The 1153433-nt window shown below is 44.5% G+C and overlaps 2 protein-coding genes and 1 pseudogene across 2 annotated transcripts; 1 reads left to right on the forward strand and 2 right to left on the reverse strand.

Moving 5' to 3' along the window:
- Positions 1-243351: 243351 nt before the first annotated feature.
- On the reverse strand, positions 243352-846119 carry ADAMTS14 (ADAM metallopeptidase with thrombospondin type 1 motif 14). The gene is made up of 22 exons (XM_078640432.1): positions 846011-846119; positions 844202-844602; positions 737232-737388; positions 722214-722410; positions 565354-565437; positions 560796-560952; positions 500373-500478; positions 476604-476747; positions 471836-471968; positions 470669-470782; positions 436056-436204; positions 389150-389325; positions 374262-374395; positions 373407-373530; positions 323452-323535; positions 318112-318275; positions 278522-278693; positions 267149-267281; positions 262118-262325; positions 253524-253653; positions 248565-248678; positions 243352-243932 (listed from the first exon to the last, which is right to left on the reverse strand). Exons 1-22 carry the CDS (start codon positions 846096-846098, stop codon positions 243352-243354), a joined length of 3750 nt encoding a protein of 1249 aa, XP_078496558.1. The 5' UTR covers positions 846099-846119.
- Positions 313490-313997, reverse strand: LOC144756463 (calmodulin-alpha pseudogene; annotated as a pseudogene).
- Positions 846120-1031343: 185224 nt separating the features above from the next.
- LOC144752538 (protein SET-like) lies at positions 1031344-1032162 on the forward strand. The gene has a single exon (XM_078640433.1). The coding sequence runs from the start codon at positions 1031344-1031346 to the stop codon at positions 1032160-1032162; it is 819 nt and encodes a 272-aa protein (XP_078496559.1).
- The last annotated feature ends 121271 nt before the right edge of the window (positions 1032163-1153433 follow it).

Here is a 1153433-nt window from a genome sequence, read left to right on the forward strand (position 1 = left end):
CCAGAACAGCGGTATAGGAGAAGAGAAGATGCATTAGATCAGCAGAGGGGGAATCATATGTCCAACAGTTCGTGTTAGTGGAATGAGAGAAATTAGCAATAGTAGAAGGGGTAAAATAAAGTCTGTGATATAAGAAAAACATAGACTGAGTAAGAGAGGCGGATCTAGAAATGTTTAGAGATCTTCTCCAGAATTTGTCCCAAAAAGTGATGCTCCAATCACAGCCCAGATCAGATTCCCAGGAGAGTTTGGCTTTACTGTTAGGGCGGGAAGGATTGTGGGGAAGAATGTGCTTATACATGAGAGAGGCATTGGAAAGGGTAACAAGAATCTTAAGAAGAGAATCCTCTTCTGAGGATCGAGGGATAGAGGTAAGAGAATAATATATGTCAAGAATGATCGCCATGAGAGAAGAAAATCTGTGCCAAAAGGAACTAGGGCAGTTAAAAGTGGATTGAAATTGAGGAAATGAACAGGGGGAAACACCATCAAATAGGTCTTTGACCCAAAGTATTCCCCCAATATCAACACATATGCACGGTTGACTTTTTTAAATGTAGTAAATGACAAATTTAGATATTTATATTATATGTAACATGTGATTTCTATTTTCAGAATATATTATTTACTGTTAGAGGTACCAGGTTTATTGTGTTAGTAATATGTTACTCCTTCTAGTGACATGAAAGTGAAACAATACAGCAACCTGCTGAGATTTTCATAAGGCTCACTGGGGTGTAATTATTGTGATAATATGGGAGAGAAGAATAATAGGCCAATTGTTATTAGGGATGCCAGGTTTATTGAGATAGCGATATGTTACTCCCAGTGACATGAATGTAATACAATACGGCACCCCGCTTTCACGTGCGAATGATCCACTGGGGCGTAATTAAAATGAAAATTTGGTAGTGAAGACAATGAGGTGGAAAGGCCCGCCCTTGAGATTACTTACCACATTCTGACTGGTGGACGGGCTCTACGAGCCCGTCTGAAGCCAGCCGGAATGACCGGTCAGATTCCTTTCCCACAGTCTCCATCAAAATGAGGCGGTCGGAGAGAAATTCCAACCGGCACATTACGATGCAGTGGTCAGAGCCTTCTGAACCGCACTGTAGCAGCCCCATAGAATTGAATTGAAAAAGTATTATTTGAAAAGGATCTGAGCGCGCGTGGCAACTGCAAAGGAGACTCCCAGAATATCCGAGTCTCCCCATGACCAACAGTAGCGAGAGAACAGGCAGGGTCTAACTATGCCCGGCTGGTGCAGCAGACCATTCTGTGTCAGCAGGATCAGGGCGGTTCTGCAACTTTTCAACTAACTTATTTCTAGTCCGCCTCTGTAGCCAGATCTTCCAGTTTTAAAGAACGTTGCTTGATTTCTGCCACTGCCAAGCCTATGCGTCACTGTCAGAGGCTTAATGCGCTGGACGTCTCTGGCAAAGTTCAAGTGACACTGCGAGCTCTGAAGGTTAGAGGTCATTTGCAACATTCAGACAAGGTCTCTGCATCACTAGTTTGTTTCACACCTATAGGCAAGACCACCAGAATTATGCGATTCTGTTGCCGCGGAGTTTTCCCGCATAAGTAATAAGGGTGGGCGTAGTTCGCGAAGTAGCGCTTTGCACTACGCGAACTTCACGAACTTCACGTAGCACTACGCGAGCTGCGTAGTAGCATGTTCGCACTGTGCAAGATGCGTTTTCAATGATTGCACAGTGCGGACAAGCATCCGGCATTGTGCAAGCATTGAAAACGGCATCTTGCACAGTGCGAGCTGTAGTTTTCTGCTGCTCGAGTAGATTATTACTCGAGCGGCAGCTTTCTCAACGTGAACAGGTAGTTTCTCATTGAGAGCGGTCGCGAGCATGCGCAACCACTCACAATGAGAAACCTGACCTCCTCGCGTTGAGAATATCGCTGGGATGTCATTTTGCTTGCTCGCGGTCGCGGACATGACGTTCAGGACCGCGAACAAGCAAAAAATGACCGCTGCACTACGCTACGCTGCACTACGCATGTTCGCACTGTGCTACGTGCAGCTCGCGTAGTGCGAAGTTGCGAAAACTTCGCAAACTTCGCGAGCGTAGCGTAGTGCTTCGCCCGGGGTTAATTAGTAAGGTTAAATATTTGCCTTAACACCGTTACCATGTGTAAAACTGTCAAAGTTATGAAGTAATACTATCACAGAGTGTGGCACATTACACTGCACAATTTGACTTTTCTTGATGCATAATCTAGCCAACCCTGCCACATACTTTGGTCCTTCCCTGCGCATAATTCCAGTGGCCTTATCTCTAGGTGTTGCAGTATTACTTAGATTTAAGACATGCAAAACTATCCAGTAGTAGTCTGTGGCCTTGCCCTCTCGGCCCCTCCCACCAACACATCTCCAAAACAGCGATGGTCTGTGGTCTAAAGCATTTATGTCATAGCTCTCTGTTGGACTCCATGATCACATGTTCCTATCCTAGCTTGCCCACTTAGCCTTTCATTTTTCTAAGGTCGATAAAATAAATACCGTTGAGTTGGATAACAATAGCATCCTCTTTTCCGCGCTAAGATAGCCATCGGTGAAAGTATGTTTTACCTAAGCATGCATTATATACCTTGTTTTATTGACGGGTACATCACAACTTTAGGTACACATGTATGCATGTCATTCAGGAACACTAAGTTTCCCGGCTTATAGGAAGAGTAACGCTGCCTTTGTCGCAGGACCTCACAGCTCCATCAAGTTTCTTGCCCATGTTTATGAAGCGACGTGTTTCAGAGTGTTGAAGTTATGCACTTTGTTGGGAGTAAAGATATTTAGTGTTACTTCAGTTCACTCTTATCTGCATCATCACTCTACTGCCTAGAAAATCCTGCTTGTTCGGCATCAGAGCGGTCTGAACTTCCCCAGGCAGAAGAGGTTAGCCAGCTCCCGTGAAGTATGCCCCATGCGTGTTTTTGCTCCATGCACAGGCCTCCTTTGTTTTCTACAGCTACACACGGTAAGCTGCTTTTCAAGAATTGCCTGGCACGCACAAGTGGAGGGCAGAGCATATTCCTTAGCAGGGCAGAAATGTAGAACATGTTTTTCTTCATTGATACTTCCAATTCAAAATAAGATACCAATCACTGTAGAAGCCTTCTATCTATCTCTGCAGAGAACTTAATGAGTTTGTTGTTTTAGCCGAGAACTAGGGCAATTGTGCAGTTCTACAACATATGTCGCTGATGTTCTGCACTGTCCTGTCATTCTGCTGTTGTGTAAACATTGTTGTTTAATACAAATTTGTCAAATGATCTATGCATTTTTCATAATGTTAAAAGATGCATACACAGCATACTCGCTTGATTAGAGTCTCAGTCTCCTTTTCCTTTAATATCTCTTTAAAATTTTAAGTGAGACATCTTGGTACCATTGCTTATATATCAATTTATTTGTTTTGTTATGTTAGGTCATATTATGATATTTTATGCTTTGCTATTTTAACAGAGATTTGTTTAGCGGGGCATGGCTTTTAGTGTGGCCCACAGTGACTGGTGGTTTGGGTACCCTCACTGTGTAGGGGTACTATCATGTCGACTTGCAGTTTCTGTTTCTTCAGGGCCCTTTTACAGCGTGATGTTGACTCTGTCGCTCTTGGGTTTCCTGTTGGCGCATGGGTGAATTTAGTTGTTGAATACTATGCTTGTTTTCTCTGAAGATGGTCCTAGTAATAGCTTAGGTTGCAGGTGGTGGGCACCGGTGCAAAATTTGGGCGACTGTGACTTATTTTTCATTATCAGACGTTGACCCAGAGCAAGAGAGCGAAAAGCAAAGAATGGAGAAAGCACGAATAAGAGAAAGACTGAGGTACTGGGTTTTTAAGAACCGGTACAGAACCGGTAACCCAGCGGTGCCAGGGGATCAACACCCAGAGACCTCGGGTTCTCCTGAGTCAGACCGACAGAAACTTCAGAGTCTTCCAGGTGAAGTCAAAGATTAGTTTATTGGCTGCAACCAAGGTGACAGGGTCCTAGAAGTACAATACCAGTATATTCAGGAGACTGCACACTTTCACGAAGTTAGGCTTCTCTTCTTATACAAAATATTCAGCCTTGGGCAAAACATTCCTTGGATTCGTGGTATTTCATTTATGGTTACTGATTACAAAAGAAAAGCAGAGTCATGATGACATGTACATATTTCACGTCGTGCTGCCCATAACAAATCATCCGGCAAGGCCCAACATTTCATCAGCTATCGCTGTACCCCTAATAAAAATGGTCACCTCCCCATCATAAAGCAAGTGAGGAGAAGGAGTGGAGAAAGATGTGAGCGAGATATGGCAGGTGTGCGCGCTGAAATGGTTTTATGGCTGGTTGGGCCTAGATGCTATCTTGCTCGGCCACTGGGAGGGAACTGACCTAACGAGTTCGGCCTGGGGCAATGGTTCTAACTTGTACTGGGGTCAGGGAGAAGTCGATTAAGGAGTATGTGTCCTTGTGGAATCAAATTCAACTGGATTAAGGCCTATGTAGAGGGCAACATGCAGCTAAGGGTTTAGAAGGTAAATGACGATTTCGAGGTGAAATTGTCACTCGAATATGCCGAAAATACATGTACTTGATGTACTCGTCATTCTCGGTCTTTTGATACCAAATTCGTCCTATTTCGACGAAGTTTTTATTCTCGAGTCCAGTACTATTATATGAATCCAGATTTTTCAGAACCACAGACCCTCCTTTTGCCCTTACATAGGCAATTAATCTATCCTCATGTTAATCTGAGTCCAGATCTATATTCCTAAAGTCATTGAGATGTTGCTGCAACATCATTCTAGTGCTGAGCTCATGTCTTGACACAGGCTTCCTTACACATGATGTAGCACAGAGGCCACATATTGCAGGAGCACACTGTATGCATAGACAGAACAGGAAAAGAATGGCTAAGACCATCCCAATGACCATCAGAATTTTCCATCCCCAGGCAGATATCAGTCCCCAGAACCATCCCATTAATGACCAATCTCCTTTATCCACATGGATAGATTCGGAAATTTTGTGTAGTTTGGAGATGGCCCCGTATACTGTTGGAGCATTATCTGGAATAAAAATGCAACAACTGGACTGGATCAATTTGCATACTCCACCTCGGTCCGCAAGTATTACATCCAAAGCGACCCGGTTCTGAAGGGTCATCAGTCGATCCGACTGGAGCTCAGCAGTCAGGTTACTAAGGGCACCAGCAGTTTCAATCACGGTGGATTCAACTACCCTTGTCAATTGCCTTATGTTTCTGCTGTTAGCCATGGCTCCCCAGAACGGCAGAAAACCCATTGCAAAGTCACCAAATTCTTGACCTGCAGTGTCTTCTTTACTCAAAACACCTCTAACTACCCTTGTCCGATGGTAATCCGCCGCTGCTGTGTAGGTGGGAGGTAACAGGAATGAAACAAAACATGAGCCCGAGAAGTCAGGGGGCAACCATGTATAGGCTCTATCACGGCAGATGAAATAAGTACCCTTAGCGGCTGAAAAGGCAGGGGAAGTCTGGGATCCAAAAACGTACGTTTCTGTACAGACACTCTTCCCTAGCTGAGCTCTGGGATTCTTACCAATACCTTGCAGACACAGGTGACCTTGATGGGGTACGATCCAGATAGGGGACGATCTCTTGGCTTGCTGTTTCTCACTTAATGTTGTGCCATATCCGGTCACATTCCAACCTACATATGCAAGTATTTCATCATCCGGGGTATCTTCGTAAGAAGTTACTTCCTTGATCATGTCAACTATACCCTTGACTAGGGCGCTAGTCTTGAGGTTGTCTTTTACAGAACGTAGGGGTTGGATTTCTCGTGCATATATGAACATTGTCCTATATGCCCATACTGACCCATCGCGACTAAATGGCAGGACCAAATAGGGGATACCTCTGTCCGTGGTGTGGGGCATGAGACCACACACCCAACAGTTGGTTGTGTTCATTACAAGTTGGTGTTGGTGTAATAGCTGAACGAAGGAGTTATTAATGAACTCTAATCTCCTATTTGATTCGTGGTCAGGCAAAGGGTGGAAAGAATGAGAGGAAACAGTAGGAGGAGGTGTGGGTGATGTAGTGGGCGCAAATGTCACATGAAAAGAGAATAAAACATAGCTTATCAAAAAGACCATTACGCTAAATAGCATAAAAATACACATTATTATAAAAATTTTCTTCGTCATTGTTTTCAAAAGTCTCTGCTTAAAGTTCATTTGTTTGGCAGTTCTCTCCACAGCAGGAAACTCCATCCTCTCTAAGGTGCTGCCCGCGGCGGCAGGTTGTTTCTGCTAAAGGATGCTTCCGTCAGTCTAGGGTAGCTCCCTTGGACCAACTGGAACCAGCGACCTATCGTCGTCAGCTGCACCCAAAAGTCTTTAATCAACCGCGACCCTAGCAGCGGAACCCGGATGGCGGTTCTAAAAAAAAAAAAAAAAATAAGCAAGTTACCTAGATGGGAGAATCTGCACTTTCAAAAATAGGATTTTTGGAAAAAAACGCATTTTTTTATTAGTCCACAGGTTTTTCTCTCGGATCATAAAATAAATCACTTTTACTTTAGTCTGTTTTTCTTGGTCGCAAATTGTAGCGTCTTTTCCCGGGTACTGTCTGGTCCAGAAATAGTAGCTCAGGTTCCACAGAGTTCAATTGTTCTGGTGGTGGCGCAGTTTCTGAAAAAATGTTCCCACTTTCGCAATCAGGATTGGCTTCTTTCACACGTTCATCAGTTGTGCGCTCTGAGCCAGTGCCTCCTTTTCGGACCCATTGGTCATGTGGCAGAGGGAAGGGTATTTTCTTACAATGGATCCCGTGGACCCAATTGGCCTTCCCCTCCACTCTAACAGTCGACCTTGTAGACAGGAGGACGAGGTGAGGCCCGGTCCATCTGGGCTGGTCGTTTCTTGTTCTTCGGAAATTGCGGACCAGCACCCAGGAACCGGGGTCAATGGAGTGACCCGGTGTCTCAGAGACCGGAGGCAAGGTGTTGTGGACCTGTTGATATAAAACACGCAATTTAGCCGTCAATTCATACAAATAGTCAAGCAAAATGGGGTGTTGCAGCTCGCTAAACTTCGTGGGCCTAGGCACTCCCCATATGTTGGCTGGCCGACCAAAGATTATTTCATAGGGGCTGAGTTTCATTCGCGAATGCACAGTCATTCTGGTGGATAGGAGTGCTAAGGGTAGAGCGTCAGGCCATTTAAGACCTGTGCTCGCTTGGATTTTGGCCAATTTAAGTTTAAGCGTGCCATTGTAACATTCCACTAATCCAGCTGATTGGGGGTGATTTGCAGCGTGGAACTTCTGCCTAATGCCTAGCCCTTCACACACTCTTTTCATCACACAACCCACAAATTCACTTCCGTTGTCCGACCAGACCATTCTAGGCATTCCAAACCTGGGGAAGAACTCTTTCACAAGGGCTTTCGCTGTGGACAAGGCAGTATTGTCCCTTAGGGGATAGGCTTCTACCCATCTTGAGAAGGCACAAACAACCACGAGCACATATTTTAAGTTGTTGCACCTCTCCATGTGTATGAAATCTAGCTGCAAAACCTCGAACGGATACGTAGGAGGTGCAAAATGACCAGCTGGAGTTGGGGTTCCCCTACCAGGGTTGTGCTTCAGACATACCATGCAATTCTTGACAACATTCTCTGCACACTTGGGAATCCCTGAATTCTTCCACACTGGGGCCAACAACTCGCAAATCCCTTTCGCGCCGATATGGGCCATCCCATGAGCCATTGTAACCATTACAGGCACATATGCATCGGGTAACAACCATCTCTGTTGCTTTGTCGATTCAATCCAACAACCATTTGCATCCATTCTCCCTGTACTTTCTCTCCACATGTTTAACTCTTTCTCCGTGGCCTCAGCTTGGATGGACTTCACACTTTCTATCGTGTCTTCACATATTCCAACATCACCAGTCCATCTTTCTGGGCTCGCGACATACATTCGGCTCATCATATTCTTTGCCGTTTCCTTAGCAGTTTCATCAGCAAATGCATTTCCACGACCAACATCATCAATCACTTTCTTGTGTGCACTACATTTCACGATCGCTACTTTCAGGGGCAACGTCAGTGATTCAAGAAGCTCATTCACCAACTGACCATGCTGAATCTTAGCTCCATGCGAAGTCAGGAACCCACGTTCTCTCCACAATCGTCCAAAACTGTGAGCCACTCCAAAAGCATACTGACTGTCGGTATAGACAGTCACTTTCATTCCTTTGGATAACACACATGCTCTCGTCAGTGCCACGAGTTCAGCGGCTTGAGCTGAACCATGTGGTATTCGCGCAGTTTCAACGATTGTGTGCAAAGTTGTGACAGCATATGCTGTAGTCACGTTACCATTTGGGAGTTTAAAGCATGAACCATCCACCCATAATGTACCATCACATTCAGCAAGAGGAGTGTCGAATAAATCAACTCTCCCTTTCGTCTCTTCCTCTGTTCTGAGGAAACAATCGTGCTGTTCTGAAGCATCCGATTCCTCAGCAATTGGTAACAATGTGGCTATGTTCAAGGTACTGCACCTTTTGATGTGCACATGGCTCGCTAGTAGCGTCAATTCATAACTGGACAGTCGAGCACTAGTTAAGTACTGTGTCTTGGTCCTATTTAACAATGTGTCTACTGCATGCGGGACCATCACGATTAGTGTATTATTCATTACTAGACCTGCAGACTGTCGAATAGAAACAGCTGCTGCTGCTGTGGCCCTTAAACAACTTGGCAATGCTCGTGCTACCGGATCCAAAGTTGACTAAAAATAGGCGCATGGCCGCTGTCTATCTCCGTATAACTGAGTCAGCACAGACAATGCACAGCCCTCCTTCTCGTGGACATATAATGTGAAAGGCTTACTGTAGTTGGGGTTACCTAACACAGGGGCCGAACATAATGCTGTGCGTAATTCGAGAAAACTTTTCTGACACTCATCAGACCAAGGAATGGGATTGGGTGTATTTGTACACGTTAGTGCCAATAAGGGTTTGGCTAATAACGAAAAATTTGGAATCCACTGTCTACAGTACGATGTAATGCCCAAGAAAGCGCGTACTTCTCTCTGCGTTCTTGGCACATTCAATTTAGCTATTGCCTGAATTCTTTCTGGGGTCAGTTTCCTTCCCTCCTTCGATAAGAGATGACCTAAGTAGGTCACTTCTTGTCGACAATATTGAAGCTTGGAAAGTGACACCTTGTGATGCAGATCACATAGATGGCGCAGTAATGTCAACGTGGCCATTTTACAGATTTTCTCAGTATCCGCAGCGATGAGCAAATCGTCCACGTACTGTACGAGAGTGGAACCTTTGGGCAAAACCATTGTGTCAAGCTGACTTTTCAGAGCTTGACTGTATATTGAGGGGCTTTCACAGTAGCCTTGAGGAGCGCGTTTAAAGCGGAAGCTGCGACCACCTAAACTGAAGGAAAAAATATCCCTGCTTTCCTCAGCAATCGGGATACTGAAGAAAGCATTCTTCAGGTCAATCACCGAAAACTAGGATGCAGAGGCTGGAATCATAGTCAATAATGTTGTAATGTCGGGGACAACTGGGAATTGTGGCACCACTATCTTATTTACTTCCCTAAGATCAATCACGAATCTATACACAGGTGGCTGAGAAGGGTCCGTTCGTTTTAAAACAGGCAGAACAGGACTATTGCAAACATTGCCTCGTGTTTCTTCAATTACGTCTTTTTCAATCAACTCGTAAACAATCGCTAGCAAAGCTTTTTCGCCCTCATTGGATATCCTGTATTGGGGAATTCGTGGCATTTTGACATTCGGCTTCAATGTTACAACATACGGTGGAATTTCTAAAAGACCTACATCATTCGGACCAGTAGCCCAAATAATATCTGGAAGAAGTGCCAATTCTGCTGGAAGCGTATTCCTCGACAAATACATGGGAGAAACCACTTTCTTACCTAAAGTCAGTTGTACTCCTGAGGGAGAACAGTACAAAGTCGCATACAATCTTTTTAGCAAATCTAATCCTAGCAAATTTTCACCACAACCTGTTGTCAAAATAAGGGGTGCTTCGAATTCACAAGGACCAACAGAAAGAGATAAAGGGTCAGAAATCGGATTTCTAACCGGGGCGCCAGAAAAACCTACGGAAACGTTCATTTCGCCAGACAAAGGTGCGCCAGGGAGTTTGGAGTGCATAATAGAACTCTTTGTAGCACCAGTATCCAACAGAAAAGGTTCTGACACACCCGATGTAATCACCTCAACGTAAGGTCCACTCTGATCTACTGGAACTGAAACAACTCCCTCTCCTTGTCTAAGGCTGTCCTAGCAATCATTACTCTCCCACTGCTCATTTTCTGTGTAATACTCATCAACGTAGTATTGAGCTGTCCTGTCAGATACGTTATTTTGCTGGTCAAACCTGTTCATAGAGTTTTGTGGTGGAAGGGGACGTGCGTCCTGAGGGGCGTTTCCATGCCCTCTACCTCTAGGCGCTTGCTGACTACCACGACCTCTTACGCCAGTAATTCCATTTGCACGTTGTGGTAGGGCAGGACAGTCATATTTGTAATGACCCTCTTGTTTGCAGTATAAACACTGGTTGGGACCTACGCGGTTTTGATTGTAATCGAATCTCTGCAAGTTTCTCTGAGGCTGCTGAAAAGTGTTCTGGTAGTTATTCTGACCATTATTATTTTTATTACCACCACCACGTGGAGGATAGGCTTGCTGTAGCAAAACCTTCGTTTTGAGTTCTCTAGTTTTCTTCTCTACTTTATCTTTCTCATCCTTGTCTCTATTCTCGTAGTACTGTGCGGTAGCTAATATCTGGGCTGAAGATGAGACTGCCCAAGAACTTTCTGAATCTTTTAATTTCCTACACAAGTCTGGAAGTAGATTGTGCACAAATTTATCGACAAACAATCTCTGACCACCTTCTGTGGTCATATCTTGACCGCTGTGGTCAATGAATGTTTCTTCAAATCTGGTGAAGAAATCTGAAACAGTTTCTTCTTTCTTTTGCTTGCATGCAGATAACTTATCCCAATTTACGCGTATTGCAGGCATTATCGTTTTCATGTAATCTACTATTCTACCAGGTAGTTCCGCTATCAGGGGCTCAGGCTTGGCACCACCAACTTGTCGTGCATCTGCAGCAGTAATATTAGCCCACGTGTCACCTAATTCCTGGTCATGATCTACATGATGAATTTTTCCCCATAAAGGCTGTGGAACAACGTTCCCGAATAACATATCGATATTGGCCAAATTCATTATACATGACCCAGCAGTTTGCGACAATTCTTTATAGTACCCTGCAGGATTTTTACGCGGATCTGGTAGTGTTTGTTTGAGTGCTAAAACTTCAGCTCGCTTCCATGGAACATGTACCCATACGCGGTGAAAGTGGGGCAGGACAGGTGGGACAGCTGTTGCGTCACCCTCTCTCCATTGTGGGGGAACTTCTCTCATAGGGTATTGTCGTGCCTTTTTCCTACTAGATGCACTGGATTCCGATGGTGACCCAGAACTGCTTCCCTTACTTCGATATGATAATAGCATTTCAACTGCTTTTTCCACATCGGGACCTACAATCATACCCTCTCCAAACTTAAATCGTACACGACACATCTCTCGCGGGATGCATTCTTGATCATTGTCTTCTAAATCCTCGCCAAGAAAGACACACATTTGTTCGAACACATATCTCTGTGTCGCTGCTTCCCATTGATGGAAGACTTCCATGACAGACTGTAAATCATATTTTGCAGTGTCCATGACCCATTTCCGAGCTAAACCATTCAGGGAATCTCTCTCTTGATAATCAGGCAGTTGACTTCGCAACTGTCTTCGTCCTATGTTAGGGGTCGCAGCAGGCGACCCAAAAAGGGGTAAAAGAAGATTAGTAACAGTGCTGGCCATTTTCTGCCGAAGGGAAGGTGAAACTGAAGGACAAACAGATGAAAAAACGGGGTGAGATAAGGCGGGGGTAGAGATGGCAGAAGAGGTATCAGGAATAATAGATGTGGTACTAGGCAAAATCATAGAGGGGGCATTAGGAGATGTAGAAAGCACTGTAGGCAAAATCGTAGAAAACACAGGTGAAACAGAAGTGGTCGGTGGGCCTGGAGGAGGCTGCACCGGAAAAGTAGGAGCCAGCTGAAGAACAGCTGGTGGGTGCTGTGGAAGAGCCAGAGGCGCAGCTTGTGCAACTAAAGGTTGCGGGGGTGCTGTGGCATTCTGCGCATAGGGGGGTGGTGAAGTTAATAATTGCGACATTAATTGGTCTTTTTCACGCACTTTTACTGTCCCTTGCTGAAGAGACGGCAAAACTGGATAACACTTATCTATTGCCATTTTACGTTGCCTGTGCAACTGCTCATTTATCTGCTCTTCCTCATTATCTTTAAACTGCACGGCAGCTTGCATTACTGAAAGTCCCCCTTCTCTCTTATTTTTCTTAGCTAATTTAATTTCTTTTTGTTTGGCTTCTTTGCGCCATAAGCGGAAAGAGTCAAACATCGCCGGCCGGGCTTTCTTTTTGAAGAGTTTAACTTCAAGGTTGTCTAAGATTTCAGAATCAAAGCTACCATATTGGGGCCATTTTAAAACACCATCTTTCCTAGTGTATTTAATCCATACCTCGTTGTAAACGATAGGGCCTACCCCATGTTTAACGTATAGCTCATAAGTCGGAGTTCCAACTGGAGGAACCGGACACGAGTCCTCCAATCGGGAGTCCCTATTATTACTACCAAGACAAAACCAATTCCCGAGTCTAAGACTAGGCATCCTCGCTCTCTAGTCTAGTTCCAAAACTTCAAAGGATTTTAGATTACGATATTTCTCGTGAATACACGAGTCCTTCGGTTATGGTGCTTGCAAGTACCAATAAAAACCTTTATGTATCTCCAAGATACCACAAAGTAAGTCCAACTAAGGACTGGGAGACGCTCCACTTATACTTAACTGAAAAATATCGATGGCTTCACCAGAAGACTCGTCTCAGCGTTTCGCTCTACCGAAAATTTCAAGGGTCCAACATCAGGGCGATAGCCAGGGCAGCAGTCCTTGTAGCCGTCGGGAAGCGTGGAACCTCGCAGTAAAGACCTTCGGACCACGTCGACATGCAGGGGTCGATGAGGTGGTGGGCCCTCCTCCGGAATTTTCACACGAAGCTCCTCACGATCTTCAGGCTGATTGGTACCACTGGAATCGCCCCAAACGCTGGGCGCCAACTGAGGTACTGGGTTTTTAAGAACCGGTACAGAACCGGTAACCCAGGGGTGCCAGGGGATCAACACCCAGAGACCTCGGGTTCTCCTGAGTCAGACCGACAGAAACTTCAGAGTCTTCCACGTGAAATCAAAGATTAGTTTATTGGCTGCAACCAAGGTGACAGGGTCCTAGAAGTACAATACCAGTATATTCAGGAGACTGCACACTTTCACGAAGTTAGGCTTCTCTTCTTATACAAAATATTCAGCCTTGGGCAAAACATTCCTTGGATTCGTGGTATTTCATTTATGGTTACTGATTACAAAAGAAAAGCAGAGTCATGATGACATGTACATATTTCACGTCGTGCTGCCCATAACAAATCATCCGGCAAGGCCCAACATTTCATCAGATATCGCTGTACCCCTAATAAAAATGGTCACCTCCTCATCATAAAGCAAGTGAGGAGAAGGAGTGGAGAAAGATGTGAGCGAGATATGGCAGGTGTGCGCGCTGAAATGGTTTTATGGCTGGTTGGGCCTAGATGCTATCTTGCTCGGCCACTGGGAGGGAACTGACCTAACGAGTTCGGCCTGGGGCAATGGTTCTAACTTGTACTGGGGTCAGGGAGAAGTCGATTAAGGAGTATGTGTCCTTGTGGAATCAAATTCAACTGGATTAAGGCCTATGTAGAGGGCAACATGCAGCTAAGGGTTTAGAAGGTAAATGACAATTTCGAGGTGAAATTGTCACTCGAATATGCCGAAAATACATGTACTTGATGTACTCGTCATTCTCGGTCTTTTGATACCAAATTCGTCCTATTTCGACGAAGTTTTTATTCTCGAGTCCAGTACTATTATATGAATCCAGATTTTTCAGAACCACAAGACAGAATTCAGTGACATAGGTAGAAAGCAGAGATGAGAAAGAACCTGCAAGCATGGGATTAAAAGAAAGTAATGAATGTGGAAGAAAGAGGAACAAGGTAGAAAGAATCAAGACTAGCAGCCTTTTCATTTGGCAACCCTGGTGTTTGACAGTAAAGCAGTGGGCTCCCAAGTAATCCATTGCCCCCCCGCACTTACTATTTTACAATTAAGCGCTGGTCCTAGAATTGATAGAACTTAGAGAATGAACAGTGTTAGTAGGCTGAGCAGATCTGATGTGCACCTTTATGCACGCTAGGAAGGTTGGCCTGTGGGGAATTCTCGTGTTAAAATAATTTTTCTACGTTTTTAGATGTTTTTTTAATCTCTGTGGTGGTGGCGCCTATAAATAAATTCAAAGGCTTATGTCCATACTTTTCTGAAAATTCTGGTACATCTTTGTTGGTCTAGCTGATGAAAGCCTTAAATTTCTCATGTTTAAAGCTGGCGTAACAGTATAGTTCAAATAGAGAAAAGTTGAATATTTTTTTTTATTACCATAATTTACTTTAGAAACAAGTACATGCTGAATGTCGTTCCATCAGCATGTTAAGGGCACTGCAACAATATGGCAATAAAAATACCACCCGTATCAAGTGTACAGAAAGAGCAGGGCAGCAATATTATGACCTGCATCAGAAATACAGAGGCATTGTGACAGCCGCGGTGCGTCCAGTTCTGAGTAATATGAAACATGTAATTGTTTGTTTACAGCTGATCTTAGTTTGATCAGAGACCGCTAGTTTCCAAAATGATGCTCAAGTCATAAATACCACTGTAGGGGAGCAGTATAAAGACTATATGAAGCGATGGAACAAATGGCACAGGAAAGCCTCAAAGGAAGAAAGATAAGTGGGGATGAGAGATGGATAGATGGGGAAAGGGGTGGACTGGTGGATGGATGATTGGTTGGGTGGGCAGAACAATGGACGATGGATGGAGAGAATAAGTGGATGGATGAAGAGAAGGATGCCTCAATGAAGAGACTAATAGTTGGAAGGATTTAAAAAAGGAAGTATGGGTGAAGATAGAGATGCACAGGCAAAAGCATGAATGTATTGGTGAAGAAAGGAAGAATGACAGCTGCAGAGAAGGAAGGATGGGTGAACGAAGGGCAGCAAGAATAAAGAACTATTAGAAAAATTACAAAGATTATCAAAGGAGGACGGAAACCGATAGAAAAAGAAATATGTGTTGAAGGACTGAAAGGACGAAAAAGACTGAAAGGGTGATGGGGCAGGAATATGTATTAGAACTCCCTCAGGGGGAGCTCTCCCTCTAAGCCTGTCTGGAGCATATTTTCTTTTTCTGGCTACTCCCTTGTTTGCATCAAATATTTTTACTCTGTAATAATATCCCTGTACGTGCTTAATGTACTTAAAAAGGCAGCCTAGTGCATGACTTGTAACATTTTAGAATGCATCATGTGCGATGTTTCAGGGAATTTTCTATGCCTTTAGAGAGGCAAGCTGCCACGCATAACTATTAGAAGATATCCATGAGCTGAATAATGGTGTTTAAATTACCAATAATGTCCATGAAGTCTTCCTACACACTCCTTTCACATTTCCATTTTATATTTAAAATGCATTACCTTAATCAGTCCAGTTTGCACCTTAGGCAAGACACCATGGCTCACATTAGAGGCTTTTACAAGTGTGAAGGTATGAAGCTCTGTGGTTATATTGAATAAGCAGCTACCTATGTTATGCCATCTATCAATGTAATAACTGCACTTTCACAAATGCTTTATTAACCTTCCTGCTTTCTCAAATTTGCTTGAAAATGCACGATTTTTCTTCCTTTTTTTTCAATATTTTCTTGGGGGGGGTTATCCCCCCAAACCCCCCTTTTGGGGTTCAGGCTCGCTCGCTCGCTGCGTTCGCTCGCTACGGTGCTGTATGCAGATCACTTTGCGCCCCACCACTTTCAAATGTCACCCACCGCCCCTGGTCCCAGGATTCTTGTTTCCATTCAAGGGAGGGCCTTGCTTGGCAGCTCAGGCTGGACTGATCCCATGAGGTGCAGGGTCAAGAATGATTTGCATATGGCTGGGCCCAAACTGGGGTGGCATGGTGAGCAAAAGAACAATGAATTTATCCCAGATCTTTTGACTGGGGGGTGAATGTTTGATTAGTTCAGCATTCCGTCCATCATATGTTTGCACAATAAATGACATTACGCCAGAGTGAGGCATTTACCACATGTGATAAATACTTTCTATTCTGACATTCACAAATGAGACATAACATGAGGAATGGGCATTCAACACACTGAATGTTGCTTGTTTCGCCTTTTTTAGGGTTTGACCTGCCAAAATTTATCAGGACAAAACTGCAGGGTGTGATAATTATCACACAACTTATAATCACAAAGTCTATCTAAACTTATGTTTGCACAGGCGTTGGAGTTTATAACTTATAATCATGGCCCTTGGATGATCATAGTAGGGAATGGGTAAATAATGTAAGAAAGAGAGGACCCCCCGCTATGAATGACAGTTCCTAAGGCAGGGGAAAAACATGAATGTACAAAAACCGCTGGCAACTCAGAATTTGTTTTAAAGTTAGTGTCCTAGATAAAAAGGGCTCACAACATTGTGCGTCTAGGGTGATAACAAAACAGATTTTTTTTATTGGTAAACAGCAGCGTTTAAAAATATAAAAAAGAGCCATTTAAGTATATCCAATCCATACTAATATTATAAAGGGAGAGCCCAAACCTTTGAGGCGGGTAATCTCAGTAACCACAGCACCAATCACAATACCCAATACAGCGTTGGAAAGGGAAGTTGCAGCAGAAGGACATAGGCTATGCAGACGGCCACCATATTTTTTATTTTTTTTTCAGAGTTTTATATAGCGCGTACTTGACCCAAACTGAATCAGGTATCAGAGCGCTTTACATAGCACCAGTTACGTTACATGATGACACACATTCATTTTTGTTAGGCACGGGGAGATTAAGTGATTTGCCCAGAATCACAGGATGTTTGGCGTCGTTACCAACACTCGAACCCAGATCCCCAGGTCCGAGGTCGAGCGCCTTACCCGTTAGGCCAACTCCTCTATACATTTAAACGGTAAAAGAACCGGGCCAGCAAAGTAGTCCCTTGTGGGCGTGTCTGCGTTGTGCTGTGAGCGTGGGCTGGGGGCGTGACTAACGCTGGGGGCGTGTGGTACGGCCATCACATCGTGGGCTGTGGGCGTGTGCTGGGGGCGTGACAAATGCTGGGGGCGTGTGTCCGCCCTTCATGCCATGTGAGTCGTACATCGAAGCGCCAATTACGTTGCTGCGCAGCATCAAGGGGCTCGCTGGGGGCGTGAGAAATGCTCGGGGTGTGTGTCCGGCCTTCATGCCATGTGAACGCAATTGCGCCGCATCAAGGGGCACGCTGGGGGCGTGAGAAACGCTGGGGGCGTGTGCTACGTTCCGCCCTTCATGCCATGTGGGTCGTACATTAATCAGAAGATCGTCTGCTGTGGCCGTGTGCTGGGGGCGTGACAAACGCGTTCACCTGGAGGCCAGGTAAGTAACGTTACTGCAGCCTCTCCTGCGCGCTGTTACTGAACTCTCTCATTCAACGAAATTACACATGCCTGCTACCATCAATCAGGGCTCTAGCCGGGCTCAGGCGGCAGATCAGTACACTAATTACACACGCCTGATAACATCAACCAGGGCTGCAGCTGGGCCTCAAGCGGGGTAACATGCGCCTGCTAACATCAAGCAGGCCTGCATCTGGGCCTCAAGCCGGGTAACACGCAAATGATCGTGTCTGCGGGGACAATTACTGCAGCCTCTCCTACTCGCTGTCACTCAACTCTCTCATTAAACGGATTTACCCGCGGCTAATAACTCTCTCATTCAACGACATTACACGCACCTGCTAACATCAACCAGGGCTGTAGCCGGGCTCAGGCGGCAGATCACTACACCAATTACACGCGCCTGCCAACATCAACCAGGGCTGCAGCTGGGCCTTCTCCGTCCCTATTCTAATAAAACAAAAAATTGTGTCTACCGCGAGATATTAAAATAAATTCCCCTTGCCAAATACACACATTACACATATTCTATTTCATACCCGGACAACGTCGGGACGGGCTGCTAGTAAACATATATATGTGCAAATACTTTGTCTTTGGGGATAGATTACACCATTTCTATCCATCATGTTTCACCACTCTTATCATCATACATTCGTCTCACCCAAACATACAGACAAAAATGCATTAGATCTTATTTAGCTGTAAATTCTCTCACACAGTGTTCCTGGATTGTGTTCAAACATAATCAATACAGGCATCTTAGTAATATTTTTAGAAGTACATGAATACAACAAATATCTTGTTTTTACTCTTCTGGTGGCTTTAATCACTACAAAATATTTGGCATAAGCACCTTCATCAGGAAAGCCACATTCATCAAGTTATCCGGAGGAACTTGCTATAATGGAAATTGAACAAAATATGTGTATATATTACACTATGATCAAAATACTGGTAGGACTCCAAAAGGATACTGTAATTTGTAAAATGAAAACACAGGACCCAATGACTAAATGATGGGCTGTGCTGATGATACTGGACAACCGGAATCTTAGCCATGGTAGAGTTAAATATTTAGGTAGAGGCGATATAACAAATAAAGGGTCATTATTATTATAAATGCGTAGGACTCTGCAGATGTATGGCTGCTACGGCATCTTGGGGCGAGGATAAAGGTGCCTTTATCCACCTGAGTCTTCTGTGTGATATTTTTTTCCCATTACTTTTGGAGAAAAAAAGCTGCAATCAAAATATATTACATGTACATTATGTGACAAGAAACCCAGCAGGGAAAGTTTGGGGAAATATTCATTTGAAACATCTTTGATGCCAAGCATCTTAATGCTTGGCTTCTGAGGCAATTTAATGCAGCCTAAAGGAAGATGGACTCCGAAGAGATGGCATTAACTTCTGGTGCTGCCTCGTAGCATGCTATTCCACCATGCGCATATTGGCATATGGCATCTTGGAACAGGAAAGAAATGAGAAGGACGCATGCTTTACTACTTTTGACTTGCAATGCCCTGTATGCGGGACAGAGATCTCTGTTGCAGAACAGTATGTGCGAGCACAAAGAATCAAGTCATATTACATCAACAGTCATGGAAAAAGTTCCAGTCCATATTCCAGTGTTCCAGGTGTATTTTTCTTATACCTATAAAAAATAAAACACAATCATATTACCATACCTGACTATAACGTCTATTTAACCTTTGGTTTTCTTCATCAATTTCTATTGCTTTTATAACATATTCAGTCAACATCTCCACTGCACATAAGCTTTGGCCATTCACAATGGGGGATGGTACAGGCCCATCACTGCAGGTAGCCCACCAACCGCAGCCTACCCTCCTTGGTCAGCTTGCTGCCTCCATCCCTGCTCCCCTACTGTTTGCCCTCCATTCTCCATCTGCCTCCCCCCTTTGCCCACATCTCCTGCTCTCTGTATTCAGCTTGCTGTCCCTGTCCCCTCCTGCCTGCTCTCTGTTCTCTGTCTGCATGGCCCGGTCCCTCCTGTCTTCTCTTCATGGTTAGCTTGCCCTGCCCTTGTTCTCCATTCTCTGTGTGCGTCCCCTGCCTTCTATCGCCTGTCCTCCTTGGACAGTTGCGCTACCCACCCCTGTCACGCATGCTTTGCCCTCCATTCTCCATTTGTGTGTCCCTACCCCTCCTTCGTGCTCTTCAAAGTCTATTATGCTGAACCTACCTATTCCTGCCCTCCGTTCACCATCTGCGTGCCCCTGCCTATCCAGCCAGCCCTGGTGGACTGCTTTCTGCCTCTACCCATGCTGGCCTGTCCTATGTGGGCAGCTTACTCCTTCTTCCCTACCCTTCATTCTCTGTGTGCGTGCCACTGCCGGCCTCTCTTCTATGGGCAGCTTGCTGCCCCTGCCCTGCTCCCCATGCCCATTCGTTGTTTATATGTGTGCCCCTTGCCCCTTTCTCCCACCCTCCATGGTCCATTGAAATGCCACTGACCCTCATGCCTGCCGTGCATGGTCTGTTGTGCTGTCATTGCCACTCCTGCCTGTCTAAGATAGTCAGCTTGCTGCCCTGGCCCTGCTTCTTCCCCCCCCAGCCTTCTGTTGTCCAAATCCATGTCCCTATGCCCTCCCTTCTGCTCTCTATGGTGCTACCCATCCTTCCTTCCCTCTATGTTCTGTTGTGTTTCATTGCCCCTCCTGCCTGACTGACCTGTGTGGTCTGTTGTGCTGTCACTGCCCCTCCTGCCTGCCTTGCTTGGGCAGCCTGCTCCTTTACCCTTCCCCTTCTCCTCTATTACCTGAGTCCAGCCACTACTCCATACCCCATCCATTCTGGCTTCCATGGTCCTTTATGCATGCTCCTGCCCTTCTCTCTTCCCCACTATGGTCCGTTGCACTGTCACTAACAATGCCGCCTGCCATAAGTGGGCCGTTGTGCTGCCATAGCGCCTTCCTGACCTCCATCGATTGTTGTGCCGCAACAGATTCTCTTGATTGTCCTGCATGGGGGGCTTTCGGCCCTTGTTCACCTCCTCCTGTCCTCCATGGCCCATTGTTCTGCCACTACTCAAACCACCTGCCCGGAACGGTCTGTTTGCTGCCTTTCCCCCTGCTCCCTTGTCCCTGTCACCGTTGTCCAAGACCACACCTTTGCACCTTACCCACCATATTCTAATGAACAACTAGAACCCTAACATTCTGTATTTATGACAAAAGTTTGTCACACCTTATATTTCTTTAATTAATTTGCGGGACAGTTGAGCCATGCCCAAGAGCCCTGTATTTGTTGCCATAACATATTGTTCAGGTTGTGACCTACTAATCAGGATTAACTAGACCTTCTAGAGTGGCCCATCAGAGCATATCTGGACAACCCCCACACAGATATCTCTATTTTTGAAAGCTTAATTTATCAAATATTATTGAACAAGTTTATATCGAAACACAAAAAGCACACTTTCTGAGTAAAGATTGCGGGGCATATTAACAAGGACAAATGATAATTATCGCTAAATGCTCTTAGCGTGTTTTTCATTATCGCCTTCTATCGCTGGAATACATCACCGTATGAGCGGCGTATCAGCGACGCTTAGCTCACAGGCGATGTAAAATCCTGCGATAGATGGCAATAACCGGCAATAACGTTGGAAATGCAGCGATAATTGTACCACGCTACTGAACAGCTTGCTAATAGGCAAGTGTACACTTAACCATTCAATCCACCACCCATGCAAATGATGGTCAAGAATAAAGCAGGTGTTAAAATCCAGTGATAATCCCGCTTAGTGTGACTTTTTTCATCGCGTCACGGGTCCGAGCCGCATTGTAAATAGTCAGTAGTTGTGTCTGTGACTGTTTCCATGTAGGTTTAGGGAGGAACGCCCACTTTCCATGTCATTAGAGATATATATCGGCTGACATGCAAAGTGGAGAAAAGACGGCTGCCAACTCAAGGACTTGATAATAGAGTGATATTTAAATTGCAGTTTTTTGGCAGGAAACGGCAGCTAAAGCGGCGAAATTGGGCTTGATAATATGCCCCCTAGCGTTTTGATAAGTTAAGTGTAATTTTATTTAGCCTTTACCTCTGTATCGCTGTTCATAAATCCGTACGGAAATTGCATGGGAGAATTGTGTTTTGGGTCTCCCCCTTTTTTCTCAGCCCCACCTGACAAATCACCCCACAAATTTCTTGGATGTGGATGCAGCTGAGGTGGTTGAACGTAGTTTTTGGAAAGCTGCATGAAGACTCACCAAATGGCACTTGCCACTTGGAAGGAGGAGCCTGCACTTTACAACTTTGGAGTGGGTGTTCGCATTTCTCAAACGGACTGTGGCATTTGAGAAAGGCAATCCGCCGAAACCGGTCATGCCTATGTTCCCAATAAACAACTGCTGAAGTCTCGCTGTGTCCCTTGTGGTCTACTTGTAACGCAGGAGAAAGTGATTTGATATATATATATATATATATATATATATATATTACCTACTGGCGGTCGCCAGTAGGTAGTTATAGTTAGGATTGATTTCCATAGGAAATCCGCAACATTCTGTTGGGAATAACTTTGGCGCCGGTGGACGAATCTTCGTAAATTTCTCAAACAAGATGGCCCGCTCCGCTCTGCTCCTTCCCTGAAAGTTTAGGGGGGATTCGTCAAGCGGGGGCCGAGATAAAAGGGGGGTCCCAAAACGTGTTTTCCCCATGTTAATTTCCATAGGGCGGTTGGACTCAGTTTTAGCCCGAACGGCTGAATGGATTTCCACAAAACTTGGCAAAATTGTAGGGACTGGTAGCCCGATGTGCCTTTGCTATGTCTCAAGATATGTGCTCCAGTGGATTTTGAGTAATTTAGGTTAAAAAAATATATATATCTGGGCGGAGCCTAACCACACATTTGATCTGATTGGCTGTCAGCACTTCATCCAAGAAGTGTTGGCAGCCATCTTGGGACCAATATACATGATAGCACCTCATTAAAAAGCATTGTAGTTAATAGAGGGTTTTAGGACTTTAGTTACATTATAAATCATTTGTTGATGGTACCATACTCATTTTAGGAATTGTGGTGTGTTCTAAGGTGATTTTACCATGTGAAAAAGCCTTCTGCTGTGATATCATGAATCATGTTTGAAAGAAAACTAATATCTCATGATTTTCCCACAGTGGTGTGGAAGGGGATCTATAAGCTAAACTGAAAGCATATTTTCTGTAAATTCACAGTATCTTTCTCAGTCAGGTGAGAATGAAGTCTGACATTCTCAGTAAAACATGTACATCCAACAAGGACAGAGACTGTCAGTTGATTCCTTTGTGTTCTACTGCAGCCTCCTAGAGTGTTCTAAAGAACAACTAGAGTGCTAACAGTCCTACTTATTACAAAGGTATAGCACACCTGAAGCCATCGTGATGGGAATAAAGTGGTAACTCTTAAAACATTTAATTTAAAAAGGAACAAAATGAGGGGGTATATTATGCCATAGAAAGTATTATTAGTGCTGCAAAAAGAAAAATTAGGGCACATTTTGAGTGACTTCTCAAATCCTCTTCTATTTCATTAAAAAATTCTGACATGCAGTCTCCCAAGATGGCCACCAGAGACAAAAGAGCCCAAATGTAGCCCAAATATCACCCAGATGTAGCCCAAGTATAGCCCAATGACAGAATGTCCCAGAGTGTTCTAAAGAACAACTAGAGCGCTAACAGTCCTACTTATTACAAAGGTATGGCACACCTGAAGCCATCTTGATTGGAATAAAGTGGTAACTCTTAAAACATTTAATTTAAAAAGGAACAAAATGAGGGGGTATATTTTACCATAAAAAGTATGATTAGTGCTGCAGAAAGAAAAATTAGGGCACATTTTGAGTGACTTCTCAAATCCTCATCAATTTCATTAAAAAATTCTGACATACAGTCTCCCAAGATGGCCACCAGAGACAAAAGAGCCTAAATGTAGCCCAAATATCACCCAGATGTAGCCCAAGTATAGCCCAATGACAGAATGTCCCAGAGTGTTCTGAAGAACAACTAGAGCGCTATCAGTCTTACTTATGACAAAAGAATGGCACACCAGAAGCCATCTTGATTGGAATGAAGTGGTAAGTCTGAAAACATTTAATTTAAAAAGGAACACAATGAGGGGGTTCATTTTACCATAGAAAGTATGATTAGTGCTTCAGAAAGAAAAATTAGGGATCATTTTGAGTGACTTCTCAAATCCTCTTCTATTTCATTAAAGAAATTCTGACATGCAGACTGAAACATGCACTTTGAATACCAGCAGCAGACTTCCCTGGTGAGCAGTAGCTTTACTACAGTGATCTAATGAGCAACTAGAGTGCTAACATTCAGAATTTATGGCAAATGTGTGACACATCTGAATGCCTTCTTGATGGAACCAAAGTAAACAAGCATTGAAAATGCAATAGATCTCGCCCTCGTTTAAGTTAAAGCCATTCTGTTTGTAATGAGGTGGCTTTTAGCTTTGCTTTTATTAGTGTTTTTTAAACTTTCATGTAAATAACATGCATCTGTATGCATATATGTATATGTATGCATGCATTTATATTTGTATTTATATAGATATACAGATTATGTATGTTTATATATGCATGTATATATATATATGTACATACACATACATATATATAAATGCATATGCATATATATATGCATATATATATATGTGTATGTGTGCGTGTAGAGAGAGGTAGAGAGGTAGAGGCGTAGAGGTAGAGAGGTAGAGGTAGAGAGGTAGCGGTAGAGAGGTAGAGACTAGTAGAGAGAGAAGTAGAGAGAGGTAGAGAGTAGAGAGTAGAGAGTAGAGAGTAGAGAGTGAGTAGTAGAGAGTAGTAGAGAGCAGTAGAGAGAGTAGCAGAGAGTGAGTAGTAGAGAGTAGTAGAGTGAATAGTAGAGTGAGTAGTAGAGAGTAGTAGAGAGTGAGTAGTAGAGAGTGAGTAGTAGAGAGTAGTAGAGAGTAAGTAGTAGAGTGAGTAGTAGAGAGCAGTAGAGAGTGAGTAGTAGAGAGTATTAAAGAGTGAGTAGTAGAGAGTAGTAGAGAGTGAGTAGTAGAGAGTGAGTAGTAGAGAGTTGTCGAGAGTGAGAGAGAGAATAGTAGAGAGTAGTAGAGAGTGAGTAGTAGAGTGAGTAGTAGAGACTAGTAGAGAGAGAGTAGTAGAGAGTGAGTAGTATAGAGCAGTAGAGAGTGAGTAGTATAGTGAGTAGTAGAGAGTGAGTAGTAGATAGAGAGTAGTATAGAGTGAGTAGTAGAGTAGTAGAGAGTGAGAAGTAGAGAGTGAGTAGTAGAGAGTAGTAGAGAGTGAGTAGTAAAGAGTGAGTAGTAGAGAGAGAGTAGTAGAGAGTGAGTAGTAGAGAGTAGTAGATAGTGAGTAGTAGGGAGTGAGTAGTAGAGAGAGAGTAGTAGAGAGTAGTAGAGTAGTAGAGAGAGAGTAGTAGAGAGTAGTAGAGTAGTAGAGAATGAGTAGTAGAGAGTGAGTATTTAAGAGTAGTGGAGTAGGAGAGAGTAAGTAGTAGAGAGTAGTGGAGAATATTCCAAAGTTTGGCACAGCACCACTTGCACAATAAGTCCAATCAAATCATATCACTTAGAGTCCTTATTGAAGCGCTGAATCTTGGTGTATATTCAAATGCTTTTATTTTCCTTAAGTTTATGTACCACAGCCAGCCGAAGCGTTTCGTTCTGTACAACAGAACTTCTTCAGGGCATTCTTATTTCCTTCAAGTTATGTCGGTATCCTGTTGTCATATAACTAGATATTTCTTCCAAATGTTAGACGAGACGTAAGTACATTCTTATTCAAAGTGACTAGGTATCAATTTTATCCACACAATTCGGGCAGATTTGAGTAATTTATAGCATCCTCAAAGATAGTCTTTCAAAAATTCCAAAGTATAGGACATGATAATCCAACTCCAAATGTTTCTCAAGAAAAGTCATTTTCAATCGTTCGGAATATCGGTGTTTGGGCAGATATGACCCAGGGACCCCCAGTATGCAAGGGGAATTAGTCCCCCCTCTGCAAACGTGCCAGTGGCCTGCGTTGCAGAGAGGTGTAAAAAGGGGCATAGCCTCATTACACCTCTGTGCAATGCAGCCCCCTGGCACATACTGGAGGTTCCAGGTGGACTAGTTGGCCCCCAGGGACCCCTAGTATGCAAGGGGAATTAGTTCCCCCTCTGCAAACGTGGCAGGGGGCTGCGTTGCAGAGAGGTGTAACAAGGGGCATAGCCTCATTACACCTCTGCAATGCAGCCCCCTGGTGCATACTGGAGGTTCCAGCTGGGCTAGTTGGCCCCCAGGGGCCCCAGTATGCAAGGGGAATTAGTTCCCCCTCTGCAAACGTGGCAGGGGGCTGCGTTGCAGAGAGGTGTAACAAGGGGCATAGCCTCATTACACCTCTGCAATGCAGCCCCCTGGCGCATACTGGAGGTTCCAGCTGGGCTAGTTGGCCCCCAGGGGCCCCCAGTATGCAAGGGGAATTAGTTCCCCCTCTTCAAACATGCACGGGGGCTGCGTTGCAGAGATGTGTAAAAAGGGGCGTGGCTTCATTACACCTCTCTGCAATGCAGTCCCCTGGCGCATACTGGAGATTCCTGGTGGGCTTTCAGGTCTTATATAGTTAGGAATTAGCATTAAAAAAAACTTTGAAATTCCCTGAAAAAAACATAGGTTTCAGGCCTTATATAGTTAGGAATTAGCATTTAAAAAACCTATGAAATTCACTGAAAAAACCATAGGTTTCATACCAGTTATAGTTAGGAATTAGCATTTAAAAAACCTATTAAATTCACTGAAAAAACCATAGGTTTGACACCAGTTATAGTTAGCTGGAAATTTTACTGACATAAAACCATCGATATGTGTTTCAAGGGTTACATTACACTGAAAGGAGGTCTGTCACTCTGTCACAAGGATGGTGTCATCAGTGATGTCATGAGTGATGTCACTGACCATGTCATGAGTGATGTAATATGTGACGTCATCAGCAGTGCATTGCAGGTGCGCAAGTTATAGTGAGTCCAACTAACTATAACGTGGGAATTTCAATGGTTTTATGTCAGTAACATTTCCAGCTAACTATAACTGGTGTCAAACCTATGGTTTTTTCAGTGAATTTAATAGGTTTTTTAAATGGCAATTCCTAACTATAACTGGTGTGAAACCTATGGTTTTTTCAGTAAATATATATATATACATATATACATATATATATATATATATATATATATATATTCACTGAAAAAACCATAGGTTATACACCATATATAGTTAGGAATTAGCATTTAAAAAACCTTATTTTACTCACACAAAACCATTGAAATTCCATATATAGTTAGTTGTACTAACTATATATCGCGCACCCGCAATCCACTGCTGATCATGTCACATATTACATCATTCATGACATGGTCAGTGACATCACTGATGACATCACTGATGACATCTCAAATGACATCACTGATGACATCACTGATGACATCTCAAATGACATCACTGATGACATCACTGATGACAACATCCAGTGACTGTATTTTTCTGTAAAGTTAAAATATGTCTTGAGTGGATGTATAAGTGTCTGGATGAAGGATTTAGTAGGTGCATGACTGACTGTATGAGTGAGTGATTAAATGTGTCTCACTGAGTGCATGGGTTAGTGACTAAACTGTCTTAATTTGTGCATCATTATGTCTGATGTTCTGTAAACTGCTGCATGTGTTGATCAGTAGCTATATGAGTAACTATATGGTTTATTGATTGGTTGCCCAAGTATTTGTATGGGCGACTGAGTGTGTGTGTGGGTGGCTGGGAGGTGTATGACTCTGTGCATAGATGTGTGAGCAGTTGATTCACCAGATGTATGGGTTCAAAAGTGCATGTGGAAACAGCTGTATGGGCGGTTGACTGTGTGCATGAGTGTATTGGTGAGTGAATGGATATCTCAGTGTTACATGTCAAAGTAAGTACATATGTAAAACACAGTACATGTGAGAGTTGACATATATAAATAACTGTGCATAAGAGCCAGTGAATGTGTGAGTGGCTGTATGGATCATTGTGAACTTGTATCAGGGATTGTATAAGAGAGTAAATATGTTTTAGTATATGTTTGAATAAGTAAGGTGTGTATAACTGTATAGTTGAGAAAATGGAGGTATGATTGATTTTTGCATGACTGACTAGGTGTGTGAGTAACTCCATGGATGAGTGACAGTCTGTGAGTGTCTGTTTACACTGAGTGTATCTAAGGTTATATTAGAGTCTGAAGAGGTTAATTGTATTATCACATGAATGATGTCATCAGTGATGTGATCAGTAATGTCAAATGAGATGTCATCAGTGATGTCATTTGAGATGTTATCAGTGATGTCATTTGAGATGTCATCAGTGATGTCATCAGTGATGTCATTTGAGATGTCATCAGTGATGTCATCAGTGATGTCATTTGAGATGTCATCAGTGATGTCATCAGTGATGTCACTGACCATGTCATGAATGATGTAATATGTGACATGATCAGCAGTGGATTGCGGGTGCGCGATATATAGTTAGTACAACTAACTATATATGGAATTTCAATGGTTTTGTGTGAGTAAAATAAGGTTTTTTAAATGCTAATTCCTAACTATATATGGTGTATAACCTATGGTTTTTTCAGTGAATTTTCAAGGTTTTGTAAATGCTAATTCCTAACTATATATGGTCTATAACCTATGGTTTTTTCAGTGAATTTCATTGGTTTTTTAAAAGCTAATATCTATAGCTGTAAAATGTATTCTTCTTTAAATCCAAAAATATATTTTATATGTTTATTAATAATTTTTTTTTAAATATTTTTTTTGTTTCGCTCCCGGTCCGCGAACCGGAAAGCTTTCCGTTAGCTCAAATTGATGCCGCGACCCGGTCCGCGAACCGGTAAACGTTCCGTTTCCGCAACTGCCGCTTTAGAAATCAACATCGTGACGCGTCGCGAAAGCGCGACGTATCGCGTTGCCGCGTAATGCGTCTTATGACGTACCGCGTTAGCGCACCCGGAAGTGCCCCGGGGCGCGGACTGAGGCGCGAAACGCAGCTCCCCGGAAGCGATCCGCGGCGCGTCGCGAAAGCGCGACGTATCGCGTTGCCGCGTAATGCGTCTTATGACGTACCGCGTTAGCGCACCCGGAAGTGCTCCGGGGCGCGGACCGAGGCGCGAAGCTAGCGACCCGGAAGCTATCCGGAGCGCGTAACGTAAGCATAACAGGTCATGTGACTTGTTAATAACACTTTTCATTGGTTCATTTCACTTTTGGTTTCATAATCATGTAAGGCTAGGTCAGGTGACCTAAAAATAACACTTTTCATTGGTTGAGAACTATTGTTTTTCCCAAATTATGAAAACCCCTCCTTCTTTCCTCACTCTGACTTTCATCATTGTGAGAGGAAGACCTTTATTAATACTTGAGAAATGGCTTCAGTAGTTGCTTCAGCTGGTGCACCCCCACCACCACCTCCACCTCCTCATGGGAAGAGAGGACCACCTCCCCAGGTCATGACCAACACAGAGGAGGAAGAAGAAGAAATAGAGGAAGAGGAGAGAGAAGAACCACAGTTCTTGGAAGAGATGCCCCGGGTTTCCCATAGGAAAGCCAGTTTCATCTGGCAGTTTTATTCAATCCCTCCAGGGCAAAAGAAAGTGAATGCGAGGTATGTCACCTGCCTCATCTGCAAAGATAAATTATCAAGAGGGACGGATAAAAAGTATAGTTATGGGAACTATACTATGCATAGGCACATGACTAGGAAGCATCCACTCAATTACAGCCGGGCGGAAATACGGGATATGGAAGAAAATCCAACATCAACTCCTGTGGCCAGATCAAGATCGTCAATATCATTGACACCAGCAGAGGCACGGGAAACTGTGCCAAACATCCAAGAGAATTTTGGCCACATGAAACATACTTGTATGCACTGTGGTACGTTGATAGCATGTGGCAACATGAGTATCAATTCAATAAACCTAGCTTACAACAATTATAATTGCCCTAACCGCCCCCAGTAATTTTTTTTTTGCTCCTGTTGAGCCCTTTTCAATGCCTGTTTTTTGTTGTTTCCCCCCCAAAAAAAACCAAAAAATATATAAAATGGTTCAAAAAATACAAAAAAAACAAAAAATGTTCAAAAAAAAAAAATATATAAAACAACAAAAACATTAAAAAAAAAGTTCTTTTCAGAACTACCTCCCTTTTCAAAAAAAATTGCTAGAATGTTTAGCACTCTTGCAAGCTCTATTTCTTTTGGTTCGCTTCCCGGTTAGCTTCCCGGTACGCGGACCGGGAGCTAACCAAAAAAAAAAAAAAAAAAGAGTAAGTATAAGGAAAGTAAACAGAGAGTGATGTTAAAAGAAAGACAGCTATAGGGAGTAAAGAAGAGATACTGTTTAATAGATCTATTTACCGAAGAAAAGACGGAAGAGGGTATAATTGTGAAAAACAAAATAGATAAGGAAGTGAAAGAAAAAAAAAGAGAGTAGAACAATAACAAAGAAGAGTTTCTTGGAGAATGTGAGTGAATGTTCAAAATAAGATTAAAACATGTGGAATAACAGAGAGAAAAAATAGAAAACAGAAAACAAAAAATAACAGAAAAAGATTAATTGAAACAGCAAAGAAATGTAAGTAACATAGAGCCATATCATCAACATAGGCAATAAAAGTTTTGCAGCTTTTATCGGCAGAAATGTGTCGCTAAAGCCGCTTTTGCGGCAGAAAACTGCCGCTAAAACCACTTTTGCACCAGTTTTCTGCCAATAAAAACAGCAATAATTTTATTGGCTGTGTTCATAATATGCCCCTTAGTGTGCTTCAACTACACAGAGAAAGCATTATGAACAAGTAGTGAAAGAGTGATCAGTCAAAGACACTAAGAGTAATAGAGACGGAGTGAGTGAACAAGAGTGAGGAACTATGAGAAGAAAGGGACTGAGAAAAAGAGTGGAAGGAGTTGAGTAAGTAGGTAATAGAGAAAGGAATGAGGAAAGTAGCAAAGGCAGGAAACTGAGGGTTAAAGAAATGAAGCTGTGGAACTAATAGTAGGTGAATGTGATAGAAATGTAACGAAAAGACTCCCGTAACGCTTAAGGTTCGCGAACCGGGGCGCTCAACAGTTCGCGTACCGGGTCGCTCCCTGGGAAGCGCACCATCAAAAAAGGTGGGAAAGTAGTTTACAGAAAAGCGACTGGAGACAATTTCACCAAATATAGATTAGCTCATACTACATACCAATCCCTACCATTTTCACAAATTTGATTGGAATTCCATTTAGCCATTTAGCCTGTAGACCTCTCTAAATACCCTGAGGTAAATTACTTCTCAAAACACATCTGAAGTGTTGGAATTGACAACCAATTAAAATGTTACTTTCATTTTCTACTTTTTTTACCTGACATTTGATTGGTTATGTACCTGAATATATATAAAGAAAGAGAGAGAAACACAGCCATTTTGACTACTACTTCCTGAATTACATTGCAAGATCATTTTCACTCACAACTTAACCTTGTTTTTAGAAGGTGAGATATTATTTTATAAATTTGAAAACATTTTCAGATAGTTATATACTATCCCTCTGTAAGAGTTAGGCATTGAGAAAGGCTTCTTTATTATAATTATGGATTGATTTAGGTTTCTGTGGTATAATTATGAATTTACTTAGGCTTCTTCACAGGCACTTTTTAATAGTACTACTTCACGCCTGAAACCATACAGTGCCCATAGATTACTTCTCTGTTATAAACTCACAAGTACCTGTCTGAACTTAAACCCAACAGTGCCCTATCACTACTGATATATTTGTTTTTTATGCAAATTACAGCAATAAAATGGAAGGTGAGCAGAATGTTTCCTTCGAAATTGTTCTGGACAGCAACAATGAACAAGTTATGGAACCCATTGATGACTTAGAATTCATGGATGAGTCACGGGACTATGAATTACTTCAATGTGTAGAATCTGTGGATCATTTACTCCATTATGATGACGGTCAAATGTGGGAACTTATGTTCACTCAACAAGAGGACATTTCTGACAGTCAAATGCTAGACGTTCTATTAAATTTTGAAAAACAATCTGAAAAATAAAATTGTATGTAATATTAAAAAATTGTTTGAGTCTTTAATCATTTTTATATGTAATTCATAAACTAGTTAAATATTAGAAATGTTATTAAATTTTGAAACACAATCACAATAATAAATAATTGCTTAAAAAATAAAAAAATTAAAAAATAATCAACAAAACCAACAATCAATTAACATACAGTATTTGAAAAGTCTATCATTCATTTTTCATTATAGTACGCTGCCCAGAACGCTTCCTGGTTCGCGAACCGGGCGCTACCCACGCAAAAAAACAAAAAAAAATGTTGTTTTTTTTTGCCCCGCGGGGCCCTTTTAAAGCCTCCACATTAAACCTAGGGGGTCAGGGAGGATATACTATGCCCCCTTATGGTCATTTCCCCCTTTGTTTTGGCCTCCTCTTGTCTCTCAATCCTACCGAGAGACAAGATGGCGGCCGCTCCGGACTGTTAAGAATGTTGACAGACACCGGAGAGACAATCAGCTTCGCTACGCGAAGTTCCGGTACGCGTAAAGTCCGCGAACCGGAGCGCTGCCCGGTCCGCTGTTACAGATATATATCTTTTTTTGAACATTAATTTCTCAAAATCCACTGAAGCACATATATTGAGACCTAGCAAAGGCACATCGGGCTACCAGTCCCTACAATTTTGCCAAGTTTCGTGCAAATCCATTCAGCCGTTCGGGCTAAAAGTGAGGCCAACCGCCCTATGGAAAACTCAATGTTAAAAACACGTTTTGGGACCCCCCTTTTTTCTCAGCCCCCCCTTGACGAACCTCCCCCAACTTTCCAGGGGCTGCTCAGAAACAAAATGTTCCATTTTCCAGAAAATTTCAGCCAATTCCGTCCACAAACGCCAACGTTATTAGACATAGAATTTTCAAAAATCCCATAGGGAAAAAATCCTAACTATATATACCTACTGGCGACCACCAGTAGGTAATATATATATATATATATATATATATATATATATATATATATATATATATATATATATATATATATATATATATATATATATATATATATATATATATATATGTGTGCAACCAATTCCACTCCAATTTCCAAACGGCAAAGAGAGGGACACGAACCACAGATAAGGCGTGTTCTTCCTTTATTTTATCACGATCTGACGCGTTTCGGACTACTATAGTCCTTACTCACATACGTAGGAATACATTTCGCCATGGTTTTTAAATGCATTTGATAGAGCGCGCGGGTCACCCGACCAATAATTTCGCCACTTCCGGCTTCGGGCCCATATATTTCAAATCACCATATACATTGATCAGATGACCTCACGGTCTGCTATCAGATATTTGTGAGTTCCTTTCGTTATTCCTCAGAGTACCCGACTTACCATCCACCGACACGGGTACCTATGACCACAATGGATCAGGGAGCTAGCTGTAAAAGGAAAGGCAGCAAAATACAAACCCAGCAAAGAACATTCAATAAATCTTGTAAAATGACCACGGACAACTGGAAGTTTTAAAGTCTTTATCTAATTTAGTAAAATTCAGAAATCATCAAATTCACAGTAATTAAGCAATCGATAATCAGAATAACAGAAAGTACATAGCTAAATAGCAAATAAGTCAGTGCAACCATTTATAAACTAATGGAACCAGGACACACTTAAATGAAGGATCCAGAACTAGAACGTTTGAGATGAATCACTAAAGATGGGATAGGCTTTGATTAGGACTAGTATTCTAGAATTATTTCAAAGGAATGAGGCAGGAGTTCGGGACATTTATACAACTATAGGAGAGTCTATGAAGAGAGACACGCTATGCTTTAAGGCAAAAGTTCTTTAGACAATTTAAGTAAGGAGGTTCTAGACCATATCAGGAAATGACAAACTGCAATGCAAAATATAATTTCTAACAGGTAGGGTAACATAGGAACACGTTATGAAATAAATGCAAATGACTTTATGATTCAATGGTTGCGGCAAAGCATGGAAAATTAACATATGCAAAGGTATGTCTTTATTAAAGCAAAAGACAGAAAAATAGAAAGGTGCAGTTTCAGGAGATTCAGAGTGATATTTACCTAGACTGGTGTGGAAACCAAACCCTGGCCACGGGTCAGTTAAGGACAGGAAACCCTCAAGGAAGGATACCCCTCAATGGACAGCAGGTGCAGAATGGACACCCAGGACAGGACAGGAAGACCAGATTAGGATCAGGACAGACCCTCAGGACAGGACCCTCAGGACAGGACCGGCACCCACAGTTCGGAAGCAACGCCTGCGCTCCACCCTCTCTGCAGCTATCGATCAAGACCCCGATTGGGTCAGCGAACTCCCAGCAAAAGTGCTCCGCCAGCACTTTAAGGTTTAGTAAAACCTTAGTCTATGGTCAATTACGGACAGAGTGCTCCGCAGTACTCTGTATCTTCAGTCACCTATTGAGTGCGTTGGGTCAGTGACAGGTCAGCTAAACCAGACAAGTCGGACAAATTCCCTAGGTGAACCCAGGGTAGTTATACTGTTTTGGGACGGTGTACCACCCCCCAAATGTTGCAAAGTGTCAGAATCCCTCAATTTGGATTGGTCCTAAGGTAGGGTCTGGGTAACACACCAATCAGAATAGACTATTTGGAGGCCTAATTTACATCTCTGGGCACCGCCTAGCAAGATTGGGGTTCCCATGAGAAACTGTACGGCAAACAGTAGCGCAACACACAATGTATCATATAAGGAGCAACCTTCTCCGTTCTCGTAGGGCAGAGGTGGCTTTCCCATGAGCATCTTGACTGTGGCTGCCAGCTGGCTGAGTTCCACTGTCCAATGTTGCCACCTTTCAGTGCTCCACGAGTATGCGCAGAAGGGACCTTCAATATGGCTCCCAACCGGTTCGGGCCCCCATTCCCCGCAGTACATGAAAAGCAAGCGAGAACAAATTAATACATAGAAATAAATGTATGTAAACACATCATTTGTTTTGTACTTTAAACTTATCATTATAAAAATATACTATGCAGTTTTAATTGTTAGCAACATATACACTCTCACAAGAGCATCACCACGTTATTCACGAAAGCTGTGTATTACGCATGCGCACCTTTTCCCACCAAACTTATAACTACGTCAGGTCACGTGAGTGTGACTGACGCATGCGCAGAAGAATTTTTCAAGCGGCGGCCATGTTTTAGAGACATGGATTAGTTGTATTAGAAATACACGTACGCAAGCTTCCTCTACCTCGTTCGAATATAAAAATAAAAGATTAGTAAGACGTACAAATTTTATTAATTGATTACACACGGGCGAGGTTCATGACTTGAGCAAGTCGCGATGCGATGCTTGCTCTATCACATTTTTTCGAACAAACACCACGTGATGTATAAACATAAAGAAACCACTTTCTACGGACATTTTGGATGCACCTCATTGTAGTGTTTTCTTTTTTCCTTGTCTCAGATAGCATATAAATTGCCGCATTAATGCAGGTAAATCAATACGTTGGTGCATGGTTGGTCATCATCATAGAGTGAAAGGTTGACTGTAAACAATATTGCACATAGTATTATTATAAATATATAAATAAATCAATAAATAGAAAGATAAATAAGGGTGAGGCACTAGTCTAGTTAAAGGCTGTCCGCTAAAAACCACATAAACAATAGTGCTAAAAAATTGTATGACTTAAACTAATTGACGGGATGAATCCTAAGTCAAGTTTAAGTCTAAACCCCTATTAAAATGTGCAAAATACCACATATTTGTAAACTGTTTGACAGGTGTAATAGTACAGCTACCAACTAAACTATTTACAAGTGCAAAATATTGCATATTTGTAAACTGTTGACATGTGCAATAAGTGTCTAGGTAAGAGAGAGACCCCTTTGTGAACCAGGGGAGTAGGGTACTTTAGCAGTAAAAAAAGGAAGTTATCCCTTGGCACTGACTAGAATGGGGATTTTCTTAACATGTGCAATAATACAGTTATTAACCATGAATCATCTAGCCCTCCTGTGCAATTATCGCAAATCAGAGCTATCCTGTAGTAGATCAAATACCAGTCACAATGTTTTTTGATTCAATCACATGGAAACATTGTGCTTGAACATGAGAGTGCAAATATTATGCCTAAAAGTGACAGTGCTTAGAAAAAAATGAGAGAAAAGAATATATTTCCAGCCGGAAATCCTATTCTGATAAAAGTGCAAGTGCTTCTTACTCATATTTTTTATTTTTTTACTTTTTTACTATGTTATTTTTCCTCCTCTTTTAAAACACCATTAAATCCTAAAACACCATGATTAAAAAATTGTGTTTTATAATAAAATTAAAGAAAACCCGGGAAGCATACAAATTCTGCCTCATATTGTCTTAGAAAAACCAAAATGAGAATGCTGTGAGGAAATATATACAAGTCTGATTCAAGGTACTGAGTAGTGACAGATGACATGACAATTAATATAAGAAAACCCTGGACCACTAAAACCACCTCTACTATAGCGATCTATGATGGTATTAGTATCAAATCATAAACAACTAGCAGCCCGTCCCGACTTTGTCCGGGTATGAAATAGAATGTGTGTAATTTGTGAATTTGGCAAGGGCAATTTATTTTAAAATCTCGCGGTAGACAACATTTATTGTTTCATTATAATAGGGACAGAGAAGGCCCAGCTGCAGCCCTGGTTGATGTTAGCAGGCGCGTGTAATTGGTGTTGTAATCCGCCGCCTGAGCCCGGCTACAGCCCTGGTTGATGTTAGCAGGTGCGTGTAATGTTGTTGAATGAGAGAGTTATCAGCCGCGGGTGAATCCGTTTAATGAGAGAGTTGAGTGGCAGCTAGTAGGAGAGGCTGCAGTAATTGTCCCCTCAGACACGCTCATTTACGCGTTCCCCCGCTTGAGGCCCAGATGCAGGCCTGTTTGATGTTAGCAGGCACGTGTTCCTCCGCTTGAGGCCCAACTGCAGCCCTGGTTGATGTTATCGGGCACGTGTAATTAGTGTACTGATCCGCCGCCTGAGCCCGGCTAGAGCCCTAATTGATGGTAGCAGGCGCATGTAATTTCGTTGAATGAGAGAGTTCAGTAACAGTGCGCAGGAGAGGCTGCAGTAACGTTACTTACCAGGCCTCCAGGTGAACGCGTTTGTCACGCCCCCAGCACACAGCCACAGCAGACGATCTTCTGATTAATGTACGACCCACATGGCATGAAGGGCGGAACGGAGCACACGCCCCCATCGTTTCTCACGCCCCCAGTGTGCCCCTTGATGCGGCCCAATTGCGTTCACATGGCATGAAGGCCGGACACACGCCCCCAGCGTTTCTCACACTCCCAGCGTGTCACACCCCCAGCTTGCCCCTTGATGCTACGCAGCAACGTAATTGGCGCTTGTATGTACGACTCACATGGCATGAAGGGCGGACACACGCCCCCAGCATTTGTTACACCCCCAACGTTTGTCACGCCCCAGCACACGCCCACAGCCCACGATGTGATGGCCGTACCAAACGCCCCCAGCCCACGCCCACAGCACAACGCAGACACGCCCACAAGGGACTACTTTGCTGGCACGGTTCTTTTACCTTTTAATTGTATAGAGGAGTTGGCCTAACGGCTAAGGCGCTCGACCTCGGACCTGGGGATCTGGGTTCGAGTCTTGGTAACGACACCAAACATCCTTGGATTCTGGGCAAATCACTTAATCTCCCCGTGCCTAACAAAAATGAATGCATGTCCTCATGTAACGTAACTGGTGCTATGTAAAGCGCTCTGATTCCTGATTCAGTTCGGGTCAAGTTTGCGCTATATAAAACTCTGCAAAAAATATATATATATATGGTGGCCGTCTGCATAGCCTATGTCCTTCTGCTGCAACTGCCCTTTCCAACGCTGTATTGAGTGTTGTGATTGGTGCTGTGGTTACTGAGATTACCCGCCTCAAAGGTTTGGGCTCTCTCTTTATAATATTAGTATGGATAGTCCACGTCCTCTGTGTTATTCATGCCATTTGGAATTTTGCTGTTTAATTCAATTATAGTTCTAGATTCCAACTGGCGTAATTTCTTTTCTCTATCACCACCTCTCTTCTGTTTGGGAACTGCCTTTATAACATAATATCGAAGACAATTCAACTCATTATTGTGTTCACTTTTGAAATGTCTTGCGACAGGATATTGGGGGTCGCGATTGACAATTGCACGTAGGTGCTGTAAAATTCTGACAGCCACCTGTAACTTCGTGCTGCCCACATATCGTAGGCCACAGGTGCACGTCAGAACATAGACCGCAAAGTCTGTTCTGCAATTGAAATTCCCATCTCTTGCTACCGCTGTTGGACTAAACAGAGTCTTATAGTGGGTGGTATTGATCCCAAACTTGCAGGCCCTGTAGGAACTACACTTGTAAAATCCCTTCCTGGAAGAGAACCACATGTTGGTGGTAATAGTTTCAGGACTGTTCTTTCACCATTTGTGATCGCATAGAAGGACCCTTTCTAAAAGTGATCGTTGGTGCTTGGGGGAGTCTTGGAGCAAGTACCCCATCAGTTAAAACTATTGGCCAATTTTTCTTTACAATTGACCTAATTTTCCTTTCCTGCTCCTATACGCAGTTATTAATCTAGGAGTATCTTCCACCGTATTCTCTGATTCAATGATGGTATTTACTTTAGGCAAAAGGGATTCTCTAGATCTTGTATTGACTTTATTCAAAGCTACTTGAAGACATTTTTCATCGTACCCCCTGGCGCGAAATCTGTTAAGGGCTTCACGAGCACAAATCTCAAATTCATTCTGATCACTACAGATTCTCTTGAATCTAAGTAATTCACCAAAGGGGATGTTGTTTATAAGGTGCTTGGGGTGTGCACTGCTGGCTATTTTTCCATCCTTTATAAACACCTTAACGTCCAAAAATTCAATACTGCTTTTATCCATATGAGATGTAAATTTCAAATTGACTGAATTGTGATTAATACAAGCAATAAAATCAGTAACACTCTTGGCATCACCCGCCATACAATAAAAATGTCATCTATATACCTTAGCCAATTAAAGGACATGTTCATTGTACATTTGTGCATGCACACATTTCAGGACCTGCTCCTCCCACCAGCCAACGTGTAAAACACGCCTAGCTGGGGGAGAAGCCGGCCCCCAGCACAACACCTCTTTTTTGAAGATACATCTCTTCTTTGAATACAAAAAGGTTGTTATTTAAACACCATGTAATGGCCTCAATGAGCATCTTATTGTGTGCATAGCATTCTGCCAGCCTAGTGTTTAAAAAGAATTCAACTGCATTAATACCCGCTTGATGTTCCATGCTGGTATACAGCGATTCTATGTCTAAGGTAATAAACATAAGATCTTCTCCCCAAACTATGTTGTCAACTTTTGTAAATAAAATCACCACATACGGTGGTAAAGTTTTCACAAATCCCTGGAAAAAAAGTCCTCAGTGATGTGTTCTCTAATACTACCGATGGCAGAGATAATAGGCCTGCCCGGTATTGGGGTACAATTTTTGTGGATCTTGGGGATGAAATATATCCTGGGCACTATTGGAAATTCTACTTTCATAAATTTGAATTCTTCATTGAATATCATTCCATCTCTTTTCCACTTTGACAGCAAGTTCTTCAAGGTATCTTTAGCCTAAGTGTAGCGACGGTAATCCACCCTCTCATAGCAAGTCAGATCATGGAGATGCCTGAATGCTTCAGTAATATCATCAAGTCGTGGCCAGATGACAATGTTTCCACCTTTGTCAGATTTAGAAATCACAATTTCTTGATTTTTGCTCAGTTTCTGTATCAGGCTGGCATACTGTTTTTCATGAAAATTTGGCACTTTTTTATGCTTCACTTGATGGTGCAATTTTTTCATTTTCTCTGTGACAACTTCGTGGAAGATGTCAATGACATCTTTAGACATATCAAGACAAATGTAGATTTAGCTTTAAATGGGCTCAAACCTGCTCCCTTTTGTTTTATATTTGCGTCCATAAGAAATTCTTGTGTCCCTTGATATTCAGTGGGATCTTGACTGTTGTTTGTTTCAGTTCTGCCTAATTCGTAAACTATGCGCAAAGTCGGAATATCAGACGTTTGAAAACCACTGCCGGTATTGCACACACCTACAGCTGAAAGTGGTTTGTCCTTCATTCCATCTTTGATAGTCAAAAACTTTTAAGTTTACGAATGAAACAAAACATATATATTATGGTGGTGATGTAATTAAAATCCGTTACTGGGCAGAAAGACAAGCCCAGCGCAAGCAATTGTTTTTCAGCCTCAGACAGGATAGTAGGTGAAAGATTAATTATTGTATTGTCTGTCACTTTTTGCGCCATTGATTCCTTTTTGGTTTTACAAATCCGCCTTTTGCGCCGCTCTCTCCTTTTGATGGTTCTTCTTGACTTCCTTGTTTCCTCTGATTCCGAGGTCGTAGTGTTTGCCTACGGTCTGATGCAAAAAAATTAATTTCCTCCGCTAGATCTAATCTTCTTGTTTCCTCGCATCCATCCTTGCTGCTGACACTTTCATAGTCGGAGGCTGACTCACTCGTTAATGACCCTCTATCCGTATCCGATGGGTTGCCATTTTCAGTATTCCTTTGTTGTTCCTACAACTCATCATGTCATTTGAAAGTCTTCTGCTTTGTTTGGCTTGTTTAGCTATCTCATATTTGCGTGAAAACGTGAATATGCGCCCTTCCTCATAATCTGTTTTATCGCGTGAAAATTTAAATTGCTTGCGAATTTTAATTTTTTCTTCCTGTGTATTGAGACGGTCTTGAATTTCCCTCCTTGTTTTTTCAATATAATCATTAGGCTCCAGTTTTTTAAGCAGCTCATTAATGTTCTCAATCTCAAACAGGGAATTAGCTCTCAGAAAAAAGGAGTCCAAATGAATACTTGAATTTGAAACCAAATTCCCTGGGGGCCATAACCTCGATGATGAACTAGCAACAAACCTCCATGAGGAATGAAACTCTCATTATGATGTCGCCATGCGAAATAGATCACGTGTACTTTACTGTTTCTATGTCTATGACTTTGATTATTAATCATATTTTTATCTAAAATGTACTTATTGTCTATTATCTTCTCTATTCTCACAGGAGGAAAGGAAGGGACCCACCGTTTTGAATAGCCACTTCACGGGCACCCTACCCTTTTCTTCCCAGGCTCGGATGCACACTACAGCAAGATAAGACACTTAAAAAAAATCTTTGGATCATGATAGATAATTTGCACTTTGTTTCACTTGCACTTTAATTTCACTTTATTTGGACAAGGACTGTCATTAGCGTGGCACATGCCATAGTGAGTAACCCTGTCTCAAGCATATGCACTTTGTTTAGGCCCTTTTTTCGACCCTCTAAGTGCAGTAATCTGCCCTATGATTACATCCAGCACCGGTTACCTATACTACCTGATCATATTGTGTAGGTACACTCACAAGTATATGTAGATATCTGCTAATAGACTATAGTCTCTAATACGAGCCTGCACATTATAGATATCTTTATAGTTGAGTAAACCAGCCAGGTAGAAATCATCAATGTTTTGATTTTTGAATGTGTAACGCTGTGTAATTTTTACAGTTAACAAACCACTAGTGCGATATAAAGAACAGTATCATCCAGTATTTAATTATGCTTTAAACAGAGGGCAATTTCTACTATGTGTATGCTCTCGTGCAGAATAACTTTGCTTCTATCTTCAATTTGCAGCGAATGCGAGCCGTTTATTTGCTGACTGTACATATTTGTTGACATTTTGCCACTAGCGCGATTGAAATGTTACCAATGTATTATTTTATGTATTCACTCAGTATTTACAAAATGAAATGCAAATATATGTCTGCATTTGTTGTAATTGCTTTAACATAATACAATACAAACAGGAATGTGCTTTACTGATAAGCTTGTTCTTATATGTTACAAGATGGCCGAAAATTTCGAGACAGCGTTTGTGAGAAAAACATTACAGTCCCTTGTCACTTTCTTTGGCTACATATGCACACTTTTGTTGCTAAAGATGTTCGTGCGAACAAGACATTCATTTGACGAAACCCGTAGCGAGCAATAAAGAGTTTTCTTTGGAGCACCAGAAACTTTGATAGTGCGTTTATCTGGAGAAAGTGTTTGTAATTGAATAGCCGGGTTGGGCATACCGGCTCCACGCACCACCTGACCGCGGGCTCACTATGGAATGACCCTTTCTGTGGTCTAGGGATAGTCGAAACGGGTAGGCCCTTCTCCTTGCAATCTGCACATGGTGTTTTAAAAGACTAAAGAATCAAAAACTTTCTGTTGCTGTGGTGCCGTGACTTTTGTACCATACGTGGGAAAACGAAGGAATCTGAAGTAATATATATATATCTATATGCAGAAAAAAACTCCCCAAGCCACCTCCAATCCAGTCGATCGGCGAAGCAAACAAAGGAGACGGACCACAGGATCTGGCCACAGATATATTTGATGGCGCAGGTGAGCAGCAACAGCAATGGTGCGTTTCGGGCCCCTAGGCCCTTGATCACATACAAAGTGGTTACTTGTTTTGTAGATTTTTTATATGCTGTGAAGTAAATGGCCACTCCCCCTGTTTGACCAGATCTCCTTGGTCACATGACCATAAACATAGTAGACACATTTGCATCGTGGCTACAGTTAGAAACACATGTCTCTCGCAAAATAAAGTGCATAAATGCTTTATCTTTCACGCTAAATCCTCAATAATTCAATCCATTTAAAAGCATTGCATATTAATTTAAAGGGACATACAAAAAACTGGTCAAGGGGAATTTGGACTCAAAAATAAGTGCATAAGAATTATTCAAACATTAATGTATTTACAAAAATCATTCTATTAAAAAACCCGTAATACTAGTATCGCCTGTGCAAAAAACTGCTGTGCAAAAATACATGTGCAATAAAGTAGATATGTTAATAAATAAAGTGCCACGTGCATGATGTGCCGATATGGAACATGTGCAAAGATTAAATAACAATAGAATAGACAATCATTGCCTAAAAACATTGCTAAAATCTCATAATTTACACAAGTCTTAAAATATCATACAATCATCATAAATAGAAAAACGTGTATATATATATTTATATACCAAAGGTTACAGGGACGTTATAGTTAGGCTGAGATTTTACTCTTACAAAACCAGTGAAATACAGCAGTTATAGTTACCTGAGCTAACTCTAACTTACGCCCCTGCAATGCACTGCTTATGACCTCACATATTACATCACTCATGACATCTCAAATGCCATCATTGATGACATCACTAATCACCATGGTGGCGATAAGTAAAGGGCACCCAAACGGCTGAATTAAAAAGTTGAGGCTAGGAAATTATCAATATTGAAATCGATTATCCTGAGAGATGAAACAGAGATTGACATGCCAACTCTATAAATAATTAGATGCAGACTAAGAAGAATAAGAAAAATAAGAGTAAGGCACCATCACACATTTTGAGTGTGAAAGAAACAATATAAAAAGCTGCAGAAAACTAAAGAGTCTAATAATCATACAGATACAATATTTAATGGAAGAAGTGATTTTCCAAGCCCAGAAAAACCTTGCAGATAATCAGAAGAACTAATATGCACATTTTATAATAAAAAAAATTGAAATGAAAAAAAAAAAGAAAGTCTTATAACAGCTTAAATACCAAGCAAGTCAAGAGAACATGGTACAGCAACAAAGAACAAGATAGATTAAAGATATAAGACAAAAGATTTACATGACGGAGTCCTGAAGAAGGCGCAAGCCGAATCGCGCGTAACGCAAACGCAATCCGCCAATATAAAGTGTTAAATTTTGCCATTTTTGGAGGACACAAAATGTACATATATCTGAACAAATGTAACTTTATAGATGCAAAAGTTTTAAGTAACCTATGTATCTGATAATCTGCATTCAACCAAAATCAATCAAGGTCAAGCACTCAAAAAAGAAAATGTCAATGAACTGAACAGATATCTGACTGGAAAAAAATGTGCATTTATTGTTTTTATAAACAAATTGAGATACACAATATGTATATAAGAAAATAAGAGTATCTGATTCTAATTGTTTAAAAGAAAAAGAAAAAATATATTTTGTGATACAAGGTTGTCCTGTTGTGGATATGATGAGGTACAGGTTAAATACAAGTGAAACATTGTGATTAGTGCCTATAAAATGTTGTAATGTACTTTGGCCAAGTGTTTTTTCAAAAAATTATATTCCCTGTCCTAGCTAGTTAATCAAGATTCAGGGGCCCCTTTCTTTACACATTTGACATCACTTATTACATCATCAAGTGAGTGAAAGTGTTTTCAAGAGTGTATGGGTGTTAAACATATATACTAACCAACTGCAAAAGTTAAATTAGTATACTAGGTGCACTACTACTGAGTGATACGACTTCTAACATATATTATGTGAGTGGATGTGTGACTGTATGTGTCCTTGTATGTAAGGGTGTGTAAGTGACAGTATAGTTGTGTGAGTAGTTGTGTGCATGAGTGACATGATGTGTGAATGGTGGTATTAATGAGTGAGAGGGTGTGTCAGTGGATGTATGAGTGAATGAGTGCCTGTGGCTTTAGGGGTGGGTAAGTGGGTGTGTAGTGACTGTATGGGTGAGTGAGTGGGTATCTGAATGGCTGTATTGGTGTATAAGTGGCTGTGTGGGTGAGTGAGTGCCTGTTTGAACGGGTGTTTGGTTAAGGAACTTATTGTGTGAGTGGCTGTATTGGAGAGTGTGTGTGATTGGCTATATGGGTGAGTGAGCAGATGTGTGATTGTGTGAATGTATGTGTGAATGGATATGTAAGTGGTTGTGTGTGAGTGTTCACATGGGTGAGTGAGGGGCCTGGTTGAGAGGCTATATAGGTGAGTAACTGTATAGCTAAATTGTTGGGTGTGTCAGTATCTGTACGGGTGAGTGTGTGGCTATATGAGTGGCTGTGCGGGTGATCGACTGGTTATATGAGTGGCTATATGGGTGAGTGAATAGTTGTGTCAGTGGCTGTACGAGTGAGTGAGTAGGTGTGTGACTGCCTCTATGGAAGAGTTAGTTGGTATAAGAGTACTGGGATGGGTCTGTGAATGGATATTGAAGTGTTAGTGTGAGTGTCTCAGTGGGTGTAAGAAAGTTTCTATGAGGGTGTGAGCTGGTGTCTGAGTGGTTCTGTGGATGATGTCACCTGTGATGTAATTTGAGATGTCATGAGTGATGTCACTGACCATGTCATGAGTGATGTAATAGAAAATCAGTGCATTGAGGGAGCGCAAGTTATAGTTAGCTCAGGTAACTACAACTGCTGAATTTCACTGGTTTTGTATGAGTGAAATCTTAGCATAACTGTAACGTCCCTGTAACCTTTGTTTTTTTCAGAACATTTCTAAGGTTTTTTAATTCTTTTTCCTACCTATAACATCCCTGTAAGCTTTGGTTTTATCAGTGAATCTCAATTTTTTTTAACTAGTTGTTGCATTTGCAGAGTGGTAGAGAAAGGGGGCCTGGCCTCCGAATTCCTTACAGCAATCTTGCTCTGTGGGGCTTACTGGAGGTAACAGAAGGGGTAGTTGGCCCCCAAAGACCCACTGGAACCAAGGGGGCTTCATTACCCAATCAGCAGTGTGCCAAGAGGTGCGTTTGCAGAGTGAGAAAGTGGGCATGGCTTCCATCAACCTCTCAGCAATCGTGCTGTGTGGGACTTATTGCTGGCCCAGAGAGAACCCTCTGGTGCCAAGGGGACTTCATCCTCCGACCAGCAGTGCACCATGCAGCACATTTTCAGAGTGGTGGAGAAAGGGGGTTGGCCTCCAAAACCCTCCAGCAATCAGGCTGTGTGGGACTAACTGGAGATAACAGGAGAGCTTGTGGGCCCCCAAGGACCCTTTGGAGCCAAGGGGACTTCATCCCCAATCAGCAGTGCACCAGGAGGCAGGTTTTCAGAGTGGTGGAAAAGGGGGGCATGGCCTCCAAATTCCTCCCAGCAATCATGCTGTGTGGGACTTACTGAAGGTAACAGGAGGGCATCTCGGCCACCAAGGACCCTTTGGAGCCAAGAGGACTTCATCCCCCAATCAGCATTGAGCCAGGAGCCAGGTTTGCAGAGTGGCGGAAAAGGGGGATGTGGCTTCCAAAGTCTTCTCAGCCATCAGGCTGTGTGGGACTTACTGGAGGTAACATGAGGGCTTGTTGGCCCCCAGGGACCCTCAGCATCCAAGAAGACTTCAGCCCCAACCAGCAGTGCACCAGAATTGTGTTTGCAGAGTGGTGGAGAAAGGGGGCGTGCCCTCCAAAGACCACTCAGCAATCCCACTGTGTGGGACTTACTGGAGATAACAGGAGGGCTTGCTGGGCTCCAAGGACCCCCTGGACCCAAGGACACTTCATCTGCCAACTAGCTGTGCCCGGAGGTGCATTTGCAGAATGGTGGAGAAAGGGTGCGGAGCATCCGGTGACTTGCCGGTCTTATTTTCATTTCTTTTTTCGTGGAGGAGGGCCCCCGGGCCGATTTCAGCCCCAGGGACACCATCCCCAAGGTCCAGGATGATTTTTTTTTTTTAATTTCATTGAAGGGAGGGGGGCACTACTATACTAAGCCATAGGCGAAATGCGTCGTTTTTCAAATTCTGTGCCCAAATTATGAAATGATGAAAATAAACCTATGATGGTTGCAGCATAACCCCGTGAGTGCCTATTTCTGGACCTTAACTGGTGGGAAAATGAGTGTTATATGTACGCGTCTGCGCTGCCGCGTTTCAAGGCACCCGTCGCGAAAGTGCGCTGTTTTAAGGTGCGTGTGGAGCGAGAATATATATATATATATATGTCCCAAAGTTGCTCCTGTGCACAAAGACACACTCCACACGAAAAAAGTTCAACTGAACTTTAATTTTTTTCAAACGGCTCACTTTCCAAACCAATTAGCAGTCCCTTGTAGATATACATATATATATATATATATATATATATATATATATATATATATATATATATATATATATATATATATATATATATATATATATATATATATATAAATATATATATGTATATATATGTTGCACCAACTCCTTCGTGAACTTCTTCGTGGAAAGAACGAAAGAACCGAGCCCAAACTCCGTTTTGCATGTGAAAAGGTTTATTCAATCATAAATCGGCAATCCTGCCCAATGTATATATATGTATATATATGCCAAGGTGTATTTGAAGACTGAGTGGGTGTATGAGTGTCCGTAAGGATGATTTAGTGGGTGCGTGACTGACTGTATAAGTGTGTGATTAAATGTGTCTTAGTGAATGTATGGGTGAGTGACTAATCTGTGTGAATGTGTGCATCAGTCTGTTAGTTGGTGTGTAAGTGGCTGCATGAGTTGGTGAGTAGGCACATGAGTGTCTATATGTGTTATTGATTAGTTGTCTGAGTACCTGTATGGGTGCCTGAGTGTGGGTGGGTGAGGGTGGGTGTGACTCCCTGCATGGATTATTGAGTAGGTAAATCCTTGGGTATATAGGTTCATGAGTGCATCTGTGAGGGACTGTATGGGCGAGTGAGTGTGCGTATGGCTGAGTTAGTGAGTGATTGGATGTCTCAGAGCTTTATGGGTGAGTGACTGCATATGTGAAAGGCAGTATATGTGAGTACTGCAGTATATATGTGACTATGTGTGAGTGAGTGATTGTGAGAGTGGCTGTATGGGTGAGTGTGTGCTTGTGTCAGCGACTGTATAGGAGAGTAAGTATGTGTTAGTATCTATATGAGTAGTGAGTGTTTGTGTGTTTCTGTATGGTGAGTAAATGGCTGTGTGATTGAGTGTATGGGTGAGTGAATATGTCTGTGAGTAGCTCTATGGGTGACTGACGGTTTATGAGTAGTTGTGGATATATTAGTGGCTGTATTGGTGAGTGACTGGCTGTATGAGTGAGTGAGTGGATGTGTCTGTAGACATTTGAATCAGTAAGTGGGTATGAACATACTGGTATTGGTGTGTCAATGGTTTCAAGAATGGTAGTCTGAAATTTGGGTGGGTGTGTGAAAGGTCATATTGGAGAGTGAGTAGGTACATCAGAGATTAAGTGAATGATGTCATCAGTGATGTCATTTGAGATGTCATGAGTGATGTCACTGATCATGTCATGAGTGATGTAATATGTGATGTCATCAGCAGTGCATTGAGGGGGCGCGAGTTATAGTTAGCTTAGCTAACTATAACAGCTGAATTTCTCTGGTTATGTGTGAGTGAAGTGTCAGCCTAACTATAACGTCCCTGAAACCTGTGTTTTTTTTTGTCAATTTCTGAGGTTTTTTTAAATGCTAATTCCTAACTATAACGTCCCTAAAACCTCCCTTCCTTTCTGTAAATGTCTGAGGTTTTTTTACTAGAAGTTGCGTTTGCAGAGAGGTGGACAAAGAGGGCTGGGCCTCCGCGCTGGTGGAGAGGAGTTGGCCTAATGGCTAGGGCGGTCGACCTTGCTTCTGGGGAACTGGGTTTGAGTCTCGGCAATGACGCTAAACATCCTGTGATTCTGGGCAAATCACTTAATCTCCCCGTGTCTAATAAAAATGAATGTGTCCTCATGTAATGCAACTGGTGTTATGTAAAGCGCTCTGATACCTGATTCAGGTCAAGCTTGCACTATATAAAACTGTCAAATAAAAAATAAATATGAATTCTGCTGCGTAGGACTTACAGGAGCTAACAGGAGGGCTTCTTGGCCCCCAAGGCCCCTCAGTAGTAAAGTGGACTTCATCCCCAACCAGAATCAAAAGAAGAGTAGAAAGAGGCAAGAGAAGTGTAGATAGACAAAGAATGGTGCAGAAAGAAGCAACAGAGGTGCAGAAAGAGACAAGAGAAGTACAGAAAGAAGCAAGAGAAGTGCAGAAAGAGGAAGAGAGGTGCAGAAAGAAGCAAGAGAGGTGCAGAAAAAGGCAAGAGAGATGCACAATGATGCAGAATGAAGAGAGTGAGGGGCAGTAAGAGGCACGTTAGGTGAAAAAAGGGGAAACAGAGGTGCAGTTAGAAGCAGGAGATGTGCAGAAGGAGGAAGAGAGGTGCAGAAAGAATTAGAGAGGTGCAGAAACAAGCAAGAAAAGTGCAGAAACAAGCAAGCGAGGTACAGAAAGAAGAGAGTGAGGTGCAAAAAAAGAAAATTGAGGTCCAGAAAGAGGCAAGAGAGGTGCAGAAAGAGGAAGAGAGGTACAGAATGAAGTAAAAGAGGTGTAGAAAGAGGCAAGAGAGGTACAGAAAGAAGCAAGAGAGGTACAGAAAGAAGCAAGAGCGGTACAGAAAGAAGCAAAAAAAGTGCAGAAAAACAGAGAAAGGTGCAGAAAGAAACAGCAGAGGTGTGGAAAGAGCCAGGAGAAGTACAGAAAGAGGCAAGTGAGGTGCAGAAAGAGGAAATAGAGGTGCAGAAAGAAGCAAGAGAAGTGATGAAAGAGGCAAGAGAGGTACAGAAAGAAGCAAGAGAAGTATAGAAAAAGCAAGAAAAGTGTAGAAAGAGGAAGACAGGTACAGAAACAAGGAAGCGAAATGGAGAAAGACGCAATAGAAGTGCAGAAAGAGGCAAGAGAAGTGCAGAAAGAGGCAGCAAAAGTGCAGAAAGGGAAAAGAGAGGTGCAGGAAGAAGCAAGAGATGTGCTGAAAGAAGAAAGAGAAGTGGAGAAAGAAGCAAGAGAGGTGCAGAGAGAAGGAAGAGAAGTGAAGGAAGAGGCAATAGAAGTGGAAACAGAAGCAAGAGAGGTGCAGAAAGAAGCAAGAGAACCACATAAAGAGGAAGAGAGGTGCAGAAAAGCAAGAGAGGTGCAGAAAAAAGCAAGAGAAGTGCAGAAAGAACTAAGAAAGGTGCAGAAAGAAGCGAGAGGTGCAAAAAGAAGAGTGAGGTACAGAAAGAGGCAAGTGAGGTACAGAAAGAGGCAAGAGATGTGCAGAAAGAAGCAAGAGAAGTGATGAAAGAGGCAAGAGAAGTACAGAAAGAAGCAAGAGAAGTATAGAAAAAAGCAAGAAAAGTGTAGAAAGAGGAAGACAGGTACAGAAACAAGGAAGCGAAATGTAGAAATACGCAATAGAAGTGCAGAAAGAGGCAAGAGAAGTGCAGAAAGAGACAGCAAAAGTGCAGAAAGGGAAAAGAGAGGTGCAGAAAGAAGCAAGAGATGTGCTGAAAGAAGAAAGAGAAGTGGAGAAAGAAGCAAGAGAGGTGCAGAGAGAAGGAAGAGAAGTGCAGGAAGAGGCAATAGAAGTGGAAACAGAAGCAAGAGAGGTGCAGAAAGAAGCAAGAGAACTACAAAAAGAGGAAGAGAGGTGCAGAAAAGCAAGAGAGATGCAGAAAAAAGCAAGAGAATTGCAGAAAGAACTAAGAAAGGTGCAGAAAGAAGCGAGAGGTGCAGAAAGAAGAGTGAGGTACAGAAAGAGGCAAGAGATGTGCAGAAAGAAGCAAGAGAGGTACAGAAAGAGCAAGAGAGAGCTATAGAGAAAAAAGCAAGAGAAGTACAGAAAGAGGCAGTGGATGTGCAGAAAGAGGCTAAAGAAGTGTAGAAAGAAGCAAGAGAGGTGCACAAAGAAGAAGAAATGTGTAGCAAGAGGCAAGAGAGGTGTGAAAAGAGGCAAGTGATGTGCAGAAAGAGGCAAGAGAATTGCACAAAGAAGCAAGAGAGTTGCAGAACGATGAAAAAAGGTACAACAAGAGGAAAAAGGTGCAGAAAAAAGCAAGAGAAGTTTTGAAATAAGCAAGAGGGGCACAGAAAGAAGCAAGAGTGGTATAGAAAGAAGAGAGTGAGGAACAGAAAGAGGCAAAAGAGGTATAGAAAGAGGTAGGAGCGGTACAGAAAGAAGGAAGAAAGGTAAAGAAAGAAGCAAGAGAGGTACAGAAAGAGGCAAGAGAAGTGCAGAAAGAAGCAAGAGCGGTACACAAAGAAGCAAGAGAGATGCACAAAGAAGAAGAAATGTGAAGAAAGAGGAAAGAAAGGTGCAGAAAGAGGCAAGAGAAGTGAAGAAAGAAGCAAGAGCGGTACACAGAGAAGCAAGAGAGATGCTCAAAGAAGAAGAAATGTGAAGAAAGAAGAAAGAAAGGTGCAGAAAGAGGCAAGAGAAGTGCAGAAAGAAGCAAGAGCGGTACACAGAGAAGCAAGAGAGATGCACAAAGAAGAAGAAATGTGAAGAAAGAAAAAAGAAAGGTGCAGAAAGAGGCAAGAGAAGTACAGAAAGAAGCATTCATGCATGTGCCTGTTGCTAGTGACATGACACTTACAAAAACATACAAATAGTTGAATACCTGTGTTTCAGACTTCATGCTCTCTAAATTGTGTACAAGAAAGTGTATGCATTCCTTTCTGCTCATAAAACAGTACACATGGGTATTGAATAGTCTATTTGAGGGCCTTTATAACACCTACATATATAAGACATGTCTGCCTGTCTGGCCGAATGACAGGGTATAACTAAGAAGATTTCTCCACCTGTAGGAGACGCTACCAGCTTTTTCAGCTAGCATCTTCAGATGCATAAAACATGTGAGACTTCATGTACAAGCAGATACATACCACAGTCACGAGAGCATGCAGACCTTTAAACTTGGCAGACTACACTTCCCATTTCAAGCACCAACCTAAATTGATACAGCCTTCTTTAAGTGTACCTTTCCACAAACTCATACAAAGTAGCCTAATCACTAATCCCCCTGCCAACATGTCTTAAACCTCACTTTTCTCTTGCAGCTTCACTATTCACCAACTGCTCAGAATGTTGGGTCCACCCAAATTTAAAACAGCAATCCTTCACATGTCACTGTTGTAAGTCTCACCATGCTTTTGAAGGCATGCTTGCGTGTGTCTGTGCCTTTTGCTACTGAAATGATACATAAAAAGAAACAAATAAAATCTTGAATACCTGTGTTTCAGACTGCATACTCTCTACATTTATGTATAAGAAAGTGTATGTATTGCTTTCTGATCATAATAGAGGGCACATGGGAACAGATTTATATAGAGTGTTGCATAGTTTAATACATCTATCAACATGATTTAAACATCATTTTACTTCACTACTTTCATTAGACACTCAGGAAGCACACATATTACGATGCACAACCTGTTTCAATCTTCATTTCAATACAATAAAATAAATTGAAATGCACATTCGTACATTTGGTAACATATTTCAAACATCACTTCTCTAATGCTTTGTAAGCTTTATAAATAATGCATTACAAAATTGATACAGCCTTCTTTAAGTGTACCTTTCCACAAACTCATACAAAGTAGCCTAATCACTAATCCCCCTGCCAACATGTCTTAAACCTCACCTTTGTCTTGCAGCTTCACTATTCACCAACTGCTCAGAATGTTGGGTCCACCCAAATTTAAAACAGCAATCCTTCACATGTCACTGTTGTAAGTCTCACCATGCTTTTGAAGGCATGCTTGCGTGTGTCTGTGCCTTTTGCTACTGAAATGATACATAAAAAGAAACAAACAAAATCTTGAATACCTGTGTTTCAGACTGCATACTCTCTACATTTATGTATAAGAAAGTGTATGTATTGCTTTCTGATCATAATAGAGGGCACATGGGAACAGATTTATATAGAGTGTTGCATAGTTTAATACATCTATCAACATGATTTAAACATCAGTTTACTTCACTACTTTCATTAGACACTCAGGAAGCACACATATTACGATGCACAACCTGTTTCAATCTCCATTTCAGTACAATAAAATAAACTGAAATGCACATTCGTACATTTGGTAACATATTTCAAACATCACATTTCTCTAATGCTTTGTAAGCTTTATAAATAATGCATTACAAACTTAAAAATATCACTACAAACACTGAAGCACTCCTGCGCAATACATAACACACCTTACACCTTTGTAACTCACCTCTGAAATACTATTGCAGAGTATGAAAATGTTAGAAACGCCTTAAAATGTTCTTTCCAACACAATAAATGTGGTGCACCACTCTCAGCAAGGTAAAACCAGTAATGGCAAACTTTCCCTCTCTTTTAAAAAAAAAACAAATCAGTTTATTGATTTGTAATTTAAATATACACATCAATTAAAACATAAAAGTATATAATCTGCATGTCTTAATACCGAAAACAAACTTACTGGTGATCACATTTGTGGTTCTATAATGGAATAGGAATTACCAACATTTGCCTATCTCTGTCATTTATATAGTGTTACAAATCTGAAAGGCTTACAGGTATCTTTATATATCTTATCATGAACACGTCACATGTGTGTAGCAGCCCTGTCCTGCCCTCATACTCATAGTTTAAGGTCTTCTGCTAACTTTACCTTCAGCATAGCATAATGTCTGACAATTCCTCTGTGTTTTATTCCACTTTTAAACGCAGTTATCAATTCAAATCCTCTGGGTCTGTTCCTATCACCTCTTCGGCAGGCTTATAACTTTGATATAACCCCCAGAAGTTTTTGGGTCGACTCTGTGGAGGGAGCAATTCGCTATATAATTGTGTTTGTGTATTGCAGTACACCGTGCCATTTTCCCAGCTGGCTATGGTGGGGACCGGGCCTCTTGGTCAACTCATCGCAACTTGGCATTTAGCTATCAGCTATGTAGCCTATTCTCCTGAATATCAGTTTCCGAAATGTAGCAATCCGCAGACAGAGCCAAGCAAAGTGTAAAAACTCTGCTCGGGATACTCTATATCTTTCACACTCTGCCGTGTCCCTCAGCCCATAACGGTGCAGTCATGCTGTGGTGTAATATACCCTATCGAGGAATTTAAATTGGATTAACCTATGTCTCTTCTTTTGGTAGCCCAGCAGAGCTAGTAATGGGTCTGGGATTAGCGTCATTTCTATTATGTCATCTATTCTCCTGAATATCAGTATTGAGGAATTTAAATTGGATTAACCTATGTCTCCCATTCAGTGAGATTTGCTTTGTGGTCTCGCAGCAGTATTTCCAAATAGCGTCATCAAGATTCTCCCCAATATCGCTCTGCCATTCCAATCTGGCTTTGGTGTAAGAGATTTTACGGTAGTCCTATGTTACGTTATATATGCTAGAGACTTCCTTTGTGGGCGAGTCTGTGCGAAGTATGTAAGCAGAGGCTGCCATTTCCAGTGGCTCCAGCATTTTGTCTCCTAACCTCTTCTTCAGTGCATGTATCACCCTATGAAAGTGAAATAGTGCCAGTGTTGTGTTTACGTTCCCCTCTGCCTCTATCTCATCCCACCCACGCGCCCTACCCTCCACGAATAGATCTCCAATAGTATTAATGTTCATTGACTTTAGGGCATATATTACTTCCTTTTCCCTACATATCGGTACCCAGCTACACCAATCTATATGAGTGAGAGGAGAATATATTATGGCTCCCACCTGCATTCATGGTAGCATTCACTGAGTCTAGTATCCCCGTTCTTCATATGGGGTTTTGGAATAGCAATGGCGGAGTACAAAGGGATTTGCAACTATTTTCTCTATCTGCAAGTGTGGGAGTCACGGTGTCTCATGTATCCAGTGGTGTGCATGCGAACTTTGCGTGAATGTGTAATACAGGTCAAGATCTGGAGCTCCCAGTTTCCCCATGGAATATGGCAATGTGAGTATCTCGCACTTGACTCTAGCTTGGTTACTCACCCAGGCTAGTCTAACCATTAGCGATTTAACTCTTTGGAAAAAATGTCCCAGGAGCACCATCTGTATATTTGGAAATAAAAATAAAAGCTTTGGCAGTATTACCATCTTCATGAGGGAAACTTGCCCCATCAGAGACAAAGGCAAAGATATCCACCTTCCTATATCCTCCTCTATTTTGCCCACCACTGGACCATAGTTTTCTTTGAGTCCCACTTCGGAATCAGTGTGCACTTTTACACCCATATACCTCACCGGTTCCATACTCCATTGTAAAGGGTACTCAAGTTCTATAGGTTCCATTGTTGGAGTGAGTGGGAAAATAATTGACTTGGTCCAGTAGACTTTAAGTCCTGACACCTCTCCATATCTAATTACCTCTCGTAGTACTGGTGACAAATTAGTTTCCTGGTCTCTTATGTACAGCAGTGTGTAATCAGAATAAGTGGATATGAATAGTTATAGCCTGGGAAACTTATCCCCCTATGGTTATGGTATTCTCGTAGAGCACACGCCAAGGGCTCTGCCACTAAAGCGTATAATAGTGGCGTATAAAAGTGGCGAAAAGGGGTTCCCTGCTGTGTGCCTCTGGTTATCTTTATAGAAGCAGTTACCATATCTCCAATGCGAACTCTAGCTGACGGAGCGTTATACAGTACTCCTATCAATTGTAAAAATATGTCTCCTAGCCCCATTCTCCTCAGCACCTGTCCCCTAAATGCACATTCCACAGAGTCAAATGCCTTCTCTAAGTCAAGGAATACAGCAGCCGCCTACGTCTACGTTCAGATGTGCTATATGGCATTGAATTCGGCACCAGCAGAGCCATGCGATTAGCTAAGATTTTTTCAAACAACTTTGCATCTATGTTCAGGAGAGATAGTGGTCTATACGATGAACATTCTTTAGAGGGCTTACCGAGCTTTAAAATAGTCACTATCATGACTTCCCTCATCAAAGGGGTCATCTGTCCTTCATCGCTCATCTCCTCAAACAGTGATATTAAATGTGGGGTTAGTTGCTCTTGGGATGTTTTATAAAAAGAGACCGTTGGCCTGTCTTGCCCTGGAGCACTCCCTGCACGCATTGTCTTCAGCGCAGTCAGTATTTCATTAGCGTCTATTGGTCTCATTAGACACTCCCTATATTCGTCAGTCAGCCATGGCTGTTTTATATATTCTAGATATTGTCATATCTCTTCCTCCTTGACGGTGGCTCTAGAGTTGCATAATTTTGAGTAATACTGGTTAAATCTGTCAGCAACGTCGGATGGATCTTTCAATATTTCCCCTACCTCTGCATATACTTCAGATACACCTGTTGTGTTATGTTTACTCCTTAGTAGGGATGCCAGTACTGCGCCTGGTCTTTCTCCCTCCCATAGGTTCGAGATGTAGCATATTTTCCCATATGTCTCACTTCGTCGTCTGCGACTTCATGGTACTCTTCTAGTATAGTCTTGAAATCTTTCACTGTTCTATCTTCTTCTCCCTCTAGTATGCGTCGCTCTATCTCTCTCAAGCGGTCTTTTAGTCTCTCTAGTCTCCTTCTGATTGCTTTTAGGACACCCGAGTGTTTGGCCATGGCTACCCCTCTTATATACACCTTGAAGGTTTCCCATATCGTCGACAACTTATCTACCGAGCAAATGTTTCATTCGAAGAAGTTATCTATACCTTCTGACCTCTCTGCCCTAAAGCTATTGTCAAGCAAGTAATATGGTGGGAATCTCCAAGTAAAGGGAGCATTTTTTTTCTGTGGGCATCCACTGTCAGGCCTATCGGGGAGTGGTCCGAATAAGAACGGGGTGAACCTCACATGCCAGAACCAGGGTGCAGAGGGCCTTCATAATTTCCTGAAATCCTTTGGGCCTCAGATATTCCATGTCAGCAGTTTTACACTACTGTTGTGCTTCTGTGTCATGTCCAATTTCCTTGGCTGCTTTCACATCGTGTAACTGAGACCTGTTGGTTCCCCTTCCTCTCTTGTCCTATCTTGTTTTGCAGCATGTACTGAGCGCTCCAATTAGGTATATTGACACTAATAAACATACCTCCATCTTCAACCACCCCACCCGCGCTATGCCTTCCCCAACTTGGCATAGTCTGCTTTCCTCCCACCCCACAACATCCTGTGTTATACAGTCAGCATTAACTGTTGTGTCTAAATCAAAATAATAGATGGTTGGAATACCAGAACCCCTCCCAACATTCGCAAATATCACAACAATGTTTGGCAAGTTCAGTCCATAACTCCCTTGGCCTATTGCCATACGGTGGGTAACAAGCAGGGGCGGATGTTACCTTCTTGCTTTTACAAGAAAAAAGAAAAATACAAGAAAATCAGGAAAGAAAAGAAAATACTCACGAACTCCTACAGCAGTAGGTCACAGCCATCTGTTACTCTGTTAAACAATCACCTGACAACTACAGACTTGCCTCCCCTACCAGTGTGTTCCGGGTCACCGCCACCAGATCAGACGTCAATCACTATGTTAACATAGAGTTCTATTACCCAGCATGTAGCTCAAATTTTTGCTCAGAGCAGCATCGATCGTTAGCTCAGCGTCTTCCAACTTCCGGCAGCTGGCGACCATAAATCTGCTACGTAGTGTTCCATTCCATAGTTTCCATATCCATCAATTTGCAAAGGAGGCCCCAGGTGTCCAAATGAAGTCCATGCTTATCTTGTTCCTCCATCTCGCCTCCAGCCATTCCGTCCTTTTCTCCAGCGCCTTCTCTTCATGCACCAGTATTCACATATTCTTTAAGGGCTTTTTGTAGGGCTTTAGGATTAGTGAAAATTCTTGTTTTGCCACCCATTGAGACCCTCAGTCTAGCCGGATAGAGCATAGCATACTCCAGGTTCCGGTCATAAAGTTCCCCTTTCAGGGAAACAAATTGTCATCTAACTTCCTGAACCCTCACAGTGAAGTCGGAAAAAAGCGATATCGTAGAGCCCTCGTAGTGTAGGTTGCGCTTTTCTCTAGGCTGTTTCAGCGCTGCATCTCTGTCCCTATAGTTCAGCAGCTTAGCTATAATACGTCAAGGGGAAGCACCAGGTGGAGGTCTGGGGCCCAAAGAGCGGTGGGCGTGCTCAACAATGAACATGGCAGAAAATGTGTCTCGGCCTAGTAGTGTCACCATTAGCTGTTCGATAAACATCTCTATGTTGCCCATGCCTGTCTTTTCAGGGAGACCAGTTATGCGAATGTTGGATCGTCTCGATCTGGCCTCTAAATCCTCCGCCTTATCTTGTAGGATGCCCAGGAGTCTCCCCATCTGCTTCTGGACAGTACTTGTTTCCGTCTGAGCTTCTTCCACTTCGGTTACTCGCCTTCCCCGCCATGTCTAGACGCTCTGCATGCTTGTCTAAGCACTCTGACATGCGATCCATTCTATAAGCTAGGGAATCAATCTTTCCATCTATGGTGGAGAGGCTCTTTTGCATGGCCGCTAGTATTTGGCGTATATCCCCTTCACACCCCTCTGGGTTGTTTCCCTGCTCTTCAGGAGTATTGTCCGAGTTTGTCTCTTTGAGCCTAGACTTTCGCTGTTCAAACTGCAGCTTTGGCTGTGTTTTATCAACCTTGCCCATCGTTATAGTAAGGCTGGAAGGCTTGCAATCAGCGCCCCCTCCCCCCACCTCTTTGTCTAACCGCAGCCGCTGGCAGAGGATTTCCCATCTGTATGCGATGAGTGCCTTTTGGTTCTTAGGGTTGGGCTATGCACTCCCGTCTTTCGCATTTTTTGGGTAGGCCCCGCTTGCTCCCACTAAACAGGTCCAAAGGCCAACAGTAGTTTACATGGGGGCCCAGTCTCAATCTTCTGTATCTGCTGTGGTTCCGTACGCATGTTGGGGCTTACTTCCGCCTTTAAGTTATATGCAGATCAGTCCCTGAATGCTTCCTTGTACTTTATTTATGTGCACTGTCCCTTCTCTTGAACAAGATGCAAGTGGATGTCTTCTCACCGTGCATATACACCTTTCTGAGGAGTCCCCATGCACTTCTGAGACCGTTTCCCAGCAGTCTGGAGCTCGTGCACAGCCACGCACCTCCCTGCAGGCTCACCTGGCAGCTGGGCCGCAGTACACTTACCTTATGAGGCTGCCGACTGCAGCACGCAATCCTACAGGAGTGCGCAGGCTTTCAAATTCCATCCAAGAGCAGCAATCGTTTACCTTCCCATTTCGCTCTCTGGGGATAGGTGTTGATTTTTGTACGGCCCTCCCAAAGTCATGCACATGCCGCCACGGCACCGCGTGCCCTCCGCAGGCCTCTCGCCACGAGTCCAGTGGGTCCACGAGCAGACCATCGCAAGCTCTCTCGGCAGGCCTTCTCCACCCTTGTTTTAGGCTCACCTTTTTACGGTCACTGGGCAAAGCAGGTAATCACCACTGCAGCGGTGTCTCCGCCCTGCTCAGCGGGACCCGTCAGGCTCCAGGCGTCTGTCTGAGGCTTCGCTAGGCCTCACAAGCTCTGGTGCCATCTCTCCCCTTCTGGTGCTCGCTAGGTGGATATATGCACACCGATGTGTAGTGTGCATCAAGCGTGTCAAGGATTGGGTGATTTATACAGTTTTCGTACTCCTGTGATTAAGGATTCTTGTCGGATAGCAGCCATGGCCGGCAGTGGGAGTACCTGCAGGGCGGTGACGTGGGGAGGGGGCGAGACAGGGTGGGGGTAGTAATTAATGGATTATGCAGTGTTATAGGTAAGTAAACATTTAAATAAATAAAATGAATTTCGTTGCGTGCACTGCATCGCATTTGGGGATACAGTGCACTCAACGAAATTCGTTTTATTTATTTAAATGTTTACTTACCTGGGAAGCTCCGTAATCCATACATTACTAACCCCCACCCTGCCCCTAACCCTCCCCAAGTCACCGCCCTGCCGGTACTCCTACTGCCGGCTGCGGCTGTCGGATAGATAGATGGCTTACGGAGCTATCCTATCCTGCGGCCATCTTGCGTGCAGGCAAGCTCCGCTCCCCCTTTCCCTCTCATTTTGCACACAAATGAATGTAAGTAACAAATCGAAATGCTACCTTCAATTTTTTAAATTGCAAAACCCATTTCTATTGTTTACTCATAATTACCCTTTATTACTCTCTTCGAAACGTACCCAATTTGCTTCTGTAATTTATTGGAATCGTGACTTCACCGCGGTGTCACAGTTCAGCATCGTGATGGAGTCGCAAACCCTTACGAGAGGTCAGAAACCTATTTCCAATAACACTAGTAATAATTTTTATGGACACACCACTTCTAGACATAGTACTGCTTTGGGAAATCTGACTTTAGTAGCATATCACTTAAATGTAACTTAGCATTTCATATTGTAAAACCACAGTTTGGTTTCAACCCTTCCCCATTCTATTTAATCCTAGTTTCCATGGCAACACTTTCTGCAACATTCAACTGTACCAGAAGGTCACAAGTTCACCATATTTTCAAATTCAGCACACTAGCTTACAAATGCAAATAGCAGGTGTGGTTGACTTTTGCAAAATATTAGCTTATCCTATCTACTGTACCGTTCAAACATTTTTCTATAACCAATCAGAAAGATGCTTGTTCAGGAAAGTAACATGCATCCTATTTTTTTTTACTACAAAATGTTTATGTACAGCCAATCAGATATCTGCTTTTTCTAAAACAGCATCTTCTCTTCAATTTTAGATACCTCTCATTCTACCAACTGACTTATTCAGCTACAGACATCTTTTGATTCCTTCCACACATTCCTTCAAAATGCTTACAGTATGGATTGTAGGGCACAGCTATTTTTCTGGGGCAAAAGATATGCGGAACACAGAGGTATTGACAAAGACCTAGGTTTGCAAAATGTGGATATTAAATGGTTTTCACAGAGAGGATTAAAGTGGCATCAATTGATGCCCTCTTCAGGAATTAACTCACTCAGATTCAACTACCCCCCAGACTTATCCAAAAATGAAGTCAAATAACTCAAACACAATTTTCTAAGGAGCAAACCTGAAACTCTTAATACTAAGTCCTATTTTTGCTCCTCAAAGGTAGCCATTAAGACCGGTCAGATCTTCCACACAAGATGCACAGCAAAATGGCGAAATGCGTTTTTCTTGCTCAAGGCAGTCAACGCCAGTGTCACACAGAATATCCCCCATGGTCTCGATTTCACAATATCCTCCTCCCCCTCATCCAAAAATAAATCTCCCATCTCAATTTTACCAAAATAGCAGCATCCTTATACAAGCAAAGGACAATGACCTACAAACATTTCACTCACTTTTTTAGTGACCTAAAAAGGCAAGTAGCAGCCCCAGCAAAACCTACTAGTTACCCGTCTCATACTCCGTCTCCTAACCTTCACCTTAAACCTACTAACTCCGCCCTAAGAGCCACACCCAAGGACACTCATAACCCTGCAGAGTATACAGCCCCACAGAGACCTCAGCTAGACCTTTCTACAAACAGCCTTCTCAACCCAAGGGACAACTACTCAACAACAGGAAGTGGTTCATTGACCAAGAACCATCCCTGAGGCAGGTGATAGAAACAAAAGCTCATGCAGATCCCGAACATTCTCAAAACATTCACACCAAACGATAATGTAATTTGTCAGTGCCGAACACAAAATCTCTCCGTAAACCAAATCAATGACAACTTGCAAATATGCAGGGAAGACATAGATTGGGTAAAGAAGAAAGTCACCACACTTTTACTCACCCTAGAGAAGATGTACACACCCACTACCAAGCGCACTGACGCCCCTTCCAGCAGAAAACGTATCTACGAATAGCAGACTCTCAAATCCGTGAGACAACAAGCTTCAGATTCCAAAAAGCACAAACAATTACATCTCAGAAGAAGAGATGAACACCCTGCTAATATATTATCAGGGCACACAGAATACCTCCCTGGACACAGCATCAAACATCCAGATGATAAAAACATCCAACTACAAAACCGGAGATAGAACCTTCTTCAAGTCAGTCACAACAACCTGATCCTGATCACAACAAACGCAATACCAACCACTGTAACTCACAAAACAGCATCAAACCTGAAATGCATGCTGCACAATTGAAGATCAGCTGCTAAATACCCAATGGATAGAGCAGATGTGATTTTAGTGCAATATCTGGACCTTTTATTCCTAACTAAAACCTGGCTCATCCAATACTGGACCTTCTCATTTCCCCAGATTTTGCCATCTTACGTCTAAACTGCACACTAAAGCACGGTAGAGGTCTCGCTATAATTGCCAGAAACTACCTAACCTTAAACTCACTCTCCCTAAAAGATACATCATTATTTGAACTCTTGGGGGCTGAATTCAAACTTGAGAAGAAACTGCTGGCAAAAAAACTCCTTTTATACCACTCACAGGTTAACAACACAGTCTTCAAGGAGCAACAGATGGAAATTATCACAATCAATGCTACCTAACTCTCTAATACAATATTATTATGAGATTTTAACCTGCATTGGAACATTGAAAAAGACTCCACGGTGTCTCTACTTAGTAACCTGCTCCAGGACTGTAACATGTTTCAAGCATGCAATGGACAAACCCACAAAAAATTTTCCACACTTCACCTAATCATCGCTAGAACGGGATCAGTAAACATGCTAGACATCACCCCAACAGATTAGTCTGACCACATAAAATTATTTTCCAAATATCAGCACAAGAAATGATAATCAAGGGTCAAGCGAGAAGGGGAAAAACATGGATGAGGGATTACAGCTGCATAAACAGAACAGAACTGGTGGGTCTACACCAAACCTCCTTTGCACCTCGGACTGACCAAACATCGGTTCAAGAACTGATGCATCTCTGCAACAGCAATATGACCGGCATAGTTCAGAAGGCTGCTCCATTACATATAAGAAGAAAAAAAGAAAAGACCTTCAGAACTGTGGTTCAACCAACACATAAACAATGAAATAGGAAAATTAAGACATCTGGAACAACTTTGAAGGAAGGACCCAAACATCACCCATCTCTAAAAGTTGAGAATGTACAATACCTAATACAAAAAGGCTATCTTGAATGCCAAAAGAACAGTGATCAGATCTCAACTAAACAGAGCGAAGAACAGGTCCAGAAAACTCTTTGATAGAGAAAACAGCAACCAGGAAATCTTGCAGAACCCACAATTGCAAACAACTCAACGAATATCTGTAACGCCTTCTCCACTTTCTTTCATGAAAAAAATCACAACCATGAGCAACTCTACCTACAGCCAGCCTAGTAGTCAACCTAGAGTATCCATCAACCCCACTCTCACAGCACACAGCAAAAATACTGACAAGCAAATCCAACTGTCCCAGGAAAAAAAGAGAGTTCTGGAACAGCTTCAGAGTCAATGAAACATGCCACACATTTCGACGATCCCATTCCTTCCCACCTACTGAAAGAGATACACCAATCCATCACTCCCTTATGGACAAAAATTGTAAATGCATCTCTCCAACAAGGATCCCCCCCTAGAAAACCTGAAGATGGGTCAAGTATCTCTCCTACTAAAAGAATGGGCACTGACCAGAATGACTTAAACAACTTCCAACAAGTATCCAGTCTGCCCTTCCTGGCTACAGTGGTAGAAAAATGCACCCACGATCAGCTACACAAACACCTCTAGAATTTGACCTATCTGACAAACACCAATCAGGTTTCAGGACTGGCAAAAATACTGAGGAAACATACTTGAAGATATACAAACATCACTAGACCAAAACGAATACTGGCTCCTAATACTTCGAGATTTATCAGTGGCATTTGACACAGTTAGCCAAAAATGCCTCCGAGAAACTCTTGAATTCTGAATGGGCCTATCAGGAGGGGTCCTTAACTGGTTCACCTCCTTCTTGCAGAACCAGCAACAATGAGCTAAAATCATCACCAGCCTATCTAATGTCACTGAAATCCTTAAGCAATCAAAAATCTCATGCCATATGGATGCCGATGATACGCAGCGCTACATCAAACTCTCCTTTCAAGAGGATAGCCTGTTATTGGGTGACACCCTAAGGCAAAGACAAGCCTGGCTGGCACACAACCATCTAAAATGTAATCCACTGAAAACCAAATGTATTCTTTTCTCCCCACCCCTTAGGTCCCTTAAACCGCAACTATGGTATCTTAACCTCAAATTGATAAACTGCACCCCAATCATCTCGACTCCGTACAATCACTAGGCATCACACTAGACTCAAATTTAAACATGTGAGCAAACTTACAAGCTGCAACCAGAAGTGCTAACCTACATCTGCACCTTCTTAGGAAACTTAAACCCTTCATACCTCTCAGTGAGCTCAAAGCGGTGGTTCAATCTCTAGGGCTCTCAAAACTAAAGCCAATTTAGCCCCAATGAAAGCGACAATAAATGCAGCAGCAAGACCTTTAAGAGGCCCACGTCGGTATGACCACATTTCCCCATCACTCAGAACCCTTAACTTGCTCCCAATTGAACATAGTATCCAGCTGAATTGAAAGTGGGTAGGAACACACTGCTTGCATGTAACAGCTCCATTACCCCATAGTGTATTGGTAGTTGTAGTTCAGCTTTTCACACAAAGTTCATATAATTTTCAGCTAATGTCGTCTTTCAAAATCATACCTCTAGGCACCAGTATTTTGGGATTCCTCCCTTATCAGTAGAGACTATTTATCGGTTGCTGGACATGCTGCCAATGTTCTCATGTATAATCCCACTCATAGTGTACAGGCGTTCCAAAGCTCATCAGCTTGGGGTTGGCTCACAAGAGCCTTTTAACAGTGAAAGTGGGTTACAACGCACTGCTTGCATGTAACAGCATCATTACCCCATAGCAGAAGAAGGATACAGCGCCTTGCTCTGTGCTCTAACTGGAACTGTAGCTAGTGCTTGGGGGTTTTATATACTATATTTTACGCAAATTTGTTATAATACTTTAATTGGAGACAATTGGGCATATGCATAAAAAAATCGGTAAACAAGTCCTTATTTGCGATAAATAAGGAATCGCAAATAAGAACTAGTTTTCCGCGATGTCTCAACAGATTCGGCATTTATTACCGAATCACAAAAAATCGTTAAAATATACCGAAACCACGATAGCGAGAGTCCAAAATAAAGATTAGCAAATACTGAATTAGCAAATACCGAATCGGTATTTGCGAGTTCGGTATTAGCGAATTCGCAAAAATAGGTCGCGTTGGAAGCAGGTTGATGACATCACAACCTGGAAGTCTTCCAGCCCATGCTTCATTCAGCGCCCTGATGAGCTCAGAGGAGGAGGCAGAGCACAGGAGCTGAGGAGAGAAAAACTGATCCCACAAACCAGCAATACCACTGCATTCCAGGATGGAGAAGGATGCTCCCCAAAACAAAGCCACGCCCAGAAAGAGGAAGAGGAAGTTTTCTGACAAAGAACTTGAACTTCTGATTGAGGGGGTGAGCAGCAAGCATGACAGGCTGTTTGGTAAGCTGTCATTAAAGGTGCCTGAGGCGAAGAAGCACAAGATCTGGCTGCGCATCAAGGAGAGGGTAAATGCTGTTGGAGTCACGCACCGCAGCATAGGTGACCAGAAAAAGAGGTGGTATGACCTCAGAAAAAGGGCGAAGGAGAGGATCGCAGAAATGGTGAAGGATGCAGCTGGCACAGGAGGGAGGACATCCAACGTCACACCCAACACAGCCCTTGAGGACCTCGTTGAGGGTACCATTGAGCCTGAGGCAGTCGTGGGGGTCACCGAATTGGACACTTCCGGCACTGCGGCAGGAGAACAAGGTAAGATGCATGCCTGTGCTGGTACGCAGCGTGTTGTCTACCCATGCCCATCCCCCCAGGCCAATCACAGTGCACAGGTAGTAGTGCCTAACGCATATACCCTCACCAAAGTGTTGCATCATGGGAGTTGTAGTCATGTCATCCAAGTGTGCATGTATGATCCCCAATGTTAAAGAAATGAGACCAGAAGCACAGGGCCAATAGTCTGTCCAAATATGTCATTTATGTAGTCGAAAGTATGCAAAAAATATACATTTAGACAAAATAATAACAATGCACTGTTTCACACACAGATGCATCACCCCTGGACTCTGATGACAGCAGACGCCTCATCATATCAGAAACCCCGGCAGGGACAGATGCAGAGACTCCGCAGGGACGTCATCCCACAACACCACCAACATCATCACCACCACCACCATCACCACCATCACCCCCACCACTACCACCTCAGACAACACCACCACCACCACCGCGGACAACACCACCACCACGCGGACAACACCACCAAGCCGCAGGGCAAATGTCCCCTCCCTGCAGGTGATGGAGACGGAGCAGAGGCCAGCAGCCACAAATGTTCCACGACAGCCAATTGTCACTCCGCCAGCTTAAACACCAGCACGTGTCCGAGTCAGACAGTGGGGCAGGCCCCTGGGAAGACTTGCAGAGGGATCTGAATAGCCGACACACGGCTACGGTGTGGTTGAGTCACGGATGCTGTGTTCAGCGCCTGCAGGGAAGACACATGGGAGCAATTAACATTAACATGGCAAAATTGGCTAGCAAAATGGGCACGATGACAGACGCTGTGCGTGAAATGACCACAGCCATTGCTGAGGGTAACAGAGACATCAAACTATGCCTACAGGAGCTTACCCGTGCCGTCAGTGGCAGTTTCACCATTTGGGCGGTGGGGCATTGCCCCACTAATAAAAGTGGGCAATTAATTGAGCGCGCCGCTGCAAATTAAAATACAAGTAATCCTGTTTATTAATTTTAAAAAGCTGTGCTCGATCGCCATGTCATCACATCACGTGACGTGACAACCAGCCTGGCTTGCAACGACTCACTCTCACCGTCGTTACTATGGGCTGCGCGGGGCTGGCCTGGCACAGTGAGTGCGCACTGCGCATGTGGGGTTTGACCGGCTGCCTTTCCTGTAGCTACTAACCCTATGGCCTTTCAAAAGCAAGCATGTCTGAGTACGGGGTATGTCCGAAGCCACAGAGCCCAGTGGTTCGAAAATGAGCGTCGTTTTTTTCTTGCTCACTCCACTCCTGACGCTGCGCTCTTCAGAGAGCAGCTCTCCTCTGAAGAGAGCAGCGTCAGGATTGACTGCTGCAGTGCTGCAGCATGTAGTGGTGTGCGGTTGCCAGTCTAGTCTTGCACCGCGGGGGTGGGAGCGAGCGTCAATGCCCAATCACTGTGACGACTGTAGGCTTAGTGTGTGTTAAGCCATTCAGTGATTGGATGGACTGGACATTCAATCCTCCTCGAGTGAGATCGTGGTTCGAGAATCATCGAGACTGTGACAGACAGTGAGTGACTGTGTGTGACACACATTGACTTCTGACCTCTACGAGCGACGCAAGGTGTGTGCATATATATAAATTATTTCAATAAATCCCCCGTTGACATATGTTCGCTGTCTGGGCCTAGCTCCGAGTGATATTTGCTACAGTGTGGCGCCAGGACTTCTTTCTTCTTATTATAGTCATTTAAAATTGGAAACTTGTGTCCGAGTGGCAATGATTATTGAAATGCGCAATATTTAAACATCTGTACCCGCGTTATCTGTGTTAAATAAGCCAAAACTCAGGAGTCCCAAAAAAGTGCGAAATATGATGTAGCACAACTGCATTTCTCTTAGTAAAGCGAGGTGCTTTTTAGTCAGATCTATAGTGTTGGTGTGGGTGGTGGTACAGTGACAGACACAACGAAAATGAAAACGGACGTGTCGGTTATTGTTGTTTGCCTTTACAAACAGATCGGTTACAGGCCGAGGGACGCCTTTATATTGAGTCTGTTTAGTTGTAGGCAAGCCTTCGAGCGAATTGAGCGCTACCTGCCTTTCCGAGGGTGGGCTGGGCGTGACACGGAGGTAATACGTCATCATGGGGCTCCCGTTATGCCCAATGCCAGTGAATATCTGTGAGAGGTAGGAGACTCCGGACAGACTCAATATAAAGGCGTCCCTCTGCCTGTAACCAATCGGTTTGTAAAGGCCGAGGGCCCGTCATCACATTCTGCAAGGGCCCGTGATTTTTGGTTACAATACTCAGGATGAGGGGAACTGTACACCCTGCGGCCAGCTTCACATCCCGCCCTCTGCACTGTTAAAAGAAGAGCCAACGTGAGAATGTCTCTTCAAGGCTGCACGCCGCTTCACTTGTGGGCCTCATTCCAAGGCGGGTCATGCACACGGTACACGACAAGGCAGAGTCTAAGAAACCCTGAATAGCTAGCACTGTTCTGATGTGTGTACTAGACAATATCCCACAACAAGAGAACACAACAATAACACACTCATCCCATAATGGGCAGTTGAACATGTTACACAAACCTCGCTTTCTGAGGCGCCTTGAGTGGGCATCCGAGGAACAGACTGGTATTCTAGGTACGTAGGCCCATTGAGCATTCTGATATGCACAATAGTTAATGTAATTACAAAGCTGCGGGTATACCAGGGTCCAAATTACATTTGGGGATTTTGATTGATGGGTGTCTCTCTCCATCGTTCACTGTTGGGATATTTATTACTGATTGCTTTCGATTTCATGCATGATTTGAAGTAAAGTGATTATTAATTTAAACAAAAGTGTTTGCTGATCAGACAAAAGTACACCGTAGGAGCATGGAAAATATAATATCCATGTGCTGTTGCAGCTTAGATGAAAATGACTCTGTACTACAATTCAGTACATCTAAGACCGCGAACAGTTAAGATAAATATTTAGAGACATTATTTTTATACTTGGCAATGTCGACTGGTGTTTTGGCTTGAACACATCACAAGATGAATTCCGTTTTTACCACTATTGCGGCCCCATATCAAGTGAAGGCTGAGACCAGCATGTGGGCATGGTTACAGAAACTGATCATAGCATACATGGTCCTCACGAGGCCTGTATGTAGGAATTTTTTGGGCCTGGTGTATGAAACCTATGCCTAAGACCTTTATTAACAATAAGAATAATGACTTGATATTGTACAGTGCTTGATCCGTCTCTTCAACTGTATCTAAGCACTATAATTAAAACGTTACGGACACATACTTTTTTACATTCATTTTACCAACCTACAGGGCATGAAAGGTTGAGTGTGCTCTGCCTGTAGTCAAACATTGACATTCTGCTGCCTTGAAAGAGCATTCTGCTTCTTGAACCATCGTGGCATTTATTCCCTGATGTCCCAGCCAGAGTCAAGGTGACATCACGGTTGGCACTTATGGGACAGCAGATTTGCCAAGTGAGGCACAAGCAACTCTCAAATCATAGATTTTTACATTTATTGTTGAGGTCTCCGAGGTACATGTCATCTGCAGTTAGTCTCATAAAAAAGTGTAAGCAATTATAGGCCTCCTGGCTGTTCACTGTGGTGTATTATGCATCAGGAATTATGATGGGACAAAGTCAGCAACCTTAGCATGGGTTAAATGTCTCACTAAGGTGTTAGTAAGGATACCGCTTGTAATTTGTAATTAAACCCATGTTTAGTTAACAGATGTGAGTGAAAACTAGTTTTTCAAGCTCATGTTTTTTTTTATATTTACCCCTGGTGTCATCCTGCTGCTTCCATTTTTATCTAAAGCCAATTTGTTTTTTGGTTGGAACATTGCATGCTGTAGACGGTTTCTTAAGGACACACTCAGACTTCAATGTTCAAGTCATTGAGAAGTTTGCTTCCATTAAAAACAGACGTGCTGATTTTAATTACAAAAAGTGAACACTCTATTTAAATGCTGCTAGTTTGCGTCCTGTTTATTTGTTTGTTATTAAAATACATCTGTGAGGTACTCAGCAATGCATTGTGTTTTAAAGTCTGTTATGAAGCTCTGTGGTTATGCTGAATAAGCAGCTACCTATGTTATATGACACCACTTTATTAATGTAATAACTGCACTTTCAAAATTGCCTTATTAACCATCCTGCTTTCTCAAATTTGCTTGAAAATGCACTATTTGTCCACCTTTTTTTCAAAATTTTCTCGGGGGGAAATACCCCCGAACCCTCCTTAAGGGGTTCGGGCTCGCTCGCTTGCTACGGTGCAGTATGATTATCATTTTACGCCTCACCACTTTCAAATGTCACCAGCTGCCACTGCGTGCCGTCCTAGCAGGGCAACACAGTGAGTGCAGGAGGCATCGCCAGAACTTACTCCATTCCAATGCATCCATTAGGGCCATCACAAAGCTCTGCAACAGCACAGCTGTACTTTCAAGGAGATCTGTGTCACTGCAGGTCAACCTAGGCCATTACTGTGGTGATGTGGCCAAGGCCTTGGTGCAGTGGAGCATTTGCAGTCTGGGACTTTTAGTGCCAGCAATTTGGGAGTGGAGGAGGGGAGTGAGGCTGCATCAAGCATCAGCAGCGTCTCTGTGCCGGAGTCCAGCGATAGGAGGCGCAGTTCGCGCAGCTCCACATCCACTGACACACATCGTGGTGATGTGGAGGAGTCACGCGACAGGAGCCTGGGGGTACGTGGAAGGCCAAATAGCCATGTTCTATAGGGTCTTTGGCCATGGTGATGTAATCATGGGCCACCTACATTACTTCTAGATACACCTGTGATGACAACGGATATGTATCCTTAACAATGTTTTGAGTCTGCGTCATGTAGACGTATCATTAATATTCACCTGACAAGTGCTCATGTGCATTAAATATTTGCACACCAGATTATGATGTGATGGCTCATTCTTACCTGTCTCTAAAGTGATGTTGTGTGATGTATGTCCGCCTCCTTTGACCTTCAGCTGTGTTAGGCATGTGTGCCTGTTGGTGTTGGGAGGGGGTTGCTGTGCACGAAAGTTGTCATCTCCGTCCACCTCTATTGGTATCCCCCTTCTTGTGGCAATGTTGTGCAGCATGGCACACACCGCTATTATCCGGCAGCAGGTTACCGGGTCATACTGCAAGGCACCTCCTGTCTTGTGTAGGATCCGGAAGCGACTCTTGAGGATGCCAAAGGTTTGCTCTATCACATTCCTGGTACTGATATGTGCTGCGATGTAGCGCTGCTTGTGAGGTGTTGCTGGGTTGAGGTAGGGAGTGAGGAGATATTCACGCAAGGCGTATGCGCTGTCACCTGCAGGATGGGGAGAAAAGGGTTAGCGGCATGAATGCAATTACATATGTGAGGATGGAGTTAATGATGAGGCATAAGTATGTACCTAGTAGGTGCCCCTCTCCAAACTCACTGTTGAGCAGACGCCTGTGGATGCGACTGTGTCGGAATATGTATGCGTCATGTGTGCTTCCAGGAAATTGTGCTACAATGTCCGTTATGATGTGATTGGCATTGCACACGACCTGCACGTTAATGGAGTGATAGGACTTCCGGTTGTGGAATATGTATTCGTTGGCTTAGGGGGGACAGATGGGGACATGCGTGCAGTCAACGCATCCTATGACATGGGGAAATTGTGCCACCTGGTAGAAGTCCTGTTTGGTGCGGTTCAACTGCTGTGGGGTTGTGGGGAAGGTGATGTGGGTATGAATCATTGTCAGCATGGAATCTAGGAATTTGCGGAAGAAGCGTGAAAGTGCGCTTTGCGACACGCCTCCAGCTACTGCTACAACCCCCTGGAAACTTCCAGACGCCAGCAGGTGCAGGCTGCATAGGACCTGAACGTGGGCAGGGATGGCATTGGTCCTACGGGTCTGGTGCTGCAGTAGTGGTTCCAGGTCAGAAATGAGGCGCATGATCATTGCACAATTCAGTCTGTATTTGTCATAGATTAGTTCCTCTGTCTGGCCCAGCAATGTGATGCGCACCCTGAATACCCTCTACTAGATCCTCCTCTTGCGCTGTGCTGCAGCATTGATTCTCATCCACCTTGCAAGCACGTAGAGGGCAGCCATTTTGGAAGACATACAGGGTCTCCAGAGGCATATTTGAAGGGTTTCTGATTGTATCCACCTGTCTGAATTATTATTATTTTTTTTCCTTCAACCAACTTTACCTCCTGGTTGAGATTCCTCTTATTTTGCTCATGCTAAATAGCGATTTGGCGCGTTTTCTTTATTTGCGATTCGGTAATTTACCGCAGGGGTTATTTTGCGATTCTTTATTTTTTTCGGTATTGGGGTTGATGCATTGGGATTTCAGGTTTTGCGTTCGGTAACGGCCTGTTTTACCAATACGCTATTTTACCGGGAGCTATTTTGGTTGATGCATCTGCCAGAATATTCCTTATCTAACTCAAAACCTATATTCGGCGTCATATCTTTTAAAAAGAGCTTCAGATGAGCTGGAGACCAAGCCTGCAAAAGTGTGACTGGGCATTAGGATGCCTTGAGGGCTATTTTAAAGGTTCCTATTAAAAGTATGATGTGCCAAGTCAACTCTAAGGGCATATTATCAAGAAGGGTGTTAAAATTATCGCCGCTTTAGCGGCAGGAAACTGCCGCTAAAGCGGCGATAATTGGCTTGGTAATATGCCCTTGAGAATTCCCATAGAAGCCCATGTTCACACCAGAACATGGGCTTCTATGGGAATTCACAACGGCATATTATCAAGCCTATTATCACCGCTCTAGCGGCAGTTTTCTGCCGCTAAAGCGGCAATAATTTTAACGCTGTTTCTTGATAATATGCCCCTAAAAGTCTCTCATTTTAATATGTATCTTAAGGTGCCAGGAACTGCATGTAAAAGGTTAAAGGCCCACCTTATAATGTTGGAGACTGCACGAGCATATATGCTTGTTAAAGAAAGCTTGAGACACTTTATTAAGTAAACTCTGTTCCATTGTAAGCCACACCACTATATGACACGCCACTCTACTCTATTTCATTGCACTGCACTACACTGTACCCCACTCCATTCTACGCCACTCCACTCTATTCCACTCCTATATACGTTACTCTACTGTGCGCTATTCTACTCTGTGCCACTCCACTCTATGCATTCCACTCTACGCCATTCCACTATACACAACACTAGTGTACACCACTCTACTCTATGCAACTCACTCAACTTCACTCCACTCTACAACACTCCACTCTACACCAATTTAAGTTTCAATTTTTATTTATTATGATTTGGAATTCCGCAAAATTCCACATAAAAATGCATCTTAAAAACACGTTTCATTACACAAAAATTACCAACATAAATTCATATTGTCATTACATCTAAAAACCCGGATAAACCTAACAGTTGCAGTCAGACTCGTGGTATAGCAGTGCAAGAGGGCATGAACCTTGAGTTATCATGTTAACATACATGAATTCATACGGATTTATAATCGGACGCTATCATGAAACATTCGGTATTAAAACTTATTAATAAAAAAAAATTACATTTGCTTTACAGTACTAGGTCGTGAACACAAGAACCATGTAAAAAATAATTTATCTATTCACTAAACTATACTGTATAACCAGCAGCATAATAACGGTACAAAGTAGTTCAATACCATAAACTCACTTCTTTTAGTATGAAATCTACAATAGATTAGCAGCAAACAGGGTTTCAGTGAGGTACTTGGGATCCTAGAGGTTAAGAAACTGGAAGTTTATAACAGTGCCAATACTTAATTCCAAACCTAATCAATCGGACAATATTCGTCAAATACACAGGATATTCCTCTTCCTCTTCACTCGCCGTATTTATATTATATGATCTGTCTGTTGCTATTGCATAACAGTTGCTGACATGTTGAAAACTCTGTTGCCTACCTGAATTTCTGACAGGTTCCCTGTTGTTTGTCTCCCTGTTTTTAACCCAACAGGCATTGTGGTCTATATCAGGCAATTTAAAATAGTGCCACTATGTCCCAATTTGTATAAGTTATGTGGTTACTATTTTTGGTTAGATTGCTTTATTCATTGATTTGTACAAGCTACCTTTTGCTTTAATTTTTGCTTGTAACTTGTTCTGTCTATTGTTTGTTTGGTCTTTGTCTTTTGTACCGGGTGCCGGATTGCGTCCCGTGGTATTGTTTTAGTGTATCGCTTGGTATTCTTAAAACATTGCATATTAAAAATTCTCTGTCCGGCTGGACATTTAATATATATATATATATAGTACCCATTTAGGTCTATATTTCATTTTTTTCTTGTGGATTCACGCTCTAAGGACCATTGTTTGATCAAATAATTGCCACCCTGGGTACTTAGCTACTCATTGGGTCCCCTTGTTTGTCTGTAATGGACATAATAGTATAGCAGCAAACCAATTTTGGTAAAGTGTTTGAGATCCAATGATTAGTAACAAGCAGCAAAAACGGTTTATGAAGTGCGCATGCTTAATTGTAAACATAATAAAAAAGTGCAAGTGCTATGTACATACGTATTGAGAAGATCTTTACTCCCTTAATATACGTTTAAAAGTTGTTTAAAAATGCGAAGAAATGTAAAACACATCAGTTCAGATGGGGGAGAAAACAGATAATTTCGGGCCTCTTCTGCAGTAACAATATTATACTTTAGAAAACAATTCCTTAAATATCTGTGACGTATTGACTGTCTGATAGTAGAATTATCCCCTCCCAATCAACCAAAGATGCTGATTCTTAATTTTTATAACTGATTGGATTGTAATTTTATGAATGAACATCTGATCTTTCTGAAAGATTTTTTGGATGGCTATAGGGCAAAGCAAACCACTTCTTTTTTCTATATTTTATTATTGGGCGATTTTAATATTCATTTATGTGGCTCAAAATGTATTAATGATGATCAAATGTGCCCCGAACGTGCGGTGCTCCCCCATTTCGAGCATACCTCACACTGTGAGGCCTTGGAGGATCTTTTGGCTGACCTAGATCTTTTTGAACCAGCTTTTATTGACCGTGTTCAGACTTTTAAGGCTAAGGGTAGAGACACCATCATTGATTACATATTTTTATCCCCTTTATTGTTAGATAAGGTTGAGTTTTATAATGCTAAGATTTCACCTTTTAGCGATCATAACACGGTAACCCTTGAGCTAAATATAGATATGGGTTCCTCGTCCCCAATGCCAAGGAAGACTGAATCCACAGGGTTGGGCGCAACGCAGCAGGGAAGAAAGATCAAATGGGCTAAGATAGTACCAGAATCTTTTTTTGCTAATTTATGCATGAGGGCTAAAGATGATATGGCCAAATGCTTGGACCTCCTGGCATCACAAAAGGAGGTCATTAAAGCCTTTGAAGCTATTTGTGTTCAGGCATCCGTAGATCTGACAGTTACTTCTAAACCTAGAGCTAATACAGGAGAAAAGTGGTTTGATGCTAAATGCTCTAGTGCTCATCGTAATTTAGTTCGAGCATTAAAAACTAACCCAAGAGATAGGGATCAAATTGCTACCCTTAGGAAAGTATATAAAATAGCTGTACACACACGAAAGGGGGAAATTAAAAATGAAGCCTGGAATGCCCTATTGAGCATGGAAATACTTAAGGACAGCTCTAAATTCTGGGCGATTGTTAATACTCCCCTTTTCTTGGGTCTCGAGAATGCTTGCATGGAAACTAATATCTCAGAGGAACAGTGGTTAACACATTTTGAGAAAATGTATGGTTCGGGTGAGGAGCAGGGCCCTTTTGCAGTTGTAGATAAAACTGGTGATCACCGTTTGTTGGCTTTTAATGAGGAGGAGATAGAAAAGGCCATAGTAGAGACATCGAGCAATAAGGCACCGGGCCCAGATTGTGTCACCGCAGATATGTATAAAGGTGAGCCCAAATTTTGGGCCAGGATCCTGGCAAATGTATTTAATGCCTCTGTACAGCAGGTGTTTCCGGCATCGTGGTCCAGGTCGATTATTATCCCAATATTTAAAAAGGGTCAGACCAATAGACCAATATCTTTAATCGACTCTGCTGTTAAAATTTTAGGCAAAGTGATCTTGGAGAAACTTTCTGACTGGGTTAACGAGAAGGGGATTTTATCTAATCTACAATACGGTTTCAGGCAGGACCGTAGTACCATGGACCAGTGCCTCAACTTATATTTATTGATAAACAAATATACTGTAGCAAAGAAAGGTTCTTTGCACATGGCTTTTATTGACCTTACTTCAGCCTTCGACCTGGTCAATAGATCTAAACTGTGGTCCATTTTATTAAATTTAGGAATTGATCCATGTCTGGTTCATTTTTTAGCTGAACTACATAGGGATCTTAAAGCAGCGGTTAGAGTTATTCAGGATGGCAAATGCACAAGTCACTTTAAGTCGGGGAGAGGTGTTCTGCAGGGGTGCATAATGGCACCCCTACTTTTTACACCTTATATAAATGCCATAGAAAAAACCTTGGTTAAGGCTAGTCCGGATACGCCACATGTAGGGGACAGGATTATTCCTGTCCTCCTATACGCGGATGATGTCGTGCTTCTTTCCTGCACGGCTATTAGATGCATTTGGAGCGCATATGAAATCCCTGGACTTGGTAGTAAATATGTCCAAATCTCATGTTATGACAGCTGGATGCCATAACAGGAAAGTCAAAACTTTTTTCTGTAATGGGGCTGTGGTATCTAAAGTGTCTTCCTTCACATACCTGGGGGTGTTATTTGAGGACAAAAGGTCCTGGGTTCCCCAATTTAGAGCACAGAAAAACGCTGTGGTTAGATCAACATCAGCCTTAGTGGGGTTCTCACAGCGGTTGGGAGCACGGCCCTTTGATGCAATACTTGCTATTTATAGATCCAAATGTCTGGCAATCGCTACATATGGCGCTGCCATTTGGGGCTATAAATATTTACGAGGAGTACAGTTGGCTGAAAATAAGTTTCTACGCACCCTCTTGTCGGTACCCCAATCTACCCCAGCTTTTTTCACTCATCAGGAATTAGGCCTGGGTTATGTGACTGACCAGCTGAGATTGGCCCCGCTAGTTTGTTGGATTAAAACTTGGCTCAATTTCGAGATAACATTGAATCACCAAATCCTAAGGGATTGTATTGCCCTAGACGAGGCTAGGAGAATTCCATGGCTGTCATACATTAAACTTATGTTTTACAAACTGGGGCGGATTGACATCTATACCAACCCAGATGGGATTGCAAAGGAAGATGTAAAATGGCTAAGATCACTGTTTCTGAATTTACAAATGATGGAGCGGGAGGAGCTAGAGTTACAAAAACCTTTGGTCAGGGCACACTTTTTATTAAATACCACCCCTTTGATTGAACCTTATTTAAGAATTGTGACCAAACCATATCATCGATGGCTGTTGACGAGGTTCCGCTTTAACTTAATCCATTTTTCGCTGGGGAACCTTTCTGGATGGTGTAAACCAGAAGAGATAGTTGTGTGTCAATGTGATGATTGTTCTTTACAAGATACACTGCATTTCATCATGTTCTGTGGTTTTTATGACTCCATTCGACGGCGGTTTTTAGTTCCTCTCTTGAGAGGAAAGGGTTTTCAACAAGTTAGACCAGCTTTATTATATCTCCAAATGCCAGATGATGCATGGTCCATTTTTAATATTGCCAGTTTTTTGGTTGCTGCTGTGCGGTTAAGGAAAAAAAGATTTCCTAATGCTATTATGGTATGAATTATTTTAGAGCTGTAGCAAATGTGATCTATGTCTATTTTTATTAATCTTGAGACCCTGGTGAATTTTATAATATTGGATGACATCTTTGACTTTTTTTTAATATGGTGCCTCCCTGATGTAATTAATTGTAAATAATTGTGATTTTTAATGTATGTTTCTTACTTTGTATGATTTTAACTAATCGAATAACGTGGTTTGACTGACTGACTGTAACACAGGACAAACAAATAAAACATGATTCAAGTCTTGTATAAAAGAATTACATAAATGACAATACCTTTCATGTCTAGGGATACCCTCCCAAATTCCTGTTACAATTTGTAGGGGGAGTAAATTCAATCTTAGTAGCAAAATCACCCTACCCACTCCATGTTTAAGATTCCATATAACATAAGGTTGGGGATTTTTGACAATACAACTCCCCAATATACAATCCATGTTACTCTACACCACTTTACTATATGCTCTTCTAATTTACATCACTCCACTCTACGCCATTCCACTGTATGCCTTGTTACTGTACACCACTCCATTGTACGCTATTCCACTCTACGCCACCCCACTCTATGCCATTCCACTGTACATAACTCTAATGTACACCACTCCACTCTATGCAACTCCACTCTACATCACTCCACTCTACATCACTCCACTCTACGCCACTCCACTCTACTCTACTCCACATATGCTATTCTACTGTACACCTCTCCAAGCCACTCCACTGTATGCCCTTCCAGTCTACTCCATGCCACTATACACCACTCCACTGTACACTATTCCACTCTACATTATTCCACTCTATGCCACTCCACTCTATGCCATTCAACTTTGCACAATTTTCCACTGTATGGCACTCCACTGTACGTTACTTCAATCTATGCCACACCTCTGTACACCATACCACTTTACACCACTACACTCAATGCTATTCCACGGCATGCCACCCAACTGTATGCCACTCCACTCTTCACCACTCCACTCTACGCTACTCCCCTCTACGCCAATCCACTCTATGCTATTCCACTGCCTGCAACTCCACTCAACGCCAATCCACAGTATGCTATTCCACTCTACCCTACTCCACGGTATGCCACTGCAGTCTATGTCACTCCACTGTACTCCACTCATGTACGGTACTCCACTCTATGCTATTCCACTGTATGCCACTCCACTGTATGCTACTCCACTCTATGCTATTCTACTTTACGCTACTGCACTGTACACCACTCCCTTCTGTGCCACAACACTCTACACTTTGACACTCTGCACATGATACTCTACGATACAATACTCTACGATACAACACTCTACGACACAACACTGTATGTCACTGTACTCTAATCCACTCCAGTGTAAATCGCTCAAGTTTATTCTGCTCAATGAGCCTCTGCTCCACTTTACAACACTATACGCCCTCCATTACCAAATTCTACTCCACTCTGTACTACTCCATGTACAACACTGTACTCCAGTGTATGTCACTGTACAACACCGTAGTCCACACTATGCCATTCTACCGCACTCTACTCCATGCTATGACATTCTATGCAACTCCCTCTTTGACACTCCACCACAATTTACTCCAATCTGCTTTATACCAGACAACTCCACTCTACTCCTCTACTCTACTCTGCACCACTTCACTCAATGGCACATGATGTCACTCGACTCTAGAGCACTCTATGCCACTCCATAGTACCACACCCTTCCACACTCTACTATACTATCATGCCGCTCTGCCTCACTGTCCTTTACTGTATGCCACTTCACTCTTCAACAGTTTCCCACACTCTACAACACGTCATAGCACTCCACTGTATGATGCACCGCTCCACATTGTGGTACTTCACTCCAGTGTATGCTAAGCCACGCCAATTTACTCCACTCCATGGCACTGTACTGTACGACACGACACTTCACTCTCTGATACTTTGTCCACTGTACGTTATGCCATTCACCTCTACTCGACTGTGCAACAATTTACCCAACTCTACACCATTGTATGACACTCCACTCTATGCCGCTCTACTCTACAACACTCTACAACACTCTATCCCACTTTACAACACTGTATGACACTGTATTACACGGTATTACACTCTTTGCCACTCCATTCCACTCCACTGTACAACACTCTGATTCACTCTATGCCGCTGTACAAAACTCTGCTCAACTTTATACCACTGTACGCCACTCTGCGCCACTCTAATACATTGCAAAACTCCCTCTACGCCACTCCACTCCACTCCACTCCACTTTACTCCACTGTCCTCTATGACATACTAGTTCACTCTTCTCCGCATTACTTCACTACTCCACTGTGTGACACTCCAATCTACGCCACTCTAAACAACTTTACTCGACAACACTCTACTCCACTGTATGCCACTCCACTGTACTCCACTCTACGACACACCACACCACTCCACTCCATGTCATTCTACTTAATGCTATTCCACTGTAGGCCACTCCACTCTATGTTGCTCCACTGTATGCCACTCCAGTCTACCTAGCTCCACTCCATGTCATGCCACTCTACTCCACTCTATAAACATCTACTCCACTTAACAACATTATATACCCCTCCACTCTAACATACAATACTTCACTCCACTACACAATAGAGTACTCCTGTCTATCAGAGTGTAGGCCAGTGTAGTTTCTTTTGTGCCACTGTATGACACTCTACTCCACTCTACAACACTGTATGCAACTCCCTCTCTACTCTATGACACACTACTCAACTGTACTCTACTCTACTCCAGCACTCCAGTCTACACTACTACTCTCTACACTACTCTATGCCACTCACCTGTATGAGACTGTGTGCCACTCCACTCTACCACACTGTACCACATTCTACTCTCCTCCATACCACTCCACTGTAAAACACTCTAATCCATTCTGTGGCATTCCACTTTACAACACTTTACAACACTCTGCACCAAGCCAGTTCACTCCACTGTACAGCCCAGCACTTCACTCTATGAGACTTTACTCCACTGTATGAGATGCCAAGCCACTCTCTTCCTCTCCACTCCACTCCACGTCACTCTACTCTACTACATAACACTCCACTCAGTTACACTTTACTCCACTGTATCCTACGTAACTCCACTAAAGTCCACTTCACTCTAGTCCACTGTACAATGTTTTACCCCACTTTATGCCCTCCACTGTATATAATGCCACTCTACAAAACTCTACTACTACAGTATGCCACACTATGACACTGTACCACTCTCTATCCCCGTACACCCCACTGTACAACTATGTACTCCACTCTATGCCCATACACTCCACTGTACAACACTCTATGAGACTTTCCCACAGTGTATGAAACAGCACTCCACTCTCCTGTACGAGACTTCACTCCAATTTGTGAAGCTTTTCTCGTCTCTAGGCTTTACCACTGTACTTTAATCCACTCCACGCCACTCTTCTCTTTGACATGTGAATTCACTTTATTATACTTCACTCCACACTACGTTACACCACTCCACTCCAGTCTATTCCACTGCACAACTCTTTAACTCACTCTATGCCACTGTACCGCAATCCAAACTATGCCGTTTCACTGTACAAAACTCTACTCTACTCTATGAAACTCCACTCTACAAGACTCTACTACACTGTATGGCACTCTGTGACACTCTACGCCACTCTACATCCATCCACTCTAACTATTGTACTAAACTGTATGACACAATAGGACCTGTCACTCAACTCATCTCTATGACATGCCACTCCTCTTCAATATATGGCACAGTACTCCATTGTATGATACTCTCTTCTACTGTACAAAGCTCTACCCAGTCCACTGTACCACACACCACTCTAGAACACTCCACTAACCAACACTACAGTGTACAAGACTCTCCGCCACTCTACTGTATGACACTCCACTCGAAAACACTGAAGTATACAACACTGTACTCCACTCTATGCCACTACATTGTACAACATCAATGTCATCTCCTGCGCTGATAACACCCAACTCATTCTCTCCCTGCAGACAAAACAACCACCTACAGAACCAAATTCACCAAATGCATGACCATGTTAACAGAATGGATGCAAACCAACTGCCTGGAGCTCAATCCCAACAAGAAGGAAGTACTGGTATTCAACAACAAGACCTGCCCATGGGACTCCACCTGGTGGCCGTTGGAGCTAGGATAAACACCCACAAACCACACAAGAAATCTAGGGATCATTAGATGACAAACTCAACATGACAGCTCAAGTCAATGTAGTGTGCACCTCTTGCTTTCACGTCCTATGCATGCTGCAAAATATCTTCAAATGGTTGCCTCAAAACACCAGACGGACAGTCATGCTAGCACTTATAACCAGGAGGCTGGACTACAGCAACACCCTCTATGCCAGACTCCAAATAACTTCTACACATATTCCAGACCATCCAGAACACCGCCAGAAGACTCATACTCGACCTCCCCGCACCCAAATCACACCTCACCTCAGGAGGTTTCACTGGCCCATATTCAAAAGCGCAGCCAATTCAAACTTCTCACACACACATACAAAGCCCTACACAACACTTGACCAGAATACCTGAACAGCTGCATACACTTTCATCAACCCACCAGACACCTACATTCTGCCTCATTCTCACTCGCACCCATTCTCTACATCTGTGATAGCAGAACTGGAGGTTGCTCATTCTCCTACATTGCACCCAAGACATGGAACAACCTCCATCAGCATACCAGACCCTACTCCTCACTTCTTGAGTTCTGCAAGAAGCTGAAGACCGGCTCTTCATATAAGCACCTTAGGGACCACAAACCTACACACCTGCCCAAGCACCTGGATACCCTCTTGGGTGATTAATGCGCTATTCAAATCAATGTAACATAACATATCATAACATAATACTGTATGCCACTGTACAACACTCTACTCAACGACATTCCACTCCACGGCAGTCTACTCTACAACACTTCCATTGAAGACACTCCATTTTACTGTATAACATGCCCCTCTACTATACAACACACTACTACATTCTACAGTACTCCACAATACGACACACCACGCCACTCTACTGTATAACTTTTCTCCACTGTACACTACACCACTCCACTGTACTCCACTCTATTTCACTGTACAAAACTACACTCTATGAAACTACACTCTATGTCATGCACCTCAATGCACAGTCTCACTCACCACACTACATTAACTATAACTCACCACTCTGCCATTAACTGTGTTCTCACAAATCCTGTCATTTGAGATGTCATAAGTGTTGTTATGAATGCTATGATTTCACATGGTATAAGTGATGTAATATTCAAGAGTATAACTAGTGCATGGAGCCTCTTGGACCCTCCAGCCCAAAACGAGCTGAGCTTTCTTACGCCTTCTGTTTGACACCCACGCTGTAACATCATGTTGCTCCAAAATGAAAGACAAAGGATTAACCTATGATACAAAACAGGAGAAATAAAGAGAAAACTATCTATTGGCAGAACTGGAACAACATACCAGAAAACCTGGGTACAAATCCGGTTAATTTACATGCCAAATATTTTCATGGCCCACTCGTGCACTGGGTCTTAGAGCCAAGCCAGACCATTGGCTCGGATCTGGCTCTTGCTCTCCCTGTTAATTTGTTGCCTGCCCCCACTGCTAGTAAATAACATGCATTCTTTTTTTTAGTGCTCCCCAGCTACGTTGCCAGGCGAAGGTTGTGTTGTACCACTATCCAGAAGCTGGTGTGCAAATCTTTATTAGGCCATGAGAATACAACTGTGAACAACGATCTGAGGGCGAGTTTTTGCCTGAATGATGGCAGCTCTGCTGTTTCCAGCTCACGCACTGCAGTTACGTGTGTGCTGAAAGAAGAGTGATTTAATTGAATATTATGCGTACTTCCATTGCTTAATTGATACGGCACAAAAACTTTTTAGCAAGGTTATATTGAGCAGGCTTCAGTATCGGCTTCAAGAGAATGATATTCTTTGCCCTCTTCAAGTGGGATTCTGATCCAACACTTCTACTGTGGATCAGGTCTTTAGACTGGAGATAATTTATTGGAAGACCGATAATTTCAGGAAGGGGAGGCTGCATACAATCTTTGTCAACCTAAGAGCTGCATTTAATTGTTCCTAAAGCCCTGTTGTGAAAATGCCTTGCAAAAATGGGCATCCCAACATACTTGTGCAGTATAATTGAGAGACTGCATCAGAACAAATATGCACAAATTTGATGTGGCAAACTGGGTGAAGTTACCTATCCTATCCCAGTGACGTGTGGTGTAAGACAGGGTTGTGTATTGGTCCCCACCCTTTTTACCCTGTTTTTAAATTATTTGGTATATTTTTTAAATAGCTGCAAAAATGAGGCCCTGTCTAGCAGGCATGAGGATTCCGGCCTTCATGTTTGCAGACGATACTCTTTGGCTGTCAAAGACTCCCATGGGGCTACACCAATTACTTGATGGTATTGAAGGTATTAGCAGATTTTGCAGGCCGAGGGCATTGGAAATGAACATTAGCAAAACGAAATTTATGTTTTTAACCCCTTTTCCTCATTACGGCCCAATCCGACTTTAGATGGTGTCCCCTTACAACAGGTTCCCTCTTTGCGTATCTAGGGATCACATAGATGAGAAATTAGATTGTTCATCACATGTTGCTAAAAGAAGACTGCAGAAAAGCGGGGGTTTGCTGAAGTTGTATAAAGGGTCATTTTCTAAATTTCTAGCACATGTAGCCCAATTATATTTGCACCAGGTATTGGCGGTTGCACTCTATGGTGCAGAGTTATGGGGACATAAAATCATCAAACCCCTGGATATGGTAGAAAATAGATTTATTAGGCAAATATTGTGTCTACCGGTCAGTACTCCTTAAGTACCACTGAGGCTCGATTTGGTCCTCAGGCCAATTACTGAGAAGATAGAACTTTGGGCCAGATGTAGGAGCCTAAATACCGGTCGGTAACGGCCGATTTCGGTCGTTACCGACCGGTATTTAAGAATTGGCATGTAGGGGCATTTATTTTACAGATTCGGTAAATTTACCGAATCTGTAACTTTACCGATTCTGTAAAATACCGAATCGGTAATTTTACCGATTCGGTAAATCCAAATGTAGGTGGGACTCTTCTGAGTCCCAAAGGCCATACAGATTCCGTATTTTACCACCCAATTCAATTGGGTGGTAAAATACCGAATCCAGGTGTGCATGCACATGTGTGCATGCACACCTATGCCATGTGACAGACAGACATGCCCCTAGGGCATGTCTGTGTGCCACATGGCACACATGCCTGTATTTGGGGTGCTAGAGGGTGTCAAAGTGACACCCCCTGCACCCTGGCAGGAATCGGATTGAGGGTCTGACCCGGATGAGTTTGAGGCATGGCATGGTCTTAAAGATCAAGAGACACGCCAGCCCGATTAGGATGACCAAATGATAAACATTTGATCTACACTTTGTTGATGGGAATCCTATTTTGCTCTGTATGGGTCTGCTCAAGCAATCGCAGTGGGTCCTAAGACTGTGAGGTTGTATTTCTATCTTTATTAAAGGTAGTAAGCTTGATCTAATACCTTGCACACTTGCTCACTTAGGAGTTTAGTGTATCTAGGGATCACCAATAGCTCCCTTTTAGACCCCCAGGTTGTTTTTTGTGATTAGATTGTTTTTTGGGGGGATTTCATCCGGTTTGGTCTTTAAAAAATCCCTGTGACCCTTGGTTTCACCATATGTAATTTAGGACTCGGTATTTACCGATTCGGTAATTACCGAATCGGTATTTCCCATTGATTCCTATGGGCTTCACAGCCCATAGGAATCAATAGGAAATACCGAATCGATAAATACTGAATATTAAGGATTCGGTATTTCAATTTCTAGAAATACCTACATCTCCCCCCTTCATATTTACCGATTCATAAATACCGAATCGGTAAAATTCGGTATTTATGAATCGGTAAATACGAATTACCTACATCTAGCCCTTTGCCCCTTAATTTTCTGGAGATGTATCTGGGTTACACCCGAACTATTGCCCTATCAAAATGAGCTGATGGTAATCCTTAGATACCCAAACACAACTAATTTACCTTGGATTACATTTGTAAAAGACTCTTTACTGGTGATGGGTTTGGATAATCTCTGGAGTGATCCAGTAGGATGTTGCCCTCACACTACTACGTAGGAGTTAAAAAACACAATTCCACACTTAAAAACATAGGCCCAGATGCATGAAGCTAAAAACCGCTCGCAAAGGGGCAGATTCTCAGAATCTGCCCCTTTGCGACCAGTATTTTTGCATTTGGGATGCATCATCCCAAATGCAAAAATCGCAAATTGAGAATTCGCTAAATTGCGATTACTTGCATTTAAGGAATCTCAAATTGAGATTCCTTAAATGCAATGCATTAAAGTTTAAAAAAATAGCGATTTCGCTAAAAGGGCTCGCAAATTACCATGAAGTACAACTTCATGGTAATTGGCGAAAATTTGGAAAAATGCACTAAAGTGCATTTTTCAAAGTTTCATGTTTCATGTTTCATGTTGCGCCCACACATGCCCTAAGGGCATGTGTGTGCGCAACATATGTGCACAGATCAATTTCAGGGGTGCAACAGGGTGTCCTTTGGATACCCCTGCACCCTTGAAATCGCATTCTCATTTTGCGATTCGCTAATTGCGAGCCGCAAATTGAAAATTCTTCCCATTCATTCCTATGGGCCTCTAGGCCCATTGGAATGAATGGAGAGGTATTCCTTAATTGCGACTCGCATTTTGCGAATCGCAATTAAGGAATTTTAAGAAATCGCTATTTTTATAGTGATTTCTTCTTGCATACCATTTTGCTATTCCTTATTAGCGATTCCTTATTTTTCGCTAATAAAGAATCACAAAATGGATGCTTGAGGCATCTGGGGGATAATCTCCTCTTAAAGCGTGCGCAAGGCACTTTTACTACCTAATTCTTAGTGATAAAAGACAACTATTATTATGAATACTTTTTTGATGATATTGAACCAAATCTATCAAAAAAACTATACATTCAGTTTCTAAACCTGCCTCTTAATTGTTTTAGGTCAAAATTGGTCAAGCTCTTTGAATACCATAGCCCAGGGATGTAGCATGTGTGGCTATAAGGAGGAGGATATACCACACCTTCTTTTCTTTTTACCATTGTACAAAGAACAGCCTGCTAAATGGATGATTCCAATCTGTCGAAAGCTGGATGTTAGTAGTTATAAGGAAGCTCTCAGGATCCTTCAAGCAGACACAACTGTTTATCTGGTTTTTGCAGTGTCCAGATATTTGTTCCATGCGTGGCTAATAAGAAATAAAAAATTGAAAACCAGTAATTTTTCACTAAAATGGTCTTTTTATTCTTCTTTTATTTTTTAACAAATTTCATAATCTGAGTACCCACTAGCCTTTATGTGAATCTATGTGAATCTATAAGGGCCAAGTGTGCTTTCATACTGGCCTCCTTATGTCGCGGTGCTATGTTTTATTACCTTTAACATGTTGATGTTGCTTGTAATGCTTGGTTTTTACTATATTTTTATTGTGTATCTCTTTTATGGTATATTACCTAAATAAAGAGCATTCTAACGAACGTAGGTCCATTGTGTATATTAGACGCAGACAAGGTTCATGCCCAATTCATGCAAAGGGGTGCATTTTTCAGACTCTAGGGGCATAGCTGAACCTCTTAAAATAGAATCCAACATGCAGTATTCCAGTGCATCCAAGAGCCCCCTTCTATATGCCTTCAAGAAATGAAATAAGTTCTTGCAGCCGCTCACCTTCAATGCAAAAGCAGTATTCGCTATCCAGTTTCCCCATTTTTTTATGTCAGCTCATAGCAGTGTCCCTTTACGCCGACTAGCTGACTTTCCTTCCTAAGTATCAGTTTTTCCTTTCGAAGGAGAAGCAGGATGCCAGTGTGGGAGAGCACTTTTCCCTTACTCAGCATAGGTGATCGATCTAAGACTCACGGCTCTCTAGGGTACTGCGAGCTGACTTTCATCATGTCTCTTCTCCAGTCCTACCTAGTAGATTACACATTTATGAAAGACTGTGAACTATGAACTTTTCCATGCATTCGTTCCAGCTCCCTGTGACTTTCTCTGCGTGTTCGTGTCTACCATCTGTCCAGCACGCTTTAGGCATGACCTCTGCACCGTGTTCAAGGACCCTGCTTGAGCTACATTAACCTTCTGTGCTATACTGGTTGTAACTTTCAGTCCTGGTCTTTGCTGTGCACTGTCTATTGCTGTGCAGCTCTCATTCACCCAGTCAAAGAAAGGCCCAATAAGGGAGGAGCCAGTCTGGGATTGCTTGTGCTCTTGTGCTCCTGTCTAGGGTGGGATGGCCTGGTCATTCTAGTCTAGGGTTTTCTTATTGGAGTAGGTTTGTGTTGTAAATAGGATGGTGATAGATGACAAGATACTTCTAGTTGATTACATGTAGATTTAATGTAGGACACAGCCGAGTACACATCTCGCCAGCTGACCAGATCCATCAACTGACACACATGGAACCCCAGGGGATAAGTTAGAACACTCACAGGTATTCTGGGAGACTAAGGAGGTGGAAACACTAAGGAAGGGCTAATGACTACAGTCAGCCATATTACAAGAAGAATCAATATACAACACATCTTCCTCTCTCTGAATTGCATATGGCTGGTCCTCATAGCAGTGGTATAAAGGGAAATAAAATGATATGCTTGAATGCGGCTCACATAATTGACAGTGGCTGAGACTTTACCAGGCTTTCCGCCTATATCACATTGTGTTTTACTGTGACGCCCTAAGTGCGATGGGTATGCCCCTTTGTGTGTCCAGTGCACACCTTGTCACAGTAGTCAACTGCATGTCAGTGATGAGACCCAACAAGGCTAAGATAATTCTGGAGTTTACCTGCCAAGAGTGGACCTTTCCTTGCCGTTTAGAATGGACTGTTCCTATTGCCACAAGGCCAACTCTAATGTGCATATGATTTGTCCCTGTCTGTCATGGCATAGTAGATATAACACTAATCTGCAGTGTAGAACAAGCAAAACTTTTGCTTTTTAATAGATCATGCACATTCGCACACACACACACACACACACACGCACTCATACACGCCCACACACAACGTTTCGAAACACAAATTGACATTTCTCATAAAATAATGCACAGATACAGAGACATATACTCATAACGAATCTTGCACATGTCATGCACGTCGACTAGGGAACAGGCACCTCTACACACAGGTCTAATGACACCCAAGCACAAAGTCCTGTTGCCATAATGAACCTAAATGAAGCTGTCAGAAATGAGCTCAAAGGCCCCTGGCAGTAATGACTCTCGATGGCCTCGAGTGAGTCAGTATTGAACTGCAGTGGCTCAAAGCAGTAACAGCCATGTGCAATAATTATAATAAGTGTCCCTGGCAGACATTGACATCAGCAGACACAGACAGTAATACACCCTGCTTGAATGAGAAAGAACAGCTCTGCCCAGTCGTGTCAGGAGACGGTCATCGCACGAACGTCAGTGCAGAGAGGTATCACAGCTCCACCCCTCTGCTTGGCACTAGAATGCCACCACTACATTGTGGGCAGCTGCCAGGCCGCATCGCCTGTAGCAGGGGACATTGCCTGCGTCATGATTAGGGCTCCCGGTTTCATGGTATTTATTTTTTTACCATTTCAGTCTGTATTTATCCATATTTCTTTTTTGGGCATTTTATCTGTTTTTATCCACATTTATTTTTGCCGCAATCAAAAGGCAACCTGCAGCCAGTATTTTTCCACATTTAAATAGACAATGTACACCGTTTCCCTTTCATTTCTGTTTAATGTGGGTGATGTGTGAGAAGCTACAGACATTTCTTGTAGATCCAAACAGATCTCACCTATGAAAAATGGGCAGGTTTCACAGTGATTATATGCAGTAAAACAAATAAGCTGCTGCTGTTGTGCACTCAGGTGAGCACTGCCGCTGCTTCCTTCGAAGCCTGTTTGTGCTTGAGCCTTAGGCTTGGTTCATGGAATCAGAAAGCTGTCTTCCTGGCTCAAGGCTTCCACTGGGGTGCATTTGAAACCAGGGTGCTAGCAGCGATGAGACCCCTGTATAGGGTGGCCCCGGCCTGGCCTGCACGAGTAATTTCATCCCAACAAGCAAAATAAAAAGGAGTCAGAGACTAAATACATTCAATTTCTTTGAGCAACAGCTGAAAAGGGTACATTTGAGGCGCCTCACCCCCTGGGCCAACTACTGCCCCAGTTAATGTATCAGAAGAGGAGGGGATCCACCTAACTCCAGGGCTTTGAGTGAGCTGGGTCCTGTCGGTGCTCAGCATCAGCAGTTCTAAACAACAGGTGCTGAGACGGGTCCCTATTGGGCTATACATTTTTGGCCTCACCCTAGGGGTGAGGAAAATAATCTTAACGGCAGTATCGCCCTTCACTGCGTTGATGTAACTTAAAAGAGATTCGTTATAGTTCTTTCAAAGTCTCACTATGTCAGAACAGAAGAATTTTTAATATTATATAGAACAAAGCCTTAGTTGTTGCTTATTTATCGTATGCACTTAATTCAGCCTAACTCTGCTAAATGTGCCGATGTAGATTTTTTTTAATCCCCCTAAAGAACTTTTCACAAAATATTTAAAATGGGCATGAGTGAAAGGCGGCTCAGCCCTTCAAACCGTCAATCCCTATCCTCATGACAATGGCGAAGTTTCTCAGCTCTCTTACCACTCTTCTTAACTCCACAAGTAAATAAACAAGCATGTGCATTAACTAAGTAACACAAGGACATATTCATTTTTCATTGTCACAGGGAGATTAAGTGACAGTGCACAATGTACCCCTCACACACCAAAAGGCCCCTTGGTGTCATGCTTCATCATCGGGGTCTTCGCACCCCTCTAACGGGATGCGGCGTGCTGCGACCTACGACTACGCGGGAGCACTTGTCAAATGACTATGTGTGGTGTGTGTGGTGCAAGTGAGTGATAATGTGAGTGATGGTGAGTAGTGAAGAGTTAAAAAGTACCTGGCCTGTAGGTGAAATTTTTTTTTATTCAGAACCTCGAGCTGGCACTGTTAAAAGAAGTGATGTGCGAGGTGATTCTGTCGTAATAATGAACAGCACCTCATGTGTGCGTCGACATGTTTCGGGGCTGGCGCCCCTTCTTCAGGACGGGAGCACAACTTCCCCACCTTACTCACGTTTTACTATTTGTAACTTTAAAAATATGGTTACCTAAATAAAAGTGACAAAAATTTTTACAAGTGGTATATAGGCTATAATGTGCCTACAGCGGAATTTGGCTCAGGATACATGCAATTGCATGACCTGAAAAAGAAAAAGAAAAAGAAGGTTACCCAGAGTCTGGGAGGTTCTACAGGTGCAGTCAGCTGGAACAACCTTATAAAACAGTTACCCTGTAAAGGAAATAACTCACAAAACACACAACATAGAGAACACATAAGGTACCAAAGAAAATGTAGGTCATACTCAATAGAAAAGAGTTGGTTGTTTCATGAGCTCATAGAAACGTCTGGGGGTTGATTGCTACTTTGTGCAATCTGAGTGGAGAAAATAAAAGTAATAGGGACGAGATTTAGTTGTTAGTTCTTACTTGATATGGAAGTGAAGTCTTGTTAGCTCTGTTGAAATACTCACAAAGTAGGGACGGAATTGCCACCTTCTTACCCCTCGCGCTGCTCCGCTCGTATGATTTTCAGAGCCTTCGACTCGAGGTATATATACCAGGTGGAATTGATTAATTAGCCAAGACACTAATTGCCGGATTTGGTGTGGTGCCTAAATATGGGCTTTCCGCCGGATTGATTGCCGTATGGGGGCTGATTGTAATGCCCAAGATTGATTGGTTGGTTCGGAGGTTGCAGGGACGCACCTATCAGAGCGAGCGCCACTGGCCAAAGTGTCCCAGCCTCGCGCAAGTGCGTGGCTTAGTGTGGAGTACGCGCATGCGTGTAGAGGAGACACTGGACGACCGCGCGTGCGCGGTTACGGTAGATGTTTGTCGATTTTCGAGGGGAATTAGGTATGCTAGGAACGGGTGTGACAGATGTTATGGGCCATATTCTACATTATTCCACATTGTGAAATGGGGCTTAGGCGGTCTTATAAAGCACTTGTGAACTTGGTATGCTTGAAAACAGTGTAGTAAACGTTTATAGGCTGCAATCACCATTTGTACATCAGTCTCTGCTGAGAGTGAAAAAGTTTGTAAATGGGCATATTCAAGTACTTCTAAAACTTGGTGCATTTATCCCTTTCTTCAATGGGTATATCTCCATCAAGTGAGTAGTGCATCAGTTACGTGGACAGTTGTGACCAAGGGACATCATCATTGAGTCCTTGTATATGGGTACCCAGACGGAACACCCATCTTTGTTCCTTTTGAAAAAGACCTTTTTCGGATGGCAATGATTCAATGATTGTCCAGTTTAGATCATTGACACAGTGTTGTTTTTCGAGGTAGTGTGTAGCCATCTTTGTGGTGCTCTTTTTGCACCTTACATTGCTTTTATGTTCATTTAATCTTGTTTTTACAGCTCTGGTGGTCATCCCCACATATTCCAAACCAAGTTATTATATAGACCACATTCTTAGTGTTGCAATTCGTAAGGCGTCGTTGTTCCCAGGTGGTGCCATTCCTGAATGTTAGGTTTTTGCTCTTTTTTGTCAAGTGGCAGCTGCTACAATTTCCGCAGGGAAAATGACCTTGAATTCCATCAGGTTGTGTCCTGGTATCAAAGTCAGTTTTCGGTCTGGTATGGACCAAAATGTCTTTCAAATTGCGTCCACGGCGGTGGGCATACATGGGTTTCTCCAGGTTGAGTGTACCACAGTTAAGAATAGACCAATGTTTATTTATAATTTTGGACACTTCGTTAGACACAGTAGTGTAAGTAGTGACACAAATTGGTCTTTTGTTGTCACCCGGCTCACGTACTCGATCTTCAAGAAGAGCCTCTCTGTGATTGTTCGTTGCTCTTTTCATTGCTCTATTGATGGTTTTCTCTGGGTACTGTCTTTGTAACAATTTTTCTTTGAGGTCACAAGCCTGTGATTTATACTCAATCAGTTTGGTGCAGTTACGCCTCAATCGTAAAAATTGTCCATATGGCAAATTCTCTCTTAGGTGTCTGGGGTGAAAACTGTCGTATCTTAACAGACAGTTCCTCGCCGTGGGTTTGAAGTGGGTGGTACTTTTTAATTTACCACCTTGAGAGTAGATATTGAGGTCCAGAAAGATCATGGAGTGGTGCGAGATAGTGCTGGTGAATTTTAAGAAAGCATTCTGGTTGTTCAACCATGCCACAAAATCCACCGCAGATTGGTGGTTCCCATTCCAGATGACGAAAACGTCATCAATATACCTTTTCCAGGTGTCGATGTTGCTCCTGTATGGATTGTCTGGATGCAGGATCTTATTGGTCTCAAGATGGTGGACATAAAGTCCAGCCAGACTTGGAGCAAAAGTACTGCCCATGCTGGTACCATGGCTCTGTAAATAGATGGTTTGTTTGTACTGGAAAAAGTTGTGTTGTAGTGCTAACGATATACACTCAAGGACCAGACCTCTTGGTGTTTGGTACTTCCAATGGTTAGTGAAAAGCACCTCCTCAATGATTTGGAGCGTTTATCATGAGGCAGGCTGGTAAATAAACTCTCCACATCCAGACTCATCAGAAGTTGTTTTGATGGGTCGAAGTCTCTGTTATCCAGCAGTTGTAGAACCGACTTGGTATCTTTTAGGTAGGTGGAGGTTGACTGGACCAATGGACGTAGAAAGGCATCTGCAAATTTGGAAAGGGGCTCCAAAATAGAGCCGATTCCTGACACAATAGGTCTTCCCGGTGGGTTGGTTATGTCTTTGTGGATTTTAGGGATACAGTAGAAGTAAGGGATGCGTGGTGCTGACTGTTGTAGGAAATCTCCCTCGTTTTTACTCAGCCAATCATGCGCAAGCCCTTCTTCGATCATGCTCCCTATCCTTGTCCTGAGTTTATCCGTAGGGTCATCCTGTAATATCGTGTAGTTCCGTCTATCAGATAGTAATCTCAGACATTCTGCATCATACAACTCTGTTGTTTGCACCACTATAGCACCGCCCTTGTCTGCTGGTTTTATTATTATTTTGTTGTTATCTGCCAGTTCCCTTATAGCTTGTTGCTCTTGCCTGCTGGTATTATGAAAGACTTTGGCCGTTGACAGATCAATTTTATTGACTTCGGTCATAATCGCCTTTTCAAATGTTAGTATTTCGATGGGCAGAGCGGAGTCAGGGGGGGTGAATGTTGACTTTGTTCGCAGTCCTGTGTCTGTTGTTCCTTGGGTAGGCGGTTTGTCCTGAAAAAAGGCCTGTAATTTCAGCTTCCTCACAAAGTCTTTCATTTCCATATTTAGTTTGAAAATGTCTGGTTTGTGCGTAGGTACAAAACCCAGTCCCTTGTTGAGTACATTTTCCTGGATCTCAGTTAGAGGCCAGGGGGTCAGATTTACCACTAAGTTCCCCTTTTGCTTGTTGAAGGCTGGTTCGGGAGGGATCCTGTCATACTCCTCGTTGTCCTGGAGTTGTTCTGTTCCTGTTGATCTTCCCAGGCCACATTGTTGCCTTTTCTGTTTCTTCCCCGTGTCCCGGGGCGTGAGCCTAAAAAAGGCTGTTGGTCATAGAAACCCTCATTATATTCTGGGTTCCACTGTTGGTAATTTGGTCCTGCCATGGGTGGGCAGAAAGGGAAAGGGGTGAATTGTGGTGGGCCCAAGTATGTTGGATACTGTGGTTGGGATTGGGGTTGGGGTTGATAGCCTCGCCACCCCCTTTGTCTGGGAAATTGTTGTCTTCTTTGTCTCCAGCCCCCTCTCCGTGGTTTGTACCCCTTATTCCCGCTAGAATTTGATCCAGAGGAACCATTGTCTGAACCATCGCTGTCATAGTCGCTGTTAGAGTTTTTTGGAACGTAATCAGCTTTTGTGTAAGGGTATGCTCCTTCTGGTGTGAATTTTGCTTTATCCTTACTTAATTTGTTGGTCTTACTTTGTTTGAGTGTGAACTCAAAATCAGTCATCTGCTGATTTAGTTCGTCCAGTCTTACTTTTTGGTCAGTTGTTGATATGTATGTGTTCAGTTGGACTTCGATTTTGGTGATCTCAATTTTTAGTTCTTGGGTGATCCTAGCTGCTGTTTTTATTATCAAGACCAGCCAGTCTCTTGAACAATGCCAAGAGATTAATGACCACTCTTTTTTAAAAATGAGATCATTTTGAAAAATCAGTGGTTCGTTTTTCACAATTAGCCCTGGTGGTGCCATTTTACTCCTAAGATATTCCTTCATGAAAAGGCCATGTAGCGCTGCTTTTATTTGGTTGCGTCTTAAATTGATTAGTTCATTCCACTCATTAATGTTAGGACCGGTTTCTGGATTACTCAGGCCTTCGAAAGGGCTGATGTCTCTCAGTATCCGGTCAATTTCATCCTCCCCAAACGTGAGGCCATGTTCGTCCTCCATTATGTGAATGACCGCTGGCCGAAACATGTCGACTCACACATGAGGTGCTGTTCATTATTACGACAGAATCACCTCGCACATCACTTCTTTTAACAGTGCCAGCTCGAGGTTCTGAATAAAAAAAAAATTCACCTACAGGCCAGGTACTTTTTAACTCTTCACTACTCACCATCACTCACATTATCACTCACTTGCACCACACACACCACACATAGTCATTTGACAAGTGCTCCCGCGTAGTCGTAGGTCGCAGCACGCCGCATCCCGTTAGAGGGGTGCGAAGACCCCGATGATGAAGCATGACACCAAGGGGCCTTTTGGTGTGTGAGGGGTATTTTACATAACCTTGAGTGCTCCCATACTTTTCTTGGGTAGCATTTCCTCTGGTAGGATTCCTGTTGTTTATACATATTATCTTGTGGAGTAAGGATCCTACTCCTACTACTCTACCTCCCTTCCTTGTTGATTTAGTGCACAATGTACTGCACTGCAAGAACTACCCTGCAACAAACTCGGCAAACACTCCAGCCCCTGCGAGTAGACTGTGAAGCTGCCATCAAGCTTTGCTTGGCTTTGAAGATGTAGTGGCCGGAGTGTTAACCGAGTTTGTGGCTAAATTCTTCTTGCAGCCACATGTTGATTTATATAGCATAAACTCGGCACGAGGTATTTGAGCGCTTTACCTTTCCGCACAAATTTCATAGTACAAGGACACATTCATTTTTGGCAGTCACTGGGAGATTACGTGACAGTACACAGTACACTGCACTGCAAGAGCAACCCAGCCACAAACACGTGAACATTCCAGCCCCAACCACGATTGGCTCTAGGGCACGGCAGCAGGTCAAAAAATACCCTAATTAGAAGGAATCTCCAGCAAATCACAAGCCCTGCAGCCAGGGGCGCAACTAGAGCCAAATGTTTGGGGGGAGGGGGCGGGGGGCTAAGAAAACATTTGGGGGGGGCTGACTCTCCCAACAATAGTTAGATGGGAGGTACAGGGGCTCTAGAAGAGGTGACAAAACAACAAAGCCTCGTTAACAAGTTAAAAGTCTTTTAAAGACCTGTGAAGTACTCTGGTGCGGCTGTGTGTGTGCCCGGGAAGCTGTCTCAGCCCAGGCTGCCACACACAAGGGGGGAGAAGGGCTGCCTGCAGCTGAGGGACGTGGCCAGGCCCGGACTGGCCGTTGTAGGCACCGGGCAATCCCCCGGTCGGCCGCAAGGGTGGGGGCCGGTTTTGGGGCCTGGGGGCCGTTTTTTTGTTGCAGAGCCGTTTTTGCAGCATAGCTGCAAATTCGGCCCTGTAACAAAATCGGCTGAAAAGCACCCCTGGCAAAGCACTCGCCCCCCACACGCCCGGGGGCGGGGGGGGCGGCCGAGCACTTTGCCAAGGCCGGTTTTCGTTCCCAGTCCGGCCCTGGACGTGGCAAGTCACCTCAGCTGGAGCACGGCAGCACGCGAAATTTACTAGTATTTTACTGCTTTTAAGTATAAATACAGACAAAAGAAAAATAGTTTTACGCCTGTATTTATATGTAAATATCTGTTTAAACGGAAAACCAGGAGCCCTCATCATGATCCTTTCTGTGTCTGTTTGAAAAGCAAGGTTGTCATAGGTAAGGTTTTGGCTGGAAATCAAAGGTCACCATTTCGAGATATGTTGTGAACCTGATGAAATCACTACTACTTGTTGCATATACATATATATGTTGCACAGCAAGGTGTTAGCCACTAAGTAAAGACGCATAAGGTTATTTCAGATTACAATTTCCCTTCTGGATGACTCTCCTCTTCGACACTGTGTTCTTTTTGTGGCTCGATGACAGTAAAGAATCTTTGATTAGTAACTCGACATGAAAGGAGTCAATAACTTTTCCTACCCTTGTTATGGCAAAATAAATGGATGTTTCCTTTTTGTTGTCAAATAAGAGTTCAGTTCGAAGCCAACCTGGAAGTGATGGAAACAGACTCACTCTTATCTTTCATTTTAGGTCAAGCCTCGAACGCTTTCGCTGTCTGCAAGACCTGGTGTATCTCTTGTGGGGGATTTGGCACACCCACTGGTTGCCATTGGTTGTTATCTGTGGCATTCTGAAATACTGGCTTGTTATTGGTTCTTTGATGTAAATTTCCCTCATTTGTGTGCTTAGCTCCCTACAAACTAAAGGTATCCCACATAATATTTTTTATCCGGCAGGCTGGACAATTGTCTTTTTAGGTGGAGCACCGCCTTCCTAGGGGCAGGGACGGAAAAAAGGTTGCTCTTCTTTAAATAGCTCTCACACACTCTAAAAGTGTCTTGCTTCATCATCGGGTTCACCCGGACTCCTAAAGGTCAGGGTGGCTCGACCATTTTTCAAGGGAGCACTTAAAAGAAAAGAGCAGGAGGTATTAAGATAAAAAATCCTCCAACTTACTCCAAGGTATCCCTTTATTGGTAGAGTAGTTGGGGATGTTAAAATTAAAATTATATATGAAGGGTATTTAGGATATAATGGTCCCATAACCCTAGAAAGGAAAGTGGGGGCCGCTCGGGCCCCGCGCACACATGGCTGTGCCCGGCCCCCTCCCCTTGGCCAGTCCTGATTGGGCATGTGTCCCGCCTTGCCCCGGAAGCAGTTTTGCGCTTCCGGGGCAAGGGGGCGGGACCACGGCATCTGAGGGGTTCAAGAGCCTGGGGAGCGCGGGAAGCGGCCTCTTTGTGCCCGCGCTCCCCAGGCTCGCTCATTGCCCCACGGTGGGCTCTCTAATTTTCTCTTTTCCCTTTTACAGGTGCGGCAGTTCGTTGCTGAGGAGCGGCTTCGTCCGAGTGCGAAGAGTGTCGTTAGGCAGAGCGGACGGCTCGCGCTGATCAGGGAAGGGATTCGATACCCCCTTTTGAGGCGGCTCGAGGTGCGGCAGTTCGTTACTGAGGAGCGGCAGTTCGTTGCTGAGGAGCAGCTTCGTGGGCGCCGTCAGTCCGGAGCGGACGGCTCGCGTGGGTCAGAGATCCAAACACCCTTTAAGGCGGCTTGAGGTAGTGTGCGGGCGCGTGGGGGCAGCGGGAGCGAGCACCGGCTCATCGGAGGGTTAAGGGCGCACAGGCGCTCATCGGAAGGTTAAGGGCGCACAGGCGCCGAGATTGCAGCGAGTGAGCCGCGGCCGGACCGGGTGAGCGCGTGCTCTAAGGCTGGAACGGCAAAAAGTTGATGGAATGCTAAGCAGGGTCGGTAAGGGCAGCTGCCGGATGGGAGACTGAAGGGCTATTTATGGCTCCAATGATCGTTTTGCCTAATAAGTGAAGTATAAAGGTTGTGTAATACCATTAAGTATTGTTAGAGCGAGCAGTGTCTGAATTACAGTGTAAATCTAACAGTACATGTTGTGGATATTTACAGGCTGTTGTTGATGTTTTCATGTTAGTATATCTGAGTGCTGACAGGAAGTGAATAGGCTTAGGACCCAAGGAAATCACGCAAGCTCACTGTATTCTTTTATAAAGGGATAAAGAATTGCACCTTTAGTAATTTTAGGCTAATTTTGGTGTTGCATGAACAGACTGCTGATGCTTGTATTTGTATAGAGCTGGAACGGGAATCTTCCCCATTTGTGGAATAGCAGCAATTTTGTTTTTAACAATTTTCTCATTTTAGGAGCACAAGACTAGGAGCGCTGCGGGCCGGGTAGCTGTAGGAGCTCACGGTGGACGGCGGATCCTGAGGACGCGGGTAGGCCGGCATTTCACTGCTTCTGGCGGGCCGCTGGGCTAAGAGTTCGCTCGCCTAAACACCTCGGACTAGCTGGGGTGTGCGGTCACAGTCGCGTGGTGCCTACGGCCAGCTCGTGAGCCTCCAACTTGGTCAGGTACAGAGCACGGCGTGCTCATAACTACTCGATTGTGTAGTGTAGGTGCAGGGCAAACATGTCTGCCAGGCGGGGTGCAGGGAACAAGAGTGTGGAAAGGATGTTTCAAACAATGATGAGCAGAATGTCAGCAATGGACAAAAGATTGGGGAAGGTGGACAGGTTGGGGGAGACCGTGGTGGAATTGGGAGCGAGGGTAGAGGCCCAGGCAGGCCCATCAGGAAGACCTAAGCGGACCATAGTGCCCCCCAAACCAAGGGGGGAATTTGAGACGCCTCCCAAACGCGCTAGAACTAGGAAAGCGGGTGGTCGCCCCCCCAGGTCGGGTGAGGGTGGTGGGTCCCCGGGTCCATCCCCTAATATATTACCTGTGGTTCCTAGTACACCAAGCCCGGTCTCCGCCCCTGCTCCACAACCATTACCAGTGAATGCGCCCCTAGAGCCCGTCGTGCCACATGCTGGCTCGGCCCCACTGAATATCCCGGCGCCGGTCGGACCGGCGACAAGCCCCGTCCCGTCATTGGTCCCGCCGGTCACCCCGGCGGCGGGTCCAGTGCCTCCCGAACTGGCAGCACAGATAGCGGCGGTGCTTCCTTGGCTGGGGATTGGGGGAGTGGTCCCTGCTGCTACAGATTCCGCTGCAGAAGCTCAAAAATTGGTGGCTCAAATAGTTTTGGCCAGGGGTGGTACTGGCACCCCGAGTGGTGCGCCGATTTCTCCCAAAACAGGTCCAGCGCACGATGGTGAGGTGGTCAAAACAGTGGACGCAAAACAGCCCACCGAAAATGGTAAGGAGGTAGCCCTGCCAGTACTGGGCGAGGGTGCAATTCCTTCAAGGGGGGGGTCTTTAGCGCAGCATGTGTCTCAAAGTGTGAAGAAGTTAATCTGGGCAGACAAGTATGTGAATATTTTTTCGTTATTGATCGACAACAGGGAATGGGACTATGCGAAATCTCAGAAGGATATGATGTTGCCTAGAGAGTGGCGATCTCAATTGTACAAATTTAGGGTGGAAGAGACGCTCGCCAACTGGATCAGGGCCTTTTCTGTATATAGTGCAGTGATTGGGGAACGCTTCTCGGGGATGCAAACTGTGATGGCCTGCTATCAGAGCAGGATAATAATGTACCATGAGAATCATGGGGGGGATACATGGAAGGAGTACGGCATAGCTTTCAGAAAATCAAGGGAGTTCAACAAGTCATTAACATGGGACACGGTTGATTCCATTTCCTGGTATTCCCAGTTTGAGAAGGGTCAGGCTGCTAGTACAAGCGCCTACAGTAACAAGGTGCATTCCCACAGACCCCAGCAGCCCTTTCAGCAGCCCTTTCGTCCAGCGCAAGGGGGGGAGTCAGGCAACAGGTTCAAAGGTAGTCCAGGTGGGAAAGGGGTGTGCTGGGATTTCAATAGGCGGACGTGCAACAGGGCACTGGGCACTTGTAAATTCAGGCACGCGTGTAACTTATGCGGCCATCCGTCCCACCCAGAAACTACATGCCGGTCAAAAAGCAATGGGTCTGGCAACAGGGGGAGGATGAAACCAGAATAACTTAATCCAGCCCTTGGTGGCGCATTCCCCTATTTTGGTCTCGGCTATGATTCCCTGGCTCAACAGATACCCTAATCACACTTCCGCACGGTTGTTACAGGAGGGTTTCACGCATGGTTTCCGCATTACGGCGGGTGGTTACACCGGGGCGCCACAGTGTAAGAACCAGTTGTCAGTTCAGATGAACCCCAAAGTGGTAGCAGACAAAATAGAAAAGGAACTGCGCCTAGGTAGGGTAGCGGGGCCTTTCTCTGACATCCCTGTGCATAATTTTGTGTGCTCACCTTTAGGTGTGGTACCAAAGAAAGAAAAGGGCGAGTTTAGGCTAATACACAATTTTTCTGCACCTAAGGGCGTATCTTTGAATGATGCCATTGATAAGTCAATTTGTAGTGTTAAATATGCATCCTTTGACCAGGCTATGGACATGTTGAGGACTTTGGGCCCTGGGGCACTGATGGCCAAATCAGACATTGAGTCAGCCTTTAGGCTTCTCCCAGTGCACCCGGCGGATCAGCGCCTGTTAGGTTTCACCTATGAGGGTAAATACTAATGGATATGTGCATGCCCATGGGCTGCTCTATTTCCTGTGCATACTTTGAGCAATTCAGCTCTTTCCTCGAATGGGTCTTAAGACAATCTACAGGTCACCAGTCGGTCATGCATTACCTAGACGATTTCCTTTTCCTGGGCCCGGCAGGCTCTCGGGAGTGCACACGGGCATTGCAGGAGTTTTGCGTGCTCATGCGTACTTTCTGGGTGCCGCTAGCACAGGGGAAAACGGTTGGGCCAGTAACGTGCCTAGAATTTCTGGGAATTGAGCTGGATTCTCTGGAAGGATGTTTCAGGTTACCCAGAGAAAAGATCAAAAAATTCAGGGCAACACTGGAATTATGCTTGCAGACTAAGAAGGTCACTTTACAACTATTGCAGCAGACAGTGGGACAGCTAAACTTTGCATTGAGAGTGATTCCCATGGCACGCCCGTTCTCCCGCTCAATTGCGCAAGCCATGAAGGGTCTGCGGGAAAAGCATCACCGAACACGGCTCTCCGTTGAGGTTCGCCAGGACATGCGTATTTGGATGGCATTCCTGGGGGATTTTAATGGAAAGATACTGTGGGGCGCCCCCGCGCTGTCCTCTGCTGAGTTAGGTTTATGGACTGACGCTGCAGGCAGTGTGGGGTTTGGCGCTATTCTTGGCAGGAAATGGGTGGCGCAGAAATGGCCAGGTTGGTGGGAGGAGAGCGGGCTGACGGCAAACATTGGGTTCCTCGAGCTCTTTCCAATCTGGGTGGCATTGAAAGTGTGGCCGGAGGAATTGGCCAATCACTCTGTAATTTTCTGGTCGGATAACATGACTGTGGTGGAATGCATCAATCAGCAGCCGGCGAGGTGTTGCTTCATACTGAGCCTGTTGAAAGAGATTGTGCTGTGCTGCATGAGACTGAACATACATTTCAGGGCCAAGCATGTCCCAGGGGTCTTAAATAATGCAGCTGATGCCCTTTCTCGCTTTAAGATGCAGGTATTCAGGGAAAACTTACCAGCGGCGGAGGCCTCCTCAACTCACTTCCCAGCGACTCTCTGGCAGATTGGTGCCCTCAACTACATGACCTCGTGGCAGCCAGCCTAGCGCCAAAGACAAGGACAGCTTATGAAGGGGCGTTCAGGTCTTACTGTGATTTTCTGGGGCATGAATGGGAGAGCAAGTGGGATCGGGAGGCTAGCTTCAATGGGTACTTGAGCACCTTACACAGTGAGGGGCGTACTGCGGCGACAGCGAGCAGGCACAAGGCAGCAGTATCCTTTTTCACACACGCCAGGGGTGTCAGGGATCCAACAAACAGTTTCCTAGTCCAGAAAGCGCTGAGAGGATGGCGGCGCTTGCAACCACCCACCACTGATGTCAGGAAGCCAATAGGTTTTGAACGCTTGTCAGCATTGCTCCTCGCCCTACAGGACACATGTAGTTCTACGGCCGAGGTGGGGTTGTTTAGGGCAGCTTTCACTTTGGCATTCTACGGGGCTTTCAGAGTGGGCGAACTTGTGGCAGCCAATAAGCTAGACAGGGAGGGTGGTCTTCAGTTGCGTGACGTCAGCATAAGGGACAACACAATGCAGGTTACCATTCGGAAATCTAAGACTGATCAGGAGTCCAGGGGTCAGATGCTGGTCTTGCACCGGGCACCGAGTAACCCATGCTGCCCGGTGTCGCATGTGGAAGCATTAATTAGGCAGCGCGGAGCGGGACTTAGTGGTGCATTGCTGACGCATTCGGACGGTACCCCTTTGACCAGGTTTCAGTTCCAGAGAGTATTGGACATGAGTATTGCTAAAACAGGTTGTGATCACAAGGAATTTGGGACACACTCCTTCAGGATAGGGGCAGCCACCGAGGCCACTGCAAGGGGGTTGAATGTCAGTAGTGTGAAGAGGATTGGGAGATGGTCTTCCAATGCCTATAGGCGGTATGTGCGGTTGCACATGTTGTAAGGCTTTGTCGCCGCCCCGCTGACGCCTGCTTTTTTGTCTTGTTTAAATTCTAGTTTCTCGGGCCTGTGACGCAGGACGGAAACTAATGAAGGACCATCAAGATCGACGACCATCAACATCCAGGCAACGGCAGCAAGACACACGGAGGACGAACGTAGTCTGGGTGGTCGGTCATTCGTATGTGAAACGTGCTAAACCAATTTTCCTTGCAGGAGGGGGTAGACGGAGGGCGGAGTGCGGGGGTCTCGATATCTCATTCCATGGCAGAGGGGGGCTTCGCCTCAGGCAGCTTAAGGGGTTCATGTCAGAGCTACTAGAAAGATACACCTCACCACCTTCAGCGATTATCTTGCACCTGGGGGGGAATGATCTGGTAGATTTGGGCAGAAGGGTCCTGTTGGAAGAAATCATCTCAGTGGCAGGATGGCTCGCTAAACAGGTACCGGATTGCACCATAGTATGGTCCCAATTGATACCTAGGCTGCAGTGGAGGGGGGGGGTGAATCAGTCAGGGCGTTGAACCGCTCGGTAAAGAGGGTCAACAACAAAATAGACAAGCTATTTCGAACTCCTTACTTACAGAGCATCCCTCATGGCTGCATTTGGGGGGAACAGTTCTATTTAAGGGATGGGGTCCATTTGACGGAGTCAGGGAATGCCCTTTTCATAAGGAACATCGTAGCATGGGTAGAAGGTTTTGCCAGGAGGATATGACCTTTCAGTGTAGGTTTGGGGGGGGCCAGATAGTCGGTCAACTATGCTGGCCTGTGGCGGTAAGGTCATAATCGGTGAGCAGCAATTTAAGGTCCTTAGGTGGGGGCGGCCCCATTCACGAAAGGGGTCGCCCAGGGGGAGGGGCCATTGGTCTCTCCCAGAACTTCAGGGGCAGGATATCCGCTTGCTTGGGTGCGGGGGGGGGGAGGGGAGTCAACGCTTTCCTCAGGCTGGTAGCCACCCCACACATACACTATGCACTATGACGCTAAGGGCGCGAGTGTAAGGGCCCTCCTGTTATGGTTAAATGGAGTTCACGGAGCGCACGAGGGTAAACGGGCCCTTGTCGCACATGCGCATCTCGGACGTGAGAGCGTAGCTGGGTGAAAGGATCTGACACCGGTTAGCGACCTTGCCGTAGGACAGAAATTATTAGTAAATGCAAATTTAATATCAGGATGTTAGATTCGGTTAGGAACAAGCTGTATTAGAGATTTGTTAAGGTTAGCCCATCAGACCTGTCAAAATTGGATGTAAATCTAATGTTTTGCATTTTTAATAATTATGTAAAAGTTTATTTTATCAATTTTAATTTTGTTTCATATTTTTTAATAAATACGGCCGGGGGGTCTCGGGCTCGAGACTCCCCGCCTTCCAAAGAAAATTCTGTGTTGTATATTTGCATGCGTAACGGTGTTCTGCATGTTATGGCGGGGGGGTGGCCGGCAGTCACAGACCATGAGGAAAGTGGGGGCCGCTCGGCCCCTGCGCACACATGGCTGTGCCCGGCCCCCTCCCCTTGGCCAGTCCTGATTGGGCGTGCGTCCCGCCTTGCCCCGGAAGCAGTTTTGCGCTTCCGGGGCAAGGGGGCGGGACCACGGCATCTGAGGGGTTCAAGAGCCTGGGGAGCGCGGGAAGCGGCCTCTTTGTGCCCGCGCTCCCCAGGCTCGCTCATTGCCCCGCGGTGGGCTCTCTAATTTTCCCCACCCTCCATCCCCTGGGTCCTGAATTCTGATAGGGACTTTGGTAGGTATATGGTTCAATGGTATGCAATGACATATGTATAAAGATTTCCTCCTTAGGCCTTTTTTCCCACGCATACAGGCAATCTTGATATGTTTACTTTCTGGTGCTTTAACTAATTTTTTCCTTAGGCCCTTTTTTCCCTCTTAGATTAGGATTGTCGTATTTATTGTGTGTGTCTGGCGGTAAGGTCATAATCGGTGAGCAGCAATTTAAGGTCCTTAGGTGGGGGCGGCCCCATTCACGAAAGGGGTCGCCCAGGGGGAGGGGCCATTGGTCTCTCCCAGAACTTCAGGGGCAGGATATCCCCTTGCTTGGGTGCGGGGGAGGGGAGTCAACGCTTTCCTCAGGCTGGTAGCCACCCCACACATACACTATGCACTATGACGCTAAGGGCGCGAGTGTAAGGGCCCTCCTGTTATGGTTAAATGGAGTTCACGGAGCGCACAAGGGTAAACGGGCCCTTGTCGCGCATGCGCATCTAGGACGTGAGAGCGTAGCTGGGTAAAAGGATCTGACACCGGTTAGCGACCTTGCCGTAGGACAGAAATTATTAGTAAATGCAAATTTAATATCAGGATGTTAGATTCGGTTAGGAACAAGCTGTATTAGAGATTTGTTAAGGTTAGCCCATCAGACCTGTCAAAATTGGATGTAAATCTAATGTTCTGAAGTTTGCATTTTTAATAATTATGTAAAAGTTTATTTTATCAATTTTAATTTTGTTTCATATTTTTTAATAAATACGGCCGGGGGGTCTCGGGCTCGAGACTCCCCGTCTTCCAAAGAAAATTCTGTGTTGTATATTCGAATGCGTAACAGTGTTCTGCATGTTATGGCGGGGGTGGCCGGCAGTCACAGACCATGTGACATGTTTCAGCTTTACTCTTGGCCCAGATAGGTCCGAGGTTTTCATCAGGGTGATTGGGCTCACCACCCTGGTATGTTAGCTCTGAGAGCTATCTAGTTCATACAGATATGATGCTTGTAACTAACTGCATCTAAGGACAAAGTTTATACTTGCCCTTCTTGTTACTATTTTTTTTTTCTGGAGTTCAATCTGTAATTAAAAAAGGTCATATCAGTACCGGTATGTGTAGTATATATTTATTTTCAAATTATGAATGGCTTGTGCGGTGCATCAAATCCCAATGTGAAATTCTATATGATTGCATGCATCACCCAGTGCATGCTCACGTTGTGGTAACAGGTTTTTTTTTTGTTAGCCACTTAATTATAATTTAGGGAGTGCCTGAGTAAGAACCTTTCTCATCAGGTCTCCCGTAGCAATCCATATGTTGAGTGCACTCTAATTTAGCGAGAACCTGTTGTGTGTCACTCGTGTATCATATCAACTCAATCATAAAAGCATAATAGCTATAGCAGTGCATGCCTATTCGGTGATACAAACATTTTCGGTTGGCGAGGTGTGGCAGCCCTCGTAAGACATAGCATGCCCCGTGAATGAGACATGTCAATTTAAATTAAGTAAAATAATCATGCAGGAGACACACTCATACATGCTCTATAATCGCACTCACCCGTTGGTGTAGAACTGTTTGTGTCTCGGGAGAGAGAGGAGGCGTGGGTCGCCCTGTAGTCACACTCTTTTTTTTTTTTTTAAGGAAGGGTCAAAATAGGGAAAAACAGACCATAACAGAATACCGGGTAAGTGCCTTCTCTTACTGTGACACACACCATATCGTTGATCAAATGCGCACACATGCAGGGACTTACTTCATCAAGGGTATTACCCTTCTTGCATGCCTATTTGGTTCTGCACCTCCTGGATTGCGATTGGCATAAGGTGAAAGGTCCTCTCTACCCTTTAGACTTAAGAGAAGGATTACCCATCCCTCTCCCAGGTCCTTTCTGTACCTGCTTATCTCCCTCACTGGCGATTTCAGGAATAGAATATTTTGGTTGTCCATCACACTGTACAGCGTGTGATCGCCCCTCCTCCTTCCTCCCGCCTGGGCATTACTGCTTTCTTTATTAGGTCGAGCCTCGTTTTCCCCCTTGCTCCTTCCTGCGAGCAGCATGTGATATGACGTCACACGTCAAGACTAAAAATACGAACTTTTCCCTTCACTACAAGGTAGTCCGGGAATCCGCTGGAATTATATTTAGAGGAACGAGTTCGTCTGCCTTTGCTGGCTGGTGCCACACCTTGCTGGAATGTTTCCCTGCAGATATAGCCTTGTTTAGTGTGGTAATGCTTCTTGGTCCCTAATGCAAGCAAAGCCTCTTTTGTATCTTGAGCACGCATAGGAAAACAGACAAGAATGCAGTAACGTTTTCACTTTCCTGATCTTCTGAAACCCAATTGTGTGGTATAGCAATGTGAAAAAGTCACAACTCTTTAGATTTCAAAAATACATCATTGCACTAACATTAGTTACAAGATTCCTTTTCTTACTGGGGAGAGGTTAGTGCCTACCTAGAATCTCTGTCATCAGTGTGTTTTATCCTTGAGGGTGTGGCTTAACGGGTAGTGCAGTAGATCCTGAAGCTGGGGAACCAAGTTCGAGTTTCGGCGTTGGCTCAAACATCTCGTGATTCTGGGCAAATTACTTAATCTTCCGGTGCCTAAAAAAAAAAAAGACAAACAATGAATGGGTCCATCTGTACTGCAATTGTGCTCATGTTGAGCACGCTGATACCTTCGGGTCGACTTTCTGCTATATAAAACTGCAACAAACAAAATATATACGTATATACATCACAAAACATGCCTTGTTTCTTCTCTAGTCCCATGACCTAGTTGCACACTCTGACCTTCGGCATACACACTCCTCCAGACCTGCTCTCAGCTTTCCCATATTTTGAGCATGTGCTATAGTAAAATACGCAATATCAACACCATAAACCTGGGTCAAACAATATGTTTCCTTCTGTAGGACCCTAGGACGTTTTCATTGGCACCCGAGCATGGGCCATTGATGGGGAAGCTACGGCCTGCTGCTCATCCCATGTGAAAACTGAAAGACACTAGCATACCTGACTGGGGTTCCCTAGACCCGACTTTAAACATGAAAATTAATTTATTCGGTGACTGGAATGCCCTAAAACACCCATTAGGCTACACCCCTGCATCCAGACACTGACTCTACTGTCCCACGGCAAAAACGTAGGGGCAGATTTACTACTTCTGGTGCATCTCTGCTAATCAGTAGGGATGCGCCAGAAGAGTTGCAATGCATCTGCCCACCCGTGCACCGCATTTACAATGTAGTAAATCAACTGAGAAAGCCAATACACCCTTGGAGGCTTGGGCAATACAATAACAGGTAATAGGTGCCAACAAGGGAATTTGTTTGTAAAGAGCTTTTAAGAATCAAAAGTTACTTAGAGGGTTAGTCCATCTGGAACGAACACCAATATGTCATTAGACAACTTTAACCAATGAGCAAAAAAAACGGGAGATCCTAATTCTTTGGAAGTACAAATTTGTTTATGTAAAGCAATAGTAAAAAAGAGAACAGACATATGAATTCAATCAGCAAAGAATCATGAAAGGAAGTAAAAACAAATTATCCTAACAATTCATGACCCACAACTATTCCAACAGAGTAGGGTACGACAAATCTCCTAATGAAAATAGATGTCGCAAGAGAACACAGTTTCTCAGGAATAGAAGGCGGAGTCAACGTTTCGGTCTTGTGGCTTCAGTCCTTCAGACCATCTTCAGGACAGTGATATTTGCTAAAAGAAGACTCTTGAATGTATAATAGAGTGTGGCTTGAAACCATGAGATGGATCAATGGTCACAGCCGTCAATATTGACATTGACGTCTATGAGGCGTACAAATTATCCGAGTCAGCGAAAACGTTCAAACCAAGCAGGAGTGCAACCTTCGATGCATTGTATATCTTTAGTTACTCGGTGAAGGTAGCATTGTGCGAAGACCAGGGTCAGTCCGGAATTCAAAGAATTAGGATCTCCCGTGTTTTTTTGCTCATTGGTTAAAGTTGCCTAATGACACATTGGTGTTCGTTCCAGAAGGTCTAACCCTTTAAGTAACTTTTGATTCATAAAAGCTCTTTGCATTTACAATGTGGTGCACGGATGGGCAGATGCGTGTTGCATCCCCCGTCGGAAAGGCGGCGCTTTGCTGGAGTTGCGCGACGCAGCTCCAGCAAGGCTCGGGGGTGACCTATCCCTAACATGCTGCGTCAATACTTACTCCTGCTTCAAGCAGGCGCAGGGTTTTGATGCAGCACGGACTTAAAAGTGACTGAGTGAAATCTTGTAGATTTCACTCAGTCACTTTTAGGAGATGTTCCTGCACCGGAACGCCCCCCCGCGCCAGAACGCCTACATGTGGCGCTGGGCTTTACAACGTGATGCTTCTCCCAGTTGATGGGATATGACCGGGCACTTCTTGTTGAATCTCAAGAAACACTGTCTGACCTTTGCTGACCAATCACCTATTGTATATCTGTCCTTCTGTGCATCTGTCCCTGAAGGACTATATATAATTAGCCACAACTCACTGCTCTGGTGCTCACATCTTTGGCATTGTAGGACGACTTCTACAACTCTCTATAAAGCAGCTCACAACATATGAAATCACACACAAAATGCTTCAGTATGCTCTGTCACTTTGTTCTATGTAAGTACTCTGCATAAGGCTTGTTGGCCTTGATTGGCAGAGGAGCTAACTGCACGGAGCCCAGAGAGCCAGTGCGTAGGGCTCAGGCTTCCAGTGTTTGGGGGGGGTGTCGGGGCACATTGCCGGTCCCCTCACCCGGTGACAGTATTCTTTTGGGGCTACACAGCGGCGCCGGCAGTTCAGGCTGCTGCAACGTTGTGTCATTGTTGTGACTACCGAGTCACAGAGGGGACTCCAACATGGCCATAGTGGTTTTACTCCACCCAACTGCCCCGGTTGACAGCGGGCAGCTGCAACGTTTTGGGCATCTTTTGACCTTAGAGCTCCAGATTGGGGGCTTCTACGGTACTGATTGCATGCCTACCCTAGCACTTTGCGCACTTTTGCTTCCGATGCCTTTGCAGCCAGCCCTGACTTTGCTAAACATATGGCAGTTGAACCCCATGGGGAGGACAGTGTTTCCGGGGGCGTCCTGCTAAGGTTGCTGATTGTGGTAAATAAATAAATAATACCCTATTTTTGAATGAATAAATGAATAACAGATAGCTCAATAAATAAGAGTCAAGATTCGAGGTAGTAGGAGTTTTGCAGGTTTAATACAGCAAATACAGGAATAGGATGGCAAGGCCCAGCAGCGCTGCCGGGGTCAGGATCGGGACAAGGGGAATAACTTTTTAATAACAGTGCATGAGCATATATACATAACGCAAACACATAGCATTACATTGCAATAGGCGTAGCAGTGGGTGGAGCAAAAGGCGTGACGCGTAGCAGTCGCGAAAGATAAGGGTGAAAAGAGGTGTAACAGGGCGTATACATAGACATGTGATGCAAACGTAACAGAATATGTCATGAATGGGGCGGAAACCATGGAGGGGGCTACCTGAGGAGCCGGGACCTCTAACCTGATGGTGCGCGCAAACTAGCAATGACGTGTTACTAGGAGAAGCTGGGGGCTATGAACTCTGTGCTAGGAGCAGAGACTGAAGTCTGGAGAGTCAGGGCGACATGTACCTAAACAGCATCTAGTATCTGATGTTTAGAGAACATGTTGATATAAACTAGAAGTCAGGAGGGGAAAGGCTAACTTGATTCTAAGACTGGACCATGCATTATTCTACATGTAGTGCGTGATGAACAATATTAAATGACCATTAAATGCAGTATTTCTCTAACGTGGAGACGTGAAGGCTAGACAATGACGGAAACTATCGATGCGATTCAGTAGCTTTAGGAATGCAGAGAAGGAGGACTGAACTGATAACTGGAATCATAACATATTCTTGGCAGACTCAGAGGCAGAGCCAGGGTGAGCCGGGCACTGCGAGGCAGGAAGTAAGTGAAGGGTCGAGGATACAGGTGGGGGCTGTATCGCTCCTCAGCGAGGCTTCAGGAGACAAGAGCTGAATCTGGTGTCCGGGCCCTTTTGAGGCCTAGAAACGGGGACTTTTCAATAGAATAACGTGCACACTGAGAAACGTGGCAACGTAGCTTTACATAGGCCTGATATTCGTAGTATTCACGAGAACTGGAAACTGGCATACTAGAGGTGGACACAACTGTAATTGCGTCATTAATCGAACATAGGGAATGCATATGCATATTTAATCATGCACACATAACATATGATGGATGACACGTAGGGACACAGAACATGGCAAAATTTACTTTTCCACATTCCCTCCTTGTCACTACGTTTCCATCAGGAAACATCAATATTCATGATACCATCTATCATTTCATACAGTATCATTTGCTCGTCTCGAATTATCCTGGAACGGGATTTAGAACGGGGCTTGGGACTAGGAATACAAGAGGTAGCACAGGTGCCGCAAATCGCAGGGCCACATTGTATACAGAGGCAGCAGCTGAATATGATCGCTACTGCAATACCTAGAAAGGACAAGACTTTCCATCCCCAGGCGGAAATTATATTCCAGAACCAACCGGACCATGTCCAGGTGCCTGGATCTTGGTGTAACAGATGGGCAATTTTATGGAGTCTGGTTATAGCTGAATAAACAGACGGCGCGTTATTTGGAATGAAAATGCAGCAACTAGAGCCGATGACTCTACAGGCCCCGCCCCTATCGGCCAGTATGACGTCAAGGATGAGACGATTCTGTAAAACGACAAATCTCATAGCAGATTGCTCTTCAGTTAAGTTACCTAGAGCAGAGGCAGTCTCATTTACTACAGCTTCGAGGGTTCTGGTTAACCTACGGATTAGCTTACTATTCTGGATAGGTCCTATAAAGAAAAAGAAACCTCTGTTGAAATCTGTATACTGTTCTAGAGCAGTTTCAGTATAATCGACAATTGGGGACTCCCTTCTATGTCTAATGTGTACTAGATGTGTGTTTCTATGATAATCAGGTGGGGCTAGGAAAACTGGTGGCAGTAGGAAGGCAATGTAACAGGTTCCCTCCCAATCGAGGGGCAGACGAACATATGCAGTTTGACCACAAATAAAATAAGAATGACGTGAAGCTTTGAAAATGGATTTCCCACTGTCACTATACTTGACAATAGTAGTACAATCACTATGTCCTACATGTACGGAACCATTATTTCGGACACATAATTCGCCTTTAACTGGTAGTACTGAAATAGCAGGTAAGTCTGGAGTAGTATCAGACTGAACATTCAGGACCATGAAATTCGAAGAATAGTTACCTAAATTATACACTTCATTTTCTAGATCTAACCCGGTTCTGTGGGGGAGACCTTGCTTGTCTGGAAAACATGTACTGTTAAGAAAAGACATATCTGTTGAGGATGACGTTAACGTGGACCATGCTCCATACGAACCATTATGTGAAAATGGATAAGGAAAAAGTGGCAGAACTCCCTTCGGTATCTGGAAAGGGGGGAGTCGACCACACACCCAACAATTAGTGGCATTGCTGGTCTGATGTGAGTAATGTAACATGCGGATGAAAGAATTATTTTTCATAGCGAGGCGGTAAGAGAGTTCATGAGGAGGCAGATCACTAAACGTGTGCTCTACTGTAGCATTAGCAGACTTATTTACATGAAGAACTGGGAAATACAAGAAAAATGCATAACTGGTGCAGGAAATCATAATGCTGAGAAACAATATGAAACATAGAAAAACGATACATCGAATTGAGTTTTGACTAACTCTCTCACTATGGGGGTCTATTTTATACATGTCAGAAACAGTCTAACCGTTTCACCTAGGGGAGGACTTAGACAATCAAACTGGCTGACTTATTTTACTAGACCGGAGTTTCAACTTATACTCCTGTTGCGGAGTTTTCTCTAACAGGGGAGGGTTTGTAGCAATTTCTTTTGCGGGACAGTCCTTGAGAACAATATTTTGGCAATCCTTCAAATCCTGGGAAATGTTCTTTGAGACGGGTTTCAGTCCATAAAACTTCTTTATATGTGAAAGGTGCACCCAGCCTTTGCGACCCTCCAACTTCACGGCTGTACGGGTGGCGAGGAGGACCTGTCGGGGCTCCTTCCAGCGTGGCTCCAGCGGACTTGAGCGGTCAAAATTGCGGACCAAGACCATGGATCCTGGAACGATTTCATGCGGTGCCACCTCGGTATTGTCTGGAAATGCGGCGGCAACCTGTGAACGACAAGAGTTGAGGGCAGACATCAAGGAAGCTAGGTAATCTGTCAGCATATTACTTGAAACATCGGTAATACTTCGGGGTCTAGGAGTACCCCACATGTTAGGGGGGCGGCCGAAAACGACCTCATACGGGGACAGACCTGATCTGGAATGTGCGACCATGCGCATATAAAATAAAGCGACTGGCAGAGCTACTAGCCAGTCCACACCTTTCTCTTTACATACTTTTGCAATACGGATTTTCAGAGTCTGGTTATGTCTCTCTACGAGACCGGCTGCTTCAGGATGGCGTACACAATGAAACTTCCACTGGTACCCCAACAAAAGGGAAACATGCTTCATTAACTCAGATGAGAATGGCTGGCCGTTGTCAGAATATACGACTCTAGGGAGTCCATAACGGGGGAAGAACTCACGAACCAACTGCTTGGCAGTGGTCGCGGCTGTGTAATCTGGGACTGGATATGCTTCTGTCCACCTGGACAAAGCGCATACAACTACAAGGACATACTTGAAACCTCGACATCGTTCCATCTGAATATAATCCATCTGGAGGACTTCAAAAGGGTGGTCAGGGGGCTGGAATCCACCTTGTTCCACCGGGACACTTTTACCTGGATTAAACTGGCAACATATCATACAGGTACGGACTTTCTGTTTGGCTGCAGCTCGTAAATGCTTGTTGAACCAGATGTTCTGGATACTGTCTAACATAGCTTTTTCTCCTAAATGTGCTGGACTATGTGCGGTATTAATAATGACTTGAACCATAGAGTCGGGGAGAAACCATGTGGCTCTACCCTTCGTTAACCATCCTTGATCTGTCTGGACCCCTCCTTGTTCGGACCATTTCTTGATTTCTTCGGGAGTAGCATGTAACTGTATGTCTATGACATCTTGTGTAGGGTCTTTAACTGTCATACATGTAATCGGATCTGGAGTGTGTGTCATGTTAACTGGAATGTCTAGAGTCTGTGCTGTAAGCTTGGCTGTGCGATCTGCTAGATCGTTACCTTGAGAAATGGTGTCAGTAACTTTCGTATGTGCTTTGCACTTCATGATAGCGATAGATGTCGGTAAATGTATGGCATCTAACAGAGCTTGAATAAGGAGACCATGCTGAATCTTGGTTCCATGAGAAGTCATGAAACCTCTCTCCTGCCAGAGCACTCCGAAGTCGTGTACAACTCCAAATGCGTAGCGTGAATCTGTGTAAACATTAACTTTCAAGTTCTTGGCGTGTATGCAGGCTTGTGTCAGAGCAACTAGCTCTGCTGCTTGAGCGGACAGGGTGTCAATATGGTGTGTTTCAATAACTTCAGTGTCAGTAGTCACTGCATACGCGGCGACTAGTTCTCCTGTACTTGTTCTCATACATGAACCATCCACATAAAGTGTCAGGTCGGGGTCTGGTAACGGAACATCTGTCAGATCTTGTCTTGGCTTTGTCGTAATGTTAACTACTTCCACGCAGTCATGTGTGGCAGAATTCGGAGTAACTGATGGTAACAGTGTAGCAGGGTTCAGGATGTTGGAGCTTGGCATAGGGCTTTCTTTAACTCATTGAAACTAAGTGTATGTTCAGATGTCCAAGGGAGGACAGTCGATACGGCTGCCTCCTGTGTCGTTAACTGTATCAGTGGCTTGGCTAGAAATGCATACTGAGGAATCCATTGTCTGCAGTAAGAAGTAAGGCCGATAAAAGCACGTACCTCCTTCTGGGTCTTGGGCTGAGGAAGACTCGCTATTAACTGGATACGGTCTGGTGTCAACTGCCTACCCCTCTTGGACAGTAAGTGTCCTAAGTAGACCACTTGCTGGACACAGAATTGAAGCTTAGAAGGGGACACCTTGTGCCCCATCTCGGCTAGGAAATACAAGACTGTAAGGGATGCTCGCTCGCAAGCACGTTCAGAACGGGCTGTGATCAGGAGATCATCGACATACTGGAGCAGGGCAGTGTCAGTTGGCATGTGAATGTTGTCTAGTTGTCTTTTAAGTGCTTGACTAAATGCTAGGGCTTTCTGTGAAACCTTGAGGAGCGCGTGTGAACATATAGCTCCTTCCATTTAAACAAAATCCGAAAAGGAACTGGCTGTCTGGATGAATAGGGACACTGAAAAACGCGTTCTTGAGGTCGATTACAGTAAAGAACGTGGCTTCGGAATCAATGGCTGTCAATAGGGAAGAGATATCTGGAACGACTGGGTACTGAGGAATAATACATTTATTAAGTTCTCGTAGGTCAATCACTAATCGATATACTGGGGGTGCATTTGGATCAGTACGTTTCATGACTGGAATGATCGGGGAATTGCATACATTGGAGTCAGTTTCTACAACCACTCCTTGAGCCATGAGCTCGTCAATAATTTTGGATAAGGCTGCTACAGCCTCAGGTGGCAATCTGTACTGTCTGATTCGTGGTAACACCACACCTGGCTTGAGAGTCACACGATAGGGTGTGATTTGCATATAACCAACATCAGTTGGACCTTGCGCCCATAGATGCTGCGGAACATTAGACAATCTGGGATCAAAATCTCGTAATACATAGTGACCCTTAAAGTCACGTAGGAACAATCGTATTCCCTCTGGGGAACAGCATATAACTGCACCTAACTCTTTCAGTGTTTTAATGCCTAATAGGTTTTCTGGACATGACTTAGTAAGTAACAGATCAGTAGTGCGGGACAATGGACCTACTTCTAGAGTAACTGGCTTTGATATTTCATTTACAATGGGTTTTCCTGAAAATCCAAGGGAAACATTTCTTGAGCCTGAGAGCGGAGCCCCTGGAACTTCGGCGTGACTAATTGTGGTCCTACTTGCCCCTGTATCAATCAAAAACTTTCTGTCTTTCCCTAATACTTGACTGTGAACATAGGGACCTTCTTGATCTACAGGTATCTCGATGAGAGGCAAGCCTACCTCCCTCTCTAGGCTGTTTCATGAATACTGCTGGTACTCTGGATACTCAGACTGTGCATACTGGTACATCTGCTGTGTAACGTGCTGTGTTGCAGCAATAGGCTGCGGTGCGGTAACTGTCTGTGGTGCATTCTGTGGCTGAGGAGTCTGTGAAACTTGTTCTTGTCTAGGCGGACGTGGTCTTTCTTTAGTCTTACCAGTAGCTATGTTGTGTTTCAGAACTGCACACTCGTTTATAAAATGACCTGGCTGTTTACAATAATTGCAGTTCCCTTTAACAGGAGCTGCAGGATGACTGGCTTGATTCGGACCCCTCTTCTGACTGTCTTGAGGAACAGATTGTGCAACTAGTACTTTCATTTTTGTGTCTTTCATACGTTTTCTCTCGTGTTCTTGTTCTTCCCTGATCCTATTCTGGTGGTATTGGAGCATCTGCAACATCTGGGACGGGGTATTAGCTTGCCAGGTACTTTCGACTTTCAAAACTCGATTTTTAATTTGTGGACTTGAATTCTCGACTAATTTAGTAACAAAAAGGTGAGGGTATGACTCACTACTTGTCTTGAGGCCACTGTTGATGCTAAAACATTTCTCAAATCTGGAATAAAAATCACTAATATCTTCGTCTTGTTTCTGTTTACAGGCTGAGATTGCATCCCAGTCTTCTTTTCTAGTTGTCAATAATCTAGGTAAAACTTGTATTAATAATTCTGGTAATTCTTTACATTTCGCTCCAAGACCGGTACCTGGTACTCGTGCCTTGTCTTCAGCTTCTAGAACTGCCCAATCGATCTTTTTCTCTCCCACCTCCCATTCTTTTTCCTTGAGCTTTTCATACACCCCTGCGGGCAGCAGAACCTTTAACATTTTAATTATATCTGGATACGTGTATTCTCCCATACGGAGCATGTCTTTTAATTCTCTATGGAACCCTGCTGGATCTTTATCATGACAGGGAATTAATTTCTTCATCTCTAGGAGTTCCATCTTTGTAATCGGAGTGTAAACAAACACTCGTTCTAGTTCGCCACCCGTTCCTCTAACTGGGTGGACTTCTCGTAACGGATTCTGTCTCTCTATGTAAAATGGTTTACTTTCTGGGGGTGAGACATGAACAAAATGCGGGTTCAGAAACGTTCTATATTTGTGACGCTGTTCTAGAATGACACTAATTAAGTCGGTACCTAAACCTTTCCATCTATACTGGAGTAACTCGTTCAGGATATCATGTAACGGGCCTGGATCAGAGTGCTGACCCTCATACAATGTAATGAGGTGCTGAATCATATACATACCCGCCAGTCGTTGTTCGGCTGGGGGCATTTTCAGAAACATTTGTGCCACTATTTCGTCTGGAAAAGTGGTAGAATCAGTAATCCATCGGACTGCTGATCGGGCTAGTTCTTGTTCATGCATGGTACTCAACTCACTGTAACCGATTTGTGATTTCAGAATGTGATCGGTAGCTTGAAACACTTGTTCTAGAGAACCTTGTTCTGGTGCTGGATGATGAAAAATAGACTTGTGTTCTAGGCGTAAATGGCGATCTGGAAATCTAGATTTTCCTACATACGCTATTCTGTCGGGATTCTCGTCGTCTAACTCTTCAGGATCAGAGTTACTTTCTTTCTCGCTTACTTGTGCTGCTTTACGCTGTTCGTGTAACTTTATTATTTCTTTACGGATTTTCTTGTACATACTCTCCATAGCACCGACGGTCTTGTGCTTACCCTCGGCTATATTATCACTCCACCTTGTCAGGGTTTTCATTTCAGCCGGATCTTTAGACGGGTAATCTTGTTCTCTTATTAGACAATTGATCAGAAACTTTAATATCATGAGCTGGGTCTCAGCTTTCCTTTGAGACATGGCCTCGCCAATGCTTTCTGGATCATCCCCTGTACGGATGAAACGATATATTCTGTCTAGATCTTCTTTCATATTCGGTAAGGTGACTAGATACTCGGTCACCTTTCTTACGCGGAATGAATATAAAACCATATTATCCTCGCCTGGGACTGGATCATAGCCGCATTCGGCAAGGGATTTTCTTATTTCTGCTACAGTCTGATGTCTGGGCGTACGCTGTGATGCTTGCATATGTAATTCGGCTGTCGTTAAACGCTTGTGTGGCGGCGGGGTTTGAGGAGTACCTCCCCCTGCGGCCCCTAAACTAGAGTCGTCTACTGAGGCTCTTCGTCCTGGCAGAGTGGGAAATGGAAATGTAGGCTGGACTTGTATGGCGGGCTGGACCGGGGGTACCGTAACAGGTACTCCGGTGTCTGGAGGAGCGGGAAGTGCCTGATTTACAGGGACTGGCGGAGCGCGAACAGGATTTGCATATTCTGGGACTGTGTCGTCCAAATAGGACGAAATAAAAATATCAGCTGCGGTCTGTTTGTGACGTAGCTTGGTCAGAACTAATGGTGGCGGGAAATTACTGGATGCCTCTGGGGTCGCTTTTGGCAAGCCCTCGGCAAGGAGAGGATACATACCCCTAATAAGGGCATGCCTCTGTCTGTCTGACTGTTCAGCTTTGACTTGTTCACCTATCTCGATTAGTTCTTTTTCTTGTGCTCGTTCTAAGGATTCTCTACTTAATTCTGACTTTCTGATTTCTTTTTCAGTTCTTTTATGAGCTTCTTTGCGCCATAACTCGATGGCATCTTTCTGTGACTGTCTGGCTTTCTTTTTCCATAATGCCTCTTCTACTCGCATGATGCACTCGGCATCCCATGTACCCGATACGGGCCATCTATACTTTTCTTCTAACTGTTTGGTATAATCTACCCATAAGTCTAGATACAAAATGGCGCTTATGCCATGCTTCTGATACATAAAATGACCTGGACTGTCCCTAGGCGGAACTGGAACTGCTGCTTCCAGCAGACCCTTTCTAGTTTTTAACTGACGTAACTTAGAAAACAAGGGCATGACTGGACTGTAATCTAGACACAATACAATACACAATGAACACGATACTTATTCCCCATTCATACCACGACATTAAAATACATGAAGAACATTTAAAAATAACAGTTCGAACAGAATACTACCTGGAATACGGAACACAGAATACATGAATTTCCTCGAGAACAGAACTGACTGGAACAGAAACTAGGTGCACTGCTGAAACAGTACGAAACTTACCGGTCTCATAAAGAGACACGTCAGGACCCGCATCCACCGAAGTGGACACTTCGTTTGTGGGTCTGTGTACCACCAACCCACGGACCAGAGTCAATTAAATTGACCCTGTCTAGATACTACCCCAGTAACGGTACTCACCGGGCAGCAAGAACGGAAGGCCTCAGACTGGACGGGACTGCTTGGACGCCGGACGGACGAACTTCGGACTTCTGTTACAGGTGGGCCTCCGGATACCTCGGACCTTGGACTCTCGGCTTGGGCTCTGGTCGGGACTCGCCGCGTTCCTCCACCGTCTCGTCTGGATGCTGGACCGCCTCCTCCGTCTCCTCCGTGGGCCTGAGGGATACTTGAAGCAGAAATATCTGCCGGTGCGCAGAAGAGTTCCGTCACGACTGCAGAGGGTCAGGGGGTCGGCGTGGCTTCACCGACGCGTGGGGAAAGGGCAAGTCCCTATTCGGGCGCCATTATGTGGTAAATAAATAAATAATACCCTATTTTTGAATGAATAAATGAATAACAGATAGCTCAATAAATAAGAGTCAAGATTCGAGGTAGTAGGAGTTTTGCAGGTTTAATACAGCAAATACAGGAATAGGATGGCAAGGCCCAGCAGCGCTGCCGGGGTCAGGATCGGGACAAGGGGAATAACTTTTTAATAACAGTGCATGAGCATATATACATAACGCAAACACATAGCATTACATTGCAATAGGCGTAGCAGTGGGTGGAGCAAAAGGCGTGACGCGTAGCAGTCGCGAAAGATAAGGGTGAAAAGAGGTGTAACAGGGCATATACATAGACATGTGATGCAAACGTAACAGAATATGTCATGAATGGGGCGGAAACCATGGAGGGGGCTACCTGAGGAGCCGGGACCTCTAACCTGATGGTGCGCGCAAACTAGCAATGACGTGTTACTAGGAGAAGCTGGGGGCTATGAACTCTGTGCTAGGAGCAGAGACTGAAGTCTGGAGAGTCAGGGCGACATGTACCTAAACAGCATCTAGTATCTGATGTTTAGAGAACATGTTGATATAAACTAGAAGTCAGGAGGGGAAAGGCTAACTTGATTCTAAGACTGGACCATGCATTATTCTACATGTAGTGCGTGATGAAGAATATTAAATGATCATTAAATGCAGTATTTCTCTAACATGGAGACGTGAAGGCTAGACAATGACGGAAACTATAGATGCGATTCAGTAGCTTTAGGAATGCAGAGAAGGAGGACTGAACTGATAACTGGAATCATAACATATTCTTGGCAGACTCAGAGGCAGAGCCAGGGTGAGCCGGGCACTGCGAGGCAGGAAGTAAGTGAAGGGTCGAGGATACAGGTGGGGGCTGTATCGCTCCTCAGCGAGGCTTCAGGAGACAAGAGCTGAATCTGGTGTCCGGGCCCTTTTGAGGCCTAGAAACGGGGACTTTTCAATACAATAACGTGCACACTGAGAAACGTGGCAACGTAGCTTTACATAGGCCTGATATTCGTAGTATTCACGAGAACTGGAAACTGGCATACTAGAGGTGGACACAACTGTAATTGCGTCATTAATCGAACATAGGGAATGCATATGCATATTTAATCATGCACACATAACATATGATGGATGACACGTAGGGACACAGAACATGGCAAAATTTACTTTTCCACATGATGCCAAGAAGGTGCTAAAGATGTACAGAAGACGTTTTATATTTTATACACCAGTGATTTTGCCCCATGCCATGCTAATGAGGGTATGCCCACAGGTTGATGCCTAATGTTTTCCCTTAAATCTTTTATGCCTAATGAGTTATTCATGTTGATTATGCTGATGAGATGCCCTATGCTTACATGCTTATGCCTACTCTGATTTAGGCCAATGTGATTTTTACTAGGGTGATTTATGCCTATTGGGATGCTGCATTTACACAGACGACTTCGTGCAGAATATGCCACTCTCAGCAATGCCCCATTGTATGCATAAGGGGTTTATGCCTAATCTAATGTGGTTGTACGCCTAATGCATTGATGCTGGTAATGCTTTTTCCCTAATGCCTACACGGCTGGTTTTAGGCCTAATGTGCCGAACCCCATGTGGTTTACGCCTAATGAGATGCATCCTGTTTTTATGCCTAATGTTCTGCTAGGATGGCTTCGGATGATGCCTCATGCAAATGTGACCTATGCCTATTTTTAGGCATAGTGTGATGGTATGCCTAATGTTGCATTTTATGCCAATGCTAATATGAGTGCATTTTGCACTTCTATGCCTAACCTGATGTTTTCATTCCAGACCTACGGCAAAGGTGGTTTATGCCTGAGTCTAAAATTATGATGCTTTATGTTCCTGTCTGATTACATTTTCAGTACCTATGTTAATGATGATGCCTTATGTGTAGGCCTAATATTTACTGCAATGTTGCTAGGTACATGGACTCACCAGTAGGTACTGGCTGTGACACATTTATTAATGGTCTTGCATTTATCCCCTGCGCTCTATGATAGTTCTGGCAACAGCCTGGTTGGTCCTGCCCTGTAAATAATTCCCCTGTAAAAGTGCTACCTGGTGTCAGTTGGCACAGTGTTATATGTGACTGTGATTACGAGTCTAATGTGTTTTCTTAATACAAACAGCTCCTTTACACAACCTGGTGTGGAGTCTCTTTTGTAGTGTGACTAGTGTGTCGCCTGTGAGTGTGTGCTGCGCAGATGCTTTACACAATCCTTGTGCTGCGCAGATGCTTTACACAATCCTCTGGAGTTTAGCCTACCCGCTCCGCACCACGCTACCCCGTTTCTAACAGCGCCCCCCTAATGACCACCTCCGCCACGGATTCCCTCACTACCATCCTTTCACAGTGCCCCTGACGTATCTCTAACCACTCTCTCTCAGATGCCTTTAATTACCACTCGCGCCACTCACACTTTTGTAGGGTGTCAGAGCACTTTACATCGCACACACACTAACTACAAAGAGACAATCAATCATAGGTGTGTAAATCATTGTGCATGTAATGTTACATAAGACAGAGGAATACAAGGTGTAGGATTCACATAGCATCCATACTGGTAGACATGATAGTTTGAGAGTTCATGGTCTGGACAAGCACAAATTTAGGGGCTTATTTATGAGTGATTGCGTCACTTTTACGCCACAGTGCGTAATTTTTTGTGATGCACCGGCAGCGTAAAAAATGTGCCATGTTGTGCTCTATTTACAAAGTGATGCATCTAGGCAGATGCGTCACTTTGTAAAACCCTGCGCCACAGGTATAATGTATGCAGGGTGGGCGTTCCCCTGCAAAAAGCCTCGTAGAAGTGGTGCATTTAAATCTATGTGATTTCAGTGGGCCACTTCTAGGACGCCATTGCGTTAATATCTTACGCATGCCTCACAGCAGGCATAAGACTGAAGCAGGCCCTTTCACATGGGGCTTGCCCCATGTGAAAGGACACATTGCTGGAGTTGCGTCTGTTTTCAGACACACCCCAGCAATGCGTCAGTTTTGCACTGACAGATACGTCAGAAATACTGACGTATCTGTCATTCCTTGCAACATGATGCGCCATACAGTAAATATGACGCATCAATGGTGTCGCAAGGAGGGTGCACTGAGAAGTGTTGCATCGCTGCTTTCACGCAACAATGCAACACTTCTCATAAATGAGGCCCTTACAATTAAAAAAAACCATGGTTTGACAGCACGCGTCTACACAAAAAACACCTATATGTTCAATGTTAAATGTTTAATGTCGTTTGCAGAAATCACGTAACCCTACTGGCATGCCCGTGGAACTTCCTATTTGTTATATGTCACAACTTTTTATATTTTTTTACTGTGCAAAATACCAATAAAAATATATATTTAAAAAAAATTAAAAAAATTAAAATAATAAGAATTGATTTTTACCCTGATGTACCCACTTTAAAATATTATGATAATGAAAGACTGGGGAAAAATCCTAACGCTCCAGCCTATATCTCGAAGTTTTCTTGCAGTTCTTTGATGACAGTTAATAGCTCACTGTACTATATTAGGATTCTAAATTATAAACTGCAAGTAACAAACTGATCTCTGTGACAAAAGCAGTAACCCACTGACCTATTTACATTATATGCACGTTGTGATCTGCATGGTACAAGTTCTTTCAGTGTTACCTTAGGATGGGTAAAAACGTCCAGGAGACAACACTCCGATCTTTCTCTCTCTCCAGAAAGAACATTAATCACTGGAGTAACTTTGACATTTTTATTGTTGGCTAAACATTGCTGGAGGCAAATAGGAATGAAATGGATGCTTTTAAAACAATAATATGCGGCGCCACCACCGGCAGTCAGCACCCGGTGCGATTGCCGGTGGAATGGTCATAGAAAATAGGAAAGTGTGTTATATTTTTTAATCGTGAAGTACCTCTTTACCATTGCTGCAGTGCCATCTAGTGACGTTTTGATGTACAACACTTTCAAAGTTCAAGTTTGAATGGCTAACTAGACAACTGCAGGTGGATTAGGCGGCTATTGTATTGTAGCATTTTGTAGCACGTTCTGATCTTTTTTTTTTGTAGCCCATACTGCTTTCAAGATGGTTAGGTTAGTAGCGACTACTTCACTAGAGCGTGACTGGCGTAAAGCGGGGTTGTAGTGAGATTAAAGAGCTGAGTTTTGGTGTGTGTTGTGACCTGGAGATAATTGGATTAGCACAGCAGCATGTTCTTGCATCTCTTATGCGGGTGGTTGTAAGCACAGAATAGTAATGCAGGTAGCATATACCAATCAGTCACACACTGTCGTCTAAGAATCATTCAGGTGCTGTATTGGGGAAATTAAGTAGACCTTTATTTATTTTCTGAATTCTTGCTGGTGTTTGATGGTTCTTATCTTCATTGGGGGGAATAATAAGGAATTGCATGTCTGCACCGAACTTCCAATTAAGTGTGGTTTTGATTAGGGTGAATTATTCCATGTGGGGTTGCCCCTGAACTACGGCTTCTCCTCTTGTTTTATAATCTGAGTTTGGATTGTAAGAAACGTGGTCCCATTCGAGTGACCGCCCAATGGGCAATGCTAAAAGCATTGAAGGATACTCTTCTCGCCATATGTAATCAGTAAATAGCTTTGAGAGTGGGCATAATGTGGTATTGTCCATTCATGTTAAGGCCTTGTCTTGTTGCTGTGAGTGATATAGAGCTGTTAGCATTTTCTGGGCAGGGAATCACTAGATAGGGGAAGATGTTTTCAAGAATTATCATTGCATAGATTGAGTCTCTTGGCACACTGTTAGTTTGGGATTGAAGAGCGATGTTCAAGTACATGATCATGTCAAGGTGTTTTACTTCATTCAGTGTCTTTGTAGTCTTTCACATTTGCAGACCACAAACATCGAAGTTTGTCATTTTGCCAGGATACACGTATGAGAACGTCAGTGTTTGAGGAGCTATATTTCAGATGATTCTCTAGTATCCTGTGTCACACAGACATTAGGCACTTGCTGAGTCCAGATGTTATGACTGGAAGGTTGATCCACCTTTCCAATGATCTGAGTATCTTTTGTGTTAGTTGTAGCAGGTGAGGTTGAAGAGTCCACAAGGTCAGAAAGAGGGGCTAGGGAAATATTTAATATTAAGGGTTTAATTGTTGAACCTTGAGATTCAGTCAGTCAGTCAGTCAGTCAGTGAATAACTTTATTTCGGCCACTAGGGCCATAAAATTACATTACTACAAAAAGCTAATCAAACATTAAAAGACATAAAAAATATGTACACTTACAATCGTATATTTTAAATGTCTCACAAATGACTTCTTGTGCAATGATTCTCCACACTCTTTGATAATATGACTGTAAAAAAGAAAATAGCATCCTCCAACATTCTTAAAACCCATTAAAAACAACCATAGGTAAAAAACACAAGCTAACATTTTTACACAATTAAGAGCAAAAAAGGAAAGAAAGAAAACTGGGACAATGTACCCTTTTCATATTTACACTTTTGTGACCCTTTGCAGTTTCATCACGTTGTTCTTCCCCGGGTATTACTTTAGGAAACCCCGCCATATGTGCCATATAATATTAAAAAACGAGATACAGCGAATACGATTGGGGGATGGGTATCATATTTTAGAACTCTATAGGCCTCTAGGCAACGCACAACCCCTAGGTTTCTACATATTTGGATTAACCAGCGTTTGTGAGGCAGTAAATATGCAGGGCAAAAGAACAATACATGAATTTCAGACTCTACCCTGTAATTGCACGCAGGACAATCACCCATCTTCTCTATGGCCCATTTACTAGTGTGGGCCAATAATGGAAGGTTCCCTAGTCTGAATTGCATGGACAGTTTCCTGACCATTGGGGGGTAGATCACATCCAAGAAGAATTCTTTTCTATATACATCTTTTACTTGCAGAAACTCTGCTGTCATCCGACCGCCAGTAGTACTTTCCGGTAGGGACAGTATTTTGGATTGCCTATCGTGTTGCACTAGATCCAACCTAGTTATCATTGGACATGAGGTCTCAGGGGTTGTCCAGAGGTCCATCCTGCCTAGCCTTACAGAGAGATCCCTTATGTGGCAAAGCCACTGTATTTTTTTGGTGGTTGAGATCGACAAGATCCCTTTAAGCTCGGCTTTATAGATAGACAACTCCGGGGTCAGCCATACCCGGTGCCAGAATGTAATAGGCCTAAGGGCAATCTCTCAATGGATAGGTCTCATGCCCAAGTCCATATGGAGGGGAACTAGGGTGGTACTATGAGGAGGGCCTAGTAACTGCCTCATGAAGTTGTTCTCCACCCCGTGAGATTAGAGGTTGAGCAATGCCCCCACAGTTCCGCCCCATATAGAGTGGCCGCCCCCTTGCTTGGGCTTTGTATATTTCCACAACAGGGGCAGCTGGCTTAAATGCAGAGGTTCTGTGCAGTTTCATGACCCCACCCATGGTCTGGGTCAACCTGAGTCTTGCTTTGGCCAACTGGGACCCCCACTCAAAGTGCTCTGATAGTGTAATACCCAGATACTCGAATATCCTCACCCTTTCCAAGAGTGTACCATTTAGGGAGGGATTTAGACGAGTGTTCTTGGGGGGATTGAAGACCATATATTTGGTCTTAGTTAAATTGATCTCCAATCCCCTTATATTGCAAAACTTCACACAACCATCAAGAGTGCGTTATATACCTGTTGGCGATTTGGACAGCAACAGGGTATCATCCGCGAACATCAACACGGGCACCTTCCCCGAGACTAGCTTAGGGGCATTATTATCCTTGATGTTATTAAGGTGATCTATGAGCCCATTGATGTAAAGACAGAATAGGGTAGGGGCTAGAACGCATCCCTGGCGTACCCCCTTTTTAACAGGGAAACATGAGGAAAGTTCCCCATGTTTTCCACATCTTACTTGTGCGTAGTTTCCTCAGTGGAGCCTCACTAACACATTGAGGAGGTAAGGTGGAATCCCAAGGTCACTGAGCACTTTCCAGAGTTTCTCCCTGGGTACAAGGTCGAAGGCCGACTTCAGATCAACAAATATAAGGTAGAGGCTGCCACCCTCTATAGTCACCATTTTCCTGAATAGTAGCTGTAGTCTAAATACCTGGTCTACGGTTCACATATTTGTTCTGAAGCCAGCCTGGTAGGGACTTAGGATCTCCTCCTCCTCTATCCAACCCTGCAAGTGGTCCAAAAGGACCCGTCCCATCAGTTTTTGGGTGATGTCAATTAAGCTGATGGGTCTGTAGTTTGATGGCAGATGAGGGCAGCCTTGTTTAGGTCTCGCCTACGCAGCGCACATGCGCTGCATAGGAGGAGACCTTCAGTAATCGATTCACTTTTTCGCCCAAAAACGTGCACGCTTTGCATCGCTTTCAATGGCAACACGTGCCCGTTTGGTGATTCCCTTGCGGGAGCGAGCTTTGAAACCATCTGTTTGTAATTAACTAGCGAACGGATGGTGCCCCTGCCCCGCTCCCGCAATGGAAACGCAGTGTGTGCTCTCGGCCGCACTCCCCCCACCCCTCCCCCCTCAGCGTCTACAGACCAGCAGGGGCGCAGCTATGAGCCCTGCGGCGGCACCAGGCTTTCAGAGGCCCGCAGCACAGAATTGTCTGAAGGAGAGTTGGGCTTCTCCTGGTGATGGTGGGTATGGTTGAAGTGGGGGGTAGTTTAATAGTCTGGCTACTTCCTTGTGTGAGACCATAAGCTACATGTTTTCTTAGTGTCCTGGGTGCGTTTGTGCATATATGTTTATTTTAGTTATTTAAATGGCGCGGTTCTCGCCGCAAGTGCAATTGCAGACTCTCTCCACTCACCCCCTCGACCAGTCTGTCCAACCCATAAGTCCGAAGTCCCAGGACGAGCCGCAGTTTAGGTTTAAGGTGCACAGACACCGCCCTGTAGATCCCAGTGTGTGAATAGCAGGGTGTTCTTGTGACGGCCCAGGATTGAGGTTCATTGGCAGAGCTGGAGAGGGGGGCGGCCGAGCTATACATCGCACGTGTCAGATGTATGGCATTAAATAGGGCACACAAGTATGGAACCCAAATTTTGGGTTCCTCCCGGAAGAGGTCCCCCGGAAGTTTATCTAAAACCTGGTGCTTTGTTGCAATGCAGGTTGTTAATAGCATTTCCCACTTCAGTCATGGTAATCTCAAACCCCCCTCCTGTTGGAACTTCATGGGTAAACTCACAGTGCCAGTGGTAACACATCTGCCGTCCTTGCCGTCATACAGTGACCCAAAATGTGTCTCCCAAGCTTCAAGCGCTATGTTAGGCTCTATGGCCGGTCGCCCTTCCCTGTCTCCTGAGCTCACTATTGCCCAGAACAATTTCAGATCTTTAGCATTAAGGGCTGTCCTGAGGGCTTCCCACCTATCTAGTTCCCAGTTTTTCTTTTCCTGCTGGATGGTCCCTTTATACCTGGCCCTGGCAAGTTTGATTTGTGGCCTGTCCTTCGCCTTCACCGCATCCAGTAGGTCCTGTTTGGCTTTACGACAATTAACATTAAACCAGGAGTATTTGGGTCGTTTATTTTCCCTCATTTGTGACACCGGATAGAATACGTCAATCAATTTTACAATTAGCTCCTTGTGTATTTGACTTCTCTTTTTCCTAGTGGCATCCAGCACTAAGGGGTTAGCTTTGTCACAACTCCTGTAATCAGGGGGTATAGTTTTAGCACTGGGCTCATGGCTAACACTCCTAGTTCTCATCTCCTTGTTGGTGCTCCCTTCCCCTGTCTCGTAGCTAGTAGAGGGACACTCATTAGTGCACACCCCCACCCCAAGTGAATGTGCTGTGCTTGAAGTATCCACCTGGCAACATTTATCAATCCCTCCTCTTGTTTTGCTGATGGAATGATTTTGTTGTACAGGTAACCCTGCATCCCCTGCTGCCAGTACTTTCTCCAATTTATCTAACCAACTAATTAAGGGGGCCAGTTCTTCTTTAATAGTGGCTCTCAGTTTATTATACAGTTCTGCCATTAAATTTAGTGCTCACAGTGGGTGGGTCATATCTACACTGACAGATTGGAGGCTACCCTGATTTTGTTCTCGCTCATCGCCCCCATTTTGGTCGACTGTGGTGCCCTCGCAGAATTTCTTTTTTTTAGGTCCGACCTCAGTTGTTAGTTTGCATTTACCATTCTTAGGGATGTTTGTGCATGCTCTACCCTTGCGCGGTGGTTTCTTTGGTGGGACATCACGTGGGGGTGACGTAATGTGATTAGCTAACTGTGATTGAGAAGTGCTTGTCTGCGTAGTCGGGTCTGACCCTTTTTTGAATATATCAGGGGTGAGTGACAACCGCCTTTCCGTTAGCTCAATTTCAGTGTCCACCACCCCAATAGCCCTCTGAAGCATTTTGTCTATTGATGTTGGGGGGAGTGAGGAAACACTTGTGGTTTTATTTCTACCTGCACCTACCCTTTTCCCAGTTTTTTTACCTACTGTTAATCAAGTCCTCCTACGGTCTACACACTAACCCTCAGCATCCCTAATCTACTTGTACACACAGTATGACCTGTCATTAGGCAAAAAAACACCCAACACCACAATTAAAGCAAAAGTCAGTATCAAAGTAACCCCTTGTTCATTTGTGGCCTCACCAACTCCCAAGATGTAATACCTTTGTACACCTGTCCAGCTACCGGCTGTGCAGTTGGTAGAGCAAAGTTGTAGTTTTGCTGTCACAGCCGTACGGCGAGAGGTCAGAAATGTTATAATTGTCTCTGCCTCTTTGGCGCAGGGTCAATGGAGGAGGAATGGATGTTGGAAGTCTTACCCACTGGCTTTAGAATCGGATGGATGTCGATAAATTCCGCCAAGGGGGGTGGCCCTGCCCTGCCTCCTCCCCACATGCGTCCCGCGCTGCGGGTGTGCTGAGCGTTTATGAATGCGGAAATGCGTGCTTGCTCCTCCCTCCTGGGAGAGCAAATAATGGTGGTAATTGGAGTCCCCCAGTCGCTGGCCACAACAAACAGAGAGCGCGTCCCGTAACAAGTGGTGGGATTGGAGTTAAATGGAGGTAGCAAAACAACTTGGAATCTGAAGCAAAAGGAGGCTTTTATTCATTTCAACACTATCTCCTGGATACCAGAGTCCTAAACATATGGCCTAATTGTTGATGTTCAGCCATGTTGAGTGCAGGTGATTGGTAAAGTGGAAGTAAAGCAGCAAGACCAGTAGTGTAAGTAGAGTTATTGAAGTTGTCTCAGATGGAGATTAGTTCTGATTCCATACTTATTCCTAGTCTTAATATGTTCTATCATGTAGCAGTCGTTGTTGTTTAATGGAAGACGTGATCTTGGATAATTTTGTCCTTTTAAGAAGGTTACCGCAAAGGTAACAGTTTCATACTGAGCTGTAGCTTGCTGTGTGTCATTGGTTGTGCATGTTACTTTTGAATTAGTTCAATCAAGGATGTCTGCAAGTCACCTGGGAATTTTGAAATGTATGGGAGGAGTTGATACTCTTTGTTTCTGGGATGGCTGACGTGGAAATTACACACCAGAAGGGGAGAGGTAACAGCCGTAATCCAACCTCCCCAATCAGTAACTCTAACACACCCAAAGGAGTAGGAAATGGTATTTTTAGAAAGTGGCACGTGACCTCATTCACAAAATTGTGACATGCTTCATCATTGGGCTTGCTTACTAACACCCCTGCACAGACCATCGCCTGGGGTGGAGCAAAGAAGGGGGGGGGGACAATGCAAACAATAAGATTTGGGATCACCAAAAAAAAGTGCAGCCAGTGAAGGTTAAAACTAACTCGGATGTTTCCCCTCTCAAAATGTTATTCCTGGGCCGTCCGGCTAGGTTTAAAAATGTGAAGGATGGTGGTGATAGAAGTAAATTAGGATTTTAACACCTCTCCTTAATGCCAAGTTGTCAACATGTTTCTGCTCGAATTAGTGAGGTGTAGGGAGTGACCCCCTGTAGTCAGACTTTCATCACCTTCACGGCGAGAGCTGGAGCTATACCAGGAAGTGCACCTACCTTGATGAAAGTTTGACTACAGAGGGTCACTGCCTACACCTCGCTAATTCGAGCAATTTGCTTGGTGAAACTCAATTATGGAGAGAGTGTGAAATAGATATACGCGATATTGGAAAGGATATATATTTCATAGATACCTGAACGAGGATCAAAGGGTGGTACAATATGGGATTCGGAGGGTCCTGACAAATACCGGAGTGACCTGATACTGTGGGCACAACAGAAATGGCACAAACATGGCACAGACATGTTGACAACTTGGCAGTAAGGAGGGGTGTAGAAATCCTAATTTACTTCTATCACCACCTTCCTTCACGTTTTTAAACCTAGCCGGATTTCCCATGAATAAAATTTCGAGAGCGGACACATCAGAGCAAGTTTCAACCTTCACTTGCTGCACTTTTTCTTCGGTGATCCCAAATCTTATTGTTTGTATTGATTTTCTCTCCCCTTTGCTCCACCCCAGGCATTGGTCTGCACAGGGGTGGTAGTAAGCAAGCCCAATGATGAATACTCCTTTGGATGTGTAATAATGACTGAAATGGACTCCAGATGGATGGTTTTGTGGGGGCTTAGTGGTCAAGAATCTGTTGTGGAGTCTTCCATGTTTATGCCTTAAATTAGATGTTTGGTTCCCTTTCAGTTAGAAATTTGAAAGTAGCTGAGGGTGCTTGTTCAATCTACCAAATTTTGGCTGGGAAGGTCCGGTGTGGTTGCTGTTACTTGCCTTTGAGTAGAAGTTAGATTCAAGGAGAGACTTGTTTTTGATAAAGTGATTAGCTAAATTGTCTCAGAGTTCTTGAATGGGTTTTTTGCTTTTTGGGGTGCTGGGAGGTTTGGGGAATTCACTGGTTATTTTGAAAAGCTCTAGATTTGTCATTTAGCTTTACCAGTGTATTGCCTGTACTGATATTTCTTTGCCTCTTTAATGCAGGTTCTTTTTAGATTTTGTATTGCCTTTGGAGGTGTGCTTTGTCTTTGGGGTTGAATGATTTCCTCCATATTCATTTGAGTGATCTAGTTTCTGTTGTCAGCTTTCTATTTTGGAATTTTACCATCCATCCTTCTTTCGGTGAGGTTGTAGTTATATTCTTTAAGAGAGAACACTAGGCCTAAATCATTGATTAGCCAAGTCAAGTCAAGTCAAGAAATACTTTATTCGGCTCAATATTCAAAAGCCATAAAAGTACAAGACACACATACAAAATGGTCCAAGGATCACAATACAGTTTTAAGAAAAAGTAGCATTCTGCAGTTAAAAAAAGGACATACAACAGTTAAATAGATACATAACTTGGTTCAGATTACAGTAGGCATTATTTGTGGTGGTTGTTCTATGTCCATTTGATCTTTTTGCCCAGTCTCACTGCAATGGTTAAAAATTTGGCCACATTATAGATTTCCCAAATGTCTGTTAACAGTTGAAGATACAATAAAGCTGGTTTGACCTGCCTGAACCCTCTGCCCTTTAATAGGGGTATAATAAATTTTTTCCTGATATCTTCAAAGTGGGCACAGAAAAATAAGTAATGGGCAGTGTCCATGATTGAGTAACCATCACAGTTACATAAGTTCAAATCCAAGTCCCTGGTCCAGCCAGGACGGCCAGAGATTAACAGATGGACTTTATTCAGTCGGAACTTGGTAAGAAGATACCTGTGATTTGGGTTATTAACAACCTTTAAATAGAGTTCCAGGTCGTGGTCTGAGGAAACAATCAATTGGTGAGTCCTAACAGAGGGCTTTAACAGCTCCCTGCTTTCTCTGTCCATTCCACTGTACTGCAAAAAAGTGTTCTTTGCCCACTTCAGATCAGCTTTCACCAGGGTAGATGGGTTATGAAACAGTTCAGGCCGTCCCAGCTTTACACACGTCTGTTCAACGTATTTCAGCCAAGGAATCTTGTTCCAATGATCCAACTTTAAGCAGTCCTTTAGGATTTCATGGTTAACTTCCAGCTCTGAGTTGAGCCATACCGATATCCATTTTAAGAGGGGGGCCATAGAGACTCGATCTTCCAGAAAATCCACCCCACATTCCTGGTGGACTATGAAACTGGCAGTGGATCTTGGCAAGGAGAGAATTGATTTTAAAAAGTTATCTTCGATCACTTGAAGAAATTTGATAGGCCTAAAGCCCCACAGGTCTGCACCATACATAGCAATGGCAATACATTTAGCAGCATACACTTTTAATACTGCCTCTATGGGCTTCACCCCTAATTTACGTGAAAAACCCAGGACCGCAGATATGGATCGTGCCAAAACCTTTTTTTTCTCCAACATTTGGGGATGCCATGTAGAACGGTCATCAAATACGACACCCAAATAAGGGAATCTAGAAACTCTTGATAGCATGTGGCCGTTACAGTGCAGTGTCATAAATTTTTTTTTGGCCTTTACATTTTGGCCTACCACCATAACGTGGGATTTGCTAAAATTGATACTTAAATCCAGTTTTGTCATAAAAGTATAAAAAGAGTTCAACAGACTTTGTAGACCCACTGTGGTTCTTGCTATAAGGGCAGCATCGTCAGCGTACAGTAATGCTGGCAGTAAGGTTTTCCCCGCCCTAGGTATATCCTTACAAGCTGTACACAATGTTCCACCTAGATCATTGATATATAGTGTAAAAAGCAGGGGTGTGAGGATGCAACCCTGCCTTACACCGTTAGTAATCATGATTTTCCCTGTACAATTCCCTTTTCTGTCATAACGGACAGTGGCGGTAAGGTCCCTATGCAGGTCAGCTAAAAAATACACTACGTTTGGGTCAATTCTGGACTCGTTCCAGCGTGGGGGGACCTTTCTCTTGTTCGGGGTGTCACTTGCAATTTACCAGCACTGCGGTAATCACTCCCTGTCACCTAAAGCCTGCCAGTTCAGTGCGGAGCCCCAATCCTGTAATTCAGCTCACCAACGTACCTAAAGATCCGCCCCTAGCGTTTAAAAATCTTTTGTGCAATGTCCGCTCCCTTGTCTCTCATGCAACACAGGTGTGGGACCTCATTACAACGGAGAGACCTCATCTGTGTTTCTTAACGGAGACCTGGTTGAAGCCTCATACAACCCCAGCCATAACGTTGGGGGTTCCGACAGGGTACAAAATAGTAAGGCTGGATCGCCCGATCAAAACGGGAGGAGGGTTGGCTATTGTGTTCAAACAAGAGTTGGAGGTTGCTGTCATTGAAACTGTGTGTACCCCGGAAATTGAACTTATGATTTTTACTATCAACCCCACTTCTAGGGAAACCAGGAAGGGTGCACTCGTGTATCGACCTCCTGGTCCATGTGGGACCTTTTCCATTAAATTAATGGAAATTTTGGCAGCTCACATGCAAGCTAACTCTGAGTTCATTTTGGTGGGGGATTTCAATATCCACAGTGAGATTACCACGTGCACTGACGCACAGACCGTGCTAACAGACTTGGCCACACTTGGACTTAATAAAAAGAATCAGGGGCCAACCCACTCTGCGGGCCATACTCTTGACCTAGTGCTATGTAATTCAACAGCTATCAACTGTCTCAGTCCCAAACAAGTTGATTGGACAGACCACTCGGTTATTATGTTTTATACTCGTTCTAACTATAAAGTCAAAGCCTTCCATAGGCCGATGGCCAATGTTAGAAGGCCTTGGAATAAATTGGTCCCTGCAGACTTTAGGGAAAATTACTCTGAGCCCAATTGGGAAGTATGCGGAGAAAACGCCACTTCAGCCTTAAGCGCATTTAGTGAAGCTGCGTTAAGAACTATAAATCGTGTGGTCCCGCTGAGAACTTATAAACCCCGCCCAGCCCCAAAACAAGAAGTCTGGTTTACTGGGGATCTCAGACAACTAAAACAGACCATGAGAAAGTTGGAGAAAAAATGGAGAGTTACACACAAGGCAGATGATAAGGAGGACTTTATGAGGTCGTTTAAAAACTACCACAAAGCAATCCGTGCTGCTAGGAAACAACATATAGCAGTTCAATTATCAGCTGCGGGTTCCAACGCAAAAACTCTGTATAACATTCTACAGACGTTCACCAAGCCCACTGCCTGTGACACTGAGGGGATTGAATCCCAAGAACTCTGTGATAATATTTCACAGTTTTTTATCAGGAAAATCGACGTCATATGTAACAAAATACTTGCGTCAAACTCCATCTCCAACAATCCAGTTGCAATTGACTGTGGAGTCCAGCTGCATACTATGACTACAGATAATGAGGCTAAGAAGCTTGCCGCTTTCCCACCCATCTCCACTGAAGAGCTGATTGCTCTTGTCATGCAAACAAAGAGTGGGTGCCCGACAGACATCATCCCAGCACGTATTATGCCACTTCTGCTGGACGATCTGGGGGCTGGAATGCGACATATAGTCAATTTATCTTTGTGTACGGGGGAAGTCCCTTTAGCCTGGAAACAGGCTCATGTGAGACCTCTACGTAAAAACAATTCAATCCCCTGGTCGGATTTGACAAATCTGAGACCGATCTCTCTTCTCCCTTTCATAGGGAAGCTCGCTGAGAGACATGTGAATCAGCATTTGTCAAAATTTATTGAACATACGGGTGGACTCGACCCCTCTCAGTCGGGTTTTAGGCCCAGGCACAGTACTGAGACCGCCTTGCTGTCCGTCGCTGACAATCTTCAGATGCTACAGGACAAGGGCTACTCCGTTGTCCTGGTGCTTCTGGATTTGTCAGCGGCGTTCGACACTGTGTCATATGACATCATGACCTCCAGACTAGTTGACATCGGTCTGGAAGGCAAGGCTCTGGCCTGGCTAAGGAGCTTCTTCAGGAAACGCACCCAGAGAGTCATCTTGGGACCATACCAATCAGAGGTGGTGGCGATCTCAAAGGGGGTGCCGCAGGGCTCGTGTCTGAGCCCTACGTTATTTAATATCTACGTGGCGCCCCTAGCTAACATCATGAGATCCCACGGGTTCATTCCAGTATCATACGCAGATGATACCCAACTCCTCTTCCCTTTTAAAATCATGACTCCCGAGGTGCGTGACTCCTTCGCCCGGGGGATGAAGGAGGTGGCACGTTGGATGGCAGCCAACTTCCTGCAGTGCAACGTCTCCAAGACCGAGGTTATGCTCTTCGGAGAGGCCAAACGTTTATGGACTCCGGACTGGTGGCCTCAAGATCTTGGCCCCGTCCCTGAGCCCAAAACGGTGGTAAAAGATCTGGGAGTGAAACTGGATCATGAGCTCACCCTAACACAACAAACTAATCAAGTGGTGGGTTCATGTTTTCATGTCATTGGTCTTCTCAGGAGAGTATTCCCTCTGCTACCGGATTTCACCAGGAGAACGTTGGTCCAGTCACTAGTGTTAAGTAGGCTGGACCACTGCAATGGTCTGTTGCTGGCTGCCAATGAGGGTATCCTGGCTAGATTGCAGGTTGTGCAAAACACTGCTGCACGACTAGTTTTAAACGTCCCGCCTCGTACTCCCTCAAAACCATTGTTGGCCAAACTGCACTGGCTCCCAGTAAGGCAGAGGGTGATGTTTAAGATCTGCTGTGTCATCCATAAATGCCTTACTGGAATGGGTCCTGGTTACCTCACTGAAAAATTCATCCCTTATGTTCCATCCAGATCCTTGAGATCAGGAGATCAGGAATTGCTATGTGTTCCCAGGGCCATTAAGGCTAGAAAGGGGGATAGGGCCCTATCTGTAGCTGGCCCTAAGCTGTGGAACCAACTCCCGAAGGAAATCAGAGTATGCAGGGAACATTTCCCTTTTAGGAAGAAACTCAAAACGTTCCTTTTTAATTATTAGCTGGCCTAGGGCTTGAACTAATTTATGACGAGTTGCTGTTCCTTAGTTGCTGCCAAAGGCGCGGAGATACTCCTCCGGGAGTCGATTCACAGCGCCATACAAACATGCAAATAAAATAAATAAATAAAATTCCAATACTAAGAAGCTGTCCCCACAACTTGGATCTGTTAACTCGGTCAAATGCCGAGGACAGATCCATGAAAGCAATATACAGGGATCCTTGCTTTACTTGTGTGTATTTCCCTATGAGCAGTTGTAAGTTTAGGCTTTGATCGATGGTACTGCGCCCCTTTCTAAAACCATACTGAAGGGGGGAGAGGGTGTTAGTCTCCTCTAACCATTCAGTAAGTTTGCTTAGGACCACTCTCCCTAAGACCTTAACCGCAGAATCTATAAGGGATATGGGGCGATAATTACCAGGATCCCCCCTGTCCCCTTTTTTATAAATAGGGACAATTACTGATTGGGTCCATGAATCTGGGATACCTGCTTTAAAAATTCTGTTGAAAACTCTAGCTAAAATTTTGGACCAGAATAAAATGTCAACTTTAAAAAGATCAGCGGGAACCCCATCCGGCCCGGGAGCTTTATTACTGGTCATTTTCCCAATGGCCACGGCCACCTCTTCCTCATCTACCGTTAGGCTATAAGGGAGTTGGAGAAAGCTGATCATGTCATCGGCTCCGGGGGTTTCCTGTTCGTAAACAGATTTAAAGTGCAAGTGCCATTTTTCTTCTTGAATACCACAATCTAGTTCGTTGTTGCTTGAATCCGAGAAAAAAGGTTGGTTGACCACGGCCCAGAATTTGGCGCTACTTTTCAGAACATCAATTGAGGTCAGGTCAGCCCAGGCGTCCTCTCTGATCTCACGTCGCCTTTTTTCAGTGGTGGACTTATATTATTTCCTCAGGGTGGCCACGAGCGTTCTATCAACTGGTTTAGATTTAAGTGCTACTTTTAACTTATGATTAGCAGCAGAACATTTGTTGTCAAACCAGCCTTCCTTTCCTTGGATTTTCATTTTGCCCTGTCGCGACAGGTTGGACAGAATATCGGCGCAGACCCTTTTATACGCCTCTATTACCTCGTTGTCCTCTGCCTGATCATCCATACAGAGTTTTATGGCCTCCTGACTGCTGATACACAGGTTTCAAAAAAAGTCCTCAGGAATTATCTTACACCACTTAATTCTGCGTGCCTGTTCAATTGGTCTTATATCACGTTTATCCACTAAGATCAAGCTGCTTTCCTTTATATCAAATACATTCTTGACTTTTAATACAACCAGATTATGGTCACTATGGTGGGACCTTACAACAAAGTAACTGATAATTTGGCTCCCGTGACTACTACTCAAAAAAATATAGTCGATTATGGACCCACTGCCATGACCTGTAAAGGTGGGAATGTCCTCTTCCCCCGTGTTGGGCAACATTATCCCATTTTCGGCCAACAGGGATTCCAAGAAAATTCCCTGTTCTGAATGTTCGAAGTGAATGTTCTCTTCTTCAGGGGGGCCAAACAAAACATTGGGGGGACATTTATCCTGGCAACCATGAACATTAAAATCTCCCAGTAAAATAACAATACATTCAGTCTCTATATACTCCCGGAAATTAACCAAGAAAGAGTTTAGCCTCAGCAAATTGCCTACCGGGTGTTCCCTGTCAAAGGAGTTGTAAAAATTCACTAACAATACTGTGTTAGAACCCCTGTGTGTACTTGAGACTTCGAGGCAGTAAGGGCTACCGGTGGGAATTTCTTTATAGGTGCCCGGGATTTTGGCGGATACCAATGTAACCAGACCACCTCTGGCCCGCCCTCGTTTAGAGTTAACTGCTGGGAGGAAGAAAGTAGTGAAGCCGTCCACTGTAAGTATGTTATCGGCGGCCCATGTTTCCTGCATGGCTATTATGTCCGTGGTGCCTATAAGGTCTCTCCAGTAGGGGTCATTAATTTTGCTCTTAAGGCCTGCAATGTTCCATGTGGCCACTGTGATCCCCCGCCTGCACTTTTCATTTTCGTCTTTAGCATGAAATGCTGTCCCTTCCTCAGTACCCTGGCCTGTAGTTAACACTGGGTCAGTATTTATCTCAGTGTTTGACTCTTGTGCGGATTGGCTACCCTGTGGGGAGATGGGAGGGGTGTTTTGCAACTGTTTGACGGGTGAACCCAGTTTATGTCAATCTACCCACTCCATAAATGACGGGCACTCATAATGATTAAACGTTGGGATGTTGAAATAGTTTTCTTGCCCGTTCCCAAAGTGGTGGTCATACTGTGGGTAGCTATTTTGTGGCCCTGCAACAAACCCTCCCTGGAAAGGTCTAGCCCTTCTTCTCTTGACCAGGTTCCATCCATCCTCACCACCCTCCTCCCAGCCACGGGGATGCACCTCCCACGGGGGAATGAACCTCTGTCTGTTTTTATGATCCTGTGGGCCCGTTAACCAGCTCCATCTTTTATCTAGTTGATTCCCCTGTGCGTAGAAGTAGGAGAGAGGCCTGGCAGTGACCGTGCTTGCCTGATGGCGTGGAGTGCCGGCACAGATGTAATTTGCCACCTGTGGGTTCTCAAAGGTAACCACAATGCAGTCACCTTTTAGATTTTTCCTGTTACCGCCAACCCAAGGGGTTCTCTCTACCATTAGGATGTTACTAGGCATGCCGGGTGGTGGTGGGTGGTTTTTAGACAACCAATGACAAACTTTGTTTTTTAGGGCCTGGTAAGATTCTACTTCAGTTGGTGCAAGTTCAGTGACCCCAGTCAGGATCACGACATAGGAACATGCATCCGGGGGAAGATGGACATTTCTCCGAGACTCTCTCTTGTCTTTTGGTGCTTGATCCAGTTTAGGGGTCGAGGGTATAGGGTCTTTAGATTTAACTTGTGGGATACCTTAGGTTTAGCTGGGTTCAAAGTTTGTTTAGGGTCGGAGGGCTTTAAAGTGGTACTTCCTGGAATGATGGTATTACCAGGATTACTGGGTACATTTTTTTTGGTGGTAGGGACACTTTTATCAGCTAGGGATGGCTTATTCATTGCAGTTTTTGCGTGATTAGCCATCGTGGAGCTGTTCTATTGACATTTTGGGGTTTATGACAAGGAAGCAGAGAGATTTTCTTGCAATAAGTTTAGGTTGACATTTTTCTTCTGGTAGAAATGGTTGTATTGAATTCAGAGGGGGCTTGGTTTGCTGAAGGGAGATTGACCGTAACATTTCTTATGTGGTGGTTCCTCCATATAATAAATGAGTTTCTTGTAACTGAGATGAGGCTCCTAAGTGTGAATTCATCATCTAAGGAGTGGCCTTCTGGGTGAGTCGTTCCAATGAACAATTGGTGAACATCAAATGTTTCATGGTTAGTGAGTAGGCATGATGGCTGTCATAGTAATGGGTTAACAAAACCTAATGTTGGGAACCCCAAGGATGCAAAGGTTCTTTCTGAGTCGAGGAGAGCATCAGGCAAGTGGGCTTGTGTCGGGGAGGGTGATGTATGAGGAGGAGGAAGGAGATCCAGAAAGTTACAAACAAAATGCACTGCACTAGCATTATTTCGCAATCCAAGACGGTCAAGTCTTTTATACACGATTTGGATAGTTTTATGTTACGGACCACAAGACCCCCGCCATTTTTCCAGTTTGTTCAAATTCTGAAGATCGCTTAGAGTAGAATGCGTGCCACATCCTTGCATAGGATTTGTGGACATTTTGCTGTGGGAATCACAAATGCACACTATACACCTGGGTTTGTCCCACAGTGCAATCTCCAATTCTGTTACCCTTAATGCTTTCTCCCCTGGTTACTGTTATTTTTTGCTGTTTGTTCATGTTTCCCTTGAAAGAGTAGTTTCTTTGTTTTAATTTTAAGGACCGACTGCGACCTGGATATGTTAAATGTGCTTTCACATTTCACCCATTTTTTCTTTTTTTTATTGTAGGGGTGCCCACTATTTATTATATTTAGAGGGGTGTCTCCATTGCCCCTACTTCTTGTGGGGTACCCCCGCAAACCCCTGCTTTATATTTTCACTGCTGCAATGTGTTTGTAATTGGGCAGCGCAGGTTGTGTGACGTTTTTTGCTGGGGCTTCACTGCAAAAAGAATCCCATCGCCTTGGTTTGGTTCTGTATTGAAAGAAAGGCTGAATTGCGCGTGTGTTAGAAGGACTTATATGCGATGTCTGTTTTGGCTTACTGATCTAGCATTGATTAGCAAAAGCATATATGGTTGATAATTGTTTTGAACAGGTATGGTTGAGAAATCTGGTTTGTTGTGTCCTCGTAATAATTGGTCATGCTGCTATGGTCGAGCTGTTTGTCTAATTTTTCAGAGGTTGGGTTAAGATCAGTGATTTCCGGTGCGCGTTCCACTATTTCATGCCTCAGGACTGTTCAGTGGTAAGGTATTATTGAATGCTTCTTATTTGAGTTTGGTAGAGGAGCACTTATTGAGGTGTTTATTGGAATATATTTATTAGTTTCCTCTGGTCCATGCTTCTGCATGCCTCAGAATCAGTGGGGGATTATTGAAGTAGTGCTAGATATTGTGATTTCTGGTGCCCTTTCTCCTACGCTGCCCCTCTTTTTTTGGAAGGGGGAAGGTCTTTATTACATCCCTAATGCTAGATGTTTGTAGACCAGTGCTATTTGGTACTTTATTATTATGGTCTTTTGCAGATTCGTCTGGTTGCTACAGGTTTAGGCATTGGAAGGCTACATTAGTTAGTGATGGAGGAGGTGGAATACACCTCTGACCTTAGGACGTGATTGGTTTTTGTGTGACCTGGACTTTGCTCAGATTGCTGCTCAGGCATCTATGGTACCAACCATGGGGAGCATTGTCCAGTTTTAGGCTTGTTGAGTTTCCAAGTTTGCCTAGAAGTAAAGTTTCCAAGTTTGGTGGATTGGAAGAAGGATAAGTCATTAGACTGCTTGGGAGAGGTTACAAGGGCAATGAAGAGGTAAGCCAGGCGACTAAATTAGGTGGCAAGGTGTTTGAGAGGCAAAATGGTGAAAGGAAGGAGTAAAGTTTTGACTAGAAATAGAATCAAGGAGAATATTAAGGGTTGAAGAGTTAGTTATTTTGGTTAGTGGCCCCAGTCTTTATCTTCGACGATGTATGCTGTGGTACGGGGCTTGAGTAAGTGGAAGTGACTTATAGCCTATTTTGAAGTGCTTTCTAGATTTGTGGTAGAAGATGGACTCATTCAGAAGAAGGTGGTAACTGAGAGGGTAGAGGAGAAGGGAAGAAAGTAAGTGTTAAATAAGGTTTTGGAGTTAGTTAGGGATTAGGCATGGGATGCCATTAAACAGTGGGGTAGGAGAGGGCATGCTGTCCCTGGGTTGCCTTGACGGAGCATTCCAATATGGAAGGAGAATATGTAATGGAAGAAGGCTTTGGTTTGGGAATTCTATGGATAAGCCCGAATGGATGAGTTAGAGGAAAGTTCAAGGGTGGAGGCTGTATATTTTCTGCTACATTTTAAAGCTGTTGGTTTGCTTTTATTTTTTACTCGTGTCCATAACATTGACACTTTTAAATCTGATTCACCTTATGTTCTCTCAAATGATGTGCACTAGATACTATTACCAAGCTCATGAAAGGAAAAAGACTATGATTGTTAAATGTCTTTGGGCACTACTTATAAGTCGTTTCACTCACCTGCAAATGTTCAATGTGCAGTCAAAAGTCAGGAATTGCGATGACCATTGTGACCATGCTCCCACAATGTGCATTGCATGGCGAACACTGGCAATTATTTCAGCAATTCACCTGAAAGCAATACTAGATTTTATAGAGTACTTCTTGGCACTGAGTTGTAGGTTTATTGTTCAATAAATAGGAATGGGGTTATTGACAAAATCAGTACCCTTTTACTACAAGTACTTCGACCACTATTACTACCATTACTAGCACTAATAATAATAATAATAATAATAATAATAATAATAATAATAATAATAAGAAGAAGAAGAAGAAGAAGAAGAAGAAGAAGAGGAAGAAAATAACAATAATAATAATGATAATAGCACATCGATATATTAACAGAAATGTTGATGATACAAATAATAATAATAATAATAGAAATAATGTTACTTACCCTTATAGTTGTTATTCCTATAATTCTCATTATAATGATAATAATACAGGTAATAATTATATTAGTCAACATGATAAAAATGTCCCCCACACCATGTGAGAAAACTGGGTGGGGGGTGTCATCAGTTCTACTTTTGGCAAAAAGTAAAACTTTGTAAAAGTTTGACAACTGGCCATAATATTTGACGGAGTCATCCTTGGAACATTAGCAGGACTGGGTGTGACAGACATTCCTCCCAATGGTATGAGATGTCTGAGGTGCTGCTAAACATCTCTAAATTTGGAGGATAGAATGCCCATCAGGTTAATGGAATCATTTACGTTGTCACTCTGATGGACATTACACCATCGTCCAAAGTATAGATGAGGCCCAGAATCTCCAATCCAGTCATATTTAACAACATTAACCAATGAGTAGAACTGCCTTCTAACTCCTCTGTTTACTCTTGGGTCCTGAAAGCCCTTACACATTTTGATTGTCTGATTCCAAGGACACTACTGCTTCTGCAGGCACAACTTTCCGCAACAAGATATATAACTAAAATAGAAGGTGGGCAGTACTCGCTTGGACTGCTGCAAGAACTAAAGCAGTGTTCTACAGTAGTTGTTTGCTCATTACCTATTTTTTCCAGTTTTCTCAGTTTCAATAAATAAACCAATGTTAATGCATGCCCTCATTCCACTTAAAGCATAGTGTACAACTGCCCTGCTCTACTTAGTCAGACTCAGTCACTTTGAGTTGACAACCTTGCATGGTATCTGTCCATATGTGGAACCAGCTGTGTTTCAAGGTAGCTTTCAGCGCTGCTGTCCAGGCTGTACCTCACATGTCCAGGCTGCACCTTGCCTATGTGTGAGTGAGGTTTGCACCTGATGCTCTCAGTTCTGTGTGAGAGAGTCTTGAACTCTTGGTGCATCTACCTGGTGTCAAGGACACTTGCATTGCTGTTGTCCACAATGATCTATTGTATGTGTGAAGGGACCCCACAAACTTCCATGTAGTGCTTGACAATTTCTGTATTTGAAAGAAGCTTGCCCTGCTGATACTTGTTCCTTCTGTGAGTAGCGTTACACTACGGCTGCCTAGGATGTGCAAGAGATATTCGCTCTACTGTTGTCTAAACTGTGCCTTTTCCTGTTTCGAGAGAACCTTGCACTGTTGCCTCTTTAGTGTGTCTTTCATAACATTTGTGTCCAGTATTCCAACAATGCTATAATGGCTCAGTGCCAGATGCATATACCTCTAATACAGGCATCTTAAAACAAAACAGCCACCATTTTTTTTTAAATTTCAGTTATTTTTGGTCGATATGGATAACTTTAAAAGTTTTACATCCACAATAGTGTGCCATTATAAAGTCTTTAGTGAGCATGAGTTGTATTCAAGTGAGAGCATGTATCTCCCAGCCAGATAGATATTTCCTATATTAGTACTTAAAGGATAGCTTAAGTGTCAGAAACCACATCCTGGAGAGCCAGTTTTCCTGGCCAATACCACTCCTGTAAGATGTGTATACCCAAAGGTATAGATGTCAGGTCTATTGCCTGAGTATGTGATATAAGTGTCAGATATTGCCTCTGCCTCACTTTGAGACTGTAACCTTTAGGACATTTGCACCTTGAGGTATACCTTTAATGCATGAAGCCTCAGACTGTGAGATCTATGTCTAAGAGAATCAAAAAAGAGGAGATAGAAGTACCAAGGATTCCTACTCTGAACTTCAAATCGTAACCAAAAATTAATCAGCGACCCATGGAGGTCACTGAAGGTACTCAGGCCGAATAGGAACGCTTGATGAATCTGTGACTACAGGGTCACCCACCTCTAAGGTGCCCTATGGGGCTGCAATAAGCCCTTATAGAAGATGCTGGGCAAGTAGACCCTGGAATGGATTACACAACACAGACTAGTGTCCGCTTATGCATTAACACACAAGGATCTGCCACAGTTACGCCCTGAGGAAAGCCACAAGACCAAATCTGGGTCTAAGTGGCTTAAATAAGTAGACTATATTTTCTTAGTTGTTGTCAGGGATCATTGCTACCCCAAAGTACATCTCTTGCTTTTTTAACCTTACCCCGATTACTGGATACATAATAAAATCAGTTTGGGGATTTTGGAGGTAATTTTAATACACATTTCACAAATCCCATTGGTAATCCTGTTTAGAAGTGCTTCCATCATGAGGAAGTTGAGCCAACTTAGCTATATTAGGTGGCTGAGTGCGACCCAATGATGAAGCATGCCGCCAAAATATAATGGTGTTTGAGGATCTCTTAAAATACCATAAGAGATTCCAAGTTGGATAAGGTTTCATTGAGAAACCCCACTCCTCTCAGATTTTTTGTAGCAAGTTTTGAGTAGCTGCATCACCCACTCCCCTTTTCTTCGTTTTTTGTGAGATCCATGTAAGAGGATGTATACCTATCTTAGCCAGTAAGATTTATTTAACCTAAAATAAAGGTTAAATGCTTGATGTCTGTGTGTGTAAGATTTCTTTAGTAGGAGGCCTGAGCCTATAATATCTTGGTAGCCTGAGGGATAGTTTTGCTTTCATTTGGTGGAGCATGTAAGTTTGATGTAACTCAAGAGGTGCCTCCCTGTTAGAAGACTGAGAATCTTAGAGTTCGGCAGATGGGATAATCCATCACAAATATGGCGAAAGTCACACCTCCTTTATTACAAGTGCCAAAAGCTATTATGACCTTGTAACATGGCAGATGAGATATTCGCCACGTTTGTCATGGAATATCCTGCCTGCCAAAGTCTAAATAAGGCCCTAATTCTGTTATATATATGAAATTTGAAGGAAGGTGTTGCTGTCACATATATAAGTGACAGAATTTCTGTCTGAGGATTGAGTCTGTGAGATCTGTGTAGAGTGTGGAATAGATCTTATGTTAATGATCTGAGTTTGCACAATATGTGTCTATCAGAAGACCTCAATTGTTTTGTTTACAATGGAAGAAACCCTGGCAGCAATTGCAAGTGTGAAAAATGGTAAGGCACCAGATGGATAAATTCCTGGGAGATTTGTACGCATCAGAACCAACCATCTGGGCTATATAGCAATAGCAAGGGGGGCAGAAGTTCTGAATATGTGGAAAAAGGCAGAAATTGTCCCCATATACAAGAAGGGAGATAAAGGAGACCTAGTGAACTACAGACCAATTAGCCTAATAGATTAAACACAAAACATTTTCTGCAAACAGGTGTTAACACAAATAAAAGCTTGCATGGAGGAGGTACAGATTTTATCCCACCTGCAAGCAGGTTTTATGTGCCATATGAGTACCATAGACCAAGAGTTCTGGTTTTTATTGATTTTAAGGAAATTGGTTTTAATTGGCAAATCTGTGTTTGATTTAATACCACATACAACACTGCAGGCTGTATTGAAGGAAATGGGGATGCCGATTGAACTGTTAAGCCAGGTAATTTTTTGGCATGAAGGGAACTTTGCACAAGTAAGGTGAAGGTAAATTATCTGAACGCCTTGATGTATCCCGTGGGGTTCACCAGGGATGATTCTTAGCCCCTATGCTGTTCACCTTTTATATGAACAGGATAATAAAAATCCTTTACGAGTGTAATGGTGACCCGCCAAAGTTGACAGGACAACAAATACCAGCACTTTTATTTGCTGAAGATACAGTGTTAATTTTAAAAATAACATTAGCTTACAAAATGTTTTGAATCAGTTTACAAAGATGTGCAAATTATATGGATTGGAAATAAATGGGTCCAAAACCAGACTAATGACCTTCCGCCCCTCTATGTCATTTAAAGGGAAAATAAAGGTTGACCCAAGGATCCTTGAACAGGTCTAGGAATTTGACTACTTAGTAGTTAGGCTGTCAAGTAATTTATCTTAGACGGCCCAGATTGTGAAGTGTCAAATGACTTTTCAACATGTTGGGTCAGTAATTATAAAGAAAATGAATAGATCTAATTATCGCCTAACATCCCCTCGGCTTGACAGATATTGTGGTAGAGGGCTTGGTGCTGCCCTCTATGGAGCAGGACACGGACCATCAAACTCACGGTGGCAGTCTTCTGACCGACCTATTATGACTAGGGCAGCCGGGCCGCCCTGGGACCACGGCAACTGTTGCAACTGCCAGGAAACCGCCATTCCCTGAAGGTTGCATGGCAGTCCTGAGGCAGCAACATGCTTGGTGGGACTGCCGCTGTCCCGCAAAGCATATTACAAGTTTCCACTCCACTATGGTTTTCATGGCGGTGAGCCTGCCATGAAGACCATGGTGGAGAGGGAACAAAGGGGGCCCTAGAGGGATCCCTGGTGTCTCACTCCATGGGGATGCTGTGTGCATGCATCCTTGTACCTGCATGGACTGCAGCAGGCCATGCCGTGCAGGTACTACCTTTGACGTTCCCATTGCAGTGCTGCCCTGGGAACACTAAAGAACCGCCCACCAGTCCAGGAGAAAACTCCTGATCTGGCAGGCCGTATCTACAAGAGTTTGGCCGTGCAGGAGTGGGGCGATCCCGCTCCCACACCTCCAAACTCCCCCCTCGACCCTGCTGCTCACAATTGCATCAGGGATAACGGTATTGCTCAAACACGGAGATCCCATGTCGTTCTCCCTCCCCCCACTCCCCACCGCTCCCTCACTCCCGGCCCCATAACAGTAAAACACACTCCCCTACGCATCCTCTATCTCAATACTCCCTCCCTGGTCAAACACCAGCTGGATATTTTTCTGTTGCTTATGTCAGAAAAAACAGATGTTCTTTTGTTCACAGAAACCTGGCCAACCCATGACTCCACTCCGGACATATTAGCGGCACTCCCTCAGGATTACTATATACTGTATGCAAATGGGCCCTCAGTGGCGGAGTAGCTGCTATTATACATAAACACTACAAGTTCACTACCATTACTCCCTTTGGTCTCCCGGCGGTAGAGAATACCATCATTAAACTTCACTCCAGCTCTGGATCCCTTATCTGTGTTCTTATCTACCTGCCCCCGATCTCATGCCTACCATCCGTATTTCCTGGAGTGAACAAATGGCCAACCTCATCACGAATTATGCGAATATCTTTCTCATAGGTGACTTGAATTATTGGTTTAACAACGCCCTCGGCGGGCCACACGCAGCAGAAATATCTGAATTGTTCTCCAACCTGAACCTTACCCAGCATATATCCTCCACCACTCATATAAAGGGACACACACTGGACCAAATTTGGTCCTCCAATCTTATATTGACGGTGCCCACAATCTCACCATGCATATGGTCAGATCATCAGTTAATAAAATTTGCAGCTACAATCAACTTTAAGATCAAAACCCCCACGGTGGTGGGAGGGATGACAAGAAAGTAGAGGGCCCTTGATAAACAGGAATTTGTCGAAACCTTGACCAGCTCAGCACCCACTTTCAACCCTGATGTTAATTCTATGGAACAGAACATCTCTGCTTGGCTACTAACGGCTTGTAATACACATGCTTCACTTACAAACTTTACCTGTGCTCGCCATATAGACGCTCAAAAATTTTTTTCCACTGAGCTAAAAAAGCATAAACTTGAGCTCCGTCAAACAGAAGGGAAATAGAGGCTAAGATATTCCCTCGAAGACAAACTTCAGTTCTCGCTAGCTCGCAAAGAGTATAAAAATGCCATAATGACAGCCAAAGAAGCCTACTTCTCGACCAGAATACTAAGTGCCCATAACAAGCCGAAGGAATTCTTCAGGATAGTCAATTACCTCTGCAACGCTGAGAGAATACCCCCCAAACAGACACCTACCCAAGATCTATGTAACTCCTTGAATGTTTTTTTTCTTGGATAAAATCTCCAGTATTAAAGCCAGCATCCCCACCACCTTCAGTATGGAGCCCCTGGATAACTTGACAACTAATCCAGCAACTATGGATCACTTCCCTGTCATATATCCTTAGATCCTATCAGACTTACTGACCCACGTCAATTCTGGCTCCCCTAAAAACTGTTGCCCCCCTTACATCCTAAGGGATACTTTCTCCGCTCTACCACATAGCGTGCTACCCTTCTTAAACGAGTCTCTTTCACAGGATAAGGTCCCTAGTGCTTTCAAGAACGTGATAGTGGTCCCTCTATTAAAGAAACCGGGGGCTGACCCCCTGAATCCTTCTAATTACCGGCCCATTTCTCTCCTCACCTTCTTGGCTAAGATCCTAGAGGCTCATGTTGCTAGGTGCCTATCAAATTTCATCGAACAGGCGGAACACCTAGAGCCGAACCAAGCAGGCTTTCGGCCTGCTCATTCCACTGAGTCAGTAATCCTCGCGGTTCTGGACACCTTGAGAGCACATGCGGACAAGGGCGTCCCTCAGGCCCCGGTGCTCTTGGATCTGTTGGCCGCGTTCAACAAGGTCGACCATAACATTCTGATGGACCGTGTCGAACAGGCCGGCATACGGGGTTCTGCCTACAATTGGATAAAATCCTTCCTTGAAGGCCTAACCCAAGCAGTATGACTTGCTAATTTTACTGCCCCTAAGATTGCCACCACGTGCGGGGTCCAACAGGGCTCGTCCTTATCTCCACACTTGTTTAATCTCTACCTCCTGCCCCTGATTCACTCCTTAAGAGACAGGAAGGTAAAAACTTTCAACTACGCTGATGATCTGCAGCTTGTCTTCACCTTGGACAACTCCCAAGACTCTGTCCAGGAATTCCAAGCCACTATGCTCCACATCCAGCGCTGGATGGATCTTAACCACCTTAAACTCAACCCGGGCAAGATCGAATTAGTCATGCCAGGGAAGAGCGAGATCTCCTGGGGCCCACACTACTGGCCGACAGAACTAGGACCCCCCCACTCCTTCTCCCTCCTTTAAAAGCCTTGGAGTCACCATAAATGCCTATCTCTCGCTTAGAGGACAAGTAGGGGCAGTGGTCTCTACCTGTTTCTTCCAACTGCGGAATATCAGGAAGATTACTTAACTGCTGACCCACTCAGCCCTCATACAGTTTTTGATAGCCCTGGTAATTTCTCGTCTCGATTTCTCCAATTCTATCTACCTCGGCCTGCCACTCACCTTACTCAAATGTCTCCAGATGGTACAGAACCAGCCTGCGAGACTAATCCACAAACAACCAAGATGACAATCTGCCAGACCCTTGCTATCTAAACTTCACTGGCTACCTATTGCCCAACAGGCAGCTTTCAAGACAGGATGCTTAATCTTTAAGGCCCTGCACTGCAGGAGTCCTAAATTTATCAGCTGCATGATTGCAAGGCACGTCCCACTCCGCAATCTGCAGTCAGCCCACCTCCAGCTGCTAACTACCCCTGTCTTTAAGCTCAAACGTCAGGGAGGGTGTAGGTTCTCCTATCTAGCCCTTAAATTCTGGAACTCCCTACCACTAGCAATCCAGACTTGTGACAGCCTGTTGGGGTTCAGAAAAGTGCTTAAGACTTGGCTGTTCGAGCAAGCCCATGCGTAATCCGTCTCCGTCTTGACGCTGCCCAAGATCACCGCCATGAAAAATCCTGGTGAGCGTGCGCTTTAGAAATCTCTGTTAAAAAATAAAAAAAACTTGAATGAGTCTCTTAGTGTGCTCCCCTTGTATCAATGTGCTTTGATTTAGGTATAAAGAATATAACACTTATTGCTGCACTATAGCCCTGTGTCTATTGGGTGAAGATCTGGACAGAGAAATCCCAAATCCACATCAAACAAGCTGTATTATGGGTTAAATGGATACAAGGGCTCTGAGCCAATGGCTCAAACATGTTAAGACTTGGCTACCTAAGTTGGGCCTGGAAAAGGTATGTGTCAACACAGAAAGCCTAGATTAAGGCATGGTGGCTAAACTGAAGTCAAGATATTGGGTCCATACCTTGCAAAACTGGTAGTTTACAATGGCACATGGCATTTTGACAAATTATTTTATTGATATTAAATGTATTTTAGCACAAGAATCATTCCTCAAATATTTGATTTTACCAGTTAATTCAATATGAAGTAAATGGAAACATAGTTCCACTTCACCAGGATGTCTGGTATGTAACCCCACCCTGAATTCTGTTGAGGCATTTATGTTGTTGTACTGTTATGCAAAAACTAGGAGAAGTTGGATAATACCAATCTGTCAGCTTTTATGCATAAACCGTTTTACAGATTCAATATGCATTTTTCGATCAGAAAACAATGAATTGCTTGTGTTCTCAGTATTCAGATATTTAATGTATGCATGGAGCATTTGCTGCAAAGCCCTATCATCTACTGACATTAGATACAAATTAATAGGTTCAAGCATAGGCTATACATGATCTTAATACAAGCCAATAAGATTGCTGTCTAATGTATGTTGTATTATAATGATGAACTTTGAGGTATCTTAACTTATGATCATGTTTTAATTTGGCTTAGGTATGGGCATACATTGGCCATATGCCATACCAGATATAATTTTAGTATAGGAAAGTTTTATTAATGTAGATGGTTGTTTGCATTTACTCCTGTGTAATTTGGGCTAAAAATGATAGCTTAAAGATGTCCCTACCACATGAGATGCTTATAATTGGGATTCAATTAGTCAATAGAATTAGTCCCTGCACTATGATTTGTACTGTATTATGAATTATATATTGTCTTGAACAGTACAATGACGCTTTATTCAGATTGAGTGTATTGAATGTTTTATTTTTATTTTATGAATTTGATCGGATAAATACTATGACTACTACTACTACTACTACTACGAGAGGAAATTAATGACAGAGTTGATGGGAGAAAAATCGAGAAAACATAGGATGATCAACTCTAATGAAAGGAAAGAGATGAGAAGTGAAAGGGAGGAAAGCGATAGGAAAGATAAAAAGGCATGGAGAATAGAAATTTGAGTGTACTGAGAGAAATGCATAAATAGGAAGGGCAAAGAGAAATAGAAAAAAACATGAGATGCGACAGGACAGAAAAGGAAAAGAAAACATTGTAATTGAGAAGGGACTGGAGAAGAAAAGAGGAAAAATATGAAGGACACAAACTAAGGAAGGAGGAGGATGGGACACGAGAGGTAGAAATAAGATATGGAGAAAGGAACATTGAAAATAGAGTAAGTATAGGAAGAAATGGAGAGGGCAAACAGAATTAAATGAAGCTAAGCTTTGAAGGTGAGGTAGAAAGGTGGGAAAAGGCAGGAAGAACATAGATATGCGTGAGAGGGATGATCGGAAGAAGAGATAGTGAAAGTATTTGAGGGGGAAGAGAAAGTGAAAGGAAGGTAGGAGAGAAGCACTGCAGAACTGAGAGGCCTGTAATAATAGAGGAGTGTTGGGTGCACTGGTGCTCAGAGGAATGAGGGGCACACCGACCAAAGTATGGCTGTCTTTAGTACAGACCTTAACTGCAGGTGTACTGACCTTTATTGAAATCAAGAGGTTTTTAACAATGGCCTTTTATCTCTGAAATGCTCTTATGGTTGGAGCTGAGCCAGTCTAGTCTGGTAGACCCTTCGTTCATAAATCGTATTCTTCCCCAGCCCTACCAGCATTTTAGAGACACCAAATCAGCCAGTTTCCATGAAACTACTGTAGAGTCACTGGTAGCGCTACAAGACAGTGCAAAATACAAGTGCACTCCAAGAAAGTGTTTTGGAAATCAGTTCCATGTTAAAGATTTTCAAGACCCCTGGCAAGACATATTTTGGGCACAGATTCTATTGCCCATTTTCAGCGAATTCAGGGGTTTATATTGGTAAAAAAAAAATTATTTATACGTTAAACTTTCTGAAAAGGGGTGTGCAAAAACAGATGAAAGTCTAATCTTCTAGCGTCTGCCAACACAACTGTAGCAAAAGAAAACTTGAACAAACATTGGTAAAGCCATTTCTTTTTGCATTTCGATCTAGATTTCTTTTTTCTTGCAACAACAATCCTTTTCCATTCAGTATATAACCAGCATGTGAGTCTTATAGTAGGAAAGATATTGTTGGGCAACTTTGGGGATGTTTAGGGGTGTAGTCCATAAATGTAAGATGAGCCAAATGCTCAAAGCACTTGAAATTGTAACTTTAATTGGCATATATTTGTAATTACCAATCAACCCCTCCTCCACAACTACAATTCTTACAGCAAAAGTGAAAATCAAAGAACTTCTCTGAGGAGTTTCAGTAGTTCATTTACTGAAATCTGAAAACAATCCCTATAACTATTTTGCAGTGCTTTGTCCCTCCTTTTTTCTGTGTGTGTATTTCTTTGGCTCAATACTAGTGAGTAAGAGATGAGGGGTAGGTCAGGAGACAGCAGTAGGGCAGAGCTATAAAGAGAATGTTAAAGCAAAAGAGGTCAAAAAGAGTAAGAAGTGAGGTAAAGATAGAGAGGAGGTAGAAACATTGGTGAAGTAGAGAGAGGCATAAAGTAAAGGGACAAAGGTTAGGTAGCAAGAAAGAAAGATACAGCTAAGTAGAAAGAGCAAAAGGTAAAGAAAGAGCGTATTGAGAAATGTAAGAATTTAGAGAGATGTCGCTGGGTAGAGAGAGGGAGACATGGAAAAAGAAATGTACAGAGGGAGAATGGAGTATGTCAAAGCAATGGGAGGCAACGAGTGAGGTTAAATAGAAAGAAAGGGTGTTGGAGAGAGTTAAAGCTAGGGATATGTAGAAGCAGATACATAGAGAAGTGAGGCAGGGTAGAGACATGTGAAGTAGATTGATTAGAAGAATGAGACGAGTTATACATAAGTCAGGTATAGAGCCAGAGTGTAAGGTAGAGCCAGACACGGCTAAAGGGTAGACATGCGATATAGAGAATAAACTGGAGAAGAAAAAACTAGTTGAGGTAGTTTCAAGGACTGGATGCTGTGAAGGTCTTTTTAGATTCCTTCTTGATTGCCAGAATAAAGAAAGAGACTCCCCCGAGTAGTCATTGTGCCACCCAGATCCTAATGTACATTTGAGTGTTGTCAAGTACCTCCTTGAAAGTGTCTCAGTTAGGAGGAAAATGCCACAAAGGGTGGAAAAAAAACGTATTGGTATTATTAGTATTTCTCGATTGAAGATAACAGATGATATAGGAGTTGACAAGCAAGGCACAAAAATCACCCTGAAATCAAAGTTACGAAAGAGCCATCATAACGTCTTCTAGAAGAAAGAATTCAGCAAGAATTATGCTACTGAAAAAGGGCATAAAAATGGATCAAAAAAGGTCACATTGAAAATGATAAAGAAATAAACAGGGGAGCTAAAGTATTACAGCAAATCTTTCTCCGGCCAAAGTCCACTTATAAATGGACTAGCAGGCAATACATCACAGGAAAAGAGTTTGACCATCTGGGATAGGAATATAAAAAGAATATTTCACCCATTGGTCCAAGAGAAGAACGTGTCAAAAATCGTCTGGCATGGGAAGAGGAAATCCCATGTTTGACATCATCCTCCCGACCATGCTTCCTCAATCCACCAGTCATTTACTTAGCCTGGCGATCCACATGATCCCTGATCAACTACAGGTGGATGGCAACCACAGAAATGCCAGGTGGAATGAAAAATAATCTTCACAGAACTCTGAGTGTGAGAACCTAAAATACATTGTCTTTTTATCCAGTAAGAGCATGCCTTATCCTAAAGCCCCATATATATCGGAGTGCCACTGGAAAAAAATGATGAACCAAATAGGATGCATGAACTGAATCTTCCCAAGGGCGTTCACTAGATGGAATATCTTTACCAGGTATCAAACATTGAATACGACCATGAAAGATTCAGGAATCACAGATTTCTTGAAACTCGTTTCAGTTGACTTTGTAATGTGCTTGATAGTGGTTCTGAGAGAAGATGATTATATGGCTTAGAAGCACATGGCTTCATTTGTGAAGTATGAAAGACAGAATGAATTCTCCAGGTGTGCTGCAACTTCAGGCAAAGAGTTACAGGATTAACTTGAGGAGTAAAGAGAAAAAGGACAACATATTGTGGTCAAAACATAACTAGGAAATGTGTGAACATGAAGAAAGTGAGAAGGCAACCTTAACACCCAAAACAAAAGAAAACAAAGTTGCTCAAGACTTTTTCAGCATAGACTTTCTTCTTGACCTTAGAATGATGTGGACTTTCTGAAAACAATTGTCTTTTTGTCTGCAGATGATTCATGCAATGGTTAGCGGAACCAATGTATCAATGTGAGGTGGAGAAGAAAAACCTGTGGGATAAAAACCTTGCAAGGAGAAATATGCTGAAATCTTTTTGGCTTTATGAGTCCCTTTGTTTTTTTTCAAACCTGTTTGTTTTTATGAAATGTGTAACATGCAATTGCCAATGATACATTGCTCATAATAAGGCCAATGCTATACAGAAGTGTTCTCCTATTTTACACATATATTCCAGTGTCTTTGCTTCAGAGGTTCTCACATCATGGTAATAGCAAGTCTTCATAACTCATGTAGGAAAGTCATCCTTTTTGCCCTGATCACCCCCATTTTTTGACTGATGCTGGTGGTTACTGGTTCTGAAAGTTCCCAGGACTCTGCTGACCAGGGCCAGTGTTCTGTTCTATAAAGGTATCTGGTAATTGGTATAATTGTTATTGGCAAACAAACTATACCTGTAAGTCCTCAGTATATGTTAGAGCATGTAGGTTTAAAGAAGGGGTGGGAGATATATTCCGCTCCACCTGCCGAGTTGGCTGAGCTTCAGCCACTTTGCATTATGCTTGTAACCCAGAGTTCATGCCAAAATCTGCCAACCGCCGCGTGGCAGAGCTTTTTCTCACTCATGGCTCGCCAACAGTAGGTTGGCGAGAGAGAGTGGGATTTGGCATCCCCTAGCACGATTTCCTGTCTTTTGGGGGACCTTTCCTAGATTTCTGCAACATGGGCCTCCGTTTGCGGTCAGAAAGCGGCCACTCAAGTAGAAAATGTACTCGAACGGCAGCAAAGTCAGCCAGCCTGGGGCGTCGTCTGGTGCTGGGCGCCTGGAACGAGCTCCGGTCCCTAAATCACAGTGCGAGCATTGCAACGTGCCTATTTGTTATGTTATGTTATGTTATGTTAGTCCAACTTTTATAGAGCAACGGCTGCCTCATCAAAGATGCGTCCCGGCGCTTGCTGCAGGCAGACTGCAAACTAGACTCTAAACCACAGGGAACAGATGAGTTTTTATTGCCTTCCTAAACACCAGGTAGTTCTCCAGGCTGCGAATTTGAGGGGAAAGTGAGTTCCGAAGCTTGGCCTCCAAACAGCGGAAACATCATCCCTCGGCACGTAAACGTTTTACCCTTGGGACACGAGCCAAGCAAGACCCCATAGAGCGCAAATGGCGTGTGGGAATATATGGGACCAGCACATCAGTCAAAATAGTGGGGGAAGAGAGTTTCAGGATTTTAAAGGCCAGGCAGAGAGCTTTGAATTCTATGCGCTCGGCCACCGGCAGCCAGTGTAAACGCCAGATAGCATCTGAGATGGACGCCTTCTGGGGAGACCCAAAAGAACTCTGGCAGCCGCATTTTGGACCCTTTGTAGGCGCCTGACCTCCGCTTTATTCGCCCCCAAAAACAGCGAATTAGCATAATAAAACCGTGACAATAAGCCCCCCTGGACAATCAGTTGTCTAGTGGACCGGTCAAAGTAACCCAGAAGGGGTTTCAGTCCATGTAATAGACCGAAACACGTGCCCGCTAATTTCTTGGTGTGGTCCTGAAAACTGAGGGTTGAGTCCATCCATACCCTAAGTTTTTCACCACCGATTTAGGGGTAGGTGCACTCCCAAGGGAGTTGGGCCACCAGTTCTCACTCCGAAGTTTGATATTTTTTCCCACCAACAACACCTCCGATGTATTAGGATTAAGCTGGAGGCAGTTAGCGGTCATACGCTCCCCGACCGCCGCCAGCCGCTCCTAGATTTAGGGGCAACCTGTGTAGAGTCGCCGGAGAGAACCACCACCAACTGCATGTTGTCGGCATAGGGGACAATGGAGAGACCCCTGTCCCTAGCAACGACTACCAGAGGTTCGACGTACAAATTTAAAAGTATAGAACTCACGGCAGAGCCCTGTGGCACACCCTGGCCGATAGACTGGACACAGGAAAGAAAAGGCGGGCCAGACACCTGAAAAGATCTTTCAGAGAGGAAGGATCTGAACCATTCCAAAGCAGAACCACCGATTTCTGCCTCCGCCAGACGATTGACAAGGATCTGGTGAGATACAGTGTCAAACGCGGCACTGAGATCTAACAAGATCAGTGCCACGGTATTGCCCACATCTAGAATGGTCCGCAAATGCTTGGTCACAGCGAGGAGCGATGTCTCCGTACTGTGCCCTGGGCGGAAACCATTCTGCGTGGGATCCAGGATGCCGTTGGTATTCAAAAATGCAGTAAGGATGGTATTGATGTGTGCCTCAGCAATTTTAGTAGCCCAAGGTAGGAGGGAGATAGGGTGAAAATGTTCTAATTGTGCTGGATCCAATGATGACTTTTTAAGAAGGGGGACTACCATAGCCTTTTTTCCATTGCCTCAGAACTATAGCTGTGGAGAGAGAAGTATTAATCAACTGGCACAGAGGCGCCAAAACCAAACTGGTCCGGCTTGAGCGGGTCTGCAGGGGAGCCAGATTTAATTTTGCTGCAAAGAAGGCGGAGCACATCCTGATCGACATGAGGAAAAACTGTAAGAGTGATAACGGTAGGGGGCCTGGCTACAAGGCTGGGACAGGTGGGTGCCAGAGCAAAGGGCTTGTATATAGTTTCAACTTTGTTTAAGGTAGCAAGGTCCTCACAATGCTGCTTAGACCTGATCCCCGAGGCCACAGGAGTTTTCCTGAGTTTAAGATCATTGAGTGTTTTAAAATTGCATTTAGATGGATTACTACTAGACTGAATTTCCTTAGAGAAGTAAGCAGCACGCTCTGCCTGAATTAAGTATGGGTGGAAATTTCGTTCCGCTTGCGGAATATGTGAATTTTTGGCAATTTCGCGATCCCCGAATCGCGCGAAATTGCCCAAAAATCCGCAATTCGCGAGTTGGCGGATTTTTTTTTCATGTTTGTGCTTCAAAAATGCAATCTCGCGACGCGGCATTGATGTACCATGATTCTGCGTTCGCTGATGAGTTTTCCTTCCTGTTCGCGTGCGCTGCGAGATTTTGGTAGCTGGCCGAGCGACGCCGCGAACACGTCAGTGTGACCGAAACAGGAAATTGCGAACGCGAACACGTCATTGTGACCCGAAACAGGAAATTGTGAACGCGAACACGTCATTGCAACCCGAAACAAGAAAAAGGCATCGCGAGCAGGCGGGTTAAGTGGAAACAACATGTCCGCGACCGCTGCGACCGCACACGCAGTTCTCATTCCAGACTGGTAAAAAAATCTTGCGAACTCGCAAAAAAAATGTGCAAGCTCGTGGATTTTGGTGGATTTTTGCGAATTGCAATTACGAATTTGCACGAATTCTCGTATCGCGAATTCGCAAATTCCGCCCATGCTTAGTCTGAATGGCCCGATGATGTCTTTTGATGGCAGTTTGATAACATCTCTTAGCAGACAGATCATAATCCCTTCTCCAGGCCTGTTCCAGTTTCTTGCGAGCTTTGCGTATTTCAGCCAGTCTATTGGAAAATCAAGGATTGGTATGAGAAGTATGGCACTTGGACCAATTGGCCGGGATAAGAGAGTCCAGTACTTGGAGAATCCAGTCACAAAAGATTTTATAGGCCGCATCTGGATCCATAGGTCTCTTGGGCAATTTTAGATAAAGAAGGGCGTTAAATTGCTCAAAGTCCAATTTGCGCCAAGGGTGCTTATATGAAGATTTCTAGACACCTATAATTAGGGGTACAGGAGCCAAAAGGGACACTGAGATTAAAAAGTGGTTGGACCAACAGACCGATCTAGGTGTGCTAACAGTCAGGAATGGAATGTTAGAAAAGACAGGGTCTAGTAAGTGGCCTGCAGCGTGGGTGGGCCCAGAGACTAGTTGATTTAATTGACATGCTGCAAGGTCTGCAAGGAAGCTGCTAATCTCTATCTCTGTAGGATCATCGAAATGTAAATTCAGATCCCCAAGGACAGTAAAGTTGGCTGCTCTCATTGCCATGGCACTAGTGACCTCAATAAGTGTGGTTTAAATTCCTTGGAGGGTCCAGGAGGGCAATAAACCAGCAGCCCTGACATAGTGTAATTCGCACTAAAGGAGATCGCAAAATGCGCACATTCACAACCCACCACATGCTCTTTAACAAACGTGCAGCCGTAAGAGGATTTAAAAATGGCTTCGATACCCCCGCCTCTTGACATCCTATTTAAGGTCACAATACTATAGCCAAGTGGGAGTGCTAAACCTTGCTCTGCAACCATATCGCCGTAGAGCCAGGTTTCTGTTAAAAAGAGAACATCAGACCCTTCATCCTGTAGTAGATAATAAACATTCAGATAGTGTTTGGCCAGGGACCTGCAGTTAAGACTCAAAATTTTAAACAAATTCCTGGGTGACGGCACAGAAGGAGAGGGGGGCGGATTAATAAGAGAATTAAAGCCACAGCAAAGGCAGCAAAAAGGTCCTTCTAAACAGGTTAGCAACTGACAGCATGGGCTTACCCCAGTATTAGCAGCCCATAATTGACCCCTCGAATATGAACGTACACCCCTAGCACCACCAGCAGCATCTCTGGCATCAGGCAACGTCCAGGCACGAACGGGCGCAGATGAGCTTGCCTTTGGCTGCCCGTCGGCACCATTAGCCCCAGAAATAGGCAAGCTTGTCAGGAAGTCTCAAGTGACTAGAGCGACACCCGACCCAAGATGGCGGTAGCAGATTGAACACAGGAAGTGAGGGAGAATGCGAGATTAAGCCACAGATCGGACAGCCCATTCCACACAAACAGCTGCGGTGGATCGAGGAGCTTCAGTTCAGAGAAACAGTTTTAAAACATATACGGCGCATTAAACAGGTGACACAAAATAAAATTGTAAAATATAAAATTGTGAAATATAAAAAACGGTAAAATGCTAAATTCACACCCCCAAGTTACACAGGTTCAATAGAAGCCCCAGGATACACAATATGTCAGATTATTTAACGCGTGGGTAAAGGGCATGACAGCAGCTCAAACACACAGCTGACTCTAGTTTAGCGTTTCGCAGATTTCTGAGGAATCTTGCTGAGATTTTGGGGAAATCCACAAAGTTCAACTTCACTAGTTTTACCAAGGCCTAGTTTAGAGACCACAGTGAATGAAATGCACTTAATTGTGCACTGCTGTGGTGGCCTGTGTTATTTGAAAGCCAGGCCTGCCTGGCTGGTTTTAAAATCAAACTATGTCAAAATTCAACTTTGAAATCAAAAATACTTCCAAAGTGAAAAACTACCTTTTTATTATTTACTAGCAGCCCGTCCCGACGTTGTCCAGGGATGAATGTGTGTGTGATTCACGCTGGTAGTTTGAGTGCTTTGATGCCCCGCCTGAGCACAGGACTAAATTTCAATCATGAAGTGGCTTTTATCGTGTGGTACGCTGCCTACCTTGAGTCTACGCCGGAGCCGTTGTAGCGTGAATGGCGTGCTGAGTGAATGGAGCGCTTGTGCACCCCTTTATTTTATTTTACTTAGACTTACACTTGAGATGAGGCCTTTTATATGAGTCTAATGAACCTTATAATTCGTATGCTTATGTAATGTATTGATTTAAATGTGTTTAGTATTAAGGTTTATGCATACATGTGTTTTACGATTTTACATTCTGTCTAGGTGAAGTTGCTAGTAGAATTCTCGTGTATGCAGAACTTTTTCTTTCTCAAGTATTCCAATGCAGGTTGAGAAATGCATCTTTGTTAGCTAGAATAATTACTTTGTTATGTTTTAGGAGTTAGGTTTAGGTAGGAGAAGATACATTGAACGGCGATATTGATAATGTGGGATGTTTTTCTTTCTCACCTGAGAAAGCGTGGGAATCAAGGCCTGGGAGCATCCCTGCCACATGGAAAGTTACCTGCAAGGATGTGTCTTGCATGGATGGAGTGGTACCGCACCACCGTCTGGGAACGGTGGTTGGCTACTGCCGACAATGGATTCCCAACTTCTCATTAAAGGCGAAGCCCTTGCAGAAATTGATGATCAAGGATGTGAGTGATCCGGTAGCATGGGATAATGACTGCTTGGTGGCCTTCTTAGAGCTGAGAGAATTCCTGTGTCGTGTTCCAACTCTGGGAATGCCTGATTACAACAAAGCATTTTTATTATTTTTCTGTGAGCGGGAGGGTTGTGCACAGTTTTTACTCACCCAGGTACATGGTAATGTCCGTAGACCAGTGGTGTACTTCTAGGCTATATTAGATCCTGTAGCTTCAGCATTGCTCGGATGTCTCAAATAAGTTGCTGCAACTGGTGTCAGCATTGAGAGATGTTAAAGTATTGTGATGGGTCATCCTCTCACTGTTTATGTTCCACATGCAGTTGAGCTCCTGATGACAAGAACCAAAACTCAGCACTTGACTAATAACAGGCTTACCCATTATGAGCAGGCCTTATTGGCATCAGAGAATATTACCTTGAAAAGATGTTGTGTGTTAAATCCTGCTACTTTGATGCGTGGTCCAAGTTTCTAAGGGGAAGCTTGTGAGTACCATGACTGTCTGTTTGTGACTGAACTTTGTACCGAATCGAGGCCCGACATTGTCAATGAACCACTGCCTGAATCAGACCAAGCCCTTTTAGTTGATGGTACATGTTTAAGAGACAATGAGGTTAATCTAAGAGCAGCCTTTGCTGTCTGTACCATTTAGGGAGTTGTGGAAGCTGCTTGCTTACAGGGAGTACACTCCGCACAAATGGCTAGGATCATTGGTTTGACTCGTGCATTGTTTCTGATCGAATCTGAGTCACCATCTATACCTTTAGACAGCACGGTTTCGGTGTGGTTCATGACTTCGGACAGCTATGGTCATAGAGGGGGTTCTTATGGTCATCAGGATCTCCTATCAGGAATTGGGAATATGTGAGACGACTGTTGGAAGCTTTACAGAGGCCAAAGGATGTGGCTGTGGTAAATTGTGCATCCCATGGGAAGGGGAAGATTTTGTCATGGTGGGTAACAGGTACGGGGATGAAGGCACATGCTTTTGTGTTGTTCATGCTTGTATCTTTAATGGGGATTACTCAGGTGAGAACACATAAAGAACCAAGCTCAGCATGATGTTAGCCATAATGGAGACTTGTGATGAGGTCAAGTGTCTGCAGGGAGAAGTGTCTGATCAAGAGGAAGCTAGTTGGATCAAATCAGATTGCGAAAAGAGAGAAGATGGCATTTGTGTTTCAGTGGTGGGTAGAGCAGTGTTGCCAGATTGCCTGTGTAGTCTAATGGCAAGACAGATGCATGGAGATGTGCACATTGGAAGAGATGCGTTGGTGTGAGTGTTCAGACAGGCGTGGTTTATTCCGAGATTCTGTGTGTTTTCAGAAGCAGTGTGTCACAGGTGTGTTACATGCCAACAAATGAATGCTGGAAAGAAACCAGTGGTTGCTTTGAGTCACATTGGGAAGTCAAGAGGTCATTTTAATAGGACCCAGCTTGATTTCATTGAGCTGCCCAGGCTCACTGGGCTGAGATACATTTTGGTTGTAGTGTGTATCTTTTCACGATGGGTAGAAGCATACCCGACTGGAAGATCTGACGGTCTCACAGTAGCCAAGTTGTTACTTAGAGAGCTGATCCCGTGGTTCAGGTTTCCAACTTCATTGGAGTCGGATAGAGGAACACTCTTACATAGTGAGATCATGAAGCTGTTGTTTACTGCCTAACAAGTTGATCAGAAGCTGCTCTGTAGCTTCAGGCCGGGGGCGTCTGGCATGGTGGAGCTAATTAATGGAACTCTAAAGATGAGAAGGGCAAACGTGCGCTCCTCAACTTCGCTGAGTTGGCCTGATGCGTTGCCTTTGGTGCTTATTAGCTTGTGCAGCATTCAAGATAGAAGGACTGGATTATCCCCACATGAAATTCTGATGGGGAGGGCAATGCGTTTACCTGCAGTGCCATCTACAGTATTGATAAACATTACAGATGATCTGATTCTTGACAATTGCAAAAGACTGGCTGACATTGTCCGTTCTGTGTCTCACCAAGTTGAAGCTGCGACTGCACTGACCTCGAAGGACCTCTGTTATGACCTGTGCCCTGGCGACTGGATCTTGGTCCAGAAACAATTGAGGAAGAGCTGTCTGGATGCCCATTGACAAGGTCCATATCAGGTGATCTTGGTAACGAACGCTGCTGGGAAGTGTAGAGACTTGACGAACTGGATTCACGCCTCCCATACCCGCACAGTTTCAGGACCCTAGGAAGAAGCAGCTAGTCTCCCTGAAGAGAATCCAGCTGTGGATGCAAGGCCAAGGGAGAGGGCAAGCCAAGCTGTGAGGGCCTCTGACGAGGCTGGTCATCCACCAGATTGAGCTGAGGGGGGTCATGCTACTCAAGGCCCAAGTATTTACTCTGAGGGAGAAGGTAAGTGGTATAGAGTCAGACTCAGCTGAAGAGACTGGTGTGGAAGGAGGTCGGGTGCAGAGAAAAAAAGGCTGAGATTACAAGTGAGTTGTGGCCTTTGAGACAGAGGAGGCAGAACCTGAGACTTGCACCTGAAAGAGATCTTGCTCCCCTGTCTGAAACATCGGAATCAGAGCAAAGTGACATGGAACAAACCCAGGGGAGCTTGAGGAGATTGAGGAGAGCGAGAGTACTGTGCTAGAGATTTGTGGCCCCGGAGTGGACTTATCTGATTACAGATGCCGGGAACCGTGAGGTCGGGAGAGTGAGGTCCGGACGGGTGAGGCGCGGAGCAGCAGTGCTGATAATTGAGATTGAACTGTTATTCCCTGGAGTAGATGGAAATCGAATTTTAACACTGACTGTGCCTGATCCTGCCAGTCTGAATGGCCTGCGATGCTTGATTCTGGAAGACCTTACATTTCTAACTTTTGGGTATTATTTCAGTCTGAACTTTTGCAGCGTGTTATCGAAGAAAGTGGCTCTGATCGTATAAGGGATGTAAATTAAACTGTGTACAGTAAATAAAAAATATATGTGCTAAAGATGATTACCTAGACCCAAGTGGAAGAACAAAATTAGGGAATTTTCCGTAGAAGAAGAGGGCTAGGGAAGTCTTTGAGCTTTGTAAATAAATTGCAACAAATGGTGAAAGCTGTTTTCACAACTTCAAGGAACTGTGTATGAACTTTTGTTTTCCAGCAGTAAGCGGCAGAGAAAAAGACTTTGCATTATTATAATCACGTACATGGAGCCGGGTAAAGGTAGGAGATGGCCGGTGGGTAACAAAGAAAATAAACACCCAAAATGGCCTGAAACAGGGGTGCGTGCTAGCTCCTACCCTTTTTAACCTGTACATATCATATCTCGAAGATGCCCTTGTGGAAATCAATAGTCACTCACCATCGATTGTTAATGAGGAAATTAGGTGCCTTCAGTACGCTGATGATTTAGTACTCCTAAGTCAAACGCAAATCGGTTTACAAAGAGGAATGAATGCCTTAGCCAAATATTTAACAGTACAAGGGCTAGAACTGAATTTATCAAAAACAAAGGTTGTATGGCTAGTTGATGCCAAAAACAAAAACAAGAAATATGCATGGTATATAGAGGGGAAGAAAGTTGAAATAGCTGCTTCCTACAAATATCTCGGATGTATGGTAGAATGAAAATTAACCCACAAATCACAGCTCATTTCAATGAAGTCAAAATCCTAAAATCTGATATCAGGCTTCAATGTATTAATAAAGAAATTAAGCTGTCCATCATATGGCAACTTATTAACAGTTATGCAGGCACAGTTAATGCCAACAGTAACCTAGGTGTAAGAACAACAGGAGTAAACCCATATACCACGTCGGGATGGGTATGGAGTGTAAACAATACCAATTCCCAACAGGTATCAGTTTGAGGCAGTTAAGTGATGTATGCAGTCAGCATTACATGAACAAGAAACAAAGAGGCTCGTATGGTTTAAAAGCTTGTTATTCACCAATTCAAAGGAGGGTGTTTCACATGGAAATACAGTTAGGCAGCACTGTACAGAGATAATCATGTGACAACCTCAAGGCACTTGGTGAGTGGTGATATATACAATTAGTGAAGGTGAAGATGCAAGTGCTGAACGTGGACAGCGTGAACGGTGCAAGGTGACAAAGAAATAATACAATGATGGCTCCGCAGGATTAAGTTACAGTCACTTCAATCATGGAACAAACAATTTTACAGGAGCACAAAACGTAAGATGCGCCATAGAATTGCGCTGGGATGTCAACGGCGTTTCGATCCCCGTGAGTCGGGATCGTCATCAGGACCGGGTTGTCGAATTCAGGCAGTGTTTTGCACGCAATTGCAATCGCGTGATTGTCTGGAAAACCTGGCGGTGGCTGCAGATACGGCGTCTGATATTGAATATGCCTCGCCGAGGGCAGGTCCAATGGGGCAGAGCCTGAGTGAAGCAAGGCGGCCAAGGGCGATGAGGGCTCTCAACCTACGGGCAGATCGTGGTGAATGCGAGGCTCCTAAGGAGGTATCTGCAGCCACCGCCAGGTTTTCCAGACAATCACGCGATTGCAATTGCGTGCAAAACACTGCCTGAATTCGACAACCCGGTCCTGATGACGATCCCGACTCACGGGGATCGAAACGCCGTCGACATCACAGCGCAATTCTATGGCGCATCTTACGTTTTGTGCTCCTGTAAAATTGTTTGTTCCATGGTTTAAGTGACTGTAACTTAATCCTGCGGAGCCATCATTGTATTATTTCTTTGTCACCTTGCGCCGTTCACGCTGTCCACGTTCAGCACTTGCATCTTCACCTTCACTAATTGTATATATCACCACTCACCAAGTGCCTTCAGGTTGTCACATGATTATCTCTGTACAGTGCTGCCTAACTGTATTTCCATGTGAAACACCCTCCTTTGAATTGGTGAATAACAAGCTTTTAAACCATACGAGCCTCTTTGTTTCTTGTTCATGTAATGCTGACTGCATACATCACTTAACTGCCTCAAACTGATACCTGTTGGGAATTGTTATTGTTTACACACAACAGTAACCTATGGCACTGAAATAATGAAAGGATGTGAAATCACGGTTTTAAACAAAATACAAACAAAAGTATATAAAAAAGTCTTCCATATCCAGTAAAGCGCATCACCTGCTCAGGTGCGGCTAGAGTTTGGCTTATTAAACCTGGAATTTCGCGGCAAAGGAGCTTTTATAAAATTGTGCTGGAGGTTGCGTGCCTCTGCAAGTGGAACTATAGATCACCTATGCTGGAAAGAAATAGAAAGACAAAAATGAAAGAAAACGCAAGGATCCTGGGGTAGTTACTTAAACCAGGTGATAACGGACCTCTCCGCCCTAGATATTTGGAATCTTAGCATAGGAAAAAAGGCATTCATGTGCCTGCACGGGAAGCGCAGCGGACGAGCGCAGCGGGAGCGCCATTTGCGCGCCGAAGGCGCGCCTAAGGCAAGCCCGTCTGCGCCCGTCCGCGCCAAGTCCGCGACAGGCGCAGGAAACTCTGGCCAAGCGCCCCCCTTAGTAAGGTACCAGCCTAATGACCTACACCGTCTACGCGGGTTGAACAACTGCAACTGCTTACTTGACATGATGAATCTTTTCGGTCCTTTCAGCTGTAAACTCTGCCGTTGGTCGTCTAACAGAGACCCAGCAAAGTCACCTACTCCCGAAACCAACCCCATGGATAATATACCGCACTTCAAAGGAGGGCTTATCAATGCTCGCTCCATGTGTCGACACAGCCAAGACATAAGGGAACTTATCCTAAACTTAGACCTCGATTGCCTCCTGATTACTGAAACCTGGCTAACGGACGATAGCAATCCCGATCTAGCTATAGCCCTCCCCCAGGGCTTTACCATCTTCAGGCAAGACAGACTGAAGGGGAGAGGCGGAGGATTCGCTGTAATACTCAGAAACAGCTTCAACTGCCACACATTCAACTTAGACCCCCTAAAAGACATGGAAGGTCTTGGCTTCTCCATCAAACTTAATGAATCCTCGTCCTTCTCAGGAGGATTGATCTATCGCCCCCCTGGTAATGCCACCAAATTCCTGGACACACTGAGTGACTCCTTGGGTCACCTCCTCTTTAGATACCCACACTTCACTCTTATTGGGGATTTTAATTTACACCTTGAGTCCAAAACCGACGCACATGTCAACAACTTTCTACAGACCCTAGAAATTTTCAACCTTCATCAAAGAGTTACTCAGCCCACTCACTTATTAGGGCATACTCTTGATGGAGTTTGCACTAACCTCCCCCTTCTAACAACCCTAACTCCTGTCCCTCAAATATGGACTGATCATAGTCTGATCCCGTTCCATATTAAAACTTTACGTCCGCAGACCACCAGTAAACCCAGCTCACACCTGGATAACCTCGTCAACTGGAAAGAGATACAGGAAAACTTCAAGTTAAATCCTATTACCCAATCTCAGACCCCTGATCTCAGCGGTGATGCCGAACATGACGCTAATCTCTTCCATAGCTGGATTTGTCAGGAAATTAGAGCACGTGAACCTCCCAATTGCCCCCGAAGAACAGAGAAAAAACCTAAAACCAATGGCCCCTGGTTTACCTCTGATCTAGCAATAGCCCATCTATCATGCAGAAAGGCCGAACGCAAGTGGTGTAGAACGTACTGCACGGCAGACAGACTTTCATATATTCAGCTGAGGAAATTATATCATGCCAACATTAAAACAGCTAAAAAAGTCTTTTATACGAACGCCATCAAGGAGTCCAAACAGAAACAAAAAACACTGTTTTCGATAGTGAAGACGTTCATCCAGCCCAGAGCGTTACAACCGGAAATTCCCCCTTCTCAAGAGTTTTGTAACCAAATTGCTAACTTCTTTGAGGAGAAAATCGATGCCATCCAAAAAAAATTTCCTTTACCCCTAGTAACCCAGTCTTCAAGCAAATCTGCCCAAAAAATAATAATTCCTGTTGGAAGTCTTAAAAACTTCACACCAGTCAATCTAGATCAAACTAGAGAAGTTATCTTGGCATGCAAATCTGGATCACCCTCTGACCCCTGCCCCCCCAGAATTCTCCATCAACTCATTGACGTGATGAACCCAATCATTAACAAGACTGTGAATACCTCCCTTAGCACTGGAACTGTGCCTCGCTTATGGAAACAGGGAATTGTTAAACCCCTGATGAAAAAATCCAATAAATCCCCCTCTGAGCTTACTAATCTCCGCCCAATATCACTTCTCCCTGCTCTAGGGAAGATTACCGAACAAATGGTTTATAGAGAACTGAAAAGCCATCTCGAAGTACACAATGTACTCCACCCCCAACAATCAGGGTTTCGCCCCCATCACTCGACGGAGACTGCACTGATTGAATTAACAGACTCTATAAAGCTGCTGCAGGATCGGAAGAAGAATGCCGTCCTTATTCTCCTAGACCTCACAGCGGCGTTTGATACCATCTCGCATTCCATCCTGATTAGCAGACTGAAAGATATCGGTATCTCAGAGGTGGCTCTGGCATGGATAACGTCCTTTTTAACTGACAGATCGCAAAAGATCGCCTTAGGTCCTTTCCTCTCTAAGGAGAAGAGGGTCTCATCTGGAGTCCCTCAGGGCTCCATCCTGAGCCCTCTCCTCTTTAATATTGACCTAATTCCACTCATATCTCTGATTGAGTCATTCGGAATACTCGTAACATCGTACGCCGATGATACGCAACTCATTGTGCCCCTAGAGGAACACTCGACTGAGGCGGAGCAAAACCTCAAAAGCTGTCTGAGGGCTGTCTTTCATTGGATGGACATAAACCATCTAAAATGCAATTCCAGCAAGACAGAGATCCTCCCAATGGGAAAAAATACCAACTTCTGTCCAGGCCTATGGTGGCCTGAAGATTCAGCTGCCCCACCCCAGACTGTAACAACTGCTAGGAATCTTGGAGTCCTGTTCGACACCGATCTGTCTTTCGACCAACACGTGAGGACGGTGGCTGGCCGATGTTTCGGAATCATAAAATCTCTAAAAAAATGTTTTGACTTCTTACCGATAGACTCTAGAAAAACCGTAGCAGTGGCCCTAGTGCTCGCACGTCTGGACTACTGCAACGGTCTTCTGGCTGGCCCTAAGAAAGCTACACTTAAAAAACTTCAAAGCGTACTCCACTCTGCAGCCCGATTGGTTCTGAAGCTACCCAGAAAATCTTCAATATCCGCTGCTTTAAAATCTTTACACTGGCTCCCACTTCACAAAAGAATCTTCTTCAAGATTCTCATTGTTGCTTTCAGGGCATTCAACAACTCTGGCCCGAAATATCTCATCAAGCGTTTCCCTCACTGCAACCCTAGCAGATCCCTGCGCTCCTCCAATGACAATCTAATCCTTCCCGCCAGGTTCAATCTGAAAACCAAAGGTGGCAAAACCCTAAATTATCTGGCCACTAAAGCTTGGAACCTCATGCCTAAAGACCTAAGGTCCCAAACCCAAGAAAAACACTTCAGGAAATCACTAAAAACCTAGATCTTTAGCCTTCCCGATGACTACACCATGGCAGCCATCTAAATTCTTCAGCCCTCAGGATGTAATTTGATATTCTACCTGGAAATCAGCGCCAAGATGCTCCTTCCGGAGCGAACGTTGCGCTCTATAAATACCCCTACAAATTACAAAATTTCAACAAACTAATTAACATAACAATCAAATGTTTGTCTCACTCAAAGGATGAGAAGACCCTACTGCAGAGACGGCATGCCTGGACAGTTATTAATTCATATGGGAAAAGGAAGCCTCAGGAATATTTATCAGCGTATTTCTCACGTACTTTAAAACATCAATTTATGAGGTTGCGTCTGGGCATGTGGGAAACAAAAGACTTAATCCCAGCATGGAAGGATAAAAGGGAAAATCGAGACTGCAGACTATTCAACACATTTTATGTGTATGCCCTATGTTACTAAATGAACGGAAAGCACTTTTAAAATCACTACTGAACAATTTGAATATACGCTCATGTAGAGAAGCGGTAACTACCTGGCTCGGCGGGACCTCAATCCCATTAGTATGTAGAGGGGTGAAACTTTTAAACGTGTATTTAACAGGGAGTGAGTGACACCCGTCCGAAAAATGCATCTGAATTGTTGTGGGGTCTGATAGATGCTGGGCACGTGCAAGATGTGTGGCGACTGCGTAATCCAGAGGTGCGCGAGAGTACTTCTGTGTCTTCGGGGCGCCGCTCGTGGTCCCGCATTGACTATTGGTTGATTTCAGAGGGGGTGTATCCTTGGGTCCAGAGTGTGTGTCATGCAGCCAGGACGCTCACCGACCATTCTCCTGTGCTCCTGGAATTGGCGTTGCCGGACTGTGGGGCCCCGCCATTTGCTTGGCGCCTTCAACCGATCCGGTGTTCAAACACACTATAGAAGAAGCGATCGGGCATTACTTCACAGAGAATGAAGGGACAGTGGATAGTGCCGGCGTCTTGTGGGAGGCCTTTAAGGTCACCATAAGGGGGGCTTGCATAGGGGCTCAGGCGGGTGTGCTGCGAGATATTTGACGCCGGATACGGAAACTAGCTATGGAGATTAGTGAGTTGGAGCGAGCCTTTGACGCGGACCCATCTGCGGATAAGCTAGCTCAGATCCGAGAACTTGTTTCGGAACATAATGACACTGTAGACCAGGAATTGCGGCACTGCTCTTGGCGCCGGGTGGCACGATATTATGGGGAAGGTGGGCGGCCAAGCCGATCCCTCGCTCAGAAGCTGAGGGAGCCCCGAAGTCAGGACCACATACATGAGCTCATTGATGATGCAGATGTGGCACGCCACTCAGCAGATGACCTGAGTGAGGTTGTCTTGCAGTTCTACACAGACCTCTATGCTGCCCGGGAGTCTCCTTCTGATGAGGCAACGCATGCCTACCTAGACGATGTGGCACTGGGTTGGTTGTCCAATGCGCATCGTGAATATTTTGGGCAACCGTTCGGGGAGGAAGATGTGCGAGACGCTATAATGGCATTACCTACCTGCAAAACTGCTGGACCAGATGGGCTGCCCAGTGAGTTTTATAAGACGTTTGCAACACTATTGGCTCCCCGGCTGCTGGAGGTATTTGCGGAGGCATATGACAATGGGCATCTTCCGCCGTCACTTCGGGAGGCCTTACTGGTCACTCTACTGAAACCAGACAAACCCCCTAATCAATGCGGATCATACAAGCCACTGACCATCATCAACATCGACACCAACATTTTAGCAAAAATGATCGCCACCAGACTTCAGCCCCTGGTTCCTCTTCTGGTCCTGCCGGATCAGTCTGGCTTCGTGATTGAGAGGTCCACTACACATAATTTACGTACCCTATTTTCCACACTGCACTATTTTGAACCTGACTTCCAGGCCGTGGCTGTGCTACTAGACGCGGCTAAGGCCTTTGATTCTGTGCATTGGTCTTACATGTTCACGGTCCTGACTCGAATGGGGTTTCCCCCATTCTTTCTTTGGTGGATTCGGGTTCTTTATAGTGGACCAGTTGCCAGGGTTAGGGTTAATGGCAGGGTCTCCCCCCTATTTCCGATTGGAAGGGGCACCCGACAAGGTTGCCCCCTATCACCGATACTCTTCTCCTTGATAATTGAGCCACTAGCGTGCAAGCTTTGCCAAAAACATTCGGCTGCGGCCTTGCGATTCCGACAGCGCCCCTTGATTGTATCACTGTATGTGGACGATATGCTTCTGTACGTCTGGGAGCCCTCCAACTATCTATCCTCGCTTCTGAGGGAATATGTCCAATTTTAAAGATTTTCGGGCTTGGGCATAAACTGGTCCAAATCCGTGGTTTTTCCTCTAACGGAGCGCACAAAGGAGGTCGACTTGGACTTTCCCCTGACATGGGCTACAGAACCAGTAAAGTATCTTGGGGTACTGATCCATAGAGACCCACAGTCGGGGTCGCAGAGAACCATGGTCGCGCCGTTATGCGTATAGCGGAACAAGCTGACAGGTGGGCACGTCTTCCTTTGTCGCTGGTGGATAGGATCACGGTTATTAAAATGGTGTTCCTGCCTAAATTACTGTATTTTTTCATCAATGTCCCCATCAGGCTGAATCTGGCTTTCTTTCAGACGCTGCAGACCTCCTAGTGCAACCATTTGACAGAGGAGGCTTTGACGCCCCGGATATTCACTTATTTACCTTTGTGCACAGGCGCATTTTGCGCATTACTGACATTTCCCGCATCGCTTCCAGCCGCGTCTTGGGCATGGAAGGCCCTGGCTGCTAGGGTTCCACTTCCGTATCTCTATGCTCCACTCCTACCTTTAGCTTCCCATCCGGGAATCTCGGCTTGTGTCATTCGTATGGGTGACCTGTACACTGGAGGTCGTTTCAGAACTCAGGAGGAAGCCCAACGAGGCATCAATCGACCCTTTCTGTTCAGATTCATGTATATCCGCGTTTGGCTGGCAATATTGGATGTTTACCCGAAATTCCCGGAGGAACCTGTAACCCTCAGGGCCTTGCAGGTGATGCTGACGGGCACGAGTCGTAAAGGGCTCATAACTCGCCTTTACCATGCCTCTCAGAGAGAAACTGAGTTTGATGACCATCCGTCACGTCAACGATGGCAAACTGCACTGGGCACCCCACTCCCGATGGAAACATGGTCGGCTTGTTGTCAACTCACAGGGCACTTGACTGCCAATTGTAATCTTAGGATTATCCACTTTAAGTTTCTGCATCAAATATATTATACTCCACTACAGCTCCATCGGTATGGTTTGCGTGAGTCTGCAAGGTGTGTGAGATGTGGAGTAGAGGATGCGGATTTCCTTCATGTGGCTTGGCTGTGTGGGAAGGTGGTGGAGTTCTGGGCTGCGGTAGCTCGCATCTTATCGGAAGTGGTACTGGAACGAGTTGAATGTACTCCTGAATTGGGCCTCCTAGGCTAAGTCAATGGGCTAAAGTCCGCTAACCGCCGCCTAGTGGCGGTTGCCACTTTGCTGGCAAAGCGTGCCGTGGCAAAGAGGTGGGGTGCACGTTCAGCTCCCACGGTCAAATTATGGCTTACTGACCTGTCATACTGTAGGGACCAATTGGTAGCTTACGGTGAGGAGCTGCCCGAGGCTTCCCGCCCAAAGGACTTCTGGAGCCCATTGACGACATACATGATTGCACACCCTGACCTGCTTGATGGGGGGCGGCCCGACACATAGGTCGATGTGAACGCTGTTCTGGATGGATCACAGATTACAGTCATACTGCATTGTAAGCTATGAGTGCTATACTGTACTGTAAATATGATACTACTCATTGTACGCTATATCTACCGAAAGGCGCAAGCACGGACGGAACTGCCCCGCGGAGAAGGCTTTGCAGTGTTGGTACAACCTGGTAGGTGAGAAGGGGGCGGGGGGATTTGGGAGAAAGTTGGGTGTTTATTTTTTGCAATTTGGCAAAGGCTGTATACGCTATGAACCGACTAACTGTGTCATCTACAATGTACAGATTTCCAATGTACCTTGGCGGTGATATGCATATGTTTTTGTAGATGTGCGCTGTATGTTGTACTCTTAAGTTGCTAATAAAACTTAATAAAAAAAATAAAAAAAGATTCGAAGGTTGTCACCTATAGTAGATACGTTGTCAGTCAACACAGCTCAGTCATTATTACTTGTAGATAGAGAGATGGTCTCGATAAGAGGTATGGTGATGCAAGACTGTCTTGCTTTAGATGTTTAATAAGCAAAAGAGGGCGGAGTCTGTAAAATGCTGAGGGTTCAACTGTACTTATATCCATAGTGAGGATCTGAGGAAGTATATAAGTAACATCACTGAGATACAGCAAGAGATACATGATTTGGCAACAGAGGGAGTTTGGACTAAGGTTGGTAAAGGGTTTGGGAAAATTGGATGTTGGTCTCCGCATTTTGGTAAGGACATTTTTGGGTACATCTTGAAGCCAAAAGTCATAGTTGTGGTTTGTGTCATACTTTTGATGGGAATGGGAATGGTGAAAGCTTTCAAGTGGCATAGATCTAGGCAAATTGAAAATCCTCTTAGGGAATGAGAGAGGAGACTGGAGAGACTACAGGACAGTCACTTTGAAAATCTCAAGAGTTTGGAGACGTATCGACAGGGTAGACTGGCTATGCCTTCTGTTTAGGTCGGCTCTTTCTACAGGGAGTAAAGAGAGTGTGATAATATTGATAGAGCGCAAATTGCAATGGTGTTGTAGGGGCGCATCAGGATCATGGATAGTCCGCACCCGCATATAATCTTTCATCGTATTAACATTTGTGCCATTATGATGTGTAGTGTAATAACATGCAGAGTGTAGTAGTAGAGATATTTTCATTTAGCTTGGAGAATCTGCATTTCAATTAAGTATGATTAGACTTGCACTTGAGATGAGACCTTTTATATGTGACTTAAGAATGTTATAATTTGTATGCTTATGTAACACATCAATTTAAACGTGCCTAGTATTAAACATTATGCATTCACATGTTTACATGCTGTCTCTTATGTTGGCCGAATTCCTTAGGCCTAACGTGTTTTCTTTCCCTGTTTCTCTCTAGTTGAGGTTGCTAGTAGAATTCTTGTATGCAGATCTTGTTCTTTCTCACGTTTTCTGTGGCAGGTGGAGAAATGCATCTTTGTTAGCTGGAATAATGTCTTTGTTTTAGGAGTTAGGCTTAGGGAGGAGAGGATACATTGAACAGCAATGCCGATAATGTGGGATGGTGTTCTTTCTCATTGTACAGAGCCTTGGAATCAAGGTAATCGAGCAAGGCCTGGGAGCATCGCTGCCGCATGGATTGTTACCTACAAGGAGGTGTCTTGCGTGAATGGAGTGGTACCGCACCGCCACCTGGGAAATGCTTTGGATTTTGTACTGGGGTTAGGGACAGAGTCCGGGGACTTCTGCCTTGATTATAGAGGATTGAGCACCTTAGAACGAGCTCTGTAGCTTTATGCTACTTGACCCATTCAACGTGAATGGTCTTCTTAGAAAGACTTTACGAGGTGATACCATTTCTGAACTGGCCTTGGGAATGCTAACTTAGGTGAAGTTCCTAGACCATGTTTATTGAGCAATGTTACGGCTCAACTCATGGGTCTACTAGCAATGAACTGTAATATTTCAACAGATCATCCAATTCTGAGGAAACATCCAAAAGTATTCAATGGTTTAGGCAGATTTAAAGAGAAGAAAATTATGTTGTATATAAATGAAACAATAAAACCAGTGGCACAAACACACAGAAGAGTACCAATTCATCTACAAGCAAATGTAGAAAAAGAAATCAAAACATTACTGGATCAAGGTATATTAGAAGAAGTGCCTTGACCAAACACCTTGGGTATCTCTCATTGTCGTTGTGCCAAAGAAAGATACTGATGACATCAGAATCTGTGTAGACATGAGAATGCCAAATACAGCCATAGAAAGGGAGTGGTATCCAGGCCCACATTTCAATTACATGATAAGTACTATAAATGGGGCGGTAGTCTTTTCAAAATTTGATTTATGTAAAGGTTACCGTCAGCTAGAAATTTATGAACAATCTAGATATATACCAACATTTTCAACACATTTAGGATTGTTTAGATATAAAAGATTACATTTTAGAATATGCTCAGCAGCTGAAATTTTTCATGAAATAATAAAAAATGTAATAAGACCAATACAAAATAGTATGAATTATAGTGGCGATATTTTAGTTTTGGGAAAGACACAAGAAGAACATGATCGAGCATTGGAAGAAGTATGTCAACAACTCGAGAAAGCTTGGTTGACTCTAAACTTAAAAAAATTTGAAATAAATAAAAAAGAATAACATTTTTTGGTCATATATTTTCAGCAAAAGGGATGAGACCTGACCCAGTAAAACCAACGGCTTTGAATGCAATAAATAGACCAAAAGATATAGGGGACTAAGGGCCAGATGTAGGTGGCCGTTTCAGGCCATTTACCGACCGGTAACGGCCAATTTCGGCCGTTACCGATCAGTAAATGGGTGACAGGTATGTAGGGGGCATTTTTTTACCGAATCGGTAAAATTACCGAATCGGTAATTTTACCGATTCGGTAAAATAAAAATTCGGTAAATTTACCGAATCTGAGGCACCCAGATGTAGGTGGGACTCTTCTGAGTCCCAGAGGCCTTACCGAATCAGTATTTTACCATCAAATCCAATTTGATGGTAAAATACCGATTCCGGTGTGCATGCACATGTGTGCATACACACCTATGCCATGTGACAGGCAGACCTGCCCTTAGGGCATGTATGCCTGCCACATGGCACCCGAGCCTGTTTTGGGGGGGCCAGAGGGTGTCAAAGTGACACCCCCTGCACCCTTGTGAAAATCGGTATTTACCGATTCGGTAAATACCGAATTGGTAATGCCCATTCATTCCTACCGAATTTCTCCGATTCGGTATTCCAGCACATCTGGAATACCTACATATCCACCCCTCAGATTTACCGATTCTTAATTACCGAATCGGTAAAATTCGGTAATTTTTGGTAATTAAGAATCGGTAAATCTATTCTACCTACATCTGGCCCTCATATCCTTTCTAGGGATGGCTAGTTATTGTACTAGATATATAAAAAAAAATTGCAACCACAAGTGCGCCACTTAGAGAACTAACAAGAAAAGGATGGAAATTTCTATGGAATAATGAGTGTTAAGAAGCATTCAAAGAAATAAAATATGAAATATCAAATGCAGCAAATCTGAAACATTTTGATCCTCATTTATGTACAGAACTTGTAGTGGATGCAAGTCCTGTAGGGCTAGGTGCAATGCTGGCGCAACACATGCCAGGAAGAGAAACCCCGAGATATGTAATACCTCATGCAAGTAAAAGTTTGTCTGATATTGAGCAAATATATAATCAATCAGAAAAAGAAAGCTTTGCCGTTGTTTGGGCATGTGAGCATTTTCATGATTTTGTGTATGGAAAATCTTTTGTAATTATTACTGCTCATCAAGCTCTGATATCGATATTTGGAAATCCAAAAACAAAAATGCCACCAAGAATAGAGAGATGGGGGGTGAGATTAATGGATTATAATTTCAGAATTATACACAATCCAGCTGATTATTTATCAAGACATCCGTGTAAAACAGAAAGTGAACAACAACAACTAGAAGTAGAAGAATATATATGTTCCATAGTCAGGTCTGCAGTTCCAGGAATAGTAAAAGAGAATGAGTTAATTGAAGAAACTCAAAAAGATGACACACTTAAAGAGGTAAAAAAAATCATACGTGAAAACAGATGGAAGCTAGTGAACAAAGAAAGTAGATTTGAAAAAAAATTAATAAACAGGATATATTGGTATATAAAAACATAAACTCAAAATTGTCTGTGGCTGCATCTGGAATATTACTGAGAGGAAATAAAATAATAATTCCAACAAGCTTGCAACATCACGTAGTTGATTTAGCACATGAAAGTCATCGAGGCAGTTCTGCAACAAAGAATTTTTTAAGAGAAAAGCTTTGGTTTCCAAGGCTAGATAAACAAGTGGAAGAAACAATTCAATCTTGTTACATATGTCAGTGTACATCAAGAGAAAAAGGGATAGAAGAATTGCATATGTCAGAATTACCAGATGCTGTATGGTCTATTGTGGCAGCAGATTTTTATGGACCATTAGAATCTGGACATTATTTATTAGCAATAATAGATGAATATTCATGTTTCCCAATAGTGAAACTAATATCATCAACATCTTCAGGAGCAGTTTTGTCAGTTTTGGATAAAATATTTTCGACCTGGGGTATCCCTAATGTTTTAATGGACAATGGTCCACCATTTAATGGAGATGAATTTAGAAAATTCATGGATTATCTAGGAATAATACATAGAAGAATAACTCCAATGTGGCCTCAAGCAAATGGAATGATAGAAAGATTGATGGGTACAATTAACAAGGCTGTGCAGAGAGCAAAATTATCACAAATATCAATAAATCAGGCGCTATGTCAAGTGTTGAGAGAATACAGAAACACTCTGCACATGTCAACTGGAAAATGTCCATCAGATCTGATGTTTTAGACAATCGAGACAAACTCGTTTACCACATCTTCCAGCAATTCCACCAAAAGATCATGAGGAAATAAAAGAGAAAGAGAAAGAGGCAAAAAAGAAGATGAAATATTATGCAGAAAACAAAAGAAAGTGTCAAAGTCAAGAGTATGAAGTTGGTGATCTGGTACTATTTCGACAGCAACAGGTGAAGAAATCGCAAAGCAGGTTTCACCCAATGCCTCTAGAAGTAACAAGGGTCAAAGGAACAACAGTAACTGTGGGAAATTAGGACAAACTAATAACAAGAAATAAAACATTTTTTACAAAAATTAAACAAAATACTGAACGTGAAGTTGTACAACCAAATGGTCAAAAAAGTGAATGGAAACATAAGAGATCTGAAAGAATTACAAACAAAACTGAGAGATTAATTGAACATTGTTAATTGTATTAACTTAAGGGGGAGGGGGGAGAATGTAATGATGTAGTATTGTGAGATCATTAGAATGGATAGAGATTCTAGAAGTAAAGCTGAGAAGGTTTCAAGGGACAACAGTTCAGTTAGCTTATGGATTAGAAGCTAATACATGTACATATGTGTCTGGCTACAATAAAGATAATTTATATAAATATCTATTGTTATGAGTATATTTGACAAGGGCGAGGGCTGCTGCCCCTCCAATTGTACAACCGTGTCAAAACCTGCATAACAGGTCTCTTAGGGGTACATGAAAAACCTTTATGACCTTGAAAGGGGGTAAGCGGGCCCAGATCACCATTCTTGTTTCTCCCCTCTCTGGCTATTGAAGGACCCAGATTTGCCTTACTAGATGTCTGTCTCATTTTATGTTGTGGATCCAGGGCCTACTTCAAATGGGATAGTGGTAATTTACATAGTACACCCTCCTACACTCCCAGCTCTTGGAGCCCATGTTTAGTGTGCCTGAAGACTTGCGCCATGCTAAATTTGACTTGACACACTGCATGTTGGGTAGGGGTGGGAGGAATTTTAATTCCGCAAAGGGAATTGGAGGAATTTAGTAATTCAACGTTACTCTTGTAACATGGAATTACTAATAAATTCTACGCTGATCACCGTGACACTGGACATTCACCCAGTGATGTAGGACAAGCAGCCCTGTAACAGAGGCAGCTCTTTTGTGCTGCACCGGCCCTGGTTTAAGTCTGAACTTTACGCAATGTACTTAGGAAAGTATTGCATTTCCAAATTTGTAATACAATTGAACAGGGGCCGTTGGAGCGGAGGAAACATCGCACTACTAAAAATTCCTCCATAAAGCTCCAGAGATTACAAATAAAATGGTAATTTATTACCATTTTATTTTTCATCCCAGTCCCAAGCCGAAAGTCAGGATGGGGATGGGGCCGCTGCAGCAGCAGGGAGGATGATGGGCTGGCTAATGCACTGTTTAAAGTGTGCATGTCTTTTTGTCAGCTGTCTTGCGATGGCCAGCCACAAATGCACACTTTAAGTCTCTCAATCCAGCTGTCTCAAGAAAGCTGGGTTGAGAGTATGAGAAGGCCTCCAGAGCACTGTGGAGTACTGAGTAAGGCCGCTCCCACCAAGCCTGGCGCTGCTCACATTCTGCATCTGAGCAGGGCCAGAATTGGGCAAGGGAGTTCCAGCAACCAGTTCCAGTAAAGCAAGGATGTCGCGTCAGGTATTTGTTTTTTTAATGAGATTTTCTGCCTGTGAGCCCCTGCCACCCACTCCCTGTAGATGCAAGCTGCCACTGCAATTTGAAAGGATAGTACTTTATTAGTATCTACTCGGACTATAATAACTTGGCCTGAATTTTATATTAACGTCATATATCACTAAAATTTAATGAGCAGTTTTTGTAAGTAATGAAACATTCGCTACTGACTTCTCAAAAGAGATACATAAACTCACCCTTCCAGCAGCGTCCAGCGTCCGTGTGGCACTGAAGGTGAGATAAACGTCTTCTGCACGTTTCATTTTCCACAGTCCGCATTTCCTTAGAGCTTTTGTGATGTAATTACACTATCAGTGTTCAACGTCGGGAAAGACTTTCTGCAAATGTTCTGCACATTGAAACACACAGGATTTTGTCGATGGAATGAAGATTTTGAGAAGGGACAGGTCACCAAGCTGTTACTGAAAAACATATATAAAAAGTATGCCTAAATGAAAAAACATGGTTTCTTGCTTGTCATTGGGACGTGGATGTTGTAGACCCTGGGGGGAGGGCAGAAAACCTGAAGCAGCTGTCGGGGTTTGTGTATGGCTTGATGTCTGGACAGGCCATCCCTCATCACATTATTTCTTTCAAAAATATCCCTGGCATCGGATTGGCTTTCTGCTACCCAGATGCAGATTGGCCCTTCTGCCTCCCAAGGTGTCAGATAGATTGCATGCTCCTTTTGGGATGGAGGCATGTACCTACCCCTTGCGTTTTACACAATGTAGAAATACCTGGTGTCTAGTGGGCTCTCTGCCCCTGCTGGTGCAGATTGGGGATACGCACCTGCAATCCACGCCCCTGGGTAGGGGGCAAAAAGAAAAGATTGATAGACTTGTTCTAGGGTAGGGGATGTGCACCAATGTCTTGGCAGGCTGCTCCACACATTTAAAAAAAAAGTTTTCCTCTGGTTTCCTGGTGGAGTGTTTTCCCCCTCCTACTGGCATTCAGATTGGGGTTAAACCCCCCAAATCAAGCCCCTGAGAGAGCAGAGAGACTGTTGCACTTGTTCTGTGGTGGGTGCACTGGCTGATGCCTGTTGAGTCACCCCAGCCCCTTGCTTTTTTTACTTTTTTCCCTGGTGTTAAGTGGGGTTCTTGACCAGCTGATAAGGGCAAATTGGGGGTAAACTTCCACAATCCCATTCAGCGATGGGGAATCTGCCTGCTGTCTGGGTGGGCTCCACTACACCTCTTTTCCCATTCTTTTTTCCATGGTGTATGTGGGCATTATGCCCCCACAGGGTGCAACCTGGTAGATATACTGAAGTTTAAGAAAGGATATCCCTCTGGTGCCTGCACTAGATTAATTTCCTGTCTAAGGTGCTTTGACGTTACCTTTATGTTAACAGCACCAGTCTAAGAGCCTTATTGTTGGGGAGATGAAGCCATTATCACTCAAGCGGTTAATAAGCAACCTCATTGTGAGTGACACACTAAAGCCAATGACATTGGGTTTATAGAAGTCTGCGGTACCTCCATGGATCATATGTATTTCACTCTGAGATCGATGAAATACAAGGACAAGTATAAACAAGAATTTGGATGGAAACACAGATGCATGCATGTGGTCCTCCAAAATCGTGTATTGTAATTTCAGTCCCCTGGAGTTGTTATTGACTGAAACATTGACAACTCTTTGGAGTGGGGAGAATGTTGGCCATAAAGATACACCACTTGTAATGTGCTCAAAGGATTACCCATGTAATTAGAAGTTGAGAAGTTGAGTTATAGGGATGTAGAGTGAAAAAGTCGCCTCTGTGCCCAAACCAGGACTAATTTACATGACTCTTGCTCAGGTCACAGAAGATCACCTCTTCGTTGCAAATATTCAACCTCTTCATGTTACTGTGACACATGGCAAGCACTCCCAAGTGGGCAGTGATGCTATGTGGTTTAATAGTGTTCTGCCGCCTGTACTGTTAGGGGGGAATTTATTACAATAGAACTTGAACTGTGGCCTCCACAGAGAGATGGGTGAGTGATTAGTCTATGATGATGCTAACGTATCTTGTAGCACTGACTACCCAACTGGTCTCTTGAACGAGAAGATGTAAATTCTGAAAAACTTTGATGCCCTCCCAGAAATGTTTGATTGTTATGAATGGAGTTGTAAGTGCTGTAGGTGCACAGCTCATCTATGCCCTGTCCAGCACTTAATCTTCAGGAGAGGCAAAGATGTTATGTTTGTCAAGAAAGGTTTGATGAAGAGAAGTTGAATAAGCAGTAGAAGTGCTCGAATAGGAGCATCCAGCCATAGTCAATTCCCAATAGTGACCTCTTACCCCTGATGAGAAGAGCTTACAAGTGTCAAGCCTTGAAATTCAGTTTGTGGTGCCTTAGTAAGGCTGATTTATTATATCAATGCCACTCATTGGTTTTTCTCTCTTATTTCAAAATCAAACTAAATAAAAGCGTTGTTGAGCCACTATTCTGTAATTCCAGGATGTGAATTCACACTATACCACTTCGACTTCCGAGTAATCCTCTAGAGCAGAATTGCCATCTTCTGGGCCATTGTGGAGCATAGCTTGTTATTTTCCGATCCCTGCACTAGTGCCTGTTTGAGCAAGGAGTGGCATTACATGTAAGTACTGCATTCCCCACATTTTACTGCTTGCAATTTTGGGAGGTCAAACATGCCAAAATGTACCAATGCAAAAATTACCACTAAACAAGAGTAGATTCGGATTTTGTCGAGGAATGCACCAAAATCCACATGTGAATCCCCATTGTGTGTGACTGTCTGCTTCAACATTCAGGACCAATGGGAAAAGAAACATGCTATTTGGTTGCGAAGAGCAGTCTGCTACTGTCATATTTTTGAAGGACCCAGAGCTATGCTTATCTGTTTGATCACATTTGGTTTTGGTTTTGTAGGTGAGAATAAGCAGAGAAACATTGTTTACTCAATGCTTAACCCCTTTACTGCTGAGGCTTTGCCACCCCAGGTTTGACCACTTTCTTGCTACTTGGGAGACTTTGTGCTTAGGCCTCCATAACTATTTATCTGCATAAGGTATCAATGTCAAATTTCCATCCTTTTTCCACAACATCATGGGGATTTTAAATGTATAGAGGGTTTGTGGATTTTCCTGGAGGGGACTCAGAACATTTTCAAAATATAGCTAAATTGTAGTTTTTTGTGTAAAATGGGAAAAGGGTGTTTGGTAAAAAGTGTCAAGGTGTTCCTAGAAACAGCATCAATTAAATGTTTGCAGTGGTAAAATCACCATCTTCCCAGATTTCAGTACAATGCAGAACTGTATCAAAAAAACTTTTGTTTTTTAACAATAGTTTTGACACTAGTCTAAGAGGTAGCCAATTTTAACTAATGTTTGTGCTTTCCATACTTCTAGTGTATCGGTTGAAACTGGTGTAAGACGCATTGGGTGATGCTAGAAACCTATACATATATGAAAAGTAGACAAAGTTCTGAATTAAGCAAGGGGTGGTTTGTGTAGATTGGTCCAGGTTCCCCAAAGAAACTATCTGCTGAAATAAAGAAATATGAAAAATGAGTAAAACAGCCTTTTCTGACACCATTTTCATCTGTACCTTTTTGTCAAAATGGCTTAGGTTGCATGACGTTACATCACATATCATTACAACGCATGCTTCTACAACGTGGTCATTACAATGCAAAAAAACACTACAACGCATGATTTTACAACGAATACTGTTACAACGCACTCCCATAGACTAGCATTATAAGTACCATTACAACGCACTCCATAACAACTTATGCCATTACAACGCAAATATAATAAACCGTAAAAAGAAATTATATAAGAATCACTAAAAAAAATATTTTAAACTATAACAATACATTTTTAAAAATTAATTTAACAGCAACATTTTGAATGCATATTTACAGAATATTTCACAGTTTACAAAAAACTATTCTAGATAATACTAATACAAAACAAAGCAGATGAAGATGCACTGCAAAAGCAATTTTTCAAGTGTTACTTCTCTATTACTACTAATATCTCTGGATTCATTCACATACAAAATGCTGCCGTTCTAAGCAAACAAGAAAAAAAAGTATTTCTACACATTTATTATTAAATATAGTTTCTGTCAGATTTAATTTCTACATTTAAAATGCAATCAAAAACATATTTTGTTTTCAATAATCATTCAGCACACAAAAAGCCATCCACCATTTTGTGCTCTGTGGATCACTGACTTCCGAGGTGTCCACATGTATTGGAGCACGGAGAAAAAAAGAGACACATTGCATTGGAACACTGCCACCTACAGATCAAGTAAGTAAAAGAGCCACATCAATCACACATACGCATAACACAACAAAAACCCAGAATATTTTCTACTAATAATTATTTTATTAATCCACAGACTTTTGCCTCAATTTATTTAAAGACACTCGCAAAAGTAAGTGTACCATAAATAAATCGACCGGTATTTTTAAAACCATTTTCAAACATTTGTTATTAAGGGGAAAAGTAATACTCATATTTTACCTCAGAGCACATGCATTTAAGAGAAGGAGGACAAATTAAATTAACCAAAACGAAAAAGTGTTCGCCTCAGGAAGGGGCTGGATGGTGGCGGTGCAAATTTACTATTCCAACTCTGACTGGTTTTTGCCTCAGGGAAGGTGCTGGATGGTGGTGGAGGTCAATTTACTATTCCTACTCAGACAGGTGTTTACCTCAGGGAAGGTGCTGGATGGTGGTGGGGCAAGCTTGCTATTCTTACTCACAATTTCAGTTTTTTTAAAGATCTGCAATTTTTTTACATGCTAATCAAAGCTTTAAAATACACACCACAACATACTACATCCAATCCAAAGAGTTTCTGATCATTGAAATAGTTTGACAGGTACAACTTGATACAAGAACATATTAAGTCCATACGCTATTAAATACTTAACTGAAAAATATAAAAGTGGCATGTAAAACCACTCCTAACCCAATCTCACTAGATATAATAAAAACATATATCTGAATTAATGGATTATGTTAAAACTAACCACATAAAAAAAGTATTTTCCTTTTACCAGGTATAAGGCAAACCTTCCATCCACAGGAAAACAAAAGTAATGAATAATAAACAGTAATTTCTTCTTTACATTTTTCTACAGATCAGCTCATATCACACCACCAGTGTGGAGAAACACATCCTTAATAACAACCAAATCAACACCATCAGAGGCTGCTGATCACACAATGAGCCAAACAATACAAGGTAAAACTGATCAAAAAACTATTAACACAAATGATAACTTTCTTTTGCAGGTTTCAAGTGAAAATACATTTTTATGCAAACATAGTATTGCCTAAAAAATAAGAACTTGGGGGCCTGTTAGGATATCTGGCGGTGGCGATCCACCCGCCAGATATCCTTTTTCACCCCCCATATTAGTATGGCGAGGGGCAGTGCGGTGGACGGAATGACTGTCCGACGCTTTTCCACTTGTCCCATTGCTGGCCGTGCAGAAAAAGCACCCAGTATGGTGGCTGTGACTTGCAGGCACCGCCATCCATAAAAGCATGCCTGCCGTGACATGCCTTTCCATGGTGAGAGCAGGGGGGCACATTAAACAGGTCGCCTGCACTGCGTGTGTGTTTTTAAAAATTCTGCATGATTTTAATCATTGCTTGCTAACAGTCACCTGATTTCTGTACTTACCACTCCCCGCTCCTTCCCGAGCCGAGCTCGTGGTGTGGAGTGAGGTCTTACTTTCCCTACTCACTTCCGGCGGAAGCGGGGGTGTGCAGTCTAGTCCTCATACCGCCGCCTCCCTACTTAACCGATGTGCTGGCCGACGTGCAGCGGACACGCGCAGCGGGCGCGACGGTGCCGTGCCGCAGTCGTACTGCGCTGTGTAATTTTACCTTGCGGGGGGCACGATATAGGTGCTCGGACTGCGATATCTTTACTTTTAACTGTTCATATGTGCATTACTGGCTCCTGTGTGTGCGACGCTGCTGTGAGAGAGCAGGGGGGCACATTAAACATGTCGCCTGCACTGCGTGTGTTTTTAAAAATTCCGCATGATTTTAATCATTGCTTGCTAACAGTCACCTGATTTCTGTACTTACCACTCCCCGCTCCTCCCCGAGCCGAGCTCGTGGTGTGGAGGGAGGTCTTACTATCCCTACTCACTTCCGGCGGAAGCGGGGGGGTGCGGTCTAGTCCTCATACCGCCGCCTCCCTACTTAACCGATGTGCTGGCCGACGTGCAGCGGACGCGCGCAGCGGGCGCGACGGTGGCGTGCCGGAGTCGTGCCAGAGTCCTGCCCGTCTGCGCCCGTCCGCGACTGTACGCGGCCAAAGGCCAGCTCTTCTGTCTTGACGTGTCCAACATTAAGGATAACCTATTCCAAAAATACACTCCTGACCCTTAGGCCACCCCAGTGCTCGTATGATACCCCTCTGTGCCCACAGCAAGCCCTTCTGACGTGCCCTGATTGTTCGCTGACCCTCTCTCCGCTCCCCTCAACATTGGGTATTTCTGCATCCAATTTCTTACGCAAACCTATTCAGGAGCCCCCTTCCCACACATTTAACTTCATCAGTTTAAATTGCTGGTCTCTCCCAAAACATAGCAGAGACGTTTTTGATCTCTTGAGCTCCTCCCAACCTGATGCCCTATTTCTTACGGAGACTTGGTTGACGGACCATTCGGGTCCAGATATCGCCACCGCTCTTCCTGATGGCTACATCTACACAGGTAGAAACAGAAGGGATAAGGAGGGTGGAGGAATAGCTATTATTTTTAAAAGAGCCTTCTCTTGCAAGTGGGAAGATATTGTTATTCCTAATTGTGAGGCTGGGCTGTTTAAGATACTTCTATCCCCCAATTTCACCCTTCCAGGTGCCCTGATTTACCACCCCCCTGGCCCTGCCAGTTCTTGGGCTTCATCTCTTCCAGAGCATTTAGCTCCTCTACTATTGAATGCGACTATCTTTTTAATTGTTGGCGATCTTAATGTTCATTTTAATGATAAAACCTGCCCTACAACTACCAATCTTATGTCTGATCTAGCAGCCATCAACATTACCCTGCATAATTCGGGCCCCACTCATAAGGCTGGTAATCTGCTCGACCCTATTTTCTCCAATCTAGAAGCAGTAACATGTAAGTCTCCTTTACCCGTCCCGTGGTCTGACCACTTTATCGTAGAATTCTCCATTATGACTGACCAATCTTTCAACTCCCTTGCAACGGCTTCTAAACCTAGAGTGACTCGCAATTGGAAGAATTTTGATTCCAACAAATTTCATTCTGTTTTGTTAAACTCTATGCCTCTTACTGAGGTTAGTAGCCTTGATCAAGTGGACGTTATTCACCACTGGTTTACTTCTGCGATTAATACTTGTCTTCCACTTCGAAAGCAGACATTTAATGTACATCACCCCCCTGCACCATGGTTCAATGACCTTCTAAAAAAGGGAAAAAACAGCTGTAAACACCTTGAGCGGAAGTGGCGCTCTGACTACGACCCTCACATTAAATTGCAATATAAAGCTGCTTTAACAAAATATCATTCCCTTTGTAAGATAGCCAGAACTGAATATGTTAACGCATCTATTCTAAATGCCCAAAATCGTCCCAAAGCCTTGTTTAAGGTTGTGCAGGAACTCTCTGGTGCCACCTGTCAACCTAAGGCCCCTTGTTTGGATGAAGCACAATGCGACTCCTTAGCAGACTTTTTTGTTTCTAAAATTGAGAATATTTATGCTGACTTTGGTCCCCCTACTATCCCCCCATTTCCCCCTGAGCTTATCATATCTACCACTCCGTGCGATCATCAGTCGGCGGATTCGGATATTACTGTCTGGGACCCCTTGACCCTCTCCACATTACATGACATAATTAGAAGTATTAAATCCGGTTCCCCTTTGGATCCCATCCCTCCCCAAATTCTGCTAACCCTAGACTCCTCCTCTCTTAAGCTCATCCTGGAGTTATTGAATATGTCACTCAGGGAGGCCAAGGTCCCCAATTCTTGGAAACATGCAATGGTCATACCGTTACTGAAAAAGGCCAATGCAGACCCAAATAACCCCGCCAATTTCTGTCCAATTTCGCTTCTTCCAGTCTATTCTAAGATTCTGGAAAAGCACGTAAATAAACAACTCACCAGCTACATTGAATCTCGTAATATTTTACATCACTCACAATTTGGCTTTCGCTCGGGTTTTTCCACAGAATCCACACTTTTAGGAGTCTCTGAAACCATTTGTCATCTGGTGGATAGAGGGGAGACCGTGGCACTTATTCTACTTGATTTAAGTGCCGCATTTGATACGGTCTCCCACCCCACTCTGGTTAACATCCTCAAGACTTCTGGCATCACTCATTCTGCCCTTGGACGGCTTACCAGCTTCTTGTCTAATTGGACGTTTCAAGTCTTTTCGGCTACTTCTGCGTCCAAAATCCACAACTCAGCATATGGTGTTCCCCAGGGTTCCATCTTGAGCCCCCTTCTCTTCAATTTGTATGTCAGACCTTTGGCTACTATTGCGGAGCAAGCGGGGCTCTCCATATATTCTTATGCAGATGACACACAGATCATCTTTTCACTCTCCACCAGTCATCACTCCACTACATCCTCCCTCTGCTATGGTCTCAAGAACATTGCCTCCTGGATGCATAACAACAAGTTTAAATTGAACGGAGGGAAAACAGAACTTCTTCTGTTTGGCAACAACACCGCCTTCTGGGGACCCTCTCATTGGCCTGTTCAAATGGGCACCCGTCCTAATCCCTCTAAAACAGCTCGCAGCTTGGGCATCATTTTTGATGACCAGTTGTCCATGAGGCAACATGTTGTTAGAGTCTCCTCCACCTGCACAACTATTCTTAAATGGTTGAAGAAAATCACATGGATGCTTCCTCTGGACACCCAGAAAACCGTAGTACAGGCACTAATAACATCTCGCCTGGACTATGGTAATGTTCTTTTCTTGGGGGCGGGCAAAGAGGTGATCCGTAAACTGCAGACGGTTCAGAACATGGCAGTCCGTCTGCTATGTAAACTACCCTACAAGTCTTCTACCTCCCCTTCCCGCCGTAGCCTTCATTGGCTTTGCATTGATAGTTGCTGTAAATTTAAGGCACTCTGTTTCATACACAGAATTAATACTGGCAAGTCCCCTCAATATCTGAGATCTTTGATTCATCTGTATTCTCCCTCCCGCACTCTTAGTTCGTCCAATCAACACAAACTCCAGATTCCCAGGATTAGGAGAGCCAGAATGGGTGGTCGCTCTTTTGCTTTTCTGGCCCCATCCCTGTGGAACTCTCTCCTTCTACCCCTTCGGATTGAAACGAATTACCTAAAGTTCCGCAGGGATCTAAAAACTTGGTTATTCAATCAATAGACTACTTCAGCAGGCACACCTCCCTTGTTGGTTTAGCGCCGGGAAACCTCTGGGTAGCTGCGCGCTTCATAAAAGTAAAAATAAATAAATAAATAAAATAAAATGGTGGAGACTCTGCCATAGGATACGACCGCCACCTAGGGTGGGGGTCGCATCCTAATTGCCATAGCGGGATCGCAGCAACTCTGGCGGTCGGTCCCGTTTAGTGTTATGGTGGTGGGCAGACAAAGTTCGCCCGCCGTCGTAATAGACCCCTAAGTAAACATTAAAAAAATTCATTTTTCAAATCCATAATGTCAAAACATTTTTCTTTGCAGAATAATTTCTAAAGTACATTTTTAGATCAAAACAAGAGATAATGTTTTTTCTCTTTCTTTCAGAATCAACCAACCCACAGCACAACACCAATCAGAAGGAACAAATTGTCCAAAAAACTAAAAAACACACACAATCAACTTCAGGCATTACAAATCACACAAAAGAGAACCCTATTTAATGTAACCTATAGCATAAACTCAACGTTCTTCATATATAACTTTTTTTCTCACAGGTATCAACGAAATAAACATTTAAAAGCCTACATTGCAAAACCAAATAAATGCAACACTTGTTATAATATAGGAAATTAGGCTGTTAAATAAATAATCTAAAACTGTTTTCAATTGCAGGTGAATAATTTAAAAAAACACTCATATACCAAATCACTAAATACAGATAAAGAATGACAGCAAGAAATCAAGCCAACTATTTCTAATCAAGCAGGGGAAATAGACTACTGAGTTACGGTGGCTACATTTATTGTAAGGAGAAGTTAATTGAGCCCAGGTATCATTGGCGATGTGTGCAGTATTATGCATCCTGTTGCACAGGCAGAGCGGATACTCTTGGTGACAATGTTGAAAAAACAACTGAGCATAACCACTTTGCCTCTGCAATGGAGATTAAAGTTCACCAAAATATCGAACAAATAGAAACCCTTCTATCCACCTCTAATGAACCCAGTGGCTCAGTTTTAAGGGAGGTTTCCCAAAACATACGTATGCATGTAGCTAGCTGTATGCCTGCTATTCCTAATCTACGTCATAATATACACAGACAATAACAGGCAAGTAACCCTCAACGTGTTACACCTCAAACCTACTCAGATATCAACATACCAGAGGAATTAACAGTAACCTTTACTAATGAAACATTCATTTTGCATGACAACAAAAACCCTCTAAAGCAAATATTAATTTATAGCACCCCTCGTAACCTTGCTAAACTGGTGAATAGTGATATTTGGATGATGGATGGTACTTTTAAATCTACGCCATCCCTTCAACCAGATATACACTATTCATGCAAACATTAAGAAAACCACTGTTCATTTAGTGTACAGTTTACTGCCTGATAAACAAGCTTCAACCTTCACTGAGTTCTGGTAGTGATAAAAACTAAAACTCTAAACAAAAGTCCTAGAAAAGTGATTATTGATTTTGACTTATCTATGATTAATGCTATTACTAAATTGTACTCAGAAACACAAATTCAAGGATGTTTTTTCCACGTTTCACTGGCATATTGGCTAAAAATACAAAACACATCCTTAGGTGAAGATTATATATCAGACAGTGAATTACAATATCAACTAAAGAAACTAACAACCTTATGCTTTGTGCCACCCAACTGTGTAGATTAATACTACACATCAATTACCGAATCTGACTACTTTACACGAAACAACATAAAATTGAGCCCCTTACTAAATTATTTTGAAGACACATGGATTGGCCATCTAAGCAGGTCGGGTCGCAGGAGAAAACCAAGGTTTCCAATTGACTAGTGAACTGTTAAACGACCTGCTTAGAGGGTGGTGCAAAGACTAATAATGCCATTGAGGGATTGCACAACTCCTTCAACAAATCTATCGGTACAACTCACCCAAACTTTTATCATTTTTTGGAAACCTTATAGGAAGGAGCGAAGTTACCAAGAAATGAGAATAGGTCAATCTTTAACAGGTAGTCTGAACCCATTTATATATCCCAATGCAACAATTTAAGTTGTCAGTGGCTTCTGACTACCTGGAAAATATAGCAAGCATACTATATTTCTAATACAGACTAACCCCTTCTTCTAAGTTACTTGCCTGTTTTGATTTAAACAATTAAATTGTCATTCTTTTAAATTATTTTTTTCAAATTGTATTAGGTATGTCGGAAATCCTGCCTGCAGATGTCTTCATTCTTCAACTTTTGGTGACGTTTCAATTAATCCTGTCGCCAAAAGTCTTCTGTACTCCAGAAATCCACATTCTTTGATCATAATTCCATACATATCCAAATGGCCCGATGTGAAAATGCAAACACAGACTAGAGTAAACACCAGTACCAACAACGTATTTGCTGGTTTAAAAAGCTGTGTTTTAAATAAAAAAAACGCAATCCCATAGCAGAATTTAAAACAAACAACCCGAAAAGATAATTTGAACTCAGAAAAATGCAAAAGAAATCCATACTTTGATCCACGTTTCAATTCAATTTTTTTTTTCTCCAAGTCCATTTTCTTTTCCAAAGTTCCAAAATGCATGAATCCATTAAAAAAAATTAGGTCCACCTAAAAAACAATCATTCTTTGCCCTTGTGTAAGGCCTGCATCCCATCCTACGAATCCTTTTCTGTGCATTAAACATGCGGCAGTACTAAAACAAAACAATGCAAAAAAAGCCAAAAATGTAAACATTTGCTTTTATTACAAATAAGTTTAGAACAGTATACCACTTTTTTTCAGGATATACTTTTTTGAACTTAACTAGCAATAACCGCAATCCTCCTGATGTAAGCCTAAAACAGCTACCTGCATAGGATGGAAAAATGGTTTAAAACATACATAACACTGTGTTTTACACTAAGCACCTAATTACTTTCCTCCTCTCTCCTTACAATGAATTTAGCCACGTACAACTCCACATATAAATTATTAAAAGTTCTTATTTGAGCACAGTTCTTCCTTGCATCGGATCTTGACCCCAACACTTCACCGACTGTAGAAACCGATGTTCAACTGCGCACATCATGTTTAATAGTAAAAAAAAAAGACAATTATATCATTAAATACTAGGTAAAAATGAGAGAAAAATATGTTTTTAAAAATATTAACAATGTTCAAAACTATACAAACATTTTTTTGAATTGTACATTTATATCTTATAATAAAAAATGATTACAGGATTTTTTTTGATGTATTTCTTATTTTTAACTGGTATTATATTCTATTACTTGGTTTGTAATAATATTTAAAAAATTCCAAACGTAAAAAATCTATATAGCTACATTTATTAATTTTTTTAATTTAAAATGTATTCCTAATTATATTCTTGTGTTTAAATATTCTTTTAATATTTTATACTTCACATTATAAAGTAATATTTGAAAAAATAATAATACTCAAGCATTCAAATTAATACCTGAGTATTAATACACTTCCCCACCCATAACCCCTAACCCCCCCCATATCCTGTGCCTAAAGGAATATGTTACAAACACATACCATTATTTTAAAATCTTAATTTAATCTGTTATTAAATTAATACTCAGGTGTTCGAATTAATACATGAGTATTAATACACTTTCTCACCCATAACTCCCTTACATCCCGTGCCTAAAGGATTATATTACAAAAACATATATATTGTGTTTTTTTATAGTATTTTAAAATCTGATTTTTTTTCTGTAAATAAATAATCAGGTGTTAAAAGTAATACCTTAGTATTAATACACTTGCCCACCCATAACCCCTAAAACCCTCACATCCCGTTCCTAAAGGCTTATATCACTAACCCTATTTTTATTTTTTTTATTTTTTTTTATAAAATATGAAACATATTTAATCAATTATATAATAATAATGTATACTCAGGTGTTAAAATTAATGCCTGAGTATTAATACACACCCCCAAAAATAACCCCTAAATCCCTCATATGCTGTACCTAAAGGGCTATGTTACAAAACCATTTACTTTCATATTTATTTTTTTGCTAATGAATCAATACTCAAAATAACAATATTTTTAAAAACAAAGTATAAACAGATGCCACTTACCTCAGCCATATTTACGTTGTAAAGGCTTGCGTTGTAATGGCATGCATTGTAGTGGTACCTACGTTGCAAAGGATTCATTGAAATGGCATTATGTTGTAATGCCTGTGTTGTAAACTAAGTTTCCCGCTTATTTACAAAAAGCCAATACACCACTACATCCGATAACCCTTCTGGTTGTGGTGATTTAGAGTGTTTCTAGATTCTCCCAGAACCCTAAGTATGCAGAGCCTTCATCTAAGCTGCACCTTACAATGGTTTTTCATTGTGTACCAGGTATAGAGCAATTCGTATGTAAAATATAAAGAGTGAAAAATTGGTTTAAAGGAAACCTATGTATATCTGAAATGTACACCAGATGAAGAGTTTAGGAACAGTGGTTATTTGTACATCTTTTTTCGATTTGTGGGTACTCATACTAGCATGTGATTCAGAGGACATTTTGCAAAATGAGTTCTTTCTTACACAATAGCTTACATTTGAAACTACCACGTGCAGAGAAATCCAATTGGCAATAAATATTCTGACTGGACCCAGGAACTGCGACACAATACATTCCAAAAAGTGACCTGGAGGCATCATATTTTACCCCACAGAATGATATTTTAACAGCATTGGTAGTTGCGTATTTTGGACCTTAGCTCAGTCACCACTCTGGAAAAAATACTATACCCAGACATTTCTGAGAACTAGGCACCCAGGATGTCCAGGGTGGTGTGACTTCTGTGATTCTCACAATGTGTGTTATGCAGATGCTCATGCAAAACTCAATGTGTGTATTAAAACACACATTTACCTTACATTTCTATGAAGGAATGTTCTGTAGCCGTTGACAAATGTACTACCACCCAGTGTTCCCCCATGTCTCATGATTAAAATGGTACCTAACTTGTGAGTGGGCCTTCTGCCTGCAACAGGAAAAGACCCAAAACACAACATGAACAGATACAAAATTTCCACCCAAAACCAACCTTTTCTGAAATGTTGGTGGCTGCCTAATTTAGGCACCCAGGGAAACCTACCAAAACCTTCACATTTCTAAAAACATCTATTGAAAAAAACAGGATTGTCCCAACAAATCCAGTATGCATGGTTACCATACATCGGAGGGGCCCAGGGTAGTATAACATGTGTTGCTCTCACCAGGTTCTTTTTACCCTGAAGCCATTGTAAACCTCAAACATTGGCTAAAACACACATTTTCCTCACATTTGTTTGATGGAAAGTTCAGAATTCTGTAGGGAGCCGCACATTTTCTACCACCTAGCATTCGCTCAAGCATCCGATAAAGATGGTACCTCACTTATTTGGATGGGCTTAGCACCAGTGATAGGAAGGGACCAAAAAGGTAATATGAACACATCATCCTTTTTAGCTGAAAACTAACCTTTTTTAGCTATTTTGGCAGCTGTGGATTTTAGGCCCTCGCTCAGTCGGCACCCACAGAAACCCACCAAACTGGCCTATTTCCAAAAATGAGACACTCAGGAGAGTACAGGGTGGATGAACTTGCTTGATTCTCAACAGGTTTTCTTTTTACCCAGGAGCGCCTGCAAACTTTAAACTTTGGCTACAACACAATGTTCTCACATTTGAATGATAGAAAGTTCTGGAATCCTTGGGGAGTCTCCCACAAGGGCTCCCATTGACCTTAGCTTGATCCATTCCTGTCGCGGGTACTAGGCCCAAGCACACAAGTTTTTATTGGGACAAATGAGGGAATGCTGAGTTGATGGAATTTTGTGGAGCCATGCAGATTCTGGACTTTTATGTCACAAAAGTGTACAGTTTGCAGGGCATAGTAGATAAGAAACCTTCATGGGAACCACATCACGCACACTACCATGGAATCCCTGTATGTCTAGTTTTCAGAAATGTCTGGGTTTGGTACGTTTCACTGGGTGGCTGTCCAGCCCAGGACCAATACTTCCACTACCCTTATTGCACATTTTTCTGTCTGTGTTGCGTTTTGAGACCATTTATGTTGCAGGTATTTGGTTCAGCGACACACATGGGGAACCTTATTTTCTTACCAACAGGGGATCGCTGGGTGGTAGGAAATTTGTGATTCCCCAAAGATTCTGGAATGTTCCTTCATATAAATGTGACGATAATGCATGATTTTAGACAAAGATTGAGGTTTATAGGGCATTGTGGTTAAGAAAACATTGAGGGATCCATGCAAGACTTATTACCCAGGAGTCCCATGGGTGTCTAATTTTCAATATGGCTAGGGTTAGTTGGTTTCTCTATGTGGCAGAGTTTGGGCTCAATGGTGCAACTATTGACCATAGCAAGTAGAAGGAGATTTGGATTTACTTCTACACAGATAGTTCAATTTTCAAAATTATGGCCTAAAGCATTAACATTTCCTCTTTCTTGCAATGGGAATGGGGCTCTATTGTCTAGGTAGGCCGAAAGACTTTCATGGTTTTAGGGCTGAAGGATAGGCCCAACACCAGGGAGGTCCACCCACATACCATATTTTTTTTCAACAAAAATAAAATATATCACTGGCATCTAGTGAGCTCTCTGTCCCCCAGAGAGCCGTTTGGAGGTAATATTCCCCAATCTAACCCCAATGGGAAAAAGATGGTCTCGGGTTGGGGGCATAGCCTTATGGATAGGAGGGTGGCCACATCCCCACTTTCTTCTTTAAAAAAAATGTTCCCTGATGTTCTAAAGAACACTGCCATCTCTGTCTGCCTGGGGTGAAGGGGGGACCCGGGGGGGGGGGGGGGGGCAGAAAGTCTAATTTCGGGTTACTGTCAGGGATATGGTAGGCCCATGCCGGGGCGCTTGCCCACCAAAAGGTGTCTAGTAGGCTTTCTGCTCTCCCGGGATGGCTAATTTGGGATAAACACCTATATCCACCTCCCGGATGGCCAGGAAGACTAATGCAGCCTGGGGAGGGGAGCACAGGCCCATCCCATCCCCAGGTGGCCGCTTCTCCCAGAAATGCAGCAATCAACAAATCCCTGATGATTAGTGAACTTTCTGCCCACCCAACGGGATTGATAAGGTGTGAGCACTGCCATTCCCCCGTGGGTACAAAAAGGCTAATGGGGCCCAGGGAGGGGAGCACAGGCCTGTTCCTAGGGGCCTTGCACCCACCCCCAAACAATACTGCAGTCAACAAACCCCTGGTGTCTAGTGTGCTTTCTGCCCCACACCCCTGGTGGCATATTGCTGGTGAACACCCCCACCTACCCCACAAGGGGGCAGAAAGATTAATGGGGGTGGGGGAAAAGCACAGGTCCATTATTTCCAGTGTGGACGTTCCCCCCACCCAAAAATACTGCAGCCAACAAGTCGCTGGTGTCTAGTAGGGTTTCTACCCCACAGTGGGCAGATTGGGGGTGAACACACCCATTTAGCTCCCGATGGGGCACAAAGACTTATGGGGCTCAGGGCGGAGAGGGAAAGAGGCTCATGGCCAGTGGGGCCACTCCCCCCACAATCCTCAACCCTGGTGTCTAGTGGGTTGAACCCTGCTTGGGTTCACCCTCTTGTGGGGTTATTAATATTTACCAGGTGCAATAAATAGTGTGTATACTGTTATCAGGCCCAAAGTGTACTAACTTGACTCATCAAAATCAACTATGCGCAGAGTATCATGCCTAAATGTAAATTAGCAACAACAAGAGTTAATCTCCTGTGGTTGGTCGTGACCAAACTGTGCAATTCTGAGCAAGCAAATTAACCATACGGCGCCTCCTTTCCTTTAATGTCAAAATGTGTGATCACGTTTTGGTGGCTCAGTGTGAAGTGTACAGAATTTATTTTTATTCATATCGCATTTAATAAACAATAAAGTTGTTCCTTATGCTGTCAATTTATATAGAGCAGACTGAAAACCTAGTTTTTGAATCACTCATGACAAGATCATCAGGGCATTCTTTTATGACTGGCAAAACCAAGGCCTTCAACATATTTAAAAGCAAAGGTTTGTTAGTATTTCCTTATAATCCAATCTTGATATGACTACAACTCCACTCCTTGCTCTGCAAAGTGAGAGCAAGGAGTGATATCCCTTGCAATTTTAACTTGAAGATGTTCTAAAAAGTTTTAATGTAATCCTGCTCCATATTTGTTCAAGAAATCATGTTGAATATCAAGTTTCCAGAAATGGTCACCAGACACTTCCACCAACACCTTTTCAGAATTTGATTGTGAATGTTTCTTTAACAAATATTGCTAGTTTTCATTGATCTATTCACCAACCTAATATCTCTGGGGCGAAGTGATCCGCTGAGCTATTAATGTGAGTAAAAGCTTTTTCAACAACGATAGCGAGAGAGAGAGAGAAAAAGAGAGAGATGCTATTGGAAGATCAACTTTGGAGACAACTGAGGTAAAGCTGGGAAAAACTTGCATATTAACTGTAAGTCTACTCTTTACATAATAGATTCTAAACTACTTGTGGCTAATATCTTTACATATATTTTATAATCATAATTACTTAATGAAGTAGACCTACATTTCTTTTTATAAAACTACAGATCTTCATCTTGCCTGGAATTATTGTGATTATAGCATCCATAGAACGTCCCTAGCACTCAAACAATGAATGAGTTATGCAAAACAACAGAAAAGCTCAACCGAAATTCCAGGGTGCCCAATCCTTTGGCTTTTTAGTACTTAAATTGCTTGCAAAAGTTCCTGTAAAGAAATATATTTTCAAAATCCTCAAGGCCACTGCCCTGCAAACTAGACCTGGGAATACTTGAGAAAAATGTATTAAAGTCTTGAGATAAAGGGTGAACGTCATCTTCATATAAGTGCTTATAAACTTGTTCTGTTGTATAGCGTTTTAGGACCCTAATGTAATTTTTCCCGATTCATGCCCTTATATAGGTATAATTCACATTACCCTTATATAGGCATAGAAATCATACCCATATTTAGACATAGCTCATGCAGTCCTAATACAGGCATGGCTACTTCCACTAGTTCCAAAAAGCCACAATGATTTCTTGGAAAACTCGGCTTCATCAGTTAGGGACATCCCCTTTCTTGAATATTAATTTGTCCTAGAAATCATGGCGTTTTTAAATAAATACCGTTCTTTGGTGATGTTATTATGTCCGACTTTACATCAAACCAGGCACCTTCACGGTATAAATATGCTCACACTTGCCCTAGCAAACATACAGTGGTTTGGAGCAGTTCGACTATCTACTTGCCCGACGCATCTCGCTACAGTGCCGAAGGAAGCCGACCCTCCAGCTGACGAACTGACAGAGAGGCTGCCTTTCTCTTGCTGAGAATCCAGCTCCAGTGTTTCCAAGCTCAGAGATACCAGACCTCCTTCATTCTAAACCAAGGTACGGAGCTGATTAGACCTTAAGAGAAATCTTGGATAGATTCTTGGCAAAGAAACTAAACCCATACTTACTTCTCCCCTTGTACTAGACTTAGGTTAGGTACATCGGGGTAGGCGTATTTTAGAACACCAGTTAAGTACTTTTAGTCTTTGTTATTTATGTAAGTATTTTATGGCTTAGAAACCATGCCATGCTTTTACAGTATTATTTTATAATACTCTTCTTGCTGTACACATTATACTTTACAGCCAGTATTACGATTGTAGCAGTTCATTTCTTTTGTTATGTTAAATGTTATGTTAAAATTGGTTTATTAAGCGCTCGTACGCCCAAGGGCTTCATGGCGCTATCGTAAGAGCAAAACATATTGCAAAACTCAACACGAACAGTTATAAGTCTCAACAGTAAGCCTGATTAAAAAGCCAAGTTTTTAAGGAATGTCTGAAAGTGAGAAGATCTGGACTGATTTTTAGAGAGATCGGTAACGAATTCCAAAAAGTGGCTGCAAGGTAGTCAAAGCAGCAACCACCAAGGCGTTTTTTCTTAAAAAATGGAACAGCCAGTAAAGGTTTAGAAGCAGAGCGAAGGTTTAGTGGGGGGTTATATCTGGACACAAGGTTTTTTATAAATTTTTGACCTGTGTCCTGTAAAGTTTTAAAAATAAGACATCCCGTTTTGAACGCAATTCGCTGTGCAACAGGCAGCCAATGTAATTGTTTCAAGCCAGGTCTGATAGACTGCCATTTTGCCTCTTTGAGAATAAGCCTGGCGGCTTGGTTCTGGACAAATTGGAGTCTTTTTTTCAGGCCTGCTGGAATTCCCAGATAAAGACTATTTGAGAAGTCCAGTCGGGACAGGACAAGAGCAATGACGACCTGAATGAGTGCGGCCTGCGTAAGAAACTGGGCTATTTTTTTATTTTTTTAAGTTGGAAAAAGCTGGCAGAAACTACTGCACTAACTTGTCCTTTCAGGGAGAAATCCGCGCTAAGTATGACTCCCAAACTTTTGACCGCGGAAGATCTCGAAGGTGGGATCCCCATGCTGGATGGCCAGAAACATGGACTCCAGCTTAGTTCGCTTTTCCCAGGCAAGACAAGTTCTGTCTTGCCTGGGTTAAGCTTTAGATGATTGAGACTCATCCACCTTTGTATGTGAATCATGGTGTTCTGAAATTCCACCACAGAGTCTGGAGTGTTAAGGGGAAAAACAAGTTGGAGATCATCCGCGTAATTGTAAATGGTGACTTTAGCATTCTTTAGGGAGTAAAGTAATGGGCGGAGATACAAATTAAATAATAAGGGTGACAGTGATGATCCTTGCAGCACCCCACATGTAGTGGGAGTTAGAGGAGCTGTGAAAGCACCCAGTCTAACTGATTGTGTGCGTCCTGTGATAAAGGAGGTAATCCAACTTAGAGCAGAACCCCTGAGGCCGGCTTGTTCGACACGGTTGATAACAATGGCATAATCAACCGTGTCGAACGCTGCCGACAGATCTAAAAGCAAAGGGCCTGATGGATGCCTCTGTCTGCGTTGCGTCTTAGAGTGTTTTGGACAGCAAGGATCACGGCATCTGTCGAGTGACAGGGACGGAAGCCGGCCTGATTAAATTCAAGGTACTTGGAATTTTCTATGAATTTAGACACGTAAGTAGAGACATGGGCTTCCAGGATTTTCGATGCATATGGCAATAAAGATATTGGCCTGTAATTTATCGGGTCATGTGGGTCTGCTCCTGCTTTTTTAATCAATGGGATAAGCAAAGCTTTCTTGAGACGGCAAGGCACTTTGCCCAGCGACAATGATCCATTTAGCAACGGAAGGACGCCCTGTGGGATTGCTAATCCTACCTCCCTACAAATATGTGGGGGGCAAGTGTCATCAGGCGAGCCAGATTTAACACGTACCAAAAGGTCAGACAGAGTTTTCACATCAATGGGAGGAAAGGTTTCTAAAATGGACAAATTGTAGTGGACATCATCCAAAGGAGGAGGGGGCGATGATTTTAAAATACTCTGTTTTATAGTGGTGATTTTATTTAGAAAGTAAGTGTTCAAAGAGTTGCAAAGCTCTTGAGTGTGTGTAACCTGAAGGGTAGTTCTGTCACTGTTACTAAGATCATTGACGATATAAAACAGATCTTTTGTCTTATTCTGCGAATTTAAAATCTTCTCAGAGAAATAGTCAGTATTCTGTTTCAAAATAGATTTTTGGTACAGTTTACGAGCAGTGCAGTAATTTATTTTATCTTGTAGTAGGTACCTGGTCCTCCACTTCCTCTCTTTTTGACGGACTTCGAGTTTTAAGGTCTTCAATTGTGGAGTGAACCATTTATGTGCGTCATTAGGGCGTGAGCGGGGGAAGTTCACACAAGGTGCATGAATATCAGCTGCTTGTTGTAACCAGTGTGAAAAGGCCTCTTCAATGGCATCGATATCTGTAGTCATTGGAGGGAGGGTAGTGGCCAAGGTGTCCAGAAATGCCAGTGTGTTGATGCCCTTCCATTTCCTAATTATTCCACCTGCTTGAGATGACAGTTTTGTGCCTCTATCGATGGTAAATGTAAAGGATATGAGGAAGTGGTCAGACCAGATACAGGGAATTATGGAGGAGATAGATAAGGAGAGGTTTTGGGTCCAAATTTGGTCCAGACTGTGCCCCTTCTCATGAGTGGCGGAGCAGATCTGTTGAGTCAGGTTCAAATCCAAAAGTAAGTCCCCGAGCTCAGCTGCCTGGGGATCTGCCTCAGTGTCATCAAACCAAAGATTAAGGTCCCCAAGTAAAACTATTTTTGAATAGTTTGTTACAAGGGAAGCCATTTGTTCGGCCAGTGAGGCAGGAAAAGTAGGCATAGATTGAGGGGGTCGGTAAATCAAAACCAGTAGTAGTGCTCCGCTATCAGTATCAATTTTAAACACCACATTCTCAGTACTGGCTAGAACTAGAGAAGGAAGTATAGAAAATGTATGAGTATTGTGAATAATAGCAGCTACCCCCCCCCTTTTTTCCCTGAGAGGCGGTTGGCATTTAAAATATAATAATCAACAGGGACAGAAGCCAGAATATCTGGTAATGAGTCCTGATTAAGCCAAGTCTCGGTTAAAAACATGATATCAGGTTTCTCGCAAGTCAGCAATAAAAATATGTCCATTTGGGTTTGCATGAGAAAAAAGACTGTTCAATAAATACTTTTATTGCAAACGCCCGTCTCTCTATTTCTCTGCACCTCTGATTAAACGAAGCATGCACGATTGTCTGAGTGAAATATCTATCTATTGTTTCCACGACTCTGAAGATCAGTTTCATCTTGGGGAAACAAAGTTGTCATGTTTATGCGGTTGTCAGAAACTAATCCCTTCTTGTCCATTTGAGAAAGTTTCTAGTGACCTCTGAGCTAGCTGGCACTCACAATTAAGTCTAATATATTCGATAGAGACCTAGTCGACTTAAGTCCTACGTCACATCTACAGGATATATTATTCCAATGCGCAGAGCCTATTGGGAATATAGGAACTACACTACATGGTGCCCAACGTTTGGTAAGGCACTAATTTAATGCTAGATACTAGAGTAACTCACTCGTGCTTTTCACAGAGACCCCTTTTTCCCGTAAAATACTCCAATAGACGTCTGGAGTGGGTAAAAGGATAAAATATCCGCCATAACTGAGTAGGACGGAAATCCTATGTATTAGTTTTTGGTTTGTTCAACGTTGAAGGATACAGTGTTCCAAAATATTGTGCATCTTATCTTTATTTCCTTGAAACTTGCACTGCAAACTTTCAGTCAACAAAATGACTGAAAACGAGAACGATGGTGCTGCAAGAACTGCAGCCCAACCAGGTTTAGACGTAACAGGTTACCAACAAAATGACCCGGATGCTATAATCATCCAGGAAAACTTAAGGAAAACCATCACTTTAAAGCTAATAACAAATGGCCTATCATCAAGAGGTTATAGGGTAATTTTGTCATAGAGGCACATGAATATCAGCAGACAGAGGTATTCTATTCATGGATTGTCTTCCCTGAAGCAAATCCAATAACAAACGTGTTCCACTTCTACAAAGTAGAGGAACCTCCAACTGAATACGTTCATTTGAGGACATTGAAATTCCACTAACTTTCCAAGAGCATGCGCTCTGGTTTAAAGGCACCCTACAACATCAAAATCACATTACCAGGCTCGGTCCACTAGGTAGACCAGGAGCAACATGGCCGGTTCTAGCCAGCTATACACCACATCCTGACATTGAAGAAATGTCAAGTGAAGAACTATTAGTTCAACTAAAACAACTAATAAAAATACATAGACGATTGATTCAATATGTCATGCGGACTATAATAGTCCAACCTCCTATAAGGATTCCACAACAAACCCCTTACCAAGGGAACACAAAAAAAAATTACACCACAGACCATACAATCAGTCATTGGTAAATTGCACGCAAAATGGGAACAAATTCCATTCTGGTTAGCTCAAAAGATTACTCAAATAGAGGCAGTATTTCCTGACAGTACACCTCATGAGAAACACAGAATTTTAACAATCTGTTTACCAATGGGGATCGCACCACATCTGGAGGACTGCGACACTTGGGGTACAGTCTTTGCTGCAATCTATACAAAAACTCATGGTGTTCCGTCTATGGCGGTATTAACTAGACGTCGTGAACAGATTCAAAATGAATACGGGCCAGAGCCTGCTTTGAATCTAGGTATGAAATTACTTAAAGATTTCAAGCAGGTCTCAGCTATAATATTAGCTAATATTAAAGGTGAAGCAGCATCCGTGGCGATCTTCCAAAAATTAAAAGAACTTGATGTAACTGAGCAACCATATGAACTAGCAAGAATAATTGAAAAATCCTATGAAGAACTAGGTAGAGATAGTTTGGGTGGGAAACCAGTAAAGCCCCAACTAACAGAAAATCCTGAAAATGTTTTTATCAAAAACACTCTCACTACTCCTAAAAAGAAGTGGGAAAATACTAGACAGACACTTCCTAAAGAGAAGTGTTCTCAATCCAGAGGTAGGTCTCCTCAAAGGGAGCCCTCTGAAAAGAGGTATAACCTCAGGAATAGGGATAATTTGAGAAAACCTGATAGATATCAAGATACTGATACACGTTCCTCTCGTACCTTTAAGACTTCCTCACAGAAATCAGAAAGAAGAGGACGGTCAGAACACAAGGAAGAACGTGTGAAGTCCAAAGACGATCAACACGTTCCAAAAAATAAGAAAACACAATTCACCAAGAAGAAGGTAGCAGGTCTAAAAATCAGACATGCCGAGGATCTTGAGGACAATACTCAAAAACGGGGTGTGGGCCCAGACAATGCTGGACAGCGCAGCAGAAGTTACCATAGCTCGCAAGATCCTGAAGGATCATCTGGAGACAGTGGACTTGAATGAGTATTTTCAAGTTAAAACTGCTGATACCAGTTTTAGTGTACCCCATAAGTTATATGAAGTAACACTCCGGATGGAGGGGGACATAACTAGGAAAATAAGAGCACTCTTTTGGGAGAAGCTCTCTAAGGGTTATGACATTCTTCTAGCTGAAAAAGACTGGCCACCAAAATTTGTCAGGGAGTGCCCACATGGCGAAGAGATCATTATGCCAGCCTTCTCCAATCATATTCTGATTCATAAGAAATACACCTTTGCCAGAAAATGGGCAGTATCCCAGGCTCCAGCATTGTATAAAAATATGTAGGATGGGATGAGGATTCTCCTCACCATACAATCCAGTTAAAAAATCAACCAACTGCTCAGAGGCAGTATCCAGTTAAGCAAGAAGTTAAAAAACAGATCAGGGAGATCTTAGATCAACTTGAATACCAAGGGGTGATTGAAACATGCACCTCATCAATGAACAATCCTTTGTTTCCTGTCTCCAAACCAGACAATATATAACATCTAGTTTTGGACTACAGACATTTAAACTCTTGTTGCAAAACATTTGCAGTACAAAATGCACACAATGAATAAAATTGTGTGCAAAAAATATAAAACTACATTAGATATTTCAAACGGTTTCTTCTGTCAAAACATCGCACCTGAAAGCAGGTACTTGACCGCTTTCTCAATTATGGGGACACAATATCACTTCTGTCTTCTCCCACAGGGATTCAAGAATAGTCCAGGGTTATTTTCAGCCAGAGTAACAGAATTACTACAAACAAAGACAGAAGAAATAGCAATATTGGAGATAGGCGAGTTATCAGCTAATGAGGTATTAGATGGTTTTTTTAAATCAAAGAATTCTTTAACTAAACTTTTAAAAACTGTTAATAAATTCATTATCAGAGTGAAGGTGATTGTTATATATCTATCTGTTAAATTTAATGGTAATCTCGACGATAAATATGTAAATAAAAATAGAACCAAGATCTAATAGAAAAATAGCCCCACCTCAGCATGTTATATACATTTTATTAGAGGTTTGCAAACCAAAATATAATCATTACTTGAAAGAGAACAAGTGTATTAGAATTTAAAAAAAATTCACATGAATCAGGATTATATGTTCTCCTAAAGTCAAATAAAGATCAGGAGGACACTGCTGCCTGGAAAGCTTTAGGAGACATGGCAGGTACAATAATACATTTTGATTTCCCCTTAAAAATCATTTAATTAATTGGTTGAAATCGCCACTAAGAATATGGGTTTGGAATAAAGGACAACTTGGTCTTAATGCAATTTCAAAAAGAGGGAAGTTTTACCAGTCCATATGTATTGGACAGAGTTAAAGACACTTTGGGCCCGATTCTGATGCTACCAGATATGATTTGGTTGGACTCCCATTGACTTCAATGGGAGCCTTTGTTCCGACCGAATGCATAGGCTCCCATTGAAGAAAGGGGTGGCTGGGAAAAATCGGGCACCCTGTGGCGGGCACCCCCGGGTGCCTGCCACGCTGTGCATGGCTGGTAAGGGAAGACCCATGGGTACCCCCACAGGCCCATTTGAGAAGGCTCCATGTGCAAGAGGGGCCCGCTACGGGGCCCCAAAGTCTGATTCCGACTGCTGATTCGAGTCAGACTGAACAATTCAGAAAGGTTGACCAAATCCAGCTTTGTACTCGGTTGTTTGGAAACGCTGCCCATAGAGATGAACAATTCTGCTCCGTGTGGCTCAGTCATTCTAAATGCCGTCAAATTTGGATTGAGTTATTCCTAACACCTAACTCACGATGTATTCGGTCGGTTGGTAACCTTTCCGAGTCGGTTGGAAAGATACATTCCCGATCCGATTTGGGAAGAGCAAATGCCATTAGGAAGTCTTCCAAACCACATCAGCATCAGGCCCCTAATCTCATTTAGATTTCAACCAATAGCCAATGACCTTCATCATTGCATTCAATAAATTACTTTACTTGTTTTATGATCAACTGATGGTGAAAAGAAAACATCACAACATAATTTCTTTTTATCTCTACAGATTCTGTCTCTTTACAGTATGTCTGTTGTAAAAACCCAATTTGAGCCTTTGGGGCCTGATTTATAGTTTTCTGGGTAATGAGAAATCTCTGTTAGCATTGTAAATGGTGACACTCAGACTGTTCGAAATGCAGCATGAACTAGTAAGAGCAACCAGCTCAGTCGCCTGTGCAAATGTTACATTGCATAAAATGCACGTTTCTACTGCATCTTATAAGGTCCACTCAGCATAAACTGCTTCCAGAACTCCTCGTCCATCTCTTAGGCAAGATACATCCACAAGCAAGGTTAAAATCAGGCTTTTCCAAGAGGGTGTCCCTTATGCTGGGTCTTCGCTCGGTACACCATTCAGTGACTTCTAGAAAGTCACGATCAACCCCATCATCATTTGCACCATTCGCTGTGAAATGCCGGGCCCATCAGTTCTGGACCTATTCTACAATCCGATGGTTCTTTATTACAGCATGTAAGCGTAGAGGGGGGGCGTGGCTTAAGCGCCGACCGGGATGGCTGCGTGAGCGAGTTGCTCCGCGCCAAGCCCCGTACTTTCTCCTGTGTACCCGAGCCCCTGGTCACCTGACGGCGGACATTGAGGTCCTGGAGGGTCACTGACGTGGTGGGCTGCGTCTGGACCCCGACTGGCCCCTGGTCGCCGAGTGTGAGCGGACCTGGAGACTGGCCCGGTCTGGCCGGACCAAGACGGCAAGATGGCGGCGCCAAATAAGTGAAAGCGCCGAGAGCTGCGCTGTGAGGAGGCCCGGACTGAAGGAAGGCACCTAGAGGGCTGCTCCGAGGCGAGGCGGTGAGCCGGGAGGCGGACTACTGGTGCGGGCCGGAGCAGTAGCGGAATTCGTAGCGGCAAGCGGAGGTGGGTGGCGCCCCTCCCCCCCCCTGATTTCCCGGCCGGCTGGAGAGCTGGGCCCCGGCTTGCGCTGGGCGGGCAGGGCGCGGCTGGAGCGAAGGGCCGCCGGGCCGTTAAGACAGCCGCAGCGGAGGCAGAAGAGGCGCAGCGGGAGGCAAGGAGTAACGGAGTGCTGCAGTGGAAGCTGCCTACGGCGCCTGGGCGTCCCGAGGGGCGGATTGGCCGAGTGGCGGCTGGCGGTCTGATCGCTGCAGCAGGGCACGCCCGGGGGCCGGCAGGGGTGCGCTGGGCCTGCGCATTGATATTTCGGCCCCAACGAGTGCTGGAGCAGCGGTGGCCTGCGTTCTGTGGCCCTGGTCTGGACATTGTGGACTGCTCCGAGTGACTCTATGCTGGGAGTCTGGGGGTAAGAACGCTACCCGGCGGGGACTAGAGGGATCTGCAGTGGGGCCTGGGGCGAGCTCCCACGATCAACCCAGGGCTTGCCAGGGGAGTGCTCTTTTGCGCCAACGACTGCCTGTCCCCAATTGAAGAATCTGGGTGGCGCCGCCCGCTGATCGCGGCCGACCCTCTCCAGACGCGGGAGGTGGGCTGAGGAACGCAGGCTCGGAGGGGGCAGCTGGCTGGGCCTGCCCGGGGACACGAGCTTCTGGCTGCCGCCATCGCGGGAGGGCGAGTCCTCCCTGGCCCTGTGGCGCACTGTGATTGTTGAGGGGCCTACACCTCTGGACTGGAGGCTACCGGCTGAGAGTGGTGGAGGGGAAGCTGGCCCAGCGTGGTTGTGTTTGTGCAGGACATTGGAGAGTACCGCTCCTCCGGATATACCGTTGGCCGTCACGGGGTGAGCCTTAGACCGAACTGTCCGGAGGGACCGCCGCCATAGGCTGTCTTCAGTGGGAACTGCTTGCTCAAGATGGCCGCGCAGGGAAATGGCGTGGTGGCGCTGCCTGAGCGTGGAGGCATGGGATCTGAGGACGTGGAGGGCAATGTCACGGCAGGGCCGTCACCACAGGAACAACGTCTGAATCTCCGCCTTGATGCTATCTTGGCCGCGATCACTGCCACAAAGGACGAACTACACCAGGACATAGCACAGGTGGCGACGGGGCTCGGCCTACTGAGGGCGGACCACGCCAAGCTCTCGGACAGAGTGAAAATCAACGAGCAACTGCTCCAGGAGCTGAAACCGGCAGTGGTTACCGCGGAACATAAACTTGAGGACGTTCTTCGTAGAGTGGCGACCTTGGAGCGGCGGGCAGAAGACGCGGAAGGACGTAATCGGCGGAACAACGTGCGGGTGGTGGGGCTTCCGGAGAAGATTGAGAAAGGTGACGCAGTGTCCTACATGGAGGACTGGTTTCGAACGGTGGTGGCGCCGGAGGGCCTGTCCCCCTTTTTCTCGCTGGAACGGGCGCACCGGGTGCCCGCCAAGCCGCCCCTGGAGGGCAGACCGCCCCGACCGATGGTGGTCAAACTGCTGCACTATAAAGACCGGGATCTGCTGATCCAGCGGGCAAGGTCCCTGGGGCCCTTCCAGGTGGATAACAGTAAGGTGACGATTTTTCCGGATTACATGCAGGAAGTGCAGAGGGGCAGGGCTTCCTTCCTGTCGGTGAAGAAGGAGCTCAGAGAAGAAGGAATACAATACTCCTTGCTTTTTCCGGCCAAGCTACGGGTAATAGTTGATGACAGGACTCATTTTTTCCAAACGCCCGATGAAGCATGGTCCTGGCTGGAACTGTATCGTGCAGGGACTGATCGTGCACACAGGCCAACGAGGGCTCGACAGCAGCCGGTCAGGGTCAGGAAATCCCAGCGTATCCGCTCCAGGAACAGGCGCCAACGGGCTGAACGGGAGGCACAAATGCTGGCCGATAGACAGAGTGCGTTGGCGGCCACAGCTAGCATAACGGGGTCACAGCAAGAGGACGCTTCCAGAGGCTCGGCATCCGAAGAGGAAGGAGTGAAATCCGGTGACGAGGACTCAGAAGTGGGTGGAGGGCTGGGACCGGAGGTCACCCCACAGACATCGGATGGTATCTTTAATGGGTGATGCTAATGGCTGCTGAACACTTCTGGGTGGCCTGAAGGGGCGATTGTTCCTGACTTTTATTTGCCTACCAGGTATGGGGCTGCACTAGCAGTGTGGGGCGGAGGGCGCGGGGTGGTTGCTCTGTCGTCCTGGTTAGGGGCTCCATAGCCCTCAATAGACCCTTAAGGTCTTCTGTGGTGTCGACCACAGGTTAGTGTGATGTGTTGGGTGTTTATGGTTTGGAACGGGGCTGAAGCTGGGTTACTAGGCCCTGTCCTGGGGAGGGGGTGGGGGGGAGTTGGGGCGTATGTTTTGAAGGGGATGCACCATTGCTACAATGCGGGTCACACATATTGGCGTGCGCTACTGTTGAGATTGATGCTCTATGGGGACGTTACCTAACCTGAAATGTATCACATGGAATGTCCGGGGTATTCGAACTATGGTGAAGCGCCACAAGGTACACGCCTACCTGGTGAGGCGGGGTGTTCAAATAGCGATGCTACAGGAGACGCATCTGACGCAGCAGGAATGTGGAGCGTTGCAGAAGAGGTGGAGGGGTCAGGTGTTTGGCACGACTTATTCGGCATTCGCCAGAGGGGTATTGATCTGGATTAGGGCGGGCACGCCTTTCCAAGTTACGAGTCAGAAGATAGATCCAGAGGGTCGCTATGTGGTAGTGGAGGGGCGGCTACATGGAAGGGAGGTGGTGCTGTGTAACATCTATGCCCCCAATGCGGATCAGGCCCGTTTCTTCGAGGGTTTATCGCGATCACTGGCGTATTATTTGGCAGGCCCCGTACTGTTGGCAGGGGATTTTAACTCCATTACTGATGTGCTGATGGACAGGTCACACCCGCCCTTAGTTGACTCCCCTGTGCGCCGTCTAGCGTCCCATAGGCGGGACTGGCAGGATAAGTGGGGCCTGGTGGATGTCTGGAGGGCGCAACACCCCGAAACTCGAGATTACTCCTATTTCTCTACGCTGCATGACCTGCATGTTAGACTGGACTCAGTGCTGTGTAGCGACTCTTTGGCGAGGGTGGTAACGGGCTCTGAGTATTTGTCCAGGACCATCTCGGACCATAACCCCCTGTTGCTCTCTATGCAATGGCAGTTGGCGAGATCGGCGGTCCCTACGTGGCGACTGCGTCCGGAGACGCTGGAGGACCCGGTGTTTTGCGACACGGTCCGCCAGGGCATAGACGGTTATTTTGAGGACAATGCTGGCTCGACAGCGACTAGGGCGATTGAATGGGACGCAATGAAAGTGGTGGTGCGAGGGGTGTGCATGGGGCGGTTTCTGACTGTGAGAGGGGCAGTGCTGAATGACCTTGCGAAGGCGGAAGAAGTGTTGAGAGGGGTGGAACAGCAGAGGCCCGAGAGGCCGGAGATTCAGGACCGATTGTTGCAAGCCAAGGAAACTGTGGCGACTGAGACAGAGAGATTGCGGTGCTATGATTACAAATTGTATGCTGTGAAAGTGCATGAGGAGCGGGATAAGGTGGGCACGCTCCTGGCGAAGCTGGCTGATCCGAACCCTAGGGGGTGCCCAGTCCTGAGTGTGCGACAGGAGGATGGGGAGGTGGTGTACTCGCAGTCAGCGGTCCTGGGGCGCTTCCAAGCTTACTATACAGGGCTGTATGCCAGCCACCTCGAGGCGACGGTCACGGAAATAGGGGAGTACCTGGAACAGATTCCTTTACCGCTAATGGATGAGGAGGAAGCACGGGATCTAGGGGGGCCAGTCACCCTGGCGGAAATCAGAGGGGCAATTGCCCATATGGCACGGAACAAAACCCCTGGGGTAGATGGCCTGCCGGTCGAGTTCTACGCTAAATTTATGGAGGTATTAGCACCCAGGCTGCAGATTGTATTTGAGGAAGCGAGACGATTGGGGCGGTTGCCCGACTCGATGAGGGAGGCGCTGGTGGTGCCGCTGCTGAAGCCGGGCAAGGATGCATTGGAGGTCTCTTCTTATCGTCCATTGTCTATGCTGACCGTAGATTACAAGATCCTGAGTCGTATCCTAGCTACCAGGCTCCTACCGCTGATGACCTCCCTGGTACATGGGGACCAGGCGGGCTTTATCCCGACTAGGAACACTTCGATGAATGTTCGTCGGCTGATCGGGGTTATAGATAGTGCAACGGAGGCGGAACAGGGCCCAGTGGTGTTGACGGTTGATATAGAGAAGGCGTTTGACAGCTTGGAATGGGACTTTCTGGATGGCGTGCTGCTGAAGTTCGGAGTTGGGGAGGGGTTCCGGCGTTGGACAAGAGTACTTTACTCCTCGGCTAGGGCGCGGGTACGGCTGGGGACCTTGGTCTCTCAGGTTTATCCGGTTGGCAGGGGCACGAGGCAGGGTTGCTCGCTTTCCCCGCTGCTCTTTGCCCTGGCTATGGAACCGCTAGCGGCGCAGGCTAGATCGGGCGTTCTTTACGAGGGAATAGCACAGGGCCCTGATTTGCACTATATCTCGTTATATGCCGACGACCTGTTGTTGTACTTAGCAGACTCTGGGAGGGCGTTGGAAGGCGCAGTGGACATGTTGAGCAGGTTCGGGAAGCTCTCAGGCCTCAGGGTGAACTGGACTAAGACCTGTGTGTTTCCGTTGCGGAAGACCGCGCTCTGCCCACCGCTCACGAGGCCGGTAGTGTGGGAACCTTCTTGCTTTGTTTATCTCGGAGTGCGCATCTACCATGACACAGTGGACCTCCTTGAGGGGAATGTGGGGCGCTGCATCCGTGCGTTGAGGGGTAGTATGGAATTCTGGGCGTCCCTTCCGCTGTCAGTGTTGGGTCGTGTTGCGCTGCTGAAAATGGTGGCGCTCCCGCGGTTGCTCTATTATTTTAGGACATTGCCGATATGGATCCCGCAGAGGGTCTTTAGGGAACTGAGGACGTTGGTGACAGGCTTTCTCTGGGGCCAGGGTCGCCGGAGAGTGGCGCTGACCACCTTGATGAGACCCAAATGTGAAGGGGGGATGGCAGTCCCCGACTTTGAGTTGTACTATCTGGCGGCGCAGCTCCAGATCCTGACTCAAAATGTGGCGAGGGAATTTAGGGGGCCTGATAGCGGCCGGGGGATCGGAGTTCAGAGGCATGTCTTATCGGCAGTCGTGATGCAGCAGAGACTGGCTGATAGGGATCTTACGATGGAGGAGAGGACGCTTAGACTGTGTTGGATTCGGCATCTGAAGAGGGCTGGGAAGCGCCGGCCGTATGCTCCGGAGATTCCGCTGGGAATGCTGACTGCCTTGCCGCATGGCGGTGATTGGTCCCAACTGCTAACGTGGGAAGACCTGGGTTTGCAGATGGTGGGAGACCTCTATGTGGACGGGATGCTGGCCCCATTTCAGACTTTGCAAGAGCAATTTGGCCTGCCGAATGGTACCTTCCTGTTGCATGCGGCGGTCACCGCTGCGATGCAGCGGCATTGGGGAACTGGACTGGTAGAACCGGAGCTGACGATGGCGTGCCAATACGTGGTGATGGCCGCGGGTACCGTCAAGGCGGTGACCTGCCTCCACAACAGAATGTTGAACGAGGGACTGGTGCCTTTAGTTGAGTTGAAATCACGATGGGAGGCCAGCATAGGTAAACAAATCCCAGACGCCGTATGGGCCCAGGTGCTGCACAGGACCTGGAAAGGAACGAGGAACGCGAGGTTTCAACAGGTGCATTTTTTTGTTATTCATCGAGCGTATTTGACTCCGGAGAGGTTGCGTCAGCACTTTCAGGTGCTTGACGCCGAGTGCCCCAGATGTCTAGTGCCTGCGGTGGATCTGGACCACATGCTGTGGGGGTGCCCGAGATTAGGGACTTACTGGTCTGAGATAGGGGACGTCCTGCAGGCGGTTACGGATCGGGAGGTGGAATTTGACATGGCTGCATGCCTGCTTCTTTGGTTCCCGCACACTAAAAAGACCAAGGTGACAAGCAAATTCATTGGGTTGGGTTTAATACTGGCACAGCGGGAAATCACTTGGCACTGGAAGTCTAGAGAGGGGCCGTCTGTGCGGCGATGGCAGAATGAGTTGCTGAAATGGTCGGGCTGTGAGAGTGTGCTACGGATGCGTCAGGCAACTAGAACTGGTAACGAGAAATGTTTGGAACTGGCACGGTCCTGGGAGCTGGTGGTACAAGCCTTACGGGACTACTTGACAGGAGGCGAAGAATCTGATTAGATATGGGACGGGATTCCATGGCATTGTTCGAATGTTAGAACTTCCTGGTGGTTGGTACCCTAGAGCAGGAGAGGAAAGTTGGAGCCCGCATTAGCAGCAGTTGGTGGGGAGGGGGGGACATTGGGAAAGGGTCGTGGGAGGGGTGATTAGCCGGCTCCGCAGCAGCCTCCCGGAACCGGGGGCCCTGGGAAGTATTCATGAAGATTGGGAGACATACTGGTGGAATGACCTAGCGCGGGCTGGAGTGGGGTGAATAGGTTGTTCTGGGATAAAAGCAGTCACGATGTGTTGTATTCGACCTATGGCCCGACCAGGGCGCACATTGAGGTGCCTCCAGTGAACTGATTCATTGATACGCCGCCCGGCCTCCGGGATGTGGGCTAATCGGCTGTGTGTTGTGATACTATATTTTGAATGTTGAGGGCCATCAATGTATAGGTTGGCCTGTTGCTCTTGATTATTCCTGATGCTGCAATAAAAATATATTTCAAAAAAAAAAAAAAAATGTAAGCGTAGAGGGGAGAAGTTGCTATTATTGCCAATCAAGTCAAGAGGAATGTCTCTGGACACATAGTAACCACAGACGACTGCGTAAGGTTAGTTAATTTATTACAAAGTCAAACATAACTGGACATAAAGACACCTCAAAATGAGAGTGTAGCAATAAATCAGGATCAGCAAAAAGCCAAATTGGTGCATTCAGTTTGAACGAAGCAGCATAAACAAAACATTCAAGAAGCAGAATATAGAGGATGAGAAAGTGTGAGTCCAAGTTTCCCTGCATCAAGGGTTGATGAATGCAAAGCATTATTCTATACCTACAGTAAAATTAAAATGACATCCCTACTTAAGCGTCTTCAGGGACAAGAAATAAAAGGTGTCAGCATGTGGAGTCTACCTAAGAAGTCTCTCCACCATCGATGGGTCGAATAGCATAAAACGAATGAGAAAGAGCTTGTTCTAAGTCTAAGGTGCTCTCTCTCCGTAGGCACAAAGAGAAATGGGCACTTTCCCTACTCCCAACAACACAATATTGAAGAGAACGTTCCCAAGATCCTTTGCAAGTCACACCATCCACTCTGTGTACCATCCTAAAGTTAGTTTTCCATGGGACAGCAGTGTTCTTCTTCTCACCACAATTGTCCTTGGTTCCCAAGTCTCCTCCTGTGCGAAGGACAACAGCCTTTCTTTAATAATTCAAACCATACAATGTAACTTTCATCTTCTTGCCTGACTAATAAAACAAAGACATTATTCTAGCTAACAAGAGCACTTCTTTCACCTGTAACACAAAACGTGAGAAAGAACAAATCCCACAGCACACACAAAATTCAAACTGTTAATTTGAAAGCGAGAGCTTCCAGGGAAAATGTGTTTCATGCCTACAAGATTCGGCTAACATAAGAAAATGGCATGTGAGGTTTACGAAATTGCATAAGGAAATAAGGCACATTTGATTAATGCATTTACCTACATGTAGACAACAAATTAATAAACACATTTAATAAATGAATAATTGTCAGTCTACAATATGAACTCATCACAGTGATGTTTTCTTCTAGTTACATTCACTTTCTATGTTAATTCTCCAAGTTACTATTCAATGGCCTAAACGCACCAAATGTTATTACGTTTCAAATTTCTAACACTTCATGTTAATATGACAAAGGAATATATGTGAGTGCGTTCTATAGGTGACCGCTCAGCCCTCCACAGGGCTTGGTCGCCCCACTCACTGCTGCCGCTCCTGCCTGCCTTTGCCGCCTCCTGCCTGCAGATTCCTTCGCTCGCTGCCCGCTGCTCCTGGGAATTTCCGCTGCTCCTGGGAATTTCCCGCTACTCCTGGGAATTTCCCGCTGCCCGCTGCTTCTTGGAATTTCCCGCCGCTGCCTCCCTCCGCTGCCTCCCTGCGGCCCCGCACCCCTGTGATTCCATTCGCCGCCCCGCTCCCGCCACCCAGCTTCTCCTCCCTCCCGGCTCCTTACTTAAGGGGACCATAGGGGACCACAGAGTGTGACCGCTCAGCCCTCCACAGGGCTTGGTCGCCCCACTCACTGCTGCTGCTCCTGCCTGCCTTTGCCGCCTCCTGCCTGCAGATTCCTTCGCTCGCTGCCCGCTGCTTCTTGGAATTTCCCGCCGCTGCCTCCCTGCGGCCCCGCACCCTGTGATTCCATTCGCCGCCCCGCTCCCGCCACCCAGCTGCTCCTCCCTCCCGGCTCCTTACTTAGGACGTCCCCAGAGCGACCGCGCAGTGGACGCGCGCAGCGGGAGCGCCGATTGAGCGCCGAAGGTGCGCCAAAGATAAGCCCGTCTGCGCCCGTCCGCGCCTGGCCCACGCCCAGTGCCAGGACCCCTGGCCTTCCCCGCCGAGGCAAAACGACCCGACTGACCTACGTCGCCGCCACTCTCAACGCACTCAATGCCGGCCGGACCCACACCTGCTGCCGAGCCACCCCGAGACGCACCCACGGACCCTTCACCTGCTGCACCTGCAAGTTCACCTGCCTCCGAACCTGCCCCGCACCCGCCAAGACAAACACCAGCAGCAACCACCTCAAGTGCATCCTGATCAACACCCGCTCCGTCCACAGACACGCCGTGGAACTCTGGAACCTCCTCGACGCTACATCACCGGACGTCGCCTTCCTCACGGAAACCTGGATGATCGCCTCCTCTGCACCCGACATCGCCATCGCCATCCCGGACGGGTACAACATCATCAGGAGGGACCGCATCAACCAGACCGGAGGTGGCATCGCCATCATCCACAGGAACACCATCCGCATCACGACCGACGCCAACGACTCCTTCGCCGCAGCCGAACATCTCCACTTCCAGATTCACACCGACCCTAAGACGACCCTCAGAGGCACCCTCGTCTACAGACCCCCGGGACCACGCACACAATTCAGCGAAGACATCACAGACTTCATCAGCCCGCACGCCCTCCCCTCCACTGACTACATCCTCCTCGGGGACCTCAACTTCCACCTGGAGAACAACAAGGACCGCAACACCACCGCCCTGCTGGAAAACCTCGCCAACCTCAGACTCAAGCAACTGGTCAACACCCCCACCCACTACGCCGGCCACACGCTTGATCCCGTCTTCTCTTCCAGCAAGTACATCACCTTCAGCCACGCCACCGGACTCCACTGGACCGACCACAGCTGCGTCCACTTCAGCTTCAAAAGATCCACGACCCACCACCAACCGCAACAGGTACCTCACAGGAATAGGAGCAAGATCACCGCAGACCAGCTCATCACCTCCCTCAGCCAGAGCCCACCCGCCAACACAACGGACCCCAACGAAGCAGCCCGCAACTTCACACAGTGGCTGACCGCCTGCGCCGATGACCTCGCGCCACTAAAGAACCCTCCCAGCAGACCTAGAAGCAAGAAGGCATCCTGGTTCACCGACGACCTCAAGGACTCCAAGAAGACCTGCTGCACCCTCGAGAAAGCCTGGCTCCTCGACCGGACCACCGACAACATGACCGCCCTCAAACACGCTACCCGCAAGCACAACCAGCTCATCCGCACCACCAAGAAGAAATCCCTGAAGGAACGACTGGACAACAACGCCCACGACAGCAAAGAGTTCTTCACTATCGTCAAGGAGTTCTCCAACCCCAGCACCGGCACCAACGACATCACTCCGTCACAAGACCTCTGCGACTCCCTCGCCTTGTTCTTCCACCGCAAGATCGCCGACATCCACAACAGCTTCGGCGTCCCACCCACGCACCCAACCGTCGAACCAATGCCCCCCACCGCCACCCTTCGCACCTGGACCACGGTGACCACCGAAGACACAGCCCGCACGATGAACACCATCCACTCCGGATCACCGACTGACCCCTGCCCACACCACGTCTTCAACAAGGCCGACTCCACCATCGCACCCCAACTCCGGAACATCATCAACGCCTCCTTCAACACCGCCACCTTCCCGGAGAGCTGGAAGCACGCAGAGATCAGCGCCCTCCTGAAGAAACCTACAGCGGACCCCACCGATCTCAAAACTTCCGCCACATCTCGCTCCTCCCTTTTCCTGCTAAAGTCATCGAGAAGATCATCAACAGACAGCTGACCGCCTTCCTCGAGACGAACGGATCCCTCAACCCCTCGCAGTCCGGCTTCAGAGCCAACCACAGCACCGAGACCGCCCTCATCGCAGCCACCGACGACATCCGGACCCTGCTCGACAAGGGGGAAACAGTGGCCCTCATCCTCCTGGACCTCTCCGCTGCGTTCGACACGGTCTGCCACCGCACCCTAGTCCAGCGCCTCAGCAACATCGGTATCCAAGAGAAGGCACTGGAGTGGATCATCTCGTTCCTCGCCGGAAGAACACAAAGAGTCTGCCTCCCCTCATTTCGCTCCGAGGCCACCGAAGTCATCTGCGGCGTCCCGCAAGGATCTTCACTCAGCCCCACCCTCTTCAACATCTACATGAAACCTCTTGCAGCCATCGCATGCCAGCACAACCTCAACATCATCTCTTACGCCGACGACACCCAGCTGATCCTCTCCCTCACCAGAGACCCCGACACCGCCAGAACCTGCCTACACGAAGGGATGAAAGACGTCGCCGAGTGGATGAAGGACAGCCGCCTGAAACTGAACTCGGACAAGATGGAAGTCCTCATCCTGGGATCTTCACCCTCCGCCTGGGACGACTCCTGGTGGCCCCCAGCCCTGGGCACCGCACCCAAGCCAACCGACCATGCACGCAACCTGGGCTTCATCCTGGACCCCTCCCTCTCGATGACCAGACAAGTCAACGCCGTCTCCTCATCGTGCTTCAACACCCTGCGTATGCTTCGCAAGATCTTCCGCTGGATCCCGACCGAGACCAGGAAGACTGTCACCCAGGCACTCGTCACCAGCCGACTGGACTACGGAAACGCCTTCTACGCCAGAACCACAGCCAAGCTACAGAAAAGACTCCAGCGCATTCAGAACGCCTCCGCCCAACTCATCCTGGATGTCCCCCGACACAGCCACATCTTCAGCCACCTGAGGAACCTGCACTGGCTCCCCGTCGACAAGAGGATCACGTTCCGGCTCCTCACCCACGCGCACAAGTCTCTCCACGACCTGGGCCCCAAGTACCTCAACGACCGCCTGACCTTCTACACGCCCACCCGCCAGCTACGGTCCACCAGCCTCGCCCTCGCAGCCGTACTACGCATCCGAAGAGCCACCGCCGGAGGAAGATCCTTCTCTTACCTGGCTGCCAAGACTTGGAACTCCCTCCCCATCCACCTTCGGCTGACCCAGGACCATCTCGCCTTCAGGAAACAACTCAAGACCTGGCTGTTCGAGCAGTAGCATACCCCTCCCCCCAAGCGCCTTGAGACCCTCCCGGGTGAGTAGTGCGCTATACAAATGGCATGATTGATTGATTGATTGGTTCTACATGTGTGATTATGGTACACCCCTATGAATAAAATGAGGTTTCTGTTACACATCAGCTGGAAATGAAAAAAAAGTAGTAGAATTTAGTGCATTGCAGTGTTTTAAAGATACATTCTCTGCAGCTAAAATCATGTTTTCAGGTTTAGTGAGTCTGCTGTTTGCCATGTGCTGCATTCGAGTGAGGGTTAACAATATCACAACTAAATATGGAAACATTACAATAAGAAAGTATCCAATAACAATGCCTTAGGACAGTTGGATACTGACACCCACTGTAGTCACCCCTTTAGATGTCTTGGCATGACTGTGAATAATGGATCAAGTGTAGCAGGGAATAAAGCAGCTGGCAGATTGGATTCAGCATGAGTCTGTGTCAAAACAGACAATGTGCACCTGTCAGGTTTGTGACAGTATTACACAAAATCTTTCTCATAACCAAGCATTTCAGCATGACAGCATGACAGCTTCTCTCTGAGCTCTAGGAAGGCACTCATACATTCTTTGTCCCAAGGTACAGAAACACACACATGATAGTGTGTAAATCTCTGTAGAGGTTTCGCCACTAAAGAAAAGTTGACGGTAGCCCCCCATTCCCTAAAACATCCTGCCTTCTGTCTATGTTGCAGTGGGGTTCATTCTCAGGGTTGTAGGGATACAACCTTTGGACACCTTTCTGCTCCTTTTCCAATGTGATGTTCCAAATACAGAACATCCCTCTGGCTGTACTGTTTTTTTGTAAGGGGCACCTTGTGTTTGTTCGCAGCCAGTGGTTCAGTAAAGCGGTGGTGTCTTACTTTCATGCATCTTGTGCTATTGATGCGACCAATAGGTAAATAAATGGAGGTGCTCTCTGTATACCACTATGGAGCTCACCACCACACCATTGTATTCCCTAAAAATCAGAACACAAAAAGGAACAGGCCACCCTCATGTAGAGGAATGGAAAAGGATGCTTGGCACAGTTCAATGAGAGAGAACCACTCAGCATGACTTGGAATTTTGAAAAGTATGACAGCAGGACTTTGTACCACTGGAAAACAATATGATATGCTTTTCAGATGTCCTGAACTATCCTCCATCTTTTAGTGGATGAGTTGCAAGGACTCCCTCACACTTCTTTTAAGATGCCCTGCTTTAGCATGAATGAACTCGCAGGCGTAATTCCAGCCACCGCCTCAGGTGTGAGGTTGTAGTGGGGCGTTTGTGGTTACTTTGTGGATACTCTGCATTAGGCTTTATTGTGATTCTCACAAGTTCAACATTTTTTATTAGACCAAAGTCTTTGCAAGTGACTTCCTTTTTCAGATGAATCTTTTAAACCAAGAGGTAAGTCTTCTCTAGTTAGCATTGGGAACAACCTAACTACTGCTACTCATGATTTTAATCAGAAGTCTACATCCTCATTGTGTGTCTGAAGTTTCTCGCCATTCAGTGTGCAATAGATCCGACATTTAAGATTGCAAAGTAGGGGTGTGTGGCTAACTCACCCCACATGGCAGACGTGTGATTGCATTGCTCCACTTCCCCAAGCAATTATCCTGTGGAAGAGTATGACCCCAAAAAGATGTCCTGCACTGAATAGATGGTCAGGCTATGCCTAGACAGGGGCTCAAACCACTGGGAACAACTGAGGACACCCTAGTGAGTCCCGATGAGCCATGGTGAGTAAGGCCCAGGATCGTTGTGCTTGGATGTGACGGGGCATTGGCCTCCCTGCTGGAGGTGACCGGGTGAGTGCCCTGGGGTGAGAGTCGAGGCAGCGACACCAGGTGACCAGTGGCAGGAAGCGACCCCTGCTAGAACTTCTGAACGCCGGACATAGTCATGACATGCTGGCTGCGCAGTGTGCAAGGCAGTAAGGATCGCTTTGGAGCAGGGTGCTGCCTCAGAACTTCCTGGTGACTGCAAAGTGCCCCTGTGGGCCTCTGCGAGTGGAGGGCTCCACTTGGGGCAGGGGCAAGGCCGAACCCTGTCTGTGGTAGACCCTGGTGACCCCTGAAGCTGCTGCATGCAGCAGGGCTCCCCAGGACCCATATTGGGAAGGAACAGAGGGGCCTGAAAAGACTGTCTCATTGGCCCATGCTCTGAGACGGCCCCTCTGGTAGGGGACACCCCGCTGTGGATTTTGTAGCCTGTGGAGCACTGCTTGGCCCTATGCCCACAATCAGATAGCTGCAATCAGGAGGGGATGGTGTGCCTACCCTGAACTAACTGACCCTGCTGCTCCCTCAGCTATTAATACATGGTGGAGTATGTGGGACCTGATCTGAACTTGAAAAGGCTGCTGCAACCGGACAGTGGATTCAGGTTTGACCAGAGCGGACCCCTGTGTGGCCCACTGGGGGGAATCCCTGATGGCTGGGCACAATAAAGGTAGACCAAGGCGCTGGGAGGAATAGGCATATAACAAAGTTGCGTCTGGTTACATACAAGGGCCCCATTGGGATAAGAGAACATGGTCCTGGGTCTTTGGGGACTTGAAGGGTGACCCTTTTTGCCGAGGGCAGGTGGGAGACGATCACATGACCTCAACATCGTGTCTTACGCCGACAACACCCAGCTGACCCTCTCCCTCACCATAGATCCCGCCACTGCCAAAACCAACTTCCACGAAGGAATGAAGGCTGTTGCTGAATGGATGAAGAACAGTCGCCTGACCTGAACGCCGTCTCCTCCTCCTGCTTCAACACCCTCTGCATGCTTTGTAAAATCTATAAATGGATCCCCACCAGAACCAGAAGGACGGTCACCAAGGCCCTCATCACCAGCAGGCTGGACTACGGCAACGCCCTCTATGCGGGAATCACGACCAAACTCCAGAAAAGACTCCAGCACATAAAGAACGCCTCCGCACACCTCATCCTCGACATCCCCCGCCACTGCCACATCACCGCCCACCTGAGGGACCTGCAATAGCTCCCCATCAACAAGAGGATCAACTTCAAGCTCCTCACCCATGCCCACAAAGCACTCCTAGACGCCAGACCAGCATACCTCAACAAACGACTCACCTTCTACACCCCCAACCGCCAGCTTCGCTCCGCTGATCTTGCCCTTGCCCCCGTTCCATACATCCACCAAATGACCACCACAGCAGATCCTTTTCCCACCTCGCCACCAAGACATGAAACACCCTCCCCATCCACCAGCGCCAGACCCAGGACCTGCTGACCTTCAGAAGACTTCTCAAGACCTGGCTGTTCGAGCAGTAGCAGCCTCCCCCCTTAGCGCCTTGAGACCCTCGTGGGTAAGTAGTGCGCTCTACAAATGATTGATTGATTGATTGACCCTGAATGGACCCCAGCTGGCAAAAAGGTGCTGCATGCCCGACTCTGGTTTGGGGTGTATCTCCAGGACATAGGGTGGCTGCACTTGCATGAGAGAGCAGCTGATATACAATGTACTTCCTGGTTCCAGTCCTGGCGCAACTACACTCAAATTCTCTGATACCTTCCTGCACATCACCGGGGGCAAGACTTTCTGCCGTGTGGGGCTGGTGGAGGATGGCCTGTGCTCCTGTTTGGCTCTCGATGAGGCCTGAAGTCTGGCCATTGTGCACTCTACCTCGGCCTCTATATTTAATCTCTCCCGCCTACACTTTTCCCACCCCCCAAGATTTGGGGAAAGTTAAAGGCCCGTCTAATGAGCACACAGGTGGGTGCCTCAGACCAATCTGTTGTATGGCGTTTTAGGATCCGAGTGAAATTTCCCGATTAATGCCCTTATATAGGTACAATTCACATTGCCCTAATATAGGCATATAAATCATACCCATGTTTAGACATAGCCCATCCAAATACAGGCATGGCTACTTCCACCCGTACCAAAACGTCACAAAGATTTCTTGAAAAATCGTCTTAAGCAGTCAGGGACGACCCCTTGCTTGAATATTGGTGTGTCCAAGAACTCATGGACTTTACAAAGAACTACTATTCCCTTGGGGTTCTTTACTGACGTTATCATGCCCGACTTTACGTCAAACTAGGCACCTTCAAGGTATAAATATGCCTTCACTTGCTCTGGCAAGACACAGTGGTTAGAAGCAGCTTGACTATCTACTTGCCCGACGCAGCTCGCTACAGCAAGTGCCGAAGGAAGCCGACCCTCCAGCTGATCGAGAAGCTGTCTTTTCTCTCGCTGAGAATCCAGCTCCAGTGTTTCCAAACTCCCCTCGCGGGGTGTTGGGAAATCGAGGCCAGAGACAGAGATACCAGACCTCCTTCATACTAAACTAAGGTATGGAGCTGATTAGACCCTAAGAAAAATCTTGGATAGATTCTTGGTAAAGAAAACCAAATCTATGCTACACAAATACTTACTCCCTCCGGCGTACTAGACTTAGGTTAGGTACATTGGGGTAGGCGTATTCTAGAAGCACCAGTTGAGTACTTTTAGCCACTGTTATTTATGTATGTACTTTTATATGGCTTAGAAACCATACAATGCTTTTACAGTATTATTTTATAATTCTATTCTCACTGTACCCAATATACTTTGCAGCCTGCATTACGATTGTAGCAGTTCACTTTACTTGCATGAGAAAGAAGACTGTTCAATAAATCCTTTTATTGAAAACGCCTGTTTCTCTATTTCTCTGCACCTCTGTTGAAACGAAGCATGCACGAGTGACTGAGTAAAATATTTATCTATTGTTTCCATGACTCTGAAGATACGTTTATTCTTGAGGAAACAAAGTTGTCATGTTTATGCGATTGTCAGAAATGAATCACTTCTTGTGTATTCGAATAAGTCTCTAGTGACTTCTGAGCTGGCTGGCACACACTATTAAGTTTAATATATTCGATAGAGACCTAGTTGACCTCAGTCCTACGTCTAATCTATAGGATATATTATTCCAATGCGCCTATTGTGAATATAGGAACTACACTACAAACCGATGATGGCAGACAGAGGGAGCGAGGGCTCGGACACTATGCCACCTCCTATGAAACTACAATTTAAAAGAATCCTTGCGGTCATAGTAGATACCAAAAGCACATTGCAACACGAGATTGGCTCAGTCTTGGTGGGGTTGGGATTGCCACCAGTTGACCATAGTAAACCTTCAGACAAGGTAACAGAGATGGAATCGGGATTCGAAGAACTACGGCCAGCGAACCATAACTTGGCTTAGCAGGTTGCAACGCTGACTGACAAGGTACATGTCCTGGCGCGTCATGCTGAAGATGCAGAGGGCAGTAATAGGAGGAGCAATGTCTGAGTGGTGGGGCTACCAGAGGGAACAGAGGCAGGCAACATGGTGGCCTACCTGGAAGACTGGCTGATGACCGTAGATCCTCCAAACCAACGAACTACCTTCTTTGCGCTAAAGAGAGTGCACAGAGTCCCGGCGCAGCCTCCAGCCCCAGGTGGCCACCCCATCCAATAGTGGCCAAACTCCTCCACTTTCAAGGTCGCAATATCTTGCTGTACAATACCAGGAATAGGGGCCCTTACTTAGTTGGGTTTTGAAAAGTCATTTACTTTTCTGATTATAGACTTGCTGTACAATCCACGAGGGCATCCTATACGGAAGTGTAAAAGGCACTGAGAGATGTTAGATGGCAACACGCACTTCTATGAAGAACGTCTGTAAGTGTGGGATTGGATGGATTCATCCAAAACCGGAACATCCTGGGAGGCCGGGTCTGGAAGACCCCGGGAAGATGTGCCTAAATACAGAAGATGAACCCGTGGACCAAGGAGCAGAAGCACACTGTGAAAACCCACAAAAGAACAGATCGAGCTGGATAGGGCAGAGGCAATTCAGATGATTGCAGTCATCGCCTCCCAGATGGGGCCGGACTCCACCAATGAATCACACACTAGGGGGAAGCCACTGATTTAGAGCCTGAGAGCTCACTTGCGGATGGTAAGGCCCCTTTGTGGTTACTTCTCAATAAATTGAGGACCTTGTTTAATCTGCAGACAGGCTGTGCGACTGTTGGTGGACACCCTAGGACAGGTCTCAGCTTGGCAACTTGGAGAATAGCCAGCTGAAGGGTGTCCTGTTTGAGGCCCTTGCTGATTCCCACCCTGTGGATGCTCACTGGTGTCTGTCTAGAGGTGCCTGGAGACAACAGGACCAGAGGGAGACTGCACCAATGGCCTTGGAGTGGCACTTGGAGACCTGGTGCATTGATAATGGGGCTGACCTTGCCCAGTAGACTGGCCACTTGGGGTTGGGGGCCCACTCCATCCCTCTTGGGCTCCATTTGCTGGGGAGGAGTGATCAGAATGGGTCTAGACTGCAATTGCCAACCCTATCACCTGACACCCTCTTGTGGAACTTTAGTAATGTCAATGTTTCAAGGTTGTGAGGTATTTGGACAGACAGCTGTTGCTGATCTGCCCTGGGCAGGGGAAGTTAAATGTTGGGGAATGCGTTATTATACTTTTTAATTTATCTGCGCTTGGTAAAAAGGAGGGTTGGAATGGACTTCGAGACCACATGCTCATGTTAGGTAGCCATCATTAACTATACAAAAGTCGTGGCTACTATTGCCCAAAATTTTAAATGTCTGACATGGAATGTCCGAGGGATGGGGTCCACCACCAAGTGGCATAATATACACCGTTACCGCAGACGCAGGGGAATGCAAATTGCAGTGCTCCAAGAAACGCATCTTATGGGGTGGAAGTGGAGTGACTGTGCCGCAGTTAGCAGGGCCAACTATTCACCACGTCATTCTCACGATATGCAAGTGGCATCTGAGTGTTTGCAATCCCTCATCGAAAAGGAGGACTGCTATGTATCAGTGAGGAGTAGACTACTGGGAAGATTACATTGGGGAGTATATACGCCCCTAACCATGAGCAGGTGGCTTTCTTCCATTCACTCTCAGCACCGATGGGACACACACAGGGGGGTGATGTGTTACTGGGAGTGGATTTTAACTGTGGTGGATGTTACCCTAGACCGTTCCACCCCCCCTTGTTTGGAGTCACTGCTTACACAGTAACGGCTAGCTTCAGAGACTGGACACTCCATTGGGGTCTGCCGGATCTTTGGCACACTCTAAATGGTTATGTGCGTAACTACACCTATTTCTCACCTATAAATACACTGCATACCAAGTTTGGTTCCTTTGCTCAGAGAGGCTGAGTGGCTATGCCACCTTTACTGAATATCTCAGGCATACCAACCACTGCCCCTTCCTACTGGGGTTTAATCCCCTAGATAACAGATCTTCTTATCCCGACATGGCGACTCCAGCCAACAGCACTGATTGATGCCTGTTAGAGGAGTCCCTCCAAACTAACATTACTGACTACTTTGAACACAATTAGGGCTCAACATCATCTTCCTTGACCCAGCAGGAAACATTTAGGGTGGTGGATCCCGGTCAATGCATGACCAACTCGTGGGGGTCACTAAGGAACTACATGTGGAACTAAACATCCTTGATGCCACGCTCCACTCGGTGAGGGTCACTAAGGAACAACATGCAGAACTGAACACCCTGGATGCCATGCTTCATACAGTGGAGGGCACCCCTGGGACAGATCCATATGCCAAACAAAAACTGATTGATGTGGAAGAGAGATACAATGCTACCCTGGAGCATCTGAGGTGTCACAACTACAAACACTACATCACAAGGGCACATTCGGAGGGGTAAAACCGGGAGACTAGTAACCTGGATGATCCGCCTAGATAATAGGGGTGCACCGATCACCACCTCACTTCCCTTACCGGGATGCACATATACATACGGTGAGATATCAATGACGAGTTCCGCAGATACTATGAGTCATTATATTGTAGACCAGAGATATTACCTGAGGAAGTGCAGAACAGATTCTTGGACAGTATTATTCTTCCGTTGGTGCCTTCTGTGGTTAAGGAGGAGCTGGGGGGCCTGTAACGATTCAAGAAGTGCGTGCAGCAATTAAAGATATGGCCACAGTAAGACACCATGACCTGATGGTCTCCGGGCAAAGTTTTCCTCTGCCTTTATGCACTCACTGGCCCCTAAAATGGTTACACTTAATGCTGACTCCTTTTGGATGGGGCATCTTCCAGAGTCCATGCAGACAACCACCATAATCCCCTTTCCAAAGACAGATATGGTGGGCACACCCTCAACAGCATTTATCCCTCTGTCCATGCTGAACATGGATTTTAAAATCTCTAGGAAAATATTAGTGAATAGATTGCTCCCCCACATGCAGCCTCTGGTACACAGAGACCAGAATGGTTTCATTCTCAGCCACAGTAATTCGCTCAACTACCAGAGACTTTTTCACATACTTTACCTCTTTGAGATACAAGCCGATTGACTCTATTAGATGGAGATTTCTCATGGCAGTCATGCATAAGAGGGGATTGGGGAGCAGTCGGCTAATTGGGTTTCTCTACTTTATATGGATCCGTTGGCTCGGGTGAAGACCGGGTGCACCTTTTCCGCTTCATATGGTGTGTTTCAGGGTACTAAGCAGGGCTGCCCACTATCACCTTTTCTTTTTGCCCTGGTCATAGAGCCATTGGTGGAACTGTTCGGAACGGAATGCAGGGGTTCTAGGTTAGTGATAGATGGCAGGTGCACATCATCTCCCGTATGCTGATGATATCCTTTCATACCAATGTGGTGGTGCAGCTGTAGTACGTAGGGCCTTTCACCCCCTGGAGCACTATGGACACCTATCAAGTTTGATAGTTGACTATAATAAGACCTGCATAATCTCCTGCATAGAGTATACCCCTCCACCACTGGATTTGCTGCCGGGCTTCATCTGGTCCCGCACATCCTCTAAATATTATGGGGTGAGGACGTATCATGACCTATAGTACATACAAGAGGGGAACTTGGGACAGGCACTCCGAGACCTTCTGACCTGTGTGATCTTTTGGTGGTCACTGCGACTCCCACTCATGCATGAGTGTCGCTTGCTAAGATGGTGATGCAACCCAGCCTATTGTATTTCTTTACGAACCTACTGGTTAAGATACCTGCGACATGGTTCAGACTGCTGGATACCCTTCTCTGCAATGTAATATGGGATTGCACCTGCCATTGATCTGGTGATCATGAGGCCTTGTCAGACGTTGGGTGCTAGGGAGTGCCAGATTTCGAGCTATAGTATCGGGCTGCACAACTTCAATCAGTGGCTAACTGTCTGGATGATGATCGTACACATCCTGCCCATCTTGTAGGGTGGCCCCGTATCTGGGACTGCTGTTGGCACGCTTGCTGAGCCCAGAGGTAGTCATTCTGCAGCCTGGAGTGCTGCTTTATGTGGCTTTACAGTGCTGGTGCCGCTTTTTATATGAACCCACAGGGCAACCTTATATGCATCGGTACTACTCCTCGTGGGCCTCCACCATGGAGATCCGGTAGTGTGTTTCACTGCCACCCAACTCTCCGAGTGGATGGAAGCGGTGCTTGTGACAGTGGAGGACTGCTTCCTGCAGGGAGTCCATGTACGCTTTGAGGAACTGGCCACAGACCATGCTCTAAACAGGGGTCAATTGCTAACACATGGAGATTTCGTATGGAGATCAAGGGACCTATGGGCCAAGGGACAGGAGGAACCACTAACACACACAGTCCTCCAACTTCTTTTGATGAGCTCGACTCGCAACTTGGTGACGTGGCTCTACCAGGCATTGAATGAGATGGGGAGGGGTACCCTAGCAACACTGAAAGCCAGATGGAAAACTATTCTGCGGCAAGACATCCTAGACAAAGTATGGGGGAGGATACTGACGTACCCCAAGAAGATCTCACATCACAGTAAGTTGAAATATATCAAATTTAACTTTTTACATATGATGTATCTCACCCGCATAGATTACAGATAGAATTATGGGAGCGCACCCCGGAGCTGTCAACGCTGTCGGTGCTTGATGCAGACATTTGTCATATGACTTGCGGAAGCCACATACTCCAAACTTTCTGGGCTGCGGTGGTGCAGTGACTTCAGACCACACTGGGATGCACTCTTGCCCGTTCGATACAGGTTTGCCTCCTGGGGAGCTTCCCAAGACCCAAGGTGAGGAAAGTGGGCTCACAGTTTCTTGACTTGGCCTTGGCCCTAACACGAAGCAGGAGAGCAATGGGGGGAAGTTGAATAGGGGGCCAAACATTGAGACCTAGGATGATACAGGGTGGCCATTCACCTTTCTATCCACATAGGCCTACTCTGGTCACACTCAAGGACTGCGCCAGGCACACAATCCGGCTCCCCCCTCAGGGAACAGGGTCCAGTACAATGAGACTGTTCAAAAAACGGAAACTGTTGGAGTTTGTCGATACTCATGAAACGGTTCTGTTGAACCTTTGAGTTGAGATTCGAACAGGGCATACTGGCATTATGTGACTTTGAACTTGCATATTCTGCATGAGCATCACATTTATGTTTGGCATTTAAATATAATGTTGCCTTCAAATTGAGATCTGTCTACATTCTCATTTCCAGTGGTTCACCTTATTGTATTCATCACAAGCAGTGGTCTTCTTCAACATATTTATACCCATCCCTGCATTCTGATCCATCTCCATTTCTTGACCACTGCCTTGCGACCAAAATGTTCTGTCTGTGATATCTGACCACCAGCTATGAACAGCCAATAAGGAAAGGCAGCAGACCAACCCTCCTAGGACCTCCCGAGGTTTCCCTCCCGAAACCTGCAGTGAAGGTAAGTTTTATGTATTTGATGTTTGGTGTGTGTGCGCATATGTATGAATGTATTTATGTGTATTTGTGACTGAGTGTTGTGAATGTGTGTGTGTGTTTGTGTGTGTGCGTGTGTGTGTGTGTGTGTGTGTGTACCTGCTGCCACTGCAAACCATGGGGGCAGATTTATGAAGCCCTTGCGCCACGTTTACGCCGCTGTGCGTCACGCAAGGCGGCGTAAACGTGGCGCATCCCTACGAACGATTTACAACGTGACGCATCTAGGCAGATGCGTCACGTTGTAAAGCCCTGCGCCGCTTGTGGGCGTTCCGGCGCAGGGTGGGCGTTCCGGGGCAGGTGCGCCTCGCAAAAGTGGCTGAGTGAAATCTATGAGATTTCACTCAGTCACTTTCTGGCCAATGCTGCGCCAAAAGCCTGCGCCTGCTTGAAGCAGGCGTAGGTCTTGATGCAGCATTGTTGAGATGGGGCACCCCCGAGCCTTGCTGGAGCTGCGACGCGCTTGCGACGCAACTCCAGCAATGCGCCACCTTTACGGCACAGATGCGTCACGCATCTGTGCGGTTTTTGCCCCATGGTGCGCCGCATTTATAATGCGGCGCACCATGGGTGGCGGAGCTGTGGCGCACTGTGGCGCACATTAACTGGCGCATCCCTGGGGATGCGCCAGTTAACGTAAATCTGCCCCATATGAGCAGCTACTTTCTGCACAAGCAAAACTCTCATTCAACACGGAAGCACTTTCGACACAGAACAAACTTTTCTTCCTAACCACAATAGGCATGCATTTTTAATGTGCTTTTATGATGTGAGAATTGCTGTGAGAGGCAATTTTGAGCCATCATTAATGTTAATTATCTCATAATTTCCAGACGACAACACATAAAGAAATGGATAGGTGACTGCAATCTTAATGCCCCAAGGAAAAGGAACAATTAAAATATTTAGAAGAAGCTAATTGTCGGAACTGCACAAATAAATAATGTTATCAAAAAGCAATAATGAGCTTACAGAAAGCAAACCATAATGTATTAGGGAACAACTATTTTGTTCAGTGTTTCTCAAAGACATATATCTGGACTCAAGTGAGTGCTTGCAGAAGGCTATCATAGTATCACCTTAAATGGAATAGGGCCCCTAAAACACAATAAAGGAGAAGGCAAGCCAGGGGAACGGGCAACGTAAAGCAACACATAAAGCCAAACCCCTATTACTTTGTATGGGTATACCTCCACACATTTAATTAAAAAATGTCAGTTCATAAGTTAGACATTCTCAAAATGAATCTATTGTAGTGATGGTCTTGTGTTTTACGCATAATATTTATTTTCACAATTTTATTCGTATCTTACAAACAGTAATTCATGTCAGAGATATCATATATTTCTCAGTTCTACTGATCAAAGAGAAATATGCTTGCTTCCAACAACATTGGTAAGACAAACACTAACATGACACGATCCCCATCCAAAAATGATAGTTACAATTTCACACCCATACTATCATCTGCCATACCACTTCCACCCATGCTCATTCACACCAAAAACTATTAAAAACACCCCACTGGATTATATTCTTGTATAGATGGGCAAGTAGAGCACTTCAATTGAATTACTGAGCAAATTGATTTGTAGTCAAGAATACGTTCCACTATGGAAAACAAGTTTGTAGCAAGTACATTACTTTTATTACATTACATTACTATGATGTCATGATTTCTTGTTTCCTTTTATTCTTAGTGATTGTCATGTTTGTTCCTTTCATCATATATTTCCTCATAGCCAAGAGGACTCCTATGGGTTGTATAATGTAACAACGCGTGTTATTACAACGCGTGCTGTTACATCGCAGTCATTACAACGACTGCATTTTACCACACTATGCCTTTACAACGCAAGTCTTTACATCAACTTGCGCTAGGTGGCGTGCTCACATTAAAAAAGTGTAATTTACTATTCCAACTCCAGGCCACTTATCAGTAGGGAAGGTGTTGGGATAGTAAACTACACCATTTTTAATGTTAGCACGCCATCTAGCGCAAGTCGATGTAAAGACTTGCGGTGTAATGGCATTGCGTTGTTACATGTGGTCGTTGTAACGACCGCGATGTAACAGCATTGCGGTGTACTGACCGCATTGTTAAGGATGTTTCCCCTCCTATGGCGAGGAGAGAATTATCTTTTGATTTTTAAAAACAAATCCCGCTACAAAATATACTTTTTTGAAAATAAGAAAGAAACAGTTTGGTGCAAGGCTCCGTCATGTTGATGGAGCCCTTTACCAAACTGTATTTACAACAAGGGGTGGTGAGGGACAGAGTCTCTGAATTAAGCAGAATACTCTCACCCAGTCAAGAGATCAGGGCTAGATCCAACACCGTTTTTTAGCTCATTGCACCATCCCAGTTTCAGAACCTGGCTGTATGCAAATTAGTCTGTCCCTGGCCCAGTGCATCATGGGAACAGGGCAGACCAGACTACAAAAGCCAATTCTTACACTGGGAAGGAAACAAGCTTCCGGGGACCGGTTTCTGGCATTACAGCCGTCTTCGGCCCGGCTTGCTTGAATCCTGATGGTGCAATGAGCAAGGGACTCATGTCTGAGTATGCCCTTCCACGCTTAGGGTGGACAAAAATATTTACAACAAAGGGTGGTGAGGGACAGAGTCTCTGAATTAAGCAGAATACTCTCACCCAGTCAAGAGATCAGGGCTAGATCCAACACCGTTTTTTAGCTCATTGCACCATCCCAGTTTCAGAACCTGGCTGTATGCAAATTAGTCTGTCCCTGGCCCAGTACATCATGGGAACAGGGCAGACCAGACTACAAAAGCCAATTCTTACACTGGGAAGGAAACAAGCTTCCGGGGACCGGTTTCTGGCATTACAGCCGTCTTCGGCCCGGCTTGCTTGAAACCTGATGGTGCAATGAGCAAGGGACTCATGTCTGAGTATGCCCTTCCACGCTTAGGGTGGACAAAAATATTTACAACAAGTGGTGGTGAGGGACAGAGTCTCTGAATTAAGCAGAATACTCTCACCCAGTCAAGAGATCAGGGCTAGATCCAACACCGTTTTTTAGCTCTTTGCACCATCCCAGTTTCAGAACCTGGCTGTATGCAAATTAGTCTGTCCCTGGCCCAGTGCATCATGGGAACAGGGCAGACCAGACTACAAAAGCCAATTCTTACACTGGGAAGGAAACAAGCTTCCGGGGACCGGTTTCTGGCATTACAGCCGTCTTCGGCCCGGCTTGCTTGAATCCTGATGGTGCAATGAGCAAGGGACTCATGTCTGAGTATGCCCTTCCACGCTTAGGGTGGACAAAAATATTTACAACAAGGGGTGGTGAGGGACAGAGTCTCTGAATTAAGCAGAATACTCTCACCCAGTCAAGAGATCAGGGCTAGATCCAACACCGTTTTTTAGCTCATTGCACCATCCCAGTTTCAGAACCTGGCTGTATGCAAATTAGTCTGTCCCTGGCCCAGTACATCATGGGAACAGGGCAGACCAGACTACAAAAGCCAATTCTTACACTGGGAAGGAAACAAGCTTCCGGGGACCGGTTTCTGGCATTACAGCCGTCTTCGGCCCGGCTTGCTTGAATCCTGATGGTGCAATGAGCAAGGGACTCATGTCTGAGTATGCCCTTCCACGCTTAGGGTGGACAAAAATATTTACAACAAGTGGTGGTGAGGGACAGAGTCTCTGAATTAAGCAGAATACTATCACCCAGTCAAGAGATCAGGGCTAGATCCAACACCGTTTTTTAGCTCATTGCACCATCCCAGTTTCAGAACCTGGCTGTATGCAAATTAGTCTGTCCCTGGCCCAGTGCATCATGGGAACAGGGCAGACCAGACTACAAAAGCCAATTCTTACACTGGGAAGGAAACAAGCTTCCGGGGACCGGTTTCTGGCATTACAGCCGTCTTCGGCCCGGCTTGCTTGAATCCTGATGGTGCAATGAGCAAGGGACTCATGTCTGAGTATGCCCTTCCACGCTTAGGGTGGACAAAAATATTTACAACAAGGGGTGGTGAGGGACAGAGTCTCTGAATTAAGCAGAATACTCTCACCCAGTCAAGAGATCAGGGCTAGATCTAACACCGTTTTTTAGCTCATTGCACCATCCCAGTTTCAGAACCTGGCTGTATGCAAATTAGTCTGTCCCTGGCCCAGTGCATCATGGGAACAGGGCAGACCAGACTACAAAAGCCAATTCTTACACTGGGAAGGAAACAAGCTTCCGGGGACCGGTTTCTGGCATTACAGCCGTCTTCGGCCCGGCTTGCTTGAATCCTGATGGTGCAATGAGCAAGGGACTCATGTCTGAGTATGCCCTTCCACGCTTAGGGTGGACAAAAATATTTACAACAAGGGGTGGTGAGGGACAGAGTCTTTGAATTAAGCAGAATACTCTCACCCAGTCAAGAGATCAGGGCTAGATCCAACACCGTTTTTTAGCTCATTGCACCATCCCAGTTTCAGAACCTGGCTGTATGCAAATTAGTCTGTGCCTGGCCCAGTGCATCATGGGAACAGGGCAGACCAGACTACAAAAGCCAATTCTTACACTGGGAAGGAAACAAGCTTCCGGGGACCGGTTTCTGGCATTACAGCCGTCTTCGGCCCGGCTTGCTTGAATCCTGATGGTGCAATGAGCAAGGGACTCATGTCTGAGTATGCCCTTCCACGCTTAGGGTGGACAAAAATATTTACAACAAGGGGTGGTGAGGGACAGAGTCTCTGAATTAAGCAGAATACTCTCACCCAGTCAAGAGATCAGGGCTAGATCCAACACCGTTTTTTAGCTCATTGCACCATCCCAGTTTCAGAACCTGGCTGTATGCAAATTAGTCTGTCCCTGGCCCAGTGCATCATGGGAACAGGGCAGACCAGACTACAAAAGCCAATTCTTACACTGGGAAGGAAACAAGCTTCCGGGGACCGGTTTCTGGCATTACAGCCGTCTTCGGCCCGGCTTGCTTGAATCCTGATGGTGCAATGAGCAAGGGACTCATGTCTGAGTATGCCCTTCCACGCTTAGGGTGGACAAAAATATTTACAACAAGGGGTGGTGAGGGACAGAGTCTTTACCAAACTGTAAACAGCATTGACAGGAACTGCCATGCTGGCAACTTCTGACAATGCTTTAGAAATGGCAGCTAGCTTGGCTATCATTTCTAAATTTGGTTTCTGGAGTACTCTCGGCCTGGCGCATGCTAACGTGGAAGTTGAACATTTTTACATAAATTTAACCTCATTCTAATATAGAAATGTGCTTTAACAGTAACATAAAAAATTGCATATCAGAATAGTGGTTAGAAAATATTCTTCTATTAAACATACAGAAAGTGAAAATGCTGCTTATTTCTACAGAAGCTGAATTTCTACTGTTCTTTCACTGCTAGGCCTCAATATTTTCTTGAGTCTTTCCTATCCCTTTAAGAAAATAAATGCATGTTTGTAAAATTATGATTTAAGGTTACAACTGAACTGTAGAACTTGATGTGCTGTTTACTGACACATGTATTTATTTGCATCCTCATACATAAGACTTCATTATATTTTTGATTGTTTGCTCTGCCATATGCTTATAATAACAAGTACATTAATGAAAGAAATGCTCATTGCAGGATTAAATTCCATTATCTAACCGGGATATGCTAACTATTAATGTTTCATCTATAGAGTAGACCATTGTTTCTCATGAGAACCTTCCTAGATGCATCTTTTTGTAATACGCTGTAGCCACATTCAAATAACTAAATGTTGACATGGACCTTTACTGTGGAAATTAAGAAAGAAGGCGACGGACCATTAGAAGATCCTTCCTCATTGGTTATAGATGGCATACCCAAAATATTTCATGCTTTCTATATAGTAAATGTTCCTAGCTAAAGAGTTAAGCATTCTATGCACCCCTAGCCTGCCATGTCTCTTAGCACTTTGTTGTGCTAACATGAATTGCCAAAAGCCACTGCTAATGGTGATTTCTTTGTTTTCCTTACCATTTGTGAGGAGACTTTCTATCTGATGCCAATCATAGCAACTGCTGTGATTAATTCCTTAACATGTTTTAACTCGCTACTGCAGCTGTTAGGGAACTCAGCTGAGTTTCCAGAACTACTCTTTATGGGGAGTTTGACCTTTTTTCATAGCTATTAGCTTTTTGCTCTAAAGGTTTTACTTGCTTTTTTCCAACAGGAACTCTTTATGGCTTCTTGCTAGCATAGATTAGGTCCTTTAGATTAGGATAGGGAATAATTTATTTATGGAACGCGCTACTTGTATGCTTCTTCTAACCAAATTCTTTCATTTATTTGGATAATCTGAATAAAAAGAGAAAAATGCAGACTAATCTCTTAAAGAGAAAAAAGAAACTTTTAAAATGTCACCAACCTCTCATTGTTGACTCAATAGCTAATGTTGAAGACAAAGTTTATTTTAGAGATGTATTTGAGTTGTGATCCACTCTAATATGGTGGCAAAGATTCATCAACCCGAAGAGGCATGGAAATTGGAACTTTGCTTAGTAAGAAAACAGAGCTACTTATAAACGTTTTATGAGATTTCCACACTCACACTAATGACTGAATAGCCATAAAAGCTAGTACAAGTATAGGGAATTTGGAGACAGGGTGATGATCAATCTTAGGCTTGACTTAATCTTGAGAAAAGGAACTCATTTTTGTTGTGCAGGTTAGAGCTTTGAAAAAAATCTCTTCCCAAAAGCATGACCCTTGTGTGTTTGGCTACACAATTGTTACACTACCAGGAATTTATCTTGCCACATTTCACACTATGCCCATGCACTGCAAGCCCTGACACACCATAAACTTTGCACATGCGGCAAGATTGATTTCAACACACATACAGCCATACAGTGGGAATTTACTTTACCACATAATTGGTGTAAAGAAACGTGTCCATGACTCATATATATTGGTATCTTCAAATCCCAATTGTGCCCGGAATGTCTCAAATCCTGCATGTTGGATTTAAACACCCCCCTTGTTCAATTACGTACTACCTGCTATTAATAACAACAGTGACAGCAAAACAAATCTCATTACTCACATAATATATTTTTTATTTGCTAGGAATTTTTTCATCCAAAACAGAAAAGGAAAGTACATTTTTAACACAGGTGAAATTTCCAAAACATCAAAATTAATAAATATTAAAAATTAAAAACTCTGAATCTTGTATGTACAAAACTATACAAATCCCATAACACTGGACAAGAGTAAACAGCAGGAATGAATGACGATGGTGTCAGTCCAATGAAGGGCAATCCTCCCTCCAGCCCAGACCCAAGTGGGAAAGCCTATGTTGATAGAATTGAGAGGCTGGCAAGGCTAAAGCCATTGAGAATCTGGGAGGTTTGAGTTAAATTATCTAATTCTATTTGAACTGCTTAAAAATGTTGTACACAGTTCTTCAATTGGATGCAGTATTAGAAAAAAATATTACTTACAAGTAGGATTTATAAAAAAAAAAAAGCAATTCATATATGGTGAGATGTTCAGCCAACCATGTGATCTTTCCTGCGTTGAATAGGAAAAAAAACTCAAATATTCACTGCCAGTGCAATTCTAATACAGCACATAGAAGATAGGATCCCAAGAAGATCCTAGAACTGAGGATCCTAAGAGACACTCGGTAGCACCATTTCAAATAAATGGCAGGATATTACTCAGAGCACAACACAACCTGCCCCTGAAAAGCACTAAAATCCTGCCTTGGACAAGCAGATATTCATTCCAGTTCAGTGTTGCATCAAAATTAGAACTAACTTGGGCACATGAATGTAGTCTAGTTAAAGATATCAAATATTTGATTGACGTCAGATCTGAAGCGCTCTCCTACCTCTGAATATAGAAACGATGCACACTACTCTAACGTGGGAATATCGAATGTGACACACCTGTAATGTGCTAAGTTTGCCGGTCGGCTACATGCTTTAGAGCCAACATTTTGAGGGATTTATTTACAAGCCCCTTGCTTCACCGGTGCATCAATTTTTATGACACATGGCTGGTGCAACCTCCTGCCTCATATTCACAAAGACACGTAAAGCCACCAAGCGTGACTTTTCCTGAACTCGTAAATATGGCCCCTTCTCACGCAACATTTTGAGTGAAAGGGGCATCACATGGGTGTTGCTGTGGGTGTTCCCATGCAACATCCATGTATTCTGCAGCATTTCCAGATTTACAAGAATTCATAAACCTGGAAATGCGCGAGAATGCTACACCAACCTAGGGGTGGTGTAGCGAGGTGCAACAAGAGTTTTTTTTCTTCTTTCCAGGGGTGGGGCATTCTGCAGCACACACAGGAAGAGGAAATCACCTCTTTTTTATTGTTTTTGTTATTGTTTTTATGCACAAAAGTCCACCTTCCTGCCAAGAAACAATCTCCCCGCAGGGCAGGCACACTTGCACCATGGTGCAAGGGTGCTTGTGTGGTGCATGGCATCCGATTGTGCGCCAGAGCAGGGGAACGCACAGGGATGCATCATATTGTTGTAAATATCATGTAGCCCTGTGTTTTGAAAGTGCTGCTGCGTGCCACAGCCAAAGGTCTTGCGGTGCCGCGCTGCGTCACTTTATTGTAAATAAGGCCCTGAGTGCTTATACAGTATACATGTTTTGCTATAAAAACAATTGCGTAGAAGAAGACAGTATGGTTTATATGATACACTGTCATTTCACCCACCTGAGGAAGAGTTAACTCATGTACATGTCGTACGTGTAGGTTTGGGCAATGGCTGTAGTGTAGGTGTAGATTTGGCTCATGGATATAGTACACCAAATATAAATACAAGTGGGCGAGGAACATGTGCAACAAAACACACCATTGCATAGTAATGGTGTATGCATATTTATGGGGTGGATTCAAGGATTCTGAAACTAAGATTTTATCAGAAAGGACAATATGTTCTGTTTTTGTCTGAACACCTTTTGATAGTCAATGGGGATGGCATGATTTCAGAACTATATAAATAAAGACTGTTGTTTGTTTTATTTAAATGTCATGATTTTAATACTGCCTATAGGACCAATAGATAATGTTGTCCACCCTAAGCGTGGAAGGGTATACTCAGACATGAGTCCCTTGCTCATTGCACCATCAGGATTCAAGCAAGCCGGGCCGAAGACGGCTGTAATGCCAGAAACCGGTCCCCGGAAGCTTGTTTCCTTCCCAGTGTAAGAATTGGCTTTTGTAGTTTGGTTTGCCCTGTTCCCATCATGCACTGGGACAGGAACAGACTAATTTGCATACAGCCAGGTTCTGAAACTGGGATGGTGCAATGAGCTAAAAAACTGTGTTGGATCTAGCCCTGATCTCTTGACTGGGTGAGAGTATTCTGCTTAATTCAGAGACTCTGTCCCTCACCACCCCTTGTTGTAAATAATTTTGTCCACCCTAAGCGTGGAAGGGTATACTCAGACATGAGTCCCTTGCTCATTGCACCATCAGGATTCAAGCAAGCCGGGCCGAAGACGGCTGTAATGCCAGAAACCGGTCCCCGGAAGCTTGTTTCCTTCCCAGTGTAAGAATTGGCTTTTGTAGTTTGGTTTGCCCTGTTCCCATCATGCACTGGGACAGGAACAGACTAATTTGCATACAGCCAGGTTCTGAAACTGGGATGGTGCAATGAGCTAAAAAACGGTGTTGGATCTAGCCCTGATCTCTTGACTGGGTGAGAGTATTCTGCTTAATTCAGAGACTCTGTCCCTCACCACCCCTTGTTGTAAATATAGGACCAATAGACAGCACATGTTAATTGGGGCATATCCCCTGCCGGTGGCAGATCTGAGACAAACGTTCCTCTGTATTGGATGCCTCTTTGGCACAATCATGCATCATGCTACTAGCAAGCCACTTTTAAATAGGCGACATTGTGATAAGCCTCTCTCATTCTCCCAGGAAGATGCTTATCCCAGAGACGCATCACAGCTTCACTTAAAATGCGCATGTGCTACTTTCTTCTTCGTTGAGAACCTTCTCTCCTAGAAAAAATCACAGAACGCTCTGCTAGAACTTTGTTGTATTAACTATCTATTTTTTCAGTTCCAACTGATATACACATTTTGGAAGAATAATCTCTTTCTGAATAATAGATCAAAAGGATCATCTCGATTACTTTATCACCCATTGGAAGTAAAGGTATCTCAAGACTATACTGATCACTAGTGAACAACATCCTCGGCCCTATAGTGGTGCTGTGGGACAGGTGGACACAAGACATTGGTCCCCTAGATGAGGCTGACTGGACAGAGGCAAAGATGGCCCACGGAACCCTGGTGATCTCCACTAAGTTTTACCTTATACAATTAAAGTACCTAAACAGAGTCTATTATAGCCCAGCATAGCTCAATAGAACGAAATAAGGACTAGACCCCAACTGCCTTAGATGCAAAACTGAACCAGGAACCTTCTTCCACAGAATATGGTCATGCCCCACAATACAACAATATTGGTACAAATACGCCCAACTCTCACAGAAGTGACAGCCTAGGCCATCCTTGCCACCCCCAGAATGATATCCTGGGCCTGATAAATTAATGGGGGTGGGGAAGCAAGAAACATCTGAATCTTGGTGGCACTCGATTTAACTGGCCAAAAGGGATATAGCGCGACATTAGCGCTCCAACTGGCTACCCCTTATGGGAGAATGGATTCAGGGGATGAATTGGTGTGCCAGATCAGAACAACATGTTTATGAATCAAGGGGCTGCCCTCAAAAACAAATGAAAATATCAGGAATGTGGCGATAATACTCCTGAATGTTAGATATACAGTTGATGCTTTTGCTCTCTGTTCTTCCTACTGGCAACTGTAATGCACATTTGCTTTGTACTACATGAAATGGTGTTGTGATACCAGCTTTCCTGGTTTTACAGTGGTGTATACTTCTATTAGGAGCCTTTGTCTTATAAGTGTAATTTCAGCAAATCAAAATGGTATATTTAGTCACAATTTATCATGGCATCAGATATGATATCACTTTCTGTGCTCTGGTCAGGTGGTCAAAGAGTGTGTAAGGTCATCTGTGCTACCATTATGATCTTGGGGAAGTGGTGCAGAACAAAGGGGCCACTTACACCCATACGATAATTTTTGAGGTGCATCTACATACCCTTACTAATTATACATTTATTTCGAGGCACTCTAGTTCTCATTTATCTTCATGCTAAAACAACAGTTTTGTCTGCTCTCACTAAATTTCAAGGGCTCAGTAGTTGTCCAGGGAACAAGAGATAAACTCAAATACGTTACAGTCTTCCAAATCTACAATTTACATATTCATGGTCTGCAACACTAAAGGAATGTTTAAAATGCTGAACATGTTTTGCCTGGCTCTCAAAACATATGCCATATTGTCTACACAAACAAACGCTTATTAACTGAAGTCACAGGAAGCAACATGTTTGATTTCCATTGGCCAAGACCTAGTTGACTGGTTGATTTAGCTAAAGTCATCCTCGTGAAAAGGAGGACAATAGGTAGCTACCATCTGGCCCCAGAAGTACTAGGGCAATATCGAAGTGGACATAGGCAGTATCAAGAGGGGGTCACTTTCCCAAGAGGATATGCCAGGACATTAACAAAGGACAGAATAATTGCCTCCGGAATTATAAATATATTATATTACATTTTAATGTGGCCAACTGCAGATCTAAAGAATTGAAAAAAAGAAGGGTAGATACCACCAAATGCTTCACCATTACTTCCGGTCATTGTAATTCAATGGAAATAGTTACACGCGATTTACAATAGGCCCAGACTATTTTGTCATTAGGCACAAGTGACTTATACCCTTAATTCTAACATGGAAACTTCATCAGCGATTGGCTTTTGCTCACTGCCTGTCTACTATGCACACTTCAGTACAATTCGCCCGATGAGGCGATGAGCACACATATTCAGAGATGATGGTTGGAGTGCAATCCTTTGAACTATCTATGGCTATCTTTCCAAGAAGGTGCAAAATGGCACCTTAGTCTTAAGTTCATTTCAACTAATGGGCAGATCAACACAAGATGATAGCAGAGCTGAAGCTGTTTGTTCTTACTGTCTGAAACTGTGTCTTGCTTCCATGTATGAACATTCACTGTGAAGCGGCTTAACGTTATACAAGTGAATGTACAACATGATACCTTATAAAATTACATTATGTCGGTATGATCACCATCTTTCCACCAAGTTGCTTGGCACTTACAATTTTATTCTTAATTTGCATGACAATCGATCAGAAAATGTTTCTGACTGCCATGTTCCTTGAGATCTCTATTTTGGCAGCCTACGATTTGATGGCAAGATCTTGTGACAGAAATAGGAGAGTTTCTTCTAAAAACGGACAAAGGCCTCCATGGCATTCGTCGCAGATCAACTAAACCTTTTGAAGCTATGACTTAAAATCACTGAGACTACACAGCTATTCAGTTTGTCCCGCCTCAGTTCTTGAAGGTTCCATGACAAGCACCGTGGGGACATGTATCAGAAAATAAATAATGAACTAAATCGATAATTAACTTCCTTCCTTAGGCTTTTATACTTATTCAGGTCACCTCATAAGTTCCTAATTTCTCAAAATACATTTGTCTGTGGTACAAACCAATGGTGAATCAAAGCACAATGGACGATACAGGCATGGAAGTTTTTCACTTTTGAGTGATACTCAGTGAAAATGTCAAACCATTTCCTGTCTGTTTGATTCTGGTGTGAAGTTTATAGACAATGGGAAATGTTAGTCTATTTTAATGATTTTGGGGAAGGAATGTATTGTATTTTTGCACAGCAGAATCCTTTTTCCATCAATGCATTCTACTTTTAATAATCAATTATTTGGTGTGGTGAATAGGTGTAGTGGTCTCTTAGAAACCCTGATAATTAAGAGAATGCAGATGCTTGCATGTATTGATCTTGCTTTAGATCCACAATATAATCTGTGGAAGTCATTGTGGCTGTCTATATGTTGCATGCACTTAACTTCTTTACTTTCCATAGCACTGAATACCTTTGAGCAGAATTTTGTTTGCTTGACTCCAACTGACTATGGTGCATGTTTATGTGGTATTTACAAGTGGTGCATCATGGGAACGAAACCGACCAAATGCGTCTCGCTGTGCATTGCAGGCTGGCATGGTGCGTACACATCAGAGCAGCAGTCAGTGTATGTGTCACTGTACTCCTTAAAGGCCCATTGGATAAGCAGGCAGGGCCCGGGATGATGTCACATCCTCCTCGTGGAGGACACTGTTGTTTGTACCTACTCCATAAAAGGGGAGATATATTTTGAAGATAATTTTCTGTAAGAGTTGGCCTAACGGCTCGGGCGGTTGACCTGGACTCTGGGGAACTGGGTTTGAGACTTGGCAACAATGCTGAACATCCTGTGATTCTGGGCAAATCACTTAATCTCCCGTGCCTAACAAAAAAATGAATATGTCCTCATGTAACGCAACTGGTGCTATCTAAAGCGCTCTGATACCCGATACCTTCAGGTCAAGTTCGCGCTATATAAAACTCTGTAAAATAAAAAAATAAAAATAAGCGAGCAATGATAAAATGTGCATAAATGACTTTCAGTGGCCACTAAAATCACAAGAGATCACTTTCACAGGCCCAATCTACATTTTCAAAAGTGAATTCTACAGTACCACTTACAATGATAGCACCAATATAATAAAACTCTCTCAAGTGAAAATAAAGAGATTCGAATGTTTTCTTTCTACCCTTAGTAATGCCACACCACTTGTTGAGCTTGTTTCTAAGCTGCCAGCCGTACTTCGAAACTGACTTTCATGTACAATTGTACACAATTTGGTAATACATATTCATATATATTCATATTCATATGTTTTGTCTGTTTTTGCCTGTTTTAAAATCAATGCTAACCCTAGAATGGGGATTGAGAACCTGTTCCCCATTCTTTCACAAAATGTCTCTCTTTTCATCAGTTTGTTCTTGATGAATATGCCTTCATTAATACAGTAATACTTTACAGCGTAACGCTTGTTAAACCCACCGATCATGAAAAAATACAGAATTCAGCTATAGCTGCTTTCTGCCTATAAAGGCCTAGGCCATTGTAATAGAATCACATTTACATGGAATATTTCTCTGGGCCCTTGGCTTTTCGAAAATGTTGTTCTAGTAATGTTTCGTCTTCCCTAGCCACATTTTGGTCTTAATGTACTACTTAAATAATGATCGAATTCCCCAGCAAGCCACATTCTACCCACCCAGAAAATGATGTGTCCCTGCCGAAGACTATTACGGATTCTTAACAGTCAAGGAGGGACAGCAAAATTCATTGTCAAATCTTTTCACCCCATGGTTTTCAGTAAGTAGACCCAGAAGTAGTGGTGCAATTCTCATCTCAATGTGTTCATACAGAACATTTCACCATTACGTAAGAGGGGTAAGAGGGTAGTACGAATACGTTCTGATTTAACAAGAAGAAATGATGTTCAAAATAACAATGTGAAATTATTGCCCACTACCCGCATTCCTACTTTTGTTTCTACTACTTTGGAAATTGCATTTTTAAGCTGAAGAAATGGGCATGTCTAATTCCAAAAGGCCTATGGTCGAGTGTATTAAAAACAGAACCATAATGCTAATAGTGACTGGCAACAACAGACCCAAAGCTGTCCTGGCTGAAAAAAAAATCTGTTTCATGTTGGACAGGCAGCTGAAAAATGTCTCCATCAAATATCTAAAATCTAATGCACCCACTATTGCTCTAGGTGGTTCGAGATGACCTTCTCCCTCCCTATCTCTAGTTGTAACAGGCACTTATGGTTCCTTGAGTATGTCAGGCACAAGCAACAGGGTTGTTAATACAGGAGTGTGCTTGCCTCATTTTTGACTGGCCGGCATCCATCCAGCTGGTATCCACCTTACATCAAATTTCTATTTTAATCTGTGAAGGATATCTTGGTGGTCAGGGGTGCTTTTTGGGAACCAAACATGACTATACTGGGGTGAAACAGGAAAAAAAGCACCGTGCAGCAGCACTTCCTTCACCCAAGATCAATTCCGAGTTCTGAATAGCCCATTAAAGCAAACACAGCACCACTTGATGAAGGATGAGCTCAACAGCATGTGTTTACAGCACCACTTGTTAGAAGAACTTTGTTAAACCTTCTGTGTATGGAACATTTAGGACAATATCAAGTGCAGTCAGGTTGCACTGTGAGGTAACTTGAACTGAGCTTCATTGTCTCAAAGCACAGTGGCTATCATTTCTTTAAGCTATTGATCACCAGAGTGATCTTCCTTTGTTCTTTGCAAATTTGGGAAGTGCTAGAGTCAAAGCATAAAACAACCGGTGTTGTTTACTACTGTTTGAGATCTTGTCTTTCGTATGAATGCCTCGATACACCTGAGAGTTTTAATGGGTAACTCTGGACTCATGTCACCACAGGAGACCTGCGTGCCCCCCCTTGAGAGTCGTTTCCTTCCTTCCTCCTTCGTGTTGCATCCTGGGATATTGACAAGCTGCCCTTATTGTGCTTTTTAGCTGCCGTTTTCTCCCACAGAAAAGCAGGACTGTCCCAGAGTTCCTCTGGGGTTTGCCCAGCAGCCGTTGCTGCAAACTGACTCAGTTGTCTCTCTGAGCCCACAGTAGACATGTTTCTGCCCACAGGCTCTCCCATTGAGGTCCTGTTTGCTTCTGATCTTTCAGGTCCACTCTGAGGGTCTTGGGCAGCCTGTGGGCTACTTATGTGTGCGGATACTCTGGTCGCCACTGTCACCAGCTTGCTCCGAACGGTTGGGAGGGAGGGCGTCTGTACGAAGGGAGTTGACATCATGGCCCCATCTGGGCCTCTGTTCTCCAAAGCTGCTTGCTCAGAGTTTGGCGGGAGGCTGGTCGTGTAGGTCTTTTTACCACAGGACTCACAGCAGAGCTTGTTGTAGCCAGGTATAGAGCAGTAGCGGACAAGGACTTCCATTTGGCAGAATATTGATTTGTCCCCTTGGCATGACTCCTCTGCAAAGGAAAAAAATATAAGTGAGTGTACAACAATAGAATGATTGATACTTCTACTTGTATATACTTCATTGCATAGAGAGCTTGACTTGCTGCCTTATCATGTGAAAGAAGATGCCTCTCTTCAACATATCAAGTGCATAAGATCAGCTGAATATTTAGAATGAAATATTTTGGTAATGTTGTGGAAAGATGCTGGACACTTGTGTTCATGTAGGTATCTCCTTTATCAAGAAGAAGAGTATAATTGATGATAAGTGTAAATCTAGAAGCACAGTTGGGAGCCGGGTAGCTTTCTACTCCGACTCCTCATCCACCTGATATCCATATGCACACATACAAAGAATAAGCTCTGCAACATTCCATATAGAATTGACATTCCAGGATGGGCATCAGGGGATATCACGATGGGCCTAGAACAAGCAGCTCCCTCTGCATCTCCCTCCTCCCACATAAACTTTAACATGTAAGGATCATGGCCCAACAATGTTTCTACATTATTTGAGTGGAAGATTACACTTGGTTTTGGTTTCCCTTCTACACAAATTTCATGATAAACATTCAAATAAAATCAATTGATCCAAATTGAAAGAGAAAAGGGCAAACAAATGAGAAAGAAGGGGGAGGGAACAATAGGGAAAAGAGTGACAAAGGAGAATGCCAAGATGAAAAGATCCTGCAAGAAACAGGAGGTGTAGGGTGGTAGATGAAAGAGGGGTGGGTGGAATCATGACTAGGCAGCCTTGGTATTCAGTATCTCTGGTGTGGAACTAACAAATAAACACTTTGGGCACCACAACTTAGTTTCTTTTAACAAATTAGGGACTGCATCTACACATAAATGTTGGCTCAGTATTTCAAGAAGACACTAATGAGTTTTGAAAAATGTTTAAATTTATTTTTGGAGTGAAGCTTTCAATATATTTTTACATTAATATTGCAACAAGTATTTAAGATAGACACTGCTTTGCTGTTGCCATAATTTAATTGTGCAAATGTATGCCCCTTCTACAAAAAAGAGATTGCCAACCTCACATTTCTTTTCTCCTCACAATTGAGGAAAACAAACCAAAATTACTATATAGTTTGTTCGGTATATCCACTTCATACCTTTTTAATTTTTATTTCATTATTTTTAGGTATTTCTTGTTTGAAAAAAACACAAAACATTAACACATTTGACACTTTCTACATAAATACAAATACATCAAAATTCAACACTATTCAACAATACATATATATATACACTATACATTTCACAAAGACTTTTATCAACAATGAATTCGTTTTCACAAAATGCTCTCTGGTTAAATTTTTACCCAACGGACAAAGTCAACACGAAAACATTTCTCATTCAATAAACAGCAACTTAATGCATTTCTAAACACAAAACATTAACACATTTGACACTTTCTACATAAATACAAATACATCAAAATTCAACACTATTCAACAATACATATATATATATACACTATACATTTCACAAAGACTTTTATCAACAATGAATTCGTTTTCACAAAATGCTCTCTGGTTAAATTTTTACCCAACGGACAAAGTCAACACGAAAACATTTTTCATTCAATAAACAGCAACTTAATGCATTTCTAAACACAAAACATTAACACATTTGACACTTTCTACATAAATACAAATACATCAAAATTCAACACTATTCAACAATATATATATATATATATACACTATACATTTCACAAAGACTTTTATCAACAATGAATTCGTTTTCACAAAATGCTCTCTGGTTAAATTTTTACCCAACGGACAAAGTCAACACGAAAACATTTCTCATTCAATAAACAGCAACTTAATGCATTTCTGTTTAGAAATGCATTAAGTTGCTGTTTATTGAATGAGAAATTTTTTCGTGTTGACTTTGTCTGTTGGGCAGAGAGCATTTTGTGAAAACGAATTCATTGTTGATAAAAGTCTTTGTGAAATGTATAGTGTATATATATGTATTGTTGAATAGTGTTGAATTTTGATGTATTTGTATTTATGTAGAAAGTGTAAAATGTGTTAATGTTTTGTGTTTTTTTCAAACAAGAAATACCTAAAAATAATGAAATAAAAATTAAAAAGGTATGAAGTGGATATACCGAACAAACTATATAGTAATTTTGGTTTGTTTTCCTCAATTGTGAGGAGAAAAGAAATGTGAGGTTCGCAATCTCTTTTTTGTACAAGTATAGATGGTCCAGCCAACTTCGCGCCCCAGGACCTAACTCCCCCTTTTTTAGAATGTATGCCCCTTCAGCACTGAGTCATGGAGTGAGATACATTAGGGCACCAGCACAAATAGACTGCCTGCATTGCCTGACTTTTTGAATCTACTTTCCCACTCATTGAATTTGAGCTACCAACACATCCCCGTTAATTTCTCTTCCATGCCTACAGCCTATGTACATATGTAATTACAACCACATGTAAATAGCAGTGTAGAAAAGGAGTATTTTACATCACACATACATCACACATTTTAATTTACCAACATCACATCACATTTACAATTCTAGGCACAGGCAACTAAGGGCCAGATTTAAAGTTTGATGGATGACACTTAGTCCATCAGGGTGGCAGAGGACATTAGGTCCTCCTCTCCGACGGACTACCGCTCACCAAATTTAGAGCACACCGCAAGCCCAGCGGTGATCTTTGTACCCTGATAGGAGCCACCATAAGGCTGGTTGCTATCGAGGAACAAAATGTTCGGTGGACATCTGCCGTCCATTTTGAAAGTGGGAGTTTGTTATAGAAAAACAAAAAATTAATGACCCACACACCCTGGGAGTTTCTTCCAGGGAGTGTGAGTCTTTATTTTTTCTGTCCCTCACCACAAGGTGTTTTCTGGCAGTGACGGACAATTTAAAAAAAACTAACCGACCATCAACTAAATAGAGTGGGCAGTGTGATATCTTTTCTCCAACAACCCATACTAGATCAGGCGGTCCGAGTTTTGGCTCCCTCAATGACAGCTGATATGCACCCACTTCTAAATGAGGTGGACAGTACTCTGTTGTGTTTGCAACAGGCTAATGTCTCCACCATACTATAAATCAACCCCTGAGTAACATATGTGGTTCCCCAGCTCCAAAGTAGACAGCTCTAGCCATTACGTCGGTTCTGTGTTAGGCAGCAATAACAGGAGAAATGGGCTGGTTGAAGTTGCCTCCTGCCGAGAGCCCAGGCACTTCTTTTTTTTTTTTTTTTACAAATCAACCACTGCACTTCACAGTTAAATTCAGGAGACAGGATTAGAACCTAGGTCCTTATATTCTAGGATTGGCAGATTAGCCGCTACACCACATCGGCTCTCGCTCTCCCAATCACAAATCTTATTATCTTATAGCATGTGGAGCACACTTTCAGAGTATCTAAACAGCAACACATGGTATCCCTTAAGTCGGAGACAATGAGGTTAAAGTTGAGGGGAGTCTGAATTCTGGACTTCAACTCTAAAGATTATGTAGCGAGTGCTCAGAATAAGAACGCCTATAGTATTAGGCACCGAGCCTAGAAACAGTTTGCATAGATGGAACATTTTAAATGTTGCCTGTATTTTAATGTAAGAGAATTGTGATACGAAATTACGATTTTATAGGTTTAACAAACTCTTTTTTGCAGCACATGTACCATAATATCTACTAACACGCCTGGGAGCAATGCAAGCAAACACTGAAGGTCTTTTATCAAGATGGGAGCAATTATTTATAAAATGTTAATGAAATTAATTAATAGAAAACATCCTATGCCTTTTAGAACTTCTCTGAGCATCCCTTTTAATTACTATTATTAAGCATCAGAGAATCAGTTGTGCCATAACTTCTAGACAATGCATCATCGTCATGTGTATCCAGAGAATTGTGCGCTGTAATTCAGAATGGTATCATAAAAGCGCGCACTCGCTTACTGGGGTGATGACTGCTTGCAGGAAAGGGAGGAATGGGCAATGGCCTACACAAGGGTGTTGTAGAGGCACCTAGTCATCTGTTTCAGGCGCATTAAAGCACCTTTATTTTTCTTAGCTGGAATGGAATACAGCGCTACCTACGGTTTAAGAAAGGCGGTGTAGTCAAGATTGACACAGTGTGAGTCAAATTTTGTATTTCTCCTGAGCATGGTTCTAAAAGACCTAAGAGTCATTGGATGAATAACAAAAAAAGATTTACGATCAATATGTGCTACATATTGCTCTGGCAAAAAGTTGGAATCTCTTATATATAGTCTTTTCTTACATTGGGGTGCACATCATCTGTTCATTAGATCCAGAGCTATACCAGACTTCACAGATATTCACTTGAGAAAAATGCACATACACTGGACCGAAATTGGAAACACGAAAATGGCTAGAGCTTCTCCTGAAAATCTAGATGGCTTTAGCTCATGCACACCATCGTTACACATCTGTGAATTAGATAGTATCCTGACACAACATATTTGGAAATAATACTTATATTTCCATGTACAGATCCTATATCGAATGTACCTGGAGTTGAGCCCCTAACTCTGTACTTCAAGACGTCACTCTACCCCAAGAAGTAAGTAACACTAAACAATGAGTGGAAGAGGTTTGCCCATCTATAGAGTCGAGGTTTGGTAGGATCAGAAACTTACTTGAAGATATTTTGTTCACAGGATTTTTTTGAACATTCGGAGGTGGCACCCACTGCATTTTTGGAGTAACCAGATCACTGGTGTCTATGTTTGAAGCAAGACTTGGAGGCTTTCCTGTCAAAAATAAAAACAAAAACAACACAGTGGTCAAAAATGGCAGAGGTAACTCATCACTGCTGAAGTGCCTAAATGACTTGAGATACAACTGATCGTCTCTCTTATTTCTCAGGTTGAACTCTGTACCATACTTAGTTAATGCAGTCATGAACAATTAAAGTCAATGATTTATCGGATGATCCGGGCAAACCTGAGACCATCAGCAGTCAGATGTCTCCTAAGTAGCCAGTGATCTTGGGGAATTAAACATTGCCACATGTCCGTACCCATTCCTAAAGGAAACTCCCTGATGAGCACACATTTAGCACAATGAACCTGGAGGTCTGACATTTTGTGGCACAATCGTGGATAGACATAATATGACACTGTAGCAATTAAAAATGGAGTTTGGAATATAATCCCAAACAATAAGGTGAAAGCATTATAGGGGAGGGCATTTATTCTATAATCTAGAGTAGTAAATAAAGTGCTAGTGCTACATATTTCACTTGAATAAACAAAGCTGTCTTTAGAAATCTTAAAAATGCAATCGCCACACAAAGTTGTTTTGTTGTTGCACACAGACCATATAATGCATGGAAATCTTTTGCCCCAAAATTGTGAAATAGAAGCCTTACTTCTATCTTCAAATTGTAACATTCTACACGCAGCATATTCGAAAATGCATGTGTCGAGCAATTGTAGCGCACACCATTTTTCAAGGCTACTTCTTTCTTAATTTCTAACCCTCTCTTTTGGCGTGACAATACCAACCCAGAATTGTGCATATAGATTTGGTGCCTGAAATGGTTCAGGTTCCTATAGGTCATGATCAATGCCCTGTGCAGACTTCTAATGAAGACGTAAGCAGTGTGGGGGTATAGCAGGCATCTTGAGCCTGGCAGGCACGAACTTTGTATTGTTTTAAGTGAAGGCCATATCATTTGTTGGCCTACATTTATGAATAAGTCTAAACCATGGTAAGGAAAATACACCTGAGAGAGATAAAGGTGCCATCAGGTGTATGATGCCATGCCAGTTGCAAACTCTGGGGGCAGCGAATTAGAGAATTATGTCAGTATGTGTCTCAAAACTAAAGCGGAGGTCCCAAGCAAAGCAGCACAAAGCAGCATTCTATAATCCTTCTTGTTGGCGTTTTGTAGCACTTCTGGACTGGGTAACATAAAGTGTTTCATTATATGGCCCCTTTAAGACGCCTCTTAGAGTAGACTTATCAGGAGTCAGCTTTTGGCTAAACCAAATTTCAATCCAAAGGATTAAATGGTGTAAAAATGTCTCAAGGCTAGCATCACAAACACTAAGACCCTCATTACTATGGTGGTCGGCCTGACCGCCGTTGTATCGGTAGGTGACCGTCTGAGAATGAGTCGGCGGTCCCACCTGCACTATTCGGCTGGACCGCCAACTGCCATCGTATCGGGCAGGTGGCCGCCTGACAATGAGTCAGTAGTCCCACCTGACCTATTATGATAGGACCGCCATGGAAGACAGTCTCAAAGGGCTCTTTTCTACTGCTGCTTGTGCTGCTGCCCAGGAAAAGGGCTGCGGCACAAACCACACTAGAAAAAGGCTGCCTAGCACAAGGTACATGGATGTGTGGGGGGCACTACAAATATCCCCCTGGACGGGGACCCTGCTTGAGGGCGCTAAAGTCCCTTTCGATCTGTCTTTTCATGACAGTGGGACTGCCATGAGCAGGCAGGCGGAAAAGGATATCCTAATCCCTACGGTAGTGCCTGCACAGTCACTGCCTCCATTGTGGGGTTAAGAATCCGACCGCTGTCCTGAAGGGATCTTTGATCCTGTCAGAGGCAGCAGTCCTACACCTGACCTCTGCGGTCCAACCAGCTGCATTGTAAAGCAGCGGTCGGACTTATGCCATGGAATGCGAGTGGACCACCACGGACGGCCTGTCGATAGTGGTCCGCCCACCATCATGATAAGGGCCAAAGTTTGAAATGCAACAGTAATGATGTTGTACCTTTGAACAGCAAGGGTAACTGTTCAATAAAGTTTTGCAGTGAGTGTGTAGCATAGCCCCATACTTCCAGAGAAACACTCCATTCTGGGATCTTAAGATGCCTGATCTCTACAGACATCTACATTTGGACTGATAGCAAAGCATCCATATGCTTATAACAAATCCATAGACTGTGGCTACCTATACATTAATGCAGTTGTACATTACATGGAGTCCATATCTTTGGCATCACACTGAAGAAAACTGAGCCTGAAATAGTTAAAGTTAATACCAATCCGTATTTGTTTCTCAGTGATTGTAAGATTATGTCTAACAGGAGTGGATTAATTGCCCCAATCTTAGTTGATTTAATATGAGAGCCCATTCTACATGGAAGGATACAAATTCATTAAGTATGTACTGGACCCCATTGGGCATCTCAGATATAATAGCATCATGGATTGTATAAAGGGAAATATATGGACGCAGTTCTAGTTAAACATGGGAGCTTCATTATTAATAGACTCTATAACACTCACAGAGGTGTTGATGAACAGACAGAGTAATGTTCTGGGCAAAAAGTTTTCTTGTTGAATCACTTTTGTGGCTGGAAAATCACTGTGGGTTCCCTTTTCCCACCGCCTACATTCATAGACATTCTTGTTTACACCACAGCGCACTTTGAAATGGGTGCGCTGGGTGCATAATGGAACAGTATTCCCTATCTCGGTCCTTGTGCTATCCCCAGGGCAATAGTAAACACTGGGGTAGCGTATTAGCGGAAGATGGACTGGCATTTGGAAGCTGCCAGTCTGCTCTTCACTGTGCAGATGGCAATCCTACGGGCACTTTAAAGGGAGGCAGAGATACCCCCACCAGGCGGGTTCAGTGAGTGACTGCACCTGCCTGTAGGTGGTTGTCAGTGGTGCCCATAGGATCCCCTTCCATGGGGTGCCCATGGGTGATGCACTGACTGCACCACTTCTCTGTGATAAAGAGTAAGTTCGCCTCTGGATTATGCCTTTGCCTCTGCAGGCGCATCTGTAATGAGGCGTGGGTGCAGAGGCAAAAAAGGTTCTTCATTTGGATGGAGCCACACCACCCTGCAAATGAGGGAACACCCTCTTGAGACTGCACTTGCACACATTTATAACTGGTGCAATCAGCATTATGGGAGGGGATGCACGAGCAGCTGTGGCAATTCTATAACACCTAAATGGGTAGCACGTTAAAAAAGCAGTCACTAAGATTGCATGTACCAGTCACAAAAAGTAGGCCCCTCAGACTTTGATTTCCGTTATATAAAAATGGTGTTTTTCCTTTTGTTTACCTCAAAGAGGATGACAATGTTCTAAATAATAAAAATAGGGCCTTTGGCTTTCTAGGGACCTGTTACGTATAGAGAGCGCTATTCCCATTTGCGGCATGGTGCACCTCTAAATGGGTGTCCTGGGTGCAGTCTCAAACAATAGGCCCTATCACAGTCAATGTGCTATCCACAAAATCATGTACGCTAGATGGGGTGGCAAATCATTTTGCTATCCATCTGTTAAGCTCTAGAAATCTTTACAAAGATGGAAATTCCATCATTTGAGTGCTTCAATGAATAATGGAAAAGTGTTGTGTGCACCAGATATGCTGACTTGAAAACCTGATTTTTATCTGTGGGTGGCGGAGGCAAGCATTGAAAAGGCAGAAATGCAGTAAAATGATCAAAGTGATGGGTTTTGAAGGTCAATCAAGTAGTAGCATGGTGCAATGATTTCAGTATGGCAGTTCAGAATGTGTAAATGCCTAGGAAGAGGCCATTTCCATTCCCTATTGAGGATGGTATAAGGGCATGCATAACTGATCTGAAGTCACAGTGTGAAATACAGTTTGTTCATTTTTAGGAGCCAGAGTTGGTATTGGGAACTTGTCTCCCTCATGTAGGTACTGATATGCATGACAATGCAGTCTGCTCAGCTATTTAAAACACAAGCGCTTAGATTTAGTAATAGGATTTGAAAAGTAAGAGTTGAGGAACCCCCCTTTTGCGTAAATGCTATAAGTCAGCTGTGGGTGATGAAGGAGTATAAGGGGGACTGAAAGTGGATTTCAATAATGTGCTGTTGAGCCATCCAGATATGTCTTTCGTTTATTTAATTATCCTCAATTTTACTGCATTGATAGTATTTTCAAAATTTTGTACGATACTGTATTAGTTTAAATTGCTATGGGAAAGTACATTAAATCGTGTTTTAAGGAACTGCATTTAAAAATAATGAATGTCAAACATTGTTTTGTTTTTTAATATATTAATTGTTTATATCGACATGGTGTCTTATACTACTAAAATATTTTTTAAAACAATTTCATTTTAACATAGTTTCCATCATTGAATATCAAATTTTATTACTTCTCAGTATCTCAATTCAAGGTCATTGTTTATAGGGCCCTTATTTTGAAATTCTGGCCTGTATTATATGTTCCATCTGTGTACTGCAATGATATATTCTGCATAGTCCTTAAGAAAGAATTTAAAACAAATCTTAATATGTTATTGTCAATAGCCACAGACAAAAAATGTTCTATTTGCACTTTCTCAACCAGAAATTATTAAGTTATTATTAATATCCTTTCGCAAAATATCTTTATATTTGGACTTGTTTCTTAATAATGTTTCAACCCCATACATTTAAATTTGATTAAAATACTGGATTTTGTGCCACAAAAGTAGAGTGAAAATGTAAAAAGCTAAAAGCAGATCCATTATGACATAATGCAGCTGCCAGAGCAGAAACGCTAAAGTGGAATATTTAAACCTAACCCAAATACAATATAACAAGTTTGAATTTGTCCCAGGTCATGGTGTTCTGAGGTGAAATCTATGTTTCTGTTACCTGGACATGCAGTTGCTTTGCAGACTTGAATGGTCTCTGGCTTCTCGTTGTCACACTGCCCAATGCTGTTATCGCTGGCTTTGCAAACCACCTGGCGCTGCTGGATCCCTTCACCACAACTAGCTGAGCACTGGGACAATCAGCAACAAAACAATTAAAGGAATCAACACATAAAAAACTGAGAATGAATTATACATACTTTACAAAATGTTATTTTACAATAGCTCATGGCCATCATTATGAAGTGGTGGGTGTAACAATATCCCACCAGCTGATAATTGCAGATGAGGGATTAGACAAACAACTGCTGATAGGAAAGACAAAACAGAGTAAAAACTGGCAAATAGTTGATGCACGCCTTCAACCATGAATATGGTCTTCTAGGCCCTTCTTTAGGGATCAGAAGAGTATCCCTGACTCTAGAAAGCAAGAACTTTTTTTCTCTCTCTCTCTCTCTCTCTCTCTCTCTCCCCCCCCCCCCCCACACACACACACACAAAAACACCCACACATCCCAACATCACCAACCCACATCAATATTTGAAAATAGCTGATCTGAAGGACATTGCTTGGAGTAATTTGCAATGCCTCTGTAGAATGACAGAAAACAATCTTAAAAATGATTGGTACACTAGTACTGTGTAGAGTCTGTTTCAGTATCAAGCTTTTGTTATCCTTGAAAAGTATATACAGGAACAGAACAGCCACCATGGAATTTTGGGACAGATGTACTAAGAATGGAGATGATAAAAGTGGTTGCAAATTTTACTGAATCCATTTTCATATTGCAAACCGACCTATTTACAGATATATACTAAACAACACAATGTCCTGGGGCAGAGAAGAGTGGTTGTTTAAAAGAATATTTCAATGTATAAATTAAATATATCATCATCATCATCATTTAAGCTTTATTGCGGCTATTTCAGCCCAAAAAGCACAAAGTAAATTTAGACAATACATTAAAACATAATCAATGTCAGCATGGATGATTGCAGTTTCATTTCACTATAAACTCAAACATTTTACAAAAGGGTCGCAATAGAGGTGCAAGGGAATCAATCATAAAAATTAAAAATTAGTAAAAATATAATTTAAACATTTTAAGAATCAACGAACGATAATTTTTAAAAGAGGAAAAAAAAAACATCCAACATTGATACAATAAAATTTATAGCCAGAAAAAAGAAATCGCTAGTGGCTATGTAACTTCCTTTACCAAATACATACGTTTAATCCACATTGCAAAAAGAAATTTTGAGCACACCACAGCATGTGCTAATGCAGTATCAGATTTCAAAATCCTTAAAAAGTCCCAATAGTTTCTAATGCCCATGTTCATGCACAGTTAAATATATCATGGAAATCAGTCTCTGAGGAGAGAGTATATTTGAAAAATTTTCAAAGATGTATTACAAAATGAGCAATAAGCATTGCATATAAATTCTGCACCCTTATTCTTGAACCCACACTTCAACACTACTAGAAACTAAATCAAACAAACCTATTTCAAATATATATACATAAGGCAAACAGTGAAGAAATATTTTCATCAAGAGGAGCCAACATGTTTTTCACAGAGAGTTCAAAGGTGATAAAACGAAAATAATATTTCCAAAACCTTTTGATCTCTCCAATGTGCAGAATTGTGTACCAATGAACAAACCGGTCAGCTTGTAAAGAGCAGAATTGTAGTGGGTAGCAATTCAACCTACCTTATAAATATTAAAATGGAAGGTTGCAAATTGGAACCCACTAAGATTCACGGCCATCACAGGTATGGGGGCCTGCTGGAGTCAGCAGACCAGCATGTCTGTGGCTGCTTTGAAATAAAGCATTTTTTTACAAAAATGCAGCTGTTTTCCTTGAAGAAAAGCGAGATGGGTTAAGAAAAAAAGAAATGTTTAACCTACCCTTTTTAAGAGTAGGCAGTAGTCAACAGGAGATATTTTTGTCAACATTAATAAAGGGGAAGGGGGTCCATTGAAGACCCCTTGCCATCACCTTCAGTCGTCAGAAAAACATTCATGATTTGCAACTGGGATTCAGTTGCAAAACATTATTATATCCCACAGTTTTGAATACCATATAAGTCCTGGGTTTATCATTAATTGTCCTAATGTAATAAGATGTATGATTTGAGTTCTACCTGGTATTTTAGAGCTATCTCCTCTTATTTATTTTATTGCTCTTTATGATTTTATTTTTAATGTACTTTTATATTTTTTAATCAAAACTGAATATGGATTATTATTATTATTATTATTATTATTACAATATATCCAACTGTGAATCAGCATTTGGAAAGGATACCTTAAAAATGCCCCTTCCAAATACTGATTCAGTGTGTAGTCCCAAAGTCAAACTGTGATTTGGTAACGTGTGGCCGATTTGCAATTTGGGGTTCATATAAACCAAAAAGCCTTTTTTGTGGTTGCAAACAACCTAGTTGTACCCTTGGACCTTCCCACAGCACAGCCCTTGCAAAGCTGCAACTTAGATTTAATAATCATAGATTTGCAGCTGTTCTGGGAATGTTAGAAAAGAACTGGCAAATAAACTCAATGAACAATAAGTATCAAACTTCCTATTCTTGTATCTAGCTAGTCCACATCATAAAACTAGTGGACAGAGAGTGCGGGTGTGCTATCATTTACATAAACCGCATAATAGTAATGCCGGAATGCGGGATAGGTGACGGTGTTGACCGCAAGAATAGATGAAGCAATATGTCACTAAAGACAAGAATCAAAACAGCATTGCATAAGCAAAAATACAATCAATAGGAAAAGAAACGAGTGACTCAAAAAGGAGTTTGAGCTGCACAATTTAAGGAAACAATGAAGGTTTATTAAAATATTAAATGACAATGCAGAAGGCAAAAGTATAGGTCAATTCAATAAATCAAACATAGAAAATCAATTGCTATAAAGACTAGCAGTAATAACATAATATGTGTATTTGTAAAGCACACTTATCACCCATGGGTCTCAAGGCGCTGAATAACGGATGCTTATTGTTACCCAACTGTACTCATTTTATCAACCTCAAATGGATGAAAGGCTGAGTGGACCCACTTGTATTTGAATCTGTGACCATGAGATCGAACACATGCCCCTGGTGTGGATGCATTTGGCCACTTAGCCACCAGACCAAGCTACAGTAGATGAATAGAATAGAAGCTATACTGAGCACGATCAGGAAAATAGTCTAAGTCCATATGTCCGGTAAATCAAAAAGAATTCAGGCAGCTTCCCTAGCAACCAAAAGAAGATCTAGCTCACCCCCAATTTGAGGTCTTTTTAGGTCTCGCCTGAGCTAGCACATGCGCTGCTCTGGCGAGACTTTCAGTAAGTGGGCTTCAGAAAATGCTACCACTGTGGCCTAGAGCTTGCGGTGACGCGCGCAGGCGTACGCTTACGGGCAGAGGCGCCATCTGGCTTTCCTCGTCATGCTCATTAATCGCATAGCTCGCAGCGGCGATCGCGATCACTTTCACTTTTGCAGCCGCGCGGCCAATGCTTGTAAACTTTCAATTAGAGCTAGAGACATGAGAAACTGCCACCATTATTGTTTATACTTATTGAACTATAATTTAAAAGTATCTATATCCGCATTCATTTTTGTTTTGCTTTTATCAGACTCCACTTTCACGCCACCTCCTACAACTCAAATCTTGTGGCTCTACCCTCAAAGTCCACCCTCAATGCCTTAGATGGGAGTCTCTGCTGAAATGTGGAGCACTTCAGCTCCGCGGAGAAACCACATATCATCAACTATACAAATGAAATCTCTTCCAGATGCCTTTGACCTCTTGGTTGAGGAATGGTTCACAAACATCCCAGCTGAATGTCAGCATGTCTGGGCTTAATTCATATGTTTTAACCTATTTCTTTTTATGGCGCTCGCAACTCCCTTTTTTCAGCCCATCTGGGAAGCTGTGCTCTATAATCTGAATGTTTAATGGCGCAGACCCACGCCGCACAACATAATATATGCGCACGTACAAAGCACTGAAAGGGGCCATTAATTACCAGTTTCACACTACCACCCCTGGCCCGACACTACCACTGACCCATCACATCCCCTGTTGATCCTCTCTGACATACGTACGGCGTTGAAGGCCATGTGGCTGGAATTAGGGGCTGCAAACTGCCCCTTAACCAGGCTCACATTCCAGCATAAAAGAGGCCGCTCCACGTTTTACGACTGCGCCTCAAAGATCACTAGCTGCGCAGACGTCACGTCGAGGCAGATCCCCGAAGTCAGACAAAATCAAGTCTGGAAGACAGCAGATTTTTCTGTTTAGGAAGTTAGCAGGGAAATGCTTCACAGGTACAATCAGGCGGAGTGGAAACCTGGTCTCTGAAGAAACATCCAAACCACTTCATTATTGCAAACTGTGAGGGGCTGGCAGGTGAGGTTTGGTTACTCCCTGTGCACGGCTAGAGAAATACATGCCAACACCTACTATGGAGTCAGTCTTTCCCACAAGTGATATACTTCAGTCACCCTAGCAAGCAAAGAACAACAGGGGGATGGGCAATGTGTAGCAATCTTGGACATAAACTGGATTCCTCACTTGAAGCAGCAAAAGGCATGCTTTTGCGCCTGCCCCACAAACGTCTCTCATAAAAACACATGTACATCGGTTGGCGTATTAAAAGCAGCACATTCGCTATGCAGTCTTCCATCGTAGGCAGTGTGCCGCAAACTATTACTCAAAGACAAGACACAATAGATGTCAGTAATCGTAACTGTCAGGTCTAATGGCCATTACTAACAGATATGACCTCGCAAGGGCATTCTTTAGCGAGACTTTGAGGCATATAGATGTTATTCTTCATAGTCAATCTTCACTATCCCACTTCCAATTCTAGGGTGTCAAACCGTGGAGTAGTGGTGGTCCAATGATGTGCGTGTGTGAGAGATGTAGGCGCGCCTGTAATATCGGTCTGTTTTGGTGAAGTGTGTCAGTGCTGTATCGGAGAGTGAGGTCACTGCTGTGTTTGTGGACGTATGACCGATGGAGGCTGGTGCTCAGTTGCTTGGTATGCAGCCCGTGTACCCCCGCAGTCATGATGATGATATGTGCTCCAGCGCCTTCTGCGAAAAAAAACAATTCAGCAGGAGACACTGTGACCTGATTTAAGTTTCTGATGCAGTTATTCAAGGCTACCAACATGCATAATGTAGCCTCCTGTCTTGTAATGAAATTGCGATTCTCCTATTAACATGACCAGAGAATCTGGATTTCATTAAAGACACGGAGGCTAACATTATCCCTCCCGTCCCTCCCTGAGGGTAATTGTGAATTGTTATTTATTTTGGTTTACAATTATTTAATCTGTTTTACAACATTTTCATGCCCTCTTATTGTGATGTTGTTGTTCATGCTTCTCATGAAGACATTTTCCTTCCTCCTCCTGATTTACCTCGTCTTTCCATTTCAGACAATTCTAACTGATGGATCTACTTGGAATTCAAGATGGTCTCCAGTTCTTCATTCAAGTTCAAGCTTTGTTCCTCCGTTTCAACTTCTCCTGTCACTCGAGGCATTTAAAAGAGGCTGATCTCCCTTGGCACCTGGCCTTTATGGATACTATGATGTCACCTAATTCTTGTTCTTACCTTTGTGACGTAAGCAGCTGTGTGAGAGCTGCATTAAAAGGATTAATGCATAATGTTAGCCTCCGTGTCTTTAATGAAATCCAGATGCTCTGGTCATGTTAATAGGAGAATCGCAATTTACATACGGTCAGTAATTTAATACTTGAAACGCGATGGAATGTCATTGCTTGGGTAAAAGGTTATTAATGCCAAGGAATTACCACTGCCATTCCACTAATTTCCACGATTGGAGTCTGTTCCGAAGGAATCACCACTGCCATACCAAGAAGTTTTAAAACGGAGTTCTCAGACAAAAACACTTCCTGATAGGATTCACAAGTCTAATCAAAACTGAGGGCCACATTTAAAAGCCCATTGCACGCCAGTGCGTCACTTCTTTTGAGGCACCTGTGGCATAATTTTTTTTAATTTTTTTTTTTATTTAATGCGATTTTATACAGCGCAAACTTTACCCGAAGGTATCAGAGCGCTTTACATAAGAACCAGTTGCAAAACATAAGGACTACGGATTACATGCGTTACATAAAAGATACAAACAGAAAAAAATGCAAATGTACAAGATGTAAAGTCACTCAAGGAAGAGATACGAATGGATATACTCTAAGAGTCACATAGGAATGGTAGAGAGTGCAAAGGTCTACTGCATATACTAGTGATTAGAGTTATCTCTATATACATAGGGAAGGGATACAAATGGATATACTCTAAGAGTCACGTAGGAATGGTAGAGAGTACAAAGGTCTACTGCATATACTAGTGATTAGAGTTATCTCTATATACATAGGGAAGGGATACGAATGGATATACTCTAAGAGTCACGTAGGAATGGTAGAGAGTACAAAGGTCTACTGCATATACTAGTGATTAGAGTTATATCTATATACATAGGGAAGGGATACAAATGGATATACTCTAAGAGTCACATAGGAATGGTAGAGAGTACAAAGGTCTACTTCATATACTAGTGATTAGAGTTATCTTTATATACAGAAAAGCTGAGTTCCATTAAGTGGGGTCGGAGGGGGATGCAGTCACAGCACCAAGGGAGGGTTAGAGGGATACACGGGTATGGAGAGAAGGCAAATCAGAAAACGGAAGAAACATTTGAGGATCGTCAAGGGGGAAATGAGGGAAAAGGGTTAAAGGACGAGGGAATGGGCAAGATGGCGGGTCAGGGTCCAGAGAAAAGCGGAACAAGGGGAACTAAAACAGTATATGCTAATGGTTGGTTCTGTCAAGAAAGGTAGAATTGCTTCAAAGCTCTTTGCATTTATCTTGACCACTAGGAAAACTAATCAATGGTATACAGTCAACATTGAATACCATACAGACAAAAAAATAATAAGACTGATGTTATAGACTCAAAATGTGACCGATATATTAAAAGTCATATATCGTATAAAACACTACATGTACAAATATGTAAAAATCACAAGACTGTTCAACAACATATATCATTACATACATAAATATGTACCATATAAATATATAGAACACAATCCAAACATTTAACATTGACAATTAAAATTCACAATACACATAGAAGTAAACACTTAATTCTGCATCCATATAGACTTAGTATATACATTAACACATATAGCCTTATTATTTAGCACCAATATGTGGAATACTAGTATGGAATGCCTGATCTATACGTCAACGTTTTGACACCTATTCAAAGAGTGATATTGCAAGACATCACCCAGGGTCTTCTTCAGGACGATGAATATATTTTAGAGTAGCCTGGATACATGGGCCTTGTGGTTGCTATAAGGAGGGGAGGGATCCTAATAGTCTTGGAAAATTTTGCAGTAGACTTGAGTCGGGTGCCAGGAACAGACGGATGCAGTTGCGCCATCGTTAAATAAAAGTTCTAAATCATGAGGACGCTTGAAACACTTCTGGCTCTTTTTTCCTAAAGTCTCCATGTAAACAGGAAGTTGAACAGAAAGATAAGTTACCCTTTGATGAGGCCACGCAGGAAAGTACTTACCTGCATTGGATTTTCAAGGTACATATGGAGTATTTTCCGAGACTATTGAAAAACATTCACGATATATATCCATTGTTAATGCTATGCATGACTTATCATTGGGTCATTCTAAAAAAATGTGACATTCTCATAAAACATAAAAAGTTAAAAAGACTTTTTTAGCAGATAACACAGAAGAACACCAGACTTTCTTTTCACTAAAGCTCATGTGCATCGTGGTCCAGCTCGTACACAACTATACAACGTTAACACCTCATTATTGGACCTCACTAAGAAATAATGGCAAAGTTAAGTGCCTTGAAAATGTGGATCAGATGCTGAAGCTGTTTGCAGAGGGCAATGAAGAGAGAACTACTGAATTAAAATGTGGCCCAATTCCCTTCAATGAAATGGATAATGTTTTTTAAACTTGGATATACATTGTTCATTTACTGTAAGGTTATATCATGTGATAGTCATGTATTCCATTATTTCCTTTTGCGTCTCTTTGCGTATCTCTGAAGTTGCTAATTGCAGTGTTCATATGCTGCTATTCTGATTTTCTTTCTCCTCTCCTTTATGAATGCAGGCTAATTCATGAATTACCATGTACCATTTAAATAAGTAAATTGCTCGGCTGTATTGTACCTGAGAATAAGGTTCCTCTCACGTTATAAGCATTAATATAATTAGCTTCTTTAATTATCTTTTGCATTTACTCTAATTACTTCCCTACTTTGAGATGCTGTTGTTTACTTAAAAATATATCTTGTTGCTCTGTGCCATTTAATGGGCCCTGTCTAGACACCTACCCCTTGTATTCCAGTCCTTGCCACATCTTAAGATTCATATGCACTACAAACGGCACTTATGTTTGTATGGATTCTTATGAACTTATGTTTGTATGGATTACTATGATTTCCTATCCACAGAGGAGTGCATCCATTTGATGAAGAGTTTTATATGCTTTCCTAAGAATATACGGCCTCACCTGGGACCAGGCGCCCATCCTCCATTGGGCTGGACATGGTAGGCGGTTGCAAGGCTTGCGTAGTTCAGGCCGCTCCCCCGTGCAGTACTTTGTGTGAACGGTCCGGTTTGTGCCATTCTGTAGGTGCTGAATGCACTGCACTAGCCGGGCTTGGACTCCAAGCTTGCCGCAAGATTTGCTGCAGGTTCCCCACTCCCCTGCCACCCATCTGTAAAGGAAATCATGACAAACCCATTACTATAAAAAGAAATACTCTTAGCAGACATGCGCATTGTGTAAGGAAAAACCATTTCCCAGTAATTATCCAAACTGCCATACCGTGATATCACAACTTTGAATATGTCTACAAATGTAGCATATAGATCTGCTAAATAAATCTTTACACAGTTGTATTGAAGTGGCCAAAATAACCTAAACAGACAAAATGCACAATAAATACACATGCTGTCTAAAACTGAGCAACTGTGTGGGTGCACACGTAGCACACCTTCCAATCCCTCTATATTGAAGACCTCGTTACCTGCTTAAAATTTCCTAAAGAAATATCCTATCATGGTGTCATACTTCCAGAAGGCCCTCGCTGATCAAAGAACTATAAGAGTGGCCAGAGTGTCAATGAGATGCATGACAAATTCAAGAACCGTGAGCTTGGTGAGCATGCATCGCTCGTGGTCATCCCAGGTTCATCTCTGACTATTTATGAGATTTTCCTGCATGCAAAAGAAAAATTATTTCTTCTTCATCCCAGGCCCATCTGGAAGCTTCATGTTGACAGTGGCTGGTCACTATAAAGCCATGACCAATGGAATGTTGATTCTAGACCTTACAGTCCCATTGAATGTCTATTTTAGCTCCGACTGGACCTTGATTTAAAGTGCCAGGCGTGAATGGATGCCCATTCAACCGAGATAGAGGTCTCTGAAGTGTGGTACGCTATGGTACTCTATTGTGGGTGTCTGTCCCACTCCAGCACCCATGATCCCTGCATTGGTTGCCAGACTGGTAAGGTCCTCAAATGAAAACTCCCTGAACTGTTCCCAGTGCATCAATCGCTTCATCTCCACTATCCTGACAGTCCCATTAACTAGACACTGAAACATTGCGTGACCTGGACTTTGCCATTTTAAACTACATTTTTTATATGGGGCTGACCCCTGCTAGTGTTTCAGTGGTGAGATTTTTAGCTTAGTCGTTTTTGAACTAGAAACCCAGTCACACGGGTTCAATACCACTAAACTCCTGCCCTGCATCCAGGGACCCAAGAAAAGACACTGGACGAATCGCGGCAAACTGGATAAATGTATTTGCATTTCGTCTGGGAACTTTGCCTCTTTAACTGAGTAGAATTATCAAACACTGCATTTTCTCTTTCCCTTTCAATTTATAAAGTGCACAAATGTCTGTGAGCATTCTGGCACTAATATTAAAGGCAAGAAGCGAAAAAGTCTAAAACATGGAAGAGTCAGCTTTCCGAAAGCTTTCTGGAGATCCTTGTATGAGGTCATAGCGCCTGCACAACTCCTGAGCACTCATGCAGACTGCTTAAAGACACCTAGCCATTTCCCAACTGCTGATAAGTAGTCACTGGGCCCCATGTTATCAAGAAATGCAGTCGATAGAATATAAATTCTTCAATAGTGGCTGAGGTCATCACAACCACCAAGTCCTACTCTCCTTCTGTCTTGCAAGGGCATACCTCACATGGTTATCAGAATATTCAACTTTCTTATGCACACACATCATTTGTCAAGATTGACTCAACTCATTCCCCCCTACTAATCACTTATGGAGACCTCGCTTAGTCACAATTCTTTCTAATGATCTTCAGTGTATACCTACATATTTATGACTTAGTGCTCAAGCAATGGTCCCCAGGGGTCCTGATGGCCTAATAAGATATTGCCCTACAAGAAGACTCAATGATTTACACTTATAGTTCAAAGTTATTTAGAGCATTGACAATGAACATGCAAAGGTTCTGTCAAGACATCACCGTTGCTGGATGCCCACAGATGTTCGTAAATTCAACAAAGAGAGAGTTCCAGCTCATAAAAGGAGGCAATGGGCGTGATTCAAGAAGCCACTTAATGGTTTCACAGTCACACATTCAACCAAAGTCAATTTCCTGGGCTTCATTATTAATCCCATATTCTCCTTCAAAGTGCATGCATTTGTATTGCATTGTCGCTGTGCTCATACAATGAAGAAATGCTGTACCAACTTGGCTGCTTCTACTCCAGCAAGGCAACAGCTTCTGCTCCAGAGCCCCTTCCATGCCTCTTCTTGCCATTTGCCCAGTTTTACCTGCTTATGCATCCTTAAGTCTTGAACTTCATAAATCCCTCCAATTGTGCCTACAACACTACAACCTCTATTCTGCTCAGCTCTAGCAAACATCTGATGTGCATCTGTAGCAGTAATTCCTCAGCACGTAATTGTAATATATTGCAACATTTATGTAGCACTTACAATTCCTTTGAGGGGCACTGAAGTGCATGCCTACATGGGCAGAAAGATATGTTGTGTAGGCAGGGCCGGTCTTTAGCATGAGCGAGCTGGGCTTAGGCCCAGGGAGTCAATATTCGGAGGGGGGCATGGAGCTGTGGGCATTGGGGTTATGGCAATCAATAGCGCACTTCTCATCTTGCTCCAGCCTTGTCCTTGTTCATGCCTGTTTGTTTTTGTCTGATTTGCCTGTTTGAAGTGGTTTTAGGCCTTCATTATCCTATGGGTGATAATTTTTACACCCCATAGCCCTCCCTTAACCCCCTGACTCCTACTGACACACATCAACAAAACCCCCATCTGTGTGAGGCAGCTAAGCCACCAGTGATTTAGGAGTGCTGGCGGTGGAGGAGGGGGGGCAGGGAGGGGGGGGGGGGGGGTCTGGGGATGTTTCTGTTCAGGGGCCAGTCACTGCTCATCCAGGTATCCAGGTACTGACCAGTGAACACTACAGGGACCCCATCCTGCCTCATTTAAATCACCACATTTTTCTCTGCCCACCTCCAGAAAACCATCTTAGCAAAGCCCGGCTCTGTGTGTCAGGTGTGTGCTTGGCAGGATGCTGGCTTTGTTTTTGACATGTATGGGAAAGGGTTTCCATAACGTGCATGATGACCACTGAGGTGTATTTATTGTGTCACATGGTGCAGCGCTTAGGAGTGTGGGGGTAGAAGAGCTGTGAGAAATATGTGCAGTTAAAAGTTTTCAGTAAGCTGCTGGCAGGCAGAGCCCTCCAGGTTGTTTCTCATGTCCATAGTTTACTTATCTGGTTATCGCACTGGGTTGTCCAACCTGATATTTTGTTTAAAGTTTAAGGTCCTGAGCATGCATGGTTGGAGACAGGAGTGGTGGGACCACTTCATGGCCTTTGTTTAACACCGTGATGAGCGTGAGGTTAGGTCTTCATAAAAAACAACACCAACAACAGAATAAAAACAAGCATTGGTAAATTAGGGGCCCTATTATGATGGCGGACGGACCCGAGTAAGAGGGACCGTCCGCATGGGCAGCGGTGGTCCCTCCATGGCAATTAGGATGTGACCGCCACCCTGCCTGTTTAGTAATATATATAGCAATATTTGGTGTTTAGAGGAGTTAGGAAATCTTTTGACCCCGGTGCCACTGCACAATTCAAATCATTACCCTATTGCCTATAAGGTAACTGCACTTGTGACTGCCTATTTAGTAGTAAAATATTGCAATATTTGATGTTTAGAGAGGTTCCTAGAGCTTTGGGTACACTTGTCACTGAAGCTGCTGCACCATTGAAATCATGACCCTAGTGCCTGCAAGGTAACTGCACTTGTGACTGCCTATTTAGTAGTTAAATTTAGCAATACTTGGTGTTTAGAGGAGTTCTGGCAACTTTTGGTCCCAGAGCCACTACACCTACAGCACCATTAAAATCATGGCCCTAGTGCCTTCTAGATAACTGCACTTGTGACTGCCTGTTTAGTAGTAACATTTAGCATGATTAGATATTTAGTGGGCAGCCTATAGCTTTTGGTCCTGGGGCTACTGCACCTGCTGACCATTCAAATCATGACTGAATTGCCTGCTGGATAAGTGCACTTGTGACTGTCTTGTTCAGTAGTCAAATTTAACAATAGTCTGGGTTTAGTGGGGTCCCTAGAGTTTTTGGTCCCAGTGTCACTGCACCTGCTGCACCATTTAAATCAAACTGAAAGATAACTGCAATTGTGTCTGCCTGTATAGTAGTCAAATATAGCAATACTAGGTGTTCAGAGGAGTTCTGACAACCTTTGGGCCCAGTGCTACTGCACCGGCTGCACTCTTGAAATCATGACCCTAGTGCTTGCTAGATAACTGCACTAATGAGTGTGGATGTTTAGTTGTAAAATATAGCAATATTAGGTGTTTAGATGAGATCTCACAATCTTTGGGCCCGGTGCCACTGCACAATTCAAATCTTGACGCTAGTGCCTGAAAGATAACTGCACTTGTGACTGCCTGTTTAGTTGTAAAATATAGCAATAATCGGAGTTTAGTGGGGTGCTTGGAGCGTTTGGTACCAGTGCCACTGACCCTGCTGCACTATTGAAATCATGACCCTATGTATGGAAGGTACCTGCACTTGTGGCTGCCTTTTTAGTTTGACATTTTAGCAATAATCTGGGTTTACCGGGGCCTCTAGAGCTTTTTGTAATAAAAAGAAAGCATTCCAGCATACTGTTAGAAGCTGTCTGCCTTTTCTGTGGGAAGAGACAGTGAATGGGTCTGAACAAGCGTGAACAGCTGAAGCAGAAGGGTTGTAAAGCATAGAAGTGTCGTAAATGCATAGAAGTGTTGTAAATGTGTAGAAGTGTCATAAATTCGTACAGCGAGGGAAAGTTAACAAAAAAATGTCCACACAAAAGCGAACAAACACAGTAATGGAAGCTTCTAAAAGGGGCTCTTAAGATATAATAAATACAAGAGATTTCGCTGTGCAAGTGATCGCAGTGACTCTATGACCCCCGCCTCCCTAGTCTGCTACGGGTGCCCATATGTATACGCTCTGCTCACCCCGGCTGGGAGCACTCCTGCAGGTTACAACGCCTCCGAATGGGCTTCGGCTTCTTGCCATTATCACACAAGTTGCGGTGCACCATTCTGTTATCACCCTTCCGCCTGCAGCCATATTTGGTGTACTGGATGCCTAAAAGAGAGCAAAAAAAATCAGTTTATATCTTTACATGGGTATTCGAAAACATGGCAGCCTTAGCTTTATCGACTTAATAATGATACATCCGGGGGATCTGGTCAGCTCTTTTCAAAAGAAGCCCCGGATGCAAAAGACCAAAGCTGATGTTAGTGGATGGATCCGTGTGTCTGCGTCGTTGACAAAGCCAATGGGTTTGGCTCGAATATGGAAAAACAAGCAAATACAGCATGCTTCAATATCATCCCCCCTCCCCAAACCTCAAATGTGGTTATTTGACTCAGGGTGGCGTAATCATTGCATGAGGCCTTTTATATTCATACAATTAAAGGGCGTTTACCATTGTTTTTTTCAGCTAAATATTTTATCTGGGATTAGTGGGGAGTATAAGAACTGCTGTTTCTGGAATCAATTTAATTATCTCACTTGAGATGTGTTTCTTTTACTCTCATACTTTGTTTTCTCCTTGCTCGTTCCGGCATCACAGGGTTTGTGTGATGAGATTGCCATCTAGTGGCTAAATGTAGCATTGTGGCATGGTACACAAATTCACTTGCATTGAAAACTGCATTTTAACGAAAGGATACTTACAGTACATTTCTTCGGTGGCGGCTGCCTTGTACTGAGGGCGGTGAGGCAGGGAAGGAGACGAGGCGGGAAGTGAGGCACAATTATTTAATTATTTATTTAAATACAGTGACTTACTTTCTTACTTGCCCCGCAACGTTGTCCTCCCTTGAGTGTTTTATCTCCTCCTGGAAGCTCCGGACCAGGAAACTGTTTCACCCAATCCTGGTGCTGCTCTCACAGCATGAGACCAGCGTCAGGATTGGATAGAGCAGGATCTCTCAGCGCACCTAAGAGTACTAGAGGCCAGCCGCGGTGCGTCCATTGGGGCGTAGGGGCGTAGCCCCACTAAGCCACATGGACGCACCGTGGTATTTTTGGCAATCATTAAACTCTGTGTTATTATTAGCGCCGGGAATCCGCCGGGAGTGGCACACACCCGACTCAATCGGGAGTGTGCAGGGGCTGGGGCTGGCTGGGCTGCTGCATCTTGAGTGACGTCCACACTCAGCTGCAGCAGTACTGCGCATGACAAGTTGAGGTGCCACCTTGCCCGAGCATGCGCGCTAGACTTTCCCCATAGAGGGGTGCTGCTTCTTACAGCAGCGCCGCTGCTGAAAACAGGTTGAAAAAGGGCAAGTACTAAATGTGCCCCCCTAGCCAAATTGGCTAGTCCACCGCTCGGAAGGTGTCAGGAGTAAAGTCGGGCATTTACTCGCTTCCCCCGAAGGCAGGTGTGACAGCTTCCCTCTTTCTCTCCTGCAGGGTCAAAATATTGACGCTACCTTCAAGCCCTGGCTGCTATATGTCTTGTGAAAACATGTGTTTCATTCACCTATGCTCGATTAGAAGGTCAGCTTGCGGTGTATGCTTTTATGGGGGGCAATTGGTTTACCTTTGCTATGTGTTGGGAAATAACGGAAGTTATCATTTTCATTCTGTGTTGCTGACTTTCAGTTGAGGTTTTTAACATGTTTAAAATTGTCATGTAATGTGATGAATGAATACACTTTTATGTATTTTGCGTTAAAATGTATGCCGGACGTTAATTATTTATGGTTTAGCTGATCTGACTGCACTTTGTAAATTGTATGCATCCCTGTTTTCTATTATTGTGGTCTCTTCGAGATATGGAATTGTGTTGCTGGTGATGACTTTCTCCCATTACTGGTATGTATGTGAACTGCGTGGGGACACACATCACTTTCTCTAGTCTGACGTCAGCACTTGTGCCAGATTTAAAAGTTGGAAGGAGGAGTACCCTGGGTACAATGAGAGATCATTGAGGTGAGGGTGAAGGAGTCTGAAGATTCTGCCTTGTAAGTGAAGGCCGGCTGATTGTTAGAGCTTTTGTTTCTAAAAGGGCCAATGCCATGCCTTGTCTCACTCAGGTGTTGTGTCAGTAACCTCATGCTCCTTGTGGAGGCACACGGAGGCTAGCTACACCTGAGGTCTGCGCCCTAGAGATAACCCTGAACTTTGGCCACTCACGCTGCCACGGGGGTCTTGGTCTTTACACTTAATGCCACATTTTTATGATGGGTAAGGCTACTCCTCGTTCCAACCCCATTTGTACACTGGTGCTTCTGCACAGGCTCATATTGCTTCGATGAAGGCTGGACTACTCTTTTTACATGCCTAGCATATCCCCAACCCCATAAAAGCTCTGTCCTATATTAAGCCTACATCTTTTGTCTTCGAAGCTTCATACCAAGCACTTTTTTATTTGATTAGTATTCCTCTTTTCACTGCGGGCCCTTCTCTGACTACCTGGTGTTTGACTGTCTTTTGTGTCCTGACTTGCTTTAGATCACCTAAAATTGATGTACCTTGTCCAATAGAATACCGACATGGACTTGACTGTCTCAGCTTCTTCTTGAATAACCTCTCCCCTTAGTGAGCTTGGCTTGCAGTTTCTTTAAGATTTTCATGGATATTCTTTAAGAACTCTGAATTACTGGTGCTTATAGACATTTTACTACATTTTCCTACTTCTCAATCTTCAGCCAATGTCAATTGCCTTGTAATTACTCTACTACAGATACGTTTTTATTGGTTGGTGTAATTTTCCGTACTAACTCGTTGTTATTGTGTCCTGCAGGACAGTGTCTAGTGTTTGTACATTTAGTGCTTCCACCAGCCACTGCTTGAGAACTGGCTTCCACACTCACCCCACACCTGTCAATCACAGGTGTCACCGGTTAGGTGACCTTGCTAATGAAATCTCAGAAGAGGGGGGCGCATTGTGCAAGCCCTGCTACCCCTGAACCAGCATTTCCATTGCATCGCGAGGCCTGCAGTGTTTTGCAACCTGCCGTGACCGATTGAGATGCCTTCTTCACCCCTAGTGGCAGTTCGCCACACAGCAGCCGCGGTGCGTCCATTTGTGCCCAGTTAAAATATTGCTATGTGGGCGATCAGTTTTGTCTAAAGCTGCTCCATGTGCTTTGTATGTATGTATGTGTGTGTGTGTATGTATATATATATATACATACACACACACACAATTGAGCAGCACTTTCTCCTTCGTTGTGGTTAAATCATTTAGTCCATATTCAAAACAGTTTGTTAATGACTGTTCAGCGAGTAGGTGAATGTCCCTGTTAACGATATCACGTACCTTAAAGAAATGAGGTGTCTGCAGTGAATCAGAAAATGTAGTGCTCCCCCCCTCAAACCTTTACATCCATTTTAGCTTATAAGTTATTGTCTTGTGCATTGTTTTGTTAATATTCGCCTTGAAGCTAGGCTTCCTCCTGCACTTTGTGTGTTATAAATAAATACAAGTGTTTACTCTGGGTACGGATCCTGAGACCTCGCATCCCACGAGGAGTGGTCTACTTACTTTTCTAGGGTTATGTGCAGTGCTTAATTTGAACCGGTGGCTGCAGGTGGGTCCCACCGGCAGTTGTTTTTGCGGACCACCACTTAATAAATCTCTCCGCGCCTATCAAAAATGAATTTGTTTGTCTGTAATGTAAAACTCTCCAATACCTTCGGGAAGAGTTCGCTTTGTAAAAAACTGCAAAAGTAATCTGTCTTGCCCGTTTTTTTTTTTTAGAACAAAAGCTTTATTGTACAACCTTAATCTATAGACACGTCCCAGTGCTAGCTGTATGTAGACACTGGGTGTGATATGTCATGTGTGCCACATGTCGCTGTCCTGATGAATAACACAGACACACTAATGTGTGGCCTTGTCACCAGGACTGAGGGCACACCAGATCTGTTTTTCTCCAGCTGTCCGATTCGACGTGACATGCGTTCCGTTTACTAACATGAACTGCTGCTCAATAGGAATAGGGAACTTGGTGCCTGGGGGTCTGTTCTGTTGGTCTGTGTGCCTGGGGGTCTGTTTTTCTGTGTGCATGGGGGTCTCTTGTTCTGTGTGCATGGGGGTCTGTTGTTCTGTGTGCATGGGGGTCTGTTGTTCTGTGTGCATGGGGTCTGTTGTTCTGTGTGCCTAGGGGTCTGTTGTTCTGTGTGCCTGGGGATCTGTTGTTCTGTGTGCCTGGGGGTCTGTTGTTCTGTCGGCCTGGGGGTCTGCTGTTCTGTGTGTATGGGGGGTGTGTTGTTCTGTGTGTGGGGGGTCTGTTCTGTGTTCCTGGGGGTCTCTTGTTCTGTGTTCCTGGGGGTCTCTTGTTCTGTGTGCCTGGGGCGGTCTGTTGTTCTGTGTGCCTGGGGGCCGGTTGTTCTGTGTGCCTGGGGTGGTCTGTTGTTCTGTGTGCCAGGGGGTCAGTTGTTCTGTGTGCCAGGGGGCCGGTTGTTATGTGTCTCTGGGGTGGTCTGTTGTTCTGTGTGCATGGGGGTCTGTTGTTCTGTGTGCATGGGGTTCTGTTGTTCTGTGTGCATGGGGGTCTGTTGTTCTGTGTGCCTGGGGGTCTGTTGTTCTGTGTGCCTGGGGCAGTCTATTGTTCTGTGTGCCTGGGGCGGTCTTATGTTCTGTGTGCCTGGGGGGGGGGGGGGGTCTGTTGTTCTGTGTGCATGGGGGCCGGTTATTCTGTGTGCCTGGGGTGGTCTGTTGTTCTGTGTGCCAGGGGGCCGGTTGTTCTGTGTGCCAGGGGGCTGGTTGTTCTGTGTCCCTGGGGTGGTCTGTTGTTCTGTGTGCATGGGGGTCTGTTGTTCTGTGTGCATGGGGGTCTGTTGTTCTGTGTGCCTGGGGGTCTGTTGTTCTGTGTGCCTGGGGCGGTCTATTGTTCTGTGTGCCTGGGGCGGTCTATTGTTCTGTGTGCCTGGGGGGGTCTGTTGTTCTGTGTGCATGGGGGTCTGTTGTTCTGTGTGTGGGGGGGTCTCTTGTTCTGTTTGCCTGGGGTCTGTTGTTCTGTCGGCATGGGGGTCTGCCCGATGGTATGTATGCATGTGGTACTATAGGTGTGTTAGTCTGAGAGTGCATGGATGTTTACATGCATGTATCATCTATGTCGAGTCAACATGTGCTTGGATGGTGTGTATCTGTATTTACTATAAAAGTCAAACACATTCGCTTTGCCAATATTTGGATTTCATCTCACTTCAAAAGCAAATTTAAAGTCTAATTTTACGCCCACTTTACCTCTCAGCCTTGGTCATGGTTCCTCTAGAGAGATAACGGATGCAGAAATCTGACATTAATAGAAACAGAGTGGCTGGCTTTTATCTGGTATAAATGCTATCCCCAAGGCCTGTAAGTATGAGTTTTTATGAAATTGCATTTCTGCATGTTGCCTAGCTGCAGGGAGGAGGTTAATATTGTTGTGTAGATATCTCAGTGCACAGGAGGCTGTGGCAAATTACTCAGGACATAAATACACTGGGGAGTTCATTGCATTGATTGTTATTCTTTTCCCAAACACATGTAAACTCAAACATACTCACACATGCAAACAGCCAAAAACACCAGCACATGCACATGTAAACGCAAACCTGCTCACACATGCAAACAGCCACAAACACCAGCACATGTAAACTCAACCATACTCACACATGCACACAGCCACAAACACCAGAGACCAACAAGCAGACAACCACATCCACTCACTTATTCTGATAATGGGAAGTTCCAGGCTCAAGCATGCGTACCGGAGGGCCCTAGAACAGGTGAGGTGCCAAAGATATAAAGACAACACTCCTAGCATTACAGAGTAAAGCTCATTCTCTTTCCGGTTTTTCAAAGCTGTTCCGCTTAGAAAAGTGTCAGTTCCTCTTGAGCATTCCACAAGAGTGACTCGCAGAGTAGCTACAGCAAGAGTCACGTGCTGCTTCCTGGGTGTATAGGCCTATGGGGAAGGCATATGAGTCATCAGTCATTGCTTCATAGGTTCCTCGCAGTGACCGTGTGTAGGACCTGTATAATTTGATCATTGAATAGTCATATTGTATGGCTAAGCAGACCTTGAAGTTCAGATTTTTTCTTTTTTGAGTTTTATATAACGCGAACTAGACCTGAGACATCGGGTATCAGAGCGCTTTACATGAGCACCAGTTTCGTGTTAGATGAACACCTTAATTTTTTTATTGGTAAGCATGGGGAAATTAAGTGATTTGCCCTGAATCACAGGATGTAGAGTGTTGTTGCTGAGACTCTAAACAGGTTACCCAGCTTCGAAGCCGACCACTCTAGCCGAAAGGCTACATCCTCTCCCCTTGATTGTTGATTGTAGTCAATTGGTCACAATTATGCAGCTCTCCTGTATGGATCACTCATAGTGTTCTATTTACTTAATAAAAAATGTTTGGGGAAAACAACAAAAATGTTTGCCCATTTAACGTTATTTTGTATTGCACGTTCTTTAAATGCCATTGTCGACATCCGCCATGCCGCTGTGCTTTTTCCTTGAAGCACATGTCTTTTCAATGCCATCTGAAACTCCTGCAGAGATTGGATGGGCCACATATTGGGTGATGTGGAGTTTCAGTGTAGAAGGACAGAGATGTAAAAGTCCCAGAACTAGGAGGCAAACATGGTGGCTTTGGTGTTGTTTGAAGGTTGTGATTGGTGGATCTAAGGTTCTGATCTGGTGTGTAGTATGGTAGAGTGTCAGAGAGGGTGTTGGGAGCCGTGTCATTTGCTGATTTGAAAGTTGTGATTGGTGAATCTAAAGTTCCGAGTTGGTGTGTAGCATGGTAGGGTGTCAGAGAGTAGGTTGAATGCCATGTCATTTGCTGATTTGTATGTCCATGTAAGTGGTTTGAATACGGTCCTGTTCTTGAAAGTGAGCCAGTTGGCCTGGTGACAGGATTCAGTCTGAGCATAATAGGATGGAATGTATGAAGCTCTGTGGTTATACTGAATAAGCAGCTACCTATGTTATGCCATCTATTAATGTAATAACTGCACTTTCACAATTGCTTTATTAACCTTCCTGCTTTCTCAAATTTGCTTGAAAATGCACGATTTTTCTTCTTTTTTTTCAAAATTTTCTTGGGGGGGGGGGTTATCCCCCCAAACCCACCATATTGGGGTTCGGGCTCGCTCCCTGCGCTCGCTCGCTACGGTGCTGTATGCAAATCACTTTGCGCCCACCACTTTCAAATGTCACCCACCGCCCCTGCTAGAGGCTTGCGATTTCTCTAACCCAGCTGTCTAAGACAGCTAGGTTAGAGAACTTTAAAATGCCATGTCTGGCTGCCCGTCCCAAGGCGGCAGGCCAAGGAGACATGCTCGTTTTAAAGCGCACAGATCCCTGCCGCTGCCACTCGGCAGCTCTGGCCCCGCCCCGTCCTGACATAGTTCGGGATGGGACATGGGTTGCTGAACAATTAAATGGTATTAGAAAAACGTTATCACCATTTTATTTTCAAGCTCTGGGGCCTGAGGGGTAATGCTCCTCCGCTCAAATGGAGGAGCAGCCCCTGCACTGCATTTGTACTAGTTTGCGGAGTATGAAGATTTTCTAAGAATAAAAAATAGTACAGTTCTCACTGGACCCAAGAAGGCAAACAGAAGAGAGCTGGGAAAAGCTTTGCTCTGTTTTCTTGCAGGGAACTCATTTTAAGCATGTGTTTGAAGTGCAACTGTGATGCATTTCTCATGATAGCATTGAAGAGGCACTTACCGCCCATGATGCATTGCACCATACATTACTTTCCACTGCAGAGTAGCCCCGGCTCCAAAAGCAACCTGGACGGAAATAAATTTGGCTCCCTCGCTGCTGCTGGTTAATAACAAGCATCTGCAATGCAATTGATTTTGCCTTTGGGACCTTATATGTATTTAGCTATGCACATTAGCCTGGATGCTGTTCTTTCACATGGAGGGAAAGTAAGCATCAAATAGCGTGACACGCCAGGAATGGAAACACATGGAGAGAAATATTGTCTTTCAGCGGGAAATGGTATAGTCCAAAGCTCTGTTTTTAATAAAATTCAGGGCCTTCAGTGGTCATATCACTGAAATTACAAGATTTGAAAAAAAATATTATTGTCTCCGGGTGCTCATGGAAGACAATTTCTATGGACTGGAATCTAGAGAATGCTAAAGTGATTCTCGTATTTGACTGACCTCTGATGGTAGTTTTCTATCAAGAAAGTTAAATAGAGGCAGTTGCCAAAAAATAAAAAAATAGAGTCCCTCAGCAGAAAGCAATTCTGGTATTTTACTGACCTCTACTGGTCGTGTTCTATCAAAACAGTTAAATAGAGGCAGTTGAACAAGCAGGAAGCAATCCTGTTATTTTACTGACCTCTACTGGTCGTTTTCTATCAAGACAGTTAAATAGAGGCAGTTGAATAGAAAAAAAAGTCCCTAAGCAGAAGCAGACAAGTCCTAGGGCTGATCTCCAAAGCCCACAAAGTACATACACATGAAAGTATATACAAGAGGTCTCACACGATCGACCTAAAAACATGCAGCAGGGTCCTATTTTGTGTTCACCAGTGCTCACGTTGCAAAACAATAAGTGCCAGGGCCCTCCTCAGTAGTCACCACAGCTTGCACCACCCTTTGCCACTGCTGTCAATGACAGTACCTGCACAACTACTAACCATCACACTGCTATAAGTGTGACAATTCCGACAAGTTAAGGCCCCCAAAGCTAAAAAAAAATTTATGGTGGCAGGTAATAGTTGTTTTTAATTAATAAACAACTGTTGTTCTGCTCATGTCTAAGTTGCACAGACAGCGCCACCATGTGGCAGAACATCATAAGTGCCGATGTTTGCAATTACTTTTAACACTAGAGAGGTTTTGTCCTACGGTCCCGGGCTGGACAATCAATTAATGTTTGCAATTAAGCATTGGTGCTGAGCACAGGGCACCACCTGCTCAAATTAAGCACTGGTGTCCACAGGTCGCTAATTGGTGAAAACATCTAAGCAGTGACTGGTCTCTAATTACAAACATGTCAACACATCCCCAACTAGACTTACTCACTCACAGCTCAGCTGCATCATACTAGTGTTGAGGTGATGTTGGTAAGGCTGATGGGTTTGTAGGTGCATGGTGGATAGGAGGCGATTGGTGAGGAAAGGTGGGGGTTAATGGGCTGTAAGACAGCACCTGCAGCAAGTACAAAAAATGATGAAAAGCAATTTAAGCTAAATCATTGGAGCCAAGTAAGAGGGACACTGCTGTCTGCAGGACCGTAATGCGGGCAGCTCCGAGCTCTCCTCTGAAGATTGGCGGCCTGGACCTGAGCCAAGCTTACCCATGCCAAAAGCTGGCACTGTCGGGAAGTAAAGTCTTGGGAACTAGAAATGTAAAGGATCCCTGCCACCTACGTTTTGAGATGGTTTGTGCAGCACCATTGTCCTCTGGGGAAAAAGGGGGATGCTCCAAAGTAGGGTGATTGTGCACTCTTATTGTAGGCAGAAAGGACTGACAGGCTACTCGAGGACCTCCCTCGAAGCCCCATCCCCCAATGTAAGCTGCTGCGTCGTTGAAGTGGATCCAGCTTGGAAGGATTTCTATCTTCAGAACTATCTTAGTTCTCAGTGGTTAGCATTCAGTGCCAGTGTGGATCACCTACTGACTGACAGATCATGGTGACTTTTCTGTTAACAAGCCATTATGATGAGTTGTGGTTGTGTTAGGAAGACAGAGGGGATTTGTTTTGAATTTAACTCGGCTCTGCTACGCATATTTCTGCTTTGGACATGGAATAACTGAGAACAAGTATGTTTTGCAGCTGAAGGTACACATTATGGTTCAATGTGCTTATATACCTGGCACAATTAACATAGTTCAATTTGCATTTTTTTATGTGGCACAATTCCTTTGCTCTGTTTACAGGAATCGCATACAGTCTCATGTCTGACAAGATTGCTCATTTTGACCTGTTTTTCTTTATACATTTGGGAGTTGTGGTCCTGTGTTTATAATTAGAACAGCAAAAGTGATAGAGTGCAACCAATGAAATCAGGTCAGTAAAATCTACACACTCTTGTGGTACCCACAGCCAGTCCTGGCTACTTAGTTAAAAAAACTTTCCAAGCCAGAAGCTTCAAATCCATCATTTATATGCAATCAGCGAAACTGCAAGCTCTACAATGCAAAGAGATGGTCCACAAAAAGCAAGCAGATGTTGAAACGTGTCCACTTGACACAGAAAAGCTTTTATGTAGACATTTAGCAATTTGTGACACGGTAGCAGCACCGGTTTTCAGTTAATTGCGCATTTAGAAGCAACAGGGCATTTTTGCAGTCAGAGTTATTTACTCACTCTGTAAAGAGAATACAAGCTTGATTGTCTAAGGTTTGTATGGGTCGTTAACTCTCCAGCCCGTTAAATAAAGAGAGATTGCGACTGGTTGGCCTTTTCTAATGTACATAACCCTTTTGGCAATTCTGAAAGGTTTTTCCAACTCGCCCCCGCCTTGCCACCCATATCCGTGCCGGCCGCCACTGCCTTTTACTGATTTGCCACTGTGGTCTTTTACCACTTGACTGCAAGATGATATTTCACAGTGAGTGCTTGCCTCGTTATCAGACTTAACAGGAAATTCTAGCCTCTTACTGTGACATGTATAGAAAAGGGTACACCTTCTCTGGTTTATATCTTTGCATCATATAATGGAAGGAAAATTAGTGTGACTAGGGGATGGACTCTTTATATCAGGAAGCAACTGCACTGTTGCAAATGTATCCAGTTGAGATTCATTTTCAAATAGAAAGAAAAACAATGGTGGGGTGGTGTACTCCATGAATTTCATCTTTACCTGGCTAAAACGTAATATTGTAACTCAGATGGTGCAAATGATCCAGGCCATATGAATCACAAGGATCATAAAGATCAACCGGCAGAATATCGAGGTACAAGAATATTGAGCACAGCATACTGAAGGACAAAAATATTGAAAGGTAAGAGCATATAGGGAAGGATACATTTAGCATTCTTAACTCCACATCTACATACTTAGAAGATATATGTACTGCTTAGGTACATATATTTGTAGTTGTAATGTGGAGTTAGGTATAGAACAGCTAGACTTACTGACCTGTATATATATATATATATATATATATATATATATATATATATATATATATATATAATTTTTTTTAAATATTTTGTCCTCAATATTGTGTCCTAACAATATTCTGTTTTCCATATACAGTGTTCACACCATCATGAGCAGAGTTTACAATCTGTGATTGTAAATTATCAATGCAATTCCAGTCACACCTTTAGCTTGCTTTGTGCTTCCTCCTGCCCTTCATGGTATGATTTTGACAGACAGTGCTGAAAACTAACCTCCTCCGCAGGCTTTTGAGCATTGGGACCAGCTTTTGAGAGCCCATTCATGTGCATGTGTGTCCATCTCCTCAAGCAGCACGTTATTGTTTCCGATCATTGGCAAAAGGTCCTCATGGATGATGTACTTGTATAGCAGGCTGCTCTTCATGTCCTCCTCGTGAGGGACAATCTGAAATCACATAGAACATGTAGAACATGAGCGGCAGAGAGAAAGAAGAGAATATCAACTAAATAGAAGGAATAGATAATTGATGGGAAGTTTGATGAAGAGAAAGAAAATGGCAAAATTGTGATTAAAAACATATGAGAAACAAGTGACACAGCTTGACAGGATAGTAAAGGAATTTGATAACAGATATGGAAAATTCAAATCCATCTTGTCTACTTATATCCTTGCCTACTGTGGGTACATCAAAACTGTGAGTCTCACAAGATTTTATCCTTGATTACTCCTCAGAATTAGTGGTAGCCTGTGCCTCCCCAAATCCTTTCCATTTCTCCTGCAACATCTCTACTATTTCTGTTGGAATTTTATGTCAAGACAGGAGGCTAGCATTATGCATAATAACCTGTATTTGCCACTTCTGAGCAGGAACCATTAAAAGCTTAATAGAACACAAAAACAGCACATTAACCAAAAAGAATGTTCAGTCCCATAAGTAGTCTGTGACCTCCATTTTCCTCCTCTTTCGTTTGCTGCTGCTGAGCAGATAAGTATATAGAAGTTATTTTTGTGAATTTATAAAGAGAGAGTAATTTGGATTGAGTGTTTTTTGAGGTGGACTGGTAATACCCAATTTATGGGTGTCTGTTTAATTAAAATACATTAGTAGTATAAACAGGGTTTGTTTACTTTTAATAGGTTTAATTGTAAGGTAGGTAAATGTATTTAATTGCTGTTTAAAGTATAAATACATGTATTAAAAGAGTGTGCTAATATCGTAGTGCAGAGTGCTTATTATTTTTGTGGTTAACAAAGCTTTAGAGCATCGGAGGTGCGAGCACTGCGGTGTACATTTGAAATTGCGTTACATAAGTGTGCTTGAAGTACCTGTTACTCGCGCTGAAGTATTCTGGGCGTGACGTAGGTGTGCCGAAGGATCTCAGCATTTGAGAAGCTTTCGTTTGGGTAGCACGTCAATGAATGACATAGGGTTAATGAGAGTTGTGTGAGGAAGTCACACAACTCGTGTAGCGATTAGTCTTGATTTGGTGCTCTTTTGAAAGGAAAAAGAGCTTGGTCTGGAGCACAATGGTTCTTTCTAAAGGAGATCGCTTCACAAGTTCCTTAGCATAGCAACAGTAATCATTGAGTGAATCAAAGGATTGTCATTTTTGTAGAGAAAATTGTCAACATTAATTTCAAAGTTGGAAAATAAGGAAATATAAAGGTTTAATAGATATGGAGGTTAATAGAGATGAGCAGGAACATCTTGTAAGGGAGATTATTTCTAAGGAGTTCAAGGAAGTGATAAAAGAGTCAGTTAAGCAGGCTATGGGCAAAAGAAAGATTATTGAGGAAGAAGAGTACTTCTCAGTTTCAGATGAGGAGATTTGTGAGAGAGGCCCAGGAGGGATATGTCTTTCAAAAATGAAGCATATAGAGAGTAAAGCTTCACAGAGTGGAGTACAAAGAGGCTCACATGGAGAAGATACGCGGCGCGGTACAAAGAGAGGCCAGTCTAGCACTGAAAATGAAGGGTATACATCAGAGGATGTGATGAATAATTAATTTATAACACAGATATGGGTGAGTATATTCTTGATCTGGAATATAAGAATGGTTTGGAGGAGGAAAATCATGTGAGTGGTCATGGTAGAGTTAAAAGAACTGAAAAGGTAGTTGATCCTTTTGGAGGGGTACTTTTTAGACATCCTAGAGGAAAGGACGGTGGCCTTTAGAGCATGTTTCAGACTACATCAGGTCTAAAATAAGGAAATCACTGGAGAAGGATGAAAAAATATAATGAGGGCAGAATGTTCGAGACCAATAATAGATGAAAAGGTTTCTATGACACTGAAATTGGATCCTGAATTAATAACATATTTATTTAAGATGGGGAAGGATCCAAGAAAGAGGTTAGGAAGATCCCTGAAACAATGGCAGGATAAAGTTCTTGACATTTAAGGGACATTGGCAAAAAAGTTTGATGCAGTTGAAGAAGCATATATAAAAAGTTTTGATATAGATTTAAGTTTGTTGCGTGGATGGTGTCAGAGGGCCATTTGTTTTTTGGGAAACTCGAATGCGGGTCTATTAGTCGAGAGGAAAAAGACTGTACTTATGCACATAAATCCCAAACTGAGTGATTTAACAAACAGGGAGTTGATGCCCGTGGTTTGTTGTTTGGAGACGGAATGGTGAGGTTGTTAACAAAATATTTACAAACCTTTACAAGCCTTGATAAGGCACAGACCTCAATGCAAAGGGTATTTCGATACTCTAGCTTTTATGGACGGGCTGGTAGGAGAGGGCAATCTATCAGCCATGCAAACATCAGAGCCCAGTACCAGAATCAGGGACAAGGATAATATAAAGGACAAGAAGGATCTTAGTTCTCTCCACAAATAGGAAGGTCACTGAGTCATGCAAATACAGGAAGGGGTCACTTTACGGGTCAAGGACAAAACCAGGGTGAGTATGAGGATATTTTCTATTTCTATCCTGAAGGGTATAGGAGGAAGATTAAAATATTTCAAAGAAAAGTGAAAGACAATCACAAAAGATATATTGGTTCTAAGGGCCATAGAGGGTTAGTCAATAGATTTCGAGTCATAACCAGTTTAGTTAAGCGAACCTCAGGAATTGAGATTTCAGGAAGAGTTGCAAAAAAAATATTAGAGGAGTAACTTTCTGAAATGTTGGGAAAAAAATGTGATTGTAAAGGTGGACTAGAAAGAGAAAGGGTTTGTAAGCACTTTATTCATAGTAGAGAAAAAGGACAAAGGTTGGAGACCATTGATTAATTAAAAACAGTATGTGACGTATCATGATTTCAAGATGGAAGGTATTCATCTTTAAATAGATATACTACATGGGAAAGAATGGATTGAGAAATTGGATTTAAAAGATGCATATTTCACTATTCCTATGTCAGAGATGAGTCAGAAGTTTCCGCAGTTTCGTTGGAAATGCCAGTTTTTTCAGTTTCAGAGTTTACAATTTGGACTTTCTTCTGCCCCATCATGCTTTACAAAGGTGATGAAACCGGTATTTGTGTTTTTAAGAGAGAGAGGTATGAGAATGATCATTTATCTAGACGACATATTATTCATGAGTCAAGAATTTGTGGAGCTGGAGGAGCAGTTGGTAATAGTGAGAGATTTGTTGCAGAATGTAGGTTTTGTTGTGAGTTTGGAATAGTCAAATTTGAGACCTGTACAGAATTTGGAATTTTTAGGATTTGTGGTGGACACTGTATCAGGTCAGTTACATCTACCAGAGAAAAAGTTGAAGAAGACAAAGCAGGAAGTTCAGTCGGTATTGAGGAAGGAGAAAGTGGCATTTAGAGGGTTGGCAAGAGTGATTTACTAACCTCATCTATCCAGGCAATATTTCCGAGCCCGTTACATTACAGAGCCTTACAACGTTTAAAGATTGCAGGCTTAGCAAACAGTAATGGTATGGAGCTCAGACAGTGATTTCTATACAGGCAAAGAAGGCATTGCTTTGGTTGAAGGAGAATTTAGACGCATTGAATGGCGGAGCAATTTTGGGGATTTCTCTGGATTCTGTGGTGGAAACAGATGTGAGTAGCTCAGGTTAGGGAGCGTTTGGCTTTGGAGAAGAGATTGGGGGACTTTGGACCTTGAAAGAGAAGGAGAGGCATATAAATCGTCTGGAAATGAAGGCGTGTTTGTTGGCAGTGAAAAATGTCAGAACAAGTTTGGAAGGGAAATCAGTTCTATTGAGGATGGACAATATAAGTTCTGTGGAATATATAAACAGGCTAGGAGGAACGAGATCCAAAGGACTAGTGCAGTTGGCAAAGGAAATATGGGAGTTTTGTTTAGGACAAAAGATCGGATTGAGAGCAGAGTACTTACCAGGGGAGCTGAATGTGTTAGTGGATTGGAGTTTGCGTTATTTGACAGATTACAGCGACTGGAAATTGAAAGAGGAAGTGTTTCAGAAGATTTTGGAGTAGATGGGCCCATTGTAGGTGGAACTTTTTGCATCAAGATTAACCAACCAGTTAGAAAGTTATGTCAGTTGGAGAGCGGATCCAGGGGCAATGGCAGTGAACGCATTTCTGCAGATTTGGGAAGGGTTGAAGGGGTATGCCTTTCCTCCGATTTCTATGATACAGAGAGCTCTAGTGCAGGTAAAGAGACAGTCACAGCAATGTCAAATTGTTTTGGTTACTCCATTTTGGAAGACTCAGCCATGGTTTCCATCAGTGATGCAGTTAGCAGTGGAGGAATCGTTTTTGGTGGTGAGTTTCACAGGTCTCTTAAGAAACATAGAGGGGAGGGAACATCCAATGGTGGAATCAGATTCTCTCAACCTTCTAGTATGGAAGATATAAGCAGTTCAGAAGCACTCAGAGAACTTCTGAGCATGGCTGCTGAATTACTCAATGACGGTACAAAAGGGGGGGGGGGGGTAATGGACAGAGCATCTGAACCAATCAAACACTCACACCCAGTCAAAAGATCTGGGTTTAATCCATCACCGTTCTCTAGCCCACTCTGCCACCCCAGCTCAGACATGGCTATATGCAAATCAGTCTGACCCTGTGCCTCATAAGAACAGTCCAGCCCGAACTGCCAAGCCATGCCTTCCCTGGACCGGAAACAAGCTTCCGAGGACCGGTTTCTGGCATTACAGCCGTCTTCAGCCCGGCTTGCTTGAATCCAGTGGCAAAATGAGCATGGGACTCACGTCTGAGTATACCCTGCCACACTTATGGCAGCCAAAAGCGGTACAAAAGGGGGTGGTAATGGACGGAGGAAGGCATGGCTTGGCAGTTCGGGCTGGACTGTTCCCATGAGGCACAGGGTCAGACTGATTTGCATATAGCCATGTCTGAACTGGGGTGGCAGAGTGGGCTAAAGAACGGTGATGGATTAAACCCAGATCTTTTGACTGGGTGTGAGTGTTTGATTGGTTCAGATGCTCCGTTCATTACCACCCCCTTTTGTACCGAATTACTCAATGAGTCATGGGGTCCAGGTACAAGAAAGAGATGCAGAGGAGCATGGACGGTGTGGTTTAGTTGGTGCGTGGAAAGGGGTTTGGAGCCCTCAGAAGCTGATGATGTTCAGGTAGTGACATTTTCTTTTTTAGCTGAATTATTTGGAAATGGTTTGTGTTATATAACAGTGAATTGTTATATAGATCAGCGATATCTGTGGGTCATTCCCTCAAACATGGTGTATCGATTGGTAAAAGTCCTTTAGTATGTAAAGTAATGATAGGTATTTTGGCTAAGGAGACAACAATATCCTAAACATAGCTCATTATGGAATGTTGATTTGGTATTGAAGTTGTTTGAGGGGTGGCCAAGTAATAAATATTTAGGTGTGAGAGAATTTTCCTGGAAGTAACTCCTTTGTTGTGTCTTATATATTTTTAGGAGAGTTTCTGATGTGAAAGCAATGGAATTATCTCATAGGTTTTATCAACCAAATGGAGTTGTTTTTGAATTATGTGGGAGAACCAAGACCATGTCTGGTGCTGTAGGTTGTCCTATGTTTAATGATCATACTAAGTTGTGTGTAGTGCATTGTCTAAAAGAGTACGAGAATAGATTGCTGGAGAAAAGAGCGGCAAGAGTTGAGCAAGTGTTGATTTCGTATGTGAAACCTTATAACATGGTTTGTAATGCAACAATTGCAAGATGAGTTAAGAATGCAATGAAAGAAGCAGGTGTGGATATTTCCAAGTTTACGGCTCACTCAGCGGGAGGAGCAATGCTGAGTAAAGTGTGTATGCTTGGTGGAAGATGGAAGATATTATCAAAGCGGCAGATTGGTTTGCAGCTGAAAGTTTTAGAGGTTTTAAATCAATAGATCATGTATCAAGATGTGGTTTATAGAACCTTTGAACATGCATAATGCTAGCCTCCTGTCTTGACATAAGAGTATGAATCTAAAAGGTTTACTGTATAAAGAATCGAGATTTTATTAAAGACAAGGAGGCCAGTATTATCCCTCCCACCCAACCCTTTTTTGGGAGGTGTGTTTTTTTTGGGATAATAAACTATTCCAGGTTGATTTTATAAAAAATATATATATATATTATAAGAATAGAGTGAGGATTGTGTGGGTCATTCTTTCATGTGGAATTGTTTGAATTTTTTTCCATTGAGAACTGGAAAAGGTTAAAAGGAATAAAGATCAAGGGAAATAAGAAGAACAGCAAAGGAAAAGAGGAGGAAAATGGAGGTCACAGACTACTTTTGGGACTGAACATTCTTTTTGGTTATTGTGATGTTTTTATGTTCTATTAAGCTTTTAATGGTTGCTGCTCAGAAGTGGCAAAGAAAGGTTATTATGTGAGAAGTGGCAAATAAAGGTTATTATGCATAATGCTAGCCTCCTTGTCTTTAACAAAATCTCTATTCCTAATACAGTAAACCTTTTAGAATCGCAATTCTACTTCAATGCGTTTGCTACCTTTTCTGGAAAATGCATTTTGATATTACTCATGAAGCTGCTCCTTTCAGTCTTATCCCCTGACTTCCAGATCGAGGGGACTACTTTAACACAGAGAAAAGGATTTCCTCTGAAACTATGAGTTTTTTGTTTTCACAAAATTGAAACTTTTTTTAAAATTCCCTCTAACCTTTATTCCTCCACAGACCCGGGGACCACCTCCCCAGGCTTTTTAAAAAAACTGCGTGGGTAGGGGAGGTCCTGCCCCCTCCCCACACACTGACCCGGGGACCACCCCCCCCCGGGATTTAATCCTGATGGGATAGGGCCCCCTCCTGGAGCCTTCCTTGGCCCTGGAGACCACCACCCCCCCGGGCCGGCACCAGCAATGTCCCGGGGTGCCCACCCGAGGACGTTGCAGTTTGCTATGACAGGGTGGGAGCACAGTTCCCACCCTGTCATAGCAAACACTGCTTTGCCTCATGGAAGCAAGAGCAGGAAACCTGCTCTCCCTTCCATGAAGAAAAGCAGATTGCTTTTGGGTAAAGGGAGCTGCATGTCAGCAGCTCCCTTTGCCAAAAATCAATGCCGGCTCCCGCAGGAGGCAGGGAGCCGGCAGGGACCCCGGAGGCATTGGGCTACCCTGCGGTCTCCAACATGAGGACATGCCTTTGGGGATGGGGTCACTGTGGTAAAAAAATGCCATGGGGTAGAGGGCAAGTAGGTCTTTTTAAAAAAAAATGTCTGGGTCTCTGGGGATGGGATTCCTGGAGCAGACTACAAGTAGTGGGGCTGGGGGGTACTTTTTTCTTTTGTTTGGAGTCATGACCCTATTGTGGCTCTCTGCGCGGGCGCCCCTTGTAACGTCGTGATGGATTCACGGTTCCACCTGAAATAATAATTTAATAATATAGTATTTAGAAGGTTGTGTTGCATTTGTGACTTTTTTTCTAAAAAAAGATAGTGAGTTTGAAGTTATTTTTCACAATAATGTTCATAGAGATATTAATATTATAATAAATACAAAAATAAAAGTTAAACTTGAAGAGTGTTGTGTTGTAGAACATTGAATTCGCACTTTTGCCATGGGCTCGTGACAGGTTCACGAATCCACAAAAAAATAAAAAGAGTATGTATGTTTCTTAAAAAAAGAAAATACTGTTGGGTTATAGGGTGGCTCTAAAAAGAGCCCTTGTTTTCATTCTGACTTTGTTGAAGCTACATGTAAATGTGGAGGCACAGCTTAAGGTTGTTGAGAAACACTCTGTTTCTCAACTTCTATAGATGTCATCCATATCAAAACGTAAATTGTTTTTATAGATGGAGCCCATCCTATAGTCTCTGAGGTAAGCAGAAATAGCTTTATTGACATTCTTCCTAGCTTTCTCAAACTGTGGACAGAATTTATTTGACCACTTCCATTTCTGTCTTTGGCATATATTAGAATATACAAAGATAGTTTAAGGCAAAAGCAACATCAATTGTGCAAAGGTATCCTTCATTAGCATTTCCAGCCCAACCCCAGTCAATGTGCCTAGGTCATTGCCACCACAGTGCACAATCATGAGGTCAGGGAGTTGGAGATGCTAAAAGGATTTAACCAAAGGCATCAATTGATGCCACTTTAATACTCTCTGTGCAATCTATTTAATATCCAACGTTTTTAAACCTAGGTCTTTGTCAGTACATCTGTGTTCAGCATACCTTTTGCATCAGAAAATATAGCTGTGCCCTACAATCCACATTGTCAGCATCTTGAAGGGATGTCTGGAGGTAATGAAAAAAGTCTGTAGCTGAGGTAATCAGTTGGTAGAATGAGAGGTATCTAAAATGGTGGAGAAGATGCTGTTTTAAAAAAAACAATAAGTGATTGGCTATTTATCAACATTGTGCACTCAAAAATAGGATGCATATTACTTTGCTGAGGAATCATGTTTCTGATTGGTTATTAAAAATGTTTGAAAGGTACAGTAGGTAGGATAAGGTAATATTTTGCAAAAGTCAACCAACCACACTTGCTGTTGGCATTTGTAAGCTTGTGTGCTGAACTTGAAAATATGGTGAACTTGTGACCTGCCGGTACAGTTGAATGTTTCTGAAAGTGTTACTTTTCAGCAGACTTGGGGAAGAGTTGAAACTTTACAGTGGATTTAAAATATGAAATAGACATTTTAAATATAAGTGATATGTTACTAAATTAAGGTTTTCTAAGTCAGTGTATGTGTAGAAGTAGTGTGTTGTTAAAAAAAGTATACTAGTATTATTAGGAATAGGTTTTTGAAATCCCGTAAGGGTTTGAAGCTCCATTGCGACACTACACTGCAGCACCCTGGTGAAGTCGCGACTCCAGAAAATTTCAGAACTCTTTTGAGCACTATTTGAAGACAGTTAGAAAGGGTTAATATGTCTAACCAATAGAAATGTGTTTCACAATTTGAAATAATGTAGGAAGCAATGTGAATTGTTACTTACATTTATTTGTGTGCAGAAAGAGAGGAAAGGTTTGCCATTACTGGTTTCACCTTGCTGAAAGTGCTGCATGACATTTAATTTGTGCCAAAAAAATCTTTAATGAGTTACTGATATTTGATGTTCTGCAAAACTATTTCAAATGTGAGTAAGAAATGTATAAGGTGTCTTATGTATTGTGGAGCAGTGCTTTACTCTTTGTAGTGATAATTTTAGATTAAAAAAAATAAAATTCAAAGTCGGGACATTGTTAGAGAAGTGTAATGTTTCAAATACTTTATGAAATGTACAGATGTCTATTGTAGTTTGTTTTATTGTAATGAAATTATATTTTAAATAGTTTGTGCAAAGTAACATGTATACATTGGCAGATGGATTAGTGATTATGGTAGTTTGCATGAGTGTGTGGAAAGGTGCAGATGTAGTACGTCGCATAATTCAAAGTCAATTATGGTGTAGTGACTGAGGTATAGCTCTACTTGCACATGTATTCTGACATGTGTTATGCCCATTAAGATGGTAGAGGTATAAAAAACAGGTATACCTCTATTTTTTATGTTTCTTTTAAGAATGATGCCACTAGTAAACGTACAGAGTTGTGTATGCATACTTTTATGAATCTATTGAGAGTTACAACACACACATGCAAAGGGTTGCTATTATATTTGGTTAGGTGCAACACTCTCACTATTTGCTCAATAGTGAAGCTGTGCCACAAAACTGAGGTTTAAGACATGTTGGTAGAGGTATTAGTGATTAGGTTACCTCATATTAGTCTATGTAAAAGAGCAGTCCAAGTATTCCTTATAAATGTAGGTGTCTCTTTCAAATGGGAAGTGCAATTTGTCAGGCTTCATGGACTTTATGGTCCTATGGCTCAGGTATGTCTCTACATGCACATATATTCTCACACATGTTAAACATCTGAAGATGTTAGATGTATACAACACAGGTATACATCTTTTCTATGTTTCTTGTATATATGATGCCACTAGTAAAAGGTACTGACACATGCATGGTTTTAGGAGTATAGTGAGACTTTTAACAGACACTATGAGAAACTTGCTGCTGTGTATTGACTAGGCCCAACACTCTCAGTAGTTGTTGAATAGTGAAGCTGCAGCACAAAAGTGACGACTAAGATTTGTTGGTAGAAGGATTAGTGATTAGGTTAGCTTGTATTGGTATATGAAATGTTCACTTCAAATACGCAGCGTAATTTTAGGTGTCTCTTTGAAATGGAAAGTGCAGTTTGTCACGTTTAAGGGACTTTATAGTCTTATGACTCAAGTATGTGTCTGCTTGCACATGTATTCTCACACGTGTTATGCCTAAAAAGATGGTAGAGGTATAAAACATTGGTATACATGCATTTGTATGTTTCTATTACTTATGATGCCACTAGGAAAAGGTACAGACAGATGCATGCTTGCTTTCAGAAATATAGTGAGAATTACATCTCTATACTGAAGCACTAGATATTTACTGATGTAAAGAGGCATATATCACTATTGGACTCATGAATTCACTTAGGCATTTTTATTCAGTTATGCAATCAAGGAGGCACTACCTATACACACTTCTATTCACTAAGACATTAGCCATACATTTATATAGTAACCCAGACACTACTATTCCACTCAAACATTCACTCCGGCAGTACCTATGCACTCATGTATTCACACAGGCACTACTGATGCACTCATGCAATGGCCCAAGCATTATCCTAACACTCATATTTTCTCTCAGGTATTTCCCATTCACTCATACAATCATCTAGCTACTACCCCTGCAGTCATAGAAGCACTCAGGTACTACTGATTCACTCATGGAATCACACAGAAAACTAGTCTTATATGGATCCTTTTATTCAGGCCCTACTCATTTCCTCATCCATTCCCTCAGACAGTAGCCATGCACTCATCCAATGACCTAGGTAGTAGAGTTGGACTAATCCATTAACTCAGACACTATCCATTTACTTATCCATTTTCTCAAGCAGTTGTCATGCAGTCATGCAATGATTTGGGCACTACAGTTGGACTAATCCATTCACACAAGCAGTATCCATGCAGTCATCTATTCTCTCAAGCACTATCTATACACTCATGCAATCAATCAGGTATTACCTATGTCATTCTTCAATCACCCAGGCAGTACTTTTGCACTGAAGGATTTACTCGGACAATATCTATGAACTCGTCCATTCCCTCAGGAACTACTATTGCTCTCATACAAAGAACTACAGATTACTTTTTTAGTCATACTTGCACTCAAGTACTAGCTATGGAATGATCTAAGGAGGCAGATATTAGTATTGCACTCATGAATTCCCATAAGCACTACCAATTCACTTACCCACTCATCCAGTCAGGATCCCTGCACTTATGGAATCATCTAGGTGCTACGCTTGTACTCATTAAATCACTGACATACTACCCATACACTTATACAATAACTCAAGCACTACTGTTGCACTAAACCATTCTCTTAGGCACCGCACATGTAGTCATCCAATTACGCAGGCATTATTCTTACAGTGATAGTTTTACTCAGGCACCACCCATGCACTGATGTAATCACCCAGACATTATTCTTCAAGTCATAAACCTGCTCAGACAGTACTTATGTACTTTTGAATCACCTAAACGGCACTTCTCCACTTATACATTCACACAGGCACTACCCATGTATTCATGTAATCACTCAGGCAGTATTCTTAAACTCAACCATTCACTCAGACCCTACCTATGCACTCTTTCAATAACCCAGGCATTAGCCTTGCACTCATGCAATTATTGAAACACAGTCTTGCATCTTTCTGCACTCCTCTTGTGTCTTTCTGCATCTCTGTTACTCTTTTCTGTACATCTGTTGCCTCTTTCTACATTACTGTAGCTTCTTTCAGCACTTCTCTTGCCTCTTTTTGCATTCCTCTTGCCTCTTTCTGCACTTCTCTTGCCTCTTTCTGCAACTCTGTTGCGTCTTTCTGCACTTCTCTTCCTTCTTTCTCTACCTCTCTTACTTCTTTTTCCACTTCTCTTGCCTCTTTCTTCACCCCTTTTACCAGTTTCTGTACCTCACTTGCCTCTTTCTACACCTTTCTTCCTCTTTCTGCACTTCTATTGCCTCTTTCTGCACCTCTCTTGTCTTTTTCTGCACCCCTGTTCTCTGTTTTTCCACCACTCTTGCATGTTTCTGCACCTCTCTTGCCTCTTTCTGCACATCTGTTGCTTCTTTCTGCATTTCGTCCATTTTTCAGTAGCTGTGTTCTTTGAGTATTTCATTTTAATCTTTCTAAACCTTTCTTTTTGTCCTGTCTCTATGAACACCCTTTCTTCAGTTTTTGCAGTTGTTTTTCTAGTTTTTACACTTTTCTCATTTTATTTGTTAAAAATGCAATAGGAATGTAATTGTTATTTTGTGCTTAGTTGCTATTTTCAATATTGAGATGTTATTAATGTAATTTTTATTACTGATGTATCAAACTAATCAAACTATTCTTTGTTTTTTAGAAAGATATTTTGATTGAATTATAAATAGAAGATGGCAAGAAAACATGAAAAGAGAAGAGAACAAAAAAAACCGAAGTACTTAATGAAAACTAAAAAGAGTGGACTAGAAAAACACAAAAAGGTTGCTGAGGATAAAGGGCCAGATGTACGACACGTTTTTGCATGCGCAAATGGGTTCGCGGCCGGTATGCGCATGCAAGAACCTACAGGGCCATGTACAAACCCTATTTAGCGAGTCATAATTTATTTGTAGGTCGCTAAATAGGATTTGTGACTCGCAATTAGGAAGGGGCGTTTCAAGGGCATCCCTTCCTAATTCCGTCTCTCAACCCAATGTATCAATGTTTTGCGAAACACTCACAATTTACCACTGTCTTCAAGAGGGTGGTAATGCAGTTGCAATTAGGAAGGGGTCCCGCGGGGACCCCTTCCCCTTTGCAATTGCAGGGGAAAATATTATTTAAGGGACCACTACCTACCCTTAAAAAATTAAATGAATGCACCAGTTTTCCTTTAAGAAAAACAAGTTGCATTTTTTTAAAACTGCTTTATTTAAAAGTAGTCCCAGACATGGAGGTCTGCTGAGCCCAGCAATCCACCATACCTGGGAGTGCCAGCCATTCTCAATGGGGTCACAAATTGCGAGTGCCTCATGAATCTTGATGAGGCATGCAAGTTGCGACCCCATTGAGAATCGCTTACAGTGTCTCAGACACTATTGTACGTGGCAATATGCGAGTCACAAATTGCGACACTCAATGGAGCGCAATTTACGAGTCGCAAATTGTCATGGTCGTACATCTGGGCCAAAGTCTTTTCTGGTAAGAGAACTAAACAATTTATTTAAAAAAATTGTAGGAAGATTAAACAAAGAAAATACTAAAAAAACACAAGCAAATAAAGAGATGCAATGGAAAAAACATTAATTTTGTGAAAAAAAACATGTCACAAATAGACAGAAACAACTTAAAGACATACGTGTAGGGAAGGTTTCAGAATAGAGTAATTCAAATGTATTAAAAGATTGTAAAAAGTATAAAAACAAATCAGCAACATATATGAAGAAGCAACAGATTGAAAGTGTAGGTACTGCTTTTGAATTGAAACGACAATTATGTATATTGGTATTGAAGAGAATAAAAACATGAATAAAACAATGCACTTTATGAAGGAGATAAGCAAAAGAAAAAGACTGGTGAATAGAAGTAACCTTTGCAAAACTTTTACTGGTGAATGGAAGCACACTTCTAGTATAGAGCCTTTCTTTAATGAAGAAAGCTATTTTCAACAGAATACATTACTTCATGCAGTTGATACTAGTTGTCGATGCTATGAGATGAAAGATGGTTGTCCCATTCCAAAAGAAAAAATGGTTCCTACGAATGTGGAAGAAGTAATAGCTGAAGAAATTCAAGGGCGGCATACACAAGCTCCTGTATATAAGTGGAATTGTAGTAGTATTTGTAGTATTCAACAGGAATCTACTGACATATTACGAGTTTTCTTACAAGAATATGCAAAAAAAAGTCTTAACGAGAAGATTAAGATGTTACAAGGATTAGATCCATGTAAAGTAAGAAAATATACTAAGTTGCAGGGTCATTCTCTGGCTTGTCTTTCTAGAAAAGTTGTAAAAGTACATTTCATCGTTTAAGAATGTTAGCAGTACACCACTCAGAAATGCAGAAGTTAGTAAGGAGATTGTACTACGTAAAAAGTCCTGCATTATCTTTAAGTGAAATGAACGCAGCTCTTTTGCATGGTTCAGTATCGGATGTTAAAAAAGTTTGTGATGATATACAGTTTCATTTCTTTGGTTCACAGGGGGAGTGTAGAGAAAGTGACAGCGTAGGTGTTGAAGAACAGGTGGAAAATATTAGTACTGACAAGTTTGCAGAAGAAATTACAAAGTTTAAGATAGTTTAATCTGAAAAAACAAACTATGTTTGTATTTGTTTTCTACATACTCACTATAGAAGTCAAACTAGGAATGCTGATGTATATTTAAAAAGTGAAAAGGAAAACAATGATAAGTGGGAGCAATTTGGTACCTATTTGTTGGTGGAAGGTCGTTTTGAGTTTGGTACTGATCAACGTATTTGTAAATATTGGTACAACAAATTAGAAGAGAACAAAATGCCAGCTAGAACTGTACATAACAACTTAGAGTTGGTAGCTATACCTCCGGAACTGGCAGATTTAAATGCTAAAGAGTCCATTCTTATTCAATCAAAAGGTTTAGAAGCTCATTGTTTCCTACAGCTGTTCCCCACTGGAGAAGATGGACGATATGAATATTCCAGCTTCAGAATACTGCTCGACAAGATTGTACTCAGAAGATCCAAGATTTTGACAGTGCATTCCATATATATTTCATCTTCTGTTTGAAATTGACTTGTCTGAACTTTCATATGCAGTTAACCACATATTAACCACATATTAAAAACAGTAGTTCATCTTACATCTGTTTCTGCAATGGAATTCATGGACGAAGTTCAACAAAGAGATGATCATTTAGAATCTCAGTTAATTAATTTGATGGTGTGTCAACGTGGTACCAATGAGTATTGGTGTTGTAGTCACGGAGAACTTAAATGTATGTTAAGAAACCTAGGTACCCCTACGTGGTGTGTAACACTTAGCTGTGCTGAATATGCATGAGATGATTTACTAGAATTTCGATGACAAGCAAATTCAAATGTTCAAAATATTGAATTGAGACACCTGGGGAGCTTCTGGGCCAGATGTAGGTAATTCCCATTTACTGATTCTAAAATACCGAATTGTACCGATTCGGTATTTCAGAATCGGTAAATGGGATGTAGATAAAGATTCGGTACATTTTACTGAATCGGTAATATTCGGTATTACCGATTCGGTAAATACCGAATCTGTAATAGGGGGACCATTTACAAGGGTGGCAGGGTGTCACATTGACACCCTATTGCACCCCTGAATAGTGCATGGGTGCACATGTGGCACACATACATGCCCTAAGGGCTTGTATGTCTGCCACATGGCACTTTTTTAAAGGTATTCGGTATTTACCACCAACTTGTAATTTACCGAATCGGTATTTTAAGAATTCGGTAATATACCGATTCCTTAAATGACCTATTCTGTAAATTACCTAATCCTTAAACATGACCCCTACATCTCAGATGCCTAATACCGGTCGGAAACGGCCGAAATTCGGTAATTTCGCCCGTTACCGACCGGTATTGGGCTACCTACATCTGGCCCTCTGTTCCTTGGAACCTATAAATTAGTGCAGGTATTTTAACCACAGATTTCAAAAGTATGATATCATTTATCTGCAATAAAAATATTCTCCCTCATGGAGAAGTCACTGATTTCTTTTGGTGAAAAGAGTACCAAGCCAGAGGTGCTCTTCATATACACATGCCATTATGGATCAAGAATGCCTCAAAATGCGGAACTGATAGTGAAGAAAGTGTTTTGTCTTTCATTGAACTGTATGTTACCTGTGCCATTCCAAAAGAAGGAGGAGAAAACAGCTTAAGACAACAAGTTTTACGGTTTCAAAGTCCCTAATGTCGAAAATATTGTTGACGAAAAAACAAGTCTAAAGGGAAATTTTATACAAAATGTAATTTTGGATTCCCAAGTCCGATAATTTCAAAAGAAAGTGTTAATAGTTTTATGTCAGCTGTAAGTCATACAATAACTCGGAATTCTCTGAAGAATACATATAACTTAAAAAGAACCAAAGATTCAAAGTATATTATTGACTACAATCTACTGATTTTGACAATGTGGAATGCAACCATGGATATTCAATATGTTGCAGATAATTCAATTGCTGTTGCTCGCTATGTTATGTCATATATAACCAAATCTGAAAAGACAGGGATGAAAGAAATGTGGGAAGAAATTTCACAAGAAAAGAGTCTTAGCAAGAAATTGTACAGCTTTAGCTTGAAACTGCTTTCCCACTGAGAGACTGGATCCTATGAAAGTTCGAATCGGTTGAGCTCTGTCAGTTTATATTCAAAGTCAAGAGGAATTATTTGTGTAAGTTTAGGTCTTGCCGCCACATGAAATAGAGTTTTGAAATCTCCACAAGAAATTGGGGGGCAGATTTACAAGCCCTGGGCACCACTTTTGCGTCACTTTTCCCATGTTAAAAGTGACGCAAAAGTGGGGCAAGGGGCTTGTAAATCTGCCCCATATACTTAGCATTGAAAGAACTAGAAAGTACAGATATTGTTAAAACTAACATGTTGGCTACATACTATCCCAAAAGGAGTTCTCATCTGGAAAACCTATGTCTCTATGAAATACTTCAACATTACAGCTTTAAAAGAAATGTTACAGAAAATATAAATGAAGAAAAATATGTTGTAATTGGATGTGATGTTTCTTTGGTAAAATCTTATTAACCACAGAAAACTCAGTTGTGAAAGTCCAGATAAGAGGGAATTGTTCTATTTAGCACTTCTGCAACTGTTCAAGCTTTGGCGTAGTGAAACAGAATTACTTGGAGATTTTGACTGCTATGAGGATTCTTTCAATGCCTGTAAAGACAGAATTCAATGCACAATTTTCCCAACTTATCTACAAATGTTAAATGATGAGATTGAACAAGAAACTACTATTACAGGTGAAATAGCCAGAGACAGTTCTCAGGATAGTCAAAGTTCGGCTGCACTAAGCCAAGATCCACTAGGACAACATATTATCAAAAATGAAGCAGCAGTTGCCATGAATGAAGTAAAAACTGCAATGCAACAAGCACAAAACAATATTATCCAGTTAGAAAAGTTAGAACAACAACAAAACATCGAACGAAAAGAAATATATCAACAAGTGTCACAACAGATACAACATGGTTTGCTGCACGACAAAAAAGAATGCCAACGTTCATCATTTAAACCAATTTTAATGTACATCAGTGGGCAAGCTGGAACAGGAAAACGTTTCTTAATTAAATTTTGACCAGTTATTCACACAAAACTACAGAATCACATTTATCTTGTGTTGTAACAGCTCCAACTGGTTTAGCAGCACACAGCATTAAAGGGATTATTTTACATCGATTACTTATGCTACCCGTTGAGCATGAAAATAAATTGGAATATCAGAAGCTATCTTTAGAAGCTTCTTATGAAGTTTCAAGAGTAGTGAAGAAAATGAAACTTCTAATCATTGATGATGTAGTTCTGAAAATTCTGAACTCGTGAATAAAACTTTGTCGTAGCATGACGATTTTTATATCAAAAGACCGAAAATGGCTAGTACACTATGTACAAGCACTTTCGTCATATTCCAGTGACGATTTCACCTTGAAATCGTCATTTTCGTTCTGAACCCTTGGCTTCCATTTTGTGCACGGCGGCCATTTTGTGAGTTGCCCTTTACATAGGCTTATAATATAGCTGAATTCGATTCCAAAGGACACGTACACCTTAATTGACTTTCCTGTGACCTGTGCAAGTTGGAACCAGTGCCCCAGGCCGAACCTGTTTGGTCAGCTCCTCTCCCAGTGGCCGAACAAGATAGCATCAAGGCACAACAGGCCATAAACCTTTTTTCATCGCACACACCCTGCCGAATCTTGCTCACACCTGTCCCTGCTCTTTTCTCTCTCACTTGCTTTATGACGGGGAGGTGCCCGTTTTTATTGGGGGTCCACCGGTATCTGATGGAAATGTTGGGCCTTGCCGGGTAATTTGTTGTGGGCTGGACAAGCTGAAATATGGCCTTGTCATCATGACTCTGCTTTTCCTTTGTAAAAGAAAATATGTGAATAGTATACTGTAAATTCGAAGAATGTTTGCCTAAAGCACAATATTTCGTATAAAAAGAGAAGCCTGACTTTGTAAATTTGAGCAGTCTCCTGAGAATATACATCCCGTACTTCTAGGACACCTGTTACCTTGGTTGCAGCCAATAAAATCGATCCTTGACTTCACCTAGAAGACTCTGAGTTTCTGTGGTCTAAATCAGGAAAGGACTCGAGGTCTTTGGGTGTGTTCCCTGACACCACTGGGTTACCGGTTCGGTACAGGTTCTGAAAAACCCAGTAGCTCAGTTGGCGCCCAACGTTGGGCGATACCAGCGGTACCGGTCCAGCCAGAGGTTCGTGAGGAGCTTCGTGTGAAAATTCTGGAGGAAGGCCATCCACTTCATCGACCCCTGCATGTCGACGTGGTCCCAAAGTCTTTGCTGTGAGGTTCCCCGCTTCCCGACGGCTACAAAGGACGGCTGCCCTGGCTATCGCCCTGATTTGGACCCTTGAAGTTTGGTAGAGCGAAACGATAAGACGAGTCTTCTGGTGACGTCATCGATATCTCAGTTAAGTATAAGTGGAGCGTCTCCCAGTCCTTAGTTGGTCTTAGTTTGAGTATCCCCTTTTGGATCACCTTTTGGAACTTGCAAGTGCCAAAACCGAAGGACTCGTGTATTCACGAGAAATATCGTAACCGATAATCCTTTGAAGTTTGAACCTAGACTAGAGAGCGAAGATGCCTGGTCTTAGCAGACTTGGAAATTTGTTTTGTCTTGGTTGTAATAATAGGGACTCCTGATTGGAGGACTCATGTCCGGTTCCTCCGGTTGGAACTCCAACTTATGAATTATATGTAAAACATGGAGTAGGCCCCATCACATACAATGAAGTGTGGATCAAATACACCAGGAAAGACGGTGTTTTAAAATGGCCCCAATATGGTAGCTTTGACACGGAAATCTTAGACAATCTTGAAGTTAAACTTTTCAAGAAGAAAGCCCGGCCGGCGATGTTTGACTCTTTCCGCCTATGGCGTAAGGAAGCCAAACAGAAGGAAATTAAATTAGCGAAGAAATATAAGAGAGAAAGGGGTATTTCAATAATGCAAGCTGCTATGCAGTTTAAAGACAATGAAGAGGAACAGATGAATGAGCAGTTGCACAGGCAACGTAAAATGGTAATAGATAAATGCTATCCAGTTTTGCCGCCTCTTCAGGAAGATGCAGCAAAAGAGCTTGGAAAAGATCCATTAATGACGCATTTATTAAGTTCGCCACCCCCCTATGCGCAAAATGCCGCGGCACCTCCGCAACCTTTAGTTGCGCAACCTGTGATTGCATTGCCTCCTGCTCCTCCACAGCACCCACCAGCTGTTCTTCAGCTGGCTCCTGCTCCTTCGGTGCAGCCTCCTCAAGGCCCACCGATCACATCTGCTTCACCTGTGCTTTCTACGACTTTGCCTAGTGCACCTTCTATTTCTCCTAATGCTCCCTCTGCTATTGCCACTGCTCCTGCCTTATCTCACCCTGTTTTTCTGCCCGTTCTTCCGTCAGTTTCTCCTTCCGTTCGACAGAGAATGGCCAACACTGTTACTAATCTTCTCTCACCCTTCCTCGGGTCGCCTACTACGACCCCTAACACGGAACGAAGACAGTTGCGGAGTCAACTGCCTGACTATCGAGAGAGAGATTTACTGAATCGTTTAGCGCATAAATGGGTTATCGACGTTGTAAGGTATGATGTAGAGTCTGTCATGGAAGTCTTCCGTCAATGGGAAGCACCGAAGCAGAGATAAGTTTTTGAACAAATGTGTGTTTTTCTCTGTGAAGATTTAGAAGACAATGATCTGGAATACAACCCGCCCGAGTTGTGTCGTGTGCGGTTCGATTTCGCAGAGGGCATGATCGTAGGTCCCGATGTCGAGAGAGCGGTTGAGATATTGTTGTCATATCGGAGTAAGGGGGGCACTTCTCGATCACTATTTGAGCGTGACGCATCCGGTAGGAAAAAGGCGCGACAATACCCCATGAGAGAAGTTCCCCCACAATGGAGAGAGGGTGACGCAAATGCTAACCCACCTATTCTGCCACACTTTCAGCGTGTGTGGGTACATGTGCCATGGAAGCGAGCTGAAGTTTTGGCCCTTAAACAGACATTGCCTGATCCCCGTAAAAATCCCGCGGGGTATTCCAAAGAGTTGTCACAGACTGCTGGGTCATGTATCATGAATTTAGCAGACATAGACATGTTGTTTGGGAACGTTGTTCCACAGCCTTTGTGGGGAAAGATTCGTCATGCGGATCATGATCAGGAGTTAGGTGACACATGGGCTAATATTGCTGCTGCAGATGCCCTACAAATTGGTGGTGCCAAACCTGAGCCTTTAGTAGCAGACCTCCCTGGCAGGATTATTAATTATATGAAAACTATAATGCCTGCCATGCGAGTAAATTGGGATAAATTGTCTGCGTGTAAGCAGAAGAAAGATGAAACAGTGTCAGATTTCTTCACCAGGTTTGAAGAAACGTTTGTCGACCACAGTGGTCAAGATATGAGCACAGAAGGTGGTCAGCGACTGTTCGTCGATACATTTTTGCACAATCTGCTTCCAGAGTTGTGTAAGAAGTTAAAAGATTCAGAGAGTTCATGGGCAGTTTCTTCTTCAGCACAGATATTGGCTACTGCACAGTACTACGAAAATCGAGACAAAGACGAGAAAGATAGAGCAGAAAAGAAAACTAAAGAGTTGAAAACGAAGGTTCTGTTACAGCAAGCATATCCGCCACGTGGTGGTGGTGGCCAGAATAATGGTGGTCAGAATAACTATCAGAGTAATTATCAGCAGCCTCAACAGTATCAGAGGAACTCGCAAAGAGTCGAGTATACTCAACCACGTGTCCCTGCAGGCCCCAATCAGTGTTCGTATTGCAAGGAAGAGGGTCATTTTAAGTATAGTTGCCCTATCTTGTTACAGCGCGCAAATGGTGCTTCTGGTGTAAGAGGTCGAGGTGTTCAGCAAGCGCCTAGAGGTAGAGGACATGGACATTTTCCCCAGAACGCTCGTCCCCTTCCACCTCAAAATTCTATGAATAGGTTCGATCAGCAGAATAACGCATCTGGTAGGACAGCTCAGTACTACACTGATGATTACTATGCAGAAGATGAGTATTTGGAAGGTAATGATTGCTAGGACAGCCATAGACAAAGAGAGGGAGTTGTTTCAGTTCCAGTAGATCAGAGTGGGCCTTACGTTGAGGTGATTACATCAGGTGTGTCAGAGCCTTTTCTGTTGGATACTGGTGCTACAAAGAGTTCTATTATGCACTCCAAACTCGCTGGCGCACCTTTGTCTGGCGAAACGAATGTATCAGTAGGTTTTTCTGGCGCCCCAGTTAGAAATCCGATTTCTGACCCTTTGTCTCTTTCTGTTGGTCCTTGTGAATTAGAAGCACCCCTTATTCTGACAACAGGTTGTGGTGAAAACTTGTTAGGATTGGATTTGTTAAAAAGATTGTATGCGACTTTGTACTGTTCTCCTACTGGAGTACAACTTACTTTAGGTAAGAAAGTGGTTTCTCCAATGTATTTGTCAAGGGATAAACTTCCAACAGAATTGTCGCTTCTGCCTGATATTCTTTGGGCTACTGGTCCTAATGATGTGGGCCTTTTGGAAATACCACCATATGTTGTAACATTGAAAGCCAATGTTAAAATGCCACGAATTCCCCAATACAAAATTTCTAGTGAAGGTGAAAAAGCTTTGCTAGCGATCGTTTATGATCTAATTGAAAAAGATGTGATTGAAGAGACAAGAGGCAACGTTTGCAATAGCCCTGTTCTGCCTGTTTTAAAATGAACTGATCCCTCTCAGCCACCTGTGTACAGATTTGTGATTGATCTCAGAGAGGTGAATAAAATAGTTGTGCCACAATTTCCAGTTGTCCCCGACATTACTGCATTATTGACTATGATTCCAGCTTCTGCAACCTGGTTTTCGGTGATTGACTTCAAGAATGCTTTCTTCAGCATCCCGATTGCTGAGGAGAGCAGGGATATTTTTGGCTTCAGTTTAGGAGGACGCAGCTTCCGCTTTAAACGCGCTCCCCAGGGCTACGGTGAAAGTCCATCAATATATAGTCAAGCTCTAAAGACACAGCTTGATACAATTGTTTTACCTGTAGGTGCTACCCTCATTCAGTATGTTGATGATTTGCTTGTCGCTGCAGATAGTGAGGAAATACGTAGGAAAGCCACGTTGTCTTTGTTGCGTCATCTGTGTGATTTGCATCACAAGGTGTCACTTTCCAAATTGCAATATTGTCGACAAGAAGTGACCTACTTAGGTCACCTCTTATCGAAGGAGGGAAGGAAACTGACCCCAGAAAGAATACAGGCATTAGCAAAATTGAGTGTGCCAAGAACACAGGGGCATATTACCAAGCAATAGCGATAATTATCGCTATTGCTTGGTTAGCGGGGAAAAAATATCGCCGAGCACCGAGGATTTTTACCGCTGAGATACCTTGATATTATCAAGGTTTATCTCAAAAGCGGTAAAAATCCTGCGAAATGCATGAATATCGCAGACAAATCAGCGATATTCATGCATTATCGTGACAATGCTCTTAGCCATGTTATCCACCTTCCATTGGATAACATGGCTAAGAACTGCTTTTAGCAGGCGTTAGCTTTTGGAGATATTCGCGCTTAGCGCGAATATTTCCCAAAGTTGTTAATAGGAGTTAGAGATGTTAGCGACTGTTTTCAGTTGCTAACATCTTGGCACGCCCACTTTACATGTCATTAGCGATAATTATCGCTGACATGCAAAGTGGGCCCCTAAATGCCCGCTATCGCCTACAAGCTGTCGCTAACTGGTGTTAGCGACAGCTTGGCAATAGGGCGAATTGCTAATGCGACGATAATGCCCTTGGTAATATGCCCCACAGAGAGAAGTGTGTGCTTTCTTGGGCATTACATCATATCGCAGGCAATGGTTACCAAATTTCTCGTTATTAGCCAAACCTTTGGTGGCATTAACGTGTAAAGATACACCCAATCCCGTTCCTTGGTCTGAAGAGTGTCAGAAAAGTTTTTCTGAATTGCGCACAGCATTATGTTCGGCTCCTGTGTTAGGTACCCCCAACTACAGTAAGCCCTTCACATTGTATGTCCACGAGAAAGAAGGTTGTGCATTTTCAGTGTTGACTCAGTTGCTTGGAGGCAAGCAACGTCCATGTGCATATTTTTCGTCGACTTTGGATCCGGTAGCTAAAGCATTGCCAAGTTGTTTAAGAGCTACAGCAGCAGCAGCTGTTTCTATTCGACAGTCTGCTGGTCTAGTGATGAATAACATGCTAGCCGTGATGGTCCCACATGCAGTAGAGACATTGTTAAACAGAACCAAGACACAGCACTTAACTAGTGCTCGATTGTCAGGTTACGAATTGACATTGTTAGCGAGTCATGTACATATAAAAAGATGCAACACTCTAAACCCAGCTACGTTGTTGCCAGTTGTAGAGGAATTAGATGCTTCAGAACAGCATGATTGTTTTCTTAGAACAGAAGAAGAAACGAAAGGGAGAATAGATCTTAGGGACACTCCTCTTGCTGAATGTGATGGTACATTGTGGGTGGATGGTTCATGCTTCAAGCTCCCGAATGGTGACACGACTGCAGCATATGCTGTCACGACTTTGCATACAATTTTTGAAGCTGCACGTATCCCACACAATTCAGCTCAAGCAGCAGAATTGATTGCACTTACAAGAGCATGTGTGTTGTCAAAAGGAATGAAAGTGACTGTCTATACCGACAGTCAGTATGCATTTGGTGTGGCTCATAGTTTTGGACGACTGTGGAAAGAACGTGGGTTCCTGACTTCGCATGGAGCTAAGATTCAGCATGGTCAGTTGGTGAATGAGCTTCTTGAATCACTGACCTTGCCTCTGCAAGTGGCGATTGTGAAATGTAGTGCTCACAAGAAGGTGACTGATGATGTTGGTCGTGGAAATGCATTTGCTGACGAAATCGCGAAAGAAACTGCAAGGAATGTGATGAGCCGAATGTATGTTGCAGGCCCTGCAAGATGGGTTGGTGATGTTGGAATGTGTGAAGACACGATAGAGAGTGTGAAGTCAATTCAAGCTGAAGCTACAGAGAAAGAATTGAGTGTGTGGAGAGAAAGTACGGGTAGAATGGATGCAAATGGTTGTTGGGTTGAATTGTCAGAGCATCAGAGATGGTTGTTAACCGATGCATATGTGCTTGCAGTGGTTACAATGGCTCGTGGAATGGCTCATATCAGCGTGAAAGGGATTTGCAAGTTGCTGGCTCCAGTATGGCAAAATTCAGGAATTCCCAAGTGTGCAGAGAATGTCGTCAAGAATTGCATGGTGTGTCTGAAACACAATCCTGGTAGGGGAACCCCAACTCCAGCTGGTCATTTTGCACCTCCTACATATCCGTTCGAGGTTTTGCAGCTAGATTTCATCCAAATGGAGAGGTGCAATAAATTTAAAATACGTACTCGTTGTTGTTTGTGCCTTCTCAAGATGGGTAGAAGCATACCCCCTAAAAGACAATACTGCCTTGTCCACAGCGAAAGCCCTTATGAAAGAATTCTTCCCTAGATTTGGAATGCCTAGAATGGTCTGGAGTGATAATGGGAGTGAATTTGTGGGTCGTGTGATGAAGAGAGTATGTGAAGGGCTAGGCATTCAGCAAAAGTTCCACGCTGCAAATCACCCCCAATCAGCTGGATTAGTAGAATGTTATAATGGCATGCTTAAGTTAAAACTAGCCAATATTCAAGCGAGCACAGGTCTTAAATGGCCTGATGCTCTACCCTTAGCACTCCTATCAACCAGAATGACTGTGCATTCACGAGTGAAACTTAGTCCCTATGAGATTGTTTTTGGATGCCCGGCCAACGTGTGGGGAGTGCCAAGACCCACCAAGTTCAGTGAGATCGAACACCCTGTTTTGCTTGATTACCTGTACGAATTGACGGCTAAATTGCGTGTTTTACACCAACAGGTGCATGATACACTGCCCCCAGTCTCTGAAGCTCCAGGACATCAGATCGACCCTGGATCCTGGGTGCTGGTCAAGAACTTCCAGCGAACCAAGAATGACCAGCCCATGTGGACCGGACCGCACCTCGTCCTTCTTTCCACAAGATCAGCTGTGCGAGTGGAGGGGAAGGCTAACTGGATCCACGGGATCCACTGCAAACGGATCCCTCTACCTCTGCCGTATGACCAGTGGGTCCAGAAGGGTGTCGCCGACTCAGAAACTGAAACTGTGCCACGTTTTCTGCCTTTCAGTGATGCACGAGTAAAAGGAACACTTACTGAACAAGAGAGCGATAACATTTTGCAACCAGTTGTATCACCATCAGTTCGATTGGACACTACAGAACCTGAGCTCCTTTTCCAAGATAATACTATACCAGGAAAGCAACGGTATAATCTGAGGCCGAGAAATACGAACTAATAAAAGTGTTTTTTTCCCTCCAAGTACTATTTTTGAAAAGTGCAGCTCTCCCATCTGAGAAACTTGCTTATTTTTGTTTTTTGAACCGCCATCCGGGTTCCGCTGCTAGGGCCGCGATTGCCCAAAGTCTTTGGGGTGCAGCTGACGACGTCAGGTCGGCAGTTCTGGTTGGTCTAAGGGAGTTGCCCTGGACTGACAGAAGCATTCCTTAGCAGAAACAACCTCCCATCGCGGGCAGCACTTTAGAGAGGATGGAGTTTTTCGAGATGGAGAGGCCTGCCAAAACCACGAACTTTAAAACCAAGATATGTAGAATAATGACAAAGAAAAGCTTTTTGATATTGTGCATTTTCATGTTATTCAGTGTGATGATATTTTTAATAAGTTATGTTTTATTCTCTTTTCGAGTAACATTTGCACCCACTACATCGCCTATACCTCCTCCTTCCACTGTTTCCTCACATTCTTTTCAACCCCTTCCTGAACACGAATCAGCTAGAAGATTAGAGTTTATTAATAACTCCTTTGTTCAGCTCTTGCACCAACACCAACTTGTAATGAACACGACTAACTGTTGGGTGTGCGGTCTTATGCCTCACACAACGGATAAAGGTATCCCTTATCTGGTCCTGCCATTCAGCCACAATGGTTCTGTGTGGGCATACAGAACAATGTTCATATATGCACGTGAAGTCCACCCCCTACGTTCTGTAAAAGACAACCCTAAGAATAGTGCTCTAGTTAAGGGTATAGTTGACATGATTAAGGATGATATTTCTTATGAAACTACCCCCGAAGATGAGACACTTGCCTATATAGGATGGAACGTGACCGGATATGGAGCTACTCTGAGTGAGAAACAGCAAGCTAAGAGATCTTCCCCGATTTGGATTGTACCCCATCAGGGTCACCTGTGTCTGCAAGGTACTGGCAAGAATCCCAGAGCTCAGTTAGGGAAGAGTGTCTGTACTGAAACATATGTTTTTGGGTCTCAGACTTCCCCTGCGTTTTTAGCAGCTAAGGGTACCTATTTCATCTGCCATGATAGAGCCTATACATGGTTGCCCCCTGACTTTTCGGGCTCATGTTTTGTTTTGTTCCTGTTGCCCCCCACCTACACAGCAGCGGCAGATTACCACAAGACAAGGGTAGTTAGAGGTGTCTTGAGTAAAGAAGACACTGCAGGTCAAGAATTTGGGGACTTCGCAAAGGGTTTTCTGCCGTTCTGGGGACCCATGGTTAACAGCAGAAACATAAGGCAATTGACAAGGGTGGTTGAGTCCACCGTGATTGAAACTGCTGGTGCCCTTAGTAACTTGACTGCTGAGCTCCAGTCGGATCGTCTTATGACCCTTCAGAACAGGGTCGCTTTAGATGTCATACTTGCAGACCGAGGTGGGGTATGTAGATTGATCCAATCGAGTTGCTGTGTTTTCATTCCAGATAACGCTCCAACAGTGTACCAGGCCATCTCCAAACTGCATAAGATTTCCGAATCTATTCATGTCAATAAAGGAGATTGGTCGTTAATGGGATGGTTCTGGGAACTGATATCCGCCTGGGGATGGAAAATTCTGATGGTCATTGGGATGGTCTTAGCCATTCTTTTCCTGTTCTGTCTGTGCGTGCAGTGTGCTCCTGCAATATGTGGCCTCTGTGTTACATCATGTGTAGGGAAGCCTGTATCAAGAGACGAACTAAGTACTAGAATGATGTTACAGCAACATCTCAATGACTTTAGGAATATAGACCTGGACTCAGATTAGCATGAGATTAGGTTAAATTGCCTATGTAAGGGCAAAAGGAGGGTTTGTAGTTCTGAAAAATCTGACCTCGTGAATAAAACTTTGTCGTAGCATGACGATTTTTATATCAAAAGACTGAAAATGGCTAGTACACTATGTACAAGCATTTTCGTCATATTCCAGTGACGATTTCACCTCGAAATTGTCATTTTCGTTCTGAACCCTTGGCTTCCATTTTGTGCACGGCAGCCATTTTGTGAGTTGCCCTTTACATAGGCTTATAATATAGCTGAATTCGATTCCAAAGGACACGTACACCTTAATTGACTTTCCTGTGACCTGTGCAAGTTGGAACCATTGCCCCAGGCCGAACCTGTTTGGTCAGCTCCTCTCCCAGTGGCCGAACAAGATAGCATCAAGGCACAACAGGCCATAAACCTTTTTTCATCGCACACACCCTGCCGAATCTTGCTCACACCTGTCCCTGTTCTTTTCTCTCTCACTTGCTTTATGACGGGGAGGTGCCCATTTTTATTGGGGGTCCACCGGTATCTGATGGAAATGTTGGGCCTTGCCGGGTAATTTGTTGTGGGCTGGACAAGCTGAAATATGGCCTTGTCATCATGACTCTGCTTTTCCTTTGTAAACGAAAATATGTGAATAGTATACTGTAAATTCGAAGAATGTTTGCCTAAAGCACAATATTTCGTATAAAAAGAGAAGCTTTGTAAATTTGAGCAGTCTCCTGAGAATATACATCCCATGCTGTTGTACTTCTAGGACGCCTGTTACCTTGGTTGCAGCCAATAAAATCGATCCTTGACTTCACCTAGAAGACTCTGAGTTTCTGTGGTCTGAATCAGGAAAGGACTCGAGGTCTTTGGGTGTGTTCCCTGATACCACTGGGTTACCGGTTCGGTACCGGTTCTGAAAAACCCAGTACCTCAATGAGGTGAGCATGGTCCCAAACTAAATGCTTGCCTTTGTACACTTGAGAATGTAACATATTTTAAAAACAGATTACGATGTACTGTTTGGAGGCAAACATGAAATTGTATTCAGAGATCTACTACAACTTACTCCTGTAAAAGGACAACCTGTTTTTGAAACACTTGTGCATAAAGACACTAGGAAATCTTTGGGAAGTATTGAAAATGTGAACATTTGGTCAAATTTTAAATATAGACCACTTATTAAGAATATGCGACAAGCAAGTGATGAACATTATGGAAATATTCTCCAAGATATAAGAATTTGTGTGTTGACAAAACATGTTAAACAAGCTTTGGAAAGTCGGCTACCAAGAAACTTGTTTACAACTGGAAACACAGCGTCTGAAATAATGTACAGTAAGCTTGAAGAAAAGAAGTCTATAGTTTGTGTTAGACCTGGGATTCCTGGTAGGCTGAGGTAGGTACCTTAGGCCAAGTAGGGACCCGCGTTCCAACGTCAGGTAAAGGAAAGTCACCTTCTTAGATAGCCCGGATCACCCCCTCGGTAGCTTGGCATGAGCAGCCAGCTTATCTTCAAGGTAAATGTGTATTTGCAACCATGCTCACAACAACCCAATGATGATACCCCAAATAGACTCCACACAAGTTTTATAAAAACAAGTATAAACTTTATATAAAAAGATATACAATAAGACAACACAATATGAATCCAACATATGAGGTTGTGTACTATTTCTCCTGGACGGTTGTTAGGCCAGCCAGCCCTTGTAAATTCTGGCAGTAATGATGAGCACTTCTAAACATTCTCTGGTAATCCGAATATCATGTGATACAGTTCGTAATGCTTAAATCAGGCACAATTTAAAAATACTGTAACGCGTAACGCAGCAATCAGACACTGCAATATAAATAGAATGCAATGCGTAACGCAACAATCAGGCACTTTGCAAGGTGAAATAATGCAATACATAATACAACCACCAGGTATGTCGTTATGCAGAAATAAGGCAATGTGTAATACACTAATCAGGTAATTCGTTATGCAGGAATAATGCAATGCGCTTATCAGGTAGTTTGTTATGCAGAAACAATGCAATGCGTCATACTACAATCAGGTAGTTCGTTATACAGATCAAATGCCATGCGTCATACACTAATCAGGTAGTTCGTTATGCAAGAATAATGCAATGTGTAATACTCTAATCAGGTACTCCGTTATGCAGAAATTATGCAATGTGCAATACGACAGTCAGGTACTCCATTCTGCAGAAATGGAATAATGCGTAATACACTCAGGCCCCAATCACCGGGCCTTAGGCATTCTCTCCGCCTCTCCTTCTGACTTACAGTCAGCCTCCCAACAGTTACCCCCAACACGGCTACGATGGGATCAACAGTGCAGCTCCGCACTTCGGCCCCCTGTACTGCCACTCCCTTGGTAATATGGTCCGCGATACGAGCCAACACAGAGGCTCGCGCTGCCAATACAAGAGAGAGGCCGAGAGCGTCTCCCTTCAAGCCCGCACTCCGCCGCAGGAGTCCACACACGTTACCTGGGGGGCCCAAACCCACTCTCCTCTCCTCGTCCAGCAATGGCGGCTCGGGCCGGCAACTCAGGTCCTCTGGGACTGCCAGTACGGGCCAGCTGCCACAAAGCACACGCACAGTCTTCCTTAAGCTTCAGGTGCACAATCACTGGGCACTCCACATACAGGTCTCAGGCTGAATGAAGATCATGCGCACAGCATCGCTGAGACTCACTTTAACTCTGGTGCGCACGATAACTAGGCAAATCCTCACGAAGGTCTCCCGGTACACAATGCACCCGCACACAGCGGCCATGAGACTCACTTGGATCCCGGTGCACACTATAACAAGAAAAATCATCATGATAGTCTCAAGGTACACAATGTGCACACACACACAGTGTAGATGACACTCAATTGGATTCCGGTACGCATGATGACAAGGCAAATCCTCACAAAGGTCTCACGGTGCACAACACACATGCACACAGCATCAATGTGACTCACTTGGATTCCGGTGCACACGATCACTGGACAATCCTCACAAAGAAGTTCAGGCTGCACAAAGCACACGCACACCACGTGGCAGATCCTTGCTTGGACTCCAGATGCCCACGATCACAGGGCATGCCTTACGAGGGTATCAGTTGCAACAGGCACGCACTCACAGTGCCGCTGAGACTCTCATGGAAACTTATATGTTCCTGTGTTTTCGAACAGGGAGCCAGCTCACCTCGGGCCCAGCAAAGTCCTTCAAGCAGGGGGACACAGCACACAGCAAAGTCCCTTTAGAATTTCCTTGGTTAAAACAGCAAACTGCAGGCCTGCCCCAGAACACACAGCAAGGGTCGGTCCTATCCTTCAGTCTCTTCAGTTGTTTCTTCCTTGGCAAAGGTCTTCTTGACCACGAAGTAGCTTCAGTCTTGTTCACACTTGATCAAGACATTCTCCAAAGTTCAGGGGCTTCAGCTCTCATAGTTACACCCCTCAATAGTTTTGAAGTCTTTGTGGTTCAGGGGGCACCGACCCCTGTTCAAACCAGTTTTGGGTGCCTCCCTGCCAGTGACACCTTTCTTCCTTTGATTAGTGGGGGTCTGGATTCTCAATCACTCAGCAGGAGATGGGACAATTGTTTCATAGCAGCAACCCAGGCCTCTTCACCACTAGGGACTTCTCCTACCCCTACACTCCAGATGCAGGTCAGCCTGTAGCTGTCTCACCTCCTCCCCTGGGTCAAGGCATTCCCCAGATCCTATTGCTTTCAAATCTAGACTGTCAACCCACAGCCAGGCAGAGAAACACAGAAATGTTAGAGCACAAAAACTCAGCCACTTCTAAAAGAGTGGCTTCTAAACACCCAACGCAAAAACCATCTTCATACAAAGATGTGTTATTATATAGTGAGTTCAGACATACTAAACTTCACCTTTCCATCTTAAGCCTTTGGGAAAATAGGCTGGAAAACATATTACACAGCCTTCCCATTCAGTCCTATGGGCAAGATGGCCTTTTCACCGTGAAAAACTAAATGGAGAATATTTCACTGTCAGGATATAGTACACACCTTGTCCTACCTTTCACATGCACTACACCCTCCCCAGGGGGTTTCTTGGCCTACCATAGGGGTGCCTGATGTGCATAGAAAGGGAATGGTAAGGTCTGGCAACAAATTGCGCACATTTTTAAGGCTACTTGTGTGGGTGGCACAAATAGTGCTGCATGCCCACTAGTAGCATTTGGATTACCAGCCCTGGCATACAGAGTGTCCTTTACTAGGTACTATACTAGTAAGGCAAACATACCAATCATGGACAACCAATTACCATTACACTTTATACAGGGAGCACTTGCACTTTGACACTGTTTAGCAGTGGCAAAGTGTCCAAAGCATCTAAGATGGCAACACTATGTCAGAAAAAGGTCTAGGGGTAAAGCAAACAGTTTAGGGACTTTAAACACAAAGGGCCAAGTCCTACAGTTTGCCTAATGCCTACACCGCAAGAATGTTCTACATTTAATCAAGAACATTTGAAACTGGAATAACAGGAAATAGTTGAAATTAAAGCTATTGATAAAATTGAATGCCAGGGAGTGACTATTCTTCTCACAGACAATCTACAGCCTAAATTGAATTCTTTGGTAAAGTCTGTATCTAAAACAGCAGGCTTAGAAAACACTTTACATGTATGTATAAAGTGTCTGGTTATTTTACGGCATAATTTGAATGTAGTAGAAGGTTTAGTAAATGGAGCAATGGGAAAAGTTGTTGAGTTCGTAAAATTTCAGAACAGAGGTGGATTCCAATTTTTTAAGATATAATTTGATCAAATTAAAGAGGTAACACAGATTGGGTGTTGTGTTGTACGTTTTTTGCTTGTAAAAGACTTGTACGTTCGCAGAAAACAGATTCCTCTGTCTTTAGCATGTGCAGTAACTATTCATAAATCTCAAGGTTTAAGTATAGACAGTGCTTTTGTAAATATCAGAAGTACAGTGTTCAAAGAGGGAATGGCATATGTTGCATTATCTCGAGTAAGAACATTGTCTGGTTTGAATTTGATAGATTTTGATGAGAAAAAGGTTAGTGCTGATGCAAATTGTGTAAGAGAGTATAATCATTTAAGAAGACTTTATGCTCCTGATTTAGGTGAATATCCCATATATGAGAAATGTACAGTTTGTCCAAAATGGAAATATGTCAAAGATGAAATTGAGGTTCAAAAATAGAAAAGAAATGAACAGAAACTTGAAGGCGTAATGAAAAAGAAAATTGCAACTGTTAATGAGGTTGTAGGATATCAGTTGGAAAATAGTAAAATAGTTACAGGTATCAACTGCTATGCTAATGTGATTCTGAATGTTGTGTTTTATCTAGAAGAACTTCATTGTGAAATCATGAGAAATCATAAAAAAGATGTTGTTCTTTATTGCATCATGTATTTCAACAGATGGTAACTGACAGAAGTAAAATCCATTCTGCTTCTGGAGTCCGTCATCTTTTGGATATATGTAGTGGTTCACTGACATTTACTCTTAATGTACAACAAGATACACAAGAACGTTTAATGGTTATGCTTGGAGTGTTAGAACATGAAGGAATTCAGATTGAAAACTTATTTGGTCTATGTATGGTTTCGGCTATGCTGAGTCAAAGCGCCAGGATACCCTCTGGGTGACAGTGTAGCGCTATATAAGTATGCAAATACATACATACATACATAATGTTACAGATGGGATAATAAATGTGAAGAGTGTTCCTCTACTACCACCACTGAAATACAAACAGAGCGATTCATATACTTGACAATACCAGACTGTAAATCAGTACCTTTTAACAAATTGATTAAAACAGCCAATCAGGACATGAAATGTTCACATTGTAGATCAGAGATGTTCTCTATATTATAAATAGAAAGATATGGAAAATATCTCATTTTAATGCTATAATGTTGTAGTGCAAATGGAAGAAAATTGGAAACAAAAATTAAAAATGTTGCTGCAAGTCAAATATATATTTCAGGAAGAACTTGTATAGCAGTGGCTATTATTTTCCATGCTGGACCTACTACCACATCTGGACACTATACTGTGTTTTTAAAGTGTAATAAAGGATGGACACATTGCAATGATGCCCACTTGTAATTCAAATCTAGGTTGCCTTCTGAATTACAAAATTCATATTTAATACTTTTTGGAGCCAAAGTTTTGAATACATTAGTCAGCTTATTGGGAAGATGTGAACTCAAAATAACAAATTTATATTTGCTATTTTTGAAGCGAAAGTTTTTAATACATTATTCTGCCTATTGGGAAGATGTGAACAGAAAATGGGCAATATTGAAACAATTACTATTTATAATTAGAGTTTGGATTATTATTTAAGCTAATTGATATTGCATTCAGAAAGTTGTGTTTAAAAGCAATAGTTTATATATTTATTGTCTATGTTGTACCAGATGTACATTCAAGTGTACACTTCAGCAGATGTAGTTGAGAGAAATAACAGAGTTAATGTACAAGAAGGATGAAATTAATAAACTGTAGATAGATAAACACATAGCTACACATATTGACAATAATGCTCTGCACTGATTTTTCTTTTTTTTTACAATTTCGTTGATTGTTTTTTCCCCCCACTGTTCATTGATGAAACTACATTGAAATCACTGAATATGGTGAAGTTCTGTGGAATCTGAGAACAGCAAAAAAGGGAAACTGAAAATGTTATGTAATTCTAAAATTATATTGTGTTATTAAAATATAATATTATATTTACTATAATACATTACATTACATAACACATTTTATTCTTTTTGTTTACAGTAGGAAATGGCGAAGTTTGAAAAGAGGTTTAATGCTGTTTACCACAATACTACTCTAAAATAGTTCCACAGGTTATGATTATAAATTACTAAAAAAATGTAAGAACACATTACATAATATGCAGCATAACATGAAACAAAGTTTAAAGTTCATTTAAAAGTTATTTTTTCCAATAAAATTAATGCTGATCCTTTAAACTATTTAAAAAGTTTGAGATATCATCAGCCAGTTCACACAAACACTATCCATGCTGTAATCTGATCGTTGTAGCATAACAATTGCACTAATAGGATAACCCAAGTATTATCTTTGCATTTTTCCTTTCACAGAGGCAAAACCCATGCATTCATACAATAACCTAGACACTATCCCATCACTCATCCAATCATCAAAGCACTACCCAGGCACTACTCATACACTCATCCATTCACTCAGGCACTACCCATGCAGTCATTGATTTCCTCCAACACTACTCAGGCACTCATCCAAGCACTCTGGTACTACCCATGCACTCCTCCAATCACCCAGGCACTACCCCTGCACTCTTCCAATCACCCAGGCAGTACCCCTGCAGTTATGTAATCACTCAGGCACTGTACATGCGCTTCTGAAATCATTTAGGCCATTTACTTGACCATCACTGTCAATATCTGCTTCCCTAATCATTTCATCAACTTCTTCATCAGTTAACTTCTCCCCGAGGTTGGTCATCACATGATGAAGTTCTGCAGCACTAATGTAGCCATTTCCATCCTTGTCGAATACACGGAATGCTTCTCGTATTTCCACTTCACTGCCGGTAGCTTTCATTTTCCTGGCCATCATTCTAAGAAACTCTGGCAAGTCAATTGTTCCATTGCCGTCAGCATCTACTTCATTAATCATATCCTGAAGTTCTACTTCAGTGGGATTTTGTCCAAGTGACCACATTACCGTCCCCAATTCTTTTGCTGTTATCGCGCCATCGCCGTCTTTATCGAACAAGGAAAACGCTTCTTTGAACTCTGCAATCTGTTCCTCTGTCAGTTGATCGGCCATTTTGGAGTGTGCGCCAATCCGCAGATTATATCTCTAGACCGCTCCGCTCACAGGCTCAAATCACTTAGGCAGTACTCTTGCACTACTTAGCCATTCACTCACATACTATCCATGCACTCATACAATTATCCAGGCATTATTCTTGCACTCATCCATTTCTGTTTTTAAAAACTTTTTAAATATTTTTTGAACTCTTTTATTTGATGGTGTTTTTTTGTTTTAGAAAAGATGGAATAAATAAGGTATAAAAACAAATTCAAAAGATTTTGAAATTAAAAAGTAATTGCAAAAACAAAAACAAAATTAACAGTGATGGTTCTTTGCAGCAACAACGACAGCTGCAACAGATTGCTTGCCTGCACAAAGAAGTTTCTTGCATTTCATCCAGTGCTGTTCCAGTCCTGCAAACTCTGGAACAATCAGTGAAGTATGTGTGGATGCAGTGGATCCCGCAGAAGTACTAGGTCCTGCAACTTCATCATCTTGTTGTCTCTCTTGCATTTGGCGACTAAGTTGTTCTCGCGCAAGACGTTTTGGATGCATGGTCTGAAGATGCTTCATCATAGATGAAGTACTGCAAGAATACTTTTTCTCAGATCCCCGAGACAAACCTTTGTCACACAGAGTGCAGGTGACCTTGCGTGTATTTACCTTCATCTCTCCTGGTGGCATTGAGAAGAAAGCCCACACAATACTTTCTTTTCTTTTCCTAATGGGTTCTTCCAGTTCCTCTTCATCTTCAGGAATATCCTGTGGTGGATTTTGAGATGCCATTTCCTCAGTTGAAATAAAAACACCACAAAATCAAATAAAGAGGAACAGAAAGACAAGAGGTGTTTTTTGTAAAGATGCTCCTGGACGAATGAAAAAATTGGGTAGGGTCCTGCAAGTATTGGAATAGAAAGCTTTTTAACTTATGAAATGCTTTCTTTGGAAGTCACATGTGATTCCCGTACCCGACGCGTATTCAACACTCACCAGACGAGATTACTGAAAAATATATTTAACAATAATATATCTTTATTCCATTTACAAATATAGTAAATTTACAAATTTGAATATAAATCTCTTGGTATACTATAGATGTATATATATAAATATGTATATATACTTTTAAAAATAAATAACTTGCACTGGATTCGTGTACCTGACGCGTACCCGGAAATACGAGTGTGAGGTTACGCGGGACCGTTGCGCCTTCTGTAACTTCATTATATGAAATCAAATATTCAAATTATTTATGTTAATATAATTTTTATAAGTCTTTTAATAAAGCATACACAATAGCTTTCAAAAATATATAGCTTATAACATGTATTTGAATTTTTGAAAAAATGTAAATGGGAACCGTGCACCCATCATGCACCGTACACGCATCCTACAAGACTTAACAAATATGGCAGCAGGATGCTTGGATTCGCGTACCCACCGTGACTGGTTCACGATCGGTACACAAATTTCAAAAATAATGTTAATATTTTTTTAAAAGGATAAAAGATTACATTACCTTTATAAATGCTAAAAAATTGGGAAGAAGCGTTTTTAATACATAATGTAACTTGTAAACATTGCAATTCTACAGAAATTGTTGAACATATAGTGCCATTACTGTTCCACAGTTAAAATTTCAGAACAAGTTACAAAACCTTAGATTTGAACTGAAAAATCACAGGTTTTAGGGACGTTATATTTAGAAATTAGCATTTAAAAAACCTTTACAATTCACTGAAAAAAACACTGGTTTCATGAATGGTATAGTTAGGAATTTGCTTTAAAAAACCTTGGACATTCACTGAAAAAGCACAGGTTTTAGGGACGTAATAGTTAGGAATTAGCATTTAAACAACCTCAGAATTTGCTAAAAAAAACACAGGTTTCAGGGACGTTATAGTTAGGCTGACATTTCACTCACACAAAACTACGTGATAGTTAGCTGAGCTACATATAACTCGCGCCCCTGCAATGCACTGCTGATGATGTCACATATTACATCACCAATGAAATGGTCAGTGACATTACTGATGACATCACTGATGACATCTCAAATGACATCACTGATGAAATCATCCACTTAATATCTGATGCACCCCCTTTCACCGAATAGAGCCTTTCATACACCCGCTTTAAAAAACAGACTACCATTTTTGAAACCATAGACACATTATTACCAGTTAGTACATACACACTCACTGAGTCATAGATTTACACACTCATCACTCACTCACCCATACAGTCACTCATCAATATAGCCACTGATATATGCACTCATATACCCATACAGACACTCACACACTGCCACACACCCTTAGAGTTACTCACGCACCTAGTCAGTCACCCAAAGAATCAATCACACTGCCATTTACTCACCTATACAGTTATACACACACCACTTTGTTGCAGGGATTCTGCACATACACGGAACTATGCACAGGAATATGGGACCTAGGTGTATAGGGGCTATGCCTTCCTACCGACTAACTATAGTGTCTCACTCGCTCTCCTAAACAATCACGAATCGAAAGAGACACAAACATAGTGTAAAATGTTTTGATTTCAAGAGCTTGAGAGACACACCAAGGGTCCAGGACATGAGAGGCACCACTATGGCACCAGAAACTCACTGAAGATGTGTCTATGAGCTGTTGGGAACCTTTTATGTCTCTGAAGCTCAGATCAGTAGGCCTGCAGACTAGCCCTTGGAGTCACTCTGGGATCCTGGGTTTCAGATGGGTTGCAGGTCCAGTTCTTCTTCCCCATGCAAGAGGGCAGCAGGCAGCAGGTGAGAAGGGCATCAGTTCCTTCAGAGAAGTAGCCCAGCAGAGTGGCAGTCCTTCTTCATGGCAGAGCATCCACAGGTCCAGAAGTGTACTGAACGGTTGGTGCCTGAGGTCCTTCTTTTATGTACTGTTGTGCCCTTAAATTGGGGAGAAGCTTCTAGAGGCACGCCTTTGGAGTGCACAATGCCCTGCCTTCCCTGCCCTGGCTCCAGTCTAATACATGGGGTATGCAGTCCTTTGTGTGGAGGTAGGATATAACCTATTCAAGTGCACGTGGGGCTGTGCCCAGCTCCTCCATCCAATCCTGCCAGTGATTGCCCATCCAGTCACACCTAAGCTCCAAATGTGTGTGTGGCTGTCTAGGAGGAATACACAAAGCCCAACTGCCAACTACACCCAGTCATGTGACTCTGAGACAGGCTGCAGGCTCCAAGTGGCTAAGGGAAAAAAAATGCCAACTTTCTTAAAGGGGCATTTTCGGAATTACAATTTAAAATCCAACTTCACCATGAGTTATGATTTAAATTGGGATTACAGCGACACCAAACATGAACTGAATATCTCTCCCCTTTATAAATTAATTTATAAATTAACATATAGAATGTAATACGGCACATCCAATGTTCTCCTATGGGAGAGATAAGCCTTGCAATAGTGAAAAACGAATTACAGAGTTTTTCACCATCGGGACATGTAATACTTAAAAGAACATGTCCTACTTTTTAAATACGTTGCACCCTCACCTTTGAACTGTTCAGGGTCTACCCTAGGGGTGACTTGTATGCATCACAAGAGGAAGGTTTGGGGCTGGTAAAAGGTTTAATTTGCTTGGTCAAAATCAGTTTAAACTGAACACACAGGATCTGCAATGACAGGCCTGAGACATGTTTAAAGGGCTACTTAAGTGGGTGGCACAATCAGTGCTGCAAGACGCTGGTAGCATTAAATTTACAGGCCCAGGTCCTGGGCACATATAGTGTCACTTCACTATGGATTTATAATTATTTAAATATGCCAATTGGGCATAAGCCAATTCTACAATGTTTAAAGGAGAGAGCACAAGCACTTTACCACTGGTTAGCAGTGGTAAAGTGCACCGAGCCCTAAAGCCAACTATAACAAATTCTGCAAAAAGTAGGAGGAGGAAGGCAAAAGGTTTGGAGGTGACCCTGCAAAAAAGGCCAGGTCCAACACAGTCCTACTTGCACACTGCACACACAAGCACTCAATATATACAGAGGATGTCATCTCAAGAATCTGAATATTCACGTAACAGCAGAACTTTACATCTAAATCTATTTTTTGCACATGTAGTGTAATACAAATCACACACCAGATCATGCCTTATTGAACAGATTAAGATGATACCACTTACCAAAAGCTACTTACCAAAATGGCAATGGTTTCATGTAAAGGCCCACTAGTTTTCAAACTCTCTTTGTCATTCTCAATAGTGTATTCCCACTCCAGACCCACATCTATGAATGTTTTGGCCTTTACATCTTTGCTCTTTGAATGGAGGATGAAGTTGCCTGTGGCCTGGTTCTTGACAGCTGTGAAAGGATAGCTGAATGGATTATTTTTCAGAATACAATTTCTAAAAGCAAAAGCACTGCCACTAGAGTATGCTGCTATGGTTTATTTCAATTATAACATGTCATTACAAAACTGGATTTACATGAAAAGAAGATGTGAACAGTAAACTCTTTTTTTATTAGGACATACATTTAGAGGATTGTAACATAAAATATGTGTTCATCATTAAGTGATTTAATCAGGGAGTGTGCATTTTCATGTGCAAAGGTGCATATGACTTCATGTGTGTGTTTTTGTACAGATATATATGTATGTGTGTGTGTATTTGTAAGTGAGCGTGTTGTGTACATATACATGATGTGGCATGATGTAACTACGGATTTTCCCCTCACATGGCCAGCTTGGCACAGCGGCAAGTTTTGGGGCGAAAACGCAAATGTGAAATTTTTCAAAGTGCATTACAGTTACAGTTGTTACTGCCACTCACAACTTCATACACATTATAGTAAACTTACAAACTGAACTTGTCTGTTGGAAACCTTTGGCACAGAGCACATCTCCCATGATGAACATGTTCTTCTATTTGAGTGTCAGCTATGGGTATCGGGAGAGAATGTATTAGACAGTGGTCCATGTTCCCCCATTTCTATTTCAAAGTGCCACTTTCTTTTGGTATTGAGATTGAGACTACAGAGATAGAGGCGTGTGGATCCTTGTAGACGCCATCTCTGTAGTTGCATGCAAGACAGCAAGAAGCTCTTCCTATGATTGTGACAATGAATGTTATCTGTTTTCAAATATATTTTCACTACAACATGGACATGGGCACACTTTCTTTCTTTATGTGATAGGATTTTTGGCCAAATGTCATACCCTTTCTTTTTCACTCATCGGGAGTATAACTGATTTGCTCAGAATCACATAGGTGTTGGGTTGAGAACTAACAAGGATTGACAAAGCCAAAAGGTCTCACGGTTGAGACTATTGGATCTGCCATTGCCTTTTGTTCTTGCTGTACAGCATGGACGTAAAGTGATTTTGACAATGATTTGTAGCAATACTGTATAGTAGCATGACTGCTGTGCAGCATAGCTAAAAAGTATATTAAAAAACTATTATGATGCATTCAGTGCTAATGCACTTTAAAAGAAAAGCACACTAGCCTTGGCTGTGTCATTGTGCTTTTTTAAAATTCGTTTTACACATGCTGCCAGGCATCTGAGCTGCTTTACAGCATGGCTATTAATATTACTAAAGCCAATAGCTCTTATAGGCGAGACGTATCGGCTTTGCCAATTGTTGTTTTCACAACTAAAATAATGCTAGTATAATGTAATAGTGTTGTGCATTGCTTCCATAAGATGCCTCTATTGCTTACACCAGATTCCAAATGTGGCAATTCACTGATATGACATAGCGAATAGTTGATAACAAAGTCATTACCCACTGTTGCTATGTCTTAAAGAACTTCAAGGCCAGGCTGACAGGGCTGGCTTGGAGTCTGTCAGCACAAAACTGCTGTTCTTCTTTGACTGAAAGCAGAAATCCCAGAGGAAGGAGGGGAAATGATGACAGGAATAGGTGGTGTAGGGTTGGTTGAGGATGGCAGGTAAGGTATTCTTTTCACATTTTAGTCAGGGAGGATAGGTCGTGTTAAGTATGGTTTCCCCCATTACTCCTCTGCCCATGTGTAGCATTTGAAAGCAGCGGCAGAGGAGTTTGGGGGCCATACATAGCATAAAGTTATAGATAAGTCAAAAGTGAATTACTGGGATGTTTTCACCTCGGGTTTCTGATGGACATCATAGGCTATTTTGTGATGTCCTTGGTGAAAAGCATCCCTGTAATTCACTGCTATCCATCTAAAATTCTATAAACAATACACGAGAGCCTGTAATCTCTGTATAAAATAAAATCTTCAATGACCTTATTATCATTAAATTCTGAGTGTCTAGTCACCCGTAATACAGAAGTGATGTACCCGCTCAACTATAATAAGTTAGTGAAGTCATAGTGTCTACCGTCAGAGCCATCAGCTAAGGTAATAGGCACATCAAGGAGCACAATTACAGTTTCAGTTTAAACAACAATAATAAAAACTACCATTTCATTTTTCTAATCGATTTTTCTGAAATTAACAGAAAAAAGCTATTTATGTCAACATGTTATTTTTTTTTAATCCGTGATGCAGGTTGCATTTAGATTTCTTTAACATATAAATTAGCCCAATTCAAAAGGTAGAACTAAAAATGAACTCACTCAGATTTGCAAATGACTTTCCCACTTAAAGCACGGCCATTTCACCCAACAGTTTCAATTAATGTTGGCTGAAGCATACAAATGCAAACCCTTACACTGTACAGTGCAAACAAAGGTTTATTTGAAACAACTTTTTAGAAAACTGTATCTGTATAGGGTAATTCGACAAATATTACAGTCAAAAATCTGGGAGGACAGAAGTCACATACAATGAAAAAAAAACAAGTTACTTATCTCTCCATACCTAAAAACAAACATCTGTCATCTGCATTTTACATGATGTGCTATTTAAGGGTTAAGTTACAGCCTCATAAATGGAGCATATGAGGGGCATCAGTGGGCTCCAAGTGGAGACTAATCTTCATTCCTCTTTCCTATAAACACTCTCACTTTGAAGTCAGCCGAAAGCACGAGCTCTCTGGAAGAAACAGCTTGACATTTGACCTGGGTCTTTGAATGCACAGCAAATGTGACGCGAAAAGAACAAGATTTAATAATAATAATAATAATAACAAAGCATTTGTAAAGCGCTATGGCTCCACCATCTCGGCGTGTCCCCGCGCTGGGTGAGTTGACTGTAGACAGAACTACTCTTTCCGCCACTACCTGCTGCACGAGAACAGGTGCGTTTTCAGCAACCTTCTAAAATTCCGTTTAGAGCCCTCCAACCTGAGATTCAAAGGGAGCTTATTCCAATGCTGCGCAGCCCGGAACCTAAATGAGCGACCACCCATCCTGGCCTTCTTGACCTTGGGAATGACCACCATTCCAGTTCCCACGGACCGTAACGACCTTTGGGGCACATATCTGGTGACCAAGTCACTTAAGTAGGCCGGGCTAGCGTTGTTAAGAATGCGATGGCAGGTACAAAGAGACTTAAAAATAATCCTTTGTCTGACGGGTAGCCAGTGCAGGGAGGTGAGGGCTTTCTTAGAAGCCGCCCTCCTACGTTGATTCAGCACCAGCCGCGCCGCCGAGTTTTGCAGAACCTGTAATCGATTTACAGGCCGGTTTACAGAAAGGTAGCTTTCAGAAGAATACTGGTAAATAAGGTTTTAGCATGGGAGGGAGGAAGTGAACCTTTACAGCCTAAGCCAGCAAATGGGAAGCAAGAAAACGTGAGTTACAAACCACAAATCCAATTGCAAACAATGGGCTGAATGCATTCCTAGGTCAACTTTCTGAAACTCCCTAAGATGTCTTTCGCATGCCACACAGTTGCGCTGTTTGGTAGGCTGCAACCTAAAAATGAAAGGCTGAGAAAGTCTTGTCAGCGTACATACCTGCACAATGAATGCTTAGCCCACTGAATTATTTTACCAACCCCCGGAGTTCTTTGATTATCAAGCATGCAGAAGCTGAAATGAAATGGTAACTGTTCTAGTGCCCTCAGCCCATCAGTTCTTTGAATGATGCTTGAAATTTATTTAACATATACCACTGATGATTCTCAACAAGAACCTCTAAAACTCTATGGACAGTTTGAATTCATCACAGTATTGATTTCTATAGCCGATACACAACCACAGCAAGAAGACTTGAAGGCATGACTGGTGAATATCTCTCTCTCTCTCTTTCTCTCTCTCTCTCTCTCTCTCTCTCTCTCTCTCTCTCCTTCGCTCTCTCTTACTTGCTCTCTCTCACTCAAAACAACACATTGACTAACTAGTGAAGCTCAAACAAATAGTACAGAAATGTTGATGTTTCATTCAATAGCGCAACCCGATAATTGTGCTTGTGGCAATTACTACCCAGTTAGTTTGACTAATGTAAATACTTCAATTTTCACACAAACGCATAAGTCAAATACAAAAAATAAAAACCTTCTACTGACTGGGTACCCAACAAAGTCCCTATATACTTGTTTTTCTGTAAAACTTCAGTGGCAATCTATCAATGTACAAATGCAGTTTTAAATAAGAGGTATATCATGCAAATGTATTGTTGACCTAACTCCACAAACCTAACAGACAAAATGGAACTCAATGCCTCTATGTGTCTGCTTGCAGGTTCAAAGGCTTACTGACCCCCCCCCCCCGCAATTCCCGAAGCAGACCGTTCTTGTTCTATACTCAGCCCTCAGTCCTGATAGTAATTTTCCACTGAAGCTTTTGCTTGACTGTAGAGACATGGAAGATGGACATGATTAGTGAATGACATCAAAGTCCTAAGGCAGCCTCAAAGTAGGACCTAAGATGCTGAGACAACCTCCTGACTTTTAAGAAAATGCTAGTGTCTTGATTTGTCTATCTGGTCTTGTTTATCCCCTCATATGTATGATATAATAGATGTGGCCTATGATGAAAATTCCTTAAATAAAAATGTTGGCCATTAAATGACGTACCACAGTGTACTGGTAGGTACCACCCATTACATGCCTTCATAGTAAAATGCTCCAACCCTCCGCCTGAGTACACATTAGCGTACACAAATGCTATTCTGGCATTGATAAAATGAACAAGCGATGGACACATTTCTACCTGATTTAAATGATTCAGAGGGTTGGTTGAGATCGAAGCCTGTGACCTGAATCAAAATACAAAGTTTTTATTGATATTACCATTCACTGGTATAAAAATTATTATTGATGTAATTCAGACAATGATAATTGAAACTCTCATCTCACAAGTTGCACTATCCTTTGCATGGCTAAAACAAGATGGTGGCTTCTGAATAGTCCTCAGTGGGCCAGTGTCTATTTTACTTGCACAGAGACCAATTTCAGAATTCACTGTTCCCTCATCGTACCCTAGTCGTGTACCTAGGGAAACCTTTATATGTAACCTCACCAACCGATTGCTCTCTCGATATATCCAGGATTTACAAAAAACCCAATCCAGCACTTCCCACCAGCACTTGATTTATCTATGGTATTCAGAGTGTCATACCAGTTACCTTACAGAGGACATGATATTCACTCATTGCCTCACTTACCAATGCTGTGAGGAGAGACCTCCATTTCTTCTATATGGATATGCCTGGCACCAGCTGGAATCTCAAACATTTTCAATATTCCTGCTAAAAATATAAAAAGGAAAGTACGCATCATCACACTTTTATTGTCAAACATTTCAAATAAATTACTAAAACGTTTGCTTGAGATGCTTAGAATGCAACTGTGACCAGTCAGGTGTACAAACTATGGCAGTGCTGCTCTTCTGATGGATGTCAACTGAAGCAGATTTTCCTTGGCCCTATACAGTGGTGCAGCCTGCTGCAACCAGCTTGAGCTCAGGAACCTGTCTTTAAAATTACAACATACCCTAGTCTCTTAAAAGGAAGCATGCAGTATGTTGAAGACAATTTGCATTCCCGACAAGGCTGTCCAACACCACCCACTTAGATACCTGGTATTGATAATGATGCTTACAGTTTCAGAAAGATGACAAACTCGCATAGCACAAAACATACTTTGATCACTTATTCAGAAATCAACGAATACTTCAGCAATTTTAACCGCCAATGCCCAAAAAGCTTTGACTCACTTCCAGAGGAGGTGTGTGCACCACCACTCCTCCAGCTTTCTAAATGTCTAAACATTGCAGTTTGTTATCAATACATTTGCTCAAAAGCGTTACTCTGCAAATACGAAGCCCAAAGGTGGAAAGAAACCTTGAATATTTTTAAGTTGTCATATTTCCACTAAACTCTGTTAGCCAGCATGTTTTCGGAGTTGTATGTCTGTCTGGAGAAAAACAGACTTTAGGAAACCTGTTCTGGAGGATGTTTCTAGATGAACCTTGTCAGATACCATTCTGGAGGCCAGAGGGCAGACAAAGACTACTGAGTTTCATCCATGATGGTTGATCATTTGTCACTTTTGTCCTAGGGTAGGTCCTTCTATGGCTCTGCAAACTGGGTCAAGTACAACTCTTTCTGCTCTTGCCTCTGAAGGTAGCAAGGGCGAGCAGGCACAGGCTTTTCAGGGAGGCTGAATGGGGTGCACAAGCTAAGAATGGAACAATCAGCCTACAGACACAATAAACCCAATGTCCAGATCAGTGCTTGTCTTTTCAAGAAATTAAAGTATTTCTAATCACACAGCAGTACAAACTCCAACACAATTTAATTTAGTATACAGGACAGTGATCCTGGTTATGATTCTCCCTTGTGGCACTACACTTGTTATTTTCCCTCTTGCTAATACCATCCGGTGACTCCTTGATAGCTTGTCTTCCAAGAAGTCAGGGCAGTAGCTTGAATCAGGCTCAGATGCAGAGTCAATTACCACATAAGTTAAATGTGCTCTTTGTTCATGTTTGTCAAGGTTCTTGCTCATGGCTGTACGTTGGTTAATGAGCTCGCTTTTCCCTATCCTCCCGAGCAGATGCGGTGGCCTCACCATCCTGCTGCATGATGTGGCCCATGGCAAGTGAAGACAGTCTTAGGGGCTGCATAGGAGGCCCGGCATAGTCTGCATCTCAATTCAGGTGGCCATGTGTCTCAGTACAGTGGTGAACAGAGCCCTTGTGCTTACGTGCTGGTGTGGGCCCAGATGCTATGGCTCTGTCTATCCACACAATGAGAATTGTCCTTGAGTTGGCAATCCAGCTAAATCAGGTAAAACCATTACCAGGATGACCCAGTCAACATGACAATTGTAGCTCTAATTGGGCCGGTAAAGTCCCCATGGTAGTATTAGTCGCAATTAGCCGATGCAGTCAGTTGCAGTAGTAACCCAAACAGGCCACACAGGCAGTTGCATCCTGGATCAGAGCGATACATGCAGTTGGACCCTGGGCTGAATCACTTACTAAGGTTTGGAGAGGTCCTTGCCAGGAACCTTTTTTGAGAGACCAAGGGGACCCTCGGCAGAAGGGACCACTCCTGGCTTGGCTCTCAGGTAGTCCGCATCATCGGAGTGTCCCTCAGTCTCTTGGATCTGATGGGTTTCTCTGTCCTGGAGAGTCTCCTCCCGCAGGACCAGGCAAACCCTTTCCCTCTGCCAGAAGGAAGACAGGCTTCTAGGCACCAGGTAGACCCTCCTCTCCTTCAGCAGAAAGTGCAAACTTCAGTGATGTCCCCTTGCCTCAGGGAGGCTGGCTGTCAGGCAGCCACTAGCCCTAGTCACACAACAGTCCTCAAGTACTCTACCGAACACTCCTTTCTTTGGTTATAAGTGACTTGGAAATGGAACAAAGTGGTCTGGTTCGGGTACCACTTTTGCTATACATTTTCTAGACAGAAGCTAGAGATCTGCCACCTCCAACTCCCAAACCAGTTTGGGATCATTTTCCTTCCCCTTGAAATCTCCATCTCAGGCTGCTGTCCAGACGCATCCTTTTGTTAACTGGAGTAATGCTTCTCACAGCAGGTACCACTGGGGCTTATTACAAACTGAAGCACCCACATCATAAGCACAATGAAGTGTGAGGTTTCTGATAATGCCTGCCATCAGTCTCTCTGAAGCAGCAATCAGAGACAGACAACGGGCAAGCCTAGAAACGTCCTCTCCTTGCACAACAAAAACTGCAGTCCCCAAATGGAAGTGCTCAGGAAGAAATAGTCAGCAGCACATCGCTAACAGCATTGTGAGTCGCAATGAAATTACCAAAGGTAGCCCTGTCTCCATCCTTCTCAATTTGGTGTCTGGATCTCCATCCTCCAGTACAGGAAAGAGCCAATAGACTTCCACTGTCACGGGTAGCTGCCCTTATCTTGTGGTGATCAATCTAGGGTTATCTAAATCGAATCACATTTGATTGAGTACTCAGGTTTTCTCACACTCAGAGCCTTGCCATTAATCATGTGCTACACACACACACTATGGACACACATGCACTCAACATACAACAGAAATGCAAGCACATCCTGGCCCTACCTATAACAACAGAACTTTACACAAGAGTGGGCTTTAAATACCACTCTCAGTAACACACTACCCAAAAAACAAGGTATGCTGCCACCACTGCCTTATACATGATACCTACAAGAGGGACAATGATCCTCTGTCCACTATGAGGGCACATTTGGTCCACCTCTCCAGGTCACAGGAGCGGTCCAAGACTTCGCAAAGCCTAGGCAGGCCTAAACCTCTGTTTACACACTAGAGTAACATGACCCTTGGACTAAAATAAAAGTCAGGATACCAGTGATACATTTAGGGGACATTTCCATATCAACAAACCTGTTTTCCTAAATGTTCACAATTTAATGGCATCCCCAAGATGTCCTCTTCGGTAGTCAGACAAAATATCGAAATTAAAATATCGATATACAATAATATCGATGTTTTAATATCGATGGTATAGTATATCGGTGTGCCATAATATCGACAGACAGAATATCGAAATTAAGGTATGTATGTTAGTAATATCGAAATTTTGTTGTTTAGTGTTATGTATTTTATTATGTTGTTTATATGTTTGCTAAATATGTTTAGAAATGTATGTTTGAAAATTAGTAATTATGTTAACATTTTGCGTTTTAGTATTAGAGCGGGTTGTGGGTTTATAGGGGAATAGGGTGGGAAGTAATTTAATAATAATTAAATAATTAATATATATTTTTAAATATTTTTTAATTAATAATTAATTTGTAATTAATTAAGACTAATTAGTTAATTACATTAATTAGATTTAATGTGGTAATATATTTAATTTAGTGTTATTGTTAATTAATAATTAATTGGTAATTAATTAATATTAATTAGTTAATTAAATTAATTAGATTTACTGTGCTAAGATATATAATTTATTGTTATTGTTAATTAATAATTAATTGGTAATTAATTAATGTTAATAAGTTAATTACATTAATTAGATTTATTGTGCTAATATATTTAATTTAGTGTAATTGTTAATTAATAATTAATTTGTAATTAAATAATATTAAGTAGTAAATTAAAATAATTAGATTTAATGTGTTAATATTTTTAATTTATTAATTTTTGATATTGTTAATTAATAATTAATTGGTAATTATTATTAAGTGATTAAATGATTTCATTTATTTATGTGTAGTGGGTTGTGTGTTTATAGGGGAGTAGGGTGTTATATAATTACATGTAATTAATTAAAGAGATTGTATTTATTTATTGGTATTTATTGTTAATTAATTGGTAATTAATAAGGGGTCCATTAGGATGGCGGGCGGATTGCCCCCGCCAGGCAGGCGGTAGCCACCGCCGGCCTGGCGGGGGCAATCCGCCCGCCATCCTGAGACAAAACACCCCCTGCCATATTACGATGGCATTGTTGGCCGCGGCGGACAAAAAGACCGTCCGCCGCTTTTCCGCCCCGGTCGCCTTGCGGCCGGGCGGAAAAGGGTTTATATGGTGGCGGTGTCTATTAGACACCGCCAGCCATATTAGGATAGGCATTTGTGAATGCCTTTCCGTGGCGGCAATGCCGCCACGGAAAGGCATGCGGATCCCCCCTGCTGGGGCCCGTTGCGGGCCCCAGGGACTCCATGGGGGTGGGGGGTGCACATGGGGGGTACCTATAGTACCCCCCTGCATTTCAATGCACAACATGGCAGGCACCTCGCGGTGCCTGTCATGTTGTGCATTGAAATGCACTGCGTGTATTTTTAGCATTACGGCGGGCGGTGCTTTCAGCACCGCCCGCCGCAATGCTACAAATGCGGGAAGCGCCCGCCACTGTGGCGCGCGCATTGTAATATGTGGCACAGGACCCCCGCCCTTATGGCGGGTGGTCCCATACACCGGGAGGATGACGGGTGGACAAAGTCCGCCCGTCATCCTAATGGACCCCTAAGTGTTAAATAGTTCATTTATAATTACATTAATTTAATAATATTTATTGTTATTAATTGATTAATTGAAACTTTTATTAATTGTGTTTTTTTATAATGTGTAGTGTGTTGTGTGTTACAGGGGGAGTAGTGTGGGAAGTAATTTAAACCCTACGCAATCCAACGCTTTCCCTACTGTTGCACCCTCTGGAGTGGGAATAGTAATTTTTACCCCTACGCTATCCAACGCTTTCCCTACTGTTGCACCCTCTGGAGTGGGAATAGTAATTTTTACCCCTACGCTATCCTACGCTTTCCCTACTGTTGCATCGTCTGGAGTGGGAATAGTAATTTTGACCCCTACGCTATCCAACGCTTTCCCTACTGTTGCACCCTCTGGAGTAGGAATAGTAATTTTTAACCCTAAGCTATCCAACGTTTTCCCTACTGTTGCACTCTCTGGAGTGGGAATAATAATTTAAACCCCTACGCTATCCAACGCTTTCCCTACTGTTGCACCCTCTGGAGTGGGAATAGTAATTTTTACCCCTAAGCTATCCAACGCTTTCCCTACTGTTGCACTCTCTGGAGTGGGAATAGTAATTTTTACCCCTACGCTATCCAACGCTTTCCCTACTGTTGCACCCTCTGGAGTGGGAATAGTAATTGTTACCCCTACGCTATCCAACGTTTTCCCTACTGTTGCACTCTCTGGAGTGGGAATAGTAATTTAAACCCCTGCGCTATCCAACGCTTTCCCTACTGTTGCACCCTCTGGAGTGGGAATAGTAATTTTTACCCCTACGCTATCCAACGCTTTCCCTACTGTTGCACTCTCTGGAGTGGGAATAGTAATTTTTACCCCTACGCTATCCAACGCTTTCCCTACTGTTGCACCCTCTGGAGTGGGAATAGTAATTGTTACCCCTACGCTATCCAACACTTTCCCTACTGTTGCACTCTCTGGAGTTGGAATAGTAATTGTTACCCCTACGCTATCCAAAACTTTCCCTACTGTTGCACCCTCTGGAGTGGGAATAGTAATTTTTACCCCTACGCTATCCAACGCTTTCCCTACTGTTGCACTCTCTGGAGTGGGAATAGTAATTGTTACCCCTACGCTATCCAACACTTTCCCTACTGTTGCACTCTCTGGAGTGGGAATAGTAATTGTTACCCCTACGCTATCCAACACTTTCCCTACTGTTGCACTCTCTGGAATTGGAATAGTAATTGTTACCCCTACGCTATCCAACACTTTCCCTACTGTTGCACTCTCTGGAGTTGGAATAGTAATTGTTACCCCTACGCTATCCAACACTTTCCCTACTGTTGCACTCTCTGGAGTGGGAATAGTAATTTTTACTCATACACTATCTAAAATGTATTTAGCTTTTTATTAGTATTATGTTGTTATTAATTGTTATTTATGTGATTATTTTATGTATATAAATGTATTAGTAATTTATTATATTTTTATTTTTTTATAAGTTATGAAAATAATTAATTTAGAGTTACTATTAATAAAAAATATATTATGTATTATATATTTATTAATATTAATTTGTATTACATTATGAATTAATTTTACATATTATAGTACATTTTTAAATATGTTTATTACATTTATAAGTATTATTTTGTTAATATTAGATTTTTATTTAATACAAAAAAACGATATTTTACAAAAAACGATATTTTTGTCATTCTATATATTTTTTTTCGATATATTTGCACTTACCTTGTTAGGGATAGGATTCCTATATTTTTGACTTCGATAATTTTGGTCCGATATTTTTGTATATCGATATTTCTGATATCGATATTTTGTCAGACATTCGTCCTCTTCATCCTGGCAAAGATACTTCATGTCAAGAACATTCCCAATGGTTCATTTTTCTGGGATGACAAAGATTTCTTAGTACCAGTTCATGGAGTTAAATCCTCCTCCATAGCCCCTTTATTCTTCCTCCCTGACCACCCTTTTTCTTGTTTGTGGGACACCAAATGATTTACCCATACCTCTCCCTCTTTTCTCTCCACCTCTCTTCATCTCTCTTGTTTTACCCATGTTGGCATCTACTCCCTTTTTCTTTAAATCTTTTATATGTATCCAAATATCACACCTATCCTTATACTCTAATACTTGTACCCTTAACAATGCCCTAGAACCTCTACCCCACCTATTCCCATATAAAAGTATGGATAAGTTGTATTGACGTCTAGCTTTAGATGCCTATGTGTTTACCAGTATCTACGTTTTTTTACTTGCTAATAGCCACATTGGTTGTAAGACAAAGACACCGAAATACGTGTAAGAGAATGTAGCACACAGACTTTTGCAAGGAGTCAGGTACTAATTAACCCCATTTGTATGCAGAACAAGAGGATTTGTGTTTGCAAAATGCAAATCAATTCACGGAATTGCGAATAGCAGATTACACAAACATTCACTTATGCCAATATACATGGTTAAGTGGATTAAGGGCCTGATTTCAAAGAGGGCTAGTTAGACATCTGGAAAAAAGGCAAATGTCCCATCAGCTCCTCAAACACTGCCTCTGCCTCATTCAGACATGGATGCCCAGCACCTGAAGCACAACTGCACTAAAACCAGTTTCCATTTCACCAACAACAACAAACAACGTGCCCAAACCTGAATCAGCTATGTCAAACGGTGTGGCTTCATTTGCCAGCTGTCGATCAATGCCAAGTCACACTAATTCACCCTAAACACCATCCTTTCCCAGAAGGATCACTTCACCAATAAGATCAAGTCCACAAATTACTAGAGCTCCTCTTGGAAAAAGTGAAACCGCAGCTTGTATGTCATTTCAAAAAGGCTAGTGACATACATGCCAACATTTTAGAGCAGAAAAGTGTATTATTATTATTATTATTCAAGATTTTGAAGAAATAGTCTGAAAAATGTATTTTTTCCATTGACTTAGATTGAAGCAGAGGCAATCTACTTGAATCAGGTCTATTGGTATGTATGGTGGCAGGCAATCAGAATTAAATTTTTGGCAGTTTAATAACAGGGCACAAACAAAAACAAAGTTCTAAACTCTGGCAAACAAAAACGGAGTTATACATTCTTTTTTTGTTTGTGCTATGTAAAAATGCCAAAAATAAAATGTCGAGGCCTGTCACAAACTCTAATGCCCCGTCCAAGAATTGAGGACAACACGCTAACCTTTTCTGTCAGAGACAATTCTTGGAGGGGGAGATTGGAGCGTGCATGAAAGGTATTAACATTTTATTTTTGGCAGTTTTATAAAACTCTGAATTGGATTTATGCATGCAGGAATCGGGAGGCTAGCCTTGAAATCGGTAGTCTCCAGCCCGAATCGGGAGGTTTGGCATGTATGTAGTGAAGCGTTTGTGCTCTGGCTCCTGGATGGAGGCAATGCCTCGCTTCTGGACTTCTGAGTACTGCCTTAAAGTCAGGAAAGAAGGGCCCCTGGGCCGGACAGGCAGTAGCAGGCCCCGGGATGATTTCCTGGTAGGCTGGAAGGGTGGGGGCGGGTTTTGGAGCAGTGGGGGGGGGGGCATTTTTGCTACTGGGGGCCGTTTTTACAGCAGTGCAGCAATATCAACCCCTGGTAACAAAAGCCGCAGCAGTGTTTCCCACCAGCACCCCCCTCCCCATCCCCCCGGGGGGGCCAGTGTGACCTACTTGCAAGGGCTGGTTTGTGTGCCCAGTCCAGCCCAAAAGGCCCTACTCCTCATGCGTGCAGGGTACACACAGGCGCAGCCATGTGAAGAGAATGCCATTGGCGAAAGGTCAAGGAAAATAGCTGTGAGGGAACAGTAAGTGAAAAATAAAGACTCTCTGCTCCCTGCTAAGGATAAACTGAACCATGATAAGGCAGACTCGGATCAGGGGCGTAACGGGGGGCCACACAATCTCTGCGGTGAGGGGGGGGCAAGAAGGGGGCCCTCAAACACTCATTCAATGACCAATCTGGCAAAATAAAGAATAACTTCTGCTGTCTGTCCAAAGCCTGCTATCCCAGCTGTCCTTGGCAGTTTGCTGAAAGAAATACTGTTGCAACAATTATTGATGTTTTGTTGCAATATAGAGAATCCCTCCGAATAGGTCCCCGTGTGACTCTTTCACTTTGCACAGAGGGGAGAGTAGGAACAGTGCAAAGATGATGAATGTCACTGTGAGTACAACAGAGAGAATAGAGGGAAAAAATACATGCTAGAGCGAGAAGAGAGAGACCGATAGAGAGAGTGAGAGACATGCAGGCTATAAAAATCTCAGTTGAACAACAGATACCTAGCAGAGAGAGGAGAAGAGAGAGAGGAAGAGAAAAAGCAGAAAGTGAAAGTGAAAGGAAAACACAGTACTTGGTCCTGGTTACGAGTGTCCCGGAGGCATATTAAGTACTTAACGCCCACAACAAAGTCCCACACCCTTGGGTTTGGAATTTATCACGTCCAATAAACATCACATAAGCAGAGTTTTCCCAAGTGATAGGGAATAATATATACCAAAATCTCCTTGTCCTGGTAATTACTTACTCTTTTCCCCCCACTGAACCATTTGTTGTGAAGCTTTATAAAGGTAGTTTAGGGGAGACAAGTCTTGCTGGGATATGGTGGGGTCCCCCACATTGTACTTTGCAGGGTGGGGCTAAGCTTTCAGTACGCCACTGAGTCGGCTGTATCGTAAGATTTAAAAGAAAGTCTGAAAATGCCCACTAGTGACCGGCGGCCCTAGGGAATGGCAGAATGCAGACCTACTAGGGCTTGGCCGAGGGTGGTTCAGCAGCAGGGACGCCTGGAGTAGAGGGATTTCAAAATTTTCTTGTCTGCATTTTACGTCAGAAATACCGAGGTCTAAGTATAGAAAGAGCGCCACTGTCAGTCAGACTGACATCGATGGAGGCTCTGGTAGTTTAGGCCATGCAGTCGCTACTAGCCTGGCGAACCGGAGGAAGCCCGCTGCAGTCCATCATTGCACCACCACAGAAGAGGGTTCGGTTTAAACAGGTAACATAAGACTAAAGATAGAGTAGACAGGCAGGTCAGGTATGCCACTGTCCTGTTTCACGCCTCGATATGTGCCCCACCCATCCATTTTTAAAGTTCATATGGTGTACACAATGGGATAATAATTATGTATTTCAGAGTTCAGAAAATCTTTATTTCGGTAAACGTTTTTACCATAAAAGACATATAAAGCATACATTATTTTTAAAACTGTTATTGGTGAGAAGGCATATAGAACATAAATTTTAAAAAACTGGTCCGTGGAAAGGTTATACAGTGTAAAATATCAAAAATCGAAAAATTGCACAATCCAGTCCCAAATTCGACTTCAGTTTCTTATAAGCAATTGAATCAGTTGCCAGCCCTAAGACATTTCCTTCTGATACTCCACATAGCGCCTAGGTATTTGGCCACTGTGAACACAATGGGATCAGTCAAATCAGTTTTCAAAACTTTAAAAGCAGCCAAATACTTCACCAGACCCAAGTTCCTGCATAGTTGGACTATCCATTGTTTACGGATCTCTCAATAGACAGGACAAAAAAAGAGAATGTGGAGTTCAGATTCATCAGAGGATCTGCATGCTGGGCAAATGCTGGTTGCGTCCTTGGTCCATTTACATGTGAACGATCGAATTGGGAGGGACCCATGCCTCCACTGCAAATATAATTTCCTTAACAGGGGAGGGTAGACATTGTCTAAAATTAGTTCAAATTTGTAGGCGGCCTTGAAAGACATAAAAGAATCTGTCAGAGACCCAGGTTTGAGTTCGTGAAAGAGTAAAGTTTGTTTGCTTTCCTGATATACATTGGCTAGTGACTTTTTGGAAATAAGTTGGCAGGTAGCCAAGGGGTCAGACCACATTTTAGAGAGTCCCAAGCCCTCCAGTTCCAGTTTAATAAATTTGAGCCATTGGATTCTTCCAGCGTTCGGCAAGGCAAGCACCTCCTGTAGTCCCTGTCTATAACTAACCAATTCTGGGGTTGCCCAGAGTCTGCGCCAGTAGGCCAATGGACGAAAAGCCAACTCATCGTCTAATGGGCGCAGACCCAGATCCAACCTAAGAGGGACTAGGGGCGTGCTGAAAGGGAGTCCTACAAGCCCTCGGATGAATTTGTTCTCCACCTTCACGAGATCAGATGTTCCTACATGCCCCCAAAGTTCAGACCCATACATGGCAGCCCCCTTAGCCTGTGTTTTATAAATCTGCATTGGGGGACCAATAGGCCTAATTGAGGATTTATTGTTCGCCAAGAGGCTCATGATCCCCCCCGAGTGTTGGGTCAATTTAAGGAGGACTTTCTCAAGGTGCGAATTCCATGTTAATTTGTCATTTAGCATGATGCCCAGGTATTCGAAGGTTTTCACCCTCTCTAGCTTGCTTTGTGCAATTCTGGGGATGAAATGGAATATCGGTGGGGGATTGAGGACCATGAATTTAGTCTTGAGTGTTAATTTCTAAACCATGGCCCTCACAGAAGTTCACAAAGCCATCGAGGATGCACTGGATACCCGCTGGAGATTTTGATAGCAGCAGGGTATCGTCGGCAAACATGATGGCGGGCACCCTCACCGCTGCCAACTTTGGGGCGTTGGAGTTAGAAATCCCCTCCAAATGGGAGATGACCCCGTTGACATAGAGGCAAAACAGGGTCGTGCGAGCACACAACCCTGTCTTACCCCCCTGCCAACGGGGAACCTCTCGGACAGTGCACCCATCCTGCCACATCTCACCTGAGCGAAATTGGCGCTGTGAAGTCGAACTATCATTTTTAACAACCCCTCAGGGACCCCCAGAGTAGCCAGCACCTCCCACAGCTTGGACCGGGGGACCAGGTCGAACGCCGCCCTCAGGTCCACAAATACAGTATAGAGGCTGCCACCCTCCATCTGCACCGTTTTCCAATAGATGAGGACAAGCCTAAAAACCTGGTCTATGGTTGAAACCTTCTCCCTGAATCCTGCTTGGTAAGGGCTCAGGATATTACAATCCCTAATCCACTCAAGCAGGCGATTTAACAACAGCTTGGCAAAAAGTTTTTGTGACACGTCAATCAGGCTTATTGGCCTGTAGTTGGCCGGTAGCAGAGGCGATCCCTTCTTAAAGATAGGGACAATCTCTGCGCCCGGCCATGTTGAAGGGATTGGCATGCCATTCAGGATTGAGTTAAATAACACCCTGAGGTAAGGAGCCCAGATCTTGGGTTCGTGTTTATAGAGGTCGCCTGGCAACCTGTCGAGGCCCGGCGCCTTACCGGCAGGCAGGGCCATGATTACCATGGCGACCTCCTCCACACTGAATCCATCCATAGTGGCTGGACTTCCCGTGGCTAAATACAGTGGTTCTTCTGATGGGGTCATCGGGAGGTCGCTAACGTGTGTTTGATAGAGGTTTTTAAAGTGTTCCTCCCAAACAGATGGTGCTATATTGGCCTCTACTGCTACAAGCGGTTCAGCTGAGCCATGCTTAACGATCTGCCAGAAAATCCGGGCGTCTCGAGATGCAAGGGCAGCTGTCATTTTGGTCCAGTTTCCCTCATCCCAGTCTACTTTAGCTTCGCGAAGGGCTAATTTGTAAGCTAGTCGTTTTTCCTTGATTTTACTAGGAGTGTCTCGTGCTTTGAGTGATTGTAGCAATGCAGCCTTCGCTATCCTGCAGGGAGCGCTGAACCAGGTGACTCGTTTCTGCCTGGGCTTCTTAAGCCTGGCCACCGGGTTCAGCACCTCTGCCAGGTTGGTGCATAACTCGGAGTGAATGTCCAATAGGTCACTCTGTTGTACAAGCTTACACGGGGTGGGGTTGGTTTCATCAGGGTTACCTGTGCAAAGTGATTCCAAATCGTTAGCTGATTGGTTCAAACAGCGCTCAACCCCTTCCTGGGCAGGGACTACCATGACATACAGTCTTCCGATGTTGCTCGGATTTTCCAGCAATTTGGGCCATTTGATTCTGCGTCTTTTGCTGGCTAATTCGAGATCCACCTGGTGTACTGGGGTTTCATCTGCCTCGGTTGTGTGTGGCCCCTGCAGCTCAAATTTTAAAGAGAGCGGAATATGGTCACTGTCAGATCTTGAGATTACTTCGAAGTCTTTCACTTTGTCCCAGTCCCTGACCGAGACCATAATGTAGTCAATGCGTGACTCATGACCAAATCTATTAAAGGTATGTTTAGGTGGAATATCCCCTTTTATTCGGCCATTGCAAGCCCTCAGTGAGTGACTTAGGGTAAAGGATGTTATTTGAGTAGCGAGTGGGGTCCAGGCCTTAACCGGTACCTCGGTCAAAGTAGGGATGTTCCACAATTCGTCCTCGTCACGGGTTATACCCGCCAGGTGGTCGGGGAGGGGTTCGAATTGATGGTTAAAATCCCCCCCTACAATAATTGGAGAGCAGACAGTGAGCAAATCAAGAAACAAGGCTAGGTCCTCGACTGTTCCTGAAGTGGCTGCTACCCCCACTGGTCTCGAATATATATTTACCAGTGTTACTTTTCCTCCATTTGGCCATTCCAGAGATACACACTGGAAATCCAAAGAATTGGTTTCCACGTGTGTGGCCCTACAACCCAAATGGGTGCCAACCCAGATCAAAAGACCCCCTGAAGGGCGGCCCTTTCCTCCCCATTTTGCCTGGATCTCAAAAGTGGCAAAACCCGGACGGAGATGTCTTTCCCTAGCCCACGTCTCCTGAAATAGGCATATATCATACCCCTCTACGAATTCCCCCATTCAAGTGAGTCTACTTTGTTGTCTAGCCCAGCTACGTTCCAGGAGAGTATGGAAATTACTCCTGTAGCCTCCGATCTACCAATAGTAGCCAATGGCAAGGGACATTCGCGTAGGGTAGAAACTCTTTGGCCAATGGGGAGGGATTCTACTAGTGGCACCAACTTTGGTTTTGGGCAGGCCTGAATGGGAGGGCTATCCTTGTCACTCCTAGGTGGATTGTAGGTTTTAGTTTTAGCTAACCTTAATGATGACACCTCATGCCTACCTAACCCTTCAGTAAGGTTATAATCCGCCGAGGGATTTTGTGGTGGGGGAGGGACCGGTTGGCTTAATGGTGGATTTAATATAGTTGAAGCTGGAAGGCCTGTCGGGTGAAGCATGCGACTTGTTGGGGCGGGTGCTGAAGCTGTGGTAGTGAGCAGGTGTGGACGTCAATCCACTTGCTCAAGGCACCCATATCTGTTGGAAGTCGATACCCCATTCCAACCACCGCATGTATTCGACCACTGATTGGGTATCCTACCCCTGCCACCCTTCCTCTCCGTGATCATTCTCCAATTCCCATCCGGGGTCGAATAAGAGTGGGATGGATAAAAATAAGTGACGGGCCTGGATGCTATTGGTGAATTTGTGCTGTTGTAGTACCAGGAGTGTATGGCGTGGGCAGTATTAGGGTCCTCAAAGGAGACAATCACGCAATCACCACTAACGGTCTTATGCGTGGTGCCTACCCATGGGACCCTACGCACCATGAGGATTTTGCTCCTTAGGTGGTTGGGTATTGGCCTATTGGCACTAAGCCAGTGGCTCACTTTGTTCTTTAGTGAAACAAAGTCCTCCTGCTGGTTGAAAGTCAATTCTGTGACCCCTGTCAGAACCACTACATAGGAGCTTACCTCAGGAGGAAGGTCAATATAACCCAAATGACGAGTATTATTGGTGTTAGCTCTCTGGGTTGTGGGGTGGATGGAATTACGACCATTAAAGCTCGGGTTTGGGTGATCTATCATTGGTGGTGCTAATTGACCTACTGTCGCTGGGGTTGGTGGTGGGTTGTCATACACCAATTGGTTGGTGGTCATTATGTATTTAGATTCAATGATATTGGATCTTCAAATATGCTGTTCACAAGTTGGATTCTATCATTTAGCGAATAATCCAGATTTACACGAATCCACACAAATATAGGAATACAGTTTCTAAAGGAAAGTAGACAGGTGTTTTTAATGACTTGAAGTGCCTTTAACCATAATATTTCTTTTTTTTTTAAATTTCAACCAATTTTATTGAGAGATTTTTATACATACAGTACAGTATCTATACAATGAGGGTAATACAGCTGTGCAATCAACGCCGTTGGGGTTACATTAGGCGTGTTGTAAGATCATGGTAATGGTCTGTGTATCCGCACCTGCGCGGTGTTCTGTTTAGGCTAGCTCTGGCGAGCTTCAGTACTATCCTCAGGTAGAGGAAGTTGGAGGAATAGCAAGAAAGAGAGAAAAGAGGTAAGGGAGGGGGGAGGACAGGTGCTTTAATTTTGTTTTCCCCGTGCCAGGGCTTTGAATCTGAAAACGCCATGAAAAGCATGTAAGCAGGTAGGCAGAGGGTGCCAAATGTTATAATATTTCAATCTGCAAAGTGCCTGGTCTGCTATTGTCAGTCTAACACTGTCATCCCACAGACATGATACACTTGCCATATTTGCATCAGAGTGACTTGCCCCTTGCAGGACTGGGCGGGGGGAAGGCATTGAAGGGAGATTGAGAATTTCATCCATTCACAAGTTTCTGCAAGCAGAGCTCTCGGGTTTCCCAAGACTGTGAGTGACTAGCTCCAGCGGGTGCCGCTCGAAGCTGCGTGACTGACTCTAGTGGAGAACTCTGCTGTTTTGTGCCTGGTGTCCCCGGGAGCCCTACTGATTCATCTGGATGGCGAGGGAGTGTGGGACTGTGAGTCCCAGGAAGCCTGCGGCTCTGCCATCGGCCGCACCTGTGTTCACTCTTCCCCCGACCCCGCCTCCTCCTCCCAGGAAACCAATAGAATCACTGGGAATAAAAACATAGAAGCTAACGCGGGACACGAGCGGGCGGGCACCGGGCTAAGCCCGGGCAAAGGGCGGGCCGTTTGAGGCCGTTAGAGGACGGAAGAGACCGGACCGGGCCAACCCCCTAACTACGATCCCTTTGTTCTCTTCGTGGACTATGGCCAGCAGGGAAACAAGAAGTAAGGCTGTGACTATGGTTTTAGGTACAATGGACAAATTCCTTTCCAAAACCAATATGCCGGGCATCAATGGCCCCTTGCCTCCTGTAACATCTATAGAGGGCGGTGTAGAAAATAATGCTGTGTGCTCTTCTCCTACTCTAGTAGTAAACACTAGTACCCCAGTAATGCTTGATGTTACTCACCTGTCCCTAATGGACAGTATAGACCAAACCATTGAGTCCGTACTTCAACAGCTCAGGACTCCACTATCCACGCAGAGAGATAGGGACACTTCTCGGGTTAACAGCGATGTGGAGCTCTCTCCTGCTGTGGAGTTGGAACAGTCCGGGGTTCAGGGCGGGGATTTTAACCCTAATTCTTTGGTGCATGTGGGGTGTAAAATGGATTCGGTACCGAAACTAAAAAGGAAAAGATCACGAAAATCCAAAAATGCTAAAAGGGCTAAAACTGATTCTATACTGCCCGTGAGGGAAGAAAGTACAAGTACTTCTGTGCTACTAGGTTCTGGTAATGATGAAGATCTGGAAGTACTTGTAACATCATCTATCCCCTCGGTACCCCTACCTCCTGAACCATTCATCTTTGGGGGAGTTCCCACTAACAACATAGATCTTCTCATTACCTCGTTTACTAACATCTTTAAGGATCTCCTAAATCCTATTGCCCTTAAACTAGACTCAATTGAATCAAGACTTATAGCCCTTGAAAATCTAGGTATGGGTACTGAGGCTCAGACTGGGAGGGGAGATGGTACATTAGTATCACAGGGGCCTGTCGCTGGACCATCTCATTTTTTAACGACTTAATTGACCGCAGCTGCAACTACAGCGACAGTCATCCCTGGGGAAAATACTAACAATGGCCCTATACCAGAGCGCCAAGTAGTACCCGTACCAACCGCTAGGGTAGTGCCACCGATACCTGCTCCTAGGAGGTCGAAGCAACTAACTTCGGAAACTTTACCCAGACAGGAGAGACCCCCGAATGGGATGGACAATGGCTCTAAAAGACCAGACGGCATTAAATCCAGGTACAGGGCTGTTCATCTACCCCCAGAGGCGGTGGGTTACACTGTAATTTTGGTGGGGGCACCTGAATTGGCAAGTGGCGTAACGGAACCCTATGAATCTTTACTCAATAAAGTACTTAGTTGGCTAAACATTCATAGACCCCTACCACCGCACCTAAAGGGAGAGATCCTTATGGTCAGAAGGGTCCCGTGGGTTGGGTATACCGCTAAAAAAAGAGCAGGGGACTGTATCATTGTTAGCTTTAGGAACTCCCAAGTAGCCACACACATCTGTAATTGGCTCGGTAACCAAGGTAATACTACCATTGAGCTGGTCCCCCTCTCCTATTTCTACCCTAATGTTCCAACCCATACCGCGAGGAGAGATGAAGGTTGGACACGGGTGGGCTTTGCTGTGGATGGGACAAAATACAGGCCGAGGCATAACATCTTCCCTACCCATGTTAACTATGTACACCCCAACAGATATACCTGCCTTGACGAGGTGGATTGACTCTGTAGGGGTGTTCCCTCGCAATCCAATGGAAAAAGTGAGAATGAACCCCCGGGACAGGAGGAGGTAACAACTGTACGGGAGAGCCAAAATAATAGAGTCCTAGAACCCTTCCAGGGGAGTATTCTAAATCCATTAACTGATGGAGGGGTCGTAGCCACTTTACCCCAGAGTCAACCCAATAGCTCGCCAACATCTCCAATTTCGTGTTTTCCTAACATCACTCCTATTTCACAGCCCACTGTGGAGTTCCCTGCTCATCGTCACGCATTTCGTTCAGCGGACGATGTAGCAGAAACTCCACTGGGACCATCCGGAGGGCAGGAACCAAAAACTCATATTGAGGTTCTGCAGTTCTTGTCCTGGAATGTAGCGGGCATTGCAAATAAAATCCACACAGAGGATTGGGATCTCCTAGTGGAAGAGAGTGATATTTGTCTTTTTCAGGAGACTTGGGCAAGGGATTCCCTGAGTAGAACGGGCTATGCAGTCCTTGAAATCCCTGCCATTTGGAGTGGTAGGGGGAGGCCTTCGGGGGGTTTGGCGGTTTGGGTGGCTACGCATATTGGGTGTTCCGTGGAGAGTATTCCCACGTCCTCCAGGGACATCCAGTGCGTGCTTCTTAGATGGCCTAATGCTGTAAATCTGGCAATTGTCAATGTATATTCCCGCCCTGTCAGTGTGGCCTCGGAATCACCTACCCTCGATGATCTTTCGTCCTTCCTGGGCCAACTTCCTAGTGATTATAAAATAGTAATGGGAGGTGACTTTAATTGTCATTTTGAACCTCTGGATGGTCTAAAAGATGGCGCTTTCACTTCTGAAGATGACTATTGGGGTGTTCCACCTTGTCAATCCCCCCATCCAAAGACCTGGTCCCCCCTTGCGGTACAAATCATGTCCCTCACATTGAACTGTGCGGTGAGGGCTTGCAACGGACGAACACCGTCCGACAGTCCCTCTCTGTGTACTTTTAATAGGAGGGATCATGAATCAAGATTGGATTATATTTTTGTCGATATTTCCTTATGGCCCAAGGTCCAAGACTTTAGGATAGTGCCTAGAACAGACAGTGACCACAACGCCCTGTTACTAGTAATGAAACACCCCGCTCCCCTAGGCGAGCCACTTCTTTCCAATCAAGGTGGCGACCCTGGGAACTTGGTTCTTACCTCCAACAGACGTAGGGTTAAATGGGGGAATATAATTAGTGCAGAAGATAACATAAGAAGGATTTATGAAGTAGCTCTCCCCAAATTTGAAGAAATGGAGGATTTAATCAACTTGCCCAGGCAAGCGGATTTCAACGAGCAACTGGGCCAAATCCATGATAATTTGGTGGGAGCTCTAGGCGAGGTTTTCTATCCCGTGGTACCCTCGCGACGTAAAAAGACTAGAACCCCTACCTGGTATAATTCTTCATGCAAAAAGGCCAAAACAGCGCTCATTGCCTCAATAAAAGTAGGCAAAGACAGGGGTAGGGTAGTTGAACTTAGGCGGGAGTATAAGGCGGCCCTGGAACTAGCAAGGTCAGAGTGGGACTGGAACCACTGGCAGGAGCTCTCTCTAGCACTCGAATCCAGGGACATGAAAAAATTCTGGTCCTTGGTTAATTTTGGTACAGGAGAACCCAAAGTTGCAGTAGAGCCAAATATTGCATCTTCTGTATGGTAAGAGCATTTCGGCAAACTTTACCAAGAGATTGAACAACCCATAACTGACGATATTGCCCTTGGAGATTTATCAACCTCTCTAACTGCTATGGAATTCACCCTAGGGGAGGTGGTGGGTGCAATGGAGAGATTGGCAAGGGGGAAGGCCCCTGGACTGGATAGATTGCCCGGCGATCTATTCAGATACCATTCGGAGATCTGGGGCCCATATTTTTTAATCCTTTTCAATGCCATCTTGGGAGGGATGAAGATCCCCTGTACTTGGCTGGGGGCGGAGATAGTGCACATTTTTAAAAGGGGTTCTCCTCTGCTCCCAGCCAACTACAGGCCGATCAGTCTAATAGATGTCCCCCAAAAACTCTTCTCCCGTCTTCTCCTGGATCATCTCATGGACTGGATGGAGGCTAATGAAATCTTGAGCCCACTGCAGGCTGGCTTCAGGAAAAACACGTCCACCATGGACCAGATCTTCCGCCTCGTCCTCCTGTACTGGAAAACGGTGAGGATAGAGGGGGGGAGACTGTACATGGTGTTCGTGGACCTGAGGTCAGCCTTTGATATGGTCCCACACAAAAAACTATGGGAGGTCTTGGAAAAGCTTGGTGTTCCCACACAAATATTATATGCCATAACTAGGCTCCATGATAATAACTACGCTCAGGTTAGGTGTGGGCGGGATGGAGCATTGTCCTCTAGGTTTCCTGTACGCAGAGGGGTGAGGCAGGGTTGCGTCCTGGCGCCAACCCTGTTCTGCCTCTTTGTCAACAATATTATATCCCACCTGGACAAGGTTAAGGACAATGATGCCCCCTTTTTGGCAGGCAGGAGGGTGCCAGCTGTTATGTTTGTTGATGACACCCTCCTGCTTTCCAAATCTCCGATGGGGATACAAAGAATCCTGGATGGATTTGGTCTTTTCTGTATACAGCATGGTCTAGAGATCAATACAGAAAAGACCAAGTTTATGATCTTCAACCCATCCCCAAAGACTAGACCAAATCCTACCCTGGGCGAAGCCAGTCTGGAAAGGGTTACAACTTTTCAATACCTGGGGGTCACATTGCAAGAGAATCTCTCCTGGGACCCCCAAATATTAAAATCCCGGTTGAAGTTGTCCCAACTCTCAGGTGCCATTTTAAAGGTTGTGAACACCTCCACCTTTAAACCCATATGCCCGGCATTAGAACTCTATAAAACTGAAGCCAAAGCAGCTGCATCTTATGGCAGCGAACTTTGGGGGCACAAAGCGGGGCGTGAACTGGCTAAGGTGGAAAATAATTTTTTAAGACGCCTTTTGGCACTTCCTCGTAGCACACCTTCACTCCCCCTAAGATTAGATGTGGGATTACCTTCCATTGCCATAGAACTGGAGTCAAAGCCTCTAAGATTCTGGCATAGGCTTTGGACCACTAGCGAGCTCGTTCATTACAGGCGTGATCTTACCCATGTAATGTGCTTGAATAAGCGCAATAGAATCCCATGGCTGGCCTTTGTCAAAAAGGAACTATATCGGTTGAAACTCCAGGAATTATGGGAGGACCCAGAGCAGGGGTGTCGATCCATTTCTCGCAAAAACCTGGTGCTAGTCCATAAGGAATCTAGTTTGGCTCTCCTTCTGTCGGCCACCACCAACGGCACCCTGACCGACCGATTTCTGGAATTCAAGAATTCCTATGATTTTGAAGACTTTATGGACATAATATTCCCCACCCTAGCGGGGAAATTGTTTATACAGTGGAGGTTAGGCACTCTGCCCTTAAAAACCTTCACTTGTAACTGGCTTAAGGGGGGGATAAATGTTGTCCTGGATGTCAAATGTATGATGAGGAGGAAATCCATCTCTTTTTCTTCTGCCCTGCCTACAGCAGACCCAGAAAATATTGGCTGGTGCCTTTATGCAGGAATTTGGGATCTAGGTCTTATCTGTCTGTATATAGAATCCTAAAAACAAGCACTTTGCCCCATATTGTATTTGCTGTGGCTAAGTTTATTATGGCTTTGTGGCTGATAAGAAAAAAAATTGCTACCAACCTAAATGTGTAAAGGCTGATGTTTCTCCCACTCATCCATAACCAACCATTTTAATACTGAATTATTTTCTTTTCTAAAAATGTTATGTAACTGAGTTTCCAATGTCATTTTTACCTTTGGTACACTTTTAAAGCTCATTTATCATTGCATCTTAAAATGGAATGTACCTTTTAAACGTGGTTGTACAAATGTATTTTGTGTGAATCTTTTATGGTCTTAACGACCGAAATAAAGAAATTTTGGATTGGATTGGATTGGATTTTTTATTTGTATTATGGGACTGACTTGTAGTTCTTTTTTTTAAACATTTAGGAGTACAAGTCCGTGAATGCAAAGAAAATCCCCACACTTGGTGGGGCGCTCACTCATGAAGCTGAGAAACAGAGATTTACTGCACAATTGACTCACCTCTGGCTGCTCAGTTAGTTTACAGCAACATCAAAAAATCTGTTCCCTGCCAGCTAAGGTCTCTGACTCATACAGAGGAATAACACCCACAACTGGAGTTCTTTAATAAGTGGTTGATTTGTGAAAGAATGAGTGTGTTGCCCAAAGCTCTGGTCAGAAGCCAGTGCCAGGTACAATTAAATGTTGGTATGCCGATTACCCAAGCTGCATAGTCTTTACTACCATTCACTCACTGCCCCTTTATCTCACTCTTGTGGGTTCCTGCTTTCTCCCTTTCAGTCGTGTTGATGTCTTTCTCATCCTCCGTCTTTCAGATATGTGTGTTCTTTGCATTTTCTGACTCTCAGCAAATATCCGATGCAGTGGCAAATAATGATGGTGGCAGTCCTGCTAAGTACCACGCACCAGGCGTTAGACTAACGCATTTCAGTGTGATACTCTGCATCACCATACTGAAAAGCATTGTAAGGCATAATGCATAGTGTCTCACAGCTGTCACTGAAGTGCTGCCTGGCTGTTAAAACTGTGTGGCAGCGCGCCAGGCTTGCAGTTGAGCTATTAAGGCTGCTAACAGGGTGAAGGTTCACACTCACACTGCTACAATGTATAGCTGTGAATCCCCACGGAGCGTCCGATCCAATCAGGTTGTGTGCTTCTGGCTGGCGCCGCAGGGGGACATCACATCCTGCTGCCAGAGCAGGTCTGGGAAGTTTGTGCTAGTGTTTTGCACGCGGCTTCACAAATTCACTTACATTGGTGCTTGCTGCATCGTGCTGGGTGCTCACACCGGCCTCCTGGGGCTGTCGCGTTCACTGCTATCAGCCATTTTCTTTACCATCCCCGCAATCCCCAAACTCAATACTGCCGGCCTCGAGGAAGTCGGAGATAAGTGAGTGATCCGTGTTGCAGTGGCCGCCAGGACAGTTTGAGGCAGTGGCTGAGGCAGTTTTACAGAAGCCTTGATCTGGAGTTCAGGTTGCCTTGCTGTGTGTCTCCATTAACTGGGTGTATTGGTAAGTGGCCCTCTGTGGCAGCAGGGGGTGTGACCTGCTCTGCGATTTTGTTGTTGGTGCAGCCGTGTGTGGACCTGACACTGTGCACCAGACCGTAGCCCGATTTGCGGGGGAGTGGAGCAGCGGCCTCTTGCCAGAGATACTCCTCAGTGGAACGGAAACCTTAAAGCAGTGGTTCCCAAACTTTTTTGACCTGTGGCTCCCCTGACCTAATCGGCAGTTGGCCGTGGCTCCCCACCAGTTTTTACCGGTGGGTGGGTGGTGTGTACCTCCTGTTATCTTCCTTAAAGTATTTGGGACGCAATGAAGGTATTATAATGGTTGGAATGCTTAAATTATTAATCTCATCTACTGGCAATCACTTTGGCTGCATCCCAATCCATCGTTTTTTCCCCCAATAGAGTGCCTGGTCTCAAACCCTTATTTATGCCAGCTGCTGCTTTCAGTACCTTTTGGTACTGAGACCCGCTCTGAGAAAATGGAACATTGACTTTGGTCTGTCGTAATCAGTATCCCCAGCCTTATTTTTACACTAAAAAGGTCTGTCCTTCCATCTGTGTGCCCATCTATATCCAAACATATTCAACCATTTGCACACCTATCCACCATATATCCTTCCGTCCATCATTTCACTCATCCATCCCTCCATCCACCCTTTCACTCATCCATCCATTATTCATCTACCCACCCTTTCACCCCATCCATCTGTACAATCATCCATCCATCCACTCTTCCACCCAGCCATCCATTCACTTACTCATCCATCCACCCATTCACTTACTCATCCATTCACCCAGTCATTTCTCCTTCCACCCATTCACCCTTTCAGTCATTCATCCTCCCTTTCTCTCTCCATCCCCCTTTCTCTTATCCATCCATCTACCCACCCATTTACTCATCCATTCATGAATCCATCCGTTGATCCTATTACTCATCCATTCTTTCACTCATCCAACTCCGTTCACTCATCCAGCCATCCATTCTCTCATCCATCCACCCTTTCACTTCACTCATCTATCCATCCTTTTGTCCATCTACCCCCTTTCACTAACTCATCAATCCTTACATCCACCCTTTCACTCATCCATCCATTCACCATTTCACTTATCAATTCATCCATCCACCCATTCACTTGCCCATCATCTACCCTTTCATTCATCCACCCATCCATCCTTTCACACACCCATCCACCAATTCACTCGCCCATCAGCTGCCCTTTCACTCATCCATCCATCCTTTCACACACCCATCCACACTTTTACCCATCCATCTACCCTTCCACCCATACATCCATCTATTTACCTTTTCTCTCATCCATACTTTCATTCATTCACTCATCCATCAATCCTTTCTTTCATTATCTATCCATTCCCCCTTTCATTCATGCATTCATCCTTTCAGTAATCCATCCAGCCATTCAGACATTCCTTCACTTATTTACTCACCCACCTTTTCACATTATGAGCTGAGCCTTTGTCTGCAGAGTTGCAGGCAGAAGAGGCCCATCAAGAATGAACTACAGCAAGGGGTGGGCTGGTGGAGAGTCCACTATGCCCCTGCACATAGGCAGACTGAAAACGTAGAAGTCATGCATGATGCACAGTGCCAGGATGTGAGGTTACTGTAACATGGTGTTGTTTCCAGGGCTTTAAGCGGTGTAAAAAACTGGGGGGTCTCTTCAAAGGGGGTGTTTGATGTAATTAAGAGCGCAGTTTAAAACACCTAGGCTAAAAATCTGCGCTTAGCATAGTGTTCCACCTCACTGGTATTATGTTGTTTCTGTCATTGCATCCAGATATATAATACAGCAAGTATCATTACACCTCAACAAGCCAGGACTATTGGCTTTGTCAATGGTTGCTAGTTCCTTAAAAAAAAAAAAAGGAGCAACCATGGCTTTGTTGAATACAATATTGAAAATACTTCAGTTCTAAAATGACAGGACAGTGAGAGAACGATAACCCATTCTTTTTTACTTGTTTTACAGGCTTCTTTAAATGAAGTGTTCTCTAACGTTGCAGCTTGGGAGTTTTACTTTTTATCGTACAGAATGCCCTTCTGTACCCTGAGGCAGGAGGAGGCCGCCACATGGTGTCACCACCGCAGACTGCCCCATTGTCATTCTGTGTGTGGCAATCAGCCCCACACAGAATGATAATGGGAGGGGTGGGGCTGCTCTTGTGCTCCTGGAGGAGTGCGAGGTGGCTCCATCAGCGGGGGTGAGGCCTCTCACAGGGAGCAGAGCTGCTCCCTGTGATGGCCAAAATTACAGATAAAAGACGTAGGAACGGTCCGTGGAATTTACGGACGGTTGGTCACCCTAGTGTGCGCGGCGCCCCTGGCACCTCATTACGGCGCACCGGGGTGCCGCGGCGCACAGTTTGGGAACCACAGCCTTAAAGCCACTCCCTCTTCGTCGCTGACAATTGCTGGCAGAAGCAAGGCCTGCAGGCCGAGGCCTGTGCAACCTGCTCCTACCTGGCTGTTGCTGTTTGGTCACCCATCACACCATTTGAGGAAACGGGGTTGTGTGGGATCTGCTGACGCTCTGCAACATGGTGACCTGCTCATGCCCGCCGAGGACCTGTGGTGAGGCGGGGCCACCACCTGTATCTTGCTGCCGCATGGCCTGGCCTGGTGATTGCTGTCTAGCCACACCACAGGCAGCCACACCACAGGCTACTTACGAACTTGATCTTCTGAGAGGTCCGCTTTTGCTTGGGGCAAGGCACGGCCAGCAGCACTTTACCTTCATCCTGTCTGACAAGAAGGGCAGGTAGGTACGTGATTCTGTATGTGTTCCTCCTATGTCAGTGGGTCAACACTGTATGTGTATATGGTCCAAATGTTAACTCCACGGACTTCTTTGCTGCAATATGGCAAACAATAGTCTCCCCCTTGGTCAATCGACAGTGTTATGGGTGAGCGAATTACATGCTGACAGATCACAGTCCAACTGGAGACCACACACCCAGCGCCGCAGTGCAACTGCACTCCCTCCTAACTGGCCATGACTTAGTCAACATCTGGCGAATTAGGCATCCCAAAGTGGCAGAGGGCACCTGAGTGACATCTTCTCATGAAGCATGGGGCCTCATTTATGAGGCCTTGCGTGAGTTTTGCGCTTCCGATGCGTCACTTTTTGTGACGCATCGGCGACGTAAAACATGCCTCCTGATGCGCACTATTTATAAAGTGACGCATCTAAGCAGATGCGTCACTTTGTAAACCCCTGCGCTACATTATACCTGCGTCAGGTATAATGCATGCAGAAGGGGCATTCACCCGCAAAAAGCCTCGTAATAGTGACGCAGTGAAATCTATGAGATTTCACTGCGTCACTTTTAGGATGCTGTTGCGTCGAAAATCTTGCGCCTGCCTCACAGCAGGCGTAAGACTGACGCAAGCCCTTTCACATGGGGCTTTCCCCATGTGAAAGGAAGCATTGCTGGAGTTGAGTCACTTTTGTGACACACTCCAGCAATGCGTCACTTTTGCGCCTACAGATACGTCAGAAATACTGACGTATCTGTAACTCCTTGCGACATGATGCGTCATATTATAAATATGACGCATCAATCATGTCGCAGGGAGAGCGCAGTGAAAAGTGACGCATCGCTGTTTTCACGTAGCGATGCGTCACTTTTCATAAATGAGGCCCATGGTCATTAACAGACTACTGGCTTACTACTAGGGATGTCTGCATGCGCACTACAAATGTCGAGCACTTAGCCCGAATACTGTCGTTTCACACGCCGATTATCTTAACTGTCTGCAGTTGGCACACCTGATCACAGCTTCCTGTAGAGACTTCCCCATAATGCACTTCGATATTCTCTCTTTAATACCGAGCTATGCAGCGCCAGCGCTGATTACTTCACACATAATGGCAACACTGTGAAGTATTCTAGAGTGCACTGTGAGGTCTTTAAGGTGTATATTTGAGGAATGTGTATATGTATATATCGAAACAAGCCGTGACTTTGGCACACACCTGCACACGTTGGTGCGTGAGCTGTATTATAAGCTTCAAACTCACTACTTTGACACAGCAAACATGCGCAGTTCTGTGATAAACTTCCAAATCTGTAGACAGCATGAAAACTGGAAAGCGAAAAACGCTTCCTGCCAAGGGAGGCTACCGCACACCATTCGGACAGTCAGATAGAGCGGGCAAGACTCTTGCAGCCCAGCTCAATAAATAATGGAGTAGTAGTTTGTATATCACAGAACTACTGGACCCTGCTGGGGAATCTTGCTATTCCTCAGAAGATGTCACCCAGACAATGCTTAGATTTTATGCTACTATTTACACCTACACCGGCAAAGTGCCCCCTGGCAGGCTTACTGACTACTTGGATTCTTTACCAGCACTTTGTTCATGTTTGAAGATTCTGCAAAAGCCTAGACATGATAAACAGGACTTTATACAAATATTCCATATTAATTTTTAACACTGCTTTTCTGCCTTTTATTACTTTACTTTACTTTACCAAAGCAGCTCTGCAACACATTGTAAAGTGCTTTACTCATGTGTTTCCTGTTTTAAATGTCCACTGATAAGAGGAGTAAATGCCAGCTGGGTGATTTTTGTGCTGGGAAATTAATATACTAGTCAGGCAGATAAAAAAAAAACAGCCACGTAGCAAAGCTATTGGCTGGTTCTTGTTGCTGTAGTAGGGGCCAGAATCACTTGATCTGACTAGGTTGCATGGATATGGTGTTTGCATGCACTGTGCATGGCTGACTGGATCACACTGGGCAGGCCAGGATGGCTCTGTCGAAGGTGAAATGGTCTAGAATGGACGGGGCAGGGCCACACAAGTTATGGTGGATACGAATGGAGCTAGAATGGAATTCAACTGGCTGGGATGGCTCTAAAGGAGGTATGGTGATTAGAGTGCACTGAGCAGGGGTAGATCTGTTGGAAGTGTTCAGGGTTCCAACACAATGGGCGGCCCTGGCTATGTGTAATCCTGTCACTGTTTCTGATCCTGTCAATGGAGTTAAGATTCACTGAGTGGGTCAGGCTACTTCTGATTGGCTTTTACTGGTGTTAAAATGGACAATATTCTCATGTTAGTGCTACTCATTGCCCAAAACGTGGTAATTTGTGATATTTAGCTAGCAATATGGACTTCATTGCTTATTTCTATTGGTGAGAAAGTGTCACTTATTTTGATGCTCATTGGGCAATAGAATGTCATTTATAGGTACACTAAAACCATGTAAATCTCATTCATAAGTAGTCTGAAAACTTGGCAGTTATGTACATACCACTTACAGGCTACCAGATTTCCTATATTGATAAAAGTTCAACTTTGCCCGGTCTTGTTCACCTTAAATTATTACTTGATTTAGTTTGCGATAAAGTGTCACTCTTAGTCGTTGAAATGTCACTCATAATTACACTAAAATTATGAAAATGTCACCCATAGCAATTTTAACCCTTAGCAGCTATGCAGTTGCCCCCACCGGATAAAAATAATCACAGGCTTCATTGTACCTGAACAAAGACTTATTTTATCCTTCACCATTTTTGGATACAACAAAAGCAGTAGCCTTTCAAATTATTGATATTAAAACAGCCTTAAAATTAAATCTCTCCAGTGACTGCTGCAGACTCCCAAACTTTGACTTTAAGTTTAAAACTATATATTTCACACAAAGATACAAGGTAAAACTGCAAGTTAAGAATTCAAGCAGCCTGTAAAACATAATCTGAACAAGGATGGTGGAGAGCACTGCCTACAAAGGGCGTGTGACCAGCACCCCTTCTCCACAGAAAGCAATGACTGCAGTAAGGGTTACCTGGATCAGGGTTGGACTGGAACAGAAAAGAGGCCCGGGCACCATAATAAAAGCGGCCTTCACTAGCAAATCAAAGAGCTAAAAATGTGACCCACACATGCAAAGTGGGGCAGTTTTAACCTTGTAAAAACATGCTGTGTAGGTGTTTTGTAACATATTGGAGACTGCATGCATGTGTGCTTGCTGCAGGCAATATCTGTGGAAATGGCAGGGAAATCAACTGGATATTTCCTTTGAGATCTGGGGGGCGAGGCACAATGACATGGTTGCATCTTTTCATAGGCACGTGTAGGCATCTTGACGTATGCAAGTAACGCAGGCACAATTTTTTTCTTTACTGATTTGTGATGGATCGATAAATAAAAAGAATATCAGCATGAAGTAGGGCGAATGCGCTTTTATTTAGAACGCAGAAGGCTAGGCAGCCGTTTGCAGCCTTGTCCCTCACTAAAAAAAGTTAATTGATCAAGAAATATGACCGAGAGGAAGGGATGGCAATGTAGGAGCGTGTCGGGGTAACAGGCAGGGCCGGCCTAGCCGTAGCGGGCACCAGGGAATCCCCTGGTGCGCCGCAGAGGTGGGGGTCCGGTTTGGGGCCCCAGTGGGCCGTTTTTGTTACAGGGCCGCAAAATCTACCCTGTAACAAAATCGGCCAAAAACCGGCCCTGGCAAAGAGCTCAGCGGTACCCCCAATCCCTGAGGGGGAGGGGGGGGGGGCTTGAGGGGACCGAGCACTTTGCCAGGGCCGGTTTTGGTTCCCAGACAGAGCGAGAGAGAGAGAAAGAAGGTTGGGAGAGATACACTAGAGGGAGAAAATAGCACAAGAGAGAAACACACAGGCAAGAGCAACAGAGATCACGGGAATGAAGCATTTGGGTGAGAGACAGCTAGGAAGAGCATGGGGTGAGAAATGCACATGGATGAGAGCGAGCCACATGGAGTGGGGGAACTGGAAGAGAAGCACACAAGAGAGAAAGCAGAAAAACACATGCACTCTGAGGTGTGTTAAAAGAAAAAAGTAGTTCCCTAAAGTGAACAGTGGAAGGGTATAAGTAAAGAGGGTACGCAGCAGAAGAGGGGAAACAAGAAGATGGACAAGGCAGGTCATCAAATAAGAAGCAAGCACATAAACCCAACCAATGGTAAGCAATCGGTGGGTTTTATAATCAAAGTAAGTTCTTGATAACCTTACAATAGGCCTTTTTCAACCAGATGGCTGTGCTATTTGGTAGGCCAGACCTAAAACAGCGCCGCAGACCTTAAACAGACCCATGAAAAGCAAAATACAGGCACACAAACACATACAAGACCAGTGTTTGTGGTGCAAATTGCGTTAAAAAACAGGCTTATCCTGCTCTGAATGCAGCATGTTTTTAATTGCCTACCCAGATGTTAAATGATATAGCACCGGTAGAGTTATAGCACCCCTCTAAGCTTTGATCAAATAAGATCCCTCTCTTCTCTTCATGAACAGACTTACAGAGAGGGATCCACATCTTCTAAAACTTCAATAAGACACGGTCGTCCCTGAAATCCTTTTGGGGGGGCCTGTTTGAGGACACAATCGAACTCCTCAGTTGCCCCGTTTCTTGCAGTGGTTTCTGAGGAGAAGACACTGGCCACAACTGGCTTGCTCCCAGCAGAGCTTGGCCAGTTAGTGACACAAAGACAGTCCCAGACTTCTCCTGAGGTAGCTTTTGCCGGGGCCACTGTGGGCACATTTACAAGCTGACATTTCCCCCATATGCATCATCTGCAGGGCTCCAGGTTTAATATTGATGCTCGTGCATGTTTGCAGGCCGAGCCTCTTCTTTTCCTTATCAGGCACAGTCACACAGTTTTTAAATGAGTATACAGAGAAGTGATACTCCTGCGTGCTGTGACAGACCCTGAAATGTTAAAAACGTTTCACGAATTCCTCTGTGGTATTTTGAACATGATACAGAAAAATGCATCATTTGTCACTATTTACAACTACTGTTTCTTCGGATAAAAGAAGGAGCAGCCCCTCTTGTACCCCGATTCAATCTGGGGTGGGCCGGGGGCTTGCTACTCTCACTTGCCAGGTGCAGCGTGGGTCTGCAATGCATGCAACGCCATTTTCAAAGTGTACCAGGCACTAGTTTGGGGGCGGTAAGAACGAGACAGTCTGTTCTATTTTATCTGCCGTTTAGCTGGAGGAGAGGAATAATTCTTATTCTCGGGAAGTTAATCTTATCTGCTGTAATACGCATTCGTTAGTACTACATATATATTCAGTCCTCAATTTATAAAACAATAAGTGTTTTGCCCCAAAGCTTTTCTCAGAAGCCCTCTGCCATCAATATCATTATGAATACCGGGGGTGCATAATGCCACGGCTGCGTACTTTTACCTCTTTCTTCCACCATCAGACACAACCCGCACCTTCATTTTCACTGCTGCAGGTTCTTTTACAATCCTGCCTTCTTCTCTCTTTCTGCTTTTGCGTCTTTCTCTTCCCATTTCTTTCCCTCATTTTGTATTTTGTCTCTCTCCTCCCTTACTTTGTGTGGAAGTCTGGTGAGGAAAAGTAAGCGCTGGTGTCAAAAAACGAGTACTGGTGGTTCCCACCTGCAAGCACCGGCTCAAATTAAGCACTGACATACTTTTAATTGTATTTATATAGCGCTTACTACCCTAGTCGAGGAGTTGAAGAGGGTTTCATAGCATAACACACTTATATAAGAACATTCTATAATGACTCCTTGTTTTCATGGTGTTATATAATTGTGTTCCACAGCTGTGTCTTCAAAATGACCCTTTGTCCTGAATTATCCCAGTGACAGATGGCAATGATAGGGAGGGGGCTCAGTAGAAAGCTTTGAGCAGGTTGTATGATGGAGCCAGACCAGCTAACAATAAGTCATAATAAGTAATTATGGCCTACTCCTGAGGGTCCCGATAACCTTACCTTTAACTCTGCCCCTCCCTCCCCCAAGGTACAGCCACCAGGAATTCCAGTAACTCCGGGGAACCGAATTCACAGGGAAAGTTAACAGGGAATACAAGTAGGACCCTGAAGATCCCCTTAGAAATTATGATTTACAAAGGGAATGGGTAATGGTGGTCTTGATTTCCTGTTAATTCCTCGTGCCGCCTCCACATTTCACCCTGCTATTTCGACTGCTTTAATTCAGGGTTTGCACATCTAAGGCGGTCTGTAACAGCTGTTATCGGCCCTTAGGAATTAAGCAGACACTTGTAATCGAGGCCCAAGTGATAATGAACATTGTCAAACCTGGGTAATTCGAGGAGGACAGTAATCTCTATCAGAGGCGCAATTTGAGCCAAATTCCAGGGGGGTGAGGGGGCACGGGCTGAAGCCCTTTGAGCCCAATGGCCTGATCTCTACGCACCCGATGAACTTTGCTCATGGGAATTGCCTGGACATAGGTGAGAACACCACTGACTGACTGTAAAATGCATTTTACATCTCTAATGCCCGGAGAACTACACACTCTCAATATATATTACAAGTCAAAGTGTTTAAAGTGATTGATTGCGCGCCTGAATCAGGTCCATTAAACACTAGAATCAATGTTTCTCGGTTTCATGGGTAATATGTTTTGCAATGTTTAGTTGTCCTTGACCAATGGGTGGGAAAGTATTCTAAACCATCACATTATGATGATTGATAACACATGCGTGGCCTCGAAAAATAGTCTATTTTCTTTGTGATAATCAATGAAAAAAATTAAGGCCCTATCTCTCAGAAACTCAAAGTTATGAGTTTTGGCGGCAGCCTATGTGCATCGTGGTGTGTGCGTGGGGGAGGCAGCCTACGTGCGTGGTGGTGTGTAAGTGGTGGCGGCAGTCTATGTGCATGGTGGTGTGTGTGTGTGGTTGTGTCAGCCTATGTGCGTGGTGGTCTGTGTGTGTGGTTGTGTCAGCCTATGTGCATGGGGATGTGTATTTGGTGGTGTATGCATGGTGGCTGCAGCCTAAGTGCGTGGTGGTGTGTGTGTGTGGTGGTTGCCGCCTATGTGCATGGTGGTGTGTGTGAATGGTGGTGGCAGCCTATGTGCATGGTGTGTGTGTGTGGAGAGACAGTCTATGTGCGTGGTGGTGTGCATGTGGTGGTGGCAGTCTATGTGCGTGGTGGTGTATGCATGTGGTAGTGGCAGCCTATGTGGGTGGTGGTGTGAATGTTGTGGTGTGTGTGTAGTGGTGTGTGCTTGGTGGCTGCAGCCTATGTGCGTGGTGGTGTTTGTGTCAGCCTAGGTGCATTATGGTGTGTGTATGGATGGTGGCAGTACCCTATGTGTGTGGTGGTGTGTGTGTGGTGGCGTCAGCCTATGAGCATGGTGGTGTGTATGTGGTGGTGTGTGAGTGGTGGTGGCAGCCTATGTGCGTGGTGGTGTGTGCGTGGTGGTGGCAGCTTATGTATGTGGTGGTGTGCGTGTGGTGGTGGCAGCCTATGTGCATGGTGTTGTGTGTATGGATGGTGGCGGCAGCCTATGTGTGTGGTGGTGTGTGTGTGGTGGCGTCAGCCTATGAGCATGGTGGTGTGTATGTGGTCATGTGTGCGTGCAGCCTATGTGCATGGTGGTGTGTATGTGATGGTGTGTGCATGGTGCGGCAGCCTATGTGTGTGGTGGTGGTGGTGGCAGCCTATGTGCATGGTGGTGTGTATGAGGGGGTGTGTGCGTGGTGGCTGCAGCCTATTTGCATGCTGGGGGTTGGACAATGGATGAGATACTCTTCCAGGTTATAGGGATCTATATTTTTCTATTTTTAACGCACAAGTCTGGTTCATGGCAAAATATAGGTTTTATGGAACAGTGTGCAATGCTTTGCTCTTCCTGTTCGGTAGCTGTTCATCATGAAAACAGTCGCTAATTCACTTCCTGAACTATTTATCTAAGAAGATCTGCGATAAAATGGGTGTCTTCCGGATTACCGTGCACAGATAACTGTCTGCGTCTGACTGCGGAGTGTCTGCGCCACTTCCACACACATGCCAGCTGAGGTGTTTTTTTAATGTATGGACGCTTCAAATACCAGTGTGGAAACCTGGAAGGCAGCACATCTGCTTCACATCTGCGAGTTCTTAGAATTCCGTCTCTGGAAATAGTTGTGGCTCATTATCAGGGGGAGCCCTTTGTTGAGTCACGAACTACCTCTTGTGAACTTCAGAAGTAAACAAAGAGACAATAAACTAAGGAATCAGGGCCATCCCGCCACGGAGAGTAACAGAATGTACCTCAGAAAAGTCTGATCTGGCACAGGAATCCGGTAGGAACTTAACTCCTTCTGCGTCAGGGAGGCGCATTCGGCCAGTGCATGTTGCTGGGAGCCAGGGGTCCCCTAGAGGTCGCCACTGCTATCTGTTAAAACACACATGCAACCTCCAGCCTTGAGCAGTAGTAGTTATGCGGATGTGCATAGGCCAGCTTTGCCAGGTGAGGTGCAAAGAATAATTAACATCTCATGCATGACACATCCTGAATACGGTGACTGTGGACTGCCACACTCTTGCATAACTTATGACAGAGGACAGGTACCCAGATTGCTGCAGGTGCCAAGACCTGTGCCACCTGTTCCGCATGTCATGCCACTTACTGTCGTTCCTCCGCCCTTCATATTTCCTCTCCACCTCTTAGATTGCCTTTGACCCGTACTCTCCATGCTCTCTGTGTACTTATGTGCACCATGCTGGGACTGGCACAGCAGAGCGTGACTGGATGTGTGTAGAGCGCACCTTTCTCCGATGGAGATCTATAGGTGCTATTAAAATAACATACATTTATAGTTGCTCGACTTGATGTTACCCGTATTATCGCCCTAAGGAGGATGAAAGTCTGAGTAGATTTGCTGAGGTTCGAACATGTAGCTAAGACGAAAACACAGATCCCTGGAGGGGCTGCCTTAGATCACTTAGCGACCAGCCAGGACTCTCATCTTCTGCTGAGGCAGCAGCCTGCATGTTCTTCGCCACATCTCCTCTGACCATTTAGCTGCTTCGTGGGCATTCAGCAAGAAAGTCTGCAGGTAGGGGCTGAGCAAGGTCAGCAGTCAGTGGGTCTAGCCCCAGATTCATCTGAACAACAAATCCTCGTTCTTTCGAGTAGATGTGGCAGCCACAGTGCCTTTAAACCACTTTTTTGTGATCCACCTTCACCGTGATTGTGTGTTGCCTCCATTGCAGGGATACCTTCCTCTCAGGCCTTAAGTGGTCACTGATTCGTAGCAGCATGAGGTGTACTGAGGTATGTCCGAAGGATGTCCAAATCTTTCCAGGGTGATCCGCTTTTTACTAGCAACTCCACTGTTTCTGCCAGTTTGTTCTCCCACCCAAACCATTCAATGATGGGCTAAGGAACTCGTTCCTTTTATGCATAATGGCGTTCTTGATTATCCAGGGAACAAAGGTGGATACCAATAGCACTGATCATTTTCTCAGATAATGCCTCTGTTGATAATATCCCTGGGATAGCTCAACGTCCAGGTGGTGTTTGTCACCGAGGCAATCTGGTTTGCAGCCACTTTGAACAATAGCCAAGGAAGACCAATGTATTCTTTTCGTTAACACCTGGTTCATGAAATAGTCTCTAAAACTCAATAGCTAACTTCTCATAAGCTTGAACAAGAAATATAAAGACCCCAACGTGGTGTTATCTATTTTCTGTTTTTTTAAAATTACTAATTATGTATTTCATGGTTTTCATTAGTGATTTAAAACCAAAAAAGGGTAGCCGGTCATTTCAGAGCATATTGAGCAGATGCAATAGAAGGGAAATGACTTCGATCAAAGTCATTTCAGATGGATCCATAGAAGATGGTTTTTGAGTGACTTCCTAAAAGAAAGACGACTGAGTTGTCTGCAGACTGACGTTCGTTCAGTACCAATGAAGGGCTGGTTTCGAACTTAGGGCTAGATGTAGGTAACTTCAATTTACCGACTCATAAATACCGAAATTTACCGATTCGGTATTTATGAATCGGTAAATTAGAAGGAGGGAGATGTAGGTAAATTCTTTTTTTGAATTACCGATTCTGTAAACATCGGTATTTACTGAATCGGTAAATACCGGTTCGGTATTGCCCATTGATTCCTATGGGCCTTGAAGCCCATAGGAATCAATGGGCAATACCGGATTTCTGCAAGGGTGCTAGAGGGTGTCACTTTGACACCCTCTAGCACCCCAATTACCCCAATTACAGGCACGTGTAACAGTTTTAGGCCTCATCAGGACAAAGGGCAAATCAATTATTATTGAAAAGATCAATAACGGACAACGGGAATTTACGGACGGCTTGAGTGTGTTTACTGAGATAGCTTGGATTTTGTTGGTAAACCCGTTGGATCTATCATTGCAAGGTTCCATCTAATCATCTTCCCCCTGGACAACATGATACTGGAACCGATTGCCTGGAAGGTGATTTGATCACAGGCTTGTGATTAAGATATAAGTGATATCTGGAAAAGCACAGGTGTGCTGGATATAGGAATTTCTCCTTGGCGGGATCAGATTTCCAAATTAATTGTCAGCAATGGACAACTGTATCCCAAAGTGAATTGAGTTTTGGAGTTTTTTGTGATAATACCCGTTTGATCATATAAATGAACTTTGTTGCCCTTTGTCCTGATGAGGCCTAAAACTGTTTGAAAGGCCGAAACGCGTCGACAGTTATTAATTTCGACACCATTATTGATTTGGAGATTGTGTGGATTCATTTACCAGGAGCATTATTTGGTTTTGAAGCAAAAAAAAACCTGTTTGGCTGCTTTTTGCTCCCAGTCGTTGCTGGTGTTCGAAAAGGAAATCAGGCTAAGAAAAGACATTGCCATTCTTTCCTTGTAAATAATATCATTGGGCTTCTCACACAACCCTTGGAGTAAGGATCCTCAACAATAGGATAATTGGACTATTTGTCATGTCATTCCTTACAAGATTAAATATTGTTTGGCTTTCTGATTTGTAAAAACAATGCGTAAAATGAATAAGGATCTTTAAAAAGAACTGACCAATTGAATTTTTTGTTTTGTTTTATTGTTTTTGTGTTTAACTTTTGTATATATTGGTAATAACCAATGGATGAACGACAAATAGAATAAAGAAATATATCATACAATTCTTGTTGTGATGAGACAAATAATTAATTGTTTTTGTCTTCATAATTATTAACTGTTTGAAGGAAATACCGTGGCATCACTTTTTCATAATTCGCTATCTTTACCCAGATGCCTTTGTGTTTACCGGGTACCCCCTGTTATTAATAATTGCATTATATATAATCAAGGGAGATTTCCATGGGGTTTAAACAGGAATTCCCATGCAACCACCCATGGGTTTAGACACAATGTCCTTCCTACTAACAATGGTAGGCAGGGCGTTACGCCAAAAAATGATGCCTCTTTCAGGCAGATTTGAAAACGAGAAATGTTATTAATTCTCCAATGTTTTTTAGACTGCCTGAAAGTGCTATTTTAAATTAATTTGAATCAAGAGGGCATTCCATTGGCGATACCTAGATGATCCCATACAAACACAAATGTTTTTTAATGCAAAGCTGTTTACTAACAATGGTAGAATAGGCTTTGCACCCAAAAATAACACCTCTTTGAAGCAGGCTTTAAAAAGTATAAATTATTTTATTTCTCCAAACTTTTCCGACTTTGCATATGTATTGCACTGTTAATATTGATGAATGCGATATCAATGTATACCATAATATATGTATGAATAACAATGTCAATACCGGTGAATGTGATGTAAATGTATGCCATAATATATGTACATATAACAATGTCAATACCGGTAAACACTATGTTGATGTACGCCATGACAAACGTACGCCTAATAATGGTGATATCGGCAAACACAATATCAATAACTGCCATTTATAGGTAAATATAATAATGAACTTGTATCATTGCTGTTGAATCCACCTGAGATGACCTCCCCATCAGCCTGAGTCAGAGATACGTGGTCAGACTGGCTCTGCAACCCAATCCGAATCCTACTGATTGACAGGTTACATGGGGGACTACACTTAGCCTGAAGACAAACACACAAACAGGGAAAACCCCGATTGATCCCACAGATAGGCAGCGACACCACAACAAGTCTGAAGAGATTGGCCCCAATAAAATATGTTCGGCCAAAACAGTGCGTTCCCTAAATACCACAAAACCAGATGTCACATGTAGTTAGGAACACTCAGCCATTCAGAACACAGCATGCACACTACACTCAGTGATCACGTGCTCCCCATGCCGGACATATGGACATACACTAGGCCACACTAGGTCTCCACAAAGTCGAGAGCTACCTGTGCCCCTTATCAGATCGTTACATTCATGGTTGATGACTTAACCCGGATTTAAGTGCTCTACAAGAATGTGTAATCAGTTTATTGTACTTCAAGAACTGTATATTATGCCAGCCAAATCCTCAGTACATTGAGACAGGCTTCAGACACAACTCTGTTGATGCTCTCCTGGCTACTGCGTTTAATTAAACCAAGTTGTTCCTGTTTTGCCAAACATCTTTTGTCTTAATTTTTTCAAGGTAAAATAGTATCCGGGCAACAGCACCGTACAGCACACATTGAAAGTGGGACAAGTTGTACACGTTGTCTAGGCATAGTAATTTGTACTGGTAGGGAACGCTTCTGTTGTATATTGATTCTTCTTGTAATATGGCTGACAGTAGTCATTAGCCCTTCCTTAGTTTTCTTACCTACTTAGTCTCCCAGAATACCTGTGAGTGTTCTAACTTGTACCAGAGTGTTCCATTGGTGTCAGTTGATGGTCTGGTCAGCTGGCGAGGTTTTTGTACTCAGCTGTGTCCTACAATAAATCTACATGTAATCAACTAGAAGTATCTTGTCATCTATCACCATCCTATTTACAACATTTTGGCGACGAGGTGAGACTCTGGACAGTAAGTCCACAATGGGGACAAAGGTCCCAGGTGAGAGTCTGGACAGAAAGTCCACAACGGGGACAGAGGTCCCAGGTCAGAGTTTGGACAGTATGTCAACAACGGAGGCAAAGTCAGAAAGCCTGAATTTGGGACAAAGGTTCCAGGATTTACACCGAGGATGGACAGTGGTCCAGATTGCGTTTAAGCTAGTCAGGACTATGTATCCATCTTTTGAAGTGAAAGCTTCAAGAAGGAAAAAATGAATCTCTCTACATCGCTTGTGATACTGCACTTAGTAATTTTGAAGAGTACATATCTTTGGAATCTTCAAATTGTATCTAAGACTGTGGTATTTGTAAAGCACAAAGGCGTATGTTGAACTGTCTATATTCAACTCAGAGCGTAATGTGTTGATGGATGGAAACAGATTTGAGAGAGTGGACTGTCTCTTCCTGTTTTGCTGGTCAAAGACAGACTGGAGGGAGTGCACTATCTTTTCCTGTTTTGTCAGTCTAAGGGGAGTAGGTAGTGGTGATGCCTATTAATTGTTTTAAGTGTTGTGTCTCACCTCACACTTCACTTTTAGACTCTTTGCCCCAAAATGCTCTTTTGCCTTCATGAACTAAAATTAGTTTAAGTCGTCTTAGGCCTCCTATCTGTCTTTAATATTATTGTTGCTGTCTCCCATGCTTTAAGCTTAAATTTTTATGTTTGTTTCATTTCTTTTCTGTAAAGGAGGAAGATGTGTTGTATAATGATTATTCTGGTAATATGGCTGACAGTAGTCATTAGCCCTTCGAAGCTTAGTGTTCTTACCTACTTAGTCTCCCAGAATACCTGTGAGTGTTCTAACTTGTACCAGAGTGTTCTATTGGTGTCAGTTGATGGTCTGGTCAGCTGGCGAGGTTTTTGTACTCAGCTGTGTCCTACAATAAATCTGCATGTAATCAACTAGAAGTATCTTGTCATCTATCACCATCCTATTTACAACAGCTTCCAGTACAAAACCCTTGCTAGACATGATGCAGACAACTTGGTGCAAAGGTGTGTGTGGAAATAGTCTAAATATGTCCCAGTGCTAAGGAAAGAACAGGACAGCACAATATATTACTAGATATGGTGCTGTTCTCTATCCCTCTTAAGCACCACAGTGCAGCAATTTTAGTTGGTGTGCTGCATTGTGACTTTTTAGTACATTTTTACATAAAAAAAGATTGTTTTTCTGAAATCACTCTGTCTTACTTTCGCTGGTCTAAATCTGTTCTGGGTTTGATTTTCCGTTCTTTCCAGATTATAAATACTTTCCTAAAACTACTCAAAATAAGCATGTATTTTCAATAAGTGATCCTTCCCCTTTGTGAGATAGCTAAGTGCACTTTCTACTGTGCAACATTTAATATGATGTATACAACAGTAAAATAAGTTATGTGCCAACAATGTCAATTAATCAGACCATTCCTTGACAAAATGATTGTTGGCCTAACCTTTAGACAAGAGGTAGGAGTGAATGTGAGATTTCTTAAATTAACACAATGTTCCTTACTTAGATTTTGTTGAAAGGGATACTCTCTCAAAAAGTGACGGATACCCGTCAGCAATATTACACGTGCGATAAGCTATAATGCACTTGTTATATGGTGGATGGGATATCCGGTACGTTTGTGATTGAGCGCCTCAGACACCAAACTAAATTAGGCCAAGTGTTTTTAATACAATATTGAAATGTGCATTCAAAGCGGATCAAATTTGGATAAACACAAACACCACATTGTAAGATCATAAGAGAAGTAGCTTATTTTGACCATGGCCCCCCTCAATGTGAACCCAGTGCCAGATGAGGCACAAGCTTTGCAGCATCGAACAAATTCTCGTGCTAATGATCCATCTGAAGCCCAAGTGAGCATTCCTCATTCTTTTTTGGTGCTTGTCCGTAAGTAGGTATCATTTTTCATTCTAACACCCTTACCATGCACCTACCTAAGGTTAAAACTTTGCCCTTTAAAGTCATGTTCTTTGTGCTCTGGCAGTTCTATTCCAATGGACATGTACTCCTTGATAATCCAATATGGGTTCATGCCGTTCTTAATTCCAGCACTTTGAGATCCTACCCAATGTTATCTCCCCTTTTCTGAAAAACTCTGTGACTCCCATTATAAACATAGAGCCACTATTTCTCTCCTGTATGCGCTTTACTCCTTCACTTTTTACAAGGACTCTAGACTGCTTTCTATAAACCAGCTCTCGCATTTCTAGGACTAGAGATGCACAGCAGGACGAAATAACACTCTTTGAGCTCCATAAGCCAACACGTATTTTATGGACAAGAGAACTCTTTGCCAGTAGTTGTCTAGTTTTTAGAGCTCTTTATTGATTTTAATGCATACAAATTAAAAGACTGAAAAATGAAAAAAGCAAATAAGAATGGTACATTTTCCAATACACGGAGGAAACTTTTACAGCACCCATAGATTTATTGATTAGCTGCTCCACCCAACACAGAAACAATCACTAAAAACACAGACAAGCATTAAGTAACATAAATAGAAATTTTCCTAACGGTAAGTATCACTTTGCTTAACAGGACAGTTTGGTATAAGTGGTTATCGGGTCTGATGGTTATTCTAGTGCGTTTACAAATTTGAATGACACTGTGTGATGGGACAAACGTCTATGTACATCTAGTAGGCCCTCTTTGTGTTAATTCTGGTTCATGGCTACTTGTGTAAGTCTTTTCAGAGTTTTCAAAGCCCGGTACATACACAGGCTTAAAAAACATTGATAACAATGGTTTTATCGAAACTAGGCCCAGATATATACGTTTTTTTTACGATAGATATACCTCTTCCTTCTCTCCAGGACCTAACTCAGTAAACAAACTTTTAAAGAGCAGGCAATGAGCTACTCTATTATATCACAGCCTGACTCTTAAGTCTACTAGAAGGCCACAATCCCAATCCTCCTCCATGAACAGGTCTCACAGTCTCAGCATTTTGAGAAGCACAAACTCATCCCAGGAAATGTATGTAACATTTCAGGTAGGAGATTTACCTTCTGCATAAACCTATTATACACTAGGTTCGATCAGCATTCTGGCACTTGTCTTCTACGCTAGCACATTCTTACCCACTCCCTGTCTTTTTGAGGACCTCTTAGCTTATTTTCTGTGGGGACATAACATTTAGGTGGCAAGCTTGCAGATGGAGATGGACAAAATAACTGTCTAAGTAGGTGGCTCAGTTTTTATCTTCACGTCATTTCCCTCTGCATGTGCAGGAACCGATACCAGGCTAGCTAGGGTTCAAGTATATATCAAAAAGTCTTTTAACCCATTTCTCATTTCTCTCAGAAACCAGCATTATGTTCTACCGTATCAAGGTCTTCACCTTTATGACATCCTCTGACGACCCAGATTTCCTTACACAAGAATCTGCAGGGTCCTTCTAAAGGTATTGTGGTTAATGTTGGAGAAAATCTTGCCTTACCTTTCGGGGCTAGCAAACAATTCTCAATGTTTCTAAAGGCATTACAGAGGATTCCATTGTCAGTTATCAGTTGCAATGGAAAAGCGATCTGCTTAATCATTTTTGTGGGTAGATCTAAAGATTCACAATCAATCAATCAATCAATCAATCGGATAATTTGTAAAGCGCACTACATACCCGCGAGGGTTTCAAGACACTGAAGGGAGGGGAGGAAGGGGGTACTGTAGCTACTGGTCAAACAGCCAGATCTTGAGTAGTATCCTTAAGGATAGAAGCACTTGTCACCAAGATGCCAAGTGCTGTACCAGTTATAGTCACTGAAGGTGTAGCATTTCCTGTTAGGAACTGTGGCAAGTTCAACCACGAGAAGGAGGGTTTGTTTAGAGATTTTATTATAACAAAGCTGGGCTGCAGCTAGAGGCATGTAATTAATCGTCTCTTAAAGAAAGAAAACACACTGATGATTACATCTATTTTTAAATTGGTCCCAGGTTACTGAAGATTCATGAGACGACCCTTTCCCAGATCATTAATACACATGGTGTGAGTAATCCCAAATTCTAGACTTCAATCAGGGCCGTCCTAAGGCATGTGCAAGCTGTGCCGCCACGCCAATATATATCCTTAGATACATATTTGCGTGGCGGCCCCTGGCAGGGATTTGGCGGCCTCGGGCCCCCTACCTACACTCCCTGCTCAGGGCCTCCGTGAGCCTAGAGCCGGCCCTGCTTCAATTATGTGTTACATACATTTGTAATTGTAAGTGCTGGTCGCGTCATAGTGATTTTTTCCCCTTAAACTTTTAGTCATGCTGCACAGCAGCCGGCGTGCTGTGTAACATGGCTGAAAACGTTGACAAAGAATATAGCTCACATAAGCGAGACCTTTTGCTTTTGCCACTGCTTGTTTTCAAACTTCCTGCATTCCGCAATATACATTTCACCACCTTCTATAAGAAAGATACTGGGTTAAAGATGGATACTCCTCCATTTGATGTTCCAATGCAATTTCACCATTGTTCTACTGTTTATTAAAGGAGGTTATAATATGTTCTTTTCACATGAATATTCTTATGTACATTGTCATCCAAATGTCTGTATGTCGATGAATTTTGTATGAAAAGTGACACAACATTCATTTAAAAACGCTGTGGTGACGTGCTCAAAGCATGTCTAGAGGTCATAATCACTAGTGAAGCTCAAATCAAAGAAACATTTGACTTTCAAACTGACATCTGTGTAGAGGTGAAAATATTGAGACAAGGTCATTGGAAAAGCCTATTTACAAATTTCGCAGACACATTAAAAATCACTCATCTTTGCAAGTTTACATCATGTCTACAGGATTAGCCACAAGCCATTTGCCTCTCAGCGCACCACAACTTGTGATTATCCTCAATAATTTGTCAAGTTATGCATGCCGCTTTACCATAAACCGTTAATCAGAAAGAGTTTTGGCTATAGAAAAAAAGGGAATATTATTTTGTATGCACAGAGATCAGTAATGGCAAGTCTCCAGGGACTTTTAAAATTCCACCATACCAATAAATGCCAGAGCTGGTGGCATATAGGTGGAGTGGAGCGAATCACCACAATGATCATTGAACATTGCAAATGCCACAAATGCAAATTAGAATTGGACTTGGCTTCTTGTCCATGCCTGCTTGCATCATGCTAAGGTCTACTACCTGCTCCGCGACGGCAAATAGACGCATTTGTTATTTACTTTTAGTTGTTTCGACAGAACGATGAAATGCATGGTGTCGGTGACTCAGGCTAGTATGAATGAGCACTAACAAATTATTTGGTTCACTTATATAAGAGACCGGGGATGAGGAATGTGCCACAGACTGCGACATATCTAGAGCACCCTGAAATACTGTACATACCCCAGGAGGATATGCCAGAGCCGGAATCGGAGATCACTACAGAGCAGGTAATAGCTGTCATAAGCAGACTGCTACTTGCAAAGGTTCAGACAAATGCAGAGCCGATAGCAGACAGACTCTTTGAGGCCTATCAGAAGGAAGACCTGCTAGGCACCATGAGGGAGGTCATTATAGTCATGGGACCTGATCCTGAAAAAGATCCCTCAGAACTCGCCTCATATACACCTCTGTTAAGGCTAAACATAGATACAAAGTGCTCTCCAAAATAATAGCCACTAGACTTCTTCCTAAAGTGGGGACCCTAATAAACGAGGAGGACCACTGTGGCTTTATCCTGGGCTGCAACACATTGATGAATCTTTGTTGCCTGCATCATGTCATGTCATGGCCTGTATGGAGGGTTCCCTAATGGAATGGCTTGGTGGCTCTCGATATTAAAAGGGCTTTGACTCCCTTAGTTAGGAGTAAATGCTTGAAGCCTTGACTAAGATGGGCTTCGGTCTCAATGTTTTGATCTAGTTTAAGCTCTTGTATAGGGACCCAGCAGCAAGATTCAGATCAGGTGGTATGCAGTGTATCTGATCAAGCCTCAAGTATCTATCTCTATCCTCCTGCACAAATTAGACTAATTCACTATGATCTCAGGCCTCTTCATTAATAAGCAGAAGACCTGGGATAGAGGGGGAAGGGGTGGGTGGGATACTGAGGTTTCAATGAAGTCATGGATACTTGTTTTAAAGTAGTGATGTGGGATATGAATGGGATCAACTCCTATGTTAAATGGTATAGGATACATACTTATCGCAGGTGGAAGGACATACAGATCACCCTTTTACAAAAAACTTACCTGATGGAAAGGGATGCCCAGAAGGTGCAAAGGAAGTGGAGGGGGAAGTTTTATTCTGCCAGGTACTCTAATGATGCTCGCGGAGTCTCCATATGGGTCGCACCTCAATTTCCTTTACAGGTTTCTAGCTTTAAGGTGGATGTTGAGGGTAGATGCCTACTACTGTGTGGCATGTTGGATGGGCGGGAGGTGTGCCTGTTGAATGTCTATGCATCCAATACTGACGATAGATCCATCTATCTTGGACTAGAGCGAGAGATCCTCCCTTACGTCTGGACCCCCGTGTTGTAGGCTGGGTACTTCAATTGTGTGCTGCATGGTAGCTGGGATCGCCACACCCCCAGAAACGGTACAAAGCCTAATATGACGGCTGCACTGAGTGGTGTTTTGGAACGCATGGACTGTTTGGATGTCTGGTACACATGTTATGTCCCGAATCAAGACACATATAGTCGCCTTGATAGGTTCTTAGCGATGTAGGACATTCCAACTGAAATAGTAGAGGTTCAGACTGGGCTTTAAGTAGGCCGGGTCTCACCGGTGCTGAGCGCCGGCAGTTTTTTTAAAGGGGGCCTTGAAACGGGTCTCTATCGGTCTCTGTTTTGTGCCCTGGCACAGGCGGTCCATTTTTTTGGGGCTGCAGTGACAGCAGGCACATCGATGTGTGCTTCTCACTAGTGGAGGTTACGCCATGACGTCATGCCAGGTGAGCGTTGTAGGGGAAGGGAAATCCTTTAAAGAGAGTCCTTTTCTGTCTGGATTTCCCTTCTCTTTTTGAAACTCAGGAGCAGCAGCATTTAAGAGGAAACTTTTTCAATATTATATACAACAAGTCATTGATGCTGCTTAAGTATCTTATGCAACTAAATGTAAATGTAAATGTGGGATATTTGTAAAGCGCACTGTTACTCTACCCGAGTGTCCTGGCGCTGTAGACCGCTGGGGAACCCGTCCTGATTTTCCCTGTGAGATGGTCCCTTTCTGGGTATCTCCAGGGTGAAACCAGGCATCCCCGGCGTCTGTGGGGGGCCGTTGTAGAGATGAGGCAAGCTTAATGCCCAGAGTTACCGAGTGTGTTCCCTGGTTAGAGTAGGCACTGAGGCGAGAATTATCGAGTCCGTTGACCCTGGTCCAAGACCCTGCCGCGTCGGGACTTGAACCCTGGTCCCGGGCCGTTCTCTGCTTACAGGTCTGCCGCCTCTAACCAGTGAGCCACACCTCTCCAACAAACATTGACAAAGCCAATAGTCTTGACTCGTCGTAGATTTGATTTCACTTGTTGTATCATATATCTGGATGGAATGACAGAAACAGCTAAATACAAGTCAGGTGGCACACCCATGCTAAGCACAGATTTTTAGCTGTGTTTTTTTGTAAGTCACGCCCTTAATTAAATTGACCACGCCCCTTTGAGAGACCTCCTAGTTTTTTCATCCCACTTAAAGCCCATGGCTCAAATATCGGGTAGATTCCTCTTGGACCATGCACCGCTGCTCTTGGAATGGGGGATCAGGTAAAGACAGGCCCATGGTGCCACTGTGGCATCTACGCCCGAGCTGCTTGGTGACTCTCAGTTCTGTGAGGAACTTAGGACAGAATGGGCGATTATTTTGGATCCAATTGGTCGACAACGGATCATAGGGGAGTAGAGTGGGATACTCTGGAAGCAGTTACCCAGGTGAAGTGCCTGTCACGTATTAGTGGTACTAGACACTGTCTGGAGAGGCAGTTGCTTTAGGAGGAGAGGCGGGTGGCAACCGTCCAACAAGACGCCCCAACTTTGGGGGACCAGCGAGAGTCACTTATTGACAACCTGGAGGACGGTGGGGGAGACTTGGGATAGGTTGGACCGACGAGTTGAGAGAGACTATCGCCAACTACTTCAACGGGAGGCAAACAAATCGGAACGCCTTTTAGCATGGTTACTTAAAAGGGATCGCCCACCCCCAGCGATTCTTTCACTGAAGCTCCAGGATGATAGCATTGGGGGTCATAGGCTGCAGTCAATCTTCTCTTGCGTGATCACCTTGCAACAGTTTATGGTGTGACTGGGGTTAGTCAACTGGCCGGGGCCTGCAGTTTCTTGGACTATCTGACGCTCCCTCGACTTATAGTGGAGCAAGCTGAGGGTCTGGAGGGGGAGATCCTGGTAGAGTAGCTGAGGGAGGTGGTATGGGAGATGGCGTGCTGCAAGGCACCAGTAGATGGGCTACCGGTGAAATAATACCAAGCATATACAGAGTTACTCATTTCCCGCTTGCTGGGTGTATCTTTGGGAGGTTCTCCAGAGAACGGGGCTGGTACTGGTATTTCGGTGCTGTGTGAAACTGCTCTTTGCTGTCCCAGTCGCACGTGTCCGTACTGGACATGTGGTGTCAGAGTGCTTTCATATTTTGAGGGGCACTGGACAGGGATCTTCCCTGTTCCCACTTCTCTTCACTTTGCTGATGGAGCCACTGGGGATTCGTCTTCACTGCAGCATGGCCGAGGGGAGTATTGAGGTTGAAGGCATTTTCCCATGTTGTCTCGTTTTATGTAGATGATGCTCTTGTTTATGCCACACACCCTGAGCAGTCGGTTGGGGTGTTGCTGCGGATCATGTCTGAATTTGGGGCAGCAAGCGAAAAAACATGCTGGTTTCCACAGCTACACTATCAAGGGCGACACCGACCGAACTCCCGGTGACTGAGCTCAGATGGGAAAGGGACCACTTCTGGTATCTGGGGGATTCAGATAGCAAATACCTCAGAGGGCCATTATTATCTCAATATAGGTAGAGTCCTCAAAGGCCTGGAGGACCCAATTCGGTTTTGGGTTTGTCCCGGACTTGTTTTGATCAGATAAATATTCCCTATTTTTCTAAACACTGTGTGGAGTCTTCCTGTGATGTATGCATTGTGCTACTGTGTGTTGCACAAATACTTTACAAGTTGCCTATTTTGATGTCTGCCTGCTCTGTGCCAAGCTACCAGAGGGTGAGCATAGGTAATCTCAGTTGTGTATCTAGCTCACCCTGACTAGAGTAGTAATTCTTGCCTTGCCTGAGTGCATACCTCGGTCAACCAGAAACCCCATTTCTAACATCACACCTCTTCTTCCATTGACCTAGCAAACATAGAAAAATATTTAACTCTTTATGGGCTGTATCTTCTACTTGCAAATGTGTTGCCTGGGGCAGCTTCCTCTTTTTTTGTAACTGGTTTGGTAAGGACCCCTGCCATTCCATCTGCATCCTCCTTGGAAATGGTGTAGTTGCACAGAATCTCTTGGATTGTCTTGGTTTTAAATATTGGAGAACAAGTGGCTGTATTACAGAAGGTGCCACTGGGGAGCAACGGCCGTTTTTGCGCCCGCTTTACTTGATATTTACTTGGTATTATAGAAAGGGGCGCAGATGCTTGTGCATCCCCCACTATAATACCAAATGTGCTGGCTCTCTTTAAGCGCCAGCGCTACCTTCAGAGGGTTTCCCTCAATTGCATAGGAGCAATGCAAATGAGGGAATTCCTTTGACACTGTTTCCTTGCCATATTACAGAAGCGGATGCAGAGTCAAAGAAGCCCACAAGAAGCGCACTGATAGTGCGCCATTTAAAAAGTGGTGCAATCTCAGTGCGCCCCCTGAGAGCAGCCTTCTGCTGGGAGTAAAGGGGGTCCCGTGGACCCCACCAGACATCCCCTTTGAAAGTGGAGGTCGGTTCCGCCTGCACTGTGAAAACACGGAGCAACTGCTCTGTGTTTTCACATGAATACGCTGCCCCCAGGCCAGGAGGCAGCGCATACATCATGATGGGGGGCATTATTATTGTTTGCGCCCGGCACACCTTTTGAAAGGTGTGCTGTGCGCAAACAATGACAATGTGTAATACGGCCCCAGGAGTGTTATCTCTAGCAGAACCAGGGAGCCTCAAGAAACAAGAAGAATCCTTAACAAACTGAACATGAACCTTGGGTTACTCTCTCCTGATGTCAGGTTGCATTGACATGTGTGCATGAATGGACTACGAGGATATCATAAAACATGAAATATGTTCCCATGTTCAGGGCTCCCATGTCCCTGATGGAGTAGGCAACACTCTATGCAACTCCATATCTATCTAAAGGCCCATAAAAGACCATCTCCAAATCGAATTTTAACTGACCAACAATAAAGAAGGAGTCACTATGTATATCAGTCAATCAGGGGGTTTATAAAGCGCGCTACTCACCATGCCATGAATTACCCCAGCATTTTTGAGGTTTGAAGATGTTAGTAGGAGTAATGCAGCACTTGGCCCAAACTTCTTACTTGAGATGCAGTGTGCACACAGTCTAACACCCTTGCGCCTGGACATGTCAGTAGAGGAGAATAAAAGTGGCCATGGGTGCACATGGCCACCAGCCCTAACTAGTGCTTTATTGTGTAGGTCAACTTCTGTTCTGCAGCAGATCTTACTGTCAGGTCTGGCCTGTCGTCGACGTCCACGATCACACGGTATGAAAATAATAAACATGATAAAAATGCATACCCATTGTGGTAAAGCATTTTGGCATCATCAGCTTTGCACAAACTGGCTTCCACATTCACATTAGTACCACTAAATACACTGTTACTGATGTGAAATTGCAATTACTATGCATGTTTCCTGAATATGGCCAATCAGGTACTGCAATCATTTTTTGAAGGGCCATGGAAAGTAGTATAGTACAAGTGAATACGCTATGGTTTTTATCCTCAACTGTACAATACAATGGCACAAATCATCAACTAAAATGTTAAACAACCTGCGCGTATCTCATAAAAAACATAAGCGAGTCTCAAGTTTTTTCACAGGAGTCCACCACCAGATCTGCCAAATGTCAGGGTTGCCAAATACCAAGCCTGCCTAGACTTGACTATGTCTCAATTCTCCTTTTTCCACCACATAACCCTTTCGTCTCTTAATCTTAGCTATGCAGGTTATTTTTAATCCCTGCTTTCACCTTTTGTCACTATTTTCCTATATTTCTCTTCCTAGTGCTTTCTCTCTTTCCAGCCTTTCTCTTGTTTGCTACGGCTCTAAGCCTGCTGATGAAAACTAAGTCCCAGTTAACAGAATTGAGTGTCTGTACCCACCACCAGAAAGCTCCAGCACAAATTAGGCACAGCAAATAGCTTGTAATCTCAGTAGGCAACAAGCATTTCTGTCGTGCAAATCAAGTTACAAAGAGCGAAACGTAGAAGTAAATTTCAAGGGACTGTTCTTTCAGGATCAGAATATCAGGGCTGAAAGGGGAGGGTGGCTGGTGAGTTCTAGAAATCACCAACTATGGTGATCCACCTGAAAAATATGCAAAATATTGTTGGAGATGGCACCCAAGGGAATGATTGCGAAAAGTGGTGTCAATGGTAGAACAGAAGGTATGTGTTCCTTTATCAATTTGTAGGTGTTTCTATACTATTTTTATTCACTTTACCTGATAATATGACATTCAAAACTTTAATTGTAAAGGTAGCAGAGCTAATGAATTCTTTCTGTGAAGATGACACACACAAACAGTGTTAACCACTAGGACTGCAAATACTCTTATCTCATACATGTTCATGCAGCCACAGATGACAGGTAAAGCAACCATTGAACAGCAGACACTAGATAATAATTTCACTAAACAGGAGCATATTGTTTTCAAAGTCAATGATGAACTCACCAGACAGCTTTGGCGTCTTGACCAGCGTTCCTTTCACAGTGCGACAATGTGAGTTATCTCCCCCACAAACTCCACACTTATCTTCCTCTTTAAGGGAACCAATTTCTTTCTCACAACCAACATGCTGTTCAAAATAAGTCACAGATCAGAACAAAATATCATGTATCTACTGTACCTAGACCAGAGGCATTACAAAGAAAATCCACATACTCCTATTTGGGAAATCCAGAGGGTCTGATTTTCCCATGCTGGATCTCTTACCATTGACACTTCCAGCTAAGGATTGTTTTACTCTGTTAGAAGCACCGGGCAAACCTCAAGAGTCACTAGCCTACAATCATTAATTAGCCATGCTTCCATTAATAATCAAACTAATGCAACAGACTAGCAAACAAAATGGCAATCTTGATTTCTTAGAAAATACTACAGTTTAAACTCTTTCCCAATTGGTGCAGGGTCAACTCATCACTCTTCATGGCCGGATACACTTTGCTTGTCATTCAGTGAAGGATCAATGTGATGTACTGGAATGTGTGTTCCCTCAATTGAGAAGAAAATCAGAGTTATATTTATCTTCATAGCCCCTGTAGTCTGAGATTACTTGGACTCATTGAAGTAGAAAATGCATCTGTTCATGATGCAAATGTGCATATCCACATCTCCTGCATTTGATTTAAATGTGGGATGAAGGCTAGAAAAGGTGGTGTGGTACATAGATGATAATAGGGAAAATGTCTTTCTACTGCACATTACAGAAAATATTTCCCAAATTGTGTTTACTCCCCATGACAATGAGGTGATTTGTAATAGATGTAAGATATACACACACACTTGTGTTCTGGAACACTTCCTTACCACACAGTCTCCCCGGGCACAGACACTGTAGGGCTCCTTGTAGCTGCATTTGGTTCCATCATGGACAACCTGATTCATAAAAACCACATCCCCTGTTTCCTTAGACTGGCATATCAGTTCACACTTCTGGGCATCTGCAATGAGGAAATACATGCACAGTTTTAACAACGCTTACACATACTAGTAGTTGTGTTTGTAGTACACAGCTAGAAATGTTATATCTCTGACAGGGCAACAAATTAAGCATGTTGTACTAGGAAACACCCCTTGTCATAGACTATAATTATAATATGTATATTATGCACATATTTTTCTTCTTGCCACCTTGTTTACTGTTGTGTTTTTGTTTTTTCTCTCCCTTCACACGTTAAGGCTGGATAACAAATATTCTGTTCAAAATTGAGCACAAAATATTCTTAAGCTTCTGTGTACAATATCGAACAATCGCTTATAATTCATGATTTTCTTTCTTACCGTTTTTATCGATTAATTGAAAACTGGAAGTGGATAATATCTGCTGTCAATTAAGATTTAAAACTTTTAAATGTTCAGCACATTTCACAGTTTTAAAATTCTAATTTAATGGGAAATGTATGTGTGTGTGTGTGTGTGTGTGTGTGTGGGTGGGTGTGTGTGTGTGTGTGTCACTGATCTCACTCAAGATGTGAAAAACCTTAAAAGCAGACATGGGCCTGTTACACGCTTAAGTGATGGGAATGGATCATGGTTTCACCACGTAGGAGGAGAAAGTGGTGGAGTTTAAGGTTGCGCACTCAGATCTATAGCACATCAAGCGGAAGATGATCGATTTGGAAGACTGGTCCCATTAGGACAATATCAGATACCATTAGGTGCGGAAGAAGATAGAACAATCGGATGCACAGGCCTTCCTACTCAAGTTTATCCTGTGGGTGACTGGCTTATCTTTCACTCCTCCTCTTGAAATATCATACAGGATCCGGAGTCGGCTTCCACCCTCCGATGGGGTGGGGGTGGGGGGGAACGGGGGGCAGGCCTCGCCCAATCATAGCCTGCTTTCTGCAAAATGTTCCCATGCATCAAATCCTCCAGGAGGCATGCAAATACGGTCCTTACGAGTTAGATGGTGGCCAGATCCACATAGTTGCTGACTTCTCTCCAGACACCAATGTTAAATGGGAGTCTGCTGGATCTACATCCCCAGCTGAAGAAAAGGGACATCGAAAAAAAAGGGCTTGTGGAACTGCCCATTATGTGGATCACCATGGATGTGCGTGCTAGGGACTTTCATGAATCAGCTGACCTAGCTTTCTTCCTGAACTCACTGGGTGACTTGTGCATGGACGTTATTCCTCTGCCATCTTAGAAGCTGAGTGGCCCTGCTGCTGCTGGAAATGACCCTCATCTAGGGGGATGCCCACATGATCGACCCTCGTGGAATCAGCAGGAGTGAGAGAGTTATTAAGTCGGTGGAAGAACTTGCTGAGGCAGATATCAGAGACAAATCCAGGTCAGCCCTAAAACCCTTTTTTTCAGTGCTTTATACAGCGCAAACTTGACCCAAACGTACCAGAGCGCTGTAAATGAGCACCAGTTGTGTTAAAATGGACTCATTTATTTTTGTTGGTCATGGAGAGATTAAGTGATTTGCCCAGAATCACAGGATGTTGAGCCACCCTGCTGAGACTCAAACCCGGTTCAGCAGCTTCAAAGTTGACCGCTCTAGCCATAAGGCCACATCCTCACCCTTGTCTCTGCCCATTGGTGGCTTTGCCATAGCCCCAACGAACTGTCTCATGAATGTTGCCAACTTGAGACTCTGGCCTGCACGCCATGTGAGTTCCATGTTCCATTTGTGCAGCTTTCTGTTTGTCCTTTCTTCCTTTTTTCTTCTAAGCTCTTCTCTCTCCCACTTTGACTTTTTACCTCACTGCCCCCTCACCCCAGATCTCCCTTCCTCCCTTTCTCACCTCAAACTCTCTTCCCTTCCCTCTATTTTGCCCACTTCTGGGATGTATGCTCCTTGATGCACATGCTTATAGAAGTGAGGTATAGTTTTCATGTCTTTTTTCCTTTGCTGTTACCACAGTATTATGAATGATATTGTTGTTACCATTGCTTCCAAGACTTGTTTCGCACAGCCATTCTTATTTGCTCCCCCAACTGTATTCTCTCCTGCAGTTCTTGGTCCTGTTCTCCTCACTCTCTACCCCCCCCCCTTGGTTTCCCCGCATGCAGTGCTTTGATCCTCACCCTGTGTCCCGCCCAGTCTTTCCCTTCTCGCCCTCCACTTTCCTCACCCAGCTTGTTGTTCTGGTTTAGCTGCGGCTGCCTTTTGGGTCTCGCCTTTTGAGGATGGGTGCCCCTCTCTTGCCATTGTCCATGGTTGGGGACGACTAGGTTTCCCTTTCATTTTTCATTTAGTTTTCTTTACTTAGGAGTCCCACAATGTTATCTCCTGTGTAGAGCACCCCAATGTGCCCCTCCTGCTTAGCGCTGCCCGCCCTTCTAGAAGAGTATTTACAATGCCCCTGACGCTGCCATATACCCCTACCATTTCCTCATCCTGTGCATGGTACCCTAACTGGCTGCAATAGGCTGTGACCCATGTAATTTGCTTCCTTGTACTTCTCTGATGACTTAACTCCACAGCCATTGCCCCGCACCACCCCATCCTGTTTTTTCTGTACAGGTGTTGGCCGGTAGTGCCTTTGACTTCCTACGCTGTGTGCTTTCTCATTAGCTCCTATCCAAACTTCTGCTGACCTCTTTCTATTTCTTTTGTCTCATCTTTTGACTACGGCAGTTATGAACTGTCTCCTATTGGGGCGTGACTTGGCTGCCGAGCGGAATGGCTGCCTGAAAGCGCAGCTCCGCCAATCGAGCGAATTAATCCGCCATAAATCCGCTTTTACTGTCACTGGGGCTCGGACCCCGTACCCATTAAAACCTGCGGAGTATCCCGACCTCGATCTGCGACAACTTTGCTGCAGTGCACTTCAGTCTTGGGAGAGACCTGGCACCCTGCTCTGAGGACGCTGTGAGGCCCACTGGGACGCGGAGCGCCGGGAGCTCGCGCTGCTGCTGTCCGACCGGAAATAGCTGTCAACCCGGCAGCGCGTGAACGGATTGTGCCGCTTGGTGGGTTGTCGGGTGGCTTTGACCGCGCCCTTCGACCGGCGGACTCCTTGGGGCAGGATCTGATGGCCGTGACAGCGTAAGCCTCCGTTCCGGACGCTCGGCTCGAGGCGGCCGAGTGGTGTGTTGCGAGCAACCGGAAAGTAAACTGCCACGAGCTCCCGAACGCGGCGGAGGACGAGGAGGGGCCTTACGACCACCTGCACACAGTGAGTGGACATTTGAGTGTGCTGCCTGACCGCTGCTAGCTATGCTGACAGATACGTCCCCAGAACCACGAAAACGAAAAGCGACACCAGAAGCGGGTAGGGGGAGACTAGGCGCGAACCGCCATTTTGTCCAGGTGCCTCAGGCTGAAGCGGCAGCGGATGGAAGAATTACTCGGGGCAAGACGTGTAGGCCCGATTAACTGCAGTGGCAATTTGGATGGACATCAGGGTCATTGCTGTCGAACTGTGTGGGAAATACTCGGCGAGACACCTTAGAGGCGGCCGTTGCGACGTTGAAGAAGATTACACAGTCACTGAGTGACACGTTTGCTAATTGGGGAGGCCTATTGTGAAGCCCTATCTCATTGCCTCAGACACGAACTGTAAATTGCCACACTAGGGTCTAGCGCTTCGGCCGCTGCCTAACTGCATAACCTGATTGTCTGGTGCAGACGGAAGAGAGGTGGATCCGGGCAGCTGTAGGTGAACGCAGCGGAAGCAGACATCGCCATGGGTAAGCCAGACACACGACAGCCCAGAATCACGTTTGACAAGACGACTAAGAAAACTCCAAGCCAGGACACACCGGAACAGGAGTCGTCAGGTGAGGCCCAAACTGTGCTGCCGGCGGATGACATCAAAGCCATGTTTCAGGATTTGAAATCGAGTCTGCAAGGCATAGATGGCAAAATGGACGCATTGGCTGCAAGGATGGATAGCATGACGAGAAGGATGGACAAACAAGAAGGGGTGGTCGGAGTATTGGAAACGCGTGTGACAGAAACGGAGGAATGTCAGACAGACCTAGACAAGAAGCTGCGAGGAATGGACAAAGTGCTGTCCCTGATACAAATGAAGAATGAGGATTTGGAAGCGAGGTCCAGACGAAATAACGTTCGCATCACGGGCGTGGCAGAATCGACAGACATTGTGAATATGGAACGCTACATTGAACAGATGATGAAGGATCTATTTGGAGAAGGACTGTCAACCATGTTCCTGGTAGAAAGAGCACATCGCACGTTGGGTCCAGCGCCCAAACCAGGAGCCCCACCACGGCCCATTCTGGCCCGCATTCTGAATTATAGGGACAGAGACTCAATACTGCGATTGGCACGCAACATGGTGGATTTGCAATACAAGGGAAACCGGATAGCCATGTACCCTGACTTCACTCTCCAAGTACAAGCGGCCAGGCGGGAGTTTCTGCCCGCGAAAAAGGTGTTCCAGCAGACCGGCACAAAATACTCCTTAATTTACCCGGCAAAACTGAGGGTGCAAGGACCGGGTAAACCCACTTTCTTCACAGACGCGAAAGCAGCCTTGAAATTTGCTAAGCAGCTTGCTAAGGTCCAGAAAGGACTATTGGAGGCAGAAGAGCGGGGGACTACTGAGCAGCTAAGTGATGTTGAATAATGCTCTGTATTATTGATTGCAGCACTGCTAGTAACGTAAATATATGCTGACTGCTTGAGTTGGGGGATACAGTACTAAATGTTCACTATTTCAGATCCCCGATCACAGGTAAATGCTACTTCGTTTGGTTTGAGGTTTGGGGGTCCTGGAGCACACAGGGTCAGATTCACGCTCGATCGCCCTGTCAAAAGTACAGGGTTAGATGGCACATACCTGCGTACACCGAGGGATGACTCCCAAAGCATGGTTAGCCCATCTACTATTGTTGTTATTTGGTTCTGATGGGGTGGACAGAGGGGGGGTAAATGCACGACCTAGTTGGGGGGTTGGAGCGGGTGGGAGGGGAGGGGCGGGGATTGGTTATGTTTGGTTTACACTATTAACCTATGAAGGCGCTATGTTGCAACTGTCACCGAGGATTGCTCGAAGGGTGGTCACTGACACAGACGCGGTATACTCGTGGGAGGGGTGGTTGTGGGTACCTTTACTATTGACTGAGGAGTCGGGGCCTCTGAGCCACCGGCGGACTACGTTATGCACTCTGATGATCCGCTTGTTATGCACCTTCATTGTTTGGTATTGTTATGGAGGCTAGGAACAGCTTAAAATCTTGTGAGACTACAAACCCTGGTGTGAATGCCGCAATGTCATCGATAAAGTGCTTATCATGGAATGTGAGAGGAATGAATGACAGGAGGAAAGCAAGACTAGTACATGCCTATCTGTCGAGGAAACAAGTGGATATTTGTATGCTACAGGAAACGCATTTGCATACCAAAGATGCCACACAGCTCAAACACACTAGATGGGGGGAGATAGTACATGCCCCCTACTCATATTATGCCAGAGGGGTGACTGTCTTGATCCGAAGAGGCCTACACTGGGTGACACACCAGGTGTTAAGGGATGAGGATGGTAGATACATACTGATGCTGGGAGTCCTGTGTGGTGTCCAGATGTTGCTGGTGAATGTTTATGGCCCCAACAGCGACAATCCTGAATTTTATGAGAGATTGTGGGATAAAATGCGACCGCTTGGAAATGCGGCGATATTGTGGGTGGGTGATTTCAATGTAGTGCTGTCTGATGCTGTAGATCGACAGGGCACTGCCCGGGAACACCACCCGAAGGCGGCTGAGGCACTGGGGGGCATTATCATGGAAGCATCCCTGGTTGACTCCTGGAGGCTGTTACACCGGAATATGCAAGCGGGAACCTGCATTACGACACACAGGGCCGCATGGTTGAGACTTGACTACTGGCTGCTGTCCAGGGACCTTCATGCTTCGGTCTTAGAAGCTGTACACTTGCCAAGATCGCTGTCAGACCACGCTCCGGTGGGAGTGACAATTGCTACCCCCTCACAATACATACAGCCGTTCAGCTGGAGATTCCCGTCGCAGGCCTTACTAGATCAGGTCTTTAAGGAAGAGCTGAGAGATAAACTAGAGGAGTTCTTTACACTCAACGAAGGGACTGTAGAATCGCCTGGAACGCTTTGGGAGGCCTGCAAGGTGGTAACCAGGGGGCACTGTATGGCGCTCAAAACGGGAGTGCTGCGGTCCATTAGAAACACGCTAGACGTGCTTGAGAAAGAATTGGCAGCTCTGGAGGGTGTCTTAACCAGATCGCCCACTGCTGGGGCCCGGGCAGACTTCAGGGCAAAACTCACCCAATATCAAGAGGAAGCTGAGAGGGAAGTGAAATTCTTGCATAAATATGCTCAGGCTAGGCGCTATGGGGAGGGAGACCGCCCTGGAAGAACGCTGGCCTCTATGCTTCGGAAACCTAGAGGTGCGGAATATATTTTGGAACTGACCGCTGAGACTGGTGAATCTGTCCGGACGCCGAGTGATATCTTGCACACTATGGAAGTTTATTACGAGAAGCTGTACACCTCCAGAGTGCAGCCGGAAGACAAGGTAATCACGGACTACCTGGACACGATAGCGCTAGCGTGGTTCAACAACGGGGCGCGCGAGTACATGGATCTTCCAATAACGCAGGAAGACATAGGTGGGACCATAGCTGGCATGCCCTCGGGTAAGGCGCCTGGACCTGATGGTCTCACAGCATCATTCTATAAGGAATACGCAGACATCCTTGTCCCCAGGTTACACAAGGTGTACATGGAAGCGATTGAGGCTGGGAGCCTTCCCCGTCTCTTCGTGAAGCCATGATCATTACACTCCTAAAACCAAACAAGGACCCTACGTGTCCGGACTCGTACAGGCCGCTGTCCCTGATAAATCTCGACGCCAAGATTTATGCTAAGCTTCTGGCGGAACGACTGAAACCAATGCTGCCCCAAATAGCACTGTCGGATCAGTCGGGATTTGTGACGGGCAGATCCACCTCGCACAATCTGCGCACCCTGTTTGGATTACTACATTACCTGGACCCAGAGGTCCAGGCAGCAGCTGCCTTGTTGGATGCCACTAAGGCTTTCGACTCTCTTGAATGGAAGTTTCTACAGGCGCTGTTCACAAGAATGGGGTTCAGCAAGTTATTCATTCAGAAAATTTGCATCCTTTACAACTGCCCTACGGCAAGAGTAAAGGTAAATGGGCAGGTTTCGCGGCCAATACAGATCACTAGGGGGACCAGGCAGGGCTGCCCCCTATCGCCACTGTTATTTGCCATCGCCACGGAACCGCTAGCGGCAAGACTACGACAACATAACACCCAACGAAGTATTGGCTTCACCTCCAGGGGGCTACTAGTGTCTCTCTACGCAGACGATATAACAATCTTTATGCAGAACCCAGCGGAAAATTTTGACCCTCTCATGAGGGAACTAGTGCGGTATAGTGGCTTGACGGGCATAAACATTAACTGGTCTAAATCCACAATGCTACCCCTGACAGACGGCACGGCTAAATGTCATACCGAATTCCCCATCACTTGGGTAGAAGACGAGGTGAAATACCTAGGAATCCACATAAGTCGCTCGATACAGGACCTGTGGCTTTTAAATTATGGCGCTGCGGTGGAATGGCTCGAGACCAAGGTAAAAAAGTGGGTAACCCTGCCGCTAGCCCTGACGGGGCGAATAGCCATAACAAAAATGGTTATATTACCAACATTTCTATACTTCTTTGCGAACATACCCCTGCCACTTACACTTTGCTTCTTTAAACGCATACGCTCCGCACTTCTGGAACTGGTATGGGCGGGAAAACAGCCTAGAGTTCAGTGGAAGGTGCTAACGCTGCCTTTCCGTCAAGGAGGCCTAGCGGCCCAGACTTTGAGCTATATGCTTACTGCGCCCAGGCCCAATACCTGCACTACTGGCAGCACCCGATCCCATATCAGCCACACGTGGCGATCGAGAAGGATGTATCGGCACCCACCCCCTTGACTACGATGCTCTATCGTAAATTCAAGCGTTCACCGGAGGATGTAGACACGGTGGAAACAGTGAGGTGGGCCTGGCAAAATATAGCGAAGCGGGCAGACATTACTGAATTATACGCCCCATCCATGCCGCTGGGCGGCAATCCGCTGCTAGGGCCTTTACAGGACACGGCAGTGACAGAGAGAGCGCGCAGATGTGGTCTGTCGGTTGCCAGTGACCTTTACCCAGACGACACATTCGTGGCGCTGGAGGATTTCTGCGAATCTGAAGTGCCTACGGCTTCTGAATTGCTCCTCTACTACCAACTGCGAGCGGCATGTAAGGCCAGATACCCGATGTTTCCGGCAGTGCCACCATCGCTTTCGGCGCTGGAGGACATATTAATTAATAGCTCCTCGAGCAAACTGATTACCAGGATCTATAAAATAACACAGGACACGGCGCCGTGGATACGACCTAGTTCGAAATCGCAATGGGAGGCGAGGCGGGAATAAGCATATCAGACAAACAATGGACGTTCTGCTGCACTCAACTTGAAAACTTGTCGCCTAACTACAGGCTGAGATTAATTCACTTCAACTTCCTGCATAGAACGTACCGCACAGCTGCGCAACTCTTTAAAATGGGGTTACTAGCTGAGTCTCGGTGTTGGAGATGTGGAGCTGAGGACGCAGATTTCTTTCACCTCACATGGCAATGCACGCCCATACAGCACTATTGGGTAGAGGTATTTTCGAAACTAAGACAAATAATAGGGGAACAGCTGGCTCCTGATCCGCTAATGGCCCTACTGGGGTTTGTGGCAAGCATACCCAGTGCCTCAAGGAAATTAGCCGCATTGTTGATCTTACTGGCGAAAAGGCAGATTGCACTACATTGGAAGCGGGAGGCTCCTCCGAAGACTGTGGGCTGGATTAATTCTGCGCTATACTGTCGAGATCAACTGACCACATATTGGGAACTCCTACCTCTGAGATCTAGACCTGCTGATATCTGGCAGCCCCTGACGACCTGGCTGACTGGGGAGGAGATGGACGAGTGAAGCGGCTGGTACAGTGGCAAAAGAGCCTGAGGCTAGAAGATAGACAGGACACATGGAGGTTACAACGCAGTGTGTGGTGGAACGAAGGGGAGGTGAATGGATGATATGGCGATTGAGGGAGGATGGGCGTTGGCCGTGACACTGCGTGTGGACGGATGGGTGAGGTGAGTGTTGCGGGGATGCCTGATGGACTGGTCCCCCCCCCCTTATTGAAAGATACCGAGAGACAATCTTGTGGTGGTGACATTTTACTCTTCAAATTGACGAATTGTTCATGAAAATGCACAAAGAGCTTTTGGTTTGGTTGTATAGGTTCTTATAAAACTCATGCTGAATGATATGTACAAGTGTGTAAAAACGCGACCGCACGGTGTGGTCCCAATTATGCTACTAATGCTGCCTGCCTCCGGGTTGTTGGCTAAAAAGCGGTGTAACAACTTGTATAACTCAATAAAGTTTTTGAAAAATTAAAAAAAAAAAATAATAATTTTAAAAAACTGTCTCCTATTGGCCATCGCAAGTACCCTACGGTGACCCAGGATTCTTGGGGAAGTCCAAACCCACCATTGACAGTTGCGAGCTCAGTGTGCAACCATACTCTTCCATATGTACACAACTCTCTAGCACCACCAGTGTTCCCTCTTGCCTACTAGTTCCCTTATAGAGGTCTCCTCTGCCTTTTAACTAGTCCTTCTCCCCTACCTCTACCCCACATCCCTCTCAGCTTTTGTGTCCACTAGGCCCACTTCCTGGGATATGCCCCAGTAGTCTTACAGATCCACAAGCTCTTGCTCCTTTGCTACTCTCTCTTCATCTCACCCTGTGTATTGGCCACAAGACACTTCATCTGCTCCAATGGTGCTCCGATCCTTCACCATTATTATGCTCAATGTGAATCAGTTGACAAACATATGAAATATAAACTATATTGTCCTACCTCACCACTGAAAAAGCCCCAGTCTGATAAGACATTAACAGGATTTTACAGGTTCCAGTTTGGAAACCCTGGCATTTCAACGTAGCGTGTCACTGGTCACCCCACTGGAAATCAGGACTGAAATCTCACATGATTACCTACCTCAAGGATATTCAGGGCTCTGTCACCTCAACCCAAACTCTATGGGCCGTAGCCAAAGCCACTCTCCGAGGCCAACTGATGAGCGATATGACACTGGCTAACAAACAGTGAGCGCAGTGGCAGGGCTACCTTGGAGTGTGATATTAGAACCCACAATCGCGCGTAAGCTAAAACACCCCCTTCAAAGATTAGGTGTGCACTGAAGAAGGACAAAATAGAACTTGACTCCCTCTATATGTCTAGGGTGGAACTCACACTCTACAAACACAAAGCCTGTCATTACAAACAAGGAGAGAAGATGGGCAGACCTCTTGCTGCACAATTCCAACAACGGGAAGCCACGGTGGACATACCAGCCATCAGAGACGGTTCAGGGTGCTTACTCTGAGACCAGCAGGGCATTGTTGATGCATTCAAGCCTTTTCTGTGAATCGCTATAGTCTACACATCGAGGATGAGGAAGACTGGGTTGAGGCTTTCTTTGCTAACATTATTCTGCTGAGAGTCAATGATGACAGCCGAGCTCTTTGGCGAGGAAGATCACCAAGACGGAAATGGTGTTGGCAATCTCCAACCTCCTGTCAACAAAGCCTCATGGAGAATATAGGTTCCCTGGAGAATTTTATCATTGGGTCAAGGATGACAGAGTGGACCTACACACCACTTTTCAGGAAGTGGAACAGAAGAGGGCCATCATGTCCAACAAAGCTGTGATTACAGTCCTGCCAAAACCAGGCAAGGAACCCCTGCTTTGTGGCAGCTACCATTCAATCTCTCTCCTGAACATGAATGCTAAGATACTGGTGAGCATCCTGGCACAACTTCATTGCGAACGTTTGTTGGGTCTACACTGTATCTACTGCTCAGGTCAACTGTTGCTAGTTCCTATTGGAAACCTATTCGGTGTAGAGAGGTACCAAGCAGGGATGCCAACTCTTGCCTCTGTTATTTCTTCTGTTAATAGAACCTCTGGTGCCACCATCTGCTAGCCTCCCCAGAAAGTGGCTATACCTACCACAGTAGGAAGGGCAAAAGAATTGTTGTATGTGGATGAAATCTTGCTCACGCTCACAGACCAGGGCAGGCCACTTCCATCTCTGATGTCCCTTAGATTAGCCTTCTCTAAGATCTTGGTATATGAAATCAATTGGTACAATAGTGAGGCACTACCCATGCCATGTGTTACAACAGCACCCAGGATGGCGTGGGTAGGGGCTTGGAGAATAAGAGAACGGAGATGGAAGCTAACCAAACTCTGGTTCAAGCCCTTGTGTCTATTTTGCACAAACAGGGAACACACCATAGACAGGCACATTTATCCTTCTTCCTTTTAGTTGGAGACCAATCTGGACACTTTGAAGGGAAAGACAAAATAAGTGAGCGTAGCAACATTTACTAGAGGGAGGAAGGAAGGACTTGTCTGCAGCAGCCTCAACTACTACACCTGCACACCAATAGAGACATTAAGAGACCAACCCTTGAGGTGGAGGTAGTCAGCTTAAGTCAGGGAGGAAGCAAGGTGCTGGAGGGTATGAACATTGCCCAATAAATTGAACACAGTACACAGTACACAACACACGGGAGGAGAAACAACACAAAGCAGAAGAGGAAATATTTTTAACTTAAAGTACTGTAGATGCACAATTGCAACAAATGGATGCCTTTAAACTTTCTGACTTTCTCGTACATAGGTGGGTACCTAAGACCACACACACATAACACCAAGAGTGCACAAGTCAAAAGTAAAACATGAGGCCTCTATGAGATTAGTTCACCATAAGGATAGAAGCAGTCTAATTGGAATAAGATAGCCTATCTATTTCCCACTTACTCACAAATACCTATCAACTGTCATCGTTGACATCTTCACCTAGATCACCTTGTAGCCAACAACACTTTACAATAAGCAACTCATACATTGTTTGGAAAAGTGACTCTGCAAATCCCAGAATACCAAAAAGGGGATGGCTAAAAAGACACAACCAAATTAAGTCAGCCCCGCATTTTGGGGCCAGTTGGTAGTCCTGACCACCACCCAGCTGAGGTGCAAACATTAGGCCATTGCATCAGGGCTTTTAGTGTTCTGATGCTGGAAATGTACTAATTTTACCCCCCAAGGAACAGCAGTGAGCACTGTAAAGTATCCTGCCCATATTATTTCTTATGTTGTGTTAAAATCTAAGGGGTAGAGGATCAATTTCCCTATCTCTTTGAACCAATAACAAAAAGAAGAGTGATAATAATAGATAAGTGTTATGTGTATAACCCTCTGCAAAGGACATTTGCTATGCAATTATTATTAACAATTCATTACATACACTTAGGGCCAGATGTACATCATTTGCAATATATATTTTTGTGCAGCTAAATTATTTTGTCAACCAACCTATGTTTTAATAGGTTGGTTTGCACAATAAGAATTTGGAGTGAGAAACAATCCAACCTACCCCATTACTCTTCATGAATTAGGTACCAAATTGTGACTTACTCCAATGGATGGCCATCAGAAGAATGGTGGCCTGCTGTCAGCAGATCACTATGGGCCCGATGTAGGTCGCCAAATACCGGTCGGTAACGGCCGATTTCGGCCGTTACCGACCGGTATTTGGGATTTGGCATGTAGGTAGGCTTAATTTACAGAATCTGTATATTTACCGATTCGGTAAATTTACCGATTCTGTAAAATACCGAATCGGTAAATTTACCGAATCGGTAAATACAGATGTAGGTGGCACTGAAAACAGTGCCACAGGCCATTACCGATTTGTTAATTACCATGTAATACTATTACATGGTAAATAACGAATTCCAGTGTACATGCACATCTGTGCATGTACACCTGTGCCATGTGGCACACAGACATGCCCTAAGGGCATGTATGTGTGTCACATGGCACACAAGCCAGAAACAGGGGTGCAACAGGGTGTCAAAGTGACACCCTGTCCCCCTTGTAAAATCGGTAATTTTACCGATTCGGTAATTACCGAATCGGTATTTGCTATTGAATCCTATGGGCTTCAAGGCCCATAGGAATCAATGGCAAATACTGATTTGGTAATTACCGAATCGGTAATTACCGAATCTTACCGATTCAGTATTTTTCCCGAATTGTTTTACCTACATAGCAATTACCGATTAGTAAATACCGAATCGGTAAAATTCGGTATTTACCATTCGGTAATATGCTATTACCTACATCTGGGCCTATGTCTGTTATCTCAGTTTCAATTTTTTTTTGGTTTTAAATGCAGCCCTTATGTGCTGCATTTAAAATGTTGTTTTTTAAAATTCCACTGGACCACTTTCCACTCCAAACTTTTGTTTTACATTATCAACAGGAAAGCATCTTAAGATGACCACTTTGCCTTTGTGAATGGGTTACAACCACCTTGGCAGAGTTGGTAACCGAAGAATGGTTTGCAACTCAAATTATGGGAGCAAAAAAATGTTACATAGCATTTTGAAATGCAATTTAATAGGGATGCTGTACCCAACCCTTCCAAATTTCGATTTGTTTCTAAACCCATTGTGTGATTTGGCAAGGAAGTGCTTGGCAATCTATTGTTTCTGTGATGGTTAACAAAGAAATGGCCCTTGTATTCACTATCCAAACCAAAGACCTTCTGTGAGCCCTTCTTATACTATTCCAAAATGTATGTACCTACTCTCACTGCATGTCCTCCTTCCAGCAGTCTTTCAAGTCTTACCAAAATGTTAACATGTTTTAAAAAATTCAACGAGAAAGCTTATTTTCCCATTCACTGAACCACTCTTATGTTGCTGTCATTGCTCGGGCCATGCCCCCCAAACAAATATTCCTGGCTACTGGCCTGAGGCTTCACAGTTTTACTTTAAGGTGCGAGCAGAAAGCACAGTTCTGGGCCAGGGTACTATGCTGCTTGTCACAATTTTGTTTGATAATAAAACCTTCATATAATTCTCCCTAGTGAGATGCACATGTCAGGACTACCCTCTTTCTCCAATTTATTTTTTAGCAAAGGTTAAAGTGGTGATCTTCTAAAGGAGATAACTTTATTATTCAACGTAAACATTAAGAACACTATGGAAAACAGACCTTTTGGCTTACAATGACCATATACACATCTCAGTTCTTGGAAACACTCTTCAAGCAGCCCTGATGAATTTAAACAGCTATGCTAGATTGTTGATGTCCCCCATATATGGTCCCACTTCCAACTGCCTCACTTACAAGTCAATTTTATGGAGGCTTGTGGGGGTTCTCAGCATATAGCCCCATTTATGTTATCAATAATAATGAGCCGGCGTTGCAAGGGAGCTGCCCTTATTTTCTTTGGAATGCCCCTATGGATGTGAGGTGATACACACCCAATCATGTACTGGAGGGGACAGTGGCTTCTGCTGAAGGTGATGTCAGGTAGGCAGAATTCCATACCTCTCACCTCCCATTTCATGTATATGAACTTCTACCCATTACCTGATCCGCTCCATATTCTCCTCTGAGTAACTAAAAATGCATTTTCATATACCTTTTAATATTTTCCGAGGTTAAAAGAGTTGATACAATTTGTTGCTGCTTTAAAATCATTATGAATAGTGCTGGATCATTTTAAAACAATAAGTTGAAACGGCTTAATTGACCTTTGACACCAATCACAATCAGATGTACAGCCAGTGACCTGTCCTCACCATCATGATGCTCATACGGAAGCCACGTGTGCTTGGAGCTCTGGTGAGTGTAGTAGGAGTTGCGTTGAGAGCACTGCTGTGCTCGGAAATCCTCAAAGGGCCCTCGACATTCTTCACTATTGCAGATCTGGTACTCGTAGGTGGAGCCAGGACAGTCGCGTCCTCCATAGGCAGGTCTGGAATAAAACCAGGTTAGTTAGAGAGTGGCAGAAGTGTTAACATCATAAAATATATAAAAGTGGCCGACATGGAAACAGGTCATGACAATTATCTCTCAGGGTGCAATTAAATTCCGTATAAGTGTGTTTTCAAGCTCTATATATAATCTGAAAGTTGGTATGTACTAATTTTGGGCACTGAATACCCAAAATTGATTTTACTATTTTGTGGGATGACAAGCAGACCATAAATCATTCTCCTTACCCCTTTACGGTTATAATGTAACCCCCACGTTATCACATCATTAAACAATTTGGGATCTTAAAGGTATAAAGACGAAGAGTGATTCACCATATTATATCAAGGTCCATAAACACCAGTTGCTGCTGGAAAAATCCAATGAGTAAGTGACAAAATTACTGTTCAATCACAAGCTGAATAAAAATACTGCATTGCTTATTTTCTGCTTGTTTTGTACCACTAAGGTCCTATTGGGATGTCAGACTACCCAGGAAACATGCAAGCGGCCTTTCCATTATTAAAAGTTAGTTCATCTCCTACATATTCACAGTGGAGATCCTGCGAGCTGTTTGGAGTTAGTCATTGTTTACTCTACAAGCCCAGCCCTAATCTAAAGTTGGGCTGCAGGCAGAAGCATGGCTTGCAAACCAGAACGACCAGTACTTAGGGATGGATACCCCGGAATACATTGGCATTTAATGAAATATTCTGAGAACAAAATATCACAGTCAAGGGAAGAAGAGTTTACAGACTACACCCCAAAATACATTTTTACATAAATCTATGCAATTGCATTTTCTGTACGACCACCTGGCTTTTGTCGCTGCCAAGTTCGAGAGAAGAGTGTTGAGGGGCGTCATTTAGAAAGTATCTGTAGTAAATACGGATCATGCTGGAATGTGTAGCTCTGCTTTACTACAGATCGTTGTTAGTTACAGGTTGTTCTGGTGGCATGGTGGCATGGCTGGCTGGTGAGCATAAAAGTAATGGACAATGGGAAAGTGTCATTTAGAGCTCAGTGGAGCAGAAGGCCCACAATGCTTCAGTCCTACCAAAGGCATGGTTTCACCTAAGAGCTGGGGAAGGGCGTGGCTTACAAGCCGGTTGGCTCAGCTGGTACAACCTTTGACCTGATGGTCCATCCATCACAGGGCAATCTGGGCACAGTCATAGTTTCCATACCCGTGACCTCCAAGCAGGGCATGGCACCCTTGCTTGCCCTTTATCATTAGTAAAAATAAAAGCAGAATACCAAGAAAGCCATGCATGCGGGTGAGAGCAGTAATAGAACATATTGTGGCCATAAAGTTCATCTTTCGAGATCGGCCTATCGACTTAAAGTCATAGCACAACTCACTCATTGGACCGTGATTTGCTGTCTATCGACTTATTAGATCTCGATTATATGGATTGTCTCTTATGACATGAATAATTAAACGTATGAAAGGCTACTGAGGTACAAGTCATATGAACAGATTTCTCATTAATAGACCTAACACAATTGTTTTACAATCAAAATTATTTGACAGCCTTAGTTGGTTTTTAATGATATTTACAAAACTCTTCATGGCTAGTAGAAAGGGTTAGTATTTTGGATGTGCAAGCATTTTTACCACCGATCGAGTAATAGGGCACTATAAATGACATTTAAAAGGACTGAATGAAAAAGTTGAGCTATTGTTGTGATCTGGATTATTTTAGCACAAACACATTTCATTTCAATTTCTTTTTAACAGTTGGTAAAGTCAATCGTATGTTATGTCTTGGTACCATTTAATTGCAAGCATATTTTCACATTATTTCGTTTTTGACCAATTGCCTTTCAAAGAAAAAGGATAGGTAGTAAACATACAGAAGGAAGCCGAACGTGTATTTAAAAATAAAGAAACATGTTGCTGAAGAAACTCCAATGCACGAATAATTATTTAATGGTGTATGGATACACATTCTCTAGATTTAGCAAACAGATCTAAAAGATTACTAATAAGCACTGGGAAATATTACAAACTGATCCAACACTATAGAGTATCTATGCTACAAAAGCAATATTTGTTTAACATAACTTAAAACACTCTTTAGTTAAGTCACATAAAATGCTAGAAATCATTTTTAAACACTAGTAAATTAAAATGGAAAAGAAAATATCAAACCATTGTTTGTTGTGTGTACCTCGTAATAGAGTGATACAAACAAGAGGAAAGCACATCACCCAGACAAATAATTAATCAATACAGATAAAAAAAAAATTCCATTTGCGTTACAATTTTTTGTATGTAATGCATACATTGTCCTTCTGGATAATGGTATGAATTCAATATTGATAAAGTTGAAAGGCAGTCAACATAAGCGTCACATCATGGTTACAAATTTAAGATCACCTTTGGTAGGAAATGTAATGGATGACAAACATCTTGTGTCACTACTGAAATTGCAAATATTAGAAGCACTATCAAAATGAACACCAGGTAAGAACCAAGAAAAAGGCCTATTGCGACAAGAAGCTTGTTGATACCATACATTTCAAACGTCTCTGATGGTTTAAATGAAAAAACGACGTGTCTTGCTTCTTAGAGTGATATAAGCTTAAATATCAGAAGCCTAGATTTTTGTCCTAAGTGCCTTGCTGCTTTAGAACTGTCTTCCCTTTACCCCTGCTGAACAGAGGTAGAGTACCTGTGTCCCCCTTCCAACATGGTTAAATGGGCTTGTTCCTAATTGTCATATTTAGAAAAAGTGCACCCAGGGCCTGGAAGTTTTAAGGAATGCTAGTAATAATTTATTGAATACCTTTTAAAATGTATTACAATAAAAGCCAAAAAAATGACCTACGAACAAATGTACATCTGTTTTCTTTGTGAAGTACCAAAACAGAATAAATAATTGGACTTAAAAAAACACAGGCGCATGGACCAAAGAGTAGAAACCACAAGTCAGATCGTAAGCCCTGGTTGACAGCACTTTATACTGTTCGACTGTGGTGATCTAATTGGCCATAGCTCTGACTTCCTGGTTACAACTGTCTGCGGTTTTTAATCTGTCATATGCTACATACAGGAACTTGGTCAATTTCCCAATAAAGCCATTGATTTGTAGAAAACAATCACGCCCTTCGCGCTTCTTTTATTGTTCGAAGTGAAAATGTCTTGAAAGTTGGCTGCACATATTTCCTTTGCATGTCACACAAGCGAGACAGAGACATGGAATGTGTTCTAAGGATTGGTTGGTGTTAGTACAGAGCCTACAAGAGCATTGGGTATGTATGGTATTGCAGGAGCCCTCTAACTGCTTCAGGGAGATAAGAAGTCGAAAGCTTAAAAATGTTTGTTTTGTTGCGGCCTGCAGGTTTGAGTCAATATACTGCTGCCTATGAAGAAGATAGGATTTCTAAAGATACCCTGCTTGCTTGTAAAGGGACACATTCACCAAATCCCACATTCAGAATGGCTCAAATAGACCTTTTCTAGTAACATATTTAGAGGTACATTTTTACATCTTCAGCTGGTGGTAAACTGTGTTCTTTGAGTGAGGCAAGAATGTTATTAACTGAAAGTGGTGAAGGGATCAAAGGATTAAACACAAGATCTTGATAAATTATGCCCCACTGTTAGAGCTGGCATCCTCGGCGTGGTTTCCCCTGTCTTTTTGCCTCTGCCTCTTGTATTGTTGCTGTGTACTGGATTTCGATTTTTCTGGTCCTGATGCTGTGGGCACTTTGCCACTGCTGATCAGTGCTAAAGTGCAAGTGCTCCCTATGTAAATTATGGTAATGTATTGGTGTTTCCATGATTGCCTTATTTGATTTACTTGTAAGACCCTGGTACAGTGCACTGTGTGTGACAATGGACTGTAAATCAAATGCTGCTAGTGGGCCTGCAGCACTGACTGTGCCACCCACACAAGAAGCCTTTCAAAAGCTTCACAGATCTGCCACTGCAGTGTCTGCCCGCAGTTTTAAACTGCCATGTCGAACTGGCAAGTGCACTCACTTGCCAGGCCCTACCCTTCCCTTTTCTTACATGTAAGACACCCCTCAGGTTGTCCCAAGGTACCCTCATGGGCAGGGTGCAGTGTATGTGAAAGGTTGAACATATACTGGTGTGTGTGATATGTCCTGATAGTGAAATACAGTGTATCTTGTTTTTCCCTATTGAACGGCTCTCTGTCCCATAGGATAGAATGGGAGATACTTTGTAACATCTTACAAGTATTACTTCCCAGAATTTAAAAACACATCTTTTAGTAAAGGTGGTTTTTAAATTATGTGTTTGAAAATGTAACTTTTAGAAAGAAGGCATTTTCTTGCTTAACCATCCTGTGTGCGTCTGCTGGGTTGTGGATTTACTGTCTGGCTTTGGAGTGACAGGGGCTGGGGATGTGCATTCACTGTTGACAGCCACGGGGGGGGGTGAGGTGTGTCCTGCCTTTCCTGGATGAGTCAAGGCTGGTATGAATAGACCTGGGCTGCATTTAGAGTAGTGAGAGGAGATTTCCTTGCACCTGAATAGGCTTGGTCTGCCTCACACAATACGGTCTCCATCTCCTTCCAGGAAGCTGGGCAAGAGAGGACAGAACTCGTTTGGACTGAGCTAAGAGACTACATGCCACAAGAGAACAAAGGAAAATGTGGTATAAATATTAGGGCCCAGACCCCAGAACTTTAGATTACTTCTGGACACAGGAGGAACCTCTGCCAAGGAGAATAGCTGGGAAAGCTGAAGGAGAAGTACTGCCCCTGTGCTATGAGCTGTGTGGGGTTGGCTTGCAGTGGATGTTCCTGCCAAGGAAAGGACAAAGACTAAACTTTGCTATGTATACTGCTTGAAGATCTCCAAGGGCTTGGTGTAGAGCTTGCCTCCAGTTCTGAAGTCTCAGGGAGACAAAGACTTCAATATCTCGGTCCTGCACCTGGAACTAAAGTTTCAGCTGTCACAGAGGGAAATAGCAACTCCGAGGACGGCGTGCGACGCCACAACCTGCAACAAAGCCGTGGGCACCGCCCATGAAGTGCATAACACACCACCCTGACTTTCACTGCCGTCCCGACACCTGCCGAAGCCGCACCGCACCAACTTTGATGCCATCACCGAGGCTGTTGCCCTGCACCAGTCGTGGCGCTCACAATGCATCACCCTGACAAGGGTGACCTTCCGAATCCATTGACCCCGCACCCTCGTAAGGAACCGACGCCTTAACGTCACTGCGACGTCACCTCCCCGGCAACAGTAAGGAGCCTATGCCTCACCTCCTCTGCTTCACAGTAAGGAACCAACGCCTCATCTCCCCTGCGGTCGTAAGGAACAGACACCACCCGGAGCCATCGAAGTATCACCTCCCCAATGCCATGCACCATCTTTCTTTTCATCGTTTGCCAAGGTAGTGTTCTTTGGGGTCTGTCCGACTCCGGGCCTAACACCATGCACCTCGCGGTCGCCGCCGTACTGTTGGATTTTCATCTGTCACGAAGTTGTAATAGCCCCAGGGGGAGCTATTTGTTGCTACACGCCTTATTTTTGTGAATAACCTATAGTTGATGATATCTTGACATATGTCTGCTGTATATTTATCATTTTGGTCTTGTTTGGTTTGGATAAAGATTTCCCATTTTTCTAAGATGCTGTGGTGTCCACTTGTAATGTTTTCACTGCGTTACTGTATGTGTGCACAAATGCTCTACACACTGCCTCTGAGATAAGCCTGTCTGCTCATGCCAAGCTACCAAGGGGGTGAGCAGGGGTTGTCTAAGGATTTAACTCTCTTACCCTCACTAGAAGCAAGTTTCCCTACTTGGACAAAGGTGCAATCTATTGCCAACTAGAGACCCCCATTGCTAACAGCTACATTCAATCTTCTTTTGACATAGCACGTTCACTGAACAGATTTAATAAAAGGAAGATTAAAATGAGTCATAACATGAGGAGTCAAGATGTGATGGTTGGATAGGGATCTCACGTTCAGTATGTAAATGATTTCCAGCTTGTCTAAATTCTTGCTGTTGAATGCAATAGGAGCATATGACAAAGTTGGAACAAGTTTGGCATTTAGAGCATTAATTGTCGAATTGATAGCACAGCCGCTGTATAATTGTGTGACCCTTTTTAAAGCTTTAGTCACCATTGAAGACTTTGATTTTAGATTTTTTCAAATGAAGAGAAGAGGACAGCTTTGTATGCAAGATGAAGTCTAAGTAATCATAGGTATCAGCAGTTTCAACTGGTTTTTGTTTACGTTTCCAGTTGAATTTCCTTGTCATCTTCCCAAAGAAAAAAAGTTTTGTCTTTGCAATAATAACAGACAGCTGTTTATCTGATTAAATTTGTTAAATGTGGTAAGCAGACACTGAAGGTCTATTACAGTGAGAGCAAATGGCGCGGTCCTCGGCATATGCTAAATGTATAATCAGAAGATTTTCCAATTTTGGAGGAAGAACCAGGGCCGGACTGGGAACCAAAACAGGCCCTGGCAAAGTGCTCGGCCGCCCCCCTGCCCCCCGGGCGGGAGGGGGCGAGCGCTTTGCCAGGGCCGCTTTTCAGCCGATTTTGTTACAGGGCCGATTTTGCAGCTATGCTGCAAAACCGGCTCTGCAACAAAAACGGCCCCCAGGGCCCAAAACCGGCCCCCACCCTTGCGGCCGACCGGGGGATTGCCAGGTGCCCACAATGGTCAGTCCGGGCCTGGGAAGAACCTATGTCTGTAATATATGGAGAAAAATAAGTGGGGCTAGGACACAGCCTTGCTTGAGCCTGTTTTCTAATGTGACCTTGGGAGAAATGGCTGATTTGCCCGTCAATTTGACTTGCAGCAATGATTTGGAACAGTGAGACATTAACATGTGTTACAGGTCGCTGTCAATGCCTAGAGCAATGAGTTTAGACCATTGGATGGTTTGATTTATTGTATTCAACGTAACTGGGTGATATACAAAGAAGACATATATTAATCTTTCATGGCATAGAGCCTTTACTATAAGAAGTGTTAGTGCCATTATGTTGTCCATTTTTGCACATCCAGGTATGAAGCCTGTTTGAAATACAGACAAAAGATTGTCAGTAGGTGCCGAGTCTGTTAGATGAGATAGTAGATATTTCAAAAATAATTTCCCTTCCATGTCCAAAAGGGCTATAACCCGGTAATTGACTGGATCACTACTGGGTCCTTTTTTACGAACTGACTGAATTATGTATCCTTGCCAGGAAGCAGGTACCTGGCGGGAATATCGAACATGATGCAAAGTGTGCATCAAAATCCGGCTCCACGATGATGGATCATGCTTCATTATCGATATCGGAATCCCAATGGGACCAGTAGCTAGAGAATTTCTGCATTGAATTAGTAATGATGCTATCTCATTCTCCGAGATTTACATATGGTTGTGGACAGATGTAATGGCAGTACACAATGTGGAAATTAGACAAGAAAAGTGTGTCATTAGTTAGTTTTCTCTAATTTCAAAAGGGATATAATAGTCAGTTCCAGTCCCAAATTGGTTCTAAAATTTTTCACATTTTTTGTAATGATTGCCTTATGAAGCTCAGCCTACCTTTTACCAAGTTCATTGATTTGATGCCTTGAAGAAGTTTCTGTATGATAATATGAGGTGCCAAATGGAACTAGTGCGCTCTGAGCAAACTTTCATGGTCTTTCTGTAGTGTCTCTTCACACTGCAAGTTCAATAAGTGGATCAATTGGGGCCGGAGTTCCTGGAAGGATGGGTCTTTGGTCTGTAGTTCAAGGATGATAGGTGATTGAAAACTGTTTTTACGTAATCTCAAAATTTCAGTCCGAGTTTGGCCATCAATATTAGTATTTTTTAAGTTTCCCTAGTTCTTTGATCAACTTTGGGTTGTTGCCCAGTGTCATCAGTTTGTCTGGTAACTTGCTTTTCCATACTACTTTCTTAAGGTTCACAGCCATAGACTGATTCACCGGGAAGTGCCTAAAATAGGAATAAAAGTATTTGAAAGGGATCAGCTGGGGATTTCCCTTCTTGTCACAACCTCATAGTTTTTGCAGATATCCAAATGTGATAAGTGTAATAAAGTGAAATGAATAGTGAAGCTGCTCTTGTTGCAGGTTGATCGTATGCCAAATGGCTAGTAAAAAAAAGTTTTAAAGTTCAGCAAATTTAAACTTATGCTTTTCAGATTCCTGCAGACATAGCATGTGATTTAAGAAAAAGGTCAAGTCGTCATGATTATTATTCAATGTGTGGCCAATCCCAGGGATGTTCCATGACCATATCTGATGTTTTGATGCTGGCCCTCATTATTCAGATTCAAGATGTTCGGTTTTATTTTCACTGTTGCTGGTGTTTTTTGGTTTAAATGTGTTCTTAGATGGCGACGAGTAACTTGTAAACTTGAATTGAACAGGCATAGGTGGATAGTTTGGTTTTTCAATTTGAATGGTGGGAATTCCCCACTACACTAGGATGAGATGATCTGTTCCAAGGACCAGGTTGTCTGTGTTCGTTCTAAAGCAGAGTTTATACCTGAAAGAAACCACACCGTCTTCAGATTTGTTGAGGGAACAGATTTAAGTTTAGAAAAATATCTTAATATCCTTATTATATTCCGCCAGTTCAGAATGTCCTGAAGACCTCTCGTTTGATAAAATGGCATAAGGTCTAAGGATTGTCCTTTTATAAGTCAATGTAATTGACCAATATTGTCAAGAATCTCCTTTTGTTTAGGGATCCACACTGAGCTGAAGCTGTTCTGGACCTATTCCAAATGAGTCGGGATTGTGCATCAGAACGTATTTCTCTTTTTCTCTTGTTACCTTTGTATCGGGTGCACTTTTTTTCTAGTTTAATATAGCGCGAACTAGACCCGAGACATCGGGTATCAGAGCGCTTTACATAGCACCAGTTTCTTTACAGAAGGACACATTCATTTTTGTTAGGCACAGGGAGATTGAGTGATTTGCCCAGAAACACAGGATGTTGAGCATCGTTGCCGAGACTCAAACCCGGTTTCCCAGCTTCGAGTTCGACCGCTCTAGTCATAAGGCTACGTCCCCTCCCTTTTTTGTCTTGCTAGGGGAACTTCCACCATTTCCGTTCAAGGTCTGGTGTTTCTTTGGGCTCTTGTTGCACAGTTTATTGACCAGCAATAGGAACCCATTTGAGACTTGGTGTAGTAGGTTCATCATTGGTGTGGATGGCTCCTTTAAATTGGAATTAGGTGTTGCCTGAGTTGCGGCTATGTTTGCCTGGTAATCAGAAATTTGAGTTGATGCTATTGTCGGTGATGATGGTTCCTCTATCTTTGGTTTTTGTGCCTTGCCATCCTGGGCTGGTGCTGATGGAACTAAAGGCAACTGTGAAACTGGTGAATCATTCTTTGCTGCTACTTGACTGTAGGGTGAAATATTATTAGGATCTGTACTAGGCAATGCAGTACTTCCTTGAGAAACTCCCCAAGTGGTGGTGCAATTAGTGTTAGAATGAATGTTTAGCGTAGCACTCTGCGTTGATGTTTCGATCATCATTTGTTGCTTGTTCTTGAAACTTGAATATGTTTGTTATTCAGTAGGATGGTAATTGATGCCAGAGACAGTGGCTCTTTGGTGTTATCCAATTTTTTATTTATTTTTTCTGCCTTTTCAGACGTTGTTTGCTGATGTAGGTTTCGAAAGGTGTGAGATATGTACAAGTTCCTTTAGCACTTGCGATTTGGCCAAAACTTGACATAGCAGAGGGAGACCCAGGACTTCTGAAAGTTGCCATCAGGCGTTATTATGATGTTGGAACCGCCTGATGATTTTTGGAGGTCAGGCGGTCTTGAATAAACTGGAACGGTGTCAAGGATTTCTGAAGAGAATTCCTGTTGGCCTCCTGTTTAAGGTTCGAATGTCTTTGCATAGTAAGTAACTGTAAAAGACTGATTATATCATCCATTCTAGTCAAGTTGGAAATATTTTCAGTCACAATTGTGATTTTCCCATCAATTTTATCCAAGATTTTGTTAGTGTTATTTAGTGTAACTATTTCTGAATAGAGTGTTTAGAGTAAACTGCTTACTAGTAAGAATTGATTGAAAGTGCCATTCATTTTTGAGAGAGTAGAACTTATTGCACTCATTGTGTAAAGTACTGGATAGACTGAAGGAGTTGTTTCATCATTAGTGTTAGACGGGAAGAGATGAGCCATTTCCATGGCTCTTTCACTCTTTCACCCTTCAAAGAAGATGAGTGGTTGTTTCAGTTTAAGATGATGCTATCCATAGGGCGCTAGAGGGCGCGCTTACGGAATGGCTGCCTAACTACGCAGCTCCCGTACCTTGGTGAATGATCCTTCATTGATCCTGCGCCACGGGGTGCTGTATTGCCCCCAAAGATCGGATCCTGCACCAAGACACTACCCTTCACACTCGGTCCAAGTCTGGGGATTCTACGTGCTTCAGAACCGGAGCTGCGAGCTGCTGCAATCTGCCCGACTCTCGCTCTGGAGCTGCAGTAAGCGGATGCCCGGCAGCTGCTGTCCACGCGACCCCGGAGACTGTCGCGAGGTTCCAGGCCGCATCACATTACGGCCACCAAGATCCTGGTTGGGTCGTCGTGCGGGGGCTGCCACGCAGCTAGGCGATTGCTAGCGACCTCGCCTCGAGACCCCCCCTCCTCCGACTACCGCTGGCTGTTCTCGCTGGCACTGAGAGGGGGCTGCTCCTCACACGGTGTTTAATGCTGCGGACCCTTAACAAAAGAGGGAGAGGGAGAGGAAGGTGTGGATTCTGTCTCCCCAAGTAATTATCATAAACAAAAGGAATCCACAAGGTGGAAGGTGGTTGCTACCACAATGGTGGGGAGCAACCTGGGTTGTTAAAATACCCCTCACACACCAACAGGCCCCTTGGTGTCATGCTTCATCATCGGGGTCTTCGCAAAACCTCTACGGAATGCGGCGTGCTACGACTTCACGGCTACGCAGGAGCACTTTTAGGTGAACTATGTGTTTGGTGTGTGGGTAAACAATGTGAGTGGTGAGGTGAAGGTGAAAAAATTAAAAAATACCTGGCACGTGAGTACAGAAAAATTTATTAAGTCTCCGGCTGGTATTATTAAAAGAGTGCTGTGATGGTTGTGGTCTACTGATTAGGGTAACCCAACCATGTCAGTGCGTCGACATGTTTCGGAGTTTGAAGAACTCCTTCTTCAGGACGAGGATATGCACTACTTATCCCCACCTTACTCACATGTGTGTAGATATAAAAGTGTGCTCTACAAAAAAAGATATGGTGAAAATGTACCTATCTATGTTTAAAATAAGGTCCGTTGCGCCCAATTGGCGATTCAAGACACTTATGGAAAGAGGTTTACATGGCCTCATGAGCCACAGCGTGTAGGGGGGGTCCGTTCTGCCAGGTAAGGCAACGGTTACTTTCAGGGCTTCCTGACTTCCTCCCTCTTCACGCGGCTCCGACGGAGCCGCGTGAAGAGGGAGGAAGTCAGGAAGCCCTGAAAGTAACCGGGGGACGGACCCCCCCTACACGCTGTGGCTCATGAGGCCATGTAAACCTCTTTCCATAAGTGTCTTGAATCGCCAATTGGGCGCAACGGACCTTATTTTAAACATAGATAGGTACATTTTCACCATATCTTTTTTTGTAGAGCACACTTTTATATCTACACACATGTGAGTAAGGTGGGGATAAGTAGTGCATATCCTCGTCCTGAAGAAGGAGTTCTTCAAACTCCGAAACATGTCGACGCACTGACATGGTTGGGTTACCCTAATCAGTAGACCACAACCATCACAGCACTCTTTTAATAATACCAGCCGGAGACTTAATAAATTTTTCTGTACTCACGTGCCAGGTATTTTTTAATTTTTTCACCTTCACCTCACCACTCACATTGTTTACCCACACACCAAACACATAGTTCACCTAAAAGTGCTCCTGCGTAGCCGTGAAGTCGTAGCACGCCGCATTCCGTAGAGGTTTTGCGAAGACCCCGATGATGAAGCATGACACCAAGGGGCCTGTTGGTGTGTGAGGGGTATTTTAACAACCCAGGTTGCTCCCCACCATTGTGGTAGCAACCACCTTCCACCTTGTGGATTCCTTTTGTTTATGATAATGCTGCGGACCCCCCGGACTGCTGCATCAGCCCTCCGCCTCGCTGCCGACTCTGCCTTGGGCGGCGCTGACCACTAGAACTGCCGGCCAGGAGCCGAGGCCGGCCCCCCTGCACCGGACACCACCGTCACGAGCTGCATTTGCCTTCTGCGGACCGCTACAAAATTCAGGAGTCGGGAACACTGTCGGGTGTGCTGGTGCTGCGTGGCTGCCCCACACGGGGGCCCTGAACTGCTCCTCTGTGCGGCGCTATACTGTAAGGCATGTAGCCTCGTTGGTCACCGCCATCATCTGCCTTGCTGGTCTGGATCCTGCCGCCTGCTGATGACACTGGTGCCCGGGCGTCTCCCCAGCCGGTCCTGAGCGGTGAGTGCCCACCACTACGACGACGTGCATCTGACTACACGACCCCCTACCCTTTCTTAGCGCTTGGAGGGCGCACAGCACTATTCCCTGACGGCGCCCCTACTGCACTTTATTGGGTCGCGCCACGACCGCGTTCTCCTGCCCGCTGCCGGCTGTGCCATCTCTGGGTGACCTGTGCCCATACTGAACTGCCCTGCCACTACATTTCTTGGTCTGTAGGGCGTCTCCGGACGCGGCCATGGTGCGGCCCGAGAATCGCCAGTCCAAGCTGAGCTTCGACAGCGTCCGAAAAGGCGCCAAATCGACACAGATGAACCCGGGGCCTGGCGTGTCTTCTCCGCAACCTACCCCGCCTCCAGTCGCTGATGTGGACCTTACCAGCCTGATTCAAGAGATGCGTCAGGGCTTCGCCACTGTCGTCGAGAAGGTGGACGGGGTCACGGCCCGACTGGACGCCTTGGTGCACAAGGTTGACCGCCATGAAGAACGCATCACGACCGCGGAGCAGCGAATATCCGACAATACCGATGTCACCACGACCCATACGGCGCAGTTGGCCAGAATGGACAATCTACTCCGGATTATAGCGGCTAAGAACGAGGACTTGGAAGCACGCAGCCGTCGGAACAACATACGCATAACGAATGTGCCGGAGTCCACAGACACGGGTAGGATGGAACTATACGTAGAGAAATTGCTCAGGAGCTCAATCGGAGAGGAGGCTTTTTCGCCTCAGTTTATTGTGGAGAGGGCCCACCGCTCCCTGGCGCCTCTGCCCCAGCCTGGCCTGCCACCTAGGCCCATAATTGCTCGTCTCTTGAACTATCGCGATCGTGACACTGCCCTCAGAGCAGCCCGGACTCACAGGTCACTACAATATAACGGGATTAATTTCTCCATCTATCCTGACTTCACGCCGATGGTTCAGGATGAACGACGCAAGTTTCTACCAGTGAAAAAAAAGCTGAGGGAGGCCCAAATAGACTATGCTCTCTTGTATCCCGCGAAGCTCCGAGTTACCCATCAGGGCAGGCAACGCTTTTTTACCAACCCGCAAAAAGCAGAGGACTTCCTAAAGACAATACGACGGGCGCGCGGGAACGATGGCGCTGCTGCAGGTGAACAGGAGAACGCTGACCTACCTCCAGCGCCGCACGATGACTAACTGTCCCTGTGCGCTTTGAGTAGAATCTTCTCCGTGCCGACTGACCTTCACGAAGCGGCTCGGACTTTGCAAGCTGGGGGTGATCCGAGACCGATGGACCTGCATACACCAAGGACCACTTTCTCGGCCCTAGTCTCCACCGAGGGTGGTACAGTTCTGGAGCTAGGGGCCGGGTAGTGGCAGTGCGCGCTCTATGCTATACCCCTACTGGGTGTTCCCCATTGCCTTGTTGCGATTTTTGCTGTTTGTGCTACTACTGTTGAGGGGGAGAGGGTGGAGGGGGGACTGCGGGGGGGATCCATGGCTTCTGGCATGATTGGGATGCTGGGGTGGGTGGGGGAGGGATGGGTTTTAAGAGGCTTGCATTGCTTAGACTGTGTGTATATGTGCCGAACTGGTGTATGTCCTGGCGCTGGTGGGGCTGGTGTGGACTCATTATGCGACCCCCTCGGGCGCCGTCACGTTTATGGTTGTTATACCTATGGCTGTTTTGAACACTAATGCGCGACTGACATGTTTATCTTGGAACATCCGGGGATTGAATAATGCTAAGAAATGCAGAAATGTTATTGCCTACCTGGATAGCCATCATGTGCAGGTTGCCATGTTGCAGGAGACGCATTTACCCGCACAGGGCGATGCCTCCTTTGCGAAGAAATGGGCTGGTACCCGTGTTTATTCCTCATACTCGACTTATGCAAGGGGTGTGGCGGTGCTCATTGCCCGCGGAGTGCCTTTTCAACGATTTGGAGAGGCGGTGGACAGGGAGGGTCGTTATGCTTTGTTGTGGGGTAGGGTGGGCAACAACGTCTATTTATTTGTATCCATGTATGCACCAAATGTTGATTCACCTGCCTTTTTTTCCACTTTATGGGGCAAGATTGTGGCTGACGGAGCGCGACACATAGTCTGGGGTGGAGATTTCAACTTAGCACTGGTTCCCTCCCTAGACAGAGCAGATGGCGTCAGCTCCTACAAACCCAGGGCCAGAGAGGCATTAGAGGGGGTCGTAGAGGAGGGCGAACTATTAGATGCCTGGAGACACCTACACCCCCATGGACGGGAGGGTACACACTTCACCTCTCATACCGGGACATGGGCACGCTTAGACTATTTTTTAGTTAACAGGGGACTTGCTGTAGAGCTCCTGAGAGTGGACCATCTGCCCAGAACCTATTCTGATCATAGCCCTGTGTTTTTGCAGTTCCGCACCCCTGGGTGGGACAATCCGCGACCGCAGTGGAGACTGCGCCCTGATGTGCTTCTCGACAGCCTGTTTCGCGCTGAGCTGGGGGAGGAGATCGCAGATTTTTTTCCCAGAAATAAGGGCTCGGTTGAGTCAGTTGAACATATCTGGGAGGCTTTCAAGGTCACTATCAGGGGTTTCTGCATATCTAAGAGCCACGGAGTATTGCGTGGTATCCTGCAGTCCATTGCCACACTGGAAGGAGACCTGCGGGCTCTGGAGCTCCGCATGATAACAGATGCTGACCCAAACCTGCACGCCACCTTTAGGGAGACACTATCAAAATATGAGGAGGAGGCTGCTAGGGAGGCGAAATATCGGGGTAAACACTGGGTAGCCCGAAGGTACTGCGAAGGGGATAGGCCCGGAAAAGTGCTTGCTGCGCTCACACGACCTTCACGGGTGCATAACACTATACTGGAGCTTACTGACACATCCGATGCCACTATCAGAGACCCGGATGCGATACTGTCCGCCTTCACGACACACTACTCCACACTTTACACTTCCACGGCTGAGGCGGACGCGCCATATGCTGAGTACCTCAACGACATGGCGTTATGTTGGCTCAGCGATGGGGACAGGGAATTTCTTGCAGCACCTTTTGAGCTCGACGAGATTCGCGAGGCCATCATGTCCCTTAAGAATGGCAAGGCTCCGGGACTAGATGGCATACCGGCCGAGTTTTACAAGGCCTACATTGACATTCTGGCGCCCGTGCTCCGCGAGGTCTTTACAGAGTTCCTTGCTGATGGGATACTTCCCTGCTCTATGCGTGAGGTGGTGATCACTTCCCTTTTGAAACCGGATAAGGATCCCGCCTCCTGCGATTCCTACCGTCCACTTTCCCTCCTAAACTGCGATGTCAAAATACTCGCCAAAGTCCTGGCCACTCGACTATCGCTGTTAATGACCAGACTCGTCCTGCCTGATCAATCTGGCTTCGTGGCGGGCAGATCCACGTCCCATAATCTTCGCACCCTCTTCTCCCTGCTTCGCACGGTACACCCCGACACCCCTGTAGCAGCTGTGTTCCTAGACGCCACCAAGGCATTCAACTCGATTGAATGGCCCTACCTCTTTTCGGTCCTGGCTAGTATGGGCTTCCCTACACTGTTCCTGTCTTGGATCCGCCTCCTGTACACGGACCCCACGGCAAGGTGCTAATTAATGGACGATTGTCGCATCCTATTACACTCACGAGAGGCACCCGCCAGGGATGCCCACTCTCTCCCCTGTTATTTGCCATCGCGGTTGAGCCGCTCGCCTGTCGCTTGCGACAGTTACACCGAGCGGGAGCTGTGCAATGCCTGCAGCGGCAAATCGATGTATCCCTCTACGCGGATGACATCACGCTGTACGTCAAATATCCTGAGACACATCTTAATCCCCTACTTCGGGAATTTATCCTGTTCGGTGGGGTGTCGGGCATTCACATCAACTGGACCAAGTCGCAGTTTTTTCCTCTTACTGATGCGGTGCGTGATTTCCCTCTAGATTACCCCCTGGAGTGGTGCCGCGATGATCTTCGTTATTTGGGAATCCGCATTTCTCGCGATAAAGACGAGACGCTACGATCCAATTATGGAGTAGCCATAACTAAATTGACTGCCTCTGTCGGTAGATGGATCGCGCTGCCACTCTCCATGTCTGGCAGGGCCTCACTCATAAAAATGGTGATACTACCCCGCTTTTTGTATCTTTTTCTTAATATCCCCTACTTCCCTGGCGCTTTTTTCTTCAAGACGCTCCGTATGGAACTGCGCAGGCTGTTTTGGGGCGGCAAGTCCCCCCGGCTAAAATGGTCGACGCTGACTCTTCCCTATGACAGAGGAGGCTTCGATGTCCCCGATTTCGAAACATACTACCAGTGCGCGCAGGCGCACTTTGCCTACCACTGGATGGCTCCTACTCCTTTCATGCCACATATAGCGGTGGAAGATTGGATCGTGCACCCACTCCCGCTTAACGGTCTACTACACTGTCCTGAGGCGTCCATCACCACGCCGAACACCTCAGTCTCCTGCACATTGGATGCATGGCGCCGCATCGCTAGGCGACTGTTGTGCCCACTGCCCTACTCCCCCAGATTGCCGCTCACCTATCACCCACAGCTCACCCTCTTATCGGAATTGGGTTTCCGTCAACTCTGTGATAAACTGCTTGTCACCTGCTGGGGTGACTTGTTCCATGAGAGTCATTTCAAGTCAGCAGATCTATTCTTTAAAACGCACGAGCGTACCCCCCTTGAGCTCTTTTACTACATTCGGTTGCGTGCAGGGATGCGTGACATCCTACCTGACTACCCTGACGAGCCCGAGATCCTGTCACCACTACACTTCCTCTTAGGATCGCAAGACGGGACCCACTTGGTCTCTGGGCTCTACCGCCAGGTCCGCACTGCTGCTCCAGAGCTGGCATCCACTGCTCGGCTCCGCTGGTCTGCTGAACTTGCCATCGATATCTCGGATGACCAGTGGACCCACTGCTGCACACTCACTTCCCGCATTTCTGCCAGCAGCAGATTGAAAATTATCCATTACAAATTCCTTCAGCGGATGTATTACACGCCGGTACGGAAGCATAGATTCGGGCTGGCGGATAATGACCGCTGTGAGCGGTGTCGTGCCGACCATGCTGATTTTCTTCACCTGGCGTGGGACTGCCCCCAGATTGCTCACTACTGGCGACAGGTGCTGGAGGCTCTTGCGGAGATGGTGGGGGAGACGATCCCTGCTGACCCTTTGATGGCCATCCTCGGGCACACGATGCAAATGCCCAGAGATTGCAGGAAATTCGTTGACACTGCCTTGCTCTTGGCCAAGCGACGTGTCGCATGCCGTTGGGGCAGGGGAAGGGCGCCCAAGTTTAAGGACTGGCCTACAGATTTGCTATATTGCCAGGATCAGCATGCTACTTTTGCTGAACTGGTACCTCCCTCGTGTCGACCCAGGGATATTTGGGATCCTCTGGTGCACTACCTGCTCAAGCGCTCGATTGACGATGCACAGTCAGGCGGCCGACCTGACACACCACAGCACCCCGAGCTCTCTCCTAGATCTTAAACTTATAGCTCCTGCTGCGATATTTGGGTTTCCTCGATCTTTATGCGCCCTTATACCCCCTACACGCTCCTCGACATTCTAGGCTGCCCTGCCTTGATTGTCCTGTCCCTCCCCCCTCTCTGAGCAAGTACCCCCTATCTTGCACCCACAGCGCGCTTTCATGTCTCCGCCGGGCGACACCCCACGGGGGCATCCTTCACTTGCCTGAGCCGGACCACTGCTGACTCTTATGGCACTGCGATGGGAGCTCTGGACACGGGATCTCCTACACACCTCTGCCTGCCCATATCGTCACACTGCACCACTATCACTTATTTCCTTTACACAGTCATGCGCTGCCTCTCTGTTGTTACATAGTTGGGGTGTTTTGGTTACTGTTCCACAAAAACGGAGAGACTCTTCTCTCGGTAGATAAACTCTGTTCGACTGCTGCTCATCCTTGCCTGTCCTACACCACCGGCTACGGAACTAGTGTCACGTGTGCCTATGATGTGCCGCCGGGCCCCCGGGATGCCGGCTTCAAGGCTGTGTACTGTCCATCCTTTCCTGCTGCCGGCCTCCGGGTTGTAGGCGGACCAAGCTGTGTACTGTACTTTGTTTACTCCAATAAAGCAGATTTGAACCCAAAAAAAAAAAAAAAAAAAAGATGATGCTATCCATGTCTATCAGGAAATGAGTGTTTTCCAGTGAAGTCGCAAACTGATCATTTTCCACTTTTACCAATTTTGATGAATTGTTAGCGCCTGTATAGCTCTGGTCTTGCACAGATCAGAGCAGAAACAGTGTGAGATCACATCAACATCCTCCCTGCCATATATAGTACCTTTTGGAGCCAGAAATGTTGAAAGTAGAGATTTACGGAGTTCTGTTCATCTCTGCCATTATTCTGTGTAAAGAGCGTGCTCCTGTCAGTTGGTTAGGTGGTCTTGCTGAGTAGATATTAAATGTATATACTATTTCATCCGCACCTATGGCGCCTTAGGAATAGGGATTGTTGCAAAGTTGTTTTCAATTCGACAAATGTGTGGGCTTAAGTTCAAAACAAGCTTTGATAGTTTTCTGATTGAACAGAAAGGATTGAATTTACGTTATGGCAGAGGGACTTGATTGCAGAGCTTTTGACATTTGCTGGCAGATTTAAATTTCTCACCAGATTGGATTTTCTTCCCCCTTTTTTGTTCTTTTTTTGTTTTGATATCAATTTTCCTTGCATTAATAAAAGGTAAGTAGTACTTGTGGAAAAACTACGAATCGCATTCATTTGCAGGACAGTCGGAGATACCATTTTTCTGGGATGGAGAAAAGAGATAGAAAATGCACGACTTCTGTAAACATTTGTGGTACGAAGGACTGACAATTGCAATCAATATACCTGTCAGGCTCACACAAAGAGTGAGCCAGTTAGCCCAGAAGCAGTAGGTCACTGGAAGGGGTAAAGAGGAAGTTTGAGACATCAAGGAGACCCCAGCCACCACCTGATCACATCCAGCGACAAGAGGATGGGGGAAAGCAGATTCTGGATGCAGCGGATGAAAGTAGGAGTGGCTCTGAACTTATAGAGCTCCTAATTGTGCCACCACAACTGCCAAGGTCCTTCCTGTGACTCCTATGGCTCTCTTCCTCCCCCCTGAAATTCCAAATCTAACTGTGAAGAAATGCAGGGGTTCAGCTGGAAATGGGAGGAGCTCTGAGTTATTTAACTGCGGCTTCTATTCTCGCTCCGACCCACAAGCAGCATTGGAGGCAGCCTTCTAACTGGTTGACCTACCGTGGCAAGAACCCCCGCCTCCAGCCCACTCTTGCACCCTCCACGCACCCCAACAATCACACCAGTCCCCTGATGCACTCACAACTGAGCCTTAACTAATGGAGTTTGACAGGGCAGCATCACCAAAAAGTGGACAAGGGTGAAGAGTCGAAACAAGCTCTGACGAGGAAGAGGAGCCACGGAAAAACAGCAGGACACTAACACTCTCCAGCTACCAAAAGAAGTTGACTTTCGGTATTCACAAACGGCATTTACGAGTAGTAAATGCCCTTTGTGAATACAGAAAGTCATAAAGTTAGACTTTCGTCTAACTTTACCTTTGTGAATCGGCCCCATTGTGTCGACTCGATTTCAAAATCACACCTGCAACATTTTTGTAATTTGATTGGCATTCCAAACCATGCAAAAATATAGCTAAGAAGTCACCTGAAATTAATATTTTAGGACCATTATACTCAATAGAGTGTATTAGTTTCCAATACCTGTAACTGCCTCTTTTCCAAATTCTTTGGTGCTAGATCATGAAGCTTGTGAACTAAAAACACCCTGCATAGGTTGATTTTGCTTGTGAAAAATCTCCCTCAAATTCAGTTTGCACTCACTCAAAAAATCCATTTGTATTTCATGCTGCTCATAATTTTATTCATCGTCTTCCATGCAGAATTAAAAGTTTTTTTTATGAGTAGTAAATGCCCTTTGTGAATACCGAAAGTCATAAAGTTAGACATTCTTCTAACTTTACCTTTGTGAATCAGTCCCAACGTGTATTATTTTCTTGCTCCTTTCTGAATATTTTGAGAATTATTACAGTAAACCATTTATTACTAAAGGTGCTAAATGAATCAAGTGAACACCCAATATATCACCTCTAGAATTTGGAAGAGAAAGAAGCATTTTACAATGATTATTGTATATTGCATAATCCGAGTCATTTTGAGAGTCTAGGTGATCCATGGACTGCTTATCTAAGATCAGGGGTGTATTTTATGGTGGATGCTTCTGATTTTAGTTTTAAAGCAGCTAAACCTTATCCAGTCATAATAATGGACCTTTGGTTACCATAACATTGGGAAGTCCAAGGAAGCAGAATCCTTAGTTATAACTTGTTCAGACTTCAAGACGTTTCTGAAACTATGTAGATGTTTCCGGGCACAAAATATCCGTTCTGTGCTCCAGTTATGTCATTTGCAGGGCAGCCAACTGTGTTGTAGTTCAAGAAAGATTTATTTTCAACTGCACTAGCAACAGTCCCCAGCTGCTGGCTCACGTCTCAATGTCTGAGTCATGACAAGGTAAGAGGCTAATGGTTTCCAGCTGCAAAGCACCCGTATCCTGAACCAATTCATAGACCCGTCATTAGCCAAACAGCAGTGCTCGCTTTTTATGCTATGCTGGGTTTTGATACAGCACAAGCAGTAGAGCAGCTGAAACTGGGAGGAAAACGTGTTATATTGACACAGGAACAACTCGAACATTCTGAAGGGGGGGGGGGGCGTGGGGATCCAGGTCGGACTGACTTACAGGAATGTGCTGTTGGGAAAGTGCAAATGCTTAATTGGGACCGTACTAGAGCGAACATTCCACATTTTTTTTTAATTACGTGTTTTAACATTATGCAGTCACACCACTTCACATTACACGGAATATATTTACTTTTGACGTGCTTGGTAATAAGGGGATTTGCCGAGAATCACATAATTTTTCGTTTACGGCTAAATGTGTTATTGAAACAAATAGTGTGTGGAAATATAATTCCACAGCTGTCTTAATGAAAAAATCATAACACTGCGAAATTTTGTTTTTTTCAGTTGCAACTATGATGCCACTGACGGGAAAATGTTCCAGGATACATGTTTGTATGTTTTCCCAGAATGCAGTATTTCTAGCGTTCACTAAATCTTCCTGCATCTCCTGTTTTCCAATACGTTTTGCTTCCCACTTCAGAGGTTGTACGGTGTTGCCAACAACCCCTATACTTGTTCTCTGCAATGTTGATACCACACTCAGTTGAATGTGTTATGTCTTGGAAGTAACCCTTGTGTTGTGCCTGTGATGTGTAGGCTGGACATTCTGCTGTGATGGTTTACCTTTGTGTTTATCCATCTGTGTGTTTTATCTTAGTCTCAATTGCACTTGTAGCCACTGTGTCTGGTTGCCTTAGCTCTATCCTACTCCTGACCTTTTTCCACATATTTCTGCTAATCTGCTCAGACTACTTTTGATCTATCTTCCTGTTCCTCTGCCTGCTGATGTTTACTGCTTTGGAGCGCCTGTACTCCCAAGAGGTTTGCCTGTTTGCTATATCCGGAGAGTTCAGTGAAATCATGTGTTGCATCAGCCCACTTCATTGTAAGGCTGTCCTTATGATGCTAGTGTTGGCAGCTCCGTGTGGTTAAAGGTCCAAGAACAGCAACCCGCATCTCAATAGTTCTTGCCCTTCAATGAATCTTGTGCTGGGTTTGCAAGAAATTTAGATTTAGCTTTCTATCTGTCCTCTTCACCTACTTCTATCAAGGCTTATATAAATCCATTTTACATCTGTTATGCAGCTCCTTCACGACATGACAACACTTCTCACATAGGCTCAAAATAAAAGCAGGCATTGGCAAAGCCAATAGGACTCGGCTTTGTGTACTATTGCTCGGCGTCGTGTTCATAGCATCCGCAATGCTGTAGAGCTGCAAACCACACAAGGGAAAGTGGGGGTAAATGCCTAAGCAACATGGGAGGGGAAGAGAAAGCCAGGGTGGCTGAAGTGGAAGCAAAAGCAACTAAGGTACAGCCTCGGCCCGTGGAGGGTGTTTCGGTGGGGCGGAGAGGCGGGGTGGGGGAAAGGCAGGGTGGGGGTGCTAAAAAACGGAGTATGGATAATTGAAGGTAAGTAAACAATTTAATTAATGAAACTAATTTCGTAGCGCGCCCTGCATCGCAAAATGTGATGCGGGGCGCGCTACGAAATTCGTTTTATTCATAAGGGGGTGATTTGTTCACGCTTTACAAATAGAAATTATTATAATGGGGACTATTTTTATGTTGGTGCGATCGTGGCTTGCTATGCATGTGGGTATGCACTTCAGATCTCAACACAGGAATGCTAAACAAATGCTACAATACAATAAAATATAATACTGAAAGTGAGCAAAAGGTTCCTTTCTAAAGGGCAAACTTCAGCTGACACCTATTCTTTTATATCAAAAGCCTCTTACTAGTACACCTTCCATTCTCGGGCACATGGTAGTCTTTCTAGGTTAGACTATTTTCTAATGCCATTGGCTCAATCTTCCTCCATCAGTGAGGTCCCGCCATTTTCCCAGGGGTATTTCTGATCACTCCCCCTTGTGGCTTCGGCTTGCGATGGGTGCGGGCAGTGTGGGCAGAGTGGCTCCTATTAACCCCTGGTACTTTCGTGACCCAAAAACCCGTTCTGAACTTGTTAAAACCGTGGATCACTACTTTAATGACAATGTGGGGTCTGTTTCTTCTTCTGTATCTTTGTGGGAAGCTTTTAAGACTGTCATTCGTGGGCATTCTCTTTCACTGATTGCCACTGCCAAAAAGGCTAAAAATGAGGAGCTTGTGCGCCTGGAGACTGAGATAACTGCACTAGAGAGTGACCTTGATACAGGAGTGACACGTTTAAAAATGCATTCCCTCAGTCTGAAACAGGCCGATTATAGGTCCGTCGTCACTGACGCGGCCAAGGTGATGAACAGGGATCAACAGGGCAGGATGTATGATGTGGGTGACAAGGCCGGTAAATTGATTGCTTGGCTTGACAAGAAGGAAAGAGCGAATCGTGTTGTCCCCGTGATTGAGAGGCTGGATGGCGAGTGTGTCACTGACCCTGTTGGAATTGTTGAGTGTTTTGTTGACCACTTTCAAACGGTGTATGCCTCTGTCTGCGATAGGGACGAGGAAGACTCCTGGTTGTTGCTTCGTGACATTGCGTTGCCCTGCCTTTCCGAAGATGACAGAGACCTCATGGATGCACCCCTCACGGTGGACGAAGTAGCGGAGGCTATACGTTCCCTCCGCTCAGGCAAAGCAATGGGCCCCAATGGATTACCCATTGAACTTTACAAACTGCGACCCGACAAAATGGCGCCCCACTTGAAGGATATGTTCCTTGAGGCTCTGGACTCGGGTTCCCTTCCCGCTGATCAGCGACTCGCCACAATTGTGGTAATTCACAAGGAGGGAAAGTCGCGGGATCGTTGTGCCTTGTATAGGCCTATATCTTTGCTTAATGCCGAACCCAAAATTTTAGCTAAATTGTTAGCTAATCGTTTGATTAAGGTGATCGGGGACCTGATCCATCCGGATCAGTCCGGTTTCATTCCTCATCGGAACACCGCCCTTAATCTTCGGAGAATCCATGGAGTTCTCGCGAGGGCTGGGACTCTCACTGAGTCGGCCATTTTAACTTCCCTTGATGCTACCATGGCTTTCGACACTATCGAATGGCCTTATCTTTAGGCGGCCCTCTCAAAATTTGGATTCGGCCCCGTGTTCATCGCTTGGGTGAAACTTCTTTATGAGATGCCCCTTGACCAGGTGGTGGTTAACGGGAAGGCGTCCGGTGTTTTCAAACTCGGACGCGGTACTCGGCAGGGCTGCCCTTTGTCTCCTCTGCTCTTTGCCCTCGCATTGGAACAGTTGGCGGAGTGGCTCCGTTGGGAGCCTTCCATAAAAGGCATTCGGTGGTCTCCCGATTTCGAGGATCGTGTCTCGCTATACGCAGATGACATTCTCCTATATCTAACTTCCCCTCAGAAATCCTTAAACGTGCTCTTCGATGTTCTTACCTCCTTCGGGAAGAACTCGGGACTCGTTATCAATTGGACTAAGTCCTGTGTCTACGTTTTGGCTGGTGGTCTCCCCCATTGCCTCGTAGATTTCCGATTCAAGTCACTGAGTCCGGTTTTAAGTACCTCGGGATATATGTTTCCTTGGACCCCACCATTCGATATGAGCGCAACTTGCTGCCCCCTCTTCAACGGCTGAAGCTAGATGTTAGACGCTGGCGTCATTTGCCACTGTCACCGCTAGGTCGTGCGGCTCTCTTTAAGATGATGTCGCTGCCTAGATTTTTGTATGCGCTCCAGAACTCGTTTGACCCCGTTCCCTCTCGTTACTTTCGGGAGGTGGAGAGCCTACAATGGCAACTGATCTGGGATGTTCGTGCACGCGTTGCTCTGTCTAAACTCACGCTTCCGTGGTATGACGGAGGCATCGCCCTTCCTGACATCAGGCGCTATTATTGGGCCTCCCATTGAGTGCGGTCAACCATGCAACGTATGTTCCTGGTCCCGCCCCTGCCTTCGCAATGGATAAACACCTTCTGCCAGGGGGGAACTTCAATAGGGCGCTGTATTCCAAGAGGCTCTGTACAACACTGACTGGCCCAACTAAAGTCGCGGTACGTGTGTGGCACGATGCGAATGCGGCCTTGGGATGGAAGGATAAACTCACTCGCGCGACCCCCTTGTATGACTCTGAGTGTCTGGGTAATTTATGGCGAACGAAAGGATTTGACAAATGGGATATGATCGGAATCACTAAGGTGGGGGATCTTTGGTCCAAAGGCGATGTTAAGACCTTTGAGGCGCTTAAGTCGGAGTATGAACTTGGGGACAGGGAATTCTTCAGGTACGCTCAGGTCCGGCATGCCCTACTGTCGATCTTTGCTGTGGGTACAGCTATCCCTTAATCCTCACCCCTTGAGGATCGTATTTTTGATGGACATGTGCCCGACAGCACTATTTCATTAATTTACAAGAAGCTGATCTATAACAGGGCTGACCTGCTTGTGCGCCTGAGGGCCTCGTGGATTGCCGATGGTCTAGAATTAGATGATGAGGACTGGCAGTCCGCCCTGTCCTCGCCAAAAGAAGTTGCCATACCTGCACGCCTTAGATTTGTTCAATTTAAGATCCTCCACCGTGTGTATGTCACTGGCCCGAGTCTGGTACACATGGGATACTCTTCTGATGACTTGTGTAAGCGTGGCTGCGGTATGACTGGTACATTTCTTCATATTCTGTGGGAATGCCCGGAGGTGGTCGAGTTTTGGTCCCGTATGCATGTCGTAATGGAGAGGGTCACTGGGGTGGCACTGCCGCCAGAGGCCAGGCGCTGCCTCCTGAATGTCTGGGAGCCCAATGACTACAATGCGGCACAGATTACCTGGGCGACCCTTGGTAATATGATCGCCAAAAGAGACATTGCACAGCTCTGGGGTTCCCAAAGGTCTCCGACCGTAACATTGTGGGCAGAGAATATGGATTGGTGCATGTTTCGTGAGAAGACTGTGTATCTGTCGCGTGGAAGGCCCAAGAAGTGGGGCAGAATCTGGTCGCAATGGAACGTATACCGTGGCAATATATGCACCCCTCCTCAAGATTTGTTTCCCGATGCCACCTTGTCCCCCTGATTGACATTCCAAATATTAATTACATTGTATTGCTCCTGGTTTCCTCGCTGCCCCCTCCCCACGAAACACTGTGCTATGTTATGTATGCTACATTGCCGACGCACCGAGTACATGGACCCGTGACTGTATTTCCGAACCATTTTTGCCTTGTGTAACATGTTATTGTTGTCGTTAATTTTCAATAACATTTTTTTTTTTTTTTAAAAGCCTCTTACTAGAACTGAGAGCATACTTAATGTGGTAGGTCAGTAAGAATGGGAAGGGGCCAGACAATGGAGATCTGAAGGAAAGTTAACTTGTGGATGCCTAGTCAAAACAATGGACCCAGTATAAGTTCCCTTTCACCACATGCCTCTTGTTTACCCTGAAATACCTTCACTACTAGTAACTAAAGTTGAAGTTCTCTGGTAGGAAATTCTAGCTGGTGAGGATCATGCCTTCCTATGTAAACTAGAGAAAGGGACGGTCTTTGGCATCTAATAAAAGTATAAAGCTCACGTGGATGGGTGAGGATGGATGAGTAGCATGAGGCAGGTTGACCCGCTTCTGGGCTCTCAAAGAAGCAACTGACCAAATATTTCGTCCCTAACCTCCGCATGTACAGGGTACCAGTATGAGCAGGATCTGAGCCATGACTGACAAGGGCTTGTCTACCTGATGCTTGTCTTTCTTTGGAAGCCTCGGGGTGCTAGGGAGGGCATTGAGGTGTAAACCCCTGTTCAAAATGCTGGCTTCCTTTTGCATTGGCAGCAATAGGGAGAATCTGGGGCTTTTGAATATGTAATTTCTGATCAGGTTTCCAGCCTGAATTGTATTTCCACTTTCTTCCGTGTTCATGAGATGTATTTGTTCAGCAGAAGGCTGTATACGTGCCTTTAAAAAAAGTACATGGCCACTGTTCATGTCACCAATTACACTACCTCTGCTTGGCACATGTTGCCATGTTCGTTACTGGGCCTTATCTGATTATCCCCTCTTTTTTGGTGTACACGTACTGAACATGCCTTTATGGGCTGAGTGTCGCTGTCGATATGTTTAGTCCTCACTACAACGGCACCTCAGTGGCCAACTCGCATGACATGGGAACGCTACCCATAGAGGCTCAAAACAAAACCAAAACCCTTCCTACTCCATCGTGCAACTTGCTATCCATGGGAGTAATAAGTGTTATATAAATGCTGCAATGTAAAACAGTGTCAATATCAAATGCAGATCCGTCCCTACTACCCACTTTCAGTACAGACTTGTATAGGAAAGCAATGATTACAGAATATTCGGAATTAAAAAAGTGGAAGTATGCAACATCCTAGTTCAATAACATGTAAGTCAATGAATTTTGAGATTAAAACAAAGTATTGAATTATTGAGTAATACATTGTAATACCAAAGCTTCATAAACGTTCTCTTGACACATTGCTAAATCAAAACAGTTCACGCTAGAATGCTTAAATGAGAACAAGCTATCAGAAGATACAACAGACATGGTTGATATTCTAGGACTGCTCCCTACGTTGTAATAGGATGGGAGGATAGGGCCGGCTTGAGGGCGGCGCAACTAGAGTAGCAGCACCTGGCGCTCAGGGACGGATTGGCAATATGGGCATAGGCCATAGGGCCAGTGTCTCAGTGTCCTCTGTGGGACATTTTTTTCTTTTAGAGCCCACAGAGGTCACTGGACCGGGAGAGTAAAGCAGCCTTGCAGGGGGGCTATGTGAATGGCCCTTGTCAATGATCAGCTGTGGCCTCTCCTTGATCCACTGCCTAGCCAAACAATCACACTGATGGTGGGCTGGGGATCAGGTTACTGCGAGAATAGCCGCTCACACTATATAAAGCTGTCAAAATGAAGAACAATAAAAAAACAAGCATTGGCAATACCACTAGGTCTGGCATTTGCGAGAATTTGAATTTTTGATGTTGTAAATGACAATGTGTTTTACCCATGTGTTATGGAGTGGAGTGGAGGTATGTGGTGTCCAGTGGAATTATGTGGGTTGGATTGGAATGGTAGTTATGGAATTGTGTGGCGTAGAATTATGTGGCATTGTGTGCAGTGTAATTATGTGGATAGTAATTATGTGGTTTTGAGTGTACTGGAATTATGTAGAATGGGATTGTGTGTCATGGACTGTAATTAGGTGGAATGGTGTTTTGTGTTGTATAGTGGTATGTTATGCAGTTTAATTATGTGGTGTGTTGTTGCATTTTGTGGCATAATATGGTATTGTGTGGTGTGGATTGGATGTATGCGGTGTATTGTGTAAATGTGTTGTTGAGTTTCATTACGTCATGTGTTGCTGCATTGTGTTGAATGATGCTGTGTAGAGTAGAATTGTGTTGTGCTGAATTAAATTATGCTTTTAGAATAATGTGGTATGATGTGGAGTATATTTATGTGTATTTTTGCTATGTGGTATCAAATGAACTTAAGCCATGTTGCCTTTCAGATACCAGCAAAACAGTTGTAAAAATTTGAAAAGGTAAATAAGACTGAGGGCTGCCTTTCATCCCACAGAAATGCATGCTTAGTTAACATATTGTAAATGACTACCCCTCACTAGGAGTTGAAGCGCTTTGTTATGAGTAGCAAGCTACTCCGGAACCCAAGATTAGAGGTCAATAGTAGATTAGTAATAATTTTTTCTTTGTGCATTAGTTGCACATCTTTGCTGTTGTACTGTACAGTGTAGAGGTCTTCTCGTCCAGACCTGTACCAGCGACATCAAAGATGTGCACATCTTCCCAACAGGATCAAAAGAAAAACAAAATCCTCCTGAGTGATGTAGATTTCATTTCTTTTGAGTGTGTTGCAAAATGTTCTCCAAGGCATAGGTTCAGAGGTGCATAGGTGCATAGGTTCAGAGCTGCTCTTGCTCTTACTTTTGTGGTATTACATGTTATTACATGTTCTATCCCCAAAGATTCCAGTCTAACCCTTTCTCCTTGACTTTGTTCTAGATCTCTGGTTTATGTGATGATCAGAATCTAGGACATAGCTGGTTGGGAAGAGCACCTAACTACATTGTGCAGGGCGGTAAGACTGAAAGTAAGTATTCCGTTTTCAGAACTGCAGTGCCCCAAGTCTTTACCAATGTTACTGGCTCTATAAGCTTAAAATGCTTCATTTACCAAATATTTCTCTACAAATGAGACCTATGAGACAAACCAAATGGTGTTTCATGAAAGGCCACTTATTTTTACAGTGCACGGGCCAAATTGTGATCCCAATCCGACCCTGCAGTGGCGCTGACTTTAGTGGGGAAGGGGGGCTGTGTTTGAAATTAACTATTGGTTTAAAAGCAGGTGAACAACTTTCTTGTGTGTCCAGTAGTTTTCAAGCAACAATAAACATGTCAAGATAACTGGTGATAAATGTTCCTACTGGTGAGGGATCGTAATTTGGGCTAGTGGCAGTTTTGACTCATCCTAAAGTAGTGTGCAGGGTTAAGGTGTGTGCGGCAAAGAATGTGTACCATGCAGATCTCAGAACCAAATGTGAGGGAACTATGAATAGAACCACTCTAAAAAATTAAATGTATGTCGGAGAGAAGTTTTGGAGAGAAGAGGTGTGCTGTAAGAGGGTTGTAGTGAGGAAATTCATGGAGAAGGAGGTCACGGGGGGGGAAAAATACTGTTGCACCGGCACTAAAGTCGTCCCTGTGAGAAGACACAACAATCATCTAACAGCCACTAATGACACAAGCCTGGGGTGAGTGGGCAGCACTTGACTCAGCTAAACAGAGATAAGACTAAGGCATTGGTGGTGGCTGCGATGGTGGCTCTCTCGTTAGAAATCTACTGCCCAGCGAAATCCGACTCAATCCTTCCGCTTTGCATCGATGCACTTTCTCTGTTCGTCAAATTTCAACTGTTGTATCCAGTAGATTCATAAAGGGTAGGTCATGCCACTGGGACAATTCTTCTGAAATGTTCAGGGTTTACTGGACTTTTACTGTGCAGAAAACATTTTGTTTATATGCAGGAGCATGCCGCCTACGGCTACAATGTAGTTGCTTTCCTTCAGCCTTTAATCCTGGAGGTCAGTCCGTACTCTTGAGTAGCTAGTTCTGTTACGTGGTGTAAGGTGTTATTAAGAAGTCCCGCCAAGAAGTTCTGCTTAGCAAGTTACTGTCAATGCTCTCAGGCGTTGCTATTACCTTGTTGTCAATGCCCGCTTGTTTTGTCCCAGCATGTGTACTCAGTTGTGCTAATAGATGCGCTTGCGCCCACTGGGGGTCAACTCGGGGGCCCACCTCCTTCTCTTCATGTTGGCTGGAAGCAGCTTGGTGAAGTGCACTAAGTCTTCAGCGCTTGCATTTGGGAGTACAGACTCTGTGATCCAGGCTCTGAGATGCAGATGTCTGCACAGTGAAGGTAGAGGCAGCACAGATCATTCAGCTTCCTCTATGGCAGTCACACCAGCGATAAGTTAGGTGAATCTCAAAGATGACGAACTTTGCCTTTGGTTAAACGAGGACCCTCAGGTTCAAGCATGTCAGATACGGCACACTTCCTTTGGCAACTGACTGTTCTGACTGCTGCTCTTCTGGACTCAGCAGCTGCTTTTTTCCGCATTGGGCATTCGGCTCCTGCAGCACAAGGCTCTTACTATTCCCATCTTAGCAGAAAGGATCGAAGATCTCAAGGAGACCCACAGCGTCTCCAACAAGACACACAGATTTAAGTAATGGTCACTCACTTCTGGGAGACTGGTCATCACTGATCACAGCAGCTTTTCGAGTGCTCAACACAAAACCCCCATTCTTGGTCCGTGAAGCAGCTTGGAATTTGAACCAGGTGGGGTCCCACCTTTATAGATAGGGGACTCGTACATTCCAGGAACCAATTTAGGGTGGTGCCTTTTGAGAACTTCATCTTCCTTCTGCAGTGCAGACAGCTCTTTGTGTAAGATAATGCGGTGTGCAGTCTAAATATCGAGTTTTTATTTTCGACTGGAAATAATATCGACTCCAGAATATCGAGATGGCATTAATGTCGAGGTAAGTAATATCGATGTATTTTTTATCGATTTTCATGTATGTTAAAAAATATCGATTGAAAAAATATCGAGTAAGTAATATCGATAGTAAAAAATATCGTTATTTCTAGTAGTTTAAAAATATCGAAAGTCAAAATATCGGTTTTAAGAATATCGAAAGTTGTGTTATCGACAGTCATGATTAAATATATGTTATTTTTTTATTTATTTATATTGTAAATAAATGTATAAAAAATTAATAAATATAAAAATTAATTCAAATAGTATAATAATTTCTAGGAGCGGGTAGTGGGTTTTTAGGGGAATAGGGTGGGAAGTAATTTAAATATAATTAATTAAATATGTAAATTTATTAATTGGTAGTAATATTTAATTAATTGTTAATTAAATAATATTTTTTATTTATATAAAATTTAATTGCTAATTAATTTAATTTAATTGATTAATTGCTAATTATGCTAATTTAAATAATGTATGTCATGTAGCGGGTTGTGGGTTATTAGGGGAATAGGGTGGGAAGTAATTTAATTATAATTAATTAAATATGTAAATTTATTAATTGGTAGTAATATTTAAATAATTGTTAATTAAATAATAGTTTTCAAATATATAAAATTTATTTTGTAATTAATTAAATTTAATTGATTAATTGCTAATTATGCTAATTTAAATAATTTATGTCATGTAGCGGGTTGTGGGTTTATAGGGGAATAGGGTGGGAAGTAATTTAATTATAATTAATTAAATATGTAAATTTATGATTTGGTAGTAAGATTTAATTAATTGTTAATTAAATAATATTTTTTAATTATATAAAATTTATTTTGTAAATAATTTAATTAAATTGATTAATTGGTAATTATGTTAATTTGAATAATTTATGTCATGTAGCGGGTTGTGGGTTTATAGGGGAATAGGGTGGGAAGTAATTTAATTATCATTCATTAAATATGTAAATGTATTAATTGTTAGTAATATTAAATTAATTGTTAATTAAAAAATATTTGTTGATTATTTAAAATGTCATTAGTAATTAATTTAATTTAATTGATTACTTGCTAATTATGTTAAATTAAATTTTTTATTTCCTGTAGCGGGTTCTGGGTTTATAGGGGAATAGAGTGGGAAGTAATTTAATAATAAAGAAGGAAATAATAATATTTTTTAAAGGTATACAACGTTTACCACACAACTTTTACAACGCACTACCATTACAACGAAACTTTTACAACGCAAATACCATTATAACGCATGTATTTACAACTAATGTTTTTACTACACAGGTACTTTTGCAATGCATACCATTACAACGTAAGTATTTGTAAGTATATAATTATATTTGAAATGTTATAGGTTTGGGTTTTTGGGTAAAGGGGTATTTTTAGGGTTCAGGGTCAGTTTTGAGTTTTTGGGTAAAGGGGTATTTTTAGGGTTCAGGGTCAGTTTTGGGTTTTTGGGTAAAGGGGTATTTTTAGGGTTCAGGGTCAGTTTTCAGTTTTTGGGTAAAGGGGTATTTTTAGGGTTCAGGGTCAGTTTTCAGTTTTTGGGTAAAGGGGTATTTTTAGGGTTCAGGGTCAGTTTTCAGTTTTTGGGTAAAGGGGTATTTTTAGTGTTCAGGGTCAGTTTTCAGTTTGTGGGTAATGGGGTATTTTTAGGGTTCAGGGTCAGTTTTCAGTTTTTGGGTAAAGGGGTATTTTTAGGGTTCAGGGTCAGTTTTCAGTTTTTGGCTAAAGGGGTATTTTTAGGGTTCAGGGTCAGTTTTCAGTTTTTGGGTAAAGGGGTATTTTTAGGGCTCAGGGTCAGTTTTCAGTTTTTGGGTAAAGGGGTATTTTTAGGGTTCAGGGTCAGTTTTCAGTTTTTGGGTAATGGGGTATTTTTAGGGTTCAGGGTCAGTTTTCAGTTTTTGGATAAAGGGGTATTTTTAGGGTTCAGGGTCAGTTTTCAGTTTTTGGGTAAAGGGGTATTTTTAGGGTTCAGGTTCAGTTTTCAGTTTTTGGGTAAAGAGGTATTTTTAGGGTTCAGGGTAAGATTTCAGTTTTTGGGTAAAAGGGTATTTTTAGGGTTCAGGGTCAGTTTGGGGTTTTTGGGTACAGGGGTACAGGGTAAAAAGTACGTTTATACTTGGTGGAGTTGAAATAGTAATTTTTATGGGTTCAGTGTCCAGCACCTTCCCTGATGTTATACTTGGTGGAGTGGGAATAGTAATTAGTATGGGTTCAGTGTCCAGCACCTTCCATGAGTTTACAATTGGTGAAGTGGGAATTGTAATTTGTATGGTTTTAATGTGTAGTATGGTTTTGTGAGTTTATAATTGGTGCAGTGGAAATAAGAAAACATTTTTAATACAAATAATAATTATTGGTAGGAAACTATAATAAAGTTTTAAAATTACATAGAAAAATGTTGTATTAATTATAATTAGTGTTATTGTAGTAGTTAAAAGATAAATACATTTTTAAATTTATTAAAATTTAAAATGCATTTTTAAATAGAATATTTCATATGTAATTAATATTCATATAGAATAATAAAGAAGGAAACATACACAAAGTTAAATGGAATAAATGAAAAACAGTTTATTAACATATAAAAAATAAATTGTAAGTAGAGATGTATTTTTTATTTCTATTGAAAATTGTAAGTAAATAGTTTTTATTATCCAACAAAATATATGAAGTGCATATATATGTTTTTAACAAATAAATGATATTTAAATAATTATATGTTTATTCACATATATTGTAATTTAATTAGTTAAAGAAACAAATTGGTAATATGTACTTTTCATTTAATAACAAATATTTTATTCACATAGACATTGAATATATTGTCATAGATAAATATGTATATTTGTTTTATAACAGTAACATTTTTGTTTTTTACAAAGTAATCATATTTTTTTTTACAAATTAATATTATGAATATTTAACATATTTATAATATTAATTTTTACATAGATAAACACACAAATACATTTTTATATACATACATAATGTTTAAACTAATATGAGCTATTTTTATAAACAAATTATTTGTAACAAGGTTATATATTCACATTTGTTTAACGTATAGATTATTTTCAAAATGTATATATAAATAATAAAATATTATTTAAAGTAACAGATAACAGTTGAATAATTATTTGAAAGTAATGAGTATTTAAGAAATAATTTTCTACAATTTAAATAATTATTTACACTTAATATAATACTCAGTGTATTTTTTTAAAGTGTTGGAATATAGAAATTAAAGAGGTTTTTGCTATATACAGGGACTACTTTTTAACCGCGTAATGTTATTTAGGCTTATTTGGTGCTTCAACAGATCGCGGTTGGATGCTGCTTCGCGTTAGAGAGGGTAAGTTTGTTTTTATTGTATTTTAGAAGTTAATGAAGTTAGTGTTAGTGTATGTGTGGTGTGTTTAAGTTTATGTACATAGGGTTATTAAGAGAAGATTGTGTTTTCGGTGTTAGGTAGAGTGTACGATATTTCATTTTTACCGCGTTTTAGTTGTAGGTGTGTGACGTGAGCTAATATGTTTAAATGTTACAAAGATAATATGTTTGGTGTATAAATATGTCTTTTTATATATGTATGGGTGTTTTTGTGTGGGTGGGTATGTATTTTATTTTTTCCAGGTTATCGTCGCGTTTTACTGTTTTTGAGGAGGTCCTTCTTTTTCGATCAGAGTTGTGTGACGAGTATTATATACTCTTATTTTTGCACACACATATTTTGGTTTTCACGTTTTCCAGGAGCGTTTTTTTTTTTAATTACTATTTTCGGGTTTTCAATGGTATATCGTGTGTATTACATTGGAGAGGAGTCGCTATGGATTTGCTGGTATTTTTGCATTTTTTTTTGGGCTTCCATAGATTGTATAGGTTTTTGCTATGGTGTCGTATGGATTGCTTGGAATTGGATTACGTTTGAAGGTGCAACAGAAAGGTCAGTATTTACAAAACTTTTTATGGGTGGGGAAACTGTTTTAATTTTTGCTTTGGTTACGTTGTATGTAACATTTTGTAAATACATTATCTAAATACATTTTATATATGTTAATATTATGTATTTGATCATTTAATTGCAAATTGTTACATGTAAAAATTAAGGAATTAAAAAAAAAATGCTTAATGTAACGTGTATAGTTATGTTATGTTTTAAAGAATAGTTTTTGCAATCATTGATAGATAGTCTAGTCCTTTGCTAGTTGGATAGAGGGTAACTTGACTTTGGAGTGTGTTATACATTTGTTTCCTTTCTTTGGTGAGTTTAGGTCCGATCAAAGTTACTGATTGCTCCATTCGGAGCTCCTGGTAACTCTGTTCTTTTTGTAAGGATTGTATTAATTTGTGAAGGGTAGGTGTTCCTCGGCCTGTAGTTGCTTGGAAGGCATTGTGCCATCCTTCAACTGCATTGTTTGTTTTTGCTTCCTTATTTAGTGTGCTAAGGTAGACATTCCACCAAGCTATTTGGTATTTGGGTTGTCTTCTATGGCCTGATCTGTGTAGCCTTCCTACCCATGTGTCTTCGAAGTAGTCAAGCATAGGGCTTAGTCTTTCTTCGTTTCTTTTATAGTAGGGGCTGTCTATTAACAAGTTATAGTGCTCAGTTACATCTGTCAGTGGAACATAGGCTAGGGCGATGAGTTTTTTTATTTGATAAGCAAAAGTGCTATCAGTGGCGTATTGGATACTCAAGGTAGATTGTTGTAGATGTCGCCAGATACATTGGTTAAAATGGTAATAGCAACCTTGTATTGCTGTGTGTGGGTATGTTTTAAGGATGCTGTTTATCATTGCTTTTTCAAAGTCAATGATAATTTTTTTATGAAAATAGTTGTTAGTATGTTGCTTGACTTCAGTTAGTATTTCTTGATAGGTAGCTTGCTGTTTGTTTGGTAGAAGGGCATAAAGGAATGGAATATTAGCATTTCGGAAATGACCATGGATAGTGTATAATTGATAAAAAGGTTTGGGGCATACAGAAAAAGTACCTTCCATCATCCAAGTTTGGCATTGGGTAAGTTTAGTCATGTTGTTTGCTGTGGCAAACAGTATAATTATTTTATCTTTACATTTGTTGTCATAGAGTATAAAATCATCTTTATTGTGAGTTACAGAGAGTTCAGGGGGAATTTGCACTTCAAAAGTTTTTGGTGTGGGAGGAGTAGTGCATGTTGCTCTTTTTTGTCTAGCTATAGTTTTTTTTGGGATTCGATAGATGGTAATTGGCTAGAAGCATGTTGGGGAAGTACACTTAAATGGTGTTTCAGAATAGCAGTTGTTGGTTGATCAGTACTAGTACTAGCTTCTTTAAGGGAATCTAGCATTTGTCTAATCTCTATTTCTGTTACATTGGGTGGGTGATTATGTTCCTTAGTATATGTAACAGTAGTTTCCTGAGTTATAGCTCTACCATAACATTTGTTGGCATAATATTTCGTACACTTCCAAAAAACTTTCAAATCTTTTTGTTTCTCTTGAGTGTAGACATATCCCATGTAACAAAGAAGCATTTTCCCTTTTTGTGAATAAATGAATTTAGCTCCTTCAGTCATGCTTGTATTGTAGTGCTAGGAGGTAATTAAAAGAGAATGTCATTACATTTTTTGATAAAATAATGTTGTATTCTAATAATACAGTTTAACACATTTCTGATTTACCTGTAAATCTTTTTATGATTTCAAGTAGTTCTTTTCAGGTGTTGATGTTCTTCAAACTGTTATTTTCTGTGTATATATTGTTGTACCTGTGGAAGTTGAGAAAATGTGTACAAATATTTTATAACTATTTATGATATTTTGGTAGAGGTTTTTAGCTAGTTTCTATTTAGTTACCTATCTATTAAATGTCGAAGTTACATTTAAATTATATACTTACTTATTTATATTTAACTTTTGATGTCCAGGTGTTGTCTAGGTCTTCTGTATTTTCTTTTTGTCTGTAGGATAAATAGTAAAAAAAAACCATATATTTTAGGTATTTGGCTTTTAAACATAGGTGTGAGGTTTGAGAGTTACATTTTCGATGGAAAATAATGTAGTAGTACTTACTTTATATAGGTGTAGCTGTCTTTATGTTGAAGTCAATATGTTTTCTTTCAGAAATCATGCAGAGTTTCGTCTTCCTTTAGTTAGGAGATTTAGGCTGCATTTTTAGTTTGCTGTAATCTTGTTTATATAGTATTAGTCTAATAGTTTCTGAAGTAGGATTGGTTGTTTAAATTTATAGTCTGTTTTAATTCGTGGATTTGAATTTTTTAACCTGTTATGCTAATTGCTTTCCTTATATGGGTGACGCCAATTAACGTTTATTTAATGTGTAAGGCCTTATTTTGTATAGGTAATGTTATCTTTATATTTTTAAAGTGGAGGAATATATATAATTTGCAGTAAGAAATGTTTAGTTGTTCGAAACATTGTTTATGTATTATAAAATGTATGTTCTGTATTTATTTTGTGTTATAAATGTTAGGAAAATATATAGTATGTTTTATAGCTTTTTAGAAACAATTAGTGAATAAATATGAATAGTATGACTAAATTTTAAGATAATACAGTGATTTATTCAAGGATGTCGTAATTTCGATATTTTAAAAAAACGATACATTTGCTATCTATATTTTTGTATTCGATATTTTGTCCGTTTTTCATTTAAAGATGTGATAATCGATGTTTTAGAAATCGATAATGTTGTTAGTCGATATTGTTGTAGTCGTTGTTTTTTTAGTCGATAATGTGGTTTCGATATTTTTATGTTTTGTTGTTTAAGTATAGGCAATCGATAATTTTGTAGTCGATAATTTTTCATCGATATTTTGTACAGTCGATATTCGGTCTGTCGAGGTTATGTCAGTGATCCAGATAATGCATGTCTTAGCAGGTAGTGATTATATTGTTTCCAAGCAGAAGCACCCATAATATGAGCACGAGTGTGAAGCTCTGCATCAGTCAGTCATCAGCCTTCTTAGATAAGCTACCCATGGAACACAAAAGGCACAGGCCCTGGCTATAATCTTCTGACACACTTGACACCTATTTCTCTTGACCTATCACCATTTCCCTACCATCACCTAAATTGCATTTCTCAGGAAGAACTAACCAGCAATCCCTTGATAAATAGCTCACATTGCATTTTTAGAGGCAGCCATTTCTCCATCCCCCACATTTCTGTCTGGGGCTAAACTCCCCAGCTCACTTCTACTGTCTAGGATTCAGTCAACACCTACATCTTGTGCTATGTTAGAGCTAATCACAACCAAAATATATCCCTCAGTTCTATAGCATTTCTCCCCCTATAACAAACATTGAATTCTACTGGTATAGAGTCAAAATATCGAGTTTTTAATATCGACTAGACATAATATCGAGTAAAAAATATAGAATGGACATAATATCGACTAGACATAATATAGACTACCAAAATATGGACTAGAAAATTATAATATCGAATAAAATGGACATAATATCGAATCAAAAATATAGGATGGACATAATATCGACTAGACATAATAGAGACAACAAAAATATCGAATTTTAGGTAAGTTAATATTAATTTTTATATTTTTGTGTAATATAATTCTGTAGCGGGTTCTGGGTTTATAGGGGAATAGGGTGGGAAGTAATTTAATTATAATTAATTAAATATGTTATTTATTTTTTTGTTATTTATTTAGCATTAATTGTTAATTAATTATTAATTGGTAATTAATTAAAATATAATTGGTAATTAATTTTAATTGATTAATTGATAAATATTTTAATTTTAGTAATTTATTTTCTGTAGCGGGTTGTGGGTTTATAGGGGAATAGGGTGGGAAGTAATTTAATTATAATTAATTAAATAATGGTAATTAATTAATTGGTATGTATTTAGAATTAATTGTTAAATAATTTTTAATTGATGAATAATTAATTCTTAATTGATAATTAATTTTAATTAATTGTTTAATTCACAATTATGTGAATAATATTATTTTATTTTCTGTAGTGGGTTGTGGGTTTATAGGGGAATAGGGTGGGTAGTAATTTAATTTTTATTAATTAAATATGTTAATTAATTAATTGATTGGTATTTATTTTGAATAAACTGTCAATGAATTTTTAATTGGTAATTAATTAATTGTTAATTGATAATTAATTTTTATTAATTGATTAATTAATAATTATGTGAATAATATTATTTTATTTGTAGTAGCGGGTTGTGGGTTTATAGGGGAATAGGGTGGGAAGTAATTTACTATAATTAATTAAACATGATCATTAATTAATTGGTATTTATTTTAAATAAATTGTTAATTATTTTTAATTGGTAATTAATTAATTCTGAATTGGTAATTAAAATGTATTAATTGATTAATTTATAATTATGTGACTTAGATTAATTTATTTTCACTAGAGTGGGGATATTAAAATTTACCCCTATGCTAATCAACACTTTCCTTACTGTTGCACTCTCTGGAGTGGGAATAGTAATTTGTACCCCTACGCTATCCAACGCTTTCCCTACTGTTGCACTTGCTGGAGTTCGAATAGTTATTTTTACCCCTACGCCATCCAATGCTTTCCCTACTGTTGCACTCTCTGGAGTGGGAATAGTAATTTTTACCCCTACACTATCCAACGCTTTCCCTACTGTTGCACTCGCTGGAGTGGGAATAGTAATTTTTACCCCTACGCTATCCAACGCTTTCTCTACTGTTGCACTCGCTGGAGTTGGAATAGTAATTTTTACCCCTACGCTATCCAACGCTTTCCCTACTGTTGTACTCTTTGGAGTGGGAATAGTAATTTTTACCCCTACGCTATCCAACGCTTTCCCTACTGTTGCACTTGCTGGAGTGGGAATAGTAATTTTTACCCCTACGCTATCCAACGCTTTCCCTACTGTTGCACTCGCTGGAGTTGGAATAGTAATTTTTACCCCTACGCCATCCAACGCTTTCCCTACTGTTGCACTCTCTGGAGTGGGAATAGTAATTTTTACCCCTACGCTATCCAACGCTTTCCCTACTGTTGCACTCTCTGGAGTGGGAATAGTAATTTTTACCCCTACGCTATCCAACGCTTTCTCTACTGTTGCACTCTCTGGAGTGGGAATAGTAATTTTTACCCCTACGCTATCCAACGCTTTCCCTACTGTTGCACTTACTGGAGTGGGAATAGTAATTTTTACCCCTACGCTATCCAACGTCTTCCCTACTGTTGCACTCTCTGGAGTGGGAATAGTAATTTTTACCCCTACACTATCCAACGCTTTCCCTACTCTTGCACTCGCTGGAGTGGGAATAGTAATTTTTTCCCCTACGCTATCCAACGCTTTCTCTACTGTTGCACTCGCTGGAGTTGGAATAGTAATTTTTACCCCTACGCTATCCAACGCTTTCCCTACTGTTGCACTCTTTGGAGTGGGAATAGTAATTTTTGCCCCTAGGCTATCCAACGCTTTCTCTACTGTTGCACTCTCTGGAGTGGGAATAGTAATTTTTACCCCTACGCTATCCAACGTCTTCCCTACTGTTGCACTCTCTGGAGTGTGAATAGTACATTTTTACCCCTACGCTATCCAACGCTTTCCCTACTGTTGCACTCTCTGGTGTGGGAATAGTAATTTTTACCCCTACGCTATCCAACCCTTTCCCTACTGTTGCACTTGCTGGAGTTGGAATAGTTATTTTTACCCCTATGCCATCCAATGCTTTCCCTACTGTTGCACTCTCTGGAGTGGGAATAGTAATTTTTACCCCTACACTATCCAACGCTTTCCCTACTCTTGCACTCGCTGGAGTGGGAATAGTAATTTTTTCCCCTACGCTATCCAACGCTTTCTCTACTGTTGCACTCGCTGGAGTTGGAATAGTAATTTTTACCCCTACGCTATCCAACGCTTTCCCTACTATTGCACTCTTTGGAGTGGGAATAGAAATTTTTGCCCCTAGGCTATCCAACGCTTTCTCTACTGTTGCACTCTCTGGAGTGGGAATAGTAATTTTCACACCTACGCCATCCAACGCTTTCCCTACTGTTGCACTCTCTAGAGTGGGAATAGTAATTTTTACCCCTACGCTATCCAACACTTTCCCTACTGTTGCACTCGCTGGAGTGGGAATAGTAATTTTTACCCCTACGCTATCCAACGCTTTCCCTACTGTTGCACTCGCTGGAGTTGGAATAGTAATTTTTACCCCTACGCCATCCAACGCTTTCCCTACTGTTGCACTCTCTGGAGTGGGAATAGTAATTTTTACCCCTACGCTATCCAACACTTTCCCTACTGTTGCACTCTCTGGAGTGGGAATAGTAATTTTTACCCCTACGCTATCCAACGCTTTCTCTACTGTTGCACTTACTGGAGTGGGAATAGTAATTTTTACCCCTACGCTATCCAACGTCTTCCCTACTGTTGCACTCTCTGGAGTGGGAATAGTAATTTTTATCCCTACGCTATCCAACGCTTTTCCTACTGTTGCACTCTCTGGAGTGGGAATAGTAATTTTTACCCCTACGCTATCCAACGCTTTCTCTACTGTTGCACTCTCTGAAGTGGGAATAGTAATTTTTACCCCTACGCTATCCAATGCTTTCCCTACTGTTGCACTCGCTGGAGTTGGAATAGTAATTTTTACCCCTACGCTATCCAACGTCTTCCCTACTGTTGCACTCTCTGGAGTGTGAATAGTAAATTTTTACCCCTACGCTATCCAACGCTTTCCCTACTGTTGCACTCTCTGGAGTGGGAATAGTAATTTTTACCCCCACGCTATCCAACGCTTTCCCTACTGTTGCACTTGCTGGAGTTGGAATAGTTATTTTTACCTCTACGCCATCCAATGCTTTCCCTACTGTTGCACTCTCTGGAGTGGGAATAGTAATTTTTACCCCTACACTATCCAACGCTTTCCCTACTCTTGCACTCGCTGGAGTGGGAATAGTACTTTTTTCCCCTACGCTATCCAACGCTTTCTCTACTGTTGCACTCGCTGGAGTTGGAATAGTAATTTTTACCCGTACGCTATCCAACGCTTTCCCTACTGTTGCACTCTTTGGAGTTGGAATAGTAATTTTTGCCCCTAGGCTATCCAACGCTTTCTCTACTGTTGCACTCTCTGGAGTGGGAATAGTAATTTTCACCCCTACGCCATCCAACGCTTTCCCTACTGTTGCACTCTCTAGAGTGGGAATAGTAATTTTTACCCCTACGCTATCCAACGCTTTCCCTACTGTTGCACTCACTGGAGTTGGAATAGTAAATTTAAACCTCTCGCTATCCTACGGAACAAATATTGTATATGTTTTGTTAATATGTATATATATATATATATATATATGTTTTAAAAAATATTTTTTTTTAAGTTACAATACTATTTATTAATTTTAAGTTTATTTAAGTATTTTAAGTATGTTTAAATTAGTTATATTTATTAGTAGAGTACTTTAAAATTTCTTTTAAGATATTTTAAAAAATCGATATTTTGACTGTCTATATTTTTTCCTATTGATATTTTGGAGTCGATATTTTTGTACTTACCTGTTTGTAGATAGGAAGTCGATATTCTGGCATTTGATATTTTTACCTCGATATTTTGACTGTCGATATTTTGACAGTCGAAATTCTGTCAGTGATCCAATTCTACTAGCAGCCACCATTCAGACCAAACACACTTGGTATTCACATGTAGATGTCAGCACAGGGTCTGGTCATGAGACATGATTGGAACTTTACACAAACAGCCACCACCTCTCAAACAATACATGACCCAGGGACTCCGAATGAGTCTCCAAAAGGGAACGCTGAACTCGGACAAGACGGAGGTCCTCATCCTCGGCTCCAACCCTTCAGCCTGGGGCGACTCCTGGTGGCCGATTGCACTGGGGGCAGCCCCGACACCCACCGACCACGCACGCAACCTGGTAATCATCCTTGACTCAAAGCTCTCAATGACCAAGCAAGTCAACGCCGTCTCCTGCTCCTGCTTCAACACCCTCCGCATGCTCCGCAAGATCTGCAGATGGATCCCGACAGATACAAGAAAGACAGTCACCCAGGCCCTCGGCAGCAGCAGACTGGACTACGGAAATGCCCTCTACGCGGGAGCCCCGACCAAGCGCATCAAACGACTACAACACATCCAAAACGCCTCGGCACGACTGATCCTCGACGTACCACGCCACGGCCACATCACCCTCCACCTGAGAAACCTGCACTGGCCCCCCATCAACAAGAGGATATCCTTCAAGCTCCTCACCCACACACACAAGGCACTCCACAAGACCAGACCAGCCTACCTCAACAGAAGGCTCTCCTTCTACATCCCTAACCACCAGCTACACTCCGCTGACCTCTCACTCGCCACTGTCCCGCGCATCCGAAGAACAACCACCGGTGGGAGATCCTTCTCCCATCTCGCCACCAAGACATGGAACACCCTCTCACTGAGCCCACGACAGACCCAAGACCTGCTGACCTTCAGGAGGATACTCAAGACCTGGCTGTTCGATCAGTAGAGCCCCCCCCAGCGCCTTGAGACCATTGCGGGTATGAAGTGCGCTTTACAAATGAAATGATTGATTGAATAATTGATTGGTCCCAGGCCTCATCATGCACAGAAAATATCATGTGTAGTGGAGCCAAAAGAATGTTAGGATGTCATATTCATTCACATATTTTGTAACATTGGGCAGGAGTACATGTCCTGCAGGGTACTTTCCGGTCCTAAAATCAATCTTCCATAAAATCTTGAAAATGTGTTTTTTTATTGTACTGTTATGGCGTGCAACTGTAGATTTGTTACCCTAGTGGGGGTGGGGTCGCACACTACTCACACACCGGCGGTGTCGCCCCTAAGGACTCTGGTCAATGTAGTAAGGTGTTCGCGATGCATCATCTTTCGATCTTCTGCTATCTTCGCTGTCTTCGCCATCCCTGGACACGTGTTTCGGGGTATTACCCCTCATCAGCAGGGATAGGCCGTGTACTGGGGTTGCCGATGGCTGCTAATATCTGCCAGGTATAGTACCACTCAGGCGCGTAGGTGCGGGATCCCAGGCTCGTCAGCCCGCTGCTCAAGGGAGCTTTAAAGTTACAAATGGGGGTGGGGTCGCACACTACTCACACACCGGCGGTGTCGCCCCTAAGGACTCTGGTCAATGTAGTAAGGTGTTCGCGATGCATCATTTTTCGATCTTCTGCTATCTTCGCTGTCTTCACCATCCCTGGACACGTGTTTCGGGGTATTACCCCTCATCAGCAGGGATAGGCCGTGTACTGGGGTTGCCGATGGCTGCCAATATCTGCCAGGTATAGTACCACTCAGGCGCGTAGGTGCGGGATGGCGAAGACAGCGAAGATAGCAGAAGATCGAAAGATGATGCATCGCGAACACTTTACTACATTGACCGGAGTCCTTAGGGGCGACACCGCCGGTGTGTGAGTAGTGTGCGACCCCACCCCCATTTGTTACCCTAGTGCCAAGAAGCCATAACATAGGAATGAGCGCTCAACAAAAGCCCTATAACAAAGCATAACATAATAGAAAAAGAGGCACGTAATCCCTCTGCTTTAAACATAGCAATCATTATCAGCCGACCATGTATCCCAGCCACATATTAAATACCACTTGTATATTACAGAACATTTTCAATCTTGAGTAGTAGAATCACATCAGTTAGCCAATTGTCAATGGAAAACGTATGAAAGACGTTACAAATTAGAAAAAAAAAATTGTCTCCATTCAGAATTTAAGCCATTCTTTTTTGTCTCTCTGTTTACGTGCTTGACTCTCTATGTAATTCAAAATAGTTACAAAAATAATGTTTCTTGTACTCTCAATCCACAAATTGAAATACCTCTTGTCAAACAAATTGCCACTGCCCATTCGTGGCTGTTTAGTAATAAAGGGTATATAATACAGGGGGGCCTGCTATCACCCTATAAAAAGCCTGTCCCTAGTTTCCGTATTACAGGCAATTTATGACATCTCTAGTCACCTGTAATATTGGCGTGTCTTAGCTGCTCAGCAATAAGCTATTACAGTTGAGTTATGTTATGTTATGTTATGTTATGTTATGTTATGTGGTTTTTATTAGGCGCACAGATGATCCAGCTAAGGAGCGTCCTGGCGCCCGACAAGGCAGCTACACAACACAACTAAATAAAAACAGCACAAGCAAAATGACTAAGGGAATAAAAATGTTTTCACGGCGCGACGAAAAGAAAGCAAATCGCTCATAGCGCGAATTGCCGGGGGTAAGGAGTTCCACAAAGCAGCGGCCCGCACTCGAAATGAGCGTCCACCGGCCCTGGCTCGCTTAAAGCGCGGTACCACGGCCAATTCGAGGTCTGCCGATCTTAAGGGTCGTGCTGGGATGTAGTTGGCCATGAGGGTCGTAAGGATCGTTGCCGGGGACCCCTTCAAGATCTTATAGGCGACGCAGAGGACCTTAAACTGAATCCGCTGCGCCACCGGGAGCCAATGCAGCGCTCGTATGGTGCTGGAGGTAGGACAGAATCTTGGAAGGCCTACCACCGCTCTCGCTGCTGCATTCTGGATCCGTTGCAGGCGCCCGATCTCAGCCACGTTCAACCCGGCCAGCAGAGAACTAGCATAATCCAGCCTGGAGATAACGGTAGCTTGGATCATAAGTTGCCGAGTGGGGGCATCGAAGAACTTTAGCACCGGACGGAGCCCACGCAAGATGCCGAAGCAACAAGCAGCCGTGCGTTTAGTGTGGCATGCAAACGTAAGGGAAGGGTCCAACCAGACCCCGAGGTTCTTAAGCTCGGCGACTGGGATGGGAGCAGAACCCAACTCCTCCGGCCACCATCTGATTATCTTTACCATTACCATCACCATTATGATACTATAATGCCCTATTTCGGAGCCAGCAGCTAAACTGAAAGACTTTTCAAGCAGCATAATTGCAGTTGCAGTTTAAACTAAGCAGTGAAAACGAAAACAGGCATTTCATTATTCTGATTTTTTTTCTCAAATGAACAGTGATCAGGAACAGGGAGATATTATGTGAACATTTGTTTTTGCACAGTAAAGGTCATCACACCTAGTGAGCCTCATCATTTTTAATCCTACTGCCATTAAACGGATTCTGTTATCTTTTTTTGCAACGCATTACTAATTCCTTTTTGATCTGCTTAATTTTGCACTAGATTCTGCTTGTAGTCTTCATATCTGCATCTCCACTATCTCTTTCATATGACAGAGTAAGACACCAGGTATCTTAGAGGTTTGAGGGAAGGGTGATGTTGTGACCATGATAGTATAAGGAATAATATTTCAAGTCACCTCGGATTTGTGCAACTTTATAAAGGAACTCAAACGTTGGCCTCATTCCTGTTACATTCACAGAGCTCCTCGGCAACATGCAATATCCATATAACGTACTAATGGGAATACTTTTTCCCGTATAATATATTTACTTTCAATAAAATGTAAGTGCATCAATAAGTTCAGCAGAACTGACCAGGTGACTGCTCTGTATGCACTATATACGAGTCTTGGGCACTGATGTATCTTTTTTGCCCTAATAGACATTCTTTGCATTGTACTGTGCCTTGTTTAAATGGTAGCAGAAAGATTGTTGTGAACTTACGGTGGATTGTTGCACTGCCGGCTCCGGGAACGTACTCCACCACCGCAGGTCCTTGAACAAGAGCTGAATCTAGACCAGGAACCCCAGCTCCCATCTTGGCTGTAGGGCTGCTCGGGGGTCTTCCAGATGCAGTGACCTTTGAAACACCACTAAGGCCAGATATAGAGAACATGTAATGGGCAAGGGAGAAGTAGCATTGGCATATACAACTTGAATTAGTTGTTCATGGTACTACTACTCCGAGGCCACAAAAAGACTGTCTTCATATACAATTGTGTTGGTAAAATATTAAAATGCAAATTGATTTAGAGTCACAACAAAAACAAAACTGTTCCATTGGAACCTTCTTTTTACACCTCTGGCCACATCACTGCTCTAAAAAAATCAGATAGTTCAGATGAATGATATTTTGGGTCCAACATAGAAGAACGGAGACTTTGCTAATACCAAATGAAAGAAGCTGACATTCTATAAATTAATTTGCAGTTCTTTTTTCACTTCAAAGTCCTATTTCCAAGGCAGATAACCATACATCTTGCCACGTACATTCATCCTCAATGATTTCCAAGAAGTGAAGGAGAAATATACAAACAAATATGATGAGCCCATTGTTGGCCATATGAGAAAGATGAGTAGCACTCCTCCAGTGGCGGTGTGAGCCAAGAGGAGTAAATTAACTTGGTTGTTCAACAAAAAGACAATACAAAAAGACAAAAAAGACATTACTGGTAAGTCTGGTGAAGGCAGTCGGCATTGAACATGCACCATAAACCTGTCTCCCGAAAACGTCATAAATTATGCTGTATGGGATGTCAATTGTTTTGTCAAGTGGGAAGACAAGAGCTATGAGCGCTTTTCTATTTATAATTTGCAAAATACACTTTGCTTTAGGTTTTGGATTGTAATAATGATTTCGCTTTAAAAATACGTTATTAGAGAATCTGTAAAGTTTTTCACACTCCAATTTACACGTTTTAGTAGAAATACTAAGGGGCATATTATCAAGGACCGGTGTTAAAATTATCGCCGTTTTATCAGTAGGAAACTGCCGATAAAACGGCGATAATGGGCTTGATAATACGCCCTTGTTAATTCCCATGGAAGCCCATGTTCTGATGTTAACATGGGCTTCTATGGGAATTAACAAGGGTGTATTATCAAGCCCATTATTGCCGTTTTATCGGCAGTTTCCTGCCGATAAAACGGCGATAATTTTAACACCGGTCCTTGATAATATGACCCTAAATTTGCTTGAAAAGGTTTTTGCGGGGATATATATGCAAATTTCGGGCTATACTATATGCGGCCTCTTCGTTATTTTCCATATTTCAAATTCATTTTTAGTAATTAGCTCGAAAAATGTTTTCAATTATGGAAATGTTTATTGAAAGTAGTGAGTGAAATAGAACTATACAGTTAGGGTAGAACAAATAAGTAGTTAAGAATGTAGAATTTCTGAAAAACAATGGCACACAAAAAAATCCAAGGAGTGTTTAAAGACCAGTGGGCACAGACTACCAAAGAAATAACAAACAACAATGTACCCGGGAATAATAATTGGGATCTAAATCAAAATATTGAAGATTTGCTGGCAATGTTTCTGACAGAGAAAAAGAGAGCTTTCTTCAGGACGAGAACCCTCACCCATCCTGAGGTGGCATGCTTCATCTTAGCGTTCCTCCTCACACCATAAAATTAAGTTGCGATGTGGGCTACAATTTCTTAAATAGGAGAAGGACCTGGATTCTTTTTTCACTACCATATGGGAGTGACATGCGTGGGTGAGCTGTGCAGAGTGTAGAAGCCTGATTCGTGGTGAGGTTAAAACTGTTTCCAGCTAGACCCTAAAGCTTTATTCTTGTCTACTATGGACAGAATTAAAAAACAAAAGAGTGAAGCAGGGAAAAAGGTCATCCTTGACTATATCATATTGGTCATATATTCTGCACTAAAATACCCCTTGCACATGGTGTAGGGCATTTTTCAGGATCTACATTAAATCACTCTGCTGTAAAATGGAATAGTGTAATAGTATAAGAGATTACAGAAATACTGGTACACACAGTGGTAACTGAAGAGAAGAGGAAATCAACGTCTTGAGTACCCACTATGGTCGGGTTTTACTGCCTCCACTTGAGGCTGGCTAACCCTGGCAAGAAACTGAGGGCTGTGGGCTGTAAACACCTGCGTGGCTATTGCTTGCCAGGTTCAGATATCTTATACAATTTTAACTTATTATTTCTTACAGCAGACTGATTTACATTTTACAGCAGAGTGAGGGCAGCAGATGGGCTGGCTTTACATATGGTAACAAAATATTACTAAGTATTACTCTATGGAGAGCCCACTCCCTCCATACGCCAATGCTCCTTAGGTGGTGAAAGTTTTTAAGAATGCCAACAAGGGATTTTATTTTCCTTGTTGGCATTCCTAAAAACTTTCAGTATTTGCCCAAGCCAGCAATTGGGTCTCCCACCCTCCTTTATCCTTAGGTGGTGAGGCCCTCAATGCATAGCCTTCACCCTGTACTAAACACTTTGCAGACAGCCAACCTCTTGTCAGTAATCAGACCCACATGGGTGGCCAACTACCTGGGGGTGTACAGTCTTCACTTCTATGCACAGCTTTTAATGCAGAGACCATGCCTCAAGACCCTTAAGGCACCTTAGGAGAGTAAGCAACTACTATGTACAACCTTTGCTCTGTAGAAAACATTTTACAGATAGCTGAGCTCTAGTGGACAATCAGTGAGATGTGTCTGCAAGTCAGCATGTCATCAGTAATCTAATAACCCTGGACAATGGTATTGAGTTTAGGTTTCATTGCGCCACATAGAGGAATTACACACAATATTGTAATGAGCAACTTACTTAACGGTGCTAAAAGGTGAGGAGAAACACCAAACTCCCCAGGACAGGCCTCAGCCCCCAAGAACAAAATAATACTCCTTAGCACACGTATATCTATGATCAGAGTACCATAAGTACATAATACATGTAGTAAGTACAGACATAAATAATAGGCTCAATTTTCTTCTTTTTTCTTAGTTGTTCTGTTTATTACATGCAAATCTTCACAAATTGTTCCCAACAGCCAACACGTGTTTCATCCCAACCGGGAGGTCGTCCCGCAACTTTCGTAAGGCTATTTCTTGTGTGTAAACTGTTTCAATATGTGGTGATATTTCCAACCCACAATGGGTTTCCGGTGAGTGAGCGTACTCGGCATCACAGCAACTGGGTTACGTCACAGAGGAGATACAAAAATGTCGGAGCGAACTCTGAGAAGACAAACTACTTAAAAGGACTTGATACCAATAGACATACTGATTTTGACGCCACCTCACCGGAAACCCATTGTGGGTTGGAAATATCACCACATATTAAAACAGTTTACACTCCAATCACAGAGATACGTGTGCTAAGGAGTATTATCATGTCATCAGTAATGTCAACAATGATGTCATTGATCATGTCATAAGTAATATGGTACATGAGTCCATTAACAAAAATACATAAATGTAGATTTATTACCATACCTAACTCACTTTAACCTTTGGGTTTTTCATTGAATTTCTGGGAAATTTTAATGTAAAGTAACATCTTATGTATACCACCACACTTTGAACAGTGGACCACTCAAAGAAAGAATAAGGCACCAATCCTAATATCACCAAACAAATTTGTTTACAAAATCCAGCGTGCACTTTCCAATTGCTCCCTGTCCCAAGAGCATCACCCAGGACAAAAAGTAACATCTTATGACTATATTAAGTATTACATCACTTTAACCTTTGTATATGTGTACGTTCAGTAGTGCGCGTTCAGTAGTGTGTGAACTCGAGTTTCCCTACTTTATTTTTCCTTGCAATATTATATAGTGCGAACTCGACAACATGGCATGAGCACAATTTACATTACAGAAGAACACATTCATTTGTGGTAGGCACGGGGAGACAAAGCGATTTGCCTGGAATCACAGGATGTTGAGCAGATGCCTAGATTCGAACGTAGCTCCCCAGCTCTAAAGTTCGCAATTCTAGAACTTGTGGCGGGAGGTGTGTCTAAAAGTGTATGTCGGTGCTGGCCATCAATGAGAGAGACCTGTGTATTTTTCAAATGGGTGGTGAAAAAATCTGAGTATGTTGCTGGAGATGTGGGCCGCCGTGCCACCAATGTACTTACCACGGGAGGGTAAACGCCCATTATTCCGCAACTTTCTTTCCGCATACCAACACTCCGCATACTTTCATTACGAAAGTACCGTGACTCCGCAATGCCATTATAACGCATGTCATTACATTTTATATGCTTTTAACACGCATACATTTACAACGAAATTCGTTATAAATGCATGAATGGTAAAAACATGTTTTTTAAAAATGTTTCGATAAGGTAAGTATGGGTATAGGGGTATATGTTTTGGGGTACTGAGGTATATGTTTTGGGGTGTTTGGGTATTTTAAGGGTTCAGATATAGTTTTAGGTTATGGGGTACAGGGGTAGTTTTAGGGTTTAGGGATAGGTATGGGTTTTGGGGTACAGGCGTATTTTTAGGGTTCAGGGCTAGGTTTGGGGTATAGGGGTATTTTTAGGGTTCAGGGGTAGGTTTGGGTTTTGGGGTACAGGGGTATTTTAAGGGTTCAGGGCTAGGTTTGGGTTTTGGGGTACAGGGGTATTTTTAGGGTTCAGGGCTAGGTTTGGGTTTTGGGGTACAGGGGTATTTTAGGGTTCAGGGGTAGGTTTGGGTTTTAGGGTACAGTGGTATTTTTAGGGTTCAGGGCTAGGTTTGGGTTTTGGGGTACAGGGGTATTTTTAGGGTTCAAGGGTAGGTTTGGGTTTTGGGGTACAGGGGTATTGATAGGGTTCAGGGCTAGGTTTGGGTTTTGGGGTACAGGGGTATTTTTAGGGTTTAGGGATAGGTTTGGGTTTTGGTGTACAGGGTATATTTATAGGGTTACGATGGGTTAGTGTTTAAGGGTGTTGGGGTATTTTAAGGAGTAAGGGTGGGTTATGATTATGGGGTGCAGGGGTATTTAAAGGGAGCAGGGTGGGATTAGCACACAATATGAGACATGGCATGAAGGGCGGAACGTACCACACGCCCCCAGCGTTTGTCACGCCCCGCAGCACACGCCCACAGCACAACACAGACACGCCCACAAGGGTCTACTTTGCTGGCACGGTTCTTTTACCTTTTAAATGTATATGGTGGGCGTCTGCATAGCCTATGTCCTTCTGCTGCAACTGCCCTTTCCAACGCTGTATTGGGTGTTGTGATTGGTGGAGTGGTTCCTGAGATTACCTGCCTCAAAGGTTTGGGCTCTCTCTTTATTATATTAGTATGGATATATATATATATATATGTGTGTGTGTATATATATAAATATATATATATTACCTACTGGCGGTCGCCAGTAGGTATATATAGTTAGGATTTTTTCTCTATGGGATTTTTGAAAATTCTATGTCTAATAACTTTGGCGTTTGTGGACGGAATTGGCTGAAATTTTCAGGAAAATGGAACATTTTGTTTCTGAGCAGCCCCTGAAAATTTGGGGGGGGGTTCGTCAAGGGGGGGCCGAGAAAAAAGGGGGGTCCCAAAACGTGTTTTTAACATTGAGTTTTCCATAGGGCGGTTGGCCTCACTTTTAGCCCGAACGGCTGAATGGATTTGCACGAAACTTGGCAAAATTGTAGGGACTGGTAGCCCGATGTGCCTTTGCTAGGTCTCAATATATGTGCTCCAGTGGATTTTGAGAAATTAACGTTCAAAAAAAGATATATATCTGTAACAGCGGACCAGGCAGCGCTCCGGTTCGCGGACTTTACGCGTTACGGAGCTTTGTGAAGCGAAGCTGATTGGTTCTCCGGCGTCTGTAAACATTCCAAACAGTCCGTAGCGGCCGCCATCTTGTCTCTCGGTAGGATCGAGAGACAAGAGGAGGCCAAAGCGAAGGGGCAAATGACCATAAGGGGGCATAGTAGATCCTCCCTGACCCTCTTGGTTTGATGTGGAGGTTTTAAAAGGGCCCCGCGGGGCAAAAAAAAAATAAAAATAATAATCGAACGGCTGAATGGATTTGCACGAAACTTGGCAAAATTGTAGGGACTGGTAGCCCGATGTGCCTTTGCTAGGTCTCAATATATGTGCTCCAGTGGATTTTGAGAAATTAACGTTCAAAAAAAGATATATATCTGTAACAGCGCTCCGCTTCGCGTACTTTTCGCGTAACGGAGCTTTGCGAAGCTGATTGGTTCTCCGGCGTCTGTAAACATTCCAAACAGTCCGTAGCGGCCGCCATCTTGTCTCTCGGTAGGATCGAGAGACAAGAGGAGGCCAAAGCGAAGGGGCAAATGACCATAAGGGGGCATAGTAGATCCTCCCTGAGCCCCTAGGTTTGATGTGGAGGTTTTAAAAGGGCCCCACGGGGCAAAAAAAAAAATAATAATAATAATCGAACGGCTGAATGGATTTGCACGAAACTTGGCAAAATTGTAGGGACTGGTAGCTCGATGTGCCTTTGCTAGGTCTCAATATATGTGCTTCAGTGGATTTTGAGAAATTAACGTTCAAAAAAAGATATATATCTGTAACAGCGCTCCGCTTCGCGGAGATAAAATTATCTCTGTATTACCTAGCTGTTGCTAACACCAGTTAGCGACCGCTAGTAGGAGATAGCGACCATCTTGGGCCCCACTTTGCATGTCAGTGATATTTATCACTAATGACATGCAAAGTGGGCATGCCAAGATGTTAGCGACTGGAAACAGTCGCTAACATCGCTATCTCCTATTACCAACTTTTGGAGATATTCGCGCTAAGCGCGAATATCTCCAAAAGCTACCACCTGCCCTGAGCAGTTCTTAGCCATGTTATCCAATGGGAGGTGGATAACATGGCTAAGAGCATTAGCTCGGTAATGCATGAATATCGCTGAGTTTTCAGCGATATTAATGCATTGCGGTCGTTTTTTATGGCATTTGCGATAAACCTTGATAATAGCAAGGTTTATCTGCGATAATTTCTGACGATGCTTAGCGGTAAAAAATTCGTTGCTAAGCATCGTTAGGGATAAATATCGCTTAACTTTGGTAATATGCCCCAACGTCTGTTAACGTTCGATTCGAAGGAAATCAGGAAGTGTTGAAAAACATTGTCTGCGCCATCTTGCCTTTTTTCAAATGCCACACTTTTGTCGTGCACGGCAGTCATTTTAGATGCCTTGACCAGACCCACTCTCTGCACGCTGTCGATCCTTAGCATGGCTCCCCACCCTCGCAAGCATCTCCCCCAGGCACTGGTCACCCTCGTTCTCTGTCTTATGCATGGGTAATAAACCTCCCCCCATCTGCGCTGCTCTTCCCTGAGAATCACACCCTGTGCCCGCCCGACACCTCCCTTTCGCCCTATTCACTACCGCACCCTCTGACACTCCTTTTCCTCTGTGTCCGATTGTCCAGGCCGGTCCTAGGCTATCAGCTAGCCCTGCAGATGTAGTTTATGGCCCCAGCTGTAAAGAATCACCCCTCTTCAAAGGAGTTATAGTAGATCAAGGCCCACACTCGATGAGATCCGTCACAGCACACGCGTTCCTACTATCTGAAAACCATCCTGTATTGTGATTGGGGAGGGGACCGAGCCTGAAGCGGAAGATTCCAGGGATGACTCTTTGTACATCAAAGTTTTTACAATTATGTGTCACATTAAAAATATATAGCACTCCAACAAAGTAGTAAGATTATAAAACTTTAATAACTTATAAATATATACAACAAAACAAAAACAGTAAAAACATATAAACATTTTTAGGGAAAAACAACGAAGTAGCGGTCAGCTGTGCGAATAGTCCCAACGCAGCACAACGTCCAGATTTCTGGACGGCACCCAGGTGATGTTGCCTGGGTGCCGCACTGATTTCGGTATCCGGCGTGGGGCGTCGCGGGGGGTGGGTCATCAGTAGCAAACTGTTGTGCGAATAGTTCCAAGGCAGCAGAACGATGGCACCAAGGTGATGTCCAGTAAGTTGCCGCACTGGTTTTGGTATCCTACAATGCTGCTCCGAATAACGGCGTGGGGCGCCCAGGGGGGGGGGGGGAGGCGGCGTGAACGGGCCTCTCCAGGTGGAGTCTCGTCTGTTGTAGTGGGGCGCCCCTTTACCGTTTCAGTTGCCATTCCGTCCGCTTTTGGTCCACTGTGTCAAAAGCCGCAATTCAGCTGAGTTGCGCCCACTCTTGCGGTGCAGCGATAGGCGGCTGCCACAGGACTCTCAAAATGGCGGCAGGCTCTTTTCTTTTTGGGCCTGGTCCACTGAAATGGCCCTGGGACACCTTGGAAATCGGACGCTTGTCTGCTAGGTCTTGGACCCCATTCTCGAAAGCGTCCCCTCCGCCTTGAGGATTCAACAAAAGTTTTGGGGGCCCCCGACTCCTGCAGGCTTCTGGTGGGGAGCGGCTGCCATGATTGCTCGCGGAATGACCACGACGGAGCCACGAGATGGTGGTGCTTTCATGGTGACGCCAGCTTCAGTGTGAAACATCCAGAAACAAGGTGGGGCTTTCATCGTTTGGGAAAAAAAAAAGTTTTCATCCAATGAAAAGTGTTATTTTTAGGTCATATGATCAAGCCTTCCATCATTAGGAAACCAAAAGTAAAATGAACCAATGAAAAGTTTTATAAACAAGTCACATGACCTGTTATGCGGCATAGGGTATAAAATGCGGAGAAAATACGTTGGCACGTGAGGCGGCGTCAGTAGCGGACCGATGTGCGAATAGGCCGAAGGCAACACAACGCGCCAAGATCCGGATGGCACCGAGGTGGTGTCCAGCAAGTTGCAGCACTGGTGTGGCCATCCTACAATGCTGAAAGTCGGCGTGGGGCGCCCCGTTGGCCTGTGAGTTCGCGTCAGTAGCGGACCGATGTGCGAATAGGCCGAAGGCAGCACAACGCGCCAAGATCCGGATGGCACCGAGGTGGTGTCTAGTAAGTTGCCGCACTGGTGTGGCCATCCTACAATGTTGAAAGTCGGCCTGGGGCGCCCCGTTGGCCTGTGAGATGGCGTCAGTAGCGGATCGATGTGCGAATGGGGCCAAAGGCAGCGCAACAATATTTTCGGAATAGAAGAAACCACAAGGCGCTGAGATGCCAAGATCCGGATGGCACCGAGGTGGTGTCTAGCAAGTTGTGGCACTGGTGTGGCCATCCTACAATGGTAAAAGTCGGCGTGGGGCGCCCTGTTGGCCTGTGAGATGGTGTCAGTAGCGGACCGATGTGCGAATGGGGCCAAAGGCAGCGCAACAATATTTTCTGACTAGAAGACACCACAAGGCGCTGAGATGCCAAGATCCGGATGGCACCGAGGTGATGTCTAGCAAGTTGCTGTACTGGTGTGGCCATCCTACAATGCTGAAACTCGGCGTGGGGCGCCCCATTAGCCTGTGAGATGGCGTCAGTAGCGGACCGATGTGCGAATGGGGCCAAAGGCAGCGCAACAATATTTTCTGAATAGAAGACACCACAAGGCGCTGAGATGCCAAGATCCGGATGGCACCGAGGTGGTGTCTAGTAAGGTGCACTGGTGTGGCCATCCTACAATGCTGAAAGTCGGCGTGGGGCGCCCCGTTGGCCTGTGAGATGGCGGCAGTAGCGGACCGATGTGCGAATGGGGCCAAAGGCAGCGCAACAATATTTTTGGAATAGAAGACACCACAAGGCGCTGAGATTCGGTTAGCACCGAGGTGGTGTCTAACAAGCTATGCAGCTGAGTTGCGTGCGCACTTGCGGCGAATAGGTCGAAGGCAGCACAACAATGTTTTCTGAATAGAAGACACCACAAGGCGCTGAGATTCGGTTACCACCGAGGTGGTGTCTAGCAAGTTGCTGCACTGGTGTGGCCATCCTACAATACTGCTCCGAATAACGGCGTGGGGTGCCCGAAGGGGGGGGGGGAGGCGGCGTGAACGGGCCTTCCTAGGTGGAGGCTCGTCTGCTGTAGTGGGGCGCCCCTTTACCGTTTCAGTTGCCATTCAGCTGAGTTTTGGCCGCTCTTGATGCTACAGCGACAGGCGGCTGCAACAGGACTCTCAAAATGGCGGCCTGTTCTTTGGATTTGGGCCTGGTCCACTAAAATGGCCCTGGGACACCTTAGAACTCGGACGCTCAATTTTTTTTTCCTTTCCTCTACATGCAAAAAAAGGTAAATGCCCGGTACGTTATACGCTTCATCTGCCACGATGTACTCTCCAGAGGAACCGAAAAAAAATATAGTTATGGTAACTATACCATGCATCGTCATATGGAGAGGTGGCACCAATTAATTATAGTGCTGCATAAAAGAGAGATTTGGAGGAGAACCCCGACCTGCCAGTACATTCATCAAAGAAGTGGCACTGACAGCATCAGAGGCAAGGGAAACGGTCCCAAATATTTAGAAGAACTTTGGAAAGATTAAAATGACATGTTTAGATTGTGGCAAATTAATTTCATGTGGACAGATGAGTGTTACTCTATAAATACAGCATATGAACATCATCATAGTCGATGGTTGGTAGAGACATTTTGACTATATCCTGGACCTGCCCGTCCTCGCCCAAAATGGCGCCGGAATAAATGGGACTCGTAACTCCTTGTTGTGTACTGGTTGCAGAACCTTGAAATCACGAGATACGTATGCAGTTTTGAAGCACATGGCGGGCGGGGACGAGAATTGATTGAGTATTTCGACATCCCTATTGATATTAAGTTCTGATGTGTTATTGATTACTGTACTATTGAAAGTTCGAATTAATGTCACCCATGGTACTTGCCCGCAAATGTATATCTAGATAATTTTATTGTAACTGGCCCTGTCGTATTTTAATTATAAAATGTACGTCCACCTTTTCCGCAACTGTTAGACACCTTAGTTCTTGCAACCTAATGGCCCGCCCGTTACGTTCCTCTACAGTGTAAATGTCTACTCATCATATACGATAACAGTTTGCTCCGTGGCCGGCCCACGTGGTTATAGGCTCGTATTTGTATAATGAAATCTTCACAATAAAGGTTTTTAAAAGAAAACATGGTAGTAGTATATACATTGGTAAAGTTTTTAATAATAGTCACTGTTTTAGAATCATTAAAAGGCAAGTGAAATAAAGCAGACCAATTACATGAAGGGTAAAAGGTATAATACGCAGGAACGCAGTAAAGATAAATGGTCAAGGGCTGTTGTGTTTTCTACTCCTGCAACATAAAGTGATCGATAAGAATCTCATATTCAGGCGTATCGGCGACTAAGACAGCAGGTCGACCCTCTTTTGCTCAACGGCTCCGTCATGGGACGAAGAAACGCCCTTTTTCTCGAAAAAAGAATATATTTTACTTGCAGGACAGTTGTAAATTTTCCGGGAAAGTACATTAGCCTGGAACATTATAACATATATTTCAGAAAAAATAATGTTCGGAAGTAATAAAAAGCGTAATTTTTAGGTCATATGACCAAGCCTTTCATCATTAGAATAAGAAAAGTAAAATGAACCAATGAAAAGTTTTATTAACAAGTCACATGACCTGTTATGCTTACGTTACGCGCTGCGCGTCGCGCCCCGGATGACTTCCGGATGCGCTAACGCGGCGCGTCATATGACGCATTACGCGACAACGCAGGTCCAGAATATAGTCAAAATGTCTCCACCAACCAGCGGTCGGAACACAACCCCTTTCAGCAGGCTAAATAGTTCTGTTAAATGACAACAGAAGGGACAGGCAACAAGAACCATCAGTCAAAGAGGGGAGGGCTAGTTCTTCTCTACCGGGTTACATTGGGGCGCTACCGGAACTGATCGAATTGGTAGTCTACAGTGTTTCTGGATGTTTCAGACTGAAGCTGGCGTTAGCATGAGAGCACCACCATTTCGTAGCTCCGTCGTGGCCATTCCGCGAGCAATCATGGCAGCCGCTCTTTATCGTTATTTTGGGCGGGGTGGGTGGCGGAGCCGAGCTGTATTGCAGCCATCATGGTGTGGAGTTCAGTTCATCTCACTAGTTTCGTATTTGTCATGAGGGGTTGTTCTTAATGTTTCTATTTTAGCGAGGTCAAAAAGAGATCCCATTAGTGGCCTACTGATTTTGCTCGATTCCTTTTGTTTTTTTACACGATTTTTCGTTATCTGCAAAGACTAAACAGAGTATTGCGACTCTGTGTTTGTTTGTAAATAGAGAATGAACCAAAGAGAACCAATTCTAAAACAGTAAATGCTTGGATAACAATCAATCAAATGGAGAGAGAAGCAGGCACGACGTATTACAACGGGGGCAAAGGCCTGCGTTAACTACCTTTAACTATCTGCAAAGAGAGAGTACTCCTAATAGAAATGAGGGGGGGGGCAGCATTCAAAGCAGATCAGTGTGCATAAACACGAAAATGTTTTTACTTACCACGTACTTGACATTCGACAGCTTATGATATTTGCTATTAAAAAACCATTGAAATTCACTGAAAAAACCATAGGTTATAGACCATATATAGTTAGGAATTAGCATTTACAAAACCTTGAAAATTCACTGAAAAAACCATAGGTTATAGACCATATATAGTTAGGAATTAGCATTTACAAAACCTTGAAAATTCACTGAAAAAACCATAGGTTATAGACCATATATCGTTAGGAATTAGCATTTAAAAAACCTTATTTTACCCACACAAAACCATTGAAATTCCATATATAGTTAGTTGCACTAACTATATATCGCGCACCCGCAATCCACTGCTGATGATGTCACATATTACATCATTCATGACATGGTCAGTGACATCACTGATGACATCACTGATGACATCTCAAATGACATCACTGATGACATCACTGATGACATCTCATTTGACATCAATGACCACATCACTGATGATATCATTCATGTGACAATACAATGCATCTCCTCACATTTTAATATAACCTCTGTTTCACCCAGTGTTAAATACAGAGTATAATTTTTGAAACCATTGACACACCAATACTAGTTACTACATACGCACTCACTGATTCCTACGTCTACACACACCTTCACTCATTCACCCATACAATCATTCATACATACAATCACTCATCTTTACAACACTATCATATGCACTCATACACCTATACAGACACTCACAGTCTGCCACTCATCCATGGAGTTACTCACACACCTAGTCAGTCCTGTAAAGAATCAATGACACTTCCATTTTCTTGTCTATACAGTTAAACATAGAGCACCTTACATTTTCAAACATATACTAACACATACTTACCTTCTTATACAATCATTGATACAAGTACACATTGATCTGCACAGAGTCATACACCTCCCAGCCAGCCACACACACACTCAGTCTCCCATACAAATACTTGGGCAATCAATCAATAACCCATATAGTTACTCATATAGCTACTGATCAACACATGCAGCAGTTTATAGAACAACAGACATAATGATGCACAAATTAAGACAGTTTAGTCACTAACCCATGCACTCAGTGAGACACATTTAATCACTCAGTCATACAGTCAGTCATGCACCTACTAAATCCTTCGTCCAGACACTTACACATCTACTCATTCTTCAATATGTAAGACATATTTAAACTTTACAGAAACAAAAAATCACTGGATGTTGTTATCAGTCATGTCATCAGTGATGTCATTTGAGATGTCATCAGTGATGTCATCAGTGATGTCACTGACCATGTCATGAATGATGTAATATGTGACATCATCAGCAGTGGATTGCGGGTGCGCGATATATAGTTAGTGCAACTAACTATATATGGAATTTCAATGGTTTTGTGTGGGTAAAATAAGGTTTTTTAAATGCTAATTCCTAACGATATATGGTCTATAACCTATGGTTTTTTCAGTGAATTTTCAAGGTTTTGTAAATGCTAATTCCTAACTATATATGGTCTATAACCTATGGTTTTTTCAGTGAATATATATATATATATATATATATATATATATATATATATATATATATATATATATATATATAATTATATATATATATATAATTATATATATATATATATATGTGTGTGTGTATATAAATATATATATATATATATATATATATATATACGCTGTTGACGTCTTTAGTGACAGGATTATAACAGAATTCAAATCTTTGAATATAAAGGTGCTGAAAAGGAAAAGACAGGTCGATTTTAATAACATGCAATATATGAGACTTGTAAAGAAAATCCAGGGCAATGACCAGGTCATCGTCAAAAATTCTGACAAGGGAGGGAATACAGTGTTATGGGCAAAATCTGATTACACTATTGAAGCAAACAGGCAACTTGGTGATGTATCTTGTTATACTAAGAGTACTAAATTTATGATGTTGAAAAGCCATGAAAACACGAGAAAAAACATCAATCGTTGGTTTCGAAATGGCTTACTCACCAAAGAGGAAACTAAATTTCTCAATGTTGCACACCCTATCACTCCTTTGTTTTATCTTTTGCCCAAAATCCATAAATGCACCACTCCTGTCCCAGGCCGTCCGATCATCTCAGCTCTAGGCAGCATGAATGAGAACATCTCGAAATATGTTGATTTTTTTCTGCAACCCCATATGTTTTCCCTTCCCTCATTTTTGAAAGACACAACAGATTTTTTGGTCAAAATTAGTCACGTCACTTGGTGTTCTGATTATTGTTTTCTGGTGATGGACATAGAGGCACTATACACTAGCATCAACCATGAGCAGGGACTTCATGCAGTTGAATATTTCTTGAACAGCAGAGAGGCGGACTTTAGAAATCACAACTTAATGCTCATGGACATGATAAAGCTGTGCCTTGCTAATAACTATTTCCAATTTGGGAAGGAGTTCTTTCACCAGGAACGGGGGGTGGCCATGGGTTCATGCTTCTCCCCCAGCTATTCCAGCCTCCATGTTGGCTGGTGGGAGAAGCATGTTCTCCAAGTCACTCACACACATTGGCTTCCTCATCTTGTGCATTATTGGCGCTTTATCGATGATATTTTTATCATCTGGCGAGGCACCCAAGATCAGGCAGCGGCATTTGTGAGAGATGTCAACGTCAATGATAGGAATCTGAGGTTCACGGCCAGCATCACTTCTGACGCGGCCGAATTCCTGGATGTCCAGCTTTACATTGATCAGAACACCATTCAGACTAAGCTTCATAGAAAAAGCACTGCGGGCAATTCCATCTTACATGCCCGCAGTGCTCACCCGACCCATACTATTAACAGCATACCCTTGGGTGAATTCATCAGAATAAAAAGAATCTGTAGTAGCCCTGATAGCTTGGAACATTGTTTAAGGGAATCTAGGACTAGATTTCTGAGGCGAGGTTATAGTGGAACCATTCTGGATCAGGCATTGGCAAAGGTTGGTGCTCGGTCTCGAATGGATCTCCTTATTCCCAGTAACAAGGAGAAGAGGGACACCACCGAACAGGGCTCTGTTCGGTTTATCACCACTTTTTGTGCCCAAATCTCTAAGATCAGCCAAATCATTCGATCTGAGTGGCCAATTGTATTAACCGACGTCATCTTAGCACCATTTTTGCCCAAATCACCGGCCATTACTTTTAGGAGGGCGCCGTCTATGAAAGACGCATTAGACAGAACACAGCCAGAACTGCCACCTAAAACTAATTGGTTAAACAAACTAGGTTTTTTTAGATGCACGTCGTGTCGTGCCTGTACATTTGCCGAGAATGGAACCCACTATACCTCGGCTTTCAATGATAAATTGATCCCAATAAAAGAACATCTGACATGTCGCAGTGAATATGTAGTGTACCAACTTACCTGCACATGTTCTTTATCCTATATAGGGAGTACTAAACTCCCAGCTCATCAGCGTATCCTGCAACATATCCGAGCAATTGTCAACTCGGATATGACTTATCCGGTGGCTCGCCACTTCAAAGCTGTACATGACAAAAAATTAAAAGATCTAAAGTACACTTTGTTATGTTCGGTGGCTAACCCAGGCAGAGGGGGGGATCGTGAAAAACTGCTTCGTCAAAAAGAGGCGTTTTTCATTCTATTACTTGACACCCGGGCCCCTAATGGGCTTAATGCCTTTGATGAATTACACCACTTTCTATGATGTTTAGTGACGCATTATCTATCTGACCGTAAGTTTAACATCTTTTAAAAAATGATTAGAAAGACAATGAATCTGTTTGATGTATATATATTTTTTGCACAGTATTAAGGGTAATGGTTCACATTGGTTCCTCCGCTGCTATTATTAAAGTTTTATATTGTACTATACAATGAATTTTAGGCATTGGCACTTTAGCATGAAGGCACTTTTTGTATTCACTCGTCTGAGAGGGCTTGCATGACAAGAAGAATTATGTATTGACTTGAGCAAAAATATTATTAAGACATTTGGACGTAGATTAAATAGACCATCATGTTTGCACTGGCAATGAACTGTTTTCACATTTTTGATCTGTCATTGATTTTTGGTTATTTAATCATGTTTGATATTGATCTTGTGACATATATGTTTTGTTTGGCATTGTTTAATCGTCTATGTCCTCAAGTTTTAAGCTTTGAGATCTAATTTGGTTTGAGGTCTCATTACTACTGTTACATGGACAAAAGACCAACTTGATTTTTAATTCTTATTGCACTATGCAGTGATATTGTGCCCCCCATCTCTCAGTGATGTTATTAGACAATTTTCAGTGTAATGAATGCTATTTCAACGTTCATTTGCTTTCATGCCACCCTTGCGTCCTGTTTTTTTAGGCGCTTGGGCTTTTATTGTCAATTTAATGCTCGTCCTACTCCTGACGCGTCATGTGATCAAGCTCCGCTTGCGGAGCGAAACGCGTCAGGGAGGGCACAGGCTCTTACATTTTCTGCAATTAAATTAAATGGATTTGTGAAAACATCTTTTGTCTGCTGTGGCTTTGGTTCGCGTTCTGAACTGCTGTTTGTAGAAGAGGTCCACGCCTGCTGTTCCGCCACGTTTGGCGGTCAGGATTCAATTTCATATATATATATATATATATATATATATATATATATATATATATATATATATATATAATACCAACTGGCGGTCGCCAGTAGGTAATTATAGTTAGGACTATGTTTCAATGGGAAAATTGTGTATCTTTGTCGCCGGTTGCTGAATCTTAAAAAATGTCCCCAAAAAGTGTGACGGTGATTCTTGTTGTGCAGGGAAAGTTTCAGGGCTATCTGTCAAGCGGGGGCTGAGAAAAAGGGAGGGGGTCAAAAAAAGTGTTTTCCACCTATTAACTTCCATAGAGATTTTTAGATTCGACTACAAGCCAAATCACTGGACGGAATTACACCAAATTTGCCAGAAAGGCAGCTCATGGTCCAGAAAGAACGCTTTTGTTATTTGGTGTAAAACCATTCAGTAGTTTTTGAGATATTAAAAAAAAACAAAAAAAATGTGTATATATAGGGACGCGGACCTCCGAGGATCCAACAGTTCCCGTGCTGAAATCTAATTGGCTGCCAACACTTCAACCAGGAAGCGTTGGCTTCAGCCGAGTCCCGCAAAAAATGTTTAAAAAAATGAAAAGGGGGCAGGGGTAGGAATACCCTGACTCCCTAACTGTGGTTCTGGGATCTCCCTGTGATCCCGACAGTCTCAAAGAGAACTTTTTAAAAAATGTGTGCCGGTGGAATGCGACGGAGCCGCAGGCTTTTGCGTTTGTTTTTCATGGGAACTTTAGGGCCCTGGGGACCACCAACTCCCTGCTGCTTAATATGACTTATTAGCGGGGGCCACAAGGACCCCCAGGGACTAGCACCTTCCCAGGGTAGCAAGTAAAATTCCTGTAGAAGGTGGGAGTCCTGGTCCATATACAGATCTGGGGACCACTACCTCCTCTGGGCCAGCCCATGGAAAGAGAAGAAGGGGGGGTGTTGGACTTGGCCCTTTTGGCAGGTTCACCCCTGAACTTTTTGCTTTGTGGTTGTGACCCAGTGATAGTGATTTCTGGTCTTTGCGCACTTTGACACTGTGGCGCAGTGTAAAGTGCGTGCGCTCCCTGAGTGCGTGGAGTGAGACTGGCCTGCCCTCCCATAGGAATGCATGGGGAATGTCTGTGTCCCTGGTAGTTCCTGATGCGTGAGGCGTGCATGCTTAAGTTTGGTATGTGCGAACTCGTGAGAGTGAATGCTGCGCAACGGTATGTGCGGCGTGTATGTGTCTTGTGCGGAAGCGCCACTTCTAGGAGTTGGCATATTAGTGTAAAATATGCCTGGCGTGTGATTGGCTGGAGCTGGCTGGGATGCCAGGCTCCAGGAAGTCTGTGTGGGTCTGCCCCGGTGGTGAATGGAGAGATTAGCATGCTGATGTGAGGGAGGGGCTGCGCCTGTGTCCTGAATGAGGCTGAGTTTCCCCCACACAATGCTGGCTCCGCCCCCTGTGGTGCGACTGATGACCCTAGCCTGCCTGATGAATGAAAGGGGTGGTTGAGTCATCAACAGTGCTCACAGACCAGCTGCGACTGGTTCTGCCCCCACCCTGCACCTACAGACAAAAGAGAAAGGTGTATAAAAGAGGGGCTGTTACCCCATGAAAATGTTCTGGTTGCTGACTTGAATCTGCCAGGGGCGTGCTGCTGCTTGGGCCCAGGGCAAGGCTTGCCTCCCTGGGCCCTGCCCAGCCCCTGGCTTGCTGATGGACTCCTGGTGGACCCTGCTTCCTGGCCTGGAAGCCTTGCCCCCCTACCTGCTGCATTTCATGAAGGACTCTTTGCTGGACGTGTGAGGCCCTAGCATGGAGGAGCGCTTTCAACTTGGGCTTGAGAGCCCTTTTATTCTCCTTTAGCGCTGGGAGCGCTTTTATTTGCCTGCCTGGGCAGAACGCTGTCGTTTTCCCTCTGAGGGAAGCGCTCCTGCCCTTTTTGGTACCCCCGAGTGCTTCGTTGCACTTTATTCCTAATTGACGGGTGCCACCCCGATTATGGCGCCCTTTGCGAGTGCCCACCTCGCTTCACTGGTTACTTTTGGTCTCGAGGGTGTCCACCCCTCTCAAATGCCCAGTTTTCACCGTCGCGGCCCGAGCGCCACCAAACAGGAAGCCAGGCACTACGGTGCCTGACGCGGGGCGGGACTTCCGGTTTTGGAGGGAAGTCCCGCCCGCCACCGCGCCACGATTGGCTGCCTGCCGCCGTCGACCGGGAGGAGAATGAGGCTGAACGATGGCCGCCCGGGGCTCCCCTGATGTGGAGAGAGAGCCCCGGGGCAGCCAGCAAAGTGCAGCACCGGAGAGCCCTGCCCAGAGGAGAAGAGCAGCGCCGGAGAAGAGACCGGTGAGTTTTTCCCAGAAGAGGGGGGGCGTCGGGGCATATTACCGGTGCCCGCCCCTCCCCTCCAGTGAAAGGGCCAGTGTCGTTTTGAGTCCCCAGGAGGGGGACTCCAGCAAAGCAGGCAGCATCTTGTGAAGGAGCCCGGAGAGGCTCAGGGGCCCAATTGTTTTTATTTCGAGTCCCCCGGGAGGGACTCCTACGATAGTGACGGGCCCAGAGAGGCTCGTGGGGGCATTGTTGGTTTGGAGCGCTGCGAGGCTCCCCCAGAGGGCCAACCCCTGCCACAGTTGTTCTCAGAGCCACGAGGGCTCCAGGCGGCATTTCTCTGTTTGGCGAGCCACAGAGGCTCAAGGGGGCACAGTAGTTTTACGAGCCCTGAGAGGCTCAGGGGAACATTTTATTTGTTCAGGGCCTGGAAGGCTCCAACGTTGTCCCCACCATTCTCACCAGTTGCCCAGCACTTTGTGGGCAACTGCCACGTTTAGGCTGGTGTACATTTGGCTTATTACAGCCTGCCCTGACTCTGAGACACAGGGCGTCCTAGCCCCAACAAGGCCAGTTGGCCTAGGGAAAGTCACAGTTGGTGACTAATGTGGATTTTGCTACTGTTACCTTTAGGTTCTGGCGCAGTGGCGCAACCTGGACTTTGTGAGTTCTGCGCTAAAGGTGATTTATGCGCTAACTGAGGTTTAGATGCTGTTATGATCTATGTCCTATTGCTTTTGGGTGTTAGGAAATGTACAATGTGTAGTATGTTTTGCGCACCCTGTGTTCTGCACCTCTGAATGTGTTGTTGATACATTATGTGCCCTGTTCCTTACACCGCTGAACGTGTGTTGATGCGTCATGTGTTCCTTACACCGCTGAATGTAGGTTCTGCATCATGTGTTTTGTCCCCAGGTCTATGCCCCTACTTGTATTGTGATACTGAGGTGGTTGTTCTTGCTAGTGCAGGTGGTGCTAGTAAGGTCCTGGTTCCCTGCGTGACCTGTTCCTAGGGTGGTTAGGATTGCGTAGGGGGGACTTACCAGTTACCAGTGGGTACTGGTTGTGTGCTTTATGTCTTATTTTGTATTACAGTGATCTTCTGTTATAAGTGATCCCAAGGGCTTGATACTAAGCTTGCCCCCTGACCAGAGTCCCAGGACCAGTGGACTCTATGGTGCCTTCCCTGCCAAATTGCTGGGACTTGTCTGATCTCCCTTGGCCCCTGGGGCCTCGCTGAAGTGTGCCTCGCTCGTTCCCCTCGGCAGCACGTGCCGGCAGCCCGTCCAAGCCTCGAGCAGCGCCGCTCTCCCCTGAGCCGCGCCACTTCGCTGGGTCGCCCGCATCCTGCCTCCCCCTCCTCTTCTGAGCCGCACACATTGGTCGCCCCAGAGAAACGCTTGTACCGTGCCGGCAGCCCGTCCAAGCCTCGAGCAGCGCCGCTCTCCCCTGAGCCGCGCCGCTTCGCTGGGTCGCCCGCTCAAGCTTACTAAGGAGGTCACTCGCATTATCCCGTGCAACCAGGACGGAAGGTACTGTCTGATAGGCTATGTTCTAAGTTCTAGGCCTACAAGTATTGTATTGTTACTTCTAAAAGTGCTGATTCCTGACGGTGGTCCAGGTGGCCCTGTCTTGTAAATAATCCCTTGTAAATTCTGCCCGTGCCTCTGGCACATTGTAAAGTGTGTGTTTTATCTAATGTGTTTTGGTGTAATACAAAGGCTATTTTTATATACCCTTGTGTGGAGTTTCCTTTGTGGTGGGCCTTTGGGTGTTGTTGCTGGGGTGCGTGCGCAAATACTTAACTTACATCGCCTCCAAGTTTAGCCTTGCTGCTCGCGCCACGTTACCTAGAGGGTGAGTAGGGGTTATCTTGGCGTGTAACTCCCTTGCCCTGACTTGGGGGTGGTGGTCTCTGACTGACTTTGGCGAAAGCCCTGGCCAGCCAGGGATCCCATTTCCAACAGGGGGCATGTGCCCCCCTGGAGCCAATAATGACCCATGGTGACTGCCACCCCTCCCGGGCCAGCTCCTGCTATTTCCGGGGGTGCCCACACCCGGTACATAGCTGTTTGCTTTTGCTTGGCGGGAGCAGTGATATCTCAAGCCAAGGAAAGGCGAACACTTCGGTTCCAGTGGACGGGAGCTGTAAAAGTGCTCCTGCCTGCTGGAAGTGGAGGTTTCATCTGTTTCCCTGCCTGCAGACATGTGGGCAAGGAAAGAGATAAAACTATTGCCCCTGCACACAAGGAGCTGCATTTCCAGCAGCTCCCTTTGTGCAACAGCAATGCTGGATCCTGCAGGAGGAGGGGAGCCCTCTGGGACTGTGGGGGCATTGAGGCTCCTCCCACGGTTCCTGGGGAAGGTCAGAAAGGAGCATAAATAGGCAGAATTCAGGTCAGAAACGAGCAGAAAGAATGAATGAATGAATGAATGAGTACTCATTTATATAGCGCGTGGTTACCCGGGGGCATCCCAGCGCTGAAGTGATCCAATTCATCCCCCGAGAGATTACAGAAATAGGAAAGTTTTTTGCATTTTTCTAAACCTAGGGTGGTTCTCTTCCATCCGAATAGGGTCTGGCAGATTGTTCCAAAGTTTAGCTGATTGAACAGAAAAACGTCTGCCGCCCATGCGGATTCTCCTTATACGTGGAACTGCCAACAAGTTCTTACTACTAGATCTAAGGGTCCTATTGGTTTGGTAGGGGCAAAACAGATGTTGAGTTAGACCAGGTCCTGTCTTGGTCAAGGCTTTATGGACAATAGTCATAGCCTTAAATTCGACCCTTTGTTGTATTGGCAGCCAATGGAGTTGCCGAAGTGCTGGTTTGGCAGAAGTTCTACGAGGTATCTTTAGAAGCATCCGGGCAGCACAATTCTGTACCGTCTGTAGAACCCTGAGTGTCCCTAGTAGTGCCCCTAGATATACTGCATTGGCATAGTCCATGCGTGTTAGAATCAAGGCCTGGACCAATATCCGCCTTGCTTCGAAAGGCAGCAGTTCAATGATTTTTCTGAGAGATCTCATCAGGGCGTAGCAAGTCGCTGCTACCTTCTGAGCTTGCACCAAAAAGTTGAGTGCTGGGTCTAGCCAAACCCCTGGAATTTTGATTTTCTTTTTGGGTAAATGGAGGGCGGGGGGGCCCAGAGTAGTAGGCCACCATCCGTCCACCGTGAAGGGGGCATCATGACCCAGCATCATGATCTCCGTCTTTGTTCCATTAAGTTTCAGGAAGGAAGCATCCATCCACTCACGAACCTTGCTCAGGCAGGAGGAAAGTTTATCATAGGAGGACATCTGACCAGAAAGGGTGATGATAAGCTGTGTATCATCAGCATACGTCACTAGTTGCACTCCCCAAGGTAACACCACCTCAGCCAGAGGCCTCATATAGATATTAAATAAGGTCGGGCTGAGGGATGACCCCTGGGGAACGCCACAGTGAAGATGCGCGGGTGGAGAGGAGTTGTCATCCTCAAATACAGAGAAAGTCCAGTCGGAGAGGAAGGATTGCAGCCATTTCAGCGCGGTCCCAGTGACACCCACATCACCCATCCTTTGAAACAGAATAGAGTGATTAACGGTGTCAAAGGCCGCGCTAAGATCTAATAACAGTATGGCTGCACAACTACCTTCATCTACAACCCTTCTTGCTTCCTCAATAACTGCCACCAGAGCCGTTTCAGTGCCCTGTTTGCACCTGAATCCGGTCTGGGTTGGATGCAGTAAGTTCTGGGTTTCTAGGTGGTTGGAAATCAGAGAATTGACGTATTTTTCAGTGAGTTTGCTAATTGTGGGCAGCAAAGAGATAGGGCGATAGTTAGCCCAATCGTCAGGGTTGAGGTTGGGCTTCTTCAATAGCGCCTTTACTCTTGCGTGTTTCCAGTGGAGGGGGACTTCTCCAGCTGAGAGTGAAGTATTGATCACCTCCTTAATCACCGGGGCCACAACATCAGAGACCAGGTTGAGCATGGTGGGGGGTGCTACAACCGCCGGTGAACCTGATTTAAGGTTACTCAGAAGTGATTGAACCTCCAGGCAATCAAGAGGGGGAAATATCTCAAGGAGATTCAGTTCAGAACTAGGGGGCGGGGCTAATATCCACGGTGTATCATGGAAAGTGGAATAGATATCTGTTATTTTTGATACAAAGAAATTAGCTAATTCTCTGCAGCGTGTATATGCAAGACTGGGATCAGCAGTGGGAATAAGTGGGGTAACTAAAGACTTAAATATTTTAAAAATTTCCCTGGAAGAGCTGGAGGCAGAGGTAATTTTTTCCTGGTAATACTTGGATTGAGTAGATTTGATCCCCTTTTTATAGTTGCGAAGAGCAGTCCTGTAGATATCCTTACTGGCTTTAAGGTAGTCTTTTCTCCAGAGCCTCTCTTTCTGTTTACAGAGTTGTTTAAGGGTTCTAAGCTCTGGAGTGTACCAGGCTTTTTTGTTTGCTCTGATACGATGGGAAAGCTCAACCTTAGGCAGGGTCAGGTCCAGTGATTCCTCTAACCAGAGATTATAACAATCGTTCGCGTCTGAAGGGTCATTGCTAATTTCAGGTACAGTTTCTGAAAGATTGAGTGTCCATTTCTCAGTTACTAATTTAGACCAGGGTCGTCTAGTTTTTTTTACAAAACAAGCCTGGCCTGTCTGTTCCCGGCGGGTAAGGGAGAAGGACAAAAGAGAATGATCGGACCAGGGGATTGAAATAGAATTTATAAACTCGAGCGAGGTTAGATTGGTGTAACAATGATCCAGTGTGTGTTCTGCTTTGTGTGTAGGGCCGTGAATAATTTGTCTAAGTTGGACTGTGTTTAATACAGTCAACAGATTCTGACAGATCGGGGTATCTTATTTATCTAACTGGATGTTGAAGTCTCCCAGCACCGTAAAATTAGGGGTGTTGCAGGATAGATTAATGACTGAACTTAACAGGTCTTCACAAAACTGTCCAGTCGCCCCTGGAGGTCTGTAAACCAGAAGGCCCGAAAGAGAGCATGTAGGGGAAAGAGTGGGAGAGAACATCATACACTCTGCCCCAGGGATGAGGATTTTCTCTATTCTACAGCTTGTAGATTTTTTATGCACTATGACAATCCCTCCTCCTCGTCCATCCATCCGATCTTGCCTTACCATAACATAATTCAAAGGGAGGGCCCGAACAACATCAGGGTCAGAGCCATAATTAGTCCACGTTTCTGTGAGGAAAAGAACCTCAATGTCTGAGTCCTCCAGTAACATGGAAATCTCTAGGGCATGTTTAGGTAGGGATCGGCAGTTCAGCAGAGCCAGTGAGAAAGGGGGTTGCTCAGGGGGCCTTATATCTGGGGTGAAGTGATAATGGCAGCCCAAGCAGGACTCATGATCCTTATAGGTGTCTAACAGGATACAGGTCGGTCCGACCTTACCTCTTATAGGCAGGAGTTGATTTCTGTCGTATGAGATCAGAGGTCTGTTAACAAGTAAAGAAACAGGGGAACTGTTCCCTGGGCCCGGCATGGCCCGGACGGGCCCAGACGGGCTTGCCTTAGGCGTGCCTTTGGCGCGCCCGCTGCGCCCGCCCGCCCGCTGCACGGGCGAGATCCTCCAGTTCATTTTATAAGAAAAAAAAGGGCGGGAAGGTGGCCTGACAGCTGGTGCGGGGATCGGAATTCCCTCACCTAAGATGGCGTTCCTCCGTTCTTTTCGCCGCCCCAGAACCTAAATCGTTCTGGGCGGGTACCAGAGTTCGAGCCCAGTGAGTGGCAAGACAAATACTCAAATCAAGTTACAAACACAGTAAAATATTCACAAAGGATTATGGCAATTATCCACAGATAGTTATGGAGCTAACCCCCGGCTTTCCGCCTCAGGGGACAACAAATTAGAACACAGGTCTGTGCTGGCGCGCTAGCGAGGATTAAATAGCCAAGCAGGAAGGCGGCCTGACAGCTGGTGCGGGGATCGGAATTCCCTCACCTAAGATGGCGTTCCTCCGTTTTTTTTGCCGCCCCAGAACCTAAATCGTTCTGGGCGGGTACCAGGGTTCGAGCCCAGTGAGTGGCAAGACAAATCCTCAGTTTTAAAATCAAGTTACAAACACAGTAAAATATTCACAAAGGATTATGGCAATTATCCACAGATAGTTATGGAGCTAACCCCCGGCTTTCCGCCTCAGGGGACAACAAATTAGAACACAGGTCTGTGCTGGCGCGCTAGCGAGGCTTAAATAGCAGAGCAGGAAGGCGGCCTGACAGCTGGTGCGGGGATCGGAATTCCCTCACCTAAGATGGCGTTCCTCTGTTTTTTTTGCCGCCCCAGAACCTAAATCGTTCTGGGCGGGTACCAGGGTTCGAGCCCAGTGAGTGGCAAGACAAATCCTCAGTTTTAAAATCAAGTTACAAACACAGTAAAATATTCACAAAGGATTATGGCAATTATCCACAGATAGTTATGGAGCTAACCCCCGGCTTTCCGCCTCAGGGGACAACAAATTAGAACACAGAAAGAGGCAGAATGAAGGTCAGCAACCAGAAGAAAGAGGCATAATAAAGGTGGGAAACGAGCAGCAAGAGGTAGAATGAAGATCAGCAATGAGCAGAAAGAGGCAAAATAAAGGTGATATATGTGCAGAAAGAGGCAGAATAAAGGTCAGCAATGAGCAGAAAGAGGTAAGATAAAGGTGAGAAACGAGCAGAAAGAGGTAGATTAAAGGTCAGGAAAGAGCAGAAATAGGCAAAATAAAGTTGAGAAATGAGCAGAGGTCAGAAACTTGCAGGAAGAGGCAGAATAAAGGTCAGTAATGAGCAGAAACAGGCACAATAAAGGTGAGAAACGAGCAGAAAGAGGCACAAAAAGTCAGAAACTATAAGAAAGAGGCAAGATGAAGCTGAGAAGCGAGCAGAAAGAAGCAGAATAGAGGTCAGCAACGAGCAGAAAGAACAAGATAATGGTAAAAAAAACTAGCAGAAAGAGGCAGAATAAAGGTCACAAACAAGCAGAAAGAGGCAGGATCAAGGTCAGCGATGAGCAGAAAGAGGTAAAATAAGGGGCAGCAATGAGCAGAAAGAGGCAAAATAAACATGAGAAATGAGCAGAAAGCAGAATAAATGTCAGAAATGAGCAAAAAGAGGCAAAATAAAGGTCAGAAATAAACAAAAAGATGCAAAATATAGGTCAGAAATGATCAGCAAAAGGTAAAATAGAGGTCAGAAATGACCAGCAAGAGACCCAATAATGGTCAGGAGTGAGCAAAAAGAGGCAAAATAATGGGCAGAATGAGCAGAAAGAGGCAAAATACAGGGCAGGAGTGAGGAGAGAAGAGATAGAAAAATTAGCGGAGGAGGCACAAAACCGAAGGCAGTAGAGGGTAGCGAAATGCAGGCAAGCTTGACAGGGGGACCGTTACAGGGAGAGCTGGCACGAGGACCTTCTCCTGTTTATCACCTACTTTTTTTCCCAAGCATCCACTGACAGACCCACTCATACACTCTTGCACCCACTCACACACTCATGCACCCACTCACCGATCTCTTGAGCCCCAGGGACCAGCACCTCCCCGGGGCTTAATATGAATAATTAGCGGGGCAAAGCAGGCCCCCTTGCCCAAGGCGACAGGTGTGGTGGTTCAGTGGACTAATATGTCAACTGCAAGGGCCTGTATTTAACCTCATGGTCACAGGTTTGAATCCCGGCTGGTCCACTCAGCCTTTCATCTATCTGAGGTCGATAAAATGAGTACCATTGAGTTTGGTAACTATAAACATCTGTTATTCAGTGCCAAGATATCTAGAGGTGAGCGTGCGCTTTTCAAATACAGATGTTATGTTAAGGAACCACCACCTCCCTGATGCAGCAAGCAAAACACATGTGTGGTGGGGTTGTATATGGCCCTGGGGACCACTACCTCCTTGTGCCAGCCCATGAAAAGAGACAGGGGGGTTTTGTGGTCACATCCTTGGAGCCAATAATGGCCCTCTGGAATGCCACCCCCAAGGACGTCTCCTGCTATGTCATAGGGTGCCCACCCTCGGGACATAGCTGTTTGCTTTTGCTTGGAGGGAGCAGTGACAGCTCCTGACAAGGAAAAGCAAACACTCCAGTTCCAGTGGACAGGAGCAGTCAGAGTACTCCCCTCCCGCTGGAAGTGGAGATTTCATCTCTTTCCCTGCCTACATACCTACTGGCAGGGGAAGAGATGAAAGTATTTCTCCTGCACACAGGGAGCTGGGTGCAGCATCAATGCCAAATCCCGCTGGAGGCAGGGAGCCAACTGGCACCGTGTTGGGGGAAAGGTCAGAATGGAGCAGTAAGAGGCAGAATTAAGCTGAGAAACGAGCAGAAAGACGCAGAACGAAGGCTTTTAACAAGCAGAAAGAGGCAGAATAAAGGTCAGAAACAAGCATAAAAAATAGAATAAAGTTAAAAAACTAGCAGTAAGAGGCCGAATAAAGCTAAGCAACAAGCAGAAAGAGGCAGAATGAAGGTCAGAAATGAACAGGAGCAAGCACAATAAAAGACAGAAACAAGCAGTAGAGTCAAAATAAAGGCAATAAATGAGCAGAAAGAGGCAGAATAGAGGTCAGAAACGAGCAGCAAGAGGCAAAATAGAGGTCATAAACAAGTAGCAAGAGGCAGAATAAAGGCCAGGAGTGAGAAGAAAGAGGCACAATAACAGTCAGAACTATCAGAAAGAGGCAAAAGAGAGGTCAGAAAGGCAAAGTAGGGGTCAGAAGTGAGCAGCAAGAGGCAGAATAATAGTCGAGTGAGAAGAAAGAGGCATAATAATGGGCAGAACAAGCAGAAAGAGGCAAAGTAGAGAGCAGGAGAGAGGAGACAGGAAAACAAGCAGAAAATGAGTGGAGGAGGCACAAAACTGAAGACAGAAGAGGTTAGCGAACTCCAGGCAAGCTAGACAGGAGGACCGTCACTGGAGGAGCTGGCATGAGGACCTGTTCGCGTGTGCCTCTCTACTTTTTTACAACACACACCCACTGCCAGAACCACTCATACACTCATGCACTCACCCACTCACAGACCCACTCACACACTCATGCACCCACTCACAGATCCACTCAGATACTCACACACCCATAGACAGACACACTCAGACAATCATGCACCCAATCACAGATCCATTCAAGCGCTCATTCACCCACTCATATTTATAAAAAAAAAGAGGGGGTGCATGTGGACCCCCCTCCATGGGCTCTTTTAAACCCCTGGGACCACCTCCTCCCTGGGGCTTAATATGAATACTTAGAGGGGCCACATGGTTCACCCACACCCAACAAGTAAAATACATGTGGGGGGTGTATACATCCCTGGGGACCACTACCTCCTCTGGCCGTCTCGTGAAAAGAGAAGGAGGTGGGGTCATGGGGTCCCCCTCCTGTAGCCCATACTGGCCCTGTGAACCGCCCCCCCCGGATGGCGTGGAAGCAATGACAGCACCCACCAAGGAAAAGCAAACACTCCTGTTTCTACCAACACACCCGCACCTCATCAAATGGCACAACCAAAAAAAGATCTCCGGCAAAGAGCCCCCTTGAGGGTGCCCATCGGGCATTGCAGCGCCAGCCTGTCGAAGAGCTTGCCTAATGATGAGGCATGACACCCACATGGGTGTGTGTGGACACTTGCTCCTATTGGAGCATCTCCAATCCTCTGTAAAACCCGGCCTACACACTTCCATTTCACTGCTGCACTATTGGAATTGCACACTCTTTTTGATACTACTTGATATAGCAAGGAGCCTGGATGCTGGTCCTTTATGCGGATCACTGAAATAATATCGACTGACAGAATATCGACTAGCAAAAATATCGAGGAAAAAATATCTACAGACAAAATATCGAGTTTGTATCTACAAACAGGTAAGTACAAAAATATTGAGTACAAAATATCGTTTACAAAAATATCGACTTTATTAAAAACAGTGTTAAATTAAATTAAAATAAAAAATTAATTACTAAAATATACTTAAAAATACTTAAATTAACTTATAATAATTAAATAATTAATGAAAGTTATAAAAAAAATGTACAATCATATTTGTTCAAACATATATATATATATTAACATAATATAATTAAATAATATCCAATGTTATTACCGTACGATAGCATATGTGTAAAGAATACTATTCCCAATCCACAGAGTGCAACTGTAGGGAAAGCGTTGGAGAGCGTAGGGGTAAAAATTACTGTTCCCACTCCAGTGGGTGCAACAGTGAGGAAAGCGTTGGATAGCGTAGGGGTAAAAATTACTATTCCCACTCCAGTGGGTGCAACAGTAGGGAAAGCATTGGATAGCGTAGGGGTTAAAATTACTATTCCCACTCCAGTGAGTGCAACAGTAGAGAAAGTGTTGGATAGCGTAGGGGTAAAAATTACTATTCCCACTCCAGTGGGTGCAACAGTAAGGAAAATGTTGGATAGCGTAGGGGTAAAAAATACTATTCCCACTCCAGTGGGTACAACAGTAGGGAAAGCGTTGGATGGCGTAGGGGTAAAAATTACTATTCCCACTCCAAAGAGTGCAACAGTAGGGAGAGCGTTGGATAGCGTAGGGGTTTAAATTACTATTCCCACTCCAAAGAGTGCAACAGTAGAGAAAGCGTTGGATAGCGTAGAGGTCAAAATTACTATTCCCACTCCAGTGGGTGCGACAGTAGGGAAAGTGTTGGATAGCGTAGGGGTAAAAAATACTATTCCCACTCCAGTGGGTGCAACAGTAGAGAAAGCGTTGGATAGCGTAGGGGTAAAAATTACTATTCCCACTCCAAAGAGTGCAACAGTAGGGAAAGCGTTGGATAGCGTAGGGGTTTAAATTACTATTCCCACTCTGAACAGTGCAACAGTAGAGAAAACGTAGGATAGCGTAGAGGTAAAAATTACTATTCCCACTCCAGTGGGTGCAACAGTAGGGAAAACGTTGGATAGCGTAGGGGTAAAAACTACTATTCCCACTCCAAATGGTGCAACAGTAGGGAAAGTGTTGGATAGCGTAGGGGTTAAAATGACTATTTCCACTCCAGTGGGTGCAACAGTAGGGAAAGTGTTGGATAGCGTAGGGGTAAAAAATACTATTCCCACTCCAGTGGGTGCAACATTAGGGAAAGGGTTAGATAGCGTACGGGTAAAAATTACTATTCCCACTCCAAAAAGTGCAACAGTAGGGAAAGCGTTGGATAGTGTAGGGGTAAAAATTACTATTCCCACTCCAAAGAGTGCAACAGTAGGTAAAGCATTGGATAGCGTAGGGGTTTAAATTACTATTCCCACTCCAAAGAGTGCAACAGTAGGGAAAGCGTTGGATAGCGTAGAGGTAAAAATTACTATTCCCACTCCAGTGGGTGCAACAGTATGGAAAGCGTTGGATAGCGTAGGGGTTAAAATTACTATTCCCACTCCAAAGAGTGCAACAGTAGGGAAAGCGTTGAATAGCGTAGAGGTAAAAATTACTATTACCACTCCAGTGGGTGCAACAGTAGGGAAAGCGTTGGATAGCGTAGGGGTAAAAATTACTATTCCCACTCCAGTAGGTGCAACAGTAGGGAAATTAAATACTTCATATATTATTTCAAAAAATATAAATTAATATCTATCAAAAATTACTTAAAAGTAATTACGAATTTAATATAATATAATAATTAATCAATTAAAATTACAAATTAAAATTAATTATTACAATTATTTAACTATTAATACAAATTAATTAGAAATTAACAATTAATTATTTCACATTTAAAAATTAATTTACAATAAATTCTAATTAAGTACAATTTAAAAAATGTGTTTTATTTAATTTATTATAAATAAATTACTACCCATCCTATTCCCCTATAAGCCCACAACCCGCTACAGAAAATAAATTAGTAAAATTAACATAATTAGCAATTAATCAAAAATAATTGCCAATTAAAAGTTAATTAATTACCAAATATAAATTAATTAACAAATAATAAAAAATTAATAACAATAAATACATTTACATAATTAATTATAATTAAATTACTTCCCACCCTATTCCCCTATAAACCCACAACCCGCTACAGAAAATAAATTAGTAAAATTAACATAATTAGCAATTAATCAATTGATTAAAATTAATTGCCAATTAAAAGTTAATTAATTACCAAATATAAATTAATTGACAAATATTTAAAAATGAATAACAATAAATAAATGTACATATTTAATTAATTATAATTAAATTACTTCCCACCCTAATCCCCTATAAACCCACAACCCGCTCCAGAAAATAAATTAGTAAAATTAACATAATTAGCAATTATTCAATTAATTAAAATTAATTGCCAATTAAAAGGTAATTAATTACCAAATATAAATTAATTGACAAATATTTAAAAATGAATAACAATGAATACATTTACATATTTAATTAATTATAATTAAATTACTTCCCACCCTATTCCCCTATAAACCCATAACCCGCTACAGAATTAAATTATGCAAAAATTAAAAAATTGAAATGTCATTAATTAAAATTATTTATAACATAAATACACACTTTTAACACACATAATAACATAAATATCACTATAAAAAATCCAATATTATCAAAAAATCGATAATTTTATTAAACTATATTATATACTTCGATATTTTAAATGTCTATATTTTTAACAATCGATATTACATTACTTACCTTAATAACGATATTTTTGATGTCTATATTCTGTCCAGTCGATATTTTGTCCATTCAATATTTAAAACTCGATATTGTGTCCAGTCGATATTTTGACTGTGCACCCCTTTATGCTCCTGGTTCCCCATTCTTTTTTTGGCCTAACTGAGACAACTTGCTGCATAATTTAGATAACTTGCTGCATAATCCTAGTAGCCTTGATAGAGGTAAAGAGAATGGTTTGGGGATATGAATATGCTAACCTGCATTTCACAAGGAACTGTTATTTTACATATTTCCTTGAATAGGTCTTAATTCCATTGAATTTTCTGCATATACACAGTCTTCTCTCTCTCTCTCTCTCTCTCTCTCTCTCTCTCTCTCTCTCTCTCTCTTTCTTTCGCTCTCTCTTCTCTCTCTCTCTCTCTCTCTCTCCTCCTTCTCTCCCCTAGCCTTAATGCAAAAATCTAACAATGAATCTTTCCCAGTGTCTGAAAATAAATATTGTACGCGCAGAACGCATTGCAATTTTTTTTCTTTCTTGAATGCACATTTCTAATTTCCGCACAATGAGCTTCTTCAAAATATGGTTTATAATAATACCCACTACTACGTAAAACACATTTTAAATCTTAGCTCTTTCTCTCTAACAGAAACACACTGATCTCAATTCATTGACAGACTTAACTACAAATTCAGGCAAACAATGAATAGTAAATGGATGATGCTCAAATGCTCTAAATCTTTCTAAACAGCACTAAAATCTATAAATCATATATATAAATATAGAAATATATATTCACTGAAAAAAACATAGGTCACAGGGACATTATAGTTAGGTTCAGATTTTACATACACAAAACCACAGATATTCAACAGTTATAGTTATAATTATCTCAAGAAACTATAACTTGTGCCCTAAGGCAACTATAACTCACGCCTCCTCCATGCACCCTTTGCTCATGAATAATTTTACTGCAACCGTTGCAGTGATATTATTGATTATTTGATAGGATATGTTATCAGTGATATAATATGTGGGGTAATTAGTAGTGCATTGCGACGGGGTGAGTTATAGTTACCTTAGGAAGCTTTGGGTTTCATGATTCATGGTATGGTCCCCTACCATACTCAATAATGACGATCGCATAACCGTATATATTTGATTATGAGATTGTCATTGTGGAGTGCGGTAGGGGACCATACCATGAATCACAAAACCAGCATATTAAGTTCTGCAAGTCTGCATATTTAGCTTATGCCATGCTGTTCTTCTTTGTGTATTAGTTGTAAACACAGCTTTTAAACAGTCCCAGAGTATATTCCGAATTAATAGGCACACAGTGGGAAGCAATGAACATGAAGACAATGATTGATGATCTTGGTGATAAGGTCACGGCCCATCCACCGTAATAACCTTGTACTTTATCTCTGACTGTAGAGCAAAATGTCTGAATCTGTGAGTATTAGAAGGCCCGGGTAAATGCACATTATGCTGGTGGAATCTTGCATAGTTTATGTCATTCCGTGTTGCGCTTGTTGGGCAAAATGTCGGAAACTACACCATGCTTAAGCCACATTATGTAATTTTCTGCCTGTTTAGAGAAACATTGTGAAACAACAGCACACAAGCTGGTGCTGTACGCGTGTTGTGAGCCAAAACGAGTCCTTGCGACCAAAATGGATGCAGAGGTGTATTTTGCGCTTGAAAATAGAACTAAGGGGCATATTATCAGGAGACATATTGCTGCTTTTTCGGCACATAGTGCCGAAAAAGCGGCGATTTTTTTAACTCACTATTTACAAGGACTCACTAACAAGCTTTAGCGCAAGTTTCCTTGAGTTAGCTGCCTTTTTCTTTCTACTTTGCATGTCAGCGATATTTATCGCTAATGACATGCAAAGCAGGCGTTTTCCTCACCTAATCCTCATGGAATCCGTCGCCAACACAACATCGCCCTATTATTAATGCGGATCAAGAGATAAAAATAGCTGCGCTAACCACGGTTATCGCCGGAATTTAACACCTGCTTCAAATTTGACTAAGCATATATTCACAATGGGAGGTGGATTGACATTTTAAGTCCACACTCCCCTATCAGCAAGGTTTTCAATAGCGCACTAACATTATTGCTGCTTTTCTCACGCAAATGCCGATGATCGCCGTCTAGCACTGGAGTGTACATCGCCATTGTGCAAAGCGTTGCTAATACGCCGCTAACACAGCGACCTACTCTAGCGATAGATGGCGATAATGTAAATCGCGCTAAGCGCGATTTGCAATAATTATCGCATGTTCTTGATAATATGCCCCTAACTGTTTACTGTTGGCATACTTTCACTTAATTTTTCCCAAATCTTACGTAATTACGCAACAACAAACAACGTACATTTTTCACACCTTTGTTTATTGTTGCACTTGCTTCCAATGTATGGTTTATTGGGCCACATATATTTTTATATATATATATATATATATATATATATATATATATATATATATATATATATATATATACACACACATACATCTCAATAATTCTTGCTTTGCCATTTATGCATGTGCACCACCAGATAAAAATTGGAAGATGCATCTAGAGCCCAGTTTTGACCTCCGAGTATCATTATATATTACCCCAAAACATGCCTAGAAGAGCAAAGCACAGCACAGAATTGCAGGTACCTTTCCCTGTGCACACTCTGTCCCATCCAGCGGAGGCCCTTTCTTGGTTTTGCAAAAGTAGGGGTTATCTGGATGGCTGCACCAAAGTTGCTTGCAAGGATCAAAGGTCCTAAACTGTGGAAAAACACATCAATTTAGTCATCAGAGCCATTTATGGCGATATTTTCTGCCCTCCCGTATTTCAGCTTCACAACCTATTTTTCTGGCCTTGTGGTGAGGATAGGTGACACTATTCACCGCACTTTCATATTTCGCCTTTTTCTGATGTGGTTGTGTTCTCTTTCCTCAGTTAAACTCCTTTCAGGATTGTTGTTTCAGAAAACCCTCCTGCCTACAGCTTCGAGTAACTTGAAAAAAAAGGTGTACTTACCACATGGTCTGTGCACATAAACGTTTGAAGAAGCCCAAAAGGTTGTTAATTAGTGCGTGTAACCGAATGTGGCTTGCATGCTCGTGGCTCCTTCACTAACGCCATCATGAATACTCTTAGCTTTCTGAGCCAATGTGCACATGATCTGTGTGCATTACACACCTCCATTACACACCTGTTTGCCTTACTACGTGCATACACTATATTTCCAGATGCGCAAAAGATGCTTAACTTGGCCTGTAAAAATATGTGGGGAAAGGCTTTATGGATCAATTCCTGAGGGTGGAAAGACTGACAGATTGGTATTAGAACTTAGAACAACCGCCTCGAAAGAGAGAAAACTGTATAGTGATATGAAAATCCTGTTTCTTCAATACATGGTTGCCTGACAAATGTCTAATACTTGTAAATTAATTTTATTTGCTTGATTGTACAGATTTTAATTCAAGCAGCATAGATTGGGTCTTATTATTTTTTTAATATTTGCATCTGTACTTTTATGGTTCAACGAACCGAAATAAAGTTATTGCTTGCTTGAAAACTGTGCATTTTCTAGAAGGGCAACTCAAATTCCAATTCCCCTTGACAAAAACTTACAAATTGTGTTTAATAAGAAATCCGAACAAACCTGGTCCCTTACACCAACCAGGTCTCTAATGGATCTACACATTACTTAATGATCCAACCCTTACCTTTAGACAGTCAAGCACTTTCAGAGGCAGATTCAAATGGTAATAAGTCATTTAAATAATTATTTTACAAATCCTCTCCATTGCGGCTGAACAAGCAATACTCACCGCAGTGCACATCTTGTACCCCACTCCGAAGTCGAAGCGACACTGCTCATCCATGGAGTAGTTGATTCCTGGAAGCTCAGGCAGCTTTGGCCAATTATGCTTGAAGGGATCATCTAGAAGGCAGTCGTAAGAACTGCAGCAACAATAAGGGATGGAAGATAGATGAGAAGACAGTCTGGTGAGCCCTATGATAGAATAGCGTTCATTTTGTATTTATTGTATGGGTGTAAAGAGGTAATTTCACTTTAAATATATCCCACAATCATCGCAGAGCTTCAAAGGAAAAGGCTTGTGCACATACGTACACCACACTGCTCTGTTGTACCTCATCTAACTCCCACCAAATAATCAAACTGCCTTCCAATTACATGAATAGGATCACCATCCCTGGAAAGATTCCACACTCTCTAAAAACATTCATGTCCACAGTGGTTTCATAACGATCGCCCTCCAAAACCACTGCATATTACCGTCAATAACGACTCAGATGGTTGAGTAGAGCTGTGCTGCAAAGTCAAGAAAAGCTCCCAATGCAGCAACTGGAACCCAACTTAAATAACCAGGGGTGTAGCTACCAATGATGCAGTGGGTACAGTGGCCTAGAGGTATAAGGAGCATGCTGATCCAATGATTGCCGTCTTTTACTACCGAGCTAGGCACTGGGGGTTAGTTGAGGCAGTTTTGTTCCTAAAGATAGGACTCATGGTTCTCTTGCTACTAAAAAGTGCATTCAGAGGAGATTACAAACCTTTTTTCCTAATGTATATTAGTCAGGAGACAATCTGTGACCCTATGCGGATGTCTGCGAGCATTCAGATGAAGACCTGACATGGAAAGAAGGCTGCTATCTTTGCAGTAGAATTCACTACATGTGGACATTTTTGTATAGTAAATTGTGTCCTTGAAGCAACACGGACTGCTTTAAACAAGCATTTGCAATGCAATAGGTCTCGCAGTTGCGAGATTTTGAGCTATTGGTGTTGTAAATTATAATACCTTTTATTTATGTGTTTAAAAAACCAGCAATAATAAAAGGCATTGCTATTTACAATACCAATAGGTCAAAGTTTCTACAATGTGAGGCCTATTGTATTGCAAATTCTTGTTCTAACATGTTTATTTGAGGAGGTAAACGGTGGCTTTATGACTTAGGCCTGTTTCTTATCAAGGACTGCCCTTCGAAGATACTGAAGATATAAAAGACTCTTTACAGCCCCCACCTCCCTCGCGCCATCTATGTATAAGTGGATGAGACTACTCTTCCCCATTTCTTGTCTTCCATATTGTCAAATTCCATCCTTTACAGGCGTATGTTAAACATATATGTGGGTAGTACGTCCATGTGTAGGAAGCAGGGGGGTTGTCTCACCAGCTTTGTGCTGCTTATGCTGCAACAGCATGTCACACCGGAAGTCAGAAGGGAGCACCGAATAACGAGGAGATTTTTTTTTTCTCTCGTATCCTTTTTGTCAGGACTCGGGCTATTGCATGCGGGATGCAGACGCTGAACAGAATAACGCCTTCACCTTTTATTATTTAATGATCACTCAACCGCGCTGTGTGTGCCATTGATAAGTGGTGATAAAGTTTACTTAAGTTGGATCATGGGTGAAACACAGAGACCAAAGGGGAAGGACCCATTTGGTTGAAACATGGAGAGACAATAAAGCGGTCTCTGAGTGCAATTCCGCCCGTGGATGAGCTACATCTGCAAACGTGATGGGAGCGGAAAGTGCATGGTCAGGAAACAAATGCTGTTTAATGCCTGTGCATATACAAGGGGAACGGGCGCAGTGCGGCCTGTGTTTAGCCTTGGACAGCAACTGATGAGCAGGTTATGTCGAGAAAACAGATTCCAGGCTGTTCTGCAGTGTGTGCTTGCGTCTGCTGTGTGTGTTTGTGTGCATTGCGTTGCTCACTAAATATCCCCGCTCGTGGAGAAAGTGCTGTGGTGTATGCAATTTCCTTAATGCCGAGGCTTTTTCAATAAAGTGGTCCACATGTGTAACAAGCCCACACAGAATAAACAAGCACATGCAGCAGAACCAAATGTATGAAGAAGAAACAACCAAACTTATCTGAAAGGACCAGCAATGTAAACAAGAACATGCATTCTCGTGGAATGCTCACACAAAGAACCAGCCTGCTTATCAGCGCCGCGCACCTCGTGAACAGCACCGCGCGCCCCTCTGCAGACTCCCCCTGCATTCCAAAGGAACTGCTCACGAGGCGCGCGACGCGATCCGATTAAAGCAGCAGAAGTTCACGCGCGCAACGTTATCCTATGGGACAACGCTGCGCGCGCGGCCAGGTCTTGTCTCCACATTCCAACTCGTTGTCGGCTGAGCCGACAACTATAGTGCTCTCTGCGAGAGCGCGCTTTCACGCGCTTTTCCCAGCGAGCCCTAAAAAAGCATGTGTCCGCTTGGAATGAGTGCATTAGGGAGAGCATGCAGTCGTCCCCTGATCACCCCTTGCTCTCCCGAAGCCAACACAAGTTTAAATGGAGAATATGTCCAGAGTAACCTGCTTTCACTGTGCAAATGATTTACCATCCCAACTCATGGCAGATAATCGATGAATGGTCACACAGCTTTGATACATGGCACTGTGAATCATAAACAGGAGGAGGCTGCCCCTTTCACAACAATCCCTCCGCAACACCAATTTACAATTCAGAAGGGATCACTAAAAATACTTTGTGAGTCAGATAGGCTTTTTCGACTCGCAGAACAAATTTACACATTTAAAAACACTCTTCTGTGGGCGCACGTCTTGTGATTTTGCTAAACAAATCTTTTTTTGTTTACATTGTGTTTGCTCATAGTGGCACATGGTGCTTTTGATCTGGTGGGGGTAGGCATAATCTACTCTTCTGAGGCTACTGCCAATTACACAGAGCATATTTTCCATTGAAATGACCGCTTGAAATGGGAAACATCCTTTACAACGAAACTTTTACAACGCAGTGCTTTTACAACGCAGGTTTTACAACGAAAACCATTACAACGCATTGCGCTGGGGGGCGCTCTAGGATGGGGAATAGATTTAATTTACTATCCAACACCTTCCCTAGTGTCCACGGGGACAGGAGTTGGAATAGTAAATTAAACTATTCACTATCCAGCACCCCAAAGCGCTATGCGTTGTAAAGGTTTGCGTTGTAAAAACTGCGTTGTAATAGCATGCGTGGTAAAAGCATGCGTTGTAACGTCATACATCCGCTTGAAATGGCCGCTAACTTTTCATGCAGATTTCCTGCTAAATATATATATCATACAAAATATAACAGATGGAAATTCAATTTCTGTACATAATTGTCATTCGCGCATCACACAAGTAAAGTCTCTTCGTTTTTTTGATGGTATGAAAATCATTGTTTCCATCACACTTCAGAATTACAAGAAAACTATGTACCTCATTCAAACTTTTCTTGCTGCAGATATAGTCTGATATATTTGCAAGCTTCATTTATAAGTATTTAAATGCTGTTGTGTGTTAGAAAACAATTGTCATCCTTCAGCATTTCCTTTCATACTTCCTGGACCCTAGCAAGATTGTCACTTGGTTCACTTTACAAAATTCCCTCACTTTCCAATTGACGAGGGAAAAGTAAATACAACACTCCATGTTAAACAGCCGCTGCCGCTGCAGGTAAGTGCGGCGGGTCTGTGGGCTTGCTGGGGGGGACTTCGAGAGATCCATGAGGGAAAACTAATTATTTATTTCATTTTCCCTTGTGGTCACCTCTCGTACCCCCCCCCCCCACACACACACCTCCCCTCCAGGCTGGCCCCAATGCTCTTATCTGCAGGGCCCTGGGTTTAAAAATAACTTATGGATTGAAAATCACTACTGTGGAATTCCTTGTGTGCCCAGATGTTTTCAGGCAACCATAAACATGTCAGGATTACTCTGGTGATTCATTTTCCTGCTGGAGAGAGATTGGAGCTTTGTCTAGTGGCAGTTTTGATTCAACCTAAAGTAGCGGAGGGGGTTGTTGCTTCTGCAAAGAATGTGTACCATGCAGATCACAGAACTGAGTGTAGGTGAACAAGGAGTAACACTATAAGTAAAATGAAATGTATGTCAGAGAGGGGCTATGGAGAAATGAGGGGCACTGTTGGAGGGTAGTAGTGAAAAAATCTGTAGAGAAGGAGGTCAACAGTCAGTGCTTAATTTGTAAAGAAATAAGTGCCTGGGTACTCGTTAGGAGTCCTCTGCAGCTCTCACCACCCATTGCCCCTGTCAGCGCTGCCAATGACAGTACCAACAAAACTACTAACCATCACACTCTTACAAGTGTGACAATTCACGCACCCAACGTTAAAACAATAGCTTGGGTGGCACGTTTTAACAGGTTTTAATGTATATTCAAATATTAAGCAAGTGTTGTTGTGCTCATCTCTAAATTTGGCAATCTGTGTCACCGTTTGGCAGACTGTCATAAGTGCCAGTGTTGAAAATTAAGTGCTGGTTACCGAGCGCCATAAACCACCAGCTCAAATTGAGCACTAAGGGGTTTGGGGTCAAAAAGATTGTTGCTCCAGGTGCCACCAGTGCTAAAGCCGGCCCTGCCCACTATTGATTAGCAAAACATCAGGTAAACATCAGTTAATAAAAACCACAAAGGTTTCCTGGCATTCAATGGAGAAACAATGGAAATACAGCTAAATGTGTAATATGTTCACTACAGCACAATGGATGAAAAAACACATAGATATTGAGCAGATATCTTTTTAGAGGAAAGCAATGGAAAGTGACGTACTGTATGAATCGGTTCAGTTCCTGCTTGCTGCATCTGGACCAGTGGTAGCGGTGGAATGCAGCTTGCACTAAGGGAGCCATGATGCTGCCCATGCTGGTCTCATCAGCACACCGGTTGCCCTGGCCATCGTGTTCCATACCTAACCTGTTAAAAGAGTCAGTGAGTTGGGTTCTCAAAAATGGGCTGAACAAAATAATGATGAATCGGACTGAGATCAAGGTATAGTGCATCATGTACCATTGTGCTCACAAGCCCAAAGTAGTCATTCAGTGGTAGTTACAGTAAATCATCTGCGATCCACAGCAGCCTTCCAGGGTAATCAGAACTTGTTATCATCATCATCAACATTTTTATTTTCGATCACTTGGATCTTATAAAGTACATGTCACAGGATTATTACAAACATAGCAATCATGATTTAAAAAAATGTTTAAATAGGAGAAAAGTACAGCAAAACACAGCAATGCTTCATTAAAAAGAATTGGGGAAAATGGCCTATTTAACAACAGCATTGCTATATTTGATGTTACCCTTTCTAATTGTATATAGACCCTATGTACACAGTGGTTCCTGGAGCAACACACATAACCTTCGTTTTTGAATGATAAAATGTAAAACAAAGTTGGTGACCCAGTCCATACATACATATTAAAACAAAGGGCTTAAGGCCTAAGGACATACATCTCAAAGAATAAAATTGTACAAAAACCATCATACAGTATTGAATAGAATAGAAAAGTCACACAATACACTTCAAGCGTCTAATCCATAGGGCCAGCAGACATGTTGCTATGCGGAATACTACAGCTCTCCTATTGTCAGTGCTGAGAATTTGGAGCACCTCAAGGTAGTGTCTGGATCCAATACACCTGCATGGGGGGATAATCCACTTAGATCTAAAATGTTTGTAGTGAGAGCGAAAAAATAATAAATGATCGCCATATGCTGCAGAACACCCTGGTAGGGAGTGTCTTGTATCTAAATTGGAGAAACAATTTCCAGGCCATAGATGGGACAATCTCTTCAATAATGTGTTTCTATTGGGTATAGGGTTTCAAATCTGTGAATGCTAAAGTGAGCAACCACACAGCATTGGCCACACATTCCTCCTGGTTAAATTCCCAGTAAATTTCTTTGACCCTATCTCTGGAAATTTGGGCCATCTTCTCCGGGTCTGTCCAATATGTTTCCCAGCCTACACTGGTAAAGAAATCTCCACAAGGGCTCCAACACCAACTGAATGATTTTAACTCATTTTGTGATGAGCGAGAGCTGGAACTAAATGGGCGATTATGGCATATGGTGCCTCTGAAAGTGCATAGGTGCTACCTTATAGCCAAGAAAAGTACATTCCTCGAACAAAACAGTCAATTTTCCTTGAGAAATGGTCTTGAATATTTTGGACCCAAGCTACGATGCCCTTTTACGTCATTATTGGCACAAGGCATTAAAAATGCATTTATTTTGTGTTGGAATTCTAGTATATTGAAGGAAGACCGAAGTACATGTAGCAAACCCTGATTTTAATACTTCTTGAACAATGATCTCTTCCCACTTAGACATTCCAAGTCTTTCGATTATTTTAGCAATGCAAGACCTACTAGCAGTAGCTGTCCAGGATTAACCTCTCTGATTCTTAAATTATATTGTATATTCAGACCTTGGTCCTTAAGTGTCTCCTGCATTAGAAGGACCATTGAACCTATAGACCGGTCTATGTCAGTTCTATTGCTACTTTTTGCTGATGTTTGCAAATTTTCTCCTTGGCTCTGTTTCTGGCTGTTTGGTAAAAAAAAAATGTGGACATTTACACTCCAGATATTGGTTCTCGGTTCTTTTAACTGTGAAGCGCTGGAACCTCCCGGGGTTTGGTATGCCATGAACACCATAAATCAATAGTCATTAGGTGCCCAGTACTGTTGATATGTCCCGCCATATATCATGTTTCCTTTCCATACTGTTGTCTTCACCATGACTTCATTGGTTACGGTTATTATACTTCTACTTCATGAGAACCCTACTATTTCAAAATGGAAGTCGTTTCCACTTGTGTAAAACAGTTTGTCCCTACATTAAATGATAAACGAAGATAGCTTACTGTGAGATTTCTGCAGATGGAGAAGGGCAGAAGAGGTCCCATTTAGAAAGACACCTATACAATGGAACATTCCTGTGCAGAGATACAACTAGTTGACAGAGAGCCATGTATTAAGGTAGACTCCAATGTAAAGTATGACAACTGCATAAAGTAAATCACCTGCATAAAAGTCTCCTACATACAAAAGAGCAAGAGGGAAGAAAAAGTATGCAATTCTCCTGCTATTAAAAAGGGGAGTAGCTGCGTGGCCCACAGTGCCAAGGAGTGTACAGCCGCCGCCGCCACCAGCATGCACCAGTGCAGTTTTTTGCAACACTAGTTTGGTGGTGATATGAGACCTTGCTCCCCTGGGTAGATGAAGTGGATAATGCCTATCTAAATGCACGTTAGGGACAGATTAGCATGCACATGAATAAATAAAGGGGGGACAAAACCCTTAGAGTATTCTGGGTGACCACCAATTTTAACCACCCACATTCAGACTTGTAGGCTGGCTCTTTCTGCACCACCAGAATGTATACTATGATACTTGGCGCTGCGGGCTTTTTGCCGCTTAGTGAACAAAAATATCTGTCAGTCTGATCCACGGTCTTCCTCACTCCCTCTCCTCCACTTTTCTTATTTATTTATTTAGTTTGGTGTTTCATTTTCGGCCTCCAGACCACGTTGAGCCATTTGATATTATGGAAGGAGTCAGCTAATTGCAAGACATTGCAATGCAGGTTAATGCATTAGGCTGAGACTAGACTTGATATTCCCTGTCCACTATGGGGATCTCTTCACTAGGAATAAAAGTTAAAAGCTGAATCTGCTACATGTGCAAAGCTGTTAACTAGCCCCATGTCATTGGTAGGTCTATGTGAAATATGAAGTAGAAATGTGAAATAGGCAGAATCGCTTTTTTAGTTAGCCAAAGTGTAGACTTGACAGACTTGCCAACTTACACAGTGCCACTTTGTGTCACAAAAATATCGTCTCTCATCATGCCGTAGCCCGGTGAAGAGCTGGTATCACACGTTGGCAGGGAAGGTGAGCTTGAACCCACTGGGCTTAGTAGGTTTCAAGCATGTCTTTAAAGGCTCTAAGCAGCCGATGCCCATTAAGGAGTATGAAAATACTGAGGACATCAGTGGCATCCTCAGCAAGCTTTTGATCTTTTTAGGCGGGGGAGCTTGATGGGGGAGGGGCTGAAGTGCCTCCCAGGCAGTTCTATTGAAGCCCCAACCCTGAAAAAAATGCTTCTGTTTCTGAATTCCATGTGTCCTGAACTACTTAAAAGTTCAAGGATGTGTCGGCTTCCCATATTTTAGTGTTTGGCCGGCCATCAGCCAATCAGGGTGGTTTAACTACAGCGACTTCTTTTGATTGGCTGATATCAGCCAATCACAATAGCTGAAGCAGCAGTATCTGCTATGCTCAAAACGCAGTCCTGAAAGGTTTTACTTTCTACAGAGTGCTATTAACTTGATATGATATCCAAAAGAGACTATATGCGTAATATCCTTCCTCAAATAACAATGGTGGTCTGCGGTGTCTCTCTCAGTCGCTTGCTGGAATCTAAAAGGCAAACAGATGGTGGAAATTTATGAAACACATTTTGCTAAAGGTTTTTCCGGGTTGTAGGCATCCTTGGACCCTGTGTGCCTTTGTAAGTTTTGTATTGAATGAACAGAGCCCCATACAGAGCGAGAGAACCAGGCTTTGAGGAAGTTAAGGGCGGGGAGCAAAGTATTCCTGAGCTCCTCTAAATGTCTCCCAGAAGTGGACTGAATGAAAACCACAACACAGCTCCTATTAGTGTGGTAACATCTGTCTGCTCTTTTCTTCAGCACATTTGTCTTCCGGCCCGTGATATTTTCCTCATGCAATTGTTTGGTTTGTATTATTGGGCTGATAAATGACAAACGGAGAATTTTGGCTCTCATTCTGACCTTTGTGCAAGTGCCAAATCGGCTACAAAATCATGAAATTGTGACTTGGGACCAAACTGTGCATCATAAGGGTGTCCACGAGATTCACAACACGTGAAATCAGGCACACATTCGATTGGGGGAAAACATGTGCCATTAGAGAATTATCTCTCCTTCTGAGATGTGAAACTCGGAATGGTGCACATAGATACCATGAATCACTGACAGAATATCGACGTCAAAAATATCGGAGCCAAAATCTCAAGATCAAGAATATTGAAGTCCTATCTACGTTATGCTAAGTACAAAAATATCAGAAAAAAATATATCGTTGTCGAAAATATCGTTGTTAAAAATATTGTTTTTTAAAATGTTGAAAAATAATGTAAAATAAAGTAAAATAAAACATATATTTGAAATGAACATAGTTATATATATATGTTTAAAATAATAAGTAATACCTATAATGTAAACAAAAATGAAACATATACATATAAAATATAATATATATACTTACTTAATAATATTTAATATTAATTATTGTAATAACATACATTGTTAATAAACATTTTATAAACACATACATGCACATACAACAATATTATAAATACACATATAAAACATATATATAACAAATAAAATGAGAAAACAAATGATAAATGATACACTATATTAACTAAAACGGTAAATATTGGATAGCGTAGGGTTAAAAATTACTATTCCCACTCCAGAGAGTGCAAAAGTAAGGAAAGTGTTGGATAGCGTAGGGTTAAACATTACTATTCCAACTCCAGAGAGTGCAACAGTAGGGAAAGTGTTGGATAGAGTAGGGGTAAAAATTACTATTCCAACTCCAGAGAGTGCAACAGTAGGGAAAGTGTTGGATAGCGTAGGGGTAAACATTACTATTCCAACTCCAGAGAGGGCAACAGTTGGGAAAGTGTTGGATAGCGTAGGGGTAAAAATGACTATTCCAACTCCAGAGAGTACAACAGTAGGGAAAGTGTTGGATAGCGTAGGGGTAAAATTTACTATTCCAACTCCAGAGAGTGCAACAGCATGGAAAGTGTTGGAAAGCGTAGAGATTAAAATTACTATTCCAACTCCAGAGAGTGAAACAGTAGGGAAAGTGTTGGATAGCATTGGGGTAAAAATTACTATTTCCACTCCAGAGAGTGCAACAGTAGGGAAAGTGTTGGATATCGTAGGGGTAAAAATTACTATTCCAACTCCAGAGAGTGCTACAGTAGGGAAAGTGTTGGCTAGCATAGGGGAACAATTACTATTCCAACTTCAGAGAGTGCAACAGTAGGGAAAGTGTTGGATAGCATAGGAGTAAATATTACTATTCTAACTCCAGAGAGTGCAACGGTAGAGAAAGTGGTGGATAGCATAGAGGTTAAAATTACTATTCCCACTCCAGAGAGTACAACAGTAGGGAAAGTGTTGGATAGCGTAGGAGTAAAACTTACTATTCAGAATCCAGAGAGTGCAACAGTAGGGAAAGTGTTGGATAGCGTAGGGGTAGATATTACCATTCCAACTCCAGAGAGTGCTACAGTAGGGAAAGTGTTGGAAAGCGTAGGGGTAAAATGTACTATTCCCACTCCAGAGAGTGGGGTAAAAATAACTTACTAATAATTCTAATATATTTTATAAATAAATATTTTAATTATCAAATAACAATAAATTAATTAACAATACCAATAAATAATTACTTAAACTCAATGCATAATTAATCAAAAATTAAATTGATGATAAATACAATGAAATAATTACCAACTAATAATTAAATAACAAATAATGAATTTTCAATACCCAAAAACAATAATTATAACAACATATTTAGCAATTAATAATTAATTAACAACAAATTATTGATCAATACCAATAAATAATAATTAATCAGAATCAATTACCAATTATTAGTTAATGAACAATAAATTAATGTCCCAAACAAAAGGATATTGATTAATAAAAATGTATTACCAATTAATTATTAATTAACAATAAATTAGTTATCAATACTCAACAATAAAATAAATAATTACTTAATTACAATTACATTACTTTTCACCCTATTGCCCTATAAACTCACAACACACTTCAATAATACATTAATACACTTAATATAATTACCAATTAATCAATGAATAACAATTAATTACCAATTAATAACAATTAATTACCAATTAATAATTATTTAACATCAAATTAATTATCAATACCAATAAATAAAAATAAATAATTACACAATTACAATTAAATTACTTCCCACCCTATTTCCCTATAAACCCACAACCCGCTACAGAACTAAAATGCCAAATTTACTTAAAAATAATTACTTATTCCTAAAAAAATGTAATTAATTTTCTATAATTAAATTACTTCCCACCCAATTCCCCTATAAACCCACAACCCGCTACAGTACTAAAACGCATAATTTACTTAAAAAAATACTAACTTCTAAAAATGTTATACATATATTCTAAAACTAGTACAATAAATAACAAAAAATATAAACACAAACATATAAAATTCATAATAAAATACATAACACTAATATAAATATCGATATTAGTAACATCGATATTTTTGCTATCGATATTACTAACTTCATTATTAACAAAAACAATATTTCTTACCTTCAGGTCGATATTTTGGTCATCGATATTCTTGATTTCGATATTGTGTCCCTATTATATTTCCAACTCGATATTATTGTAGGTCGAAATTAAAAACTCGATGTTTAGACTGTTCACCAGATACCATACCATGAGTAACAGTATTTAAGAGACCGCGGACTTCTTTTAAAATCCATGAAATCTACGAGTAGTATGTTGCTGAATGAAACATCATGCACTGGAAAACACAGGGGCATATTTACTAAAAAATGCTGGAGTGTGGGGTTACGCCAAATTTGGCAACACCGCAGTCCAATATTTTTAAAACACAGGGATGAGCCATATTTACAAAAATACGGTGTACCCCCGTGTTTCCCCTAGCTCTGGCACTAAAAAAGCTGTCTAGCGCCAGCGCAGGCCCCCTTGGGCCATGTTGCAAGGGTGCCTGCACTGCAGGGGTGATTGTTTATGTACAAGAAGAGACACCTTCCTGCACATAAACAATCAATAATGGTGATTTGCTCTTTCTATCTGTGCTGCAGAATGCAGCACACATGGAAAGAGCTAAAAACGAGGAGAAATGAATTATTTCTCCTCGTATCGCTATTCTAAGACCATGTATTCCTTGGCCTTCATTTTTGCCACTACCCCAGCATAGTAAATCTAGGAGGAGCGTCAAAAAGCAAAGGGTGTTGCGGTGGTAAGCCCACTGCAACACTCATTGCCTACCCGTTTGCTGCAGCAGACTGCGGTGAAAAGGGGCATATTTAAAAGGTCACCAAGTAAATATATGAAAAGATGCTACGCCACCGGAGCGTCAGAAAAAGTGATGGTCCGGTGGCGAAAGGGACTTGTAAATATGCCTCACAATGTTCCACATGAATGTTATGGCTCAATTAATTGCTCAGTGCTCTGATGTTTCTACCCCATACGTTTTAAGGCATGGGCAAAGTGGGCAATTGCCCAGGGCCCCCAGTGTCACATGTACCCCCTGGAAAATGACCCTTCTTTCACTTTATCTTTGTTGAGTGTTCATTCAACCTCTGTTCTCTCTCTGCCCACCTCCATTACTCTCTCTCTCTCTCTCTCTCTCTCTCTGTCATTTAAAAGATTCTTGGGTCCCTAATAAATATATGTACTTCAATATTTTGGGCATCATAGAGGCTTGCATTTTTCCGAATAAGGAGCCCAAAAATATGTCTGGCCCAGGACCTCAAAAATCCTTAACATTAAACTGTTTCTACGCGGAATTTCCATAGCTCCAAAATGTTGCAAGTAATGTCCACTGAAATTGTTGTTCTTTTTTCTATAATTACCCAGTTTGCACATGGTATGTTGAGTCGTCTAGTAACATCATGCATTGGTGCATAAAACAGGACTACCCATTTGCCTCTATTTTTAATCTCGTGTAATACGAAATGGAGCAAAGTCAAGTCTCACTTGCCATATTACGGGAACCTTTGTTGAGACGCATTTTGCTTTAAAAATATTTTACATATTTATTTTTTGAATTTTGAATCAGTGATGCAGTACAGAAACGTAAAGCAGCTTAAATGCCACAGCACGAGTGCCATTGTGTGAAATTAATTTCTACCACTTCGAAAGGGGCAAAAGGACATACTGTGGCATCAATGTAATTACTGGAAATCGTCTCCTTAATGCATTTCCTCTGAATTATAGTCTTGTTACATCAGAGACCGAGGTAGGACGCCATCAGGCCTCCGTCTTGGGAGGGTGCCACTTGACAAGTTAGTGTCTGGCATTAACACAGTCATAAAAGACCATTGTGACGTTCTTTGGGTGGACCACCCAATGATGTACAGATCTCCTTTTTGAATACTTGACTAGTGCATTGTGTGTACATCTTGCGCAGCTCTTACATTTGAGAATAAGGCCCTTCTTGAGTCATTGATCTTATAATGCAGGACAAGTACCAAAGAGGAAAGGCCAATTGCAGTCTGTTTTATTAGCAAACACGGAAAACAATGAAGTTTTGCCTTTTGTATTACTCCCTTTTATATTACTCCCTAATTCTGTCTTTCTCGTTACGCTCCCTATGTAGGCGAAAGTGAGTCCTAGGCAACCTTAATTCCTCACAGGAAAATCGATTCATTCCTATATCCATTTGCTGATAATTTATTGCCTTTCTTTCCGTTCTAATATAAATACCCCATACTGTTATCAATACATTGCAACATCCACGTCAACTCCTATTTTTTTTCTGTGACCATCGAGAGACAGCAGCTTCGCCTTCGACCCATGTGCAAGGTCATCTCTTTTATTATTTATATTGCATTGATAGATAAATTCAATGAAAATTGCCATGTTTTGAATATGACACGTTATTTCGCATGCCATTACTTCGCATGCTATTACTACCCGGTTATTAGTTTGTATACCATTACATTGAAAGTATTAATGTATGCAAAGTAAAATCTTGCCCAGTAATAAAAATGGTATGCGTAATAACGTGTTTCAAATGTTTAAAACACAATACTACAATAAATAATAAATAGAAATACACTACCCTACACATCTAAAAAAATAAAAAAAAACTACCAAAACACTAAAACACTACACTACCATACACTACTGAAACACCACTACATTACCCTAAACCCTAAATCACTACCCCCTGCATGAACATACACATTCCCCTACCCCGGTCCCTACACTCATTCGTTACCCATCACAACCCCTGACACGTCACTAAACACTAAAACAGTAAACTACACTACACTAACACCACAACACTACCCTAAAACCTAAAACACTACCCCCAGCACGACCCTGCCCCAAGCCCCAGTCCTGTCCCTACTTTCAAAAACTACCCTGCACGACTCCCGACACTACCCTAAATCCTAAAACAGTACCCTACACTACGCAAACTCTACAACACTACCCTAAACCCTAAAACACTACCCTAGCACAACCCTGCCCCTCGCCACAGTCCCTTCACAACCTCCCAACACTACCCTGCATGACCCCCCGACACTACCCTAAACTCCAAAAGACTACCCTACACTACACAAACACCACAACACTATCCTAACCCCTAAAACACTACCCTCAGCACGACACTGCCCCTCCCCCAGTCCTGTCCCTACACTGAAACACTACCCTGCACGACATCCCAACACTACCCTAAAGCCTAAAACACTACCACACTCTACTCAAACTCCACAACACTACCCTAAACCCTAAAACAATACTCCAGCACAACACTGCCCCCAGCCCCAGTTCTGTCCCTATTCACAAACACTACCCTGCACAACCCCCGACACTACCCTAAACCCTAAAACATTACCAGTGGCATAACGAAAAGTGAGGGGGCCTCCCTGCACGGTACTTAGGGGGGCACCCTTCCGGGCTCAATTAGGAGCTCTCCCGGCAAGAGTTCAGTGCCGAGGAGGCCCCTTGGAGCAAGGGGCCCCCTCGCACCGCGTGGGCTGCGGGGGCCTGTGTTACGCACCTGAACATTACCCTACACTACACTAACACCACAACACTACCCTAAACCCTAAAACACTACCCCCAGCACGACCCTGCCCCTACCCGCAGTCCTGTCCCTACTCCTAAACACTACCTTTCACGACCCCCTACACTACCCTAAACCCAAATACACTACTTTACACTACACAAACACAAGTACGCTACCCTGCACTACTCTACACAGCCCTCCACGACCCTCCACAACCCCTCTTACCTCTCTCTCCTCGTGGTTCCTCCAAGCGTGGTTCCTCTCTTCTCTCTCCTCCTGCTTCCTGTGTTGTGCTCCGGATTCCTCCATCGAGCACGTCGTTGTGACGAAATGGAAAAGCGCCCGTTTCCTCACAAAGAAGTGAAGTCATTACAACGCATGCGTTGTAACAACACATGCGATGTAACAACTTGCGTAGTACAGGCTACACGGTGTTACATCGCATGCGTTGTAACGCATGTGAAGTAATGGTACGCGGACTAATGTCTGCGTACTAATGGCTGCTAACGCCATGCTTTATTTCCTTGAAGGCAATCTACTTCCCTGGAGCCCACAACATATAGGTGTGTTTATATCCCTTCTCCGCAGTGGAAATGCATGTAGTCCACCCTTAGAAGGCGAATCTTCGCATACATTTCAAGGAAAAGAGGCAAACAGAAATATTTCCCAAAATGTCCAAATAAGTTAGTGTTCAATGCATTTTGTATAGCCCCTCCCTTTCCTGGCCTCAAAATATAAATTAAGTATTGCCAGTACACTGCTTTACCTGCAGATTGCCATGGTACTGCGCCCAGTATACAGGCTTAAGTATCTACAGAGGCTAGCTCTTTGAATCTGGTTCTTCTCAACTACCCCAGCAGAATACATATACTATGCATATAAATTTACCCAAGCATATAAAACGTCTAAGATTGGAGAGAACACAGACTTGAAGTTTTAGGTGTTTCATTTTTTCCTTGTCTCTGTCACTGTATGTATCTGTTATGAATGACCGGGCGTTTTTTTCTATTTTGCCTCAGACCGAAGCATTTACTGCATCAAGGCTGCATTTCACTGGTACTGCCGTCTTAAAATCATGTCTAAAATTGAAATTTTGCTTTCACAGGTGGCTCACACATCATACAAATATAATAATTAACTGGGTTGACAGAAGGTTACATTTCATTTTAAAGGCCATTATTACCAACATTTAGCATGATCAACCCCACCTTCTAAAATCACTGTAACCTATGCGTCATGTCCCCCACCACCCATGCCGCATGTCACGGTTCAACCAGGAGGGAAGGTTTCCTGGATGAGTCCTTCCGGTGGGATATGGAAAAGCTTGGATATCCAGGAAGACACACAAGAAAAGTGCTTCGCAAGCATGGCCCACCTTGGGGCACCTCCTTCTCTGCAGGAGCATGTCCCCACTCCTCATTTATTTTTGGCCCAGGTCATGACGTTGGGTGGACATGTCTCAAAGTGCAAAAAGGGCTTTCTAAGCTTTTGAAGGCTACAATGTTATAAGGGTCAATGGGAAGTATATTTTTCAGTTGCCCCTTAGTATTTAAGGAAACAGAGGAAAGCGTTCTGAGACGAGGAAGTGGCCAACAGGCATGCGTAAGTTTCACTTGGAAGACACATGAACTGAAAAACTGGCCTCTAGTCTTACCCTACTCACCAACCTTGTGAGTGCTATTCTTTAAGGGGTGGAAACCTATTGCAATGTTCATCTATGAAATTAATTTGAGCTGTGAATATGTGAGTATGGTATTCAGATTGAGAAGGATAGTGGAGGGATAGAAAAGGGAAAAGGTTTGCATTTATATTGCGCTTGCTACTCCTGATGAGGTGTTAGCGCTTTTAGGAGAGTAGCATGCTACTCCGGAACCAAAAAAGGATTAGTGGTGGATTAGTCTGGGGAAACATGAAATTAATTTGACCGGTGGATATACTAGTCTGTTATTTTTTTTTGGGGGGGGGGGAGAGTTCATAGCAGTAGGCGGGGGTTTGGGATGAGTGATGTGGAAGTGGAGGGGGAAGAGTTAGAGGGAAGTTTTAGAAAGGCTTGTTTTGGAGATCTGAATAGTAAAAGGGGTATGAGATGATGCAAGGAGGGGTAGGGGAAAGAGTCTAGAAAGGGTTATTTTGGGGATCGTAGTATGAGGTTGAGAGGAACGAGAGAGTGGAGGTAGAGGATATATTGATAGAGGTATAGGGTGAGAAATAGGGTAGTGAGGTGGAATCACCACTAATCCTTTATGGGTTCTGGAGTAGTGTGCTATTCACCGAAAAAGCAGTTCAACACCTCGTCATGGGTAGTAAGCGCTATATAAATGCAATTACAATACAATGCAATACAACACACTCAAATGCTTGCCTTTTCAGCATTCATTCTGGAATTGCAGAGGTTAGTGTTTAGGGTAGTTAGTTGGCAGACAATGTGCAAAGCGAAATATGTTCATATTGTTGCTCATACAAAACAGAAAGCATACTCTGTCTGTTTTGGGAATAATCCAGAGTGTGGGAAGTTTAGTGAATGTTTTTCCTTTCTGAAAGGATGTGGGTATATAGAGAAGGGGACAGTCTCTACAGCAGCAATGGGAGTGAGAATGAGGAAATAGGCTATGAGAGTCGTTTAATAAAGAGTAAACGAGGCTGAGGTACTGAAATTCTGAACCCATTTCATAAAAGTCGTCGTATCACGACGATTTTGGTAACATTAGACCGAAAATGGCAAGTGTAAGGCATACGAGCATTTTTCGTCATATTCGAGTGACAAGATCACCATGAAATCAGGGATTCCGTTCTGAACCCTCGGGTTCCATTTTGTATATGGCAGCCATTTCATGGTTGCCCTCACATAGGCCGATGACAGTGGCCGAACGAGTCTCCAAGCACACGTACACTTTAGCTGACTTCTGAATGACCTGAGCGAGCGACCCTCTTGCCTGAAGCCAAAACTTGTTAAGCCAGTTCCTCTTCCAGTAGCTGATCAAGATTACTGAACAAGACACAAGACACCTCTAAGCTTTTATTGCGCATCACTATGTCTAATCTTGCTCACACCTGTCCCTGCTCCTTTCTTTATGGGCCGTTTACGATGGGGATGTGCCCGTTTTTATGGTGGGTTCGATCGACCGATTTGATGAAGAATGTTAGGTTTGACCAATAGTTGATTGTGGGCTGGACAAACTGAAAAATTGACTTGTCATCATGATCCTGCTTTTTCTTTCGTGAAAACACGTGAATGGTCAATTGTAAATAAGGAATGTTTGCCTGAAGCATAATATTTGGTATAAAAAGGGATGACTAGCTTTGTAAAGTTGAGCAGTCTCCTGAGAACATACACCGTGTTGTACTTCTAGGATATCTGTTACTGGCTGCAGCTAATAAAACTGATCTTTGACGTCACCGAGAAGTATCCCGTGTCTCTGTACTCTAAGACAGGTGAACCCGGAGACTAGGGTGTTATCCCTGGCGCCGCCGGGTCTTAAATAACCCGGTTCTTCATTTGGCGCCCAACGTGGGGCGATTTCAGCGGTACCGGTCCAAGCCAGAGGTTCGTGAGGAGCTTCGTGTGGAAATTCTGGAGGAAGGCCAACCACATCATCGAACCCTGTATGTCGTCGTGGTCCATAAGTCTTTGCTGCGAGGTTCCCCGCTTTCCGACGGCTACGAAGGACTGCTGCCCTGACTATCGCGCCTGTCTTGGAGCCTTTGATGATTTGTAAAGCGAGACGATAGACGGGTCTTCTGGTGCCGACATCGATACCTCAGTTAAGTATGAGTGGAGCGTCTCCCAGTCCTTAGTTTGGGTATCCCCTTGGGATCTTTGATTTGGAACTTGCAAGTACCAAAGCAGAGGGACTCGTGTATTCACGAGACTATCGTGTTCGATATCCCCTTGAAGTTTGAAGCTAGACTAGTGAGCAAAGATGCCTGGCCTTAGCAGACTTGGAAATTTGTTTTGTTGTGGTTATAATAGGGATTCCCGATTGGAGGACTCGTGTCCGGTTCCTCCGATTGGAACTCCAACCTATGAACTGTATGTGAAGCATGGCGTAGGCCCCATCGCATATAACGAAGTATGGATTCGTTACACAAAAAAGGATGGTGCCCTACAATGGCCCCGATATGGTAGTTTTGACACAGAAATTTTAGATAACCTAGAAGTTAGACTTTTTTAAGAAGAAAGCCCGGCCGGCGATGTTTGACTCTTTCCGCCTATGGCGAAAGGAAGCCAAACAGAAAGAAATTAAATTAGCAAAGAGAAATAAAAGAGAAAAGGGTATCTCGATAATGCAAGCTGCTATGCAGTATAAAGATAATGAAGAAGAACAAGCGAATGAGCAGTTGCACAGGCAACGAAAAATGGCGATCGATAAATGCTATCCAGTTTTGCCACCTCTTCCGCAAGATGCAGCAAAGGAACTTGAGAAAGATCCTTTAATGTCGCATTTGTTGAGTTCGACACCCCCTTATGCGCAGAGTGCTACAGCACCTCCGCAACCTTTAGCCGCGCAACCTCTGGTTACTTTGCCTCTTGCTCAGCCGCCAGCTCCTCTTCAGCTGGCTCCTACCCCTCTGGTGCAGCCTTCTCAAGGGCTGCCGACTTTGCTACCTGCTCCGTCTTTAATTCCTACGACCTTTCCACCTGTTCTCGCTGCCTCCTCTGCTATTGCTCCTACATTAGCTTCCTCTCAATCCGCTTTATCTCCTGTTCTGTCAACTTCTCCTTCTGTACGACAAAGAATGACTGATACTGTTACTAGTCTGTTGTCTCCCTTCTTTGGGTCATTAACTACGGCCCCTGTTTCAGAGCATACACAGTTGCGTAGCCAACTGCCTGATTCTAGAGAGAAGGAAGTATTGGATCATTTGGCGCATGAATGGGTTACCGACCCTGCAAGATATGAGTTAGAGTCTGTAATGGATGTCTTCCGCCAATGGGAAGCACCGAAGCAGAGATATGTTTTTGATAAAATCTGTGTTTTTCTTTGTGAAGAATTGGAGGATAACGATTTGGAACCCAATCCACCTGAGTTGTGTCGTGTATGGTTCTAGTTTGCGAAAGGCACGATTGTGGGTTCCGATGTTGAGAGAGCAGTTGCGACATTGTTGTCATTTAGGAGCGAGACCATCTCTCGGCCGTTGTTTGAACCTGATCCTTCTTTTAGGAGAAAGGTGCGACAATATCCGATGAGAGAAGTTCCCCCAGTTTGGAAAGAAGGGGATCTAGCCGCTAATCCACCTGTTCAGCCTCATTTTCAGCGTGTTTGGGTACATGTTCCATGGAAACGAGCTGAAGTTTTGGCTCTTAAACAGACCTTACCTGACCCCCGTAAAAATCCTGCAGGGTATTATAAGGAGTTATCACAGACTGCAGACTCATGTGTTATGAATTTAGCTGATATAGACATGTTGTTTGGAAACGTAGTCCCACAGCCTTTATGGGGATTGATTCGACACACGGATCATGCGCAAGAGTTAGGTGATACCTGGGTTAATATTAGTGCTGCAGATACGCGACAAGTTGGTGGTGCCTGAGCCTTTAGTCGCAGAACTTCCTGGTAGGATCGTTACTTACATGAAGACTTTAATGCCTGCTATGCGAGTAAACTGGGACAAATTGTCTGCGTGTAAGCAGAAGAAAGATGAAACTGTGTCCGATTTCTTCACTAGGTTTGAAGAAATGTTTATCGACCACAGTGGTCAAGATATGAGTACTGAAGGTGGTCAACGGTTGTTTGTTGATAAGTTTGTGCATAATTTGCTTCCCGAGTTATGTACCAAGTTGAAGGATTCCGAGAGTTCATGGGCTGTTTCCTCATCAGCACAGATATTGGCTACTGCACAATACTACGAAAATAGGGATAAGGATGAGAAGGATAGGGCAGACAAGAAGACTAAAGAGCTAAAGACGAAGGTTCTTTTACAACAAGCGTATCCGCCCCGTAGTAACCAGCGTGATTATCAGCAACCTCAGCAGTTTCAGCGAAACTCGCAAAGGTTCGAGCCTTCTCAACAGCGTTTCCCTGTAGGCCCTAATCAATGTGCATATTGCAAAGCAGAGGGCCATTTTAAAAGTAGCTGCCCTGTTTTGCTACAGCGTATGAATGGTGTTTCTAGCACAAGAGGTCGGGGTGTTCCGCAAGCTCTTAGAGGTAGAGGACGTGGAGGTTTCCCCCAGAACGCACGTCCCTTTCCTCCACAAAATTCAATGAATAGTTTTGATCAGCAGAATAACGCGTCTGGTAGGGCGACTCAGTATTATGCTAATGACTACTACACAGAAGGTGAAAATATGGAAGGTGATGATTGCTAGGACAGCCATAGACAAAGAGAGGGAGTTGTTTCAGTTCCAGTAGATCAGAGTGGACCTTACGTTGAGGTGATTACATCAGGTGTGTCGGAGCCTTTTCTGTTAGATACTGGTGCTACCAAGAGTTCTATTATGCACTCTAAACTCCCTGGCACACCTTTGTCTGGCGAGACGAATGTTTCAGTAGGTTTTTCTGGCGCCCCGGTTAGGAACCCGATCTCTAGTCCTATGTCTCTTTCTGTTGGACCTTGTGAATTCGAAGCACCCCTTATTATGACGACAGGTTGTGGTGAGAACTTATTGGGGTTGGATTTGTTGAAAAGATTGCACGCGACATTGTATTGTTCTCCCTCGGGAGTACAACTTACACTGGGTAAGAAAGTGGTCTCCTCGATGTATTTGTCAAAGGATAAACTTCCGACAGAATTGTCGTCTCTTCCCGATATTCTTTGGGCTACTGGTCCTAATGACGTGGGTCTTTTGGAGATACCGCCATATGTTGTGACATTGAAAGCAAATGTTAAAATGCCACGTATTCCCCAATACAAGATCTCGAGTGAAGGTGAAAGGGCATTGCTAGCGATCATTCATGACCTGATTGAGAAAGATGTAATTGAAGAAACGAGAGGTAATGTTTGCAATAGCCCTGTGTTGCCTGTCTTACAACGTACTGACTCTTCCCAGCCACCTGTTTACCGGTTTGTGATCGATCTTCGCGAGGTGAATAAGATTGTAGTTCCGCAATTTCCTGTCGTCCCAGATATTACTGCCTTACTGACCATGATTCCAGCTTCAGCCACGTGGTTTTCGGTGATTGATTTGAAGAATGCTTTCTTCAGCATCCCGATTGCCGAGGAGAGTAGGGATATCTTTGGCTTCTCTTTAGTAGGCCGAAGTTTCCGGTTCAAACGCACTCCTCAAGGCTATTGTGAGAGCCTGTCAATATATAGTCAGGCTTTGAAAACACAGCTTGATACGATTGCTTTACCTGATGGTGCTGCTCTTCCCCAGTACGTTGACGATTTGTTAGTAGCTGCAGATACTGAGGAGATTTGTAAAGAAGCCACCTTGTCGTTATTGCGTCATTTGTCTGACTTCCATCACAAGGTGTCTCTTTCAAAGTTACAGTATTGTCAACAAGAAGTGACCTACTTAGGTCATCTCTTATCGAAGGAGGGAAGAAGATTGACCTCAGAACGAATTCAAGCGATTGCAAAATTGAGTGTGCCAATTACACAAAGAGAAGTGCGTGCTTTCTTGGGTATCACGTCGTATTGCAGACAATGGATACCGAATTTTTCCCTACTGGCCAAACCTTTGGTGGCATTGACTTGTAAAGATACACCAAATCCCCCCCCCCCGTGGTCTGAAGAGTGTCAGAAAAGTTTTTCTGAATTGCGCGATGCATTGTGTTCGGCTCCTGTGTTGGGTACCCCTGACTACAGCAAGCCTTTTACACTGTATGTCCATGAGAGAGAAGGATGTGCATTGTCAGTGTTGACACAATCTTTTGGGGACAAGCAGCGTCCATGTGCGTATTTCTCGTCGACTTTGGATCCGGTAGCTAGAGCATTGCCGAGTTGCTTGAGAGCTACAGCGGCAGCAGCTGTTTCTATTCGACAGTCTGCTGGTTTGGTCATGAACAATACGTTGATTGTAATGGTTCCACATGCAGTGGATACTTTGCTAAACAGAACCAAGACACATCACTTAACTAGTGCTCGATTGTCAGGTTATGAGCTGACACTGTTAGCGAGTCATGTGCACATAAAGAGATGCAATACGTTGAATCCAGCGACGTTGTTGCCGACTTCAGTAGAGACAGATGTTTCTGAACAACATGATTGTTTTCTCAGGACAGAAGAGGAAACGAAAGGGAGAATAGATCTTAGGGACACTCCCCTTGTGAAGTGTGATGGTACCTTATGGGTGGATGGTTCATGCTTCAAGCTTCCAAATGGTGATACGACTTTGCATATGCTGTTACGACTTTGCATACGATTGTTGAAGCTGCACGTATCCCACATAATTCAGCTCAAGCAACCGAGTTGATTGCACTTACGAGAGCGTGTGTATTATCAAAAGGAAAGAAAGTGACCATATATACCGACAGCCAGTATGCATTTGGTGTGGCTCACAGTTTTGGATGATTGTGGAAGGAACGTGGGTTCCTCACGTCTCATGGAACTAAGATACAGCATGGTCAGTTGGTGAATGAGCTCCTTGAGTCACTTACCTTGCCGTTGCAAGTTGCGATTGTGAAATGCAGTGCACATAAGAAGGTTACTGGCGACGTTGGTCGCGGTAATGCGTTTGCTGATGAAGTTGCGAAAGAAATGGCAAGAGATGTGATGAGTCGAATGTATGTTGCGGGCCCTGCAAGATAGATTGGTGACATTGGAATGTGTGAAGATACGATAGAGAGTGTGAAGTCTATTCAAGCTGAAGCTACAGAAAAAGAATTGAGGGTGTGGAGAGAGAGTACGGGTAAATTGGACACGAATGGTTGTTGGGTTGAGTTGTCAGAACATCAGCAATGGTTGTTACCTGATGCGTACGTGCTTGCAGTGGTTACAATGGCGCATGGTATGGCCCATATCAGTGTGAAAGGGATCTGTAAGTTGTTGGCTCCAGTATGGCAAAATGCTGGAATTCCTAAGTGTGCAGAGAATGTGGTCAAGAATTGTATGATCTGTTTGAAATACAATCCTGGTAAGGGAACTCCAACTCCAGCTGGTCATTTTGCTCCTCTGACGTATCCATTTGAGGTTTTGCAGCTAGATTTCATTCACATGGAGAGATGCAACAACCTGAAGTACGTACTAGTGGTTGTTTGTGCCTTCTCAAGATGGGTAGAAGCATATCCCCTAAAAAATAATACTGCCTTGTCCACAGCTAAAGCCCTTGTCAAAGAGTTCTTCCTTAGGTTTGGTTTGCCGAGAATGGTCTGGAGTGATAATGGGAGTGAATTTGTGGGTCAAGTGATGAAAAGAGTGTGTGAAGGGTTAGGAATCCGCCAAAAGTTTCACGCTACAAATCACCCCCAATCAGCTGGTCTAGTGGAGTGCTATAGTGGCACCGTCAAATTGAAACTTGCCAACATACAAGCGAGCTCTGGTCTTAAATGGCCTGATGCTCTGCCATTAGCACTTTTATCAACTAGGATGACTGTGCATTCACGAGTGGGACTTAGTCCGTATGAAATAATTTTTGGATGCCCGGCAAACATATGGGGAGTGCCGAGGCCGACGAAATTCAGTGAGATTGAACACCCTATACTGCTTGATTACTTGTATGATTTGACGGCTAAATTGCGTGTCTTACACCAACAGGTTCATGATATACTGCCTCAGGCCTCTGAAGATCCAGGGCATGCAATCGATCCTGGATCGTGGATACTAATCAAGAATTTCCAGCAGACAAAGAACGATCAGCCCCGCTGGATCGGCCCCTACCTGGTGCTTTTGTCCACGAGAACTGCAGTACGGGTGCAAGGAAAAAAGAACTGGATCCACAGCGTACACTGCAAGAGGGTTCCTTTACCTCTGCCGTACGACCAGTGGGTCCAGGAGGGCATTCCTGATTCTGAGACTAAAACTGTGCCTCGTTTTCTGCCTTTTAGCGATGCACGTTTAATGGGGACAAGTTCTGAGCGTGAAAGCGACGATCTTCTGCAAGAAGCTGTGCCACTGTCAGTTCGACTGGACACTACAGAGTCTGAACTCTTATTCTGCGATCACACAGTGCCCGGGAAAGGCCATCGCAAATATAATTTGCGACCAAGAGTCATGGACAAATAAACTAAAGAGATTTCCTTTATGATCTATTTTTGAACATTCAGCTCTCCCATCCGAGAAACTGTTTTGACCGATTTTTGTTTTTCGAACCGCCATCTTTGGAGTGCAAGCCGAAAACACAAGGTCGACGGTTCTGGTTGGTCCTAGGGCGTTCCCTGGACTGACAGATGCATTCCTTAGCACGGAACACCCTACCTCCGCGAGCAGCAAGATTAGAGGATGGAGTTTTTCGAGATGGAGAGACCTGTTGAAAAAATGAATTTTAGAGCCAAAATGTGTCGAATTATGAGCAGAAAATGTTTTTTAATATTGTGTGTTTTTATGTTGCTTAGCTTAATGACGTTTTTAATGGGATATGTTATATTCTCTTTTCAAGTGACGTTTGCACCCACTACACAGCCCATACTTTCTTCCACTGTTTCTTCGCATTCTTTTCATCCTCTGCCTGAACACGAGTCCATTAGGAGATTGGAATTCATTAATAACTCTTTCGTTCAGCTTCTGCACCAACACCAGCTAGTAGTGAACACGACTAACTGTTGGGTGTGTGGTCTTATGCCTCATACTACTGATAAAGGTATTCCTTACCTGGTCCTGCCATTTAGCTACAATGGTTCTGTGTGGGCATACAGAACGATGTTCATCTATGCTTGTGAAGTCCACACCCTACGTTCTGTGAAAGACAATCCGAAGAATAGTGCTCTAGTTAAGGGTATAGTCGATATGATTAGAGGAACTATCTCTTATGAGACTATCCCGAGAGATGAGACACTAGCGTATATTGGATGGAACGTGACCGGATATGAAGTTAGTCTGAGTGAGAACCAGCGAGCGAAAAGATCCTCCCCGATTTGGATCGTACCCCATCAGGGTCATTACTGCCTGCAAGGTAATGGCAAGAATCCGAGAGCTCAGTTAGGGAAGAGTATCTGCACTGAGACGTATGTTTTTGCGTCCCAGACTTCCCCATCGTTCCTAGCAGCCAAGGGTACCTATTTCATCTATTATGATAGAGCCTACACATGGTTGCCCCCTGATTTCTCGGGCACATGTTTTGTCTCGTTCCTGTTGCCTCCCACCTACACAGCTGGGGCAGATTACCACAAGACAAGGATAGTTAGAGGTGTCTTCACTAAGGAAGATACTGCAGGACAAGAATTAGGAGATTTCTTGAAGGGTTTTCTGCTGTTTTGGGGACCTATGGTTAACAGCAGGAACATACGGCAATTGACGAGGGTGGTTGAGTCCACCGTAGTTGAAACTGCCGGTGCCCTTAGTAACTTGACTGCTGAGCTCCAGTCGGATCGTCTTACGACTCTCGAGAACAGAGTTGCGTTAGATGTCATACTTGCAGACCGAGGTGGGGTATGTAAAGTGATCCAATCCAGTTGCTGTGTTTTCATTCCAGACAATGCTCCGACAGTGTACCAGGCCATTTCCAAACTACATAAAATCTCCGAATCTATACATATGGATAAAGGAGATTGGTCGTTGATGGGATGGTTCTGGGAACTGTTATCCACGTGGGGATGGAAGATTCTGATGGTCATTGGGATGATCTTAGCCATTCTTTTCCTGTTCTGTCTGTGCGTACAGTGTGCTCCTGCTATATGTGGCCTCTGTGCTACATCGTGTGTAGGGAGACCTGTACCGACGGACGTGCTAAGTAATAGGATGATGCTACAGCAACATCTTGATGACCTGATGAGTATAGACCTGGACTCAGACTGACATGGGTTTAGGTTATTGCCTATGTAAGGGCAAAAGGAGGGTCTGAGGTACTGAAATTCTGAACCCATTTCATAAAAGTCGTCGTATCATGACGATTTTGGTAACATTAGACCGAAAATGGCAAGTGTAAGGTATACGAGCATTTTTCGTCATATTCGAGTGACAAGATCACCATGAAATCAGGGATTCCGTTCTGAACCCTCGGGTTCCATTTTGTATACGGCAGCCATTTCGTGATTGCCCTCACATAGGCCGATGACAGTGGCCAAACGAGTCTCCAAGCACACGTACACTTTAGCTGACTTCTGAATGACCTGAGCGAGCGACCCTCTTGCCTGAAGCCAAAACTTGTTAAGCCAGTTCCTCTTCCAGTAGCTGATCAAGATTACTGAACAAGACACAAGACACACCTAAGCTTTTATTGCGCATCACTATGTCTAATCTTGCTCACACCTGTCCCTGCTCCTTTCTTTATGGGTCGTTTACGATGGGGATGTGCCCGTTTTTATGGTGGGTTCGATCGACCGATTTGATGAAGAATGTTAGGTTTGACCAATAGTTGATTGTGGGCTGGACAAACTGAAAAATGGACTTGTCATCATGATCCTGCTTTTTCTTTCGTGAAAACACGTGAATGGTCAATTGTAAATAAGGAATGTTTGCCTGAAGCATAATATTTGGTATAAAAAGGGATGACTAGCTTTGTAAAGTTGAGCAGTCTCCTGAGAACATACACCGTGTTGTACTTCTAGGATATCTGTTACTGGCTGCAGCTAATAAAACTGATCTTTGATGTCACCGAGAAGTATCCCGTGTCTCTGTACTCTAAGACAGGTGGACCCGGAGACTAGGGCGTTATCCCTGGCGCCGCCGGGTCTTCAATAACCCGGTTCTTCAAGGCAGATGAGTAAAGGGGGACATAACAAAGATTTATAAACAACCCTGAAGAAGGATATTGACAACAAGAAAATTATGATGCAGGGGAAGGAGAATGAAGGGCAATAAAGCAGTAGGAGCAGGCAACTTGCCATTGGGCGAGTCTGGAAGAAGGATGCAAGAGTGAGGAGGAGTAAAGTAGCAGCTGCCATGAAGAGGATCTGTCAGGTGCCACGCAAGCACATAAAGAGAGGCAAAGTAGACCTCAAGGACAGCGAAGTGGTGCTCGGTGAAGGACTTTCATGCTCTCCTTCCTCATTTTCTAACAATGTGACACAGAATGGACACAAAAATAATTAAGCGAATCATAATCAACATAGGTGTGTAAAGGCCACGACGTATAGTCAATCAATAGCACTTATGTATGTTGCATAATGATTTTATTGATCTTGGGTTTACTTTTGGAACAAAGAAATAATGTATTATGGCATAATTAAGTTGTTTAACTATAACAAATAGTGGGTATGCAGCATCCTTTTGATTGCTGAGCATGGATGCCACATTGTGGGAGCGGTGCGTAGGTGTATTTCCCTGTGGTTAACACTATATTTTTCCTTTTCTTCTGCAATAAAAAAGTAAAATCAGGATAAAGGGGTACTTACTTAGCCTGGGTATTCATGATAAACATAGCTCGTAAATAGAATAATAATTATTTAGTTGTGTACAACGCTGATTAAATAATCTAATGATGTGGGTGGCCGTTAACTGCAAAGAGAAAGCTCTGTTCCCCTGAAGCACTGAGCGGCAGTTCCCTTGAAGGCACACTGTGCCACACTCTCTTGACAATACAGTCCACTTCATTGCACTCATCAGGAAAGCAAAGGCCCGCTGCATGCAATGCCCTTGCCAAGATGGCGCAGAAACAACTTTCTCACACAGACTTACACATGGCCGGTCTCGTGGGCAACCACAAAAGCGGAGGAGAATCCATCTTCATGGTTCAGGGTACAGCTACGCAGTGGGTGGCACATGCCCGTCACGGGGGCGTAACCTGTAAGGCGAACACAAAAAAAGAGAAGAGGAAAAAAGAGATTGGAGAGAGAGTTCATGAGAAAAAGGCGGGAGCCGTATGCAAGCACATTACACGCCTTTGATGCCTGTGGAGTGATGGAGTGAGAGTGCACAGCTGCTGGCACCGCACACAAAACATACCATTTACCTCTTTGCTTGAGTCTCACAGAAACAATCATCCCCAAAACAGGGTTAAAATGAGATATTGGGAATGTAATATCCCGATGAACAAAAACAGTACAGGAAAGTACAACACATCTAAAGTGAACTAGTTGAGGTGGGATTCGAATAAAATTGTCATTTCTGGGATTGTTTAGGGTCGTAATAATTGATTCAAATCTCGCTCTGCTGATTCCAAGGGGCGCTGAAAGGGAACTGCCAGTGTAGTTGCACCATAGGGAAGAAGGAAGCGGCGACAGACCTTCACTCTAGGAAATGCGGAAGTGACTTCCCAAAATGATAATTTCGATTTCACGCGGGCACATTCAGATGTGGGAACTCACTAAGGCATACTGGTCTGTGCATTAGGAAATCAGTGCTCGGAAAGAGTAGGCATTGCAATTGCACCTGAACCCTCTGTTAAGTTCTGCTCCTCCTTTTAACACGTGGAACCCCCTTTGTCGGTTGTTCTGCGGTCCTTTCTTGGTTAGAAAGAATGTTCTACTTCTGTTCTTCAGTGGCATAACCTACCTTAGAATATACTGGTAATTTAACCGGTGAAATGCACAAACTTCAGCAGATGATGTCTGCCTCATTTTCACTGCTTGAAGTCACATGACGAGCGTGAGTGAATATTTCCTTTGAACTGCAGTTTTCTAAAGATCTGTATGGGTTTTTTTAAGCGCCACCATCACTAGTGCATTTCAGAAGGAACAGAAAGCACAACTTTTACAGGAGGACATCGTCCACAAATAAACAAGGCTACTGCCTTACTTCCCGTCCTTGTTTCTTTCCTCCCTTCCTTCCTTCCTATATTCTTTTCTTTGACTTCTTTCTATTTCCTCTTTTTCTCTTATCTTGTTCCTCCATTCCTTTCTTTTCCACCCCTCCCTTTTTCCACTCCTTTCTCCTCTCCCATCATCCATACATCCCTCTCTCCTTCCCTCCTTCTTTTACTCACTCCTACATATGGTCTTTCTTTCTTTCTTTCTTTCTTTCTTTCTTTCTTTCTTTCTTTCTTTCTTTCTTTCTTTTTTTCTTTCTTTCTTTCTTTCTTTCTTTCTTTCTTTCTTTCTTTCTTTCTTTCTTTCTTTCCCTCTCAGGACCAAGGATCAGAGATCAGCTTCTAGAACTACTCGCAGGAATAGTGGAGTACTCTGTCTGCTGCTGATGTATTGTCGGTCTGCTATCGGTTGCCCAACTTCCAATAAGCTGTCTACAGTCTGGTAGCAATGCAGTTCAAGAAGAATAGAGATGTTGAATTCATGCAGAGAACACATCTTGAAGTTGAACGCTCCGAGTCGTATGCCATGCTCTGAATAGTAGGAGTACAAGCCATATGCACCCACAACTCTGGGGAAATACATGGGCTTGGTCATAAATGACTAGAACAGAGGGCATGAATGATTTGATGTTTTTCTGAAGTTTACCCGACACTACCAACATCATTGCCTGAGGATGTTCAGAAACCTGCCTGACTCTTCACGCCATGCCAACCACCACTGTGACACTCTACTTGCTCCCCGCAGTCCACTCCAACACAAACAGGACTCTTGTCACAAAATTTGAGGAGGTAAACCTTCAAGGGGACTAACCTAGAACTGTATCCGGCCCGCACTCCATCGCTTTTGGCCTATACTTTTTACTTTGACCCGGCCCTGCACTTTATGCTTTTAGATGCTATTTTACAGTTTATTCCTTAAATAGTCATAACTCTGGCTCTACTGATTGGATTTTTGTCATTTTGGCCTTGTTTTATTTATTAAAAGCTCTATTGTTACACCCTGGTGTGGCATCTTTTTGCCACACCAGGTGATGCTCTTTGGTAATGTCACTCTTGTACTGTTTGAAGTGTTGCACAAATATTTTACACATTGCCTCTAAGTTAAACCAGCCTGCTCTGTGCAAGTTAATTTGGGGTTTGCTTGTGCCTTACCCGGAATAGGATTGTGGTGACTGCTGGGCTAGGGTTCACACCCTACTCAACCACTAACCCAATATTTAACAATGGCCATGTTAGCATATGATTTCTCTGATTTCACTTTTATCGAGGAATATATGCCAGGACTCTTATTAAATAACAACTCATCGGTGGAGTTACAGAAAAAGCTGACCTGATTCACAGAGAAGCCTGGGTCATAGCCATTGTCCATAACCTTCTGGTGGGAGGATAGTTTATGTTCAGTTGACATAGACCTCATCTGTCGGTATACCACCTGGGCCATATGTTTATTTACTTTAAGGGCACACAACTGACACCAATCCTAAAACACTGCTGAAATCTTTTTGAAGAATTCTTAAGATTGAGAGAAATAGGCGTACACTGATAATTATGCTGAATTCTCTATTATCATAACCTGCGTCTGAAGTTAAATGATTTTGTGATGACCAATTTACAACAAACTAGATAAGTGACAAAACTGCAGTCAGTCCAATAGCAGTCAAATGTGAACATCACAGAACATCTTTACAAAAGCAAGAGAACAATATCTATACATACATTCTTGTTCAGCCACTCGCAAGACCTGAAAAGCATACAGCAGTGAAGTGAGAAGAAAGAAGTCTTATTTTGCAACGGTCCCACCTTTTTTCACAAGGAACAGAATAAACATGCAGACACAAACCCATCAGAATAAACACCCATGCAAAAAACACCCCTTGCCTCTTTCCATACAGACGAGTCTTCGATCGAGTCAGGTGCAGTGCATTGGCGGGCCGTGCACAGCAAACATCAGATAAAGTTTTAGTGAAACGACTGTCAGATCTTCCTAACTCATTACTTTCTACCTCAAATAGGAGACTTTTTTGTCACCCCTTTGCTCCACCATATTTGTATTTACATTTCTGTTTTGGATCACTCTTTCCTATTTTTGTTGGTATAAATCAAACAGTATTTTCGGCATGCTGTGGAGAGGAGGTTAGTGACTGACAGGAAAGAGTCAAGCAGGGTGCTCGTGAAAAGCTGTGCAACTGAAGGGGAAAAATCGCAAGAAGTGTTGTCAGATTGTATCTTACATCTGAAGGTCAACATTATCCATGCAAAACCAAATAGGCTAACCAGCAGCAAAAGAAGCAGTAAAGGGATACTTGCCATGTTAGCATATGCACAAACACATAAGCAGATTGGATTTACAGCAGAACCAACCGCAGCAGTAGGTAGGACTGGATCCAAGGAAGATCACTCACTTTACTAAATCATTGCAAGTCACCGCTTATTGGCATAGTTTTGTGGCCTTGCTTTGGAAATTATAAAGTATATTGTACAGACTACATTTGCACCAGTTAACCCGCAACACTGCTAAACTTAAAGTGCAGCACTCATTTTTTAATTTTTTTTTTAATACATTACATACAATTTTCTAGCTGTACTCATTTTTAGGTCTCGCCTACGCAGTAGGAAGGAGACCTTTTGTCATCGATGCGCCTTTAAATGCCAAAACGTGCACGCGTTCCATTGCCTTCAATGGCACGTTGGTGATTCTCTTGCGGGAGCGAGCAGGAACCATCTGCTAATAATTACAAACAGATGTTTACTGATGGCTCCTGCAAGGGAAACCGGCGCAGGCCCCCTCCTCTCTCCCTGCTGCCGCGCTGCGAGTCTCTGCTGCCGCACTTCTTTTTTTTCTCAGAGAATGGTTGATCGGTTCACAGATACTGCATGTAAGGATTACCTTAAACGGACAAGACAACACTTATCAAACTCGCTCTTTGGGAATAGCATGACGTCACCGGTCACTAGCGCTATGAAGCTCGACTAATAGCAGGCTGCGCTATAAAACGCTAATACCCCAAATAAGGCGCTTCCATGTAGCGTGGCCCCGGGGACCCGATGCACATCCTCACCACTCCGCTGATGGTGGCCTGTGGTAATCCTTCACCCAGTCATGGTTAAACACCTTCTTTCTCAAACGGCTGTTTTGAGGCGTGCCCGCCCGCGGCGCGGCTCATCTTAAAAGGCGTTGCTTCTCCTGCCGCGCAGGTTCTTCAGCAGGCTTTTGAGGAAGAGGATCTCTGGTGAGCTGGCTGCATGCTGCTTGCTTTGCACGAGATCTAAAATGCATTTATTTGGGCACTCGAAGGTTGAAAAGTGAAGTGGTGTTGCTTGGTTGTAAGCAGTATATACACTGCACAGGCGTGCCGTGAGCTATGGCTTGGAATGGCCCCCGCCCCCTGCACCTCTGACTGCCCTGTCGCACCATCAGTTTAGAAGTGATTTCAAGGCCGGATGTGGGAGTGTTGCAAACCTCCGCGCAGCATCAGATAGCGCCAGAGCCTCGAGACCCCACGGGGGATTTGTCGCACACGCTTTATACATGTTTGGATAGATTGATGCCTGTTAGCTCCTGAACTGCAGGTGACTGTCGGGAAGGGTTTACTTTATATCGTCCGCGGGTGTTATTTGGCTGGTATTGTACATATGTGTTCTGTTCTGTCTTCTTAATGGATGTGTGCTGATGGTCAGAAGGAGGTTTCTTTTTACGGGTTCTGTTCTCGATGCCTTCATGTGGTTAGTCTCAGTCTGTTGTGCGACCACGTCAGTTGTGAGGGAGGGGCACGTGATTTGACATTACTACGATGCAGCCTGTGTTTAATGAACACGTATCCTGCGTGTTGTGTGGCGTTTCTGTCCCAAGTGACGAAGTCAGTAAGCAGTGTGTCGGTTGACTGCAGGTGTTGTGTCGGTTATTCCTACTCAAAGGTGTCTGTACAATCTAGGTAGAAATGTGAAAAGACCTGTTTGTATTTTCTTATTTTTTTAAAGTGAAGTTCTTGGGTTGAAGCATAGTTCCGGCATAGCGGGTTAAGGTGAGAGAGACAGAAACTGCTCGATGGAGCTCTTGTGTGTAGCCTCCTCCTGGCCTCCACCTGAAGCAGGCAGTTTACTTCTTCCATCCAAAGTCCGGTTAATCTGCCGCTGCTCTCGGCATATGACGCGAGACAAAACCCCCCTAATCTAACATGCATTTCATTTATTTTCTAGCGCCTCTCATACCAGTGTAGGGTGTCCGAGTATTTTATATCTCACACACATACACACAATAAATCAGATGTGTGTAAATCGGTGCTTAGAAAATGTTACATAAGACAAAGGGGATCGCAAGGTGTAGGATTTACATGTCATCCACACCGGTAGGCATTTTTTACGAGTGCTTGGTCTGGGGAAGCAGAAATTCAGAATTCAAACATAACCCAGTGATTAGGTTTGACTTTACTAATAAGAATTTCTATTGCAATTGCAATTTATGAAATGCACAGCAACAAAGGATTTCTGTGACAGAAGCAGTAACCCACTTAGCTATGCACATAAAATACTGTTCTGTGATCTGCATAGTATGCACTCTTTGCAGCAGGCATATTAACCTTCTGTGCTACATTAAATGAGTCAAAACTGCCACTAGACAAAACTCTGATCTCTCTCCAGCAGGTAAATTAATCATCGGAGTTATCTTGCCACTTTTATTGTTGCCTGAAAACTGTTGAATATACAAGGAACTCTGCAGTGCTTTTAAAACTGTTGCACAGCTATAAAACCTGCCACCCACACCTCCTCCTGGGGAAATGCCCGATGCCCAGTCCGACCTTGGCCGGAAGCAGCCCCTGTGCCATACTTTGAGTATCCCCCAGTTTGGCAATGGCTGAAGTGAACTGACACATTGCCCTATTCTGTACGTTATAGAGGGTAGTATAACAAGCATTTGAAATGCAATAGGTCTCACATTTACGGGAGTTAGAGCTATTGACATTGTAAATGATAATGCCTTTTATTTTTGTTTTCGTATTTAAAACATAAATAAAAGGCATATTTATTTACAATGCCCATAGCTTAAAGTCGCGTAATTGCGAGACCTATTGCATTGCAAATGCTTGTTATACATAAATTCGCAAACATAATACATTTCCCTGAACTCTACTTCAAAATTAAATAACCCAAGGACATCAGCTTCCAGAATACCACATTGATCAAGATACAATCATGGCTAAACAACAACAACCTAAAGCTCAACCCCAACAAAGCTGAATTACTGCTCCTTTCCCCAAAAGTAATGCCTTACCAATTCTAGAATGGCTCAGAACCTGGAAGCTAATTGTTATCTCTCATTATCGTAAGTCCTTGGGTATCACCTTGGACAAAAATATGTCAATGAAAGAGCATATCAACATCTCAGCTAAAGGAGTGCTCTTCACACAAAAGCATTTAAAGGAAATCAACTGTTCATTCCCACCAATGATCTTAAAACGGTAGTTAAACCACTAATCCTATCCAAGCTTGACTATGGTAACACCATCCTTACAAGGAAATCCAAAAAGGTAGGAGCAGTTCTCAATGCGGCTGCCAGGCTCCTCACAGGAACTAAGTGGTTTCATCACATCTCACCAGCCCTCTTGAGTCTCCACTGGCTTCCCATTGAAGGAAGATGCCTCTTAAATACAGCTTGTATCACACATAAAGCCTTTCATACAAAAAATCGAAATACCTTGAAAGCAAACTTTCAAGAGCAGGAAGAAACCGGACTCTAAGCAACTCCAACTCTCTTCTTCTCATACCTCCAAAGCTGATGACCGAATCCTATCTGGTGCACTCTTTCTTAGGTAGTGCTCCTAAGATTTGGAACTCGCTCCCCAAAGATATTCGCTGCAACCCCTCCTTCCCTGTTTCAAACAGGACCTCAAATCTCAACTACTCAACAATTACTTCAGTACAAACACAAACTGATCTACAATTCTCAAAGACCCTACCAACATTGACTAAATACTGCTAGACAGTCATTTAACTCGCTTTAGTCTCTTATCTCTCCTATCATCATTAACTTAATGCTTTACTGTTATAGCTGAATGATTTTCATTTTCTAATATATTATTGGCGTTTATTTTCTAAAACTTGAATAATGTATGGTTTCTTCACTTTTTATGTTCTTTTTTACTCTATGAATCCCCACATGTTATTCCCTGTGAAACAGATTCTAATAATATGTAAAGCTATCTGATACCCCGGGTCTAGCTAGCGCTATATAAAACAAAAACAACAAAATATAATTCCCCCCAAGCTCTTCCCCTGATTATAGATGCAGCTTGGCAACTACTTGTGATTCTATCAGAGGAGAAAGGGCTAAAAGTTTTGCACTGGGCTAACTTAACCACATTCTCCCTACCCCACAATAGAGCAGCCTTCCTGCACCTGATTGAGCTAGGTCAGGAGGGTTGCACCATTGTGAAGAGCCTAAATTTCAAGTGTTCCTAACACAATAACATGTTTCCCATAAAACTGTCATAAAATGCATTTTATTGGCAGTCACCGGTAGGTAGTTATAGTTAGGGACTTGTTTCTATTAAAAAAAGTTTTTTCTTTTGCCAATATCTTTGATGCCATTTGACGAATTTTCACGAAAGTTTCAAAACTAATGGTCCACTCACTTCAGCTATCTTGTGACACAGTTGAACAAAGTCACAAGGAAAAAAAGTAAAAAGACGTGAAAAAACAAGACAAAGGGTCAGGGTAGAAATACCCTGACGCCCCTAGGCCTGCTCATGGGGTCCCACAAGGGCCCCCAGTGCCCAAAAAAGAATTAAAAAAAAATGTTGGCAGGATTTGTGCTGGATCAGCGAATCGCGCCGAAAATAAAACCAAAGCACGGCCTCCCGCGCTTCATTTCCTTTAAGCCCCTGGGTGGGCCAGGTCCCGGGGGCAATAGAAAAAGGAGATGTGCGGGCCCTCAAAGCCCTGGGGACTGCCACCTCTCCGGGGCTTATGCATTGAATGCGGGGGGCTACGAGGCCCCCGCAGACCCGGGGACTGCCACCTCCATGGGGCTTTAAAATAAAAAATCAATTTGTTGGGGGGCTTCTGCACCACCCACGCAGCCCTGGGGACCTCCACCACACCGGGGCTATGTTTGTGAAATGTGGAATACCACACGGCCCCTTGCAGCCCCAGGGACTGCCACCCCTTGCCTCCTGAGGACCTCAAGAGTAAAGTAGACTTCATCCTGCAAGCAGCAGAGCACCAGGAGGCGCGCTTGGAGAGTGGTGGAGAAAGGGGGTGTGGCCTTTGACCACCTCTCAGCAATATGTGGGACTTACTGGAGGTAACAGTAGGGCTAGTTGGCCCCCCGGACCCTCAAGAGGCACAGGGACTTTATCCCCCAACCAAGAGCATGGCAGGAGGTACGTTTGTAGAGTGGTGGAGAAAGGGGGCATGGCCTGCGACCACCTCTCAGCAATCCCACTGTACTGGAGGTACCACATAAGCTAGTTGGCCCCTAAGGACCCACAGCAGTGAGCGTGCCAGGAGGCATGTTTGCAGACTGGTGGAGAAAGCGAATGTGGCCTGCTATTAGAACTCACCAATCCTGCTGTGTGGGATTTACTGGAAGGTAACATGAGGAGTAGTTGGCCCACAAGAATATCCTTGGGACCAACTACCGCTCTTGTTACCTCCAGTAAGTCCCACAGAGTGGCATTGCTAAGAGGTCTTCAAAGGCCACGCCCCCTTTGTCCATCCATCTGCAAACGAGCCTCCTGGTGCACTACTGATTGGAGGATGAAGTCCACTTTACTCCAAAGGGACCTTGGGGGCCGAGAAGTCTTCCTGTAAGTCCTACGCAACGGAATTTCTGAGAGCTGGTCAGAGGCCCAGCCCCCTTTCTCCCCCACTCTGAAAATGTGACTACTACTTAAAAAAACTTTAGAAATTCACAGAGAAAAATAAATGTTACAGGGAAGTTATATTTAGGAATTAGCATTTAAAAAACCTTAGAAATTCACAAAAAAAACACAGGTTTCAGGGATGTTATAGTTATGAATTAGTATTTAAAAAACCTTAAAAATTCACAGACAAAAAAGCACAGGTTACAGGAACGTTATAGTTAGGCTGACATTTCACTTGTACAAAACCTTTGAAATTCAGCTGTTATAGTTAGCTGAGCTAACTATAACTCGCGCCCCCGCAATGCACTGCTGATGACGTCACATATTACATCACTCATGACATGGTCAGTGACATCATTCATGACATCACTCAAGACATCTCAAATGGCATCACTGATGACATCATCTACATCATCTCTGATGCACCTACTCACACCCCAATATAACCTTTCATACACACATTTCAGACTATCATTCTCGAAACCATAGACACACCAATACCAGTTAGTACATACCCACTCACTGATTCATAGGTCTACACACATATCCACTCACTCACCCATACAGCTGCTCATGCACCCAGTTACTCACCAATACAGACACTGATATATCCAATCACACATCCATACAGACACTCACACACCGCCACTCACCCATAGAGCGACTCTCTCACCTAGTCACTCACCCAAAAGGTTAAATCACACTGCAACTTACTCACTGATACAGGTATACACACACCACCTCACTTATTCATACAGATACTACCACATACTTGTTCTCTTATATAATCACTGGCACAAGCACTCACTCATCCATACAGCCACTCTCACAATCACTCACTAACACATACAGTCACTTATATACTCAAACACTCACAAATACTGCCTTTCACATATGCAGTTACTCACCCATATATCAATGAGACAAACATTCACTCACCGACACATCCATACGCATAGTCACTTGCCCATACAGCCCCTGCCAGATGCACTACAGAACCCATACACCGAGTGAGTCAACCACTCACACATTCATGTAGTGAGTCACACACCCCCTCACCCACCCACACCGACCGACACTCAGGCACCCATACAGGTACTCAGACAACCAATCAATAACCCATATAGACATTCATGTACCTATTCGTAGGTTGTGGACAATTGAAATGCCAGCCTAACTATAACATTCCTGTAACTTGTGTTTTTTCTGTGAATTATATATATAGACACACATATATTAGAATGCGTTGCTAATGTACACAACTGCTACAGATGTCTCTATCATACATAAATACATCCTATAAATAAAGGTGGATAATTGCAAGTTGTAACTTCCTTTATTTCAAAGATTAAAAAAAAATGTGTATAAATACCCATAGAATTATAATAAATATACAGAGAAATGCAAATGGAAATGTTACAAAAATCAATGCCATAGATCCAGGCAAGAGCTTTAATCATAACGACCATGAACTCTGTCTACCTGACATTCTAGCCCTAGCCCACTCAGTTATGGTTTACCTACTAACCTTGCACACAAACATACCATTTCTGGTGGCCTCGGCCCAACCCCAGGCAGGACTCCATACCACTGCAGATTAAGAAGTGTAAAAAGGGGGGCGTGGCTAGCAGCCGACCGGAATGGCTGCCTAGCAGAGGAGCTCCGTGGTTAACGAGACCCCATCAACATATCCTGGCTTACATCCGTTAGCTCTGCTAACCAAGTGATTGACTCCACGAGAGGACATCAAGCGGCATCCTCCGCCGAAACCCCGGTGTTGATCTGACACCGACATCAGCCTCAAAGAGAAGTGCCCGACTGCGGCCCACTGCCATCGTGGCTGCACCGGACTGCCCTGAAGCACTATCCGGCCGGAAGTGCACGCCTGCCGGGAGACCGGACCGGAAGGACCGCATCGCAACTTTGACCTTCACCCGGAGGACAGATCCTGCATCGGGCGGACGAAAGCACCTGTGGCGGCGCGCTCCTGAGGTGGGTCGGCGGCTTACCCACATCCCCCCTCCCTTGGCTTCTTTGAGAGCGGAGGGGCCGCTGTCGCGGACGTCGTCTTAGACAGGTGGATCTACCGCTGGGACTTGGCGCCTGCACCCGATCCGCGCCTTACCGTCCCTGCCGTCCTCTTTGCTGCCGGCGAGCGGGGGGCTCCGCCCGCCGCGGTGCCGGGGTGATCCGGAAACACTGTGCCTGTGAGGTACCAGGCCTAGCTTCACTCCTGCAGCGCCGGGCTCGCCTGCATTGCTGCCCGGCCCGGGACTGCACTGGGGCTGTGGCGGCGGGCTACCGAGCATACCATTGACGAACAAGAGCCCTCAATACACGGACAAGGACCCCCGGCGTTCCGGCTCTGTGGCGCGATCGCCCTACCCCGCTGCTGCCATACGATAGCTTGGAGGGGGTACACTGATCCTGAGCGGCTTCCCCACTGGGTGGAGAGCACGCTACGGAGACCGAACCACTGTGGGCACCTTCATCACCTTCGTCTCCCTAGAACATAAATCACTCGGGGTGACACTGGAATTGCTGTGGCACAGAGGCCCAGAGAGCCGCGAGACACACTGCACTAAGGGACACACCTGACCCGAGCCTCATATTACCCCTGCCCATCTCTGTTGGACATATCCATATGATACTTTGGCCGGCCTCGGGATAAAGGAATCCCACACCTTATGACATACTAGGAGCCTGCCCCTGGTGCTAGAACGGGCTTGCCTGCTAGAAGGACCGTCGTCGGTGCACACCCGAGCCTCGAGGAGCCTGGACGCGGTCGAGGCTGTAGCCGGAGTTGACACATATACCGGCCCCTGAAGGGAGGAAGCATGGCGGGGAAGGGATCGCGGAGCAGCGCAGCCCAGTCCAGGCTGGACAAATACGCGTTCGAGAAGACCCCATCGCAAAACCCGGAAAGGCACACATCCACGGGCAAAAGCCCAGAGGGTGACGGAGGGAAAAAGGTGACACTCGAGGACTTAATGAGAACGCTCACCAATGTCCAGACTACGGTAGGGGCCATCTCCTCGGATGTGGGCTTATTGAGGGCGGACCTTCACAAGATGACCGAGAGAGTGGCGCAGGTAGAAGTGGTCACAAAATCCCTGGTCGATGACACCTCCGAACTGCAGTTGGCCATGGAACGGATGGAAGCAGTCACTAAGAAACTGCAGGACAAGCTGGACGATCAGGAAGGGCGGGCTAGACGCAACAACGTCCGAATCCTAGGAATACCAGAATCGGAAGGCAAGCGGGCGATGGACCTTTACATAGAAGACCTCATCAAGACCAAACTGCAACCAAAAGGTCTTTCGCATTTCTTCTCCGTGGAGAGAGCGCACCGGGTCCCAGGTGGAGTACCGAAACCGGGTGCATCACCAAGACCTGTATTGGCCAGACTATTTAATTTCCGGGACAGGGATGCCATACTTCAAACAGCTCGGAATGCCCCGCCCATCAAAATACAAAACTCGACGCTGGCCTTCTTTCCCGATTATACGGCCGAGGTGGCCCGACGCCGCAAAACCTTCATGGATGTGAAAAAGGCCTTACGAGCAAAGGACCGGCCTTACTCGATGCTGTTCCCGGCGAAACTGAGGGTAGTGGATAATCATAAATCTTGGTTTTTTGATACCCCGGAGGCGGCGTGGGAATGGCTGGACGGTTGGCGACGGGTGGGAGAGCCTAGACGCACGGACAGAGGCCAGAGAAACCAACGGATCCAGAGTCCTGAAGCTTCACCAGCATCGGCCAAGGAAAATCAGGACAAAGAACTAGAGGGGGGGATCGGAGGCAGACGAACAATGACCTGAATCGTGAGTCCCTGAATGACATAGTTAGATCCACAGGTGGCCACGAAAGGTGAAAAGGCAGCCGCTGGACTCGGAATGGGAAGAGCAGACTGTGACCGATGGGGTCGCTAATACCACGGAACCACTTACCCCGCAAGCAAGTACATTGGGGGGGAATGGGAGTAGGCACTCTGCTAAGTTGGGGGAGCGGGCGGTTCTATGTCCGTATAGCAGGGAGGCAGGGAGGGGGGGGCGGGAAGGGGAGTTTGTTTGCCAAGTTCTATTGTTATCGTTTAAGTCTCATGTTTTTCCTTGGGTTCAATGTACGCACGAGCAGGGGGCACTTTTTCTGGTGCCTGTACATACTGCTGGGTCTTCTACACCGGCATAGTAGAAGCTTCCTAGTAAGCCTATCAGCATCTATGGACCATTTCTCTCAACCGGGGGACAGTTTTGTAAACACTCCGGGAAATACTCAATATGGTAGATGGTGTTGGACCCTGGTCCGACTTGCATTTCTGGATACACTAACGCCCCGGCACTTAGTTAGACATGATTACTCATTAGGTAGGTCCCGATATGGTAATAGTCTTAGGTTCCTAGGTGGGTTAGCTATACACACGAGCACAAGATACTCTCTCTGTTACCTATACCACGCACTCTACATAGGCAAGGACAAGGCTTCCCATACTCGAAGTTGTCGGACCCCGGTCCGAATACTATATTCAGGGACACTGACACACCGGAGCACCTGCAGACATGGCTGACCAAGACTTGTTGACGCCTCACCCCCGCTCACAGTCACTGGTTTCTGCCCCTCTTACTATCATCTCATGGAATGTGAATGGGCTGGGCCACAAAATTAAACGGGGTTTGGTCCTCCAATTTCTCAAACGGAAGGCACCGACAATAGTATTGCTCCAAGAGACACATCTGGTGGGAACAACCTGTAAGGCCCTTAACCGTTGGGGGTTTAAAATGGTCACGCACGCAGACTTCTCCTCTGGTTCCCGTGGGGTAGGTATCCTGGTATCAAAGAATGCCCCCCTGTAGGAAGGTAGAGCCCTGACTATGGTTGCCCCCAACTTTTTGCCTGGTGTTTTGCTGGTTTTCTGACTTAGTTGACCTGGGACCCTGCTATTCAGGGCCCCAGGCCTACTGCTCTCTCTGTAAAATGGATTCCATGTACCTTAGGTACATATCTAAATTGGATACTGAGTCACCTTATCAGTCCCTGTACAGTGTACCTTAGGTACCCAGGGCATAGGTGTACCCAGGGCCTACCAGGGGCTGCAGCATGTATTATGCCACCCCTGGCTGGCCATCCAAATCTGACACAACTGGCTGCTTGACAGCTGGGGCAAGGTGGTGTAATCACCCTTTGCTTTAGATATAGTATACCTATATCTAACCCTAAAAATGGACACACAGATCTCCTATCAGTCACTCCTATGGCAGGCCTTAACAATCCTGAAGGCAGAGTGCTTGGAATCGTGTGAGATGGTGCTCTGGCATGAGCTGAGCCTGTCTGCGGCTTTCGGGATCTATCCCTTAGCCGTTTCCATGATATCGCATACCATATACTCTTAAGTGCATTATAATCCTCGCGGTTATGTGCCAACTCTGGTATCGCTTTATCAAAACATGTCGAGTAAGGTGTCATACGAATTGGAATACTAACCCCTCGCCAATTCTGGCGACGGGGTTAGCATTCCACCCTTCTAGAGGGACACGACATGTATGTAACCCCTAACCCCGGTTAAAGTCAGACAGAGCCTTAGCATCCACAAAATGGATGCTGCCACCGAGACACAAGTCTGCCCTCCTGCTGCTGGGAGTCCTCCCAGAGCAGGAGATAAGGACAAAGGGTTTCCTGCCAGGGGCGGTGCCAGCACCGTCCCAGACAGGGTTTTGTGTATTGTAGGTAGGCAGGGCTTTAGAGGAAGGTGACTGCAAGTGGCACCCCGGTGCTCACTGTGCATAGGCCGGCTGAAACCAGTTCCAGGGGCACTCCAGCCCCTGGCCTGGGGAAAGCCCGCCAAGGAAGTGGGTGTAACCACCCCCCTCCTGGTCCCACCCATAGGGCAGGACCTAGTCGCGTGCCAGCCCCCTTTTACAGGATAAAGGTAGAGACTGGCCCCCTTCCAAATCAGATCATCTTTGGAATCAAGATACCACTTTCCACGAAAGGACTTCACGATTTCTTCCTCAAGATTCTCCCTTGTGGCTAAGGAGTAGTCACCCTGCATCCGCAGGCACCATCTAAGAACACTGCGGTCTGCTGCACGTCCTTCCTCCGGAATCCGACTGCCCAGCTCGACGAGACCCGGCTTCCCTGGCACCTCTGACCTCTACCCACCTCTACAGCCCAGCTGAGAACCGTGGGTGCGACGAGACCTCGAGGGACCGGCCATCGCCAAGACTGCACGACTTCTGCACAGCAAGCCCACCGAGTAATTTCCTGGTGAGTGCTTTGGGGTCCGAGAAGCCCCCACCCTGAGCAGCTCCAGCACCGAAGAGCAGCCCCCCAGCATCTCCACGATCTGCGTGGGGCCCTTCTGCTTTTTACTGCTCACCGCGTTGTTTGGCTACTAGCCCGCTGGCTTGTGGCCTTCCTGACGACGCCCGACGACATTTCTGCTGCTGGTCTGGTTGCTCCAGACTGGCCCTTGCTCCCTTCCAGAAGAGGAGCACCCCGGACCCTCCTGGTCCACTCAAGACGCCATTTTGAGTCCACCGCGTGGGCTTGAATTAGCCAAGGCTTGTTGCCCAATCCTGGGTAACTTCGACGCCAACGACTTCATCCTTTGTGGGACAGCTCGCACCTCCATCCTGGTCGCCGACAACGCCTCCTGGTCCGAGAGACTGCAGAGCCCAGCAGCGCCCACTCACCTGACTGCGGTGACTTCGCCCGGTGCCATCCTGGTGCCCACTTAATCACTGGCTAGTGATTCAAGAACTTGGTCCCCTCTGCTTTCAGGTTTCTTCTTCCTTGATCCAGGCTTGGATCCATCGAACTTTCCTTCACTGGTCGCCTGCCAGCAACTTCTTCCTTCCAGGCTCCCGGTCCGGCAACGAGATCCCGGACGTCTTTTCAGACCTATGCAGCTGCAGCCCCTGGGCTAGGTAACTTCGGCACTCCGGTGTCCCAGCATAGCCTCACTATCCAAGGGTCAGGATCCACTGTCATTTTCTCCCTACCAGGTCGGGTTCGCCCGTGAACACTAACTTTGTGAATTCTAGCTTCCATAGACTTTGTCCCGCATCCCGCGTGAGAGTGCACACTCTGCACCCGAGTCCCCTGGGCCTCCTAGTAGTAATCTAACGATTCCCTAGTCCAGTCCTAGCGATTCCAAAGCCTATTAGAACTGTTACTTACCTGCTAGTAATTCGCATTCCACTTTTAGCGTATATGGTTTTTCGTGCCCCTCGGGCATTTGTGTAACGTGCTAACTTAAAAGTATTTTCGTAAGAGTTTTGTTGTGTGCTTAGCACCCTGTCCTCATAAAGAGTACAGGGTTGTTGTGATTCTAATAAATACATTGTTTATTTTCATAACACTTGTGTGGTGTCCTTCCACTGGGTGTTCAAGGGGTTATGTGATGGTAAAACAGCTGGCTTAACACGCCCTCTAGAGTCTTAGCCTTAGACTGCTCGTATCCATGCTACTAGGATAGCTGGTCTATAAGGTTGACTTACAACCAATCATCAATAAGGGTTGTTTGGACTGATATATAGTGATCACTAGAATAGTGAACACTGCACATCAGGCCAACTTCTCACATTGGTGGCAGCGGTGGGATTTGAGCTTGCTGTTGTTTTACCACACATGCCCTAAGAATATCTTGTGAAAGATCACATAAGTACTAAAGGTACATATAACTTAGCTTAGAATACTCTGAGTTCTACTGAACCAGCTGTTGTAGCTCCTAGGGCCTAGCACACCCTAAACTACAACTCTAGCAAGGGATCAGTAGGCAAACATATAGTGTAGGTAAGTGCACCACTTACACCTCACTAGAAAAGCATGTCGACTCAGGGGGACTCTACTGAGACTCCCCTGGTCAGTGTTGACCCTCCACAGGTCACTTCAAGATATGCAGCTCTCAATTTTCAGGAGATGAGGCAACTCTGTGTCTCCAGGAAACTGAAGCAGGGGTCTAACCCCACCCTTCCCTTTCTGATAGGTCTCTTAGAGACATATGATGCCAGAAAGCTCTCTCAGTTACATGAGAGCATGCCAGCCTTAGAGGGAACCTCTGGGGATCCAGACCTCCCCAACACTGATTCAGCAGTTGAGGAGGAGGATGAGGAGGTACTCTCTGGGGATGAGGTAGACAAGGGTCTTGAGGTAGTCAGAAGGCTAACTAGGACCAACTTAGACTTACTTGGGCTAGGATCTGGGGGCCCCCCAGTACTAACCCGAAGTGGGCCTAACCTTGGAGTTAGGAGAGATAGATCTCTTTCTAGGGACTCCAATAGATCTCTGCACTCTAATGCCTCTTCTCAGGGGAGAAGGAATCCTCCACAGAGGAGATTTACTTCCCCTCAGAGAAGGGAGCATGAGGCTAGGATGAGACAAGCTGAACTGAGGATTGAAAGGGAAGAAATTGCCCTGGCCAAAGAGAAGCTTGCCCTGGCAAGAGAGCAGCAGATGAGTGGGCTAGCTCCCACTGGTGGCAGCAATCTCCCAAGAGATAGAGAGAAGGGTTTAGATACTAAACACCTGACTAAAATAGTGCCCCCCTTTAAGCAAGGGGATGACATCCAGAAATGGATGGCTGCTCTGGAGAGGGCCTGCACTGTGCAGAACATTCCCCAGAGTCAGTGGGCAGCTATACTGTGGCTCTCCTTTGATGGCAAAGGTAGAGATAAGCTCCTCACTACTAGAGTTGAGGATGCTAACAATTACCAGGTCCTGAAAAATGCACTGGTTGATGGGTTTGGTTTAACCACTGAGCAGTACAGGTTGCTGTTCAGAGACACCCAGAAAACTCAGTCTCAGGACTGGTCAGACTTTGTTGATTGTGCCACTAAGGCTTTGGAAGGCTGGCTACTGGGTAGTAAGGTTACTGATTTCAAGGGATTGTATAATCTAATTATGAGAGAGCAAGTCTTAAATAATTGTCAGAACCAGTTATTACACCAGCACCTGGTAGACTCTGATCTGACCTCTCCACAAGAATTGGGTAAGAGGGCAGACAAATGGGTCAGAACCAGGATTAGGCCCAAGAACCAAGGTGGTGACCAGAAAAAGGAATCAACCAAGCCTCAAGAGAAGGGTGGGAATAAATCTCCAGATCAAACCACATCAGGGCCCCAAAAATCCTCTGAGGGGGGTGGGTCCCAGAATCCTTCCAACAACCAGAAGAAACCTTATTGTTATCCCTGTAAACAGGTGGGTCATTTAAAAACTGACAGCAGTTGCCCAAAGAATAACAATAAGGAAAACATACCCCCAAGTAACATTCCCAAACCTCCTGTTACTACTAGTAGTAATCCCCCAGGTGGTGGGAGTGCCCCCAAGAATTTGGGTGCATTTACTTTGGGAGTTCCTGGGGACTCTGGCCTAACCAGGTCCCCTGACTTAGATACTCTTGTCTGTGAGACTGGCATGGGGTTTGCCAACTTCACAACTTGTCCCAACACTTTGGGCAAGTACAGACAGGAGCCCCTCATCAATGGTATAAAAGTTGAGGCCTATAGAGATACAGGGGCTAGCATCACTATGGTGACTGAGAGTCTAGTCCCCTCAAGGCAACTTTTACCTGGTGCCACATACCAGGTGACCAATATTGATGGAGTACAGAGAGATCATCCCATGGCAGTGGTTAATCTCAGCTGGGGAGGTGTCACTGGCCACAAGAGAGTGGCAGTGTCACCAAACTTGCCTGTAGATTGCCTACTGGGGAATGATTTAGAGCTCTCAGCCTGGGCTGAAGTAGAGCAAGAGACCCATTCTAGAATGGTGAACACCCATGGTAAGGTTAGTGGGGCAGTGGTAGCCACAGCCCCAGTCCAAGATGTCCTCCCTGAACAGGTCAGGAGGGTTGTGCCAGTCACAACCCCATCTCAGACAACTTCCTTCCCAGAACAGGTTGTCAAGGCTGTCATGGTAACAGCCCACACCCAAACTGAGCCCCCTCCTGAAAAGGTTGGGAGAGTTGTGATGGCCACAGCTCAAACTCAGACAGATGACAGTGTTGTGAAGCCTGAAACTATGGATCACTCCACTCAGACAGAGAGTATTGAGGAGGAAGAGAAATCTCCCTCCCACCAGACTTTAGGAAAGGATCAGCCTCCTCAGGGAACTGATCTGACCCCTTGTGAAGAAACTGCCACAGAGGTAGTCAGGCCTAGCCTGGCAGAACCCCTGATGTCAGTGGACCCTTCCAAGGTGGGACCCAGTCTGGAGCAGGTAACCTGCCCCTCTCTACCCTGCCTCAGTCAGCCCAGGGCTGTAGAGGTCAGGGAGGCCAGTGTTGGACCCCAAAGGGCCCCCTGTCCAAAAGAATTCCCCAATCAGCAGATTAAGGACACTGAAGCTAGTAGACCTAGCCAAGTGAAAATAAGACACACTCCTGAGGGATCCCCCTTAAAATTAGTTAGGGACCTCCCACAGATAGACACTGTTGGGCCCAGCCAAACTTGGGACCTGAGGGCCCCAGACCTGAACTGTCCCTCCAGTAAGCCAAACAGAGGGACCCAACCTCCAGCTGTAGGTAGCCAGAGGTTGACCCTGAGAGCCCAAAACAACTCAGTCTTGGAAAGAAAGGCCTCTATGGTGGATAATGATTGGAGGAAGCTGAGCCCAAAGTTAGTGGAGCCTCACTTCAGTACTCCATTTCAGCACCAGCCTTTTTCTTTGACAAAACACACCACAGGTAGAGATTCCCTATGGTGGAGACCCTCAGACACCCTTAGGGTGAGGGATTGCTTAGTGGACCATGACATAGGGGGTAACCATGCCAGTGCTGGTACTTCCTTAAATGGCCACTTAGGCAATATAGGCTTACCTGGACAAGGATAGCCTTATCTCCTTTCGTTTGGGGGGGGGTTATGTAGGAAGGTAGAGCCCTGACTATGGTTGCCCCCAACTTTTTGCCTGGTGTTTTGCTGGTTTTCTGACTTAGTTGACCTGGGACCCTGCTATTCAGGGCCCCAGGCCTACTGCTCTCTCTGTAAAATGGATTCCATGTACCTTAGGTACATATCTAAATTGGATACTGAGTCACCTTATCAGTCCCTGTACAGTGTACCTTAGGTACCCAGGGCATAGGTGTACCCAGGGCCTACCAGGGGCTGCAGCATGTATTATGCCACCCCTGGCTGGCCATCCAAATCTGACACAACTGGCTGCTTGACAGCTGGGGCAAGGTGGTGTAATCACCCTTTGCTTTAGATATAGTATACCTATATCTAACCCTAAAAATGGACACACAGATCTCCTATCAGTCACTCCTATGGCAGGCCTTAACAATCCTGAAGGCAGAGTGCTTGGAATCGTGTGAGATGGTGCTCTGGCATGAGCTGAGCCTGTCTGCGGCTTTCGGGATCTATCCCTTAGCCGTTTCCATGATATCGCATACCATATACTCTTAAGTGCATTATAATCCTCGCGGTTATGTGCCAACTCTGGTATCGCTTTATCAAAACATGTCGAGTAAGGTGTCATACGAATTGGAATACTAACCCCTCGCCAATTCTGGCGACGGGGTTAGCATTCCACCCTTCTAGAGGGACACGACATGTATGTAACCCCTAACCCCGGTTAAAGTCAGACAGAGCCTTAGCATCCACAAAATGGATGCTGCCACCGAGACACAAGTCTGCCCTCCTGCTGCTGGGAGTCCTCCCAGAGCAGGAGATAAGGACAAAGGGTTTCCTGCCAGGGGCGGTGCCAGCACCGTCCCAGACAGGGTTTTGTGTATTGTAGGTAGGCAGGGCTTTAGAGGAAGGTGACTGCAAGTGGCACCCCGGTGCTCACTGTGCATAGGCCGGCTGAAACCAGTTCCAGGGGCACTCCAGCCCCTGGCCTGGGGAAAGCCCGCCAAGGAAGTGGGTGTAACCACCCCCCTCCTGGTCCCACCCATAGGGCAGGACCTAGTCGCGTGCCAGCCCCCTTTTACAGGATAAAGGTAGAGACTGGCCCCCTTCCAAATCAGATCATCTTTGGAATCAAGATACCACTTTCCACGAAAGGACTTCACGATTTCTTCCTCAAGATTCTCCCTTGTGGCTAAGGAGTAGTCACCCTGCATCCGCAGGCACCATCTAAGAACACTGCGGTCTGCTGCACGTCCTTCCTCCGGAATCCGACTGCCCAGCTCGACGAGACCCGGCTTCCCTGGCACCTCTGACCTCTACCCACCTCTACAGCCCAGCTGAGAACCGTGGGTGCGACGAGACCTCGAGGGACCGGCCATCGCCAAGACTGCACGACTTCTGCACAGCAAGCCCACCGAGTAATTTCCTGGTGAGTGCTTTGGGGTCCGAGAAGCCCCCACCCTGAGCAGCTCCAGCACCGAAGAGCAGCCCCCCAGCATCTCCACGATCTGCGTGGGGCCCTTCTGCTTTTTACTGCTCACCGCGTTGTTTGGCTACTAGCCCGCTGGCTTGTGGCCTTCCTGACGACGCCCGACGACATTTCTGCTGCTGGTCTGGTTGCTCCAGACTGGCCCTTGCTCCCTTCCAGAAGAGGAGCACCCCGGACCCTCCTGGTCCACTCAAGACGCCATTTTGAGTCCACCGCGTGGGCTTGAATTAGCCAAGGCTTGTTGCCCAATCCTGGGTAACTTCGACGCCAACGACTTCATCCTTCGTGGGACAGCTCGCACCTCCATCCTGGTCGCCGACAACGCCTCCTGGTCCGAGAGACTGCAGAGCCCAGCAGCGCCCACTCACCTGACTGCGGTGACTTCGCCCGGTGCCATCCTGGTGCCCACTTAATCACTGGCTAGTGATTCAAGAACTTGGTCCCCTCTGCTTTCAGGTTTCTTCTTCCTTGATCCAGGCTTGGATCCATCGAACTTTCCTTCACTGGTCGCCTGCCAGCAACTTCTTCCTTCCAGGCTCCCGGTCCGGCAACGAGATCCCGGACGTCTTTTCAGACCTATGCAGCTGCAGCCCCTGGGCTAGGTAACTTCGGCACTCCGGTGTCCCAGCATAGCCTCACTATCCAAGAGTCAGGATCCACTGTCATTTTCTCCCTACCAGGTCGGGTTCGCCCGTGAACACTAACTTTGTGAATTCTAGCTTCCATAGACTTTGTCCCGCATCCCGCGTGAGAGTGCACACTCTGCACCCGAGTCCCCTGGGCCTCCTAGTAGTAATCTAACGATTCCCTAGTCCAGTCCTAGCGATTCCAAAGCCTATTAGAACTGTTACTTACCTGCTAGTAATTCGCATTCCACTTTTAGCGTATATGGTTTTTCGTGCCCCTCGGGCATTTGTGTAACGTGCTAACTTAAAAGTATTTTCGTAAGAGTTTTGTTGTGTGCTTAGCACCCTGTCCTCATAAAGAGTACAGGGTTGTTGTGATTCTAATAAATACATTGTTTATTTTCATAACACTTGTGTGGTGTCCTTCCACTGGGTGTTCAAGGGGTAATGTGATGGTAAAACAGCTGGCTTAACACGCCCTCTAGAGTCTTAGCCTTAGACTGCTCGTATCCATGCTACTAGGATAGCTGGTCTATAAGGTTGACTTACAACCAATCATCAATAAGGGTTGTTTGGACTGATATATAGTGATCACTAGAATAGTGAACACTGCACATCAGGCCAACTTCTCACACCCCCTACTTATCAATCACACATGGACTGACGACCAGGGACGGTTTGCGGCGTTCAGTTGCCAATGGGAGGGCCGGCCCTACAATATACTGACAGTATACATCCCCCCGGCGTTGCATCAAGGGGCCTTCCGAGACCTGGGTAAATTACTGCTTGAATTCCCGGAAGGGGAATTAATTATTGGAGGCGACTTCAATGCGGTGTTAGACGCAGCCGTGGATCGACAGCCTCCTCGAGAGGCTACCAGATCAGACCACCTGTTCAGAGAATTCATGGATGCGTTGGGACTGGTAGATATGTGGAGACTCAAACATCCATGGGATCGACACTACACATTTCTTTCGGGAGTCCATCATAGTCTCTCCCGGATAGACTATTTGCTGACACTAGCCGTTCCCCCAGAAAAGATTGCGTCCATAGAACACCTACCGCGGGGCATATCAGACCACTCCCCGGTGCTACTCACCTACACAGTACACCCCACCAGACGACAACGGATTTATCCGGTCTATCCTGGATATCTAAAGAATCATGCCATTGCTAAAGCACTAAAAACAGCGACCGCGAATTACTTCGAAGAAAATTTGGACTCGGTCGACTCCCCTTCGGTCCTATGGGAGGCCTACAAAACAGTGATCAGGGGACAAGCCATCTCCACTATTACTAGGCATAAAAAAGCACAAAGGGCGACCATAGAGTCGCTCGAAACAGCGGTCCAGACCGCGGAGCTGACACACACCTCGGACCCCATGGAGGACACAGCACATGCACTTACGTTGGCATCTCAAGAATTCAGGGCATACGCGGAAGACATGACAAGAACTAGGTTAAGTGATACAGTACATAGGGTCTATGAATTAGGAGATAAGACTGGGAAAATGCTTGCGTGGCTTGAAAGGAAGGAAAGGGCGAGTAGATGGATAGCCACTTTGACACTCTCTGACGGTACACGCACAACCTCTCCCCCTAAAATAGTAGAGGAACTGGCTTCTTACTATGAATCTGTGTATACAGCACGTAATGAAGTGACAGAAGATGAATGCACACAATTCCTACATGACATACCTCTCGCCACACTCTCGCAGGAGGATGCACAGACACTAGAGGACGACCTAACGGGGGAGGAATTGGGGGTGGCCCTAGCAGCCCTAAACACTGGGAAGGCAATGGGACCCAACGGCCTACCGGTCGAACTATATAAGACAATGTCTCAACAACTTACCCAGCATATGCTCCCCATGTATAATGACTGCTTGGACCGGCACTCTCTCTCACCGGATCAGCGGTTAGCCACTATTGTCACTATACACAAGCCAGGTAAACCGCCTGACCAGCCGTCCTCGTACCGGCCGATCTCACTAATGAATGCAGATGCTAAAGTCTTAGCGAAACTCTTGGCTCTACGTTTACAGCCCCACCTTACAACACTGGTACATCCGGACCAATCGGGCTTCATGCCTGGGCGAAACACCTCGCTTAATTTGAGGCGACTTAACGGAATACTACATCGCATCCCTTTACTCCGGGAAGATGCCGCAATTCTCTCATTAGACGCGACCATGGCGTTCGATCTGGTGGAGTGGCCTTTCCTCTTTGCGGTACTCAGGAAAATGGGCTTCGGCCCTAAGTTCTGTGGTTGGGTTAGACTCCTTTATACAGCGCCCCTGGCACAGGTCATTGCGAATGGGCACACGTCACGCACGATCACATTAGGTCGAGGCACCCGGCAGGGATGCCCACTGTCCCCACTGTTATTCGCCCTTATACTTGAGCCACTGGCGGTGAAAATCCGTATGGATCCTCAGATCCGAGGCATCTCGTGGGAGGCGGGCTGGGAGGACCGCATCTCCCTTTACGCCGATGACGTGCTGCTGTATTTAATGTCTCCTACCCCGTCCCTAGCAACGTTAATGGCCATACTTAAGACCTATGGAGAAGTATCGGGGTATACAATTAACTGGTCCAAATCGCTCCTATATGTCTTACGCGGTTCAACGCCCATGGTACCCCATGACCCTACAAACGGTTACCGGAGGGTTTAAATATCTAGGGATATACGTCACCCCACAGGACTCGGTCTTTATGGAAGAAAACCTACTGAAACCTCTACGGAGGCTGAAGTCGGATGTGAAGCACTGGCGTTCCCTTCCTTTGACTTTACTGGGCAGAGCAGCGCTCTTCAAAATGCTCTCGCTTCCTAGATTCCTTTATGCATTACAAAATACCCCATTTCCGGTCCCTCTTACATACCTAAAGTCGATTGATGCGGAGATCTCAGCGCTCTTATGGGACGGTAAGCCAGCCCGTATAGCGCTTTCTAAATTGACCCGTAGTTGGTACGATGGGGGAATAGCCTTGCCAAACGTCAAATTATACTACTGGGCCGCACAACCTATGGTGGTGAATCAATGGATACATGCACCGCAACAAGATCCGGCCTACACCCTTGACAGGACCGTCCTCCCCCCAGACAAACTTATGAGGGCGCTGTACTCTGACAAACCTCGGCACACACTCACGGGCCCTACGGCTCATACAATCAAGATATGGCACACTGCACAGAGGGCTCTAGGGTGGGAAGGAATTCTTACGCTTGCCACACCGCTCTGGGATACACGCAAACTTGGCACGTTGGCGAATTCGAAAGGTTTCAGGCAATGGGATCTAATTGGCATCTCTACAATTGGGGACATATGGATACGGGGGGAGATTATTCCATTCCCAGCCCTACAGGAGAAGTATGGAATGGGAGACAATGAACGTTATCGCTATGCACAAATTAAACATGCCTTGCAGAGGGCTATCCCATCAGGTACGACTCTTGCCGAATCCTCCCCCCTGGAGGATAGACTCCTCACTGACCACTTAGATAAGAAGGCGATATCCCTCACGTATCGTAAACTCGTTAATAATCTCCCTGATCCCACGGTAGTCTTACGTAGTCGATGGGAGGTGGACCTGGGTGATATAGCAGATGAGGACTGGTTACATGCACTGGCATCGCCAAGAGAGACCACCATACCTTCACGACTGAAGCTGGTACAATTAAAAATACTACATAGAGTCTACTTTTCACGTACACTACTGCACAAGCTAGGGCGCACCCCGGAACCTACGTGCCTGAGAGGATGTGGGTCCCCGGGGACTTTCTTTCATATACTATGGGACTGCCCTGAAATACAATCCTATTGGGAGGAGGTTTTGTTTGAGATTTCGGAGGCGACAGGGGTTGAATTACAGAACGAACCTAAGTGTTGTATACTGAATATTTGGTCGCCAACCGATATGAACAAGGGATTGCAGACCTGGGCGACACTGGGTCTGGCCATTGCGAAACGTAACATTGCTAGGAGATGGGGATCTGGTATGAAGCCCTCGAGTACACGGTGGTGTAATGACATGGACTCAGCTATGGTGGCAGAAAAGGCAGTATATGTGCATAGAGGGTGTCCCAGGAAATGGTCAAGAATCTGGACTAAATGGAACGAATACCGAGGGAACTTATGTGAGCCCCCGGAGGATATGCTGGAACCTGATGAAGACCTGTAGTGAGGGTGTGAAAGTGACTCTGCCTTGATACGGTCTTTTTCCATATTTTAGAACACAGAGAGGAATGTATTTAGAATAAGTATGCTAATGAGTGGTAAAGTGACATGAGATATTTATTACGTGACATGGAAGGTACCGGGGGGGGGTAAGATGTTACAGTGACTAGGTGTGTCAGGTTAACCGCAGTGAGACGCAACTTATGCCGAACAAGATTCGTGGTATAGCTTGAGATAGGAAATGTTTACATAGTAAGATGGATGTACTCGTGCCACGTATCACAACTGCTTGCAACACGTAACCCTATGGAATATCTATAATGCCTGATTTAGTTCTGATTTTGATTGAGACGAGTTATGGTTATCACATATATAATAAGACGGACTGGGTCTGTGGACAATACTATACGACTATACTAAGCTAAGGTACACACGATTTACGACTGCCCGAGGATGGTCTTTAACTTTGCGTTAAAACTGTGATATGTACGTATGGTAAATAGCGGCCAGCCTCAGGGTTGTAGGCATGACGCTGTGTATAGCTGCAAGAACTGAATAAACGTCTTTATGAAAAAAAAAAAAAAAAGAAGTGTAAAAAGGACAAAATAATCCCTCAACGAACAACATCCCCATATCCGTCAGGAGCAGCGCAGCGCTGCTCCAATTAAGCATACAAAGATGCAACTCTTTAAACAAAGCAAACCAGCTAAATGTTTTATTTCTCATTAACTTTATGCTTGTTTTGGACCCTGTACTGCTTTCTGCAGACTTTTGGCTAGGTTTGTGCTGTAGAAACGTCACATACATAGATGCGTCACAAGGTATGTGAATCAAGACTCACTGTGCGCGATCCTTTGCTGTTATTACACAAGAGACCATATGGCCCAACATGTAATACAGAAACAGTGGTACTGCAATGTAATATTGAGCAAGCATGTGTGCTCCTGCACACTTTTCCTGACGTCTTTCAATCTTTTCGAGTCTTGCACACATGTATCCTATTTTAAGGGTTACTTAGTGATGAAAAAAGTTCCTAATTTAGAAGGCTGATCTGAAAACGTGACAGCTACTTATAGGTAGCTGGAGAGCTATTAGTAACTCATGAGCTACTCGTTGGACAAGCTTGTGCTAAAGCCCTGGTTAACGCAATTCTTCCTTTCTTATGAGACTGTTCTGAGCTCTAGCCTGGAACCACTGAAATTAAAAAAGTGAGGGGCAGATTTATGAAGGCCTTGCGCCGCCGGTGCGTCACTTTTACCCATGTTAAAAATGACGCACCGGCGGCGCAAGGCCTTCATAAATCTGCCCCTGAATGTTTTCCGTATACAACTTGGAAATATACAGGGCATTATTTATGAAGGACTTGCGTTGCAGGTGCGTCACTTTTTCCCATTTTAAAAGTGACGCACCGGGGCGCAAGGCCCTCAGAAATAAGGCCCACAGTTTCTTTCTGCTGCTGTACTGAGCACTACAGTTGTTTCCTGAGCATATCACCACATATATCTGGGTAGTCTGAAAAATTCACAAATAGGCTTCCAATCTGTGCATATTTGGGAATGAATTTTGTGCAGGGGTGTGCGAATGTGAGAATACGAATGTCTACATCTGTCAAAACATTCTTGACATTGTTGAAGGCCACAATCAGTCCGTCATCTGCGAAAGTCACACTATTCCATGAATTTCACAACTGTAAGTTTTCGCACAATTTTACGCAATTTGTTTCAGGGACTAGGTAAAATGACATAATGGGTGGATGCTAAAATGACCAGGGTGTTGAAGGTTATGTAAAATGAACATATTCTAGATACAAAATGTAGTTGTAAATAGAATCCAAATACTGGGAAAATATAGAAATTTCAAAATTAAAATTAGCAATGCAAGCATTGCAGGCACATGCACTTTCTGCATTGCAAGAATTAAGGCATTCCATTGCTCACTGCATGTGTGGCATGGGCACTGGCCATCGTGTGTGAGATTTTAAGCTATGGATACTGTGGATATGTCATGTCACAAGTACACATCCTGCTCTAGAACATGGAGTGATCCAGGCAGAGGCATTTAAAGAAAAAGCATTTGCAATGCAATAGGTCTCGCATTTACAAGAGTTTGAGCTTTTGGCATTGTAAATGACAATGCCTTTTATTTATGTGTTGTTTTTACAACAGATAATTAAAAGGCATTGTCATTTACAATGCCAATAGATTAAACTCTCGCAAATGCAGACCTATTGCATTGCAAAGGCATTCGGCGCCAATGCTATAAACTTTTTTTTAAAGCGTTAGGAGAGAGAGCGTATTCTGCCTGCAAAAGCAGGCTGGACAAAGCTATTTGAGAAAATAGTGCCCAGAGGCTGTAATTAAACCTTACAGAGTAACAACACACATAACAGGGGGTGTCGCCATGGGAGGTTAAAAAATGAGTCAAGGTGGTACTAAGGAGGGACCACTAAGCCTATTGACCAATGAACAGCCACAGTTTACAGTGGACAGTGACATCATCAATGAACAACATGGGTGGAGAGTGGGCAGAGCTTCAAGTCGCTACCTGAATGCAGCATGCCTAGCAGAGCAGCGCATGCACTGCCCAGGCTCGATCTAAAAAAGGAAAAACACTGGGAGCAGGCTGGTGTGTGTGTGTGTGTGTGTGTGGGTGTGTGTGTGTGTATGGTTAACCCACGATGCAGGGACCAAACTGGTCCACACACTGTGGGTGCACCCTGACCAAACAAGACAAATACGGTCTCTGTGGGGCCCATCGCTCTCCGGGGACCTGTGCCCATAGTGTGTATAGATACTTTCAAGCAAGTGTATCAAAAAACCTAAAAGGATTGATATATTATTACTGGTCTGCTCCATAACCTACCACACTTTCAGGTAGTGCATGGAATTAGAGTAGCAAATACACACTCCAGTACTGTTAATGATAGAGAAGGGCACAGAGCAGGGAGAGAGAGTGCGTGTATTTTTGTGCTGTACCCTGTCACTGATTCTGGTATCCAGTTTCATTTCACAGATGGCTTTCATTACAAACTTTAGTTCTGCACCATCAGTACAGGAATACTAAACACGTATTGACTTGACACAACCAATAGTGACTCTCTGAGCTTAACCACAGTCTTGGGCTTCGGAATGTGCAAAACTTATCTCGGAGTTCAAACCAGCTGTCTGAAGGTCAAGCAAAGGTTAGACAAGCATTGGTAATGCCATTAGGACTGTCTTTAAAGGAATGCTGCATGGTAATGTGAAAGGAACAAATGATGTACAGAATGCTGAACAATGCAAACATTCACCCCCAGTCACAAGGATCTGGGTTTAATCCATTGTTCTTTTGCATACCATGCCACCCTAGTTTGGACCCAGCGATATGCAAATTAGTCTTGACCCTGTTCCACATGGGAACAGCCCAGCCCGAACTGCCAAGCCAGGTCCTCCCCTGACCAGAAACAAGCGTCCTGGGAACAGTTTCGGGACATCCCTCTCATCAGCCAGGCTTGCTTGAATCCAGTGGTGCAGTGAGCATGTGACTAGGGGTGAATGTTTGCATTGTTCAGCATTCCATCCAACATTTGTTCCTTTTATCGCCCTAAATGGGAAGAGTATGCCCAGACGTGGGTCCAGCGCTCACTGCACCAGTTTCTTTGCCTACATCTTGTCAGTATCCTTAAGACTGGAATTGTTGATAGTCCTTCTAGGACTCGATTCCAGATGGATGATTAATTCAAATCCACGCAAACACTTGGTAAACACTCCATCCTCCAAATTTTCCCCTAATACACCGTTCTGCGTGTATTTCCTTATTTTCCAGAGGAAAATATGGAATATCAGGTAAATTACAAGCATGACAAATAACTAGCATTTTCTGGTATGATATATCACTCATACTTTCCTAGTCTACTCAAAACGAAAGTCTTTTTCTGTTGGATTACATCAATACCAGCATGATCATCATATAATATGCACACACTGTGAATAGGAGTATAATTACTGACAATATACTGATTACGGTGACTGTGTACCAATGGAGTACCAAGTTCTCTTTATAATATCATACCAGTTGCATCTCTGAGTGGTGGAAATCGGTAAGGAATCTGAATTAGTTAAGAAGCTTGGTCACAGATTGGGTGAGCTTTTGTATTTTCATGGGGATCTGCAACTTTTTGTCTGTCCTCTATATCAACTGACTGGGAGGCCAAAATCTTAAGAGTCATTAAGTAATTAGCAGAGATTCTCAAGTGTTTGTAGACCAGTAGTCAACTAGGTACAGTTTGGAGTTAGAATTTAAGTTTTCTGAGATGTTCATTTTGTACAGGATCATAGAAAAAGCATTGGTGAGCTTGCATCTGTTAGGATTCAGAAATACTTCATTCTTGGTTTCATTTTCGTTTAGCCCAACTATCAAGAATCAAAGTAGCCACCTCCTCCTATCATTCCTTACAGTTAGTGAACTCATCAAGGGAACCCTTCCCGCACAGATAATGTGGTGTCATCTGTTTAGTATTGCTATTGCAGTCCCTTGTTTAGGAAGATTTTAAAATGATGTATTGGAAATAATTGTCAAGAGTGAAAGCATAAAAGTGGAGACATCGTTGAAAACCTGAAGTCTGTTTGTCTGTCCAGTGATTGAAAAGAACCACGTTTAACACAAAGTTTGGTTTGGAGAGTGGAGTATAAGTAATGGTCAATCTCCTTCATCTGTGCTTGCAAGAATGTCATGAAGAAGCCCCACAAGTACAGTTTCCATTCCATGAATTCCATTGTGTAAACAGGTAGCTAATCGAAGGTAGCCAATCTCTGCTTTGTTCATAGACATGTTTGTAATTTTTGAACAACAGTCCTCTACAGCCCGGCTATAACATCATGTCTAGATTGACAATGGATATTTTTCTGACAGGAGTGACACCTATCCTCCAGCTGCATAAACCAGTATTTCCCATCCTGGTATTAGACGTTCCCATCTTATATAGCCATCTAGTCTGCTGTCAGGGCTACACTGGTTTTAAAGGTCCTGGACCCAAGGGAGAGGGTCTTTAAAAATCGTTATAGCTAGAGAAAGAAGAGATATAAGGCTATTAGAAGATTATACCCACTGATAGTAGAATGTTCTAAATTAAAAAGGGAGAAACATAAAGTCAAACATTGGAATGTTGGAACTCCGGGATTATACCAGCCATTATACACCCAGAGCTACTCTATTGTCTTCAATGGAGCTCTCAACATTCAAATGTTCTAATGATCTTTAGAATCTATGTGAAGAGCAATTATTGCCCCCTTAGCTCCAGCTACCCTTTTAATTCTCTCCGGATAATTACCCTGATATGTATTGTGGTATACTGTTACTGCTTAACCGAACAAATCAGGAGTAATTTGTTTGTCATCAAGGATTTCCTCTGCTTAGGAGACAGCATCTTGATTTCCTATTTATGATGTGCCTCATTAATATGTGAAAATGGTTGTTGTGGTGTAACCCTTTGAGGCTGCCATTTGTACTGTATTCAGAAGGAGTCGGAGAAAGATTGGAGAACGTCGTCAGTCGTATATACAACTCTTCTCCGTTACCTAACGGCAGTTGGTGATATCAGGAGATATGCTGAATGTTACACCTGAGGTAACTTCTGCACATGCTGCAATCCAGCAGAGCAGAACCAATATTCAGTAATTGGTTAACTGACAACATTTCCTCCCCATCAGCATTCCATAATGTTACAAATGAGGAAGGAATGTGATAAGGTGGTAGCTAAGAAGGTGGTTGTGAAACATGGTTGATCATAATACTTTTATCAGTGTATAAATACCTTTATTGCATGATATGTTGCTTGCTGATTCTATGACATAACATTGGAATGGGAAATGCTAACTTGTGTACTCGTGTGTGAAGTCTATTAAGAACTGCAGGTGAACGGTAAATCTGATATGAGCCACAACAGAGGATGGGTCGAAACCCTCGGAGGAGACCTGAATTTCTCCTATTTTAAGATGGAGAATCTTGCATTATGAGAGAACATGTTAATGCTAAAAACAATCCACTTCTTAGTGTATTTGCTACATAATTCATCATGGCCACTTGAAATCTTGAATGCTGTCTGCAATTATTATAAAGGAAACAGTCTTTCCGCCGAGAAGTTCACTATTTAAGACAATACATAGGATGTGTCATAGTCTCCAGCTTCTGCTTTTCCAGGCTTTTAAGCCAATGGAATGTTTTTTACTTGCAGGTCCATGTCTACATTCATGAGAGTGGAACTACAGAGCACAAGAGTAGTAAAGAGGCATTAGACAGTGGTGCAGTCTACTTTATTTATGCCACCTGGCCTTGAAACTGAGGTAAGAACCCTGGTTTCGAGTATTTGTGTCGTTACTCAGTCATGTTATAAAACTAGCGTTTGTTTTGCACACATTTTGTCATTGGTGTTACTGTGTAGAGCTTCCGTTAGTCACGTGAGTTTACATATGAATACCAAGATAATCGAGAATTGTGTCTACCATGGTTATATGTACTGGACTACACTACTGCATGTGAGATAGCAATCTTCAAGCTTCGCATCGCGACTTGCTCGAGCCATGAACCTCGCCCGTGTGTAATCAATTAATAAACTTGTACGTCTTACTAATCTTTTATTTTTTATATTCGAACGAATTAGATGAAGCTTGCACATGTATTTCTAATACATCTAATCCATGTCCCTAAAACATGGCCGCCGCTTGGAAAATTGCTTCTGCGCATGCGTCAGTCACACTCACGTGACCTGACGTAGTTATAAGTTTGGTGGGAAAAGGTGCGCATGCGTAATACACAGCTTTCGTGGATAACGTGGTGAATGCTCTTGTGTTCGTGTATATTTTGCTAATGTTTAAACTGCATAGTATATTTTTATAATGATAAGTTTAAAGTACAAAACCAATTATGTGTTTTCCATACCGTCACTTCTATGTTTTAATTTGTTTTCGCTTACTTTTCATGTATCCTCGACTCGGAGGGGTGCTGGGGCTGGGGAGTCCATCTTGGAGGGTATTTCTGCGCAGAATCACTAGAGGCTGCCACGACATTGAACTCAGGCCAAAGAAGGTTGATGCCAGAGCCACCCTGGGAAAGTGCACCTTCACCCAGCAAAAGCATCATGATTATGTTCTATTGTATCGAAATGTATTCTTTCCATTGTATTCTCTGCGACTTCTCGTGGGAACCCCAATCTCGCTAGGCGGTACCCAGAGATGCAAAATAGGCCTCCAAATAGTCTGTTCTGATTGGTGTGTTACCCAAATCCTACCTTAGGACCAATCCAAATTGAGGGATTCTGACACTTTGCAACATTGGGGGGTGGTACACCGTCCCAAAACAGTATATCTACCCTGGGTTCACCTAGGGAAATTGTCCGATTTGTCTGGTTTAGCTGACCTGTCACTGACCCAACGCACTCAATAGGTGACTGAAGATACAGAGATCTGCGGAGCACTCTGTCCGAAATTTGACCATAGACTAAGGTTTTACTAAACCTTAAAGTGCTGGCGGAGCACTTTGCTGGGAGTTCGTTGACCCAATCGGGGTCTTGATCGATAGCTGCAGAGAGGGTGGAGCGCAGGCGTTGCTTCCGAACTGCGGGTGCTGGTCCTGTCCTGAGGGTCCTGTCCGAGAGGTCCTGTCCTGATTCCTAATCTGAGGGTTTCCTGTCCTGTCCTGGGTGTCCATTCTGCACCTGCTGTCCATTGAGGGGTATCCTTCCTTGAGGGTTTTCCTGTCCTTATCTGAACCGTGGCCAGGGTTTGGTTTCCACACCAGTCTAGGTAAATATTCCTCTGAAAACTCTGAATCTTGCACCTTTCTAAATTTCCTGTCTTTTGCTTCAATAAAGACATACCTTTGCATATGTTATTTTTCCATGCTTTCCGCAACCATTTAATCATAAAGTCATTTGCATATTGGTTTTATAACGTGTTCCTATGCTACCTTATTTGTTAGAAATTATATTCTGCATTGCAGTTTGTCACTTTCTCGTATGGTCTAGAACCTCCTTACTTAAATTGTCTAAAGAACTTTTGCCTTGACGTATAGCGTGTTTCTCTTCATAGACTCTCCTATAGTTATATAGGATCTTTGAATTTACCATAGTATAAGCTCTTCCAATAGGGAATCTCTAGTACGTGCATAAGATTGTTTCCTTAATGAATGTCCATTCTTAAAACTTTCTTCTAAAATCTGTATAGCATATTCCTGTTGCATCTCATATCAGAATTTCAATGGTTACCCTGACTTTATTTCTCTATAGTTATGTACTTTTCATTATTTTGATTATTGATTGTCTTATTCTTGTAAATCTAATGATTTCTGAGAACGAACTTTAGATAAAGACTTTAAAACTTCCAGTTGTCCGTGGTCATTTACAAAGAGAATTTGAATGTTATTTGTTGGGTTTGTATTTTGCTGCCTTTCCTTTTACAGCTAGCTCCCTGATCCATTGTGGTCATAGGTACCCGCATCGGTGGATGGTAAGTCGGGTATTCTGAAGAATAACGAAAGGAACTCACAAATTATTGATAGTAGACCGTGAGGTCATCCGATCAATGTATATGGTGATTTGAAATATATGGGCCCGAAGACCGGAAGTGGCGAAATTATTGGTCGGGTGACCCGCGCGCTCTATCAGTATTTTCTGGTAGCAGAGTTATGGTTAGGGAATAGTTAAAGGTTAGGTAGGACTAGTTAAGCTAGCCAAGTCGGTAGCTGCTAACATTATTGCTGCTATAAGAGCGGCCATTTCGGGGATTTGATCACTCTCTTGAGATGCGTTGCTTTTGAAATTTATGAATTGTTTGAAAATTGTTATTCTTGTTCTTATATTGTTATATGTATTAATCCATGCGTATGTAAAACGGTTTGTTAAGTGTTATCGGAAATCCCCGGGGAAATTGAATGGCAAGTGGTGAATAGAATCTACTTGCCTCGAGGTCGCAGGCTCAAGGAAAGTTAGGTGCAGGTTAGGTAGAACCGGAAGCACTAACTAGGGCTCTTTCTGAATACATGTATGAATAAATGTTAGTAACGAGGTTCATTGGCAAAATTCCCATAGTGGCGTAACCTAATAAGGGTCACATCGGAAGAGTAGCAGGTTCATCGGAGCTTGGGTGAAAGCAAAGGGGTCCGCTGGGAAACCTTAGACTCGGATATATCCCGGAAAGAGTGGATGGGTCTAGGGAAGTAACAGGTTCACTGATGCTAGAGTGAAGGGTAGGCGGAAGAGATCTACCCGTAGTGTGTGAAAAGTAAATGGAAGTAGTTTACTTGCAGTAAAACAACTCTTTCCTGTCTAGACACTTGAGCACTGTGGCGAATGTGTATTCGTCGTAAAATAACCAAGTACTAAGCACTTTAGAAAGAAAGAAAGTTTCCGTTACCTTGTGAAGGGAGGGAGTCAGTCGGCAAGCGTCTCTGACGTCACTCCGTGCCGCGCTGGGATTGGTAGAAACAGCGGGCGGGTAGCGGGGCTGGAATTGTGAAGGAGGGGTGAGCGCCGAAGCGTGAGAACTGTCTCGCGAAAAGGCCGCGCACCCATTGGCCGAAAATTATTTGAACTCGTGCACCCCATTGGTCGCACGGAATTACAAGACGCATTCTGATTGGAGGTAATTTTGTAAACAAAGTTAGGCGTAGGAATCGTATGTGGCACTCGTATACTCCAGAGACTAGACCCGATCCAAGAAACCTAGGGTTTGAAAGGGATCAGTGGAAGGCTAATAGATACGACATTATGTACGGAAGTAAGCAAAAATTGTCCCTTGTAAATAAGGTAAAGAATTACTTCAAAAAGGATAAGCCGATCAAAACTAGAGAGGGCATTGTTATTCCACCACCAAATACTCCCGCCTCTTTCATGATTTTCGACAGAGGGTACAATACATGTGTGTGGTTAGAAAATTGGGCGAAATACACACAAGATGACGGAATAATGGCCTTTCCGTTAGAAGGTACCTTTAATGGTAGGATCCTATTCAATTTAAGAACCCGAATGAATGAATTACATCCCAGACCGAGACTAACGCAGTATGAGGCATTAGAGGAATGGGAGATCGAGGCTTTCCAAAGAGAGAAGCCCCGAATGGACAAAGGGCTGACAAAGTATTACCCAAAACTGAAACAAGAAACCCGAGACAAAAAGATGAAAGAGTGGAGACAGAGCATGATTGTTGAGGGACTGTTTCCCATTATGCCAGCTGAAGATCCTCCTGGGGGGGGAAAAGGACAGAGAAATCCAAGCACTGGGGGCCCCTAGGAGAATCAGATGACGAATTGTTAGATGACATATGCATGAGAAGTCCGCCTCCTTATAATGAGGGACACCGACCTTCGAGTGCAGGGGATGTTCCCCGGAGACCTCTACAAAGGGAAGAGGTCAGGTCAGGTCCGCAAGTGTAGGAGGGGATTATCTAATTCCTCCTTATACTGAAAATCTAGGACCCGTAGAAACCAGAAGTATTTACCCAAGGAGACCAATTGGTGGGGAGGCGGGATATTCACGTGAAGGAGATTTTTGCTCTCGTCCCCCTTACGGAGGTGAGGTGAGGTCCTTAAGTTCGGGAATGCCATTATTACAGCCACGGGATGAAGAAGATCCGAGAATTCTAGGCACAGGAAGTTTGTTTCAGAAACCTAATTATGGCGGAGGACCAAGTGAGACACATCCCACTGCCCCGAGTTATGCTCCCATTCTAACACCGCAGGTGTTACATGACAAGTCATTGGACAGGTTATTAGAAGAGAAAGAGTGAGAGCTGAGATAATACAGAAAATGTCACAGCTAAATGCAAGTCCTGAAGCCTTGACGATCCCAGTAACTATCGGACCGGTGGTTCCGTTGTACGGGGACCGTCAAGGAAGTCCGAAAACTCCAGTAATTACTCCTGTCATTGCACCGACCAGACCAGAACCATTAATTGTAGATGACCAGACAAGTGAGTGCGAGTCGGAGGTCTCGCTGCTAGATCTGCCCGTTAGAAATGCCGGAAAAAGGATACAGAAAAGACATAATCCTTTTAACGCAAGGGAAATTCAAATGGAATCGACCTCAGGTACTAAGAGTGTCACCTTGGTGACTCCTGAAGAAATCGAAAGATGGAGTCAAGAATTTGAAAAACAAGCGTCCCCAACGAAACCTTTAGATCTCTACAAGCTGAGAATAGAAATAGAGGAATTGATGGCAGGAAACGTAGGATTAGATAGATTAAATACCTACTCTGAAGACGAAATGCTGTTTATCTGCAAGAGTCTCACCCGAAATACCCGAGTACTTCACGAAAAACTGACAGACACTGCTGCTAGCATGGGAATAGATATTTCAAAATCGAAACCGCTGCAGAAACCATACAGGGCAGATTTCTCAGACAAGGATTTGGAAAACTTGAATGTTTCAGGGAAGAAAGCACAGGTCAAAGAACTATTGACAGTATTGCAAAAATGGGGAGATGTGGAAAGGTGGAAAGCCAGATGGGCCAAGAAAAAGGATGAGGCCAGGTCTAGGCAGGCAACTCCCGAATTCGCTCTAAGGGAAGCTGACAAACCAGAACAGTTATGCCCTATGCGTGAAGTACCAGGTGGAAAATACGTACATGTTCCATGGTCCAGACAGGATATTGTATCCTTTACTAACGATTTCCCGAAATTACGAGAAAAGCCCGTGGATTGGTATAGGCAGGTGGAAAGGTTCGTAAAGGTGCAAAAATGCCTGTGGAAAGACCTGGATGGGTTTTTCGATATAGTGGTCCCTGTGGATCTATGGACCGAGTGTAAAATAGCCATAGCTTGGCCTAGTGAGGAATACCCAAGAGATGACAAAACAGGGGAACCATCGAAGGAAGTAATGAGAAAATATGAGCAGGTAATACAGCATCTGAAACTAAAAGTGCCAGCAAAGGAAACTGATTGGACCAAGATAGATAGAACCACGCAGGAAAGAGACGAGACAGTGCACTCCTTTTATGAAAGACTGTTGCAGGTGTTCAAAACATACAGTGGTATAGATAACATCGAGATGAAGGATATGACACATTTTATTTACAGGTTTGTAAATGGTTTAAGACCCGAAATTTGTCAATGGATAAAAGATAACAAAATCTGTTGGCATACTAAAAAGATGGATGAGGTCCTACGGTACGCAAAGTACTGTGAGGACGAGATGGCAGAAAAGAAAAAGGCTCTCAAGGAGAAGGTTATGTGGGCTCAAGTGAAGCTCGCAGAACAGCAGGAAAAACAATTGAATAAAATGGCCAAAACTACTCAGAATCCAGGTCCTGGGGGTGGGGGTGGAGGAAAGCCCCGGCCCAAAATGAGCAGGGAGGAGGCTAAGAAGAAATTTGCCTGCCACCAGTGCGGAGAAATTGGACACTGGCGAGACGAGCGTCCCTATTTGCAGGATGATAACTCCCAAACACCTGATTTAACTCCACAGACGCAGAATGAAAGACCAAGAAAGACCCAACAACAGGTAAAAACGATTCAGTTGCCCCGAGCACCAAAGCCAGTATTTAAGGGAAAATCCACGCAGGGTGAGGACGTAGAAATCTGGGGGAGCAATGAGAACAGAAATGCAGCAACTTCGCAGTATTTACTAAATGATACCTTCCTTTGTGATGACCAGTACTGACGGGGCCTGAGAGGGGAGGACGAGGAGTGCGTACTTGGCGCCTCCTTGCCGGTAGACCAGTCAGGGCCATACATTGAAGGAAAGGTTGACGGAAATGATGTCACTTTTCTGTTGGACACTGGCGCTACCCGTTCTACTGTGAGAACAGTGGACGTTCCAAACCTACCCCTCTCGGGAGAAGCAATCCAAGTAGTGGGGGTATCTAATCAACTGATTAGTACTCCTGTTACCGAGCCCATGGAGATCTCAATTGGAAACTTTAAAGAAATGCATAGATTTGTCGTTTGTGACACCAGTCCAGTGAACTTACTGGGACGTGATTTGCTGTGCAAAATGAACTGTACCATCTTTTGCACACCAAAGGGTGTTGAAATTCAGACCCCAGATGAAGATGGTATTTATAAATTAATGTTAATCAGACCCGACTCAGAAATTAAACGAATGACTATGCAGGATTTGCCCAAAGAACTCCAAGAAACAGTGAAGCCAGAGGTATGGGACTTTACCGGGAAAGATGTAGGATTAATGAAAAACGTAGACCCCATACAGATAGCAATAAAGGACAATGCAGTGTACCCTAATACTAAACCATACAGAATGAATGCAGAAGTAAAAGCAGGTGTTGCCCTAGAAATACAGAAACTGCTAGAAGGAAACATCATACAGGAAGTAATGAGTAGCCCATGCAACTCACCGATTATGGGCATCAAGAAGCCTAGTGGCAAGTACAGAGTAGTACAGGACCTAAGAAAGGTAAACAAGATAGTGGTTCCTTGTTGTCCTATTGTACCGAACCCAGCAGTGATTCTGTACCAAATTCCCTGGGATGCTGAGTGGTTCACTGTGATAGACCTATGTCATGCTTTCTTTTCAATCCCATTGCATCCAGACAGCAAATTTCTTTTCTCATTTGCTTTCAACAGTCACGTGTATGTCTGGAACAGGGTCCCCCAGGGGTACACAGAGAGCCCCTCTATCTTTAATCAGATCTTGAAAAAATGCTTGGAAACTTTGGTCTTACCTGGAAATTCTGTTTTGGTGCAATACATTGACGACCTCTTGGTGGCGTCCAAAAGTCATAAAGATTGTGTGATTGACACCATTGCCCTACTGAATCACCTGAGTTAAAAGGGACATAAAGTGGCCCCTGAAAAATTACAGTTCTGTGCAAAATCAGTGAAATATCTGGGGCACCAGATAGAGAAAGGCATCAGGAAAGTAACGTCAGAAAGAGTGAGAATAATTCAAAAGATGCAGTTACCCCGTACTCAGAAAGAAATCAGAATGTTCCTTGGGGTGATAGGATACTGCAGGCAATGGATTCTGGGATTTGCAGTCCTAGCTAGGCCTTTGATAAAAATGACCAAGAGAGGAACGCCGGATATCGTAGAATGGGATGATGAAAGCTTAACAGCCTTCACAAAATTGCGAGATTGTCTGTGTACAGCCCCTGCGTTGGGAATGCCAGACTATTCCAAGGAATTTGCCCTGTTCTGTGACACTCGCGATAATTGCGCGTTGTCAGTCCTAACACAAGAGCATGGCACGACCAGAAGGCCTGTGGCATATTTTTCTGCCATCCTGGATCCAGTGGCTGCTGGATTACCAGGATGTCTGAAAGCAGTAGCTGCTACTTGCACAAGTTTAGAGCAGAGTGAATCCATTGTCATGGGACATCCTGTAACTGTGTATGTTCCGCATGGAGTGGTGATTTTACTAACAAGAACGAAAACTCAGTATCTCACCCCTAGTCGGCTGACTAAATACGAGAGGATTCTCGTGGGTGCTGCGAATATAACCATTGTCCGGTGCAACATTCTGAACCCCGCCACTCTGCTTCCCAACTCAATGGATATGGAAGATGGGGAGGAAGATGAGCATAACTGCATTGATTTAACAGAATTTAGCACAAAGCCATGCCCAGACATTAAAGAAGAACAATTGTTACTTACCTGTAAACAGGTGGTTCTCCAGTATTGGTGTCTTTCATAGATTCACATGCTTGAATATCCCCCGTCGTCGGAGTGGGAGTCCCACGGTAAATAAAATAGCAATAATATACTATATATATATATATATATATATGTGTAACATAAAACCTGAAATATGTAATAGAAAAAAGGCATAACAAGCCTACACATATTTCTACATAGGAATGCATGGAAAAGGAAAAACCATTTGCAGTCTATCATTGTCATTATGTTGGTCCAAACTACAGCCAATCAGGCGCCAGCAACCCTCTAGAACCTTCTCCTCAGAGCTCAGCACCTCAGATTTTCGTAGCACAAGAGTGACCACAGAGTCTATGAGGAGAAGAGAGCCTCTGAGGGGAGGAGGGTGGGTCGCATGTGAATCTATGAAAGACACCAATACTGGAGAACCACCTGTTTACAGGTAAGTAACAATTGTTCTTCTCCAGTATTAGGGTGTCTTTCATAGATTCACATGCTTGAATATAGAATAGAAAGCAGTAATATCCGAAGAAAACTTCCCAGCATGATACACATGCATAGACTTATAACACCAAATATGTCTATAGTCATGCAAGACGTACAGTAATAAGATAAACCATAATGGAGGAGGGAAGACAGAGGCTCGCCTTATTGAAATAGATAGCGAAGCATAGCCTGTCCCACTGCAGGTCTGCTTTGTTAATGGTACCTAGGCAGTAGTGTTTCATAAACATGTGCCTGCTTGACCATATGGCTGCTCTGCAGATCTGATGCGGCGGCACACCGGCAAACAGGGCAGTTGAAGACTACATCGCCCTGGTAGAATGGATCCTCACTGAAGACTGTAGAGGCTTGCCTGCCTGTGGATGGCAGAAAGCAATGGCCGAGGAAACCCCACGAGCAATTGTAGGTTTGGGAACTGGAACGCCCTTAGTGGAAACGTCCATAAGCTATGACGGTGGCAAATGTCAGCAGCCGCATAAATCCATCTAGCTATGGTGTGTTTAGACACTGCTTGTCCTAGCTGTATATTTCCATAGGCAATAAGTTGATCGGATTTGAGAATGACAGAGGTCCTTGCAAATAGAAATTTAAAACATCTTCTGATGTCAAGAGTATGTAATGCCCTCTCCGCAGGGGATTGCGGATTAGGAAGAAACGTCTTTCAGATAACTGGTTCTTTCAGGTGAAAATCCGAAGGCACCTTAGGCATACACCTTGGGTTTGTACGTAGCACCACAGAATTGGGCGTGAATCGTAAGAAAGGTGAATTGACAGTGAGAGCTTGAACATCACAGACTCTTCTAGAAGAAGTTAATGCTAACAAAGAGAAAAAACGTTGCATGTTAGGAATTTGAAATACATCCTGAAAATTGGCGCAAATGGGTGGCGCATGAGCTGCGCTAATACTACATTATAATGCCATGATGGAGGCGGACGACGTACAGGAGGAAACATTCTGAGTAGTCCCTTAAAGAACTGTTGTATTCTTGAAGAATAAAGAGAGATGGACCCATCCTGACGTTACCTTGAAATGGCTGCCAAAAAGACCTTCAACGTTGTATGAGATAAGCCTGATCTTGCCAGGTGCAAGAAAAAAGGTAATATCTGGTCCGGCATTGCAAGAAATGGGTGAACCCCAGCAGATGAACACCAAATGCAGATTATCATTTATTTTTTTTTTATTTTTTTTTTTTTTTATGATTATTATTTTTTTTTTTTTTTTTTTTTTTTTTTTTTTTTTAAACTGTATGTCTTTAGTAGGTGCTCTCGCGTAAGCCAGTACCTCTTTACAATCCGCCGAGATAGTCAGATGAGCTAATACAAGGTGCTCAGGCGCCAAGCTGCTAATTTTAGAGAAGCCGGAATTGATGGCAAATTTGACCATTCTGAATGGAGAGGAGATTAGGAATTGGTCGAAACTATATTGGATCGTACTCTGAGAGGAGAAGAAGTTCGGTGAACCAGTATTGGCGAGGCCACCTGTGGGCGATGAGAATCAAACGATAAGGCTCTTTGGTCATCTGACGGAGAATTCTCGGAACCAACGGTATCGGAGAAAAGGCGTAAGCATATATTTGAGACCAGTTTATCGAAAACGCCTTCCCCTGCGAGTCCCTGTGGGGATGCCAGCTTGCAAAGAAACAGGCATAAGCTGTTCTTTTTTGTCGCAAAGAGGTCCAGATCGGGATGACCCCGCTGCTGGAAGATTCGATCCGCCGTTGGCTGATGCAGTTCCTATTCGTGGGTGGACACCTATTGACCTGCTGAGGGTGTCCGCCAGCACATTTGCAACTCCCGGCCATGAACAGCCAAGAGTTTGATCCTGTGCCATATTGTCCAAGCCCATATCTCTTGGGCTTTCTGAGATAGAAGAACCAACCTCGTTCTTCCTTGTTTATTAAAGTAAGGTATACTTAAAGTATTGTCTGTACAAACCAATACTGTGCTGATTGTATAATTTGGCACTTCTGGAAGGAATAACGCACACCCCTTCTACAAATTTCTTTCTTGGACCCACCAACAAAAAGGGGGGCCTCTTGCATCCGAGGATTGATTTGAATGAGATCTTCGAAGGAACTGGAGACCTGCAACCAACGTAGAAGAACCACCAAGTGGGAGATGCAGGCCCGTCGCTCGTGTGAGACAAACACCTTTGCTAGGTTTGTATTGATTGATGGTCCGAGAAATGTTGATATCGGAGCTAGTACTAGTTGGGACTTGTCATGATTTATTGAAAATCAGGTCTTGAAACAGTGACTGACAAGTCTGGGTGTGCTGGACTGCTTGTAAATAAGAGTGAGCCCTTATTACACAGTTGTCTCAGGAATGAGAAATTTGTATGCCTTGCAGACGTAGATAGGCTGCCACTGGTGCCAGGATGTACGTAAAGACAAGTGAAACTGACCTAAATCCAAGAGGTAGGACTTTTATTGAATAAGTTCTGTACCTATTGTAAAGCGTAGCCACTTCCTATGCTTAGGAAGGATTGGCACATGAAAATAGACATCCTGGAGGTTGAGAGTAGTTATAAACTCGTTCTGGCATAAGAACTATAGGATTTTGTTGAGGGACAACATATGTAAAGTTTGCGCAAAGATCTAAAATTATGCGCTACTTTCCTCATTTGCTTGTTGATGAGGAACTGAGAGTAAACCCTAACGCTGTTGGAGATTCGGAACCACTCCGACGGTCCCTGTTTGTATCCATATAGACACTTGTGAAAACGACACCCGTAGATGAGAAGGAGGAGGTCCCTTTGGAGGTGTAGAAAGAGGGAAATTAGACAAATTCTAAAGTGTGCCCTTGGGCATGACGTTGAAAAAACCCAACGGTCCTCTGTCACCTTTGACCAAGTGGAGTAAAAGTGAGATATTAGAACTCTGACGTTTTTGGAGGGAATAAAGGTGTGTTCCCGGTAATCCATCGTTTCTTAGAAGAGTTTGCCTAGGCTGTACGATGATTGTCTATGTAGGACCTGTTGGTAGTGTGCCTATGTGACTGCGTTTGATTTGAGTAACGCAGTTGGTTCTGATTGTAGGAGCCAAAACTGGATGGAACTCCCTTGAAACAAAGGACGTGGAGCTACGTCCTCGGCACCACGAAAAGGCTGCGATTCTATATCCCGAAGGTGCGGGCAGTATCTGTGTCCTTTAGGATGGTCTGCAGTGCCTCATCAACATGCTGGCCAGAAGGGCTCCTCAATCAAAAGAACAAGTGAAGTATAGAAGTCTGAACCTCCTTGCGAAAGACGCAGCATTGAAGCAAAATTGTCTTTCCCAGACTGCCCCTATAGTGAGCTGTGTTTCTGATGCACTTCTCTCTCTCTCTCTCTCACTCCTGCAGGATCTTCAAAGCGTGAGGCTTGGAGGATTCTGGAATAAGTGCTACTGGCGCCAACATGTCAGAGCACATATGGCGGCATACCTGCCCAACTGTCTTGCAAGATAATCGCTGTGCCGCCTGAATAATGACTGAGTCAGGGTAGGCTGAATAGTGGGGAGCTTCACATTTCTTTTCGAGGCGTGAAAAACAAACCGCCGGCACAGAGTTTGACCTCTGCATGAGTCTAACACCTTCTTGCTAAATAAAGTCTATGATAGGAACTGAACGAACTTGTTTTTGTGGTTTCCCCCGGACGAGGGGAAAAAGGGAAACGCGATTCGCCACTCTCTTCATAAGGAGGGGATAGCCTCCAATATTCACCGGAGGTGAATGCAATAGAGCTCCAGTTTTTAGAAGAAGATATAAAGGCAGGAGTAAAAAGCCATCACGCCATCACGTGGATGTAGCAGAAAGCTGCAGTCGACGAGATAAATCGTCTACCAAAACACATTGTGCATAAAAGATAACCGTGTGTGAAACCAACTGTCGACGGGCTCAACCGTCGACGAATCCAATAGTTGACAGGGTCATCCGTCAACGAAGCCAACTGGCGTCGAGGCTGAATGTTGACGAAGTTCACCGTCTACGGAGCTCACCATCTACGGAGCTCACCGTCTACGGAGCTCACCGTCTACGGAGCTCACCGTCTACGGAGCTCACCGTCTACGGAGCTCACCGTCTACGGAGCTCACCGTCTACGGAGCTCACCGTCTACGGAGCTCACCGTCTACGGAGCTCACCGTCTACGGAGCTCACCGTCTACGGAGCTCACCGTCTACAGAGCTCACCGTCTACAGAGCTCACCGTCTACAGAGCTCACCGTCTACAGAGCTCACCGTCTACAGAGCTCACCGTCTACAGAGCTCACCGTCTACAGAGCTCACCGTCTACAGAGCTCACCGTCTACAGAGCTCACCGTCTACGGAGCTCACCGGCTACGGAGCTCACCGGCTACGGAGCTCATCGTCTACGGAGCTCACCGTCTACGGAGCTCATCGTCTACGGAGCTCAGCGTCTACGGAGCTCAGTGTCTACGGAGCTCAGCGTCTACGGAGCACACCGCCTACAGAGATCACCGTCTACGGAGCTCTCCGTCTACTGAGATCACCGTCTACGGAGATCACCGTCTACGGAGCTCAGCGTCGACGAGCCTACCGTCTATGGGGCTCACCGTCGACGAGCCTGTCGTCTACGGGGCTCACCGTCGACGAGCCTACCGTCGACGAGCCTACCGTCGACGAGCCTACCGTCGACGAGCCTACCGTCGACGAGCCACCGTCGACGAGCCACCGTCGACGAGCCACCGTCGACGAGCCCACCGTCGACGAGCCACCGTCGACGAGCCTACCGTCGACGAGCCTACTGTCGGCGAGGCCACCGTCGACGAGGCCACCGTCGACGAGCCTACCGTCGACGAGCCACCGTCGACGAGGCCAACTGTCGAAGAAATTACCATCGACAAAACTCCCAGTGGTCTACGAGCCTGTAGTCGACAAGAGGGCACTGTCCTCACTGTCGTCGACGCATGCCTGGAGGCGTTGTCGCTGCAGAGCAACAGTGACGGCAAAGATTGTCGTCAGAGGATACATAGACCGTATCGTCGACAAGCTGGCACATTTTCACGTAGAAAAGTGCGCAGTGTGAGTCTAGACGCCTGAGAGTAAATCTCGTGGGCGTAGATGTGGGAGGCAGACTCAAAGAAGGCCAGAGACCCCTTAATTGTGATGTGCTTCAGCTGGTGAAGTAGAGGAGAAGCATCACTTAAAACGTGAATGTGCAGGACAACCAACACAAATTCCTCCCACATCAGAAGGGGGGGTACAGTCTAAGCACAAGAACAACCCCTTCTCCTCTTACCATGTCAGAGACAAGCAGAGTGTTTCCATATACTCTTCATGAGGGTTCACAGGAAAAGGTCACAACTTCCTACAAGTGACACAGGGTCTGAAAGTAGACTTCATGTAAGAAGACAGTACAACACTGTGATATTAAGAAGAAGAAATTGAAGAAAATTGAAGAAAATTGAAGAAAACTGAGCAGAGCTCAGGGAGACTCCCTTCACACGACGTGCGGTAGAAAATCTGAGGTGCTGAGCTCTGAGGAGAAGGTTCTAGAGGGTTGCTGGCGCCTGATTGGCTGTAGTTTGGACCAACATAATGACAATGATAGACTGCAAATGGTTTTTCCTTTTCCATGCATTCCTATGTAGAAATATGTGTAGGCTTGTTATGCCTTTTTTCTATTACATATTTCAGGTTTTATGTTACACATATATATATATATATATATATAGTATATTATTGCTATTTTATTTACCGTGGGACTCCCACTCCGACGACGGGGGATATTCAAGCATGTGAATCTATGAAAGACACCCTAATACTGGAGAAACATCTTTGCCTAAACATGACAAGGAATTGTTTGTGGATGGTTCATGCCTAAGACATGAACAAGGAGGCCTGAATGCTGCCTATGCTGTAGTCTCCTTAACCAAAATTGAAGAAGCAGGTTATTTATTTGGAGTAAAGTCTGCACAAGTAGCCGAATTGATCGCTATGATAAAAGCTTGCAAATTGGGGAAAAACGAACGCCTAACAGTGTATACTGACAGTCAGTACTGTTATGGAGTTGTGCATGACTTTGGCTAATTATGGCTACAGAGGGAGTTCCTGACTTCATCAGGTACCCCTATTCGAAATGGAAAAGTTGTTCAAGACCTTTTAGAGGCAATCCAATTACCAAAGGAATTGGCAGTGGTCAAGTGTGTTGCTCATAAGAAGGACTTTGACCCTGTATCTTTGGGAAATGATTTCGCTGATCGAGTGGCAAAATTATGCGCCAGGGATCGACTGATCATAAATCCAAAACGGGGGGGGGGCCGGAAACAGCTGCCAACTTCGAGTGTTTGAAGAAGTGCCTACATGGGATGAAGTGAGAGAATGGCAGCAGGCGACACCCTGGCAAGAGAGAGAGAAGTGGAAGGAAGAAGGGTGTAGACCAAGACGTGAGGATGGTGTCATCTTGGGCCCAAATGGTATGCCTGTGTTACCCAGACACTTGCTTGGCACAATGGCTAGACTGATACATGAGGGATCACACATTGGTAGGGACGCCATGATTCTGGTATTCCAACAGACTTGGTACAGCAAAAAGTTCAGGAAAGTAGCAGAGTCCCTCTGCCAGAGGTGCTTGTCATGTCAACAGTTCAATGCAGGCAAGAGAACAATGGTGGAACTAGGGAGAATTGGGAGGTCAGGGGGTCCCTTTGTGAGAATACAGGTTGATTTCATCACCATGCCACGTTGTGAAGGGAAGCGTTATGTCCTTGTCATTGTCTGCCTATTTTCAAAGTGGGTGGAAGCTTACCCTACTCCCCAAAGTGACGCACTGACAGTAGCAAAGTGTTTACTGAAAGAACTGATACCTAGATTCGGGGTTCCAGTCGCTATTGAATCAGATAGAGGCCGACATTTTCAGAATGACGTGATCGACCAACTCTGTAAGGCATTTGGGATCTCGCAAAAACTCCACTGTGCATATCATCCAGAGGCTTCTGGAGTGGTGGAACAAATAAACGGGACTATCAAAACAAGACTAGCGAAATTGTGTGATGCATCTGGCATGACCTGGGTAAAGGCCCTGCCTCTGGTTCTGATGGGACTCCGAAGTATTCCAGACCGGAAAACAGGCCTGAGCCCCCATGAAATCCTGATGGGAAGAGTGATGAGACAAGCGTGGGTACCAGGAAGCAAACTGTTGAGTATTACTGATGATTTGGTGCTTGAATACTGCAAGAGATTAGGTGACCAAGTGCGTTATATCTCTCGCCAGATCGAAGAAGACGCTGTCGCCAATCCAACGACACCTCTTCACAAACTGGTTCCAGGGGACTGGGTCAAAATCAAGAAGCATACTCGGTCGAGCTGCCTGGCACCAAGGTGGGGACAGAAGCACCAAGTAATCCTGGTAACAACCACAGCAGTGAAGTGTGCAGGTGTTCCCCATTGGATCCACGCCAGCCACACCCAGAAGGTACTACCAGACAAGGAGCCTGGAGAAGAAGGCCGTCCAGCAGAGGGGCCTGCAGAAGCAAGACCAGAAGTAACTGACGACGTACAGCCCAGTACCAGTCAAGCTGAGGGGTTCCCAGACGTTGGTCCAGAAGTAGCTGATGACGAGCTGCCGAGCATATGGCCAGAGGAGTGGATACCCTTGATTGACCTCACAGAAGACCCAATCAGAACAAGAGAGCGAATTTGGCAAGGTAGAGAGTGGAATAGAGAGGAAAAGCAAGGCACAGGCGAAGAACCTCAGACTATTGAGATTCACATCAAAACTGAGGAAGGAGAAGGTCAGACAGGGACTGAGCAAATAATTGATACACCTCCACTGACTCCTGATGTCGAAAAGGGACAGACTAGACATAGTGTAATAGTTCGAGCAGAAGAAAATCAAGGGATCGAAGTGCTCGAACAGGATCAGATAGGGTTAGAAGAACGTGTTCAGGACACAGAAACAGAGACATTTGAAAAGCAAACACAAAACTCTCCTGAACAAGGCCAGTTTAGTAACCAGGCAGAAGAAATAGATACGAGCCCTGGAACTAGTCAGATAGGAAGGGAAGAAAAGGAAGCAGAATTGCCACAAGCAAATGAAAATAAAAGGGCAATAAAAGAAAACGAAATCCCAGTACCAACTAAAAGACTTAAGAAAAGAAAGCACCTTGAGCCTGGATTCATAAAGAAATTGAGGCTGAGGATAAAAACGGTAGAAGAAAAACGTGCAGAAGAAAGGAGGAGTTCTCGCATAGCAGAGCAACCAGAAGACACTTCCAAAAGAAGGAGCGATCGAATAAAAAGACAAAACAAAAAGTACAAGTCTCCTGAATGGACGCTCGTTTTGGAAGAATTTGAAGATCTTGATATAACTGACGAAAGCGACGGAGAACCAGTCGCTGAGTATTCTGCCAAAGAGGAAGACGAGCCACCGTGAATTTGCACAAAAGTAAGCTACTCGTGCAAAGACACAAAGAGGGGTCGAGAAACTTCTTCTGAGCCAAAATGTCTGATTCAAACGTGAGTGGTAGACCTAGTCGCAGTTGTTGCAAAACATGCTGCAAGGTATGTGTAAGTAGTATAATTATAGTGATATTAGTTTGGATAGGACTAACAGTTTTCATTCCTTTTGCGGTGAGCAAAAATACTAATATTGACCCTACTGAGATTATAAATACTGACATTGAAGAACTGACAACACAGAGTGTAGCAAGACATGAGAGAGCACTCAAACAAACAAAACGAGACCTAGAAGCATCAGATGAGGGAGGACTACATTATCATGGAGTTAAGAATAAGACACATTTAAATGTTTTCGCAAACTTGTTAATACACTATGTAGAGACTATGGAAATTGAAGATTGCTATGTCTGCATGAAGCTACCTACCTCTGTGGCTGAAGGCGTGACATACCATCACTTGCCCCTGACATACGGAATATCCTGTAGCATTTTAGCAAGCTTATTTTACAAAAGAGGACCATTACAGTACTATTACTCTAACAATGACGTGATCTTTTCTGAACTTCCTATACGTGGGAACCTGAATCCTGTACATACCAAAAGTGACGTTACTCGCTATATGGGCGAATACTTTCTGACTATAGGTAATATAGACATAGGTGACGCACACAGAGATAACTTGACCTGCTCTTTGCGTGAGCAGGAAAAGATGTTCCTGAACATGGCAGAGAAGAGGAGAATAAAAATACAAAGAAAGGCAGATGACGAAAGACAGAAAACGCCAAAATGGGCTGAGGACATGGAAGGCACCTCAAAGGGTGGGGCGGGACCTGCTCTGTTGCTGGATTTTGAAAGGAAGGGAAAGCTATGTCTTCACCGCGAGAAGACTAGCTATTATAATAACATTTTCATTGGTTCCAGTGAATGTGAACATAATTACAAGGTAATTGGAGGATGGGGTTTCAAAAATGGGTCAGAGCCTGTGTTTCCTGGAATTTATTATATATGTGGAGACAAGGCTTATTTCAAATTGCCGGATCACTGGTATGGAAGCTGCTATTTTGGCATTGTCTTCCCGAAAATATACCATGTGAATGAAGTTGCTGGAAGCAATGAAAATACTAATGGCTTAGTGCGTAGTAAAAGAGAAAGCGTAGGTGAAATAATGGGTAGTATTTTCAGTGCACTGATACCTGGAGTGGGAGTGGTTCTGAACACACACAGAATTTGCAAATTATCCACAATAGTGGATGTGTTGTCTACTGACACAGCTCATGGATTTCTGCTGGTCAATACCGAAATGGTTGCGATCAGATCAATGGTTTTGCAGAACAGACTTGCTCTTGACACCTTATTAGCAAAAGAGGGCGGAGTCTGCCGGATGTTGAAGGCGCAACATTGTTGCACTTATATTCCGGACAAAAGTGTGCAGCTCAAATGATATGTGAAAAACATTACTAATTTGGAAAAGGAACTCAAACCACTCGAGGTTGACAGTGCCTGGAAGAGACTGGTAGATGGTCTCTCAAATGTAGGTCATTGGCTTGCTAGCTTAGGTAAAGGCTTATTGTTTAAGGTACTGATGCCAATTGGAATTATAGGTCTTATCCTATTTTTCATATTTGTCTGTTGCAAATGCCGTAAGCACACCAGAAAGCATCAAGTGAATGCCAGAGGAGTGAAACGGAGTGTGGATGAGCTTGAATTAGAGGAAATGAATAATCAGATATACAAAAAGGTGAAAAATTCTCACCCTACCAAAAATGAAAAAGAGAAGCTGAATCGCTTGCTGGAAGAGATAGAGTTGTATAAAGTGTGAGAAGTTGGCATCTGGTTCCATTATTTTTGTGATGATAGTAAATATCATCAAAGAGGGGATTGATAGAGCAAGCTTCGCATCGCGACTTGCTCGAGTCATGAACCTCGCCCGTGTGTAATCAATTAATAAACTTGTACGTCTTACTAATCTTTTATTTTTTATATTCGAACGAAGTAGATGAAGCTTGCACATGTATTTCTAATACATCTAATCCATGTCCCTAAAACATGGCCGCCGCTTGGAAAATTGCTTCTGCGCATGCGTCAGTCACACTCACGTGACTTGACGTAGTTATAAGTTTGGTGGGAAAAGGTGTGCATGCGTAATACACAGCTTTCGTGGATAACGTGGTGAATGCTCTTGTGTTCGTGTATATGTTGCTAATGTTTAAACTGCATAGTATATTTTTATAATGATAAGTTTAAAGTACAAAACCAATGATGTGTTTTCCATACCGTCACTTCTATGTTTTAATTTGTTTTCGCTTACTTTTCATGTATCCTCGACTCGGAGGGGTGCTGGGGCTGGGGAGTCCATCTTGGAGGGTATTTCTGCGCAGAATCACTAGAGGCTGCCACGACATTGAACTCAGGCCAAAGAAGGTTGATGCCAGAGCCACCCTGGGAAAGTGCACCTTCACCCAGCAAAAGCATCATGATTATGTTCTATTGTATCGAAATGTATTCTTTCCATTGTATTCTCTGCGACTTCTCGTGGGAACCCCAATCTCGCTAGGCGGTACCCAGAGATGCAAAATAGGCCTCCAAATAGTCTGTTCTGATTGGTGTGTTACCCAAATCCTACCTTAGGACCAATCCAAATTGAGGGATTCTGACACTTTGCAACATTGGGGGGTGGTACACCGTCCCAAAACAGTATATCTACCCTGGGTTCACCTAGGGAAATTGTCCGACTTGTCTGGTTTAGCTGACCTGTCACTGACCCAACGCACTCAATAGGTGACTGAAGATACAGAGAGCTGCGGAGCACTCTGTCCGAAATTTGACCAGAGACTAAGGTTTTACTAAACCTTAAAGTGCTGGCGGAGCACTTTGCTGGGAGTTCGTTGACCCAATCGGGGTCTTGATCGATAGCTGCAGAGAGGGTGGAGCGCAGGCGTTGCTTCCGAACTGCGGGTGCTGGTCCTGTCCTGAGGGTCCTGCCCGAGAGGTCCTGTCCTGATTCCTAATCTGAGGGTTTCCTGTCCTGTCCTGGGTGTCCATTCTGCACCTGCTGTCCATTGAGGGGTATCCTTCCTTGAGGGTTTTCCTGTCCTTATCTGAACCGTGGCCAGGGTTTGGTTTCCACACCAGTCTAGGTAAATATTCCTCTGAAAACTCTGAATCTTGCACCTTTCTAAATTTCCTGTCTTTTGCTTCAATAAAGACATACCTTTGCATATGTTATTTTTCCATGCTTTCCGCAACCATTTAATCATAAAGTCATTTGCATATTGGTTTTATAACGTGTTCCTATGCTACCTTATTTGTTAGAAATTATATTCTGCATTGCAGTTTGTCACTTTCTCGTATGGTCTAGAACCTCCTTACTTAAATTGTCTAAAGAACTTTTGCCTTGACGTATAGCGTGTTTCTCTTCATAGACTCTCCTATAGTTATATAGGATCTTTGAATTTACCATAGTATAAGCTCTTCCAATAGGGAATCTCTAGTATGTGCATAAGATTGTTTCCTTAATGAATGTCCATTCTTAAAACTTTCTTCTAAAATCTGTATAGCATATTCCTGTTGCATCTCATATCAGAATTTCAATGGTTACCCTGACTTTATTTCTCTATAGTTATGTACTTTTCATTATTTTGATTATTGATTGTCTTATTCTTGTAAATCTAATGATTTCTGAGAACGAACTTTAGATAAAGACTTTAAAACTTCCAGTTGTCCGTGGTCATTTACAAAGAGAATTTGAATGTTATTTGTTGGGTTTGTATTTTGCTGCCTTTCCTTTTACAGCTAGCTCCCTGATCCATTGTGGTCATAGGTACCCGCATCGGTGGATGGTAAGTCGGGTATTCTGAAGAATAACGAAAGGAACTCACAAATTATTGATAGTAGACCGTGAGGTCATCCGATCAATGTATATGGTGATTTGAAATATATGGGCCCGAAGACCGGAAGTGGCGAAATTATTGGTCGGGTGACCCGCGCGCTCTATCAGTTATATGTACTGGACTACACTACTGCATGTGAGATAGCAATCTTCACAGAAGTGTTCAAAACACCAATCTAGAAACAACTGGCAGAAATGGAAGGGACCGCATAGAAATCATGTGGGTGACTCAACTGAGTTAGCCTGGTTTTTAATAAGTGATACAGAAAAGGGGGTGGTGATGAACAGAGTGTCTGAATTAAGCAGACCACTCTTACCCAGTCCAAAGATCAGGGCTTGATCCATCACCGTTATTTATCTCACTGCCCCATCCCAACTCAGAACCTGGCTATATGCAAATTAGTCTGTCCCTGGCCCAGTGCATCATGGGAACAGGGCAGACCAAACTACAAAGCCAATTCTTCACCAGAAAGGAGACAAGCTACCGGGGACCGGTTTCTGGCATTTCAGCCTCTTCGGCCCGGCTTGCTTGAATCCTGATGGAGCAGTGAGAAAGGGACTCATGTCTGAGTATACCCTGCCACACCTATAGTGGCCAAAAACGATACAGAAAAGGGGGTGGTGATGAACAGAGTGTCTGAATTAAGCAGACCACTCTTACCCAGTCCAAAGATCAGGGCTTGATCCATCACCGTTATTTATCTCACTGCCCCATCCCAGCTCAGAACCTGGCTATATGCAAATTAGTCTGTCCCTGGCCCAGTGCATCATGGGAACAGGGCAGACCAAACTACAAAGCCAATTCTTCACCAGAAAGGAGACAAGCTACCGGGGACCGGTTTCTGGCATTTCAGAACGGTGTTGGATCTAGCCCTGATCTCTTGACTGGGTGAGAGTACTCTGCTTAATTCAGAGACTCTGTCCATCACCACCCCTTGTTGTAAATTATTTTGTCCACCCTAAGCGTAGAGGGGTATACTCAGATGTGAGTCCCTTGCTCATTTCACCATCAGGATTCAAGCAAGCCGGGCCGAAGACGCCTGAAATGGCAGAAACCGGTCCCCGGAAGCTTGTTTCCTTCCCAGTGTAAGAATTGGCTTTTGTAGTCTGGTCTGCCCTGTTCCCATGATGCACTGGGCCAGGGACAGACTCATTTGCATACAGCCAGGTTCTGAAACTGGGATGGTGCAATGAGCTAAAAAACGGTGTTGGATCTAGCCCTGATCTCTTGACTGGGTGAGAGTACTCTGCTTAATTCAGAGACTCTGTCCATCACCACCCCTTGTTGTAAATGGTTTTTAATAAGTAGCACGGGGAATGGGGAAATGTGTGGGCCCATACTTATAATAGGAAAAACGAAACAGAAAGTACAAGCATGCTTTGCACTGCTGCCTTAAAGCAAATATAAACTTATAGTAAAGCCCATAGCAAGGGGCCCATTGACGAGCAGGATTATTTTTGTTCAGGAAGGGATACCTTCCTGCTCAAAAACAATTATTAGAGGCATATTTCTCTTTCTATGTGGAAAGAGGAAGTAAAAGGAGAAATAAAGATATTTCTACTCGATACGCCTCTGTTGGGTAGGCACACCATTTTGATGAAAACCCAGGTTTACAAGTTTTTGTAAATCTGTGTTTCCATCAAAATACATGGATGGATGAATGGGACTACCCATCATCCACCCATGTAACATTTACCCAATGCAAACTATCGCAAGGCAGAACTATGTGTTATGTTACTTTGTATTTACTATACAACGCAAAGCCGCACTTAGAAAACGCAGGAAACTATTTTGCATCAGGACTGCGTCACAAAAGCGATGCAACCACAACATAAATTATAGTAAATCTGTGTCTACACTTTGGATAATAGCCAAAATGACGACCGACCTTTTCCATAGCAAAAGGTTTTCTTTTGGAAAAGGTAATTCTTTAATAGGAAAAAGGGGTTGAGGTCATCCTTCTTCTATGTTGATCACAACCCAGTAGATAAAAAACAAAGAAAGGAGGAAGAAAGAAGGGGACGCCAAGGTGTAAATATCACATACAACCATTTCATAATGGTGTCTGAAGTTTAGTAAATGAAGGTGGCCATCAATACTAAATATATGCTGTGGAAAGCACAATCAGTCAATAGTGCTGCATCATATTTTGGGCCCATCTGGTAACCATACGTGTGACCTTACACTAAAATGTGGAAACTTAGAGCATTCCAAAGAAGACAATAAAGAAGGCAAGCAGGTTTGCAGCCAATAAGCAGACAGGGCAGAATGCATTTATGTGTGCATGCGTTAGGACCATACAGGTGAGGGGGCAGGCAAATATGAGGTAGTAATACATGACACAATACAAGGAGGCGGGAAAATAACGTGGTGGGTGCACTTTGCCCATGAATGAATCTAGAAACCAGTTTGAGGCAAAGGGCACACAAAATTGCAAACTATTCAGTCTGAGATGGGGCTTATGTGCAACGTCCTAGGTTTCACAAAAGGCATTGGGTTTATTTTGCAGCTCCAGGATAACCTCCTTGATGAGTAGTGTGCTATACAAATACACATAACAAATCATAACATATTTGAAGAAGAAGAGAGCACCCAACTTGTATTTGCCTTTGTTTTAGATAGTGGGATAGAGGAAGAAAGCCCAGATTAGGTGTCCGAAGTACGCCATTCCTGAAGGATACCCTTTGCACCTTCTATTATACTTGGAGGAAAATCAGATATAGTTCAGTGCCCATTGCCCCACAAAACACTGGTTTCTAGAATCATTTTTTGGGGAAAGACATGCACGTTATTCCATTCATAGTGCAGCAAGATATACAGTCTTGTTCGTTGATATTGAACACATGATTTTGGCCAGTAAGGTTTTTTTTCTGAATTCAGGGTGAAAATCTCCCTGGCCCTTGTTTGAAATTTGCTTTTCATCATTCGTGGATATGTAGATGGGGATGTATTTTTGGAAACAAATTGTGAAAATATGTGCATTCTGGATCTCTAGCATAGATTTAATCATTTTTGGGATTCACAAAATCCTCAGTAATGTGCTTCTGATGCTTATGCATGTCATGTTTTTTCAAACATACTTCTACTCCCCTACACTTACCAAATCTTTTCTTTCTTCTCACCTCATGGGAATATTTCAGGTGGTACCCAGTGCGGAAAATTTCTTGTCACCCCCGGCTTGACAAAATGGCAAAAATATGTTCTTAAAACACATATTTTTGCCATTTTGTCACCCCTCTCAGTGATGACACTCGGGGCGGCCCGCACCCACCGCACCCTCCTTCCTACGCCACTGTTCTTATGTGGAGTAAAGCCGTTCCTTCCACACCTGAAAATATTCCGAAGTTTTGGGACACTTTTCCACACTATTTGCACCCCTACTCTAACCTTTTTATAAATGTAATATTATGTGTACAAGTAGGGGGAGAAATGTCATTGGAAATGCTTATGGAATCCACACTGATGCACAGCCTTGTAGGTTCCCCATAATTACCAGTGGCCAACATCAGAGAAGCACTCATTTTCTGGCCTTTTCAATGCAGAAATTACTTTGTAAAATTAGCTCAATTTGGCAAATTATCTACAGCAGTACGTGAAACTTACAGTCAGAAACAGGATTTGGGAGTTACAGTATTAAGTCCTAAAATTAATGTTTGTAAATGACCCTTATTTTGACAAAAGGTGTCATGAATAGGATCCTATTTTTAACAAATTAACTCTAGATTGATATATCGCAAGGAGTGCGTTAGTTAAATCTTTTGAAAATCAGAATCGTTGGATAGTATTGTGAAATGTATCATCAACTTGAAGATCAAGATACATTCAAAATTCACAGACACAAAGTTCCAATGGGTAATTGAGGAAAGTTCACCTCGTTTGGAGAACTCTCAGGCCTGCTGGACATGTTCACCTCTACTTGCTTTTTTCCCACTTGGTGGACTCCAACGGGGCATATGTGAACAAGGACCACTGTTTAAAGTTTAAAAAAGGATGGGGGTAGGTCTGCTCCTGCTTATTTACATTAATCATTGCAGTTATATATATATGTAAAAATCCAAATCCTGTTCTGAAATGTCTGAAGAAATTATTTGTTGGACAACAATATGCCTTGATTCCAAAAAGGATATTATTTTCTTCTTTCTCCCCCCCCCACCAGGGACACTACGCATGAAAGAGACCTTTATACCCGCCAAACTATGATAAAAACGTTTTTAGAGGGACCAGAAAATCAACCTACTACAAAGTGGGAATGTGCATTTCAGTTGTGGACTGAAAACCCTCCTCTTGATCGCACTCAGGATGAGCTGATGTCTCATCAACCTCAGTTTGAGCTTGATATGAGTTACATTTAGGTCACTGGCCATCTAATCATTTGGCGGCAGACAGGGTGAGATTCTAACCACGAGAGATGGGTGAGTTAGTGGTTTAGCAGATCTTTTCCTTTCTACCAAATGACATGTGGTAGAATGTGAACGAGATGTTTTTGTGACTCTTCTTTCTTGAGCACTAAGAAATAATTTCAAGTTTACCTTGAAACTACTCGAAACCCCTTCTACAGAAGGCAGCAAAATATGGCTAGGTTTAGTTGGTGACTCTAGACTGTTAGTTTTAGGGGAGACTGAACACACAAAGTGTAGAGAAACTCCTTTAAGCACTGCCTATGTTTAAATGAGTCATTCAGCACATTTTCGGATTTACCTGGGTGAGAAAAGTGAAAAAGTCCTTCCCAAAGTAGAGAGATGATTGTGGTTAAGAGAGATATGCAGTTCCATGGACTCAAAATATCACTGAGAATTTACAAGCTTTTGCCTAAAAACTTGCATAATCTAGCAAGGGTCCTTTTCTAAAAGGCATTATATATGATCAAAGGAGTGAGAATAGTGCACATTGTCAAAGGAGTTATGTGATTGGGAGATATAGAAATCAACTCATTTATTGGCCCTAGTAGTTCAGCCCATGAAGAATTGTCTACGAAAAAAACACCACATCAGAATGGTTTGTGTGCAGGTATGCTACACCGCATCAGAACTTCATTCAGGTGAAAGGACTTCTCCTTATCACGAAGAGTAGATAAAATAGGATTCACAAAAAATACTGAATTAATGCTTTGGAATGAAACCTTTCAGAGAGGAGGGACTCAAAAAGCAAAGTTATTATTGTTGACTTGGCATCAATGTGGGAGAATCGGTAGTATCGTTGAAACTCAGATGTTTCTGAATAATAGTACTGTTTCAGAGTAATAGTCTTTAACTTTAGATCCGCCTAATTTTACATTTATTAAATATCTGTGTTCGGTTGCTACTTTTGATGTTTACACCAAGCTCATGAACCGTTATAGCCTCTTTTAAATATGGTCAAAAGAGTCCAAGACGTCAGAGTTGAAAACATGTTAGAGTTACAGCCCCAGCTCTGAAAATATTAATTCACATTTTGTACATCTGCAAATCAATGCCTCTATTCGACTTTTCAAGAGGGAAGTTGAGACGTCTTCTCTTTACAGCTGTCCGTGATGAGGATGAATTGGGGCTTCATCATGTGTGAGAGGTGATCACGGTTGGTGTTCTTTCCTTAATAATGGATGTGATCTCAAGGAAGACAGGCTGCCATTTGTACATCCGATTTATAAAAACTGTCTATAGGTAATGGTGCCTTGCAGGATATTACAATGAGGTGAATGCTGTGCCCTGAAAAAATGAGATGTTCTGGAGTTCACACATTGAAAACGTGGAAAGGCACATGTCGCATTCTAGTCTTCCGAGATCAGTAAACGAGCACCATAAATTGGGTGTTAGTAACCCTGTTATTTAAAGTGCTTAGAAGTGGCAGAAATGTCTTATGTAGTGCTCAAAACGTACAGCAACAAGAACACTGCATAAGTCCTACTTCACCCTAAGTGAAGTAACTTAAGTGAGATTTATATAAAGAGGAGTTTAAAGCTTTGACAGATACTTGGACCTGCCTCAAAATGTTTATGTTAACATGCATTCCCTCCTACTCATGAAGGATATGGATTTAGAAGAAATTATTTCTGGTTGCAATGGTTTGAAACTTTTCTCCTATTATAAATGATCAATTGGTCTAGTGTTGTAATGCCTGATGGAATAAAAACCATATTCTTTTACCCCTTAGCTGCGGGGTGTTTTCCCCCCGCTGTGCGGGGAGAGGGGGTTGCCCTCATGACGAGCTGAGCTCGTCACAGCCACACCAGTTTTCGAACGTTCAGTACAGCGGGGAAATTATCCCAGCGTGCGAACGTTCCAACGGCTGTGACGAGCTCAGCTCGTCATGAGGGCAGCTCAACCGTCCCTCATGACGAGCTCAGCTCGTCACTAGCACACAAGGGGTTAAATTCAACCACAACTGTACAATGCAGAACTTAACTTTACTATGTGTGAATGGGCAGAATTACAATCTGAACAACTGTTCTTAAAGTTTATATGTCACTACTTAGGACATCAGACTATTCGTTTTCTGTTACTAGTATTTTTCCACAGCTGTTTAATTTATCAAGGTACTGCAGTGCCAACAAACTCATGCTCGTATGAGTCGTCACTGCATCTAATACCACTGTACGCCACAAAGTAGCTAACATACCCACTGTCTACTGAGAAGGCCATTAGAAACCAGGAGCAAACACAATGCTATGCTTCTTGGTGGATGGAGCCCCAAGCTGGAAAGCAGGGTTGTGCAACTCACAACATATGAAAGAGAGAGCTCTCCTCTTCAACAGTCTCACCATTATAATAATTTTGAACCTTACTGGACAACAACCAAGCTTCATTTCATAAGATTAATTGCAAGGGGTTGCAGGTGTTTCATGCTCAATTGTGTACCAACAAATGACAGGCACTGTGTTTTTCGGCAATTCCCTCTAATGTACTATCAAATGCCTGAAAAGTATCTTTGAGATTGCAGACATAACCCCCACTCTGAGCCAGGCAGATGCACGTACCTGATCGAGAAGACACACTGTACAGTACCTTGCATACCTGCAGGACCAAAGTCTTGCCTGGTGAGGAACACTGCGTGGTCGTGATGCTCAGAATGGTCAGGGTCTGTTCGCTGCTGAGCGTGCGCCCAGCGGCACACCTGCTCTAAGCTCCGCGATGGGTTCCCACGCTCGATCAAGCCAACTGACTGACCAAAAAGACAAAAAATATAATGCATATTAGACAAATCATTACCTTACCTGGTATAACAAAGAGCACCCAAAAATATTTTTATTCTTGAAATATGCAGTGATGATCAACTTTAATGAAAACTAATTAGTATTATCAATATAAATGTAAACGTGGACAAGCTCACAGAGAAAACAGCAAAAACTAAATAACTACACAAAGCTTGAATGACAACCAGAATTATTTCATACTACTACTACTACCATTAATATTATTACTACTACTATTACCACTGTTATTACTACCACTAAATAAAAAAATTATATTTTAAGCAATGTTTATTGTTGTACATTTTACTTACGGAAAATAACAAAGGTTACTCTTACTCAGCTCAATGGTGCTCACATTATCAATCTCTGGGTTAATCTGCAGAAAGAGAAGGCAAAAAGGCCCCCTTTCCACTGTTTTCAATTCAGCCTAATGGTATTAGTTTAAAATACCTTTTGATGTGTGTTAGTGAATGTGAGTAATTTTTCTCCCTCTTGAAAATCCAGTGTTTAGCTTTTCTGTGCCCTCACTTTTAACCATCTACTGAGAACTGAGATCTTTATGTTGTTGTAATGAACAGATAACTAAAATCTTCCCTGTGTATGTGAACAGAAACCCCAAAAGAACGCAGACCACTCCAAACAATAGAAAAATGTCCGCCTTTTTTCTCTGGTTCCGAATTTGAGTCTATGCCCCACCCGAGCCCTTAAGTAAAGTTCAGCAATTCTATTCTCGTTTTCTGAGGGCTTTGACAAACTGATGCCCCCTTAAGTCTTCCTCATACCAGAACCAAACTCCTATTGCTAAAATGAAAGGAAAAGAGAACGAAGCCAGAAATCAGTACACCAGAAAACATGTGTATGAAATTGAAAGGACAAACTCTATCTCCAACAGCACTTCAGGCACTTCCCATGATGCACTGGGCCAGGGACAGACTAATTTGCATATAGCCAGGTTCTGAGCTGGGATGGGGCAGTGAGCTAAATAACGGTGATGGATCAAGCCCTGATCTTTGGACTGGGTAAGAGTGGTCTGCTTAATTCAGACACTCTGTTCATCACCACCCCCTTTTCTGAATCGTTTTTGGCTACTATAGGTGTGGCAGGGTATACTCAGACATGAGTCCCTTGCTCACTGCTCCATCAGGATTCAAGCAAGCCGGGCCGACGAGGCTGAAATGCCAGAAACCGGTCCCCGGTAGCTTGTCTCCTTTCTGGTGAAGAATTGGCTTGGTAGTTTGGTCTGCCCTGTTCCCATGATGCACTGGGCCAGGGACAGACTAATTTGCATATAGCCAGGTTCTGAGCTGGGATGGGGCAGTGAGCTAAATAACGGTGATGGATCAAGCCCTGATCTTTGGACTGGGTAAGAGTGGTCTGCTTAATTCAGACACTCTGTTCATCACCACCCCCTTTTCTGAATCACCAAAAGAACGCAGACCACTCCAAACAATAGAAAAATGTCCGCCTTTTTTCTCTGGTTCCGAATTTGAGTCTATGCCCCACCCGAGCCCTTAAGTAAAGTTCAGCAATTCTATTCTCGTTTTCTGAGGGCTTTGACAAACTGATGCCCCCTTAAGTCTTCCTCATACCAGAACCAAACTCCTATTGCTAAAATGAAAGGAAAAGAGAACGAAGCCAGAAATCAGTACACCAGAAAACATGTGTAAGAAATTGAAAGGACAAACTCTATCTCCAACAGCACTTCAGGCTCTTAAAGTCGGAACTTGCCTAGCCCACTTCAGCTATTGGCAAATTTCATTGTGATGAACAGCATTCCACTCATTCAAGTGGGGCACATCTGAACACATAGGGCCTTATTACGATGTTGGGCGGACTCATGTCCGCCCGACACCATTGCGGAATTGGGACTGACCAACCTCCGGTCGCCGGTCCCGACTGCAGCATTACAATGCGATCACACATGGTGCGGTTGCATACTCCCATTTCTCTATGGGAGCTTGTGCTGCAACAGTAAACTGTCCGTAGCATAAGCACCCATAGAGAAATGGGAGAATCTGTTGAGGTGCCTGACTTACGGTGCAGGGATTAATGCCCCCTCGGCCCCCAACTGAAGGCCCCCAAAGTCGCTGTCAGACAGGCTTTTGATGTCGGAAAGTCCGACATGGAAAGCCTGTCGTAAACCGACATCGTAATCCAGACGGTGGAAACGCCATCCATTGGGTTTACAGTCAGGCCTCCGACTGTCCGACAAATCCAGCCAGAATGACCGGGCTGTTTCACTTCTGATCACCTGCATTGTATTGCGGCGGTCGAAAGTGAAACCCACGGTGAGACTCGGAAAGCAGAGTCTCATCGTAATAAGGCCTTGTAGTAGTACTTTGGGACAAAGGGCTAATGTGGCAATGTGTGCTGTTTGAAACCAATAAAGATTTATGCCTTTGGGTAATTTTATTATAATCTTTTTATATTATCGAGGTCCTGACAGATCCCTCAGCCATAAAGTTTTAAAAGAGCCATTACAAAAAAAACAAGCACTGGCAAGCACTGGATGTCAGCCCTACTGGGTTTACCAATGCATGTTTTATTAGGAGAGGAACTTTCCGTGGGAAGCTTGCATGCAGCAATGCAAGCATATATATTGAGTGTGAAGAAACTTGACAGCATCCTTTGTAGACCAACCATTAGGTTTCTGCAATGACACTTTTATCTCAACTTCATTGTGTTTTGTTTAGGTGAAATTTTAAATGTTGCAGAGTCCGCAAGCCAGAAACGATCATGCTTTTAGGATGTGGGTGTATCTTCGTACGTGAAAGAAACAAATGCTTATGCACAAATGATTTCTATATGAGGCAAGCAACATATTTTTTTGGGTAGCGTATAAGACCCATATTATTAATATATGTGCATTCATATTACAAATATCATACATATTACAAATGTATGTTGCGCACTAATTCCTACTCTAACTTTAGCACAGGGAAGATTGGAGAATCAATTCTTGCTGAATTAAACTGCGGATTTCCTTCCTGAATAAATGTACAAAACAGCATAACACAACCTCTCTTCACAAACTAGACTCCCCAAAGCTAACTTATGCTATTCCAAGAACCCCGCACACTTCCTGGTTTCGTCATACTTCCCAGCTTCCAGCTCTGTGAACATACAGCAGCCTCTGATCCCGGCTGTCTTCTTGACCCCATGACCTTAAAATATCAATTTCAACGCGAGACCAGAAATGAATGGAATGCAGAGGTGGTGAAGGCAGAAAAAAAAGACATTCATCAGGAGGCCTTTAAAAAATGGCAGTGACATGCAGGTTAAAATGTCGAGCCATGGGCATTCGGGCATTCTCAACTCCCAGGAAGCCCTTCGGCAATGGCCAATATCCGCGGCATCAGATGATAGGATTCTAGGTGAAATTGTATGGCCTGTGTGTTTCAAATAATTAAAAACAACGTGCATAAAATGTTTTTAAAAATTGTGAATGTGTTCCAAAAGTGTTTGAGTTCGCGTTAAGATGTCGGATTGCCATTTTAAGTGAAAGCTACTATGTCAGAGGTTTGTAGCGTTTGTGTTTTTTCCCCTCAAAGTGGATGATGAAAAGCAATATTTAAAGTCAAACTACTGGTTACTTTAGGGGCTAAGGTGCATTACTTTTGGGTGAATCGACCAAACAATTTAGATTTTTACTTGAAAGGACTGGTCAGAAACAATTGGACTGAATATGTAGGCTTTACAATTGCTTATTGCCTTTTGCAGTACATATAAATTTGAAAACGAGGGGGCAGATTTACAAGCCCTTTGCACCTCATTTGCGTAATTTTTCCCATGTTAAAAATGACGCTAAAGAGGCGCAAGGGGCTTGTAAATCTGCCCGATGTATTCTATTATTAACACATGCTTCTCCAACAATATGCTTGCTCTATCTGTTCATAAAACTCAATGCTAGCACCAGACCTAGGATTAAGGCGAATGTGTTTGGCAGAGTACCTGGTTTGGGCAGGAGACTGATTTGAATTTCTGTATAGACAGAGACAAGCCAACAATCATAAAGATGATTCTTCGTCCAGATTAAATCTCTGTGACAGAGGGTGATTTGAGGATGACTACCCATCAGGCTTTGTAGATGTTCTAATTTTGTCATATTTACTTCTTATGTTTTCCCCAGGAGAGTGTTTGTGTCCGAGAGGGATCATCTCCCTAACCTGCATGATTACAGGCTTCATCCCTCGGTACAAAACACACACACCATGCAGGGACTCAAAGCCATCCACTGTAGCCATGTTCTCTGGGAGATCTTCCTTTAACACAATATGCAGGCAGTCAAAAACCACTCAAATCAGGGAAACACTTTCATACTAATGGTTCAAAATTAACAAGTGTGAAAACTGGTCTTTCAATGTACTTACCTGTCGATATCCCACCATGATCATTCGAACCAGGACAATGTTGATGTGCACTCCCAGCGACTCGTCATGGTAAATTTCATCCACCTAAAGCAGAAAACAATTAGAAACGGTGAATGTTAAATAATTCATCACCTTTAATGCAAGCATTTCAATCAAATCTATAATGTCCAACAATATTTCTGAGTATAAATAGAAGGTTACCAAAGTAGCTAATGTTAATATGTAACTGAAAGGAGTCTTGGAAATCACCAATCGATATTTAAAGTTTTTTTTTTTAACCTTAGTTAAAAATAAATTCTATATCACTTTAAGCAATGAATTCTCCCATCCTGCACAATCATCTAATACGTTTATAAGAAATGTAATGATGCAAATTAAAGAAAGACACACAACAATAAATAAGCATCAGTTGGTTTTATTTAGCATGTGAAAGGCAAGGAAAACTGACATGTTTCTGCACTTGAGCAGAGTAGGGACATTCTCCATCAGGACACAGGTTTCTGTTGATTAAGCCAATAACATGAACCATTGGCACTATTATTCTTCGGCGCAGTTAAAAAGGCAACATACTCCATTAATCACACATCGGTTTATGAAGATGACTTCTTAAAGAAAAATTGAAATCTAAAACACAGCAGTTCCTTTTAATTTGATGAACCATTGTAATGCATGCTAGGCGGTAGGTCATCCCATTATTCCACATAGGACATATTTCTATTTACTTTGAGGGCTTTAAAGATGTCTCATATTTATATAAGAAACCCACTTGTGCAAGAGTAATCTACGTGTAAAATGGGAGCACACTACAGTCGAGTGATAGTCTGGGCTACTCCCTTGCACTAATCGTCTCCCATTACCAAAGACTCCATGTTGCTGAATGCTTTAATCTGCTTGATCACAACACCGGGTGGCTCGAAAAGGCTTGTGACACGACATTTGCATTGAGAATTCCCCAAGTAAATCCGGCCTCGTCTCCTTCCACTGTCAGCTCCGAATAGGATATTTTGTAATATGGAGCCAGTGCTGGAATGCCAACATTTGCCATAAATTATATCAGGATATTACTGGGTTGAGTCTAAGTGAATTCTTTGGTGGCATTCTTTAATCTCCCTAAAACCAAAAGGACTATGGAGAAGCCTGGGGGAATGGGGATGGGGAGGGGAATGGGGCCCAGGGCCGTAGCCATGGGGGGGGGGGGGCATTTTGTGGGCCAAGCCAGCCCAGAATAATCTTCCCCCACCCCACCCCCAAGTGAGGCAGCTGGCACACTTTAGAGGTGCAGGAGTTCAAACGGTGAATGGCAATACAAATCCCTCCAAGGGTTGTATTTATCTTATTACATTTTCAGTGTTTTCCAAGACATTTTAAATGCAACTGTCTGTCTCCTGACAAATTGCTTCTTTCAACATGAAAATGTTGTTTACTTTTCTTCCTTTGGAAAGTGAGAGGATTGTCTAAAGTGCACACTGTGACAAAATGTCTGAGATATAGACAGGGCCACTTTAATTAGGCAGCAGCTGAGGCCTACATTCTGTGGCAGTGTTAGCCAATTTATGTGGCAAGAAAACACAAATGTTACTCCTTAATGCTCACATTGTTTTATAGTATCACTTCATTATTTTGTCGTCGTTTACACTTTAGCACTGTCTGGGCAAAGGCTTCACTATATTAGTACCGGTTCTATGTCCAAATACAGCTCAATGTAACTAAAAGGTGGTCATTCAACCTTTGAAAAGGACCTTCCATTGCACTGCAGCACATGTTGCAGCGTTTTTAGTACATTTTTATCTGTTTCAGCTAGAAACAAAATTCGTTTTTTTGTTAAAATCTGCAGAATATGCAGCAGATGCTGGATTATGTGGCAAATGCAATACATAGTTATGCTGAAAATGCTGATGAAGAAGAATCGCATAGTTCCATGGCCACAGAATCTCATAATTCCAGTGGCATTATGTAAAGGGAGTGAAAAAAGAAATACTGTAGGATGTCACTTTATTTCTAAATCACAAAAAGCATAATCTACCTGTAAATTAACTGTACACATATTTTACCATATACCAGGCGTACATTTTGTTTATTAATTCTGAAGTGTGATGGAAACAAAGATTTTAGCAGGATCAAAACAAATCTTGGTGATGAAAGTGATGAATATAGTATTGTATTACCCATTTGTAGAGAGATTACTACACCTATGTGTAGCACTGAAGTGCTTACATTGGCAGCATTCTACACCCTACAGGTTGTTGTGTGGTTGTGTGTGTATTGCCTTTGTTTTGTGTTCCAAGGTAGGAAGTGTATTCATGTTGTGTTTGATGACCATCGAGGTGTGCTTATCAATTTTTGGGCTGCAGTGTTTAGCAGTGTGGTGGATGGCAAGGTGTGAGAGACACAGGCGCATTAACTATCTTTTATGGTTTTTCAGTCACTGACAGATTTAAACAGCTCCGTGGGCCCCATTTATGGTATTTCTTATGATTATAGTCTGCTTAGCTGGTTACTGCACTGAGTATTGGGGCAGATTTACTTACGTGTCATGTAACTCAGCAAGACAACTTGTTGCACTGCTCACAATTGACTTTCATGGCCTCATGTCATTAAGAAATATCTACTAGTAGTCATGGATACATTTACCAGATTGCTGCTGGAAAAGTTACATCATCCACCAGAGCAGCAAAACAATAACAGCACAAATGATATATTTGAAGCGTGGACCCTGACCCACACCCTAATGTCAGACAATGGACTGCAATTCACCACTCATGGAGGTTTCATAACCACTTGGTAATTCAGCATCTGAAGATAAGGCCTTAGTGGCCCCAAGCCAATAGAATGACTGAAAGATTCAGGGGCAAAATCGAAGAGGGTGATTCAAGAAACAGGCTGAAGGGGTACACTTAAGCACAACACTCTGTCAGGTATTAAGAGCATATCAAAACATGATGGCCACATTAATGTATGTGCGCCCACTGCATACCAAACTGCTGCAATGGACCACTGCAAGCCAACACTCCAGCCTGCAAGATACAGCTGCCAAAAAGAGAAAGATGACATTGTATGAGGAAGCTTGGGAAAGCACTGTAGATGAAGACAACTTGATACTGATTGACAGCATCAGAGGAAAAAACTGACACCGCATGTTGACACTGAAAGAAAGTGTAGTACGATGACAGCCATCAGATCAGGAAGAAGTGTCACCTGGAACTTCTCGCATCTCAAACCAGCTGTGCAGCCCAAGAACAGGAAGAGAAATTGATGGTGAAAACCTCAGGATCTATCATAGGTAAAGGCAACAGGAGGTGTCCATACCAAGACGCCCCCAGAGACTGAGACGCTCTGACAGGTCTCCAGTAGACACCAATGACTCTTTGAGGGCATGGAATAGTGGTTGCGTCTCTATAAAGAAGTGGGGAAGTGTTGAGTGGAGACCTAGGACCCTAAGGGAACCTCGGGCCCAGAAGCCACCAGCACAAACTGTACAGGGGACATTCAACCCAAATGAGAATATTGAATGGTACAGCAAGGGAGGAGTGAGAAAGAGACCCAGGGCTGGAGATGATAGAATCATGTTGCATGTAGGCCTTGCATCGACATCAGAAAAAAATTATGAAATAGCCAACGTGCACCATTCCTGGTTTTCCTTTCACCTTGCAAGAGGACCCCAACATTTCCTTATCGTCCCACTCTTCATGTGAAGCAAGTAAAGTCTGCAGAAGGGTAGAAAGATTACTTTAGACAGAAAGATCTGAGGCTTCTAAACTGCAGGATTTGGATGTGAGCTAACATCTTAATTCAAAGGTGGTCTAGGCATAGAAGCAATCGAATGAAGTGCTAATCAAGTGGCCGCCTGGCCTGGTCTGAAACAAAACCCATTATGTGCCACGCCCTGCTTCATGAAGATGATCTTTAGAACAGCAGATGCAGGCCTGGGAATCCATGGCATCAGAGTGATGCCTTATGTTTATATGGCTCAGTAAATTAAAAAATCCATAAAAAGTACGGTCTGGCAAATAAAAAAATCCAAAAAGAGTAAAACTGCTGCAAGAAATAAATTCATTCAAAGCAGCTTTGAATTATTTAGCAGATGACGCCATATGCCCCGGGTAAAATGTTCAGAAAAGGGTGAGTTTGTGCGTTGAAAACATTGCTAAACACGAAAACTGGGATGGGCACTGCGACAAGGAGCGTTCACAAACATTGGAAGAACATCAGAGGCTCCAAGGAGCAGGCCTCATCGACGCAGATGGCCATATGGCAGCAGCCTGGGTCTAAACCTCTTCCATGGGCTGCGCAGACCCCTGTGATAATGCTTGGGGAAGCTGGAAAGGGAACAAACTGAACCCATGTCTGTGTAAATAGTAGGTGTGAGGATAATCAGATATGACAAAGGCCACAGGAATTATGCGGCAATGGAGGCCAAATTATGTACCATTGTAGCTAAATTATGTGTCACTAAAAGGTCAATTCTGAGTCATAATGCAGCAAATTATGTGACAGTACTGCTATTTTAAGAAACAGTTGTACTACTTGTGCAAATTTTTCATTGCATTAGTGGTAGTTTAACATCTCAATAAAGCAATTAGAAACTAAAAGTTGGCCAGTTGACATTGTACTGCACTACGTGTGCCACTTTTTTAGTAACGTTTGATCTGTTTGAGAAAGAGCCATTTTTAGGTTTCGCCTGTCGAAAGCTGCGCAAGCAGCGTTTCGCGCAGGCGAAATGACTTACACTGTGTGGCTTTGTCCCGCCCTCTCTTTCCATTGGCTAGCTCCATAAATGGAGGCTAGCCATTGGAACAGACATCTGTCCGTCATTGTTCGAGGCGATTTGTGGGAGAATTTTTCCCTTTTTGCCCACGTCATGCGGCAGTGGGCGGTGCTTTTATTTTTTGTCTCGCCATCCTTCGTCACACCAGCCTGCTCGCTCTCCCTGTGAGGAAGCAGACCCAACCCGCTCCCTACTCCGAGCAGGGGTGGGCTGCGCCATTTCACTTTTCTTGCAGGTAAGCGGCATTTTTTAGTTTTTTTTCTTATCCCGTTCCCGCCCCCTCCCGCTGTCCGTGTGCCCGTTAACCTGCCCCCCTCCCGCTGTCCGTGTGCCCGTTCCCGCCCCCTCCCCCTGTCCGTGTGCCCGTTCCCACCCCCTCCCTCGTCCGTGTGCCCGTGCTTCTTGTTTAGTATTTGTTTTCATTTTACTTTTGCAGTTTTACATAGCGCAAACGTGCCCCAAAGGGGTTTGAGCGCTTTACATGAGAGCCAGGCATTACACATTCGTCCCGAATTGCAGAATGTTGAGACGAGGTTGGGACTCGAACCTTGTGCCGCAGTTCATAGGTCAGCAATGACAGCCATAAGGCGACGTCGACTTCATTTTCCTTTCCAAATTCCTTTGGCTCCACACTGAGATTAAACACTGGTGATAACTCTTGCGCAAAATGTTCATCGGAGTTCAAACCCCTACCCATCATAGGGTAAACATCCACTGCTTCACTACAGCTACCACTAGGAAGTAATAAAACCATGGATTCCGGACTCTAACCACTACAAGCAACAGTTTTCGGGTCCCTGGACTGTGATGAGAAACAAAATAACCAGACATCAATAAAACCTAATTTTGATACAAGACTGGAGGAAAATACCTCGTAATTACCCGTTGCAGTAAAAACCTTTTCTGAGGTCCCACTCCGACCTACCTACTCCAATTTCATGGCATGTGGCCTCTAACCCAGAAGTTCCGCTGTGCCTAGTTCCATAGAACTTTAACTCATGTGTTGATGTCTCTGCATCTTACGCTCTTGTAGCAGTTCCCGAAACCCTTGGCCCAAGTACAAACTCAGGTCCTGCCAGTCTCACTGTAAGGAGTCTTGCGTACAATAAATACCAAGCAGACAAAATCATCAGGTGAGCGCTCTGCACACAACTGCCGTTTGTTCACCATTCAGTCCTATCCGCTGACAGCGAATGGTTTCTATCTATGAAACCTCGTGTTCAGAGTAAAATCTCTGAACTGGCCCGGCTGTTCAGTATGTAATATCGTTAAGATTAACTTGTTTCCTGGCCATGAAAGGACAGCACTGTTTCTTACGGTAACATGCTGCTCATGTTACAGGTACACATGTTTGTGTTCCTTTTCCGATGTACATATGAAAGTGGCATAGAGCCAGGACTCCCTCCATGCTGCTCTCCACAGTGCCCGTTCCCGCCCCCCCTCCCACTGTCCGTTCACACCCCCCCTCCCGCTGTCCGTTCCCGCCCCCCCCGCTGTCCGTGTCTCCGGCCAAAGAGGGTTTGATTTATGCACCACCCCTCACACATAATTCAAGGCGTTTTTATTATTATTTATTGCTGCCTGCACACGACCAACCTGTGAAGCCCAGCAGTTGCACTGCCTCCGCCAGTTCCCTCATGCGCCCCTCGCCCTGTTTCAAGAGGCTCTCTGGTTGCGTGTGCTACTCCGAGTTGTACACTTTACTACCAGCGCTACTCCCGTACTCGGCAACGCCCTGCCTGTGAAATGTACCACCTATGCTACTTTTCAACGTGTACTGCTCCAGCCCCGGGCTCAACTCCGCCCCCTCACTCACCGCTCGCTGTGGAGGGGCGGGAGGCAGGGCCAGCGGTCATGAGACACACATATTTACATAAATACCTCCTCCCAGGCCCACCGGCGCGAAAAGTCTTCGACTCTGACTGGAAAAGTTTGTGGGAGCTGATAAGTGCTAGCTCCCTGTGCTGAGATTTCGCCTTCCCTGGGAAAGTCATGGACGCCTTGAAGTCTGAGGGCAGGGCTATTATCAGAAGCCCCAGCCTGGCCAGGCAGTCCTGGGGAGGCGGCAAGCAGAAGAGTAAGTTTTGGAAACTTATTTAAATCTTCAGAACCGCGGTGTTTAATCCCCTCTGCCTTTGTGATACACCGTGTTTACATTCGCAGAGGCTGTTTATGTACCTCGCTTTTTCGAGTAGGTATGCAGTGCATTTGCATTCTGGTACCTGTAGTTAAAAAAAAAAATACCGGTAACAAAGCGGAGAAAATCCTGACGAGACCGAGATTTATAACATAGATAACAAATTGGCTAACTGCTCACACCTGCCTTCTGACTGCTTAAGAATTACATCACTGCTTTTGTTCTATCATTATTATTTCAATGTCTTGGCGTTTTTGCCTTTCTTTACGGGTCGAAGAGCGTTTTAGAACTCTTGACATTAGAGTAATTCAACTATTTCCCACATTTTAACTGTGCTTTGTGATACGCGCACTATCAAACGCTAAAGTTTCTATTTTTGCCCCCCCACATACACCTCAAATCCAAATGTAATTTTTTTTTTGTTAGGTCTCGCATTTGCGAAAGATTAAGCTATTGACATTGTAAATGACAATGCCATTTATTTATCTGTTTTCAAAACCAACACATAAATAAACAATTTGTCTTTTGCAATGCCAATAGCTCTAACTTTGTCAAAGGCGAAACCGTTGCATTGTAAATGCTTGTTGTTCATTATGTGGCAAGCACAGAAAATCCATAGCTATACAGAAAATGCTCCAGATTTCCGGTCCAGTGAAGACCTGGCTTGGCAGTTCGGGCTGGACTGTTCCCATGAGGCACAGGGTCAAGACTGATTTACATATGGCTGGGTCTGAACTGGGGTGGCAAAGTGAGCTAAAGAATGATGATGGATTCAACCCAGATCTGTGACTGGGGTAAGTGTCTGAAAAGTTTCAGTGCTCCGTCCATAATCTCCTTGTGTTTACAGATGCAAAAAGGTCATATTTTCACTGTCCCTCGGTATGCATAACTGATCAGGTCACAGTCTTGATCAGATCTCGCTGAAAACATAAAATAACAACCTGGTTCAAGGACGTTTACTTTAAAGAGTGGGGTACCAGGACATACATCCTGGAAACATCTGAACGCTTATTTTTATATATCACATAAACCTGAATTGTAATTATAAGTATTTCCGTAATTTCAAATTTTTTACTTCACAAATTTTGTCATGTAAAAGTTGATGGAAGTTTTTGCACAGAAATACCCAAATATTCCAGGTTTGCAACTCAGAACTGTCAGAATCATTCAATAGTACCACATTATGCCTCATTCTTAGATCTGGAACTCAAAACTAAGAGGTCATACTGCACCCAATAAATAACATAACACAGCTGCTGCATATTTACAGGACATGGTATTACCTCCCTGTTTGGCATTTCACGGGGCACTGGAATCTTGCTGTGGTAAGTTATGAACCTATTTGGGGACCTTGGCCATAGCAGGGGTTACTGGACTCCACCTGTGGTTGTTTTGGGCCTTTTGACTGTCTTGTTCCTGGGCCAGCTCTACTATGATCTTTCAACATGATCACCAATTAAACCCATGCGGCACTTGACCCTCTTTTTTGGCAAGGAAAGCAGTTCAAAGTTGCTCAGGGACGTAGTGTGGGGGCAGAGACTCAGGACACAACAGTTATGTAACAGACACAATATTTTCCTTCCAGCCCAGTGCTTCTTTCATCAAAATGGAAACGTACTTTAATACAGCCCAAAATGCAGTATTACATAAGAAATAACAAAGGCAAAGGGTTATCCACTTGAACAACAGGCATTTCTACACATAAACTAATCATGTTTCATGTAAGTGCAGCTACAGGCTAGCAACAATGTGCTAGTAGGTTCCTGGCTCTGTGACTCATAGGTCAGTCTGTAACATATCCCAGGACTGAGTCTTTAAAGTTAAGGCATTGTCTTAATACACTTTAGCTCAATGTTTAGGGAGTTTCAAAAGTCCTGACTTTACCTGGATGTTGATGCTCAGATACAATGAGCACATTGCTGGGATTCTTGAGTTAGATCCTTGGGTTTGTCACACCATCTTTGGATTCTCTCAGCACACATACTTCTACTGTGCGTGTACCATGAGTGACAACATTTTGCCTGATCTCAGGTGCACATTCACTGTTTTACTATTTGAAGAGGTACATATACATTTTCTGTACTTTTCCCAGTTCCACCCCCTTACACCCAGTTTATGGCAATTTACTTCCATTCCAGGTTATTCACCCAAAATCAACTCATGCCTCCAAACCATGAGTAAATATCGCATGAGCTACTTCATCCAGGGGCCATGGTCAAAATGTTCTGCCATGACACCTACTAAGTGGTAGCAGGGACCCTTAGGTGTTATTCATTGTTGCCTGTTGATCTTGTGTGATGGAGAACAATATAGTTACCAGCCATGTTATTCCTATGTACAACATGGAGTCTTATGTTTATAAGGTGGATTTATTTTCTGCCTTTTTATTTTTAGGTTACATACTGTGCACTCTAGGACGTAGAAACCGAGGTCCAGACCATATTAAACTCTGCAAATTGGGAAGAACAAATAAGTAAAGACTGACAGCGTACATTATGAAAAAGGCATGTCTTCATGTGTTGCACACATCTATCCCCTCATAGGAATTTCACGGGCACAACATATTATTATTATGTTTCGGATTTGTTCGATCAGTTCAAGAAAACATAAGACAATGAGAGTGCGTTATGTTATGGCAAATGGTTATGTCTAATTTTGGCCTAGTGGAAAATTGAAACTGTTTAGGGAAGACTCTAAACATAAAGGAGATGGAGGAAAGACACGGAGGACCTAATTTTAGGTTTCCTGACATTCCTGATTCAGCTAATAACAGTTATCGGCCAAATTGGGAACTACAAGTGATGCAACATCCTGGGGGCAAATTTTCAAAACCGTCACCCAAAGCAGCACAGCAGCCAATAATGCTGCTCTGTGTTGCCTGACAGGGAGGGAGCAGGAGAGCCCCATATCTACAGGGATATGTCTGTCTCCTCTCCTCTCCCTGGTGCCGGCACTCATTTCAGCTGCTGTGCATCAAGCATGCGTTCCTGAGTCTACCATAGGTTTTGTAGAGGAAAGCTACCCTTTCTGGACAAAATACTGTGCCCAGATAAGTTAACACTTTTCCTACTTTATATGTGAGCTGCACAGTGCAGTGCACTGGCAAAGTCGGAAAAGAAAGTTGAAAGGAGAATAAAAACATTTCTCCTTTTAATGCCTCCTTTAAAATGGCGTTAACATTTGGAGCTAAACCCTGTCTACTATTATTTGTATTTAGGGTTTGGCATCAAAGGCATGAGTGGTTGCATGGGAACGCCCATGCACTACCAATGTAACGCCCCTATGGCGCTAAGTAACGCAAAACAGTGCTTTGCGCTGCTTTGTGTTACTTTTAGGGTACTTTCCAGCGCCTGACAGGTTTTGTGCTAGAAATTAAATTAGGAAACAAACATTTTGTGCTGGTTAGTGTCCCTTTTGAGACACTAACCCAGTGCAATATGCTTGTAAATCAACAGGTGTTTCCCACTTTGACATTTCTCCAGCTCAATGCAGATGAAAGGTCTTTGTCGGAAAGCAGCTGAAACCAGGAAATACCACTGGAATCAGGTGTGGAAACAAGTTTCTCTGTTGAATTCCCATCTCTGGGGGACTTTCAAGGTGCTAGTCACAATTCCACGGAATTCCTGCACCTGCCCACAATGGACTCTGACAGTGTTTAGCAGATACTCCTCTAAAAAGGAGGTCTTTTTTGGTACAGCCAGGGTCTTACAACTCCACATGGCAGGAAGCCGTAGCCCAACTAGGCTGCCAGTTTCTTTTTCTGAACTTCTGAGCTATAGGCAAATCACATTACCTAATGCTAAATTCAGTATTCAGTTTAGTTTCAGATTACATTTCAATGTTTCAGGAACAGTATTTCTTTAATAACCAAAATATTTTCTCTGCAATACACATCTACGGCAAAATCACTTTCACAATAAACGCCAATGTATGCTTTTGATTGTGGATCTCTGCAGGCCTAGAGCCATTCATGAATCCAATTGCCAGGTAACATAAAAATTCACGTTCATGATCTGCGTTCCTCCCCACGTCATCAATTTGCCTATTTATATCAAAGTCAGTAATTTAGTGGAATATATATCTCGTTAATTATAGGGAGGATCTGCCCTAAGTGCTTAGACTGTTAATTGTCTGATTTAGACATTAGGATAAAACCTTGGCCTCCTTTATTTCAGTCTCATGTAGAATCCCAAACAAAGCCCTACATGTATATATCTGTAAGCCCTTATTTGACCATATTTGGTACGTTTAGGAAGTGAGGAAACCTGGACAAAATGGAGTTGGTAATGAGGTCTAGTAACCAAAACAGGCAAAGAAGTAATTTATTCCAGAAATCACACAAAAAATGGTCAAATGGTCTTGTGAAGAGATCACTGGTTGATTAACACCTTGTTCTAACTAGTAACTTTATGATTGCTTCCATTCAGTATTAAAATGTAAACAACTTGGATTTCTAGGGTCCATCACTCCTGTTGGGACGAGAATCTTCCATGCATAGTAAACAGCAGGTACCCCTGCTCTGCTGCCTGTTAAAATGTTATCCTGACTTAGATTTTGGACTTGGGGTCATGCTAACCTGGCATGTGCGAGAATCCTTTGCCTGACCCTGGTAATGCAAGGTCCAGAACCTGTTCTGTGACCTATAGGGGAACACTAAGCATGCCCTCATGGTGGCCATTGGATTATTGTCCAGATTCTGAAAGCATCGCATAAAGTGACAGGGACGGTGCACCTTGTTCTTTCAATCTACAGTGTGATCAGACCTTTTTCTCTGTGATAAGGGGAGGCGAAAGTCCAAGCTCCTCCCGTGCTCCTATCACACTGTTTTGTGACACTCGGAACCTGGTACTAGCCACCTGTTTGCATATTAAGTGTATTTATGTTCAGTGAGAGTACAGCACATCTATGGTATTAGGACTCCAAGTTTGGGTACTGTGGTCAGTGGGATGAATTTTGGATGTCAGTAGTGTGAGGCATGGCACAAGTTGAAGGATAAAGAAAGCTTCCCCAAGACAGTGAAATTGTATTGCCACAATCCTGTGACTGGAGGATTCAGAAAGTGTTAATTTCAGAACGGCAATGAGTGCCTTGTTAGCAAAGACCTGTTGGTTAGTTCTTCCTGAGCACTGACATTTGCTGGATCGCAACGGTGAGTGGTGGTCCTGCAAATTCTGTTGAGGAAGTTTCTATGGAGGACCTGTCCATTTGTCTATCAATTAATACTGCATCACGGTGCAGAGCTATCCTTCATTTGGAGGGCCCTGCTTGCATCAAGCTCTATTGCTACCTTCTGTGAGCGCGATCCCTTTGCTACAGCGCCATGTTCTTCTTGACCACAGATCGGAGTTCTCCAAGATGCATTAAAAAAGCTGCTGTGTACCTAGGGTTGGTGAATGCCTGATAGCCTCAAGATAGGGGATCTCATCTGAAGACTGTACTTTATATGCGAGGAGCTGAGGTCTGCCTAAAGTAGCTTCTGAGAGAGGGAATGAGTGGACCGGGCCCTGTGGGTGGAGAAACTGTCTCGGAGAAGACGCCCAATATGCACCTGGAATGAAGATCACCCGGAGAAAAATAGCTTGCCGAGAAAGCGAAGCCAGGAGGGACAGGTGTTCTCGAGGAGTCCCAGCGGTCTCTCTATGTAGTTTCAGTGTGAAATGCACCGCACCGTATCAGAACAAGAATCCTGTGTCATCTGACAGTTTGGTCCAGGCTTAAGAGACTGGTGCTGCTGACATTGTGAGTGAAAGTTGTGACGCTACTGAAGTGGGATGCGTGATTGGCCTGCAGTGAAGGATTCAGCCAGGAGGCTGCAACCGGAACACCGTAATACCTATCTGCAGTTCGCCTGAAAGATCATTTCTCCCATGCAGATCTGCTTGACTGGCCACCCCTGCAGACTTTGTTGAAAGGAGCAGTCAGGGCTTGACTGGCCGTTGCAGGCATCAGGCATTTTCCTGGTGGGCCGGAAGTGTGAGAGCCAGTTTTGGAGCAGTGGGGTCAGTTTTTAGGTTGAGCCAAAAGCGCATATGCGATGTCTGCAAGACCTGCTGTAATCACACCACCATTTTTCCTCCGCCTCCCACACACCATCGGTTTGCTCCAGTGTCGCGTTTATTTGCTGCTAACTCATTCGTTTGCTTTGGCCAAACATCACTTCCCTGCAATGCTCGGGCGCCCCGGTCAATTGCAGCTTCCTTACGCCGCCCCTCTTCAGATGTTAGGTAGAAGAACTCTTTTTTTTAATTGTTCCTTTCTGCCACTGCTGGTCACTGCTTGTATTTACTCTCTGTGCCTTTACCCAGCGTTGGGCTTTTTTTGGTAGGACTCGTGCATGTTTAGGCATATTTCCAAGGGTAATCCTGCCTGTTTTGGATTCGATGGCTGGCGGTGCATTTAAGTCGCTCTCCTGCGGTGAACAACATTTCCCACACTCCTTCCTCCCTCAGAAACACAGCGGTAAACTTATTATGGTTGCAGTCATGCACACAATGATTTGCTCGCTTCTTTGTTTTGTTTATTAGTAATACATATACTTTGTCTTTACAAGATTTTAAATTATATGCATGTCTTTACTTTCCGCAGTAGTTTTTGCAAAGGATTGTTGAGGTATTTGGTATGGTGCAAGAGCACAGTGGCAGACATCTTGTTCGCTATGCTAATATTACATCTTCTGTTTTTAACTATATCTCTTGATGCTGGGGAGATTCAACAATACTCCAACAGTCTTCACTACTTGTATTTACTTTCATTGGCTTTACTCAGCGTTGGGCTTCTTTAGGTAGCATTCACTCATGTTTGGGCGTCTTTCCTAGGCTAATCCTGCTTGTTTTACTAGGAGTGGTTAGTGGGCATATATTTGATGGGTTACGTTTTGCAAGGATGGGGATTACCACATGAAGTCGTGTCCACTGTTTGTTCATATGTCAAAATAGCAGGGATATGATGGGGCCATCTCCAGAGTCACGGCTCAGAAAGCATGAACAATATCTGCATTGTTCAAAATGCCTCTTGTTGAGTTTTAAAGTTCATTCCAGAGGCTTTGAAGCACCCCAGGTATAATCTGGCCGAGGAGGGCATACTTCATGTGCACAGGTTTTAGTCTCCACTTTATAACTTGCGATGGATGGCCTGTGTGTTGTTGTTTGGCTGTTTAAGAGTGACCTTCAGAACCAGGTCTCATTATGTGCTCTTGTGCATGTACCTCTGGGAGGAATTCGCCTGATGTTCTCTTCACATGAGGTGCAGGTGTCATAATACAATACCATGCAGCTTTAAAAAAGCAACACTTAAAATCCCACTGTCATACAATATGTGTATATCATTAGTTACCTGCCCTTTGGGAACGATGTCTGTCCCAGACGATAGGTTTAAAAATTGCATTCTCTTTAAATAATATATATATTTACATCCCTTGCTGGTGTTCCACTGCTACCTAGCTAAGGTTCAACTACCCCTTGTGAGGCTCAAAACACTCTAGCACCCCTACCTACTAAGATGCAGGGTGCATTAATGTACTATCAATTAAATAGCAGAGTTTAATTGGGATTTTTCGATGCATTGCTTCTTCTTTTGTAGTGTCATTAGATCTAATGTTTTATTGACTTCCGAATTGCTGCAGTCCTTTTTTTGTTTTTTGTGTTGTAATTATAAAAATGCTGTCTGAAGTTGCTGCTAGCAGAGAATCCCAAGTGTCTGGGATCAGCACTGTATGAATTTCACATTAAAGACCATGGCAGTGTTTCTGAAACATAGTCGCAGGAAAAGGCTGACATTATTAATCACTCCATGCTCCCTGGGGCAAGGAACCTTTCCACTGCAGATGAGCTATGAGTTCAGCCCACAGCTAGTCTGCAGCAAACCTCATAAAGTACATCATGGACCCAGCTGAAATGAAGACATCAGGTGCTAACAGCCAGGGTCTAGTTTCACTCCCAAATATTTTCTGTACAACCTGGTGAGCAGGCACAGTTACTTTAGAGTGTGGCTGTCAGCGGTACATCACCAAATCATTTTAGTATGCCTCTTTAGCACATTTTGAATTCAATTCTGTTTTTTATATTTAGTTTGTGTTTTGTCGCTTCACTCTTTCGGCTACGCTTTACTCGTCGTTCTGTAAAACCCATAGTAGGTGGTTCATGATGGACTGTACACCTTCTGTACAACCCTGATAATATCCATAGCATATACATCCCTTCCCATCCATTGTTCTTTCCCGATTTCACTTCCAAATCTTCAACACGCATGCTTAAAGGTCAAGTATTCAGTGTTTTATTTTGTATGTGGCTTAAGGTCAAATATTTGAATACATGTGCTTAAAGTGTTGAATGGCAAAGACTCTAAACAACTGAAAAGGAAGAGTAATGACAGCTAATGGGTAACTGTGTCTCTTTGACTGCCACCCTTGCTTCTTCTAAACATGGACTATAAGTTCAAAGTGCATGCTTATGCACCACTTTTAGGTTTTCAAAACACATAAATAAAAGGCATGGTCATCTACAATGCAAACTCTCGCAAATGCGAGACCTATTGCATTGCAAATGCCTGTTGGTACTGGGGGCCAGTTTTGCAGTAGTGCTGCTATATCGGCACCCTATAACAAATGCAACAGCATTGCTTCATGCAAGCAACCCCCGCCCCACGGACCAGTCCGACTGAATTGCCAGGGCTAGTTTTTGTTTCAAGTCCTGCCCTGGGTGCAGAGCCTGCAGGAAAGAAACAGCTGCCATAAGGGTGGGAGCCTGGACCGCTTTGATTGCACAGCCTGAACTACGACGCTTACCTGCAGGTAAAACACAGGATTTAGCAATGCTTCATTTGTAAAAAACATTAGTGCCCGGGCCCTCGTCAGGAGGCCAACACAGTTTACACCACACATTGCCACTGCACTTACAGAACTGCGAACCATCATACTCCTACAAGTGTGACAATTCAGATTGCTCAAGGCCGCCAAAGCTTTAAGAGTGGCCACGGTATCAGGTATTAGCTGTTTTTAATGTATATTGAATTAACAAACAACAGTTTTTCTGCTCATCAAATTGCACAAACCATGCCACCATGTGGCAGCTGTCATAAGTGCAGGTTCTGCCAATTAAGTACCGGCAATTAAGTGCTGGTACAGAGCACCGGAAACCAACGGCTCAAATTAAGCACTGGGACTTAGCCTCCCCCAAAGACAAGAAACTAAACGCATGCAGATGAGTCTGCTTGAAAATGCTTACTTTTTTTGCTGCAGCAGTAACAAAGCATTAAACCGAGTTGTACATTTGACCATTGAGAGTATTGAAGCCATCTGTACCTGCTCCTAATCCTGCCTAAATCCACAGAATATTTGGAAGTGTCGATTACGGGATCTCAAAAGTGGGATTCCGGAAGGGTACCGGAAGAAGATGTAGTGCCTTACAGCATGGTGTGCACTTGGGCTCCCCTTTGAATTTGTAGCAAAATGACTGCCCAACATCCAAGTAGCACTCGCTCATTGTGAAATATAAGATTGAGTGAAAAGGAGAAGTAACATGTATAATGGCAGCAACATCTATGCATCCAAAGACTGGAGTTTTGCAAAACGAAGATGGATGGTTTCAGGCCTGGACCACATACGCACAGTTTTTTTTTATTTTTATTTTTATTTTTATAAGACCTTTATTGCACACGTAATTCAAGACATAGTTGAATGCCTACAACCTCTGGGGCCGGTCTCAATCAATTCAGCGATAAAGTTGGAATGTGGAAGTTTACACAGCCGTTTAGCCGGCATCCCTGAGGCCCGGCGGCAAACATATCTAGCGTGCATCATTACTTTGTCAATTCTTATCGGTAGACATAAAGGTCTGCTTTTAACCTTAGAACCAAACAGTACCAAACAACAAGAGCACAGTCATCGATTAAAACCATAGAGCGTTCCCAGCGGGCAAACAGACTTGTATCCAGCATCAAAACATCATAACATTAGTGACGTAGGTCATGGCCCCTCCCGGCTCCACCCTCCCTTGCTCTAGCCAGGCATCCACCAAGGCCGCAGATCACAGCAGCACACATCCCCTCAGCAACATGCTAAATCTCAATCCGACAATCCCTCATCCAACTCCTCTCTCGGTGGTTCACAGATGTTTCCTCTGTATACGTTCCATGCCCCCCAGATCTGACCCCATTTCTTGGGGCAGCCCCTCCGGACAAACACCGCCTTCTCCGCCACCATTGCGTCATCCATATCATTGCACCAATCTCTCAGTCGGGGCACTACAGGTGACCCCCACAGTTTAGCCACATTGCGCTTCGCAACCATCAGGCCCAACACCACCCAGTCCCGCTGTCGATGGGTCAAGTCCGTGGCCTCCCATACGTTTAGCAAGCAGCAGCGCGGGTCCGGCCGCAGGGAAACATTCACAGTCTGGGAGATAGTGCGGAGCACCGCTGTCCAATACCCTGCCAGCCTCCCGCAGTCCCAGATGGTGTGGTAGAACGTCCCCCTTTCTCCGCAGCCGCGGAGGCAGTACTCCCGATCAGCCTTTCCTATTTTATACAGAACCGTCCTGGTATAGTATGTACGGTGCAGGACTTTCAGTTGCACCAGCTTAAGTCTGGAGGGAATCGCCGACTCGCTGGGGGACGAGAGAGCTTCCTGCCACTCCAAGTCATCAAGGTCACCTATGTCCGCCACCCAACTGGAGCGCAACTTGGACAACATGTCAGGGAGATTGTTAACTAGCTTCCGGTATGTGAATGAGGTGGCTTTTTGGGGCATGTGTTCAGTCAGCAGACGGTCCTCAAGGGGGGTAGACTCCTGCAAAGTCGCACCTGCTGGAATGGCTGCCCCTAGTGCGTGCCGTATCTGCATGAATCTGTACCGTTCGGACTCTCCCATACCATATTTGGACTGTAAAAACCCAAAATCAACGATTCTGTGATTTTTCCAAAGGTCCCCCACCACTGAAATTCCAATGTCGTCCCATGCCTTAAACCCTTTGGTATTGCCCATGTAACCCAACCTATGTGAGTCCCATAGGGGAGTCATCAGTGTAACAGTGTGTGCGCAGTGCAGGTGTCTGTGTGCCTTATACCAGAGTTGGATCGTATGACGCGTCGGGCCCTGTAGCTCAGACGGGACGGTGCGACCATATAGGTTTCTCAGCAGACCTCTGGGTTCGATATTCTGCCTGTCCGCCATGTAGGCGGGGTCCGTGTGTGGGACATGCAACCAGAAGTTGATCTGTTTAAGGTGGGCAGCCCAGTAATACAGTTCAATACTAGGGAGTGCTATCCCCCCATCGTACCAGTCCCGCACCAGCTTGTTCTGCGCAATGCGGGCCGGTTTCCCATCCCAGAGCAGATTAGAAAGTGCCGCCGAGATGGCCTTAAAGTAGGCGGGGGGCACCGGAAACGGCGTATTCTCCAGGAGGTACAAAAACCGAGGCAGAGCCATCATTTTAAACAGGGCAGCTTTGCCCAGAAGAGTGAGTGGAAGGGAACGCCATACCCTGACATCACGAACAAACCGCTCCAGTGGGGGTCTCAGGTTCAAAGCATGGAATACGTCCGGACTCGGAGTGACGTAAATCCCCAGATATTTAAAGGGGGCAGCAGTGTATGCCAACGGACAGCCCCTCGGAAGCGGGGGGGGGTGGCCAACAAGAACGAAAAGAACTGATTTCGACCAGTTAATTCTATAGCCTGATACTCTCCCGAACTTCTCGCAGACATTGAGCAGCTCCGGGACCGACTTCCGTGGGGCCGTGAGGTAGAGCAGGACATCATCGGCGTACAGCGATATCCGATCCTCCCACGTTGGTGACCACCGGATACCTTTGATAGATGGTTCCCACCTGACCCAAATTGCCAACGGCTCAAGGATTAATGTGAACAGTAGAGGAGACAATGGGCAACCCTGCCTCGTTCCACGGCCAAGCGGGAAGGTCCTAGAGATATGTCCATTTGCCACAACCTGTGCCAGGGGGCCAGCGTACAACAGTCGGACCCACGCACAAAAGCGGGGCCCAAAGCCCATGCGTCGGAGCACAGCGAAGAGATAAGGCAACTCCACGTGTCGAACGCCATAGTGGCGTCCAGTGAGAGCAGTACCGCAGGTTCCCGTATACTCTCCCTACGAGCCAAAACCGCCTGTAAACGCCGCAAGTTATGTGAGGTATTGCGCGTCTGCATGAAGCCGGACTGGTCCGGGTGTATTAGAGTGACAAGGTGGGGGGTCAACCGCAACGCCAGTAACTTGGCTAGGATCTTTGGCTCCGCGTTGAGCAGGGAGATGGGGCGGTAGGAAGTGCATTCCTCTGCCGTTTTACCAGGTTTGTGGATCGGGATGATAGCGGCCAGGCGCTGGTCACTCGGCAGCATGCCCCTTTCTAGGCTGTCCGTAAGCATGTTAAGAAGATGGGGGGCTGTCGTCTGGGACGTTTGTTTGTACAATTCCACCGGGATGCCGTTGGGTCCCAGGGCCTTCCCAGACGCCAACGCCTCGGTCGCGTCCCTTACTTCCTGCACGGTAACCTCGGCCTCTAACAAGAGTGCCGCCTCTGGCGAGAGACAGGGGATCGTCAGATCCTTGAGGTAGTCATATGCCTCCTCCGTCGAGAACCCTGCCTGAGGGGCGTAGACGGCTTCGTAATGGTCCGCCAGCAGGTCAACAATGACCTCGGGGTCAGAGGTCGCCCGTCCGTCAGGTAGCGTCAGCTGAGCAATAACCCTGCCCGCCCTTTCCTTTTTATCGAGCCAGGCCAGCATCTTTCCTGCTTTATCGCCCAGTTCGTATACTCTATGGCGGGTGGCCTGGAGTGATGTCCTAACCGATTCCCTCTGGTACGCCATCCATTCTATGCGGCACAGCCGAACCGCCTGGGCGGCCCCCAGTGACGGATTGGAATCCTGTCTAGAGATGGCCTCTGTAAGGGCCTCCTCCAGTGCGCTGAGGTCTTGCTGTTGCGCCCTCCTGTGGGCCGCTACCGATGTGATCGCCTGCCCCCGCAGCACTGTTTTAAACGCTTCCCATAGAGTACTCTGGGAGTCCACTGACCCCACATTCTCCTGAAAATAGCGCTCGGCAGTCGTAGTGAGCGATTTTTTCAAAGGGGCATGGTGCAGATAGCTCGCATGGATCGGAAACGTACGGCATCTGTGCGCGCGGCGATTCGAGTACGTGAGCAGGATAGGGGAGTGGTCGGAGATACCTCTGGGGCAGATGGCCACCTCTTCGACTCCGCAGAGCCCTTCACCGGACATGAAAACATGGTCAATTCGCGAGAGGCAGTTATGTGTAGCTGAGTAGTATGTGTAGTGTCTGTCGTGGGGGTGTGTGTATCGCCAGCAGTCCGTCAGTCCCAAGGCGTCTACCAGACCGGAGAGTCGCTCGCCTCCCCGTACCGTCGCAGCCTGTGGATGTCTATCAAGGGTATGGTCCACCACGTCATTGAAATCTCCCCCCAAAACCAGTGTCGCCGTCGGTAATGCTAGGAGAAAGGAGGCCAGTGCAGTGTGAGCCTCAGTGTGTAGGTTAGGCGGGATGTACACAGACACGAAGTTAAAGAGCTGGCCCTCCCACTGTACTGTTACCGCTGCGAAGCGGCCCTGAGTGTCCACCTTAGTTTGTGTGCACATCAATGGGAAATTTTTCCTTATAAGGATTCCGGTCCCCCTAGAACCGGACGTAAAGTCCGCATGAGTGACGAATTTGTACCCCCACCTGTCCATCGCTCTGGAGGCCGTGCCCACTAAATGGGTCTCCTGCAGCATAACTATCGCCGGTTTACAGCGTTTCAAATATTGTAGCACTAGGCCTCGCTTTACTCTGTCTCCCAATCCTCGGACATTCCATGTGAGTGCCGTCAGTGTTAGAGAGCGGGAGGGGCGTGTCATGGGGAACTCAGGTGTAGCCTGTGAGTGTGTCGCCATCGATCAAGGTGTGATACGAGTCCAGGAGGAATGAACCCAAGGAAGCAACGTCACTTATGAACAAGTCGCCCTCATTCGGTGCCGTGTAGCTTGTGCTGTGCCAAACAATACAACAGGTAAACAAACAACCTAGAACTAAAACAACCATCCAAACCCCCCCACCCCCCTCCCTGCCTCCCTGCTGTACGGGTCTGAAACCGCCCGCCTCCCCCAACTTAGCAGAGCGCTTTGTCCCATCACAACCCATAGTACTTGCTTGTCGGGGGTGTGAAGCTCTCCAGCCCGACGGCAGCTCCAAGCTACCTCAGCCTCCCGGCCCTGTACAGGGCCCAAGTGTCCACAGGCAATGCATGACATTCGATCGTCAGTCCTCACTCCTCGGAATACTCTCTCTCCTCCAGACCCGGCTCTGCAAACAGGTCTTGGCTATGGCCCTGAGATGGTTCCTGGCCCGATTGTTGCAGGGAGCCTCTGTCGCGTTGAGATCTACCATCTCGCCTAGGTGCCTCCACTCGCCTCCATCCGTCCAGCCATTCCCTCGCCGCTTCTGGTGTGTCGAAGAACCATGCCCTGTGATTGTCCACGACCCTCAGCCGTGCCGGAAATAACATAGAGTACGGTATGTCCTTGTCCCGCAGGCTTTTCTTGACGTCGATAAAAGTCTTACGTCTTCGGGCCACCTCAGCTGTGTAATCAGGGAAGAACGCTATAGTGGAGTTCAGCACTTTGATTGGGGCGGAATTCCTGGCCGACTGGAGTATGGCATCCCGATCTCTGAAGTTAAAGAGTCTAGCCAGCACCGGCCGCGGTGCCGCCCCAGGTTTCGGCGTCCCCCCCGGGACTCTATGTGCCCTTTCGACTGAGAAGAATCGGGAGAGACCCTTCGGCTGCAGCTTTGTCGTGATGAGCTCCTCCACATACAAATCCATCGAGCGTTTGCCTTCAGATTCCGGAATGCCCAGGATGCGGACGTTGTTCCGTCGTGACCTCCCTTCTTGATCGTCCAGGCGGTCTTGTAGCTTTTTGGCAATCGCCTCCAATCGTTCAGTGGCCAACTGCAGCTCAGAGGTGTCCTCCACCAGCGATTTAGTGACCACCTCCACCTGGGCCACCCGCTCCGTCATTTTGAGGAAATCCGCCCTGAGCAGCCCAACATCAGTCGAGATTGCTCCCACTGTCGCCTGCACGCTCGTAAGCATCCTCATCAGGTCCTCTAAAGTCACTTTCTTGGTCCCCTCACCCACCGGACTCTTGCCCCCTGAGGGACGACTCTCGGATAGAGGTGCGGCACTTTTTTCAAAGGCATATTTTTCCAGCTTCGCCTGTGCAGCTGCGCTCCTGTGACCTCTGTTTGCCATGACTTCAGGTCGTGAGCACGAGGGGGGCCGTTTGCAGAGGATCCTCGTGACAGAAAATGGCGCTGAACGTGGAAGCGCTCCCACTCCTCCGGGTATGCTGCACTAGAGTGCTGTTGGGCAGGGGGCAGCGGTCAGGGTAAACTCCTCCGGCTCGCGAGGGCCCTTGAAGGACCCCGAAACTCAGGCTCCTGTGTCATTCCAGGCGGCTGGCGTCGCCCCCGCCTCCTTTCTTTCGCAGCCAGAATCAGAGCCAGGCAGCTGCAGGCGCGGAGGCCTCAAAGATCCACCAAGCCTTGCGTCGCGGGTCAGGGGGGTGCTGCTTTCGTGCCCAAAAGTCCGGGACTCCGGCCCAGTGCCAGGAATTATCGCCACTCTCAGCCCCAGGGGTCAGGGGCACCTCACTCTCCCCCGCACTGCCAGGTTATCGCACCCTCCGTCACAGGACGCACTGTCCACCGCCCGGCAGTCTGTTATGTACGTGCGGCCAGGCGCCCAACTGCCGCCGAGTATCAGCCCCACCGCTCACACAGGCAATGGCGCACTTCGCTCCCGCTCTCCCCGTCCTGGCCTCGTACCTGCCGCCGAGCCGGTCACAGCGCACATGTGGAGCCTCCACGCCCCAGGGCAGTCGGACGTGCAGGAGGTCTACTCCGACGTGGAACCCCCGATCGCTATAGCGCAGCACTGGTGTGGGAGCTGCGGACACTTCTGTGGAGGGTCGGCACCCTCAGCACCTCCTTCCGGTATAGCCTCCCGTCTCGCGGCTACTTCCGGGCGGGGGGCAGCGCTACGGCAGGCCGGTGCTTCCTCACCCGGCAGGGCCGTCACCGAAGCACTCTCGTCCCACCGGTAAACTGAGTCCAATTTTAACCGGAGAAGCGCCGGCCGGCGTCGCTGAAGTGCCTCACGCCGAATCTTTCGCCGGTGGTACACTGGAGGCGGATTCTGTGTCGGATTAATGGCAAAGGAGCTGCCTCGGTGTGAGAGCGCTCTCTCTACGCAGCCATCGCTGTCGGCTCGTAGCCACGCCCCCTCACATACGCACAGTTTTAAAGCAAAACAAACATGCAATATATGGACAGAAATGCATTTACAAATAATACAATGTGAAAGTTTAAATAGCATCTATTTTCTACACCTTGACGTGGAAACAGCTAAGGGAGGGCGGGGCATTTAACAGAGTATTTTTGGGAAGATTTCAACATCAGAGGGTTGGGAATGAGGTGCCTTGAGAAGTGCTTTATGGGATTTGAAGGCTTGTAGGAGGCCAGAGTCTGTGGTGGGTGTAACAGGATTGGTGGAGTTAGGAGGGAGGAGTTGTGGGTTTGTACTTGAAGAGGGAAAACCACAGGAACGAGAGTCATATTGATTGGTGAAAGGAGAGAAGACGCTGGGTGCGAGTTAGTGATGTCATTTGGACACAGGTATGAAAAGAGTTTATGGAAGTCTGGCATTTGGGTTGGGGTTACTGTGAGGTTTAGAGTAACATCTGGTTTTGGAATGTTTTGTGGGAAGGCAGGTGGGTATTAAGGTTAGGAATGGGATATTTAAGGTGGGTGTGAGGGGTCTCACAGAGCACAATGTGTATGGCGGGCAGTTACGTTATTAAAGGGAAAAACGTCAGTTGTTAGAAAAACAAGGCATGGATTGTTCATTGAATTGTTTGGTTGGTGAAATGATGGAGAGGGTTTTGGGAATGAGTACTAATGTCAGTGTTTTAAACTTTTTAGTGAACCCCTGAGGAAGGGCAATTAAATGTCCGAAATGCATTGGGTAAAAGTGAACCACTACTAAGGATGTTTCATGTGTAAATCATGCTTCAAAAGAAAGGCCTGGATTGGCATATTTGTGGCAGAAAAAAAGTGTTGAAGAAAAAGTAAAAAGTAAAGAAGTACATGGAATAAAAATTGGATGAAACAAGAATAATGTGGAGTATTTTTGTGGAATTAATCACAGAGCATGCAGTGTGTCCGGTTGGAGTGTCACCTCACTCCAATTTCTGAAGTGGCTCACTTTATGACATCCCTCAGTTTGCAAGCCTGTATATCGTTTCCATCAGTGTTAACTAATTTAGAACTAATGCATACAAAAGTAATTTAGAAGCCAGTGTAAAATTATGTCGAAATATTTTTTTTTCCTGTTTGTTAATCCAATGAAAACAGGTGAGAGGAAGTAAAGGGCGAGAGCTCTCAAGAAATACAGCTATAGAGAAATTCAAGAATGACATCACATGATTTTTTTTTAATAAACACAATGATTAGAGCTATTAAAAGGTATTTTAGCAATACTGCTCTATGTACTGGAAGCATCAGGCTGAAGCCCACCAGTTCACCCGTAGAATGTACATACTTTGGGGTTTTCTAAAGTGGGATGCAGGCCCTTGATGGCAAAAACTACTACACAGAGGTATAGTTAAAGAAATATAGATAAAACATGCAGCACAACAAAAACTTTCAATAGAATGCATTTTTGACAAGGGGCTAATGTTAAGTTGCTCAGAACTGGCCTGGATGAACGAAATCTCGAGCTCGAATCACACTTATTTGTGGGTATTTCTGGGGTGGACAAACTCTCGAACTTCCTCCAAATTCGAGATTTAAGAATCAACCTTTGTTTTCTATTTACTGACCTCTAACTACCGTTTTCTTGACTGTCTTGAAGATAAGAAGTCTTTCTGTGTTAGTGAATTGAATCAGAAATTACGAATATACAACTTTGTTTGCGTTTATCAAATTTTGCACGTTTTTGATATGCAACATTTTTAAACGTTTGAAAGAGAAAAGAAAGAGAAAAGTTAAAGTTTTAGCAGCTCTTCACAGTAGCTGTGGCATAGGAAAGAGCTACATAGGGCTTTAAGAGGGCCAGGTCTCACTGGTGCTGAGCACCTGTAGTTTTCTAAAGGAGGCCTCGGAACGGGTCTCTATCGGGCTCTGTTTTGTGCCCTGGCACAGGTGTCCGTTTTTCCCCGGACTGCAGTTACAGCAGGCACATCCGTGTGTGCGTGCTCACACTGCTCACTTCTCACTAGTGGAGAAGTTACAGGCATGAGGTCATGCCAGATGAGCGTTGTAGGGGAACGGAAATCCTTGAAAGAGACTCATTTTCTCCCTGGATTGCCCTTCTCTTTTTGAAGCTCAGGAGCAGCAACATTATCGTGGTGTCACCAGGGCTGTAAGTGGAAGCTTTTTCAATGTTATATACAAGCCATAGTTGCTGCTTATTTATCTCATGCAACTAACAACCATTGACAAAGCCAATAGTCCTGACTTTTTGTGGGTATGATGTTATGTGTTGTATCATATCTGGATGCAATGACAAACAGCAAAATACAAGTCGGGTAGCACACTATGCTAAGCACAAATTTTTACCTTACGTGTTTTAAGCCACGCCCTTAATTACATTGGCCACGACCCTCTTGAGACCCCCGAGTTTTTTCATCCCACTTAAAGCCCAGGAGCTACAAGAATAGCATTTATGTTTTACTTTTTTTGTGTTAGTTATAAAGACGATTAGCAGTTCATGGTGTATTCCGACTGATGTTCATAGAGTGCATACAACGTCCGAGTCGCCCCTCCTGCCTAAAGGCCAAACATCCCTCCTCCGAAACTCATATGGCAACATAAAAGACATGAAGCAGATTGTTGTTGATCACTGCGTAGTCTTTTATTAAATCTTAAAGCAGAGTAATCCTTTATTCATCTTTGATTAAGGTACTTGACCATTTCTTCAAGGCAAAGGTATACACACAACACGCTTGTTATCAAAAGCGTTAGACTATTTCCATTCCAAGGAATACATTATTCAAACGATATTATTTACATTCCAATCATGGCCATACATCCTCATCATGGCCCCTGTACTCGTTGCGCCAGCAGGCCCCAACTTGCACTGTTTTCCAGTTGTAACTTTCCGTGTTAGTCCTCCTCCCAGAGAGATGCACTGCCACCAGGGCACTGCTTACACCTGACCAGGGTATACCCCCTCCAATTGGACAAAAATCCAGAGCACACTTAGTGTATCAAATCAAATTTCAAGCTTCAAATGGTCAAATGGCCAAACCAATGGGATAGATCAAACCAGTCATAAGTTTTCAAAAGTTTTATTGTTCAACAGTGTTCTTTTCTCAGAATCACTGTGCCATATCACTCTAGCCTACACGTGTTTCATCACAGCATGTGGCTGTGAATCTTCAGGGCTGATCTAAAAGATCGAGGCGCGTTATCGGGAGACCGGTGATAATTCCGTCCCGGTCCTAATCGGGATGTTTCTGTGCACAAGAGAGCGGTACCGAAGATAATCGGTTTCCGTCAGAATGGGGGTAGTGTGTGCGGTTACACAGCGTCGGTATTTCAGGCCGTTTGTTGCCCGTGGGCTCGGTGCAGCTCCAGTTTCCAAGTGCGTTCCCGCACTTGGAAACTGGAGCTGCACCGAGCTCAACCCACGGGCAACAAACGGCCTGAAATACCGACGCTGTGTAACCGCACACACTACCCCCATTCTGACGGAAACCGATTATCTTCGGTACCGCTCTCTTGTGCACAGAAACATCCCGATTAGGACCGGGACGGAATTATCACCGGTCTCCCGATAACGCGCCTCGATCTTTTAGATCAGCCCTGAAGATTCACAGCCACATGCTGTGATGAAACACGTGTAGGCTAGAGTGATATGGCACAGTGATTCTGAGAAAAGAACACTGTTGAACAATAAAACTTTTGAAAACTTATGACTGGTTTGATCTATCCCATTGGTTTGGCCATTTGACCATTTGAAGCTTGAAATTTGATTTGATACACTAAGTGTGCTCTGGATTTTTGTCCAATTACATTAGAGAGAGGCCCCTGATCCTCTTCTCTTACAGAGGTTAAGGTTTTCCTCTGCCAAGAAGCACCTAATTCTATACCATGACACCTTAATACTTACCGTGATAAGTTGAGCGCCACAGTTCTGAACACTTAAAAACCTGTTCACAGATTGTATAAATATACCCCCTCCAATGTTTCTTAAACATACACATAGGCATCCTGGGTAGGGCAGGAGAGTCCAGGGCCACCAGCAGATCAGTCCTCCCTCCCGCCAGCCCATAGCCCCCCAATGAATGCTTGCCCTATCCAGGGTCAGCCAGTCCATGCCAAAAAAGGAAGGCCACACCCTTTTCTTGCCTGGGACCCCGCTATTCTTGTCCTTATTTCTAGGGATGGATGGGTAACTTGTTCCTGGTCTGTTGCCACCTGAGCTGCTTGGAGAGGACAAAGAGGATAAATCTGTATCTCCCAATGCTTTTATACCCACCGAGGAGGGAGGTCGACCCTGCACCCTTTGAGGACGTTGCGCTTACGGTGGCCATGCCTAACCCTCTACCTTGCTGCCTCCTCCCTGCCTCCTTTCTGCCTTGAAGAAACCATGCCAGCTCCCGCACGCAATGCCACTAAGGGCGCCACGCCCCTAGGTGCGGGTGGCACCGAAAAATTGCTCTTTTTCAGAGACAGATGGGAACTTTGTTGAAATGAGAGAAATTCTAACTCAGATTTTTTTATCACTTTCCAAAAATGTTCATACACCAGACATAGCTGCCAAATGTCAAACAGCCTATCTATTTTTGGACTATAACTCAAAAACTATATTTAAGTAGACACATCTTGTTTTATGTGCGCCTCAGTTTCATTGTACATTGTTTTTGCAGAGGGTTAAACTAAAAATAGTCCTTCTACCCGTAATTTACTCGGAAACTAAATATATCAGTAAACTATGCGCACAAAAATGAAAATAAGGTTGGTGGCAGAATAAAATCGGAATTTTCCACCTGTCACCATTTTTGGCCACTACATGCACTTCAGTAGTCACTGGTGTCGAACATTACTTTAATTCTTTGGAGTCATAATTCGAAATAGTTATAAGTAGAGAAAAGCTTTTCGGTCCCCCAAAAGCCCTGTGAAAAAGGTGAATATTTGTGTTGTCTCACCTTTAATTCGCTTTCACTTCAAATACTACCGGTGAGAAAATGAGGACAAACCAAACACACATTTTGTTTTCTTTTTGCAGAAATATAATTTCTGTGCAAAGTCTTTTCTTCTCCATGACTCTTTTCAAAATGGAGAATACCGCTCCACTTTTTTACCCGTTCTATACATACATTTAAATGAACAGAGATCGACTTTAAAATAATTTTTTTTTAAAGAATTTCCAGGAACAATTGCCTTGCATGAAAATACTCCTTTTCTCAACGCCTCCTACAAAAATCGGGAGTTGTGGTCTGCCTTTCTCACGCCAATTTCACAAGAGCTCCATGGCTGACTCAGCAGAAGTATCTTCCCAGTTACACTGTAACGTGATGTTTTGATCTATACAACATTGTTACCCCTCAGGTGATACATAACTTAAAGACTTTGGCAATAGCATAACTCGTGTGATACACCTAGGGGCATATGTACAAGGGGATTGTGGTGCCACCAGAACTTCACTTTTATCAACGTTGCGGTGGAGCGATGCCCTGCTCCATATATACAAAGTGGCATTAGGCCACTTTGTGTGGCTTAACGCCACTTTGTAAATATGCTATATGTGGAGAAGTGTGGCTCAATGGTTATAGCAGGCAGACCTTGATGCAGAGCTCTGGCCAGGGACCAGGGTTTGATTCCCGCCTCGGCGGGTCTCCGGCTCATTAATTCCCCTGACTGGATATTCTCGCCTCAGTGCCTGTTCTGATCATGGGTCCCACGCTGCAACTCTGGGCAATAGCTTGCTTAGTCTCCACAACGGCCCCAAAAGCGCTGGGATGTCTGGCTGCACCGGGGGGGGCCCAGGAGTGGACATTTCCCAGGAAAGCCAGGAAGGGTTCCTAAGCGGTATACGGACAGCGCCGGGACACCTCTGGTGGAGGTAGCTGTGCGCTTTACAAATTCCGACATTTAAATTTTTACCCTTTCACGCAGGGCCGTGCAATGGACGTTGCTGTGGATTTTCATCACAACACCCATTGCTTTTTGATGCTGCCCCAGATTTACAGATTTATAAGGGTCTGTAAATCTGAGGCAGCTCCAAAAACTAACGCCTTGCCAAGAGCAGGCGTTAGAATGGCGCAACGAGGAAAAAATACTTTTATTTCTCCTCTTTTTCGCTTTTTATATGTGTGCTGCGTTTTGCAGTATACATAGAAAGAAAAAACACCATTAATTATTGTTTTTGTGCATGAAGGTTTCCCTTCGTGACACAAAAACTATCATTAAATAATGGCGATCTTCTACTTTTACATGTGCTGCAGAATTCAGCACACATAGAAGTAGCAAATCACCATGATTGACGGTTTATGTGCAGGAAGGGACACCTTCCTGTACATAAACAATCATCCCTGCAACACAGGCACCCTTGCACTATGGTGCAAGGGTGTCTTTGTTTGTGCTAGGCAGCTATTTTTAATGCTAGCACTATGGAAAACACATGGATGCGCTGTACTCTTGTAAATATGGCACATCCCAGCTTTTTTTTTTAAATGGTGCAGCAGGCCCTGCAAAATTTGCTGCAGCACCACTTTCTTGTACATATTCCCCTAATCTGTGGTTCAGTCTTCATTTTGTAAAGCTAACCCACATGATCTGACTACTGGCAGCGGCACTCAGGATACACTGGCAGTATAAGTCAGCAGGGCACACAAATCAACATCATTATCCCTAAGAAGAAACGGAATCACGGACTTGGCACTAAAAGGCACTCATATTCTAATATACAGACTCATTTCCCAACATACTTAAAACTGAGTACCACCTCAAATGTGCTATCACCATCAAATGTTCTTACTGTCCCCCAGTTCCTGTATGTTTAGTGTTCCAAACCTGATGTGGTTAGCCTGGAGAAGTATATATACCCAATGTTCTAATGGTGCATCCTTCCTATTACTGTTGACTGCAATAAAACTGACTAAGGCCCCTTTCAACCATATTCTTGATTTACACACGCTTGTACCACCCTATGTGTCAGTTCTTCAAATACATCTTTAGTGAATCCCTCAGCAATGATTGTAGTGCGGAATATCGAATGCCTAATATTCATGGGATAGAATGTCATTACAATAATATTAAGGGCCAAAATATTGAAAGGTAAGTGTACAGAAGGAGGTAACGATTTGCCACTTCTGTTTACCTTGAAGCTATATATATATATATATATATATATATATATATATATATATATATATATATATATATATATATATATATATATATATATATATATATATATATATATATATATATATATATATATATATATATATTACCTACTGGCGGTCGCCAGTAGGTAGTTATAGTTAGGATCGTTTTCCATAGGAAATCCGCAACATTCTATTGGGAATAACTTTGGTGCCGAATGAGGGATCTGCCTGTAATTTTCCTTAACTTTGCCTCGCTGTGCTCCGCTCCTTCCCTGAAAGTTTCGGGGGGATCCGTCAAGCGGGGGCCGAGATAAAAGGGGGTCCCAAAACGTGTTTTCACCATGTTAATTTCCATAGGGCGGTTGGACTCACTTTTAGCCCGAACGGCTGAATGGATTTCCAGCAAACTTGGCAAAATTGTAGGGACTGGTACCCCGATGTGCCTTTGCTATGTCTCAAGATATATGCTCCAGTGGTTTTTACGAAAATTAACTTTGAAAAAATATATATTGGGCTACATTGGGCTATATATATGTTAGAGCCCAAATGTAGCCCAATGTAGCCCAATGTAGCCCAAAGATGGCCACCAGAGACAAAAAAAAACAAATGTAGCCCAAATATCAGCCAGATGTAGCCCAACTATAGCCCAATGACAGAATGTCCCAGAGTGTTCTAAAGAACAACTAGAACGCTAACAGTCTTACTTATGACAAAAGTATGGCACACCTGAAGTCATCTTGATTGGAATAAAGTGGTAACACTTAATACATTTAATTTGAAAAGGAACAAAATGAGGGGTTTCATTTTGCCATAGAAATTTTATATATATATATATATATATATATATATGTAAGAGCAAAAGACCCAGCTTTCGAGGGCGCACTCGCGGTCAACGTTCACCGCCGGTTCACAATCGCTGCACGCATCCCCGGAGGTGCTTGAAATAAAGGAACATGACCACGCGACTCTGCTCCAGGATTCTTTATTGTATGGCACTGGTCACCTGACGCGTTTCGAAGCACTCGCTTCTTCTTCGGAGGCATTCAGTATTTGCAACAGCCCACAGGAGTCTCCCATTTGTCAAGCTCCGCCCTGAGTGGGACGCATATATATATATATTTTTTTTTCACTGAAAAAACCATAGGTTTCACACCAGTTATAGTTAGGAATTAGCATTTAAAAAACCTATTAAATTCACTGAAAAAACCATAGGTTTCACACCAGTTACAGTTAGGTGGAAATTTTACTCGCATAAAACCATTGAAATTCCCACGTTATAGTTAGTTGGACTCACTATAACTAGCGCGTGCAATGCACTGCTGATTACGTCACATATTACATCACTCATGACATGGTCAGTGACATCACTCATGACATCACTGATGACATCTCAAATGACATCACTGATGACATCATCCAGTGAATGTGTATCTTTCTGAAAAATAAATATTTTTATATATGCATATCTAAAGGTTGATGGAAGAATAAATGGGTAAATAAATGTCTAAATGGATGTTTTTTTTGTGTAAAATTGATTGGTTAACTGACTTATTAAATGTATCTTAGTGAATACATATATTAGCGAGTAATGTTTAAATATTTAAATATCTGTATCGGTGTCTCACTTTGTGTATAAGTGGCTGCATGGGTTGGTGAGTAGCTACATGAGTGTGTATATGGGTTATTAGTTGTTTTTTGAGTATCAGTATTAGTGTCTGTCTGGTTCGGTGGGGGATATTACTTAGAGCACAGATGCATGAATGAGTGACTCACTATTTGTATGTATTTTGAAGACAGCATGTGTGCAAGACTGTATGGGTGGATGATTGTGTGTATGGGTGGGTTAGTGAGTATGTGTTTTTATAATTGATTGTTTAAGAGAGTAAATATGTTTCCGTTTCTGTAGAAGTATGTGTAGTGGTGTGTATATAGCAGTATAATCAAGTAAATGGTTTTTTGATAGTTTATTTGCATGTGTGAATTTGTGTGTGAGTAACTATATGGATGAGTATTAGTGTGTAACAGGATGTATAGGTGTATGAGTACATATGATGAGTAAGTACATGCATGAGTGACTATATAGAACTGTTGGTGAATGAGTGGATGTGTATGTGATGTTGGAATTACCTAATAAGTTGTTGTAATTGGTATTGGTTTCTCCTTTTTTAAGAAGATGTTAGTTTCTATTTTTGAATGTGTGTGTCAAAGGTTATTTTATGCTGATAGGAGGTCTGCCACTTTGTCACAAGGATGTTGTCATCAGTGATGTCATTTGAGATGTCATCAGTGATGTCATGAGTGATGTCACTGACCATGTCATGAGTGATGTAATATGTGACGTCATCAGCAGTGCATTGCACGCGCAAGTTATAGTGAGTCCAACTAACTATAACGTGGGAATTTCAATGGTTTTATGCGAGTAAAATTTCCACCTAACTATAACTGGTGTGAAACCTATGGTTTTTTCAGTGAATATATATCTATATATTAAATTAAAAAAAAATTAAAAAGCGAAGCGGCTTTCTCATTTCATGTGCCCACTGGGGTAAACATTTAGTGAACTCTCCTATTGGTAAAGTAGTACCCAACCGGGTCTTTGATGGAACTATGTGTCAGCAGTTATGGGCAATACTACAATAACCAGCATGCCCTGCTTTGCGACGCCCACAAGGGTGGGACTACAAATCTGAATAAATTATGTTCCACTACAAACCGCTTTTCCAGTGCATATTTGGGTGAGAGCCAGTGAACAAGAGCATTACATGCTCGAAACGCGTTTGGCGGTCACAGAGCAGGAAATGGATGGCTGGCTGAAGGGTCTGCTGCCAGTGGCTGTGTGTGGAACCCTTTCATTGTTGTGACCTCTTCAATTTGGGCAACCTGTGTTTTTTTGTATAGCGGCAGCCTGGCCGCGAGGATGTCCCGCCGCTTAACTTTGCGGATCTATGGCGTTCATGATGCCGAGCGCTGATGGAAATGAAGGGGGCCTGGCTACTGGAGGAATATTGGCAGGCTTGGAAGCAGCTTTCTCATTTCATGTGCCCACTGGGGTAAACATTTAGTGAACTCTCCTATTGGTAAAGTAGTACCCAACCGGGTCTTTGATGGAACTATGTGTCAGCAGTTATGGGCAATACTACAATAAGCAGCATGCCCTGCTTTGCGACGCCCACAAGGGCGGGACTACAAATCTGAATAAGTTATGTTCCACTACAAACCGCTTTTCCAGTGCATATTTGGGTGAGAGCCAGTGAACAAGAGCATTACATGCTCGAAACGCGTTTGGCGGTCACAGAGCAGGAAATGGATGGCTGGCTGAAGGGTCTGCTGCCAGTGGCTGTGTGTGGAACCCTTTCATTGTTGTGACCTCTTCAATTTGGGCAACCTGTGTTTTTTTGTATAGCGGCAGCCTGGCCGCGAGGATGTCCCGCCGCTTAACTTTGCGGATCTATGGCGTTCATGATGCCTAGCGCTGATGGAAATGAAGGGGGCCTGGCTACTGGAGGAAAATTGGAAGGCTTGGAAGCGGCTTTCTCATTTCATGTGCCCACTGGGGTAAACATTTAGTGAACTCTCCTATTGGTAAAGTAGTACCCAACCGGGTCTTTGATGGAACTATGTGTCAGCAGTTATGGGCAATACTACAATAACCAGCATGCCCTGCTTTGCGACGCCCACAAGGGCCGGACTACAAATCTGAATAAATTATGTTCCACTACAAACCGCTTTTCCAGTGCATATTTGGGTGAGAGCCAGTGAACAAGAGCATTACATGCTTGAAACGCGTTTGGCGGTCACAGAGCAGGAAACCTGTGTTTTTTTATATATATATATATATTCACTGAAAAAACCATAGGTTATAGACCATATATAGTTAGGAATTAGCATTTACAAAACCTTGAAAATTCACTGAAAAAACCATAGGTTATAGACCATATATAGTTAGGAATTAGCATTTAAAAAACCTTATTTTACTCACACAAAACCATTGAAATTCCATATATAGTTAGTTGTACTAACTATATATCGCGCACCCGCAATCCACTGCTGATCATGTCACATATTACATCATTCATGACATGGTCAGTGACATCACTGATGACATCACTGATGACATCTCAAATGACATCACTGATGACATCACTGATGACATCTCAAATGACATCACTGATGACATCACTGATGACAACATCCAGTGACTGTATTTTTCTGTAAAGTTAAAATATGTCTTACATATTGAAGAATGAGTGGATGTATAAGTGACTTGATGAAGGATTTAGTAGGGGCATGACTGACTGTATGAGTGACTGATTAAATGTGTCTCACTGAGTGCATGGGTTAGTGACTAAACTGTCTTAATTTGTGCATCATTATGTCTGTTGTTCTGTAAACTGCTGCATGTGTTGATCAGTAGCTATATGATTAACTATATGGGTTATTGATTGGTTGCCCAAGCATTTGTATGGGAGACTGAGTGTGTGTGTGGGTGGCTGGGAGGTGTATGACTCTCTGCATAGATGTGTGAGCAGTTGATTCACTAGATGTATGGGTTCAAAAGTGCATGTGGAAACAGCTGTATGGGCGGTTGACTGTGTGCATGAGTGTATTGGTGAGTGAATGGATATCTCAGTGCTACATGTCAAAGTAAGTACATATGTAAAATACAGTACATGTGAGAGTTGACATATATAAATAACTGTGCATAAGAGCCAGTGAATGTGTGAGTGGCTGTATGGATCATTGTGAACTTGTATCCAGGATTGTATAAGTGAGTAAATATGTTTTAGTATATGTTTGAATAAGTAAGGTGTGTATAACTGTATAGTTGAGGAAATGGAGGTGTGATTGATTCTTTGCATGACTGACTAGGTGTGTGAGTAACTCCATGGATGAGTGACAGTCTGTGAGTGTATGTTTATACTGAGTGTATCTATGATTATATAAGAGTCTGAAGAGGTTCATCATAATATCACATGAATGATGTCATCAGTGATGTGATCAGTAATGTCAAATGAGATGTCATCAGTGATGTCATCAGTGATGTCATTTGAGATGTCATCAGTGATGTCATCAGTGATGTCAAATGAGATGTCATCAGTGATGTCATTTGAGATGTCATTTGAGATGTCATCAGTGATGTCATCAGTGATGTCATTAGTGATGTCATTTGAGATGACATCAGTGATGTCATCAGTGATGTCATCAGTGATGTCATTTGAGATGACATCAGTGATGTCATCAGTGATGTCATTTGAGATGTCATCAGTGATGTCATTTGAGATGTCATCAGTGATGTCATCAGTGATGTCACTGACCATGTCATGAATGATGTAATATGTGACATGATCAGCAGTGGATTGCGGGTGCGCGATATATAGTTAGTACAACTAACTATATATGGAATTTCAATGGTTTTGTGTGAGTAAAATAAGGTTTTTTAAATGCTAATTCCTAACTATATATGGTCTATAACCTATGTTTTTTTCAGTGAATTTTCAAGGTTTTGTAAATGCTAATTCCTAACTATATATGGTCTATAACCTATGGTTTTTTCAGTGAATTTCATTGGTTTTTTAAAAGCTAATATCTGTAGCTGTAAAATGTATTCTTCTCTAAATCCAAAAATATATGTTATATGTTTATTAATAATTTTTTTTAAAATATTTTTTTTTCTTCGCTCCCGGTTCGCGAACCGGGAAGCTTCCCGTTAGCTCAATTTGATGCCGCGACCCGGTCCGCGAACCGGTAAACGTTCCCTTTGCGCAACTGCCGCGTTAGAAATCAACATCGTGATGCGTCGCGGAAGCGCGACGTATCGCGTTGTCGCGTAATGCATCTTATGACGCGCCGCGTTAGCGCACCCGGAAGTGCTCCGGTACACGAACTGAGACGCGAAGCGCAGCTCCCCGGAAGCGATCAGGGGCGCGTCGCAAAAGCGCGACGTATCGTGTTGCCGCGTAATGCGTCTTATGACGCGCCGCATTAGCGCACCCGGAAGTGCTCCGGAGCGCGAACCGAGGCGCGAAGCGCAGCGACCCGGAAGCGATCCGGGGCGCATTTCGAGCGCGTAACATAAGCGTAACAGGTCATGTGACTTGTTAATTAAACTTTTCATTGGTTCATTTCACTTTTGGTTTCATAATGATGTAAGGCTAGGTCAGGTGACCTAAAAATAACACTTTTCATTGGTTTAGAACTATTGTTTTTCCCAAATGATGAAAACCCCTCCTTCTTTCCTCACTCTGACTTTCATCTTTGTGAGAGGAAGACCTTTTTTGAAAGTTCAGCAATGGCTTCATTGGTAGCTTCAGCTGGTGGACCCCCACCACCACCACCACCACCACCTCCTCATGGGAAGAGAGGACCACCTCCCCAGTTCATCAGCAACACAGAGGAGGAAGAGGATGAGCAAGAGGAAGAGGAGACAGAAGGACCACAGTTTTTAGAAGAGCAGCCCCGGGTTTCTCATCGGAAAACCAGTTTTATTTGGCAGTTTTTTTCGATCCCTAAAGGGCAGAAGAAAGTAAATGCCAGATATGTCACCTGCCTCATATGTAAGGAGAAGTTATCTAGAGGCACCTTAAAAAAATACAGCTTCGGTAACTACACCATGCATCGTCATATGAGCAGGTGGCATCCTTTAAACTACAGCCGGGCAGAGATGCGTGACCAGCAGGACAACCCAACAACTCCTGTGGCCAGGTCATCATCACAGATATCTTTGACACCAGCAGAGGCACGGGAAACCGTGCCAAACATTCAGGACAACTTTGTCCATATGACGTTTACCTGCTTGTATTGTGGTGCATTATTGTCTTGTGGTAATATGAGTATTACCTTAATCAACCGAGCTTATGAAAATCACAATTGCCCTAAACGCCCCAGACAGTAATTTTTTTTTTTGCTCCTGTTGAGCCGTTTCCAATGCCTGTTTTTTGTTGTTTCCCCTCCATCAAAAACAAAAAAAAAACATAAAACTGTTCAAAAAATACAAAAAAAACAAAAAATGTTCAGAAAAAAAAAAAAATATATAAAACAACAAAAACATTAAAAAAACAGTTCTTTTCAGAACTACCTCCCCTTTCAAAAAAAATTGCTAGAATGTTTAGCACTCTGGCAAGCTCTATTTCTTTTGGTTCGCTTCCCTGTTCGCTTCCCGGTTCGCGAACCGGGAGCGAACCAAAAAAAAAAAAAAAAAAAAAAGAAGAGTTAGTATAAGGGAAGTAAACAGAGAGTAATGTTAAAAGAAAGACAGCTATAGGGATTAAACCAGAGATACTGTTTAATAGATCTATTTACCGAAGAAAAGATGGAAGAGGGTATAATTGTGAAAAACAAAATAAAAAAGGAAGTGAATGAAAAAAAAGAGAGTAGAACAATAACAAAGAAGAGTTTCTTGGAGAATGTGAGTGAATGTTCAAAATAAGATTAAAACATGTGGAATAATAGAGAGAAAAAACAGAAAACAGAAAAGAAAAAATAACAGAAAAATTTTTATTGAAACAGCAAAGAAATGTAAATAACATAGAGCCATATCATCAACATAGCCAATAAAAGTTTTGCAGCTTTTATCGGCAGAAATGTGTCGCTAAAGCCGCTTTTGCGGCAGAAAACTGCCGCTAAAACCACTTTTGCAGCAGTTTTCTGCCAATAAAAACAGCAATAATTTTATTGGCTGTGTTCATAATATGCTCCTTAGTGTGCTTCAACTACACAGAGAAAGCATTATGAACAAGTAGTGAAAGAGTGATCAGTCAAAGACACTAAGAGTAATAGAGACGGAGTGAGTGAACAAGAGTGAGGAACTATGAGAAGAGAGGGACTGAGAAAAAGAGTGGAAGGAGTTGAGTAAGTAGGTAATAGAGAAAGGAATGAGGAAAGTAGCAAAGGCAGGAAACTGAGGGTTAAAGAAATGAAGCTGTGGAACTAATAGTAGGTGAATGTGATAGAAATGTAACGAAAAGAGTACAAAACATTTACCTTATAATTGTCGTTAACTTACTCACTTTTTATTTTTATACTTTCAATCTGTGAAAGAGAGAACAAACATTTGAAAAATATTAAAACATGTATTTAAAAATTAGAAAAGACAAGGGAAAAGATTGAAGGACAAACAGTTTTTCAACAACTTTGACACTTACAGAAGCTTCTGCTTCTCCAGGCCCCCTACACAGTCCTAAAGATATACATTTTAAACTAACAGTATCTTGATGCAGATGAAGTGAGGCCTATCTTAAAACATGGTGCATCTTTTGCACTGCTGTTGTCTCACAAAAGTGTCGCAAGACACTAACATTTTAAATGATTGTTTCAGGATGCCAATAAGATGTGTCCTATCCAGAGGTTTATTTGAGGTGAGGCCTACTCAGGGTTCCAAATGAAATTTCGAGTTGTTGAAGAGAACAGAGGACATAATACATGTGAAGGCCTACCAATGAAGTAAGTCATGTCCACTTCACTCTTGAACAAGGGCCAGACCTCTTCTGTGTCCGTGGACAGACCTAAAGTTCATCTGCACAATGTCATTCGTAAACTTAGGAAACACTGGTGATGTAATTGAAAAATGTGGAGTTTCTTTTCCTCATTTCACAATCACATCACCTGTGTTGCCTTTGGTTAGGTATCTCATAGTGCAGATGGAGTCTAGCATATCAAAGAGTACATAGAAGTTGAGCAGTATATACAACAATTTTGACATTTACAGAAGACTTAGCTTCTTATCTTGTTGGAGATGAAGTCAGGCCTGTCTTGCAACATGGTGCATCTTTTGCATCACTGCTGCATCGGTTTCATGTGGCACGGGTTTTTTACAGCATGACACATCTGCCTAGATGCATCAATTTGTAATTTTGTCACCTCATAGCAAATCTTTTGCACCGCCGCTGCATCACAAAAGTGACGCACAGTGGTGCAAAAGAGGCATACACCTATCATAAATCTGTCCCTAACATTTGAAATGATTGATTCAGGATGACGATAAGGTGTGGCCTCTCCAGAGGTTTGTTTAAGGTGAGGCCTACTCAGGATTGCATATCAAATTTATGCTTGTTGAAGAATACAGAGGAGATAATACATGTGAAGGCCTACCAATGAAGTAAGTCATATCCACTTCACTCTTGAACAAGGGCCAGACCTCTTCTGTGTCCGTGGACAGACCTAAACTTCATCTGCACAATGTCATTCGTAAACTTAGGAAACACAGGTGATGTAATTGAAAAATGTGGAGTTTCTTTTCCTCATTTCACAATCACATCACCTGTATTGCCTTTGCTTAGGTATCTCATAGTGCAGATGTAGTCCAGCATATGAAACAGTACCCAGAAGTGCAGCACTGTATGCAACAACTTTGACACTTACAGAAGCCTCACCTTCTCCATGCCTCCTACACAGTTCTACATGTACATCATAAATGCAAACAGTACAGAATTAATTATACATGTTAAATGGTTTATTTTTGCTGTTCTCAGAATGTATAAAATTTCACTAAAAACAGTGACTTGAAGGTATTCATCATATAACAGCGGGGAAAAAAAAACACAATCAAAATGATTGTGTTTAAAAAACCCATACAACATAACAAATCAGAATTCAGAACTCCTTAAAGTTAACTTACTTTCCATGACGTCGAAGGATGTCCTATGAACAGCTTACACTCTGTTGTGCTGTTATTACTTTCAGCCCGCCACTTTCTGAAAGAAAACCTCCATCGTTTTGAAAAATATGTTACATACAATAAATGACTTCTCGCTCTCTACCACACGTTTCCACAAGGCCAAATCATGTCAGAGCCATTTATAACTCTTGGAATTCTTGTAAGCCAATCCCGTCATGTTGTATTTCCGCAACTTTCAGAATTAAAATGTTGAAGATCATTTTCACAATCCTGGACTACTAATATCTTACCCTTCTTGATCACTCATGTTCTACATTTCCTATGACACTGATACTGCTTACTATGAAGCAGACTTACACTACCTCTATGACTACTACAATTATTTAATTCTCTACATTACTTTTAATCACTAAGCAATATAAAACAGTAGACAGCATTGCAGACTTACATTCCCTCTACTCCATGTTTTGATTGGCTGCTTGAATTAGCTTATAAAAAGAAATAGTTTTTCTGAACTCATTCAAAGTGCACTTATTTTTCCATGACGTCCAGTGTTATGGTAAGAAGTTATGTCTCTGTACTACACTTATCCTCAAGGCCAAATCGTGTAGGAGCCATTAGAACTTCTTGAAATTCCTCAGAGCACATCCCGAGATTCTTTCCCTAAAATTTTGGTTTTAAAAACACCAGGTAAGAATTTTTAAGGTCATACGGCAATTTTTTTTTGAAAATTAAAACAGAATCGTTGCAGAATGACCAGCCATTTCTAGACTTTAAATAAGCTGTGTAATGTCCTGATGTTATTGAAGGACCGTCATGATATATAATTGCTACAGTTACAAAAGTCCTTCCTGATATTGACAACTGTGAAGCCACAAAATTTTTAATTAAAGTTGTCAATTTTGTTCCATCAGGCCTACATCGTTGGAACATTAAAATGACATACTGGCCATATGTTCGTATAAATAATGTTGACATCATTTCAGATTTACATTGGCTACATTCCATGTTGTGATCAGCTGCTTTTACTAGCTTATTAAAGGAGACTGATTTACTGTCTGGCAAAGTTAAATATATAAATCTTTCTGAGTCTACACTAGTAGTACTTGATACCCTACAGTTCTCGCAGTCATGCTGCCATTGATAAGAAAGCCCAAACAGGTGATCTACATCTACACGTTCAGCATGCAATACATCAAGCATATACATTAAAAACTCCTGACAATCTTGCTGAATATTTTGAGAGAATTGTGTTTGGCCTGAACATCTGTCTAGCAGATTTCGAATTTCAGACACACTTTCTATTTTTGTTCTATCAGTGCTACATTTCTCTAACACAGAATTTAACAAACTGCATAATCTTTGATCAGAATTGACCACAATCTCTTCTTTTACATTTTCTAGAGAAAACAAAACATTAACCACTACATTAGCATAGCAGTTGACACCAGAAGTGTTTTCAAATTGAAAACCAACAACATCTTCAACAGAATCCTTTTTGTTTCTGCTTATAATTTCAGGTTCATCGTCTTTTCGTCTTTTTGCTACAACCTCCCCAGTATTGGTCACATTTCTTCGTTTCCGGCCTACCACACGTTTCTCAAACAAAGGATATTGAGGCAAATGTGGCGCATACTCTCTTCTCAACTTATTGTATTCCTTAACACAATCTAGATCCGCACAAATGTTTGTGACATCACACTCAATCAAGTACAATCCCGATAAAGTTCTAACTCTTGACAATGCCACATATGCCATACCCTCCTTGAACACAGAACTGCCAATATTCACCAATGCACTGTCTACACTTAATCCTTGCGATTTATGGATTGTCACCGCATATGCCAAGCAAACAGGAAACTGCTTACGGCGAACATATAAGTCTTTTACAAGCAAAAATCTAGCAGAACAACGACCAATTAGCTGTACTTCCTCAATGCCATCAAATTTAATTTTAAAAAATTCAATTCCATCTCTATTTCTGTATTTCACAAAATCAACAACATTACCCATTGATCCATTTACCAGACCTCTTTCAACATGTAAATTCCTTCTTAAAATTACACGGCAGTTCAAGCACACATTCAGACTCTTTTCAAAACCTGCAGTTTTAGATATAGTCTTCTCTAATGAATCCAATTTTGATTTCAAATTCTCAGACAAAATAATTGTTGATCCCATATGCTCTACTCTGTCAATAGCTTCCAGTTTCACAATCTCTTGCTTTTCTAAATTCAACATTTTGTTGTTGAAGATGGCACATTCTGCAAGAGTTGGCATCAAACATATTCCAGATTTCTTCTCAGTAATTTTCTGAAAAATATTCTCAGGCACAACATCTTGTTCTGGATATAAATTTGACAGTAATCGTGCATGTAAAGCTTCTTTCCCATGCTCGGTCACTTTTCCTATTCTAACATCTTGTAGAATATTCTTGTAAACTTCATCCTTCGCCTGACGCATATTTTCATGCAGTTCAGCATAATTGAAGTTTAACCATATATTGACGTTGCCAATGCTCCCTAGGCACTTCCTGGTATCTTCATGCGTGAGCATTTTGAACACAGGTTGCCCTTTCACTGGTGTCAGCTGCAGAAGATCTCCGAAAACAATGATGTGTTTGCCACCAAATAACACATCATACTCTGTTTTGGGAAATTCTTGCATTCTCAAATGCACAAAGGCAAGCATGACATTGGAAACCATGCTTACTTCGTCAATGATAAGAAGTTTCATTTTCCTCAAGATTCTTGAAACTTCACAACAAGCATCTCCAGATAGCTTGTGATATTGTAATTTGTTGTCATGCTCCACTGGCAGCATCAGTAAACGATGTAAAGTAATCCCTTTAATGTTATGTGCTGCCAGTCCAGTTGGAGCGGTGACAACACAAGACAGTGATGACTCAGTCCTTTCCTGCAAATAACATGAAATTGCTTTAATAAGGAAACTTTTTCCAGTTCCCGCTTCTCCACTCACGTAGAGTCGGACAGGCTTCAACGACGTACATGAGCACTCTTTCTTCTCATGACTTAATCCATGATCAATTTGCATGGTAACTTCGTCATATATTTTCCTCTGCTCAACGTTGAGTTGTCTTTCCAACTCTTCTAAGTTAACCACATCCTCCTGAGCATGTGCCATGGCTCTTTCCACTTCATTCATAGCAGTGGCAGCTTCATTTTCGATAACAGGTCCTCCTAGTGGATCCTGACTCAATGAAGCAGAACTCTGACTGTCCTGAGAACTGTCTCTGGCAATCTCGGCTGCAATCGTTGCTTCCTGCTCGATTTCCACATTCAACATTTCTACATATTTGGGAAAAGCAGGACATTCTATGGTCTCCTTGGCGGCAGTGAAAGAGTCTTCGTAACAGAGGAAATCTCCAAGCAGTTCCTCTTCTGCACGCCAAGGCTTGAAAAGTTGCAAAAGTGCTAAATAGAAAAACTCCTTTTTTTCAGGAGATTCGCCACTCAATTTTCGATGGTTTACCAAGTGGCATTTTCTTTGCTTGACCAGACATCCCTCACTTCCAATTACAGCATACACTCCTTTCTCAGTATCTTCTTTGATGTTCCTCTTGAATATGTAATTTTGAAGAACCTCATACAGACAAACATTCTCGAGGTGACTGCTTCGATTTGGATAATATGTATCCAACATGTTGCTCTTCAAAATGTCGGTACTGTTTGGCTCCTTTTCCGCCAAATACTCAATTTCCCGCACAGGTTTCAGAACTCGATTACGCGTTGCAGCAAGACCAAGACTCGCCCAAACGATACTCCTGGATTTGGCATAGAGACTTGCTGAAGACAACCGGTCAGAACATTCGTAAGCTCCGATTTCTCGATGCGACAACATCTTCAGACTGAAACTGTACAACTTCTTGCTGAGGCTCTTTTCATGGGAAATGTCCTCCCACATATCCTTCAATTCTGTCTTCTCTTTTTTGGTGATGTAAGATGTCACATACCGAGCCACAGCCATACAGTTATCAGCCACAAACTGTATATCCATGTTAGCATTCCACATGGACAAAATCACCGGGTTGTAGTCGTTGATGTACTTGGACTCTTCGTTCCTCTTCAAATTGTATGTGTTTTTAGGTGATTTCTTCATCACATTATGTCGCAGCGAAGACATCAAACTGTTTACTCTTCCTTTAGAAATCACCGGTCGTGGAAAGCCGAAACGACATTTGGTGTAGAACTTGTCCTTGTTTCGGAATTTACGACGACAGTACTTTCCACAACGATGGCTTTGGAAACGTAGAACTTTTTCTCTTAGGCTTTTCTTCTCCTTTGCGTTTGGAACAGCACACGTAGAATACTGTTGTATGAAACTCATCACTGAGTCTTCTGGATCTGTTCCAAATTTAGGTGCATCCTTGATCCACAACAGCATATGTATGTGAGGAGCACCTCTTGCTTGGTACTCCTTTCTCCAGAAGAAATCCAACACCTCTCCAAGAGGTGGATTCTTCTTATTCATGATGAAAGACATCATAGCTTCAAATCTATGATTGAAGTACCGGCATACATTGACTGGATCCAAAGAGCACAGTTCTCCGGGTGTCTTGAATTCGATGTTTTCGATGTTTCCATTTGCCTCTCGTAGAAATTCAAGTAAGTCTTCCCAGCCATACTCGGCACAGCTCAGAGTGAGGAACCATGTGGGAGTTCCTAAGTTCCTCAGCACACATTTTAAATCACCATGACGACGGTACCAGTACTCATTAGTACCACGCTGACACGCCATGAGATTAATCAGGTGAGAATCTAAAATACTGTCTTGGACATTGACTTTATCCATAAAGTCACTTGCCGAGATGTTTTGCATGTGTATACCACTTTTCAAGATGTGGTTCACTGCATATGACAGTCCAGACAGATCGCTTTCAAACAGGAGATGAAACAAATAGGGAATACATTGTCGAAACCTAGCATCTCCTGCATACAATCGCAAAGTCCGGTATTCAGAAGCAGGAATTTGATGAGGTCGCTCATCATATCTTCCTCCCTGACCTGTTGGAAAAAGCTGTGGGAAACACCGAGCTTCCAAACTTTCCTCCCAAACACTAATGGGACTCCCTTTGGCTTGTTTCATTTGAAACAACTCAATAGCATTCCCCATGACTTCCTTGGAATGCAAAGGATGAACACTATAATGTTCATATATTTCTTCACTAGTAGAGGGTTCTACTTTCTCAATTTGACCAGCACACAAATCGCTATCCTCTTCCTCACTTACTTCCTCTTCTGCAACATAAACATTCTTATAGTACTTATTATTTTTTTTCAAATACAATGTTGCCTTTTTGACTTTCCTAACATCCACTAAATCTTGCCATATTTTCTTATTCTTTGTCGGAACCCCATTAACTAAGATAACCAGAGGTTCCTCTTCCACTTTTTCTACTCCAATTGTGTTAATGTTTTTCTTCAAATCTAGAGGCAAATAAACAACTCTTCCCTTTAATCCTCTCTGTAAATCTGATGGAGGCAATATCCCTGTCTTTGGCTCCATTCTTACAATAGCCTGAAAGGGATGGATACTTTGAATCAAAATAGATTCATAAGTATTTAAACCCTTCAATTCAGAAGGAATCTCAACCAATTCCAGATTATTATGAACTGCTCTAGCAGGCATCTGGTTTTGATTTAATTTGCTACAACAATAAGTACACACACGTTGATCCGATCCCAAATCAAAACAATTTTCTACCATCAAGTATGTTGTGAAATCCTTCCATTCACTATTATTTTCCCTTTCACTTTTTGCATATAAATCCACTAACTTAGTCTGATTCTTATAATAAGTGCGTCGACAACACACACAAGTGAAATTAGGCCTCTTACTTGATTTCACCTGAAACGTCGCAATTTCCCTCTGAAAATTATCTGCACTGGAAACCTGTACTCTATCTTCCACATTACCCTCTTCTTCTTGGTCAATTTCAACATTCTCCTCTTTACTTCCAAAGTAACCAAACTCAATTTCTGCACAAATATTCTTCACATCTACTTCTGAACCATGCAAAAGAGCAGCGCATAATTGTTTAAGCATAATTGCTGGACTCTTAGCATAATACAACATTCTAACTAATTTCCTCACTTTATTATGATGCACTGCTAGCATCCTGAAATGATGAAAAACACTCTGGCATACTCTCCTGGAAAGACAAGCCAGTGAATTACCATGCAAACCTGTCACTTCTCTCACTCTGCAAGGATCTAATTCTTGCAACAACTTCATTTTCTGCTTCAAACTTTTCTTATTAAATGTCCGTACAAAATCACAAAGAAAATTGATGGAATCCTGTCGCACACTGCAAATACTACTACACTTCCAGGTGTACACAGGACCCTTAGGACGTCTTCCTAAAACCTCATTACCTAACACCTCTTCTGTCTCTGTTGTCACAAGTTTTTCTTTTTCAACTGGACAACCATCTTTCACTTCATAAGCTCGACCACTGGTGTCAACTGCATGCACCAAATCATTATCCTGGAAATAACTCTCCTCATTAAAAAATGCCTCACAACTTGAACTATGCATCCATTCTCCGGAAAAGACTTCACAAAAATTACTACGATTAACTATTCTCTTCCATCTACTATTTCTTTTGAAATCATAAATTGCCTTGTTTAGCTTCCTAATTCTATTGATTATCAAAATAAATAACTTACGTTTAATTTCAAATGCCTGATCAATAACTTTCTCAACTTTTTTTTTCTCTTATAAAAAACCACTTTCTGTTGACCTTTCTTAATATTTTTTAACAAATTGCCAATTATCCTGTTGCGGAACATTCGTTTACGAATGTCCCTAAACTGTTGTTTCCTTCTACTACCATGCACAGAGTTATCTCTTGCTCTAGCAGTAACATTTTTGATTGGCCTTTCCTTTCCGTTTAAAATGCTTCTCTTTTTCTGGACTGAAACATTTTCTGTAGTAATATTTTTTTTACTACAAATATTTCTTATAAATGTTTTTGTGCTCTTACCCGGTGCTTTCTTGGTGACTTGACAAGGTTTTTTGTTAGAGGACTGCTGCATTATATCATTTACCTGCTGTCTTTGACGTTTTGCAGCCTTTCTAAGTCTTTCTTTAGTTGGCATGCTGAAATCTTGAAATGATCTGCAGTTGAATCTGTGGTAAAATATAATAAAAAATGTTATTAACCACTATTACCAAACAGTAAATCAATAACAGTCATCAAAAACTTAACACACTACTTGACATTTTTAGTGCTTGGCAAATTTAGAATACAGAAATAGCAGAAAAGAAATGGAATTCATATTCATTTTACCTGTGCTGTTTTATATGTGAATCTTATCTAATTTTATGAGCATATTTTAATATTTTATTGAAGACACTACACAAACCTGTTTTTGAAGGTGTCTTTATTTTTAAATGAAACGGTTTACATTTTTACTTTTCATTTATTATACATTTTTAAAAATAAATGTTTATAGTTCCATAGGCTCAAGCACGTCAGCTTCCCACCCTATGTCATACAATTCTGACAAATCTGCATCCTCATCATGTTCTTCTTCATCCTCAGGATTTAAATCATCCAAAGGATCTACTTCCACTGATGTTTCAATTACGAGTTCAATTATGAGGTCGAGATCAACTGATTGCTGATTGTCGCTCATGTTGATGTTGTCGTTATCTTTAAAGAAAGAGAACAACAATGAGATGTTGCAGAGTAAGGCACAAATCTCAGAGACTATAATAGTAAAATTGTTTAACAAGAGTAACATTTTGCAGCTATTATTTAGCCATGACCAGCGATGCTGAGGAGGTAAGGCCTATGTCCAAGTTTTCAGTGAACAGGACTCATCTCTTCTTAACCTTGGATAAGCCTCACCAACTCTGTGTCCCCTGCTCATACTTAAATGTAAAGTGGCAGATTTATGTTAACTGACGCATTCCCAGGGATGCACCAGTTAATGTGCACCGCTGCTCTGCCACCCATGGTGTGCCGCATTTACAATGTGGAGCACCATTGAGTGAAAACAGCACAGATGCGTCACGCATCTGTGCCGCAAAAGCAGCACATTGCAGGAATCACGTCGTACGCGCAACATGTCTACTGCAATGCACAGGAGCAAGCCACACATTGCATGGTGCATCACTCCTTATGCCCGGAAACAGTGTGTAACTGCTATGGCGGCCGTGAGGCAATGGTGATGAGTGCATGAGACGAAGGGTTGTTAAAATTTTTAAGACTATTAGTCACCAAAAGGCTGAAGTGATGCTCATCAGACCACCCATGTGGTGGAATTTACGTCATCTGAGACTCACTGATCTTCCCATCCCAAGTACGACCATATAGTGTCGATATGGGAAGAGTTGACAAGGACATAGTCTTTGTTGTGACATCCTGACGTGATGTGAATGAAAAAGGTGCAGTGCTCAAAGAATATATGAAATAAAATTGACTACCAGGACTCTGAAACATGTACTAATAGAAGTCCAGGTGTCAAAGATTAAGAACACGCCGAGTAGTAAGACTACTCAATGGCGCAATGCAGTACGGTCGACATGTTTCAGCTTTAAGAGCATTTAGCCCAGCTTTCTTCAGGACCTTTAACCAAAAAATAGCTACTGCAACTACATGTGATATGTTATAAGTGAAGGACAATCAAAATATACTAATGTAAAGTTACGTAAATACCAGGACCATATATTCTTAAATGTCCACTGGAGGAAAAGAAGAGTATCTTCTTCCCAGCTTTGTGTGGGTGATAGCCTCACCTCACCCGGCAACCGCTCGGGAGTATGAGGCCCCGCTCTATCCGTCGGTGCCTGCGCTGCAAAACCGAGCGGAAGTTCCGCTCGGTTTTGCAGCGCAGGCACCGACGGATAGTCAACTCTTCCCATATCGACACTATATGGTCGTACTTGGGATGGGAAGATCAGTGAGTCTCAGATGACGTAAATTCCACCACATGGGTGGTCTGATGAGAATCACTTCAGCCTTTTGGTGACTAATAGTCTTAAAAATTTTAACAACCCTTCGTCTCATGCACTCATCACCATTGCCTCACGGCCGCCATAGCAGTTACACACTGTTTCCGGACCTTGGCTGCCCCTTTGTGTGTTTTCTACTTTGGTACAGGGGATTGAGCAGAAAGGTCATAAAACATTCCCCTTGACCCTCCAAACACCTTTTTGTTTTGTCAGCATCACTCCTTATGCCTGTTTCAAACAGGCGTAATGATTCTAAATTTCACTGTGTTAGTTTTACAGGGCTTTCTTGCAAATTAATGCATACCTTGCAACAAAACACCTATATGAAAACTGACGCAGGTTTCATGTGGCACAGGACTTTACAGCATGACACATCTGCCTAGATGCATCAATTTTTAAATATGTCGCCACATAGCAAATCTTTTGCACCGCCGCTGCGTCACAAAAGTGACGCACAGCGGCACAAAAGAGGCACACGGCTATCATAAATCTGTCCCTAACATGTTAAATGATTGATTCAGGATGACGATAAGGTGTGGCCTATCCAGAGGTTTGTTTAAGGTGAGGCCTACTCAGGGTTGCAGATTAAATGGAGATGGGGCACCCCTGAGCCTTGCTGGAGCTGCATGGCACTTGCGATGCAGCTCCAGCAATGCGCCACCTTTACGGCACAGATGCGTCACGCATCTGTGCTGTTTTTGCCCCATGGTGCGCCGCATTGTAAATGCAGCGCACCATGGGTGGCGGAACAGCGGCGCAGGATGACTGGCACATCCCTCGGGATGCACCAGTCATCATAAATCTATCCCTAAGCTTCTTAACTTGTTGGAGATAAAGTGAGGCCTGTCTTGCAACATGGTCCATCTTTTGCATCACTGCTGCATCGGTTTCATGTGGCACGGTTTTTTTACAGCATGACACATCGGCCTAGACGTCACGCATCTGTGCCGCAAAAGCAGCACATTGCAGGAATCACGTCGTAAGCGCAACATGTCTACTGCAATGCACAGGAGCAAGCCACACATTGCATGGTGCATCACTCCTTATGCCTGTTTCAAACAGGCGTAATGATTTGATTCAGCAATGCTATAAAGCTGAGTCAGTGAAATCTTCTAAATTTCACTGTGTTAGTTTTACAGGGCTTTCTTGCAAATTAATGCATACCTTGCAACAAAACACCTATATGAAAACTGACGCAGGTTTCATGTGGCACAGGACTTTACAGCATGACACATCTGCCTAGATGCATCAATTTGTAATTTTGTCGCCACATAGCAAATCTTTTGCACCGCCACTGCGTCACAAAAGTGACGCATAGTGGCGCAAAAGAGGCATACACCTATCATAAATCTGTCCCTAACATTTTAAATGATTAATTCAGGATGACGATAAGGTGTGGCCTATCCAGAGGTTTGTTTAAGGTGAGGCCTACCTACATTCATGGGGAAATGAATTAAAATGTCCTTAAGACACATGAAAGCGTTTTTTTAAAGCCTTTGCAGCATTTTTGGGTCACTTTTAACATGGCTATGTAACTTAAACAATCAAAATCTAAATTTGCCAAGCACAGGTGGGAGCATATTTACAAGGAATTTGCACCACGGGGAAAGGTCTTACATTAAAATGGAAAAATGACATCAGAGACACTCAAATGCCTTATAAAGAAGCATACACCATTATGTCCTTCTCATAAATGTTAAAAGCATTCCTTTTCCTCAAAAACGATTTTCAAGTCTTAATTTGAAAACACTGCACATGGGGAAATGACTTAAAATGTCCTTAAGACACATGAAAGCGTTTTTTGATTGCCTTTGCAGCATTTTTGGGTCACTTTTAACATGGCTATGTAACTCAAACTATCAAAATGTAAATTTGCCAAGCACAGGTGGGAGCATATTTACAAGGAATTTGCACCACGGGGAAAGGTCTTACATTAAAATGGAAAAACAACATCAGAGACACTCAAATGCCTTATAAAGAAGCATACACCATTATGTCCTTCTCATAAATGTTAAAAGCATTCCTTTTCCTCAAAAACGATTTTCAAGTCTTAATTTGAAAACACTGCACATGGGGAAATGACTTAAAATGTCCTTAAGACACATGAAAGCGTTTTTTGATTGCCTTTGCAGCATTTTTGGGTCACTTTTAACATGGCTATGTAACTCAAACTATCAAAATGTAAATTTGCCAAGCACAGGTGGGAGCATATTTACAAGGAATTTGCACCACGGGGAAAGGTCTTACATTAAAATGGGAAAAATAACATCAGAGACACTCAAATGCCTTATAAAGAAGCAGACACCATTATGTCCTTCTCATAAATGTTAAAAGCATTCCTTTACCTCAAAAACGATTTTCAAGTCATAATTTGAAAACACTGCACATGGGGAAATGACTGAAAATGTCCTTAAGACACATGGAAGCGTTTTTTGATTGCCTTTGCAGCATTTTAGGGTCACTTTTAACATGGCTATGTAACTCAAACATTCAAAATCTAAATTTGCCAAGCACAGGTGGGAGCATATTTACAAGGAATTTGCACCACGGGGAAAGGTCTTACATTAAAATGGGAAAAATAACATCAGAGACACTCAAATGCCTTATAAAGAAGCATACACCATTATGTCCTTCTCATAAATGTTAAAAGCATTCCTTTTCCTCAAAAACGATTTTCAAGTCATAATTTGAAAACACTGCATAGCTCCTATGCACAAAAACACCCTGTCAGTACTAATACTTCACATTTTCTCCAATTACAATTACTCAAAGAAACAAAATCTATTTGTAAAACACTTGAGGCAAAGCAACATTTTAAAAACACAACTTTCTTCATAATTTTCTCCTTAAAGCACACTATTCTCTATCTAAATTAAATAAATTTTTTCACACCTTAGCAAATACTTTATGAGTTTCAAAACAGTCTCAGAAACACACCACTTTGTCTTTAGCAGAGCAAAAGGTATGCACTCCAGAGTCTGCAGTCAAAAGCACAGAAATGCTGTAATTCTTCACACATATCTCTCATGTCACCCAATCAAAACTCTTCCCTCACTTTTTTCAAATCAAAACCCTTCCCCCCTCTGCCCTCTCTGCCTTTTTTGCATAGCAACCACCTCTTGGAAGACCTCTGGTGTTTGCAAGTTCACACAACAATGTTTCAATTGAACTCTGAACTCTCAGTGCATCTGCATATCCAGTGCAATCTTTCATTTAATGATTTTTTCTTGACCATTCAAAATACATCTTTCAAAGAACTCATCCATGCACCCTAACTTTCTGTTTTCAGCAATCAAAATCCACCAATCACTGTTACTGCTTCATTAACACAGAAACTCCACAGTTTTTTTCATTTTAAACTCTTATTTTTTCAACTGCCATTTCATTGCCACACTTCATCTGACTGCAGCAGAACCTTCTCTCACCATGTTTTCTGTCTGGATTGTTGGACATAGTTACATCTACTGGGCTCAGAGGTATGCTGATAATAGAAATTTACCTAACCTCAATTTACAAGATGTGGAAATTAAGTGGTTTGGCCACAGAGGATTAAAATGTCACCAATTGATACCATTGGTGAAAACCTTTATGCATTTGCCAAAACCTGACCTGTTAATTGTGCACTGTGGAGGTAATGACTTGGGCACTTTGACTGGGGTAGGTCTGGAAATGCTTTTAAAGGACACCTTTGAGCAATTAATGGCACTTTTTCCTCAGACTGCCTTGGTATATTCAAATATATGCCAAAGACAGAAATGGAGGTGGTCGAACCAATTTTGTCCACAAATTGAGAAGTCGAGGAAGCATGTAAACAAATCTGTTTCAGCTTACATGAGAGACCATGGAATGGGCTCCGTGTACAACAATAACTTGCGTTACTACATGCAAGATATCTACAGAGGAGATGGAGTTCACTTCTCAGATGAGGGCAACAGAATTTTCATTCTGAATTTAAGACTGTGCATTGGTACCTACTTATAAGTACCTAAATGTACCATAAACCCAAAAGCTCTTCTCAGAGCTACCTTACATCTGATCACTCACAATTATTATTTTACTCTAACTTTTTTCACTAATTTTCAACAAAGTACGCTCCCCGGGGCGCTACCCGGTACGCAAACCGGAAGCTAACCTCGCGAAATTTAAAAAAAAAATGGTTTTTTTTCGCACTTATGGGCCTCCTCAGCCACCCTCAGAAAACCTAGGGGGTCAAGATAAGTCTACCGTGCCCCCTTCTACCCATTCTGAACATTAGTTGCCCTCCATCTTGTATCTTAATTCGACCGAAACACAAAATGGTGGACTCCCGTAACGCTTCAGGTTCGCGTACCGGGGCGCTCGCCAGTTCGCGTACCGGGGCGCTCCCCGGGAAGCGCTCCATCAAAAAAGGTGGGAAAGTAATGTACAGAAAAACGACTGGAGACACTTTCACCAAATATAGATTAGCTCATACTACATACCAATCCCTATCATTTTCACAAATTTGATTGAAATTCCATTTAGCCATTTAGCCTGTAGACCTCTCTAAATACCGTGAGGTAAATTACTTCACAAAACACATCTGAAGTGTTGGAATTGACAACCAATGAAAATGTTACTTTCATTTTCTACTTTTTTTACCTGACATTTGATTGGTTATATACCTGAATATATATAAAGGAAGAGAAGGAAACACAGCCATTTTGACTACTACTTCCTGGTGTACATTTCAATTGGATTTTCACTAATCACTTCAACTTCTTTGTAAAGGTAAGTTGTTATTTTAAAAACTGAAGTATATTGTGCACTATCAGTTAATATGGTAAACTTTTTCTGATAGTTATATACTATCCCTCTGTAGTAGTTATAGATTTAGATAGACTTCTCTGTTATAGTTATGGATGGAGTTAGGTTTCTCTTGTATAATTATGAATTTACTTACGTTAAATCACATACACTTTTTTATATTCCTACTTCCACTCTGATACTATACACTGCCCAAAGATAAATTCACTGATAAAAACTGCCTATCTAAAATTAATCCCAACAGTGCCCTATCTCTACTAATATATATTTTTTTTATCCAAATTTCAGGCAACATGGAAGGCGAACAGAAAGTTTCATTTCAAATTGTCCTGCAAGAGAGCAGCCAAGAATTAATTGATCCAAATTATATAGAATTTATGGATGAAACTTGGGACCAAGAACTACTGCAATGTGTGCAAGCAGTAGATGACCTCCTTCAAAATGAGGACATTTTACACACTCAGAGATTACAAGCTATGTTCAATGAAAATGACGACATTTCAGACAGTGAAATGTTAGAAATGTTATTAAATTTTGAAACACAATCACAATAATAAATAATTGCTTAAAAAATAAAGAAATTAAAAAATAATCAACAAAACCAACAATCAATTAACATACAGTATTTGAAAAGTCTATCATTCTTTTTTCCTTATAGTACGCTCCCCAGAACGCTTCCCGGTTCGCGGACCGGGCGCTCCCCATGCAAAAAAAGAAAAAAATAATCTTTTTTTTTTGCACTGCGGGGCCCTTTTAAAGCCTCCACATCAAACCTAGGGGGTCAGGGAGGATCTACTATGCCCCCTTATGGTCATTTCCCCCTTTGTTTTGGCCTCCTCTTGTCTCTCGATCCTACCGAGAGACAAGATGGCAGCCGCTCCGGACTGTTTAGAATGTTGACAGACACCGGAGAGCCAATCAGCTTCGCTACGCGAAGTTCCGTTACGCGTCAGGTACGCGAACCGGAGCGCTGCCTGGAGCGCGCTTACAGATATATATCTTTTTTTGAACGTTAATTTCTCAAAATCCACTGAAGCACATATATTGAGACCTAGCAAAGGCACATCGGGCTAACAGTCCCTACAATTTTGCCAAGTTTCGTGCAAATCCATTCAGCCGTTCGGCCTAAAAGTGAGGCCAACCGCCCTATGGAAATTAACATGGGAAAAACACGTTTTGGGACCCCCCTTTTTTCTCGGCCACCCCTTGACGAACCCCCCCCCCCAAATTTCCAGGGGATGCTCAGAAACAAAATGTTCAATTTTCCTGAAAATTTCAGCCAATTCCGTCCACAAACGCCAAAGTTATTAGACATAGAATTTTCAAAAATCCCATAGGGAAAAAATCCTAACTATATATACCTACTGGCGACCGCCAGTAGGTAATATATATATAGTCCTCGGACTTTGTCCCTGTAGAGTGCCCCTCCTCTTTTAATTTATTCACCAAATCCTCACATCGAGGTTTGTTAAACTTTAGCACTTTTTCACTTTACGCACACAGTGACACTCTTTCTTTACTGTTTACTGTCCTTCGATTACTAGCTCTTATGAATTTGGAACCATCATTAATTGAAGGGGGACCACTAGCATACCCATGAGTACACCTATGTTGATGATCATTAGGCATTATGCCTGAAATTATGTTATGACCAATTGTTTTTTACCCTGTGCAAAATCTTATGTGTAAATATATGAAATGATAAGTGTTTTTTTACATAGAACTATTTTTGTATGATCATGAAGTATTTTTTCATACATTTGAACCTAAGTCAAATAATACGTTGTATTTTTCTTGGGAAATCATTTATGTAAATATATTTGATCTGTAGAGTTTATTTATAGGTTTTTTCACCTTTTCTTATATTTTTGGGAAACAGCGTTGGTCAAGAACACAAAATTATTTAGGTGTACTCGTCTTTTTGCGTATGATCGCTGAAAATATTTATTAGATGGTGTATGTCAATGTCCTCACTATTTTCAGGTTTTTCTTGTGAGTTTAGCATCTGTATATTGTATACATTATTTGCTCCTTTCTTTTTTCGAAGGAAGACTTTCAGTAGTATTTCACTGTTTTTCTTTTATGTCTATCACTAATTTAGTCACGTGCCTTTGGTGCTAGCTGTCTTAATGGTCCATTCAATGTTTGAACGTTGTCATGTGATCAAGCCACTTCTGTGGTGAAACGCGTTATGGCTGACTAGCGAGAGAATAAACGCTACTCTTTGCACTTACTCTGGGTTTGTGTCTGCTTCTTCGTTGTATGCTGGAGGACAACGTGCGGCATCCGATTTTTTCAAGCAGCATCTTGGATATATATATATATATATAAATATCACCATGGTACATGTATGTAGAGCCCAGAAAATTTATAGAGACATATGTGTTAATATTTTCTCTCTTGATATTGTTGTAATGATATTCTGTCCCATCATAGTCAGGACTCAGTATTTCAAACATATACCCTCACTGATGGGGCAGTTCCAACACATTTTAGGTCTGTTTTGAAAAACCATTACTAAATAAAGCCAGAAAAAAAGGGTACTTGCTCACTTTCATCCAATCATGTTTCTGCTGTTTTGAAATAAGTTAATAGAAAATATGGTAGTGCCCCCAGATGCAGACCAAGGGCCTCATTACAAGTCTGGCAGTCCACCGACCGCCAGACTAGCAGGGGTGCAGCAGGCTTGCAACTGCCCTATAACAAGCAGGGTGGTCAGGCCGCCCTGGGACCGTGCAACCAGCAGGAATCAGAGTTCCATGGTGGTGGCGCAGCAGTCTTGAGGTTGCAATATGCACCAAGCATATGACAATTTTCCTCTCCGCCACAGTTTTTGTGGTGGTGAGCCCGTTATGAAAACCATGGCGGAGAGGAAACAAAGGGATTCCTGCAGGTTCCCCTATTGCCTTAGCAGCATGGGGTGCATGTAGGAGGGCACATGTTGTGCCCCCTGTGTGCATGCACCCCAGTACTGCAGCAGCCCATGAGGTGCACATACTGACTTTGACGTTCCTATTGCAGTGCCTATTTCATAGGCACTGCCGTGGGAACGCCAAAGAACTGCCTGCCAGACAGGAGAAAACTCCTAATCTAGCAGGCGGTTCAACCACAGGTTTGGTAGTGCAGGAGCCTGGCGGTGAGGCCCTAATTCTTGTGGGGCAGAAGAATGAGACTTTGTTTAATGGTGTATTCTACTTTTGTATTTTAGATGGCCTTGAGTTGGCTGAACCTGGGAAAATCAGGTTTTAATCCCATGTTCACATCCTCGAAAACAACATATAAAGAATCTCGGAGAGTAAGCGTTCCTTGAGTGACATCATGAATTTAATTTCATCCTAAATCATGTCTTTGGTGGTGATGCCCTAGGCATAGAGGGTTAATAACTCCTGCAAAGCACAATATGTAATACACAAATTACAGACTTTTATTTTATGTAAATGGGTAGGTGGGTTACTGCTTTTAACATAGAGATCCTCTAATTACTTGCAGTTCTTACATTTTAATCCTTCTAATATTGCACAGTGAGCTCTGAAGGACATGTGACTACTCCACTTTGTAACCCTCACTGTCTTATGTAATACATCCTGTACATTGATTTACACACATATGATTTATTTTCAATGTATAATGAGTACAGTGTGATTTAAAGCACTCTGACACCCTGTATTGGGAGGAGTAGCGCTATAGTGCTTAAAAATAAAAAAACAAAATTGCAATATTTAAATTAAATATGTGTGTAAATACTGGGACACACATCTAACATTGTTACAGTGCATGCAGGGGCTGAACAAAGTCAAAAGCATGCCTCTATCAGGTACCTGTGAAGTGACAAGCTGTGTGCCTTTTTTCCCTCCATTGCATTTAGGTGTGAGACCCCTGATAGCTCCCAGAAAGTATACTCCAACACAATTAGGCCTTACGGCCCCTTAACTTCGGCCTTTGTTATGGGCTTAGCTAGAAGCCCCCCCCCCCCCCCCCGCCTGCATGTTGCTGCTTTGAACGAAAGCAGACAACGTGCAGGTGGCACAAATGTGTCCCGGTGTCTGAAAATTACACCAGGACAAGTTTACCATGTTTCTCTTGGCAGGGTAGAAGGCATCTGCCCTGTGAAAAGAGTGGGTAGATGCCATCCACCTGCGTGTACCTCCGACTTGTGCCCTGATTTGCACTCCATTGCTAGTTTCATATTTCAGAATGAATAATAACATGTCTGTAGCGTGTGTTATTTCTGTTCCAAGGTTCCCAGACAGCGAATGTACCCTCTATCTCCCATGCTAAGCGCCCACATTGTAATACTAATTTGGACACAAATGGAAGTTTGCGCGCAAAAGGGGCTTATTAGCCTCATAGTAATGGGGGCATTGGTAAACAGGCTACCCTCCGACGCATGACCATGCTCCAGGTAATGGGCCTCATATAAAACAAAATGATGCACTGCCGCGCCGCAAGCCATTGTGCTGCGCTGAGCTGCTTCATTTTAAAAGCACAAGGATGCGTCACACTTACAACAGTATGAGGCATCCCTGTGCTTTCCCCTGCACTGGTCTTGCACCGTAGTGCAAGGGTGCCTGCATAGCGGGGATGATTGTTGTTGTGCAGGAAGGGACTCCTTCCTGCACAAAAACAATCATTGATGGTGTTTTCCTGCAGCACACATAGAAAGGGGAAAAAATAAGGAGAAATAAAAGTATTTCTTCTTGTTGCGCCTCCTTATGCCGCCCCTTGGGAAGAGTAGGATTCTGACGCATTACCAGGTTTATGAAATGTTGTAAATCTGGGAATATTATAGTATTTACAAAGCCATGGAAAAACATGCAGGGTGGCTGTGCATGACCTTGTAAATATAGGCCAGCACACTGTGCCGCCGGTGTGTCAAATAGTCATCCATGGTGAACACAGGCGTCCACTCATCTCATTTTCTGATTCCTAATTCTCTCATTGAATTAGAAAAACTTTTTTCCGATAGCCCACAGAGTGCACCGATTAGCCTTTTCGTTAAATCTTAATGGCCAAGAGGGGGCGCATGAATGGCAGGAACCTAATTGAGATGCACAGGTCTGGCAAAAGAAATGGCTGGCACATCTGTTGCAAATACATATTTAACAGCAGCCACATTTCAAAATGCTCAGCTTGTGTGGCTTCACAGAGAAGTGCAAAATGCCAAGTCTTTTTGGCAGGAGGTCTGACTTCATCATCCGTATATAACGAGCGAACCGAAACGCCAACATTGTGTTTTCACTGAAGCATTCCTTTAACTTGTTGGAGCTCACTGAGTTTGAAAAGCAGGTTGCCATAAGGACAAAGCTTTAAATCCACATAGGTCATCAGTTGAACCATGTTCTTATTTTGGCCCAATCCCCACTATGCTCGGTAGATACCTGCCTGGTATTCTCCCTGCAAGTAGTAAAGCGCCTCATTAATTACAGTGCTTGGGAACAAAACTGGAACTACCTTTTATTTTCATGTGGAAAACACATGCAGGGAAGATTTCCCTGAGGGAACATCCTGTTTCCAAAAATAATAAAATAGCATTTTTTTGCTTATGAACTCCAGAAAGGTGTGGAACATTTTTTTGATCAGAAAAAGAAATCATATGATCAACAATGAGGATTGAAAGTAAGGAGACGTGATGCCTAGCTAGCGGGAAAATAGCAAAGTTCCAAGGTCTTAACCAGGGCTTGTTACATCAAACCCAATACACGAATACAGAGCAGTGGTCGGAGTGCATTAAAAAAAAGTATGATAACTGGGATGCTGCGTTCAACGAGGGCAGGGTGAGTGAGTGTGAGGGCGTGAAGAATGGCATGCTTAAAAAAACGAAATATTCCGAAACTTTTTTTGGTCTTTCAGCTTCAGGTAACTTTATACAAAATAAATGAAAAATAAATGTAAGTTATATTACTCAGTGGGACACGCACTGTCGTACACTATAAAACCTCAATCAGTTAATGCATTGCACCAGAGAGCCACAGAATTGATTCCTAGTTGGTGCAGTGGAGAATAGGGACTTATGTTTGTTTAGCGCTACGAGGTCCCAGTCTGTGCCAGAAAGCACTGTGAACATGTAAGTCATCTTTTTAAACTTGCATTACACAGAATTTAAGATATGCCGCTACAAAATGTGCAGAACGGCATACCGAACACATCACAGCAGTGAACAACCGAAGTGGTGTTTTACTGCTGCAACATCACAGTGTGAGAAAAAGGTATTCCCCCACTTCTTTTTACACAACTCTCTAAGGTCTCTGGAGACTTTAGAGAAGCAATGGATGGGTGGGAACTGATCAGGGCCGGACTGGGAAAGCAAACTGGCCCTGGCAATTGAGTCGGACCGGCTGCGGGTGGGGGGGGGTTGATGGTGGTTGGGGGGCTGCATTTGGAAAAACACTGCAGCTGCTTTTGTTACTGGGGTCGATATGTTGCAAAACCGACCTCCCGAAACAAAAAACACCCCCAGGAGTCTAAAACCGGCCCCACCCTAAAGGTCCACAGAAGAAATGTACGGTGCCCGCTAAGGCCAGTCCGGCCCTGGTACTGATCCACTGCCAACTCTGGTTCTCCACAGACCCGATGGAAGTAATGAACGGCAGATGGAAATCTGATACCTTTCCCACTGTTCCTGAATTTAAAATCTTTCCACAGACCCAAGGAAAGGGGTGGCTCCTGAGACTTCCTTCTGTCATTTCTCTTATATCGACCTGTAGGAGATAGTGGAATTCTGCCTTGCTCACCAGCAACTCTCTCTGATACTGCCACTACTGAACACAGTGAACATGTATGCCTGGAAAACAGCATTATTCTGGCAGAGAAAGGGGGAGGTAGCTCAAGAGAGATGGCAGGATGTAGGCAGGATCTCAGGAAATTAATACTAAAATATAAAGCAATGTTGAGGGATTGCTTAGGGAGGTGGTGGTGTCTGGCAGCACACCTAGAAAATTGTATTACCGTAAAGGTGTAAGGGTGTGACTGATGTAGAAAAGGGTAGAGGATTTGGGATGCCTGACATTTTGTTTTACATATTGAGAGTGACGGTTATGGGGTGTTATGACTAAGAGAGTGCTGGATGGAAATATTTTTGGGGTTTTCCCATGATGTTATGTTATGTTATGTTATGTTATGTTATGTTAAATGACAGTTTTACAGCGCGCTGACACCGGAGGTTTCCTGGCGCTACATGACAGAATGAGTAGATGAGTATAAGACCAGAGGAGGAGGAGTTAGCCTAAAGATGGAAAAAGGTGAGTTTTGAGCATTTTCCTGAATTGAAGCAGAGTTGGGCTGGACTTGATGGTGAGAGGGAGAAAGTTCCAGTTGGCGGGGGCTAGATGGGCAAAGCGACGACCGCCGAATTTCTTGGTTTTGATTTTTGGGGCGGTGAGCAGGTGAAGATGGGCAGAACGAAGGTTGCGCGTAGGTCGGTGTGGGGTGATGAGTGTATTCAGGAAGGCAGGACTGGTGCAGTGGAGGGCTTTGAACGTAAGACAGCCCAGTTTGAAAGCCGCCCTTTGTTCCATCGGTAACCAATGGAGTCTGTGAAGCATGGGCTTAGCTGATTGCCACTTGGGTATTTTGTAAATGAGGCGGGCCGTCTGGTTCTGTACTACCTGAAGGCGGCGAAGCAGAAATTGAGGAAGTCCGAAATACAGGGAATTGGAAAAATCCAATCTGGATATTACCAATGAAAGAATAACCTGAACCAGTGCGGAGTGAGGCAGTAGGTGACTGACTTTGCGAATTTTCCGGAGTTGGTGCATATAGGAGGAAATCACAGCGCTCACTTGGGCTTTGAGAGATAGCTCGCCATCAATGATCACACCCAAACTTTTTACAGATTTGGCCGGAACTGGGGGGGAACCTAACTCCGTAGGCCAAAATTGTGGGCCCCAATGAGTAGGGCTAAGTCCAGGGAGAAGGAGCTCTGTTTTGCCAGGGTTTAATTTAAGTTGATTATGATTCATCCACTGTTGGATGTGAATCATAGCAGTGTGAAAGTTACTAACGGCATTCAGGGAATTAAGTGGAAAGACAATTTGCAAGTCGTCCGCATAATTGAACACTGTATTGTTCCATGGGTGAAGAGAGTGGATCATGGGCCGGAGGTAGAGGTTGAACAGTAATGGCGAAAGGGAGGAGCCCTGGGGGACTCCACAAGATGTGGGGGTTTTATCTGCAGTATATGGGCCAAGGCGGACGGCTTGTGTTCTTCCAGACAGGAAGGACTCTGTCCATTTGAGGGCGGAGCCCTGGATGCCTGCCTGTTCGACACGGTGGAGCAAGATGTTATGGTCCACCGTGTCGAATGCAGCCGACAGATCCAGCAACACAAGAGCTTGAGGGATCCCTGCGTCGGCGTTCCGTCTCAATGTATCGAGAACGGCTAAGATGACGGCCTCGGTAGAGTGGCCCAGCCGAAAACCGGCCTGATTGAACTCGAGGTGGCCGGATGTCTCGATGAAATTTGACAGGCATCGGGTGACATGGACTTCTATTAGTTTAGAAAAGTAGGGTAACAGGGAGATAGGACGATAGTTAGAGGGTACTAGGGGGTCCGCGCCAGGTTTCTTAAGGAGGGGCAGTAGAATGGCTTCCTTAAAGGATCTGGGGACAATGCCGCTGCTGAGAGAACCATTCAGCAGGGGTAGGATGCAATTAGGTAAATTAAGACAAATGTCCCGTAAGACTGAGGGGGGACAACAGTCTCTCGGGGAGCCCGATTTCACCCGGGTCGCGAGTTCCACTAGCATGTTGGATTTGATAGTGGGGAATTGAGTAAAGGAGAATGAATTGTTGGGGAGGTCCGAGGGTTAAGTCTGAGGGGTAGGGGGTATCGAATCCTTGATTTTAATAATTTTTTCAATGAAAAAGAGATTGAGGGCATCGCAAGCCACTTGAGTGGGAGTCTGGGCTGGGAGGGTTCTATCGTCAGTGGTTAACTCATTCATAATTTTAAAAACCTCCTTAGATTTATTGTCCGCTGACAACAGTCTATGCGAGAAATGCTCCGATTTGGCTAAAGTAATAGCAGCTTTATACTCTCTACGTGCCGCAATATATAGCTGTCTGGCTGGGTCGGAGTAATCGCGTCTCCAGAGCCGTTCTTGTTGGCGCACTTTCAACTTGTGCTGCTTAAGTTTGTCAGAAAACCATCTATGGGAGTTATTGTGTCGAGTACAAGGAAATTTAGTAAGAGGCGCAAATTGGTCGCTGGCCGACTTTAGCCAAGAGCTGATGTCCTCTTCCATTGCATCAATGTTGGCGGGGGTGGTAGTGATTGGGCAGCTATTAGCCAAGGTGATAAGAAAGCCTTGGGAGTCATATGAACTCCATTTACGTGATAGGCCACCCGCCATCAAGGGGGCAGGAATTCTGCCAGCGACGATAATGGTGGTATCGACAAGGTGATGATCTGACCAAAGACGAGGGGAGATAGATGGTTGAGATAAGGCTAAATTGTAGGTCCATATCTGATCAAGAATATGGCCTTTAATGTGAGTTGGTGAGGAGACTTGTTGGAACAGGTTCAGACTGTTAAAAGCTTCAAAAAGTTCTGTGGCCTGTGGGCCGGCCATGGCATCATTAAACCTATAATTGAGATCGCCGGAAAGGGCGAAACTAGAATGCAGTATGAGCAGATTGGACAGCTGTTCACTCATGATGGTAGAGAACGAGGGCATGGAGTATGGGGGCCAATAAAGGAGTAGGAGCCTGAGGGCGCCAGTATCAGTTTTTAAGGTGAAAAGCAAGTTGTCAACCTCAGGGAGGATGAGGGAAGATGAAGAGATAACATCAAGGTGCTTTGATATGATGGCCGCTACCCCCCCCCCCCCTGGCCGATCCCCAGGGCGGTCGGCGTGGAGAATGTAATAATCGGGGGGGAAGGGCCGCCAGTATGTCAGGTAGGGAATCTGTACTCAGCCAAGTTTCTGTAAGCAGAAGTATATCCGGCTTATTGGAAGATAACAAGATGAAAATATCATCTTGATGTTTGACCAAGGAGCGAGTGTTCAAAAATAACACGGTGATGAGTGTAACGCTCTTGGCTTGTTTGGGTGGGCGTGTGCCGCCTCTAAGGAGATGATGCCTACCGATGTCCTTTGCTGGCTCATAGGAACAAAGGAGGGTCGTAGTCTGCATACAATTATAAATGGGTATCTCCTAACAAGGGGGATTTCTTTCACTTAGGGCACTGACTGACATCATAGACAATGAGAGTGAAGGGGAAGTTGACTATGATGTCGCCACCGGCCAAGTTCTCCCACCACTAGGGATTGCTGGCCCCACCCCCGGTCACATGACAAATCAAGGAGATAAGATCATGTCAGCCACTGACCTCGCCACCTCCCGGACCCGGTGGAGTGGGTAGGTCATGGAAGCAGCATAAAGCAGAGAACCGTGAGTAATTTCTAGGTGCCATACTGCATTTGTAATACCGATAATGTGAATACTTGTTCAGGGGCTGCTTACGGGGCACCGCCCCCGTAGTCATTTACAAATGCGACCATAGTTGATCGACATTACTAATACTGATAAAGCTAATACTTGTTCAAGCGCTACTAGCGGGGCGCCGCCCCCGAAGTCATTTGCAAATGCAACGCTAATTAAAATAACACGGAGCGTGCAGAGTGTCCCCCCAACTAGACGTAAGAATGAGGCAGAAACAAACAGACGAGGCATTCACCACACAGCGATTAAGCGCAATATCATCTCGCTGATCGGCAGCGAATAGTGTAACTCTTATGCCTAATACTGTATCGTAGCAAATACATATCTCCAAGGCAGGCTGGGAGGAAACACTCGTAGACTAACATTATCACGAACTCCTGTGGTAACATCAGGTTTACTATATATATCATATGACGTTAGGAGTGCAGAGCATAAAACCAACAAAACGGCCAAGGGGTGGTTACACGCACCCAGACTGGCAAAATTAGGCGCACTTACACGAGATGTACTTAACTAACAATGGACATTCCCTATAGTCCGTATTGTATTACACAATAATGCTGCAAAAGAGAGATAGACAAGAAACGCCGCTTTAGTTATCAGGCGGTTATTTGGCCACGTATACGAGGACAATAGGGTGCCGACTGAGATCCCGCTAACAGCCAATGCCCCCACACCTTGTGAACGCACACCTCCAAGTGGCTGATTGGCCGACTATTACCTCCCTAGGAGCCAGCTCCCTAATTCTGTATGAATGTACTTCACAAAGATTGCAAGAAAAAACCTCGCTAGAAATGAAAGGACGCTGTGGATGTTCCTAACACCACAAGAGTTGTGGGTTGAAACAGTCGATGTAACAAATTTAGTAATGTTGGCGTCACCTGCTTCTATTTTAATTTGTATATATTTTTTCCTGTTCCTGTTCAGTCTAACACACATAGGAACAAAGCCTTATGCGTGATCCACCGGGTACTATTGATGCCTGGGGACTTTACTGAATTGGGTGAGTCCAGACCAATGTATTTCTGCTACACTACTGATTTTCCACAAAGGCTATGAGTCACAATAGCTCACTGTGGGGACTCACCACTTGTTTTTAGCTTTGCTGTTTTTAGATGTCCTCAAACGCAATTGGGTTCACTTCACATGAGTAAACAACAGAAGTCAGAGTCACCACAAAGACCGCGTCTACGTTCGATGTATACTATTTGCCTGAATGATACCAATATTTTTGTCTCCCATTACACGTAGATCCAGGTTACAACAGGTACATTAATCAGTAGACACTATTACTGTGAGTAATCTTTATACCACTAAACTCTAGGTGTAGATAGTAACATTTTTCCCGGTCCTGAAGAATCGCTAGTATAATTAACTAAAAGCGAGAAACATTTTGACCCACATTTTCTAACAAGGACATCCCAATGCGAGACATTACACTCGGGCGAGTGCCTTGTTTGATGTTTTTACTTAGGGTAGGAGACCCCCAGAATAAAAATATGTCCTTCTAGGTACTCCGAACCCTATTTTAAAGCACCTTACTACAACTACACAGTTCTGGCCCCAAACCCGCACTTCACCATACGGCTGTTGGATAAAAGATCTCCGATAAAGTGCCCCTACCAAATGGAGCCCGTTGGGTATTGCACCGCCAACCCAACGAAGAGCAGCCCATATGATGAAGCATGACACCTGAAAGGGTGTGTGAGGGCATTACAATCCAACATATGGATTCACAACTGTAAACCCCTACTGGGACTTGGTTGGTTCCGGTCTTTTCTGACTCTGCAACTCTGACACTAGAGGAACAGCATAATCCTACTTTTTGAATATTTACTCTGGGGCTCCTTTTATGCTGGACCTCCCACTCCTTTGAGAGTGGAAAAAGTCCCCCGTCGACCTGTTTTGTATACAGCTTAAAACATCAAATTGAAAGCATCCACATTTTATAGCTATTCGTCCACAGTTCTATCAGTGGTGGCAGACCATTTAGTGCCTGGTGTGTGGAATTGCATTACTTTATAGCCACTGTGTGGAATTGCATTACTTTCTAGCCACTGAGGCAATTATTATCTAAACTGGACATGAGCCACCAGTTTAGCTAGTGATTCACAATCTCTTTTATTAGCACACACCATGTAGGAGGACAGCTGACCGTAACCCTCCTTTCACATCCAGTTTACATGTGAAAAGAATTTCCTATAGATTTGCCTCAGTAAGGGTTGCTGAAATCACCAGCCTCACTCAGGCAGAGCCCTACCCTATATTTCCTTCCTTTGCTAGTTGACAGAGGAGGGAGTAACTTGGCAGGTGAAGTGGAAGCTGTTAGTCATTACAGTTTCCAGCTACCACAGCTCCAACTACTACTGGGCCTTCGCCGTGAAAGCGAAGAAGGCTTGGTGGTGAACCAGAGGATCACCAGTAGGTAAATCGGGATGTGGGAGGGTGGGAAGAAGAGGCTGTGAGTGTCTATGTGTGTTGAGTATATAAATATATCAGTGGAAAATGGGTGTGATTGTAGGGGTCGCCTGAGGGTTTGGGGGCTTAACCTGACCAACTACCTCACATTGTTGCCTTCTTGATGACATTCTGACTATCCATCAAAACAGAGTGATGCATCCTTCATATACAAAGGGAAGTTCTGATGACATTGTGGATGTCACTTAATAAAGGCCCATCCTTAACATAAAGTGGGATTATTGATGACATCCTGCCTATCCATGGCACAGTTCTGGCCTATACATAGCAAAGAGAGGGCATTCTTGGCAATAGTCTTGCTATCCCTGGCAATAGTACCAAATGCTTAACACTAATTCCTCATTCATTCAACATTTTGTGTAAACCCTGGCAAATATTTTGTCCATTTTCAACAACATTCTGACCCTGAAGACAAAAAACGAGTGATGTAAGCAATGTTTGTATCAACCAAAGCCATCGGTAATCAGTCTGAGCTGCATTCCAGTTCATCTTTTTTAGGTCTCGCCTATGCAGCGTTCATGCGCTGCATAGGAGACCTTTAGCCGTCGTGCTGTCTTTTTCGAAGCACATACTTGTGCTTGTGGCGGCATCCACCTTGCTGGAGTGAGCAGGAGCGCGCCACAAGCACGAGTATGTGCTTCGAAAAAGAGCAGACTGCTCTTCCAAGCACGCGCGCTTCTCTCCTTGCCCACAAGTCCCAGCCACTCACTCACTCCGCCCTCTCCGTCTCCTTTTGCTCGCGCTTCTTTTGTTCTTGTTTCTGTTTTGTCTCCACTTTCAATCTGCAATACTGGACTGACCTTTTGGGCAATCTGGCACTGCCAGATGGGCCACCTTGAAAGGCTCAGTGTGTAAGCCACTTAGCTCAACCAAGAAAAAAAAAACTACTCCACACTTAATCTTCTTCTGCTATTTGCCTATCCTATCTATTCTATCTTTTCTTTATTCTTTCCTTCGCTGCCACCCTTCCCTCTCCTCCACTCCCACTCTCACATTCCCATCTTCCTGTTGCACATTATGTCATCCATATCCTGTTCCCCTAATCCCTTCTCTGCGTCCTATCATCCCCTCCACCACCCCCTCTTTCGCCCTGCTCATTCTTTTGACCCCTTTACTCTTTCTCTTCTCCTTCCTCCCACCATGTACCGTATTGTCTCCATCTCTCGCGCAGGCAGTAGCACAGTTACATACAGGCTCCATAAATGAGGCCCGCGGGCGCGGTTTGTCAGACGGCAATGCCTCCCTTAAAGCACAGAAGGTCAAACAAGGGTTTTATAAATATTACAGAAAATTACGCGATCCGAAGACGTGTTCACATTCCAGAATTCCGTTGGCACATCTCCCACCCCGGCCAGCCCCCAACCCCCTAGTGACCATAGAGGTACACATTTTGAAAAACATGAGACTGACTACTGAATTAAAGGCTGTAGGAAGGTGGCTACCTGACTATGGTTACCCCAGATTTTTTGCCTGTGTTTAGCTGGTTTTTTGACTTAGTTGACCTGGTTCCCTGCTAATCAGGGCCCCAGGCCATCTGCTCTCTCTGTAAAATGGATTCCATGTACCCTAGGTACATACCACAATTGGAAATGGACTCCTTGTCAGCCCCTGTATAATGCACTATGGGTGCCCAGGGCATAGGGGCCACCAAGGCCTACCAGGGGCTGCAGCATATCTTTTGCCACCCCTGGCTGGTTCTTAAATTGACACAACTGGCTGATCACTCAGCTGGGGTAAGGTGGTGTAATTACCCCTTACTTAGGAATAGTATACCTATATCTAAACCTATATCTGGACACATATAAACCTGTGAGCCACTCCTATGGAAGGCCTCATCAATCCTGGAGGCAGAGTGCGTGGTTTAATGTGAGATGGAGCTCTAGCATGAGCTGAGCCTGTCTGCAGCTGTCGGGAACAACTCCCTAAGCTGTTTCAGGATAACGCCATACCATATACTCTTAAGTGCCTTATAATCCTCGCGGTTATATAGCAACTCTGGTTTGGCTTTATCAAAACATGTCGTGTAAGGTGTCATACGATTTGGAATACTATCCCCTCGCCAGTTCTGGCGACGGGGATAGCATTCCACCCCTCTAGAGGGGTAAGACATGTTACTTTACTTAAATGCGGTTAATTTCTAAAAGGACCTTAGATCCACAAAATGGATGCCTCTGCCACAGACAAGAGTCTGACCCCCTGAAGCTGACCGAAACTCAGCCAAATGGGGCCTGGACAAAGGGTTTCCTGTTGCAGGGAGGTGTTACACCCCCTCAGACAGGAGATAGTGGATTGTAGCAGGGAGGTTTGAAAGAAACCAGACACTGCATGGGGAGCACAAGGCTGCCCCTTGCATAATCCGGCCAAACCGGTTCTGTGGCACTCCAGCCCTCGTGCCAGGGCGGCCTGGATCAAAGGAAGGGGGTGTATCCACCCACTTCCTGGGTCCCACCCATAGGAGGGGACCTAGCAGGTAATCCAGCCCCCAAAATTAGTATAAGACTGGGAGCAGTGCCAATGCACTTCAGATTATCCTGAAGAAACATAAGAAACGAAATTCTGGACCCTTCGACATCCTACTCGACGTAGAAGCCCGAAGAATCTCCCTTGTGGTCAAGGAGTGACCACCCTGTGCAAACAGGCACCATCCAGCTATCGACGTCTACTTTGTTGCAGTTCCCGCCGGAACTCGAGTGACAGAGATCGACGAGATCAAGCTTGCCTGTTTTCCAACAGCCCGATCCACAGTCCCTGCAGAGCTGAGACCCGTGGAGGCAACCGGAAGCGTGGGGCACGCCATCTTGAATTGACCACGAGACGCTGACCGTGCAGCCCACGAGTGACCCTCGAAGCTGTACACCGGGGTTTGAGAAGCCCCAATCCTGAGCCACACTTGCACCGAAGTTCAGCCCTCCACACTCGACGAGTGCTGCGTGGGGCCCTTCTGCTTCTTTTGGCTCAACGTGTTGGCCCGGTCACTTGCCAGCCGGCTAGTGGCCCCTGTGCCGACGAAAACTTAAAATCGACTTGTGAATCTGGTTGCTCCAGATCTGCACCAGCTCCCCTGAAAAGGAGCCCCCACTCTGACCCTCCTGGTTCGAGTGAGAAGCAATCTCCCAGTTCCGCGTGGATTGCTTTTGCCAAGTGTTGTTTGCTCCAATCTTGAAGCCGACAGCGCCGACAGCGAGAACCTGCGTGGGACAGATCGTGACCTGCTCCTGGACGTCGTAGATGCCCCAGAGCCCACGTGACAGCGGAGAGAAGCACCTCAACAGCGACCTGATTGCGCCCGACATTGCCTGGTTCCGTCCTGGTTCCACCCTGGTCACTGCTGAGTGACCCAGACTCTGTCCCCTCTGCTTTCAGGTACTTTTCGACTCGAGTCCACCCTTGGACTCCACCGGACACTTCTCTTTCACCCCGCCTGCAGCCCTTTCAGCTTCAAGCACCAAGAGCCTGCGTGACGAAACCCGACTCAACTTCGACCCTGTGCACCCGCTTCCTGTGGGTGAGGTAACTTTGCTCCGCCGGTGTTCCCACACCGGTACACATCTCTAGGGTCTGTGTCTTAAGTTTTGTTCCTCTAGGTTCAGCGGAAGTGTCCTTAAACTTTAACTTTACAACTTTTACGCACCATTGGTTAACATTGGTGCATGCGTGCGCTTTCCGCACTGCTCCCGAATCCCGTGGGCCTCTCCCGACTTCAGCACTGCTTGTCCTGACTGCTCCCAGCGATTCCCTAGGCCCCAGGCCTAACCACTGTTCGATTGGTATCTCTTATACCACTTGTTTAGTATATGGTTTGAGTGGCCACCCGCCCTCATCCATAATTGTGCAACTTTGTATGTTTAAACTGTGCTTTTGATTTAACGCTTGTGCCCCTTTATTCATAAAGAATACTGGGGATTGTTTTTAGTAATAAACACATATATTTTTATAATATATACTTGTGTGGTGTCCTTTCATTTGATATTACAGGATTGTATGTGGTAAAACAGCTCGCTTAACACGACCTCTTAAGTTAAGCCTTTAGGCTGCTTAGTCCATGCTACCCCTAGGATAGCTTGTCTAACAAGGTTGACTTACAACCTGACACCATAAGGGATTGTTTGGTCTGATAATAGGTGGTTCCAGAATTGGAAACATCACCTATCAGGCCAACTTCTCACATTGGTGAGCAGCGGTGCAGATTTGAGCTTGCTGTTGTTTTACCATTGCAATCTTTTATCAAATTGAAAGATCACATCAAGTACCTCTAGGTACATATAAATCAAAAGCTTAGCATATTAAGTTCTACTGAACTTAGTAGTTGTAGGTTAAAGGGATTAGCACACCCTGACTACAACTCACTAGCAAGGTACAGTAGGAAAACACTTAGTGTAGGTAAGTGCACCACTTACACCTCACTAGCAGTCATGTCTGACACAGGAAAAGCCTCAGGGTCTGCTCCTGTGACAGTTGACCTTACCAAGGCAACTTCCAGCTATGACAAGTTAACCCGAAAGGACTTGATTGCCTTGTGCATATCAAGAGGGTTAAAAAGGGGCAGAAGTCCCACATGTCCTATCCTGATAGCCATTCTAGAGCAGGATGACTTAGAGAAGGGAAATGAACCTCCCTTAGAATCAGGAGAAGGAGTGAACCCCCCTGTAACTGATACCACTCCAGAGGAGGAAGAAGAAGAGGAAGAAGAGGAGGAGGAGGAGGACTCAGATGTAGAGGACCCAGGGAATCAGGATCAGAGGGGTAGCCAGGTCCAAGTTGCCAGGCTTAACCAGGCCAACTTAGATCTACTGGGAAATGGAGAGGGCCAGCACCTCCCCAGATCCCACCATGTCATTCTCCCAGGCAACAGAAGAGTGAGATCTCCCTCAGGGGACTCTCATATTTCTAGTGCCTCAAGAGAATCTCAGAGAGGCATGACTGCTTCTCAAAAGCTAGAGCATAGGGCCAGAATGAGGGCTGTCAAACTCCAAATAGAGAGGGAGGAGGTAGCCTTGGCTCAAGCTAGACTTGCCTTGGCAAGAGAGCAAAAATTGTGTGGCTTAGATGCCACTGGTGGCAGCAATATTCCTAAAGAGAAACCCAGGTCCTATGATAGTAGAAACCTGACAAAGATTGTGCCCCCCTACAAGGAAGGGGATGACATCCACAAGTGGATAACTGCTCTTGAGAGAGCCTGCATGGTACAGCAGGTTCCTGAGGAACAGTGGGCAGCAATCTTATGGTACTCCTTTTCAGAGAAAGGGAGAGATAAGCTCCTCACTGTCAGACATGAGGATGCAAACAATTACAAAGTCCTGAAGAGTGTCCTAATAGATGGGTTTGGCTTAACCACTGAACAGTACAGGTTGAGGTTCAGAGACACCCAGAAGACACAGACACAGGACTGGACTGATTTTGTAGATTGTGCTACTAAGGCTCTGGAGGGTTGGCTACATGGCAGCAAAGTGCATGACTTTACAGGATTGTATAATTTGATTATGAGGGAGCAGATCCTAAGTAATTGTCAGAACCAGCTCTTACACCAGCACCTGGTGGACTCTGATCTGACCTCTCCCCAAGAATTGGGAAAGAAGGCAGACAAGTGGGTCAGAACCAGGATTAGGCCTAAGAATCAGGACAGTAACCAGAAGAAGGAGTCTACCAAGCCTCAAGATAAGGGTGGGGATAAAAATAAAGAAAAGACTTCCCCAGGGCCCCAAAACTCCAAGAATGGGGGTGGGTCCCAAGGCACTTCTTCAACTGAGAAAAAGCCCTATTGCCATGTCTGTAAGCAGGTTGGGCATTACAAAACAGACAACTGTTGTCCCAAGAATGGCAATAAAGAGAATATACCTCCAAAGCCAGCTCCAACACCTCCTGTTACTGTCAGCAGTATTCCCCCAGGAAGTGGGAGCACACCCAGGAATCTGGGTGGGTTTACTTTTGGAGCCCAGGAGGACCCTGGCCTATCCAGGTCCCCCTCCCCAAATAATCTTGTTTATGAGACTGGCATGGGGTTTGCCAACTTCTCTGATTGCCCAAATACTTTGAGCAAATATAGACAAGAACCCATCATCAATGGTTTGAAAGTTGAAGCTTTTAGAGACACAGGGGCTAGCATCACCATGGTGGCTGATGGCATAGTCCCCTCTAAGCAACTTTTACCTCGTGCCACATACCAGGTTACAAACATTGATGGAATCCAAACAAATCATCCCATGGCAGTAGTAAGTCTCAGCTGGGGAGGTGTCATTGGCCCAAAGAGAGTGGCAGTGTCACCAAACTTGCCTGTAGACTGCCTACTTGGTAATGATTTGGAAATCTCAGCCTGGGCTGAGGTTGAACAGGAAATCCATTTTAGAATGATAAATTCCAATGGAAAGGTTAGTGGGGCTGTAATGGCTACAGCCCCAATCCAAGATGTCCTTCCTGAAAAGGTTGGTAGGGCTGAGAAACTCTCTGCCCCATCTTTAGCAAAAGCTCTTCCTGAACAGAATAGCAAAGCTGTTATGATAACAGCAGAAACCCAAACTGAGTCTCCTCCTGAAAAGGTTGGTGGGGCTGTGATGGCCACAGCCCAAACTCAAACTGATATGTGTGTTGTGAAGCCTGAAAAGATGGATAACTCCACACAAACTGAGAGCATGGAGGAGGAAGAGAAATCTCCCCCCACCAGACTTTAGGACAGGATCAGCCTCCTCAGGGAACTGATCTTACCCCTGATGAAGGAACTGCCCCAGAGGTTGTTAGGCCTGGCCTGACAGAGCCTCTGATGGCGGTGGACCCTTCTCAGGTGGGACCCAGTCTGGAGCAGGTAACCTGCCCCTCTCTCCCTTGCCTTAGCCAGCCCAGGACTGCAGAGGACAAGAAGGACAGTGAGACCCAGAGGGCCCCCTGTCAAATAAAGCACCCCCATCAACAGATTAGGGGCCCCAAAACTAGTAGCCCTAGTAAGGTGAAAACTTTAAAAACTCCTGAGGGAGCCCCCTTAAAAACAGTTAGGGACCTCCCACAGATGGATTCTGTTGGGCACAGCCAAACCTGGGACCCAAAGGGCCCAAACCTGAACTGTCCCTCCAGCAAGCCAAACAGAGGGACCCAACCTCCAGCTTTAGGTAGCCAGAGGTTGACCCTGAGAGCACAGTGCAACTCAGTTAAAGAAAGAAAGGCACCACTGGTGGAAGATAATTGGAGGAAGCTAAGCCCTAATTTAGTAGAGCCTCACTTCAATACTCCATATCCAAACCAGCCTTTAACTTTGCATAAACACACCCAAGGTAGTGATTCCCTATGGTGGAGACCCTCTAATACCCCAAGGGTGAGGGACTGCTTAGTGGACCATGAGACAGGGGGTACCCATGCTAGTGCAGGTACTTCCTTATATGGCCACTCAGGCAATATAGGCTTACCTGGCCAAGGATAGCCTTATCTCCTTTCGTTTGGGGGGGGTTTGTGTAGGAAGGTGGCTACCTGACTATGGTTACCCCAGATTTTTTGCCTGTGTTTAGCTGGTTTTTTGACTTAGTTGACCTGGTTCCCTGCTAATCAGGGCCCCAGGCCATCTGCTCTCTCTGTAAAATGGATTCCATGTACCCTAGGTACATACCACAATTGGAAATGGACTCCTTGTCAGCCCCTGTATAATGCACTATAGGTGCCCAGGGCATAGGGGCCACCAAGGCCTACCAGGGGCTGCAGCATATCTTTTGCCACCCCTGGCTGGTTCTTAAATTGACACAACTGGCTGATCACTCAGCTGGGGTAAGGTGGTGTAATCACCCCTTACTTAGGTATAGTATACCTATATCTAAACCTATATCTGGACACATATAAACCTGTGAGCCACTCCTATGGAAGGCCTCATCAATCCTGGAGGCAGAGTGCGTGGTTTAATGTGAGATGGAGCTCTAGCATGAGCTGAGCCTGTCTGCAGCTGTCGGGAACAACTCCCTAAGCTGTTTCAGGATAACGCCATACCATATACTCTTAAGTGCCTTATAATCCTCGCAGTTATATAGCAACTCTGGTTTGGCTTTATCAAAACATGTCGTGTAAGGTGTCATACGATTTGGAATACTATCCCCTCGCCAGTTCTGGCGACGGGGATAGCATTCCACCCCTCTAGAGGGGTAAGACATGTTACTTTACTTAAATGCGGTTAATTTCTAAAAGGACCTTAGATCCACAAAATGGATGCCTCTGCCACAGACAAGAGTCTGACCCCCTGAAGCTGACCGAAACTCAGCCAAATGGGGCCTGGACAAAGGGTTTCCTGTTGCAGGGAGGTGTTACACCCCCTCAGACAGGAGATAGTGGATTGTAGCAGGGAGGTTTGAAAGAAACCAGACACTGCATGGGGAGCACAAGACTGCCCCTTGCATAATCCGGCCAAACCGGTTCTGGGGCACTCCAGCCCTCGTGCCAGGGCGGCCTGGATCAAAGGAAGGGGGTGTATCCACCCACTTCCTGGGTCCCACCCATAGGAGGGGACCTAGCAGGTAATCCAGCCCCCAAAATTAGTATAAAACTGGGAGCAGTGCCAATGCACTTCAGATTATCCTGAAGAAACATAAGAAACAAAATTCTGGACCCTTCGACATCCTACTCGACGTAGAAGCCCGAAGAATCTCCCTTGTGGTCAAGGAGTGACCACCCTGTGCAAACAGGCACCATCCAGCTATCGACGTCTAATTTGTTGCAGTTCCCGCCGGAACTCGAGCGACAGAGATCGACGAGATCAAGCTTGCCTGCTTTCCAACAGCCCGATCCACAGTCCCTGCAGAGCTGAGACCCGTGGAGGCAACCGGAAGCGTGGGGCATGCCATCTTGAATTGACCACGAGGCGCTGACCGTGCAGCCCACGAGTGACCCTCAAAGCTGTACACCGGGGTTTGAGAAGCCCCAACCCTGAGCCACACTTGCACCGAAGTTCAGCCCTCCACACTCGACGAGTGCTGCGTGGGGCCCTTCTGCTTCTTTTGGCTCAACGCGTTGGCCCGGTCACTTGCCAGCCGGCTAGTGGCCCCTGTGCTAACGAAAACTTGAAATCGACTTGTGAATCTGGTTGCTCCAGATCTGCACCAGCTCCCTTGAAAAGGAGCCCCCACTCTGACCCTCCTGGTTCGAGTGAGAAGCAATCTCCCGGTTCCGCGTGGATTGCTTTTGCCAAGTGTTGTTTGCTCCAATCTTGAAGCCGACAGCGCCGACGGCGAGAACCTGCGTGGGACAGATCGTGACCTGCTCCTGGACGTCGTAGATGCCCCAGAGCCCACGTGACAGCGGAGAGAAGCACCTCGACAGCGACCTGATTGCGCCGGACATTGCCTGGTTCCGTCCTGGTTCCACCCTGGTCACTGCTGAGTGACCCAGACTCTGTCCCCTCTGCTTTCAGGTACTTTTCGACTCGAGTCCACCCTTGGACTCCACCGGACACTTCTCTTTCACCCCGCCTGCAGCCCTTTCAGCTTCAAGCACCAAGAGCCTGCGTGACGAAACCCGACTCAACTTCGACCCTGTGCACCCGCTTCCTGTGGGTGAGGTAACTTTGCTCCGCCGGTGTTCCCACACCGGTACACATCTCTAGGGTCTGTGTCTTAAGTTTTGTTCCTCTAGGTTCAGCGGAAGTGTCCTTAAACTTTAACTTTACAACTTTTACGCACCATTGGTTAACATTGGTGCATGCGTGCGCTTTCCGCACTGCTCCCGAATCCCGTGGGCCTCTCCCGACTTCAGCACTGCTTGTCCTGACTGCTCCCAGCGATTCCCTAGGCCCTAGGCCTAACCACTGTTCGATTGGTATCTCTTATACCACTTGTTTAGTATATGGTTTGAGTGGCCACCCGCCCTCATCCATAATTGTGCAACTTTGTATGTTTAAACTGTGCTTTTGATTTAACGCTTGTGCCCCTTTATTCATAAAGAATACTGGGGATTGTTTTTAGTAATAAACACATATATTTTTATAATATATACTTGTGTGGTGTCCTTTCATTTGATATTACAGGATTGTATGTGGTAAAACAGCTCGCTTAACACGACCTCTTAAGTTAAGCCTTTAGGCTGCTTAGTCCATGCTACCCCTAGGATAGCTTGTCTAACAAGGTTGACTTACAACCTGACACCATAAGGGATTGTTTGGTCTGATAATAGGTGGTTCCAGAATTGGAAACATCACCTATCAGGCCAACTTCTCACAAAGGCCAACACGAATGTAAAGACAAATGGCAACACAGACTCGTGCAAGGAGGCATGGTGAGGGACATTTAGAAAGGCATAACTGATGGCAGTAGAGAAGTGCATCCCGACAGTGTGGTCTCCAGGTACAGCAACTCTTTCAACTCTGACAGGAAGTACATTCCACGCTTTCGCTTGATGTGTTTCAGTATCCCAGCGGGCCGCGGCTTCCGCCGCCTCCGTGTTCCATGAATGGAAATGCCGGATTCCTGTAAGTGACATCACGAGCTGTTGCCATGGGAAAACAAGCATTTGCAATGCAATAGGTCTCGCATTTGCGACAGTTTAAGCTATTGGTATTGTAAATGTCAATGCCTTTTATTTATGTTTTAAAAACCAACACGTAAATAAACGGCATTGTTATTTACAATGCCAACAGCTCAAACTCTCACAAATGCGAGACCTATTGCATTGCAAATGCTTGTTTGCTCAAGGTGCTACTACCAACTGCTTGAGTTCAGTGTCACTGTCAGTTACATCACCCAGGCCTGGACTCCCTCGAGCTCTGGCTCACTAATGATGTTAACAAGGCTAAATCTATGGGGAGTTGCTTGTGTTCCTGTTCAGAGGGGAAATGGATTAGCAGTATGGGCTGAACGTTTACACTGGAGCAGGACAAAGGCTGATCTGTGTATGGTATGGTTGGTCACAGTAAGCAAAAATTACAGATAACATTTGACTAATTCTATCATTTCACCATCACTTTATATTTTGCTCAGTAAGATGCAGTAAATGTTATGTTTATATCCAGATGGGGGTCCTGTAACTCACTGTGCCATAGGGCCCAACCTGCACCTCATTGATAAGGCACAACAAGTCTGGAGCCTGTATTTGCCTGCTTGTGTTGCACTTTCTGAGGGGACATGACCTAGTGGACTGGAATTGACTTTTTGTACTAGAGCAATGGCAAGGCAGATTTTCTTATTGTTGAATCCTGTCTGCCATGGCACAGTGGACGGATGTACTGGAATGCGCTCCTGGGAAATGGGCAGTAACAGAGTCATTCAAGAATTCCATCCAGCATCACACCACATCTCTGATTTAACGAGGCCAATTCTTGTCAAGGGGCCTTCTTTAATGACATTCTGTGTGCCCTGCCATAATAGAGGCCTAACCATGACACATTGGGGCATTTTCTACATCATTGTGGCTAAAGGAATTTTCCCATTGCACCACGATTCTCGAACACCTATATTGGCTCTTGACAGCTCAGAAAATATATTTCAAGCTTCTTAGCACCATCATCAAACTTAGAGCCGGCCACAGACCAAAATGTCTTGAATCCCTGTTAACCTGAGGTCCAGCAGAGCCAACATTATACAGGCAAGATATAACTTCAAAACCCATGAAGGCAGGTCGATATGCATTTTGGAGTGTGTAGGAAAGTGAATTAATAATTGGGGAGAATGGGAATCCACTACAAGTAATAAAGTCACTAACCCATTCGGTCCAGTCAAAGATTTCAGTAATTTTAGCCTGAGCTATGGCACAGAGCATTCAATCTTAACTGAGAAAATGTGTAAAGCATTTTGGAGTGCCAACACACTTGAGAATAAAAAACGCAACAAAATAAAAATCCCACCCCAACTTAGGAAAATAGAGTAAAATGTATGAATTTTAGAAGATTTAAGGAAAAACTGGAGCCAAAAAGCACTACTCACCAATGATAGTCTATCGTCGCAATAGACTGGGACTTGGGCATGATTTTGGGGTAACCACAATGGAGCACTGGTCAGGTATACCAACCAGGTTATTCCCAGACAGAGGTTTTATCTTGGGAATTAGTCTCTCAAATGGAAGTTGAAAGGGAAAGGCTGCAGGTTAGATGCGAGGAAGTCCTCTTGAAGTCGGATAGCTGATGGACAAGGTCAACTGAAGCCGTTGGTTTCGGCAAGAAAAGCTCTGAGCAAGAAAATGAAAATTCCTGGTGTTAACTAGGTAATTATGGCACCTTCACATAGTACTAAGCCTCTTTTTCAGAACCCTCCACCCGGACATGGTAGCAGGCTTTATCTGACAATGAGTTTCACTGGACCATGCTGAGGGCCTCTTGAAATGGATTTGCTGCTTCGAAAAAGCTCAAAGTGGTAGAAACTTGTTTTTTCAGCCCAGAAAAGTCACGACTTGGGTAGATTAGCTTGGGTGGTTGGTCCTGTTTGGCCCAGTTGTCCTGTGGTCTGAAAGTCCTAAAATGTAATGGTTGCTTTTCAGAGTTGTTAGGAGAAGTCCAGTTAGACACAACCAAGGGTGCCAGGACTTCAGGAACATCATTTGGGGATGAAGACTCACTCCAGTACTGCCCACCAGCAGGGTCTAGTTCAGGTCCTGTTATAACTGGTCCGCTGGGCACTTCAGAAAAATGCCTCTTGTAGCTTGTTGTTGGCTGACCTCTACTAAGGAGATCAGTCAACTGACCCTTGGAGTCCACTTTGTTGTCCTGGGTACAAGTGGGAGCAGGCCCAACCCTTCAGATCTCCTCACAGGTCTCAACCAGCAGATGCAGTCTTTCTTCTGTTCTTCCACATGTCCAGAAAGTATTCTGAGGATGGTGCCTTGAGGTGGCACCTTTATTGTTGGCATCAGCTAGTGGGTTGGGGTGACTTTTGGCTCCTTCCTAACCAGTGGAGTAAAAATTCTCAAGTGCACTTTTGCAGCTGTTCCTGTTTGCCCTGCTGTTATCAATCCTATAAAGCACTTTACACCCAAAAATCAAAATGGGGTAACCCTTCTTTCCTTGTGCAGAGTCTGAGATGTAACTAGGGAAATCAGCAGTCCCCCTCCTCTGTGGCCACTCAAAACTAGTTCCGGGGATACCTCCCTTCCAACTGGGTTTGGTGCCAGTCTGCCTGGGGAGGCAGGGTTTGCATTCACCAGGTCTCCCCTTACATTTTCTTGTTGAAAAGCTGGCCCCTTTAAAAGTTAATAAAGTTCCTCTGTCCAGCCTAACTCGCCTTTCTTCAATGAGAAAAAAACACCTTCCTAAACCCAGGCTATTGTTTCTGCTCTGGGAATAGTTTTCGCACCTCACTAAGGTCAAGCACATGCATGGCAGCTTCTTGAGATATAATGCAGACTAACTAACAGGAGCATCAGGTAGGGAAAGGGTAACTTTCTAAAAGTTACTTACAAGAAATATTAAATAAACATCTAATTTTACCAATTAATTGGATTTTTAATAAGTAATAAAAATAGTGTTTGAACTTGTTTACTAGCTGTTTCCAAACCTGAGATAGCAGAATTAATATTTTAACGTGTACTCTAATTTTCCGCATGGAACAGCCAGAGACTTCCACAGTGAAAATAGCTTTTTGGGGCATTGTCACTGCTGTAGGGATATGGTAGCATTATATTTCTGCATATCCCCATTTTGAATACCACACAATCTACCTTGTCAGCTAAAATACCAACATAGTGGTGCTTTATTTATATTTAAAAGGGAGGTTTTCCCTGTCACAAAAGGCTATTTTGAAATATCGGACTGCAGGTTTAAACCTGCAGCTTCGGTATACACTGAAAGGCCAAAGGCCATGTTTTCCTTTCGCACTAGTGGATGGCACAATAGGTGATGCATTTCACAGGTGTCATTTAACTTTCAATGCCATGGGTGTAGTTCTGCACCATGTACTATGGCCTTATAGGAAAGTTAAATATAACAATTACAAGTTAGCCAATTGTACCATATTAAGGGATCACAGCACTTACAATGGAGCCTGAATACCAGTGTCCCTGTGTACACAGCTAAAAAATCAGTAGCATCAGTAGCAAAAATGGGGGTAATCACTCCAAAGAGGGTTCTCTCTCACAGAGCCTAACACAAAATACCCAGAGCTGAGGAATCAGTCAAATCCAACTGCCCAAAAAAGAATGAAACAGTCATCTTGAAAGAGGCCTTTCCAGCCAACAGTGACACAATAGGTCAACCTCAAAATGCATTACATCCCTCACCAAAGTTTAGATTTGAAAATACCACACATGTTTTCCCACTACTAATAGCTCTGAACTATACTTCATCCAAGAAGAGCGATTGATTAAATTCATACCATCAACATTGTTCTGTTTACACTCAAAATGACTCTCCATTACAAATTAAAACTATTCAAAACAATTAATGGTGGCACTAGCATAATGATGGCTATCTATGACCAAGTGTGACAATCCTTATTTTAGTATGCCTATTCCCTATAGATTATGGTGAAAATCCATGATTTGATGATGATAATAAACGGGTACGAAGGTCAGAATGTCTTCATGTCTGACAGTAGTACATGTGAGAAATAGAGGAAATGGAAAACTGATTTTTGGTAACAAAACATACAGTATTTTCTAAAAATGAGTTCCTGGAATAAATACCGCATTTACATGAAAAACACATTTTTGTTGTTGATAAATCAGCTTCATTAAAGAACATTTTAAAAATGTGTTAATTGGTGAACTGACAAAATTTTCAGAAACTGGCAATTTATCATTTTAGATAAAATAAATAATTTCAGAAATGTATCTAAAATCTGATATTTGAGAGCAAATGTATGCAGAGTTCGGTAGGCATGTCTACAGTCTGAACCTTTATGCTATGTTTTGGCTAGCTTTCCTTTCAATGGCATTTCACTGTAATATGTGTAAAACCTTTGATTTTTCCATTTTACTAGATTCTTAGTCCTACCATTGATTGAGAATCTACTTGGAAGAGGCAGGGTGGAAAATGAAGTAAAGCACGTTGCTGTAGACATTGTAGCATGGCATAGTATACATTAGTTTATGTGCCAGTAATACAAATATATTTCTAGCTAATTCTTTTAGGAAAATTGTATCGGTCAAACTAATGTTTTCACAACATTTTTTAAAGTGTTCTTAGAGAGGGTGAGCTCCATTAGGAAGGGTGAAGCTTGCCATGCAAACCAAATTAAATGTCACTATTCCTTTACTGCTTCTTCAGAAACTCTGAAGCTTTAGTCAATCTGTGTGAAAATTTGAGCAGCAAATTCCAACATTTGGCATTGTGTATTTCAAAATGTTCTCCTTTGGATGCTGTCTGCCCCTCTGCTTTGATCACAGTACAATTTCAGGCAGGTATTTATGTTCCATCACTTTTAAAGTTCATCAGCCACCAGTAAATTGTACATGTTGCACTTGAGAAAATCTTCTGTGTCGAGGTGCTTGAATAATAGGGGTTATCACTATCGAACTTAACAGGATTCATTTATTGACCTCTAAAAGATCACCCGCTTAGTTGGAACTACTTGGGTTCAAATCTGCAGCCTGGAGGTCTCTGTTCAAAAGTTTCACCACTGAGTTGTATACTGCCATTAAGACAGAAAGCAAATCAGTTTCTCAGTGTACTTGCTTAATAATTGACTTTGCTGTATGTATAAGACCAAGGGCTTGATGTACATAGAATTTTTGCTGTTGCAATATGGCCGATTCACAGAATCAGGCCATTTGTGACCAAAAAAAGGCTCTTGCAATGTACAAATATAAAATTGCGATTCAGTAAAATTGTCACCGAATCGCAGTTTGGGGTTGCGAACAAAACAGAATTGCTATAGGGAAGGGGTGTATTTAGGGCGTCCCTTTCAAATAGGGAATCTGATTGGTATGAGCAAATGTTTTTCTACCAAAATGCAGTTGCAAAACATTTATACTTTACCACCTATTAAAAGTTGGTGGTTAACCATTCATCAAGGGGTTCCCTTGGGATGCCTTCCCCAGTAAAACAATTGAAATAATATTTTTAAGAGCACGCAGTGGTCCCATGGACCACTACCATCTCTTAAAAAATGAAATGTTACATTTTCTTTTGAAACGCACCCCGTTTTCCTTTAAAGAAAACGGACTGCGTGTGAAAAAAAAAGCTTTCACAGACATAGTGGTCTGCTGACCCCAGCAGGGCACTATCCCAGTGATGGCAGCGAATCCTAGTGTGTCACAAATTGCGACTCACCTCAATAATATTCATGAGTTAGGTCTATTTGCAACCCATTAGGAATCGCTAATTTGGAAATCAGAGCCAGATTTCCCTTTAGTATATTAGTAATAATGATTACCAAAGAGCGATTCATAAAAAAAAATGCTATTTGGTAATCCCTATTACTAATGTTTGTACTTCTAGCCCCCAGTACCGTACAATGGGCATCATTAAAATAAAACGCAAGGAAGACTACATACTTCCAATTAACAGCTGGAAATTCTTTTCTTAATAGCTATGCTTTCTGAGAAGAGAAGTGCTTGTGCCAACACAAATTACCTCACTACAACAATTACAGGGATGTCTGTATTCCATCGAAGGAAAGAGGTTCTGTTACCAAGCTGACAGAAGTCTCTACACTCATCAGTGCAGATGAGCACACCAGGGACGATTCTAGGATTTTTGGGACTCTGGGGAGAAGGGAATGTGCCGACCCCTCTAATTTTCATACAACATGACACATTCAGGGTTTGTAGCATCTCAATAGATGCCCCTGCTCCTGAAGCTGCTTTGTGCAGACACCTCCTGGGATGCAGCACCTTCCTCTCAGCCACTTACATGGACCTCTTTTACAACTCCCGAAGGGCTGAAAGTGTGAGGTTTGCTTATGTGTTAATACTTGGGGGAGGTAAATTGCAGAACTATCGGCATCCCGCGGTGCTCGTGTGGGCAGATAGGCATCGTGTGGGCAGATAGGCAGGAAGCCTAATTGAAAGGAAAACCTGTTGAATGTGTTTTCTTGCAACTGGAATCATTGGATGGGGTCCCCTCCCATTGGCCTCACCTTGCTAAACCAGCGAGGCCCACAGGATGGGGCTGAATCCTGTGAGCCCACGACAGGACACCTATCTTTTAATTGGAAAGGCAGGGGGCACAAGAGGACCGGTTTGCCTCCATGGCCCAGAGGTGTCACACTACTGCAGGGCCCCAAGATGGTGGGCTTTGCTTGCACTGAAAACTTCCAGTGTGAAACGCCCTGTACTAGTAAATAAGTCACTTGTGATGATGTAGGCTGCAGTAAGAGAAACCACAGTTGCAAGGTCCTTTACACATAATATCTTCCAGCTCGTATTTTGAAGCTCACCCTTTCATACAAAATATACTTGAGAGCAAATAGGAATAAGGTAAGTGGCACTGGGTATTGAAGAGACAGAATTTTGGGATATGTTTGAGAAGCTAATACATTTTATCGAAATATGTATATATATCCCAAGCATGCATAACAAAGTATGGCTTTATTAAAGTTTTGCAAATGGGATTCTCTGTTATAAATGTGGTGGATGTCCACAGCTGCCAAGGTTTCAGACTGCTTATGTGTGACATTTTCATCATTTCAGTGTAATTATGAGTGAAATTTCAACGACTATGAGTGACAGTTTCCCGCGAGTAATATCAAGCAATGAAGATGAGGAACCCATAAAAAAATATTGGAAATAACACCCATTTGAGCAACGAGAAAGGCAGCAAAAATGGAAGAGCACCAACTTAGTGCCCTTGTAACCTGAATGTACTGTTAAAAAAACATATAATCATGATACAGACTGGCAGAAAGTGACTGGGATCAACACAGAGGAGCTGTAACTTTACTTATGGTACAGGCTGATTGATGACATGCTGGGCTACTCCAAATCAAAACATATAAAGCAATGAAAAATGCTTGCCCGACATATTAAGCTAAAGTTGACTATGTCCATTATATTATGTAAAAGTATACATGATAATATGTCCAATTATAAACTGATCCCTGCCTAAGTAAATCAGTGCTATTCCCATTTTGTTGCACTGCTCTCTGGATCTCTCTTACTCTTTTTCTCTTACACAGTTTATCTCTTTTCAGATGCAAACTTCTTGCTTACCATGTGTCTATTTCTCTTCTTTTGTCCCATATATTTCACTTTCTTGCTTCTCCCTTGCCCCATGTTTCATCCTCATTTCAGCTCAGCACCTCCTTTTCCTTGATCTTCTCTCCCAAGTCTCACTCGTTCCCCTCTCAGCGTCCCCTTTTCTCTCTCTGATACCTCTGCAACCTTCATCATACTCCCCTGCCTTACTATATAATGTTCTTCATCCTATCTTGACTAGTCTCCCCCTCCCCCTCTCTCTTTGCCTTAGTCTCTGGTCACAGCCTCCTGAAAAAATTAGGTGGGAGGCATTCATTCCCTCACCCTTCCAGTTGTGCTCTGTGACATGAAAGTCTGTGGTTGCATGAACTGCATTGGAATAATAAGGTGGGGTGTCCCCAGATATCAATGACTCCCTAGCATAACCATTGACACACATTGATTTAGCCTTGGTTGCATTATCTTCACACTTCTGCTGTAGAAGTGGTTCATGTGACCTTGGTAGGTCATGTGATACGGAAATACGACGGGAAGCCGAAAACGCCATCCCCCGCAAATTCACTCACTATTTATCCGCCGGCAATGGAGCCACAGGTATCTCGAGGTCTGTTGGGACCGACTAGGTATCCAGCCGGTGGTCGATTCTTGCTATGGGAGTACCACCATGTCTTTGTCTTTATGTCGGCTGACATGCTATGATGAGACATAAGTACTAAGGTTTTTTTCAATTAAATTTCCTTTGCTATCCGCTTTAGATTTTGATTTAGAGTACCGCCACCCAACAGAACCTAAGGAGTGGTTTTACTCAATTTCGAACGTAAGCCCTGTGTTCTTTATGATTTTTATAGGATTAATATTCACTTTGGTGTGTATTGTCTGACCGTATCGACCAGCATTCATTATGTTGGTTGATTAGTCATGTTCAGTGAATAATTTTACCGCCAGCACGATTTATGCTGGTATTGCGGGTTAATACACTCGTCATTTGGTATCAACTAGTGAGGGCATTGAATCACAAATGCTTTTCTTTAGTTTGATATTGACAAGTAGAAATCAGTTGACAATTGGCATTTTGGTTACACTAATTACAAATAGTTTTGCTTGCTATGACCACCGTTGCATGCAGAGCACTGGCCTGGGATTAATCACTTTCATTTCTTTAAGATTTCTGAATATATGTACATAAGTACAACAGAGGTTGTGCCAAAACTGCATTTTTGCTCTTGTTTAACAGACATTCTTGGCTTTTGAGAAATGCTTGAAGGCTGCTACAAAACCGTGAGTTGTTTCGGTGTATTCCACCACAGGTTTGGGTAAGCCTTAGCATGCTTATACCGCTGTGGTGGAGTTGGTCCTGAAGAAAGCTTCAAGTAATAGGCCCAGAAGCTGAAACATGTCGACCTTGATTGATTAGGATGTATCTGGTCAATTTAAACCAGTGAGGGATACCTGCATCACCTGTTTTTATCCAGTGCCTGGTTTTCCGGCATTAAAAATTATTTTGGATAAAACATTGGCACTTTTTAACTCACTTTTTGCACTCATCACACTCTTTGATAGGCACACAAAACATCCTTCTCCGCTGTAATCAGGCGTCGTAGCACACCAGAGATGCAGTCTGGTGGGAACCCCGTGATGAAGCATGTTACCAACCAGGTTGGTGAGTGAGGGTTCTTTTACCTAATTAGAGTGACTCTTTCCACAATTTCTTCTTTATTTGGATACACTCTTTTGTTGACTGATAGTTATAGTCTAGGGGGACTAAGAGTGGCTCCTACCATTTTGCCCTCTCTCTCTTGTTATTTTGTTATTACACATTGAGTACGGTCAGAGAAGAAAACAAGTGAGTATGTGCCTGTCGTGTTTAGTGCTGTTTAATATCCTTTACTTCAAAGAGAACACTGCTACCTTCTTTTGGTGCAGTCACAACCAGGGCCTACTGAGGCTACAGCTACAACAAAAACAAAGCACCAGAAGTTGACTGCACTGCACAAAAGAAGACTACCCTTCACTATTGACCCAATATGCATGCGCTGCACGGAGGACCGGCACCCCAGGATTGACGGGCCTGTGGGGGTAAGGCAATCGGAGCCTTTGGTTACAAAGAGCCCAGTGGCACGTTTTATTCCGTGGAGCATACCTCACCAGGCCACAAGGAAAATGCAGCTATATTCTCTCTGTCGCAACCACATGCTCATGTTCCTACTACTTTCCTCTCGTTCTGCTATTTTCCTTCTAGATGTTTCACTTCCTTTGAAAGTTTCATACTAGTGCACCCCTTCTATATGGCAACTCCTGCACTTGTGAGGTGAGCACTGGGCACACAAATACTCACACGCTCTTGCCTCATGAGTGTGTGTGGGCACACAGTTCAGTCACGGGCACGCTCATAGCCTGAGGCAGAGTCTTTGATACCTTGCATATGTTTGAATTTTACATGCAGAAATATTCTGACTGGGTGGAGAACGCCATACTTATATTAAATGTTACATACCTGGGAGCCAGGCTGCAGTGCTAAGGTACCAGGCCATCACTTCACAGAGGCAACGAGTTTTATATTTAAGCATATAAAGCGCATTACTACCCGGGGGCATCTAAGCACTGTAGCAGGATTAATGCAAGTGTCAGTAGAGGGTAAAGGATGCACTACATACTGAATTACAATTTTTTTCCCACTTCCCTAAACGTAAGGAGGCTGGACGCTGCTTTGAAACCAAGAGGTGGTGTTCATTACCCCGCAGGGGGCCCCGGCCGGCCGTGCCACATAACGCGGTGAGAGCTTCAGGAGTGGCGGGCACCCAGCTATGCAGGAGTCCAAAGTTTAAACTATGCCACACCCACTCTCGCCCACGGCCTATAGGTGTGGGATTCATAGACAGTGTGTCCTATCAGGCTGTCTAGACAGTATTGATTGGGCACTTATAACGTACTCCCATAAGGACTTCCTGAGAGTGAATTAGATGTGGTGCAGCGCTGGGGACACGTGCTGGGTGAATGTTTTACAGTGTAGCCAGCTAAGTCAGCCCCCAAGCCTGCCACAAACGGCACGCAGAGGAGCTGCTGCCTGCTAAGAGCTTTGCCCCTTCTGTCAGTATGGTGTAATTAGTGCTGGGCTGTGCTTGCTGAGAAGACGCTATTAATGCATGACAATGCATTTGAGTGCAGTGATGCGGATCACCGCACTGAAATGTGTTAGTCAAATGCCCTATGCATGGTACTTGGCAGGGCTGGATGTCCCATCCATGTTTTACAAGTGCATTATAGCCTATAGCACTTTTAATAGGCAGATGAGATATCCGCCACATTTTGACAGTGTATCCCACACGCCGAACTCTAAAGAAGGCCCTATATTTCAAGTTACATTCAGGGCCGGACTGGGAACCAAAACCGGCCCTGGCAAAGTGCTCGGCCAGCCCCCCCACCCCCCCGGGGGGGAGGGGGGCGAGCGCTTTGCCAGGGCCGCTTTTCAGCCGATTTTGTTACAGGGCCGTTTTTGCAGCTATGCTGCAAAAACGGCTCTGCAACAAAAACGGCCCCCAGGGCCCAAAACCGGCCCCCACCCTTGCGGCCGACCGGGGGATTGCCCGGTGCCCACAACGGCCAGTCCGGGCCTGGTTACATTAGAGTTCTGTATTCTTTAAAAGGTAGGAAGCTACATGCTCACAGATCACCTCAATTACTTGCAATATTATTATAACATACTTATGGCTACTTTATATGTAAATCCCTAGTCACAAAGGAGTTCCTTGAGCATATATGTTTGAGTTTCTAAAACCGAAAGCAACTTAGCATTCCAGGTCTTATGATATTAATGCAGGAAGACAAGATTTAAATCTTCAAGAAAGGTTTATTTCCAGGAGAAAGTAATCCCAAACGATGTGCTTGTCAGACACAGCTGGGCCAACTGTCAATGATGCCACAAGGATGACAGAATGCTGGAATGTACAGTGCATGACAGAGATATGCCATTCCAGCCAGCATCTCAATACAATATAAGACATCTCCCCATCTTACAGTAAACAAAAAAAACAAAAAAAACAGCACTATGCTAAAAATAGAATATAGTGAATAACAAACCTTAAAACAATTATTCAAACAATGTATGAGGAAGAAAAGTAATACAAATCAAGCAACATAGTCGCTCAAGTATGCTGGAGCTCTTCTTTCCCCAGCTTCCCTCAAAACGCGAGATGAACCCACAGACCCATCTCCCTCCCTTGCAACCGAACATTCTTCATCAGGCCCACTGACTTCATCAAAATACAAAGGAACAGCAGATTTTTCTTTTGAAAATTCAGTGTCACTCATCAACATCCACGGTGAACAAACATCAGACTCAGGCTCAAAATTTTCATCCTGATTAAAACTTCTTCTTTGATATAATGCTACACGTCTCAAATTCCAAGTTTGGCCATTAACTAATTTGACCCAATTACCTCCAACAGCTCTAACTTTGAAAGGGCCTCTGAATTTATTCAAAAAGTTACTATGACCACCAGGCTTTACTTTTACCCAATCACCTACATCAATGAAATGCTTTTTCTTTTTTTTATATTTCCATTTTCTGATGTTCCCAAAAGTGATTTCTCACGCATCCATGAGGGAAGTAATAGTACCTGCTTCCCTTCCTCGCATCATTACAAATGGACTCTTTCCCATAATCCTATTTGCAGTTGTACGATACGCCCACAACATTTCACTGACAGAAGTATGCACAGACAAACCTGCACCATGTGCCAGCTGTATATTGCCCTTCACCATTCGATTTACCCTCTCAACTAATCCATTTCCCTGTGGATTATACAATGAGCAGCATGAGTGGTTTACACCCACAGAGTCCAAAAAATTCTTCATTTCAGCTGAAGTCAATTGCGTACCATTATCCGTAAGCAAAACAGATGGAAAACCTTCTCTCTTAAAAATATCACGCAAAACAGCAATGGCAGCAGCAGTGGTAATACAACTCATAAATGCAACTTCAACCCACTTTGATTTTGCGTCAACCAACACCACAGCATACCTCTCATTATCAGCTAGAAAAGGAAAAGGACCAATAAAGTCTAAGCACACTTTTTCCCACACCTTATCAGCTAGAGAAACATGCTGACTCTCATCTGAACATCCAAGACCAACCCTCAACCTTTTCTCTGATTCCTTACAGGCTACACACCTCTCTACCCAATCCTTAACCTGCCGATCCATTGAAGGCCACCAAAAAATTTCCTTCAATCTCTTTATGGTCATTGTTTGCCACAGATGTCCCTCATGCGCCAAACCAATCAGTCTGCCATGTAAACCAGAAGGCGGCACAAATTTATCTTTACGCATAATCAATCCATCATCACATACAGATAATTCATCAACCAGTTTTAAAAACGGTCTCACACCTTCGTACAGTGCATGACAGAGATATGCGATTCCAGCCAGCATCTCAATACAATATAACACCTGGATTATGTACTTGATTAGCACTTGCAATACATTGAGTCCTACAACCACAATCCAAAACATACATGACATAACTCCTCCTCTGGTGACTACACATATATCGAAACACAACAATATGTTGGCCTTTCTTGCTCTGAGTTTGTACATGGGATAAAGTACCTCCTGCCATACATGATAAGACTATTAGAAGTCACTGAGAAGTTCCGGGACCATGTAGATGAAGGAGGCTAAAGGCTGAGTTCCTTTAATAGGTCATGGAACTCAGGGGTGACTTGACATATCCTTTTCATACATGGCAAAGGGGACTTTATTCCTTATAATCATCCTTCCCATAAAATGCTTAAATCGTTAGTGTGCTGCTCTTTCAAGTGAAAGACATAGGTTGCTGGTACGCATGAAGACTACAATTTGAATCTCTAGGGCACAATTAAAAACGCCAAAAAGCAATTACACATTTGTTGGAAAAAAATATCAAATCCTGTTTAACCCTTTCCATGCATCAGACGGCCCCAGGCCATCTGACGTCACAATGGGCTTGTCCGTCGGACGGCCAGGGGCGCACACGTGAAATTCGCCCCCACTGCAGGGGAATGCCATGCGTGTTCAAGACTTTAATAAGAAAAAATGCTGTAGCTTAGAATGTGTAGAATAATGCAGATAGATTCTATAATTTCTATAATTACCTTGAGTGAGAAAAAATAAACATATTGCCATAAATAGCTCCTTTCTGCTTGAATCTTTCGTGTTTGAAACTGCAGCTTTAGATCAGCTCCATGTCCTGCCATTCCCCTGTGCTGCTGACTCTGCTATCAGGCATTCTGATGTCAGAACTGACCTGTAATAAGTCATAGCAGTTTCGCTGCTATGTCATTTCTTTATTCCAGGTGACTAAGGAAGTCACAAGTCACCTCTAATAATTAAAATGGAGACAGGTTTTTATACTGGGATTGTTGGCTTCTGTGTATGATAAAGAGCCTTGGACAGCGCCTGGAAACATCAACTTTCTTTAGCACCACAGTTTATTGCAGGTCTGAATCATGGCAAGCTATTATGTGCATCTTTAGTAAATGTATTGCTGTCACCCATGCTATAAAAAACTGATTTATGTTATGTAAATGTGTAACATCAATAGAAGTACTACTACTACTACTACTACTACTACTACTGCTACTACTACAAGCAAGAGCCTTGCTGGTGCCACGAAGACCTCTGCAGCGGATGCTTTAATGCAATAAGCAATCTTCTTGTTTTAAAACGCCTTCAGCTGACCCTATTGCACATTGTTGATTGAGTGGAAGCAAGGCAAGGATGTGCCGACTCGCTTCTCGAAAGAGGAAAACTCTGCCGCGAGCACGAGGCGGAGGAGGATGGCGGGGTTCACATTCTGGTTGGTGAAGGAGCTTGACAACCACATGCTCGCAACGCACTGTGAGTCTCGTGAGGGAGAGAAAGCACGATCTTTATGCTCATTAAACAAAAATAATTCTCCATTCAGTAGCCTGCCATTTGGCTGCTGACAGTAATCCTGAGACAAGTCCCGCAAACTAAAGGGATTAGTCACTCAGCACTCGACTCCTTGGGTTTCACTTCATCAAAAGGTCCTGGGGAGGAGAGCAACAGAAACCTGGCTGTTCCTGCATTGTAGCAAGTCCACAGTGACTTCCGAGTCAATCAATGGAAAAGCTATAGGGTTACAGCCCAGATCTGGGAGTCTGGGAACCGCGACTACCAAGAGCAGCCTTCTAGATGCCCTGATGGGACAATGGACTATTACCAAAGGTTGACATCTAAACCAACGCTATCACATTTTAATCAACGTATTCCTATATTTAGGCCGATGTGCAGTCTTTAATACATTCACATAATCTTTTTTATTTTAAATATTTTTTTACTGAGAGAGTTCATCATTCACATAATCTTGTGTGAATCCTGTTTATTGGCAATCTGTAGGTTTTTCCCTTTTTCTTATTGTTCATATATTTTTTTTTTTTTCAGGAGAATTGTTTAACGAAAAAATGTCTCCTGACTTTTGGCACTCACACCAAAATGGTATGCAGCACAATTTAGTCTCATGAACATATAATAACAAGCATTAGGTTTTGCCTATAACAACTGTCAGCTTGGCTAATGTTTCTCAGCCATGCTGAACAGCATTGTGGCTGCTGTGCAGCTTGGGTGAAAAAAAGATTGGAGATGCTGCCACTGTGCCATTTTGTAGGTGTTTCAGCACGCATGCATGGGCCTACAAAAGAACACTTTTTTTAAAATCTACTGATCCAAGATGGAGAAAATTAAAAAAAGACTAAATCAAAGCCGCTATTTAAAAATATAGTGGTTTAAAAAAAATGGATGAGCAGGTTGAGGAGGCCTGGGGTGATGCAGCACAGAGAAATAGGGACAATCAACACTGTGGAGAAGGAAGAAAATGGAGAGAATATGGGCAAAAGGGAACAACATAGAGCATCTATGGAACTACATCCACCCATAGGTACAATTAGGTAACTGCGTTTCACACTGTTAAAATAGTCCTGTCAGGATTCACATGCTAATGTGGCAGTAGCACTAACAGATGATACTAGACTGCTGGGAGCTCTTTTAAGTTGTGAACATAAAAGGTCCCGACAGCTTGGGTAGCAGGTACATGTTACCATTTGTTATTTTTGCTGTTAAGCAATGTTTTTCAATCAGGGGCTTTTAAAGTAAGGATGGGCTGTCCTTGTTTGTGCCATGGGCACATTTGACTAGGTACCCTGGCCCCAAAGAGAGACAGTGAAGCTTGTTACTGATAAAGCACTGCCCCCAGGGCAGGTGAGAATGACTTATATGCCTAGTGCACCAAGTGCCTGAGCTTCACCTCACTATGGTATGACCAATAACAATGGACAGTCCGGCACACATACAAATAGTAGTCACCCCTGCATGTCCCTTAATGATGGCTGTGTCTAGCTTCATGCAAACACTACTTGTGAAAAAATATTTACTTTGCTGCAATCCCTGTGAAACTCAATACTATAGACTTTATGATATGCACTGTAACACTTTCATGTACAACTCCTGTAGCCAGCGACCTTGATTTTGTGATCATATAACATGGCGATATGGCATGCACTCAATGACATAACCTTTTTCGATATTCTCACCGATGTAAGTTCTGTTGATTTGCAAATTGATAAAAAAAAAGTGTTAATAAAACCCAGATATTAGTCATCCACAAAGACTAGATTGAGTTCTTTATTTGAGGGGGGATTTTCTGGTCTGAAAATCAATATTAAATAACAGAATGACTCTTCAACACTGACATAAAGTAAAGCTTTCATTCTTCACGAAAGTGTGCCTGTGTTGCAGGGAATCATCCCTGCTACGCCGGCACCCTTGCACCATGGCTCAACGGTGTCTGCGTTGCAGGGATGATGCATAGTTCTGTGATCTGCATGTTACATGTTCTATGCAGCAGTCATATTAACTCTCTGTGCTGCCTTAAATGAGTCAAAACCGCCCCAAACAAAGCCCCATCTCTCTCCAACAGGGAGATTATTTACCAGCGATATCTTGACACTTTTGTTGTTGCCTGAAAACTGCTGGAATCAAAAGTGAATGCTGAGTGGACTATGCTGGCCTGCTGATTTTGCTATTGGGGATTGATATTGCAGCACTGCTACATAAACAACCCCCAAAAACAAATCCGCACCCCCATAACAAAACAGGCCCCGATCCTTCCAGCCTCCTGAGGAAATGCCTGATGCCCGGTATGGCCAGTCCGACCTTGTGAAACACACTGTAACAGGAACTACTGCACATATTGGAATTTATCAGCCCGCTCATATTGAGGTCCTAAATGTTCAATTGTCCTTCCTCTAGAAACACCTGAGAAATACCAACATGGTTCCAACCAGCACTACCATGAATGCCATATGAATACCAGCAGCCATTTCCCCATCATTAATGATGTTCACCAGTGTAGAGATTAGATGTTCGGGTCAAGGTGGTTTCAATGCCAATCCTCTCTGCCTGTGAACATCTGCAGCTACCGGGCACAAACAAGCACAGGTGCAACATGGTTGAGAGGTAACTCCGCCAGAAACTCAAATTTGTGTAGGAAGTACAGCTACACACCCTGTTCTGTGTAAGAGGTCCCTGCTGCATTCAGAATACACGTTGGTCCTTCTTCAACAGTGACAGGTGTCGAAGGACCCTAACAATGTCCCAATAAGAAGAGAGACCAGAATCAGGTGCTTCTAGATAGGGTGATGCTGCAATTGAGGCTTTGTTCTATGTCTTAAGTGGAGATGTTGGCCAACTATACAAGGCTTAGTGTGCACGTATCGTGCACTTTGTAGTTTCGGGAATTTACCAGATGTTGAAATTACACATTTGGAATGGGCAATAATACATTCCTACCCATGGAAACTAGAGGGCAAACAAGCCTTTCTGCAATGGCCCATGTTCTGATTTCCAAGCACGCGTCTGTCATTTATATACTAAGCCACTTCCCTACGTTAAAGCCGGAAAGAACATTGGGAGACTTAAATACGGTCTGCCAAAGTATATGGCAAATAACGAAAGAGGTCGCTCAGTAGGAAATCAGTGTTGTGCTTCTACTGCACGGTCAGGCTAATATGGTCAAGGACTACCGATCATTCTTTACAGGAAAATAAAGCTATATCCAATGAAGGGCTGAGAGCGCTTATAGCATCGGAGAAGGGGGACATTTGGAGATCACAAGGTGAATTGTGCTAAATTGTCTTCTCCCCCTTGCTATGCTAAAAGAACCCTTAAGTCCTATCACTCAAACTTTCCTTACTTCATCCATTTCAGTCAAAATACCAAAGAGTCATGATGCTGTTGGGCATTATCAAGTTCAACAAGGATTGACAAAGCTGATAGGTCTGGTTTCAGCTGCCCGCCTTTTGGCTTTGTCTATGCTTGTTTTGTCACGGTTTTTGTAAATCTTTATTGTTTAGGAAGCTGGCAGGTCCTCACCAATAATATAAAATTTAAAAAACACTGGCTATAAGGAAAACTACTTTGTTTGCAAAAAACAAACATTGCAACAGTAGTTCTTGACACTGAAGGGAACTACTTAGATTGTAGATGTGCTCCTTGTGAGAAAGCAAAATGGCATAACTCGCAGTGAAGTTAGCTAGTGGCTGAAATGGGTTGACCCACTGCATCATGCTGCATCATGCTGTATGCTACAGTGAGTGGAAGAAAAATGTGAATGAAACAACAACAGACCAATAGATGAGGAGCTGCTGTGGAAAGACTCTATAAGTAAGTATATTATATTGTTTTCATAACATCAATGTGTTTTGGCTAACTCCAGTTCTAAAAAACGAAGGTATGTTTTTCCAAAAGTCAGCATGTATGAAAATCCAAGAGTCCTGCATAGGTCCCACAGCCCTTTCATGCTACAAACAGTGTACTAGAAGAAACTGTCCCGTTCATCAAAAATACAATCTGACTAGTTCTGTGATTTCTGAGATCTGGCCTTGAATAAGTCTTGCTGTTTAGAGCCTATGGCTTCAACCTAATGAACAGATTTTTCATCTGGAGTACCCACGAAGTCCATTTATAAATGTCCTGACCAGCTCAGCCTTCAACTTCAGTCTTATTATATTAATTTGTGTGTTAGGCTCACTTTCTCCCTAGGTCCTGCTAAAGCCCAGTGAGCAGGCCATATAAATGTTTTGATTATTTTTCAATTTCCCTGCTATATATAAACACCAGTGACTATGCCATACTTGTGTGGATGCTCACATCTATCCCAAATCCCACCACAATCTGACACTGTTGCCAAAACAACGTGCATCGGAAAACATGGTCCACATTTGAGCAAACCCTTCTAATATCAAATCGTTCTGTAGAGTAAAATTGAATGTAGGGGAGTACACCTGAATGCACAACATCACTACTCACAGGTGACGTATGTAGAGAGTGGATGATGAGAATATGCCCTATATAAGATGGGGTTCAGCAATTGAGAGAATGACTCATGGATTGCAGTGACCGCCAACTATCCCTTGGGTGAGTCATATGTCATATTGGTGGCACATTAACGCATTAGACGACTTGCAGAAAAAAGTACATTTATTCCTTAAACTTGACAAGTGCATTAGAAAACATGGATGATTCAGCTTGATTAGTACTCATGATGCCACAGAATATAACCATAAATGTAACACAATCGAAGTTCATAAAACCCATGCATTACATTCACACTAAGGACCCTACAGCATACTCCTCACTCTCACACCACACCATGGCAAACATGTTCCCCGTGCATTCTCTGGTTGTGCCTTCCACTATTACCTACTCTGATCAAATGGGCAGCACTGCTCTCGCTGGACATGTCACTTCACTTACTTGGTGCTCAACTCCCTTCATAAGTGCATTAGCAAACTGCAATGTCCCAAGTGCAGACCTTGTTCAGGCCATGGGTCACTCAGGACTGGAGAGCACCATTGCTCCTGTTGGTTGACTGTATGTCTGTTGAGCATGGATGTTAAATTACACAGTCAACTCTGAGAGAGGCCTAAAGCATGCTCGAGGGTATAGGTTGTTGCCATCGGAAGCAGTGGCATTACCATCCATCACCACTATCCTCTTTCCCTGCATTTTCTCTGTTGCATAGACAACACGGGATGTGCAAACCCCTGAAATTTGTTGTCAATGCATACTACATCTTCACAGATGATGACTTGCTATGCTTGTGCCCTTAGTGAATGATGATCGTTTCCAGGCCTGTTAACTTCTTGCAAGGGGCGTGGCCGAAAGAAATTTGAGTGTGAGGATTCACACCAGGTAGTTAATGGTTCTGATAAAGTCTGCCCCACTTGTAAGTGCAATCTCTGCAAAAACATGTGATTGCACATTTATTTTGTCAAGAAACACTTGTATTTTAAACTACATTAGAGTGGTTTACTACATTATGAGGACTTCTTGCGTGTAGGTAGATCGTCAAGCTACTCACAATGAGAACTATGAGAGAAAGCAGCGCTGCAAGCATTGGCAAGTGACATGTAGACCTCTGAATGTGAGATGTTAATCAAAGACAAGTGGAAAGTTCATGAAAGTAATTCACAGACTCAGCAGAAAAGGTGGGACATGTAATACCACATCCCTTAAATGAACTTTGAGTATATCTGCCGGGGAGAAGTCTTGATCTTTTAATGATGTGTTGCCCAAGACAAATAATTGTTGCTTCTACGTAGTGTTTGAATTCAGAAGGGGAGCTTAATTCTGAAGCTATAACTTTTTAGATGGGTTCCAGAATCCCAAGACAGATTTGGTGACTTGCAGTTTATATACTGTGCCAAATTTGAGTCTCCTAGTTGAGGTAACAGCAGAAAACGAGAAATAGGGACCTCTGTGTGCTTTTGGTATCACTGGAGACACACAAACACAGAAGACCTCACTAGAAGGCTTCCTGGGTTCTATTTCAGAGCTGACATTGATGTTGGGAAGGCAGCCTGCGGGTGACGATTGTTGGTGGGAAAATAGTGATTATCTGTGGTGAAGAGGGAGTGTGGGTACTTTGGGAGCCTCTTCTATCGGGTACACTATCAATGAATCTGGAAAGGGGATGGTGCCTGCTTGCAGCAAGGTCTGATGCCAAAACACAGTTAAAGAGTTGAGGAACAACTGACGGTCATATTATAGTTGGGGTCAACTGTGGCAAGGGCTTTTTGCATGTGCAGTACAAAAACTATCCATTAATACTTTTTCTGCTTGTGTATGTGCTGTGCACTTCAGCACACATACAAAGTCGGGAAGATGAGGAGAAATAAGAACACAACTTTCTCCTTGTTATGTCTGCCTTCGAGAGATGTAAGATTTGGGGGGAAGTCCCTGTCTACCTAAGTTTGTAGAGAAGAATTTGCATCAAAACCAATGGGTGGTTGCACGGGGTATGCTATTGTAGCGTTAAGGTCTGGAGTCCGGGTGCGCCCAAGTTCAGGAACACGCACTGTTCAGGAGTCTGGCTGCGCCCAGGGTCTGGAGCACACACTGCTTTGTCTTGTCAGTTGGGCTCCCTCCCGGTTGGACAGAATAAACATACTGGAGTAAATGCTATGTCTCCGTAGTGCAGTTCTTTTCAAATGCCTATGTGCCATCCATGGAATGCCCACTTGAGACAAACTGTGCTGAGCCGCAACTTTGCATTACCTTGCGAACTATAGAATGCAAGCCTTGATTCATGTTGGATAGTAAATCCAAGCATAACACGTTACATCTGGATTGCAGTACAAAAGTAATGCACATCCATCACATAACTGTAGTAAATCTGGACACAAGTAGCCGCCTACGCCTTTGAGTTGATATGTTAAACTGTTCTATTGGTTTCTTTAGGTTAATGAACAATTTTTCATTCAAGACTTCTCATTGATAAAAGGTAATTGCCACTTATACTAAACATTAACGAGATCCAAGTTCTTTACAGGGAATTATTGTGACCTAAAACTCAATGCAAATGTTTAAAAACAAGAAATCTTTGATTTGCAGTTTTAAGTGGATATGGAGAATGTTATCCCGTGTAGTACTCCAGAATCCATACGTTTCATTAGCCTCTCCACATGCTAATGGTTAGAGCGGCAGACCCTGATGCAGAAGTCTAGCCCGGGACCAGGGTTCAATTCCCCGCCTCGGCGGGTCTTGAGCTCAAATTCCACGGACCTGATAATTCTCGCCTCGGTGCCTATTCCAATCATGGAGTCCCACTCTGCAACTCTGGGCAATAGCTTGCTTAATCTCCACAACGGCCCCCACAACGCTAAGGATGCCTGGCCTCCACCTTGGGGGTGCCCAGGAGTGGACACCTCACAGGGAAAGCCAGGATGGGTTCCACAGTGGTATTCGTACAAGTGCCTTGAGACCCTTGCGGGTGAGTAGTGCGCTATACAAGTATCAATGTGCACACACTCAAGGTGATACATTCACCTTTGATTGCACAGCACAGTACCAATAATCTTTGCAAATGCTTCTTCTGTAGCTTGAAATTGTTTAACCACAGTAGGAAAAAATTAAAATAGCAGTTTATTCACCCATCCCTAAAAAATGTGGTTCCGACAAGGAAAGGAAGTCTTTGAAAACAAAGCGAGTTATTTCCAATTATAATATTTGCTGAAAAGGCAAACAATAAAAAAACGGATTGCAGGTCCCGTTTTGCCGAGAACAATGAGAACATTCAATGTGATGTAACAAGCCAAGTTCCTCTCTTTGGATTAAAAAGATGAGTCACAGCCGTGTAGCAACAGTAACCAGAAACAATCATGAAAACACTACCTACGTACAGTAGAACGGTCTTGCCATGGGGGTAGGAAGCTGCCCACCAGCCAGCAAACACGGGCCATCCCCGCCAGGTGGAAAATGCATCAGAAAATTGCTGGTCCGGAACCAAGCTTTCTGTATCTTGCCAAAAATAAGGAATTGTATATTCCTTGCTTAAGTTAGGGCCCATGACATTTTAGCAATGCCCCTCAGAGACAGCAGGAGCATAGATATGGTTGGTGCAGCAGGTGCAGTGGCACTGTGGCTCAAGCCAGTGAGCAGGCCACTGCACATTCATCATGGCTGTGGCATCAGCTCTATGGAGCAGCTGCCTCTAGTAGATAACATTACACGCACCATTACATTTTTTGCAGAAGGTTTTTTTGTAGTAAACAAAAAGTACTAAACTCCAAAGTGCTTGAAAGATTCCCCCAGAATGGTCCAGGAAGGAGCTGAACCTTTTTTTTTTTAAGGTTTCATGAAGATTCATTTAATGGCGTCAAGATTATTAGTAAAACAAAAAACATTCTTTCCTTTTCCTATGGAAACTTTTGTTTTTATACATATATTGCTTTAAAATATGTGGATGTGGACATAGCAATAGTACATCCATACTTACTTTCACAGCAGTCAGTATTTTAGCTTCAAATTTTTATAGAGTGATATTTCGGCCCTTGACATTCTGAGATGCAGCCAACTAATATTTACAGAAATGTGTTGAGTGCAGTGCCCAATAAAAATGTGCAGTGTTGCATTGAGGGGAGGTGGAAAAACTGTGCGTTGCTATATTTATGAGTAATTAAGAGTGGCACCCTTATGATGTCATTGGTGGCGGGCACAAAAAATCAATTATCCGCATGAAAGTCAACATTGCATCACAGTACAAAAGCAAACTGGCAGTGTTTTGCAAGGAATTTGTATATAAGGTACATTCTCCAGTATAATTTTCTACATGCTGAAAGCCACCCAAGGGTAAATCGCATCATGTGTGTAATCTCATATGGAAACTACATGTTGTAAGAATATCTTTCTATATTCTGCTTGACCATTATTTCCCAGGGTATCACTGGGTTGCCGCTAGGATTTCACGCCAAGCCACGTCACTCTAGGTTAGTTGATCCGGATTTGCGTGCCATACTAAAAATGTCTATAGTGGCCCCAAACCCTTCTTCCCCCATGCATACGATTTCAAAGAGATGGTGCTTGAAGATCAAAGCTGGTTATGGTGCTGCGTTCAAGTCAACTTCCTGCATAAAATATTTGATTGTCAAAAGTAATCAGTGCCCCCATCTGGGCTGCTTTCCGTCCCACAGTGTCAGAAAAGTATACGTTTGGGGTCCCAGTTCCCATCTGTAATATTATCAGGCAGATGCTGTGAGTAATACATTGAATAAAGGCAGAATCACTTTGAATGTTGCTCCACCTCCGATGGGCTTCGGTTTGGGTTTTGGTTCTGATAGATAACAGTCGCTGTTTTTGGGCGGCAGATGATTAAAGGGAATGTTTATTTTGCATTAGTCTTTAAAGATGATGACATGCACCAATTTTATCTGTTTAATTTCGCAAATCAATTGTTCAGCTATATAATATTGAAATTCCCATGGATATTTTAATAACAGACGCACTTTGGCTCTTTCTCCAGTTCAAAGTATTTTATTGAATTTTGCACTACATTCGCTATTCCACAGGATACAAGTAAATCTTGGTTACGGGGTTTTGGTTTCCTTTCAGGTTATACACTTGTTAGTTGAAAGGCCAGGGAATTATGTTTTCTCTGTTCAAGATCAACTCTTTTGCCAAATAAAAAAAAAGAGAGAGCCTTCAAGAATTTTGGACTGAGACTATTGATGTCTTTGTATGCTTTGTGCCCATAATTTCAAGCTTCCGTCTGCTTCGCCCTCTCGCCATGATTTCACCGCTTTTCTCCCTTTGTCCTTTTCAAGTGCGGCCGCAGCCTGCTTTCCAGCAGTGGCAGGCTGGCATTGATAGGCACGAGGTCTGCCCCACCAAGGCAGGCCTTTATTTCAGTTTAGTGTGGTGGAAGGGGCAGTCGTGGCTACTGTCACTCGAACCCCCATTAAGTTTCTGCCGCTTCTGAATAGACATTCTCCATGAAATCCTTTAACCAGATTACAGAGATAAAAGGGAATTTCTCCGGGTTGCGACAAACTGGGTGCGCATGTCATGCTAGGAGGTGGAATTGAAGCGGCGGAGGTGGAGGGGAGAAGTTAACAACCTCCCAGCTCGCCTTACCACCCACCGCGGGCCACAGAAGGAGAACTTTTCTCAGCTGCACCTTTCAGAAAACAAAATGGCGTCTGGGTAACAGCCAAGCCCTGCAGCCCTGAGCCAGGTAACGCTATCGGCGTGGGTGGCGATCAGGGCTAGGAATAGTGCTCCGGACCGTGTAGCAAAAGGAGAACATGTGTTTGGCCAAAAATCACAATTTTAGGTTCTTGGCCTCTGAAACGCTAACATCTGCTCATCACAGTGAGCTAATACTCCGCAGGAACATGAGGGACAGAGACGTTAAGCAGAGCACAAGTACACAAGAGTCCGCCCAGGCAGTGAAGTGAACTAGAAAATGTTTCAGAGATGCCATATGCATCAAGCTACCCTGCTCTAGCCTCTTCCACAGGCTTGGTTCATTCCTGCAGCCCGACTGACTGCCACCAACATCACAGCTGGAAGACTGTATTAATCAGACTGTGCTCTCAGGCATAACACTCAAAATCCAAAAACAAAGGGTTTGAATCACAAAAATGTGTGGAAAGGATGGACATTTTCTCCTGTAGGCATGCAGGGATATGTGGAGCACATTTCGTACTTTTGGGGAATGTACAAAGAATTTCAGGAGTCCCCCAGGAAACACGTAACACTTACAGATTTCCAGGAGCACTCTGATGTTTTATCTATTGATTTAAGTGTTATTTAAACCAAGTGTAAAAACTCGTATGTGGAAATGTAAAGTAAAGTACTCTTTTTTTTTATTTCTCAGTGTGGAATATTTTTCCGAATTGAGAACCCGCTTCTCATGAAATATGGACATTTTTCTTCTTTATTTCAAATGAATTTTATTGAGAAGAAGTTTTATATACACGGTACAGTATACAGCAGTAGAGTATATGTCTCCTGAGGGGAAAAGGAACAGCTTGACAACTTTAAATGCCGGTTAGGTTACATACGGCTTTTTGTGAGATCATGTGTGCTACATTCGTATACTCGGTGCGTGGCGTTATCTGCGGCATGTGTCCGTGCCCCCGGGTGACGGTGAAAGGAAAGTGGGAAAAGAGAGAGAGTGAAAAATTGGGAGGGAACACAACGTTCGAGTGTTGGTGAAGTTGGGCAGGTTTCCCGCCTACTATGACTATGGGTGTGTTGTCCCCCCTTGGTGGTTGCCTAGGGGGGTTTGTGTGAGGACAGGTAGTTGTCCAGGGAGAGCCACATTTCGCCTCCTGTGTGTTTTTGATGTGTGACTAGAAGTAATGATGTCCACCCCCCGCAGGAAGGTGATCCAGTTGAACCAGACCTTAAAGGATGCTTTCCCTGTGTCCTTCCAGTTATTTAGGACCGTCTTAACTACTGCTGTGAGTAGGAGGTCAATCAGCTCTCTGTCCTCTTTGGATTGGACTGATGGTGCCATGAAGGCCGTACCCACCACGTGGAAGTCCAGCTGTATTGAGAGGCCTAGAGCGTTTTTTATAAAGTCGCTTATTCTGTTCCAGAATCTTTTAACCTTCGGGCAGTGGAAGATTAGGTATCCCAGGTCCCCTTTTTGTTTGTTACAATTCCAACACTCATCACTGCCTCGTATCCCTATTGTCGCTAGGCGGGAGGGGGTCCAGTATGTCTTGTGTAGTAGCCAGAATTTAGTTTGTGCTAGAGTGGTGGTGACTTTGTTGTGTGATGCTGACGTCCAGAGGTTAGACTTTTCCCTCTCGGTGAGACGCCTGTAGAGGAGTGACTCCCAGTATTCTAAAGCTTTGTTGTTGAGTTTGGATGTTCCTGGGCTTAGGAGCTTGTAGAGGTGAGACGTCTGGTGACCTGCCTTGTTTAGGTTTGCAGCGTATTGTAGGATGGGGGGGGGTAGCTTTGTTAAGTTCTGCTCTTGTGATTGCCACCTTTATTTTGAGGAAGTTATAGAGCTCGATGTCATTTAGTTTGTGTGTATGTTTTATGGTGTCGCATGTGATGTGTGCGTCTTGGTTGCTTAGTTGGTTGGGGGTGGAGATGCCATGTTTGTACCAGGAGGCCATGTTGAGCGTTTTCTCGCAGTATTTTATTTTGGGGTTAAACCATATCGATTCCCATCTAGTGTTTTTAATGCTAGCCTCCATTTTTTTGTCTACTTTGAGTAGGGCGTTCCTGGTGTTCTTCAGTATTGGGTTGTTGTCGATCTCGGGGTGTTTGCTGGCTGTGAGTAGGGCTAGGGGATCGAGGCCATTTAAGATTCTTTTCTCCAGTGAGAACCATGCTGGCATGTAGTCTTGTTCTGGGGTTAGCCAGTATAACCCTTGTTTAGCTATGCATGCTGTTTGAAATGTTTTAAAGTTTGTTATGTTTAGCCCTCCCAGGCTTTTGTTTAGCCTTAGTTTATGTAGGCTTATTCTGGGCTTTTTGTCTTTCCATAGGAATTTGTTTATCATTTTGTCTAGGCATTTGTGGAAGTCCTCTGTGTTGATCAGTGGTAGCATGTTGAGCATGTAATTAACCATCGGTGTTAGCATCATTTGGATTGTTTCCACTCTACCCCACCAGCTTATGAATCTAGGTGACCACGTCTGTAGTCTCCCTTTCAGTTTGTTTAGTAGTGTTGATTCGTTGTGGTCTAGCGTGGTCTTGAGATCTCTCCCGAATTGTAGGCCCAGGTATGTCAGGAATTTTTTCAGCCAAGCCAGCCCTGAGTTCCCCAGCACCTCCCTGGTTGTGTGGATGTTAAGTGGCTTGCATTCTGATTTGTCTTTATTGAGTTTATATCCTGAGGTCTGTGCGTACTCCTCTATAGTCGACATAAGCGCAGCAATTGATGGACCTGGGTTTTCAGTGGTAATGAGGATATCATCCGCATAGGCAGCTAGCTTAACTGTGTCTCCCTCAATTGGGATTTCTCTTATGTCCTTGTTATTTCTGATCATGGATAGAAGTGGCTCCAGGGCTAGCAGGAAGAGGGCTGGAGAGAGTGGGCAGCCTTGCCTTGTACCTCTTTCTAGGGTGAGTGGCTCGGATGTACCCCCGTTCACTATCACGCAGGCTTTTGGCTCGTTGTAGAGCACTAGCACCATCCTTCTGAAGTTAGTACCTAGCCCGAATTTCTGCATGCAGCGATCTAGGAAGGGCCATGACACTCTGTCGAAGGCTTTCTCTGCGTCAAGGGCGATCATGACCGCTGCATTGTTGCTGGTGGAAGCGTGGATTATTAGGTGGCATAAGAGTCTAGTGTTGTCATGGGACATCCTATTTTTAAGGTAGCCTACTTGTGAGCAGTGTATAAGTTTGGGCAGGAACGCGTTTAGTCTTGTCGCTAAGATCTTTGAGTATATCTTGCAATCTACATTGATTAGGGAGATTGGCCGGTAGTTCCTGGGGTGTTGTGGGTCTTTACCTTCCTTTGGGATCACTATAATGTTGGCTTCCGCCATTGTAGGTGTCATTTTCCCCTTTTGGATGCAGTCTGAGAACACCTGTACCATTGTTGGTCTGATTACGGGTAGGAATTGTTTGTAGAATCTCGCTGTGTAGCCATCTGGGCCTGGGGCTTTATTGTCTTTAAGGCTCGCTACTGCCTTGTCTATTTCGTCACCCATGATGTCTAATTCTAGTGTTCCTCTCTGTATCTCTGTGAGTGTAGGTAGAGGGATCTTATCTAGGAGCTCGGCACCGCCATCTTTGTTGAGGTTTTGGTCTTCCCTGTATAGGTCTCCATAGAATTCCTTGAAAACCCTGAGGATCTCTTTATTTGCGGTCTGTGATTTGTTTTTAGAGTCCGTGATGGCGGCTACTGCATGCTGTCTTTGCTTGCTCTTTAGATAGGAGGCCAATGCCTTCCCAGCTCTGTTGGCGGTGCACAGATTGATGACCTTGTATTTGTTGAGCCATGTTCCCGCTCTCTCGCTCAAGATTTTGTTCAGCTCGTATTTCTTCTATGTTAGTGTTGTGGGAGTGTTCGTGTCTTCCAAGTTTGCTATGTGCCCTGTCTCCAGGTCCTTTAGTTCTTTCTCTAGTTCTGTGATCTTTTTGTTTCTCTCTCTATTCAATCTTCCTTTGATGGATAGTAGTTTCCCCCTGATGGTGGCTTTCAGGGCGTCCCAGAGGATGCCCCTGTTGGTGTCTGGGTTGTCGTTATACTCTAGGTAGTCCCTCATGGAGTCCTCTAATTCTGCTGTAATGGTCTCCTTTTTGAGGAGTTCATCATTGAGCCTCCATCTGCGCTTAGTTTCCCCGTTGTACTTCCCTGACAGTGTTAGGCTAATGTGTGAGTGGTCCGAGATTGACCTTGGTGCTATTTCTGTTTGGTCTATGAGGTGAGTGTGTGATTCCGAGATTAAAATTTAGTTGATCCGGCTGTAGGAGTTGTTGGGGTGTGAGTAGAAAGTGTAGTCTCTGGCGTCTGGGTTTTGGAGTCTCCATGGATCTGTAAGTTGGAGCTTAGCGCACATGTTTTTGAGAGTATTCTCCCCTTGCGTGTTGTGACTAGGCCTGTGTGGGTCTATCTGTCGCGTGGTCTAGCACTTGGTTTAGGTCTCCTGCAACTATTAGGAGATCGTCTTGTGGGAGTTCGCTCAGTTTGTCTCCTATTTTTGTCCAAAAGTCCCTGTCCTCCGTGTTTGGCCCGTAGATGTTTGCTATGTGTATTGTCTCCTCCCCCATGGTCAGGCTGGTTATTAGGACTCTCCCTTCTTCATCGGCGTAGGAGTCTCGCAGTGTTAGTTTGGCTTTTTTGTTTATCAGTTTGATAACTCCTCTCTTTTTGTGGCATGCAGGTGAACTTATCGTGTGGTCTATCCAGTTCGCTTTGAGCCGGCTTGCGTCATCAGCCGATAGTTTGGTCTCCTGGAGGACACACACGTCGCTTTTTAGCTTGGCTAAGTATTCTATGACCTTCCTTCTTTTGACCGGGTGGTTGAGTCCCTTAACGTTGAAGGAGATTACTTTGATATTGGCTAACAGCTGACCCTGTTGTGTGTGTCATCCTATGTGGTAGGTGTCGCGCTTAGTTTGTGTTGCTTTGTGTGTGTTGGGTTTTCTTAGTGCAGGGTAGCATGAGCTTCCAGTTTTTACTGCTCCTCCCCCTTTATGGTGGTGTGCCTTGTCCATGCTGTTTGTTCGTTTTATTGTGTTCATCCCCGAGAGTTGGGTAGGTAGTGAAGAGAAGAAAAGTGAAAGATAGATTAGTAGATGTGGGAGATCCATATAACTGTACTCGGTGTCCCCCCCCCTCCCCCCGCTGCTTGCTGAGTGGGTGTGCGACAGCAAAGTTCCATGTTCCATTTCCCCCCCAAGGCACAGTATTGAGTTCTTCCTATGTTCTGTCCTTACGCGTCCTGTGAACAAATCAGCATTGCATAAAGGATATATGTGGGACTTCCTCAGTTCCCCCTTTGTGTGGTCCTTCAGTTATTCACCTCCAGAGGTAGATACGTTGTGAGGTAGGTCTGTTGTGAGGTAGCTTGGTTGGCTCTGTATGACCTAGCTTAGGTGCGAATGGAGGTAGAAAGAATGAGGTAGATCGGTATTGAGGTAACATTGTTCGTTAGGATCTCAAGTCTGGTGGACGCATTCTTGGCCGTCACATCGTCTTTTCCCCATTTTCCCCATTGTCTGGTGATGCGCTTCTTTTTGCCACTCCTAGGTTCTGGGACTCCATGTCTTCTGTTGGCGGTCCTCTGATGTACTTCCTTAGGTCGTTTGGGTCGTCGAAAATCAGTGTTTTCCATTTGTCGGAGATTTTGAATCTCGCTCGTCCCGCGAAGCTGAAGGTGATGTTGTTTCTTCGTAGCGTATCTCTCATTGATAGGAAACCCTTCCTGGTTTCCACTGTTTGTCTGGAGAAGTCCTGCGTGAGGATTATTTTGTTGCCTTCCCATCTCAGGTTCGGGTTTTTCCGAGCGAAGGCGAAGATCGCCTCTGTACGGTTCGATCTTAGCGGGCTGCATATTATAGGCTGTGGTCCTTTGCCCTGCGGTGGTTTTCATGGCTGGCACTCTGTAGGCTTTATCTATTTTGAATTGTCTATCGAACTTGAGCCCAGTTAATTGTGGTATCAAGCAGAGTTGTGCAGGCCTCGGCTTTATCTTCTGCACCCTCAGGGATGCCAAGAATGCGGATGTTCCCTCTCCTTGCTCGATCGTCCTGCTCTGCCAGTTGTTTTTGAAGGGCTTTTGAGATCTTGGTGTTCTCTGCTAGCGTTTTGTTGCTCTGTAGCGTTACGTCCTCAACGTCGCTGATCCGTTTTTCCGCTGCTTCTATTCTGTTGTTCGTGTTGTGGAGGACCGCTCTTATTGCTGCTAGTTCCAGCTACATGCTGTTGATGGATGCTTTAGTTGACTTGGCTACCTCGTTTCCTTCATTCACCCTTTTTAGGATCATGTCTAGGGTTATTTCGTTCTTTTGTTTCAGGGGTGAATCTGATATGTCTCTCCTGTGTTTTTTGATGTCGTTCGAGGCTTTTTCCCCCTGGCTCGCCATGGTGTCTAGGCCTCTTCTTGTTTGGAAACAGCCTAGTCTGCCCTCTTTTCGGAGCGAGGTTAGGGCCTTGTTTGGTTCTCCTTTTGGTGTAGAGCTTGTTTGGTGTGTTCTATATCTGCTGGGTTCCCTGATGCTTCTCGTCCTTGTCTTCGCCTTTGCGCCTGCCAGTTCCTCAGGAGTGGTGCAACTACTCGTGCCTTATTGCGTAGCGCGTTATACGTAAAGTTTGTCTCACGCTCGGCGCTGCTGTCCTTTGCGAGGTCTGCGGTGGATCTGTTGCCCTTCCTTGTTTAATCCGTTTCAGGTGTTCGCATGGCCTTCCGAGTCTTTATTGGTCTTTTTAGTGCCTGCGCATTGTTCTCGCTTCATTGTTGAAAAGGAGGTTTGTGCTCGCAAGATGGCCGCCCCCAGCGCTGCTTTTGGTCTCAGTTCTGTTGCTCTTCCTCTTTTAGTCCGTTTCAAGGTGTGGCACGGCCTTCCTTGTCTTTGTTGGTCTTTTTAGGGTCTGCGCATTGTTCTAACTTCCATTTGCAGAGGAGGTATGTGCTCGCAAGATGGCTGCCCCCAGCGCTGCTTTCGGTTTCCTTCTTCCCCGGGTACTCTCCCTGCCCCCGTTATGGATTGAGCTTCGAGCTTCCCCGGTTGCCTCTGCGCTTCCTGCGGGGCCCGGAGGTTATGTCCTGCTCGGCACTTTTCTCCGGGGGGGGGGGGGGCTTGGGGGGTCAGCCAGCGTCTGCTCTTTATACTTTGTGGCTGCAAGGGAGCGGAGTCCTACGGGAGCGGTCGTTCTAGGTAAGATGGCAGCGCCCTTGGTTGGTTTCTGGTTTCGTTTTCGCCTTGCATCCGATTCTCAGAGTCTGTGTGCTCTGTTATTTTCTTTGTGTTTGCGCTGGGCGGTGTGCATGGCTGTGGTGACGGGAGGGTGCTAACTGGGTCTAAATGGGTTGTCACTCGCGGTTCTCCCCTCAGCACTCACCTCCTCTGCCTCCGCCTCCCGTCTGTTGTGTCGCCATCTTGGTTGGTTGGGCTGCTCCTTCCCGAACTTTTGGGAGGAGAGATCGGCTCGCACTTCGTCTTCTTTACATGTATGGGCTCTTGGTGGGTTCCTTTTTGTTCCCCAGGTCTTCCGACGTCGGAGGCTGGTTTTTGTTCACGCATCGAACTCGTTTGGCTGAGCTTAAATCACCGCTGTGTGCCTCGGGGCTATGGAGACAACGGATCTAGGCGCCCGTCCTCATTGCCGTCCAAGCCACGCTCCCAAATATGGACAGTTTTCTCTCTGTATTCTCCCTGATAAGGCACTAGCTGCACACTTTGATTTGAGTAAATTTGCATTCACCTAAAGATTGAATTATTGGTTCTCAGCTTCTAGAGAGGACTGATTCTGTAGGATTCCTTGGTACTGTATTGGAGGACCATTACAACAGGATGATTGATTGTGGTAGGAAATATCTATCCAAAATATCAACTGGTCACAATATCTGGACCAGAATATCGTGAAAAAAAAATCAAAAAGGAATATGCCCAGAGGTAGATAAGGATTTATTATTCTTAACTCCACATTATGTACCAACGTATGTAGATGTGGGTAAGCAGTGATTAATTTGTAAAAACAAAAAAAAATGCTGCGGCTCTCGTCAGGAGGCATCTTGCACCAGCCTATTTCTCCTGTTAGCGCCACCTAAAAAGGGACCCGCTACTAACCATGAAAGTGGGGAGAGGATGTGGCGTAATGGCCACAGCTGCTGACTTCAGAGCTGGGGAACCAGGTTCAAGTTCAGGCATCGGCTCAACATCCTGAGATTCTGGGCGAATCACTTATTCTCCCTGTAAATGAACGTGTCCTTAACTGGTGTTCATAAAAAGTGCTGGTGCTTTTGATTAAGTGCCAGTGCTGAGCACCAAAAACCACTGGCTCAAATTAAGCACTGGGAGTAAGGTGTAAAAAACCTATGCAAACTTGCCTCACGATATTGTGCCCCGTCGATATTGCGGCTTCAATATCTTCAGCCTAACAGAAGCAAGTTAGAGATAAATATATGATATTAAAGATATGTGTTACATTTGTTCCATAAGCACAGATCAGAAATAAAGCAAAAAGTGGGGTGACACTGTTAGAAAAGGAAGCAGATGTGAAGGTAATAGTGATGGGTGAAAGTCCCAATCATCGACGCTTATAAGCTCAGCCAAGGGATTTGAACACATTGTGCTCCCTGCAAAGATATTCACTAATTATATGTTTTCAATAGGCCGGAAATTTACATTCGAAACCTGAGGGGTTACGGAGGTGCGACTGTTGAGACCCTGCAGCAAGTGGGCAGGCATGTTCTGCACGATCCAGAGCCTTATCAGAAGAAACTTTAGGAGGCTTGGGTCTAAAGCAATACTACTAATTAGGCATTGATAAAATAGCTGCCTTGATTGCCAGGCAATGCCCTCCAAGTGAAGAAAGTAAAGATTTTCCTTAATGTTTTGATTAGCATGAAGCTGATGAAGGACACGTTGTCTATGTGAGGAATGAATGACAAAGTGTGAGCCAACAGAACCCTAAGATTACAAATTCAGGCTGCATAACGTGTTTGTAATGGGCACATTCATCGCTTACCACAAATTGGCCCTCAATAACGGATGTCTATTGTTACCCAACTCAATGGTACCCATTTTATCGACCTCTGAAGGATGATAGGTTGAGTAGGCCTACCAAGATTTGAACCTGTGACCATGAGGTCAAGCACAGACCTCCGGAGTGGAAGCATTAGTTCACAGAGATCTAAGACCCAGCTTAGAGTTGAAACCAGAGACCCGAGGCCAGCAGCCAGGGTCCTAATGGGAGCATGGTTGAGCAAGACAAGGACCTCACCTTATTCTTGTCAATGTTTAGCTTCAGTGTGTTTGTCAGGATGGGAAAATGCTTCGAATTGACATTAAATATACACTAATTTATGAAATTGTGAATATTTACTGTATTTACCAACCCTCACAAATGCACTCATTCAGAGACATCTTCAAACTTACCCAGCCCTCTAAATAAAAAAATAAAAAGAAGAAGAAATTTCACCATACAAGCAAAATTTCCATAATCAGAAATCCAGCAGCGAAGATAAACTCACATGTTCTAGTACCTGACATTTTGTGGTCATGAAAGTTGCACTCCGGTGCACAAAGACGTTTAAGACTCGGACTCACAGTGTGCAGGGGTCTTTGAATCATCAAATTTATGGTATACAAATGGCCACCTCTGTGTAGGCATCTCTGAGGAAAGAAATGGTCAACATCTACATGCAGTCGGCTGCACTGAGGTTGGTTTTCCTAGAATGCAATCTACACCTAAGGAAATACCACACATAACGTATTTTTTAAGGGAAGCCTACTTTATTTTTTTATTCGATTCTGAAATCGTCCAGTTTTTTCCATTCCTTTTTTTGTACTTTGCCCTACTTATTTGCAGTGAAGATTCTCATAAACGAATGTAAAACAAAGTTCCTTCTTTCACGTAGCTCGCTGTGATTTTTCTGGTATATCTAGGCGCTTGATAAACCTACAGGTCACAATTATTCGAAGCATAAAGTCTTGGCGACATATTTGATTACCTATGAATAGAAATGGAAGTCCCCACCCTGTTGGGATTCAGTCAGGTTTGCTTGGATATAGTGAGATATGTAATAAGTCAAATGACAATAATTTGCAGAAGGGCTAATTTCTATAACCTTGCACGGCAAGAGGATTTTTGTACAAGTGCCAGAAGTCAGATTGCAGTCATCAGAGCGAGGTACTGCTGGTTTAGCTTTGTGTGTTGTTTAACAATATGCATTGGCAATGCAATGGCTGTAATTTCCCTTTTCCTGTGCTCTATCTCAAATATATTCTTGCGATGATTGTTGGTCCCAGTACAGTTGTAAAGTGCTCTGATGACCTCAGGCCATGTGTGCGTGATATTAAAGTCACAAATAAACAAACAAACAAAACCACATTGGCTACATGAGTTTCGATCCGAAAACCCTGTGAGAGTCATCAGGGTTTCAAATGTGAAGAGAGTTTTAAAGATGATATTCAGCCCTCTTTGGCTTTGGTTATTCTTCACTGTCCCCTGTTATTTCACCAGAGGACTCCACCTACTTTTAGATGCCGATATCAGCTGGTAAAAGACACCAGGGGTCATATTTACAAAAAAGTGTTGGAGCGTGGAGTTGTACCAAATTCAGAAGCGCCGCACTCTGACATTTTTAAAACACAGGGATGCAGTGTATTCATGCGAATACGGTGCACCCCTGTGTTTCCTCTAGCGATGAAGCAAAAAAACTGCCTAACACCAGAACAGGCACCCTGTCGCCGTGTTTCAAGGGTGTCTGCGCTGCAGTGATGATTGTTTATGTAAAGGAATGGGCACCTTCTTGCACATAAACAATCATTCATGGTGATTTGCTCTTTCTATGTGTGCTGCAGAATGCAGCATACAAGGAAAGAGCAAAAAACGAGGAGAAAAAATAATTTCTGCTCGTATCGCCATTCTAACGCCTGGTAATCCATGGCATTAGAATGGTGCTGTTTTTGGCACCGCATTGTCCTTTTAAATCTGGGGCAGCGTCAAAAAGCAATAGGTGTTGAGGTTGAACGCCCACAGCAACACCCATTGCATGCCCCTTTGCTGCAGAGGACTGCGACGGAAAGAGCATATGTACAAGGTGGCGTTAAGCCACGTTAAGTGGCTTAGCGCCACATCGTTAATATGGGAAATGGCACTAAACTACAAGAGCGCCAAAAAAAGGGATGATCCGGTGGTGAATGGGGCTTGTAAATACGCCCCTAGGTCCTTGTAGTTACTCCGCATCTGCATATTCCGATGAGGCTCTAACTCCTGCCAGGCCAGCTCCTTGTATGTGGTAGGTCTACTCACAGCTCCGGGCACAGAAGCTGACTGTGGCTTGCATCCTATGAGACCTGGGACACAGCGCACTGCAAGGCTGTTTGGTACAAAGGCACATCACTTCCATCTGCCATCACATGTAATGGAGGAAGATGATGCAGAGCCAGAAGGAAGGTACCACATAGTAGCTGAGCTGCAGCTGAGCCAGGATCACTGCCCAAACATAAGTGGGGAAGGGATGAGGGACTGAGATGTGGATGTCTGTTTACTTGTGTGAATGTGTGCCGATGTGTATGAGTGAGTGTGTGTGAGCATGTTTGCATGTGTATGCAATTGTGTTTGTCTGCCTGAGTTTTTAGCAATGCTGGATCTGACGTAGTGATGGTCTCAACGCTGCTCAGCTCTGCTTTATCTGGATAATACCAATACAAGAAACTCTGTCTAGGTCGTCTATGTCAATGTAAGTCTCTTTAAGTTCCCATCAGGTAATGGTGATGCAAGAAAGGCTAATCAGGTTACGGCTGGCAATATGAGAAAGTCTGCCTGGACCCCATCAGATAACAAAAAACTTTATCTGGTTCCCCGTCAGACAATGTCAATCAAGAAAATCTATCTGGTTCCCCATTAGATAATATCAATCAAGAAAACCTATCTGGTTCCCCGTCAGACAATGTCAATCAAGAAAATCTATCTGGTTCCCCATCAGATAATATCAATCAAGAAAACCTATCTGGTTCCCCGTCAGACAATGTCAATCAAGAAAATCTATCTGGTTCCCCATCAGATAGTGTCAATAAATGAAACTCTGTTTGGTTCCTCATCAGATAACATCAATACAAGATGAACTGTACGGTTTCTAATCAGATAAATTCAATACAAGACATTATACCTGGATTTCCATCAGATAAAATGGCAATAATGGAAAGTGAACTTGGAGCCCTATCAAATAATGGCAGTACAAGAACTTATACTTGGATTCTTGTCAGATAAGGGCATCATAAGAAATATATGTCTATACAAGAACATCTACGTGGGTATTCAATGGGAAAACACGAATGTTGGCAACAACTGCAATACAAGAAAGTCTACAGGTGTACCTATCAGATCAAGATAATGCACGAAAGTTTATTTAGACCTCATCAGACAACGGGGAAATAGAAAAATCTAAACAGGTAACCAATGTTAATACAAGATATTCTTCTTAGGATTCAATCAGATAATGGTAACATGAGACATCATACTTGGGTCCCCGTCTGATAACAATAATACAGCATAGCCTATTTGGGTCACCAATTGCAGTGCAGGGAAGTTTATTTGGGTTAAAAGTGAGAAAACTAATATTTATTTCCGTTCTATCGGGGCTCTCAGTTTGGTACACCATTCATTTTTTTGACCCAAGACATGTACTGAACCTTCAAGATTCAGGGAGTTAATGCTCGCCACTGACAACAGCTATTATTTGCAAATCACAGCTCCCAGCATGGCCAACTTAGCTCTCCATCCTTCTGAAGTCAGTATATTGAATTCCGTCAAAGTTGATAATAGTTACACCAGTTATTTACAGTGATTAGAAAGAACAGAGGTCTGCCATGAAGAGCTATATAAATAAAGCACAATATCACTATTTTGTTCAAAGCTTATTGTTCCTTCTGAAGTTATGCAGCTATTTGCCGTGACCCGTGCATTTCCTGACTTTGTTCACTTCATTGTACGACCGGCTTTTTCCCAAAGTGACAGCCCTTGCAGTCTCAGCTAATCAGAGCGCCGTGGTTGTGCCAAATCGTAACTGTTACTGATTGAAACTGACCGCCTGTGAAAATCGGACGGCGGGGCTTTTCTCGGCCTAATCAGATTAGGGCGGCAGGACTCGGTGGCACTCCTAATAAAAAGCTGGCACTCACTAGGAGAGAAATACCACAAAGCTCATAAGAAGATGAAGACTTAGAGAGCAGCTAGAATAGCGTAGGAATGCTGTATGCGCTAAATATGGGACTTGCTGTCGCTGATTTCACTCTATCGGCAGCAGCAGTTGTTTTATACCATGTTTGTGTGCCGACATGTCCGTCGGTCAGTCAGTATGTGTTTGAAAGACATGCAACAAGCAGTGTAACTCGGGCACTCATTTTTGGGACTGGGGCGTATTTGTTATCATCACACTTAGACCCACAGCAAGAGAGAGAAAGGCAGAAAAGCTCGGAAGAGAAAGATAGGAAAACAGTGACAAAGGGAGAAAGCAGGGATGAAAAAGAGCCTGCAAGAGAGAGAAATGAAGTGTGTGGAGGTGGAAGAAAGAGAGAGGCATGAGCTGGAATCAAGACCAGATGTCTTTGGTATTTGGTACCCTTAGCATTGGTGGGCTCCTATGCCAAATTCAAATTAATAATACATTATTTATTTAGATATATGTTTTTATATATCTAAATAAAGGATTTATTAATTTGAATTTGGCATTAATTTGAATTTGGTGGGCTCCTATGAAAAACACTTGGCCCAGCAATTATTTCTATAATTTTTTTTTTCAAATTAAGCACTGAGAAGCTTTATTTACTTTACAATTTCTTTTAAAAGTAACTTTCTGATTCATAAAAACATGCAAAAGTGCTCTGCAGTTCACTGCAATATGTAGAAATGTAAAGGAAAATTGGCACAGTCAAAATTAGCTTTGCATTTATTTAAAAAGTGTTCTTGCATCTATGACTATTCAGAGGTAGGTGATATGCGGGTTAAGGTTGACCAAAGCTATGCCGGAGGCCTCCTATGGTGGCACCCAGAAGGGGTAATGTTAGAGCTAACACAATTGTGATTTTTGGCTTGGGGTAAGTAGCCTTATAGGGAGCCACATTTGTGCTGCTGTATATAGGTTGTAGGGAGACTACTGGTTTTTGGAACTGGTACACGGTAAGACTTGGAACAGTTGGGCAAGTTAGTGATGCAACTGGTTAGCACTGGCTTTTGAGTTTCCCCTCTGAGACGTAGGGAAAAGTAAGACCTAAATATACCAACAGACAACTAAGCAAACATAGAAAGGTTTAGAGTCATTGTAAGTTTTGACAAAAACAGTTGCTAACATTTTCAACCTTGCAATAAGCCATTAGCCTTATCCATCCACATAACAGATTAACGTATTTTTACTTTTACTTATAAGCAGCGAGAAACACATTCTGATATGTATATAGCAACGATGATGGTAAATAGGTATGGGATATGTGTGTATTCATATAGTAGGTGGGGATAGCAGTTTAGCTGTTCCAAATCATTTTGTGGTTGCAAACACTGCAATTTGCAAAATTACGGGGTTTGCCACCATATAATTACATCTCCAAATGTATCACCCATTTTGGGATTTTGAAAGGCCTGTCTTAATCGCAAAATGATTTACTCGCTGTTAGAACCCCATTCACAGGGCCACAGGGAAAGAAGGAGCAGTTGAGTCGTTTTACAACTGGTTTTCAGTGGGTCGATCTGCTATGGGTGCTGAGTAACTGGGCCAAGTACTATCCCATCCAGCACTTAGCTCTTAGTGGTAAAGTGGGCTGAGCAGTTAAAGGCTCTTTTGGAGGAGATAGGTGCTAGGCATACACAGGCTCTTAGCTCACCATGCAAATAGTAGAACCAATAAGTATATTGTCCATTCAAGTAATAGCTTTTATGAAAAATTGATTATTTAATGTAAACAGATAAAGCATGTGCGACACACTAAATAATCCACAAAGTCCTCTTAAAGCCAACGAGCCAGCGCCATCCGGGGCAGGGTCTTCGACACCCTCTGTCCCTTCTAGTAGAGGTGGCTAAGCCCCATCTGAACAATGGAGGAGATGCCCAGATGTGGTCCATGCTAGTTTCACACACCCCAAAGTCTACGCTTTGCCAAAAAAGTTCACAAGAGCCTCAGCACTAAGGTAGTGCAATTCCTCATCAGCCCTAGTGGCCCAGAACAGTCCAACCTGATCAATTGGCAACAACAATTCATAGAGGACCAGGGTACACCCTTGGGGGTTCTGGTCAGTCTTCTCAGAAGGTTTGTGACCTCTTGCAGTCTTTCCTCAACAATGTGTTGGTCTCCTTAGTCCTAGGATAGCCCACATCAGTATTGAACATCTTCTTAAAACTTGTACAACAACAATGGGGAAACCCTGTGTCCCTCAGAACCTGGGTATTTAGTGACAAAACTACAATGGTTCCGTGTGGTACAAAAAATTATTTATTCGCAAGAACAATAGTAATTCAGTTAGTATCATTCAATTTAGATACCAAGAGAACACAACCCAAATAAAGATACAAAATTCAAATGACAATAATTTCGTCCATGTCAGCAATAATCAGACTATTTATTATAGTTTCTGAGGCTGTCTGAATAAACAGTGATATACAATGGAGGGAAACAGGTGCTTAGTGACTGTGGTGGTGTGAATACATTATATACAAGGGTAGATAGAAATATTTACAAACGGACGCACTGAATTTACAATAAGGGAATATTGGTTGAGGGAGAAAAAGGTCAGAACAGAATCAACCAATGTCTCAGATAGAAGGTCAAAATGCTCATCATTCTTAACCATGAGACTTGATGTGGCTGAGCCAACGTATAACTCCGACATTTCGACCCTGACGATAGCCTAGTTCATTTATGTCATCGCCAACTGTGTCTCTTTCGAGGGCGATGGTCTTGTTGTAACCGTGGCCCTTAACTGGCACGAGTCACCCACTACAGCTCTTCCATGGGTGAGGGCACGCACTTCACAGGGGACGTTTCTATCCCAACAGACGTTCCTTCCAGATCAGACTACCCAAGACCAACTCCTAACCTGAGAGATACAGTAGTCAGATTGGCAAAACCTACAGGACTGTCCTCTGCATTCCTATGGTTTAATACAGCAGTGTGCTCCGCCACAAAATCTAATCTTTGCAGTGTTGTGGACCATCTCTACAACTTGGGATTCTCTCCCTTTATAGCCATTAAATACTCCATTGTCTTCTTCACCCTCCTCTGCTGAAGCCATGACATTCACTGTGTAATCCTGCCAGAGGTATGACTTCAGCGTATTCACATGGAAAACCCTTTTGGGGTCTCTGGTGGCACCCCTGCCCACCAAGTGGTTGATGTCAGAAATCTTATAAACTACCTTATGTGAGCCACAGCATTTGTTGCCCAGAGTCAGACAGGCTTCAGCATCAACACCACTTAGCCATCCTGGTGCCCAGACAGAGTAGCCTTCAGATCATACAAGCCCTTCATGAATGCTTAGCTCGCCTGAAGGTTTTCTTTCACCTGACTCATGTAGTGCACCATCAATCTCCTGAGGCCAATTGCATAGTCCACCACATCCTTCTGAGAAGACTCTGAGGTTCATTTCCACCCTTCTCTGACCAGAATGAGTTGACCCCACAAGGGTGCCCATACAGAAGTTCAGAGGAACTAAACTACCCCCTTTGTGCAGATTCTCCCGGTAAGTGAACAGGAGAAATGGCAGGAGAAGATCCCATTTTCTCCTTAGGTTCTCTAGTAGAGTTCCCATCCTGCTCTTCAGTGTCTAGTTGAACTCCTCCACCAAACCATTTGTTTGTGGGTGGTACACCTATTAGAAGCAGTATGTTACACGAGCTTGCTCCCCACACCTCTCTCATGTATGAGAAGATAAAGTTGGTACCTCATCAGACATTACTGATCTTGGAAAACAGACCTCCAGGAGCACTCTCGCTATCACTCCTGCAGTCATGCTCCTCAGAGGTACCATCTCAGGGTGTCGGGTAGCGTGATCCACCACAACCAATATGCACTTATTGCCTGTCTGTGCTAGGGGTCAAATGGATTCACTTTGTCTATTCCCACCCACTCCAACAGAACCCCTATAACTGGTAGATGCTCTGACGGTGCTTTTGTCCTACTTCCTGACTTACTACTCACTTGGCAAGTGGGACAGGTTCCACAGAACCTCTCTGTTTATGTTTGTATGATTTGTATAGCGCACAAATACCCTGAGGTGTCTCGGCGCTTATGGGCTTAGAATCCTGGCAGGAAAAGAAGCTACAGGGCAGTTATTGGTTAAAAAGCCCGGTTTTTAATTGTTTCCTAAAGGTGATGAGTGTGGGACTGGTTTTGATGGGGAGAGGAAGGGAGTTCCAGAGTCTGGCCGTGGAGACTAGGAAGCGCCTATCACCCCAGGAGGATTTTTTGGTGCGTGGGACAGGGAGAAGGTAGGCTGTGGAAGAACGAAGTGGTCTGTTGGGTGTGTATAGGGAAAAACCTTTTTTAAAAACTGAGGTCCTGAGTTATTGATATCTTTGTAGGCAATGCATAGTGCTTTGAATTTGGTCCGGCTTCTGATAGGCAGCCAGTGAAGTTGGCGGATGGCTGGTGTCATGGATTTGAACTTGGGAATGCCAAGCAGTGTTTTGTGCATCTCTGGCCAGTGGAACTAAGTGTCCAACCTGTCCTGGGCTTGTTCTAATGCCTAAGTGTCCTCCCAAGGGCACCTCATGGGCCAGTGAAAACTGTAAGGCTCCTATGCACTAATTGAACCACTAGCCACTTGCTAATATCTGGCTCAGAATTCACTGGTTGACTGTAAGGAAGTCACCATGCCAGCCAACATAGTGTTTTCCAATCACACATGTGCTGACCTGTTCCTGGGTATTCCATCCAAAATTCCAAAAGCGTAAGGCACTACTATTGTGCCTTTCAGAAATCACCCCTGGTAGGCTCCCCAGCAACTAGCAAATCCTGCAGCCCTGGAAATAACCCAGACTCCAGCACCAGGTCCGCTTCGGGAGCCTCATCCTCAGGGCTGGACTGGCTACCGGGCGTTTTGGTGTGCTGCCAAGCTGGGATCTAAATTCACTGCGGTGGGGGCTGATTTCATTGATGGGGACCTGCATTTGCTTTGGAGTAAACAAAGCAAAACAAATGGTTATAAAGCATACTTTATATCCACCAACAAAATCAGCCCCCAGCTTGGCATCACACCAAAACGCCTGGTAGCCAGTCCGGCTCTGCTCATCCTCCTCTGCTTCAGGAACAGAAGCAATGACGTCCGCAGCCAGTGTCTTACCGCAGACTGGTCAATCATGATTGGTCCCAGTCTCTGACTTGAAATTGCTGCACAGCCTGTACTCCCGTTAACACAGCTGACGCTGGCCAAACTTTCGGGTCCCTTCATTCTGCTGAAGTACACTAGCTGTCACTGGTGCTGCTGGTGTAGAGTCTATCACCTGACAGTCTCTTCTGTAGTAGCCAACCTTGTGGCACTTGTAACAAGTCACCACCCTGGGCTTGGACGAGCCTGCGTGTTCTTCCCATGGTGCTCCTAACTGGACACCATTACCCTTCCCACCTCTCCAGGACAGTCCCTGGGACCTGTGGGAAGTACCCTGGCTATTACCCTCAGGTTTGACACCAGGCTGTGGTGTTACACTCTCCCTTTGGCTTACAACCATGTTAAACTAGCCCCTTGTGGACCCTGTGGGTAACAACTTGTCAGTCAATACTGCACGTTTGTATGGATTCCTCTCTGTCAGATCTGACAGGTATTGCCAAAGTTGGATGAAGCACTGTCACCATCAACTGGTGAAGGAAAAAAACAACCTTGACCTCCATCCCTCTGACCCCCATCTCTTTTAAATGCCTTTGATCACCAAAAGTGTTTTGTGATACAATGTGTCTTTTTTAAGAAATTGAATAATCCTTTGATGCTACATCTCGATTTTGGTGGTACATGAGCCCGTAGGGGTTGGTCTTACCCGATCACAATTAGTAGTTTATGTATTGTGTTGCGTTAGTGTGTGTGAGTCAGAGAGTGTTTAACATCTGGTTTCGAAGGGGAAGTCACATTTTCTCTACCGCCTAATGAAATAAGCAAGGACTTCTCTGCCCTTGCTCCTGGGAGCCCTCCACACTCTGTCACTGTATAGATATTTCATCTAATCTATGGACACAGTGATGTAGTCTACTACCAGCCCTGTGTTCTTCATTATTTACGCGCACAACGTTTGTGTGACAAAACTAGACTTATTTTGCCACTAACTTAAACTGGAAATGGCTTCTTCAGCATTTGCAAATTGGACTCCTCAACAATAGGCATCCCACCGATTGTCACCAATTGTGACACCACTTTCAGAGCGTCAAGGGGAAAGCTATAGGGCCCAACCATGGCGGTTGAGGCCTTTTACTCCTGATGTCTTAGGCACCAACCAGCAATGAGCTCTGGGTAACTGGGCAAGAACTACCCCATAAAGAACTTGAATCTCAATTAGCGTAGGCCAAGTAGTCTGAGGATTTTCAGGGGCGGTAGATGTTACACAGTCTCACAACTTAACATATGAACAGTAGCAGCAAAAAGATGATCATCGCTTCAAATATGAGCTTTTTAAAAAAGGAGTATTTAACACTAAGGGAGTAATCGGGGATCACATCTGGCTATCAACCACCACTGAAATATGTCCCAAAAATGTTCAGAGGACTAAGCCTTCCGCCAAATCAAGATTCCCTGGTAGTACCAACCTTATCAGCAGCAGACCTTGCAGATCTCATCCTTGCCCAAGAACTCGACCTCCTTGTCCTCACAGAAACCTGGCTCAATGATTCCTCTGGCCCTATCCTCGACCTATTAGTCCCTCCCAGCCACAACATTATCAGACTAGACCGCGTCAAGAAAATAGGAGGTGGCATAGCCTGCATCTTCCGCAACTCTCTCACAGCAAAACAATCCTCCTCAGCTAATCTCTCTTCATGTGAATACTTAGGAATTGACATCACTAGTGAACACAGACACTTATGCTCCCTTCACATCTTCTACCACCCCCCTGGGGATAACCTCCCTCTCATTGAACAAACTATGGAAACCATCTCTTCCAATCTGGGCCGTCACTACCCACAGATCTTCCTGGGTGACTTCAACCTCCACTGGAATGACCCGCATGATCAGGTGGTTAACACTCTCAAGAACTTCCTAACAGACCTCTCTCTATCTCAATTCTGTGACAACCCTACACACAACTTAGGCTCAACACTTGATCTAATCATTTCCAACCCCAACTCCATTCATCTCGATTCTATTCTTCCTTGCGACTGGTCGGACCATCACTATATCAAATTCCTTATCCTTGAATGCTGGATCCCTAATAGATCACAACCACCAAAATTAAAACACTGGAAAAGATCGCTTCTCAAAACTGGCGCAAATGATCTAATAACACACTGCAATGACTCCCTTTCACCGCCTGCAAACATGACTGACGTGCACGACCTCACCGACCACTATAATAATGCCATACTATCTGCGCTGAATGCTACTGCCCCACTACAACTAAAAAGAATACCCGTCAAGGACTTCAAACCTTGGTTCAATGACAACCTAAACGCGGACAGACGCAGCCTTAGACTAGCTGAATGCACTTGAAGATCCGCTCCCTCCACGGAACTTCTAAAAATCCTTAGACTCAAAAGAAGTACATACAACAAACTCATCAGATCCACTAAACTTTCCTTCTTCAAATCCCAACTGGACAAAGCAAGAAATCGCCCGAACTGACTTTTTGAACTGATTAAAACTCAATCCAACAACGCACCCACCCAATCTCAGCAATTAGCGCGCCCACAGCCAAATTGCGAAGCGGTTGCTGACTTCTTCCGGGATAAGTCTAACAAGATCGAATCTGATCTAAGGTCTGCTGCACTCTTACTCTCAACCCCTCCTGCCTCCTCCCTCTCCACGCCCCCCTCTGCCTGTCTGTCTGCTCTCCCAAAAACAATGCCTCTTGGAGTCAATTCACAGCCCTTGATGACATTACCATCCTTAACACGCTCTCGCTAATTAAACCCTCAAACCACTTCAATGACCCCCCTCCCCCCCAACTTCTATAAAGAAATGATAGGCTCCTTAGCCCCACTCTGGGCGAAGATCATAAACGCCTCTCTCGGTCAAGGTGAGGTCCCGGACTGCCTGAAGGAGGGCCTAGTGCTCCCCATCCTTAAAAAACCCTCGGCTGACCCTGAAGACCTGAATAATAACAGACCAATCACAAACATTCCTACCATGGCTAAACTTCTGGAGAAATGTGTTCATGAACAACTGCGCAAACACATTGAACAATTCCAGCTTCCTGACCAATTCCAATCGGGTTTCCGCACTGGCCACAGTACCGAAACGGCCATCACTCACATAGTGGATGACGCTCTCACTTTACTGGACCAGAATGAACCCTGCCTACTAATTCTTCTCGATCTCTCATCTGCATTTGACACTGTCAAGCATGACAATCTTCTCCAACTCCTTTAATGCAGAATGGGTCTTTCAGGCATGGTCCTTAAATGGTTTGCCTCTTTCCTCAGCAATAGAGCTCAAAGAGTCAAATCCAATCAGACTCTATCCAACCCCAGTCCCTGCATGCTGGGCGTTCCGCAAGGGTCCTCGCTCTCCCCCACGGTTTTTAACTTTTTTCTGGAACCACTGATAGTAATTCTTAAAGCCTCCAACATCCAATATCACATGTACGCCGATAATACCCAACTATACATGAAAATTTCCTCCCCTGAAGACATCAATGCTCTCAACGATACCCTGCTCAAAACCCTAAACTGGCTTACCTCCAATCACCTCAAAATAAATGCCCTCAAGATGGAATTCCTCCTCATTGCACCGACTAGACCAACCCCCACTGTTGTGAAATATCTCTCTCTTCTCACTGCGCTCAACTGCACTCCTCACCTTATTGACTCCACGAAATCACTGGGAATACTTCTTGATAAAAACCTAAACATGCAAGATCATATAAGAGCTTCCATCAAAGGAGCGAACTTCCAGCTGTCCATCCTAAGGAAACTCAAACCCTACCTGCCCCATGAGGACTTCAAATCGGCAGTGCAAGCACTAGTCATCTCCAGACTTGAATATGGAAGTGCGACTTTATGCGGATTACCGAAACTCAGCCTAGCCCCCATCAGAGCTTCGCTAAATGCTCTAAACTAGACTCATCACGGGCTCTAAGAAAAACAACCACATCTCACCGGACCTGAAATCTCTCAACTGGCTTCCTTTTGAGGCAATGATCTAATTAAAGATTGCTTGTATGACCCACAGAGCTCTTCACTTCAATACCCCACTCTACCTGGCAAATAAGCTGGAACTTTCTGGGGGCTCCCGGCCCACAAGGAGCACCGGCACCTTGCTACTCAAACCAAAGAAATTCAATAAGCTTAAAACCTACAATCGTACATTCTCGGGCACTGCCCCGAGAATCTGGAACGCCCTGCCAGTGGAGACAAGGCTTATTCCATCCACTTTTACCTTCAAAAGGGAAGTTAAAGCACTATTAATGAACAATGCAGTGATCTAGCAAATTTGCTCCACTTTACGCAAGACTTGTAATATCCCTACTATTACCTATTGCAACACACTGGTGCCTACCATATTGTTCCTTTTGTTCTTGATGCTTCTTGTACTTATCGTCTGCCATATAGCCTGCTCCCTAGTTATCGTTGTTATGTATTTCTGTGTGCTTATTTCTTCTACGACTTATGTAAAGCGCTCTGATACCCACTTGGGTCATGTTCGCGCTATACAAAACTTATAAATAAATAAATAAATAAATCTTCCTGATAATGACCGCAGGCCCCAATGACTAGTAACTCTTCCTGGAATCAAACAGACCTTTGATGTGCATAGAGGATGCTTTGCTCATATCTCTACAGTATGTGTATATCTGCGTGTGTGTGTGTATCCCACCACAGCTCTCAGGATTGTCAGCAATACAAATTTCCTGTCTGGGGTATGCAAACCTCACCTCTCTAGCCTCTTAAGGAACTTGGCTCTCAAATTGAACCCACCAGCCTCCATGTTATGAATGATCCCCAGTCACACACGCAACCCAGCACATGCATACAAGTATCACCCTTTGTCTTGCACTGTACGCAGTCCATTCAGGCCAAGGGTGAGTTTAGTACTCTGCCAATTAACTTTACATGAGTTGGACAGTAGGCCCTACTCCAGTGACAATGGTTGTAAGGCCAGTTCACATTACAGTTTCTACTGAACAAAAGCGGGAATGCTGCCATCATCATGTTTGTGTCACTTAACTCCAGGTAAGGGCAGTAGCCCTCTACCTACACAAAGGTAGGGCTTGGTGCGTCCCTCCTGATATAAGCAGATTGCAATACTGTGATACAGGCTAAGGTCATGGCACACATGTATGATTTGTGTTCACCCATGACCATATATCAGCACCTGGGATCAAGATATCCATGAATTAGTGACACTCAAGACAGGGGTGCTTGCCCATCTCCATGGAGGGGACGTTTCTGCCGCAACACACGCTTGTTTCAAATCACAATTAAGAAGGAGCATGAGAGGGTTGCCCCTCCAAATTAGGTTATGCAATCAGATCTGTCAATTGATTGACATTTTTTAAAATGTAACTGACTCCTCAAAGCAGGTTTTCACAAATGGCAAGCTGTTCCGGGTGCAGTAGTTTAAGGGACCACTCACTGCACCCCCACATTGTCTTCCCACATTTGAATCTTTTTTCTTTTAAAGCATTTTAAGCAACATGGGTTGCTTTAAAACAAACGAAAGACTCACATTTGTGAAGACAGGGATTGTCCTGCTGTTCCTAGGAGACCACCATCCCTTTATTTGTAGCTTATAAGCTAATGACAGCGGGTAGCAAATAGCGACCTACCTAATTATTATTTAGGCATATTGTTGTGTGACCTCCTAAGGCTGTATATTTTGCAGTGTGAACTGGTAGCACATAAGTCGCATTCAAAAACTTACAGAGAGGTCGCAAAAATGTCGAGCCCATTTTGTGACAATTTTTACGAACTGTTTGTACATACATTTCGTCCACGAAGATTAGTGCTAATGACTGAATCTGATTAGGAAAGACATACACAGAGCAAATTAACTTATTCTATCATTAGCTAACAGCGATTAAAAGACGTGTAAGAGGCATATTATTCATATTTTCATATTGCAATGTGTGGTTAAACACCCTGTGCTCCTATTTGTGACAATGTCTTTTAAAATAAGCGCAGCTTTCTTTTGCATTGTTGCTGCCTGTGAGGTTGTAATCCATTTTTGGAGCTCTATTTATGACACATTTTGTGGTCCTTTCGGCTTAAATACATTTCTTGTAAGCCTGAAATACGGGGTGCATTCTGTGAATCCTTGAAGCAATCTTTTCACCGTAAAATTAATTTCTTAAGCAGTTGAGATTACAACTAATTATTCTGTGAACCTCTGTGACCATTATTTAAAGAACCCCACTGTGCCTTGTTTTCCTGCAGAAAACTAGCCCTTCTCCTCCAGTGGAACAGGTAGAAACCGGCACTTGAGGAAATGATTAATACCTCTAGTATTCCAAGGCACTGTATGTGTCCTTTAACAGAGAAAGACAGAAGGAGCAGTCTACTGAGGACAAGAGGAAGGGGAATGAAGGACATGCGGTATAAGTAACCTCTAATGTTTAAGAGTCACTTCCCCTCTTCTTTTTCTCACCTTACCCCTCCTGCTGAATCCCTTCGGCCCTTGGGGTTCTTCATTTCCTTCTCAGACTTCTGCTTTTGCATTCAGCTCCCATAAGTAAATGGAAATGGCTTTAGGGCGACCCGCTTGTTCTCTTCTCTCTGCCATTTCTTTTTCTGGTAATGGTTCTGAAGGATCATAAGTGCAATAGAAAAACAAGCATTGTCAAAGCTGATAAGCTTGGCGGTGGCCGACAGCCTTTTGACTTTGCCAATGCTTGCTTTGTTATGTTTTTTCTAAAACTTTATTTTTGTGGGTGCTGATGGACCCACAGCAATATAAAAAGAAGAAAACATTAGCTATTTTTTGGTCTCACAAAGCACACATTGCTGCAGTAGTCCCTGGCACTGAAGGGAACTACTTTGTGATCAATGTGGTTCTTGTGAAACAGCAGAGTGCTGTCATGCGCAGTAAAGTAAGCCAATGGCTGGAGTAGGCTGACCCATTGCCCCACACTGTATACTGTAGTGGGTGGACGAACAATGTGAATGCCACAGCAGCTGACCAATGAATGAGGAATGCTGGCTGAAAGTTGTTGTAAGTAAGTATAATATATAGAATTTATGTGAAATCAAAAGGTCTTGGCTAACACCAGCTTACAAAGACATGACATCACCTACAAAGATTAGTCAAGCTAAGTTGAATAGGACACCAGTATCATGGACTATCTAAGTACATTTTGACATTTATGAACCTCGGACAGATGAAAGGATGAGATGGACCGCCAGGCCTTAAACTTGTGGCCTTCGGATTTTTACATATTTGCAGTTGATGTACAAATCCATTGAGTTATACAACACCCAAATACATTTAACATGATGCTTTTCTAAGGCACGAATCGACACATTTACCCAGGCGTAACATTCATTATTAATTGATTGTGGGCATATATAGAACATTGCCAATTTTTACGAGGGGTTATATTTGTTGAGCTGATTGCATCAATTATATTGATCTAACCACAACATCGCTGGTTAACTATATATTTATTCTTCTTAAGTCCACATTTATATACGTAGGCGTAGCTTGTGTTGAAGTGATTAGGTTTGTTTAGTGGTTGTGATGTAATGTAATGTAAAATGGCTTTTGTATAGCGCATTCTGTCACTCCAAGGAGCATCTTGGCGCTGTGAGCCACCCCAGAATAGAAAAAGGTGGGTAAGCTGGAAACAAATCTTGTGCAGATAACCCTTACACCAAAGCCTTACAGGCAGTGTCAGTAAGCGTAAAAACCCTGGTCTTTAATGCTTTCCTAAAAAGAGCTTCTGATGGAATTTGACGAAGCGCGGGAGGAAGTTTGTTCCAGGCTCTGGAGCCTAACACTACGATGGATTTTCCACCTTTGGTCGCTAGTCTGAATTTTGGAACAACTAGCAAGTTAAGGTGGGAGGATCTCAGATTCCGAGTTGGAAGATGCCGTTTGAAGTTTTTGGAGAGATATCTAGGTCCTTGTGCGTGATAAGCTCTAAAAGTAATGATCAAGATTTTAAATAATAGACGCTTATGGATAGGCAGCCAATGGAGGGCACGGAGTGCGGCCGAGGCCGATGATTTCCTGGGCCAGCCTAGGACAAGGCGGGCGGCGGCATGCTGGACCATCTGCAACCTGTGTAGCACGGTCTTATTCGCTCCCGCATACAGGCTGTTGCAGTAGTCCAGTCTTGATGTAATAAGTGCCACCGCTACCGTCTTTCTCGTGGACAGAGGAAGGAGGTCGAAAAACTTCCTTAGCATTCTGATGATATGAAAACAGGTACTTGCTACCCCAATGGCTTGTTGCTTGAAGGATAGCACATTGTCGAACTTAACACCCAGGTTGCGGGCGGAGGAGATGGTGTTTGGGGGAGCTTCAGCGCCCTCAGGCCACCACTGCTTGGGGGAAAACAGGTTTTGCGGGCCAAATGGAAGTATTTCTGTTTTTCCAGAATTGCACTTCAAGTGATTGGTCTTCATCCATTCAAATGTCGCTGTTAGGCATGTTTTAAAGTTATCTTCCGCTTGTAGTGACTCCCTATCGAGTACCAGAATGAGCTGCGTATCGTCAGCGTAGGAAATAGTGCTGATCTGATACGAAGAAATTAGCTCAATCAGAGGTACCATATAAAGATTGAAAAGTATCGGGCTCAGAATAGAGCCCTGTGGTACCCCTGTTTTAATTGGTTTTCCTCAGATCTGAAATGGCCCAGCACAGTGATTTGTCGTCTTTGGCTCAAGAAGTTTTTGAACCAGTCTAGCACTATTCCACCTATCCCTGCGCTCAGGAGACGGTCAATCAAGATAATATTGTCATGCATCAAAACACATAATGGTTTGATCCATGTTTTTTTTTTCTTGATACATATGTACCTCACCGATGAAGGCACATCTGTTTTTCTAAAACTCAGCACAAAGGGTCAGATAAACAGTCACAAATGCGCCGATTTGGCATTTGTGAAATTTCTTCTGTACTAAACACATTTTAGGAGTTAGAAAAGGTTTTCTGGCTCTTAAGATGGCATTCCAAATGCATACAAATTAGGTATCTAGAAGAAGTGTGTTGTAGGCGTCCCCTCCAAATTCTGAATCAGTATCTAATGTATCAATGTTTTCCGACCAAGATCTGATTGCAAAAATAAATATTTTACTCTCACCTCAAAGGAGGTGGTAAGCCAATGACGCAATGGAAGGGACCTGTTCCCCTTTCTGAATAAAAAAAAATAAAAGTTTAAGATGAGGTGATGTTCCACAGGACTTTTTTGTTTTATAAACACAGTCCTGTTTCCTTTATGCATAATGAGCTGCATTAAAACAAAGTTTGCTTTATTTAAAAACAGTCACAGAATAAGCGGTGTGATGGCCTCCAATAGTAGCGAGTTTGAATTTGCGACCTACCTCATTAATGTGCATGAATTAGTCCATAGGGCTATTCTTAAAAATCTTTACTACTCGCAAACATTCTAGTTGCATTTTGAGACCAGTATTTTTAGACCAGCTATTTGTACACCTGGGCCCAAACACCTTCCAAATGGTAACGCCACCTCAAAGTGCCTGACATGTAAAGCATCTGAAAAAGGCAAACCTGTCGGGGTCATATTTCTATGATTCATGCAGCCACTTGAAAAGAAAAAAAACTTTTAATCACCTTTTTTCTGGTCACTTTCTGATTCTGAAGTCTTTAACATTAGGATCATATGACAAATACGTTTTACTACTGCCAAAGAATGGCAACTCTACTGTTTAAAAGATAAAATCAGTGCTATCTATGGTAACTTATGCAGGGTGAAGAAGACTACGGACCCCATTATTACATTACAGCTTGTAGCCAAGCTGTTTTCTAATTAGGTACACGTTGAATAGAAACCTGCTTATACAATCCACTATCAGTTGAGAGGTATTAGACTTAATTATACGCTCTGCTTCTTTATAGGATCTAACACCCATGTTTTTACAGAGGGGTCTGATCCAACGGTCTCAAGGTGACTTAAGACCGGACAAAAAAACATTAGATGGACGTCATCTTCTTTTGCCTTTTGAGAGCAGAGAATACAAAAACCGCTATCATTTTTACCCCCCCCCACACCCACAGGTATTTGCATTCGTCTGGAGCACCCCATATCTAAATTGTAAATATAACGTTTTTGCTAGTGGTGGTCCTATCTCGTCCATAAACGGTTCAAATGCAGCATTATCCTTTACATTCAGGAATTTCTGGGTCAATATGCCAATTGATGAACTATGGAGTAGCTCACCATTAACATTAGACCAGAAAGTGGACTTTAGGAGTTTTTTACATGGGGGTGTCATATTCTGAGGCTCTTCCCAATAATGGGATAACCCTAACCTAGTACACCAAAAGGAAATATGTTTTAACCATGCAATTTTCTTGTACTCATCAATCTGAATAACTTCTAACAATCCACTTTTATAATTACACAGCTCCGGGGTTGTCCAGAGCCTTACCCAATGCAACAATGGCCTTAAGATTGCTTGGTAATCTGTCCGTTTGAGATCAATATCTAGGAACACTGGAACTAGGGGAGTTCTAGTTGGTATTTTTAACAACCTAAGTATGAAATGATTTTCTTCCCGCTCAAAGTTGCTTTTACAGCAATGCCCCCAAATCTCAGCACCATAAAGTGCAGCTGATTGGGCCTTTGCCTTAAATACTTCAAGTGCCGGCGTGATAGCTTTAGAATGACTTGCGCCGTGCACTTTTAGTATGGGCATCGATTTTTGTTTGAATGACAATCTACTTTTTACCAGATGCCCCTTCCATGAAAGGGTACTATCCAACATAATACCTAGATAATTGAAACTCTCCACATACTCCAATTTTTGATTATTTAAGGCCAAGTTCTTCCTAAAGGACTTTTGCGGGTTTATGTACATATATTTCGTTTTAGACTAATTTATTTCCAACCCCTTCTCTACACAATAACCATAGAATTTGTTCACCAGATTTTGGAGACCCTTCGGACTCTAAGAGATGAGGATTGTATCATCGGCAAAAAGAAGTGCCGTGATTGCCTCGTCTCCTAGCCTCGGGGAGTCATGATTGCAGTCCCTCAGATATATAGGTATGTCATTACATATAGTGAGAAGAGCGTAGGCGCCAGCACACAGCCTTGGCGCACGCCACGACTCACAGGAATGGGCTTTGATACTTCGCCTTCATTCCCCCCATCTGACTTTGGCATAGTTCCCTGTGTGTAGTCTGATGAGTTCTTGGAGTAGCTCACCGGGGACCCCCATATTTCTTAGTGTGGTCCACAGGAGATTACGTGGGACGAGGTCGAAGGCGGCCCTCAAGTCTATAAACGCCAAATACAGGCTGCCCTTTCATATATTAATATACTTCCAGCAGATGCACGTGAATCTAAATACTTGATCCACCGTGCTGGTTTTTGACCTAAACCCTGCTTGATATTTGGTCAGTATCTGAGTCTCCTCTATCCATTCTAAAAGTCTATTTAAAATGTGTCTGGCAAAAACCTTCTGTAAAAGATCAATTAAACTAATTGGGCGATAATTGCCCGGGTCATAACGATCCCCTTTTTTAAAAATTGTTACAATTTCTGCCCCTTTCCAACTATCGGGAATCGGTGTTCCAGCCACTATGGAGTTACATAAAAAATTAATGTAAGGCCCCCATACTTCCACATCGTGCTTTAATAAGTCGCCGGGGATCTTATCATGTCCTGGGGCTTTGCCTGCTTTGATGGCCTGTAATGCCTGCATAGTCTCCTCTATACTAAATCGTAAAGGAACAATACTCAATGCTAAGTTGCTCTCTTGGACTTGTATGGGCAACCCCTCTTCGTCATGTGAATAGAGTTTAGTAAAATGGTCACACCATGTTTTTTCGTCTAGGTAAATATCTTTAGATGATCTACCCTTTCTAATCCCCTTCGATAATAAACTCCAAAAGGTCCGCTGATCTCTCAATTTAGCTGCAGTTAGTAGATCATCCCATAATGCATCATCCCATGCTTTTTTCGCCTGAATCAGGGTTTTATTGTAAGCATACCTACTTTCTCTTATGCACTGGGATTTCTTAGTTTTAACAGCCTGAATCAAGTGGGACTTTGCTAGACGACATTCTTTATTATACCAAGGATTAGCTAACTCTAAGTGACTTTCATCTGGGTTCTTATCCCTTTTACACATTTTACTCAAAAAGGGAGTTAGAGCATCTACCAGTTGATAGTGTAGGTCTAACACACCCTGGGTGCCTAATAAGGGCTCCTGGCAAGATGCAATGGTGTCAGAGAAAGTATTGTAAATGTTTAGCATCGTCGAATCTTTAGCCAGGATGTAAGGCCATCTCAGAGCATGTCTATTATTTGATACCTGCAGTTCCCCAAAAGAATTATTCAATGCGACCTCTTCAGCTGATTTAGATATGAAAGGCTGAGGGTTTAGCCATAGTTGAAGTGGAAGATGGTCACTCTCTGTCCTGATATCTATTTTAAAGTCAATAATTAAATACCATAGACTCAGAGAGACCAATATAAAATCTATATATGACTTGCAATTACCTTTACAAAAGGTTGGGGCTGCTAGTGTATCAGACTGTAAGCGGCCATTACATGCCCTTAAGTCATGCCCCACGGTCAACTGTAGAATTTGAGTTGCTGCTACGGTGCATTTAACTAACCCAGTGGAATCCAAAATTGGGATATCATGTGCTATTTCCTGTTCCTCGAGTAGGTTATCGAGGCCCAACACTGGTTCATATAGTTGAAATCCCCCCCTACTACCACTAGCGCATTTGGTCCTAGTGTATCTAAAAAGGAATCCAGTAGCTCTACTACCTTTGATTCCTTATTAAGTGGATGTGGTCTATTATATATATTTATCAGATATACAGATTCCATTTTTCTTGTCACCATCTTTAATCCCAATAAATCCGGGGAAGGAATGGGCAATTGAGTAACTTCTATTTCTAAATCGACTCTTACCCAGATCACCAGTCCCCCCGATGCTCTCCCTCTTACCGACGGAATAGCGTCACAATGAAAAGTTTTATACCCAAGCCTATGCGGGATATATAAGGCCCAAGTCTCCTGGAGGAGGATGACATCATAATCCTCAATGTAGGTGCACCAGACTAGGTCCCGTAGATTTCTAGCTAAGCCTGCTATATTCCATGATATTAATCTTTTGGGTAGATTTTCCTTGAGACTGAGTGGGGCTGCATTCAACAATGTATCTTGTATAGATGTACTATCTAAGGGAATAGTTACAGTACTTATTCCTTCCATTGGAATGTTTCTAATGATATTACCCTCAGGCGCGGTACTACTGGTACAGCATAATCCTACATCTCCTGGGCTACCATTACTATCCCCAGCACATTTAGGAATCTGATCGCTCACCACTGCCATCAAAGCAGGACAAAGTCTAAGGCTATCATTATTGATCAAAGTGGGCACCACTATCTGTAATTGCTCAAACTCTAGATTATTTGCATTTACCTTCCCAACCTGAGTATTAGGAGATGCCCCCAAACCAAGACTACCAACTGACAAGAGTCAATCGTTCTGATCAAAACTACTCAGTACATGATATCTATTATAGTTTGGGATCTCAAGGTTTGGGCTTATGCTAGAATTTGGATGCCCACTTCTTGTATTATGCAAAGAACCCTTGGCTAAATGGCTATAAAAGTATCCCAAGGGATGCACACCCACACTATTCTCACCCAGTTTCAGAGATGCTGCTCTAAGTAGCACAGTCGCAACGTGTTGGGGGTGTCTAAAATTGATAACAATACATTCGCCCCTACAAGTTTTCCTGGCATTACCAATCCAGGGTACCCGTCTCGTTGTTAATATCTGGTCTGAATAATTTATCGGGAACCCACAGTTCTTATTCAGCCACGAAATGGTTTTATGCTTAAGTGAATCATGTGATTCCTGACTGAAATTGGGCTGTGAAGTGTCTAAGGGTGGGACATTGGAAAGTACGACAACGTATGGTTCACAATCTGGTGGGAGATTAATTGGGCGTACTTTCCTCGGTTGAGCAGGTGACCCCACTATATTCGTTGGGACCACTTTAGTGTGTGTAGTCTGACCATCCGATCGGCCAATCTCCCTAACTTTCACCATACTTACCCTCCCCACCAATGGCTTCTGTACAGCATTATTAGGTAGAATGTCCCTTTCCCTTGGTTTCAAGCTCTCATCGCTAGTTGTCTGGGTTAGAAGACCTCCCAATCTAGACACTTCAGCTGTCAAAAGATCAATTTTTGCCACTAAAGGCTTAACAACAGTTTCTAATTTAGCCTCAAGCATCTTGGCTATATGGTCCAGAAGATCAGAATTCATATTGATGTCACTAATAATAGTCATGGTTTCCTTATGCCCAATGGTGCTCCTCTGCACTATTTCAGAAGTTTTCTTATGGTGTGTTCTACCCCGCTTAGTCTATGTTTTCCTGCATTTCCTTACCGCTCTCTTGACTGGAGAGCACCGTAGTGATGCGTCCATGGAGTCATCTTGTAAATCCTGATCTGGTACATCCTGATCTACGACTAATACTGTCGGAATCTCCACTAGTGGGACATCAGTAAGAACATCAGAGATAGGAGGAGAGGCCAAAATCAAACCACTACTGGCACCAGGGGGTGTAGTAATTATCACAGGCGGATCTTCCCAACCCAGTGATTTCCTTCTATCGTTATTAATCTTGCTCACCATTTTAACTAAATAGTTGTCCATGGTTGATTTGTTCTTAGCCATTAGTAATAACTGAGTATAAACCCCAAGATTATTTGTACCGTTGGAGTCACGGCTAATTGGGGATAAGCAGACAAAATGATAATTATGACCTTGCAAAGTACTTCCTATCTATGGTATGAAACAAATAGTAATATTAAAAACAAGAAAGAACAGTCATGAATATATGTCCAACTGCTTACTTCTTAGGTATAGTCACAACCAGGGGGGGGTGGCCCTGCCCTCCCTCGGTCTGCCCGGACTGCACAGACTGCCCCGCCCTTGTCCCGGGCTTAGCCCGGGCGCGACTCGCGGGGCGAGAGGCGTTCCTCTCCCTTACGCGCTTCCGGACGCTCTGGTGTTGTCACTCGACCGCCACAGCCGCCGGGGCACCTGGGGATTGAAGTCCCAGCCCTCGCGGTGGCGGTGGTGCTGGCGCTGGAGTGCGGGACCCGGTGTGGCAAATAGCCGTTCCCCTCACGGCGTGGATGCTGGCGCTGGAGTGTGGGACCCGGTACAGCAAAGGGGTGTTCCCCTCACGGCAAGTAAGGCAAGGCTCCCAATGAGCGCTCGGCGCTCCTCTCCCTTTACGCGCCTCCGGGCGCTCTGGTGTCGTCACTCGCCCGCCAGAGCCGCCGGGGCACCTGGGGATTGAAGTGCGAGCCCTCGCGGCGGCGGTGGTGCTGGCGCTGGAGTGCGGGACACGGTGTGGCAAATAGCCGTTCTCCTCACGGCGTGGATGCTGGTGCTGGAGTGCGGGACCCAGTACAGCAAAGGGCCGTTCCCCTCACGGCAAGTAAGGCAAGGCTCTCATTTACTGCTTACAAATATTTTATTTGTAAAATCAATGTTTTAAGAAAATAATCCTGGGCCTTAGAATGCTTGTTTTTTTCTTTTTTAATAATATAATTATTTTGGCCTGTGTTTTGCTACATGTGTAATGAAAGGTGCAACAACCTGGTCGTACCCTAAACTAGCTTTAACATCTGTATTCACTAAATAGATTGTGAAATCAGTTCGCTTTGTGTATCACATTGTCTTTCCCGACCATACATGCAGCAAGAATTGGTGCTTATAGATTGGGGACTGTTTTTGCAAGTGTGCTAAGATTCTGAAGTGTGTGTGTTGGTCTTATCTATGTACAGTTTATAGTTCAGTTTACAAATAACTATAGCACACATTAAGAGTAATATGCATTACCAAAACAAGCATTGGCAAAGCCAATAGGTTTCACCTTTGGGATCTATCAGCTTTATTTTATCTGTTCTGTACAGAGTCTGGCTGTGGGCAGAGTTTGTATTGTCATTCCTCTGGACGCACACTGGATGCATCAGGATGCACACTGTACAAATGCCTCTATCATAGCATGCTAGTATATTGGAGTTCCAATTGAAGGAGTTGTGAGACTGTGAGTAGCACAGGGAGTGTTTCTGGAGATGGGTCTGATACCTCAAAAGTAAATGAACAGCCACAAAAACTTACATTAGAGAGTGTTCACAACCCGCATTGGAGGTCCTTCTCACCATCAAAACTCACTCCTGCATAGGACAAGATTAAGTGCCTTTTCAGGGTGGTGAAGAAAACGGCACACTCCCAAATTCCAGGTAAAGGAGCTTCTCTGCTGGAAAAATGTTTTCAATGCACAGAAAATACTTTTTTTTAAAGGCAGTGGCTGCACCCCTGTAATGGCAGAGGAGCATTGCCTCACTTGTCAGAGCCATCATATGAAAAATAAAATGATAATAAAACAATGTTATCATCATTTCATTTTTCACCATGAGCTGAGCCCATGGAGTCTGCTAAGGTTAGGACGGGGAGGGGCCATCCTCATGGAGAGCAGAAGGGAGGAGGAGTGGTGGCACTGTAAGTGCACGTCGGTTTAGCCGGCCGTTTTAGGATGGCTAAACCGACATTCGAACTTAAAGGTTCCCTGTGCCTGAGCGAGCAAGGCACGTTTTAGAATAGATTCCATTCCAAGTGTATTCCAGCCATTTAACGTTCTACAACAGACATCCTGCTGCGGTAGGTGTGCTGGAAATGGAATTTGTAAAGAATTCTACAAAATCATTGATTTCTAGGTTCAGTGTCACAAACTTTATTCCCGCCACCCTCGGAATACTTAAATCTATGCAAATCGCTGTCCTACCTAAAATTAGTATATTTTCACATTTGCATGTCTGGCTTGATAGCACTGTTGTCTTCAAGAACTCCTGTTACCACTGCACTGAAATTTACACAGAGCAGGCTTTGGATTCACACAGAGGAGTTTTTATATCTCACTTCAGGGCAATGGCATTTTGGTTTATAATTCCGCCTTTTACTAAGGGCTTCCATTGGAATACATGAGAGAGTATTTTAACTCCTAAGTGTACAATCAATCATCACACTGTGTGCTGCATTCAGTTCATAATCCTTTAAATGCAATCTATACAAAAGGCAAGCCTCGTTTGCTGCTGTTTCCCATTACTGGCAAAAACCAAGCGGTCTGGCCTTAATTTGCTAAACAGCATTTCCCCAAGCAAAGCAGCAAACAGCATTTGTGAATGCATGGACGTGCATGGGTTAGCATAGTAAAGCCAGAACTATTGCCTTTGCCAGTGTGTTTGTGAAGCCAGTCCACAGTTTATTTCGAAGAAATGAGGGAGATTTTTGTTAAAATAAACTTGTTAAGCCCATGCATTCCTAGAGAACGCAAGGTTTTCTCTGAAGAGGGCCCTCTTTCTTCCCAAGAGTAGCCCCTCTAACGAGCAGTGATTAGGGACGGTGCGGGAACAGGCACATATTGAGAGAAACGTGCAAGAAACTCTTCAGTAAAACCCTTATCAAAGGGTTTACACATCGGTGCATCGATGGCAGTGCACTCTCTACAGAGGACCGCCTTCACCTAGACTTGGCCTGCTGCCAGGATTGAACAGGAGTCCCCCCACCGACAGGGCTCCTTTAAGTGTAGTTTGACGTCTCTTTTGCTCAGCTGTAAGGTGACTGCTGAAAGCAGTGGGCTGTTGTTCCGCTGCTTGCTGCTGATCCGTGTCTTTGGGAATAAAAAACGCGCCTTTTCATTGCTCAGCGGCAGTGACGCTCAGCATACCAGTCAACCCTTTCAGGTTAATTTCACACCAAAGGCAACATTGTAAGATATAAGGGGGTGGGGAACAAACATGTCAACGCACCTGATTTGTTACAAATTCCATCATAGGACATCCCGGACACGCCCATTTCAGGTGATAATTCTTGCAGCATTATTTTGTGTTTGCTGGTATCAATGGATAGAAAAATACCCTGGTATAAATGTCATTTCCAGACATATCAGGTGATTACAGACCCAGAATTACATAGATTGCAGCTCTTAAATCACCTTTTCTGATGTACTATCCCCACATTGCGGTTCGGAAAACGTTTCCCTAATGGCAATATAGATTTAAAAATCCATACTGAATCGCTATTTGGAAGGAGCGTATTAATGGTGTTCCTTCCATATTGTAAAGCGGTAAGGTATGTATCGATGGTTTGTAACTGTAATTCTGGTGGAAAACCATTGATCTATTACCGACTTCCAAATGGGAATGTAACTAGTTTACAAAGTAAAAGGGTCCCCTTTGTACACATTCCCCTCTAGATATCAGCATGGCATGCTCAGGAGTAGGCCATAGCCCAGAGGAGTACTGCCTGCTCTCTCTGAAGTTCTGCAAAACCGAAAACCTATATTCTTTTCTTTTAAAAGGAAGCTGGGTTCCTTTATGGAACTGGGCTGCTTTAAAAAAAAAGTTGTGGAAAGCAATCATAGGGGTGGTAGTCTGCTGACCGTTGCAGGCCACCATTCATGTGATTGTAACCAATCACAGGGGAGTCACACATTGCGACATGCCTGCTTAATATTGACCCTGCAATTTCGTATTTTCTAAACGGACCTATTTGTACCTAAGTGGGTTTGGAAAATCAAATTGCATTCATAAAAATTCTCTGCATTACTTCAGACCATTTTTGCGATTGTAATCTTTGTAAATCAATACCCAACGTGAGAAAACATTTTTGCAACAATTCTTTCTCTTGGTATTATTGCTACTACAAAGTTTTGGTGGTGCAATTTCTTCCATGTAGAACTTGAAGAAATAGCATGTGGAAAATTCTTGGAGTGAGATGTATTCCTGCTCATCGCATGTTGTCTGCAAAGTGCAAAAAACAGTGTGATGTCTCACTGTGAACCCAAAACTGAATGAAGCCAGGATATATCCATATTTGGAATGTCATGGAAAATCCTCTAATAACTGGAATAAGTATCAAATCCGGAGGACAAATTACTAACAGGATTTCCTACAACATCCCAATCCAATGGTGGAAATTTCACCAGTGCATTCTCTTTTAAATTTAGCACAAACAGCCAGATTCATCAATGCAACATTCTGCGAATTCCAAATTGCGATAAATACCGAATCGCAATTTAGAATTCGCAGAATGGCATTCATGAAGAAATGCGATAAAAAAAAGCGAAGCGCAATTAGCCGCAATTGCCGATTGCGATTTTGCCCCAATCGCATAATAATCGCAGAATCGGCCGATTTCCATGTTGAAGTTGCGATCTCGCAATTACCGAAATCGCAATTTGGAAGTCGCATTTCGAGCCCTATGATGACATCACAACCAGGAAGTAGGCTGTTCCCTCCCTCATTCAGATCACTGAGCCTGAAAGTGGAAGCAGTACTGGGAAGAGCTCCACTACAGTGAACTTCATCACCACAGCAGGACATTAACAACCTCCAAAATGTCCCAGGAAGCAGCAGGGAGCAGTGCCCCGGGGAGGAAGAGGAAGATAAAGTTCTCGGAGCAAGAACTTGAGTTCCTCATTGAGGGAGTCTGTAAGGACCACGCCCGCCTTTTTGGCAAGGACTCCCGGAGGTTCTGGAGGCTGACAAGCGCCGCATCTGGCTGCGCATCCGCGCCAAGGTCAATTCTGTCGGGGTGACCCAGCGGTCAATAGACGAGTTAAAAAAGAGGTGGTACGACCTCAGAGGGCGTGCCAAAGAGCGAATCGCGGAGAGGCTGGGGGAGCGACTTGCCACCGGTGGAGGAGACCCCACTGCCACACCCAACACTCCACAAGAGGACCTTGTGGAGGACACCCTGACTCCTGAAGCCTGCGTGGGGGTTACCCAGCTCGACTTGTCCCGACCCACCCAACAATCCCAAGGTAAGTGCCATGCGACTGCGACCCCATCCCCTAACAATGCCCATGACTCCTGAGCTAGCAATTTGACAACCCCAGTAATGCAGGCCATGCATACCTGAAATGCCCTATTGCACTGTGGTAGTTGTAGTGTAATCAAAATTTCCAGATAGCCCAACACAGCCAGACCTGTCAATTAAAAATAATTTCAAAAGCCAGTCAGGGAAAGCAAGCCTGCATGCATGTAGCAACATCTCATGTGCAAGATACATATCATTAATCATGCACCCATTTACATCACAGGTGCAGCAGAACAACCCAGCACCGACAGTGAGGCCCTACATATAGAGGAGTACCCGGAGGACACCGAGGGTGAGGGCCAACCTGAACCACAACCAGGACCATCTCAGCCACCTGCAGCAGTACAACCACCACCACCCCATGTGGACAGGGCCACCCCTGCAGCCACAGGTGCCCAGCAACCACCCCAACTGACACCCACGCCAGGGGTACAGGCCACACCACCAGCAGCCAGGAGGCAGAGGAGGTGCACAGCCGCAGTCAGATCGCAGTCCAGCGGACTGACGCGCCGGCAGCGTGACGCCTCTACACGCGCGGGCAGGGCTGTCCTTGTACGGGATCCTGGCCTGGCCATTGAAGGCCGCAAGCTCGCGCTACATCTGGCGCAGGCGCGTCACCTGGACGCCATTCATCTGCAGCTGCAGAACACAGCGCAAAATGTTGGACAGCTGACAGCAGCTGTTCGAGAGAATAGCCAGATCCTGGTATCCCAGCAGGATATCAGCCGCCGCCGTCAGCTGCTGACCCGCCTGTCAGTCTACACCAGGTCCAATTACATCATTGGCAATGCAACCTCACAACTATCCCGCCGGTCCCTTGCAATGCAGGTGCAAATGGTCCAGTGTTGCCAGGACGTTGCCAGGGTACTGGAACAGGTGACAGCAGCAGTGCATAGTCTGCAGCCAACTGCCCATGGTGAACCAGGGGGTGGTGATGATGCCAGCGAGGGCACGTCAAGCCACAGCAGCATGTCCTTGCCGCCGGTGACTGACCGCCGACGCAGCAGCAGGCCCACTGCAGCATCACGGGCCAACACTGTCATTGAGGACCCGGAGAGGCGACTGGGAGCGTCAGGACGGAGGCGCCAGTGACACTTTTCACTCTGCCTGCAGGGCCATGCTGAATCTAGAAGCAAGCCCTCTACCCCTGCATGGGGACGTATGACGCAATACTGTTCTCATGTGAAATCATGGACAACAAAGGCCACATTATTGTGAATAAACAATAAGAATTTATGGTCTCACGTAAATCCGACTCATTGCATTATTACATTTGTCATGCATGAGTGCAGTGTTGTGTGAGGGGAATGGGTGCACTAGAAACAGTTAATAGTGATGTGGTTGCGGCGCCTGTGTCCTTCTGCAGGATTCTCCCCGCGTGCATGATGCACATGTGCAGGTGGGCGGTTGTCCCCTTCCGACTCACTGCCAGAGATCTCGACAGGTATCCTGCGCTTGGTAGCAATGTTGTGGAGTATTGCACACACGACCACGATGCGGCAGCAGACCTCAGGCTCGTATTTGAGGGCCCCACCAGTCTTGTGAAGTATGCGGAATCGGCTCTTCAAAAGGCCAAATGTCCTCTCAATGCAATTTCTTGTGTGTATGTGTGCAGCATTGTAACGCTGTTGCTGTGGTGTTGCAGGGTGGAGGTATGGGGTGAGGAGATATTCACGGAGACCGTAGGCGCTGTCACCTGAATGAAAGAGGCACAGGGTGAGTGCATGTTCTGCGCAGCTACATGATCACAGTGTACTATTTGGGGGCATGTGTACTTACCTAGTAGGTGTCCTTCGCCAAAGTCTCCCCTGGCCAGTCGTGTGTGAATGCCGCTGTGCCGGACTATGAAGGAGTCATGTGTGCTCCCCGGGTATTGTGCCACAATGTCCTTGATGAAAGTCTTAGCGTTGCACACCATCTGGATATTGAGGGAGTGGTGGGACTTGCGGTTGCGGTACATGTATTCCATTTGTGCTGGTGGGCAGATGTGGATGTGGGTACAGTCAATGCATCCTATTACATGTGGGAATTGCGCAATGTTGTAGAAATGAAGCTTGGTCTCATTCAAGTCCTGTTGGGTGGTCGGGAATGAGATGTAGTGGTGTAGCCGGGTCAGCATTGCCTCCAGGAAACTCCTTAGGCAGCGGAAAATGGTGCTCTGGGATATCCCCCCTGCAACAGAGACTATCCCCTGGAAACTTCCGGAGGCCAGTAGGTGCAGGCTGCACAAGACCTAGACATGGGTGGGCACGGCATTGGTCCTCCTTGTTGGGTGCTGCATCAGGGGGTCTAGGTCCTGGATCAGCTTGATGATCATTGCCCCATTTGTCAGGATCTGACTTGCGCCTACCGGACTACAATCCCCATGATGCTCTGGCTAAGAACTACTAATCCCTTGATCCTTTGCAGCGCGGTGTTATAGCGCGGCAGAACCAGGAAGCGGGCGTACTTGATTCTTCTCTGTTGTTCCCGCGGAGGCGCTGGCGGTTCGCTCCTTGCGACCTGTCAGGTGTGGGGGAGAACTTTGTTTGGATTCCCGTTTGGAGTCGGCATTCTGGTAAAGTACCGCGCTTTGCTTGGCAAGCGTTCTGGAGCCTTATGTCGCGAGCCTAGCTCACAGGAAGTGGGCTTGCTCATTTAAGGATTGGGATCTGGATTTAAGACTGCGGGAAGTGTGTGTTTCTCACTTACCTGATGTTTTGCTAGTCAACTATTGGCCTCGTCTAGTGGCGGAGTGTTGGGGGTTTTTCTCTTCACATTGCCGTCACGAACCAAGGCTCTTGAAATGTACTGTTAACATTATCGGACTACAGGCACCAAAGCGGAGGGCAGTAGTGCAGGAACTACGCTCTGCCGTGTTTGGGGTTTACTTCTTCACTCGTGATTGTGGATTACAGGTACCAAAGCGGAGGGCTGTAGTGCAGGAACTACGCCCTGCCGTGTTTGGGGTATTTTGACACTGCTATTGCTATCAGGAACTCATCAGGATTAGTGGATGAAGGAATCCATTTATGCTGGTCTACTATAATCTATGACTTGGATTGGAGCGGGAGGTTATTATCCCCCGGGGTAGGTTTTATACTTTACAGATGTAACACCATAGTTCTATTGTGTGCACAAATAATAATCTGGCTTTCATGTTATTCAGGGAAGGAGTGAAGGAGGCGCGCTTGTTGGATGGACGCTACAAAAGGACAGCAAGAGGCAGGTGGCTTTTAGTCTGTTGTTTCAGTGAGAATTGAAAGAGAGTAGGGTTTTGAGTATTATATTAACTTGTGCATCTTTCTTTTCACAGCTTCCTTTTCCCAGCTGCTCCCTCCCTTTTCCTTCCCGGGTTTTTTTCCCCTTTTAGGGGTTTTTCCCTTGCCGTATCGCTCGAACACCCTGTGATCTCATATTCAGGGTGTTTGGGAGGTCCGGAGGTGGAGCTTTATCACGTCACATCGATCCTGCAGAGTGCAGACCTTGACAGAATCAAGTACCCACGAATTTCACTCTGCCCGGTTGGTGTGGTGTTGATAAATGGCGTCCATGGAGGATGTGTTGCATGCGTTGGTTTGAGTGCAGCAGGAGTTGGCTTCTTCCAAAGCCGAAACTGCCGCACTGCGAGACAAGGTAGAACAGTTATCAAAGAACCCTTTTAATGCCTCATCTGCTGCGTCTTCCATACAGGTAACAGTACCTCCGCCCATTCCTTTAGCCAATCCTGAAAGGTACTCAGGGGATCCAGGGAAAATACAGGTGTTCTTGACCCAGGTGTTGATGCATTTTTCATGTAAGCCGGCTTCGTTCCCAACCAATCATTCCCGAGTGGCTTTCGCCATATCTTATTTGGTAGGGGATGCCGCTAATTGGGCGGTGCCTTTAGTAAAGAATAACGATGCCATCTTGTCTGACTGGTCGGCTTTTAGAACAGAGTTCGAGAAAGTGTTTGACCGCAGAGCCACTAATTTTAGCGCCGATAGAGAGTTATTGGAGTTGAGACAGGGAAGGGGCGAGTTGATTTCCTATTTGACTAAGTTCAATAAGTTGGTAGCGGAGGCCGAGTGGCCAGAAGACAAAAGAATGTCCCTTTTCTATCAGGGTTTGAAGGAAGATCTAAAAGACGTCATAGCTCAGGTGGATCCCCAGCCTAGGACATGCGTAGACATGATTAATCTGGCCTTGAGATTAGACAGCAGAATGACGGAAAGAGGGGGTTCCAGGAGAAGATGGGAGAGAGGGTCATTGTATGTGGATCGTTCCCCTCGTAAGGTGTCAGGGGGAACGGAGAGTAGCCCAGAGCCAATGGAGATAGGAGCGCTCAGAGCACCATTGTCCAAAGAAGAAAGGGAAGTCCGGAGAACCCAAGGGCTCTGTATGTACTGTGGTAAAAAAGGACACTACGTCCGTGAATGCCCTTCCAAGCCTAAGACTTCTGTTGGTAGTCGTTTCAAGAAAGTGGCGGTGTCTACCACAGGGGCTGAAACCGAACAGGCCAAGGATAAGAGGCAGGTGGTAGACGAAGAGAAGGAGTGGAAACTCACCTCTCTCTCTACGATAGGGATAGGAGAGACAGAATCCCATCTGGTTATAGGCATGACCTTGGAATGTGAGCAACTGTTCCATCAGGTGTTGGTCATGTTGGATTCCGGAGCCACCGGTAATTTTATCGATGATGGCTTGGTGTCTAGGCTGGCCTTACCTCGTGTACCCAGAGACAATCCGGAGGAAGTACTGGCTGTGGATGGGCAGCCGTTGAAATCTGGACAAATCACAGAAAAAACCTGTGAGGTAGGGCTGTCAGTGAGACAAAAGGGAATTGTTCACTCTGAAACTTTATCGCTAAACATTATAGCTGCTCCTCAGTATGAGGTGATCCTTGGTATGCCCTGGTTGTGTCATCACAACCCGGTCGTGGACTGGAAGTCCAAAACGTTCCGGTTCTTGCCCGAGATCTGTGGAGCACATATGGTGCCCTACCCTTCCTCACACATCGCAGTACTGTCTTCATCGTATTCCGCTGCCACAGCGGTGGAAAAGAATGTGCAACTACCCAAAGAATACAGTCTCTATAGCGACGTGTTCAGCGAGAGCAAGGCGGAAACCCTGCCACCACATAGAGACTACGATTGTCGCATAGATTTGGTGGAGGGGGCTACGATACCCTCTTGTAGAGTGTACGCGCTATCCGTGCCTGAAACAGCTCACTTGAGGGAATACATAGACCACTATCTTCGGCTGGGGTTCATTAGACCATCTCGTTCACCGGCAGCCTCCCCTCTGTTCTTCATAGCGAAAGCTAATGGCGATCTCAGGGCTTGTGTGGATTATCGCGTCTTGAACAGGAACACCGTGCGGAATCGTTACCCTCTCCCTCTCATTTCTGTTTTGCTCGACCAGGTGAGAGAAGCCAGGGTCTACACCCGGTTGGATCTACGGGGGGCTTATCACCTGGTCAGAGTCCGCGAGGGGGATGAGTGGAAGACCGCGTTCAAGACGCGATATGGGCTATATGAGTACCTGGTGATGCCTTTTGGTTTGTGTAACGCCCCTGCGGCGTTTCAGTTTTTTATCAACGATGTGCTGAAGGACTATGTGGACCGTTTTGTAGTGGTATACATAGATGATATACTGGTGTACTCACAGAATGTGGAAAGTCATACAGCACAAGTTAAAAAGGTTCTGGAAAAACTGAGAGCCAATCGGCTTTACGTCAAGTTGAGTAAGTGTGAGTTCGGGGTCAGCGAGGTGGAGTTTCTGGGGGTCAACCTCAGTTCAAAGGGACTACAAATGTCCGACAGGAAAGTGCAGGCGGTAAAGGATTGGCCTGCCCCAGGGAATGTGCGTGAAGTACAGAGCTTCCTGGGGTTCGCCAATTATTATCGCCGATTTATAGTCCATTTCTCACAGACAGCCGTCCCCATTACCAGACTGCTGAGAAAGGGGGCACCCTTTATGTGGACTGCAGAGGCAGGTGAGGCTTTCCGGGCATTAAAGAAGGCTTTCACTTCAGCGCCGGTGTTGGCACACCCAGTGTTGGAACATCCGTTTGTGGTGGAGGCTGACGCTTCGGACGAAGCGATTGGAGCAGTCTTGTCTCAGCGAGATCCTCTTACCGGTCAACTCCATCCGGTTGCCTATCTCTCAAAAAAGTTGTCCTCCGCTGAATACAACTATACCATTTCAGAGAAGGAACTTCTAGCCATCAAGAGGGCTTTTCAGGAATGGAGGCAGTACCTATGGGGGGCTTGTCACGCTGTGACCGTGTACACTGATCAGAGAAACCTGCAGTACATGACCTCCGCTAGGCACCTAACGCAAAGGCAAATGCGCTGGATGCTTTTCTTTGCGGAATATAATTTTGTGGTGACGTTTAGACCAGGTACAGACAACAGAAAGGCCGATGCGCTGTCCAGACAACAATTACCAAACGAACAGCAGACAGAAACCCAGCATGCTATCATCCCCTCAGCCAAGGTGTTGTGTGTGGTTCGGGCCGAGTCCTTTCTGGAAGAAATCAGGAACTCCAGATCGACGGCAGCTTGGGGGCTCTGGACTGCTGAGGCTCCGGGAAGGGTGTTGAAACAAGGGCTCCCCCTGCAAGGGAAATGTTTGTTCCTGCCTACCAAGGTGCTACGGAGAAAGGCGTTTGAGTGGTGTCACGAAGCTCCTATGGCCGGGCACCCTGGTGTGACTAAAACAGTGTACCTCCTTAAAAGGCATTTTTGGTGGGAAACATTGGCCACAGATGCGGCCCAGTGGGTACAAAAGTGCGACACATGTGCCAGAGCAAAAGGAGACAACAACAAACAAAAAGGCTTGTTGATGCCAATGCCATCGCCTGCTCGTCCGTGGCAGAACATAAGTCTGGATTTCACCACAGGCTTACCAATGGATCAGGGGTGTTCAGCAATCATGGTGGTGGTGGATAATCTGACCAAAATGGGACATTTTATTCCTTGTAAAAATCTCCCTACTGCAGGACAAACGGCTTAACTGTTGGCCTCACAGGTCATACGGTTACACGGTCTTCCGCGGGCGATCGTGTCTGATAGGGGTCCCCAGTTCGTGGCCCGTTTTTGGAAAATGTGGTGTAAGGCGTTGGGCATTGAAGCGGCTCTTTCAACCAGCTTTCATCCACAAACGGATGGACAAACCGAAAGGTTGAATCAAACTTTGAAAAAATACTTAAGGTGTTATTCCAGGGAGGCGCACGACTCATGGGTGAATTTGTTGTGGATGGCGGAGTTGGCCTACAACAACGCCTGGCATAGCTCCGCAGGGATGTCTCCGTTTAAGGCTAACTACGGTTATGATGCACACACCATGCCGGTAGACGTCCCTGTGGAAGTATCCAACCATCCCTCCGTCCTGGCACACGTTCGGGCGTTGAGAAAGGTGCACCAGGGTGTCCAGAAGCATTTGGTGAAGGCTAAGGAGGCGTACAAGAGGTGGGCGGATAAACACAGAAGACCGGGTCCCTTATTTAAGGTGGGAGACAGAGTATGGCTCTCCACGAAGAACATCCGTTTTAAGCTGAGGAGCGTGTTCCACCCTCGTTACATCGGTCCTTACCCGATTGTTCGGCAAGTGAATCCCGTGGCATATAGATTGAGGTTGCCTGGCTCCTTACGAATCCACCCAGTGTTTCACGTGCACCTTTTGAAAAAAGCTCATTCAGCGCGCAGAGTGGCACCGCCGCCTGTGGATGGTGAAAATGGTGTGGAATACGAGGTGCGTTCCATACGTGATTCCAGGATGCGCCGTGGAGTGCTCTGGTATCTGGTCTCCTGGAAGGGTTATTCAGCGGAGAACGATTCATGGGAACCATGGAACAACGTCCACGCACCAAGGGCTGTTCGTTCCTTCCATTTGAGGTGTCCGTCCAAACCAGGCGCTAGGAGGCGCTTGGGAGGAGGGCGTACTGTCAGGATCTGACTTGCGCCTACCGGACTACAATCCCCATGATGCTCTGGCTAAGAACTACTAATCCCTTGATCCTTTGCGGCGCGGTGTTATAGCGCGGCAGAACCAGGAAGCGGGCGTACTTGATTCTTCTCTGTTGTTCCCGCGGAGGCGCTGGCGGTTCGCTCCTTGCGACCTGTCAGGTGTGGGGGAGAACTTTGTTTGGATTCCCGTTTGGAGTCGGCATTCTGGTAAAGTACCGCGCTTTGCTTGGCAAGCGTTCTGGAGCCTTATGTCGCGAGCCTAGCTCACAGGAAGTGGGCTTGCTCATTTAAGGATTGGGATCTGGATTTAAGACTGCGGGAAGTGTGTGTTTCTCACTTACCTGATGTTTTGCTAGTCAACTATTGGCCTCGTCTAGTGGCGGAGTGTTGGGGGTTTTTCTCTTCACATTGCCGTCACGAACCAAGGCTCTTGAAATGTACTGTTAACATTATCGGACTACAGGCACCAAAGCGGAGGGCAGTAGTGCAGGAACTACGCTCTGCCGTGTTTGGGGTTTACTTCTTCACTCGTGATTGTGGATTACAGGTACCAAAGCGGAGGGCTGTAGTGCAGGAACTACACCCTGCCGTGTTTGGGGTATTTTGACACTGCTATTGCTATCAGGAACTCATCAGGATTAGTGGATGAAGGAATCCATTTATGCTGGTCTACTATAATCTATGACTTGGATTGGAGCGGGAGGTTATTATCCCCCGGGGTAGGTTTTATACTTTACAGATGTAACACCATAGTTCTATTATGTGCACAAATAATAATCTGGCTTTCATGTTATTCAGGGAAGGAGTGAAGGAGGCGCGCTTGTTGGATGGACGCTACAAAAGGACAGCAAGAGGCAGGTGGCTTTTAGTCTGTTGTTTCAGTGAGAATTGAAAGAGAGTAGGGTTTTGAGTATTATATTAACTTGTGCATCTTTCTTTTCACAGCTTCCTTTTCCCAGCTGCTCCCTCCCTTTTCCTTCCCGGGTTTTTTCCCCTTTTAGGGGTTTTTCCCTCGCCGTATCGCTCGAACACCCTGTGATCTCATATTCAGGGTGTTTGGGAGGTCCGGAGGTGGAGCTTTATCACGTCACATCGATCCTGCAGAGTGCAGACCTTGACACCATTCAGGCGGTACTTAAAGTAAATTTGCTCCTCAGTTTGGCCCAGAAGGGTGATCCGCTGGCGGAATATTCGCTCCTGGATCCTGGGTCTGTTCCGTGCTGCAGCCTGGAGCCTTCGCCGCCTGACCACCATGTAGAGTCCTGGCATTGGGAGAGTCCTCATGCTCCTACTGTGTTTCCTTAAGTGTGTTTGATCAGGACTGCACCTGTGGCTAGTTTGAATTTTTTTTCTTTTTTTTTCCTTCATGGTTACCACCTGCTTTTGGTTCTCCTTAAATTGCGCTTCGCAAATAGCGATTTTCAGCTTTTTCGCAATTTGCGAGTTTTCATGAATTGCGTTAGCGAATATTTAGCAAGATCGCAAAAATAAATCGCAGAATCCATGGATTCTCGCTATTTCCGATTCGCTATAGGGGTTCCTCCTAGATTCTGCGATTTATTTTGCGATTTCGCTATTTATTTTTTGCGATTTCGCAATTTCTGTGTTTTTCACATCATGAATTGCTTTTCTGTTAATTGCGATCACAATAGCTCATTCGCAGCTATTGCGATCGCAATTTTGCTTGATGAATCTGGCTGTTAGTCTTGAAATCAGAGTTTTCAAGCTTGAAGTGTAATGGTGCATGAGCCATTCAAGGCAAATATATTGTATTTTATACATAATATAAGAAGCTTTGGTAGAGCCTCCTTCAGCCATTGGAGGGTTTTTTTTGCGCAGGAAGCTTCAGCCATTGGCTTGAGACATTGCCAGTCACATATTGGATCAATTAGACCCATGGAGGGATTTTTCACTGAACTCGAGGCCAAAATTCTGTTTCCTCCTTGCACTTTCTTAGCAGTTATCCTATTAGCCTAATGTGTCGAATAACTTCCTTATCTTCCTTGTCACAGCATCAACTGCTGCACAACTGCTTAAGCCAAACCTGCCCTGATGGGATGAACGTTACTGTTGTGTGGTCTCCCTTCGGGTTTGATTTACAGCACTTGGAGAGCATCTTCCAATCTTTTCCCAACAAAATGTAACTTATCCTTTTAAACTCCTGGGGCTTCTAAACCGCAAAGTACAGGTTTTTCACGTAAGGCATTTTCGGAATTTAGTGAATTGTCAGCAAAAAGAAACAAAAAAAGTTAAAATCATGAGCTCTCTTTAGCTAATATCGTACAAGGCTATTTGGTGTCCGCCCGCCCCCTTTCGGGTTCTACAACCATTTGGCAAGGCATGAAGACAGCGGAGCACGATGCAGTGCTTGGAGGATGAAAAAAAAACTCCTAACGAGATACCCATTTTTGCTTAAAAACTGTCATGGCAAATGAGCAGGAAATGGTTGACATGCAGAGAAAAACACCCTCTTGTAAGTGTCAGTTAATGTACCACGCAACTCTATTCTGTTAGCTGATAAAACATTTGTCAGCTAACAGAATGTCCCAACAGAAATGGTCATCTCATAACATCTTAAATGTTCCCAAAAAGATGGCGGCCTCTAAAAAGCCTTCTGAATGGCCAAACCAACCCTTTGGCATCCTAAGGCTGGAATGTCCCTGACTTGGCAGAACTAATGCACTGCTAATTTTGTTTACATTTCCAATCTCAATGTTAGATGTCATTTGGGAACAGAATGAGTGAAAGTCTTGGCAAAAATGAATGAATTGAAAGTGTAGGTAGAAGAGAGATTTTTAGGCTGATTGATATATTGACCCTGATAGGTGTGATGCTCCAAATTCGGATGCTGTCTGACTAATGGATGGATCACAGTCACGTGACAGTACAGATGGAAGAAAAAATTGGATGCAAAAGGTGGGCGTGGGAGGAAAAGTATGGGTTACTGAAGACAGTGGGTACTAAACGTAAGGTAGTAACATAGCCAGTTGTAAGTATATATTAAATTGAACCAGCTATTAATAGCAGCAAAAGTAGGAGCAGGGATAGTATAAGCTACTTGGCATACATCATGTTGTTTTTTCGCTAATGGGAACGATTTATAGAGTCGTTGTAAGGCATTTTTCTTTTTTTTTTTTCATTGGACAGTTTACGATTCCTATTAAAGGCCCCTGGGTCTTACTTTTGGCTCCCGACAACACTGCAGAGACAGGAAAAGGAATGAGGTGAAAAAAGTTTCTTTAAAGAGAACATATGGCGCCCAGACAGCCACTTAATCTGAACAGCAAAGCACAGAGAGCCGCAGTTTGACGTTTAGCAAAACAGAAAGTAGGGTAACAAAAGTGATAAAAATATTAACTCGGATGGAGAAAACACTTTGTTTCACATATTCTCTGGGTAAATAAAGTAAATTATATTAAGGTCAGTAATAAAATAAACATTGATCCGGGGTCTGCTATTTAAGTAAAGGTCAGAGAGGAAAAAAATCTGCAGGATACAAGGGCGGTGGGGAACAGTAGTCTTTTCATAGTGGGGGAGTGGATGTGTCAAAGTCAAGGTTAAACTGTTGAAGGGTTTTTGTGAGTGCTCTCTTGAAATCCTCTCTCCTGTTTCCAGTGCTTATTTTGTTAAAAAAAAAGTTAAGTGCTGGACCCCGAAGTTTTAGCACAAGACCCTCAGCCACAAGCCCTAGTCTCCATGATGCTGAATGCTCGGGTTGCCAAATACATTGCAGTTTATTCTTCAAACCTTCTCAGGCCTCTTTCTTCACCATTTTACACTTCCTGTCTCTTTATATCCAACTTCCGCATGTTTTATTTTGCATCCTTGCTTTCTCAAGGTGTTTACGTCTTTATCGCTCATTTTTGCCTTATGCTCTCACTTGCTCAAAGTTCTCAAAGTTTGACGATTAAGACCCGATCCCCTAAAATGAGTGACTTTGCTGATTGCCTGCAACCACCTGGCAACACCGGCACAAATTAAGCACTGCAGGCTGTTTCGGCCTTTTTAATGGTTTGCAAGGGCTGAGTAGTTTCAAATAACCAGTGAAATGAACACTAGAAAATATAATTAGGGCTCCCGGTTTTATGGTATTTATTTTTTTGACAGTTCCATCTGTATTTATCCATATTTATTTTTTGTCAACTTTATCTGTATTTATCCATATTTATTATGGGTTTTGTGAAACAAAGAAACCTGAAACTGGTATATTTCCATATTTATTTAACCAATAATTATGCAGTCATGCTTGAACGCCTGCCAGGTTTCAATGATATGAACACCTGCAGAAGATACATCAATGTACTTATACGAAAATATGCACATTTCAGTATCAGCATAGTGCATGTCTACTGCTGTTCATGGCAGTTTACTAAAATTCCTTTTTTTTAACCCCCTTACGTCTCAATCCACACAGTTCTTGGCCTGGCAGTCATGGCAAAGTACATTTAGAATCAGTCAGAAAGCACCTAATTTCCATTTTATCCACATTTAAAAATAAATACAGAAAATAAAATAAATGGTTTTCTGTCTATATTTAACTGTAAAGATCAGTAAAAACGGAAAACAGGAAGCCTTATGTATAATATGCTTTAGGCCTTTGATTGGTATTAGTCCCAGATTTATACCAAGAATTTGAGGCGATCGGTGCAAGTCAGAGGGACTAAATCAATGATTTGTGGAAATTTTACTTGCATCAAAAAGAACACTGTAACTATTGGGTCCTATGGTGTGTTGGGGCCTGTATAAAAATGTGTTATATTGCACAGGGAATGACTCAGAGCTTCCATTGTATCCTATCATGTCATTGTTTTCTCACTCTGCTAGTGCAGACAGGGACTAATATGCAAATAAATGTTGGCCCCATGCAGTGGCGGCTCCTCCACTAAGGCAGGGAAGCATTGCCCCCTGCTTTTTGCAGTGCAAAAAACGACAAATAAAATGATAATAACTTGATATAATTATATAATTGTATTTGTTTCTTCTGCAACGTTGTGTAGGGGTGGGCGGACTAGCAGTGTGGAGGAGTGATGGGCACTCTGTGAGTGCGCTATGACTGATTATCCGACCCGAAACAGTTATGCGTACTTTGCATGTTCTCCACGAAAATGCCCAGGCTCCCATTCCCTGGCTGAGCAACGACCTAAGGCACTCAGACCAATCATAACACTGCATTGCAGCATTGTTAAAGGTTATATGGAGCCCCGGAGCCCGGGTGCTTCCTGCTTGCACAGAAGAAGCCAGGAAGAGGACAGAGGAGAGGCAGCCGGCCGGCAGGTAAGAGGACGGAGGAGAGGCGGCCGGCTGGCAGGTAAGTGCATTATTCTAAACCCCACTTCTCTTCCTACCCTCTCCCCGCCCCACTGCTGTTTCCCCAGAGCAGCTGCCACTGGCTCCATCCTTTATTAAAACGGTCTGAACTGCTAAGCCAGATCCTCTTCTCTATATATGGAAACAAAGCGACCACAGACATATTTAAGCTTTGTTGGGGCTCATCATTGATGTGAAGATTGACCTCTGTGGCACAGTGAGCGGTGAGCCTAAATCTTGTCAAAGCTTTCATACTTGGGGCAACTCACTGGAAAAAGCAAAACGTGATGATGGAAATTTCGGATTTCTTCTCAATCACTGATAATTACTGTCAGCTTTCATGTTTTCTGATCAACCACCTTTGTTCACAGACATACGACACATGTTTAACACGGACAGTAGTGGGCCAATGCATTAGTGTCTATTGTAACCCTCTACAATGTTAACAAAATGAAACGTATAGACTTAGAATGTTCTGCCATTTCATGAAAATCATAGATGTTTCAAAGACGTACTATAGTGGGCACTGTACAAAAACAGATTTTGGAAGGTCCTCATGACATTTCTTTCTCCTAGGTCTTTCACACTGCTCAGAGAATAGCCCTATGTAATAAGAAAGACATTTTATATACTTCAATGAAAACTGTATGCCGAGTAAAAATCGACTTCCAAATACTTTATTTCGGTCATAAGACCAAAAAAGTAAAAATGTACAGCACAAGATGGGGTATGACAGAAATTGATTCTGGCTTTTATTACATGAAACAACGATACAACATATGCATTGTAAATGCTGTGTAGCAGAAACACCACAGTCTGCAAATCCAGTGGCATGAAATACAGGGGTCACCCTAAATCTCTTCCTGAAGAATATGCCATCAATATTCCTGTAATCTAATCAAGTCGGGAAGGATCACTTGTCCTGCACAACCTTTGGTATGCAGGAGGAATGTGGGGTGTCCCAAATAAAAGACCCTCATGCACGTGATGGGTATGGTGGTAAAATTTAGCGGTATATCTTGGTTTTCCGCTTCTTTAATCACGTGTGTGCATAATCATCAGGTCAGTGAAGTTATGCAGCCTCCACCATAACTTCACTGACCTGATGATTATGCACACACGTGATTAAAGAAGCGGAAAACCAAGATATACGGCTAAATTTTACCACCATACCCATCACGTGCATGAGGGTCTTTTATTTGGGACACCCCACATTCCTCCTGCATACCAAAGGTTGTGCAGGACAAGTGATCCTTCCCGACTTGATTAGTATACAAATCTAGGAAACTGAATGGATCAGTCTTTCTACCTCCCTCTTGTGATTATACAATCAATATTCCTGTGCCACACAATAAATTTCCATCAAAAAAAGCTAGCATATGCCATTTTTGGGTTATGGAACATGAATTTGTCTAGCTCTCAAAAAGCACTCATATTGGTTCTTGTCTTTTGGAACTTGTGTGCCTTTAATGTAAAGTATATAGTTGGTGCTTAAGAATCAGTGCTGCAAAAGTCCAGTACTGCTAATGGAGCTTGAATTTATTTTCCAACTATATGTCATAATGTATCGAGATGTATAGTGTGTGTGATGCTGAAGGATCAACACAAAGAAAACATACAAACAAGCCTAGGCTGGGCATATAGCAATCACCACAAAAATGCATGTACTAGGGTTAGAGGAGGATGATGTATATAACACAGAAACGTTGCCAGCATCATGAACCATTTCTGCTACTGCCAACAAACATGACTCTAAACATTTCAGGTTCTATTTGAGATACACATTCCAGACTGCAACCTGAGATGCAACAACACAAACATGATCACACAGTCAAGAGTCAACTAGAAGGAGCTAAAGCACAGGGAGACATCAATGTTAATGTTGGGAGGACAAATTAGTTACTTGGTGCAAACCGACCTCAGAAACATTCCAAGTATGGCTATGTGCCAGAACAATGGAAACCTTTACTTTTCAAGGAATCCTTCCAATCCCACACCTTAACAAAAAAAAAGGATTACCCAGCTGTGAAAGGTACTGACACCTTTGGGCGCAGAACCACATCTGGCAAATATCAGTCCTCATGATCAGTAAGGAAATTCCCTTTCCATCAAAGAGATTTAGCCAGTTTCCTGGGGTGAACACTGGCCTAGTTCTCATCTATATTATCAGCTGAAACAGTGCTACAAAATGGCCTCCATCACAAGCCAGCACTTAAACAGGTACACAAATAATTATTGTAATCATATTCTTCAAGTAATGCTTTTTCACCAGGGCAGAAGTCTTCGTAGCAAACATTTCTTATATCTGTGCAACCGTATACAAAAAGGTTTACATGTCATACAGTGATTCAGCAAGTGTTTCGATTTTTGAACTAAGGCAAATGTATTCACTCAAGACATCATTATCCTGTATCATTTGTACAAGATTTGTTAGAAACAGCTTCAGGTTAGCTCAATTAAAGAACAATGGCACCAAATATATAAGCAACATCTCTTAGCACCATGACCATGGTTTGATAATTCAAGTTGGGCAGATTTAGTAGTAGGTCTGTGCCCATCAGAACTTGAAAAATATGGAGTGGTCTTCAGTGTAACGTCTGACAAGGTATGAACCTTTTCTATTTCACAAAGAGCCATAAACACCTGAGACTTGCTGAAATTACACATGGGGACTCACACCAATACACTCTATTTACTGGTGTTTGTCCCACAGCGATTCCGGCATCTCCACCGATGCTCACCACACCACATTTCCCCATGTACCATTTGTTTCCTTGTTAGTTCTCTACAGTGTGACTTTCAGAAGTCCAGCTTCTTTCATATCAATGATTTCGAGCACTGTAACCCAGATGTTAGCACAGGCTCCTGCAGTCCTTCTTTTTTTCTGTTTACAGAGGCGTTCACCCCACCCTGCTTTTTTCCCTTATGGTGAGTGCTCCCCTTCTTACAAAACGTACCTCCAATTTTTGTGCCCTGCTGCTGCCCCTTACATTCTTTCACCTGCTACTGCAGCTAAATGATTGTAAACCTTACAAACCAGACAGTGGAATATCCAGCAGCCCGCCTGACATACAAGAGGGTCACATAGTCAAAGTGCCTATGTAATGATCTTTGATATTCTACATTCAATTTCATTTTGCTTCAGGCCATTATGAACACTGATTGTGTGGCGGTGTAATACAGTCTGGGTGTGGGAGGTTTGTTTTCTTTCATTTAACTAATTAGAGTAAGAATCAATGATTTGCAGGTGAAAAGTTCTGGACTAGAGATGGTGCCTGCAATGACCTGAAGTGAAGTCCTCATTCTATTCTAAGGGACGCCTGACAATCCTCGTTTCTAGCATTACTTGTGCTGTGATTGACCAAAAAGAACAGCCATTCAAGGAAAAATCAATATGATGCAATTTGACCAATTAAATTATTTTCATCTTTTTAATTGTTTTAATACTAATATTTCATGATTTTATTGTAATTTTTTTGTTTGATATTTTGCAGTCTGTGAACTTTTTTGCATTGGAAATTAATGCGAAATAAAGTATTGATTGATCGGTAAAATCATTTGCCTCTCTTTCTCCAGCACCCCATACTATTTTGCTAGTTTCTCTTCAATTATTCACTTCCTGATCTTTTTCTTCCAACTTCCTGTTTGATAACCTACCTACCGGAATCTGTAAGCCATTCAAAATGAAGTGTAATGGAAGACAAAAAACACCAGAAGTGATTCCTACACACAAACTTCATTAACGTGTTATAGAAAATAAAACTCCAAAACCTCACTATGTTCATGAGGGTGAGGACATAGTTCTGCACATGCTCCTTTCCATGGAAACGCACGACGGAGTCATCCACTGCCAGCAGGACCTCAATGTTGTAGTCATCCTTCTTAGCATGTCGCCTTTTCCGCTCTGTTTCTCCGAGGCTACTCTCAATCATGTCCAGGGAATTTGGGAGCTCCCCTAATGCAAAGGTGGCGTCTGAAAGAAATGAGGGAAAATGTTTAGGCAATAGTTTGAGTTGAAAAATGTGAGCAGTTCAAAATAAAGGCCTGATTTACAATGCTATTTATATAGGAAACCTCAGCTTATAGATACAAATGCCTTTATTTTTGACAGAAAATGCCCTTTTGTAATACACAACAGAAAATCTGCCCTAGTAAAGTGATTCATTCATGTATAATATTTAGTTAATACTCTGGTACAATACATGGGATTTTGTCATGCCTGTATAAACGGCAGCCACTAATTTCTTTACAATCGTCAACTTGTGACGCACCAAGGGGCCTATTAACAAGCTGGTCTGTGTCGTTCTTGCACCACACAACATGGTGCAAGAGAGACGGAAACCTTAAGTTAGATTTATGAAGCCATGCAAGTGCACTTTGCGCGGCTGTGTGTGGCTCTATGAATTTGGAGTAAGACAACACAATGCCTATCGCTGGAGTTCACTTACTCTGCCCTGGGAAGGCATTCCATGGGCATTGTGTGGGTGTTCCCATGCAAAGCCCATAGATTTTGACGCATTCCCAGATTTACCGGGAACTCGTAAATTTGGGAATGTGCCAAAAAGGTATGCCTTCCGAGGAGAGGAGTAACGAGGAGAAATATCTTTATTTCTCTTTCCTCTTTCCATGTGTGCTGCATTCTGCGGCACACATAGAGGAATATACCTCTAAGGATTGTTTTAGTGCAGCTAGGTTTCCCTTCCTGCACAAAAACAATCCTGCATGCAATGCAGGCACCCTTGCACCATGGTGCGTATTGCCTTAAATACGGTACATTCCTGCCCTTTCCATGTCAAACAGTGCAGCGCAGCAAGGTGACTTTCTGCGCTGTACTGCGTGACATTTTCATAAATAGGCCCCTAAGCCAGAGCCAGCAGCCAAGGTGAAAGGCAGGTCAGGTCACAGTGCATAATTAAAGCAGCTGTTCAGGAACAAAAACAGAATGTTGATTTTTATTCTTCTGCTCTATTTTAGTATCTTACATGACAATTAGAGAGAATATGTTTATTTTTTGCACTCCTTAGATAAAGTTAGAATCTTTCTGCATGTTTCTAAACTTTCCTGAGCTACTCCATATTTTTAAACTGACTTGTATTGAACTGTTTCTAATATCTGTTTGCAACAAATATCTAGCAGGTTTATGATGTGTTTAATTTTGCACTAGAGGTTTTATTTTTATTCATAACCTTTGCAAACACGCTCGCTATTTCACATGAAAGAGCTGCCCACCAAAGTCTTAAGTGGTTTGTGGGCAAGGTTATGGTGTAACCATTTATTATATTAAGCCTCATTCCTCTAAATGGCTATGGATTTCTTCGGTGACTTGCAATATCCTTATAATGTACCACAGGGGGTACTTTATACCGTACATATTGAGTAAATCTCACACCGGGGCACTGTTGGCATTCCAGGACAGGGATACTCTCTTAAGTTTGGGAGCACTCAACACAACCACAAATTCACAAGTAGTATTCATAATCTTTCCCATTCTTGCTCTGGAAGTATTCAGATATTTACTTCTGTCAAGAACAAACATATATCTATTTGCAAGGTGGAAGTGGGAGGAGAACAGCCCAAGCCTTGGTGTAAAGCTTAGGGGATAGTTGTTACATATGGAAATCTATTTTCTCTGAGGAGAAAAAGTCAATAAAAGTAAAAGGTAAATTTCACTTTTCCAAAAGCATTTTCATATGCTAATTGTACACTATATTCAATTATTCATGCAAAACCGTATACACATGCAGTCAGGGGGAATTTACAAGAACATCCAAGGACTTCTCTTTAGAAACCTGCGAGTTACACTGATTTCCAAGACTCACTGGTTTCCAAGAGTACTCTTGGAAACTTTTGTTATTTCAAAAAATGTATAAATCTGCCCCCATTTGAAGGCGTAAACGTACACATCTAAAGTTACAATTAGTTTCTGAGGATCTAGCCTTATACTGAAAATTTGGCACATTCTGTTAAAGTTATTAAACTTATATTTTAATGAACCTGAGAAATTGTAGAAAAAAAACTGTTGGTCAGACTTGTATATAAATACTTCTAAAATATATGGCTTAGTCCTCTCCAATGTCCATTTGCAGCTGGTTGTTTGCAATTAACTGCAAGGTACAAATCTCATGACATTCATAGTAAAAAATGAGATATTGTTCTGACTCAGACACTCTAAACCACAGAAATTCGCCAGAAATACTTATTAATGCACATAACACCTTAACTAACACAATCAGCCGTGCTCAAAACAATAATCTGCTAGCTCTGCAGAAACAAGACAACAATAAGGCGGCTGGTGCGACTTAAGGATTTGGTGAAAATCCTTACCGTAGTTTTTGAGAAATAAACATTAAAACAAAGTGTTGTGTGGGCTTGAAAGGGTTAACACTTTTGTATGTCCCTATCCTTTAATGTAGGATTCGGTGAATGTGGCTCATGTCAATCACATTTGTAAATAAAATTGGCTTATGAAGGTCTTAGAAGAATTAAGTTTTGCGATCTTGAAAATCAAGACTTTCTAGCCGTGAAACAAAAAATACATAGGAAAAGAGAGGCTGTGTACAAAATCTCATAGACTAGGATTTATAAAAAAAACTACACGTGATTAACGCCTCAAAATGCGATGACGGTCACAACGACCACTAAATAGAGTGAGTGCCAGTATCGTCTTATCAGCATCTCATAAAATGGTGCTTCCATCTAATGTTGCCAAAAGAAATGCACTTTTTCATGTGGAAGAATGCCCTTAAATATTAAACAGTCCACGCGCTATGCTTGAAGTCCTGCCCTCATTGCTGGATGCTGTGGGCCCATGGGTTCCATGTTTAAATATCGAAAACAAAAATATCGATGTTAAAACATCGATTACAAAAATATCGACTCCCTATACTTAAACAGGTAAGTACAATAATATCGACTCAAAAATATCGATGTAAAAAATATAGATATAAAAAATATTGACTTTAACAAATAACATAACTTAAATAAAATTGATTAAACAATATTATTATTCTTAAAAAAATAAATTAAATTTAATGTATATTTTAACTAATTATAACAAATAAACTTAATTTCATAAATATGAACACAAAAAAGTGTACATATACATATATTTACTTAAATACATTTTATTAACTATTATCTTTATTTAATTTATAAACTTTATTAATTATATAAAAATAAAATAAAAACATATATAAATAATTTAAATGAAATAAAATATTCTATATTTTATTAACACATTAAACTATTAAACAAAAATAATACATACATTTAATAACAAAGTAAACACATTAGTAGTTAAAACATTGGATAGCGGGAGGGAAAAAAGACAATTCCCGCTCCAGTGAATGCAACAGTAGGGAAAGCGCTGGATAGCGTAGGGGTACAATTTACTATTCCCACTCCAGTGAGTGCAACAGTAGGGAAAGCGCTGGATAGCGGGGGGTGGGGGGGTAAAATTTACTATTCCCACTACAGTGAGTGCAACAGTAGGGAAAGCGCTGGTTAGCGTAGGGGTAAAAATTACTATCCCCATGCCAGTGAGTGCAAAAGTAGGGAAAGCGTTGAATAGAGAAGGGGTAAAAATTACTATTCCCACTCAGGTGAGTGCATCAGTAGGGAAAGCGCTGGATAGCGTAGGGGTAAAAATTAGTATACCCACTCCAGTGACTGCAACTGTAGGGAAAGCGCTGGATGGCGGCGGGGTAAACATTACTATTCCCACTCCAGAGAGTGCAACAGTAGGGAAAGCGTTGGATAGCGGTGGGGTAAAAACTACTATATCCACTCCAGTGAGTGCAACAGTAGGGAAAGCGCTGGATAGCGTAGGGGTAAAAATTACTATTCCCACTCCAGTGAGTGCAACAGTAGGGAAAGCGCTGGATAGCGTAGGGGTAAAAATTACTATCCCCACTCCAGTGCAACAGTAGGGAAAGCGCGGGATCCCAAAACAATACAAAACAAAACTATCAACATTTTTATTACATTTTATTTCCAATTTTAACATAAGTAATATATAAATGTAAATATATTATTATTAACAAAGATAATAACAAATAGTTAATTACACATTATTTAGCACTATAATATCCACAACACACACCTAACATTATTTACACAATTACATTTAATATTTACTAATTAATTAATGAAAAATATTTTATTATTATTCATTAATCAATAAAAAATTAATTACTTACCAGTTTTCACACCATTTACACATATAAACACCACAACACACACCTACAATGAAATACACAATTACAATTATTAATTACTAAATAATTAATGATAATACATTTTAAAATATGTAATAATTAGTCAATAAAAAATGAATTACTTACCACCCTTCACACCATTTACACATATAAACACCACAACACACACCTAAAATTAATTAAACAATTAACATAATTAATTATTCATTGACTAATTGAAATTAATTAACAATTAATTATTAAACTATTATTAATTAATACATTGACACATTATTAATCAATTAATTTATATAATTAAATTACTTCCCACCCTATTCCCCTATAAACCCACAACCCGCTACGGAACTAATAACGCAAAATTAAACTTAAAATAAATTAAGAACTAGAAAAATTCTACAACATATAATAAAATGACAAACAATTCTTATTAAAAACACTAAAATACATAAAATTATTAATAAAGAGATTTTTGTCAACTATGTTTTTGTAAACAATATATATTATAACTATATTTTTGTAATCGATATTACTTACCTGTCAGTCGATATTCTTGTCATATATATTTTTGTGTTCGATATTTCTTCCAAACGATATTTCTGCGGCGATATTAATGTCCCACGATATTTCTCCGTCGATATTCCTGCTCTGCACCGGGCCCATGGTCTCGGAAGAGTGGCTGCACATCTCGTGCTTCAAAAACTAAAATGGATGAATGACCCCCACCAGTAAAGTTTAATGTGGACACAGAGCAGATGCACGATGGTCATTTTAGAAGGGGAGAGTGTTAGTTTTTTAATTGTATGAGTCCCCTAGAGTATTGGTGGTCAGAGAGCTATTTTTTAAAGCTGTAGACTGGACAAACTAAAATCATCCCCATTGTCCGAGGACTCAACTGCAGACCCCATCAAATATGGTTTGTCTAAGTTTGTGGCTTCTGTAATGTTTCTGTAGACAATCAAAGGGTACCAACAGTAACAATCCATTTAGTCCGCTGCTTCATTCATACCTCCCTGGAATATGGCTGCCGATTTAATGTGCCTATGATTGCTGTAGTCTTGGTCTACATTTTTGAAGCTGTGATCTATGGGCGTCAATTTAAGTGTGCTCAGTCTAGGGCCAAAAACATTTCTGTAGACCTTGGCACACACTCTTTTTTTTGTAAACGGGACCCTTTTATGATCTCCCTACCAAGGCATGTAGTTCAGTATCTGCCAATCCTGCACTCTTATCTGGCATTTTTTTTAAATTTTGGAAATGAAGAGACTGTGAACCACATCCTGTAATTGAGGCAGCAGGACAACATTTTCTCTCAAGAACAACCAATCAGTCTCTGGGTCCAAGACCTCTACTTTTTAGTCATCAGACCTGAAATGGATGTTGGGATGCAAACGTTTTAGTCTGCGGACAGCCCATGTACCTGTCTGTGAACTAAAATGTCCAAGATATATAAACATATTAGCCCATTAAAGTATGTCCGCCACTGTATTTAAATCGTATTTTCTCAAAAACTACTAATGAGATTTCTACTACACCAACAAAAGGTTTGTGACTGTAGGTGTTTTATGTATGAAGTCTTCTATAACACAAACCTAGCCAAAAGACAGCGGACCACTGTTTAGGGTAAAAGGCAAGCAGAAATTCAACGAGTGATAGGAGAGGAAGCTGATTTGTGGATGGTCCTTTAATGCTGATGTGATAAAAATTTCTTTTGGGAGCTAATCTTCTCCCCCCTTTTTGACCACTTTAACTTTTTCCCCCTATGTAGAGCTGGATGAATTTTGTAAGTTGCCTGGTTTTTAGGTCTCACCTGGCATTGAAGCTCGCATGCGCTCCTCGCCTGCGAGAGCTATAGTTAACGATATATTTCAGAAGGGGGCTTTAAGCCCCGCCCCTGTTTCCAATAGGTGTGCGTCGTACTTTATGCTAATCGCAGCCTCGCGATTAGCTTTTCGTCATTTCGGTTACCGCCCTGTGGACATTTAGGCCGGCCGCTTCACAAACACTGTGCTCTGCAATACAATGCTTTTGGTATTGTGAATGACAGTGCCTTTTAATTTTTTATAAAAGACATTGCCATTTACAATGGCAATAGCTCCAAAACTCGCACTTGTGAGACCTATTGTATTGTAAATGCTTGTTATGAGTTTCTGACTCAAGTACACCATGTACCATATATGACTGCATTAGGGTATTTGAGATATACCAACCCGGGTGAATGAGAAATCCCTTTGGGTATACATTCCATTGCTAAATGACTTCCAGTCACCTTTGAATTATTATCAGGCTGACGTGTCATTCTTTTGACGTTCTTTTAGCCTTTTTCTACACACAGAGAGGTGGACTGCTGTTACAGCCCTGGGCACCGCCCACGTGTCTCATCATCGCACAGCCGCATGCAATGGGGACTTGCCACTGTACACCATACCAGTTAGGTGCCTTAATCCTCGGCAGAGCCAGTTCCTCACTGGATGCTAGGCGTAGAGGTTGTAATAGGTAAAACAGCTAGGCTGGCACCCCTGACGTAGTAAGTGACAGTGCTTGCAGGGGTTGGATACATTGTTCGATTAGGACAAAGATGTCCTTGCTAAAGATCCTATTTGATTCCATCTCTCACTGTGTGACAACAGGGTCAGAGCGCGCCTATTTTACCCTATGGGGCCTTAGTAGGCCCTGTATAGAGGCACTTGTGTTTACTCACAAAAATGCTAGTCTTTTACTTTGAATGAGTGTGTTACCCACAAAACCCAACATAGAGGTACTGTATAGTATGGCCTCAGGGCTTACAAAAAGAATTATCTCTATGCATGTTGTCTTTGTTCACATCTGTTGTATTGTTATCACATAATCATGAGCTTTTATAGTAGTTTTCAGTGCTCACTCCTGGTGAGATGGCAGTTGGTTTCCAAGACAATATTTCCAGAGAACCATGATCGTTGTCTTTCTTCAATATTCTATTTTACGTGCTTTTATTCGTCCTTATAGGTACTGGGCGAATGTACCCATACAATAAGGAAGACAGTGACTTGCACAAGTTATTGGACTCACTTTACCTACCTCAATTTACATTACTATATCACAAATAGTGCCTACTGACACACTGAGTGTAGAATACTGTCTCAATACTTAGAATGACAGGTATCTGCCATAGAGAGCTCCAGAGGAAAGTCACAATACCCTGCCTGGGACTAGGAGGTTAAAACATGTAAACTGTTCTTGTTTGGAAATATAGGGGACTATTTGCATGCCCCCAATTTGCCTCCCCTTTTGTTTTTAATATTACCCAAGTACCCATAAACTGAATAAATCACATGTGGATATTTGAGGCAATTTTACATACGCTATACAGATCTCACTGACAATATCACATAGAAGTTCTTCCTCCCCATGGAGATTAAACCCACTCAAACATGCTAGGTGTCTTAAGTGTAGACCCAATTATAAAGCATGTCACTAGTGAATTCTAGTCGGTGAGGGTTTCCTAAGGAATTCCTAGTTAGGAAAGATGTTATGGTGGCTCCACTCCCCTTTGATTTTCTGTGAAATTTGGCACACTGGATTTGCAGGACTATGCTGAGTGGATGGCAGTTTTGGTGCAGATCCACCCATGATAGGCACAATTGTAGGCACATTGAAAAATCCCTTAATGGAAAGTTCAGCTGAACCATAAATTTCTTATGGCAATCACCAATAAAATAAGTAAGTACACACACAAACATTTAAAAAACACACTTTAAGTTTAAAAAAAAGTATGGTTAGGATTGCTTATAAGACCATACCATATTTTTTTTAAAACTCTTGTTAATTAACGTTGTGTATTTTAGGTCTGAATGTTGTATATAAATATATATAAAAGAGCTTTGGCACCATTTGACGAATCTTCACACATGAACATTTTCACATAAATGATAATTTTTTGCTTTGCTCCTTCCTGGAAAGTTTTCATGGAGGTAATTTGAGGCTAGTTAGGGGTCGATGCTGCGACCTCTATCTTGCTCCCTGCTATCCTGGCACCTCCTTTGCAACACCTGACCTCAGAGGAGGCAAAAGTTAGGCCAGGGGTCTCAATGGAATTGCCAGGAGTAGCAGGGAGCAAGTTAGAGGTCGCACTGTGACCCCTAAGTAGCCTTAAATGACGTTCATGAAAGTTTCTGGGTGATTTCCATGGTTCTTTTTTAACAATACTACAGTCAAAATTGTTGCATGGAATGGCACACAACTAGATGCTGGCTCAAAAAGCATGCTTTTTGTGTAAATCTGTTCAGTGATTCTGGAGAAATTTACTTACAAACATATTTGTATATCTGGCCATTTGGGTTCGAGGGAGTCTGGCGAGAATCCCACGACCAGATCTTAAAATAATAGAGCATTCTGATTGACCTAGAGAGCTTTTGTTCCCTTCGGCCATCTTGCTCCTGTGGAAGTCAGGGTCCGCAAGCGCTCTTATTGGCTGGCTGCAACATGAAGATTAAGTTGCAGGGGCCATTACAGGACTCGGGGACTTATTCCCCTGTCCTGAAAATGTTTCAAAAAAATAATATCAAGGGACATGGTATGGTTACTCTGCCCCACTAGCCCTTGTGTGTGTGTGTGTGTGGGGGGGGGGTCAAAATAAAAAATATATATTAGGTTTCTCCTGCAGTCACAGAAAAAAAAGGGCAGCCTCCTTTAAAAAAAACTTTCACCTAACTATAAGGTTACTTTAGCCTTTGTAATTTTCAGTGAGTTTCTGTAAAAAATAAGACATAGTTACAATTTCTAACTATAACCTGTTTATACTTTGGTTTCTTCAGCAAATATATAGAAAGCAAGAGAGATATAGATATATTACACAGTGGTAGTTGCCACTGTGTAATTATGGTTAGGTCAGCTTTAAATGGGGCCTAGCTATAGGGGTTCTCAAACACCAACATACTTACAAGCACCAATTTTTTTTTATTTCGTAACCTTGCACTTCTCCCTCCTAGTACCCTCTTGGTACTGCTCCTTCTGGAATTGGGTGTAAGGAGTCTTGTCGGTAAAGCAAAGATTTGTCCCTTGCTATACTGGAGGTGGCTGTGGTCTATCCAAGAACTTGCTCGCTAGGCCTTAGTTCACTAGTATGTCATGCAAGCAGGTCACCTTCCTAAAATACCCTGGCTCTTGAACATCAAAGAGTTGCGCTACGGTATTGGGGCCCCTGATCTCTGGAACCATGCTGACACTACTTGTTTTCAACCATAAAAATCTCCTGCAGAAGCTTTATTGGTCTGTGACAGAGAAAAACAACCAAAGAAGAGCTTAGCTACTCAAACAGGCCAGAGAATTTTGTGATTTTAAGCCTCTGAGAGGCTACGAGCCATATCGGGATCAAGTGACTGTCCCTATCGATAGAAAGTTATACTTCCAATTTAGAGCAGGACCTCCACCGCTGAGAGCTTTCACTAAGAGTTGGACTGTTGGGGCCACCAATACATGTCCTGAATGCTCTTCTCTTAGCTAAAAGTGTTTCGCACATGTTTTTTTTGCTTGCCCTGCTTATGCCCACCCCTGCAGATATTTGCTAGCTCCCACTTGTAGGCATCTTCACCAGCACAGTCACCTAGTTGCACTCTGTATGTATGAGGTTTGATTTCAGGTTATAGCTTGCTATACCTTTAGCCAGGTTCCTTGTGGCCATGTGGACACCACGTAGAAAGACGCTACCCCTTGCCTAATTTTCTGTGGGTTACTAATTTGATTTTATCTGTATTTAATCTCAGTGCAACAACTTTTTATTATTATTTTAGCATTTATCTTGCTTGCTCAAGTTGACAATCTATTTTTGTAAAGTTGTGGTACGATTATTCACCTGCGTTACGGCAGATTTTACTGTATTGAATTGTTTTTTCCTATTTATTTACTACTCATTATTGGATTGACTTGCACTTTTAAGGCCCTGAAAGCCACAATAAAGCTATTTCAATTGAACATAGTTAGGATTGTGTTTCCAAAAGTAATTGATTTTTTGTTTTGCTTATAACTTTGGTGCCATTTGGCGAATCTTCACAAAACTTTCCACAATCAAGGTTTAGCCACCTCAATTCTCTCCTGTAGAGTTTGGGGGTTATCCATTAAGTGGGGGCCGAGAAAATGGGAGGGTCACAAAACTCATTTTACTAATCAATTTTCCATAGGAAATTTAGACAATGCTACAGCCAAAACGTTGAGTGGAAATACACCAAATTTGACCTTATGCTAGATCGTTACCCAGAAATTTAGTTTAAATCCCATTCAGCTGTCCGAGAGAAATTAAGCTTAAAAATGTATAGACATCTAGCAACGTGGTATTGCCGGGGGGAGTACTGAGGGAAAAAATGACAAATTAAGCACTTTGATAGGTTGTGCACTGCAAGGGTGTTGTTGGCTAGCTGGATATGGTATTTAAATCTTACTGCATGGTAAAAAACCCTATACATTCACTGAAAAAAACAAAGCTTGAAGTGAAGTTATAGTTAGGCATGCTAATACCTTACTTTGCATTTAAAAAGTTTTTTTTAAGTTTTTTTAAAACCTTAGAAATTCAGTAAGAACACAAAGGTTAAAGTCATGCTATAGTTAGGGGCAAAAACACAGAAATTCACCAGTTATAGTTAAATGAAGCAACTATAACTTGTAAACTTGCCACTGACAATGTAACTTATATTGTAACTATCTCAATATATAGAAAATATTTACACTAAATTATAAAAAGTGCATAAATCTGCCTATATGGCAAATATGGTGTAATTTAGTTGCAAACTATTACTTTTAGAACACTCCCAAATAACTGAGTATCTATTCCCTTGACTGATCTGCATGAAATGTTTACAAGGAATTTTAGCTGAAAGCCAAATTGCTTGCAGATTTGTTATATATCACAGTTATCAGAATAACAAAACCTCATAGCCTGTGGTGTCGCCATAACTCAATTTTGCCTGTCATATTGTTCAATAAGGTGATTGAATGCTTTTTCCTTGCTTCTGTTTCCTCTGTTTAGCACGAAGGCAGCTCTGAATTCAAGCCTCGCTTTGATATGGCTGACGCAGTACCATGACGTCCCGCTCGAGTTCTTTCTCATCAGCTGCTGACATGACTCTGATGGAAGGAGTGATGTTTGGCTGGACTACGATGAGGGCACGCTGTGAATTATTAAGGTTAATCTCTTTATGCGGGTGCCGCAGGCATGGACTATGTCATAGTCTTATTCTGGATAACACTGAGCTCACCCATACCAGCGAGGCTCGAAAGAATTTCTGTATTTGCCAATACACGGTAGTTTAAAGGGGAATGATGTAATCTGTGAGGCCAGCAGCAACACTGAACTCTGTTTAACTTGCTCATGAACATGAAAAATAGGCTGAACGTTTTGAAGTGTCCCTGGTTCACCCCCTCCACCAGCCTGAAGCGACTCCCTCAATCAATATGCTTAAAATAACTTGCCTGCAACACTATTTTGCCAAATTTTTGCTCCATGTGTATATCTTTACTTAGCCATGAAAGAGCTGTTGATGTGCTCTCAAAGCAGGCGTGGCCAGTTTTTTTTACAGTCTTGACCATTTGGGACCTTACTCCAGTGCTCCAGGCGGTGCTCTGAGCACTTTGATGCATTTTGCTTTCCATTTGTAACAGCAGCCCCAGGGATGAGATCATTGTGTATTTGGCCTCCCCTTTAAAACGTTTTAATTGACAGCAAGTCCACCTGTTAAGAATGATTGAGATTCCCATCACATTCAATACAGAGAGCAACTGGAAATTGTTTACTGTTAATGATTGTGTGATGTTGATCATGCCCTGAGTATTCCACACTATAAGATTGTACTTCATTTTGTATCGATCCCCAGAATATTGTGGTACAAGAATATCGCATACAGATTATCGAGAGTTCAAAATACTGAAAGGTAAATGCATATAGTGAGGTATGGATTTACTAGATGCAAATCAGTCTTGACCCTGTGTCCCATGGGAACAGTCCAGACCGAACTGCCAAGCCAGGTCCTCCCTGGACCGGAAACAAGCATCCTGGGACCGGTTTCAGGGTATGTCACCCTTCTTCAGCCAGGCTAGCTTGAATCCAGTGGCACAGTGAGAGAGGACCCACGTCAGGGCATACCCATCCCACTTAGGGTGAAAAGTGTTACAGCAAACAAATGATGGACAGAATGCTGACAATGCAAACATTCTCCCCCAGTCAAAAGATCTGGGTTAAATCCATTGTTCTTTTGCCCACTACGCCACCCCAGTTTGGACCCAGCCATATGCAAATCAGTCTTGACCCTGTGCCCCATGGGAACAGTCCAGACCGAACTGCCAGGCCAGGTCCTCCCTGGACTGGAAAAACGCATCCTGGGACCGGTTTCAGAGTATGTCACCCTTCTTCAGCCAGGCTAGCTTGAATCCAGTGGCACAGTGAGCAAGGGACCCACGTCTGGGCATACGCATCCGACTTAGGGCAAAAAGTGTTACAGCAAACTAATGATGGACGGAATGCTGACAATGCAAACATTCTCCCCCAGTCAAAAGATCTGGGTTAAATCCATCCTTCTTTTGCACACAACGCCACCCCAGTTTGGACCCAGCAATATGCCAATCAGTCTTGACCCTGTGTCCCATTGGAACAGTCCAGACCGAACTGCCAGGCCAGGTCCTCCCTGGACCGGAAACAAGCATCCTGGGACCAGTTTCAGGGTATGTCACCCTTCTTCAGCCAGGCTAGCTTGAATCCAGTGGCACAGTGAGGAAGGGACCCATGTCTGGGCATACCCATCCCGCTTAGTGCAAAAAGTGTTACAGCAAACAAATGATGGACAGAATGCTGACAATGCAAACATTCTCCCCCAGTCAAAAGATCTGGGTTAAATCCATCGTTCTTTTGCCCACTACGCCATCCCAGTTTGGACCCAGCCATATGCAAATCAGTCTTGACCCTGTACGCCATGGGAACAGTCCAGACTGAACTGCCAGGCCAGGTCCTCAGTTTGGACCCAGCCATATGCAAATTAGTCTTGACCCTGTTCCCCGTGGGAACAGTCCAGACCGAACTGCCAGGCCAGGTCCTGGCATGCTGAGCAAAAAAACGATGGATTTAGGCCCAGATCTCTGCACTGGGATGAATGTATGACATTGTTCTGCATTCTGTCCATCAACTGTTGTTTTTGTATTCGTCACCCCGAGTGGGACGGGTATGCCCAGACGTGGGTCCCGTGCTCTCCATGCCACTGGAATCAAGCTATCCTGGCTGAAGAGGGGTGAAACCCCGAAATTGGTCCTAGGATGCTTGGTTCCAGGATGACCTGGTTTTGCAGTTCAGGCTGGACTGTTCCCATAAGGCACAGGGTCAAGACTGATTTGCATATGGCTGGGTTCAAACTGGAATGGCATGGTGAGCAAAAAAGTGATGAATTTAGACCCAGATCTCTGTACTGGGGTGGATGTATGACATTGTTCTGCATTCTGTCCATCAACCTTTGTTGTTTCATTTGTCACCCCGATGGGAGGGGTATGCCCAGACGTCGGTCCCATGCTCTCCATGCCACTGGAATCAAGCTATCCTGGCTGAAGAGGGGTGAAACCTCGAAACCGGTCCTAGGATGCTTGTTTCCAGTCCAGGGAAAACCTGGCTTGGCAGTTCGGGCTGGAGTGTTCCCATGAGGCACAGGGTCAAGACTGATTTGCATATGGCTGGGTTCATAGTGGAATGGCATGGTGAGCAAAAAAACAATGAAGTTAGGCCCAAATCTCTGTACTGGGGTGAATGTATGACATTGTTCTGCATTTTGTCCATCAACTGTTGTTTTTGCATTGATATAAGAGACAGCATTTCAAAGGGGATCAAAATGACTTGTGATATGGCGGACAGGCAACAGTGAGTTCCGACGGTCTTGAAGCAAGCGAAGAGGTGGCGTGCCGCCCTCTCCAGGACCGCAGAAACTCGTAATGAGGCCCTTAGACATTTCCTTAAAATCTACAGTAGAGGGGGCATTAGGGCCAACTTGTAAAAAATAGGAAGTTATGGTTAGAAATGCAACAATAACTGGTCTTTAATTGTCTTCTCATGACATCACACATGACATCACAGCCGACATCACAAATATCATTGGTGGCATCTCATGTGACATGACATGTGACCTTGACAATGACCTCACACATCTTTTCATATCCAAGCCAATATATCTGAAACAATGTTCAGTCATTGACATTCATGCAGAGATTACCAACAATTAGTGTCAGTTCTTATGTTGTTAATGAAGTGGACAGCTGAACCAGGACATGGATTTAGATCATCAGCCATTTCCCACAAGAGATGACCAGCTGCCAAATGATAATCCTGTGTTGTATTTGAACAAGTGACATAAGTGTGAAAACATTGCAGCCACTGTGCTAAATTGTTCAGCAACGACGTCTCCCAGCCAAGTTTGGAATTAACATAATTTACAACATCTATTACTCAATATATTGCTTTAACTTGGACAAATTTGATCAATTGTTAGTCAGCAACCTCAATTGAATAATTATTAAGTGCTTACTAAAGGCTTGTCAATAGGAACCATATTTACAGCATTGCTGTTGTTGCGGTTTGAGTACCTTCATTGCCCTCATGCTCATGTGTTGCCTCTTGCTCTTTCCTCGTGGCAGATCTCCTGTAGATCACGTGTTCTCTCCCATTCTTTTCCTTCACTTTCTGTGCCTTCTCCAGAGGCTCGATGAAAAACTCACTGGTGTCTGTGCGAATCAGGCCAGCCTACAATCAACAAAAGAAACAGAAAAACAACATTTTACCTAAGTTCCACTCTCATCATAAATGTGAAAACATGAAACAGTGGGGCATATTTACAAGGAACTGGCGGAGTGCGGAAAATTTCACAGCACCACACTCCGTTTTCAAAATGCAGGGATGCGCCTTATTTACAACAGTACGGTGCACCCCTGTGTTTTCCCTAGCATTGGCACTAAAAAATAGCTGCTTAGCGCAAACACAGTCACCCTTGCACCAAAGTACATGGGGGCCTGTGTTGCAGGGAAGTGAATGATTGTTTATGTGCAGGAAGGTGTTCCTTCCTGCATATAAACAATCATTACTGGCGTTTTGCTCTTTCTATGTGTGCTGCAAAATGCAGCACACATAGAAAAACAAAAACAAAGAGAAATTTAACCCCTTCCGTGCTCGTGACGGAACCACTCCGTCACGAGCCACGGACGCGCTGTGCTGGTGACAGAGTGGTTCCGTCACGGCGCGGCCGCCCCGCCCGTGCTGCAGGAATTCCGCGCCTGCGCGGCAGTTTTATTGAGCGGGCGGGCCGTGACGGAACCACTCCGTTACAAGCACAGCGCGCCCGTGGCTCGTGACGGAGTGGTTCCGTCACGAGCATGGCGGCGCCGTGCAGCCCCCCTTCCCCCCAGCGCTGCGGCGGAATTACCAACGCGGCCAAGGGGTTAAGTATTTCTCCTAATTTTGCCATTCTAATACCTGCTATTGCATGGTGTTAGTTTCTGGTGCCGCCTCAGATTTACAGATCCTTGTAAATCTGGGGCAGCATCAAAAAGCAATAAGTGTTGTGGTGGAATGCCCACAGCAACACCGTTTGCATGCCCCTTTCAAACAAATACCTCCGTGAAAGGTTACCATATTAACAAAGCAGCGTTAAGCCACAAAAAGTGGCTTAATGCCACTTTGTAAATTCGGTGCAGAGCATTAAGCCACCAGAATGTCAGTAACAGTGATGTTCCAGTGGTACAATCCCCTTGTAAATATGCCCCACTATTCTTTCATGAATTAGCATGTTGCCTGGCGAATTATATGAGATTATGGGTTACTAAATCGGTGTCCAGGTTAGGTACAGAAGGGTCCGAACAGACACAAATTTTCACGATAACCATTGCTTTGAAAAAAAAAAAATTTTTAGATGAATTGTTTGCCCATGTATTTTATGTGGATTATCAAAAAATATGGTATGGATAAGGTCTTGAAATGAATGGACACATCATACAAAGACGGGCAACAAGATGCTACTCTGAATAGATTGCCAAAAGGACCAAAGATCCATACCCTGAAATGTAGGAGAAAATAAAAATGATCTATAATGGTAAACTTTTACTACATGGTGCTTGGATGAACAAGGATGCTTTAATCATCTGAAGAAGGCTTTCTCATGCCTGAGCTGGTAGCACAAGTACTTTTGCTGTTTTTGTGAAGCATGGGTGGAGTTCTGCTATGCGGAACTCCACGACATTACCAAAAAACTACGCTGCACATAGGCCCGCAGGCAGCAGAGTGCGTGATTTTTAGCACAATGTGTTGTCCCGTGCTGTAAAATCAGCACAAAGGGCACCACCCGCAGCACCAAAGGGTGCTGCTCCTTTCTGGCGCTCGAGTAGATGTTCTACTCGAGCGGCAGCTTCCTCAACGCAAACGGGAGGTTTCTCAACACGAGCAGTAGCGGCCATCCGCGGCCACACGTGTTGGGAAATCTCACTGGGAGGACACTTTTTGGACCTTTAACATCAGAAATGATTTAATTAGGCTGTCAACCTTCCATCAGTTTATCTGAGGCAGGGTTCAAGTGGTTAAGATTGCGGCGGCACCCTATATAGCTATCTTTAGTTGCCATTACCCACTTCCAACTCAGTCATAAGGGCACGAGTCAGATCCATTAAAGCTTTTGTTGAGCAGGAAGGAAACCTCAACATAAACCTGCTAATCTATTCGCTGTCAATACATTGGAAGGCTTGAGAACGCCCAACATGGGACTCTGTCACTAGCACACTAAGTCTTACAACAGGTATTTCTGCCTACTAACTTCCATTCTCCCTAGTCTTATGGGGAAACAGAAAATAGTTTTCTGACAAAGTTGAGTGGCAGGGTCTTCTTTGCCTTCTGAAAACACTGCCAGGTAAAAATGTACACCTCACTCTACAGGCCACATTATGAGCTTGGATTGCTGCTAATTAAAAGTGGGGTATGTGTAGGTTAACGCAAACTCACGTCGGCGCACCTTTGTGGTGTAAGGCAGATATTCAGATTGATAGGACAGCGTTTTACTCGTGAGAATGGTTTTGAGTAGTTTTCTTAGAAGAATTGATGTGTCCTGAAATAGCTCCCTTGAATCATTTTACGATCTGTGTTATGAGTTTCAAATACTCATATCTAAATATTGGTGCAACAGGCAGCTGACGGATTGTATTACAGAGAGACTGGGTAATGGTCCTTCTTGTCCCATTCCTATCACCCATGGCGTAGCCGGAGGACAGAGGTGTGAGAATGTGAATGTATAACATTCAATTCCTATGCTTGTCTCAGAGCCCGTGGGATGTGAAAACCCGCATTTTCTGCCAAACTCAACTGTCAAATGACTCCCTGACATGAGGAATATTGCTCCTCCTTGTAGTTCCTGTAAGACAAATGTGTGTGGGAGGGCAGACTGCCATAACTGGTGCCAGGCACCAGCTAAACTCAAGAAAGTGGGTTTAAGTAGTAGGATATACTGTGCCACGAATAGCAATTTGATGCATATACTTTGGACTTTACACGTCCTACAGCACTATTGGTCAAACGTTTTCCAAATGTAGTCCACCATCAATAGCTTTCCTCTTACACCGTCTACTACACTGGTCACACTACTTGATATCACTGACAACTAAGCGGCCTACACACACTTGCACATATTAGTGGCCATTGCAACAATCTGCATGATTTAACACTGGATAAATTTGTATGTATGGCGCGGCCACGCCGCTGGTGCACCAAAGGCGCGACTAAGCCAAGCCCATCTGCACCTGTCCGCGCCTGGACAGTGCCCAGCACCAGAACCCCTGACCCCGCAAACGCCAAGACGCCCGTCTCCGCTATGATGTCAGCACCCTCCAAGCACTCAACACCGGACGATCAAACACCTGTTTCCTGGCCACCCGAAGCGAACCTAAGGACCCTTCTCCTGCCGGAGCTGCAGCTTCACCAGCCTCCGAGCCACCAAACCACCCACCGAGAAAGGACGCAACCACCTCAGATGCATTCTACTTAACACCTGCTCCGCCAGGAAACACTCCATCGAACTCTGGGACCTCCTCGACTCCACCTCCCCAGATGTCGCCTTCCTGATAGAGACCTGGTTGATCCCCTCTTCGGCACCCGACATCACCATAGCCATCCCTGATGGCTACAAGATCACCCACAGGGACTGCACCAACGGAACTGGAGGAGGAATCGCCATCGTCCACAGGAACACCCTCAGAGTCTCGACCAGCACTGATGACGCCCTCAACACCGCCGAACACCTACACTACCAGGTCCACACTGATCCCAACACCACCCTCAGAGTAACACTCATCTACAGACCCCCCCAGACCACAGCCACTGTTCAGCGACGCCATCGCCGACTTCATCAGAACGCAAGCCTCCACAGACTACATCCTCCTCGGGGACCTGAACTTCCACCTTGAGAACAACAACGACACCCACTCCACCACCTTGATTGACAGCCTCGCCAACCTTGGACTCAGACAGCTCATCACAACACCAACCCACTCTGCCGGCCACACGCTTGACCCCAACTTCTCCGCAAGCTCCCACGTCTCCCATAGCCACACCACCGATCTCCACTGGACCGACCATTGGTGCATCCACTTCACCATCCGTAAATGCACCACGCACCACCACACTCAACAGATCCCTCACCAATGCTGGAGCAAAGTCACCGAAGACCAGCTAAACACCACCCTTGCCTGAAGTCAACCCCACCAACCCCGACAACCCTGCCCGCAACCTTAGACAGTGGATGGACGACTGCGCCAACACCTTCACTCTGCTCAAGAAACCATCCAACAGACACACCAACAAGAAAGCCAGTTGGTTCACCATGGACCTCCAAGCATCCAAGCAAACCTGCTGGAAAAAAGAGAAGAAATGGCACCGCAAACAAACACCAGACAGCTGCGCAGCCCACAGGAAGGCCATCCGCAGACACCATCACCTCATCAGATCCGCCAAAAGGACCTCCTTCAAAGACCACCTAGACAACAACACACATAACAGCAAAGAGCTCTTCAACATTGTGAAGGAGCTCTCCAACCCCAGCTCCAACACCATCGACATCCCACCTTCAAAACACCTATGCGACGCCCTCGCCACCTTTATCCATCGCAAGATCGAAGACATCCAAGACAGCTTCAACACCCTGACCGCCCTGAGAATCACAGAGACCTCCGACCTCGCAGCCACCACCCTCACCAATCCCCTGCTCACCTGGACCAACATAAATGACGACAACACCATCAAAATAATGAAAACCATCAACTCCGGCTTTCCGTCAGATCCATGCCCACACGACATCTTCAACAAAGCCAGCTCCACCATCGCACCCCATCTCGGCAAAGCCATCAACATCTCCTTTGAGACTGCGACCTTCCAGGAAAGATGGAAGCACGCCGAAATCAACGCCTTACTCAATAAACCCAAGGCGGATCCCAAGGACCTTAAGAACATCCGACCCATCTCCCTGCTCCCGTACCCAGTGAAGGTCATCGGGAAGACCGTCAACAGGCAGCTGACCCGCTACCTCGAGGAGAACAGCATCCTGGATCCATCCCAGTCCGGGTTCCACAGCAACCACAGCACTGAAGCTGCCCTCATCGCTGCCACTGATGACATCAGGATCCTAGTGGACAACGGCAAAACCATGGCCCTCCTGGACCTGTCAGCCGCCTTTGACACTGTGTGCCACCGCACCCTATGCACACGCCTCCACAACGCTGGCATCCGAGACAAAGCACTGGACTGGCACACCTCCTTCCTCTCCGGCAGAACCCAGAGCGTCCGCCTCCCCCTTTCCGATCCAAAGCCACTGAGATCATCTGCGGCGTACCCCAAGGATCATTCCTCAGCGTGACATTCTACATGGCACCACTCGCTCACGTCGCCCGACTGCACAACCTCAACATCATCTCCTACGCCGACGACACCCAGCTGATCCTCTCCCTCACCAAGGACCCCCTCACCGCCAAAACCAACCTTCACGAAGGAATGAAAGCCGTCGCCGAGTGGATGAAGATCAGCTGCCTTAAGCTGAACTCAGACAAGACGGAAGTCCTCATCCTCGGCTCCACTCCCTCCGCGTGGGACGACGCCTGGGGGCCGCCCGCACTGGGAGCAGCACCGAAACCCACTGACCATGCACGCAACCTAGGGTTCATCCTCGACTCTACACTCTCCATGACCAAACAAGTCAACACCGTCTCGTCCACCTGAGCACGTATCTGTTATTAATATACTTATTCTAATTATGTTCTGGACAACCCATTTCTACTTTTACTAATGATAAATCAATGTCTGATTTTCAAAAATAAGAAAATTGCTTGGGAAAATCAAAAACTTGGTGTGTGTGTTCCTTTTTCCCTTTTCCTTCCCAAAAACGAATTCCTTTCTGTTTGTAAAAAGTATTTCTAAAATAATATTGTGAAATACATTGATAGTACTGCCTACAATTGAGTTTTACTAAGAAATTGACTTATCTCCCAACAGAACCATTGTTTTTGTATAACACTTCATCCCTGGGGCTGGTTTATACTGATACTCAGATGGTTATATCCTTTAGGTGTTTGCTATTTGCTTTTTTTTTCTTAGCCATAAGTATAATTCATTATAACAAAAAAAGATGCAAAAAAAAGATAAACATCTCATAACAAAGAGTTGGACATACATATTCCAAGAGATGAAAGAAATAAGAAAATATCATCAATCAAGACTTACTATAATTAACATAAATATACCAGAAAAGGACGGCATCAACAAGGCTAATTACATATTATTTCTAAGAAAAAACAAGGTGGTCAAAGAAAGAGGGAAAGAAAAAAAAGAAAACCCAAAATAGATTATCAGTTCCATTGAAGACTGGACCACACCTTTTAAATTTAAACCACGATCGCATGCCTCTAACTTTGGCTACTGCTGATTCCATTTCATGTATTTGTCTAAGTAGGACCCAAAATTCAATAATGCTTGGACTCGTGTTTTGAATCCATACTCGAGCAATACATAAACGAGCACATGCTATGACAATAGAAATAAATGATCTCATATAACTGCTCATATCTCGTATGACCCCTAAAATGATTTCCTTCTCGGCGATCCGGACATCATGGCCAATCATAGTTGTGAGCACAGAAGTTTCCTCTGTCCAAAATAGATTCAGCCTTGGACAAGTCACAAACATATGTCCTAGGTCTGCAGTATACATTTTGGACATATATGCTAAGAACTTATGTTTCATGAAATACAAGTAATGTAGTGAATGTTGAGTATGCTACACTGTCATGAAATTCCATAAAAATGATAATTCAATAAACCAATTTAATAAACAAAAAAAAGAGTGATGCCTTGGAACTTAGGCTCAGGAAGCGGAAATCGAGGGTCACATCAGGGACTAGAGCAGTCTTCTCCAAAAGTAGCTCACAAGCTTCTGCTAGCTCTTCCGCCACTTATGAGTAGATCTCCTGTGTGCAGCCAAGCCTACTAAGTATGATGCTTTTACTTAGTTCAATTATTATATGTATACTAATATTGAAAAAATATATATTTGATGCGCAAATCTATGCATTGTCAGATCTCACAGACTAATGTTTGGAGAAAAATGGTCTAATTTCCAAAATATATTTTAAGCTGATATTTTAGTGATAAAGCTTGCAAGTTGGGAAGATGTATTACTAATATTATTACATTGAGTACCAGGTGCATTGCACTTATGGCTGTTATGTAGTAAAGGTATTCCATATTGACAAAACCTTTTTTTACATTACTGCTGGCAATCACGTCTGATGAACTAAAGTGATAACTTCTCTTAGTTTGGTCGTGGTACAGTGGGGTAGCAAGGGTGGGCAGTCTACCCCAGCTCTTAATTGTGGCAATCATGAGGCGGCCGCAGAGGAATGTGCCAGGAGCCCCCCTTCTCTTACACACAGCCGCAGGGCGGCAGATGCAGGGGATGCCACGGTTGCCATAGGTCTAGCAACGCCACAAGCATGGTATGAGGTTGATTAGCAGAGAATTTAGGTAGAATTACTGTATTTTCATGTGTAGGGTCAAGACTGACACAATCTTAGAACTAAATCTGTATTAATAACCACCCAGACTGCACCACATGACCACTCCTGTGACCAATCGAAATGCCAAACCCGGAGTGTCTGTAATATAACTAGGTTGTAATCTTTACAGGCGTTCCCCGCTTTACCAAGCTTCCACTCGTGATCATTAGGTGCAACATTAAGGGTGAATTGAGGGATAGCCTGTTTGGACAATGAAGCAAGGATTCCTTTTTTTATAGGTGGGGCGAAATCACAGTGGTTTTCGGGTAGCATGTGCAATATTTGCGGGTAATGTAAACGCACTTTAGAGTGTCACTTGACATTTTGTTTAAATATATCAGAGACTAAAGTAATGTGTTTGTGGCACTGTGTTGACCAATCTGGAATTTGAGGGTTACTGCAGAACATGAGGTAGGTTTGGGAGATGGAAGGAGAAGTTAGCACATGCAGATGGACATTTTGGGTGGCACTGTGGGAGCATTTGAGAGGGGTTGGAGTGAAGAGAGTGAAGAACTGCATTACTGCATCATTATAGGGTTGTTTGAGGGTAGAGAGCTACAGGATATCAGCCAAAGGGGTTGACAAGCTATTCTTCTATGTAGATGGCTTTGATGACTTTGCCTAGCATATGTGAAGGTGTCGTTTGGTGATGGACACACAGGCCATTGCTGGTGGATGTGGTCTTTTCTTAGGGTAAGATTGCTTGGGGAGGAATAGAAGTAAACTATGAAATCTGGGTGATTTGTACTTCAGAATGGAAAAACACGTATTCCTTTGATGTCTGGCTCTTGTTCTGGTGTTAGGGGTTGATTTGCCACTTTCCAATTATACATTAAAGGCCTGATTCACAAAGGTAAACATACACTTTTGTGTAAGTATGCATTTGTTTAGAAGCACCTATTTTCGGGGACCGGCACTTTATTTTCTGCATCAGACGTTTATAGAGGAAAAATCAAAAAAGCGGAAAGACGGAGAAAGAGAAAGACGGAAAAAGTGTTACAAAGGAGAAGTAGAAACCTGCAGGAGTGACCTAAAGAGTAAGGAAGTCTATTAGTGGATTAAAGAGGCATGGACAATGCAGCTTTGGTATTTTGTGAGCGCACATTTAATTGCACTGACCACATTTTTCAAAGCAGAGCTTCAGGCACCGGCACTCTTTCATTTACAAACTAAGCACGGGTGTGGAGACAACGACATGTCTATCTTTTTATATGCTGAGTTCTCCATCCCGACTGTGGAGTCCCGCACTCATAAACATACAATTAAAATGCAGTTTTGTGAAATCCAAAATAACCGTCAACACACACAATTGTAAGTTCACCTTTGTGAATCAGGCCCACATTTTTGGTTCCATCGGAGAGCATAGCTTTTAAGGAGCTTTTGACAGCAGGCTTGGAAGAGCAATGCGTGTAATCACCTATTATGCGTGACTATGCAGAGCCTAATGTAATGAGGTTGTGACAAGCGACAATTTTGGAAAGTTGCTAGATTTTCCGCCCCAAACAAAAGCAAGCATATATTATTTCATTATTCCTCACAAATTATGTAGTTTGGAAAATTCTGAGTCACCTGTATATAACATTTTTATTTATACATTAGCTTAAGAGGCTTGTAGTATCTCTTTTAAAGAAGAGGATTGCATTATAAGTATGGCTAATATGCAATTGCATTAGAGGGAAAGTTACCATGAATATCAGACAAGCATGCCCCGGCAAAGTGCTCGGCTGCCCCCCCCCACTCGGGGGGGGGGGGGTTAGAGGTGCCGCCAAGCTCTTTGCCGGGGCCGGTTTTCGGCCGATTTTGGAACAGGGACGATTTTGCAGCTATGCTGCAAAATCGGCCCTGTAACAAAAACGACCCCCGGCGGCCCAAAACCGGCCCCCACCCGAGCGGGGCACCAGGGGATTGCCCGGTACCCGCTATGGCCAGTCCGGCCCTGTGCCCTAGAAAGTTTGAGGATATCAACTGTCTGGGAATATGATGAGCTGCTATGTTTCTTGAGGCCCTCGTCTCCACTTGCTGTGAAACCAATATAAAGTAACTTAATTTTTTTGACTAAACCCCTTTATTTTACTCAGGTGGTGATAAAGAATGGTGTAATGACCACCAGAAACCAAATGCATTATATGCACAGTTTTTTTCCTGAAAAGTTAAGCTACAGTTTTATACTTTCATTCCAGAGGTTATAACTAAGATGCTAAACAGAGAGCTGAATAATTTAATAAACAGATAGCATAAAACTTTTTTGTGACTGTGTCATGTTAGTGCTAAGAGAGCTGTGAGGGATGTTGGCGTGAGTGTAAGGCATTATCACTTTTTGTGTATGCACCATCTGTATTATAGTAATTACAGCACAGTAATTTGAGAAAAATAGATAGTCTGAGTTCTTTTTTACTGCTTTTGCAGAAGACACGAAATGGAATACGAGTAGGGTAGCCAGTGACTTTTTTATTACATCTTAAGGTTTGCAAAACAATCCTGAATCAATCCAGTTGTGCGTACTGCCGATTTGATTAGTTGAGATGAGGTCACTGTTAGCTCAATCAAATAAGCAAAGAAACAAAGGGCCTGATTATGATGGTGGTGGGACTGCCACCGTGAGGCTGTCGGTGGAGGTCCTACCACCATCCAGCCCTTTGGATCTGCCACGGCATTAGGATGCAGGCGGTCGGAACTCTGCTGTCGGCGGAAGAGACCGCCACGTCCGACAGAATCAAGGACTCCATCAGGGTGGTGGTCGGACTCTTATTCCCTGCAAAGACGGCAGTGCGTGCTCAGCCGCCGCCGTAGGGATTAGGATGTCCCTTTCCACATGCCCTTTCATGGCGGTTCACCAGCCATGAAAAGGCAGGCAAAAACTGACTTGGGGCCCCTAGCTTTCCCCCTGGCCCTCCCCTATGGGGCCTGGGGGGCACCTATTGTGCCCCCCTAAACATCTCTGCACCATGTGGCAGGCACCGCATGGTGCCTGCCACAGAGTACCTGAATGTTTTAAATGTGTATAATTTGTATTGCGGCATGTGCTGCAGCCCATAGCACACGTTGCAATGCAAAATATACACATTGCGACCGCCGTGAAGGGGGTTGCATTGTTATAGGGCAACGGGACCGCCAACTTCTAGTCTGGCATTCCTGCTTCCGCTACTGTGCTGGTCGGAATCTTGTCCAACCGGCATCGTAATCAGGCTCTAAATCACAAATTTGTTCAGTGTTAAATCTAGAAATTTGCAAAGTTACAGTAGTGGCTTTAAAATGACACATAGATATAGCATAAGTCCCTCATAATATGAAAACTTTACGGGACCAGCAGAAGCAGTGGGTTTTTGAGATGCGTCCATTTGAGAAAAATACAGTATTATAATATTATGTTCTGTGTGCAATGTAAGCAGAGAATAAACTGTGTCTAAATTAGTGCCTAAAAGTAGATAATTAGTTGTACTTAACATATGTGGGCCCAGATTTAGGATGGCTTAGCACTGTTGGAAAGGTTCACCCAGATTTTTCACCTTTTGCTGGTCTCTATATTTTACCTTGATTTACAACTCTGTTCACTTTTATCCTGATAACCAGTGGTAAAGTCCCTGTGCTTTCCCTTCAAACATGGTCTCACTGAGATACTCTTAACTGGTATATTTAATTTGCTTGCAATTCTCTAATATACGGGACAAAATGTGCTGCAGCACCTATTGTGCCATCCACTGTAACGGCAGTGCAAACATGGCTTCAGGCCTACCACTGTAGCCTGACTGTAACGGTGCAAAACATGCACTGTGGCCTATCAAAATAAGCCTTTTTGCCAGGCATAGGCCTCCCTTTTAAATATTCGTAAGTGACTCCAATGAATTCTTTATAGCCCACAAGGCAAGGTGTATACTATTTAAAAGTAAGACAAGTAGCACTGTAAAGATAGAAACCCCTTACAGTGACTATCCCCCAATAGCTCTATTCACTGAAGGAAGGCAGGGGAGCCCATATAGGAACACTGAGAAACAATATTAAATACTGATACAATATCTCCGGAAAGAGGCCAGCTAAAAGCTAAACAAATGATTTACCCACTTTTTTAATAGATATAAAAAATTAAATTCAAAGGTAAAGGCAGATTTTTAACAAACTTGTAGGAAATGTAGCTTTTAGAAAGTTACAATGTACTTGCCTGAACTGTGAGAAGGCTAATTAGCATAATCCTCTGCTAGTGCTAGGTCTGTGCTCAGCCTTGAATAGGTGTGAAAAAGGTATAAAATGCCTCCCAGGAGCAAACAATAGGTTGACCGCTGTGGGCTGAGATGACTCATCTAAACTTCGCAGTCACCGCCACCCACTGGCTCATCCCTGGCATAATTATGGCACCTCCAGGCCCCTGAATTAAAAACATCTTCTGAGCCTGCGGAAGACCAGAAGAGGGCTTTGTCTGCTGTCTGTGACCCGAGAGGAGCCCGTAAGGACTATACCTGCTCCTTATTGTACACAAGAGAAAGATATGGACTACAAGGGTCAGTTGGCTAACCTCCTGTGTGGCTATAGGGAGACGACAATCTGAAAGAGGCCTTTTCTTGAGTGTACCCAGCTAACCAGTAGCAACTGGACCTGGAATGGACCCTGCTGTTGGCCTCTTGCCTGATACCCTGTGAGGTTGTCAGTGCTTCCCCAGTCACCCTGGGGGGCTTGAAATGTGTACTGCTGAGGTAGGTTGGAACTTAAAAGTCTAAAGGCCACATGTTCGACCCTTTTTTGCGGCCGCAAACGGGAGATCCTCCCGTTTGCGACCGCAAAAAAGGGTAATTGCATGTACAAATGCTATTATGCGAGTCACTGACTCGCAAAATAGCATTTGCGACTCCCGCTATTAGGAAGGGGCGTCCCTTCCTAATAGCGAGTCACCATGCCATGTACAATTGTTTTGCAACTGTATTTGTGGCCGCAAAACACTCGCAGTTTACCACCTATTTCAATTAGGTGGTAAACCATTCGCAAACAGAAAGTGGTCCCCATAAAACCACTTACCCTTTGTGAATAGGTTAAAAAATATATTTTTTAAGGGCAGTCCGTTTTCCTTTAAGTAAAACGGGCTGCATTTTTAAAAAAAACCTGCTCTATTTAAAAGCAGTCACAGACATGGTGGTCTGCTCACCCCAGCAGGCCACCATCCCTGTGATTGCTAGCATTTCTAATGGGGTCGCAAATTGCCCCTGCCTCATTCATATTAATGAGACTTGCAATTTGCGACCCCCATTAGGAATCGCAAACAGTCTCTGAGATACTGTTGTATATCCCAATTTGCGAGTAACAAATGCGACTCAATTTGCGAGTTGCATATCGGTGGGTCATACATCTGGCCCTAAGGGACTGATTATGAATTTGGCGGTGTGGCGTCAATTGTGAGCATTAATGCTGCACCGCCGCGGGACCGCCACAGTGTGTTCCAGCACAGAATGCACTGTAAAGTCCAAGCCATGCTGGAATTGGGGATGCATGCACACAGGGGTGCACAACATGTGCCCCCCCTGCATGCACCAAGATGCATGGGGCAAGGGGGGCCCACATGTAAATATTCCCTAGCTGGAAAGGGAGACAGAATTTGATCCCAATAAAAACGTTAGAGGGGTGATGGGAGGAAAATAAAAAAAAATGGAAAGGTGATACCAGTCTTAAAGGGTTGAGGAGAAAAGATGCCCAGTTTTGGTTGTCAGACACCTAGGGTTTAGCTCTGGGGGGCAGGTCAAAATGAAAACATGGAAAGATGAATTTGAGGTGAAAGGTCTGAGGAGAAAAGATGGCCTGCGATAGCCATTTGAAGCCTCCCTCACCCATTTTGCAGTTGGTAGGAGGTTTGGTAGTTCACTTTGAAAGATGGCAAACTTGACACTAATAAATTTCAATGCTAATGGCCATAATAACAGACTTACGAAAGCTGCCACTTCTGCTTGGCTGAAGCAGTTTAATCCTAGTATAGTTTTGAACCAGGAGACACATTGAGTGTAGGAAAAGAAAAGGAGATAGCGAAAAATGTGGGGCTTTGGGATACATTTTGTTCTTCTGACACATCCACTCACAGAGGGATAGCTATTCGGATTAAGAACGATTTGCAGGCACAATACCATCAGCTCGTTAATGATCAGGCGGTCATTGGGCCAGTCTTCAGGCAGAGCTATCTTCCTGTAAAATGAATTTGGTATTGTACTACGGCCAGGTCAGTGTGTCCCAAAGCCATCACTAAAACAGTGGCATGGACACTTGCACTTTCCCTGGGGAGGTTATCAAGAGTGGGGCTTTGTATTGTGTGACTGGGGGTGAGTGTTGGAAAAGTTTCAGCGCTCCGTACATCATCTCCTTATGTTTGCTTTGTTCGCCCTAAATTGGCAGGATATGCCCAGACGTGGGCCACTTGCTCACTTTGCCACTGGATTCAAGCTAGGCTGGCTGAAGAGGGCTGTTAGCCCGACACCGGTCCCAGGATGCTTATTTCCGGTCCAGGGAAGACATGGCTTTGTATTTCGGGCTGGAATGTTTTCATGAGGCACAGGGTCAAGACTGATTTGCATATAGCTGTGTCTGAACTGGGGTGGTGAAGTGAGCTAAAGAACGATGATGAATTCAACCCAGATCTGTGATTGGTAGTGAGTGTCTGAAAGGTGTCAGCACTCCGTCCATCATCTCCTTGTGTTCGATTTGTATTGTTTACCAGATTTGGCTAGGGATTCTTTGCATCTGTTACATTTCCAACACAGAAAACAAACAGGGAGAGCTTCCTGTCTGGGATTACAGAATATATGAAGAACGTTTGGCAAGAGTCTATACTTATTATTCTAAGCGTTTCCACTCCATCTCCTGGAGTGATTTTTTTTAGGATCCTCTGCTCTCTACTCTCTGCTTACCTTAGATATTTTGCACACCTTAGTAGCTTTTCAGATCATTCAGCAATAGAGTTCAGCTGCTCTCTCCCTTTACAGGTTTACGATGTCAGATGGATTATGGACAAGACCATGCTTTAAGAAATTGATTGTCTGAATCGGATTAATTTGGAAATTCAGAACTTCTTGAAAGAAAACAATACCACTGCTGTGACGTCCACTTTATGAGAGGTGTTTAAACGTACAATTAGAAAAGATTTTATCTCCCTCAAATCGTTTAAAACTAAGATGGAGAGGAAGAGATGTGTTCCTTGCACAACAAGGTGGATTTGGCCTACCAAGCTGCACTCACAGATAGCTCTATAATCTTCTAAAAGTCAAAATCTCAGGGGGAAAAGGAGAGGGTGAGATAGTTCTATATCCAAAGGGAGTTAATAAATAACCAGACTTTCCTGCACCAGGTTTATGAAGAAGTGGAATTTGTAGGTCATTTTATAGCCCGGCTAGTTAAGGAGAGAAAGAATCGGAACCTGATATTGCACATTAAGAACCCCCATACTGACTGGCTCAGAGATTGGGGAAATCAAACTGGTTTTCTATTACTATTACTCTATTCTGTATCAGGGAGAAAGGGAAGGGGGAGCATGGGGTGTCAGGCGAAAGCAGATTGAGGACTTTCTCAAAGGCCTGGAATTACCTTTTTGACACCAGAAGCCTCTGCTATGTTAACCAGCCCCATTTCTGAAAAAGAGGTACTGTAGTCCATAAGTCAACTCACCTGTGGCAAGGACCCAGGGCAAGATGGCTTAGGCTCTGGGAATTATAAATCTTTTGCTTCATCCCTGTCAGGATCTTTGATCAGCTTATTTAATAGTCTCCTAGAGGGTGGGTGGGTGCCTGAATCTTTTCTTAGAGGGGTGCTGATTAATATTCTTTAAAAAAGGAAAACCTCAGACGAACCACAGGAGTTGTAAACTGACAACTCTATTGAATATAGATTACAAATTATATACCAACACTTTAATTTTAAAGTTTCAATAACGTGGCCCCATACCTTATATCTCTGTATCAAACTGGTTTTTTATTAGCGGTCGGAGTTTGTTTGCAAGCACTCAGTTTATAGCCAAATATATTGATCTGATTCCAACAGTTTTTATACCGTCATATATTATCTTGCCGGAGGCAGAAAAGTCCTTTACCCTTGTGAGCTGGAAGAGTTTATTCCATATCTTGGGTAAGTTTTGAGTTCCTTTTCAGCCCACAAGGTCAATTTGCGCCTTGTACCAGGGGGCTATAGCTCAATTAGTTATTAACAACTCAGAGAGGGAGAAAATAGTTCTTGGTGGGGGGGAGGGGGGGCTGGCGGGGTTGCCCCCTTTCTCCGGTATTATTTAACATCTTTTGCTGTCTCAGCTTTTTTCACCAAAATAACCACTTTTTAACACCTCTGTCTGGGGTTAATAAAATAAAGGTACACCAAAATGATGTTGTGCTGTTTTTAACCCCTACTTTGGACAATACGAATGCATCTCTGAAAATAATAAAGGCTTTTCTGGCTCTGGGCAGATATATGAAAAACAAGGCCAAGAACAAATGCCTACTCGTTAATATTTTCCCAGACGTTCTCCCTCCAGTTCTGAAAAGTAATTATAGAGCTATTCGGAAGAGATATTTAGTGATATTCTTTTCACAGCAGCAGGGCCATTTTTTTTGACAATTACAAACAGGTTATGTGGAAGGTAACCAGACTTCTTGAAACTTGGAGCCGTCTTCCCCACATCTATCATAGGAAGAATCGCACTTGCCAAGATGTCGATTCTCCTGCTGTTTTAGTTTCTTTTTTTGTCCGTCTCTTATAAATGAGATCATTCTTTTTTCCAAAGCTGAAAGACTCCATCCAGGTTTGTGTGGAACCACGAATGCTCATGAGCAGAGAGTTTTACAATTGTCACGAATAAGGATGCCGGTATTATAATCTGGAGATCGGACCAATACGCTGGATGTCAGGTGGATCGCCATCTACGGCCTGTCGGTCTGCCCGACATTGTAATCGGGCCCTAAATGTAGTATGACGGGTCAATGGTTTTATACTGCTTTTTGACAACTCTGTTACACTCTAACATGCAAGGTTTTTTAAGTGGCGAAGAGAAAAAGGAATTATTACTTCCCTGGTTTAAACAGTGCCACTTGAAAATATGGATAGATGTTCTTTAATATACATGGAAAACAGCAGGTATAGAAAACCAGACCGATTTATAAGCTTGTTGTGACACATATTTCTTAAATAAAGGTCTTCAACTTCAGGGGTGGCTGGCACAGCTCGCGGGTGTGGGAGCGGCGCACAGGAGGGTGGGGACGCAGACTGCATAAAAAAAATAAGAATAAATAAAACTTATCTTGCTGCTGCCGGGTCTCACGTCTTCTTCTTTCCTGCTCGCCTGTGTCTGAGTCCAGGTCGGAACAGGAAGCAGGCAGCCAGGTTCTCACCCCTGTTCCTCATGGGAAAAGTCCAGCCCGAACTGCCAGGCCAGGTCCTCTCTGGACAGGAAGCAAGCATCCTGGGACTGGTTTTGGGGTATTACCCCTCATTAGCCTAGCTTGAATCCCCCCAAACATTCATGCATCATGCCAGGCACCACATGGTGCATGGATGTTTTCAAAATGTTTTTTACTATTGCGGCTTGTGCAGCTGCACGTTTCCTGGGCTGCTGCACAAGCCGTATTGTAATTGGGCTATCAGGACTGCAGACTGGTCTTGTGCCCGAAACGATGGCAGTTTGACTCATGTCCGACCGCCATCGTAATGAGGCCCTATGAGTTGTCCTGAAAATTCCCACAAGATTAAAAGCTTGAAAAATCAATTCTTTTTCAGAATAGATCAAACTTGCATACAGAGGTATAAAAATGTAGGCAACGTTATAATGGTTACTGTGTTTTTTCATCTCAAAAGAGATAAAGAATGTTTCCTACAAGGGGGTTGATTCCGATCTGTTAAAAATCACCGTCCGTACGACTCGCATCCAGAGCCGTTTCCGTACGACTCGTACGGACGCCGTACGACCCGACGATTACGATCCCGACCGGGGTACCAGGACGCTAGTCGTACGTTCCACGTCAGGTAAGGGCGATTCGTACGGAAAAGCGCACAATCACATACACACTGTACAGCGCGTACACCCCATGATCGCAGGGGTACGCGATCATGGGGGGTATGTGGCGTACACCCAGGGTACATGGAGTACGGCACGTACCCCATGTATCCTGCGATCATGGGGTGTACGCGCCGTACCCGGGCCGGGGGGGGGGGGGCGTTCCATACCTGTTTCGGCGCAAACTCTGATTTTACGGCAGTTTCCAGCTCCCGTACAAAAAGGGTCGTACGGAGCGTACCCAAGACGGATCGTACTTGCCGGGTCGTAAAAAGCAGCCGGGAACCGTACAAACGTCGTGTACAGCGGGTACCGAGGGCGATTCGTACGGGAATTCTATTCGTACGGTCCCTGGTACGATTTGTATGGATAGCTGCATTGGGTGTGGATCGTACTACGTCGTTCGTACGGGGACGGTTACGGGTACGATTCGTATGAAAAAAAATGCTCCGTACGACGGTTCGGAGCGCTTTTTACGGGATCGGAATCGACCCCAAAGAGTTGCAAATTGTCGTTAAAGTGTCCATGGGTAGTTATCTAGAAATGTTATACCTTGATATAAAATAATAATCAGCCTTCCTTCACAGCATGCATATGGAATGAACACTTGTACAACTTCCAAACTAATTTATTTTATGGATGTTATGTTATGTTATTTTCATTTATACCACTCTCAGATACTGCAAGAGTGTCCCGGCGCATACCTTGAGAGGTTGTACATGGCCAGCTTAGCTGAAGTGGAATTTTTCAGTTATTTTTTTAAAGGGTGGGGCCCTGAATGCTACGTAGGAGAAGCTGTAGCGCGTTCCAGGTCAGAACGGCTTTCACACTAAGTGAGCTGCCCCCATCCTCTGCAATCGAAACCGGGGAACCGTAGACAAGAGATGGTGCGTGGAACGGAGTAGTCTTGGTGGAGCGTAAAAGGAAAAGTCATTTTGGAGATAGATTGGACCTCAAACGTGAAGAGCGCGGTGAGCAATAACAAGGGATTAGAATTTCACCCGCTCAGCAACAGGCAGCCAGTGCAGCTCTCTCAGATGTTGTCTCACGCTGCTTCTGGCAGGAATGTCAAGAAGAAGCCTGGCTGCCGTGTTCTGAACCACCTGTAACCTGTTCAACAGATAGCGTGGAATGCCAACATAGAGCACGTTGGCATAATCTATCCGAGATAGAATAAGGACCCGGGTGACCGTTTCCCTTGCCGCCCTAGGAAGAAGGGGAAGGACTTTCCTGAGAGTTTTTAAAAGCCCAAAGCACGTCTTGGACAGCTTCTTAATCTGAGTCGAGAAGGTGAAGTTCTCCTCGAACCAAATCCCGAAGTTTTTAATGGGTTGGCCTGTAGAAGCTGGTAAAGCTGAGCCAGACAGCCAGAGTGTTTCTCTAAAGTGGGAGGGAAAGTTCCAGAAGAGAAGGATTTAGGATTTCTCTTCATTGCACTTAAGGTGCGCGGTGGACAAACAATGGAAGACTGTAGTCAGGCATTTTTGGGCAGCATCAATGGAGTCCTCATTTTTTCTCCAAGTGAACAGAAGCTGCGTAGTCATCAGCGTAAGTGATGATTTATCCACCCAGGTCCTCCGACAATTGAACTAGAGGAGTGACATAGATATTAAAAAGGAGAGGGCTCAAGGGAGATCCCTGTGGGACCCCTGTAGCCACTCTCTGGGGTGAGGAAGAGGCTGGAGGAAGCCAGACCTGTTACGTTTGCTCCTCCAGAAACAATTTAAGTCAGCCCCAAGCCGCACCAGAAATGCCTATATCAGCCAATCGGGTCAACAGCAGTGAGTGGGGAACCATGTCAAATGCAGCTGAGAAGTCAGGCAAAATCAAGGCTGCCCTCCCACTGGCATCCAAGCATTCGCGGATAGCCTCCGAGACTTCAACTAAAGCCAGTTCGGTACAATAATTGGCCCTGAATTCCGATTGGGCTGGATGGAGCAGGCCTGCGCACTCTATAAACTCAGTCAGCTGTCTGGTCACTACTTTTTCGCACACCTTGGCTAAACTAGGCAAGAGGGAAATAGGGCGATAGCTCCCAGGGCACATAGGATCAAGAGAGGGCTTTTTCAAAAGAGGCAGGATCTTTGCCTGCTTCCAGGTCAACGGGACACACGCCTCCTGAAGGGACATATTAATAAACCTGTTGACTTCAGGGTTGACAGTTTCCACGACGGCAGCCAGAAGTCTAGCAGCACGGGGATCTGAGGGTGAGCTTGATTTCAGGGCTTTCAGAATTCTAGGCGTGACCCACATGGACGGCACCTATGTAGCGCAAGCTTCTCCATCTTATTTACTGTACCTTGCCCCCATGTTACTGTTCCAGTCCTAGTGGCCATTGTAAAATCTTTTCCCCAGACTGCTATGTATCCCTCTAATGGTTCTTGTACGAATGTGTTAATGTTGCATTGCTTGTGGTTATGAGTGAGAATATATGCCTTGGATGACCGTGGGAGTAAGTGGGATTTGAAGAAATGTATGTGATTTATAAACTCTTATGACACTTTGTATATTCTAAATTTATCTTGATCAATCATAAATAAAATATATTTATTTTTTCAAGAAAATTGTATGGATCCTGTGTAAATCTATGTCAGCTCTGATACGTAAATTTCTGTCACCCTTCATTTGAATGTGAGGATCCCCTAGTGGGACCTTAAAATTGACCCTGGCAGGGTCTCCTCCTTCTCTATTCAGCTTTCAGAATTCTAAGACAGCTGGGTAAATCAATGAGGGCAAAGGCGACTAGGGCTTGAGGGGGAGGAGCAGATAGAACTCTTAATGCCAGGGGGATAGCTGTATCCCTACTGCAGAAGGAAAAATACGCCTGAATAGAACGGATTTTCTCCATAAAGAAACTGGACAGGTATTCACATCAGGATTTTGAGGAGTGGAGTATACTTGATTGTGCCACGGGAGCCAGGAAACTCTGGACAATGGAGAAAATCTCCTTAGAGTTATTCCTGGTGGCATCAATACGAGTCAAATAGTATGCCCCTTTGAAATGAATTATGGCAATGTAGTCGATTTTTTTTTTTTTTCTCAGCCTAAAATGAATCCCTGGACAGTAGTCCTTCCATCAGTCCCATTCCTGTTTCTTGCTCTCCTGTTTAAGTTCCCGAAGAACGGGTGTAAACCATGGATTTGAGGGAGACTCTCTGGAGTACCTGTGGGAGGAGGCTGGGGAAATGAGTGCCACGGTACTAGTGATCCAGTTGGTGAATTGAGTCAGCCCTCCTTCAAGATCATCAAAGGGTCTGGGTCTAGATGCAGCCGGAGCCTGGCTAAAAGCCATCGGGTCAATTATAGCAAAGGAAGGGACACACTTGGGGCGCGTCAAGGAGTTGGCGTCTGGTGTAACCCAGAAAAAATAGGTCAGAAATGAATGATTATAATGCCCTTCCTTTCATGAATTTCTAAACTCTGGTAATGTGTCAAACCCCCACTGTGTTTCAGTATATTAATGTATTTTCCTTTTTTTATATATAGTGTTGCTGTACTCATACAAGAGTGTTAGTGTGCTTTAAATTAGAAAAACTCTAGATTCAATTAATAGCATCATTGAGAGAGAACTCCAGAAGGGAAGTTCTTTATTTCACCTGTATCTGAATTTTCCTCTATGTTATCATTATATATGTTTTTAATGATATCTCTACCATGTACCTTTATGGCCTGCGATGCGTTTAGAATTTGGTTTATGAATGAAGTTGGTGGCATCATCCATTTCTCATTTACTGAGGTGTTACAGCATCCAAAAATGTGTGTTAATTTTAATTTTATGAATTGTTTTGGTACACAGTAGAATAACACATGCTTGCTGTATCCCAAACGGTTTCATTCATCTTCATCGAAAGGAGTATTCAACAAAGGTTTACTCATTAAAATACCAACCAATGAGTGTCAGTTTCCTTTGTTCAGGTAAAGGAATACAAAACATGAAAAAGAGCTGTCAATTTAAAATCTCACCCGATTAGTAATTGATGAACCATCAACTAACCCTAGAGCCTTTCCAGTGCATTTTACTACGAATACTATGTTAGATATGTTACCCATTTCCATAATTGACTTTATGGGTTATGGTTTTGAAAATCTAACTTTGCCAATGTGCAAAAGCGTCCACAGTTGATGAATAGGTAATTATTTCACTGACACACATGGAATTCCCTTGCAGGATCCTGTTTCTAAAAAGTGAATTGTGCATGCCTGAAAAGCTCTATTGTGATCTGTGTGAGCACTGCAGCTCCGTTGTGTACCATTACCTGCCCGTGCAACCAAATGGTGGTTCATCTGCAAGTAGAGTTACCTCAGTGACCCTTGATACAAATACAGATTTTGACTGAATAAATCATGTGCACTGATCCTTGGAGTCCTAAGGGTTTCGCTCCCCTTCAAAGGACAAATGTTTGCTGACATCAGCAGGTCATCGTCGCCTTGGCAATAAATAATGTGGTTGTGCACAGAAGCTGGGCAACTTGCAACTTCAACAGGTGTCAGATGTGCAAATTTTCACAGGGCTGCGACTCAGAAAATCTTCAGATAGTCTTCAGAATTTTACTTTTACTCTTACACTTTTTTGAATGTGCAAGAACCAGAAGCAAATCAATCAATATAGTTTTATAACTAACTTATACGTACCTACTAATTACATGTGAAATTGAATTTCATTGCCCTAAAATGGAGCTTTGCCCTATAAAAACTAAAGAGCAAAAACACAGTCTCACTTTCATGTTGAAGCGAAGACTTCCGAAAAGAAACTGCTTCCTAAGGAGTGTGATGTTGCACAAGTACTGAAAATGCTACATTTTTACAAATTAAGCATTACATGAAATCTTAACTCCTACAAGAAATTGAATGTGTGGCGAGTGTTTCCAATTGGTCTACATTTATGAATCTTCTCTGATTTCACAGCACTTTAATTTAAACTCGCTCTATAATAGGGTGAAACATGTAAAAACGCATAGTTAATGTTGTTGTCTCGACAACTGCATACATGGCGACCTTTTTTGGAAGTTCTATAAAAAAATACAAAAATTAAAATCAAACCCGCTACACTGCCTTACAAAGATATTCAAATCTCATTTATAAGAACATGTTCAAAACACTTGCACCGGAAATAAAGTGAGAAACATTGCTCCCTCAAAGACATAACCTTTAACTTCATGGCGTCTCTGGAGCTCAAACTTCTAGAAGAAGGGAAAATCAACTAAGACAAACACATTACTTTTTTTCAGTAGGACATGTCAATGACCTCTTGCTCATTTTACACTTATATATTGCATGGGTTTAAGACTATTTAATCAGAACTCGAAGGTAAGTGTCCTAGGAGATTCAGAACTTGCATGTGTATGGATATAACATCCAAACAGATTTATGAAGCATAGCAGTTTTCTTAACCTTCCATTTTCGGATATAAATAATTCTGGAGAACCTTCAAGCATAGAGTTTGGAAATCACATTTTCAAAACACCTTATTTCCTCTGAAAGACAATATGCAAAATAGAATGCATAGAAAGTCCAATAATTTTTCTGAAACTTCACTTCTCATGAAGGCTTAGGGGCCCATTAGGATGTAGGGCGGATCGCCACTGCCCGCATGGCGGTGGCGATCTGCCCTACATGCTAGCCCGTCCCCCACCCATTTCCCCCCGCCATATTAGTATGGCGGGAGGGGCCCGCACCGGACGGGAAGACCGTCCGCCGCTTTTCCGCCTGGTCGACGAGTCGACCGGGAGGAAAAGGGTTTCATATGGTGGCAGTGTCTGCTAGACACCACCATCCATATCAGGATGCAGGCGGGAGGGAGCCTTTCCGTGGCGGCAACGGCATGTGGTTTTTGAGTTTGGGGACCCATTGCGGGCCCCCAGGATGTTGGTGGGTACCTATGGTACCCCCCTTCATGTGCATGCACAACAGTGCATGCACATGCACGACATGCGTTTTTGGCATTGCGACGGCCGGTGCTTTCAGCACCGCCCGCCACAATGGTAAAGATGCAGGATGCGCCCGCCAGTGTGGCGGGCACATCCTAATGTCACTCATGGGACCCCCGCACATATGGCGGGCGGTCCCTTTTACAGTGAGGATGGCAGGCGGACAAAGTCCGCCCGCCATCCTAATGATGCCCTTAGTGTTGGTGTGGTGTCGAGCTTTTCTGCTTAACCTTGCAGAACACACTCAAATAATTTCATATTCCCCTACACTAATTTCCCCACTAATCCTGCTTGGGCTCCAGAGTAGCATGCTACCCGCTGAAAAGTGCTTCAACACCCCATAAGGGGTAGCAAACGTATATAAATGAAAACCCTTCCCTCTTCTAACCCTTCACTATCTTTTTCAATCCAAATAAAAGATTAACATGTCCACCGCTCACATTGATTTCATATTTCCCCATACTAATTTACCACTAATTCTTTTTGGGTTCTGTAGTAGCGTGCTACTCACCGAAAAAGGGCTTTGACGCCTTGTCAGGGATAGGAAGCACTATATAAATGCAATTACAATTACTCTGGAGATACAGATACTCAGCCTTCTTTCATCTCTGGACCACTCTTGTCCAAAAAGGAACAACAAAGAGCTTTTAATGAACCTCCGGTGATATAATATTCTTGCCCTTTCTACTTCTCTCTGGCTAATTCTTATCCAGTGAAGGTGCATCAAGAAGCTTTATAAAAAAAAACGATAAAGTCCTTTCTCACGAAAAAATGCCATTTGATGTTTTGAAGAATAACATTTTTTGGGATATTATGTTATGGCTCCTGCATTATATTGGAACCATAAGAAGAGTTCATTTATTTGATCAAGGTGGATGAATATTGGATTAAGTGAACTTTCAGCAAAATTAGTGGACTTTCTATGCACTGCCTTTTGCATATTGTCTTTCATTTTGGTTTATGGTTTAAGAGTAGTTGAACTATTAGACGTTTGAGTGCTATCAATGATACACCAAGGGTACTCGGTCATATAGTGCTAAAAACGCTATTTTTAGAAGTATTTTAAAGTTTATTACACCTTTTCTTTTTTATTGGGCAGGGGAGTAGCCACCAAAAAATAATACACCCAACAAACATACTCAATCAATCAATCAGGTCATTTGTAGAGCGCACTACTCACCCGTAGGGTCTCAAGGCGCTGGGGGGGGGGGGGGTGCCGCTACTGCTCGAACAGCCAGGTCTTGAGCTTCTTCCTGAAGGCGAGGTGGTCTTGGGTCAGGCGCAGGTCGGTCGGGAGGGAGTTCCAGGTCTTGGCGGCCAGGTGGGAGAAGGATCTTCCTCCTGTTGTCGCTCTTCGGATGCGGGGGACGGCGGCGAGGGCGTGGTTGGCTGATCTGAGGAGGCGCTTGGGAGTGTAGAAGTTGATCCGGTTGTTGAGGTAGCTCGGGCCTTGGTCGTGTAGGGCTTTGTGCGCGTGGGTGAGGAGACGGAAGGTGATTCTCTTGTTGACCGGGAGCCAGTGTAGATCTCTCAGGTGTCCGGAGATGTGGCTGCGTCGGGGGATGTCGAGGATGAGTCTCGCCGAGGCGTTCTGGATCCGCTGGAGTCTCTTCTGGAGTTTGGCAGTGGTTCCGGCGTAGAGGGCGTTGCCGTAGTCCAGTCGGCTGGTGACGAGGGCCTGGGTGACCGTCTTCCTCGTCTCGGTGGGGATCCACCGGAAGATCTTACGTAGCATGCGCAGGATGTTGAAGCATGACGAGGAGACGGCGTTGACTTGTCCGGTCATGGAGAGGGAGGAGTCCAGGATGAAGCCCAGGTTGCGCGCGTGGTCCGTCGGCTTGGGTGCGGTGCCCAGGGCGGGGGGCCACCAGGAGTCGTCCCAGGCGGAGGGCGTGGAGCCCAGGATGAGGACCTCCGTCTTGTCTGAGTTCAGTTTCAGGCGGCTGGTCGTCATCCATTCGGCTACGTCTCTCATCCCTTCGTGCAGGTTGGCTCTGGCGGTGGCGGGGTCGTTGGTCAGGGAGAGGATCAGCTGGGTGTCGTCAGCGTAGGAGATTATGTTGAGGTTGTGTTGGCGTGCGATGGCCGCAAGGGGGCTCATGTAGACGTTGAAGAGGGTGGGGCTGAGCGAGGACCCTTGAGGGACGCCGCAGATGACTTTGGTGGCCTCTGACTTGTACGGTGGTAGGCGGACTCTTTGTGTTCTTCCGTCGAGGAAGGAGGTGATCCATTCCAGTGCCTTCTCCTGGATTCCGATGTTGCTGAGGCGCTGTACTAGGGTGCGGTGGCAGACAGTGTCGAAAGCCGCGGAGAGGTCCAGGAGGATGAGGGCCGCTGTTTCTCCGTTGTCCATCAGAGTTCGAAGGTCGTCGGTGGCGGCGATGAGGGCGGTCTCGGTGCTGTGGTTGGCTCGGAAGCCAGACTGTGAGGGGTCGAGGGATCCATTCGTCTCGAGGAAGGCGGCCAGCTGTTTGTTGACGGTCTTCTCGATGACTTTGGCCGGGAACGGGAGAAGCGAGATGGGACGGTAGTTCTTGAGGTCGGTGGGGTCTGCTGTGGGTTTCTTGAGGAGAGCGCTGAGTTCGGCGTGCTTCCAGCTCTCGGGGAAGGTGGCGGAGTCGAAGGAGGTGTTGATGATGTCCCGCAGGTGGGGTGCGAGGACAGCGTCGGCTTTGTTGAAGACGTGGTGAGGGCAGGGGTCGGTGGGAGATCCGGAATGGATGGAGTTCATGGTGCGGATGGTGTCTTCGGTGCTGATCGGGGTCCAGGTGCGGAGGGTGGTGGTGGGTGGCGTCGTTGCGGTTGTGGCTTGCGTTGGTTGGTTGTTGAAGCTGTTGTGTATGTCCGTGATCTTGTTGTGGAAGTAGGACGCGAGGGAGTTGCAGAGTTCTTGCGACGGGGTGATGTCATTGTTTCCGGCGTTGGGGTTGGATAGCTCTTTCACGATGCTGAAGAGTTCCTTGCAGTTGTGTGCGTTGTTGTCCAGCCGGTCCTTGTATGCATTTTTCTTGGTGGCGCGGATCAGTTGGTGGTGTTTCCGGGTGGCGAGCTTGAGGGTGGTCATGTTGTCCGTCGTTGGTTCCCTTCTCCAGGCTTTCTCGAGGGCTCGACAGTTCTTCTTGGAGCTCTTGAGTTCGTCGGTGAACCATGGTGTTTTTCTGCTGCAGGATCTGCTGGGTGGGGTTCTCAGAGGGGCGAGTTCGTCCGGGCAGTCGTTGATCCATTTCGTGAGGTTGTCGGCGGCCTGGCTGGGGTTCGCTGAGTTGGCGGGAGGGTGCTGGCTCAGGGAAGCGGTGAGCTGGTTGGCTGTGATCTTGTTCCAGCTTCTTCGAGCAACCTGTTGCTGGTGGTGGTGGATCGTCGTTCTTCTGAAGGTGAAGTGGACGCAGCTGTGGTCCGTCCAGTGGAGTCCTGTTGCGTGGCTGAAGGTGACGTCTTTGCTGGATGATACTTTAAAGAACACCCTGAATAACTGTGAGCGAGCAAACCCGAACATTCTTAGGGCAGTTTGCAGGGCTCTTCTCTTCCACACAAGATCTTTTTTTTATGCAGTACTCAATCAGCATTCGGGTTCCTTTTGAAAGGTGTGTGAGACTCCAGTATTGCACTGCATTTGGTTCCGAAATCAAGACGGAGAGTATTGATGGAGCTTTTTTTAAATTTTTTATTTTTTTAATGCAGATTTTATATAGCGTGGATTCAACCCCAAGGTATTGGAGCGCTTTACATGAGCACCAGTTACGTTACACATTCAGGCACGGGGAGATTAAGTGATTTGTCCAGAATCACAGGATGTGGATGGACCCCGAGGCTCGAACCCTGGTTTCCAGCACCTAAGTTGGCAATCTAGCCAACGGACCACATCCTCTCCTCTTTGTTGTGATCAAGAGAAGAAAAGATAGCCAGGGAGGCTGTGTAGTCAAAGAGCTGATCAAGTGCCATCACTATCTACATGCCAGAATTGAGATGCTTTGGCAACACTATTCACAGGGCACTAGCAACATGTAGTCTAGCCCAAGTTTGAGATGCTTTGGAAGAATTCTGCATAGACATATCTCCCAAATAACAAATGGGAGTTTTTGTCTTAAGTAAAATCCCTGGGCTGAAGTTAGTTTTTATCTCTAAAGACTCCCGTTGATCCCACAATGTATTATTCATATTTGTCAGGGTTATGTGAACACAAGAGGTTACTGCAAGGAGCCCCATAGATGTGTAAGTTTCTCTTTTAGAATATGAAGTACTTTGTGATGACATTAATTACATTTGTTTTGAATTGGTATTGCTCTTCTTCAGGCATAAACTGAACATGTCTGAATAGACACAGAGAAAACTTTCAAACTGTGTGTCACCAACCAGCTTTTGTCGTGTTGGGTCACCAAGTTGTAGCAGCAAAAGCAATCTGCTGCTGGACTGTCTAGAGCTACACAGGCTGGCGTTATCTCTCCGCCTGACTCTCTAATCTCAGTTTTTTGCTTGGCACACGATTAGCACCTGCTTCTGTCATTAACACCCAACCTGCCCTCAGTGCCCATACATTAAAGGCAGCATGGGTAGGCCCTCTGGGGATTGTGGACATAAACATAACGGCCTCCAGCATAATAAAAATACCTACAGACTACAACGACCATGACGCAACATTGCCTCTAAATACTGCCGCATGTCAGGCAGTACTGTAGGCTCTAGTATCTGACACGCGTTATCATCGGCCCACCAGAGGCCTAAGACTGGTGTCCCCCACTCCAGATGATAGAATGGGAGCTGCAAGACTTTACGGTTATTGGGTAATGATTTCCATGGAAAGACTTTCCTTTCCCCATCTTCTGTGAACGTGATGGGAAACTGCTGCACATATTGATAACTACTGCTCCAGCTGCAATTGCATTAGTCACCTGTCAGCTTGAAAATTGAGGTAGGCTTTGACAAAGTCCTGCAAACGTGTATGTGACATACCCATAAAATTAGCATTTTGGGGTTCACCATCTTGTATTACAGTTTTCTGGCCACCTCCTGACATGCTCACAATTTCTGTTATAGGTGGCACCTATGAAGTTAAATATCTGCATGCTAGTGCAGTTTCACCAAGGTATCCTGCAGCAAGTAAATCCGGCTCCATGTTTCACCAGTCATTTTTGTAAAGTCTCAGACTTGAGCCATGCTTACTTGTGACTTAACGTTTCCTTCAGGTTGATTTTGTTCAAGACTTAAGTGTTGCAATGCGGAGGCAGAAAAATAAGTTTTTGGTGCTTAAAATCACTGTGGGATTATAAGTCCAGCGGGAACATATTCAATCTGGTGCTTTTCACAAGGACCCTTTATCTGCTTAAAGCAAGTGCAGTGTCTCAATAAAATACCCAGGAATCTGTGTGGATGTTATTTCCCCAAAAAGGAGGAGAGAGAAATTTGTTGTAGCCAAAATCTTATTGTTGCAGTTGGAATATTATCTGTTTTTGGGGGAAAGGAAGATGGCGGATTAACTCCGCCACTGAGAACTCACACCCAGAGTTGTTGCTGCTTTTCCACGGAATTTTGGAATTGAAATAGAAAGGCCGGGGAAGAAAAAGAATATGAGGCAATAAAGAGGGAGTGGAAACTTTTTCATCGATATATGGATTAAGGAAGGCTATTGATGCTTTATGATAGTTGATACATACAAACAATTAAAGATTTCTACCGCCACTAAAAGCAAAAAGGGCCACTGCTATTGACTCACTTGGTGCTGCTCTTGATTGCTCGGACGCTGCAGCAGACTTGGATTCTCGCCCGGCTTGGTCTGGTTGATTCGTGGCGCTCCTCTCTCCGCTGGTTTTCTTTGGGACGCGCACCCTCCCTGGCTTCACTTCTTGGAATGGCTCTGCTGAAAACAACCTTTCAAAAAGGAGGACATGCTGACTCGTGCTCCACAGCAATGATAACTGAGGCTGCTGGGCTTGCTATCACAGAGGATGACACCCCCCCTACTACAAAGGGTAATACAGCGTGATCAGCCTCTTCTAGAGTCGGCCGCCCAATCATGAAGGTACTGCAGTCAGGTAAAGCTGACAAAGTTATTAATCCGGGGGCGCTGTGACTTTGGCATTGGAGGCTGAGATGGTGGATGCACTTTTGGGGGCAGTACTTTCTGCTTCAAAGGAGACACCGGCGATGAGCGTCAAAACTGCCTCTAACACAGGAACTTTGCAGTCGCTTTACCTGAATATTGCGGGTGAGGGTGAAAACTCTGGGGTCCTGGAAGGGACTGCTCTGGGATCTGACAAACTTGCCTTTGTTGAGTGCAGTTGATGGGGGCAGTAAGCAGGGTGGTGAGACAATAGAGCAGTCCGTTAGGAATGTGACTGAAGAGTCAGCAATCTACCAAGTATATCAGCCCCACTGGATATCTGTCAAGGGGAGTTGATACAGCAACTTAGTATTACTCTGAGAGACTCGTTAAGCGTGAAGCTTGATGTTGGAGGCACGCAGGCTGGGAGTGGAGCCTTTAAAGGTGGATCCGGCAGTACTGACACTCTTGCACCCCAGCAGGAACATACAAGAGCTCCCCCATCCACCACTGCTGACTCTCTTAGTAGTAGCTCTACTGATAGCCCGAACAATGTTAGTACCAGCTTGAACAATCTTGCTGTAGATGATGGGACATTGTATGCTGAATCAACCAGCTCACCACTCAGCCGGAAGAAAGGCAATTTTAAAGTCAAGACTAAAAGATGCGATAAAAAAGGAGTCGACAAGCAAGGCGACTTACGAGACAGCAAGATTATTGCTGATAAGCTGGGTACAGTTAGCAAACCTCTTCGCAAGTGGTTCATGGCAAAGGGTGGAGTCAAAAATTTGATATCACGACTCTGCGGCTCTTGTCCAGGAATGGGATTCGACCCAAAATTTGATCCTCAGGCTGCTAGCCAAGAATTAACTGCTTCTACTACAATGGATTTGACCGTAAATGGCAACCTGACAAACGCTGCTGGTTGTTCTCCCATTGTCTCGCCAAATCTCTCAGCCACTGTGGGTAACAGTGAGATAATTGCTTAGAACACTAAGCCTGTTGAATCTTATGTTTTGGTGATTCTTCAATCATTGCAAGCCCAAAGAGAAGAAGCACAAGAATATTATACACAGGCCAGGGCTGATAGCTTATCAATCAAACAGTCTCTTGGCTTCACTTGCTTCGGACATTACGGACCTAAAGCAGCGGGCTGCGGACACGGAAGAATATGCTACCAGGCCAGCAAAAATTTCAGAAACACAAGAGAGTCTGCTCATGTTCTTGCAGGGGAAAATCGAGGATCTAGAGAACCAGCAACACTGCAATGACCTCAGGCTCTTTGGAGTGCCAGAAGGAGAAGAGGGATCGGATTCTCGAGCATTTGTCGTACAATTGTTTCAAAAAGTGTTCCCTGGCTGTTTGGGATTGGGACTGTCAAGTACAATGTGTGCATAGATTACCAGCAGTTTCCAACAAGCCAGCAGAACGGTATTCCAGGCCAATCCTTATTTGCTTTGAAAACATTATCTTGAGGCAGGCAGTTTCTATCAAGGCTTGGCTCACTTATCCTATTTGTTTGGACTCTTTCTCCATCTTTGTCAGATTTCACTTCTGAAAGAACAACAAGGACAGGCGATGGAAACAGCACCAGCCTATTGATCCACTAAAAGCTGAAGGGGCACAGATGGGCACATACAGCTGGTATATACGGAGCATGATAACCAGTAGGTTTTGGCCATATGGAGGCAGGGAGTCTCTAAATAATTAAATCATTATTTTAAAATAGATAGGCTACTAAGCTCATGAGCAGGGGAAAATAGCGGTTGGCATGATATGGGGGCAGTTAACGGGTACGGCTCAATAAGATTGGTGATGCTTAACTTTGCTCTGTATTCCTACAGCTATTCTTATATTTATGTCCCGGTGATCTTCTGTTTCCTTTATTTCTTACTTTAGGTACATTTATACTAAACACTTGAGTGGCTGGTTGGCTCCCTGGGTGCAACGTCTCTCGAAGGCTGTCCAGCCAGCGACAGCAGTGAGGGGGTTGATTCTGTTTTTTCTGGGTAAAAGCAAGGGTGCATTAATGCTGAATGGCAAAATGTTGTAGACAAGAACCAGTTTGTAGGGGTTTCTACATTATCTGTAGGCAGAATCTTTGAAGGCAATTTAAAGGAAATCACTTGTTTCTTTGGTAAATCAATGATGTATGTTAACTTTTTGAAACATGATGGGTTCAATTAAGTGTCTCTGTTGGAATGTCTCTGGTTTAAAATGCCTGATGAAAGTTTTGACTGGTCCATGAGGAATTAAATATGTGTAAGCCTCATCTGGTATTTTTAACGGAAACTCATTTGGCTTATAAGGATCAGAGATTGCTCAAACAGCTAAGATACCAAACAGTAGTGTGTACATCTCAAAGTGTATCGATGAGAGAAACTGCCATTTTAGCTAGTAAAACGCTCGCATATAAAACACATAAGGTCTTAGCAGATCATAAAGGGGAGATGGGAAATTGCCCAGCTTGAAATTTTTGGCATAAAATACGTTTTAGCAACTATCTATGGGCCTAATGCCAATGACCCTGAGATGTTCAAATCAAATCAAAAATATCTTTATTTAGATATAACACAGATATCTTTAAAAGAAGACTACAAAATTCACATTATGTACCAAATGTTAAAATGAGTACAGAAAAGCGATCGGTTATTAACAATCGAAATAAAAATAGAGATGATCCACATCTTGAGCCTCCTTATTCCGTAACATTTTAAAATAGGCCATAAAAACACAAATATGTAATAAACCAGAGGGAGGGTAGGTTAACACATAATATACAAAACTCTACACCCCTTTTATGTTACTCTCACACTCAGTGGTATCTTACATATAAAAAACTACCCAATATTCTTAGGGATACTACTCATTCTCTTTACATTTTGTCCTCCTTAGAAATTGGGGTATATTATAAGGTGTGTTAAATGGTTAAAAAGGGTAAGGGGGAAGCTTTATGGGACCTCTTTTGCTTAAAATTACGGTATGCTTGCTGAATGAAATTTGCTAGTCTTATGTTTAAGACTGTATTTTCAGGGTTCAAAGCCACAATAATAGCTTGCCTACAGGTCCGGGAACCCAGCCTATTCCATTCAGGTTTTAATTTGCACCTGCTTTGGGAATTAAAGAGTGGGCAAAGGCAGACCACAGAGTTTCGGCCGTTTTACCACACCCTCTACAAGTTGGGTTTTCCACCATGCGTCGCCAGGAGCGCAGGTCTTGCAGAAATCGCCAGTCACCCATTCTAATATCTATAAGGCTACGTTTTAGGTACAGTGAGTATGTACAAGACAGGTAAGTGGCGGGGGCTAGCCGTCTATACGAATTTATGAGAGCCCAAGCGTGGCTGCGTTTTGCAAAAAGTGATTTATCTGTGATAAGTGATCTCATTCTTACACATTTTTTAATGGCCATTTTAAATGCTGTCTGACTGGGGTTAAGGACCCATAGGTCACTCGCTGACATTTGATGGATGGCGTCCTTAAAAAGGCGGCCAAACGTTCCACCTGGATTTTTCTGGGTGATTTCTAGCCAGACTAAATATTCTAATGTGCCAGGGTCCGCTTGTCTCAGTTTATGACAGAGGTTTAGGTAAGTGCCGACATTGGAGGCCTCATAGTTTAATAAACCCATCTATAATCTTATCTGTGCTGCAGATGCAGAATTTGGCAGCTGGAGAACTCTTTTATATATTCTGGTTGTGTGTTGATTTAAAGCAATGTTCAATTTGCCCCTGAATGTCTCTATGCCGTATGATAGGGTAGGGCCAATTTTCACTCTCATGTCTTCCAAGAGAGGCGTAAGTGTTGGGCCTGAGAGATTTTTGGAGAGCTTACCTAGTGACACCGCAAGGGTCGTAGCTTTAACTGCGATCTCAATGCGCTGTTTTATAAAATTACATCTGGAGTCCAGGTGGACACCTAGGTATTTGTACGACTGACCTATAGCGAGACTTGTATTGTTAAATGACCACCCGCCACCGGCGTGTCGTTTTTTTCCAAAGGGAACTACTTGCGTTTTCTTAAGGTTGACTTCTAATTGGTTCGTGGTTGTATAACTAAGCAGTTTGTCTAGAAGCCTTTGCAGCCCGACCCTGGTGAGGCTAAAGAGAACCAGGTCATCGGCGTACAGGAGGTTACTTATAGCCGTGCCTCCCACCTTTGGGGAATGACTGTTTGTATCGTCCAGAGTGCTTGACAGATCTGATATAAACAGGTTGAAAAGAAGAAGGGCCAGCACACATCCCTGCTTCACACCTCTGGTTGTCATAATTTTCCGCGAGAGATGTGTGACGGACCCCAACTTCACCCGGACCCAGGTACGGGAGTGAAGTTGAATAATTGCCTCCAGTAGTTTTTCAGGGATCCCCCACTTCCTAAGTTTTTCCCATAGAGACGCCCTAGGGTCCTGTCAAATGCTGCTTTGAAATCGACAAAGCAGCAAAGCACTGACCTAGATGTTAAAAGTGCTTTGTCGACAATGGTTGACACTGCTAATAGGTTGGTCTTGGTCCCTGAGTTAGCAACAAACCCTGTCTGGTTCATCGGTATCAGGTTGTATTCCTTTGCCCATAGCCTCAGGTCCTCCAAGAGGAGGCCTGCGTAATGCTTAGCCTCAATGTCCAAGAGGGCAATGAGTCTATAATTGTTCGGCGAGGAGCGGGATCCTGATTTAGAGATGTTCAATTCCCTAATGTTAATACTACTGGAATGGCAAGGGGTCTTAATAATTATGGGTGATTTTAATTGCATCATCAATTATTCTATGGATTCTACCAGTCGGCGAACGATGATAAGAATGCCGAAAGTACGGGCACCTCTCCTTGAATTAGCATGTTTACATAATTTAAAGGATGTATGGAGAACTTTACACCCAAATCTCCCAGAATATACATATTATTCTTGCCCACACAAGCAGTATTCAAGGATAGATATGGCCTGGGTCAATGACATTACATTTCAGTCAGCCACAATTGAAGTTTGCCCACAAATCACATCAGATCATAACCCTATTTTGTTTTCCTTTCAAAAACAGTCGATAAGTAAACCTAGGCGCCCCCATTCTTTCCCACGGTATCAATTGACAAATAGCGAATATATCTCATATATGGAGAAACTATTATTAGAGTTCATTCACTTTAACATTATTACTGCCTCCTTGGGTATTTTTTGGGATACGATGAAGGCATATACAAGGGGTACCACACAACAATTTTTATGACCAGAGAATAAAACTAGAGAAGCCTCTATTAAGGCTGCTTGCTCAGCATTAACTAATTTAGAAATATGTCATGCTACAGCCGTCAGGCAAAATGGTTCTAATCAGATACAGCTCTATATTGATCTTGTTGAAGCACGTGCATCACTCGGGGAAACACTAAAGGAAAGAGTAGCTGCTTCCCATAATAAACATTGTTCTATTCAGTATGAATATGGTGAACAGGTTGGGGAGATACTTGCATACCACATGGCTGATAATACAGCTAAAAATGTAATACAGGCTATCAAAGGAGCAGATAATTCACTCCATATAGAAATCCACACAATACTTAAAAATGTATATCATTTTATGAAAGTCTTTAAGCTCAATCGGATCCAATAGAAGCAGAGGAGCTCTCTAAGTATTTAAGGAAGGCTGCACTTATGCGCTTGCAAGAAGATGCTACCCAGCTGTGCTTAGAAATTTTGCCAGATGAAATTTTTGCTGCTCTGTCTTCATTGCCTTCTGGTGAGGCAACTGGGGATGACTAAATACCTATTGAGTATTATAAAACATTTAGGCGTATCATAGCCCCACTTTTAGCAAAGTTTATACAAGAGATAGGCGATACTGGTATTGCACCATCAACCTGGGATGTCCCAAACATTGTGTTTTTTCTAAAAAAGGGTAAACGCACGCAGAATGGGGGTTGTATCGCCCGATATCTCTTAACAATGTGGATGCCAAAATATATGCTAGTCTTGGCTAATTGCTTGGCCCCCTGGACCTGTTTGTAACCAACAGCATGGTTTTATAATAGGTCATGGCACTTTGGCACATATTAATACGGCCATAATGGCTTTTGATTATGCAAAACAATCTGCTAGTAACATGGGGATGATACTTTTAGACGTGGAAAAAGCTTTCGACTGTGTAGCCTGGGGCTGTTTATGGTCAACCAATGCTTCATTTGGAATGACGGGCCGATTCCTTACATGGATATGGGCTTTATATCGCATGCCACAGGCAAAATATCGAGTAAAAAATATAAAATGGGCAAAATATCGAATGGACAGAATATAGGCCACAAAAATATCGAATTGAATAGCAGTAATATCGAATTCAAAATATAGAATGGACAAAATATCGAAAGGACAGAATATAGACAACAAAAATATCTATGGACAGAATATAGACAACAAAAATATCGAATTTTAGGTAAGTAAGTTAATATTTATTTTTTAATGATATCTAAGTGTTTTTTATGTTAGTATATGTGTTAAAAGTGTATTTTTCTTTTATAATTTATTTTAAGTAATTCATTTTATGGTATTTAATATTTGCGTAATATAATTATGTAGCGGGTTGTGGGTTTATAGGGGAATAGGGCGGGAAGTAATTTAATTATAATTATTTTAATTTATTTATTGGTATTTATTTTGAATGAATTGTTAATTCATTTTTAATTGGTAATTAACTAAAATATAATTGGTAAATATTTTTTATTAAGTGATTAATTGATAATGAAGTTAATTTTATTAATTTATTTTCTGTAGCGGGTTGTGGATTTATAGGGGAATAGGGTGGGAAGCAATTTAATTATAATTAATTACATTTTTTAATTTATTAATTGGTATTTATTTTGTATTAATTGTTAATTATTTTTAATTGGTAATTAATTAAAATATAATTGGTAATAAATTATTTTAATTGATGTATTGATAATTATGTTAATTTTATTAATTTATTTTCTGTAGTGGGTTGTGGGTTTATAGGGGAATTGGGTGGGAAGTAATTTAATTGTAATTAATTACATTTTTTAATTTATTAATTGGTATTTCTTTTGAATTAATTGTTAATTATTTTTCAAATGTTAATGAATTAATTGTTAATTGGTAATTAACTTGTATTAAATGGTAATTATTTTTTAGTAATTATTTTTTTAAATATTTTTAATTGATTAATTATTATAATATATTAAATTGGTAATTAACTTTAATTAATTTGTAATTGGTATTAATATTTAATTTATTTTTAATCATATATGAAGTATTTACTTTCCCTACTGTTGCCCTCCTTGGAGTGGGAATAGTAATTTTTACCCTCCCGCTATCCAATGCTTTCCCTACTGTTGCTCTCCCTGGAGTGGGAATAGTAATTTTTACCTCTACGCTATCCAACGCTTTCCCTACTGTTGCACTCACTGGAGTAAGAATAGTCATTTTTACCCCTCCGCTATCCAACGCTTTCCCTACTGTTGCACTCTTTGGAGTGGGAATAGTCATTTTTACCGTCCCGCTATCCAATGCTTTCCCTACTGTTGTCCTCCTTGGAGTGGGAATAGTAATTTTTACCCCTACGCTATCCAACGCTTTACCTACTGTTGCACTCACTGGAGTGGGAATAGTAATTTTTACCCCTACGCTATCCAACGCTTACCCTACTGTTGCACTCCCTGGAGTGGGAATAGTAATTTTTACCGCTACGCTATCCAATGCTTTCCCTACTGTTGCACTCTGTGGAGTGGGAATAGTAATTTTTACCTCTATGCTATCCAACGCTTTGCCTACTGTTGCACTCTCTGGAGTGGGAATAGTAATTTTTACCCTCCGGCTATCCAACGCTTTCCTTACTGTTGTACTCTCTGGAGTGGAAATAGTAATTTTTACCCCTACGCTATCCAATCCTTTCTGTACTGTTGCACTCTCTGGAGTGGGAATAGTAATTTTTACCTTCTCGCTATCTAACGCTTTCCCTACTGTTGCACTCATTGGAGTGGGAATAGTAATTTTTACCCCTACGCTATCCAACGCTTTCCCTACCGTTGCAGTCTTTGGAGTGGGAATAGTAATTTTTACACTCCCGCTATCCAATGCTTTCCCTACTGTTGCATTCACTGGAGTGGGAATAGTAATTTTTACCCCTACGCTATCCAACGCTTTCCCTACTGTTGCACTCCCTAGAGTGGGAATAGTAATGTTTACCTTCCTGCTATCCAACGCTTTCCCTACTGTTGCACTCTCTGGAGTGGGAATAGTCATTTTTACCCCTACGCTATCCAACGCTTTCCCTACTGTTGCACTCACTGGAGTGGGAATAGTAATTTTTATCCCTACGCTATCCAACGCTTTCTCTACTGTTGCACTCTTTGGAGTGGGAATAGTAATTTTTACCTTCCTGCTATCCAACGCTTTCCCTACTGTTGCCCTCCTGGAGTGGGAATAGTAATTTTTACCCCTACTCCATCCAACGCTTTCCCTACTGTTGCACTCTTTGGAGTGGGAGTAGTAATTTTTACAGCTACGCTATCCAACGCTTTCTTTACTGTTACACTCTCTGGAGTGGCAATAGTAATTTTTTCCCCTATGCTATCCAACTCTTTCCTTACTGTTGCACTTTCTGGAGTGGGAATAGTAATTTCTACCCGCCCGCTATCCAACGCTTTCCCTACTGTTGCACTCACTGGAGTGGGAATAGTAATTTTTATCCCTACGCTATCCAACGCTTACCCTACTGTTGCACTCCCTGGAGTGGGAATAGTAATTTTTACCGCTACGCTATCCAATGCTTTCCCTACTGTTGCACTCTGTGGAGTGGGAATAGTAATTTTTACCTCTACGCTATCCAATGCTTTTCCTACTGTTGCACTCTCTGGGGTGGGAATAGTAATTTTTACCCTCCGGCTATCCAACGCTTTCTTTACTGTTGTACTCTCTGGAGTGGGAATAGTAATTTTTACCCCTACGCTATCCAATCCTTTCTGTGCTGTTGCACTCTCTGGAGTGGGAATAGTAATTTTTACCTTCTCGCTATCTAACGCTTTCCCTACTGTTGCACTCACTGGAGTGGGAATAGTAATTTTTACCCCTATGCTATCCAACGCTTTCCCTACCGTTGCAGTCTTTGGAGTGGGAATAGTAATTTTTACACTCCCGCTATCCAACGCTTTCCCTACTGTTGCCCTCCCTGGAGTGGGAATATTAATTTTTACCCCTACGCTATCCAATCCTTTCTGTGCTGTTGCACTCTCTGGAGTGGGAATAGTAATTTTTACCTTCTCGCTATCTAACGCTTTCCCTACTGTTGCACTCACTGGAGTGGGAATAGTAATTTTTACCCCTACGCTATCCAACGCTTTCCCTACCGTTGCAGTCTTTGGAGTGGGAATAGTAATTTTGACACTCCCGCTATCCAACGCTTTCCCTACTGTTGCACTCTCTGGAGTGCGAATAGTCATTTTTACCCCTGCGCTATCCAACGCTTTCCCTACTGTTGCTCTCTCTGGAGTGGGAATAGTAATTTTTACCCTCCCACTATCCAACGTTTTCCCTACTGTTGCACTCTCTGGAGTGGGAGTAGTAATTTTTACCGCTACGCTATCCAACGCTTTCCCTACTGTTGCCCTCCTGGAGTGGGAATAGTAATTTTTACCCCTACTCTATCCAACGCTTTCCCTACTGTTGCACTCTCTGGAGTGGCAATAGTAATTTTTACCTCTATGCTATCCAACTCTTTCCTTACTGTTGCACTTTCTGGAGTGGGAATAGTAATTTCTACCCGCCCGCTATCCAACGCTTTCCCTACTGTTGCACTCACTGGAGTGGGAATAGTAATTTTTACCCCTACGGTATCCAATCCTTTCTGTACTGTTGCACTCAGTGGAATGGTAATAGTAAATTTTACCTATGGTAAAAATATTGTATCTTTTTTATTAATATTATGCTTATATATATATGTATTTAAAAATTAAATTGTATGTTTATTTATTTTTAACTTAAATTAATTATTTATAAATTTTAAGGTTATTTAAGTATTTTAAGTATGTTTAAGTTAATTATATTTAATATTTTATAATTATTCAATTACTTTTTATACATTTAAAAAATTCGATATTTTGACTATCTATATTTTTTACAACAATATTTTTGATTCGATATTTTTGTACTTACCTGTTTGGAGATAGGAGTTCGATATTTTTGTATTCTATATTTTTTTACTCGATATTTTGCTAAATCGATATTTATGTTATCGATATTATTTCAGTGATCCCTTTTTTCCTGATTATTGTTTGCGCTTTACAGTGAACCCTTTATAAGTGTATTACTTGCTAACGAAAACATCCCACCACTGCACTTGGCATCTAATGAGTTGAAAATACTGCTTATGCAGATGATATTGCTATCTTTACAATGGACCCGCTACTTCTTTAGAATCAATTGTGAATGAGGCAGAAATATTTGGTTCTTTCTCTGGATATAAAATAAATCCTAGCAAGACACAGGTACTTTTACATTTTACACCAGAAAGGTCTATTGTGGGAGTAAGTCCCGAAGTTACTTATTTAAGAATTCGCATCTTATCCAAGATTAAATGCATACTTAGTTTGAATTATGATACGTTGCTCCAAAATGTTATTAAAAAGTTAATAAACTAGCATAAATTATCTATAAGCCTAATAGGCAGATGCAATATCACAAAGATGACGATCTTCCAAAATGTATATACTTATTTTGCTCAATTCCCCTAAGAGTTACTAACTCTTTTTTTTTTAAACTAGAAGGCACAATAGGCAGTTACATATGGAGGTATAAACGAGCACATCGGGCAATTAAACTGATAAAATTCTCATATATTCAAGGGGGCCTCCAGTTTCCCAATATTAAATTATATTACTGGGCTTATTTTCTGGGCTGGTTGCATAGTCTTCTTTCAAATCAGGGTCAAGACTTTAGTCACTAACTTCTTTTAGGCCATGACAGCCATAGGTTTCATTATTGGACTCATGGCCCGAACTACTTCGAGAGTTCATTTCTAGACTCTCAGGGACTTGGTCACTATTTGGCGGGAAATTCTAGCTAGTTATTGCCTCCCAATATATCATGACAGATTCCCCCTTTGGGACAATCCATTATTACTGGGGATTTTCCATGATAACATTTCAAAGAGCTGGGCTAAACTTGAGATCGATAGACTCGGATACCTTTATAATTGTAATGGTTTTTAAACATTTCAAAGCTTACAATATACGTTTGCTATCCCACGCAAATATTACTATAAATATCTACAACTCAGAGATTTCTTCTTGAGAAAACAGGGGGCTTAAATCTCTAGAGACATATGATATATTGACATGCTTTCAGGAGATACCTCGGAAACATGTCATCTGTATAACATACCAACATCTTTGTCAGGATAGAGTCGATCCATGCCTACAGCCAGCTTCAAAATGGCGCAGTGTCCTGGAATTATGCATGTACAACATTAAAAGAGGCTGTGTGCTAAATTAATTTAAAGCTCCAGAAGTTTAAAAAAATATGCATGTTGTATAACACCCTGGAAAAAATCGCTAGTTGGGGGGAACCAGGAGGATGATATCTGAGTAATAAGGCAAACTGCTTAAAATGCGGACTATATGCTGCAAATATCGTACAAATGTTTGTTACATGTCCATTGCTAGTGACATTCCGGCAGGGAGTAAGACACGCTTGTAAAGCCCGCCTTGGTTTAGACCTTGTTTTTACCAAAGAGGAGGTTATGCTGGGATATAAGGCAGATCTCAATTATGTACGGCAAGCTCTGATCGAGATTATCTTAGTTACTGCTAGATAAGCTATCTCAAGGGGTTGGATTTCTCCAAGACCCAGTAACGTTGCAGAATGGTGGGCTACCTTTGTGGAGTCTTTTGAGAGAGAAAATGCCTTGGCTAGTAGTAGAGGCATAAGCTCACTGTTGAAATGTAATGCTGTTTGGCAGACAACGACAAAAGATTGATATAATATAATGTGATTTTCCATAAATGTATATCCTTATATTCCTTAAGTTATGGCTCTACTAGTTTTTTACACTTATGATATGAACTCCTACATTTGTACTGAAAGTGCAATATTATTAATATTTATGAACTGTTTGTCTCCTTTGCCTAAAGTTTAATAAAAAATAATAATAATAAAAAAAGGAATATTATCTGTACATGCCCTGCAAAATAATATAGGAGCGTTCAATTGGAGACAGGAGCTGAAGGGTTAACACCTTCCCCGCGGGGCTATTTCCCCCGCAGTGTGGGAGGAGGGGGGCCGCGCGCGGCGCAGCGGTGCTCGTGACGAGCTCAGCTCGTCACGCTGCACAGCAGAGCTTTGCTCATCGTCACTACTCCGCCCACTCAATGGAACGCCCCGCACAGGAGGGGAATTATCCCCGCATGGGCGGCCCGCGGTGGTTATGACAGCTCCACTGTGCCTCATGACGAGCTGAGCTCGTCATGAGCACCGAAAGTGTTAAGGCCTGAGCTCAGTGCCAGCTTTAGGGCAGTGCAACTGGTGCACCCACACTGACCTATGATCTGGGGGTGGGGGGGTGCAGTGTCTAGCAATAGTACAATTTAAATGCACCTTCAGCAGAGTTCCTTAAGCGTCCTGTTTTCAGGCAGCATTAAAAATATCAAGTTAACTCTTGTGATTAATCTCCGTCCTAGGGAGAGTGACCGAGAGCTCAGAGTTTTGTCTAGGGGCAGTTTTGACTCACCACAAAGTAACGCAGAGGGTTAATATGCTGCTGCAAAGAACGCATACTGTGCAGATCACAAATCTGTATTTTGTGAAGTTATCTGAGTGGATTACTGTTTTCTTTTACAGAGATCCTTTTGTTACCGCAGTTCATATGACGCAACCCTAATATAGAACAGAAGCTGTTACGAACTGTCGTCAAAGAGCTGCATGCAAACTGCATAAAATAAGGATGTTACGGTTTTTCCATCAGTCTTTCATTACCTGTTTCTAATGCTGCTAAAAGGTGTTTATTTGGGTAGATGTGCATTCTTATCATTAAAGCCAGCCTTTACCAGTGCTTTAAAATAAATGAAATGAATGTGAGAGAGGGGCTATGGAGAAATGAGGGGCACTTTTGCCTAGTGGTCATGAGGGAATCTGAGGAGGTGGTCATGAGTGGGGGCGCCACAAATCATTGTTGCACTGGACGCCACCAGCGCTAAAACATGTCCTGCCTGAACTGCTTATGTTGGTGGTGTACCGTCTTTTCCTAACAAAAAATGCTTCAAAGAGAAATCGTGGAAGCAATGGTAATTCTTGGGGAGGGTAACTAACTGACCGTTTGGTGCCTCATAGAAACAAGAACCGTTCTAATCATTTGTAGATTGCATTACAGTGTTTCACTAAACCATGTTATTGGTAAATACATAATTTGCAATATTTTAGCACTCAAAATAATGTGTGTTAATTTTTTCCACTCAATGGGATATGCTCTTTCAACCTTAGCTAGAAGAATGACTAGTGAGGTCTTTCCAGGACTTAAACCAGTGACCTGAATGTTTTCACAGCATATTGTAGAGGGTGCTTTAAACTAAGAGCTTTATTAACAGCGATCAGTGATCTTAATAGAGTGCTGTAATCTAGTGCTTAAAATAAGCATATAAATACCACAAGAATGCAGTTCAATGTACATCAAGGAAATCCTGGCTAATGTACAGTGGCATACATGAACAACTGTTATTTTGAATCAGATTTAAAAAAACAAACAAACAAAAAGCATAAATCTGAAGAGGCTTGGGGGATGTTTTAATTGTAAGTAGCATGTACATGTACATTAGAAACTTGGACAGGCAAAAGGTGTAGAACAGGAACAGTGAGTCGATATTGCTATGATATTAGAATGGATCTTGAGAGCAATAAGAGTAGAGAGGAATGTAAAGGCGAGCACACGCAAAGATTTAAGGAGGATGCTTGAACAGACCAATATAATGTTCAGAGATGAAAAAGGCAAGGGTAAATTGGAACGTTTTAAAGTTTTGGATATCACCACTTTCATGAAAAAAGGCAATATGATAGAAATGTGGGACCAGTGCATATATGAGGATCTGAAACACTAAACAAATTCTGTAAGACACAAAGGGGTATATCCACAAGGGGATGGAGTGGAGTGGAGTGGCATTGAGTGAAGTAGCATAGAGTGAAGTGGTGTAGTGAGAAGGGGAGTAGAGTGTCATGGAGTAGAGTGTTGCAGAATGGAATGGCATAGAGTGTCGTAGAGTGGAGTTGCGTTGAGTGGAATATGCATGGTGTGGTAGTACACTGCCATAACAGACAACACAGTTTCAATTAAAATGACCCTTGCATTTGCACAGACATTCAGTATTACTAATAAAGGTATACAGTGCATACATGATAATAACTGGAAATGGCATCATCTAGTATATTGATTTTTCTGATTGTATAAAAATATTTGTTTCCACCACAAAAAGTGCTTCATTTGTGCTTTCCTAATTATGATATATTCTGAAATATTTGCATAGTTCATTTAAATGTTTCTGTGTGATAGAGAAAATACCATCCTACAGCGTTTCCTCCAGCACACTCGCAGTGCCTAGCAAGATTGTCACATAAATCCTCTCTCTTTGAAGTCACAGAAAGAAAAGTAAACACCAAGCTCCCACGTCAAGATAAAACCTGATATTTGACCTTGTCTTTCAATGCATATTGAATGTGACAAGATAAGCACAAAATGTAAAGGCCTGTTTACAGGAAGTGAGCACTTGTGAGAGAATACAAAGAGTGAGTCGGAGAAGTGGTAAACAGACTATACTACACAGGAGGAACAAAGTCATGCTGGATAGTGTAAAACAAATAAAGGCAGCAAATACAAAGCAAGCAAAGTAAGTTTTAAACAAAGTCAATGGTAAGCAATGGGTGGAATTCATTCCCAGGGAAGCTCTCAGAAAGGTCCCCAAGAAGTCTCTGCAAACCAGGCAGCTGAACTGTCTAGGCTTTGACCTAAAAAGGGGACCCTCCTATCAATTCTTCAGTACACTCTTGGACCTGTGGACAATACAGAAGAAGGACTGCCCTGTTGCAACAGGAATTCCCTGCTGCTTGAAGCCTGCCCTGATGTCTGATAAGGAAGACTGGACCTGCACCCTTCATCCCAGGCTAAAGTGAATCCAAGGGTCAGCTAACTGACCACCTGTTATGAGCTACAGGGATGCAACAAGCTTCACAGGCCTACCTGCAACTGTCCAGCTAACCAGCTGCACTGGACCTACAACAGGACCTGCCTGAGCCCTGCTGGAATCCGCTCTAATGAGTTACTGGTCCCCCAAGAGGTGCCCCTCATGTCCTAGACACTTGGTGTAGTATCAGGAAAAGTGAAATATTGACATTTTGGGCTCTTTGGAACTGTGAACAGGACAGTTCGTGCCAATATCTTTCCCCCTGCTCTGCCCACCAGTGCGAATCTTCGGTAAACCCGACTACTCACACTACAGCAACCGCTGGTGGAGACCGGCAACATGAGAGCTACACTGCACACAACAGCATTGACAGCCCACTGTGGCTGCCACCGAGAATCTCCAGTGACGACTGTCTATGATTACTGACAGCACCTTCATGCTACTGCAACGACCGTCTGTGATGCCCGGCTTACTCTTACCGCTACAGCTACTCCCCATTCCTCATGGCCTGCTCCAACGTGAACAGAGCTCTGTGCATTGGACTTTAGAAAGTAACAGCAGAACTAGCCTGGTCCCTCTACATGGCCCACACTCCATCGCGTCGGCCTGAACTTGTCACTTGCACACAGTCTCATATGACGAGATAATTGCCAGTGGTGCTTTGTGCTTTTAGGCGCTATCCTTACCTTAAAACTTTGAAATTGCAGATCTCTGGTTCAACTGATTGGATTTTTTGTTGTTTTGGTGTCAAATAATTTATAAAATGTTGCTGTATTTTCCTAATTTTGTATTGATTTTTCTTGTGTTGTGTTTTACTTTATCGCTGTATTTGTGCTGCATAAATGCTTTACACTTTGCCTCTAAGTTAAGCCTGACTGCTTCTGTGCCTAAGCTACCAGATGGTCAAGAACAGGTTAATTTAGTGATTGTTGTGGTTTACCCTGACAAGGATTGTGGCTTGAGTAGAGTTTCATTTCCACTCAATCTACAACCCAATTTTTCACAAGAATGATAAAAACCAAAAGGAAAACTGTATGTGAGCACTCACAGAAACGGTGTAGCCAGTTTACATAGAGTGGACGACATCTAGAAATGGTCTGTTATACTGCATCCCACTTGCAGGTGACCTGATTCGAGTTAACTGGAAAATAAAGCTTAGATGTGCCGGGCTCAAGCCACAAATGAATAATAACGCATAGCGGATGGTACTGGGGGATACTTAAAAACAGTATATCATATATAAAGTAGAAATAGCTTTTATTCCAGCTCCACCTATGAGAAATCGTTTCTGAGTCATATCCCTGCTCACCACTTGGATAACACAGAATGTTTGTCTTTGAAGGCATCACACAGCATTTAGGGCTTAAATGATCCCATTACTGACACCATTCATCGTACGTGTTAACATATTTGTGAGTCACGTCACTGTTTCTTCATTGAAGAAGTAAAGTAACAACACGATGCAGGTTGCTAGTCAGGCCTAAAAAATAAAGCCTATCTCTATTTTAGGAAAGTTCGGATAAGACATCCGCCTTTTTTTCGTTGAATGGAAATGAATCATGTATGTAGAAACATGGGTGATTTGTTTCTGTATTTGTTAAATGCGCGTGAGATGGTTTTATTTTTTATTTTTTGGTTGGCAGCGTGTATGCTCGTGTGATTTGCATGAAGAACTCCAGGTAGCATTTCATAGAGTTCTCCCTTGCGAAGTCAGTGATGCACCGTTCGACATGCAACTGTGTCAACAGAGTTGAACTTGAAGTGTTAAATCAGTCAAATGTCTACACAGTGACATGGGTTGGCCGAGCGCGGTGTTTGCTTTGAATACTCAGTGAGGGGTTTCAACACAGGCGCCTCTGTTCCCCTGGCGGGGCGGCCTCCCGAGAGCCACCTTTGAAATACAAGGTGTGGGAGGAGCTTCACGGGATTCGAGATGGTTCGAAAATGGAGATGCTTTGGATGAAAGGGATGGACCGGGAGACAGAGACCCAGGAAGTGGCAACATTTATTTTCTGATTTGTCAGAATGTTTTTGGGAAGACTGGCGTTTATTAGAAGAGAGAATCAACCAGGATTACAGATAGGGCTCTAACAGGTAGATGCATCAGGCATTTTTGCGAGCGCAAACTGTGCGAATCGCAAAATTCGGCCATTTGCGCCCGCAAAAATGGCATTTGCGATGCATCAAGGGTTCATGCAATCGCAATTTAGGAATTCGCAAATAATTGCGAGTTCTCAAATTGCGATTGCATTTAAGGAATCGCAATTTGCGATTCCTTAAATGCAATGCATGAACCATTCCAAGATTGCGAATTCGCAATCTGGGGTCGCTATTTACCACGAATTCAAACTACGTTGTAAATAGCAAAAACTTAGAAATATGCACTTTAGTGCATTTTTCTAAGTTGTATATTACACACACACATGTCCTTGGGACATGTGTGTGCGTAACACCAGTGAACATTACCATTTCAGGGGTGCAACAGGGTGTCCTTTTGACACCCTGGTACCCTTGAAATTGCGGCACATTTGCGATTCGCTAATTGCTAATCGCAAGTAAGGAATGAATGAGAAAGCCATTCCTTATTTGCGATTAGCAATTAGCGAATCGCAAATAAGGAATCAGTAGGAATCGCAAATAACATTGCGATTCCTACATGCATCCCGTTTTGCGAATCTTTAATAACGAATCCTTAAAATTCGCTATTAAGGACTCGCAAAACATAACTTTGATGCATCTGGGGGTAAGTTCGTAACTTTTCTCCACACACATTTTGCCACAATGGAACCAGATGATTTCCAAAGAGTATGCAGTGGTGTAACCAGTGTGTCGTAGGTCCTAGTGCAAGGAAGAGCTGGACCGCTGTCCGCTGTCTGAAATACAGCGATATTTAGCGTCCATCGGGCCCCTCTGGCCTATCGGCCCGGTGTCGCTGCGACTGCTGCACCAATGGAAGCTGTTCCCGAGAGTATGAAACACTGTCACTCAAGAAATCTACCCCATTGGCTGCGTTGAACGTTTTAGCAACCACTGTAAATGTGGTGAGTAGAGGGCTGCTGTTCACTACATTTACCAAGATACTTGGAGCAGGATTGGAATTGAGGAATGAGAGAGGCAGTCGCAGCAGGAGGCGAGTGAATAAAGTATCTGCCTTCAAGAGAGACAGTGTCCACACAGTTACACTGCGATTATAACTTGCCTTCCCCACTTAATAAGGCCTGTGCTGTACTTCTGACTGAACCTATGTGCAGAACACCCAGCTGGAGGGCATTCACTGCTCATAGGTATACTGCAGAGAAGGGGTGCATTTCCCCTTCCATGCTATATACTTACAGCCAAACGTTCACTTTATTGGGTGACCCGATAACTCCCAACAGCGCTTTGAATCATATGTTAATATTTCACATCATGGCCCACGCATGACAACAATAGAAAGCTGTGAATGACAAGCAGCATGTTGAGTATAACATATATATGCTTGAATGCTTGCATGATGTGGGAGCGATTGGTTTAATGTAGTTTATATATTACCAAATGCTTACATCCAATGAGTTGACCACATGCATGAAACTTTTTGAGTACATTTCAACAATGCAGAAATCTTGAGAGTAGGAGCAAGTAGTGATATGTTTTTATTATTTCCTGTTTTTTGTGGGGATTTTTTATAACATGACCTTTGAGTCTTAACCTAGTTTATTAAATTAAAATATCCCTTTGACGTAAATGTTTTTTGCAAAAAAGAAAGAAAGCAGCAACATCATTAGAACCACCCCATCCCTCTTCAAGATCAAGAAAGAATTGAACACAGACCACTTTAAAGAAACCTACATCTCAACAACTTAAAACAAGACTCCTTTACTTGAGTGACGTCACCAACCCTATTTCTCTCTGTACAGAACATCGCTGTGCATAGCTAGGCTTGTGCTACATACATATACACTAATGTGCTATATGCTAATCTGTTAAGGGTCGAAAAGGTCCTCAAGTCAGCCATCAGCCAGGACAATGGAAAGATACTTTTTTTTTTACTCCGCTTGCTACTTAACAATTTGTCATTAGTATAGTTCTATGGTTTTTACCTTCGATGGAAATGCAATGACTTCCCACTGTCTTTACAAATCTCTTTTTGGGAATTCTTGATGACAATGGTCCCCTTGATTATCTTCCAGGGACACTGCACTTGATTTGTCATTGTTCTCATGTCTATACCTTTCTGTTGGGAAGTTTTTGAGCCACTGTGTGGCTTAGAGTGGGTCTATGGAAGGACACAGGGAGTTCTTTTCTGTATCTTCATCAGTTGATGGCTGGACTCTTGAGATCCATAAATAGTACTGACATCATTGTGGATAGAGCAGAAAGTTCAGTAGAATGATATTCCCTTGATTAATATAAAATATGTATAACAAATATAAGTACGCACCAGGGTCTGTATTGTATATAACAGAAACCACCAAGGTCTGTATTGTATATGACAGAAAACAGATGGGCAGAGCAAAGGAGTTGGAAACAGTATGTTAGTTAAATTTGTAGATTTATGTAGCGCAACTTATTACCTGTGAGGGTATCCACGCGCTGTCCATGGGCATGGCGAGATGAAGTGATTTGCCCAGTACTACAGGATGTTGCGCTGAAGCCAGACGCAAAACCAGAACCTGAGATGGACTCTCGGGTCGCTGCACCACATCCTCTCCTATGTTACATTTAGAGATGTGATAGGTCATATTGGCGATGGCTCACTTGCACTTGGAGAGAATGTTCCCTTATGCCTTAGCTCAACCTCCCTTTCTTATTAGTATGTTTGCCCCCTCTAGAGGAAGGGTCTTGAGAGCTGCAAAACAGACATTATAAAATAGGGTTAATGAGAGATCGTGTGGCATTGTTCCCTCCTAGAACCTCCCTCTGTCTACCTGCTCATCTCAGGTTCTCTTTCCACACTAAGGGGTCTATTAGGATGGTGGGCAGATCGCCACCGCCTTACCGGCGGTGGCGATCTGCCCGCCAAATCACCCCGCCGGACGGCCTTTTACCTCCCACCACATTAGCATGGAGGGGGGTACCGCGGCGGACAGAAAGACCATCCGCTGCTTTTCCGCCGGTAGGCAATCGTCCAGATTGCCTACTGGGCGGAAAAGGCCCATACCATGGTGGTGGTGCCTTGCAGGCACCGCCATCCATATTATGATGAGGCATTTTCAATGCCTTTCCATGGCGGAGACTCCGCCATGGAAAGGCATGCAGAGTTTTCTTTGGGGGCCCGTTGCAGGCCCCCAGAGGGGTGGGGGCAGCACTTGGGGGATACCCCTGGTACCCCCCCAACATTGGCATGCACAAGGTGGCAGGCACTACGCGGTGCCTGTCACGTTGTGCATGCCAATGCACAACATACATATATTGCATTGTGGTGGGTGCTGCTTACAGCACCGCCCGCCACAATGTGATATAGACAGGATGCCACCGCCATGGTGGCGGTGGCATCCTAATTGGTGGTGCGGGGCCGCTGCACCACTGGCGGCCAGTCCCAGCACCGCTAGGGTGGCGGGCGGACTGGAGTCCGCCCACCATCCTAATAGACCCCTAAGTTTTGATTACCTTTCCATCTCTGCCACATGAGAATTTCCTAGTGCGTTTGTTCCTTACATGTGCTTAGTTGCTATACTTTAGATTTATTTTCTTCTCTGACATTCCAGGCAGCTGGGAGCTCTTTTTCCCACTTGTCCTCTAAGGTGTTTTTATCTGTGTAGCCTCTCAGGTCTATCTAAGTTCCAGAGCAGCATTATAGTTGTCGTCAACATGGGCGCCATTGGTCCGTTACCCTTTTGAATGTTCAATTACCTCTTTTGTTCAGTTCCTAACATCCCACATTGAAAGGTTACTGTTCACTGTATGAGTATCTAGCTATTTTACATTGTAGAAGTTCTAGAAAGCAAAGCACTTTACTGGTTGATACCAAAATATGAAGAACGTTCTTAGAGTGAGAGGGTGGTTCACCCTCTACTGGTCACAGCACAGGTATGGAGGTTCAGACTTCTTTCGGGATGTGTTAGAGTTCAAAAGAGAACCTTCAATCACACTCTTTGAACTTTAAGACCCAGAGCCCATCTATCATTGAGAAGTACCATTGTGCTAAATGTCCCGGTTACTTACCGGTAATCTTCATCACTCCGAGTATAGTCTTCCTCGCCACGTGACTAACAAAGTGAGCTTCCGCTCCACACCAGAACCCTCCAAAGCAAAAAAGTCAGCATCCCATACCTCCCATCCCTTCCCAATATGGCCGACCCATTACACCCTTGACCTCTATAAGATGCGGGCCGGCCCAACCCATCAGCCTGAAACTATCAAGCACAAACAGGAAGCCGATAGCCAGACAGGGAGGGAGGGATGGGAACTCATGTGGCGAGGAAGACTATACTCGGAGTAATGAAGATTACCAGTAAGTAACCGGGGCATTACCTCCTCGTTAGTCTTCCTCGCAGTCGCCACATGACTAACAAAGTGAGCACATACCAAAGCCAAGCGGCTTCATGGAAACTCACAAGAAACCAACAGACCAGAAGGGGACGCCCACGAAAGAGGGCAAACCCAACAGACCAGCCCGAGTGGAAGGACTACCCAGGAGAGAGGCAACCACGAGCAGGAAGAACCAGCCCGGGACCGAAAGACACCGGGAAGCCGAAAACCCGGACCCCAGAGACAAAAAGTGTCACCAGGAAAACCACCCCAAGCAAAAGCCGAAGGAGGATAGAGAAAAGCACAGGACCAGACCGCACAGAGCCAAAGGCAACAGCAACCAGGGCCTGGAACATAAAAGTGCCAGCCGGACCAAACACACCAGGACAGTCCAACGGACAGCCCAAAAGCGAGAGGGGAGCAAAAGTCCAGAGAGAGGAACTGAACAAACAGAGGGCAACCCCACCACAGCGACCCAACACAAAAGCCACAGCAGAAAGAGAGACACAGTCCGACAAACACAGCAACACCGCAAGGGTGACCACCACCCGCGGGAGAGTCGAACCAGAGGAACAGGGCAGCAGCACCAGACGTAATCAAACAGACTGGCAAGAGCTGCACAAACGGAAAGGGGTGCAAAAGAGAAACAGAAGGGGAATAAACCCCCGTCACACAAAGGACCCCCCGGAAGGGACCGCGACCCCAAGGAGAGAACCCAGGCAGGCACAAGGCAAAATGGACCTAAGAAGGCGCCGGAAACTACACCGAAGAGGCTGGAGGAAATCCAACCGGTCAACAGCAAAAAGCGGAAAACCCACAGGTCCGCCCACATCCGGAAGGAAGGGAGAGGTGGCGCATCGATCCGAGACCGTTCCGCACAGGGACCAAGCAAACCCTCCCAGAAATGTACCACAAGAAGGAAGCGAGCCACCGAAGCGAGCACCCAGGCGGCCATACAGACAGCCAGCCAACAACCAGGGCCCGCCCAGCCTGACAACGAAGAATTGACTGGAACAGGAGTGCACAGGGAGAAAAAAGCCACAGGCAGAAACACCCCAAAAGCGAGGACAGAAGTGCAGGGCAAAAACAAGCCCGAGCCACCTTAAGACTCCCAGGGAGCCACCAGAGCCAACAGGTCCCATGACCCCAAAACCAGGGACAAAAAAAGAGGACACAATCCACACCGGAAGCGCAGGGCCCCACCAGGAAGGTGAGAACCGGGAGTCCCAGCACCCCCGGACACCCAACAGCACAGCCGGAAACAAAAACCAGCAAGGGAAAAAGAAAGCAGGGGCAGGACATAAAACCAGTGTCCCCATAGGCAAAACAAGGACCAATGAGCAACAGGGCCCAAGACAACCACTGCAAAGCAAGGAGCCCAGACAAGAAGGCCGAAGAGCCAACACCGGGGACCCAAAGGAAGCAGATGGTACCAGATGGTCCCAGGAGAACCCCCAACCAGGCACCAAAGAGGCCCGAGCCACAAAACACCAAATGTGAGCCCCGGAGAACATGAGCATACAGGGCTAGAACGGCCCAGGCAAGGACAGCACCAATGTGCCAAAAGCCAGCAGGGGCGAACCCCGCAAACACCCCGGAGCGCGAGGCAGGGGACATACCCATCAGAAAGGCAACAAACAAGCCCCAGCAAGGCAGGGGAAAACCCCAGAGAAGCCAAGGAATGGCAACCAGACGGAAAAACCGCCCACTGGGAAGCCCACTGTCCCAGTCCAGACGGGAACCCAAGCATGCCCCCAGGAAGGCAAATGTCGCCAACACTCGGGAAGGAGGTACCCAGCCGCACCAGCAGATAGATTGGGAAGGGCCCATGGCAAAAAAGAACCAAGGAAGTGCCAGAGGAACAGAGACCAACAGGAAGGGGAGGAGCTGCAAAGGACAGAGAGGGGGGGAACACCGCCAGCCAACAAGACCCAAAACACGACTCGAGGAAGGCCCCACCAAGGCAGACAACCTCAACCGGAGCAACTGGGGGGCCAAGCGAAACGCGTTGAACAGGACCCGTCATAGAAGGACCAGCGAGACCGCCAAGAGTGACCCCACAACAAAAAGGGAAGAACGCACACCCCACCAGAGGGGGGCACCGAACACCCGGCCCGACTAAGCAGAGCAACCAAAGAGCCACAGCACCATGGACAGGAGCAGAAGAGCCCAAGAACTGACCACCGAAGCAGGCAGGCAGAGGGCAGGAGCCAAGGAACCGTGCCACACAGGGTGAGAGGAGAGGCGACAGAAGGACCACAACAAAACCCCAACTCCCAGGAGGCGAGGAGAAGCATGGTGACAGCAGGAAGCCACCAGGAGAAAAGGTCGCAGGAGCCGCCCGCCGAGACAGCGAGCCCGCCAGGAGCAGAAACAGCCAGCAAGGAAAACACCAAGAGACCACTGATGCAGCCCAGAGACGGGCGGACAGGCGCCCACCGCAACACACCCACACCAGACACCCCGCAGTCCACAGCCCCTGGAACCGGATGAGGATGACCACCAAGGAACTGACTGGGACAGCACAGCAACGGCAGGAACAGGAGTCCACAGGACGAAACGACCGCAGGCCCAAAGCCCTAAGGGAGCAAGGAGACAGGGACAATACAGCAACAAGAAGCCGAGGCCCTGCAACACAACACCACGGGCCAGATGTAGGAAGCCTAATACCGGTCGGTAACGGCCGAAATTACCGAATTTCGGCTGTTACCGACCGGTATTAGGCTTTTCAGATGTAGGAGGCCACATTTCAGGATTCGGTAATTTACCAAATCGGTAATTTAAGAAATCGGTAAATTACCGAATTCTTAAAATACCGATTCAGTAAATTACCGAATCTGTAATGTAGGGAGCCCTCAAGTGAGTGCTTCTTACGTTTAAGGATTCGTTATTTACCACCAACTATTAGTTGGTGGTAAATAACGAAATTCCTTTTAAAAAGCAATTTTTTGCTTTTTATTCACTGCCATGTGGCAGACATATGTGCCACATGTGCACCCATGCACTATTCAGGGGTGCAATAGGGTGTCAATGTGACACCCTGCCACCCTTGAAAGGGTTCCCCCTATTACCAATTCGGTATTTACCGAATCGGTATTTACCAAATCGGTAATTCCCATTCATTCCTATGTGCCTCCAGGCCCATAGGAATGAATGGGAATTACTGAATCGGTATTTACCGATTAGGTAAATACAGAATCGGTAAATACCGATTCTTAATTACCGAACCATACCGATTCGGTAATTTTTACCGAAAAATTACCTACATCCCATTTACCTATTCTTAAATACCAAATCGGTAAAATTCGGTATTTAAGAATAGGTAAATTGAGATTACCTACATCTGGCCCCACATGCACTAACACGCAACCTGTGTAAACCCTGTAGCAGAAAATCGTGAGTATAGAACCGTAATCATAACATGTGTATGTGTAAAGCGCACGTGAACCACTATGGGTAACTAGGCGCAGAATAACATATGTCTGTTGACACCCAACTCATCTCACCAACCAAAGATGGATGAAAGGCACCTGCCGGGATATGAACCTGTGACCAAGAGGTCTAACACAGACCCCTACAGCAGAAGCATTAGTCCACTGAGCCACCAGACCCGTCCCGAAGACCTGAACGTGGCAATGATACCCAAGGCAACAGAGAACTCTGCGAAAGGCGGAGAGAACAACCCAACGGGACCCGCCAAGACCAACATGGAAGAAAACCAGAGAGGGAAAACACCTGGAAGGACGCAATGCAGGGCCACGCAGAGCACAGAAGGGCGAACGAACGACTCCTCTATGCCTGAACCAAAGAAGCAGAAACCGCAGCATCAAAACAAAGAGACATGTCCAGCAGGGAATAACACAAAAACGCAACCATAGCAGTAAGCAGAGGTGCGAGCAGATTAATCCCAGGCCCGTACCCGACAGCGGAAAAATGGGACAGCAGTGCACACACATATCAGGGAGACAGCCACGTAGGACACCGGGAGTGAAAGCGTCCAAGACCAACAGCAACAGGCGACAGGCAATGGCAGAAGTGAGCGTCCCAAGTCGAAAGACCGCCTTCATGGACGGGAGCACGGCAGAGGCAGGACAAGGACAGCATGCACCGGCTCAGCCCTAGGGCACAACAGAATATGAGGGCACAAATCAGAAGCTCCAACGTGAGAAACGGCACATACCCTCCGATACAACCAGTGCCACACGCTCATGCCATCCGATCAGAGTCGACAGAGCGACCAACCAGCATCGGGAAAGAAAAAAACCCAACCCTGAGAGAAAACAGCAGCGTGGGAAACTGGACGAACCAGACCCACCCCCAGAGGACGGGCCACAACGCAGACGAAAAAAGCACCCCGCCCCCAAGGAAGATTCACAGGAGAGGCGCGGGGAGAAAGCCAGCGAAAGCAGGTAAGCCAGAGGGGCCGGGGAGCATAGTTACGGCCCCCACACAGAGAGAGCTCCACGCTGTGAAGACCGAGCGGGCATAAAGTAGCCAAAATGGTTTTATTCACACCCAAAAACATGAGCGCCAACTAACAAAGATTCGCAGGGAGAAAGCCCGAGGGGCCGGGGAGCTAAGCCACAGCCCACAGGAGCCGCCCAGACATAGAGAGCCCCACGCCGTGAAGACCGTAAAAAACACGCAGCACCTCCGCCGCCCATAGCAGCATGAGCGGGGAAATGCACGCATAACCTCCCCAACAAATAGCCTGCAGCAGCCCAGAAAGGGCCGACACTAGCGGGAAAACTTGAAACCGCGTAGAACTGCCGCCGCCCGCCAGGGCATCTCGAAGGAAAGGCGGGCGGCGAGCCAGTGAGAGCTCGCGGCGAGAGGCACTCACAATCATTTTAACAGTGAACAGTGAAATATTTCCACCGCCAGCAAGCATATCCCGAAGGCCGCACACCCATCAGGAAGGGAAGCAGAACCGCCGCCCGCCGCAGCGCCACGAGGGGCAGGCGGGCAGGGAGACAAAGTACAGGGAACTAAACACGCACAGCCACCATCTGCCGCATCATCATGAAAGGCAGGCGGGCGGTGACAAAATCGGGCACAGAGGAAAAGGACACAGCGGAGGCACGGCGGCCAGCAAGGAAAACAGGTGCCAGCCTCCACCCCAAACAGTACCCCGACCACCCCCCCCCCCCCCTCGGAAACCCTTGGCCCGCTGGAGCAGAGCCTAACCGGCCCCATACAGAACCCACGGGAAAGGGGGAAACAGAGAGTCCAAGATCCTAGGGTCCGCTAGAGCAGGACCTCCAAGTCGAGACCCATGTACCTGCTACTGCAGGCACCACTTACCTGACGCATCTGGAGAGATGCGCACAGAACTAAAAAAACAGGCTGATGGGTTGGGCCGGCCCGTCTCTTATAGAGGTCAAGGGTGTAATGGGTCGGCCATATTGGGAAGGGATGGGAGGCATGGGAGGCTGACTTTTTTGCTTTGGAGGGTTCTGGTGTGGAGCTGAAGCTGACTTTGTTAGTCATGTGGCGAGGAAGACTAACGAGGAGGTAATTGATTTTAAACGGGATGTTCCATGGTAATCCCAAAAGGTCATGTTTTGAGACCTTTGGACCCCACCATGCATTGCTTGCTATTCAGTGAGAGTTCCTTGGTCTTGAATGGGTACATTTCCAAACTGCATACTGAACCTAGCTACAGCTACATTCTTAGAAGTGATGAGCTGATTGAAAAGTGATTGGCCCCACTCCAATCATTTTCTCTGCCAAACTTATATTTGTTCATTCCTTAGCCCTGTGGTTCCCAAAGTGTGCGCTGCGGCACCCTGATGCGCCGTGAAGGAAAGCCAGGGGCGCCGCGCAGGATGTGGATCTGAGAAAAGTCGCGGTGAGACACTGGCACAGTAAGAGCACGCAAGTTTCTCAGTCACATGCTGCCACCCTCTCACGTGTCTCAAACACCACAGCCAGTGCAACGGGGTCTGGTGCAGGAAAGGAAGTGGGATGCTGTCTGAATTATACAATACAGCAATCACCCGAGTTCACTGGGCTTATTCGGCTCCTGAGCCCTGATGCCACAGCAGCTGGTTCACCAATGGAAGTTACACCCCGGGACCAAACGCGATGCACACACGTGTGCTTCAGTCATGGTACCGCCACACAGAGCACGATTGGCTCTGAGTCACACGCAGAGCACGTGTTTCACATGCGTCGAGACATGCACCGCCGCATCATATGCAGCATGCATGTTTCAGGAGACAGGGGTCGTCACACGCAGAGCATATGTTTTAATCACGTTGAGACAGGCACCGCCGCATGTGCAGCATGCATGTTTCAAGAGACAGGGTCGCCACGCAGAGCATATGTTTCACACAGGGAGCCATCTGCAGCATGCATGTTTCAAAGCTCCACCTCGGAGTTAGGCATGGTTGCGCTGACTTGTTCCAGGGAGCAATAAGCGCTGCCGGATTACTGAGTCCGAGTCAAGTGAGGCTTTCCTAGAGCCCCGTTTACACCCGGAGTGGGGGCACCAACCCCTTCTTCCTGAGGCGTGGTGTGTTTGACCCTCAGAGTAAGGGACCGCGGCGGCGACACCCAGACCAACAGTGGTCCAAAGCCAAGCACTGCCATACATACATAGAGCACAGGCGATTCAGAGTATGTGACTGACAAAGGGCAGGGCATGCATGGTTCACACTTCGAGTCAGGGTTTTCCTACACCCGAAGCACAGACGCTTCATGCAGCGCTTGGCCCTGCCACACACAGAGTTTAAGAGTTTCACTGTCAGGCTCTCTTTCCAAGTGGCTCGTTAAAATCCCATGTAAGGCCAGGTTCTCCCAATTTACCATAACCGGCCCCCGTTATTTCATAGGTAGGGAAATAATAGAGTTTTTCATCATTTGTGAACGAGTATGCGAGAATCGGTGTTCCCGCATCGATTCCTGCGTATTTTTCTATTGGCCTTTTACAAGGGACCTTTCGACGGCTTTCAGCATTTGAACTGTGTGTGTATAACACGTACCCTTCATAATTCCAAGGCAAAACTCTGGTTGTTTATGGGGACCATCTGCAAATATGCATTTTTGGGGGTGTGCTATATGAATGGTTAATATGATACGTTTTAATGTCCAGCAAGCTCTATTAATAATACCCCTTTCTAACAGGAGAATCAGTCGTCGCTGCGTGTTTGAACCCAAGAGGCTTTCACATCTTGTCATCTGTATGGCAGGGCTCCCGTTCAGGAGCGACCCCTGGAGAGCCTGTTGGCTTCTGGTTCGAAGTGTTCCAAGACTGGCACACTGCCCGCTCTCATCCAGCGTGCCAGGAGTCAAGCAGAGGGGCTGAGCCTCAGTGGCATGCATAGGCGCCAGGTTATTAGGGCTTAAGCCCCCACAAATAATTTATAAGAGCCCGGGGGTGAGTTGGGTCTTCCACATTGTTCAGTAGCTGAACTGTGCGCGTGAAGCTCTTGTGTGCGCGAGGTTCATGTGTGCGCGAGGCTCACATGCGCGCGAGCCTCATGTACTGCCAGAGACCTGCTTCCTGAAAGACAAGGCCCAGCATTTTGAAAGGGACTGAGGTGGAATGTCAGAGACACATATAAGGCTGCAATTCAAGCACATCTCTCATTCCTCGGACCGTTGGGTGGGTGTGTGCAGGGTCAGGGTCCTGGTGGAGAGCGTTGGGTGGGTGGGTGCAGGGTGCAAGGCAGAGGGGAAAAGGGTGCAAGGCAGAGAGGAGAAAGGTGCAAGGCGGAGGGGGAAGGGTGCAAGGCGGAGGGGGAAGGGTGCAAGGCAGAGGGGAGAAGGGTGCAAAGCAGAGGGGAGAAGGTGCAAGGCAGAGGGGAGAAGGGTGCAAGGCAGAGGGGAGAAGGGTGCAAGGTAGAGGGGAGAAGGGTGCAAGGCAGAGTGGAGAAGGGTGCAAGGTAGAGAAGGGTGCAAGGCGGAGGTGGAGTAGGGTACAAGGGGGAGGGGGAAAAGGGTGCAAGGGGGATGGTGATGAAGTTAAAAATGTGCCCCTCCTGAAAACATTTCTGCGGATGCCCATGATCAGAGCCCACCTCACGTAGGGTGCAAGGCAGAGAGGAGAAGGGTGCAAGGCAGAGGGGAGAAGGTGCAAGGCAGAGGGGAGAAGGGTGCAAGGCAGAGGGGAGAAGGGTGCAAGCCAGAGAGGAGAAAGGGTGCAAGGCAGAGAAAAGAAGGGTGCAAGGCAGAGAGGAGAAGGTGCAAGGCAGTGGGGAGAAGGGTGCAAGGCGGAGGAGGGAAGGGTGCAAGGCGGAGGGGGGAAGGGTGCAAGGCAGAGGGGAGAAGGGTGCAAGGCAGAGGGGAGAAGGTGCAAGGCAGAGGGGAGAAGGGTGCAAGGCAGAGGGGAGAAGGGTACAAGGCAAAGGGGAGAAGGGTGCAAGGCAGAGTGGAGAAGGGTGCAAGCCAGAGAGTAGAAGGGTACAAGGCAGAGAAAAGAAGGGTGCAAGGCAGAGAGGAGAAGGGTGCAAGGCAGTGGGGAGAATGGTGCAAGGCAGAGGGGAGAAGGGTGCAAGGCAGAGGGGAGAAGGATGCAAGGCAGAGGGGAGAAGGGTGCAAGGCAGAGGGGAGAAGGGTGCAAGGCAGAGGGGAGAATGGTGCAAGGTAGAAAAGGGTGCAAGGCGGAGGTGGAGTAGGGTACAAGGGGGAGGGGGAGAAGGGTGCAAGGTGGAGGGGGAGAAGGGTGTAAGGCAGAGGGGAAAAGGGTGCAAGGGGGATGGTGATGAAGTTAAAAATGTGCCCCCCCGAAAACATTTCTGCGGATGCGCATGATCAGAGCCCACCTCATGTAAACTTCTTGTAATGCCACAGAGCTCCTTGAGCCTTTCTCTAGCCTGGTTACTTTTAGTGGGAGTGCTTTATACTACTCTATGATGGTGTTGTATGCATTGAGATGTACTTTATAAGATCTTTGTGATTGCAAAGAAAGTTTTATGATAGTGATGGCTACTCTCTGAATCCTTCATCACGTCTAGGCTTGATTCTTCATGTAGACCAGTGGTTCCCAAAGGGTGCGCCGTGGCACCCCGGTGCGTGGGTAAAAAAATGGTGGGGAGCCACGGCCAACTGCCAATTAGGTCAAGGGAGCCACGGGTCAAAAAAGTTTGGGAACCACTGCCTTAGCCCCTGCCTCAGTGTCTGACTCTCTTACAGGAGATTGCTATTAAAGCAGAAAAGGTTCTCAAAAAGGAAGTCTCATATTAGTGACTTTAGCACTCAGCTCAGTGTGAAAATATTTTAGCTAGGCATACACTTAGAAGAAGTCCTTAGCCTTCTGAGCCTTGTTGGTGCATTTGACAGAAATGTCTCCTGTGCGGTAGACGGACATGCACTCCTGCCAAAAACTACCCAACTGCATGTGTATCTGCTATACTCACTTTCTTTTGGTCCAGCCATGACATCCTGTGTGTCTGCTGAGGTATAGGCTCGAAATACAGGATGAATCCAAGAGCCTGGATCTGAGCCTATTGGGGTACCAACAGTGTTCCCCTTGAGTGATATCAGACTACAGTCTGTGTCACTGAGCAATGGACAACGGGTTTCGGTGGCAGTTTACTGTTTTTGCAAACTTAAAGCAAGGATAGACCTTTTTCCTGTCCCTGAAACAAAGTGCAATGCCTGCCAACCCCCTACTGTAAAGTTTTACTCATGTGCCAGTCCCAGACGCTGCGCTGGCTCTCTGCATGTATGTCAAGTATGTGTTGCGTGTCTGAGGCCTGTTAGCAGGACTCAATATTTCTGTGAGTGTAAGTATGCTTTTGCTTTAGACAGCTGGATCTATTTCGGATTGCTCCTGCTACTGACATGGCACAGGATGCCGGGGTTGATGCAACCTCCCTAGACAGTATATGTGTATTGCCTGCATTCCTGGGCCAGTGGGTATAGACCTAGGCACAGAAGTGAGGAGGGAAGGTGACAGGATCGACCTGAAAATTCTGTGCAACCTGTTTGTCCTGGGAATACTGATTAGTTCTTCCTGAGCACTGCCATTTGGGTAATTGTAGGGGAATTTTGATGAGTCAAAAGATTCTGTTCGTTGAGGGAGAGAAGATTCTAGGCCAGGGCCTTTTATCTTCCCATGACTGGCCTACTCAGGAAGACGGATGACAGCCTTGTGGAGAGCTTCCCACTCATTGTGCTTGTGTCATGGATACTCTTGCTTGAAGGCTGCATTGCCAGTCCCGAGTTTCCTAGAGGTGAGGGGACATCACCTAAAAGCTTCACTTCTGGCAGGAGAAGCTGTGGGTCTTTCTGAGACCTGAGAGTCTGCCTGCCTGCTGAGAGGGGAGCAGGAGAGTGCTATATCACAGGATCTAAACACAAGATAATGACAGCTATGCCCAAATGTCTGCACATCCCAAGCCGTACACCAATCTAGGAAAATGGATGTGTAAAATCATAACACAAAAGTAAAGTTGGTGCTTTCCTGGTATTCAAACTATGCCATCTAGGGCAAGTTAACCAGAAAGGAAGAGAACAAAGAAATACCGAAGCACTCAGAGAAGTCCAACGATCATAGGGATACCGCGTCCTGCTCATTATTCAAGTTTGCCCGCCCCGGTCCGACTCGGTAACCTATACCGTAGAGCGGAGGGCGGGGCAGACAAGAGCAGGACACACCCAGGGAGGCGAGCGGTTAGCGCTCCAGCTCTCCACTTGACAGGGGTATATAGGCAACGAGGAGGCAGTGTAATCTTGCGGTAAGGGACGACGGTGGCTGCTTCTCCCGACCCCGCTTGGCGCCTACCTCATTGCTTAGGCGGTAACGCTGCTGATGCTGGAGAGTGATTGAATTGACTAAGATTTACATTGTCACCGCATTTCACCCCGCATTTCACCCCGCACTCGTTATTTTAAACTTGCTGGTTTTATTATTGACTTTCGAATTTTAAAACACTCTGCACCCACTTTGATGGAATGTTTTTAGATTGAATGAGAATTTAGAAACATACGGGGGAAACTTACTGTATTGACATCGCCTGATAGGGATACCGCGTCCTGCTCATTATTCAAGTTTGCCCGCCCCGGTCCGACTCGGTACCCTATACCGTAGAGCGGAGGGCGGGGCAGACAAGAGCAGGACACACCCAGGGAGGCGAGCGGTTAGCGCTCCAGCTCTCCACTTGACAGGGGTATATAGCCCTCGTCGGCTCAGCGCGCAGCGGTGGCGCGCAGTGGAGGCGCCTTAGCCAGCGCCTAAGACAAGCCAAAGACCTGCCCGTCTGTGCCCGTCCGCGACAGGACGGGGCCAGGGGCCGGTTACCATGACAAATCCACCAGCCACCCGATTAAGGTATACTTCACGAGACTTGCTGCATATATGTTACTCCTCAGCAGGGGAGTGCCTTAACAAGATGGAGGATAATATAGAGGGTCCTTTTACCTGTTGTCTCTGCAAAACTCAATTTGATGAGCTTACAGGCTTGATATGCACCCCCAAGTTAGGCCCCAAAAGCTATCTACCGAAACTAAACACTATACCGGATGCATCACCTGCTGATATAGATATAGATAAAACCATTAAGGAATGCGTCCTTAACGATAAAAATCTGCTCTGCAACATTAGATCGCTGCCAAAACATGCCGTCGAAGTATGGGATCTGATTACAGATAAGGAACCGGACCTATGCTTCTTAACGGAAACCTGGCTTAACCCCCACCTAATTCCCGTCATAACGCTGGGAATTCCAATGGGCTACAAAATCGCCAGAGTAGACCGACCCATAAAAACAGGTGGTGGCATAGCTGTAGTATATAAGCAAGGCATCAATGTTAAAATATTGGACGAATTATCTACCCCTGAGTTGGAACTTATGATCTTTAACCTACAGTTCCCTAACAGAACTAGCAGAAAGGGAGCCTTAATATACCGCCCCCCTGGTCCATGTACTAATACATCGGTTGTATTGATGGAAGCTTTGGCACCACACATACGCGACAGCTCAGATTTTCTCCTAGTAGGGGATTTCAATATCCATAGCGAGTTAGACAACAATTCTGAGACTAAGACTTTCATTGCCGATCTTAACTCACTAGGTTTAAGACAGGTCAATAACGGGCCTACCCATAAAGCAGGACATACGTTAGACCTAATACTCACGAATTCCCTTCAAATTGAATGCTCTCCTCCTTACCAAGTTGATTGGACAGACCACTATGTCTTAGAATTTCTAACCCCCCCCCCACCTCGAATGGCCAAAAACATCTCGCTCTATCCAGTAAAAGAAGGCCCTGGCATAAGCTGACCCAGGAAAATTTTCATAAAGCATTCTCAGCACCCCAACTGGAGGGAAGCGAGAACATTGATAAAGCTCTATATGATTATGAAGAGACATTGCTTAACACAATAGATATGACTATTCCGCTAAGAACCTTCAAACCCAAACCTGCCCCTAAACAAGAGATCTGGTTCTCTGAAACCTTAAGAAGGTCCAAACAAGCCACACGGAAGCTTGAAAAGAAATGGAGGGCTTCACGTCTAGATTGCGATAAGAAAATCTACAAAGACTCTTTGAGAATATATCACAAGGATATCCGCCTAGCACGGAAAACCCATATAGCCTCACAGTTACTGGAGGCGGGTAACAATTCCAAGACGCTATACCAGATCTTACTGACCTTTACTAAACCCACAGCCTGTGAGAGTCAAGATGTAGCCTCACAACATCTATGTGACAACATCTCTGACTTTTTTAAACAGAAAATTGATGCTATTTACGATAAAATCCTAGCATCTAACTCCACAAACAGAAAGGACAATGAATTCATGTTGAACTCTGATAAGTCATCCACCCCTGAAAACTTTCTTGCGGCATTTCCGCCCATACAGACTGAAGACATACTGGCATTTATTTCCCATATAAAGAGTGGCTCCCCCACAGATATTATCCCTGCACGGGTCATGCCTTCTCTAGCTTTGGAACTGGGACCTACCATCCAGAAACTTATAAACATCTCGTTAAGCACGGGGCAGGTCCCACGTGGATGGAAGAAAGCTCTGGTCAAACCGCTCCGGAAAAACACCACCATTTCCTGGGATGAGCTCAGTAATCTTAGACCGATATCCCTACTTCCCTTCATGGCTAAAATTGCTGAGAAATATGTAAATAAACATCTGTCTAACTATGCTGAATCGGCAGGAGTGTTGGACTTTTCACAATCGGGCTTTAGGCCCAAACACAATACGGAGACCGCCTTAATGTCAGTCGCAGACGATCTACGTATGTACCAGGATAGAGGCTTCTCCGTTATCCTGGTGCTGCTGGATCTGTCTGCGGCATTTGACACCGTATCCCACTCCATCCTCATGGCCAGGCTAAAGAACATCGGCCTGAAACATGAAGCGCTTGCATGGTTGTGCAGCTTTCTAACAAACCGCACCCAGCAAGTAACTATGGGGAGTTTTCGGTCAGAGGAAGTTGAGATCTCCAAAGGGGTGCCACAGGGCTCATGTCTGAGCCCGACTCTGTTCAACATATACGTGGCACCCCTGGCTAACATCCTGAGAGCATATGGTTTTGTTCCAACTTCCTATGCGGATGATACTCAACTCCTCTTTCCTTTTAAAACCCTGACTACCGAAGTAAAGAATTCCTTCTCCCTAGGGATGAAAGCAGTGGCCAGTTGGATGTCTGCCAACTTCCTAAAATGTAATGTGGGAAAGACGGAGGTCATGTTGTTTGGGGAGGTAAAACGACTCTGGACTCCGGACTGGTGGCCACAAGATCTTGGCCCAGTACCGGAGCCTAAACTTACTGTCAAGAACCTAGGCGTACGTTTTGACCAGGAACTTAACCTCAAACAACACACTAATCAGGTGGTGGGATCCTGCTTCCACATTATCGGTATGCTACGCAAAATCTTCCCCCTTCTACCTGACGGGAGTAGAAAGATGCTAGTACAGGCCTTAGTCATGAGTCGTTTAGATTACTGTAACGGCTTGTTACTATCAGCCAATGAGGAAGTCATGACCAGACTACAGGTGGTCCAGAACACGGCTGCCCGTCTGGTCTTGAATGTCCCTCCTCGCACACCTTCAAAGCCTCTCCTGACGAAACTTCATTGGCTGCCCATAAGACAGCGGGCAAAATTTAAGGTATGCTGTGTCATACATAAGTGTTTGAATGGTATGGGACCTGTATATTTGGCAAACAAAATTATTCCCTATAAACCTTCCCGCTCTCTTAGGTCTAGCGAACAAGGCCTTCTACAGGTGCCTTCAGCCAGGAAGGCAAGACAGGGCAGCAAAGCACTTTCAATTGCTGGCCCGTCCCTCTGGAACAGTCTCCCTAATACTCTTAGGCTCTGTAAGGACTATTTTCCTTTCAGAAAAATGTTAAAGACATTCCTATTCAGCATCTAGAAAGCTAGCGTATTCCTGATTGCATTGTGGTAGAAGTCAAAGCGCGGAGATACTCCCTCGGGAGTCGATGCCAGCGCGATACAAGCCTGAAATAAATAAATAAATAAATAAATAAATACGGTGTGGCCAATAAAGATATGTTTCAAGATCAGAGTTCTGTTGGTTTTGATTTATTCTTTTCACAGTTATTCACATATCTTCCGTTTGAGACGTGAAATCCATTATAGAAAGGCCGACACATGTTTTGTCATCTAGACTTTTTCAAAGCTGCAAGAAGATATACAACGTACCATATACAATTGTAACGATGACGTAGGGATAAAAAATGCAACTATCAAGTCAACATCACCAGATATAACAAGAAAACACCACTGGAGTCCTGAGAATAACCCATAAACAGCCAAGTGTATGTGGTGAAAGCCTTAAGCAGATAGTGGCTGGGAGCCTCTCCATGCTGAGTTCGTGTAAGGTGCTCTAAAAACTTATCAGCTTATATAGTAGGAAAACCATAGAGATTGCTGCAGGAGCAAGAAGGCAGAGGAGCAAGTGTACAGCACGGACACTGTGCCCAGGGAGATACACCGAATGACAAAGAGAGATAGGCAGCTCATGCAGTAATCTGTGGTGGTCAGCAAAGCATCTTGGGGGCAGAGGCTACCAATAGCAACACAGGAACATATCATTTCGCAGTATTCTTCTCTAAAATAGTGGCTTACATGCCTATCATGCTAATGTAAATGATATTCCAATTACACTCGTGTTGCATGCCACTGCTTGCACTCATCATGCTAGTGCTGTGCAGTCAACAACAAACGCACCTATTTATAATTATGCCAGCGCTGTGAGAAATCTCAATTTCAAGGAAAGCAGAGGCTGGCAAAATACAACTAATGGTGACACAAAAAAACCTTCTTAACTAACAAAGCTCTTCCATACGTGGGATGCTCAACATTCCACTGCAGATGTCGCAAAGGTTCTTACGCAGAGCTGAGTACAATAAACGTTTCCATAGTACAGAAAAGGAAACTAGCCTTTTTTTTTTTTAAATATGAAAAACAAATATCAAATGATCATATTTACTTATAACATGCTTAAAATTAAAAGCACAAGAGGCTACCCCGTGCATAATTTGATAAAAAAGAAAAAAAGTGGAAGGGCCCAAAACCTGCTGCAGGCTCAGTCAAAGGACATGGGTTGCCGAAGGCCAATGGTACCTAGTCTTGACCCACCTCTTGTCTCTTTCTTGCACTACTCTACACCTCATGTCCCTTCAATTCACTCCGGCATCTTCTTTATTTATCCCTGATTTCTCCTTTTCAGTTTTTTACCATTCTCTTCCTCTAGTGTGAATCCCACTAGTACGTATTTACGCATAGAGATGACATTAATCCAACAGTTAATGCAAACATTTAAACTATTGCGGCAAAAACACATACATTAGCACATGGCAATCCTCTCCCCCCCCCCCCCCCGCCCCCCCGGTGCCCCATTCCATGGGTATCATTATGTGTGAGAATGCATGCATCTCAGCCCTGTGCGCCCTAATGCGGATAGACCTAGTGTAGCAACACGCCCTAACAATAAAGTAGCCCGCGGCATGCATGGCCACCCGGGGCAGCTGATTATGCCGTTCTAGCATCCTGTGTGTCTATCTCCTCCGGCAGGCGTAAAGCGCTAAGCATGCGCTCCCACCGCTCCGCCATGGGTTCCTTCCGGAGTCCGGTCGTTTCCGCCCTCCGGATGGTTATCCATTCCGCCCGTGCCCACGCCGTAAGAGAGGATACCCATGCCTGAGCAGCAGGTGGCTCGCGCGCCTTCCACCGCCTCGTTAGCAGTCGCTTAGCCACCACCAGACCCAGATCTAGAAAACGGAACGATACCTTATCTTGGGGTCTCCTCTTGAATTGGTGCAGAAGGTACTCAGGCCAGTTGAAGGGAATGACGCGGCCCGTGCACGCCCCAAGCGCTCCGCATATCGCATGCCAGTAAGTGCCCAGCCCAGGGCAACTCCATAGGAGGTGACCCAGCCCTGCATCTAACTCATCGCACCTAGGGCAAGACGCGTCAGAGCGGTGGAAATACCTATTAATTAGCTCAGGCGTAAGGTAGGCTCTATCCTCTTTTTCTCATTTGTGCTCAGCGGCGTAGCTACTTTGACCGCCCATGATAGTCCCTGCGTTTGATGCCCCACGGTGGCTGCATCTAAGAGCGGAGGGGGGGTGCTGGTGATCCTTGTGTTTGCCAACTCCGCAATGGCTGCATGTAAGGGGGGGGGGGTGTTGAGGTCACCACCGCCAAAACTCACCTTTTTGCTGAGGGAAAAAATAGCTCCTTTTTGGCTACCTTTCAACGCCTAGTAAAATGCTGCCTTCCTTTACTCTAGAAAGTGCTTATCCTGCCAGTGGTCGCAGGTGGTGGACACCATCCCTCATTTTTGGGGACAGTGACGTATTTTTCATCATCAGATTTTTACCCTGCCGAAAAGCAGAAACAGTGGTGTAGCAAGGGGGAGCAGGGGTAAGGGGGTGTAAAACAAGAAAAAAACATACCCACTCGCCGCACCTCTCCTCTGTCGTCCCTCCGTCGTCTCTTCTGGCCGGTGTTCCAGGAACAGGAAGCACCCAGTCTGAGGCTCCCCTGAGCCAATCACAATGTTGCAACGGCACTCAGCCAGGGAATGGGAGCCTGGGTATGTTCTCCACCCAGGCTGTAATGCAGGCTGGGTGGAGAACATGCAAGTGTGCATGACTGTTTGGACCCCGACCAAACATTCATGCGCACTTAGGGAGTGCAAATCACTCCTTCCCTGCTCTGTAAGTAGAGCAGCCCCACCCCACCCACTAAGCTGCTGCAGCAGGGAAAGAATTAAATGATAATAACCTCGAGTTTTTATTATTTTATTTTTCCTTTATTTCACTTTGGCAAACCAGTGGGGTGACGCTCCTCCACCTTAGCGAGGGGCTGCCACTGCAGAAGAAGCCTTGCATGACCGATTGGGTATCTCATAATTACCTCTGTGTCTTATTCAGTCAATAAAAGGTTTAAGCAATTAGAAGCTGTAGCAGTAGAGATAAACTACAGCTTCTACGCAGGGAATGGCTGTATCTTGATCACATTCTGAGTGACTGACAGATGGAAAAGGCTCCATACATTTGTTCCCCCCAAAAAGGTGTCTACCGTTCATACATTAACTTTGAAAATCTCAGAGTTAGAGCATGAGCTACAGGTAACACAGCTCAGAAACACAGCTGTAATTGCCTCACTCATTCATTCATTAACTCATAGATTTTCCAAGTTAATGTATGCACTGTTGACAGAGTATTTTTGAGAAAACACAAATGCATGGATCAGTTCTGCATCTGAGCTGTGTTCCAGACACGATCATGAAATAGCCCCAAGTTTTCTAGCTCCCCCTATTGAATTTGTGCTAGGGGCTCCTGTGGCAGCTAATGGTACATCTGCTGTGACACTTGATAAGGTGGGAAGAAGGTGAAGGAATCTGACGAGTAGGACCATGAGGTGGGAGTTGGCTGCTCTAGTTAGTCTGAAACCACAGTCTTAGCTTAAGCTGTAAAAGAAGTAAAAGTCTAAAAAAAAAACGGAAGAATAAACCACACCAGTTGGAGTGCTGGAGCCTGTACAAGTTTGTGGAGTCATGTCACAGAACGTGCAATTTTCACATTATGCTTCACATCTGCTATAACAGTTTTTATGAGATCCCACAGTCTGGCTTCGCCCACGGTCATGGTTATAATGCAAACTTGTGGAGCCAGTCTTTTACCATTCACAGCGGTGATTAACACCCACGGCACAGAATCGTAAAGTTCACCCAGGGTTCCATACATATGGATGTAAGTGCTGCACACAGGCGCGCAACGCCCATTGGGCTAAAAGGGCTTTATCCACCCCTCCCCCCGTCGTGTGTCTCAGCCCTGGGCTGCTGCAGCTCGAGCTGCTGTGGGCTTGGCTGGGTAGTGTCTGGAGTCTTATCTCCAGCACATCTGAGTTTTTCGCAGGTCTTTGAAAGACAATTTGCATATTTACATACCTTTATAAACTGGTTACTGAGGCTTTGTATTTTTTTCTGGTTCCTGTAGCCCCTGGCCCCCCACTCTGCCTATTCCTTACATTTGTCTTTTACATATACTGCCATAGAGTAAGAATGCATTTCATGAAAAGGAATATAAAGTAGGTTTGCCACAAAGAAAAATGCCAGCCATGTGTTGTTTAAAGAGCCTGCAAAGACCTCCTCTTGACACTAAATAGGGTTATAAATAAAAAAGTATGTATTGATTTGTAATGTAACTTTTCTGTCTTTGTTCCATCTAATTATCAGTCATGGATCATTCAGGCAGCCCTAGAACACAATTAAAAGTGCTTTCAATTCATATTTGCTGTTCGAAGTATGCACAGATAAGTGCTGAAAATACAGCTTTAGGTGACTGCTTATTTTTGTACAGTCTTGGACATCAAATGAATGAGCTGCTAACCCTAATCATAAGACTGGAAGTTTGTTGCAGGATCAGCACATTATTTATTTCCTCCACCCTCTATCCAGATTAACGACATAACAGCAATAGTTTAACTTATGTCTGACACTCTACACCGCAGTAAGTAACATGCTGAGTTACTTCAAGTATCTGGGAATGCACCCTGCATTCAGACAACTCACTCCTCATTCTTTCCCTTCACTTTCACAATCACCCTGCACTCACAGAAATCACGAAGCACTCACATTGATCCCCATGCACTCACACCATTCAGCCGCTCACCCTGCACTCACACTGATCACTCTGCACACACAATGCACTTGTACTGTTCACCCTGTACCTCACTGTACAGTCACAAGAGCACACTACTCACCCTGCACTCATGTGACACTTCATTCACCTATCCCGCTCACTGCTCAATCTGCAATCTCCCTCAAACAAGCCCACCACTAACCATGCATTAATTCCTCCCACTCTGCACTTTCATCCGCACTCAAATTAATATGGTCACCTCCCTCACCCTGCAGTCACTCCTCTTACCCTACTCTCACACTGTCGCATCACTCACCATGCAATCACATTGGCCCTCATGCCACCCAAACAGCGCAGAGGGTTTATGTGCCTGCTACAAAGAGCTTGTACCATGCAGATTACAGAACTGAGTATGAGTAAACTATGAGTAGCGCTATAAAAAAATTAAATGTTTGTCGGAAAGGTGCTATAGAGAGATGAGGTGCATTGTTGGTGAGTGATAGTGAGAGAATTCATGGAGAAGGAGGAAATGGTGGGGGGGAGGGTGCCCAAAACAACTGTTGCACCGTGTGCCACCAGTGCTAGGGCCAACCATGGCTGGAAGTGTTAGCCCCCCCACACCTCCCTCCAAGTTTGGGTCTAGTTGCGCCCCGCCTGCACAAACACACATACCAGAGATAATGTTAGAGATGTGCCACTGGTCAAGTAGAACTACACATTTTGAACTAGGTTATGATATGCTTTGGCCAATATTCAGAAACCATGTTGTCACTGTAAAAATGTAAAGGTATTTGAAGAGCATGAACTGACCTCGAGAGTAAAGAGCATAACAATATCAAGCTGTAGAATTTAATAATTAAGGGCTATTTCATCTGTGGGCAAAATTTCCTGCAAAAAAGATCCATGAGAATCTTTTTTGTAGGAGAACTCTCCTGAAATAGGTAGGGTTTACAGGCCTTTTTAACCTTGCTTAATTAAGAATATCCCTACAAATGGCCATTGTTGGGCTAATTTCTCATTAAGCACTGGTGACTGCACAGCAAGAATCAGTTTCACAGACTCCCTGTGACGTCATAGCTGAGCCTCTATCCTTGATTGGACACCTTGTCCAATCTTTTTTTGTGCCCTAGCTCTTTCAGTTCAGTTCAAACGTCTTTATTTCGATAAGTTTCATCATAAAAGACATGCTGAAACACTATCAACTTCTATTTACAGCCATTGTCAAAAATATTAAAATAAGGGAATAAGAAAGTGCACATATTAAAATCATGAGTTAATAATAAAACCCAATCACATCTCTATCCTATACATAGTAGCACAGTTGCACTGTGACACTATATAAGCAAATGAGTAATATACATAAAACAGGATTAAATAAGCATATAAAGACGTCCCTAAAAGTACATTGAATATAAAAACATATCATCAAAACTTTATCAAGAAGAGGATTTAAGGTGCCTTGCTCTGATTACCCAGCTCCATCCCAAAAATGTAGCTACCGCAATGGCAACTGGAGCAGAAGTTATTGTCCTCAACCGCCAGATAGCCTCTTTTTCCAGCCGAGTTTTCAGGTTTTTACAAATTGGTTTTAGCCATTTTTTCCGGGGGGCTAAATAGGCGGGACATTCAAAGAAAACGTGATCAACTGTCTCTGTTTGGTCGCAACACCATGGACAAGTGGCCATTGTCGAAGTACTCAATTTCTTTGTAAATGATCTCAATGGTAACGTTCCAACCCTAAACTGGTTGTACAATTTTCTATCAGCACTCTTGGTAATTACATCCCAGTAGGTTTCAAACAAAGGGTCTAGCTTGTGAATCAGGAACCTACCAGTCAGAGAAATTAAATCAGACTGAGCCACACATTGGTTCCTTTGAGCCGCCCAGTAAAGTTCTTTAAATACCTTTTTTTGCGGGAATACATTACCACCAGGATTCAACCATAACTCACTTAAGCCCATTTTCTCTAGCAAGAATTTGACAGACTTAAACCAGGGGAGGTTACCAGAACCTATTATTGATCTAACATCTTGGATTTCATTTGCAAAAGATGCGAGTTCTGGGGTTGACCAAATCCTCCTCCACAGGGCAATAGGCCTGAAGCGTGCAGCTTCATCAATCGGTTGACATCCTAGATCCAATAATAGGTGTTTCATGGGAGTTGATTGGGGCAAACCAACCAGAGAACGCAATATTTTGTTTTGCACTCTTACCAAGGAGGACAGATCCGAATGGGCCCAAAGGTCCGCACCGTACAATATTGCAGAGTTTATTTTAGCATTTTATATTTTAAGAGCAGGACCAATTCTTTTAGTTATTGAGGTTCTCTGTTCCTTAATGAGACACCCCGTCAAATGGGCAAACTTCAAGGAGAGTCCATCGATCTGTTCTTTCCACCTAACCCTATTCTCAAGAATGACACCCAGGTAAGTCATTGTTTTCACCTGCTCCAATCGAATACCATTCATTGTAACATGGCCCGCCTGGGACTTATTTTTTGATAGCATCATAAATTTGGTTTTACTCACATTGAACTGTAGGTCATTGATCTTACAGAATTCCTCAAATGTATTCAATGCTATTTGCAGACCTGTTTGGGTTTTGGAGAGAATAAGGGTATCGTCTGCGAAAATAAGGAGTGGAAACTTAGTGACACCCAGAAAGGGAGCATCTGTCGGTGTGTCAGCAAAAAACTGCACTACTCTGTTAATAATAATAAAAACAGAGTCGGGGCTAGGACACACCCCTGGCGTACTCCACGTGTGACCGGAAATCTCTGGGTGACCTGCCCCTGCTTCCCCCATCTAACTTGTGCATAGTTTGCCTCATGCAATCTTATAACCAGATCTAAAAGGTCACTAGGCATACCCATGATTTTCAAGGCCTCCCATAACTTAACTCTGGGGACAAGATCGAATGCAGACTTTAGGTCTACAAACGCTGCATAGATCGTTCCGCCAACCAGGGACACTACCTTCCAATAGATGAGAATAAATCTGAACACCTGGTCGATCGTACTGACACAGGGTCTAGAACCGGCCTGCATAGGGGATAAGATGTTCTCAGAATCCATCCAGACCTGAATTTTAGCCAACACCATCCTAGATATTATTTTTTGGATCGCGTCTATCAGACTAATTGGCCGGTAGTTCCCGAGGACTGAGCGATCCCCCTTTTTAAATATGGGGAGAATTTCAGCTCCCAGCCACGAGTCCAGAATCGCGGCACCGTTTGCGATGGCATTTGCAAGTATTGTAATGTATGGCACCCACAGCCCAGGAGCATGTTTAAATAGATCAACCGGAATACAATCCATTCCTGGGGCCTTACCAACTTTCGTGAGACTCAGTGCAATCTCTGTATCTTTGCACTCAAATGCTACGGGGGGCACAACGGTCCTGTCTGTGCGGGAATTGATTCCGATACACCACTACACACATTTTCAGGACCTTTAAACTGAGATTCAAAATAAACTACCCAATCCGGCAACATGGTTGGATGGGGTTTGCAAATCGTTACTTCTCCCCCACTTTACGATCTGCCAGAACTTAGTCTGGTTATTAGACAGACTCGCATCATATAAATCCGACCAGTACAAATCTTCCCAATCCCTTTTAGCCTCATTCTGAATCTGTTTATACTCATGCCTAGCCTTTCTAGTGTCTACGCTCACACGAGTCTTTAAGGCAAGGATCAAGGCACTCTGTGCCCCCCAACACTTTTTGTTATACCATCTATGTCCTGGTTTCGCAGCCAAGGGGGCCAGGGACTTTGTGGTTTTTTTAGAGAAGAGGACCTTCAAAGAGCTAAAAAGATGTACATGTAATGCACTTATTTGCCCCAAATTATTAACCAGAGAGTCAGACAAAGCCTGCATGGCATGCAAAGTTCTCAAAACTAAGTTAGAGATTTTATCTAAAACTGCGGGTTCTTCCACTATCATGTTCCATTTTACCCTCCTTCTATCATTTGTTAACAACACTTCTGCTGTTGTACACTCGGTGGGGCAACTTTCAGTTGGTCTATTTTCAAACTTCAGACTAAGAACCAGGGGGTTATGATCACTCTCCGGACGAGGAAGAACAATCATATCCAGTAAAGACGACCAGTACTCAATTTTTAGGAGGAAGTAATCAATTCTGCTCGTTCTAACCCCATTATCAAATGTGACCCTACCCATTACATCTGAAGATGATCGGCCATTTACTGCTCTCAACCCCCATTCAAAACAGAAACCTAACCAGTGAAGTGCAGCCTCTGTCACTTTTTTGATGGGTTTTAAGTCTAGGGGAGGAACATTCCAAAGCATATCCTCTTCAGCAGTAAAGTCCTCGCCACTATCTCCCTGGGGCTCAATGGTACAATTGAGATCCCCAGCTACAATTACAAACTTATCCCTCCCTATTAGACCAAGTAGTGAATAAAGCTCCTTTATAATTGTCACCGGACTCCGACCACTGGGTAAGCCATGAGCATAGACATTAACAATATTGATTTCTCTGTGATCAAGACTAATGAGTTTTCTTCCAAAAATATCTGGGTTAGACCCAGTCACCTCTATGGACCTATATTTAAGTGACTGTCTTACCCAGATAGTCAGACCACCTGATGCTCTACCCTTGCCAACCCTGATGGCGGGTGTGTGGAAATTAAGATAACCCATACGATATATGGGTTCTATAGCCCAGGTCTCCTGAAACAGTACAATATCGTGTGTGTCCAGGAATTCAAGCCATTCCCCATTTCTTACCCTACTCTTTAGCCCTGCGATGTTCCACGATACTATTTTAAGGGGGACTTCCTGGTTAGCCAACTGGAGTGTAGCTATATTACCAGCTGGAGTACTTTCAGCCCCCCGAGGGGGTTCATCACCCAGCGACTCCACAGCACTGTTAGCCCCCCTAGGGAATTCGTCGCCCAGCAACTCCACAGCACTGTTAGCCATGGCGGTAATCACCCCTACCGAGCCCGTCACTTCATGTGTGCTGCCGGGTTGCTTGGGCGTGACATTACCATCAGATATAGTGGGGAGTCAATCCACACCGTCTAGATCTACAAGGGGGTCAAACCTATTAAACACGGGTAGGAAGGGATGATGCACCGCCCGATAGAAAGTCGGTGCCCCTTGGAGACCCCCCCGATGATAATTAGGAAATTGGGTTTGACGACCAAGTTTAGTCCCTGTGTAAAAATAGTCAAGGCTCAGGGATTGAATATCTCCTTCTCTTCCAAACCTAGGCTCTCTTTTAATGTAATCTACCACCCAGGGGTCCCTAAAATTCACTACAATACAGTCCCCCTCTAGGTCCTTGGGATTGTTACCCACCCAGTTCACCTTTCTTTCTCCCAAGATCTCTGTTTTTGAGGAAGGGGGGAGGGTTCTATTTCGATTGAGCCAGTGGGTCACCTTGTTTCTTAAATCCCCATGTGACTCAGCTTTCTCACCCCCTAGAGCACGTACTCCCACCAATATTATTGAAAAGGGTGCGGACTCTGGGGGTAGATTAATGCAAGGGATACGATCTTTACGGGCCTCCTTCACCCGCAGGGGTTTACTGTTACTATTATTTCCTGTATTTGTGGCATTCTTTGGAGGTTGGGGCTTAGGCACAGCCTCAATCACACTCCCCCTTGCCCTGATTATAGCTGGGGCGTTTTTGTCAACTGGCTCTTTCTTTGGGCAAGATCGTTCCGACTTACTGAGGGATTTAGTTCTAGAGGCCTGAGGAGCCATCCTAGGTTTATTACCTTGACCCTGATCGATATTACATTGTCTGGGGCTCTTGTACTATCTATCTTTCTTACCAGGGTATTCAATATATGGGTGTTATCTATAAACTGTTTCTCAATCAGATCCAATTTAGAGTTAATCATTCTTGTCCTCTCTAAAAGAGGTAGCATCAATGATTTCACTAGAATTTCGATTTTTCCCAAAAGACCCCCATCATCAGCAAATACACCTGGTGGGGAAAGGTGGATATCTTCTATTACAGCGCTAGGCAGACTAGGTGGATGGGTAACAGCAGGTGGAGGTACTGAGATACTAGAATTCTTTTGGATTTTGGCCCGAGCTCCCTTCAAAGGTCCACCCCCTCTTTTCCTACTATTTGGCTTATTAACAGGTGTTGTGGCCAAGTTCTGGATGATGGGGGGGAACTGTGAGCTATACAAGAATTTGAAACTCCAGATATATTGATACTAGGGACCGGACTGGAGGGCGTGTCATTGGGAATGGGGCTATCTACATCCTCAACTAACACAACAGACTGAAGGCACAGGTCGCGACCTGGTGCGGTTGAGGGAGCAGGGGAGACCACAGTCCCAATACGACCTAGCGACGAGCGCTTCCCCATAAGTAAATATATGGACATAATAATAATAATAATAATAATAATAATAATGACAAGCGCTTCTCTGCAAAAGCAATCTCCTTTTCAATAATTGTAGTGGCCCTAGTAAAAAATTGGTCTAGGGTGCCCGCGCGCGTCCTTCGCTCGCGGTCGGAAGTGGGTCTAAGTAGGAGGAGGAAGGGGCGGGAAGAGGCACCAGGTGCGCGAGATGCCAGAACGCAAGCACCTCTGGGCCTCGGAGTCCCGCTCCCCGGTAAGAGCCCAGTTCGGTAAATTAATAATGAGCCAGCAGCAGGTCCGTGAAAATACAACAAAGGCTTTTCAAATCAGCCGCAGTTCTACCTGATGATTCTGTGACTTACCCGAGGATCAGGCAGAGTCCACACACCTCACGACTGCGAGCGGCTCCCGCGGAGCGGGGGCCGCGAGTCGTCTTTTAAAGTCCACAGGGAGGAGGAGGGGCGGGAAGAGGCACCAGGTGCGCGAGATGCCAGAACGCAAGCACCTCTTGGCCTCGCAGTCCCGCTCCCCGGTAAGAGCCCAGTTCAGTAAATTTATAATGAGCCAGCAGCAGGTCCGTGAAAATACAACGAAGGCTTTTCAAATCAGCCGCAGTTCCACCTGATGATTCTGTGAGTTACCCGAGGATCAGGCAGAGTCCACACACCTCACGACTGCGAGCGGCTCCCGCGGAGCGGGGCCGCGAGTCGTCTTTTAAAGTCCACAGGGAGGAGGAGGGGCGGGAAGAGGCACCAGGTGCGCGAGATGCCAGAACGCAAGCACCTCTGGGCCTCGCAGTCCCGCTCCCCGGTAAGGGCCCAGTCGGTAAATTAATAATGAGCCAGCAGCAGGTCCGTGAAAATACAACGAAGGCTTTTCAAATCAGCCGCAGTTCCACCTGATGATTCTGTGAGTTACCCGAGGATCAGGCAGAGTCCACACACCTCACGACTGCGAGCGGCCCCCGCAGAGCGGGGGCCGCGAGTCTTCTTTTAAAGTCCACAGGGAGGAGGAGGGGTGGGAAGAGGCACCAGGTGCGCGAGGCACCAGGTGCGCGAGATGCCAGAACGCAAGCCCCTCTGAGCCTCGCAGTCCCGCTCCCCTGTAAGAGCCCAGTTCGGTAAATTGATAATGAGCCAGCAGCAGGTCCGTGAAAATACAACGAAGGCTTTTCAAATCAGCCGCAGTTCCACCTGATGATTCTGTGAGTTACCCGAGGATCAGGCAGAGTCCACACACCTCACGACTGCGAGCGGCTCCCGCGGAGCGGGGGCCACAAGTCGTCTTTTAAAGTCCACAGGGAGGAGGAGGGGCGGGAAGAGGCACCAGGTGCGCGAGATGCCAGAACGCAAGCACCTCTGGGCCTCGCAGTCCCGCTCCCCGGTAAGAGCCCAGTTCGGTAAATTAATAATGAGCCAGCAGCAGGTCCGTGAAAATACAACAAAGGCTTTTCAAATCAGCTGCAGTTCCACCTGATGATTCTGTGAGTTACCAGAGGATCAGGCAGAGTCCACACACCTCATGACTGCGAGCGGTTCCCGCGGAGCGGGGGCCGCGAGTCGTCTTTTAAAGTCCACAGGGAGGAGGAGGGGCAGGAAGAGGCACCAGGTGCGCGAGATGCCAGAACGCAAGCACCTCTGGGCCTCGCAGTCCCGCTCCCCAGTAAGAGCCCAGTTCGGTAAATTAATAATGAGCCAGCAGCAGGTCCGTGAAAATACAACGAAGGCTTTTCAAATCAGCCACAGTTCCACCTGATGATTCTGTGAGTAACCCGAGGATCAGGCAGAGTCCACACACCTCACGACTGAGAGCGGCTCCCGCGGAGCGGGGGCCGCGAGTCGTCTTTTAAAGTCCACAGGGAGGAGGAGGGGCAGGAAGAGGCACCAGGTGCGCGAGATGCCAGAACGCAAGCACCTCTGGGCCTCGCAGTCCCGCTCCCTGGTAAGAGCCCAGTTCGGTAAATTAATAATGAGCCAGCAGCAGGTCCGTGAAAATACAACGAAGGCTTTTCAAATCAGCCGCAGTTCCACCTGATGATTCTGTGAGTTACCCGAGGATCAGGCAGAGTCCACACACCTCACGACTGCTAGCTCTTTCACAAACTAGAATTAATGCTACGTGTTCACTCTAGCAATCAAACACTGAGCTTATTTATGTGTGTGACTGAGTAAGAGGAAAGTTGTGATTCTTCATCCATCAATGCACAATGCAGACATAAACTCGTTGACAATGCAACACCCTGCTGTGTCTAGGCTCATCAACCAACCTGCATTGGTCAGGATTACCATGGATGATGCAAGGATCCTTATGGAAATAGTACAAAGATTTTTAAGGGGAAGTTTTCAAACACTTTGCACTAGATTTGCGTAACATAATTACATTTTGTCAAGGGAACGTCCATTGAAACAAACATGGGTGATCCAATCCAATCACTCATGGGTCATGATGCAGATTCCTGTGCCCTACCATTTGTAGCTAGGGATTTGCACACAAAATGATGACTCCTCATGTCAGGCTTAACAGTGGAGCAATTTTCAAAAGTCTTCATACTTTTCCAACTTTGCATGTGTGATGCACTGTATAGCACAAAAACAAAGTAAGAAAATTATTAAAATCTAGTTTTTGTACTAGAACTATACTTGACAGAATGCACACACCCCTGCTCCAGTGCTGGGCACAGAAAAACAATGCCATATCTTAGTGTGTAAGGTGCTGTTTTTCCCTCTCCCACTTTGATGCAATGCAGCCAAATAAATTGCACAAAAGGTAGTAAATTAGGCCCTTGGTGTCCTAAATCAAGTGTCATTGTGCCCACTTTTCTGGCAACGGCTTCATTTTGGCTGGTTCTGGGGTATCACAGGTGGCCCTACAGAATTGCCTAGCAGGGAAAGCAGCCATAGGAAGAACAAAGAAATTACGAATGAATACACAGTTGAGGTCAGCAGTCAACTAAGTTGTGCAGGGGATATGCCGTATTGGGAAATAATCAGACCAAGAGTACCCGACTGACCTACTTAAATGAAAGAAATGTCTTTGCATCTCATATCTAACAAGCATTGGAAATGCAATAGGTCTCGCATTAGAAAAGTTGGAGCTATTGGTCTTGTAAATGACAAATATTTTATTTATTTGTTGTTTTTTAAAATAGCTAAATTGATAGCTTTGTCATTTACAATGCCAATAGTTATAACTTTCGCGAATGTGACACCTATAGCATTTGGAATGCAACATGTTTTGTATTTACGTGACTTAGATGGCAGCTCTGGTCGTTAGGCCACATCTCTAGAGAGCAGGAGAGTGCAGCAGGGGAGAGAAGCACAGCAATGCAATAGGTCTCGCATTAGGAAAGTTTGAGCTATTGGTATTGTAAAGGACACATTTTTTATGTATGTGCTTGTTTTGAAAATAGCGAAATTAATAGCTTTGTTATTTACAATGCCAATAGTTTTATCTTTCGCAAATGTGACACCTATTGTAACACAATATGTGTTGTAGCACTGAGTGGTGTGAGGGTGAGGGGTGTGAGGGTGAGGGGTGTGAGGGTGAGGGGGTGTGAGGGTGAGGGTGAGTGGGTGTGTGAGGGTGAGTGAGGGTGAGTGAGGGGGTGTGAGGGGGTGTGAGGGGGTGTGAGGGTGAGGGTGTGTGAGGGTGTGTGAGGGTGTGTGAGGGAGGGTGAGTGAGGGTGTGTGAGGGAGTGAGGGTGAGGGTGTGAGGGTTAGGGGGTGTGAGGGTGAGGGTGTGAGGGTGACTGAGGGTGTGTGAGGGTGAGGGGATGAGGGTAAGGGTGTGTGAGGGTGAGGGGGGTGATGGTGAGAGGGTGAGGGTGTGTGAGGGTGTGTGAGGGTGAGGCTGAGTGAGGCTGAGTGAGGGTGTGAGGGTGAGTGAGGGTGAGTGAGGGTGTGTGAGGATGAGGGGGTGAGGATGAGTGAGGGTGTGAGGGTGAGGGTGGGTGAGGGTGTGAGGGTGGGTGGGTGGGTGAGGGTGAGAGGGTGTGAGGGTGTATGAGGGTGAGTGGGTGTGTGAGGGTGTGTGAGGGTGAGTGAGGGTGTGTGAGGGTGAGTGAGGGGGTGTGAGGGTGAGGGGGTGTGAGGGTGAGGGGTTGAGGGTGAGGGGTTGAGGGTGAGGGGGTGAGGGTGAGGGGGTGAGGGTGTGTGAGGGGGTGAGGGTGAGGGTGGGTGAGGGTGTGAGGGTGGGTGAGGGTGAGAGGATGTGAGGGTGTATGAGGGTGAGTGGGTGTGTGAGGGTGAGTGAGGGGGTGTGAGGGTGAGTGAGGGGGTGTGAGGGTGAGGGGGTGTGAGGGTGAGGGGGTGTGAGGGTGAGGGGTTGAGGGTGAGGGGTTGAGGGTGAGGGGGTGAGGGTGAGGGGTCTGACTTGTTTAATGCCACAGATGCAACAATTATTAGCAGGGACTCCATATACATTCTCAGTAGGACTGCTGCATTTTTAAAAGCCCAGGAGCAGCTCATAGCACAGGAACGGGTGTACAAGTAAGAGCACAATACCAGCTACACAGAATAGTGCTCAGCTTTCCTTTTAACAGCCGAATGCATTCTGGGAGTTGTCGTCCTGTTTCATTTCAACTATAACAGATGTACTAATGCACCCTAAAAGGTAAAGGCAAGCCCAGGGCAAAGCTCTGGAATCGCTGATGATATGGTGTCATCTGGTTGGTGCTTGTGAAAGGCTAATATTAAAGGGAACGTGTTATGCTTCCGCCTGTGAGAGGCCAGTACGGATGTGGCAGAGTCAGTCACTTGCCATGACTGAGGCCATTCAAGGCCAGTCTGGCAGAGACACTCACATAATGATCGTTGATGTCTGGCGTACTCAGATGGTGGTGGAAGAGGTGGTGTTGAGATTAACTGCAACATGACATCGTGCCAGGGATTTCAACATGTTACATATGCTCGTTAGTACAATCAAGTGACTTATCAATTACGCCGATCTCCTAGTGATAACAAAAACATATGGTACGAAAAGTGTTCAAATCACGGTGAACAAGTCATCATGCCGGTGATTGTGATACGTTACACATGCATATTGGTTCAAAAGATTAAATAGATGCACTGGTCTGTATGCTAGCATGCGAAAAAATTAATAAAAGTTACCTGAATGTGTTTCATTTGACGGGCTCAATCAATATCTTGTCCTGGACTGAGGCGCCTGGTAAATGACGCCATATATGCCCATAATGGTGAAAGGCCAGAGAGACTGCAACTTAACTCAAAATAAAGGCTCCTGGTAACTGACGCTGTGTGTGCCCGTGATAGTAAAAAGGGTACAACTGGAGTGCAAAGAAGTGAAAGAGTGCCGGTACCAGACTAAAACAGTTGCCCTCTTGAAGTAGGGAAAAACAATGTCAATCCTAGCTGGAGACCGTTAAATATGATGGAAAGATTCTGACACGACATTTAGTGAATTAATACGATGCAGTAACCAATCCAAATTGACAAATTAAACGTAATGCACAATTCACCATGATTATCAAAAAACAAAGTAATGGAAATATAATTATGAGAGAACGAAGTGCACATAGACACAAAGAAAGATTAAGAAAACCAGTGGAAAGACAAGGGGGCAGGGAGAGAACAGACGAGTGGAGGGAGGGAAGGGGTGTGCGGTGAGAGAAAGGGGAGAGCGGACAACTCAGAGGTAAGGGACAGAGAGAAGTAGAGAACGGAAAAAATATATAAAGGGGAGAAAGAAAGGAGTGAGACATTAGTGAAGAGAGTGAGGCGGGGGAAAGGAGGAAACACGGGGAATCGAGAGGGAAAGAAGAGATGGCGAAGCAGAGGGAAGGGGAGAGAAAAAGGTGAAGTAAGAGGGATAGGGAGAGACATAAGGAAGACAGACTGCAACAAACAAGACGGATGGCATTAATGTGAGGAGGGGGGAGGAGAAGTGCGACACGGCCGCAGCAGGGGGCGGAGCGGGGAGAGCGGCAGGGGCCTTTGAAGTGAAGCTAAGCTTCACTTCAAAGGAGTGGGAGGAGTGCTGCTGGGGAACAGATGGCGATTTGATGCTGTGCACGCGCATTTTAGGTCAATGCGCTTGCGCATTGACCTAAAAGTGCACGGGCACAGCACCAAATCGCCAGTCTAGGCAAACCTTGGGTAAACCTTGTTTAAGTGCCTATAGTCTCGCTCAATGCGCATGCGCATTGAGAGGCGAGACCTAATAAAGTAGCTATTCTATATCGTGGCCTGCATAGCCCCTCAAACCGCAGGATTCCTGGTCTCACAGTTCCTGGTTGGAGCAACTCCTTGAGACGCCATATGCATAGAGAAAATTTTCCCAATTATCAAGGGAATTTAGAAAGGCAGACAAAAAAAGCATTGACTTTTGTGCAAAATATTTTTTTAACGAAGTGCTTACGAGTTGAAATCGCCATTAAATATCTGCAATGTCCATTTCAATTCCAAGGAGCTTGTTTTTTAGAAGGGTGTGTGAATTTGAATGCTCCCGGGAGGCTACGCATAATTAGTTGCTATTGGCTGTAAGCCTGAAAGGTCCCCTCTGATTCGACATAGCCTTGTGGCTTATAGCAGCCAGGGTGTCTGTTCCAGAGGGCCATGTGAGATGTGGCTGGGAGGGGAGACGGGGAAAGGAAACCCGGCTGAGATGGAATCACATTTCTTAGACATAGTTCAGCACTAATTATGTACATATGGGTTCCATTGGAGTACCTCTCTTATTTTAAGCTGGATCTTCGTGCCTCAGATTATTTTACTTTCACACTATGTAAAGTTCAGATCATGAAGACTTAAACCGTATCACAAATTCGTTGATAGTTCCTCTCTGTCTCACAGAAAACGACAAAGCTGAAATCGAATAGCGCCATGTACGCACTCAGATGCCCCTGTTTATATATTCTATCCTCAGTGACGTGCAAATGCAGACTATTAAAATCAAGAAGCATTTTTGTCCTGAATTTGCGTGATTTCTGACATAGTTTGCACAAAAATCAAAGTTTATATTCTTTCTGTGATTTTGCACAGTGCATAACTGTGTTGAGCATATATGAAAAATGCCTAAATATAGTTGTGTGCCATAGTCTGGGCAAAAGATGTGTGGTTGCTACAAATCTAAGTTTTCTATATTCCTAAATAAAACACATGTATCAGTAGTGCCTAATTTGTGCCGGTGGTTGCAGGTCGAGGGCACCAGAAGTTCTTTTTTGACCCAGATGAATAAAGAAGGGCAATAAATGGTGAAATAAGGAAGAAGAGAAAGATAGGCACACAGTGGCAAAGGGGAAAGCCAGTGACAACGGGGGGAAGCTGTGAGAAATAGAACTTGCAAGAGAGATATTAAAGAGACTGGAAGCACAGTGTGGTGGGAAAAAGGCATGAGGTGGAACCAAGACTAGGCAGCCTTGGTATAGTGCCACCCTGGCTTTCAACAGCACCAGTGGTGAGCTTCCAAGAACAACTTAGAGCCCCTCTTTTATTTTTAACAATGTATGCACTACACATTATTATCAAATGTAGTGTGAGGTGAGGTGAGTATCTATCTATCTATCTATCTATCTATCTATCTATCTATCTATGTATAGACCCCGCTTCGGTACTTACCCGATCTGGTGCATGCTGGGAGCTGAAGTCAAACACAGGACTACAGCTGTCCGAGGACACAGTGGGGAGTATGTGAGAGTCCTATTATTCACTGCTGATAACATGGCATGATGCATTTTGGCTTAGTTGCCTTCTTCAGATGCTCTTTGCAGCCGGTTTTCACCTCCTCCCTCCTTTGAACTTACTGCGGCACTCCCATTGATGGGGGATCAGCAGACCTCAGCAGTGAATAAAAGGACTCTCATATACTCCCCGCTGTGTCCTCGGATTACTTTTCAGTAAGTGGTCTTTGTAGTGACCTCCATTGGCTAAAAATTTCTGATCGTGTGGTCTTTAAAACTCTGTGCTTTTTATTTAAGACTCGTCAGGGTTCTGCGCCCAGCTATCTGTCCAATCTTGCCCAGCCATATCAGCCTGGCCGCTCTCTTAGGTCATCCAACAACAATAATCTTGTGATTCCTAGGATTCGACTGACAAAAATGGGAGGTCGCTCATTCGCATATCTGGGACCCAAGATGTGGAATGCTCTCCCGTTGGCGTTAAAAACAGAAACTAGTCTTTCTGTTTTCCGTAAAAAATTAAAGACTTTTTTGTTTTAATTTTTTCTTAATTCTGTTTCTATCTTCAGCCTCTGCTTGTTTTCTTCTCTAGTCTGTCCCTGGCGCCGGGAAACCCATTGTGGGTAGCTGTGCGCAATATAAGTTCAATAAAATAAATAAATAAATAGTGATATTGTTCGCGTCTGCCAGGAGAGCGTAACGAGGACCCGTCCATCAAGTGTTCATGGGCTTGCTGGCATTTGCGACTGTTGTATCAAGGGATTGATTCATCCCAGGACCGCCTCAAGGACGAACCAGGCAAGTGGCCGCCGCCAGTGGTGGACTGTGACTTCACAGGGAAGTTAGCTCATTGTACTTGCTTCACGGCCACGGTTTGTTTCGATAATTGGAGCTGAACGTATGGGGACCTGAGGGAGCCTTTGGCATGCAAATACGGAATTCACCAGCTTCTACAAAGCCCCCTTTGCAAGGCACACACATCGCTCATTCGAGCAATACCCGACCCCGCTTCAGTACTTACCCGATCTGGTGCATGCTGGAAGCTGAAGTCAAACAAAGGACTACAGCTGTCCTGACTGAAGAAGGTTCTGCTGATCCCCCACCAATGGGAGCGCCGCAGTAAGTTCAAAGGAGGGAGGAGGTGAAAACCGGCTGCAAACAGCATCTGAAGAAGGCAATCAAGCCTAAATGCATCATGCTAAGTTTTCAGCAGTGAATAAAAGGACTCTCACATACTCATCGCTTTGTCCTCGGATTACTTTTCAGTAAGTGGTCATTGTGGTGATCTATCTATGTATATATAAATTCTTCACAAGATTTTCAAAACTAGTTTGCTACTCACTTGAGCTGCTGTCCGGAAAGTTTAGGGGTGGTTCTTCAAGTGGGGCCTGAGAAAAAAAAGGGGGGGTTCCAGAATGCATTCTCCCAAAGCAATTTCCCCATAGGGATCTTAGACGGGACTACAACCTGAACTGCTGAACGGAATTACACCAAATTTGGCAGTAATCTAGATCTTGGTCCAGAAAGAGTGCTTTAGTAAGTTGATTTAAATCTGTTCAGTAGTTTTGGAGTTTTTAAAGAAAAAAGATTTATATATATCTAGAGACGTGGAGCAGCGGATTAGCGATTCACGCTTCAATAGCAATGCCGTGACTGGCTGGCAGCAACTTGAGAGGAAAATTGCAGCTGCCATTTTGTCAATCGGGTAACGGTTCCCGAGGGGAAATAAAGTTAAAATAGGACATAAGGGGTCAGGATAGAGGTATCCTGAACCCATAGGACTGATGGGAGGGGTCTGTGAGGGACCTCACATAGATACCCTCAAGGGTGACGAGCTGCGTTGATAAATCTACAAATTATAATTATAGAGTAAAGCAAGGCAGCGATTTGTGGCACCCTGCGTTACTCCAGATTTATCTAGCCATGCAGGGTCATGCAAGGTGGCCCTGCATGCCTGATAAATCTCACTTACATTTTGCGTCGCGCTTGCACCCCCTTGCGTGACAGAAGGGCGACACAAAACCTTGATACATCTGGCCATTAATGTCTAGGACAATTCATACAGCTTGAGCTCTACAGCTATGTCAAGGTGAATGCATCTTGATATATTATTTTCATTGAATTACTGGTATGTCAATAAAGGAGGATGCACCTTTTTAGTAACCACATCACAGGAACTGCACCATAAATCTACTCATTCTATGGATGGAAATGAGCCATAGTAAGAAAAACTTATTTTCCAGGCCAAAATACAAAAACGAAATAACAATTATACCCCATTAACACTATTTTATCTTGTATTGCACTTATCATAGGACTGCAACAGTGGTCCCTCGTAGTAGATATAAGATTATTTGCAACAAAAAAAACCAAAGACAAATGTAACCTCTTGATTCCGTTAGACCTCCATACATCCATGATCTATATTATTCTCATCATCTCTTTATGTTTAGCAAAAACATATCCAAAAGGTAAAGACTGGCCAATTTTTATGTGAGTTGTAAACTCATCTATACCAAAGTCTCCATGATTTGTATTTGGCATTTGCTTACTATGATCTCTTCAATTAGGTTCCCATTCATTTATATGTCAATGACATCTACAGTTCTTGTAATCTTGAAACCCCAATCCCATTCCCAACTGCCTGATACTTGTAAACATTTGGATAGTACAGTTTGTTTCAGAAGAGTTAAGGCAGATCAGAGACCTTCAGTTTTGGCCATTTTAACGAGCAACATTTTTTTGTGCCGTAAACTCCATATGTGTTTCTACCATTCTACACCTCAGAAAGCAAGAAATATGGTTATAATAATGGGTGAATCTTTCTTTTACTTTAAACAAATTGTCACCTGAACTCCTCCTGTAGCGTCCACCTTTAATCATAAAAGAACATTGTGTCGTATTTTCAATGGTAAAAGAGGGGTGGCCCATAATAGCAGTGAGTTGGCTAACTGCCTTAACCTCTGCTTCAGTTGTCAAAGCAAATTACCAAGCTCCTTTTGAAGAGATCGAATGGCTATCAACCAAAGAAAAAAAGTCTTTGGAATATGTGCCTCTAATTTTAAAAGAAAGCCAAGGGATTTCAATGTAGTCTCGGATGAAGAGATCGATTTATATCTTGGCTGTATAGAGACTTTGTTGCAACAGCGACAAAATAGCTAGGGACCTAAAGATAATGGTCCACCCACCAAATTTATATGTGGGAGGATTTTAGGTTTAATTACTGCAGAGACTACTCAATCTCCACTGTGATTAAACACCTTTAACGGCCCTACAGTGTAACAGCCATTGGAGGCAGACCTCTAATTCCGCCACACTAATTTAGATGGGTAGAATTAGAGGACAGATTTTACTGCCTGTCAATTCCAGAAAACCCTGGAGGTAGGGGGCAATGACAACTGCTAAATTGCTTCCCTTGCCAGCTTGGCAGTCATTTCTAAATTTGCCGGGTGGCGCCTACTTCAGGGCAACTGAGTAATTGACTCCGTCTCCCTGGCGGAGAAATTGCCACCCGCTATAGTATAAATTATGCCCCATGTTAACATCAAGTAGCATTTTGGACATGTATCTATAGAGCCATTCTCTGATTATTTCAGAATCAATAAAATTCCATTTTATTAATCAAAAAACATGCAGTGTGCTCTGTCTTCCGAATGAAAACCTCTAGGTCTCACCTGCATACCATACCAGGGGAGACTTTAGATTCACCATTATCTGCCACTAAGCTCGAAATTCTTTACTCTTACAATATCCTCTTCTTTGCCAGGCTATTAAAGTGCCTGTGGTCTATCCCACACACAGTTAGGTCACTTATGTAACTATGTAACATGGTTCTTACAGCCACGGCCTGTGCAGGTAAGAGCGGTGGGGCCAGGTTGAGGGGGGGATTCAACAGATAACCACGAGGGAAATTTTCCCTTGTTGTCTGTCGAAATGCCCCGCACCCGGCCCACCACTCTTACCAGCACGGGCTTCTGCTGGGTTCCTAACAAGGGTGTCTTACAGAAATTCACTTTGCAGTATGGTATTAAAATTGTTAAATACATTACAACCAATGTAATGTGGTCTCTGTGATGCTGCATGTTCACCACACACTTTTTCTCTGCCAGCTCCTCACCACTGGAAGACACAACATGCCAAGACCAACCAGGGAACAAATAAAGGGACATAGAGGAAAAACACGTGGGGCACGGGGGCACTTGAGAACTCCCATGTAATGGATGGGGGGCGCCCATATAATATTTAAAATTCAAATAAAGGCATGGAAACACAGAGGGACAGGCTCACATTACCCAAAAAAGTCCACAACACGGGAAGTGGGCCTTGTAGTCAGATTTATTTCCAGGCCTCAGTCTGCCCCCAAAGAACCCACGGTTTCTTCCAAAACTAAAACAAAGTTCTAGGAAAGGGAAGCATAAAAATAACCAGCCAAGCATGTGGTGAGGGAGAGGGGAAATGCACAACTAGTTGGTGAAATCTTCCTAATTTATCTTTCTCCCCCCCCACCTGCAATCGCGGCCTAATTTGTGATTCCCTTAAAGACATTGCTTTGGAGTGAAGGCCCAGGGTGTTTAGATTTTAATAATTGTTATCTCACTTGCAAATGTTTGTAATTTATCCCATGTCATATATGCCCTACTACAACTAGGCTGGAAAATTCTGACCCATGTGTGCGCAGGGGTCATAATTATGAGTTGGGCAGAGTTTACCACACCTGGTAATTTTTGTGTGTGACAAAGTCCACACCCTTGAACTTCACCCAGGGAACATAAACAAAGGTTAAATCTGCTGATAATGTTTTTGGGAAAATGGCGGGAAAATACGACAACATTACGATTTTTGGTGCTGAAAGCGCTAGCATCCAAATGTGCTGGACCATTTGGAAGGGCTTAACGTGTAAACTGCTATATTTATCGCACCAATACCTACCAAAAACACCGGGATATCAGATTTTGTTGGGTGAAATCAATCTTGCATCATGAACCGGAGCACTTGTAATCAGGGCCATGACTACATTTTTACTATTTTTAGCTGGCCACCACCTGGAAACCAGATCATTTCTCATATGGATCTTTTCTAAGATCTGGTTTGTATCTTCGAGCGTGAGCAAGAGACTTAGTAATAGACTTTCAGAGCTTCACGAGTGACATGACATGAGGATCATTTATTATTCAGGGGGACAAGTATCTTCGAACACAAACTCAACAGCATGGTTTCAGGAGCACGTTCCACTACAGAATGATTAACTACTCGATGTAATCTTTTCTTGTGATCAAGAACAACAATTTATTTCCATAAACATGTCATGCCCAAGTCGTACAAGTTGATGCTGAACAACATTTAAATTATTTTAAACATTAAATACATAAATAAGCACTCAAGTACTGAAAAAAGAGATTATCAGTGTTGTTAAGTGCAGAAAATGTAATATTACTCACACTAATACACTGGATTAAGTTCAAATAACACATTATTGAAGGTAGCCCATACTGCATTCATTTGTATTGAGGGCCTCATTTAGGGGTTGGTGGACTGACCAACAAAGTAGGGTAGCAGAGACTCAGTGAAGAAATCGTGGCAGCTAGGAAAACTGTATCACTGCACCACCCAGTATAGTCACAAAAAGTTTTTCTCTTTTTACTTTTTTTATCGCTGTTGGCCACCTCAAATGATCTGCTGCCAGATGGGAAGGCGCAATTCTGGATGCCACTAAAATTACTGCCTAATGAGTCTGGAACTCAACGAGGACACTCAGACAAGCACAACCCTGAAAAAACCCTTATCTAGGGTGAAACACATTGGTTGCATCTATTCGTAATGTTCACAAGAAGAAAAAAGAAGAAATAATAAAAAATCTCTTTAAGAAGATTTGTACAGGATTATAGAATTGTTCTTGTCAATGAACTTGATGTTGCACGTGTTATGTCAATCGATGTGCTGCCTCTCATTCGTAATGTTCTTAGCAGAGACACAGTCCCTCTGTCAGACAAGCCGCAACCCACGTGCCAATTTTTTTATTTGCCCCTGATGTGGTGGCCCATTTTGGCAAAACTGCATCACCTAGAATGTAGAAGTAGCTTCGGAGCAAGCTATCAATGGCAGCCTAGTTCAGCACACCACGTGGCAGGCGGGCCTGGTCAGCATTGCTTACTCTTTCCCATGACAAACACCCAAATCCTGGGTCTGTTTTGGAAAATGTAAAATCTCCCAGTGCCTACTGGACATTGACTATCTTTTTCCTGTCTGGTATTTCTCTGCTGGCATGATGATCATGGATAGGGAAAATGCTTGACATAGCACGCAAAGGTCTGCCCTAAATAGGTTTGATTTCCCCTCACCATGTCAACTGATGAATGTACAGTAGTTTCTGACTACTCTTCTAAATGACTGACTACTTCCTGCATATTCTACACCATATTACCATAAATACCAAGAAGCACATTCCACTCACGGTGCCTAGACATAATGTGACTCAAACCATTGAGCTAATCAGAGGTAGTATGCTGTCCCAAGAAGGCCTCCGTACAAGGGTGACAGCAACCCCCCCCCACACACTTTAGCACCTTGATAGGGGCTTGGGTGCCATTGTACATGAAACCTTTATAGTTTTTTCATAGCCCTTTTGAGTTTTTGGCACTGGCCTCCAAACAAAAGTTTATTAACACTATTGCCAAAGTAGAGTATGGCACGAGTCCCCATCTGACCCTTGCCCTTATTATGCCTTCACCAAAGGACTACTCCTGATCAGAGAAGCTCTAACACAATCTTTTCCTGCAGCACTAACATCCACTTTTAATGCCTTCCTTGACTCAGGTACATTTCCGGATACTGGGTAATATGCTGCCATCATACCCCTGCTAAAGAAATCATCCATTGACCCAGCCACACTCTCCAGCTACATAGACTCCTACCATACCCGCCAAAGGTCTTAGAGATCCTAATCAACTGCTACCTCACCGACTAGATGAGAAACCACCAGCTCATTGATGCCACTGAGTCTGGATTCAGGCCCAACGACAGTACAGAAACAGCACTCATGGCCGCCAAAGACGACATCGCATGATCCTTAATAGAGGAGACACAGCAGCCCTCATTCTCCTGGACTAATGCAGCATTTGACACAGTCTCACACTCCATACTCATCAGGTGCCTAAATGAGACTGGAATCCAAGAACAATCTCTCTGTTGGATCTGTTTTATCTTAACAGACAGAATACAAGCTGTCAGCCTGGTTCCTTACTCCTCAAAAAGGCCAAAACACATCTGAGGAGTGCCTCAAGGGTCACCGCTCAGCCCCACACTCTTCAACGCATACATGGCCTCCCTGGTCAATGTCATCCATGCACATGACATCAACATGCTCTTCTACAGCAACAACATGCAACTCATACTCTCCCTCTTGGGCAATACCCCCAACACAAAAAACAAGCTTACCACCTGCAGGAATGAAGTTACTAACTGATGAAAGTCAAGCGTCTCAAGCTCAACTTTAACTAGACAGAAGTAGTGATCTACACCGTGAACACCTCACTATGGTACTGCAACTGGGAGCTGTCCGAACTCGGACCCACACCCACCACCCACACCAGGAACATTGGAATAATCAACAGCAAGTTGGGCATGCCCGCACAAGACACCACTGTCACTGCATCTTGTTTCCAGAACCTCACCATAAAGAGAAAGATCTTCAAATGGCACTTAAGAAACACTAGAAAAACTGTCACTCATGCCTTAGTCACCAGCATGTTGGACTACTGCAACACCCTCTACAACAGGATCACCAAGCAACTTACTACAAGACTATAAACCATTCAGAACCTGGCAGCCAGACTCATCCTCAACTCTCCACACAGAACTCACATCACACTACATGTCAGGGAACTCCACTGGCTCTTGATACACAAATGTGCTCAGTTCAAACTCCTCACACACACATTCAAGGCACTGCCACTCAGGCCCTAGGAAGCTAAACATTTGCATGTCTTTCAACCAACCACCCAGCCACCTCCACTCTTCAGGGCTCCTACTCGCATACATCCCATGCATAAACAGAATCAGATTAGGGGGACAGGCATTCTCTTGCATCACTTCTAAAGCATGGAACAGCTGCCACTGTACATAAGAGCCTTCTCCTCTCTTCTGCAAGAAGTTGAAGGCCTAGCTTTTCAATTAATCAAACTCCCCAAGGCAGGGCTAGGTGCGCACACCTGCTCAGTGCCCGGATACCCTTGTGGGTGATAGTGTGCTTTACAAATACACATAACATGACAGAGCTGTGGAGTGTGATACAATTTGAAACAAATGAGCATGAACAGAAATAAGAAAGATAAGCATAGAAGAGATGGAAGGGTGTATGAAGAGATGGGTGAGTGGGTCAGTTGCAAGGCTGGACAGATCAATGCAGCCAAGGGTGGATGCATGATGGAGAGAATTGTAAATTGATGGAGAGGAGATAGATAGTTGACATGGGTAAATTGAAAAAAAGATGGATGGAGGGTAGGATACAAAAATGGATGAATGGACGGATGGACCGTCAGACAGACGGAGGGAGGGATGGATGGAAAGAGGTAAGAATGTATAGATGGAGAAAATAATGGAGAGGAAGGATTGCTGGTGGTAAGAAGGAAAGATGAGGGTTTGACGTCTGGAATTCTTTGAGACCATGGCTCCACCCCCCTGCACTATTCTGACTAACCCTAAGTACACATGATCTCTATCCTGACAGCGGAGCCCAAGCATTATGTCCGATGCCTGGTGGAGCTGCTCTGTTCAGCTAATGAGAAGACCAGCCTTGGTTCATCCCCTGACCGTCACCTGCCCAGTCGGACCTTGGGCACAGTTTCTCCCCGTCTCCCTGTCTCGCCCACCCCCCCCCTATCGTAATTCTGCAATTCTGCTTTTTCCTTTGTCTCCTTTCTATCTATCTTTCGGACCGATGCCCGTAGGAGCTACCTTGAGAGCTAGAGGGGAGACTGGCTGTGGATTACCTCCTCGGCCGTCACCTACCCATTCGGTCTTTGGACTGGCTTTCCCTTTGTCTCTCATTCCGTCTTCCCCCTCATCTTCTCCCTTTCTGACTCCCCCTCTCCCCTTTCCTCTCTACTTTCTTCTCATTCTCTCCCTTTAATGTGTCGCATATATTTGATATAACATGAAATTGTTATTATTGTTGTAACATTGTTGACCTTATGTAAAGCGCTCTGATACCTACGGGTCTAGCCACGCTATATAAAACTTTTAAAATAAATAAATAAAATAAATGAGGGTGAGGAGGAAGCGGGAGGAAAGAAGGAAGGATGGAGAGAAGGATGGCTGACCTAATTCATTGCGAATTAAGGTGTGAAAGGCACCTAAAGCAGCGTAATATTGGCTCCACCCTTTTATGTTTACCCAGGCCACATATATTTACAAATGGCCTCATGTATTCGGGTGATTAATATTGTTAACATAATGTAGTGCACTTGAACAGATACAGAAATAGCAATTATGCATTTAAACATGTATTGAGCTGTTTGCCATATTAACTTGACCAAAAGCCCTAAGCATTTGGATTTCTAAATGTTTAACCTTCAACGTGAATGTTTGCTTTGGATGCAATGTTTTTTTCTCTGTGGCAGGTGCAGTTGTGCGATCTTACAAACAGAAAAGGCACATATTGTGTGAGAGATAGTGAGGTTCGGGAAGAGGACTTTTGGCAATAATGAGAAGGGAGGACTACTGTTTGTACCGAATTGAGTGATGGGAGGAATCCAAGGAGGTTCTTATGTGCGGACCACTGGAAGGAAGTTTCAAGAGAAGCTGCCAAGTTTTACTGTATGAAGGTGGAAAAAAATGAGACATGTTCTTTTGCGGGGTTTAATTGGGGATTTCACTTCAACTAGATTCAGACTTTTGTCAGGCTTAGAGAGGTACAGACCTCTTTGCGATATCCCTGTTTTGTAGCTTTGTGCTATGCAATGCTTTCATTTTTGAGAACTTCTAAAGAAGTTCCACGAGGCTGGCACCTTCTTACTTTATTGGATCTAAATAGGGTTTCTCCAATCAGTTCTGCATAGAGTAGGCTTAGTTTGGGTAACTTAGATTTTCTCATGCCTAGACAAGAGGACCACAAATCATATACAGATCATCAAATTCGCTTCCTTATTTTCTGAAGGTAAAAGTTGTTATTGGTTCCGAGATAGCCAAAGATCCCATGATGATGTTAAAAATTTAGAAGACACTGTATTGTAATTGTCTACTAACGTTTTGTGGTGTTTGTCGAGAGATGTCGTTGTCAGAACAACTGAGATAGGGACATTTATATTTGCATGTGAAACTAAGGTGTGATTGATGTAGTGAGCCCTTTGCACGGGGGAGCTGTACTAATCGCGTGAGTCCCCGCAGGCAAGGTTTCATTTAAGTGTGTTTAGGAAGGTCAGAAAGAGATTTCCAACCATTTCTCGTTTGATTGAATACTATTGGTTTCTGTAACAGAGCAGACAAAGTTATATTTTACAATTGCTTTGTATTTGTTTGCAAGTGTATTGCTGAGGAGACTGTTAGTGAAAATTGTGAAAGGAGGGAGAGCTGCTGTAGTGAGAGAGGCTGACTTCATGGTGTGTCGTGATGATATAGGCCGATGGGTGTACAGCCACGCTGTTATTAGTTGTTTATGTTACGGAGTGCCGCACTGGCAGTAGTTGTTGATTTAGAATGAAAATTGTGAGTAAATTATTGGTTCCTGCTCTGAAACGAACAATTCTAATTGTGATTATTGACGTACTTTTCTGAAAATGAAAGGTTTTAAAGTCATATGAGATTTGATTAGGGGAGATGTTATGATAACCATTATAGAAAGAGAAGAGGCACCACCCAAGGATACTGCAGGTCATTATATGGCGATAAATGTAGGGCTATACACTTGCATTTGGCTTATCCAACAGTATAAGATAACTGAGAAAGGAGGTGCACTGGTATTTCCACGTTACGATACAATCAATGTGAGTATCATTGAAAATTTAAAGAGAATATAATATGAGAGAAACCACAGCCTAGACCTACACAGTTTGAATTGCTCATTGTTGGGAGCATGTGGCCCATAAACGAGAGAAAGAGCGGTATCATGAGAGAGCTATAAAGGCAGTGCGTATTTAGCTTATGCGTGGTGGGATGCAGAAAAAAGGAAGCAGAGAACTGACATGATAGAGGGAGCTAAGTTATACCCTGCTTTAACAGGTGATGCATTTGAGAAGGGAAAGAAAAAAAAGATGAGAGGATGAGTTAAAAGAACAAGATGAGAGAGGCAAAAACAGTGATAGTGACTCTAGTGACAGTCTCCTAAATGTGTTGTTGTCAGAACACCCACCTCTGTATTATGAGACCCAGTGGAAGCGTTAATGTCATCGGAAACTCAGGAGTGGCTATGTCACCCATAAGTGTATACCCTGGAATGACGGGAGCCACATCTATGAATGTGAATCAAACTCACCTAGGAAGAAACTCTGGGATTTATGTCCCCAGCCTCTCCAATGCTTTTAATGTCCCCTATGCTCTTACGGTCCCACTACCATTGGTCCTGCGGTTCCTATAATCTCAGTTCCACCAGGTATGGAGGGCATAATTTGGTTATTCCTTCCAAGCTGAAAACCCTGGAGAGGGCTTCTCCAAGATGAAATGTGGGGAAATGTGTCTCTTTAGTCCCTATAAATGCGCGTTCCCCTTATGGTGCAAGTGCAGATTTGACAATGAACCAGACAGGATTTGGACGTTGAGGTTATTCCCAGGATTGCCAGAACTAGGTATGCTTACCTGGAAGCCACCTTTAAATATACACAGGGAGAAAAGTACCTAAAGCCACTGGAATGCAGCACAATGTTAGCACTCAGGAATAAGACAAATGTTTGAAGGTTGTTAATGGCACTTAAAATGAGAGTGGAACCTCAGAGTTGAGTCAGGGAACAATTAAATCATCGAGGGTAAATCTAGTGGATATGGGTAAATAAAACTTGAATTGGATAAAATGACAAACGCAAGTCTTGAGCTGGCCCAATTGGACACTTATCAGGAAAGTGAACTTGTGTTTATGAGTAAGGATGTTACCAGATGAGCGTAACAAGCCAATAAATTGTCCGAAAAAAGCTCATAAATACGTAGCAGACTTGGATCATACTACGGCTTTACATAAAAGTCATCAACTCTGTTTTAGTGCTATTGACTTAGAGTGTATGAATATACTAGGAATGAAGTTGCAGATTCTAGGATTGATTCAAAGCATTCAAACTTAGAGTGCCATAGACAAGTGGGAAGGTAAATGGGCAAAGCAGAAGGGTCCCAAGAGATCTATGGTGGAACTGCATCTTCCTGGGGAAGGGGGAGAGGGAACTACAAGTTTTCCTTTAGTACCCAGGGGAGGTTATGTTCATGTACCTCGGAGTAGGAATGATCTTGCACCTTATAAGACTCCCCTAACAACGCAGTCCTTCTGTTCTTCCTCTATCCAGAGAGGACGCCGCGTGGCGGTCCGTGCTATCGCCCATGATCCAGGTAATTACAACGCCATACGTGATGTAGCGGTGTGTCTATACCGACTACGCTGCTCGATCTCTTTAGCTCTGCTAATTTAATACCCATTTACCTCTGGCAGGATAATCCCCTGACCCTGCTCGTATCCCTCCCCTGACTGGGAAAAACACCTCCCGATACTGGACCCCAGAAGAATTGATGCTTCAGAGACATCACATCCCTCGCTCATCCGAGGTAAGAGACTCCCCTGCACTGAATCGGCTCACCATTGCATTATGCCGCTAAACTCCACCTCTTGCCCTTTTGAATTTTAATATATATTTATTCTTTGCAGGGCTATCCCGTGTGTTTCCATCCCGAGTGTACGTCTATCCCACCCCTAACGGGGAACTAGCCCAGCGCTGAAACGTTAGAAGGTTTAATCTACTCGAGACGTCACTAACTCTGATCTCTCGAGATAAAAGATCCGGGTCCTCAAAACATTGTGAGTCCTACAGTCCTTGATCTGTTTATCATGGGTTAAGTCTTAGCCATTCCTCAACATTACCTAGACCCTATGTATTGCCTCCAAAAAACAATCGATGGTTAGCTTGGTGTCTGCACTATTACGAGCAAGACTGGCCCCCTATAGATAGTAAAAACTGTAATACAACCCTGATCCTGCTCTACCTGTGCATACTTATCTAAAATGCCCATTTATCTCACCTGCAGGGGACGGCCTTTTTAAACCTGAATGATTTTACGGGACTGAACCAGTGCCCTATTTGAAACTAGGACCACTCTGAAATTCAATCTCTGGGACAGCGTCATCCATACCTCTTCAGGTATTTTCATTCATCTGGGCCCCCTATGCTCTGTAACCGACGAAAAATTCAGAATTAACCGGGCCGGTAGTTGTTATTAAACTAGTTGAATAGATGCCTTCTATGCCCCTATTGATGTGATGTGTATTATTTTTGACCCGTGACCCGCGCCTTTACTTTGCTGTATATAGGACACCGCATCATTCGTATCTTCCCGGAAGTCGGAGCTGCCCAAACACCCAGTAGCTGGACCCGCGAAAATCTGCACCGTTATCCTTAGGTACATTTATACCTCCTATAAGCTACCCCTGGCTCTATTTCCCCTCTACCATGTATCCCCTATTTATGGTTTGAATACATCACTTCCCTTTCGTTTCTAGAGAAAGCCCCATCATTGACAACGGAAATCCCGGCCGTACTACGCTTCCCCTTTACAGTGTAAAAATTGGTAAGTCCGTATTTTTTATTATAACACGGGAAGACCCGAACATTTATGGTATGCCCCCTTGTGCACCCTCTTATTACTATATCTCTCCCTATTTAGGGACTACGATGAAACTGCCCCCTGCTCTTAAATCGTAGAGATCGAGCTACCTACCTGAGTGAATGTTTGAATGAACACTTGTAAACACACTGCTCTCTGGCCTGGCCAGCCTACCATTTGGTCTGCGCTGCTACCATCTTAATATCTCTCCCCACGAGGGAGAACCTATATGCATTGAGTGACGTTAGCTTGTCAGAGCCCTGACACACACCTTGAGTTACTTTGTTGTACAAATAATGTGAAAACCTTTAAGTCTGATTGTACATAATTCGCTATCTAGGAGTTATATCCATGATATGAAATGTTTTATGAATATCTGAAAGTATTGTGTCGGAGATATATTATCATCTATGACTGTAATATAATATTTAAAAAAACTTTTCTTCATTTACAGTGTACTTGTCCCCGCCCCCTGGTCCTCCTCGCCCTGATGAAGGTGCAGCCTAAATAGGCCCTGCATCGAAACGCGGGTTGGCGTGACCCACATGGATGGCCCCAGTGTAGTCTTTGTTCTATCATCTTGTCCACATTGTTTTGCCTCCATGTTATAACCTTAGCTCTAGCAGCCATTAGACATTTTTCCCTGCAGGCTGCCATGTACCTTTGTAATTTTCCATGTGTGAATGTTTAATTATTGCAGTGAATGAGGTTGAGAGTGAGAGTATCTTTAGTGGTTGACTGTGGGAGTGTGTGGGACCTGGATAACTGCATGTTGCTTAATGCCAATCATGATATGTACTATATTAGACTCTAAATCATCTGTTTATATATATTTTTTCTAAGCACCTATATGGATTTTTTATATAAACTCTAATCTAACAAATGACGAATACACCATATATATTTTCATCAAAAAGGTGTACTCTGTGTGATGAAGTGTCAGCTCTGATATGCAATTTTTGTCACCTCCCTTTTGAATGTAAGGATCCCCCTGAGGGACCTTGAAATCAACCCTGGCAGGGTATTTCCTCTTTTTATTCAGCTAGGAATGATCTTGCATCACTCACTAACAATTTCGCCAGGTTAGGAGAGAAGCTTGTACAATGGTACAAACAAGTTGAGCGGGTTTTAAAAATCTGTAAAGCTTTGTGGACTGATTTGAATACTTTATTTGATATTGTGGTCCACTGTGATTTGTGGACAGCCTGTGAAATTGCTACAGAACAGCCGAGTGAGAGCCAGTCAGGGACCCATTGACAAATGGTCCACTGCCCATAGTAATGAAAAAGTATAACCAGGTGATGACATGGCTGAAGTCTAAAGTGTCTCCTCAAGATATTGACTGGGTCAAGATTGACTAAATAACCCAGAAACCTAAAGAGACGAATCATGCATATTATGAGAGATTGTTGCAGACATTTAAACAGTATAGTGGACAGGCACCATCGAGTCCACGCTCGAGCTGGACAGAAGCCGTCGACTCCACGCTCGAGCTGAAAGGTTGGATGGGCGTATGTACCTAAGGCTACCAGCCAAGGACAGATGTGGTATAGTACCTGACTTCTGCAGGTCTTACCAGTGAATCTGCTGAACTGCCAGATCACTGGTTTAGTATCACTCACATACATACCGACGCTCCATTTACATTTTTCACTTACATTGTTTCACTCACGTGTAGCAGTAGCTATATGAAGAGATCCTGATGAAAGCATGACACTTGTATAGGTCAATAGGCTGAAACATGTTCATCACTTTCGAGTGCAACTGCCTCTAATCTTGGCCATTACACTACCTACTACTTGCTTTTGAGCCTAGCACCAGGTAGCAATAATAAACTGTGTTTGACCAACCTTGTAGCTAGTTTTAATCACTGTTTAGGTAGCACTCCACTCCCTCCACCACACAATTCGCTCACATTGCGTTTTATGAATACCCCTCTTCTCTGAAAACATCCCTGAGCTCCTTCTTCACAGCGAGGGGGTTGTAGCCCATGTCACAACTAGGTTTGTGACGCGAGGAGGTATCCCTAATATGAAACATGACACTTCTGGTGTGTGAGGGAAACCACCCTTAAAAGGGACTTACCCCGCCATCCCCTCCTAGCATATTTGCTCCCACCCATACCCTTGCACGATGCGAGCACAGACCAGAGGGCTCTTTGTGTGTACGGAATTGGGAGACATAAGGAATCCAAGGACGTTCTACTGTGCGGACCACTGGAAAGGAGATTCAAGAGTAGTTGCCAAGTTTTACTGTATGAATGTGGAAAATAATTAAACATGTGACATGAGATTCCGGAATGTACTTTTGTAGTGTATAATTGGAGATCACACTTCAGCTAGATTCAGACTGTTGTTAGACTTAGAGAGGTACGGACCTATTTTGCGATAGATCTATTGAGTAGCTTTGAGCTAGGGAATACTTTTAGGCTTGAGAACTTCTACAGAAGTTCCACAATGCTGACACCTTCTTGCTTTATTGGATCTTAATAGGGTTTCCTCAATCAGTTCTATATAGAGTAGGTTTAGTTTAGGTAACTTAGATTTACTCATGCCTAGATAAGAGGACCGCAAATCACATACAGATCACCAAATTCTCTTCCTTATTTTCTGTATTGCTATCACTGAATTCTTTGTATGCTTCATGTCAATGAGAATAGCTTTTGTCAGACTACTCGGTCTGCCAGTAGATATTCTGTACTTTTACAATATATCCTTGAGACTTGTGTACATTAGTTTGTCTTTGAGTTTGTAATAAACCCTTACTTAATCTCATTTGCGGACTTTGGGTTCTCACTGTGTGACCAAATTGGTTTCACTGTAAAGTGAATTTGTGGATGATGTTCCTTAGGCACCTAAAAAGGTTCATTGCGGAGAAATGTGAACATTCGGCCCAGCGCCCTATCATACCTTATGGCCAGGCCATACTGTTTTCAGGATTCTTTCGGGGAAGAAACCAAACAAGTGCAGGGCTCCGTAACCTCACTGCCAGCCGGAATGTGGTAAACAGTGGAGGGTATTTATTTTTCCAGGCTACTTCCTTGCCTCCATACTTGCCCTTCAGTGCCCTGTGCGGCCCTGTACAACTTCACTGACAGCAGAACCCAGCTCTTATGTGTTTTAAGCTGCCCTTGTTACTGTAGCCATGCGCTGTTCCCATGTCCGGATGTGAGTACCTGCTCTGAACTAGGCGCTCACCCTTGGCCAACAGGTGCGGTAATTTCCTGAGTATCACTTCGCTCAGCTGCACAGCACCGCTACCACAATTTCGGACTCTTTGGATCAGTTAACGCTTGTGACTTAGCCAGGCAAGTTGAACATTGGTAGGAATCGTGTCTATTTAATAACAACGGCGTGCAACATCCTTGCCCTTCCAGGGATGAATTGGAGAGTCTACCAACGTGGCTTGTATGTATTCAAAGCAGCTCAGATTTAATTTAATGCGCAGAATTCCGAATTGTACAGTCATTTCTTTTTAATGTGCCCCTTTCGATGTACGCCGCTGTAAAGGAATGCTGTGCATATTTCTTGTCGTGGCGTTATCATAACATTCTTCTAGTGGCTGCGCAGCGCAGCCTGCTTTCGACGTCTAGCACTACACTTGAACATTATAGGCTGGTGTGTGACGTTTCTTGGGCCGCAAAGGCAAAGCACGTGCGTGCCTGACAACAAGTGTGGCTAAGGCAAACACATCTAGCTGATCAGTTTTTAACTCCTGTTTAGCTCGATGTGCTGCATTATTTGCAACTCGGCATATTGTGCTACGCCAGTACAGCGTTCTAGGGTCCTGGGTTTCAGTCGGGGGGCACAGGTCTTTTTGGGAAATTTGGTATTTGCAAACAGCAGGATGCTTCTGATAAGCTGACATGGTTGAGTACTATTCAGTTCCAACTCGGGCTTAAGTTCCGGCTAGGAGTTCCAAGTCCAGTTCTGGCCCAGTAAGTATTTTCCCATTCCACCATGAGTCAAAGCGAATTTTGTAGGATCAGCCTATGACCAATTTGCTTACATTTTATCTGCCTCGTTTACCCTAGTTTTTAATTGATTATGTGTATTTGTAATGCTTCCACTCCTCCAAGGGAGGAAGTGGGTTCTCTGATTTCCACAAGTGGCTTTTCGGTCACAAGTCATGAGACCAGATCCTGACTCAGCCATTTGCCACACAGTGTGATTTCAAGCACATTACATTTACAGATTGCTTCAGGCGACTGATCCACAGCCACTACATACCGAAGAGGGAACTGAAAAAGAACACAGGAGGGGACTTGCGACAGCCTCTTCCGGAAATACCTGAATGTAAAAAGGATGCAACCCTGACTGGTGAGCTGTCTCTCAACGTTAAAAATGTAACGAGCATGCACAAAACCTATAGGTCTGGTGTTTGCAACCAACCTTTTGGCTTTGCCAGAGTTTGTTTTGTTTTGCCATGATTTTTGTGCAAGTTTATTGTTGGAGGATCTGTGCCATCCCCATAATTTTCGAAGAACTCCGCCATGTTTCAAAGTGAGTAGAAAGTGAGTTATTGAATGAGTGAGTAACCAAGCAAGGGAGTGAGTGATTGAATCAGTGAGTAAATATCTAAATGCATGATTGAAAAAACAGCGAGGAAGGAAATGATTGGGTGGGAGAATGATAGAAAGAGCGAGTGAGGAAGGAAATAAGTGAGTGAGATAGTGAGTGAGCGAATGAGTAAGCAGATCTGATTTGTGAGTGCCTGATAGTCAATGAATGAGAGATTGAGCAATAGTGGAGCGATTAAGTGAACAGTTATGCAAACTGGTGGAGTTCACACTGCTGATTTTACAGCTTGTACAGTCAGCCTCAGTCTGCCAGAATAGAGTGAAAAGTTGTTGATTGGTCTTAGTCACGAAGATGAAAGTCCGTGCTACATCTGTTCAATGTTCTTGAACCAAGCAGTCACTCAGCCTGATGGGGCCCTTGGTACACCCAGGGAGGGTCTTGTGTATTGGGCAATCAGGCAGTGCCCGATTGGCTGGTCTGACAGAACTATGGTATTTACAAATGGGACACGTTCATGCCCCAGCCAAATGCACAGTCTAACAGAACACCATGTGAGCCATTCTTTGCAGGTTTGGGTCAGTGTTATGGCCAGGTCGGCAGTTTTTACTATTGATTTCCCTAATATTACCAATTTTTTAACTAAATGGTTCGCTAATGTGGGCCACATTTATTTTGGTGGCCGAAGCTATTTTTTGACCCAATCCGACAGTGGGTACACCTAACCTTCACCGGCATTTACATTTGACGTTGGTAGGTGGTACAACCCCACTTAATGGAACTCTGCTTTTCAGTATATAGATAACTCTAATCACTAGTATATGCCAGTTTAATGGAACTCTACCTGAGGAAATCTACTATGTATGTATATATATATATGTATATAGGGATAACTCTAATCACTAGTATAGGCAGCAAACCTTTGTACCATCTACCATTCCTATGTGACTCTTAGAGTATATCCAGTCATATCCCATCCCTATGTATATAGAGATAACTCTAATCACTAGTATATGCAGTAGACCGCTGTGCTCTCTACCATTCCTATGCGACTCTTAGAGTATATCCAGTCATATCCCTTCCCTATGTATATAGAGATAACTCTAATCACTAGTATATGCAGTAGACCGCTGTGCTCTCTACCATTCCTATGTGACTCCTAGAGTATATCCAGTCATATCCCATCCCTATGTATACAGAGATAACTCTAATCACTAGTATATGCAGTAGACCGTTGTGCTCTCTACCATTCCTATGTGACTCTTAGAGTATATCCAGTCATATCCCTTCCCTATGTATATAGAGATAACTCTAATCACTAGTATATGCAGTAGTCCGCTGTGCTCTCTACCATTCCTATGTGACTCTTAGAGTACATCCATGTGTATCCCTTCCCTATGTATATAGAGATAACTCTAATCACTAGTATATGCTGTAGACCGTTGTGCCCTCCACCATTCCTATGTGACTCTTAGAGTATATCCATGTGTATCCCTTCCCTATGTATATAGAGATAACTCTAATCACTAGTATATGCAGTAGACCTTTGTACTATCTACCATTCCTATGTGACTCTTAGAGTATATCCAGTCATATCCCCTCCCTATGTATATAGAGATAACTCTAATCACTAGTATATGCAGTAGTCTGCTGTGCTCTCTACCATTCCTATGTGACTCTTAGAGTATATCCAGTCATATCCCATCCCTATGTATACAGAGATAACTCTAATCACTAGTATATGCAGTAGACCGTTGTGCTCTCTACCATTCCTATGTGACTCTTAGAGTATATCCAGTCATATCCCTTCCCTATGTATATAGAGATAACTCTAATCACTAGTATATGCAGTAGTCCGCTGTGCTCTCTACCATTCCTATGTGACTCTTAGAGTACATCCATGTGTATCCCTTCCCTATGTATATAGAGATAACTCTAATCACTAGTATATGCTGTAGACCGTTGTGCTCTCCACCATTCCTATGTGACTCTTAGAGTATATCCATGTGTATCCCTTCCCTATGTATATAGAGATAACTCTAATCACTAGTATATGGAGTAGACCTTTGTACTATCTACCATTCCTATGTGACTCTTAGAGTATATCCAGTCATATCCCCTCTCTATGTATATAGAGATAACTCTAATCACTAGGATATGCAGTAGTCTGCTGTGCTCTCTACCATTCCTATGTGACTCTTAGAGTATATCCAGTCATATCCCTTCCCTATGTATATAGAGATAACTCTAATCACTAGTATATGCAGTAGTCCGCTGTGCTCTCTACCATTCCTATGTGACTCTTAGAGTATATCCATGTCTATCCCTTCCCTATGTATATAGAGATAACTCTAATCAATAGTATATGCAGTAGACCTTTGTACTATCTACCATGCCTATGTGACTCTTAGAGTATATCCATTTGTATCTCCTCCTTGTGTGACTTTACATCTTGTACATTTGCAATTTTTCTGTTTGTATCTTTTATGTAACGCATGTAATCCTAAATCCTTATGTTTTTCAACTGGTTCTTATGTAAAGCGCTCTGACACCTTTGGGTAAAGTTCGCGCTATATAAAATCGCGCAAATAAATAAATACATAAATAAGTACAGCCAATTAGGGGGTTGTGACCGCCCTGTAACGAGTCCAGATTTTTGACGAAGGTATCCAGATTGACGTAAACATTAATGTGCAATGGTGAAAATTTAATTTGTTTGGCCAATTCAGAACTGGTATGAATTCAAATTCCTCTGTGGACCACAGGGTGCTAAAAAGCTCCCATTCGACTAGCAGCCAAATCTCATCATGCAGTGAATCAACTCTTAAACAGTACAGATTATGTGGGATCACATGGGAAACTGGCAACCAGGAAGTAAAACAATTCAGTTTAGAGCATCTCAGTTCAATACGTATTGTTTATTTCATTTTACGGGCTCTGATTCGAGGTACGTAGAAGTTCAGGAACCACGATCAGTCGAGATCACAGGTACATCACAACTGAACAAATAAATCTAACTCACCACTAGCTGAGCTCCTACCGAAGCCCACACTCTGCGGTGGCTCTTTTAAATCCGACGTCATTCAGAGACAGCCCCTCTGGGTCAGGAGGTGCCTTGCACCGGAGGCGCGTCTCACAATCTGAGCCAAAGGACAACGGGACTTCCAAGAACAGAGCTGGCAACAGGCAGCCAGGCAGCTCAGACAGACGCGCGGAAAACACCATCCTACACTTCTGCGTTTCCTTCTGCGCCAGAAATAACCGGGCTATACAGCGAGGGACAAGTGTGGGTATTTTGGGCAGTTGGCGGGCGTCGGCCTGGAGCCAGAGGGCCAGTTTAAAAATACATAAATTAATATACTTGTCAGGCACGTCGAGGGGCAGCCTGCGTTTTTGGACGGGTGGGACATCGGGCTCATTGACTTCCCTCGCAGCCCTCGCTTCCCTCCGAGCGTTGCCCAGTACAGGTGGTGACCGTGAGCATAGCGCGAGGACAGCCCAGCACAGGTGATGAGTGATGACAGTGAGCATGGCGCGAGGACAGGCAGCCCAGTACGGGTGATGTCGTGAGCATGGCGCGAGGACAGCCCAGACCAGGTGGTGACCGTGATCACGGCGCGAGGACAGCCCAGTACAGGTGGTGACCGTGATCACGGCGCGAGGACAGCCCCGTGCAGGTGGTGACCGTGAGCACGGCGCGAGGACCGCTTCTGAACCAAGATCACGTCGTTGCAGAGATTCCCCTAATTGCTCAAACCACGCCCAGAGACTCTCTCCATATCTTTATCTATCTGTAGTATCATTTAGAATATTCTCAGGCCAACAAGACAAAAAAAGTGTTGTAAAGTGAATGAATAAGGTGCTACGTTCCATGATATTAATCGGTGAAATCACATGAAGAAGTAACTTGTCTGATATAACTATACTACTGCAACTCCTATCACTACTACTCCTGTTCTGACTTCTATTACTACTTCTACTACTATGGCTACAGCAGTTGCAACCTCTGGCATTACAAATGATGCTACGGCGGCAGCTACTACTGATAACGGATTCTACTCCTACTGACACAACCACTACAGCTACAGTAGTGAAGAGTGCTGCTACTACTACTCCCTCTAATTCTACTACAACTACAACTGACAACCAATATTACTATGGCTACTACTGCTACTGCATCCAGTACTGTTGTTACAACTACAAGTTCTACAACTGGTAACACTCCTACAGATACAACTACTATTATTTCTACTATTAATACTTCTATTTCAGAAACTACTACAACTACTGCTGCTAGTACTATTAATAACTCTATTGCTATGACTCTTACTACTATTTATATTATTAGTAATTGTAACTTGAGGTGATGTGTGGCTCAGTAAAGAAGTGATGTTAGTTTCAACCAACTCTGTGGTACTCAAATTCAGAAACAGCAAACAGTCCCAAGGGGTCAAACCTATCCCCCTTGGGTCTCTCTAGAGATCTCTGGAGCAGGCGCATTCTACTCATGCAAAAGTCAGTGACCATGGAGTCTTACCAGCCCGTCGCAGTTGCTGATGGCCACGCGCGCTCCAGGCATGTCGGATATATCCCCAGTGAACACACACTCCCGGCGGACTGGCTCCTGGAAGAGCTCTTGGAAATCCTCTTGCCACTCAGCCAAGGCTCTGGGAGCCACCAGCCGACTATTGGGTTTGAGGCGAAGATGCAACTCCTTTCCAAATACCGTGACGTTAAAGTAGACACTGCCTTTGTCGTCGCTGTGGGATCCAGCCAGATTGGGGACGCTCCGGGCTACCCTCTGCCAAGGGTGCTGTGAGGAGTGCTTCTCCTTGAAGCTTTCTCCTGCTGAGACCACGTGGGAGAGATACCGGCCGCGGGAATCCGTACTGAATGGTACAATCACACCATATTCACCCAGCTTTGCAAAGCGATCCACTGTAGAAGACAAATATAGATTTTATGAGGAAATGTCCATGAACTGAAACATTGAACAGCAGGTAAAGTCGTTTTTTCAAGAGTATCATCAATTTTTCTGATAATCAATTTCCCACAACTTTTCAACAGCTTTGTTTTTTATTTCCCCGTACCAAATTCTTCCATTTAAACACAAGCCTCACAGAACATGGTATTCAACCCATACTACATTATTCTCTGCATCTTTACAGTTACCTGCATAGACCACACCATACAGTCCATCGCACTAGACTCTTATTCACTGAATCCAGAGTCTGCCCCAGTTGCTGTCTAATGGCAGCCTTTATCACCCTAACTACCCCCAAAAATAGCAATAATACATTTGGTGTTGATTTCTCCTACGCCTGTCCAGTCAAAATGGTGAAGAGTACAACACAAGTGACGCTAAAAGCTTACAGGCAAAGCAGTGGCATGACAGTCCATTTTTTTGTTTGTCACTGGCTAGATACTCATTTACCACAAAACTGTATTTCAAGACAAAGACACCTTCTGACAGCCTACACCATATCCTGCTAGACAAGCAGGACATGCTCTGCTGATCTGGAAGTAAAGATGAACTAATGGGAACTGCACAGAGGTTAACCACTTGCAGGTTAAATATGATAACATTGTATGGTGTTAGCAGTTTGGGTCACTCCAAAACCAGAAGAGTAGTGAGCAAAAAATATATTTCGCAACAAGTTACCATTGACCGACATTCCATCACTTGCACCATGGCACAACTGTGTGAGGTAACATTTCTCCTCTCACAATGTAATAGACATCATCACCATCAGACAGAAACAAAACAAATGCAGTACCATCAGATTGGCTTCCCCTTACCGCAAAGGGAAAATGACTAGACTTGAGGCTGCACTGTACGCTGGGCAACAAATAACCCAACACCAGTTGGCATCCATACCTCTGCCCCTGACCTCCACTAGTATAGCGGTTTAACATGGCAGCTATTGACTGGGGGAGACTGCTTATTACAGAGTCCCATGGAGCTATGCATCTCAAATTTCCTGGAGTACAAAAAAACGTGCTTCTGTACTTTAAAGCACCAAAACCAGCCGGGGGCTTGCAAATGGGAAAAAAATAGTTTAGCTTCTGTTTCTTTCGAGAACTCTGTTCAAAAAGATGCAAACAAGATCTGCAAAGATCGGTCCCTAACACAGTCACGGTGTATGTTTGAAAAATAAAATTTCACACAGTATCTTAGAATATAAAATGTTCTCCCGGCAATACTGTTAAAAGGACCCATGAAAACCAATGCTGGTTAATTCCCTTTCTTAACAAGCAGCATTGGAGCATTTCAATTTGCTTCACTACCTGATACCAAGCAGTGGACAGCGCTGAAATGAATGAACATATTTGTATTAATTCATACCTTCAATCCTAGTTGCAGCTGCAGCAGCCAGCCAGCAGCTCAGAGCGAAAAAGCAAGAACACATTCCATACATGTGGGTAAAATCCATGAGATGTTGCTCTGGGGCGAAAAAAAGGTCTTGAACTTCCTTAGTCAAGTAACCAAGTCAGCAGAAAAGTTATGTCAGCGAAGGTCGAAGAGTAAAAGTTTTCCTTTCCCTGGCTCCTTTCCCCTGCCTTGATCCTCGTTAGCTGTTGCACAGAGAGAGGATGATAAAGCGATCTTTCAGGGCTCTGTGCATGCAGCCAGGCGTTTTACAATCTGCTCTCTCCCCCCGCAGCTCCCGTTGGAGTGCAGCAGGCTGACAGATCAGGGGAGGCACACAGAAAGGGTGGAGGGAGCCAGAGAGACCGAGACGGGCTCTGAGTGGCAGACTTTTTGGCCCCCGGTGAACTGTGCCTAACTGAAGCAAGTCCCATCCATTTAGGAAGACGAAAAGGAAGGGAGGCGTGAAGGGGGAGCGAGGGAGGGGAGAAGGCTGCAGCTGAGCGAGGGAGGGCAGGCGGCCCGTGGGAGGGGGGCGTTAAGGGGGTCTGCCTAGAGATGCATGCACATAGTGACATCATCAGAGTGACACTCGATAAGGTGCAGTCACACCCTCGGGCCTCTGTTGTAATAACTTCAGGGCAGCGAAGAGAGGCGGGAGAGGCGTAGGGGGAAGAGGGAAGTGATAGGATAGCATGACGGTGCAGTGTGTCAGAAGTGCAGTACACAGGTGGTAAAAGAAACACAAATAGTGACTTAAATAATTAGGTGGATAAACTTGCAAAGGGAGTGCTGCCACGCTCTCGGGATGCCTTGTATTAGGTTCTCAGCCATAAAAACAAATTAAATGGGTGCATTTGACTGCAAACCTCATATTGATTCATACAAAATTCTGCTCAGTGCTGACCAGAGATAGGTTTGGCGCTGTGGCCACAATTTACAAATATTTGTAAGCAGGATGCACCATATATGTCCCAGAATGCACTGTTTATCCTTTTTGGGAGCTCCCCATACAGACCAGTGACCTTAGGATTCCCACTGTGTAGGCACAAACTCTTTAAACCTGGCTGATGAGAGCCTACAGCATCTTCCCAAGCCTGGATACTCGCCAAAGACTATGTCACACACTGAGCTTAGTATTCCTTTATTCTGTGTGTGACCACAAATTCAACATTCTAAACCTGCATTCACTTCAGGTCTCCAACACCCCTCCCTTCCTAAACTTTCACCTACACGTGATATTTTTGGATTGTCTGTCCCCAGCCCGTCTGTTTGTTTTTTCACTTTGACTGTTTTGTTCCCCTTAAGTACTTTCCCCCTTGCCGATCTGCCTGACTTGATAGGCATTCCTTACCCCTTTTTACCATTCCCCATCTACCTTCCTTGCCCCATTGGACGTGTGTCTTGATATGCTAGGTGCTAATAACTCATGCTATTGTTTAATCACTGTTTTATTCTCCTATTTTATACTTGGCTCCTGTAACTGAAGTAATTTTTTTGTAACTTATAACTCGCTGATCCTCATGTAAAGCACTCTGATGTCTCCGGGTCTAGCCAGCGCTATATAAAACTCTGCAAATAAAATAAAAATAAATAAACTATGCTCTAAAGTTCTACTGAGTCCATCAGGGGCCACAAGGGTTCCATCATTACAAACGTACACAATACTACATTTACCCCTCTGTTATATAACAATGATTTAAAAAAAAAAAAATATATATATATATACGCAATCATAGCTCTTCAGTGAGTCTTCATGGCGCTTTGATCACACATCCCGACAGTGTTTCGGAAACTGGGGACAGGCAGTAGAAGTGTCCATGATCTGCGTTGGTGATGTAAAAACAGCAGCAGTCAGGGGATCTTCACGTGTCTTTTCAGACCCAGTCTCTACTTTGACATCAGTGCCTGACGAGCGATGAGCCACATGTCGGAAATGCGAGGAATCTCGCAAAATGGACTTCCCAGGACATTGTGCAGTCACCAAGGGCCCTTTGCTGGTCACAACATAAAATGGTTCAGCATGGAAAGGACCATCAAACTTTAATTATCTATGCTGACGAACAAGCACTCGATCTCCTCTAGTGAACGTAAAGCCTTTTGCATGTTGATGCTTGTCTGCTTAGGCCTTCATTTTCCTCTTATGATCCAAGCTTTCACGCTGGTCTCTTCTTCAGTAGTTGATCTTTCTGTTGGTCCATTTAGATATCTTGCTCGTCATTGCTCTCCTGAACATCAAGATCGCAGGGCTTTCAGCTGTGATAGAGAGAGGGGTCAAAATGGTAAGCTGGAAGAGTTGAATTTAAAACAGACTTAAGGTCGAGCCTTTCTAGTATAGCACACTGGCCAGGTTCCTTAAGAGTGCTCATGAAATGTTCGTCAAGGCCATTGGCCAAAGAGGTGTAGTCTTCTGATGCTTCAAATTAAGATGACTGAGAAAATCTCTGGATTCTCGACTGTTGAACAGTGGGCCGTTGTCAGACTTTAAGATTGCAGGAACACCCCAGGTTGCAAAGATGCTGCCTAATCTCTCAAGAACACATTCTTGAGTGATAGATGAGAGATTGTCTGTCAAAGGAAAACAGGAGTATTCATCAATGATCACCATCAGATGATATCCTTTGTCAAGAGGACTGAAGACGTCAACAGCAATTCTTTCCCATGTATGCGTAAGCAACTCTGACATGTTTAAGGGGTGTTGAGTGGTTTTCGATGACAGGCAGTTACAGAGATGACAGCCCTTTAATTCTCTTTCAACTCTCTCGTTGAGATGTGGAAACCAGACTCGGACTCTGAGAGCGCATTTGGTGGCACTAATTCCACGATGTCCTTCATGGGCCACTTCAATTATCTGTTCTCCTATACTCTCCGGAATCACAATTCTTGAACCTCTTAGAATAATACCTTCCTGAGTAATGGGCAGTTCGTCTTTGACATTGTTGAATTTTTGATATTCACTGTCACTGGAAATAGGTCAAGGGTGCTGGTACCAAGACTTATTGTAATAATGTCTTTCAGTTGTTGCATATCACTATCATGACAATGTATTCCAACAAAATGGCAGCTGGGGTGCTTGGTTTCATTATGAAATTTATGTAGGCTTCAGCCATCTTAGAATGGGTTCCAGTGCACTGTAGGGGCGCGCGTGAGAAGTAGTTGGCAGGGTTATGGTTTTTTCCGTGGACGATGAACAATGGCGTAGTTGTATTCTTGCAATTGCTGATCCCAACATTCAAAGCGAGTAGGCATTTTTGCCTTTCAATTGCCAAAGATAGCCAACAATGCTTGATGATATGTCACAAGTGTGAAAGGTTTCCCATACAAGAATACATGGGAATGTTCAGAAGCCCACACCACTGCTCAAGCTTTCTTTCTCAGGTTGTGAATAAGCACGTTCAGTTTGAGACAAACTGCGAGTTGCATATGCCACAATACTTCTTCGAGCATTTAAGTGTCCAGTGTGCTGGGCAAGGATGGCGCTCAACCCAACAGGGCTAGCTTTAACAGCAACCTCAGTATGAAGCTTTTGATCAAAGTATGCCATTTCGTTTGATTTTCTGGAAGCTTTGCTAACATTCATGTGACCAGAGAAAAGAATCATTCTTTTTCGTCAAGTCCCCTAATCGAGCACTGAAATTGCCAAAGTCTCATATGTATGTAGAGCAGTAGCTGGCCATGCCAAGGAATGGATGTAACATGGAAACATCTTGTGGGGACTGGCAGTTGACATCGCTTGCACTTTAGCTGGATCGGGTTTCATGCTTCCATCCGAAAATATATGGCCAACGAACTTTGTCTTATGGAACACACATTTCTCAGCATTCAAGTTAAACCTGCATCAGCAAGCAACTGACACACCCTACGTGAGAGCTTTGTTGTGCTACTTCTGTGTGGCTCTGAAAACCAATATAGCAAACACAAGGAGATGATGGACGGAGTGCTCAAACTTTTCAGACACTCACCTCCAGTCACAGATCTGGGTTGAATCTATCATCGTTCTTTGGCTCACTTCCCCACCCCAGTACAGACACAGCTATATGCAAATCAGTCTTGACCCTTTGCCTCATGGGAACAGTCCAGCCCGAACTGCCAAGCCATGTCTTCCCTGGACTGGAAACAAGCATCCTGGGACCGGTTTCGGGCTAACAGCCCTCATCAACCAGGCTAGCTTGAATCCAGAGGCAAAGGGAGCAAGGGACCCATGTCTGGGCATACAGTGCCAACTTAGGGCAAACAAAGCAACAACAAGGAGATGATGAACGGAGCGCTGAAACTTTTTAGACACTCACCCCCAGTCACAGATATGGGTTGAATCCATCATCGTTCTTTAGTTCACTTTGTCACCCCAGTTCAGACACAGCTATATTAAAATCAGTCTTGACCCTGTGCCTCATGGGAATAGTCCAGCCCAAACTGCCAAGCCATGTTTTCCCTGGACCGGAAACAAGCATCCCGGGACCAGTTCTGGGCTAACAACCCATATCAGCCAGGCTAGCTTGAATCCAGAGGCAAAGTGAGGAAGGGACCCACGTCTGGGCATACCCTGCCAACTTAGGGCAAACAAAGCAAACACAAGGAGAAGATGGACGGAGCGCTGAAACTTTTCAGACACTCACCCCCAGTCACAGATCTGGGTTTAATTCATCATCGTTCTTTAGCTGACTTCGCCACCCCAATTCTGACACAGCTATATGCAAATCAGTCTTGACTGTGTGCCTCATGGGAACAGTCCAGCCCGACCTACCAAGCTATGTCTACCCTGGACTGGAAACAAGCATCCTGTGACCGGTCTCGGGCTAACAGCCCTCATCAACTTCAGCGCTCCGTCCGTCATCTCCTTGTGTTTGCCTTGTTTGCCCTAAGTTTGGAAGGTATGCCCAGACGTGGGTCCCTTGTATGTTTGTTTGCTTATTCTTCATTGGTGCTACAAATGAACCTTGTGTTTTTAGTGGTGTTGATGCAGCCCACGTATACAGTTTATTTTTTGATAGCATAAGTTGGGGCAATGGAGACAGTTCATTATATTTCTCCTCGGGCATAATATTTATTGACACACCACTTTCAATAATGAAAGGCATTGAACAGCCATTCACCTTTAGTGTGATTTTCGGACAATGTTTGAATGACTTTCGTGCTTTGTCATGTCGACTTTTCTTAGACCAGTGTTTTTCCTTGCAGGCGGCCAGTCCAACATGTGCACATCTCGCTTAGGTAAACATTGACATGGCACAACCATCTTCTTCACTTATATTGATACAGAAGAACTGTTTGACCAAGATTTAGATATTTATCAACTTAATTTGGTGTCGATTTGACTCAGCTCATATGGCCGCTTAGCCTCATGGGCAATGGCCGCGAACATTGCTTCAAGCAGCTCTTTTGTCTTCAGCCTGTGACACACTCACTTTTTCTTTCGACTTCTAAACCATTACAAAATGGTTTCACTTTTCCACAGCCTTTGCAGATTTGCCCAATAGCAGAAAATTTACATTTGTGAGAAAACTAAAATCCACACCTGAAGCAAAACAATTTACTCTGCGTCCCGCGGACTTGTGCTTTGCCTTCATTTTCATGTTCATTGACTCACTTTTAGACCTGGTATCTTTTGACATGATTTTCCTGTCTTTTTGACTTCTGACCACCTGTTTTGACTGTGTGCTGAACATTGTTGTTGCTGTTTTTTAGGACTCTGGGCACTTTTTCACTTCTGACCAGTGCTAAAGTGCATGTGCTCTGTGTGTAAAATGTAATGGTATTAGGTTTCTCCTTGATTGGCATATTTGATTACTAATACGTCCCCAGTACAGTGCACTACATGTGCCCCGGGCCTGTAAATCAAATGCTACTAGTGGGCCTCCAGCACTAATGCTATCTACATAAGTAGCCCTTCAAACCCATCTCAGGCCTGCCACTGCAGAGCCTGTGTGTGCAGTTTTAAACTGCCATGTTGACCTGGCAAGTTCACCTATTGCCAGGCCCAAGCCGTCCCTTTTTATTACACACATCACCCCTAAGGTACGCCCTAGGTAGCCTCATGGGCAAGGTGGAGTGTATTTAAAAGGCAGGACATGCACTTTTGAGTATTACAAGACCTGGCAGTGGACAACTGCTACATTTGTTTTTTTACTACAGGTTGCATTTGAGCTGCCTTGTAACACTTTACAAGAGTAACCTCCGATTAGGAAAATATAGAAAGAGTAAGTTTGGTGTCTCTGGACTCATAATTTAAAAACACATCTTTTAGGGATTTTATTTTTGAAATTGCAGGTCTGAAAGTTGACATGTTCTTACTTTAACAATTCTGGCCACTGCCATTTCTAGAATTCACGCCTGGGTTGAATGACAGCTGGGCTTTCTGCATTCCCTCTCGTTTGTCACACATAAAGGGAGCTGAGGTGTGCCCTGCATATCCTGATGGTCCCTCACCAGGATGATGGGTCTTCCTCAGCTAGAGTGAGAGGGAGGAGCTGACACTTGCACCTGAATAAGGCTGTGCCTGTCCCCACAAAAAGAGCTGCATATCCCCCTGTAGTGTGTCTGGAGCCAAGGCCAGGAAGCGCTGGGTCTTGTGCACTACAAAGACCTTTCTTTGAAGTCTCCCTACTTTAAAGGCTAAAATGGGTATACGCACTGGACCTCTGACAGCAAATACTCATAACACTTCTGGATTGAGGGCTTTCTGCCAGGAAGAAGAGCTGCTGTGCTGCCAAGAGGGATTGTCACTTTTCTGCTTGCTTTGCTGTGTGGGTGTGCTGCCTACTGCTTCTTGTTTGGGAGTGAAAGGACTGGACTTTCTTCTCTACATCTTACGTCCCTAAACGTTCTGCAAGGGCTTGTTTGTGCTTGCCTTCTGTTTCTCAAGTCTCAAGAATATCAAATACTTCACCTTAATCTTGCTACCAGCACCTGGGCTCCTCTGCTGTGAGTCCTGCTCTCCAAATGTTGCCAAATCCAGTTCTGGGCCCTTGGAATTGAGTGTTTGGTGCTGCAACCCAAGAAACCAATGCTTTAACACCGAAGTGTTATTCAGAACTGGTGCAGTCTCTGCAGAACCGACGCATTACCACTGCCTCATCCAAAGCAGTGGACACCTTTTGCTGAGTGCGCTACACAGAAACCTCAACTAACAGCCTGACTTTGCTGATGCAGCACCTATGAATCACCGCTGCTGAGTGAGCCTTGGACCATGCCTCGCTGACGTCTGAGATGAACCATCCCAACTCCAATGCATCCCTGGCCTGGCGTGGCTTCTAATTGATGGATAGCCTTCAGTCCATCAGTTTGACATTGATGCCTTGGAACCAATGCACAGTGCTCTTGACATTGGTGCATCAACAACTTTGCCCGATTTCAGAACTGACACATCGCCTGCAACAGTGATGCATCACCTCCGTATTTCAATGCATCATCCCTAAGCCTCGATGCATCCAAGGTATTGACAGAGGGTCTGCTTTTGGATTTGTCTCAGTCAAGCACGACCATATAGCCCCAGTTGGAGCAATTGACTTATAAGCACTGCATTTTGATTGAATCTTGCACAATTCATATCTTGACTAACGTATGTTGTATTATTGTCATTTTGGCCTTGTTGTACTCAGATAAATATTGACTATGCTTCTAAACTGGTGTCAAGTATATTTTTGGTGTTTTTTCACTGTGTTACTGTGCGTGTTTGTATAAATACTTTACACAGTGCCTCTTCAGTTTGGCATTACTGCTCTGTGCCAAGCTACCAGGGGGGGAGCACAGGTAAACTTTTGATGTGTACTACACTTAACCTGACTAGGATTGTGATTCCTGCTTGGACAGGGTGCCTCCTTCTGTCAACCAGAAACCCAATTTCTAACATTCACTCTGGGCACCTCTGACCTCCATGTCAGCAGCTTGTCTCTCAGAACACTCTTCAGCTCCGGCAGCCACGAGAACTCGCTCCAAACTAAGCATTTCTCTCAGCATTCATCATCAGAACAAATCTGATAAAGCATCCAACAATCTCTCTGAGGGGTATAGCTTCCTCATCATTAAATTCATTTAAATTACATTGTTTGATGAGCGTATCCAGTCTTTCAACAAATTTGTTGATGGTCTCACTAGCTTTCTATCATTCTTGACTAAAGATGTACCTTTTGTAACCTACATTTGGCATTGGATTGAACTTGAGATTCAAGGCTGATTTAATTTGACTGTTTGTAATTTCATCAGCTCATATAATTTTTTTGATGACCTTTTTACACCTTCACCAGCAAGATTCTTAATGTACTTGATAATCTTCTTTTTATCTGCTTCTTCAATCGCATTGATGAAATCATCAGAGGTCTCTATCCCGGCAGTCCACTTGTCGCCAATATTCAGCTTTTTGGTGGTATCAAATGGAAGCGCTGGCTTCAAGTAGAAGGAGGCATAGTAACCCCTGGTGGAACTTACTGATCTGGAGAGTAGAGTTCTTTCTGACTCTGCTTGGTGATCTTGTTTATGCAAACCATCTCTGAGACCTTGCTACATGCTGGCCTCTGGATCATCTTTGATAATGACATGAAATGTGATCTCTTTCTTGGTTTATATTGGAAAAGAATTTCACGATTCCGATCACCACTCTTGGCTTGCTGAACAGTGGTGGCTGTCATCAACAGGAAGGGGGGGGGGGCGCTGAAACAAAATAAAAATGTATCAAAATTAAGGGGCTCGGGCAAATATAAATTAAAATATGTTATAATAAAACACTTAACTGAAAACAGGACCTCCTGCCACAGACCTCGTCGCGCTGCGGCCCGGCCACCAGGAAACTCCCTTGACCAATCGACATGCTCCTCTCACCAGCTTGACAGCAGAACCCTTATTGGAGTGAGCAGCCTCTCTCTCCACTCCCAAGGGCACTGGAGCCCTGCACTTACTCTAAACCAGCTTTCTTAAGATAGCAGGATTAAAGGTTTCAAAGTGCGCAGGTATGGCTATGGTTTGACTCCTAAACATTTATCCTTGGCTATATTTTAAAACTGTTTGCTACATTTTAAAAAATTCTTTTTTTATCAACTGTATTGAATTTGTTGTGTTTACCTCATTTCGCCGATACCTCTCACACTCGACCTCGGCCCAGTCACTTCCTGGTGTTACGCCCACGCGGGCGCCCTATCACAGAGGAGAGGGATAGAGCCAAGGCTGCTACAGGCCGTTTAACGCTGGTTGCAGTGTGGGAGCGGGCACTCTGAGCAATGTGTCGCTTCCCTACGGTTTGACTCCTAAACTTTTATCGTTGGCTACATTTTAAAACTGTTTGCTACAGTTAAAAAAACTCTTTTTTATCAACTGTATTGAATTTGTTGTGTTTACCTCATTTCGCCGATCCCTCTTACACTCGACCTTGGCCCAGTTACTTCCTGGTGTTACACCCACTCGGGCGCCCTATCTCAGAGTAGGGGGTGGAGGTAATGCTGCTACCGGCCATTTAATGCCAGTAGCAGCGGGCGCGCCAGTTGCGTGCCAAAGGCTAGCCCATCTGCAGTCGTCCGGGGCCAGGGGGTAGTTATTATGCCCAAATAACTGCCTGCTCCCCTGCTAAGCTGAAACAGCTTCACTCACACAAACTCATACCTAATCCCTCTTCCTGCACCAGCCTAGTCAAATAAGGGATTATGGCTACTAGAACATTCTTTCTTGAACTAGTTTGCTCTACCTATAGTGCAGGACCCCCCCGACCACAAAAGGGAAATGGAGCCCGGAAGTTATCCGTCCTAAGTGGAGTGGTGTGGCTCACTGGTTAGAGGCGGCAGACCCAGAAGCAGAGAACGGCCCGGGACCAGGGTTCATTTCCCGACGCGGCAGGGTCGTGGACCAGGGTCGCCTCGGTGCCTACTCTAACCAGGGATCACACTCGGCAACTCTGGGCATTAGCTTGCCTCATCTCTACAACGGCCCCCCACATTCGCCGGGGATGCTTGGTTTCACATTGGAGATACCCAGTAGGGACCATCTCACAGGGATAGCCAGGACGGGTTCCCCAGCGGTCTACAGCGCCACGACGCCTCAGGGCAGCAGTGCGCTTTACAAGACACATACATACATATATCGAAACACCCGCTCAATGGTAAAGCACTAGCTAGATATATTTCTCCTACTAAAGCTCGAGCAGCCTGACATCCTTCTGCTAACAGAAACCTGTCTCTCTCATGATTATTCACCTGACATCCTGGCAGCCCTACCCATGGACTACTACATGCTCCAAGCCAACCGCCCTCAGGGGAAAGTGGACGGAGGTGTACCCGATATAATACACTATAATCATAAATGTACTGCCTTAACACCGCTAGACCTACCATCAGTAGATAACCTTGTTGTCAAAATAGAACCCGATGCAGCCCCTGTGATTTGTGATCTGCTCTATAGGCCCCCTCAAAGCATGCCTTTTTTCCCACAGTCCTTGGACGAACAGGTAGCTCATTTATTAAACAATCATGCAAAAATGTTACTGATCGGTGATTTTAACTACTGGGCTAACGACACTGCAGGCAGCCCTCAATCCGTCAAATTATCCGAGGTATTTACGGTGTTAAATCTTACTCAACAGGTGTCCTCCGCCACACACATCAAAGGGCACACACTCGACCACGTCTGGACAGCCAACCTCGTCAAGTCTGCAATGTCGGTCACACCCTGCACATGGTCCGATCTCTATCTAATCTCTATCAATAACATTACCACGGTCAAAACCCCCACCTCTGAAGGGGTAACAACAAGGAACTGTAACAAAATAGACAAAACTCTACTCCTCAGTACACTGGCAAACTCAATTCCACCCAATTACCCCTCTATTAACCATAGCGAAGGAAATTTAACTGCATGGCTATCAGCTACCAGCAACAAACATGCACCCCTCAGGAAAACACACCTTGCCCGAGGTCATGAAGCTAAGAGACAGTTCTCCACTGACCTGAAAGCCCAAAAACAAGCTCTTTGGCAACTTGAAAGAAAGCGGAGACACAACTACCTATTTGAGGACAAAAGGACCTATTTATACGCTATGAAAACCAATACAAAAAGCTATACTGACCATCAAAGCTGCCTACTTTTCCTCTGAAATCTTGACTGCAACCAAAAGGTCCAAGGAGATTTTCTCAATTGGTAATGAGCTGTCCAATCCTGACAGAGTTACAATTAAACCCACTCCCTCTCAAATCCTATGTAACTCACTGAATACCTTTTTCATTCACAAGATTACAAAAATTAGGGCCAGCATTCCAGCATTCCCAAACCCTGAGGCTAGCGCTGTTACACCTTAAAACCTCAGCAGCTTCACACAATTCTCAACAATCAGCAACCAGACATTCTAGGATCTCCTATCCAAAGTAAAATCAGGCTCACCCAGGGAATGCTGCCATCCAGGCATCCTAAAAAAAATATTCACCTTTCTTCCCAGTCCAGCTCTATCTCTTCTGAATGAGTCACTGTCCCAGGGCCTTGTCCCCAAAACCTTCAACGAGGCAATTGTTGTTCCCCTCCTAAAGAAATTAGGGGCGGACCCTCAAACCCTGAGGAATTACCGTCCGATTTCTCTTCTCCGAAACCTGGCTAAGGTCCTAGAAGCCTACGCGCCCCAATGCCTCTCAGGATTCTTAGAAGAGTCTGAATACCTCAATCCCCATCATGCAGGGTTTTGCCCAGCACACTCCACAGAGGCCGTAATACTGACAGTATTGGACGCTCTGCGCAGGGATGCCGATAAGGGCTCCCCGCAGGCCCTTGTCCTGCTTGATCTCCCTGCGGCTTTCAACATGGTTGACCATGGTATACTGGTCGACCGTGTCAGAGTTGCAGGAATCCAGGGACCAGTCTTGGGCTGTATCAGTTCCTTCTTGGAAAACCGCTTCCAGTCGGTTCACATTGCTCAGTTTACAGCTCCCAAAATGTAGCCACATCTGGAGTCCTGCTGGGCTCCTCACTTTACCCCCTCCTGTTCAACCTCTACCTCCTCCCACAGATTTAGGCCTTGAAAGAGAGGAAAGTCTGCACTTTCAATTACGCTGATGACTTCCAACTAAAATTCTCCATCAGCAACTCCCCCGATTCTGTCCGTGATTTCCAGTCCACCATGCTATTCATCAGCGGGTGAACGAATAGCAATCACCTAAAACTCAATCTGGACAAAACACAGCTAGTTCTAACAGGGGGTATCCACAACCCCTGGGGCGTACACTTTTGGCCTAAAGAACTAAGCCAATCCCCCTCCCCATCTGCCTCGGCCAAAAGTTGGGTCAGTGATATCTACCTGTTTCTTCTAGTTGAGGAAAATAAGAAAGATCAGAAGATTCCTCACCCAGGAAACTTTGACCTAGGTGGTCCTTGCCATGGTTATGTCCCATGTTGACTACGCCAACTCGCTCTATTTTGGCATCCCACTATACCTAACCAAATGTCTGCAACTGGTACAGAACCAGTTGCAGACTGATTTTTCAGCAACCTAGGCACCATCATGTCACCCCCCTCATGAGGAAGCTGCACTGGCTCCTCATCTCACAGCAATGTGCCTTCAAGGTATGCTGTCTCATCTTTAAAACTTTGAATGAAAGGAGCCCTAAATTCTTGGATACCCTTATTCAGAGGCACCTACCTAAGCGCAACTTGCGCTCGGCCCACAAGCACCTTCTGTCAACCCCCTCCTTCAAACTAAAGCACCTGGGTGGTGCTAGATTTGCCGTTCTAGCTCCTAGACTCTGGAACTCTCTCCCCTCCGAAATCCGAACAAGCACCAACCTCCTAAGCTTCAGGAGGCTCCTCAAGACCTGGCTATTCAGACAAGCTTACGAGTAACTCCCTAGGGCTCAAGTACCTCTCAGAGTAGCGCCATGAAACCAACCTGGTGTACATACGCTTTACAATAGTTTTTAGCATAACATAACATAAAATATGGCTGGCGGTCGCAAGACAGCCGCCCAAAAAGACATGTGTACTATGAAAAGTGCAGAGGTAACCCACCCTCCTTAATACCGAACATAGATATTAAATAAGGCTGGGCTTTGAGCTAAGCCTCGGACAACCCCTGAATTAAGGGGGAGGCATGAGGAGGGGGCATTTGCTGAGAACACCTGGAAAGTTTGGCTGCTCAGTAATTATGCCATCTAAGATAGGGCCAAATCCTGTGTACCTAGGTGGGTCAGTCTCTCCAGAAGTGTGACATGTGACACAGTATCGAACTTAGCGCTGAGGTCATGTAAAATCAGCGCTGGAGCCTTGCCATCATCAAGGAAACGTCTGGGATGTTCTGTGACTCATAGAAGGCCATATTTCATACAGTGGGCAGCTCTGAAGCCTCACTGTGAGGGATGGAGTAGTTTGTGGGTCTCCAAAAAGTGGTGAGTTGCCTATTGACATGCTTTTCCAGGATTGTGACCATAATGGGAAGCATGAGGATTGGTCTATAATTTTACCAATTAGAGGGATCGAGATTGGATTACTTCATGAGGGGAGAACTATGGCATGTTTCCACGGCTGAGGAATAAAATCTGCCTGTAAGGAGAAATTGAGGCGTTCCACCAGCAGCTTCAAAATTTCAGGATTCAGGGTATTAAGCTTTGCAGGGGGAAGGAGATCTAAAGGGGAACTTGATTTTATGGATTGATCTGAATAGCAGGAGGTCCATCGTATCCCAAGCTTTAACCTTCTGAGTAGCTGAGGTATTAGACAAAGAAGAACCGGTTATGGCTGGGAAGATGAAAACCTCCGTCATAGGGGGGGAGAACGTGTTGTGTTCAGCCCACCTATATTTAATGACTGTTGAATGTCCTGCACCTTTTTTTCAATAAAGAAGTGGGCCAGTTCTTCGCACTCTTCCTGGGACAGCCTGGGAGGGGGGTGGGGGTGGCATTCTTAGGGTCGGTGAATTCTTGCACTATCCTAGAAAGCATTTTTGGACAGTTTTAAGAGTAGTGATCTGATTAGAATAGAAGATGGCTTGTGAGGTTCCGCAGACCTATGGTAGGTTTTCAATGCCTGCTTATATTAAAATGTGGAAGCTTCATCAGACGTAGTAGCCCTCCAGGCTCTCTCTAGATCCTTACATCTGCTTTTCTCAGCACAAAGTGCCTCCTTAAACCAAGAAGCAGGAGGATGAGTCCTTAATGAGCAGGTAAGTTTCAGAGGTAGAACATGATCCAGTGCCACCTGCAGCAAGGATGCGTAGCATCAGAGCATAGGCAGAGTAGATGAGATGGTCATCTGCCATTGTCACAACCCCCTACATGATTGATGTCTGCTGATGCGTGACTGTAGGGTACTTTTTCTGTTTTTTAATGGACATTGGTGACTCAAGGGACACTCTCAGTACCGTAATTATATCTTTGTACACAAACAGACTAATTACCTGTTTTCTGTCACCAATCTGTCCTTCCCTTATTAACTATACCCGGGTGTGCTACGACGCCTGTTTACAGCAGAGCGAGTATTGGTTAGTGAGTGTGCAGTGATAGTGTGTGAGTATAAGCTAAAAACTGTCCTAGGGTCCCACTACCCACAAGGGTTATTTTATTAATGGGCCTTTGGCAGTGTTAAAAGCAAGGCGGTGGATGTGCGTGGAGGTGACTATGGTCTCCCACATCCAGTGTGGTCAACATGTTTCATCCAGGCCTCATATTGATCTGGCTTTCTTCAGGACCTCTATGTCGAAAAGTGATAAGGAATGTGGTTTATAAAATATATATACCAGGTATGTGACGCACTCGCTAAGGTGCGATGTGGGTAAGAGGAGTTCCGATGCAGGCCAAGTAGGTCAATACGCGGGTCTCAAGCTTTAACGAATGTGTGACTAAAAGCCAGGCTCCCCTTCTGGAAACTCATGAGCTTTTTCTCTGACAATATGAGAGTATAAAACCATCAGAGGAAATTCTCGTAGCACACCCGGGACTCACTCGGTACCACCGGGTGGAGCCCAATGATGAAGTATGCCAACAACTAGGTTGGTGGGTGAGGGCTTTATATAAGAAACAGATGTTTTCTTTACTCCAGAAACACACATCTTGATCTTCCAATTATCAGCTAGTTCTTTTTGATTACTCATATAAATGTGGCATCCCCGGTACCCTCCTTAAAATACTACTGGAACCATGGAAGATAAAAAAGATAAGCTAAGAAAAGGGGTAAAATTGCTGTCTTTAACCTAAGAAAACCCATGAAGGACTGAAGCTCCTCTCTCTTGTACCTTGTAGTTGTTCACCCTGAAAGGGTTATTTTTGTTACTTAAGGTGGGTAATCACCACCCATAACTAATAACTCTATTTCTTACACCCCCATACGATATACACAGTGAGGCATTCTTGCGATGACAACAGCACTTGCAGCCCTGTGTAAAATAATAAGACAGCAATTCCGAGCTCCAATGCTTTAATTTATGAGAAAAAAAACAGACACCTGTTTGAGGCTTTAATGGCAGATACTGGCAGATACTGTGCATGCTGAGGTTGCTGAATACCTGATTACCTGGTCCTGTTTTCACCCTAATGCCTCTTTTTTCCACCACTCTACACTTCATTGTCTCTATCTTGCATGTTTTCTTCCATCTGTGATACTGCCTATATCAATGTTTTCCTATCGTCCTTTCTTCCTTTTTTTTTCGTACTCTAAATCAATGCCTAGTCAACTGAAGTGCAACACACTGCAGAGTACAATAGCCAAAAACTGGGTCAAGGGAAGGGGAGGACCCTCACCATCTTAATAAAGCAACCTCATTAGTTCAAAACACCAAGATCCCGCTTACGACTTTGGTGGTCCGACCATCAGAGAACCGCGTCCGTGTACTCCACGCTGCTGCTGTGCCGGCGTTCAACCATCCATCGCATTATGAGTTGAACAGTCTGAAACAAACACCGCCGGCCTGGAGAACCTGTCAGCGGTTCTGCAGCGAACTTGCAGTGGGGTGATTTGTCGGGAGTGAGCCAGGGATGATCGCCAGGATAGTGTTTTCTCCGCGGAGCAAATTACGAGTAAAAAGTTACATTGGCGTCCTCATGGCGGTGCACAGCCAACGGCGATTCCCCAAGGTGGTCAATTGTGAGAAACCAAAAACTTCCTGAAAAAAATAAATACAAAATTACCATTGCCTGGATTTAAAATACCACACCAGAAATATCATCGCAAGTAGCCACGCCTGCAAAAAACGCTATAAAACACCCCCCAAACTTGACCAACATCCTTTGTCATTCTATGTAGAGCAGCCACCTTTACAGCAACTCTTATTACACATTTAATTCTATTGGTTTCAAACTAGAATTTATTAATCACCACCACCTTTTTAACTACATTTGCTTCACTCCGTGACCCCCTTCTCCCCTGGCAGCCATCTTGCTAGTGAGCATTCACCACTCAAGTAGCTGAACTCTTCTCAGTCATTGACAAAATCACATCCAAGTGACTACAACTACAATGAAGCCTTGTCTCTTCACCACCATCCAGCATGCTACCCTCCTCGACCCCCTTCTCACCTGGCAGCCATCTTGCTACTGAACTAACACCACTAAAATAGCTGAACTCTGTGCAGCCTCTGCTAAAAGCACACCCACTTGACCACAGCTACCATGAGGCCTGGTCTCTTCTACTCCTCCCAATATGCTACACTCCTTGACCCCCTTCTCACCTGGCAGCCATCTTGCTACAGAACTATCACCACTTAAGTAGCTGAACTCTTCTCAGCCATTGACAAAGCCACATCCAAGGACTACATCTACCATGAGGCATTGTCTCTTCACCACCACCCAACATGCTACACTTCTCGACCCTGTCTCACCTGGAAGCCATCTTGCTATTGAACTAACACAACTCAAGTAGCTGAACTCTTCTCAGGCTCTGCTAAAGGCACATCCACTTGACCACTGCTAGCATGAGGCCTTGTCTCTTCCTCTCCACCCAGCATGCTACACTCCTCAACCCCTTTCTCACCTGGCAGCCATCTTGCTACTGAACTAACACCACTCAAGTAGCTGAACTCTTCTCGGCCTCTGCTAAAGGCAAATCCAATTTACCAGAGCTAACATGAGGCCTGGTCTCTTCCACTCTATCCAGAATGCTACAATCCTCGACCCCCTTCTCTCCTGGTAGCCATCTTGCTACTGAACTATCACCACTCAAGTAGCTGAACTTTTCTCAGCAGTTGACAAAGACACATTCAAGTGCTTACTTCTACCATGAAGCTTGTCTCTTCACAACCACCCAGTATGCTACACTTCTCACCCCCCTTCTCACCTGGCAGCCGTCTTGCTACTCAAATCTCACCAAACATGAAATCTCTTTACATGGAGATATTTCAACATTTCAGTACAAGTAAGACAGCTTTGTTTGTTGGTGTCATGCACACAAACCCTGAGTGATGTTGGGCTGAGTTATGGCACACTCAACTATACACCTAACAGATGTGTTCTAAGACACTCATGTTTACAACATTGCAAGCTGACCCCATGCTCACAGTCCCAAAAGTTTAATTAATAACAAAAAACATTGATCCAAGGTCATTTTTGACAACTTAGCAAACAATATGCCTTTTTGTATGGACAGATTGACATCAGAATTATACCCTGTTAGTGTAGGCAATTGATGATGACACAATGATGAATCAGCAAATTCCAGAGAAGAAGGATTTCACATGTGAAATAGTGATACGATATATTTGCATATTTCCAATACTAATGAAAAAGATGACTTAAGCAACTACTAGGTATCAGTTTTTCAGCTCCACAATGGACTGGACACAAACATCCTAGATGTACACGCATAAATGCTCCCATTAACTTTCAGTTCCTTTTAAATCCATAGCTGACCCAACAACTGCTGGCAAGAAAATGGAGTGAGGTCAACATAGTCCCTCCCTAGAACAAGATGAAGAAGATGAAGAAGCTCTCAGTGACCAACCAACTCCGGAAGCATTGGAAGTTGACGACTGGCCTAGCACATCTGGTCAGTCTGGGCAGACCCCAACAGTTGGGCACACTGGAACCACACCACCAACTACAGGTGGAACAACACAGATATCTGTCCCCAAAACCACTGTGCCTAGCAGAGGTAGTACCATCTCCTGTCCCCACAGTCCTGGCTTCTCAGACAGCCACCACCACCCCAGTCAGTCAGGATCGAGGACCCAATGGGAGTGTGCAGTCTGTGTCTAGGACAGAGAGAGGGCGGGGGGTTAGACGTTGGAGAAGTGCCAATGTGGAACCCCAATGTGAGTCCACTGGTGAGACGTGAGACCAGGCTGCCATTACAAAGTCCTGGGTATTTACCAGGACTCTCAAGGTGTGTTGGACCAGGTTGTCAATGAAGTTAGGGAAATTAAGGAGTTGCACGAATCAACATACCGGGATATTGCTGCCATTTGAGGAGATTTTGCCGGCCGCAACAACGAGGTTGCGGGCCTACTCACAGAGGTGGAAGGGGTACCCACCGAGGTGGCTGGCATACGTTCCGAGGTGGCCTCCAGGGAAGGGGAGCTACAGGACATCAACAGCTTTCCCAATAACAGCTCACCCTCATTATGTGCCAAGCTCTTCACCGCCAACAACCTCTGCAGAATCCACAGGAAGGGAGGCCCTGACAGAGTAGTTTACAACCACAGGCACTCCAGGCTCAGCAGATCCTGATCCTCCCTCACCACGGAAGAAGGGATTACCATGTAAGACTTCAGGAGGGAAGGGTGGCAAGACCAGACCCTCCGGTAGGAAACAACCTCACCACTAATATCGTTGCTGTGTGTGACAGACATTCACATTGTTGAATCTACCTCCCAATATTTCCCACTCTGATGTGAGGGATAATTTGGACTTTGGTTCCTGGAAACTAGGGAATGTACTTCAATGCTTTCATCCATCATGATTGTATCCTTCACTTCAACTATTTGTTTTCATCTATACTTATATCATGGTTATGCATACAACTTATTTTTTTTTTAAATTTTTTAAATAAATTATAATATACACCACAAATTATATTGTCCCTCTTATTCAGCCACTTATTGTATTATGAGATAAATCAACCACGTTCAAATGATATTGTATGTTTGTAAAGGGAAAACATTTGTCACTACTGTAAATATGATTGTGCGTGCAGAAAAACATTGCTCTCCCCTTTGTACAGTAGCAGTTCACATAAGGGTATACACATTTGGAATCATCATTTTTTTCATTGAATCTGACCTTTCATCAACTGACTATATGTCTGTTAGCTTTACATCTTCAGCAGGACTTGCAGTTACAGCATAAATCTTTACTAGCACCAGTTTACTACTTGGTTTTAAGATACAAATTTGTCACAAACTCACTTTATGTTAAAAACAACTATAAAGATAAAAACATAGGACATGCACATGTAGTTTGCCACAAAGCTTATTTAATTCTAATAGCACATTGCAAATCAGGACACTGACACATGCCTGCACCACAGTCTTTGACCACAGGAACTACTGAATCAAGTGTTGCCTCCATCTGGTGGAATAACACTTGCACATGATCGTCATGTGTGACGAGCTCTTTTAAACATAATGAGAAAAAAACAGAAAGTCACATACAGGTCATAAACAATGAGGAATGAGGCAGTGTGAAGGCAGCTTTACATTATTTGGCCTTAATATAACCATTTGTTGTGACACATGATGGCACGCACATATTGCTTTGGGACCAACGCACCACAGACAAGATTCCAAAAGAACGAAGGTACTTGCCAAACCATTGTAGTACAAGCTGTCCTTACAACGATGTGTTACACCCATAATCAATGACACACAATCCCAGGAGCAATCCATGTTCACTCCGTTCTTCTGAAACAGCAACACATACAAGCTGAAGTCAGATCTCGATTTTATACACATGAAGACAACATGGTGCAGAAACCTACACTCGAACAACACTGTGATTAGTTCTGCAAAATCAAACTTCACATACCTCATGTAGCCATTTTCTGAGGTCCCCACTTTTAAATATAAACTACACACTGGGTTTATTAGGGATGTATGTCATGACAACGCGGGCTTTACCCCGCGCTGCCATTACGACGCATCCATTACAACGCAAGTCGTTACAACGACTTGCGCTGTAGGCGCTGGATTGTGGAATAGTTTAATTTTCTATTCCAACTCCAGCCGACGTAACAGTAGGGAAGGCGTTGGAATAGAAAATAAAACTATTCCTTAACCAAGAGCGGCCTCCAGCGCAAGTCGTTGTAATGACTTGCGTTGTGATGGCAGCATCGTAATGGCAGCGCGGTGAAAAGACTGCGTTGTCATGGCTGTCTCCCCTTTACTAACCACCTACAAAACATCAATTTACAGCACAATATCCTAGGCTAAACATGGTCTGATTAACTCAAAACAATTCCAGGATCTGTACAACACCCTCGCAGAGACTAGTGTTATTGCGAACACCACATCTTAAACTACACTTACCTTCAGGAGAAGTAGGTGAGGATGATCTCCTGACACACATCTGCTCCATCATCCTCACCACTATCGTAACCAACACTTCGCATTTCCCAGTGCCCAGCATCTGAGTTCCCATGCTCTCCATCCTCTGGGATATATGGTATTTCCCGTCTGAGGGCAATGTTGTGGATGATGCAGCAGGCCACGGTAATCTGGCATGCCTTCTCGGTGAGTATTGGAGGGCTTCACCAGTCCTGTCTACGTTGTGGAATCTACCTTTCAGGAGGCCAAAAGTCTGCTCCACTGGCCGCCTTATCCTTCCTTCTGCTTGATATAGGCATTGTTCACCTGGTGTTGTCGGATTGCGGGGCGGGGTCAACAATCATGGCAGGCTAGGACATCCTGAGTCTCCTATATGGGAGATGCATAGAAGGAAATAATTAATTCACACACACAGATCAATTCGCATTATCTTAATGCATAATTTAGCTACCATACATCAGTCTTACCCTCGATTCAAGGCCTCACTGGTTGGAATTGTGACATCAGCAGTGGTGTGCTACTGTTCTGCAGGATGAAGCAATCATGGACAGATCCAGGAAACCAGGCACAGACGTTGGAGATGTACAGATCTGCCAGACAACTTGCATGTTTATGGAGTGGCAGTGTTTCTGGTTCCTGTAAACTTGCTCACGGTCGTGTGGTGCCACTATGGAAATGTGAGTACAATCAATTGATCCAATTACATGTGGGATGTGACAAGCCCCTAGAAGCTGCCTTCACTGTGGCTAAATCCTCATGGCTAGGGAACTGGATTCAGCACCTCACATTTTCAAACAATGCTGCATCCACCTCTGTCAGGACAAGACTGAACATCGCTTGCGACATCTTACCTGAAACGGCAGCAGTAAACTGAAATGAGCCAGTGGGCAAAAAATGCAAAACAGACAACACTTTTACAAGAGGGATGATTCTGTGGAGATGGTTCAACTTATCGGATGTCCTGCTCCAAATGACTAGTCAGATCCAGGATGGCCGGTCGATTCAATCGGTATTTCTGGATAATGTGCCTCTCCTGCATGGTCTGTAGGTCAGGGAATGGGCAGAACTGTGGAGGATACCGTCCCAGGGTACCTAAGTGAGAAAGTAGTGGAATATCATCATTGGACTCTGTTAGCAACAGAAACATGCATTAAAATGCAATGCCTCATTCATGTGTCAGTGAAAGGTTTTACATGCAGGAAACCAGATACTGTGACCTTATCACTGTCCTGCCTGTCTTTTTTTTAATTAATTTTTTTAAGAGAGTAATATTTTATTTATATTGCACAGTTACTTAAAACCATTTACAATACATCTTAAAAAGAAAAGCAGTCCTAAAAAATGCATTTTCAATCAATTATCTACAATGGCACACTTCACATCCTGACTCCTTGATTATGCACAACTCACCATTGACCATTGACCCTGCCGGAGGTGCATTGTCAGCCTCCTTGTTTGCTTCCTGTGCTTATCCGGCCACTCTGCCACGCCTCGCGGCCCCCGCTTCGCGGGAGCCGCTCGCAGGCTTGTGACTTCGTTAAAGAGCCAACTCCTGGGCTTTTATTTGTGCACCTGGGCACCAACGCGCATTGAGGGAATTTGCTGCCGACCCCAGGAACTGAGGCGGGACTGCGAGGACCAGCGTGATCAGCGGCGCTGATCGGCCGCAGCTGGTCCTCTTCCCGCCCCCTCCTCCTGCAGTCAAAATCATCGCGGAGAGAGCCGTTCCTTGGGACTCACCATTGACCATTGACCCTGCCGGAGGTGCATTGTCAGCCTCCTTGTTTGCTTCCTGTGCTTATCCGGCCACTCTGCCATGCCTCGCGGCCCCCGCTTCGCGGGTGCCGCTCGCAGGCTTGTGACTTCGTTAAAGAGCCAACTCCTGGGCTTTTATTTGTGCACCTGGGCACCAACGCGCATTGAGGGAATTTGCTGCCGACCCCAGGAACTGAGGCGGGACTGCGAGGACCAGCGTGATCAGCGGCGCTGATCGGCCGCAGCTGGTCCTCTTCCCGCCCCCTCCTCCTGCAGTCAAAATCATCGCGGAGAGAGCCGTTCCTTGGGACTCACCATTGACCATTGACCCTGCCGGAGGTGCATTGTCAGCCTCCTTGTTTGCTTCCTGTGCTTATCCGGCCACTCTGCCACGCCTCGCGGCCCCCGCTTCGCGGGTGCCGCTCGCAGGCTTGTGACTTCGTTAAAGAGCCAACTCCTGGGCTTTTATTTGTGCACCTGGGCACCAACGCGCATTGAGGGAATTTGCTGCCGACCCCAGGAACTGAGGCGGGACTGCGAGGACCAGCGTGATCAGCGGCGCTGATCGGCCGCAGCTGGTCCTCTTCCCGCCCCCTCCTCCTGCAGTCAAAATCATCGCGGAGAGAGCCGTTCCTTGGGACTCACCATTGACCATTGACCCTGCCGGAGGTGCATTGTCAGCCTCCTTGTTTGCTTCCTGTGCTTATCCGGCCACTCTGCCACGCCTCGCGGCCCCCGCTTCGCGGGTGCCGCTCGCAGGCTTGTGACTTCGTTAAAGAGCCAACTCCTGGGCTTTTATTTGTGCACCTGGGCACCAACGCGCATTGAGGGAATTTGCTGCCGACCCCAGGAACTGAGGCGGGACTGCGAGGACCAGCGTGATCAGCGGCGCTGATCGGCCGCAGCTGGTCCTCTTCCCGCCCCCTCCTCCTGCAGTCAAAATCATCGCGGAGAGAGCCGTTCCTTGGGACTCACCATTGACCATTGACCCTGCCGGAGGTGCATTGTCAGCCTCCTTGTTTGCTTCCTGTGCTTATCCGGCCACTCTGCCACGCCTCGCGGCCCCCGCTTCGCGGGTGCCGCTCGCAGGCTTGTGACTTCGTTAAAGAGCCAACTCCTGGGCTTTTATTTGTGCACCTGGGCACCAACGCGCATTGAGGGAATTTGCTGCCGACCCCAGGAACTGAGGCGGGACTGCGAGGACCAGCGTGATCAGCGGCGCTGATCGGCCGCAGCTGGTCCTCTTCCCGCCCCCTCCTCCTGCAGTCAAAATCATCGCGGAGAGAGCCGTTCCTTGGGACTCACCATTGACCATTGACCCTGCCGGAGGTGCATTGTCAGCCTCCTTGTTTGCTTCCTGTGCTTATCCGGCCACTCTGCCACGCCTCGCGGCCCCCGCTTCGCGGGTGCCGCTCGCAGGCTTGTGACTTCGTTAAAGAGCCAACTCCTGGGCTTTTATTTGTGCACCTGGGCACCAACGCGCATTGAGGGAATTTGCTGCCGACCCCAGGAACTGAGGCGGGACTGCGAGGACCAGCGTGATCAGCGGCGCTGATCGGCCGCAGCTGGTCCTCTTCCCGCCCCCTCCTCCTGCAGTCAAAATCATCGCGGAGAGAGCCGTTCCTTGGGACTCACCATTGACCATTGACCCTGCCGGAGGTGCATTGTCAGCCTCCTTGTTTGCTTCCTGTGCTTATCCGGCCACTCTGCCACGCCTCGCGGCCCCCGCTTCGCGGGTGCCGCTCGCAGGCTTGTGACTTCGTTAAAGAGCCAACTCCTGGGCTTTTATTTGTGCACCTGGGCACCAACGCGCATTGAGGGAATTTGCTGCCGACCCCAGGAACTGAGGCGGGACTGCGAGGACCAGCGTGATCAGCGGCGCTGATCGGCCGCAGCTGGTCCTCTTCCCGCCCCCTCCGCCTCCCTTACTCCTGATAAGCAGCTACAGCCACGCGCACGCGGGACGCGCGCAGGGCAACGGCCGGGGCGAAGACCGGGCAAAGAGCGGGCCGTTTAAGGCCGTTCAAGGACGGCAGAGGACGGCCCAGGCCCTGAACCCCTGCCTCATCGCGCCTAAACCACCTAATTGCCAAGGTAGGCGGAACTGTGTCTTTGTGTATCGTATCATCAGTGGCCGCCTTTTAACTACATCATCATCATCTTCCACTGTCCTTGCGCCACAGATGTCGGCTATGCGCAACAGAACTAGAAGTTGTACTAAAAAAGCTACGGTAGTAGCACAGGTGACCGGACCTATAGACCTTTTTATTTCACGGGTGAATGAGACTATTGATAAAAGCATTGTTTTATTGGAAAAAAGAGTTTCCATGGATCTGGCGAACGCAAAGCGCTCGTCCTTGGGCTCTCTTGCCAACGCCAAATCACCCGCCCAGCAGTTATCGAACAATTGCTCTTTTCCTTTAACTGTTCCTTCTATTAGTGCTCCGACTGTACCAAATGCTGTTGATTTATCAGTTGCACTTTCCGACTCGGATCCGTCTTTTGTTGATCTGGAGACTACTCCAGACTTAGAAGCCTGTCAATCACCTAGCAAAGCGGATCCGAGCCTGGGTGGGTTAGCTGATATGGAAACGGCACCTATACTTATAAATTCAGGGGGGAGGGTTATCGTTCCCCCAAAAGATCAAATTAATTGTAAAAACAAAGTAAAAGTTGCAGCTAGGAACCACAATTTGATATCACCTACCCCGCAACCGGCGCCAGGTATACCCTGTTGGGTACAAAATATGGTAACAGATCTAAAATTGGATCTTGAAGCCACAATAGCAGCACAAATCAAGCCCTTAATTTCAAAACTTGATAGGCTCACGTCTTTAATGCACTCGAAGTGGCCAAATAAGACGAACGGGCAAGGGCCTGTTCAGCCACAAGGGTCCATAGAAGCAGTTTCTAAATGTTTATCTTGTGTCCAACTTTCTAAAGATGTATTAAATAATGCACAGGTTATTACTGCTTCCGGGAATCCAGTTTTAACTCATTTGTCGCAAACAGGGAATAATCATGTTCAATCCACAGCTTCATTTACCCCGAAGGCTGTGGGTTCTACTTTGATTCACCAACACTCTGCTGCTACTAACCAAACTATCACATCTCAAGTTAAAGACGATGTAGGTAAAACTAAAACCCCTTTAGTACCTCCCCCTGTACATAAGATCGATGGCTCTAAATCAAACCAGGCACGTTTTAGGTCAATTAACCTGCCACCAGAAGTCTCTCCTTTTGTGGTCGTGCTGACAGCTGTTCCCCCACTGAAGGAGGGAGTAAAAGAAACCTTTGTTGAGCTAAGAAATAAATGTGCTCAGTGGCTCCATTTACATAAACCCCTACCCAATAATATGAACGGTGAAATTCTTACCGTGCGTAGAGGGGACTGGGTGGGCAGAAGCAAGAAAACAATAGTTGGGGACGTAATTACAGTTAATTTTAGGGATGTAGGGGCAGCTAGTTACATATGTAATGCCCCCAATAGTGGTCCTGCTACACAAATCAATCCACTTCCTCTGTCTTATTTTCTACCGGCGCCCTCAAGACCAAACCCACCTAGTTTTACCAGTTTAAGTAATAGAGGATCTGTGTATCCTCTGCAACATACCACTAAACCTTGGCAGCAACCACCGCATCTTTCTTCATTCTTTCCACACCACGCTAGTTTTCAGCAGCAGCCATCACATGTTCCATTTTTTCCCCCACACCAGGTCAATCCTCAATGGCAATTACCTCCTCATTTTCCACTACCACCTCATTTTCCACCACCTTTATACCAGCCTGCCCATCAGTGGCAACAACCTTGTCAGCCCCTACAACCAGTTAAACCTCAATGGCAACAATCATGGCAGGACTTGCCCCTTTCCCAAGATCCCTCGTACTCACAATTTGCCCATCCTAACAGATACGCTGTGTTAGATGAGGTAGATTGACTTAGCTCTACTAAAGAACCAGACTTAAACATCCCTACGTTTAATCTAGATACGGAATGCGTCCCTTCGGCTACTTCTTCCACCACACCACTTGAATTCCCAACAATGTCATCACCAACATCCCTTATGTATATAGGAAATAGGGACAGCCTTGGTGGATGTACATCTACTGTTACCCCCAGATTGGGTTTAGTTACCAACCTCGGGGTAGATGGTTCAATTCTGCCACGCCTAACAGAGCCAGAGTTGAGGATTGTTGGTGATCCTGGTAAACCAGCAGGACTTTCATTTATTTCCTGGAACATCGCTGGCCTTGCCAGTAAAATAGGTACGCCCTTCTGGTCTAGATTTATTGAGGAGGGTTTTGACCTAATTTTGTTGCAGGAAACGTGGTGTCTGGACCTTATTAATATTGAAGGGTACGCATCCCACTGCCTTAAAGCGACTAAATCTAGCTCGGGCAGGGCTAAGGGGGGTCTTTTGATGCTTTTGTCCACTAAGTTGCACGATTGTACGGTTAAAAGTAGCACGACAGTTGGGACCCACAGTCAAGTAATAAGGGTGGAGTGTAAGAAGAGCATTGATTTAGTTGTAGTAAATTTCTACAACAACATTTTTGATGCCACCAGAGGAGATATCCTACCGCCTTTAGAAAAGGAAATTGTTAAAGCCTTGGGTTTTTCGAAAAGAAAGGCTGAGGTCGTTTGGGCAGGGGATTTTAATCTGCAGCCTTGTAATTTGCTTAATGGGAATATGTGTGGCTTTGGAGTGGCCATGAGTAGTCAATGGGGGGGTCGGGGAATGAGGGTGGATTCGCCTCACTTCCAACATTGTAGTTATGGTACTATACTAAATAATATGTTAATCACTCTAGACTTGACCCTGCTAAACTGTAATATAAATAATCAGGCAATATCATGTCCTACATTTACAGGAAGAAATGCAGGGTCATTTATAGATCATATCCTTATATCTAGCAGTGGAGACTATACCAATTTGCATGTACAAGAAGAAAGTCTCAGTGACCATAATAGCATTCGTGTAACCCTCCTAGGGCATGGTACCACGACAGATCCAGGTGAAAAATGCTCTACTAACTTAGTGCCCATAAGACCGAAGGGTCTAAGGATTAAATGGACTGGTTCAAATTCTAAGGTTAAGCAGAAGGAGGTCGTTACCAGATGTAAGAACCAAATCAGCTCTTGTCTGGACAATGATTGTGACCCAGGTTGCTTACTAGTCCATTTTGTCTCTATGAACAGCATCATTGATGGAATTTTTTCTAAGGCCCCGTCACCCAATAGTGGTCTAAAGCGGGGGTGGTTTGATAAAACCTGTATAATCGCCCTTAGAGACTTAAAGAAAGCTTTAGGTACTAAACCACGCACTAAAGAGGACATTCAAAATTTTAGGACCAGATATAGAACAGCAGTTATCAATAGGAAAAGGGTACTGCAGTCTGAAGCGTGGGAAAAGCTGAAGGAAGCAGCCGAGACCAAAAACTGCAAACTTTATTGGGATACAATTAACAGCTCTTTTCTCAATAAAGAAGATGTACCTGAACTAACATCTTATGTGGCATGCAGCGATTGGGTTAGTCACTTCTCAAACATCTTTAACCCAGAAGGGTTATCCCTTGCGCCATTGCCACCTGAGTCTACCCCCTGGCTACCCCTCCCGCTGGGTATAACATTAGAGGAAAGCCATGAGGGAATTTCCATTAGTAAGGGAGGCAAGGCTCCTGGCCCTGATGGGGTCCCGCTTGATTTATACAAAGATGAACCAGTGTTGTGGGCTCCCATCCTGGCGAGGATTTTTAACTGTGCGGCAGAAACTAATTTCCCTCCTACTTGGGGTCAATCGGTTATCGTCCCTTTACATAAGAAAGGTAACAAATCAGAGGCCTCCAACTATCGGCCAATTTCATTATTGGACGCCTCTGTAAAAGTAATGAGTAGGATTTTGCTCAAAAGGCTAGAAGATTGGGCAACTGATTCTAATATTTTAACCAGAGTCCAATATGGCTTCCGGAAAGGTTTGGGCACATTGGATCAATGTGTTAATTTGGACCTTTTAATTAATAAATACACTGTGGCGAAAAATGGCAACCTTTTTTTATGTTTTGCTGATTTGAGTAGCGCATTTGATTTGGTTAACCACGCTATTCTTTGGGAGGTTTTGCTTGATGCCGGGGCACCGAGGGAAATTGTTCACTTCTTAGCCAGACTTTATGAAAAACTCTCTTGTAAAGTCCGCTATGGTACCCTAGGTGAATGTACCCCGTTTTTTAAAGTATCTCGGGGCATACGCCAGGGATGCGTTTTGGCCCCGCTTTTATTCTCTCTTTTTATCAACGATGTCGACCGTTCCTTGGTGGACATCCCAGCAGATGCCCCCCTGATCAGTGGCAAACCCGTCCCGTTGTTACTTTATGCGGATGACGCGGTACTCTTATCTCGAACACAAATTGGCCTCCAGCGTTTAATTGACAAATTTATGCAGTTTATCCAAGGCCGGAGGCTTCGAGTGAACAAAGCTAAGACATATGTCATGTCATGCGGCCAGGCAGTAAAGCAGTCTAAGCATTCCTTTTTCCTGGATAAAGAAAAATTGACCCATGTCAAGTCCTTCTGCTATCTAGGTATTACATATAATGATAGTGGGACTTGGACCTCGGAATTTGATTCAGTTAGGTTAAAAATGCTGCGGTCTATTAGCAGTATTTTTCGATTTGCCTCTAAACTTGGCTCACGAAGCATTTTAGATATGATGAACATATATAACGTTTGTTGTGTCTCCTCAGCACTGTACGGGGCAGGTGTATGGGGCCACAGCAAGGGTATACCCATGCAGAGGGAGGAAAACAAGTTTCTAAGGAGGCTGTTATGCGTTCCCCCCTCTGCCTCTGTTCAACTGATTCATGAAGAAGTCGGGGTCGAGCTCATCTCCGACTTAGCAGCAGTCCGGCCACTTTTATTGTGGCGTTCTATTTGGGCTAAGCCAGAGACTCGATTCACTCAGGATATTATTCTTGACTGTATAGGTTTGCACCATTCTTCACGTATACAGTGGTTGAGATACATCCATCATTGGTATCTCCTTCTTTTTAATATTGATGTGTATCTTGAGCCAGAAGAGGTTGTTTCTATTTCAAAAAAAGAAATTAAGACAACGTTTCTAAATTTTCAAAAGGCAGAACGAAATAGAATTTCTGATGATCTTACTACTGTGAAATTCTATAAAAACCTGAATCTAATTCCAGGGTTCCAACCCTACCTGGGGTTTGTGACTCGTCCCACTCATCAGTATGTTTTGACACGCGTTAGATTGGGTATTGTCCACCACTTGGTTGCATTCCCTAATGCAAGAGCCAGATCAGAGACACCCTGTCCGTGTGATAGTACTTCTCGCCAAAGTAGTTGTCACTTTTTACTTTTTTGTAAACTTTTTCATTCTTTTAGGTTAAAATACCTCAAACCAATTTTCAAAAAATATAATATTCGTACTATTGAAACAGCACTGCTACTTTTATCCTCTTTAGAGAATGAGGAGATTTGCTTTTTTTTGGCCACTTTTATTTTGAAGTGTACAGCTGCCAGGAAAAGTATAGTACTGTAATATTCTTTGTGCTTACCTGTCTGTACCTATGTTATTTAATACAGCTGCCAGGAATTGTATTATGTTGCTATTTTTCTTCTTACATTCCTGTCTGTATATATGAGCTTCTAAATTTTATAACAATTCTTTTTAACTAAGGTTATTCTCATTTGTTGATGCCCACAGTGTGTTATGATTATTTAAATGATATGTACAGCTGCCAGGAAATGTCTATTGAGTAATCTTTATCGATTTCCTGTCTGTCCATTTTCTGAGTGTCTTGTATTTGGTAACAGTATGTTGATTTAAATTTGCAAGATTACTTTTTAATAGTTGCCCACTAGCCTTTGTATAGCTTCCTACCTCCTTTTCTATATATGTTTATACGACGATTTTCAAAGTTTTAACTGTGTATTTTATTATGCTTGTATGATTTGTATGTACAAATCGAATAAAAGCTTTATGAATTGAATTGATTATGCACAACATCATGTGAAATTTGCTGACATGACAAAAAGGGAGGTTTGACAGACATATGTAAACTGGTACACCATCACACCTGTTGAAAGGTTTTTCTAAGTATTATCTACATCTATGCATTCCACAATGATTACTATGTACAGCATTTAAACTGGGGTTATGAGCATATACATGACTAAGCTTTCAACAGTCACATGTAGTTGTAGTGGTGCATACACAAATTTGTAAATCCCCGTAACAAAGAGTTCTGATGCTATTGCAAACACATCACACTCGACCGCTGACATGGTGGTTGTCTGAGCTTACGCAAATATGATAAAAGAGGCATAGACCGCTCACTTTTGGTTTCATGCACAGCGTTCTCTCTCGTAGGCTAACGTTGGGTAACTGTGATCTCGGTCGACAAATGGCTATGTGAGTCTACGCTCATGTACGTGTATGTGCCGTACAAGTACACAGCAATTGGAAAAAACACTCACTTGCCTACAAACACTGCTGCCATTAACCACTTCTTACAATCAGCTGCTGTGTGTTCCCTCTGGGAGCAACCATGCCAGGCCAAACCATTGAGAGGGCTCCTGCCATCACAAATGAAGAGCTGGAGAACCTTGTTGGAGAAGTACTACCAAAGTATAGCTAGCTCTATGGCTCCTTCACACTTAGAACAAAGGTTCCAGTGGTTTTTGCTTTCCCTAGTCCTCCACATTTAATGCATATTTTCACAAAAAGAAGGGGAAGCATCTATGTGATACCTATTGTATTATATTCATCGAAGTCTGAGAGTGGGAAACACTAGGGGTTTGTTAGTACTGCTCTCACTCGCTAAATAGTGGCATGCTTCATCATAGGGCCCGCTACAACACCCTGCTGCAGACCAACATACAGGGTGGAGCACCTATATATATTTTAAAATTACGCTAGGGATCCACTTTGCAGAGGCAATAATAAGTTACAACTATCTAGGAGGGCAGCCTCTCAACTTTTTATTCTCAGGCCCTTCCTGACAGGATTTGAAAAATCTTTGTTCGGGGTGTACTTGGGGAAGTAACGTTCCTGTCACCATCTCTGCTTTGACCGACATGTTTCAACCAATTCTATCTGCCCCCTAGGGGTCATTGGCATTCTTCAGGATATAGATCCCATTGACTAGCCTACCAAACTATTATATGAATGGAGGTTTTTAAGTCACTATACTTGCCCGTTGTAGTAACACTGCAGGAAATTGCTGAAATACAATGATTGCATTGTTAGTCAAAGTGATTCCATTTGCATATTCACCACATTTACAGAGTGGCGTTTTTACTGAGGAGGATCTGTAGCTGTAGCGGAGGCATCAGGGACTTCATTTCCCCCCACCACCTGCAGTGTGCATGCCGCTTGACGCCAAGGACAGCGCCGGGAACCCTTTAAACAGCTGCCAGGGCTCCTGCAGCACTGGGCTGGGCCCCCCACTTTGTTTTGCAGCCAGGTCATGACTTGGCAAAACACAGTGATTCATCCAACCAAAGAAAGCTGTGTCATCTCCCGTGTTATAAGCTGTAGTGAGGAGGTAGGATTGTTCCCTGTCTGGCCCTGGTTTTCTGTTTGTCCTCTGCCCTGCCCTGATTAGTTTCTAAGATATTATCGCTTAAAGCTGATCTTTTATTGAAAAGGGATAGGAGGGCCTGTCGTGCTTTACTCTCTTTCTTGCCACCACTATTTCGATGGCACAGTTCAGTTTATCTTGTGGATAATTCTGTTGACTCTGCTGACTCCTTAAAGTTTTCGATTCCTGACTCCCGATTACTCAGACATGATTAGGCGCAAAGTTGCATCAGCCGCTGCCTCGGTGAAGGGAAAAACTGCCCCGACTGGACTAATTTTTGTAGCGGGCAGCAGCAGTGCTAGATAAGGAGATGGAGTTGGTTAATAGGCGATTCTCGAGGTCACCAATTGGCATCTCCCATCATTCTCTTACAGATATTCCTGTACCCCGGTTAGAGGGTGATGATGAACTCTCAAGCCTATCCAGTAATTCTGGGATTATTTACGTCTTGCAGACCGATGTGAGGGCAGTTGGTGTGTCACCAGTTTCCATAATGCAAATGCCTATGTCTCTCTTGCCTGTTATTACAGTATGCAATACAGGGGAGATTGACCGTATATTCCCGCAGAGAAATGGCGGAAAGTAGACCAGTAAGCTGACGGATTCAGACCTAGCATCAAACAACAAGTAGGTAAACCAGGTGGCTATAGGGAATCTGCTGCCCGGCATTGATTCAAAACGTAAATCTCAATCTCATTCTATCGGGGGTAAAGCAAAGAAACCAAAAACCAACCTGGTCCCTAAACCCCTGATGCCCGCCTCAGTTCCCTCTCTTCCATTTCTCTTTTGGATTTTCCAGGGGCACTGGAAGCCTTTCAAGCAGTGATGACTAGCTTACTGGATTTAAAACTGGGCCCCATAGTGGAGAAGTTAACTCGGATTGATAACACCTTAGTATCCCAGAACACTATTGACTCACCTCCTTTGCAAGAAGTGTTAAAGAATAACCTGAGTCATAGTATTGGAAGGGACCCCGGTGCATGGACAAATACAATGAATACCAATGTGGACCAGGGACAATCTTATCTTCAGATGCAGTCTGTAGCACAGTCTGTAACACAAGTGAGAGAAGGGATATTCCTGCTCTGGCAAAGGTCGCAGATGAAAGTCAGTGTCCAAGGCCCCAGTTGTTGGGTAGTAGAGAGCCTCAGCCACCGAGATTTCCAGTTATCGATCTGCCACCTGAATCCACCTTGTATGTTGTAATGTTTGGAAATGTTCCAACTCTGCCTAGTAAGATTAATGAGGATTATGGCCAGTTAAAAATCAAGTTCTGCACTGGCTATCTGACAACACCATCCTGGGTGCACGGGTGGCTAACAACATTCTCATGGTGCGTAGGGTCAGCTGGATTGGAAGCTTGTGTAAATTGGGTTTGGGCGATTATGTTATCATTAATTTTGACAGTCCACATCTTGCTGGTAGGATTTTGTCTAGGGATACATACCCTGCTTTATCAAATGTTGGATCGGTTATCAGGGCCTTACCACTGTTTTTTTTTTTTAATAAACCTGAATCCGTCGGGGATACTCCTAGGGAAGTTCATCAAGATGGGAGGTTCCAAAGATTTTGGCCAGCATTTGTGCAACTGCTGAAACCTTTAGCTAATGTCACATCGTTACCAGGCTGCCAATATATCGCCCCTCCCTATGCGGAGCTCAGTAATAGATTCGCCTCATTGGCAGAGATGGAGGAGTGCGATTAATTTAGGAGCCTCAATCCCTTTAGTAATGAGCTTATTCTCAATAAACAGCACTCCTAAGTGGTAGCCGATGGGGGCCCATGCGTATCTGTTAATGAGTTTGATCCTAACAAAGTGTATTCCCTAGTGGTAGCTGTGTAACAGGCTTCTCTTTTTATTTTATATAAGGCACTTTTTAACGAAATCTTGTTTTAATGAAATATGGATGTTATGTAACTTTTATGGTTTACTTTTGTGAAACCGAATAAAGTTTATTTGATTTGATTTGATTAAAAACCAATCTTTTTAGTCATATACATTTTTTCCCCAATGCTCCATTCCCAACATCTGTTAAAATCTCCCCATCAACTTTATGAACTCTGTGTGTACTCACCCATCAACCCCTGTGCAGGAATAGTGATGCAGCTCTGTCTTTTAATTTTGTATATAGAATAGAAAAACCCAGAAATATGAACAAATAGTCTCTTACCCGAGTTTCATATTTTCTGCTCTTAACTTGGAATGAGAGTGGACGTCGACCTATAGTTGCACACTGTGTGAAATTGAACATATTTATTTTTATTGTTCAGTTTTTATTTATGTTTCTTATTTTCATTATGTCATAATAATTCCCTTTCTATTTTTTAAGGAAATGTCTATTGTTTAAGGGCTTAATCATGATGTATCTCTCACTATTATGGTCTTATAACATTTCCTTTAGGTACTAAATACTTTTGATCTCCTTTTGATCTTACGCCGATATACTGACAATCACCAGTACTTTTTTTGCTGAACTATTGACATGCAATTTATAACTCTATAACAGCTCTATGGCTCAGCAGTGGAGCGGGTAAGTTCCGCTTATTGGTTTGAGGATTCAGATGTCACTATCCCTAAATTGTAAAGTCCAACATTACAACTAGGATGACTACAATCGAAGCACTTGCACACGTCCCTTAAAGCTTCCATCACTATGTTTGACTGATTTGTGTTGGCATATAATGCCACACACATTGCCTGCAATGACCAACAAATATTAAAACAATTGTACACCAGTACATTTGAGTCCTAAGCCAGGGATAATCAACTGGATGTATGTTGGAATGTGGAATATATTGGCCTAAACATGTGATATCTGTTCAAAGCTTCCAAAAATGGACATGTTGCTGTGCATCACAGTTGGGTGAAATAGGTTGGGGGCTGCATCAGCGGAATGCTGGTATGTATATGGTTATTCACATGTCTCAAAACATGTCACTCAGCATGAACTTCCATGCTAGTATGACAGCGTCATTAAAAAGTAACACTGTGAGCAAGGCAACTTTGTTGTACTGTTTTGCAGCGACATTGGATGTTCTTTAATTCATGAAATTTGCAATGAATGCAATGAGTGTTGCGCCTAACTTTCAAAACAGGCAATCCTGCCTATATAACACTATACCTGGGTTCACATAGCTGATGCAACTTGTCACTTACCTCCAATAAAAATGTGTTGCACATCATTGTTAACTAACCAACCACAACTACTTTTGTATGATGACAGTAGCAGACTTCATGATCACATTTGTCAGATTCTCCATACTCGCGTCTATTTCTGAGCATCAATTACATGATCATAAGCTTCACATGTGTGTGACCTGGTCATAATACCCCAAATTATGAATGGTTTGTCAATGTGATTAAGTCACAGTGCTTTAGTTCCCTAAATGGTGAACCTTAGTAATTAAGACATTGCACACACGCACTATGTTTCGGACCTGTATCACTCTCAAAGTTACACAGATGTACACCATGTTGGACTATGTGAGTCACTGCACATAGCAGAATTTCAATATTGTACAAACACATTGGAACATGTCACTGTAGTTACTAACAAACATGTTGTGGGCTTCATGTACAGACTCACTGTTCTGGTTTGTCATAATCAATTTAAAGTCTGGCAGATTCACCGCACCAGCACTGTACTGGCAAAGGTGTATAGAGTGAACTCTTCATTAATTCCACAGACCTTGTGTATGTTGGTCCTGCCCTTTGTTTCGCAGTCAAGTCGGCCCAACCCTGCAGCAAGGGAAAAGTACTTTCAGCAGATATGTGTGATGCAACCTCATGTCAGTGTACATGGCCCTCAATGTTTCAGATATCCTCTGGCCGGTGGTTATGTACATCTTGCACATCTCAGATGTCCAAAAAGCATTTATAAGTGTCACTAATGTCATATGTTTTGAATGTGCAGTCAAATCAAATCAAATCAATCAAGCTTTATTCGATGTTTGTATCATAAAAACCATAAAAGCATACATAATTTAACAAGTGCAGATATGACATTTCAACTCAGTGTTGAAAATGTGTTCATTGAACAATCACAGTTACAATAGAAACTAAAATCAGTTGGTACTACGTTATCATTTTACAATACATGATTGAAATTCTAAAACGTTTTTCTACACCTAATAGTACTTTTTAAAAATAAAGCTATATCTCTTATAAAATATTCATTATCTAAAATCTGCAGTGCAATAAAAGCTGGACGGCATTGCTTCAGACCCCATCATTTTAAAATAGGTATAATCCATCTCCTCCTTTTTGCAATGTAGAACTTACAAAATAGTACTACATACATTGTAGTTTGCTGGAACACTTCATCGCACGGACATTTGCACAGTGTTTTAAATCAATCGTTTGTAGTTCGAAAGCTAACTAAATAGTGGAAAGTGCTCAGTCTAAAGCAAGTCAAAACCAGTCTGTTGTATCCACTTGGTATATTAGTTAAGTATGGCTGAATACCATATATATTTTAAAGTTCCCCATTCTAGACCAGACGGCCTAAAAATCAAGGTTAGTGAAATTTTAAGTAATGCAGAAACTAATAATTGGGTCAGTGAGGCAGAACTCAAATTTCTTAGGAACGACAATGCGTTAACACCAGCAATCTATGGTCTTCCTAAGATTCATAAAAATATACGGTGCACAGTCAAAATATCGAGTCAATGATGTCGACATGCTGTAATATCGACACCTAAGTATCGCAGGTAAGAAATATCGATTTCTTTATTATTGATGTATTAAATATCGATTTTTGTTTAGTGTATGTAATATCGATGTGGGTAATGTTGATATACAAAATATCGAAAAGTAAAAATATCGTTGTATTATGTTTTGTACATTGTAATATTTTATTTTTTATGTATTTTTTTTGCTAAGAAGTATTTAAGAAATTTTAAATTTCATAAATATTTTAGGAGCGGGATGTTGGGTTTATAGGGGATAAGGGTGGGGAGGGTTTTAAAAATATATAATTTTTAATTTTTTTTATTTGAAATAGGAAATTAAAATTTAGAATTTAGAAAATAATTTAAACATTTTAGGAGCGGGATGTTGGGTTTATAGGGGATAAGGGTGAGGAGTGTTTTAAAAATATTAATTGTTTTAAATTTATTTGAAATAGGAAATTAAAATTTAGAATTTAGAAATTAGTTTTAAAATATTAGGAGCGGGATGTTGGGTTTATAGGGGATAAGGGTGGGGAGTGTTTTAAAAATATATATTTTTTAAATAATTCATTTGAAATAGGAAATTAAAATTTAGAATTTAGAAATTAATTTTAAAATTTAGGAGCGGGATGTTGGGTTTATAGGGGATAAGGGTGGGGAGCGTTTCAAAAATATATAATTAAAAAAAAATATTTGAATTAGGAAATTAAAATGTAGAATTTAGAAATTAATTTTAAAATTCAGGAGCGGGATGTTGGGTTTATAGGGGATAAGGTTGGGGAGTGTTTTAAAAATATTTAATTTTAATTTCTTTTTATTTGAAATAGGAAATTCAAATTTAGAATTTAGAAATAAATTTAAAAATGTGGGAGCGGGATGTTGGTTTTATAGGGGATAAGGGTGGGAAGTGTTTTAAAAATATATATTTTTTTATAAATTTACTTGAAATATGAATTTAAAATTTAGGAATTAGAAATTATTTTTAATTTTTAGGAGTGGGATGTTGGTTTATAGGGGATGAAGGTGGGGATTGTTTAAAAAATGGCAAGTTATTTATTAGCATAATTTAAAAGAAATATGAAATGAAAATATATATTTTTATAAATATTAGAATATTTTAAAAGTGGGGTATTGAGTTTATAGTGGGTAAGTGTTTGCATTTTTAGAAAAAATTAATGTAAATAATGTAGTTTTTTATTGGAATAGGAAATTAGATTTTTAAAATTTTTAAATTTATTATATATTTTAAATTTGATAGTGAATAGTAAGTTAATGTATATTGGAGTGGGAATAGTAAATTAATTAGGTGTATTACCCGCACCTACCCCAATTACATGTATATTGGAGTGGGAATAGTAAATGAATTAGGTTTACAATCCAGCACCTACCACAATTAAATGTAGACTGGAATGGGAATAGTAAATTAATTAGGTTTATTATCCAGCACCTACCCCAATTAAATGTAAATTGGAGTGGGAATAGTAAATTAATTAGGTTTACAATCCAGCATCTACCTCAATTTAATGTAGACTGGAGTGGGAATAGTAAATTAATTAGGTTTATTATCCAGCACCTACCCCAATTAAATGTAGATTGGAGTGGGAATAGTAAATTAATTAGGTTTATTATCCAGCACCTACCCCAATCAAATGTATATTGGAGTGGGAATAGTAAATTATTTAGGTTTATTACCCAGCACCTACCCCAAGTTACTGTTTATTGGAGTGGAAATAGTAAATTAATTAGGTTTACAATCCAGCACCTACCTCAATTAAATGTAGACTGGAGTGGGAATAGTAAATTAATTAGGTTTACAATCCAGCACCTACCCCAATTAAATGTATATTGGAGTGGGAATAGTAAATTAATTAGGTTTATTATCCAGCACCTACTCCAATTAAATGTAGACTGGAGTGGGGATAGTAAATTAATTAGGTTCAGTGTCTACCACCTACCTCAATTAAATGTAGACTGGAGTGGAAATAGTGAATTAATTAGGTTTATTATCCAGCACCTAGCCCAATTAAATGTTTATTGGAGTAGGAATAGTAAATTAATTAGGTTTATTATCCAGCACCTACCACAATTAAATGTAGATTGGAGTGCCAATAGTAAATTAATTAGGTTTACAATCCAGCACCTCCCCCAATTAAATGTAGACTGGAGTGGGAATAGTAAATTAATTAGGTTCAGTGTCTACCACCTCCCCCAATTAAATGTAGACTGGAGTGGGAATAGTAAATTATTTAGGTTCAGTGTCTACCACCTACCTCAATTAAATGTAGACTGGAGTGGGAATAGTGAATTAATTAGGTTCAGTGTCCAGCACCTACCCCAATTAAATGTAGATTGGAGTGGGAATAGTAAATTAATTAGGTTTACTATCCAGCACCTACCCCAATTAAATGTAGCTTGGAGTACATATATTTAAAAATTCTAAAAAGATACATATTTTTGTACAATGCTAGTGTTAGTTATTTTTGGGTATTAAAATAAATTACACATTTTTTACAATTTTTTTATTAGATTATTCAAAGGGTACATACATTAAAGCAAATATTTATTGTAAATAATATGCATTTTTAACAAATATATAAGTATTTGTATTTTTCAATGTAATACAAATTGTTTTTCATTTGTGTAGTTTTTGAGACAAGTACATTATAGGGATATAGAAACAGTATAGTCAATGTAAATACATTATACATTTGAATATATTTTGTACATATAGTTGGATGAATATTTATTTTTCTATTACAACATTTGTATTACTATATATTTTTTTATACATTTTGCATATTATTTTTCTCAAACAATTATGATATATATGTCACTATAAATGTAAAGTAAATGAATTAAATCATATATTGTAAATGTTATACTATACAGTTTTTATATATTAACATTTCAGCATTTCTGTATGAATTAAAATTTTAAATTGTATTAATAGGTTTTTATTAATATTAATAATTTTCAAATATTAGGAAAATTCTTATTTGAAAAAAATTAAATGTATATGTTAATGTTCAATTTTTTTTAACATGCATAGTTTTTTAAATTATAATATTAAATATTGTAATGTGATAATATTTAATTTTGTAATTTTACAATATATGAAAAAAATAAAACATTTTGTAATACATTATATACAATTTTAGAAAATTGGAACAATGTTTCTATAAATTTTCTATTTTTTTTGTTAAATAAATTATTTAGTCATTTATTTAACTATTATTGCATTGATATTATAATGTGGGTGTTTTATTTTGTAACCGCTCTTGGGGGGTCATTAGGATGGCGGGCGGACCCTAACGGAGATCGGGACCGCCCGCCATAAGGGCGGGGGTCCCGTTGGGGGTATTAGGATGTGCCCGCCACAGTGGCGGGCACATCCTATATGTTTTACATTGTGGTGGGCGGTGCTCTCTGCACCGCCCGCCACAATGCAAAACAGAAGTTGATGCATTTACATATGCATAGCGTCAGGCACCGCGCGGTGCCTGCCGCTCTGCATATGTAAATGTGGGGGGGTACCATAGGTACCCCCCATGTACCCCCGACAGTGCCGGCAACCTGGGGGCCCTGCAGGGGGCCCCCGCAGCAATCTCCGCCTGCCTTTCCGTGGCGGCATTGCCGCCATGGAAAGGCCCCTACATTTTGCCATTGTAATATGGCTGGCGGTGTCCATTGGACACCGCCACCATATTAATCTATTACCGTCGCGGTCGCAAGGCGACCGCGGCGGTAAAGCGGCGGACGGTCTTTCCGTCCGCCGCTGTCCCCTCCGCCATCCTAATCTGGCAGTGGGAAAAACGAGAGTGGTTGTCAGGCGGATTGCCTCCGCCAGGGTGGCGGTGGCCACCGCCACCCTAGCGGAGGCAATCCGCCGACATCCTAATGACCCCCTTGGTCTTTTTGGGTCATTTGGGAAGATTCATGATCGCGGTTGGAAGCTGCTTCGCGTCTGAGAAGGTAAGAGATATTTTCTTAATTTTTAACTATTTTAAGTGTGTTTGTAAGGTAGTAGTTTCATATTTAGGGTGTGTGGAGTTATGTTTTAGAAGTTGTGATGTTTGTAGTCGTTTATTTAGGTTTTAAATTTTAGTGGCGTTTTTTGGATTTACGGCGTACTTAGTATTATTGTGCTTGTATGTATTTAGTTAGTTTTTGTGTCTATGATGCATGTTATGGTGTTTTAAAATGTGTCATTTAACGTTTTATGTGGGTGGGAATGTTTGTTTTTCTATTCTAGGTTTTTGGAGAAAGCGTTTTCGTTTCTGGAAGTTTTGCGTTTTTTTGTAAAAGGAAGTGTATTGTAGTGGTTTCAACTAATGTTTTTTTAACACTTCCTTTATTATTCGGGTTTCCTGGAGCGGTTTTTCATCTTTTTTTACATATTCGGGTTTTTCATGGATTGTGGATTATCGATTTCTTATGGATATTCGATGGATTTGGCACAGTTGTATTTTTCCATTTTGTCGGGGTTTATTTTTATTTTCCATGGATTTATAACTATCTGGATTATTTTGGAGAAGTTGGATTGTCGATTTACATCTCTGGTAAAGGTAAGTTGTTTTAAATATATTTAATTGTGGGTAGGAAAACGTGTTATTTGTGATTGTTGGTGTTGTGTTATATAATTCTTTTGTCTATATAGTTAATAAAAATGATATATATTTTAGACAAAATAATTTTTCCTTTTTAGGGCTCGGGCCTAAGCCACCACGAAGTGGAGGCGGAGCTTCCGAGCTCTTATGTGTTAAAAAAAAATGCTGTGCTGTGTATTTAGTAGCGTTGACGTGATAGGCTATAAGTAATTTACGCGTGCCCGATGTGGCATATTCTGTGCGAGAATGAGCACGGCAGAGTGATTAATCTTAATTAGGAGCTGTCAGAGTGGCCGTGTAATGCAATCCAGATGGTGCGAGCGCGTTCACCATTGCATTGCATGTATCATGCGCGCGTTTAACATTTACCTTTCACGCACGGCAGTCCATTCATTTTAATTAGGAGCTGTCAGAGTGCCGCGTTCACGGCGAAGATAATGGAAAGAATTTTCCTGTAGCTTAAAGGGCAGTCACAGTTGATTTTTTTTTAAGATACCTCGCATACAAGCACCCTTGCCTCGGCAATCCGCGTGTCTTTTAAAATAAAACAATATGGTAGAGTGTAACAGAGATTTTCGCAATAAACAAAAACAGCTATGTAGATTGCGGCGTGTTTAATTTGCCATCACCTTGAGTTGATTTTTACGTACGTTTTTCACACACACACAGTAGTGAGGATGACAATGCATATCTGCAGGCTAGCGATGACAGTGCATCTAGGCTAGCAATGACAGTGCATAATTACAGGCCAGTGATGACACTTCATATCTTCAGGCTAGTGAAGCCAATGCATATCTACAGGCTAGCGATGACAGTGCATATCTACAGCCTAGCGATGACAGAGCATATCTACAGGCTAGCGATGACAGTACATATCTAGTGCAGAGGCGTAGTGCAGAGTGGTAGTGCGTAGTGCAGAGGCGTAGTGCAGAGTGGTAGTGCGTAGTGCAGAGGCGTAGTGCAGAGTGGTAGTGCGTAGTGCAGAGGCATAGTGCAGAGGCGTAGTGCGTAGTGCAGAGTGGTAGTGCGTAGTGCAGAGGCGTAGTGTGTAGTGCAGAGCCGTAGTGCAGAGGCATAGTGCAGAGTGGTAGTGCGTAGTGCAGAGGCGTAGTGCAGAGTGGTAGTGTGTAGTGCAGAGGCGTAGTGCAGAGTGGTAGTGCGTAGTGCAGAGGCGTAGTGCAGAGTGGTAGTGCGTAGTGCAGAGGCGTAGTGCAGAGGCGTAGTGCGTAGTGCAGAGTGGTAGTGCGTAGTGCAGAGGTGTAGTGCAGAGGCGTAGTGCAGAGTGCAGAGGCGTAGTGCAGAGGCGTAGTGCGTAGTGCAGAGGCGTAGTGCAGAGTGGTAGTGCGTAGTGCAGAGGCGTAGTGCAGAGTGGTAGTGCATAGTGCAGAGGCGTAGTGCAGAGGTGTAGTGCAGAGTGGTAGTGCGTAGTGCAGAGTGGTAGTGCGTAGTGGTAGTGCGTAGTGCAGAGTGGTAGTGCGTAGTGCAGAGGCGTAGTGCAGAGTGGTAGTGCGTAGTGCAGAGTGGTAGTGCGTAGTGCAGAGGCGTAGTGCGTAGTGCAGAGGCGTAGTGCAGAGTGCAGAGGCGTAGTGCAGAGGCATAGTGCAGAGTGCAGAGGCGTAGTGCGTAGTGCAGAGGCGTAGTGCTGAGGCATAGTGCAGAGTGCAGAGGCGTAGTGCATAGTGCAGAGTGGTAGTGCAGAGACGTAGTGCAGAGTGGTAGTGCGTAGTGCAGAGGCGTAGTGCGTAGTGCAGAGTGGTAGTGGATAGTGCAGAGTGGTAGTGCGTAGTGCAGAGTGGTAGTGCGTAGTGCAGAGGCGTAGTGCGTAGTGCAGAGGCGTAGTGCAGAGTGGTAGTGCGTAGTGCAGAGGCATAGTGCAGAGGTGTAGTGCGTAGTGCAGAGTGGTAGTGCGTAGTGCAGAGGCGTAGTGCAGAGGCATAGTGCATAGTGCAGAGTGGTAGTGCGTAGTGCAGAGGCGTGGTGCAGAGGCGTAGTGCAGAGTGGTAGTGCGTAGTGCAGAGGCGTAGTGCAGAGGCGTAGTGCGTAGTGCAGAGTGGTAGTGCGTAGTGCAGAGGCATAGTGCAGAGGCGTAGTGCGTAGTGCAGAGGCGTAGTGCAGAGGCGTAGTGCAGAGGCGTAGTGCAGAGGCGTAGTGCGTAGTGCAGAGGCATAGTGCAGAGGCGTAGTGCAGAGGCGTAGTGCAGAGGCGTAGTGCAGAGGCGTAGTGCGTAGTGCAGAGGCGTAGTGCGTAGTGCAGAGGCGTAGTGCAGAGGTGTAGTGCAGAGGCGTAGTGCGTAGTGCAGAGGCGTAGTGCAGAGTGCAGAGGCGTAGTGCAGAGTGCAGAGGCGTAGTGCAGAGGCGTAGTGCGTAGTGCAGAGGCGTAGTGCAGAGTGCAGAGGCGTAGTGCAGAGGCGTAGTGCAGAGTGGTAGTGCGTAGTGCAGAGGCATAGTGCAGAGGCGTAGTGCAGAGTGCAGAGGCGTAGTGCGTAGTGCAGAGGCGTAGTGCAGAGTGGTAGTGCGTAGTGCAGAGTGGTAGTGCGTAGTGCAGAGGCGTAGTGCGTAGTGCAGAGGCGTAGTGCAGAGGCGTAGTGCAGAGTGCAGAGGCCTAGTGCAGAGGCGTAGTGCAGAGTGCAGAGGCGTAGTGCAGAGGCGTAGTGCAGAGTGGTAGTGCGTAGTGCAGAGTGGCAGTGCAGAGTGGTAGTGCGTAGTGCAGAGTGGCAGTGCAGAGTGCAGAGGTGTAGTGCAGAGGCGTAGTGCAGAGTGCAGAGGCGTAGTGCAGAGGCGTAGTGCGTAGTGCAGAGGTGTAGTGCAGAGGCGTAGTGCAGAGTGCAGAGGCGTAGTGCGTAGTGCAGAGGCGTAGTGCAGAGTGGTAGTGCGTAGTGCAGAGTGGTAGTGCGTAGTGCAGAGTGGTAGTGCATAGTGCAGAGGCGTAGTGCAGAGGCGTAGTGCAGAGTGCAGAGGCATAGTGCAGAGGCGAAGTGCGTAGTGCAGAGGCGTAGTGCAGAGTGGTAGTGCGTAGTGCAGAGGCGTAGTGCAGAGTGGTAGTGCGTAGTGCAGAGGCGTAGTGCAGAGTGGTAGTGCGTAGTGCAGAGGCGTAGTGTAGAGTGGTAGTGCGTAGTGCAGAGTGGTAGTGCATAGTGCAGAGGCGTAGTGCAGAGGCGTAGTGCGTAGTGCAGAGGCGTAGTGCAGAGGCGTAGTGCAGAGGCGTAGTGCGTAGTGCAGAGGCGTAGTGCAGAGTGCAGAGGCGTAGTGCAGAGTGGTAGTGCGTAGTGCAGAGGCGTAGTGCAGAGTGGGAGTGCGTAGTGCAGAGGCGTAGTGCAGAGTGCAGAGGCGTAGTGCGTAGTGCAGAGTGGTAGTGCAGAGGCGTAGTGCAGAGTGGTAGTGCGTAGTGCAGTGGCGTAGTGCGTAGTGCAGAGGCGTAGTGCGTAGTGCAGAGTGGTAGTGGATAGTGCAGAGTGGTAGTGCGTAGTGCAGAGTGGTAGTGCGTAGTGCAGAGGCGTAGTGCGTAGTGCAGAGGCGTAGTGCAGAGTGGTAGTGCGTAGTGCAGAGGCGTAGTGCAGAGGTGTAGTGCGTAGTGCAGAGTGGTAGTGCGTAGTGCAGAGGCGTAGTGCAGAGGCATAGTGCGTAGTGCAGAGTGGTAGTGCGTAGTGCAGAGGCGTGGTGCAGAGGCGTAGTGCAGAGTGGTAGTGCGTAGTGCAGAGGCGTAGTGCAGAGGCGTAGTGCGTAGTGCAGAGTGGTAGTGCGTAGTGCAGAGGCATAGTGCAGAGGCGTAGTGCGTAGTGCAGAGGCGTAGTGCAGAGGCGTAGTGCGTAGTGCAGAGGCGTAGTGCAGAGGCGTAGTGCAGAGGCGTAGTGCAAAGTGCAGAGGCATAGTGCGTAGTGCAGAGGCGTAGTGCAGAGGCGTAGTGCAGAGGCGTAGTGCAGAGGCGTAGTGCGTAGTGCAGAGGTGTAGTGCAGAGTGCAGAGGCGTAGTGCAGAGTGCAGAGGCGTAGTGCAGAGGCGTAGTGCAGAGGCGTAGTGCAGAGGCGTAGTGCGTAATGCAGAGGCATAGTGCAGAGTGCAGAGGCGTAGTGCAGAGTGGTAGTGCATAGTGCAGAGGCGTAGTGCAGAGTGGTAGTGCGTAGTGCAGAGGCATAGTGCAGAGGCGTAGTGCAGAGTGCAGAGGCGTAGTGCGTAGTGCAGAGGCGTAGTGCAGAGGCGTAGTGCAGAGTGGTAGTGCGTAGTGCAGAGTGGTAGTGCGTAGTGCAGAGGCGTAGTGCGTAGTGCAGAGGCGTAGTGCAGAGGCGTAGTGCAGAGTGCAGAGGCCTAGTGCAGAGGCGTAGTGCAGAGGCGTAGTGCAGAGGCGTAGTGCAGAGTGGTAGTGCGTAGTGCAGAGTGGCAGTGCAGAGTGGTAGTGCGTAGTGCAGAGTGGCAGTGCAGAGTGCAGAGGTGTAGTGCAGAGGCGTAGTGCAGAGTGCAGAGGCGTAGTGCAGAGGCGTAGTGCGTAGTGCAGAGGTGTAGTGCAGAGGCGTAGTGCAGAGTGCAGAGGCGTAGTGCGTAGTGCTGAGGCGTAGTGCAGAGTGGTAGTGCATAGTGCAGAGTGGTAGTGCGTAGTGCAGAGTGGTAGTGCATAGTGCAGAGGCGTAGTGCAGAGTGCAGAGGCGTAGTGCAGAGGCGAAGTGCGTAGTGCAGAGGCGTAGTGCAGAGTGGTAGTGTGTAGTGCAGAGGCGTAGTGCAGAGTGGTAGTGCGTAGTGCAGAGGCGTAGTGCAGAGTGGTAGTGCGTAGTGCAGAGGCGTAGTGCAGAGTGGTAGTGCGTAGTGCAGAGTGGTAGTGCGTAGTGCAGAGGCGTAGTGCAGAGGCGTAGTGCGTAGTGCAGAGGCGTAGTGCAGAGGCATAGTGCAGAGTGGTAGTGCGTAGTGCAGAGGCATAGTGCAGAGTGGTAGTGCGTAGTGCAGAGGCGTAGTGCAGAGTGGTAGTGCGTAGGTCAGAGGCGTAGTGCAGAGGCATAGTGCATAGTGCAGAGTGGTAGTGCGTAGTGCAGAGGCGTAGTGCAGAGGCGTAGTGCAGAGTGCAGAGGCGTAGTGCAGAGGCGTAGTGCGTAGTGCAGAGGCGTAGTGCAGAGTGGTAATGCGTAGTGCAGAGGCGTAGTGCAGAGTGGTAGTGCGTAGTGCAGAGGCGTAGTGCAGAGTGGTAGTGCGTAGTGCAGAGGCGTAGTGCAGAGGCGTAGTGCAGAGTGGTAGTGCGTAGTGCAGAGTGGTAGTGCGTAGTGGTAGTGCGTAGTGCAGAGTGGTAGTGCGTAGTGCAGAGGCGTAGTGCAGAGTGGTAGTGCGTAGTGCAGAGTGGTAGTGCGTAGTGCAGAGGCGTAGTGCGTAGTGCAGAGGCGTAGTGCAGAGTGCAGAGGCATAGTGCAGAGGCGTAGTGCGCAGTGCAGAGGCGTAGTGCAGAGTGCAGAAGCGTAGTGCGTAGTGCAGAGGCGTAGTGCAGAGGTGTAGTGCAGAGTGGTAGTGCGTAGTGCAGAGTGGTAGTGCGTAGTGCAGAGGCGTAGTGCGTAGTGCAGAGGCGTAGTGCAGAGGCGTAGTGCAGAGTGCAGAGGCGTAGTGCAGAGGCGTAGTGCAGAGTGCAGAGGCGTAGTGCAGAGGCGTAGTGCAGAGTGGTAGTGCGTAGTGCAGAGTGGCAGTGCAGAGTGGTAGTGCAGAGTGCAGAGTGGCAGTGCAGAGTGCAGAGGCGTAGTGCAGAGTGCAGAGGCGTAGTGCGTAGTGCAGAAGTGTAGTGCAGAGGCGTAGTGCAGAGTGCAGAGGCGTAGTGCGTAGTGCAGAGGCGTAGTGCAGAGGCGTAGTGCAGAGTGGTAGTGCGTAGTGCAGAGTGGTAGTGCGTAGTGCAGAGGCGTAGTGCAGAGGCGTAGTGCAGAGTGCAGAGGCGTAGTGCGTAGTGCAGAGGCGTAGTGCGTAGTGCAGAGGCGTAGTGCAGAGTGCAGAGGCGTAGTGCGTAGTGCAGAGGCGTAGTGCAGAGGCGTAGTGCAGAGTGGTAGTGCGTAGTGCAGAGGTGTAGTGCGTAGTGCAGAGGCGTAGTGCGTAGTGCAGAGGCGTAGTGCAGAGTGCAGAGGCGTAGTGCGTAGTGCAGAGGCGTAGTTCAGAGGCGTAGTGCAGAGTGCAGAGGCGTAGTGCAGAGGCGTAGTGCAGAGTGCAGAGGCGTAGTGCAGAGGCGTAGTGCAGAGTGGTAGTGCGTAGTGCAGAGTGGCAGTGCAGAGTGGTAGTGCGTAGTGCAGAGTGGCAGTGCAGAGTGCAGAGGCGTAGTGCAGAGGCGTAGAGCAGAGTGCAGAGGCGTAGTGCAGAGGCGGAGTGCAGAGTGCAGAGGTGTAGTGCAGAGGCGTAGTGCAGAGTGCAGAGGCGTAGTGCAGAGTGCAGAGGCGTAGTGCAGAGGCGTAGTGCAGAGTGCAGAGGCATAGTGCAGAGGCGTAGTGCAGAGTGGTAGTGCGTAGTGCAGAGTGGCAGTGCAGAGTGGTAGTGCGTAGTGCAGAGTGGCAGTGCAGAGTGGTAGTGCGTAGTGCAGAGTGGCAGTGCAGAGTGGTAGTGCGTAGTGCAGAGTGGTAGTGCAGAGTGGTAGTGCGTAGTGCAGAGTGGTAGTGCGTAGTGGTAGTGCGTAGTGCAGAGTGGTAGTGCGTAGTGCATAGTGGTAGTGCAGAGTGCAGAGTGGCAGTGCGTTGTGCAGAGTGGCAGTGCAGAGTGCAGAGTGGCAGTGCAGAGTGCAGAGTGGCAGTGCGTTGTGCAGAGTGGCAGTGCGTAGTGCAGAGTGGCAGTGCGTAGTGCAGAGTGGCAGTGCATAGTGCAGAGTGGCAGTGCATAGTGCAGAGTGGCAGTGCAGAGTGGTAGTGCGTAGTGCAGAGTGCACAGTGGTAGTGCGTAGTGCAGAGTGGCAGTGCAGAGTGGTAGTGCGTAGTGCAGAGTGGCAGTGCAGAGCGGTAGTGCGTAGTGCAGAGTGGTAGTGCGTAGTGGTAGTGCGTAGTGCAGAGTGGTAGTGCGTAGTGCAGAGTGGTAGTGCGTAGTGCAGAGTGCAGAGTGGTAGCGCGTAGTGCAGAGTGGCAGTGCAGAGTGGTAGTGCGTAGTGCAGAGTGGCAGTGCAGAGTGGTAGTGCGTAGTGCAGAGTGGCAGTGCAGAGTGGTAGTGCGTGGTGCAGAGTGGTAGTGCAGAGTGGTAGTGCGTAGTGCAGAGTGGTAGTGCGTAGTGGTAGTGCGTAGTGCAGTGTGCGTAGTGCAGAGTGGTAGTGCGTAGTGCAGAGTGCAGAGTGGTAGTGCGTAGTGCAGAGTGGCAGTGCAGAGTGGTAGTGCGTAGTGCAGAGTGGCAGTGCAGAGTGGTAGTGCGTAGTGCAGAGTGGCAGTGCAGAGTGGTAGTGCGTAGTGCAGAGTGGCAGTGCAGAGTGGTAGTGCGTAGTGCAGAGTGGTAGTGCGTAGTGGTAGTGCGTAGTGCAGAGTGGTAGTGCGTAGTGCAGAGTGGTAGTGCGTAGTGCAGAGTGGCAGTGCAGAGTGGCAGTGCAGAGTGGTAGTGCGTAGTGCAGAGTGGCAGTGCAGAGTGGCAGTGCAGAGTGGTAGTGCAGAGTGGCAGTGCGTAGTTCAGAGTGGCAGTGCGTAGTGCAGAGTGGCAGTGCAGAGTGGTAGTGCAGAGTGGCAGTGCAGAGTGGCAGTGCAGAGTGGCAGTGCGTAGTGCAGAGTGGCAGTGCAGAGTGGCAGTGCGTAGTGCAGAGTGGCAGTGCAGAGTGGCAGTGCAGAGTGGCAGTGCAGAGTGGCAGTGCAGAGTGGTAGTGCAGAGGGCAGAGTGGCAGTGCAGAGTGGTAGTGCAGAGTGGTAGTGCAGAGGGCAGAGTGGCAGTGCAGAGTGGCAGTGCAGAGGGCAGAGTGGTAGTGCAGAGGGCAGAGTGGTAGTGCAGAGTGGCAGTGCAGAGTGGTAGTGCAGAGGGCAGAGTGGTAGTGCAGAGTGGCAGTGCAGAGTGGTAGTGCAGAGGGCAGAGTGGTAGTGCAGAGTGGCAGTGCAGAGTGGTAGTGCAGAGGGCAGAGTGGTAGTGCAGAGTGGCAGTGCAGGGTGGTAGTGCAGAGGGCAGAGTGGTAGTGCAGAGTGGCAGTGCAGAGTGGTAGTGCAGAGGGCAGAGTGGCAGTGCAGAGTGGTAGTGCAGAGTGCAGAGTGGTAGTGCAGAGTGGCAGTGCAGAGTGGCAGTGCAGAGTGGCAGTGCAGAGGGCAGAGTGGTAGTGCAGAGTGGCAGTGCAGAGTGGTAGTGCAGAGTGGCAGTGCAGAGGGCAGAGTGGTAGTGCAGAGTGACAGTGCAGAGGGCAGAGTGGTAGTGCAGAGTGGCAGTGCAGAGTGGCAGTGCAGAGTGGTAGTGCAGAGTGGCAGTGCAGAGTGGTAGTGCAGAGTGGCAGTGCAGAGTGGTAGTGCAGAGTGCAGAGTGGTAGTGCAGAGTGGTAGTGCAGCGTGCAGAGTGGTAGTGCAGAGTGGTAGTGCAGAGTGCAGAGTGGTAGTGCAGAGTGCAGAGTGGTAGTGCAGAGTGCAGAGTGGTAGTGCAGAGTGGTAGTGCGGAGTGCAGAGTGGTAGTGCAGAGTGGTAGTGCAGAGTGCAGAGTGGTATTGCAGAGTGCAGAGTGGTAGTGCAGAGTGCCTAAAACACATTGCCATTTACAATGCCATTATCTCTAACGTAAAACAAACCCGAGCCCTAATGCATTCCTAATGCTTGTTTTAAATGAAAAGGGTTTGTTAATATTTTAGAGATATTTTTGTTTGTTTTTAGTTTATTTAGTTTTAAATTTTAGATTAGGGTTTTGGCAATCATTCTTAAGTATTCTAGTCCTTTTGTTGTTGGATAAAGTTGGACTTGTAAATATTGGTACATTTGAGCAGTTTGTCATGATAGTTTGGGTTTTAATTGTAAGACAGATTGCTCCATTCTTAGTTCTTGAAAGCTTTGTTCTTTTTGGATTGCTATTAGGAGTTTGTGTAGGGTAGGAGTAGTTCGGTCTGTTGAAGATAGGAAGGCATTATGCCAACCCTCAACTGCTTGTTTGTTTTTGCTTCTTGGTTTAGGGTTGATAGATATACATTCCACCAAGGGATTTGGAACTTTTTGTTGTCGTCTATGGCCTGATCTGTGTAGTCTCCATACCCAGGTGTCCTCGAAATAGTCTAAAAGGGAGCTAGTTTTTGTTCATTTTTGGTGTAGAATGGACTTTCTATTAGCATGTTGTAGTGCTCAGCTACGTCTGTGACTGGCATGTATGCTAGGGCTATTAGGTGTTTTATTTGGTATGCGAATGTCAGGTTGGTTGCATAATCAACACTTAGAGGCCTATTAGGATGGCGGATGGACCTGCGTCCGTCCGCCACCCCGAGTTGGAGGGACCGTCCGCAGGGGCAGCGGCGGTCCTTCCGGTGCAACTAGGATGTGACCCCCACCCTGGCGGTCACATCCCGTATCTTTAACCTTGCGGCGGGTGCTGCTTGAAGCAGCACCCGCCGCAAGATTAAAAATGCATGCTTTGCATTTACATGCACAAAGTGGCAGGCACCGCGCGGTGCCTGCCGCTTTGTGCATGTAAATGCAGGGGGGGTACCATAGGTACCCCCCATGTGCACCCCCCACACCCCCTTCACCCTGGGGGCCCACAAAAGGAAAGACCGTATGCCTTTCCGTGGCGGCATGTCCTGAAGCACATCCTAATATGGCTGGCGGTGTCTGATAGACACCGCCACAATATTTGAGCGTTTCCACCACGGTCGGAAGGCGACCGCGGCGGAAAAGCGGCGGACGGTCTTCCCGTTCGCCGATGACCCCCCAGCCATCCTAATGTGGCAGGGGGTCTTTTCATGTACCGCAGCGGTGAATCCGCATCCTCCGGGCCGGCGGTGGCTTCCGCCGGCCCGGAGGATGTGGATTCACCGCAATCCTAATTGACCCCTTAGTGTTGATTTTTTGTAAATGTCTCCATAGACATTGATTGAAGTGGAAGTAACATCTCTGTATGGATGTGTGAGGGTATATTTTAAGGATGTTATTTATCATGGCTTGTTCAAAATCAATTATTATTTTTAGGGGAAAGAAGTCTGCTGTTTCTTATTTATTTTGTTCAACATTTCTGTGTATGTTGAAGTTTGTTTGATTGGCAACAAACAATAGATAAATGGAATGCAGGTGTTATGGTATTGTTCATGTATTGTATATAATTGGTAGAAAGGCGTAGTGCAGAGGCGTAGTGCAGAGGCGTAGTGCGTAGTGCAGAGGCGTAGTGCGTAGTGCAGAGGCGTAGTGCAGAGGTGTAGTGCAGAGGCATAGTGCGTAGTGCAGAGGCGTAGTGCAGAGTGCAGAGGCGTAGTGCAGAGTGCAGAGGCGTAGTGCAGAGGCGTAGTGCGTAGTGCAGAGGCGTAGTGCAGAGTGCAGAGGCGTAGTGCAGAGGCGTAGTGCAGAGTGGTAGTGCGTAGTGCAGAGGCATAGTGCAGAGGCGTAGTGCAGAGTGCAGAGGCGTAGTGCGTAGTGCAGAGGCGTAGTGCAGAGTGGTAGTGCGTAGTGCAGAGTGGTAGTGCGTAGTGCAGAGGCGTAGTGCGTAGTGCAGAGGCGTAGTGCAGAGGCGTAGTGCAGAGTGCAGAGGCCTAGTGCAGAGGCGTAGTGCAGAGTGCAGAGGCGTAGTGCAGAGGCGTAGTGCAGAGTGGTAGTGCGTAGTGCAGAGTGGCAGTGCAGAGTGGTAGTGCGTAGTGCAGAGTGGCAGTGCAGAGTGCAGAGGTGTAGTGCAGAGGCGTAGTGCAGAGTGCAGAGGCGTAGTGCAGAGGCGTAGTGCGTAGTGCAGAGGTGTAGTGCAGAGGCGTAGTGCAGAGTGCAGAGGCGTAGTGCGTAGTGCAGAGGCATAGTGCAGAGTGGTAGTGCGTAGTGCAGAGTGGTAGTGCGTAGTGCAGAGTGGTAGTGCATAGTGCAGAGGCGTAGTGCAGAGGCGTAGTGCAGAGTGCAGAGGCATAGTGCAGAGGCGAAGTGCGTAGTGCAGAGGCGTAGTGCAGAGTGGTAGTGCGTAGTGCAGAGGCGTAGTGCAGAGTGGTAGTGCGTAGTGCAGAGGCGTAGTGCAGAGTGGTAGTGCGTAGTGCAGAGGCGTAGTGTAGAGTGGTAGTGCGTAGTGCAGAGTGGTAGTGCATAGTGCAGAGGCGTAGTGCAGAGGCGTAGTGCGTAGTGCAGAGGCGTAGTGCAGAGGCGTAGTGCAGAGGCGTAGTGCGTAGTGCAGAGGCGTAGTGCAGAGTGCAGAGGCGTAGTGCAGAGTGGTAGTGCGTAGTGCAGAGGCGTAGTGCAGAGTGGGAGTGCGTAGTGCAGAGGCGTAGTGCAGAGTGCAGAGGCGTAGTGCGTAGTGCAGAGTGGTAGTGCAGAGGCGTAGTGCAGAGTGGTAGTGCGTAGTGCAGTGGCGTAGTGCGTAGTGCAGAGGCGTAGTGCGTAGTGCAGAGTGGTAGTGGATAGTGCAGAGTGGTAGTGCGTAGTGCAGAGTGGTAGTGCGTAGTGCAGAGGCGTAGTGCGTAGTGCAGAGGCGTAGTGCAGAGTGGTAGTGCGTAGTGCAGAGGCGTAGTGCAGAGGTGTAGTGCGTAGTGCAGAGTGGTAGTGCGTAGTGCAGAGGCGTAGTGCAGAGGCATAGTGCGTAGTGCAGAGTGGTAGTGCGTAGTGCAGAGGCGTGGTGCAGAGGCGTAGTGCAGAGTGGTAGTGCGTAGTGCAGAGGCGTAGTGCAGAGGCGTAGTGCGTAGTGCAGAGTGGTAGTGCGTAGTGCAGAGGCATAGTGCAGAGGCGTAGTGCGTAGTGCAGAGGCGTAGTGCAGAGGCGTAGTGCGTAGTGCAGAGGCGTAGTGCGTAGTGCAGAGGCGTAGTGCAGAGGCGTAGTGCAGAGGCGTAGTGCAAAGTGCAGAGGCATAGTGCGTAGTGCAGAGGCGTAGTGCAGAGGCGTAGTGCAGAGGCGTAGTGCAGAGGCGTAGTGCGTAGTGCAGAGGCGTAGTGCAGAGTGCAGAGGCGTAGTGCAGAGTGCAGAGGCGTAGTGCAGAGGCGTAGTGCAGAGGCGTAGTGCAGAGGCGTAATGCGTAATGCAGAGGCATAGTGCAGAGTGCAGAGGCGTAGTGCAGAGTGGTAGTGCATAGTGCAGAGGCGTAGTGCAGAGTGGTAGTGCGTAGTGCAGAGGCATAGTGCAGAGGCGTAGTGCAGAGTGCAGAGGCGTAGTGCGTAGTGCAGAGGCGTAGTGCAGAGGCGTAGTGCAGAGTGGTAGTGCGTAGTGCAGAGTGGTAGTGCGTAGTGCAGAGGCGTAGTGCGTAGTGCAGAGGCGTAGTGCAGAGGCGTAGTGCAGAGTGCAGAGGCCTAGTGCAGAGGCGTAGTGCAGAGGCGTAGTGCAGAGGCGTAGTGCAGAGTGGTAGTGCGTAGTGCAGAGTGGCAGTGCAGAGTGGTAGTGCGTAGTGCAGAGTGGCAGTGCAGAGTGCAGAGGTGTAGTGCAGAGGCGTAGTGCAGAGGCGTAGTGCGTAGTGCAGAGGTGTAGTGCAGAGGCGTAGTGCAGAGTGCAGAGGCGTAGTGCGTAGTGCTGAGGCGTAGTGCAGAGTGGTAGTGCATAGTGCAGAGTGGTAGTGCGTAGTGCAGAGTGGTAGTGCATAGTGCAGAGGCGTAGTGCAGAGTGCAGAGGCGTAGTGCAGAGGCGAAGTGCGTAGTGCAGAGGCGTAGTGCAGAGTGGTAGTGTGTAGTGCAGAGGCGTAGTGCAGAGTGGTAGTGCGTAGTGCAGAGGCGTAGTGCAGAGTGGTAGTGCGTAGTGCAGAGGCGTAGTGCAGAGTGGTAGTGCGTAGTGCAGAGTGGTAGTGCGTAGTGCAGAGGCGTAGTGCAGAGGCGTAGTGCGTAGTGCAGAGGCGTAGTGCAGAGGCGTAGTGCAGAGTGGTAGTGCGTAGTGCAGAGGCATAGTGCAGAGTGGTAGTGCGTAGTGCAGAGGCGTAGTGCAGAGTGGTAGTGCGTAGGTCAGAGGCGTAGTGCAGAGGCATAGTGCATAGTGCAGAGTGGTAGTGCGTAGTGCAGAGGCGTAGTGCAGAGGCGTAGTGCAGAGTGCAGAGGCGTAGTGCAGAGGCGTAGTGCGTAGTGCAGAGGCGTAGTGCAGAGGCGTAGTGCGTAGTGCAGAGGCGTAGTGCAGAGTGGTAATGCGTAGTGCAGAGGCGTAGTGCAGAGTGGTAGTGCGTAGTGCAGAGGCGTAGTGCAGAGTGGTAGTGCGTAGTGCAGAGGCGTAGTGCAGAGGCGTAGTGCAGAGTGGTAGTGCGTAGTGCAGAGTGGTAGTGCGTAGTGGTAGTGCGTAGTGCAGAGTGGTAGTGCGTAGTGCAGAGGCGTAGTGCAGAGTGGTAGTGCGTAGTGCAGAGTGGTAGTGCGTAGTGCAGAGGCGTAGTGCGTAGTGCAGAGGCGTAGTGCAGAGTGCAGAGGCATAGTGCAGAGGCGTAGTGCGCAGTGCAGAGGCGTAGTGCAGAGTGCAGAAGCGTAGTGCGTAGTGCAGAGGCGTAGTGCAGAGGTGTAGTGCAGAGTGGTAGTGCGTAGTGCAGAGTGGTAGTGCGTAGTGCAGAGGCGTAGTGCGTAGTGCAGAGGCGTAGTGCAGAGGCGTAGTGCAGAGTGCAGAGGCGTAGTGCAGAGGCGTAGTGCAGAGTGCAGAGGCGTAGTGCAGAGGCGTAGTGCAGAGTGGTAGTGCGTAGTGCAGAGTGGCAGTGCAGAGTGGTAGTGCAGAGAGCAGAGTGGCAGTGCAGAGTGCAGAGGCGTAGTGCAGAGTGCAGAGGCGTAGTGCGTAGTGCAGAAGTGTAGTGCAGAGGCGTAGTGCAGAGTGCAGAGGTGTAGTGCGTAGTGCAGAGGCGTAGTGCAGAGGCGTAGTGCAGAGTGGTAGTGTGTAGTGCAGAGTGGTAGTGCGTAGTGCAGAGGCGTAGTGCAGAGGCGTAGTGCAGAGTGCAGAGGCGTAGTGCGTAGTGCAGAGGCGTAGTGCGTAGTGCAGAGGCGTAGTGCAGAGTGCAGAGGCGTAGTGCGTAGTGCAGAGGCGTAGTGCAGAGGCGTAGTGCAGAGTGGTAGTGCGTAGTGCAGAGGTGTAGTGCGTAGTGCAGAGGCGTAGTGCGTAGTGCAGAGGCGTAGTGCAGAGTGCAGAGGCGTAGTGCGTAGTGCAGAGGCGTAGTGCAGAGGCGTAGTGCAGAGTGCAGAGGCGTAGTGCAGAGGCGTAGTGCAGAGTGCAGAGGCGTAGTGCAGAGGCGTAGTGCAGAGTGGTAGTGCGTAGTGCAGAGTGGCAGTGCAGAGTGGTAGTGCGTAGTGCAGAGTGGCAGTGCAGAGTGCAGAGGCGTAGTGCAGAGGCGTAGAGCAGAGTGCAGAGGCGTAGTGCAGAGGCGGAGTGCAGAGTGCAGAGGTGTAGTGCAGAGGCGTAGTGCAGAGTGCAGAGGCGTAGTGCAGAGTGCAGAGGCGTAGTGCAGAGGCGTAGTGCAGAGTGCAGAGGCATAGTGCAGAGGCGTAGTGCAGAGTGGTAGTGCGTAGTGCAGAGTGGCAGTGCAGAGTGGTAGTGCGTAGTGCAGAGTGGCAGTGCAGAGTGGTAGTGCGTAGTGCAGAGTGGCAGTGCAGAGTGGTAGTGCGTAGTGCAGAGTGGTAGTGCAGAGTGGTAGTGCGTAGTGCAGAGTGGTAGTGCGTAGTGGTAGTGCGTAGTGCAGAGTGGTAGTGCGTAGTGCATAGTGGTAGTGCAGAGTGCAGAGTGGCAGTGCGTTGTGCAGAGTGGCAGTGCAGAGTGCAGAGTGGCAGTCCAGAGTGCAGAGTGGCAGTGCGTTGTGCAGAGTGGCAGTGCGTAGTGCAGAGTGGCAGTGCGTAGTGCAGAGTGGCAGTGCATAGTGCAGAGTGGCAGTGCATAGTGCAGAGTGGCAGTGCAGAGTGGTAGTGCGTAGTGCAGAGTGCACAGTGGTAGTGCGTAGTGCAGAGTGGCAGTGCAGAGTGGTAGTGCGTAGTGCAGAGTGGCAGTGCAGAGCGGTAGTGCGTAGTGCAGAGTGGTAGTGCGTAGTGGTAGTGCGTAGTGCAGAGTGGTAGTGCGTAGTGCAGAGTGGTAGTGCGTAGTGCAGAGTGCAGAGTGGTAGCGCGTAGTGCAGAGTGGCAGTGCAGAGTGGTAGTGCGTAGTGCAGAGTGGCAGTGCAGAGTGGTAGTGCGTAGTGCAGAGTGGCAGTGCAGAGTGGTAGTGCGTGGTGCAGAGTGGTAGTGCAGAGTGGTAGTGCGTAGTGCAGAGTGGTAGTGCGTAGTGGTAGTGCGTAGTGCAGTGTGCGTAGTGCAGAGTGGTAGTGCGTAGTGCAGAGTGCAGAGTGGTAGTGCGTAGTGCAGAGTGGCAGTGCAGAGTGGTAGTGCGTAGTGCAGAGTGGCAGTGCAGAGTGGTAGTGCGTAGTGCAGAGTGGCAGTGCAGAGTGGTAGTGCGTAGTGCAGAGTGGCAGTGCAGAGTGGTAGTGCGTAGTGCAGAGTGGTAGTGCGTAGTGGTAGTGCGTAGTGCAGAGTGGTAGTGCGTAGTGCAGAGTGGTAGTGCGTAGTGCAGAGTGGCAGTGCAGAGTGGCAGTGCAGAGTGGTAGTGCGTAGTGCAGAGTGGCAGTGCAGAGTGGCAGTGCAGAGTGGTAGTGCAGAGTGGCAGTGCGTAGTTCAGAGTGGCAGTGCGTAGTGCAGAGTGGCAGTGCAGAGTGGTAGTGCAGAGTGGCAGTGCAGAGTGGCAGTGCAGAGTGGCAGTGCGTAGTGCAGAGTGGCAGTGCAGAGTGGCAGTGCGTAGTGCAGAGTGGCAGTGCAGAGTGGCAGTGCAGAGTGGCAGTGCAGAGTGGCAGTGCAGAGTGGCAGTGCAGAGTGGTAGTGCAGAGGGCAGAGTGGCAGTGCAGAGTGGTAGTGCAGAGTGGTAGTGCAGAGGGCAGAGTGGCAGTGCAGAGTGGCAGTGCAGAGGGCAGAGTGGTAGTGCAGAGGGCAGAGTGGTAGTGCAGAGTGGCAGTGCAGAGTGGTAGTGCAGAGGGCAGAGTGGTAGTGCAGAGTGGCAGTGCAGAGTGGTAGTGCAGAGGGCAGAGTGGTAGTGCAGAGTGGCAGTGCAGAGTGGTAGTGCAGAGGGCAGAGTGGTAGTGCAGAGTGGCAGTGCAGGGTGGTAGTGCAGAGGGCAGAGTGGTAGTGCAGAGTGGCAGTGCAGAGTGGTAGTGCAGAGGGCAGAGTGGCAGTGCAGAGTGGTAGTGCAGAGTGCAGAGTGGTAGTGCAGAGTGGCAGTGCAGAGTGGCAGTGCAGAGTGGCAGTGCAGAGGGCAGAGTGGCGTGCAGAGTGGCAGTGCAGAGTGGTAGTGCAGAGTGGCAGTGCAGAGGGCAGAGTGGTAGTGCAGAGTGACAGTGCAGAGGGCAGAGTGGTAGTGCAGAGTGGCAGTGCAGAGTGGCAGTGCAGAGTGGTAGTGCAGAGTGGCAGTGCAGAGTGGTAGTGCAGAGTGGCAGTGCAGAGTGGTAGTGCAGAGTGCAGAGTGGTAGTGCAGAGTGGTAGTGCAGCGTGCAGAGTGGTAGTGCAGAGTGGTAGTGCAGAGTGCAGAGTGGTAGTGCAGAGTGCAGAGTGGTAGTGCAGAGTGCAGAGTGGTAGTGCAGAGTGGTAGTGCGGAGTGCAGAGTGGTAGTGCAGAGTGGTAGTGCAGAGTGCAGAGTGGTAGTGCAGAGTGCAGAGTGGTAGTGCAGAGTGCCTAAAACACATTGCCATTTACAATGCCATTATCTCTAACGTAAAACAAACCCGAGCCCTAATGCATTCCTAATGCTTGTTTTAAATGAAAAGGGTTTGTTAATATTTTAGAGATATTTTTGTTTGTTTTTAGTTTATTTAGTTTTAAATTTTAGATTAGGGTTTTGGCAATCATTCTTAAGTATTCTAGTCCTTTTGTTGTTGGATAAAGTTGGACTTGTAAATATTGGTACATTTGAGCAGTTTGTCATGATAGTTTGGGTTTTAATTGTAAGACAGATTGCTCCATTCTTAGTTCTTGAAAGCTTTGTTCTTTTTGGATTGCTATTAGGAGTTTGTGTAGGGTAGGAGTAGTTCGGTCTGTTGAAGATAGGAAGGCATTATGCCAACCCTCAACTGCTTGTTTGTTTTTGCTTCTTGGTTTAGGGTTGATAGATATACATTCCACCAAGGGATTTGGAACTTTTTGTTGTCGTCTATGGCCTGATCTGTGTAGTCTCCATACCCAGGTGTCCTCGAAATAGTCTAAAAGGGAGCTAGTTTTTGTTCATTTTTGGTGTAGAATGGACTTTCTATTAGCATGTTGTAGTGCTCAGCTACGTCTGTGACTGGCATGTATGCTAGGGCTATTAGGTGTTTTATTTGGTATGCGAATGTCAGGTTGGTTGCATAATCAACACTTAGAGGCCTATTAGGATGGCGGATGGACCTGCGTCCGTCCGCCACCCCGAGTTGGAGGGACCGTCCGCAGGGGCAGCGGCGGTCCTTCCGGTGCAACTAGGATGTGACCCCCACCCTGGCGGTCACATCCCGTATCTTTAACCTTGCGGCGGGTGCTGCTTGAAGCAGCACCCGCCGCAAGATTAAAAATGCATGCTTTGCATTTACATGCACAAAGTGGCAGGCACCACGCGGTGCCTGCTGCTTTGTGCATGTAAATGCAGGGGGGGTACCATAGGTACCCCCCATGTGCACCCCCCACACCCCCTTCACCCTGGGGGCCCACAAAAGGAAAGACCGTATGCCTTTCCGTGGCGGCATGTCCTGAAGCACATCCTAATATGGCTGGCGGTGTCTGATAGACACCGCCACAATATTTGAGCGTTTCCACCACGGTCGGAAGGCGACCGCGGCGGAAAAGCGGCGGACGGTCTTCCCGTTCGCCGATGACCCCCCAGCCATCCTAATGTGGCAGGGGGTCTTTTCATGTACCGCAGCGGTGAATCCGCATCCTCCGGGCCGGCGGTGGCTTCCGCCGGCCCGGAGGATGTGGATTCACCGCAATCCTAATTGACCCCTTAGTGTTGATTTTTTGTAAATGTCTCCATAGACATTGATTGAAGTGGAAGTAACATCTCTGTATGGATGTGTGAGGGTATATTTTAAGGATGTTATTTATCATGGCTTGTTCAAAATCAATTATTATTTTTAGGGGAAAGAAGTCTGCTGTTTCTTATTTATTTTGTTCAACATTTCTGTGTATGTTGAAGTTTGTTTGATTGGCAACAAACAATAGATAAATGGAATGCAGGTGTTATGGTATTGTTCATGTATTGTATATAATTGGTAGAATGGCTTGGGACATATACTAAAGGTGCCATCCATTATCCATGTTTGGCTTTGTTTTAATTTGTTTATATTGTTTATTGTAAAAAACATAATTATTCTTTTATCTTTATTGTTGTTATCATAAAAGATAAAAGGTTCGTCATTATGAGTTACGGTAAGGTCAGGGGGAATTATTATCTCTTCAAAAGTATTAGCTGTTGGTATTGTTGGTCTTGTAGATTTTTTAGTTCTAGTTCTAGTTCTTTTTATAGATGCTATTGTTGGTAGTTGACCTCTAGCTTCTCTAGGTACTTTAGGAAGTACTTCTTTAAGTATTACACTTGTTGGTAGTTCTGAGGTGCTGCTTAATTCTTTAATATTTTCCATAGTAGATCTAACTTCTATTTCTGATAGATTAGGTGGATGGTTGTGTTCAGTTGTATTTATCACACTTGTTTCCCTAGTTGTTGCTCGACCATAACATTTATTAGAGTAATACTTTGTACATTTCCAATTTACTTTAAGGTCTTTTTGTTTCTCTTGAGTATAAATATACCCCATATAGCATCAGAAATTTGCCTTTTTGAAATGTAATACATTTTGCATCTTCAGTCATTGTGGACTTCTTATTTCTAGAAAAAATGTATAAAATATTATAAGCAAATGTTTTTATATTTTAGTAATAATATATGCATTTTTAATATATACTTACCAATTATATTTTAGTAGATTTTGAATGTAGTTTTGGTCTTCTTTGGTTGATGCTGTTTTGTATGTTAGTGATCTGTGGAAATAAAGTGAATTACATTTTAGTTCATATTTAAATTTTTTTTGGTGTTAGCATTTTGTTTTATGACTAGCATATTATTTTTCTTTTTTAAGCATTTAATAAAAGTATTTAAAAACATGGAAAAGTTCTTTCATTAAGTTAACTTTAGACATTTTTAAATATTAAGCATTATTAGTAGTACATGTGTTTTTTATTATATACTTACCAAGGGGTCGATTCCGATTCAGGAAAAACCGCACCGATTAGCCATTCGGAGAGTTTTTCCCGTACGACTCGTACCCTGCAACGTGCCCCGTACGTACGACGAAGTACGATTCGTACCAGGAGCTGAACTCCGTACGAATCGTACAGAAACCGTACGACTCAAATCTCCGTACGATTCTCCCTCGGAACCCGCTGTACGCGACATCTGTACGGTTCGTGGCTGGTTTTTACGACCCAGCAAGTACGATACGTGTCGGGTACGCACCGTACGACCCTTTTTCTACGGGAGCTGAAAACAGCCATAAAAGCAGAGTTTGCACCAAAACAGGTACGGAACGGCCCCCCTGGGTACTGTGTGTACCCCCCATGATCGCAGGGGTACGGTGCGTACCCCTGTGATCATGGGGTGTACGCACCGTACCCCATGTACGATGTGTGTACGCACCGTACCCCATGTACGATGGGTGTACATGGGGTCCCCAATGCGCGCGTCACTTCAGGGCAGGAGGGGGCGGGGCGAGGTACTTATACTTCTCTCGCCCACTGGCTGCCCTCTTTTGATGCTGCCTTGACGCCGTTTCCCTCCCTACCGCTTACCCGCCGTACAGGCAGGGGTGGGGGGTGTTTATTTATCTTAATATTTTGTTTTGCAGACGGAGTTACAGGGTGATCCAGAGGCTGTATGGTACAGAAGGGAACAGGAGCACAGTAAGGGTGCTAAAGCCAAACATCCCCTGGGAGGTCCTCGTGGTGGACCCTGGAGGAGCGGCGGTGCCCCGTTAGACCTACAGGTGGTTGTGGACCTGAGCAAGTGGGGGTTGCCTGCAACGCTCCACCCCCTTAGCTGGGGGACGTGAGTAAGGGGGTCAAATGGTGGTCCACTGGTGGGAGGGGCTATTCCCTCCCCCAAATCTAACAAACACTGGTTGGCTAGGGCCACTGTGTAATTTGGCTCATCAGGCGGGCAGGCGGCGAGGGGCTGCCTGCCCTGGGCTCGCCCGTAAGATAACCCACCATGTTGGCATATTTCTTATGCAAATAAACCTGCAGCAATTTTCTCCCCTAAGAATGTGTCTTGTCAGATTATTTCTCCTGGTTGTTGCTGTGGGAGGTATGGGGAGTGCTGCCGATATTGGCACTAAAGACCGGAGTCTGGACGTGCCTCATTCCACATTGTACATGGAGACACGGAGCTTCTGTGTAAGACGCCGCCCAATGTGAAGAGGAATGAGTGTATACGTCATATGTGGGAGGCTTGTTCACTACGTCGCGTAATAATGGATGGGTGAAGTAACATGTATAGCAGATTTAACAGACTGGCTGCTCCCTAAAAAGGAAGGGGCGTGAATGTTAAAGTGTGTGTGAGATTATTAGACGCTCCACGTGAGATCATATTTGTGGATAGAAGTAGATCCCATACAAGATGCATTTTGAGTAATGTAGTTCGACGTTTTATTTACCACTACACCATGGGATGCCTAATTAAGCATATGTGGTGTGAAAAAACGTAAATAGGAAATTATATGTCATTTGCCTCATGTAAGAGGCAGGATCACAAAGCCGGTTTTCTATATTTAAAAACGAAATGCACATATCTAAAAAAATGTGTGCACAATCTCAGCTTGTGGTGTCAGTCTTTAAAATATCGGGTATAAATAGGGAACTAAATAGAATGGAATGCAGGCAGTTGGTAGAGTGCCAGGTTGTAATGTTTGTATGAGACAGCTGTGGTGGGAAAACCCTCCCTAAGATAAATTGCTAAGCTGGTTTCTAATGGATATCATCATTGAGCCCTTCTATATGTGTCTGTAGACGATACACCCAGTGTTGTTCCTTGGTGGGGAGTCTCTTGTGTATCCCGATTTGTTGTGGTAATGTTTCAATGACTGTCCATCTGAGGTCAATATCGGTGTGTTGCATCTCTAGGAAGTAAGCAGTGAGCTTGGTCGTGACTCTTTCGCATCTGATGGTGCTTCTGTGCTCACTGATACGTAGTTTTATCTTCCTGGTGGTCATTCCAATATACTTCAGTCCGCATGGGCAGGTAATCACATGGATGGCGTTATTACAATTGCATTTGGTGTGTACTCTTTGTTTCCATGGTGAATTCAGTCCCTGGTCAATGGTTTTGGTATGGGTTGTGAGGGGGCAGACCAAGCAATTCCCACATGGGAAATGCCAAGTTACAGGTGGTAGTTCCCATAGTGTACTTTGTTGGTTTGTCACATTTGTTGCACTATTACTGTGTATCAGCCTGTCTCTGATGTTGCGGTTCTTTTTGAACAAAAATAACGGAGCTGGTTTGATGTTGAGGCACTTTTATCAATTCTTATATGTGAATACGTAGGATTACTTATAGTGAGATATATTTATCTTTTCCCAAGCTCAGTAGTTCTTTTCATGAACTCTGACGTAATCCCCTGTGCCTTGATAATTAATAATTTAAAAATCCCACAATTGTGAAAAATACCAGTCAGTTCACTCAGCCAGCACCAGTCAACAATGGAGTTTATAAGTGTCACAAAAACCGAAAAGTGCAAGAAAAAAGTTATGTTTTAAATTGAGTACGTACACAGCTTGGTGAAATGCTGGGACGATTGACCGCGTACAGTTGCATTCCAAACGGTTAGAGTATGCGGTTTGATTTGGTGTTCACAATTAAAATTAAAACTGGAGTGAATACAAGCTATGAAGCAGTCCGATGGTACTTGTAAGTGTATAAAGTGTAGCGAGGGCAAATTCACTAATTAGTGATGGCTTTGTATCTATGACGAGCAGGCATTGACTGACTTTGCATTATGACGAAGCGTAATGAATATGGATAAGAGAGAAAAAGAGACGGATCAGATTGAATTAGGCCTCCCGAATAGAAGGGGAAAGGAGAAATATTGTTCTCAGTGTCTGATGTAGTTTGTAAAGGTTCGGGACGGGCAAACATGTTTGGAGATTGTTTTAACTAAATGTGAGTTCATGTTGTGACTAGTATTAAGCATGGAAGAAAGGCTGGGGAGGACTGTATGACCCAGATTTGCACGAACAGAACCAAAACTTTATACAGTCATGATTAAAGTTTATGTGTTGTGTCTGTTTTTACAGATGAAGGGGTGAACAACAAAGGTGCCTGTAGAAGGGGAGAAATGTGTAAATAATATACACCCCTGCAACTAAGTGAGAGCTGGTATGTGGGCCGATAGTTCATGGTTCTCACTACGTAAATATTTATTAAAACCATAGGACTTGTGACTACTAATGTAGGACAGTCCATGTTTGCATGACTACCTGTGCTGAATTAACAGAAAGAGAGGGGCGGTGTTTCTCGTGTTTTACCAGTCGTTGTTGTCTCTTTCTTTGTTTGTCAGTCACTCTTCTTTGATGTACAACGGATCAGGGAGGTGATCGCTGACCTCTGTTGCCCGTATGAATTTGGGCAAGCTGGTGAGAACCTGCCAGCAGGTCCTCCGGTGGTGCGCACGTGAGATACTCTCTCATTTCTCTATACCTTTTTGCACTTTTCGGTCTTTGTCACACGTATAGACTCCATTGTTGACTGGTGCTGGTTGAGTGAACTGACTGCTGACCGTTTTTTCTCACAATTGTAGGATTTTTTAATTATTAATTATCAAGGCACATGGGATTAAGTCAGAGTTCATGAAAAGAACTTCTGATCTTGGGAAAAGATAGCGCACTATAAGTAATCCTACATATTCACATATAAAAATTGATAAAAGTGCCTCACAATGCCAGATCCTTGTTGTTGGATTATATGTTGATTGGAGGGTGGCCTGGCATATAGATTCCCTCTGCAGCTCCTTGTTGAATAACATTGATGTTAAGATGCACCAGTGTTTGTTTATGGTGCGTTTTATCACATTTGATGCAGAGTGCTATGTTGTCACGCATATCAAGGCTTTTTATTCGTACCTGTTTTTTAGCTTTATTCATGATGTGGGCTGGGTATCCAGAATCTTGGAGTTTTTTACGTAGATTCTCTGCTTTGCTCCTGAAGTCCTCTGTCTTAAAACAGTTGCGTCTGATGCATAGGAATTGGCCCATGGGTAAATTCTCCCTCAGCGCTCTTGGTGCGCACTACCAAAATGCAGTAGACTGGTGCGGTCTGTAGGTTTCGTATAAAGAGACGTACTTAGTCTCTCGCCCTCCGCGATGATGTTAACATCGAAGGAGGACACCTGTGTGCTGTTATGGGTCATGGTAACCGGTAGAAATGGGTTTCTCTCCTTTAGCAAGTTGTTAAAGGACTCAGGTGTGATGTCACTGTTCCGCCAGAGTACCAGGATGTCGTCAATATATCTTATCCAAAGGCCCATCTGGTTTCTGTAGGGATTGTTTGTCCAGATGTTTTGATCTTCGAACTAGCCCATGTATAAACAAGCAATGCTGGGGGCAAAGGTACTGCCCATTGAAGTCCCATGGCATTGGAGGTAGGTGTGGTTTTTAAAATAGAAGCAATTTTCCGTTAGAGCTTGACTGGCGAGTTCAATGATCCAATTGACAGGGACACTCCACTTCCAGTCTTGGTCATGTAGGAGATTGGAGATGAGTCTTAGGCTCTCTTCCTGGGGGATACTGGCGTTAAAGAACCTCAACGTCGAGGCAGAGCAAGGGTTCATGCAACTCCATCAAGCGGGGCCTAAAAATAGGGAGGGGTCCCAAAAGTTACATTTCTCAATTTTACTCCCATTGGACTCTGCTTCTCAATGCAGAAAAAAGGCTGAAAGGAATTACAGCATTCTTAGCAGTTTATTAGAACCTAATTCTATGAAGTGTCTGTACTTGTTTGGTGTACATCAGGTGAAATGTTTTTAACAAATTAGTTCATAAAGGTGTACATTTTCAAACATGTCGCGCTGGGTTACCGTTACAAAAGTGACGTTAACCAGCACAAAATGTTTTTTACCAATTTACTTTCCTGAGCAAAACTTGTTTTGCATTGGAAAGTTCCCTACAAGTAACGCAAAGCAGCGCAAAGCATTGCTTTGCGTTACTTAGCGCCATGGGGCGTTACATGGCTGGTACATTGGCATTCCTGTGCAACCACCCATGCCTTTTGGTGCAAAAGGCAACTACAAACAAGTGTAGACAGGGATAAGAGGCAAACGTTAACACCATGTGAAAGGAATCGTTAAGGAGAGAAATATTTTAATTTCCCCATTCTTTTCCTACTTTGCATGTGTGCTGCACTGTGCAGGACACATACAAAGTAGGAAAAGTGTTTGAACTTGTTTAGGTATTGTATTTTGTACAGGAAGAGTACCCTTCCTGTACAAAACCTATTATAGACTCAGGCACGCACCTTTGCGTTATGGCGCTAAGGCATGTGCACGGCGCATAGCAGTCAAAATCAGCGCCAGCGCTATGGAGAGGGGAGGAGAGAGCCATATCTCTATAGATATGACGCTCTCCTGTTCCCTCCCTGTCACACAATGCAGTGGATAATTTTTGCCTTCTGCGCAGCGTTGTGTGTCTTTTTCGAAAATCTGGCCAAAAGAGTTCTAATCTTGACATGAAGAGGTTACATTTTAGAGCTTCCTGGACAGTTAATTTGTAGATATGAAAACCCATAGAGGACTTGTGAATCCAATTACAATATAAAGGCACATCTTTAGCCGAGGGAACTTTCTCTCCAGTCTTCGATTATGGCTTCTCAATTTGAATGTGCTCTGATTGGCCACCATCACAGAAATATTTATACTGCAGCTGCTATTGCCTTGCATGGTGCACCAGACATCACGTTGGGTGAAATTAAATGAAAAGGGGTGTAGAGGGACAAAGTGAACCTACCCTAACACCAGGCCTAATTCACGGGTGTCTTAAATGAACCCTCCAACAATTTTTTTTGTATTATAATTTTTTTCAGGGTTTGGGAATCCTATACGCATTCTGCCCCCTCCCTTTGTCCTGTGCATTGTCCTGGGCCTCAGAAATCCTGTATCCAGCATATGATTCACAAATCCTGTTAAAAAATGACACGAACATTATTCAGTGCATTACTGATGTATTTTGTCAATTGAAGTGGGGATTGGCTACATGCGGCAGAGTTGGGAGCAAGCCTGGCCGCACCGGCCCTGAGGCCAACCTCTTTCTTCACATGGCAAGAGCTGTGTGCAGCTGCGGTTGTCAGCCTACAGTGTATTGGGCATAGAGTCTGGCCAGATGATAGGCCCGGAGGCCAAACCACACAGCACAGGGCATAGGCGGTGGAAGTAGGGGTACGGGGGCTGCTGCAGCACCCTCAGAAAAAACACATGCTGGAGTTCAGAAGGTGAAAAGCAATAAAGATAACTTTGTATTTTATTTTTACCATGTCACATGTCCTGATGGTTTAAAGACAGAGTTCAAATGTCAGGTTAACTCTTCAGAGAAAGTTTAATATTGAGATTTGTATTTACATTTTGTTCTCTGACTATAAAGTAATAACATTTTTGTAAAGTGAATAATGAGGCAATCGTGCCGGAGTACAGAAAACGTAAAAGGAAACACTGTAGGTTAATTTAAATTCCTGAGAATGCAATGTACAAAAAATTCAAAATACATCATTACTTAAGAATGCAAAAATGAAGCACTCTTGAAATTCTGAAGGGTGATGGAAATAAAAAATATGAATAGGATCAAAACAAACGAAGACACTACTTAGTGAGTGAAATGTGTCTCTAATGTCATGCAATGCAGCACAGCAAGTTGTCTTGCTGTGTGACTTTTTGATCAATATGCCTCCCGATGAGCACACATTATAGTTTGTTCACTATATTGTTTTATCAGTAAAGCTGCAAGTCTTTGAAAATTTAGAGGCCATTTCAATGGGAAATGTGCTGTTTGTAAATGATAGTGTACTACCATACCATGCTACAGTAACATATTTGCAACAGTGTGCTCCAAAATGCACAACCAAATACACCCTTTCCCATCTCCTGCTGAATGGCTGTGGGTCATTTGCTACACTTGTGCTTTGTGTGATGCTCCGATTTTTTTACAATTCATATAACTTCAGTGATGTAACATTGATTTGCCACACCCCACTTCTGAAAAGTGTTCCAGCACCACTGGTGCAAGCTGTAAGCCATGTGCTGCAGGTATTGGCTGCCTGATGAAAGCTGAGTACAAGCCTGGCAAGAGGTCAGACCCAGAAGCCAGTCTGCAGTGAAGGCCTACCACCTGTGGTGTGTTGGGGCTGGGACTGGCAGGAGGATAGGCCCTGTGGCTAACCTCCTGCTGCTCACATTTGAATGTCATGCTCAGCTGGAGTCAGCCACCCGCGGATGGGGTTGTGGCCAACACCCCCCTTTGCAAGGGCAAAGGCTGTGTGCAGTTGGGGTGGCCACCTGTGGATGGCTGGGCTCAGGGTCTGGCAGGAGGCCAGGCTCTGTTACCAATCCTGATACGCATGATTTACGGCCATACACAACAGTTGTTTGCTTCCCATAAAGATTGGGCACATGGAGCTGTTTAAAGTAGTATATGATAGAAAAAATCATTGGAAAAAACAATGGTTTAAGTGAAGTTACGGTTAGGTTTGGTTATTACACTTCATCATATGTTTTTAAAAACCTCAGATATTCACCTAAAATACCCATTCATAGTGCAGTTATGGATAAGATTCAAAACTGAAAAAACATTGAAATTTGCAAATTATAAGTACCATGCAAATCACAACTCGAACACCAAATGCAAAGCTTGTCTCCACACAATATTTCTTCCAATAAATATCACCTAAAAGTGAAATGTATTTAAACAACAACACGTACCCAAACCAATGAATGATAGTACATTCAAAGTCATCTCTTTCAAACTGGTATGGGTAATGTGATATGTAATCTTAACTGAATGATGATGTACACCATTTATTATTGCATCTGTTTCATTAAGGGTGAGTACTGTATTTTATCTCTCTCAATTTTACTTAGTGTGAGCTGGACCCTAAGGTATTGGGTGGCTTTAGAGGAGCACCAGTTACATTGCACAAGGACACCTTCATTTTTGGGTGGGCAGAGGGAGAGCAAGAGATTTCGCCAGAATTACAGGAAGTTGAGCAGACGCTAAGACTCGAACCTGGTTTCCCAGCTAAAAAGTCAGCAGCTCTGGGCGTTAGGCCACATTTGCTGTGCAAGTTATCGTTTGCATGTTTGTTGTGTGAGTTAGGGATTGCGCTCCTAACTATAACTTGCAAATGTCTGCGGGTTTTTGATCCGAGAGCCTGCGTCACCACTGAAGCTGAAAGCTGCCCCTAGGCCCAGAGGGCGCAACAGCAAAAAATAAGCACCCACTGTTCAGACTTGCTGTTCCTATCACTTCAGAGGCCCAAGTGAGGAGTGAGGCTTCCTCCCTCCACAGACTTTGTATTGAGCGCACAAATATAATCCTGTTGTCAAGATGTTAATCTTTTCTGTGATATTTAGGTGCTTTCTTAGCCCTTTAAAAAATACTATGCCATATATAACTAGATATATTATTTCCAGTGGCGGCTGGAAGGGGGCGGGTGTGTGAGACAAAATATTTAAAAAGAAAAAGAAAAACACTTACCACCTGTCACCGCGGCCACCTCCGTCTATTCTCCCTCGTTGCTTTAGAGTACCGAACCACACAGGCTCCCCTGAGCCAATCAAAACGTTGCATAAAGCGTTGTGATTGGTCTGAGTGCCGGGAGCCTGTGCATGTTCCTCAACCAGGCTGTTATGCAGCCTGGGTGGCAATATGCAAAGTGCGCAGGACTGTTTGGCCTGCCCGAGACGGCTGGCCAAGCAGTCCTGCTCACTAAGGGGCCCATTATGATGTTGGGCGGATTGCCCCCGCCAGACTGGCGTTAGCCACCGCCAGCCTGGCGGGGGCAATCCGCCCGACATCCACACTCGTTTTCCCCCGCCTTATTAGTATGGCGGGGGGACCTCGGCGGACAGAAAGACCGTTGGCCGCTTTTCCGCCTCGGTCGCCAACTAATTCGTTTGTCCCTTAGTTGGAAAGTGAGCCAGTTTCAATTAATAAAAGGAGTTTCCTGTTCCTCTGTGGAGTGGCGTCTCTGAGCTCAGGGGCATTCTGGAGGGATGTTTGGACACGGCGGCCTCGGCCGTGGGAGATTGCACTGCCTGATGAAGCAGACAGGTCTGTGTGGCTGTTCAAAAGACGGCAGCCACCTTTCAGCACGGAGGGATTTGTCATTAAAACCGGAGCATTTTCCTGGAGCCCACTGGAGGGCTATAAACATTGAGTTAAACATTTGGGGGTTTTAAAACAAGGACAATCACACGGACCCCTCCGGAGGGTAGCAATTGGGACTGCAATACACAGAATACCACGGATTGGAAGGTGGTTACAATTGAAATGGGTGAAAATGTTTGTAGTCTGTTCCGTGTTGTTTGACTTTCCCCGCCCTATGATTAAGATGCAGGTGCATTGAAACGCGTAAGGGACAAACAAATTAGTTGGAAAGTGAGCCGGTTTCAATTAATAAAAGGAGTTTCCTGTTCCTCTGTGGAGTGGCGTCTCTGAGCTCAGGGGCATTCTGGAGGGATGTTTGGACACGGCGGCCTCGGCCGTGGGAGATTGCACCGCCTGATGAAGCAGACAGGTCTGTGTGGCTGTTCAAAAGACGGCAGCCACCTTTCAGCACAGAGGGATTTGTCATTAAAACCGGAGCATTTTCCTGGAGCCCACTGGAGGGCTATAAACATTGAGGAAAACATTTGGGGGTTTTAAAACAAGGGCAATCACACTGACCCCACCGGAGGGTAGCAATTGGGATTACAATACCCAGAATACCACGGATTGGAAGCTGGTTACAATTGAAATGGGTGAAAATGTTTGTAGTCTGTTCCGTGTTGTTTGACTTTCCCCGCCCTATGATTAAGATGCAGGTGCATTGAAACGCGTAAGGGACAAACGAATTAGTTGGAAAGTGAGCCGGTTTCAATTAATAAAAGGAGTTTCCTGTTCCTCTGTGGAGTGGCGTCTCTGAGCTCAGGGGCATTCTGGAGGGATGTTTGGACACGGCGGCCTCGGCCGTGGGACATTGCACCGCCTGATGAAGCAGACAGGTCTGTGTGGCTGTTAAAAAGACGGCAGCCACCTTTCAGCACAGAGGGATTTGTCATTAAAACCGGAGCATTTTCCTGGAGCCCACTGGAGGGCTATAAACATTGAGGAAAACATTTGGGGGTTTTAAAACAAGGACAATCACACGGACCCCACCGGAGGGTAGCAATTGGGACTACAATACCCAGAATACCACAGATTGGAAGGTGGTTACAATTGAAATGGGTGAAAATGTTTGTAGTCTGTTCCGTGTTGTTTGACTTTCCCCGCCCTATGATTAAGATGCAGGTGCATTGAAACGCATAAGGGACAAACAAATTAGTTGGAAAGTGAGCCGGTTTCAATTAATAAAAGGAGTTTCCTGTTTCTCTGCGGAGTGGCGTCTCTGAGCTCAGGGGCATTCTGGAGAGATGTTTGGACACGGCGGCCTCGGCCGTGGGAGATTGCACCGCCTGATGAAGCAGACAGGTCTGTATGGCTGTTCAAAAGACGGCAGCCACCTTTCAGCACAGAGGGATTTGTCATTAAAACCGGAGCATTTTCCTGGAGCCCACTGGAGGGCTATATACATTGAGGAAAACATTTGGGGGTTTTAAAACAAGGACAATCACACGGACCCCACCGGAAGGTAGCAATTGGGACCACAATACCCAGAATACCACGGATTGGAAGGTGGTTACAATTGAAATGGGTGAAAATGTTTGTAGTCTGTTCCGTGTTGTTTGACTTTCCCCGCCCTATGATTAAGATGCAGGTGCATTGAAACGCGTAAGGGACAAACAAATTAGTTGAAAAGTGAGCCGGTTTCAATTAATAAAAGGAGTTTCCTGTTCCTCTGTGGAGTGGCGTCTCTGAGCTCAGGGGCATTCTGGAGGGATATATATATATATATATACGCAACTCCAACTAGAACCTCCGTCCGCTCACCAACGCTGTACACGCTGTCACGAACACCAAAGGACCACGAACCATCAAATTCAGGCAAATAATTTATTTCTGTTGGTTTTTTCTCCTGACGCCTTTCGGGCACCACTTGCCCTTGTTCACATGTGCAGGGTGCAACAAACGCCATTTTTTTATACATGATGCATAACCGTGTGGTTAAACACTCGTGATAAACATAGAAAAAATACTTGTATGTGAGTCCAACATTTCTTCAATTTTTTTCAATTTTTTTTTCTCTTTGGTTTTGTTCAGAGTTACCTTATGTATATCTCCTTTTTCGTTTTTATTTTCATCTGCAAACTTTTACTTTTTGGATTATATATTTGATTTCACTCCATGTGGAGTCCCTTCACCAAAACAAAATTCAGTTAATTTCTTTGGGATAGGTAATCGGTCCGTGATCAGTATTTATTCTGTTTCAATACCAGAATCCTGTTGACAATTTCATGATGATCTATAATGTTAAATAACATATAGCAAAATATGACACACATGAAATATAAATATAAAAAATATATAAATATATCAATAAATAAATATTATAAAATGCGTTTATAAATATATTACAATAAAACAAATATATATATATATATATACACCATAATGTGCAAAATACGCAAATCATTACCATCTGTATCATAACATTTAACCTTTGATCTTTCATGGCTACGTGACCATTACTGCTTAAATGCACTTAAATTCCTTTCTACCATAAGGACCTATCCCTTATTCCGTATCTACCTCTGGACACCATACGTCACTTTATACTCTGGATATATCTGAGACAAAACCCATATTATCAATCTATTTGATTGTGCAAATCTGCAAAAATAAAGTGTTAATGTTAAAAGTGTTGTACCCAACTAATTTCTCATTCTCCTTAAAAATTTTAGTACTATGACAATAATTATTATGTAAAATTTATGGAAATGGTATGTATCAAGGAATGAATAACATCCACTCCTGAATGCATTGCCATGCCCATAAGTCGCTGCTCATCTGACTATTTTAATATACAGGAACCAGTAGGAAATAACACAAATTGAATTTAAACCCTAGTTAAGATAATCTCACTTAGAGGAAATTGAGTGCTATTTTAAAGGAAATTATGCAGGTCTTTGGTGTTATTCAGGCCATGCAGAAACTTGGTATTAAGCTCCAAGATTAATTTAGTCTCCAGTTGTCTCAAGGCCCTTTCCCGATCTCCTCCCCGCCGCTGTTTCGGAACTGCTGCTGCCACAAAGTAATTCAAGCAATTCAAATCATTATTGTGCATAAGCTTGAAGTGGCGAGCTACTGGATAAGAGGAGTCGTTGTTGACTATGGCACGAAGATGCTGCAAGATCCTGACATGCACCTGCAGCTTGGTACTACCCACGTACCTCAGACCACAGGTGCATGTCAGGATGTGGACAGCATAATCCGACCTGCATGTGAAGTTACCCCGAATGTCAATTTCATTTGGGCTAAATGGTGACAAATAATGTGTTATGTTTAGCCCAAATTTGCAAGCTCCACAAGTAGAGCATTTAGTAAAACCATTCTTGGGTTGTAGCCAAGTTTTGGCAACTTCTAACTCTGGGCACGCTTTTCCAATTTGTGCACGCATAGAGATGCCCTTCCTGTATGTGACAGTAGGTTGTGATGGTAGTCGAGTGGACAGCACCCCATCTGTTAACACAATTGGCCAACGACGTTTGACAATTGCCCGAACCTTCCTTTCTTGTTTACTGAAGGCGGTGATTAACCTTGGGGCAGAATTGCCATCTATCGGTTTCTCATTCTTATCGGTAAGAAGAGATTCTCTGGATCTTTCATTTGTTTTACTCATGGCCTTTTTGAGAATACTGTCACTGTAACCTCTTTGTTTGAATCTTTGATAAGCTTCCTCTGTACAACTATTCAGATCTTCCTCATTGTTGCAAATTCTTTTTAGGCACAGGAATTCCCCATATGGAATATTATTAATCATGTGCTTGGGGTGAGCATATATATATATATATATATATATATATGTATATATATATATATATATATATATATATATATATATATATATATATATATATATATATATATATATATATATATATATATATATATATATATATATATATATATATATTCACTGAAAAAACCATAGGTTATAGACCATATATAGTTAGGAATTAGCATTTACAAAACCTTGAAAATTCACTGAAATAACCATGGGTTATAGACCATATATAGTTAGGAATTAGCATTTACAAAACCTTATTTTACTCACACAAAACCATTGAAATTCCATATATAGTTAGTTGCACTAACTATATATCGCGCACCCGCAATCCACTGCTGATGATGTCACATATTACATCATTCATGACATGGTCAGTGACATCACTGATGACATCACTGATGACATCTCAATGACATCACTGATGACATCTCAATGACATCATCCAGTGACTGTGTGTTTCTGTAAAGTTTAAATATGTTTTACATATTGAAGAATGAGTAGATGTAGAAGTGTCTGGATGAAGGATTTAGTAGGTGCGTGACTGACTGTATGAGTGAGTGATTAAATGTGTCTCACTGAGTGCATGGGTTAGTGACTAAACTGTCTTAATTTGTGCATCATTATGTCTGTTGTTCTGTAAACTGCTGCATGTGTTGATCAGTAGCTATATGAGTAACTATATGGGTTATTGATGGATTGTCCAAGTATTTGTATGGGAGACTGAGTATGTGTGTGGCTGGCTGGGAGATGTGTGACTCTGTGCAGATCAATGTGTTCTTGTATCAATGATTGTATAAGAGAGTAAGAATGTGTAAGTATATGTTTGAAAATGTAAGGTACTCTATGTTTAACTGTATAGATTAGAAAATGGAAGTGTGATTGATTCTTTACAGGACTGACTAGGTGTGTGAGTAACTCCATGGATGAGTGGCAGAGTGTGAGTGTCTGTATAGGTGTATGAGTGTATATGATAGTGTTGTAAAGATGAGTGATTGTATGTATGAATGATTGTATGGGTGAATGAGTGAATGTGTGTGTAGACGTAGGAATCAGTGAGTGCGTATGTAGTAACTAGTATTGGTGTGTCAATGGTTAAAAAAATTATATTCTGTATTTAACACTGGGTGTAACAGAGGTTATATTAAAGTGTGAGGAGATGCATTGTATTGTCACATGAATGATATCATCAGTGATGTGACCATTGATGTCAAATGAGATGTCATCAGTGATGTCATCAGTGATGTCATTTGAGATGTCATCAGTGATGTCATCAGTGATGTCATTTGAGATGTTATCAGTGATGTCATTTGAGATGTCATCAGTGATGTCATCAGTGATGTCATTTGAGATGTCATCAGTGATGTCATCAGTGATGTCATTTGAGATGTCATCAGTGATGTCACTGACCATGTCATGAATGATGTAATATGTGACATCATCAGCAGTGGATTGCGGGTGCGCGATATATAGTTAGTGCAACTAACTATATATGGAATTTCAATGGTTTTGTGTGAGTAAAATAAGGTTTTGTAAATGCTAATTCCTAACTATATATGGTCTATAACCCATGGTTTTTTCAGTGAATTTTCAAGGTTTTGTAAATGCTAATTCCTAACTATATATGGTCTATAACCTATGGTTTTTTCAGTGAATTTCAATGTTTTTTTATTAGAAAATATCAAAAGCTTTAAAATGTCAAGTACGTGGTAGGTAAAAACATTTTCGTGTTTATGCACGCTGATGTGCTTTGAACGCTGCCCCCCCCCCCTCTTTTCTTTTAGGAGTATTCTGTCTTTGCAGATAGTGAAGGGTAGGTAACGCAGGCCTTTGCCCCCGTTGTAATCCGTCGTGCCTACTTCCCTCTCCATTTGATTGATTGTTATCCAAGCATTTACTGTTTTGGAATTGGTTCTCTTTGGTTCATTCTCTATTTACAAACAAGCACAGAGTCGCAATACTCTGTTTAGTCTTTGCAGATAGTGAAAAATCGTTAGAAAAAACAAAAGGAATCAAGCAAAATCAGTAGGCCACTAATGGGATCTCTTTTTGACCTCGCTAAAATAGAAACATTAGGAACAACCCCTCATGAGAAATATGAAACTAGTGAGAGGAACCGAGCTCGACGCCATGATGGCTGCAAGACAGCTCGGCTCCGCCGCCCACCCCGCCCAAAATAACGACAAACCCTATGCAAATATTATAAATATATACAACACACCAGCAAAGTAACAGGGTAAAACGTTTTATTAAATAACTATTTACATGGCAGCCTGCTGCAACATCGATCCAAATGCATGCCGCCGTTCCTGGGATTTCTCCCCGACTACTCTGCGGCCTACGAGATGGAGAGGCTGGGGCGTTGACTAGGCGGGGCCTCCGGCCGCAACCACAGCGCCAACGATCGCTGCTGATGGAGGGGAGCCTTGCCGGTGAGACCACTGATCTGAAGAACCGCTGCCTGCGGTGCCTCCCTGAGCCGCTTGACGGAGGGCCCCGAGGGGCGATGTGGTGGCGCGGACTCGGAGGGGGCGCTTGGCTCCTGCCCCCTCCCCAAGTCTTGTTGCCCTGGTGTGGCCTGAGATCGCCCCCGACATAGGCGGCCGGCTCCCGGGGTCCGGCGGAACTTTTTGCCTTTTGGTGACTCTTCCATTCTGGACCTTGTCCCACAATCCGTTTGACCTGAAGACACGTCCTGCGGTGCCCTGGTCCGACCATCACATATACCTGCGCCAGGAGACAGCGTGGGGTGCACTGGAAGGGAGAGGCGGCGCGAACGAGCCTCCCCCACCTCCCCGGGTGGAGGTTTCTCAGCTGCACCCCAGCGCTTCACTCGGCCAGCTGAATTGCGCCCGCTCTTGCGGCACAGTGCCTCGCTCGGCCACCTGAGTTGCGCCTTCTCTTGCTATTACAGCGTCTCACCCGCCATCCGGCTGAATTGCACCCACTCTTGTGGTACAGCGACAGGCGGCTGCCACGGAGCTCACGAAATGGCGGTCGGCTCCACAGACTTGGGCCTGGCCTGCAAGGATGGCTTTGGGCAACCCTGGAACTCGGACGCTTGACTGCTAGGGCATGGTCCCCATTCCCAAAAGCGTCCCCTCAGCCTTGAAGATTCTACAAGAGTCACCGGGGCCGCGACTCCCGCAGACTTCCGGTGGGGAGCGACTGCCATGATTGCTCGCGGAATGGCCACGACGTAGCCACGGGGTGCTCTCATGCTGACGCCAGCTTCAGTCTGAAACATCCAGGAACACTGTAGACTACCAATTCGATCAGTTCCGGTGGAGCCCCAACGTGACCCGGTAGAGAAGAACTTGCCCTCCCCTCTTTGACTGATGGTTCTTGTTGCCTGTCCCTTCTGTTGTCATTTAACGGAACTTTTTGGACTGCTGAAAGGGGTTCTGTTCCGACCGCTGGTTGGTGGAGACATTTTGACTATATTCTGGACCTGCCCGGCCTCGCCCAAAATGGCGTCGGTATAAATGAGACTCGCAACTCCTTGATGTGTACTGGTTGCTCAGCCTTGATAGCACAAGATATGTATGCAGTTTTGGAGCACATGGCGGGCGGGGACGGGTACTGATTGAACATTTGCACATCCCTATTGATATTAAGTTCTGATGTATTATTCATTACTGTACTATTGAAAGTTCAAATTAACGTTACTCATGGTACTTGCCCGCAAATGTACATCTAGATAATTTCATTGTAACTGGTCCTGTCGTACTTTCATTATAAAATTAACGTCCACCGATTCCGCAACTGTTAGACACCTTAATTCCTGCAACCTAATGGCCCGCCCGTTACGTTTTTCTACAGTGTAAAGGTCCCCTCATCATATACGATTCCAGTTTGCTCCGTGGCCGGCCCACGTGGTTGTAGGCCCGTATTTGTATACTGACATTTTTGCAACAAAAAAAAAGTTTTCGAAGGAAGTATGGAATCAGCGTCATAACAATCGTCTAGGTTGGTAGGATTTTAGAATAATGGCTGTTATTCCCAAACAATAGAAGACAGATAATGCAGACCCTTTGCCTGAATTTTGGATTGATTGAAATTTGTATCCGTCACACCTGCCCTTTTTCCAGAATTGTTAGAAAATGGTCGACCGTAGCTTAAGGTATCTGTCGAATGTAAGGTGTGGTATTTTGTCCCATAAAATAAGACTAATTGAGAAACAAATACACGAAGAGGGAACTCGAATTTAGAGACAAACAAAATGAAACATTTTTTGGCATCATAAGAAGGGGAGGATATGTTACACAGAAAAATAATGCGAAAGGGATAGCCAAGATCTGTTGTATCAAACGTTCCTGCAGCTAGTCTGATACATGGTAAGTAGAAGCTTTTTCGTGTTTGCGCGCGCTGACATCCTCTGAATGCTGTATCCCCCCCCTTTCTTTTCTCCTCTGTAGGTTACACCGGAGTTCCGACTGAAGAATGGAGTGGACATGGACCGCACCGTGCTCCATGTAGGGAAAGACATAGACAAGCGCTGTGAGATATTGCATGGAGTGCAGACCATCACTGTGAACGTGAAAAATTGTATGGTGTGACTGTGCGTACATGCCCTGATTGTATGGTATGAATATGTATGTATTCCATATGCCCGGCCGATAAACGTTCTGTTTGCGCAACTGCCGCATTAGAAAACAACATCGTGACGCGTTGCGTAACCGCGACATATCGCGTTGTCGCGTAATGCGTCATATGACGAGCCGCGTTAGCGCACCCGGAAGTGCTCCGGTGCGCGAGGCGCAAAGCGCAGCTTCCCGGAAGCGAGCCGGGGCGCGGCGCGGAGCGCGTAACGTAAGCATAACAGGTCATGTGACGTGTTAATAAAACTTTTCATTGGTTCATTTCACTTTTGGGTTCCTAATGATGTAAGGCTAGGTCATGTGACCTAAAAATAACACTTTTCATTGGTTTAGAACAATTTTTTGTCCCAAAATGATGAAAACCCCTCCTTGTTTCCTCACGCTGACTTTCATCTTTGTGAGAGGAAGACCTTTTTTCATCACTTAGCAATGGCAAGTGTTGTAGCTTCAGCTGGTGCATCCCCACCACCACCACCACCTCCTAGGAAGAGAGTACCACCTCCTCAGGTGGTGGTTGAGCAAGAGGTGCCCCCCTCCACCTTTTTGTTGCCTGATTCGGCCAGCTCAATCGATCGAGCATGAGACTCTGTTGTGATCTGAAGAACCGCTGCCTGCGGTGCCTCCCAAAACCGCTTGACGGAGGCCCCCGAGGGGCGGTGTGGTGGCGCGGACTGTAAGGGGGCGCTTGGCTCCTGCCCCCTCCCCAAGTCTCGCTCGGCCAGCTGAGTTGCGCCCACTCTTGCGGCCTACGACATGGAGAGGCCGGGGCGTTGACTAGGCGGGGCCTCCGGCCGCAACCACAGCGCCAACGATCGCTGCTGACGGAGGGGAGCCTTGCCGGTGAGAGCCACTGATCTGAAGAACCGCTGCCTGCCGTGCCTCCCTGAACCGCTTGACGGAGGCCCCCGAGGGGCGGTGTGGTGGCGCGGACTGGGAGGGGGCGCTTGGCTCCTGCCCCCTCCCCAAGTCTCGCTCGGCCAGCTGAGTTGCGCCCACTCTTGCGGCCTACGACATGGAGAGGCCGGGGCGATGACTAGGCGGGGCCTTCGGCCGCAACCACAGCGCCAACGATCGCTGCTGACGGAGGGGAGCCTTGCCGGTGAGAGCCACTGATCTGAAGAACCGCTGCCTGCGGTGCCTCCCTGAACCGCTTGACGGAGGCCCCCAAGGGGCGGTGTGGTGGCGCGGACTGGGAGGGGGCGCTTGGCTCCTGCCCCCTCCCCAAGTCTCGCTCGGCCAGCTGAGTTGCGCCCACTCTTGCGGCCTACGACATGGAGAGGCCGGGGCGTTGACTAGGCGGGGCCTCCGGCTGCAACCACAGCGCCAACGATCGCTGCTGACGGAGGGGAGCCTTGCCGGTGAGAGCCACTGATCTGAAGAACCGCTGCCTGCGGTGCCTCCCTGAACCGCTTGACGGAGGCCCCCGAGGGGCGGTGTGTTGGCGCGGACTGGGAGGGGGCGCTTGGCTCCTGCCCCCTCCCCAAGTCTCGCTCGGCCAGCTGAGTTGCGGCCACTCTTGCGGCCTACGACATGGAGAGGCCGGGGCGTTGACTAGGCGGGGCCTCCGGCCGCAACCACAGGGCCAACGATCGCTGCTGACGGAGGGGAGCCTTGCCGGTGAGAGCCACTGATCTGAAGAACCGCTGCCTGCGGTGCCTCCCTGAACCGCTTGACGGAGGCCCCCGAGGGGTGGTGTGGTGGCGCGGACTGGGAGGGGGCGCTTGGCTCCTGCCCCCTCCCCAAGTCTCGCTCGGCCATCTGAGTTGCGGCCACTCTTGCGGCCTACGACATGGAGAGGCCGGGGCGTTGACTAGGCGGGGCCTCCGGCCGCAACCACAGCGCCAACGATCGCTGCTGACGGAGGGGAGCCTTGCCGGTGAGAGCCACTGATCTGAAGAACCCCTGCCTGCGGTGCCTCCCTGAACCGCTTGACGGAGGCCCCCGAGGGGCGGTGTGGTGGCGCGGACTGGGAGGGGGCACTTGGCTCCTGCCCCCTCCCCAAGTCTTGTTGCCCTGGTGTGGCCTGAGATCGCCCCCGACATAGGCGGCCGGCTCCCGGGGTCCGGCGGAACTTTTTGCCTTTTGGTGACTCTTCATTCTGGACCTTGTCCCACAATCCGTTTGACCTGAAGACACGTCCTGCGGTGCCCTCGCAATGCGGCCTGGTCCCTGAATGTGTGCAGGGGGGCGGTATTGATTGGATCAAGATGGCGGCTTCACACAAAGCTGACTCAAGTGTTGCTGCTGATGCTATGCAGACAAAAACTGGTTTTCAGTTTGTACATTCTTCAGGATTTTTCCATCCAAGGCTGGTTGAGAGTTTGTAGAACGATGGCTTCAGATTTTCAACATACTACTCTTCAACATTCTTCATAAATGTAACAATGTGAGACTCACTAGGAGAACGGCCGTTTATCTTTCCTTTCAAAATGCTGCCAACAATATTTTCTGAATGGAAGACACCATCTTGTAGCATAAAGGGCTGCGTCAAGGGTGGTATTGCCCAGAATGTCTTGTTTTCTAGTGCTCGTAATGACGAAGCCAGAACTGCCGAAAGGGATTCTGGTCCTGCCGCTACTTATTGGAGACATTGAACTATACTCTGGACCTGCCTGGCCTCGACCAAAATGGCGCCAGTATGGGAGCGACTTGCAACTCCTTATGACGTTCTAGTTACTTAGCCTTGACGTTATGGGGGATGTATGCGGTCTTTGTGCACATGGCGGGCGGGGAAGGGTACTGACTGGGAATACGGACAACCCTATTGATGTCGATTTTTCATTATTGATTATTGATTATTGTATTAATAAAGCTTCGAAGTAATGTTACCCATGATACTCGCCCATGGTGTGCGTATGGACGATTTTATTGTAACTGATCCTGTTATACTTTCAATTATAAAATCAACCTTCACTGATCCTGCAACCGTTTGTCACGTTTAGTTTTTTCAATTAAATGGCTCGCTTGTTACATACTCCTATACCCCTGGCTTTTGAAAGACACCATCTTGTAGAATAAAGGGCTGCGTCAAGGGTGGTATTGCCCAGAATGTCTTGTTTTCTAGTGCTCGTAATGACGAAGCCAGAACTGCCGAAAGGGATTCTGGTCCTGCCGCTACTTATTGGAGACATTGAACTATACTCTGGACCTGCCTGGCCTCGACCAAAATGGCGCCAGTATGGGAGCGAATTGCAACTCCTTATGACGTTCTAGTTACTTAGCCTTGACGTTATGGGGGATGTATGCGGTCTTTGTGCACATGGCGGGCGGGGAAGGGTACTGACTGGGAATACGGACAACCCTATTGATGTCGATTTTTCATTATTGATTATTGATTATTGTATTAATAAAGCTTCGAAGTAATGTTACCCATGATACTCGCCCATGGTGTGCGTATGGACGATTTTATTGTAACTGATCCTGTTATACTTTCAATTATAAAATCAACCTTCACTGATCCTGCAACCGTTTGTCACGTTTAGTTTTTTCAATTAAATGGCTCGCTTGTTACATACTCCTATACCCCTGGCTTTTGAAAGACACCATCTTGTAGAATAAAGGGCTGCGTCAAGGGTGGTATTGCCCAGAATGTCTTGTTTTCTAGTGCTCGTAATGACGAAGCCAGAACTGCCGAAAGGGATTCTGGTCCTGCTGCTACTTATTGGAGACATTGAACTATACTCTGGACCTGCCTGGCCTCGACCAAAATGGCGCCAGTATGGGAGCGAATTGCAACTCCTTATGACGTTCTAGTTACTTAGCCTTGACGTTATGGGGGATGTATGCGGTCTTTGTGCACATGGCGGGCGAGGAAGGGTACTGACTGGGAATACGGACAACCCTATTGATGTCGATTTTTCATTATTGATTATTGTATTAATAAAGCTTCGAAGTAATGTTACCCATGATACTCGCCCATGGTGTGCGTATGGACGATTTTATTGTAACTGATCCTGTTATACTTTCAATTAAAAAATCAACCTTCACTGATTCTGCAACCGTTTGTCACGTTTAGTTTTTTCAATTAAATGGCTCGCTTGTTACATACTCCTATACCCCTGGCTTTTGAAAGACACCATCTTGTAGAATAAAGGGCTGCGTCAAGGGTGGTATTGCCCAGAATGTCTTGTTTTCTAGTGCTCGTAATGACGAAGCCAGAACGGCCGAAAGGGATTCTGGTCCTGCCGCTACCTATTGGAGACATTGAACTATACTCTGGACCTGCCTGGCCTCGACCAAAATGGCGCCAGTATGGGAGCGACTTGCAACTCCTTATGACGTTCTAGTTACTTAGCCTTGACGGTATGGGGGATGTATGCGGTCTTTGTGCACATGGCGGGCGGGGAAGGGTACTGACTAGGAATACGGACAACCCTATTGATGTCGATTTTTCATTATTGATTATTGTATTAATAAAGCTTCGAAATAATGTTACCCATGATACTCGCCCATGGTGTGCGTATGGACGATTTTATTGTAACTGATCCTGTTATACTTTCAATTATAAAATCAACCTTCACTGATCCTGCAACCGTTTGTCACGTTTAGTTTTTTCAATTAAATGGCCCGCTTGTTACATACTCCTATACCCCTGGCTTTTGACCCTTTCCTACGCGCGGTCTGTACTACCGCCCTCGGGCGATCTATGTAATGAACAGACTACCATTGCCGAAACACAAGGGAATGCATCTCAGAGAGATAAGTCAAGTACGTGGTAGATAAAAACATTTTCGTGTTTATGCACGCTGATGTGCTTTGAACGCTGCCCCCCCCCCCCTCATCATTTAGATTACCACCGCCCATTGCACAAAAGCGTACCGGGCGCTCCCCACGCAAAAAAAACGAAATTATTATTATTATTTTTTATTTTTTTGCCCTGCGGGGCCCTTTTAAAGCCTCCACATCAAACCTAGGGGGTCAGGGAGGATCTACTATGCCCCCTTATGGTCATTTCCCCCTTTGTTTTGGCCTCCTCTTGTATACTACTCTTCAACATTCTTCATAAATGTGACAATGTGAGACTCACTAGGAGAACGGCCGTTTATCTTTCCTTTCAAAATGCTGCCAACAATATTTTCTGAATGGAAGACACCATCTTGTAGCATAAAGGGCTGCGTCAAGGGTGGTATTGCCCAGAATGTCTTGTTTTCTAGTGCTCGTAATGACGAAGCCAGAACTGCCGAAAGGGATTCTGGTCCTGCCGCTACTTATTGGAGACATTGAACTATACTCTGGACCTGCCTGGCCTCGACCAAAATGGCGCCAGTATGGGAGCGACTTGCAACTCCTTATGACGTTCTAGTTACTTAGCCTTGACGTTATGGGGGATGTATGCGGTCTTTGTGCACATGGCGGGCGGGGAAGGGTACTGACTGGGAATACGGACAACCCTATTGATGTCGATTTTTCATTATTGATTATTGATTATTGTATTAATAAAGCTTCGAAGTAATGTTACCCATGATACTCGCCCATGGTGTGCGTATGGACGATTTTATTGTAACTGATCCTGTTATACTTTCAATTATAAAATCAACCTTCACTGATCCTGCAACCGTTTGTCACGTTTAGTTTTTTCAATTAAATGGCTCGCTTGTTACATACTCCTATACCCCTGGCTTTTGAAAGACACCATCTTGTAGAATAAAGGGCTGCGTCAAGGGTGGTATTGCCCAGAATGTCTTGTTTTCTAGTGCTCGTAATGACGAAGCCAGAACTGCCGAAAGGGATTCTGGTCCTGCTGCTACTTATTGGAGACATTGAACTATACTCTGGACCTGCCTGGCCTCGACCAAAATGGCGCCAGTATGGGAGCGACTTGCAACTCCTTATGACGTTCTAGTTACTTAGCCTTGACGTTATGGGGGATGTATGCGGTCTTTGTGCACATGGCGGGCGGGGAAGGATACTGACTAGGAATACGGACAACCCTATTGATGTCGATTTTTCACTATTGATTATTGTATTAATAAAGCTTTGAAATTATGTTACCCGTGATACTCGCCCATGGTGTGCGTATGGACGATTTTATTGTAACTGATCCTGTTATACTTTCAATTATAAAATCAACCTTCACTGATCCTGCAACCGTTTGTCACGTTTAGTTTTTTCAATTAAATGGCTCGCTTGTTACATACTCCTATACCCCTGGCTTTTGACCCTTTCCTACACGCGGTCTGTACTACCGCCCTCGGGCGATCTATGTAATGAACAGACTACCATTGCCGAAACACAAGGGAATGCATCTCAGAGAAATAAGTCAAGTACGTGGTAGATAAAAACATTTTCGTGTTTATGCACGCTGATGTGCTTTGAACGCTGCCCCCCCCCCCCTCATCATTTAGATTACCACCGCCCATTGCACAAAAGCGTACCGGGCGCTCCCCACGCAAAAAAAGCCTCCACATCAAACCTAGGGGGTCAGGGAGGATCTACTATGCCCCCTTATGGTCATTTCCCCCTTTGTTTTGGCCTCCTCTTGTCTCTCGATCCTACCGAGAGACAAGTTGGCGGCCGCTCGGGACTGTTTAGAATGTTGACAGACACCGGAGAGCCAATCAGCTTCGCTTCGCGAAGTTCCGTTACGCGTCAAGTACGCGAACCGGAGCGCTACCCGGAGCGCTGTTACAGATATATATATTTTTTTGAACGTTAATTTATCAAAATCAACTGGAGCACATATATTGAGACCTAGCAAAGGCACATCGGGCTACCAGTCCCCACAATTTTGCCAAGTTTCGTGCAAATCCATTCTGCCGTTCGAGCTAAAAGTGAGGCCAACCGCCCTATGGAAATTAACATGGGAAAAACGCGTTTTGGGACCCCCCTTTTTTCTCGGCCCCCCCTTGACGAAACCCCCTCAAATTCTCAGGGGCTGCTCAGAAACAAAATGTTCCATTTTCCTGAAAATGTCAGCCAATTCCGTCCACAAACGCCAAAGTTATTAGACATAGAATTTTCAAAACTCCCATAGAGAAAAAATCCTAACTATATATACCTACTGGCGACCGCCAGTAGGTAATATATATATATATATATATATATATATATATATATATATATATATATATATATATATATATATATATACAATATATATATATATATATATATATAATATATATCATATATTCCATCCATCCACCTTCATGCCAAGACAAGAAGAAGGGCACGCACTCTAAGTAAGTAAGATCTGCATCAAGTCTTTATTACCATGGGCCTCCACGAATCTGCACAACCGAGAGACGCGTTTCGCCAAGGAACCTGCCTTTGTCAATCTGAGAATATATATATATATATATATATATATATATATATATATATCCAAGTACTCTGCTACTTTCTCACCATATGCTGGAAACAGACGAATGGGCACGGACCACGATGTATGTGCAAATTAATATTTTATTTTCAGTCATGCCATATATATATATATATATATATTTTATCAGAAGTATAAAATAATTCTTCTCCAATTCATATCTCCTTACCTTATCGATATATTTATAGTTGATACTGCAAAGTCAATATAAGTGAAGGTCGCCAATGATGCATAGATGTACTATGGATTTGCGCCATTGCAAAGTGACACAATGCAACCTATTGGTATATACTTTCCAGCGCAAGAGGGATTTTGCACTGGATAGGTGTCTTTTTCGGAGCTCAAAAAGAGTTTTCAACTACTTTGCGTTAAGGGGGCATTCTACAAACTAAATAACGTGGCACAGCCTGTATTTTTTCTCTACATAAAAATTTGCGTTCACATATCCTTTCTCATATCAAGGCAGTGAGGGCTAAATTAGTGAAAGGAACTGTAAGAATGATATAAACATCCTGTGTGTACACAGACAGTGCTGCTTTGTGTTAGCAACCTTTGTTTTATCCATACTCTGCTTGAGAGAAATTCTGTGATCTCTCCCCAGCTTTCCTAGCAATTCCTACTGTTCTGTTTGGGAACGGTTGTGACGCGCCGGAGACCAAGTCCATCTCTTTGTTTATATAGCACAAACTTGGCCATGGGCATTAGAGTGCTTTCCATGAGCACCAGATTACATTACACTGACTCAGAATCATATTTTTATACACATAGAAATAAGGGGCTAGATGTATGAAGCTTTTTTGCAGCACCAACGGCCAGATTAGAAGAATCCGGCTGTTTTAGAACGCAAAAAGGCTTTTTCTAATGTATCAAACCCAACTTGCAATTCGGCAAGACACTTCCTAATTGCAATTTAGGTTTGCAACCTAATAACTATTCTGTTTTTTGAAGGGGCGTATTTAGGGTGTCCCTTACAAATACCAATCATATCAGCATGCACTAATGTTTTACGACTGAAATTCGGTCGCAAAACATTTGTACTTTGCCACCAACTCAAAGTTGGTGGTGTTTACCACCAACTCGTGGTTGGTTTACCCATTTGAAAATGGAAAGGAGTCCCCTTGGTACACGTCCCCTTTTGAGAATGTTTTAAAAAATAATTTTTATGAGCAGGCAGTCCCACAACCACTGCCCACTCTTAAAAAATAAAAAGGAAACATTTCTTTTTTTTTTGTTAAGTGCTACCTGTTTTTTCCTTTAAGGAAAACATGCTGCATTTAATTTAAAAAATATTGCTTCACAGTCATGGTGGTCTGCTGACCCTAGCAGGCCACCATCCATGTGAGCACAACAAATTCTAGTGGGTCACAATTACGACCTACCTCATTAAAATTAATGAGGTAGTTTGAATAATCCCACAACGAATCGGTAATTTTCAAAAATACCTTTTTAATATATAGGTAACATCACAAATTATCAGACTGGTCGCAAAATATTGTCAACAGGTATTTTGAGACCAGTTGTATGTACATCTAGCCCAAAGTGATTTGTCCAGAACCTCCAGATGGGAGCGGATGGCGGTACTCCAACCAAGTTTCTCAGTTCCAAGGTAGGCAGCTCTGGACATTAGACAGTATTTCCTCTCTTTGTGCCTCCCAGATAACTTCTAGAAAGGCTAATAACTGAAAAAATGGTTTTCCATTGAAGAATATATTTAATAACCTTTATAACGAGGGCATGTTGCAAAGTCCAAAATCCAGCTTTTAAGCATGTGTATAAAAACGGCCTGACAATGTTAAGGAAGGTTAAGGATGGAAAGATATCCGACTGAAGCTACCTTCACTTCAGGGGATGCTACTAATATTTCGTTGGGCACCTATGTTTGCTTTAATTTGTACATGAAAATAATAAAAATGCGTTTTTAAAGTATATTAAATGAATTGGAGAGAAGTGGCAGTCATATTTGGCCCTATTTATCACTTTTAGTTGCATATATATATATATATATCCGCTCCAGTCTGCACCTTGGGGGTCACTCTCGGGCGGGTGCTCCTGGTGGTTGTGCACCACACTATATTCTGCTCCTTACTCTCGATTTCCACTGCTCGTAAAAGAGTGTCAGCACTTGCGGGGGGAATTTTCAAATCTTTATTCTCCACAAAACAGACGCGTTTCGGGTTGCCTTCGGACTGACGAAGGCAACCCGAAACGCGTCTGTTTTGTGGAAAATAAAGATTTGAAAACCCCCCCCGCGAGTGCTGACACTCTTTTCTGAGCAGTGGAAATCGAGAGTAAGGTGCAGAATATATATATATTTATTTCCTGAGATATGCAAGCTATCTTCTTCTGTCCTGACTACACCCACTTGTTGGTCAGGACCTAGGGAAGCCACAGGGCTTACTATCGAATGGGGGCTTAACTCTACTTGCTCACCCGGTATTGTACTTAGCCCCAATGAGAGATGCCTTTCCGTACGGTCAATTTCCTTGGCCAGAGCGCTCACAGCTTTGACTAGATAGTTATCTATGGTGTTGCAAGTATCCGCGGGAATTGGCTGTACTCTCCTCCTCCCCATTGTAAGCAGATGGACAAATAAATGATAACTATGTACTATGACAGAATACAAATGTACACAAAAGAAAGAACAGAACACAAGGCAGCAGGCTTACCCCAAAGTCCGTTATAGCTTAGGAGTACTTAAAATGTCCTGGCAAGCCCTAATATGTCCAACAAGTACTATGATGATAGCCTAAAGAGAATGAGCCCAGCCCGGCCTCTTTTGGCCTCAGACTGCCTAAGACAGCCCCGCCCTTGTCCCGGGCTTCTCCCGGCACGCTCCCGCGGGCGTCTCGCGGGACGAGAGGCGTTCCCTTCACTTAAGGCACCTCCGGGCGCGTCAATGGGGTCACTGCGGCGCCTAGGCCTGGGGCAGCTGGGAGATGGAGTTTTTCCCCGCTGCAGCCGTTGCCCTCACGGCGCGAAGCAGAGCGTGGTCAGGGAAGATGCCGTTTCCCTCACGGCGTTAGCGGCAAAGGTAAGTAGGGGCTGTTGCCCTCATGGCGTGCTGATGTATAATGTCCTGTTGCCCCCGAGAGCGTTCGGCGCTCCCTTCACTTAAGGCGCCTCTGGGCGCGTCGATGGTGTCATTGCGGCGCCTGGGCCTGGTGTCAGCTGGGAGATGGAGTTTTTCCCCGCTGCAGCCGTTGCCCTCACGGCGCGAAGCAGAGCGTGGTCAGGGAAGATGCCGTTTCCCTCACGGCGTTAGCGGCAAAGGTAAGTAGGAGCCGTTGCCCTCACGGCGTGCTGGTGTACAATGTCCTGTTGCCCCCGACAGCGTTCGGCGCTCCCTTCACTTAAGGCGCCTCCGGGCGCGTCGATGGCATCACTGCGGCGCCTGGGCCTGGGGCAGCTGGGAGATGGAGTTTTTCCCCACTGCAGCCGTTGCCCTCACGGCGCGAAGCAGAGCGTGGTCAGGGAAGATGCCGTTTCCCTCACAGCTTCAGCGGCAAAGGTAAGTAGGAGCCGTTGCCCTCACGGCGTGCTGGTGTCTAATGTCCTGTTGCTCCCGAGAGCGTTCGGCGCTCCCTTCACTTAAGGCGCCTCCGGGCATGTCAATGGCGTCACTGCGGTGCCTGGGCCTGGGGAAGCTGGGAGATGGAGTTTTACCCCGCTGCAGCCGTTGCCCTCACGGCGCGAAGCAGAGCGTGGTCAGGGAAGATGCCGTTTCCCTCACGGCGTTAGCGCAAAGGTAAGTAGGAGCCGTTGCCCTCACGGGTGCTGGTGTACAATGTCCTGTTGCCCCCAAGAGCGTTCGGCGCTCCCTTCACTTAAGGCGCCTCCGGACGGGTCGATGGCGTCACTGCGGTGCCTGGGCCTGGGGCAGCTGGGAGATGGAGTTTTTCCCCGCTGCAGCCGTTGCCCTCACGGCGCGAAGCAGAGTGTGGTCAGGGAAGATGCCATTTCCCTCACGGCGTTAGCGGCAAAGGTAAGTAGGAGCTGTTGCCCTCACGGCGTGCTGGTGTACAATGTCCTGTTGCCCCCGAGAGCGTTCGGCGCTTCCTTCAACTAAGGCGCCTCCGGGCGCGTCGATGGCATCACTGCGGCGCCTGTGCCTGGGGCAGCTGGGAGATGGAGTTTTTCCCCGCAGCAGCCGTTGCCCTCACGGCGCGAAGGAGAGCGTGGTTAGGGAAGATGCCGTTTCCCTCACAGTGTTAGCGGCAAAGGTAAGTAGGAGCCGTTGCCCTCACGGCGTGCTGGTGTACAATGTCCTGTCCTAACTGCAGAGGAAACTAAAACTTTGAGCCTTGGCTTATCATACTGTCCAACCATAACTTTGATTATGCTAATGTCTGGATGGACATTTACAAAGGGATTCGTAAATTGAAATTAAAGATATTCCACACGTTAAGGAAAGTACAAAACAGTGAAGGTAATCCCACACAGGAGACAATGTCACCTAGTCAGTTATCCGAAACCATAATTGACACAAATCTCATCACTGAATTGGAGGAATTATGGTATGAGACATCTAACCTAGGCATGAGGGAAATGCAACCATTCACTGCAGTTACAGCTGAAGGGGCCGCAAAAACTGTTGGGTTAACTAACTTTAAACCTAAATCCACGTTCACACCCATTGCGATACATGATTCAATTGACACATTCCATGATGATGTGACGAATAAAATAAAAAAATTTAACAAAAAGACAAACATGACAAAAAGAATTATCGTATTCAAGACACTAAGTTTCACCAACTTATGACAAAACTTAAAAGCAACTAAGAAATTGTTATACGGAACAGCGACAAATGTGGTAATATTGTTTTATGGTCACAGCAGGACTACAAGGCAGAGGCGTTCAGCTAGCTAAATGACAGAAGTTGCTTTATACGCACCAACATAACCAGCTTGAAAGCAACATATCAGATCTACTATAACAAACTGTCTATGTGGCGCCAGAAGAATCTCATTAGCGACGAGGAATATAAATATTTGAGAAAAGATAATCCTACTATTCCATCCATATATTTTATTTCAAAAATCCACAAAGACGCTAAGAAACCTCCAGGTCGCCCAATCATCACTGCTCGTGATAGCCTACTAGAGAATACTTCTGTGTATGTGGATTTTTTCTTACAGGGACTTGTAAAAGCGCTACCGTCAAATGTGTGGGATACTAGTGACTTCATCAATAAAATCAAAGAAATCTCATGGAGTCCGGATTTGTTACTTATCGCACTTGACGTATCAGCGCTATACACGAGTATTCTACACGATGATGGCATAAAAGCCATACAGTTTTATTTGGCTCAAATATCCAAAGTACTTCGGTCACACAGTGAAATGTTGATTGCTATGATTAACTTTTGCCTGCATAACAATATGTTCATGTTTAATAACCTGCTATTCCAACAGATCCAAGGAGTTGCAATGGGGGCCAGCTTGTCCCCTAGTTATGCCTGCCTCCACATGGGCAGGTCGGAGGAGCTGGTCCTCAGGGTGCAATATGCTGAAATTTTGGAGAACAAGGTTAAAGTCTGGCTCCGTTTTATAGATGATTTGTTCATAGTCTGGCAAGGAACAAAGGATGAGGCTGAACAATTTTTCACCAAAATCAATCCAAACTCCTTGAACCTTAGATTTACAGCTACCATCAGCGAGACCATGGTTAATTTTTTGGATACTCAGGTTTTTATTCAGAACAACAAATTAGAAACAAGGCTCTACCGCAAAAAACGGCGGGAAAATCTATATTACACGCTACGAGTGCCCACCCACGCCACCTGGTTAATAGCATTCCGTACGGTGAAATGCTCAGGTTGAAGCATATTAGGAGTACTGATAGTGAACTCATAGCAGCCCAAGAACAGAGTAGGCAGCGATTTCTGAATAGAGATTATTCATCAAAAACTTTGGAACAAGCTATTATCAAGACCAGATCGCTTGATCGCAACCAATTACTTGATGCAAAAAGACATGTAGAACCCACATCTAGTGCTAATTCAGATTGCGAAACAACTAATATACCAGAGTTCCGCCTGATAATTGGTTATACTAGTCAGCATAAAGAAAGAAATAAAATAGTGCAAACTAGCTGGCCGCTGGTACTCAATGACCCGGTAATTGGACCCCTGCTACCGCAGAGGGTGTCCATTACCCATAGTCGTGCACCATCCATGAGGGACTGTTTGGTCACTACAAACCCAGAAATTATTGAAAATACCTCGTGGCTGCAGACACACAAGGGGTTCATACATTGTAAAACCTGTAAGGCATGTACACACGGAGTTAATACTACATCTTACACAACTCCCTTCAGTCAAAGGCCTTATAAAATAACCAAATTACTAACCTGTAAGACTGAATATACCGTTTATGTTCTTTCATGTCCATGTGGCCTACGCTACGTTGGTAGCACTAAACTCAACAAACCAACACAGCGCTCTATAAACAAATTATAAACAAATGGCAAATACAGCGCGATAACATCATGACAAAAATTGATTAATGAATAAAATTGATCAACAAATGTAATGAAATAGACTCATTTTCACTACAAGTCCCAGCATGCAATGTATGTCACATGTGTATAAAATGTGAAAAGGGAAGAGGGACTAATTGTCTGAAATCTATGCCGTGATCAAGAACGCTATGTTCGAAACGCGTAGGCGATCTCACTTGTTGAAATAAAATACTTTGAAAGACGTCCCCGAGTGGAGTGCCATCAATCTTATGGAACTTTGTGTTGAATATATATATATATTTACACCATTAACTTGTTTCCTTTTTTCTTTTGGGTGGCAACATCCTATGAAGCTCATGCAGCCAAATCAAAACAAAAATACATATGCGGAACTGTGAATTACATTTGCAAACTGCCTAATAATTACATGAATTACTTTGTAAGAAATCTGAATTACTATAAACCAGATAAGATGAAAAGTTGCCCCAGAACCAGGCACAATCACCACTTGCCCTGATCACACATTATATTGGATGAAAGATGATTTACTACGAGTAAGGATCAAAGTCCCTGCCCATCTGAGCAGCTGCAACATCCACACCATTTTCTCTTTGTACCTAAAGTTTCTCGCAATGCCTTCTTTTTTTTACAACAGTTTGTGACAGACCTGATACCAAGGGACCCCTCAAACTGCACATCTGGGGCTTTGTTACACTATACGGTGCATTTTCCTTGTTTGCGCTGGGTGCACCTTTCAAAAGGTGTGCCTTGTGCAAACAAAGAGAGTGTGCCATGTTATATTTAATGCATGGCCCCATGGCAGCTGCGAAGTTGTGCTTCCCTAGAGGCCGCGCATTCAAGTGCAATATGGACCAGCTTTGAAGCAGCCGCTCTGTGTTTCACTATGCAGGTGGCAACCTGCCTGCATTTTTAAGAGGGGTGAGAGATTCCCTTGCAGGTGGGTGCAGTGAGTGATTGCACCCGCCTGCAAGGGATGTCTAGGGTGTCCATAGGACCCCCTTCAGAGGGCTGCCATCAGGGGGGGCACTGACATTTTGCCTCCTGGCAGCTTCGTTGCTTATGCACCCGCATCTATAATATGGCACGAGGCAAAGAGATTCCCTCAGTTGCATGGGGCCACCTCTCCTTGCAAATGAGGGAACACCTTCTGTATTACAGGTACAGAAAGGGCCTCACAATTGTCTATGGCCCCTTCTGAGGTACCAAAGTGCCCCCTTGGGTATTTTGTATAATACGGCCCCTGGTGCTTTCTTCAGAGACGCCTCTGAAGTACTGTGAGGGATAGAGAGACGCTGTTTGTTCCTCAAACCCGTAGTCTTGGGGAAGCCCTTTTTAATATGTACTGGGCAGGCACTTTCTGATTGCAATATTATAGGCTCTCAAGTGTTGTTGCTACATCCGGGTGATACCTATCTGGCTTCTTTGTTTAAGTTTAGTCCAATAGCCTAGACAGATGCAAGCCCTTCATGTTTATTATGTTTTTTTTAATTGGAAATGCTCCTGAACATTACAGATTGATTTTGCAATAATGGTTGTGAATACAAAAGATTGTGTGCATTAACACAGTGTGCAATTACTAGCAATGCACCAGTCTTTATATTTGTGAGAGTGATGTTTTGGTTGATGGATGCCACGAGCAGATAATGTCTGTTAAAGATCATCTCAAATTCATTCCTCTACTGTTTCTTTGACATCAGGCCTGGCTGTGGGAATATACAAGGGGGCATATTTACCAAAGGTTTTGTGTTGCCCTGCGCCATGCAAAGCGATGCAGGGCAGCGCAAAATCTACAAAGAGATTTATCAAGTCTTCCGCGGCCGTGCGTGGCTTGGTAAATTTAGTGTAATGCCAGGCGCAAGTCATCGGAAGGCGCTGCCTTGTGTCACACTGCATGATGAGGACAATACATGGGTAGAGTGTGGGTGTTCCCATGCATCCACCTATGTATTCTTACAACTTCCCAGATTTCTCAAGACTAGTAGACCTCAGAGTGCACCACAATTGTATGCCTCTCCACCAGAGGCACAACAAAGAGAAATATCTTTATTTCTCCTAGTTCTTTCCTCTTTCTAACTGTGCTGCATTCTCCAGCATACATAGAAAGAGGAAAATGCCTCTTAGGATTGTTTTTCTGTAGGAAGGTGCTCCTTCCTGCACAAAAACAATCCTGCCTACAATGCAGGCACCCTTGCACCATGGTACAAGAGTGCCTGCATTGGCATTAGGAGCACATTGTGGGGCATACTTACGGAAATGATGGCACAAGGCAGCACAGCAAGTCACCTTGCTGCTCTGCCCTGTGCCACAGAGAAAGGACAGGAATGTACCATATTTATCCAATACGGTGCATTCCTGTGCTTTCACCCTGCACTGGTGCAGTGTCTGCAGCCTCGCACCAACGCAGGCACCCTTGTACCATGGTGCAAGAATGCCTGTGGCTGTAGGCAGGATCGTTTTTGTGCAGGAAGGGTCACCTACCCGCACAAAAACAATCCATAGAGGTGTTTTCATCTTTCTATGTATGCTGCAGAATGCAGTACACTTAGAAAGAGGAAACAATGAGGAGAAATAAAGATATTTCTCCTCGTAATATTTTGACACTTTCCTAGGTTTGCAAGTCTTTGTAAACCCAGGAAAGCGTAAAAAACCATGAGAGTTGCGTGGGAACACCCACAGCAACGCCCATGGAACGCCTCCCTTGCGTAGAGTAAAGCAATGCAGTGATTTGCGCTGCATTGCATTACGCCAGATTTATGAGGCCATTCAAAGCCACGCAATGTAGCTTTGCGAGGCTCCATAAATCTGACTTAGAGGCTTGCGTCCCACATGTACCACTTTGCGTGGTGCAAACGTGAAGCAAGCCTCTCATAAATGACACAAATGTGCCATACAATGGTAATAACGGCGCATTCCTGCCCTTTCCCTGTCACACAGCACAGCTCAGCAAGGTGACACTGCTGCACTGCACTACATGATTTGTTATTAAATATGCCCCAAGGTTTCTCCCTTCAGAAGACCCTTCACGGTTTTACCCGACTAGATGCACATATGCAGAGTCTAACCCAGTGCATTTTGGGAAGAGGGCAAATGGTGTCCTTCTCAGAAGCCCCACAGAAGAGGAATACCTATCCAATGTGGTTGGTTGGATTTGCAAAGTTTAAAGATGTACTAGACCTGATTGATAGTGGTCAGTGGCATAACTGCCAAATCCTGGAAATATAAACCAAGGCTCCCCTCTATTTTATGGAACATCTTCTTCGAGCCAGACCTACATCTAAACTGCAGCTTGAGCTGTAGAGCAAGCTTGAAGGTCCTGCTGAAGCTCCCAGTGGATCCTGCTGCTGCTAACCTTGCCTGCATGGTGCCCACTGCTATCTAATGAGACACAGTGCCTGGAGGTACACTCTATAGCACTCACAAGAGATCGGATGGCCGCTTCCTCAAGAACCAACTTCTGCAAGTGCAGGTCAGCTGAGTGTTAACACTGGACGGTTTATTTGCATACGGCTGGGTCCAAACTGGGGTGGTGAGGTGAGCAAAAGAATGATGGATTAAACCCAGATCCTTGTGACTGGGGGTGAATGTTTGCATTGTCCAGCATTCCGTCCATCATTTTTTTCTTTTGAATCTGGATGTTGGGCCCACTCACACCACGCAGCACTATTTATTGTTTTTGTGACCATTGCACCCTTACCTAGTTGCAGATGTCCATCTCTCGGGTGTCCTGCACAGTATCCAGATTAAGAAAGGCTTAAATGGCCCTGCTTTGCACCCCTTGACAAGTGGGGCACAGACTCATCAGGGCTCGTTCCCTCTGAGGCCCTAGTCACTAGTGAAGCATGCCAACGGCATCAGTAATTCTGCAGCCAGAATGACCAAATCTGCACAGTATGAAAATGTCGGGCTATATGGAATTACCAATGTATTTGATTTTTTTATATTCAGGAATGGTAAATTAGCACCGGAATTTATGTTTGAGCATCTATTCCTGCCGCTTTTTCTCCCACTATAAAACCCTTTTCCCGGCATAAATGTCACCAGGTATTTTTCTGCTGAAATGTGCACAGGAAAAAACCTGTAGATGTAGTTTCCCTCAACACTTTACTTGCAGTTGAGTTAGAAATTCATATTTCTACCCGCATTGGAGTTACTGTTACACTCATAATGATAGCTTCAGTGTGGAGCTGCTCACCTACACCCTCTAAGGTCCCCCGTGAGTGAAAAGTTGCCATTTAATGGCAACCACTACCACGTACCAGAAACTGGAGTTAAATGCATCCTCCAGGCTTCTTTATTTAACTTTCTCGAACTCTGAGCCAATCCTAGTTCCCTTTCCAGTGTTCCTGTAATTTGCGGTCACACACTGTGTGTATAGCCAAGGGAACTGTTTACAACACTGGATGGTCATTGTATTACTGATTTATTATGAGTTGTGATTTCTGTGCATTTTTTGATAACTGAATTGTGTTTTCCTGTTCATGTATTTATACATTTTGAGATATTATTAACGCGTGTGCCTTTATTAAAACTCACAACATTGGCTGGGACATTCACATCTCTCCTGGACTTTTTTTTAAATTTTTTTGTTTAAGACGTTTTATTGAATTTTTCAAGTACATGAGACAAAAAGAGAAAACAGGAAATATACATAGCATATTGCAAAAGATACAAAGCAAATAACAATGTTGTATGATAAATCTGATATTGGAGAAAGAGAAGAAGATAAAAAGAAAAAGGGGAAGAGGAGAAATAGAAAAGAGAGAAAAAGAAAAGGAAGAGGAAGAAAGGTCTAAAAATTGTATATGAGAAGAATATAGAGCAATGAAGAAAAAGAATTAGTGTATGGGAGTGTGAGGAGAGAGATAAGTTGTGAAAGGTAGCCAAAGAAGATCAGATTACATTTTTTGTGTAAGGGAGATAGAGGAAACATTAGCAATTCTGTGCTCATCACAAATGAAATTCCACCATGTTAATAAAGAAATTTTAGAGTTGTCTTTCTAGGAAGATAAAATAACTTTAACGTCTAGAACAATAAAAAGGTCAAATAAGATGGAAACAGAAGATGAGTCAACAACATCTGGTGAAGAGGAACCTAGAAAAACATTCTGTAATGATAATGTAAACTCGCATGTAAAAATTGCTATGCAAATAGGCCAAACAGACTTCCAAAAGGAGAAAACATTTGAACACTCATAAAGTTGATGTTTCAGTGTGCCCATATGATTAGAACATGACCAACATAACAGAGAAGAGAATGGTGAAAATGTAGAAATACAAACAGGTGTAATAACAGCTCTATTGTAAATAAAATACAAAGATTGGGTTATTCGAGCAGCAGCAGAAACTTTGAATAACTTAGACCACAATTTATTCCAAGTTGTAACAGAAAGAGAAACGGATAAATCGGTCTCCCATGCGATTTCAATAGGGGATTTGGGTCTTTCAGTAACATTAGAGGACAATATCCTATATACCAGAGATTTAGGTCTGTGTGTTGAAAATAAAAGGTATAGAGGAGTGGTTGGGATAAGGGAGGGAGGTTGAACAGGAAGGTCAAACGTGGCTAATTGTGATTGTAGGGCAGTAAAGATTATGGTAAATTCATTGATACAAGAATCAGGTAATTGGTACTGTACTTGGAGGTCATGAAAGGAAATAACAGAATTTTGGTGAACCAATTGATGCACATAAATGATTCCCTTCTCCTTCCAGTATTTGTAATAAAAAGATTTACCTTTATATTTAAGAAATTTGTTATACCAAATTGTGGAGGAAAGAAAACATTGAAAGGGAGTGAAATCATCAGAAAATGTGTGATATATTAAACTCTGGGAATATTTTAAAATAGGGTTATTGGAAATGAAAGTGCTGTTGGACATAAAAATTACATTCTGAAAAGAAAAGTCTTTTAAAAAAGAGCGCTCAAAAATAATTTATTTGGGAATGGGTGTATCAACAAAATCATAGGATAAAGCAAAGGACTGTTTAATCAAAAAGGCCGAGTGATATGCTTTGAAGTTTGGAAAAAGTACACCACCCTCATCCTTGGGACGTATACGTTTATTAAGAGCAATTTGAGGGAGTTTCTTGTTCCACAAGAATTTTATACAGGCGGAGTTAATTCAAGAAAGATAGGAGATGGGAATCCGTATAGGCAACATAGATAATGTGTAAAGAACATGAGGTACAATCATCATTTTGATAGTATGAAGCCTACCCTACCAGGAAAGAAACAAGGGGGACCAAGTGAGAAGGAGTGATTGGATTTTAGTAAGTAACGCATGAAAGGTATATTTAATTGTGGCAGGCAGAGAAGAAGAAAACCATATACACAGATATTTAATTTTCAAAGGGCACCAGGCAAAATCAGGGTTGTTAAACATAAATTGGTAGCATATGGAATTTAAGGGTAAAACTTCTGTTTTTGAAAGGTTTAGTTTATACCCAGCGATACTCGAGTATAAACGGACTTCATCTAAAAAATGCGGGAGAGAATCTGTGGGATTCGACATATAAATCAATATATCATCTGCATAGGCAGATAATTTGGTTTCTATAGAGTTGTAATTAAAACCAGTAATCTGCGAGTTAATACGAATACGCTCCAGGAAAGGTTCTAGGCATAAAACAAACAATAAGGGGGAAAGCGGACAACCTTGTCTAGTACCTCTGGATAGGGAATAACATTTGGAAAAATGGTTATTAACAAAAATACTAGCTCAAGGGTATGAATATAATATTTTAATAGAAGAAATAAAAGAAGACCCAAAACCAAACCACTGGAGAGTTTCAAACATAAATTGCCAATTAATACAATCAAAGGCCTTTTCGGCTTCTAAGGACAGGGCTGCAAGAGGGGATTTGTAGTTTTTGCTGTATGAAATAATATTAGCAAACATTCGAGCATTATCTGATGCTAATCTACCCTTCACAAACCCAACTTGGTCCGTTTTAACTAATAAGGGGATAATAGTTTCAAGTCGAGATGCAAGAATTTTGGCAAAAATTTTACAATCATAATTTATTAGAGAAATAGGGTGATAATTTTTACAATAAGAGTGCTCTTTATCTGGTCTAGGAATGATAATGATCAAGGCATCCATAAATGAACCAGATGCTTTGGCATCTGCAATAAAAGTATTAAAGAGCGCCAAAAGTTTGGGAACAAAAATAGGGGTAAAGGTGGTATAAAATTCAACAGAAAGACCGTCAGGTCCTGGAGCTTTTGATTTTTTAAAAGATTTGATAGCATTAATTATCTCTTGGGTTGTGATCTCTCTCTCTAATGCATTGAATTCCTCTGGTAAAGAAGGTGGAGAAGGGAGACCTGAGAAAAAGGTATCCAAATTTTGATCAGTTGGAAATGTGCCATTGTAGTAAAGAGATCTATAGTATTCATGAAAAACCTCAGCAATATCTTCATCTGATGAGACCAGTTTTTTGGTAGATTCATTGAGGATAGGACCAATGTTTTTACGTTCAGATTTAATTTTCAAATAATTGGTTAACATCTTACCCGCTTTATTCTGACCTCCATGATATTTAGATTTAATTTTAAGCAGAATATTACATGCGTCAATAGTTGCCAATTTATTGAGGTCAGATTTTGCCTTAATTAATTCATGGAGGATGGTAGGCGATGTGGATGTAAAATATTTATGTTCTAATTCTTTAAGACGTCGTAATTGATCCTCATATTTTTTCCTCGTGGCTTTCTTCTTTTTCGAGACATAAGAAATAGTAAAAGCACGAAAAGAGGCCTTGAAGGCATCCCAAGTATTAGGGACGGACGTGTCCAATGGGTTATTGAAAGTAAAAAAATCGTCAATAAAGGTGGTAGCTTCTTTGATAAAAACAGTATCTGATAATAAAAAGGTATTAAGTTTCCAACGACTAAATTGAGGGGAAGTAAGTGAAAGGTCTAATACAGCATGGATGGGAGCATGGTCAGAAATGAAAATAGAGCCAATTTCTGAAGTTTGAATGGAGGGAAGAAGGGATTTACTAACCAAAATATAATCAATTCTAGAACGAGTGTGATGCACATTAGAGAAAAAGTATATTCAAGCAAATCAGGGTTACAAATCTTCCAGACATCATACAATGAACGAGAGGAAATGGCAGATTGAAAAGCTTTATGAGATTTATCTGGATTAAATTTCCATTTGGACAACCTATCAGAAAAGGGGTCCAACCATTGGTTAAAGTCACCAGCAACAATAATATTGGGACAATCCATTGATGAAAGTAACATTTTAATATCATTCCAAAATGTATGATCTGGTTTGACTGGTCCATATATATTTAGCAAAACTAAGGTTTTATTTTGTACAACAATCTTTGCCATTACCCATCGTCCATCAGCATAATTTTGTGTAGACACTATTTGAACTGATAATGATTTATGAAACAGTATTGCAACACCACCCTTCTTGCTGATTGCAGGAGAATAAACAACTTAACCCACCCATTGCCTTTTCAACTTAAGTGACTCTGCTTCAGAGCAATGGGTTTCTTGAAGAAATGATATATGTGAGTCAAGTTTGGATAAATGAGGTGGCAGTCTTTGGGAGGGCTATCACGCTAGGAGCTCACCTCTTGCCCTGCTGAGGTCCCGCTGTGGTGCGCTGTCTGTTTTCCGTGGCTGTGTGGCGGCCGGGCTTTGCTCCGCCGCGTGTCATCTTCCAGCATTTCCGACTGGCCGGGCTTGGCTCCGCCGGTCGGGAGACCCAGAGAACTACAGCTCCCAGCAGCCTTCAAGCAAAGGTTGCCTCCCCCATCATCACCTTTCAGTGCCAGGAGGCGCATAAAGCTGCGCCTACTGCCGAGGACCGAGTGGCAGTCTTTGGGAGGGCTATCATGCTAGGAGCTCACCTCTTGCCCTGCTGAGGTCCCGCTGTGGTGCGCTGTCTGTTTTCCGTGGCTGTGTGGCGGCCGGGCTTTGCTCCGCCGCGTGTCATCTTCCAGCACTTCCGACTGGCCGGGGTTGGCTCCGCCGGTCGGGAGACCCAGAGAACTACAGCTCCCAGAAGCCTTCAAGCAAAGGTCGCCTCCCCCATCATCACCTTTCAGCGCCAGGAGGCGCATAAAGCTGCGCCTACTGCCGAGGACCGAGTGGCAGTCTTTGGGAGGGCTATCACGCTAGGAGCTCACCTCTTGCCCTGCTGAGGTCCCGCTGTGGTGCGCTGTCTGTTTTCCGTGGCTGTGTGGCGGCCGGGCTTTGCTCCGCCGCGTGTCATCTTCCAGCACTTCCGACTGGCCGGGCTTGTCTTCGCCGGTCGGGAGACCCAGAGAACTACAGCTCCCAGCCGCCTTCAAGCAAAAGTCGCCTCCCCCATCATCACCTTTCAGCGCCAGGAGGCGCATAAAGCTGCGCCTACTGCCGAGGACCGAGTGGCAGTCTTTGGGAGGGCTATCACGCTAGAAGCTCACCTCTTGCCCTGCTGAGGTCCCGCTGTGGTGCGCTGTCTGTTTTCCGTGGCTGTGTGGCGGCCGGGCTTTGCTCCGCCGCGTGTCATCTTCCAGCACTTCCGACTGGCCGGGCTTGGCTCCGCCGGTCGGGAGACCCAGAGAACTACAGCTCCCAGCAGCCTTCAAGCAAAGGTCGCCTCCCCCATCATCACCTTTCAGCGCCAGGAGGCGCATAAAGCTGTGCCTACTGCCGAGGACCGAGTGGCAGTCTTTGGGAGGGCTATCACGCTAGGAGCTCACCTCTTGCCCTGCTGAGGTCCCGCTGTGGTGCGCTGTCTGTTTTCCGTGGCTGTGTGGCGGCCGGGCTTTGCTCCGCCACGTGTCATCTTCCAGCACTTCCGACTGGCCGGGCTTGGCTCCCCCGGTCGGGAGACCCAGAGAACTACAGCTCCCAGCAGCCTTCAAGCAAAGGTCGCCTCCCCCATCATCACCTTTCAGCGCCAGGAGGCGCATAAAGCTGCGCCTACTTCCTCGTCCCGCGAGGACGCGCCGGGCTAAGCCCGGGCAAAGGGCGGGCCCTCTGAGGCCCTCAGAGACAGCAGGAGACCGGGCCGGGCTACCTCTCTTGGCTTCGCCACCTTTTGCACAATTAAGGTAATCCCATACCGAGCTTGACTATAAAGATTAATGGCTGGTTACAGTCCTGATGGAGGGTAAAAGTAAAAGCAGAGCGGTGGTAAGAAAAACACCTATGCATACACGTTCCGCTACAAGAAAACAAACATTGGTGCCAACTCCTTTACCTACCCTAACTGCAATTGACAGAAGGTTGCAACAAACAATTGGGGTTGTTGTTAGAGCCATTGAAAACACAGAAAGGAGACTCTCTTTACCAGCTAGTATGTGTTTAATAACTCAATCTCCAAAAGTTATCAATACACATGCTAGCGTTACAAATGAAACAACGATATCACATGACTCTCTTTTGTTACAATCTTTTGCAGGTTTGCCAAGGTATGACCCAATCCAATCTGATGTACCGCAACCTTTAGAACCCACTGTGTTCTGCGTTAGGGAGAGCAGACTGTCAATAACACCTGACCTGTCAGCTAGTGTAACACCGCAGCCCCTAACGCAGATTGATGTGCCTATTGACATAGGGGAACTGGATGGTTGTGACACTAATGGCATTATCTCAATTGCACAAACTAGCGACATCAGTTTGTTAAGTAGTGAAATCGATTGTGGTTCTTCCCCACCTAAAAGGAAATCTACCCAAAGTAGGAAAAGGTTGATAATCAATAAACAGGGTAAAACATATAGAAGGAAAAAGAAGAGAGTAGTACAAACCCCAGTAACATATGAACGGGAGGGTGAGATACACCAGTGTAGCGGAAGTACACTCCTAAAGGATAGACACTCAAAGGAAATATTAATTCCAACTAATGTCGAGGTACTTGTAGCATATCTGGACAAAACGGTAAAATCCTACATTGCACCAGTGATGGAATCTCTAGAAATCTTAAGCAAAAAAGTAGAGAACCAAGAAAGATTGGGTATAGCCAACTTGGATGTCCTAGAACATCTGGGCACGCAAGACAGATCCCTTTCAACTAATGTACATTCTGGGAGACTGAGCAAAAATATATCAAGTACAGCAACTCGAATCCCAAGTGTGTCCACTACAGTGGCGAATTCGGTAACATCTGTAAGTGGAATGCATAGGCCAGCAACCACCGCCCCCAATATAATAGATGGGCAGAAAGCAGCTGGGGGTCAGAGGAACATCAGCGACCTCGTCCATAACAATAAGAACTTGCCAGTACCAAGGCGCCATACTAATAACATCATCCCAGCCACAATTAATTTACCACCAGAATGTAGACCATATGTAGCGATTCTCGCTAATGTTCCCAAATTGCTATCAACCCAATTTGAAAATCAGGAAACATTAAAAAATAAAACCCTGCATTGGTTGGTGAAAAACTGTGGTTTCCCAATACGAGGGGCTGGTGAGATTATAACTACACAGAGGGTAGGTTGGGTGGGACCAAATAAAAAGGAGATAAATGGGGACTGTATAGTTATAAATTTTAGGACTACTGAATGGGCGAGAGATTCGATTTTACATGCACCCATGCCATCGAATCATGAGTATAACACCACGCTGTTCCCACTTGATTATTTTTATAGGAATCAGTCAGGAAGACAAATTGCTACACATACCTTCCAGCATCCAAGAGCTGCCCTTATCAATCACCCTAATGCTGCCCCCATTCCTCCTCCTTTATTGCCTAATATATATGACAACTTTTTGGTGCCAACTTCCAACAGATTCCAGTTGTTCAACTCACTTAAGGAGAATGACTGACTGAATGTTTCATCTATGGCCCCTCACCCCGAAAGTGCTGTAGTGGGTGATACAGTAATTACAGTAATTATGGAAAAAGAGTTGGGGGACCAAAGCTGTGTAAAAGCTGTAACTGAGCCAAATTTAATTTTGTTTAGCAATGAGTCATGCACAGATAATGATGTAATTGTGACAAATGTTAATGTTAGGCATGAGAATAATATGACAGTAAGTCTAGAAACATCATCCTTGCCTAACCACCCTGAGGGTACAGGATGCAGTCATGCTGACTCCCTTATAATTACTACCTGGAACGTAGCGGGAATTGCTGCAAAATTATGTACCCCGTTCTGGGACAATTTTATTACATGTGGTTACGATATAATATGCTTACAAGAGACGTGGCATAGTCAAGAAATACAAGTTGAAGGTTATACCTCCTATAGCGTGGCAGCATTAGCATCTAAGGCTGGTAGAGCAAAGGGTGGCCTACTGACTCTGGTTTCCACAAAATTAACGGAATTTAATGTTGGGGGACATGCAGTAGTGTGTCAACATGCGTCAGTCCTGCGTCTAACACACAGTCATGGCAGGGATTTAATCATTGTGAACTTTTATAATAATATTGTGGGTCCCAACCGGGATAAGATTGTTCCAGATGTCGAGTGTGCAATTGAAGCGGCAATTGCACTTTCAAAAAATAGTTTTGCAGTACTCTGGACAGGAGATTTTAACATCCAAGCTTGTAGTCACGCCCGGAAGGGGATTTGTGGACATCATGAAGAGCATGCGGGGGGTGACAGTGCCTTTGTTAATCATTTTCCGCACAGTAATTATGGCAGCGCACTGAATAACTTGATAGCCAAATTAAATCTGGAGCTGCTTGAATGCACATAGAACAAAAACAATGAAAAGTGCCCGACATTTAGGGGGAGAGATGCGCACTCGAATATTGACCATATTCTGGTGTCTAATGGCTCCGTTTACTCCAACGTTTGGGTAATAGAGCAGCCTGTGAGTGACCACAATAGCATTTCAGTGGAGTTAATGGGTTGGGGCCCAAAAACCATTGTGCATGGCAGGCCTGTCCAAGGGATCACTGCTGTGAGACCAAATGGCATGAGAATCAAATGGATTAAAATAGACCCTAATAAATTAATGAAGGATATTATTGGTAAATGTATTAGAGAGGTTGATTACTGCCTAGCATCAAAAGTGACAGCGCCCGCCGTACTCTCTAACTTTTTGAAAATTACATGTACTGTTGAGAATTCTTTGGCAATAAGAAATAGAAAGCCTAAAAGAAACAAAACTGTGAGGTTTGATAAACATTGTGCCCAGACTCTAAAAAAGCTAAGAAGAGTGCTTGATGATAAACCAAGAGACAAAAAAAGAGTTAGAGAAGTACGAACTAAATATAAGTTAGCTCTAGCAACCAGGAAAAAGGAGTTGCAAAATGATGCCTGGAACAAACTTGATATGGCCGCTGCGACAAAAAATCATAAACTTTTCTGGGAAACTATCAACGGCCCCTTCCTAAAGAATGATAATACTCCTGAAGTCAGTTCCCATGTCAGCTGCCTTGCATGGATCGCCCACTTTTCAGAGAAATTTAACTCTGATTTTAATTCAGATGGGTCTACTTTTAATACAGACACAGTATCATGTTTTAAATGGCAGAAAATGCAGCTGTTTTTAACTCTGGATGAAGTCACAGCGGCAATTAAAAACAGTAAGGGGGGTAAAGCACCTGGGCCTGATGGGGTACCCATGGACTTCTACAAACACGAAATGACCCTATGGGCCCCAATTTTAACACGTTATTTTAATGCTGCGGTGGAAGATAGCTTACCACTGACATGGGGACAGTCAATCATTGTACCCCTCTACAAAAAAGGATCTAGGTCGGAGGCCCGAAATTATCGTCCAATCTCACTTCTGGACTCGCCAGTTAAAATCCTTAGTCGAGCCCTATTAATGAGATTGGAAGCCTGGGCTGAGGAAAAAAACATCTTGTCCCCAGTCCAGTACGGGTTCCGTAGGGGAATGGGTACAATGGAGCAGTGCGTGAACCTGGAACTCATAGTCGGCCAGTATACCAAATCCAAAACTGGTAATCTCTACCTGTGCTTTGCCGACTTGAGTTCAGCATTCGATCTGGTGGAACACGCACTGCTCTGGCCTACTCTATTGGCATTGGGTGCCCCTTTGAAATTATCCATCTGCTTGCCCGTCTGTACAATAATTTATCCAGCAAAGTTAGGTTTGGAACAGATGGTGAGTGCACCCCTTTTTTTAAAGTTAGGAGAGGTATCCGACAAGGATGCGTACTTGCCCCCCTACTGTTTTCTCTTTTTATAAATCAGGTTGATGAAATTTTAAGACAGACTAATGCAGATGCACCTACCATTAATGGTAACCCGATCCCAGTCCTTTTATACGCGGACGACGTGGTACTCCTTTCTAGGACCCATAATGGACTGCAACATTTAATTAATCAATTCCACGTATTTATCGAAAGTAGGAAATTGAAAATCAATAAAGGGAAGACGGTTACCATGGTGTGTGGTAAGAGACCAAGAAAATGTAAGCCCTTTTTTTTAGAAGGGGAGAGATTAGAATCTGTTAGTAGTTTTTGCTATTTAGGCATCACCTTTTCAGGAGACGGGAGATGGGTAAATGAACAAAAAAGTGTTCTTTTTAAAATGGTCAGGAACACAAGCTGTATCTTTAGATTTGCAGCCAAATTAGGGGATCGCAGAATCTATGAAATGTTAACCATATTTAATGCAAGATGTATTTCTTCAGCCATATATGGGGCCGGGGTTTGGGGGTATGATGCTCAGAGTGCCAAATTGGTTCAGGGCAAGGAGAATGTGTTTTTAAAAAGATTAATCAGTGCCCCGGCTATGGCTTCAACTGAGTTAATACATAGGGAATTAGATATGAACCATGTTAATGATTTAATTGTTCTCCGTCCTCTGTCCTTATGGCGTTCAATTTGGGCAAAGGAGGAGACAAAGTTTACGCAGGATGTAATAAACGATTGTATTAAACTTGACCACCGATTGAATATCCCTTGGCTGTGTCATATACAACACTGGTACAAAACATTGTATGGTTTGAACATTTTTAAAGACCCAACAATAGGTCCTACACTATCGAAGCGGGAGTTGAAAGTCTCATTTCTTAAATATACAGCTGGGATTAGAATGGAAAGATATGCAAAACAAAGTACATTCAATCTCTACCAGCAATACAACATCAACGAAGGCTTTCAATCTTACCTTGCAGTAGTTAGTACTAATTCCCATCAATTTGTATTGACCCGTCTCCGCCTAGGAATTGTGCATCACCTAGTGGCCTTTCCTGTGGCCCAAAAACCCGGTACTTGTTTGTGTCCTTGTGACGGTAAATCCAAACAGAGCACGTGTCATTTTATGCTATCCTGTAATTTGTATACCTCTTTTAGAAAATTTGATCTGAAACCCATCTTTTTAAAATACAATACGCGTGGTATACAAACAGCGATGCAATTAATGTTTAATTTAGAGACCCCGGACGTATGTTTTCATGTTGCCACTTATATTTTAAAATGTATGTCTGTAAGAAAATCAATTATTGTATGAATTTCTCTAGCTGCTAAATGTACCGTGCACGTTTGGAAGATATTGTTGACACTTTGCACTTTATCATGCTAATTTGCACATACATGAATGCTGTATAAATTGCTGCTACTGTTTAATATGCACTGTTTAAATGGTATAGCACTAGCACTTTGCTTTATTTCAATTGTACATAGTTAGACTAAGTGCTGCTAACTGCATATTGCACTTTAGGAAGGTTGCTATTGAACCTTGCTTTTCATCAGGCTAATGTGCACATACATCCCTATGCACTTTATCAGCATATTTGCACATAATTGAAGCCCGCATAAATTGCTGCTATTAAAAACTATGCATTCTAAGAATGATATAACGTTTATGTTCTACAAATGCTGCTATTTTATATTACATACAGAAATAATTGTACAGGGTTTTTGCGTTTTATCCTGATACATTGTGAATACATTTTAGCGGAAGCTTGTTCTAGAATATTGCAATTTTTATTGATGTTTACTATGTCTGTTGCTATATGGTTGTATTTTTACATACCGAATAAAGCATCTTTGACTTTGACTTTGGATAAATGAGACAATACCTTTTGTCGTTTGACTGGATTCCCAAGACCACGAACGTTCCATGTGACGAACTTACACATAATGGAGGAGAGGGAGGATAGGACACGGACGGAGTTGATACACGTCAGGAATACAGCTACAGAGAAAGACACTCCACAAAGGGAATTTATAATAAAAAAATGTTACGCAAAGACACATTATATCAACATACATGAGCATTAAGCCAAATACAATACTCATTGCAAAACAGCTAGAAAAAAGAAGAGTAATAAAGGTAAGAAAATACAAACCACTTATAAAAGGATCAGTACTCACAGCACAAAATGAAAAGAGAATAATAAGAAGAGTGAAAAAAGAGGAAAGAAAAGGAAGATAGGAAAGAGAAAAAAGAAATAAAAGGAGGAAGGTAGAAGACAGATCAAGGAATAACATCCAGATCTGAAAAAGAAAAATAAGTCGAGAAATGAGAAGCATAGTGACGCCAAAGGGCACGGGCCTCAAAGAAATGTACAGCAAGAAGAAAACTACAAGAGCCTCATAAAGGAACGGAACGGAACATACAAATATTACAACAACAGTAAATAAAACATGAATGATGAATGCAATAGGCGCATGGTGAAGTCAAATGAACCCAACGTAACATAGTAAGAAATCAATCATTAGTGTCCATTCCAGAAGGAGAAAAATCATGCAAATAAAGTTTACGTTTTTCGGGATCATCAAAAGAGCGATATCGACCATTATGCGTAATCTTGCAGAGACATGAATGTAGGATGCCATATTGGATGTTGAGATGTCTAATCTGAGGACACAATGCCAAGAATTCTTTGCGACGAGCATTCGTTGCATTAGAAAGATCCTGAGAAATGAAGAGATTATGACCAGACCAAATAAGACGACGTTTCAATCTCACAGCCTTCAATACCTGCATTAGCTCAGTAAATTCAAGAAAAAGCATTATAATTCCACGTGGTTTAGTGGCATTAGGGTGTAGATGACCCAAACGATGGACTCTTTGAATGTTGAGAGGACTCGCTGAAGGTTGAAGATCAAGAAGTTCTGGAAGGAATTTCTGTAGAAAAGATACTATATCTGAAACCTCAATGTTTTCCGGTAAACCATAAAGGCGTAAATTATTTCTACGATTTCGATTTTCAAGGTCCTCAGTATGAAGTTTTAACTTGTGAATTTCCTGTTCTAAGAGAGGTATTTTAGCAGATGCATCCTGTATGTCACTAACGCGTTGTTCTAAATCCAGAACCTTGCTTTCCATAACAATCCATCTCTCTTCTATTTGTTTCAGTTTTTCATTTGTTGTAGACATGAAGGGTTGAAGAGCACGAACTTCATGTAGTATAGAGTCTAACACTGGGTTCTGAGATGAATGAATGGGTGAAGGCGGATCATTTTTATGTCTTTTTGGTTTTGTACCGGTCACAGAGGATCTAGCAGAATGAAGATCATTAGCCATTGTGAAAAAAAGTCTATAAGTTCTAAGGTGATAGGAACAAATGCTGCAAAAAGACCAAAACGGGTCCTCCAGACAGCAAGTGCACCAATGCAATCTAACAAAAGAACTCTTAGGAGGAGAAAACTTGGTTTGATTGAAAGGAAGGTTGCTTCCTATACTTAGTAGGTCAGTAGTAGGAAAAAGTGGGATAGAGACAGTCAATGTAAAACATGTTAACGCATATATGTATATCACATTACTTATTGAAGTGCCCTATGGAGCATAGTAAAGAAAATATGCACTGAAAAATATGATTGAATGAAACGATGTTGATTTGCAATGAGAAATCTGCAAGTACTAGAAATCCAAAACATAAAGTGATGTATCAGAAATTATACACATCAGCAATCTTCATGCGGCAACAAACGAACAAAAAATGCCTCTAAAATGATTTTTTTTAAAACCACACATATCATAACCGTGGCAGTATTATGGCAGTAGAAGGTACAGTAAAGATGTAGCCGCTCCAGAACTTTCAAATAAACAAATCAATTAATACACTTGCATTAAACATAGCATATAGTAAAGATAATACTTCTGATAGCATATTATAATCAATCAACATCCGATATGACACAGCTTAGTAAATAAGGCGACCGAACAAGGTAGCTGCTCATGCGTTGACAGGAAAGTTCGCTGTGTAAGATGCTTTATGAGAAAAAAAACATGCTCCATTTAATATAAGCACTACAGTCAGGTATACAGGTACTCGGAGAATTACATTGTTGAGAAGCCAAAGCAATGTAAGTGGTCAGCGCAGCAAGTCGAGGCAGTTAATCAGACGTGAGCATAGCGGCCTCCCAAGGCGGCCGTTCGCACGCTGACAGAAGAAAAGTATCGCGTATATAGACTGCGAAGTCCAACACGACCCTAATTCCTCCAGTTGTAAAAAAGATGAATAGTAAAGTCACTGGTACTGGACTAAGCTTTTGACCAATGTCAGCTTGTGGAGCAGAAAGCAGAGAGCATAACGGACTTGGTAAGCTTTGTCGACGCTAGCGCAGCGCCCTAAAATGGCGGCCGCGCGCGTCCGTGTGAAGAAGAAATTACCGTGGGTCCGAAATGAGGCACAGCAGGCGAAACTCCGTCCAGAGAGCGGATTTCAGTGTCACCGCATCCTCAGCAATGGGAGCCCGTCACTTCGCCGGCACACATCCAGGATAAGAGGCTCAAAAGTAAACTTCGAGTCCCGTGATACGGCAGAGCTCACAGAGGGTCCGCCATGACACCTCGGGGCGCAAGCCACACCCCCCCTCTCTCCTGGACTTTGATCATTGTGTTGTTCTATACTTAGACTTAACACGTAACCACTTTATTTAGGTAAGCCTTGACTGCTCATTAACGAGGGAGAACTGGGCTTGGAAGGTGAACTGTAAATCGCAGATCAATAACCCAGTACCCATGTTACCAAGAAGTACCAACACCATCAACTTTGATATGCTTGTTGAAGAGATTTGTGGTAAATGCCTAACAGCATGGAACTGAAAGTGTTCTGCAGGTGCCAGGATGGGGCAAAAGAAGCAATCCTGACGCCCTTAACATGACTCTCCAGCCAAAGAGTGCCTCCTTCAAACATACTGAAAAACAGGAACTATCAGTACTAATCAACTCTGAGCTCTTTTTCATTCCCCAGTAAACGCAGCGGTCAAGGGCCTCATCTTGCAACTTTTTCACCTAAAGAGAATTCTTTCACTTTCGAAAAAGGCTACAAACACTCCAAGGGAAACTAAATACAGTCTGCATATGCTTCATAACCGAGCCCAGAATGTGTCGCAACCTGTGCGCCAGGTCGGACAGGGGCAGAAAACAGGCCCAGGTGTAAGAATAAAAGTGGTCCTTCCGTTTGCAACTTGTGTAGTAAAATACATGGCCCACATTTGGAAAGCCCGCACACCGGCTTTTCCAGTGTGCCTGTCCCGATGGGAGTCTCATCCCAAAGACATTAACACCCTATCTCGTCAAATATGCGGCAGGGTTGAGTGAATTATGCACCCAAAAAAGTTAATTATGCGGTGTAATGCGGCATATTTTGTCATTTTTTCACTTCTTAATTACTGTCTGGGCATTGGTTGCACCTCTTTAGCACCAATTTATTATTCAAATACAGCAATAAGCAACAGAATGGTGACCTGCGCAGCAACACGTGCCACTGCACTTTTAGTAACTTTTGAACTGTTTCATCTAGAAACAATTTTTTTTGTTAAAATTTGATGTTTATGCAATGGATGATGGATTATGTGGCAAGCACGGCACAGCCATAATAATGCAAAAATCGCTGTTGCTGCACATTAGCAAAGTGGCCCTGGATATGATGCAACTCCTTCCATTCCATACCATATCAGACACACAACAAGTGCGGTATTGTGTGGCTACTGCAAACTACCATCACCTGCACAGTGCTTTCTGGTACTGCATCCTACTCATTACATTAAGATACAAACAACAGTACTCCACATAAAGACACAAACCTGGCCCACCCAAAAACCATCAAATTCACTGCCAAAGAGGAGGAGCTTGGCGGGCATCCGAGATGGCCGCTTGAGCACAGCGCTCTCCGGACCCTCGCCGCTCCCGACATTTTATCCTGGCTGAATCCTGATTTCTTGCAAGAATTCGTGTAGGGGACGCTTGGCTGATTACCCTGGCACTTTTCAGGAATCGATTTGGATCTCGTATTCCTGAGTTATGGTGCTCTGAACTTTTGGGCTCCGCCCTTGAGGTGCGCCCGGGACGGGGTGCGGTACTGTAGCCGTCCTGCAATTGAACAACAACGGCAGGAGATCTGGCCTTGTGGGTCCCCCCTTCCTAGGTTTCGGTTTCGATTCTGTTCCGACTTGGGCCACGGCTGTGGATGTCGCGTTGCGACTGAGACTTGGAGGCAGATCGGCTGTTGGGCTTTCATGTGACCTATTTGCTGGTTTGGCGACCTCTACCCGAGTTGTGCCCCCTTTTTATGTACTTTTGATCCTGTACTTTGGGTGTCGGGCCCGTCGAACCTGGTGGCTTGTCCTGTGACGCATCTTCAAAATGGCGGGCAGAGGGGACAGAGAGACGCGCAAGACGAAAACACCTCTGCGCGGGGCTCCAGTTCAATCGAATGTCATGGACCGTTATACCCATTCTAAGGGGTCCCCCGGAGCTGCCCTGCCTGGTTCTAGTATTGCGTCCGAACGAATTTTGGAAGAATCGGCGGAGCCCTCCTTACAGGATATCATGGGCGCCATCTCGGGTGTGAGAGAATCCATCGGCCTACAGTACGAGGCCTTGGCCCACAAACTTGACACCGTGGCTATTGAGGTTAATCTGATTCGTGCTGATCTCGGCAAGACGAATGAGAGGGTACAATCACTGGATATTAAATCCTCTAGCCTTACGAATGACGTCTCGGAGCTCCAAACTGAGATTGGGAATCTCCGTCGGGGGAACGACTTCATGACCCGTCGCCTGGAGGACTTTGAAAATAGGGCGCGTCGCTGCAATGTTCGCCTGGTTGGTGTACCGGAAAACCCTGAACCCCACTCGGTGGATCTCCTGGTTGAGGATCTGGTCTTGAACCATTTGGCCCCTTCTGGTCTCACAAAATTTTTCACGGTGGAACGTGCACATCGTGTTCCAGGGGGCAAAGTCAAGCCGGGAGCCCCGCCGAGACCTATTGTGGCGAAGCTTTTTCATTATAGAGACCGGGACGCTATCCTGCAGGCCTCGCGGGTGAAGGGCCCGGTGGCCTTTGAGAACGCTACGGTGAACTTTTACCCGGACTTTTCCCAACAGGTTCAGAGACAACGTATGGAGTTTCGTGGTGCCAAGAAACGTCTCCGGGATCGGGGCCTACGTTACGCCATGCTCTTTCCCACTAGACTCCGGGTTGAATACAATGAACGTACCCTTTTCTTTGATCGGCCAGATGCTGTTAATGACTGGCTGGACTCATTGCCTGACCGTCCTCCTGAGACAGACTCCGCCGCTCACCCTGGCGGTGCCGAAGGTGGTGTGGAGATCTAACTGTTTGGCTCTTATGTCTTATTTTGAATACATTCTCAGGAGTGTTGGCCGGCGTCCCCCTGCATTGTGATCATTCTGTCTTTTCGTTTGTTATTTTTGTTCTTGCTGAGGTCGGGGGGTGGATGGAACGGAGACCTTTCCTCCTCCGGGGTCTTTGTGTAGAATAAGGGTTCTTGGGCGACAGGCACACTGCAGGTTGGGGTGGCTCTTTAGCTTTTTGCAGGGGTGCAGGGTGGGGGGTGTTTCTCTTCGATCTGGGGGAGGGGGGTTGGGAAGTTTTTTCTTTTCTGTGTGTTGTTTTCAAGGCGATTTGCTCCTGTTTTTGCTGTTGTTTCTGATGTCTAGCTCATGGACGAGGGGTCTTGGCTCGGGTGGTTGGGATGGGGGGTAGAGGGTTGAAATTTCTTTCCTGGAACGTTAATGGCCTGGGAGATCGTATTAAGCGCAGTGTGGTCTTAAAATGTATTCGACGTTTGTCACCGGACATTGTTTTTATGCAAGAAACCCATTTGATTGGTAATGTTTGTTATGCGATGAATAGATGGGGCTACCGCCTTGTGGCGCACTCAGGGTTTACCTCCGGATCTAGGGGTGTGGGTATTCTTGTTCGAACCTCCCTCCCCTTGGCTATTGATGAGGTGATTCATGATGACCGTGGGAGATATACTGTCCTGGTGGGTAGATATGAAGGCCGCACCCTGTCTCTCTTCAATGTTTATGTTCCCCCGGGTTTGCAGGCCTCTACTTTTACTGACTTGGGCCGTGTTCTGTTGGATCTCCCTGATAGCACTCTCTTTCTTGCCGGTGATTTTAATTCGGTGCTTTCCGGCCTTCACGATCGCCATCCCCCTAGAGATACCCCGCAGGCTCAGCAGTGGTTGGGTGGGTTTTTAGATACCTTTGGCCTTGTGGACTGCTGGCGACTATTGCATCCTACTCAACTCCAATACACCTTCCATTCTGGGGCCCATGGCAGTCTGTCCCGGCTGGATTATTTCCTGATGCCCGCAGCCCAATCATCGGCGGTGCGTGAGATTTTCCACTTGCCGAGGGGCATTTCTGATCACTCGCCGCTCTGGCTTCGTTTCGAGGTTGGGGTAGAGGCTGCGGGCCGAGTGGCTCCCATAAACCCTTGGTATCTTTCCTCCCCTGAGACTCGTACCCTTTTGCTCAAGTCCATGGATTCATATTTCCTGGAAAATGAGGGGTCGGTCTCTTCGGCTGTTTCCCTGTGGGAGGCTTTTAAAACTGTGATTCGTGGACAGGCCCTTTCCTTGATTGTTGAAGCTGAGAGGGCAGGGAGGAAGGAGGTGGTGGAACTTGAGGGGGAGATCTCTGCTTTGGAGGACGAGTTGGAATCTGGTGTCACGCCTGACAAACTCCATGCCCTGGGTCTCAAACAGTTTGCATATAAATCTCTGGTCACTGACGCTGCAAAGGTGATGTTTCGTGAGCAGCAGGGCAGATTGTATGATGTGGGTGACAAAGCGGGAAAACTCCTAGCGTGGTTGGACAAGAAAGAAAGGGTTAATCGTGTGGTGCCAGTGATTCAGTCTGCGAGTGGTGAGAAAGTGATGGAACCGACCGCCATTGTTGATCGTTTTGCGGAATATTTCCGTGTGGTATATGCGCCCGTGTCTGTGAGGGATGTTGCCGACTCCCGCCTTCTTCTGCGTGATATCGCTTTGCCCTGTGTCACCGACTTGGACCGTATTGCTTTGGACTCCCCTTTTACGAATGATGAGATAGCCAATGCAGTTCGATCGCTCCGTTCGGGCAAAGCACTGGGCCCGAACGGTTTACCTATTGAGTTGTACAAATTATGCCCAGATAAGGTGGCGCCATATCTCCGCGCCATGTTTCTAGAATCTCGTGAGCGGAACATGCTTCCCTATGATCAGCGTCTGGCGACAATCGTCGTCATTCCCAAAGAGGGTAAACCACGTGACCTCTGTTCTTCGTATAGGCCCATATCCCTATTAAACGTTGAACCTAAGGTGTTGGCTAAACTTTTGGCGACCCGTCTCCTTTCGGTTCTTGGAGAGTTGGTCCATCCGGATCAGTCTGGCTTTATCCCGCATCGCAACACTGCTCTGAATTTACGTCGCCTCCACGGCGCGCTGGCGAGGGCGGGGCTTTTGACTGAACCGGCCATTTTGGCATCCTTGGATGCCTCCATGGCCTTTGATACTGTGGAGTGGCCCTATTTATGGGCGACACTTGAGAAATTCGGATTCGGTTGCGAATTTATTAGCTGGATTAGGCTGTTGTACGCGGAACCTCTGGCGCAAGTTGTAGTGAACGGTAGAGTGTCGGCCCCCTTTTTCTTGGGCAGGGGTACCCGTCAGGGCTGCCCCTTGTCCCCTCTGTTGTTCGCGCTCGCTCTTGAACCGTTGGCGGCCTGGCTCCGTTGGGAACCGTCCCTTAAAGGTATTCGTTGGGCCCCGGACTTCGAAGACCGCGTCTCGCTTTATGCGGACGACATCCTCTTGTATCTTACTTCCCCTCGCAAGTCTCTATCTGTTTTATTTGACGTTCTTGCGTCCTTTGGCGCTAACTCAGGCCTCGTCATCAATTGGTCTAAATCCTGTGTATACGTTTTGTCTGGTATCTTGCCTCCGTTGCCGAGTAGACTTCCTCTTCAGGTGGTCCGGGATGGTTTCAAATACTTGGGGGTGTTCGTTACCTTGGATCCGTCCCTTCGTTTTGATCGTAATCTCCTTCCCCCGCTGCTTAGGCTCCGTTTGGACGTTGCCCGCTGGCGCAAACTCCCCCTGTCTCCACTGGGTCGGGCGGCTCTGTTTAAGATGATGTCACTACCGCGGTTTCTCTACGCTCTCCAGAATTATTATGATCCTATCCCCAAGACCTATTTTCGGGAGATTGAGAGCCTTCAGAGGCAACTTATTTGGGATGGGCGACCGCGCATTGCTCTCGCTAAACTTTCCATCCCGTGGTACGATGGGGGCATGGCGCTCCCCGATATTAAGAGATACTACTGGGCTTCCCATCTGTCCGCTATTAATCACGCTATGTTCTCGCCGGGTCGTAATCCGGCGTTTGAGATGGATAAACTTCAGCTTCCGGGAGGTGACTTTAACAGAGTGCTCTATTCTCGCTCCGCTGGGCGCCATCTTGTGGGACCTACTTTGACTGCTCTGACGGTGTGGCGTGCCGCGAATGTGAGCCTGGGCTGGGAGGATCGCTTGACGTTGGCGACGCCGCTTTATGCTTCAGAACGTCTGGGCGGTCTTTGGTCTTCCAAGGGTTTTGACCGTTGGGACTTGATTGGGATCTCTAAAGTGGGGGATGTATATTCTAAGGGTTCGGTGCGCCCGTTTCAGGCCCTCCAGGCTGACTACGGCCTGAGTAGTCGGGAATTCTTTCGTTATTTACAGATCAGGCACGCTTTGGTTTCGGTGTTTGCTCCTGGTGAGATTCCGCCTGACTCTTCCCCACTTGAAGACCGTATCCTTGACGGACATCTTCCTGATAGCACTATCTCCCTGATTTATAAAAAGTTGATTAACAATCGGACTGACTTATTGGCCCGGCTTCGGGAGCAGTGGATGGGAGATGGGTTGGAACTTGATGATGAGGATTGGCAATCGGCCCTCTCCTCTCCAAAGGAGGTGGCTATACCGGCTCGACTCCGTTTGGTCCAATTGAAGATCCTTCATCGGGTGTACGTGACGGGACCGCGCCTGATGGTGATGGGCTTTTCCTCCGATGGACTGTGTAAGCGTGGATGTGGTTTGCGTGCTACTTTCCTGCATATTCTTTGGGAGTGCCCGATGGTGGCTGCTTATTGGGTGGCCGTGCTTGATCTGATGACTGTGGTGACGGGGATATCCTTGCGACCGGAATCTCGTCGCTGTCTTTTGAATGTTTGGGAGCCCACGGACTATTCGGTGGCACAGACTAGATGGGCCACCCTGGGCTATATGATCGCGAAGCGAGATATTGCGCAACTCTGGGGGGCCGTCAGGCCCCCTGCCCTCTCGCAATGGGAGGATAATATGGATTGGTCCATGTTCAGTGAGAAAACTGTTTATGTGGCCAGGGGTAGACCCAGGGCATGGGTGAAGGTGTGGGGTCAATGGAACGAATACCGTGGCGACATTTGTACTCCTCCCCTTGTGGACACTGTCGAGATTACTCTATCTCCCTAGGCTGGCGTTCCCGGAATCTTCATATAGGGACTGAGCTGGTGTCACCGGCTCTTCCCCCCTTCTTCTTCCTGATCTCTGCCCCCCTCCCCCCCCCCCGCTCCATACTCCTTAGTGCTTAGGATATTATTATTGCACCTCCGCTGCTGTCCCCCCCTTGCGTCCCTTGGGCTGACCTTCAGTGATACACTCTCGCCTTTTTGTATGTGTGTTTTTTTTTCATATATATAAAACCTGTTTTGGTCCTGTATATAATGTGGAGTATCGCATTGTTGATTGACGGTTACCTCTGCGGGCTCATGTGATATGTCTCTCCTCCTTCTTAGCGGCTGGCCCGTGTGGTTGTAGGCCCATCCTTGTACATTTCTGCTTGCTCAAATAAAGGTTTTAAAAAAAAAAAAAAAAATAAATAAATAAAAATTCACTGCCAAATACCAGCCCTCATACTTAACCTTCAGGCTGGCTCACCAGACACTGCCAGATTCCCCTATAGGCCAGTCTGACCCTGACTGTAGGTACAGGACCACATAAAACCAGCTTTGTGAATCTGGCATTAACTCCATCTGGGTGCAAGGATCATGTTGAAGGTGCATGCACTGTACAAAACACCAGGGGCCTGATGTACTGCTGTTTATAGTGGTCACAAATGGAAAATCATGAAGTTTGCGACCACTAAAAAGGGTTGTATCATGTACAAACCCTATTTTGCGAGTTGGTAGCCCATTACTGACTCACAAAATAGAGTTTTCGAGTCACTATTATGAAGGGGCATGCAAGGGCGTCCCTTCCTAATAGTGATTTGCAGGCGGATGTACGATTGTTTTGCCACTGCAAATGTGGTCGCAAAACAATCACAGTTACCACCAATTTCAAATCGCAAAAGGAATGGGATTTCCAGAGGACCCCCTCCCCTTTGTGTTTGGCAGCGAAAATATTTTAAGAGAAGGCAGTGGTCCCACAGATCACTGCCTTCCCTGATAAAATGAAAAGAAAACTTTTCATTTTTTTCTTTTAAAGACATCCTGTTTTCCTTGAAGGAAAAAGGGCTGCATTTGCAACCATCCTTGTAATTCATGAGGCAGGTCATTTGCAACCCCATTGGGAATCGCTAAATGTGTCTGAGACACATTAGTACATTCCATTTTGCGAGTCTCAAAAATCGCAATTTGTGACAGTATGAGCTAGTAGGTGGATCCAGTGATTTTGTCACCGGAGCCCCAAGAGTATAAAGAGGTGTGATAACTCATAATATAATGGTTACGGCCAGGAACGCGGTCACCACGGATGCCAAGGGTACTGGGGTCCATCCAGCAGCTGGATGGACCCCAGTACCTCTTGGGGCTCTGGTGACAAAATCACTGGATCCACCTACTAGCTCAAACTGTACATGCCCATTGACTCTTCACTTGACATTATTGGGACCTATATCACTACAGATCCCACGTGAAGCTATACTGGATTAATTACCTTCAAAGGACGAATCTACTAGTTCCATCTATCATATATTCTTCTCTTGAGAACACCGAACTCTCTCTTCATATATTCACATGGAGGACTCCAGATCGTGGTATAGCGCGCTTTTATTATAGTTTCTGCCATTGAAGGAGACACCACGTACTACTTCTAAATCGCCCTGAAGAAGTCCCAAGTTGGGACAAAACTCGCCGGCTGTACTGTTTTTACTACCACACAAAAGAATAAAGAAATCAAAATTGAGGAGCCCTGTTCATGTTATCATTTGGATCTGAACTTGTTTTATTGTTGGTACTCTGTGGTGCACCTGTGCTTTTGTTTATATTGTTGAGTTCCTGCTGGAACTAGCACTGTGATGGTGAGTGCCAATCAGTGTGCACACGTTTCCCTATGATGATAGAAAGGGAATCTTATTATTAGAGTAATTGTAGGTTAGGTGCTGATACTAAGAAGGTTCCACTGTCTACTTGGTTTTCTAGATGCTCGTAAAGAGCTTAGCATCAGCGTTCAGGAGCGAAATAGGGCGGTAATTGGCACAGTGATGCCTGTCTTTCCCGGGCTTGGAAATAACAACAATTTCCACTGTAGATTGCCGGTGTGGCCAATGTTGTTGAAGAGCTAGGTGAGGACTGGTGCTAATTCTGGGCAAAAGGCTTTGTAAAACCCTGCAGAATAGCCGTCTGGTCCCAGGGACTTCAAAGATTGCTGTGTGGAGATAGCGCACATGACCTCCTCGATGCAAAAGTCTACTTCTAAAGAGGCTGCGTGGAATTTAGCCATGCGGGCAGTCTCTGCTGTATATAATGAGCAGGAGCATCGTAAGGCGCCGGTTGCCTGGAATTGAGCGAAGCATAAAAGTCTCAAAAGGACGCCGCAATTTGGCTGTCTCCCTCTATCTCCTTCCCCTCTCCATTGAGGAGAATATCCACTCTAACAGATTGTCTATAGGCGCGGAGCCTGGCCGCTAAAAGCCTTCCACATTTATTCTCATTAACATAAAAGGAATGTTTTATTCTTAGAATCAAGTATTCTGCCCTGTCTAAATCCAGGCTGGCAAGATGTTTCCATGTAGATTCTAAGTGGCGCAAAATTCTCGGCGCACCCAGAAGCTGGTGCATGTGCTCTAGCTCCCTGACCTTCTCCTGGAGCTTCGCCCGCTTAATCTTACGTTGATAGTTTTCATCCACTACAATCGCTATGAAGACCCTTCGAATGACGACTTTTAGGGCGTCCCACAAGGTGGATGTGGAAACATTCGAGGTATCATTGAGTTGTAGATAGTCACGTATGGCTGACTGAATTTGTGATACCACCTCAGGTCTATGTAGCATAATTTCTCTGAGCCTCCATCCACGCTCTGAGTCTCTCCGAGTAGGATACCAAAGCTCCAGGATTAAAGCTAAGTGATCCGAGAGAAATCGTGGTTCGATCTCTACTGAGTGTATTAATGGGAGTATCTCTTGGGTTCCTAGGAAGTAATCTAAATGGGCATAATTCCTATGAGCATGTGAAAAAAGGTATAATCCCTTGAATGCGGATGAGGGGATCTCCACAAGTTGGTCAGCCCCATCTCCCCCAGCCAGTCCAACCCCTCGGCAGATAGAGCCCCAGACCATCCCCCTCTGGAGCCAGAGTGGGCTAGATGGTTGTTAAAGGCTAAATTGAAAACCCCTCCAATTAAAACCAGCTGGTCTTGGGGAATGAGGGTCTCCTCTATAGCAGCCCGAATGAAGTGTTCTTGTCTTTTGTTAGGTGCATACAGTGAACCCAGGGTGTGGGCCCGAGACCCCACATGTACTTGATATACCAAAAGGCAGCCCATAAGCTCCACAAGTTTCGGACCTACTGTTCCCGAGAACTTGCGCCCAAAAAGTATTGCTACCCCTGCTGTCTTGCGTTCGATGGAGGAGAAGTACTGGTGTGGAATCGCTTTGGTCTTAAGCTTGTGTGTGTCTTTTGATAAAAGGTGAGTCTCCTGAAAGAGACAAATATCAGCCTCAGTGTGCTCTAGGTATGAGATAATAGCCTTCCTTTTGACTGGGTTGTTCAGGCCCTTCATATTAAGAGAGAGTATCTTCAACGTTTCAGCAGCCATCGTTGTGTAAGGATAGGCTCATGCGATGCATCTCCCTGCCGCTCCTGTGTCTAATAAGGCGTGTATCTATGTGCATTGGGCCCTTACCACATAATAAAGTAGGTGAAGCTGTTAGTGAGTCAGTTGGATATATAGTCTCTAGTGATCTAATGCAATGGTACATAATAACTAAAAACAACTGAAGAAAAACACAAAAGAACTGTAGTGTCTCTGGAATGGGTGGAGACTCGAAGTAGGCCCTGGCAATGTCCGGAGTAAGAAAAAGGATGGGGCCCATGGTGGCCAACAGCAGTCAGCAGGGATCTCCCCTCCATCCAGCCTCGACAGCTACTGCAGCATAAGATCCCGGGCTTATTATGTGTCCTCGGCCTCGTTGCCAGACTGGTCATGCGGGAGATCCCCCGCACGACCTCTCTAGGCTCTTTAGAACTGCATTCATCTCATGGGCTATGGTAGTTGGATCTGGCTTGGTAAGGCCCCTGTCCCTCACCCTCCTACTCTAACTCGGGTACCAACTAGGTCCAGGGCCTGTCTTTGTGTTATTCCCCACAGCTCCCTCCGCTGTGTCTATTTAGAGAAGGTTGCAAGCTACTTGGAAGGAGCACAACTGATGAGTCTTTGCTTCCCAGCTAAAAATTAACCAGAAGGGATGGCCCCAAGAATATGAAATGCTATGTTTTTATTGGAAAGCCACCACTGGGCGAAACTCCTTCCTTTTCTGCAGGGTGATGGCCGAGAGGTCTTGAAAGAGTTGGAGGGGTGGCCACTGAAGTGCACCAGGTCAGAGTCTCTTGCTTTCTGAAGAATGCGCTCCTTCAGTGGAAAACTGTGGATACAGGCCAGGATGTCCGGAGGAGGCAGATGTGAGGCCCTAGGCAAACCTACCCGATGGACCCTATCTATCTTTATGTCTGAGGCCTGTATGTCCCCCAGAAGTTGTGAAAAGAGCTCTGTCACATATTCCTCCATGTTCCCCACCTCAGCAGCCACAGAGGTGTTCCAAATTCGATATTATTGTGCCTGGACCGATTTTCTAGGTCCTTGAAATGTGACTAAAGGTCTATTTATTGGTCTGTGAGTCGGATGATTTCTTGTCTCAGCTGCTCTTTTCTTCATCTCTCGTGATCTCATGGTTCTCCAGGGCGTACATGTGATCTCCCAGTTCCGACACCTCTTTCCAGACTCCTTGCAGATCTTGGGCCAGGTCTTTCTTGCTAGACTGTAAATCCTCTCTCAGAATAGAGAAGAGTAAATCCATATATGCCCTGGTCAATGGAGCACCGCCCCTGTTCTTCTCAGGCCTAGGCGAGTGGTCCTCTGGGGTCTCAGACAACTCAGCGGGGGGTGGGGCAGGTTGCTTTGTAAGCATATCTTTCACGGATCGCTCTTTCTTGATCCGTGCAGTCACCATCATTGTTCTTGTGAGGATGAGGGCCCAAGGCGGCCTCCGGATCGCCCCATTGTATATCTCTACAGATGTCGTAGGAGTTCTGCAGAGAATCTGGTCCCTAGCTTTGGCAAGGTCAGGGAGCGACTGTTGTCGCAGGCTGTTTCCTAAGTGCAGGGCCGATCTATTGTTCCGCGTGGTTGCGGCCCACAACTTGTCCTCAAATTAGGGGCACCTGTGACTCCTCTAAGCAGGGTGCTGTTAGCTTTGAGGCCCCAGGGGTTCGACCCAATGTTCCTCTGTAGCCAAATCCAGTCACAGTGCCCCTCTCCAGGAAGATATCACAGCCCTTTAAATTTTAGCAGTAGCGCTAAGAAGACCCCCCTGGTAGGAGCCTCCCCAATGCTTCGGTGGTCCACAGGCCTCCAGGGTGTGTCTTGAGGCGGTTGCAGCCTGCAGAGCAATGCGCTTTTCTGCTCCACCTACTGCTCGGCAGAACATGTCCGCCCCTTCCTAAGCCATCTGTATATCCTCTGGGCTAATGGGGCCAGCCGGGAGGCACATCTGGTGTAGTCAAGAATCACCCCTAAGGCCAGGAGGTGCCTCAAAATGCAGGCTGGTATAGGTCAGGCAGGTGGCCCACTAAATTTGGGGACTCCTGTAATGCATGGGGGGGCAGAGGACCCCTTTCACAGTCACCGCCGGTGCCTCACCTTGACACTTCTTCATGTAGGGCCCCAGCAGACACGCCGCCCCCGTGCAAAGCAGGCCTCAAGAGGTCCCAACGGGCGCGGCTAAACAGGCCTGTGTGCTCAGGGACTCCCTAGCTTCTGTTATCTGAGCGGGCCCGCAAGTCTGGATATCAAAGTCTCAGGGGGAGGCCAGGGGAGATCAGTAGTCCCCGAGCCACCCCTGCCTCGCTCAGGCTCCGGTGTGTACTGGCCACTTTTGCCAGGCACCTCTTGCAGCTTCCTCCCTCCGCTCCCCTTTAAGGGTGCCCATTGGGCATTGCAGCGCCGGCCCAACGAGGAGAAGGCTCATATGATGAAGCATGACACCTAGCTTGCTGGGTGTGTGAGAGCCCTAGTTCGGAGAGGAGGAATCCCCCTCCTCCTTTATTTTTAGACCCCTGTTTTATATATACTCCACCAGACATACTTGTCTTGGTTGTGTTCGGTGAACAATATTTCACCCAGGAACTGCGGACTTTTTCTTTGTTTCACAGCTTCTAGAAGGTCCCTGGCAGTCCCAGTCTCAGCTGTCACTGGGGGAAGTGTAGAGCACCTTGTCACTTCAAACACTAGACCGCCAACCCACCTCAGGCAGGCGGCACAAGCAGACAGAAATTACGTCTATTTTAAAAGTGACATTTTACAAAGGTAACAATAACTTGCGCACACCATTGTGCAGTATTTATTATTTCCCATCTTACACATCAAACGTACATATTTATTGTGTTTCCTTTCAAACCACCCACTCCATGTTAGCAAAAAACTAGGGGGAAAGGCAAAACGTTTCAGGATGACCCTGCAAGCAGGGCCAAGTCCAACACACACCCATACTCAAAAATCCCAGGGCATATCCAAATGATCTCAACAACCTTAGACCTATCGCCAACCTTCCGTTCAAAGCCAAAACTATGGAAAAATGCGTCTTACAACAACTTAGCCTTCATACAGGGGAATTCAACCTCCATGACACCGTCCAATCAGGGTTCAGGAAAGGCTGTGGCACAGAAACTGCCATGCTCAATATCTCAGAGGATATCCATAGATCCTTAGACGAAGGAGACGCATGCCTACTTATTCTACTAGATTGATCAGCGGCTTTTGATACCGGAAATCAAATCAAATCAAATCAAATTGACTTTATTTCGGATATATTGCAATCCATAAAAGTACACACAATAGACAATTCATAATAAAAACATCACAGTGATCACAAAGTCAATCTTAGATTACATACAACTCAAATGCATCATAAAAAAGGAGTGCATAGACAGAATCAGAGTAAAAAATACAAGTAAGGTCCATATACAGAATATACGAAATAAAGTGCAATAGTGCCATAAACTACAGTTAATGCACATTTACTCATCCAAACAGTTTCTTAGTCTCATAGTCATTTTTAAGAATTCTAACACCTGGAGGACACTGTCAGAATGCAGCAACTGTAAGTACATAAGGGCGGGTCTGATTTGGTTAAAATTTAATTTCTTTAAAAGAGTAACCAGATACCGCTTTCGGGGATATTCATAAAATGTACATAAAAATATAAAATGCAGCATGTCCTGTGGAGACTTCCCGTCGCAGCCACAGGGAGCTGCTGGTTTCTTAAAAATGTCCGACTTGGGTCTAATTAAAAGCTGATGAAAGATGTTAAACCTGAAACGGGTCAGCAAAAATTTCTCATGGGTGGTGAAGGAGCATGTTAGATACAATTCCATTGAATTACAAGTTCTCAACATAATATACATTCTAACATTAGGTTTCAGGAGCTCTACTTCATCTCTTACAGCATTACGGTTCATGAAAAAAGCTCTCTTAATTGCAGCAACATCACCCTTAACTATATCCCCCGGGTTATCAAACAGGTTCAGACGGCCGAGCTTCAAAAATTGGGACTTCAAATATTTAAGCCAGGGTACACGCATTGAGTGGTCAAGCGATAAGAGATCCTCCACTATCAAGTGGGTCAGAGGGATTGCATCACTTAACCATAGTTTTACCCAGCACAACAACGGTTTCAGTCCAACAATGTCCGATAAATGCAAACAGCCAAGTTCTTCATGAGCAGCTAAATTCGGTGTGCTCCCAGGGACACACAACAGACGCTTTAAAAATTTATTTTCAACTATTTGAAGTTGATCACCGTTTGTGTAGCCCCATATCTCGCTTCCGTATACTGCAGTGGCTATGGATTTAGCGTTATATAGTTTCATCATAGCCACGTTTGGCTTTTTCCCCAATTTAGAGGCAAAATTGAAGATAGAAGCATTTACCCTGGACATTTCCCCCTTCTTCTTGGCCAAATGTGGGGCCCAACACATCTTCGTATCAAATAAAACACCCAGGTAGGAAAACGTCTGGGTGATGGGTATCAGAACATCATTCAGTTTAAAATTGAACTTCTTCTTGGGTTGACGGCCAACATGCATTATGAAGGATTTTGAATTGTTGACCGTAAGGTCCCTATCAGACATAAATTTGTGAAATCCATTCAAAAGTGCCCGAAGACCTAATTCTGTTCGTGAAATTAAGACCGCATCATCGGCATATAAAAGCAGAGGAATACCCCTCGCACCCGCCCTAGGACAATCAGATTTTATGTCCTGTAATTCAGCCTCCAGGTCATTTATATAAAAATTAAAAAGGTAAGGGGCCATAATGCACCCCTGACGTACACCTTTATTAATTGGAAAACAACCCGTGGTTTCCCCAGTCGAAGAATACCTCACGTTGGCTCTTGTTTCATTGTGCAGATCCGCAAGGTACTCCACAATACCCCCATCTATTCCCTTGTCCTTCATGGTCCTCCACAGCCTCCCCCTGTTGACACAGTCAAAGGCTGAGGACAGATCCATGAAGGCAAGATGAATTGCTCCCTTCTGAACGACAGTATATTTATTCAGAATAAGGAACAGGTTGAGACACTGAGTTATGGTTGAGCGCCCCTCACAAAAGCCATATTGAGAGATTGACAAGATGTGGTTTTCATTCGACCAACTTAGTAGGCGTTGAAGTATAACTCTCCCCATGATCTTAACCATTGAATCAATTAGGGATATGGGTCGATAGCAAAGTGCACTTCCCCTATCTCCCTTGTTGAATACAGGGACTATAGTTGATAGTCCCCAAGATTCTGGACAACCCACTGTGGCCGCAGGCAGCATTAAATACGGCGACCAGAAGGGGAGCCCAAAAAGCTGGATCAGACTTGTAAAGATCGGGGGGTATTCCGTCAGGCCCTGGCGCTTTATTAGCAGTGAGGCCCATTATGGCTGCCAAGACCTCACTTTTGTAAAAAATAATAGGGCTAACCCTGTCATAGGGGGCAACAGCCATAGATCCAGAATTTTCAGAATAATATAAACTTTTAAAGTGGCCTTCCCATTCCTCTTTGGTTATACAGCAAACAATTCCGTCACCAGGGTCCTCGGTCAAGAAAGGTTTCTTAACCAAAGCCCAGAATTTGGTGCTGCTATTCAGGGTAGAGGGGTCAAGCAATTCCTCCCACGCCTCTTTCTTCAGTAGCTCCTTACGGGAGATAGTAATAGCCTTATATTCCTTTCTACAGAGTTTTACAACCTCCCGATCCCTCGGGGAAGCTGACAAAGCAAGCCTCAACTTGCGAGCAGCTACAGTGCACTCATGGCTAAACCATCTCGATCCTACTTTTGCCTGGGTTTTATTAGGAACAGATAGGAACGCTGACACCTTCTCCGCTATATTTTGATAAGCCTCTAGAACCAATTTAGGTTCACCTCCCCCGTTAATACAAACGTCAATGTCCTCCGCACACCCTTCAGAGATGTTTTTATAGAGTGCATCCGCGGAGTCAATTGACCATTTTAACCGCCTCCTCCCATCTGTTGTGCCCAATCTTCCTTGGACAGTACTTTTAGGACAATTTTTCCCCCATGGACAGTTCAAACAGATTGTGACAGGATTATGGTCACTAAATTCACTAGGGAGGATACAGAAAGAATCTAAAAAAGTTTGCATAGTCCTCGAGACAAGTATATGGTCAATGAAGGTACCCCTGCCATGTCCCTTAAAAGTAGGGATGTCAAAACAGTATGAAGGTTCCTTTAAAGACATAGCCAAAGAGAGGTCAAGGTCATTCATTAAGTCATTACACATTTCCCCCTCTAAGGTGTGCTCCATATGCAGACAATCCGCACGAGCACAGATCATTTCTGATAAACACTTGTGCAATGGATCTACACATGGATGCAGATTAAAATCCCCCAAAATCATGAGGTTATGGCCCACTTTTTCCATAAAATTAGAGACAAAGGAATTAAGAACATGGATATGATTCGGACGTGCACTATCAAAAGCAGCATTGTAAAAATTCACCAGTCCCACAAGAACATTACCACCAGATAGAATTAGTCCCATGACCCCTGTGTGCTGAGCTTCCAATCTCCTTACTTCGCATGGTATCAATATGGAAACAAAGACTACAAGACCCCCCTTGGGCCTTCCCCGCAATGAAGGCAAGGCGGGCACAAAGAAGGCCCTATACCCTTCTAAAAACAGATTACAGCCCAGCTCCCAGGTCTCTTGGAGACAAATGATAGAAAACTGCTTTATGTAGGTAACCCAGTTTACATCAGACATTTTGGCCGCAAGACCAGCAATATTCCAGGAGACAACAAGGTTTCCTGAAGTTTTACCCACCGGGTTCAAAGAATTTGTAGTTTCACCTGAAGCCCTAGTAATCTGAGCCGCAGGTGCCCCCAGTCAGTCACACTGCTCAAGACCGGATAACATTTCGAATCTATTCTGTGTATTTAGATTCGACCCATATTGATAATGGCCGTCACTTGGACTCCTGTTATGAATTCTAATGGGCCCACCTGACCCACAAGGATTAGTAACATTATAGAGAAACTGAGACTCCTGCACAGGAGTATAAGGTTCAAGCCCCCGCCTGGTTAAATTCTGTTGTGGTGTAGGTTTACACAGATGCGCATAAAAATAACCCAAGGGACGTACACAGATACTATTCATGTTATATATCAATGCAGAAGCTCTCAAAAGGATAGTTGCCACGTGCTGGGGGTGCTTGAAATTTACGACTATACAGTCCCCTATCCCAGTCTTTTTAGATGGCCCTACCCAATTTACACGTCTTACTGTCATAATTTGGTCCGAGTATGAGACAGGGAACCCACAGTTTTTGTTAAGCCAAGACACAGTTTTATTTTTCAAAGAGGATTGGGATTCATCAAAAGGAGATGCTGGATGAGTCCCGCAGGGGGGCACATTAGTAAGTACAGCCACAAACGGAGCACAATCTGGTGGTAAATTAAGATAGCGATTGTACCTCGGGGGTCTGGGCGCTCTACTGTTTATTTGCTTTGTAGATGGTATCGACGGAGCCGCTGCCACAGGGATGTCTGGACGAATAGGGGTTTCAGAACCAGTGGCCACTGCAACAGCAGCATTCCCCCTTGCCTTATTACATATATCGTTGATATCGGCAAGTTCTCTACCTTTCCTCCCAGAGTGTACATTTCCACTAAATGTGACACTATTCTTTGCTGATAACAGACCACCCAGCCTTGTCATAACAGACCACCCAGCCTTGTCACCTCTTGCAGCTTCCTCCCTCCGCTCCCCTTTAAGGGTGCCCATTGGGCATTGCAGCGCCGGCCCAACGAGGAGAAGGCTCATATGATGAAGCATGACACCTAGCTTGCTGGGTGTGTGAGAGCCCTAGTTCGGAGAGGAGGAATCCCCCTCCTCCTTTATTTTTAGACCCCTGTTTTATATATACTCCACCAGACATACTTGTCTTGGTTGTGTTCGGTGAACAATATTTCACCCAGGAACTGCGGACTTTTTCTTTGTTTCACAGCTTCTAGAAGGTCCCTGGCAGTCCCAGTCTCAGCTGTCACTGGGGGAAGTGTAGAGCACCTTGTCACTTCAAACACTAGACCGCCAACCCACCTCAGGCAGGCGGCACAAGCAGACAGAAATTACGTCTATTTTAAAAGTGACATTTTACAAAGGTAACAATAACTTGCGCACACCATTGTGCAGTATTTATTATTTCCCATCTTACACATCAAACGTACATATTTATTGTGTTTCCTTTCAAACCACCCATTCCATGTTAGCAAAAAACTAGGGGGAAAGGCAAAACGTTTCAGGATGACCCTGCAAGCAGGGCCAAGTCCAACACACACCCATACTCAAAAATCCCAGGGCATATCCAAATGATCTCAACAACCTTAGACCTATCGCCAACCTTCCGTTCAAAGCCAAAACTATGGAAAAATGCGTCTTACAACAACTTAGCCTTCATACAGGGGAATTCAACCTCCATGACACCGTCCAATCAGGGTTCAGGAAAGGCTGTGGCACAGAAACTGCCATGCTCAATATCTCAGAGGATATCCATAGATCCTTAGACGAAGGAGACGCATGCCTACTTATTCTACTAGATTGATCAGCGGCTTTTGATACCGGAAATCACCCAGTCTTAATGGAGTCACTGAAGATCCGCTCTGGTATCAATGGCGCAGTTTTAAAATGGCTCACATCTTACCAACAACACAGATCGCAACAAACCAAAATCAACTCTTGCCCCTCAAAACCCATACCTGTCAGACTTGGTGTCCCACAGGGCTCAATTCTCTCCCCTTCCCTCTTCAATCTCTTCATGGAACCCGTCATTATCATCCTTGTAGGAGAGTAGGGTCTGCTATCCTATGGTCACCCCAAAATTTGCTTTTTGCTTCACTGGTTTTTGACTTAATGTGGTAGTGGGCCTGCTAATCAGACCCACAGCCTGCTGTTCTCTCTCTAAATTCACAGACATGTACTATAGGTACATCACCAATTGGTACTGGACACCTTGTCAGCCCCTGTACCATGCACTATAGGTGCTCAGGGCATAGGTGCATCCAAGGCCTACCAGGGGCTGCAGCATATCTTTTGCCACCCCTGGCTGGTACTTAAATCGACACAACTGGCTGTTCACACAGCTGGGGCAAGGTGGTGTAATCACCCCTTGCTTAGATATAGTGTACCTATATCTAAACCTATATCTGGACACATATATACCTATAAGTCACTCCTATGGCAGGCCTTTACAATCCTGGAGGCAGAGTGCTTGGTTTTATGTGAGATGGTGCTCTAGCATGAGCTGAGCCTGTCTGCAGTGTTCGGAACCATTTCCTTACTGCTGTTCCAGTGATACTGCCATACCGCTTTATCAAAACATGTCATGTTTGGTGTCATACACTTTGGAATACTACCCCCTCGCCAGTTCTGGCGACGGGGGTAGCATTCATCCCTTCTAGAGGGAGAAGACATGTTACTTTACTGAAAACGCGGTTAATCCTAACCAGAGCCCCAGCATCACAAAATGGATGCTGCTGCCACAGACACATGTCTGGCCTCCTGCTGCTGACCGAAACTTGGCAGAGGACGCCTGGACAAAGCTTTCCTGTCACAGGGAGGTGTCACACCACCCCAGACAGGAGATAGTGGATTGTTGCAGGGAGGGTTGAAAAATACTAGACACTGCCTGGGGCGCACAAGGTGTCCCTGGGCAGATTCCAGTCAAACCGGTTCTGTGGCCATCCTGCCCCAGTCCTGGCGCGAAGCTGGACAAAGGGGAAGGGGTGTAACCACCCCCTCCCCAGGCCCCACCCATAGGAGGGACCTAGCAGGTAACCCAGCCCCCAGATTTGGAATAAAGGTAGGAGCTGGACTGATGCACATCCGATTATCCTGACTGAAACTTATGAAATGAAACTCTGGACCCTTCGACATCCTACTCGATGTAGAAAACTGAAGAATCTCCCTTGTGGTCAATGAGTGACCACCCTGTGCAAACAGGCACCATCCAGCACCTCGATGTTTGCTTTGTTGCAGTTCCCGCCAGAACTCGAGCAACAGAGATCAACAAGACCCAGCGTGCCTGCCTTCTAAGAGCCCGATCCACAGTCCCTGCAAAGCTGAGACCCGTGGAGGCGACCTGAAGCGTGGGAGCGGCCATCTTGGAGGAACAACAAAGCGCTGACCGTGCAGCACTCGAGGCTCCCTCAAAGCTGTGCATTAGAGTTTGAGAAGCTTCAGCCCCGAGCAGCTTTTGCACCAAAGCTCACCCCTCCACACTCGACGAGTGCTGCGTGCGGCCCTTTTGAATTTTCCTGCTTGACGCGTTGGTCCGGTCACTTGCCCGTTGGCTAGTGGCCCCAGAACCAACGAACCTAAAAATTTACACAGCTGGTCTGGTTGCTCTAGATTGGCCCTCGCTCCCCTGAAAAGGAGCACCCGCTCTGACCTTGCTGGTCCGAGTGTTAAGCCTTCTTCGAATCCTGCGTGGGTTGCCTTTGCCAAGGTTCGTTGACTCTGATCCGGAAGCCGACACCGCCGACAGCGAGAACCTTTGTGCGACAGCTCGTGATCCACTCCAAGACATCCTCGGTGCCCCAGAGTCCACGTGGCAGCGGAGACAAGGCACCCGACATCAACCTGATTGCGCCCGACATCGCCTGGTTCCTTCCTGGTTCCTTCCTGGTCACTGGCTAGTGACCCAGACTCTGTCCCTCTGCTTTCATGTACCCATCAACTTCGATCCACCCTTGGATCGCACCGGACACTTCTGTTCTGGACGCCTGCAGCATCTTCATCTCCAGGCACCCTAGATCTTCGTGACGAAACCCGACACATCTTCGCACCTGTGCACCCGCTTCCTGTGGGTGAGGAAACTCTTGAACACCGGTGCTCCTGTAGTGGTTAACACCTCTAGTGTCTAAGTCTAAAGTTTTGTCCTTCTAGTCCAGTCGGAAGACTCTTAAAACTGTAACTCGATAACTTTTACGCACCATTGACTTTGCATTGGTGCATGCGTGTGCTTCCTGCACTGCACCCGAATCCAGCGGGCTACTCCCGTCCTAACTGTTGTTAGTCCAGTGTAGTCAGGACACCCCTTTGCTGGGGCATCTGTGCGCTCTATAAATACGGATAACATAACATAACATAACATAGTCCCAGCGATTCCCAAGGCCCTTGGCCTTACCCCTGATCGATTAGTGATTGTTATACCACTTTATTGATATATTTGATATATGGTTTGAGTGGCCACCGGCATCATCCATAAACGTGCAACTTGTATATGTTATATTGTGCTTTTGTTTAAACGCTTGTGCTTCATTGCTCATAAAGAGTAGTGGGGATTATTCTGAGAATAAATACATATGTTTTTATAATATATAACTTGTGTGGTGTCCTTTCATTTGATATTACAGGATTGCATATGGTAAAACAGCTGGCTTCACATGTCCTCTTAAGTTAAGCCTTTAGGCTGCTTAGTCCATGCTACCTCTAGGATAGCTTGTCTTTAAGGTTGACTTACAACCACCACCATAAGGGATTGTTTGGACTGATACAAGGTGCCCACAGAACTGTGGACATCATACATCAGGCCAACTTCTCACAATCCTGAAGCAAGTAGGGATCAAATATCACCTATATGCCGATGGCACTCAAATCTGTTACAAAATCAAAGTACCCAGTGACATCCTACATCTCAACGCCACACTGAGCAAGACACACTCTTGGTTTAACTACCACCACCTAAAATTAAACCCCAACAATACAGATGTAATACTGTTCTCCCCTAAAAGTAACCACCTACCAATCCAAAACTGGCTTAATGACCTGAAGGCACTAAATTGTTCTCTCACTCTATCCAACTCAGTAAAATCATTAGGCTTCTGTGAGAAGTTGGCCTGGTATATGATGTTCACTATTCTAGTGAGCACCTTGCACCAGTCCAAACGACCCTTATGATGATTGGTTGTAACTCAACCTTATAGACAAGCTATCCTAGGGGTAGCATGGACAAATGCAGTCTTAGGCTAAACTCAAGAGGGCATGTGAAGCCAGCTGTTTTACCATATGTAATCCCTTTAATACCAAATGAAAGGACACCACACAAGTTATATATTATAAAATATATGTATTTATTACTAGAATAATCGACTGTACTCTTTATGAGGGCAGAAGCACAAGCGTTTAAACAAAGAACTTAATATCATTCAATAAGCTGCACAATTTTTGGATAAGGCCGGGTGGCCCGTAAAACCATATACTAAATAAGTGGTATAAGAACCACGTCACGAACAATGGTAAGGCCTAGGGCCTTGGGAATCGCTGGGCCTACACTGGAATAACATTTGTTAGGAAGCAGGAGGCCCACGAGATGCGTGTGCAAGGTCTAAATGCACATGCGTGCACACATAGAAGTCAATGGTGCGTAAAAGTTAGAAAGTTACAGTTTTGGAAGTCTTCCGACTGGACTAGAACTTAACCACTTAAAACTAGGACACTAGGGATGTAAATCTCTACAGGAGCACCGTAGTACTCATGTTACCTCACCCACAGGAAGCGGGTGCATAGGTGTCAAAGTGTGTCAGGTTTCGTCGTGGAGTTCTATGGAGGCTTGGAGGAAAGATGCTGCAGGCGACCAGGAGAGAAGAGTCCGGTTGGATCCAAGGGCGAAGATGTAGAATACCTGAAAGCAGAGGGGACAGAGTCTGGGTCACTATCCAGCGACCAGAATGGAACCAGGAAGGAACCAGGCGATGTCGGGCGCAATCAGGTGGTTGTTTTGAAGCTTGTCTCTTCTGCCACGTGGACCAGGAGGTATCGACGATGACCAGGAGCTGAACACGGGCTGTCCCACAAAGGCTCTCACTGTCGGCGGTGTCGGATTCCCGATTGGAGTCAACAAGCCTTGGCAAAGACAACCCACGCAGGAACTGAAGAGGGCTTCTTACTCAGGCCAGCAAGGACTGAGGGGCTTCTCCTTCGCAGGGAAGCAAGGGCCAGTCTGGAGCAACCAGACCGGCTGTGTAGATTTCGGGTTTTGTCGTCACAGAGGCCACTAGCCAACGGGCAAGTGACTGGACAGATGCGTCAAGCAGGAAAATGCAAAAGGGCCCCACGCAGGACTCGGTGAGTGTGGAAGGGTGATCTTCAGTGCAGTTGATGCTCGGGGCTGGGACTACTTAATCCCCAATGCACAGCTTCATGGGTGCCTCGGGAGCTGCACAGGAAGCGTCTCGCAGTCTTTTCAAGATGGCCGGTCCCACATCTCACGGTGCCTCCACTGGTCTCAGCTTTGCTGTGGTTGTAGATCGGGCTGAATGAAGTCTGGGAGTATGGGTCTTGTTGGTCTCTGTGGTCGGGCTCTGGCGGGAGCGTCGGACAAAGCAAGTCATTGAGCGCTTGATGGTGCCTGCTTGCGCAGGATGGCCACTCCTTGGCCACAAGGGAGATTCTCCAGTATCTTCTTGTAAAGTAGATGGTAGAAGGTCCAGAGTTATGTATCAAAGTTTCAGTCAGGATAATCTGATGTCTTAGGACGCAGCTCCTACCTTTATTCCAAATCAAGGGGCTGGATTACCTGCTAGGTCCCTCCTATGGGTGGGACCCAGGAAGGGGGTGGTAACACCCCTTTCCCTTTGTCCAGTTACGTGCCAGAGCTGGGGCTGGAGTGCCCCAGCACCGGTTTGAACTGGGCTATGCATGGGACACCTTGTGTGCCCCAGACAGTGTCTAGATTCATTCAGCCCTCCCTGCCCCAATCCACTATCTCCTGTCTGGGGTGGTGCTAGCACCTCCCTGTGACAGTAAACCTTTTGTCCAGGCCTCCCCTGCCGGAGTTTCGGTCAGCAGCAGGAGGCCAGACTTGTGTCTGTGGCAGCAGCATCCATTTTTGTGATGCTGAGGCTCTGGTTGATTTTAACCGCGTTTAAGGAAAGTAACATGTCTTCTCCCTCTAGAAGGGTGGAATGCTACCCCCGTCGCCAGGACTGGTGAGGGGGTAGTATTCCAAAGTGTAAGACACCTTACACAACAGGTTTCGATAAAGCCAAACCAAAGATAGCATTTAACCGCGAGGTTCATAATGCACTTAAGAGTATATGGTATGGCAATATCCTAGACCAGCTATAAGGACATGGTTCCGAAAGCTGCAGACAGGCTCAGCTCATGCTAGAGCACCATCTCACATAAAACCAAGCACTCTGCCTCCAGGAATGTTAAGGCCTGCCGTAAGAGTGACTTATAGGTGCATATGTGTCCATATATAGGGTTAGACATGGGTATACTATATCTAAGCAAAGGGTGATTACACAACCTTGCCCCAGCTGAGTGATCAGCCAGTTGTGTCAGTTTGGATGGCCAGCCAGGGGTGGCAAAAGATATGCTGCAGCCCCTGGTAGGCCTTGGATGCACCTATGCTCTGGGTACCTATAGTACACTGTACAGGGGCTCATAAGGTGACCCAATATCCAATTAGGTATGTACCTAAGGTACATGTAGTCCATTTTGCAGAGAGAGCGGATAGCCTGGGGCCCTGATTAGCAGGGTCCCAGGCCAACTAAGTAAAAAAATAGCTAAACACAAGGCAACAAATCTGGGGTAACCATAGTCAGATATCCATCCTCCTACAGCTTCACACTAAACAAAAACTTGTTAATGAAGGATCACATCAAACATTCAGCCCAAGGAGCGCTTTACACACTTAAACACCTCAAAAAACTCAAACCATGCATTTACTCTGATGATTTCAAGATGATGGTAGAATCTCTGGTCCTCTCGAAACTTGACTATGGGAATGCCATCCTCACAGGGACACCAAAAACTCACCTCATCCCCACCCTTAGATCAGTTCTGAACATGGCAGCCAGGCTTATAACAGGTATTAAATGGTTTTAACACATCACACCTGCCCTCAAGATCCTCAACTGGCTTCCCATTGAAGGAAGATGTACTTACAAGACTGCCTTTATCACCCACAAAGCCCTTCACTCACATACCCACTGTCGATTTAGACAACAAACTTACAAAAGCAGGAAGAAACAGAACTCTGAGAAGCTCCAACACACTTCTTCTCGTTCCTCCCAAACTAAAAATGAAATCAACCCAGGTACTCTCTTTTTCTGGAAATGCACCCAGCATATGGAACTCTGTCTCTAGAGATCTACAAAGCAATCCCTCATTCTCTTGCTTCAAAAGAGACCTGAAACTCCATCTCCTCAACAAATACCTGAACACATGAGCAAAATGTACTCTTTTCAAATATTCCCTCTTTCTAAGAGAAGACCCTCTGTGGCTGTTGGTTGTTTTTTTGCTTCTACTGAATATTATGTCTTTCTCTCCCTTAACTCATACTGTACTAATTAACCACTTACGGTTACCACCCTCATTGCCTAACCATCTTCCTTGTATATTTTTTGCGTGTACCTGAATCTAATATGTCTCGCATCATATGATCAGTGACCTGATTATTGTCTTGCTCACTATTATGTAAAGCGCTCTGATATTTTCTGGTCTAGCTAATGCTATATAAAACCTATGAATAAAAACGTTGTCTTCATTTGGCTTTGGCCACAAGAAAAGTATGAAAAGTGTGCCAGAAGAGGAGGAAACAGCAGGAATGGCAGGTCTTAACAGGGAATATCCTCTATGAATATTTACAGGGCATGCTAACGTTTTACGGTTGAAAAGCAGTAGAAGGAGGATTTAGAGTATCTAAGACAGTCAGATGTCTATATCATAATATTACAAGAGGCACAGCATCTTAAAGGAGTGCAATGAAGTGTTTAGAGCTCAGAGGTTGATTAGAAGCTTTGCCTGCACAGATCAGGCATGCTGCAAGAAGGGGCATTGCCATATTATTAAGACCTCGAAACTGGCGAGTATAGTAGAGTACAAGTGAGATAGCTAGCTAATGGCTTTAGTTTTAATTTACTGCTGTTGGGTTGTAATTGCAGGCATTTACTGTCCACATATAGATCATCCCAGCCCGTTGCAGGCTCTACATTAAACTTATTAGAAGCTACAGTGTCGATAACTGTAGGGGGATCCCACTATACTATAAGATCATGGTTCCATTGCAGTTTGACTTGCACACATTCTGTAGAAAATTGTTTTTCTTGCGGGGATGATTTTTTTTGTCATTTATCTTATGTGTTTCTTTCGCCTTGTGCCAATTAAAGGGAAGGTTAGGTTTATTGTAGCTCCACAAGGTTGCGTAAAGTAGTGGGCAAGTAATTATAATCAAATAGCTGCACTAGCAGCATATAAGAAGCAAGTTGTCCCTTTCTGTATTTTCCTATGGTCTATGGATGGTAGGACATACTGGGAGTTGCATTATGCACACAATATAAGTTATGTTACAAAATGAGCCCGCTCATGTTTCAGCTGCTAGTGTTAGCTGCTCTTAAACATTTTGCAAATTTATTATTGTGATAGCTTTGCTACAACCATAGGATGAAGACAACTGTAGTTCTTTTTCTGATATTTTCACATGGTTTAAAGACAAGTTGTTCTTACATATTGTTATTTAAAGTCACTTATCATGGAGATTTTAACATTCGGAAATTTATAATTACGATTTTAATGACATTTTTACAATGAATTGTATGTTTCTTTTATGGGTTTTTTAACCAAATAAAGATCTTTGTAATGATAAGTTAAAAAAGAGACACTGAATAGTTCTTTAGGATAAATGAAGGATCAGCCTCCTCCCATAAAGTCTGGGATTCTATTAAGGCTTTTAGAAGAGGCAGTATTATGAGTTTGGAAGTGTGCCAAAATAAAGTAGCCAAGAAAAAACATAGAGAACTCATGGAGAGATTTGCCAGGCTACAGTCTGGGCTACAGGGTGGAACCCAGAAGTGTGATACACAGAACAGTGAATTGCGAGATTCTAGGGAGCAGCTATCATATCATGTGGAGGAGATCTGATGTGGAAAGTGGAAAGCGAGCAAGTTGGCCCACTTTGTGTATGGAGCAGAGTGTGGATAGCTTCTAGCCTGGAAATAATATGCGGCTAGTATAAGGAATCTTGTTGGAGAGATAGAAGATAAGGTGACTGGGCAAAGGCAAATCAATGATGGAGATATAGAAGAGGCCTCTTTTCCTTCTCTTACCAAGACTTATATACAGAGGATGGACGGGGGTAGATGATCTCATAGAAGAATGGTTAGAGGAGGACTCATTACTGAAGTTTTAGACAGAGATGATAGTCCTCCTGAATCCAGAAATAGGACAAGATGATGTCAAATAATTGTTGATTATTTTGAGAAGGGAACTTGCCTGTTGCTGGCAGTGCCGCAGAAACTCTCTACTTGCCTGGCAGAGCCCCGGTCTCCCTCCTGCCGCCGCTGTTGTCATCTCTAGCGAGCCGCCGAGTGGAGGGAGACTACATCTCCCAGACTGCCCAGCTAACCGGAAACACTCCAGTGGGGTCACCGCGCCCGGAGGCGCTTGAAAAACGCTGCTCCCTCCGCGTCGCGGGACGCGAGCGGGACGCCCGGACAAAGGGCGGGCCGTCTGAGGCCGTCCGAGGTTGGCCAGGGTTGGGTTGGGCCCGGAACTTTGTTTGACTTGATATATACTTAGTTGCAGTATTTTGTTCATTTCAGATATCATTATTTTGCGCATCCATTCATAACTGTTGTGCTTTGTGAAATATGCCTGCGAAAAAGCAAACTACTCCTAATAATACTATTGACAACTATCTTGTACATGTTGTAGAAAGAATCAATAGTGATAGGAGATCTTCCTTGGGAATAGATTCACCTAATCAATCTCCCCTCATTGATATAGAGCTAGATGATCCTTTTGCGCATCAGATAAATAGTAGTTCAAATGGTGAAACACTTGATTCTCTGCCTGATACTATCATCATCCAGCCTAGTGGTACTGTCGCTGATATTGAAGATACTAGTGTTAACGAAGCTTTGATAGAGATATCCACTAGTAATGAGTCCCAAATCTCCCTTGCAGCACCCGTCCTAGTCCCAAGGATTATTGGGGAAAACCAAAAGGCTATGTCAAAACGGGAGGGTTTAAGGTCAGCTAAGAATAAAGTTGCAAACCTTCCGAGGAAATTATCAGAGGACGAGGAGGCTGATCTGACTAGTGAGGCCTATGTTACACATTCAAATGCCCAATTCAATAAATTATTGATCATGATGGAAACAAAAATTAAAGGTGCAGTTAAACCTCTGGTCAGTAAAATAGATAAGTTAACCTCTGAGGTTAATCGACTAGAAGGTTTGCTAGAAAAAACCCTGGGGGAAGTAGGCAAACTCCCGGAATCTGTCTCCTCTAGGATTGAGTCTACTCTGAGCAAACCAGCCACTGTAGTAAACAGTGGATTTATCCCTACCCCTGTAATAAATCCTCCAATGGCAGCCCAGATTAACTTCCCTGGTGGTGTTCCAGATGCTGATCCAATCACTGGGAAAGGGACTTTTGAGCTTGTAGTTGAAGCTTCCCCATTGGTTCTTGTCCTTGCTAATGTCCCTCCCTTGGCCCAAGGAGAACACGAAACAACATCTTCCTTAATAAATAAATCTCTATCATGGCTGACCAATAACATGGTAATTTCCCCATGGGGAAAGCAGCAACTCTCGGAAGAGCTTGTAAACGCGAGAAGGGTCCAGTGGATTGGGGACAGGGTCAAAAAGTTTAAGGGGGAGTGTGCTGTCCTTCACTTTTCAGACCCTGGGGTTTTGCCTAATATCTTGCCCAACATCTTACCACCACAGCGGAGATCAACTTCAATTGTTCCACTGACTTTGGATTTTTTCTACCCTAGGAAGGGAAGTGGTCCGAATTCAAGTATTTTAAGAACAAAGTGGAACATTGTGACCAAGAGGGGGAGGAAGGATACTGCCTCTGCAGAGTGGGGTCTGGGGCTGGAAAATCGTTTCTCTGCATTTTCAAATTTGGATGCCTGTGATTGACAACCACCTAACTGCAACTTTATGCCACGAATTGTTTGCGATGTAAGCACCACTGGGGAGGCTAGCTATTTAACTAAAGATCGAACTAAGGGGTCCCCTTTTGCGGCTCCAGCTGGTCTAACCAATGGAAATGTCAATTGTAATGATATTGTTGGAAAGATGATGCATGAGATTGTTACAAGCCCTAGTTCTGTCATGGTAACTAACACGGGGAACCTTTTGTCTTGGAATGTGGCTGGTCTATGTTCCAAATTGGATTGTGCTGATTGGTTTGGATTTAATAATAAGTACGATCTTTGTATCTTCCAAGAGACTTGGGCCTGTGACCCTGTTTTTGCCTTGGGGTACATACATTTTCATGTCCCTGCTATTAAGGGCCCTAAAGGGCGTCCGTTTGGGGGTCTTACCATATGGGTCAGGCAGTCTTTAAAAACTGTAGTAAAATGTGTGGAGCTTGACCAAAAAGATATCCAGCTCATCAGACTCACTAGTGATCTACCCATCTCCATAGACATTTATAATATCTATGCCAGAGGCGGAAATAAAGGTAAATCTGAGGTTCTCTTGAGCCTGTTTAATCTCCTTGAGATCCATTCTGCAGGGAAAAATATACTAATTGCAGGCGATCTAAATCGCACTTTTGAACCTCTCATCACTGGTGACACCCCTTTCGGGGAAGAGGAAGATAAGCTATGGGATATCCCCACATTAGATATTCCTCCGATAACCCGCTGGACGGCTGACATACTAGGCTTAAATGCAATGTGCCTGGAGTACGGGCTACGAGCCTTGAATGGTCGAACTAAGTCAGATCGAGTCCCTGCCATGACTTTTAATAACGGGCGAAACAAAAGCCGCATTGATTATGTCATCTGCAGCATATCTATATGGTCATCTGTTAGCGACATGGTGGTAACAGCAAGGCCAGAAAGCGACCATGACCCTTTATGTGTCTCTCACAATTGGTGGCTGTCTAAAGTTATTGTAACGACCCCTTGTGACCAACTTTTGCCTCCGATGATTGTTCCAACTAATGATATGCGCAGGTTAAGGTGGTCAGGTGTCAGGACAGACCAGCAGGTCCTTGAAAAAATAGGAGCAGCGACTGACAAGGCCATTGCGGCCCTGGAGTGCGTAGCTGGGACTTCACAGGGCCATGAAGACATAATTAAAGCACACGTGACTCTCTTTAACGAAGTTAAAAGTTATTTTTTAAAACCTGTACATAACAAGAGGGTCTGTGCATATAGAGCTGCAAAGTGGTATAATCATGACTGTAGGGTGGCAAGATTCAATCTAGGAGTTGCTATTAAGAGCAATAACCTGGGTGAGATTCGATCTGCTAGGAAGCATTACAAAAATTCTATTGCTAGGGCAAAAAGAGATTGGGACGAAGCCCATTGGCAGAAATTGAAATGTGCAAGTGATTGCAAACACTCTAGATTATTTTGGCACATTGTCAAATGGGGTCACGAAAGGCCTGCAGAAGCTAGTAATAACAATGTTCCTCATGATGCATGGGTCAAATTTTTTAGCGAACAGTACTCTACTAGGGACCAGTTCGTAAATAGTACTTGCCCTACTTATCTGTTTGCAGATGACGACATCTTTGCTCAGAGTGAAGTACTGTTTGCCCTGAAATCCGTACACAGTGGCCGAGCTCCAGGCATTGATGGGGTCCCTGCGGATGTTTTCTTAAATGACACCGATAGGTGGAGCAAATACATTTACTTACTACTAAACCATATTGCCAAGGGTGCTGAAATCCCGGTATCATGGCTGGGTGCTGTCATTATTCCTGTATATAAAAAGGGAGATCGTGCCCAACCTTGTAATTACCGCCCTATCAGCTTAATTGACACTGTTCAAAAGGTTGTGGGGCGAGTGATTGTTAACAATTTGCTTGACTGGGCAGAGGACCAGAACGTTCTATCTCCTTTTCAGGCTGGGTTTCGCAGAGCAACCAGCACTGTGGACCAGGTCTTCCGTTTTCAACTGATTCAGTGGAGGACTGTGGTACTGGGTGGAGGTAGTCTTTATGCAGCATTCGTTGACCTACGGGCTGCATTCGACCTGGTACCAAGGGCGAAATTGTGGGACGTGCTGGCAACTCTGGGGGTCCCAGGGACCCTGCTGACCTTGATCATGAGACTCCACAAAGGTACTTACGCTAAAATTCAATGGGGTAGTTATGGAAATGACACTATTGAATTTCCTGTTGAGCGTGGGGTTCGACAGGGATGCTCAATGGCACCAACATTGTTTACCCTTTTTATTAATGGCATTGTTTCCCGCATGCAACCTCAGGCTGTGGATGCTCCCTCTCTCGCAGGTGTAAAAGTTCCTATTTTAATGTTTGCCGACGACACCTTAATTTTATCTAAATCCCCTAGCGGTCTGCAAAAAGCACTGGTAATTTTTTATAAGTTTTGTGGTGATCACGGTTTGGAGGTGAACGCTTCTAAAACAAAACTCATGGTTTTTAATCCTCATAGAAATTTTAAATCCAAAATATCCATGAGTGGGCGCTACCTTGAAGTAGTAAATTCTTTTACTTACCTGGATATTCACATTTCTAATGACAACAGATGGAACCAACATTTAAGCATTGCAGTATTGAGACATAAGCAATTGGCTGGTACCATCGTTAAGGAACACAGTAAATCGTTGACCAATCCGATCAAACCACCCTTGATCATATACGAGGCTAAAGCAATAGGGTCAGCATTGTATGGGGCTGAGTTGTGGGGGCAAGAAAACCTGCAGGAGTTACAAACATCGGAGAATAACTTCCTAAGGAAACTTACTGGCACCCCACAGAGCAGTCCGCTTTTGCCTCTGAGATATGAGCTTGGCAGGAAAGAAATCTCGGCAATGGGTAAACTACGTCCGATATTATATTGGCGCAGAATTTGGACCACCCCTGAGCTTTCACATTACGCAGAAGGGTTTGCTGATGTTATTAAAGCGGACCGATTTAACAAAATTAGATGGTTTAAATCACTAAAATTAGCATTATGTGAACTGGGATTAAATGCATTGTGGTCCGACCCAGCCGGGTCATCCTTCCCCTCTAAGTCAACCTTAAAAAACCTATTTTGGGAACGGGTTGAAAACAGGAGTTTGCTCAGTACTAACAACGGGTCCATGACTACTGCTTTCCTTGAGGTTAAGCTGTTTCCTATGTATGAATTGTATTGGGATTATATATCGAAACCCATGGATAGGAAACTGTTTTTCCAACTGAGGGCTGGTTCTCTTCCTCTCCGCAACCTAACATCAAAGTGGAGAGATGGAGGTCCAGCTACTTGCCCAGTATGTGGGGGAGGAAAGGAAACGCTTGGTCACTTTTTGTTCTCCTGTCACGTATATTCCGCTCCAAGGCGTGTTTGGTTGGCACCCATGTGTAGAAACCTGGGTACTAAAAGTAGTATGGTAGCTTTGCGTATTGTAAAATCTACCTCCTTAACCTGGATTATAATAGCGACTGCAAAGTATCTGGGGTGGGCGTGGGTAATTAGGCAGAGATTGCTAGTAGGGTAACTACTCTCTGCTTAGTCGATCAGAGACTGCTAGATTATCTATTCTCTGTTCCGTCCCACGTGATGTGTCTTTTCGGACAAATTTTTTTATTGACTTTTAATAGTGAAATTGGATTTGTTTTTTAACCTGATTCTATTTATATGAACTTTACATCTGTGATTGTATGAATTATGCTGAAATGTAATTGTATTTTTTTACGTGTAACGTGCTTATGTCATATTCGATCTTTGTAATTTAATTGTATTTTATTATGTGTTTGTATGTCTGCTTTTATGAGTTATACTCGAATAAAGCACTTTGAAATTGAAATTGAAATTATGCACACAATATAAGTTATATTACAAAATGAGCCCGCTCATGTTTCAGCTGCTAGTGTTAGCTGCTCTTAAACATTTTGCAAATTTATTATTGTGATAGCTTTGCTACAACCATACGATGAAGACAACTGTAGTTCTTTTTCTGATATTTTCACATGGTTTAAAGACAAGTTGTTGTTCTTACATATTGTTATTTAAAGTCACTTATCATGGAGATTTTAACATTAGGAAATTTATAATTACGATTTTAATGACATTTTTACAATGAATTGTATGTTTCTTTTATGGGTTTTTTAACCAAATAAAGATCTTTGTAATGATAAGTTAAAAAGAGACACTGAATGGTTCTTTAGGATAAATGAAGGATCAGCCTCCTCCCATAAAGTTTGGGATTCTATTAAGGCTTTTAGAAGAGGCAGTATTATGAGTTTGGAAGTGTGCCAAAATAAAGTAGCCAAGAAAAAACATAGAGAACTCATGGAGAGATTTGCCAGGCTACAGTCTGGGCTACAGGGTGGAACCCAGAAGTGTGATACACAGAACAGTGAATTGCGAGATTCTAGGGAGCAGCTATCATATCATGTGGAGGAGATCTGATGTGGAAAGTGGAAAGCGAGCAAGTTGGCCCACTTTGTGTATGGAGCAGAGTGTGGATAGCTTCTAGCCTGGAAATAATATGCGGCTAGTATAAGGAATCTTGTTGGAGAGATAGAAGATAAGGTGACTGGGCAAAGGCAAATCAATGATGGAGATATAGAAGAGGCCTCTTTTCCTTCTCTTACCAAGACTTATATACAGAGGATGGACGGGGGTAGATGATCTCATAGAAGAATGGTTAGAGGAGGACTCATTACTGAAGTTTTAGACAGAGATGATAGTCCTCCTGAATCCAGAAATAGGACAAGATGATGTCAAATAATTGTTGAGAGAAGGGGAAAAGCGTAAAGTATCAGGCCCTGATTGTTTGCCAAGTGAGTTGTATACAGCCCTGGAGGGTGAGATCCTTCCGATGCATACTAGATTGGTGGAGGACATATTTTCAGGGGGTGGTACTCTTCCGCGGTTATCTTGAACCCTAACAAGGATCCACAAGAATGAGAATCTTAAAGGTTGATCTCTTTGCTGAGTTGTGATTAAAAATACATCACATGGATTTTGTCAAAGAGGTTGGATAAAGCGATTGGGAGCTAAGTGCAGGAGAATCAGAAGGCATTTATCAGGGGTGGCAGCCTCATGAGTTAACACACTAGTTGGTTGGTTCAATTGATATGGCAACAGCATGATGAGTTCCATTAGTACCATAAATCTTTATTCGGTTAAAATGTAACCATAAAAGATAGATATAATCCATAAAGACATATAAAAAATGAGTATCCCATAAAACGTCAGTAAACAAACAGTAAATTTTCTGGCTCCCAGATCCACCAATATAATCTTCATTACAATACAACATACATCATGAAGAAGGGGTTTCAAACGTTACAGAAACAGATATCCAATAAAACTTCAGCAAGTACATAATGGATTATCCTTCTCCCAAATACACCAAAATAACATTCATTGCAATAAAGTTCACATCATAAAAAGGGGTTTCAAACATTTCAGGTGGTATGAAAGGCACCTGTTCCCACCTAACAAATCTCAGATCCCAAGACACAATCAAGACCATGCCTCCAGTAGCTTAATTACACACCTCAGAAAATCAGCTACGCACACACAAGTGTGAACGTCCCTAAGCAACAGAAGCTGTAACATTGCAGGTCTCGCTCTTGCAAATTTTAGGTTTTTGAGAAGCAGTATTAAATAACGGTTTCTGTACCAGATTAAAAAATAACAAAATAAATGCAAAATGATCAATAGTTTATACAGAATGATGATCACACTCGCAGGGGCTCAGTGCAACCGATCAGACTAGCCCTTGGGAAAGCTTATCAGTTGTACAAAAAAACTAAACCTAAATCTTGTTAATAACGGCTGATGATAAACATCAGTTACCCATGTCAGGTAAGGTTCTGCTGAGGTCACTGTTTTTATTAGGCAAAAGGTGTGGGCAACAGATTTCTGTAATTCATTGCTTTCTCTTTGGGCAGAAAAGCAAGTGATGAAAGTGAGTTTAACCCAGTCATTGTCTGCTTTGGTGATCTTTTCCGAAGTAAAAAATCTATCCAGACGGCCTATCCTGGTGACTTTCAACTTTATTATATAACCAAGCCAAGGTATTGCTTTTACATTGTCCAATGAAGGGCAGTCCCTGATGATCAGTCTGTTTAGGGTTAGCTCACTTCTGTAGCACACCGAGTTCCATTGTAGCAAGGGTCTTAATGCGATTGTGTCTGAGATGTCTCTGAGACCCAGCTCTTCGTGGCCTACAAAAGTTAAGGTGTTCTGCTGGACCGCAAACAACCTTCTGGTAAACCTGTTCTCCTCAACTTGAATCATGTGACAATTCTTATATATCCAGCTATTACGGCAATAAGTTGTGACGGAGACGCATTTAGTGCTATACATTTGAAGAATGGGCTTAATCGTTTTCATGCCCATCCGGGCACCAAAATCCAGTACTGCCCCTATGTGCAAGCAAGCATTCTACTTTTAGACAAAAGAAGAGGACCCCATGCATTCCTATTAGCAAACAAAATACCCAGGTAATTAAAAGTGGGTACTTGTGCAATATTAAGTTTGTTATAATAAAAAGCTTTATTTTTGGTGGGGTTAACATCAACAGCCATTACATATGATTTCGTATGGTTTATGGAAAGATCTAATTGATCCATAAAATCAGAAAAGGTGTCTAGTAAAAGTTGCATACCCATGGCCGTCCTCAACATGAGGACCGCATCGTCCGCATGGAGCAGAACTGGTATTGCATAATGACCTACGTGGGGACATCACATTTCTTCTCAATTAACACTGTAGCTAGGCGATTGGTATAGATGGCAAGCAAGAAAGGGGACAGGATACATCCCCACCTGACACCACGGATAATTGACAAGGATTTTGAGCAACGGCCATCGACTCCAACCCTAACTGATTCAGGCATATCCCTATGCAAATCTGCTAGCAAGGACACCAAAACCTGATCTACCCCCAATAACAACATCATAGCCTACTTAGTACAGTTTACTTAGTCAAATGCGGAAGTAAAATCCATGAAACTTAAAAATAGGGTGTCATTTTTGGCCAGAGTTTACTTTTGAGTTATAAAATATAGGTTCCGGGACCTGGTTGATGGTACCAAGACCAGGCCTGAAACCATACTGTAAGCCGGATTTGATACTACTATTTCTAGCCCATAAGGATAGGCTTTAAAGGATCACCTGGGCCAAAACCTTGACAGTTATGTCACTCAGGGAAATGGGCCTATAACAAACGGCTCAGCTCGATCACCCTTTTTTAAAAGAGGGACAATAATGGACTGTGCCCATAACCTGGCATGAAGCATTTAATATCTTGGATAAAAAGAGAGCCCAAATAATAGGATCAGTCCTAAAGAGATCCACTGGTACTCCTTCAGAACATTGAACCTTATTTCCAGCCAATCTTGGAATGGCCGCTACTACTTAAGGAACAGAGAAAGAGATGGTCGACTTCAGCATAATAGATTGGGAAGGACAGTCTGACACCAAGTCTACAGAATATATATGAGAGAAATGGTCAAGCCATTTTCCTTCATCAATCACAGAAATCAGGTAGGAACCATTCTCTGACCCTAGAGATGGGCTATTTATGACTGACCTGCCAGAAGGTGGCACTTTCATGAGTATTGCACACACTGAATAATTATTCCCAAGCCTCATCCTTTTGGGACTCTTTCCTTTCCTTAACAGCTTTTTTACACTGGCTAAGCAGAAAACTCACCTTCACTCCACATGTGAGGGCCTTCTTTAAATTACATTGGGCTTTAGTGCATACTTGATAAAACCAAAGTTCCACTCTGGTGACAGTATGATCTCGACTGGGGACAGTAAGAGCATCCCTCACAGCTGCACAGAGTAAGCTAAACGCATTCAGGACATCTTTGGGCTCAGAGTCAGGACTTAAGTAGCATTCGGTATCACAACTCGGATGACAAAATAAATTTGCAAGGGAATACTTTAGACCATTTCAGCCACCAGCCCTGATTAGTGGGGCCAAGATGTAAAGAGGCAAGTGCTGATAATGACCGCTTCTGGTGTGAAAATATTAAGGATAGAACCAAAGGATTTTGGTCACTCCAACCATACTCTAATACCCTATGCTCAACTAGAAGATGTAACAGGGATGAAGAAATTAAAATATAATTCACAATTGTTTCATACCCCCTACCTACATATGTAGGAGCCTCCAGGAAGTTTGGTATGACCAAATTCAAAGATTACACTAAGAAATCTGCCTTTTCCCCTTGAGGGGAGTACTCTAAGTGATCACTAAGAAAATCCTCGCGGATGGGCATGTCCTGTAATATCTGGCAAGACTTTTTACAGGGATGAATATTAAAATCGCCCATAATTTCTATTGGGATAAAAGAAATAAAACTTGAACCAGATTCTGGCCCATAGAGGTAATAACCTCAGAACATGCTAGTTGGCCATTTGGGTTATAAATATTGAGAATAATAATAATAATAATAATAATAATAAAGGAATCTTATCGTGCGCAAACTTAGCCCAATGGGCGTCAAGGCGCCTAATTCTGAAAACCAGCTCATGACAACAAAAACCCTGCAGTTCAACCTATGTAGGCTCTTGAAAAGCACCATGTTTTTAAGGCCTTTTTGAACAGATCCAGGGAAGGTAGAGTTTTGATCTCCATGGGCACGATGTTCCAGAGCTGGGGGGCAACGACAGAGAAAGCCCTGGCTCCCCATCTGGTGAGCTTGAAATGAGGGACAACAAGCTGAAAAAGTCCCGAAGATCGAAGACACCTTGTGGGATGGTAACGAGTAAGCAGAGAGCTGATGGCGCCTTTCGGTCCATCCTCGAGGGCTCCATAGGTCATGCAAAGAATTTTAAAATAAATTCTGTGCTGAATGGGCAGCCAATGGAGGTCTCTCCTCGCAGTAGTAGCAGAAGATGCCCTAGGGAGATCTAGGACGAAACGTGCAGCAGCATTCTGCACGATTTGCAGCCGATGTATGAGGCCCTTGTTGGACTCCATGTAGAGAGAGTTGCAGTAATCTAACCTGGAACCAACAAGGGCGACTGCAATCTGCTTACGTGCTTGAAGGGACAGATAGCTGCAAATTCTATTGAGTGTTCTGATTACTCCCCAGCAGGTTGCAACCGTCCGATTCACCTGAAGGGACATCGAGAGTGATGTGTCAAACACCACACCCAGATTTCTGGCAGATTGAGAGGGAGTGGGACAGGCACCAAGAGAGGGAGGCCACCAATCGCTCGACCAGACATCTTGGTCCTTCCCAAAGACCAGTACCTCAGTCTTGTCGCCATTTAGCTTCAGGGAGTTGATGACCATCCAATCTGCAACATGTTGCATACAGGACCTGAAGCTAGAGGCAGATGTTATGACTGAGGAATGGGTGAATGACACCATAATCTGGGTGTCATCGGCGTATGATACCACCTCCATCCCCTGCGATCTTACAAGCCTGGCAAGGGGGGCCACGTAGATGTTAAACAGGGTCGGACTTAATGCCGACCCCTGTGGCACCCCACATTGCAAAGACTTAGCTGGGGAGAGGTGGTTTCCGAGCATCACTCTCTGTTCCCTATCAAGGAGAAAGGAGTTGAGGAGGCCCAGGGCCGACCCGGTGACACCTGCCTCCCTAAGCCGAGATGTTAAAATGGCAGGAGACAAGGTGTCGAATGCGGCCGTGAGATCCAATAGCACAAGAACAGTAGTTTGTCCAGCATCAGCTTTGCGTCGGATGTTATCGACTACAAAGGTGAGAGCAGATTCTGTGCTATGATGTTTTCGAAATCCATGTTGGGTGATGTCAAGATACTCAGAGGCCTCAAGAAAGGAAGATAAGTGACAATTCAGATGTACTTCTAGAATTTTCGCAGGTGCAGGGAGCAGGGAAATGGGCCTAAAATTTTTAAGGAGGCCGGGATCAAGTGAAGGTTTCTTGAGAAGCGGCTTCACAATAGCCTTCTTCCATACCGATGGGAAAGAGCCTTGGGCAATCGCCTTATTCATCACCTCCAACAGTGAGGGAAGAAGACTGCTCCTACACTCTTTCAGCTTTTTAAGAGGTAGTGGATCAAGCGGAGAGGAGGATTTTATCCTGTCAAGTAGGAGATTCAATCCTTCCAGAGACAAAGGTGGAAAGTCCGAAAGAAGACTAGAAGGGGCTGTATCCAGTGACTCAAGAGAGCTTATACCAGGGGGGATATTCTCATCCAGAGCGAGACATTGTGCTTCTAGTGAAGTGTGAATATCAAAGATTTTTTTATGAAAGAAGTCTGCAATGTCGTCGCAGAGACGTTGAGAACTGACTACAGGGTCTGGAAGTTGTAGGGAGCATAACGAGTCCGCAATGTTGAAAAGCTCCCTAGAGGAAGTTAGTGAGCTAGTAAGGTTGGAAAAGTATTCCTGCTTCTCCAAAATCACTTTTTGCTTATACTCCCGTAGAGCAGACTTATGAGTTTCCCGGTCCATAGGATCCCAAGATTTCCTCCACCTCCTCTCACTGCTTCTGCAGCCCTGTCTTAGTAATCTAAGATGGTCCGAAAACCATGGTGCTGATGGTTTACGTCGGGCTACATATCGCAGGGATGCTGGGGCAAGTTTTTCTACAGCATTGGTGATGGAATCCTTCAGGTCTTGGGCTGCCTCATCCGCATCTTTTGAGAAAAGAGCCTCAGGGGAAGGGACAAGAGAAGCAAGAGCCTCATCCGTGAGGTTTTTAAAATTTCTTCTAAGAACAAAAGGGGTAGTCACCTTCTTAGTGGAGTAAGAGGTGGAGAAGGCTAGATGAAGCGGAACTTCTTCTTGAAGAAGAAGACTTGATTTGTTATGAAAGGTAAGCAAGACCGCTTCTAAATTAGGGAAGTTAATATTCAACTGGTCTATTAAACAATTCAAATGCAATGATATTAAAATACACGCCCCTCTCCTCTTGGTGCAACCTTGAAAAAGAAGGAAAAGCTGGACAAAACAAAATTAGCAAACCCATCTACAAAAGGGAGCAGTTCTACCTGCCCAGGGGCCAGATGTACTACCCTTTTTAGCGCCCGCAAACAGAATATCAGCCTGTTTGCGACCACTAAAAAGAGCTGTCGTATGCACAAACCCTATTTTGTGTGTTAGTAACCTATTACCGACTCCCAAAATAGGGGTTGCGAGTCGCTATATGGAAGGGGTGTGTCAAAGTTGTCACTTCCTATTAGTGAGTCGCACTGGTATGTGGTTGCAAAACTATTGCAGTTACCACTTACTTCAAGTAAGTGGTAAGCCAGTCGCTAACGGTAAGAGGTCCCTTTTGTGAAAATGTGCTAAAAAAATATTTTTTTGCCTGCCTGCCATTTCTGCCTGTCATTAAAAAATAAAGATACAAATTTTCATTTTTTTCTTTTAAACGCACCCCTTTTTCCTTTAAGGAAAACAGTCTGCATTTAGAAAAAAAGTATTTTTTATTTAAAAAGCAAACAAAGACATGGTGGTCTGCTGTCCCCAGCAGGCCACAATTCATGTGTTCTTGCCCATTCCCAATGGGTCGCAAATTGCTACCTGCCTCTTGAACATTGATGAGGCAGGTCATTTGGGACCCCATTGGGAATTGCTAAATTTGTATAAGACACATTAGTACATTCCATTTTGCGATTTGCAATCGTTAACCTTTTCCTCGGGCCCTGCAATATTTCAAGGCAAAAAACTAAGCTAATCAGGAACAGACTCCCATTGGCTACCCTGAAGTTTAATGCAGGTAACGTGTTTGCTAAGGTGGGATGGTCATATCTTAATACAGTGCTTAAGAATTATATTTTTGGTGAAACGTTTGCCGAACAATTCAGTTGATCTTCAGGGAGCCGGGTGCATGAACTGAATAAATGGTAGACTGACAAGGGAGATCAAAATAAGAAGAAACACAATGCAGGAGTGTCCGTTGTTGTCACTCCTATTCAATCTGTATATAGAGCCATTAGCGACATGGTTGAGGAAGGAATCTGACATGTGCCCTTTCAATGTAATGGCTGGCTAAAGATGTTTGCCCGTTATACTGATGACCTGATGATTTAAATTTCAGATTTGCACAAATCATGTCCTTTTATATAGCAAATAATCAAGAAATTAGGCAAAGTATCTTGGTTTTTAGTTAGTATTGCAAAAACTGAATTATGGTAGGGCATATTCCTTGGGAGGGTACTTTAGGGAAGAGCAAAATAAGATATCTGGGGATACAGGTGGTGCAAGTTGTGGATAAATTGACACAGGTCATTTCTAATAAGGTGTTGACAGAGACGGAAAAACTGTTAAAAACCTAGATGAACCTACCATTGACAATATTTGGTAGGTCCAATATTTTCAAAATGTTGGTACTGCCTATGTTCACCTTTCTTTTGAACTCAATCCCATTGTGCTTTAAAAGAGAGTGGTTTAAGAAACTTCAGGGCAAGGTGAGCAGCTTTATCTGGGCACCCGGAATGGTTAGATTAGCATTAGTTAGGTTGCTGCTTCTTGGAGGCTCTTACTTACCCTCATTTTTCTTTGATATTTGGTGTCTCCTTTGAGTGTGAGCGCTCCGCCCTTGCCTATTTTTAGGGCCGGGTGTCTCTCCTCGTGTGTGAGTGCTGCTCCGCTGTTTCAGCCCTAGACAGCCGGTCGGTGCTCCTCACTCCCATTATTATTTATTTTTGCTTGTGTCTGGTGTGTATGTCCTGCGAGAGTTCTAACCCTCCTGCCATTGGACTGAGAATCCTGTTCCCTTTTTACCTGAACTCTTCGTTAAGGCGCGCCCGACCTGCAGTTGGGGTAAGCTTGTCTGGTATCTCACGCATGTCAATGTGTTCTGTATTGGGGTCAGTATAACAAGGGTATTATTACGTGTATTACTGTTTTGTTTCCTAGCCTGGACATACACCTGAGATTCCTGCTGGACCCTGCCTACCCTGCCAACCCCCTCGTATGAGGAGAGTGGTGGACACTCCTTGGGTAATTCCCTCATACTTTTAGGGGACAGTAGACAAGAGTGTGTGCCTTTCGCATTCTTGCTTCTGTGTCCTGGAGGTGTGGGGATTCTTCTTCGCTCCCGTGGAAATTGGTTCTTCGACTAACAGTAATGTCCCACACACCTCCATGCGTGGTGTGCAGAAAGTGCCCCTTTACATAGCGCCTTGTGCTGTGTCCTTTTTCCTGGGTGGCAGCACAAGCCGCCATGTAAAGGAGCACTGGCGGTCGCACCGTAATTTTGCAGCCAGACCGCCAACATCCCCCGATGCTCCTTTGGCTCGTTCTAAGTGCTAGGTGAACATTTTAGTCATTTATTAGAACTCTGTGATCTCCAAGCAGCTGTTACGAATAGGAGGAGTACTGAAACTTGGGGTTGATGCTGTAATGAAGCTCTTCTCAGGTACTACCTATGAATCGGTTGCCTAGATAAGGACAATATAGGAACTAAATAAAATGCAGTATTTTGGTAGGGTAGAGCTGACTCGTTTACATTGTGTTTAAACATTTCTTAAAGTTGATGCTAAGAGAAGTGGCATAAAATGAGTTAGATGAATAATGCTAGCCTCTGGTCTTGCCATACAATTGTTTAATCTCATTGACATATCTCATTTATCTACTACCGATTCAGGATGTTACCTTCATATTGATTTGCTGGACAGAATGTGCATGGAATGACTCACTGTGCCCTATTAATTGGTGTAGAAAGGTGATGGCAGTGGTTCTACTTAAACAGAATGTGAAGGCCCTGGTGGAATTTGATTCAGTTTATCAATTAAGACGAGAACTGTGGCAAGCAGTACATGCAGGAAACCCAGAACATTCAATGAACTATGGATAGGCTAATAATTGTGATTTACATAATCTTTACTTCCATGATAAAAATTGTGCATTTCCTAGATATGAATTGTAAACGTTTGGCAGATGGAATACCCCGTCACAATGTGACGGCTATACCATCTGCAGTATTTCAAGTGCCATAGGCTATAATGCAATTGTGATATGGTGTACATCTGCCACATTTGTGATGGAGTATTTCATTCCCCAAAGTCTAAATAAGGCCCCAAATATCTTGTAGTATGCTCTACCTCTTCCTGAAATAGTAACAACAGCACAGTCCAATAAAAGACTGAAAAACTAAATTCCCAAAGACCATAATAACAAACTGTTGCCCGCTAATCAGAGTAAATTTGATGTAATCAACTGAAACTGAATACGTGTCTTCTTTGTTTGCTGCTGGCAGCAGAGACTATTACTTACAATGTTGCCACATGTGCATTGTGTTACTGCTTCATTCTGAATGTAGGTCTTCTTGTTACAAGATTATATGTCGTTGCAATTTTGTGGTTTGCAAAAATACTTATTTTTGTTGGAATAATATGTGAATTTTGTGCATTCAACAGTTTCTCTTTTCCCAACCATCAAACCCCTTCCCCATGCTTCCTAGTGGTGCTCGTAGTTCAGAGAACAGCAGAGCAGAGCACGACTACTTAGAAGCTTCATGGCCTATATTGGCCAATGATACCACACCTTTGATTTTTTTTTTATTTAATGTTATATAGCGCAAACACGACCCGAAAGTATCAGGTGTTTTACATGAGCACCAGTTGCATTACAGACAGACAAATTCATTTTGTTACACACCGAGAGTTTAAGTGATTTGCCCAGAATCACTGGATGTTGAGCGTTCCTGCCGAGACTCGAACCCTGTTCGAGGTAGACTGCTCTAGCCGTTATCAAGTCCTTGCTACTTCCTGTGGCTTTGGAACCTCTCTTCAACAGGTCTTACACTGGAGAGGTGCTCCTTTACTTGCCACTGTGACAGATCATGCCTCAGTGTCCTGCCAAAGATTTTACTCATTTCAAATTAATTTGCACATTAAAGTATTTTATTTTATCCTGTTCCTTTGTATTTTAACCCCTTTTCCTTCTTTTATCTTTTTTAGTCTTGGAAGATGCAGGGGAAATGGTGGGCAGCTTGACTACTGCTTGCTTGCATTGCTTCTGTTTGCCTACTTTCAATCAGTTGTGCTCATTTTCTGTATCACATACTTTATTGCTGGTTCTGATCTAGAAATACCTGTATTGATTGTAATATTTTTCCACCAGTTCATTACTTTCTGTGTTCTAAAGAGTATTTAGTTAGCACCAGTGCTTAATTTGTAAAATATTAAGTCCAGGTGTTAACATTTTTATTGGAGGCCACACCCACTTCCCCAGGCTCCACCCACTTCCTCCACTGGCTCAACGCACAGCCTCAACTGGTGTAGAAAAGAGATTGAGGGACCCATCTACCCTGGAAGATACTTTCAGAAGCAATATTACAACAGAATAATGTATAGGAATATAGTACCGCTTTAGATCCACTCTGTATGCACCTCATGCACTTTACAATGTTTCCCGCTGTAGAAATGTGCCTCTTCTGTTTCTTTCCCGTTCTGCACATTGATTTAATTGTCCATGGCGGTACAGAATAGAAGAGTGGCTGTATAATCTGTATGAAGGAGGGCCTCACTTTAACTTTACATGGGGACACCCTTACCCCAGTCATCCTCCCCATGGGAAAATTCAGTGATGTAGAGACAAAATAGGACGGAAGCCCATGCGCAGCCCTATCCCACCCCCTCCGTGTCATATTGAGAATAACTAAATCCCCTCGCCAGGCCATGAGTACAGTTATTGAGGTATCATGTATCAAATACCAATTAAAGATATCAAACCCTTGTCAATCTTCAACTTTTCCATATTTTAACAACAGTTCTGAATCACAGAACCAAAAAGCCTGAGCAAGCTCAAGGCATGCTACATAAAGATGTAGATTTTGTTGCTCTTCTCATTTAGTACAGAATCCTTCTCAAAAGCCAGCTTGAATAAACTGAAGAACTCCATTTTCAACAATATGTTTCTGGGCCTTGCCCAAGATCCACGAGCAGTACATTTTAACACATATCATGATGATTTTTAGTCCTATATGCATCTAAGTCACCTGTCTTCTTTCTTTACATGATACAGACCCATCTAGTGTCAATAAGTGACTCTGTAATTCATCATCTGATAGAGAAAGTAACATACACCCCTAAATTGGTCTAGTAGTGTTATGTGTCACCATGCTGGCTAAACAAAAGTTGGGGTGATGGCCTATTGTGAATCAAGCACCTTTAACATTAAAGACAGATACTCCCAATTTTTCATCCTTAAGCTTTATAAAACACGAAGGAACCTCCTAGCACCACAAAACCATGTGATTCTCAAAGTAGCCCAGAGAGCAGCAAACTCACATCACTGTGGCAAAGTCAGACCATAATCTAAACTCAATACTTAATGCTACTGCCAAATGCAAGGTTCTTCTCAAGGATGTCATGTACTCCCTAAAGGCCCTTATAGCCAAAATTTCTCATTATACACATAAATTGACAAACATCAGTACTTCATGGACAAAATAAGCAACAAAAGTCTCAACGTCAGTAGCACATAAAACGCATGCAGACAAACAATAACACAGTCTTACCTCACAGTATTACCTCAAGATTTCAAAAATATAACTTCTGGAAAGAAAATCTAAATTATTTCTTCAAACAATTACTAATATTAATAGGTCCTATAAGCTGATTTGTGAGTATATCAGATTTGTTTTAATGCAGTTATATATAAAGCGAACTCAACCCAAATGTATTGGAGCGCTTTACATGAGCACCAGTTACATTAAACAAGGACACATTCATTTTTGGTAGACACAGGGAGATTAAGGGATTAGTCCAGAATCACAGGATGGTGAGCCGATGCCCGGACTCGAACATGGATCCTCAGTTCCAAAATAGGCAGCACTGGCTTTTATGCCACAATCTCTACCCTAATCTGATGGAGAAGCCTGGAGAGTGGGCGATCAATGGCAAGAGTGCCTTACAAATTATGTGAAGACCCACACATTTGCAAGTTTGCAGGCATTTACAAAGGTACATTTAAACCTTGTTTTATTCTTCTGGAGGGAAAAGTACATTGTTTTTGAAGGATGCCCTGCAGAAGGCAAAATAACGAACATTTGTGAGGTGTAGGAGAAGGGGATTGTCTACGGGAAAATCAGAATCCCCCTGTAAGAAAGAAAAAGTTATGTGTGAACCCCCGTTTTATAAGCATTAAAACAATTGTGTAACTGTGCCCCATGCACATTGACAAATGTGTAGGTATTTCTGGAAAATTACTGTAGTCATAATTGGTGCTTTAAATGGGCTAGTACTTTCAGGGACCACGTACCTGCACTTCGTCCATTTTCAAGTGAAAGTACCTGCACTTCTCAGCAGCAAGAAGGTACTCTGGAATAGTAAATACTCACACTTTACCATTTCAGGCATCATACTGTCCCTGGAGTGTTCGCGGATGCTTTGTCGAATTACACATTAAGGGGTCGATCAGGATGGCGGACGGAAGAGCCACCGCGGCCCGTGAGTAGGCGGAAAAAGCCTTTTCCGTGTCCGCCTGCCGCGGATACTCCGTCCGCCATATCAGGATAGGAAAACGTGTCAAATTTCCGTCCGCGACGGAAAAGCACGCTCCGCCGGCCAACTACACACGACCACGCGGCGGACGGAACACATCCGGACGCTCCGCCGTACGCACTGACGTCTAAGACCGTCCCCCAAATCAAGATGGCGGAAAACACACATAAAACCGCAGCGGAAAAACAACCTGTCTTAACACGGCGGAATCCCCACAGCGAACATAGGTGACACAGCCGAGATACCCACCGCAAGCTGACCACCACCATGGACCCGGCGCTACACGCTTTCCCGATGCTCTTCGCGATCCACCACGTCCTAGTCATGGCCTACTATGGACGACGACGCAGGTAAGGTACAAACCATTGGCTGTCTGGAGGGGAATACCAGCAAGGGACGTGACGTAGGGAGGGGGAGTGTCATGTTACCGAAACCACTGATGAGAAGCATATACGAATACACATTTGCAGTACGCAAGCAGGAATGACAACGACAGACCACGAGACTTGATAGACTACCTTTATTGTCCAAAATAGGGGTCAAATCACAGTGTATGCGTGAGCATGGGCAAAGTGGGCACCAGAGCAGGTACAACATAGCAGGCAACGAGAGGGCAGCATGCAGCATCAGAGCATCAACAGGGCATTGTGCAGTACAGAGCAGGTACATCAGAGCAGGTAACGAGAGGGCAGCATGCAGTATCAGAGCATCAACAGGGCATTGTGTAGTACAGAGCAGGTACATCAGAGCAGGTAACGAGAGGGCAGCATGCAGTATCAGAGCATCAACAGGGCATTGTGCAGTACAGAGCAGGTACATCAGAGGCAGCACGTGAGAGGGGCAAAGTGCATCAACAGTCCATTGCACAGAACAGGCCCATCAGAGGCAGCACGTGAGAGGGGCAAAGTGCATCAACAGTCCATTGCACAGAACAGGCCCATCAGAGGCAGCACGTGAGAGGGGCAAAGTGCATCAACAGTCCATTGCACAGAACAGGTCCATCAGAGGCAGCACGTGAGAGGGCCAAAGTGCATCAACAGTCCATTGCACAGAACAGGTCCATCAGAGGCAGCACGTGAGAGGGGCAAAGTGCATCAACAGTCCATTGCACAGAACAGGCCCATCAGAGGCAGCACGTGAGAGGGGCAGTATGCAGTATCAGAGCATCAACAGGGCATTGTGCAGTACAGAGCAGGTACATCAGAGCAGGTAACGAGAGGGCAGCATGCAGTATCAGAGCATCAACAGGGCATTGTGCAGTACAGAGCAGGTACATCACAGCAGGTAACGAGAGGGCAGCATGCAGTATCAGAGCATCAACAGGGCATTGTGCAGTACAGAGCAGGTACATCACAGCAGGTAACGAGAGGGCAGCATGCAGTATCAGAGCATCAACAGGGCATTGTGCAGTACAGAGCAGGTACATGACAGCAGGTAACGAGAGGGCAGCATGCAGTATCAGAGCATCAACAGGGCTTTGTGCAGTACAGAGCAGGTACATCACAGCAGGTAACGAGAGGGCAGCATGCAGTATCAGAGCATCAACAGGGCATTGTGCAGTACAGAGCAGGTACATCACAGCAGGTAACGAGAGGGCAGCATGCAGTATCAGAGCATCAACAGGGCATTGTGCAGTACAGAGCAGGTACATCAGAGGCAGCACAACTACGTGTCCCTACCAACCCGTCACAGGGACCACAAGAGTGCCACGCAGTTCTCAATGGACACACCATGTGAAGTAACATTTGAGTGAAGTGTACAGCACCTCACATCACAGATTCAGGGGGACTGCGTGAACTACCTGCCTCGGACACACTGGCAGCACCAGCAACAGGAGTGTGAGACACAGCCACAGCCCGAGTGACACACACATGGGCCACGGACCCAGACACACTGGCAGCACCAGCAACAGGAGTGTGAGACACAGCCACAGCCCAAGTGACACACACATGGGCCACGGACCCAGACACACTGGCAGCACCAGCAACAGGAGTGTGAGACACAGCCACAGCCCGAGTGACACACACATGGGCCACGGACCCAGACACACTGGCAGCACCAGCAACAGGAGTGTGAGACACAGCCACAGATGTAGTCACTGACACGTGAGCCACTGACCCAGACAGACTGCCAGCACCAGAAACAGGAGTGTGCAACACAGCCACAGATCTTCTAACTGACACGTGAGCCATAGACCCAGATACACTGCCAGGACCTGCAACAGGAGAGGGCACAACTGACACTGTGCCACCATCTGATACATGAGAGTCAACTGCACCAGCGCCACTGGGACAACTGAAATGATGAGCCACAGGGCTGTATGGGCCAGGAGGCAGGGTGGGCCTGGGAGCTGGGGATAGCTCACCTAGAGCCAAATCGGGGTTGGCAGGTGTCAATGGTGTGTGTCTGCGTTTCTTAGGGAGGTGTGAGTGCACCCTGGACAGGACAGGACTGCCAAGTGGTGGGGACTCCAAAGAATCACCACCCAGCATAGGTGGAGCAACTGCTGCCGGGGATCTGGTTTCGGGGGAGGTGCTGGAGCCTGCTTGTCGTTTGCTCTGTGCCTGCCGCCTGGACTCGGAATGATGTGTAATGGGGGATGCAACAACAGGGGACACCCTCCTCTGCTTCTGACTGGCCTGGATGGGAGTGGAGGTATGGGGGGACTCCGCCGCGGAGACATCAGTTTGGCGTTTAGTAGAAAACATCAGCCTCAGTGCAGCCAGGGGTGAAGTATGCCTGTCCTTGATAGCGCCATTGTCCATGCTAGATGCCTTGTCCGTAGGATGTGCCTTATCCTTAGGTGGAGTGTTGTCTCTGGATGTAGCCTGTGCCCTGCTCGCCGCCCTGTTCCTGCCAGCAGACTTGTCGTCTGTGGTGCACCTGCCTCCAGCAGACACCTGCTCCCTGTGTGTGTCCCTGCCCTTGGGAGTGTTCCTATCCACTGCTGTGGGCCTGCTCTTGGGAGTCTCCCTGCTCTTAGTAGGTGCCTTAGTCTTCTCACTGTCCTTGGGAGTGTTCCTATCCACTGCTGTGGGCCTGCTCTTGGGAGTCTCCCTGCTCATAGTAGGTGCCTTAGTCTTCTCACTGTCCTTGGGAGTGTCCCTTACCTCTGCTGTGGGCCTGCTCTTGGGAGTCTCCCTGCTCTTAGTAGGTGCCTTAGTCTTCTCACTGTCCTTGGGAGTGTTCCTATCCACTGCTGTGGGCCTGCTCTTGGGAGTCTCCCTGCTCTTAGTAGGTGCCTTAGTCTTCTCACTGTCCTTGGGAGTGTCCCTTACCTCTGCTGTGGGCCTGCTCTTGGGAGTCTCCCTGCTCTCAGTAGGTGCCTTAGTCTTCTCACTGTCCTTGGGAGTGTCCCTTACCTCTGCTGTGGGCCTGCTCTTGGGAGTCTCCCTGCTCTTAGTAGGTGCCTTTGTCTTCTGACTGGCCTTGTCCAAGGAACAGTCCATGGACATGTGAGTATCCCTTGCCTTGGGAGTACCTTTCGTGTTGAATGCCTGTGTAGCTCCGGAAGGCATGTCCCCCAACAACACTTGTGGATCCTGTGTGTGTACTCCAGTGCATCTGACGTCGTCTACGTGAACAGATTTAGCTGATCTAGGGGATGGGGTCTGTGCCCTGCGTGCCCTGACGTGCTGTCTGACGCTGCTTCTAGTGCAATAACCTGTATTTGAGTCCTGCTCTGAATAATCACTACCCCCTGAGACATCCAGCGGTGTAGATGGGGAAACAGAAGTAGCACCCTGTTCATTCGACTGTACTATTGCAGACGACACACTGCTTGCCAATGACTGCACTGTCCTGTGTAGACCTGCAAGATCGCCATGCATCCCTTCCATGAATGCCACCACCTGCCCCAACTTCCTATCATGGTCCTGGAAAGCATTTGTCATATTGGTCTGCCCCACACACAGCTGTCGCAGCAGATCAACGGCCTCAGCACACAGTGCATTTTGGCTCACCGTGGCAGGGGCAGCGGTGCCTGCACCGAACGCCACTCTGCTCCCCCTACTCCTCCGGCCACGAACAATACATGGTGCAGTTGGCGGAAGTGTGGGCCCTGTGTGCTGTCTTCCGACAGAAGGTGATGAGTGCCCACTCCCAGTCTGTGACAACAGTGCAGGCTCACCAAGAGTGTCCGACGAGGAGGACGATGGTGTCTCCACATGCGAGTCCTCAGGGACGGTCCTGTCCCCCTCTCCGGCGCTGGCCTCCTCCGTGTCAGTCTGCGTGTGTTCGAAGTCTGATCCGGACTCATTTCCTCGGCTACTCTCCACCGTCTGTGGCTGAGTGTCCTCTGGCAAAGCTGAAATGCACAGAAAAGATGTGTGAGTCATGGGCACACTCACGTACAGAAGGAACAGGATAGCCAAATCACATAGCAGACAAAGGTTCATGAGCCCTCATCCTGCACATGGCCCACCCCTACCAGTCATCCTCACATTTTCTGCCATGGGGCCATGGACCACTAGGGGATGTGCTTTAACACTCAACTACTAAGCAAGTGGCGTGTCAACATGGCGGACCTGGATGTCAAATGAGTACCACCCAATGGGACCAAAATGCCATCACAGGCATACATACGCAACACGGAACTCAATAGTGTGTCTGTGCACCAATACATGCATAGCACTCACAAGTTTCCTACACAGACAGTATGCTCACCGCTAGTTTGCTGTTGATCGGCACTCAGACGTTCGGCCAGTTCAGGATGCGTCACTGCAATGATACGGTGCATGAGAGGGGTCATGGAGCGTCGGGCCAGACGGGGCGTCCTTGGAATCAGGCCCAGTGTTACTTCCGCTACATTCTTGCTCAGCCTGGAAATGTCGTCCCAGCGTTTGTGGCAGTGTGTATGTCGTCTGTTGCACACCCCCAATGCCCGTACTTCCCGTGCTATGGTCCTCCACAGGTCCTTGCGAAGGTGCAGCTTGACCTACCATGATGGGAGACAAAAGGGTTTAAGTCAGTGGACAGGTGGCCTGTCACACACATAGGGGCAAGACGTTACTGTCAGCAGCCATGCAGAATCAGGAACATATGTCTAGCCCACACTACACAGCTAAGATAGAAATAGGCCTGATCATTTGGCCCCCTCATGCACACCAACATGTCCCACACTGCACTTACCACCCGTCCCGGTGCGCCGTAGAGGCGTCCATAGTTGCGGAGTACACCGTCCACGAGGACATCAAGCTCCGCGGCGGTGAAGGGTCGAGACCGGATCTCTTTGCCACTCGACATGGCAAGATCACGGAGTATGGCACTAGAGCAGCAGTCGGTGGTCAGCTCAGCAGCAGCAGCAGCAGGTCGAGGTGATGATCACAGGCAGCAGTCGGTGGTCAGCTCAGCAGCAGCAGCAGCAGGTCGAGGTGATGGTCACAGGCAGCACTGGTCCCCAGGGTAGGAAGTTTCATTTTGGCCAAGACACATATATAGGGCCCTCAGCACGTGTCAGTGGCATACGTCGCCAGCAATTGGTGAGCCCTGGAAGCGTGATCGTGAAATGGGCCAATGACTGGCCCTGTTGTTGCGGTGCACAGCTTCCGCTACTTGCGATTGGCCGTATGCGGCCAGCGTCCCTCTTCCCATTGGCTGCATGTGCAGGGACCGTCACGGGCACACATCGGCAACCGCACGTGCAAGCTTCAGGCACGGATGCTTCAGTTGCAACAATGTACTATCACTGGCGCCTCCATGGCGGTGCACGTACACAGCGGGGGAGGTGCAGGCCTATACACCCTGCAGATGTACTCAATGGACATGCCAGTTCATGACCCCCCTTACAGTCACCTTGCATCATCCACCGTACACCGGCCGTAGCGGCCGGCCCATGAACAACCGCCGGTCCCGGCCATGAACAACCGCCGTGCCCGGCCATGAACAACCGCCGGTCCCGGCCATGAACACAACCGCCATGGCCGGGCACGGCGGTTGTTCATGGCCGGGCACGGCGGTTGTTCATGGCCGGGACCGGCGGTTGTTCATGGCCGGGCACGGCGGTTGTTCATGGCCGGGCACGGCGGTTGTTCATGGCCGGGACCGGCGGTTGTTCATGGCCGGGCACGGCGGTTGTTCATGGCTGGGACCGGCGGTTGTTCATGGCCGGGCACGGCGGTTGTTCATGGCCGGGACCGGCGGTTGTTCATGGGCCGGCCGCTCCGGCCGGTGTACGGTGGATGATGCAAGGTGACTGTAAGGGGGGTCATGAACTGGCATGTCCATTGAGTACATCTGCAGGGTGTATAGGCCTGCACCTCCCCCGCTGTGTACGTGCACCGCCATGGAGGCGCCTGTGATAGTACATTGTTGCAACTGAAGCATCCATGCCTGAAGCTTGCACGTGCGGTTGCCGATGTGTGCCCGTGACGGTCCCTGCACATGCAGCCAATGGGAAGAGGGCCGCAGGCCGCATATGGCCTTTGGGAAGTAGCGGAAGTTGAGCACCGCCATGGCGGCGCCAAATATGTGATCTTGTCAGACGCTGCACCGTGATGTGTTGTGTGCAGTTGCGTCATGAGGGATGTGAGCGTGATTGTGAAAGGTCATATATCATACAATATAGCATGTGTGTCCATACAATGGACATCGGTCGGCACACAATGGGCAACAGATGTGCATTTGTACGTGTTGATGTCGGGTTTGACCCTACAGACGTTGTTACATCTTCACAACTACACAGTACATCACGGCTGTGTGGCCAATTAATGCATCTGTTGTCAGTTTCTTGTTGTGTCGAGGTGACTACAGTGGTGGTGGTACACATGCATTCCGTGTATGTGATTTCTACGTTCTGTCACCATGCATGTCATTACCGTATGCACATCATCATTGGTGGTGGCATTTGTGCTTGATGACATGGCGTGTGTAAACTTATCGTTTGTGTGCATGCAGTTGCATGAGTGTCTGTGATGTGTCTACGATACATTAGGGTGACGACTGAAGTTTTGTCAGTAAGGTACACATGTGATGGAGTTGTACACGTATGCGTCGTTTGTAAGTTGACCTAAGTTACATCTCTCTCCCACACAGGAGGGCTCCAAATGTGCATCGCCCATACACTCTGCTGGAGGATATGGTAGACGAGGAGGTGATTCGGAAATTCAGGCTGGATCGACGTCGGTTGCTGGAGCTTGTGGCTCAATTGTCTCCTCATCTGCAGCCACGTAGAACGTATCCTGGCTCGTTTACACCCACTGCAAAGGTCATGGCGGTACTACATTTCTTCGCTACTGGCACATTTCAGTATACAGTTGGAGGTGCCGGGGGTATGTCACAGGCCATGTTCAGCACGGTTCTTCGGGATGTGTTAACAGCTATGATGCTGTACAAGGATGAGTACATACATTTCCCACGTCCGGAAGAGTTGCCAGCTGTCAAAGCTGGTTTCTATGCACTGGGCCACATACCTCACGTTGTGGGCTCAATTGATGGCACGCACATCGCGCTCATTCCACCACGGGCACGCGAACAAGTGTTCAGGAATCGCAAACACTTTCATTCGCTGAACGTGCAGGTGGTGTGCCTGGCGAGCAACATCATCTCCCATGTGTGTGCAAGATTTCCTGGATCCGCACAAGACGCCCACATCATGCGGACCAGCAATGTCCCACGACTCATGGCAAATCTGCCACCCGGTCAAGCGTGGCTTGTTGGTGAGTGTGCAGTGGGGACTCTTGTGATCTCTGTGTTGCATGGGGTACCCACCATATCTTGTTCTGATGTTTGTGTCTGTCATCCCCCTACATAGGCGACTCGGCTTACCCAAACCGGCCCTGGCTCCTCAGTCCCCTACGTAATCCGAGGACGGCGGGTGAAATGCGGTACAATGAGGCACATGGAAGGACACGGAGAGTCATCGAACGTACCTTTGGACTGCTCAAGTCTAGGTTTCGGTGCCTCGATAAGACCGGAGGGGCCCTGCCTTACTCACCAGGAAAAGTATGCAAGATCGTGATTGCCTGCTGCATGCTCCACAACCTGGCAGTACGCAATAACATTGAACTGCTGTTGGACCCTGAAGACGAAGGAGTTCCTCGGCCTCCCATCCCACCCATGTCGACTGATGAGGATAGTGGTGAGGAGGAAGGTGTGGACCAGAGGCGCCAGCTCATTGATCGCTACTTCCCTTGAATGTGAGTATCTACCTCTAGTGGCGGTTGACAATGCCTCATGTATGTTTTCTGGTGTTGTGTGGATATGGGGTTAATCAGCTGGGCGTGGTTTGTGATGGTTGCACATGTGTGTCTTCATGTCTTTGGACATAGGAGTGTCCATGATGTGTGTGCTCCCATCCCATGCTTGTGTGATGGTTGTCGTTTGTGTAATGTTGCTGTGCATTGTGTTGTGATGTGTGTGAATCTCTTTACTGACGTGTGTTTGCTGTCTCTGGTTTTCTCTAGGTCACTCCCGCAGCGCCATGATCATGTGCGACTATGATCCCTGTACCTGTTTACGTCTGTATCTGATGGCAATCATGTGAATAAACATGGAGGCAAAACATCATTGTGTGAGTAAATGCAATTTATTGACAGGTTGTGCTTTTGTGCTGGTGAATATTTACAAGTAAGTGGGGGGGAGGGAGTTGGAGTTGAAGGTAATGGCAGATGAAATGTCCGTGCTGACACCACATTGGGGGGTGTCAGGCTAGTCCAGCAGACCAGTGGCAATGATTGTCTATGTGGGACAGGATGGTTTGCAGGGTGAATGTCTGGCACAGGCAGTGGCATTGTCAAGGTCGTCCCCTCTTGGAGCGTGTGCCTGGCGCTCCAACACTGCTCTCAGCCACTTCCTGCCTCGGCCGCCCCCTCCGTCTCGGAGGTGGTACAGAGTCAGCTGGGAGGGCAGGTTGGTGATGGGCCACATCCGTCGCCAGGGGCTCAGGTGGTGGTGGCGGCGGTGGAGGCGGAGGCGGAGGTGACGGGGGAGGCGGAGGTGACGGTGGCGGTGGCGCTGACACACTTGGTGGAGGGGGGGGGGGTTGTTCCGGCCAACCCATTCCCTCCACATCGTTGCCTGCTGGCCCATGATCACCAACATCTGGCCAAGGATGCCAGAGATCTCGCGCAGGATGTTGGTGTTGTCCACTGAGTCCTGGTGAACACGATCAGCGTTTGCCTGGGACCGGTCGTATGAGGCCTGGCACCTGGCAAGAGCTTGTAGGGACTGTGCCACTGGCTCGGGTAGCTGTCCCTCCTCTGACCGGCGGTGTGTGGCTCGCCTGATTGGCAGTTGTCCCGTTGCCTGTGTTTGTGGCCCACTCACCCTGCTTGTGTGTGGGGCCGTTGGACCAGCGTTGCGTGCTGGGTCATGCTGGGTGGCACCGGCAGGAGTCGTGGTGCTGGTGGTAGTGGTGGTAGTGGTGGTACTGGTGGTACTGGTGGTACTGGTGGTGGTGGGGACTGTGCAGATCACAGAGACAGGTGCCGCGGGAGTCACACATGCGACGTTGGTCGGTCCCGGGAGTCCCTGTGAGCCAGATGGCCCTGGCTGCGTGCTTGGTCCCGCTCCATCCTCCGCCCCGGAGCTGCCTGTGTCGTCGTCAGCAGAGAGTCCTGTAGGTGTGGGAGGCGAGGCTGGCGGCCGGGTACTGCTTTCCCCAGTCAGTTGACGATCACCTGAGGGACAAGATCGAGCTGGTCAGTAATGTGGACAGTACATGGTTACATTGATTTGTAGACATTTCTGTTTCCTGTCGCACACACCCCACCCTCCACCACCACCACCACCACCACCACCACCCTCCCCGTGCACATGGGGGCCTGTTGGGAGTTGTAGTTTGGGCCTCTCACACACCCCACCCTCCACCACCACCACCACCACCACCCTCCCCGTGAACATGGGGGCCTGTTGGGAGTTGTAGTTTGGGCCTCTCACACACCCCACCCTCCACCACCACCACCACCACCACCCTCCCCGTGAACATGGAGGCCTGTTGGGAGTTGTAGTTTGGGCCTCTCACACACCCCACCCTCCACCACCACCACCACCACCACCCTCCCCGTGAACATGGGGGCCTGTTGGGAGTTGTAGTTTGGGCCTCTCACACACCCCACCCTCCACCACCACCACCACCACCACCCTCCCCGTGAACATGGGGGCCTGTTGGGAGCCATGGACATGTTAGTGTGTTGGTGTCCGACGTGCATGGGTTGGGGCGTGGGGGATGTTTATTCTCAGTTGTGTGAGCCTGACCATGTCGTGCTGATCGTGGTGCTTGGTTTGTACTCACCAGTCTCTTCTCCTTCGTCAAGGCCGTCTAGGCTCTCTGGGTGTAGTATCACCAGCACCTTCTCCTCCCAATCGGTGTAGGGTATGGGCTCCGGGGGTGTGCCACCGCCAGTAAGATTGGCTCTGGCGTGGTTTTTCGCTCGGATGCCCTTGACCCTGGTCTTAAGGTCATGCCACCGCCTCTGAATGTCGTGCTTGGTCCTCGGCACAGTCCCCGACGCATTCACCCGAGTGACGATCCTGTCCCACATGTGGTTCTTTTGCGCCACGGTCGTCTGCTGGACTTGGGCCCCGAAGATGTTGGGCTCCACACGGATAATTTCATCTACCATTACCCGCAACTCTGTCTCCGTGAATTTGGTTTTTTTTTTGGGTGCCATAGTGTGTGGTGCTCAGTGTGTGAGTTGAGTGAGTTGGGAGGTGCAGGTGTGTGGTGTGTGATGTGTAGGATTTGTGTGGTGGGTGTTTGTGTGGTGGGTGTGGTAGGGTGGTGGGTGGGTGTCTTCTATGTGATTTTATGTGAGTTAGCAGTGTCTCGAATGGCCCTCTTGCTGGCAGCAATGCTGTGGTGCAAGGGATTGTGGTTGTGTGGGGGTGTCTTTTTGTAGTCGTGTCTCAATGGTTGTTGCGAGTCAGGTGGTAGGTGGGCGTGTTGACTTGTGTGCATTATTGGATAATTGGGACGTGTCATGGTGGCTTGTGCTTGGGGGGGGGGGCCTTGTCAATGTTCGTATGTTTGCTTAGGACTTGCGGTGCACTTTCATACATTTGTTAGGCGCTAGGGATGTTGTGCGTGTTGGCCTTCCGCAGTGATGCTGTGGTTCTCGTAGCATTGTTTCCGCCGCGGACGTGGATGGCTGTGAGTTCCGTGGTACGGGCGGATTTATCCTAATTGCGGCCACGGAGTATTCTCAGGTATGGCGGTACATGTTTTATTTTCCGCGGTCATTTCCGTCCGCGGCAGTGGTTGTTCATTGGACTCCGTCCGCCGCGGACGGACTTGGTTGTGTTCCGTCCACCGCGGACGGTGTTGGTTGTGATCCGTCCGCCGCGGTCGGAGTTTCGTGACATGAATATCCTAATCCCAACCGCGGTTTCTCCGCGGCGCAGCCGGGAGTAAAATTTCCCCCACCATGGCGGACAGTACCCATTTCCGTCCGCCATCCTAATCGGCCCCTAAGTGTCATCTACCCTGAACTAAGTGTAAGCCTAAAGGAGCAGATGTATGTTGAGTAGACCATAATTTGTGTATTAAAAAGAAATAATGTAGTTGGTCAAAATTTATTTTTAAATAGTGCAAGATTTAATAGTAACATTGCTTTTAGGGAAATACGCAGAAGCCTTCTTTGGAAAAAAAAATCTATAAATGTATTTGCTCTTCAGAAGTCTTGCAGGACTGTGAATTTGTTCTTTGCTCTGGTGATTAAACTTTTGTGTGCAAGTCGTTTTTTAACTGTTTGAAGACTAATATGGTTAGTTTAGTTTTCATTTCTTTTTCTATGTCAGACTGAAACTTACATTTTGCTATTTACATTAGATCTCTGTGAAGTTGCACTTAGCAGGGCTCCTGTCATGAACTGTGCCGGGCAGTATACAGATGTCTTTTTCACAGTGCCATTTTAAAACCTATTTATTTTCTATGCAAGACAAGTAAAGTTTCTCTTTCTAGTTGACTTAATGTGCTAAGAAATAGAGGCACATTATTATCACTCGTGACTTGGGTCAGGTAGCCCGGCAATCAGGGTTGTGCGGCAGCAGGTCGTCATCTACAATGGAATTTGTAAACGAGCCCTGGCCTATGACCAATCCACACCACGCTGGTTGCAATTTTCTGGGCACCTCAACCATTTAAGTACAAGACAGTGGTGCATAACACGAAAAAAACATTAAATAATTACTAATTACTTACTGCCTTTTGTTTCTTTTAATTATAGGCCTTCTGCTGCGAGATACGCTGCTTGTTTTGTCGAATGTCTAAAGCTACAGGTGTGCAGTATGCTGGGGTGGGCGAAAAGTCTGACTCGGGAGTAAACACAAGCACTTGACGATTTAACGCCAAAGAAGGACGACGGAGCATGGAGCCGGTCTAATAATTAATCATCTAGTAGGACTGCAGCAATTGATTGGTAGTGGCCGTAGCGCACTACTGCTACTATTTATTTTATTGCTGCATGTATTAAACTATTAGTTCCGTACGCTGAGCTGAGGCAGGGGAGTCATGTCACATCACCAGCAGTTTCTGGCAGTCCAATTGCAGGGAGGAGACTGTTCTCTCACATTACAAAGCATGCGTCTTTATCATGTGCACTGTACTCTGTAGACCCGACCCTAAGAAATAAGTGCTGTGCTAAGCACCGGAAAGCACCAGCTCAAATTAAGCACTGGTTAGCACTAAATAATCCGCGATAAAAGGTTGGTTGCAAGTGCTTCCCCCTTACCAAAATTTTCAGACCATGAATACCACAACTTTTGAAGAAAATGTTACACAATTTGAAACCCTCAGGGACAGATTTACAAATGTTTTGTTATAATCTATTATCATTATTACTGGACCCACTTTCCGTTTTCCTGTATATAGTTTTACCTAGGCATTTCCTTCTAATGGTATGTTCCACCCCTGCATTTTGGGACTATTGGCTCCACCCTGTACCTTTGGGAGCTCACATTAGAATGTTGCTGAGGAGCTGAGTGAGCGTTTAACTGTGCAGTTGGGAAACTCCTGTACTTAATAAATCTGACATACTTTCACCTTCATGCTGCTGTCTTTACTTCAGTTTTGCTCTGGGTTTGCATCCTCAACTGAAGCAAACCTGCGCAAAGTGTTTTATTCCCATTCCAGCGCAAAACTTGTTTTGCTCTTGAAAGTTGCTTGAAAGTAAGGCAAAGCATTGCAAATTGCTGTACAGTCTGTGAGCAGGTTTTTTAGTGTTCAGAAATTTGGCGCTCAACTTCTCACGGTAAAGTTTCAGAGTATCGTGGCTTTAAGGTAGGTGCTTCTTGGCCAGAGGAAAACCTTAACCTCTGTAAGGAGAAGAGGTTTCCGGGACCCCCCTCTTATTGTGATTGAGCAGAAATCCAGAGCACACTATGCGTATCAAATAAAATTTCAATCTTCAAGTAGTCATATATATGGGATAGATCAGACCAAACGTAAGTTTTCAAATGTTTTATTCATCAACAGTGTTCTCTTCTCGGGAATCACTGTACCTGTCACTCTAGCCTACACGTGTTTCATCACAGCATGTGGCTGTGAATCTTCAGGGCTGATCTTAATGATCGAGGCGCGTTGTCTGGAAGTAAAAGAATAAATAAACTACAATCAGTCAGAGGAAACGGGGATTGTTGGTACAATAAATACAAACGTGAGCTGACATGAGGACATATCCTGATTCCAAGGTAGAAAAGGACTCACCGGGTGACCGGTGATAATTCCGACCCGGTCCTTATCGGGTAGTTTCTGTTGAAACGAGAACGGCACCGAGGGTATTTGGTTGCCGTCAGTCAAAAAGTTGGGTGTAGGGTTTCACAGCGTAAATAATCAAATATCTGTATATTAGGGCCGTTTGTTGCCCCTTGTTCAAGCTTGGTGCAGCTTCGGTTTCCAAGTGCGGGAGTCCCAGAGTACAGTGCACATGATAAAGACGCATGCTTTGTAATGTGAGAGAACAGTCTCCTCCCTGCAATTGGACTGCCAGAAACTGCTGGTGATGTGACATGACTCCCCTGCCTCAGCTCAGCGTACGGAACTAATAGTTTAATACATGCAGCAATAAAATAAATAGTAGCAGTAGTGCGCTACGGCCACTACCAATCAATTGCTGCAGTCCTACTAGATGATTAATTATTAGACCGGTCCCATGCTCCGTCGTCCCTCTTTGGCGTTAAATCGTCAAGTGCTTGTGTTTACTCCCGAGTCAGGATATGTCCTCATGTCAGCTCACGTTTGTATTTATTGTACCAACAATCCCCGTTTCATCTGTCTGATTGTAGTTTATTTATTCTTTTACTTCCAGACAACGCGCCTCGATCATTAAGATCAGCCCTGAAGATTCACAGCCACATGCTGTGATGAAACACGTGTAGGCTAGAGTGACAGGTACAGTGATTCCCGAGAAGAGAACACTGTTGATGAATAAAACATTTGAAAACTTACGTTTGGTCTGATCTATCCCATATATATGACTACTTGAAGATTGAAATTTTATTTGATACGCATAGTGTGCTCTGGATTTCTGCTCCATTGCAAATTGCTGCTTTGCACTAGTCTACCTCAAAGGAGCGTTTCATGGTTGGAACATGGGCATTCAGGTGCAACCGCCCAGGGATTTTGATGTATAACACTGTCTACTAGCAATAGTAGACAGGGTGTTGTACCAAAAAATAATACCACTTGAAAGCAGGCGTTAAAAAGGAGAAATGCTTTTATTTCTTCTAACTTTTCAAACTTTGCATGTATGCTACACTGTACAGCAAAAGTCCAATGTGGGAAACATTTTGATGTTAGTCTAGGCATAGTATTTTGTACTGGAAGACTTATGCAGACCTTTGCACTATGGCACAAAGGTATGTGCTTGGTACTTAGCAGCCTATTTGTTAGCCAGCGCTAGGGAGAGGGCAGGATAGTGCCTAAACTTAGCAGATGTGGCTCTTTCCTGATCTCTCCCTGTCTCGCTACGCACCAAATTTGGGTGCTGCCCTGTGATGTATGACAGTTTTGAAAAGATAGTCCTTAATTTTGAAATATTTGACTCCCTACAATTTGACTGCTGCTATTGAAAAAGGCACCTGTTTCTCCAGAACCAGATATCGGGAAGCAAATAGAATAAACTCTAGTTGTCCGTGCTGGAACATTGTTATGATTTCCAAACCTGGCATCCAGTATTTTCATAGGATGCCAGGACCGGAAGAGGGTCTGCATGACATGAGCCTGCAGCAATCGCATTTACATATGACATCCATGAGAGTTGGTTAAATGGAGGTCTTCTGAGGGCAACTGGAATACAGTAGGAGTTCCAACATAATTTTAGATTTATGACCCCCAGGAGTGTGAGAGTTGCAGATATGCCTGGAGTAACGCCATGAGGAAACTGAGTAGCTGAGGTTTGAAAGAAATCACATCTCTTTAGCTCCTACAATACAAAGTAAGGGAATTTATTTCCAATCAATCTACAGAACATAATATTTATAGAAGAGTTCACGAGTATACATAAGTTATTAAATCTCAATTGCATATTTTTCAGAACATATAATTCTCCTCTGTGTTGCTCCATTTTGCTTAGGTGGTTTAAGTGGATCTTACAGCATGCTGTCAGGGATTGAGAATGAGCCGAAAGCCCCTGCTATTACTGAATCTCTGAGGTAGTGAACAGAATGGGACAGGTTACCAGACACATAAACCAGGGGAGAAACTAGGAAAGGAAGTGAGAGAGAAATTCTGGACTGAGGCTCACTTTGTATTCAAGGGATGACACCACTCTGTTTCGATGTTACAGGGATAGTTTGATCTGACGAGATGGAAGACAAAGGGCAGATGGACAGTAAACAATATGAGTAGAGTAACGAACAACAAATAACAACTAAAACAAGACTTACAGCAGCAGATGGATCAAGGATTGGCCAAGAGCCAACCAGGAATCTGTCGAAGCCCCATGGATGCTACAGAACACTCACCTGTAGACTTCTATAAACAAAGTGGACAAAGAACAGCAGAACCAAAAGGACAATGCTAGGGAGGAACTAACGAGAACCATGGGAACCGAGAGAGAAGAAAACACTGTGAGAAATGCAAAGGGGTGCAAGCTGACAGAAGTAAGAAATCTAATACAATCAGCCAACTCTTTGCCAGGTCAGGACTACAACTAAAAGGAGCCATAAATATGGCTCTACAAATATTGACCTGAAATTAACCCCACCCATGATGGTAGTGTGCTTGAGTCAAAGTGGAAGTTAGTGGTCTAGTGTTCCAACCAGTCTGAGCTTCCCATTGTCCATCTTGTGGGCTATGATTATTTCTCACTAAATTAAATTTTCTACTTTTATTGCTTTATTTCAGGTTAATTACAATGTTATTGGCAATGAAGTGGCAAATGTGATTTAAGCAAGCACAATATCCTGTCTTGAAACTTAATTGCATCCATTGTTTTCTCCGTCAATAACATGACATATTCTGGCAGGTAGCAGTTAATTTCTTAATGTTTTTTTCCCTGAAGGTTTCATGCTTATTGATGTTTTCTGTTCTGTGAAGACAAATTACTAATATATTGTAATTGCTATTAGGATGAGGGGTGTATTGAATTGAACGTTTTTACTGATTGTAAGGATGTCTAGACTAGGCTAATAAAATTATAGGGAGTTTGGAACTTTTGAGTAGGCAACACTGAGGTCACAGTGGTCTTACCAGACAACAACATATCCAAAAGTGAATGTGAAGGCAGGCAGTGTAGTCTACATGGCTTAGAAACGCTGCTCTGTCAGTTTGTGGGATGTATTTATATTTATGCTATTGCCATATTGCAACTTTTGCATGTTATAATGTAGAAAACCTTCCCTGAACACTTGAAAGTCAAAGGAGCTCCCTTGGTTTCTGTCCACCATGCTGGCAAAAATATGTTGAAACTCACATTATAATTGACTATTAAATGTGTATTGGACTTTTAGAATTCTGTAAGAGCTCTGTACAATGTGAGTGGACAAAAGAGGGGCATGCCCACTTCGTAGCCTCCTAGATTGAGAACCTGAGCGATGGCTTAAGAGTTCTTTGTTAATATCTGAAATTCTATTTATATGAGGTATGTGCAAGTTGAGATTTCTGATAATGTCTGTATTTTCTGAGGTACCTTGATTTTAACAATCCAAGCATCTTGGACACTGCAGATAAGAAAACTGGTAAAGTAGGAAGTGACGTTGCTGTCCTCCGGCAAGATTTACTTATTGCCACTGGCAGAGTAACAAAGACTGTGGGGAGAATTAAAGAATTTAAGGTCTCAGTCAAAGTCCTTAAAATAACCCTACAACACCTCTTTGTTGTGCCCAAAATGATAGAAGAATGCACAGCAGATGCTGAACGACACTCCCAGATGAATAATCCAGAATAATCTTGGCTTCAATGGATTCCCGGAGTGAAGTGAGTGTTCTTAGCCTCAAATAGGCTCTTTTTTGTGCTAAATGGTGAAGCAGGTAAAATCACCCCTTGACCCTGTGGCTGTGACCCACCTTTTGATTGCCAGAATACTTAACTATAAAGATCATGATGAAAACATTCATGCAGTGCGCTTGATCATGATATTTCCCGATCACACTCAAACAGAGCAACAGAAAACTTTTGAAATTATCAAGCAAAAAATTGAGAGTTGGATGGGTGGATTTTTTGATTATAGTTGACAATAATTTACCTTCAGTAGTTCAGAATGCACAGTATGACAGGAGGCAATTTCAATGGGTGCAGTGTATTAAAGTACACTCCATCTCCCTTGCACAAATAACAGACTATTAAATAATATCCTGGAATGTAGTTGGTCTGAACAATAAAATCATAGGGGCACAGTTTTTCAGTTTACCATACAACATTATCCTGATGTCTTCATCCTACAGGAGAAAGACCTCTAGCACTGGTAAACGTCTCTAATGTTTGGCTAGCTAAGAGTTTATATCCAGGATAAACCAGTGATTAGCAAGATATTTGAAACATACTATGGCACTTTATATTGCACCTCTCCATGATCTGAGATGGAGATAGCCACCACTCTTATAAGAAACTAACCTATAGGTGCATCAAGCATCCATTCTGTGAATCCTAATTAGCGAAAAATAACGAATCGCTATTTAGAAATCGCAGAATGGGATGCATCATCCAAATCACAAAATATCTGCGATTCGCACCCGCCCTCAATTGACAAATGCGGCTCCGCAAAAATCCCTACAAAATCGCAGAGTCCCCTGTTTCCAACCCCCTAATAGCGAATCTGCAATTACCGATTTCGCAAATAGCGATCTCGCAAAGTGCGAGATCGCAAAAACGTGAAGTCGCATTTGAAGCCCAATGATGACATCACTGCCAGGAAGTAGCCTGCTCCATGCTTCATTCGGACCACAGAGCTGGATACAGGAGGAGGCAGAGCACTGAGCTCCAGGAGCCACATCCTGCAGTGCCCATACAGGAGTGGAAATCAAACGACAATGTCCCAGGAAGCTGCAGGACCAAGTGGAAAACCCCGCCAGCGCAAAATCAAGTTCAGTGAAAAAGAACTTGAGTACCTGATTGAAGGAGTGAGCAGGGACCACGATCAACTGTTCGGGAAGCTGTCCCGGAAGGTGCCCGAGGCAACCAAGAGGCGCATCTGGGTGCACATCAAGGCAAAGGTGAACGCGGTGGGAGTCACCCACCAGACCATCGATGACTTAAAAAAGAGGTGGTACAACCTCAGAGGCCATGCCAAGGAGCGAATAGCTGAGAGACTGGGGGAGACAAGGGGTACGGGAGGGGGACACTCCACAGTCCCTGAAAACACCCCCATGGAGGACCTAGTGGAGGACACCATACACCCTGAAGCCTGCGTGGGCGTTGCCCAACTGGACACCTCCCGCACCACACACCAAACTCAAGGTAAGAGGCATGCTACTGCGACCCCGTACCCTAACAATGCCCATGTCCCCTGTGCAATCCATATTTGTGACCACAGTATTCCAGTCCCTGCTCCTCCCAAACGCCCAAATGCATTGTGGAACCTGTAGTGTGTAAATGTGCCTTGATAGCCACACACAGCCAGAATAGTCAAGATACACAGACCCCTAAAGCCAGCCAGGGGCTGCAGACATTGACCAAGAGCGAGCCTGCATGCATGTTGCAACATCCCAGGTGCCTGAATCATATCAGTAATCATGCACTCATCCACATCACAGGTGCTGCGGATACTGACACGTCCGACAGTGACATCCTCCACATTGCAGAAACACATGAAGAGACGGAGGGGGAGAGACAACCTGCACCTGCACCGAGACCCAGGGCCACCCCTTCAGCTACAGGCGGAGCACAACATCACGTCTCAGCACATATGGCAGTGGAGCATACCCCACCCCCACCCAGGAGGCAGACACGAATCACAGCAAGTGTGTGGTCCTACGCCAGCAGCAAGTCAGGCAGCAGCGCTCCGTGCCCACCACAGCAGCCATGGAGCAACACGCACACAACATGGGCCTGGGTATTGAGGCTCAGATGCTGCGTGTGCATCGCAAACAGGCGCAGCAAATGGCATCAATGCAGCTGCAGCTATACAAAACAGCTCGCAACATCAGTCTCCTCACAGAGAGTGTGCAGGACCTGTCTACGGCGGTGAAGGAGAGCAACCAGCTGATGGTAGAACAGCAGGACATCACCCGCAGACGCCACAGGCAGCTGCTCGCACGGCTGTCAGCCTACACACAGTCCAATCACCTGATCGGGAACACCACATCCCAGCTCCCGCGAAGATCATTGGCCATGCAAATCCAGATGGTCCAATGCTGTGCTGACGTAGCAAGGGCCCTGGAGCAGGTCACCAACGCTGTGGAGCACCAACAGGTGGCAGACCATAGCAATGCAAGGGGGGGGATGATGCCAGCGAAGGGGCATCTAGCCTCAGCAGCCTTTCTGTGCCGGTGCAAACAGACAGGAGGCGCAGTGCCAGGCCCAACACTGCATCCCGACAGAACCAGCCTAACGGGGATGGTGAGAGGCGACAGGGTGCGTGCGGTATGAATCATGCGTGCTCCCTGGGTATTGTGCCACAATGTCTGAAATGATGGTCTTCGCATTGCAGACCACCTGAATGTTGAGGGAGTGATATGACTTGCGGGTCCAGTACATGTATTCGGTCTCTGCGGGTGGACAGATGTGTATGTGGGTGCAGTCGATGCAACCAATTACATGGGGGAAATGGGTGGTTTGATAGAAGTCCTGTTTAGTTTGCATTAAGTCCTGTTGGGTTGTTGGGAAGGTGATGTGGTGATGGATCAGGCTCAGCATGGCGTCCAGGAAACTCTGTAGGCAGCGTGAAAGTGTACTCTGGAATACACCCCCTGCAACTGCGACTATCCCCTGGAAGCTGCCAGAGGCCAGGAGGTGCAGGCAACACAGTACCTGGACATGGGTGGGCACGGCATTGGTCCTGCGTGTTGGGTGCTGCATCAGGGGCTCAAGGTCTCTAATGAGATTCAGGATCATTGCCCCATTGAGCCTGTATTTGGAGTACATCTCATCTTCAGTCTGTCCCAGTAGTGTAATCCGCAGCCGGAAGATGCGTTCATGGATCCTGCGTCTGTTCTGGGCTTCAGCCTGGAGCCTCAGCCACCTTGCTACAATGTATAGACCTACCATTGTGACTTTCCTCATGCTCCTAATGAGTCTCCTGAAGTGTGTTTGATTTAGCCAACGCCTGTTTGTTATTTCCAACATTTTTTTTTTTGCCACTTTGACTTCATGGTTACCACTTGGTTTAGCTTCTCCTTAAATTGCGACTCGTACTTTGCGAATTATGGTGTTTTCGCTATTTGCGATTGCTGATGCATGTGGATAGCGATTTGTTTGCTAATTCGCTATTTGACTGTGAATTCGCTATTAAATTCGCAGAATATGTGGAGAATCGCTTTTAAGGAATCGCAGTGGGTGTTTCTACGGGTTTAGCGATTCTTTGTTTTGCGAATTCGCAAATTGTTGCTTTTCCACTTGATGCATTGCGTAAGTGGAATTTACGATCGCAATCGCTGTTTCGCAGCGATTGCGATCGCAGATTCGCTTGATGCATCTATGCCTATATACTTAAGTACCACTGAGAGTGAATCCCTTGAGCTGCCTCTAAACTTTGGCCCCCATTTTCTCACCAACTTTGAAATATTTAGAATAATACAATAGTCTGTGCTAGAATAAATGGCGCACTATCACCACCTTTGTTGATTGGGAGAGGCATTAGGCAGGTTTGACCCTTATCGCCCCTGTGATTTGCTCTTGCTATGGTCCCATTTGCAACCTGGATCACACTTAGGGGCAGATTTATGAGGCTCTTGCGCCTCCTTGCGCCGCAATTGCGTCACGTAATGTGACGCAACAGCGGCGCAAACAATGCGCCCTATTTACAACGTGACGCATCTAGGAGATGCGTCACGTTGGAAACCCCTGCGCCATAAGGAGGCGTTCCTGCGCAGGGGGGGGCGTTCCTGCGCAGGAACGCCTCCTAAAAGTGGCTGAGTGAAATCTATGAGATTTCACTCAGTCACTTTCTACGTCAATTCCCTACGCCTGCTTGAAGCAGGCGTAAGGGTGACGCACCATACATTGAACAGGTGGCCCCTGTGCATTGCAGGAGTCATGTCGCACTTGCGACATGACTCCTGAAATGCGCCGCCCGTGCGCCGAGAGATGCGTCACGCATCTTTACTGCCTTGCACCATGGTGCGCCGCATCATAAATGCGGCGCACCATGGGTGGCGGAGCAGTGGCGCACTGTGGCGCATGTTAACTGGCGCATCCCTGGGGATGCGCCAGTTAACATAAATCTGCCCCTTAATGCTTTGGTTAATGAGAGAGAGGCATACATATGGCATATGTCCATAGAGATAAGGAGCATGCTAATTTAGAGTTTGACGGATGCAGTATCCATTAGAAACATGACAGCTATCCTGTCCACTGTATTACAAGTGTCAAAGGATATAATGCACTTGTAATATGGCAGACAGGAAATTCATCATGTTTCTCAGAGTATCCCATCCACCAAACTCTAAATCAGGCCCTAGTTATCCAAATGGAAAGCTTTGAATATCTTGGCATTCCTATCAACCAATTTGGTGCTGGGAACTCAACCTGTCCCCACTCCTAGAGTTATTAAGTAGATACCTAACAATTTGGAACAACCTACGAATCCCTATCTTAGGCTGAGTGGCCCTTTATAAAGAGACTGCTCCCAAGACTTTTGTATGTTCTTCAAAACATCCTGTTGGAGGTACCCCACTGATTTTTTTGACAAGGTAAAAGAGAATGCATGGACCTTTCTCTGGGCTATCATCCCCTACTCATCGGTTTTGACCCTTCTACCAAATCAGTCTGTGTAGGAAGAATTGGACTGACAAATACTTATCTATATTAATGAGCTGCTCAGAGATGTATTACATGTCTTAACAAAGCTAGTTGATACATTATACACTTGCTGTATCTTTCAGACGATTTTGTTTGTTCTGCACAACGTTACATGTTTCAAAAACAAACAATAAAAATAATTTTGTATAAAAAAGTACCCTCATTATGCTACCCAGGAGTGGTGAGTGATTGTAAGTAATTGGGTTATTAATTGAGATGGGTGAGAGCCCCACTTTAATAATAAGCACAATCCTTGTCAGGCTGAACCACAAAAGTCACTGAATGAACCTGTGCTTAACCCTCTTGTAGCCTATCACAAAAGCAGTATTGGATACCTTCAGTGCCTAATTTGAGCTGGTGGCTTCTGGTGCTAAGCACCGGCACTTAATCTACAACACCGACTCTTACGACAGCTCCGACATGGTGGACCTGTTTGTGTAATTTAGAAATGAGCAGAACAACATTTGTTCATTAACTCAATAGACATTAGAAACAACTAATACCTGCCCTGCTGCCCAAGCCATTCTTATAGTTGTGATAGCTTCGAATAGTCTTAATTGTCACACATGAAGCAATGCGGTGGTTAGTAGTCGTGTGGGTACTATCATTGGTTGTGGCTAGCAGTGGCAATTAGTGGTGAAAGCTGTTTTGGTCTCCTGACAAGGGCCCGGCACTTATTTTTTTAAATAATTTAAGCACTGCTTACCTTAGAAAAACAGAAACAGAATGAAACAAGCAACACAAGAAAAATAGCATTTTAGAAAAAAGTTGAGTAACATGTATTTAGTAAAATTATAACAAAACGAAAACAAATATCCAATCAGTAGAACCAGAGATATGAGTTTTCTAAACTTTGGGTGAAAATAGCAGCAAAAAACACAACGTGCTACTTGCGGTTATCTGGTTGCCCTGGACTGGGGTCAATGACAAGTTTAGGCTGACCGCAACGGAGAACTACACAGAAACTGGGACCAGGTTCGACCCCCTGAAGCGTTACCTTCTCAACTCCACATGAAGGGCTGCCATTTGGGTTGGCTGGGGTGGCAAGGAGGTTGTTGCCGGCACAAGGAGCAGGTTGGGCGTTGTGGGCGGCTGCTATTTTTGGAGCCAGGGCCGGTTCTACTAGAGCTTCATGTTGGTGGTCAGTCATTTCTTGGCGTGAAGAGGATGCTTTGTGATCGTGAGGAGCCCAACATGTTTGTATCTTCACCTTGAGTTCAGGAGCAGTACACTCTGATGCTAGCCAAGGGTCTCAGGCCTGGGGGTCAACCTTTTGTGGATCAGAGCTTACTCCAGCAGAGGACAGCAGCAGAACTAGGGCTCGCCCAGTTAGTGCTGGTCAGCTGGGGAGTTGCAGGGAGCCTCTGGAGGCTTGATGTTTCCCTGTAACTCAAACAGAATGTCAACCAACTGACCCTTGGAGTCAGTTCTTGGGAGCATGGGTAAAAGACAAGCAAGATCAATCTTCCTTATTCAAGAGTAGGGAAGTCCTTAACGGGTCAAGGAGTGTTCTGATGAGAGGTTCTGAAGGTGCCATGTTTCTCTACAGTGCTAGCCTGTGGGCAGGGAAGCCCCCCTTTGTCTACCATACCCCTTTCCTGGGTGTGGCACCAAACTGTCTAGGATAACAAAGGGCTGACAACCCTAGGTATGAGCTTCATTTGTCAGTGGCAAGGCAGGCCGCTCTTACAAGTCAGGAAAGGGGTGGGAAAGCTCCAAGACTACACTTTGAAGCTCAGGAATGCAGGATATCCTGTTCAGGAGAGCAACACCCTGACCCACACCCAAGGCCCTTTTTTCCCCATGGCTGGAAGGAATATACAAAAAAAAAACAGAGGAGAGCCGTACATAGTCATGTGACCCTGGTGGAAAAGCACATTTGGTTTTGGCAGAACAATTGCCAACTTTGTAAAAGTGACATTTTCAGAGTTGTAAATATCCAACTTTACCATCAACGAGGAATTTAAATTACAGCTCATTTGAATGGGAGAAGCATGTCTCTATCTTTTACCACAATGAGTTTATCACTTATTAAGTTTAATACAGTAACCCAATGCTGGTCTATGGGAGAGATAGCCTCACAACAGTGAAAAACGACTTTAGGAATTTTCCACAGTCAAGACATGTGCATTTTTACACATGCCCTACTTTTAGAGTACTACACACCCAGCCATAGGGTGGTTAGGGCCTACTTAAAGGGTGACTTATAAGTATTAAAAAGGAAGGCTTAGGCATAGCAAAAGGTTTATTTTCCGGGTGGAAATGGCATTTCCGAACAGAACTACGTGCTGCAGCGGCATGCCTTAGACATGTTTTACAGTAATACTTTAGTGGGTGACACAATGAGTACTGCAGCACATTAATAGATTTTAATTTACAGGCCATGGGTACATGTAGTACCTTTTTACTAGGGACTTATCAATACATTAAAGGTACAAATTGTGTGTTTGCCAATTTTACCATGTTTAGTGGAGAGAGCACAAGCACTTTACCACCGATTAGCAGGGGTAAAGTGCTAATGCCAACAAAAAACTAGTTCAGCAAACAAGGGGTTGAAGGCAAAATGTTTTGGGGGTTACAATGCCAGTAACGTAATGTCAATGACAAGAAGCCAACACTTTCGAATGTGGTGATAGACCATTTGAGTCTGTAATCATGCTTCTGAATGTGTTCCAACTCACATATTCTGGCACTGACTAAGGTCCTTTCATCCTGTAATGTCTCCATTCTCATTTTCTTTACCCGCCTCTTCTGACTCCAGGACTGCTGAGCTGCCATACCATGACATCTCCTTTGTAGGACAAATTAAGTGATTCCCCATTTGAATGATGGCGGGTTTGGTGTGTGTTGGCATGCTCTTTATGCCCATATTTTCAAATCCTCTTGCTTTTTTCAATTGCAAATCCTGTGTTAGTGTTTGGTCCAAGGGCAGTGCTATTTAATCATTTTCTAACGTGAAACATGTCCATACAGTGACAGACTGACAGTTTCCAGGAGGTTTTCTTAGGTGAGTCCTTATGGAGTAGTCCTTCAGCTTTTACTCAACCTTTATCTCTGAGCAGTAGAGAAAAGGAAAGTAGTATTAAGCTAATGTGGTTAATAGCTTGAAACTCCAGACCAAAGGGGGCTGTTAATCCTTGTAATCTTCGAAATATTTGCAGGAGTCTAAGAATGCTTGCTGGAGACCCTGATCCTTTAGGAAAAATCGTGTATTTCTCTAACCATCCATGTCAAGGTAATGGAATTAACTAGAATATAGATGTCTTTTTGGAGTGAAGTGCTGTGTAAGAGACAGCATTCCTCGTGCCTTTACCTCTTTCACCAATAGCCCTTAAATAGATGTTTGAAGCTCATTAGAGGGGGAAAGAGACAGGCAATTACAATGACCGAAAGGGTGACACTACTGTCTTTCAGACCCTACTTCGCTTCTGAACCAGACCTCAGCCATGGCCAGGGTCTCCCTTGGAGACCCTCACTTCAGTTAACCCTTCAAGGCAATTAAACAGAAGCAAATGTTTTTAGCTCTTGGATAGCAAACCTCTTGCAAGGCATTAATTATGGATGGTTCTTCTCTCATAATTTAATCAAGTTCTAGAAGTCACTGGTGTGAGGTTGGACACATGCCTAAGACACCTATATTCATTCTGGGTGCCTGATTTACTAAATGGTTTTGTGAGTCACAAAACTTACAATTCTCAAAATCACTAGGTCGTGTGACTCCAAAACAATAAATTTCAGTGTACCTAAGACACATTGGGGGAGGTTAACTAAAATTTTGCACTGTGTTTGACGCAAATCGGTGCAATTTCTTTTTCCAATTTACTTTTCAGCACTACACCTGTTTAGCACTGGAAATAACGGAAAAGTAATGCAAAGCTGATTAGCTTTATTTTACGCCATGGGGCCGTACCAAGGGTGATGCATGGGCGTTCCCATGCACCCATCCAAGGTTTCTCACGCTAAACTCAATTCACTAAATAAAGTTGATTGGGTTTAGCCTATGAAAACTGCGCCCTTTTCAAGTAGGCTCAAGGAAGGAGAAATTAATTTCTCCATCCTTTTCCGACTTTGCATGTGTGCTGAACTGTACAGCACACATGCAAAGTGCGAAAATGGTTAAAGTGAGTCTGTGCATAGTATTTTGTACTTCCTTCCAGTACAAAACCTATGCTTGACTTGCAGAGATACCCTTGCACCATCGGCGCAAAGGTGTCTCCGTGGTGCACAGCAGCTGATTTCAGCGCCGGCACTAGTGAGATGGTAGGAGAGTGCCTTATTTTAATAAATAGGGTGCTCTCCTCCTCTCCCCATTTCACGTAGTGCAGCGCAGCGGTTGCGGCTGCTGCAGTGCGCTAGGTGAAAAAATAGTAAATCTTCCCCAAAGTGTTATATTCTGATTTAGATGTAATGCATTCTTTCCCTAGTGTCACTGTTCCCTTCAGCCAGTGTGTGTGTGATGTGATGAAATGTTGGTGGGTGCCTGGCCTGGGCCAGTGTCAGTTGGAGAGAGTGGGCTGAGCAGCAGGATCCTGCTCCTGGTGTGGCATATACATTCATTTTTATAATCTGTAACCTGCAACTAAGAGTTATCTCCTTTAATAAACCATCCCCTTATAACCTGTTTGGCCTGGCTACCAAGGAGATATCTCTATTTGCAACAAATTGAAAGTCTGAAATGTTTTTGGCTCCCAAAGTGCACATCCAACACATGATATGATTCAGAAGAAGGATGGGGCATGAAAGAGGCTTCCCCCTCCTTACATGCTCCAGTGACATGCATCAGGGATTTGCGACTTTAAACCACTGATTCCATACTACCTCCTTAAAGGCCTTGGCATTGAATTCACTCGGAAACTGTGCATATGGAGCAGATTTCACTGTGCGAAATGAGGCTCGTGCATTGGGGAATATTCAGTTACCGTCTAGACGTGCCACCCTAATGCGGTTCATAGTGATAATTTTATGTTTTTATTCCAACTCCTTTCGTGCATCAGACCCATAGTTCTCTGTGTCATAGAACCTACAGGAATGTCAACTGATTAGGGTAATTTTTCCAATGTTTCAGGACATTTTCCATTTACAAGGCGAATTGGGGCTAACAAAGGGGATGCAATCCTGTTTCTCAACAAACTTCCTTTCAGGAGAAAAGTGAATTATATGGACACTTGGTGTAGTGTGTTTTTTACATTTACTTGCTCTGTACTTGGTTCACTTCTCATATTGGTTCTGACGCAGAGGTCAAAATAGAGCTAGGCCCAGATTTGTAAGTGCAGAGAAGTGCCATCGGAATCAGACATGTCTATCCAAAGTCCATGATAATGCTTTCGTAAATCAACATTATTCTGCTATGAACTGTTTGGACTGTCAATCACACTTTAGAGCTGCAAACTAATTTGGAACAATAAACATTCCGTCAGTGTCTGCGGCTTTTCCATGTTTTGTGCCTTCATTAATCAGTCCTTGGGGTTACCACTGGGGTAACTGCCACTAAAGGAAGATACAGCCTCAGTGTCTAGTGTAAAGCTGGCCTCTAAAGGTCACAGGCCTAACTCAGCCAGTGATGCAGTGATGAAGCAATAATGGCTCCTGTAAGGCCTTGAGATGGGCCTGCTCAGCTTTCCTCGTTTTTCAGCAGCCCCCAAGGCCATATGAGGACACAGCACCACTGCCAGAAACAGAATATTTTGTATTGCGTTCTCTGGACGAGGAAGCCACGTGGATGAAACTAACCAGAACCCTGAATCTGAATAGCTGTGAAAGAAGGAAAACAGTACTGACCATGGCACCCACGTCCAAAACAAGCAAAACCCAGGTTAGCTGCACTTTCCATGAATGGGGTGAAGAGGCCTCCGACCAGGAACAACAGGACACCGTAGGACAGCTGGAGAAGGTGCAGAGTGAAATTAACCGATTGGACAGACAGGGGAGCGCAGAGATTCTGAAATTAAACATCAAGTACAATAACCTGTGTCAACCACTCTTCCAGAGAAGGTCAGAGCTCATCTACAAAATCCCCCAATTCTGGTCGACCACCTTGCTGGGTCATCCTCGGCTCCGCCTACTGCTGGAGGAAGTGGACAAAGATGTGTTGCACTATCTGACCAGGGTTCGGCTGACAGACTCTGAGGACACTTACAGAATGGAGTTTCACTTTGAAGAGAATCCCTACTTTGAAAACCGAGTCCTTTCAAAAGAATTTGACCAAAAAGCGGGCAGAGAAGCATGTATCAAGTCAACTGAGATCAAATGGAAAGCGGGAGAGGACCTGACCAGGTGCCGCTGCCCGGAGAGAAGGGATCTGAAGAGGAAGAAGAGGACTGGCAGGCAAGGAAGCGTCTTCTACTGGTTCACAGACAACGGCGGTGCTGCCGAGGAATTCTGGGAGATCATTAAGAACGAAATTTGGCCAAATCCTTTACTATACTATGTGGCTCCAGACGAATCAAATGCTGAAGGAGATGAGATGTCGGAGGCGACAGAGTTGTACTGCTCGGAGCCATGCCGGAGCGAGTCCATCGCTGACGCAGAAGAGCATGGGGGTGACAGGGATCAAGACGATGATGGTTGTCGATGGAGCGAGCTGCAATGGGAGTTCTGACAACGTAGCCGCCACTGCTTGCTGACATGAGTTTTTCATCAGACTTTACAAAATAGCCATTAACCCGGAACAGGAAAACCTTCCCTCACTTGATAAGTTGTCTCATTAAGAACCTTTAACGAAAAACCCTAAATAGTGTGTCTTTCTCTCTGATGGGAAGCTCAGCTAAACCAGTCCTAAAGTTACTCAAAACCAATGTTGGTGCTGCAGTTTTTCCTATATGTGTTGTACTGAAGGTCTATTCGCAATAGTTCTAGCGCGAGCTACTGCACCAGCGGAGTCTGCGAGTCAGCAACTAATGGCAATGGGACCCCTAGCTCCAATGTAAGGAAATTATGCAACCGGTAGATTTGAGGAGTTTAATAGTATGTTACTTTTGTCATATTTGAAGTAATTTATATGTGTGTGTGTGTGTGTGTATGTCTACATGTGAAAATGACTGCTCTGTGAAATGGATGCTGAACAGCCAATAGAGATAATAATTTATATAGCGACCACTCCTAAAATTCAGGTGCTTGTTCAATAACTCAAGATGGGCGGGTGTTAGAAGGCTCTTCACACTAAGGCATGGGTTGCCATAGGTTGCTTGAAATTGGGTAGCATCTTCCATTGTTAAGTGCCCTCCTGGTGGGTGGCATCACAGAGTCAGTCAAGTGTTGCCTTTTTTAGAATTGGTGTTTCTGACATGCAAAGCCATCTTCATCAGCCTTTTTGTGGCTGCTTTCTTCTTCCTACTGTATTTGCCCTCTTTGATATTTTGATAGACATAATAGAGGCCAGCTTAGCCATTAAAGATGTGGGACCTGTTTCACATCCGAATAGCATGTTATGCATCTTGGTCTATACATGGATTTCTAATTAATATTGTTAGATTTAATCAATTTTTCATAACTTTCTGCTAGGAAATCTGTAACATTTCCTGTATTGCTCCTTTGAGTTCTGAATACATCATTTATCTGAATATAAAATACATGAGAATTTTGTTCACATAGATATATATGCTCTCATCAGTTATGAAAGTATGGCGTATTGTATTGTGTTGTTAAGGTCCTCACAATTACCTAGTTGTTGTCCTGTCGCTGTCTGTTATATTCACATTGAGAGCGAGGTGATCATGTTTGTATTACAATGAAAACATGGACCACTTTAGTGTGATGTACAGCATAACTTCATGATTTTTTACTGTTTAAAGGCTGAAAAGTTGCATATTAGTTTATATTTACAATATATTTACAATTTACAATTATGAAAAAGAAAAATATTACAGAGAATTAATAGTACACAGTAGCAGGTTGGATCTATGGAATCAATATGTAGATATCTATGCAGATATATTAGTTACACCGAGTTAATTCACCCCTCAAAGTGGCCCCAGTTTGTCCAAGCTCTTTTGAATTGTCAATTCGTGCTGAATGTTGTAGTTTGTATATGTATAATCCTTTTCATCTTTAAAATCAATTCTTTAAATGTTGGGGTTGGGGTGGGGTGGGATCTGATTCCCATGTCATTGTTATGACTGATTTTGCCACTAAAGAGTAAAACACTATTAAGTTAGCTATTTCTTTTAGCAAGTTTAAAAGCGGAACATGACCCAGAGGTATCAAAGTGCTGTACATAGAAAAGGTCATTGCAGTTACATGCATAAGCAAAAAACAAAAGAGGAAATATACAGTAAAGGTGTTCGTTATATCAACCATTGGACTTTTACCTATAAACTCTGGACATGGGTTGTCTGCGATGCCATTACTGGTTGTGGTATCAGGAGACCGTTCAAATGTGCTAGAATGGTGCAGAACCCAGGGGCTGGTAATTCTGGGAGGAATATGTTGAATAACAACCTGTTTTACCTCAATTATGAAAGTGGTTGTTGATGGGTAGCTTTTTGAAGGGGTGCACGCTGACTCTACGGTTTCCTGCTTGTGTGTGGTGGCCGGGCTCAGCTCCGCTGTTTTCCTTTCCACGCCCTGACTGGCCGGGCTTTGCTCCACCGTGCTGCTCTTCTCGCCCTGACTGGCCGGGCTTGGCTCCGCCGGTCAGGTCGGACTACAAGCCCCAGCAGCCTCGATGCCAGGACACTGCCCCCCTCACTTTCCAGCGCCAGGAGGCGCATAAAACACTCACCGCTGCCGAGGACCAGGTGGTAGCTTTTTGAAGGGGTGCACGCTGACTCTACGGTTTCCTGCTTGTGTGTGGTGGCCGGGCTCAGCTCCGCTGTTTTCCTTTCCACGCCCTGACTGGCCGGGCTTTGCTCCGCCGTGCTGCTCTTCTCGCCCTGACTGGCCGGGCTTGGCTCCGCCGGTCAGGTCGGACTACAAGCCCCAGCAGCCTCGACGCCAGGACACCCCCCCCTCACTTTCCAGCGCCAGGAGGCGCATAAAACACTCACCGCTTCCTCGTCCCGCGAGGACGCGCGCGTGACGCGCCGGGCAAAGCCCGGGCCAAGGGCGGGCCCGTTTAAGCCTGTTCAAGACCGGCCAAGGACGGGACGGGCCACCCATCTAACACCTACATTTGGACAGAAAGGTCAGTTTCTCCTGCTAAGTAACTGGTTGTGATATATAAACCATTATATTACGTGCTCTAAATCTTAGGATACAGTGAGGATGTCTACCTCTCCGGATGTTGGCCATGGTAGTAGGAAGTCAACGGGAGGTTCTTTATTGGGAACACTAGACAATTTCCTTATCAGGGTATCATCTGCACTTGCCAAGGATATAGAACTTACGGAGAAAAGGCTATCCTTGCACATACCCTTTGATAAAAGATCTTCCTTGGGCCCCCTGGCAGGAGCAAAATCACCAATATATATAGCAACTGACTTACAGGGTACGCTTCCTCCGTCTGGAGTGGAGGCAATTACCTTGTCTCCCCAACTAGAAACCATCTTAAATATGAGTGATACCTCTTCAACAGTTGGAGTTCCTGTCAGTGATGTATGTAGACCTCCCTCCCCTAACATTAAAACTCGCTCGGCTGGCCAACTAAAAGCAGGTCTGGCCCAGCAGAAGGGAGGGATGCAAGTTAAAAGGAAGCGTTCTGGGCCCCAATCACTTACTGGGGGGAAAAAAGCAAAGTCCGGCAAAAATTTTCCTCCTGCTGATGCTCCAGTAGCGACACCATCTCCTTGCCCCCTTCAACATGGATTGTTGGAAAAAAATGGGCAGGGATGCCACCCGGATAACATTGGGGAGGAATCACATCTGGATCTGGGTCCTTCTTTTTGGAAAAGATTGGAAGGAACTCTTAAGAAAATAAACCAACCACTACATGACCGATTGGACTCTATCGAAAATAGACTGGTGTGCCTTGAACTTTCGCTGGCAACATCTCAGAAACACGCAGGCCCAAGGCACAGTGTCCATAATGGTCGGGCTAAAATCCCTGTAACCCAGGCTCCCACTTGCCCCAGTAGTGGGCCGGGTTAGGGCAGGGTGGTAAATCTACTCTAGCTGCTGATAAAGTGTACGCTGATAAACCCCAACCACCAGTACAGACAGGGGTGGGAAATATAGTACAGCCAAATGGGGTGCCCCAAAAAACTTTGGCCATGACAGTTGCACCCCATCTCATAATCAAGCAGGGGTTGGAGTGGCACTTTTGAGCAAAGGGAGTAATCAGGGAGATGGCACTAAGACGGATGTTAGGAAGCAAAATTCCACCGTCTTAACCAGGGCTCATAGTGAGGCTCCTTTACCCTATATTGATCTCCCTCCCAATCAGCCCCTTTTGTGGTAGTTTTGGTAGGGGTTCCACCAGTAGCTATGGGGCAATGAGAATCATTCCTAGACCTTAAGCATAAATGTATTTTCTGGCTTAATAAACACCGTCCACTGCCTGCAAATATGCGTGCAGATATCCTGGGCACTAGGAGAGTTAACTGGATAGGTAGGGGTTGAAAGACGGTGGCGGGGGACTGTATCATTATTAATTTTAGTGACCAGTCATGTGTTAATTACATTTGTAACTGGCCTCATAATGATCAGTCTAATGGGATACAAGCTCTACCCTTAGCCTATTTTTACGGACCCCCAACTCCAGTCTCCTTTGAGAGGGACATGTTCTCACATGAGGTGGTACCAAATTTCTGCCCATTGGGGAACATAAGGTTGTTCAACAGATTCCAGCCCTTGTCAGGGCTGGGGGATTGCGACTACCAGTTTGCTCCCCAAAGGCTTACCCCGGGTAATAGAGCTGGGGGCATAAGTGAAGGGGTAGAGATTTTGAGAGGGCAAGTAACCCCCCAGAATAGTGGGATAGAAGGGACGGATGAGGGTGACCAAAGGCAAAGGGTTAGGTGCGAAGGCAATATTGAGATCTCAAAGCCAGATCAGTCACTGGGAAGGCAGATCTATGTACAACAAGGCCCAGGGGACCCTTCTTTATGGGATGAACTGGCTGCAGCACCCGAAGGACCACTATGTAAAACATCTTTTATTTCATGGAATGTGGCGGGACTGGGGACAAAACTTAACTCTCAGCCTTGGGTACAATTTATTGATCGCTTTGACATATGCTTGTTTCAAGAGGTGTGGGCGGTCGAACCAATGTTTAGAGTAGGCTTTCTGATTTTTTTTGTTCCAGCTGTGAAAAAATGCCAGGGGCGACCTATAGGGGGATTAGTGATATGGGTTAGGCAGTCCTTAACATGTCTCACCAAGCTCCTCCCTGTTGTAAATAATGATATTCTAGGGGTCAGGTTAAGGTTCCCTGCCAACTTAGAAATCGATTTTTACAATGTATATGCTAGGGGGCTTCGAGGTGGCAAGAAATCTGATGTCGTAGCTGAGTTGGATATACTACTGCAGGCTACCCCTCCTAACATATTGCCATTGATTGCAGGGGACTTTAACACCACTTTTTAACCCCTTGGCTTGAATGATACACATTTAACAGAGGATGAGGACGCTAGGTGGGGAGTTCCCCAACTTAGCATAAAACCTATAAGAAAATGGACCGAAGCTGCGATCCAGTTAAAGGGCCTCTGTTTGGGAAATAAGTTGAGGGCGGCTAATGGACGCACATTGTCTGATAAAATGGGAATGGCAACTTTCGACAATGGTGTCAGGGCAAGCAACATTGACTATTTACTTGTCCCCCTTCGGATGTGGTCCACCCTTTTGGATATGGAGGTGGTCTCTCGTATTGAGAGTGACCATAATCCCCTGACTGCTATATTCAACCTGGGTCTACAAAATGAGGACGAGGATTCTGGGGGACCAACTCTTCCAGATTTAGTTCTGACAAATGATGAGCGCCACCTTAAGTGGCGTCAAGTGGCAGAACATCAGGAAATCATTGATAGCATTGAACGAGACTTGGAAGGGGCTCTAGAGGCTATGGAGGAAGGCACCCTGAATGGGTCCCCCTTCAATCTTTTGCTAGAGGCACATAAGCTCTTCACTAAATTAAAAGTTTACTTTTGTAAACCAAGTTCAGGAAATAGAAGAGGCCAAATTAAAAAAGCGGAGAGCTGGTATGACGGCTCTTGCCGCCAAGCTAGGAAAGAACTGGCCCATGCATTAAAGACCAATGAAATGGGCACAATAAGATCAGCCCGGAAGAACTATAGGCTCAAGCAACATATAGCCAAAAGGGATTGGGAAGAGGGCATGTGGCAGGATCTTAAAGTGGCGTGCAACGTAAAGAATCCTAAACTGTTTTGGGATATTTCTAAATGGGACAGGGGAGGGCATCACGAGAGCCCCCAAAACAACGTTGACGGAAATTCATGGGTAGACTTTTTTAAGCCGCAATTTGCAAATAGGGCGATTGGCATCAGCGAGGGAGTATTTGATTATACATTCTCTAAGGAGACTGTCTTTACCCTGGGAGAAGTGGACAGGGCACTGGACTTAGTCACGGAAGGACGTGCTACCGGCATGGACTGTGTCCCCGCAGATCTTTACTTAAACAATAGAAGGCAATGGCGGTTTTATAATTTATATGTGTCGAACGCCATTGCCCAAGGGATGGAAGTCCCTAAATCATGGAAAGGGGCAGAAATTGTGCCGGTATACAAAAAAGGGGACAAGGCATTAGCAAGAAACTATAGGCCGATAAGCCTGATCGACTGTATACAAAAGATCATGGGGCGATTGGTTTTGGGTAGAATTCAGACCTGGATGGATGATGACAATATCTTGAGTCACCTTCAGGCTGGATTTCGCCCAAAAACAAGTACCATAGTACCATAGACCAGGTATTTCGGTTTATTATGTTATATTGGCGTACCGTAGTCCTGGAAACAGGTACCCTGTATGCTGTCTTTGTGGACTTAAGGGCGGCCTTTGACTTGGTCCCACGCAATATATTGTGTAAAGTCCTTGCGGGGTTGGGGATGGCACCCGAACTGTTGAATTTGATCGTCCGCTTGCATGAGGGTACGTTCGCTCGGGTACGGTGGGGTGGCCGGGGAGAGGTAACAGAGCCGTTCCCGGTGGAGCAGGGAGTGAGACAAGGTTGCGTCATGGCGCCAACCTTGTTCTCGCTCTTTGTGAACGGGGTTGCGGACTTCCTCTCCCTGGTCCCTACCGATGCCCCTGCGATGTCTGGTGAGCGGGTTCCGATCCTCATGTTCGCGGACGACACTCTCATCATTTCAAAAACACCAAGTGGGCTCCAGCTCACACTGAAACAATTTGAAGACTTTTGCCGAGCTAGGGGTTTAGAAATAAACACGGCAAAAACCAAGTTTATGGTCCTTGCAGGCCGTAAAACCCATGGGTCTGCTAGACCTTTTAGAGGGCCGATACATATGAATGGTTCCCCGTTGGAGAGGGTAGATGCCTTCACATATCTGGGGGTCACCCTCCAGAGAGATCTGGGGTGGTCTAGCCAGTTAGATATTGTAGTGTTAAAACATCGCCAACAGGCAGGCATTCTTTAAAAAAAAAAAATCCTCTTCGTTATCAAGGCCCATTAGCCCACTGTTGGAAATATACGGGATGAAGGTGGTAAGTTCGGCACTTTATGGTGCTGAACTCTGGGGGTTCGAGGACTTAAGAAAGCTGACGCTGGCAGAAAATGAATTTCTGCGGAAAGCTACAAGCGTTCCCATAAGTACCCCGATAACACCACTAATGTGGGATCTTGGAAAAAAGACGGTGCAAGATCTTGCCTTCCTACGGTCATTACTGTACTGGCGCCGTCTATGGTCCACTGAAGAACTACGGCATTATGCCCATGGGCTGAGGGAAATAATGATCATGGATTCATGCCAGAATATTCCTTGGCTGAAGGCCATTCGGTCTTTACTTTTCAAAATGGGAATGAGGGAACTCTGGGATGACCCAGAAAACGCTACATTCCCCTCCAAAAAAGTTGTAAAAGAAAAGTTTTGGGAGATGGTGCTTACAGATGCAAGGACAAAGGGACTCTCCTCGCACTTAACTAGCCGATTTCTGGAAATAAAAGCCCGACCGAAGCTGGAACCATATTGGGACACTATCGGAAAACAGCAGGACCGTAAGCTCTATTTCCAACTAAGAGTAGGTACCCTTCCTGTAAGATCTTTTACAGCTAAATGGGCAGGAGAAAACGGTAACGACAGATGCCCTAAGTGTGGGGAGGAACAAGAGTCATTAAGTCACTTTCTTTTTTTTTGTCCTTTGTATTCGGCACCCAGATCGATGTGGATAAAACCTATATGCAAATTGTTTGGTATGCATAGACATCAAGAGGCGCTAAGAATCTTATGTACTGACCCGATGCCTTTAATTGCTGTCGCTATGGCTAAATTTCTGAAATGGGCCTGGGTAATTCGTACAAAACAAATAGCGGGAGGCATATGAATTTCAGCTGATTTGTACTTGCAATATTTTGAGGGCCGTTTTATGAACTTTTCTGTAATACTCCCCTGCACCAAATGCACACTGATGAGTTTGTTTTTAGGATTTATGAACTAATGTAAGAATATATTCGGCAATAGTCCAATGTAGTTTAATACCTTTTAATATTTATGTATATGTTTTTATGGATTTTTAATGTAAATTTGTGTATTTTATGTATACTTTTATGACTTAAATTGTCGAATAAAGTTATTATGAATGGGTTGTTGATGGGTTCAGGTTCATATGAGTCTCTGGTGCGAGAGAGTTCTATATTTTGGGAGCTGAGCTAGAGAAAGTTCATGCTTGGGTCAAACATTTCGTGAATTTCACTGGCTGTAGTATGAGGCTCACACTTCTAAGAGGATTACTACCACCTGATAGAGTTAAGTTGTAGACTAGGTACTCAGGTGTACCATAACCCAGGACTTTGTGAGTCAAGCATGCTATTTTAAGGAATATCCTAGCTTTGATCGGGAGCCATTGTAGGGACCTGAGTGAAGGTGTGATGTGTTCAAAACGCTTTGATCCCATAATCAGTCTAGCTGCACTGTTGACGGTTGCCTTTAGATGAGTTAATCTTGTTTTGGGTATTCTGGCAGAGTCGCATTTCCGTAATCAAGTCTAGAAATGACTTGCTATACTCCAAATTCTGGCCAAAATGTTGCCACTTCCCTTTGAGGGTTATGCCTGGGTCAAAACGAAGGTTCACTCTTCCATATTCTGAAAAATGTGGATTCATAATGAATGAAGTCAAGTACGTTCCCATACTATGTGATTCCAGTTCTTAAGGCCATGGCTGCTATGCCCGGGGGAGCGATTTTGCTTATTCACTCAAATGTGTAATGTAGTTGGGATGTGTAAATCTGAAGATAATGTCTTTCCATAACTTAGGTATAATTTGCATCTTTAATTCTTCTGACCACTGAACATGGTGGTTAGTGTGCTCAGGAGCTAAGGTTCCCAGTAACAGACCTTAAACTAAGCTGATCTGAAAAAGTAATTAGCCCCTCTTTATTAAATATCACACCATCTCTCAAATGCCTTTCTCATTTGCAGATTGATGGAGTAGAGTAAATTATTAAGCAGAGAAGAAATTCCCTGGAGATAGTGTCACATACACTCACACCCTTTACTCACACATTAAAATAGATCTGTACCACCCCTTTTAAGGTATCCGCTATTACTCATCCATAATCCCCCGCTAAGTGGCATAACATTTAAACCCCAAACTGAAATGTAGTGCTTGCACAATTTTTATTTATAAAAAAGAGCAAAAGGTACCTCAATCAATACACAAGTCAAAAACTTTCTCAAGTACTTAATAAATAGGCATGAGATATTACATACTATTTAAAAATACAGATTTGTACAGTACAATATCTTTTGTAAAAAGCATTAAAAACATTTTCAACATAAAGACCCACAAAGTACAGTTATCATATTCTGTTAATAGTCCATGAGATCCAAACACAGTACATTATACACAGGGAGCTTTTGGTAAAAATATTTTTTTTCTTATCCCAGTATCCCTTGTTTTTTAGGATTCTTTGTAAAAAAAGATGCGTCGACGGGTTTCGGTTGTATTGTAGCTTGTTATAAGAAACCACCTTCTTCATGACAAGATTTGTTAGAGGGTCAAAGTTCTCCACGTAATAACTATTGTATAGTAGTAAATGTAGAGATGAAACACACCCCACTAGAACTCGGCAAGTTGTATGTGGCGAATATCTTCACTATTTTTACATATCACCATTATATTGCCCCGTCTTTCATCGTTTCAGAAACACCCGATATTATATACAATTCCAGCCGGGGGTGATACTAACTGCCACCCACTCCTACCTCCTGAGGCAGCATTCTGGTCCCGCCAGCACCTCTGCTCTCCCCCGCCGCCGCTGTGAACATCGCGGCCGCCGAGAGAGGAGAGCCTTTGGGGCTCAACTACAACTCCCAGCGTCCCCTGCTTCCTGGACTCTGACCGCCGCATCACTCTGCCGCGCCCGGAGGCGCATAAGAGAGAGGCGCTCCTCCCGCATCGCGGGACGCGCGCGGGGCGACGCCGGGCTGAGCCCGGGCAGAGGGTGGGGCGTCTGTGGCCATCCGTGGACGGAAGAGGACAGGACGGGCCACATCACTAAAACCTACATTGACCTTTCACAGGCACAGTCGTTAAGAAACCCTGCATAGACTTACCATCTACCAAGGTACCCTGTGCGCCGCCCTTTACATATCTGTGGTTTGACAGTTTGGCTATGGGTAAGCGCAAAACTATGGAGGGAGGTGGTGGGGCCATAGAAACAGCTAAACGGCAAAAACGGACTAAAAAGAAGTAACCTAAGGGGACTCCAAAGCACGATGGGCTAAATTGCATTATGGACAATATTGATACCATCATTGAGGACTGCCAAGATATTTTAAATGGGGATATGGGAGCCTCATAAGTATCTGAGCATGAGAAGTCAGTGGGTGACCCGCTTCCTGACTCACAAGACGCATCTCGCCCAGTAACTACTATCCCAGAAATGTTCAGAACGAGTAGAAAGCATAGGGAGGCTTCACAAAACCAACCAGGTCCTGAGATTACCCATAAGGGGGGTAAGGCAAACTTACACAAAGGAGGAGCCAATGAGAAGATCATAGCCAATTCCCAGGTTGTATCAGTTGTTGCTAATGACCCAATTGTTTGTGCCAATAGGTTTACTGTTTTGGCAGATGTTGAGCAGGAAGCAGAAGGGGGAAACATCACTCTTAGTGGGTCTGGTAGTCCTCAGCCTGATGTGATAAACTCTGGTACCATTGGCGACCTAGTCAATCTAGTCTCCTCATTAAGAGACGAGATTGAAGGTCCGAAGACACTAGTTTTAAATCTAACAAATGCCCCAAACGTCAACCAACGTGCTCCTTGCCAACAAATCTAGCCCCCTGCAAATATTTCTGCTGCATCTGCAGTATCTTCTACTGCTTACCCAATGCGATCCCAAAGCACACGGCAGGCTGTGGGGGGAAGCCTGTTGTAATACCTAAGTTGCCAGATTCTGTTCAAGCGGATGGAGGCACAATGGTCCTAGGGATTGTCCCCAACCCGAGCACAAAGACCGCTAAATCATCGGGGAGTGCCTCTAGAGTGGCCAACCGGGCCAGCACTAGTACCCAGAAACCTCAGTTAGGATCCACAGGGGGGGGGGGTTAGACCAGGGTTGCTGCCTAGGTACGGATCAAGAACGGTAGTTAGGTCTCTCTCCCATGAGGCTGACCCGCCAGGGCCCCACAAGCAGGGTATGGGTAGCTTTGCAACTAATACTATATATATGGCAAATGTCCCAAAGTACTATCTGCGACCCAATGGAATGAGGGAGGGGGCAGACTCTCTGACAAACAAGGCCATACATTGGTTAAGGCAAGTTAGAGGGTGTCGATCGATAATTAGGGAAGACATCATTAGAGCCAAGAGGATAAGCCACCCTGGGGCCTCACAGGATGTCATCGAACTAACCCTTGTCTCCGACACCGTAGCAGAGGATCTATTTAAGATGGAGTATAGATCTAGTCCCCCAGCTCATTCCAGTATTCAGCTGAGGAAAATGCCCCCTCAACCCTACTCAATGGCTCTAGCCATGGATATAGGAAAGACTGGGAAAAGGGTACTTAGGTTGAGGCTTAATTCCAACGATTGACTGGCCCGGGGGGGGTTAGTGAGGTATCTTCTGCACAACAGGTGCACAATGAATGGTATCCCCAGGAAACATGTAGTGGGGCTAAAGGAAGGGAACATTTGGGTGTGGTAGGCTCCTACCCTATGACAGTGATTGATCTAGATAGCCCTGTGGGTGGAAGGGAACCCGGAATAACTAACAAGGAGACAACAGTAGATAGCGTTTCCCTGAGTATAGGTGGCCCAGTGAACCCTCCATTAACCATCTCATCATCAGGGTATAAACCCAGTGGCAGGGTTGGTAGCATAGTCTCATGGAATATCGTGGGATTGGGCCCCAGACTGCAATCACCAGAATGGGTATCATTCATAAATGGCTATGATGTATGCATCTTCCAAGAGACATGGGCCTGTGAGCCCCTGTTTCTTTTGGGTTTCCTCAACTTTTTCAATCCTGCGGTGAAGGGCTAGCCCAAAGGGCAGACCAAAAGAGGGATTGACGATTTGGGCTCGACAGGCACTATTTGAAAAAATAGTAGAACTCCCCACAGGCAATAATGACATTCTGCACATAAGATTAAATGTGACCAAGGGGGAACCCCTAGACATTTATAATCTATGTAGAAGAGGTTCAAATGGGGGAAAATCCCCAGTTTTAGTAGTACTGGACCAGCTGATCGAAGCCCAGCCAAGTGCCAACAATATGCTAATTGCAGGGGACATGAATATGACTTTTGAGCCTCTCTCTATAGAAGACTGGCAACCCGGAGAGGAGGCAGACATAGAGTGGGGGATCCCCAAGCTGGGTTTAAATCCCGTGAGTAGATGGTCAGCTGAAGTAATCCAGATGAATGCCTTATGTATTGAAAGGGGGGTAAGAGCTCTGAATGGTAGGTCAGTAAGTGATGGACAAGGGGCTAACACATTTGACAATGGACGATGGCAAAGTCGAATCGATTATGTCATCTGTAACCTGGCGATTTGGCACCTAATGACTGAGATGAGGGTGGTCTGTAGGCAGGAGAGTGACCATAATCCCCTATGTATCACTCACAAATTATGGGGTGGGGAGATCGAGGGCCCAAACAATATAGAAGAGGGGTCACCAGAGATCGTTCCAACGAACGACATGAGAAGAGTAAAGTGGCCCAAAGTAGTGGTGAACCAAGAGGCCTTGGATAGCATTAACAAGGAACTGGAGACCACTACTGTTGCCATGGAAGCTATGTTGAAGACGGGAACGGAGGGAGGTATAGAAATGGATGAGATCACCAACCTCCACTGTGCATTTTTTAGCCTAATAAAAGGTCACTTCTACAGGGCAGTACGGGTGCAACCTGGCAAGAAAACCCCCCCATATCAAGCAGGGTGGTACAACGCCCAGTGTAGGGCAGCAAGAAGTTCACTGGGGATGGCTATTAAGAGCAAAGTTCCAGCTACTGTGAGGGAGGCGAGGCGGGTGTATAAGGCCAGTGTTCTCCAGGCTAAGAAGGACTGGGATTAGCAGCATTGGTTAGATCTTAAGGCCGCCAGTTCAGCCAAAGATTCCAGACTATTCTGGAATATAGTTAAGTGGGTGAAAAGTGGTATCCCTGAACCACCCTCAAACTATGTCTCACAGAGTAGCTGGTTGGACTACTTCGGGCCCCAATATAAATGTCGCCCGGAGGACATCTTGGGAGAGCCCGTGGCAACTACAGTTTTTGAAATACCGCCTTTTTCTAAAACTGATGTAGTAATGGCCCTAGATTCAGTGGTGTGGGGCAAAGCCCCGGGTCCGGACGGGGTGCCTACTGATGTCTTTCTTCACGATAAAATTTGTTGGGGAAAGTATATCTTGAACCTGGCAACGCGGTTGCTTTAGGGGCACCAGTGCCAAAATCGTGGCTGGGGGCAGTAATAATACCCGTATTTAAAAAGGGAGATAAAACTATACCGGGGAATTACAGGCCCATCAGCCTAATAGATACGGTCCAGAAGGTGGTAGGAAAATTGACCCTAACAAAGATCATGAACTGGGTGGAAGAATCTAATGTACTATCACCCTACCAAGCAGAATTTCATAAATCGACTAGCACAATAGACCAGATCTTTAGGTTTACTTTGTTACATTGGAAAACAGTGCAGCTGGAGAAGGGAAATCTGTACGCAGCTTTCATCGATCTGCGTGCAGCTTTCGATTTAGTCCCCCGCTCCTTGCTATGGAAAGTCCTAAGAGAGATGGGCATGCCAGCTGAGATTCTATCCCTGATCATGAGATTACATGAGGCCAACCATGCAAAGATCCAGTGGGGTAGGCATGGCCAGGTAACTGAGGAGTTCCCAGTGGAAAGAGGGGTACGTCAAGGCTGTTCCATGGCGGCAACACTTTTTTCTCTATATATTAACGGTGTTGTGGAGCGCATGTTGTCTGCGTCTGTCGATGCTCCAGTGTTGGATGGTTTGAAAACGCCAATACTACTTTTTGCAGACGACACATTGATAGTATCTAAAACCCCTAGTGGCCTTCAGCATGCCCTGAACATTTTTGAGGACTTTTGCAGGGACCGTGGCCTCGAAGTAAATGTGACAAAAACAAAGCTTATGACTTTTAACGCTCACCCCAGCTTCAGAGGGAACTTTTTCTTGGATGGCCAGAAGGTGGAAATAGTATCAGACTTCGTCTACCTGGGAGTCCATATAGATAAGGGTGCTAAGTGGAAGAAACATATGGAATTGGCGGGCCTCAAATTCCGTCAAAACACAGGTGTCATAAGTGCTGAGCATAAAAAATCACTGACTAGACCAATCAGACTAGCACTTCAGGTATATGAGGCCAAAGCAGTTAGCTCTGCGCTATACGGCGCTGAGCTTTGGGGCTATGACAACCTGGTACCACTAACACTCACAGAAAATAAATTTCTCCGAAGCCTTACTGCATTACCTAAAAGCACACCCTTGAAGCCGCTACGTTACGAGTTGGGCAGGAAAGCTATATCTGATATGGCCAGATTGCGACCCATTCTATACTGGCGTGGCATCTGGGTCACTCCTGAACTCGCACACTACGCAAGGGGCTTCCTGGATGTAATCAACCGGGATAAATTTCACAAGATAGGTTGGTTAGGGGATTTGCGTAGATCTTTGGGGTCTTTGGGCTTGAATGAGCTTTGGGAGAAACCAGAGGAGGTGCAGTTTCCGGCTAAAGAAATTATAAAAGCAAAGTACTGGGAAACAGTAAACCATAGGAATTGGAATGATGCTGACGCTTCCACTTTGGAGGGCCAGTATCTTGAAGTGAAATCTTGCCCTTCCCTCGAGCTTTACTGGGACATTATAACCAAGCCCCAGGAAAGGAAGTTATACTTCCAGCTCAGGGTGGGGTCCATTCCTATTAGATCGCTAACTGGGAGATGGGGTGAAGGTAATTCTTATTTTTGTCCATCTTGCAAAGTCTGCATAGAGACCATTCCCCATCTACTGTTTGTATGTGCGGGCTATTGTCTACCCCGACGTGTCTGGTTGAGGGCCATGTGCAAACAGCTTGGCACAAGGGATAGTGTTGTGGCCCTTAGAATAATGCGTACTAGTTCTTCCCCCACCATTGCTGTGGCTGTTGCGAAATACCTAGGCTGGGCATGGGCAATTAGAAGAACTTTCCTGGCACAACAATAGGATGTACAGAGAAATGTAGTCCTTTTTCTGCCCTTCCAATTAGCCATTGAGAATTTGATTATACATTGGTGTTGTATTTTGTATGAACTTTGTGGTTTTAAAGTTAATTTTAATGGAAGTCTTGAAGCTTTATTTTTTAACTTTTCTGTGATTGTAAATAGGTTGTAAATAGGTTTTTAATATTATTGCTATGAATGTAAGGTCTTATAGGTGCTCTGCTTTTATGAGTTTTTTTACCTCGAATAAAGCATACTTGACTTGACTTGACTAGACATATATCCCAAGGTCGCAAACACACCTTCAATGGCGGCTTAATATAATGTACTTTTTTAGTTGTTTAGGTGTTGTGTCATGGGAGTTCTTTATTTTACCCACACGTTGAAAAAGTCCCCCGTAGGCTTTTGATATGTCTATCCGGGTATTCAACTCGTCATGTTATCTTCATACGGCAGCATCCCTCCTCCACCGCCTTCAGAGTAAATTATTCCAATAAAGTGGGATTATCCAATAGTGGGACACAACCGTTTCCACTTTGGGTTCTGATCTTTCTCATCCGTTGCATAGTCTTGATAAAATACCCTGAGAGTTTTTAATGGAAGAATTTTGGACTTTCGAATTTGGTGAGAAAATCCTAGGTTCACCCTCTTGCCTATCATATGTAAAATGGTATGTTAAATACAGATAGGAAGCTGTGACAATAACTAAAAGATGCCGCACAGTACTCAGTGTAGAAAGTCTACAGAAAGAATATTTGTTCAAAGACTGGCACTACCTTAGTATATTCTCCTGCTGCCTGTAAAGGCAGTAATGCTGTTACTCTAAAGAATAACAAACCACTAAATCATAAAACAATATATTAGAGCTCTCCAACAATTTGTTTAAATAACACTGAAGACAAATAACCAGAAAAGTCAGTCCATAAGTTCAGGGTCATATGATATATTTTCATTGTCTTTATTGTGTTTAAATGCTTCTAACCAAGAACATGATCATCAGCCGGCACGTGTTTCATCCCCAATGAGACTTTTTCAAGACTGTGTGTAGTAAACAAATATGGGAACAGCGTAAGTGAGATCAACCTGCCATATGAAATCTGTTAATTTCATACATCAGTGACATGCGTTGCGTACTGTCAATGATACAAGCATACTGTCAATGATACAAGCAGAACTTAAAAGTAAATCAGAGAGAAACCGCCATCGCAGCCTTATAATGCTCTTTACCAGGGTGCTGTGTGGTGGACAGGGGTGTCCTTGCAGTTACTCCTCTGTCCACAGGTCAGGTGGGGTGACTTTGGCCACAGAGATCGGGGTATCTCACAGCCCTCTTTGAGCCAGTAGAAGGTCAGCTGCTGCTGTGCTATTGGTCTCTGTCGTCAGCAGTTCCGGCGATATCCCCTGGTGGAGTCTTGTGTCCCTCTTGGGCAACCAATCTGGACACAGATGACACTCCCGGGTCAGGCGAACTAGGGTGGCACCTTTGGCTGTTGAGGGTTGGTCTCTTGAGGCGCCCAGTGGCTGTCAGCAGCGATTCTCCAGAAGGGCCAACTGACTTGCAGAGTTGCGCTTCTTCAGCTTTGTTGGCACTGGTGTTGGTTCCATGTGAGGTCACTGGACAAACTGGGCTACAAAGTGGCAACTTTCTAAAAGTTGCTTTTCCATAAAAGTGATATTAAGTGTGACAATTAATTTAATACTTTGAAGTACCCATTTTAGTAGTCCCATTCAGACGTTAGCTGGGCTGAGTGGTCAGCTGGTAACTCTGTTAGTCAATGGGGCTACTAACTTTTCCACAGCAAAACAACAATTTGGGGACGTTTTGCTGTTAGGACATATGAAACGTATATGTCCTGCTCAACAATATACCACTTCCTGTCGCAGGGTTCCATAGACCTGTCATAGGGGAGACTTATATGCATTGTAAAGGGAAGTGAGGACTTTCCCATTGGTTTGAATGACAAAGTCAAACTAGTGCTACAGCCCTCGGTGAACATTCTTTTTTTAAATACCCTGGGTATCATATTCTAGGGACTTATAAGCAAGTAAGCTTATGTCAATTGGGGGTAGACAATTCAAAATACACTTTGTAATGGGTTCAAACACTGGTACTGAGGTCTGGTTAGTAGGCCTCAGTGCACTCTCAGAGTTGAAAAACCAGCATCAGTCCGACATTGTGGGGGTGATCATGAAAAAAGAGGCCTTTCCTTACAGGGACATAGGCTAGAGCTATATTGTTTTAAATTTCAAAGGTTAATGTGCTGTTTATAGCATATTCTTCACTGCAGATTGTTGGAGGTAGCGCAATATGATTTAATTGAAATGGTAGTTACAGCTTTGTATTGCTGTGTGAGGGTAAACTAAAAAAATATTTTTGAATGATGGCTTGTTTCAAGTCTGTCATTATTTTTTGTAGGTAGTAGGTATTTGTTTTATGTTTAATATGGTTTGTATAGTTCATAGTAAGTGCTGCTTTGTTTATTTGTTAGTAGGGCACATAGAAAGAGGAATTTTGTGTTGTCATATTCACTATGTATTGTGTATATGTGAGTGAATTATTTTGGACGCATTTTGAAGGTCCCATCCATCATCCGGGTTTGACAATGATTTAGTTTTAGTAATTTATCCTTTGTAGAAAATCTTATGATTCATTTATGATTTTAAAGTTGCCATATAACAGGACAGGTTCCTCACTGTGTATCATTGTTAAATGTTAGGTATTGTGTGCCTTGGTCTCATCTAGGGGGCAGGGGGTGTATCACTACTGGCTTTTTTAGATCATGCAATGAAACGTTTGACAGTGGTTATAGCTGGTAGTTGACCCGTGATGTGCTTAGGGACTTTACTAGGATGCACAATTTTCAGGATTTTGGCTGTGGGTTCCTGATAGCTAGTGCTCACCTCTCTTATATCCTGCAATAACTCCTTTACTTCAATGTATACTACATCTGAGGGGGGGGGGGGTTATGTTCCCTAACATGAATTACAACATTGTCCTTGTAGTGGCTCTTCCATAGCATGCATTAGAATTATATTTGAAACAGTTCCAATTCACATTTTCTGTTGATGTACTTTTTTGGTTGTAGGTGTAGCCCATGTGACTTAGGTCCTGCTTTTGATGGAAAGGTTACTCCGTCACAACGGTGACGCAGATACCGTCTGCCGAAATAGAGATCACATAACCATAATATCTTATGGGAGGTATACTTCGGCGCAGGGGATATCCATCACCATTGTGACAGAGTAACCCGCCCACTGAAATCTAAATCAGGCCCTTAGCAACTGCTTGTCTTTCTGGCATGTTATATATTTAGCTCACTCTATCATTATCCCTCAAAGAAGTGTAATAGGATAAATAAAACAAAATATTTGAAGTGTGTAAGTTTGTTATTTATAAACAAAATTATGCAACTACTTCTACAATACATGTATGTTGTTTTAAGATGTTTCACACTGGTTTGCGGCTTTTCTGTTGGGGGTATTGTAATTTGAAGCAGGTGCTTTCTTTTCTGTTGGAAGAAAAAATAAGCATCAGTTTCATTTTAAATGTTTCTTTGTTGGTAGTTTGCAAACCTTGCAGTCATTAGGTTTATTTTTACTTGCTTTTCAAGTGAGTTTATATTTTTTTTATAATTTATGTATACTTACTTTGTTATAATTGTTGCTGGTTTGTGATAGGTGTTTGTTCCAGCTGGTAATCACTTTTCAAACCTGTAGTGCTTTATTTTAGGAAGTATATGTGAATAGATAGAAGTTGTAGAGTGTTTTGTTAAATATTTTCTGTTTTACATTTTTAATTTTATTTACCAGTTTTAGTTTAAATATACGTTTTACTTACTTGGTTCTGTAGTTGTCAAGATCGATATATTTCTTCAATAAAGGTTTGATCAGTGAATCTAGCAGAGTTTCCTCGTCTTGCAGTGTTTGTCGTTTTTAAAGTTTTTACTTGATAAAATTAGTTTACATTTGATATTGTTGGTTTAATTGTTTGTCTGATTTTATTGGTTAGATTTGTTTGTAGTTTAACTTTGTAGGTTAGTTTTAGTTAGATTTTTTAGCAGTTATATCCTTCTATGATAAACCGAAATTTAGATTTTATTTATAATGTTTGCTATATAGTTTGACATATATATTTTGCACAAAGATATTTCATTTACCCGAGGCATGTAATCTCCTCTGACACTATCTTCGTTAAATCTATATGTTATGTTATGTTATGGGGATTTGTAGAGCGCACAGCTGCCCCAGCAAAGGGGCGTCCCGGCGCTGATCCTGAACAAAACACCACAGAAAACAGAAAGAGACATCAGGAAATTAAGGGAATAAAAAAGTTTTAATGGCTTTCCTGAATTGGTACAGTTCATTTATTTCTCGAATGTGGCCTGGTAGAGTGTTCCATAGCTTTGCTGCTAGGAACCGAAAAGAGCGTCCGCCGGCTCTACTGCGCTTGAACCGGGGGACTTCAACCTGATTCTGAGCAGCTGAGCGAAGGGCTCGCGTGGGCACATACATCTTCAGTAAAGGTTTTAGCATTTTAGGGATAGACTGTCTTAGGATTTTAAAGGAGATACATAAGACCTTAAATTGTATTCGCTGGGCTACTGGAAGCCAATGAAGTTTGCGAATGGTGTTGAAGGTAGAGCTGAAGCGGGGCAGGCCTACTAAAGCTCTTGCAGCCATATAGTCCTATTTATATACAATACCTTGTTGCTCATACCCCTGTTTCAAATGTCTGCCCTTTTTTTGTTCAACCCCACCAACTGCACCACTGCCTGATTCCCCAACTTAACCTCTCCCTTGTCCAACCTCCTGTTCTGCTTCTCTCTTCACATGAGAAAGGGAAGAGGTGCATCCCCCTGCCTTAAAGTGATTACGCTGTTTGGCATTCAATGGCAGGGCGAATAGGCTAGCTGTGGGATTCTCCCCCATTATTTTGTTTACATGCTTATTTGTAATTTCCAATTTTAACTATGGAAGGGGAACTAACATTTCTGATAATTTCCTATCTTGTCCCTCTAATCCCCAGTAATCACCCATTATGCGTTGGCTCTGCATCAATTTTGCTTTTACTAGAAGCTTTTGAACAAACCGTACTTGAGTATGGGCAGTGCTGTGTTGCAACCTCACAAACTCTTATACCACTTTTAAAACCTACTGATAACCTATTTATAGAATATTGTGTATTTGATACAGACTGGTTTAATTCTACAACCCCTGAATTGATAGGCTTCCATTCTCCTATTTTATGCTGGATCATTTGTATTTCTTCTGGTTCATTCAGGATATTGAATTGTTCCTGCCACAATATTTGTAATCTTGGTTACTACATGATCTCAGCTTGTGCACCGCCATTCTTAAATCCATTAATTAGCAACCACATCTCAGTGCCATGTTGGACCATTTTAAAAGACAAATCTGGGAAAAGGTGGAACTGCTTGGAATACTTGGTCTGAACTTGCTGTCTTAAGTTTTACTATCTTAAGCAGTAGGTTATAAAGCATCCCACGAACGTTCAAGGCGAGCTCCATGGCTAAGCTTGTGAAACAGTACTGAGTTAACTCTAAGAAAGGTTAGGTCCTTTTTTGACCATTATGTTCTTGTTTTGATAATATTTTGTTTTCTTTTCATTATGGGTGAAAACCTTTCCATGTACAGTAAAGACGTGAATGAATGAATGAATGAATTTGGATTTGTATAGCGCTAGCTACCCAGAGGCCTCCTAGCGCTTGCATAGCGGAGAGACAGAGGTGTGAGTGATGCTAGTGTGCGATAGTGAAAAGATAAGTTTTGAGACGTTTACGGAATGCTAGCAGATTGGGTTCCCCTCGAAGAGTGAGGGGGAGGGAGTTCCAGAGGTTGGAAGCATTCAAGGAGAAAGAACATCCACCCCACCTGGATCTGCGAACTTTCCCGGAGGTGGCCCGGAACGCTGAGCTGGAGCGTAGACTCCTAGGGGGTTGATAGGGGTGACCAGGGACTGAAGGATGACTGGGCCTGATTTCCACATAGCTTTTTGGGCTATGCACATGGCCTTAAACTGTATCCTGAAATGGATAGGAAGCCAGTGAAGGTTACTCAAGGCGGGTTTCGTAGATTGTCTCCGGGGAATCTGGAGCAGAAGGCGAGCCGCACAGTTCTGAATGACTTGTAGCCTCTGGGCAGTGGACTGGGGGGCACCCAAGTACAGAGCGTTCCCGTAGTCGAGGCAGGACAGTATGAGAGCCTGGACCATAATCCTCCTGGCCTGGAAAGGGAGCAGGGGGAGAATCTTTCTCAGCATTCTCATTAGACCAAAGCAAGTGGCCGACAGCTTAGAAGCTTGGTGGTTGAAACCAAGGGAGATGCCAAGCCATATGCCCAGGATCTTGACATGCTGCTTTGGGGTGGGCATGGGGCCAAGACAAGTTGGCCAGATAGGGGTTGAGGTGGGAGATGGAGATTTACCCAGAAATATCAATTCGGTTTTTTCCCCGTTCAACTTGAGGTGGGAGCGGTCCATCCATTTGGCTACTGCCTCTAGGCAGGCACCAAGAGCGCCAGATGATCCCTCAGGGTGGTTGAGTGCCACCACCAATTGGGTAGCATCTGCGTAGGTGATGATTTTGATGCCGAATGGAAGGACTATTTCTGCCAGTGGGGCCATATAGGTGTTAAAAAACGTGGGGATTAGGGACGAACCCTGGGAAACCCCACAGCTAAGAGGCCACTGATTGGATGTGGCAGTTCCCTCAAAGACTTGGAAGGACCTGTCCTTTAGGAAGGAGTGGAACCAGGCGAGAGCTTTGTTTGACACTCCCATATCTTTTAGCCGCTCTAGCAGGATGTTATGCTCCACAGTGTTGAAAGCAGCACTGAGATCTAATAGAATGATAGCTGCTGAGCTGCCCTGATCCAGGAGTCTCCTAGCTTCCTCAGTTACCGCCAATAAGGCCGTCTCGGTCCCAAGTTGTGGGCGGAATCCGGTTTGGGTGATGTGGAGCAGTTTATTGGATTCTAAGTGCTGTACCAGAGTGGAGTTTATATGTCTCTCCAGTAATTTGCTCAACCAGGAAAGGAGGGAGATGGGACGGTAATTAGCCATGTTGGAGTGATCAAGGTTGGGTTTTTTCAGGAGAGCTCTCACCTGAGCACATTTCCATGCCAGGGGCACCGTACCGGAGATGATAGAGGAGTTTAGTGCCTCTAGGATGACTGGGCTTACGGATTTGGTGACCAATGAGAGGTACTGTGGGGGGGCGGGGTCCAGTAGGGAGCCAGAAGATACCCTAGAGATAAGGGTGTCTAGGGACTCAACATCTAGCAGTGGAAGTGCTCCTAAGGAGCAGTGTGGTTCTAGGTGTGCAGTGGTTGTCCTGTCATGAGTGGGCTCAAGCTGGTTGGGAGAGAAATGTTGATAGATCGTCTGAATTTTGTGATGGAAATATTCTGCTAGGTTGTAGCACCGGTCTGGGGCTTCGTCCGAGTTAGGAGGTTTGTGTGGCACAGAGGAGAGAGATTTGGCAATACGAAAGATCTCCTTATGGGAGTTAGCAGCCACGTTGATTTTCTCCTCATAGAAGTTGGTTTGGGCGGTTTTGATCTCTGCCTTATACCTCCTAATTGCCTCTCTGTAGTCCTGTTTCTTTTCATTCGAGAAGTTCTGCCTCCATTTCCTTTCTGCTTTCCTACAGAACTGTTTAAGCTCTCTTAATTTAGGAGTGAAGATTTTTGCCTGAGATTCTTGTGAGAGAGTTTTTTTGGGAGAACAGTATCCAAAGAGTTTAGGATCTATAAATTGAAGTTATTATTAGCCAACTCAGGGTTGGAGTTGGCCTGGGGTCTGGTGGTGTTGAGGATCGTGGTCCATTGGTCATTGGGAAGACTTGACCATTTCCTATTAAGTGTCAGCGTAGTGTTTTGAGGAGGAGGGGGACGGGAGACTTCCAGATCAGGGGAATAAGTAAGTGATCCGTCCAAGGGAAGGGGACGAGGGAGTCAACATAGAGATTCTGGTCGTTACTGAACACCGGGTCGAGGAGATGGCCCTTGTCATGTGTAGGGGCAAAGCCTTTCTGTTTAATTTGAAGAGCCGCGAGGCTGGTGGATAACTCAATAGCCAGGTGGTTAGAGTGGTCGTCCATATGGATGTTAAGGTCACCTAGTATTGTAAAATTGGCTGTAGTTAGGGCTAGATTGGCGACCAGAGGGGGGAAAGCGTTAAGGAATTGACCTATGGGTCCTGGAGGATGGTAGAGCAGTAGGCCGGAGAAGGTGCTAGTGGGACAGACCGACAGGGCGAATTACATACACTCACAGTCTGGGGGTCAGTCCGTGGATGACCGACAATTGAAGCTGTCTTTAAATATTATGGCTAGACCCCCACCCCTCCCAGTCTTACGATCCACCCTTTGAATTAAGAAGCTGGGTGGTAAGGTTTGCGTGACTGCTGGGTCGACTTCGTCTTGAAGCCAGGTTTCCGTCAGGAATAAGGCTTCAGGTGTGAGCACCCGCGTAGCTAGGTGGGTGCGGGGGGGGGGAGGAGGACGGGGCAGTCCGCCCCAGGCGGCACCATTTCTGAGGCGGCAGCGGCCGCGCGGGCCGGCACTGAGGCCCGTTGCGGCCGCAGTTCTGTGACGTGACAAACTCACTGACCGGGTGACCTGCTTCAGCTTCTGCAACTGCAGGCTGCCGCGGCTGCATGCACAGTGCACACAGACGCGGGACTTAGTTTTGCTAATTTAATTGAAAGTCCCGCGTTTGCACTGTGTGGCTGTGCCTGTCTGCTGCTGCAGTTTAGTTACCGCAGGTCAGGAGTGCAGGCTGCAGTGCAACGCGGCCTAAGTCCCGCCTGCCGCGTTAGTGGCGACACTTCCAGTCCAGTCGCTCGCTCCAACCGTTGTTCCCCCCCCACGCAGAGTTCAAGATTATTTATTGCTGACGGCTGGCGGCTTCCAAGCTAGGTAGGCGAGAACTCCTCGAGCGGGAATAGGGAGAGGAGCACCTCACAGCGGAAGCTGAAGTAGAGAAAAACGTCGAGACTTCAGTAAGAATGGCACACTAATACCTCTAATTGTACTTTGTTTTCTCTTGTAACCTGCACACTTGTCACTTTTTCCTCCTGTAATACACTGTTTGCTACCTCACGTATTTTGTTTGCTTTGCTCACAATTATCACTTTTACCTCATGTAACTTAACGTCTGCTTTTGTAATTTTCTCCTCATGTATCATTACTGTTCCTATTGTGAAGCGCTCTGACGCCTTTGGGTAAAGTCTGCGCTTTATAAAAACGCATAAATAAATAACTCCGAGCAGACTGTCCTCTTGCTCTTCCTGGCCATCGCTACAGACTGTAAGTTCTTCAGCTATTGCTTGTACAACATTGGAAAGCAAAAGCACACCTTCTAGCTTCGTATTCATTTAGAATTCAGGCTCCTGCTAGTTTCTTTCCTCTTCTTTTACTGTTGTTTATATCAAAGTGCGAGTTTTTTAAATTTGGTTTCTGTTAAGCACAATCCGTTTGAGTGAATCATCTTTTCTGTTCCCAATTGCTGGCCTCAGAATATTACAGATATGCGACAGTGTGATGTTTAAAGCCAGGAATGCTGAACATCAGACGAATAGCTATGGGAACGCAAATGTACAATTCAGGAGTGTGGTACAGCGGCGCGTTAAATAAAAATAAATAAATGTCGGAATTTGTAAAGCGCACAGCTACCTCCACCGGAGGTTTCCCGGCGCTGACCGTATACCGCTTAGGAACCCTTCCTGGCTTTCCTGGGAAATGTCCACTCCTGGGCACCCCCCAGGTGAAGCCAGGCATCCCAGCGCTTTTGGGGCCATTGTGGAGACTAAGCAAGCTATTGCCCAGAGTTGCGGCGTGGGACCCATGATCAGAACAGGCACTGAGGCGAGAATATCCAGTCAGGGGAATTAATGAGCCGGAGACCCGCCGAGGCGGGAATCGAACCCTGGTCCCTGGCCAGAGCTCTGCATCAAGGTCTTCCTGCTCTAACCATTGAGCCACACTTCTCCACCGCGTTGGGCAACCATTGAGCCAAAAGCCTATGTAGATATGTGAGATATTGGAGATTTCGGGCCCCACTCTGCAGGGTGGGGGCGGGGGTCATTTTGCTTTATGCCACTGGTGTGTGGGAGTCTTGAACAGACTTGAAATGGCCGGAGCTCAGAGAGCTGCAGATTTAGAATTTTGAGAACCAGGTGCGTGTCTTGGCATTGGTTTCCATCCTCTTTGCGAATTCATGCATCATTTGTCCTGGGCTGGCTGTTGTCTTGCTTACTTTGCTATAAGTGTACCTTTCATCGTGCATATTGGTTGTCAGATCGAACTGAGTGCGTCATTTGCCATCTGGTATGTGACTACTTCCTCCTTTGGGAACTTCTTGAATTCCCCTTTGACCCCATCTACTGCTAGGTATTATAGATATTTGATTATCTTTGTGTCATTTATTCCAGTGCGTCGATGAAGTAATCAAATGTTTGTTTCGATGATCGAGTCGGATTACCTGGTGCTAATGTTTTGCTTCTTTGTCATGCCTAAGGATGGGGAGGTTGGCCTTCCTGACTTGCAACGTAATGTTTGCTGGGGCGGGCCTGTTGGTTTGCATATCTTGATCATCTTTACCTGTGTGCTTTTATTCCCCTGCCTTTTTCAATTTTGCTGCGTGGGGTTTTGTGGTTACTCGCCCTGGCTGTTCTGCCTAGTGTGCCTTTTGTACTGCCAGTCACCGGTGTATTCAACTGTGTAGCCTTTGACCGTGTTATGTATGTGCATGTAACTTGCATGATCGAGGTAACTATTAGCAGCAATACTACTTGTCTCTCGGACATCTTTCAAGTGCTCACCGTCCTTTCCCCCCCACCCCCCAAGGGGCGGCAATCTGAGGGATAGCCCCGGGCGCCACAAGCTCTAGCTACGCCCCTGGGTGTGAGATCATCTAATAGTAGGGTGATTTCTGTTGAGTGCCTAGGAAGGGAGCGGCAGTTCAGAAGGAAGAATTTGAGTGGGAGACAGGGTGCCTCTATTTCCTTGCTGAGGGGTTGGAGCTTATAATCACAATGAGTGCAGCACGAAGGGCTGTTAGCTAAGTTCAGTGAGTGTGAGCAGTTGCTACCAATGGCCCTTCTCAGTGCAGTCAATGACTGAGCACTGTACCTGAGGATGTTTTTGAAACTGACAGGGGTCGTGGCCCCTGGTCCCGGCCGGTCGCGGACGGGCTTGCTTTTGGCGCGCCCGATGCGCGCGTCGACTGCGCATGTGCTCGGCCATCCGTTTAAGTAGCGGCCCAGCGCGAAACTAGAGCGCTGACTGCCGCCAGAAGTGTACCGCCCTGGGGGTGTCTCCCGTAACCGTCCTCCGCTCAACGGCACTTGCCGAGTGGCACCGGGGCGTGGGAGCACTCCACTAAGGGTAGGTAGGGCTTGGCAAAAGTATTTTGATTCAAAGTGCAAACAGTTTTTCAATGTGCAAACGAGCGAGCTATAAACATAGAAGTAAACAGGCTAAAAACTTTCTTGTTAAAAATGAGTCACAAGCAATTCAGCAGCTAGCGTCAGGTTCTTGCCGCGTCCACTGCGCGTGTGCTCGGCCATCCGTTTAAGTCTTACATATTTCAGAGATGTACACATTAACACATATGTAGAAATGCATGCCCAGAACATAAACTGTGTAAGTGTAAGGCTGAATATGAGACAGATTCACACGCCAATGATGATTCTAATATTTTGAATATTCTTTTTAAAAAATTGTAATAAAACAAAAAACACAGTTGTCTTCATTTCTTTCTCGATTCCAAATAAATCAATAAGGATGATGGGCTTGCAGTTGTTTTTAGACATTATTTTTAGTTCAACAGGTTTCGTCAGATCAATTCACTTCAGCTGAGTTCTTGATCATTGGGATGTCTTTATCTTCATCCTGGTCATATACAATGGTGATTAGGTACAGACTGCGAAGGGTGGACTGACATTTTGCAAATGAGTTTACTGATTGGTTATACATTGGTTATGTTTGGAGGCTTGCCATTCCCTTTAGGCTTAATTAATTTGTGTGTGAACCCACCAATGAAAAGGGTCATACTTTAGACTTGATATACTTGTCAAATTACAACATGTGTTTTTCTCAAATATGAGGTTACCATGGACTGATCACAAGTAATTATTTATCTTTGGAATGTGGGTGTACAAGGGAGAATTAACAGTCCAGTCAAAATGATGGTAAGGTGGATCTGGAACAAAATTACTTAAGACCCGTAGTTGACTGCCCTTGTGGAAATAACTGGCCAGTTTGACTTTAAGGAGAAGAATATTGAAACTCTGGACAAATCAGTGAGGAAACGGATTACAACAGCATCAGTTCTAGTTGCTGGAATTAAGAACATTAGACATGCAAGGAATAGACTGTCAGCACCTTGGTTCTCTTACTCATCATTACATTCAGTCTATCAAAATTGTAAGACATTAGATAGAATGTGGTGCATGGATTATGCTTCAAAGAAGAGCTGTATCTGAAGGACATTTGCAGTGCAAGAAGATAACACTTCACTGGCAGAATCTTAAAATATACCAGTTTGATTAGGGCAATCTTCAAAATCATAAACTCTTTCACTAATCTGGAGTGCCTAAATCTAAGTATTCAGAATGTGCAAGACCTACAATAATTTGGCAGCCTTCTTCCATCAACAAATACTTAAGATCTGCAAGACATTAAATACCTCTGGTGATTGAGTAGTGCCTCGATTGGGGGGGGCGGGGCACTACTCCCAGTCAGGTGAGAATTCAAATTTTAAATATCTAACACCTCAGGGGACCCTTGACTTATTGCTTTCAGCTAAAGCAGGTTCCACGAAGGATCTCTGCTCTGTTAAGTTATTACACTTAGGCGCAAGTTCATTAGTATCAGTTCTGACATACCTGTACAATACCTTTCTAAGATCAATGCCAGTTCCATTGAGTTGGAAGCATGCAATCAGCATCTCTATCCTGAAGAAACCAACAGCTGGATCCAGCCATTCCTACAAATTTCTGATGTGCACCTGGCACCAATTACAATGTTGGAGAAGCACGTGAATGGAATTGTGTTCACATCCTTACAATCCAATAAGATCTTGGAATCCACTCAATTTGGCTTCAGTCCTATGCATAACACCTAGTCAACTTTGATATTAGTGGTGGATGAAAGAAGGTAGATTTTGGATAAAGAATGATACTCTTCATATTGGTCGATCTTGTGAAAGCCTTGAACAGCATCTCTCATAAGATTCTAGTTGATAGGCTATCAGAGTTAGGTGCCAGAGGGCAGGCCCTACTTTGGCTCAGTGTTTATCTTCAAGGGTGCACAAGAGGATTAACTCAGCCGTGGCTAACATATTTCCAGTAGAACATGGAGTTCCACAGGGAACATCGCTAAGTCCTGCTGTTTTTAATATTTATGTCAACCCATTGGCCAAACTGATCCATTATTTAACATTTATTTTGCAATGTATGTTTATGACATCCAGTTGATTATGAGGATGGATGGAAATCATGGTTTAGAAAGAGATGGTTTAAAAGATGTCTCTCTACCACAGCAAAATTGATGTTCAGTAATGCTCAAACCTTAACTCAGATGGGACAGAGGTTTTAGCTTTTAGTCAAAACAAGACAATTTGGTCAAACAGTTGGTGGCATATACAATTGAGAGTCCCAATGTTGCCCAGCACAGTGGTGAAGATCATGGGTGTATTTCAATTACAGTTTACCTTTTAACGTCTGAGTAAATAAAACCCTATCTACTGCATTTTTCCTTCTTAAGTTGCTGAAGTTTGTTTTTATCATTTTTGACTTTAGAAAGGTGGAAAATTGCTGCTCAAGCTTTAATCCTTTCAAAACTGGATTATGTTGCTGCCTCTACTTAGGGATTTCCAAAATGACAGGTGCTGCAGTATGCAGCAATTCATTTGATAGTCAAACTTAGGAAAGGGCACATGTAACTGCATTCACACAAACTTAGGGGGTCATTAGTATTGCGGTTTTTCCGCATCCTCCGGGCCGGCGGAAGTGTCCGCCGGCCCGGAGGATGCGGAAAAAACGCTGCGGAGCCTTGAAAGACCCCCCGCCAGATTAGGATGGCTGGGGGGTCAGGAAGAACGTCCGCAGCTTTTCCACCGCGGTCGCCTTCCGACCGCGGCGGAACAGCTCTAACATGTCTGGCGGTGTCTATCAGACACCGCCAGGCATATTAGGATGTCTGCATTTCTATGCCTTTCCACGGCGGCATTTCTGCCGTGGAAAGGCATACAGACTTTTGTTTGGGGGCCCGTTGCGGGCCCCCAGGGGTGAAGGAGGGGTGGTGGGTGCACATGGGGGGTACCTATGGTACCCCCCTGCCTTTGCGTGCATGAAGCGGAGGGCACCGCGCGGTGCCTGCCGCTTTGTGCATGCAAATGCACTGCTTTCATTTTTAACATTGCGGCGGGTGCTGATTCAAGCAGCACCCGCCGCAATGTTAAAAATACAGGATGTGACCGCCAGGGTGGCGGTCACATCCTAATTTGCACGGAGGGACCGCCGCTGCCCCTGCGGACGGTCCCTCCTACTCTGGGGTGGCGGACGGACGCAGGTCCGTCCGCCATCCTAATGAGCACCTAAATTGGTAGCCTATTGAGAAACAGATCCTAAATAGGTACCTGTGTATGGTTCATGGGGAAATCCACAATAGGAGACCACAGTATCTACAGAAAGAATTATTGAGGTATACATCTAACCATAGTCACCACTTACCCAACAATCATAATCTTGTGATCCCAAGAGTTAAAAAAATCACTTTCTGGATGCAGAGCTTTTAACTATATAGTGTAAAAACATTGTTCCGTGTTACCATATTCCCTAAAATAAATGTTTTCACACCTTGCTTTTAAGAAAGATTCTTATAACCCTGATTTTTGCTTTACAATGATTTAGAGTTACTTTTGAGCAGTTAGCTCTCAGTGCCAGGATGCTTTTACAAGTATCAGTTCACGCTGTACAAGAATCACTAAAATAACATGACAGAGAAAAATTAAATTATGTACTGAAAAACATAACAAAAAAACAGCTTCAGTTTAATAATGCGATCGTTCCCTTTTGTATCGCTCAGTTTAATAATGGCATTCATCTTCCCTTCACAGCAGTATACCTTCTTCATTCATATAGGTTGTGATTCATGCAGTTCAAGGCCACATGTAACAAAGTGTTCCCTGTGAAGTTAACAATGTGGCGTGAAAGCTAATATAACATTCTGTAGATCCCTTTTTCAAGCTCTGTGTCTGTTTGGGTTATGGGGCAACGTTCTTTTACTTTGTAGTGAACCCCTGAGGAAGGACTTTTTACAGTCCGAAATGAATTGGGTAATATAAGAACTTACAACCGAAGATGTTTTATGTTGTTTGACGTGCACGGAAAAAGGCCTGGATGGGCATATCCGCAGCATGAGAAGTTGTTAAAACCATTCAGGTATCCTGGTGATAAAACCTCAAATTAAAACCAAGAAAGCAGCAATTGTGAGGGCAAGATCAGGGACAATAGATTAAGCGGGAAAGAGTTAGGTCTTCAAGTCTTTCCTACAGTGCAGTAGGTCTGAGTGAGATCTCAGGGCAAGTGGTAAGTTATTCCATAGCTGAGCAGCTCTGATCATAAAGGCTCAGCCACCCTGTCTTGTCTTTTGGCATTTTTTATTTTATTTTTTTAATTTGTTTATTGATGTTTCCATAAAAGTAAAGGAAAAAACACAAACAAAACAGTGACCGTCACAGGCATAATCACATTAAATTGTTTGGACAAAGCGCTTGTTCTTGACTTACATTCCATCAGTATCACGTGTTGCATTTGCATGACATCCATAGAATAGCTTCCCTTGTGCCCACCCCCGGGTTATATGTGGAACTGCAGTCGGGGCCGACCTCCATGTATCATAACTCCCCCCCTCCCATTCTTCCAAATGAACTCACTCACTTCGCAGCATCCTCAAAGCGTATCAGCTAAGGTGTCTGCGTCAGACGCTACAGCATTTATTACATCCCCCGTGATTCCCAGCGTCCTGTCCCACTCGTCCGAGTTCTCAGGTTGTCGGACTAGTCTGTGTTCCTTGAAGCATGCCCAAAAGTGTTTAGGTCTGTTCCTAGGTGGTAACAGTTTGCTATAGAGTTCCGTCTGAGTGCAGCAGTACAGCATTTCCCTCGTCCACTGTTGTAAGCTAGGGGGAGGGCCTCTCATCCATCTCATTGCAATGCACCTCTTGGCTATCAAGAAGGTCATGTCAACCAATCGTCTGTTCGCAGGGCGCAGGGGCTTGGAGTATCCCAGTAGTGCTAGTAATGGGTCGGGTGTCAGTGTCATCCCTGTCGTGCTATTAACCTCCCCATACACTGCCCTCCAGAAAGCTTGGATCTCCGGGCAGTGCCATGCTACGTGTATGAAATCCGCTACCAGCGTCCCGCATGTCTCGCATGAAGGAGTGTCTCGCAGCTTGTATCTGTGGAGTCGCTCTGGCGTGTAATACACTCTATTCAGGTATTTAAAGTGTAGGAGCCTATGTCTGCCATTCAGTGAAATGCGCTTGGTGCTGGTGCAGCAATACCGCCATGTCTCCTCATCAAGCTCTCTTTGCATATCAGTCTGCCATGCAAGTCACGGCTTAGCATAGTCTGCTGTTCTTTCCGCTAGCGTTATAGAATATAGCCTAGCTATCATCTTAACAGGTATTTGGTAGTTACCATGTATTCGAAGGCTGTAACTTTTTGTGGTTCCTCCATCTCTTCTTCTAAAAGCGCCCTCAACGCATGTCTTATTCTGTGATACTGAAACTGCCCCAGCAGGTGTCCCTTCTCTGTACCCGTCCACACCCTCTCCCATGAGCGCACCTTCCCATCCTGAAATAGATCTCCCATCGTGTTTATATTCAGGTCTTTCAGAGTCTGTTTCACCGCCTTTTCCTGGCATGGGGTAGCCAGTAGGCCCACTCGATCGCTGCCGCCGGAGCGTATAGCACGCTGCACGCCTGGGCCTCCATGAGGTGATGCCAAGCGTGTACCACCGCGTTCTGGGAGTCAAGGTACCCAGTCCTCCGGTCTCTTGGAAGAGTCAGCAGCGCAGGCAGCGGTGTGGGGTCAGCCACTATCGCTTCCATACGGACGTGGGGTATGTCCCTCGGGCCGTGCATCCAATGGTATGCTGGTGCCGCCTGTGCCGCTCTGTAGTAGAGCTCCAGGTCCGGAGCATTCAATCCTCCCGCCCCGTAGGGCCTAATGAGGATAGACCAAGCGACCCTGGGTTGCTTCCCTGCCCACGCCCGGCGGACCATAATAGTACGCAACCGCACAAAGAAGTGTTTCGACAGCACCATGGGTATGTTGCAGAACAGAAAGAGAAGTCGAGGCAGGACCACCATCTTCATTAAGGCTACTCTTCCCAGAAGAGACAAGGGCAGTGTTATCCATCTTTCTACATCATCCTCCAGTTTGGAGATAACTGTGCCATAATTTTCTCTTAACAGAATGTCAGGGTCTGTATGCAGCCGGATCCCAAATAACGCACTGAGTCAGTGGTCCATTGTATGGGGTATTCCGGGTCGAACCTCCTCATGGCAGGGGTAAGGGAGAACATCAGGGACTTGTTCCAATTTACGTGTATGCCGGATGGCGAACTAAACATCACTACTTCACGCAGGACCGTCGATAAATGGGTTTCCGGTTCTCTTACATAGAGCAGCGTGTCATCTGCGTATGTGGATACTATCAATTTGTATGTGGGGAAATGTATTCCTCTGTGACTGTGGTAGTCGCAGAGTGCACAAGCCAAAGGTTCCGCCACCAGTGCATATAAAATGGGGGACAGCGGGCAGCCCTGCCTCGTGCCTCTCTCTATCCTAATTGGTCTGGTGACCAGCGAGTCCACTCGTATTTGAGCCGTCGGGGAAGTGTATAGTGTAGTAAGGAGATCCAGGAAAAATTGACCCACCCCCATGCGTCTAGGCACGTGCTGTAGGAAGGGCCACTCGACAGAGTCAAAGGCCTTCTCCATGTCTAAGAAGAACGCCACCGCAGGGACCTCCGGACGCGTATGCTGAAAGGCTGCGAACACCGTTCTTAGATTACAGGTGAGGTTGCGTTCCGGCACGAAGCCAGCCTGTTCCGGGGCTACCAGTTTGGGGACCATAGTGCGCAGGCGGTTGGCTATCAACTTAGCGAAAATCTTCGCTCCACATTCAATAACAAGAGCGGCCGATACGAGGCGCATTCACTCGGACTCTTGCCTGGCTTACGGATGGTTACTATTATCGCCTCTCGCATCGTGGGAGGCATGGTAGCCAATTCTGTCATGTCTTCAAAAAGTGCCAGCAGCCTGGGAAGCAGTAGGTCCAGGAAGGCCTTATAAAAAGGCCACCGTGTTGCCGTCACTCCCTGGTGCCTTACCTGACTGCATGGTAGAGAGCGCCAATACTATCTCCTCCCTCTCTAAAGGTCGCACCAGGAACGTCCGGTCCACATCCGTAAGCCACGGCAGTTTGATATGAGTTAGGTAATCAAGAATACGTTCTTCAGGTGCCTGGCCTCTAGAGGCATATAGAGCGGCATAATATTTCTCAAATCGTCCCGCTACTTGCTCATTAGAGAGCAGCTCCCCCGAGTCCTCGCACTCTTTCTTACTGCGTTTAACCAGCTGCGCCAGCACCGCACCTGGCCGCTCACCCTCCCCGTACACTCTGGCAGTGGCATATTTCCCTAAGTGTTTCACCTCTTTGGCTATGGCGATCCCCTTATGTAGAGTTTGAACGCCTCCCAAATACTTTGTATCGAGGGAACTGAGCCGTCGTTAGCTTCAAAAAAGGTATCAATAGCTGTAGCCAGTTCTTCCTTAAAGGTGTTGTCTAGCAATGAGTAGGGCGGGAAACGCCACATGAATGGCGGGATACATTTCTCCGGCGCTGCTATGGAGATCAGGACCGGTGAGTGGTCCGAATACGTGCTGGGCAGCACCTCGCACCTTTGTATGGCCGAGTTCAGGTGGTGCGTGACAAGCCAATAGTCTATGCGTGTATGTATGGTATATTGTGCAAAGAGGTGTGTGTACCCTCCATGTGTGGGGAATCTGTAGCGCCAGACGTCTAGCAAGCCCATGTGCTCCATGTGTGTTTCCAGTACCTTAGCAGCAGCAGCAGGGCGTCTACTGGGCCCATCCGACCTGTCCAAATGGGGGTGTCTTGTCATGTTGAAATCCCCGCCCCAAAGTAGTTCACCCTCAGTGAAAGTCGCAATCTTAGCTGATATTTCAGAGTAAAACTCCGGGTTATCATCATTGGGCCCGTACATGATGATAACGCATAGCTCCAACCCTTTGCCCCTACAACTGGTGATTGTGTATCTACCATCCCCATCAGTTGCCAAAGGCTTCCAAGTTAAGCGCTCCTTTGGGTTAAACCATGTAAGTACCCCTCTAGCATGGGACGTGAAGCCTGCAGCGTGGACATTACCAGGCAGTCCCCTGTAATTGAGCATGTGGCTGCTAGTAGGTAGATGTGTCTATTGCAGCAGAGCTATATCTATATCATACCTAGCTAAGTATTGTAACACCTTTCTGACTTTCCTGTGGTCGTTAAGGCCTCTGATATTCCACGTAACCAAGGTCAGCTTATCTAATATCGTTGCGTGACTAAGTGTGTCAGATGTCATCCCTCCACCAGCTCTTGCCATAATGCGTCATGTGTCCCAAAATCAACTATGATCGGCCTGTGTGACGAAACACAATCAAGATACTCAACACCCCAACAATCAGCGTGCCTCAGTCTCCAGCTCCCATCGGCACAACTCCCCTCCCGCCCATTCCCTCCCACGCCTGCCCAACCCCAACTAGGCCGCGAATCTACTGCAATCCCCTCCCTTCCCTCCCTTAACCCCCACTCAAAGCAATCCGCAAACCCCCCCACCTACACTCAACACCCTCACCAACCAAATTCTGCGGTACACACTGGTGGGCAGAGGTAGCAAGCCCAATTCGAGTCCAATGTAAGAGTCAAAAAAGCTCTCATGCTGTATGCCACCCCCGCCCCCGTCTCGGTGTACTTGTGTCTTGGGCACGCCTTCGTATCAACCCTGAGCGGTGCCTGCCCTGTCAGCCATCATGTACAGTCACCCATCTTCTGCAGCCGAAACTGCAAGAGTAACATAGTCCAAATGTAGCAGAGTCCCCGAAAACCCCCCCCAAAAAAACAGCAGCACAGTGGCCCATGGACAAGGCTTCAGTCCTGTTCCTCGAGCGCACTCCCTGCCTCCTCAGGATCTCTGTGCGGGGAACCCCTCGACTCCTTCCTCCACTCCTTCAGCGCCCGCTGTAATGCTTTGGGATCCGTGAAAATAAGATATTTCCCTTGCCTGTTAATGCGCAGCTTCGCCAGATACAGCATAGCGTAGCCAGTTCCCATGTCTCTCAGCTGCCTCTTCATCGGGAGGAATTGTCGTTGTGCCTCTTGCGCCCTGGCAGTGAAATATGGAAATATGGAAATGGTGGAGCCCTCATGTTGCAAGGGTTGTTTCTCCCATGCTAGGCGGAACGCCGTATCCCGGTCTCTATAATTTAACAATTTCGCTATAATAGGTCTTGGTGGGGCCCATGGTTTAGGTTGCGGTCCCAAGGAGCGGTGCGCTCTTTCCACTTCAAACATCGCAGAAAACAAAGTGTCACCAAGCAGTGCCTTGAGAAGCTTCTCTATGTATAGCTCCGAGATGCCCATCTTTGTGGTCTCCGGGAGTCCTATAATTCGTAGGTTGCAACATAGGGACCGTGCTTCCAAATCTTCCGTCTTATCCATCAGTGCTTGCATGGCTTTGGCCATCTGTTTACCCTCCGAGTCGAGGGCTGTCTGAGCCTCCTCCACCTCCGTGATACGCCGCTCCGCCATGTCTACTTGCTCCGCTTGTTTGTCTAGGCGTTCTGCCATACGGTCCATACGGTAGGTTAAAGCATCCATCTTGGTACCCAACGACGCTATACCACCCTTAAGGCTTTTTTCCATGGCCATAAGCAGCCCTCTGATGTCCTGCGGGGTGGTCTCTTCCGACTGGTCACTCTATCCGGCGCCCTTTGCCGTTGCGGTCTCCACACACAGTTTTAGTGCCCCTTGGATCGAAGGACAGCATCGGCTGTGAGCTGTCCGTGCGCCCCATTGCAGCGGCTCCAGGCGCAGGTCTGTCTTCGAGGGAGACCTACGCCAAAACCTGTCTCTCAACTGCGGATCGCTTCTTCTCTGGGCACGCGTCGGATGGCAGACCAGGTGTGGTCAATGTACCGTGGATTCCTGAGGTGGCAGTATCTTCCCCCCACGATGTTGACCAGTGCTCACGCGCTCCAATCCAGACAGGCCACCTCCACCTGCGTAGCGTCTCTCACTAAGGGGCGCATAGATTCATGTACGAGTAGGTGGGCGAGGGGGGGGGCCGATATCGAGGCCCATCCGTCACTCCAGCTTTTTGCGCCCGGGCCCAAACCGGATCTCTACAGGGTGCACCACTCAGCACAGCGCCCTGGTCCTAAGTGTGCTCAAGTCACAGCCAGACTGTTCTAAAACATGGCGGCCTTCTGCAGTTCCCCCGTGCACTATCCAAGTATCATCCACACCTTGCCAGGCCAGGTAGGTACCCCCACGCTTTCGCCGATCCCCCCCGGGACCAAGGGCGAGGATGTTGTTATGTCCCCCCGTCTGCTCTGCGGGCCCGCGCTCCAAGCACTGTGACCCAAGGGTGGGGGGGCCGCTGACCATGCTGTCTCCGGAGTAGATGGAGGGGCCCCACTCACTGCGGTGTCTCTGCTGATCTTTACGGCACAGTGCCGTGTGCCGCAGGCCCTCGTGCAAGGTCCAGCACCTCCTAGGGCATCGCGAGGCCACCAGAGGCCCTCCGGGGCCGGGTCTTGCTCCACCGAGGTGGGGCGCTCTATCCGTGCTCCTCCGCCTCCCCCAGCTCTCCCCACCGCGGCCGCTTCTCTCCCCTGGGGCTCCCCTCCACTCCTGACCTTCAGCGCCACGACAAACTCGCCGCCAGCCTCCGCAAGCCCCCAGTCACGTTGCTCCCGGTGGCCCTTGCCTGATCCGGGTTCTTCCGCACTCGAGGGCGTGGATCTCTCCCGCGTCCCTCCGCTGTCGGCCGCAAGTGTAGTTTCCGGCACCAGGAGACCAGCAGGCGCGTCGGAACTGCACCGTGTCGTTTCCTGCTGTCTTCCGCCCACTAAATCTGCCAAAAGTTGTGCTCTGCAATCGGCTTGAGCCCAGGATACCTTAACGGATGTGTGGCGAGACGGTGGAGCTTGCAGCCTATGTGGCCATCTTTGTTGCTGGCTAGCTCCGCCCACCGTCTTTTGACATTTTTCAATGCAGATCAGATTGGTGCTTGCTGAATGAAGAAATCTCTTTGGGGCATATTGTGTTAATCTTTTTTGTAGGTGTAGTGGACCCTTGCAATGAAGTGCTTTAAAAACTATGTACAAGGACTTGAAAGCTATCCTCTGTTTTATAGGTAGCCAGTGAAGTTCCTTCACAGCGTTCGATGTAGGCGATCTTCTAGGTCTGTCTAGAGCCAGTTTTGTGGGTGATGCTTGGACTCTGTACAGTCTGTTTACCAGATAGTCCGGAACTCCTAACAGTAAAGCATTGCAGTAGTTGGGCCTGCTTTGCACTATGCTGTGTGCAATAAGAGATTTCGCATGTGGGGCAGAAGAGGTACGAGTTTCTCCAATTCACGAAGTAATGTGAAACAAATGCTTGCAATTTGTTTACGTGACTCTCCATGGAAAGTTTGCCATCAAAGTGGACCCCCAGATTGCACACTGTTTCGGAGTAGTTCAACTCTTTACCTGTTGTTAGTGCCCAAAAGGTATGGGGGAGTTTCATGGGAATTTTGTTTTCGTGGCAGCACAAGAACTTCATTTTATCTCCATTGAATTCAAATGAGTAAGTGGCCAGCCATTTAACAATGTTGCTTATGTAGTTCTGGAAGGTGCCCAGAGCATCTTGCCTATTGCTTTTAATAGACAGGATCAATATAGTTGCTATACCCAGCATTTAAGATCTGTCAATTAAATGATGACCAGTATGAACTTTTAACCCCTTCGATGCTCATGACGAGCTCAGCTCGTCATGAGGTACACCTCTTGTGTGCTCATGGCGAGCTGAGCTCGTCATGACCACACCCATTTACATTAGGGCCCAGCACAGCAGAAGAAAGTTTACAGCAGCCATGGTGCTAATACCCTCTCAGATTACTGTTAAAATCTGAATTTAGTAGTCCTTTATTGACTTCTGCCTCCTCAGAAACTCCAACAATCTCACATTTTGTCACCGGAATCTGTTCTCCAGATCCTCATTCTTCTGCTGAAGTTTCCTAGGATAGCTTTTCTTCACCAGTTGTTATTTCTTGTAGGATTGTTCCATGTTTTTGACCCATATTCTCTAAATTATTAACGATAATTCAAATCTCCTCACTTTTTTGCCCCCACTTGCTCTCTGTACTGATTCCAGATTTGTTGTAATACACTCTGGGTTTCACAGAGTTTCTCCCTTTGTTTTTCTTTTCAGACCTAAGATCAGGCTGTAACCTCAGCTGGATCATCTTTCTCCACACTGGATATATTTTAAAATTCAGATTGGCTGAAGAAATCTTCAATTACAATAACATTGTTTCTGAGCTTAAAAGGCTTCTCTTCTCACTTTGAAGATTGGTCATCCCTGATCTTCTCAGGGATTATTTGTGTTTTGGGCCGGGCTGATTTTTCAGCCAGTGTTTGAAAGTGGTTAGTTAACTGCATATTTGGTGAAATCGAGAGTTGCTGAGACCTTCTCAGACTTTAAGTTAGCAATAATCTTATCTTCTGCAACTCCTCTACTATCCTTGCATTAAGGCTTTCTACTTGCTGGACAAATCTTGTGTTGCACCTTCAGCCCAGCTTTCATATGAATGTAAATCCTTGGAGATCTCTAAATATGGGATATATTCTTGTAGCAGTACTACTGGGAAGCTTTGTCTCCCTCTTATCTCATGAGTTGCCCTAACTTATTGTTGGAGTGACACCGTTGTAGTTCTAGTGATTGCAATCCTACTAGTTTTCACCTCTTTTTATGTGTTATTTTTCTAAGACTTTGAACTGAGAGTCTCCATCTGTTCACTGCCCCCTTTAAATGTGGTAATGTGGTGGTTCATTACAAAGATGTGGAACAAAGCCGTGAGCAAGGCTTGCATTGGTGTTATTGTCACTGCACTTTGCACTTGGTTTAAACTTTCATCATCATGTGTACTATTTGCAGTGCAATTTAAAGCAGTTCTACTGCTGGTTTCTGATCAGAAATCACTAGTAAGTATATTTGAAAGTATTTCCTCTTTCAGTCTGCTTGGATTGCTAAGAGGCTCAACTCAGCAAGATGAGCCTGCTCGTAACTCTGCATTGTCACATTGTCTAAATCTAGATTAAGGGGCATTGTGTGTTCTGTTTGTCATATTAACCTGTTCTGTGTATTGTTCTGGGTTTTCTCGAAAATAGAGAATACATTTTGCTACTTTCAGCTCTATTAATTCAATAATGCGTCCTCCTACTATTGCAATATTTTTTAGTTTGTCCTACCTATACCTTTCCTACATAAAGTCACTACACCGGTGCTTTTCAGTAAAGTTTTCTAATTTAACATACTTCCAGATATTGATTTTCCCTCTGGCACCTTTAGAGCCAATTTTATCTCATCTACCCCCTTTATCCATTCACCTCTGCATACTGGAAGAGTTTCTCGAGTATCCTGCTTCTAGTGGCTCATATCTCCAGTTGGGCCACTAATCCCGACTTCTGCATCGCCATCTCTTTTATCACCAGGACCCCTCTATCTTCATTGCGTACTGACATCGCCTTTCTTAGATCTTTCTTCGAGTATTGTACAGGCTTAGCCAGAAGCAGAACCAGCTTCTCCAGCTAGTTCCCTCTCAGTCTCCTCTGCGGACTCAGTTTGTTGCATCTTCTTAGAGAATTCTGCTTCTCTTTCTGAGCCATTGCAGAATTCAAGGATGAGGCTTTGATTGATTGGTATGTTGCTAGTGGGAGGGTGGTACTTCCCTCCTTGTTCGCTACTCGCAACATTGTCTTCAGCCCTCTGGCCAGCTATGCTACCTTATTGGGTCCTGACATTGCCTCGACCGTCGATTTCTGGACCTTCACCGTTTTAAATGAGCCTCAATCGCAATACTTCATGCAGCACCCTGACCTTCATGCTACAGGGCTGCTGTCGAGTTCAAGGTACATTGATGTCTATCAGAGACGTTTACAGTGGCAGGATGTACAGCATACACAAAGCTTATGGGAGGTGCTATTTCCTCTGCCCTGTCCCAGTTTGTTCTGACAAGAACATTTCCAATGCTTTGGAGTTCCAATACCTTAGCATAGTTTTCTCCTTTTCAACCTCTGGCTATTACCGTACAACTACACCTAATCTTCTCATTAAGGCAGTAGTCATTTATGAGACCTAGTGGGGCTGCAGCACTCATCTTCCAGAAACAGCCTGGCACCACTGACTAATTAAGCAGATTTTAGAAAATCAGTTAGCCATACACTCTTGCTTTCTCTGTTTGCATCACACACATGAACATTGTTAATGAGTGTGAGAGTTGTTAACATACGCCAAAAAAAAGCCTCACAGGCACAATGTGTGACAATGAATGCTGAGAAGAGGACAAGAAACTGCCTGAATTTAAAACTCTGACTTCTCCGCACTGAACTGTGGCATTTAGCTTACAATGCACCAGGTCTCTGTCTGCACATAGTGCAAAGAGCTCACTCCTATGAACACATCCCATGTAGTAGGGCAGCCCTAGCGAGTGTTTGTTTATGTGTGTGAATTTCAGTGTGCACATTTGTGCCTGTGTGTGAGACAATATATGCCTGCATCCAAAATATGTTTGTGTTTATGTCTATGTATGGTTGTGTCAGTGTATTTGTGTATGTGTATTTCTGTGTATGTTTTTGTACACATGTACACATGTTCATGTGGGTGAATCTCTTGGCATGTGACAGAGACTATAACGGCACTTGGTTTATCTTGTTAGTAGACATTAGTAACATCTTAGCTTTCCTGTCCTAGTTAAAAGTGTAGAGGACAACACATATTTATCAAACACACAAACGAAGATTGAATGAATGCTTGCAAATATTCTAAACAATGATAGCATTCCAGCATATCATTCAGAGAAGACCTAGCTTGGCAGTTCGGGTTGGAGGGTTCCTATTGGAAAAGGATCAAGGCTGATTTGCATACGGCTCGGATTAATCTGAGGTGTCATTAAGGAAAAGAACATTAGGTTGAAATGCTACCCAAGCAATTGCCAGTGGTTAGACAAATTGCTAGCATTGCTCCCATCAACTTTTGTGTGTTTGATGTAACACCCCAAATGATCAAGCGTATGCCCGGAACTGTATCCTGTGTTCATTGTGCCACAGGAGCCAAGCTGCACCTGAGTGAAGAGGCCCAAATAGGCTGAAACTGGTCATGGCTTGCCTGTGATTGGGTTTAGAGATGACCTGGCTTGGAAAGTTGGACCAGACTGTTGTTATTGGAGTATGACCAAGGCTGATTTCCATATGGCCTGGTCTACCCTGAGAGTGCAAAGCGGACAAAGTAACAATGGTTTGGAATGCTATGCTGAATGATTGCCAGTGATCGACAAGTTACAAACTTCCTCTCATCACCTTTGTGTGTTTGATATAACATCCTAAGTGGCCTAAGTGGCCAAGGACATACCCAGAAAGGTATGCCTGTGCCACAGAAGCCAACCTGTATCTCACAGAAGAGGCCCAAATATGCCAAAACCAGTCTTTAGTTGCTTGTATTCTGGTTCAAAGAAGACCTGGGTATAATCTGAGGTTTCATGATGGGTAACAAAAACAGTGGATTGAACTGTATGTGTGTTAAATTTGGGTAATTTGCTATAGGGCTCATTATGGGAAATTGTGGGGAAATTACGTTAAATTAAAATCAAATATGTGAAACTTCATTCTAATGTCTATTTTTGAAGCAAGGAAGTATTTCACGATAAACAAATTACGTGACAAAATAGTGGATCTCATCTCATGATGTCTCATGGCAACGCAATGCTAAAGTCATATTTACCAAGCAACACAAGTCTCTGCCTTGCATTACTCTTCCCTGGCAAGGAATTCCATTGGTGGAGCGTGGGTGTTCTCATGAATCCACCAATGGATTTTGGTGCATCCCCATATTTACCAAGACTGGTAAGCCTGGGAATGCATTAAAATACTAAGGGGTCCATTACGATGTCAGGCGGTTTGCCTCCGCCAGGCTGGCGGTGGCCACCGCCGGCCTGGCGGAGGCAAACCGCCCGACATCGCAAGCCCAAATCCCCTCCGCCAGATTAGGATGGCGGAGGGGAAGGCGGCGGTGAAAAACACCGCCCGCCTGTTTTCCGCCCCGGTCGCCTTGCGGCTGGGGCGGGAAACCTGTAACATGGTGGCGGTGTCTGTAAGACACCGCCCGCCATATTACAATGGGCTGTGAGGCAAGCCTTTCCGTGGCGGCAATGCCGCCACGGAAAGGCAGGCGGTCTTCACTCTGGGGGCACCCTGCGGACCCCCAGAGTGAAGGATAATAGGGGGGTGCACACGGGGGGGGTACCTGTGGTACCCCCCTGCCTTTGCCTAATGAAAGCGGCATGCACCGCGCGGTGCATGCTGCTTTCATTATGAAAATGGTGAAAAGCATTTTCAGCATTGTGGCGGGCGGTGCAGAGAGCATCGCCCGTCACAATGCTGTAAATACAGGATGTGCCCGCCACTGTGGCGGGCACATCCTAATCTCACCCCCGGGACCCCCGCCTTATGGCGGGCGGTCCCATTCCCCACTATGGTGACGGGCGGACAAAGTCCGCCCGTCATCATAATGACCCCCTAAGCCTTCCAGATAGAGGCACAATGAGAAGAAATATCCTTATTTCTCCTTGCTGTTTTTTACTTTCTGTGTAGCACACTAGAAAGAGGACAAAGCCTCAGAGAATTGTTTTTTGTGCAGGACGATGTCCTTTCCTGCACAAAAACAATCCTGTCTGCAATGCAAGCACCCTTCCACCATGGCACAAGGGAGCCTGTATTCGTTGTCACATGTCCTATTAGCTTTGGTTCCAATGTTTTTGTTATTCTGTGGTTTTCTCCCAATTGTCTTCAATATTGGTACTGTCTCCTGGGTGTGGAGGCGCTGACCCAGAGCCTCAAGGGCCCCCTAGGTCATAAGGTTTTCCCATTTAGGGGGACGAACACCACCAAACTCTAAAGAGATTGATGTATCTTTCCAAGGCTAAGAATCTCACTTTCCCGAAACATGAGACACTCATTTCCCTGGCACAGATTCTGTTCAGCTGCCTTTCAATTCTCGTTTGGATCCGCTGAAGCCGGAGCGTTATAGACCTATCTCCCTCCTTCCATGGGTGACAAAGATCACAGAGGCTCACGTGAATAACATCCTAACAAAACATCTGACCTCTGCACACCTATTGGATCCTACACAGAATGGTTTTAGATCTGGGCATAGTACAGAGACGGCACTCCTATATATGGTTGAACATCTCCGCTCTGTACTAGATGCAGGTCAAACGGCGGCACTGGTCTTGTTAGACCTTAGTGCCGCCTTCGACACTGTATCCCATGCCATTCTTATTCAAAGGCTTGGTGAGGCAGGCATATCTGGCAAGGCGCTGGATTGGTTCAAATAGTTCCTTTCGGATCGATCCTTTCAGGTAGTGGTGCCACCTTTCAGATCTAAGTCTCATGCCATCACCCAAGGAGTTCCGCAGGGTTCGGCGTTGAGCCCCACTCTCTTCAATTTATATGTACAACCTTTGGCGATGGTTGCGAAGAGTTGGGGTCTCACAATGGTATCATACGCCGATGATACCCAGTTGGCGGTGGTCCTCAATGGGGACCCTGACCCACTGGCTTCAAACTTTGCGGATGGTCTGAGGGCTGTTGCTAGTTGGCTTACAGCCAATTGTTTACAGCTCAACGCCCTCAAAACCGAAGTGATGGTAATGGGGAACCATCCTGATCTGTGGGGTGCGAGTTGGTGGCCCAACGAACTGGGTCCCCCCCCAAAACCTGTTGCCGAACTAAAAAACCTCGGCGTGTGGCTAGATTCCAAACTAACCTTCGCATGTCATACTAAGAAGGTAGCATCTATGTGCTTCGGCATCCTGCGGGGTTTGAGGCCTATCCTCAAATTTTTTGATGCCCCCACACGCCAGATGGTGATTCAAGCTAGCGTCTTATCGAGGCTTGATTATGCTAGCTCGCTGTTTTTAGGCGCTAACCAGGCGGAGGTCATGCGACTCCAACGGGTACAGAATGCGGCCGCCAGGGTTCTGGTAGGCCTACCTCGCTTCTGTTCAGCCCGCAGTACAATCTCTAAACTGCACTGGCTACCTGTAATTAGACGCATAGAGTTTAAGACCCTTTGTTTTGCGTTTAAAATTCTTATCACTGAGACCCCCACTATCCTCCAACATCTCCTGACTCTGTACACTCCTTCACGCAGTCTTCGCTCTGCGGGTCAAAAACTAGCACTTGTCCCACGTTTCCAAAAATGTAGATTAGGTGGTCGATCATTCACGGTGCTGGCTTCCAAGCTCTGGAACGCGCTTCCTATCCACATTCGATCTCTAAAGGATCTTTTTTCTTTCAGGAAAGCAGTTAAAACCCATCTTTTCCCCTTGCCTTATTAAAATTCAGTTACTCTTCTCGTTTCTGTCTGTTGTGTTACCTGTCAGATATAGCGCCGGGACGCCCCTTCGCTGGGGCAGCTGTGCGCTCAAAAAATTGATTAACATAACATAACATAACTCTGACTAGTTTAGGGTCTTTTTTGGAGTTTCCAATCAAAAGATCATGAGGAATAAGATTTTTAAACCTGTAACAGAGTAACTCAGTTTTGGTGAGGTAATTGCTGTCCTTCATTTTACAGTCCTGCGTTTGTGGTCTGAAAGAGACCTTTCTGAATGCTGCATTTCTTCCCCATACAAATCTGTCACTATACATATGTCTACATGATTATAAAAGTACTTAATGATACACGTAAGCTATGTCAAGATAAATGTTGTCATTTGATGTTTCTAATGTGGTGTCGAGTAAATATGTATATAAGACAATAAAAGAATGTAATAATAATTGTAAGCTCTGTCATGTTAAATGTTGTTATGTAATGTTTGCTCATGATCCAGCATTCATCATTGCACACTTCCCTATTTTGAATAACCAAAAACTGCTAGAAGTCTCATGGACCAACTAATGCCAGGTAGAAATGACTTAAATTATGTGTATAAATAAATAAATAAATGCTTGCAAGCATTGTTTGAATCACTCCTTTGTTACATTGAATGCATTTAGTATTGTGTTTCTTATTTCTAGGAGTGATCCGGTTTTCATGGTCATCTCATGGTCACAGATGGTATATGCTACTTATGTCAAGAGGACCTAGTTTTATCATTGTATTTATGGTGCATAACTAATTTATTGTTTATAGCGATTTGTGTGCGTTTTTTTACTATATGCACTTCATTTTTACTGATATTTAGAGATATTATATAAGTAGTGCAAATTTAAAAAAAAACACATTTCATATTTTTATTGTAGCTGTCACAATTGTGTTGTACTGTGTCTGGGTACAAACTTTTGAACTAGACCTTGACTTTTTATTCACGGTCACCTGAGGAGTCAAATAGGCAGGAGAGGCCAACTTTCCCCGATTACCCAGAAACCTGTTTAGCAGGAAGAAAGGACTGGGGGAAAACCTGACAGCACCGTAAAAGTCATTATTATTTAAGAATTAGAATGCCATCAGTACAAGGTGAGAAATTACTATAAAAAAGTGCCCATGTAAGAGGTACAGTAGACTTACATTTACCTTTATTATTTCAGCCAATCAGCAGCCCACGTATTCCTCTATTCATTCAAATCAGCTTGTCTTTGAAAGCAGTATTTTGGCAGCTCTGCATTGTGTTTTGACTTGTGCAACTTTAGTGGAGGCTGTTTTCTATCACGCTAAAGAGATGCAGGCGAGCACCATCTGTTACTGAGACATTTTTTAAACATTTCTATTCCTAAACATTTCTATCAAAGAAACCTTTTCGACCACAACAATAAGTAGTAGAGATCAAAGAGGATACTCTGAAGACCCCCCCTTTGCTACACGCACGACACACACTGACAATTATGTCTTCCTGTTTCTGTCTTCCATGAAATCACATATCTCAATTCCCAGAGCAGCCTTTGCCTTAAATCTCTCCACTCACACTCACCATTTTACGCTGCCTGTTGCTGAAAACTGGTAAGAGCCTCTTTCGATGAGACATACAAAAATGTTCAGACAGTAATAATTTTGAAATCCACAAAAAACGTGCTAACGCTCTACAGGGGTTTATAAAATAAATAGGCCCTTGTTGAGAACTATAAGGAATATCATTGTAAAAATAGCGGGGGGAAAAGCTATCATTTACCATAATATCATGATCCTATAATTATAATGGTAAGTACAAAAATATTGAAAAAAAAGTGTTGACACCGCTGTCAAAAAATATACAAATATATTGTTTTTTATTAAAAATAGACTTTAAAGTAGTAAATGTTAACTGTTTGTTTACACAATTTTTATATAATGTAAATTGAATATATTTGACTAATATTTAATACTATATATATATACACACATAGAGATAGTTGAACATAATTAAACAATATTTATTTTATATTATTTAAGTTTTTTAAATGTTGAAATTTAAATGAAAATATAGGAATGGATATACGCAATAAGTAAACTATAAAACATTGAAAAATCCAAAACATAATTACAAAACATACTATAACATTTTAAAATTAAAACAACAAAAACAATGCTATAAACTCTATTATACCAACATTATTAAAACAATTGGAGTCTAAGAATAGTAAATATACTATTCCCATGCTAGTTATGCAACAGTAGGGAGTGTTTTACTTTGGAGAGATAACATTCACTATTCCCACTCCAGTCTGCGCAAAAGTCGGAAAGGGTTGGATGTCGGAGTGGTGAAATGTATTATTCCCACTAAAGTCGAAAGCATTGGATTTCAGAGGGGTGAAATGTACTATTCCCACTCCAGTCGGTGCAACAGTAGAGAAAACGGATTTTAAAGGGGTGAAATTTACCATTCCCACTACAAACAGCACAACTGTAGGGACAGTGTAAAACTTTGGAGAGGTAAAATGTACTATTCTAATTCCAAACTATGCAACAGTATGGAAAGCATTGGATTTCGTAGGGGTGAAATCTACTAATCCCAATCTAATCAGCGCAACAGTAGGGAAAGTGTTGGACTTTGGGGAGGTGAAATTTACTATTACCACTCGAGTCTGTGCAACAGCAGGAAAAGCATTGGATTTTGTAGGGATACAATTTATTATTCCCACTCGAGTCTGTGCAACGGTAGAGAAGACGTTGGATTTTGCAGAGGTGAAATTTACAAATCCCACTCCAAATAGCAGGGGAAGTGTTGGACTTCGGAGGGGTAACATTTACTATTCCCAGTCTATTCAATGCAATAGTAGGGAAAGCATTGGATTTCGGGGGGATGCAATGTACTATCCCCACTCCAGTCAGTGCAACAGTAGAGAAAGTGTTGGACTTTAGAGGAGTAAAATTTGCCATTCGCACTCCAGACAGTGCAATAGTAGGGAAAGCGTCAAATTGCATAGAGGTTAATTTTACTATACCTACTGCAGTCCAAACAGGATTAGGGAAAGTACTTCACTTAAAACACATTACGAATATAGGTAACATCATGAATGTAAAAAAATGGAACTCTTAATATAAAATGTTTTAATTAACTTATAAAAAAGGAAAAACATTAAACCTTTTACCATAATGAGTATTCATTAAAATAATTATCAATTAATAAATAATTGTCATTCAATTATTAATTACCTTGCAACTCTAAACCCCTACAAACCTAGCATCCCACACTTAAAATATAACTTTGAAAATCAATATTCCATAATTTACATATTTAAAATCAAGTAAATTATCAAATTACCAATAATTAATTAATTATTACTTAACTTCCCCGCCAAGACCTCATACAAGCCTAGCAGCCCCCAAATAAAATATAACTGGAAATGAAATAATTAAATAGTCCATAATTTAAATATTTAAAATTCATTTAAATAATAAATTACAAATATAAATAATGATTAACTAAATACCTTCCCACCCAATACCTCTACAAACCTAGAACCCTGCAACTAAAATATTAGTACAATAATTCAATATTCCATATTTTACATAATTAAAAATTATTAAATAATTAAACATTATTATTACTTAATTTCCCACCCTTGACCACTCAGCCCTTAACTGAGATATAAGTAAAATAAATAAGTATTCCATAAATTACATAAATGAAATCAATTAAATTATTAACAACTAATTGTTAATTCATTATTACTTAACTACCTGCTATGGCACTATAAATAACCACAAATTATCACTTAGAATAACAAGCTAGATATAAAAAAAATAACCTTTTTATAAACAACAGTAACATAAAATTAATATATCCACCTAAAATGCATTCAAATAATTTGAAAAATACTTTTTTTACCATTATAATATTGAAAGCGTTATAAAAAAACAATATTATTAAGATGATATTACTTACCTTGAAAACCAATATAATTGTCAACTATGTTTGTGTATCATATTTGTGTATCACAATATTTGTATTCCAAAATATTTCTCCCTCCTGATATTTTTAATCCTTTGTTTTGTCCAAATACTATTTAGAACATTGAGTAAAAAATCACTTAAATGCTGAGTCCTCCACACCCCAAATTGTTACATTGATTTTTCTGAGACCATAATGCAGAACATTATTTACAGTCTGGAATACAAATTTGACTTCGTCTTTTTCAAGGAAATCAATCTGTGTGTGTCCAGTTTAAGGAGATTTAATGTAAACAAAGTTAGAGAATTCCATCATTTTCAGAAAATTTTAGAATGCTTGCAATTGCTCATGTTTCTAGACAAATGCAATAAGGTAAGTTTCAGTGCAATTTTACATTTTACAGACTGTCCCGCTCCTGGTTGTTACTTGCGCCCTTCTGTTCCTCTCTGTGTTGTTGCTTGACCATCCCCACCCTTCCATCCCTCACTATGTTGTTACATGCCCACTCACCCCCTTCAGTTCCTGTCTGTACTATTGCTAGACCCTACTCACTTTCCTTATGCTGCTGCTTGCTTCCTCCCACCCTTCTGCCCTCCCTGCATTGCTGCTTGCTCCCTTCCACACCGCTCTGTACCATTGGTTGCCCCCTTCTGTGCCCCTCTGTCCCATTGCTTGACCCCTCCGACCCAAACCTGCATTGTTGTTTGGCCCCTCTCACCCTGCCACCCCATTCTGCATTGCTGCTTGCCTCCCAACCCAGTCCTGCATTATTGCTTGCCCCGCCAAACCACCCTCATCATTGCATGCCTCCTTCCACCCTCCTGTCCTGTCGGAAAAAAGAAACATTGTCACAGCCAGCAGGTCTTGCCTATGCGGCCTATTAACTTTGTCAAGGTTTTTAGTGATGTTGCACAGCAGCATGTCTACAGTGTAGAGTGGCTAAGTTTAAAAAACAAAACAATACTGACTTGATCATAGCATGAGGGTGGCAAGGGGGGCACCTACACTCTCTGTGTTGCATTCCTGCCCTCTCACCAGAATTTTTTTTTTAAAGTGCTATGACGTGACCAGTGCTGGCTACGTCATACCTCTTTTATTTTTTTACTTGAAGCAGGGCTGCTGTGCAATATGGCTAAAAATGTTGGCAAAGTCAATAGCTTGCATAGATGAGGCCTATTGGCTTTGCCAATGCTTGATTCTTTTTTTCTTCAGCAGTCTAATGGAGTACATGGGTTTTCAGGTCTTTTCCTCATGTGCTGCTCCCCCACCAAAATGTTGCGCTCCTTTACCCACCGTTGGAGCTCTCTGTTTTGCTCATCCACCGTGAACACCACCATCCACCCCACTCCCAATAAGCATCCAACATCACAGCTCTGTGCTCAGTCAGGCCAGTCAGCTCGTCAGGTGGTGGAAAGCCTAGGCCTGTCTTGTTGAGTTGAGCACACTGGCCCACCAGTGGAGGACATCAAAAATTAGCTGGCCCTGTTTAAATAAAATAACAGGTTCTTTGGAGGCTGGTCACCAAGTATTGGAAACAGATTGAGAGTGGTCTCAATACTAGAGTCTCAAGGATAATTTCTTTTGAGGGCCCTCAACCACACGATTACAGTCTGCGGTGTACGTAACCTCCACTTAGTGTGGTTTGGTGGATAGCGTCATCATTGGGTCTGTCACTTGAGCGTCCTGTTCTCAAAGTGACTGCATATCCTCAAACAGGAGAGACTGTCTGGATATCGACAGTGGTGAGTGAGTTAAGCTTATCTCCTATATTGTAGGTAAATCTTTATTCGAGGGAAAGAAGAGAAAAGATAGGGATATGACCAGTGCTTTAAATGGGCCACTACTGTCCGGTACGGAGTACCGGCACTTTTTTATTTTGGGAGGGAGAGTACCGGCACTCCTCAAGAGAAATGCTATTCTTTTAGTTGGAGAGTACTGGCACTTCTCAGAAACAAGCAGGTACTCTGCTACAGAGTACCTGCACTTATATTTTTCCACTTCAAACACTGGATAAGACTAAAAACAGGGGAGGGGTTCAATCAATCAATCAATCAGAGTAATTGTAAAGCACGCTACTTACCCGTGAGGGTCTCAAGGCGCTGAGGGGAGGGGGGGTGCTGCTACCGCTCGAAGAGCCAGGTCTTGAGGAGTCTTCTGAAGGCGAGTAGGTGTTGGGTCTGCCGTAGGTGTGTAGGGAGGGTGTTCCTGGTCTTGGCGGCGAGGTAGGAGAAGGATCTTCCGCTGGAGGCCGTTCGTTGGATGGGGGGACAGCGGCGAGGCTGGCGGAGTGGAGATAGGGGGTGGGGGTGTAGAAGCTGAGTCTGCTGTTCAGGTAGGCTGGTCCGGCGTTGTGGAGTGCTTTGTGTGCGTGGGTGAGGAGCTTGAAGGTGATCCTCTTGTCGACAGGGAGCCAGTGTAGGTCTCTCAGGTGGGGGGTGATGTGGCTGCCGCAGGGGACATTGACGATTAGTCGGGCGGAGGCGTTTTGGATGCGTTGTAGTCGTCATAGGTGTTTGGCTGGGATTCCTGCGTAGAGTGCATTGCCGTAGTCCAGTCTGCTGCTGAGGAGGGCCTGTGTCACTGTTCTTCTTGTTTCGGTAGGGATCCACTTGTAGGTCCTGCGGAGCATGCGGACCATGCGGAGCATGCGGAGGGTTTTGTAGCAGGAGGAGGAGACTGCTTAGACATGGAGAGGGAGGAGTCGAGGATGAATCCTAGGTTGCGTGCGTGGTCGGTGTGTGTCGGTGCTGTTCCCAGTGTTGTCGGCCACTAGGAGTCATCCCAGGCTGAGGGGGTAGGTCCGAGGATAAGGACCTCCGTCTTGCCCGAGTTCAGCTTCAGACGGCTGCTCCTCATCCAGTCGGCGACAGCCTTCATTCCCTCGTGGAGGTTGGTTTTGGGGGTGTGTGGGTCCTTGGTGAGGGAGAGGATGAGCTGGGTGTCGTCGGTGTAGGAGATGATGTTGAGGTCGTGATGGCAGGCCACTTGTGCGAGGGGGGCCATGTAGTTGTTGAACAGCGTCGGGCTGAGGGATGAGCCCTGGGGGACGCCGCAGATGATGTCGGTGGCTTTGGATCGGAAGGGTGGGAGGCGGACGCTCTAGGTTCTGCCGGAGAGGAAGGACGTGGTCCAGTCAAGGGCCTTCTCTTGGATTCCGGCTTCTAGGAGGCGTGTCTTTAGAGTGTGATGGCAGACCGTGTCGAAGGCGGCTGACAGGTCCAGGAGGAGGATGAGGGCTGATGTTTTGCCGTTGTCTAGTTGGCGCCTGATGTCGTCTGTGGCGGCGATGAGGGCTGTCTCGATGCTGTGGTTTCATCTGAATCCGGACTGAGACGGGTCCAAGATGTTGTTGTCTTCGAGGTGGCGGGCCAATTGCATGCTGACGATTTTCTCGATGACCTTCGCCGGAAACGGGAGCAGGGAGATGGGCCGGAAGTTCTTGAGGTCCTTGGGGTCCGCCTTGGGCTTCTTGAGGAGGGCGTTGATTTCGGCGTGATTCCAGCTTTCCGGGAATGTCGCTGTTTCGAAGGAGATGTTGATGACCTTCCGTAGTTGGGGTGCGATGGCTGCGTCTGCTTTGTTGAATACGTGGTGTGGGCAACGGGTCTGACGGAGATCCTGAGTGGATGGAGTTCATGACCTTGCGTGTCTCGTCGTCGTTGACGTTGGACCAGGAGGTCAGGTGGTTGGTGCTGGTGTTGTTCACAGGGGAGGTGGCGTCTGGTGTAGTCGGGGTGGTCGTGGTGTTGAAGCTGTTGTGGATGTCAGCGATCTTGCGGTAGAAGAAGATGGCTAGTGAGTCGCACCGTTCTTGTGAGGGCGGGATGTCGTTGGTGTTGGCGCTGGGGTTGAGTGGACAAGTCATGATCCACAACACCTGGTGATCGGGTCAACATTTTCCGCCTAGAACAGCCCTAAAGGGTCCATGACCTTCATCAGGACCAACAATATTGGGGCCCTAGTCTCTTAAGTCTTTCTGAAAGGAAACAGGGGTGGGTTCACATATCTTTCTTAGGCCCGATTATGATGTGGGACCAACGTCTGTCGGAGCCCTCCAGCCCGCATCGTCATAGGCTGGTCGGTCAGAAGGGAATCCAAATTGGTTTTTCGAATGGCCTCTGACGGGCTCAGAAAGCCCGTCCTCCATTCGGAAAACATGCAGTAATCACTCAGCTGGCTCTTACCAGCCAAGGGATTACAATGGCAGTTTCCCTCTGCATTTCTGGGAATCTGCCTTTTGGGGCCCACAGTAGGGCCCCCATGGGTGCAAGGTTGCCGAATGGTGTGCTCCTATTGATCCCTGCGGCAGGCACCTTTAGGTGCCTGCTACAGGGTGCAGGGATAGACTGCACACCTGTTCTTTACAATGAGAGCATGCATTTTGTTCGGAATGCATGCTCCCCTTGTAAAGTATAGGATTGCGACCGAACAGGGTTTGGTCGCATCCCAATTCCTGTCTGGAACCGACGACCGGAGGTCGTTCAGTTCCAGTTCCCAACCAATGTCGGACGGACTCCAGGCCATGCAACATTGGAATCGGCCCCTTAACCTATGTGCACACTTTGCTCAAGACAGTCAGTGGTGATGAGCTTTGTCTTTAAGTCTACACCTCAACCAGACACTTCGAATGCTTCATGGTGGGTTATTTTTGGACAATAGGTAAAGCTTTGCTTGAAACCCTCAACAGCAGCCTTCCTGTGTTCCTCTCCACAATTGAATGCTCAACAAAGTGTGCTCATAGACAAAGATGGGTGTGTGAACTCACACCCTCCCTCTTTTAGCTTTTGGCAAGCCCTATGAGACTAGGGCCCCAATATTATACACTCAACACCACCCCTGTTTTTAGTCTTATCCCTATATTTCCTCTTCTTTCCCTGGATATTTACCTACAAGATGGGAGATCATTTTAACTCAGTCACCACTGTTGATTTCTAGACAGTCTCTCTCTTGGTGGAGGTTATGCAGTCACTCAAGTGACAGATCCAATGATGACGCTATCCACCAAACCACACTAAGTGGAGGTTACATACACTGCAGACTGCGATCGTGTGGTTGAGGGTCTGAAGGTCTCAGAAGAAATTATCCTTGAGCCTCTAGTATTGAGAACGTTGTGGTTCTTTCCCCCTTCATATAACCACTATCATTTGGAAGCTGATAGGACCTCGGCCTCTTCCTCCCTCTTATTGATTAGAACTACAACAGATTGAGAGCCCCTTCATTTATACCTCTACTTTGTTAGTGACCTTTTATGATAAATGACTTTGCTTCATAGCAGATGGTAATTCAAGTTTTATTATAAATTGCCATTTTACTAATTCAAGTTTATTAAAAAAGAGTCAGGAATGCAGTGGCTGTGCTCCAATTTAAAATAGGATGATGGAAATTGAAAGCTTTGAGGAGAGAAATAATGCTGCTGGTGCAGGCATCCCCACAGCAGGCAACGATTAATTTGTTGGACCAAGCCAATCTGTGAGAGGTAAGCAAATGGTTCGATTCAACCTTCATGGATGGCTGCTTCCTCGCGACTTCAGTCTAAAGAATATATATAAAGAATAATATTAAATATAAACTTAAATATTCTTAAACCATTACAACCACATAGCATTCAGGTTGGGCCTAATTTGTGTGTGCTTTTTTCTAGGGTCTGGTTCAGACAGAGAACACTGCTTTGTGACTGGGACTCAATGAGGGCAAGTGCTGACCTTTGAAGTTAAAAAAAGTTCTAAAATTGTTTTTATAGGGAAGCAATTAGGGGGTCCCAACTGAAAATGTTAATTTGAAGTTGGAGAGAAATGTCATTGTGTTTCTGTGTTTGAAGTCTGAGTGTGATGCATTTTAAAAAAATGGGGTTTGGGCTTTTAAGGAAAAGGGTTGGCAAGTAGCTTTAGTCTTGTAGTTCATGTATTTTTCACAGACAAATAAAGAAAGAAATATCCAGTTTCAATATGTCTTTCAATACTGGTGTTTATTCTGTTTCTGAGTCCAAGATTTGGGCCGTTAGGTTACAGGATCAGTGCAACTGGTTTTTGTTTTCAAACTAGGGAATGACCTATGGTTGAATCGCTGATTCCCCAGTTAGATAAACTTCTTTATCATCCCGCAAGCATCTGTAAGCGAATGGTAATGACCACACCTCATGAAGGAAAGTACTGCCTAAGGGTTCATAGCAGCTTAGGGGGTAATGCTTCATGCAGGAGCTAAATTTAAACAAAGTAAATGGTAAGGTTACTACCCCATGGATGAGCCAGACAGCAGCTTCAGTTTCGGCCAAAGAAAAAGGTGAAGGCACTAATTTTTCAATATGTAAAAGAGTGTATGTAGCAACTTTCATGGACATAAATTGCTCTTTGTCTGTTAAGTTAAAAGGCAAAAATAAAGATGACGCATTCAAATCATCCAAAGGAACTTTCCCCATCTTAAGAGTTTGTAATGTCCATGCAAACTGCATTACTGAACGCAATTGAATCTGGCCATGATACAAAACAGACACATCCTCTTGTACAATAGCAACAACAGATTAAACAATACTGTCCAATGTGTAAATGCGGGAAGAAAGTGTGTTAATACTATTATCAACTACAGCAAGGACTTTTTCTAAATTAGCCTGGTCTATCACCCTTAAACGGAAAGCATCCTCAATTTGAGACAGCTTCCATATTTCATTATAGGTTGCATAAATAATTTGTTTTGATCTAGCCCCAGCAGGCCCCTTTATTAAATCTGTCAAGTCAATGTCCCCCGATATTAATGACGAATGTTGTTTTACTGACGACACTGTTGAGTGTTTTAATCAGGTTTGACATAATTTTACAACAAAGTAGGTGGTAAATGAATGGGAGTTTAAAAAAACGTGGATCAGGCCTATCCTGTGTATAGCCAGGGGCCTTGTCATAGAAACGGAGTTGGCAAGCATCTGAGCTGGTCTGCCAACCAACCAACCTAGGGGGTCTTACTCAGACATATTAAAAGTAACATTTTGAAACAAGGATTGCAAGTTGTCAATGGAATAATCAGTATGATTGGTCCAGTTCAGATATTCAGCCAGAGCAGGAATGGCAGGGGCATTCATTTGCTTCGAAGTAGCCAATCCAAAACACGTAGTCTGATAGACCGAATCATTTAAGAATAAAATTTGAGTCGGGATGAGGCACGCGCAATGTAAAGCTTCAGTGCCCCGCACCTGCCAGGATCTAGAACCCCAAACAGATTTAAGATCTACTGAGGCCTTCCGCAGATCATAGACACCCACTCACAATTCATTAATAAAGGATTGGGAATACACCAATGTGGTGTGGGTGAGCGTCACTTCAGGATTGGACGAAACATTTCATCTAAAATAAAATGATTCCGGTTCGGATTTATCGAAATCTGTAAAATATGTACATTTTTCAAGAATGTTTTTGAGCTACCTTCCAATGGAGCTGGGCAATGTTCCCATTGTGTGTAATTAAAAACATTTCTAAATGTATTAGCTTTATGCAGGTAATGATGGCCATAATGCTGGCAGCAAAACAAATCTGCATAATTTGCAGTATTCAAATACAAATCTTCAGCATCAAATGCAGCATAATACTTCAAATCAGAAAACAAAGATTGTATGGCATGTACATCCCAATCATCAGACCGTATATTGTGTTTCACTACATCACCCATGGAAACACGAAGTACATTTGGTACGTTAATTATCTCTGTAGGGCCATGAATTTGGAACTCCACTGCATCCCAAACTATGCCACCCGCAACTGGCCAGGCGGAGATGATGACAAAAGTCAGGTCCCTTTTCATGATGTGAGAAGACGAATGAGGGGCCAAAGTTCCATCAACCAGTTTCACAGCAGAGCATTCAGGTATGTAGTGACCATTTATGAGAAGGAAAAAGAATGACACAAATCTAATCGAATTTTGTAGGGTTCAATGATAATGTAGAGTTTGAGTCTAAAGAGAAACGTGACTGGAGAAGGGTATCCAATTGCAAACCAGGCAACGACTCGGTTGTGGGACAAGCATACTCTGTTTCCTCATTAGGACTGGAAGTAGGGAGGTTTAGCAAAGGGTTAGTGGCAGAACCCATCTCTATGGCAATATCAGGCTGCGTGGTGTCAAAAGCAGCCAATACTGTATTCCAGGAAATCACTGTACAAGAAAAGGCTGGTGTTATACTATTCAGGAACGGCCAGATGTTGTAACTTGACATTGTCCACAGAGACTTTTCTGTTGTCTTTTCAACCAGGAAGTGGTGTAAAATTACTGTACGAGTTCCCTCCACGCCAAGCACTGGGACAGGTGCACGATAAGAGGGGCCAAACTCTTTTTTGTTCTTCACCTTCTCTCGGACCAGGTCTCCTACTTTGGGTAGCCAGCCGACTACAGGAATCTGCAGTGCAGCATCAGTAGCAGAGGGTAAGTGTTCCTTTGCAAGACCGACTCGGGTCTCTTGTAGCTTCTGTAATATAGCAGAATGCTTATCTACGTCAAAGGCTGCGGCAGTTGCCACCATCAAGGTCTGGCACAAACATGTTGATGCCATAGAGCATTTTGTATGGGGTCCGCCCACCCAGAGATCTTCTAGGGAGATTATTTAGTGCACGTTGTATGCTATACAAATGGGCGAACCAGTTCCTGCCAGTACCTTAAACCCTAGCTGTCAAGGATTGCTTTAAGTCACGGTTCATTCGCTCCACAACTGAATTACCCTTAGGTCTGTATGGAGATGAAAATTTTACCTGCACTCCCAAAGACCTCATAGACTCATTGAACGCCTTAGAGGCGAACGCTGGACCCTGATCTGAATGGAAAGTGCCACACGCAGAAATTCCCACAATGACACGCAAATCCCTGATGACAATTTGAGCGTCAGTACTGCGTTGTGGCCACACCCAAAGAAAGTGTGTGCATGAATCAACTGAAACTAAGATGAATTTATAGGCATTATCTGAAGAAAATGGACCGCAGTGATCTAAATAAACACATCCAAAAGGACTATTAGATATACACAGCGATGTTTGTGGTGGAGGTGTTACCGTAGATGGCTTAATCTGTTGGCAAATGTCACACAAAAGTACATATTTACGGGTTTGTTTGTATAAACCACGCCACCAGTAACGCGGCTGTAAGATAGAAACAGTCATAGACACTCCAGCATGGGCCGAAGCCAAGCCTTCCTGTGTGGCTGGTATCAGTGAAAGTATGCAGTCCGCGTTGGAAATCAACCTGTCACCAAAGTCATTAATCCTCACATAAGGAACTTTATCGGGACTTAAGTGATAAGAGTATCTCGAAGGGAAATCCTGCGGGTAATTGCCTTCCTTCTCTGTAGCAGCAATTGCTGCCAACATGTCATTATCAATCTTATTCATGGATCCTGTAACCGCTGCAACTGAAAACGTGGCTACTGCCTATTTAACTGCTTCTTGAGCAAAACTATTGCCAACCAAGTGTACTCCTACGCGCTGGTGGCCAAGAGTATAAATTACATGTGGGAGAGGCAGACATTCTTTAAGATCTGTGACTCTAACGTAAAGCATTTTATGCTTAATTGCGCTGTCTTTAGATTCACGATAGCCCTTTTAAGACCAAAAGTGTAAGTTGTCATTGAAAGACTGAACACAGTAGTAAGGATCACTTACAATGAGAGTAGTCACATTCGGATCTGCAAACTCAAGTGTGAGCACCAGATTCCGCAGGTCAGCTAATTGGGCGGTACAGTCTCCTAGCGCCTAAGTGTGTACAACACTTGACTTGAACTCTCCGTTCACTATGTCACCCGCCACAATTGCACATGCTGCTGAATGAAAATGCTTTTCCCCTGTTGTCGGTTGCGCTGAACTGTCAGTGTAAATGATACAATGGTACTCCTCCAACGGACGCATAGACAAAGGAGCAGGATGAACAAATTCATACTGCAAAAACTCCTGTGTTTGCAGGGCAGAGTCGAAGATGAAGGTGACATCCGAAGATGTCAATGAAGTAGCCTATTGTATCCAACGTGGATGCAAAGCTTTTGAGTTTGGTACACTTGCTTTCATCATTGCTTCCAGAGCAGGATATGGTGTGACAACCAGAATGCGTTTCCCCTGTGCCAGGGCGCGTTCCTGCAGGATCGCCATCTTGACAACTGTCAAGATTTTTTTAACAGTGGAAAACCGCAGTTCAGCTGAAGTGTACAAATTAGACCTGTAAGCAATAGGCACTGTGTTGCCTTCATTCAACGTTAAGTATGTGAAACCCACCGTACCTGGCACAATACGTATCACCAGGTTAGTGTGGTTATCACGTGTCAACAAGTATTTAGATTCAAGTAGAGCAGACTGCAAAGACTGCAGGATAGATTAATGTTCCGGAAGCCAGCAGGCTTTCGAAAAAGTAAGTTGCATCAAAGCATACAATGGTTTGATACACGGAGCATACTCGGGAATATAAGTTCGACCAAAGTTTAAAAATACCAGCAAAGACTGCAGTTTTTTCAGGGTTGTAGGAGGTCACAAACATGCGCATTTCTCCATGAAATGAGGCGCCAAGCCTCTACCTTCATTATTGAGCTTGTAGCCCAAGAACAATTCTGTGTACTCTGCAATGTGTGATTTTGCAAAGTTAAACTTCTAGCCGTAGACTGCAAACAAAACTATGATGCGGTCCACTCGACAAAGATGCGGCCATAATTCGCCGTCCGTGAGATAAATATCATCAACGTACGAGTACGCATGAAGGACTATGCCGTCTAACAAAGAGACGACACTGCCGGCGAATACACCTGGGCTGTTTTTGTATCCCATTGCCAAATGCCGAAATTGTTTTGTTTTCCACGGGCGGTAAAGGCAGTCCATTGACTGCTTTCAGGAGACAGGTTATGACTGAAAAAGTCGTTGGAAATATCAAGGGTAGTTTTATATTTTTTATGAACTATACTGTTCACTAGAGCAGAACTATGGGTATTCTGAACTGCACAGTGAAAATTCAATGCTGATAACTCAAAACTAGGCAGTACGACCCTTCAGGTTTGGTTACAGTAAACAGGGGGTTATTCATCAGTGACACACATGTCTCAATTACTCCTTGATACTCTGATTGATTTAGAATCTCAGAAACTGGAGCTTTTGCCTCCCGCCGGATGGGATACTGTGGTTGTGGCTGTGGCATAGACCGTAATGGTATCTCATGCGGGGGAGAATCTTTATCCCAGCCCACCTCAGTATGGTACAGTGCTGGTGCAAGCACCAAAGTCCACTCTTCTGCAAAAGCCTTTGCATGCTCCTTGGAGATGTTATGTGAAAAACTCAGGAGTATTACCTCCTCGCCCCTCGGAGCGACAAGAACAAAAGGCAGGGGACAATCTGCCTCAGCCAACAAAATGTCATAAGAAGTCAAATTTTCCCCAAAAATCTATTTAATTACACGTTGTACGTCACCTTCAATCATAAGGACTATATCATATAATCTGTCAGGGGGAGCCACTCGGGTATTAGCCGTTTCAACTGTGATGAGTGTTTCAGTGCTGTTGCCTCCACAAATGGACACAGTGCTTGCCGCACTATAGTAACCTCCGCTGCGTTGTCTAGCAGCGTTACTGCCCATGTTAGGGTCCGTAGCCATGCCCTCACTGTCTGTGGTATATCTCGCTGTTAAAGGAGCAACTTTCTTTTTCTGAAACTGTGGGCGCTGATGAGGAAAATCGTCCTGTTTCCCCTTTCCGTCAGTCTGAAGAGGTTGCTCAAGTCCTTGCTGGGCACCTCGACCTCTTAGCATTCTCTGCCACCAGCTTGTGAGCCAGATGTGTCCTGTAAAGAATGAGGAGAACACTGATCAGAAACCGGAAATCTGTCAGGAGACCTAATTCTTGTAAGGTCGCGCAAAGCATAAGTGCGCTCAGAAGACACGGGTGCTGGTGACGCTGCACTCAAGCACTTTTTCTGTTGTTGCTTCCCCTGCTTTTTATTTTTCCAATTCTTTTTAGGAAATATTGGACGGTTGTCTTTTGCAGACTGTGCCGTCTGTGTTTGCTGTTGTGCTGGTATTTCAGCAAAAGGTTTAGCAAACTGTTGCGGCCAATTGTCTTATAGGCATCTGCAATGAGTTTTGGTAATTCACTGGGTTTCTCATCTTCCGGGACAAGGCGCAAGGCATTAGACACTTGAAAGTTAACTGCATCTCCCTTGACATTAGCAAGGATCAGATCAGCAACTACGTTGAACACTGCAACCAACCTCATTATCAACTCCACAGCCGCCTCCGGTCCTTTCTCATCTTGAACACGCTTATTCACGGAGGGTAGCACTGTCATAGAAGGTGTGCCAAAACATTTTGCATACACCGCCGCAAACACTTTACCCCAATTTTCACAATCGGTTACTTTGGGTATTAAGTCTTTCTGAAAACTAATAATTAAAATCCTGTGTTCTTCCACAGGGGTGGTATGCGGAAATACCGCTTCCAGATGGTCATATTTCTCTGCAAGCCAGTCAGGTTAATCATCCTTATTCTGTGGACGCTTGCCCATAACTGAATTAACCATGACAGGAATAATAGTCAGTCCGCAAGGTCCAGCTGGTTGCGCAGCAACCCTAGGTGCTCCTACCTGGAAATTGTGCAAGTATTGCACTAGAGCTCTGTGCAGCTCAATCAATGAGCCATGCAAGACACAAAGCTATGCCACTGTTACTGCCAAATAACGTGGATGTGGTGTGTACCCACCCAAAAGCGGCCTCGGGAATTGATAAAGGGCCTAAACGGACCAAAGTCACTGTGTGGGGTAGGGCACCATTAAACCAAATACGGTTTTGTCATGCTAAAATTGGACCTTCAAGAGTTCTATAAGGCCAATATGCATTAAGTGTTGCAGTGTGAGTGTATACATGGAGCAAGTTATCATCTCCATTCACTGCTGGAAAGGTTATCCAAGAATAAAACACCTCAAAGTGGAAAGCTGGATCAGCTCCAACCACAAAAATAAGTTTGATACCTGCGTCCGGCACTCCATATGTGTGCAAATGACGAAGGAGCGGTGCGCGGCTATGAGCCGCTATATTGACATCAGCCATAAAGGCTAAGAAAAAAGAACAACTTAATGAGTGGCAGCGCACTATAGGGTAGTAATTCAAAAGAAAAACCGTTTAATTATATCAAGCTTGAAAAGCCCTATACAAAATCAATATAGGTAGGTTATGCCGTCACAACTGTTTACCGGAAAAACAGAAGCGAGGGTATTGTGGACAAGCACCAGTACTACTCGAGTGCTCCTTCTTTTTTTTTTGTTTAAACCTTTATTGTAGCATCCAATAAAAAAAATACAAGCATGGGCCTACAACCGCAGGGGCCGGCCGCTAAACAAAATTAAGACCCCCTATATCCCAGTACGACACAGCTCATCAGCCGACAACCCTGAGGTTCGGCAGCGATTCAGGATAGAACTTGTATTAGAATGCACAACTGAGTCCCAGAATGAGACAGAGGTTCCATTTTATATTATCTTAGAAAAGATCAGGTGCCATACGATCAAACAGAAGAATACGGGGGACAAGGCAAGAGACAGGATATGCACGTAAGAACCGCTATAATGGAACATTGGCGCCAAAGCATATGGATCGCTACAAAGACAATACAATACACATTCAATGTTGAGCGCTAGTTCTCAGAGCCTGCCCACCCGGGAATCAGGATATCATAAAAAGCATAAGCATTAAATACAAGTACACAATAAGAATCCGAATGATTCACAAGCTATACTGATCCTTAAGGAAGAGAAAGGGAAGAAAGAAAAAGGCCATAGAAATAAAAAAAGGCAAAATAAAAAAACCCTTTCCAACCCCCCACCCTGCACCCCTGCAAATGACTACAGCCTAACCCCACTAGCAGCATGCCTGTCGCCCCTAATAACTAAAAACCCTAAAAGTAGGAAAAAGAATGGAGGAGGGCTTATCCGTCTGGGCTCCGAGCCCCTTTAGTCCCCCCGCCAGAAATAGACACCCCCTATCACTAAAAGACCAACGTATGACAACACTTATAGAAGAAATTAGGGGGCACCGTAATACACCGCCCAGCCTTTTAGATCAAACTGTTGCAGGTCAAACACCCGTAAAAGCCACTCCAACCCGTCCCGACCTAGTTGATCTTAACCTTGGCCCTTCCGAATCAGCACTAAACCCCCCCCCAGCGAGACCCAAAGGCACACAAAGGAGTAATAGAGAAGAGGGGAGTCATCAAGAATCAAGCTATGGCGACTCGTAGGCAGTGAGTCCACAAGAGCTTCAGACGCAGAAGAACTCTCCCTCCTAGATGGACAGTCCCAATGTATCTTGCCCAGGAGTCGTAAAGTCACCGAGAAAGGAGAAGACGACCACAAAATGAATGGAAAGTCAAGAACAAAAGTCTCCGGGAGGGGAACGCCTTTCGATACCTCCAAAGTCAATAGTGGTGGAAGGTTCGGCAATACACTGACGACCTCGGGAACACCTTCCTCCAGGGCACCATCCGATGGTTTCAATACTTGCTTCCTCACGGGGTTCTCGCACGGAGTCAAAATGGCAGCGGTTTGAATGGCTGCAGATTGCTGTTCCAACAGTAAGGCTGGGTCTGGTTCCACCAGGAGCATCTCAGATAGGCGCGTGTCCAGTTTGCACAATAAGATATCCACATGTGAATGAAATGCCCTAATTTCTGCCAATATTGACCTCAGCGATGGCTCAAGCACTGTTCGATCCATAATCTCACACCCGACACCAATCACAATCACCTCCCCGGGTGAATCTGGCATTCTCAGGGGGGACAAACAGGATCACGAACGTGCAAATGCAGAGGGTGACCAATCTTTATTCGCATCCACGGTCAACCCGATTACGGCCGCAATACCGGGTCCGCGGGACGGGGACCCCCACCCGCAGCCAACAGCAAGCAGAGTCACTCCTCCATCGATGCTGAGCAATAGAAACGATCACCGCCAAATTCGGGCTTAAACAAAGCCTCCACTCCGATTGACCGGACCCAGCCTGGGTCTCCCGGCCGATGTTGTTGCACTGCAGCCCGGCTGTGAGAGTACTCGAGGCCCCGGATTCACCGCTGGAGTAGGCCACAATCTTCAACTCGATGTAACTTCGTCAAACCAGCCGATAAAAGTTCCCGGATTTCACCATCGGAGTGCGGAACAGTTCATGTACACAGAGGCTAGGCGTAAAATCAGGATAATGTACAGGATATTGCGGCGGGATACGGAGGTCGGCGGAGCCGGGAACCTAAGCAGCCATGTCGTTTGCTGACGTAGCTCCTCCTCCACTCGAGTGCTTCTTGAATAAGAACCAGACCAAAGGTTAGGAGCGCCATGTTGCAGGGATTCAGCACATACACAGAACCATGCGCAGGAAACCAGGACCTCGTGTATAGTGGTGTACCAGAAAACCCACCTCGGTGCCCAGAACCCCAATCCGACTAGCTATAGTGTCTCATTCGTTCTCCGTACTACAGCAAAGCTACCAATGATTAGACATCCTAGAACATGTCACTCAGTCCCTCTCAGGAATTGTGGGAAGAAGAACACTCTTTTGTTCAAACATTCATACTTGTCCACAACGTGAGTAAGCAGAGACACAATATAGTTTAAAATGTTTATTTTAACTAACGTGCTCTATAATTTAGTACACGAGCCAATACTAGCAGCAAAATGCATAAGAACAATGTAATCAGCATGGTTACAATTCCATAAAGCACAAAAGGGGAAATCATATTATAATGATAGTGGAAACAGGACTACAGTGCCTTACTACCCTCTCTGTGCTATAAGCTAGTTTATTATATTACAAGTATAGAAGACCTCTAGACTTTGTCAGGGGGACCCATTATCTCCAAGTTTAGATGCAAGGAATGACATCTCAGGACAAGCACAGCTCTTCTTCATTGGAATGAATCTCTCCAAGTGCCTTTTCATGCATGCAACGCCATATTAAAAGCACTCGACTTTCAGTAGTGCAGCTGTGTTCGATGTTGTGTCTATGGGCGTGGGACTGACCAAAGTGAATCAACAGCATACATTGTTTTTCGACCTTGAACACGCTGTGCAGACTAGGAGCACAGTGTACACTAAATGTGTGAAAAACAGACAGTTCTCATGAAAGAATGCACCAGCAGCCTATCCCCGAGAATATAGCCATTTAGTAACGCTTGCAAAAGTGGCAAATGTCTGCAAGCACAAACTAACTAATGCTAACTTAGCCATATCTGCAGTTAATCCCATGACCTCACTACAGAAATAAATATCAAGTTTCAATATATCGTTCAATACTGGTGTTTATTCTGTTTCTGAGTGCCCTATTGTTTGAAAATACTAGCAATGCAGTTTAGAGACATGATCCCAATTGCAAAGTCACACATATTGTGTGGACTACAAGGAAAGTGTGATACAAGCCCAGGTTTCTCTGCTTTATATTACCTAATATGTAGGCGATTTTTTTTAAATGAGCATGAGAACAATTTTCAAGCTTATAACTTTTACAGATTTACAAAGTTTTTGCAATTCACAAAAAAACAAGGTATGCACTTTTGTGATGCATTCATGCTTGTGCTGTTTCTTGTTTGTCTTGTTTGTTTTAGTTATTGCTGTTTTTCTTTTTGCTGATGTTGAAAAGCATCTGCAAAACCCTTGGTCAGGCCAATGCTTGTTGTTTTGAGCCGCATGGGTATTCTTATTGTCTTCAAGGTATGCCTGTGACACAAACAGAGAAGGCACACATGAGGAAGAGAACAACACTGAGGAGAAGGGAGAAACACAGAAACACATATACTCTCATGGATGGCTTTCACAAAAAGAACAATCATTGGAAAAACCAGTAGGTCTTGCTTTAAAAATTCTATCAGCTTCGTCAGTGTTTGTTGACATGTTGTATAACATCCCTGATGCTGTACAGCATGGTTAAGTGCAATAAACATAAAAAAGTGTTATAAAGTGGAAGTAATGCCATTTTGTAGGTGTGCGAACCACGCACGCGATTGCCTTCAAGATAAAGATAGCAATTGTTTTGATTGATAAATTATCCTGACCACAACACAGGCACCCTTGCTAAATGATGCAAGGTTGCCCGCTTTTACCACTAGTTCACCAGTGCTAGGAGAGAGCAGAACCGCTCCATATCTTGGAAAATATGTCTCAGTTCTGCTCTCACCCAACTTCACTTACTGCACTGCATTGTGTGAATTTTAGTGAATAGGCTCCATGGTCCCCAAAAAGAAAGCAGTGTAAGGTCACAAGTAAAGAGGTTACGCACCAGGGGAGGCAAAAAAAGCAAAAGATGGACTAGGCATGCCATCAAATAAGATTCAAATGAGCATGACAAAAAGGCTGACCTATGGTAAGCAATGGGCTGGCTTTATGCCCCAGTCAATTCTTGGTAATCTGACAATACGCTCAACCTATAAAAGATGTCCCATTGTAAACATGGGTAAATGATCTGATGTTTACAGTGTTGAGTGCAGTCTGTGCCATGTTGTAGAGGACCATAAATTGTTTGGTTGTTTATTTTGCTGGGAGATCAATGTGAGACAGGCTCATCACCACTGTATGGCCTAAGGAGACTGAAAAACATCTCCTGGCCTGGTGGCCAAGACTGCTACTGAAAAATACAATAATTGTGTATTTGGTTAGAAATGCTATGAAAAATGTATCTATTCATAATTGATGATTGGTTTGGGTGTGCTAATTGTTTCAATGCCTTTTGCTTCCATGTATTTAACCCCTTCCATGCTCATGATGGAATAATTCCTTCTTGGGCACAAGTGCAAGCGTGCTCATGACGGAACCAATACATCATGAGTACACTTGTAAAAAATCCCTCTGCTGTAAACAGCAGAGGGATTTCCCTTTTTTTGCCTTGGGAGGTGGAGAAGAGCTTCTCCAACCTCACTAGGCCTGTTTTTGGGTTTCCTTGTAATGAAGATCGCGCGCACTCCCCGCTGTTGTCATGACAATGAAAACAAAACTGAAACTTATTTGCAGTTTCACAGTTTTGGTGCTTGTGGGGCTATCTCAGCCCCCCAAGCACCGTAACACATGGGAGAGAGATTGTTGGAAAAGGGAGAATCTCCTCTTTACAATGGTACCCTTCGCTAGTGGACCACTGCTTGGGGATTGCCACAGGAGGGCGATCCCCAAGCAGGGATCCACCCACTAGCACCAGGGAGGGGGGGCAGCCCCTTGGGCATGAGCATTTGCTCCCCCCACACATTTTTGCCACAGGCAGTAGCCCCCAATCTGCCACATGGGGCAGAGAGCACCTTATAGGCCAGGGGTGGGGCTGCCCAGAATAAGTATCTGAATGCCCCCACCCTATCCCCCCAAAGAACACAAAAGATTTTCGGCTGCCCCACCAGGAAGCAGATGGGGGCAATAGCCCCTGATTTGCAAATCCCACTAGGCACTAGGTTTTTTTTTATACATAGGGGTGGGGGCTGTACAGAATGGGCATGCCAATTTCCCCACCCCAAACAAAAACGCTACAGTCTTTCTGCCCCCCACCCCGGGAGGCATATGGGGAGCTAGCACTTATCTTCCCCCACCGAGGGGGGGGGGAGAAAGCCCACTAGGCACCAGGGATTTTGTTTTTCCAAAGGTCGGGGTAGGGGCTTCCCAGAATGGGCATGCCAGTGCCCCCACCCCTCCCAAAAATGCCACCATCTTTAAGCACCCCAGGAGGTAGATGGGGCAGTAGTCCCTGATCTGCCCCCCGGGGGCGGGGGGGGCAGAACGTCCACAATGGACCAGGGATTTTTTTTTAAATATGCAGGGGTGGGGGCTGCCCAGAATGGGCATGCCAATGGCCCCACCCCAAACAAAAATGCTACAGTCTTTCTGCCTCTCCTGGGAGGCAGATGAGACGATTGCCCCTTACCTGCCTCCACAGGGGGCAGAAGGCCCAATGTTTTTCCCCCTGAAGTTTAGGGTGGGGGCTGCCCAGAATGGGCATGCCAGTGCCCCACCCCCCAAGAAAATGCCAGTCTTTCTGCCCTCCCTGAAGGCAGATAGGGGCAGTAGCCCCTGGTCTGCCTCCGGGGGGGGGCAGCAGAAAGCCCAAAAGGCATCAGGGATTTTTTTTTATATGAAGGCACCAGGGGTATATTTTTTCAAAATTCAGGGTTGGGGCTGCCGAGAATGGGTATGCCAATGCCCCCGGTAAACAACCTTTACAACGCAACTTTTACCACGCAGTGCCTTTACAACGCAACTTTTACAACGCAAACCATTACAACTAATTGCGCTGGGGGGCGCTCTAGGATAGGGAATGTGTTTAATGTACTATCCAACACCTTCCCTACTATCCACGGGGACTGGAGTTGGAATAGTAAATTAAACAATTCACTATCCAGCGCCTAAAAGCACTATGCGTTGTAATGGTATGAGTTGTAAAAACCGCGTTGTAAAAGCATGCGATGTAAAAGCATGCGTTGTAATGTCATACATCCAATGCCCCCACCACCCAAAAAAGATGCTGCAGTCTTTCTGCCTCCCATGAGGTAGATGGGGGCAGTAGCAGGTGATCTTCCCCCGGGGGGTCAGTGAGTCCACCAGGGGTCAGCGATTATGCTGGCTTTTATACATAGGGGTGGGGGCTGCCCAGAATGGACATCCTAATGTCCCCAACCCCTCCAAAAAATTGCCAGTCTTTCTGCCCTCTTAAGGGGCATTTCGGGGCAATAGTCCGAGATTTCCCGACTCAGGGCGGCAGAAAGCCCACTAGGCACTGACTTTCTTTCAGAATGTCCCTACCTGTTGATTTAGGGTTCTAGCGCAGGTGGCACCCAAGGAAACCTAGCAAACCTATAAATTTTTTTAAACTAGAAAGCCAGGGAAATGCAGGATGTGGTGACTTGTGTGGCTCTCTCTAGGTTCTGTTACCCAGAATCCCTTGCAAACCTCAAACTTCGTAAACAAACAACATTTTCCTCACATTTCTGTGATGGAAAGTTTTAGTATCAGTGCAGATCCACAAACTTCCACCAACCCAGCATTCCCCAAAGTCTCCCGATAAAAATGGTACCTCACTTGTTTGGGCAGATCTACTACCCGCGACAGGAAAGGGTCCAAAATGCAACATGGACACACCACATTTTTACAGTGAAAACTGACAGTTTTTTGCAAAGTGCCTAGCTGTAGATTTTGAACCGTAGCTCTGCCGGTACCTAAGGAAACCTAGCAAACCTATACATTTTTGAAAAACAGAAGCCCAGGGGAATCCAGGATACGGTGACTTGTGTGGCTCTCACCAAGTTCTGTTACCCAGAATCCCTTTCAAACCTCAAACTTTGTAAAAGAAAATACATTTTCCGAACATTTCTATGATGGAAAGTTCTGGAATCTGTGTAGATCCACAAAATTGCACCCCCCCCCGCATTCCTCAAAGTCTTCCGATGAAAATGGCACCTCATAGGCATAGTGCCTGTGACAGGAAACGGCCCAAAACACAATGTGGACAGACCACATTTTTACAGTGAAAACTGACCACTTTTTGCAAAGTGCCTAGCTGTAGATTTTGAACCTTAGCTCTGCCGGAACGTAGGGAAACCTAGCAAACCTATATTTTTTTTAAACTAGACACCCAGCTCATGGAAATCCAGGATGGGTTGACTTGTCTGTCTCGCACCAGGTTCTGTTACCCAGAACCCCTTTTATACCTCAAATTTTGTAAAATAAACACCTTTTCCTCACATTTCTGTGATGGAAAGTTCTGGAATCTCTGTGGGTCCACAAACTTCCACCCAAACCGCTTTCTCCAAAGTCTCCTGATAAAAATGGTACCTCACTCGTGTGGGTGGGTCAAGTACCCACGAAAGGCAAGGGCCCAAAACGTATTGTGGAGTTCCCTATCACAAAACGACCTGGTTTGCAGGGGGGGGGGGGGGCACCTGGGTTTTTGGCCTGGGGCTCGGCGACCATCTAGGTAAACCTACCAAAACCACCTATTTATGAAAACTAGACACCGTGGGGAGTTCAGTGAGGTATGGCTTGCAGGGATCCCCCAAAGTTTCCCTACCCAGAATCCCCTGCAACCCTAAAACTTAGCTGACAAAATAATCACATTTTCCTCACTTTGCTGTGTGGGAAAGTTGTGGGTTCACCGGGCTAATACAAATTTCCTACCACCAAGTGTTCCCCCAGGTTTCCTGATAAAAATGGTACCTCACTTGTTTGGGTAGGCATAGAAGTTGCAACAAGAAATGGCCCACATGGCACTGCAGAGACTTCAAAATTACCTATCATAAAACTACCTGGTTTTGCGGGTGGCACCTAGTTTTCTGGCCTCTGGTTCGAGGCCATCTATGGAAACCTAGCGAACCCACACATTTCTGAAAACTAGACACCCTGGGGAGTCCAGTGAGGTATGGCTTGTGTGATCCCCACAGTTTCCCTACCCACAGTCCCCTGCAAACCTCATATTTAGCTGAAAAATCACTTTTCCCACATATTTTTGTGTGGGATCGCTGTCCCGGCACAAATGTCCTCCCACCTAGCATTCCCCTTGATCTCCCGAGTAAAATGATTCGTCACAAATAGCTACTGTTTCTAAACTCTATATTGTGTTCCTATTACCGAAATATGTAGGTGTCTTTCATACCGATTTCTCCCTGTTTATATTTTCTAAAATGATTTGCTATATACCCTGTACACAATAAAAAACTGTTGCAAGATGCTGCTCAGTTATTGGCTCTGGCTAATTTCTGGATCCCCTCCAGGGGAATCAACAAACCCTGGGTATCTTTAAAATCCCCATGATGTTGGAAGAAAAGGACGCATATTTGGCGTGGATACTTTATGTGGTCAAAAAGTTGCATTGGCCTAAGCGCGAACTACCCCACATAGACAAAAAAAGGCTTAGCACAGGGAGGAAAAAGGCCTAGCAGCTAAGGGTTCAAAAGTCTACAAATTATTGCCTGACTAGAAATAAACCATGCTACAAATTATTGCCTGACTAGAAATAAATCATGAGTCGCTGATATTGGGTGTGATGTACCCACATGTTTTATGTGTCAATGTCAACATCGATATTAGAAGTACGTGAATGATCAAAAGATTATGTAATAAAAACGTGTTTCTCACTATGATTGCTACCACAAGGTTTCCATATCAGGGTGATGTAAACAAAAAATCTGCTACTTGATGCTACTCAATTTATCAACCTCAGAAGAATACAAACCTGTGACCTTCAGTATAGCCTATGCTCTAAGGACCTAACCCAGAGTCAGCCGCGGCCGGTAGTGGGAGTACCTGCTGGGCGGTGACGTGGGGAGGGGGAGGGGCAGGGTGGGGAGTAGTAATGTGTGGATTACGGAGTTTAACAGGTAAGTAAACATATATATAAATAAAACAAATTTTGTTGCATGCACTGCATCACCAAATGCAATACAGTGCGCGCAACGAAATTCGTTTTATTTATTTATATGTTTACTTACCTGTTAAACTCCGTAATCTATTCATTACTAGCCCCCACCCTGCCCCTCCCCCTCCCCACGTCACCGCCCGGCAGGTACTCCTACTACCGGCTGCGGCTGCCCAGAGTTCTCCAAAGTTGGTCCTGGAGGGCCATATCCATGCCAGAATTTTAGCATATCCCCATTTAAATAAATGTAGTTGTCTTAAATTCTGGCATGCTAACTCACTGACCTTTCTTAATGGCTGCAAGTCTGCGCCTATACATGTTATACTAACAGTTCCGTTTTATATGTCCCACGGAGCTAAGTCTTCGCAATGCAATTGATGAAGCATTTGTAATGGCTCTAGATATTGTCACTGTACTGGCCCACCATTAGCACAACTGAGTTGACGTAAAGCTTGTCATTAGAGTTTTTCAAACCATTCTTTATTGTATTATCTAAGCCTGAATCGTTCAGAACAAAACTGTCCGCGTAAAAATCATAAAAATAAAATAGCAAACAGTAATGTAAATAGTAATAGGCACAATTAGCAATAAAGGTAGGACATGCAATAGAGGTAACCCCGCCTCCAGCTCTCACAGCGGATGTATGACGTTACAACGCAGGCTATTACAACGCCTGCCTTTACAACGCGGTTTTTACATCGCATACCATTACAACGCATAGCGCTTTTGGGTGTTGGATAGTGAATAGTTTAATTTACTATTCCAACTCCAGTCCCCGTGGACACTAGGGAAGGTTATTGGATAGTAAATTAACCTATTCCCTATCCTAGAGCGCCCCCCAGCGCAATGCGTTGTAATAGTTTACGTTGTAATGACCGCGTTGTAATGGTAGTGCGTTGTAAAAGTTTCGTTGTAAGTGATGTTTACCCTCACAGCACATGAGAGTACTGCATTCTAGTTTGAAATAATGAATCGAGCTAACAAAAAAAATGAAAAAACATTAATCTCAACAGTCAGAATCAGGACAATAGAGATGCACTATTACATCATAATAGACTCCGTAGCAAAAAAAATAAAACAACCAATGATAATAAGAGTTCTTTGTTTTAAATATACTTTTATATAGCTCGAGTAACTGCTAAATTATGTTTAGTTTGTTTAATTTCCATTCAGTTGTTTCCACCCTCTTCGTAATCTGAGTAGTCTGTGGGTCAATTCTCTAGTTATCGCTGTCACTCAAAGGGCCCATAACTGATTACACATGGTAATTTCGCATTTTATCCTGCAAATCACCGTCTCACACTCTTCTACACTAAGCATTACCTTCAAAACCTCATTATGGGTTGGATGCATCGGGAAAATGTATACATACCTTGACTTTGGCCACTGTTGTGGAAATCTAACTTCAGGGGTGATGGGACATGTCTGGTACAGTTGAGTAGTCATGAAGAAAATCCATTCTGGTTTTTGCTTGCAAGGGTAACACACCAATAGTCTTTATAGTTGATCAGATTACTGCCCAATAAGGGAGTGACGTCAAGCAGGACCAGAGGACAGGTACAATGTCACAGCCCTGTGTGACCAGCACCAACAGAGCACATTGTCTGAGGCCTGCCTTATGAAACCCATGAAATGAAGGGGCCCAATACCAGTGGTGAAAAAATGTAAGCACATTTATCTATCCTCTTTTAAGCTTCTATTGTAGTTATCTAAGATGTCAGTCCAGTCCTCATCTGTTATGCCAGTTGTAGTGCAGTCTTCAGTTGAGTTCTCCACTGAGTTTCAGAGAGTGAGTTAGAAACAATTACACTAAAAGTCTGAACACTAATCCTCCGTAGTTCCCTCATCTGCAAAGGAATCCCAGGATCGGAGAATCACATGGCTCGGTGGGGGCACTTCCCAAGTTGCGCTTTCAGGCAGTGAGATAATTGGGTGTTTGTCCGTTTTTGTGTTCCCTATAAACCAAGTTCTTCCTGTAGTGAGCTAAGGCGTTTAACATCCATTTATTCAAGTGCATGGTGGTGCCCTTGATCTGTAAGGCAATGCTATCCCATAAGGGGTCACTGCAATTGGGAAGAGGGTCCACTTTCAAGTATTTAAGGACTGACCTACAAGCTAATACAGAATTTTGAATGATCAGGTGGTCTGCTTTTGAAGGCAACTTGGACAGGTAAACATAGTTATGTACTGTGTCTCGTCGTAGGGAGGGCAAGTTGCATTCAAGGTCTGCCCACAGTGCAGCAGTCGGTGATGGAGGGGGCCAGATCAGTCAGTTGTGGCAATTGCTATCCTAGACACTGAAATTCTAAGTGATGCATTCATAGACTGCCAAATGCTGCATTCAAGTAAAATGTACTGGCTGTCAAGTATGGATTCATTAGGATAACTCGAGCTGGAAGTCGTTCTTTCTGTTATAGAGCGGCAATTCTCTGGAATTCTCTGCCCCCCCATATCCGTGGCCTTAACGACCTTACTGATTTTAGGAAAGCTATTAAAACTTTTCTTTTCCCCACTGTGTAGATCGTTGCATGTTAGTGTTGCTGCTGTTTTTTTGCTAGCGCCGGGACGCCCCTTGGCTGGGGCAGCTGTCGCGCTCTATAAATGATTAAAATAGAAAATGATTAAATAGAATAGAATTCATGTTCTCCTATGCAAAAGATGGTGCATCAAGGTCAATTTGTGCCAGCATTCTATGAGGTTCAAAAAACAGCAGCATGCTAAACAGATAATTAAATTGTGGTGCTGCTACCATTTTCATAGTTTCTACTTTCCTCCAAGGGATAGTTGGAGCTGTGACTACCATGCAGTCTTGTACGGTTCTTAGGATTAGGGGAGTAAGGTTGTCCTCCGCCATGATTTAGAGACTCCTGCTGACCATTAAAACTGGATTGTCTTCATTGAAAGTCATCATCCCTTACTACATATGGTATGGTGCGTTGTGACAGAGCCATTGCCTCAGGTCTGTACCCATGAATCTTATATCCTGCAAAAGTCATATTGTCAGTGATAGAGGAGAGTAAAGTGGACATCTAGGTTTCAAAATCAGTGAATATTAAGAGAATGTCATCCATGTTTAATATGCTGATGCCTATCCTAATACCTCTTATACTTTCATGCTGACCTATTGCCATTGCCCATGGTACCAACGAAAATATGAATAGCATAGGCAAAATTGGTATTTTTGCCAAGTTCCCCTGGTGAGTTCAAAAGGCACAGGAGAGGTAGCCACCACAATTTACCTGTGCTGAGGGTACCTGACCATAGCCGACAGACTTTGAAGATAAAGGCCTCATCCAGCAGTGCCATTTCCATGGTACAAAAGAGGTAGCCCACTTGACTATGTTCAATGCTTTATCAACATCCAAGGAGAAGACAAGTGTTTCCTCCTTTGAGTTTTTTAATGACCACAGCAAGTGGCATTCTCTTTCGGTTCTCATTCAGTTGTGTGACGATCAGCCTGGGATGAATCCTACTTGGGACGGATAAACAAGGTAGGCTATGACACTTTTCAGCTGATTCAATAATATCTTCTCTACTAACCTAATGTCAATGCTAATCAGCAAAATGGGCCTTTAGTTTGAGCTGTCGAGGGAGTCTTTTCCAGGCCTTGGGAGTACTGTGGTAAATACTTAGTTCGGCAGAGAATACAATCGCCTGTAGGTTTGGCTTCTTTGAAAACCTTAAGAACTTTAGTCAATTTCCACGTCAAGATTATAAAATTCCATAGGTAAGCCAGCCTCTGAAGGGGATTTGGTGTAGGGCAGGTTGCATATGGCATTTACAACTTCAACCTTGGAGAGTTATTTGCCGAGCACTTTACGTTTACTCGTCAGTAAACATGGTAATATTATAGAAGATAGATGATCAGTTTCCTTCAAGGAGAGAGTTCCTGTTTCTGAACAGTGTGGTGTTTTATAATATATTACAAAGGGTTCAGAGATACCCTGTGGATGAATTCTCAGATGGCCATCTCCATCACGTATGGCAGAGCTCATTGATTGTGCTTCTTTGTGTCTCAGCTAAGCTGCCAATAGTCATGCATCCTAGTCTGGCCATACATTAAGGTGGAATCAAGAGTATTTAGCACCTTTGATGGTGTTAATTGAGAACTTAGTTTGTACCAGATGTCTGTTACTCTGGCTTATTAGATCTCTTACGTAAGCACTGTTAAATGACTGAATGTTTGTTTCTAGTTTGGTTTGCTCTTTTCTAGGTTTTCTTTTCTAAATTGCACTGTCACTCATCACTAGCCCTCTGATTACAGCAATCCCATTTCCCCACAACAATGATACAGGCCCCTGATTTTCCAGCAGAAATGGTCTTTTCTGAGGATAACGTACAGCCAGACATATCTATCCAGCAGGACATGGTGATATGGCCATATTCAACCTCCCTCATTACTGTCCCATATGCTGCAGCCAAAGAAATCCAACAAGAGGCAGCTAGTTACCATGAAGTACTTTATCCTGCAGAACGTACCCTGGATGCATGATAAGAAAGTAAATCATTTTTCCTTCAGGTGTGGGGGTCACCATAGGTTGATCAAGCCATGATCTCCCATAACATCCTTCATCATTGCCTTATCATTCACACAATGTTCATCAGGTGGGCCAGTGTGATTTAGGATGGGTCCAATCAACAGTTCCTGTTTCCCCCAGTCAGTGTGTGAGTGGATCAAACCTCATTCACTAGCCTGGAAAGTCGGATCAAGAAGAATCTTAGAGTTGTTAGATGCATAGTCAGAGCACACTAAGTTCCCTCTAAGCTGCGTGCATGAGCGGGTGCGCACAATGTATTTTCCCTCCGCGCATTGAGCCTGAAGCAGCTAGCGCCTCCTCAAATTCTCTGGGTTCCATAAAATGCTTACACGAAGCCTTTGAAGCGTGCCATCTTTCTCTCAGCTTAGAAGTAAGGAAGGCATGCATAGTCAACTTGACATAATGTTTTTACTGATCAGCATGTTTAAGGCCATGTCATGAGGAAAATGTGCTTTAAAATGCTCACTTTAGAAAATGGTGCATGGGAAAGGGAGGACCTGAAAGGGAGTATTCTCTACTTCTGCACCTACTTTTAAGCAGTAACTGGTTTACTTGCATAATTGAACATCACATCACTCAGTTGTGCTCATATCTGAGAAACGTCTGCATGCAAATATTCTGCTGCCACACATAGGGAAGAATAATTAGAGGGAACTTTTCCTGCCATGTAAGCAAATCTTGGCAAACACAAACCGGCCTCCTGGATCTAACCATGTCTCCATGATCTTGCAAGGAAATGTTTATCTGAACAAGATGGCCACCATTAGCTGGGGTTTCTGGGAGGCATTTAATGGTCTAAAGTAGCTGCTGGAGACGTCATTGAAATCTAGGCTCTTTTAAGCTTGTTAGATTGGACCTATATGAGATGGGTTTCTTGTCAGTGGGATATACCTGTTTTTAAAAATAAATAAAAAGTATAAGTATTTTTTCTCATTTCACATAATGCCCTAGGACATTAATGTTTAGAGAAAGTATCTTGAGGAGCATCGAGTGGTAACTAGCCTGTATCATACTGAGGGGGTCAGATAGGGGTTATTAATGGGATCAAACATGTATATTAACGAAACTAGATATGATGCATCAATATCCCAGTGAGAGATCTCTGGTCCAACCTCATCAGGTTGTAAATAGAGTGGGGCGAAATGTATCAAAGTTTATTCTGGGACATCGCATAAGGATCATTGGGACATGGAGGCGCTTGTCTTTTTCTGGACCTTTTCTTATAGTGAACCTGTTTTGTATTCAAACTTCTTAAAAAATAATAACAAAAAAACCTCTTTTAAAAAACCCCTTTTAATGAATCATTTTAGGAACTGCAACATGTGTATAGTTTGTTTAATTGCCAATTTTAATCTGTTTGTATAGTTTTTATTTTTAAAAATGAATTGTGTATTGCTTTTATGGTTTTAACTAACCGAATAAAGATATTTGACTGACTGACTGACTGTATCAAAGTTTAAAGTGATGTAGGGGATGTGGAGTGTGCAAGAGGAGAAACAAATAGTAACCAGAGGAAGATTCTTTTCTGAGATTAGACACAGGATACTGATCTCCAGAGACTGTACAAAGCTAAGATTGGTATTCTACCTGCCCAAGTCAGACAATACTTTATAAGGCGGGTCACCCTCTCTGCTCCCATCTTCATGGTTTCAGTAAGATGGCAATTGGGTAATAAGGGGGTGCTATCACCAGTGCACAATTGTAGATCGAAGAGAAGTTGTGTAAGTAAAACTGAGGTGTATGCTTGAGTTTAACCATCAGTTATCATTTCTATCGGATCCCAGCCAGATGGTGCACAATAGCAGTGGAGTCTTCGGTGGATGGAGGCAATGTAAACAATGAGTGGGGAAAGAGTTTGCCGATGGCCAAATGGGAGAGCAAAAAGAAGGGGGAACATGACATAAAAAGGCACATCATTTTAGGATAAGCCATTAAACAGTAAGTGGTACTGACCTTCCAGGCACTGACATTGTCCAGGTTATAAATGCCAGTGGGCACACTGACAGGCATGAATGACGACAGAAGTCAGGGACGGTGTTTATCCATAACAGGAAAACTTACTTTGGTCTGTGGTTAAGAATGAGCCAGTCCATAATAAGAGGGGATGGAGAGGGGCGAGGAATGAGATATGACATCATGAGACTTCGCAACATGAACTACTTAGTGATGCAGGATGCAGCTCCAAAAAGGACCGGCCTTCAACAGGAAGAGTAGTAGGGTAGAGTGGCTGTAGAAGAGGGAATGTGGATTAGCAGGAGAGGCACATTTGGCCTCAGGAGATGTTGTAGACCCATGACCAGTGGAATTGTGGGGAGACCTAGATGTATGTCTGTCCCTGACTAGCATCTCCACCATGCTTTTTAGAACCTTCTTATTAGACTGTTTATGGCATGGATTGTTCACGAAGTCTGTTTCTGCAGCCTGATGTGACATGATGTCAGTCTCCAAGGACCTGTGGTGCAGAAACCTCTATATCTGTGCATCCTCAGAAAATTGTTTAAGTGACTGAGCACTATGTATTCTCAGGATATAAAGTTGATGGTAATCCACGTGTTCAACAGTTCCAGAAGTCCATAATAATACTCTCATGTGCAGAAACCAGGGTGTAGTGCAAGAAAGGCTTTTGTATTTTGTGCTAGTCTCAAAAGAAAAGTCTCTTAAGATGGTATTATGGTGGCCCTCAAATATGTATGAACCATCTTTTTGAGCCACCAAACTCACCAGATTGATCCTGACCATTTTGCAGGAAGCGCACAATGATGGGTCTAGGTGGCACCTCTTTCATTACATTCCTGGGTCGGGTCCTATGCCAGCCTTGGAAAAAAGGCGTGGGATGGGAAAATGAGACTCAAAGGCCCATAAGCAACAAAGCGAGGACATCAGTCATATCATCCTATGCTTTCTTGTTACACAGTAAAATCACATAATATTGTGCTTTGAGCGATCTTCAAGCTTATTGATTCTCTTGCATAAATGCCAAATATCCTTTCCCCAGTCTTAGATGGGATTGAGTCGAACATCCATATCATTTCATCTTTTTCTCCATTTCACTACTTTGGAGCCCACAGCTATAATTACTTGCATTATGGTCTCCAATGTGATGTTACTTTGACCCTGGGGTGTTGCTGTGGGTATATTTTGTGGTCCCTTGACCTCTTCCACAAATAGAAGTTGCCCTATAGCCTTTGTAGAAGATATTACTGTATTATCAATAGCACAACTTTGTTGGAAATAACAAATGCAACCTAATAGCATCAGTCTCTGAAGTTTAGTTGCTTGGCCAATGAATGTGGCTTTTGCCTGTCTGAACAGCTCTTACCAAAATGAGAAAAGGCTATAGCAAGAGTCAATACAGTAACCTAATGCCCACCATGCAGAAGTAGAAACAGTTGGCATGGAAAAATGTTAAGAAAGCAACATGGCACACTTAGACTCACCCACAGATGTCCAATCTGTATTCCTGAGATGTTGCCAGCACAGCTTGCTGTCAGTGGCTCCGGTTCCGCAGCCAGAACTCTCTTGCTGATACTCCATTGTCCCAGCAGTGGCAGACCACTCATGCATAGATCCTAGATGTGGCCATAGGTAGGTGAGTATGGTATTTTGCTTTAAATATTCTCAAAATTGAGGGTTAAAGTTATTGCTCCGTTATGTTCTCTTGTTAGTAATGGGCTGACGGGGGTCTCAGGAGGTGGTAAATTGCATTTTCTGCCAGAAGTAATACAGGCACCTTAGCATGTGCCTCTAGTTGCATTCTGATGTCTCACCAGACCTCTAGTGCTCTTTTGCAGACCCTCAAGAGGCCTGGAGTCGGTTAACTGGTGCTGCCCTGTTGTGCCCTTCTCGATGGAGTTGTGTCTGTTGCAACAATAGTCACAATGTCATACCTCAGCCATCAGGAAGCCACGATCACCCTCCTCTCAACCATCCAATCTATGTAACTAGATAATGGAGGTGGTCATGCAAGGCTGATAGGGACATTGGACTGTCTCTCAAATCCTACCATACATGAGGGTGGGCAGGGTCTCCAGCAATCTCCAGGGGATATCGCCCCTTAGGCAGCATGCTGGAGCTCTGCAGCAGGCAGCCATCGAGAACATGGCCAGACTCTGCCTCCTGGTTATAGGGATTAATAATTTATAAATGAAAATCCTGTTCTGACTAAAAACTTTCTGCAGATTGACCCCGACATAAGAGTATAGACCCTGTTATGAGCATCAATCTGTACAGTGTAAACTTTTTTAATTGCTTTGTTAGAGGATAAGAGGTGTGCCAGGTTTGAATATATTTTATAGACCTATAGCATGCCATAGAACGCTATACCAGCCACTCAAGGCCCGGTCCAGCATTATATGAGCATATCAAAATTCATTAGGAGAGTTGAACAACAGCATCCATATGATGAGCTGAAATATTTTGAAGAACCATTTTTACTTTAGAAGGATCATAGGAACGCAAAGTGCCTTCATGAGTAATTTTGCAGAGACATGAATGTCAATATATAATTATTCAAATATTCGATTGTCTCATTTGAGGTCGTGGGGCAAGGAACTCATTTCTTCTGGCATTTGTTGCATTAGAAAGATCTTGAGAAATGAAAATGTTGTGACCAGACAATAATGCAGCATTTTTCTTTGGCAGCTTTCAAAACATGTAAAAAGTCAGTTAATTCCAAAAATAACATAATGATACCTCTGGTTCTAGATGAATGAGGTTGAAGGCAACCAAGACAGTGTGCCCATTGGATATTAAGAGGAGTAGTATTAGGAAAACAAGAAGATCAGGTAGAAACTTCTTCAGAAAAACAATCAGGCCGGGTCCCTCAAAGTGCCCCAGTAATCCACATAAGTGAAGATTATTCCATCTATTTCTGTTTTCAAGCTCCTCAGTATGAAGTTTTAAATTCTGAATTTCTTGTTCAAGAAAGGGAACTTTGGTGGCCGCATCGTGGAGACTACTAGCACGTTGCTCCATTTAAAATAATTTACCCTCCATAACAATCCAACAGTCCCCATCAACCATTGGTAATGCCCCCCTCATTCAAGACATCTCCCTGAAGCTCTCAAGAAAGGCTAGATATTCTTACCCATGAAGAAATCCACACTAGATTTTATTGACCTCACCAACTACCAGCCTCTCACTCATCTATCTTTCATCAGCAAGATCATTGAAAGAGCAGTCTATGCACAACTTTAAGATAACATCAACTCCAATCACCTCCTGCACAACTATCAATCTGGTTTTGGATGACACTTAGGCATGATTACAGCTACATTACAAATCATAAATTACACTTTTGTGACTACAGACAAATAAAAGAGTCCTGCCTCCTGATATTACTGGATCTGTCAGCTTTCTTCACCACTGTCGAACAATTAACACTCATCCACACCTTAAAGTCTTAAACAGAATTCACTGGAAACATCCTTAAATGAGTCTAGACCTACATATCCAACAGATACTGCTCCAAATTAGAAAAGAGGTGAAGACTCACCCCTGGGGTAACAGTACATAAACCAGCTGTTGTGTGTGTGGCGCCTACTAGTAGGACTTCATGTTGTTTAGTAGTATATGTATTTTATAAGCCAATGGGATCCATTTCAGCAAGCATTTGGATTCCACATGGCACAAGATTGAGTGTTAATACACCTATCCCAGACTGTGGCAGTATATTGCTTGTATTTTTGCTAGCTGGAGAGTGTAGCCTTAGATGCTAAAGTATGGAGGGATGGAGACGTGTATGCCCTTTGAAATTCAATGAGACCTATTTAGCAAGTAGTGTGCTGATTAGTCCTTCCTGAGCAATGTCATTTGCGTGATGGTTGGAAACTGGGGTGAATCAGCAGATTCAGTTGCTAGAGAGTGAACAAGAAAAGTTTCTAGGCAGAACCGTTTGTCTTCCCTTGAGTGGCCCATCCAGGAAGCCTGGTGACAGCCAGGTGCAGAGTTTCACACTGATTGTGTTTGTGTTATGGGTACTCCTGCTTGTAGGCAGCATCAGCACTACCTGATCTAAGAATCATCACTTTACACAAATAACTGTCAACACTACTTCAAGAAAATTAAGTTATGCTAATGAAACACTCAAAGCCAGTTCCTGAAATGAAGACGGTGGATACACATCCCCTATCTTGAAACTATATATAAAAGTGGGCCTCAAACCTTTTTACTTGGTCTCAGTCCCAAGTTGCTTCACCCATCAAGGACAGGAGTACTCAGTCGGGTACTGAAAGAGAGCTGTGATACAGAGCTGGTATAGCTTGTAACCAGTCTTCCAAATGTGATAGAATATTGCCAGAACCTTTACATCTTGCTGGAGAAAATGTTGATCTGCCTGACACCTAGAAGCCTGCTTGGAGTGTAGATGTAGAGTGTTTTGTCCCACAGAACCTGTTTTACAAAAAAGGAGAAGCCCAGCTGTCAAGTTCAGGACAGGATCAAACTAAACGAACCAATTTGCCCATGGGAGTGTGCATAGAGTGGATCTGTGTGAACCGAGGGAATCCTGACCTCCCTGTTTAACCAAAGACCATTTTCAGCAACCAAGAATTACCTGAGCGCCTACTCCTGCAATGCCCAAAGAGGAAGAAGGATAATTGTTTCCTTGCACAGGAAGTGCTGAAGACATGTATTCTTCGCTGAACCACTGCACTTCCCACTGACAGATGCAGATAGAAAGAGGCGGGCCACTGAGACAAGACCCTAGGAGTTGCGTTTTGTAGGGTGTACTACCTTCATGACCAATGACCCCTGCATGCCATGTAGCCCCATAAGCAGGTTCTGACAGAAGCTTTCAGAGACATTGGTATGCAGCTCCATAAGAGACACAATTGTATGAGCGTCATCAGCATATGGCAGTAATGTACGACCAAAACTATGTATTAAGCTTGCCAGCAGACACAAATACATATTGAAAGGTGTAGGACTCAAAGCAAACCCGAGGGGGATGCCACATATGAAAGATTTGAGAGAGGAGCAAAAAAAGTGAAGAAATACCGATTGAGTGTATTTTTGTATGAAAGCCATTCGAACGCTTGAACCCTGAATTTCAGCTGTGCTGAAGCGGTGCATGAGGGTGTTATCAGAGATATTACTGAATGCTGGTCTCTAATCAAGCAATATCAGACATGCTGAACCACCATTATCTAAAGGCATCCGATCCACAACCATGCGCTGGAAGTCAGCCAGGGCCCCCACCCTGAGTCTGTGGTATACGAAGGTGCTCAGATGGGTGGGAGCGGAAAGCGCGGCACTGTGTAGAGAGGAAGCCCGTGGTCTGAGGAAGAACCCAATCTCTCTAGAGTGGTACATAATGGTGGAAGGATATAGAACTATTCACTCGCTCCCTGGAGCGATAGTGAGCGATATAAATACCAGCTTACATTACATTACATTACATTATATTACACCCGTACAATATCTTAGCCATTCAAAGTACCCAGTAGTGACCGAATACAAATGGTACTATGGGGCTCATTAGGATCGCGGATTTCCCGCATCCTCCGGGCCGGCGGAAGCCACCGCCGGCCCGGAGGATGCGGGAAAACCGCAGCGGATGCTTTGAAGACCCACCGCCAAATTCGGATGGCTGGTGGGTCTTTGAATCTGTCCGCCGCTTTCCCGCCGCGGTCGCCTTCCGACCGCGGCGGAAAAGCATTAACATGGCTGGCGGTGTCTATCAGACACCGCCAGCCATATTATGATAGAGTAAAAGGTATGCTTTTCAACGGCGGCTTTTCCGCCGTGGAAAAGCATACGGACCTTCACTTCAGGGGCCCGTTGCGGGCCCCCTGGGTGAAGGGGGGCTGGGGGGTGCACATGGGGGGTACCTATGGTACCCCCCTGCATTTGCGTGAACAAAGCGGCAGGCACCGCGCGGTGCCTGCCGCTTTGTGCACGCAAATGCCGTGCATGCATTTTTAACATTGCGGCGGGTGCAGCTTGAAGCTGCACCCGCCGCAATGTTAAAAATAGAGGATGTGACCGCCACCCTAGCGGTCACATCCTAATCTGTATGGAGGGACCGCCGCTGCCCCTGCGGACGGTCCCTCCTACTCTATGGTGGCGGACGGACTCAGGTCCGTCCGCCATCATAATCGGCCCCTAAGTCTGGTGGCACCTTGCAGTCTATGGAAGAAGCAGCGCGCTCAGATCCTACATGCAGAGTACTTACACTTGACAGAAACGCTGAATTGATTTGAACACTGTATTACCAGAGCCAGGAGAAGGAGGGGAGTGGGAGTTAGAGGGAAGAAGGGAGGGCGTTCTTGGGTGTAGATGTGTAATGAATATTTTGTTAAGCGACTGGTATTTTAAGAATGTGGGAACACACTGAAAAGACCAAATTGTTGAGTGTGACGTCTCAGGATAAACACAATGTTAATTATGTTATTTATTTGATGGAGGCCCTATCCGTTAAAGGCTTAAACCGATACATGTTTGATATGGATACAATGATTGTCTGTTTGACAGCAGGAGACAGAAGATGGAACAAAAACAAAAAACCCAATAAAGGTGGGTTAAAAAAATAAATAAATCTAAAGGCATCCAACGGGAAGCAACCTTTACTTCACATCTTTGACTTCGCAGGTGTTTTACTTAGCATTTATTAGTACGCATTGTCTTTTCCTTTGCATGCTTTTAATTAGCATGCCTTTACTTCGCAATGTTGTTTACTACACGTTATTTTACTTCGTTTTTCGTTTTTTAAAAATAATGTTAAAGATGTACAATTATTTATGGTTGAAGGTGAAGAGAGGGACCACGAGAAGAGAGAGGTAAGTGGGGCAGTGTAGTTAGGGTAGTGTTGTAGTTTATGTGTAGTGTAGGGTGTAGTGTTTAAGGGTTAAGGGTAGTGTAGTAGTGTATGTGTAGTCTAGGGGGTTTAGGGTAGTGTTGTAGTGTATGTGTAGTATAGGGGGTAGTGTTTTATGGTTTAGGGTAGTGTTGTAGTGTATGTGTAGTGTAGGGTAGTGTTTTAGGGTTTAGGGCAGTGTAGTTGTGTATGTGTAGTGTAGGGGGTAGTGTTATAGGGTTTAGGGTAGTGTTGTAGTGTATGTGTAGTGTAGGGTAGTGTTTTAGGGTTAAGGGTAGTGTTGTAGTATATGTGTAGTGTAGGGGGTATTGTTTTAGGGTTTAGGGTAGTGTTGTAGTATATGTGTAGTGTAGGGGGTAGTTTGCAAAGGGTTTTAGGGTAGTGCTGTAGTTAACCGATATTTTTTTTAATTAATTACCCACACAAATCCCCTATTTCCCTGGCATCCCGTCCCAGTGGTTAGGTTACAAATAAAAAATAAATAAAATTAAAACACTTTGTACGCGTAGTAAAAACATACGAAGTAAGGTACCGCTAAGAAAAGCAAATTCTAATGTTATTACTAATATTGCGAAGTAATGACATGCGCACTAAAAAAATGCAAAGTAAATGCTTTTGCAAAGTAAAAACCGTGTAGTAAAAGCATGCTATGTAAATGCATGCTAAGTAACATCATACAATCGGTTAATACAAGGGCCACGATTTTAGTGTATGGGCATTGCTTGTAGTAGTTTCCAGGGAAAGGGGTGTGAATGAAGAGAAAATGGCCTGGAGAGCAGGCGCATTTTCAAACTACTCTGCTTCATTACTAATATTAAAGCTGTCCAGATCGAAGGTCTCATGAATCTATATGATTTTGTCTTCCTGATATATCGAGAGAGACTCACATAGCCTTTCAGAGGGTGGAACAGGCTTATATGCCTGAGTTTCAAATCGCTTTGAGAAGTACAATGTCTACATTGCAAGTCCTGCTAAATCAGTAGAAAAAGCAGGCAGGAAAGGGACACCCCTCTTCTTTGCGACTTTCATGGAGCTGTATCCCTATCTGCTGTTCTATATAGTGCACATGCATTCTTTTATGGTCTGTTAAGAAATATATTTTCTTTGAACGTATTTACTTAGGTATGTTTAAATTAGACAGATTTTGTTTGTTCAGAGTAAATGCAAATTCTAAGCACATATTTATTTATGGGAAACCTAAAAAAACAATATTTATTTGCTTAGCTTAAATGTATACCTTTGTATTTATCTATTCCAAAAACAAATAACCAGCTTTGTTTCTGTGTTTCATTTGTAAGAAGCTTTTCTTGTGTGAGGAACTTTTGTTAGTCAAAGCTACAGGGCTTGAATTTGCCCATCCTAAAGTTATTTTCTAAGATCATAGCTCACTCCACTGTTTACCTCATGCAACATAGCGTCCCTGGGCCTTGGGTCACTATTTACTTGCAACATTGCTGCTACTGCCAAAGTGAACCTCCTCTTTCAACGCTCCTCAATCATGGCCTGTAACACTCTCTGGCTTACATTTTGTGAACTGTTCTTTGCCCAAAGTACACGAAGCCAATAAATAAATGACGACGGAAAGCGGCAGACGAGTTATGGATAATAAATAAATCTAGCGAAAATAAACAAAAACACAATTTGAAATCTGTGGCAGTCAACAGGGTCCCGCTGTAATATTACAAATATTCCTCATCCTAATGGATTGGACTGCAAAATTCAATTTGGATCATTCTTAATCACAGAGTAACCACATTACAGCTTTGCGAGATTGAGAACCAAGTGCTAGCAATATACTGCAAATGAAAGGCAGTATGTAATCTAGTGAATTAGAGAAAATAATTAATGCTAGATGTAACATAAAACTGTGGAATATGACAAGTGGAAGTGCGTTTGTACGGTATTTAATCATTTTATATATTTTTAATACGGCTATTTGGGTTTATCAAAAAAACGCGAAACCTATTTTTCTAACCCGAATTTTAAGACAAACTGATTCCTAGATTTCAAATACAAAAGTGTAAAAACCTGTCTCATACGATTTACTAGAAAAGACTGACTGGAGATGACCTCACACTCCTATGCAAACAAAATGCAAATATACCTGTCAATATCAGATCAGAGAACCAAGTCAGATATGGATTTTTTTTGCAAAATGTATTTTATTTTTTGCCGCGTGGACCGGGGTATAAAAGTTATCATCACAGATCAGGATTTCAATACAATTATACTTAAAGAACAAGATAGACATTTCATTTTCATCAGATGTCTCACAGCAACTACAGTAGAAGAGATCATATAAGAGGAAGCGATGCCATATATAAACATATCTGAAAAAAACAGTGTACGCCCTCAGTAGAAGACACAAACATGTTTTTATTGGCGTAAAAGCAATTGAACCTCAAATGAATCATAACAGCCTAAAACTCAACAGTTCAAAGACTGCAATCCTTGCACCGGTCCTCCCCCAACGACTCCCTGGCATATTGACATAAGTACTAACTCCAAAATCCTCATTCAACCTACTGAAAAGGAGGCAGGCAGGGGGCGTTTCTCCAGTGGGTCGGAAGGTTGGTGGAAAGATTTGGACCGGTGGAGGCCGTTTTTGTTACGATGGCCGGTTTTGCACAAGTGCTGCAAAATTGACCCCTTTTAACAAAAGAGCAGCAAGTGTTTGTGGTGGAAAATAAAACCCTCACAAAATGTTGGTAAACCTGGGCCTCAAGATACAGAACTGGGGGCGGCTTCTCCACTAGGGTGGAGGAGTGTTGCCCCACTACTTTCTCGTAGTACTAGACGCAGAAACATAAAATAGTAATAACTACCATTTTATGTTTCTGCTTCTCGCACTGCAAGAAAGCAGAAGGGTTTGGTTGCAGGCGGGTGGGTGGGCGGGGCTGCTCTGCAAGGAGGGCTGGGCAGGGGAGGAGTGGTGTGCCCACTCCTGAGTGCGCATGACGGGTTTGGTCGGCCCGCTGGGGCTGACCACAGAAGTCATGCGTACTCTGCCCTTCCCCATGTAGGCTGCAATGCAGCATACATGGAGAATATGGCCATGGCATTAGCCCCTAGCTGGGGCTGCTTGCAGCATTGTGATTGGCTTGGGATGGGAGCCTGGCTGCCTGCTTCCTGTTCCCGAGAGCAGTAGAGCAGGAGCAGAAGCAGACACGACGTGGGACCCGGGCGGCGGGAAGGTAAGTTTAATTATTTTTTATTATTAAATTAAACCCCCCGCATGACTCCCCTCCCCACGTGACTCCCCCGCGTGACTCCCCCCCCCCCCACTCCCCTTACCCTCGAGTCATGCTGGCCGCAACTGTACAGAACCAAGGAGCAAGTACTAGGAACTTCTGTGCATATTGAATCACATATATAATAAATCCTGTATGAAAGTAACTTTAGAAAAGTAGGAGCTTCAGATGTTTCTTGAATAGTGCCAGGGGCTTGTTAGTGCATAAGGCAAGCAGGAAAGAGTTTCAGATTCTGGACTCACTGCTTGAGAATGATTACACCTTATTGAGCTCTTTCGTCAATGTGGGAGGTTGCAAGAGAAGTGTTCCTGCTCTGCAAAAACAGCATTAGTTACTTGATATGATCATGTTGTTTGTCAGTTATCGAGGAGTAGTGGTGTGTATAAAAATAAATGTGATACCTGATTGTTGGGACGGAAAATACCTCTGCGTGGTAAGAGACGTGGACTCCTGCCCGTAGTGCACAACTGTACTGTTCGGATACCTAATGCTGATTTTTTTGTCATAGGCTAACATGGATTGCTGTCTTGATGCACTGGGAGAAGTGACAAAAGTGCTACCCTAATATTCGTTGAAGGCTGGCACATTCACCAGGAGATAAGCTGGGCGAGTTTGGTGGTGGCAGCATACCTTGAACTCATCAGTAGTAGTGAACAGAGGCTTTTTACTGTGTGTCATTAGAATGCCACCTACAGGGTCACTCACTTTTTAAAAGTTCCATTGTTGTGTTATTAACTCACCCTTAGCCTACATCAGGTACGTTTTGGAGGGTTGTGCAGCACGGGAGTAGTGACTCTTTTAGTTGTATGTGTGCCTGGGAAGGGTACAGTAAAAGAATGGAGCAGTGCTGTGCAGTGCATGTGTGGATAGAGCATATACTAAGTGTATGTGCGTTTGTGTGGAGTACAATATGAAGGGTAAAGTGTAAAGTGTTGTGCAGTATGCATAAAGTGAGTGTGTGTGCTAGCAGTGTATGTTTGTAAAGAATACCCTAGTTAAAGACAGAAAATCTTCAGGGCTCAACAGTGGATGCAGATTGAGTGTGTGTGCCGAATGCATGTGTACACATAAAAGTACAATGCATAGAGATAACAGTGCTGGATCCAAAGTATTCTGTGAAAGTATACTGAGCGATTGTACCTGCAATGGTACATTGTATGGAGGACCCTGGGTTCAATTTTGAGAAGCCTAGGTCTGCCTGGTAAATACACGAGGAGGAGAGGAATCCCCCCAGACAGATTTGTGTATGGCTGCATTCCCGTGAGCTGGGTGGGAATACTCTGGGGGGGAGGAAGAGAATCTCTTTACATTTCAAAATATTGCTCTTTGATTCAGTGATAGATCCCTAGGAAGGGGCTTGGACATATCCACAGAGGAGAGATGGAGCTGAAAGGAAAGACATAAAGAGTAGGGTTTGCATGTCTAGGATTAACCTTTTGATGCACAAATCATGTGGCTGACCTCCAGGCGTGAACTCTCGTCACTCACATGGATTCTGTTGTGGTCAATTGGAGCTTTGGAGTCGTGCCTGCTTTGGCAGACCTCTCTCAGGAAGAAAGATGAAAAGGGGAAGTGCCCACTTCAAAAGAAGCAGAGTCGCAATGAAACTTGAAATACCCAGACCCTAAATCACATTTCATGTCTGAAAAATACTAGAAGAAGGGGAGTCTGAGTCCCAAAAAACTTGTCATCTTCCAAGCAGCAAGATGGGCTGTGTGAGAAGGGTAAGCTCTGCAAGACTTCTGGCTGTGATCAGGACTGGGGGCCAAGGCTTGCTAGCCTCCATGCTGGGTGAGGAGACATCCCTCAGAGTAACAAAGACCACTTATCGTGGTGCCTGGGGCACTAGCACCTGCCCGCCTGTTTTACAAGACCAGTGTGCCCTATAAGGAAAAAGGTAGCGTGGGAGGGAGCAAGGTCCAGTGGGGAGCCCCACCATGAGGTCTCCCTGTGTGAGGATCTGGGTTAGTACTGATCTGGCCGTCACCTGTGTGCAAGATTGCTTTTGGTGCCTCCCGTATGCCAGGAGAGGGTGGCCAAAGAAGGAGCCATGTATTGTGTGACGTGTGGGTCTTGCTATGCCCGTACTGCTGCGCTTCAGGGACCCTGTGTGCCATAGAGAGCTACCTGTTAAGTTACAGCTTCAAGGAAGAGCAAGATCTGACACCATCAGGGCTGGGGTGCGTGTGCTGGGAGAGCTTGCGCCCAGATAACCCCATACTGCACCAATCTCGTATGCTAGTAGGGGCTGCGGTTACCAATGTTGCCAAAGGATTCAGGCCACCGCTGAAGGCAAAACTGTGGCTATGATTTGCAGGTTGGACTTGCACTGCAAAAGAACTGCCTTCAAATCAGGAATTGAGGAAAGGATTTCTCCCATCCCACGTTGAGCAAAGTCAACTTACTGCATCTTCAGGCAAGGGAGCTTCTCCAACATCCGGGACCCCACCGGCAGAGGTACTCTGCAGAGAAAGCCTGTGCCTTCGGGAGCTACCGCCTGACCTCTCTGAACTCACTAGAACTAACAGGTGCATACTTGAAGGCACCCACTGCATCATTGAACTCTTCTGTACTGCGAGAGTGGGTAAGATGAGAACTAGGCCAGTTGGACCCACTCGCTGCTCTACGTGCTGCGGCACCAAAGACACTTTTGACTAAGTTCTTAAGGGGCCAAAAGGGAGCACTCTTGAGTATGGCCTTATAGTTTGCATTCCCTGATGCGGCCGTCAGTAAATGGGTAATAACCCAGTACATGAAGCAGGGTAGGGCTGAAATTTTCCGGACAACTACTACAGTCCCGATCTCAAGAAAGATTGTGTTGTGCATTTAAATGTCGCATTTCCTTGCCTGTGTAGAGTTAGAAATAAAATACTACTTTTTCTTATAAAAGAAAGTATTTTGGCTGGACATGAATATATTGGTTGTATTGTTTGCACTTTGAGTTATGATTCATTTCACTGACCTGCATCTACATCCCCTCAGAGGGAGCCTTGAGTGCTCGACCACAGCTACCATTAAAAGTCAAATGCATAAAGGGTACTTGGCCCACTTGAGCAGGATCTGTAGTAGGTCGGGCCAGCAACATCAGGAGTAAAAGGCCTCAACCACTACGGGTAGGCCCAGTAGCCCCTGCCTGTCCGCTGTGGCCCACTGAAAGGGGTTCTGGCAATTGTCTGAAAGCGGTGGGGCACCTAGGGGCATATTACCAAGGCGGGCGATAGGCAATTATCGACGGTTTAACTGCCGTTTTCGGCGGCTAAGCGGCGAGAATTCTATCGCTCCATTAGCAAGCTGTCGCTAACTGATGTTAGCGACAGCTTTTAGGCGATAGCAAGCGGTTTGGGGCATATTTCTCGCTAATGACATGCAAAGTGGGCGTACCCAACCTGTTAGCGACTGAAAGCAGTCGCTAACGTCGCTATCGCCTATTAGCAAGGCAGGCGTAGCGATGGAAATATTCCCGCTATCGCCAAAAACTAACGCCTGCTCAGACCAGTTCTTAGCTATGTTATCCATCCGCTAATGCGTGTATATCGCTGTATTCTCAGCGATATTCACACATTTCGCTGCTATCGCTGGATATTTTAGCACAATGGAGAAAAACGTTGCTAATAGCATGTTTTCTCCGCTAACATATCCAGCGATAGGCAGCGATAAAAAAATCGCAGCTAAGCCTATTTAGCGATAAATATCGCTACTTGTTGGTAATATGCCCCCTAATGTTTAGGAGTCAAAGATACAGAGGTGGCATTTTCCATTTCCACTTTGCATCAGTACTGCAATAAGTTCAGGTTTTTTTTCTATGCGCAAAATAACATGCATAAACAATGATGAACACAGGTTTGGGAATTGACCTCAGCACCATGCCCATAGATCAGAGAAAGGATTTATATTGGGATAGAGGGTGGAATATTCCCTAGGATTAGGGACAGAGAATTCCTCACTAATTTCATTAGCAACCAGTTTGGGATACTGGGTGAAAGGGAGAAGCCTGTAGCTGACTCTGAGGCAGGAACCATGGTAGGAGTCCATGGAGAGAGATCTGTGGATCCCCTTCGCACAGGTATATCCCAGACAATTGTCTGGTGTGTCTCCTATGTAAGATGTTGCTTGTAAAGCGCCAGCCTTATATGAGGTTTCTAAGGCAGCTGCCTTAATGGGGTGCATGCCATTGCAAAGGACATCCATCATAGGGAGAATCTCTCTGACACACCAGATGGTCTTTGAGTGAATGAAGGAAGCTCTCATTAGGAGGTTTGGATTGAAGTCAGCTCAATACCTGCAGAGAGATTCCCTGACTGCAAGAGAGTGATGGTGTTCCATTTAAGGCTTGGATTTATGGTGTATTGCTTGATTGGAATAAGTGAATAAGAGGGATAGAAGTCAGGGATTTTCAGTCCCATAACCAGTTGATGTGACACAGTGACTCAAGAAGGAGTGCCCTAACCCACTGAGGCAATACCTGTCTGTTCTGACCCATTGGGATCCAACAAAACATGCGCTATTTGCTGATATGTGGTTGGCTAACAGGGTTCACAAAGAACCTGAACAACATGGTTCTAAGCCAGCGGTCTCCAACCTTTTCTATAGTGAGAGCTATTTCAGATCTGTGTAAAGGTCGAGCAACTCACGCACTCCATTACATAGGTTCTATGCGTGTGGAGGCAGAGGGTTTCTGGGCACTTTAAAAGTCAATGCTGGGGTTAGAGTATGAAAAACAACTATTTGAAAGCTGACGGCTATGCTTTGTTTGATAAGGTGATTTAGACATGTGGGGACTGTTGATGAAATAAACCATGTCACCCCCCAACAAACCCCAGACTTTTCCATAGTTCACCTGCTACCCTGTCCCTTAGCACCAGAGGCACAGCTTCCATCGGTGTAGCAGGTACAGTGGCACTAGGGCCCAGAGGCCTGAGAGGCCCATAGAACCCTGAATGTTGCTTTATTTTTTAATTTAAAAAAAAAACAGCATGGGAGGGGGTTATTCCCTTTTTTGCACTCGGGCCCATGAGATACTGGCTATGCTTCAGCTTAAGAGGTTGTGCCACATATAGTTCTCCAGATTAAACCCATGTTTTTTTACCACGGAATCAGTCTGCACACCAAATATAACTGGGACAATTATAAAAGTTATCATTATAAGGAGGTGTGCATTCTACCACTATATTTATTATGCTTCAGCTTAAGACACAGCAACTTACCAACACCAGCAGTTGTGCGTTCCCAAACTGCAGACTTGGTGACATCTCTGTACTCCATGTCACCGAGAAGTACAGAAAATACCAGGGAGTGCAAGTTCTCTTCAGTCCCGGAATGATATTCTGAGATAAAGTGAAAAAGTCTAACAATCTTGATAGACCAAGCAGCCTTAGGGTGGTCTTCCCCAAAGCTTTCCGCTTCTCCACCTCCATTTTGCTGAACTTATTTTTGTTGGCTTTAGAACTCTGTGCCCTTTACCAGTGCTAAGGTGCTTGTGCTCACTCTCCAAAAACATGATTAATTTAACCTCAACCCAATTTGCATGTTTAGTTTACTTACCATTCCTTTGCGCGCTTCACCATTTACATGAAGGGCACTGAACTAACAATCCGTCCAGAAAATTCCTAGCTTCTTCTACAACCAAAGACCCTATAAGCCAACAGGTCAGAAACGTGTGTAAATGGGGCTACTCAAAATCCCAAAAAAGTGATTTGCAAACTCAACAACAGAATCCAGTCACAGCCCTGAAAATAATCCCTGTAAATATGGTGGGATTCAAAACGCGTCGGCACGCTTAACAACCAGGGGAAGAGTTTCTAATAAAAATATGCATAGCAACAAAGGGAAATAATGAGTTCAAAATGTACAATCCCTCTGTTCTGCCAATTGTTTTACCCCCGATGGTTGGTAACCCAAGCTTGTTTCACTAAAATTGTAATTATTTGAAATGTGGGTTACCTTGTTTCTCTTGACTGGTAACAGTTTACATTGAATTGCCATTTTGAACATTGTTTTGATGTTTTTTGTTAGTTTGTCTTGAAGTTATGTAATTGTGAAGTGTAGTCCAAACTTGTCTTGTGAACTTACAAAAAGAGTATTCATTGAAAACATTAAATAACTAAATGATGTAGACCAGTATACTTAAAGATTTTGGCCTGAGTCTGTTTAAATAATTGGAAGCATCGCAAACAGTCAGCTAGATAGCTTATTTTTATAGTATTTAATGGCCCAATCTAGCTGTGTGAATTAGGACCCACCCCTCTTAATGCTACTTTTAGGGAGTTGGCATTTTTCTGCCCTCAGCCCTTTTGTGCCTGTAGCCTGTCCTGGATCACATGACTGGATGTATCTGACAGTTAGACTTTGTGAATTACTCCTAGACAGACACACAATAGAGAGATTAGGTGTGTTTGAAATGGCCACCTACTGGTGGGATAGGGCGGAGCTGAGCACAGCCCATTTGCAACAAAATAGTGAGTGCTCTGCCTTCACACAAAGGGCCTATCACCTCCACATTGTCACTGGAACTAGCCTTGAGAAAGGCAGGTGATTCAGGAAATTCAATGTTCCTCATCGCCACTCCCTAGATGCCTCGTCTACCTTCCAGGAGGGCACAAGGGTACCTCAGACACCAACTCTTCATTACACTTTTGGACCTGTGGATACTCTGCCAGGAAGAAGGACTGCTGTTCTGCTGAAATGACACCCACTCTGCTGGACTGCTTCTCTAAAGGACTGCTGCCCTGAGGGATACAAATTAGAGTTTACACATACGGGGAGTATTGGACCTATATATATTGTGTTAGCATGATGTATCTATATATCCCCTCTGCTTAAGATGCACACAACATAACCCATATATGCCTTAGCTGGTAGGAAAAGGTTTTTCTTCCGTTATGTGTCAGAACACAAGCTGTGATCACGTGTTATTCTCCCGTAGTTGTCAAGTTCCAGTTCATCTGAGTTACTGTGAGCAGCTGAAGATAAACTGTTTTCCCTCTGTCCTGGGACTCAAGGTCGCATCTGGCTTTGGGTGCGATAAGCGCATTCCTGGAGGTGTCATGCCTACACTCCCAGGCACCAGGACGAAAGGGAGTCACACCTCCTGACCTTCCCATTAATGAAATGAAATGAATTTGTACTTGTAAAGCGCACTGCTGCCCCAGCAACGGGGCGTCCTGGCGCTGTACTCATACCGCTGTGGAACCCTTCCTGGCTTTTCCCTGTGAAATGTCCACTCCTGGGCACCCCCAAGGTGAAGCCAGGCATCCCAGCGCTGTTGGGGCCGTTGTGGAGATTAAGCAAGCTATTGCCCAGAGTTGCAGAGTAGGATCCATGATTAGACTAGGCACAGAGGCGAGAATGATCGGGGAAATTGAGCTCAAGACCCGCCGAGGCGGTAATTGAACCCCGGTCCCGGGCCAGACCTCTGCATCAGGGTCTGCCGCTCTAACCATTGAGCCACAGTAATAGATAGTAACGCTTTGAACCAATCATGTGTGCCATATATGGTCCTTCCTTGGTGCCCAAGGGCCGAGTGGTGTTTTTCCTTTTACAGTGACTTCATGTGTTGAACTGAAAGTATATATGTTTGGTTTTGACTGTAAGCCAGCAGCACCTGATGGGTAAGGGGCAGAGAGGCTCCTCTATAGAGTATTTTGCTTAATAAATGATTGACCCTTCTTCACTGCCAACTGACTGATTATTTGGTAATGGTATTAGGACAATTGGTAGGTATAGTCTAATACTTTATTTTTACGGTACTTCAGTTGGCGACTCCACCGGGACTCCGCGATAGGGTCGTCCTCCCGTAACCGGGTAGAAAGTACAAAGAAAAGGGGAGCTCTGGTCGAGTGGGTGGACCGACCGAAAATTCTGACTTACTCCGCTCTCGCGATCAGGGAGCCTCAGCTGCTAGTGACCCTTCGCCGGAGTCCTACGGGCGTAACCCGGGAGCTGACCATGTTGGTCTTCAGGAGTTGGCAGTGGAGAATATGCAATTGTACCTGCGTGCACCAGGTGAGTGAATTGTTTTTGATGTCTTGTGGAACACGTTGTTGAGCAGTGCTTTTGGAAACAGTTAACTGTCTTGGATTTGGTGGTTGGTGTACCACGGAGAACTTTGGGTGTCTGACGGGGCAGCATTGTCACTGCACGGGTAGATGCTCCATGGACTTGTTTTGTGAATAATAGAGACATCGATCGGACGCCTTGGTGTGGCTTGTGTGGGGTGCACCCGGCCGGACTGCTCTCGGAAAAGCCCGTGGTTGAACATGGGTAGCCTTTGGGACACATATGAAGCGACGCTAAGGCAGCAGGCTTAGTCAGAATAGTCCAGAGGGTGAACCAGGAAGGCTTCGGGATGGTCTGTAGGACTGTCTGTGGTTAGTACCTGTTCGACGGTCCTTTGGTAGTCTTTGGACTGCCTGATTTTGGTATCTGTTGGTCTGGAATCTTAATTGATTGGTTCTCCATGAACGGGAGTCGACGGGCTCCGTTCTTTTGTTTGGATAAAGACATGTCATTTTAAAAAATAATTCTTTGTGCATATATGTATGTATTGTTTTGTCTGTGTTTGATTCTGCGTATAAGTGACCATGGTGAGGATGTGTGAACATGGCCATGTTTGAAAGATTGTTTTTATTTTGAATGAGATTTAACTGTCAATCATCATTATGCCGTGTTTTAGTAAATTATGTTTTGCATGCTGTTGTCGCCGGAAAGGCACACATTTTGGATGAAAGTCAACCCGCCCCGCCAGAGGGGAGCCCGAGTTATGATATGTATGTTAAACATGATATTTCACCCATTCTGTTTAATGCGCTATGGCATAAATATACTAAAGACAATGTGGAACTACAATGGCCCTTAACCGGGTATTTGATGAGAAAAAGATACATTTCCTGCAAGATCGACTGTTTTCTAAACAAAGTCGGCAGGCAATGTTTGATTCTTTAAACATGTGGCAGAAGGAAGCGAAGCGTAGGCGCATCAGGGAGGAAAAGTTATGTAAAATAAAAGGAGGTCAGACGATTACACAGAAAGCCACAGCTTACGATAAGGCTCAAACTGAAAAAGGAATTGATTGTACAGATAGACAATTTAAACTACAGGTGGATAAAAGCTACGTAACTAGGACTGAGCCAGAGGATGAGATAGAGGATTTATTGGATGTGCGTCCACCTCCCTCTTATGCTCCACAACGCATATATCCTGCGGTCCCTTTAACTCCAGCCCCGGCTCCAATGGCTTCTGTGCCTGGCGTCTCCCCTTCTCCTGCCCCTCTGGGAACGTCCTCAGTTTTATCCCCTTCAGCATCTGGATTGGCTTCTTTATGGCCCGATGCATTGCCGTCTCCGACTGTGTCCACAGATGTTTTGTCTTCCCCAGCTTCCGTTTGGGCTCCCCAGTCTTCGAGCACGACCCCAACTCTAGCTGACCCTACTCCCTCTCGTGCTCTGGGGGATCTTGGCGCACGGAAGTTGTTTACTCGTTCGGCGGTAGGACTAGAAGATAAACAGACGATTGCAAATCAGTCATCCCAGTGGATGTACAATCCTATTTATATTGTAGCTGATGTATGGAGTACACTTCGAGATTATGAGCCCGTTATGCAGCAGTATGCCCTAGAGCACATGGCCATACGTCTTATTTCTCTATGGGAGCAGTGTTTCCCGGGAGGGAAGGCCCCCCAAGCGATGTATGGCATTAGGGACCGGGCTCATAAGTTTGAATTATGACTAGAGGAAGTATACAGGAATGTCGAGGTTTTATTGAATTATCGAGGGCAGATGCACTCGAAATGTCCAAACTGGGATTCCCAGCATCCTATGGGGGAAGTCCACCCTATCTTCCATCCTGAAATACCGGAATTAAGAAACAATCAGAAAGTAGTAACTAGACCTGGTGTGGAGGCGCGATTTCAAGAACAATGGGTTTATACCCATTGGAAAAGGAGTGAAGTCCTTTCGCTAAGGTCACAACTCCCCGACCCCTGAAAGAACCCTACAGCTTACTATAAGGAGCTTACAGAAGCAGCCTCCTTAGCTGACATAGAGCTATTTTTTGGGTTACTAGTCCCCGTTGACGTGTGGCGCCAGGTGCATGACCAGGATCATGCTGCAGAGTTGGGTGGAACTTGGGATCAGATTAAAGATTGGGATAAGGATCGAAAGCCTGGTGATAAACCGAAACCCGAACTATTGGCTTTACCGGGTCGGATTTTTACCTACATGCATTCTTTAATTCTACCCCGTAAGGTAGATTGGGACAAATTGACAGCGTGTAAGCAGAAGAAGGACGAAAGTGTGTCGTATTTCTTCACTAGATTTGAGGGTGTATTTATTGACTTTAGTGGGCAAGATTTGTCAGTGGAAGGTGGTATACAATTATTTGTTAATCCTTTCATGAAAAATCTGTTAACGGAAGTCTCCACACGGCTACAAGCAGCTGAGAGTACTTGGACCACTTCTACACCCTCAGTTATACTGAGTATGGCTCAGTATTACGAACATAGGGAAAATGAGAGTAAGGATAAGACGGAAAAGAAAACAAAATATCTTAAGACAAGGGTGTTGTTACAGCAGGTCATCAGGGGACGAGGCAGGGAGAGAGGCGGTAGAGGGTTTTTCCCAAGGGGGCGGGAACTGGACGAGCCGGAGGACCAGTTGTTGCTTTGGGAATAAATCAGTGCGCCTACTGTAAACAGGAAGGCCATTGGCGGTCTCAGTGTCCGTTGTTACTGGCTCAGAATGGGGCAATAAGAGGGAGAGGAAGAGGTCGACGTGGTGTGGATCGGAGTGATATGCGGAGACAGGAGACAACGCACGACAAATCTGAAAAGAATAATTTTGATAATCCGAGAGGTAGGCAGTACTATAATGAAGAATGTGTGATCAATGGGAATGAAGGGTATTCTTACATATAGGACAGCCAAGGACAGAGTGGGGGCCAGGTGTTGGTACCCATTGATCAGCAAGGTCCTTATGTGCAAGGGCGATTGATGGGGCCATCTGAAAACTTTTTAGTTGATACGGGTAATGTAAATGTAATGTAATGTAAACACACATTTTTATAGCGCAACTATCGCTCCGAGGAGCATCTTGGCGCGATGAATAGTTCCATTTCTCGTTCGCTGGTTCCAGGGGCTGCTCTGTCCGGGCAGAATAATGTTTCTGTGGGATTTTCTGGAATTCCGGTGGTGAGCCCCATTTCTAAACCTATTCCGTTTACAATTGGTCCGGTTACATTGGACTCTCCATTTCTGTTGAATTCACATTGTGGGGAGAATCTATTAGGTTTGGATCTGTTGAAGAAGTTGCATGCGCAAATTCATTGTTCCCCTGATGGCAATTATCTGACAATACAATCCCCTGGTAGACATACTTTGCAGTTCTTTGCTAAAAATGAACCCCTCCCTCCTGAGTTTGCTGCTATCCCAGCGTCACTGTGGGCCACAGGAGACACAGATGTAGGATTGCTAAAGATTCCACCCGTTTCTATTACTTTGAAACAAAATGCTTGTTTACCGCGGATAACTCAATACAAGATTTCTCCGTCAGGCGAGAAAGCTCTGCTCTCCATCATACAAGATTTGATCGAAAAGGGTGTGATGGAGGAAACGGTTGCCAATATATGCAACAGTCCCATTTTACCGATTCTAAAAAAGGCATCTGTTGGGAGTGATTCTGACCATGTTGATACTTACCGCTTTGTAATTGACCTGCGAGAATTAACAAAATAGTGGTGCCGAAATACCCAGTGGTTTCTGACATCACTACTATCCTCACGATGATTCCTCCCACCGCCAAATATTTTTCTGTTATTGATTTGAAGAATGCTTTCTTTAGCATTCCGATTCACCCTGATAGCCGTCATATTTTCAGCGTCTCCTTATCTGGTCGCAGCTTCTGGTTTTGTCGCGCTCCCCAGGGGTACACTGAGAGCCCTAGTATTTATAGTCAGGCCCTGAAAGCATTATTGGATGATTTGACCTTGCCTCCTGGTAATGTGCTCTTGCAATATGTCGACGATTTGTTGGTGGCTTCCGACACTGAAGAAGAATGTAAAGCAGCCACTGTTAAATTATTGCCTCATTTGGCGGCCAATGGTAATAAAGTATCTCTTTCCAAATTCCAATTTTGTCGACAGGAGGTGACCTACCTTGGTCATTTACTTTCGAAAGAGGGGAGGAGACTAACCCCTGAGCTTGTGACTACCATTTCTAACATGTCTGTATCTCATACTCAGTGTGAAGTTCGTGCATTTCTCGGTATAACTTCTTACTGTCGCCAGTGGATTCCTAATTTTTCCTTCCTCACTAAACCTCTCCTGTACTTAACTACTAAAGATGTGACTGTGGACTGATGAATGTCAAAAAGCTTTTGACTCTTTGAAATCTGCGCTTTGCTCTGCACCCGTCTTGGGTATTCCTGATTACCAAAAACCTTTTGTGCCCTATGTACACGAGGTGGACGGTTGCTCGCTTTCTGTGTTGACACAAGGATTTGGAGACCTTGTGCCTATTTCTCGGATGTGTTGAATAACGTTGCCAGAGCCCTTCCTAGCTGTTTAAGGGCAACTGCTGCAGTCGCGGTGGCCATTCGACAATCAGAAGGGCTAGTTCTGAACACTGACCTCACAGTGATGGTACCACACGCTGTGGATACATTACTGAACAAAGCGAAGACCCAGCACCTTACGAGTGCGCGTCTTACAGGCTACGAATTGACTTTGTTTGCTCCCCATATTACAATTAAACGTTGTACCACTCTGAACCCCGCCACATTACTACCCCTCCCTTCGGACGAGAAAAACAATGATGTACATGATTGTATATTTCGGACGGAGGAAGAGACGAAGGGACGGGTAGATTTCACAGACATTCCTCTATCTGACCCTCAAGGGGAATTGTATGTTGATGGCTCTTGTTTCAAATTACCAGATGGCACGACAACTGCTGCATATGCAATAACTACTCTACGCACTGTAGTTGAGGCTTCCCGAGTACCTTATCAGTCAGCACAGGCAGCTGAGTTAGTGGCATTGCTTCGGGCCTGTGAGTTAAGTGAAGGATTGAGAGTAAATATTTACACAGACAACCAATCCGCCTTCGGCGTGGCTCATAGCTTTAGCCGACTGTGGGCAGAGAGGGTTTTTCTCACTTCCCATGGTCAGAGAATACAACATGGCCCTTTGATTTTGTGATTACTGACAGCATTGACGTTACCAGAGATGGTGGCCGTAGTTAAATACAGTGCACATAAGACAGTGGAGGATACAGTAGGTGAAGGTAATGCTTTTGCTGATCAGATTGCTAAAGAAAGTGCACAATCCAAAATGACCCCCATGTTCGTGACTACTTCTGCTAGGTGGGTGGTGGAGGCGGACATGTTTGACAACACAATGGAGAGTGTCCAAGAAATACAGAAAGAAGCTACCCCCGCTGAACTAGCTCACTGGGAGTAGGAAGTGGGGAAATTAGATGCCATTGATTGCTGGATTGATTTATCTGAGAAACAGCGATGGTTGTTGCCCAATGCATTAGTGAATGCCATAGTGACCATGGCACATGGTTCAGCACATATTGGGGCAAAGGGTATCTGTGCACTTCTAGACCCTGTGTGGAACAATCCTAATATCCCAAGAACTGCTGCTTATTTGGTGCAATATTGCATGGTTTGTTTACGACATAATCCTGGCGGTAGGGAACCTGTTATGAGTGGAAATTTTGCACCACCATATTTGCCTTTTGAGGGGCTCCAAATGGATTATATCCAGCTGGACCGTGTAAATAATCAAAAATGTTCTGGTCGAGGTATGTGCCTTCAGTAAATGGGTGGAGGCCTACCCGACCAAGGAAAATACTGCAGTGGCAACAGCAAAGGCTTTGATAAAAGAGTACTTTCCACGCTATGGATGGCCTCAGGTGATCTGGAGTGATAACGGGGGGCACTTTAATGCAGATCTTATCAGTCATGTTTGTAATGGGTTACAAATTAAGCAGAAATTCCAAGCGGCTTGACACCCTCAGTCTGTAGGACTGGTTGAGAAGTATAACGGAATACTAAAATTCAAACTTGCAAAGATTCAAGAAAGTACTGGGTTAAGGTGGCCAGATGCCCTACCACTAGAACTGATGTCAATACGAGTTACCCCACATTCCCGTTCGGGCTTATCCCCTTATGAGGTGATCTTTGGGTGCCCTGCCAATGTTTGGGGCGTCCCGAGACCCAGGACGTTTCGTGATATTGAATACCCTATGATGACAGATAATCTGTATGCCCTGACTAAAGATCTTCGTTCTATTCATCAACAGGTTTCAGCAGTTTTGCAGCCCCTGCTGGAGGGTCCCGGACATCGTTTGGAACCAGGACAGTGAGTTATGGTACGCAACTATCAGCGGAAATCCAGTCTGGACCCTCGTTGGTCCGAGCTCGTTCAGATTCTACTGGCCACGCGGACGCCGGTTAAGGTGAACGGCATTGGATCCATGTCTCGCACGTCAAGAAACTGCCCCTTCCGCTTCCTTATGATCAGCGAAACCAGGAAGGAGTTTTGACCCAGGAAAGTGAACGACCCCCTTGCTTTGTGCCTTTTTCTGATGCCCAGGAAGTTAGAGACGGGCAAAGAGAAGGAGCATCAGGCTCGGAAGGGGTTTTGTCATCTGCACAAGTGATTGCCCCGGATTCCATTGTCCCTTCAGTTGAACAAGAGGGTCGTAGTGTCCCTGGTGCAACGGATTTGCCATCCTCTGTTTTGTTCTCTGATCAGGAAGCTCCTGGCCATGTTCAATACAATTTGCGGCCCAGAAAACGACACGGTACCCCAGGTGAAGATGGTGGGAGATAGGGAGAGACTTGAGTACTAGGGTTTGTTAGCTTCGCTTCTGGGGTACTGAGTGAGACACTGGACTGAACGCGTTGAGAGCCTTGAACATTTGCTTGCTCTGTTCAGAAAGAAAGACTGAATTTTTCTGTTTAAAAAGGGCCAGGTTGTGTTTTCTTCAAGGGTTGTGTGAGAACATAACTCCATTGTGAGAAGTTGCTTGGTTTTATTTTTGATGAACGATAGGAGCCTGCCTGTGAGGCTCTAGATGGACACAGGAAAGAAGTACCCTCTGGCAGGTTGGACTGCATTGCCCGAGTTTATTTTTGGACTTTTAGCTAGCATGTACCCTTTTGCTCATTTTGTCTCTGAAGAGGAACGTCCTCTTGCACCACGTCACTTCCCTGTAAACATGCCTATCTTTTCTAGTTGGACCCAACGTGTTAAAGTTGCATTTGTGGTCATTATAGCGACCTTGTTAATAGTATTAATGGGAGTGTTTATATATTTAGATTTTCGCCACCCTATGCATACTGTTTTAGGAACTACTGCCCCGCCTCCGGAACATGTATTTTATGCCCTGCCCACATAAGGGAAGACACCGTCAGACTTTCACAAAAAATGTATTTGATGAAATGCTTCATCAAACGCACAGTGCTACCAATACTACGAATTGTTGGGTCTGTGGCCTTCTGCCCTCTGTTATGCACAAGCATGATTTGTTTATATCTTTACCCCTGTCTTATTTAGGAAGTTGTGAAACTTGGTTTAAATTACTCTCTATGATGTATATGCATTATACAGTAGATACTCAAAGATACACAGAGAAGGACTATGAGATGATTCTAGCATATATAGAAGTACACCAAGGATTTGATCCAGAGGGAAATGATGGGGAGGGATCCTTAGATCCGAATGCGCATAAAAATATGTATACAACACATGAAAACATCACCTGGTTAAAGAATGACATTTTGGATTTCGCAGAGTTCAACTTCACCCATTTTATTCAACAATTCAAAGAAAGAAATGTTACAGATGATAGGGCCATCCCAGTTCCTATATTAAATAGTACCTCTGCATTTTGTGTTCAGTGAGCAGAGTCCATCTCGGTAGGGGAAAGTCGATGCAATTATACCTATCGGTTACGTACCTTTAGTAGTCCACCATTGTTGACTACTTGTAATGTATATTTAGTCTGTGGTGAAAATGCCTATACTTGGCTTCCCCGAGGCTGGGCTGGCCTTTGTTATTTGTCTTTCTTGTACCCTCCAGTTTACATAGCCCCTTCTTTTTTTTTTTTTTTTTGCAAACCTTTTTCTTAGAACACACTTAACACAGCGTGCAGCCTACAACCCTGGGGCCGGCAGCAAATTATAGGCAAATTGGTTGCATACATAGGCACATCTAACACAGCCTTTCAGCCGGCATCCCGGGGGCCCGGCGGCGCTCATTGTGTAGGTGATGCTGTAATCTGCCAACATATCATTAGTTCCAAAGCGCTCTTCTTGTCTAAAACACCCTGCGCCTATGCCTTCTCCTAGGATTGAACCATCCTCACGCCAAGCCCATAGCGTCGTAAACCGATAGTAGGGTCCTAACACTATCCTAATCCTTAACTCCTATCCCAACAACCCCCCCACCCACAACTCACCAGCTGTTGCCCCCCTGATTGAAACACCTGGGAGTGGTCTAACACACAACCCCCTCCTCTACCTACTACAGAAAAGCTCGGACCACTCCCAGAAGTTGGTCATCGGCTTCTTCAGTACAGTGCCGCTAAGAACCACTTTCCGGATGATTCTCCTGACAGCGTTGCTAGGTTGTGTGGTGCTCCCTGCCCCACTCCCCCCCTTAGGACCATATCATTGCCCTCCTGGTTCCACGCTACCCAGTGCACCCCTCCCCTACAGCGGGGACCCCTGTTGATCCGGCTCAGCGTATCCCTCAAGTGTTTCTAGCGTATCGATGGCATCACCCTGTTCTGTCTCCTCCCGTTCCCCTGCACTTAAATATGTCTGATATAAACCCCAGAAGTTCTTGGGTCGACTCGTGGGTGGGAGTAGTTCGCTATATGTTTCCGATTGTGTACAGCAGTAGAGCATGTCCCTGGCCCATCTCTTCTTTGTAGGTAACGGTCCCCTCATCCAGCAAATAGCAACAACCCGCCTGGCAATTAGCAAAGCCATATCTGCCAAGCGACGCAGTGCCACCGGGAGTGTCTTGGAATATCCCAGCAGGGCCAGTGCCGGGCCTACCGGGATTTCTGTGTCCAATATCCGGCTCAATTCCGAGAACACCTCCGTCCAGAATTTTGCAACACATGGGCAGTTCCATGCCGTATGCATAAAATCTGCTACTTCACACTCCGCTGACTGCCTAAGTCCATATCTATGTAGTCTCTCTGGGGTATAGTAAACGCGTTGAATGTATTTGAAATGGATCAATCTGTGCCTTCCATTCAGAGACATTTTCCTGGTGCTGGTACAGCAATATCTCCACATCTCGTCATCTATCTGCATTTGCAGATCGCGCTGCCATTCAGTTCTAGCCTTAGAGTATTGGAACTGCTTATGTTGAACTCCCAGTTTATTGAGATTAGTAACTAGTTTGCGGGACGGCACCGTTTTAATCACGTAAGTGAGCTCCGGGACTTCGGGCGGTTCTGCTAAATCCGGACCTAAGAGGTTCAGCAACGCACCTCGGACCCTGTGAAACTGAAAGCGCATTAAAAGTGTGGCCTCTGTCTGCGTGGGAAGTACCTGCTCCCAAGTTTTAACTGTCCCATTGGTGAATATATCTTCCATCTTTGCAATTCCCAGTTCGTGCAATGCTTTTGTGACTCCCTTCTCTTTTAGTGGGACCACCCACACTGCCCATTCTATCTGGATTAGTGGGGAATATAGCAGTTCACAATTCTGTGCCTGTACTAAGGAGTGCCAGGCGTGGTTTGTAGTCTTGATCGAGTCCAGCTTACCAATGCCTCGGTCAACTGGGTAGCAGACGGTAGCCGGCAGAGGGGAAGGGTCAGCAAATAGCCTTTCAAGAATAACATGCGGAATATCTGGATCTCCATGTATCCATGTATGTACATGAGCTGCCTGTGCCACCCGGTAGTATCTCTCCATATCAGGAGCACCCAAACCTCCCATTTCATAAGGGAGCATCAGTACCCTCCACTGGACTCTGGGTTGTTTGCCCCCCCCCAGGCCAGCCTTATGAGGACCTGAGTCAATTGTTTTAAAAAAAAACCTTGGATAGGACCACAGGGATGTTATTGAAGAGGAACTGAAATCGTGATAAAATCACCATCTTCATGATGGCTATTCTTCCCATGAAAGATAACGGGAGTTTACGCCATATTTCCACGTCCTCTACTAGTTTTGTATATGCTACCCCATAGTTCTCCCTCACAAGAATGTCCGGATCTGTGTGCCGTTGTACCCCTAAGTATCTAACTGGGTCTGTGGTCCACTGCAGTGGGAATTCCATATTAAATGGTTGGGTTACTGGTGTTAAAGGGAACGCAACTGATTTGGTCCAATTTACTTTCAGTCCAGAAAGAGCACCGAACCTCACCACCTCTCTCAGCACTGGCGAGAGGTTTACTTCCGGGTCGCGTATATATAGGAGAGTGTCGTCAGCATAAGTAGAGATACCAATTTTGTATGTTGGAAAGCTGACACCCCTCAAGCTATGATACTCCCTGATCGCATCGCACATGCTAGCGGCTCCGCGACCAGCGCGTATAGGAGCGGCGAGAGGGGACAGCCCTGCCTAGTTCCCCTGCTTATTTCGAAGGCATCTATGACTCTGTCTCCTATCCCCAGCCTCACCATGGGCTTGTAGTACAATGCTCCCAACATTTGCAGAAAGGGTTCCCCCAGTCCAAACTTCCGTAGGACTCTTATCAGGAAGGGCCACTCCACAGAGTCGAAGGCCTTCTCCATGTCAAGGAAAATCGCCAACGCTTTGTTTTCTTGACGAACATGTTGCATAGCTCCTAGCACCGTGCGTATATTGTACGTGAGGTTCCTGTCAGGTATGAATCCAGCCTGCTCCGGTGCCACCAGCTCCGGCACAAGCAGCGCTAGGCAAGTAGCCAGAACCTTGGCATAAAATTTGGCATCCACATTAATTAGGGAGAGCGGCCTGTAAGAACTACAGGCATCAGGAGGCTTCCCAGGCTTTAAGATAGTAACAAGCAGGGCCTCCCTCATGGAAACAGGCATGCTGCCCTCCTCGTAGATGTCATCAAAGAGAGTCATCAGATGAGGGACCAGTTTGTCTTTAAAAGCCTTATAGAAGCCCACTGTCAGCCCATCCGCCCCTGGGGCACTGCCTGATCTCATCCCTTCCAGAGCCTCCAAGATCTCCTCCTTTTGTATGGGCGTCATCAAGAATTCCCGTTGGTAATTAGATAAGAATGGCATTTTAATGTAACTAAGGTAATCATCTATTTCCTCCTCCACTTGTGAGGATCTGGACTTGTAGAGATCAGTATAGTAGTCTGTAAACTCTCGGAGAATCTCCGACTCGTCCGAGATTACCACCCCAGCGGCCGAGACCAGTTCGTCAATCACCTAAGGGTGTCTATCATTTCGCAACAATCGTGCCAACAGCGAGCTAGGCCTCTCTCCCTCCCCGTATGTTCGCGCCGCGGCATACTTGCCCATGTGCTGCACTTCCCTATCTACCTCCTCATTATATTCAGCAATCAGTGTTTGGATTTGAGCTGCCGTATTGGCATCGGGGTCACACCGCTGACGCCCCTCAAGGTCCGACAGTTGAGTCTCTAGGTGTTTCAGTCTTTGCCTTACAGACTTAAGTACACTTGAGTGTTTGGCCATAGCCACCCCTGTGATGTACACCTTAAAAGTGTCCCATACCGTCTGAAAGCTGTCAACAGACCCCAGATTTATCTCAAAGAAGCTATCTATGTCCTCTGCCAATTCTCCCCTAAATGCATCATCCAATAGGGATTAAGGGGGAAATCGCCATGTGAAGGGGGGGACTCTTCTCACAGGTGCCGCAAGTACTAGAAGCAAGGGGGAGTGGTCCGAGAGTGTACGCGGTAATGTCGCGCACCCCTGAATACTGTTCAGCATTGTCTGAGACGCTAGCCAGTAGTCAATTCTTGTGTGAACATCGTGGAAGGCTGAGTAGTGTGTATAACCGCCTTTTGCGGGGTTCTTGTATCTCCAGATGTCGACAAGATCTAGTTTAACCAGTTCCGCCTGCATTAATTGAGCCGCAGCAGCCGGTCGACAGGCCGGACCTGACGATCTATCTAGGTCTGGATCAAACACAAAATTGAAATCGCCCCCCCACAGCATTCTAGAGCAAACATGGGTTCTGCAATGCGCCGTCAAAGCGTCGTAAAACTCAGGGTTGTCGTAGTTGGGGCCATAGACATTGACTACTATGAAGTCGTGCCCCTTGCCAATACACCTGGCTATTATGTAGCGGCCCTCCGGGTTTGCTTCAATCAAGACAAATTTTAGTTTAGATCTAGGATTGACCCAGGTGACCACCCCTCTGGAGTGTGTAGTGAACCCCGCTGCAACACTATTACCACTGAACCCCTTAGCTGCTAGCATCTTACTATTGAGCGGGAGGTGGGATTCCTGAAGAAGGGCGAGATCAATGTGGTGCCTGTATAGATAGTTTAAAACCTTTCTAAGCTTACGATAGTCATTGAGTCCTCTCACATTCCATGTCATTGCTCTCAGCGACTCGGAGTCACCTACTGAGGTCAGTGCGGTTGTATCAGCCATCTCAACAGTGAGATGCGATAGTCATCAAACGGAATTCTCCAAGCCCTGCGCACTATCCGCAGCAAAGCCATAGTGGTCATCATCAGTCTGCAACAGGTAAAAACTGGCAACACATTGCTTGGCGTTACTTTCAACTCCCCTTTCCCAGAACCAAAACTCTCCCCTGAACATGCGCCCCCCCTCCCACAGCTGACCGCCCCCAACCTGGCCAGACAGTCCCTTACCACTCCCCCCCCTCATCCCCTCCCCGCAGTACCCTGTAACAGTCCCCAAATCAGCCCCACTAGGGGCCAAATGAGCCAGCAGCACAAGGGCAGAGGTTACCAGAAAAAACAAGTAGTCATGTTTCAGCATTGTACTGTACAAAGCTGCCCCTGCACCACCACCCATCTAGTGTCCTACAACATGTGTCAGCGACTTTTACTTCACAAGACTCCAGCGGGCATCTTCCTATTATCCCTACTCCCAGACAGTATTGTAAACGTCGCCCCAATACACTGCAGCTAAGTTCGGATCTCAAAGATCAGCGTAGCATGCCTGTAGGGGGACAGAAATAAAATGAAATTATCTCACCCAGTCCCGGTAGCACAGTCTCAGCGATGGCACCTTAGAGTCCATAATTGGTGCTGAAGGTTTCTCGGTATTTATGGCAAGCAAGGGCCTAGTGGTCACCCAACAGGTAACCTTAGGTGACAGGAAGCGTGAGAGCCGGCGTAGTCGTAGCATTATTCGCCCTGCTCAGCCATGTGGGAGGCCTCGTCTTGATCATCCTCGCGGCCCTTTGGACTTTTCCACCGCTCTTTAGACCATTCCTTCAAGGATTTCTGGAGTTCCCTGGGGTCCGTGAAATAATGTGAGTGACCTTGTCTGTTAATCCGCAGCTTCGCCGGGTACATCATCGCATAGTCCAGTCCTAGTTCACGGAGCTGTTTCTTGTATGGGGCGAAGTGCCGTCTCTCCTCTTGCACTTTTGCAGTAAAGTCCGGGTATAAGGAGATGTCCATACCTTCGAACTGCAGTCTCCCTTTGTCTCTGGCCACGCGCAGCGCTGTGTCTCTGTCCCTATAGTTCAATAGTTTAGCTATTATCGGTCGTGGGGGCGCCCCGGACGTGGCCTAGGTCCCAGGGTGCGGTGCGCTCTTTCCACAATGAACATTCTCCCAGAAGAGTGATGAGGAGTTTCTCCACGAAAAGCTCCATTTTGCCAGTTTGCGTCGTCTCCGACACTCCCGTGATGCGAATGTTCGAGCGTCTCGAGCGGGCCTCCAAGTCCTCCGACTTGTCCTGGATGACCTTCAGTAGTCTACCGAACTGTTTGTGGTCTTTGTCCCATTCCGTCTGAGCTTCCTCCACCTCCGTGAGGCGCCTCTCAGACATGTCCAGGCGCTCCGCGTTTTTGTCCATCCGTTCGGACATACGGTCCATGCGATACGTCAGAGCATCGATTTTGGAGCCTATTGAGGTCATGCTGTCCTGTAAGCCCTTCTCCATGAATACCAACATTTCTCTGATATCCGTACACAGTGAGCTCTCAGGAGTATTACCCCGTGATGATGATTCAGGGGCTTGAGCCTCCGGTCCCCTCGCCCGCCGTTGGTCAAAGGCAAGCTTAGTCTGGGTCTTGTCACCTTTGCCCATGATGGAGGGGCTGAATGTCTAAAGTAAGCAACCACCACCGTCTCACCCCGCCTGAATATGGACAGACTCAGGAAGATCACCGCTGCCTGCTATCTCACGTCGGGGTGCTTCTGCGGATGGGTGTGCGCTTCACTCCATGACTTTCCCCAGTCGAGCGACTAGTACGTTGAAGGGCCTCAGGGCTAGGAGTCTCGAAGCGTGCCCCCTTCTATCACCTGGTTCCACCGTTCAATGGGGTAATCACGATATTAGTGCGTGTTCAGTGGTCCCCATCCTATGCAGCTGTGGACGCCGTTATTTTCCGATCCCTCTCGCTAGGTATGCCAGCACTTTGTGGATCGGGAGGGCTGAGTGGTCAAATACAGCCCTATCAGGCTGCCGCTTGTGACTGAGAGACTTGGAGGGTCCTTGTACTCCACCATAGCATTCGAGTCAGTGTGCGGACAGGACCCCGTCACCACACCACAAAATGGCGCGGAGGGGGGGAAGGGCAGGGCTTCAATAAGCGATTGTGCGGTCTTTTCTTCCGCAATCCAAAGGTCTAGCCTCTTGTCCACCCGGCAGACTGCACTCCCACCTGTCCCTCCGCGCCTGAGCCCAGGCGCACCCTGGCCTTAATAGCGAGTTGGGGGGATGCCAAGGACACTCGCCGAGGGGTACACCCTCTGAAGTAATAGCCACGCGTGGGTCAGTCAGTGCACACTGTTACTTTGCAGAGTTGAGGTCTTGGGGAGAGCGTGTGGGCGTAGGGTCCGAGCACACCCCTCCGCTGGTGCAGATGCCTCAGGGGGGCGCCAGGCAGAGCAGTCCACGCCGTCCCAGCACTATATGGCACCAACGCTAGGCCCTCACCTGGTCTCCCTCGAGGGACGTGTTGTACCGGCAAGTATGCCTCCAATAGCACTCAGTGCGGCGGCGGGTCTTCCCCCACAAGGCCTCCGATGATCGCTCCAGGCTGCAGACTCTCACCGGTGGTGTCTTTCCGGAAGGACCGGAGCTCTCCAAGGATCGCCGGCCGCACGCACAGCTAATTAAGCCAGGCGGCACCCAAATCGAGATCGGGGATTGCGGCCCAGTCCGCCACGATGCAGCGCCAGCACAAATCTTCCTTGCCAGAGGGCGTCTGCCACCGGGACACGCCGCAAAGTCCGCCGCCGGGCCTCAGGGGGACAATGCCTCCTTTAGACACCGTCTGACTCTGTTGAAACAGGATAGGTAGCAGGATCTTGAGGGTAGTGGTGCGGAGCTCCTCGCTTAGGCGTCCACCATCAACGCTGGCAAGCTCCGCCCCTTACATAGCCACTTCTAATTATCACAAGGATCATCGTTTAGATAAATGAAGCCTGCCACTTACCAGGAATAGAAGAGAGATAGATACCACTGACATAGACCAAACAGATACCCCTGAACAGCATTTCATTGACATCGTAAAGGGGGTATTTCCTATTTGGGGACCTATAATTACCAGCAAGGAAGTACGGCGTTCGTCCAGAGTAGTCGAAAGGGTGATTAGCACTACTGCCGGCATATTAACCAATTTAACGGTAGAGCTTCAAGCGACGAGACTCGTTTCGCTTCATAACTGCATGGTTTTAGATGTTATCTTGACTGATCGAGGAGGAGCATGCCGCGTGATCGGCAGTTCCTGTTGTGTATATATGCCTGACTCCGCCCCCTCTGTTTATTTGGCCATCCAAAAATTACATCAATTGGCGTCTGAAGTACATGCAGAAACTGGTACCTGGTCTCTTTCTGGTTGGTTCTGGGGTCTGTTGTCCACTTGGGGGTGGAAGATTCTTAAGTTTTTAACAGACACGGTCGCTCCAGACGCTGCTCCCCGCTCTGCCTGCCACCTGAAGTGCTTCTGCCTCCTCGCCTCGCTCTTTTGCCTGCTATTGGATTGAGATCGCAAGTAGCCATTAACGCTAGACTGCCTGAGAGGCTGGAACTTTGCTGAGCATTGTTTTACCGTAGCGCTCTGTTTGCCTAACTACGCTGTAATTTACATGTTAAAATTGCTGCGCTGCCTGTCTAACTAATTGCTGCCTGATTTCACCGGTGCCACTGCCATCTGAATCACGTTATCGATCTCTGTGCCCCATTCCGGTTTCGATTTTGGCTGAGGCCATTTTGAGCTTGCTGTTGTTGTTGTTGCTTTCTGTGCCTTCCCTGCCCAGATCCCCGCCCAGCTCCCACCTCCCAGCTGACCATCCCTCCCACTGACACCATAAGCCCCGCTCCCCCGCTGCAGCGCTGTGACCGTCCTGTTCTTAACAGACACGGTCGCTCCAGATGCTGCTCCCCGCTCTGCCTGCCACCTGAAGTGCTTCTGCCTCCTCGCCTCGCTCTTTTGCCTGCCATTGGATTGAGATCGCAAGTAGCCATTAATGCTAGACTGCCTGAGAGGCTGGAACTTTGCTGAGCATTGTTTTACCGTAGCGCTCTGTTTGCCTAACTACGCTGAAATTTACATGTTAAAATTGCTGCGCTGCCTGTCTAACTAATTGCTGCCTGATTTTACCGGTGCCACTGCCATCTGAATCGCGTTATCGATCTCTGTGCCCCATTCCGGTTTCGATTTTGGCTGAGGCCATTTTGAGCTTGCTGTTGTTGTTGTTGCTTTCTGTGCGTTCCCTGCCCAGATCCCCGCCCAGCTCCCGCCTCCCAGCTGACCATCCCTCCCACTGACACCATAAGCCCCGCTCCCCCGCTGCAGCGCTGTGACCGTCCTGTTCTTAACAGACACGGTCGCTCCAGACGCTGCTCCCCGCTCTGCCTGCCACCTGAAGTGCTTCTGCCTCCTCGCCTCGCTCTTTTGCCTGCCATTGGATTGAGATCGCAAGTAGCCATTAACGCTAGACTGCCTGAGAGGCTGGAACTTTGCTGAGCATTGTTTTACCGTAGCGCTCTGTTTGCCTAACTACGCTGTAATTTACATGTTAAAATTGCTGCGCTGCCTGTCTAACTAATTGCTGCATGATTTCACCGGTGCCACTGCCATCTGAATCGCGTTATCGATCTCTGTGCCCCATTCCGGTTTCGATTTTGGCTCAGGCCATTTTGAGCTTGCTGTTGTTGTTGTTGCTTTCTGTGCCTTCCCTACCCAGATCCCCGCCCAGCTCCCGCCTCCCAGCTGACCATCCCTCGCCCCTCCCTTCTTCTATCCGCATATGACAGATGTTTCTGAGCGCAGCGGTCACGCGCAGCGGTCGCGCCCCATGCACGCCGAAGGTGCGCCAAAGGTAAGCCCGTCTACGCCCGTCCGCGCCTGGATCGCGCCCAGCGCCAGCCCCCTGGCCCCCACAAACCGCACTCCACCAGCATAACGTATGGCGCCGCCACCCTCCTAGCCCTTAACCCCGGACGCACACCTCAATGCTACGAAGCTGCCCCTGGACGTACCCACGGTCCCTTTGCTTGCCACTCCTGCAATTTTACCAGCATCAAGACCCATACCACATCCACTAACCCCAAACACAGCTCCAACTCTAACCACCTGAAGTGCATCCTGCTGAACACCCGCTCGGTCCACAGACACGCCACCGAACTCTGGGATCTACTCGACACTACATCACCGGACGTCGCCTTCCTTACTGAAACATGGATGAACGCATCATCAACACCCGACATCGCCATAGCCATCCCGGACAATTACAAGATCATCCGAAAAGACCGCTCCGTTCAAACAGGAGGAGGAATCGCCATCGTCCATAAGAACACCATCAAAATCACGACCAGCTCCGACGATAACCTTACAACCGCCGAACACCTCCACTTCCAGATCCACACCGACCCTAGAACCACACTCAGAGGCACCCTCATCTACAGGCCTCCAGGCACCCGTAAACAATTCAGCGAAGACATCACTGACTTCATCAGTCCACATGCCCTCGCCTCCGAGAACTACATTCTACTAGGAGACCTCAACTTCCACCTGGAAAAGAAAAACAACAGCAGCACCACCACCCTTCTTGACAACCTGGCCAATCTCGGCCTCAAACAACTTGTTTACACCCCCACCCATGTAGCCGGACATACGCTCGACCCAATCTTCACCTCGAGCAAACACATCTCCTTCGATCGCACCACAGCTATCCATTGGACGGACCACAGTTGTGTTCACTTCAGCTACAAAACCACCTCGACCCACAACCCCCCACAACCTATTCCCCGAAGAAAATGGAACAAAATCACCACCGACCAACTCCTCACATCGCTCAACCAAAACCCACCCGCCCTCTCATCGGACCCAAACCAAGCTGCCATCAAATTCAAACAATGGATCACTCACAGCGCTGACGAATTAGCACCCTTGAAAAACCATCACAACAAACAAGACAGCAAAAAGGCCCCCTGGTTCAACGATGACCTTAAGAAATCCAAGAAACTATGCCGTACTCTCGAGAAAACATGGAGAAAAAACCCAACCACCGACAACATGACCACCTTCAAGGCAGCCACCCGCAAACACCAAGAGCTGATTCGATCCACCAAGGAATCAGCATTCAAGAATCGACTCGACAACAACGCCCATAAAAGCAAGAAACTATTCAACATCGTCAAAGAATTCACCAACCCCACCGCAGCCTCAAACGACATCACTCCCTCCCAAGACCTCTGTGATTCGTTATCCTCCTTCTTCTACAACAAAATTGCCGACATACACAACAGCTTCGAAAACAGTTCCAACGAACAATCCTCTCCACCCCCATCAGAACCTAAACCGCCCTCTAACAACCTCAGCGCCTGGAACCCAATCACCACTGAAGACACTATCCGCCTTATGAATTCCATCCACTCCGGCTCGCCAACCGACCCCTGTACCCACCACATCTTCAACAAAGCAGACTCCATCATCGCACCCCATCTCCGTGATGTCATCAACTGCTCCTTCAACTCTGCTACCTTCCCAGAAAGCTGGAAACATGCCGAGGTCAGCGCCCTCCTGAAGAAACCCACAGCAGACCCCTCTGAACTTAAAAACTACCGCCCCATATCCCTCCTCCCATTCCCGGCCAAAGTCATCGAAAAAGCCGTCAATAGCCAGCTCGCCGCCTTCCTCGAATCCAACAACTCCCTCGATCCCTCGCTGTCCGGCTTTCGAGCCAAACACAGCACCGAAACCGCCCTCATCGCAGCAACAGACGAAATCCGAACACTACTAGACAACGGAGAAACAGTGGCCCTCATTCTACTCGACCTCTCCGCCGCCTTCGAAACTGTCTGTCACAGCACCCTCATACAACGCCTCAGCAACATTGGCATAAAAGGAAAAGCCTTGGACTGGATCATCTCGTTCCTTGCTGGGAGAACTCAGAGAGTCCGACTTCCCCCATTGAAATCAGAGGCCACCAAAGTCATCTGCGGTGTACCACAAGGATCATCACTCAGTCCCACCCTCTTCAACGTTTACATGAGTCCACTCGCTTCCATCGCGCGTCAACACAACCTTAACATCATCTCCTACGCTGACGACACCCAGCTGATCCTTTCCCTCACCAAAGACCCCAACACCGCCAAAACCAATCTTCACGAAGGCATGAAAGAAGTAGCCGTATGGATGAAAAACAGCCGCCTAAAACTTAACTCAGACAAAATGGAAGTGCTCATCCTAGGATCATCCCCCTCTGCTTGGGACGACTCATGGTGGCCTTCGGATCTAGGCTTAGCACCCATACCCACAGACCACGCACGTAACCTTGGCTTCATCCTAGACTCCTCACTCTCGATGACCAAACAAGTCAACGCCGTCTCATCCTCCTGCTTCAACGTACTTCGTATGCTCAAAAAAATCTTCCACTGGATCCCCGCCGTGACAAGAAAGACTGTCACCCACGCACTGGTTACGAGTCGACTAGACTACGGAAACACCCTCTACGCCGGAATTACAGCCAAATTACAGAAAAACTCCAACGCATCCAAAACGCATCAGCGAGACTCATTTTGGACATCCCTCGCCAAGTTCACATTACCGGCCACCTGAAAGACCTCCACTGGCTTCCCGTCAACAAGAGAATAACATTCCATCTCCTCACCCACAAGGCCCTCTACAAACTAGGGCCCAAATGCCTCAACACTCATCTATCCTTCTACACACCCACCCGCCAACTAAGATCCTCCAATCAAGGCCTCGCCGCAGTTCCGTGTATCCAAAGATCCACCATGGGAGGTAGATCCTTCTCCTACTTGGCGGCGAAGACTTGGAACTCACTCCCCACTCACCTCCACCTTACACAGAACCACATCTCCTTCAGAAAAGAACTTAAAACCTGGCTATTCGATAAATAATGAACCCCCTCCCCAAGCGCCTTGAGACCTTCTTGGTGAGTAGTGCGCTATATAAATTCTTGAACTTGAACTTGAACTTGAAGATTCTGATGGTACTGGGGTACTGGCAGGTATAACTGGTATCATATTCACCTGTTGCCTTTGCATATAATGTGGGCCCACATGTTGCTCTTACTGTGCTACTAAACTCACCTCCTCTATGGCCGGTCCTTTCCCAGCGGCGGTAAAAAGCCCAATTAGTTCAGCAAGAAATAAAGGATATAATGCAGATTGATGAAGGGATATTTGAAGACTGAACCGTTTTTTGTTAACTACATGTTAAAAGGGCCGTTCTGAGGGATAAACATTAGAGTTTACATATATGGGGAGTATTGGACCTATATATAGTGTGTTAGCATGATGTATCTATATATCCCCTCTCCTTAAGATGAACACAACATAACCCATATATGCCTTAGCCGGTAGGAAAAGGTTTTTCTTCCGTTATGTTCCATACTAATGGAGCAGGCCGATAACCATATAGACTCCATCTTCTTTCCTCTGTGTCAGAACACAAGCTGTGATCACGTGTTATTCTCCTGTAGTTGTCAAGTTCCAGTTCATCGGAGTTACTGAGAGCAGCTGAAGGTAAACTGTTTTCCCTCTGCCCTGGGACTCAAGGTCGCATCTGGCTTTGGGTGCGATAAGCGTATTCCTGTAGGCGCCGTGCCTACACTCCCAGGCACCAGGACAAAAGAAAGTCACCCCTCCGGCCCTTCCCAGTAATAGATAGTAAAGATTTGAACCAATCATGTGTGCATATATGGTCCTTCCTTGGGGCCCAAGGGCCGAGTGGTGTTTTTCCTTTTACGGTGACTTCATGTGTTGAACTGAAAGTATATATGTTTGGTTTTGACTGTAAGCCAGCAGTCTTCTCTGCGCACCTGATGGGTGAGGGTCAGAGAGACTCTTCTATAGAGTATTTTGCTTAATAAATGATTGACCCTTCTTCACTGCCAACTGACTGATTATTTGGTAATGGTATTAGGACTATTGGTAGGTATAGTCCTTTATTTTATTTTTACGATACTTCAGCCCTGCTGTACTGACCTGAGGCCCTCTTACCTGGGTGGGAAGGGCTGGATTAGCATCTATTGAACCCAGGACCACCAGAATGGCTCCAAGGGCTAGTTGGCTCGCCTCCTGGTTTGAGCCTCAGGGACAGAAGGCTGCAATAACTTTCAATCCAGCTCCTGGACTTTGCAATCTGTCAGTCTACCTGTCAAGTGGTACCACCCCAGTTGTGGACCCTTTGGTGTGGGCCTATGGTGCTTTGTGAGCCTCTGTGGATCCAGCATAGCCGACGCGTCTCCTAAGCTGTGTGGCACAACTCAGAGCAGAAGCGATGCATTGCAACTGCTGCATGAATTAGAAACGTAGCAAAGAGTCACATCGTAGCCCATCGCCTGATCGGTGCAGGCCCTCGCATCCATCATTGCCGGCAGCCTCAATGATGATGCTGGATTCCGTATCGTAGCCTCGCAGCTCCTCTGAACTGACTGAAATCGACTGCACGATGCATCCCTGATGCAGGACTTCACATCGCAAGCACTTGCTGACGGGTTCCTCGACAACGACGAAGGACCTTGCATAGCAGTGTCGCCGTATTTCGGAACCGATGCATTGCTTCAGCTGCATGACACATCTTCGAAGCAGATCCTCACAACCAGGGTTTAAGGTAATTTGTTAAGCAGGCCTAACTGGGTCTCTGTAGCCGGCCAGCATTCCATTGCTGTTGGCCTTAACATGTATCTTTGTCCCAGTCTGGCTCAACCAGATCCACAGTTGGTGCTTTGTGCTTTTTGTAGCTATTTTCACTAAAATCTTTAAAAGTGCATATTTCCGGTTTGTACGCTTTGGGTTTGTGTCATTAATGGTCTTGTTGTAGGTATTAAAAATTACTAAATTCTTCTGGTGTCGGATCTTGTAGTTTAATTATTCTTTCTTTACTATTCTATTGGGTAGCTCATTTGTGGGACTGGCTGGGTATTCTCCATCAATTGTCTGGTCAGATTGCATTTCATGTTGTGTGCTTTCAATTCCACGGCAATTACTTTTCTGTAAAATTGTACATGTGTATTTTTATCTAAATGATAATATTATTCCTCTGCATAATCTTCCCAAGGTAGAATGTGAATAGTTTAAAACACAGCCTGGTAAAATTACTGTATACAGAGATCTTCTGGCTTGGCATTCATTGTACTGGATAACGATATGATAATAACGAGTGATCTTACAAAAAAACACATAGGCCGAATTCATTCTCGCCCCATCCTTGTGCATCACAGCCACTGCATATATTTGACAAGTTTGCATTCTTTATTCTTTTATTTACTCTTTTAAGTCATGTTGGTGAAGTTGATCTTCCATATACATGATCCCCACCTTGCTTCACAAAGCTGAGTCAGGAACCTTGAGGAGTCCCTGGTGCCAGGCCTCTTCAGGGGTTTGTTGCTCAGCTCTCTGCCAGGTGCGGCTTTAGCCTGAAGGCCAGGCTCTGTGCAAGGTGCCACCAACAGCCACAATCCTGGGCCTCTTCTAAGGCTCCAGTGCTGTGCTGCTGCTTAGTGCCACTCAGTCATATGCGCAAGCCCGAGCCAGGCCCGAGTTTGAAGGTTGCAGTCACAGCGTCCCTGAGTGTGGTTCCATGCAGCGCAAGGTAGGTGGCATGAGCCTGCATTATGCTAGAATTTTCAAATGTGTAATTTTCTCTCCTCAGTTGAGCTTGCAAATGCTGGTATGGGTGAGGGTGGGCAAGACCAAACTACCACAGAAATGGCATTCTAGGTAAAATATACAATCTTAATATAAAAATGTAAAATACACTGTCTTATTTCATTACAGCATTATGCAGCCTTGTTGGTGAAGCTACAAGGGGTTGGAGAGCTATGAGTGGGACTTGTTGGAGACACCTGCTCTTAGCCAAAATGGGAGAACTCTCCACAGACTGGTTCCAAACCAGAGGGCAAGGGCCAGGGTAATTCTCATAAGACTCGAGGAGGGCCCAAGAAATATGGTAATGGGTTATATGGGACGAAGCAGCATGAGACGGGAAGGCAACTAAGTCCTTCTAAGTTTAATGGGTGACTTGTTTTAAGTGCCACAAGGTGGACATTACAAGAGAGACTGTTAAGTGAGGGAACTTGACAGCAGCATACGAGTTAGCAAGCATGTTACACATGGGTGAAGGTACCCAAAAGGGCACAGTAGCACTCAACGTAGTAGCTATCGACATTTGGGCGAAGACCCAGATGCTTGCATCCATCCTAACACAATGGGATTTGTGCAGAAAGTTAGTATAAATGGAAGGAAAGTGCCTGCCCTGAGGGATACTTAAGCATTCTGCAATATGGTTGAGAGGAAGTACCTAAAGCCTGAGGAGATACTCCCTATAGCCAATGATACAGAATGGGTAGCCAGGGGAGAGGGGATGGTTTATCTACTTGCCAGGGTTGGGATTGAGCTCAATGGCAAGGCGGCCATGATTGATGTTGAGGTAAGGGAAAAGCAAAGAGCTTGGGAAATGATTTGATCACCCATGGCTTGGAGCCAGGACCAGAAGCCTTTATGGCTAAGACATCAGCTGTCTTCTTGACCAGAGCACAAGCTGCACTGCATCTCAGAATGAGGCTCGGATCATCTTGATTGTAGGGACCAGGACAAGGTTGTTTACAGGAAGAGGCGGACTCCGGAAAAGCAGTGGCCATAGAGGGGATCGCTTCTGCTCCACAGGGAGAGGAGGATGAGACTCCTGAAGTTGGCCATTTGCTTCAGGGTTTGTTAGCTGTTGGAGGGCCTACCCAAGAAGATTTCTGCAAGGTGCAGGAGGAATGCTATGTTTGAAGGACTTCAGAAGGAAGGGGAGCAAAGGAATGGTAGGAAACACTATGCTGGTTGGGAGGATGGTCTACTATGTAGGTAAATCCTGAGCCAGCTAATAGCAGGAGGCTAGTGGTTGCATTAGTGCCTAGGAATGTCCTGTTGTTACTCACCTATGAAGTGCCCTTAGCAGGGCACTTAGGGATTAACAAAACCCAGGATAGGTTGGACCCTCTGCACTACTGGCCAGGGATGCACAGAGACACATAGAGGTTCTGTAGAACCTGTCTATCTTGCAACATGAGTGGTAAGACAGGAGGAAAGATAGAGACACTGTTAATGTCTCTACCAGCTGTAGGTGTTCCTTTTGAGTGGGTGGGAAGACATTATTGGTCCATTTGACCCACTCTCATAGCCACGCAACAAGTACATCTTGGTTTTGGTGGCTCATGCCACCAGGTACCCTGAAGCTAGACCTCTGAGAGGCATTACTGCAAAAGTGGTACCAAGACCTCTCTTGGGGATTTTTTTATTAGGGTTGGATTTTCAAGCATGGTAATTTTGGACCAGGGATCCAACTTCATCGCTTCCTATAAGAGAGATATGTGGGAGCAAGCTGGTGTGGCATACCACTTCTCCACGGAGTACCACCCACAAACCAATGGTTAGGTGGAGTGGTTAAACAAGACACTAAGGAGCTTGATGGGAACTCTGCTGGAGAATCTCAGAAGGAAGTGGGATCTCTTGTTTTACACCCCTGTGCCACTTATTTATCGCTGGACCAGCAGCTAAGATTTACATTTATACCTGTGTTTAAGATCCATGGCACATAGGTATCCAAACTTCAAACCGTGAGAAAGATATATATGAGACAGCTTCCTGATGAAAGCACATTTGCAGAAACGCACGTAGTAACTCATTCGTCATGCCCTCTTCAATATAATGTGTGTTTTATTTTAACATTTCATGGTCATGATTCATTTCATGTATAAACCATATTACTGTTTTAAGATGACCTTACTCTGCATATGTTTACATCAAATTGTTTCATTGCACATGTTTGAGATATCAATTTCTGTACACATAACA

Source organism: Lissotriton helveticus, chromosome 5_1, assembly GCF_964261635.1.
Source record: "Lissotriton helveticus chromosome 5_1, aLisHel1.1, whole genome shotgun sequence".
In the NCBI taxonomy this organism is placed as follows: Eukaryota; Metazoa; Chordata; class Amphibia; order Caudata; family Salamandridae; genus Lissotriton; species Lissotriton helveticus.

Coding starts and splice junctions, on each gene's coding strand:
- ADAMTS14 (XM_078640432.1), bottom strand. CDS start 846,098: ATGGATTTTACCCACATGTATGGAATGTGTTCTTGCTTTTTCGCTCTG. Junction 470,783..471,835: donor GGTACAAGATGTGCACTGCG/GTGAGTATTGCT, acceptor GTTTTTCCACAG/TTTAGGACCTTTGATCCTTG. Junction 267,282..278,521: donor CTCAAAAGCCTGCGGAGGAG/GTTAGTTTTCAG, acceptor GCTCTCTTTTAG/GCATCCAGTACACCAAATAT.
- LOC144752538 (XM_078640433.1), top strand. CDS start 1,031,344: ATGGCACCCACGTCCAAAACAAGCAAAACCCAGGTTAGCTGCACTTTC.